This window comes from Triturus cristatus, chromosome 1_2 (assembly GCF_964204655.1).
Source record: "Triturus cristatus chromosome 1_2, aTriCri1.1, whole genome shotgun sequence".
Taxonomy (NCBI): Eukaryota; Metazoa; Chordata; class Amphibia; order Caudata; family Salamandridae; genus Triturus; species Triturus cristatus.
In genome coordinates, this window is record NC_140580.1 from 345,360,188 (window position 1) to 346,513,620 (window position 1,153,433).

General features: G+C 44.8%; 1 protein-coding gene across 1 annotated transcript; it reads left to right on the plus strand.

The window, feature by feature from the left end:
- Positions 1 to 143,143: 143,143 nt before the first annotated feature.
- VWA5B1 (von Willebrand factor A domain containing 5B1) lies at positions 143,144 to 718,286 on the plus strand. Its single transcript, XM_085614890.1, has 21 exons — positions 143,144 to 143,287; positions 147,380 to 147,541; positions 151,001 to 151,220; positions 154,091 to 154,236; positions 155,081 to 155,212; positions 190,308 to 190,432; positions 218,835 to 219,011; positions 240,937 to 241,047; positions 321,673 to 321,875; positions 323,146 to 323,260; positions 327,031 to 327,216; positions 411,820 to 412,012; positions 474,504 to 474,694; positions 605,106 to 605,337; positions 637,189 to 637,482; positions 639,108 to 639,245; positions 651,726 to 651,860; positions 655,757 to 655,831; positions 658,411 to 658,480; positions 685,151 to 685,274; positions 714,675 to 718,286. The coding sequence occupies exons 1-21, from the start codon at positions 143,149 to 143,151 to the stop codon at positions 715,419 to 715,421; spliced, it is 3,915 nt and encodes a 1,304-aa protein (XP_085471016.1). The 5' UTR covers positions 143,144 to 143,148; the 3' UTR covers positions 715,422 to 718,286.
- The last annotated feature ends 435,147 nt before the right edge of the window (positions 718,287 to 1,153,433 follow it).

The window sequence follows — 1,153,433 nt, forward strand, 5'->3', positions numbered from 1 at the left end:
CAGCCCAGAAACTGACTCTTAATCTGCGGAACAAAACATTGCAGCCTTCTACTTCATACGTCACATGGGACCTCTGTACACTTGGCTTTCACTTCTGTAGTGACAATTTATCCCAGGATTCATCATCGCTCTCAGCCCCCCTATCAGACATAGTTCCCATCTCACACAGTCCTAGAAGACGATGTTTCAGAAGAAGAGACACTCCACCCACAAATTGACCCTTCTATTGTTATCTCCCTGACTTTACCCCGACAAACCTCAGCAGCCAGTCAGCTTCTAAGAAAGGGATATGCTTGGATGTTTGAAGAGAATGCACGGGGAAAATTCAATTATAGGCGAAGCCACAGGAAGTATTGTTAAGAGATACGTGTTCCGCAACTATGTTCGGGCTGGTTGTGGTCTCAAAATATACCTTTCGCTGGGTTGTAAGTTAGGGATGGGTGCCTCCATGCCGGTAAACTCCGCCATGCAGCGGTGACAGAGTTTTTGCCGAACTCCTCCGCTAACTACATCGGTGGAGCAGAGTTTACTCCCACCACTAATTCTTACCTGTGTACAGAATATTTTGCTAGGACAGGCTGCTTAGGGCCAACTGCAGGTTTCAACACTTTCAATGGGATGCTTATCATAATAGTTATAGGATTATTGTCACTATAAACATTGGGCAGGACTTCCCCATTAAAGACATGGTTATGCATGGATCTAGACATACAAATATAATCAATTGTGGAACATAAACCTAAGTCCATAAAAGTTGGCACGTTCTGCTTCTGGTTGGTCATAAACCTTGTTAGATCATAGGATGGCAGATAAGTGGATAATAAACAACCCCTAAATCCTGGGTTGAATCAAGGTGTTACTCGCAATGCGAAAAAGGGAAGGTCAAGGCGGGCATGATGAAAAAGCACCCAATTTGGCATTAGAATCACCAGCCACTAAAAGATTAAACGCTAAGTCCAGAAACATATTTATATTAACCAGTTTGTGAATAAAATCATATAAACCACGACAATTCTGGTTATCCTTGGTAGAAAAGTCATTATTGTAGAATTTAATTAAAACCAACCCAAATTTGGATCCCCATCTCAAGTCAAAAGCTTGCAAATGTCCCCCCTCAACAGCAAACATTTGTATATTGCAATCGATAGAGACCTTAAACCAGATAATCAGACCCCCTTTTTCCTGACCAGAAGCAGCTGGTAATGCTGGAAAATTGTATCACGTATAGCTGTCAAAAAAAACATAATGCAATAACCAGGTCCCTTGCAATAAAACAATATGAAAATTGCTTATGAAGAAGGACCAGTCCTCAATCTGTAGTTTGAAAGATAAGCCTGCTGTGTTTCAACTCAGCAGCTTTAGTTTAGAATCAGAGGATAAGGGTTGTGTAGCAGTCTGATCAAGCTCAACTGACACAGAGTAAAAGATCATGGATGAACAAAGCTGCTTGCCTTTCAAAGGTCTATCAAACACAGGTGCGATCTCAGAATGCTCATTGTCTGATAACAATTTGATGGAAACCACTGATCCCATAGGTGATACAGAGTTGCTGTCTCAAAACCGGCCAAGTCACACTTCTACTGTAAAAAACGGGCGCTGACACAAACGATCTAAACAACTTGCTGTCTCAAAACCGGCCAAGTCACACCTCTACTGAAAAAAACGGGTGCTGACACAAACGATCTAAACAACTTCAGACCTATCTCCAACCTCCCTCTACTAGCAAAAGTCCTGGAAAGATGTGTTCTCCTCCAACTCACCCAACACCTAGACAGCACTTACCTCCTAGACCCTCACCAATCAGGCTTCAGAAAAGGATTTAGTACAGAGACAGCTATCCTAAATGTAATTGATGATATGCACAAATCTCTTGATACAGGCCAATGCTGCCTACTCATACTCCTGGACTTATCAGCAGCCTTTGACACGGTTGACCATAATCTACTCACTAAAGCACTCCAAGAAAGAGGTGGTACTACAGTGGTTCACCTCCTTTCTACAGAACCGCACCCAAAGTATAAAAATCAAAAACTTCTCATCGAACCCACTCCCCGTTAGATGGGGTGTTCCCCAAGGATCACTACTCTCCTTGCAACTGTTCAACATCTACATGGAACCCCTCACCACCATGCGCAAAAAGTCCAACATTCCCTTCCACCTCTATGCAGACGACACCCAAATCTACCTGGAAACCTCCTCCCTTGGTGACATTAAGAGACTGAACGACACTCTTAAAGAAGTCCAACACTGGCTTTCACACAACCACCTAAAACTCAATCAAGACAAGACTGAAATCCTTCTAATCTCCAATGCTGAGGATAGCCCCCAAATCTCAGAATGGTTAAAGCGATTGATGCGCTCAACTACAACCCCACCTTAGCCGACTCTGCAAAATCGTTGGGAATCACCCTGGACCCCAAATTAGACATGAGCAAACACGTCAAGAACACTGCAAAGAACGCCTTCCTCAACCTAAAAGTACTAATCAAAATAAAACCCTTCATCCTTCAGTACGACCTCAAACAAGCTACTCAATCCCTAGTGTTGTCCAGACTTGATTACGGGATTGCAACCCTCACAGGATCAGCTAAATCTCACCTAGCTCCCCTCAGATCAACTCTGAACGCTGCAGCCAGAATGGTCACAGGAGTTAAGAAATATGATCACATCTCCCCTACACTCAAGGAGCTAAAATGGCTCCAAATTGAAATGCGGGCCAACTTCAGAACTGTCTGCCTCACGCACTAAGCACTGCACATGGGGAAACCCGCATACCTGGCCGCAAAACTCCAGAAGGCCGGCCAGTCGGGAAGCCTGAGGAGCACCAACACCCTACTCCTTATCCCTCTGAGAACTTGCAAACAAAGAACCGCATCCCGATCCTTCACAGGTAATGCACCCAAAATCTGGAATTCCATACTAGTCCATATCAGGGCGAACCCCTCCTACTTACAATTCAAAAAGCAGCTCAAAGACCTCCTCCTCAACAGATCTCTCCCACATGGATAGCTGCAACCTAACATTCAAAGCATGCCCACAGCAGCACACAATCACTTTGGCGCTAAGAACTCTACCTCATGACATTAAGAACTCTACCTCTATTGCCCCAGTACTATCTCCTGTACCCCCCCCGGCCAAATCGCGTCACGTGTCGTTATGCTCTCTTTGACAATAAGGCTGTGTATATACTATTGTGATACTTTACCCTACGATTGACATTGTGCGCTCCACGCGGATTTTCTGTGATACGTCCTGAGACATTGTACATACTTATATGTTTATGTATCTTAAAATTGTTCATGCTGTAAAGCGCTCAGATACCTTTGGGTCTGGCTAGCGCTATATAAAACTCTTAAATAAATAAATAAGAGTTGGCTAGGGTTGCAGGTCTAAATGGAGGATGTTTAGTGATAGAGCAGGCAGTGTCAGCAGGAGAGTGTAAGAGCGGGACAGATTCATCATTCTGTTTTGGCTCCCTGAGGCATTGTCAGTCATTAGCCTCCAAATCAGACGGGGCCGTAAATCTGTTAGCAGTGAAGAATTGATTGGCTTGTTACAACAGCAAGAACGTACTACTAAATTAATTACATTGTGACCTGAATGGATCCAAGTGACTGTAGAAAAAACATAGCGGTAATAACTTAATTAAGCCAGGGCTCAACATTCCTGATTTTACTCGAGACATTATCTCACTCGCAACATTTTAACAATAATACTGTCCCTTGAAACATCTTCAGCAGGGGACCCACCCACCTAACCCTGCGGACCAGGAGAATCTCACTATAAAGGCGAACATTAGACTTGACATTGGAATGAAACCAGTGAGTCACCTTGTTTTTTAACTGAGATGGGGACTCTTTTACTCCAGGCGCTAGGCTAGGAACGTTGGCCAACGCCACCACATATGGGCAGGAATTTGCAGGCAGATGAATCACAGGAATCGTGTATTCATGCTATTTATTAAAACTGGAATGTCAGACCTGGTATTTTCTAGAATGCTGTACCCACTGACAGGTTTCACCTGAATTAATTCCCAAAGGCAAAGACTCAATACCTCTGGGATGGGGCTCAGTGGAAGAACTCTGAGAACCCAGAGGTTATGGTTTGGATTAACAATAGGGCGCTTAAATACGAGTTTAGTGGTCTGCCAGACTGAAGGGGGCATTGCGGTGGTCTCACCACCACCTTATTATGAATAGGGCAGTCGGACTGCCCTTGCCCTGCCACAGGTGCCAGGGAACCGCCATTCCCTGGCAGGGTTGCAGTGGTCAGGAGCCATCAATATGCTTGGCGGGACTGCCGCAGTCCCGTCAAGCATATTAGGAGTTTAGGAGTATTAGGAGTTTCCTCGTTGCCCCCATTTGCTTTCTCTCCGCCAGTGTTTCTATAGAGTAGGAACCGCTAAGAAAACCATGGCAGAGAGGAAACTCCTAATATGCTTGGCAGGACCGCTGCTGACCCACCAAGCATACTGATGCCTCCTGACCACCGCAACACCACCAGAGAGAGGCTGTTCCCTGGTGGGTGTGGTAGGGCAATGGCGGTCTGACTGCCCTAACCATAATTTGGCAGTCAGGAGACTGCCGCGCTCCCACAAATCAAACAATGGTTCTGTGGCGACTGCGGTGGGGCAATGGCTGCCTGACCGTGCTAATCATGATAGGGCGGTCGGGAGACTGCCACCACACGCTCCCAGGGTCTGGTGGTCCGTGGACCACCAGACCTGTAATTAAGCCCTAAGACTAGATGGGTGGCTAGCCAGCCTTACTGCACACCTCTCACAAAGATTACTCAAATGATTTTAACGGAGGCTGGGCGGTCAATAATGAGGTGCAGTTATTCCTCTGAAAGAATGCTAAACCTAGTACTTAAATAATCCAATAGAGCAGTGTCTAAAATGGCCATAGCACCACTCTAGCTGGACTGATCTAAGGACATTAACCTTTCAGACTCATATGGACTTCTACACCCGTTTTCTGCACTTAGCGGCAGGGCCTGCCTCTGTATTAATTGCCCCCTCCGTAAGGGCCTCCAGTGCGTTCTCTGGTGCATTAACAGAGCTTGAGGGGACAGGCCCGTTAAGTGACGATCCGCTCTGTGGTTGAGTGCCAGGAAAGAGTCCAGTACTGTCTGCAGTTCAATTATCAGTGGATGTTAAAATAGGTGTTACATGGCTGGCGCCTTTCTGTACTTAAACTGTGCAACAAAAGAGCTCTCCGATTTTGGGAGCAAAGCTTTCATCCCTAACAGCCTCTAAATGAAAGTCAATTTTTTCTTTCCTTTAATAGGTTTGCATTGATTCCTTTAAAGTACTTTGTCACACAGAGGCCCCTGCTTTTTCTCTGTTGCACCGAGCTACATAATGCATGTGATATTTCTGCTTGGTATGAGAATCAGCAATTGGTATGCAAAAAGCTGTGATACATTTCAGTGCAATTTCAGATGTCTAGCTGTTTGTGGCAAAGGCGCTGCGTACTGACTTACTACTACACATTTTAGGTCTGGCGTTAGCCAAGTTCAGCTGACTTTACTAACGTAATATGTACAATATATTTACTTTCAGCCAGCCCCCTTCACCAATGGTCTGTTATTATGGCAATCACATTGTTTCCACCCTCTAGAGCAAGGGAAAATGGGCCAGCGCACTTCAACCATTAGCTAATTTAAACTGTGAGTGCACATCCATACACAATGTAGTCTCCTCCAGTGCCAGGGACTACAATAGGAAGGTGCGCTTTTTGAGAGTCAAAAAATATTTTTGCTTTTAGCCATATCTTTTTTAGATTGACAAGGGCCTGAATGCATTTAAAAAAAATTAAGTTTTTTGAAAAAATCTAAAAAACATGACAAAAGAAAGCAAGCATTGACGAAGCCAATTAGCTTTGCCAATGTTTGTTCTTGTTTGGTGCTTGATGATTGTTTCTGAAGTGCACACTTTCATACCAGCGCCATTACATTTTGCCTTTTTAATGCAGTTGGACTTTTCAAATCAAATGCATTGTGCCACTTACCGCATGCGTCAACCTTCTTGCTCAACTTTCAGTTGTGCACTCTGCCTACTTCACCATCATCCAGGACTGCTCTCTTCATGTTTATTTTGTAAACCTGAACTGCCCTTTTCTTATTCCACATCTCTCCCTCACTGGTATCCTGCCCATAACCACTGCTCTTTTATACTGATAGCCAATTTCACAATTGGTTCTCTATTCCTCATCACTAGTATCACAGGAGAATGGCACAGAAGCTAACAGGATGTAAGAGGCTACAATTCCAGCGGCTAGAGATTCCAGTCATGCAGTAACTCTAGTCTATACTCTATTGAATGTTCACAGTGCTCTTAAACTACTGCAGCATACATGCATACACTCCACACTCACAAATTAACCTAACCCGAGACATATCTCCTCAGCTGACACACAAGCAGCCCTCAGAGTCAGTCAAGTGGATGCAGAGTTTGCCACCGATGACCTTGCTGGTAGTGGTACTATGCAACAACACATTCAGGTGTCTTCTTTCCAGTGTCTTCTCCAAGTAGTTTTAGTGCGGTTGCATCCATTTTGAGACAGAGCAGTGTATTACACTAAAATGTGGAGAGGCTTACCATCATAAGGATGATTCAGATCCCCACTGCACCAATGCTTAATTTGAGCCGTGGTTTCCGGTGCTCGGCACCTGCACTTAATTGTCAACACTGGCACTTATAACAGTTGGTGCTGTTTGTCGAATTTAGAGATGAGCACAACGACAGGTGTTTATTAATTCAATGTATGTTCAGATTGACTAATACATGCCTTATAGCTCTGGGGGCCTAGAATAGTCTGGGGTGTCACACTTGTAGGAGTGTGATGTTAGTAGGTGTCTTGGTAGTGGTCATTGGCAGTGGTGGCAGGGGCAACTGGTGGTGCAAGCTGCAGTGGCCTCCTTACGAGGGCCCTCGCACTTATTTTGTTAAAAAATTAGGCACTGGATTGCACACTTCCACTTTAGGCAGGGACTGCGTCAACTGCTGTAGACAGCACTATGGTGAAAAAAGGTAGCCATCATCTCGATGTCACTGCAGGGAGTTTTTGTCCAGAAGGCAGTGGCTGTTCTTTGTGGCAGCAGAGGCCAGTGACGTGTGTGATCTGTTGGTGAGAGTGAACAGTGTGCATGGATTGTATGTTTCGCTTTTTTTTTATTTTCTTCCATTTTGGACACGCGTGTCAGTCGGAGGTTGTTACAGCCCAGCCTCTCACAATCGCAATATATATCTAATATTATCTGACATGCTGCGCTACCTTCAGGCACTGTAGCAGGTCAGATAATAGAGTTTGAGGGCTTGTCAATAATGCGCCCTTTTGCCCAATCAGAAGTCTGAATAGAGAAAAGGTTACCTCAGTACATTCAACTCTGTCCCGGCTTCTGATTGGGTAGATGCTCATGCACCTGTCACTGGTGTGGTGCTTGCTGATGAGAGGACTTGAGAATCATGAAGAACAAGGAAGGTCCTGTTAAAAAGGGCTGCCTCAGCTACGCTTTGTTTTTAGCAGCCTTTCCGATTTGGTATTCGTGTGTGTTTGTCTGAGCACTTGGGAATGTGTATGTACGGGAGTTTGGATGCATACCTTGGACTGCCTGGATATGTCTGTGTCTTTGCATTCATGCCTGGACCCTGGGACTGTGTGCGTTTGTGTTTCTATGCATGAGCATGTTGCATTATCTACATTGAATGGCAGACATATGGGCATGAGGTTAATGTTTGAACCATTTTTTTGGGGGGGGGGGCTGCCTAATGAAACGTATGTTGGTGTTGTCTCTTTCACCAAAGGACCTTCTAAACGCAAAATAGTTGAGAAAGTAGGGGGCAGGAACAAATGTTTCGTTACCGTGCCGTTTTTCATATTTGCATACTTTCCTGTGAATGACACACATAACACCCAATGCATGTTTTGTACCTCTTTCTCAGGACAGAATCATATGTAAGTCAAAAATCAGCTCTGCTCCATTTTCTGAAGGCATAAACTTATACCACACTTGTTGGATGACAGTTGTGATGAGCTATGTCTCTGAGTGTACAGTAAATGGTTGTGTGGGTACTTCTGGAGTTAGCTTTATTATGTTTGAAGCAATACCAAAGGGGATGATGGACGGAGCGTTTGAGCAAATCAAACACTCACCCCAGTCAACTGATCTGGGTTTAATCCATCATCATTCTTTAGCTCACTCCACCACCCCAGTTCAGACATGGCCATATGCAAATCAGTCTGACCCTGTGCCTCATGGGAACAGTCGAGCCCGAACTGCCAAGCCATGTCTTCCCTGGACCGGAAACAAGCATCCTGGGACCGGTTTCGGGTTCATATTATGTTTGAAGGCACCTTTGCATTGTGGCTGTGGCTGCGGGAGCAGGCACTCATGTAGCAATTTAGGCAGGACCTACAAACACTCAAGTTACCCTGGTCCATATAAGAGTAGTTGATTCATTCCCAGATTTTTTCTTTGAATGCTGGGATTTGCAGTCCTGATTGTCTACTTGGACCAAAATGACTCCAAATCCCAGAATGCAACTAATTCCAGACTGGGTGGCCACCTCATTCATGGGACTGTGAAATTTGAAAGCTCTGGTGAAGGAATGCAATAGCATTCTTAAAGGGTTGTTTACATCAAAGCCATAGGATGAGGCGGTGAGGCTGTCGTTTGATTTGCGGTCGCCACAGCTGCATCAAGGGGTTTAAAGTCACTTGTCATGAGAGGGCAGGAGTAAACGCTGGTATTATGAGCAGGTGGTATGTCTGCTGTTATAGTAGTGATATGCACTGCTATTGCTTTTATTGCGTTAACCATGCCAAAGGAGCTAGAAGGAGGATAACTTTGCTTCTACAGCAGTCCTCAAAGATTTTGTTTTAGATCCCCTGTTTGAATGCACTTAGCATGTAATAGAGAGACGTTTATTTTTAAAACTTTTTTTTCTTCGCTGTTGGCTCTTTCATGCATCTCTTCTTCTTGCTTTGAAACTTGAAACCAATATGTATTTGAACAATAGTCAATTCAATTCAATTCATGAAGCTTTATTCGGTACATAAAAAATGACCATAAAAGCACAACAAAAGAACAAAACATACATTTAAATGTCAAGTACAACAAATTAGCAAACCAAACCTAAATATTATAGATAAAATAGGTTAGAAACACATACTTTTCCTAGCCTCAATAGATTGAGTTAAAAAAATAGCAGTAAAAAAACAGATATCGACATGTTGTAAGTTAAAAATTAAGCTCATAGCCTGATTAACTGTACGTACACCATATTTAAGAAACATAGGTTTAAATAGGCAATACGAAAGTTCATATACAGTTTACAAATTAAAAGAAAGTGCTTAGTGCTCTGTTTGGAGACGCCATCACACATACAGGGCCCCTGTGGATGTTTCTTAATTATTGGCAGTGCCACTAAATAATGAGCTATACCAAACCTCAGTCTGGTCAGCACAAACTTGTGGGATGGCTTTGTCACCCATAGCAGATAAATGGGTAAACCTTCAACATTGTTATGTTTGTTATAAAACATAACCGTAGATAGAGAGCCATTAGCAATGGCCCGTTTCCTTGCAACAAATGCCAGGAAGTTAATTTTCAACTCTTGTTTCGGTATTAAAGATGCTGCGTTAGGGTCCACCAGGATGTTTAGATTAACAATCTCTGAGAAACATCTGACAACGTAATTTAACCAGGGTATATTTAAGAATTTATCCAGTGAGAGACAATCCTCAATGACCAGTCTATTGAAAGATTTTTCTTCCTGAAGCCAGATAGAACGCCAGATCATGAGTGGCCTCAACAATAGTCATTTCTTTTCTTTAAAAACAATTACATTCGTTTTTTTTCATGCGGGCAAGCACTTGTATAGCATATGTATTTTTCTTTGTATCACTCGTCAATGTGCCTGAACATCATGGATTTCCCTATTGTCAAAAATAATAAGTATCTATTATAATCCTTGAACTCAAGCGTGGTTTATGTCGTCTCCAGCTAAAAGAAGAAAATCCTGAATCTTGAAAAATAATGACTAGCTTATTAGCTTTTCAATAAGTTTATGGGGCGATTACATGTCTAAAAATCAGTGGCTTTTCTATCAAGTACTATGAAAACGTTCAAATAAAGAAGTAGTTTCATTGCGCTCGCGTTAATTCCAGGTGGATTTGGCATGTGGCATCTCAACTGAAGCTATAAGATCATTTAAATATATAGAAAAAAGCAATAAGTCCTGACACATCCTTTGAAACACGTATCTGTCTAGTCCAATTAAGTAGATTCCAAGTACAGGAATGTTATGTATGGCTTTCATCTAGAGATTCTGTAGTTTTATTTTAGTTTCTGAATCTCATAATCCACTGCTACCACATAGCAACAGTCCATTACTAAACTTGTTACCTGCTGTTTATGATGTCTTGCTGGGAGCCTGTCACCACAGCTGCTCGTCTGCCTTGACTGAAAGCAGGAAGCACAGATGCAGTAGTGGGGAGGGAGGCAGGGAAGGTGGTGGCGGTTGGTTAAGGATGGCAGGTACTTTTTTTAGCCTCTAGGACACCGTTAAATAGCAGAGGCCCAGGGCCGGACTGACTACCGGGCGTTTTGGAATGCTGCTGAGCTGGGGGCTGATTTCGTTGATGGGGACCTGCGTGTGCTGAACGAAATTCGTTTTGCTTTAATTATTTTGAAGTACACGCAGGTCTCCATGAACGAAATCAGCCCCCACCGCAGTGAAATCAGCCCCCTGCTCGGCAGAATTCCAAAACGCCCGGTAGTCAGTCCGGCCCTGCAGAGGCCATGTTATGTATGGCTCCCCTATTACTCCTCTAACACTGCATAGGAGTTGAAATAAGGGACAGATGATTTTGGGGAATATACATTTTTTTTAAACAGATTTTTATTGGTTTTTCTGTAAACAGGCATAGTGGCCAGACATTCTGTGTAATTTAAACAGTAAGCTTTGATATCAGTTATAACAGTCGACCTTATGGTACAGATCATATGAAGCATACACTGTATATCCACCAGAATCGAACTCTAGCAAATGTCAGTGTCAGTGCAGTACACAATACAATCGCACAACAATTAACTGACATAATTTACAGTATTCTTTAGCCAACATATCCCTTCCAACCCCCCCACCCCTCCCCATTTGTCCTGGAGGAAAATATATTCATACACGTACATTTACAGCATAACCTGTAGTCGTGTGTACTGTGTTTGTAAAGGAACGTTACAACCGTTTGTTGAGTCATACGTGCACCATAGACCTACAGTATATGAACTATACTAGGAATTATTGTGAGTTCGGGGCATCGACTCCTGGATCCAGGTCAATAGCTTTTAGGGCTTCCAGCATTGTGTCCTATTCAATGGCAATTGGGATTTTTCGCAGACCTCTGGTCTCCTCCCTACGTATTGCAGTGCTTTCAGCACTTCCCCATCTAATCAGTTAGCTATGCCAACTATGTTCTGTGGGCGGTGTCATTGATTTCCAGCGCATAGTGATGGATCTTTTCACCAGTAGTAGAGCAAGATCTGTAAATCTATTTCGCACCTTGTGTTTAGACAAACGTTTGTGTAGTCCTAGAATGCATTCCTCCATGGTGTTCCCTACATCCCTTTGTGTGACTAACAATATACGACGTCTGACAGAATCCCAGAACCCTCTTATATGGGGTTTGTCCATACCATGTGCGCCAAATCGGCTACTTCCACATGGCATCTAGGGCAGTGGTGTGGTGTGTGTGGGAACATTTGGCTTAGTCGCCTCGGTGTAAGGTACGCTCTGTAAAGAATCATGGTTTGTATATATTTAAACTTAGCGTTTCTGGACACCTGCTTTGGGTATTCTACTATTCCATCCCAGTCTTTGTCCGGTAGTTCCTGCCCAATGTCTGCTGCCCATGTAGTTCGTAGTGTATAAAGTTCTATTGCAGCGTGTGCCCTTATTCCCACAACGAGCCATTTGATAAGATGGCGTCCTCTACCCATGTAATAGAGGGCTTTTATTAACTCATGTGTTGGGGTGTCCTGTCTTTGGGGGGACAGTGGGTTTTTACGTATTGTAGTAGAGCGGCATGCAATAAGTACAGGTGGTCTGGTGCCCCTGTTTCGCGCACAAAATTCTCATGGTCAATAAGTGTCCCATTGTTGAATAAATCACTCACTATGCTAATACCCTTTGCAAGCCAGGCTTCTATTCGATGTTTTGTTATCCTGCCACTAGTTAATGGAATCCCCACTAGTGGAATGTTTCCGGCGTATGGCGGATATCGGGACGTGTACTGCAAGACCGCTTTCCAGCATTGTAGCGCTGTGCGTAATAGTGGTGGTAGATTTAGTGGGGTTCTGCTTCGCCGTAATAATAACATAGGTAAGGAGCCCTGTTCTATGTCGTGTGTCGTGAACCCTATTTCATGTAGGTTACAGCCTGCTGTCCAGTAAGAGAGCCATTGCAGTTGGCTTGCATAATAGCAGTGCTTAATTTGTGCTGGTGCTTTCCGGTGCTTACAACCTGCACTTACTTACCAGGGCCGGGTCTACCCTGTCACTGCCAACTCACATCAACATCAGGACTGCACTCCGTGCACATCATATCGTACATGTCAAAGTAAAAATAATTGGCTCACTCACTGCAGGGTTATTCAAACTCTGCTACAGTCTCCCAAGTCTCCCGGTGAATAAGTGTTGCTGTGCTGAGAAAACCGATAATAAATCCCTATCCATGCAAATTTGCCTTCAGTTCCGTGTTGCTGGTGAGCGGGCCACTGATTGACCTGTATTTGGTTCTGTGGAGGGTAGGGAATGCGGCAGCCTGCGTAACCTTTTAAAAAAATTAATTTTCACGTCCAGCACACACGCACCTCATGCGTCACCGCCCGTAAGTCACGATGTTGAGGCGGTCACTATCATAACTCGAAGCAGCACCAGCAGCAGGCCCCTTCATAAATGCAGTGCCACCAGTAAACCAATAAGTATCAAACCGATGCTGCTTTTTCTTGAGCGTGGTGATGGTCACCGTGGGGCAGTAAAACAGACTTGGTATGAATAGAGTCTAAGGCCCGAGCACTCTTGCCACCGGCGCTGGCGCCGGGCGGGGCACCGTGTGCAGGAGCACAAGTCAGGTCAGGAGGCTGGAAGGGCGGCAGGGTCTTGGCCTTTAACCCCTTTCTGTCTGTGATTTACTTTTACTTGCCTCGATTCAAATGAAATGCTGTTTTTCCGTGCATTTCATCTCTTTCGGAATCTGGATATTTCTATCTTACGTCATCGTTGCTCAGGTTATTTGTGCATGCAGTGGTGATTCCTGTTGTGGGGTACGGCCCAGTTGGGCCACTGCATCTGTTTGCTGCATGGCCTCTTTACTTAGTTTGCAGAAGATGTTTGGCTGCATCCTGCGTTAGTTTAACTTCAACTTGATTTCCATTGCCATTCTAACATCGCTAGCCTTGCTTGTGCACATTCAGCTTCAGTGATGTTATCTCGCTGCTGGGGCTCTTTCCACGCTTGTCTGTGTTTGCTGAATGTCCCGAGGCCCAGGAGCCTCTGCTCTGTGTGAAGTACCGGGTTTTTAGAACCCAGCGGTGCAGGGGAACACACCCTAAGACTTCGGATTCTTCCTGTTTCAGACCCACAGAAACACAGAGTCTTCTAGGTGAAATCAAAGATCGTGTTTATTGGCTGCAGACCAATCACAGATATCCGAGAAGTACAACACGATGTAGGTTCTGCTCCTGAACCAAAAACCAGTCTTTACTTATATACACAAAATTACGCTTTGGGGGCAACACCGCCCCTGTTTTACAAGTGGTCATTCACATGTTTTAGTTTCAAAGGAATAGCAGAGCCATAATGACAATCCCACATTTCAGTTCATTAAGCATGCAGTCATTTTACCCAGCAAGGCTCAGAACCCTCATCAGATAACAGCAGACCCCAATAAAACGCGCACCTCCTGCTCGTAAAACAAGCCATAAAGTAGGAAACAGAGTCAGGTGTGAAAACAGCTTAGTCAGAGATCATGTGCGAACAGGGGCTTTATGATGGGTCGAGCCCTGATGCTAGTCACATTAGGCCGCGAGAAAGGAACCGGCCGGACAGGATTGACCTCGGGCAGCGGAGTCGGTTTGCACAGGTCAGAGAGAAGTCACAGAAGGTGTACGTGTCCTTTAGGCCTGAGCATGGCCTTAGTGCGCAGCCTATGTGAGGGCAACCACAAAATGGCTATTGTTCTAAAATGGAACCCAAAGGGTTCGATATGTGGTATCATGTGGACGGTGAATTCATTAGTGAAACATGCCGCAAACACTCATACATACCGCGTTACTCATTTGCGGTTCGCTGATACCAAAATTGGCATGGTGGGACCATGCCACCTACACGGTTCCGAATTTACAGTACCAGAGACCCTCCTTTTGCCCTTACATAGGCAAGAACTATACTAATCTGAGTCCAAGTCTATGTTCATAAAGTCATGGAGATGTTGCTGTAGCATCATCCTATTGCTTAGCTCGTCCTTTGATATAGGTTTCCTTACACATGATGTAACACAGAGGCTACACATTACAGGAGCACACTGTATACATAAAAAGAACAGAAAAAGAATGGCTAAGATCATCCCAATGACTATTAGAATCTTCCATCCCCAAGCTGATATCAGTCCCCAGAACCACCCCATCATTGACCAATCTCCTTTATCTACGTGAATGGATTCGGAAATCTTATGTAGTTTGGAAATGGCCTGGTAGACTGTCGGAGCGTTATCTGGTATGAAAATACAACAGCTCGATTGGATAACCTTGCATAACCCACCACGGTCTGCAAGTATGACATCTAGAACCATACGGTTCTGCAACGTCATCAGGCGATCCGCTTGAAGCTCAGCTGTCAAGTTACCAAGGGCACCGGCCGTTACATTAACAGTGGATTCAACTACACGGGTCAGTTGTCTCAGGTTCCGACTATTGACCATTGGTCCCCAAAACGGCAGGAAACCCAGGAAAAAGTCTCCCACTTCCTGACCGGTAGTATCTTCCTTACTAACAACGCCTCTCACAACTCTGGTCTTGTGATAATCAGAGGCGGCAGTAAATGTTGGCGGTAGCAAATTCGCCACATAACACGTGCCTGAGAAATCAGGGGGCAACCATGTATATGCTCGATCATTGCAGACAAAGTATGTACCCTTGGCAGCCAAAAACGCAGGGGAAAACTGTGATGGAAAAGTGTATGTTTCAGTACAGTTACTCTTCCCTAGTTGAGCTCTTGGATTCTGACCATTGCCTTGTAGACAGAACCGACCTATGCGGGGTACGACCCAAATCGGAGATGAACTTTTGCGCTGTTTTTCGCCCAAACTGATGCTATACCCAGTCACGTTCCAACCTACATAAGCTCGCAACTCATCCTTGGGAATAGATGTATATGCATCGATATCTCTACTCATATCTGCGACTCCTTTCATCAAGGCTTTATTGTTCGAGTTAGGTCTAATGGAACGCGGTGGTCGTTGGGAGTAGGTTTCAAGTGCAAAAAGAAACATGGTTTGGAATGCCCATGATGAATCATTATAGCTAAACGGCAGTACTAGATATAGGATGCCCTTATTAATGGTGTGTGGCATCAAACCACACACCCAGCAGTTCGTTGTATTCATAACTAGTTGGTGCTGGTGCAGGAGTTGAATGAACGAATTGTTTACAAATTCAGCACGTCTAGCTTGTTCGTGCTCTGGCAGAGGGTGGAAAGAGTGCGGGAAAACAGTAGGAAGAGATATGGGCTGTACAGTGGGTGCAAATGACACTTGGAAAGACAATAATACACAACCTACAGAAAACATCATTATGCTAGATAGCACAAACAGACATAATACTACAAAACATTTGCTATTCATTATTTTACATATTCTGCTTTTGAAATTTATTTCCTCGGTGGGCCTCTTCATCCTGAAAAACTCCATCCTCTAATCGTGCTGCTCGCGGCGGATGAGTATCTTCTGCTAAGGAGTGCACCTGTCAGTTCAGGGAACACCCTAGACCAACCAGAACCATTGACCTAAAGTCCCCGGCTTGTACCCCAAAGTCTTGGCACCGCGACCCTGCAGCTGAACCCGGATGGTGGTTCAAAAAACAAAAAGTCAAAAAGTTTTTCAGTTGAGAGAGAGCTGCACTTTTGAAGATATCAAAGAAAAAAGATTTTTTATTCGTCCATAGTTCTTGGCCCCAAATTATACCTGTTTTTGCCAGGTACTGTCTGGTCTTGAAACAAGTGTTCAGGCTCTGTGGTATCCAATCGAATTGATGGCGATATAGCTTCTTGCAGAATGTCGTCACTTTCTCGCTCTGTATTTGTCCCCTTTACACGTGAATCGCTAAATGGCACAAAACGAGGCACAGTCTCAGCCTCAGAGCCAGCGAACCCCTCCTGGACCCACCGATCATACGGTAGGGGCAAAGGGATCCTCTTGCAATGTATGGCGTGTATCCAATTCTTTTTCCCTTTCACTCGAACTGCTGATCTTGTCGATAGCAGGACTAGGTGGGGGCCGATCCAACGGGGCTCATCATTTTTCACACGTTGAAAATTCCTAATTAGCACCCACGTTCCAGGACTAATAGGGTGTCCTGGAGCTTCAGAGGCCTGGGGTAGAGTATCGTTAACCTGTTGGTGTAAGATACGCAATTTAGCCGTCAATTCATACAGGTAATCAAGCAGTACTGGATATTCGATTTCACTGAACTTTGTCGGCCTTGGCACTCCCCATACATTGGCCGGACGGCCAAACACAATCTCATACGGACTAAGTCCCACTCGTGAATGCACAGTCATTCTTGTTGATAGGAGTGCTAAGGGCAGAGCATCAGGCCATTTAAGACCGGAGCTTGCCTGAATTTTGGCCAACTTAAGCTTCAAGGTGCCATTGTAGCACTCTACTAATCCAGCTGATTGGGGGTGATTTGCAGCGTGAAACTTTTGCTTAATGCCTAATCCCTCACACACATCCTTCATCACTCGGCCTACAAATTCGCTCCCGTTATCACTCCATACCATCCTCGGCATTCCGAACCTAGGGAAAAATTATTTAACTAGGGCTTTAGCTGTGGATAAGGCAGTATTGTCTTTTAGGGGATATGCTTCTATCCATCTTGAAAAAGCACAAACAACAACCAGTACATATTTCAAATTGTTGCATCTTTCCATGTGGATGAAGTCTAGTTGCAGAACTTCAAAGGGATATGATGGAGGCGCAAAATGACCAGGTGGAGTTGGGGTTCCCCTACCAGGATTGTATTTCAGACATACCATGCAATTTTTGACCACATTCTCTGCACATTTAGGGATTCCAGCATTCTGCCATACTGGAGCCAACAACTTACAAATCCCTCTCACACTGATATGTGCCATTCCATGCGCCATCGTAACCACTGGAAGCACATATGCATCAGGTAACAACCATCGCCGGTGTTCTGACAAATCAATCCAACAACCATTTTCATCCAATTTACCTTTTTCCACATACTCAATTCTTTCTCTGTGGCTTCAGCTTGAAGGGACTTCACACTCTCTATCGTGTCTTCACACATTCCAATATCACCAACCCATCTTGCAGGGCCTGCAACATACATTTGGGTTGTCACATCTTTTGCTGTTTCTTTCGCGGTTTCATCAGCAAATGCATTACCACGCCCAACATCATCGGTAACCTTCTTGTGTGCGCTGCATTTCACAATCGCAACTTGTAATGGCAAGGTCAGCGACTCAAGGAGATCATTCACTAACTGACCATTCTGAATCTTAGCTCCATGCGAAGTCAGGAACCCACGTTCTTTCCACAAACGCCCAAAACTATGGGCCACACCAAAAGCGTACTGACTGTCAGTATATATGTTCACTTTCATTCCTTTCGACAACACGCATGCTCTTGTAAGTGCAATTAATTCTGCTGCTGGAGCTGAATTATGTGGTATGCGTGCAGTTTCAACAATCGTGTGCAGAGTCGTGACAGCATACGCAGCAGTCGTATCACCATTCGGAAGCTTGAAGCATGAACCATCCACCCATAAGGTACCATCACATTCAACCAGGGGAGTATCTTTAAGATCCACTCTCCCTTTTGTTTCTTCTTCTGTTCTGAACAGACAATCATGCTGTTCAACCTCATCTGTGTCTGCTGAAATTGGCAATAATGTGGCTGGATTCAACGTATTGCACCTCTTTATGTGCACATGACTCGCTAGCAGCGTCAACTCGTAACTTGACAATCGAGCATTAGTTAAATGCTGTGTCTTGGTCCTGTTTAACAATGTGTCCACTGCATGAGGAACCATTACGATCAATGTGTTATTCATCACTAATCCAGCAGACTGTCGAATAGACGCAGCTGCTGCAGCTGTGGCTCTTAAACAACTTGGCAATGCCCTCGCTACAGGGTCCAAAGTCAACGAAAAAATACGCGCATGGGCGCGGTCTGTCTCCAAAAGGCTGTGTCAGTACTGACAATGCACAACCGTCCCTTTCATAAACATACAAGGTAAAAGGCTTACTATAGTCGGGGGTACCCAACACAGGAGCTGAACATAATGCCTTACGTAATTCCACAAAACTTTGCTGACACTCTTCGGACCATGGGACAGGATTCGGTATATCTTTATATGTTAATGCTAGCAAGGGTTTTGCCAATAAAGAAAAACTCGGGATCCAGTGCCTACAATATGAAGTAATGCCCAGGAAAGCATGCACTTCTCTCTTTGTCTTTGGCACGCTTAATTGTGCAATGGCTTGGATTCTTTCTGGGGTCAGCTTCCTTCCCTCCTTCGAGAAGAGATGACCTAAATAAGTCACTTCTTGTCGACAATATTGTAGTTTAGAGAGAGACACTTTGTGATGGAAGGTAGACAGATGACGCAACAATGATGATGTAGCTTCTTTACAAATCTCCTCAGTATCTGCGGCGATTAGTAAATCGTCAACATACTGGATAAGGGTAGCACCTTCAGGTAAAACAAGGGCATCAAGCTGTGCTTTCAAAGCAGCACCTTCAGGTAAAACAAGGGCATCAAGCTGTGCTTTCAAAGCCTGACTGTATATTGATGGGCTTTCACAGTAGCCCTGTGGAGCACGTTTAAAACGGAAACTTCGACCTCCTAAACAAGAGCCAAAAATATCCCTGCTCTCCTCTGCAATCGGGATACTAAAGAAAGCATTCTTTAAATCAATTACTGAGAACCAAGCAGCGGAAGCTGGGATCATAGTCAACAAAGCGGTTATATCAGGGACCACTGGAAACTGTGGCACAATAACCTTATTGACCTCTCTAAGATCGGTCACAAATCTGTAAACAGGTGGCTGAGAAGGGTCAGTATGTTTTAAAACAGGCAGAACCGGACTATTGCAAACGTTGCCTCTTGTCTCTTCAACGACATCCTTCTCAATTAAATCATAGATAATTGCTAACAACGCTTTTTCACCTTCCTTAGAGATCTTGTACTGGGGAATGCGGGGCAATTTAACATTGGCTTTTAAAGTGACAACATACGGCGGTATTTCCAAAAGGCCCACATCATTAGGGCCAGTGGCCCAAAGGGCATCAGGAAGAGATGACAATTCAGCTGGTAGTTCATTCTTTGACAAATACATGGTAGAAATCACTTCCTTGCCCAGCGTAAGTTGTACTCCAGAGGGGGAACAATATAATGTCGCATGTAATCTCTTCAACAGATCCAATCCTAACAAGTTTTCATTACATCCTGTCGTTAGGATGAGGGGTGCTTTCAGTTCACAAGGTCCAACAGAAAGGGCCATAGGAGTTGAGATCGGGTTCCTAACCGGGGCGCCAGAAAAACCTACGGAAACATTCATTTCGCCAGACAAAGGCGCACCAGGGAGTTTGGAGCGCGTAATAGAACTCTTTGCAGCACCAGTGTCCAGCAGGAAGGGCTCTGTTATACCCGCTGTAGTCACCTTAACATACGGTCCGCTCTGATCCACTGGCACTGAAACAACTCCCTCTCTCTGTCTATGGCTGTCCTAGTAATCATTACTTTCCGTATTATCATCTTCTGCATAGTAGTCATTATTATAGTACTGAGCTGTCTTGCCAGTTGCATTGGCTTGCTGATCAAAACTATTCATCGTATTTTGAGGCGGAAGAGGACGCGCGTTCTGGGGAACATTTCCACGCCCCCTACCTCTTGGAGCTGGCTGGCCACCTCTACCTCTTGCGCCATAAGCATTATTTGTGCGCTGCAACAATCTAAGACAATTATTTTTAAAGTGACCCTCCTCCTTGCAATATGAACATTGATTGGGACCGATAGGGACACGTGGTTGATAATACCCATACATTTGCTGATTATTCTGGAACTGTTGGGGTTGCTGATAGATACCCTGGGTTTGCCTATAATTATTCTGACCTGCACGTGGCGGATAAGCCTGCTGTAAAAGAACCTTTGTTTTCAACTCTTTCGTTTTCTTGTCTGTTCTATCCTTCTCATCTTTATCCCTATTTTCGTAATACTACGCAGTAGCCAGTATTTGCGCTGAAGAGGAAACGGCCCAAGAACTCTCCGAATCTTTTAATTTTTTACACAACTCTGGAAGCAAATTATGCACGAATTTATCAACAAATAACCGTTGGCCACCTTCTGTACTCATGTCCTGACCACTGTGGTCGATAAAGGTTTCTTCAAACCTGGTGAAGAAATCGGACACTGTTTCATCTTTCTTCTGTTTGCATGCGGATAATTTATCCCAATTTACACGTATTGCGGGCAAAGTTTTCATATAATTAATTATTCTACCAGGGAGTTCTGCTACCACGGGCTCAGGCTTGGCACCGCCGACCTGTCTATTGTCCGCATTAATGATATTAGCCCATGTGTCACCTAATTCTGCAGCATGATCTGCATTACGAATCAATCCCCACAAAGGCTGTGGAACAACATTTCCGAACAACATATCTATGTCAGCCAGGTTCATGACACACGATTCTGCAGTCTGCGATAACTCCTTATAATATCCTGCAGGGTTCTTACGGGGGTCAGGTAGAGTCTGCTTAAGCGCTAAAACTTCAGATCGTTTCCAGGGAACATGTACCCAAACTCGCTGAAAATGTGGCAAAGCAGGCGGATTAGCAGCAGCATCACCAGGTCTCCAGACTGGAGGAACCTCACGCATCGGGTATTGTCGCGCTTTTACCTGTGTCCCTTCAGGGAATTCCTGTCCAAACAACAACTGCTGACAATCCCCATTCCTGAAAGACAGCAGTGTCGCAACTGCTTTCTCAACATTAGAACCCACAATCGTACCTTTTCCAAATTCAAATCGCACTTGACACAACTCTTGCGGACTGGAGTCTAAATCATTATCTTCCAATTCCTCACATAGGATTTCACACATTTTCTCAAAAACGTACCGCTGTTGTGGCGCTTCCCACTGATGAAAAACATTAACAACAGATTCTACATCATATCTAGAAGGATAAACAATCCATCTACGTGCCATGCGGTCCAGTTCTTCTTTCTCTCTAGAACCAGGTATTTGACTACGTAACTGCTTACGTTGTGGACCAGGGGTCGTAGTAGACGACCCAAAGAGGGGTGATATAAGGCTAGTGACTGCACTAGCTATTCGTTGTCTTGCAGAAGGAGAAGTCGAGGCAAGAACCGGGGGAAAAACAGAGGGAAGAAAAACGGGTGCAGATACAGATACAGGAGTAGTAACGGGTAGGGCAGCAAGGGAGGCAGCTGATGTGCTAGGTAAAGTCGCAGGGGTCGCAGAAGTGGTAGGTAGCAAAATCGGTGGCCCTTGGGAAGGCTGTGCTATCAGGATAGGAGCCGGCTGAGGAGGAGCTGGCGGCTGCGGGAAAGCTTGCTGAGCATTAGCTGGAGGCTGCACATTTACGGGTTGCGGAGGCGCTGTAGCATTTTGCGCATACGGGGGTGGCGAACTTAGCAAATGTGACATTAGGGAATCTTTCTCTTTCTCTTTTGACTCATCTTGTTGAAGGGGTGGCAAAAATGGGTAACATTTATCAATGACTAGTTTGCGTTGCTTGTGCAACTGCTCATTCATTCGGTCCTCTTCATTATCCTTAAACTGCAAAGCTGCTTGCATTATCGACATACCTCTCTCTCTTTTATTTTTCCTCGCTAATTTAATTTCTTTTTGTTTGGCTTCCTTTCGCCATAGGCGGAAGGAATCAAACATCGCCGGCCGGGCTTTCTTCTTGAACAATTTAACTTCTAAATTATCTAGGATCTCTGTGTCGAAACTACCATTTTGGGGCCATTTTAAAACACCATCCTTTCTGGTGTTCTGGTGTTCCAAATATACTAGAACCAGGCATCTTCGCTCACTAGTCTAGTTTCAAACTTCAAAGGATTATCGAATACGATAGTCTCGTGAATACACGAGTCCTCTGGCTTTGGCACTTGCAAGACCCAAATCAAAGCGATCCCGAAGGATACCAAAATCCCGAAGGATACCAAACAAACTGGGAGACGCTCCACTTATACTTAACTGAGGTATCGATGACTTCACCAGAAGACTCTCTCAATTGTTTCGCTCTACCAAATCGTCAAGGGTCCAAAACAGGGCGATTAATCAGGGCAGCAGTCCTTCGTAGCCGTCGGGACGTGGAGAACCTCGCAGAAAAAACTTTCGGACCACGTCGACATGCAGGGGTCGATGAAGTGGCGGCCTTCCTCCAGAATTTCCACACGAAGCTCCTCACGAACCTCTGGCTTGGACCGGTACCACTGAAATGGCCCCGAGTTGGGCGCCAACTGAAGTACCGGGTTTTTAGAACCCAGCAGTGCAGGGGAACACACCCTAAGACTTCGGATTCTTCCTGTTTCAGACCCACAGAAACACAGAGTCTTCTAGGTGAAATCAAAGATCGTGTTTATTGGCTGCAGACCAATCACAGATATCCGAGAAGTACAACACGATGTAGGTTCTCAGGAGACTGCTCCTGAACCAAAAACCAGTCTTTACTTATATACACAAAATTACGCTTTGGGGGCAACACCGCCCCTGTTTTACAAGTGGTCATTCACATATTTTAGTTTCAAAGGAACAGCAGAGCAATAATGACAATCCCACATTTCAGTTCATTAAGCATGCAGTCATTTTACCCAGCAAGGCTCAGAACCCTCATCAGATAACAGCAGACCCCAATAAAACGGGCACCTCCTGCTCGTAAAACAAGCCATAAAGTAGGAAACAGAGTCAGGTGTGAAAATAGCTTAGTCAGAGATCGTGTGCGAACAGGGGCTTTATGATGGGTCGAGCCCTGATGCTAATCACATTAGGCCGCGAGAAAGGAACCGGCCGGACGGATTGACCTCGGGCAGCGGAGTCGGTTTGCACAGGTCAGAGAGAAGTCACAGAAGGTGTACGTGTCCTTTAGGCCTGAGCATGGCCTTAGTGCGCAGCCTATGTGAGGGCAACCACAAAATGGCTACTGTTCTAAAATGGAACCCAAAGGGTTCGATATGTGGTATCATGTGGACGGTGAATTAATTAGTGAAACATGCCGCAAACACTCATACATACCGCGTTACTCATTTGCGGTTCGCTGATACCAAAATTGGCATGGTGGGACCATGCCACCTACACGGTTCCGAATTTACAGTACCACATGTGCAGAGTTAGCAGTGTGTGTTGTGACCTTCATATACTTTATATCTGCATTGCTGTGGATCCTGAAGGCGGGCAAGAGTTGTTGATGTGCACTTTGTGTAGCAAGGGATGAATGAAGTCAGTAACTGACTTCCAAGTTCCAACCCAAGTGAGTTAATGCCCCATAAGCATAACAAGCGACTTGAGAGAAAAATGCATCTAATGTTACACATATTGTTCATATACAGTGCCCCCCTCAGCCAAGCAATACCTAATTTCTAAAAGTATATTAAACAATATGGATTTCATTTTTATTTTTGTATTCCTTACATATGTCACACACTGGTGGCCCTCGTGGGATCGAATGAAAGGGGCGGGATTGTGTTTATACATATATATGTACAGAATAAATCATCTCAAGGAGAGTTTATGTTAAGTAGTTGATGTATCATGAATCTAACTGCAAGATACAGTGTCACTTTGTATTAAACGTTTTTATTTGTGCAGGTGAGTTCCAAACATATGGTGGTGGAGGAGGTCTGGTTAAATTCTGACTACAAAGAGAAGATTTTACATTACACATTTTTTACATAAGTATATATATATGTGTGGGTGTGTGTGTGTATATATATATATATATATATGTATATATATATATATATATATTTACATATATGAGAGAGAGAGAGAATGTAAACTATGAATATTACATTTAGTCACATTCTCTAGTTCCTCAGACTACAACCCCACTTTGGAGGGCCTGCTCTCTGCCCAGTTGAGACTATTATTGGTAGAACCCACCACAGCTGACAGCAAAAGTTAGACGTCCGACACACTTGTACAACAAGACAGTAGCATTCACACAGAAACTAACAACACTTACAGAGTTTGTTTGAAAGTCCCATAAAATACACCCTGCATAAACAGTGCATGAGAAAAAGACCCACAACCATTTAACAAAAACAAACTGTATACATACTAAGTACAGGAACACAACAACATGCAGGTAAGTGGAAGGTTACAAAACTTAAGTCGTGCCCGTCATTGGGAAAGCACCAACCTTCAGACAACAGTATCATTGTTCCGGGCAAGCAATAAAGAACTGGCATGCACATTCTAACAAAACCCCAAGGCGTTGGTGATGAATGCTCTATCCAAAACCAATGTTGTGTAATATGATATAAAACCCTAAAACTGATTTCTGCATTAGGGTATCATTCACATTCATCAAATCGGCCAAGGTGCCGAACGTGAGCCTGCAAAACATGATATTTATTATTTATTCTCTCAATAGCTTGTATCTGGATTACAGAAAAAGGTAGGTATAGTATCATAGAATATACCACCATTGTGTCACAACCCTTGTCTTTTTTTGTCTGTCTAATATGATGAAATTAAACCAATCTAAGATATACAGGATTATTCTAGCTGGTTGAATGCTTAGATAGTTCCACTCAAACTAATCATATGTCACCTAAAACTGCAGGAAAGAACAATTGTTTAAAGAATTTTTCTTTGTGCACTAAAGCACCCTGATTAAAGAATTCAGGTCAATGATATGCTTTGCCATAAGAATGCCAAATGGAATCCTCTTTTATATTAGGAGTATAGCTTTCATGCAGTGCTTAATTTGAAAAAATGTAGGTGCCAATGCCCATCTCAGGAGGCCACTGCAGCCTGCACCACCCATTGCCCCAGTCAGCTCTGCCAATGATAGTACCAACACAAATGCTTACCATCTTACTCCTACAAGCGTGACAATTCAGACTATTGCTGGCCATCCAAAGCAATAAGGATAGCGTGGGCGGCAGGTATTAATTTTTAATGTATCTTGACATGTTAAACACTGTCGCTGTGCTTTTCTCAAAATTAGACAGACAGCTCTGCCATGTGGTGGACTGTCATTAGTGTCTGTGTTGAGAATTAAGTGCCATTGCTGAGCATCAGAAACCACTGCCTCAAATTTAGCACTGGTTTCATCTAGTTTGTAGAAAGCATCACCTGATTACAGTCATGCATGATGCAGTTAAGTTTAGAGTATAAAAGAAAAATGGGGCTTTGTGCCTCAGGGGCAGAAATCATCATGTATGTTATAGCTCCTCATTCGAAGCTCATGCCATAGTGCTTGTGACCAATAGTACTGAAGCTTGATTAGGAGATCAGTGAACACTGCTATGATTGTAGAGAAACAGGCGAGGGCACACATTAGCATTCATACTGTAGCAAGTGTGGAACATCTTTGATATGGCAAATTCTGGGCCACACTCAACTCACTCAACAAGAGAGGATTACAAATAAGCATGACTATCTAATCCAGTCAGCATTTGGGCCATGCCCTCCTATTAAACCCATGTAAGGACACAGCAGAGCAATAGAAGGACAACTGAAAACAAGCCCTTGTCTCTCTCACTCTCTATCTTGCTCTCTTTCTTGCAAACACACATTGCCAGCAGTGCCTAAGGTTTATATGAGACATGTCAATTCAACAAAGACAAATTTATGGTTAGAGTTCCCTGCTTGCAATGCAAGTCATGGGGTTGCATTCCACAGCATAGATAAGAAGATGTGTAGCAACTCTAACAGCTCTCATTAGAAAGTGTTCACAAGCTCAATTAAGTACTACAGTGTCAGCCACATGCATCACTGGCCCAGTTATTGCCCAATTTAAGCAACTACTTACACTGGCAGGAATGCAGAGCACCAGTGCAGCAAGCAGTTATTTCTTTAACAACAACTGACTGCTGCTAACTTGCTTCCCTCTTGTCAGAGGAATGAAAGGAATCTATTAAAGTCAGATACAATTTTGACATGGAAATGATGGAGTGCCAGTATTACTATTGTTACAAAAGGCTATCTTTAGCCAACCCACACACTCACAAAGATGGTGTCTTGATGTTGTTGCTGTGAAAGGGAACTAGTGGACTAATGAGTGGGGATGGAGAAGATGTCTGGGCGCTGTCTCATCTTCAGCACCATGGAACCTTTACATTGCCAGAGATTAAACTATGGAGTTCCTTTTAAATACATTCTTCCATTTTTACTCATTCAACACTCTTTCAACTCACCCACCACGATTATGTAGATATGTAGATAGATGGTATTAGAGAGAATTCAGGGAAGAAGTGCTGAGCCACTATTTGCACTATCTAGCAAAAGGCTGGAGACACTGTACTCTTGTCAGCAACATACAGTGTTTTGCTATAGTACTCCACACAGGTGTTGGCATATTCTACATATGTTAATGTCTAATTTGTTCTCTCTGCCTTTAGCATAGAGTGTGTTTCTGTGTGTGTGTATTTGGGACAGTGAGATTGGAGGACGGGTAATGCTCAGTATGGAATGGTTTAGGTTTTTGTGTGTTTGTATGTGGAGGGCACATATTTTGATTCTATGTAAGTCTCAGTTGCTCTGGTTCATTTTCATTTCTGTCTCCGTTATTTGCCACTGAGTATGTGCAACACCTTTGTATTGTTATGTTTTTGCACTCTGCATGCCTCCTTTACTATCCACAAATGTAATATATCTGTGTATGTGCATGCATATGTACAGTTGTCCTTGTGTTTGTCTTTGTTTGCGTGTCTCTGCTTTATTCAGCCAACTCAACAAACATCACAGACCAAGATGTTTTATTTAAAGTACTTGTTAAATACATTATGTCTGGTGGTCCTTCCATTGTGATCATTGCATTGTGGACATTCCTTTTGGCCAAAGATGGGTTGTTCTTGTTCTTAGGTGTGATGTTTGGTTTTTGCAAAATCCTCTAAATTCAGTGATATGTAAAAGTTGTATCTTTGAACTCATGACACACAATTAGACTCTCTTAAAAATGGCATAACCCAGTATTGTCCTTTCCCCAAATTGGCACATAGAGCACTGGTATATTCCACATGTCCCTATTCAATGCATTAGTAATTTTAGCAATTTTATTCCAAAATTGAGCTTTAAATGCACTTTTGATTTACTCTTTTCAAAATGTTTACAGGGTAAGGGAACCTCCTATCAAAACATTACTTGGAGGAAGGCTCCTTTTGCTGAAATTCAGATCGGGAATTACATCTGACTTTCAGCAGTACCAGTTGAGGATGTGGGTGGGGCCAATATAGGAAGTGGGTGGAGCCAGTGGAGGCAGTGGGTGGAGCTGGGAAAAGTGGGTTTGGCCTCCGAAAAACATTTGAGCACCTGGACTTCATATTTTACAATTTAAGCACTGCATAATAGTGTGCTTTGAGGTCAGGTACACCCAGTCTGCCTCTGGTAGTCCCTAGTTGTAATTTCTTGAGGCTCAATCTGTGCAGCCCAGTACCCCATATAAGGTCTGTGAGTATTGTATTTAACCCCTTGTGTGCCACGCTCTTTCCCCGCCCTGTGCCGGCCGTTGCATTAGCGGGCGGGGTTCATGACGAGCTGGACTCATCATGGGCACAGCGCAACCGCGGCCCATGACGAGTCCAGCTCGTCATGGGCACACAAGGGGTTAAAAGTTTAACGGTGGTAGTTGGTACAAATTTCGGCAAATTTGTGAAATAATATAAGAGCCGCGGGAGGACTATCATTTTTGAGATGGCTGCCCGACCCATAACGGAAAGCGGCAGTGCAGTCCAAAAGGTGATACTCGAGCGTATGGATCTAATTGCTCTGTTCAGGTTGCCCTCCAGCATACCTGTGTGTGCCCGGTATATATGTATACCCAGATATTTAAAAGTGTGTTGCGCTAGTGTGAGTGTGTATGGCCCGAATGGGATTCCCTCCGGGTATGTATCTTCTTGGAAAAAGAAAGAGTGAGATTTTGGTGCATTAATGGCCAGGCCTGATATTTGTACAAACTCTTGGAAGATATCTGGCATGGGGTCTATGATACCTTGAAGGTCTCGCAGGTTTATAATATCGTCTGCGTAAGCGAAGAATAAATGCGTTGTGGTGCCTAACGGTATTCCGAGCTGATGCGCCTCCATGTGTAGTCTAAATGCTAGGAGTTCTAGAGCTAAAGTGAATAAGAGCAGTGATAGTGGGCACCCCTGGCGCATTCCCCTGAATATCTGATATTCTTTTGAGATTTGCCTTCCCGTGCGAACTCTGGCAGTAGGTGATTCATATAGTAAATGTAGCCATTTGAGATATTCTGTGGGCAAGCCGAATTTTTGTAGTGCTTTAAACATGTAGTCCCATTTTAGCGTGTCAAACGCTTGTCGCAGGTCAAGTGCAATACAACCTGCGTTTTTATGTTGTGCCAGGGCAGTCGTCATTATGTGGTGCAGTCTCCTAATGTTTAGAGATGTGCTGCTGGCGGGGAGGAAGCAGGTTTGGTCCAAATGTATACGTTTATTTTGGTATGGGAGAAGCCTGTTTGATTGATTGATTGATGGGAAACTTATATAGCGCAGCTATCACCCTACTGGCATCTTGGCGCTTGATAGTATCTTGCTTAGTATATTATATTCCGTTGCCAGCAGGGACAACGGGTGGTATCCTGACAATTCTGTCGGATCCCTTCCGGGCTTTGGGAGGGAGACCATTAGCGCCTGCGCTGTGGAAAGAGGGAAGCTGCCCAGGTCTAAGGATTTATTGTACAGAGTTTCAAGTTGGGGGACTAGGGTCTCCGCGTAGATTTCATAAAATTAGATCGGGAGTTCATCTAGACCGGGAGTTTTGTTGCTTGGGAGCCCTTTTATTGCTACCTTAATTTCGGTCTTGGTGATGGGGCCTATCATTGCCTTCTGTGCTTCTGCCGTCAGTTGTGGGCATGGTATGTCAGCTAAAAAGGTGTCTATGTTGTCACTCTCTATGTTATCTGGTTTGCTGTATAATGCAGCATAGTACAAGCTAAAGGCTTTGTTTCTGCTGTGCTGTGTGTTAACTGTTTCTCCTCTGGGAGTGTTAATTTCACTGATGATGGTGGTAGGGGGGGCGTCTCTTAATAATCTGGCTAACAGCGTCTCTGACTTGTCCGCTTCTGTATGTCGCAGTTGGGTGTATTTGCTAAAGGCTATAACTCTAAGGGTTTCTAGCAGTTCCGCAAGTCGGATACGCACTTCTTGCAGAGGGGCCTGTTTGTCGATGTCATGTACAGCTTCTTGTTGAAGAGTATTCATCTTATTTTCGGTGTCCACAAGATGTTTGTGTATCTCTTGTCTAGCACCAACTATTGCACTAATCGCCTTAACTCGGACAACCACTTTAAAAGTGTCCCATTCAATCAATATGGATGAGGCCGTGTTGTTATTTTCTGCGAAATAGTGCGTTATTGTGTCTGCTATGGTAGTGCGGAATACTGTGTCTTCTAAGGACTGGTGCCATAATTTCCAGGTGGGGACCGAAGTGGGGATCCTACCCCAAGTAAAAGTGATTTCTAACGGGTTATGGTCCGAGAACGTCTTAGCTAAATACGTGGTGTGTGTTACTTGTGTCACTATTGCTCTTGAACAGTAAATTCTGTCAATTCTCGTATGTAATAGGTGGACCGGTGAATAATATGAGTATTCCTTATGTGTCGGGTGTATCAATCTCCACACATCACATTATGCCCATCCATCAGACCACCCACGTAAAGCCTGTGCCTGGTTGATAGCTCCGGTGCCATGTAAGGGGGGGAGGGAGCGGTCAAACATGAGATCCATAACCGTGCTGCCATCCCTGCCTATGATCCTTGGGAGTGTCTCCCATCCCACCAGTACAGAGTTAAGGCTAGCAAAACATTTGTCCTGGTCGAAGTTTGGGGCATAGATACTGCCTAATATTACGTGCTGACCATCCAGTGTCCCTCTTAGAAATAGGTACCTGCCCTGTTTGTCCACACGCTTCTCCAGTTCTATAAATGGTACCCCATGCCTGATCCAGATTGTGACTCCCCTAGCAAAACCAGAGTAGTTAGTGGAAAAACATCTGCCCTCTCCATTTTTTACGGAGTATTGTCACTTCTAGCTCTATTATTTGGGATTCCTGCATGAAGACTATCTGCGCCTTGCGCCTGAGCAGCTGTGCATGTATCCTGTGACGCTCGTGTATAGAGCCCAGGCCCCGAATGTTCCATGTAATTAAGTTATATGTATTTGGCGCATGTATCCTAATGTAAAGGTGCAAAATGACTTCAGTTGCAGTGAGAATGGACTGCAGTGTCTGCTCAATGTATTATTCACTCCAGGCCTTGTGCCCACCCTATAACTTCTAATACAAGGTCCGGTTGGGCAACTACACCGGACCAAACAACCAAACACAACCTGTAGAACTGTGTTATTGTATAACTGATGCGTTCGCAGCTAGGGGGTTTGTTGCTAACACCGTCCATGTTGGCGTTGCTACCTGTGTGTGAGGTCTAAGGGAGCACGGGTCTAATAAACAATACAGTGAGTGCCATTATTAAATCATAAATTAAAGGATACATAGTCCATTACGAATTAGTATATCGGAACCAGTAGATCCGGCAATTATCCAGAGGAGTATAATAGTCTTGTCTTATTCTTAGCCGAATAGGTCATCTGCCATCTGCGGCGTTACAGTAGGAAACAGAGTCATGCTGGTCTCGGAGACTGATCTGTTCGTCTTATCTTCTGACGATATGGCGTCTATCATAGGACCCCTTTCTCTGAAGTTGGACGCTGTCTCAAGTGCCTGCTCTTTACTCTTGTGCTTTTGTTGTGGCGTCAGGCTTAGCGTTTGTGTCTTACGGGCCGGTTTAATAACACCACGTTGGCTACTGTCCTTTATGCGTCTTGGATTGCTGGGTAGGCTTTGGGAAGCCACTCCTGACAGAATGGTTGGATCCATGACTTCTATCCACTCAAGGACGCAGCAGAGCAATAGAAGGACAACTGAAAACAAGCCCTTGTCTCTCTCGCTCTCTATCTTGCTCTCTTTCTTGCAAACGCACATTGCCAGCAGTGCCTAAGGTTTATATGAGACATGTCAATTCAACAAAGACAAATTTATGGTTAGAGTTCCCTGCTCGCAATGCAAGTCATGGGGTTGCATTCCACAGCATAGATAAGAAGATGTGTAGCAACTCTAACAGCTCTCATTAGAAAGTGTTCACAAGCTCAATTAAGTAATACAGTGTCAGCCACATGCATCACTGGCCCAGTTATTGCCCAATTTAAGCAACTACTTACACTGGCAGGAATGCAGAGCACCAGTGCAGCAAGCAGTTATTTCTTTAACAACAACTGACTGCTGCTAACTTGCTTCCCTCTTGTCAGAGGAATGAAAGGAATCTATTAAAGTCAGATACAATTTTGACATGGAAATGATGGAGTGCCACCATTACTATTGTTACAAAAGGCTATCTTTAGCCAACCCACGCACTCACAAAGATGGTGTCTTGATTTTGTAGCTGTGAAAGGGAACTAGTGGACTAATGTGTGGGGATGGAGTAGATGTCTGGGCGCTGTCTAATCTTCAGCACCATGGAACCTTTACATTGTCAGAGATTAAACTATGGAGTTCCTTTTAAATACATTCTTCCATTTTTACTCATTCAACACTCTTACAACCTACAGCCACTCACCCACCATGATCATGTAGATATGTAGATAGATGGTATTAGAGAGAATTCAGGGAAGAAGTGCTGAGCCACTATTTGCACTATCTAGCAAAAGGCGGGATACACTGTACTCTTGTCAGCAACGTACAGTGTTTTGCTATAGTACTCCACACGGGTGTTGGCATATTCTACATATATTAATGTCTAATTTGTTCTCTCTGCCTTTAGCATAGAGTGTGTATTTGGGACAGTGAGGTTGGAGGACGGGTAATGCTCAGTATGGAATGGTTTAGGTTTTTGTGTGTTTGTATGTGAAGGGCACATATTTTGATTCTATGTAAGTCTCAGTTGCTCTGGTTCATTTTCATTTCTGTCTTCGGTATTTGCCACTGAGTATGTGCAACACCTTTGTATTGTTATGTTTTTGCACTCCGCATGCCTCCTGTACTATCCACAAATGTAATATATCTGTGTATGTGCATGCATATGTACAGTTGTCCTTGTGTTTGTCTTTGCTTGCGTGTCTCTGCTTTATTCAGCCAACTCAACAAACATCACAGACCAAGATGTTTTATTTAAAGTACTTGTTAAATACATTGTGTCTGGCAGTCCTTCCATTGTGATCCTTGCATTGTGGACATTCCTTTTGGCCAAAGATGGCTTGTTCTTGTTCTTAGGTGTGATGTTTGGATTTTTCAAAATCCTCTAACTTCAGTGATATGTAAAAGTTGTATCTTTGAACTGCATGACACACAATTAGACTCTCTTAAAAATGTCATAACCCAGTATTGTCCTTTCCCCAAATTGGCACATAGAGCACTGGTATATTCCACATGTCCCTATTCAATGCATTAGTAATTTTAGCAATTTTATTCCAAAATTGAGCTTTAAATGCACTTTTGATTTACTCTTTTCAAAATGTTTATAGGGTAAGGGAACCTCCTATCAAAACCTTACTTCGAGGAAGGCTCGCTTGCTTAAATTCAGATCGGGCATTACATCAGACTTTCAGCAGTACCAGTTGAGGATGTGGGTGGAGCCAGTGGAGGCAGTGGGTGAAGCTAGGAAAAGGTAGTCCCAAGTTGTAATTTCTTGAGGCGCAATCTGTGCCACCCAGTACCCCATACAAGGTCTGTGAGTATTGTATTTAAAAGTTTAACGGTGGTAGTTGGTACTAATATCGGCAAATTTGTGAAATAATATTAGAGCCGCGGGAGGACTATCATTTTTGAGATGGCTGCCCGACCCATAACGGAAAGCGGCAGTGCAGTCCAAAAGTTGATACTCGAGCGTATGGATGTAATTGTTCTGTTCAGGTTGCCCTCCAGCATACCTGTGTGTTCCCGGTATATATGTATACCCAGATATTTAAAAGTGTGTTGCGCTACTGTGAGTGTGTATGGCCCAAATGTGATTCCCTCCGGGTATGTATCTTCTTGGAAAAAGAAAGGTTGGGATTTTGGTGCATTAATGGCCAGGCCTGATATTTGTACAAACTCTTGGAAGATATCTGGGATGGGGTCTATGATACCTTGAAGGTCTCGCAGGTTTATAATATCGTCCGCATAAGCGGAGAATAAATGCGTTGTGGTGCCTAACGGTATTCCGAGCTGATGCGCCTCCATGTGTAGTCTAAATGCTAGGGGTTCTAGCGCTAAAGTGAATAAGAGCGGTGATAGTGGGCACCCCTGGCGCATTCCCCTGAATATCGGATATTCTTTTGAGATTTGCCTTCCTGTGCGATCTCTGGCAGTAGGTGCTTCATATAGTAAATGTAGCCATTTGAGATATTCTGTGGGCAAGCCAAATTTTTGTAGTGCTTTAAACATGTAGTCCCATGTTAGCGTGTCAAACGTTTGTTGCAGGTCAAGTGCAATACAACCTGCGTTGTTATGTTGTGCCAGGGCAGTCGTCATTATGTGGTGCAGTCTCCTAATGTTCAGAGATGTGCTGCGGGCGGGGAGGAAGCCAGTTTAGTCCATATGTATAAGTTTATTTAGGTATGGGAGAAGCCTGTTTGATAGTATCTTGCTTAGTATTTTATATTCCGTTGCCAGCAGGGACAACGGGTGGTATCCAGAAAATTCTGTTGGATCCCTTCCGGGCTTTGGGAGGGAGACCATTAGCGCCTGTGCTGTGGAAAGAGGTAAGATTCCCAGGTCTAAGGATTTATTGTATGGAGTTTCAAGTTGGGGGACTAGGGTCTCCGCGTAGACTTTATAAAATTAGATCGGGAGTCCATCTAGACCGGGAGTTTTGTTTAGTTGGAGCCCTTTTATTGCTATCTTAATTTCGCTCTTGGTGATGGGGCCTATCATTGCCTTCTGTGCTTTCGCCGTCAGTTGTGGGCATGGTATGTCAGCTAAAAAGGTGTCTATGTTGTCACTCTCTATGTTATCTTGTTTGCTGTATAATGCAGCATAGTACAAGCTAAAGGCTTCGTTTATGCTGTGCTGTGTGTTAACTGTTTCTCCTGTGAGAGTGTTAACTTCACTGATGATGGTGGTGGGGGGTTGTCTCTTAATAATCTGGCTAACAGCGTCTCTGATTTGTCCGCTTCTGTATGTCGCAGTTGGGTGTATTTGCTAAAGTCTATAACTCTAAGCGTTTCTAGCAGTTCCGCATGTCGGATACGCACTTCTTGCAGAGGGGCCTGTTTGTCGATGTCATGTACAGCTTCTTGTTCCAGATTATTCATCTTATTTTCGGTGTCCACACGATTTTTGTGTATCTCTTGCCTAGCACCAACTATTGCACGAATCACCTTACCTCGGACAACCAGTTTAAAAGTGTCCCATTCAATTAATATGGATGAGGCCGTGTTGTTATTTTCTGCAAAATAGTGCGTTATTGTGTCTGCTATGGTAGTGCGGAATACTGTGTCTTCTAAGTACTGGTGCCATAATTTCCAGGTGGGGACCGGAGTGGGGATCCTACCCCATGTAAAAGTGATTTCTAACGGGTTATGGTCCGAGAAAGTCTTAGCTAAATACGTGGTGTGTGTTACTTGTGTCGCTATTGCTCTTGAACAGTAAATTCTGTCAATTCTCGTATGTAATAGGTGGACCGGTGAATAATATGAGTATTCCTTATGTGTCGGGTGTTTCAATCACCACACATCACATAATGCCCATCCATCAGACCACCCACGTAAAGCCTGTGCCTGTTTGGTAACTCCGGTGCCATGTAAGGGGGTGGTGGGAGCGGTCAAACATGACATCCATAATCGTGTTGCAATCCCCACCTATGATGCATGGGAGCGTCTCCCATCCCACCAGTACAGAGTTAAGGCTAGCAAAACATTTGTCCTGGTCGAAGTTTGGGGCATAGATACTGCCTAATATTACGTGCTGACCTATCCAGTGTCCCTCTTAGAAATAGGTACCTGCCCTGTTTGTCCACACGCTTCTCCAGTTCTATAAATGGTACCCCATGCCTGATCCAGATTGTGACTCCCCTAGCAAAACCAGAGTAGTTAGTTCAAAAAATCTGCCCTCTCCATTTTTTACGGAGTTTTGTCGCTTCTAGGTCTATTAGATGGGATTCCTGCATGAAGACTATCTGCGCCTTGCACCTGAGCAGCTGTGCATGTATCCTGTGATGCTTGTGTATAGAGCCCAGGCCCCGAATGTTCCATGTAATTAAGTTATATGTATTTTTCGTATGTATCCTAATGTAAAGGTGCGAAATGACTTCAGCTGCAGTGAGAATGGACTGCAGTGTCTGCTCAATGTATGATTCACTCCAGGACTTGTACCCACATTATAACTTCTAATACAAGGTCAGGTTGGGCAACTACACCGGACCAAACAACCAAACACAACCTGTAGAACTGTGTTATTGTATAACTGGTGCGTTCGCAGCTAGGGGGATTGTTGCTAACGCCGTCCATGTTGTCGTTGCTACCTGTGTGTGAGCTCTAAGGGAGCCCGGGTCTAATAAACAGTACATTGAGTGCCATTATTAAATCATAAATAAAAGGATACATAGTCCATTATGAGTTCGTATATCGGAACCAGCAGTAGTTCCTGCAATTATCCAGAGGAGTATAATAGTCTTGTCTTATTCTTAGCCGTGTAGGTCATCTGCCATCTGCGGCGTTACAGTAGGAAACAGAGTCATGCTGGTCTCGGAGTCTGATCTGTTTGTCTTATCTTCTGACGATATGGCGTCTATCATAGGACCCCTTTCTCTGAAGTTGGACGCTGTCTCAAGTGCCTGCTCTTTACTCTTTTGCTTTTTTTGTGGCGTTTGGCTTAGCGTTTGTGTCTTACGGGCCGGTTTAATAACGCAACGTTGGCTACTGTCCTTCATGCGTCTTGGATTGCTGGGTAGGCTTTGGGAAGCCGCTCCTGACAGAATGGTTGGATCCACCACTTCTATCCACTCTCCAACATCCTCTGGGCTCTCAAAAAAAATAGATCTTGTGGTCATAGATCATCTTTAAGCGCGCCGGACAAAGCAGTGCATATTTCAGTTAGATGTCCTTTAATTTATTTTTGACAGCCATGAATGATGATCTTTGTCGTTGTACCATAAGCGTATAGTCCGGGTACAGTGAGATGCGGCAGTTTTCAAATCTGATTTGGGAGCGTTTTCGTGACTTTTGGAGCAGAATGTCCCGATCTCTATAATTCAGAATCCTAGCTATTAGTGGTCGCTCCAGCTTTTGGCCGTCCAGTAGGTATCCTGTGCGCTCTCTCCATGCAAAATTGAGTCGACAGTCCCTCTGGTGCGACGTGATCTCTGAACCATCTTTCCATATATTGAGCGGCGTTGGGTCCCTCACTTTGTTCCGGCAGTCCAATGACCCGTATATTGTTGCGTCTGGCCCTACCTTCCGCGTCTTCTATACGGTCTTGGAGGCCTGAGACTTATTTCTGTAGCTGTTGGATCTGCGTTGTGTGCTGTTTGTGTTGGAGTACTACTTCCTCTAGAGCTAAGCTATTGTTTTTCACCTTGTCTGCCAGCTTGATGTGATCGGCTTTAAGCAGTGTGAGTCCGGTGGTGAGGGCGCCGACCTGCTGCTAAATGGCCCTCCTGGAGTCTCTGACTTCTTTTAAAATCGAATCCAGTTTGTCGATCCAGGTTTCCACATTAGTTGGCGGAACACAATTAAGCGACAGTGTGATCAGTGGTTGGTCGGGGACTTCCTGGGTTTGAGCAGTACTGGAGTTGTTCTCCTGGATCTTTCCCTTGGGGCACCCCATGGTTTCTCTGTGTACGTATCAACATAGGGCCACAGCCTGTCTCAGGCGGTCAGGGTTCTCCTCGTGTACACTGTGTCCCGCTTATCGGTCCCTCTGGGGAACTGCTTGCTGCGTGGGAATTCCTGCCAGTATTGGGCTCTGTACTAAGGGACCCAGTGTGGTTCTCTGATGGTCGCACCCCAGTAGTATGAGATACCGGCTATGCTCTTCAGGGCTACCGCTGCTATCTTTATAGGCACTGTCTCCTTACTGGGTTATGGTGGTTCGTGCTGGCAATCGCTGCACCAGATCCCATGCCCACCGCAATCCTTGGCCCCCAGTGAGCAGCTGACCCGGGGGGACCAATCCACGGCCGTATCGCCTCCCTGCGTCTCTGTTTTTAGTGATCTCCCCCTCTGTTAGTCCTCCAGGAGGGTCCATTCACTGGTTCTATGCAGCGGGCGCAATCGAGGCCGACCGCGCCCCATGGTATCCTCAGGATATGTGCTGTGTTTCGGCAGGATCTGTCGAAATCCTATGATAGAGCATCCATGCCAGTCTCGCCGTCTCAGTGCGCTCTTACTCTCAGGTTTAGATGCCACGGCAGTAAGTGGGCCGATCGCTCCCAGCGCCTTCCGATCGAGCCTGAACCGCCCTTTATCAGAGCCCACTTGAGGCCCGTGATGCGCAAATACGCCGCTCTTACCGCAACAGTACAGTACTCATCTTGGGACACGGATGGCAGTCGGAGGTGGGGTCCTGGGCCCGTAGCCCCCATGGGGTCTCCACAGCAAGCCAGGCGCACCCGATCAGGCCTGTGCCGGTCATCTCGTATCCGTAGCCGTCTCCACAGCCGCAGCATGAGGGGCACCCTCTCCGATGTTGTCAGCAACTGCACTTTCTGCTGCCCCGCTGCAGCACTGGTTTATTGTCGCAACACCATCAACAGCAGTCTCTGTTGGGCACTCGGCAAGGGCTTTTTTCCAGGATGATGTAGCCTGGGCCCGGAGCTCGTCTAAAAGACGTCCACCATGTTCGACGGTTAGCCACGACCCTATTTTGGAGAATATACATAATGTAATGGGGGGCCATAATCCTTCAGGCAGCGCTACTGCATTTGCTTCACCCGAACTCCCTCTCATTGGGGTCCGAGCAGCCTGACAACGACGGGGTCCCTACGCTGTTTGTCTCTCCCGCTGCCATTCAACACCATTGGCCGTCGCGGGGGGAGACTACAGCTCCCGTGATCCCTAGCGAGCCGGACTGCTCCAGCGTTCCAGCGCGCCCGGAGGCGCTTAAAAGCGAGTGATTCCCTGGTGGAGCGGGGGGCCATAATCCTTCAGGCAGCGCTACTGCATTTGCTTCACCCGAACTCCCTGTCATTGGGGTCCGAGCAGCCTGACAACGACGGGGTCCCTACGCTGTTTGTCTCTCCCGCTGCCATTCAACACCATTGGCCGTCGCGGGGGGAGACTACAGCTCCCGTGATCCCTAGCGAGCCGGACTGCTCCAGCGTTCCAGCGCGCCCGGAGGCGCTTAAAAGCGAGTGATTCCCTGGTGGAGCGGGGGGCCATAATCCTTCAGGCAGCGCTACTGCATTTGCTTCACCCGAACTCCCTGTCATTGGGGTCCGAGCAGCCTGACAACGACGGGGTCCCTACGCTGTTTGTCTCTCCCGCTGCCATTCAACACCATTGGCCGTCGCGGGGGGAGACTACAGCTCCCGTGATCCCTAGCGAGCCGGACTGCTCCAGCGTTCCAGCGCGCCCGGAGGCGCTTAAAAGCGAGTGATTCCCTGGTGGAGCGGGGGGCCATAATCCTTCAGGCAGCGCTACTGCATTTGCTTCACCCGAACTCCCTGTCATTGGGGTCCGAGCAGCCTGACAACGACGGGGTCCCTACGCTGTTTGTCTCTCCCGCTGCCATTCAACACCATTGGCCGTCGCGGGGGGAGACTACAGCTCCCGTGATCCCTAGCGAGCCGGACTGCTCCAGCGTTCCAGCGCGCCCGGAGGCGCTTACAAGCGAGTGATTCCTTCGCGTCGCGGGACGCGCGCGGGCGACGCCGGGCTGAGCCCGGGCAGAGGGCGGGCCGTCTGTGGCCGTCCGGGGCCGGAAGCGGCCGGGCTGGGCCACACCTCTGACTTGCGAGCTGGCACACCAAGGTACTGTATTGCTGAGTTTCTACCTTCCCCAGAACCAACCTGGGCCCATAATATACTATACAACACTGCCATCTGTGAGAACTTGAACTAAGTACTGACGTTGTATACTGCTCCCTGACTATACACTGTTCCCAGGTCTGTGGCATTGCTGTTAACCTCCATTTTCCTTGTGTTCTTACCATGGCCAAAAGGAAATCCATGGAAGGAGGTGGGGGTAATGCTTCCAAAAAGGGGAAGAAAGCAAAAAAAGCCAACCATGCTGCTGGCAACTGTATACTAGATAGGCTTGAAGCTATTGTGGACGATTGCCAAGTCATACTAGAGGATTCTAGCTCTACTCCCCTTAGCATTGGGGACTCGACCAATGATTTGCCATCTAGTCTCTCCATTCGTAAGATCCCTAGCATGTTTACTAAAGCTAGGGAAGCCCCTTCCAACGCACCAGCTTCCCGTACACTTATAGTCCATAATCATGAGTCCTATCAGGAAGACAAACAGGCTACACAAGGTCTTACACCAGACATCGAATCTCTCTCTTCCACCACTCAGCTTGACCTCACTTGCACTAATAGGTTCGCCATCCTGGAAGATTTAGAGGAGGATACAGCTGCTTGTCAAGCGGCTGGTCCCTCGCCCCCTAATGAAGCTCAGACCTTTGTTTTGCATGGGGTCTCGATGGAACAAAAAATCGACCAGTTATTGTCAGAGATAGTATCCCTGAAGAAGATAGTCATGGAATTGAGCAAGAGGGTCTTATTAATTCCTATGCAGCCTGCAACGTCTAGTAGCCCTGCGGAGCCAACATCACTTGCACCTCAAACCACCGTCCAAACAGGCCCTTTGTCAGTTACTCGCAAGGCCAAAGATAAATCCCATGCCACAACTAACTTCACTAGTCAGATTACTCTGCCCCCTCCTAGCTGGAGTATACCATCAAATAGGGATGCTGTAAATAATCTGAGAACTGACAAAGTTACCACTCCTACTCCATCTTTAGCTGCAGGAACTGGACAAGGGAGACCCAGTAGCCAGAGGTTTGTGCCATGCCTGAGAGACGATATCGCACCCAATACTACTCTCGCTAGTCTACTGTCCAACCCAACTGTAGTATATATGACTGGGGTACCAAGACTTACCAACAACCAATCTCACGAGAATGTGGACTCCCTTACAAATAAAGCCATACATTGGGTTAGGCATGTCAGGGGTTGTAGGTCTATCATTCGAGAAGACATTACCAAGGCCAGGAGACTGTCTCATCATACTAGCCATTTTGATTGCATTGAGCTTACTCTTTCTAACAGTACCCTGGCCGAGAATTTGGTACTCCTCGAGTATCGCACCTCGGCCCCGGACCACTCTAGTATCCAGATAAGGCGCATTCCGCCTTGGATCCCAAGCAATGCTTTCCCAGCTGGTAGACAGAGGATTTTCAGCAACGATTCCAACCTGAATAGGGTTGACTGACTGGCCCAAAATCGTAACGACATCACCACAGCCCCTGAAAGTTTGTCCACCTCTTCTCTGCCCTCCCCGTCCTGTGAGATGCCCCCGGTTACACAGTCTACTATCCCACCTGCAAAGCCTATGCCCCTTTTTAATCTTGTGTCATGGAACGTTGCGGGGCTCACCAAAAAGCTTTTGATCCCGGAATGGCACGATTTTATTGGCACATTCGACATATGTGCGTTCCAAGAGACATGGAGTACAACCCCGCTATATAAATCAGGGTATTCCACATATTTCTCACCGGCCATAAGCTCAGGGAAAGGTCGCCCTTCCGGGGGTCTCCTTGTGTGGATAAACATTAAGCACAATTGGCAGGTTCAGTGCCATAACAATGTTTCTCCGGATTTGCTACATCTGACAATAAAAGGCACGCACGGTGGCCCCACCCTAGATCTCTTCAACATCTATGCTAGAGGTTCTTTGGGTGGACAGATCTCCCAGACAGTGGTTGCTCTGGAACATGAACTTACACATATCGACCGGAACTCCACTATTATTATCTGTGGAGATTTTAACTGCACTTTCGAGCCCCTAGCCTCAGAAGATTTACTCGGGCTTAGCGACTCAGATCTCACTTGGGGAATCCCGTCTTTGGAACTTGCTCCGATTAAGAAATGGTCACAAAGGGCCATTCAACTGAATGCACTCACACATGAATTTAATCTACGTGCAGTGAATGGCAGATCTATATCTGACAAGGGTGGCGCCTTTACCTTTAACAGATTATCCTCGCCATCACGCATCGATTATATTCTTGTCGATGTCCACTCATGGGGGCTCATCATAGATATGGTCGTCAAAAATACAATAGATAGCGACCACAATCCACTATGTCTACAAGCCAAAGACCCTTGGATGATAACACCCAATGTGGCCAACGAATCACCACTAATGGCAACCAAGGAGGTGTCACTGGCAGGGTGCTGTCGACGCCTTAAATGGCATGGGATCTCCCAACATGAGGAGAAGCTTGTTTTGATCAAGGAGCTCCTAGATAGGAAACTTACTGAACTCCATGAAGCCAGCACTAAAATGGATGATCCCCACCTAATAGCCTCTGTCTATTATGACACCATTAGCAAAATAGGGGACTTCTTTATTGTGGGGGAGAAAGCCCGCCCCAAGGTGGACTCCTCAAGGAGCGGGAACCCTTGGTACTCCAAAGGCTGTAGAAGGGCCCGAATTACTCTGTCCCATGCCTTAAGGAAACAGGACAGAAACCTAATCAGTAAGGCAAGACAAGACTATGCAAGAACATTGAAGGATGCCAAACGGGATTGGGAAGAAAGTCACTGGCAGGAACTCAAGGAGGCGGCTTTAAACCGGAATTCTACAACCTTCTGGGATATTCTGAATAAAGCCAAAAGGGCCAAATCAACAAGTATCCCTAATCACATAGCGGAGCTGCAATGGTTCGACCATTTCTCTGCTATATATGAGGGGGTGACTGCCTCTGATACACCGGTGGCGGAGGATTCGCCAATCAATATCGAGTTCCCAGCGGAGACTAACTTTGGGATTCACGAAACCATCTTGGCAATCAAAAGCATTGCCCCAGGCAAGGCGGCTGGGCCCGATGGCATACCAGGTGACCTCCTCCTACATGACCCAATCCCCTGGGCCTCATTCATTGTTGTCGTCATGAATGCCATAGCTAAGGGCTGTATAGTACCCGCGTCCTGGAAAGCCGCGGTGGTGGTGCCAATTTTTAAAAAGGGCAATAAGGAGGACCCTGCTAACTATAGACCTATCAGTCTAATTGATGTAATACAGAAGGTAGTTGGCAGGGTTCTCCTAATGAGATTGAGATGCTGGATTGAGAATGGGGATGTTTTATCACATTTTCAAGCAGGTTTTAGACAAAAGGTAGGCACCATGGATCAAGTTTTTAGATTTTTTATGATTTATTGGAAAACGGTAGTCCTAGGCAAGGGAACCCTATATTTAGCTTTTATTGATTTAAAGTCGGCATTCGACCTAATTCCCCGCCAACGTTTGTGGCAGGTTTTATTTCAACTAGGCGTTCCCCATGAGATTCTTGCCTTTTTAAAGCTTTTACATGAAAATAACCATGCCAATATTAGATGGGGGGCCCAAGGCCAGCTTACAGGGAGTGTCGCGGTGAACAGGGGGGTACGCCAGGGCTGTGTGCTGGCTCCCACCCTGTTTTCTCTATACATCAATGGGGTGGTGGACTTCCTTAGAGAGGTCCCTGCCGATGCGCCAGCCCTGGCTGGTGAAAAGATCCCCACCCTCCTGTTCGCCGACGACACTCTCCTGATTTCAAAATCCCCGGCTGGCCTACAAAGAAATCTAGATAGATTTGCTCTGTTTTGCAAATCCTATGGGCTCATTATCAATACTGAAAAAACTAAATTAATGGTTATAAACTCTCCGTGACGTTTTAGTTATACTTTTACCCTTGATGGCACTCCCCTAGACATTGTAGACTCTTTTGATTATCTAGGGATACGCATTGCAAAAGGGATGAAGTGGAGTGCTCACTTGACCAAGATGCTTCTGTGCCACAAGAGGGCTTCCGGTGCCATTATAAGAGAACAACACCTCTCTACTAGTCGACCTGTGGCACCGGCTCTTGTGGTATATGAGGCCCAGGCATTGTCTAGCTCCATGTATGGGGCTGAAATCTGGGGTTACGAAAACATTCACGATTTGGTAGTCTCTGAGAACAAATTTATGAGGAACCTCATCTCCATCCCAGTATCATCCCCGTTAAAACCATTGCTGCATGACCTGGGGAGACACTCCATCCAGGACATTGCACGCCTACGCCCTTTACTATTCTGGGCCAGATTGCGGAGGACCCCTGAACTTGCTAAATATGCGGCAGGCCTAGATGATCTTCTATCAGCAGACACTGGGCGGAGGTTAAAATGGTTCACCCACATAAAGCAAACACTGAAATCCATTGGCTACGAAGATTCCTGGGTATCTCAGGTACCCCCTCAGAAACAGGATCTTAAGGAAGCTTATTGGAGTTGGGTAAATACAAGAGATCTGAACAATCCCAAATTGGGGAAGTTGAGTGTGGCTTTCTTAGAACATAAGCCCGTTTGTAAACTTGAGGCATATCTCGACTTCATCCAGTCCCCTCTGGACAGATCCCTGTATGTACGATTCAGATTAGGGTCCCTCCCCCTTAATTGTGTGACTGCTGGTTGGAAGGGATCCTCACTGCCATCTGCTGGCTGTCCGAGTTGCACAGCACCTAGTGAGTCTATCCCTCATTTCCTATTTGCTTGCCATCACTATCGAAGGCCAAGAGCTAAATGGCTCCGTCCGATCTGCAGAATGTTGGGATGTCGTGACTACTGTATTGCGCTACGCATTTTGCAGACGGATACCTCATCCCTTACAATTGTCTGCGGCATTGCCAAGTATTTGGGCTGTGCGTGGCTATTGCGCAAGAAAAACATTCCATCCCAACTGCACTGACCCATTTATGAGATCGACGGCTGCCATGTATTTTAACGAACTCTAAATAACCAAGCACTTTATTCTCTGCTTTTTATATGTTGTTTTTAACTGTTTTTATAACTTTTTAAGACGTTTGTGACTACTGATGTTTTTTATGTACACTTGATCCTCTTTTTTATCATTGTATGTTGTGCTTTTATGATATTTTATATCGAATAAAGCTTTACCTACCTACATAATGTAAAATTATACGTGGGTAAAAAGGGAATTAAGGGGATGTTTTTCGCATCCTGATTCTAAGTTATATCATAGGCAACTCAAACTTTGCTCTTATTGTCTATTTGATCTTACTCAGAACACCTCAGTGAAAAACATCCTCGTAATTCACTGTTACCCATCTGTAATTTAAAATGAAATTCAAGCAATAATCACAGAAGACCAGACAGAATCTCTAGTCTTCCGAGCCTCGACCAGAGATACCCATGATCAAGAAATCAAAGACTGAGTTGAAGTCAACAAAACAAACATATATTGTGCCTCCCTCTGCAATTCGATTTCTAATATAATTCATGACCATTCCAGTCAGTCATACTTTATTGATGAGTAATGAAAACCATGACAATGAACATAATAGATGGATGACAGTGAAAAGATACAATGAATTGTGCACCATCCCAGTGAAAACCAGCTTGCTCTCCTGGAATTAACGAGGGCGTAACGCAAGCCCCTGCAGTCCGTAACCCTTCAGGTGACCCTCATTGAGACCAAGACCAATTAATATCTGTGCTCTCTGGTAGACTCATCATATTCTGCAGGGGATCCCTATCATTTTGGGCTATTTGACTGCATTAATCCCAAGCTATTAGGGCTCTACCCTCAAAATAAGTGTAGGGGAAGCAGGTCCAGGATGACCTCACTCATCTGTACAATCCTTTGTAGAAGAAATCTACACAGAGATGCACCAGCCATGTTCAAGAGGCCAAAATGTAAGCCATGAGGACGGCACGTCTGGGTGTGTACATGTTTTACGGACTTAAGTGCCATTTGTGAAATGCACCTTTTTTGTAACTTGCATATGTGCAGAACAATAACAAGTGATAACAACCTTTGTAGAATTAACCTCACTGCTTTTAGCTAGTACACTCTAGGGGGAGCTCTCACAAAGCTATAACCAGATAACGTAGTACTATATTATGTTAGCAACAATTTCTCAACATTTTTGAGAGTTGGTCAACACAAATGCTCAGTCCCAGATTTATAGAATGCTTCCTAGAATGGCTTATTATATTAGAATGAAGACAGTTCTAAATGGTTTTTTGTAAAAGGGATGCTTGGTCACAAAGCTAGACTGTGTAATGGAAAAGTAACAAAATGATGATATTAAATGTAATTTCTTCATGATCCTCATTCAAAATGCTCCTGGAATTTTTCCACAGCCCTTCTTTCTGTCTGGACCTTTATTAATTTGTTGCTGGAGGCTTGTGGTAAGTGGCTAAAGAGGTAAATTTATATCATAAACATCTCAGGAGCCCCATTAAGATGTCGGGCAGAAGGCCATCCAACAGCTCATCAGTGGCGGTTGGCCCGACATCTGAGGTATCAGTCTAACCACTGTATTAGGATACAGGCGGGTCGGCAGATGCCTGCGGGGTGAATCTCCTCCACTTCTGATAGGCTCAGGAGCCCTTTGGGGCAAAGGACAGATCATAATCGCCAAAAGGGTGGAGGTGCCTGCTCAGGCACTGCCATGGGGATTAGGATGCTCGTTTTCGATAGCCTTTCTATGGTGGTCCGACTGCCATAGAAAGGTGTAAGAAATGGACTTTGGGGGCCCTTTGCAGGGCCCGTGTTGCCCTGCGGCCTCCGCTATAAGACATGGGGGGCTCCTGTGGTGCCCCCCAAACATCCATGCTTCGTGTGGCAGGCACCGCATGGTGTCTGCCACACAGTGCATAGATGTTTAAAAAGTGTCATCTTCCTATTGCGGCTTCTGCTGAAACCCGCAGCACAAGCACAATTAGGAAATCTGCACTTTCCGACCACTGTAAAGGTGGTCACATCCTAATTAGGGAAATGGGACCGCTGACTCCTCGTCGGGCGATCACATTTCCGCTAGATGAGCATCCGACCGGCATCGTATTGAGGCCCAAATGGCTTAATTGTAACACAATCCATTTCACTTTTTTTAACTTTTCCCCTGTGTTCTACTCACTCTTTTTTTTTCATTTTGCAAACTTCTCTCAGAAATGCTTGCAACTCTGATGGTCACTCTGATGGTCACATCAGGGTACTGGCTAACAACTATTTTATCATCTGTCAGCATTCAGTTGCCACACCCCCACATCAGCTCCTTTAATGTTTTATTTGGATCACTGACACAATGTTGAAATCAACAATATTGAGATACAGAAATATTGTGTCAAAAATATCAATTACAAACATATTGTTTTGTTATCCTTGTAATGGTAAGTACAGAGATTTTGAAATAAGAATATTGTTTCACACCAATATCATTAAAAACATAAAAAAATATTGTTTAAATATATATATATATATATATTGGTCTCCGGATATATTTTGGTGGATATATATCTATATATCTCTAGATCCCCCTCTGTCTCTCTCTCTCTCTCTCTCTCTCTATATATATATATATATATATATGTGTATATATATATATATATATTTATCTTCCCTCCAGTTCTAATTTCCCAATAACAATCGGAAATCAACACAAGGTACGACACTCCAATAGATTTTCCCGCACTTTTAATTTATATCCCCGTAACACGTTTTGGCATTGCTGCCTTGTTCACACATACATACTGCCGAAGGGGTGGAAGTCTTGCATTCTCAAACATATATATATATATATATATATATATTACCTACTGGCGGTCGCCAGTAGGTAGTTATAGTTAGGACCCCTTTTCCATAGGAAATCCGCAACATTCTATTTTGAATAACTTTGGCGCCGGTCGATGAATCCTCGCGAATTTCTCAAAATAGGTGGGGCGCTACGCTCCGCTCCTACCCTGAAAGTCTCGGGGGGATACGTCAAGCGGGGGCTGAGATAAAAGGGGGGTCCCAAAACGCGTTTTTCCCATGCATTTTTCCATAGGACCTTTAGAACGAGCTACAGCCCGAACGGCTGAACAGAATTACTAGAAATTTGGCAGAGAGGTAGTCCCTATGTCAAGGAAGTGCCTTTTGTAGGTTTGGTGTAAATCTGTTCAGTAGATTCTGAGAAAATAGCCTTTAAATCAATATATATATCTGAGCCCGCTTACGGTACGCTTACCGTACGCTTACGGTAAGCTTACGGTACGCGTACGGTGGCGTGCGCGAGCGCGATTCTGATTGGCTGTTAGATCTTAGTAAACATTCGAATCGGCCGAAACCAGGAAGCGGCGGCCGCCATTTTGTGTGTTTCACTCAGAAAAAAAAGAGTGAAAACAAGAAGAGGGGGCAATGAGGAGAGTTACAGACCCCCTTACATTTGTGAGGGGGTCAAAGAAGGACTGTAAAGTACAAAGAAAACATTTATTGATTTATAAAAAAATCACGGGGTACGCGTACGGTAAGCTTACGGTAAGCGTACGGTAGAAAAAAAAAATAAAAAAATAAATGAAATTCAGATTTAAGTGTTTAGATATTAGGGGGCTCTAAAAAGAGCCGTTGTGTTTATGAAATGATTTTTTAGTGGTACCTACAAGTAAGTACCGATGCAGAGTCTAAGGTTCAAGAGGAAGACTCTGTTCCCTTCATCATTGAAGTGCACACCATCTCCTCTATAAATGTCCTGCATGTCATAACGCAAGTTGTTGTGGTAAATGGCACCCATACCATAGTCACGGAGGAAAGCAGAAACAGATTTGTTGACGTGCTTTCTTGCTTTGTCAATCTGCGGACAGAAATGATTGGACCAGTTCCATTTTTGCCTTTGGCATATGTTGGAAAACACAAAGGCAGTTTTAGGGAAAAGTGAAAACAGTTGTGCAAAGGTGTCCTTCATAAGCATTTCCAGACCTACCCCAGTCAAAGTGCCTAGGTCATTGCCACCACAGTGCACTATTATGAGGTCAGGGTGTTGGATTTGCATGAAGGATTTCACCAATGGCATCAATTGGTGCCACTTTAACCCTCTCTGACCAATCCATTTAATGTCTACATTTGGCAAAGCAAGGTCTCTCACCATATCTGTTTTCTCTGCAAACTTTTCACTCCAGAAGACATAGCTGTGCCCTACAATTCACACTGTGAACATCTTCAAAGGAGAACTGGATGCACTCAGGAGGTGTCTTTCAGTAGAATGGCAATATGAAAATAAAGACAGTTTGGAAATGGAGGCATACATATTTTTTTCAAAACAAAAAGAACTGATTGGCTGTTTCATACCATTCTAGAATAAAAACTAGGCTGTATGTGTAAATTAATAGAAGCATGTTTTGTATTGGTACAAAAAAATGTGTTACCAAAGAACAGTACTATGGATTTGCTGTTAGGTTTGAAAAGTCAAGCACTCTTGCTCTGTGGAATTAAAACATTGTGTGGCGAACTTCTGACCTAACTCCACACAGCAGTGTTCCATGAGCTGTTGCTATGGTAGCAGGCAGAAGTCAAGTTGGGGGAAGGGTACTAGGCAGAAGTCAAGTTGGGGGCAGGGTACTTTTGGAAAAGGGTTGGTTTTCAACCAATAGAAATGTGTGATTACATTTGAAAAAAAGGGGGAAGCACTGAGATTTGAAACTTACATGTATATGTGTGGAAAAATAGAGGGAAAGTTTGCCATTATCTGGTTCTGCTGTGAGGAGAGAGGTGAACAGAACAGAGATCCTGGCTCTGATAATCTGCTGTTTGAGTGCCACATTTCTTTCACAACTAACTAATTTTAAAGGTGAGGTTAGAGTTTGAGAGGAGATGTATATGGTAAATTAAGAAATGAATAATAGAAATGGAAATTCTTTTTGTTGAAGTTGCGTTTATCATTTTCTGTTTTGGGAGAAATTTAAATGTGAGGAACATGTAAAATAATATGGACTATGTTTTCACGATAAATTAAGGTGTACTGGAAAAAAAAAGAATAGTTTAAGGGTTTGAGGTTGGACTCAGTAATGCAAATACATTCAGCATCACTAAGGCTGGTTGCCCTTGCTGGAATGTAGGCAGCCACCCAGGTTACACATGGTGGTGGTCTGAAAAAGCAGTTTGGACATGTGCATTTAAAAAAATCAAAAAAGTGGTTTCATAATGTGTCAGTCTGTAAAAGTGATTTTCACTTGCCAAAAAAAAGAGCAGTAAGTGTGCATTTAAATTGGCAAAGAAATTTCGTTTTGGGACTAATGTGAAAACATGACTCTGTGTGGAAATAGGAATTACAGGCAGAGATTTATTGCGTTTTTTTCTGGTGATTTCACAGTTGCATTAGTAGGAAAAAGGGGGAGCGATTTTTTGGGGGAAGAAGCAGACTCTTAGCACACACCCATCTGCTTGCCATGTATAATCATGCACAGTATTTACAAGCGAGTGGGGTTTTCAGGTTTCAGTCTGTAATGCAAATACATTCAGCATCACTAAGGCTGGTTGCCCTTGCTGGAATGTAGGCAGCCACCCAGGTTACACATGGTGGTGGTCTGAAAAAGCAGTTTGGACATGTGCATTTAAAAAAATCAAAAAAGTGGTTTCATAATGTGTCAGTCTGTAAAAGTGATTTTCACTTGCCCAAAAAAAAGAGCAGTAAGTGTGCATTTAAATTGGCAAAGAAATTTCGTTTTGGGACTAATGTGAAAACATGACTCTGTGTGGAAATAGGAATTACAGGCAGAGATTTATTGCGTTTTTTTCTGGTGATTTCACAGTTGCATTAGTAGGAAAAAGGGGGAGCGATTTTTTGGGGGAAGAAGCAGACTCTTAGCACACACCCATCTGCTTGCCATGTATAATCATGCACAGTATTTACAAGCGAGTGGGGTTTTCAGGTTTCAGTCTGTAATGCAAATACATTCAGCATCACTAAGGCTGGTTGCCCTTGCTGGAATGTAGGCAGCCACCCAGGTTACACATGGTGGTGGTCTGAAAAAGCAGTTTGGACATGTGCATTTAAAAAAATCAAAAAAGTGGTTTCATAATGTGTCAGTCTGTAAAAGTGATTTTCACTTGCCAAAAAAAAAGAGCAGTAAGTGTGCTTTCAAATTGGCAAAGAAATTTCGTTTTGGGACTAATGTGAAAACATGACTCTGTGTGGAAATAGGAATTACAGGCAGAGATTTATTGCGTTTTTTTCTGGTGATTTCACAGTTGCATTAGTAGGAAAAAGGGGGAGCGATTTTTGGGGGGAAGAAGCAGACTCTTAGCACACACCCATCTGCTTGCCATGTATAATCATGCACAGTATTTACAAGCGAGTGGGGTTTTCAGGTTTCAGTCTGTAATGCAAATACATTCAGCATCACTAAGGCTGGTTGCCCTTGCTGGAATGTAGGCAGCCACCCAGGTTACACATGGTGGTGGTCTGAAAAAGCAGTTTGGACATGTGCATTTAAAAAAATCAAAAAAGTGGTTTCATAATGTGTCAGTCTGTAAAAGTGATTTTCACTTGCCAAAAAAAAAGAGCAGTAAGTGTGCTTTCAAATTGGCAAAGAAATTTCGTTTTGGGACTAATGTGAAAACATGACTCTGTGTGGAAATAGGAATTACAGGCAGAGATTTATTGCGTTTTTTTCTGGTGATTTCACAGTTGCATTAGTAGGAAAAAGGGGGAGCGATTTTTTGGGGGAAGAAGCAGACTCTTAGCACACACCCATCTGCTTGCCATGTATAATCATGCACAGTATTTACAAGCGAGTGGGGTTTTCAGGTTTCAGTCTGTAATGCAAATACATTCAGCATCACTAAGGCTGGTTGCCCTTGCTGGAATGTAGGCAGCCACCCAGGTTACACATGGTGGTGGTCTGAAAAAGCAGTTTGGACATGGGCTTTTTAAAAAAACTGAAAAGTGGTTTCATAATGTGTCAGTCTGTAAAAGTGATTTTCACTTGCCAAAAAAAAAGAGCAGTAAGTGTGCATTCAAATTGGCAAAGAAATTTCGTTTTGGGACTAATGTGAAAACATGACTCTGTGTGGAAATAGGAATTACAGGCAGAGATTTATTGCGTTTTGCTCTGGTGATTTCACAGTTGCATTAGTAGGAAAAAGGGGGAGCGATTTTTTTGGTGCAGAAGCAGACTCTTAGCACACACCCAGCTGCTTGCCATGTATAATCATGCACAGTATTTACAAGCGAGTGGGGTTTTCAGGTTTCAGTCTGTAATGCAAATACATTCAGCATCACTAAGGCTGGTTGCCCTTGCTGGAGTGTAGCAGTCTGGACATGGGCTTTTTAAAAAATCTGAAAAGTGGTTTCATAATGTGTCAGTCTGTAAAAGTGATTTTCACTTGCCAAAAAAAAAGAGCAGTAAGTGTGCATTCAAATTGGCAAAGAAATTTCGTTTTGTGACTATTGTGAAAAGAAATGTAGTAATATATTTAAATAAAATAAAGGAATTTTTTTTTTAGTTTTTTTCAGGTATTGCTGAAGAGCAGTGAACAAAATTTAAGATGCCTACAAAATCCAGAGTTCAAAAAACGCTAAAAAAAAAACTATATTTGAAGACAACTAGAGGACCAAAGTTAGTAGAAGATGCTGATGTTGGGAAAAAGAAAAAATCTTCTGGTAAGCACAAAAAACAATTTCTTAAAAATATATTCAAAAGAATGAAAAATGTACAAAATGTCTGTACTCGAAAGGATGTTTTTAAAAAAAAAGGAGAGGAAAAAATTGACAATTTAGTTAATGCAAATATACCTTCAGCAACTGAAAAGATTTATATAAATAGAAAAACAGCGTTTAAAGAGATACGTAGAAAAATGTTTCAGAGAAGAGTTATGTCTAATTTGATGAAGGATGTGAAGAAATATAAGAAAAAGACAAAGTTTTATAAAAGAAAAAAAGAAATAGAAGCCATTGCAGCAAAGGCATTAGAATTAAAAAGGAAACTATTCATATTAATTTTGAATAGGATGCGTACATTAGACAAAATGGTTAATGTACTGAAATCACATAGCAAAAGGAAAAGAGTAGTGAACAGAACAAACTTTTGTAAAGTGTTTTTAGGCAAGTGGATGCATAGTTCAAGTAGTGAACCTTTTTTTAATGAAGAAAGCTATTTTCAAAGTAATAGTTTGCTGCATGCAGTTGACACCAGAGGTCGTTCATACGAAGTAAAAAATGGTTGCATAATGGAGAAGGAGATAATGGTTCCAAGAGATGAGGTACAAGTGATGGCAGATGAGGCAATGGGGAGACGTCCTAAAGCCCCAGTGTACACTTGGAATTGTAGTAGTATTTGCACTGTGCGTCAGGAATCTATTGACAAATTTCGAGAGTTTCTAAGAGAATATAGTAAAAAAAGTATAAAACAGAATATTAAGGTGCTTCAAAGTCTGGATCCATGCAGAGTGAGAGAGAATACTGGTTTGCAGGGTCATTCTCCGGCTTGTCTATCTAGAAAAGTGTGCAATAGTGTTTTCCATCATTTTAGGATGCTGGCTGTTCATCATACTGAAATGAGAAAGTTTGTGAGACGGTTGTATTTTGCTAAAAGTCCAGCAATAAAGTTAGATGAATTGAATAGGGCTCTGTTCCGAGGAACGGTATCAGATGTACAGAAGGTTGTTGATGAAATTCAGTTTTGTTACTTTGGTCCTGAACAAAACAGTGCAGAGAAGGACACACTAAATGAGGAAGAAGTGGAAGAGAATGTACAACCATTTGTAAGTAAGACATTTAATGATCACATAACAAAATTTGAAAAAATCTCTAATGAAAGACCAAATATTACTTGTATTTGTTGCCGCAGAACTCATTATAGAAAACAAACCAGGTATGTTGATCTGTACAGAAAGAGTGAAAATGAAGATAATTATAAGTGGAAGGATTTTGCCACATATATATTTCTTGAAAATTGTTTTGAATTGGGTGAAGTTCAGCGTATTTGTAAATACTGTTACAACAAGTTAGAGGAAAATAGAATGCCGACCAGAGCTGTACATAATAATTTAGAATTGGATGTTATTCCTGCTGAACTTTCTGAATTAAATACTTATGAGTCTATACTCATTCAATGTGTTCATCCGTTCCAGACCATAGTACGTATGGAGCCCAAAACTGGTAAATTACCTCCTTCTGATTTACTGAGAGGTTTAAAAGGTAGAGTGGTGTATTTGCCCTTGGATTTGAAAAAAAATATGGAAACTATTGATGCGGATACTTTGGAAACTGAACCATTAGTTATTCTGGTTAATGGTGTACCTACAAAGAATAAGAAGATTTGGCAGGAGCTGGTAGATGTGCGGAAAGTACAAAGAGCAAATTTGTATTTGAAAAGGAATAACAAATGGTATGAATCAATTTATATAGAAGAAGAAGAAGAAGAAGATTTACAAGAAGACACAGAAACACCAACTGGACAAATTGAAAAAGTGGACAAGTCAAAGGAAGAAGAAATTTATGAACATTTTAGCATACATCCTCTTCATTCAAAAGAAGTTATGGGAGACAATATTGATCTCTTTCAGATGAAGAAAGCAAAAGGAACTCCCGTGAGTGTATGGGAGGAGAGCTTGGAAGCTCGATGTTTTCCCCAGCTGTTTCCTAAAGGAAAAGGAGGACGATACGATGAACGTCCAGAACAGATTCCAGCTTCTGAGTATCGGACTACAAGACTATATGCTGAAGATCCCAGATTTCGACAAAGTATTCCTTATTTGTTCCATCTTTTATTTGAAAGCGACTTGTCTGCACTGTCTTATGCAGTAAATCACATTTTAAAAAGTGGAGTACATTTACAAAATGTGTCTGCTAAGGATTTTATGGAGAAAGTGCAGCACCGAGATGATCATTTGGAAACACAACTGATCAATCTGATGGCTTGTCAGCGTGGGACAAATGAATATTGGTACCGACGCCATGGTGAATTAAAATGCATGTTACGGAATTTAGGAACTCCAACATGGTTCCTTACCCTAAGCTGTGCCGTGTACGCTTGGGATGATTTACTGGATTTTCTACGAGAGGCAAATTCAAACATTAAAAACATCGAATACAAGACAGCAGGAGAACTGTGCTCATTGGATCCGGTTAATGTTTGCAGATATTTCAATCATAGATTTGAGGCTATGATGTCCTTCATCTGCAATTAAAAAAATCCACCTCTTGGAGAAGTAGTGGATTTCTTTTGGAGAAAAGAGTACCAGGCAAGAGGTGCTCCTCATATTCATATGCTGTTGTGGATCAAGGATGCCCCAAAGTTTGGAACAGATACTGATGAAGCAGTGTTATCTTACATTGAAGAATATGCAACATGTGCTATACCAAAAAGCACAGAAGAGAAAAAGTTAAAGGAGCAAGTTTTAAGTTTCCAAAGTCATCGGTGTGGAAAATACTGTCGACGGAAATACAAGAGCAAAGAAAAATACTACACTAAATGTCGATTTAGATTTCCTAGACCTGTTCTTTCAAATGGAAGAGTTAACAGTTTTATGTCAGCTGTGAGACATACTATCACAAGAAAATCACCTAAGAATACCTACAACCTTAAAAGAAAAGAAGAATCAAAAAATATAAATGACTACAACCCAGTCATTTTATCCATGTGGAACGCTAACATGGATATACAGTATGTAGCTGACAATTCCATTGCTGTTGCTCGATATGTAACGTCTTACATTACGAAATCAGAAAAAACAGAATTGAAGGAAATGTGGGAAGAGATTTCTCACGAGAAGACTGTCAGTAAGAAGCTGTACAGTTTCAGTTTGAAGATGTTATCGCATCGAGAAATTGGATCCTACGAATGTTCAGATAGGTTATCTTCTGCAAGTCTCTACTCGAAGTCAAGAAGAATAATTTGGGCAAGTTTAGGCCTTGCAGCAATGAGAAATCGAGTACTGAAATCTGTAGGAGAAATTGAATATTTGGCCGAGAATGACCCAGAAAGTACAGATATTTTGAAATCAAACATGTTGGACACTTATTATCCCAAGAGAAGTCATCATCTGGAGAACATGTGTCTCTATGAAGTGCTGCAGAACTACATTTATTCACGGAAAGCCGCAGAAGACATCAACAATGGAAAATATAAAGTCGTTGGTGAAGAAGGATGTTTGGTGAAGCAAACAAAAGGAAGTTTGATAAATCACCGGAAGCTGAGTTGTGACACTACTGACAAGAAGGAATTTTACTACTTGGCTCTTTTACAGTTGTTTAAACCATGGCGTACAGAGGATGAACTACTGGGAGAATTTCAAAGCTATGAAGATTCTTTTAATGCTTGCAAAGACAGCATACAATGCAGTACATTCTCAACTTATCTGCAAATGTTAAATGAAGAAATTGAACAGGAAACTACAATTGCAGCAGAAATAGCTAGAGACAGTTCTCAGGACAGCCAAAGTTCAGGAACACTCAGTCAAGATCCCCTAGGACAACCAATCGTTGAAAATGAAGCATCAATAGCCATGAATGAAGTGGAAACGGCTATGAATCAAGCTCAAGAAGAATTTATAGACTTAGAAAATTTGGAAAGACAACTGAATCAAGAGCAGCAACAAATTTATGAAGAGATCAAAAACAAAATTGATCACGGATTTCTACATGGAAAAAAAGAGTGCTCATGCACATCATTTCATCCAATCAGGATGTATGTAAGCGGACAAGCTGGAACTGGAAAAAGTTTCCTAATAAAAGTCATCAGAAGCTACCTACAGCAAAAAATGGATTCTACTTTGTCTTGTGTGGTTACTGCTCCAACTGGGTTAGCAGCATATAACATAAAAGGAATCACTTTACATCGTTTGCTAATGTTACCAGTGGAGCATGAGAACAAAATACAATACAACAAGCTAACTGGAGAAGCATCCTTGGAAGTTTCAAGAGTATTGAAGAAGATGCAAGTTCTCATTATTGATGAGGTGAGCATGGTATCAAACTTAATGCTTGCCTTTGTGCATTTAAGAATGCAGCAAATTTTGAAGACAGACTATGACATGTTATTTGGTGGAAAACACGTCATAGTTTTTGGAGATCTTCTGCAGCTTACTCCAGTTAAAGGACAACCAGTATTTAATACTGTCACACATGAAGACACAAAGAAGTCATTGGGAAGCATCGGAAATACAAATATTTGGTCCTTCTTTGAGTACAAGGAACTTACTACTAATATGAGGCAAGCAAGCGATGAAGAATATGGAAGTATTCTGAAAGATATCAGAATTGGACTACTCACAGAAGTTGGCAAAAAAGCATTACAGAGTCGGCTGCTACATAATTTATTTCCAAAGGAAGAAATAGTTGCAGAGAAAATATACAAGAATATTGCAGAAAACAAAAGTGTCATCTGCTTAATGCCAACTCTACGTGAATGCTCAATATTTAATGAGGAGCTTTTGAAATTGGAAAAGGAAGAGATCAGGAAATTGGAAGCAGTGGACAAAATTGAGGATGGAAGAATTACTGTCACAGTAACAGGCAAACTGAAAAATAAATTGGACTCACTAGAGAAGAACATCTCCAAAACAGCTGGATTAGAAAAAAATCTATATGTTTGCATGAACTGTAGAGTATTTTTAAGAAGAAATTTGGATGTTGAAAAAGGTTTAGTTCATGGAGCTATGGGAAGAGTTGTGGGTTTTATTAATTATCAGAAAAAAGAAGGAATTGAATGTTTAAAAATAAAATTTGATCAGATAGAAGAAGTTAAAGATATTTGTCGTTGTACAGTTCGTTTCATGCTTGTGAAAGACTTATATGTACGTAGGAAGCAGTTTCCGTTTTCTCTAGCATATGCTGTAACTATTCACAAGTCTCAAGGATTGACTGTAGATTGTGCTTTTGTGAACATTGGTTCAACTGTGTTCAAAGAAGGTATGGCATATGTTGCTTTGTCACGAGTGAAAACATTATCAGGTTTATTCATGATAGACTTTGATGATTCAAAAGTTAGTGCTGATACAAACTGTGTAAAGGAGTATAATAGATTAAGAAGAAGCTATGCTCCTCATTTAGGTCAGTATCCTGTGTTGGAGAAACGTGTAGTTTCTCGTAAAAGAAAAAATGAGAATATCTGTAATGAAGATGTAGAGAAGAGGAAAAAAAAAGAGGAGTGATGTAATTGCAAGCAAAAAGAAAAAGGAAAATGAAGAACAGGTTGTAGGATGTCATTTTGAAAATAGCTCTGGTGTCAACTGCTACGCAAATGTAGTGCTGAATGTTGCATTTTATCTGGAAAGTTTGCAAGAGCAGATAATAGTAAATCAGGGAAAAAGATTCTGTTCAGAGCTGAGTCTCCTTTTTCAAAAGCTGAGTAAAGATAAAACTCAAATAGAAAGTGCTACTGAAATTAGAAAACTTTTAGATATATGTTCAGGACGAACACAGTTTTCTCAAAATGAACAGCAAGATGCACACGAATTTTTGATGTATTTTCTTCAGGTAGTGGAAGAAGAAGGAGTTCCCATTGAAATTTTTTTTGGTCTCTCTTATAAATGGGAACATAGTTGTGAAAATTGTTATAATATGTGTGGCTCTAATGTTGATAATGAAAGGTTTATTTATTTGACATTGCCAGAGAGTAAAACAGTCACTTTTGCAAAATTAGTTAAAGATGCTAATCATAGCATGAAATGTGGTGAGTGTAAATCTGACATGTTTTCAACATTAATTTTAAAGGAATACGGACAGTATGTAATTTTAATGATGCAACGATGTAGAGCTGATGGTTCAAAATTGGATACTTTAATAAAGAAGTTTACAGGACAGCAATTATCAATTTCAGGAAAAACTTTTGTAACTGTTGCAACAATTTTCCATGATGGACCTACTGTTACTTCTGGACATTACACAGTTTATCTTAAATGTGAAAAAGGCTGGACACTGTGTAATGATTCCCAATTGATTTTCAAACAACGTTTGCCTTTTGATTTAGCAAATTCCTATCTAATCTTCCTGAAACCTAAATTTTAGAGAGATTTGGCAAGATCTGGACAAAATAATTTTACCATTTCACTGGATTACCATTGCAATTTTGTAAAAAAAAGATTTTTTAAATTATCATTTGGCCTAATGGAAAGATAACCAATTGTAATGTGGACTTTTTTAATTTTTAATGAAACTTTCAAAAACCAATAATTTAGAGATAATCGGTAACATCTGCACAATTTAAATTTTGGAATGTTATTGGACTGCCATTGGAAATTTTTTCAAAAATGATTTAAAAAATTACTATTTGGCCATGTGGAAAAGTAACCAATTCTATTGTGGACTTAATAAATTATTCAAAAAATTTTCGTGAACCAAAATGTTACAGAGAATCGGTGAGATCTGGACAAATTAAACTTTAGAATTTTATTGGATTACCGTTGGAAATTTATTCCCAAAAATTTTTTAAAATTACTATTTGGCCTAAAGGAAATGGAATCAGATGTATTGTGGAGTTATTTGAGATATAATATTGTGATTATACTTCTGAAACAAACATATCAGACGGTATTTTAAAGAAATAAGTATTGGTATTAGATGATATTTTTTTAGATAATTATGCATTTCTATAATGTTAAGTTTAAGTAAAAAGAGATTCTGGGCTTTTTTAATACAATCTTTGTGATTGTTATTTTTTTTTGCCCGCTGTAAAATGATGAATGCAATTGCTTTCACAATTTATAGTGAAATGCAATATATTCTGAAAACAGCAAAAATAAGGCAAAAATATTTTTTGAAAAATATGTAAATATGTGTACTGTATTATAAAATGTTTTAAAAATATTAATACTTTTTTCTTTTTTTTCAGATTGATATAGAAAAATTTCGAAAACTAGAACCATTTTTAAAGCTATTTTTTTAAAAAACAAATGAATAAATATTTTTTTGAGTGGGTATGGTAAGTCAATAATAATAATTGTAGTCTCTCAAGGACCTTGTAATGTGATAATTGATTTTTAGTGTTTTTAAAAAAAAAAAAAAAAAAAGTACGCGCACCGTACGCGTACGGTAAAAAAAAAAAAAAAAAAGTTTTAAAAAACATATGTAAAAAAAAGATGAAAGATAAGGTTGGCTCTTAAAAGAACCGTTGTGTTCATGCAGGGACAGAGGAAAGAAAGAATGGGAAAATTATTCAAAGCGACAAGTGTGCTGATCTATTTTGTTGTTCACTAGGGAAACACTGGTCTCCCTATGGCAAATTAGATCTTGACAAAAGGCGCATCGAATATCAACCCTCCGAAATCGAGGGTTCATTTCCAGAGGGCTAGCAAAAGGAGATGCTCCCCCCACAGATGAAGGGCTCACCTGACCTGCAGAAGAAGGAGTCAGCTCTGCAGATGATGGTCCAGGCTGAGCTGCTGTGGATGTACTTGCTTGTCTTTCTGAAGAGTTACCTCCAAAAAGATGACCATGTGTCCTTCTGTGTACATCCTTGAGGTGTCTCTTCATGGTATGATTCCCAAAGGAATACTTCCTGTCAGGATTACCTCTTGAAAGTACACGCTGACACAGCTTGCAAGTTACTAAGGGTGCATTCACCTTTTGCTGGCCTTCAGGAAAAGTAAAATAATCCCATACATAAGAGGGCTTTTGTTTCCTCGCTCTCTGCCTCAAAACAGTGCTGCTAGTGCTAGCCTCACTCTCAGAAGAGCTCTGCTGTTCTGCCATTGTATCACAAAGACAACCCAGCTCCTTCTCCTAAGGGATCACAAGCAGAAATGAGAGGAATGGGTGTGGTGTAGGAGAGTTCTAGAACTGAAAGTAGTTTCAACCAATCAAAAGTTGTGTTTCATGATCACATGACCTACCGTACGCTTACGGTGCGCTTACGGTACGCTTACGGCAAAAGTGCGCATGCGCGTAAAAAAGACACGCGCTTGCGTGCATGCGCATAACAGACACTACCCGACACTTCCGCGTAACGTGCGCGTGTAGCGTACGCGCGCACGCGTCCCACGCGGAGTACGCGCGGCTACGCAAATTGCGTAACTATACGCAAGCAGCGTAGAAAAATTACGGGCGTTGCGTAAACCGTACGCTTACCGTAAGCTTACGGTACGCGTACTAAAAAAATAATAAAAAAAAATAAAAAAAGTACTGCAAATAAATTTTACATGTTTATTTTAAAAAATATATTTAAAAAAAAACATATTAAAGAATTTTAAAAATTTAACCATAGTCTTTATAAAAGGTAAGAAAAATAAAATAAAAATATGTTAAAAAAAATAGAAGAAAAAAAAACAATTAGCATTTAAAAAACCTTGCAAATTCACTGAAAAAACCATGGGTTTCACACACGTTATAGTTAGGAATTAGCATTTAAAAAACCTTAGAAATTCAGTGAAAAAACCATAGGTTTCACACACGTTATAGTTAGGAATTAGCATTTAAAAAACCTTAGAAATTCAGTGAAAAAACCATAGGTTTCACACATGTTATAGTTAGCTGGACATTTTACTCGTAAAAAACCAATGAAATTCCCCCGTTATAGTTAGTTCAGCTAACTATAACTCGCGCGCCCGCAATGCACTGCTGATGACGTCACATATTACATCACTCATGACATGGTCAGTGACATCACTCATGACATCACTGATGACATCTCAAATGACATCACTGATGACCTCACTGATGACATCATCCTTGTGATAGAGTGGCAGACCTCCTCTTCCCCTAATAAAACCTTTGATACACACAATCAAAAATAGAGACTAAAATTTACAAAACAATGGACATACCAATAACAGTTACAACAACCTCTTCAGTAATTCTAAGATCCACATACACATCCACTCATTCACCAACAGTCCAATACAGTCACTCATACATGTACTCACTTATCATATGTACTCATACACCTATACATCCTATTACACAACGCCACTCATCCATAGAGCTACTCACACACATAGTCGCTCATGCCAATAAAGAATCAAACATCCATTTACTTGCATATACAGTTAAACACACACCACCACACTTACTTCTACGGAAACTTACACATACTTAGTCTTTTTAACAATCACTTATAGAAACACATACTTATTCATACAGGAACTCTTTCAATCTCTCACTCTCACATATACTCACATATATAAACCAATAGTCACATATACTAGTTTTAAACATATGTAGTTACTCATAAAGACACTATTGAGACAGTCATTTACTCACTAACACACCCATACACACACTCATCCACCCATGCAGTCCTGCACACATGCTCTGTTCAACACATACAAACAGTGAGTCACTCATTCATGCACCTATGCACTACGTCATACCCCCCACCGAACCATGCAGACACTCATACTGATACTCAAAAAACCAACTAATAACCTATATAGACACCCATGTAGCTACTCTCCAACCCATGCAGCCACTTATACACAAAGTGAGAGACTGATACAGATATTTATATATTTAAACATTACTCACTAAGCCATGTATTCACTATGATACACTTAATCAGTCAGTTACTTAATCAATTTTTCAAAAACAAATCATCCATTTAGACAGTAATATACCCATTTATTCTTCCATCGACCTTGAGATATACATATATAAAACATATTTAATTTTCAGAAAAACACACATTCACTGGATGATGTCATCAGTGAGGTCATCAGTGATGTCATTTGAGATGTCATCAGTGATGTCATGAGTGATGTCACTGACCATGTCATGAGTGATGTAATATGTGACGTCATCAGCAGTGCATTGCGGGCGCGCGAGTTATAGTTAGCTGAACTAACTATAACGGGGGAATTTCATTGGTTTTTTACGAGTAAAATGTCCAGCTAACTATAACATGTGTGAAACCTATGGTTTTTTCACTGAATTTCTAAGGTTTTTTAAATGCTAATTCCTAACTATAACGTGTGTGAAACCTATGGTTTTTTCACTGAATTTCTAAGGTTTTTTAAATGCTAATTCCTAACTATAACGTGTGTGAAACCCATGGTTTTTTCAGTGAATATATATATATATATATTACCTACTGGCGGTCGCCAGTAGGTAGTTATAGTTAGGACCACGTTTCCATAGGAAAACCTCAACATTCTATTTTGAATAACTTTGGCGCCGGTCGACGAATCCTCGTGAATTTCTCAAAATAGGTGGGGCGCTACGCTCCGCTCCTACCCTGAAAGTCTCGGGGGGATCCGTCAAGCGGGGGCTGAGATAAAAGGGGGGTCCCAAAACGCGTTTTTCCCATGCATTTTTCCATAGGACCTTTAGAACGAGCTACAGCCCGAACGGCTGAACAGAATTACTCAAAATTTGGCAGAGAGGTAGTCCCTAGGTCAAGGAAGTGCCTTTTGTAGGTTTGGTGTAAATCTGTTTAGTAGATTCTGAGAAAATAGCCTTTAAATCAATATATATATCTGAGCCCGCTTACGGTACGCTTACCGTACGCTTACGGTAAGCGTACGGCGGCGTGCGCGAGCGCGATTCTGATTGGCTGTTAGATCTTAGTAAACATTCGAATCGGCCGAAACCAGGAAGCGGCGGCCGCCATTTTGTGTATTTCACTCTGAAAAAAAAGAGTGAAAACAAGGAAAGGGGGCAATGAGGAGAGTTACAGACCCCCTAACATTTGTAAGGGGGTCAAAGAAGGACAGAAAAGTACAAAAAAAACATTTATTGATTTTAAAAAAAATCACGGGGTACGCGTACGGTAAGCTTACGGTAAGCGTACGGTAAAAAAATAAAAATAGATAAATGAAAAGCAGATTTAAGAGTTTAGAAATTAGGGAGCTCTAAAAAGAGCTGTTGTGTTTATGAAGTCATTTTTTTAGTGGTACTTGGCAAGATCTGGACAAAATAATTTTACCATTTTACTGGATTACCATTGCAATTTTGTAGAAAAAATATTTTTAAAATTATCATTTGGCCTAAAGGAAAGATAACCAATTGTAATGTGGACTTTTTTAATTTTTAATGCAATTTTGAAAAACCAATAATTTATAGATAATCGGTAACTTCTGCACATTTTAAATTTTGGAATGCTATTGGACTGCCATTGGAAATTTTTTCAAAAATGATTTAAAAAATTACTATTTGGCCATGTGGAAAAGTAAGCAATTCTATTGTGGACTAAATAAATTATTCAAAAAATTTTCGTGAACCAAAATGTTACAGAGAATCGGTGAGATCTGGACAGATTAAACTTTAGAATTTTAATGGATTTCCCTTGGAAATTTATTCCAAAAAAAAAAAAAAAATACTATTTGGCCTAAAGGAAATGAAATCAGATGTATTTTGGAGTTATTTGAGATATAATATTGTGATTATACTTCTGAAACAAACATATCAGACGGTATTTTAAAGAAATAAGTATTGTTTTTAGATGATATTTTTTTAGAATAATATGCATTTCTGTAATGATAAGTTTAAGTGAGAAGAGATTCTGGGCTTTTTTAATACAATCTTTGAGATTGTTATTTTTTTTTGCCCGCTGTAAAATGATGAATGCAATTGCTTTCACAATTTATAGTGAAATGCAATATATTCTGAAAACAGCAAAAATAAGGCAAAAATATTTTTTTGAAAAAAATGTAAATATGTATACTGTATTATAAATTGTTAAAAAAATATTAATACTTTTTTCTTTTTTTTCAGATCGATATAGAAAATTTTCGAAAACTACAACCATTTTTAAAACTATTTTTTAAAAAAACAAATGAATAAATATTTTTTCAGTGAGTATGGTAAGTCAATAATAATAATTGTAGTCTCTCAAGGACCTTGTAATGTGTTTATTGATTTTTAGTGTTTTAAAAAAAAAAAAAAAAAAAAGTACGCGCACCGTACGCGTACGGTAAAAAAAAAAAAAAAAAGGTTTTAAAAAACATATGTAAAAAAAAGATGAAAGATAAGGTTGGCTCTTAAAAGAACCGTTGTGTTCATGCAGGGACAGAGGAAAGGAAGCATGGGAAAATCATTCAAAGCTACAAATGTGCTGATCTATTTTGTTGTTCACTAGGGAAACACTGGTCTCCCTATGACAAATTAGACCTTTACAAAATGTGCAATGAATATCAACCTTCCGAAATCGAAGGTTCATTTCCAGAGGGCCAGCAAAAGGAGATTCTCCCCCCACAGATGAAGGGCTCACCTGACCTGCAGAAGAAGGAGTCAGCCCTGCAGATGATGGTCCAGGCTGAGCTGCTGTGGATGTACTGGCTCGTCTTTCTGAAGAGTTACCTCCAAAAAGATGACCATGTGTCCTTCCGTGTACATCCTGGAGGTGCCTCTTCATGGTGTGATTCCCAAAGGAATACTTCCTGTTAGTATTACCTCTAGAAAGTACACGCTTACACAGACAGCAAGTAACTAAGGGTGCATTCACCTTTTGCTGGCCTTCTGGAAAAGTAAAATAATCCCAAACATAAGAAGGCTTTTGTTTCCTCGATCTCTGCCTCAAGACAGTGCTGCTGGTGCTAGGCTCACTCTCAGAAGAGCTCTGCTGTTCTGCCATCGTATCCCAAAGACAAACCAGCTCCTTCTCCCAAGGGATCACAAGCAGAAATGAGGGGAATGGGTGTGGTGTAGGAGAGTTCTAGAACTGAAAGTAGTTTCAACCAATCAAAAGTTGTGTTTCATGATCACATGACCTACCGTACGCTTACGGTACGCTTACGGTACGCTTACGGCAAAAAGTACGCGCATGCGCATAACAGTCACTCCCCGGCACTTCCGCGTAACGTGCGCGTGTGGCGTAAGCGCGCACGCGTCCCACGCGCAGTACGCGCGGCTACGCAAATTGCGTAACTATACGCAAGCAGCGTAGATAGATTACGGACGTTGCGTAAACCGTACGCTTACCGTGAGCTTACGGTACGCGTACTAAAAAAAAAAAAAAAAAATCTGGTAATAAATTTTACATGTTTATTTTAAAAAATATATTAAAAAAAAATATTTAAGGATTTTAAAAATTTAAGCATAGTCTTTATAAAATGAAAGAAAATTAAATTAAAAATATGTTTGAAAAAAATGAAGAATAAAAAAAAAAATAGCATTTAAAAAACCTTGCAAATTCACTGAAAAAACCATGGGTTACACACACGTTATAGTTAGGAATTAGCATTTAAAAAACCTTGCAAATTCACTGAAAAAACCATGGGTTTCACACACGTTATAGTTAGGAATTAGCATGTAAAAAACCTTAGAAATTCACTGAAAAAACCATAGGTTTCACACACGTTATAGTTAGGAATTAGCATTTAAAAAACCTTAGAAATTCAGTGAAAAAACCATAGGTTTCACACATGTTATAGTTAGCTGGACATTTTACTCGTAAAATGTGAGAGGAGGTCTGCCACTCTATCACAAGGATGATGTCATCAGTGAGGTCATCAGTGATGTCATTTGAGATGTCATCAGTGATGTCATGAGTGATGTCACTGACCATGTCATGAGTGATGTAATATGTGACGTCATCAGCAGTGCATTGCGGGCGCGTGAGTTATAGTTAGCTGAACTAACTATAACGGGGCAATTTCATTGGTTTTTTACGAGTAAAATGTCCAGCTAACTATAACATGTGTGAAACCTATGGTTTTTTCACTGAATTTCTAAGGTTTTTTAAATGCTAATTCCTAACTATAACGTGTGTGAAACCTATGGTTTTTTCAGTGAATATATATATATATATATATCCAACTCTCTTGAACAAGAGAAAATAGGGTCGCACTCCGCAGAATATAAGAACTGTTTTTTATTTCAGCCCATATAAAGTTTGCAATAAATCCAAAACAAAGTGATGCGTTTCGGTCTTGCCTCAAGACCTTGCTCACGATACTGTGGCTTGGTTTGCATGCACATTTCATAACTATTTTTTTGAAAAAACAAGAACATTTCCTGTCATGTGACTTTGAGTGCATTCTGGGAATTGTAGTTCCCAACATCAGATTAACATAAGCTTTTAACATTATCAGCATGTTTAAATCATTAATGATGTTAAAGGAAAACCCCATTCAACATGGTATATGTAAAGCAATATTCTGCAAACCATTAGTGCCACAATGAATGTATTTCAATAAATAAAAGTACGTAATTTATGGGATGCCCAATAGATTGTTTTCAAAAATGAAGGAGCCATTTTTTCCAATTATGTTCAATTTTGTACCTCTTTTATACCCCTCCAGTGGGGTATGACAATCAAGTATTTCAATCATACTTGTGTCTATCGTTCATGTATCTCCCAGTATGTTAACAAAGTGGCACCCAAATTATTTACACGGGTCAGCAATAAAGGTAACCATGAACATGTTTGAAATTAATCAATTGAATAATCAATGCATTTCCCTTTCATGTTCCAAGCATTACAGGCTTCAAAAAAACCCCATACAAGATTCCAAAAGATTCAAAATTTAGATCAACGAGAATCCATTTAGTTCAGAGGTGGCTGTATAATTCCTCACTCTGGTTGAGCCCATAAGGTGTTAATGTTCTAAGTTTGATGATGTAACGAGATTCCTTTTGACGTAGGGTTTTCTCTCTGTTGCCACCTCTGATGGTCAATGGTATGGATTCAATTCCGTAAAATTTTAGGAGTTTCCAATTGTTAGTGTGTGATTGATTCATGTGTTTCGCCACTGCGTTGGATGTGTCCTTGTTTGTTACTGCTCGTGTGTGTTCCAAAATACGTTTTTTTAGTTCACAAGTGGTGCTGCCCACGTATTTCATTTTACATGGGCATTCGATGATGTAAATTGTAAATTCACTTTTGCACGATATTAGCTGTTTTATTTGCCATTTGGAACCGTTTGCTAAGCAGACATCTTTAGTAGGTTTGGCAATCTCACACACTTTACATTTTTGACATTTTATGAAACCTGTCGTTTTTAGCCAATGAGCATCCTTTTTTCCTTGATAGTGACTGTTAACCAATCGATCTTTGAGGTTACGAGCTCTGCGATACGTGATTATTGGGTGATTACCCACAAGTTCTTTCACTGTTTCATCCATTTGCAAGATTTTCCAATTTTTTCTCAGTATGCTGTTGATTTGTTGGGCGTCATTCGTAAAGTCTGAAATCATTCTAATGGGTTCCTTGCCCAATTTGGTCTCTTGCTTTGGTTTCAAACATTCTTCTCTCGGTTTCTCATCTGCTCGTTTCCAACATCTTTTGATCAGTGTTTTGTCATACTTTCTCAACTCAAATCTCTTTGCAGTTAAACGACTCTGATTTTTCCATTCTTCGTATTCCGTACATATCCTGCGAAGCCTCAAAAATTCCCCGTAGGGTATACTGGCAATGAGTGACGGTTGATGGAAGCTAGTTGCTTCTAATGTAGCATTGGTTGCTGTAGATTTGCGGTGAACAGTAGTTTGAATTTGGCCATTTTCTATGTAGATGTCAGTATCTAGAAAGGTCACTCTCTCCTTGTTGATCTCAAAAGTAAATTTCAATTTGGCCGTGCTTGAATTCAGGATTTGAAAATATTCCGCAAATTCTGCTTTGCTTCCATCCCAGATAATCAATAAATCGTCTATAAAGCGATTCCACATGACGATTTTATTGACATATTTATCATTTTGTGGGTGCCAGGCTACTTCTTTCTCCCACCAGCCCATTACTAGGCAGGCATATATATATATATATATATATATATATATATATATATATATATATATATATATATATATATATATATATATATATATATATATATTATCTACTAGCGGTCGCCAGTAGATAGTTATAGTTAGGACCGTGTTTCCATAAGAAATCCGCAACATTCTATTTGGAGTAACTTTGGCGCTGGTTGACGAATCCTCGCAAAATTTTCAAAATAAGTGGGGTGCTCCGCTCCGCTCCTACCCTGAAAGTCTCGGGGTGATTCGTCAAGCGGGGGCCGAGAAAAAAGGGGGGTCCCAAAACGCGTTTTCCCCATGCATTTTTCCGAAGGACCTTTAGTCGAAGGTACAGCCCGAAAGGCTGAACAGAATTACTTGAAATTTGGCAGAGAGGTAGTCCTCAGGTCAGGGAAGTGCCTTTTGCAGGTCTGGTGTCAATCTGTTCAGTAGTTCCTGAGAAAATCAAAAGTAAAATCATATATATATGTGGGCGGAGCCTAACCACACATCTCATCCTGAGATCTGATTGGCTGTCAGCACTTCATCCAAGAAGTGTTGGCAGCCATCTTGGGACCAATATACATGAGAGCACCTCATTAAAAAGCATTGCAGTTAATAGAAGGTTTTAAGACTTTAGTTACATTATAAATCATTTGTTGATGGTACCATACTCATTTTAGGAATTGTGGTATGTTCTAAGGTGATTTCACCATGTGAAAAAGCCTTCTGCTGGGATATCATGATTGAGAGAAAAATATTTTCTCATGCTTTTCCCACAGAGGTTTGGAAGGTGATCTATAAGCTAAACTGAGAGCTTATTTTCTGTAAATTCACATTATCTTTCTCAGTCATGTGAGAATGAAGTCTGACATTCTCAGTAAAACATGTACATCCAACAAGGGCAGAGACTGTCAGTTGATTCCTCTGTGTTCTACTGCAGCTTCCCAGAGTGTTCCAAAGAACAACTAGAGCGCTAACAGTCCTACTTATGATAAACGTATGGCACACCTGAAGCCATCTTGCTTGGATTAAAGTGGTAACTCTTAAAACATTTAATTTAAAAAGGAACAAAATGAGGGGGTTCATTTTTCCATAAAAAGTATGATTAGTGCTGCAGAAAGAAAAATTAGGGCACATTTTGAGTGACTTCTCAAATCCTCTTCTATTTCATTAAAAAATTCTGACATGCAGACTGAAACATGCACTTTCAATACCTGCAGCAGTTTTCCCTGGTGAGCAGTAGCTTTACTACAGTGATCTAATGAGCAAAAAGAGTGCTAACATTCTGAATTTATGGCAAATGTGTGACACATCTGACTGCCTTCTTGATGGAATCAAAGTAAAAAACTGAAAGTATTTCCTACTGAGGAGACTGCAGTAAATGAGGAAATTAGGAAACTTCATAACAAATAAGTCTCCCAAGATGGCCACCAGAGACAAAAGAGCCCAAATGTAGCCCAAATATCACCAAGATCTAGCCCAAGTATAGCCCCATGACAGAATGTCCCAGAGTGTTCTTAAAAACAACTAGAGCGCTTACTGTCTTCATTATGACAAAAGTATGGCACACCTGAAGCCATCTTGATTGGAATACACTGGTAACACTTAAAACATTTAATTTAAAAAGGATCACAATGAGCGGGTTCATTTTGCCATAGAAATTATGATTAATGCTGAAGAAAGAAAATGAGGGCACATTTTGAGTGACTTCTCAAATTCTCTTCTATTTCATTAAAAAATTCTGACATGCAGACTGAAACATGCACTTTTAATACCAGGAGCAGACTTCCATGGTGAACAGTAGTTTTACTACAGTGATCTAATGAGCAACTAGAGTGCTAACATTCAGAATTTATGGCAAATGTGTGACATATCTGAATACCTTCATGATGGAATCAAAGTAAAAAACTGAAAGCATTTCCTACTGAGGAGACTGCAGTACATGAGGAAATTGGGAAACTTCATAACAAATAAATCTCCCAAGATGGCCACCGGAGACAAAAGAGCCCAAATGTAGCCCAAAATCAAACAGATGTAGCCCAAATATAGCCCAATGACAGAAGTGTGCAAAACACTTATTATTTTGTGTTTTTGCAGTGTTATGTAGTGCAGACTTGTCAGGTATTGGAGTGCTTTACATGAGCATTGGTTACATCACACAAGAACAAATTTATTTTGGTTGTAGACATGGGGAGACTAAGTGATTTGACCAGAATCACAGAATGTCGAGCTGAAGCAGAAACTCCAACCTGGTTCCCCAGTTGCAAAGTCTGCAGTTCTGGAAGTAACACCACATCCTCTCCCCTAAGTGCAACATTCAATCAAGTGGTCAACTGGATAAAAAAACATAAAGATAACAAATATTTTAAAAGTGCTTTGTCGCTATTTGAAAACTCAGAAAATATGTCCTTATTTTAGTCTTTTAGAGCACTAACCATAATTTTGATGCCAATAAGACGCTCTCATATATGTAATTTCTAAAGGAAATGCTCTAGGTATTACAGTTTTGATTACATCAAGATGACGTCAGGCGTTCCACACTTTTGTAATAAATATAGAATGTTAGCAATCTAGTTGTTCATTAGGATACTGTTGAGAGGCAGAGGCCAGGGGCACGGACTCTGAAAATTGAAGGCAGGTAGGAGGGTGCAAAGGCAACAATTTAACCACACTGAGCAGGCAGGAAGGGCCGTGGCAGCACAACAGACTATGGAGGGCAGTGGAAAGGGGGGCAGGGGCAACAAACCAACAATACAGGACTTGCAAGAGAGGCTGTGGCAATTTAATAGACCATTGTGGGCAGAAGGAAGAGGCAATGGTAGTACAACCATACATGCCAACAGACCCGATTCAGCCAGGAAACGTCCAATGTTTTTAAGCTCAAATGGGCTTTATTTGATCTGTCTCCTGTCTACAATCTCCTCTTTCTCAATGTAACTCAAAGGGGAAAATCAATACCCCAGTTTTTTTTCAAAATCTCCCTCTTACCAAGTTCAAAATGTTTGCAAGTATGGTACATTGGATCATGGAAGGAAATGGAGTAGGGACATGGACTTGGATAACAGAGGACAGGAGAGACATGGAGAGGTGCACCAAACTGACCCTGCAGGGCAGGCATCAGGGTTTGCAGCAGCACAATACACCACACAGGGCATGCGGGACGGGAGTGCAGCACAACAATCCATAGAAAGCAAGAGGGAGGGGACAGGACCATGCACATGGACAACAAAGAACAGAGGGGCAAGAGGCAATGGTAGCTAGCTGACCATAATGGACAGACAGGAGAGAAAGCTGCAGCATAACAGACCATAAAGGGCAGGAGGGACGGATCAGGGGCATTACAATGGAACAGACAAGCCAGGAGGGAGGGAGTAGGGGTCTGCACATGTAAACAGAGGGCTGGGGGCAAGGGGGCAGGGCAGGAGCAGCAAGATAGCCATGGAGGTCAGGCAGGATGGGCACTAGAAGCAAGACACACCATGAAGAGCAACAGTGAGACTGTGATGGAATACACACAGACCATGGAGGGAAGGTGGGAGGGGGTCAGGGGCAGCTAATTGACCACACAGGGAAGGTGGGAGGGGCCATGGCAGCACAGAAGACCATGCATGGCAAGTGGGAGGGTTAGTGGCAGCACAATGGCTATGATGGGCAAGAAGGAGGGTGCAGGGGCATGCACAAAGGACGATGGAGGATAGAAGGGAGGGTCAGGACCTGTGCACAGACAAGAAAGTTCAGGGGAAGGGGCCTCACAACAAACCGCACAGGGCAGGCAGGAGGAGCAGGTGCAGCACAACAGACCAGGAAGGGCACAAGGGTGTGGCAGTACAATGGACCATGTAGGACAGGAGGAAGAGGATAGGGGCATGGCATGTGGACAGCCAGGGTGGAGGTGGCAGGGACAGGTTACAGTCATCTGATAATGCTAGGCAGGTGGGAGGGGAGTGGCAGCTCAACAGAACACTTAGAGTAGATAGGAGTGGCAGGTCCATGGAACATGGTGGGCAAAAAGGATGGAGCAGGGGCATGCACAAAGACATCGGAGGGCAGGGGGAAGGAGAATAGGGGCAGCAAGCTAAGCACAGAGTTTGAGCAGGTCAATGATGGGGCATAGAATTGGGCAATGGAGGGCAGGAGGAGTGGACTGGTACATCATACTAAATTGAGGGCAGTGGCAGCACATCAGACCATGCATGGCAGGAGGGAGGAGGCTAGTCCATGGATTCACACAACAGAGGATAGGGAGGAGGGGGGTGGGGCAGCAAGCTAACTGTTCAGAGAAGGCGGGTATTAGGAACTTTATTGTTTTTAAAAAATGTGTCTGTGCGAACTACTTAAAATATGAACAAGTATGCAGCATAATCTCACTTTTATTCAGGAAGAAGAGGACGTTTGTGACTGTGACCCCGGGCTCACTTGGCAGAAACATCCCCTGACCCTCCACCCCCTATCGCAAAATGCAATGCCCGTGAAAAGGGTAGGTGAACACAGTGTTATATAGAACATAGTCCTGAGAGCACGATTGAAAATGAAAACTAGATAAAGTGTACGGTATAAACTATGCACCAAAAAGTGTGATATAAGATGAACCGGGCGTGAAATATAATATGCAATACATTGTGTGCAATGACAGATTCATTGGAGAGCGCGAGATAGCACAGGCACTAGCGTGTGCTATGCGATATGCGCCTTGGAGTGTAATATGCACAGGGCAGTGTTGTGTAAACTAACTAGTCTCTAAAGTTGTAATATAAAATATGTGCTGGGAGTGTAACGTTGCATATGCACTGTAACAAAGATATGGATCCCAGATTGTAATATGTATGGCATAGCACTGTGCGTTATAACATAGGCATCGACCAAGGAACGTTAGATGGGGCAATATAACCCGTGCGAAGACAAGTGTGGCATGACATATTCACGTGGTGGTGTTACAGTGCACATGGGCTAGAGAGTGTCAAAGCATATGCACTAGCTGGTGGAATACAACACAGAGGTGTGTGGCACTCAGCAGGCAATGGTGGGTGTAACACAGCATTGGGCTCTGCCAGGAGCGCGCTGTGACTCTCAAGTGATGTTCGTCCCCTTTCCAGAGAGTAAAATAAAAAGTATTACACATCCGGCAGTGGATGTGTGTTTTATTAACCGTGAGGGGGGTTTCTTGCATAGTTTTGGTCGAATTTTTGTCGAATCCCCTTTGAATGGCTTGGTGTGCATGTGTATTAAATGTGCCCGTCAATAGCTACCCATGTTTGTATAAATAAACAACAAGGGTGTCTACCGGGATTAGGCACGGTAGGGCATCAGACATGTCAGAGCTTCACTAGTGGTGTAAATACATTCCACGTGGATTCATTGTATGCATAGTCGCCTTTTAATGAATATCACACAAATCATCATGGTGATAGGCACTTACGGTTTGTCCAGCATGTCCTAGGTGTGTCTATAAATATATATTTTTTTAAAATAATAAACAAACAGTGGCCGGCCCTGGGGATTGGGGTCCAAAAAATATAATTAGAAGACAGGCCCTGGGGGATGGGGTCATCAGGGCCAATAAATTAGAATAAGAAGGGGAACCACACAGCCCCCCTTCTTAAAAAATTTAAATAAATAAAAGACTGGCATCGTGCCGGAGGCCACGCCCCCTCCTTGCAGCACTCTGCAAACGCGCCCCCTGGCGAGTTGTAAGTTGGGGAATTAATTCCTCTTCAATACTGAGGGTCCCTGAGGGCCAACTAGCCCAACAGGCATCTCCAGTATGCGCCAGGGAGCTGCGCTGCAGACAGGTGTTCTGAGGCCAAGCCCCTTTTTACACCTCTCTGCAACGCAGCTCTGTGGCACTTACTGGAGGTACCTAGTGGTCTAGTTTGACCCTAGGGACCCTTAGGATTCAAGGGGACTTAATCTCTCAACTTAGAACAGCCACAGGGCGCATTTACACAGTGGTGAAGGGAGGGGACGGGGCCTGAGGTGACGTGTGCAAACACGCACTATGGCACGTTTTAAATTGGGGATATAATTTCCCTTCAATACTGAGGGCCCCTGGGGGCTAACTAGCCCACCAAGTTCTTCCAGTGAGCGCCACTGAGCTGCATTGCAGAGAGGTGGTCCAGGCCGTGCCACTTTTTACACCCCTCTGCAACGCAGCTCTGTGGCACTTACTGGAGGTACCTAGTGGGCTAGTTGGACCCTAGGGACCCTAAGGATTCAAATGAACTTAATCTCCCAACTAAAAACGGACACAGGGTGTGTTTACACAGTGGTGAAGGGAGGGGACGGGGCCTGAGTTTACGTGTGCAAAAACACCCTGTGGCCTGTTTTAAGAGGTAGTTTTAATCCCCCTGCCCTATTATATACTAGGGGCTTCCAGAGGAGGTCATGCTAATCACAGGGGGACCCCAACGCATAATGTTCCCTAGTGTATGTAGGTGTTTTCACTGTATTCTAAGTGTCTTTTAACATAGCACTGGCTCTAGGACTGGTTAGTCAGACTCAGTTACCACCAGTATCCGTCTGAAAAAGTTGAGGGTACAGGATGATTTTGCAACAAGGCTTCTTTCTGCTCTTCTTTTTGTTCTTTCTGCACGTTATCCTTCTTCCTGCACTTTTCTTCGTCTTTGAGGACTTCTGTTGCTTCTTTCGGCACTTCTTTTTTTTCTTTCTGTGCATTTTTTCTTCTTTCTTCACATGTCCTATCTCTGTAGGCATAGTTAGAAATTAGCATTTAAAAACCTTTGAAATTCACAGAAAAAAACATAGGTTTCAGGCACGTTATAGTTAGGAATTAGCATTTTAAAAACCTCAGATATTCATTTAAAAAACCATACGTTTCACACATGTTATAGTTAGGTGGACATTCCACTCGTAAAAAACCAATGAAATTCCCCCGTTATAGTTAGTTCAGATAACTATAACTCGCGCGCCCGCAATCCAGTGCTCATGACGTCACATATTTCATCACTCATGACATGGTCAGTGGCATCACTCATGACATCACTGATGACATCATCCTTGTGATAGAGTGGCGGTCGCGCGAGTTATAGTTATCTGAAGTAACTATAACGGTGGAATTTCATTGGTTTTTTACGAGTGAAATGTCCACCTAACTATAACATGTGTGAAACCTATGGTTTTTTAAGTGAATTTGCAAGGTTTTTTAAATGCTAATTCCTAACTATAACTTGTGTGAAACCTATGGTTTTTTAAGTGAATTTGTATGGTTTTTTAAATGCCAATTTTTTTATTTTTTATTTTTTAATGGTTTTCACTGTGCGCGCACCATGCGCGCACCCCGCGATTTTTTTCAAGAAAAAATACAATGTTTTTCACCCTTCGGGGTCCTTTAGGGACCCCCTGATAAAGGCGAGGGGGTCAGGAACTCCCTACCCTGCCCCCTTTTCACGTTCGCCACCTCTCTTTTTCACTGTCGCACCCACAACAAACAAAATGGCGGCCGACACTTCCTGATTTCGACCGATTTGAATGTTGACTGACATGTAACCACCAATCAGAATTACGCTGCGTGCACGGTGCGCGGCTATAGATATGTATGTGCTTTTAACTGCAATTTTCTCAGGAACTACTGAACAGATTGACTCCATATATGCAAAAGGCACTTCCTTGACCTGAGGACTACCTCTCTGCCAAATTTCAAGTAATTCTGTTCAGCCGTTCGGGCTGTACATTCGACTAAAGGTCCTATGGGAAAATGCATGAAGAATCACCCCGAGATTTTCAGGGTAGGAGCTGAACGGAGCGCCCCATTAGTTTTGCAAATTTCGCGAGGATTCGTCAACCGGCGCCAAAGTTATTCAAAATAGAATTTTCTGATTTCCTATTGAAACACGGTCCTAACTATAACTATCTACTGGCGACCGCCAGTAGATAATATATATATATATATATATATATATATATATATATATATATATATATATATATATATATATATATATATATATATTTGTATTCCAAAGTGCCCGTGAGCATTGGAAGGCACTCGACATCATCCTCACTTCGATGCACACTTCATTGACACCGCAAGCATTTCTAGCCGACGCGTTTCGAGGCATTCGCCTCTTCTTCCTGGGCTTTTGCTCACAAAATGGCATCACAGGCTCGCATTGATTACATCACTGGCGTCTTTTATTTCAAATCTTACCCTCAATGGGGCTCGACAAGTATAGTGCCTTCTGGGACATGTGGTTCCAACAAATGCGAGTTCATTAATTCCTTTAGTAAGGGCGATGCAATAATGTACTTTTATGCTAATAGGAAATCCTTGGTAGGATGCGATGTCAAAAAAGCTTCTAACGCATTAGGATGATGTGCCAGGCGGAGTTTGAACAGTTCATCGAAGTGAGGATGATGTCGAGTGCCTTCCAATGCTCACGGGCACTTTGGAATACAAAATAATCGCGGCGGCCCCTGCCGCGGGAAGAGCACCATCTTGAATGAGAAGAGGCTGCGGACTGAACTTTTCAAACTCCGCCTGGCACATCATCCTAATGCGTTAGAAGCTTTTTTGACATCGCATCCTACCAAGGATGCAGAGTCCCCAAAGATCCCCTAAGGCCAAAAACGGAATTTTAATTTTTTCGATAATTTCGGCGATTACGCTTACCGTACGCGTACGGTAAAAATTATTAAAATAAAAAAAATATCCATGCTCTCCCCACCCCATGTGCAAACGGTGCCCGAAGGGCACCATTTGGTCATGGCTTATAATAAATGTGAAAAATTCAAATATTACCTTTCACAACGAAGCGCATCATATGTCCTCCATGTGCGCACGGTGCGCGAAGCACATCGTGCGTACATGGCCCATCTAGCGTAACGTGGGCACGCGGTGCACGTAGCATACCGCGTGCCCACCGTGCGTGCACGGCACTAACTGCGTAAAGTGGGCGCACGGTGCGCGAAGCGCACCGCGTGCTCACTGTGCGCGCACAGTGCGCGAAGCGCACCGTGCGCGCACGGAACGAACTGCGTTAAGTGGGCGCGCACGCCACGAATGGCGTAAAGTAACTTAGCATTTAAAAAACCGTACAAATGCACTGAAAAAACCATAGGTTTCACACACGTTATAGTTAGGAATTAGCATTTAAAAAACCTTGCAAATTCAGTGAAAAAACCATAGGTTTCACACATGTTATAGTTAGCTGGACATTTTACTGATAAAAAAACAATGAAATTCCCCCGTTATAGTTAGTGCAGGCAACTATAACTCACGCGACCGCAATCCTCTGCTGATGACATATGTGTCTTTATGAAAAAAAACATATTTGTAATATATGTATAGCTAAAAATTTATGGAAGAAGACATGGGTAAATAAGTGTCTAAATACAGTATTAGCATCAGCAGAGGATTGCGGTCGCGTGAGTTATAGTTGCCTGCACTAACTATAACGGGGGAATTTCATTGGTTTTTTATCAGTAAAATGTCCAGCTAACTATAACATGTGTGAAACCTATGGTTTTTTCACTGAATTTGCAAGGTTTTTTAAATGCTAATTCCTAACTATAACGTGTGTGAAACCTATGGTTTTTTCAGTGAATATATATATATATTACCTACTGGCGATTGCCAGTAGGTAGTTATAGTTAGGACCTATTTTCCATAGGAAATCGGCAACATTCTATTCCCAATAACTATGGCGCCGGTTGACGAATCTTCGCGATATTTTCAAAACTTTTGGCCAGCTCCGGTCCGCTCCTATCCTGAAAGTCTCGGGGTGATTTCTCAAGCGGGGGCCGAGAAAAAAGGAGGGTTCCAAAACGTGTTTTCCCCATGCAATTTTCCATAGGAACCTTTAGTTGCAGCTACAGCCTGAACTGCTGAACGGAATTACACCAAATTTGGCAAAAAGGTATCCCTTGGTTCAGAGTCGTGCCTTTTAGTTAAATGGTGTAAATCCGTTCAGTAGTTTTTAAAATATTAATGAAAAAAGGAATATATATATCTGAGCGGAGCCTAACAACACATCTCATCGTGAGATCTGATTGTCTGTCAGCACTTCATCCAAGAAGTGTTGGCAGCCGTCTTGGGACCAATATACTTTATAGCACCTCATTAAAAAGCATTGCAGTTAATAGAAAGTTTTAAGACTTTAGTTACATTATAAATAATTTGTTGATGGTACCATACTCATTTTAGGAATTGTGGTGTGTTCTAAGGTGATTTTACCATGTGAAAAAGCCTTCTGCTGGGATATCATGAATCATGTTTGAGAGAAAACTATTTTCTCATGCTTTTCCCACAGAGGTTTGGAAGGTGATCTATAAGCTAAACTGAGAGCATATTTTCTGTAAATTCACATTACCTTTCTCAGTCATGTGAGAATGAAGTCTGACATTCTCAGTAAAACATGTACATCCAACAAGGGCAGAGACTGTCAGTTGATTCCTTTGTGTTCTACTGCAGCTTCCCAGAGTGTTCTAAAGAACAACTAGAGCGCTAACAGTCCTACTTATGACAAACGTATTGCACACCTGAAGCCATCTTGATTGGAATAAAGTGGTAACTCTTAAAACATTTAATTTAAAAAGGAACAAAATAAGGGGGTTCATTTTGCCATAGAAAGTATGATTAGTGCTGCAGAAAGAATAATCAGGGCACATTTTTAGTGACTTCTCAAATCCTCTTCTATTTCATTAAAACATTCTGACATGCAGACTGAAACATGCACTTTCAATACCAGCAGCAGACGTCCCTGGTGAGCAGTAGCTTTACTACAGTGATCTAATGAGCAACTATAGTGCTAACATTTTGAATTTATGGCAAATGTGTGACACATATGAATGCCTTCTTGATGGAATCAAAGTAAAAAACTGAAAGTATTTCCTACTGAGGAGACTGTAGTAAATGAAGAAATTAGGAAACTTCATAACAAATAAGTCTCCCAAGATGGCTACCAGAGACAAAAGAGCCCAAATGTGGCACAAATATCACCCAGATGTAGCCCAAGTATAGCCCATTGACATAATGTCCCAGAGTGTTCTTAAGAATAACTAGAGCGCTTACTGTCTTACTTATATCAAACGTATGGCACACCTGAAGCCATCTTGATTGGAATAAACTGGTAACACTTAAAACATTTAATTTAAAAAGGAAAACAATGAGGGGGTTCATTTTGCCATAAAAATTATGATTAGTGCTGAAGAAAGAAAAATTAGGGCACATTTTGAGTGACTTCTCAAATCCTCTTCTATTTCATAAAATAATTCTGACATGCAGACTGAAACATGCACTTTTAATACCAGCAGCAGACTTCCCTGGTGAGCAGTACCTTTACTACAGTGATCTAATGAGTGCTAACATTCAGAATTTATGGCAAATGTGTGACATATCTGAATACCTTCTTGATGGAATCAAAGTAAAAAACTGAAAGCATTTCCTACTGAGGAGACTTCAGTAAATGAGGAAATTAGGAAACTTCATAACAAATAAATCTCCCAAGATGGCCACCAGAGACAAAAGAGTCCAATTGTAGCACAAATATCACCAAGGTGTAGCCCACATGTAGCCCAATGACAGAAGTGTGCAAAACACTTTATTTTTTGTGTTTTTGCAGTTTTATATAGTGCAGACTTGTCAGGTATTGGAGTGCTTTACATGAGCATTGGTTACATCACGCAAGAACAAATTCATTTTGGTTGTAGACATGGGGAGATTAAGTGATTTGACCAGAATCACAGAATGTCGAGCTGAAGCAGAAACTCCAACCTGGTTCCCCAGCTACAAAGTCTGCAGCTCTGGAAGTAACACCACATCCTCTCCCCTAAGTGCAACATTTAATCAAGTGGTCAACTGGATAAAAAAACATAAAGATAACAAATCATTTAAAAGTGCTTTGTCGCTATTTGAAAACTCAGAAAATATGTCCTCATTATAGTTTTTTAGAGCACTAACCATAATTGTGATGTAAATAAGACCCTCTCATATATGTAATTTCTAAAGGAAATGCTCTAGGTATTACAGTTTTGATTTCATCAAGATGACGTCAGGTGTTCCACACTGTTGTAATAAATATAGAATGTTAGCAATCTAGTTGTTCATTAGGATACTGTTGAGAGGCAGAGGCCAGGGGCACGGACTCTGAAAATTGAAGGCAGGTAGGAGGGTGCAGAGGCAACAATTTGACGACACTAGGCAGGCAGGAAGGGCAGTGGTAGCACAACAGACTATGGAGGGCAGTGGAAAGGGGGGCAGGGGCAATAAACCAACAATACAGGACTGGCAAGAGATGCTGTGGCAATATAATAGACCATTGTGGGCAGAAGGAAGAAGCAGTGGTAGTAAAACCATACATGCCAATAGACCTGATTCAGCCAGGAAACGTCCAATGTTTTTAAGCCCAAATGGGCTTTATTTGATCTGTCTCTTGTCTACAATCTTCTCTTTTTCAATGTAAGTCAAAGGGGAAAATCAATACCCCAGTTTTTTTCAAAATCTCCCTCTTACCAAGTTCAAAATGTTAGCAAGTATGGTACATTGGATCATGGAAGGGAGGAGGAATTGGGGTAGGGGCAAGAACTCTTATAACAGAGGACAGGAGGGACATGGAGAGGTGCACCAAACTGACCCTACAGGGCAGGCATCATGGTTTGCAGCAGCACAATACACCACACAGGGCATGCGGGACGGGAGTGCAGCACAACAATCCATAGAAAGCAATAGGGAGAGGACAGAACCATGCACATGGACAACAGAGAACAGAGGGGAAAGAGGCAATGGTAGCTAGCTGACCATAATGGACAGACAGGAGAGAAAGCTGCAGCATAACAGACCATAAAGGGCAGGAGGGACGGATCAGGGGCATTACAATGGAACAGACAAGCCAGGAGGGAGGGACTAGGGGTCTGCACATGCAAACAGAGGGCTGGGGACAAGGGGGCAGGGCAGGAGCAGCAAGATGACCATGGAGGTCAGGCAGGATGGGCACTAGAAGCAAGACACCATGGAGAGCAACAGTGAAACTATGATGGCATGCACACAGACCATGGAGGGATGGTGGCAGGGGGTCAGGGGCAGCTAGCTGACCACACAGAGTGTTATGTTGGGCTGCCACTCCCCTCCCACCTGCCTAGCATTGTCAGATGGCTGTAACCTGCAGCAGTGGAGAGGGAAGCACAGAGTTGCAACATATTCATGTACATTTGTCACATCCCTGTGCTTCGGAAGTGCCACAGTGCAGTGCAGCTAAAGAGCTTGCAGTGTCATGGTGCAGTACTTCCTCATAAATCTTCACCTATAAATTCACCATACACTACTAATGCATTCTTTCAGACAATCATGCTGTATACATATATTCAACCAGATGGGGAGATGCACTACTTTCTTTAGTGGTATTGTTTATGCCTCCCTGAGAATAATGTTTGGCTCATTATTTCTTGTAAATGCTTACCCTGAACAACGAACTTGACCCAAATGATGTTTAATGTGGGATATTCATTACGTGGATTATCCTTCTTTTGTCAAATTTGCATTTTTGTCTTTTCTTTCCCCCTTTTCCTTCTCTCTTCTTTTCTTCACTCATAGTGTTCATTTATGTTCCCCCTTTCTTTTCTTCTTTCTCTTTTTTCTTCATACATTTGGCTGCTTGTTATGTTTTGTGGTATTCTTTATTTGTGTTGATGTTCTTGTGTTATGTGTTATTTAATTTATTTTTTGTTTCCAACTTGATAGCTTAATTTAATATGGACTACTCAATTGTTAATTAGTGGTATGGTTTGCGTCCCTCCATTTCTGATTGCTCAATTTAAAATTTCTTTAATGACCTAAATAGTTGGCTCAAGTCTCAAAATTGACTTTTGGGTAAATTGGTTACATTGCTATGTCGACCTGGTTATATCGTGCTGCTCTGCTTATAATGTCCGGTAATTTCAATATGGCGCCATTGCTTTGACATTTCTGCACATAGTATCTTTCCATTTGATGCGGACGCGGAGCAACCTTTAACGTAGTTGACTTCCATCATATGGTGTTTTTTTTTTATTCCTGATTGTTTAATTAAAATATCTCAAATGGTCTGAGATATATTTTCTAAGTCTTAAAATAGACTCTTAGATTAATCAATTTTTTACACTGTTATGCCGCTCCGCTCATAACGTACCGTGCCGTTTATAATGTGCGGTACCTTCAATATGGCGTTACAGTCTTGATAACTTTGTTTATAGTACCTTCCCATTGGATGCGGTCGCAGAGCAACTCATAGCGCAGTTGACTTTCATTACACTGTGATTAAATTTGTCTCATGTTTTCATGTTTAATTATCTACCAACTTTCATACTCTGGGTTTTATCTTCTATTCTTATTATTATTCACTATTTTTTAATTTTTGATTTTACAGGGACACACTGCCTAATTTAGATTAGATCTTTAAATCCGCTTTGATGTTGTTAGTAATTTTTCATTCCGTAATATTCGTATATGAATTTATTGTGAGTCCGTAGAGTGAGTATAAGAATATTTCGCCATATATGGTTTTTTGATTCTATACCATTGAAACATGGCATCAGTCTGTATGAGACTTTCGGTATTATATGACGATACGGATCAGATTGATCACGTGCACATCTAGACGCGTGATGGGAATGGCAAGACCTATTTAAGGTGTAAGCACTATGGTGCACGGTTTTGACCTCAGAATACGAAGAGGAAGCTAACTGCGATGAGGTAATGGAGACCTTTTGTTTTGCTCCGGTCCAGATGGTTATGGTGTGCAGCCTTGTTTTGCGATGCTCCATCATTGGGCATGCCTTATGGAGACCGTTGATATTACTTAAGATGTGTTTTATTGAAAGACACATTGTCTATGTGCAGCCTTGTTTTGCGATGCTTCATTATTGGGCACGCCTTATGGAGACCGTTGATATCACTTAAGATGTGTTTTATTGAAAGACACTTGGTTATTTGCTTTCACTGCGGGTTAACTGTGATTAGTTAATTGGCTATTTTGTTTTCTCTATACGTGTCACTTAATGTTTGGGACTTATATTTGGCCCGGCTAAAAGCGGGATTTACTTAGGTATATTATATGAATACTATGTGCGATGAGTAGTTCGGTTTAGACACGGGGATTATATATTTTCCAATTTTTATATGTTTGCTAGGTTTTCGTCAAAATCTTGAGTCCGTTGCAATAGATAAAATGTTTTTATTCATTATTGTTTGCTTATATACCAGTGACATTATTGTATTTTAGGACATGTGGTGAACGCTTATTTATGGCGATTCCCGCTTTCTCTTTTTAGGAAGGATGGCCATGATATTGGCTTTTTAATAGACAACTACATTGTTGATTTGACTATTGCACATCGCATACGGAGGTAAGATGGTGCCCCCAAATGCCATGGGCCCCATATTAGGTTTATTTGGGGGTGTTTCTTATAATGTTTATTTTTATTTACTTATAGGTGGTCTGATTTTGTCCTGCTTATAATTAGGTCTGTTGACCGGTACTTGAGGGTATTTGATACGTACGGATCCAGGGGTTCCATTATTGCGACTTTATGACTTTCATTATTTTGAGAGGTAAGACACTAACCGATTGGTATATGTTCTTGCCAGTTAGGATCTAATATTGATTTAATCCTTTTGCTTGGTTATTAAATGAGGAATGTGATCTTGTATTTCGTTCTAACCAGGCTGCATAATATTTTGGTTGTCGGAATCAGTACTACTCCGGACTTAACCCCTTCGCCGCGGCGGGAATTCCGCCGCGGCGCGGGGGGGTGCGGGGGGGCAGCGCGGCGGGCCTGTGCTCATGACGGAGCCGCTCCGTCATGAGCCACAGTTGAGCTGTGCTCATGACGGAACGGTTCCGTCATGACTCCGCCCATTTGCGTTGTCGCCCCGCACAGGCGGGGAAACAGCGCCGCGCAGGCGGAGCGGCCGCCGACAGGATTGCCATGACGGAACCGTTCCGTCATGAGCACACGGCAACCGTGGCTCATGACGGAACGGTTCCGTCATGAGCAGGGAAGGGGTTAATTGTTTATGGATTCTTTGGACTTGACTATTTGTGAATTGTTTGGTAAGAATATTTTATCCGTTGAAATTGGCTTATCTGTAATATTTTTTTATTATCTTTAATGTCTTTAACCTGTTAATATTGAAATATGCCGGATTCATGAAACTCACCATGATTGTTATCGTGTCTTTTTCTTTTCTTTTTTCTTCTTTTTCAGTTTCCTCTTTCTTCTTATTCTTCTTTCCCTTTCTTGATTTTCCTTCTTCCCTCTTTTCCTTGTTTTTCCATATGTTTGATTTATGGTTTACGTAATGGAATTTGGTATGTTGTGTATATTGTCTGTTATTATATTTCGTTTGTTTTGTATTTTTTAGTATGGTAGTTTAGTTATAATTGGTGTTTTCAATGGACTGCTTTTGTTGTTCTTTATGATTTTCATGTTCTCTCCCGTTTCTTCAAGTCCTGTCTATTTTGACAATATTTGTTATACTGATATGAACAAGCTCATTGAACTTTACGTATCAAGTGAGTTGTTTACACTCATGTTGGTCTTCTATACAATGTCTTTAGTGTCCTTAGAATTGTTTTCTTGACTTTTGTATATTTAATTTGTTTTCCTCTCTTGTTGTATTTTTATATACATGTAGTATGTTGTATCTTTTTAGAGATTTTTGTGTTGAGTTCTGTACATTTAGTTCTTTTTATACATCTTTTTATATATATGTTTGTAGCTATGATTTTTCAACCCTGACGAAGTTCCAATGGAACGAAACGCGTTGGCTGTGTCCGAATTTTAAGACTTAAACAAAGAATAAAGGATACATTTGGACAAATTGGAAGCAGTTTTGATTTTACTCTTTGGTGCACCGTCCCTTTCTTCAAAGAATCGTGTATCTGGTCTTCAGTGGAGCACAAGTGCGGCTTGCTCTGGACGTTGTTTGCACAAACCTAGAATTTTTGTATTTACTTTGAAATTGAGGTGCTGAACATTGGTCAGCCGTATTGCTCATTTTTAACAACATATATTCAACCAAACTTTCACACATTACCTTGCAATTTTAGTTCTTTCTTTAACCAGATAAGGTAGTTCTGATAAGACCTTTTTTTTCCTTCTTTTTTCTTTTGTATTTTTTTTTTTTTGAACAATTTTGTATTTTTTTGGGTGTGTTTTCAAAAAATGAGCAAAAAAAAGAACGAATAAATCAGGAAACATTTGGAATTACTAATCATTCCAAAAACTAAAAAACCAAAAAATTAACAACGATGGTTGCGTTGCGCAGCACAAGCTGCATCCATCGACTGCTCACCGAAGCATATACGTTTCTTACACTTCACGCAGTGTTGCTCGAGAAAGGCGAAATCTGGCCTAATGTCCATTGCAGGTGTTCCTGAGGATGCTCCAGATGTACTTGCCACAGCAGGTGAGGGGTTCCAAGCAGCTCACCTCATTTCCTCCCGAGCAAGATTGATGCGTAGTCTGGAGATGCTTGTACATAGAAGCAGTGCCACAAGAGTATTTTTTTTCACTGCCACTTGACAGGACTCGATCACAAATTTTGCACGTCACCTTTCTCCCATTTACTTTCTTCTCTCCAGGTGGAAAAGTGAAGAATTTCCACACGACAGATTCCGGCCTCTGTGGACGTGGTGCCTCCTGTAAGAATTCTTCTTCAGAAGATACTTCTACAGATGCTGCTGCTGTCCAGATGCCTTTTTTTTTTTATATTTTTTGAAAAACACAAAAACACAAACAAAAACAAGCAAAAAGGGTTCTTGTAGGAAAAGAGATGTCTCTCTAAAGATGCTCCAACAAGAATGATTCAATTGGGTGGGGTCCTTCAATAGTTACAGTGGGAAATGTTATGTACCAATGAAATATTTTTTTTTTAAGTCACATGGGATCCGCGCACTCTGTGCTCACGAAGCACGCAGCCGACGCGAGTTAGCGAAAATATATTTAAAAATAATATAGGTTTATTTTAAGTACAAATATATTATTTTTATGAATATCTTTGATAGTCTCTTGTCCTAATATGTAAATTAAACACACATACATATCATTTGAGAACATCATTTTTTTTTGCGGGAGTCGCGCACCCAGCACGCCCCAGCATGTATAAGACGTCACGCGGGACCCGCCACCGTGCAAGCATCGCGTACCGTAGTGCACATATGTCGCGAATGCGCGGGAGCGGGAGTCGCAGACTGGTCGCATACCAATCGCGCACATCACGTAATATTAAATGTATATGATGTAACTGAAAAACACTCAGCCATCGCACACCGTACGCGGATCCTTCATGATGTTTCTAAAATGGTGGCTAGAATCCACGCACCCACCGTGATGTGTACGCTTTGGGTGTGCGACTCATTAAAAAATTAACAAAGAAAATAAGATGAATATATTAAAATTAAAAAATGAAACAAAAAAAGTAAACAATATTTCAGTTTTCATTTTTTTGTAATTTGTTTGCAATTTTCTGAAAAATATATAATGTTATTTAATGAATAAAATATTTATAAATAAACAGTTAAAAAACTGTAGAAAATCAGTACAAAAAATAGGTATAACTACTATTACACTTAAAAATTAGCATTTAAAAAACCTTTGAAATTCACTGAAAAAAACCATAGGTTTCAAAGACGTTATAGTTAGAAATTACATTTAAAAAAAGCTTTGAAATTCACTGAAAAAACCATAGGTTTCAGAGACGTTATAATTAGAAATTAGCATTTAAAAAACCTTAGAAATTCACAAAAAACCCATAGGTTTCAGGGGTGTTATAGCTAGCTGGACATTTCACTCGTACAAAACCATAGAAATTCCACCGTTATAGTTAGTTCAGCTAACTATAACTCGCGCGCCCGCAATGCACTTCTGATGATGTCACATATTACATCATTCATGGCATGGTCAGTGACATCACTGATGACATTACTGATGACACCTCAAATGACATCACTGATGACATTACTGATGACATCATCCACGTGACAATCTGATACACCTCATCATACACTAGTATAACCTTTCATCACTCACTGTAAAATACAGAGTACCATATTTGAAACCATTGACATACCACTAGCAGTTACTACATACCCACTCACTGATTCCTAATTCTACACATACAACTACCCATTCAACAACAGAATCACTTATACATGCAGTCACTAATTAATAGAACACTATCAAATGCACTTATACACATATATAGACATTGACACATCAGCAGACATCTTAGTCGGTTATGCAGTCATCCTACTCACTCATGAAAAAAATTCATCACACTTACATTTACTCACTTACACAATTATACACTCAACACCTCATTTATTCAAACACATAGTAACTCATAGTTAATATGTTAAAAAATCACCATTTCAATTATACACTCATTCATATAGTTGCTCTCACAATCACTGACTCTTATATATACTTATTTATATACAGCAACTCCCACATACTATGCCTTTAATTTATTTACTTTGTTGAAGATGTACAACTAAAACATATATTCGCTCACCAACACACAAATAAATACACTTAGTCAACCAAACAACTGTTTCCACATGCACTCTTAAACCTATGCACCTAGTCAATCAACCATTCACACATCTATGCATAGAGTTACACACACCACATCCAACCACACACAAACTCAGTGCCCCATACAAATACTCACCCAACTAATCAATAACTAATATATACACTCATGTAGTTAGTGACCAACTGATGCAGCATGTTATACAACAACAGAGACAGTGATGCACACATTCACATAGTTTAGTTACTAATCCATGTATTAAGTGAAACACTTTTAATTACTCAATTAAACAGACAGACAGCTACTTAATCCTCCATCCAGACAGTTATATATCCACTCAATCTTCAATACAGATTGGTATATATATAATACATATTTAAATTTCAAACTAAACCAAATTCACTGGATGATGTCATCAGTAATTTCATCAGTGATGTCATTTGAGATGTCACTAACCATGTCATGAATGATGTAATATGCGACATCACCAGCAGTGCATTGCGGGCGCGCGAGTAATAGTTAGCAGAATTAACTATAACAGAGAAATTTCTATGGTTTTGTACGAGTGAAATGTCCAGCTAACTATAACACCCCTGAAACGTATGTTTTTTTCAGTGAATATACATATATATATATATATATATATATATATATATATATATTCACTGAAAAAAGACTTTATAGTTAGGAATTAGCATTTAAAAAACCTTTGAAAATTCACTAAAAAAACATAGGTTTCAGGGACGTCATAGTTAGTTGGACATTTGACTCATAAAACCAGAGAAATTCACCTGTTATAGTTAGTTCAGCTAACTATAACTCGCGCGCCCGCAATGCACTGCTGATGATGTCACATATTACATCACTCATGGCATGGTCAGTGACATCACTGATGACATCTCAAATGACATCACTGATGACATCACTGATGACATCATCCACGTGATATTATGATGCACATACTGACGCCCTAATATAAACTTCTTATTTTGAGAAAACTTCACTCCCATACTGGTAGTGTACCAAGCTCCATCACCACACGAATCCTATCCGCCATATTGCTAAACTCATAAAGGATGCGCATTTCGTATCCGATGGATTCGTGGCACTGCATCCCACGTAACATCACATACGTATGAGTTCGCACCAGCTGCTACATAGGTATCCGACGGGTACGCAGTACCAAGCCACGCGTTACGTCATGTACGTATGAGGTCACGCCCGCTGCACGTTACGTATGTGACGAGTGCACGCTGCCAGGCCCTATGGTACGTCATAGACATATGGTGTCGCGCCGGGTATGCCATTCCCTCGTTTTTTTAAATGTCTCAAATCTATCTAAATAACTTTAAACTGTATATGAGAGCAAGCGATAATCTAAAATATTTTAAACATTTATATATTTCTAACTGTAATAAACTTATATTATGATAAATATATTTTCTCAAAATCTTGTCGGGTGCGGCCTCCTTGCGCCCTTGATCCGCGATTGCCATGTCACCTTAAAAAAAGCATTTGATTAGTTCATAACATTTCCCATTGTAACAGTTGGAGGACCCCACCCATTTTAGTCATTCTCTCTACAGCGTTTGATGAGACACACCCCTTCTGCTTAGAGAGCTTTTTTGAAAAGTTTTTTTGCTGTTTACACATATCTTCTACTACACACAACGTGCAACGGTCATCTTGATCAATGTTCATGGTCTGTACATTAGCCTTCCACCTGTGATCGCCATGCATCCTAAACGTTACATCAAAAATCAAATGTGTGTTACACGATGCCCCTGGTGTGTGTGTGCACATTATTGTGCTGCCTTTCGGCCTGGGTATTGTTGGCCCGAAGGGTTATCATCAGCCACAGGCAGAGTGCACATCCTAGATCACATGTGACAAATAGTAAAGAGTAATGTCTACATTTGTATTGCTGTATTCTCTGTTGTCAGGCTTTACCAGTATAGTAGTGTGTCATATCTGAGTCTTACAGATTCACGTTTGGCATGCTTTGCTTTACTATAATGAACGTTATCACTATTTATAGCGTAGCCTCACTACTGATCCCTCCATCCGAGCACATTCACATGTGTGTGCTTCGCGATAGCAACACTTTCAATAATACCTCACACCATTCACATGAGTGTCTGCGCATATCCACAACCTTGACAACGATATGTTATGTTGGCCATTCAATGTTTTTGAACAGCATCTCATTAGCGATAGTTGCCGCCCTCCCGGTACATGCTACATTAAGGTAAATTGTGCATTCTGCGATGTCAAAACTGCAACAGAAACACACATAAGTACACTTCCTGGCCAGGCAGGAACTGAACAACGCCCAGGTCCCCGGAACTATTATTCACACCCCTACGCTCGCCTGGCGTACGCAAGCCCAGCCCACTTTGCATATGTATAAATAGGATAACGACGACGCCACATGTCCCAGTTCTTCTACACTGCCTCAGGTGATATGGCCGCATCCACCTCGCATATCACAATGCGCAATTAAAAAACAGGGATCCATGAGGCATACACCATCGTCGCAATCAACACTGCACCTGAATTGTGAACACTGCTGCCCCGTCGTGTTTGGACACACAACAATGACAGCAGATGAGCAGTGGGGCCTGGGTGCACAGGGGCTGCAATTGAGAGCGATGCTGCGGGAGGGGTGGGGTGCATCAGCCTAGGTGCGCGGGTACAAACAAGCGATATTGCCCTGCTAAATAATGTGTTCTCTGACCTCATTCAGTCACATGTCTGTCCCATTTTAAGGACCTGCTGGACCGTACTGTAGGCCTGAGCTAGCATGCAGCACTGCCCTACATACATGTGTTGAGCGCAGTGCTGCGGGAGGGGTGGGGTGCATCAGCCTGTGTGCGAACAACCGATGTTACCCTGTGTACCGATGTGATCTCTGACCTCATTCATTTACATCTCTGTCTCATTTTAATGACCTGCTGGACCGTACTGTAGGCCTGAGCCAGTGGGCAGCACTGCCCTACAGACACGTGACGTTGGCTTTTGGGGCACTGTAGTGAGCTGATTACTAAGTGTACATGCACACAGGCTTGTGCCACTGCATTACACACGCACATTATACTTCTAGCATGCGCACTGTTCCTTTGTATGTGAACATTGGCATAACATATTATTATTTAACCTTGTGTATTCTCGTGCACTCCAACTCCTCTTTGAACCACGATTACCACTAACGGTTCGAAGATCGTACTTCAAGAAGGAAGGATGCACTCAACTGGTGTTCTCTATTAACGTTGACAGAATCCTTCATTTACCTCAAGACGTTTCCAACATTATATTTTTTCCCCCTTTTCAGACACTGGGTTAGTGGAGCCAAAATGGGCGGAGCGGGTGCTCACCTCATGATGATGCCCTGGGCATTCTGACGCCTTCCACCGTGGTATCAAGACACCGTCCCCGACCAGAGACCTGCTGGGCCACCCTGATAGCGTCACCCGAAGTTGGAGCTTGCACCGACACGTCCTTGGACACACCGGTTGTGGCAGGTGAGCAGTCAAGTCTCGGCGCACAGGAGCTGCAATTGAGCACAGTGCGGGGTAAGGGGCTGGGGTGCAGCAGCCTGGGTGCACTGGTGCAGGCAAGCGATGTTGCCATTGATAATAATGTAATCTCTGGCCTCATTCATATCTCTGTTTCATTTTAAGGACTTGCTGGACCGCACTCTATCTCGCGGACCCCAGCGTCCCAGACACATGGGTGACGGGAGGTGTATAGTGAGGACTGGGTGCAGTAGGCCGGCGCTCTGTCTCCTCCTCCCTCTGTTCTTTTCACTCTCCCTCCCCTTCTCCCTTCCAACCACTCGCTCTCTGTCCCATTCTCACTTTCCTCTGTTCATTCTCTCTACCTTTCTTTTTCTCTTAGACATGGCACACATACTTATGCTTTTTTTTTTTGTCTTGAAGGTTTTATTCGCTGCTTCTGGAGGAGTCCCACCCACATCTTTCATGTTTTACTGTTGTTCTCATAAAGTTCCATTTCCATTTATTTGTGTTGTGTTAATAAAAGTTATTTTTTTTTACCAATAAATAACTGAGTGTATGGGTCTTCTTTTTCTGACAACACTTGTCTGTAGTTTATTGTGAAAATCAGCGGTTGATAGTAGGTTATAAGGGACATTTTGTTTAATTTTCCTGTGCACCTACCAAATATAAGCCAACACACTATTACACAAATAAAGCCTGGGTAATTGTACAACCGCAAGAGTTCTATGAGTGTATCACTTTATAACACCATGAGTACTGCCCGTGTGATTTCAGACCCAATAAGGCACTGCCTAGGACCACCGAGGCTTCAAGGACTGGCGAGGCCCACCCTCCATATTAAAATAAAGCCCCGGAGGTTGCCGATCCCCGGTCTTGAGTTGGCCTCGAAGCCCCCCGAACAATTCGTAAACAATACCTGGGGAGGTGTCGATCCCCTAGTCTGCAAAACGTCTTTGTGTCCTCCCGCACCTAATTTACATGTGAGATTATGATCCCCAGTGCTGCAGAGACCCCGCAATATATAGGATTGGCCCCAGAACGTTACCCACCAGTGTGCTCATTTAAATGAACGAGTAAGACCCCGCTTCATTTTTTTTTCTCCATTTTTACCATCTGGTTCCGCTTTATTGAAACTATACGAGGTTTTCCTCCTCTCACTTCAACAGGGCAAACAAGAATTTACTATCACAGGGTGCAAGCAATGCTCCCGCCCTGTATTAGCAAACAAAAATGTCCCACGCTTGTACTCCCCGGGACATTGTATGACCTGCGTCTGGGAGGTGGCGCTCCATGGGACCATGATGCTTTGTTTAATGCCTAATTCCTACAGAATTAGGATAAAAGCATACTAACACTACTTGCACACAAGTGGTACAGCAACCAGAGTATATTGAAGAGGCAGAGGAAGCTCAAAATTAAAAAATATATAATTCCTACCACAGGTAGGATCACATAGTTCGATCAGCCGACGACCCTGGGATGAGTAGAAACAGATTCACCAAGAAAACGGGTCTTCAGCACACGACCCTGGGATGAGTAGAAACAGATTCACCAAGAAAACAGGTCTTCAGCACAACGCAAGCAAGTGCAAAATCTTAGTGAGTGCTGCCTTCTTTTCACCTTCTCCAGCTTGTCGCCAAATTTATGTAGTGAACAGGAAGACAGCAGTGGATCCGATAAGTAGATTTATTGCAGGAAAAGAAGACAGCTTAAACAGTCACCAAGAGGACGAGACACCAAGGAATCCATCTTCTCCAGCACCGTGTACAAACTCCCCAAGATTCCCCTCATGACAGCCCTACATTCTAACATCACATACTTACATTATACTATCATTACATACTAACATTGTACTATGACTTACATTGAAATAGTACACAGAGCACATCACTTTACAGCAATGAGCTCACGGTTTAATCCCCGAGTCTTCAAACCAGTAGGGGTGAGTAGTTCGCTTCCCACTCCCTGTATAGTATAAACACATACTAACACTACTTACAGTTATACTATAGTGGCCAGTATGCTACAGCGCCCACAGCCCATCACTTTACAACAATCAGCTCGGTTTGATCCCCGAGGCTTCACACCGGTAGGCGTAGCACTTCGCTTCCCTCTTCCGGTATAGTATAAACGCACGGTAGAGCTCAGTAGTTTGCTTCCCACTCCCTGTATGGTATAAACGCCTACTAACACTACTTCCACAGGTATCCTACAAACACCAGAGCACATCACTTTACAGCAATGACTTCCCGGTTTAGGCTCTAGGTTTCATACCTGACTGTAGCACCATCTCATCTCAGCACCATGTCAATCTGAGCAACACCGCACTTTCAGACCGGTTGGTGTGACTACTTTGCTTCGCACTCCCCCACTGAGGTTACATTGCTCCTATCCTCCTGTTTCCTACTCTTTTCGCCCTTTTTCCCCCTTACTCACTTCAATGGAATCACAAAATGGCAGTCAACACTTCCTAGTTGCAACCGCTCGCAGCGCTCACAACCAATAAGCAGCAAGCTCGTGCTCGTAATGCCTCAGCCAATCAGATGGCAGAATTCCCAAATATCGATATCTGTAAATTTCGATATCTCTCCAAAACTACTGAACGGATTTACACCAAATAAACAAAAGCGTGCTTTCTAGACCAAGACCCTTCTCCCTGCCAAATTTGGGGCAATTCCGTTCACCTGTTTGACCTGTAGCCTTGTCTAAAGTTTCCTATGGAAATTAGCATAGAGAAAACACGTTATGGGACCCCCCTTTTTTCTCGGCCCCCCCTTGACATATCACCTCCAAACTTCCCACATAGGAGCTGATATGAACAAAGAATTAGTTTGTAACATTTCATGATGATTCATCAAACAACGCCAAAGTTATAAGCAAAACAAAAAATGATCTTCCTATGGAAACTTGGTCCTAACTACTGGCGACCACCAGTAGGTTATATATATATATATATATATATATATATATATTCACTGAAAAAACCATAGGTTTCACACACGTTATAGTTAGGAATTAGCATTTAAAAAACCTTAGAAATTCAGTGAAAAAACCATAGGTTTCACACATGTTATAGTTAGCTGGACATTTTACTCGTAACAAACCAATGAAATTGCCCCGTTATAGTTAGTTCAGCTAACTATAACTCGCGCGCCCGCAATGCACTGCTGATGACGTCACATATTACATCACTCATGACATGGTCAGTGACATCACTCATGACATCACTGATGACATCTCAAATGACATCACTGATGACATCACTGATGACATCATCCAGTGAATGTGTGTTTTTCTGAAAATTAAATATGTTTTATATATGTGTATCTCAAGGTCGATGGAAGAATAAATGGGTATATAAGTGTCTAAATGGATGATTTGTTTTTGAAAAATTGATTGTGTTACTGACTGATTAAGTGTATCTCTCACTTTGTGTATAAGTGGCTGCATGGGTTGGTGAGTAGCTACATGGGTGTCTATATAGGTTATTAGTTGTTTTTTTGAGTATCAGTCTGAGTGTCTGTATGGTACGGTGGGGGGTATTACGTAGTGCATAGATGCATGAATGAGTGACTCACTGTTTGTATGTGTTGAAGACAGCATGTGTGCAGGACTGTATGTGTGGATGAGTGTGTGTATGGGTGTGTTATTGAGTGAATGACTGTCTCAATAGTGTCTTCAGGAATAACTACATATGTTTTTAACTAGTATATGTGACTATTGGTGTATATATGTGAGTATATGTGAGAGGGAGAGATTGAAAGAGTTCCTGTATGAATAAGTATGTGTTTCTATAAGTGATTGTTTAAAAGACTAAGTATGTGTAAGTTTCCGTAGAAGTAAGTATGGTGGTGTGTGTATTACTGTATATGCAAGTAAATGTATGTTTTATTCTTTATTAGCATGAGTGACTATGTGTGTGAGTAACTCTATGGATGAGTGGCATTGTGTAACAGGATGTATAGATGTATGAGTACATATGATGAGTGAGTACATGTATGAGTGACTGTATAGGACTGTTGGTGAATGAGTGGATGTGTATGTGGATCTTAGAATTACTGAAGAGGTTGTTGTAACTGGTATTGGTATGTCCATTGTTTTGAAATTTTTAGTCTCTATTTTTGAATGTGTGTATCAAAGCTTATATTAAGGTGAGAGGAGGTCTGCCACTCTATCACAAGGATGATGTCATCAGTGATGTCATCAGTGATGTCATTTGAGATGTCATCAGTGATGTCATGAGTGATGTCACTGACCATGTCATGAGTGATGTAATATGTGACGTCATCAGCAGTGCATTGCGGGCGCGCGAGTTATAGTTAGCTGAACTAACTATAACGGGGCAATTTCATTGGTTTGTTACGAGTAAAATGTCCAGCTAACTATAACATGTGTGAAACCTATGGTTTTTTCACTGAATTTCTAAGGTTTTTTAAATGCTAATTCCTAACTATAACGTGTGTGAAACCTATGGTTTTTTCAGTGAATTTCTAAGGTTTTTTAAATGCTAATTCCTAACTATAACGTGTGTGAAACCCATGGTTTTTTCAGTGAATTTGAAAGGTTTTTTAAATGCTAATTCCTAAATATAACGTGTGTGAAACCCATGGTTTTTTCAGTGAATTTGCAAGGTTTTTTAAATGCTATTTTTTTTTTTATTCTTCATTTTTTTCAAACATATTTTTAATTCAATTTTCTTATCTTTTATAAAGACTATGCTTAAATTTTTAAAATCCTTAAATATTTTTTTTATATATATTTTTTAAAATAAACATGTAAAATTTATTTCCAGTTTTTTTTTTTTTTTTTTTTTTTATAGTACGCGTACCGTAAGCTCACGGTAAGCGTACGGTTTACGCAACGCCCGTAATCTATCTACGCTGCTTGCGTATAGTTCCGTACTTTGCGTAGCCGCGCGTTCTGCGCGTGGGACGCGTGCGCGCTTACGCAACACGCGCACGTTACGCGGAAGTGCCGGGGAGTGACTGTTATGCGCATGCGCGCAAGCGCGTGTCTTTTTTACGCGCACGCGTACTTTTTGCCGTAAGCGCACCGTAAGCGTACCGTAAGCGTACGGTAGGTCATGTGATCTTGAAACACAACTTTTGATTGGTTGAAACTACTTTCAGTTCTAGAACTCTCCTACACCACACCCATTCCCCTCATTTCTGCTTGTGATCCCTTGGGAGAAGGAGCTGGTTTGTCTTTGGGATACGATGGCAGAACAGCAGAGCTCTTCTGAGAGTGAGGCTAGCACCAGCAGCACTGTCTTGAGGCAGAGAGCGAGGAAAGTAAAGCCTTCTTACGTTTGGGAGTATTTTACTTTTCCAGAAGGCCAGCAAAAGGTGAATGCACCCTTAGTTACTTGCAAGCTGTGTAAGCGTGTACTTTCTAGAGGTAATCCTAACAGGAAGTATTCCTTTGGGAATCACACCATGAAGAGACACCTCCAGGAAGTACACAGAAGGACACATGGTCATCTTTTTGGAGGTAACTCTTCAGAAAGACGAGCCAGTACATCCACAGCAGCTCAGCCTGGACCATCATCTGCAGGGCAGACTCCTTCTTCTGCAGGTCAGGTGAGCCCTTCATCTGTGGGGGGAGAATCTCCTTTTGCTGGCCCTCTGGAAATTAACCCTCGGTTTGCGAGGGTTGAAGTACGGTGCGCCACTTGTCACGATCTAATTACTTATAGGGAGACCAGTGTTTCCCTGGTGAACAGTAAAATAGATCAGCACACTTGTCGTACCGTCTAATATTCCCAATCTTTCTTTCCTCTGTCCCTGCATGAACACAACGGTTCTTTTAAGAGCCAACCTTATCTTTCATCTTTTTTTTTCTTTTTTTTTAAAAACTTTTTTTATTTTTTTTTACCGTACGCGTACGGTAAGCGTACCTTTTTTTTATTTTTTTAAAAAAACACTAAAAATCATTTATCTCATTACAAAGTCCTTGAGAGACTACAATTTTTATTTTTAACTTACCATACTCACTCAAAAAAATATTTATTCATTTGTTTTTTTTAAAAATAGTTTTTAAAATGGTTGTAGTTTCCGAAAATTTTCTATATCGATCTGAAAATAAAGAAAAAAGTATTAATATTTTTTATCCATTTTATAATACAATACACATATTTACATTTTTTACAAAAAAATATTTTTGCCTTATTTTTGCTGTTTTCAGAATATATTGCATTTCACTATTAATTGTGAAAGCAATTGCATTCATCATTTTACAGCGGGCAAAAAAAATTAACAATCACAAAGATTGTATTAAAAAAGCCCAGAATGTCTTCTCACTTAAACTTATCATTACAGAAATGCATATTATTCTAAAAAAATATCATCTAAAAACAATACTTTTTTCTTTAAAATACCGTCTGATATGTTTGTTTCAGAAGTATAATCACAATATTATATCTCAAATAACTCCAAAATACATCTGATTTTATTTCCTTTAGGCCAAATAGTATTTTTTTTTTTTTCCTGGAATAAATTTCCAAGGGAAAACCATTAAAATTCTAAAGTTTAATCTGTCCAGATCTCACCAATTCTCTGTAACATTTTGGTTCACGAAAATTTTTTGAATAATTTATTTAGTCCACAATAGAATTGCTTACTTTTCCACATGGCCAAATAGTAATTTTTTAAATCATTTTTGAAAAAATTTCCAATGGCAGTCCAATAGCATTCCATAATTTAAAATGTGCAGAAGTTACCGATTATCTCTAAATTATTGGTTTTTGAAAATTGCATTAAAATTTAAAAAAGTCCACATTACAATTGGTTATCTTTCCTTTAGGCCAAATGATAATTTTAAAAATCTTTTTTCTACAAAATTGCAATGGTAATCCAGTAAAATGGTAAAATTATTTTGTCCAGATCTTGCCAAATCTCTCTAAAATTTAGGTTTCAGGAAGATTAGATAGGAATTTGCTAAATCAAAAGGCAAACGTTGTTTGAAAATCAATTGGGAATCATTACACAGTGTCCAGCCTTTTTCACATTTTAGATAAACTGTGTAATGTCCAGAAGTAACAGTAGGTCCATCATGGAAAATTATTGCAACAGTTACAAAAGTTTTTCCTGAAATTGATAATTGCTGTCCTGTAAACTTCTTTATTAAAGTATCCAATTTTGATCCATCAGCTCTACATCGTTGCATCATTAAAATTACATACTGTCCGTATTCCCTTAAAATTAATGTTGAAAACATGTCAGAATTACACTCACCACATTTCATGCTATGATTAGCATCTTTAACTAATTTTGCAAAAGTGACTGTTTTACTCTCTGGCAATGTCAAATAAATAAACCTTTCATTATCAACAATAGAGCCACATATATTATAACAATTATCACAACTATGTTCCCATTTATAAGAGAGACCAAAAAAAATGTCAATGGGAACTCCTTCTTCTTCCACTACCTGAAGAAAATACATCAAAAATTCGTGTGCATCTTGCTGTTCATTTTGAGAAAACTGTGTTCGTCCTGAACATACATCTAAAAGTTTTCTAATTTCAGTAGCACTTTCTATTTGAGTTTTATCTTTACTCAGCTTTTGAAAAAGGAGACTGAGCTCTGAACAGAATCTTTTTCCCTGATTTACTATTATCTGCTCTTGCAAACTTTCCAGATAAAATGCAACATTCAGCACTACATTAGCGTAGCAGTTGACACCAGAGCTATTTTCAAAATGACATCCTACAACCTGTTCTTCATTTTCCTTATTCTTTTTGCTTGCAATTACATCACTCCTCTTTTTTTTCCTCTTCTCTACATCTTCATTACAGATATTCTCATTTCTCCTTTTACGAGAAACTACACGTTTCTCCAACACAGCATACTGACCTAAATGAGGAGCATAGCTTCTTCTTAATCTATTATACTCCTTTACACAGTTTGTATCAGCACTAACTTTTGACACATCAAAGTCTATCATGAATAAACCTGATAATGTTTTGACTCGTGACAAAGCTACATATGCCATACCTTCTTTGAACACAGTTGAACCAATGTTCACAAATGCACAATCTACAGTCAATCCTTGAGACTTGTGGATAGTTACAGCATATGCTAGTGAAAACGGAAACTGCTTCCTACGTACATATAAGTCTTTCACAAGCATGAAACGAACTGAACAACGACAAATGTCTTTAACTTCCTCTATCTGATCAAATTTTATCTGTAAACATTCAATTCCTTCTTTTTTCTGATAATTAATAAAACCCACAACTCTTCCCATCGCTCCATTCACTAAGCCTTTCTCAACATCCAAATTTCTCCTTAAAAACACTCTACAGTTCATGCAAACATAAAGATTTTTTTCTAATCCTGCTGTTTTGGAGATGTTCTTCTCTAGTGAGTCCAATTTATTTTTCAGTTTGCCTGTTACTGTGACTGTAATTCTTCCATCCTCAATTTTGTCCACTGCTTCCAATTTCCTGATGTCTTCCTTTTCCAATTTCAAAAGCTCCTCATTAAATATTGAGCATTCACGTAGAGTTGGCATTAAGCAGATGACACTTTTGTTTTCTGCAATATTCTTGTATATTTTCTCTGCAACTATTTCTTCCTTTGGAAATAAATTATGTAGCAGCCGACTCTGTAATGCTTTTTTCCCAACATCTGTGAGTAGTCCAATCCTGATATCTTTCAGAATACTTCCATATTCTTCATCGTTTGCTTGCCTCATATTAGTTGTAAGTTCCTTGTACTCAAAGAAGGACCAAATATTTGTATTTCCAATGCTTCCCAATGACTTCTTTGTGTCTTCATGTGTCACAGTATTAAACACTGGTTGTCCTTTAACTGGAGTAAGTTGCAAAAGAACCCCAAAAACTATGACGTGTTTTCCACCAAATAACACGTCATAGTCTGTCTTCAAAATTTGCTGCATTCTTAAATGCACAAAGGCAAGCATTAAGTTTGATACCATGCTCACCTCATCAATAATGAGAACTTGCATCTTCTTCAATACTCGTGAAACTTCCAAGGATGCTTCTCCAGTTAGCTTGTTGAATTGTATTTTGTTCTCATGCTCCACTGGTAACATTAGCAAACGATGTAAGGTGATTCCTTTTATGTTATATGCTGCTAACCCAGTTGGAGCAGTAACCACACAAGACAAAGTAGAATCCGTTTTTTGCTTTAGGTAGCTTCTGATGACTTTAATTAGGAAACTTTTTCCAGTGCCAGCTTGTCCGCTTACATACATCCTGATTGGATGAAATGATGTGCATGAGCACTCTTTTTTGATATGTAGAAATCCGTGATCAATTTTGTTTTTGATCTCTTCATAAATTTGTTGCTGCTCTTGATTCAGTTGTCTTTCCAAATTTTCTAAGTCTATAAATTCTTCTTGAGCTTGATTCATAGCCGTTTCCACTTCATTCATGGCTATTGATGCTTCATTTTCAACGTTTGGTTGTCCTAGGGGATCTTGACTGTGTGTTCCTGAACTTTGGCTGTCCTGAGAACTGTCTCTAGCTATTTCTGCTGCAATTGTAGTTTCCTGTTCAATTTCTTCATTTAACATTTGCAGATAAGTTGAGAATGTACTGCATTGTATGCTGTCTTTGCAAGCATTAAAAGAATCTTCATAGCTCTGGAATTCTCCCAGTAGTTCATCCTCTGTACGCCATGGTTTAAACAACTGTAAAAGAGCCAAGTAGTAAAATTCTTTCTTGTCGGTAGTGTCGCAACTCAGCTTCCGGTGATTTATCAAACTTCCTTTGGTTTGCTTCACCAAACATCCTTCTTCACCAACAACTTTATATTTTCCACTGTTGATGTCTTCTGCAGCTTTCCGTGAATAAATGTAGTTCTGTAACACTTCATAGAGACACATGTTCTCCAGATGATGACTTCTCTTGGGATAATATGTGTCCAACATGTTTGTTTTCAATATGTCTGTACTTTCTGGGTCATTCTCAGCCAAATATTCAATTTCTCCAACAGATTTCAGTACCCGATTTCTCATTGCTGCAAGGCCTAAACTTGCCCAAATTATTCTTCTTGACTTCGAGTAGAGACTTGCAGAAGATAACCTATCTGAACATTCGTAGGATCCAATTTCTCGATGCGATAACATCTTCAAACTGAAACTGTACAGCTTCTTACTGACAGTTTTCTCGTGAGAAATCTCTTCCCACATTTCCTTCAATTCTGTTTTTTCTGATTTCGTAATGTAAGACGTTACATATCGAGCAACAGCAATGGAATTGTCAGCAACATACTGTATATCCATGTTAGCGTTCCACATGGATAAAATGACTGGGTTGTAGTCATTTATATTTTTTGATTCTTCTTTTCTTTTAAGGTTGTAGGTATTCTTAGGTGATTTTCTTGTGATAGTATGTCTCACAGCTGACATAAAACTGTTGACTCTTCCATTTGTAAGAACAGGTCTAGGAAATCCAAATCGACATTTAGTGTAGTATTTTTCTTTGCTCTTGTATTTCCGTCGACAGTATTTTCCACACCGATGACTTTGGAAACGTAGAACTTGCTCCTTTAACTTGTTCTCTTCTGTGCTTTTAGGTATAGCACATGTTGCATATTCTTCAATGTAAGATAACACTGCTTCATCAGTATCTGTTCCAAACTTTGGGGCATCCTTGATCCACAGCAGCATATGAATATGAGGAGCACCTCTTGCCTGGTACTCTTTTCTCCAAAAGAAATCCACTACTTCTCCAAGGGGTGGATTTTTTTTATTGCAGATGAAGGACATCATAGCCTCAAATCTATGATTGAAATATCTGCAAACATTAACTGGATCCAATGAGCACAGTTCTCCTGCTGTCTTGTATTCGATGTTTTTAATGTTTGAATTGGCCTCTCGTAGAAAATCCAGTAAATCATCCCAAGCGTACTCGGCACAGCTTAGGGTAAGGAACCATGTTGGTGTTCCTAAATTGCGTAACATGCATTTTAGTTCACCATGGCGTCGGTACCAATATTCATTTGTCCCACGCTGACAAGCCATCAGATTGATCAGTTGTGTTTCCAAATGATCATCTCGGTGCTGCACTTTCTCCATAAAATCCTTAGCAGACACATTTTGTAAATGTACTCCACTTTTTAAAATGTGATTTACTGCATAAGACAGTGCAGACAAGTCGCTTTCAAATAAAAGATGGAACAAATAAGGAATACTTTGTCGAAATCTGGGATCTTCAGCATATAGTCTTGTAGTTCGATACTCTGAAGCTGGAATCTGTTCTGGACGTTCATCGTATCGTCCTCCTTTTCCTTTAGGAAACAGCTGGGGAAAACATCGAGCTTCCAAGCTCTCCTCCCATACACTCACAGGATTTCCTTTTGCTTTCTTCATCTGAAAGAGATCAATATTGTCTCCCATAACTTCTTTCGAATGGAGAGGATGTATGCTAAAATGTTCATAAATTTCTTCTTCCTTTGACTTGTCCACTTTTTCAATTTGTCCAGTTGGTGTTTCTGTGTCTCCTTGTAAATCTTCTTCTTCTTCTTCTTCTTCTTCTTCTATATAAATTGATTCATACCATTTGTTATTTTTTTTCAAATACAAATTTGCTCTTTGTACTTTCCGCACATCTACCAGCTCCTGCCAAATCTTCTTATTCTTTGTAGGTACACCATTAACCAGAATAATTAATGGTTCAGTTTCCAAAGTATCCGCATCAATAGTTTCCATATTTTTTTTCAAATCCAAGGGCAAATACACCACTCTACCTTTTAAACCTCTCAGTAAATCTGAAGGAGGTAATTTACCAGTTTTGGGCTCCATACGTACTATGGTCTGGAACGGATGAACACATTGAATGAGTATAGACTCATATGTATTTAATTCAGAAAGTTCAGCAGGAATAGCATCCAATTCTAAATTATTATGTACAGCTCTGGTCGGCATTCTATTTTCCTCTAACTTGTTGTAGCAGTATTTACAAATACGCTGATCTTCACCCAATTCAAAACAATTTTCAAGAAATATATATGTGGCAAAATCCATCCACTTATAATTATCTTCATTTTCACTCTTTCTGTAGAGATCAACATTCCTAGTTTGTTTTCTATAATGAGTTCTGCGGCAACAAATACAAGTAACATTTGGTCTTTCATTAGAGATTATTGCAAATTTTGTTATGTGATCATTAAATGTCTTACTTACACAAGGTTCTACATTCTCTTCCACTTCTGCCTCATTTACTGTGTCCTTCTCTGCACTGTTTTGTTCAGGACCAAAGTAACAAAACTGAATTTCATCAACAACCTTCTCTACATCTGATACCGTTCCTCGGAACAGAGCCCTATTCAATTCATTTAACTTTATTGCTGGACTTTTGGCAAAATACAACCGTCTCACAAACTTTCTCATTTCAGTATGATGAACAGCCAGCATCCTAAAATGATGGAAAACACTATTGCACACTTTTCTAGATAGACAAGCAAGAGAATGACCCTGCAAACCAGTATTCTCTCTCACTCTGCATGGATCCAGACTTTGAAGCACCTTAATCTTTTGTTTTACACTTTTTTTACTATATTCTCTTAGAAACTCTCGAAATCTGTCAATAGATTCCTGACGCACAGTGCAAATACTACTACAATTCCAAGTGTACACTGGGGCTTTAGGACGTCTCCCCATTGCCTCATCTGCCATCACTTGTACCTCATCTCTTGGAACCATTATCTCCTTCTCCATTATGCAACCATTTTTTACTTCGTATGAACGACCTCTGGTGTCAACTGCATGCAGCAAACTATTACTTTGAAAATAGCTCTCTTCATTAAAAAAAGGTTCACTACTTGAACTATGCATCCACTTTCCTAAAAAAACTTTACAAAAGTTTGTTCTGTTCACTACTCTTTTGCTTTTGCTTTGTGATTTCAGTACATTAACCATTTTATCTAATGTACGCATCCTATTCAAAATTAAAATGAATAGTTTCCTTTTTAATTCTAATGCCTTTGCTGCAATGGCTTCAATTTCTTTTTTTCTCTTGTAATATTTTGCCTTTTGCTTATATTTCTTTATATCCTTTATCAAATTGGACATAACTCTTCTCTGAAACATTTTTCTATGTATCTCTTTAAATGCTGTTTTTCTGTTTATGTTAAACTTTTCAATTGCAGAAGGTATATTTGCATTAACTAAATTCTCAATTTTTTGCTGTTCTCTATTTTTTGTTACATTTTTCCGAGAACAGACATTTTGTACATTTTTCTTTGTTTTGAATATTTTGTTTAGAAATTGTTTTTTTTGCTTACCAGAAGATTTTTTCTTTTTCCCAACATCAGCATCTTCTACTAACTTTGGTCCTCCAGTTGTCTTCAAATATAGTTTTTTTTTTAGCGTTTTTTGAACTCGAGATTTTGTAGGCATCTTAAATTTTGTTCACTGTTCTTCAGCAATACCTGAAAAAAACTAAAAAAAAAATCCGTTATTGTATTTAAATATATTACTAAATTTCTTTTCACAATAGTCACAAAACGAAATTTCTTTGCCAATTTGAATTCACACAAACTGCTCTTTTTTTTGGGCAAGTGAAAATCTCTTTTACAAACTGTCACATTATGAAACCACTTTTCAGATTTTTTAAAAAGCCCATGTCCACAGTGCTACACTCCACCAAGGGCAACCAGCCTTAGTGATGCTGAATGTATTTGCATTACAGACTTAAACCTGAAAACCCCACTGGCTTGTACATACTGTGCATGACTATACACGGCAAGGACATGGGTGTGTGCTAAGCCTCTGCTTCTTCCCCAAAAAATTCGCTCCCCCTTTCCATCTAATGCAACTGTGAAATCACCAGAGCAAGACGCAATAAATCTCTGTCTATAATTCTTCTATGCACACAGAGTCATGTTTTCACATTAGTGCCAAAACGAAATTTCTTTGCCAATTTCAAAGCACACTTACTGCTCTTTTATTTTTTCAGGGGCAAGTGAAAATCTCTTTTTACAATTTGAAATCACTTTTACAGACTGACACATTATGAATCCACTATTTTTGCTTTATTTAATTGCACGTGTCCAAGCTGTTTTTTTTTCAGACCACCACCATGTGCATTCTCTGTGACTGCCTACACTCCACCAAGGGCAACCAGCCTTAGTGATGCTGAATGTATTTGCATTACAGACTTAAACCTGAAAACCCCACTGGCTTGTACATACTGTGCATGACTATACACGGCAAGGACATGGGTGTGTGCTAAGCCTCTGCTTCTTCCCCCAAAAATTCGCTCCCCCTTTCCATCTAATGCAACTGTGAAATCACCAGAGCAAGACGCAATAAATCTCTGTCTATAATTCTTCTATGCACACAGAGTCATGTTTTCACATTAGTGTCAAAACGAAATTTCTTTGCCAATTTCAAAGCACACTTACTGCTCTTTTATTTTTTCAGGGGCAAGTGAAATTCTCTTTTTACAATTTGAAATCACTTTTACAGACTGGCACATTATGAATCCACTATTTTTGCTTTATTTAATTGCACGTGTCCAAGCTGTTTTTTTTTCAGACCACCACCATGTGCATTCTCTGTGACTGCCTACACTCCACCAAGGGCAACCAGCCTTAGTGATGCTGAATGTATTTGCATTACAGACTTAAACCTGAAAACCCCACTGGCTTGTACATACTGTGCATGACTATACACGGCAAGGACATGGGTGTGTGCTAAGCCTCTGCTTCTTCCCCCAAAAATTCGCTCCCCCTTTCCATCTAATGCAACTGTGAAATCACCAGAGCAAGACGCAATAAATCTCTGTCTATAATTCTTCTATGCACACAGAGTCATGTTTTCACATTAGTGCCAAAACGAAATTTCTTTGCCAATTTCAAAGCACACTTACTGCTCTTTTATTTTTTCAGGGGCAAGTGAAAATCTCTTTTTACAATTTGAAATCACTTTTACAGACTGACACATTATGAAACCACTATTTTTGCTTTATTTAATTGCACGTGTCCAAGCTGTTTTTTTTCAGACCACCACCATGTGCATTCTCTGTGACTGCCTACACTCCACCAAGGGCAACCAGCCTTAGTGATGCTGAATGTATTTGCATTACAGACTTAAACCTGAAAACCCCACTGGCTTGTACATACTGTGCATGACTATACACGGCAAGGACATGGGTGTGTGCTAAGCCTCTGCTTCTTCCCCCAAAAATTTGCTCCCCCTTTCCATCTAATGCAACTGTGAAATCACCAGAGCAAGACGCAATAAATCTCTGTCTATAATTCTTCTATGCACACAGAGTCATGTTTTCACATTAGTGCCAAAACGAAATTTCTTTGCCAATTTCAAAGCACACTTACTGCTCTTTTATTTTTTCAGGGGCAAGTGAAAATCTCTTTTTACAATTTGAAATCACTTTTACAGACTGACACATTATGAAACCACTATTTTTGCTTTATTTAATTGCACGTGTCCAAGCTGTTTTTTTTTCAGACCACCACCATGTGCATTCTCTGTGACTGCCTACACTCCACCAAGGGCAACCAGCCTTAGTGATGCTGAATGTATTTGCATTACAGACTTAAACCTGAAAACCCCACTGGCTTGTACATACTGTGCATGACTATACACGGCAAGGACATGGGTGTGTGCTAAGCCTCTGCTTCTTCCCCCAAAAATTCGCTCCCCCTTTCCATCTAATGCAACTGTGAAATCACCAGAGCAAGACGCAATAAATCTCTGTCTATAATTCTTCTATGCACACAGAGTCATGTTTTCACATTAGTGCCAAAACGAAATTTCTTTGCCAATTTCAAAGCACACTTACTGCTCTTTTATTTTTTCAGGGGCAAGTGAAAATCTCTTTTTACAATTTGAAATCACTTTTACAGACTGACACATTATGAAACCACTATTTTTGCTTTATTTAATTGCACATGTCCAAGCTGTTTTTTTTTCAGACCACCACCATGTGCATTCTCTGTGACTGCCTACACTCCACCAAGGGCAACCAGCCTTAGTGATGCTGAATGTATTTGCATTACAGACTTAAACCTGAAAACCCCACTGGCTTGTACATACTGTGCATGACTATACACGGCAAGGACATGGGTGTGTGCTAAGCCTCTGCTTCTTCCCCCAAAAATTCGCTCCCCCTTTCCATCTAATGCAACTGTGAAATCACCAGAGCAAGACGCAATAAATCTCTGTCTATAATTCTTCTATGCACACAGAGTCATGTTTTCACATTAGTGCCAAAACGAAATTTCTTTGCCAATTTCAAAGCACACTTACTGCTCTTTTATTTTTTCAGGGGCAAGTGAAAATCTCTTATTACAATTTGAAATCACTTTTACAGACTGACACATTATGAAACCACTATTTTTGCTTTATTTAATTGCACGTGTCCAAGCTGTTTTTTTTTCAGACCACCACCATGTGCATTCTCTGTGACTGCCTACACTCCACCAAGGGCAACCAGCCTTAGTGATGCTGAATGTATTTGCATTACAGACTTAAACCTGAAAACCCCACTGGCTTGTACATACTGTGCATGACTATACACGGCAAGGACATGGGTGTGTGCTAAGCCTCTGCTTCTTCCCCCAAAAATTCGCTCCCCCTTTCCATCTAATGCAACTGTGAAATCACCAGAGCAAGACGCAATAAATCTCTGTCTATAATTCTTCTATGCACACAGAGTCATGTTTTCACATTAGTGCCAAAACGAAATTTCTTTGCCAATTTCAAAGCACACTTACTGCTCTTTTATTTTTTCAGGGGCAAGTGAAAATCTCTTTTTACAATTTGAAATCACTTTTACAGACTGACACATTATGAAACCACTATTTTTGCTTTATTTAATTGCACGTGTCCAAGCTGTTTTTTTTTCAGACCACCACCATGTGCATTCTCTGTGACTGCCTACACTCCACCAAGGGCAACCAGCCTTAGTGATGCTGAATGTATTTGCATTACAGACTTAAACCTGAAAACCCCACTGGCTTGTACATACTGTGCATGACTATACACGGCAAGGACATGGGTGTGTGCTAAGCCTCTGCTTCTTCCCCCAAAAATTCGCTCCCCCTTTCCATCTAATGCAACTGTGAAATCACCAGAGCAAGACGCAATAAATCTCTGTCTATAATTCTTCTATGCACACAGAGTCATGTTTTCACATTAGTGCCAAAACGAAATTTCTTTGCCAATTTCAAAGCACACTTACTGCTCTTTTATTTTTTCAGGGGCAAGTGAAAATCTCTTTTTACAATTTGAAATCACTTTTACAGACTGACACATTATGAAACCACTATTTTTGCTTTATTTAATTACACGTGTCCAAGCTGTTTTTTTTTCAGACCACCACCATGTGCATTCTCTGTGACTGCCTACACTCCACCAAGGGCAACCAGCCTTAGTGATGCTGAATGTATTTGCATTACAGACTTAAACCTGAAAACCCCACTGGCTTGTACATACTGTGCATGACTATACACGGCAAGGACATGGGTGTGTGCTAAGCCTCTGCTTCTTCCCCCAAAAATTCGCTCCCCCTTTCCATCTAATGCAACTGTGAAATCACCAGAGCAAGACGCAATAAATCTCTGTCTATAATTCTTCTATGCACACAGAGTCATGTTTTCACATTAGTGCCAAAACGAAATTTCTTTGCCAATTTCAAAGCACACTTACTGCTCTTTTATTTTTTCAGGGGCAAGTGAAAATCTCTTTTTACAATTTGAAATCACTTTTACAGACTGACACATTATGAAACCACTATTTTTGCTTTATTTAATTGCACGTGTCCAAGCTGTTTTTTTTTCAGACCACCACCATGTGCATTCTCTGTGACTGCCTACACTCCACCAAGGGCAACCAGCCTTAGTGATGCTGAATGTATTTGCATTACAGACTTAAACCTGAAAACCCCACTGGCTTGTACATACTGTGCATGACTATACACGGCAAGGACATGGGTGTGTGCTAAGCCTCTGCTTCTTCCCCCAAAAATTCGCTCCCCCTTTCCATCTAATGCAACTGTGAAATCACCAGAGCAAGACGCAATAAATCTCTGTCTATAATTCTTCTATGCACACAGAGTCATGTTTTCACATTAGTGCCAAAACGAAATTTCTTTGCCAATTTCAAAGCACACTTACTGCTCTTTTATTTTTTCAGGTGCAAGTGAAAATCTCTTTTTACAATTTGAAATCACTTTTACAGACTGACACATTATGAAACCACTATTTTTGCTTTATTTAATTGCACGTGTCCAAGCTGTTTTTTTTTCAGACCACCACCATGTGCATTCTCTGTGACTGCCTACACTCCACCAAGGGCAACCAGCCTTAGTGATGCTGAATGTATTTGCATTACAGACTTAAACCTGAAAACCCCACTGGCTTGTACATACTGTGCATGACTATACACGGCAAGGACATGGGTGTGTGCTAAGCCTCTGCTTCTTCCCCCAAAAATTCGCTCCCCCTTTCCATCTAATGCAACTGTGAAATCACCAGAGCAAGACGCAATAAATCTCTGTCTATAATTCTTCTATGCACACAGAGTCATGTTTTCACATTAGTGCCAAAACGAAATTTCTTTGCCAATTTCAAAGCACACTTACTGCTCTTTTATTTTTTCATGGGCAAATGTAAATCACTTTTACACACTGACACATTATGAAACCACCATGTGTAACTACAACAAAAACAATTCCCATTTCTATTATTCATTTCTTAAGTTACCACATACATACCCTCTCAAACTGTAAACTCACCTTTAAAATTAGTTAGTTCTGAAAGAAATGTGACACTCAAACAGCAGATTATCAGAGCCAGGATCTCTGTTGTGTTCACCTGTCTCCTCTCAGCAGAACCAGATAATGGCAAACTTTCCCTCTATTTTTCCACACATATACATGTAAGTTTCAAATCTCAGTGCTTCCCCCTTTTTTTTAAATGTAATCACACATTTCTATTGGTTGAAAACCAACCCTTTTCCAAAAGTACCCTGCCCCCAACTTGACTTCTGCCTAGTACCCTTCCCCCAACTTGACTTCTGCCTGCTACCATAGCAACAGCTCATGGAACACTGCTGTGTGCAGTTAGGTCAGAAGTTCGACACACAATGTTTCAATTCCACAGAGCAAGAGTGCTTGACTTTTCAAACCTAACAGCAAATCCATAGTACTGTTCTTTGGTTACACATTTTTTTGTACCAATACAAAACATGCTTCTATTAATTTTCACATACAGCCTAGTTTTTATTCTAGAATGGTATGAAACAGCCAATCAGTTCTTTTTGTTTTTAAAAAAATATGTATGCCTCCATTTCCAAACTGTCTTTCTTTTCATATTGCCATTCTACTGAAAGACACCTCCTGAGTGCATCCAGATCTCCTTTGAAGATGTTCACAGTGTGGATTGTAGGGCACAGCTATGTCTTCTGGAGTGAAAAGTATGCAGAGAAAACAGATATGGTGAGAGACCTTGCTTTGCCAAATGTAGACATTAAATGGATTGGTCAGAGAGGGTTAAAGTGGCACCAATTGATGCCATTGGTAAAATCCTTCATTCAAATCCAACACCCTGACCTCATAATAGTGCACTGTGGTGGCAATGACCTAGGCACTTTGACTGGGGTAGGTCTGGAAATGCTTATGAAGGACACCTTTGCACAACTGTTTACACTTTTCCCTAAAACTGCCTTTGTGTTTTCCAACATATGCCAAAGGCAAAAATGGAACTGGTCCAATCATTTCTGTCCGCAGATTGACAAAGCAAGAAAGCACGTCAACAAATCTGTTTCTGCTTTCCTCCGTGACTATGGTATGGGTGCCATTTACCACAACAACTTGCGTTATGACATGCAAGACATTTATAGAGGAGATGGTGTGCACTTCAATGATGAAGGGAACAGAGTCTTCCTCTTGAACCTTAGACTCTGCATCGGTACTTACTTGTAGGTACCACTAAAAAAATGACTTCATAAACACAACAGCTCTTTTTAGAGCTCCCTAATTTCTAAACTCTTAAATCTGCTTTTCATTTATTTTTTTTTATTTTTTTTACCGTACGCTTATCGTAAGCTTACCGTACGCGTACCCCGTGATTTTTTTTAAAATCAATAAATGTTTTTTTTGTACTTTTCTGTCCTTCTTTGACCCCCTTACAAATGTTAGGGGGTCTGTAACTCTCCTCATTGCCCCCTTTCCTTGTTTTCACTCTTTTTTTTCAGAGTGAAATACACAAAATGGCGGCCGCCGCTTCCTGGTTTCGGCCGATTCGAATGTTTACTAAGATCTAACAGCCAATCAGAATCGCGCTCGCGCACGCCGCCGTACGCTTACCGTAAGCGTACGGTAAGCGTACCGTAAGCGGGCTCAGATATATATATTGATTTAAAGGCTATTTTCTCAGAATCTACTGAACAGATTTACACCAAACCTACAAAAGGCACTTCCTTGACCTAGGGACTACCTCTCTGCCAAATTTTGAGTAATTCTGTTCAGCCGCTCGGGCTGTAGCTCGTTCTAAAGGTCCTATGGAAAAATGCATGGGAAAAACGCGTTTTGGGACCCCCCTTTTATCTCAGCCCCCGCTTGACGGATCCCCCCGAGACTTTCAGGGTAGGAGCGGAGCGTAGCGCCCCACCTATTTTGAGAAATTCGCGAGGATTCGTCGACCGGCGCCAAAGTTATTCAAAATAGAATGTTGAGGTTTTCCTATGGAAACGTGGTCCTAACTATAACTACCTACTGGCGACCGCCAGTAGGTAATATATATATATATATATATATAATCCACACGATTCCAACAAGAAGGAGGCACACTCAGGAAATAAACCAGACAGGGTTTAATCGGTTTCTGCCTTATGCCACCATTCGGTGTCTGCCACATGATGCAGGGATATGTAGGGGGGCACCATAGGTGCTCCCCAGGGCTCATATCCGAGGGTCAGGAGGGAAGGGGGCCTGCTACGGGCCCCCAATTAACTTTCTGCCTGCCTTTTCATGGCAGATTATCGACCATGAAATGGATGGCGAAAAGAAACATTGTAATCCCAACGCCGGTGCTGGAACAGGCACCGCCACTGTTGTAGGGATTGCAATCCCTCCGAAGGTCTGACGGGCACCTTGAGCCCGTTGAATACATGGCAGTTGGTCTCTCCGCATGCCCTACATCCGCCTGCCATCATAATGTGGCGGGCGGTCCTGCAGGGTCCAATGGCGGTGAGATTTCCACCTACGGCCTGACGGTGGCGGTCCCACCTCCATCATATTGGGGCCCTTTATTACTTACCTGAAAAAATCTATATTTTTGACAACAATATTTCTGCATCACAATATTTTTGTATCACAATTATTTTTTTCAATATTCATGTAACTGGATATTTAAAACTAAATTTTTTGTCGAAATATCATTCTATCCATTATTCCTTTGTATTTTGGGCATAACAAATTACACATTGTGGGTCTCCTTTATCCGCTTCCACTAGTTACATAAACACAGCCTACCCCATCTTTTCAGAACTTTTTTCAGTGGGAGACTTGCATTTGAGTTTCCTAAACAGCATTCTATATTTAAGGACTCTTAAGACTTCACTGCGTGTCCCGCAGATATGGTTGTGTTAATTCCGAAATGTTAGAGTTAACTCTAATGTGGGATTCCATTAATGGGATTTATGAGAATTCCGAGTGGAACCCTGAGAATCTCTTGAGAATTGCCAGGGAAATCAGTAATTACATGTATGATTCCCTTGGGGAATCCACCATTTGCCCTGGAATGTCACCTGGATATTTTGTCTGCTCTTAATAGTTGAAATCTTAGGGTGAAATACCACTAATAACTTCTATTTTGGGCACCATCAGAAATAAAAGGGACCTCATAATGAGCACCTTAAATTTTAAAGAAATTGATGCAGGCACATACACGGGTATTAAATATTCGTCTAAACAAGTAATCCTTCTGTTTTCATTTTTTTATGTCAATTATCTAAATTTTCTTTCTTGCAATTGGTTTGCTTGTATATGGCTGTCTAGGATTTATCAGCATATTTGTTTGTTTTGCCGCCTCAATCCAGTTTGTTTCAGTGGAGATTTGAAAGTCCTATTCATAAATTTATCCTGACAAAGCCTACAAGCCTTCCCTTCTCCACTTCACTCCTTTTAAGGCAATGTTTCCAGTGAGATGCCTGGGATTTACTGGTGTATCTAAACACCTCTATCCATAGTAAATCTCCCTGAGTACATGTGAGGTGGTGTTCCCATATTTGGGTCTCACCTTGATGTACTTAGCCCCTAAGATTGTAGGTTATTCCATACAGTTTAATTGTGTTTAGTGGTAATTAGTGGTCCTTACTTTCTACTTTCCCCTTTCCCTAGAATCCTCCGGTGGCCAATTGATTACTTTCTGACTAAACTTATCACCATGTAAGATAAAGGTGAGGCCTTTTGTTGTTGATGGGCCCAAGGCTAAACCAGTTCCAGCAGGTAAACCTGTGACTGGCCCAGATTAACAATGTGGCAGAGCCATCTTTTCTGCATAGTTCACCCAGAATATTTTTGCCTTTTTTGCACAGTTTTTGCTGCTAAAATGACTGTTACACTGCTATTCATTGCAGTAGGGCATGTGCCCTTTCCCTTTAACTATACTGTAAAATTGGTTTCATCCAATTAATGTACTTACCTTTTATGTAAGGCTATTGTGAATTGTCACAAGAATTGCAGCAATGTCACATAAGTTTAATGTTGTATGTTGACTGCAGTGTGTATTTACTACACTAACATATATGACAAAAAACATGGATTCTGGGGATGCAATTTAAGGCAGCACAGTGCCACGTGTCAAGGAAAACTGCCTTTGCAATGTAGGAAAAAATACTTCTATTAGATAAGTAGTTACTCCTAAAGTGTGACTTGTAAGCTCATAGTGTTGGGTGTTTAATATATAAAAATTAGCTGAGTGACTTCTGGGGAATGGGTCCTGCAGTAGCCCTGACTGGAGACTGACCATGGACTTTATTACCTACGGTGGCTTGTGGCACAACAGACATATGTGCTTGTTTTCTGAGCCTCTGGCTTCTCTAGTATTACAGAAGGGGCCTCAGGCGCTTGTGCATCCCCTCCCGTGAATGAGATAGTGTTGATAGTGAATGAACTTAAAACACTTTGCTCTGAGGAATTGCCTGGTGTCTATACCACAGTTACCAGAGATTGAGCTGAAATTAATTGAGAAGTATGTTGAGGCCTTGCCGGGGTGCATTTATTAAGCTGGTGAAAGTACTCCCTTTCCAAATTTTTAACCCACTTTCTGACAAACACTTTCCTAAATGATGGGTCAAAATGTAAGGCCTAGGTTACACACCTCATAAACTGAAGCAGTCTATCTGCTCCATGGCATAACTTGCACTTTTTGTTATAGAAAAAAATATTTTGACAGCAATACACAGAACCAGAATAAGTTTTTACCTGAAACTATGTTTCAAAAAGGTAAGTCACACTGACATGAAAATGCACTCAAAGTTAAATGGTTCTCTGTAAAGGTTATTCTAACTTTGATTTTCATAAGATGTTTGGGTTCAGGCAAACTGACTGAGTGCTATATATAATGATCCCTGCATCATATCCAGTATTATCCTTTGCCTTCAAGGATCTTCTTAAAGCAGTGTAGAAAAGATGAGAACCAGGGAAAGAATTCTTGTCTGTCTCCCTTTTATGGGTAACAACTGTGTTCCTGCTGTGAAGCAGAAACTGCTTCTGCTGAGAGACCAGAGGTGGACTGCTCTGCATGGTAAAGGACCTACCCAGAGCCAAAGTTCAATTATCAGAATCTTGCAATGAGTTGGTGTTAGATGCCAATCCTACCAAGACATGAGTCTACAACAACTGCTTAGCCTGACTCAAGGTTTCTCCATGAAGAGCCATTAAGCCAATTTGCTTTGACCTGCTGCCCTGAATGTGAGAATGTACTGCTTTGGTGATCATGTGACATCCTATATATCTGCACTTTGCATTGATGCATTTCTTCTGCCTTATCCAATTAGCATGTGTCATATTGAGCTGCACACTGTTTTGCCACTGACTCATCGCAGCCTGATTTCTATGTAAGCCAGTGCACTACCCCTTGCATTGTCCTGATTGGTCTGTACCTGATGTCCTGTATGTTACATCTTCTTTGCTGCATTTATTGTTCTGTGATTAGTGATCTTGCGAGCTGGTGTGCTACACCCCGCATTGTGCTGATTTGTCGGTCCCCAATGTCCTGTCTGTTACACCCTTCATTGCTTCATGTCTTCTTAAGTGATCAGTAATATTGTAAGCCTATGTGCACTGTGCACCATGTATTTCTTCCAAGGCTGTGAGCCCTTGGACTGCATCCTCCACCCGCTGCTGAAGATTTCTTCTCCAGCTTCCCCCGAACATGTAGCTGCGGAAAGCAGGCCTGCCTGTGCACCCTACAACTCTCCATTCCGCTTGCCTGGCCCAGGCAATGGCTAACAACTTTCTCTGCAACCAGTAGTCCAAGAACTGTGGGACTTATTTATGAAAGCCTTATGCTGCGTCACTTTTCAGTGACGTTGTGGCGGCGTAATCAATATGCCATACTACGCTCTATTTACAAAGCGACGCATCATGGCAGAGACGTCACTTTGTAAATGCCTGCCATATATTATACCTGTCTCAAGTATAATGTATGCAAGATGGGCATTCCTACATAAAAAAAGGCTCATAGAAATGGCGCAGTGAGATCTATGCGCTTTCACTGTGCCACTTCTAGGACTTGACTGCGTCAAATCCTTACGCCTGCTTCAAGCAAGCATAAGGAGTGACCCATGGCCATTCACATGGGACTCGCCCATAGTTAATGACACCATTGCTGGAGTTGCGTCAGTTGATTGACACACTCCAGCAATGCATCATTACTGTACCACCAGATACGTTAGGATTCCTGATGTATCTGGTCAATCCTTGCGAGATGTAGAGCCCGAGTGTAAATTTGGCACTTCCATGGTGTACAAAGGAGGGTGAAATGAAAAGTGTTGTATTGCTGTTTATACTCAGTGATGCAACAGTTTTAAAAAATGAGGCCCTGTGTATCCACTGCTGAGCAGCCTGGCCAGTGCTTAATTTGTAAAATTATGAGTCCTGGTGCCCAAAGCGCTGCTAAGATGTCGGCCAGCAGCCCTTTTAAGTATATCAGTGCATCTAATACCAATTCTACCAGTCCTGAGTCTACCTTGGGCCTCTTTAATGCACTACAAGACACTCTCTGCTACGTTATCTCACTCTTGCTGGTTCCTGCTTTCTCCCCGCATTATGTTTTTTCTGTCTTTCTCTTCCTCCTTCTTTCCCGTTTTACCCTGTCTGGCTCTCTGGAAATGTCTGATTAGGAAAAATAAGTGCCGGCCCTCACCAGCAACCTCCGGCTCAAATTAAGCACGGCTGGTCCCCTGTGCATTACCCATACAGCTGTATGAAGGGGCAGTGCAAGAAACTGAATCAGGCATCAAATGGTTCCTAAATCACACTCACACGCAGATGCTGAGCTTGGCTATTAGGCAGAGATTAGCCCCAATGTACATCCTTGTTCAGTGCATGCACAACTGAGACACAGTCTCATTACAGAGTACCTATAGATAGATACACGTTACTAAGAATAATGTTGATGCCAGAAAGCTCCTTACAGTTGCTAAGCGTTACTTTTATAATAACATTATATATATTTTTTTAAATTTATTGTGAATGACACATGCCCAGCTTGATTTAGATGCTCTGCCACCACACCCCCCTCCAATAGTATGCCTAGACTAACGATTCCACAGTGGTACCTGATTTCTGTGTTTCCAAGGACAGAGGCAATACACGTCACCAGGGTACCCTAAAAGACCTTAAGTCGGACAGCCTCCAGAAAACTGGTTAAGAAGCACAGGACTCTACTTTGTATTGAAATCTCCAGATAGGTTTCCGTTTTCATTCATCTTTGTGCAATTTTTTCTGATAGAGCCAAAACAATTTCTCGCTTTCCAACTGAGTCATACATTATTTTATGGAGCTAGTTGGAAAGTGCACAATTACAATATATATCATTGCATTTGTTCTTAGTTTTACTGTTGTCTAATGTATGATTCTGGAGTGTGTACCCAAATGTGTTATTTGTGAGTATTGTAATGCTGGAGCTTATATGGATATCTTCAGAATCGTGTCCTTTCTTATTGCATGTTGTTGAGATTATGTGAGTGATGTAGATTTGAAGGTCTCGTTGCTGCTGCTCATTTTTCTTGTAATAAAATGCTGGTACAAAGAAAGAACTGCAAGTCATTGTCTCCACTTAAGATGTACTCCTCTTTGAGATGAAGGATATAAGATGTTAGCTTTAGTTGGTTTTACGCTCTTGTCTTTCTTCTGCTTGAATGTTCTGATGGATATACATTAGAAGAGTGTAAAATGCACATGAATACAGGAGGTTTAATTTTTGGGGCTTTACTGAGGATTTTCCCAATGATCCTTTGGATTTTCAGGGCTCTTAGTTTCCATCTATCTCATATGGTGGTCACATGATGTTTGATTATCCTGTTGACCTATGCTTCTTTTCTTCTTCCTGCGCCATCATCTACAGGTTTCAATAGCTTTTAGTTTTTGGGGTAGGGAAATTCTTATGATCCACCTTCCACATGTTCTATATAGTGGAGCAATTACAGATACCTATTCCAATGCCAATGCATCATAGGCATTAAGTTCAATCTCTTGATCATATATAAATGTAGTTTAAGACCTTTCTCTTGCTAAGAGTACAAGTTGTTCTTCAAAAATGTTAACTCCTTCTTTTTGCAGTTCCTCTCACAGTTTCTATGTAAAACCAATTTCCAAATTTCTAAAATTGGGTTATTTCCAACATACTCTTTATGATATTTGTGAGTGTTGTAGAATTAGTGGGCCACATTCACAAAGAGCGTCCACAGTCGTGGTGGAAGTTCTGCAATGAGAATTCTTTGTGATTCTAGCTACATCATCTTATTATTATTATTATCCCACTCTTTTTATGTCCTGATGCATCATGCATGCCTAGTTATCCCTCCCAGCTCCGTGCTGTTACATGTTCTGATTTTCTTCCCTTTGTGTTATTTTCCTTCTGTCTCTAGAGGCCAGATGTACAAAAATTAAGAATTGTGATTTCCTAATGTAAGAAAACTTACAACTATTTTTAGGATAATTTGCCCTCTCTAATTTTTCTCCAGTTTCAGAAGAAATGTCCTTGCTTTCAAGGACATACCAAGAAGTGCTTCTCATTTCAAAAAGCTGTTTCCACATATCTTTCACCTCCTACTGGGTTTTGATTTTAGTTTTTTCCTCTTTCAATGCACCTACTTCCTTTGTTGTCCTTTCTTGATTCACATCATCAGTGAACCACTTTAGCTTTTTTATTTGTCTTTTATGAAGATCAGAGCCCATCTTAACTTTCCTGTCACTGTAATTTCCTTCATTAGCTGGTATCACAGACCATCGCAATTACTGGAGTATTGTGGCATGCCATATGGAATCAGTGTTTCGTGTTTTTGCCCACTGCTCCCACCAACTTTCACTCTTCAAAATTTAGCTTTACTTAACTGACTTTCCACTCATGTTTTCTGTTTCTATCCTGGTGCCCATTGAATGTTTGCTCAGATTTACTACTCTGAATATTTGTGTTGCTGGATATCTAAATCACCCATAAATCTAGCTGTTTTAGAGCCTAACTCAACTACTTAATTGTCTCCACTACATTTCACTGCTCGTGTTAGTAGTAATATTCTTTATTGCTTGATTATTTTTTTGAAAATCATTGCAATTACAACACTTCACATCTCAATCTTAAAAAAAACTAAATTAATAATTAAAAAATTAATTACAAGCAAAACATCTTCCCAACACATAAAATAAGAAACTGTCCTATATATACAATTTAAAACTTATCAATAAGATCAAATCCAATCACATAACATCAATAGTTACAGCGTAATATTGCACATCTTATATTTTAAGATGACGGCGAGCACAGCATACTGTTTCCTTATACACAATGGGAAGATACTCTAACAAATAACGATTACTTTCAGCTAAAAAACTTTACACATGTTGTAATTCAAAGTATTAATACTAAGGTGCAAAATTAACTAATATAAGATAGTTTCTAATGTATGTATTCCTGCACAATTTACATTTCAAGGTACTAATGTGCAATTATTGCAGCAGCCATTATATCAAAGCAATAAAGTGCATCAATTTACTGTAAAGTGCTAAAGTGCGATGATTACGGCAACCATCGTATTAAAATAATAAAGTGCATCAATTTATGGTAATAGTGGCACATTTGTTTGTACATTTCAAATTGTCACCCTCACAACATTATCACTAAGTATTTAAGAGAATAAGCCAGATAAAACTATTTTTTAAAAGAGCCGTAAAAATACTGGAGATCTACATTATTGTATCAAACATTGTTCAACTGCCAATAAATTTTTTTTCAAATGACATAATAATGAAATCAGTTCATCGGATAGTGACATAATTAAGGTTTGACGAGCAGATCTCACCCCGCTCTTCAAGAAATGTGGTCTCAAAACTGTACGTCGAAGCTTAGTCAACATGGGGCACACACACACTATATGAGCTAGAGTTTCCTGTGGCTAACCACAAAGTCTACAGTTAGAGTCCCGCCACTGCTTGATCCTCGATTGCATGCCCTCCTTCGTTTAATTCCCATACGTAACCTTAAAAACTTATTTTTAAACTTTGCTTAAAAAAAACATTCAAATATGGCTGAATATGCAGGGTTTGGTATGAGTTAATCACATACCATACATAATTTTTCTCTGCTAATTTGATTTTATCCAATTTAAGTGATTCTGTTTTGATAAGCTTTTTTAAAATTAACATATAATTGGGCATTTTCAGATATTATAGTGCAATTTGCAGGCCGATATCGCTTAAGGAAATTAAGATATAAGTTCTCCAGCTAGCCACAAAGACAGATTTGTCTATTTCTTGGCAACAAATGTTCCCTAGAGAGGTTGGGGCTGATGTTGACAATGCGATCATACATTTAACAAAAACTTTTTCTGAAACCAGGCTCTGTCTCTGGAGACCAAACTACAGTCTTATTCCTGCTCGTGTGAATCTATTGGATTTTATGCTTGGAGAGGTTTTCCTATTTGTTGTTTCATTTGAAGATATCCATGGAATGTTTCAAAAGAATTTTGTTCTTTTATGACCTTCTTCTATATTCTGGTCAAATTATTTTCTTTCAGTATTTAAAATGGTGAATCATAGAGCTTGGTTCCAATTTAGATCTCAGCCTTCACAATTGTTCAATTAAAAATAACTTAGCTACAAAAATTTTGCCAAAACGACAACCTCTAACCATAATCCAAAACCCTAACACCTGCTGTATAACTTTTCCATAACCTCAAATCAAAATCCTTAACCCACACTTAATCCTAAATACAACCATAACCTTGTGCCTAACCCTGATCCTAAACCTAGCCCTAACTTCATTGTTGCTCTTTGCCTCACAACTAATTCTAACACAAGCCCTAAACTTGCATCAAACCCTGGACTTTTCATAAGTTCTAAACATGAATATGATCCTTACAAATTCCACAAACCAAATACTAATCATTATTCTAACCATAACCCTAATTATCCTTTAAATCTGCTAAAATAATGCATTGGCCTCAATGGCTGATAAAATATAATGGCAAATACTGATATGAGTTCATTGTAATGTTGAATTTTAGCTGTGGTGATTTTCTGAAAATGTATTCTCAGTTGTCAGTTTCATCAAGGACTAGGACTCCTGGGAGAGATTAGAAATCCACAGGATTAAAATGAGTTAAACAGCTTGCCCGGAGAAACCTGGGATAGAAAATGAGGATGACAAAGGAGGTGTTGCATGTGTGGGTCATTTGAAATACCCCAGAGGCTATCTGACCTGAGAAATGGCACAGGGCTCTTTGCGCCCTCTCTGACCCTTCAACACTCACCTGACTCCTTTCTACCAAGAGCTGATAGCTCTCTGCTCAATTTCAAGTCACGGAGTACATGGTCTCCATGACAGCTACATTCACCAACTTACCTTGGTCATTGTCCCAGGCTCGGTTATACTCTAGGAAGCAATCCCTTGTTCAGTATATGTCTGTGACTTCTCTTCAGGGTGCCCACCATGCACCCTCCTCCTGCTGGGTGGGTACTATGGGTGGGTGAAACTAGCAGAGTTTCCCTTTGCGGAATTCCACAGGGTTACACAAAAACTGAGCAAGATTCTTCAGAGTTCTGCCAACGGGCTGAACATATGCATATCACCCTGCTCATGCTGCAATTTAGTGCCGGTAGCTTGAGCAGTGCAGAAAAATCAACGCGAACGGCACCATGTGATGCGCTAGAGCGCGTGGACGTTTGAGTTGATTTTGCTGTCGCTCAAGTAGAAAATCTACTCTAGAAGCAGCCATCGGACCGCTCACGACTGCTCACATTAGGAAATCATGCTAAGGATGCCAAATCGCTCTCACCAGTTCGCATTAATCTGAAGCCTCACAGGAAAAAAATACTCCACCAGGCAAAGATTGGTGGAATTTGGCCAGAACTCCACATTACAAGAGTAACGCGGAGTCGCTAAATTCTGCCAAATCCACGAGCGGAATGAAACATTCCAGCCACCTTTAGTGGCTACCCTTTTTATATTTGCTTCTGCCCTTCTTAGTTTGGACTTAGATGAACGGCAACCTCTTACATGGGAAGTGGAGGGGGCAGACAGACATGGAGGCGGTTTGTGACCCCGAAACCACGTCCTTATCTCTCCCAAGATTATTTGTATTATTTTCTTTTACTAGCAGTGTCTTCTCTCTCTCATACCCATGTCTCCAGTATTGTTTTTACACTGGGAGTGTAAGACTTACATTTTTATATGTGTTCCTTTTGGGCCTCCAATTCTGCCCATCCCTATGGCCTTTGTTGTTACATTAAACATCTGCACCTGCACACTGTATATTCCTTCAGTGTGTCGATGGCAAGGAGTCGACTAGTGAGGTGACGGTGGCATCATATTAGCTGAATACCAGCTGATTAAAACCTTCACTGATCTCTTCATGTAGGGCATCAAACCATTAATCATACATCTGCATTCCCTGGGGTCATCGCTTTCAATGGACTGCAGCACGTCCACAGATTCTGATGTCCTACCATCAAAATACTGTCAAAGCAAGGTCATCATGAGGGTCACCAGGACGTGAGACTCCCAGTTTCCTTGCCTTGATTTTCTCAGGAACTTTATCCCTGCAGGGTTCTTCAGTCCAGTCACTCCACAATTGTGGTATGATTCGTTGTTGTGAAACATGGCATGGAAGACTCTGCCAGTAAACCTGTGTCAGGATCAGACTACATTGTCTGCTACTGCAGGTATATCAACAAAGTAGGGACAGGGGGGTAAGTTTAACGAGGTCCAATGTACATTCCCCGTCAAGTAGTAATGCAAAAAGGGGACAGAGTTCCTCTAAAGGAAACTAAAAGAAGAGGGAGAGAAAAGAAAGATGTATGTTCATGTGTCAAGGGAATCACGTTGGCCTGACTGTAAGTAAAGCAGGTCAAAACAAAAGGGGGGGAGTCCCTTGTTGGAACTAGGGCTCTCACACACCCAGCAAGCTAGGTGTCATGCTTCATCATATGAACCTACCCCTGTCAGGTCGGCGCTGCAAAACCTGACGGGCACCCAATATTGGGGCTCTTTGGTGGGGATCTTTTGTTCCTGCCGGTGGGCAGGGGTAGGTTGAAGAGCCTTAGCGTTTTACCATGCTGGACCCAAATTGGAGTCCTCACATGTCTACTGGTCACTGCTGCAAGACCTCATTGTTAGCGGTTTAGGTTATCTTGCTGAAGCCTGTTAGGTATGTAGATTCTTCACGTACCCACTCATTGTAGATGGTTCGAACACTGATCCTGAAGAAGTGCCCTGACCTTCATGGCTACTATGGCACGAAACATGTAGATCTCATTGAGAGCAGGGCATGTACAACTAGTGTCGTAACTTCTAGTTTCAATACCCGCCTCAATCAATTTTTTATTTAGGCTGTTTACCACTATAATAAAAGTTTGCTTGTGGACAAACAGTACCTATTTTACACTCACGTCACTCATCATTTACATCTACACACATTAGGGCCCCTTACCCCCACTGCACCCACCGGCAGGAACAAAAGATCCCCGCCAAAGAGCCCCAATATTGAGTGCCCGTCAGATATTGCAGCGCCGACCTGACGAGGGGCAGGCTCATATGATGAAGCATGACACCTAGCTTGCTGGGTGTGTGAGAGCCCTCGTTCCAACAAGTGACTTCCCCCCCTTTTGTTTTGACCTGCTTTACTTACAGTCAGTTAAACCAATAATGGGGTAACCCAGTATCCCTCAGAACCTGGGCAGTATGTTTATAAGGTAAACAATGGTTCCGTTGGGTGAAAGAATTACTTTACATATTAGGCATAGTCAAGCGTTATTCAAGAAATATACAGTATTCTACTGTAAGCAACACACAAGACAGTTCATTATGCAAATTCTTTAATAATTACTTACAGTCAGGCCAACGTGATTCCCTTGACACATGAACATACATCTTTCTTCTCTCTCCCTCTTCTTTAAGTTTCCTTTAGAGGAACTGTGTACCACTTTTGCATTACTGCTACTGCAGGTGTCTCGTTTTGCTGCCCTCTCGTACTCCTTCATGTGCCCAGTCTAGCCGTGTGGGCGCAACCTGCATGCAAAGAGACTGGCAGGAAGGAGATTGGTGTAAAACTTCAATCTGCTTTGGAGCGAAAAGTAGGATTTTTGCATTGATTCTCTTTGCTCCTTAGGTCGAATTCTTGTGTTAACTGTGGAGTACCACAATACCTAAAAGTGGTGGGCACCCAAGTGCATTAAATACCAAATGTTTACCACAACACAGGGTTGTAGGAGTTTGGCAAAAACAGGTAGTGCTGCAGACCTCAGAGTGCTTTGGACGTAATTAAAGATGGATGGGTCATAAGGCTTTTAATATAAATCATGGTCAATCACGAATGCCCAGACTATTCTAAATGTCTTACATCCCCCACCAACCGGTACTTAATTTGCAAAATTATATGTGCAGTAGCTAACGTTTTATTTAGAATGTTAAGGTTAGTCTTGTTCCACCTCATACCTCTATCTTCCATCACCCTACATTTTCTGGCTCTTTACCTCAATCCTGCAGGCTCTTTTTCTTCCCCGATGTTCCCCTTTGTCGCTGTTTTCCTATCTCTCTATTTCTAATTCTTTCTCCCTTTTCTGCCCTTCCCTCTCTTGCTGCAGGACAAATTCTGGCGATAAAAAATGAGTGCTAATACCCCCCAAAAATGCTGTCGCTGTCCAGCACCTGCAACTATCGGGCGGCTCAAATTAAGCATCAGCCGAGCGTTCACTCTTCAACAATTTGATATTAGATCGACGCTTAAACCCGCCCTTTGTCTCCATTGTCTATGTTTTCAGTTTTCGTTATTGTTTTGTGGCGGTCGTACGGCGGCATCCTGGCGCCACACCAAGTGCCTAAAACAAACCACCACACTTAGGGAAGCTGTCGGCGCGCCCTTCTAATAACTTGTCTAAATTCCAGCCCGCCCTCCCCCTCGCGCCGTGTGCCTGGCGCAGGCTTCGTTTGTCTCTCCCTCTCATGATCTGACTGGCTCCATTTCTCATGCAGACACTTGATGCTGTCCTTGACAGGAGCTGCCAAAGTGAGCCTCTCCTCGCAGCCTTCTCGGCAGCACGGGGCAAGTGATGGCGCATTTTGACATTTCGTGTTAGGAGCTTTTCAGGACCTTTGACAGCTACCTTTTGAAAGGGCACTGTGCTTTTCAGCGAGGTTATTTCCGTCTTTCTAACCAGGATTCCAGATTGGCAGACGCTCGCGCTGCTGGTTCAATAAATAGACTGTTTGGGGCGGTGCATGACATCCAAAAACGTGGTTGCAAATACTATACGGCAATTGTCTGCATATGAAGAGAAGTGTCACGTCTACATTCAAGTATACACATTCAGTATTGGGGCAAAACACTTGCACGCGACCATAAGAGGATACACGTGTTCGGGGGGAGGGGGCTAATCAAAGTTATTGTATAGTTTTACTTTTTATTTAATTTAATCTAATTTAATTTCTTATAACTCTGTTGCCTATACTATAAAGCGCGTTAACATGTTGGTAATCTGTGTTATTAAAGCATCGCGAGGAATAAATAAAAAATGCATGCATATGTGTTGCATGTAAGTATTCCACAAGAGCTGCTTGACAACACAGCATGCAGGAAAATAGTGTAAACGCTGAAGATAAACACAACTCAAACAATGATCCGAAACTAGTCTAGGTGGTGGCACAAAACACACCATAGATATGTAAATACATGTACGTAAATTTAGCACCCAAAGAAAGCATTTATAAACAGCACAGTATATAATCACCTATGAAAAAGCAGCAACTGTAACAGCAGCGCAAAAACAGCATAAATACAAAGATTTTAAAAAATCACAGCAAGAAAACACACCTTCAACCTTAAACAGAAATGATGATGTATACAGGTTTTACACAGGCTTGTCAAGTACACTCACTATGCTCACTCACTGCTGCCGGTGATACATTCTTAAGGACTGATTCCTAGAGTGGCTGAAGAATGGCCTCTGGCAATTCGCTGGATGCCCTGTCTCCGGCACCTCCTGCCTTCCCTGCTCTGCCTTTGGGAACCATATGGTTTCCAATTCCAGAGTTTCAAATGGCTCAATTGTGGAAAAAAACACTGCCTGCACAGCGCCGCAATGCCTGCCCTATTTAGGGCGGCAGGACACGTGTTTTATGTCCGGCTTGTCTTGTTTGGGACTGCCATGAAAAGCACGACTGTCGCAAATAGGAACAAGCACTGGCAAAACCAATCTGTCTTGCATTAGGGAACTATTGGCTTTGCCAATCATTATAGTGATGCTGTGCAGGGTGGCTAAAGAAAAAAGAAAACAAAAAATGGCGCTAGACACAGTCACTGAGGCCGTGTCATTTTGTAGGCACATGCACCTTGTATACACATGCCTACAAAATGGTCCTTTGATTCCGTTTTATTTACTGATCCGTGTTGGATTGGCAACTTTAAAAAATGTAGTGCAAAAAAGTTATCTTTCAAAAAGTGGGCTGTGGTGGCAACAACTAGAGCAGGAATGAGAGCAGCACAGCGGGTGTGAGAGGAGGGAAACATCATGAAGGACGGGGTCTGACACAACATGGGGGTGGTGGGAGAAGTACACAGCATGAGCTAGAGAGCGCACGTGGATGCGGGGGAACAGAAGCACACAGGTGAGAAAGAGCACCGTGTGGACTGGGGAGAAGCATATTGGCAAAAAATCAATGAAGGGGAGACGCACACAAGAAGCACAACAGCACACAGGTAAGATCAACGTGGTGCACAGTGGAGGGTCGAAAAGAAGTACATGATTGAGTCCGTTGGAAAATATATGCACTGTCATGAGGTGCTGAAGCAAGAAGTGCCTAAAAATGTAAGCAACGGAATCACACAAAAAATGAGGCCATGCTTCAGGGGAGGGACAGGCACAAAAAGAGTAAGGAAAGCCAACATAACCTGTGTTGGAAGCAGAACTGACTGTCTTCATAGGTTGATGTATTAAAAGCATGCCATGTAATGCGACAAACACTATGTTTTCATATTTCCAATCCACAGCAATTAAAATGCACAAGTCAGTCAAATATAAAGTTTAAGTAAATGTGAATCTGCCCAGCAAGCACATACTCTAAATAGGATTAAATCAAATGGATGGTACCAAAGCCCAATACTACACAATCTCAAACACAATACAGAATGCAACACAATGTGGTAAAATGACATAATCAGAACAGATGTTTAACACAGTACAGTGCTGAAACCAGGACACCAGCTAAACACTTAACATTTGTAAACAGTTCCAATGATCACAAAGCTCGACTGCTCATGAAGCTGTGATGTAGTTAGAACAGGAAAGGCATAACATCAATGGAAATGGTATGTATATTGTATTAGAAGGTCCACAAACAGCTAATGAGCACATTGTTTTACAAATTATTTAATATTACTCAAAATGGACAACTGTTACTTTTCCGAACAAAATGGGAAACTTGTTATGTCTTTGACTGTATTAAACTTTGTTGTCAAACCTAGTTGTTCGAAGTCTATTAAATAGTCTAGCAGAATGAAACAAAATAGCAACACTGCCAATTATACCCACAAGGAAAGGGTACAGTATCTCAGAGTTTGTACCCACAGGCATGGTAGTGATGGGCGACCCCAGGAGTGCCACAAGGAAGCACGGACAATGCCCCAGAGGAGGACTTGGTTTATAGTGGACCACAAATATTCATGGTTCTAGCAGGCTGGCTAATCAACAGGGTGATGTGCTACTGTTTACATCAGGTCTAAGGGAATGCAATGGAACTAATAAACTTAGAAAAGATCACAGGGGATGTGTTCGCCAGGCTCAGTCACCAGTGTCTCAACTCCACGTGCAGGGATTGGTCTTTCAGAAGCTGGTCTCCATTGATGGTGCATGGCAAGAGAGCATCAGCAGATGTTCATGGTCTTCGTTGTACAATGAGGTCATATCTTCAGCGTCCAAACTGTGAGGTATATTTACAAGGGCAAAGAGCCACCAACGCTCTGATGACGCTGTGCCTTGCTCCATATTTACAAGATGGCACTAACCCACTTTGCGCTGCCTTGTAAATATGGACATCCTTGATGCAGATTTCTGCATCAATGGGGCGTGCAGTGGGTGTTGCGGAGGGAGTTCCCACACAACACCGATTGCTTTTTGACACTGCCCCTGATTTACCAGGATCTGTAAATTTGAGTCAGCGTCTACAACTTTAACAAGCATTTACAATGCAAAGGTCTCGGCAATATTATAGGTAGAGCTATTGCTCATTATTTTTGTTATCATTTTTGTATCCCTAAATAAATGGCATTGTCATTTCTATTGGCATTAGCTTTTTTTTTTTCATATGTGATACCTATTGAATTAGCAGAGAGAGAGTGAGGTAGTGAGATAGAGAGAGAGAGTGAGGTATTGAAATAGAGAGTGAGGTAGTGAGAGGGAGTGAGGTAGATAGAGAGTGAGGTAGTGAGATAGAGAGTGAGGTAGTGAGGGAGAGGGATGTTGTGAGGTAGTGATATATAAGCATAGAGTGATGTTGTGATGTAGTGAGATAGAGAGAGAGGTAGTGAAAGAGAGAGTGAAAGTGAGTTAGTGAGATAGAAAGAGTGAGGTAGTGAGATAGAGAGTGCTTGAGGTAGTGAGTGAGAGAGTGAAGTTGTGAGGTTGTGAGCTAGAGAGTGAGGTAGTGATGTTTTGAGAGAGAGAAGTTGTGAGATAGTGAGGTAGTGAGATAGAGTGGAGTAGTGAGGTAGAGAGAGTTATGTAGTGAGAGAGAGTGAGGTAGTGAAATAGTGATGTAGTGAGGGAGAGGGATGTTGTGAGGTAGTGAGATGTAAGCAGAGTGGTGTTGTGATGTAGTGAGATAGAGAGAGGTAGTGAAAGAGACAGTGAAAGTGAGTTAGTGAGATAGAAAGAGTGAGGTAGAGAGATAGAGAGTGAGTGATGTAGTGAGTTAGAGAGAGAGTGAAGTTGTGATATAGAGAGTGAGGTAGTGAGAGAGTGAGGTAGTGATCTTTTTAGAGAGAGAAGTAGTTGGAAGTGCATTTGTTCTGAGCTCATTCACGAATACAAATAAGTGTTACAGTACTTACATTTACTTTTTAATTGTGTTCTAAAGTGGAGAACATGGACTTCATTATATTTGTACTGAAGAATCGTTTGTGAGAGGCAGATAAACTAGTCTGCTGACCTTTAGCAGAAATATGGATGTCTTGTGTGTAAGACTAAACAAGTATCTTTCAGTCTCTCAACAGATGTTCCATATAAGTATAATGTAGCCAATCGCAGAGGTGCCTGTCATCATTTGGAAAAGATATGACTTTTAGATGCCAACTATTAATATAACACTTTGTGCTTACCACGAATAAAGTGCAGTGGATAAATGGGACCCTTCGTTTTTGAGCTGAATAGCACGTTGCAATGGTTACTCGTTGCATGGCATGTGCTGTTGCATCAAAATCTGTATGAATTTACGTTTGTGATGCCTCATTTCAGTCTAAATAACATTACCATTGCCCGTGTTTACGAGTTGTGCATTGAAATGCTTTCATTCTGTTAGAAACTTCCGGCTTCGAGGATAAATAGGATATGTAAAATATTACTCACTAAATCCCTATGCAAAGAATTGTTGAGAATTCTGTGGTGCTTCTTACTTTAGGTAGAAGTTTAATAGAAAATTATGTAAATGCAGAAGTCTGTAGCCCTTCCTCCTTACACCATGCTTGGGTATCACGTGTGTATGTCTTGTCGGTATCTTTTATTTAGTTAAAGCAAGGCAAACCAAGCTAACTGGTTCAGTCGGCGTCTTTAAGGAGAGATTCTATCTGTTGAGTCATCCCTACCTAGTATACACATGCAACGAGCGCCATTTTACTGAAAGGCAGGGATAATCAAATGCACGAGCCTGCATTCACTTGAGTAATTTATCATCACAGCATTTGCATTCCTGCGTCCTGCTTTATCCATTACTATTCCAACTCTCGTCTCTCAACACAGGATTTTCCTTGTACTCTAAAGGCTAAAGATATGCCAGAAGGCAACTGCGTGCCCGAATACGTTTCTGTACCGCACTGCACAGCGTGTGACACTAGTTTCTTAAAAACATAAATGTATGAGTTGGAAAGGCACGTCAAGAAGTCTTATCGATTTTTTTTTCCTTCATATTTGATACACAGAGCGAAAGAAGAAACATTAAGTAATATTTAAACAAAACCCACTAGACTTGCTCAGAAACAGTTACAGCCGCAAACTGTATGTGACAGGGATTTGTGAAAATCTCAGTTCGCAGATGCCTTGGGTGAGTGATAAGTAGTAGCTTTTATGTCATCCTCCAGAGCCCCTCTTGCATCGTACTTGCGCCTCTCCCTCCATTCCGAGGTTAGCCGAAGAGCTTCGGGTGTTTCCGTGGCCCAGATCTTCAGCTCTTCCGTGCTCTTTCGGCTGTCTCCCACAGTCATAGTTTCTCTGGGGGAGCACACGGGGCTCCCGGCTGTGCACGATCCCAGAGCTGTTTGCTGCTGGTGCCGCGGCGCGGACGGCACTGGAAGATAGCGGCCGGGCTGAGGGTGGAGCGCAGCCACCGGGATCCTCGGGAGGAGGCTGTCGGTCTGTGATGCGCACAGGGCAGCCGGGCATTGAACAGGCTGCACCTGGGAGCTGTGCACAGGATTCCCGAGCCCGGCGCCGCCCGCAACGCCCTCGGAGCTTCGCGTGATTGCTAAAAAATGGCGGATGGAAGCTTCCAAACTTTTTCGGATTCGAGGGCGTGTTCCTGCTGTTCGAGAAAGGGCGTGGCTAAAAAGTGGAAAGAACAGCACGGAACACGCCCCCGAATCTGAAAAAGACGGAGCCTATTTGGAGGGACGGCTCTCTCCTCCAATGGCTGGCCTCCGTTTAGGAAGCCAGCCAATGGAGGAGAGCCAAAAAGAGAGGCGGGCTAAATAGCCACTCTAAGAAACATTAAATCTCCGGACTTCCGGTTCTGCCTTTGGCAGACCGGATGGTCCCTCGACCTAAAAAAGGAGGAGTTATTGTGGCACAACGAGGAGAAATACTTTTTTTGTCCTTGTTTTTTGCTCTTTCTATATGTGCTGCATTGTGCAGCACACATAGAAGGAGCAAAACACCATTAATGATTGTTTTTGTGCAGGAAAGAGCCCCTTCCTGCACAAACACAATCCTCCTGCAATGTAGGCACCCTTGCACCATGGTGCATGGGTGCCTGCCCTGGTGCTAGGCAGCTTTTTTGGTGCTGAGGAGAGCACAGGGAAGTGCCGTATTTTTGTTAATACCATGCATCTCTGCATTGTTTTGAATGACGAAGCTCAGCGCAGCTAAATTGCGTGTGCCATTTCTTTGTAAAATTCTCCCCCACCTCATAGTGAAGGTCACAATGGCGTTCAGCTTCCTGGTGCAGTGCAAGACTCCATGCACTGGTGGAGGCTTTCTCTCTGTTCAAGGGCAGCAAGGCTCGCAAGTAAAGCTGCACAGGTGTTAAATGGTAGCGGCAGTTTCAGTCGATAACCCTTCAAGTATTTGCCCGGCGGTAATCGCCTCTCATACCACTCGATAATTTACCAATAAAAGAGGCAGGCGCCGGAGACTGGAAGGCAGGAAACAAAGTTTTATTCCGTCGGAGCAGAACACATCAGATCAGACAGCAAGGTATCGTCACGAGGTGCTCTAACTGCATCTCTGAGACCTGGTCTCTTATACACTGGTTTATTGCTTTATTACACATAGTACATTCTTGAGATTCTCTTGATGTACGGGGGGAATATCCCCTGAAGCCCCGGTTCAGATCCGATCCCACACATAGATACAGTAGAAGTTCCCACCCCACCCACAGTAGGAGATGGCTATTGCGCAGCAGGGTATTCCGCCAATTCCTGGGGGGTGTGTGACCGGTCGGGTCTCAGGGAGTAGGGGCTTTGATCTACTGTAATCCCTTTGATGTGGGGTGTTTCCCTTACAGTAGGGGCAATAAACTGCATCCGCAGGGCTAGGTGATGGCCTGGGACCAGTTCAGACAATGGGGCGCAGAGGAAGGGGGTTATCAAAGGAGAGGCATGACCATGTATGGGTTGTCGGTCGGAAGTGGTTCCGTAGCAGGGTCGCGCAGAAAGAGAGGGTTTATGGCCTGTATGAGAGAGTGGGGGTGGCCAGCGCGCGGGGGATGCTCGCAGCGCCAAGGGGACCGCGCTGGCGATTGACAATGAGTAGGGAGAGAGTGGGGTGCCTAAAATGGCGGCCGTGCATTCGCTGTGCGTGGCGCTGAGGAGAGGCAAGATGGCGCAGATAATGTTCAGTTTGTAAGCTAAATTTCCACAGTCCTCCCTTTTAACATATCTCGCCAGCTTGTCTAGTTCGGATTTATCCCCATAATACTACGGACCTCCACCTCATAAAGGGCTTTCATCCGCTCTGTTTCAAAGTTCAAAGTCTTAGGGCAGATGTAGTTCATAAAAAGCGAACATAAAGGTGGCAGACACTGAATCCCCAAGCAACATCCACATAGTATCACAATCGGTATTAGGATAAATGAAAACAGCCTCCATCCCCAACTTTTAATAGCATCCCAAAACCAACTCCCCAGCGACCATTCTTCTTGCTCTTGATGGACCTCTGTGGACAGTCTGTGGAGGTGTTCAATTGCTTTGTAGACTGAGGGTGAGTTGTCTGGTACGTAGGCACAACAGCTGGATCCAATGATGCGGCATGCTCCTCCGCGATCAGCCAGAACCACATCTAGAACGAGGCGGTTCTGAAGGGCCACTAAGCGGACGGCCTGGAGCTCGGCGGTGTTGTTGGCGAGGGCGCCAGCCGTAATGTTCATTGCCGTTTCGACTGCCTGGGTCAGGTGGCGGATGGCACGGCTGTTTGCCATTGGGCCCCAGAGTGGAACAAGGCCTTTGACTGCGTCCATGAACTGTGCTCCGGTGGAGTCGGCCTGCACAATGTCTTTGGCCCGTTTCTGTCGGTGATGGTTTGCTGGGGCCACATACGTCGGAGGAAGGACAAAGGCGATGTAGCAAGTGCCTCCCCAACCTCTCGGGAGCCAGGTGTAGGCCTTAGTACCACAGACGAAGTACATATTCGGGGAGGCAACAAAGGAGGGTGGGTCAACTGAATCCAATGTTCGGGTGATGAGGCAGGAGCTGTGGCCCACCAGCTGTGCCCCCAGGCCTTCGAGGCATACAGATCCAGTGATGTTGATGACGGACAGGGCCACTGTTAGGGTGGCGGCCGTCCGTTTTCGGAGGTAAGAGAAGGTGGGTCTGGCTGGATTGTTGAACACTTGCATTTCAACTCGTTCTTTGGCAGGGATGTCCATGTGAAAGGAAGTGTTCGATCTCAGAGGGCAGAAGAGGGCGGAAGTTCTACCAGTTTTGTTCATCCAGAACCCATGGTAGAAGTGTGACATGGTTCTGCCGGAAGTGGCATTGTCCTTGTAGCTCTCCTGCAGAAGGATCAGCCAGGCGAGGCAGGAACCATGGACAGAAAAAGGTGAAGGGATGAAAGGGATTGAGTGCCCAGTGGCATGCGGTAGCAATCCACAGATCCAGCAGTTAGTGGCGTTGGTGGCAAGATTGTGTTGGTGGAGCAACTGCACAAAAGAGTTATTCCAGAACTCCTTACGCCTTTCTCGGAGTTGGGGTGAAAGTGAGATCAGATGGTGCTCCTTCGTGGTGGTAGGTTGAACGGTGGTCAGCAATGTCTTATGAGCGGGTGTGTTCTCCTCCATGATCCAGAAGGTGACCATGAGGAGAAGGCAAAAGAGAAGGGTAATAAAAAGTGTTATAGTCTTAAAGCTGTGCATTCGGTCAGTCTTTGGGTTTTTGTAGGGGATCTTCGGACGTCCGGTTGCTTCCATCACCTTCATGTCGGGCGCTTCCATCACCTTCGAGAGACTCAGTAGCGGGCAGAACCACAGACTTTGCTTAGTTTCTCTCCTGGTGGCCTTTGAAGTGACTAGGCTACCGCTCTGAGATTTCCACTTAGCCTGTGGTCTGCTTAGCCGAAGTTCTCTCCTTTCGTCGCAAGTTATACCCTTCTTTGGATGGCACAGTGGGATCGGGATATTCAATCAATTCAAGTGTCTCTGTATCCGGGCAGCGGCTCAGGGATGGTCGGTCTTTGTTCAGGAGTTCCTCTTGGGCGGTGACGTTGTCCGTGGTTGTCAGGGTCGGTGATACCTTCTTGCAGTGGTGTGCATGCAGCCAATTGCGTTTCCCCTCCACTCGAAGAGCTGTTCGGGTGGTGATCAGGACTTGCAGGGGGCCCGTCCACCGGGGCTCCAGACTCTTGGTGCGCTGGAAGTTACGCACTAAGACGAAGTCACCTGGTTGGATGTCGTGCCCGGGGCCCCTGGAAACATCGGGAATGGCGTGCAGCACCTGCTGATGGATGATAGACAACGTTTTAGTTAGATTGTACAGATAATCAGACATGAGGACGTCCGGGACGTCGTGGATGGATGTCGTTTTTGGTGCAGTCCAAAGGTTCATGGGCCGCCCGAAGACGACCTCGTAGGGGGTTAAGTGGTGTTTGGTGGGGGTGGAACACATTGATAGCAAGGCTAGTGGGAGAGCGTCTGGCCATCTTAGCCCTGTGGTGGCGACTATTTTTGCTATCTTAAGCTTCAATGTGGCATTGTGTCGTTCAACCAGGCCTGCAGATTGGGGATGGAAAACCGCATGGAACTTCTGTTTTACACCCAACCCTTTTAAGATGAGTTGGATAACTTCGGCTACGAAGTGGGGGCCATTGTCGCTCCACAAAATTCGACAAAGGCCGTATCGGGGGAAGAATTCCTTCAGTAGTACCTTTGCGGTAGTCATAGCGGTGTTGTCATGGGTTGGGTAGGCTTCCACCCACTTGCTGAAGGCACACACAATGACGAGTACATACTTCAAACCTTGGCACCTTTCTAGCTGGACATAGTCCATTTGTAGGACTTCAAAGGGGTGATTGGGGACCCCAAACCCTCCCCGGGGTACAGCAGTTCCTTTCCCAGGGTTGTGTTGGAGGCATACTAGGCATTGTTGGACTAGACGTTTGGCTGAGTCTGGTATTTTGTCGTTGTGCCAGACTTTAGAGATGAGTTCGATCATGGGGGCAGACCCTATGTGTGCGGGGGAGTGAGCCATGGTCAGCATGGGGATCAAGTATGAATCTGGTAACAACCATTTGTTCAAGTCTTTGGTTCGCCAGCAACCGTCATCGTCCTTCAATCCCACCCGGGCCCATTCAGTTAACTCGTGTGGTGTGCTGGCTAGTTGGATATCCCTAATTGTTTCCCTAGCATCCTTCCATTTCTCAGTTTGTGACCTGGTCACGTACATACGGGTCGTGGACCTATTCTCGGCTGTGGTCCGGGCAGTAATGTCAGCTAGTGCATTTCCCTGTCCTATAAGGTCTGTCACCTTCTTGTGTGCCTGGCATTTGATCACAGCTAACCGTGTGGGGAGGAGGACTGCTTCGGTCAGGGCAGAGACTAGATCTCCATGCAGGATGGGTGTGCCATGAGAAGTCAAGAATCCCCTCTCTTTCCATAAGAGCCCAAAGTGGTGAACTACCCCGAAGGCGTACTGACTGTCTGTGTAAATGTTTGCGGTTGTCCCTGCTGCCAGGATGCAAGCTCGTGTAAGAGCAATTAGTTCCGCCGCCTGTGCGGATCGCTGTGTGATGCGGGCTGTCTCAACAACTGTTCGGGCTGTGGTGACTGCATAGGCAGCTGAGGTGGTGCCATCGGGGAGCTTGATGCATGAGCCATCCACCCACAGTTCTCCGTCAGGGTCCGGGAAGGCAGTATCCCGGAGGTCAACCCTACTCTTGGTTTGTTCGTCGGTGAGGGTCACGCAATCATGTATAGGGGATGCATTGGGGTCAGCGTCAGGGAGAGGCAGTAGTGTAGCTGGATTCAGAGTGGTGCATCGTTTCAATGTGATGTGGGGTGCAAGCAGAGTCAGTTCATAACCGGTCAGTCGTGCGCTAGTCAGGTGTTGAGTCTTGGTTTGGTTCAGGAGGGTGTCAACAGCATGGGGTACCAATACCGTGAGGGGGTTCGAGAGCACGATCCCCTCACTTTGTCGGATAGAGACAGCAGCGGCGGCTACTGCTCGAAGACAGGCGGGCAAAGCTCTGGCTACGGGGTCGAGAGTGGCAGAGAAGTAGGCACAAGGGCGTTGCTTAGGGCCTATGGACTGGGTTAGGACAGACAACGCACATCCCTCCCTTTCGTGGGTGTAGAGGGAGAAAGGTTTAGTGTAGTCTGGGGTTCCTAGGACTGGGGCCGAGCAGAGGGCGTCTCGTAATTCTTTGAAGGAGGATTGACATTCAGGTGTCCAGGGGAGGGGGAAGGGGGCATCCTTAGCCAGCAGGGAAAGCAGAGGCTTTATGGTAAGACTGAAGTTTGGCAACCACTGTTGACAAAAGGAGGTGAGGCCCACTAGGGATCGTACTTGCTTCTGAGTTTTGGGAACAGGGGTTTCTAGGATGGTTTGAATTCGGTCAGGGGTAAGTTTCCTCCCGTCTTTGGATAGTAGGTGGCCTAGATACGTTACCTGGGGCTGGCAGAATTGCAATTTCTTTCTGGAGACCTTGTGACCGTTCTCCGCAAGGAAGCGGAGGAGGTGAATGGTGGCTGTGACAGCAAGAGGAGTGGTGTCGGCCGCCAGAAGAATGTCATCGACGTACTGTATCAACACCACTCCATCGGGTAGTTGGACTGCATCCAGTTGCCTTTTGAGGGCTTGGCTGTAAATACTGGGACTCTCAGTGTAGCCTTGGGGTGCCCTGCAGAATCTGTACGAACGGGCTTTTAAAGTGAAGCCGAACAGGTAGCGGCTGTCTGGGTGGATGGGGATGGAAAAGAATGCGTTCTTGAGGTCAATAACAGTAAAGATGGTGGCAGTGGATGGAATCAGGGTGAGGATGGTGGTGATGTCTGAGACTACGGGGTACTGGGGTATGACTACTTTGTTAACCTCTCGCAAGTCAACAATGAAACGGTAGGCTTTCTCATCCCCCTCGCCTTGCTTCTTTACAATGGGTAGGATAGGGCTGTTGCAAACATTACTGACTACTTCTTCTACCACTCCTGCCTCGACCAGGGACTCGATGATTTCCACCAATGCCTTCTCGCCTTCGGGTGATATCCGATACTGTGGAAGCTTTGGGAGCACTGCATCCGGTCGGACGGTTATGTGTACCGGGTCGATCACCATGCGCCCTACATCTGAGTCGGTTTTAGCCCATAGATGTGAAGGTAATGTGTCGAGTAGGGACGTATCAGCATCGGTTATAGAGAGCATACGCCGTGTGTGACAGGGTCTGGACAGATCTGGGTTATCGTGTAGGATGACTCGAACTCCGTCTGGGGAGCATCTGATGGTGGCTCGAAAATGTTTTAGCAAATCGAGCCCCATAATAGCATCGGGGGTGTTGGAGGAGAGCAGAAAGGTCGTGTCAGTGGTGTTATCTTCTAAGTCAAAGGAGATTGGTGCTGATAAGGGGTTAGTGGAGGGCGTTCCGTCAAAGCCTATTGAGGTTACGTGTGAGCCAGACAAGGGTGCCCTAGGAATCAGTCGTTTAGATAACGCACTACGTGTCGCCCCAGTATCTACCAGGAATGGAGATTTTGTGCCCAAGACCTTAGCGGTGACGTAAGGACCTTGCTGGTCAACACGGAGTTCGACTGGATCCCTCCCTTGTCCCTGGCGGTCCTATGCGAAGTCCTGGGTGCTCTCGTAGTCGGACTGCTGACACTGGTTTTGTCGGGGGTGATCAAAGGTGTTCGGTCTGCCTGGCCTGTCGTTGATGGTGTTGTTCGTGTGCCCTCGTCCCTGTCCTCTATTTCTGGGGTCATATGCTGTGTCTCTGGGGTCCCTATTCTTGTTCATTTCCAGAAGGACCGGGCACTGGGATTTCCAGTGTCCGAACCCTCTACAGAACGCACATTGATTCCCATCTAAGTCTCTCCGTCCGTTGTAGGGTGTAGGTGTATGGTCTCTAGGGGGTAGCTTTCTAGGGGCGGTTGGTTGGTAATTCTCTTTTGGGGGTTCCCTTCCTATGGTCACCCCTTGCAACTGTGCTATCATCACCCTCTCCTTTAATTCCTTTTTCTTCTTCTCTGACGCCCTATCGTTCTCGTTCTTCTGGTTTTCGTAGTATTGGGCCATCTGGAGAATTGCTGCGGGTTTGGAGGCTGCCCAACTACTCTCGCTGGTCTGTAGTTTCTGGGAAACTTCTGGCGACAGACCCTTTACATAATTCTGGACAAAGAGGTGATGTCCGGTTGCGGTGGTCATGTCTTGGCCACTGTAATCGGAGAACACAGTCTCGAATCGGGAGAAGTATTCAGACACATCCTCCTGGGGTTTCTGGCGGCAAGCCGTCACTATCGACCAGTCTACCTTTCTTTCTGGGATTAGAGTCTTCAGCTTTTGTACAATCTTGTCTGGGAGCTCTAAGATGGCCTTCGGGGGTTTCTGTCCTGGTTCTCGCTGTTTATCTATGGTATCGAGTTGTACCCAGGTGTACCCGAACGGCTCAGCGTGGTCAACCTTCCGGATTTGTTTCCACACATCAGCCGGCAGGCATAGCCCAAAGAACAAGTCGATATCTGCTAACGTCATTATCGTTGAGCCTAAGGCTGTACCCAATTCAGTGTAAAAGGCAGTCAGGTTCTTTCTCAAGTCGGGTAGAGTCTTTCTAAAGGTCAAAATATCTTGCCGGTCCCACGGCTGGTAGACCCAGTTATATACAACCCTTCCCTTCGCATCTTGGTGGTTGATGTCGTCGTGTGTTCCCTGACCCCGTGGGGGGACCCAGTAGGGGACAGCTTCTTTAATGGGCATCATGGCATCGGACCTTCCTCCCTGGGACTTAGTTGCTATGGGGGTTTCTGTTTTGGTGGTCTGTCCATGTTCTTTAAGGTGTCGGTAGACCTCGAGTGTACGAGTGAAGAGGTTCGCTACATCGCCCTCTCTTTCTTCCCCAATGTCTACCTTCCTATATAGGGCCGCTAAGCCTTCGGGACCTTTATCGTGGTACCTATCCTCATATGCATTCAGGGCGTGATAACAGAGCCGTACGACGAAGTGTCGTCTGCGGCTGTCGGCGTACGAGTTATACACGTCTGTTATATACTCCTCACTTTCTTTTCGTTCCACCAGCGTCCCTACTATCTTGTCAATTCCTGCTCGTTCATCCTTAGTTAATCGATTCATTCTGGTGGACTCTTTCTTTCCTATCTCATGGTCGTCTAGCGTTGTGTAGTCGACGTTGGGTTCGGCACAAGAGGCTCAGCCGGCGCGGAGGCCGTGAGGGCCGAGGCCCCTGTACTGCTTTCGCTCGTGTTCGGGGGTTGTGGGTGTTGCACTATTGATTGGGAGGGTGCATACGGAGGGGGCATGTAAATGATCGGGGGACCTAACAGTAACTCGTCATTCGTTCGCTGCTTGGAGGACAACTCAGGGTAGAGCAAAGAAGGGGTCCTAACAGCGTACTGGCCTGAGGTTTCGGGCTCCTGTCTTAGTTTAGTTTCCCTTCTCTCCTTTATGTCTTCTTCTAACTTTCTAGCGGCAAGGTGAGCTGCCTTTCGTAATTCCTTTTCTGCTTTTACGTCTTCCCTCTTTTTCCGTTGCGTCGCTTCTTTGCGCCACATGCCGATACTGTCAAGCATAGTAGGCGTCGTCTTGTTGCTACGCAGAGCTATTTCTAGCGCTTCTATCTTATGGTCGTCGAAGGATCCCATCAGTGGCCACTGACTTTCGGGGTCCTTCTTGGTATATTTATGCCACAGCTTGCTATAAGCTACGGCGACTAGTCCATATTTAGTGAACATGTCCTTATTAGGGGTGCCTTCCAGTGGAGCCGGGTGGTTCACCTCTAATCGGCGGTCCGGGCAGAACCAACTACCAATCAGTGGGGAGAAGATAGGCATGACGGGTTTCAACGGGGACAAAAGTCAGCACTACCTATCTTTTCACTGCTTGCAAAGACTAGACAGAATATCTCTATTCTTCGTTATTTGTAAGCAGAGAATACCTCCAAAGAAGCAATATCGAACAACTAGTGTTCGGACAATCAATCAATCAATCAATGGGGAGATAAAGATAGGCACGACGGGTTTCAACGGGGACAAAAGTCTGCGTTACCTACCCTTCACTATTTGCAAAGACTAGACAGAATATTCCTATTCTACGTTATTTGCAAACAGAGAATATCTCAAAAAGCACTATTCTTCAAAACAATCAATGTTCGGACAATCAATCAATGGGGAGATAAAGATAGGCACGACGGGTTTCAACGGGGACAAAAGTCTGCGTTACCTACCCTTCACTATCTGCAAAGGGAGAGAGAGAGAGAGTATTTCTACTCCTCCCCGTTTGTAGACAGCGAATATCTCAAAAAGAACAATCAATGAGCAATACTAGTATTTCCAATGCATCAAACAATCAATCAATTATTTCTCAATTTGTCGTGTATCACGACCTTACCCGGACCGCGTGGACAGTTTCTCGTCTTCCGCCTCCAGCGCCCGATCGTCCTCTACTCTCCGTATTTGCCGCGGCACTCCTGATGGTTCCCAGTCAGGACCGTAGATCACTCGAGAGAGGTCTGCTCGGAACCAGTGAAGTTCGGATGATCGGCTGCCAGACGAGGGTCTATTGGGCAGGAGCTCTCCCGATCGTTGCAGTCGTTCACTCTGTCGTCGGGACCTCTCCCACTGGATCCACGTGTCGCTGATGGGCCCCACGTTTGGGACGCCAATTGTTAAATGGTAGCGGCAGTTTCAGTCGATAACCCTTCAAGTATTTGCCCGGCGGTAATCGCCTCTCATACCACTCGATAATTTACCAATAAAAGAGGCAGGCGCCGGAGACTGGAAGGCAGGAAACAAAGTTTTATTCCGTCGGAGCAGAACACATCAGATCAGACAGCAAGGTATCGTCACGAGGTGCTCTAACTGCATCTCTGAGACCTGGTCTTCTATACACTGGTTTATTGCTTTATTACACATAGTACATTCTTGAGATTCTCTTGATGTACGGGGGGAATATCCCCTGAAGCCCCGGTTCAGATCCGATCCCACACATAGATACAGTAGAAGTTCCCACCCCACCCACAGTAGGAGATGGCTATTGCGCAGCAGGGTATTCCGCCAATTCCTGGGGGGTGTGTGACCGGTCGGGTCTCAGGGAGTAGGGGCTTTGATCTACTGTAATCCCTTTGATGTGGGGTGTTTCCCTTACAGTAGGGGCAATAAACTGCATCCGCAGGGCTAGGTGATGGCCTGGGACCAGTTCAGACAATGGGGCGCAGAGGAAGGGGGTTATCAAAGGAGAGGCATGACCATGTATGGGTTGTCGGTCGGAAGTGGTTCCGTAGCAGGGTCGCGCAGAAAGAGAGGGTTTATGGCCTGTATGAGAGAGCGGGGGTGGCCAGCGCGCGGGGGATGCTCGCAGCGCCAAGGGGACCGCGCTGGCGATTGACAATGAGTAGGGAGAGAGTGGGGTGCCTAAAATGGCGGCCGTGCATTCGCTGTGCGTGGCGCTGAGGAGAGGCAAGATGGCGCAGATAATGTTCAGTTTGTAAGCTAAATTTCCACACAGGGACTAGACTTCCTCCAGCCAAGAGGCAAGTGGGCAGCTCACTGCTCCCATATTCTGGATATAGATCAGCAACAAGAGTCCATGTAGGGCTCAGTACAGAAGAGTTCAATGGGCTGATTGGGTGCTCAAACTTGTGTTCACAAAGGTAGGCAGTTGGATGAAAATCGGTATCCAATCACAGTAAATGCATCCTTACAATCAAACAAAATGTAATCCATTCAGACTGGGATTACATTGGCCTCCTCTAAGAAGAGGACCCCCTGTTCACCTTTATGAGCCATCTCAGGTGGGAAGCTGTGCGGTTTCCCAAAACCACCTAAACAACGGTAGAGCCGGTAGAAGAAATTGGGTTTGGCCAGGGCCACTGGAATTATGAGGGTCAAATTAGGTGGCAGGTTTGAGTCAAATATGCAGCAAGAAAAGGAATCATGTGGCATAATGCAGCACATTTTGCACTGTTATTATTTCATTATTCTGTCATTTTGCACTGTCTGGGCATTGGTTGCATCTCATTAGTAGCCGTTTAACACCCACATATTGCAATAAACAACAGAAAGGTGAACAGTCAAGCTTTGCAAGAGGCCTTCCACTGCACGGCAATATACGTTGCTGCATTTTTAATAACTTTTGACCTGTTTGAGCGAGAAACAAATTGTTCTTGGTAAAATCTGGGGATTATGCAGCAGATGATGGATTATGTGGCAACTGTGGCAAATCTATAATTTTGCAAAAAACACTGCACAATCGCTTCATTCCGGTGGCCCTGGGTATGGGATTATCTGCTATGGGCAGCACTCATCCTTAATCTCACATATGCCATTTGTACGTTATGATCAAGGTTTGCAGTCTGTTAGGTGCAACGCTAGTAGCGAGTGCCTAATAAAGTTCACAAAGACCTTTATAATATTTTATTCACATTAATGTATGAAAACAGTCACACTAGTGATGGTTGTATATAATGTGCACACATCGTTTTGAATGAAAAAAGACATTATTACGTGCCAATCGGGCAAAGCCTCAGCACTTAATTTTAATAAGGGAGATCAGTAAGCAGCACACACACCCTCCTCCCCGGATACCTAAGTAGGCACCCCAAGAACTATGAGCTAGCTTGTGCTAGCCATCGCTCAAGCCTAGGAGATATGGGTGAAGGGTACTCTTGTAGGACCATTGGGATTTTCCCTTAGAACGACCCAAACAGGGTTTATGCGGGGGTTGGTAAACACCAACGCACTCAGGGACAATGTGTGTTAAAATGACAAAACAGTGAGGCAATAGCGCCATATAATGTGCAGCATAATGCCGCATAATTTGGTTTTAATGCCACATAATTTAGAGAACTCTGCCACATAATTTCGTCCTCCACTGCTGCATAATTCCCTTGGCTGTGGTTATGGGTTTCTGTGGCACAGAAGGAAACCACGGTTATCTACATACTTGGGCAAATGCATGAAAGCCGTCCTTTGTTTACATACACAGGTGCGCCTTCTGTCTGTGCTCCTGGTAATGAAGGTGAGCTAGGCCCATGCCGGTGGTAATGACTTACACTCAGGGGATTCAGAGGTAATAAGGGCTACGTCTGGTTGTTGGATTGTGTTGATTTGCAAAGAGGTACCCCTGTGGAGTAGTTAGTGGCTGTGGCATGTGTTGAATCTAACTAACACGCTGGCCTTTGTTTACCGTCTTCTTTTTCTTCTGTTTCTGGCAGACGTACATCCCTGACTCCTGCCACATACTAAAAGCATCATGCCCGGCCTCCTGAACCGCAGCAGCGGCGCCCCCCTCCCCCTGACCGCTTCAGAGATCAGTTCCTGTGTCAGCGGGTATGCCCTGGGGATGACCGCCTCGCTGACCTACAGCAACCCAGAGTCGCAGCCCATTGAAGGTGAGTCACACTCACGCCGCCAGCCCCGGTGCTCCCTTTCAACGCCCGGCTCACTGCTCGCGGCCGCCGCCCGACGCTCTGCTCAGTAGGTCTCCTTATCCGGTGTGGCAATGCGCTGCCCTCTCCCTGCCTAACGATGCCCCTTTGCACCCGCCTTATCACTGCCTGCTCAGCGAGGCTTCTTTCCACACAGCCGGCTCAATAATATCCTCGTTACACTGCCTGCTAAACATTGCCTCTCTCCACATTGCCTGTTCTGGGGCTCCTCTCCACACTGCCTCCTAAACATTGCCTCTCTCCACACTGCCTGTTCTGGGGCTCCTCTCCACACTGCCTGCTAAACAACGCCTCTCTCTACACTGCCTGTTCTGGTGCTCCTCTCCGCACTGCCTGCTAAACAACGCCTCTCTCCACACTGCCTGTTCTGGGGCTCCTCTCCGCACTGCCTGCTAAACAACGCCTCTCTCCACACTGCCTGTTCTGGGGCTCCTCTCCGCACTGCCTGCTAAACAACGCCTCTCTCCACACTGCCTGTTCTGGGGCTGCTCTCCAAACTGCCTGCTAAACAACGCCTCTCTCCACACTGCCTGTTCTGGGGCTCCTCTCCAAACTGCCTGCTAAGCACTGCCTCTCTCCACACTGCCTGTTCTGGGGCTCCTCTCCAAACTGCCTGCTAAGCAATGCCTCTCTCCACACTGCCTGTTCTGGGGCACCTCTCCACACTGCCTGCTAAACAACGCCTCTCTCCACACTGCCTGTTCTGGGGCTCCTCTCCAAACTGCCTGCTAAGCACTGCCTCTCTCCACACTGCCTGTTCTGGGGCTCCTCTCCAAACTGCCTGCTAAGCAATGCCTCTCTCCACACTGCCTGTTCTGGGGCACCTCTCCACACTGCCTGCTAAGCAATGCCTCTCTCCACACTGCCTGTTCTGGGGCTCCTCTCCACACTGCCTGCTTAACATTGCCTCTCTCCACACTACCTGTTCTGGGGCTCCTCTCCACACTGCCTGCTAAACAACGCCTCTCTCCACACTGCCTGTTCTGGGGCTCCTCTCCACACTGCCTGCTAAACATTGCCTCTCTCCACACTGCCTGTTCTGGGGCTCCTCTCCAAACTGCCTGCTTAACAACGCCTCTCTCCACACTACCTGTTCTGAGGCTCCTCTCCACACTGCCTCCTAAACATTGCCTCTCTCCACACTGCCTGTTCTGGGGCTCCTCTCCACACTGCCTGCTTAACATTGCCTCTCTCCACACTGCCTGTTCTGGGGCTCCTCTCCACACTGCCTGCTAAGCAATGCCTCTCTCCACACTGCCTGTTCTGGGGCTCCTCTCCACACTGCCTGCTTAACATTGCCTCTCTCCACACTACCTGTTCTGGGGCTCCTCTCCACACGGCCTGCTTAACATTGCCTCTCTCCACACTACCTGTTCTGGGGCTCCTCTCCACACTGCCTGCCAAGCAATGCCTCTCTCCACACTGCCTGTTCTGGGGCTCCTCTCCACACTGCCTGCTTAACATTGCCTCTCTCCACACTGCCTGTTCTGGGGCTCCTCTCCACACTGCCTGCTTAACATTGCCTCTCTCCACACTGCCTGTTCTGGGGCTCCTCTCCACACTGCCTGCTTAACATTGCCTCTCTCCACACTACCTGTTCTGGGGCTCCTCTCCACACTGCCTGCTAAGCAATGCCTCTCTCCACACTGCCTGTTCTGGGGCTCCTCTCCACACTGCCTGCTTAACATTGCCTCTCTCCACACTACCTGTTCTGGGGCTCCTCTCCACACTGCCTGCTAAACAACGCCTCTCTCCACACTGCCTGTTCTGGGGCTCCTCTCCACACTGCCTGCTAAACATTGCCTCTCTCCACACTGCCTGTTCTGGGGCTCCTCTCCAAACTGCCTGCTTAACAACGCCTCTCTCCACACTGCCTGTTCTGGGGCTCCTCTCCACACTGCCTGCTAAACAACGCCTCTCTCCACACTGCCTGTTCTGGGCCTCAAATCCACACTGCCTTCTCAGGGGGGATCCTTTCCACGCTGCCTGCTGAGCAATGCCTCAATCCACACTGCTGACTAAATGCTGTCACTCTTCACACGGCCTACTCAGCGAGGCCCCTTTCCACACCAAGGGGCATTTTATGAGAGCCTTGCACCACATTTGCACCACACAAAGGGGTGCATGCCTGACGCAAGGCTCTGAGTCAGATTTATAAAGCCATGCAAAGCCATTTCTCCTCCTTATGCCTCACCCGGAGAGGTGTAAGATTTTGGCGCATTCCCAGGTTTAGAAGTCTTTGTAAATCTGGGAATGCGTAAAAAACCATGGGAGTTGTGTGGGAACACCCACCACAATGCCCATGGAATGCCTCCCTTGCGCAGAGTAAGGCAACACAGCGATTTGCGCTGCGTTGCCTTAGTCAAGATTTATGAGGCCACTTAAAGCCACATGTTGTGGCTGTGCGTGGCTTCGTAAATCTGACTCAGAACCTTGCGTCACGCATGCACCACTTTGTGTGGTGCAAACGTGACTCAAGGCTCTCATATATATGCCCCTACATCTCTCCACACTGCCTTCTAAACGAGGGCCCTATCCACACTGCTCAGTGATGCTGGTCTCCACATTGCTGCCTCAACATTGCCACTCTCCACACTGTTCAGTGACGTCACTCTCTGCACTGTCTGGGGAACAGCGACAGCCTCCACACCTCCTGATGACCAAAACCACTCTCCACAACGCGCCACACTGCCTGCTCATTGAGTTGCCTCTCCTGACTGCCTGTTCAACTATTCCACTCTCCGCACTGCCTTCTCAGTGGTTTCTCCTTTCCACAATGTCTGCTCAATGATGCTCTCTCTGCACAGTGCCTGCCCACTGCCTGCACAAAAGTACTCCACCAGGGCCTATTGCCAGCCTTTCCCTTCACAGTGCTTGTTCACCGCCTGTGCAGCGGGTTTTATATGTATAGTAATTGATGCTGCCTGGTAAAGCTGCTTCTCTTTATTAACTGCTTCTAGACGCACGGCAGCACTAGTAATGCTGTTTATACATCAAGATTCCATGGGATCTTTCCTCTAAACTTTCAGGGTCAATTCCAAATGTTCCTTTGAAACCTCAAGCCAAGTCCTATTGTTTTTTCTGTAGACTCGCCGGAACATTACAATATTTTCTTTGTCTCTGGGTGACTGCCACATCTGAGCACAATCTCAGGGTCACTGCCACAATTGCCATAGAATTGTACGATCAATAGTACATTTGAGCACAATATCAGCGTCACTGCTACATTCGAGCACAACCTCAGGGTCGCTACCACATTTGACCAGGATCCCAGGGTTACTGTCACATTTATTGTGCAATCTCAGCACACTACCTCATTTGATTGGAGACTTGTTGCCACAGTCACATTTTGTCTAGACTGTTCGTGGTCACTGCAAGGTGCGCTCTATGTCTAAGAGTCATTATGCCACTTATGTTTGTAGGATCCAAATCTCTTCTGCATATGCTCAGTTTCAGGGTCACTTCCAGCCTTACAACCTAATATCTGTGGTACTATCAAGGTTGTTTTGGAAACTCAGCATATCATGCATGTGTTTTGGCTTAAGTCAGTTGTCATACTGAATCTATACTACTGGACTGAGTCTTAGCTTCACGGTGACATTTTTTAGAATACACGGGTTACCGCCTTATGTGAATCTTGCCTCTTACCACAATAGCCCTGTGTCTTTTGTAATTTGCTATCTTTCCGACATAATAGACCTCCTTCTGTTTTATATTATACGTTCCATCTGACTCTCATGCTTTTTTATCCTCCTAACTCTTTCACACATTTCAGATCAAAATTAATTAACAAAACTTTCTCGAGTGCTAACCATTGCCGCCACCTCTGGTCTACAGTATCATAGGAGTTTCCATGTCTGTTGACAATCTCAAGATCGCTGCTTCAAATTCCCTCCGACTCAGTGTCACTTTTACATGTTTCCTCCTGGTACTGTGGTTATGGCCAAATCTGCTCACACCCAACTGTATTTTCCTGCCTCATTATTAAGACCGTGCTTCTGTGCTTATTAAAATGATCTCCTGTATTTCCCCCAGGTCTCTTTGTCTACCCTCTGAATGAACACACCACGGTGGTGGGGTTCGAAGCCGTCATATGCAGGAGGATCGTGACTGTGCAGATCAAAGATAAAGGGAAAATAGATGACTGCTACTACGACTGCTGTACTCTGCCCAATGGCCGCTTTCAGGATGGTAGTGGTGAGGAGACCAAAAGGGTACCTTGGGTGGGTGGAGGATGAAGAGCTTCATTGTTAAAGGGGGCATGCATGAGAGCTCACATCCTGGCAATGGATGAGGAGGATGAGGGCACAAAGATAGGGGCTGATTGCATGCATAGTGAAGAGTTTATCTCTTGGTGTGGTGTGAAGAGTTCATCCCAAGGCACAGACTGAAGAGTTCATCTCATGGCATGATGTGAAGAGTTCATCTCATGGCAGAGAGTTAAGAGTTCATCTCATGGTACAGAGTGAAGAGTTCATCTCATGGTACAGAGTGAAGAGTTCATCTCATGGTACAGAGTGAAGAGTTCATCTCTTGGCATGATGTGAAGAGTTCATCTCTTGGCATGATGTGAAGAGTTCATCTCATGGCATGATGTGAAGAGTTTATCTCATGGCATGATGTAAAGAGTTCCTCTCATGGCTTGATGTGAAGAGTTCCTCTCATGTCATAGTGTGAAAAGTGCATCTTTTGGCACAGACTGAAGAGTGAATCTCATGCCACAGAGTGAAGAGTTCATTTCATGGCATGATGTGAAGAGTTCATCTAATGATGCAGAGTGAAGAGGTAATCTCTTGGCACAGACTGAAGGGTTCATCTCTTGGTATAGACTGAAGAGTTCATCTCATGGCATGATGTGACGAGTTTATCTCATGGCAGAGGGAAGAGTTCATCTCAATGGCATGATGTGAAAAGTTCGTCTAATGCCGCAGAGTGAGGAGTTCATCTCATAGCACTGAGGGAGGAGTTCATATCACGGTATGAAGTGAAGAGGTAATCTCTTGCCACAGACTGAAGGGTTCACCTCTTGGTACAGAGGAATGAGTCCATTTCATGGCACAGAGCTGAGAGGTCATCTCATGCCACAGCCTAAATAGTTCATCTCATGGCAGACTGAAGAGTAAACCTCATGGCATGATGTGAAGAGTTCATCTAATGACTCAGAGTGAAGAGGAAATCTCATGGTATGATATGCAGAGTTAATCTCTTGGCACAGACTGAAGAGTTCATCTCTTGGCACAGAGCTGAGAGTTCATCTCATGGCACAGAGGGAAGAGTTCATCTCACGGTATGATGTGAAGAGTGAATCTCTTGGCACAGACTGAAGGGTTTATCTCTTGGTACAGAGGAAAGAGTCCATCTCATGGCACAGAGCTGAGAGTTCATCTCATGGTATGGTATGAAGAGTTCATCTCATGGTGTGAAGAGTTCATCTCTTGTCACAGAGTAAAGAGTTCATCTCTTGGCACAGTCAGTCACTCACCTGTTGGTCTTATGGGTAATGGTCTGTGCGTGATAATTATTTTACAGTTTGCTGGTTGGTGATCATGAGTTTGAGATGTGGGGACTGGATGAAGGTTTTTGGTTCTGATTGCCACCTGCAGGTTCAAGCCGTCTGTCTTGGAAAGTTGTACCCGTGGATGCTGGTTGTTGCCTATCGTTCCAAACTGGGGCCAGGAAGGAGTGCTTGTTTTGATTCCTTTGGGTGCTGTTTTTTTAACTGGAAACTGTCCATTGTCCTTGGATGTTTGTTGCTGTTTGGAGTACTTGTTGTTTACTGTGCGTGTGAAGGCTGTGGATTCTGAAGGTGGATGTAGTCACTGGTGTTCGTTGTTGGCACTGGTTAAATATTTCTGGATGCTTATTGCTACAAAGCGGTACAAAAGGGGGTGGTGATGGACCGAGCATCAGAACCAAACAAACACTCCTGGCTGAAGACGGCTGAAATGCCAGAAACCGGTCCTAGGAAGCTTGTTTCCGGTCCAGGGAAGGCATGGCTTGGCAGTTCGGGCTGGACTGTTCCCATGAGGCACAGGGTTAGACTGATTTGCATATGGCCATGTCTGAACTGGGGTGGCAGAGTGGGCTAAAGAACGGTGATGGATCAAACCCGGATCTGTTGACTGGGTGTGAGTGTTTGATTGGTTCTGATGCTCCGTCCATCGCCACCCCCTTTTGTACCGCTTTGTTCGCCATAAGTTGGCGGGGTATGCTCAGACGTGAGTCCCTTGCTCACTTTGCCACTCGATTCAAGCAAGCCTGGCTGAAGACGGCTGAAATGCCAGAAAATGGTCCTAGGAAGCTTGTTTCCGGTCCATGGAAGGCATGGCTTGGCAGTTCGGGCTGGACTGTTCCCATGAGGCACAGGGTCAGACTGCTTTGCATATGGCCATGTCTGAACTGGGGTGGCAGAGTGGGCTAAAGAACGGTGATGGATGAAACCCAGATCTGTTGACTGGGTGTGAGTGTTTCATTGGTTCTGATGCTCCGTCCATCACCTCCCCCTTTTGTATTGCTACAAAGCATCAGATATAACGAGTGCTGCTGGTTGTTAAGAGTGAATACTTGTATATAGTTGTGATTATTCTGTTTTCTGCTGTTGGTGCTGGTTTTTAACAATAAGCATAGTTATCCGGCACATCAATTTGTGCTTTTATTTACAGTATGGCATCAGCTATTTACTGTTTATTCTGATTCATTGAGATTGATATTGATTGTTAGCCATAATTACTTCTTTTTAGATCTAGTATGTGTTAAAACTGTCGACTGACCATTATATATGCATTTTGCTTGTTGGCTATGTGTACTAAATTTGCTTGATATTGTTACTGATGGCTATGAACATGGTTTCTGGTCACTGCTAATGCTATTGGTAATGTTTGGTATTGCTTGTTACCTCTTATTGTTGACTATTTATTACAACGAAAGTAGAGAGGTCATTTGATATTCTTTTGTTTAGGTCTCCTGTTAAAAATGTATGGACTTGGGAACACTCAGATTATTTTAGATGTAACTGTCTTAAGAAGTCGCCCATCAATCATGGTTCTCTTTGCTGTCTTGAGTTGTTGAGTTGGTGTGCTGGTTTTTGACTGACTGGCTGGTCTTAGTTGTTAGATGCTGCAGCAAGTGCTAATTTTGTGAGTGCTTGCTGTTTGCTATGCATACTCTTTAAACTCTTTAATGCGTTTGCATCCTGGTTCTTGAATCTGGGTTCTGCTTGTGGGTCCTGTCTGTGTGCTGTTAGTGCTTTTTCAACGGTGCTAGCTACTGGCTGTGGATGCTTGTTGGGCTATGAGTACCAATTGGTGCCAGTGCTCTGATTTTTTTTGTAGTCGGTATTGTTTGCTATTTGTGAATGCTGTTGTTGACATTGACTGCTGGCAGTGCATATGAATGTTGGTAGCTTTGATGGTTGTAGGCTACTGCTTGATGTCTGGTACTAATTGCTGATATCTGAGGCTGGTTGTCAGTGCTGGTTATTGTCTACAAATGCTAGTTGTTGTGCAAGGTTGCTATGACAGGTGGATGTTTGATGGAGAGAATGCCAAGAAGTGCAAGCTGGTTCCTAGGTTCCTAGGTCCTGTGTCTTCCAGGTCTTGATCGCATCAACCATGAAGCCCAAGCTCTCACTTCATTCAGGTTTTCCTTCTCACTCAGGGAGGATCGTTCTTGATGAAGATCTGGAGAGAATCATCTTCGTGGCCAACCTGGGCACAGTCCCTGCCTTGCAAAGTGTGTCGGTCCTCATCAGCACGTCTTCCGAGCTGCAGACCCTCCCCAGCGGAGCCGTCCGTGTCCTCCTTCCTGCGGTGTGCGTCCCCAGGGTCCCCCACTGCACTGCGGAGGGATTCAGTTTCCCTGGAAACCAGCTGAGACTGTAAGAACCCGCATCTTCCCGTGGACTCTGCCCTTTTCCGGCCATCTTGAGAAGGGCAGGGACCTATCTCAGTGCGTAGGGCATAGGATCGATTCTGAAAAGATGTATACGGCTAGCAGACCGTATTGTGGGATTTCTGCATTAAACCACAGGGCGATGAGATTCGAGTTAGACCAGTTATATTCCTCAAAGGTGGACAGCTGCACTTTTATGACCAAAATAGTTTTATCTCTAAAATTGAAATAGTTTTTTAACAGAGCATCATACAATTACAAACGCCCTTATGAACGAATGCTGATTAGTGATTTGACTCCCTGAAAGGATGTGTGTTTACTCTTTTGCTTAACGGCCTCGATTCTAAAATGTTTATGCTCACAAAAGTGAAACTTAAATGCGAAAAAGTTGCGTTTATGCCGCCAAATCATACATGTTGTTTTTTTGTAATTAAGTGATAGCTGTTAAATTGTACGTGCCCCAGGTGGCACATGCTGCTGCGGAAAATCTGCCGCTTGTCCGGATCCTGCTGGCAACTGAAATATTTGACTTTAAAGCTGAAGAGATTTGCCACGCATTCCGCTTGAGCCATACTCTTCCTCTTGCGGACTCAGCTCACGGGTCGAAGTTCGGCCTGTCGAGTAAGCTGATGTATGTAATACGTTTGTATGGTTATGAATGACGTACAACCAACACATCCCTAGTTTATGGAGAAGAGCACGATTCGGCTTCTGCAGCAAAACGTAGAAGTTGTAGCCAATGGGCAACATTTTATTAATGATGGATGAACAGTGTAGTATTTTTTGCTTGTGGCGGGACAGCATCTCCGCATTTGGGAGTTAAGCTAGGGTGGGTGTTAAGGGATCAAAGGCAAAGGGCCTCATGTACTATATTTTGAAGCACGGCAGTGCAGCAAGGTAGCCTGCTGTGCTGCCGTGCGTCAAAATAAAAGGGCAGGAATGCGCCATATCTACAAGATGCAGTGCACAAACAGCAGCCATGTGCCAACTCAGACACCCTTGCGCCATGGTACAAGGGTGCCTGTGTTGTAGGTATGATTGTTTATGTGCAGGATGGTGTCCCGTCCTGCACATTAAGAATCATTGAAGGTGCTTTGCTCCTTCTTTGTCTGCTGTAGAATGCAGCACACATACAAAGAGCAAAAAACAAGGAGAAATAAAAGTATTTCTCCTCGTTGTGCATTCCCAGGTTTTACGACACTTTGCATATCTGGAAATGTTTCAGTTTCCATGGATGTTGCATGAGAACACCCTCATGTAGATCGCGGGTAGTGCGTTGTTTCCGATGACAGAGACACTACCAGGGCCGGACTGGGAACCAAAACCGGCCCTGGCAAAGTGCTCAGCCGATCCTCCGGGGGGTTGGGGGTGTGGCGGAGCTGTTTGCCATGGTCGATTTCGGCTGATTTCGTTACAGTGGCCGATATTGCAGCTATGCAGCAAAAACGGCCATGAAACAAAATCGGCCCCCAGGGGCCCAAAACCATCCCCCAACCCTGGCGGCCCACCGGGGAAATGCCAGGTGCCCACTACAGCCAGTCCGGCCCTGGACACTACCATCTCTGCCTTCTGAAATATTGTTTGCCGAGTGCCAACACTGCCATTTCGTGATTCCACCTCATGCATCTTCCATCCAAAACCCTACATTTCATCTCTTTTTCTCACTCTTGCAAATACTTTTTCATTCCTGCTTTCTCGCTTTGTCACCTTTTTCCAATTTTCTCGTCCTAAACATTTTCCCTTTTCTGCATTTCTATTGCTCTTTTTTAGTGACTGATGGAGACAAATAAGTCCTAGGCCCTAACAATGAATATCAGTGCTCAACACCAGCACCACTTGAGATCTGGCGGTTTCACTCTCCAAAGTGCAGTTGTTTCAGACAGAATTTTTTTTTGAAATGTCCCATATGCTGAGGGAGAAAACTCCCAGGGTGTAGGTGACATTGTTTATGCTATTCCTGAAGATGGACCCGAGATTTGGGGTAGGTCTCCAGGAATAAATTCAGTGATTACTGGTCTGCTATCTCAGCAGGGCAGACCTGCATTATTCATCATTCCCCACTACTAATCCCAGTGTCCTCTTAAAGATTTTTGGGGCTCTGGCAAGACATATTTTGAGGCCCCCTGTGTGGAATAAACTTGCATTTTGTTACCCATTTGCTGCTATTTTAGCCTGCATGATTCCAAACAATATTGAATTATATGTTACAGTTTTAGAAATAGGGTCAAACATGAACAGCCAAAATACTTCTTGGCAGGGGCCCCAAAATTCATGAATTGACATTGGGTATCGAGAGAGAGTGTCTGAGGTAGAATGAAAGGAAGAGGTTGAAATAGAGAAACACAGAATGAAGAGATGACATCAAATTTCCAAGAGGCCCTGTGAAGATGGGGTCTTGGGCAATTGCCCACTTTGCTCATGCCTTAAAAAATCTCTGATGAATCCTGTAGTAGCTCCTGCTAAAAATGCGATAAAAACGTCAGCCAACAGGGATAACACCATTATATTAGGTGGCGCTCTTGTGTCTGGTGTTGTGGAGGTGCTGTCTCTTCCACACCATCTGAATGGCAGCTTCGTCGACATGATGCACCAGGTATCGCCGCCCTTATCCAAACTTAATTTTTATGCCCTGCAAACCTCTGTTGTTGTCCTCAGTGCATCCGGTGGGAGAATTCTTAGGCAGAGGGTGATGTGGTGGTGCAGTGAAAGGAACACAGCTAGAGGCAAGGATAGACTTAGGAACAGACAAGAAAAGGGGGGATTGGGCACTGTCATTGGAAGAACAAGAGGAGATTATACAAGAAGTGGAGAAGGTGAATATAACCTGCCTCACTAACCACTACTATTTCTGTCCAGGAGAGAGCGGCATCAGTGTGGAGTGGGGATCACAGACCACACCAATAGGCTTTGCTTGGCCACACTTCTGGAGACAGAGGCAGTGAATCCTGCAGAGTACGAGTTCAGCTTTCACCTGGAGATTCGTGGGCCGTACCTGCTGGCAGGTGAGTGTGGAGACTTTGCCATGAAACGAGATATGCCTGACCAACTTGTGATTTATAATGTATGTGCTCTTCCAGCTGCATGAGATCAGGGGTTGGGGGTGGGTGGCATCCTCATGCAAACACATATTAGTAATTGGTAAATGTATAAAGGCAGTTTTACATGTGTCACTCAGTTACTTTAACATAGCAGTGTCTACCACACCTTGACAGCCAGCCACAGTCCACCCAGAAAACCAATGATGATGTTCGACCTCCCCACAGACCTGAGACACTTGTGTTGTATGAAGTCCTAAAACCATTTCACACACTTTTTTTCCTTCACTTAGTCCCTCATTCAGGAAAGTGCCAGTGGTTAGCGGCGCCCACTGTTGGTGAGGTGGACAGACAGGAGTCAGAAACCTGTTAATTAAATTCACATATGACTCCCCATACAGCACGTCTGGCTGATCTGTTGGTGGAATGCATGTAACTGGTTTTGGTACCTCACCTCATGCTCTAAAAACATCAGCAGCCTTACACCATCGAGGATTTGGTCTGTGTGAAAACAGGTTCCTGCACTACATTTTGGAAAGGCTTGCTACCTGTTTAAGAGCGCTAAATGAAATGGAGGAAAAGCATCAGTGGAAGATAGAACATGAACAATGCTACCACCATCAGATGGATGATAAGGAAAACGTTCCTTAAGCTCCTAAATGTGAATTTTGCCTTATTGTTTTCCAATCCAATCTCCCTCTTATTAGCCCCAACGTTTTATTGCTAATGTTGTGTTTGTGCAGATAGATGCATGTTGCATATTGCGATGTTGTCAGGCTGTGGAAGGTTGATGTTCTTTTCTCCTTCACAGGTGTGGAAAGTCCAACCCATGAGATCCGAGCAGATGCTGACCCCTCTGCGCACTCAGCAAAGAGCGTTACCATCACTCTGGCAAACAAGCACACATATGACCGACCCGTGGAGATTGTGATTCATCCAAGTGGTATGTCTAGCCTTCACATTGTCAAGGGTCAAATTCAAGGACTTTTGTTGGAGTTAGGGAAACCAGAAGTGGGACTTTAGAAAAAGATGAGTGTTAGACCTCTCAGCCTTAATGTGGTCTTCTCCAGAATATTTTTCCTGCTTACCTCCTCTTTTTGCTGATTCTTTTTTGGCCTTAGGACTTTGAGTACTTTATCACCTCCTACCAGTGCTAAAGTGTATGTGCTTCTCTCTTAAACATAGTAACATTGGTCTATAAATAGTGATGGAGCGCAAAAACCTTGGCAACGGGGAAAGGCAAAACCTCCTTACCGGTATCCTTCCCTGAGTCACAGACCCGACGTCACACTAACTCATTCACACATGCATTCATTGGTGGGGCCCATAACACCCACACTCACACTAACCATTCACTGATCTGCACGCAGTTGGAGGGATGAGCGGTTCAAGCGCTCAACATGTGGGGGAACACCTTATAACCTATATGGAAAGAAAAGTCAATCTACAAAATATACATCAATATCCCTTCCACCTACAGATCTCAATCCTGAACATCAAGGCACTCACTCCACGTGGTCAATGGACCAAATAGTTGGATTGGTTGATGGTGATCTAGAACCAGCTAAAACACATTTCAAGATTCAGATCTTATCCTTCTTAATAAACCACAAACTCGATTCTTGTTAATCAATATCTGTTTATCTAAAATTTCTGGAAAGATTATATTCGCATTTGGAAATTTATATCAAAGTTCAAGTATAGCACAGAACCTCATATTTACCTAATCTGACTAATCGGAGTCCTCTAAGTCATCGGTCAAAGTTCAAAGTTCTCTGCTCAGCACGCTACAGTCTCAAAGGATCGGTAAAGACCAGAGGCGTGGAAGCATCTGTCAGTGCCCATAGGATTAGGAAAAGTTCGCAGTCATCAGGTAATTGGGAAGCATCCGGACCACTTGGGATTCAGGAACGCAGCAGTCACCCTAAGTAGTAGAGTTCGCGTAGCATCACCGTTGTCGTCATTGTCATCGAAAGAGTGATCGATTGAGACCCTCTCTATTCTACCGCGTATTTTTATAATAAAATCAAAGCAAGAAGATACATTTTGTAAGTTTAATACGGACGTGATTGACTGGTTGAGATTGTCCGATGGGGTTTAGCACAGTTTGAGGGGTGAGGTCACAAGTTCAGTCTGTACTGGGTTTTTTTTGTGAATGTTCATTGTCTTGTCACTTGGCTGTCGTCCCACTGTGGCCTTGCCTTGGTACAGTGGGATATGGGTCACGAAGAGGCCGTAGGCATCTTTGTCACTCATGCGCGGTTTGCTCTGCGCCTCGTGGGACAGTGGCCACTTTGTCGTGTCGCGTCGGTGGCCATTTTGGGATTTAGGCCCAAACACCAACTTAAGCGAAAAAAACACAAAAGAATAATTAATGCATAGAAATAATAAATCTAATGTTAACCCCTTACTAATCCCTCTATGTGCTTGTATTTATCTAGCGTATAGCGACATTAAAAGCAATTATATTCACCCTTTTGGTCCTCCTCTCGAGCAACATTACAAAGACATTACAAAAGCAACATATATCATGCAATATTCTATTTATTGCATATACTGCTGTTAGTATGCGTACAAATTTTAGTCATTAGGTTATTTAGGCATGCAATATGCAATCCCACGTGTAATTCTGATATTAGTAGTGTTGGTTTAATATTCATTCAAATTCATTTAATAATATTATAATTAGTAGATTATTCAATTAGTATTTTCATGCAGAATGGGGGAGGTATACAACATTTTGTACTACCCGCTTCATCAATCCCCCCCTTTGGTGATTTTATCACCACACCATTAAAATTTTGTTTCAGATTGTCAAGAAAGTAAAATGAACTCTTTTTATGTTAATTTACATCTCTGTTTCCCCAATTTCTTCTCTTCTAGCTGTTTTATACATGCTTTCTTTCATTTCTTCTAATTCTATCTCTTCAAATTCCCTCGTTTGTCTCTTATTCTGTCTTCTTTTCAAAATTTCTCTTTTTAACTTTTCCTATATTTTCTTTTTTTATAACACATACAAACTAATCTTAGAATTAATACTATAAAAATCACACAGGTTAATGGAAATAAGGTTCTACCTATAAAGGTACTACCTAAGTTTATTAGGAAATTTTTAATAGAAGAAAGTTTCTTCCCAATTTTCTCCCAAACACTTTCAACCTCCTGTGATGGAATTTCCTCATGCAATTCAGTTATATTTTTGATGTAAATTTTCAGATCTTTACTTTCGGCGGGAATGTAAGTACAACAATGTTGAACTTTCAGTATTCCGCAGACTCCACCCTCTTTTGCCAATAATATATCAAGAGCAAGTCGATTTTGCATTACCATGGCACGCATGGCAACCATTTCAGTATTTACCAATAAAAATCCTCCAGCGGTGCTTGTTGACAGGCGATCCACAACTGTTGATAGTTTTCTAATTTTGTGTGCATTCACAGATATTCCCACTGCTGGTATCAATGCTCCAAAAATGTCTCCTACAATTTCTGACCAAGATTCTCTCTTTCTACGTGCTAAATGACTACCTAACTTATGTACACCATCTTCTCCTCTTCCCATGTGGAATATCTTTGGAAAGACCAGACCTACATAACATGTGCCATACCAATGGTCTGGCAAATGATAATATGCCTTGTTCCTGCAGATAAAATATAACCCAGGAAAAACTGGATCATTTCCTCCTTTAAATCCCCATCCACCCATGATTCGGTATGTATCATGGCACTCACTGTTACCTACAAAGTAATTATCATATTCTAATACACAACTTCCCTTTCTGGGACCAATCTAAAGCCATAGTTGAACTAGCTTCTCCCTTCAAGTGTTTTTCCATTTCAACATCCCAGACTGTCTTTTCCTCCTTTCTCTCAGATGCTTTGTTTTGTATTTTCAATCTCCTTTCTTCAACCATTTCCAAAAACGTCTTTTCTTCTTTCTTTAAACTACAAGTCAAGTTATTCCTAAATATGTATTCTAATGTTAGTTCTTTAGTTTCTAAGAAAAAATCACCTAACACCTTTGCAGGCTTTACTTTATTCAACTTGTTATTTGCAGGCACTTGTGAAAATATGTTATCTACATCTGAAAAATAATATTCTAACTTCCCTATTTGGTAAAACAAACTAGCTATTACACTACATGTTATTCCATATGTTACTGGGAGGTGATGATAGGTCACTCCCTCCGATACAGATGCAGGTAACTGCATACACACATAACAATCTCTCACATCCATTGTCTTTACATATTCGTATAAAAGTTTTGAAAGCACATTGTTAGAGAAATCATTTATAGACCTGTCTTTATGTAGACAATTGCTATCTATATTAGTCGGATATACTTTCTGAACCTTCTCTATATTAGTTTTATTCTCACTATGTCCTTCTAGTGTGTCTATGGTAACTTTAAATGAAATCATTAATACTAAAACACTCAATAGAAGCATTAGTAATCCTGTACAACAACAACACATTTTAAACCACCGCCTTATAAATACACATCTTGTTTTTTTACTTTCTGTGTTTGCCATTTTCGTAAAATGATCAGTGTCTTTTGACTTAGCCTCTTCTACTTCACAACTAGTTTTGTCTAACCCAAGGCTCTAAGCACCTACTTAGATCTACCAGTTTTGTCTTTTCTTGTATTCTATTTTCTTTCCATTAGCAGCACTTTCGTCTTTTTCAGTTTGGCATTTGATCGTCTTTCACTTTTCTCTCATAATCTTGATACAGAACTTCCTGAACATCTGTCTCTTCTCCAATATCGGACAAGATAACTCTCAGGATTTCCGATTCTTCGTCTTCCTCAACCACTTCTGATACAGTTACCTCTGGATTTTCTCGGCTGTCCGCCTCTTCTTTTATTTCAGGCAGGGCCACATACGACCATTCTGGCGACTTATACTTCTGGTTGGAATTTATCGTTCTCTTGTTTTCCTCTACTGTAGTTATTTTCTAATTTTTCGACCTTTCCTGACGTGATACTTCATTCACCTGCTCTGCTCTCGGTGAATTCACTCGTGTCAGTCGATATCTTAATCTCTTTATCTTATTAGACCAGATTTCATCTCTTGCTGGTCTTTTTGATTTATATCCTTTATCATTCTTTTCACCTCTCCATGCTATTTTTCTCAGGACTTGACCTTCTGGTACTTCCTCATCACTTTCTTCTGATTCTGTTTCAACTTGCTTTTTACTTTCAGTTATTCCTTTTTCCACCACTTCTTTTATTTTCCCTACGTCTGTCCCTCCTCGTGTTTCTTGCACAATATCTTCCTGCTGACTAACTGTCCCTTCTTCCAGCTGGATGTTGGAATTCCCTACAACTCCTCGGGGGTCTTCCGCAAGAATCTTTCCCTCACTTTCTGTATCTGGCACCTGTTCATCTATTTTTTTTACTTCAGGAGGAATTTCTCTTAGTTTTTCATCAGGAACTTCCTCATCAATGACTCCTTTGATTGTCTCTTCACTGCCTCTCTCTTTTCCCGAGCAACCCGGTATTTGTTCAGTCTCTGAGTCTGAGCTGGTATCAGAAATCTGTAATCTTCTTCTCAAGGGAATATTCTCTGGGACAACGATCAAACTTGGTTCTGACGCCCCCCTTTCAGGATTTTCTCTTGTTCTGGTTTCTTCAGCATCTGATTCAGAACTAGTCTCTGATTCATCAAAATATTCTCCTTCTTTGTTATCCACTGGATTTTGAATTCTCAGTGTTTGACTAGCATGAATCCAGTTCTTGATTCCAGCACACTTCAAAGCTGTAGTTGTAGTCAAAATCACTTGTCGTGGTTTTCCCCAACGTGGGACCAGACAGTTTTTTCTTCTGTGTACTTTGATTCTCATCCAGTCTCCTGGGCTCAGATCATGAGCTTGCTTCTTTTCAAGGGTGGTGGCATCCGCTCCAACCTGATGAAACACAGAATGAACTGTGTCAGCCAACCCCTTCCAGTAATCCAACACCAAGTCATCAGATATAGGCAACAGCTTGTTGACTGGTATGAATACATGGCGCATTGCTCTTCCCATGATAATTTCATGGGGACTCAAACCTGTGGTTCTATCTGGAATTAATTTAATAGTCATGAGTGCCAGAGGCAAGACATCAGGCCATTTTCAAACCTGTGGCTAAACACATTTTTCCCAAATGGTTTTTAATGGTACCATTCATCTGTTCCACCACACCAGAAGCCTCTGGGTTATAGGCACAATGTAGTTTCTGTTGTACATTTAATGCTTCACAAATCAATTTCATGATCTCTTTATGGAAATGCTTTCCTCTATCTGATTCAATTGTAACTGGGAACCCGAATCTAGGGATGAATTCCCTCAAGAGTAGTTTTGCTACAGTAAATCCTTCTTGTAGGATATGCTTCTACCCATCTAGAAAACAAGCAGATCATTACTAGAACATACCTCAACCTATTACAAGGCGGCATTTTGATGAAATCAATCTGCATTCTGGTAAAAGGCCCTCCTTCTGGACCTATCGTTCCTAGACTCACTACTGTTTTTCTTCCAGGATTGAACTGCTGACATATAAGGCATCTTTGACAAAGACTCTCAGCTACCAGTCTAAATTTTGCATTGTACCACGTTTGCTTGAAGGAGCGAATCATCGCGTCCCTCCCTATGTGTCCCTGTCCATGATACATCCGTGCCATGGCAGATATCATGCTATCAGGCATGACTGGTCTTCCATCTCGATAAACCCACACATGATCTGTTTCTCTTGGTGCACAACCTGCTTTTACCCATTGTCTCATTTCTTCACCTCCTGCTTCTTCCTGCAATTGCCTCACTTCTTCCCAGGTACCCACAATGTTAGTAAACATTAAAGGCAAATAATTCATTTCCCTCTCTTTAGCCCGATTCACTGAGTTCTGATTTTGAGCACAATATTGAGCCATATCATTGGCACATCTGTTTCCAACCACGATATAATCAGCGGTTTGCACATGAGCAGCACACTTCACAACAGCCAATTGCTTTGGTAGCTGTATCGCCCCAAGCAACTTCCCAACCACTTCAGCATTCTTTATTGGAGTTCCACTTGAAGTCAGAAATCCTCTCTGCAGCCATATCTGGCCAAAATCATGCACAACACCAAAACCATACTGACTATCTGTTATCACAGTCACTCTCACATTCTTTCCAAACTTGCATGCTCTAGTTAAAGCTATCAGTTCAGCAACCTGGGCTGATTTTACTCCCTTCAGGTAGGATGCTTCCATTACTGCTGCAACTGTGCACACTGCATATGCTGCACTCAGATTTCCTTCATCTGTTCTCAAACATGATCCATCTACAAACATCACAAAGTCACTCTCAGACAAGGGTACATCCTTTATATCAGGACGTGGTTTAGTACAGAAATCCAAAACATCCAAACAATCGTGATCCACTTCGTCTCTGACTTCGACATTTTCAGCATCAGGCAATAACGTTGAAGGATTCACATTCAAACATCTCACAAGGCTCACATTTGTTGCTCCTAATATGACTTTCTCATACTTAGCAGCCGACTATGTGTCACTCTGTTCCAGACTCTTACAAGTAGCAGCTACTGCTTTCAAACAACCTGACAAGGCTACAACTACAGGGTGTAACATAGCTGAAAAATATGCAATTGGTCTTCTCAATTTTCCATGTTTCTGTATCAATACAGAGAGTGCACATCCATTCCTCTCACTGCAGTACAACTCAAACTCTTTTTCATAGGCAGGCATTCCTAACGCTGGCGCTTCACACAAACTGTCTCTCAATTTCTTAAATGCTGCTAGTTCTTCCTTATCTAAGTCAACGGGATCTCTCACGTCACTTCTCGTCAGACGTATCAAAGGTTTTGTGATCAGGGAAAAGTTACTTATCCACTGACGACAATATCCAACCATTCCAAGAAACATCCTCACTTCTCTTTGCGTCATTGGGGCTCTCATTCCTTTTATTATCCTGATTCTGTCTGTTGTTATTTTCCTCAATCCCTTTTCAATTTTGTGACCCAAATATTTTACTTCTTTATGACAAAATTGCAATTTTGATGGTGATACTTTAAGTCCCCCATCTGCCAAATGATTTAACAAGGCTATGGTGTCCATTACACAGGCTTCTCGAGTTTTCGACGCTACAAGCAGGTCGTCGATATATTGGACTAGCACTGAATTTTCGGGCATTTCTAAATTCTCCAAAGACCTTTTCACTATCTGGTTAAATATCGTGGGGCTTTCTGTATACCCCTGTGGGATTCGGCACCAAGCCAAAATACGTTCGCCAAAACGGAACGCAAAAATTTGCTGGCTATCATGGTGCAACGGAATGGAAAAGAAAGCGTGACATAAGTCAATTACTGTGTACCATTCTGCATCATGAGGAATCTGATACAAAATCACAGATGGATTTGGTACAATAGGACAGCACAACACCACAATTTTGTTTATCTTTCTCAAATCCTGCACTATCCTGAACTTTCCGTTAGGCTTTTTCAGTCCCATAATTGGTGAATTACATGGACTACTCATTATTTCTCTAAAAATTCCTTGTTTAATCATTTTCTTAATTATAGGGGTAACTCCTTCAATTATCTCTGGTGTCAATTTATATTGAGGAACATTTGGGTAGCTTATTCCTTCCTTCACTGTTACCTTTACGGGATCCACATTTCTCATCAATCCTACATCTTCTCCTGTAAAATCCCAAACCTCCGCTTTCACTGTCTGTTTCAATTCTTTTGGTAGTTCATCAGGGTTGAATACAGCATAAACTTCAGTAATCTCAGGTTCCATATTAGCCTTAGTCATTTTATACAGTACATCTTCATCAGGGGTCTCAAATGCTATACCATCAGGGGTACAAAATATGGTGCAATTCATTTTGCACAACAGGTCTCGTCCTAACAGGTTTACAGGACTTGAATCGCACACAACAAAGCGGTGCATTTCGGAAAATTTCCCTATATTGACTTTTACTGGTTCTGTGAGATACGTTTTGATTTGTCTGTTGGATACTCCAACAACTTGGATTGTTTCATCCGAGAGAGGAAGATTCCTAACATCAGCTGACCTAACAGTTGATCTAGTATCACGAGTATCTACTAGGAAAGTAATATTTTCATCATTCACCTTTCCGTCCACAAAAGGGCCTGTCTGGTCTACTTCTAGGGTTGCGCCAAGTACGCACTCTTCTTCCTCCCTTCGGCAACGTCAATAACCTTCTTCTGACTCACTCTCATCGCGTTGTAGCCAATACTGCGAAACAGGGCGAGCGCGCGGCAGCTTAGTTACCTGTTCTTCGTTGTAGAATTCTGTCTCATTACTGTATTTCTGTGAATTTACGCTCTGTGGAATATGCGGCTTTGGCGTCTGATTCTGTTGGGTAGCAACCTGCTGCTGTCGCTGCGGTTGACCACTCACCTCTTTCTGCACCTGCGGATTCAATGATGCATTATCACCATTAGTATTTTGGGGAAAATTTACAATCGGATTTCCAGTGCCCTATTCTTCCGCAATTATGACATGGCCATTTCTTTTTGGCTTCTTCAATATTGAATTGTCCCTTTCCTTTTTTCTTTAAATCTAGGTTTTGGTCCTGCATTATTTGCTTGTTTAATCAATTGTGTGTCCTGTCTTTCTGCTACTTTTACTTGTGCCCACATAGCCTTTTCTTTTAGTTTACGCTGCTTGGCCTCAATTTCATCACTAAAATACTTTGCATGTCTCAGTACTTCATCTATTTTCTTGTTTTGCCAATCCACTGTATGCTGCTTAATCATTTCTCTAATTTCAGGACATAGTCCATATACAAATCTGTATACAAATTGACAAATCTTTTTCACTTAAATTCTCATCACCACTAAATTGCTTAAAGGCAAGAATTAACCTTTCATAGTAGGCGGGCACTGACTCCTTAGCTTCTTGAGGAGTTCGGGCCATTTTTACCCAATCAGTCTCTTTGGCAGGTACTTTTTTTTTCAAAAAGGTAATTACTTGTTCATATTTTTTCATCACCTCTGGATCAGGGGCACCAGTCTTTGGATCTCTAGGGTATTCTTTTGTAGGCCAGTCTATCACGATTTTGCACTCTGTCCATACATCTGCTGGCACTATTATATCAAATAAGCTATTCAAATCAATCCACAAGACTTTTGATAATTTTAAAATCTGTCCACTTGTCTATACCACTCGACTGGCTTCTCGCGTAGTCGAGGGAAATCATTTGTAAATGATAAAATATCTTGCCTAGTCCAAAGAACATGTACATATCCTCCTCCTGGAATTTCTCTCATAGGGCATTCTGTCACTATCTTTTCCTTTTCTCTTACGGGGAATGCTGCAAACGTTTTCTCTGATGCATCATCTCGTTTTCTAAACCACCAACTTCTCCATTTATCCACATCTCCCCATTTTCTCAACAGAATTATTATGTCTTTAATCTGGATTATCCGTCCTGTGGTGTTCAAATTTTCAATATCTTTCTCAGTAAAATCTACTCGATATGGTTTTTGTAAAGCCTTTACCTTCTCAATGTCTATACCCATTTCATTTGCTACTTCCTCTAGCCTTTCATGTAGATTCTTTGCTCTCCGAGTTATACTTTTGCACAAAAAGAGTAATTCTTCATCCTGATAGGATTTTAATTTTTCTGTGGGGATAGTCCCTACTATTAATTCTCCCAAAAGCATTCTTAGTTTGGCCACATCTATAGATTGAGATTCTCTGTCTTTTCTCTGTAAGCTCCTTAACCATTCACTTAATTCTTATGAAGTAGGACCTACTGGTTTCTCCTCATTACCTCGTTCTGATTCTCTTGGGGTTTCTGATATGGAATCTGTAATCATTATCAGTTTCTCAAGAAAACCTGGATTTGCTACCAGATTTTTAGGCGTACGCTGCTCTGAGGTCTCCATGGGTTCCCTTCTGAATTTATCCTTGACCTTTCTGTCTGTTTATTACTGTTATAAGGGACCGTTAAACAATGTTCATTATCTTTTTGTTTGTCAAAAATAGGCATTACTGGAACTATTGCTACAGGAACAGTTACGGCTTCTAAGTTTTTAGTCAATTCCGTAATCTTTTCAGTCAACTCTAAAGTTGTTTTTGCTAATTCTGCTGAATTGTCATTACTTACCTTACTATACTGTTTTCTCTCTATTTCTTGGAAAGAATTACTTTTCCCTAACTCTTGGGGTACTGGTTCAATCTTAATGCTTCTCAACGTCTCACTCATTGGGGCACTTGCTGTTAACATGTCAGAATCTGGTTGATACGGGGGTGGATTTTTATAAAACAAGTCGTCGAGAACATCATCCTCCGATTCATTCACTCCATACCCTCCTGTTTCTATATTATGTCTTTTTTCCGTACATTTTCTACCATTAACATCTTCAACATGTCTCACAGGAAACAAACCATCAGCCACACTTGCACTTCGCCATCTCCTCATTCTGTCATCATGATTTTATTGTCCATGTGATCTACCAAACATGTATCTATGCCTTCCGCCACTCCTCTGTCTTTCTCTGTCATGTATCTCATCTTCCCATTCCGTTAATGCTTCAAACTGTGTTGGTCTAGGTCTCGGTTCTAAATTCATCATTCTCTCTCTTAAATTTCTCAAAACTGCTAAATTAAATGAACCATGCTCTGGAAATGCTAAAACTCCATCATCTGTTGTGTACTTCGCCCAATTGTCCAACCAAATACAGGTATGATATCCATACTTCGCAACCATAAGGATGCGGGCGATTTCGGTGGGGGAAGCAATTGTCCCTCTCTAGTCTTAATCGGCTTGTCCTTTTTAAACAAACTCTTAATTTTTCCAAACTTTTTCTCCATTTCTGGTGGATCGTAATACATCATGTTTGTCTTCCGTGTAGCGCTAGTTTTCCCTACGACTATTCTGTTGTTTCTACCAATCGTAGCGCGACTCACACTAACACACCAATCCGGAGCGCCTATGTCACTTCTGCAATTCTCCATTCCCGGCGCGTCTCACACTTACACACCAATCAGCAACGTCTACGTCACCTTGTAATTCTCCACTCCTAGCGTGGCATACACTAACACACCAATCAGGGGCGTCTACGTTTCTTACTGACTAGTCAATCCCAGCGCTGTCTTTCTGACGTCAGCTTTTCTCGCTGTCGCAGCTCCTGCTCCTGCTGACCCCTCCTTTACAAAATTTATTGGTAACTTTTCTTACATTTTTCTGACTTACAATTCTGTTATTAACGACATAAAAACACCACCATTGTCCGCTTCGCTAACCAAAGAAAAGTCAATTACCTTTTTCACAAGAATTCCGTCTTTCCCGAGAGCAGCGCTTACCTCGGCCCTACTACGAAATCGTTACTTCCGTTGATAAAGTAGCACATCCCTCTACTTCACCCTTCTAGCAAGCATTAGCTAACCGTTCCTCTAGAATTAAGACACCTAGTTGGAGACGTAATGCTCCTGAGAAATAAAACCAGAGTTTCACAATTAACCTGAATGCCTTTTCATTCACGCACTTTCACACGGAAAATGTAGTGCATTCACACAGAATTCTGTCTTTCCCGAGAACTGCGAACAGTCTGTCCTACTGCAGAATTATGACATACGTTAATAAAGTAGCACTTCCCTCTACCTTATCCTTCTAACAAGCTTAGGGAACACCCGTTACCTTTCCAGTGATAAGCATTATCAGAGCTCCTTTTAGACTCCTGGTTAACCCTGGGCGTTATACTACGCTTCGCCCACGTAGTGTACGTAGCGCTGCCTGCTTCGCAGTTTTCGAAGTAGGCAGTGCTACGCACACGCCAGGGCAAAGCGTAGCTGCCTGCCACCCGCCACCCGCCTCCCGCCCGCCCGCCCTCGTTTTAAAATAATATCATGCATGATAAAATAATTAAATGTAAAGACTTACCTGCAGCGCGGCGTCTCCGGGGCTCCCTCTTCCTCGTTTCCAACTTCTTGTGCCAAAATGCGCATGTGCGGACGCCCGCGCATGTGCATTTGTCGCAAGAAATGTGTATGCGCGGGCGTCCGCGCATGCGCTTTTGTCACTACGGAACCATTACAAACTTCTGACTTCCTACATCCCAGAAGCCGTCAAACAACATGGAACTCAACGCGACTCAACATAGAGTGTTAATACATAAACCAATACCAATCAATAAGCAATAAGCAATTTACAGGCAATAATCACCAAACCAAAACAATATAATCATCATCCTGCTACCAGAAAAACTGATGGAGCGCAAAAACCTTGGCAACGGGAAAAAAGCAAAACCTCCTTACTGGTATCCTTCTCTGCGTCACACTAACTCATTCACACATGCATTCATTGGTGGGGCCCATAACACCAACACTCATACTAACCATTCACCGATCTGCACGCAGTTGGAGGGATGAGCGGTTCAAGCGCTCGACATGTGGGGGAACACCTTATAACCTATAGGGAAAGAAAAGTTAATCTACAAAATATACATCAATATCCCTTCCACCTACAGATCTCAATCCTGAACATCAAGGCACTCCCTCCACGTGGTCAATGGACCAAATAGTTGGATTGGTTGATGGTGATCTAGAACCAGCTACAACACATTTCAAGATTCAGATCTTATCCTTCTTAATAAACCACAAACTCGATTCTTGTTAATCAATATCTGTTTATCTAAAATTTCAGGAAAGATTATATTCGCATTTGGAAATTTATATCAAAGTTCAAGTATAGCACAGAACCTCATATTGACCTAATCTGACTAATCGGAGTCCTCTAAGTCATCGGTCAAAGTTCAAAGTTCTCTGCTCAGCACGCTACAGTCTCAAAGGATCGGTAAAGACCAGAGACGTGCAAGCATCTGTCAGTGCCCATAGGATTAGGAAAAGTTTGCAGTCATCAGGTAATTGGGCAGCATCCGGACCACTTGGGATTCAGGAACGCAGCAGTCACCCTAAGTAGTAGAGTTCACTTAGCGTTACCGTTGTCATCGAAAGAGCGATTGATTGAGACCCTCTCTAATCTACTGCGTATTTTTATAATAAAATCAAAGCAAGAAGATACATTTTGTAAGTTTAATATGGTCGTGATTGGCTGGTTGAGATTGTCCGATGGGGGTGAGGTCACAAGTTCAGTCTGTACTGGTTTCTTTTTGTGAATGTTCATTGTCTTATCACTTGGCTGTCGTCTCACCGTGGCCTTGCCTTGGTACAGTGGGATATGGGTCACGAAGAGGCCGTTGGCATTTGCCGCTCATGCGCGGTTCGCTCTGCGCCTCGTGGGACAGTGGCCACTTCGTCGTGTCGCGTCGGTGGCCTTTTGGGGATTTAGGCCCAAATGCCAACTTTAGCGAATCAAACACAAAAGAGTAATTAATGCATAGAAATAATAAATCTAATGTTAACCCCTTACTAATCTCTCTATGTGCTTGTATTTATCTAGCGTATAGCGACATTAAAAGCAATTATATTCACCCTTTTGGTCCTCCTCTCGAGCAACATTACAAAGACATTACAAAAGCAAGATATATCATACAATATTCTATTTATTACATATACTACTGTTAGTATGCATACAAATTTTAGTCATTAGGTTATTTAGCCATGCAATATGCAATCCCACGTAATTTTGATATTAGTAGTGTTGGTTTAGTATTCATGCAAATTCATTTAATAATATTATAATTAGTATATTATTCAATTAGTATTTTCATGCAGAATGGGGGAGGTATACAGAATTTTGTACTACCCGCTCCATCAATAGCATATTCAGTTAACTTACACAGCCCTTGTAAAGTAGTATACCATATACCCAGGGCCTGTAAATTAGATGATTATGGTGGCCCTGCAGCACTGATTGTGCCTCTCACACAAGTAGCCTTTAAACTTTGTCTCAGGCCTGCCACTGCAGAGCCAGTGTGTGCAGTTTCACTGCCACTTTGACTTGCCATTTAAAACCGTTTGCAAGCCAAAAACTCCCTTTTTATTACACATAAGTCACCCCTAAGTTATTGCCTTAGGTATTCCATAGGGCTGGGGGCTGAGTTAGTAAACGGTAGGACAGGTACTTTTACATTTTGCATGTCCTGGTAGTGACAAACAGCTACATTTGTTTTTTACTACTCTGAGGCCTACTTCTTTCATAGGGTAACTTTGGGAATTCCTTAATACACTTTTAAGCTGTAATTTCTGGTTAGAAAGGAGTAGCTGTGCCATTTTGTATATCTTCAGAATAGTAATGATAAATCCTCTTTACTGGTAAAGTTGGATTAACATTACTGTTTTAGAAATGCCACTTTTAGAAAGTGGATATTGCTCTGCTCTTGCAGCTTTGGGTGCCTGCAGCCCGTCTCCAATACACGTCTGAGGTGGGTGACAGCTACTCTTTGTGCATTCCCTCTAGACAGACAAAAACACATAACATGTAAGTGTGTCTGAGTACTTATCTGCATTCTGATGGCTCTTCTTGGGCAGGAAAGGAGGGTGGAGCTGACTCTCACACCTATATAGGCAGTGTCCTGGCCTACACAAAGAGCTAGTTACCCTCTACAGCTAGTCTGGAGCAAGGGCTGGAAGGAAAGGACTTTTGTGCATTTCAAAGACCCTTCTTTGAAGTCACCCCCACCTCAAAAGCACAACTGGGTATAAGTACTGGATCTCTGACCCCATCAAAATAAACACTTCTGGACCTGTAACTGAACTCTGTCAGAAGAACTGCTGTGGTGCAGCAAGGACTGACACCCTGCTGGACACATGACCTGGAAGGCTTGCGTTTCTGCTTTGCTGTCCTGCTGCTTGCTGCTCTCTGACCCTGCTAAGGAAGAGCTGGACTTTGCCTTGCAACCAAAATGTTCTTTAAGGGCTTGTTGGCTTGCCTCCTTTTTGCTTGAGACTCAGGGCTATCATAGTCTCCACACATGATCCTGTGCCTGGTTCACTGGTGGTGGACCCAAATACTTGCACCAGAGAAATCAAAGCATCTCCAGTCTGCGTGTAGCAAAATTAGCTCACTGACTCTGTTGTAGGTGTAGAATCAGTGCATTAGGCTCTGAAGCAACGTGTTGTCTTGAGAACGCAACGCATTGGAACATGCATTACCACCGCAGCAGTGTGGAGAGCTCAACGCATTCCCTCAACTGCGTGTAGAAACCCGGCGTATTACGCTTCAGAACCAATGCATCTCATCTGGGTGCTTTGTCTTCAGAACAGATGCATTGCCACCACTGCGTGGAGAAAATCAACAAATCACCTCGATTCCGAGTAGACATCGACACATTGCACATCTGAAACCCCCCATCTCGCTGTTGCAACCATAATCAATGTACTCTATTCATCGGGCCTTTGTGGCTCTTGTCCCCGGCCTGCGTAGTATCGCGGTTGGTCTGAGCTGTAGACTTTGCCACAGTTCAGTTCAGCCAGATAACCAGCATTGGCTCTTATTGCTTCAAATGCGAGAACTCTTTTTATTCCTTAAAAATTCATATTTCAACTTCTACTTTTTGGATTTCTTTTTGTTCTTGATTTATTTATACAACTATTATCTATTTTTCTAAACCAGTGTGGAATCTTTTTGTGGTGTTTTTATTATGTGACTATGTGTTGTGTTGTACAAATCCTTTACATATTGCCTCTTTAGAAAAGCCTGACAGCTCTGTGCCAAGCTACCAGACGATGAGCACAGGTTATCTTTTAGTGTGCATCTGACTTAATTTGACTGGACTTGTGGTTCCTGCTTGGATGTGGTGCATACCTCAGCCAACCAGAAACCCAATTTCTAACAATGAGCCTGTAGGAAACAGTGCTGCATAGTGCATTCCATAGGCCCTATGGCAGAGAATAATGGGTTATCTTCTGCAAAATAGAGTGCTGTGTGGTGTGTTAAAGGACTCTGGGTGAAGCATGTTGGATTAGTGTCTTAGAAAACAGCACTTATGGTGTGGTATTACCTCTACAGTGTAACATGTTGTGTTAGAGTTCATATCATACAGTGCACACAGGTACATTATTTGCCTTACAGTGCAGCTTGTTGGGTTAATGTCTGTACAATGCAGTGTTGTTTGTGTTAATGACCTTTGGATGAAGCATGTTGGATTAGTGCCTCTAGAAAACAGCCTACTTGGTGTGTTATTAACTTTACGGTGCAGCAGGTTGTATTAGATTTAATTTGATACAGTGCGCTGTGCTATGTTATTCGCCTTACGGCACAGCTTGTTGATTTAGTGTCTGTAAGATACATTGTTTTGTGTGCGTTAATTACCTTTGATGAAGCATGTTGGGCTAGTGTCTCTATTATATAGAGTTGTGTGATACAGAATGTTGGTTTAGGGTCTGTGAAGTACAGTGGAGTATGGTGTTTTAATGGCCTTTGGGTGAACCATGTTTGGTTGGTGTCCCCAGGTTACAGTGCAGTGTGGTGTGTTATTGGTCCAATGTTGCAGCATGGTATAGTGGGTATAGGCTAGTGTTGAAGGATACAGTGCAATGTGATGGTTTAGTATCTGGTCATCATGAAATTAGCAGTCTCCATTACATTTCCAATGAGCCTCTGTCCTCAGTTCTCAGCAGAGCCCTCTTAAATAGATATTAATCATCTCCTTTGTTGACTTTATCCCTTCCCATGCTTCTACAGGTGGTCCTCTAAAACAAGATACCTGAAAATTAATTGGCCACTCTTGACAGAAGCATCCCCGTATATACTTTATTGAAGAATTGTGGTGACGAGATTGCCTTTCCTAATGGGCCGGGGTTTGTTGGCGACGTCACCTCCTTCAATATTCCATCAGAGAAATCATGCCGATTTCCCAGCATGATAAACAAGCCCATCCATTCAAAAACAGGTTAAAAAAAGGGCTTTATTCATTGCAGGCAATTCAAACTGTGCAGCACAACGCATTTCGACCCATGCAGGGCCTCAATCGTATGCAAAAGTGAGGATCAGCTGTTCTTGACATAAATGTACTGAGATGGTAACCAGTAAAGAAGGACACGAAATGTAGGCACTTTTTCCAGGTAAAAACCTTTACATTAATTTCTTCATTATTTTTAACAGTTTGGGGTCAGGGAATCTTCTCCCAGCTAGTACTCTCATGAAATCCATTGCACATACAGTTTTTTCAAAGTAATGTACATGTTTGTGATAGCCTTCGTGATCGGGCTGCAATGGCCATAATTCTTAGCAGCTGTATTTTTTAAAACATTGTGTCCTCCTTTGTTACAGAGACTTGAATCTCGTACCTTAAAGGATAAATATGAAAAGAGGTTGCCCACCCTTTATTGCCTCAAAGGAATAATTCCATGTCGTGCAGGCGGCAGAAATATTCCATTTTTATTTCAAGGGCACTTCTCCTCGTGCTCAGAGTTGTTGAATATTCAGCTTTCTGCGCGGCTGCCCACTTTCAATTTCTCTCCATTTTCGAAGTGCAGGGGTATGCAACCCCCACAAACGCTGGCTGCCATTAAAATGTTCCAGAAATCTTCAGCCAGCAGGCCTCCCCCGGAGTCAGTGGCAGAGCCTCCCATTTCAGTTGTGGCACCGCAAAACAAATCTTTCAGTTCATCATAGGTGCAGCCGGGGAGCATCGCCATACTACATATCCAGAAGAATTGCGACGAAGAGAACACCTATGCTAATGGGTCGGGCTTGTTGGCGACGTCACTGCCATTAAAATTCCATCACAAAAATCATGCTGATTTCCCAGCATGATAAACAAGCCCATCCATTTGAAAAAAAGGTAAAAATACGTTTTTTTATTCATAGCAGGCAATTTGAACTGTGCAGCATAATGTGTTTTGACCCATGCAGGGTCTTAATCAAATGCAAAAGCGAGGATCAGCTGTTCCTGACTTAAATATACTGAGATGGTAACCAGTAAAGAAGGGGGCGAAATGACGAAATGTAGGCACTTTATTCAAGATAAAAACCTCCCGGGCACGAGCTTCACTCTGATTGGCTGCCAACACTCCAAACCAGAAAGTGTTGGCAGCCATCTTGTGACTTGGTGCCTAAGTCACAAGAAAAGAGTGGAAAAAAAGGTGAAAAACAAGAAAAGGGGGCAGGGTAAGAAAAAACATTGCCCACTAGACCTGCTCAGGGGGTCCCACAAGGACCCCCAGGGCCAAAAAAGCATTAAAAAAAATGGCAGAATTTGCGTTGGGGTCGCAAATCCTGCTGTGAAAATAAAAATAAAATGAAGCGCGGAGTCCCGCGCTTCGTTTTCTAAATACCCCCGGGTAGGCCAGGTCCCGGGGGCAATCAGTGATGTATTTGAGGGGGCCCGCGGGGGCCCCTACAGCCCTGGGGACCGCCACCTCCCTGGGGCTTTTTGTATAATTAGGGTGGGGGGCCTCGTTGCCCCCCCATGCCACAGAGACCGCCTACTTCCCGGGGCTCTGTTTTTGTAAAATAAAAAAATGTGTGGGGGCTCGAGCCCCCCCCAAATGCCCCTGGGACCACCACCTCCCCGGGGCACCAAATATTCAAATTTGGGGGTCCGTTACAGACCCCCGGCCCAGGGGACCACCACCTCCCCGGGGCTTTGCAAACATGGCGGTCCCCAGGGCCGGCTCCTGCAATATACTGGGGTGCCCACTCCCGGGACATTGCTGTTTGCTATGGCAGGGTGGGAGCAGGGAAACCTGCTCTCACCTCAATGAAGCAAAGCAGAATTGCTTTTGAGCAAGGGGAGCTGCATGTCAACAGCTCCCCTTGCTCAACAGCAATGCCGGCTCCCGCAGGAGGCGGGGAGCCGACGGGATTGTGGAGGCATTGGGGCCCCCCCCCCGGTCCCAATCACAGAGGCCAGGCCGGGGAGGGAGGCTACATGGCCCCCTCCCCTCGAATAAAAAAAAATAATAAAAAAATAAAAACGAAAAGGCTGTCCCCGTGGTATAGGGTCCCCGGGGCCATAATTGGCCTGAGGAGGGGGGCCACATGGCCCACCTACAGATAAATACATTTAAAAAAAATTACCAGAAGTCTGACCATTCCCCGGGGGATGGGGTCCCCTGGGGCATGATCCTTTTTACACAACTCTGCAAACGTGCTTCTTGGAGCACTGTTGGTGGGGTGATGAGGTCCTCTTGTGTCCTGAGGACCTCAGGACACAATTGGGCTTCATCCCCCGAGTAGCAGTGCGCCAAGAGGCACGTTTGCAGAGTGGTTTAAAAAGGGGGCGTGGCCTCAGACCACCTCTCTACAATCCAGCTCTCTGGTGCATATTGGAGGTACCTGGTGGGCTAGTTGGCCCCCAGAGACCTTCAGTATTCAAGGGGAATTAATTCCCCAACTAACAACGCACCAGGGGGCGTGTTTGCAGAGTGGTGGAGAAAGGGGGTGGGGCCTTTGTCTACCTCACAGCAATCTCACTGCGTGGGGCTTACTGGAGGTAAGAGGTAGGCTAGTTGGCCCCTAAAGGACCTCCAGCAGCGAAGGGGACTTCAATTCCCATCCAAGAGAGCACCAGGGAGTGGGACTTACTGGAGGTAATAGGAGGGGAAGGTGACACCCACGGATGTCCTTGGGGGCCAACTACCCCTCTTGTTACCTCCAGTAAGTCCCACACAGTGGGGTTGCTAAGACGTCTTCGGAGGCCATGCCCTCCTTTTTCCACCACTCTGCAAACACGCCTCCTGGCAGACTGTAGGATGGGGGATGAGGTCCAATTTAGTCCTGAGGGAGTTTGGGGGCCAAGAAGCCCTCCTGGTACCTCCTGTAAGTCCTACGCAGCGGAATTCCTGAGCGCTGGTTGGAGGACCAGCACCCTTTCTCCACCACTCTGCAAACGTGACTACTACTTAAAGAAGCATCTTTCTGCACCTCTGACTTAAAGGTAGTTTTAATCCCCTGCCCTATTATGTACTAGGGCCGTCCAGAGGAGGTCATGCTAATCACAGGGGTACCCCAACGCATAGTGTTCCCTAGTATATGAAGGTGTTTTCACTGTATTCTAAATGTCTTTTAGCATAGAACTAGCACTAAGCCTGGTTAGTCAGAATCAGTTACCACCAGTACCCGTCAGCAAAACGTTGGGTGCACAGGAGGACTTTCTGTTCCTCGGTTGTTTTTTTCTGCACATCTCTTGCTTCTTCCTGCACGTTTCTTCGTCTTTCTGGACTTCTGTTTCCTCTTTCTGCACATGTCTTGCTTCTTTCTGTGCCTTTGTTCCTCTTTCTTCACATGTCCTACCTCTGTAGACATAGTTAGAAATTAGAATTTAAAAAACCTTTGAAATTCACTGAAAAAACCATAGGTTTCAGGCACGTTATAATTAGAAATTAGCATTTAAAAAACCAAAGAAATTCACTGAAAAAAACAGAGGTTTCAGGGATGTTATAGTTAGTTGGACATTTCACTCATACAAAACCTGAGAAATTTGGCTGTTATAGTTCCTGCAGCTAACTATAACTCGCGCCCCCGCAGTGCACTGCTAATGAGGTTACATATTACCACATTCATGACATGGTCAGTGACATCACTGATGACATCACTGATGACATCTCAAATGACATCACCGATCACATCATTTATGTGGTAATCTGATGCACCTCCTCACACCCACTCTAAAATACAGAGTACCATTTTCGAAACCATAGACACACCAACACCAGTTACTACATACTTACACACTGATTCCTAGGTCAACACACACATCCACTCATTCACCCATACAGTCACTCATACATGCAGTCACTCATCAATACAGCACTATTATATGCACTCATACACCTATACAGACACTCACACACCACCACTCACCCATACAGTTACTTACACACCTAGTCAGTCATGTAAAGAATCAATCACACTCCCATTTACTCACCTATACAGTTATACACACACCACCTCACCTATTCATACAGATGCTAACACATACTTACTTTCTTATACAATCACTGACACAAGCACACACTCATCCATACAGCCACTTTCACTATCACTTACTCTCACATATAGTCATTTATATACTCCAACACTCACGTATACTGCCTTTCACATATGTAGTTATTCACACATATACCACTGAGACATCCATTCACTCACCAACACAGCCATACACACACTCACTCACCCATACAGCCCTTCACAGACACACTCTTGAACCCATACACCCAGTGAATCAACCACTCACACATCTATGCACAAAGTCACACACACCCCACCCACCCACACAAACACTCAGGTACCCATACAGAGACTCAGGCAACCAATCAGTAACCCATATAGAACCTCATGTAGCTATTCACCAACCCATGCAGCAGCTTACACAACAACAGACAAACTGATACAGACATTCACACAGTTTAGTCACTAATATATGCATTCAGTAAGACACATCTAATCACTCACTTATGTAGTCACACACCTACTAAATCCTCCATCCAGACACTTATACACCCTCTCATTCTTAAATACACCTTGGCATATACATAAAACATATTAAAACTTTACAGAACACACAGTCACTGGATGATGTCATCAGTGATGTCATTTGAGATGTCATCATTGATGTCACTGACCATGTCATAAATGATGTAATATGTGATGTTATCAGCAGTTTATTCTGGGAGCGCGAGTTATAGTTAGCTGAACTAACTATAACGGCCGAATTACTCAGGTTTTGTACGAGTGAAATGTCCAACTAACTATAGCATCCCTGAAACCTCTGTTTTTTCAGTGAATTTCTATGTTTTTTTTAAAATGCTAATTTCTAACTATAATGTGCCCAAAACCTATGGTTTTTTCAGTGAATATATATATACATATATACACACACACACATATATATATGCATATATATATTCACTGAAAAAACCATAGGTTTCACACATGTTATAGTTAGCGGAAATTTTACTGATAAAAAACCAATGAAATTCCCCCGTTATAGTTAGTGCAGGCAACTATAACTCACGCGACCGCAATCCTCTGCTGGTGCTAATACTGTATTTAGACACTTATTTGCCCATGTCTTCTTCCATACATTTTTAGCTATACATATATTACAAATTTTTTTTTTCATAAAGACACATATGTCATCAGCAGAAGATTGCGGTCGCGTGAGTTATAGTTGCCTGCACTAACTATAACGGGGGAATTTCATTGGTTTTTTATCAGTAAAATTTCCGCTAACTATAACATGTGTGAAACCTATGTTTTTTTCAGTGAATTTGCAAGGTTTTTTTAATGCTAATTCCTAACTATAACGTGTGTGAAACCTATGGTTTTTTCAGTGAATTTGTACGGTTTTTTAAATGCTAAGTTACTTTACGCCATTCGTGGCGTGCGCGCCCACTTAACGCAGTTCGTTCCGTGCGCGCACGGTGGGCACGCGGTGCGCTACGCGCACCGCGTGCCCACGTTACGCTAGATGGGCCATGTACGCACGATGCGCTTCGCGCACCGTGCGCACATGGAGGACATATGATGCACTTCGTTTTGAAAGGTAATATTTTAATTTTTCGTATATGTTATAAGCCATGCACAAATGGTGCCCTTCGGGCACCATTTGCACACGAGGTGGAGAGAGTGTGGATAATATTTTTTTTTATTATTTTTTTTTTAATATTTTAGTTTAACTCATCTTTAATAAGCCATGCACAATTGGTGCCCTTCGGGCACCCATTGCACAAGGGGTGGGGAGAGTGTGGATAATTTTTTTTTTTTTATAATTTTTTACCGTACGCGTACGGTAAGCGTAATCGGCGAAATTAGCGAAAAAATACAAATTCCGTTTTTGGCCTTGGGGGATCTTTGGGGACTCCCTCAACATTGCTATGTGTGTGGGAGCTGTCTAAACAGCCCCATTACATGTTTTTGGGCTTAATATTTTAAACATCACTCTCAGTGCGAGAGAGAAAATGGTGGCCGCCGCTTCCTGGTTTCGGCCGATTCGAATGTTTACTAAGATCTAAGAGCCAATCAGAATCGCGCTCGCGCACGCCACCGTACGTGTACGGTAAGCGTACCGTAAGCGCACCGTAAGCTGGCTCAGATATATATATTGATTTAAAGGCTATTTTCTCAGAATCTACTGAACAGATTTACACCAAACCTACAAAAGGCACTTCCTTGACCTGAGGACTACCTCTCTGCCAAATTTCTAGTAATTCTGTTCAGCCGTTCGGGCTGTAGCCCTGTCTAAAGGTCCTATGGAAAAATGCATGGGAAAAACGCGTTTTGGGACCCCCCTTTTATCTCAGCCCCCGCTTGACGAATCCCCCCGAGACTTTCAGGGAAGGAGCGGAGCGTAGCGCCCCACCTATTTTGAAAAATTCGCGAGGATTCGTCGACCGGCGCCAAAGTTATTCAAAATAGAATGTTGCGGATTTCCTATGGAAACGTGGTCCTAACTATAACTACCTACTGGCGACCGCCAGTAGGTAATATATATATGTATATATATATATATATCAGCGCAGTCCCGGCAAGGATAAAGGCTGTCTGGCAGGGCAGTCCGTGCAGGGATAATCGGCAGTCCCAAATATATCGCACCACACTCTCCGATTGAAAAGTAACACACGGACACCTTGGAAAATTGCAGTTAAGCAGATTTATTGACTGCAAGAGCGCAACGCGTTTCAGCTTTCGCCTTGGTCACGCTTGAAGTAAACTTTTGTGACAACTACATTTAAACTAGTGCTCACAACATAGAAAACGGACTAATCGTCACACCAATAGTGAATAGAAAAGGAAAATGAGTGTCCATCTTAGCACTATACATGATCCAATTGTTCTGCCTAAATGCAATTACCACAATGCCAATATGCCAATGAAACTACATTCTGGAATGGCAACATTTCATATTAATGATTGTTAATACATCACTATTTACAAAAATATAAATTTTCGTCAATGAAAACATACTCACAAAATTAATGATATACCTACATAATGCACTAGTGGACAAGTAGCATGTACATTATTGCAATCACACTCCAGCTACAGTTGACAAACTGCCCAAGTGGGCTAATAAATCAGTAATATAATTGTGCGCAGATGGAATAAGTAAATTCATCGATGGCCCGTTCAAAAAGTAGATACCAATACCTAAAAGAAAAATTAATTACATTTTAGTATAAAAAATATTTACAACAGCAACAAATTGCACAATTCACAGCATTTACAATTAGTTATGCAAGTGTACAGACAATTCTTCACTTGAGTTCAGCCCCTTCGGAGACATGGTCTCAAAATCAACAATGCTGATCAAAAAAATGTCGAGCAACAGGATATTGTCTGTTGTTATGACGTATTGCTCTAATATGTTCAAGCACTCTTTTCTTGGCACGATGAATTGTGCTACCTATATATGCCTTATTACATGGACAAATCAGTGCATAAACACAATACATTGTGTTACAAGTAACGGCCTTCCTGATGATAAATTCCTTACTAATGCTGGAAATATGCAATACAGTACAGTCAATGCTGTTTTTGCATGCTTTACAATTTTTGCAGCAATGGAAGCCAGGACGGCCACCAATCCTGGGTTTGATGGTATTAGTCACCAAATTGGGGCTTAACTCATCTCTTAGTGATTTGTTCCTTTTGAAAGTGATTTGTGGATGATTATTCAAATATTTCTGCAGATTACTGTCAGGTAACAATACATGCCAGTTTTTCTTTAAAATGTGGCGCACATCCTGCACTTGTCCTGAATACATGGTAATAAACCGCAAAATCTCAGACTCAGTTTGGCATTTCACTGGATGCAGTAACTGGTTACGTGTAACCTCGTCAACTCTCTTGCAAGCTTCAGTAATAGTTCTTTGATGATAACCCCTCTCTCTGAAGCGTTGCATCATTGTTTCCTTTTCCTTAAATAGCTGCTTTCAGTACTAAAATTACGCTTAGTTTCATTGGCATATTGGCATTGTGGTAATTGCATTTAGGCAGTACAATTGGATCATGTATAGTGCTAAGATGGCCACTAATTTTCCTTTTCTATTCACTATTGGTGTGACGATTAGTCCATTTTCTATGTTGTGAGCACTAGTTTAAATGTAGTTGTCACAAAAGTTTGCTTCCAGCGTGACCAAGGCGAAAGCTGAAACGCGTTGCGTTCTTGCAGTCAATAAATCTGCTTAACTGCAATTTTCCAAGGTGTCCGTGCGTTACTTTTCAATTGGAGAGTGTGGTGCGATATATCTATCTCCAAGCAACATTTTTCCGATTCCGGAGCCCCCGACCTTTCAGTGCGGCCTCTGGCAATGGGCTCGGAACAGCCCATCACAGAACATTCATGCACAAAAGCAAAAGAGGCCCAATAATGGAAATGTGGCTTTATTTCGAAATCCTGCAGCCCAGCAATGCGTCCTTTTCCTAATGTTTCGGCATCACTAGCCTTGGTCACAGGTGGAAGTCAAGCAAATTAATCGCTCATGCGTGCTTTATAAGTACTTAATCACGTGACTGAGACTGCAAAAATACAAATCCCACAGTGCATTGTGAATTCCTTTGAGTACAAGCTCTGGAAGTCCTCGTATATTTCGCCATAATTCAATGTTCTTACTTGGCAATGGCACTGTTAAATGTGGAATATTAATAAAAGCAAACAGTCAAGTGAGTATGAATCCCTCGCATAGTGCTGTCATTCTGCAGATGGCTTCGAAACAAACCTCATTCACCAGCACGATCATAGAGGGAAATAATCCATCTTGAATCCCTTCCAACACGCGCTCATTTTTTCACAGTGGCTTCCTTAGTAGGCTGAGCGTGTGAGTGGGTCATGCTCCTCAGTAAATATCCAAGCAACATTTTTCCGATTCCGGAGCCCCCCGACCCTTCAGGGTGGCCTCTGACAATGGGCTCGGAACAGCCCATCAAAGCACTTTCATGCACAAAAACAAAAGAGGCCCAATACTGGAAATGTGTCTTTATTTCGAAATCCAGCAGCCCAGCATGCTTCCTTTTCCTAACGTTTCGGCATCACTAGCCGTGGTCACAGGTGGAAGTCAAGCAAATTAATCGCTCGTGCGTGCTTTATAAGTACTTAATCACGTGACTGAGAGTGCAAAAATACAAATCCCACAGTGCATTGTGAATTCCTTCGAGTACAAGATCTGGAAGTCCTCGTATATTTCGCCATAATTCAATGTTCTTACTTGGCAATGGCACTGTTCAATGTGGAATATTAATAAAAGCAAACAGTCAGGTGAGTATGAATCTCTTGCGTAGTGCTGTCATTCTGCAGATGGCTTCGAAACAAACCTATTCACCAGCACGATCATAGAGGGAAATAATCCATCTTGAATCCCTTCCAACACGCGCTAATTTTTTCACAGTGGCTTCCTTAGTAGGCTGATTGTGTGAGTGGGTCATGCTCCTCAGTAAATATCCAAGCAACATTTTTTCGATACCGGAGCCCCGACCCTTCAGGGCGGCCTCTGGCAATGGGCTTGGAACAGCCCATCAAAGCACTTTCATGCACAAAAACAAAAGAGGACTATAATGTGCCCGAAACCCATGGATCCTTCAGTGAATATATATATACATACATACACACACACACACACATATATATATATATATACACACATATATGTATGTATATATATATCCGCAGGCCCCGGTACAGAAAATCCAGGACTGGATCCGACCTAGCTGGAGGATCTGAACAGTGTGCAGCAGACTGGAGGGTGTGCTGACATACTAAGAAGACCCCAGGTGAGTAGAAAACAGTACGGGTGTGGGGGCAGAAGACAACTGCCATCAAAGCGTTTTGTTATCGACAGTTGCTACATTCAAGGTTAAGTGATATGTCAGCCAGCATGGTACGTGAAAGAGAGGAGGAGGCTAAACATATGTTCAGTGTACAGAGTACACAAGGGACAAAGAAAGATCACTCGAGAAACGGAGCTCATGCCCAACCAACAGATCTTCAACAAATGTTGAAAACACTGGAAACATTCAACCGCAAGGAAATCACAAAATGGTGGGAGGTAAAATCTTTGACTAAATACTTAGAGGTGGGGTGGATTACTTTTGGTCTAAGAATACTTATTGCAACGAGTTTTGAGAACCCGGACATGGACATGCTTAAAGAGTGGGCAGGCAGCAACTTGGAGGCATAGGCAATATTACTACATATCTTAATCAGATATGCCGACAAAGAGAGACAGAGGGTCATGCACGAAATTGAATTGCTGGAAACTGACTTCAACACTAGTCCTGAGAATGATGTGATAGCGAAGTTTAAAACAGATATGCAAACCCATCTGAAAAAATATGAGGATACCCCCTTACAAAGGAGGTGCAAAAGTTCACGAGGGATAGAATAGACTACGAGAGTGGGCAAATATTGACATTTGCCAAGATTTGACCACCCGAGAAAACAATGGCAGGAGGAAGGAAACAGAACACAACAGGAAAAGAGATTGACAGACACTGAGACCGAGCTAAGTTCTGAAATAGAAACTGACAATGAAAATTCGAGCAAAGGCCAAGGTCAAAGTGGAGCTACACCACCTAGAAAGATAACATTCTCGGATGAATTGGATTTTTTATGTTTAGACTGGTGTTTATTGCTCAGACCACGAATACCAAGGCTTCAAAAGCAACCAGAAGGAGGTACCAGTGGAACAAACAGTGGCAAAAACTTAGGTAGGCAAAACACAAACACCAAAAGATCGTGGAAACAAAAGTAATAGAAACAGAAACGGGCAGAGGGGGGGGTCAGTTGTTAATCTCACTGACTTGACATTAAGCAAAGCGGAGGAAGACATATTACTGTTGGGACTATCATATTGCCCAAGGAATACAATAGACTATCCCAAACAAGAATAGACACCTGTAAATTTATAAGGAAACTTAAGTTACTGAAAGTGCACACACTAAGTAAACAACACACTGACACAGCTTGGGTGGAGGGGAGCATGTCAACACCAACTGAGATTGCCACTGTTGCAGACTTTTATTAATATGAACATTAAGGCAGCTAGAAATTGGGAGCGAGGATTCCAACGTGGAGGTAACTAGCCAGGGCGTTATTCAAGAACATAATATTGAAGTGGTAGAAGCGGCATCTACACCATTTCAACCACGTTCCAGAGCAATGCCAGCCACTGCAAAGGACACAATAGACACTTTTCACAAGCTGATCTCGGAAGGCCTGAAAAAGATTTATAGGGAGACTAATGAAGGCAAGGTAAAGAGAACAGCCATTGAATGGAAATTCCATGGATTAGTGGCCAAATTGAGAAAAACAAAAACGTGGTGGTACGGAACTCCGACAAAGGAGTTAAAGTTGTGCTATGGCCTCTTAATATGTATTTGCATGAAGCCCAGGTTCAATTAGGACAGAGACTGCTACAGGAAATGTAAACAGATGACAGTAACCAAGGCTTAATCTGTGTACACACAAGAGCTGGAACAGTGGAGGAATGACGGCTTGCTTTCCCATGATGAATATTTGTACCTGAGATATGACACTCCCAAAACACCTGTCTTTAATCTAATTCCCAAGATGAATAAGAATGCTAGCTGCCCCTGGAAGCCTGATTATCTCTTCAATCGGAAGTATGATGAAGAACACATCCAAGTACATAGATTTCTTTTTGCAAAATTATGTGAAAAACTTACCATACTATATAAGGGATAGTGGTGATTTCCTGCAGATGATCTACGATCCACCCATTGAACATGACTATGTGCTGATGGCCCTGGACATAACAACTCTTTACACAAGCATTGCCCACAAGCATGGCTTGAGAGCCATGCAACATTTCCTACAAGACAGACCAGTAGGTCTTTATAACCACACCCAAATGCTGATAACCATGGCAAAGAGATGCCTGCAACGTAAAGTTTTTCTATTTGGGTTAGAGTTGTACCACCTACAGCGTGGGACTGCGATGGGCACCTGTTTCGCCCCCAGCTGTGCATGTTTAAATGTAGGCTGGTGGGAGGAAGAGGTGCTCTGCAGTGAACATGTGCAAATTTGAGATGAGCACATAGTGATAAGTGCAAGATATAAAGATGATCTTATGTGGTTTGGAGGGGCACGATTAATTCTGCAGAACAATTTGTGAAGCTCCTAAACAAGAATGAATTGAATCTAAAGTTTACGTATGACATCAGCAAGACCAATGTAACATTTCTTGACATAGAAGTGTATGTTCAAGAGGGTAAGCTGAAAACAAGGCTTCACAAAAAAAAAGACAGCCAGGAATACAACCCTCCATGCTTCCAGCTTTCACCCTAACCACACCAAACTGAGTATTCCCTCTGGCAAAATGCTACGTGTGAAGATAAATTGTAGCACTGAGGATAAATTAAAAAAGTGCCAGGATGAAGTGACCAATAGATTTCTCGAAAGGGGCTATAACAAACTAGTGATTGAAAAGGCCCGCCAAGCAGCTAACAGAAGGAAGAGAGAGGCAATTCTATTCTCTTAAATACGTTCAAGAGAGGGAAAAGGCCAAGCCCCATTGAAATTTTTAACCACTTGCAATACACAAGATAAAGAACTCAGGTACTTGCTGAACAAAAACTGGCCCATAGTGAGATCAGATCCAGTCATAGGAAGACACTACCGAGGTACCCCCATAACATATCGAAGAGCACCATCATTAAGAGATGCAATAGTAAAGAGTAGTCCTGAGATGGACTGTGAACAAAGTTGGCTAAGACCACCCCGTGGGTTCTAGAAATGCACTGGCTGCAGGTGTTGGGTGATGTGTTCATGTTGAGGGATGCCAAGAACGAGTCTGGCTACGGTGATCTATATGGTCTGGAGTTTGCAGAACAGAGACTTGTTGATTCCGACTTAGAGGGTGTTTCTTTAGTCCAGTCGGCTGGTTAGTAGTTTGTGGGTGACGATCTTTCTTGATTCGGGGGGATCCATTTTAAGGTCTTGCGAATGTTGCGGAAGGTGTTGAAGCAGGTGGAGGTGACAGCTTTGATCTGTTGGGTCATAGAGAGGGAGGAGTTGAGTATGGTATGGGCGTGGTCCGTGGGAGTGGGGGTCTTCCGAAGACAGTGGGCCACCAGGTGTTGTCCCATACGGTGGGAGAGGGTCCAAGGACGAGTACCTCCATCTTCTCTGAGTTGAGCTTGAGGCAGCTGCTTCTCATCCAGGATGTGACGTCCTTCATTTCTTCCTGGAAGGTGGTGGTGATGGGATCCTTGGTGAGGGAGAGGATGAGCTGGGTGCTGTAGGCAAAGGAGATTATGTTGAGTCTGTGCTGTATGACGATGGCGGCGAGGGGGGCCATGTAGATGTTGAAGAGTGTTGGGCTGAGTGACTATCCTTGGGGTACTCCGCAGTTGATCTCTGTGGGTTCAGAGAGGAAGGGTGGCAGTCTGATTCTTTGGGTTCTGCTGGTGAGGAAGGAGCAGAGCCACTTGAGGGCGGTTCCCTGTATGCCGCCGTGGTTGAGTCTGGCAGCAAGAGTGCTGTGGGAGATGGTGTTGAAGGCTGAGGGGAGGTCGATTAGGATCAGGGCTGTGGTGTGGCCTTGGTCGAGCAGGTTGCGTATGTCATCTGTAGTGGCGAGAAGAGCAGTCTCTGTGCTGTGGAATCTGGATTGGGAGGAGTCAAGGATAGAGTTCCCTTTGATGAATTCCATTAATTGGGTGTTGACGGTCTTCTCAGTTACTTTGGCCGTCATGGGGAAGAGGGAGCTGGGTCAGTATGTCTTGAGGACCGAAGGGTCTGCCAAGGGCTTCTTGAGCCGTGGTTTGTCTTCTGCGCGTTTCCAGTCATCGGGGGAAGGTGCCGGTTTTCGAAGGTGGTGTTGATGGTGTGTTGTAGTTCTGGTGCAATGGCTGCAGCGGCTCTGGCGAAGCTGTGCAAAGAGCAGGGGTCCATGGGTGCTCCTGAGTGGATGTCTTTCATGGTCGATTGGGTGTCTTTGGTTGAGGCTGGGGTCCAGGCGGAGATGGTGGGTTGGCTGGCGTTGTTGGAGGGAGGAGTGGTTTTGGAGTCCGATGTCTGTTTGTTGAGGTTGTCGTAGAGGGCCTTGATTTTCAGATGAAAGTAGGAGCTGAACTTGTTGCAGAGGTCCTGGGAGGGGGTTATGTCGGTGGCCTTGCTGGGGGGTTTGGTGAATTCTTAGATGATGCTGAAGAGTTCCTTCGAGTTACTGGTGTTATCGGTAATCTTGCACTGAATGAAGGTTTGTTTGGTTGATCTGATGAGTTGGTGGTATTCTCACATGACGTTCGTGGATCTGGTATGCTCTTCCGAAGTTTTGCGGTTTCACCAATTCTTCTCGAGACATCTGTAGGCGTGTCTGGATTCCTGGAGGTCGGCAGTGAACCAGGTGGCCTTTCTGGGGTGCTGTCTGCCAGGGTTGTGAAGGGGTGCGAGTTCATCCAAGCAGTTGGAGATCCATCTGTGTAGTTCTTTGGCTGTGAGGTTGACGTCGGTCGAGGTGGAGGGTGGAGTTGAGGTGCTCCTTGGTGACTTTGCTCCAGTTCCTTCGTGGTGGGTGGGGTGCAGGTTTGGAGGCGGTGGGTTTGTCGACGTGGAAGTGTACACAGTGGTGGTCCGTCCAGAGGGGTTGGGTGGTGTGGCTGAAGTGGATGTTGTGTCCTCCTGCGAAGATGGGGTCGAGGGTGTGTCCTGCCTTGTGGGTGGGGGTGGTGATAAGCTGTTTTGGTCCAAGGTTGGCGAGGTTGTCCAGGAGGGTAAAGGAGTTGGGGTCGTTGACATTGTCGAGGTGGAAGGTGAGGTCTCCTATGAGTATGTAGTCCATAGAGGGTATGGCGTGGGGGACGACGAGGTCGACGATGGTAGTGGCGAATGCTGTTAGGGATCTGGGGCCTGTAGGCGAGAGTGCCATGTAGGGTGGATCTGGGGCTGGTATGTATCTGGAAATGGATGTATTCGGTGGTGGATAGAGAGTCGCTCGTGCTGGAGGTGGTGAGTCGGAGGGAGTCTTCTATAACTCACGCGACCGCAATCCACTGCTGATGACGTCAGATATTACATCACTGTATTTAGACACTTATTTACCCATGTATTCTTCCATTAATCTTTAGCTATACATATATTACAAATATTTATTTTTCAGAAAGACACATATGTCATCAGTGATGTAATATCTGACGTCATCAGCAGAGGATTGCGGTCGCGTGAGTTATAGTTGCCTGCACTAACTATAACGGGTGAATTTCATTGGTTTTTCACAAGTGAAATGTCCTGCTAACTATAACATGTGTTAAACCTATGGTTTTTTCAGTGAATTTGCAAGGTTTTTTAAATGCTAATTCCTAACTATAACGTGTGTGAAACCTATGGTTTTTTCAGTGAATTTCAAAGGTTTTTTAAATGCAATTTTTTTTTATTTTTGTTAAAAAATAATATCCAACCTATGTATCAAATAATATATGTACTATATCCTGCATTATGGAATGGTTAATTTTTTTAAAATTAATGTTTACATATAGTTGTACATCACAGTTATTATCTTCTACAACCCTTGAAACTTTTAATTTTTTTTTTTATGGATTTTTTGCCGTGCGCGTACGGTGCGCTGACGCTACGCGCTCCGTATGTCATAAGTACGGAGCGCTTACGTGATATGTACGCGACGTACGTACGCATACGTACGTGACGTACATACGCATGCATGACGTACGTACGCATGCTTACTTCTTCGGTAACACGTACACGCATGCGCGTTGCACGGAACCAAGGTCGCGGTTACGCGGGTGTGTGTAATGCGCATGCGCGAGTGCGTCCTACGTACGTGCTCCGTAAGCGCATGTTTACGTCACGTTTGCGCATGCGTTCTTGTTTACGAGCGCGTAGCATAAGCTTACTGAGCGCGCACGGTAGATCATGTGATCCAGAAAGAACACTTTTCATTGGTTTAAACTACTTTCAGTTCCAGAAACTTCCAACACCACACCCATTTCCCTCATTACTGCTTGAGATCCCCTAGGAGAAGGAGCTGAATTGACATTGAGATACAATGGCAGAGCAGCAGTCCTCTTCTGAGAGTGAGCCTAGCAGCACCATCATCAGACAGAGAAGGAGGAAACAAAAGACTTCTTTTGTGTGGGAGTATTTTACTTTTCCAGAGGAGCAGAAAAAGGTGAATGCTCCATTGGTCACTTGCAGACTTTGTGACCGTATTTTATCTAGAGGAAATCCAAAGAAAAAGTATTCCTTTGGAAATCACTCTATGATGAGACACATTATGGATGTACATCCCAGGACCTTTGCTCGACATACTGAAGAAAACTCTTCAGTAAGTCACCGGAGCCCATCCTCAGAAGCTCAGCCGAGTACATCATCGGCAGCTCAGCTGAGCCCTTCCTCTGAGGTGGGAGCATCACCTTCTTCAGCTCCTCTGGACATTAACCCTCAATTTCGGAGGGTTTCAATGAGGTGTACAACGTGTTGTGGTCTTATTGTTTTTGGGGAGACCAGTGTTTCCCTTATTAACAATAAGATAGACCAGCACGTTTGTAGACGTTCATAATATTCCCATTCTTTCTTTCCTCTATCCCTGTATTAACACAACGGCTCTTTTAAGAGGCAACCTTACCTCACAATTTTTTTTCTTTTTTTTTAATCTTTCCTTTTTGAAAAAATGTTCTTGCCGTGCGCGTACGGTACGCGTAGTTCACGGAATCGTTACGCGAAGTTCGCGGAATTTTTCCGTTTGCGCCGTGCGCGTACGCTACGCGCATTCCGCGATTTTTCAAAAAAAAATTACAATTAATTTTTGCCCTTGGGGGTCCTTCTGGGACCCCCTGACAAAGGCTAGGGGGTCAGGAACTGTCCACCCTGCCCCCTTTTCACATTCTCCACCTTTGTTTTTCACCCCCTCAGAGTGCGAGAGACAAAATGGCGGCCGACACTTCCTGGTTTCGACCAATTCGAATGTTTACTAAGATCTAACAACCAATCAGAATCGCGCTCGCGCACGGCAGCGTGCGCGTACGGTAAGCTTACGGTACGCGCTCGGAGCGCGCCTACAGATATATATATTGATTTAAATGCTATTTTCTCAGGAAATACTGAACAGATTTACACGAGATCTTCAAAAGGCACATCCCTGACCTGAGGGCTACCTCTCTGCCAAATTTCAAGTAATTCTGTTCAGCCGTTCGGGCTGTAGCTCGGACTAAAGGTCCTATGGAAAAATGCATGGGGAAAAAGCGTTTTGGGACCCCCCCTTTTTCTCAGCCCCCGCTTGACGAATCCCCCCGAGACTTTCAGGGAAGGAGCGGAGCGGAGCGCCCCACCTATTTTGAGAATTTCGCGAGGATTCGTCAATCGGCGCCAAAGTTATTCCAAATAGAATGTTGCGGATTTCCTATCGAAACACGGTCCTAACTATAACTATCTACTGGCGACCGCCAGTAGATAATATGCACACACACACATTTATATATATGTATCTATCTGTGTATATATATATACATATATATAAAATGGCTCCAAAACCCATCGGTAGCTGCCGAACTCTGGATATATATATATATATATATATATATATATATATATATATATATTCTGCTCGTAAAGTCCCTTACTCCCATCCGGAGAAAAAAGGCAGCGGCACTCGCGGGTTTCGGTTTTGGGCCAGTTTATTCCTTAGCGCTTAACAGACGCGTTTCGGGTTCTCCCTTCGTCAGTGTGTAAACAATATACAGAGTGCGGCGCCATTTTTTATACAAAACTACATATTTCCGGGAATTGCGAGCAAAGAAGGACCAGCATACCCCTAAGGATTTTTTGGGCGCCATCTTGGAGTGTGCAAGAAACAGCGTTAGACATATGTTATTATATTCAATCAATACATCATATCATTCGCGTTATTCAATAAATGTTGTGTTACATATATATGCAGCCTTATTACTACAATCCTGTACCTCCTTTTTAAAAAAAAATCTCGCCGTGGATCGGCTTTTGGCGGTTCCACTGAACCGCCCTGTCCCTCATATTGCTCATTATTATAGCCGTGTATCGGCATATTACAACCCGTTTATATACACTTGATTTAAGAGGTTTTTACAGATTTACAATGTCACATATCATGTTGGAATTCATTCTTATCACTGGGCTAGATCCCCAAATGCACTATTAATTCTTGTCATTTTTTTGCCTCCTAGAGCCACACCAACCACATATCCTGATGGAGGAGGGCGACATGACACCCATGGAGTACGAACAACACCTGAAAGGGAAAAGCGATTTCATCAAAGGGACCAAGAGAGACCCACGGGCAGAGAAAAAGGTGAAGATGACTAATAAGTTTCTCTCCAGTTCCTTTTTTTTCATTTTTACTAAGTGTTGTGTGTTTGGTAGCTGATTTATTGGCTCAGGGTCTGAAGCTAGCTCCTCGATCAGTTCCATGTGAAAAAAGTGCAAAAACATATTTTGCAAAGACATATAGGATCATTTTAACCCTGGCGTACACCTCACAAGCCTGCCTCTGCTCCTCAGGCAGAGGACTATCTGCCAGCTTCTGAGACAGTTGGTCTGATGGCTGCTGAGTCTGCAGTCAGACAAAAGTGTATGCGGTTCCTAAGGAAGGAGAAGGGGAGGTCAAGTGCAAGGCCAGGTAAGAGAAGGACTAGGAAGGGGGAGTGCTCCAATAAGAAGCAAAGGCCCTCACACACCCGAAGGATTTCATCCTTCTTCCTCGTTGGACCGGCGCTGCAATGCCCAATAGGCCCTGCAGGGGGGCTCTTTGCAGGAGGCCTTCTGGATTGTAAGTAGAGGCCCTAAGTGATGGGGCAGATGCGTGGTGAGTAGAGTGGGTGCAGTGAGTGTGTTAAAAATAGCCATTAGGGTCCATAGGAACCTTTAATTGCTGGCCACTGATGCTATGGCTAAAAACAGACTACAAGAGTCGTGGCTGGCTAGGAGAATTAAACCTGCTACAGCTCGATGTATGGAATGATGGGTGAGAATGGTTAAAAGGTTGACATGTTTCACACCTCTAGTCTCCTAATGGATGAGTGGCATTTCTTCAGGACCAGGGAAAGAAACTTAATGTACTCTGAATTGAAGGAGATGGTCAAAAGGGTGTCCTAAGGAGTACTGTCCCTGTGTCACAAATGCAAAGGTAATTCGGGAGGGGGGACAAATGAAGTGAGTTCTTCTAGTGAACCTCTAGGAAGGGGTGTCGCAGGGCACCAACCTGGAAGTCCCGGACAACCACAACACTGATGGAAGGGAGTTGCCACCATGTAGGTGCTCCCATGCATTGGACCTACCCATGTCCGAATGCCAGGGAAGGTGTCATGTTTGTTCCACTCACTTAGCAAATCTTTTTTGTTTTTCAAGAACACATTTTCAAAGTAGGAGTTTGTTCTGGATAACTGAAAAATTATTCCCTGAAGTGCAAGGAGATTTCTCCCTGCACGTGGCGGCTACTGGTGGATTTCCCTGTCCTTGCCCACCATGCCTGGCATGGTGGTCCCAACAAGGGACATCTAAACCATACTTTAATACAGACCTGCCAACTCATACAGTCCCACTGTGTGTCACAGGAATTTGTCTTCCATCACACAGTCACCGGGTGAGGAGCCGTAATTACACCATGGCAGGTAAGGAGAGCTGGAAACCATGGCAGAGAGTGGATTTCCAGCTTTTTTTTTTAGGATTCAAACTTGCAATCCCCATTAAGGGGTGTGAAAACACCCCATGACATCCCCAGCAGCCTCAACAACCTTTTGATCTCGTTATTTTTGGTGGAAGGAGGAGGTCAATGGGGCTTGGAACGGGGGCATAAGGCCCCGCTCCTTCAAAGGCCACGCCCCTTCTCACATGAGTGATTTTGTTCTCAATTCGGCAAGTCTGTTGATATCGCCTTAAAAAATGTTGACATGTGCCTAATTATTAAATTCAGCCACTTCCTGCATATCTTAGGACTAGGTTTCCATACTACTCCAAGTACTTGAATAGTATCATACTCGGGTTCAAACTTATATGGGGGCTAGTGCTTGATAGCGGGATAGGGTACAGCTTTTAATCACCTGAATTGAGGATCTACAACAGCATTCTAGGATCATTAGTTAATCTACAGTTCTGTCAAATAGCGTATTCTTTTGCTAATTGTTGCAATATATTTGCAGAAATGTTTAAAATAATGCTTTTGTAGCAAAATATACTTTGTCGGCATCGTACGCTACTTTATTTTCTAAAAGCATGCACCTTGTATACAAAAAAACCTTTCAAGATACTGGCATAATACTGATTTAAGCAGAAAATGTGTCTCAGTTCAACATTTTCTGTGTGAACCAGTCTCCGATTGGTATCTCGTAAAACATTTTTATATGTGAAGTGTGCGCTTAAGGTAAACATTTTTTTGCATAATGCAAAATTTTAAGAAATTTCACAAATTTCGCATAATACAAAGTTTTGGAACTTTATGAATTTTAGCAGGATAACTAAATTTCACCAAGGCCAGCCTTTATGGATGCGCTACTAACTGGAGAGAGCAAAGCTGCTTGTTTGTGCATAAATTGCTGCACTCTTTGGAGTTGCTTATTTAAAATTTGGGGGGTAAATTGTGTAAATTCACAAAACTGTTTTGGGAGAAAAAATAATGCAAAATACATATAAATCATACAATGGAAATTAAATGAGATTACACTCATGTAATTAAAATATCGGCCAACCCTATCAGTAACGCAGTGGAATTCATTTCTTTTAAACCACGTTTTGCAATTCCTGCATGTTGAAAATGAGTGTACTAGCTTGGGAGGGGGGTGAAACCGTACTCAAGCAGCAACTACAATTTCTGTTAGGGTGAAACACAAGCAATATCCAAATTAACCTAAATTTAACCCTCTAATAGCTTGACACAAAAGCAATCAGGCTTAACTTAGAGGCAATGTCTAAAGTATTTATGCAGAGCTTCAAATAGTATTAAAGTGGAAACACAACACAGGAAACATCCCACTCCAGCTTAGAAAAATAGAGTAAAACTTTAAATTATTTGAGACTAAAACAACCAAATCTAATCAGTAGAACTGGAGATATTCAATTTCAAAGTTTTTGTAAAAATAGTGCCTAGAAGCACACAGTGGTTATCTGGTTGTGCCGGACCTGGGCACAGTCACATGTTCAGGCCAACCACAACGGAGCATGGGCTAGCTACAGGGACCAGGTTGGGTCTACTGGAAAAAGTACCTTAAATCCTGGTTGTGGAATGATGTGAGGTCCTGTGTCGAGAATTAATTACGTTGCTGATACTATGCAAGGTTCTTGCAAGCAGATCCTGCAGCTTCTGTTCCAAGGGAGCTGCAGTGGTGATGAGAGGTTCGTGTGTGGAGACAAATTTTACACGGGCATTTCTGAGGAGCTGTGGTGGCAAGGCGATATCCATGAATGAAGATTCGTCATGTAGCTGTGGTTCTGAGCGGCTGTGGTGGCGATGCAAAATCCTGTGCCTGGGATGCTTTGCGCTGCTGTTCCGATGTGAAGTCATGCAAAGCGATGCACCATGCTGCATTGATTCTCCTGGGACCATAGATGGGCTGGCTGAGCACCTTCAGGAATACTTCCAAGGGTCGGGAATTGGGGTGGCACTGCTTGGGGGGTGGGGGACAAGACTGTTCTGTCCCTGAGACTCTTATCAGGCGGCCAGCCTACTGGCCCTTAGAGTCACTCTGGTGGTGCTGGGTTCAAGATGCAGGTCCAGTCCTTCACTCAAGCAGCAGGCACAAGGGCAGCAGGGCAACAGAGAAGCAGTCCTTCCATCAGAGCAGCACAGCAGTCCTTCCGAGTCTTCCACAGGTCCAGAAGTGTACTGAAGAGTTGAGTCTTAGGGTCTAATATTTATACCTGGTGCCCACTTTAAAGTAGGAGAAGGTTCTGGAGGTTTCCACCCCCAAAGGGGCTTGGAATTACCCTTACTCCCTGCCCTGTCCCCAGATTGACTGGTGTCACAAAAGACTGGTGCCAAACTCTTTTGTGAGCGTATTCTGGAAGAGCCTTTGTGATGTGCATGTGCAGTAGGTGTCAGCTCCTCTCCCTCATCAAGTCAGAGATGGCCCATTGTTCCAACACCTATGGCCCTTTTTTAATTGTCTAGGAGCAATATATCAAGACCAACTGCAAGCTACGCCTAGTTATGTAAGCCAGTAAACAGGCTGCAGGCACCAAATGGTTAAGACAAGAAAATGCCAACTTTCTGAAAGTAGCATTTTCAGAACTCAGACCTAAAATCCAACTTTACCATTAAAAAGGGCTTTAAATTACAACTCTTTAGACACCAAACTCAATGTTTCTACTTGCTCCCAACTGAAAGTTATTGCTTATTAAATGTAATAAGTTAATCCAATGATATCCTATGGGAGAGGAAGGCCTTGCAGTAGTGAAAAACAAATGTAAGGTTTGTTCACCACCAGGACATGGAACGTTTAAAAGTACATATCCCTCTTGTTAAATACACTACACCCTGCTCTCTGTGCTGTCAAGGGCCTACAATAGAGGTTGCTTATTGTATTAAAAAGGACGGTTTAAGCCTGGCAAAAGCTGTTTTTGGCTAGGTCAAAATAGCAGGGTAAACTGCACACACAGGTTGCAATGGCAGGCCTGAGACATGCTTAAAATGCTACTTAAGTGAGTGGCACAATGGTTGGAAGTAGAAAAATGCCAAATTCAAAAGTTGGCATTTTCAGAATGGTGGAAAAAAATTGTCTTTACCATTTAAGAGGACCTTTAATTACATGTCTTTAGTCTCCAAACTTGCCCTGTCCAACTTCTCCAATGGAAAGTTATCACTTATTAAATGTAATCCTGTGGGAGCTGTAGGCCTTGCCGTAGTAAAAAAAATGAATTTAGGAGTCTTTCACTACCAGGCCATGTAAAACGTAAAAGTACATATCTAACATTTTTTAGATACACTGCACCATGCCCTCTGGGCTGGTCAGGGCGTAACTTAAGGGTGACCTATATGTATGAAAAAGGAAGGTTTGTACTTGGCAAATGGTTTATTTTGCCAGGTTGACATGGCAGTTTAAAAACAATGGCAAGCCTGAGACTTGTGTTAAGAGATCCTTAAGTGGGTGGCACAATGTGTGATGCAGGCCCATTAGTAGCATTTAATATATAGGCCCTGGTTAGTAGCACATTACTAGAGACTTACAAGTAAATTAAATGTGCCAATTGGGTGCAATACAGTATTATCACGTTTAAAGGAGAGAGCACAAGCACTTTACCACTGATTAGCAGTGGTATAGTGTGCAGAGTCCTAAAGCCACCAAAAATTATTGGGGGAAAACCACACCAAGGATGTCAGGTTCAACATTGCAGATTTAGGGCAATTCTGTACAATTGTATTCCAAACACAGTACTATGGCAGCACAGAAAATATGTATCAGGTTACCACAAACGTTATTTCATGTTTATTGACCAAAACTACTAATTCCAGATTCAAAGCTATATCTCCAATGAGTGATAACTTTATTAATACTACAATATATCATTCCGGAATGAAGCACTTGGCCCTAAATGGAGGGTATACGTTTTAAAAGTTGAATGCGGGGGGGGCTGGGCCATGGGCGCGATGAAGTGAGACGTGCGTCTGAGAGGCTCCGTCTCCCCGGGGCCCGCTATGCTGAATTAACGCACTTTGGAGCAGCAGTGGTGGACTGGGAGGCTTGTCCCAGCTCCTGGAACCAGTGGGGCTTTATCTGCAGGCAACTTGTGCCTGATTGACCAGATCCCTCGCACAGTGCGGGAGAGAAGTCCCACGGCGGAGGGCTGTGATCGGCTGCCGCCATTTTGTCGCTGATTGGTGGGAGCCTGCAAACGAGCCTGTGGAGGTGACGGCTGCGTCTGGACAACCTGGGAGCTCCCTGACCTTTGCTGCGGCATCCCCTGGTACAGTCTGTACCAGCGCCTGCTCTACCGAGCGCTCGCGGCTGTCTGAAAGTGAGACACTATGGGAGGACACGGTGGCTGCCATCTTACGGCAGATCTGCGACCTGTCTTGGCTGCCAGTGGGAGGCCGGGACCCCGGCGCAGCACAGTGGCGAGGCCGCCTGCGAAGCAGAGTGGTGACCAATGACTTCCAGTGTGGAGACGAGGCACGGAGGCCAGAGGGCAGGCCTGGGGGAGACTCAGTAGCACAGGAGCGCTTAGAGGACCTGCCCAGCCCTACTGCGGACTCATTGGGAGCTACCTGCACCAGTGCCTGGACAGAGGGGTGCTTCAGGGACACCGGAGGCTGTCATCTTTAGGCGGGCTCCCGTGATGGGCCTGCCCCCCTATTGGCACACTGCTGCAGCTCTTAAACCGGAACAACGTCCTGGAGGTGAGTGCTCGCCCGTCCTTCCAGGACAGATGGTTAGGGGTGCTGGTGGTTACCTCCGGGGCCACTGGATCCCACTTGCCCTTGCCTGCACTAACATAGCGAGAGGTGCTTGGCGGTGGCCATTCTGGGGCTGGAGCTCGGGGTGTGCCGTCATCCCCTGGAGGCTCTTGGCGGCCATCGGACACCAATAACTTCCCTAGAATCTTGTTGCCCACCACCTGATGCCTATGTAATGTAATGTAATGTAATGTATAAATATTTATATAGCGCAGAAGACTGTGACCCTACGGGTATCCAGGCGCTCAGACCAAACGAGATGTTTTAATACTGAGGGGGGCACAATCGGGGACATCATGCTGCTGGAAAGAGCCAGGCCTTGAGGCTCCTTCTGAATTCCATCAACGGCTGCGTCTGTCTGAGTTCAGGTGGAAGCTCGTTCCAGCTTCGGGCTCCAACCACACTAAAGGCCCTCCCCCCCAGTCTTGCCCGTTTGAACCTGGGCTGGGCCAGCAAACTGGCCTTGGATGACCGCAGCTGCCTTACGGGGGAGTACCTTGAGAATCTTTCCTGGAGTGGGACAGGACCTGTTCCGTGGATTGCCTTATGAACCAGGCAGAGGGACTTGAATAGGACCCCCTCTCTACAGGCAACCAGTGTAGTTCTCTTAGTGCCTGAGTGGAGGAAGAGTCGAACTTGCGGCCAAGTGCCAACTTAGCAGCGGCTGACTGAACTCTCTGTAGCCCCTGCAGAATGTATTGGGGGCTCCGAGATACAGCGAGTTGCAGTAATCCATTCTGCTAAGTATTGTGCTCCTGACGACCGTACTACGAGAGTCTGCAGGCAGCAACGGAAGAATACGGCGTAAAAGTCGTAGCAGTCCAAAACAGGTGCTGGATGTTTTATTCGCCTGTGAGTCCAACTGGAGGTTATTATCGAATAGAACCCCGAGATTCCGTACTGTGCCGGCTGGTACCAGTGGGGCCGCGTCCGGAGCGAGCCTAAAATCCACTGGTAGATGTTGAATCTGTCTTGTTGGCGCATAGTACATCAACTCGGTTTTGTCTCCATTGAACTGCAGGCAGTTTCTCTGTAGCCAGTCCGTAGTCTGCCTCATGCAGCTTTGGAACTGCTCCAGAGGGACTGCCTGTTTACCTTCCAGGGAGAATGCCAGTTGTGTGTCGTCTGCATAATTAATCAGCTCCACCCCAAACGCCTTGATGATAGAGAATAACGGCTGCAGATATATATTGAACAGGATGGGGATGATGCTGGAACCCTGTGGAACTCCAAAGTCTACGGGGGGTATTTTCTGAGGAAAAGGGACCCATAGTCACCATTTGGTGTCTCCCCGCTAGATAGGAGCGAAGCCACTGTAATGCCTGACCTCCCACACCAAACTCCATCAGCCGTCCCAGCAGAATTTTGTGACTCACGGTATCGAGCGCGGATGACAAATCCAGGAGCACCAGGACGGCGGTGCTCCCGGTGTCAGCCCGCACACGCATCGAGTCCAGCATGGTGACTAATGCTGACTCGGTTCCGTGGCAGGGGCGGAAGCCAAACTGGTCCTTGTCCAGCAGAGAATTGACCTCTAGATAGTTCGAGAGGGACCCACTCACCGCCTTCTCTAAGATTTTGATAGGGAACGGGAGGAGAGTGATAGGCCGAAAACTGGCAGGAACAGTTGGGTCCAGAGTTGGTTTATATGCATGCTTACTCACGCGGATGGGCCACCTGGCTCCACTGAGCCCCGCATAGCTCTGGAAAAGATTGGCGGCTGGCACCCTTGGGTGGACACCTGCGGCGGGCCTGCTTCCTTTCCCCCTGGCAAGGCTCTGAGACCTGTTTGGTTGGCCCGCTGGGGGGACGGACATTTGTCTTAGTGCATACCCCCGGTGGCAGTGTCGGGCGATGATTGGCTGAACTGGCCTGGATGGCGACACTCTTTTCCTTCTGAGCGAACTCTCCCCACACGGCTGTAAATTGGGTGGTCGGGGACTGGAGCTACTGAGTAGGGAGGAGCGCGGGAGCATACAGCGTGGGAAGTGCTGAACCTACCACCTACGAGCAGCGCATTGGAAGATGAGCTACATTGCAGCGGCAGCTTCCCGAACGAGACCGCGTAGTTCCGCACCACTGGACCCTAGCTATGCCATGCTCTCTGGGCTGTAAGGAGACCCCGGTGACAACTCTGTGGAGCAAGATCACCCAGCCAGATGTGGCGATGCAGTCCAGGGCTGAATAATTCATTTATTTGTCCATCAGGCACTCTTGTCAACTCGTTTTATGTTGATTTCGTCCTTTTTTATGGTGTGCTGCTCCCTCTTTTAGTGTTTTGTCTAAGAACACTCTCTATTAAACATGAGTTCAGGGGAAAATGATATCTCTCACTTTCAAGTTAGAGGTGCGCACAATTATCCTTAGACCCGTTCAGGTCTAGTCACATTCAATCTGTTTAGTAAAGAATTCCATCCAATTCAATGTAGTTTTGCTTTCATTTCATTTATTTCTCTTCTATTCTTCAAATTGTAATGTTTACTCATCTCTTTAGTAAAGAAACAAATTCTTTTTACATGTTCACACTACCCAATGCATTTCGGGTCAACAAAAAAGACCCTTCTTCAGGGGTCTGAAACAGAAAAAATAAAGGAAATATAATGAGCGATTCAGTCATCTAATCATACTCTTTCAGTATTAGACTCTGTCTGATGTACAACAATATAATCAATGGATCTCATTTATAGTAAAGTTTTCATTATTCTTATCGGTCGGTGAGGTCTAAAAAGTATTTACATATCTATATCATGAGAACCCAATGCCTGTATTACCCTATCGATATTTAAATAAAACACATAAAAAATAATCCAAATTAAGTAAAACATGTGCTAACTGAAATTCGTTAACATTTTACTCTCGTGAACAATTAATAGCAAAAATGTCTAAAAACGAAGACTAAGAGCTAACATAACTATTCTTTACAAGCCTTTAGATTACTTACTTCCGTGTGCAACAGAGGTTCCCGCCTCTCCCTCAATTCGAGTTCCGTTTACAAGTCAACCCTTGTGTGTGGTATTTATTCGTGACTCAATTGGTTGAGAGCACGATGACGCATCGTGCCTACAGCCAATCATGTGTAATGGTTAGCGGAACCTAACAGTTACTCTTTTCCGTGTTGGTGATAATCCCGCCTAATCTTGACCTATCAGAATTCAATTACCAAATGCACAACGGTTGTTATAACTAGGTAGAAGCGCGCTCATTGGTCGCTCCTCTACAGACTTAAAAACAATTTTTATCTTATTTATGGTGATTCTACACAACAAACAAATATTGTAAAAAACGAACCAATAATTGTGAAATTAATTACATGATCATCCAATATCAAATCAAAGTTAAACAGTGTTCAAATGATAACTATCAATACAAGCTGGTAATACCTAGTTTTGTCAAACATCTTCAAAAAGTGTTTTCTATGCAGGAAGACAAACAATAAATCCTCACGAGTTTTACAAAAAACAGGATAGTTCAATTCTATCATTAATTCCTTCCGGTTGCATGCTAGCCATTTTTCTGATCCAGAAATATTCTGCTCTTAATCTCTGTTTATGAGTGTCCATCGATGAGTTTGGTTTGATCACTTCTAATATGGTAAATTGTAGTTGTGCAATGTTGTGTCCAGCCTCTATCCAATGCATAGCCAATGTGGACTTGCGATTTTTATTTCTTATGTTGCTTTTATGTTCTGTAATCCTGATTTTTATTTTGCGTTCTGTCTGACCCACGTATAATTTACCACAGGGGCATTTTATTCCGTAAATAACTCCTTTTGTGTCGCAAGTGCTTGAATGTAGAAGAGGAATCATTTGTCCAGTCATTGGATGTCTAAATTGTTGACCAGTTATCACATTATTGCAATGTGTGCAGTTCTCGCATCTTTTCATACCTTTGTGAATCATCTTAACGCCTTGATTTGGTTGTTTCTTGATTAATTCTTTTAAATTTTTTGATCTCTTGTATGCAAAAGTAATTTGATTGGCTACTAGAGGTTGCAAATCTGGTTCTTCTGTAATGAGTGACCAGTGTTTTCTCATGATAGTGGTGATCTGTTTGGATTGAACTGAGTGTTTGAGTACGCATACTGTAAGTTTTTTCTCCAATTTTTCTTTTTGATTAAGTAGCAGTTCTCTGTCCATGGATTGAACTTTATTCTTGGTGTGTTGTAGTATTCTTTCAGGGTATCCTCGTTTTAAGTATTTCTTGATCTGATTGTCGATGGTGGAGGATAAGTCGTTTGGATCTGATGTTATTCTTTTAAATCGAATGAATTGAGATAATGGTAGGTGTGTCTTCAATGAGTAGTGATGAAAGCTGTCAAAATGTAAACTGCTGTTCCTGTCAGTTTCCTTTGTGTGAACATTGGTTGTTATTTTGCCATCTTTAATTATTATCTTCACGTCCAGGAATGCCAATTCATTGGTGTTAATTTGATGAGTGAACTTAATCCTGTCGTGTATCTGATTCAGTACATGGATGTTTTCAATTAGTTGATCTTTAGTACCCTTCCAGATTACAAAGATGTCATCTATGTAACGTTTAAAGATCATGATGCCTTCCTTCCATTGTGGGTTATTCAGTATGTGGTCATGTTCAAATTTTGCCATGAAGGTGTTGGCGTAGGACGGTGCCCCCGCAAAACCCATGGAAGTTCCACTACATTGCTCATAAAAGTCATTCTCCCATTCTAGATGTTTGACAAAACTAGGTATTACCAGCTTGTATTGATAGTTATCATTTGAACACTGTTTAACTTTGATTTGATATTGGATGATCATGTAATTAATTTCACAATTATTGGTTCGTTTTTTACAATATTTGTTTGTTGTGTAGAATCACCATAAATAAGATAAAAATTGTTTTTAAGTCTGTAGAGGAGCGACCAATGAGCGCGCTTCTACCTAGTTATAACAACCGTTGTGCATTTGGTAATTGAATTCTGATAGGTCAAGATTAGGCGGGATTATCACCAACACGGAAAAGAGTAACTGTTAGGTTCCGCTAACCATTACACATGATTGGCTGTAGGCACGATGCGTCATCGTGCTCTCAACCAATTGAGTCACGAATAAATACCACACACAAGGGTTGACTTGTAAACGGAACTCGAATTGAGGGAGAGGCGGGAACCTCTGTTGCACACGGAAGTAAGTAATCTAAAGGCTTGTAAAGAATAGTTATGTTAGCTCTTAGTCTTCGTTTTTAGACATTTTTGCTATTAATTGTTCACGAGAGTAAAATGTTAACGAATTTCAGTTAGCACATGTTTTACTTAATTTGGATTATTTTTTATGTGTTTTATTTAAATATCGATAGGGTAATACAGGCATTGGGTTCTCATGATATAGATATGTAAATACTTTTTAGACCTCACAGACCGATAAGAATAATGAAAACTTTACTATAAATGAGATCCATTGATTATATTGTTGTACATCAGACAGAGTCTAATACTGAAAGAGTATGATTAGATGACTGAATCGCTCATTATATTTCCTTTATTTTTTCTGTTTCAGACCCCTGAAGAAGGGTCTTTTTTGTTGACCCGAAATGCATTGGGTAGTGTGAACATGTAAAAAGAATTTGTTTCTTTACTAAAGAGATGAGTAAACATTACAATTTGAAGAATAGAAGAGAAATAAATGAAATGAAAGCAAAACTACATTGAATTGGATGGAATTCTTTACTAAACAGATTGAATGTGACTAGACCTGAACGGGTCTAAGGATAATTGTGCGCACCTCTAACTTGAAAGTGAGAGATATCATTTTCCCCTGAACTCATGATGCAGTCCAGGGCCCCAGCACTGACCCAGATGGGTAGAGAGGCCTCGGCCCTGATCACACAGGGATATATGGACCGATTCTTGCAGGAGATACGCACCGATCTCTCTTCTCTCAAAGAAGAAGTTAGTTCTAGTCTCCGCGATATTCGAAAGGAGGTGACGGAGGTTTGAGACCGGGTGGACGACCTAGATCGGACTGTGGAAGCTCGGTATGAAGACCATGAGATGCTGCTGCTGCACTTTCATACCCTAGAGGATCAGCACATTGAACTCCGGACCAAGCAGGAGGACCTTGAAAATATTAGCCACTGCAACAATATATGGAGACGGGGGTACCGGCTGGTGCTGAAGGTGCAGACATAATGGTGTTAACTGCTGAGCTCCTACAGACGGTGCAAGGGGACGACGATGCTTCTCCACCTTCCCTTGATCGGGCCCACATAGTCCACGGAGGGGTGCATCGTAAGGACAGTGGCCCAGATATACTCACCAGAGTGCACTTCTAAACAGAGAAGGAAGCGATCATCCAGGTGGCCCGCAGCAAGAGAGAGATCAAATTTCAGGGGCATGTAATTCAACTCTATCAGGACCTCTCCGCCGTCACCCTCCGTAAATGGCATGACTTTAAACCTGTCACTGACATACTCCGAACGCAGGGCAATTGCTGTCAGTGGGGTCACCCCTTCGTGCTCCTGTTCCAGTGGGAGGGCAAGTGCCGATCACTGCACTCGTTAGCGGAGGCCAAGGCCTTACTGGATATACTGGATGACCACCAGGCGGATGGCAACTCTTCTTCCTCGAGCCGTGGTCTTAAGTCCCGGTGGGCCATGGTTCCTCCATGAAGCTCAAATAAACAACACGCTGGCCTATCATCCCAGGAGGCAAGAAAGGATGTTATAGACCACTTGCGTAGCCTCAGCGGGGGCTTCTCCCTGGCGCACTCCACCACTGGTTCTATATAATGGTGAGACATTCCCTAAGGCTGAGACTCTCTGAGGCGACTAACTGCAATCTATGCCGTACACCGCAGCACCCTGGCACTGCTCCGCTGCCTAGCGTACAAACCCCTGGGCCCAAAGGGGGTGGTACTGGATGGTGGCCCTCCTGCTCACACCTGCTAGAGAGGTACCTGGTGGGCCCTGGGGATGTGCGGGGCCCACCCTGACAGTGCTCCGCTACTCTACCTGTGCCCTGGATGGCCCGCCTTCCCAAACCTACTCCTACAGAGGGTGACTCCTCCAGTGGGACACGAGTACCTCGGTGCCAGTCTCCGCATCGGGAAAAGGACTTGTTGGGCTCAGTTGGCCCTTTGTTGATTGTTATGTTCTCTTTGATGTCTCTACAGGTCGACTGTGACACCACTTTTAACATCGATAGTGAGGCACATGTGGTCTTGAACGGTGGAGAGGAATCACGGGTTCGCTGGCGCTCCTCTTCTATGGGCGGGTAGACTACATCATTGACAGTGCAGCGGGAGGGAGCACACGTAATCCTGGGGAGGTGGGAGGGCGGGTACTTGGGGGGGACGTGGTTTATTGCTTTCAGTGCTGCCCCTGTTACCTTAGCACAGTTAATCCCTCTATTATGGATGGGGTTGCCCCCCATTATCACCCCCTGCCTGGAGGGGGCACCAAATTGCTCTCACTAAATGTCCGAGGCTTGAACTCTCCGAACAAGCATAAGCAAATATGGTGGTACATTCTGCACCATGACCCTGACGTATTGGTGCAGGAGACCCACGTGATGAAGAGAGACGTGTACCGCATGGTGCATCCGAATTATCCCCTTCGCTATTGGGCTTATGCAGGCTCCAAGACTTTGGGGGTGGGAGTCCTTTGCAAGACCGGCTATTGCACCTCTGTAATGAATGTGGCCTGGGATGGGGAGGGCCGCTACTTGAGAGTACAGCTAGTGTGGGGGCAGCGGCAGTTGACGCTCCTTAATGTTTAGGCCCCAAACACCACCCAAAACACCTACATCCGGCGCATACTCTCTGAACAGCTCAAAGGGGTAGATGGAGACGTGGTGGTATGTGGGGACTTCAATCTAGTTTGGGATCCTGCCATGGATAGGAGTAATAAAACATATAAAAATGTAGGGGCAATGTTGGCACATCTTAAGAGGGACATTGGGAGCTGGGGCTTGTTTGATGCCTGGCGGTAATAACATCCGGACGTCAGGGACTACTGTCATCACTCACATGTGAACACTTGCTACTCGCGCATTGATTACGCCTTCGTCACACCTTCTCTCCTCACATGCATACACACTGCGGAGTTTTCTGGCATCTCTATCTCTGACCATGCGCACTTGGAGCTCACATGGGAGGAGTGACCCATGCGACTGGCTGGCCCACCCCGTTGGCACTTGCCCTCACATCTGTTGCAAAACCCTGTGGATGTGGAGGAGATACGGAAGGGTATCAAGGAATACTTTCAACTTAACGCTTCCCCCGAGATCTCTCTAAACACCTTGTGGGATGGGTTCAAAGCAATGATTCGGGGTATAATAACGTCCATTACCATTGCTAGAGGGTGAGAAGCGAAGCTCGTAGAATCTAAACTCACCGCGGAGATTAAACTGTTAGAGCGTGCGGACAAAGAAGCCCCCACTCGCCACACTAAAAGGCAACTAGCACTGCTGCGTGGCCAGCTGTGCGCACATCGCGTGCGCAAGGCAGAGCTGGCCTTGCTGTCTCTTTGGCAAAAGTATTATGAAGGGGGTGACAAAGTGGGCTGGCTTATAGCTGGTAAATTGCGGCAGGCGAAGGCCCCCATTGCCAAGATACAGATGGGCGATGCCACATGGGCAACAGCTGAAAAGGACAAAGCAAAGGCGTTCTGTACTTATTACCAGCAGCTGTACTTTCGGGAAGACCCTTCTCCCTCAGGACTCCACTCCTACCTAGCTGCTTGTGAATGGGACCCCTATCCAAACATCACGCATCCCTCCTAGATAGCTCCATTACTATGGCGGAAATAGGTACAGCCGTCAAGAATCTCACCCTCGGTGAGGCCCCAGGGCCGGATGCGCTGCCTATACATTTACCGTGTCTTTCTTCCGCAACTACAGGACCACCTCCTAAAAGTGTATAATTCCCGCACGGGTGACACAAGCCTCACCCCCACTATGGCAGAGCTCACCCTTATACTTAAGGCGGGTAAGGACCAAGTGCAGTACTCTTCTTATCGCCCAATAGCTTTGCTCAACTCTGATGCCAAGATCTTCACTAAAATATTGTCATTGCACCTTGAGCCTCATCTGCCGGGTCTCATTGACCCTGACCAGGTGGGGTTTATCTGTCACCAGCAGGGTGTGGACAATGCCCATCACATAGCGCACCTTGTTGAAAAAGCTTGATGCCTGAATAGCCCTACATGCATTCGACCGTGTAGACTGGTCCTATCTGCGCGCCATGTTGAGTAAAATAGGCCTGGGACAGGAGTTCATCTCGAAGATAATGGCATCATATGTGGCCCCTACAGCCTGCATTCGACTCAATGGACAGGCCACGAGGCCAATATCACTGCATCGAGGCACCAGGCAGGGGTGCCCACTCTCGCCCCTCCTCTTTGCGCTGGCGGCAGAGCCTTTGGCCATGTGGGCGAGGGAGCTAGAGGGAATCATTGGCTTAATCTTTGGAGGCCAAATCCATAAGATTAACCTGTTTGCGGATGACCTTTTGCTCACACTGACCGGGCCCCAAGTGTCGCTTCCATGCGTGGTTGACACTCTGCAGTCCTTTGAAGCTGTCTCTGGCTTCAGGATCAACCTCTCTAAATTGTTCGCCCTCAACATCAATATCCCAGCCCCCGAGGCCAACATACTGCAGGGATTGAGTCCCTTCCAGTGGACAGAGACCTCCATTACATACTTGTGGCTCCAGCTTACCCCAGCACTCACCTACTGGTTGCGTGTAAACTGGGTGATACTACGCTGATCTGTACTGGCAGACCTTCAGAGATGGAAGCCCCTTCATATTTCATGGCTTTGACGCATCAACATCATTAAGATGAATGTTCTGCTGAGGGTTCTCTATCTGTTTCAGACGCTGCTGACCTCGATCCCTCAGGCAGATATTCAGCATCTCCAGGGAGACTTACGTGCTTTTGTGTGTAACGGGAGACGACCGCGGGTAGCACATTCACTCCTGATGCGCCCGTGGGATAGGGAAGGTCTGGCATGCCCGAACCTACAGGAATATTATTGGGCAGCGCATCAGAGGTGCATCTCTGAGTGGGTTGCGTAGGAGAGTGAGAAGCAAGGGTTCCACATGGACCGTGCAGTGGCATGCCGACCACTGTGGGACCTTGCTTGGCTACCTACACACGCCCGACCCCGGAGTGCACATGTCGCGGTGTCAACCAAAACAGTCCTTGACATATGGGACAAAATAGTGCTCAAAAGGGGACTGACCACGTTTCTGTCCACACATACTCCTATCGCGCGCAACCCGGAATTCTGTCCAGGCTTGCCAAAGCAGGTGTTTAGTGGTTGGAACGATGGTGATTGTCATACGATTAGCGCCTTATTTACAGGGGGAGTCCTCAAGTCCTTTGACTAATGCAGGTCTAACTTTGCGCTACCGCACATTGTACACTATCAATACATGCAACTGCGACACTGGCTCTCCGTCCCTGAGGACCATGCTGCGGCGACGTGCCCCTTTACTCCATATTAAAAACTGGTAAGGGCCTTTGAGGGCACAAAAGGACTTATATCTAAGACCTATCGGGTGCTACAACACTCGACTCCGATGCGCCCACATCGATATCAGACGGCGTGGCAGGCCGCAAGCCTGGGAGGACTCTCTCCCAAGCAGTGGGAGAAACTATGGCAGGATATCCCCAAAACATACCGCAGACTTGCCTCCCTTGAAACCGCATACAAATTGATGCTACAATGGTACTATACGCCCTCCCGGCTGGCCGTCATGTACCACACAGTATCCAACCTCTGTTGGAGATGTGGGATGGAGGAAGGCACTCTCTACCATGTATGGTGGTCATGTCAAGTGATAGCTACTTTTTGGAGGGAGGTCCTGGGCCACATTAAGGGCATGGTGGGATACCCGATTCCATTGCTGCAACATGTGGTGGTCCTGGGTATGCGCCCCTCTACTCGAGCGGCAATGACATGGGCAGAGAGAGCCCTTATAAGCCATTTACTATTAGCAGCGCGACAACTCATAGCGTGCACATGGAAACAGACCACGGCCCCTTCCATTGCTCAGTGGTTTGAGTGTGGCATATACTGGCTATGGGGAGACTCTCTCATGACATAGGGAACACTGAAAAGAAATGTTAGCGCATTTGGCAGCCATTGATATCCTATCTAATGTGCATTGAATACACTTGCTTTACCCCCCTCCCCGAAGCTGGGGCCCTGCAACTCTTCCAAAGTGAGTGAAAGGCATCTATGCCCTAGCCTGGTGGGTGGCCTTGAGCACCGCGATTGTCGACCGACCCCTCCCCCGTCGACCCTCCACCCATTTGAAACACGTGAGACACCTAACATCACATGACACGTCACGACCTGTACAGTTACTGTTACTTTATTGTTACTGTTCTCTTCCCTTTACTAAATCCCCCCTGGCCGCGTTCTTCTCTACGCACACGTACACATAGGTCATTGGTCGCAGGGGGAATCAGAGACTATATGAGTCGACAGGCAATTGACGCCCCTGCCACAGAACGACCGCACACCCTGATCCCATACACTAGCTAGATCCATTTGGGGCCCCGGGTCATTGAACTAGTAAGCACCTGATTCCGCTAGGCTATCAGACACTTCACATGTCCAGTAGGCCTCTTCACAATTTGATCAGTCTCTGGTGCAATGTTTAGCTTGGCGCTGTCGGCCCGAAGCGGTTGTAGGCGGCTTGCTGTGTGCTTATACATTGGTAATACTGCTGTACCTGTTGTTTTCTACGCTGCCGGCCCTACCAGGGTTGTAGGCACCATGCCGTGTTTAACAGTGCTTGCTTTCAATAAAGGTTTTTGAAAATGGATTAAAAAAAAAAAGTTGAATGCGATGCCACGTGGAAATTAACGATGTTTCATAGTGCTTTTGCCAGGTCCATATATAACTTAAAAATATTTAAGCCTTCATAACAAGTCATATGTCTTTCAGGTTTCAAAGTGTATCTAAGTGTGTTCTTTATTCATCACTGAAGGCTGGGAAAAAAAATTCTTTTTTCAGCCAGATCTTCTGGTTAATAGTATTTCATATCCATGAGTGATATCATGTTGGAGGAATGCATTGTGTTAGGTGAGATAGATATTCTGTATTTGCAAGACCTCCTTGAAAGACCTTGACCCCAATATTGTTCCTTTAACTGCAAGACAATAAGGTTGTGCTTTTGATGAGAGTTACAGTATTATTTAGAGTATGGTGCGTTGCTTGCCATCCTTCAGGACGGATGGCTACCGCCTACCATATATTGAGATTTCCTACAGCCCTATGAAGTTCTCTGTGCCTTGAGAAGAGCTGCCTCCACAGTGGTCCACTTGAAGTTTGCTGAGTGGCCACCATGTTTCAGATGGCTGGTTATTACATTTTTTTGTTATCCAAATAATCCTCCAAAAATTGGATTTTTTTTTTGAAAAACAAAAAATAAATTACCTTGACACCATGGAGTTTTCTCCAATGGTTTGGGGGGCATTTTTCTTTTTTTTCAGTTCAGGACCACCAGGGCTTCCCAGGCGGTCCCAAACTGAAAATCAAATGCATCAGACCCTTCGCTCTAAATAGGGCGGATGGTCTCATTCACATTCACTGGCAGGATGAACTCCTTTGGGTCAGTTGGTGTAGGAGCTCCGACAGGTTTCCGACAGCAGAGTCAGCGGAGACACTGCCATCTGAAACATGACATTCTGCCTGAAATACAGAGGGGGGGGGGCATCATTTTGGTGGAAAGAGTACTCTTCCATTTTTACGGTGGAGTAGCCTGTCCATAAAAAACTCTAAATCAGACCCTTCAACTCTCATTAGGTGTTTACTGAGTCTGAAGAGACATTTGTTGTCTTAAAGCTTCTGGAAATCGCGTAGATCTGCTGCTTGAGTGTCAGCTAATCGCTATAATTAGTGCTGAGTTCCATTTGCGACTGATCAAGAGCTTGAAAGGGAAAATGGATTTTGTATTTTTCGTCAAGAGGACAAAATCCGCTTGGCAGAGCCCTTCAGAGCTGGAGAGTGCTTTGAGTTGTTGTCCTGTGAACTTAGACAAGAGGAGAACCAGTTGAATCTGAAGCGAGCCCAGCCGCCAGAGTAATGACTATCAATCTATGAGGGACTACTTCAGCATGTCCTTCATTCATTACTGCTGAATGCTTCCCCGCGTATTAGGAAGCGTAGGAGTTTGATTAATCATGTGACTAGCCGCCCATAGCACCCATCTCAAGGAAGGAATGTGCGACAGCGCTAAGAAGAGGCCATTCACATGTGTGTAACTCTGAGCAGAGAACAGGCTCAAATCAGCAACTAGGAGCTTCTATGGAGGGTGGGGGCTTTAGAATAACAGTAATAGTTTTGCTGAAGGCGCAGAACCAATATCGCGCCAAGAATACTGAAATTATGGATTTTCTCAATTTACCACGAGGAGTATGGTGGAGTTAGATGAATGCAGAAGAGTTTGCGAAGTTCACCTGTCTGCAGACCCAAACATGACGCCGACACCTTTCAGCCTAAAGTTCTTTGAGAGAGTCCTGCCTAGTCATATTACAATAACTCTTATTTATTTACATATCACTTCATACCACATGGAAACTGTTTTAAGTACTGTAAATGGCCCTTGTTACTGTTACCAATTGTATAGTGCTCTCAGATAAATGGATGGTTGAGACTGCCATACCAGAATTCGAATAGGTGACCTTCAGACCACTGCAGGCTACTGCAATGGGCTTTAACTCACTAAGCAGGCTCGAGTCTCGACAAGGAAACGCAACATCCTGTGATCCTGGGCAAATCACTTAATCTCCCCGTACGCAGCAAAGATGAATGTGTACTCATGTAACGTAATTGGTGCTTGTGTATAGCGCTCTGATACCCGATTCTTTCGGGTCAAGTTAGCGCCATATAAAACTCCATAAAAAAATTTTAAAAAGCAACCTTGCCTGCTCCATATAACAAGCATTGACAATACAAATAGGCCTGGCTTTAAAGGAATGTTGTATGGCAAATAAATATGTATTTGTGTGGATGCAAAGAAATGTAGAATAATATTGGTGTAGGTTAAAAGATCATGTGAGAGTTCCAATGACAAGCCAGACCTAAAAATCCATACAGGTTAATGACTGCCCTCCTCCAATCCATGCTGCTGCCAGAGAAAAATAATATAAATGATCTAGTTATCTAAGGCAATTCACTAGCATTTCAATGTCATGTCTGTGCCCTTGAAAGTTCAAGCTTAGGCAGCAGCATAGATAAAATTATCACCGCTGGTAGAGGGCAAGAATTATTTTTGGAGAAGCACACAACTTCTGCCCAATCAAAACATGTGCACCTGGTACCCAACATATGGGTAGAGCCAAAGTCCCTCTTTAGTGATTAACACAACCTGTCTTGCGACAGGTGCGCTGTCAAGCCAGATCATAAAAACCTCCCAGGAAGCTCAGCCTAGGAGAATGTTTTAGAGGCGATGCCTTATACTGTATTAATGTCTCATAAAAAGTGGGTGTGTTTATGGAACAGAGGACAGAATTATGTGTGCTCTGGAGCAGATAGGATATGCATATGGTGTAAATATTCTAGACTGTGACATTGAGTTTGTCTGTTGAATTTTGCTGTAAATGTTCATAAACACACTCAGATCAGATCTTGTGGGCAACAGGCTAAAATAGGGACACGTCTCTGTAGGGACGGTCCTCCTCATTCTTCCTGTCTTTGCTCATGGGGGAGGTGGGGTATGAATTTCATCATAATGCCTACCTCTCATCAAAGCACTCTTTACGTTGTGTAGAGGTATTTTATAAAGTACATTCTGCCACTGGCATGAACTTATACTCCTAAAATGGTTCCTGTTGCCTTGTGTTTTCCATCACAGGCTGGAGTCTGATTCGGTGCTTTAAATGGGCTGGTACTGTCGGGTACTGAGTAGCGGCACTTCATTTTGAGACGGAGAGTACCTGCACTTCTCAAGAGAAACAAAATGCTTTTAATTGGAGAGTACTGGCACTTCTCAGAAACAAGCATGGTACTCTGGTACAGAGGAATATATGAAGTTACCCTGCTAACAAACAATCCGCATACCATTACCACAAATTTTTGACAACACAAATTCAATGACCTCGCAAGTTTTGATAACGCAAACTTTTACAGCGACTATGCCTTTACCACGCATGCCATTACAAAGCAAAGGCATGCGTGGTAAAGGTATACTCATGGCAAAAGTTTGAAAGGTAAGTGAGAGTACCCTCCCCTACCCTACACACTAATGTAGTACCACTGTACGACCCTCCCCTGACACCCAGTCCTCTCCCTACATTTACACTACCCAGCACAACCCCCCGACACTACCCTAAACCACTTCTCGGCACTACACACACACCACAATACTACCCTAAACCCTAAAACACTACCCCCAGCACAACCCTCCCCCGACCCCCTGTCCGGTCCCTACACTGAAACACTACCCTGCACGACCCCACTACACTACCCTAAACCCTAAATCACTACACTACACTACACAAACCACAGCACTACCCTAAACCCTACCCCCAGCACGACCCCCAGTCAGGTCCCTACACTCAAACACTACCCTGCACAACCCCCCGACACTACCCTAAAACCTAAAACACTACCCTACACTACACAAACACCACACCACTACCCTAAACCCTAAACACTACCCCCAGCACGACCCCCGACCCCCAGTCACTACCCTACACTACACAAACACCACAACACTATCCTAAACCCCAAAACACTACCACCAGCACGACCCCCCAACCCCAGTCCGATCCCTACACTCAAACACTATCCTGCACGACCCCCCAACACTACCCTAAACCCTAAAAATCTTCCCCCAGCATGACCCTCCCCCGACCCCCAGTCCGGTCTCCACACTCAAACACTACTCTGCACGACCCCCCAACACTACTCTAAACCCTAAAACACTACCTTACACTACACAAACACCACAACACTACCCTAAACCCTAAAACACTAACCCCAGCACGACCCTCCCACGACCCCCAGTCCGGTCCCTACACTCAAACACTACCCTGCACGACCCCCAACACTATCCTAAACCCTAAAACACTACCCCTAGCATGACCCCCCGACCCCCAGTCCAGTCCCTACACTGAAACACTACCCCCCCACGACCCCTGAGACTACACTAAACCCTAAATAATTAAATCCCACCCCAGGCCCAATCCCCCTTACTTCTCTCTGCTCGTGGTTCCTCTCTCCTCCTGGTTACTGCTTCATGTTGTCTGTCTCTGAGGGGCGGTGCACGGCGTTGTGAGGAAACGGAAGAGTCTCCTCACAACGACGTGGATTGCCGATATATTTTTTTACAACGCGTGTGTATTTAACATACATACCTTTACAATGAAATTCGTTGTAAAGGCACGCGTGGTAAAATGCACACGCGTTGTAAAAATATTCAGAGTAATGGTATGCGGGGTAGGTGCACCATGCGTAGTACTTGAATGCGGAGTAATGGTATGCGGGGTCAAAAATTTGTTGTGAAGGATATTTACCAGTACAGAGTACCAACACTTCTTTTTTTCCATTTCAAGCACTGGTCTGATTCATGATGCTGCGCTGCTTGTGTTCTGTGTGGGCCTGTTCCTCTGTTAGATAAAGGTGCCAGCATCACTTGTGGTGGAGGGTGCTGGTGGAATTCAGAGACAGCCAACTAGAGAGGCGACTACTTATACTTTTTCCTTCACCATTTAGATTTTTTATGAATTATTAAGGTGAAACGTATTTCAACAGTGCAAGATGGATGCTGGCTCAGACTGGATGCGTATCCCCTTCAGCCGTTTGCCAAGACTTAACTCTAGCACCGGCATCATTCCACAGACACAGCGACCATTCTCTCTAACATGAAATTACTTGGAATGTGCCCTCATCAGGGTCTCCATGGAGAACAGCGGCCTTTTTTGGGACAGTTTTCATATTTGTGGCTTCCTGTGGGGATGATACTGAAGTGTCAGTTACAGAGACACAAACCTTATCTTATCTGGGAAGTGAAGTTGATACTAAATGGACGCACAAAGAAAAGGCAGGAACTTTGGAATCGAATTGTCCATCTGAAAGCAAAAATCTAGTGAATGCTTGTTTGTGGACATGGCCCTGCACCAGCCAGGGTGATTCTTCTGGCCCCAAGCCATAACATGGCCCGTATATGTCATCTGACTTTTATGCTACTGACTAAGTCTGTGAGATTGTAGCAGCCTTACAAAACATTTAAATATGCCAATTGGAATTAGACAATTTCACCCCATATTTTAGCACATTCACTGTGATGTATTTAGCTGATTCCTACCACTCTAATATCCAAATATACCAGCAAATCCAGTCGCTAAAATGGAAAATAGCATAGACCACACAAAAAGGCAGAGTTCCCCGAGAAACCGCTGAAGATTTAGTGCTCTGGAAATCAGAATAACCTAAGCTCAATCGTGTCCCTTCTCGCGAGAGGTAAAAGATCTCATTATAACACTTTCCTCTGTTCTATAGGGGGAAATAGATTCCACGAGTTCATGTTTCTCTCCATAGTGGGTAAAGGCCTCATTATAATACCTATCTCTGAGAAGATATGTGCCTTGTTAACACTTCGTTCTGTCCCATACGTACTATAGATGGCATTATAAGACCTACTTCCGCCCCACAGAGTGGTAGGAGGGATCTACTGGCATCATTGTAATCTATCCATAGGGTTACCTACATTATTTAAGTCCTTCTAATCCTTCGTGGGCTGTATATATCAACAGAAATCCTCTCATTACACAAAAGGTCATAATCCTTGATTCTGCCCGACATGGGGTTTTAGATTTCGTTTAATCCCGAGCTACATCCATATCAGGGGATATTCATTTCATGATAGCACCCGCATATGAGGTATATGAGTATATACATTTTGTTATAACCCGATAACCAAGACAGTTGAAAGGATTTTTCATTTCCTAAGCAAAATGTAATGTTTTCCCCTCTTTCTCGGTGGAGGATATTCAATGCTTTTGGGAAATTCGGGTACACCTTTGTTGGGGGCATTCTAGGTAACTGTCTAGTCTTGCATTTATGTGGATCCAAATGCCATTATTTCTCCCACGTCACATGTTTGGCTGTTGCCTCCACTAGTGATCAGGTGGATGCTGAAAATAAACGCCTATGGATCACATATGCACATATAAATAAAGCGTCCATCTGAGCCAGTTCGATTTGCGTCACCATTCCTTCATCATACATCAGCAAGTAGTCGTGCCAGGGAGACTAAGGTGACCAAGCAGGCACCCCGGCTCAGAACCAGAAGCACAGACTTCAGGTCTTTGCCCGTATCAATGAAGTTATAGGGACCACCTAGCAGTATCGAGGTGAGGGTTACCTAATGGTCAGAATGCTGGGTACCTGGTCTGAGGTACAAAGTTGTCCCTCCAAACTTTTTCTGACTCTCTGAGTAGCTTCGTTGACCTATTCAACCCATTTTCATTTATTTAGGATTATTTTTAGGCTTTGACATAATCTGGAGCAAAATCTTTGTCTGCCAGATCCAGTCGTAGCCGCTCTGCCTGACATAGTAGCTGATATTGTGCTCGAAATAACGCGTAATGTAAAGCCCACCTCATTGTCTGAGCTTATAGTGTAGACAGTGGCCAAAGCCCTGCATGACATTACATGACCATGGCTGAAATGCATGTAGATGGTCAATGCCTGATGTGGCATAGTGATCAAAAACATGGACTGAAATGAGGCACTGGGAATTGACAGTAGCTGACACTGGTTGTAAGTCTTCCACTCATCACTTAAGTATTTTTCTCAGTATAACATAATTCAGGCTTAGTGCCAAAGGCCTTTCATCGGCTTGCCACAATGTATGTAACACTATCATTGTAACACGATTCGGAATACGAAGTCCCGCACAGAAACAGGCAAAGGATAGAAACGAGTACTGACTCAATGATAGGCATTCTTTATGATGTAAGACCTAGAACAGGGTTCAACCCTATGCTTGCCATGGTGAACGTTTCTGAAAGCACAAGGGCTCCATGCTTCCCACTGAGCAATGAACTGAAATGATTTGCATGTGGCTGTACCGTTTAGCACTTCTCAGTCTAGGAGATGCGGGCCTGGGGTACCTGGTTCGAGTCCCAGGGTGCTCTCAGCATTCTGTGTTTCTCTGAGCAAATTACTTAGGGGCTGATTTAGATCTGGGCGTACAGGTTACTCCGTCACAATGGGTGACAGATATCCCATCCGCCAAAATATATATTAATAGGATATGATCGGATTTATATTCTGACGGATGGGATATCCATCACTGTTGTGACGGAGTAACCGACTACGACAAGATCTAAACCAGGCTCTTAATCTTCAGGTTCCTAATAAAATAAACATTGGAAAATCCGATCGGTCTCGCCTATGCAAGAGCTATTCGGTTTGGCAATGAGTGTCAGCCTTGTTATACACCGGCGTGGCTGCTGTTCAGCATGGCTAAAGGTTAGAAGCATAGAGGGGAGTGGTGTGGAGTGTCATAGAGTGGAATGGCAAAGAGTGGAATGGAGTGTCGTAGAGTAGAGTGGCATAGAGTGTCATGTATTGGATTGGGATAGAGTGGAGTCGCATACAGTGGTGGACAGTGGAGTGACATACAGTAGATTGGACTGGTGTTGAGTGCATTGGTGTAGAGTGTTGCAGAGCATATTGGCATCGAGTGCAGTAGCATAGATTTCAGCGGTGTACAATGCAGCGTCGTAGAAAACAGTGGTGCAGATTAGAGTGTTGCATAGTAGAATGCAGTGGCCTAGAGTGTAATGGTGGATAGTGGAGTGTTGCAGAGTAGAATAGAGTGGCATAGAGTAGAGTGAAATAGGGTGCAGTGGTGTAGAGTAGAGTGGCATAGAGTGCAGTGGCATAGAGTGGTGCGAAGTAGAGTGGCATGGAGTAGTGCAGAGTAGGCTATCGATCAATCAATTGAACAGTACTTGTAAAGCACAGTTTATCGCTCCTGGGGACTATAGTGCTGTAGAGTGCAGTGGCATAGAGTGCCGTAGCATAGAATGGTGTAAAGTGGATTGTTGCAGAGCACAGTGGCATAGAGTGGAGTGATGAAGTTTAGAGTAGAGTGACGTAGAGTGCAATGTTGCAGAGTAGAGTGATGTAGAGTGAAATGGTATAGGGTAGTGTTGAGTAGAGTGGCATTGAGTGCAGTGGCACTAAATACAGTGGAGCAGAGTAGAGTTAATTGAAGTAGAGTGCAGTGGCATAGATTTCAGTGACATAGAGTGCAGTGAGTGGCATAGAGAGCAGTGGTGTAGAGTAGATAGAGTGCAGTGGTGTAGAGTGGCATAGAGTAGAGTAGAGTGGTCTAGTGTAGAGTTCATTGATGTTGAGTGTTGAGTGTTGCAGAGAATAGTGGCATAAAATCCAGCAATGTACAATGCAGCGTCATAGAATGCAGTGGCGTAGATTAAAGTGGTGCATAATAAAGTCCAGTGGCTGGGGAGTGCAGTGGTGCAGATTGGAGTGGTGCAGAGTAGAATGGCATAGAATGCAGTAGTGCAGAGTACAGTGGTGCAGAGCAGAGTAGATTGGCTTAGAGTAGAGTGGCTGGGAGTGCAGTGGCATAGAGTAGTGCAGAGTGGAGTAGCTTAGAATGCAATGGCATAGGGTGTAATGATGCAGTGATGCAGAGTACAGTGACTTAGAATGCATTAGACTAGGGTGCAATAGTACAAAGTAGAGTGTTGCAAAGTAAAGTTTAATAGAGAGCAGTCATGTAGAGTGCATTAGCATAAAGTAGATTGACATAGTGAGCAGTGGGGTAGAGTAAAATGTTGCAGAGTAGAGTGTTGTGGCATAGAGTGCAGTGGCATATAGTAGAGTGGAGTGGTGCATAGCAAAGTAGAGTGGCGCTGAGTGCAGTGGCGTAGAGGAGATTGTTTCTGAGTGGGGTGGTGCAGGGTAGAGTGCAGTGGCATAGAGCAGATTGGCGTAGAGTGTAATGCCGTAAAGTGGTGTAGAGTTCACTGCATAGAATGCAGTTGTGCACAGTAGATTAGAGTGGCGTACAGAGGACTGAGGTAGAGTGCAGGGGTGCAGAGTGGAGTGGTACAGAGTAGAGTGCTGTTACATATAGTGCAGTATTGTAGAGTGGCATAGAGTTAAGTTGTGCAGAGTAGAGTGACGTGGCGTAGACTGGAGTGGTGTAGAGCACACAATGGCGTAGAGTGAAGGTGTGTACAGTATTGCGGGATAGAGTGCATTGGCACAGAGGAGAGTGGTGCAGAGTAGAGAGGTGTCAAGTGAAGTGACATAGATTGTAGTGGCATAGAGTGGAGGGGTGCAGAGTCTAGTAGAGTGCAGTGGCTAAGAGTGCAGTAGCGTAGAGTGGTGTAAAGTGGAGTGCTGCAGAGTGGATTGCTGTGGCGTAGAGTCATGCAGAGTAAAGTGGAATGGCAGAGAGTTGAGTACGCATGTTGTGGTAACCCATTGCCATTATTGACAGCACATTTCAAATTGAAATTACCATTACATTTGCTCAGACATACATTTTTTGCGATAAAACTATACAGCGCACAAATGATAATGTGTTAAAGTGGCATCAACTAGTCTATTTATTTTTTTGATCATATTAAAATATTTGTTTCCAACACACTTCAGAATTAACAAAAACTGCGCTTCATTTGATCATTTGTAATTCTGAAATACTTGCACAATTCATTTAAATGTTGTTGTGTGCTAGAAAGAAACCCTTTCCAACCCCCAGTATCCGGCAAGATTGTTATATAAATCCTCTCACTTTTAAGTCAGAGAAAGAAAAGTAAACACCAAGCTCCCTGGAAGACAGGGCCTGAAATTTGACCGATGTCTTTGAATGCATAGCAAAGATGACAAGATAAGAACAGGATTTACAGACTTGTTTACAGAAAGGAGCACTAGTGGAAGAATACAAGGAGAGGTAGTTTGTAAAGGCTTTATGCCATGGGAGGGGCAAACTCATGCTAGACAGCCTAAAACAAATAAAACCAGCAAATAAAAAGTCAGAAAATGTGAGTTACAAGCCACAAAGCCAATGGTAAGCAACAGGTGGAATGCATTCCCAGGGAAGCTTTCAGAATGTCCCCAAGATGTCTTAAGCAAACCAGACAGCTGCTCTGTCTTATAGGTTTCAACCTAAAAATGAACCTGACCTTGTGTAACGTAATCTGGTGCTCGTGTAAAGTACTCTAATGCCCTTGGGCTGAGCTTGTGCTATATAAAAATGCAAACAAATCCTCTCTGCAGCACTTTAGTCCTTAAAAGGATGTCTGAACTCATGCTCGTGAAATTCAAAGGGTATTGATTTGTTCTTTGTAGGTAGAAATAATCCGCAAGAGGCTGAATAAGGACATCTCCCACCACCCTGTGGTGATGCTGAACTTCTGCCCAGACCTGCCCTCTGCTGTGACGGACCTGACCAGGAGCCAAGGAGAGTACATCTTCCTGCTGGATCGCAGTGGCAGCATGAGCGGCGTGAACATCAACCGTGTCAAGGTGAATTAGCTGATGCGATGGATGACTCCATTCGCAGGGAGGGGGATCTCCGCTGAAATGGGCTAGGTGGAAATTTTCTCTCACAACAAAGTGGAAAAGAATGAGTTGAAGGCGTTGGTTTACAAAATAAAGCCAGTGAATGCCAGGACTACTAGCCAAGATGTGGGTGTTCTAGTAAAGTGGACCTGTGTTCTAGTGACTCCACTCTAGACCACTCACATTACTTTCAAGTGGATCATGTTATGTTTGAAACCTTGAGTAGGTCCTGTCATTTAAGTCAGTAGCAATTTCAGTGCTGGATTTATAGTTTCATTTGTGCCTTGGTAAGTTTGGCTACAAAAATCACAGAATGCAATTTTACTAGCTAAAAAAACAGAGTTTGTCAGAGAGATATCTCGCACCAATGTATTTATTTGTTGAGTGTCTTCCAGTGACTAAACCGAATCTAGGTTCAATGGCCTCCTAGCACAGGAACTAGATGAGTACAGCGCTATGTAGGAATTTATGAACCAAGGTCAAGAGGTTTAATAAATTATTCTTGTGGTATTAAAAGTATGCGCTTTAGTATGGTCGTCGAGTATCAACTCCTCCTTTGGGATCCGCCTTCAAATTCAGATAATGATTCATTAACAATGGGTTTGTTTATGCATTTATGCAGAAATCTAACATGACTCCCAGGAAAAGCCTTCAGGGGTATACAGAAGCTAATTCCTTTGTCTACATCAAGACTGTCTCAATCCCATGCCTTGGGGCAACTAGGATTCTTTTTTACTACCCATCATAGGCTCTGGCCTTATTTGTGACTGACTCAGTTCCCCTACATTCAGTGCCAGATTAAACCCTGTGGAGGCCCCTAAGCAGTCGAATTTCCGGGGTCACTTGCAAATAATCTCCTAATACCCAATGCCCCGTATTTTGTTTACAAACTGACAGCTGCCAGAAGATGAGCTTTTCGGAGACAAACTATTATGTGAATCTGATGTCTCTGGTTTATGTACTTAAAGTTGTATTTTGATATGTTGTCAAGAGGCCCCGAAAAGTAGTGGGGCCCATAGGCCTGTGCCTACGTTGTCTATTTGGTAATCCGGAACTGCCTACATTAGCCTGTTAGTGGCATATTCACTTGTTATTGATTGACATTCCACACCCTGACTGCTTGATCTGATATATGACTATAGACCGCTCAGATACCGGCATTTCCATTAGCCTTTCCATTTACCTTTTGGACAATGTGTTCTAGCTAGGGCAGAATAAGGCATGTCAAAGCCCTGACACAGCTGAAGAGCTCCTGATTCTCCCTCCAGCGATATCGTCTCGCACACCAGTGTGAACAGAAATAGAGAAGAGACACCAAGGTAGTTGTACCCTTTGAGTAGGGTTGCTAAATCCACCCTCCTTACAGAGTTATTGCCTGCAGTGGAGAAGTTCTTGTTTCATGTGTGTCAAAGGCTCAGGCTGTAGTGGAGTGCTCACCAGAGTGGCTGTCAGTGGAACAGCGTCAGTGCCAGCTCTATTGACCGGCATGGTAGAAGGTTGGATGCTAGCTTGTTGACCTGCATTGAGCAGAATCACAGTAGAGGGGCTGTGTACTAAGGTGATTTGACAACAGTTGCACTGATTGTGTGCCAGAGATGTTGGCCGGCAGTGGAGCTGCTTGCATCCTGTGGTTAGTGGCTTCTCCTCTTGAGTGGGGCTTCAGGGATGGCAAGGTTGATGACCTGCAGTGAAGCAGACCTACAGTCGATCTGTTTTTGTGTCAGGGTTGTTGGTTAGCACTGGGACAGCTAGTGTGGCAACATTATTGGAAAGCTGTGGCAGCTGGAGCGTCAGTGGTTGTTAACAGTGGGAAACTCTATGCCAGAGTTGTTGGTCTGCAGTGGTGCAGCAACGGCTATGGCTGTTGAACAGCTAGATGCTGGCCTTCTATGCTGCCTGTGAACTAGGGTTGTTATTCTGCTCTAGGACCACTTGGGTGTTTGCTTGCAATAGCAGTTTGCTTTCCAAGATTGCTGGCAGCAGTTTGCAGCTACCGTGCCAGGGTTGTTGGTCAACGGTGGACAGCGTGTGCGTTAAAATGATCAGCATGCAGTGGCAGTTTCAGTGTCACTGGTTAGCAGAAGGAGGCTTGTGCACCAGATGTGTTGGCCTGCACTGGCGCATCTTTGGTGCCATAGCTGTTGGACAGAAGTAGGGCTACCTGTGTGCCAGAGAGGTTGACCTTCAGTGGGTCGGCTGTGTCAGAGGATTATTGTTGGTCTGCCCCTGACTGCTTGTGTGGGAGGGTTGCTAGTTTACAGAGGCAGATTGGTTTCCAGCTAGCAGCTTCTGTGCCAGGGTGTTGGTCTGCAAGGGGCAGCTTTGGTGTCTGGTTTGTCAGACTGCAGAAGGGAGTTTGTGCACCTGGTTTGTTCGTTAGCAGAGGGCAGCTTATTTGCCAGAGCTGGTGACCAGCAGTTGGAAGCTCCACTCTTCCCTGGGGACCTTCGCTGACGTCAGCAGCCAGCTTAGGCGGCAGATCTGACAGGCGGCAGGGAAAGATTTCGACAATATTCCCTCGTTCGTTCAGGTGGCACCCCGAGGAAAGAGCATTTATTGACCGGGTGGGGACCTGCAGCGAGGCCGGTGCGGTGAACGGGCATGACTGCGCTTCCGAAGATTATATTACGGTAGAGCTGCTTTTCCCATTACTGCCCTCTGAGACCTCACACGGCGTGAGGAGAAGCGCGCGCGTGGATGCCGGTGGGCCGAGACGGAACGGAGAGGCGGAAGAGGTCAGCGCCTCTCACCCAGCTCTCGGAGAGCTGGCGCTTTAGACATCCCTCACACCGTCCGTCCCTGGGGACAGGGATAAACTGCAGGAATGGTGTGCAGCAAGAAGCTGTTTATCGCCGGGTAGCATCGCTTCCGTCCCCCAGGGCGCCGCTGGCGGCCTCTACACCCACACACCCACGGATACTCAATTAATCAATTTGTACAAGACGGGGTAATGGTGACAGCTCCTCTGCTCCGGCCTGTCGGGATTTCTCCTCTTGCAGTTTAACTGCTCGCTGATGGCGCCGCCGCTGCTACGGCAGCCCATGGCTTATTTAATTAGTGACAAGTTGAAATCTCGTTCTGCTGTAGAGACGGCTCTGTGCGTGGTGCCAGCGGCCTGAACCGACGGCTCCATAACTCCTGCAGAGACAGCTGTGTTCCTCAGGCAGAGACAGCCTCGTCCCTTCCTTCAGAGACAACTCCATCTCTCCCTGCGAGAGGGTCACATCTCTCCTCCGGAGACGGCTTCTATTCCTCCAGCAGGAACATTTCAATATGTTCATGCAGAAACCACTCTGTCTCTACCCACGAGGTAGTCACGTCCCTCCTTCCCTTCTCTCTCCCACCCTTTAGCAGGCAGAGACTACCTATGCTGTACAGACATCTCCATTCCTTCTGCAGACAGCTCAATTCAACCGCTAGACACTGCTTTACCGTCCCTTGCACAGACTGCCCAGTCTCTCCTGTAGAAAAAACTCCTTCCCTACTGCAGAGACCACCATACCTCTCCTGTAATGAGAGCTCCGCCCCTAAAAAGAGACTGCCCCCATTACTGCCACAGAGACATATTGGTAACTCCTGTAGATGAAGTTAATTCCCTCTCTTCAGAGACAGCTCTATATATCTCATATAGAGACAGCCCCATATCTACTGAAGGCTCAACTCCACCTTTCGTATAGAGGTAGGTCCATTCCTACAGAAGAGACACCTCCAGACTCGCTGCACAGACAGCCTCAAGCCTCCAACGGAGGCAGCTCCATTCAACCGCCAGAGACAGCACCATCGTTACTGCAGAGACAGGTCCCTCTTGCAGTGACAGCACCACCTTCATCCTCCATCCCTCCAGCAGCGAAAGAGAGAGAGAGAGAGATCTTTCTCTTCTCCAATGACAGCTCAATTCCGCCCGTAGAGCCAGCCCCATCCGTCTCAAATAGACGGTGGCAAACAACCTCCAGAGACAGTCCCTGTGCCTCCTGCAGAGAGAGCTGCAACGCCCCTGAAGGGACAACTCAATTACTTCTCCAAAGAGCACAGGACACACAGAGAAAGAGAGAGAGATTGTGAGTGTGAGAAGTTGGCCTTTTATATGCTGTCCACTAGTTATAGTGGGCACCTTGCACCAGTCCAAACAACCCTTATTGATAATAGGTTTAAAAACAACCTTTATTGAAAGCTATCCTAGTGGTAGCTATGGAGAGCAGCCCGATTATAACCTCTTGAATTACTAAATGAAAGGAGAACCACACAAGGTATATATAAAATATATGTATTTATTTCTAAACACTCACTACTAATCTCTTTCTGAGATTAGAGTCCAAGATACACAATAATACAGTTCTAAAACGACAGTAAATAGCACAATATTCAATGGGCCCCAGGGGGGGACCAAACCATATATTAAGAAAGTGGTATAAGAACCACAGCTTGACTAGGCACAGGGCCTAGAGCATGTAGAATTGCTGGGACCCCAAGGAATCACCCAATGTAGTGACACAGGAGACCCACGGGGTACGCGTGCAGTGTGAGAACACATGCGCGAGCCCCGTACTATTCTATGGGAAAGTCGCGGTTGGAATTTTAGAAGTTAAGGACACTTAGGAGAGGACCTTAAGCAAACCCCTTTAGACTTAGGGGGTTCTAGTGCCAACACCCACGGAAGCACCAGAGTACTCAAGTTACGTCACCCAGGGAAGCCGGGTGAATAGGTGTCAAATGGTGTCGGGAATTGTTGTTGATTTCAATGGCGATCTGCTGCAAAGTGCTGCTGCCAGGTAGAAGAAAAGTGTCCGTGTGATCCAAGCCTGGATCAAAGATCAGAAGAACCTGAAAGCTGAGGGGACAGAGTCTGGGTCACTTGTCAGTGACCAGGGGCACGATGGACGAATGTTCACCGATGTCGGGTGCTTCAGGTGCGAAGAGGTGAAGCTTGACTCTGCAGCCACGAAGACCAGGAGGTGTCGACAATGACCAGGTGCTGGATTTGAGCTTTCCCACAATGGATGTCGAGTGCTGCGGTGTCGGTGCTCGGATTGAACCCAACAAGCCTTGGCAACAGCAACCCACGCAGGAAGAGTAAAGATGCTTCCGTGCAGACCAGTAAGGTCCTGGGGACTCCCGAAGCACTGGAGAATCAGGGCACGTATGGAGCAACTAGGTAAGCCCAATCAGAGTTAGAGTTGCCTTCACAGAGACCCACCAGTTGACGGACCAGGGATCGCGAAGGGACCTCAAGAGGAATCACACAATACCAGCCCACAGGACACTCGGTGAGTGTAGGCCAGTAATCGTCTGTGGAAGCATTGCTCGGGGTGTGGACTATAAGTAGCCCAAAGCACAGCCTCAAGGATTGACGAGAAGCATATGCACTTGCAAATGTGTACAGTGTCCAGGGGTTCCGGTTCCACGGTCCCCACGAGGACTATGAGTCTCAGCTTTGCTGGTAGCTTGGGACAGCCTCTGGGAAGTCTGGGAACCTACCTCCTGTGTTGCAAATCCTTCGGAGTCCGGCGGGAGCTTCGGAGATGCAAACCGGTCAGCTACATCTTCCTTTACTCCAAGGGAGATTCTTCAGTCATCTAGCGCCTTGTAGATTGTGGAAGTTCCAGGATTATGTATCAGAGTTTCTTCCAGGTAAATCTAAAGTCCTGTAGCCAGGGGCTCCTATCTTATACCCAAGGAAGGGGTGGGACAAACTCTAGAGACCCACCTATGGGAGGGTCAGGAAAGAGGGGTGGCTACACACATTTCCTTTGTCCAGTTTCGCACCAGAGCAGGGGCTGGTAGCCCCTGCAACCGGATTGAGCTGGACTATGCACAGGGACAACAAATGTGCCCCCAGTGCAGACTTCAAAGCACTCTTGGAGTGCACCCACCCAGCCCCAATACACTAAAGCCTGTCTGGGAGGTGGTCACACCTCCCTGTGATAGGAAACCTATAGTCCAGGCCTCCCCTGCTGGAGTTTTGTCCAGCAGCAGGAGGGCATACTCGTCTCTGTGGCTGGCAGCATCCATTTTGTAATGCCAGGGCTCTGTTAGCTGGTACCGGGTATACCGGTGCTGTCATGTCTCTCCCTCTAGAAGGGTGGGATCATACTCCCAAACCAGTTACTTGTGTGGGGGTATGATTCCAAGGTGTTTGACACCAAACATGACATGTTTCCATGCAGCCATTCCAACGTTAGCATTTACCGCGAGGTTATAATGCACTTAAGAGTATATGGTTTGGCTGCATCACAAACAACCCCGGAATAAAGGTTCCGAAAGCTGCAGAGGGGCTCTGCTCATGCATGGGCACCCTCTAACATGAAACCCAGCACCCTGCCTTCAGGATTGTTAAGGCCTGCCATAAGGGTGACTGATAGGTTTACATGTGCAGTGATATGGAGAGATATAGGTGACCTATATCTCAGTAAGGGGTGCATAAACCACCTTACCCAGGCTGCAGTAGCAGACCTTTGGTGTCATTTTGGAAGGCTTCCCAGGGGTGGCACAATACATGCTGCAGCCCCTGGTAGGTCTCTGGGGTACCTATGCCCTGGGTACATAGTATACTATATACTAGGGACTTATAAGGGCACCCCAGAATCCAATCTTGAGTGTACCTAAAGTACTGGTAATCAATTTAGAGAGGAAGCAGCTAGGCTGGGGTCCTGGTTAGCAGGGCCTCCGCCAGACTAAAGTAAAAAAACAGTGAAACATCAGCAAAAAGTGGGGGTAACTATAAGAAGCAGATCTTACTCTCCTACAGTGAGAAAGAAAGAGCGAGAGAGAGAGATGTCTCCATACTCCCTGCTAAGACAGCTCCAGCTCTGTAAAAACAGCTTTCCCGTCTGCAATGACTACTCTCTGTGCGTGTAATACCTTATCCATCCCCCAGAGACTGATCGATCCGTCCCCTCGGGGACAGCTCCCGCCCTCCAACATAGACAGAGTCGAATATCGAGGGACATTTCTCTATTTGTCCCAGAGGCAGCGCAATCGCTTCTCACGAGACTGCACCCACTCTTATCCAGAGAGTGCAACCATCTCCAGACGGCTTACCCCCTTTCCAGAGACAGGTTAATTCCTCCTCTAGAGACAGCTGCACTCTCCTCCAGAGACAGCTCTGTGTCTTCTCCAGCGACAGTACCAAGTTTCTCATACACAAGGTGTTATAACTCCCATAGAGACACTTCTCTTTCCACCACAGAGGCTGCTCCATCTGTTCTCTCTATGCAAAGCCATCCCTCCTCAGGTGCCTTCCTATCCCTCTGGAGACAGGCCGAGCAGTCTTTCTGAGGCAGACGCTTTCAGTTGTCAGTGATTGCTATACGCTGATTGAACAGGGAAAGTCCATCCCTCTTCCAAATACAGCTTAAGGACGAATGCACTTAGTGGCGGCAGCAGAGACCACATAAAGAGTTCTGTACGTGAAACGGCATTGGAAGTGGGGTCTTTCACCACCAGAGCCATCGTCCAGATGCGACTGGCCTTCGGCACTAGAGACAGCACCAGATGGACAAGAATATTCCACAATCAGAGACAAAACCAAAAGGCAAATACCATTTTGCATCCTAGACAGCAAGTTAAACAGATGTTTTAGCGGCAAAAGCACCGCTTCGAGAGCACCTGTCTTTCAGCTGTGGAGACAGTACCCAGGAGTGAGTGCACATCAGCACCAAAGACAGCCCAGAAGACCAAGAGCCGTTTTACACTTTCTGAGCAGGCCTACTCTTAGCACGCCCCCCTTCAGAGCCAGAAATAGCTCATCAGAACAGGGGTGCCTCAGCAACCAGAGACAGTTCCCTCCGAGCAGGGGTGCCAAGCAGGCCCCCTTCAGCGCCAGAGACAAACATCGAATATAGGGTGCCTCGGCACCAGAGACAGCTTCCTGGAGCGAGGTCCCTTCAGCTCCAGAGACCGCGGGCTTCAGTCACGAGAAGGGCCTCTTCAGCGCCAGAGAACGCGCCCTCACAGCAGGTTCAAGGCTCCATTCGAGTTACTCCCTCTCAGCACCACAGACAGCTCCCTCCGACCGGGCCCGTTCAGCACCTTCTTTTTCACAATCAATAATTGAAAGAGCCAGTCTCATTTAACTGGCAAAAAAGCAACATCTGGCCAGTGACAACAAAAATTCAGGACAAAGGGTCAATATTCAGGACACAAATTCAGGACAAAAGGTCATTTTTTGGGGACACATCTGAGGACGTTGCAGGATTATAAAATAGCTGAAAGAAGTACAAGCCAAAATAGCTTTATGTTCTTTAGTTTGTATTGCACATTTGAGTGTTAAGCAAACAAATAGCTGGAAAGACTTAAAGAGAAAAACAAACTAGTACACATATACACTCCAAGCAGAATTTGACAGCCGACATAAAACATAGAGGCAGATTTCACATTTCTACCCCCATACCATGAATGATAGTGCAAGAAGCATTGCTCTGTGGCTTTTCATACTTATTGTTCACTGGTAGTAGCACTATCAGAGAGTGTTTAAAAGAGAGGGAAGCGATGATAAGAAAGGAGAGAGGGCTATATATTGCGAGAGGGTGACAAAGGGTAGAAACAGTGTGAGTGAACAGTGAGAGAAGAGGAAAGCAAGTGAGGGCCTTTCAGCTGAGAGAAAGAACAGATGGTGAAAAGAGAAAAGAAGACAATAGAAGAAGATGGAGGAGAGAAAAGAACCAACGCTATACAGAAAGATGGTGGGGGTGACAAAGAGACGGTTGAAAAGAGAAGAAAAGGTAGAGGAGGCATGTAAAAGGTGAGCTAGGGGAACTAAGAAAAGGATGTGGGGGAGAGAGGCAAAAACGAATGGCTAGGTAGGGGAGAGGAGGTAACAGACAGAGAAAAGGGAACCGAGAGACGAAGAGGTAGAATAATGAGCATATAGAGAGATTATGTGATGGTTCACTTTGTAACTTGCACGTCAGACTTTCAATCCCAATTCCAGTGTACCATATCTTTAAAAATATGGTGCTACTCTACTCTTTCCCTTTCCCTTTCACGCAATGTAGTACAACAACTTCACTTACTGCTCTGTGTTGTGTGAAATGTTAGCAAATATATCCCTCAAAGATTTGGCACAAGTGTTCAGACTTACATTTTGTCTTGAACCTTCTACGGTGCTCTACTGCCTTTTGTCTAGGGTTGAGCTACTGAAACAATACACTTGTAGATACAGGCAGAAAATCACTGTTTAAGAAAAGGACATTTTTTAAAGAATGAGGGAGACATCCATTCAAGGTTCCAGCCCGGAGCATTTGTCTGGCAAGTCACAGTGTGGTACTAGAAGATTCTGGGAGTAGGCCACATCAGTCATGTTGCGTAGGCATTTCTACTTGTGCTCTTTGTTTTCCATTAACTGAAAATGTTCAAATGAAAAAATGTATAGGAACACTGATTATAATAAAATGTAACCCCTGTGTCCATACCCCGTTACTTCTTACCAGCTATCCCACAATTAGCTGCTGAAATGCTTTTACCTCAGGGCCTGAGCACGGCACCGGCTGCGGCAATGATAGCTACGCCCCGGCCAGAGATGGCTTTAGTGCTGGTGCCAGATGGTGTGAGATTATTTGTTGTGCCACCTCAAAGACCTCCTTCTCCAAGGATTCAATCAGTACCACCCTCCAATGGTGCCTTTCATCTTTACATAGACCCACTCTCGTGTGCATTTCATTTCTTTTACACTGCTACTCGTTCCAAGTATGTAGGGTAGAGTAGGGTGTTGGAGTATGTCATATCACAAGCATGGTATACAGACAGAATGGCTTGTATCAGTGTACAAGCCAATGTATAGGAAATGTTGCTTGTGACCAGGGCCACTGGAATTATTTAATTGTCCGTCCGCTGCGACTTTTGAATAATAATAGATTTGCTGCATTTGCCACATAAACCATCATCTGTAGATTTCAGCTCAAATGATTCATAAATTACTAAAAACTCAGCAGCTTGTGTTTACGCGCAGTGGAAGGCCCTTTGCAAAAGTTACCTTTCTGTTGCTTATTGCTATATTCAGGTGTTAAACCTGTACTAATGAGGTGCAACAAGTAGCGGCCCATGGTGGGAGTAATGCCGGGCGCTGATGTGGGGCGGGCGAGGGGCAGGGTGGGGGGTAGTAAACTATGGATTATGGCCGATTAGAGGTAAGTAAACATATAAATAAATAAAACAAATTTCGTTGCGTGCGCTGCATCGCCAAATGCGATGCAGCACGCGCAACAAAATTAGTTTGTTTACTTACCTCTAACTGGCCATAATCTGTAGTTAACTACCTCCCACCCTGCCCCTCCCCCGTCCCACGTCAGCGCCCGGCAGCACTCCCACCATGGGCAGCTACTGGGTGCAACCTATGCCCAGACAGTGTTAACAAGTTTAAAAATGACAACATATTTAAGTAAAACGATTACAAAATGTGCCACATTACGCCACATAATTTGATTTTTCTTCTTGTATGATTTACTCATCCCTGCCACATAATTTGGACTTCCTCGAATGCATAATTCTAGTAGCCCTGCTTAAGAAAATGAGGACTACATCATGTACGAGTCACATGTCACCCATACTGGTAGGCATTATATGTTAAGACTGCTTAGTCTGGAAAAATACAAACTCAGGATTTAAAACATTACATAGTGGTTGGGGTTGTGTTTACTAATAAGTAATTATTATTATTCAAAGTAACCGTATTTATGAACCTTAGAATAATGAAAGATTAGAGAAAAGCAATAAGGCTGTAAACCCGCCCATTGCAATTTCCATGGTGCTGTTTGCTTTTAGTTCATAGCTCACTGTGCTATCTAAGGTTTGTATCTTAGGAACTGTAATTAAAAAAAAGGTTCCTGTGACAAAAGCAGTAATCCACGGAGCTGTCTACATAAAAAACAATTCTTTGATCTGCGTGTTGCACATTGTGCTTCGTTGGAGGCACACTATCCATCTGCACTACTTTATGAAGAGTCAAAACTCAGACAAGACAAAACTCAGATCTCTCAAACAGATTCATTAGTCACGAGTTAAACTGACATTTTTAGCCTATAAATTGCTGGCATACTAGGAATCTAAAGTTTGTGTCTTTAACCCTGTAAGAAGTGTCAATGGGACCACTCGCTCCCCTACATCTCCCAGAGCTTGGCACCTGGTGAGGTGACACCAGCCCCTTAACAAAAGTAGAATTGACATGCCCTAGACTGGGGTAGGAGGAGTTCCAGAAAATGCTGTAACTGCACAGAGAGGCCCAATATTATTCTGTATGTGATAATCGGCCAGCAAACAGAATGACAATGGGCCAATAGCAATCTATGGCAGGTTGGGGAGGGGCTACTGCAGGCGCTTGAGTTCACAGCAGGAGTGCGAGCTCACCACTATAGTGGGTGTTACAGAACCCTGAGACTTCTTGCAGGTGGATAGGATAGCATGCTCCAATATCTAGAATTACAGACAAAAGGTGTCCATGAAAGGGATCACCATGGACAAGAGGCCCAAATCATTGATGGTCCATGAAATTTACTGACGGGTGGGCCCCCTAGTCCTGTCGGCCACACCTCAAGTATGGACAAAGCCAGTTGATATCCCCTAATAACTCTCAGGCAGGGTGGTAGCAGTCATTATTAAGCTTTGGTGCCCAACCAGACCCATACAATAAAGGCGGTCTGGCTAGGGTTTCTGTTATTGCTTATACAATGCTACCAAAAGAAAAATTGATGTTACCTGTACTGTTTTTTCTTTAAGTTTGTATTGTTGATATATGTACAGTCACTGTCTAACCCTTTTATATGTCACTACTGTAGATAATCACTTATGTTTGTTGTGTAGGTTTGATACGTGTCTAGTTATGTCATTATCTAAAAAGATATTATTTTTTTCAAATACATAAAAAAAAATCAAGTTGATTGTCTTTTTGTTTAAATATCAGCGTTGTGTGTTTGTAAATCTTTGTTGATCGTCCCACCCATGGGGGAAAAATGAAATGTATTGATGTGACAGTAATATAAATAAGGCATCCAGGCTGAGGGATATCGCTGCCTTTTGAAAAGTGGTAAACTGACCCAGTTTTAGCGTTTATGATAATCCTACTATGGACTCGAAAATACCAGCAGAAGCCTGGGTGGAGCATTTTTGTAATACTTTTAATCCTTGAAATGAAAAGGCTATTAGCCCACCAAGCCGAGAAGATTGTCACAACTTAGGATCATACGAGGCTCTGAGCGATATGACAGATACTATTGATGTAATCGCTGTCATCAGGCGAAGCCAGGTGGGTAAGGCTCCTGGGCTTGATGGCGTCCCTTTGGACCCTTTTAAACAAAATGAAGCACTTTGGGCCCCCTCTTAACTAATGTTTTTAAAAGCATCAATTAAGGGAGATCTAATCCCATCATGGTCTGAAGCATTAGTTGTCCCAATATTTAACAAGAGGGACAGGAACTCCGGGGCTGTTATCGTTTCATAGCTATCCTAGACAGCTCATTGAAATTATTGGGTAACTTGAAGTCTGGATGGAAGAGAACCAGTCTCTGTCCAATTCCCTGTATGGATTCTGCCCAGGCAGTGTGGAGCCATGCCTTAATTTGCAGCTGGTCATAGGGAAATATGTTAAGGCAAGGAGAGGTTTCATCCACCTTGCGCTATGGACCTTTCCTCTGCCTTCAAGTTGGTCAATAGGAGTAAGCTGTGGGACTGTATGACCAGGATGGGGATTGCACCTGGTTTAATTGGCCTCCTACAAAGATTGCACAGGGATACCAACATCAAAGTTAGATTTGGGGAGGATGGGGAACTTATATAAAACATTAGGTCACACTTAGGGGTGAGACAAGGGTGCGTCATGGCCCCCACTTCTGTTGCTCATCTACATCAATGACTTAGAATCCTACTTGGCAAGGATAGGAAAGGATCTCCCTAGAATTAAGGCAAGACCCTGTCCATGCTGTTGTACACAGAATGTGCGGTACTAATGGCAAGGACCGCTTATGGCCTCCAGCTTCTTTTAGATAGATTTTATAATATTATGGGGGGCCTTGATCTTAAAACAAACTTACAAAAATCTTTTATAATGAGCCTAGGTCCTAGAAATCTGAAAAGTAGGTTTTCTTTTTTTTTGGGGGGGGGGGGATTGGAAATTTATAAAGTGAAGTGTTTTGATTATCTGGGGATTTCTTTTGATCAAAATTTAACATAACATGTGTATTTGTAAAGTGTACGTTCACCTGGAGGCATCTTGGCGCTGAATAACAGATGTTTATTGTTACCCAACTCAATGGTACTCATTTTATTGACCTCCGATGGATGAAAGGCTGAGTGGACCTGTCAGGATTTGAACCTGTGTCCACGAGGTTGAACACAGGCCCCTGTAGTGGATGCATTAGTTCACATTGAGCCACCAGATCTAGCCACTGAGCCTTCATCAATCCAGGGCTGCTCATATTCAACATGCTGTGGAGGTGGTGTTCTCATTTGTGAGAAGGCTTGGTCAAAAGCGAGCTGTGGAGGTGGTATTCTCATTTGTGAGAAGGCTGGATCAAAAACCTATCCAAGAACTGGCAGCTCCCCAATCATGCACTGCCTTTATGTGCCTATCAGAGCTGGGTTTAACACCTGTGGGTGATAGGAAAAAGCTGACACCACTACTCTTGTGGCTGAGGATTTTGGGGAACCTCGATGCCCAACTCTCTAAGGAAGGCTTGGGGGGTTGTCTTTCCCTTGACAATGCCCTCTATATCCCTTGGATTAGATTACAAAAAATATATAATCCCTGGAGTTGGGCATGCAGACAATCCGGCAAACATTGACTCCAGGGCTATTTCCAGTGTAAAGGAGGCATTTTGGTGTAGGCAAGATAGAGACCACAAGGCAGCTTTTTGTAATGTGCTTGTAAGCCACACCTATAACCCAATCAATCAGGCACAGGATTGTGAGCCATATCTCTGCTGGTTTCGGAATGGGAACCTCTGGTTTTATCCAATAAGATTACGATTCAGTCTATTGCACCTGATAGTTGTTTTTCCAAGGAATACAGTCTGGGGAGGCCCACTGCCCGGATGTCCATGCAGTAATACTGCTACTCAAAGCAAAGCACATTGCACTTTATTGTTTTTGCAGTCTGGATGCTCATGCTAGGAAGCAATTTCTGTGCCCTATTTTTCATTCTTTTAATACGAACTCCCATAAGGAGGCTTTTGAGTGATTATAAATGTTAGAGAATGCGAAGATTTGCATGGCAGTGAGAACTTTTGTCCGCCTTTCACTGGGGGTAGAAAACAAATACGGTTCAATATAACTGCCCCACTCCTATCGTAATTATATGTTAGGATCTAATGTCATTTTTAATTTTAAAACATTTAATCTCTGGTAAAAGGGTATTGGCTCTTTTATTTGTTTTATGCATCTTACCAGATATGTACTCTATGTTGTGGCTTTTCTTAAAATAGCTGTATTATCCCCAAATGTGATTTGAATTGCGTATTGCTACTATACCTATTTATGGAATGTTTTTTATCATCTGAACTTTTATGGCCGTAACTGGCCGAATACATTTTTTGTGACTAAAAACAAAGGTATTTTTTATTGCTCACAATGAATGCACTTTATTAGTACACTTGCCCATATTTATAATCAATGATGTATTTTACGTCTTACGTCTTAGGTCTTTTTGATACACTATAATGATGTTTTGATAACATAGGTCTTTTTGGTAATTGGAAAAATTAAAGCAGTTTGTGGTAAAACATTTTAAAATATTTTAAATAAGAACTTTTATCTTGGAAATAAATTCATATAAAAGTTTAAGATTAAGGAAATATTGTTAATACTTTAGGTATGGATATAATGATTATATTTTAACTCATGATGATAAGAGCACACATTTCCTTACACCAGGGTTTTAACTTAACCCCTTAATGCATAAGTCTTTTAATTAATTTAACCAATTAGTCTTTGAAAATCAACAACACTTTTTCTTTTTGTCTTCGATTTTGGATTTATTCTTTAGTTAAGTGTAGGACTTGGCCCTTTTTGGCTAAAGTCCCTAAACTTTTTGCTTTCCCCCTAGACCTTTTTTCTGACATGGTGTTGCCAACTTAGATGCTTTGGACACTTTGCCACTGCTTAACAGTGTCAAAGTGCAAGTGCTCCCTGTATAAAGTGTAATGGTAATTGGTTGTCCATGATTGGTGTGTTTGCCTTACTAGTAAAGTGCACTATGTGTGCCAGGACTGGTAATGCAAATGCTACTAGTGGGCATGCAGCACTATTTGTGCCACCCACACAACTAGCCTTAAAAAAGGAACTCAGGCATGCCATTGCAGGGCCTGCGCGCAGTTTGTTAAACTGCCATGTTGTTCTGTCAAGTGGACTCACTTGCCAGACCTTACCCTTCCCTTTCTATGCCCATCAGACACCCCTATGGTAGGTCTAGGGTACCCCCTGGACAGGGTGTAGTGCCTGTGAAAGATAGGACATGTACTAAGGTGTGTGTCATGTCCTGACAGTGAAATAATCTCCTTTTCGTTTTTCACTGTTGAAAGGCCATCTTGCCCATAGGACAGAATGGGAAGGCTGTATAATATATTTTCCAGCCTATCTTCCCAAGGCTTAAGATGAAAAGGTGAAGTTTAGTATGCCTGCCCTCGCAATGTAATAACACATCTTTTTATGAAGGTGGTTTTTACATTGTGTGTTCAGAAGCCACTCTTTTAGAAGTGGCTGAGTTTTTGTGCTCTGACATTTCTGTGTGTCTCTGCCTGGCTGTGGATTGACTGTCTGGATTTGAAAGCGAGAGGATCTGGGGAATGTCTCGACCCAGAGGAGGAGGTGAAACAGCAACAGGCTGACCTGTATCTGGAGTGTAGGGGGAGGAGAAGCCCCTATAGGTGAAGAGGCCTGGTTGCTGCTATAAAACAATTGGCTCATCTTCTGCTGAGTGATTGAGAATCCAGACCCCCACTAATCAAAGGAAGAAAGGTGTCACTGGCAGGGAGGCACCCAAAACTGGTTTCAACAGGGGTCTGTGCCCCCTGAAACACAACAATTTCAAAGCCATTGAGGGGTATAACTATGAGAGCTGAAGCCCCTGAACTTTGGAGAATGGCTTGATCAAGTGTGAACAAGACTGGAGCTACTTCGTAGCTTTGCCAAGGAAGAAACAACTAAAGAGACTGAAGGAAAGGACTGACCCTTGCTGTGTTCTGGGGCTGCCTGCAGTTTGCTAATTTAACCAAGGAAAGGCTAAAGGGACTTTGCTGTGTCCCCCTGCTTGGAAGACTTTGTTGTGTGCTGTGTCCTGAAGTAACTTATCCCCAAGGGCCCGAGTTGAGCTGGCTCCCTGTTCGGAAACACAGGAACACAAAAGTTTCCATGAGAGTCTCAGCGGCACTGTGTGTGTATGCTTGTTGCAGCCTGAGACCCTCGTAAGGCGTGCCCTGTGATCGTGGGCACCTGGAGTCCAAGCAAAGATCAGCGACACGGTGTGCATGTACTTTGCGCAGCCTGAACCCCTTTGTGAGGACGGTCCAGTGATAGTGTGCACCGGAATCCAAGTGAGTCTCATCGACACTGTAAGTAATATATTTATTGTGCAGTTAATAAAAACCATTACAAAAAAGCGACACTGTGTGCGTGTGCGTTGTGCACCGTGAGACCTTCGCGAGGATTTGCCTTGTTATCGTGTGCACCGGAATCCAAGTGAGTCTCATCGGCGCTGTGTGCATGTGCGTTGTGCACCTTGAGACCTTCATGAGGATTTGCCTTGGTATTGTGTGCACCGGAATCCAAGTGAGTCTCATCGACGCTGTGTGCGGGTGCGTTGTGCACTGTGAGACCTTTGTGAGGATTTGCCTTGTTATCGTGTGCACCACAGTAAAGTGAGTCTCAGCGACGCTGTGCGCGTGATCTTCATACAGCCTGAGACCCGTGCGTGGGGTGCCCAGTGACCGTGCACCCAAATCATAAGGAAGACTCAGCGACGCTGTGTGCGTGTGCTCTGTGGAAGCCTGAGATCTTCGTAACTGAAGATGCCCAGACCAGCAGAACCGGAGGAGCTGAGTTGCCGGCCCGAGCCGCCGTTGCCAATTCACAAAGCTGCATTGGAGGCCCAGCCGCTGGACAAGGAGAGTGAGTTTGCTATCCCCAGGTAACAAGTATCGACTACTGGGGCAGGGCGCGGGCTTGGAGGGAGCCGCTCTCGGCCTCTTTCTCGAGTTGGCAGCACAAGCCTCTGCTTCAACTCGTATCGCAGCCCTTATTGCCAAGGGAGTGGCGGTACAGGATCCGGAGTGCGAAGCTGCACTTTTTGATTACATCGTACCGTGTTGGGGGCAACTAATAGAGGCTGACTGCAAGTCAGAAGGAGAGGCGGAGAGACCACCTAAGGCCCGTTGATCGGGGCCTGAGTGTATTACACATTATTCCATTTCTGCAGAACGGAGTACCTGACTGTTGTATTACACATTGCATCATTTCTGCATAACGGAGTACCTGATTAGAGTATTACACATTGCATTATTCCTGCATATTGAACTACCTGATTAGTGTATGAAGCACGGCATTTAATCTGCATAACAAACTACCTGATTGTCGTATGACGAATTGCCTTGTTTCTGCATAACGAAGTACCTGGTTAGCGTATTGCACATTGCATTATTCCTGCATAACGAATTACCTGATTACTGTATTACGCATTACCTTATTTTTGCATAACGACATAGCTAGTAGTTGTATTACGCATTGCATTATTTTACCTTGCAAAGTGCCTGATTGTTGCGTTACGCATTGCATTCTTTTAATTGCAGAGTGTCTGATTGCTACGTTACGCATTACAGTATTTTTACATTGCAAAAGTGCCTGATTCTAGCATTACAAACTGTATGACATGATATTAGGAGTACAGGAGAATGTTTACAAGTGCTCATTTATATCGCCAGAACTTACAAGGACTGACTAGTCTAACAACCGGCTAGGAGAAATATTACAGAACTTCATATGTTGGTTTACATTGTGTGGTCTTATCGTATATCTTTTAACATAAAGTTTATACTCGTTTTTATAAAACAGGTGTGGAGTCTATTTGTGGTGTCATCATTGGATTATTGTGAGCATGGTTGCAAATACTTTACACATTTGCCTTGAAGATGAACCTGGCTGCTTGTGCCAAGCTACCGAGGGGGTGATCGGGGCAATATAAGAAGGTGACCTTCCTTTCCCTGACATTGGAACGCGGGTCCCTACTTGGCCTAAGGTACCTACCTCAGCCAACCCGGGTCTAATATTAAGCATCAAAATAGTTCCTGGAAAGTAAAAACTGCGGATGTGGTTGTTGAACCTGACTAATCTATACACTCAGTAGATTGTTGATTCTACTTGTTGATGACCAGAGTAATTTATACCATGAAAGGTGATCAATTTGTTTGTTTTTAATCTTGATGTCCAAGGATTACTAAAGCTGCATGGGATGAATGCCCAAGGCTGAAACTAGGGCAAAGCTTGGTCACTTCCATAGGTTTTCATGAGGGAGTGAGGAAATAAAAAAAGAAAAGAATCTAAACACGAAACAAGACTGAGTGGAAGATTTACTAGCAAGACATGTGACACAGCAAAACAACGTGCTGCGCTGAGTTGAGTGACAGGGAGAGGGCAAGAATGCCCCATATTTACTTCCTACCTTCTCCATGTGCTGGTGCACAGAGTGTACCCTAGCGTCAATGCAGGCACCCATGCCCCATCATGCAAGGGTGCCTGTGTTACAGCCAGAATTTTTTCTGTGCAGTAAGGTAGACAAAAACAATCTCTGAGGCTTTTTTCTCTTTCTATGTGTTCTGCAGAATGCAGGCCATGTAGAAAGAGGAAAAAAGACAGAGAAATAAACATATTTTTCCTATACACCTCACCTGGAAAGGAGTAGTATTTTGATGTGTTTTCAGGTTTACTAGTCATAGTATATCTGGAAAATGGGCCAAAATCTTTTTGAACGCTTTCCCAGGGCAGAGTAACACAAGGCAGCTAATTATGCTGCGTTGCATTACTTCAGATTTAACATGCCATTCAGAGCTACGCAAGGCAGCTTTGCGTGGCTTAGTAAATCTCATTGAAGCCCTTGCATTACCTTTCGCCGCCTTGTGTGATGCAATGGCAGAACTAGTGCTTCACAAATATGGGTCTGAATGGGTAGCAAAGTTTGTTGCCGAAGATCACATTTTTGGAGAACAGGGAGTCGTGGAAGCTTTTCATACTGCTAGATTTACATGTTTTGTGGTTCCACTAATAGCAGGTGCCAAATGCGTATAAGTATTTTAGGGCTTAATAATGTTTTTTTTAGATGCAATTTAGATAATGATATTTTACCATGGTGAGAAGAGGTCAATGTTAAGACATACTTACAGGACAGGTAGAACTTCTTGTAAGGCCTGGACGTTGGGCTCTGTCTGCTGGGGCCAACAATTGACTGGTGATCATCCTCTTCTAATGAGTTCTTCTTCCAACTTGTTAAAGTTCAGCTGCAGTGTGAAAAGGCTAGAATTCTCCTGCAGCAGCACCAGTTCACTTTCCGCTGTGGATGGTACATCGATCATCGATGTACCACGCTGGTCATACGTATGTGTGCCTATAGCATTCAAGTGTGGTTTCCAATCGTTGCAGTGATTAGTTTTGCGACAGACATAATAAAGCCAAGTGGGAAGGTTGCTGATAGAAAGACATTGCAGAAGATGAGGATAGGGAGATAGGACATCGGACAGAGGGAGGTGGCTGAGACAAATGGACTTGGCAAAAGAAAATTGGGAAGGAAGAATGAATGAGGCATAATGAGATCTGGGAGGGAGACTGGAGCAAAGAGAGAAAGAAAAAGACAAGGGGAAGTTACAGAGGAAAATGGCGATAGCAGAGGAAGACAGGGTCAAATGGAGCTGGAGTAGGGAGACAGTGGCGGGGCAGAGGAAGATAGGAGGGAGATATGGGTAAAGAGGCAGGCACCAGGGCAAAGGAAGATGTGTAGGTAGAAAGGATACAAGAAAATAGCATCTGGGCCAAATGAAAGGTGAAGTAGAATGCGAAAATCAAGATGTGAAGACATGTAGGCCTAGTTCAGCAGAGATGGCTGGTGACATTTGAAAGAAGTGGGTTGTAAAAGTTAAGGATGACTATGAAGTAGTGAGCGAACACTGCATTTTCTTTTACTTTCGCCTCCGTGATGGCGGACCCATCACACCCATTGGCACAGAATCACAATTACATCTGTAATAAGTTGCCACTAGACTGTGTGCTCTGCAGAGAGGCCAAGGATTGTATGGCCATGTATTCAGAGTATCTTTCTGATCCACTGACAGGCACTGCGAGAAAGTTGCTGAACCTTCAGCCTCTACTGTAGACCTCTTAATCGAGGTCCGTTATAAACATGTGGTGTGACTCAGCTCAAAGTATGCACTGTGCTAGAGTAATGTACAGCACGAAAGCAATACAGAAACAACATCCTGTAAAGGGTAAAACTTTTAGGGAATGTGACTATCCAAGATTAGGTAAAACACATGCAATTTAAACGGGAACCAAATCTCTGACCTAAATGTTTGGAAGTAAATGTTACAAATGTTAACACTTACTTGCCTCAATACAGCAGCACGCGGTACTTTCTTGGTTGCCCATCTCTTGTCTCCTCCATCCCAGGACGCCACGTGAGAACGTGGCTCCCAGCATGGAATCCCAGAGCAGAGCCAACTAACCCAACTAATCCAGGAGGTGCTCTCATACAGTTTATCATAGTAATCAGCATGAGAGAAGTGCCAGAATTGGTTGAAGCAGATTAACTTAGTGCACCTTTTGAGACTAAGGGCCTCTGTAACTTTATCCAGCTATCTAACCCAGCTCTGGTTGGAGATGTCTGAAGTGTGCATGTCAGGCAGGCAGTAGCAAGACAGCTAGCGTATCCGACATGCACACTTTAAACTTTAGGCAGAGTCATCTCTGCTGCCAATCAGCAGTAATGGCCTGGGCTGGACAGGCACGCTTCGGTGCTTTGTAATAAAATAGTAATGATTGACCTATGCTTGCAGCAGGGAGGGGCACACTCCTCCACCCTAAATGAGGAGCCGCCATTCTGGTACAGTATTCTGGACTTTTATGAACAAAAAATGCCAAAAAGGCACCAAATGCTTGCTACAAGGCCGTGTGCTATTTAGATTTTAAAAAGTCCCATTAATAAAGTTACGGCGCCTTTAGAACTTTCGATTTCCAAAAGAGATTAGTAGGAAAATTATCTCCAATTGCCCAGCTACTCAGCCTACACAATTGGGTCGTGATCTTTTGATTGCTTTTTGAAGGCCATAAATGAAGGAGAAGAACTCCATTAAAGGAAATGTTAATGTGAGAACCAGGACTGCAAATATCAAAAGCCCGCAATAAGGCTCCAAGGAAGCTGTCTGCGTTTCACTGCATGGACTGAGACCGCTTTGCTTCGATTTTCCTTTCATAAATCGCAGAATACCGAACCGTGGGTTTTTGTCTTCGTCTCCCATGTTCTCTCACCCTTCATTCGCCTTGTTACTATTTACATTAGCTGTCTGTCAAATCTATGCTCCACAGACATGTGTAGTGAAAGTGTGATGAAAAAATGCTACTATTCTTTTAGAATATTATTGGGGAGGTTGAACCCCCAGCTCACCTGGAAAAGGTTAATCTAGATTGAGACAGCAATTATTAGATTATTCACTGGTCGCTTCCACAAATCCTCTGCATTTTTAGCCACTTTAAGTGGCACTTGTGCTGCAAGATGTGTGCCTGCGTTTTTTTAAATCATTCTTGGGGGCCTCCAAACCATCCTGGAGTAAGTTGAATCCACTTTTCCTGTTCATTTAGCACACCGTGGTGCAGGTATTTAAGCTGCCCCCTTCAAACTGACTCTCACCGCTGTCTCCTCTTTGCCCCACAGGACGCCATGCTGGTTATCCTCAAGAGCCTGATGCCAGCTTCGCTCTTCAATATCATCGGCTTCGGCTCGACCTTCAAGACTCTCTTCCCCTCCAGTCAGGCGTACAGTGAGGTGAGTGTGGGAGAGGGTGAGATGAGGAAAGCTTGGAGAACGCCTTAGGCCAGCCAGGGAGTTGCCCCTGGTCTCAGGATTCTGCGCGGAGGCCTAAAAGTGATAGTATACTACCGGAATATTGTTGTCACAATGTCGTCTGACATGAATGGTGTCCTAAATATCAGTTACAAATGTATTGCCACCTTGATGATGCTCTGATATAAAACTGTTAAAGGGTTGTTAATGATAACTTAGCTCATGTTCGAAAATCATTCTTGTTTTTTAAATTTTTCAGAACTATTGTATTTATTTTTATATAGAATAAAACTCATAGTATTGCTATACAAAGACAATGTCATAGGCAAACTAAGTGACGTATACTCTGTGCACGTATTGAATCATTCAGTGGAATAAGCCATGACTCAGCCATAAACATCACATATTCTTTGTGCACTTTTTGGAAACGGATCTCACCGTGCCACCCTTGGGGAGTGGGAGACATAGTGGTGATACTCATTAATGTAAGATATTGAGGAGGAAATGAATCTGTCTTACAGTGGGCTGTGAGCAATGAGCCAGAAACAAAGGAAGTGCAACTAAAGTTTGAGGAAGACATGTGACAAGAACTTGAGGACAGAGTTTCTGCTTTCCCCAGGTTTTGGTGTCAAGTGAGGTTTGGTGGGTTGGATTTCAAGGTATTGTTTGTGAGAGTCAGTGTGCCATAAAGTGTCCCAAGAAAAGTGCAGCCAACATTTCATGAGTGACAGTTTTTTTTCTCTTTAAACTCCATGTGCCAACAAGTGTGGAGTTGTGCCATTGATGTGCTCGCATAATCTTGTGTTTGTTAGGAGGAGATCTCATCATTGTTAGAGTGTGGTGCGGTGGTCTTCAGTGTGTGTCCTATTGAAGTGGTGTCTGTCTTCCCCACGCAAGTTACAGTGCTGAGACTGTGGCATTAGGGGTCCCTGTGGAGAGCGCAGTCTTCAGCGCGTCCCCCTATTGAGATGGGGCAGACTACACCACACAAGTCTGATAATAGCGCTGATGTGAAGAGGCTCAGCATGGGTTACCAGAGAAGGCAGCCTGAAGCTCCAGTGAGTGCTTAGGAACAGATGCTCAGCAATAGTCCTTAAAATAAGAGAGCACCGACCTCCAGGGTTTACTGACACGAAGGCGCTCTACGCATCTCACATTATTAGATGGTGTAGTAGAGCAGTGCACTTTTGCCTCCATACAAGTGACACTGAGGAAGAACATTCAGAAAAGAAATATATATGAAAGAGGGACTAGGGATCAGAATCCTTGTGCCTTAACATGGTGAAAAGAATATAAGAGTACTGGACTTTCTCTAGCCCTGTCATATCTGCTGTGTGTCAATGGTCCCTGGAGCTCTTGAAAAGAGTAAGGAGCATCAGAGCTTCACAAGGTTGTTCTGAATGGTGAAAGAAGTGTATTTTGTAGAATGTTTAGCTCTTCTACATTGTGTGAGGAAATTGAAAAATATTAATACAATGTTGAAATGATTGAGTTTGCGTTTATATTTTGTATATGGAGGAAATTATGATGGATTCATGCAAACTTTGGGAATGGTCACCCCACTGGGAGAGGTAAAGTGTTGTTGCTTTTATTTTTGGAATTTCCTCTGTTCTACAGTTTGGGAAAAGTGTTTATTTTGCACTGCTGCGGTAGAGTGGGGTAGTAAGCACAGTACCCTCCTGCAGGTTGATGTGTGGAAGTACACATTGTGCATGTACAGTGTGTCTATGCGCATGGTATGGCAGATTCTTGTTAGCAGGTTGAAAAAGGGACACATTTGAGCATTTGTTAGAAATGGGGGTCTCTAGTTGGCAGAGGTAGGTAACTTTGTCCAAATAGGGGCCCTTGCTTCTTGTCAGGGTAAGTGGGATACACTCCTAAAATAACCCCTCCTTACCCCCTTGGTAGCTAGGTATGAGCAAACAGGCTTATCTCAGAGGCAGTGTGTAAAGCATTTGTGAATGCATACAGTAATACAGTGAAAACACTACAAATGGACACCACACCAGTTTAGAAAAATAAGTCATCTTTATCTAAACCAAAACAAGACCAAATAACAAAAATCCTCAATACGGTTATCAAGATAATCTCAAAATTAGGTTATTCACTCAAATAAAGTTTGTAGCAACAAATAACTCCACCTGGAGGTATTACGATGTCGTGATAGATAAAAATCCCAAAGTACGGCACCGACCGTGAGGTGCACGGTGTCGGGCACGGAGTCAAGAAGACCCACAAAGAACAGTACCTGTGAATTGATGAAAGCAAAGACGGTGCACGGCGTCAGGCTAGTGATGCTTCATTGGCGCCGGGCAGTGTCGGTTCCTTACGACACCAGGGGAGGTGAAGCCTCGGTTCCTTACTGCAATGCAGGGGAGGTGAGCCATCAGTTCCTTACGACGGTGCAGTGTCGATGGATTCGGGAGTCACCCACATCAAGTATCGGCTCAGCGTTGATAAAGCACCGGCGTCGGTGAAGTCGGGCGGTGAGTCGTGGATGTCACGAACGGTGTACTTGGCTCCGGTGCAGGCAGCGGCCTCGGTGACGGCTTCAGAGCCGATGCAGCACAGCAGCAGCAGGCTTCGGGCCTACGGTGCAAGTCAGGGCGGTGCATCGTGCTCTTCACGAGTGGTGCCCATGGCTTTGGTGCAGGTTACAGCGTCGCTCGCCGGCGTCAGTATTGCAATTTCCTTCTGTGGCAGCTGACACTGCAGTTCCAGATGCAGAAAGACAGAAGCATTGAAGTCTTTGTGTCCCTGACTCTTCAGAACAGGAAGCAATCTCAATTTCAAGCCCTTGAAGATCTTCCTCAAGCAGGGGACACAGCAAACAGCAAAGTCCTTCTCCTTTCCTTGGCAGCAAATAGCCACTGCAGGGCAAACCCAGACAGCAAACAGCACAGGGGCAGTATTCCTCCTCAGCTTCTCCGGCTCTTCTCCTTGGCAAAGATTACTCTTGATTCCTAGAAGCGATCTAAAAGTCTGGGGTCTGGGCCCCTCTTTTTATGCACAAGAATTTGTTGTTCTCTGAAGGCAGAGAGTGTCTGTACCCAGCCAAAACCAGTTCTGTCCTCACTGGTGCAGCTTCCTGGCAGGAGGTGGAGACAGTATTGCTAAAGGCAGACCAGGCCCCTTCAGGTGAAAGGAAATCTCCTCCTCCTATTCTAAATACCGCCCAGGTCTATTCAGCCCAGTCCTGACTCATCAGGCTCTCTGGAGCCACTGCCCCTCTCCAGCCCCTGTCATCCAAAAGCCAGACATGCAATACACAAACCTAGCAGAGGCACACTGGATGGTTAAGCAAGAAAATCCCTACTTTCTAAAAGGAGTATTTTCAAACACAGAATTTAAAGATCACCCTCACTAAAAGATGCATTTTAACATGCTGAGTTCAGGCATACTAAACTTTTTTCTACCTTGTTCCTAGGGGTAGTTATTTTATAAGATGTTATAACCAAACTCCCCATTCTGTCCCACGGGAACAGGTAACCTTGCAATTGTGAACAACAAAACTGTCAGTAATTCACTATAAGGACATACCACACACACCAGGACATGACCTACCTTTCACATACACTGCACCCTGCCCGCATGGGGTACCTTGTGCCTACCTTAGGGATGACTGACATGTAAGAAAAGGGAAGGTTAGGGCCTGACAAGTGGGTACACATGCCAGGTTGATATGGCAGTACCATGATGCACACAGGCTCTGCAATGGCAGGCCAGAGTTACATTTACAGGCTTCTTATGTGGGTGGCACAATCAGTGCTGCAAGCCCACTAACAACATTTAGTTTACAGGCCCCTGGCACACACAGTGCACTGTACTAGGGACTGACCAGTAAATCAAATCAGCCAATCATGGAAACGCCAATCCATAACAACAATTTACAGGGAGAACATATGCACTTTAGCACTGATCAGCAGTGGTAAAGTGCCCAGAGTCATCAAACCAACAAAAACAGGTCTGGGGATAAACCTGCTGAAAAAGCCAGGTCTAACAGCATTGTTATGCAATTATGTATTTGTTGGGCACATATGAGTGTGCAAATTTGGGGAAGAGGAGTAACCGGTCATGTTGTGTGATCTATGTGTTTGTTGCCAATGTAATAAGATGGAGCACACAGTCTTTGGTAAGCAATCAGGAGAGAATTGCAGCAGGACACTCTTCTTTACAATTGTGAAGGTGGGAAAGAGGAATACTCTGTCGCAAGTCACTAGTGCTTGGGAAAGTGTAATACACTTGGGTATGATGAGGTGAAACAGTAGAACAGGAGTAACCTGTTGCGTGATTTGCATGATGCATTGCGAAGGTGGGGAAGGGGAGTGAATTGTTGTGTTGTGGCTGGTAGTTTTTCAGTTTTCTTCTGGGACCAGCCATTACTGTGTATAAATGGAGAGTTTCAACTTGAGTCTCGTCCAAGAGGCAAAGTATATTAGTGTGGATTGTCCTGTGTGTCTGTGTTTTCTAGTATGCTTTTTTCTGTTTCACCTTCACCTGCTCTGGGACCAGCAATCATTTGGTATGAAGGACAGGGAGGATTAGAAAGGTGTGTGGTACTGGAGGCAGAATGCATACGTGTTTGTGAATGTGACTCCATTTGTGTGTACTCGGGTCAGTCATCGTTGTAATGGGAGGATCTGACTTGAGTTGAGAAGATGTAAATGTAGATTGCAGCATGTGTGTGTCTCCCTATCCTGGAGCCTTAGGGCATTGGTCCAGCGTACTGACGATGACTGGTATTGAGGTGGTTCGAATACCAGTACAGTCCAGTATTACATAAAACCAGCCCCCATGAGTGCACCGGACTGCAGTGGTGCTCGAGTATTGTGTTTTCAGAAGCTTCAGTCCACACGTACTGGAGTCTTTCATTATTGTGTGATGTTTGTAAGCTTTCAGAGGGCATTTGGCTAGGTGAAGATTTAGTTGATTATTCTGTCTGGCACATAGTCATGTTGGTTTGGCCAGCCAGTGTGAGTGTATGTTAGGAGTGGTGGAATGCTGGGCGTTTGTGTTTGTGGGAGAGAGAGCGAGAGTAAAGCAGTGTATTTCCCTTGAAGGCATAGGCACGTTATTTGTGGAAGATGGAAATAGCGTGAGAGATTATCTTGTTATTTCTTGGTCATTGTTGCATTGCTTTGACTTTTACCCTGTGTGTAAGGAACGAGGAAGACATGATTCCGTGGCATGTTTGGTCTGTTCTGTGTGTAAGAAAAGGGGATGACTAAGTGACGTGATGTGCCTGTGTATGTATGAGCTGAGTCGGCATGCTGTATAATGTTGAGTGTGGCTGCTGTAAGAACGCGATGGCACATGGAATGTGGGGGTCTGGTGCTAGGCGAAGCCGGGCACTTAAATACAAATGGGCTTATCACGCTAATGCTGTAACCTAAGTGCATAAGATGAAATAAAGAATTTTAATTCCTACCTGAATGACTCTAGACTCTTGTGTGAAGACCCTGCCTTCGAACTACAGCATTTTGGTGACAAGTCGTTAAACAGGACATGCATTTAACAGCCACCCACTGAATGGTTCCAAACTCTTGTTTGAAGACGCTGCCGTCCAACTGCAACAACTCACTTGCTTATTTAGGATGCAACCTTGCCCCTTCACACAATTTCTAGGTCCAAATATTCATCCACAGTACAAAGTGTTTTGTAGCACACCTTTCATTCTTCACCACAGCCAATCCAGTGCTCATAGCTTAACTCCTCCACCTGATATACCGCCAATCAATAGTAGCCAGTTAATCCATAGGGTGCATCAAAGTCATAGCGCCCACCTCATCTGCCGCACACAACTTTCCCTGAGCACACAGCGATTTCACCGTGCATGGCCTTTGCACTCCAACAAACTCCATCCACAGCTCACTTCACCATATTACATCACACCATCAACTCATTCATTGCACACAACTCAGCTCATTGTTTGCAAATCGTCAATGCAGAAGAACATGCTACGCACCATTGAACAAAATACATAATACAAGGTTACGAAAATGCACACCCTGAGGCTCAATTAGCCATACACTACACCGCTCCTGGTCTGAACATATTTGTGTAAGCAGCCACTCACAAATGGTCTACACAGCTCCAATCAATAGCACATTCAGGGCACATCAGCCTGCCTAAAGCATACTAGACACCACCTGTAAAGAGCACCCCCTTCATTACAACCACTCACCATAAAATGCTACACTGCATGAGTGAAACATGCAGCTTCAGGCACAGTCATCTGCACAATACATGCTACAAGCTCCAGTCAAGAGCGCATCCCCAGGCAGCCAACTCCAAAAACATGCTACCTGGCCCTAGAATAACATACACCCTTTGGCATGGCTGACCGCCTCATTTATATTACACAGCGCTACTGAACTAATCTCCCATGGTTACAGCTTCTGCCCAAACACACTACACAGCTTAATGAAACTGCACCTCTTTGGGCACAGAATACTCCTAAACACAGAGCATGTCCAGTACTACACATCCGTACACACAGTCACATCCAAGTGTGTTGTGTAACTTGAGTAAAGTGCCCATTCTTGGGCTTCTTGACCCTACACGCTACACACTTTTCGCAAAGCACAAATACTTGGGTACATCTTCCCACCCTAACATACTATGGGGCATATCTACAACGCGGCGATAGAAAATTATCGCTGCTTTTGAGGCAGTTTTCGGCCAAAAAGCGGCGATAATTTTATCGCCTAATTAGCAAGCTCATGCGAACGCGTGAAACCTTGCGTTTGCACACAAATTCCTAACGCCCAGCTTTGCATCTCTAATGAGATGCAAAGTGGGCGTTCCTGACATGACATGACATGACGTGGGGCTTGATGATAGGAGAAATGTCGCTTAGCGACATTTCTCCTATCATCAAGCCCCACGCTATGAAGCATAGCGGCAAGAAAAGAAGCGATAACCCCTGTTATCATTACTTTCCTTACGTCTGCTTCAGGACTGACTTAGTCATGATATCCTATGGAAGGTGGATATCGTGGCTAAGTTTGTGAGTTCCTATCAACAAGTTAACGCCACATTTCGTGAGATTATCGCAGGGTTTCCAGCGATAATCTCATGTTAGGCAGCTAGTGCTAGGATTTTTATTGCTTTTGAGATAAGCTTTGCTGATAGCACGCTATCTCAGCGATAAAAATCCACGTTAGCCGGCGATAATTATCCTAGCGCTAAGTGCCCTTAGCGATAATTATCGCCGTTTGTTGCTGATATGCCCATATAATGGTTCATTATAACGGATTTCCCCTGGCGAAGCCACGTGCTCCATTCAGACTACATTTCAGCAAAGTAGATAGATAGTTTTGAGTTGCTACACAATTGATCATTCCCTATTTTCACAGACACCTACTCAGGGCACTTCTTGGATTTAACGAAATGACACATGCATCGACAGAGACACCTGCCCCGGCACATTGCCCTGCATCGGTGATGCTCATACACATCTACTCTAGGCTAGGCCTTGGCGAAATTGACATTACACTGACGTAAACTTGTGTAATTTCAGTAATATTTTATGCTGGTTACATGAAATTTCCGAATTTATGCCACAGTACTAAATTATGCGCCATTGGATGCAAAAAAATGTGTGCAAGCACACAGGAATTATTATTATTATTATTATTATTATTATTATTATTATTAATCTTATAAGGCGCATAGCTACCAAAAAGGTTTCCCAGCGCCGCCATACAGGAAAAAGTGGTCAAATTGTCATGAACCTATTGATGGAACAACCAAGCCTTTAGGTGTTTACGAAAGTTACTGAGAACAGTTTCTTTCCTAAGGAATAAAGGAAGGGAATTCCAAAGAAGAGGACCTAGATAAGCAAAGGACCGGCCACCTAGCCGAGAACGTGTGATCCTAGGTACTACAAACTTTGCCTGAGTAGCAGAACGGAGGGACCTCGAAAGACGATACGAATGAACAATGGCCTTTAGATATTGAGGGGCACTACCAGACTTCACCTTAAACATATAGTTCAGGGTCTTGAACTTTATACGGCTCTCGACCCTGAGCCAATGAAGTTCACGAAGAAAACTGGAGACAGGAGTCATTTGTGGAATCTGACATAGCAGCCTAGCTGCTGCATTCTGTACAAGTTGTAGCCTGCGCTTCACCTCCTTATTGGCACCCAAATATAGGATGTTGCCATAGTCCAATCTAGATGTTATAAGTGCTTGAATTACCATTTTCTGCTTGGAACTAGGCAACATCCAAAGGATCTTCCTGAGCCATTTCAGGATTGTGAAGCAAACCAAAGCTACTTTTACCACTTGCTGCTTCATTGAGAGTTGGTTATCAATAAACACACCCAGATTGCGAACTTGGGTGGCTGGTGTAGGGAAAGTCCCCATTTCAGGTGGCCAATGCTGTGGGCCCCAGAGATCTACATTCTTACCCAGAATGGGAACCTCGGTATTCTCCCCATTGAGCTTCAGTGAGTTAACCGCTATCCACTCCGCAATTTTCCTAAGCCCTGTCTAAAGAGAAAATGATTCCGAAAACCTGTTTGCCGACAAAGAAAAAATTATTTGAGTATCGTCGGCATAGGAGAAAATAGACAGCCCAACTTCTTCTGCGATCACTGCTAGTGGCTTAACATAGATATTAAATAATAAAGGACTCAAGATAGAGCCCTGAGGAACGCCATGGGGGGATAAATGAGTTTTCGACGCTGCCTCAGATGAAAAAACGTGAAAAGTTCGATTGGTCAAAAAGTTACTAAACCAGCTAAGTGCTGGGCCAGCTATCCCCAACGAACGTAACGCCGTCAATAACACTGGGTGAGACACTGTATCAAAGGCGGCGCTTCAGTCAAGTAGAATAAGCGCCGCAGTCTCCCCAGCGTCCAGATGTCCCCGTAATTTCTCTGTGACACCCAGAAGCGCTGTTTCGGTTGAAAAACCTCCCCGAAAACCTGACTGTGAAGGGTGTAAGAAATTATGGGTGGCAACAAATTTAGTTAGCTGAATATTAATGTGTTTTTCCAAAATTTTGGAGTACACTGGAAGCAGAGAGATAGGGCGGAAATTGGATAGCTGCTCTGGATCAGCATTGGCTTTTTTTAAAGAGGAAGGACCATGGCATGGTTCCACTCAGCAGGTATAGTAGACTCACGAATGGAAGCATTCAGTAACTCCATGATCACACTCAGAATAGGTGGATCCAGTTTTTGCATCACTGGAACAGGAAATGATTCATTTGGTGATCCAGATCTAAGACTATTTAAAATTTGCTTAAAAGTAATAACATCAAGAAGTGCCCAATTTTCCAATAAAAATCCAGAGTGTCCTTGATTCTCCTTCAACTGCTTTGTAGAATCAGATGTCAAAACAGCATAATTATCAGACACTGGAGAAATGTCTTGTTTCATCTTAAAAGCCTCATCAATTTTTTCTGTTTTAGTAAGGTAAAAACCAGCCAGATTATCGCATTAAGTTGCAGTAAGAATAGGGGGACTAGGAAGGTTATCAGTACCAGACACATTTCTGACAAGTCTAAACAGAGTTTTGGAATTATTTTGTGCATTTATTATAGTATTGTTCACAAATTCCGCTCTGGCGGTATTACACAAAGAGTGATAGGCTCGAATTGCTGTTTTATAGGCAATCTTGGAGTTATCAGAATAGTTCTTCCTCCAATGCCTTTCAAGGACTTTGCATTTACTTTTTTCTTGCTTTAATTTCTCCGAGAACCAGGGGGCTGGAGGACGATGCTTGTTTAATTTTTTTATAGAAAGAGGAAGACATGTATCGATAGATTTCTCAAACCAGTGACAAATATTTTGTGAATCAGCCAAGGATATCTGACTCATGTCAGGCATATTTTTTGTCAAAACCTTATTGAGATCTACCTGATTCAGCTTCCCCCAATTTCTGCCTTTAGATTTGCCGCTTAAACCAAAGGTCGAAGGGTAAAACAAAGTTTGCTTAAAACTGAAGCCTATTAAATAGTGATCTGACCATGATAGCGGAAGGGCTGGGGAACACTCAATGTTTAAAAGATTTGAAAAAATAGGGTCAAGTAAGTGCCCCGCTAGGTGAGTGGCGCCTGAGTTATGAAGTAATACATTCATTGCCATTAAATCTGAAATCAAAGTAGAACTGACCCCGCAAGTAGAGTCATCCAAATGCAGATTTAGGTCACCCAAAATAGAAAAATTAGCAGAATTTAAAAGATAAGGGGCCATTAAATCAGGGAGAGCGGCGGCCCACAAACCAGCTGGCCCCGGAGGACGATAGATTAAAAAACCCGAAAAGCTAAATTGGGGATTAAGATTCAATCTAAATAGAGCAGATTCACAGCCTGGAAGGATTAGGTCTTCAAATTTACCAGTATAAATGTTTTTATAAATAATGGCTATGCCACCGCCTAATTTCTCTTTCCTATCCTTTCTCATTATTGTATAATTAGCTGGAAGAGCAGTAGCTATGTCGGGTCCGGAGCTATCCTTTAGCCAGGTTTCAGTAAGAAACATGCCGTCTGGCTGCTCATTAAGCAGTAAATCAAAAATCTCCTCTTTATGCTTAGGTAGCGAGCGACAATTAATATTAAGAAAGTGAAAGGCAGAAGCCCCTACTTTATTAGCAGCATTAGATTGCATATTATGAGTCTTGAGGTCAAATATGTTAGGGGAAAAAGATTTAGCAAGTGCAGTTGGAGTGCTTAAGACGTACTGGCAATTACTACAGCTATGCCTGCAGTGTGCTGGATATAATGTCAAGCATTTGATTCGAGGAATGGGCCGTAGCGCTAAAAGCTGTTCACAGGAGTATTGTATGGCAATCTTTCTAGTTTGGACAGGACTCCTCGCCCCTTGTCCCGGACAGGCACGGACGGGCGTAGACGGGCTTGCCTTAGGCGCGCCTTCGGTGCACCCGCGGCGCGCCCACAGCGCGCGTCCGCTGCGTGTCCGAAACCGTCCCATTAAATAATGACGCGGGCGGGCAGCGTGCAAACACTAGAGCGCTAACTCTAGTCAGCGCGTGGCCCCAGTAAAATGGCCTCCTGGCGCTGAAAATGACAAAAGCAGTAGGTAGGTCTAACTAATACTTCCCCACATTGCCCCCAGAATCATAATTCAAAATAGAGAATTCAAAATAGAAGCAAGGTTTTTTAAAAAGTGATGCTTCCCCACAATGACCCCAAATTCAATATTCGAATACAAGTTTAAAAGAATAGCAGCAAGGTTTGTTTATAAAAGCCAATTCGCCCAATACGTTCACAACGCTTACATTTATACAAAAGGACCTGTTTCAGTTAACACAAATTAACACAAATGTTAATGTGTCAATTAACACAAATGACTAGAGCAGGAGCTGCTACTGTTTGCAGTACTTCTGTTTTCTGCACTATTTTTTTTAATGTTAAGTGCGTGTTTGTGTCCAAAATGGATGAGAAGGCACATTTCACACTAAACCACAGCATCAAGTGCTAATATTGCATTTACATAATTCCGTGTAACGTTATTGAAACGACGCGTAATTTCGCTACCTCGAATTACGCGCCGTTTGCGCACTCTGGGACAGAGCTGTCTGCGCCCTTTTATATAACAGTGGAGTTTAATCTAAAGGGTAATTCCATCTCACAGCCTTCTTCTTTCTATAATTGGCCTCAGGTTTCTGATAGGCTCCTCTCCCTACTCCTTTCTGAAGAGTTCCATATGTTGACATCCCCTTCCAACAATCCCAGTTCTATACTCTCCCACCAGAGAAGAAAATCCCGGGATTGCGTGCAATTCCGTTCTGTGGTTACATTTTCTTTTGTAAAAGCTTTGCTCTAACATTTCCATTTTCACGCGTGTATCCAGAACAGACTGCAATAATTGCCAATAAGCACGTCCCCGCTTGCCTCAAAACAACACAAAACACACGCCTTTGCTGTCCTGCTGTGTGCTAATCATCTTTTGGCTACAAGTGCCCTCTGGTGGCCTGATTGGTTACTGATAGATATTCTGTCATCTGATTTTATAGAATCAAGTAGTTATGTCAATATAGGTTGCACGGTGAACTTCTAAAAGATAGCTTTCGAACTAATATGTCTCATGCACATGCTGATCGCTAGTCAGCACACTACAAAGCTTTCTCCTTTTTCTATCCTAAAGTACTCGTGGATGTTAAGACTACAGGGTGCTGTATAACGTGGGCATTTTGGCAGTATGTATAGTGCTGATGGAGAATGCAGGAACTGTTGTATATGGGGGGGTGTCACATGCTACAGGGGTGTACAACATAGGGCCACAAGGTCTGTAGTGACGTCAGACTTTCGAGCTAACCATTGCTCATGTAAATGATTCCTATTTACAGTCAATGTACATTTTGTTTATCTTGTGTTGTTGTGTCATAAATGAGGCCAGGGAAAAATGACATTTTTGTCTGCGTAATTCTGCATAATTTCCAGTATTTCGAATAGTGCTTGTTATGGGGAAAGTCCTGAGATCACACTACTATGCCAGTTCACGTAACTGAGATTTTGTTTGGGTAAAACTCCTACCGCTGTCGCACTGGAACAAACTGAATGACGCATGACACAAAATAGTGAGTGGCTCTTGTGTGTGCCATGCAAGTTTTGGGGCTGTTTTTTTAATGTGAAATAGTCTCTTGCATCGAAAAGTGAGGATGTATTTCATGCGAAAACATAGACAAAATGCCAGATCAGCATTGTGGGTATTTTGACGTAATGTGTAATGTTTTATGGGCATTTCACATATTTTCACAAAGTTATACAGATTTCACCCAGGAATCCTAAACATTTGACATTCCTAGGTTGAACCAACACAGAGTTGGGGTATTATTTCCATTCGTCCTTTATATGTGCAAAAGACCCTTTGACATTCTTTGAGAAAATGATTTTACTAGTGGCTATCAGCTGAGTGGGTGCATTCAGCAGGCAGCGATTCTCAATATAAATTATTTTGAGGTATTTCCTCGCTCTCTAAGTACATCTGGTCTGCTTGGGAGAGTAAATTCTCACTCAGCCAGGCCCAAAACCCACAGTTACATTGGCATGTTCTGTGTACAATATAGAAAGTTTGGAAAAACTCAACATCTCGCCGTTCTGAAAGAGGGGTTCGCTTTCAGGACTGTGGAGAGAACAAGAATGAATGTAGATTCATTCAAATAATTAAAAGAAACTGATGGGGCTTAGATGAATGTTCACACAAAATAGAATGCCGCAAAAAACGTCATGTAACTGTGGAGCTTGTTAAAGTCTATCCTTTCAATTACCTCTTATTATCTGAGATTGTCCTGGTTGTGCACCCAGGATCCTTGTTCAGTTCATGGTTTCACAAGGTGGCCCCATTAATATGGGGATAATAATGAGTACAACTGCACCCCTCTCCAAGTTGCCAAGTAACCACTGATTAATATGCCTTATTGTCCTGTTCGGTAAGCAGATGCTGAAGTCTACAGCATTTTCTGACTTTAGCCCCTTTTACTTAGGATGTGCCCGATTTCTTTGAAGCAGAAAGGAAAAATCCACCTACCTATGATGTACAAGGGCACATCCGATCTTTGCCTATGTACAGGTTCAGCCAGCACGTGGGAGTCTTTTTTTTCCAAATTGATTTAATGTGGACGGATGAGTGTGAGCACAAGCCTTTTAAGATTGACTCTGGTGATCCAGCGGTAATTTTACAATTACTCACTGCAAAACATCATTTACCTCTAGTTTACCGTTTTAAAGGTGATGGACCATTGCCACCGTGGTATCACCTTCAGGAGACTTTACATAAACATGAAAAGTCAAAATGCAATTAATATTTAAACCAAAAAAGAGAGTTGTGAATATTTTAAAGGGTTTTATTTCCTTTATTCATTAGTCAAATATCAATCAGGTTACAGAATTGAAAAACAGGAAAAATAGAAATAATACAGAACATATTATAGATTGCATACAAAGCACTCCATAAAGAAAAGGGAAACCCCTAATTCTATGTCAGTCAGAACTGTTTAAAGAGTTTCAGGAAAAATATAATTCATGAGTGAGTTTTGCAAGGCTAATCAATAATGAATAATTAGCAAACATCTGCCATAAAGAGAAATAAATGCATAAGACAAACACCTGTCCTGATCTCTCAGCTGCTTTCTCTTCGCTTGTCTGTTCATCTGAGTCCCTCTGTGTCTCACACAGAGAGGCTGAACTCCCTTGGCAAGACCACTGAAGAATGTGATGTGCCTTGCCAAAAATATGACGTGCAAGGCCAGCCTATGCCTCTCTGAAAAAACATGAGCAAGGCCCCATCCTCCCTCTGTGTCTCCTCGGACGCAACCTCCTCCCAGACTGCCCCTGCGACGTTCACGTACCTAACCCAAATGATGTGTGGTCTGATCTGCTTCTCCTCTCTCCTCCTATCTCTTCTCTCTTCTTCTAGTCCCAACATGCCCCCTAAGGGGTCATTATTTATACTCTAATTCTTGGCTGACTATACTAATAATGTTGCAGTTTCAGTAGAAACTCGCATTGTGATTGGTTAGCACAGGTGCCATAGGGGTCTCACCATCCTGTTCTCATTGCAAATGCAACTCATACCGGTTTTAACAAAGGAAGCATTAAGGCTTAATACAGTCATATGTTTCGCGATCAATAATTATACAATATTGCAACATTTGAGCGGACAAATGTATCAGTCTATTTCCGCCTTGCTTTCACATCGCACGCAGCTATGACACTCTCCCTCAAACACTGGTACATTGGCACGATGACAGGAGTGTACAGTTCATTGTGGCTTTGACCCATGTGTCTTCACTTGAGGCACTTGGCAGTTCATGCAGCTGGCACAATCTTCTGCGCATGTGTCTCTCATTCAGAACACTGCTAACAATTCTCAGCCATGCTGAATTCCTAGGCAGCCATTTTTTGTTGGCCCAAAAACAAAACAAACACAAAAGAATATTAATTTATGAAATAAAACCCATTATGTTTACCGCCCCGATACTAGTACCCTGTATTAGTTATTACTTAGCAAAAGCTATTAGTTTAAAGCAGCTTTTCTATTATTTGTGCACAACATGCAAATGTGCAATGTACAACATAGCATAAACATGCTCCAATGCAAATTTTCAAAGCACAAACAATTAATACATACTCATAGCAACATGCTCTAATGTTTGAAATAGCTTTTCATGCAAAATGCGTTTGCCCCACATGTAGTGTTGGTGTATGGTTGATTAATCAATACACATTATAAGAAGATGTGTTATGAACTGAATATGCATTGTCTAAATATGTAACAAAGCCAAAGTCTCTTGAGATGGAAAAAGGGAGTGTAGATTACAAGAAAAAGGAGCTGGGAGGAGAGAACACACATTCCATTCCTATCTTCAAAGCTAAACAGGAAACTGAAATCACGAGTTTTTCTACACTGCAAAAAGACATGTTAATTCAGCACAATTATGTGCTACTTTAAAAGTAAAAAAAAAACATTCTCTATTTTAAATGAACATTCTATAGTGAGGTTAAATCTAAACTAAACACATTAAACATCCATGATTAATTAATTAAGCATGGTTTTAAATGAAAGCATTTCAGACTGAAAGCATTTTGACCAGGCCTCATTTCATGTCTTTCACTTTTCATGCACTAAAAGTGCCACTTTTAAAAAGCATTTGACTAGGCCTCATTTCATGTTTCATGTGCCATGTGTTTTCACTTGCACCAAGATCTGCTGCCATTTTAAATGTAGTCTGTCTGAAACACAAAACAGAGCGATACTTAATCTTGATTAAATCTTGAACTATCAATGGGACAGTACAGTTCTGTCATAAAGTAGATCTTGAGCAGCATAACCAATGGCAAGCAGACAAAACATACAGGGGCGGATATATCAACAGTGCAGCAGGTTCAGTGGAACCAGCACCCAGGGATATGAGGGGCCCACTGCAGCCTAATTTTGTCTCTCTTCCACTATTCAACAGAGGGCACGGGGGTCATTTCCTAGCTCGTATCAGGACTAATAGTACCCTGGCATACAATTGACAGAGTGTAGAATGAAGTGGAAGAGATAGATATTAGATAACATAATCAAATAGAGCCATCTTTCCATGCGGCAGAGCCTACTGAGAGACTACTTGTAACTCAATTGGTGGACGCGTCATGACATAATTTTAAAAAGGTCTTAAGGTGCAGTATGGGAGTCGATCAAGAGGCAGCTAACCCTACAGTTCAGAGATAGACACCTACCAGTGAGGCATCTCTGAAGAGGGTGGATGGTCCACCACCAGGGTGGTGGATTCCATGGCTGACTAGCAGACTGTCTGGCATGGTCTGTATGATCCGCAAGGGCCTCATTAGGGTTCGGTGGTGAAGGAGAAGCCCCCTTACGTGGTGATCCTGCTACCACACAAAACCCACGGTTCCCCTGCCCCAATAAGAAGTGGGCAAAGTACGGAAGTACTGTGAACAGAGCCTCTGCAGACAGCAAACCATGACCTGGCAAGGCCACCCCATTGAGGGCAGGTCAACCATCACTGACGTTTCAATGCCCACGTCTGCAGTGGAAGTCATTGTGGACACAAACGGGGAAAATATAGACTAGCTCGATGGTAGGGAGAAAATTACTTGCGCATCTTTGCCATTTGTGTTTAGTTTAGAAAAAGTAAACTGCCCTGAATGCAAACATGGCTTCGGTTTGGCAAACTGGGAGTGCTGTAACTCGGAGAGCTGCCACAGCAGTCCCCCTTCCCCCCCTCACAGTACAGAGATCCACACTGAGGGCGGATATTCCAGTGTATAAATGACCTTTTAGTTACATGTTTCCCTGATGAATGCCTCACAAGAGAGATTCAAAGGCCCATAAAGTAGGGCAATGATAAATGACAACTCAAGCCAGCTAGACTTGTGTGAAAGTTAATGACAGTGAGCACAAAAACCCACTTTTGAGTGAGAGAACTGCGGCCACTTGTGTTGTCCTGATTATTGTGTGTGCCTGTGTACTTTGTCCTGCCTTGGACTCTATCCCTGATAAGGGGTGGAATGTGTGAAGACACTGATTTCTGGCTGGAGGGTTCAACTGAGGCCAGCTTAGAGTGCTTCCCTAGGCAACGACTAGAGTGTACATGGCTCCAGGTGAGATATGCACACAGTTTATTTGAACCCACAAGTATTTTGTTTGTGACTGTGTGGACTTTGTGAAGTACCTCTTTTTCTCATAACCGATATCCACCAAGGCGTGACATCTATCTGTACATATGAGAGTTAGCACTGACGCCTGTCCAGTACATTTGATTATTCACTCAAAGATAACGCTCCTCTTGATGTGGTCCATAACGCTTATATGAATAGATTCATGCTTGCACTGAGCGATGTCTATTGGTTCCAGAGCCAGGGACTTCTGATAAATTGATACATTCTCTAATATCATATGCTATGTCCCTTCTTTAGGTTTTTATTATGGAATATAATCCTCAATATTTTAGGTAACCAGCACAGGCACATGGAAAAATCTAAATATTTACAGCCAGAGCTGAAGGCCAAAGTAATATGGATAGTCAGAGGTTCCACAACATACACTCATTCCTGGAACTAAATATACTTCTCCTAGAAGTTCATGGTATATATAGCACTGGTTGTGTGCAAGTTTAGATCAGCTCCCACTCCCTCGCACATTGAGCACTGTTGCAATGACTTGGGTTGGTCACCTTAAGTTGGTAAACCTCCTGTATTGCTCAGTTATTGCTTCCCAGGAGGAAACTGATGGATTTGGTGTCAAGATAGCTCCTCTTCCAACCCCATCCTATTTTTGATTGTAGGTTCTAGAGAACGAAACCACCCACAGAAATATCTGACTGGTGGCTCGAGTTAGCCTAATGCTGATCGGTCCAGTCCTTGACTCCCAGTAAGCCTTCTCTCATGAAGATCCACCTCAGTCTGTGGGACCCTAGAGGGAATCAAGACTCAATGAGTTCCCACCTTTTGCTGTGCAAAGTAAAATTGTGGTTCAAAGGGTATCCCTGCATGTGGCTTCTCCGCTGTCTCTGGCACACATTTGTGGACGGAATGCAGAGCAGATCAAACATTCATCCCCATCAAGAGATCATGGTTAAATCCATTCTTCTTTTGCTCACCATGCCACCCCAGTTCAGACCCAGCCATATGCAAATCAGTCTTGACCTCTGCCTCATGTGAACAGTCGAGCCTGAATTGCCAAGCCAGGTCCTCCCTTGACAGGAAACAAGCATCCTGGGACCGGTTTTGGAGCATCATCCCTCTTCAGCCAGGCTAGCTTGAACCCAGTGGCACAGTGAGCCCTAGACTGACGTCTGAGCATACCCTGCGCACTTAGGGTGAGAAAGCAAAAGACACAAAGATGATGGACGGAATGCAGAGCAAATCAAACATTCACCCCCAGTCAAGACATCTGGGTTGAATCCATCTTTCTTTTGCTCACCATGTCATCCCAGTTCACTCCCAGCCATATGTTTCACTATATATAACTCCACGTATATGAATATGTATGTACCTTAGCAATATATATATATATATTCACTGAAAAAACCATAGGTTTCACACACGTTATAGTTAGGAATTAGCATTTAAAAAACCTTGCAAATTCACTGAAAAAACCATAGGTTTCACACACGTTATAGTTAGCTGGACATTTTACTTGTAAAAAAACAATGAAATTCCCCCGTTATAGTTAGTTCAGCTAACTATAACTCGCGCGCCCGCAATCCACTGCTGATGACGTCACATATTACATCACTCATGACATGGTCAGTGACATCACTGATGACATCACTGATGACATCTCAAATGACATCACTGATGACATCACTGATGACATCATCCAGTGAGTATGTGTTTTTGAAAAACTTCATTATGTTTAATATATATAGGGAAAGGACTATTTAAGAATGAGTGGGTGTACAAGTGTGTAAATGGATGATTTTCTGTGGTGCATAACATGATTCTTTAAGTTAGTCATTAAATGTATCTTACTGCAGACTAGTGACTAAACTGTGTAAATGTATGTATGTGTCTGTATGTTGGTGTATAAGTGGCTGCATGGTTTTGAAAACAGCTATATGAGTCTCTACATGGGTAATTGATTTGTTGTGTAAGTATCTGTATGTGTTCATGAATGTTTTTGTGGGTAGGGTGTGTGTAAGAGTACATGTGTGGTAAGGGTTAATTGGAGTTTTCAACATGTAGGAAACACCTCAGCCATTGCAAGAATTGATGAAAAATCTACCATGCTATTTTCAAATGTGTTTGCATTTGCCTCACATTTTTGAGCTACTGATTTCTGCTGAGGGCTAACCAACACATTGGAAGAAAACAAGCTGAGCCTTTCCTGAATGTGCAAGTTTTACAGAACAACAGCAACACAAATTAAAATGCTAACAACAATTCCTGTATGCACACAGACTCATGGTCTCATTCTAGGCAGAAAGCAATATTTCCTTTGGCAATTTGAAAGCACATTTACTACTGGGGTAGAGCAAGTGATAATTACTGTAACAGACTGACACATGTTCCTTCTAGTTTTGACAAGCACAAAGGAGCACATGTCCTAACAGCTCCTTGAGTCCATGACCATGTGTTAGAGGGTGACTCATTAGACTAGAGTGTTACAAAAAACAAGCTGCCCCTTTCCTGCGAGTGCAAGGGTAATGGAGCAAGACCAACCGGAATGAAATCTCTCTTTACATTTCCTATGTGCTCACTGTCTCATGGTATGATTCTAGGTAGAAAACAGTATTCCTGAGTGATACCAGTACACATTAACTTATAATGAAGACATACTCCATAATATATAACATGTTCAAGCCACTTAAATATCTTCCTTAACATAAAATGTAAAACACAACTTTTAAAGTGGTAGGAAAATGTACCATACTATTTTCAAATGTGTTTGCATTTGCCGCTCACTGTTCAGTAAATGATTTCTGCTGAATGCTAACCATCACACTTTAACATAACAAACTACCCCTTTTCTGCGAGTGCAAGGCTAACAGAACAAAAGCAACACAAATTAAATCTCTGTCAGCAAATCCTGTGTGCAGACAGACTCATGATGTAATTCTAGTCACAAAACAATATTCCTCACTAATACCACTACACCTTAACTTACAGTGAAGACATACTCCATAATATCTTACTAGTTCAAGACAGTTAAATTTTCCTAAATCACAAAATGTAAAACACAACTTTAAAACAAGAATGACAATTCTATTATTTATATCAAAATACACCACATACTTCCCCTCTCAAACTCATAACTCACCTTTAAAATTAATTAGTTGAGAAAGAAATGTGGGACTCAAACAGCAGATTATCAGAGCCAGAATCTCAGAGCTATACACCTCTCTCCTCTCTCCACAACCAGTAAATGGAAATTTTTCCCTCTCTTTTTTCCCCACATATACATGTTAATGTAAAATCACAGTCCTTCCCACATTTTTTCAAATGGAATCACACATTTCTATTGGTTGCAACTTTCAACCCCTTTGCAAATCATCCCTTCCCCCAACATGACTTATGCCTGCTACCATAGCAACAGCTCATGGAACACAGGTGTGAGCAGAGAGGTCAGAAGTTCAGCAGACATTGTTTCAAATGAAAAGAGCAAGAGTGCTTGACTTTTCAAATTAACAGCAAATCCAAAGTAATGTTCAGTGGGAACACATTTTTCTGTACCAATCCAAAACATGCTTTTAAAAATTTAAACATACAGCCTAGTTTTAACTGTAAAATGGTTTAAATCAGCCAATGAGTTCTTTTTATCCAAAAAAAGTATGTATGCCTCCATTTTTCAACTGTGTTTCATTTCATATTGCCATTCTACTGAAAGACAACTTCTGAGTTCATCCAGATCTCCTTGAAAGATGTTCACAGTGTGGATTGTAGGTCATAGCTATGTCTTCTGGAGTGAAAAATTTGCAGAAAAAAGAGGTATGGTGAGAGACCTTGCTTTGCCAAATGTAGACATTAAATGGATTGGTCAGAGAGGGTTAAAGTGGCACCAATTAATGCCTTTGGTGAAAACCTTTCTACATCTCCCACAGCCTAACCTTATTATTGTGCACTGTGGTGGAAATGACCTAGGCACTTTAACTGGGGTAGGTCTGGAAATGCTTATTAAGGACACCTTTGTGCAATTGATGTTGCTTTTTCCTCAATCTGCCTTTGTATATTCTAACATATGCCAAAGGCAAAAGTGGAACTGGTCCAACCAATTTTGTCCACAGATTGACAAAGCAAGAAAGCACGTCAATAAGTCTGTTTCTGCTTTCCTCAGAGACTATGGTATGGGTTCTATATACCACAACAACTTGCGTTACAACATGCAAGACATTTATAGAGGAGACGGTGTACATTTCAATGATGAAGGGAACAGAGTCTTCCTCTTGAACTTTAGACTCTGCATCGGTACTTACTTGTAGGTACCGAAAAACACTCAATGAACACAAGGGCTCTTTTTAGAGCCACCTAATATCTAAACACTTAAATGTGATTTTTATTTCTATTTTTTTTAATGTTTTTTTTCGGGTGCACGCTGGGTGCGCGCACGTCGTGATGTTTTAAAGGTTTTTTCGTGTACGCGTAGAGTGCGCGCACTTCGCGATGTTTTTTTTAAAATTCAAATCTTTTTTTTTGCCCTTCGTGGTCCTACTGTGCCCCCCTGACAATGGCTAGGGGGTCTAGAACTCCCTACCCTGCCCCCTTTTCACGGTCTCCACCTTTCCTTTTTAGTGTGACAGACAAAATGGCGGCCGACACTTCCTGATTTCGACCGATTCGAATGTTTACTAACATGTAACAACCAATCAGAATTACGCTCGAGCACGGCAGGGTGCGCGCACAGGGCTTGCTCAGTGCGCGCACGCTGCGCGCGTATAGATATTGATATGCTTTTAAATGCTATTTTCTCATGAAATACTGAACAGATTTACACCAGACCTGCAAAAGGCACTTCCTTGGCCTTATGGCTACCTCTCTGCCAAATTTCAAGTAATTCTGTTCAGCCGTTCGGGCTGTAGCTGTGTCTAAAGGTCCTATGGAAAAATACATGGGGAAAACGAGTTTTGGGACCCCCTTTTTTCTCGGCCCCCACTTGACGAATCACCCCGAGACTTTCAGGGTAGGAGCTGAACGGAGCGCCCCATTAGTTTTGAAAATTTTGCGAGGATTCGTCAACCGGCGCCAAAGTTATTCAAAATAGAATTTTGAGATTTCCTATGGAAACATGGTCCTAACTATAACTATCTACTGGCGACCACCAGTAGATAATATATATATATATATATATATATATATATATATATATATATATATTCACTGAAAAAACCATAGGTTTCAGGGGCGTTATAGTTAGCTGGACTTTTCACTCGTACAAAACCATTGAAATTACCCCGTTATAGTTAGTTCAGCTAACTATAACTCGCGTGCCCGCAATGCACTGCTGATGACATCACATATTACATCACTCATGACATGGTCAGTGACATCACTCATGATATCACTGATGACATCTCAAATGACATCACTGATAACATCACTGATGACATCATCCAGTGAATGTGTGTTTTTCTGAAAATTACATATGTTTTATATATGTATATCTCAAGGTCGATGGAAGAATAAATGGGTATATAAGTGTCTAAATGGATGATTTGTTTTTGAAAAATTGATTGTATAACTGACTGATTAAGTGTATCTTAGTGAATACATGGCTTAGTGAGTAATGTTTAAATATGTAAATATCTGTATCAGTCTCTCAGTTTGTGTATAAGTGGCTGCATGGGTTGGTGAGTAGCTACATGAGTGTCTATATAGGTTATTAGTTGTTTTTTTGAGTATCAGTATGAGTGTCTGAGTGTCTATATGGTTCGGTGGAGGGTATTACGTAGTGCATAGATGCATGAATGAGTGAGTCACTTTTTGTTATGTGTTGAAGACAGCATGTGTGCAGGACTGTATGGGTGGATGAGTGTGTGTATGGGTGTGTTAGTGAGTGAATGACTGCCTCAATAGTGTCTTTATGAGTAACTACATATGTTTTAAACTAGTATATGTGACTATTGGTGTATATAAGTGAGTATATGTGAGAGTGAGAGATTGGAAGAGTTCCTGTATGAATAAGTATGTGTTTCTATAAGTGATTGTTTAAAAAGACTAAGTATGTGTAAGTTTCTGTAGAAGTAAGTGTGGTGGTGTGTGTATAACTGTATATGCAAGTAAATGGATGTTTGATTCTTAATTATCATGAGTAACTATGTGTGTGAGTAACTCTATGGATGAGTGGCGTTGTGTAACAGGATGTATAGGTGTATGAGTACATATGATGAGTGAGTACATGTATGAGTGACTGTATAGGACTGTTGGTAAATGAGTGGATGTGTATGTGGATCTTAGAATTACTGAATAGGTTGTTGTAACTGGTATTGGTATGTCCATTGTTTTGAAAATGTTAGTTTCTATTTTTGAATGTGTGTATCAAAGGTTATATTAGTGGGAGAGGAGGTCTGCCACTCTATCACAAGGATGATGTCATCAGTGATGTCATTTGAGATGTCATGAGTGATGTCATGAGTGATGTTACTGACCATGTCATGAGTGATGTAATATGTGACATCATCAGCAGTGCATTGCGGGCGCGCGAGTTATAGTTAGCTGAACTACCTATAACGGGGGAATTTCAATGGTTTTGTACGAGTGAAAAGTCCAGCTAACTATAACACCCCTGAAACGTATGGTTTATTCAGTGAATTTCTAAGGTTTTTTAAATGCTAATTCTTAACTATAACGTGCCTGAAACCTATGGTTTATTCAGTGAATTTAAAAGGTTTTTTAAATGCTAATTTCTAACTATGCCTACAGAGATAGGACATGTGAAGAAAGAAGAAAAAACGCACAGAAAGAAAAAAAAGAAATGCAGAAAGAAGCAACAGAAGTCCTCAAAGACGAAGAAAAGTGCAAGAAGAAGGATAACGTGCAGAAAGAACAAACAGAAGAGCAGAAAGAAGCCTTGTTGCAAAATCATCCTGTACCCTCAACTTTTTCAGACGGATACTGGTGGTAACTGAGTCTGACTAACCAGTCCTAGAGCCAGTGCTATGTTAAAAGACACTCAGAATACAGTGAAAACACCTACCTACACTAGGGAACACTATGCGTTGGGGTCCCCCTGTGATTAGCATGACCTCCTCTGTAAGCCCCTAATATATAATAGGGCAGGGGATTAAAACTACATCTTAAAACGCGCCACAGGGCGTGTTTGCACACGTCACCTCAGGCCCCGTCCCCTCCCTTCCCCACTGTGTAAACACGCCCTGTGGCCGTTTTAAGTTGGGAGATTAAGTCCCCTTGAATCCTGAGGGTCTCTAGGGTCCAACTAGACCACTAGGTACCTCCAGTAAGCGCCACAGAGCTGCGTTGCAGAGAGATGTAAAAAGGGGCATGTTCTAGACCACCTCTCTGCAACGCAGCACAGTGGCGCTTACTGTAAGCACCTGGTGGGCTAGTTAGCCCCCAGGGGCCCTCAGTATTGAAGGGGAATTATTTCCCCAACTTAAAACGCACCACAGGGCTTGTTTGCACACGTTAACTCAGGCCCCGTCCCCTCCCTTCACCACTGTGTAAACACGCCCTGTGGCCATTTTGAGTTGGGAGATTAAGTTCATTTGAATCCCGAGGGTCCCTAGGGTCCAACTAGCCCACTAGGTACCTCCAGTAAGCGCCACAGAGCTGCGTTGCAGAGAGGTGTAAAAAGTAGCACGGCCTGGACCACCTCTCTGCAACGGAGCTCAGTGGCGCTTACTGGAAGCACCTGGTGGGCTAGTTAGCCCCCAGGGGCCCTCCGGATTGAAGGGGAATTATTTCCCCAACTTAAAACGCGCCATAGGGCGTGTTTGCATACGTCACCTCAGGCCCCGTCCCCTCCCTTCCCCACTGTGTAAACACGCCCTGTGGCCGTTTTTTAAGTTGGGAGATTAAGTCCCCTTCAATCCTGAGGGTCCCTAGGGGCACAATAGCCCACTAGGTACGTCCAGTAAGCGCCATTGCAGAGAGGTGTAAAAAGGGGCACGGCCTTCACCACCTCTCTGCAACGCAGAGCAGTGGCGCTTACTGGAAGCAACTGGTGGGCTAGTTGGCCCCCAGGGTCCCTCAGGATTGAAGAGGAATTTTTTCCCCAACTTAAAACGCGCCACAGGGCGTGTTTGCACACGTCACCTCAGGCCCGGTCCCCTCCCTTCACCACTGTGTAACCGCTCCCTGTGGCCGTTCTAAGTTGAGAGATTAAGTCCCCTTGAATCCCAAGGGTCCCTAGGGTCAAACTAGCCCACTAGGTACCTCCAGTAAGCGCCACAGAGCTGTGTTGCATAGAGGTGTAAAAAGGGGCGTGGCCTCAGAACACCTGTCTGCAACGCAGCTCCCTGGCGCATACTGGAGATACCTGTTGGGCTAGTTGGCCCTCAGGGACCCTCAGTATTGAAGGGGAATTAATTCCCCAACTTACAACTGGCCAGGGGGTGCGTTTGCAGAGTGCTGCAAGGAGGGGGGCGTGGCCTCCGGCGCGATGCCGGTCTTTTATTTATTTTAGTTTTTTAAGAAGGAGGGCTGTGTGGCCCCCTTCTTTTTCTAATTTATTGGCCCTGGGGACCCCATCCCCCAGGGCCTGCACCCTATTTTTTTTTGTTGAAAAATATTAATTTGGCCCTCCCAAGGCCTTAATCTGCCCCGGGGACCCCAACCCCCGGGTCATGGCATTTTTTTTTTTTTTGGAGGGGGGCTGCGTTGCACCCCTCCTCAGGCCACTTATGGCCCCGGGGACCCCATCCCCCGGGGCCGGCCTTTGTATTTTATTATTTAAAAAAAATATATATTTATAGAAACACCTAGGACATGCTGGACAAACCGTATGTACCTATCACCATGACGATTTGCGTGATATTCATTAAAATGTGACTATGCATACACTGAATCCACGTGGAATGTATTTACACCGCTAGTGAAGCTCTGACGTGTCTGACGCCCTACCATGCCTAATCCCGGCGCCCCCGCCGGTGGGTACTCTCCAAGTAGACACTCTTGTTTTTTTATGCAAACATGGGTAGCTATTGACGGGCATATTTAATACACACGCACACCAAGCCATTCAAAGGGGATTCGACAAAAATTCGACCAAACTATGCAAGAAACCCCCCTCACAGTTAACAAAACACACATCCACCGCCGGATGTGTAATACTTTTTATTTTACTCTCTGGAAAGGAGACAAACCTCACTTGAGAGTCACAGCGTGCTCCTGGCTGAGCCCAATGCTGTGTTACACCCACCAGTGCCCGCCGAGTGCCACACACCTCTGTGTTGTATTCCACCAGCTAGTGCGTATGCTATGACACTCTCTAGCCCATGTGCACTGTAACACCACCCCGTGAATATGTCATGCCACACTTGCCTTCGCACGGGTTATATTGCCCCATCTAACGTGCCTTCCTTGATGCCTATGTTATAACGCACAGCGCTATGCCATACATATTACAATCTGGGATCCATATCTTTGTCACAGTGCATATGCAACGTTACACTCCCCAGCACATATTTTATATTACAACTTTAGAGACTAGTTAGGTTACACAACACTGCCCTGTGCATATTACACTCCAAGGCACATATCGCATAGCACGCGCTAGTGCCTGTGCTATCTCGCGCTCTCCAATGAATCTGTCATTGCGCACAATGTATTGCATATTATATTTCACGCCCCTGTTCATCTTATATCATACTTTTTGGTACATAGTTTATACCATATACTATATCTAGTTTTCATTTTCAGTCGTGCTCTCAGGACTAAGTTCTATATAACACTGCGTCCACCTACCCTTTTCACGGGCATTACATTTTGCGATGGGGGTGGAGTGTCAGGGGGTGTTTCTGCCAAGTGAGCCCGGAGTCACAGTCACAAACGTTCTCTTCTTCCTGAATAAAAGTGAGATTATGCTACATACTTGTTCATATTTTAAGTAGTTCGCACAGACACACATTTTATTTTTATTTATTTATTTATTTTTTTGGAAAACTTTATTGTGCAAAACAACATCATTACAAATACGGGCCTACAACCACAAGGGCCGGCCGCTAGTATACGCAAATCAATTGCTTAAGGTCACAAAGCAGCGACTGATCCCCAGAGGTCCAGCAGAATTACAGGATATATATTCGGCAACTCAGAAGATAGGCAGAATACCAATATTTTGAAGTTTAAGAGAAAGAACAAACAACAAAACAACACTCAAGGCGAGAAACATTCTAAACGGTGTCGAACTTCGATGGGGGAGGACCTATCATACCAGGTAGAGAATCAGGAGGACAATAGAGATGACCAGGGGGGAGGCAGTGGGGAAGGCAGGACAATCAGCAAAAGAAGTACAGTATTCTAGGAACCTCAGGATCAAGGGGACAGAGAAATGTCCGGAGTGTCCTCAAAGGGGGGCGTACAGATGTTACCTCGGTAGGTGTTCCACTGGCCCCAAATTTTATTCCACGCCCTAGGCTTGCCCCTAGCCAGATAGACCGTCTTCTCTCTAAATATGCACCAGTCCATGTTCTCCTTCCATACTGACACGGTTGGAGGCCGTCGGGAACCCCAAAGCTGCACAATATCCCTTTTTGCAATCATGTTCCCAAGTGCCGCCCACCGGGCCCGGGCAACGTCGTAATCATTCGGCTCCCACACATTCAACAGACATCTACGAGCCTCAGGCAACAGAGCGACCCCAGTGACACACTCCATCACAGCATGCACACGGTGCCAATACGCCGCAACCTCACGGCACTCCCAAAGGATATGAAGGAAGGTGGCGCTCATTCCACATCCGCGCCTACACAACCCATCCGAAGAAAAACCCATAGCAACCAAACGAGGACCCGTCACATAAACTCGGTGAAGAATTTTGAGCTGGACGAGACGGAGACGGGCGGGAATGGCGACCCCTTTCGGGGAGGACAGTGCGGACTGCCAGTCTTCGTCATCCAACTCCAACCCGTCTCCGGTCCAGGCCTCCCTAAGACACACAAAGAGATCCGCACGATTGTTGATTAATTTCTTATAAATCAAGGAAATCGTACTATCGGGCAGATGACCATCAAGTATACGGTCCTTGAGTGGGGAAGACACAGGGACAGTGGTACCGGCCGTGAAGACCGACAGCAAAGCGTGGCGAACCTGTGCATATCAGAAGAACTCCCTCTCACTCAACTCATACTCGCTCTGAAGCACCGCAAAGGACTTGACCGCACCTTTCACCCAAAGATCACCCACTCTGCTAATGCCAATCGTATCCCAGTTCTCAAAACCTTTCGTTGTCCAGAGGCATCCCAATCGTTCCGAAGCAAACAAAGGGGTCGCTCGAGTCAATCGATAATTCCATCCCATGGCCACATTGGCATCCTTCCACACACGTACCGCAATCTTAGTGGGTCCCGTTAGATTCCTCCCCACTGTCCGGGAGTAGAGCGCTCTGTTGAAGCTGCCACTAGGCAACTGATATTTGTCCATCTCGAAAGCCGGATTTGGACAGGGGGCATACGTAGCATGGTTGATGGCGGACAACTGGGAGGCCCAATAATACCTCCTGATGTCCGGGAGCGCAATGCCCCCATCATACCAGGGGAGAGTCAGTTTTGAGAGAGCGATGCGTGCGCGACCATCCCAAACCAGTCTCCTCTGTAAACCCTCCACCTCCCGGAAGTAGGCCGCTGGAATAATATCAAAGGAGTTCTGGAGCGTGTAGAGAAATCGGTGCAGGGACATCATTTTAAAAAGGGCCGCTCGACCGAGTGGCGACAACGGCAATCTATGCCACCGAGCCACGTCCAACTTCAATCGCCAGAGAGGAGGAAGGAGATTATGCTCGTGGCGGACCGCCGGGTCCAACGATACGTAGACCCCCAAGTACTTGAAGCCGGATTTCGAAATGTGAATGGGAAGCCTATTCGGTAAGGGGGGAAGGCCACCAGAGATAACATACACACACGATTTAGACCCATTAATGATCAAACCGGAGTTTTTACCAAAAGAAGTGAGGACGTCGAACAGGACGTTAAGGGATTCACGCGGGGAGGTGAGGTACAAGAGAATATCGTCGGCGTACAATGAAACCCGATCCTCAAAGTCAGGGGCCCACTGAATGCCCTTTATCGATGGTTCCCATCGGAGCCAGACTGCAAGCGGTTCTAAAGCAAGAGCAAAGAGCAAGGGGGACAACGGACACCCCTGCCTAGTACCCCTCCCGAGAGCGAAGGGCTGGGACACCCTACCATTGACAACAACCTGAACCAGCGGATCCGTATATAGAAGTCTCACCCAACTAATAAATCCCGCACCGAATCCAAACTTCGCCAGAGTGGCCCAAAGATATGGCCATTCTATCGTATCAAAGGCCATCGTGGCGTCCAAGGAAGCCAAGGTGGCCGGCTCAGAGAGAAACTCCGCCCTGGCGAGAACGCCATGTAAGCGCCGCAAGTTAAGAGCAGTGTTCCGGTGCGGAATGAAACCCGACTGATCCGGATGGATCAGGTCACAGATGACAGCGAGTAAGCGATTAGCAAGGACCTTCGCAAGAATCTTAGGTTCAGCATTCAATAGGGAAATAGGCCTGTAAGAGGCACAACGATCACAAGGCTTGCCCTCCTTAGGAATCACAACTATAGTGGCCAGACGCTGATCACAAGGGAGGGAACCAAGCTCACGCGACTCCAGAAACATATCACAGAGAAACGGTGCGACTTTATCCGGGCGCAACTTGTGCAATTTAATAGGCAATCCATTGGGGCCCATAGCTTTGCCAGAACGAAGGGAACGAATCGCGGCAGCAATCTCGTCGGCCGGCAACGATGCCTCCATGCGCCCTCGATCCTCCTCGGACAGGCAGGGCAGCGCAATGTCCCTCAACAAGAGACAAGAGTCATCCTCATCTCTATCAGACACCGGGGAGTAGACCACACGAAAATAGTCAGCGAAACACTCCACAATCTCGCCAGGGTCAGTCACATGCACACCATCAGAATTCTGAAGCACGGGGACCACATAGTTCGCTCTCTCCTTCTTATCAAGCCATGCAATCAATTTACCCGCCTTATCCCCGACATCATACAGTCTACCTTGCTGTTCCCTGTACATTGTCTTGGCAGCATCCGTAACAAGGGATTTATATTCAAACTGTTTCAAGCTAAGGGCGTGGAGCCTATCCTGGGTAACACCTAAGTCTAGATCAGCCTCCAACTCCAGTATTTCGGCCTCCAGCTTCACGACCTCCCCATTCCTAGCTTTCTTGGTCTCGACTATTAATGATAGGGCCTGTCCACGAATAACAGTCTTGAAGGCTTCCCAAAGGGACACTGAGGACAAAACAGACCCCTCGTTCTCCAGGAAATAGTGGTCGAGCGACTTAATGAGGCTGTTGCGAGTCTTGGGGTTGTGCAGATGCCAGGGGTTAATAGGGGTGATCCGTCCCGCGGCTTGCGTCCCAGTGTCGAAAAAAAGCCACACCGGGGAGTGATCTGAGATGCCCCGGGCCAGGTGTCTCACCTCCCCAACGTGGGGGGACTGGGCCGCAGGCATGAGGAAGTAATCAAGCCTGGAGAGACTCCCATGAGCCCCGGAGTGGAAGGTGTATTGACATTGCGTCAGATGCATTAACCTCCAGCAATCCACCAAACCAAAGGTGGCCAAAAACCAACCAAGCCATGATTGGGAAACGGGAAGGGCCCTGGGGGGTGGCGATCCAGATCGCCGGATAGCACGGAGTTGAATTCCCCACCCACGAGGAGAAGACTATCGGGGAGTTCCAGCAACATCCGACCAACATCAGAGAAAGTGGAGGTCTGGAGGCCTGGGGGAACATATATCATGACTAAGGAGAGAGTCTTACCCTCCCACCTACCAGTTAGGGCGGCATAACGCCCTCTGTCATCAAGGATGACATTATCAATCTCGAGTGGGAGGGAATACCGGACCAGAATACCAACCCCTCGGGAACCAGTGGTGAACCCAGAGTGTGCCACCAGTCGGTACCCCCACCTATTCATAGCATGACACACGTTGCCAACCAAGTGCGTCTCCTGCAGGAGTACCACATCCGGCGTCAAACGACGCAAATATTGCAGTACAACACCCCGTTTAATATGATCCCCCAATCCATTGACGTTCCAAGATATCAACCTCAACCCACTACCCCCCATCCCCACAAGAGTTGCATGAGTCCCCCCACAGAGAGCAGGACACCTGAAACAGAGAAAGAACCAATATGCCACCTTGAGAAAAGAAAACACGAAAACAAACACCCCCTCCCACCCCCCCAACCAAAACCCATTACAACTCCCCCTCCCTGCACCCCTGCAGACTAAAAAACCACCCCAAAATGCAGTGTGCCTGTCGCCCTAACAATCCCATTCTACAAAAAGACCCCGGAGGAGGAGAGAGGCCCGTCTCCACCCGCCAACCGGACACGAACTACTATAAGGCAAAATATACAGGAGAAGTAGAACCCAACTGAGCAATGTCCGATTGTCAAGGTTAGGGACCAAAGGGTCACTTCTGTGTAGGCTCACCAACCTCGGCACCGCCAGGGTGCCCCGTGCGATCGCCCCGACCAGGTAGAGAATCCAACCAGTCACTCACACTGTCCGGTCGCTCGAAAAAGAAGGTCCGTTCCTCATGTTCCACTCGAAGCCTGGTAGGAAAAAGCATAGCATATTTCAAACCCAGGTCCCGGAGACGTCGCTTAACCCCCTGAAAGCCCATCCTCTGTCTCTGGACAAGTTGAGTGAAGTCCGGGAAAAAGTTGACAGAGGAGTTTTCAAATTTCACCGGGCCGTGCACTCTCGAAGCTTGCAAAATCGCATCACGGTCCAGACACACATTTTAAAAACAATAAAGTTCCTAATGCCCACCTTCTCTGAACAGTTAGCTTGCTGCCCCATCCACCTCCTCCCTCTCCTCTGTTGTCTGAATCCATGGACTAGCCTCCTCCCTCCTGCCATGTATGGTCTGATTTGCTGCCACTGCCCTCCATTTAGCATGATGTACCAGTCCACTCCTCCTGCCCTCCATTGCCCAATTCTATGGCCCATCATTGACCTCCTGCTTAGCCTCTGTGCTTAGCTTGCTGCCCCTATTCTCCTTCCCCCTGCCCTCCGATGTCTTTGTGCATGCCCCTGCTCCATCCTTTTTGCCCACCATGTTCCATGGACCTGCCACTCCGATCTACTCTGAGTGTTCTGTTGAGCTGCCACTCCCCTCCCACCTGCCTAGCATGGTCAGATGACTGTAACCTGTCCCTGCCACCTCCACCCTGCCTGTCCACATGCCATGCCCCTATCCCCTTCCTCCTGTCCTCCATGGTCCATTTTACTGCCACACCCTTCTGCCCTCCCTGGTCTGTTGTGCTGCAACTGCTCCTCCTGCCTGCCCCGCGCAGTCTGTTGTGAGGCCCCTTCCCCTGAACTCTCTTGTCTGTGCCCAGGTCCTGACCCTCACTTCTATCCTCCATGGTCCTTTGTGCATGCCCCTGCACCCTCCTTCTTGCCCATCATAGCCAATGTGCTGCCACTAACCCTCCTGCTTGCCGTGCATGGTCTTCTGTGCTGCCATGGCCCCTCCCACCTTCCCTGTGTGGTCAGCTAGCTGCCCCTGACCCCCTCCCACCTTCCCTCCATGGTCTGTGTGTATGCCATCATAGTCTCATTGTTGCTCTCCATGGTGTGTCTTGTTTCTAGTGCCCATCCTGCCTGGCCTCCATGGTCATCTTGCTGCTCCTGCCCTGTCCTCTTGCCCCCAGCCCTCTGTTTCCATGTGCAGACCCCTATTCCCTCCCTCCTGGCTTGTCTGTTCCATTGTAATGCCCCTGATCCGTCCCTCCTGCCCTTTATGGTCTGTTATGCTGCAGCTTTTTCTCCTGTCTGTCCATTATGGTCAGCTAGCTACCATTGCCTCTTTCCCCTCTGTTCTCTGTTGTCCATGTCTACGACCAAAATGAATTTGATCTTGTGTGATGTAACCAATGCTCATGTAAAGCACTCCAATACCTGACAAGTCTGCACTATATAAAACTGCAAATACACAAAAAATAAGTGTTTTGCACCCTTCTGAAATTGGGCTACATGTGGGCTACATCTGGGTGAAATTTTGTGCTGCATTTGGGCTCCTTTGTCTCTGGTAGCCATCTTGGGAGATTTATTTGTTATGAAGTCTCCTAATTTTCTCATTTACTGCAGTCTTCTCAGTAGGAAATGCTTTCAGTTTTTTACTTTGATTCCAACAAGAAGGTATTCAGATATGTCACACATTTGCCATAAATTCTGAATGTTAGCACTCTAGTTGCTTATTAGATCACTGTAGTAAAGCTACTGCTCACCACGGAAGTCTGCTGCTGGTATTAAAAGTGCATGTTTCAGTCTGCATATCATAATTTTTTAATGAAATAGAAGAGGATTTGAGAAGTCACTCAAAATGTGCCCTCATTTTTCTTTCTTCAGCACTAATCATAATTTCTATGGCAAAATGAACCCCCTCATTGTGTTCCTTTTTAAATTAAATGTTTTAAGTGTTACCAGTTTATTCCAATCAAGATGGCTTCAGGTGTGCCATACTTTTGTCATAAGAAAGACAATAAGCGCTCTAGTTGTTCTTAAGAACACTCTGGGACATCATGTCAATGGGCTATACTTGGGCTACATCTGGGTGATATTTGGGCTACAACTGGGCTCTTTTGTCTCTGGTGGCCATCTTGGGAGATTTATTTGTTATGAAGTTTCCTAATTTCCTCATTTACTGCAGTCTCCTCAGTAGGAAATACTTTCAGTTTTTTATTGTGGTTCCATCAAGAAGGCATTCAGATGTGTCACACATTTGCCATAAATTCTGAATGTTAGCACTCTAGTTGCTCATTAGATCACTGTAGTGAAGCTACTGCTCACCATTGAAGTCTGCTGCTGGTATTCAAAGTGCATGTTTCAGTCTGCATGTCAGAATTTCTTTATGAAATAGAAGAGGATTTGAGAAGTCAAAATGTGCCCTAATTTTTCTTTCTGCAGCACTAATCATAATTTCTATGGCAAAATGAACCCCCTCATTTTGTTCCTTTGTAAATTAAATGTTTTAAGTGTTACCACTTTATTCCAATTAAGATGGCTTCAGGTGTGCCATACATTTGTCATAAGTAAGACTGTTAGCGCTCTAGTTGTTTGTTAGAACACTCTGGGACATGCTGTCATTGGGCTATACTTGGGCTACATCTGGGTGATATTTGGGCTACATTTGGGCTCCTTTGTCTCTGGTGGCCATCTTGGGAGATTTATTTGTTATGAAGTTTCCTAATTTCCTCATTTACTGCAGTCTCCTCAGTAGGAAATACTTTCAGTTTTTTATTTTGGTTTCATCAAGAAGGCATTCAGATGTGTCACACATTTGCCATAAATTCTGAATGTTAGCACTCTAGTTGCTCATTAGATCACTGTAGTGAAGCTACTGCTCACCAGGGAAGTCTGCTGCTGGTATTCAAAGTGCATGTTTCAGTCTGCATGTCAGAATTTTTTTATGATATAGAAGAGGATTTGAGAAGTCAAAATGTGCCCTAATTTTTCTTTCTGCAGCACTAATCATAATTTCTATGGCAAAATGAACCCCCTCATTTTGTTCTTTTTTAAATTACATTTTTTAAGAGTTACCACTTTATTCCAATCAAGATGGCTTCTGGTGTGCAATACGTTTGACATAAGTAGGACTGTTAGCGCTCTAGTTGTTCTTTAGAACACTCTGGGAAGCTGCAGTAGAACACAAAGGAATCAACTGACAGCCTCTGCCCTTGTTGGATGTACATGTTTTACTGAGAATGTCAGACTTCATTCTCACATGACTGAGAAAGATAATATGAATTTACAGAAATTATGCTCTCAGTTTAGCGTATAGATCACCTTCCAAACCTCTTTTGGAAAAGCATGAGAAAATAGTTTTCTCTCAAACATGATTCATGATATCACAGCAGAAGACTTTTTCACATGGTAAAATCACCTTAGAACACACCACAATTCCTAAACCTTCTATTAACTGCAATGCTTTTTAATGAGGTGCTATCATGTATATTGGTCCCAAGATGGCTGCCAACACTTCTTGGATGAAGTACTGACAGCCAATCAGATCTCACGATGAGATGTGTGGTTAGGCTCCGCCCAGATATATCTATCTTTTTAACTCTAATTTTCTCAGGGACTCCTGAATGGATTTACACCATTTAAGCAAAAGGCACGAGTCTGAACTGAGGACTACCTCTTTGCCAAATTTGGTGTGATTCCGTTCAGCAGTTCGGGCTGTAGCTGCGTCAACAGGTCCTATGGGAAAATGCATGGGGAAAACGCATTTTGGGACCCCCCTTTTTTCTCAGCCCCCGCTTGACGAATCACCGTGAAATTTTCAGGATAGGAGCGGACCGGAGCTGGCCAAAAGTATGGAAAATTTAACGAAGATTCGTCCATCGGCGCCAACGTTTTTCCAAATAGAATGTTGCGGATTTCCTATGGAAAAGAGGTCCTAACTATAACTACCTACTGGCGACTGCCAGTAGGTAATATATATATATATACATGTCTTCAAGGAATTTAGATGTAGAGTTAAAATTAGGAAATGTACACCTACCTATTTACACTTACCATCACAACATTTTGGTCTTCAATATTTTTGACACAATATTCTTTCCACACGATATTTGTGCTTTTGATATTCTGTTAGTCATCTGATCATGTAAGCATTGTCAATCATACAAAGCATATACTGATACCTCTCTGCCATACCTCTCTGCCATTCTGCAAGACAAAAATGCAACATACTGTTCTGCAGAGGAGAGGTCTCTAGACAGTATTTCCACCAGTCTGGTTCAGTCTCTTGACCAGGACTCAGACTCACCCTTGAGGATTTCCACCAGCATTCCCAAATGGTCCCTTCCAGTACAAATAGATATGCTTTAAGGCTTATTCCTTGTTGTATGTGTGTTGTACAATGCAGCACACATGCAAAGTTGGAAAAACTAGTAGATATGAAAACATTTCTCCACGTTCTGGCTGCCTTGAGGCGTCTTAAGATTTTAACACACATTCCTCTCTACCAATTTTTGCAAATAGGGATTTGCAATCAAAACCTATGGATTGTTGCATGGAAATGCCCTTGCATCACCAATGGAACTCCTACTTGATGCAAAATAATGCAAAGCATAGCGTAATATTACGTCACTTTGGGATGCTATCCAATGCAAATTCATATTTGTGTTGGATTGTAAATCCCACCCCAACACTTACCGCTGGGTTTGCATCACAACCTTGACACAAACATTGTTCAAAGTGTTAGTAAACCTGGGCTTGAGTGTCATCAAGTATGGGTGAGTATGATTGAGATTAGGAGGGAATGCAAGGGCATCAGTGAAAATGATTAAGAATGAGCGAAAGGAGGTGTAGCAGTGTAAAGAGCGTAACAGAGTGTGAGTGTGATATTAGGTCAATGTGACATGCCCTCTTGGGAAAAATTAGGGTCACGGTTCAAACAATGTCACTTCCTGTGATGTCATTAATGTGAAAGGGTATGTGATGCTGCTCCTGCTACACCTGGTGCTTTGGTAAGTCGATGCCCATGCATCCACACAAGGTCTATTTAAATGATAGGAGGATGTCTGTCTACAGGTTCCTACAAGGCTGGCTAGAATGCTTGGCTTGTAAGCAGTAGTGAAGAATGGATTTGTACTCTTTTTAATCATAACATGATTTAAGACTGCATTTTTCACAGCAGCTACAGCTACAGTATAATCCCACTAGTATATAAAATGCAATGTGACATTTTGATTGGAAATGTGCTCAGAACTAAATTTGTAGTTTACAGATAACCTGGGCTTAATAAACAGTGACGATGTTAGTTTACAGTTATTCTGTGTACTTATAGCACATATGAGAATTATATGCCTGCAGCAAGAGAGCAAGGCACATTCTTATAACAAACACATTTCAGCCAGGAAGCATCCCCATTTCACCTCATTATTTATCTGCTCTCCAGCAGCCACCTCAATGGGTCTTTCACACAATCCATATGATTGGAGGCAGGAGTTACCTTGGTCTGTCAGGCTAACCTTTGCTCCTAAATAGAATATATTATTTCCATCTCCTTTCTGAGTGTAGGAAAGGGGGAATTACTGATGCCCTTAACCTTAGGAGGTCTAGGTCAAGCATTGCTTTTTTGGGTGGGGGGGATCCGTTCTAATTTAGGAGACTGCAAAGCGAGGGACAAGAGTGGAGTAGGGAGGTAGAGATTGGCTCTGCACAGATGCTTTAAGGTCCCATGACCTTAGATTGTAGGAGGACAGAAGTTATGCTTGCAAAGGAGAATTCCTGACTACCAGCCAGATTATTGGAGATAGTTGAATCCATCTCTCTTTTTAACATCTATCTCCAGCAGTATACTCCAGATTTAGTAGCGCTATGGAAGAGTCTTTCTGCTGGAAGAACTTGTTGCAAGATGCCCAGATGGTGTAAATCTGAGAAGAGCTTTCTGGCTGGAAAGTACTACTCTGTTTGAGAGGAACTTACCCTGAAGAGTCAAGGTGCTAACTTAAGCCTGGTGCCCAATATGGAGCTACTTAGAGAGGCTTCTAAAGGAGGCCTGGTTTCGTGAAATTGGCTTTGGAAAGACAGTGAGTATTGGAAATTTCTCAGTGTGTGCCACAATCATCCAGCAGCAAAGCACTCAGCATTGACCCAGAGATCAAGATCCAGTTATCAGGGAAGTTATAATGAGGTCCTTAAGGTATGATTACTTTGAATATTTAGGTTTTATCAGAGAACACATGGCGGCATAGTAAACTGATTAGGGCTTTATTTATTTATCACGTTTACAACTAAACAGAGTCTACATTTCCCCATAATGATTCATGACCCCTATGGAATCTTTGTGATCTCCACATTTTTTGCTACTGTCACTTCGTATAGTATCAAAAAGAGTATGCAGAGCCTATAGTGCCTATATGTGTGTAGGTTCAGTTTTACAGAGGTGGGAGATGCTCCAATAGGAGCAAGTGCCTTCACACACCCTTGTGGATATCATGCTTCATCACTGGGCAAGCTCCTCGTCGGGCTGGCGCTGCAATGCCAGACGGTCACCCTCAAAGAGGCTCTTTGCCGGAGATCATATTGAGAGTTAAAGCATGTGCAATGAGGCATTAATCTCTAAATAAACTTTGGGCAAGCCTTTCCGCAGAATTGTCATCAATAAAGAAAGACTATTTTTGAAGTGCTATAGGGTGATTGACCGTTGAAAGTTAGGAACATAGGAAGGTGTCCAGTAATGGGGAGGTAGGGCTAGTGATATAGGATAGTGAGAAGGAAGAGGGGAGTCAAGGGGTACGCTACCGTATAAGAGAAAAAGGAGGAAAAACCATGGAAGCTGTTAAGGTCAGAATGAAGAGAGAGAAGAAAAAAGAGTTGGGACAGTCCCAGAAGAAATCAGATCAATCTTATTATAGGCCAACACACGAGGGCTAGTGAGCAGAGATTAGATTGATTTAGATGATTGAGAAGTGGGGGGGTTATTCAGTATCATGTTCCAGGATGAAAATGAAGGGTCTGGTCTGATGTCTTTTGCTGTGCCTAATTGGTAAAAGAATAAGTGTCAAAGTCCAATGTTTTTTCTCTCAAGCCCATCACCTTTGCTGCTAAATGCCATGGTTGACAGATAAAAACAGGCTGTCTAGTCCTGGTTCTACCTCATTCCTCTTTCAACCACCTCCATACACTGCTTGTCTCTTTATCTAACTTTTGCAGGTTCCTTTTTATCCCTCCTTCTTAGGTCATGCTGAGTGAGCAGGCGCTTGCGCAAGCAGTCCTTGAGAGACTCTTGTGTTCCATAATTGGCTTGGAAACAGCCCATAGCTTACCATTCATTTACACCATTGTCACCCATCTTTGGTGCCTTCTAATTAGGCAGCGCTTGCCATGCATCACTTCCTTTTTTTCTGTGGCACATCGGCCAAGCACAGATTAATTAGCTGTAATTAGTGTTCCTCCAAGCATGCCATCTCCTGCTCACACTGTGATTCAGGTACTATTTTATTTTTAATTCTATGACGTGGTCAATGCTTGTTGCATCATAACGCTGATTTTTTACCTTTTCCTACCCGCAGGCGAGTCGGGCACAGGTAAGAGCGGTGGGGAAGGGTGGGGGGGCGGAATCGACAGACGACAGAATAGGTAAAATTAAACAAAATAAAATCACTTACCTTGTGCTCGCCGCATCGCTGAGACGGCTATGCGGCGAGCACAAGGTAAGTGGTTTTATTTATTTAATTTTAACTATCCCATCATCTGTCGACTTACCCCGCCCTTACCTGTGCCACCTGTGCCTGCCAACCCACCGCATTCTTTTTTCTTCTCTTCCCCACCTGCCACCATCCTGTTTCTTCTCCCCCTCCCATGCACTTTTCTGTCCCTGTTTCTTCTTCCCCCACCCGTTTTTCTTCTCCATCTCCAATTGGCAGAAATCGGGAAAAGATGCTAGCAGCGGCCAGCACTGGCCACTTCATAGTGCTTTTTTTTTAACCGTCCAGTTACCCACTCCCAGCGTTGCACACCTCTGTAGAGGCTTCACCTTAAACTCTGGTGTCTATAATGCACGCTTTGTTTGTGTACACTGTACAATGCTTTAGATGTTTCACATAAGATACTTGAGTTTGTTTGTACTGCACACTTGTTCGGAAGTTTCACGTCATTGAAATGTTTGTTTACACTGCATACTTTTGTGAAGTTTCACGTCATAAAGTTTCTGCACTACACAATCATTGTGACATACCACATTACACACAGATACTGTGTGTCTCTCTGCTCCACGTTCCCTTACGTGGTGTTTACATCAAAAACTGTATTTGTCTGCTCTGCAATCATTGTGATATTTCACATTACACACAGATGCATCCCTCCACTGCATACTTTTGTGAAGTTTACCTCACAAACGGTGCTTGTCTGCCCTGCACACTCGTTGTGATATGTTACATTACACACAGACGCATCTCTCCAGTGCACACTTACTTAGAGGCATTGTGTTGCCTCCCACACTTCTCTTACTACCCCTGACGAGGCGTAGAAACCCTTTTTCGGCTAGAAGCACGCTACTCCGGAACCCATAAAGGATTAGTGGATTATTAGTATAGTGGAAAACGAAAGTAATTTGAGTGTTGGATATGTTCGTTAATCTGAATGAGAAGCCTAGTGGAGGGATAGAAGAGGGAAAAAGGTTTACATTCATATAGCGCTTGCTACAGCTGGTGGGTTGTTTAAGTGCTCTTTTGGCGAGTAGCATTCTATTCTGGAACACATAAAAGATTAGTGGTGAATTAGTATAGTGAAATATGAAAGTAATTTGAGTGGTGGATATGTAAGTCAGTTACCTGGATATGCATGTGCTAAATATACCTGCCAGGGCACAGTTGGGGTGCTTGCACTGAATTTAAAAAGTAATACCGGAAACAAAAACGAACATATCTGTAGGGACAGCAGCAAGACTGGTTAAGTTGGCGGCTGCTCATCTTACTGTGTAGACAGTGGGTTACGGTTATTGTATTTTCAGTTTGTTCGGTGGCTGCGGACATTAACGAAGCTGAGTCTTCAGTGTGGAGCAAAACAAGATTAGTGTCAATGACCCCTGTCATCATCGTTCAAACGTAGGAGTAATTCAATAGAATTGTACTAACTAAACAAGCATTGGCAAAGGCAGTAGGTCTCGCCCTTGTGATATCCATTGGCTTCGTACATGTATTTTCAGCCATGTTGTGCAGCAGCATGGCTGAAAGTAAAAGAAAAAACAAAAAAAACAACGCTATGACATGGCCAGTATTGACTGCCAATGGATCTCGCATAGGTGAGAACTATTGATCAGGGCAAACTGGCCGTGGCGGGCACCAGGCATTTCCTTGGTGGGCCGGAGGGGTGAGGGCCGGTTTTGTCACTGGAGGACGGTTTTGCAGCAGTGCTGCAATATCGGCCCCTTGTAACAAAAGTGGGAGCAGTGCTTCTTGCTAGCAGACCCCCACCCGCCCCTTCCCAGGGCTGGTCGAGAAGCAATCTGCCAGCGCTGGTTGCTGTTCCCAGTGCTCCCCTGCTATTGACTTTGCAAGACTTGTTCCCTGTGTCATTATTTTCATGACTTTATCTTCTGCGTTAATTTCTACTTTTCTGCCTTTCCTTCTCTTGCCCTTAGTCAAAGTCAGATGATGTAAAATAAATCTAGGTGCTCTGTTGTCCATCTAGACTATGTTCATGCTATGTAAAAACTGAAATAAATAAAAATACCATCTATCCAGGTACTCTGGACCTCTCTTGATATTCAGCTATTAATCACCTTGTAAGTTATTATTCACAAGGATGTTCTCAGTTGTGAATAAAGTTTATTTTAATGGGAGTGTAGTTCATGTTTTATTACTACACAGTCTTCAAATGCAATATTTATCTGACTTCTGTGTATTGTTGACAGCTTTATAAATGATATCTGTCTCCTCGCTCATATAGAGCTGACAACATGCTATGCTTGATGCATTCTGCATGTGGTACAAACCCGTCAAATATGATGATGTAAAGTTCCCTGGCCTTGAACCGTAAAAATAATGAATCAATATAATTTCTCTCATATGCCAATATTTATCCATCCCGGTTTCATTGTGTTGACACATAGCCTTCTGATACAGAGGTGGTTTCTCGCCATCAATTACTTGACAATGTTCATCAGCTCAAGGCAGTTTAAAAGTGTATGCCCAAATTTTCTAAAGTTTTGTGTGGAAACTCGTTCGAGGCAATGCAGCGCAACACATAAGATAGCGCCTATTTTCTTACAAATGTAAAGGCCTTACTATTTGTGTTGCACTACATTGCAGTGCTTCAGCAAGCACCTCTGCAAAGGTTGGTAACAGATGTAATAAGATCGTGTTTTGACCTGGTCTTATCACATGAGACCCCAGGGGCAACAAATGAACCTTATAAAAAGCTGTGTTGTCAAGTGGAAAGCCAGCACTGTGCGTGCAGTCAATAGTTCTGATTCAGCGTAGATCCATGCAGATCTGAGGTTGACAGGTGTTAGACCTGCCACCCTTAGGGTGGTCTTTTCCCCAACCTTTTGACTTTTGCCTCCCATTCTGCTGATTCTGTTTTGTTGCCCTTAGGATTCTGACCAATTTACCACTGTTAACCAGTGCTAAAGTGCAGGTGCTTCTCCCCTAAACATTATGGCATTGGTGTATACTTAATTGGCATTTTTGCTGTACTAGTATGTCGCTTTTAAAGTGGTATTCAATATACCCAGGGGCTGTACTTCAAATACTGCTTGCGGGCCTGCAGCACTCATTGTGCCACCCACAGAAGAAGCCTTTTAAACCTGCCTCAGGCCTGCCACTGCAGTGCCTGTGTGTGCAGTTTACTGCCACTTCGACTTGGCATTTAAAACTATTTTTTAAGCCTCAAAACTCCCATCTTAATGCAGATGAGTCACTCCTAAGGTAGGCCCTAAATAATCCTAAGGGCAGGGTGCTATCTAAGTAAAAGGTAGGGCATGTACCCTTATGTCTTGCATGTCCTGGTAATGACAAACAAAAGACACACAATTGATGGACGGACTGCAGAACAAATCAAAACATTTACCCCCAGTCAAGAGATCTGGGTTAAACCCATCATTATTTTGCTCACCATACCACCCCAGTTTAGACCTGGCCATATGCAAACCAATCTTCACCCTGTGCCTCATGGGACCAGTCCAGCCCGAACTACCAAGCCAGGTCCTCCCTGGACTGGAAACAAGCATCCTAGGGCCGGTTTCGGGGTTTCACCTCTCATCAGCCAGGATACCTAATAATAATAGTCACATTTGTAAAGCGCATTGGTTACACTAGTCTAGTGTGTCCCCGCGCTGCGGTACATTCTGAAAACACATCTCAGCGGGGACCCTCAAAGCTGGACAGTAGCAGGAGAAAGTCTAAACATAGGGAAAAAGGTGAGTTTTCAGCTCTTTGCGGAAAGTGGTCTCCGAGACCTCCCACCGGAGGCCCTGAGGGAGTTTGTTCCACTGCTGAGCTGCCACATAACGAAAGGAGTGTCCACCCATCCTTGCTCTCCTGATGGTAGGGATACTCACCTTCCCCGTCCCACTCGATCTTAATTGACGGGTCTGGGACTAGGGAGTAATAGGTCATGCAGGTAGGTGGGGCCCTTCCTATGTTTGATCTGATGGCTAACACATAGAGCCTTAAACAGAACTCTCTCCCTGATCGGAGCCAATGAAGGGAGGCTAAGGCCCTCTTAGAAGAGGCTCTCTTTGGTAGCATCAAGACTAGGCGTGCTGCTGCGTTCTGAATACGTTGGAGTCTCTGTATGCATTTAACATTCGCTCCCAGGTACAGTACATTCCCATAATCCAGACGCGATGTCACCAGGGCATGAACCAAGGTTATCCTGCCTGCCGTAGGCAGCACATCCAAAGTTTTCCGGAGACCACGCAGTACTCCAAAACATGTGCTTGCCACACGCCTGGTATGGTGCTCAAATGAGAGCTTGGTGTCCAGCCACACCCCTAAGTTCTTAACCTGTTCACAAGGCGTAGGGGTGGGACCCAGTGTCTGTGGCCACCATGCCGACGACCATACTGATGGTGCTTTCCCTATCACAAGCACCTCGGTCATTTTGCCATTCAATTTAAGGCAGTTATTCGCCATCCAAGACGCCAGTTCTCGAAGGCAGGTTACAAAATTGAATGCTGCCGTCTCTTGTGTCTGTGTAAGGGACACCACCCAGTTGCTTATCGTCCACATAGGACACGACATTGACCCCAAAATTTTCAGCAATCTCCATCCAATCCAGTGACACAGTGAGCTCGGGACCCACGTCTGGGCATACTCGGCGCACTTAGGGTGAGAAAGCAAAAGACACACACAATTGATGGACGGAATGCAGAACAAATCAAAACATTCACCCCCAGTCAAGAGATCTGGGTTAAATCCATCATTCTTTTGCTCACCATGCCACTCCAGTCTAGACCTGGCCATAAGCAAATCAGTCTTGACCCTGTGCCTTATGGGAACAGTCCAGCCCGAACTGACAATTATTCTTTTTGCATTTGTCACCCAAAGTGGGACGGGTATGCCCAGACGTGGGTCCCGTGCTCTCCATCCCACTGCGGGTAAGCTATCCCAGCTGATGAGGGGTGAAACCCTGAAACCGGCCCTAGGATGCTTGTTTCCAGTCCAGGGAGAACCTGGCCTGGCAGTTCGGGCTGGACTGTTCCAATTGGGTGCATGGTCAAGACTGATTTGCATATGGCTGGGTTCAAACTGAAAGGCATGGGGAACACAAAAACAATGGATTTAGGCCCAGATCTCTGTACTGGGGTGAATGTATGACACTGATGTGCATTCTGTCCATCAATTGTTCTTTTTGCATTTGTCACCCGAGTGGGACGGGCATGCCCAGACGTGGGTCCCGTGCTCTCCATGCCACTGGAGTCAAGCTATTCTGGTTTATGAGGGGTGAAACCCCGAAACCTGTCGTAGGATGCTTGTTTCCAGTCCTGGGAGAACCTGGCCTGGCAGTTCGGGCTAGACTGTTCCAATTGGGTGCAGGGTCAAGACTGATTTGCATATGGCTGGGTTCAAACTGAAATGGCATGGGGAACAAAAAAACTATGGATTTAGGCCCAGAGACCTGTACTGGGGTGAATATATGACACTGTTGTGCATTCTGTCCATCAATTGTTCTTTTTGCATTTGTCACCCCGAGTGGAACAGGCATGCCCAAATGTGGGTCCCGTGCTCTCCATGCCACTGGAGTCAAGCTATTCTGGCTGATGAGGGGTGAAACCCCGAAACTGGTCCTAGGATGCTTGTTTCCAGTCCAGGGAGAACCGGACCTGGCAGTTCGGGCAAACCTTTTCCCATTGGGTGCAGGGTCAAGACTGATTTGCATATGGCTGGGTTCAAACTGAAATGGCATGGGGACTAAAATAACGATGGATTTAGGCCCAGATCTCTGTACTGGGGTGAATATATCACATTGTTCTGCATTCTGTCCATCAATTGTTCTTTTTACACTGGTAGTGACAAACAGTCTATTTTGTTTTTAACTACTGTAAGGCCTACCCCTCTCATAGGCCAGCATTGGGAATTCCTTAATATCATTTTATGCTGTAATTCCTGACCAGAGTGTAGTGGCTTTTTCATGTTTGATATGTTTGGAATGGTAATGATAAATCCTCCTTACAGGTGAAGTTGAAGTTAACATTACATTACTATTTTAGAAATGCCACTTTTAGAAAGTGGATATTTCTCTGTATTTACTGCTCTTTGTGCCTGACAGCCTGTCTCCAATACACGTCTGGGTTGGGTGACAGCTACACCTTGTGCATTCCCTATAGACAGCCACAAACACAGGAAGGGCCGGGTGTGACAGAGGACTCATCTGCATTCATTTGCATTCCGATAGCCTTTCTGGACAAGAAGGGGGATGGGTGGCTCACACTTAGATCTGAATAGGCTGTGTTCTGTCCACACACAAAGCACTGATTTATCCCCAGGGTTAGCCTGACAGACATGACTGGGTTGAAAGAGATCCTTGTGCACTTCAGAAAGTTCCTACGAAGTCACCACTTGCATCGAAGGCACTTTCGGGTATAAGTACTGGGTCTCTCACCCTCTAAAATCAGTTACTTCTGGATCATCACCTGTACCTCTGTCAGAAGGATTGTGTGCTTCTTAAAGGACTAAACTGGGTTGCTTTTCTGGAAGGACTGCTTTACTTCTTGTTGTCCTGCTGCCTGCTGCTCCCAGACTGTACTGGAAGGACTCTGTCTTTCCTCCAAGTGATCTCCAAGGGTTTCCTGGCTTGCCTCCTGCTTTCTGAAGTCTCAGGGACACAAAATACTTCCTACAATTCTGCTGGTGTTGCTGGACTCTGCCTTCTGTGAGTCCTATCCTTGCCTGAGGTGCTCCCACCAAGCTCTGGACCTCAGAAGTGGGTTCTACAGCTGTTTTAATCAAAACCGGACGCATTGCATCGACCGCATGAAAAATTCTGCCGTATCGCCCTACTATGCCAACCTAGCGGCTCCCTGACTACAGGAGTTCCACAGTCTGCATGGCTCAATGATGATACATTGCATTCACTTCAACTGAGCTTGACGGCGATGCGGAACCCCTTTGCGTGGCTCGACCATGAAGCAGTAGACTCTCAACATCTACAAAAACTCCATCGAAGGTATTTATTCAACAGGACCTATCGGGGTCCTGTAGCCCGCCTGCACTCAATCGCGGTCATCCTGAACTTTGGATTTGCACGGGTCCCTTGTGACATCAAGTAACCTTTTAACCATTAGTGACTTCTAAGCACTTTTTTTGATTTATTCTTAAAAATTCATATCTTGACTTCTACTTATTGAATTTTTGTTGTTTTGCTCAGATAAATATTCTCGATTTTTCTAACCTGTGTGGAGTCTTTTTTGTGATGTATTTAATCAGTCAAATTCTTTATTCAGCACAAATACTAGTACCATAAAAGATCATAAAATATATCACAAATAAATAGAACATTTAAAAACAATAGGATTAAAACAGTCAAATCAGTTCTAAAAATACGTGTTATGATACAACGTTATTCCTAAGATGTATAGCGCCCTAAATATAAAGATCAGTACTAAAACATACAAAAGGGTTCTCAAGTGCAAATATATGATGTGCCTCAATTTTAAAATCCCTGATATATAGTTCAAGAAAGATTGGTTTTAAATAACAAGTCTCAAATCTACATTAAAACCGGAGAATAAAATAAAGTGCTTTGTGTTGATACACCATCACAGGGACAGGAGGTCTAACTTGTATGGCATTTAATCAGGAAAGGCAAGCAGGTGATGAGCAGTGCCCAACCGCTATTTGGTTGGGACAAAACGATGTTGCCCGTTGGTTACCCAGACAAGATATGATTGGCACTCAACTGGCAGATTGCTTGATAAATAAATCTTAACTGTTTGCTTCCTGGATTCTTCCACTTTACACATTGCCTTCGTAGAGAAGCCTGAATGCTCTGTGCCAAGCTACCAGAGGGTGAGCACAGGTTATAAAATTGTGTATCTAGCTACCCAGACTAGAGTGGTAGTTCCTGCCTGACCTGGGTGTATTCCTCAGACAACCAGGAATCCCGTTTGTAGCAACAGGTGAGATGGTGGTTGGTCTGCAGAGATGAAAGAAAAGTGGCAGGAGTCAGATAAGATGTAGTACAATTATCTGCCCTTCTTCCTCCATCCTTCAGGTCTCTGGAGGCCTTGGGTGAGGCGGGGAAAAATGCAGGAGGGAGCGCTCCACCATGGTGAGACAGTATTGAAAGTGCAATGAAACTGCTGTGAAGTTAACAACTGCATTTTCTCACCCAGTATTCATGCTTCATACAGCCCCTCACAAGGGTATTGTAGCACAAATAATTGCACAATTTTGTTGATGTCAATAGAATTAAAGACTGAGTCCACCCTGCTGACATTCCCTCCATTGACCTGTAACACACACCCAGTTCTTTCCAGTGGACCTCATCCAGTGAGCTATCCTACTTGATGCATAGGCATGCATGCGATACATGGCATACAGGTGTAGCAGGAAGATGTGACATCTGTATCACTGTACCCTTGGGGAATACTGACCTAGAGACTGTTAAGCAAACTGAATTCCTAAACTAAAATGAGATGGCTATGATTCTAGTGCCTCTACTATGAGCACCTGAACGAATAACGTATGTCTCACTTATTTGTGGCACATTATACAGAGTGAGAGATGATAAGCCAAATGGGCAGGCCAATAGATAGAAGATTGGAGGAAGAGAATATGTGGCAAGCAGTACCTATAGGAACTCTCACCCCTTCTTGGAATGAATCATTGTACGACCTGCCCTGAGGAACTCTTGCAGGCCTACCTTCCAGTGACACTTTGGTTACTACATCTCTGTCCCTGTGACTAAACTGAAGCATATCATAATCTGGACTAAACCCAGACCAGCTAGCAAAATCTTCTCAATGCTGCTGACAGGCTTCGATGGAAGCAAATTAGATTTTTTATTTGCATGTATATTCTACTTAGGAGATTTCCTGGAAGTTGAGGCTACGTCTCAACACGTTTTTCAGAGGCATTTGCGCTCTGGATCGAGCTTTTCAGATCTACTGAAGAATGTCCTTCATACTGTTTCTGCTGTCGTTCCAGAGATACATCGAATATTTGTGTGTTTAAAAAGAATGTTGATATCTTCTTACCAATAAGACACTCTCTGTGTTATAAAAAGGCTTATCTTTCCCTTTCATGGAAACACCATCACTATCCTCAAAAACAGTTACTGGATGCTTGGAATATTAGTGTATAAGAAGGCACTTCAACCCTAATTTAAGTAAAACAATTTTTAGGAAGTCATTAGGTCTCAACTAGGCAGAGCATGCACTGCATGCGCTGTCTCTTCAAGACATGCTGTATATACTCTGTGTGTATGAGCATACCCAATCGTTTTTGATTCGCTCCTTTCTGTGCCCTTCTGAAAACCTGGCTTCTCGTTGGTGCATTGGCTGTATTTGCCCCTCCTTTTGTGTTAGGTTCCCTCCCCTGGCTATCGGCCGTATTACCTTTACTCCTCCCCTCCTGTCTACGTGGGTTAGTTTGGGGAACTATTTTTTATCTTCTCCTCCCACACGGTTTCATGGGACGGCTTGCTCTCCTTAGGCACAGCTGCTTACCCTGCCTTTCCATTCCAAGTGCGAGTGAAAACAGGCCTATATATCTTTTCACAGCGCCCTCCTCATGTTTAACATTGTGTGCCTTTAATTTGATCAGCACGGTGCCCCACAGCTGCTCCGATTACCGAAGGGCTGAGCGCTGTGGAGACCGGGTGATTTTGCTGTCCTTGAGCATTCTTTTGTTCCTATGGAGTGTGCACTTCAAAGTGCCTCCGGAGCACAAGCATGGACCAACTAGAGTACTCTCACATGAGCAGTCACGCTACGGTCCCCCCAGGGTACATGCAGGGGCAATGGAGTCTGCGCACTAGTCTGCGGCCAGGAAGATGCATTATCAAGTCATTAAACAAAACGGTAACCCTGCCACTGAGACCGTTACTGCTGCGACTCGACCGCCTGTCTGACAACTCACTGATTTACAATCCATTGCAAGAGCAATAAATAGGAGGGAGAGGAATTGTCCCTTTTCCCCTAAACTGCCCCTACAAGCAATTTGGAATGTTGGCAGCTGTGGACTTTACACCAGGCTACTCGTTTTTAAAAACGTGTTTTCATGTTTAAATGATCATTTCTTTATTTACCGCTCCAAGATTAACCTCCGCATCTTGGAACAGTTATTGTTTGGGTTAAGTGCGAGAGTGAGATGGTGGATAACTGTTGTGGGCCTTGAAAACGTGGCTATGGCTTTTCTCGTGCTTTTCTTTTTAGGTCTTGCCTGAGCCAGCGCGCATGCGCTGCTCTGCGAGGCTTCTAGTAAGGGCTTTTAACTCTGAGCACATGCTTGTGCGTGTGCTTTTTTTTTGCGCACACGCTATTGGCCTTTGCATGCGTCTTTCTAAGAAACACAGCACGCAATTGGCCAAAGGCGGGTGCATGTCCAGCCTTCTCTCTCCCCTGGCCTAGGGAGCTCGGGAGTGAGCAGCATCGCCATCCGTTTCCAATTATCACACCCGCGTCTCGCGGTCGTGTTAATTGGAAACAGATGGCGGTCGCGCTGGGCCTGGTGCACTTTTGCTCCAAACGTGGCGCTTTCACTTTCACCATGTTTTTGACTAGGCCTGGGTGAAAATTTCCGTTCTGCTCGCGGAAGTTGCGAAGTTTTGACATTTCCTCGTTCCGCGGAGAACGCGGAGATATTGAAACTTCCGCAATCCCCTGCAAAAGCGAAAGTATTTTCTTGTTCGCGCTTTAAAAATGCATTCTCGCGCACGCGATTGCGACTTACTGGATCCCTGCGTTCGGCGACAAGTTTTCCTATCCGTTCATGTGCACCACGAGATGTTGGATTGTTGATAGACGGTCACGCTATCCTGCGAGAGTTTGCGATCGCGAAAAACGTCATTCGACCCGGAACAGGAAATAAGCATCGCGAGCAAGATGGCTGCACCCATTAGCGACCGCATGGGCAAATTAGAGATATATTTCCCCACGAGCAGGCAAAAACACATTGCGAACGGGCGGGAAAAGCAATCTCCGCGTCTTCGCGAAAGTTCTGCGTGCTCGCGGAGATTTAGAGCAATTTCACGATAATTTGCGTAGGGCAACTACGCAAATTCTGCCCACCCCTATTTTTGACACCCTCTTGTTTCCGTCGCCAGCACCTTCTTCCCTCGTTAGGCCCCGCTCTCTCTTTGAACAGCCTGTCCCTTTCACCCAACAAGTTGCTGATTTCCTTGGTTCCCCCTGTCGGCAATTCACTCTCGCAGTATAGATTAATTTCTGACCCGGGCTCACCCTTCAGCTTGGCCTGCTAGTGCTGCCTGCACGTCTCCCAGTCCTTCCCCACCCACTGCAAGGGTGCACAGATGTGAAGTGGGCCCACCTCCCCCAGTTGGAGTGAAGTATGCCCCTTTCAACCCCCTGGCCCCGGTACCACTGCTGCAAGGGGAATGGTGTGCCCTTGCTCCTTCTCATAAATGTAATATAATGTCCTCTGCCCCTCACTCCTATTCACCTTGCACCTAAAACCCGCTTTGCTGCACTTTCCTGATTGGGCAGCTCTCTTCACAGAAAGCAGGTGTTTTAGGTGCCTATGCATTCCCCGTAGCCCTCTGTCCCCTCTATCATGATCACCTACCCTGATAGGTTCCTTATCCCCTCACTGAGTGACTTTCCCACATCCTGGCGCCCAGCTCGGCCCCTGACCCTCCCTTCTCCTCGCCACAACCCCATGCACGGGTCTCAGACCTTCCCTCATACATCTGGGCTCGCTCCCAGCCTCGGGTTTCCAGAGCGCCAGCGCCCTCTTGTGGCTCCGGCAGGAATCGGCCGCCTCCCCCGGGGCGGTTTATAAAGGGCGTGCGGTGGAGTGTGGCCAGGAGTCTGCGGTGAAGAGTGGGGCGAGGGGGAGCAGTCGGGAGTATCTGAGCATCATCTGGGCATCAGTCGGTCCTTCCCGAGGAGCTACCCATTGGGTAACAGAGCCCTGAGGACCAGAGACCCCCGAGGACCCCTGCCTGGCCATGGCCCTGAAGCAGCAGTCGCAGCCCCCCACCCTGCTCCTGGCCGAGCTCAAGGCTTCCCAGTTCCTAGACATCTGGAAGCACTATGATGCTGACGGTAAGCGCTATACTGCAGCGCACCCGTACACAGGCTCAAGGCGAAGGGAGTTTGTACTTTACAGATAGAATTCCGGCACCTGGCTGTTGCAAGACACTCAATAGAAGTGAAGTGCACTTGTCGCGCTCCGGTACATCATGGTGCTTTACTGTGATTGCTGCCAATTTTTAAAAATGTATGTCATTCTGTATCCAGTGCCAATACATCTCGTACGTCAGCTTGGGCGTGCCTTGAAACATTGCAGCCAAGTACATTCAAAATCAAAGTCACGAGGCACTTTCAAAGGCACATTTTGGGTAAAAAAATGAGTTTTGCTGTACACAGCTGGCGGGTACCTTTTATTCCAGTACGGTCTAATATCCCCTTCAGGCCAATAGCTGAAGGTACAGAAAAACATGCGCACGTATTTTGATTCAAGCCTAGTGCCTTTACGTACAACGCCGTGAAGTTGTCTTTTGAAACTGAGTAAACCTGATGAGATTGTATGCGGCATCAACTTTCCAGACAGCTTGTGTCGGATCAATAAAGCAACTACTTGGCCCAATGCGTTAACCCAGTCACTATAGAGATTCACATGTTTATTCGTTGATGTATGTAGTTTATGTGAAGCGCCTACATGCGGTGGCACTGCACCTTTGGGGGGCTTTGGGATACTAAATAAATGTAAGTAACAGGGCAGTCGCTGGGTGCAGGGAGAGATACGTTTTATGTGGAGATGTGCAAAAGCTGGCCAACCACTTCTTTCATACCAACAGAACAAATTGACGGCTCGGTGGGTGAATGCACCTGCTGGAGCGTGCCCGAGGTGAGCGCAACTATATATAGACAAGCATTGGCATAGCCAATAGGACTCGTCTTTGTGACATTATAAATGTTTAGCCATGCAACAGTTGATGTTGCACCAAGGATATTGTGCTGCATAATTAAATACTTATAAGGTCCCAAAGGCGAGACCATTGGCTATGCCAATGCTTGTTTTTTTGAGCAGACAAGACAGAGCCTGAGTGCATGTTTGCTAAAAGAATTTATATGACCGTCATGCAGAGATCAGATGAGTTCAGCTTGGATTCTCATCTCTACCAGCAGGACCAGTCGGGTAAAAAATTGCTTTCTGATTTGGACATGATCTATTGCCTTCTGCTGTCCATTTAAAGCAGACGTGTTTCAACTAAAAAGAAATTAGAAGCAGTAACTAAAAATAATAGTCTGTTGTAGTTGGCACAAGGCTTGCGTGCCATATTTGATTTAAAAGTAAAAACACTTTCATATCGGTCTGGCCTGCTGAGCTTGTGGGGGACTACTACATTGTATAAATCTGTTAACATCCTGAAGCAAACAGCAGCCCAGTCACTATGTCACAGGTGACTGCGTCTATATTTAGCACAGCACATAAACTCTTAATTAGAGAATGAGTAGGGGGTCTGTCAATAAGGATCATTGACTGCTGCTTGCATATTTCTACAGGCTGTAATGTGTTGTGCAGGACATGCATAAGAAGGATATGTGTGAGGGGACGCTCTGTTTGGTGGTTGTGGCTGTGGCGGCTGGGGACTCCAGATCCCAGATTCCCTCGCTCTCCCAGGAGGGAGGAGCAAGTCGGCAGTAGTGCTCAAAAGCGCTTGAAATCTCCCCGACGTGGGACCTGCGCGGGCCGCGCCCGGGCCAAGGGCGGGCCCATCCTTGCCGGACATTGCCAGGAGGAGGCAGGGCTGGGCCACCTCTCTTTCTTTTGATTTATGGGCCGCAGTGTTGAACATTGAACTCCCTCCATGGAATCCTGCTAGGACACAAATTAAGTGAGTCTGTGACTGTGACCTCAATGAAACAATTCCGAGGGGTATGGGTTTTACATGGTCTGTTAAGTGAACCAACTAGTCTGTTTCGTTCTTTGAATTCTTGGCAGCCATTGACTATTAATTGATCATCTCCCTTCATTGGCAGCCATGACTTGTTGATTATTAGATTACTGTCTCATTCCATTTGTTTTTGCAATTATTGGAAATAGTTTGTAACGATTTGGCCTGTTCTCCGCTAGGGAAGGCATGTCTAAGAGGAAGCAACCCATGAAAGGTTCCAGTGGGGGGGCAGCGGTGACTACCCTAGACTCATTTTTTACCAGAGCTGCTAATGTTTGGTCCAATGAAATTGCCTTAACTGAGTGAAGACTTTCGCTGTAACTGATCAGCCGTCCCTCAAGCCGGATACCATCTAACACCTCACCCCATAAGGTGCAAAGTGAGCCCGTGCCATCACTATTGGTTGACACCCATTTGATTGATGAGGTTGAAGGCAATCAAGATGAGGGCCCCTCTTTATTTGAGCCACCAGTAAAAAAGAAAAGAGGTGGAGGCAGGAAATTAGTTCTCCAGCCGAGAAAGCAAACTGCGTTATCTATTGAAGATCAAATTAATGCGGTACTGGGACAAATTGTTAATTGCCTCTCTTTAAAAGTTGAAGAACTTATAAAATCGCACCTTAGACACTATTTTTGTCAGGCTGGATAAACTAGAATCACTACTTCTTCAGGCAAATGAACGTCTTACTACTAGTACCCCGGTCTGTACAGGTTTAGTACCAAGTGGGCAAATTTGTCCGTTAGCGGCGAAGGAGAACGACTGCAATAGTCATTCACAAAATAAGGGGTTGATAACTAACAATAGTAATCCAAGGGTACACATGGTCTCACACCAGTTATCAAGAGATAGTATGCAGAACTCAGGTGGTATAGGCTACAAAGAATGACCGGTATTCCCGAAAATGGCATAGCCCAAGGAATTGCTTCAGACCCAGCCCCAGCTCCATGTAATCCTCTTGGGGCTGCGCCTGAGGAGACTGGACAGATGCATGTAAACGAGTAGAGTGGGCCGAGACCAGTTAAACTCAATAGCCCGGTGAGTCCGAGATCTGATGTTTTACACCTGCCCCCTCAGTCAGCTCCGCTTGTGACTGCCCTAGTAGGAGTTCCTCCCCTGCAGGAGAACACCAAAGAGACAACAATGGACTTAATACACAAAGTAACACACTGGTTTGGCAAAACACAATTACATGGTCGATCTTTTGCCCCCCAGATCATTATGGCCTGAAGAGAGGGAAAGTCATAAGGAAAGATAGGAGTGGGGATTGCATTGTGGTTAATGTAACCCACCCTGCACATGCAAGAGCCATGTTACAGGGCCAGATGAGAGCCTTGGCGTCCATGGGAATACAGGTTTTCCCTCTTTCCTTTTTTTATCCAGAAGGACCACTACACCCCAGGTTGGAGGGCAACAGATACATTCAGCCCCAAGGGAGGGCATCGCACACACAAGTAGTGAGCTCTGCTAGGGAACACATTAATTCCCCTCACAAATAGATTTGCACCACTAAGGGATCTGGATAGTGTGGATTGACAGCCGATCCCTTCAGTGATAATGGCTAGTATAAGTCATCCAGTAAGAGCACAATCGATTAGTCCGTCCAAACCACCTTGTGGCAAAGTGATAGATCCTTTGGTATGCACCTTTATGACATGGAATATTGCAGTTCTGAAGGCAAAAAAAAAAATGATGAAAAGTGGTCAGCGTAATAAAGGCGGCCCACATCATTACACTCCAAGAAACCTGGGATACTTCTGACTCTTTTGTAATGGATGGTTTTGCCTTATTTTTCAAATCTGCATCCCCCTCAAATGCAGGAAGAGCGAAGGGTTGCTTGCTTACCCTAATTTCGCTTAAACTCTCTTGCACCATCAAGGGTCTTCGTAGCCCCTCTCCACATCTTTTAGCAGTAGAACTGACTTTTTCAAGTGGTGTAACTCTGGTGATCGTAAATTTTTATAACTCATTTTGTAGGGACTACGAGAATTAACATCTGACTGGTCTTGAAATCTTTTTAGAGGAACTTGCTCAGGATAGATATGCTTCCTACGAATTAGTTATAATGGGGGATTTTAATTAGGGGTGGGCGGAATTTGCGAGAGTGACTTTCGCAAATTATCACGAAAATGTTAAAAATCTCCGCAAACACGCGGAAATATCGCGAAGATGCGGAAGTTTTTTTCCCGCCCGTTAGCGGTATTTTCTGCGTGGTCGCGGCTCGCCAACTTACCCATGCGGTTGCTCGCGGGCGCGGCCATCTTGTTTTCACTCTTCTTGCGGTGCATGATCGCGAGAAGAAAGACGTGATCGCGCGACCAATGACATTACTGCGGGCGCGAACTGTCGCGAGACAGCGCAAATGGCTACCAACAATCCAACATCTCGTGGAGAACGCGACCGGATTGGGAAAACTTGTCGACGAACGCGGGGATTCAGGTAAGGCGATCGCGCACGCACGAGAATGTATTATTTTACAGCGCGAGCAAGAAACAAATTATCGCTAAGCTGCGGAATGCGGAAATTTTGACATTTTCGCGCTCTCCGCGGAACGCGAAAATGTCAAATTATCGCAATTTCCGCGAGCGGAACGAAAATTTAGCCCAGTAGCTGAGTTATATACTGAGGGCAAAGAGGAAGTTGAGCGCTGCCTAAATGTACATAGCGAGCCAACAGAAGTACTAGAGGCTTATGACTAATTATGTAAGCTAATTGGTAAAAAGCTAACTAGTATAAAGATTAAGGCAGGTACTAATGAGGTCAAGTGGTTTAATGCCGATTGCTCCAAAGCCCATAAAGCCCTTATGGTTGCATTAAAAAGCGCACTTAGAGATCCTGGCCTGATTAAAATTCGTAGAAAAGCATATGATTCAGCCTTTAAATCAAGGAAGGCTGCTTTAAGGGAACAGGCATGGGACGATCTGACACAGGCGAGTGCACAAGCCGATAGTGCAAAATTTTGGAAAGTAGTAAACTGCTCCTTTTTTAAAGATAATATCACGACAAGAGTAGAGTGCGAAATTCCAGCCGACCAGTGGGTTAGCCACTTTGAACAGATATATTCCAAGGTTGTTACTGAACAAATAAGCCCCTCCTGGGTACCGAGTGCTTTACCCCTCGATTTAATGTTTGATGTAAAAGAGGTTTAGAAAGCAATTGAGGGTATGTCCGCCCGAAAACCCCTGGTCCCAATGGGATACCTGTGGACCGCTATAAGTCAGACCCGGGTACATGAGCAAAACTTTTAACCGGAGTATTCAACGCGGCCATAAGGGCAGGTCAACCACGCTCATGGTCAACGGCGCTGATTTTGCCAATTTTTTTAAAAGGTGCTAGGGAAGACCTGAGATGTTATCGTCCAATTTCTTTGTTGGACTCTGCAGCAAAAATAATGGGCAAAGTAATTTTAGATCGCCTAGCCACCTGGTTGGAAGAAAAGGAAGTGCAGTCAGAATTACAATTTAGTTTTCGCAAGGGCAATGGGTACAGTGGAACAATGTATGAATCTATTCAAGATCACCAGTAAATATATCCTAGCCAAAAAGGACGTATGTCTTTGGCTATTATGGACTTAACGTCCGCTTTTGACAGGGTAAATAGGTCCAAGTTATGGCATTTGTTAATAGAAATAGGGATGGACAGGAATTTAGTAAGTTTCTTGCACTGGTCCCATCTTAATATGACTGCCTCTGTAAGGTATAATGAGGATGGCTCCTTATCTAATGCCTGGAAGGTAAAAAGAGTAGTAAGGCAGGGGTGCATTCTTGCCCCAGTTTTATTTATATTGTATATAAATAGGTCAGGCGGTGCTGTCAAACTCTTGTATAGACATCCCTAGAGTAGGTTCTAAATCAATCCCAGCACTTGTATATGCGGATGACGCAGTTTTAATTGCCAGGGCCCCGATTGCGTTGAAGTCTTTAGTTAACTGAAAGAACCAAACACTCAGGATCTTGTTGCTAAGCAGCTTCCTACTCCTGGCGATACTGAAAATACTTCCTCTCTTACTTCAACCCCACCTATAGAACTACATCAAGAGCCGTCTTGCTCTCCTCCCCTAGAAGATCAAGCTTCTGCGGAATATAATGCTCAGGGCCAGGGCCAGGGCCAGGAAACAACTATGCTTGCTATGATATTGCAAGCTTTAAACGAACAGAGGGAAGAAAAAAGGGCATTCTTCTCACAAGTTCGGGCTGACAATGGAAAAATCCAACAGACAATGAAAGAGGCAATGGAGAAAGTGGGATGTGTGACGGAAGAGATGGTGGAGCTCCAACAGAGAGTTGTCAATATAGAAGAGGCTTCATCTAAAAGAGATTGCTCTGTGGAGCGACAAGAAGTACAGCTAAGGGAAGTACAGACTAAACTGGAGGACTTGGAAAATAGACAGAGACGACAGAATCTTAAACTATTTGGTATTCTTGAAGGTTTGGAGGGAGCGGATCCTAGAGCGTATATTGTTCAGATTATGCAGAAGGCTTTCCCCGAACTTGGGGATTGGGACTGGGATTGCCAGATACAGCAGGCACACAGACTACCAATAATACAACGTCAAAAGAATCCCCGATACTCCAGACCATTTTTACTCTATTTTGGCAATTATTTATTGCATCAAGCTGTCTCTCTAAAAGCTGGCTCTAGGTCGCCCATGGTGGTGGACTCTCTTTCTCTGGTCTTTCGATCAGATTTTTGCAAATTCACGATGGATAAGAGATGGCAGCTAAAACAGCTGATTGACCCGCTAAAAGCATTCGGTGTTCAAGCTTATCTGCAGGAGCCTGCTCGGCTCAAAGTTATTAAGAACGGGCAAAGCTACTTTTTTTTTCCCGATCAGAGGCAGAGGAGACATTGCAGAAATGGAAAGGGGAAGGTTCAGGCTAAAATAGGCTGAGTTAGGGTCTTGGAGAACAACCTTTAAATGTGTCTTAATACATATAGTCTATAGTCTATAGACCTGCTTGGTCTTTCTATTTACTATCTACTACTTACTCTTTCTGCTAAAATGGCTGGGGGGGTCTCTAGACCGGGGGCTGGGGGCGGTTGAGTCCTAGGTGACTGCCATACCAGCGGCAGTTATTAGAAGAGGAAGATTCCTCCTCCAAGGAACAGGGTGTGTGGGAAGGGAGGGAAGAATGGGAAGGGTGATAAAGGTGTCAGGGGTTTGGGGTGGTTTTTTTTTGATGTACAAAATGATTGCTGTTGAAAAGGATAAAAAAACTAACATGAAAGTGATTTCAGATAATCTTGGCATTATAGTGTGTGCTATTGACATAATACAAGCAAAGATGGGGTTTCGTTTTTTTTTTTTTTCTTCTAAATGGCTGAAATAAAGATTTTAGCCTGGAATGTTGCAGGCCTCAACGGTAGGAATAAGAGACGTTTGGTGGAAGAGGAATTGCTGATGTATAACCCGCATTTAGTCTTACTATCAGAAACTCATATCGCATATAAAGATAAAGGGCTTCTTAAACAACTGGGATATGAAACTGTTATAGCTTCGGACCAAGGTACCTCAACCAGAGGTGTAGCTATTTTTAGGCATAGACATCTAAAATGTACAATAGAAAAATCACTAACGGATAACAGTGGTAGGTAGGCTATTGTGCCGGTACAGATTGAAGGTATGAAATATGTTTTGTGCGTAGTGTATGGCTCAAATAGCGATAATTATCAAATAATAGATAGACTGAATATTGAATTGTTGAGCTGGGAAGGCGATAAAGTCGTGATGGGGGATTTTAATTGTGTGATGAACTACGAGATAGACACTACAAGGCGTCATGCATTTCAGAGGATGAAAAAGACACGTACAGCAATTAATGAGCTAGGGCGAATACATGTTCTTAGGGAAGTTTGGCGGACATTATACCCTAACATACAAGGCTATACCTATTATTCTGCTGCACACAAACTTTGCTCCTGCATAGATATGGCCTGGGCATCAGAAGAGATTATAGAACTCTGTACTATGGAGATATGTCCCAGGGTCACTTCAGACCATAACCCCATTCTTTTGAGCTTTAAGATACCATTAGCGAGGAAACAGATTAGGGGTTTTTCATTCCCTAGATACCTCTTAACAGATGAAATCTATGTAGCTAACATTAAGCAACACTTGAGGGAATATCTAGAAATTAATAATGGCTCTGCAACACCAACAATAGTCTGGGACTCATGTAAGGCCAGCATCAGAGGATTCACACTGCAATACATTTGGAGACAGAACAGGCAGCGTAAGATAGAGATAGATGAGATCATTAAAGATATTAAGATCATAGAGCTCTCAAAATTTAGAAATCATAGGATACGAACTAATAAATTTAAAATCAGCACTAAAACAAACATTTAGGGAGAAGATAGCGGTTAAAATGAATAAATATAAATTAACTCAATACGAAAGTGGGGAAAAAATTGGTACGTTTCTAGCCTTTAAAGTGGCCGACGAAAAAGCCAAGACACAAATAAAAAAAATTAAAGGCTCAAACAACGAGATATATGAACAACCAAGCCAGATACTAGCGCAGTTTGCCACATACTACCAACATTTACATACACCAGAGGCTCAGCCACAAATGCTCGACATTATAAAATATGTTCAGATGTATATTAAAAAAACATCGGTAGCTAATGAAATATCAGGTTTATTGTCGGATGACATTCAGCATGACGAGATTAGAGCAGCCATCTTTTCTTTGCCATCAGGAAAGGCATCTGGAGATGATTCAATCCCCCTAGAATTATATAAAATATGCTTAGATGAGTTACTTCCAACTTTTACTCAACTCATTAAATATATCGAAGCAGGGGGGAATGCTCCGGACTCTTGGAATATGACTCGGATAATTTTTTTTCTAAAAAAAATAAAATCTCCAGAGGAATGTGGGTCTTATAGACCAATATCACTTATAAATACGGATGCGAAAATCTACGCTAAAATTTTATCAACTCGCCTAGCACCAATAATGCCGAAACTTGTTTCACCTCAACAACATGGGTTTATCTTAGGACGGGATACTACATCCCATGTGAACACGGCTATAGCAGCGTTTGATGTCGCCAAGGTAAAAACTGCCCCACTCGGTATGATATTACTAGATGCAGAGAAAGCATTTGACCGAGTGGGGTGGGATTTCCTTTGGGTAACATTATCTGCATTTGGCATCAAGGGTAAATTTTTACACATGATTAAATCTCTTTACCACCATCCCTTAGCTAAACTAGCCTATGCAGGTCTACAATCTGACGTGTTTCCGATATCACGGGGTACCCGTCAGGGGTGCCCTCTTTCACCACTTTTATTTGCATTATCAATAGAGCCATTTATATTAGCACTACAAAAGAAACCTCGGATCATACCTTTTGTACATAGCTTAAATGAATTAAAAATTACGGCATACGCTGATGACATCGCTGTATATTCAGCGGATGTTAAAACAGCATTATATGAGGTGGTCAATGAAGCAGAAAGATATGGCTTGGTATCTGGCTACAGACTCAATATTAATAAAACTCAAATAATAATGAATTATAAAGATGATGAAATAACAACAGGGATATGTAATACGGCTACTTACCTAGGGGTTAAGCTAACTACCAGAGTAGATAAAATAATAGAAATAAATTATGAGACTCTTTTTAAGGAGACTGCAATACTGCTCAAAAAATGGCACAAGGTTCCTATAGGTATTGGGGGCCGTATAAACATAATTAAAATGAAAATACTGCCTAAGTTTATTTATTTATTTCGCTCTATTCCGCTAAGATTAAATATGTCCTTTTTCAAACGATTAGATGGCATCTGTGGCAGCTTCATATGGGGCTATAAAAAGGCTCGTAGAGCTATTCGACTACTTAAGCTATCATACAATCAAGGGGGTCTGGATTTTCCGGATTTCAAATTATACTTCTGGGCAGCTTTTTTTAGGCGGCTACGAAGCTTAATACACCCCGCAGGATGCAACGCACCTTTTTTCTTTAAGTTTATGCTTGGTAAGGAACATGAAATGTTCCTGTATAGAATCAACGAGCCAAACTACTTCAAGCGGGTTAGATTCAAGGTTGCACGAGATGTTGCTAATATATGGCTTGCAATTACTTCTAACTGCAATACATCATTTTATCACGATAAATTACCCATATGGGGCAATCCAGGTTTGCCAGAAATTTTTCAGGATGTGGAGGGTAAACGATGGGCTAGTTTTGGTATAAAATACTTGGGTGATATATATGATCAAAACAGGTTTATGACCTTTGAGAAAATAAAGACTATATATAAGATAACGCCAGGCATGCAATTTAAGTATTTTCACATTCAAGATTACTTTATCCGTAGCATGCAACTGACGAATATCTCAGGCTCACTTATATGGGATTATATGTATAAGGACAACTTAAAATCAATAATCAGCACTGGCTATAAAATCTTATGCACATTTAAGCCAGATGACTGTCATAGATTAGCTGAGCACCTGGGACATAGCGCAGGGGTATTAGTGACAGCTAATACTATATCACGTGCCTTCTCTAGGCTTAACAACTCTGTATATTCTTCTAACCTTAGGATACAACAATTTAGAACAATCTGCCAACTGTATTATACACCAGAAAGGATATCAAAGTGGTCTTCCCATGGTTATTCTAGCGAGCGCACAAAATGCCCAAAATGCAAGCTACAGGCAGCTGATCTAAAACATATGTTTTTCTTATGTCCTTTATTAGAGAGCTTCTGGTCAAAGATAACTGACTTGATTTCTCAAAAATTAGGGAGTGTAGTGACGGTCTCAGCAATAGAGGTATTAGTTGGAGCCCAGAGTATTACAAGCAGCTATGCGGATTTAATTTCAATATTATTGGTTAGTGCAAGATTAACAATTGCTCGTGCGTGGATCTTACCCACACCCCCATCGGTCATAGAATGGTGGGGATTAGTTAAAGAAACATACGATATGGAATCAGCATTGGCAAAAATGAGAGGGACGAAGGCACTCTGTAAACTAAACAAGATATGGGGCGTACTATTCTGAAATGTCCAAAGTATAATATGTAAACAAATGGGTTTTTTTGTTGGTTTTTTTTCTTCTCTCTCCTAAAGAGGGAGGGGAGAGGGGAGAAAAGAAAAAAAAAGCAGAGCTGTCTGCCCACTTACTCTACTATTTCTGCAACAAGGGCTAATAGGCATATATGTAGATATGAAGAATAAGATATTTATGGAATTGATATACTTGCCTGCTTCAATGCTTGTATTGGTACACTGAGGCCATGTATGCATCAGTACCTGGGACTTGTTGGAAAGGGAGATTCAAGAATGGTCCTTCACATATTACCCCAGCTGGGTAAGAGGGAAGGCTGGAAAGAATATAGAATGAGAACCGTCAATGCTGCATACACAAGCTAAATCGGAGGAGAAAAATCCCCAAATGAACCAGTGCTACTCCTACTCAAAATCAAACATGGGAGAAGTGTTTTCAGTTGTTTCTGGCACTTTTCTAGGTCACTTTCGAGTCTGAGGTGATGGAGAGTCTTCAAGATTGTGGATTCTTAACGCTGTATGGAACTGTCTCTAAATTGTCTGCCTCTTGCTGGTCAGAGGGCACACAGATTTAAATGTGACCGACCTCATATCCTAGGTGGCTGGCATAGCCGGTGAACCCAGGAGAGATTTGCAAGAATGTAGGCCTACAGTATCTTGTACGCTAGGCACATGGTCATGTACTGCACTATCTCTCTTTCTAGGAGTCTTTCCATGTATTTCAAAGCTGTTGCAATATTCTTGTGCCGCCTCATTCTAAATATTAACCAGCCAGCATGATTTTCTGATCTCTTGGACAGGAGGAGATTCGTTTTTGGCAGCACAGTGTAGAAATGTGCTGAAAGTGTGTTGAAGTGTGCTGGAATGTATCTATGGTGAGCACTAAGTAATTTATTGGTTTTTTTCAGGGGCCCTAAGTTACCCTTCGAACTTTTGAGTTGCAAGTGATGGTGTTATTTGGAGGGAAGAGGATGAGGAAACTGAGTTGTGGTCTAAAGACAGCATCTCGACTGGTGTAATCTCTTGTAATCCAACCTTTTCTTAGGACATCCAACATTAGAATGCTGGGACAGCGGCATGGATTGGCTGTTCTCAGCTGCCTGTTAAAACCTGTTGGCCAGGAGATTGTAGTTGCAAGGACAAAGTAACAAACTGTAGGTGTTTATAACATGGATCTGCACCTCCTATAGGTGAACAGGTGTGAGGTGTGTTTATGCCTGTTTTCTGTAGTGGGTTAATTGGTGTAATTTGTAGTTGGTGAATGGTGGGGTCTGTGATGGAAAGGGCAAGAACAGAGGTCTTGGTTCCCCTAATAAAAATCCCAGATAGGCCTCCCTTCCCCGAGGAAAGGGCCAGGTCTATGTCTCCCCTCAAGTCTGCTTAAACATCCCTTAATCAATATTTTATTGGCAATTACAAGCACAGATCTTTATTATACACAAGTGAATTGATGTCATGATTGTTTTGAATTCACAGCCGTAAAAACTGCTTACCAGCTACAGCATTATTACTCAGAGGTTTATTCCCTACCCTAGAGATAGGTAGGCTGCAAGTCATCACCTGAAATTCTAGCTCACCAATACACCTTCAAATCTTGAGCATGTGATCATCTTCGATCCCTCCACTATCCTTACCTATCCAAATAACAGACCAACATATCCACGGCTCAAATTAATGTCATATTTCACTATACTAATTCACCACTAATTCTATTATGGGTTCCAGAGCAGAGTGTTACTCAAGGAAAAAGCGCTTTGACGCCAAGTTATTCAAACAGTGTAATGCCACATGTGTCATCAGCCTAGCCAATGGGGCTAAGTAGCATTGGTAGTCATAAAACAAGTTCATTATACTATCCCGGCTTTCAGGCCTTAAAACCAAATAAAATCCCAGAAGTGCCTCAAAGGAGCATTGGCTGCGCTGCATTCTGAGTGTACCGAAGCAGTTACTGCAGGTCGTCACTGCAGCAGGAGGCCACCACCATGGAGCATTTTTAAGGGGCATGACAGGAGCCCATGCTACCAGGAGGGAGGTGGCTTTACCTTTCAGCTCTATGATGAGGTACAGCTGCTGCACTTTCAATTTATAAACTGGGATGCTGTCAACAGTACTGTTAAAGTAGCACCCAGTGGTTGAAGCCAGATGCAGGAGGGGTTGAGTTCAGTGATTTAAATGGGGAAAAATAAGTGCAGGTACTCATTAAATTGAGCTAGGGGCGTGGCTAGTGGGCAGGGTTAGAGGCGGAGTTAGACATGATACAAAAACACTTCTATTGAGTATTTATGTTGTCCTTGCATTGTCCTGGATAGTGGTCTCAAACTTTCCATTGTGCATATTAACAACTAAAACCCTGAATGAGCCAAGACATCAACCATACTATCATCACTTTCAGGCTAATAATCCAATGTGCTCTAGGATGAGAGAGACTGGCACTTACACCTGTTGCAGGACAGAACAAATCACGTGAGAAATGTATCAATCCAAACAAAATGTGTTAACTCGTTATACAAAATGAAGGTGAACTACCAAATGTTCACGTTTTCTTGTTTTGTAATATTTTCAGCTTCTTAATATCATAATATTTCTAATGTTCCTACTTGCTTGCATCTGGTGCAATCCATATATATACAAGAGTGCACACACACAAACAAGCATTCCACACATTTCTTTTAAAATACCTCCTGATTCTGTTCCTCTCAAACACACACTTTCTGTTTTCACATCTCTAAGCTCGAGATCCCGCCCGCACTCACCTCTCTCTGGTTTGTAGCTAATTCTGTCCCATTCTCATTACCCCAATTGTATCCTATCACTCTCTCTCTCATCACTCTTTCTATGTCTAATCTGCCATCTTCGCGCCTCTCTACCTCTTTCCATAACCGTCTGGATGTCTTCCACATCTCTGTCTGCGCTTACTCCTTCTGCCTCTCTACCTTTGCCTACTTTAAACTCTCTGCTCCTCCCCCTCACTCTGCACCTTCATTCACTTCCCTCCTCTCACCTCGACAGAAGGCCCCACGGCAGCAGACCCTGCAGTGGCAGACAGTGAGCACTGCAGGGTCCCGAGCACATGCAGAGTCCAGCAGGGTAGAGGGCAGTGGAAGACCATTACTGGCCTCCAATGGGACCTCCCCCACCTCACCTGGGCCCCAGGAGGCTGCTTAAGCCATCTTCACCACCTCATCCCCGCCCATCATGGACTTAATGTCCCAGCTGGCAGGTGCGAATGACAGTCAGACTCCAGTGAGAGGCCAAGGGATGAAAATGGACCTTTGCACCTGCGTGCCTCCACTGACCCAGCATCGATGCCTGGCAGGGGGGTGATGAGGACAAGGAGAGGCTCTATCTGAGTAGGAAGGGAGCAAAGACCCTCTTGCCCCTGCGCAGGCCTCCAATAGGCCGTTCAAGCCCCATCGGGCTGCTTGCCACAGCCGAATAATACATACGGCAACGTCCAACATGCTGTTAAACAAACGGCCCGCAGCTGGCCCTCGGGCACCAGTTCAGTGCCCACCTAATTAATACGACCCTGAGTACCGGTACTCTGCTTGACAGTGGAGAAGTGCCGGTACTCGGCTCGGTAAATTTAAGAAGTGCCGGTACTCAGTACCGGTGAGTATCGGCCCATTTAAAGCACTGGTTGAGTTACTACCGTACGTGCGTCAGTGGTGTCGGAGCGGATGGCCGTAACAGGTCGGCACTGTTTACTTTTGCTTTGAATTAAATAATCTTTGGGGAATGTAATGCAGCCAGCGCAGCAATATACCATGGCAGAACATAGCATGAGCTTGCAAAAAAAAAATCAATACAGCATGCTACCGGGTGCATTTGGAAAGAACTGTGCTTGTTAACTTCTGGCTAGAGTTTTTAGAATGTTGAGGGAGAAGGCATCCTGGTTTACTTGCTAGATACTTGCGAAGATTTGTATTGTGCACAATAACAGCTTTTTATTTACCTAGTTGTCAGTTGGTCCCATATTCCCAGAGTGACTTCTAGGCAGTCCTGTGTTTTTTTCAGGCCCTGCATGTTTAATACATCATCTTTGATAATCACCAGTTAACGTCTATGGGTGTATTCGATTTTCTTTCAATTGAGCAGCATCAGCCTTGCACTGAATCAAGTCTCATTACTTTTTTGTCTGATGTGCAGTTTTAAAAAGTTACCAATTTAAAACATGCCCAGATTTGGGGACTAGTTTAGGAGACCCCATAAAAATTGCTTTTATTAAGCAATTTTAACAAAATAATACTTCTGTTTCATCATGAGCTGCACAGTACTGCTGCGTATTTATTATGGATACCCAGTGTTCGTCCTTCTCAATTATACCCTACATCTCTCCACTCCAGTTACATTTGCTTTAAACATCACTGCTCCACAGTGCTGCTTCTTAATGATCAGAGCCCTACAGTGCTGGAATTTAGTTATTATGCCCACAGAATGCTGCTCCTTATTAATTATTTTTCCCTCAGTCCTACTGTATTTTAGGTCTCTCCTACAAACACTTATTTGGTTTAGTATCAATAGTTATAGTTATGGCAACAGTGGCTTTGGGTCAACTCATTGCTTATCATTTCCAGTCAATCTCGTTTGCTCTCTTCTTATCTGATAGTTTTGCTTTCGCAGTTGACTTCCTCATTTACCACCCCGTCTACCTCTATTGCACCTCCAGTTTTTTTTTCCGCCAATTTTTTAATAACTTATTATGAGGGTCTGTCAGTTGCAATTTGCTCCCAAATTTCTCCTTCCTATAAATGCGCTTTAGGGCACTTTTATACATATATATAATTTTTCTCTATGAAAGGGTGTCAATCATCTTGAAATGGAAATTAAAAATAAATAAGTGTATTATTGTGCTGGTGCCAATATATATAATTTTAATATATATATACATTTTTTGCTGATGCTCTTAAGGACCTGCAAAAATCATTGGCAAAGCCAACACGTCAGCTAATGCTTTTTTTGCTTTCTTTTCTGAAACTTCATTCACAGTCTCCCCACCCCCCATTACTGCCCTTAGATGGCGGTGGACACACAGTAGCCAAAACGTGTGCATTGCCGGCGCAGGAGGAACATGCAAAAACAGCATCTCTCCCATAAGGTACAATATCCATGCCAGCATAAACTCAAACATTCAAACAACAAGACAAGTGTGTCACTTACTTCCAGATATGTAAGTTCAGCCTACCAGTTATACAAAAATAACACTTGAAATAAGTTCTTCTCAAAGCAGTTATAGGATATGCCTATGTTTCCTTGTGTAATGTAACTGGTGCTCCTGTTCAGCGCTCCAGTACCTTTAAATTTAGTTTTGTGCTATATAAAACTGCAACAACAAAAACGTACACAGTAAACAACAGTAAATGTTCTAGCACCCAAGATAATATGGTGCATAGCTAAAAATGTATAAGGTCCCAAAGGTGAGACCGATTGAATTACAAATGCTTGTTTTTATAGGGTTCTTGCCCTTTCCACCAGATCTTGTTCTCATTAATGTATGAAAATCCTACTAGGTTTTGTCTTACATATTGCACCATATATAGCAAGCTAACATAGCTTATGGTGTCGGTCAAAAAAATATTGTAGGTTCTACAATTCTCGTACATTTCAGATCCTGGATGTCTGAATGAAAGCTACCTTGCTGTTATGTATTTCTCTCACTGAGAGCCAGTATTGTCAGTACCAGGTTCTAAATCTGTTTATTCACTGCAATGGCAAAGCAATAGAGGGAAACAAAAGTTGTTAGGTCGTCGAGGAATTGCAGGCTGCTCTGAAAGTGAATACCAGGGATTTGTTCCACCTCAGGGTTCTGAGTGGCAGCATAGACAGTCCGAGTTTCCCTCTTTTTATGTCACTCAGAACCAGTCGGTGAAGAAAGCCCCCTTTGTTCCCTGTTAGCTTACAATTCTTTATATTTCGAGTGATTAGTTGCAGTTAATTTATGTAATTCCACATCACAAAACCCAGATCCCCTGAAGTTTAACACCCATATGTTGCCAACATTCAATCTAGTTCACCACTATTTATGCCCTCTCTCCACTCAGGTGCCCACTTGTCTGTTGGCTGTCGATGCCTGTGCTCTGTAGCGTTTCTTGTGGGCATTTGTGTTTGCTGTCTGTTTGTGTCACCCTGTGCTCGTGTTTTTGTGGATATTGGTAACTGGTTTTCTGTGTCACGTCTCTAACAGTCTTCCATGTTTACTAACTCTACATCATGCTTTTACTTCTCATAATGTTTGCCCCTCTCCTTCATTCATAACTCCTACCGCATAATTTCCACTCATGTAGCCTGTTGTTCTCCGGATTCCTTCTTAGACCATTCTCATAAGGTTGCCCTTTACCACTAGGCCTGGGCTAAAATTCCGTTCCGCTCACCGAAATTGCGATAATTTGACATTTTTGCGTTCCGCGGAGAGCGCGAAAATGTCAAAATTTCCGCAATCCGCATTTTACCGGAAATTTTTTGCTTGCTCGCGCTGTAAAATAATACATTCTTGCGTGCGCGCGATCGCCTTACCTGAATCGCCGCGTTCGCTGACAAGTTTTCCCAATCCGGTCGTGTTCTCCACGAGATGTTGGATTGTTGGTAGCCATTTGCGCTGTCTCGCGACAGTTCGCGCCCGCAGTAACGTCATTCGTCGCGCGATCACGTCTTTTTTCTCGCGATCATGCACCGCGAGACAAGTGAAAACAAGATGGCCGCACATGCGAGCAGCTGCATGGGTAAGTTGGCGAGCCGCGACCACGCAGAAAATACCGTGAACGGGCGGGAAAAAAACTTCCGCATCTTCGCGATATTTCCACGTGTTTGCGGAGATTTTTTACATTTACGCGATAATTTGCGAAAGTGAATTTCGCAAATTCCGCCCACCCCTAATTACCACTGGGTTTTGGGGAAGATGGTTCCTTTCACGAGGGTCCTTCGTTATTCCCTCTATTTTTCCATCCTGTCTACTCTACTGTAATATCTGGTATTTAAAGCAATCATTACATCATAATGAAGTGCTATACAAGCAAACACAATAACACGATTCGTACATGAGTCACTGCGTCGTTTGAGGTGTTTATGTTCACAGTTGCATGTAGGTCTGCATGGATCTGGGAGTGTGGGTTGATTAAGTGCAATGGAGTGTGTGTGTGTGTGTGTGTGTGTGTGCATGGATGTCTGCAGGAATGCTGCACTGTCTCCAAGTATAAGTCTTATGCCAAGGGGATGGATCTGTGGGTTAAATTATCTGAATTGACATTTTCAGTGATCTGCAGAACAGTAGTTTACATCCTGGTAACATTAACTCAACATTCCATCCCGAAGTCAGCCAGCGCATTTAATACCATTAAATCGGGTAATAGTAAATCCCGTAATTTTACAGCACTATAAATGGCACAAGTGTAGTGTGACACACTAAATATAAAATAAGTTATTATTTAGGTCATTTTTTTGTCATGTCCAAATATTCTATCTGTGTGTATGCATGATGCAAAAGTAGGACTTATTGACTTTGGCAGTGCTTGTTGTACCCAGGAGCAGTGGCTGTTTGAGTTCGCGGTTAATAAAAGCATGCCACCAAATGTTTGGGCAGGCCAAAACTCTTTTGACTTTGTCTCTGAGACTAGGCTTAAGATGCGAACACATCTTCTAATATGTCTCTGACATCCAAGTGTACTTGAGACGGAAAAAGAAGAGATGAATTGCTTCTGAGGAGTTTCCCTTGGCTGTCAAGACCCTTGGAACATCTCAGTGGATGAGGGAAATGTGCGTCTGGCAGCTGAGCTAAAAAAACGTTTTTTATCTCATTGAAGTCTGAACTGCAGAAGCTTCCAGAACAGGTAGTTACAGCAGGGCCGATTAACTGCTGAGCTCCTTAGACCGCCGTGATCAGACATTGAAACACTGTAACCAAGACTCACAATATAGAATAAAAGACAGCAGGCAGGAAAGAAAGAGAGGAAAGGTTTGTCACGCCAGGGAAATGAGCATCCCAGGTGAGAAAGCAACATCGTGAACAAAGTGGGAAGACGGGACCGGTAATGTGAGGTGAGTTAATAAATGCAGACAGTCACACGGATTTCTACTTATGTAGTAACAATTAGGCTCTGAAATACTAGACCTGACATACCTTAAAAAGGTAGAGCAATTGCGTGGAAAATACAGTGTTTCAAGAAGAAGCCTGTGTAATTCTTTGAACCATCAATTTTATGACTTGTCTCAGCATTTGCAGAAAGCAAAAAGAAAGGCTTCCAAACAGGAAACATGATTGTCCCTGGACTTTATATAAGTGATTGTGAATGTCTGTCCCTGTATTTTATATGCAAGACAATGGCTGTTCTTTGCTTTGTTTTTGCAAGAAAGGAAGGTGTATAATTCTGTGGGTCTCAATTGCCTGTTTGTCTGAGCTGGTGCTGGGCATACAGAGAGTGAATGACGTAATGGAGTGTTGGCATGTGGTGTGGAGTGGAAGCTAATCATAGGGACAATTAGAGGGAGAATGGTCCTCTAACAGGACCTAACTGCTATTGCTGTGACCTATGGCTCTAACATGTAATAAAGCACTTACCTCCTACCTGATGGTCTTCAGACTCTTGTGTGAAACTCCACCAATCGTTAGGACGCAACAAAGGCCCCCACAGCCCAAGCGGTACGGGGGCCCGAGCTCCAGGGGGCCCCCTCAGCACAGTACCCTGGCCTGAGAGTTCCTGAGTGTGGTCAGAACACACCACCTCCCCCTCCATGCACTTTGCAGGGGGGCCCCTCAGGTTTCGTTACGCCACTGCCAATCGTACCATTGCCCCTTGGCACCACAGTCAGTTCCACTTTTATTGAAAGTCACTTTTCTGCCAGTGTTAATGGGCGCACACAAACATGATTCACATAAGCACCCGCATGTCCCTGATACCTATTCAACTCTGTCATCAAGAATCGTTTCACAGTCTTGGCAGAGGTAATTATTAATTTCAATTAAGGGTTTTAGCAGCATGCTTCCCGAAGCCATGAAACTCTCAGAACCTTGCTGATTTCTTTTTTCCAACAATGTTGTCACTGTTGGCACCTAGTGTCAATTGTATTGCATTCTACCATGAGGCTAGCTTTATCCTCATATTGTTTCTCAAATATCTTTACAGTATTATCAATCACTTGTATCTTGAGGTCTATCAGTAACCGGGTCAAACCATCAGCCATGAATCCTCATCGTATAACCAGTGATGGCATTGGACCACCCTATTGGCCTGATACAAGTACAAATACAGGAGGCAGAGTGACACTGTAGATTCTGAACTGGCAATGACCACATCACTTGCTGCTATTTGCAATGCATGTAGGCTGCTTAGAAGTAACAAGCATTTACAATGCATTCGTTCTTGCTTTTGTGAAAGTTAGAGCTATTGGCGTTGTAAATAATAATGTTTTTTTGGGGGGCTGCAGTGGAGTGATTATTTAGAAAACGAGAATTAGAGCTATTGGCGTGGTAAATGTAAATATTTTTTAGTTATGTGTTGTTAAGTGGATGTATGTGGTATGCAGTGGAATTATGTGGATAGTAATTATGTGGTATTTAGTGTATTAGAAAAATGTGAAGGGGGATTATGTGTTTTGAAGAGCAATTATGTGGTATGGTATTTTGTGTTGTGGATTGTTGTGTAGTGGAGTTTAATTATTTTGTGTGCTGCTGAAATTTGTGGTGTAATGTGGAATTATGTGGTGTGGATTGCATGTATGAGGTGTGCTATGTAATTGTGTTGTTGATTTGTATTATGTGTTTTTTTGTTGAAATATGTCGTGTGGAATGAAAACGTGTTGAGTTGATTTGCCTGGAACTACATGACAATGAGTAAAATTATGCTGATTGGAATTATGTAGCATGGTGTGGTGTGTGCTTATGTGGATTTTTGCTATGTGGTATAGATTGGTTTTTTTGTGGGGGTATTTATGTGAGTGAGAGATAGCCTGGGTGAAGAAAGAGGGTGGAGAGATACAAGAGGAGAGGGGGCAAGATTAAAGAGAGAGGAGGAGTGGAAGTGAAATGCCCAGCTCTTCCTGGGGGAGGGTCCATCCTATAGTGAGCGAAGTTTACAAGTTACAGCACAACTTTATTTTAACTCTGTTTCAAGTCCAGTGAGGGGGAGGAAAGGAAAGCACTGTATGAAAAAAACACAACACTATGGGAGAGAAACACCCATTTAGCACTGCATGATTGAGTGAGAGCAAAGCATTAACGAAAGAGATGACAGCACAGGAGATTGACAGCACTGCACAAGTGGCCTTTGCAACCAATTAAATCAGAGCAGGTTTATTGGCACGTTTCCACTTATTGCCAATTTCTTTGTGGTGGAGTTTTACAAAAAAGATGTGTAAGTTATCTCTCAGACGGCTTTTCATGACTCTCTTGCGACTCCTTCCCCTTTTTGCAACACCTTGACCCCCAATTTATGGATTCCCAGAGTAAATATTTTCCAAATCCAGCACTGGTGAAACCCATCCTACATGACTCCTACCTCCTTTGCCCCCTATTCCTCAATGTAACGTATAATAATATATAGTAAAAATCGAAGCATAGCAAAGCAGATCTGAACAGTACAAGATGGCATCCAGTTATACGGCATTTTCCATCATAGCAATATAGCAAATAGTAGCACAGCATTACAGAACAGCACCAGCGTAATGTTGTCCAGAACCACACTGCAAAACCTAGCAAAGCATCACATGTGCTGTAAAACATGAGCACAACACAATTGGAAGTGGATTGTGTCTCTGAGCTCCTTGCCTCCTCTCTAGAGAAGGGGGTGCCTCCCCCCTCTATCTCCAAACCTTCCCAGTAAATGTCTCCTCTGTGGGGGTGGGTGATGTGGGAGAGCTGGGTATCACTGGAAATGAAAAGAGAGTGACACAAGAGAGAGTACTGGTAGTGAAGGGGGCAGAGGGTGGTAAAATGAGATAAGAGCATGGAGAGTGGGCAGGGAGAGAATGAGACACAGAAAGGGAGGGGGAGGAGGAGGGAGAAACTAGGAGAATGTAAGATGAAGAGAGAGATTGAGGAGAGAAGTTACCTAACTCTTAAGATGGCGAGAGAGGTGGGTAGACAGGAAGGAAGAGGAAGTGCATGTGCAAAAAAGGTGGGAGTTTGAGGGGAAGAGAGAGACCCAAAGGAAGGGAGAGCAGATAGCTAGATGGATGATAAATGTGTGAGGGAAAGGGCAGCAGGAGAAAGTGAGGAAAGAGACAGCAAAAGGAAGGAAGAAGGGTGTGATGCAGAGGGAGCGGCAGAGACGAACAGATAAGAAGAGGAGTATTGCGGATTGGGGCCTGGCAACAGGTGGGGCAAGGAGACACAACATGGACAGTCGGAGGAGGAAGTGAGAGGGCAAGGAAACATGAGCAACAGAAGATGGAGGGAGTGGGAAAGCCACATGGAAAATAGGAGGGCAGGTGGAGACTGTTGCATTTGATTAATGCGGGTGCTGTGCTGAAAACTGAAGCGCAGAACCCTTGTAAGTTTTATGGCATAAACTAAAAGCGCCGGCCTCCTGAAGCTGCTGCAGAGTAATGCAGCACGGGGAGTCCGAGGGGCTACAATGTATGTTTCAGGATGTCTTTTTTTATATTATGCGTATCAGCAGAACATAATTTAATTGAACAATTCATATGAAAGCAGCCCTTACGCATAATATAAAAAAAGTGGTCTGAAATACTAGACGGTGGGAGATGGTGGTGGGATGGATGGAAGCCGAAGATAAGCTACATAAAAGAGCAAGCAGGAAATAAATAACACACAGGAGGGAGGAGGAGAACAAGAGAGCTGCAGCTCGAAGAGAATGAGCCAGTTTGGGCATGAACGAGTTCCTGAGCCTGAACAAGCAACAATAAAGAAAGAGTGTTTGTAAAGTAATAAATAACATGACGAGTAACAGCACATGTAAGAAGGCCAATCCTCATGGGAGGTTACAAAAGTAGAAAAGGAGGGACTTCTGAGCATATTACCCAAAGAAAAGCAGCCATTTATGAGGGATCGTAAAAGGAGCCAATTAGAAAGATGGGCGGTGCTTAAAGCCCCTATTCCAGATACACCATGTCTCGAAGAGACAGCGCAATCACTGCCTAGGCGAGACCTAAAAAAAATGTAAAGTACAAATACAGTGCTACTTATCGAAATGTAAGGTCAGCTCTGTATAGCCTAATAAGTATTGCAATATGATGCCCAGTACCCAAAGTAAGAGTTCACCAATTTCAAGTGGAGTGAGCTCTTTTGTCACAGGGATTATACTCAGTAAAAATAGACACAACATGAGAACTCCAGGTTGGAAATTAGTATTATTCAACTAGTGCTGGGTCGTTTTGTGACCAGCTCTTACTAGTATAAGGTATGGCAGCAGATCAAGCACCACCAGATGACACAGTGATCACTACTAACCCAAATGCAATCTTTTCTCCTGAGAATAGTAGAGTTCATTCAGGTCCCTTGAGGATCCTCGCAAAGGTTTCTGTAGAATCTTCTCATTGAATTATATAAAAACAGAGATGAAGTAGATTTCAAGATGAATTCTAGTTTATTTTAATTAAAGAAACTCCATCCACTTTCCCGGCCTGTGCTAGCTCACCAGTAACTGGCCCACTCACATATTCTACTCATCACATTCCAGTCCAAGATTCTAGAGACAAGAAGTTTGGTAGGAGATTCTGGAGAAAACACAGGCTGGTTCACAATGCCATAGTTTCTTTGTAAGAAAAGAGCACGTGTTAGACCTGTCAGCCTAAGGGTGATCTTCCTCAAAATGTGTGCCTCCTCCTCCATGTTATTGCTGCCCATAGGACCCTGTACATGTTACCACTGCCAATCATTGCTAAAGTGCATGTGCTCACTCCTCAAAAAAGCTAAAAATGGTTTATTCCCAAGTGCCATATTTATTTTACATATAAGTCCCTAGTAAAGTGGTACTACATGTACCCAGTGTCAAGGCTTACCGCAAACGTCTGACATTCTGCCCATGGGACACGCAGACAATATGGGCTAACTTCACAGTCCCTAACCTCTTACTTGCAAGAGTATATTGAACAAGGAAGATGCTCAGGGGAGGAGGTCCTCAATTATTGGAATGGATCCCTCTATGTGCAGTGTTGCGAACCTTGAAAACAAAAGGCATGCATCAGTCATGGGAAGAGTCTATACTGATACCCATTTAAGAACCCACCGTATGATGCCACTAAATGACTTCCTGTGAATCACTGCGGTCTCCTATACCGGCACACCTGGTATATTCACTGGTACAGAAAAGGTGTGATGAGGAAAAGTGAATCCCATGAACAACCCAGGAAAAGTAGATTCTGTACTAGCCACATGGTCCTACCCCTTATGATCACCCGGCCTATGAGGAACTAACCCTATTTTGATGGCTAACTGATTCAATAATAGAGACACACAACGTAAGTATGGGACACACATCAGGGCACACTTTCTATAGAGGAAGAATCATATGATTATTAACCTTAACTTTCCACAATTGAGGTTTTGTCAGCATCTCTTCCCTTTTGCATAAACACAATGTGTAAAACCTTGCTAAATGTTAATCTCACACTCTATCAATCTTTACGTATACCACATCCAGTCCTCAATTTTGTGCCGTGATCCAGTTACTATTTCACAGGATCCAGGCTCCTTTCAGAAAGTGTACATCATATGCTTTGCATAAATAAAATATGAAAAACGTTGATACGTAACTTATTGAATGAATGCAGTAGGAGCTTTAATTAGGGTGGTGTCTTAGCATGCACATTGTTTAAAACAATATCTTTGCATGTGCTTTGATTCGAACGAGTCAAGCATGCGCTTTGGTTACAGCAAGGTCAGTTGCATGCGCTTTAAATCAGGTAAGTCAGGCATGTTCTTTTTGTACAACAATGTTAGCTGCATGCGGTCAGTACAGTACAAGAAACTGCATGCACCTTTTTAAACTAAACAAATTGTGGCAGGCTTTCAAACAGAACAAGTACTTGCCAGCACTCCTATTGATCTAAGCGTCAATGTGGGTGACGTCTTTCTCTGTAGTTGGAGGTACCTTCATGAACGATGTTGTTATATCTGCAGTGATTGGATGTGGCAGATTACCAGCAGCGGGGAGACGGGCTCTCTGGAATTCAAATGAAGAAGGCAAATTCTTCTGGCAATGTAGAGCAATTGCTCCCTTTGTGATTTTTTGAAGCAAAGTGGTGTCGGGACAGCGGGTGCGACTTAAGTAACCAACACCGCATCCCACCCAAAATGGCAGCCATGACTTGACGAGGTCTCACAGGATCTTGGTAAGTCGCCGAATACACCATTAATGTCTCAAGCAGTCACACCCCGCAGGCGTCACGTCCACCAATGCACAAACAAACAAGGGGCAAGCACCACAGAAATCCACAATGCCACACTACCCATCAACCGGGAAACCAAGAACAACAGTGCCCACACAACAGCTACACCCCCTAGCCAGCCAGGTAAGATAACTAACCAGCAGGGATATGGTCAGAACCGTGACACCCAGTACCTGTAAATTAAATGCTACTTTTGGGCCTGCAGCACTGATTGTGCTACCCATTGAAGCAGCCCATTTAAACATGTTGCAGACCTGCCTTTGCAGCCTGTTTGTGCAGTTTTAAACTGCAATTTCGACCTGGAAAAATACAACTTTTGCCAGGCCTAATACATACAAGTCACCCCTAGGGTAGGCCCTGAACAACTGGGAGGGCAGGGTGCATTGTAGTTAAAAAGTTGAACATATACTTTTAGCTTTTACATGTCCTGGTAGTAAAAAAAACTCCTAAATTCATTTTTTACTACTGGGATGCTTACCTGTGCCATAGGATAACATTTGTTTGCCTTATTACATTTAATAAGTGCTAACCTTTGATTAGGAACAGATGAGCATTTCATGTTTGGTATCCTTGAAATTGTAATTAAAATCCTCTTAAATGGTAAACTTGGATTTTAAATTTCATTCAAAGGGTTGTCACCACTGCATTGTCCTTGCTGCCAGCTTGGAGTCAAAAGTACAAACAACAGGGGTATACCCAATTGACCCTTTATAAACCTGGGTAAGTTACGTAATATCATACAAAACAAAAATGGTCTAAAGGAAATAATACTCAGAATAAGTTTTTGAGTAGAGCATGTTTAATTACTCTCTCTTAGGTTATGCCTGGAGTCAGGAAAGGCAGGGGAGTCAGGAAATTCCAAGCACTTCAAACAGAAACCTATAAAAACTTCTCTCACTTCAAAAAGGCAACAGGTATTACAATAGGACTCTGGATCCACTCTTCAATTTACTTTCTTGACCTGTGGGAGGACTCTCAGAGGACTGACTGCTGTTGTGGCCTGCTGTGTACTGCACAAGACTGCTTTGTTGCACCAGGATGGACTGCTTTGCTGCCTGGAGCCTGCCTTGACCTCTCAGAAGCCTGCCCTGCCGCCTGATACCTGCTTTTTCACCTGGACCTAGTACTATCAGTGTGACACCAAAGGCTAGTTTGCTGGCCTCCTGTTCGGTGTAACAGGGACATAACAGTTTCCCAACATCTTGAACCCGCTCCTGGATCCAGTTCTAACCTTCCAAATGGTCCCCCTCCAGACTTGGACGCTTGGTGGAGGTGTTAAAAGTGCCCAGATAGCCAAAATCCAAAACGTGTGACTTAGAACATTTTTGGTTAGAAAACTGCTCTGAGAACCAAGAGAAGACCGGGGCCACCCTGCTTTTCTATCTGCCCAAAATGTATCGCCGTTCAGCCTGACTTTACCACAACTCCAACTTTGTTCTTCTCCACAGCAGCAAATTCTGTTCATCGGTCTTTCGCCAATGTGGTATCTGGCCTCCTGGAATTCTCGCAAGCTACAGCCTCCTGACTCGTCCTGCTGGAGATTTGCAACTTCCCAAAAAGTGACGAAGTCTGAGTGTAGATATCTTCATCGCGACTTCGTCCAACGGCTCTCTGATGATAATGCTCTCTGCTCAGACATTGCCTGCAGCCTTTCCCCCTGAAATGTACCTTCTCAGAACTTTCTCTTTATAGTTTCTTCTAAATCTGAAGTTAAGCGCTGACCGGGCCCAATCCATTTCTTGTATGTTAATGTTAATGTTAATGTTAGTGGGGATTTATAAAGTGCACGTACGCCGATTTGGCTTCATGGCGCTAGCAGACAGCTTGACAAGGCAGCGGAAGCTAATCCTGAGTAAACAACCAGGTTTTCAGGAGTTTCCTAAATGGGAGGAGGTCAGTGCACGTTCGAATCTCAAGAGGGAAGGAATTCCACAGCTTGGGAGCAAGAGTGGCAAACCTGCGACCTCCAAGACGAGCCCTCTTGAAGTTCGGACTAGTAAGAGAAGAAAGGTGTGTGGATCTTAGGTAGCGAGTGGGGGAGTACCTGAGTATGATGTTGTTAATAAATTCCGGGCTGGTGCCGTGTAAAGCCTTAAAAATAAGACAGCCGGTTTTAAAAACACAACGTCGTGACACCGGAAGCCAGTGCAGTTTCCTCAACAAAGGAGAGGCAGGTTGCCATTTAGGTTGGTGGTAAATCAGTCGGGCTGCCTGGTTTTGGACCAATTGGAGTCGTTTGAACAGATAATGGGGCATTCCCAGGTAGACCGAGTTGGAGTAGTCTAGGTGAGATAATACAGTAGAGATCATAGCTTGAACCATAGCTTCATGAGTAAGAAAGCGATGAATTTTCCTGATTTTTCGCAGTTGGTAAAAACATTTGGATACCACTGCTCCTACCTGGGCTTTTAAGGATAGACCACTATCCAGAAGTACCCCCAGAGTCTTGGCGGAGCTAGAGGGGTGGGAGGTGGTCCGAGTACTGGAGGCCAATATTGGGGGCCCCAATGCTTAAGGCTGTCACCAGTAAGGACTATTTCTGTTTCCCAGGATTGAGTTTCAGATGGTTCAGATCCAACCAGGTTTGGATTAACAGCATAGTATCCTGGAATTCCATGACGGAATCATTAGAACCATCCACCCTGAGAAGGAGCTGCAGGTCATCAGCATAATTGAGGACCAGTACCTTTCTCTTTTTCAGTGATTTAATCAAAGGGGACATGTAGATGTTAAATAAGTGTGGAGAGAGGGCCGAGCCCTGAGGCACCCCGCAAGTGGTAGTGTGAGAGTCAGAAGAAAATTGACCGAGACGCACTGCTTGAGAACGGTCCTCCAAAAAGAGAAAATCCAGCGTGCCGCAGTACCTGATACTCCAGCCCCCCTTACACGGTCGACCAGGATGTTATGGTCGACCGTGTCGAAAGCCGCAGACAGATCCAGCAAGACCAGAGCTCGAGGACACCCTTTATCAGCGAAATCACGTAAACTGTCCATAGCTGACAGGATCACGGATTCGGTAGAATGCGCGGGCCGAAAACCGGCCTGATGGGAGTCCAGAAGTTTGTACAACTCCAGGAAGTTGGAGAGGCATTTAACTTCATAACTCTCCAAAACTTTGGCCAGGAAAGGTAACAGGGATATGGGATGATAATTGGCGAGAAGCGACGGATCGGCTCACGGCTTTTTCAAAAGGGGGACCACTGTGGCTTTTTTAAAATGGTCAGCCATATTTTTTTAACTTGATCTCCGCGATTGGCACGTTGATCTTTTAGACTCTATTTTTTACTAAAATGTTTTTAATTCATTATTCCGGTTCTACTAATTGGATTTTTGTAATTTTGGTGTCAAATAATTTATTTAAATGTACTTTATTTTTCTACATTAGTGTGGGATTTTCATTTGTGTGCTGTATAAATACATAAATACTTTGCACATTGCCTATAAGTTAAGTCTGCCTGTTTTTGTACCAAGCAACCAGAGGGTTAGGTTATTTTAGTCAATTATTGTAGTTCACCCTGTCAAGGATTGTGGCTGTTTCTTGAGTAGGCTTTCATCCCACTTAACAAATAACCCAATTCTCACAAATACCCTTCCACATCCTATGATAGACATCGCACACTTACCTCTTCATCATGTTGTGAGGCTGTGTGTCACACAAGGCAGACTATCTTTACATCTGTCCAAAGGATGACACCAGCAGCAGGCCAGCCTTTGTTGGTATTGCACAGCCCTGGAGTTTCTTCTTTGCCAAACGCAGCACATTTAGATGTTGTTTTCCTTTGCGTGTAAAACTAGTAAATCTGAGCCTAAGTCTTCAGGTTGCAGTAGCTCAAGGCCAAGAGTAGAAGAAAAAAAATTCTGGTATGTGCATTACAACTAAAAAAGAGGTTTTATGTCTGTTCAAAGAGCACTTCATGTGATGTTTGTTTAGATGTTTTAATTTACAGTGTTTAGTGTGCTGCAGAGCCTGCACTAAACAGTAGCAGTGTACTCTGGTGATATGGTGGCTCTATAGTGCTGGTATAATGACACACATTTGATGCCCTCCAGGAGAGTTTGGCAGTTGCATGTGAAAGCATCAAGAAGATCCGAGCAGACATGGGAGGCACAAACATCCTGTCCCCTTTGAACTGGATCATCCGGCAGCCAGTGCGCAGGGGATTCCCGCGGCTGCTGTTCCTACTGACAGATGGAGCTGTCAGCAACACAGGGAAAGTTATTGAACTCATCCGGCATCACTCGTTCTCTACCAGGTAAGATTACTGCATGAACTACCCACAGGGGGATAACCATCAAGGGAGCCAATCAGGGTCTTCAGCTAACTACACATCATACACAAAGGGCATTGACTCATGCAGCTAGCAGAGCTTCCAATAAATGCACACCCCAGTGAAAATCTATTAATTCAACCAATCAGGGACCTTTACTTACTTCACTCAAGAATAGAACCAATCTGTGGACCGTTAACTGCTCTCACCAAAGAAAATCCACTGTGCAGCCAATCAGAGAAACTTAACAGTCTGCACAGACTATCGGACATGCCCTGATAAAATTGCCTCAGGGAACTCAATCTAATGCCACTGCAAAGAGCTCACATAGTGAATTCAGGTCCCTCCACTTACTATTTCTGTGCACCAATATCTACACATCCATATATGGCACCAAGCAAGGTACCTTCACTGCATAGTCACAGCGTCCTCAGCTCAAGGCATAATAAGCTAAAGATATTGTCTTATGCACATTCCTAGGGAATTCAAATAGGATGCTCACACCCGAACCTAAAATAATGCATTGGCTCATTGACCTTCACTTATGTACCTGTCCGTCTTATGTACCAATTATACACCTCACCCCATGCACCTGCCGAATGATAACAACTGCGTCTGCCTAAGAAAAACCAAAAGTCTCGACCCATTTTACTTATGCTGAGTCCACGTCTTTCTGCAACTACCCATTGATTTCCATGTACCCACTTGCTCAGATTCCTCTAAATCAAGTTTTTCAAGGTGTTCATTGGCCAGAATGATGACCACTGCATACATATTCTAGTCACTTAATCCACGTAGGCATATCCATTCACAGAAACCTTCAGTGACCCAATATTTGATATACCCACCTTAGTAGATCCCCTTTTCCATCAGTACATTCAACACTCATTAACTGATGATCACCATTCATTAGAAACAATTCAATTCTCAGCCACCCACCCCAAGCATCTACATTGATCATCCTATAAGAGACCTAAGTGATGAGGCATTAACCGGGGGCGTCTACTTAGTATACCCATCTTCTTATCCCTATTTCAGAGCCCCCCAGATGGGTCTTTGGGTGGGTAGCACTACTGCCTTGTGTAACCATTCATGGAAACAAATGCCACATTTCATTTAAATGTCTGGGTTTGGAAACATTTGCGGGTGACAGCTTTGCTCTGGGTATCCTGCAGTAAAAGATTTTTACCTCCTACACACAAGCACTCCACCATTAACATTTAACTGGTTTCTTCTTTTTTCTCCCAATATGCAGGTGCTACAGTTTTGGGATTGGGCAGAATGCCTGCAGAAGGCTTGTACAGGGCCTTGCATCGGTCTCAAAAGGAAGTGCAGAATTTCTGGTTGAGGGTGAGAGGCTACAGCCTAAGGTATGACCATCAGTCAAATTATTTTAATGACTTTTTCTCTGAAACACCTAAGAAACGTAAGCATCAGCTCTGTATCATACAGAGACTGTGAATGTCTCCACCCCCCACACTTGCTGGGGCCCAGCCTTCACACTCTCCTTTCCCAACACTCCCAAGACCTCCATCAAGGAGACTCCTAATGGAAATAGAGTCCAACCCTCAGCATCCCAAGGCATCCTGCTCTGAGACTGTCAAGGCCTCTATTCCTTGGATTCGAATATCCCTAGCTCGGAGACTTCTGAGGCAAGACCACTAGTCTTCAAACCGCCAAGTCGGGATCCCCACCTGTCAGGCTAATAATGCCTCAGGTTCCTGCACAGAGGGTCCTTAGATTTGTCCGTTATAGAGACATTGAAGGGCTCCTGCTCACACACTCCTAAGGCCTCCATCCCTGAGACTTTCAAGGCCTAATATTAACAAGCCCTCTTGCCACCAAGAGCTTAAGGCCTCTGTTCCTGAATCAACAAGCCACCCCTCACACATCTATGGGCTCTGGATCTTGCGGCTCCCCACAGCCACATCCATATGTCTGGCAAGGCACCAAGCCGGAGGCTCACAAGGCCTTAGAAATAAATCCAATGACACCCAAGGCCTTGCACTCCAAAACTACCAGGGCCTTCAAGCCTAAGACTCCAAACAATACTCATCTCTGGTGTTCCTGCTCCTAAGTCATTTGGTTCCATCCCGATACACTTAAGGCCTCCAGTTCTGAAGATGCAAGGCCTCTAACTCTCATTCTCATGACCCCTGCCTTGAAAAATTCACGTTTTTACTAGCCTGGAGGCTCCTAAAGCCACCACTTTGGGACTCATCTGTCAACTTTTAAACCCTGAAGGAACTCAGCCACGAGTCTCTCTGTGACTCAGAAATTTCCCACAAGAACAACTATTTATTGACTGCTATAAATATACGTACTTACGTACAAACACAGAAGCCAAAGAAGTACAGGAACAATGTGACTAAGATATGCAAATCCCCCACCTTGAGATTTAAAAGCTTCTAGCCTTGAGATTATCAGGTCACTCACTCCTCATACTACTAATTCTTCAGTATTGAGGGACTTTGGACAAGGAGGGCCGCACCACTCCAAAGTCCAACAGCTCAATTAATGCTAAATAATTTCCCCGTTGTTAAATACTGGAAGGATATTTTATGAGTGGTTAAAAGCCCTACTATACAGGTTACACAATCTAAATTGTAAGCATGTATCTTGCCCTGTTTTGACAAACCTGAATTGAATATTGGCAATGGATTATTTTTAAACCAGTTATTTGTCACTGCCAAGCAAGTAATACTGCAACATTGGATAGATGCAATCTCATGCAATTACAGGTGAGGTATATATTAACGTATTACAAATTGGATGTAATACAAATAACATGCATTAAGCTGGAAGGTAAAGTACATATAAATAGAAGGTCCACTTACAGAAACACTGCCATACTCAGCCAGAGCTGATGAGCTTTGGGACTCTCGCTTTGCCTGTGTTTGATTGTTGGTATGATGGATTGATGCTGGTGGAGTATGTAAGATACATTTAATTATACAAGAGAGTAGAAACGGCTATTGATTTCGGAAGTCTAAGTTTCCGAAATCCATGTTCCCCTATGGAGTAGCAAGTTTAAAATGGTATACAGTGATATTAGGCTTTTGTCTTCATCGCTGTTGAGATTAGTTTTATATGAATTGCCGAGGTCTTATGGTAAATGCTGAACATTTGAAATGGATATGATTACCCCAAAGTTTTTTTTTCTTTTTCTAGTTTTTCATTTTGTGACAAATAAGCTTATTGATACTAGAACACTTTATTACTCTTTATTTGAGTTTTAAAAAAAAATAAAATTGCATATCCTGCTAGGATTCACACCTAGGGTGTCATCAGTGAGCACCAGAAATAAATTAAGGTCTGTTGGGAGTTTGACTTTCGTTGTAAGTTTGAGTGGAAGAGGTGTGGAGCAGTAGCCATGGTGGCTGACTCTGGAACACTGGAGCTCAGGAAAGAGCCATCACATTGCATGTGTTACAACACATGTGATTACAACACAGTCGTTACAACGACTGCGTTGTTACATCGCAGTACCATTAAACGCAAGTTGTTACAACGACTTGCTCTAGGAGGAGCTCTAAACCAAGGAATAGTATAATTTACTATTCCAACACCTTCCCTACTGTTGCACATACTGGAGTTGGAATAGTAAATTATACTATTTCTAAGTCCAACACGCCCCCTAGCGCAAGTTGTTGTAACAACTTGCATTGTAATGGTACTGCGATGTAACAACGCGGTCATTGTAAAAACCACATTGTAATCGCATGCGTTGTAAACGGCGGCAGGTTAGCCCAGCACCATGCTACTGTGGACAATAGCTCGCTTAATCTCCTCGACGGCCCCCAGCACCTTGACACCCTTAGGGGTAATTGTTTGCACTTTATAAATACTGGTATTTATTTTATTTAATATTTAAAATAAGTCAAAGAATTGATAGCATTTTTTCTATCTGGAGGATTGTATATCAGTTGGTAGTTTCACAAAATGACTTTTAAATATAAATAATGTATGAATAATTAAATATCAATACATTAATAATGAAGCATTTTAACACACTTTGCGACTCGTGCAAGCACTGCGCAATCATGGGGCTGTGTTGACTCAATAGCAAAACATCTTTACTCCTGTGATAATGTGTTGAGATAGGCATGTGACCAGACCACGTTGCCTATCCTGGAAATATGACTTCTCCTTGGAACAAAGAGAGGAGATGGTCTTTGTACTATTTTCTTCAAAATTAGTTGACCCAAGAAGGAAACTTTGTGTGCCAACTGCAGTAAAAAGTGCTTGAGGTATTGCGGCACAACGAACCTCATGCTTATTTCTGGCTCAGTATTTTTGGTCTCAATATATTCCAGAAGACTTCCCAGAAGACTTGAACATGATTGAGGCAACATATTTCACTGAGGCAAAAGTCAGTTTCAAAAGATCTTCCAGAGTGAGGCACTCTCCAGGCAGATTTGCAATTTTTCTGGATCTCCAGCTGCCAGTAAATCATTCATTTTGGTGGGTCCATTCGGCTAGACACTAGAATCTCTTCAGTAAGCTCTATTTCCGCCACCTGAGGATAGACAACTCAGTGAGCCATTCACATGGGTCTTCAAATGGAGGTTCTCTCAGATCCTCCCTCTAGGTAGAGCCACTGTTCTTTAGCCTGCTCATCAGGGTATGCCTTGGTTGGCACCTGTGATTGAATAAATGCAGCAGCCATAGCTGACTTGATCAGGTAGTATCCTTCCACAAGCTCAAGCATGCACACATTAGTTATTTCAAGATACATGTTCAACAATACTAATGGGCATCTCTTCTCTGTTGTCAGTGCTATCTTTACATGTATTATTTTTCCTGGGCAGCTACTGTTCTAGGTCTTAGAAATAATGTCTTCAATGGTCTGCCTAACATGTGCAACTGTCAAGGCAAGCTAGACCAGTCATCCTACACCTCATTTCCCATACATCGTGTTACAGAGTTAGAGTCCCACTCCCAGATCCTTGAACTAATGTGCCACCACTGGTGCCACTCTCCCTGTCCGTTACACTTAGTGCCCTTTTCCCTACTTCCCCCAAGCTGTGTGTAATACCTTGTGCTCCACACCATGAATCCCACCCCTCATATTTTTCTGCTTAGAATTATTCCATTTGTTGACTCATCGCAAGCTTCTCTTCACTTCTCTCCTACATAGATGATGAAGTCTTTAAAGAAGGCTATGGCTCCAGTTCTCAGTGATGTCACAGTGGAGTGGGTCTTTCCAGAATCAACGGAGGTTCTCATCTCCCCAGTGAGTGCCAGCTACCTCTTCCCTGGAGACAGGCTGGTGGGCTATGGAGTTGTGTGCGATACCTCTCGCTTTGTCACCAATGCAAGATCAGTAAGTGTCTACACTAGCCCGTCTCTACAATGTCCTGCATTTCACATCTCATTTGCAAAGTGTTCAGGCATCTCAAAGTAAGGGCATATCTTTAAACCTTGTTTAGTGTTCCCACTCTCCCTGAAGCATGTACTCTCTTTCATCCGTCAATCATTGTGTTCTCAGATACATAAAGGAGTGCACCATTTTATCCTTATCTCATTCACAGTCTTTGCACTCATTTTTGAGTGCTCCATTTTCATGCTTCTCACACTAGCCATAGGAGGCCCATTTGGGTAGCTACGTGCTCTCTATATCTCCTAGAATAGAACAGAATAGTGCTCACACTTTCCCTAGACTACATCATCTCCTCTAAATCTCCCTCCTAGTATACCTTCATTTATTTCTAAAACTCACTGTTTGTGTTAACACTCATTCTAGGAGGGAACCATCCCTTCCATACATGCACCCTGGGAGTGTGTTTCTCATGACTACTCTTCTACAGTGTCAAGGTGGTGTAAGAAATTAGGTTACTGGTTGAGCGGGTAGAAGCCCTTCACAAGCAGCAACCACAATTATTCTCAGGGTGAAGTCACAAGCAAAGACTAACTTTACCTGTGCTCAGCATTCAGGTAGCTTGGCACACAGCAGTCAGACTTAACTCAGAGGCAATGTGTAAAGTATTTGTGCAACACTTCAAACAGAAACACAATGAAAACACACCACAATAGGATTGAACAACAGATTTAGAAAAACAGAGTAATTTGTAATCAATGAAACAAGGCCAAAACAATAAAAATCCAATTAGTAGAACCAGAAATATGTGAATTTAAAGATCTTAGTAAAAACAGTGCCAAAAAGCACAAAGCGCCAACTGTGGATATCTGGTTGTACTGGGCCCAGACAAAGCCAAAAGTTCAGGCCAACTGCAATGAAGACCAGGCTGGCAATAGGGACCAAGTTAGGCCCGCTGAACATAGTACCTTCAATCCTGGTTTGCGGAGTGCTGCGAGGATCTGCGATGAAGATGCGTTATGCTACCCAAGTGATGCATATGTTCTGAGGTGCGGCATGGTTGTGAAGCGAGGCCCAGCTTCATCTTCGAGGATCCCATTGACGAGGGCTTGCAATACAAATTCTGGAACCGAGGATGCACTGCACAATCAGGAGATGTGGAGTCTGGCGTCGTTGTTGAGGCTTCCGTCAACAAGAAATGCAAGGACCGGCACAGAGGATGCATTGCACAGTGGCAGTTTCTAAAGAGGCGACTGCCTGCAAGTCTTTACAGCAGTTCTGATCCATCCAGCAGCAGTGATGCATCGGTTCTGCTTGGGATTGCAGGCACAGCAGAGGAGATGCGTCGGTTCTGCTGGATTTACAGAGGCTGGCAGAGCACCTTAGGCCCACTTCCAAGTGTCCAGGACTGGGGTGGCACCACTTGACAGGCAAACTCACAGATGGCAGGGTCCAAGTGAGGGTTCAAGGTTGTTGCAGCCTTCTGTCCCTGAGGTTCTAATCAAGATGCTAGCCGCAATCCCTTAGAGTCACTTTCCTGGTTCCTGGGTTTGAACAGATGGAGGTCCAGTTCTTCTCTCCCAGGCAAGAGGGCAGCAGGCAGCAGATCAACACAACAAGGCAGCAGTCCAGCAAGGCAGTAGTCCAGCAGGGTATCAGTCCAGCAGAGAGTATCCACAGGTCCAGAAGTGTACTGAAGAGTTGGTGTATGAGGTCCAGCATTTACACACATTTTTGCCTTTGAAGTTGGGGTGAAGCTTCTAAAGGTTTCCCTTTGAAGTCCCCAGGCATCCTGCCTTCTCCGCCTTGGCTCTAGACTAACTACAGGGGGTTTGCAGGCCTTTCTATGGAGGCAGGATACAGCTTATTTAATTGTAGGTAGAGCTAAACTAGCTCTGCCCTCCCACCCTGATAGTGTGGGCCATCCAGACACTCCCAAGCTCTCTATTGTGTGTTTGGCTGTCTAGGAGGAATACACCAAGCCTAACTGCCAGCTATACCCAGTCGTGTGACTCAGGGACAGGATACAGTCACTAAATGACTATGGCAAGAAACTGCCAACTTTCTAAAAGTAGCATTTTCAAAATTGTAATATGAAATCCAACTTTACCATAAGTTAGGATTTTTCACTACAATTCAAAAGACATCAAACCGGTTACCTGGTCCCATTTCGAAATTACAGCCTAATCGATGTAATAAGGTAATGCCAATGTTATCTTATGGGGGGAGTTAGGCCTTGCAGTAGTGAAAAACGAAGTTGAGAGTTTTTTATTGCCAGGACATGTAAAACTAAAACATATATCTCCACCTTTTTAAATACACTGAATTCTTCCAACTGGGCTGTCAAAGGCCCACCCTAGAGGTGATTTATTTGAATTAAAAAGGAGGGTTGGGTCCGGCAAAAGGTTTATTTTGCCAGGTCGAAATGATGGTTTAAAACTTCATACACAGGCTGCAATGGACGGCCTGAGACATGTTTTTAGGGCTATTCAAGTGTGTGGCACAATAAGTGGTGCACGTCCACTAGTAGCATTTAACTTAAAGGCCCTAGGCACATTTAGTACCACTTTACTAGGGGCTTACAAGTAAATTAAACATGGCAATTGGGTATAAGCCAAGTCTACCATGTTTTAAGGAGAGAGCACAAGCACTTTAGCACTGGGTTAGCATTGGTAAAGTGCACAGAGTCCCATGGCCAGCAAAAACAAGGTCAGAAAAAAATGGAAGAGGAAGGCAAAAAGTTTAGTGATGAGCACCCCGAGGCTGACAGGTCTAACAGGTGGCCTTCGAGTGCTCCTCCGTTTTACACTTTGGGAAGTGCTTTTGAGATCCTCATCATTGCCTTGGGAACCTAATCTAAGCCACGTCCAGTCCAGTCAGGGTGTTTCACGGTGAGCAGCCAGCCAGTTCATGACCCAGTCTACCTCCAACTAGTCATCAAGTCCTATTTCAGAAGGACTGGGGTGGAATTGCCTTTGTGCAGCACAAGGAGACATCAGAGAAGGGTTATTCATCTTGACCTGCTTAGTTAACCCACCCATAATACCACCCGTAATGTTCTTCAATTTTCCCCCCCGAGTTCATGACTTCCAAAAAGAATCAGGTCAGTCGATAGATCATTCAGCATAATATTTTCGGCATCTCCTACTAATAACTGAGGACGAGTATGTTAATATCTTTACTAACAAGCCACATAACAGTCATTGTTTTTAAGACTGGTAGAAATTATAAAGGAGATAACAGAAATTCTACAAAAGTATTCAATGACTCTCCTGGCACAGCCTGATTGTCATCATCTTGAAGCCAAACAGTCAACTCAGTTGTGCATTGATTTCTGCCAGTTAACTCAAGCCACCAACAAAGAAGCGTATCGCACGAGGAACAAGAACAAGCTAAAACCTAGGATGAAACAAACATATATCTATGCCTTGGACGTCATCTGGGGCTCTTGCTATATGATTTTGTCGGTCGACTTTCCACCATAACGCTGACACTTTGTGCTATATTTGTCTGTCTAGTTCTCAAAAGAAAAAGTAGAGGAATGCGGCAGCGGGATTAGTCAATCTGGAGCTGACAGAGTAAATGTTGCCGCTGTTCTGAGTTTTACACCTCTGTTGTCTTTGTTGAGGTTCTGATAACAAATAGGTTGTTCTGATTGCTGGAAATTCTTCACTGGCAATTGAACCTAATTTGTTTCATCAAGTTTACTTGAATCTTTCAAATGGATTCTGCACTTTACAAAGTTGGTAGTCTAGCGGTGGAATCACCATTCAAGGTCCTTGACTAACACGTACCTTAATATCTCATAGGACTGCAGCTTCTGCTGATTATTTCCCAACTTTTTACTTGAGTGTATTAATTTATTCATGTATTATTGGTTTTGCTTTTGTTGATATCCATAATGTCTGTACAATACATATAGGGGTATGCACATAAAAATTCATACATAAAAAAATTCTTCATCATTCCTTTTTACATCTCTAAAAACAATCGATTATCTAGAATGAGCTGGCATTACTGACAATATTGAAACTTTGGGTGACACAATTGTCAATATATCGTATCTCAAAAGGCTAAACAACCGTGATCCACAATGGGCTGTCTGGAATGCCCTTAGACTGGCGTACAATACTTTATCCACATGCCAGTTTGGGCAGTGGGAAGGAAATGTCGCACTGTAAACGAATAAAGGAAGGAGTATGCGCTGAATTAATTGTGTTATGTCTGCTGTTATTGCTCACTGTGTCTGTTTCTATGGCAGTGCTAAAGGTATGAAAGGGAGACGGTCTCTCTTTCACTTGTACTGAGAAGAATGAAATTTCAGACAAAAGAGATAGCAAACAGAGATAAAAATAGCAGTGTCGGCATTTTCTTTCTTTCTTCTATAGCAGTTATGTTTTAGAACATCAATATATTAGTTTTCAGTGAAGTATTAACAAGGAGATAAAAGCGCTGAATTAAAACTGCGTAAATATGCAAATTGCAGAGTTCCGTCTACTATTTGCATAGATTTACATAATTGAAATGTAAACATATTGTAAATCTTAGGCGTATTCCCTGTACACCATGTGAACTTTAGTGGATTTTCAACATGCATCAACAAATGCATATTTTTTATTTTAACAGTTTTGTGTACAAGGAAAAAAAAATATTCCAGTGTAAAATTCCCTTTCGCTGTGTCATGAACTTTAGTCTTTAAATGTATACATGGCTTTGCAGTTCTAGAGTGGGAAACAAACGCCCTGCAAATAATTTGTGAATACAAACTTTGGATGGCGTCGCCCCTGGACCATAATTTCCACTTTCTTACCTCGTCCTTCCAGTTTTGGCTGCGAAAAAACTCTCATACAGAAAGATTCGTTAATGCAGTTTGGGAGAGGAATGCCCACTGACCTTGATTCTGTGAATAAAAATGAGGGATGTTTTTTGTGGATGTAAGTTGCATTTATGTGCACAAAAACTTTGTGAATCCGTTTCATGGTGATTTGCCCAAGAACATGCAACGCGTAAGATGGGAAATCAGGGACATACACCATTAGAGGAGAGAATGTTGTCCTACGGCTAGACTGCCACTCTTGGAGCTGGGAAACCAAGGTTCAAGCCTTGGGGTCCACAACCGTTGATTCTGGGCACATCACTTAATCTCCCCGTGCCTTCCAAAAAAATATTTTAAAAAATGAATGTGTCCTTGTGTAATGTAACCGGTGCTCATAAGTGCTCCAATACCTTTGGTTCGAGTTCGCGCTATATAAATCTGCAACAAAAAAAAAACATTAGAAAGTAGGGAGTTTGGCCACCATCGAATCTTTTCTTTCTCTTCATATTCCCCTTTTCTCTCCTTTCTTCTTCAATCATTCATTTCTTCTTTTCATTTTCGGAACCCCTTCCCCTATTTTTAATCTTTCCATTAATCTTCCCTTATTTCTTCTACTCCCGAGCTTCCCGCTTCCCTCTAAAATCTTCTTTTATCAGCCTTTCTACATATGCTTCTTTATTTCTCCATTTCTTTCTTTGATATCATTCCATCCTATCCTTGCCTTTGTATTCCTACCTGATGTTCCTTTCTTGCTTCCCTTCTCCCCTTCCCCATTATTTCTTCCTTTCTTTCTTCATGTCTCTGCTGGCAAACCCACACACTTATTCAATGCCACCTTGCATCTCCTCTACATCCCATGTTATAGTGTACCTCCACAGGCCAATGTGAGGACTCTATTTCCTTAAAACATATCTTTCTGAGGGTGTGGCCTGGGCGCCGACCCATGAAGGCGTGTCTTGCTTGAGCTCTGTGATATGAGCTCCCGCCAGGCATCACTGGCAAGACACAGAATGGTTCCCTGTGTGGGGGACTCCTGTGAGGCGACAGGAGCCATCTCGAGCTCTCTTCGGGGTGTCTCTCAGCTATAATTAACTTGCAAAGTTTGCCGGCGGCTCCCCAGTTAAATCCAAGATGGCGGCCACCAGCTGGACTATGCAACCATCCCAGCTTGGGCGAGATGCCTCCCTGCAAAGGTGAGTCACAAAATGACTCCAGGTTGCAGTGGCACCCCAGCAGACCAATGGCACCCTAGAGAGATGAAAGTAGGTGCATCCTGAGCCACATTCACCTCAGCTGTACTTAAGGACCGGGTAGAAGGGGCAACAGCCCACTGCATGCTTTGGGATCCAAAGGCCTACCCGGCAGGGACAAGCAGAATCTGCCCACATACAACAGAAGAGTGTTAACCCAGTTCCTCCTACCAAGACTCTATCGCCTACTGCATTGCAGTGGGACCAGACTCCTGCCTATGAGCACGCCCACTTACTATTACAACTCCCCCCGAACAGACCCACACCTGTAGTTGAACCTCATCCCTCCTGCTTCTCTTCAAGACAACAGGGCAGAGGTGGAAATGAAGGCAGCCAAAGCGACGACCGTTCGCAACATGCTACATTCCCAATGAGCTGAAATTGGCCAGAGTCAGGAGCCAATAGACACGTTTTGCTCAAGTGACTCCACCAACACCACCGACTTCACCTTGCAAGCACCAGCCACCAAAGGGGATATCCAAACACTTTTGGCTGAATTCTGCAAGGACGTGGTGGTGTGACGCTAAGATTATGATAGCGCCATCATGGACCTGGATTATTCCATCGAGCAGACAGAGTTGCTCTTGATCAAGTGGAGAAAAGAAAATGCTACAGTTACCCCTCATGAGCAGGACAAACTTGCCCTCAAGTTAGCTACCATGGAAACTTGCCCGAAGGACCTCATTGATAAGTTGGACAACATCAAAAATTGCGGTTAGTGAAATAAAATCTGTATACGGGTAATACTTAAAGCGATTCCCAACAAAGACCTCAAAGAGTATTTATCAGCCCTGTTACAAAAATTCCTACAGATACTAACATTGGACTCACCTCAACCACGCATAAAGGGTACTATAAGCCTATCAACAGAAAGAATTTTATGCCAATGTGCTTACAGATAAGGAAGCCATTCTACTCAGTTCTCGTCAGCAGGAGCCGATCCACTTTTGCGATTCCACCGTGTTCTTTTTGAGAACGTTTCCTCACTCATATTGGCAAGACACAGAGAATTTGTGCTGATCTCTACTCATCTGGGTTGTGAGAACATATACAGATGGGTTTTTTCTATTCACTTGCCCTTCACCTACAAAGGCACAAGAGATAGTTTCCACAAGGCTACTGACGCGAGGAACATCTTAGATCGAGCAAGCAGGTACAATATCACCAACGAGACTATGGAACCTCCTAAAGTGGGTATCCAAGATGCATGGCATACTTCTAACAGACAATCTATACAGCATGTGGTCACACCATCTATGCTACTTATGGGTATGGTTTCACCAATTTAAAAAGAAAAAGAAGAAGAAATTCATACGAGGTACAATAGTCTCATTAATCCCAAGTGTCTGTCTCTAAACACCCAATAGTGGTGAAAAAGTGTAGGAAAGGAGCGAGGGAGCCTCACGGTAGCACCACCAGGGAGGTTTAAGCAGGAAGGTACTCGCCTGCTGCCTCAAGGTCTCATCATCAGCTACCCTCGTTCCGAAAACAAAATGAGTGTAAGGGAGGAGAAATGGATAACAACCTAACAAGTGCTAAGGTGTGTGTAAAGAGAAATAAAGTGCCAAATTATGTGCACCTAGGAAACCCCACTACTTATATATAAAAGTGAACTAGAACACACTGGCTTACAATTTTATTCCATGCTGTGTGTCTACTTCTATTTAAAATGCCGACATGTTTCATTGCCTTTGGGTACACTCACGGCAATTTCTTCAGGGCGTGGGGTTTTTTCTCAACCCTGCGTTTCCGCCTATCTTTTGATAAAAACTGCTGTAAGAGACAAAGGATAAAGAGACAAACAACAACACATAGCAACATTAATTGACATCGGGCAAAGTTGAGAAAGTGTACTATTTCCCTTGTAGCGTGTAGGCCATGTCATTTACCGGGATTATACCCAACGTGGGTATACCTTTACCCTGGAGCTCTTGTATGCGATAGACTGCACTCGTTCTGGGCTCTTCAGGTTGGCTCCTACTGTGAGCCTGTAACACACAACCATGAATCACAAGCCTGTTTTATGGATTTTGACATTGCGTAATTCACTATGCGTCTATCCTTCCGCTTTACGCCTCACGCTGCTGGTATCTATGGCACCCCCCTATCTCGCAGCTGTCCCGTGTTCGCAATGTGTCATCACATCTCAATTTGTAGCTGTAGTGGGACGCTGCTTCTTCGCTACTGTAGCCCTCATAGTTGTATTTTAAAAAAAGGTTGGGAAGGAACCTCCTGGGTATGCTACAGACCCTCCCGTCTTACACTCTGTGACCCCAAATCCACTGCTCATAATTCTAGCTACTTAAAAGTGCCCATTATTGTAGGGTTCCGAGGGGCCCTGTCCTACCGGTCTCTCATGTTGCAGAACCCACCTTAATTGCTTGCGCGTCCGGCGTTAGCTCAGCACCGCATCAACCCGGTATGCTGTTACCTACGAATAAATACACTCTGGCTCACCTCGTGTACAACCCGGAAGGGAACCGCCCTGCTCAAGGAGTGTCTAGTGAGGCGCTCCTTTCTGTGTCGTGCATCGCCGCCATCTTGGACTGGAGTCCGTAAACAGGTTATCACTCACCCTGCTATTCGTTCATGGGGAAATGAAATCAAACAATACCTCGATCGCTCATAATAGGTGGCTCATTATATTTATACCAGCCTGCCATTGAATACACTGCAATTACATCTCTTTCTTATCTACAGCTGTCAATACGTAAATATATATAGTTTGGCTGTATTAATTGTCTCGTGTCACATGGCGCCCTATTGTCATAATGGAGTACCCCAGCTCTCCGCTTACACCATATCAATATGGTACGAGTTTAGGCTACACTTGACATTACTTGATTCAAAACCTCACAACTTTATTGTGAACGAACAATCCCCTAAATGTGGCTCACATCAGTAAGGATTAATAGCGGGCAGTGTATTCTATTTATTCCTATGATTATCGATTCCACACAACATCAGGATGTATCAATCAAACCTGTCTCACAAAGAGGTAAGGAGCTCTCACTAAGAGTTTATCTGCTGGTAGTTCTTTGCTGTTATTACTACATGGTCGTGATTGGACCTAGATCACAATTTCTGGCATACTGCACCACAATTATTTTATCTAGGGGAATAGGTAATTGATGAACTATACACTTACCCTATTCCACTCAATAAGGTCATTTAGTCCGGTTTTGTCCACCCCCTCCTGGTAAATCCAACGTGCTTCCCTGGTGCTTAATCTGGTCTCCATATTAAATTGGTCCCCCGTCACCCTTTCGAGGACCACCCACCGTACATCTTTAGGCATGTGTTTTTGGGACTGATAGTGTTGCACCAGTCTGGTGCTCAATTTCCCTGCACGTAATGTACTCAGGTGTTCTTGTATCCTGATTTTGACCTTCCTACTGGTAAGGCCGATGTAGTGGAGGTCACAGGGGCATGTCAGTCTGTAAATAACATTGGATGTGTTACAATTGCTAAATTGGTTTAAAAACCAGGTAGTATTGTTTGCAAGAGTTACACTTTTGGTGGCAGATGTAAACGCACACACCGAACAGCTCCCACATGGGTAATGTCCCTGCGGGATGTTGGTCTCACGGGGGTCCTGTTTTCGACTTGTATGGACCAGGCGATCACGGATGTTCGCTGATCGCTTGAAAGCGAAGCGGGGAGGTGGCATTTGCATAGTAGCAGTACTTAGCAGATGCCAGTGCCTGCGAATGGTCTGTCGGATTTTAGTAGAGAGTGGACCAAAAGTGGTCACTACTGGAATGCAGTCGCTACTTTTCTTCTGAGTTTTTTCTAACAAAGCAGCGCGCGGGGTGTTATAAGCTCGCTTTCTTGCTTGTTTGATGACCTTAATTGGGTATGCCCGGTCCTTCAATTTATTGGCTAACACCTGAGATTGTTCAGAGTAGTGTTGTAAAGTTGAACAATTACGGCGATACCTCAGAAACTGCCCCACGGGTAAATTATCCCTAAGTGCTCTAGGGTGAAATGATCTATAATGCAGTAGGGAGTTTTTGTCCGTTGGTTTTTGATGGACCGTAGTGGTCAGGCCCCCATTTTCGGCCTGTATATCAAGGTCCAGATATACTGCAGTTGTACTGCTCACCGACCATGTGAAATTCAAACAGCTGTCAAGGCCATTGAGCCACGTGAGAAACTCATTGAGTCTCTCTTCTGAGCCTTCCCAAATACATAGAACATCGTCTATGTATCTCTTCCAGAGGACAATGTTCCTCTGGAAGGGATTGGTGTCTGGGTTGATATGGTAGGCCTCAAATTGGCCCACGTAAATACATGCCAGGCTCGGGGCGAAGGTAGCCCCCATCGATGTCCCGGATACCTGAAGGTATAACTGTTCCTTGCATGCAAAAAAATTCTTTGTTAGAGCGATCTCAACACACTGGAGAACAAAGGTCTGTGGTGTATCATAAAACCATTCAGAGTCTCTCAGGGCTCGTGCTGCTGCCACCAGTGTCGCCTCCTGAGGGATCCTCGTATATAGAGATTCTATGTCTATAGTGACAAGGTAGTGGTTGTCAGGATTATATGATACATTTTCCAGGATTCTCAAGACATCCGTGGTGTCTTGGACGTATGAGGGTTGAGTGATGACACATTCTCTCAGAAAGAAGTCTGAAAACTGGGATAGTGGTTCCAGTAGGGATTGAATGCCCGATACTATGGGGCGGCCCGGGGGTGGGCGTTGTGCTTTGTGAATCTTGGGGACTATATAGAACGCCGGAACCCTTGGTTTCAAATTGATCAGGAATTCAGCTTCTCTATATGTAACCCACTTCTTTTCCTTGGCTTCCGTCACTAGTTGGGTGATCGTTGCTTGTAGTTCCTTGGTTGGGTCCCGTACCAAGGGTCGATAGTTATTACGATTACCCAAAAGCCTGGCCACTTCGGTGTCGTAATCTTGAGTATCCATCACTACCACAGCCCCGCCCTTGTCGGCCGGCTTGATAGTGATGGATGGATTGTTCTGTATACTCTTCAGTGCTTGCCAATCTACATAACTCATATTACTATGGGTCGTGGTTTGCATGTTTTGTTCCAACTGACGGATATCCTGTAGCACCTTCTGTTCGAACACTACTGTTTCGGGGCCCACTGCACTGTTGGGCGGACAGAACTGGGAAGGTCGGCGCAGATTTGTTGAAAACACTGACATATTCTCCTGTTCCTTCCCCTCAAAAATTTTTTTGAGTTTAATTTTTCTCATCAGACCATGAAGCTCGGCCCGTAGTTGGAACCCATCGTGACGGGGAGTGGGTACAAACCCCAATCCTTTGTTAAGTACTGCAAGTTCCGTGTCAGTAAGTTGGTGTTTTGAAAGGTTAACCACTATGTTGTTATTTGCAGTTATAGGGGTGTTCTGCCTCTGCTGCGTGTAATCCTGGGGGAGAATGGCTGCCAAGTTGGATTCTGATTCTGGCGAGCTCGACCGCGTTCCCGACCTCTGTAACTGCCCCCTCGTTGGTCTATTGGGTTCTGCGTTTGATGTCCTAAAAAAACCCTGAACATGGCTCCCAGATCCTCATTGGTTTTGTCCTGGGGATTAAATCTAACCCTCTGGTTAGAAGTGGATGCTTGGGCAGGGGTCTCATCTTCCTCACTGCTGGTATTTTCAAATGTCCAGTTATTAGGTGCTCTTCTCCCCTGGCGACGTCCCCCTCTCCCACCTAGTTGGAATGTTGGTTGGGGTTGGGTCTGTTGATAGTATTGGTCTTCAACGTATGGAAAAGCCCATTCATGGCTAAACCTATCCAGATTGCGTCTAAGTCCCTTAATCTTTTGGTTGACCATATATGCTTGATATTCACTTAGGTCTTCTTGAATTCTAGCCAGCTGTTCTTTTGTGTCAGTGATAGTTGTGTCTGCCTTTATGGTCTCCTCTAACTCTAGAATCTCCTTGAGGAGCTCATCACTGAGCCTCTTGGCCGTATTAATTATTAAGACAAGCCAGTCCCGGGTGCACTTGTTCGCTATATAGCTCCAGTCCACCCGGAATTTCTTGTCTTCCAAAAAGATTTTAGGTTCTATACGCACTAGAAGGCTGGCAGGTGCTGCGCCTGCCCTAAGATATTCCGTCATCAGGGCTCCATGGAGTGCTATCCTCACTTGTCTTTTCTTGGTGTTGGATAGTTTCTCCCATTCGTCACGGGCAGAAGGAACCCCGTTTAAGGGAGCATTAGGTAGTAAAGAGGGGCCTGATAGAATTGACGCTATATGTTCGTCCGTGAATGCGAGGCAAAACTTATCCATGTTCCTATCTCTCTACTGTTGGACCACTAGAATTTCTATAGAGTTAGTGGCTAAGGTATACAAAGTGTGAGAGTCGGAAAAAAGGTTGGGTATTTTCTAGGGGTAACTCATGCCAATCAAAGTCTTCCAAAGGAAGAACAGCCAAATATTAATGGTGCTACGTGTTGTCCCTCGTAATGAATTAAAAGTCGTTTAAAAGCTCTCACGGCTAAGCTGCCGTTCTCATAACCACAACACAAATTGGAGCTATAGGGGCAGAGAACAGGTCATCCCCCACTCAAACGTTTCTATACAACAAGTGACCTGTTCCCAAGGTGAAAAACCGTTCAAACATCTATACCCTTGGTCATATGCTTAAGACAATCTATACAGCATGTGGTCACACCATCTATGCTACTTATGGGTATGGTTTCACCAATTTAAAAAGAAAAAGAAGAATAAATTCATACGAGGTACAATAGTCTCATTAATCCCAAGTGTCTGTCTCTAAACACCCAATAGTGGTGAAAAAGTGTAGGAAAGGAGCGAGGGAGCCTCACGGTAGCACCACCACCACTACCGTGAGGCTCCCTCGCTCCTTTCCTACACTTTTTCACCACTATTGGGTGTTTAGAGACAGACACTTGGGATTAATGAGACTATTGTACCTCGTATGAATTTCTTCTTCTTTTTCTTTTTAAATTGGTGAAACCATACCCATAAGTAGCATAGATGGTGTGACCACATGCTGTATAGATTGTCTTAAGCATATGACCAAGGGTATAGATGTTTGAACGGTTTTTCACCTTGGGAACAGGTCACTTGTTGTATAGAAACGTTTGAGTGGGGGATGACCTGTTCTCTGCCCCTATAGCTCCAATTTGTGTTGTGGTTATGAGAACGGCAGCTTAGCCGTGAGAGCTTTTAAACGACTTTTAATTCATTACGAGGGACAACACGTAGCACCATTAATATTTGGCTGTTCTTCCTTTGGAAGACTTTGATTGGCATGAGTTACCCCTAGAAAATACCCAACCTTTTTTCCGACTCTCACACTTTGTATACCTTAGCCACTAACTCTATAGAAATTCTAGTGGTCCAACAGTAGAGAGATAGGAACATGGATAAGTTTTGCCTCGCATTCACGGACGAACATATAGCGTCAATTCTATCAGGCCCCTCTTTACTACCTAATGCTCCCTTAAACGGGGTTCCTTCTGCCCGTGACGAATGGGAGAAACTATCCAACACCAAGAAAAGACAAGTGAGGATAGCACTCCATGGAGCCCTGATGACGGAATATCTTAGGGCAGGCGCAGCACCTGCCAGCCTTCTAGTGCGTATAGAACCTAAAATCTTTTTGGAATACAAGAAATTCCGGGTGGACTGGAGCTATATAGCGAACAAGTGCACCCGGGACTGGCTTGTCTTAATAATTAATACGGCCAAGAGGCTCAGTGATGAGCTCCTCAAGGAGATTCTAGAGTTAGAGGAGACCATAAAGGCAGACACAACTATCACTGACACAAAAGAACAGCTGGCTAGAATTCAAGAAGACCTAATTGAATATCAAGCATATATGGTCAACCAAAAGATTAAGGGACTTAGACGCAATCTGGATAGGTTTAGCCATGAATGGGCTTTTCCATACGTTGAAGACCAATACTATCAACAGACCCAACCCCAACCAACATTCCAACTAGGTGGGAGAGGGGGACGTCGCCAGGGGAGAAGAGCACCTAATAACTGGACATTTGAAAATACCAGCAGTGAGGAAGATGAGACCCCTGCCCAAGCATCCACTTCTAACCAGAGGGTTAGATTTAATCCCCAGGACAAAACCAATGAGGATCTGGGAGCCATGTTCAGGGTTTTTTTAGGACATCAAACGCAGAACCCAATAGACCAACGAGGGGGCAGTTACAGAGGTCGGGGACGCGGTCGAGCTCGCCAGAATCAGAATCCAACTTGGCAGCCATTCTCCCCCAGGATTACACGCAGCAGAGGCAGAACACCCCTATAACTGCAAATAACAACATAGTGGTTAACCTTTCAAAACACCAACTTACTGACACGGAACTTGCAGTACTTAACAAAGGATTGGGGTTTGTACCCACTCCCCGTCACGATGGGTTCCAACTACGGGCCGAGCTTCATGGTCTGATGAGAAAAATTAAACTCAAAACATTTTTTGAGGGGAAGGAACAGGAGAATATGTCAGTGTTTTCAACAAATCTGCGCCGACCTTCCCAGTTCTGTCCGCCCAACAGTGCAGTGGGCCCCGAAACAGTAGTGTTCGAACAGAAGGTGCTACAGGATATCCGTCAGTTGGAACAAAACATGCAAACCACGACCCATAGTAATATGAGTTATGTAGATTGGCAAGCACTGAAGAGTATACAGAACAATCCATCCATCACTATCAAGCCGGCCGACAAGGGCGGGGCTGTGGTAGTGATGGATACTCAAGATTACGACACCGAAGTGGCCAGGCTTTTGGGTAATCGTAATAACTATCGACCCTTGGTACGGGACCCAACCAAGGAACTACAAGCAACGATCACCCAACTAGTGACGGAAGCCAAGGAAAAGAAGTGGGTTACATATAGAGAAGCTGAATTCCTGATCAATTTGAAACCAAGGGTTCCGGCGTTCTATATAGTCCCCAAGATTCACAAAGCACAACGCCCACCCCCGGGCCGCCCCATAGTATCGGGCATTCAATCCCTACTGGAACCACTATCCCAGTTTTCAGACTTCTTTCTGAGAGAATGTGTCATCACTCAACCCTCATACGTCCAAGACACCACGGATGTCTTGAGAATCCTGGAAAATGTATCATATAATCCTGACAACCACTACCTTGTCACTATAGACATAGAATCTCTATATACGAGTATCCCTCAGGAGGCGACACTGGTGGCAGCAGCACGAGCCCTGAGAGACTCTGAATGGTTTTATGATACACCACAGACCTTTGTTCTCCAGTGTGTTGAGATCGCTCTAACAAAGAATTTTTTTGCATGCAAGGAACAGTTATACCTTCAGGTATCCGGGACATCGATGGGGGCTACCTTCGCCCCGAGCCTGGCATGTATTTACGTGGGCCAATTTGAGGCCTACCATATCAACCCAGACACCAATCCCTTCCAGAGGAACATTGTCCTCTGGAAGAGATACATAGACGATGTTCTATGTATTTGGGAAGGCTCAGAAGAGAGACTCAATGAGTTTCTCACGTGGCTCAATGGCCTTGACAGCTGTTTGAATTTCACATGGTCGGTGAGCAGTACAACTGCAGTATATCTGGACCTTGATATACAGGCCGAAAATGGGGGCCTGACCACTACGGTCCATCAAAAACCAACGGACAAAAACTCCCTACTGCATTATAGATCATTTCACCCTAGAGCACTTAGGGATAATTTACCCGTGGGGCAGTTTCTGAGGTATCGCCGTAATTGTTCAACTTTACAACACTACTCTGAACAATCTCAGGTGTTAGCCAATAAATTGAAGGACCGGGCATACCCAATTAAGGTCATCAAACAAGCAAGAAAGCGAGCTTATAACACCCCGCGCGCTGCTTTGTTAGAAAAAACTCAGAAGAAAAGTAGCGACTGCATTCCAGTAGTGACCACTTTTGGTCCACTCTCTACTAAAATCCGACAGACCATTCGCAGGCACTGGCATCTGCTAAGTACTGCTACTATGCAAATGCCACCTCCCCGCTTCGCTTTCAAGCGATCAGCGAACATCCGTGATCGCCTGGTCCATACAAGACCAAAACAGGACCCCCGTGAGACCAACATCCCGCAGGGACATTACCCATGTGGGAGCTGTTCGGTGTGTGCGTTTACATCTGCCACCAAAAGTGTAACTCTTGCAAACAATACTACCTGGTTTTTAAACCAATTTAGCAATTGTAACACATCCAATGTTATTTACAGACTGACATGCCCCTGTGACCTCCACTACATCGGCCTTACCAGTAGGAAGGTCAAAATCAGGATACAAGAACACCTGAGTACATTACGTGCAGGGAAATTGAGCACCAGACTGGTGCAACACTATCAGTCCCAAAAACACATGCCTAAAGATGTACGGTGGGTGGTCCTCGAAAGGGTGACGGGGGACCAATTTAATATGGAGACCAGATTAAGCACCAGGGAAGCACGTTGGATTTACCAGGAGGGGGTGGACAAAACCGGACTAAATGACCTTATTGAGTGGAATAGGGTAAGTGTATAGTTCATCAATTACCTATTCCCCTAGATAAAATAATTGTGGTGCAGTATGCCAGAAATTGAGATCTAGGTCCAATCACGACCATGTAGTAATAACAGCAAAGAACTACCAGCAGATAAACTCTTAGTGAGAGCTCCTTACCTCTTTGTGAGACAGGTTTGATTGATACATCCTGATGTTGTGTGGAATCGATAATCATAGGAATAAATAGAATACACTGCCCGCTATTAATCCTTACTGATGTGAGCCACATTTAGGGGATTGTTCGTTCACAATAAAGTTGTGGGGTTTTGAATCAAGTAATGTCAAGTGTAGCCTAAACTCGTACCATATTGATATGGTGTAAGCGGAGAGCTGGGGTACTCCATTATGACAATAGGGCGCCATGTGACACTAGACAATTAATACAGCCAAACTATATATATTTACGTATTGACAGCTGTAGATAAGAAAGAGATGTAATTGCAGTGTATTCAATGGCAGGCTGGTATAAATATAATGAGCCACCTATTATGAGCGATCGAGGTATTGTTTGATTTCATTTCCCCATGAACGAATAGCAGGGTGAGTGATAACCTGTTTACGGACTCCAGTCCAAGATGGCGGCGATGCACGACACAGAAAGGAGCGCCTCACTAGACACTCCTTGAGCAGGGCGGTTCCCTTCCGGGTTGTACACGAGGTGAGCCAGAGTGTATTTATTCGTAGGTAACAGCATACCGGGTTGATGCGGTGCTGAGCTAACGCCGGACGCGCAAGCAATTAAGGTGGGTTCTGCAACATGAGAGACCGGTAGGACAGGGCCCCTCGGAACCCTACAATAATGGGCACTTTTAAGTAGCTAGAATTATGAGCAGTGGATTTGGGGTCACAGAGTGTAAGACGGGAGGGTCTGTAGCATACCCAGGAGGTTCCTTCCCAACCTTTTTTTAAAATACAACTATGAGGGCTACAGTAGCGAAGAAGCAGCGTCCCACTACAGCTACAAATTGAGATGTGATGACACATTGCGAACACGGGACAGCTGCGAGATAGGGGGGTGCCATAGATACCAGCAGCGTGAGGCGTAAAGCGGAAGGATAGACGCATAGTGAATTACGCAATGTCAAAATCCATAAAACAGGCTTGTGATTCATGGTTGTGTGTTACAGGCTCACAGTAGGAGCCAACCTGAAGAGCCCAGAACGAGTGCAGTCTATCGCATACAAGAGCTCCAGGGTAAAGGTATACCCACGTTGGGTATAATCCCGGTAAATGACATGGCCTACACGCTACAAGGGAAATAGTACACTTTCTCAACTTTGCCCGATGTCAATTAATGTTGCTATGTGTTGTTGTTTGTCTCTTTATCCTTTGTCTCTTACAGCAGTTTTTATCAAAAGATAGGCGGAAACGCAGGGTTGAGAAAAAACCCCACGCCCTGAAGAAATTGCCGTGAGTGTACCCAAAGGCAATGAAACATGTCGGCATTTTAAATAGAAGTAGACACACAGCATGGAATAAAATTGTAATCCAGTGTGTTCTAGTTCACTTTTATATATAAGTAGTGGGGTTTCCTAGGTGCACATAATTTGGCACTTTATTTCTCTTTACACACACCTTAGCACTTGTTAGGTTGTTATCCATTTCTCCTCCCTTACACTCATTTTGTTTTCGGAACGAGGGTAGCTGATGATGAGACCTTGAGGCAGCAGGCGAGTACCTTCCTGCTTAAACCTCCCTGGTGGTGCTACCGTGAGGCTCCCTCGCTCCTTTCCTACACTTTTTCACCACTATTAGGTGTTTAGAGACAGACACTTGGGATTAATGAGACTATTGTACCTCGTATGAATTTCTTCTTCTTTTTCTTTTTAAATTGGTGAAACCATACCCATAAGTAGCATAGATGGTGTGACCACATGCTGTATAGATTGTCTTAAGCATATGACCAAGGGTATAGATGTTTGAACGGGTTTTCACCTTGGGAACAGGTCACTTGTTGTATAGAAACGTTTGAGTGGGGGATGACCTGTTCTCTGCCCCTATAGCTCCAATTTGTGTTGTGATACTTCTAACAGAAACAAAGCCCATAAGGAGCAGAAAAGACTGCGGCAGCTGAGAAACAGAGAGTCCAGACCTGTCACTGCCTTGGATGACTAATTGCATCTGCTGGTCAATCACACTTCACTGTACGAGATGCCACTACTTCAAACGACCTTCCAATAATTCACTTGTGCCAGTTTTAGCTTTCCGGGGCAACCGACCACCACATTCCTGGAGCTTAACACTGGCTTGGCATCATGGTTTACTGAAAAGTTATCCTGCTCGTGGAATTGTCGCTAGTATTACAACCTACCTTCTTAGACAGTCAGGGGGACTACAACATGGTCACGGAGCTACTCCCAAAACCCATGTGAGCTGTGTCCAATTTGATTGCCTTCCAGACACATTTGTATCATTTTCATTAGTAAAATGTTTAGGGTTTCTCAGTTCACGGTTATTCTTTTGTCATCTCAGTGTTCTCTGTTTTTCACTCAGCCACTGCACACACAGCTACCGATTAGACAGTATTCTACCAATGGCAGCACATGGATCACCCTACATCACACTGTAACTAGACTAAGGCTACATCCACAATTGCCGAGGTATATTCAACTTCCACTATGACAGTCGCTTCTTTTTAGATCTGATATCCATGGTGTGGTATTCCCCAAAACTTTTTGTCTTCACTCTTGTTTTTCTCAACGGCATTAGAACCCTGTGCACTTTGCCACTGCTAACCAGTACTAAAGTGATTGTGGTCTCTCTTTCAAACATGGTAAAATTGGTGTGGAACTAATTGGCACATTTGATTTCCTTGTGAGGCCCTTATAAATAGTACTGCATGGTGTCAGGGCCTGTAAATGAAATGCTATTAGCGGGCTTGCTACACTCATTGCTCCACCCTCTGAAGTAGCCTTTTATAACATGTCTCAGGACTGCCTCTACAGGTTGTAGTTCAGTTTTAGTCTGCCATTTCGACCAGGCAAAATAAATTCTTATACTTATAAGTCACCCCCTCAGGTAGTCCATAAAGACTCATAGGGCAGGGTGCATTGTACTTAAAAAGTAGTACTTCAGTTTTACACATCCTGTTAGTAAAAAGCTACAAAAGTTGTTTTTCACTGCTGTGAGGCCTATCGCTCCCATTTCCTCACACTATCTTACCTTATTAAATTTAATTAGTTATAACGTTTGATTAGGAGCAGATAAGAAATATGCTGCTTTCCCTGCTCTAAGGGCTATCTCTCCTATTGACTAACACTGTGTTACCTTATTACATTTAATAAGTGATAACCTTTAATTAGAAGCAAATTGAGATATGCTGTTTACTCTCAAATGAGTTGTAATTTAAAATCCTCTTTTTTTTGTTTCAAAAGTTTTACTGAATTTTAGAATTACACAAAAAGAAGGCACATTCCAAACCAAGCAACTGTTGAAAGGCAAGATCTTGACTGGTGCATTAAGAGTGGGTACTGATAAGACAATTATGGTGTATACCGTGACTGATGAGTAACAAGACTACAAGTTAGACTTAATAAGTTACAACCTGATTGTTTAAAAGTTTATACCGACAAGAGAGGGAAGATTAATCTGATTTCACACTATTGACTTATAGGGCCTAGTTAATATTCTTAAGACACCATCATTGATTTGGATATAAAACAAAAGCATCAAAAGAGATCGGGACGGGGAAATGGGTTAGGCAGTCGGTATAAAGATAGTAGATTATAGAGAGGGGAAAAAGTAGGAGAGGGAGAGCCGATGGAAAGCATTATGGAGCAGGTAAAAGCCATGTGGATGGTGAATAGGATCCTGGTTAAGGTCTTCGTCTGATCTAGAGAGCCCGTATAGGTGGCGGGGAGACTAGAGAGCCTTTTCTGCATTTTGTGTATAAAGGAGGCTAAAGTTTCCCAGATGCGTTTAGATAGATTGGGAGTACCTGCGGAGTGGGATAGGGCAAGGTGTGTTTTTCTAAGGTATGTGACCAATACCCACCAATTGTAATAGGTAACTTGCTTAGAGTCTTTCCAATCTAATGGGGTACCTTCGATAGCCTTACCTTTGGTAAGTAGGTCAAAGAGAATAAGAAAGTGGTGTCATTGCCACATGTGGCCCATGTATATTAGTTGGAAAGTCGAATGAGAGAATTGTATTAAATATTTTACTTAATTGAACATCTATTTCATTCCAGTAAGAGGTAAGTAACAAGCACAAGAAGAACATGTGTTCTGTGTCACCGTGCCCTGTTTTACATTAGCAGCAAGTGTCAGTATCTCCCAGTGTTTTTTTAAATAGTTTACCCGGCGCTCAGTAAAGAAAATGTATGGCAAAGAATTTTGTTTGGAGTAGCGATGGGACTAGTGCACCCTAGAGTAGCTTTTTAACAGATTTTTCTCCAAGATTCTTCTGACAGCAGATAAAAAGAGGGTAATGCCCAATGGAACCAGTTTAGAGATTTGTTTACTTTAATTTTAAGGAAGTCCTAAAAGTCCAAGTTGGATAGTATATACTCTTGCAGTGCAGCAAATGATTGCTATCTTCAATTTAAGCCTGACAAAAGGGTGATCCCTTTAGTGGCTCAATCGATACTCAAAGCTGGAGGGCCATGTGTTAAGAGCTTCTTGTCATTCAATAATGAGATTGAGACAGATTTGTTAATGTTGTAAGCTAGAATTTTGTCCACCATTACAAGGGCTTTAACCCCTTCGCTGCCAGGGCTTTTCCCCCTCCTGTGCCACGCCCTTTTTTGGCTATTTGGGGTAGTGCGCGCTGAGGCCCCTGTAACTTTTTGACCACATAAGGTATCCACGCCAAATTTGCGTCCTTTTCTTCCAACATCATGGGGCTTCTGAAGGTACTCAGGGTTTTTGGATTCCCCTGGAGGGGTCACAGAAATGAGCCAAACTACAGCAAAATGTAGTTTTTTTCTTTTGCGAAAATGGGAAAAACGGGCTGCAAATGAAAGCTTCTGGGTTTTTCCATGCAAGTGTTATCAAAAAAGGGTTTGTGGGGCTGAAATCACCATTTTACCAGACTTTTGTCAGAAACCCAACATTTTTTACACTGTTTTGGCATTTTTCTGGGACATAGCCTATTTTGTCTATTTTTTGTGCTTTCGACCTCCTTCCAGTTAATGGTAGAAATGGGTACAGAAGCAATAATGGATCCTGGAAAACTATACATTTTAGAGAAGTAGACACAATTCTGAATTCAGCAAGGGGTAATTTGTGTAGATCCATCAAGGTTTTTTTTATAGAAACTAACAGTTAAATATAGGATAAATTGAAAATTTGTTGAATAAAAAAGCCTTTTGTGTCAACGTTTTCACCTGTAACTTCTTCTAATTATGACAGCTCTTTGAAAGCAATATACTGTTACATCCGCTGGACATTACTGGTTGTGGGGATATATAGAACTTGTAGGTTCACCAAGAACCCGACGAACCCAGAGCCAAAAACTGAGCAGCAACTTGCAATGGTTTTTTATTATGTACCGGGTCTATAGTAATTATTCTGTAAAAATGTGTACATGGAAAAATCGGTATGAAAGACACCTATGTATTTCTGAAATGGGAACAAAATATAGAGTTTAGAAACAGTAGATATTTGCACATTTCCGAAATTGGGAATACTCATACTAGCATGAGAATTATCAGTCATTTTTTAGAATGACTTCTTTTTTACACAATGTCTTTCATTTGGAAGGCAGAAATGCATCAAAAGTCAATAGGTAATAACAGTTCCTTTACAAATCTGAATTACCCTAAGTCTCCCAATAAAAACGGTACCTCACTTGTAGGGGTAGGCATAGTGCCCACAACAGGTAATGGCTCAAAACCCAACGTGAACACACCACATTTTCACAATGCAAACTTACCCCTTTTTACCAAAGTGCCTAGCTGTAGTTTTTTAACCCTAGCTCTGCCGGCACCTAGGGAAACCTAACAAACCTATACATTTTTTAAAACTAGACACCCAGGGGAATCCAGGATGGGGTGACTTGACTGCCTCCCACCAGGTTCTGTTACCCAGAATCCCTTGCAAACCTAATAAATTGCCAAAAAAACACTTTTTCCCCACATTTATCTGGTGGAAAGTTCTGGAATCTGCGTGGATCCACAAATTTCCACCCACCCCGCGTTCCCCAAAGTCTTCCGTGAAAAATGGTACCTCACTTGTGTGGGTCAGCCTAGTGCCCACGACAGGAAACGGCGCAAAACGTAACATGGACACACCTCAATTTCGTAGCGAAAAATGACCCTTTCTTGGCAAAGTGTCTAGCTGTAGTTTTTGAACCATAGCTCTGCCGGCACCTAGGGACACCTAGCAAATATATACATTTTTGAAAACTAGACACCCAGGGGAATCCAGGATGGGGTGACTTGACTGCCTCCCACCAGGTTCTGTTACCCAGAATTCCTTGCAAACAACAAAAATTGCCAAAAAAAACACATTTTCCCCATATTTCTGGTGGGAAAGTTCTGGAATCTACTTGGATCCCCAAATTTCCACCTACCCAGTGTTCCCCAAACTCTTCCGAGAAAAATGGAACCTCACTTGTGTGGGTCGGCCTAGTGGCCGCGACAGGAAACGGCGCAAAACACAACGTGGACACTCCTCAATTTCGCTGTGAAAAATGACCCTTTTTTGGCAAAGTGCTTAGCTGTAGTTTTTGAACCATAGCTCTGCCGGCACCTAGGGAAACCTAGCAAACCTATACATTTTTGAAAACTAGACACCCAGGGGAATCCAGGATGGGGTGACTTGACTGCTGCCCACCAGGTTCTGTTACCCAGAATCCCTTGCAAACCTAAAAAATTGCCAAAAAAACCACATTTACCCCACATTTCTCTGGTGGAAAGTTCTGGAATCTGCGTGGATCCACAAATTTTCACCCACCCCACATTCCCCAAAGTCTTCTGAGAAAAATGGTACCTCACTTGTGTGGGTCGGCCTAGTGCCCGCGACAGGAAACGGCGCAAAACGCAACGTGGAAACACCTCAATTTCGCTGTGAAAAATGCCCCTTTTTTGGCAAAGTGCCTAGCTATAGTTTTTGAACCATAGCTCTGCCGGCACCTAGGGAAACCTAGTAAGACTATACATTTTTTAAAACTAGACACCCAGGGGAATCTAAGATGGGGTGACTTGACTGCCTCCCACCAGGTTCTGTTACCCAGAATCCCTTGCAAACCTAAAAAATTGCCAAAAAATACACATTTTCCCCACATTTCTGTGGTGGAAAGTTCTGGAATCTGCGTGGATCCCCAAATTTCCACCCACCCCGTGTTTCCCAAAGTCTTCCGAGAAAAATGGTACCTCACTTGTGTGGGTCGGCCTAGTGCACGCGACAGGTAACGTCGCAAAACGCATCGTGGACACACCCCAATTTCGCAGTGAAAAATGAACTTTTTTTGGCAAAGTGCCTAGCTGTAGTTTTTGAACCCTAGCTCTGCCGGCACCTAGGGAAACCTACTAAACCCCCACATGTCTGAAAACTAGACACCCTGGGGATTCCAGGGAGGTATGGCTTGCGTGGATCCCCCAATGTTTCCTTACCCAGAATGCCCTGCAAACCTCAAATTTAGCTGGAAAAAAATCACCTTTTTCACACATTTTTGTGTGGGAAAGTTGTGGCATCACCGGGCTGACACAAATTCCCCACCACCCAGCGTTCCCTCGGGTCTCCTGATAAAAACGGTGCCTCACTCGTGTGGAAGGCCCAAGTACCCGCGACAGGCAAGGGCCCACAACGTAGTGAGGTGACATGAAAATTGCCTGTCTCAAAACGACCTGGTTTTGCAAGGGGGGTCACTTGGGTTTTTGGCCCGGTGCTCGGCGGCCACCTAAGGAAACCTACCAAACCCACACATTTCTGAAAACTAGACATCCGGGGCAGAAAGACTGTGGATATTTTTTGTGGGGGTGGAGGCATTTTGGGCAGCCCCCAAGCATAAAAAAAGCCTGTGTACTCGCTGGCGCCTAGTGGGCTTTCTGCCCCCCCAGGAGGCAGATCAGGGGCCGCTGCCGGCAACTACCCTCCCAGGGGGGAGGAAAGACTAGAGTTTCTCTGGGGGTGGGGTGGGGGTATTGTCATGCCCATTTTGGGGAGCCCCTACCCCTACACTAATAAAACAAAAAAATCTATGGTTTCTAGTGGGCTTTCTGCGCCCCCCAGGGGGGTCAGATTGGGGGCTACAGCTCCCATCTGCCTCCTGGGGGGCAGAAAGACTGTTATTTTTGTGGGGGGGAGGGTGGGGGCATTGGCGTGCCCGTTTCGGGTAGCCCACACCCTAAAAACAATTGCGCAAAGAAATCCCTGGTGGATAGTGGGCTTTCTGCCCCTCGGGGGGGGGGCAGATTGGGGGCTACTGCCCCATCTGCACCCGGGGGGGGCAGAAAGGCTGTAATGGTGGCGGGGGTGGGGGCATTAGCGTGCCCGTTTCGGGCAGCCTCCACCCTAAATAAAATCCATCACCCTAAAGAAAATTGCGCAAAACAAATCCCTTGCGTCAAGTGGGCTTTCCGCCCCCCCCCCCGAAGGGGCATATTAGGGGCCAATGCCCCATCTGCCCCCAAGGGGGGGCAGAAAGGCTGTAATGGTGGCGGGTGGGTGGGGGCATTGGCGTGCCCGTTTCAGGCAGCCCCCACCCTAAAAAAAAAACTAAAAATGAATCCCTGGTATTTAGTGGGCTTTCTTCCCCCCCGAAGGGGCAGATTAGGGGCAAAAAGGCTAAATTGCACCAAAATATCCAGGGGGGAGCAAAGGCCCTTGCCCAAGGGGCCGCTCCCCCCTCCCTGGTGTTTAGTGGGTGGATCCCTGCTTGGGGATCGCCCTCCTGTGGCGATCCCCAAGCAGGGATCCACTGGGTAGGGGTACCATTGGAAAGGGGAGATTCTCCCCTTGCCAACGATACCTCTCCCGTCTTTCTTCGTGCTCAGGGGGCTGAGATAGCCCCCTGAGCACGTGGAAAGTGAAACTGAAATGAGCCTCTTGGCTCATTTCAGTTTCAGTTTCACTGTAATGACGTCGGCGCGACGTGCGCGTCGATTGTCATTACAGTGAAAGGGGGGGGGCCTCGGGAGCTGGGGAAGCTCTTCCCCAGCTCCCGAGGCTATTTTTAACTAAAGGGAATCCCTCTGGTGCACGCACCAGAGGGATTCCCCAGGGAATGCCTCATGATGAGCTGGACTCGTCATGGGCACAGCGCGACTGTGCTCCATGACGAGTCCAGCTCGTCATGGGCACTGGAGGGGTTAATTGTATCCTCAACAATGTTATTGGAGTGGACAAAATTGTGTTGGGACGTACTGAAGTTCACCACTAGAGGGAATGAGTAGCTAATGTGTCTTTCTATATTAAACCAAGGAGGCACACTTGGGGGGTCCAATTCCAACCAACGGATACCCTGACTTGCTAGAAAAGCTGCCTGCTAGTTAAACCAGTCTGATAGATTGCAGCCCCCTTTCTTGACCTGGTAAAATAAATCTTTTGCTAGACCTAAACTTTCCTTTTTAATACAAATAAGTCACCACTAAGGCAGGACCTATACAGCACATAGGGCAAGGTGCAGTGGATTTAAAAAGTTGGACGCATTCTTTTAACATTTACATGTCCTAGCAGTGAAAAACACTTACATTCGTTTTTCACTACTGTAAGTCTCATCTCTCCAAATGGGGAACATTGAGTTACATTACTACTTTTATTAAGTGCTAGATTATGCTTGGGAGCAGGTGGAAATATCATTTTTGGACTCAAACCAATTGTAATTTAAAAATTCTCTTTAATGGTAAAGTAGATTGTAAGTCACAATTCTAAAATCAGCCCTTTTAGAAAGTTGTCATTTTCTTGTCCTAACCATTTGTACCACCTGTCAGTATTCAGAGCTACATGACTGTGAATGGCTCTACTTTTGGGGTTTGTGTATTCCTTCCAGAAAGTGTCACAATGTGAGTTTAGGTGCAGGATGTCTGGGAGGAGCTGAACCAAGCCCCACTTGCACTTCAAAGGACTCACACACACACAAAGGAATCTGGCAAAGTGCCTGCAATGTCTTTTGTCACCCCAGATTGTTTTGTGCCTTGACAAGTGAAGGGGAAGCACCAGAGGTGGGGGTAGTATAGGGATTCCGCCCCACATCAAAGCCTGACACCAGATATAATTATTAGACCTCAGGTCTTTCCAACATTAAAAAAGGGTACTCACATGCGCCATAGGTTCTCGCTACTAGGTCTAGTTCTAGCCAAGGGCTGCATCGCAATACACTGGTCTCACGCCGCCCCCCCAACCTAGACAGATGGAAGGCAGATGTGCGAGCGTGGGGCATGGCAGAGGAGTGCTGCTTAAAGGTGCGAATGAATGAGAATGCTGAGGAAGGTCTAGAGGAATGGAGGCCATGCTGAAGAGATTCAAGACAGCGACAGGTCAGATAGAAAGGGAGGCTGGCCAAACCAGGCCACCTTGCTATACCACACTTATGCCCTACCCAGAGATGGGTGAGAGACCCCACACTTTAGAGAAAAGTAAGACACTAAACAGGGAAACACAGGTGGGTGAGCACACGACTGCCCAGTACAGACATCACATTTTAGGCTACGCATCAAAGGCTCTATTTATCCCACTCATGAGGAGGGTTCCGCCGCCAAGCTTATCCATTGTTCGGTTCTTATCTCATTTTCTTGTTCTGCTACATTTCATCAGTTCACACAATGAAAATACTGTTGCATCCAATAATCCATCCCGAGAACAGGGTGGGGTGCGTATATACTGCAAACTGGTCATAATGTGCCCCAAGATGGACCTGCAGAGCGGGACGCTGGGAGAGACACATGGATTGCCTAGTAATAACCTGTTAGCAATGACCTATCTAAGATATGACATGCCTTGTAAATGTACCCTGTAAATGTTGAATGCGTAATTTGATCTCTGTGCATAATTAATAAAGACAAGTTTAACAAATAATATTAGACCTCCAGAACCAACCACTCGTCAGTACACTCCTAGACCTGTGAACGAAGGACTGCTCTGCCATCAGAGGACTGCCCAGTTTTTACTAGAGAACTGTCCTGCTCCATGAGGACTACCTTGTTGTCTGAGAAGGAAGACTGGACCTGCTTACCTTCATTCCAGGCTAACCTGGCTGACTCCAAGTGTCAGTTCGCTGACCTCCTGTTTGAGCTACTGGGACAGAAAAAGTTCCAGAGGCCTCTCTGCAACTGCGCAGCTGACCTGCTGCAACTGGAACTGCCTGGACCCACAAATGGACCTGCCTGAGCCCTGCTGCTGTCCTCTGCCTAGAGTAAGTTTTAAGCCACAAGAGGTGCCCCCCCATGTCCTGGACCCTTGACTGGTTGCAGAGTGTAATCCTCCAAGCCTAACTGTGGGCTGCACCAGAACCAATGCAACATGACGCAACTCAAAGCAGGACCCCACATTGCAGCCCTTCACAGCTCCTGGTCGGTGGCCTCATTGGAAATGACGCAGTGCAATGCAGCTCCACAGAGGCTCTGCATCGCTGCTTCTGATCCACAACCTCATCCATAACCACTAAGTGCAGTGCAACTGGACACAGAACCTCACATTGCAGCCCTTGCTGCTCCCCATCTGAACTGGAGCAGAGTGGCTCAATGCCTCACATCAAATTCGCAGTAGGACTAAAGTGGTCCCTGTATCCGGCGTGCAGTCCATTGCCATCGACCTGAACTTTTCACTGTCCTGGTTCACTTTGACCAGATAACCATAGGTGGTGCTTTATGCTTTGAAGGGCTATTTTTACCAAAAACGTTGAAATTACATATCGCTATTTCTACTGATCGGATTTTTGTCATGCCTATATCATTTTATTTATTAAAATGTATTCAAGTTTTCGAAATTGGTTTGGAATTTTCTTGAGTTGTGTATTCAATTTATTACAGCTTGTGTGCTACATAAATACTTTACACATTGTCTCTAAGTTAAACCTGACAGTTTGTGTGCCAAACTACCAGAGGGTTAAGCACAGGTTAATTTAGTGAGTTTTGTGGTTCATCCTGACAAGGATTGTGGTTGTTGCCTGAGTGGGGCTTCCACTACCCTCAATCAAAACTCAATTTCTTATATGTCAATTTTCACTTTAAACTTACAGGGTCTCAATTTATCAGTGTAGTAAATTGGGTTCTGGGTTGAGGGAAGGTGAAACCCTACCCAAGCAGCAATCAGAATACTTGTCAGGGTGAAACACAAGCAAAGCCCAATTTAACCTGTACTTAACCCTCTGGTAGCTTGGCACCGAGCATTCAGGCTTAATGTAGAGGCAATGTGTAAATTGTTTTTGCAGCACTTCAAACAGTAATAAAGTGAAAAAACACACAAGGAAAATCCCACACCAATTTATAACAATAAAGTACAATTTCATAAACTACGTGGCACATAAACAACAAATATCCAATTGGTAGAACCAGAGATATGCAAGTTTAAAGGTTTTGTGGAAATCAAGTGCTAAGAAGCAAAAGCGCCAGTCACGGTTATCTGGTGATGGGAGATCGGGTCCAAGTTACAAGTTCAGGCCGACTGCTATGGAGTATGAGCCATATACAGTAACCCAGGGCGGAGCTTGTGGAGTGCAAGTATGCAGAGGTCCACGGAGTTGGGGGAAACTCAGCGGAACTTTGCCACCCGCCTCCACCCCACCTAAATTAAAATACTGTTGACAACATAATTCAAAAAGTATAAAAGTCACTTACCTTACTGCAGCGTCCCCGAGGAGGAGGGCAGCCTGGGGACACCACAATACAGGTAAGTGACTTCTATTCTTTTTAAATTGTGTTGTCGGTAGTATATTATTAGTTGGCGTGGAGGCAGGGGGCCAATTTAGCGCGGGGGGGCTGGCTAACTCCGCTCCGCTGTGGGGTCAGAGTTTTTTCCGTACTCTGCGTTCTTGGAGTAGGGAAATCTCCGCAGACTCCACTGGCGGAGCGGAGTTCTCCGCCCGCATCTAACATACAGCACTGTGTTCAGTCAGCTGAAAGTTCCTTGTAGCCTGGTCATTAAGGTGCAAAGTCCTTGCGCTGAGGTGTGCGGGCCGGTGTGGAGAATCCTGCAATGAGAAGCTCCGCTGCAAGGCCTGGCATTGAGATGAGTTGTGAGGCTTCAGAGTCGATGACCATCAACAAGGCTTGCAATGTTGGGTCCTGTATCATCATTGAAGGAGCCGGCAGGGCTTGCAAAGTCTTGCGTTGTAATGCATTGGTGCAGGGGACACAATGCATTACTCTGGGCTGCTTTCAGCATCAGGCTGCGCAAATGGCAAAGAAGCCACCGGGGCTTGCGAGGGGTTGTGCTGAGATGCTTCGACATTGAGGATGATCTGCATCACACTGAGCTGCAGTCAATGGTGGACTGCGTCACACTGCAACGAGATGCCAGGAGTTGCGTCTACATCGAAGAAGCCTGCTATGTTCATATACCATTGAACAGGGGCCTACCAACTGACACTTGGAGAGCCCTGGGAGTCCTGGGTCCCCAAAGCCACTCTGGATTCAACAGGGCAACTTACAGCAATAGAAGAGTTCTGGTGCAGAAATATTAGCCTTGAGCTGAAAAGCAGTGCTTGGTCAGCAAGTAGCTCAGCAGGGCAGCCTTCACAGCTTGGCAGTCCTTCTTCCTGGTGGAGTCCACAGGTCTTGAAGTGCTCTGAACAGTTGGGTCTGAGGGTCCAATATTTATACCTGGTGTTCACTTTGAAGTGGGAGAAGCTTCTAGAGACCCCCCCTAGAGTTGTATATGAAATTTCATTCCTCTGTGCCCTGGTCCCAGCTTGTCTGGGGGCACAAAAGACTAGGGTTAAACTATTGTGAGTCTGCTAAGCCAGAGTCTTTGTAATGTGCAAATGTGGTAGATGACTGCTCCTTCCTCTCATCCGGACAGAGATGGCCCATCCTGACAACATCAATTCCCCTTTTGACTCACTGTTTGGGAGTGAAACACTTGGACCACTTGGACTACACCTAGTCTTGTGACCCAGAATACAGGCTGCAGGCACCAAATAGTTGTGACAAGAAAACGGCAACTTTCTAAAACTGGCATTTTCAGAATTGTGACTTAAAACCCAACTTTGCCATTCAAAATGGTTTTAAATTAGAATTATTTAGAGCCGAAACACAACTTCCCTACCTGCTCCCAAATGACAGTCATCACTTATGAAATGTAATAAGGTAACCCAATATTATGTTATTGGGATGGTAGGCCTTGAAGTGGTCAAAACACATTTAAGAGTTTTTCATTTACAGGACATGTAAAGGGTAAAGTACATGTCCAAATGTTTAAATACACTGCACCCTGCCCTATGGGCTGCTTAGGGCCTAACTTAGGGGTGATGTATCTGTATTAAAAATGAAGGTTTAGGCTGGGCAAAAGGTTTATTCTGTTTCGTTGGAAGGGCAGTTTAAATCTGCACACATAGGCTGCAATCGCAGGCCTGAGACATTTAAAAGACTACTTAAGTGGGGGGGGGAATCAGTGCTGCAGGCCCACTAGTAGCATTTAATTTACAGGCCATGGTAATCTGTAGTACCCCTTTAATAGGGACTTACAGGTAAATTAAATATGTCAATTGGGTGTTAGCCAACTTTACCATGTTTAGGTTTAAATATGTTTATTGATTATTCAGCCAAAGAACATACATCGGACACAAATACACGAATGCCTGCAATGAACCATCATCCTGCTCAACCGCCTGATGCTCGCAGGCCACGAACGCGCAGCTGAAGAATCATTTAACCAAACGTAACTTCCCCACAACAAAACCCTCCCCCCCCAAAACCAAAACCAAAAATAAATAAAAAACAAAACCTCCAGGAAGAAAAACCCCTACCCCACCCTTCCCAAACCCCACCCCTACCCACCCCGGCTCCGTGTCTCCCCCGTGTCTAAACCCAAGTTTAAGTCCCCGCACCCTCTGGGAGTTCTGACAGTCGTAGCAATCTCAGATACCGGGGACATGTAACCTCCCTGAACTCAGAGGCTAGCAGCGACATAAAAGGCTTCCACAGTTCCCTGTACTCGTCCCCTTCCCCCGCCATAGTTAGTGTCAATTTTTCCATTCCTAGAATAGCCCACAAACGATGCAGCCAGCCTATAAAAGTCGGTAACTGAGGTGTACGCCAGTGTGTAAGTATGTTCTGTATAGCGGACCCCAGAGCAATGGCCGTGAGTCTACCTCTGCGGGAGCGTAATGGGTAAGTCAAGGGGTTCGGTAACCCCAAAAGCACATAGGCCGGGAAGCGTGGAACTTCAGTTTCCAAGTGAGCATCCACCTCGTCCAGCACCTGTTTCCAGTAGGTTTGGAGGTGAGGGCAGTCCCACAACACGTGAGTTAAGGTTCCCACTTGTCCGCAACCCCTCCAGCATGTCGCCTCCCTAGAGTGGTCTATCTTGTGTACGCGTTCTGGGGTGTAATACTAGTACGTTACTAGCTTTGTGAGGGTTTCAGTGAGCCCCATATGGTAAGCTGAATGCCGTGCCCTGTAGTATATGCCCTCCCACTCCTTATGGCTCAGTGTTCTCCCCAGTTCCCGCTCCCATCTGTGCCTGCTAGGGTTGTCGGTATGCATATGTTTGATCTGTAGTTGCTTGTAGAGGTCTGAGACGAGGCGTTTGTCTGAGGTGCGTGTAATAAGCCACCGCTCGTAAGGAGAGAAACGCCTGTCTGCCCCGGCACGCACCTGTGTCTGCACTGCCCAGTGTCACACCTGCATATATCTCAGCCTTTCCCTCTCCGGCAGCCTGTAGACACTCTGCATCTGAACAAACGGGAGCACTCCGCCCACCCCATACACATGACACAGGGAGCGGCAGCCCGCCTCCCTCCAGGTGGCATAGGTAGCTTCTTCCAGACCCGGGGTGAAGTCAGGGTTGCCCGTCAGCGGGGTGAGTGTGGAAGGGAATGTGGTAAACTGGTGCGCGAGGTTAGTGGCGTCCCAAACCTCAAGAGGCACCCGCGTGATGTGGGAGGCATACAAGTTACGGGGTCGATGCCCTTTGCGTAGGAACGGCACTTCCTGTAGAGGACGTGCAGCCACCGCCTGATCCTGAAACAACCAGTGTTTCTCCGACTCCCACTTGCTCCACTCCACCAGGTACCGCAGTTGGGCCGCCTGGAAATAGAGTCTCAGATCAGGGACCCCGAGCCCCCCTGCTTCCGGAGCCAGCGTCACCAGTGCCCGTCTCATTCGTGGTTTCCTCCCATTCCAAATAAATCGGGATAGGTCCGACTGCATCAATCGGATCCACCTCTCCGGAGGGTGGAGCGGTATAGTACGGAAGAGATACAGAATCTGCGGGAGGATGGTCATTTTCACCGCTGCAATTCTGCCAAGCCACGACAAGGGATAGTGCCGCCATCTGTCAAGCTCCCGGCGAATCTTATCACGTAGCCGCGTATAGTTCAGATGAACCACCCTGGGTATCGACGGGGCTAGCTGAATCCCCAGGTATGGTATCGAGTCCTCCGCCCAACGCACGGGAAGCTGAGTTTGCAATTGATCACGGGTGGCCCGCGACAGTGATAGGTCTAGGGCTAAGGATTTCCCCGCGTTGACTCGAAACCCGGCCGCACGGGCAAAGACCTGCAGGTCCGCACAGCACGCCGGGAGGGCCGTCCTCGGGTCGGAGAGTGAGATGAGGACATCGTCGGCGTATGGACTAATAGTGTGTACGTAGCCCCCAAACCTAATACCCGTAATCCTCGGGTTCTGGCGCATCCGCTGAGCTAACGGCTCCATATAGAGGGCGAAAAGGAGGGGAGACAGCGGACAACCCTGCCTCGTACCCCTCTCAATGCGAAATCTAGGGGAGGTGCACCCGTTCACCCGAACGGCGGCAGTAGGGAAGCGGTAGCAGTTAAAGACATGCGTGCGAAATCGGGTACCCAGTCCCGCCCTCTCTAAGACTTGTTCCAGGAATGGCCAGTGTACGCTGTCGAATGCCTTTTTGGCATCAATGGCCAGCATCATGAACTCTCCCGGGACCCGGGTGGCCTTCTCAATAAGATGCAGAAGCCGCTTTGTGTTGTCTGCCGTCTGTCGCCCCGGGATAAAGCCCGCTTGGTCAGGGTCTGTGAGACCCGGCATGAGGGGCCCGAGGCGGGCCGCCAAAATCCCGGTATACAGTTTAAGATCGATATTGAGCAGTGAGATCGGGCGGTATGAACCGCATTGGGAGGTGTCTTTGCCGGGCTTGGGAATTACTGTTATAGACGCTTCCAGAAGGTCTCCTGAGATAGCGCCCTGCGTCGCAAAGGAGTTAAACAGCCTGGTAAGGGACGGGGCGAGTAGAGAGCAACATTTCTTGTAAAAGAGCGCGGAGAATCCATCCGGTCCCGGGGCTTTCCCCAGTTTGAGCTGCGAAATAGCAGACACCACCTCCTCCACCCTGATGTTACTATCTAGATGATCGGCCTGCTCTCGAGACAACGCCGGCAGTGTGACGGAATCCAGGAAAGCCGTGCCGTCTGAACAGGCCAGCGGTTCTGCCGCATACAGGGACTCGTAGAAGGCTCGGAAAGTCTCCGCGATCTCCCCGTCTGTCGTCGCTTCCGTGCCGTCCTCCCGAGCTAATAGCCTGACTCCTTGCCGCTGGCGAGCTTCCCTGAGCATGTGAGCCAGTAGACGCCCGCATCTGTCTCCACCCGTATAGTACGCATGGCGCAGCCCTAATGCTGCAAACTCCGCCCTGTCCTGATCAAGCGCGGCCAGCTGTTGACGAGCCGCCTTGAGTTGTCGCCACAGTCTCGGGGCCCCCGTCCTCTGGTGCATTCTCTCCAATTCCCGCACTTGCTGAGTAAGCTCCTCCCGTTTGCATCCGCGCGCCCTATTGTCCACCACCGAGATCAAAATAAACTCCCCCCGGAGGACCGCTTTCAACGCCGCCCATTGTGTGGCAAGTGTTGTGTCCGAGTTGTCATTATGCGAGCAGTAGTCTCGTATGGCCTGGTGTATGCGCTGTACCACCTCATCTCAATGCAGGAGAGTGTCCCTGAGACGCCACACCCTAGACAAAGGCTCGGCGGGTGGAAGGGTGAAGGTAGCTGTCACCGGGGCATGGTCTGATAGTGACGCCACCTCAATCGCCGCAGTTGCCGCGAGCGCCCGTGCAGACGACGCCGCCAAAATGTGGTCTAATCTAGCATAGGTCTTGTGCGCATTAGAATAAAAGGAGTATTCCCTGTCTCGGGGGTGAAAGGCGCGCCAGAGGTCACATAATCCCAGGTCCTGCAGACGCGCAATCCCCTCCGGAGAGATGGCCCCTGTCTGGTGAGACCGCTGACTGGATCTGTCTAGTATATTATCAAACACCAAATTAAGGTCCCCCCCTAATATAATATGGCAGTCAGGCGTAGTCGTGGCCTCCGTGAGTGCAGTATGCAGGAAGCGTTCAGATCCCTCGTTCGGGGCATAGACGGAGCCGATAGTAAACTGCATCCCCCCGAATGCAAAGCTATAAGTCAAGAGGCGTCCTTTGATCTCGGCAATCTTATGAAGGACCTCCCTTTGAAACCGCTGCGCCAACAGGATCGCCACCCCCGCAGTTTTAGTGGTCCCTGAGGAAAAGAGCTGAGTTGAGAATCGCCGCGAACGGAGGCGATAGCAGTCGCGCGCCAGTAAGTGCGTTTCTTGCAGCAAGCAAATGTCCGCGTGTGAGTTTTCTAGGTAGGATAGGACAGCCTTACGCTTAACCGGGTTATTCAGACCCCGAACATTCAGGGTCAGCACCTTAAGGTTAGTGGGCGGCATAGCGCGTGGCACAATGGATGCGCAGCAAGCAAAGAACCCCTGACAGCAGCGCCCCGGAGTTCCTGAGTGGTGAGCTAGTGAGGAACCCAATCGTCCAAACAATCATCTCGACCCTAGGAGAGGAGCCGACACGGAGCCCCCCATCCCTCCCCCACCCCCCCCCAACTAACCCCAACATAAGAAACACACTACCATACCAAGAGAGAACATTGAGTCCGTCACTCGTCCGTGACTGGTAAAGAGTCATTGGGGTATATCCGCCGATCACGGAACGAAGCCCCCCCTCCCGCCAGGAAGCCAGAAACGAAGAATGTCCTCATTCAGATACCACACGTGTCCGGGTCAGCCGTTATTAGAGCCTGAGAGTTCCGTAGACACCGCTTCCAACGCCGACAACCGGCCTTTCGAGATCTCCGCAGCCGGAGGCCTCTTAGGACGACGCCGGCATCCCTGCTGCTGCCAGCGTGGTGCATCAGGCACAGACCCCGGCCCGGGTGTCGTGTCATCAGTCGCCTCTTCTGGAAGGGTCACCCCCAGCAACCGGCTGGCCTCCGTCAGAGAGCGCAACTGGTACATGTTGGACCCGGCCTCGTAGAATGGCCCTCCGTGCCCCCGCACCACCGAAACCTGGTACCTGCAGCCCAAGCACACGGCCCAGCCGAACCTCCCCACCAGGACACACGCACCGACCCGGACGTCCCCGTCCATGGCCTCTCTCCTTTCGGCCACCCCGGGCCCGCATGCCCACTTCATGCACCAAGATGGCCGCCCGGCCCCAGCGCGACCCGGGCCTAGAGGCGCCACTCCGGCTGGAGGACATCACGCTTCCAGGGGTTGAGAGAGGGAGGAGCAGTTTCTATCGCACCTCTGAACTCCCCTGGGACGATGGGTTTCGATCGGCCCTCCGGCCTCCCTGAGGGCTGGCTCCGTGCCTGTTGGGTGTCTGGGACTCCTCCCGACCCGGCCCTGAAAGGATCAAAAGACTATAGCAGGAAATCCCGACAAGCGACCCCCAGGTGACAAGACCCCTGCCTGCACAGACTCCGGACATCAAAGAGGGGTCGACCTATAACAAGGGGTGCTCTGGGTCTGTCCGGCAGATTCGACGCTGGAACAACGAGAGCCTGCCGACGTGGTCGCGGCTCCTGGAACTTGGACCCACCTGAGCCCTGCTGAGTGACTCGCGGCTCCCTGAAGATCGTAAGACCTCCGAACTTGTACCTGAGCCCTGCTGAGTGACTCGCGGCTCCCTGAAGATCGTAAGACCTCCGAACTTGTACCTGAGCCCTGCTGAGTGACTCGCGGCTCCCTGAAGATCGTAAGACCTCCGACCTTGTACCTGAGCCCTGCTGAGTGACTCGCGGCTCCCTGAAGATCGTAAGACCTCCGACCTTGTACCTGAGCCTGCTGAGTGACTCGCAGCTCCCTGAAGATCGTAAGACCTCCGAACCTGTACCTGAGCCCGCTGAGTGACTCGCGGCTCCAACCGACTCTCACGGTCCCGCCGGACCCCGACTACAACATCGTATCCCCCAGCTCGAGGATTGTGAGCTGTGCGCCGGATACGTCCCTGCTTGAACCTTTACCAGAGACTGTCCCGCTACCCCCTACCCCTTCCGAGACTCTTGAGCCCGTGCTCACCTTGTACATATTTGCAGTGATAACCTACTTGATAAAGATTGTTTTCTCAGAATACCCGGTGTGGTCACTCTGTGTCGTGTGGTGCCAGAAGTACGATCCTAGATACGAGATTCCTCCCCCTGGGGAGTCTCCCGCCAGTGCCCGGCTACGATACCTTGAGGGTGGGTCTCAGGGTAGTCAGGACCCCTTCCAGGCTCCTCTGAGGTCGCCGTCTAACATTGGTGGCAAGCGACGGGATTCGGGCCCATCACCTAGAGATCGTACCGTGAACAACGGAAGCACTACCGACAAAGATGGCAGAAGGAAGCGCCGTGAGCCCCGCAGAAACCAGCGCCAACAGGGTGTTCCAGGTGGAGCAGCTAGAAGAATACACACACAAAGAGCTAAAGCAATTTTGCAAAGAACTTAAAATCGCTACCACTGGTCTCAACACTAAAGAGGATTTGCAGAAAGCACTGAAAACTTGGGTGGAGACCGGGGCCTCCCGCCCGGAAGGCACGGGGGAGCGCCCCGACGAAGCCGAACCCCCCCAAAGTGAAAGCAGTAGCAATCAGGTGCGAGGCATCGTACCAGACGGGGGCCTATCCCCGGAAGAGCTCGCGGACAGAGAGAGAAGCCGCAATCATGAACTCGAGTTAGCCAAACTCAAAATCGAGGGCGAATTGAAGTTAGCGGAAAAAAAGCTAGCAGTAGAGCAAATGCGTGTACAAGGCGAACTAGAAGAAAAGAAGCTCCAACGGGAGCACGAAGGAAGGAAGCTCCAACTAGAGCACGAACGCAGCTTCAAAGAAATCGAGCTCAAGGCCAGAAGCGAGGAAGGAAGGCCCCCGGGAAACCGAGAGACGGCCTCCCCAGCGGAACAGAAGGTCCACATCCCCAAGGATGTGGTCAAGGAATATTATAAAAACGATGACATTCAGCAATGGTTCAGGGCCTACGAGGTCGCCATGACCTCCCATCGGATCCCGCAGAAGGACTGGGGGGCGGGGTTGTGGGGGCGGTTTCTGAGCGAAGGAAGGGACACCCTGCTCGACCTACCCCTCTCCCTGCAGACCTCCTACAGCCACATGAAAGAGGCTCTACTCACAAGATACGGCCTCACCCCAGAAATGTACCGTCAGCGATTCCGGGACTGCAGGAAGATCCCGGGCACCACCTGGGTGAAGTATGTAAACTTTTTCAGTCGGGCCTTCGATGGGTGGATCAAGGGCAGCAAAGTCACCACCCTTGCCGAACTCACTGACCTCATGTTGTGGGAACATCTGGCTGCGAACTGCTTCATAGAACTACGTCAGCATCTGCTTGACAGCAAGCTCACAGATCCCCGGAAGCTGGCTGTGGAGGCCGACCGCTGGACCAACACCCGGGTCTCCCGGGGCATGGTAGGAGAGTACCCCCGAGCCGGTCAGGGACCACCCCACCAGAGAGGGGGAGGGAACCAGGGAGGGCCGAGAGAGTCCCAGCCTAGCCCCCCGAAGACACAACCTCCACCTTTCCCGGCACCCCCCCCCACCGGTGACAGGGCCCCCTGGGAGACGGGGACACCGGGTGACCGTCACATGTTTCCGTTGCCAGAAACCCGGGCACTACGCCAATGACCCAGAGTGCCCCATGGCCACCCAAGTCTCCCCTACCACCCCTGCGAGACAGATAGCCAACGTAGCTCTGGGGGAGGAGGTTGAGGAAGCCGAGGAGTGGGAACCCGCAGCGATGGCCCTAGTATCCCTGGGAGATAGAGAGATGATCCCTGGTAGCCTCCTACCCTCCAACACACAGAAATACGGGCAGCTCGTCAAGATCAATGGCCACCAGGTAGAGGCCCTGCGGGACACCGGGGCCAGTATCACCGGTGTCCTCAGGCACCTAGTCCCCGAGGAGCAGATCCTCCCCAACGTCTTTTGCCCCGTAATATCCGCAGACAATAGAGAAAGTATGTGTCAGGTAGCCCTGGTGCCGTTTGAGTGGGGAGGGGTGATAGGTAAACTCAAGGTGGCCGTAAGAACCTCCCAGCCGGTCGACTGCCTCTTAGGGAACGACCTGGAGAGTTCTCCCTGGAAGCACGTCGAGCGCAAGGCCCACCTAGGAATGATGGGACTCCCCGAGTGGGTGTGCGCCACCACCCGATCTATGTCAGCCCGACTCACTCCCCGGATAGAAGTCGAGAACACCCCGATCGAAGAGACCAGTACAGTCCCCGCCGAGGGTCCTCCCGTCCCCCCATCAGAAGGGCCCGTCGCCCGCGACGAACCCGCACCATCCGACCCCGCCCCGGTCCCCGAGTTGGGAGATCTACCTGAGTTGGCCCATTGGCGCCACGAGGGCGGGCCCACTCGGGAAGAGTTTTGCCGGGAGCAAGCCACTTGTCCTTCCCTGGTCGGGCTGCGGCGCCAGGCCGAGGGCCAAGCCGCAGGTGACCAGACCGGGACACACCTAATCTATTGGGAAAATAACATCTTGTACAGTGAGCAGAAGTCGGTGGAGCTGGGATCCGGACGGGTACTGGTGGTACCCCTCCGCTTCCGAGATTTCCTCCTGGGCTTAGCCCACGACGTCCCCCTCGCCGGCCACCTGGGTCAGGACAAGACCTACAGCCGTCTCGTGACCCATTTTTACTGGCCTAGAATGAGAGCAGCGGTAGAAGCCCACTGCAAGTCCTGCCCCACGTGCCAGGCTAGTGGGAAGAGTGGGGGGAAGTGCAAGGCTCCCCTCCAACCCTTCCCGGTCGTCAGTACCCCTTTTGAACGAGTCGGAATCGACATCGTGGGACCACTGGACCCCCCCACCTCCCAAGGCCACCGTTTCATCTTGGTCCTCGTGGACCACGCCACCCGCTATCCTGAGGCTATTCCCCTACGCACCATTATGGCCCCCGTGGTGGGCCGGGCCCTGATGGGGATCTTTTCCAGGGTGGGTTTTCCCCGCGAGGTCGTGAGCGATCGCGGCACTAATTTTATCTCGAAGTATATGACGTCCCTGTGGCAACAATGTGGGGTGTCCTATAAGTTCACCACCCCGTACCATCCCCAAGGGAACGGCCTAGTAGAAAGGTTTAATAGGACTTTGAAAGGGATGATCGCTGGCCTAGAAGAGCCCCTCCGGCGTAAGTGGGACGTCCTGCTCCCCTGCCTCTTGTTCGCTTACCGGGAGGTCCCCCAGAAGTCCTTAGGGTTCAGCCCGTTTGAATTACTCTATGGACACCCCGTCCGAGGTCCCCTCAGTTTGGTTAAGGAAGGGTGGGAGGCAGCACCCCAGACCACCCCCCGAGATGTGTTCCAATACGTCCTGGCCCTCCGGAACCAGACCAGGAAGTTCCGAGAACTGGCCGAGGCCAACCTGGAGGCAAGTCAAGAAGAGATGAAGCGCTGGTACGACCAGAATGCCACTCTGGTCGAGTTCCAGCCGGGCCAGCAGGTGTGGGTCATGGCCCCCGTGAAGCCTGGCGCCCTCCAGGACCGATGGACTGGGCCCTACAAAGTGGTTGAGCGGAAGAGTGAAGTCACATACTTGGTGGACGTCCAGTCGCCTCGGGATCCCCTCCGGGTCCTGCACGTGAACCGCCTTAAGCCTCACTTCCAGCGGACAGAACTGAGCCTCCTGCTGGCCACCGATGACGGGGCCGAAGATGAGTCGGATCCCCTCCCGGACCTCCTGTGTGTCAAGGAGCAGGATGGCTCCGTAGAAGGAGTGAACCTCTCCCCAGCCCTCACTGCCCAGCAACAAGCGGACTGCCGCCAGCTCCTAAGACAATTTTCCGACCTCTTCTCCCTGACCCCCCGGGTCACCAACTGGTGTGTTCATGACGTGGACACCGGGGACAGCCCGCCGGTGAGACACCGAGCCTACTGGGTTCCTGACCGGGTCCGGTCCTGCATTCAAGCGGAGGTCTCGAAGATGTTGACCCTGGGGGTGATCGAGCCCTCTGACAGTCCCTGGGCCAGCCCCGTGGTCCTGGTCCCGAAGGCAGCGGCCCCCGGTGTCGCCCCCGAGCTCCGATTCTGCGTGGACTACCGGGGGCTCAATGACGTTACCCGAGCCGATGCCCACCCCATTCCACGAGCCGACGAACTCATTGACCGACTAGGGGCAGCCCGGTTCCTCAGCACATTCGACCTCACCTGCGGATACTGGCAGATTGCGCTCACCGAAGGGGCCAAGGAGCGGTCCGCTTTCTCCACCCCCGATGGGCACTACCGCTTCCGCGTAATGCCCTTCGGGATGAAAAATGCCCCGGCCACTTTCCAGCGACTGGTGAATAGGGTCCTGGCCAGGCTAGAACAGTTCAGCGCGGTATTCTGGACGACATCGCTGTCTTCAGTTCAGAGTGGAGTGAGCACCTCCAGCACCTCCGGAGGGTGCTAACCACCCTGCGCCAGGCAGGCCTCACAGTAAAAGCCAGCAAGTGCCAGATCGGGCAAGGATCCGTGGTCTACCTGGGGCACCAGGTCGGGAGCGGCCAGGTCGCCCCTCTACAGCCCAAGATCGACGCCATCCTGGCCTGGGAACCACCCATCACCCAAACGGAGGTCCGAGCCTTTCTGGGACTCACGGGCTACTACCGAAGATTCATTCAGGGGTATGGCAGCCTTGTCGGCCCTCTCACAGAACTCACGTCTAAAAGACAGCCAAAGAAAGTGCAGTGGACGGCTGCCTGCCAGGAAGCTTTCGATGCCCTAAAAAAGGCCATGTGTACTGCCCCCATCCTCCAGGCTCCCGACTACGCCAAGGAGTTCATAGTCCAGACCGATGCCTCCGAGCATGGCATTGGGGCCGTCCTATCACAAGTGAATGACCAAGGCCTAGACCAGCCCGTCGCCTTCCTCAGTCGGCGGCAGTTGCCCCGAGAACAGAGATGGAGCACCATAGAGCGCGAAGCCTTTGCCGTGGTCTGGGCACTCAAAAAGCTACGACCCTACCTGTTCGGCACCCATTTCAGAGTCCAAACTGACCATCGGCCCTTGCGATGGCTCATGCAGATGCGAGGAGAAAACCCCAAGCTACTGCGGTGGTCAATCTCCCTCCAGGGGATGGATTTCACCGTAGAACACCGCCCTGGTACGGACCACGCCAATGCTGACGGCCTCTCCCGGTTCTTCCGCCTCAGCGAAGAGAACCCCCCAAGCTGATGGGCAGTTCTCTCCGGCTTTCAGCTGAGGGGGACGCGTGTTGGACCCGGCCTCGTAGAATGGCCCTCCGTGCCCCCGCACCACCGAAACCTGGTACCTGCAGCCCAAGCACACGGCCCAGCCGAACCTCCCCACCAGGACACACGCACCGACCCGGACGTCCCCGTCCATGGCCTCTCTCCTTTCGGCCACCCCGGGCCCGCGTGCCCACTTCATGCACCAAGATGGCCGCCCGGCCCCAGCGCGACCCGGGCCTAGAGGCGCCACTCCGGCTGGAGGACATCACGCTTCCAGGGGTTGAGAGAGGGAGGAGCAGTTTCTATCGCACCTCTGAACTCCCCTGGGACGATGGGTTTCGATCGGCCCTCCGGCCTCCCTGAGGGCTGGCTCCGTGTCTGCTGGGTGTCTGGGACTCCTCCCGACCCGGCCCTGAAAGGATCAAAAGACTATAGCAGGAAATCCCGACAAGCGACCCCCAGGTGACAAGACCCCTGCCTGCACAGACTCCGGACATCAAAGAGGGGTCGACCTATAACAAGGGGTGCTCTGGGTCTGTCCGGCAGATTTGACGCTGGAACAACGAGAGCCTGCCGACGTGGTCGCGGCTCCTGGAACTTGGACCCACCTGAGCCCTGCTGAGTGACTCGCGGCTCCCTGAAGATCGTAAGACCTCCGAACTTGTACCTGAGCCCTGCGGAGTGACTCGCGGCTCCCTGAAGATCGTAAGACCTCCGAACTTGTACCTGAGCCCTGCTGAGTGACTCGCGGCTCCCTGAAGATCGTAAGACCTCCGACCTTGTACCTGAGCCCTGCTGAGTGACTCGCGGCTCCCTGAAGATCGTAAGACCTCCGACCTTGTACCTGAGCCTGCTGAGTGACTCGCAGCTCCCTGAAGATCGTAAGACCTCCGAACCTGTACCTGAGCCCGCTGAGTGACTCGCGGCTCCAACCGACTCTCACGGTCCCGCCGGACCCCGACTACAACATCGTATCCCCCAGCTCGAGGATTGTGAGCTGTGCGCCGGATACGTCCCTGCTTGAACCTTTACCAGAGACTGTCCCGCTAACCCCTACCCCTTCCGAGACTCTTGAGCCCGTGCTCACCTTGTACATATTTGCAGTGATAACCTACTTGATAAAGATTGTTTTCTCAGAATACCCGGTGTGGTCACTCTGTGTCGTGTGGTGCCAGAAGTACGATCCTAGATACGAGATTCCTCCCCCTGGGGAGTCTCCCGCCAGTGCCCGGCTACGATACCTTGAGGGTGGGTCTCAGGGTAGTCAGGACCCCTTCCAGGCTCCTCTGAGGTCGCCGTCTAACAGTACAGTTTATCATCTTTCCGAAACACCAGACGGAAGGGATGACCCCAGCTGTATGGAATGTTATTCTGTTGAAGATGTGCCGTGATAGGTTTGAACAGGCATCGCTTCTGCAGCGTGAGAGCGGACAGATCCTGGTACAGCACTGGTTTGTGCGCACGAAACTGCAAGGGATGGAGGCGGCGCGCTTTTTGCAATATCAACTCCTTGGTGCGATAGTCAGTCACGCACACCAGTATGTCCGGTGGAGGGGCCAATGGGGCCCTGGGAGGACCCACTCTGTGCGCCCGGTCGATCTCCAGGCCGGCATCCGACGGGCGCTCCAGAATATGATTGAATAGCTCCCGCACGTAAGTGAAGAGGTCCTTAGAGTCCGCGTCCACCCCCACCCCTCGAATTCTAATGTTATGGCGGCGGGAGCGGTTTTCCAAATCGTCAAGGTGTACCTGCAAATCCACCTGTTGGTCGTGCAACCGGATGATCTCTTGTTGCAGGTTTGTTATTTCCTCGTCCCTGCCGTCGCTCTTACTTTCCAGGCCCGCCACCCGCTCGCCGATGCTGTCCACATCACTACGCATCTCTTTAAGCTCCGATGCGAATTCTTGCTTCAGGGTTTGGATATCGCTCCTGAGAGCCGCGAACATGGACTCCAGAAAGGCCTTGGTAATGGGTTCAGAGCCCCCGTCGTCCGGTTTGCCCTTTCGCGGCCCTCCATGTTCGGTCGCCGCCGCCATCTGGCTCGTCGGGGACTTGGAAAAGAGCTCCTTGAGCATTTTATCCTGCCTCTTTTGGGCAGTGGTCATAGTCGCTCCGCGGAGCCCCGTGCGGAGCTCCCAGGGGTCTGGCCCTCAATCCGCAGATCTTCCCTCGCGCGCACCAGGCCCCGTCCCCGCTCAGCTCCCTGTCGCCGTTCGGCCTTGGCGGCGCTACCGTCTCCGGTCCCTGCGAAAGCGCCGCGTCGCCGACGGGCCTCCTGATCGCGGCCGGTATGAGCGTGTTCACCAGACCTGGTCCCAGCACTCGAACGGCAGCCGGCTACACGTCCTCCACCACATGTCGCAGCCGCCTGTAGTTGGCCGTCGGGAAGGCCTCGGCCAGGTACCCGCCTCACCGCCAGCCCGGGCCCGCCGCAGAAGGTGAGGACCCCCACGTCACGCTGCCCAGCCCTCCAAGGCTCGTGCCACCAGGGTGCGAACTCCGTGCCTCCCCCAGCCGTGACACCAGGCCCACGCACTGTGTGAGGGCGAGGGATGGGGCACTCCTCCAGCCCAGCTCTCCTCCACTGCACTCCGGCCCACGCCGCCGAGGGGCGACACCCCCTCCGAGGTCCCCCGCTGCCGCCTGCTCCCCAGAGCCTCCGGGATAAAGTTCGGTGTAAAGTTCAGTGTGCGCGCCGAGTGCAGGCCCCCAGCCTCTGGGGCCGCGCGCCGAATGCCGACAGCCATCCGAGGCGATCACACCACCACGCGGGGGGAGGCGTGCAACGGGCTTCCCGCTCACCTTCAGTGGGCCATGGCGCCCTCCCCACTGGCTCTCAGGCTGTTCTCGGCCGTGTCTCCGCCGGAGCTTCCGGGCACCACCACCGCCCGCCACAGTCGGGCCGATCGTCACCCGGCCGCCGCTTCTCCCGTCGGGGCTCCAGCGCTCCAGCTAGGCCATACCCTCCATTGCTGGCGGCGCTCCACCTCACCACCACTCTGGTCCGGCTGCGAGCCTTCCCGGAAGCTGACCCCACTCCGTCCAGGCACCACATCGCTCCCCCACTGCCCGGGGGTTCTGCTCTGGACCGGCTGGGGCCCCCACCGCTCGCGACGCAACCCAACGTCCGGGCCACCGCTGTCAGCACCTCCGGTCTCCTGGCCTCGCGTCGGCCCTGCCTCCTCCGGCTCCGCGGTGGCCGGGAGTGCCGCCCCCTCCGGATCGTTAACCAGGAAGCCCCCGGTCCCCGCGAGCTAATTCTGGCGAGCCCCCGGGCGTCAAGAGTGCTGATCCGACACAGGTATGGCTATTTAACGGCCGGATGGCCGGTGCTTACTCTGACCCTGGCGGGAGCTCCGGAACAGGACGACTGCTCACGCCGCCATCTTGGCTCCGCCCCCCTTTTACCATGTTTAAAGGAGAGAGCACAAGCACTTTAGCTCCAGTTTGCAGTGTTAAAGTGTGCAGTCGTAAGGCAAACAAAAGGGAATTCAGCAAAAACAGGAGTTGTAAGGCAAAATCGTTTGAGGGAAGACCATGCTAAGGCTGACAGGTCTAACACCCAGTAAAAATGAGAACCTTTCAGAAATGACTCAAATCCAATGAGGGTGATGTAGCCCTCCTCCAAGAGACTCCCCTACTTTGAGAAGATGTCCCCTGACTCTCCTCCTATCGGTTCTCCTCTCAATACCATTTGGTCAACACTTCAAGAAGGAAAGGTGTGGCTATACTGCTTAGGTGTGGCTTGCCATTTGACCTAGAATTAAATGTCCTGGATAAGAGAGGTAGGCTGTATCCAATGAAGACAGGAAACAGTTTTACATGGCCACAATGCCCAAGATTGAACACTCATCCAAAGGCTACATCCACATAGGTTTGGGATTTTAACACTATTATTCATTACAAGCTCAATATATCTCCTATACAACCTACCCAACAAGAACCCCACCCTCCTTGCTAAACTGCCTATAGGACCCAAAAATTGATGACATGTGGAGAGTCTATCTCCTCACCTCTATAGCTCTGCAGTCTCAGATTGTATCCACTGATAAAGGCCTCAGAGCACTCTTGGTCCCTCAAAATATGTTGATGGGTTCTTGGTTTCCTAAACATCAGAAACATGTCCTGTCTGCACACCTATGACAAGTCCTTGACTGGAATTTCAGTGCAGTTGGCAGGGGCTGAGTCCATGTTGAATTCCACTTCTCTCCAATACCACTAGAGGCAATAATTTAGTTCCCTCACAGAAGAAGGCCCAACAAAAGGGCACTTACTCAGTGTCACCCCCACATTGCTAGAGTATTGGCAACAAACTACGCAGAAAGTAGTCTCCACATTGTTCCCATTGCCAATGACCCCCATTGTCAATAACCCAGACTTCCTGCCTGGCATCCACCTGCTGAAAAGATGGGAGTCCCACTCTTTGGGCAACTAGTTTAAACAGTAAACTCTGCCTTCAGGAAAAACTGCAGGAGGAATGGCGACCTGGCAGCAAGGACAACTTCCAAATTACACAGCTGGTTCACTAGGTGGGCACATGGGAAGTGAGAGATAAGGCTAGTTGGGAAAAATTGCTCTAGAAACCATATTTGCAAAGAACCTAATGTGAAAGGGAATAACAGTGCTAGCTGAGACATGGGCACCAAAACCAAACCTAGCTGCGTAGCTGGCTTAGAAGGGGAACTGTTAACAAAATCCTTGTGGCCACAATGGAAAAGATATGACAAAGAGCTCCAAAGATATCTATCTGCACGTCAAACCGGGAAATTCATAAAAGCTGCTCATGTGCTGCCACCTGTCCCCAACATGTTTGCATGCAGTTTGGCAGTCAAGACACTTATTGGAAGAATTGAGGGGCAAGAGGGACTTACTTCCCTATTTGGTTGTTATGTATCTTTATCCAGGCTTACTGGAAAGAAATGTTGTCTCATGTTAGAAACATACTAGGCATCACACTCCCCTTTGAACTGCTGCTCGTACTATTGGTCAACCCTGGTGCACGCACCAGGCATATATCCTCTTTCCCCACCAACTGGCAAACGCAACACACATTTACTGACTGCTGAACACCTGGCTCTCACCCAGTTCTGGAAACAGTCAACCACCCCACCCATGCATGCATGTGGGGCAAAGTTTGGACTATTTACACCCTCAAGACACTGACAGCTCTCGGGCATGACAGAATGGTCAAATTTAATGCAATTTGGCTGCCCTTCAAAACGTTTATGAAACAGGACACTCGCTGATGACTACTCCCACATATGCCCCAGAACAAGACCCCAGGATGGAGCTCCATGCAATGTCATCTTTCCTGAATAACTCCTCTGATCACGTTACTCCAGACTAACTGTGCCCTTACGAATGTCTTTCTGCTGACCTGTACCATGTTTATTTCTTTTAGCTAAGTGCAGATCCTGGTATTCTATGTAAGACAGTCTACCTACACTCATGCCAGTGCTGTAACAGTGAAAAGTTGGGAGAGAGGAGGTGCAACACAGACCACTGACATCTTGTGTTTTGTGAAAAATGCTGCTTTTTGAAACAGGTGCACATAACAAACTTTACTAGAGCAATCCGCCTCAGAGAACTAAAACCTCACTACATATCAATAGAGCTATCCAATATCCTACCCTGACCCTAAGGTCCCATCCACATAGCCCATCCCACAACTATCTCATTCGTATATGTAGTGCATTTCAACAGTTTGCAACCTTAACTTTCCCCTACGGCCTATGACTGCATTTATTAAACTTTAAACAACCAAACCCCTATCCTTAACCTTGAGCTTCTTGCCTATCCTCCCTTTCAGGTGATTCGCTAATGGCAATGCCAATCATACTTCTGTAAACGCATGCAAATGTTTCCAAGCCACCGCTACTCAGAAAAAGCCTACCTGCTGACTTTTTCTGACCCCCCAAAAATCCTCGCCTAAATTGTTATACCAGTGTTTTATCTATATATGTTGAGGTTCTTTCTTAACGGCTTTCTAATCTCAAACAAGTAAAGTTCTCTGCCTGCCCTGGAAAGGAGAGCACCATCGCTCCTGTTAAACTCCAACCAATCGTACCTAATGTCCCCTTGCCTAATATGCCTAAAACCATTCTCCCTACAAAACCTACTCGTCTCCCTATCGACCTTCCTACATGCCCTGTCAATCACAGAGGGCTTACTGGCCCCCCTATAATTTCTTTGTGGCATAAACTCCGTTCATAGAACAAATTAACTTTCCCACTGTTGCTTAATTTGTAACAAGTCCTGTTTCATTGTCCTCAAAAGCATCACGCCCTTCTCCAACACACCGTCACTATCCCCCAATGCAAAACCAAAACACCTGGGCATCTGCCGCCCACCAGCATACCATTCAACCACCTCATCAACTCGCACCACCACATACCCCCTTTCCTCACCATATAATTGGAAACAACCCCTGCTTGAATCCCAAATTCGCCCCAAATGCCCTCTGCGTCACCTGCCACTCTGCCCACTTGATAAATGAGTGGCCCACACCCAGATCGACATATCTTCCGCCGTCGGGCCGGCTGCTGAATTTGAAACAGAAAAAAGGGGTAAGTATTCACACAGCATGCCCTTAAGTGCTCCCACCACCCATCAACAAGCAGGTATCTCTGAAAACAGTCTGATGATCAACGCCCCAAGCGCATGATATCCTCCCACGCCCAGCCGCTATGGAGTGTGTTCCGTAATCTGAGGGAGGGACCCAGAGTGCTGCCAGTGCGTTGCGCAACTCTGAATGGAGATGAAAGGCTGTCCCCTGAACCCCGGAATGATGTCAGAAAACTACCTCACTGTCAGCATGGCAGTGCATTCCACTGATCACCCCATGCCACTGGTCACGGGCCGGGCTCCAACAGAGCCTGAAAGACCACGTTCCTACCCACTGTGAACGAGAACAAAGCATCCACAATGTGACTGTCCACACCTAGAACATGCTGTGCCTGAACAATGTATCATGCCGCAGACAACTCAACACAAAAGCACTCAACAGCTTCCACAGGGAGTTTCGGAGTAATATGGCACCGCTGCCATTTCCTCCGAAATGTAATCGTTACCCGACCTGCTCTCTGGCAAGGAGAGGTGCTGGATCAACCGAAACTGTTCTTGTTCTTTTTTAGGCACCACTCTAATTGGTGACACAGTCAAATTTTCCATTGACCAGTTGTCAAAGGGATCCACCATCCTCCCCTGCAACACCTCCTTGTCCAATTTTTCCTGCACTGCCTGCCTGTGTTCCCTTGCGGACCTTAAATTGTCTTCCCACCTCTGAACCCTGGAGTCCTCTTACCTTAGTCTAAAACCTCATCTAAACTCATACAGCAAAACCCTTGCTTCTTCTGCCCACTCATAAAATTCCTACCAGTACTCCAACCTGTCCGCTTTAACTGGAGCACGATCCTTTCACACCAGGTCCTAGTGCCCCTGCCACCTCTTTTGTTCCTGGTAACCACCCCCTCCCCGAAAGCAATGGATGAGGTAGTGCCTGCCCGAGAACTTGGAGCACTCAGGTCAGAATTTGCAGTACTCCAGAGTACAGAGCCCCTTTTTGTAATTCCAACAACCCCCCCTGCCCTGTTATGTCCATTAGCTGTTGGACCCACCCCTCTCTGGGTGGGACGCCCCTGAAAGAGCCGGTAGACTATCGGCAAACCACTGACTGTGAAAATCGTCTTCCCAGACTTTGTCGTCCCCATAGTATGTTGCTAAAGATCCAAGTCCAACTCCGCCCCTTCACTTCGGGATTCCAAGCCAATCATGACCTGAATTCCACATTGTATTGTGCTCAGGCATATCCTCCCCGGTAATCTGAGCCTTACAGATCACGTCCATATACATGAACATGGTGACACAGCTCTCTGAAAATTTCACACAGTATACACTGGCGTAGATTCAGAATGCCACAGTCCAGTAGTCTATGGTCAGGGGCACCCTCAGTCTGTTCGCCAGCTTGTAGTCTTCTTCTTTAGAACCTTTCTTATTGCACACCTTTCTATGTAATAACTTGAGCTTTTCAACATCTTCCCCTTTCCAAATTCTCTCTTTAATTGCCAACATCAAATGTGCCCCCAAGGGCTTCTTCACACCCATATATGGCAATTGTTTAATCTTGAGCTATTTGCTCTCCAGCCCTTACTTCTTCTCCTCTTTTCCTTCTGCACTCTCTCCTCTGACCCCCCATATTGCCGCCCCCACTACCTACAGACACCCCTCCTTGTGCACTTTGCACACTCTCTGTATTAGCCTAAGTACCTAGCCCTACATCTACTACCTACCTGCCTCTACGCAGCCGCTTACCTGCACCATCTTGATCCACCCTTGTATCCACACCTGAAGACACCATTACAGGACCCACGCTGCCAACCTTGCCCTTACCCGGCTCTAAGGTCGGCACCTGTACAGCTGCTTGCCGCCTCACCAGTGACCTCCAATTCCCCAACACATCACTCCATTGAGCCGCACTTGCCTGTAACACATTAGTCATGGACACATTAGTGTAACCCCCCCTTCTGTGCACCCTTCTATGTCGCCACAATCTCAACTCCATCCCACACTGCGCCTTCCTGTAAGGCTTTCCTTATAATCCACCAAAGACACATCCATGGTGTCCTCCACTCTAGCCCATCTCGGACCTGCACTCACACTCTGTCATGTTACCTATGAATACGCCTGTGGTGTGGGCTGGCATGTGGCTTCCAGGGGGGCCGTAACAGCCAGACCATACTGCTCTGCAACACCACCCATTTTTCCTGTGTGCCGTAGCTTCCGGAGGCCATCTGTAACCTTCCCGCTTTTGGAGCTGACAAGGTTGTACTGGATCTATTTATACAAGCTGCAATGGGGTACTTTGATAACATCTGGTGAACCGCACTGAGCCCTGACATTTCTTATCCTTCATGCACATGAGCCACATGAACATCTTCTGAGTCTGGAACCCAGAGACACTGTTCACCCTCTAAAAATGACGACCTGAATGTTGCACTGGTGCCCTACGCCTGCCTAGCACAGTCCACCTCCTCTTCAGGAAACCAGGAACTACCAATTGACTCTGCTGACACCAACCCCCCATAATACCACCCCCGCCAACTTCCTGTCTGCATCTTAGACCAACTTTACCACCTGACCTCCCTTGCTGTCCAGCCTCCCCCTCATCATCTTCCCCCCTCAACTCCAACATTGCAGTAACTATTGCTGATGCGGGGCCCAAGGCCAAAGGGGGGCCTCCTGCCACTTCCCTTCCTTGTCCACTAATATCTGCCTCTGGCTGTGGCGGCCCACTCCATTGCTGCTCGCCTTCCTTTGAACCCGACTCTTCCCAAGGGCTCCCTGCCACACACCATGACCTCATTCCCTTTGGGGCCCTCTGGAGCCAAACCCAGCGCAGAAGCAAAGATCCTCGCTCTAACTCCATGCATCCACCTGTAGTTGCCAACCCAGCAGCCTCCCGTGAGGCCCTGCCAACTCAGGCCCCTCACCACACATGTCTGTGCCCTGCACTCCACTCCTGACGTTCCTTTCTTGGCTCGCTTCCCCTGTGGGAGGCACTGCCACAGCCTCCCCCTCAAAACCACTTGTCTGTACCACCCAATGCCCAAATTCTCTTTCTCATTGTCATCTCCCCTGTGGGCAGTGCTGCCGTGGCCTCCCACTTCCCTCTCCCACCCCTGGCAGTGAACCCATTTACACGCGGCTCACGCAATCAGCTACCTCTTTCCCCAAAAGGGCACATGGTGTGCTCTGACATGAGAGCTGCTATGCCTCACAGCGCTCCCATCACTCCACGGCTCCACCTCCAACTACGGAGAGACCAGTAGCTCTGCTGCAGGGAGTCCCTCGCCTGATGACGGGGCCCTGTCCCTGCTTGCAGTACGTGGGGCTGCTCTCGTCGTGCCAGAGTTGACCATTCCACTCATTTTGCTTGTTCCCACTACTGCCACCACTCGCAATTTGCATTGCACCAAATAAGCAATCACCACTGAAGCCTCATGGTCCAATGCCTGGCACACTAGGTGGGCTGACAAGGGCTCGCCTCCAACAATGAGGTCCATGCAGCCTGCCTTCCGCAGGACACACATCGCCTTGGTGACTTTTGCCTCCACAGTTGCCATGTCTACCTCTAACTGTACCTAATGTAACCCACATAAGCAAAATAATCACACTTAGTACTCCCTGCTACCAATCACCAGGTCACCTGTACCTAAAATGGCGGAAGGGTACTACCCCTGTAAATACCTTGGGCTACGTTGGGCTATAATATAGCCTAATACACAAGTTGGCAGTCGCTGGACTGCTCCACTCATCCAACATCCCCAGGGAACCGACCTCCCTGTAGTCGGCTGCCCCCCAAATCCCCAATGAAAAATAAAGTGGTTAAAAAAACATATCTTTCTAGCCATTGAGACTACACATTCTTCACTCAATTTTGAGCACTTCCTCCATTCCAGTAATAATGTCTCACAGGCTAAAATTCTTGCTCGTTGTTCTTTTCATCGTGTTAAGGTTGAAAAATGCCTATTCTTGCTAAAGCAGACACCTCTTCCTAGAGCATTACATTTGTGGTGTGTGCCAAAAACGTCCATTGTATCTTGAATCAGTATTACATCAACTAAATCATAAAAGGCCAAAATATGTTCAGCAAAAAGCTCTCACTGCACATATAATGAGCAATATTTTCTCATTCTCACGTTGAAATCTGTTTTATTGTATATTTGATTCGTTCCAGCCTTACATTTTGCTGCAGTGTTCAACCGTATCATAAACAGAATTCATTTTCTGGGGTCCTGTTCAACACACACCCTATGTGCCATCTTTCCTGCTTAGAGTCTGATTGCATATTCTCAGTGTGTTCTCCAGTTCTTCTTCACTGCAGTGAGCTTTGTCACAGATCAGTGCTCTTCTTACTTGACTCACGTAGCATCATCTTACACTCCTCAGCCTTTGTCTGCATTAAATCTCTGGAGCCACGAACTACCATTTTAACTTTCTTGTGCATGAGGCTTAGGGAGTCTCTGCTGCCTTTGTGTTATGTGTGTGCAATGGAGCCCAAAGGTGCCTGCCCAGACTTGTGGACCGGTGCATCACATTTGCAGTTTATGTCTGGAGAGACAGAGGCATCATCATCTGTTTCTTGGGATCATGCCTCTTCTTCTAGTTTGCCTTTAATATCAATGCATGCCCGCGTAAAGGCATGCGCTGCATGTCCTCACGTCTGCAATACATACAACTTTTGTGTCTTCTGTTTTATTATTGTGTCCTCGCACTGTGGTGCCATCTTCTTTTGGGCTGGGCTATTGTATGGTATGGTAAGGTATGGTATGGTATGGTATGGTATTGTATGGTATGGTATGGCATGGTATGCAGCTTGGCGTGGTATGGTATGGCTACAGTGTGTTATAATATGGTATGATGTGGTTTGGTGTGGCATGGCTATGGTATGGTATGGTTTGATGTGGTATGGTATGGTGTGCTGTGGCATGGCTATGGTGTGATATAGTATGGTGTGCTATGGCATGGCGTGATGTGGTACAGTGTGACATGGCTGTGATATGGTATGAAATTGTGTGAGGTGGTATGGTATGGTGTGCTATGGCATGGTTGTGGTATGGTATGGTATGGTATGACATGGTATGGTATGGCATGGCACGCAGCTTGGCGTGGTGTGGTATGGCTATGGTATGGTATAATATGGTATGATGAGGTATGGTGTGGTGTGGCATGGCATGGCTATGGTATGGCTTGATGTGGTATGGTATAGTATGCTGTGGCATGGCTATGGTGTGATATGGTATGGTGTGCTATGGCATGGCGTGATGGGGTACAGTGTGGCATGGCTGTGGTATGGTATGGAATTGCTTGATGTGGTGTGGTATGGTGTGCTGTGGCATGGCTTGAGGTGGTACGGTGTGGCATGGCTGTGGTATGGTATGGAATTGTGTGATGTGATATGGTGTGATGTGCTGTGGCATGGCTGTGTTATGGTATGGTATGGTATGGTATGGAATGTCATGATGTGGTATGGTATGTTGTGGTCTGGTATTTGATTTAATAAATATAATGAATGCTCTAGGCCTCGTGAGTCGTGACGCATAGAGGAAGGCACAACCGGATCACTGACAGAATATCGAAGAGATGAATATCGTTCTACCACAATATCGAGGTGAAAATATCGAGTGACAGAATATCGACTTCCTATCTACAGACAGGTAAGTACAAAAATATTGAATCCTAAATATCGTTGTTAATAATATAGTTTAGTAAAGTATCGACTTTTTAAATGTCTTAAAAGTAATATCAAATTAGTGAAATAATAAATATAATTAAGTAAAACATACTTAAAATTAATTAAAAAAGATTAAAATGAATAAATAATAATTGTAATGTAAAAACAAAATGCATTTGTTTAATATATATTAACTTAATATGAAAGAATAATCAATATTTTTAATTATAAAATATTAAAAACATAATTTAAAATATAATTACATATATATATAAATAAACCTATAATATAAATATTAAATTAATTATATATTATAAGGTAAAACTTTAAAATAAATATTTAAAAACAAAATAATATTTTACACTACATTACGTATAACAATACTGAAAATGTTGCATAGCGTAGGGGATAAAATTACTATTCACACTCCAGCAATTGGTACAGTAGGGAAAGTGTTGGTTAGCGGGTGGATAAAAATTACTATTCCCACTCCAGCGAGTGGAACAGTAGGGAAAATGTTGGATAGCGAGTGGGTAAAAATTACTATTCCCACTCCAGCGAGTGCAACAGTAGGGAATGTGTTGGATAGCGGGAGGGTAAAAATTACTATTCCCACTCCAGCGAGTGCAACAGCAGGGAAAGTGTTGGATAGCAGGTGGGTAAAAATTACTATTCGCACTCCAGGGAGTGCAACAGTAGGGAAAGTGTTGTATAGCGGGAGGGTAAAAATTACTATTCCCACTCCAGCGAGTGCAACAGTAGGGAAATTGTTGGATAGAGGGAGGGAAAAAATTACTATTCCCACTCCAGCGAGTGCAACATTAGGGAAAGTGTTGGATAGTGGGTGGGTAAAAATTACTATTCCCACTCCAGGGAGTGCAACAGTAGGGAAAGTGTTGGATAGCGGGAGGGTAAAAATTACTATTCCCACTCCAGCGAATGCAACAGCAGGAAAAGTGTTGGATAGCGGGTGGGAATTTTTCAAAATTAATTTACCTCCCACCATTTTCCCCTATAAACATCACCTACAATATTGTAAAATATTAATAAATTAACATATTTAATTAACAATTAATTAATTAACTAATGACAATTAACAATAACATTAATAACCATCAAATCTAAATTAATTCACATAATTAACACTATACAATAACTTTTAATAAATATTATATAAAAATAATAAAAAATTACATTAAAATTAAATTATTTCCCACCCTACTCCCCTATCAATCCTCAACCCGCTCATAAAAAAAAGTACACAATTAACTTATTTACAAATTAATTATTAATAATTAATATCTAATAAATTACTAATTAATACAAAAATAACATTACCAATTCATTTTTAATTGTTATTGATCAATTTGTAATTAATTAATAATAAATTAATTAACTTAATTAAGACTATAAATTATGAAATACTAAATTATTAATTAATAAAAAAATTAATTAATTAATTTCAATTAAATTACTTTCCCCCCTATTCCCCTATAAACCCACAACCCGCTACAGAATTAAATTACGCAAAAAGTAATTAACATATAATTAATACATTCTAAATAATTCTTTAAAAATATATTATAATTAATTTACTTCCCACCCTATTTCTCTATAAATCCATAACCCGCTACGGAATTAAATTACGCAAAAATTAATTAACGTAAAATTCATTACTTTAAAAAAAATCAAAAGCACATTGGAAAATATATACATACTTTTAACACAAATACTAACATACAAAACACAAAAAATAATCGATATTATTGACAACGATATTTTGACAATCGATATAACTAACTTGGATATTATTAAAATCAATATTTCTTACCTGTATGTAGATATTCTTAACCACTATATTTTTGCAAGTCGATATCCTGTCCACTCGATAATAAAAACTCAGTATTTTGTCCATTTGATATTTTCAATTCGATATTATGACTAGTTAACGGCACAACCATGTCTCTGAAACTATAATTTAGCCCTGATGTAGCCCTGTCTTTGCTTCCTTCCTGAATCTAAAATGGCCTGATTGTCCACAAAATGTTTTGGGTTTGAGGTGCACTGCCAAACCATAACCTTTTAAAGTGTGGGCGGCACAAATATCATCTGCTCTTAGCTGTGAGTAGACAGATCTGCCCCAATGTTCAGATGTTTATATAATTAATTACTGTAGGATTTTGCATAGTGCTTAACACTTTTGTTTTCATTTACTTCAAAGCGCTTTGGTGCTACCTCACTTGTATGCATCTGGCTCTTCTGGCAACTGTTCTGGGGGTTAGAATGCAAGAATGTCCCTCTCTGACATTAGGATTTACGCTAGAGTGTGAAGTGACGTTAGATAGATTATTCCGAGTCATTAGTCGTTTGAAAACTATCCAGGGCTGATGTGTCTCGTCTGCTTGATGTGTGCTCTATTGTTGGATTTGCTGATCCATGATAATGTCATTACAAGAGTTAGATTGATCCCTGTAACTCTAGAGCTTAGTTGAGAGCTTACTTGCAAAGCAGTTATGAGCTCCTTTCTTAATATTTAAAAGTCTGTTTGGTTCCTGGCAGATTTGCTTCTTGAGTGTTTTCCCCTTTTCTTTTAATACCTCATGGTGTTGGTCGAACAGCACAGAACGTTTTGACCCGGGGATTTTGCAGGTGAAAAACTGAGCGGCAGATTCTTAAGGTAGCAGCACCTTTAACCAAGAGTTGCTCTCAGAATGTTTGTATAGACCAGTACATGTTATTCACATTAAGGGGTCTTTTTCGATCCGGGTCGGACAGCTCACCGAGAGCTGTTCATAGCCTTACCTTGCAACCGACACGTTCCAGGAGCTGGTGCGTCCGGGCAATGAAGTACGATGCGCATAACTGACACAATCCGACCGACACGTAGGCTGCGATTCAAGCTTCATTTTCCGTACGAGCCGTACCTCCGATCGCCAAACCGAGTCACCTGGAAGCCGTTCCCACAGCAGTTTCCGGCCGGACAAGTATGATGCGCAAATCATACGCGCCGGACGGGTCGCCACGTACAGCACGTCACAGCATCCGGGAAAGAAGCATATCAGGTACGATTTGCGCTAGAACACAATCCACGGCTACGAGACGGACCAGCTAGCAACGGATATGAGACGGAGCAACAAGCAGCGTGTACGAGACGAACACATCATGAATCCCATCGCACAGGTCATACCAGTGCTGTACATCTATGACCGGATCAGGAACAGACGCGGACGGCGCAGACGGTAAGTCAGACACCCACCACACAAATTACACGTACCCACCAAATGTCACACACCCAGAGGATCCATATCCTGTCCATTAGCAACAAGCCACCATAGGGGTTGCAGAGCCATCACCACTACCAGCCACACTCATAGGGGACCTGTTGCCCATCACTACTGCCAACCCCACTCATCGGGGACCTCTTGTCCATCACTCCTGCCACCCCACCCATAGGGACTATCTTGCCCATCACTCCTGCCACCCCCACTCATAGGGGTTATGTTGCCCAACAATACTGCCACCCCCACCCATAGGGACTATGTTGCCCATCACTCCTGCCACCCCCACTCATAGGGGTTATGTTGCCCAGCACTACTGCCGCCCCCACTCATAGGGGACCTGTTGCCTATCACTCCTGCCACCCCAACCATAGGGACTATGTTGCCCATCACTCCTGCCACCCCCACTCATAGGGGTTATGTTGCCGATCACTATTGTCACCCCCACTCATAGGGGACCTGTTGCCCAGCACTACTGCCACCCCCACCCATAGGGACTATGTTGCCCATCACTCCTGCCACCCCCACTCATAGGGGTTCTGTTGCCCATCACTCCTGCCACCCCCACTCATAGGGGTTATTTTGCCAAGCACTACTGCCACCCCCACTCATAGGGGACCTGTTGCCCTCACTCTTGCCACCCCCACCCATCAGGACTATGTTGCCCATCACTCCTGCCACCCCGACTCATAGGGGTTATGTTGCCCATCACTACTGCCACCCCCACTCATAGGAGACCTGTTGCCCATCACTCCTGCCACCCCCACCCATAGGGACTATGTTGCTCATCAACCCTGCCACCCCCACTCATAGGGGTTATGTTGACCAGCACTACTGCCACACATCCATCATACACCAACATTAGGTATGTCAGCAAAATACATCCCCCCTAACATCATGACAACAGTGTGTAGTCTGTGACAAATGCCCTCAACAGTGAATATGACTTCAAACATACAATGTAACTACCATCACATGTGTGACCAAAAAGTGTGGCCTACACAAGGCAAGCATCACAATAGAACTGTGTCAATGTGTACTAACAGCCCTTCACTGTGTAGAACAAAAGTTAAGTGTGGGGTTCCAAACTGCAGCAAATGTTGAGCATTGTGGTGATGGGGTCTAAAACCCCCCTCATCACAGTGACCAAAAGGTAAGTGTCATCATGGTCAAAGCTGGAAATACCAAACAGCATGTATGATTACTGGTCCCAACACAAGAAACACTTTTGTGGCAAAGTAGTGGTTGTGTCCCATACCCACAGAGATGTGGTGAGACTAACAGTGCTGTGAAAATCTAACATACTCTCGGCCATGTGCAGACAATCACCACCCATGGGGGCTGACATTGCCTACAGTGTACAATGACACAAAAGCAGAAGTGACCATCACAGTGCATACACACATCTCGAAAACAGACACACAAATCAATACATCCTGTGTAGACTGTAGGTGTCAGGTCACAAACTCCCATTCCATGGCAGCAATGGGACCTAACAACCAGGATGAATGTGCAGAATGATGTGATATGACTCGCAGGGACAGCAGGGAAAATCACCCAAACAACATCCAGACAATGGCCCACAAGAGCAATACCAATGCACTGGTGCAGATGCACAAACACAAACAGGCAACCTCATACTGCACATCTGACACAATGTGTATGTGTGTCTCAGTATCCCCAGGCAACTACACAACACATGAGGGGGGCTGAACAACAATGATACAGATGTGAACACAGTGCCATACAAAAGTAACCCATCATTGGGCCCCCCTTAGTGGGCAATCAGGCATTGTGAGATGAGAGGGAGCACAACAGACACATGTGACACAAGCTGGAATGAACAGCAACTAAAACAGCAAGAGACTAACACACAACATCACTACCCTCAGGGACCATACATTGGGGTGACACAAGCATGCATGATACGTCCACTGTGATGATAAAGGTAGATGTCGTACAAACTGTGAAACCCAGACATGTGTCCTGTGCCAAAAACGTACATCACACCTACACAAACACAAATCACTCAGCATGGCCCGTCATCCATGGACAAACGGGAGGTAGGGGCCGATCCATGCAAAATTCCCATCTGTCCACTCTCAACACCACACACCCTGAACTGCACAAATGTGCATCTGTGAAGCCCACGTGGACATGTGACATTGCACAGGCACCCATGACAAACACAGTAATGTTGGGAGGAACTAAGGTGCACAGACTCATCACACAAGGACAGTCTACAACCCTGGTGAATGACAGACATACTGCACAGTCTGCGGTACATGGCCATGACGTCAAAGCTCCCGTAACCTTCGGAATCCCTGCCATAGTCCCAGGACAATGCAGAAGCCAAGGAGAACCACAAGGCACACATGCTGACATCTGCCAACATTGCAGCCCTGAACCTGATGAGTGGGAGCAGTCACACACACAAGCACATGTCTCAATCACCGAAAGGTACCACCTAGGGACAACTACATGATATTGCGAACAAACAAGTGCCTTGGGGACCCCTAACTGTGTCCTATCTGCGTCTGACCACATCATCACCACTCAGATCTGACAAATCCCAATGATGAAACACCAATTAACAGTAGTGTGTCATACACCCACACATCTGGTAGCCCAGGACAAAGATGTGGGATGAACACAGTACAACTCAGCAAGCATCAACAACAGGAACATATCAAGGGAACACTGCCTGTGTATAAAAAGGGATGTGGACACACACACAGATGCTCACACAACACACACCATGGGCCCAGGCAATGTCACGGAACAACACACATACTTGAGGGAACTCAACTCCTGTGGCAGGTCAACTGTGCCAAACATAGTCCCAGCAGGTCTCAGTCATGTCAGCAGAACACGTGGTCAGTCAGCCATCAGTTACCACTCAATGAAGGCTCTGGTCACAACAGCCTGGGTATGGGAGTGTCCCTTAAGTCATCTGCACATACTCAATACATATGTCCATCAAGTTGCACAGAGGACCCAGTTGCTCCTACACCAATGATGCCCACACCTGCAGGTCCAGTGGAGATGCGCCCACAGTCAGGGAAATAGAAAAATTGGACAATGGGAAGCACATCATATGTGCATGTGTGCAAGCCACAGATGTGACCATGCAAATGAAATGTTTACAGAGATGTTCACAAATTGTTAATCATGACACACCCAGTTAGCTGCAAAGGATGTCATGGATACCGACCAGAACAGGATACATATCTCATGGACCACAAGGAGTACATCACATAAACACCTCAGTATTCAACATTGGAAATCCAGCATTATAACTGCAAGGTCATGGTAAACATCATCAACATAATGTACAGCTAAATCAAATTCACAAGGATAAATACAAATGCTTTATTCAGCAAATTTGAAATGCAAATGCAAAGTCCTATCAAAACAAAGGCCAATGGCCAGTCCATATCCAAATGTCAACAATGTGATTTGAGTGACAACTGTCACACGTTGCTTGCCTGCACTGGTAAGGACAGGGGACATCCACAGTGAAGGGGTGGTGGATGCAGGAGAGTCACTGGCAACTGCAGTGGAGGTGTCTGACATAGTGGGTGCAGTCACAACTGTGGGGCACAAGTCAGATGGGGTGGGTGCTGGCACAACTGCAGTGGGCAGGTCACATGGAGTGGACTGGGTCCCCACTGCAGTGCCCAAGTCAGAAGGGGTGGTCATGGACTCCACTGCAGTCCCCAACTCCATGGGAGCGGAATGGGGTTCAGGTGAGGTCGGCAGGACAGAGGGGGGGCCACGGACCCCACACCAGTGGCACAAACAGTCTGACCAGGGGGTGGGGTGGAAGAGCAAGTGGTAGGGGGGGAGGGCCTGAGCATTTTGGGGATGGTGTCTCTGTGGGTGGGGGAACCTGGGGCAGGGTGTGGCGGGGGAACCTGTGGAGTGGTGGCCTGGGGGATGGAGGACAGAGACTGTGTCGTGGAGCTGCGGGGCAGGGGTGGGGTCTTGCTCTTCCGGCTCTGGGGGGACTTGCGGGTGGGGCCTCAGCCTGACTGTGCCTGGGGGAGGGTGTATGGGTGTGAGGGGCACTCCCCTCTGTGTGTGGGAACTTCCTGTTCCCCTTGTAAACTGGATCTGCTGGATCGGTGGAGAAGAGGCCAAAGTCACAGAGGAAGATCTTCTTGGGAGATGGGGTTGCAGGTGAGGCAAGGGAAGGAGTCTTGGAGGGAGAGGTATCAGAGGACTGCAGAGTGGTTGGGGATGCCTGTGTGTGTGTTTGCAAACCATCCCTTGTGAGTGTGGTATCAGTCCCCTGAGGTTGCTTGTGTGCAAGTCTAGACCTTGGTTTGGGTGTTTGTGTGCTGCCCGTGTCTGTGGGTTTGGGTGAATGTGCTGGTGTGTGTGTGCTTGGGACAGGTAGGGTGCTAGGAATCGTAGATGGGGCAGGGGTGGGAGGGGTGAGGGACTGTTGGAGGAGGGACACTGCTGCTGTCAGGGAGGAGGCCATGGACTGATTGGTCCTCTGTAGGGCAGACATGCCTGATGAAATGCTCTCCATGAACGACACCAGTTGTGTCAACAGACTGGTGTGTGCATGGAGGACACTCTGCATTGATGTCTGACCTACATGGATCTGTCGAAGCAAGTCCACAGACTCCACACTCAGGGCAGCAGGGGACACAGTGGCAGGGAGCGCGGTGCCTGGCACAAAGGAGACATGCTCCCGAACATGGGAGTATCCAAGGACCTCTGGGATGGGAGCCGATGGGAGGGCGGTGATGGTGGTGGTGGGGGCGGTGGCAGGGACAGCCTCACTAGCTGGGGTTTGGTGGCTGCTGACACCCGCCTCCACAAGGGAGTCATCCTCCGAGCTGCTGTGGCCCTCAGCTGGGGTGGATGGTGCTGAGGACTCCTCAGGGTGGCTCCACTCGCCCTCCGTGCCACTGGGTCCCTCCAACTCCTCGCTTTCTGTCCCAGTCTGGCTCTGTGGCTCCTCCTGCTCCATGGAGCTGTCCCCTCCTGTGGCCGTGGATGTATCTGGATAGAATTAGGGAAAACAGAACAACATTAGTCACTTGCACTGACCGCACACACCACAGTGAGTACAGCACATCACAGGGCAAGCCCTGGCATCATCAGCTGAACACTGCTCAAAGTGCTCACACTGTTTTGAATAAGCCAATTGCCAGTCTCACCATCAACCATGGCACTCATATCCCTCCTGGACTTGCACCCATATGTCTGTTGCATGTTGGATGCTAATACCCCAATGTGCAGACATGCACCATCTACACATTTGTTGGACATGCAAGTGAACATGTAGGAGTATGTCACTATACACACATCACATCTCTTGCCACTGACTCAGTACAGGTGTCAGGAAGAAGGGATGACCAGAGTCTCATTTCACAGCAACACACACTATGATGTTCTCATGTCCTGATAGTCAATGCCACAATGGGGTGCATGGAGCACATTTGACCCCAATGCAGGATCACTCCTAGCAAGCTAAATGCCATGGCACAGGCATGCCTGGAAAGTCAGTAATCACTGTCTCCTGTCACAGGGGCAGGGCATCCAGACAACACAGTATGCACTGTGTCACAATCATAGGTCATGTGTATAAAAAAAATCTGCAGCTGACAAGTGCACTTGTCCATCCCCTGCAAACAACATATCCCGGACCCAGATGACCCCACATCATACAAAACAGACAAATGAGTGTCTGCGAACACAACTCCCTGTACATGAGCACCTCACAGTCTGATGTGCATGAAACACAGCTGCCTGAACTTCACAGTTGCATACACCATTGTGCACTGTCAAGTGATCACACACCTCTATGGCACACAGGTCTCATCTCCTATAGTCACATCTCAGATGTCCTGCTGACCCTCAAACTCATGAACACCCCAGTTGTCCTGAAAATGAAGCCACACCCCAATGACACAGAGGCAGACACCTGAAGGCACATGTCACTAAGCGCAACCTGTAAGTTGATACACAGGAGTGGGATTACAGAGTGTTTCTAAATGTCATGGAGTAGGCATGACTGCCCAGGTCTACGTGAAACAGTTTATAGCCCTGGACAGTAGTCAGGTGGCTAAGCAAGTGTGACACACTTGATATACATACTCATGAGGGCCAACATTTGGAGTCCCCTGCTGCATGGGTATGTTTGAAATACCCTAGGCACATGTGCGAGTCAGACCAGCAATTGAAACACATATCAAGGGCACACACAGATCACATGTCAGATCTCAGGCATTGTGTAAACAATTGACCCACCCATGAAACACACAACAGAGTCACGGTAACAGATGCTGTCCGGATCCTGAAGTATAGCTGACTGCAGGGACACAGTGCCCTAGTGACACAAGCCACAGACTGTAGGGTTCACACCTGTAGATCAGATGAGGAGGGTGCATCACACAATTGAGGGACATGAGTCCTGGACTACAAGACCTACGTAATGTGGAAGTGTGACCAGGCCAAAAGACTGCAAATAGCATGTCAGACATAGTACACAGATTAGGCATGGACTTACCCCTCCTTGCTCCTGTCTGGCCTTCAGCTGCCCATCCAGGTCCTGGAAGACCTCCGCCAGATACCTGAGCATGTGGGGGGTCAGGGTCCAGTGTCCGCCCCTCCTGCGAGGAGGCGACAGCTTCAGCTGGACCCTTGCAATCCTCCGGGTCCAGCCCGAAGGTCCTGCCACCTCTTCTGGCAGTTGCGGATCCGGCTCTTGTAGACCCCACTGATCGAACTGCCCGGGCGATGGTCAGCCAGATCTCCTGCTTCTGGTGGGCATCAACCTGTGAGGATGACAAAGTAAAAAGTCCTTCAACACAGATGCCCCATATTTGTGCTGCACACAGTTGGATATACATGTTGTCATGACAAAGGAAAATGAGGTACACAGGTAGTGCACCCATGGAAATGGACAAATGCCCTGCATGTCTGACATGTTAACATTGCCTGGGAAGTTGAAGCTTGCACAAATGCACTTTTGCTGCAGAACGCCTGTTCATCACATGTACCTAAACACTTTGGGGGTTGAAAGTACTCAGTGAGTACGCTTGACGCTGGTGTACACACTGCTAGTACTGCTAGTCAGACAACATGCACAATTAGGAAGGCAGTGGACTGCACACTCACCTTCTCCTCTGGTTTCCCATAGAGCTTGCAGTACTGTGGAAGGAGCCCGTCCAGCAGGGCCTGGTTCTCCTCCTGGGGCCCTCTCCAGAAAACGTGCCATAGCAGTAGCCAGAGGATGCAGAGACATCAGCAGTGGTAGCAGAGATGTGGTCCAGTAGCATGTAGTGCAGGCAAGTGAGCGCCCTGGGGGCCAGCCAGCCTTATATCTGTGCTGCAGAGGCAGAATCTGTGCCATGTGTCCCAAGTGATAGGTCCAACACGGTTGCATTCTATGAATCTGGCCAATCCATGGAATTGTACGACTCGTACACGTCTTCTGCATCGTTCAAATCTTCACCTTCATGACACCTTAGAAATTGCAACATTGCAACATTGTTGTAGGCATCCAACTGAATTTCCAGCGCACGACTTGTACAAGTTTTAAATCCGCGTCCATCTCCATGACAGTCCAGAGCCAATGGATGCGCACGGCTCGGTCAACTGACTGTACAACGCGTAGTTTGAAAATCCACACGCACCCGTCTCCATACGAATCAATGGCCAAGGCGTGCGCAGGGCTCGGTCCATCCCTGCACGACGCGTATGCATGATAGTCACCCGCATCGGTTCACATTGCAGTCAATGGCTAAGTGTACGCACGGCTCGGTCCATGCCTGCACGACATGTATGCATGATAGTCACCAGCATCGGTTCTCATTGCAGTCAATGGCTAAGCGTGCGCATGGCTCGCTCTAGAACTGTGCAATGCGTCTCCGTAGAAGTCACACGCATAGGTTGACATTGGTGTGACATTTTTGACGGCTTCCACACACAATTACTTGCCAGGGACTCAGGTGCACACCTACCACACTACAGCATGTGCCACAATCTGTCCCATGGCATGTAAGGCTGCATTACCTGTGTGTGTAGGGGGGGGCAACATTTGGTTTGTTGTGTGGCACTTTGGTGCAGCCACTCCCAGGCTGTGCACGTGTTCATGGGGACAGAATCCTTTGTGTGTTGTGCACATTACCACTGTGATGTGCAACTGTACAGTTATGGGCATGAGTCATGGACACAGTTGCAGGGTGGGATGGTATGTACGTCACAGTGAGACCCATAGCCACAATTCTGATGTACACCCACAGTCTGTGTGCATGTTGTGTCTCAGATGTGTCTGATCAAATGTGCCCAATGGGAGACAGTCTCCACATCCATGTGGTTTGTGCATCAACATTGATGTTGCGTGTGTGTGTACGAGACGTCCATGTAGGGCCTGCAGAGACAACAGTGGCCACTACCTGTGGGACTCATGGTTGTTTTGTGGCATGTACATGATACGCCATGTCATGCCAGTGTCCATGTGGCAATACAGGGACCCTGAGTATCTGCCTGTCAAAGAGCTGTGATGCCTGGGAGACATCAGGCCTCTTGTCACTGTGGTGTGTGTTTGGAACGTGACAGCAGTACATAGGTACTGTGACACAGCCCAATGATTCGCCATTGCACTTCATGGAACTCATGTAGACATGTGGACTTGAGATGTGAGGTGATGGGCATGTAGGTGACATATGTGTCCATACCCAAAAGCACACACTCAGTACATTGTGTATTGCCATGATGTATCATGTGATATTTTGCTTGGTCATAGCCACATGGGTGGATGAATCGACAATCTTCCTTTGGTCATCTCTGTACTGCAGGGCACCAGCTGTCCATTGACCGTTCCCAGACCTTGAAACCATGCAGGAACACGACTGCATCCGACGGTACTGCTTCACCAGGCCACTGATTGAGGAGTTGGCGGAGCAGTTGGTGCCACATCTGCTACCTGAACGGACATACCCTACAGCACTGACCCCAGAGGTGAAGGTGATGGCAGCCCTGCACTTCTTTGCTACTGGTACCTTCCAGTACACTGTGGCTACTGCTGGTGGTATGTCACAAACTATGTTCAGTCATGTGCTACGCGATGTCTTGGATGGGATGTTGCATTTCCTTGACCTGTACATCAAGTTTCCTAGCCCAGATCAACTCACTGACATAAAGGATGCTTTTTATCCGCTGGGGAGGATGCCGAACGTCATCGGATCTATTGATGGTACACATGTTGTCCTGGTACCACCATGGGCACATGAGCAGGCATACCGGAACAGGAAACATTTCCTCTCCATCAATGCTCTGGTGGTATGTCTTGCAGACATGTGTATCACACATGTGTGTGCACGTTTTCCCAGTTCTGCACACGATGCCTACATCATGAGGAGTAGCCGCATTTCAACATCGCTGATGTCACAGATGCCAAACCAGCGTGCCTGGCTTGTCGGTGTGTACTGACTGTTTACCATTGTGTGTGTTTGGCAATGTTCTATTCCACCCTCTTTCAAAACTCAGCTAATTCTTCAATTGTTTGTATGTAGGTGACTCCGGATACCCCTACATGCCGTGGTTGCTGATACCCCTATAGAACCCTGTGACAGCCGTAATGCGCTACAATGAGGCACATGGTCGGAACAGGAGGGTGATTGAGCGGACATTTGGTCTCCTAAAAAGCCGCTTCCACTGCCTGGACAAGACCGGAGGGGCCCTTCCATATGACCCTGCAAAGGTGTGCAAAATTATCCTTGTATGCTGCATGCTACACAACATGGCAGTGCGGAAGAAGTTGCCTCTCATCCAGGATGACGATGACCTACATCTGCCACCTGTGGATCCAGGTCTGGGCCCCGATGCCAGTGATGGTGATGATGAGGGTGACGTCCGCACACAGCTCATCAACAACTTCTTCACCTGAATGTGAGTTTACAGGGTTGTTATGTCAATGTATTGAGTAAGCCTGAAATGCGTTGGGGCTTTCTCTGTTGCTGTTTGAGTGTGTCTGTGTGCTACTTGACTGGATGCGTGCAGTGATGTGTCCTTTCAGGTGGTCTGTACTCCACAATAGTGTCAAAATGCTAACTTTTTTCTGTGTAGGTTTCTTGTGACATGTTTTGTGCATGTGTATTGCATTTCTCTCTTGTTCTGCTGTGCTTCTGACTGTGTCTTATGTCTGTCCTTCCCAGGGTACTTTGCCTGTTGTTTGGTCAACACTGACCCCCAACCCCCAGAATCCAACCCCAGGGTGGAAGTTGTCGATTCCCATCAAGTGATGTACCACACACCCCTGGACTTCAATTCTCTGACACTTTGTGACCGTGTGTCCTCTGTCACGTAGAATTACCTTGCAACTGTTGTGGAATAAACATGTTGCTGATGTGTAATGATCCTGTGCTATGCTTTGTTATGTGCGTTGTCTGTCTTCCCACATCTGACTGACATTTGATTACCTCACCTGTGGGCTTGTTACCACTGACTGTGGATAGGTGTGGTGTCCGTGCATTCCACTGTATTTCAGGTCAACATCATTGTATGGGATGAGTTACATGGCCATGGTGAGTATGTGTTGTGGTGCCATAGTGGTGTGTCTCCCTCACATGTCACATCACCATGACTCACATAACGGTGATCACATTGCTGTAGTATTTGGCATGCACTGTGTTCTTTAGCAGATCAACATCTCCATGACACATAACAAGTTGGAATCACAACAGAGGCAAGTATAGTGTACTGGTGAGTTTATTTACAAACATATGTGAGGATAGTGCACAGGATGGTGGGTGCTGTACATTGGGTTTTGAATCCAAAGTTCACAGTAGAGTTGGAAGTGTTGGTAGCTGAAATGTCCAGAGTAATGTCCATAGTCATCTGTTACATTGGACCAACATGAACCCTCCATGTCATGTAGGCGAGTTGGGTTAGATACGACAAGGTGAACGGTTTGCGCACAAAGAACATTTTCTAGAACATGTTTTGAGGCCCTGGGGGATGTGCATGGCTGTCTGCGTCTCACTTGTCCTTCTTCTGACGACCCCTCTTCTTCGGGGGGGGGGATCCTCAGGTGCAGGCATCTGCAGTGCAGAGGACTCTCCACCAGAGTCATCCTCCCTCCCTGTGGCAGTGGCAGATCTTGGGGCAACAGATTTTGTGGCCACACAGGGAGGTGTGGACATGTTGATGCTTATCTGGCGGAGGCATGTGAGTATGTCCCTATGCACCACAGTAAGTGCATACCACTTGGCCTCCATGCGAGCATGATGGGCAGCCTGCTCCTGTTGAATGTCCTTGAGGATCCCCACTACCTGGCCGAATCCTCCGGTGCTATCCTGGTACGCATCTATGGTGCATGCCAGTTGGGGGTCATCGTGCAGTCCAGATCCCTCTGCAAGCCACGACCTCTGCCTACCACCCTTCCCAGCACCCCTAGCCACACAGGCAGGACCTGCGGCGGCACGCACAGGTGACACTGGGCCACCTTGGGTGTTGTTACTGGTGGTGTTGTCCGTAGTTTCCTGGGGGGCCTGTGTCCCTGTGCTGTCGGTATTCTGTGTCCTTGGTCTGTCTGTGTTGCGCAGGGGTGCCCTGTCTTTTGCCAGATGTTGGAGGTGTGGGTACAGGGGGTGCAGATGTTTGTACTGCTGGTGCTGCATGATGACTCACACCGGAGGTGCCAGGTTGTTCTTTGTCATCCGAAGAGGACAGAGACGGATCCACACCAGAGAGCTGAGGGTCCACCGGAGTCTGGGACAGGGACTCCTCTTCATTTGCTGCTGTGTCCCCAGCACCACCTGTGTTTGGAAGAGACACACAATATAAGTTATGTTTCTACAGGCATCAATGGTTCATATACATGACATTTGCTACTGTACGTCAGGATGCGTGCCTGTACACTGCTTTGTCCAAAGTTGTCACGGACAGAGATTGATATTGTTGTAGCACATTGTCCAGCCAACATGAAGCATTTCAATGTGCATGTCGAAGTGTGTGCATGACCAGCTCATGTATAGATTTGACTGTACATGGCCATTACTACTCAAGGGCCATCACGTTGCTGACACAGGAGTGTCAACACTGTACATATTTGACCTGTAACAAGGACATACGTGCAATTCCACTGAGGATATGTTGTAAGATTGGGGCATGTGTGGTAGCAGATTTTGCTAGTCTTTGTGTGTCACATTGGTGTATTGGTACGACATGGTCACAGTCCGGTATGCCTATGATCTCTTGGGAGAAAGTGTTTTTTTGCTGTGTTCCTAGTTCCCATCTCATTTCATACAAGTGCTGATGTCACCATCGTTAATGAGTCTGGTGCTGAGTTTTGTACGTGCATATGTGATTTGACTTGTCAATGTTCTCCATGGTGACATGGATTAGGCAAGGAAGCTCTCTGGCTTTTCAATGCTCATGACAGTGAGAGCCGGTGTTGTGTGTGTTGTAGTTTGGCTGCTGTGAGTAGCATGTCTCCTCCAATGCAGTCCAGGTTAGACCTTGTGTCTACAGTGTTAATGACAGTGAGTGGTGTGTTGTGTGAAGGATGCATATGTTGCAGCACGATGTAGGAGTGGAATGCAGCTCACAACAGCACCGAGTGTGAATGAGACCATGCTACGGTGTCGGCTATATTGGTGTGTCCATTCCATTCACTGTCAGATGACCCCTGTCAATGATGTATATGTGAGTTTCTGTGTGTTTTGTGCAATGTACTATATATGGATCTCCACACTTGTCATCTGCAAGACACACCTCCACAGCCAGGCCAGGGGGCACCCCTGGACACTGCATCCCCAGACAGTGACTTTGAACATATGGTTGCAATGGCTGTGTGTGCGGCCGTGTTTGGTTTGGCCAGTGCATATGTGTGATTTTCAGCCACATCATTTATCAGGCCCATGTGTCAAGCATCTTGCCCAGACATTACCTTTGTGAGTGACTGGTACCACGTGTGCAATGTGTTTTAGCATAGAAGGTGTGTCTATGGCCAGCATCGGTGTTATTTGTTTTCAAGTCAGGACCTCCTTCTCCCCCCAGGCCAGTTATCCCATCATGAAGAGTGCCACCATTGCAGTGGGTGCAGGTTAACTTTCAGGATTTCAGGCAGTGCAGTCCTGGTGTTTGTTGGTGCCTAGTTCCCAGCAGGGCCTTGTGCTCCCCACAACAGAGCCCAGTGTCAGACATCTTGTCAGTCCATTTCCACTCCCTGTGAGGGAGCATGGTTCAGTGTGAGCTTGCTGGGCCATGTGGGTGGGTGGGGATTGTCTGTGACTGCAACTCCCATCATGCTTTTGGCTACACCCCTCTTCCCAGCATGCCCATACTTCCTTCCTTTTGACTCTGTTTCCCTGTGAGGGAGTGTGACAGCAATGGCAAGATGGCTGACTGTGCAGTCCTGGTGTTTGTTGGTGCCCAGTTCCCATATGGGTCTTGTGCTCCCTACAACAGAGCCCAGTGTCAGACATATTGTCATTCCAATTCCACTCCCTGTGAGGTGAGCATGGTTCAGTGTGAGCTTGCTGGGCCATGTGGGTGGGTGGGGATTGTCTGTGACTGCAACTCCCATCATGCTTTTAGCTACACCCCCTTCCCAGCATGCCCATACTTCCTTCCTTTTGACTCTGCTTCCCTGTGAGGGAGTGTGACAGCAATGGCAAGATGGCTTACTGTGTCGTCCTGGTGTTTGTTGGCGCCCAGATCCCAGTGTGAGCTTGCTGGGCCATGTGGGTGGGTGGGATTTTCTGTGACTGCAACTCCCATCATGCTTTTGGCTACACCCCCGTTCGCAATCTCGCACAGATTTTAAGCAGTTAGACTTTTTCTAATTCTCATAATATTTTTCAGGAAACCAGACATAATACTTATTAAGAGCATGTTATCTAGGAATTGTAGACGTAAAAACGCTGGTCTACATTGTCTCAGGCCAATCCATTTTAAAACAGAACAAGATCACATGGAGAGTTGATTGTGTAGATACATTGTCACAAGGGCATGCAGGTAGCTCTCTAGACCAGTCATTTGTTTCAGGATAGCTGACCAGTCGATGAAAATTGTTAAACCTGAAGCGGGTTAAAAGGTATCTATCGTAGCCCCCATGCAGCATACGAGATACAGTTGCATGCCGTAAAAAGATAAAGTCATTTGATGTTGAACCACCATTTGCTTATTAGACTCTTTTAAAAATCTGAGTAGGTCCAGGTGAGCAGAACATCTTATTTTAAGATCCTTTCTAGAAATGGAATTCATTTTCTCGGGGTGGAATAAAACTCCGGATGGCCGATATCACTCAAAAAACTTCTTACATATTGTAACCATGTGATCTTATTTACATGGTCCAGTTTCAGTGAGTCCTTAATTATTTCTTTATTCAAGGACATACTATTTGAAGTCCATACACGATGCCAGAGCAAAATAGGTTGCATTTTTATGATGTCAGAGACATAGGGAATACCTAATTCGCTATGGCAACTAAGAACCGGGGAGCTTGGTGGTACGGCTAAAATATATCTTAAAAAAGCATTTTCTACACGTTGAATTGAGGACACATCATAAAAGCCCCATACCCCCGCCCCAAATATTGCTATGCTTAAGCTTTTGGCCTGATAAATTTTGATTATTATATCGGGGGTCTTTTTCCCATTTCCTTTGTGAAGTTAACGAGGGCAGCAGTCGCCTTCATGAATAGCAAACTCCTACTTTTCACCGCTGGGCCTCATGATCCTGTATTAGTGAATAAGATGCCCAAATAGGAAAAGGAGTTTGTGCATTCTACTCTTTTATCCCCCAAGGGTAGGCTATTGCTTTTAACTCTCCCTTTCCCACAACTCATCACAAAGGTTTTTTTTTCATTTAGTTTTAGGCCTAGTTTATTTATAAAACATGCGTAAGTTAAAAGTGCTTTCTGCAGACCAAGTTGTGTACGGGCCATTAAAACCGCATCATCAGCATACAGGAGGGCAACTATCGGCCGCTTATCAGCATATGGGGGATCCTGCGCCGCTTCTTCAAGCTCCTGTTCCAGGGCGTTGGTATAAAGATTAAAAAGAAGCGGCGCAAGAACACACCTCTGTCGCACCCCCCTGTCCACTGTGATCGGTGCAGTACATTCCCAGTTCATTCCATAGCGCACCTTAGCTGTTGCCCCCGTATATAATTGTGATAAAAACTGGATCAAAACCGGGTCGACATTTAAATTTGTAAGAATGCTCCACAATTTATTATGTATCACGCAGTCAAAGGCGGCTGTTAGGTCCACAAAGGCCAGGTGGAGTTTCCCGGCCTTTGCCTGCGTGTACTTCTCGATTAAAATACTTAAATTCAGGGATTGTTCGACTGTCCCTAACCCTTGTCTAAAACCGTATTGCACATCACTAATTATATTGTTGTCATCAGCCCAGGTTTGTAATTTATTCAAAACAACTCGTCCCATGACTTTCATTAGTGAATCGAGTAAAGAAATCGGACGGTAAGAAGCCGGGTTTGCTCGGTCTCCTTTCTTGAAAATCGGGACGATGACAGACTCTGCCCATGTTTTCAAGAAACCATTGACGCAGCTTGCTTGTAGTACCCGGGTTAACAAGGGTGACCAAAGTAAGGGGGTGGTTTTAAAAAGGTCAATAGGAAGGCCGTCGGGTCCGGGGGCCTTACCCCCCTTACTTGAATTAATGGCCTCAATTACCTCTTCGAGTGACATTTCTAAATCTATAGGAGTGAAGGAGTTAGAAGTTACCACCTGTGGAGTTAAAAGATCGGTGGGAGTTACAATAAATCTCTGTATGCTATATACCTTAGAGAAATGGTCCATCCAAGTTACAAGTCACTATGAGATGGCAGGTATTTTGTTTGTCTAACTAGCATACACATCTTGGGATGATTATCTATTGGTTACTGTGGCTTTGCTAACGGTGCATGGTTTCACTGTCCCCTTGCCACACAATATTGAGTATATTGGTTGTGTACTCACCAGACTCTGGTATGTCTGATAGACCATGGACGCTCTCTGGTGGTAGGATGTCTCGCACCTTCTCCTCCCAGGACCTGAAGTATACTGGTTTCGCAGGAGGGCCACCACCAGTGCGCTGACTCAAGGCGTGATCCTTCTCGATGAGTTTCTTGACCCTTCTACGCACGTCATACCACCTGTTCTGGATATCATACTTTGTGTGCAACATTGGTGCTTGTGCGTTCACCTTGTCCACGATCCTCGCCCACATCTTTGTTTTCTGTGACATGGGGGTCCTTTGGACCAATGTACCAAACAAATGTGGCTCTACTCTGATGATTTCATCTACCAGCACTTCTAACTCACTATCTGTGAACTTTGTATTCTTCTTTGGGTGCATGGTGATGGGTGGTGGTGGTGAGTGTTGTGTGTGTGAGTGTGCAAGTGAGGGTGGGTGAGTGTCAGATTTGCTAGGTGTATGTGTGAGTGCTTTTGGTGAGGTGCTAATGGTGTGAAAGTTGTGTGATGGGTGAGTTCTGTGGTTGCTGTCTGATGGTGTTCTCTGCTGGCTGTTCTCTTGAATTTGCAAAGGATCATGGTAGTGATTAGTGTCCTTTATATAGATGGAGTTGTGGGTGTGTCTTTGTTCCAAGTTTTTTTTGGTGATATTTATTGACTTTGTCATTGCTTGTTTGGTCCTTTTTTTGTATTTTTTCCTTTGGGTTTTCTAGGCATGAAGGAGACGTTCTTCTGACCGAGACGGACGCTGATTTTATAGCTCGTGTGGGCTGTTCCGGGTCTTTCATGCTGACTTTCTTCTGTGTTTCATACACGTCAGTCGCAGAGATCTCTATTGCTTCAGGTACCTGTTTTCTATGCGTGTCGGTCATGCGGCTTGGGCTCCGTGCGAGTCGGCCTGGTTTGACATGCATTGCATCGTACTGGGCGGATCAGACATCGCGGGTACGTGTTGGTCGGGTTCATTCCTGGTGCGTGTCGGTCGGTGCGAATCTCGTCCAGTTTCCGGGCAAATCACTGGTTTCCCTACAGCTCGGTCGTACGGCTTGTATTCCGTACATGTCGGTTGTAATTCACACACGTTGCATCGTACTGCACGGGTCGTACGGTGCCAGTCCGTGTCGGTCGGTCTCCGTTCCCAGTCCATGTCGGTCGGTACGTGTTGCGGCCGGAATCGGAATCGGCCCCTATGAAGGACTGGTCTATGGAAGGCACACTAGAATTTGAATTCAATTCTTTGTTCCGCCCAGGCCCAACACAGTGCTTTTAGGGCATGGGAATGTAGGTGTATTATGGATCTGATTTTTTTATTTGAAGCACAACTTGACCACATTACCTTGTGTTCTGTGCAGTTGCCCTGTTGTTTCTGGTTGCACTGAGTACTTGGTGTTTCAATACTTCACGCAGAAACTCAGAGCTCTTGATAACACCGCTGCTTTGGTTTGATCAGTGTTTTGCTAGGTGTCCCCAAGCTGGTTCATTGGTAGTGTGTCCCATTCTAGTGCACAATTGATGTAAATATAAATCCCAGAAACCCTGCCTTTTGTGATGGGACTGGAAGTTCTAAGTGGTTGGTGGTGCATGAATTGAAGCAAGCTGTTTGTGTCTCCCTTCCGTGAGTAAGTCTGGTTTGATCCAAATGCGTTCTTCCATCAAAGAGATCTTAGCTGAAGAAATACGTGTGGGGCTAGTCTGATTTACCAATCATCCTGGGATATATTGGCATATTTTGTGTATAGATCTGGAAGAGCAGGTGACCTTGGTCTGCTGGTGCATGCAAACATAAAGCATACACTGGGTGCATTAGAACCCTGGGGTACATAGTAAGTTGTCATACTGCTGAATTATAGAACCCTACTTGCAATTGTTGGGCATTTGAAAAGCGATGATTCGCTCAGGAGCCATTCTAGAATTCCGCACCCACTCTAGTAGAATGGTAGGTCGTAGGTAATTGTTCACTGCTTCTTAATCTGTTGACCAAACCAAGAGGGTTACGGTTCCTGGCTGTTTCTCATCCAGAGCATATGGAAGGTACTTCTGTGTGTTGTGATCAGTTCCATTGTATTAGAAGGCCTAACCTCTCATTGCCAGCCGAGCAGTAAGCTAGTGACTTTTACCTACACTAGGATTTGTGGGTAATATAATCCAGTAGTTTGCGCCTCCACACGATGCTTGAAATTGAAATGCAGCTGGCTTGGTCCTTGGAAGATCGATCCGATGTTTTTTAACTGAACATGTTTCGGGTGATATTTCCTTCTGGGAGAGGTCTTCAGGTCCTCTTGGAGCATGAGAGAGAATATTTGAATTATTTGATTCTTGATGTTGCACACGAGTCTAGCAATAGGTTTAACACTTCTGGAATGGTGACCTTTACAACATAGATATTACTGAATAAACAAGTATATAACAAGTACTGCAAACTCGTGATCACGTAGAACATTCTACTGTGTATGACTGGGGTTATAGTTTTACAATCACAATACAACGAGGATACATCTCAATATAGTGCTAACCACGTTATGCTACAGCAGTTGAACTAATATCTACAATATTCATTTTTTTCCATTGAAAGTACTAGACGTTGATATCCTTGTAGTGAAAGGGAAGAAAAGAATCTTCAAGTCCACCATTGTAATACAGAAAAAGATAAAAGGAGAAACCTTGCTACAAAAAACATAAAAGTAACTTAGGTAGTTGTGAAGGGGTGGATAAATGGAAGTGTTAAACTGAATCCTTGAGGAGTAACACATCAGGTGTCAGGGCGTGTGACCCGTATAATTATTAATTTTGGCAGTTTATTGGCAACCGCACAGATAGGTGGGAGAAATTAGAGGGCACATTAAATAGTTCAACTTTAGTTATGTGGGATTTGATTTATGTTGAACTTGGGGAAGTAAGACTATACTTCCATCTCTATGGGAGAGACCTTAGTTCCCGGAGGGGTCTTGAGTCGATCAATCATCTGATTTCACTTCATTCCTCATCCCCATATCCCATTCCATCTTCAGTTTTCCTACAAGTTTTTACTTAGATTAATAATATATTTATTTCAGCCTATCCCCTCCAGAGAAAACAGCACATCAAACGAACCCCAACACTGGTGGAATGAGGGTTTCTTGAGTTGTAGCTTATGCGTCAGTGTCGCCGTGCCTCAAATTGTTCTGAGTTTAGTCCTCCATTGGTTCAGTAAGGAAACAACATTTGTCTTCCAATAGCTAGCAATATATTTGTTTGTCACTTCTGTCGGGATATGGAGAATACAGTTCTCCTTCTGTATGACTGTGTTTGTTTTCCTGTTTGCAAACAGGAACGAGAAAGTTCATGTACAGTATTAGTCCACAATTATTTTTTATACTCTTGGTGTACTGTGGTTCTACATTGTATAATTTTAGGATCCTTCCAAAAGATATGACTCTGTGTGTCTATTTGACCACACCTCCTTCACAATCCCCCTCCCTCATTCCAATGAGGAGACTAGGTGGATACCCAAACTACCTAATGACTACCTTCCACTGACACTCCCGCCACGAGTAGGAGGAAGTCATTTTGAGGGGCGAGTGGATTAGCTGATGGCATTCCTCTGTGTCACAGGCCTGGCCAAGGTCTTTCTCCTAAGCTTGGAGTATGTGTGCCTAGATATTATTTTTGAGGAAGTGATCTGGGAATTCTCATAATATCTAGAAGTCTGGTGCCTAGTAAGTTTTCTTTTTTTGTGTCTGAGCAAGCAGAGCAACCAAAGCATCTTAGTATCTGCCTCTGGGGACCTACTAGAGCGTGTCTGAAGGTGATGTTAAATTTGGGTCTGCAACATTCTTCAAATGTACCTAACTCCTTCCCTTTCAAAAACCTGGGATCAGTGTTTCAAGCCTTTTGTTTTTCATGTACCCAACAATCTGTCCCCTTGAGCAATGTTCGCGTTGCCATGGACTGGGGCAATTGCTGTTATTTGAATGCTTAGATCTTGCTTTGTTGTGAGGGAAACTCATAAGGTTCTGGAAAGAAGACCTCATTGCGCCAAGGGCTGGAAAGAACTTGTGCAGTAAGGGAGGGAGGAATGGTATATTTGAGGAAGCCTTGGCGGGCCAGGAATTCTAGTGCTCGCGTACCAGACATTAATTTAGGATGCGGAAGATTCTTATGAGAAAGAGGTCTGTCTGATATGTCTATGCATCACCTCCAATGCACAAACTCTCACTAAATGTGATAAAAATACATATTAGTATATTGCTCATAACTTCAACAGCATCTTGTACCACGGCTGATGTCGCTGCTTTTTGCTCTGCAGTTAAACTTAAGTCTTCCCATTCTTTGGCCAACCAAATCGCCATTTTCATTTAGGGGCCACTAGAGACAATCTGGATAACACTGCAATCCTTTGCCATGCCTTCTGCTGCATCTAATTAATACTAACAGCTTATTTTACATAGTACTTAAAGCCTCACTCTACCTCCTCTCTATCTTTATTGCATGCCACTATTTCTCCCAAGGCTAAAGCCTCACTCTACCTCCTCTCTATCTTTATTGTATGTCGCTATTTCTCCCAAGGCTAAAACACATCTGATTGAACAGTGGCGGAAGGATATCAAGAACAGGCCATATTGCTTAATGCACTGAGTGGTGAAACAGATCAGGACTTACTTTCTCAGTTGCCACAGCCTAAGTCGCTACCTGCTCTTTGGAACTGTATACAGCTATACAACAGGCATCCATAGTGGGAATACCATCCATTGGTTATCAGCTCTAGGTGCCGTGCCTGCACTTTGCACAAAAATAACAACCTTTTAAAGTTTGCTACAAGATGTGCAAACACACAGTTGCAAACTGAAATACAGTGTCAAGCTTGTGATTCATAAAAATGCTGAATACTTCATAAGTGGGGGCAAAAAGTTCTATTAAGTTTTCAACTTTTGGAAAATGTCGACTGTCAGGTCTGCTTGACCTGATTCCTTCTCGCTTCATTTCAAGGGAAGAAAATACTACTTAAGCCCTGCACAGACTGGCGTCTGATTTTTGTAAGAGAATATGACATTTCTGGAGAGAACAACCTGATCTGAGTTGGTTATAAAACAATAACTTCTTTTTGGCATTAAATCCATTTTTGAAACAGCAAATGTAATTGAGATACTGCCTAGCGATAAAAGTCCATAATGAAATTTCATGGTGACTGTCTCTCACATCTGCTTAACGTTCTTCTGTTTCAAACTGTTTTTTTCTGATAATTGAAACATCTTTGTGTTTGGTCATACGGTGTTGGTCTGGAAGCCAGTACCTTTACTGCCCAAAGAGAGTCATGCTTTGTGCTTCCTGAAACTACTCTCACTTGCAATCATTCTTCATTTCCTTTCAGTCCTACCTGTATTGTTATGTGTCCGAGTTAGGCCCATGCAGCAAAGTGGCTTGTTTTCTTACATTGCCCTCTTTTCTGCACAATAACATTATTTGCTGTGGCCTTTTGCACATATTCCTGGGCGTGACAATGTTGGATTCCTTTCTCTGAAACAACTGTTGTTTACACATCTGGCTTCGCACAACATTATCGTGATGCCTCGAACACCAAGTACAAGGCCTTTACACATGATGTACAAATGTTGTTCTATCTTCATTCACGGGGCGACAGGGCTAGCTACATATCCACACAATGCAAATCTGTGTGTACATCGCAAGGAAGCTATTTATGATACATAAATAAGCATTTCCAGAGGTTAGCAAAGGAGGCACTTCAGCTGACCAGAGGGTCCCTGCATGCTGTGGCTTTGCAGAACAGCTTGCTGAAATCTCCGTGAGGGGTGTGTAATTCGTGACCAAGACAGGGTCCTACATTCGCTCCTGCCAGGTAATAGGGTTGGATCATCCCGTGGGGGGATTCTTGCTCTACACCTACATTCACTCTAGACATATACAGAATAGGAATTGCATAATAGGAGTGTGCCTGATTACTACCTTGTATTATATGCAGGCATATACATCATTGTCTTAGCACCATGGTGGAACAATATCTGCTATTTACTCTTGGTGCTGGTAATCACTTTCATCTGCTTCTGTCTACTGATTATCGCAGCACATGTATTCTTTACAAGAATTGCATTAGTTCAACAAATATATTGAAAATGTCCAATGTGTATTCTCTGTATATTTTGCTGTAAACAAGAGTGCATGAGTGACTGAGCAGAAGGGTTCTGATCCGTTACCATAATCCCTGAGGTGTCAGGGTTTTCATGTTCAGCGGTTGCCAGGAACTATTCGCTCCCTGTTTAGGTTAGGACAGCTGATGGTGGCACTGTGAGCTAGCTGGTGTCTGGGCCAACATATCCTGCGTGGGTGCTTGGAATCATTCTAGGCACTTCACCCAAAGTTTCAACAAATGTGCATGTCCTATGGATTAGTGGGTCACGCCAAGGAAAGCAAGGGTGGAAACATACCTCATTGCTGCTAAATTTGTGGATACATGATGTTTCTCCTGGGTACTATTGCCTCAGGTCCTTATGTCAACCAGTAGTTTTATTGCTGAGTAAGGGACAGCAGTGCACTGAAACACTTTTTATGGTTGCAGAAAGTAGTAACCTCTCTCAGGATAAGAGAGAGCGAGGCCTCAAGTAGAGGTCTAAGAAGAACAGCTACTCAGAGGTGACTGTAGTGTCCTCCCCAGCCTGGGATCATGCAAATGAAACACGCCACACACAGAGCTCTGCAACAGATGTCTTTATTCTTCAACATTTGATCACACAACCCAATGCATCGCGTCCTGACTTTAATAACCACACCTTAACACCTCCCAGCAGCTTATGTAATTCCCGTTTAAAGTCTGCCCAGGACCACAAGGATCCTGGCGATAATGACACTACAGGGACCAGCCGGAAGTCATCATTAGAGTCACTGACAACTGGGATGCAGTGCCTGACCTCCACCCCTTCTTTCTTTAATGTCTAACTCTTCACTACTTAAGCATTCTTCTTCACTGCAGCTGAATGGTGACATCAGAAGATATTGAAGTTTTTCCTGGCACTAGAAAATCTTGCGCAGCAGAAAAAGTGCATACATTGTTATACAGATGAACAAACATTAAAAACCCTGGTGAAATATGCACTCAATTAAGTAAACATGACAAATGTTACTTTAAAACTTCCACAGACTAAATGACACTGAAAAAGTGGGCAGTTCAACAGTGTCACCCCTGCTAGAGAGTCACTCCAATGCAACCTTTTAAATATTGATATCATGAGTGTAATCCTCAAGGCCACAGGTCTGCTATTTCTAAGCTCTGTAAACAGCATGTGTTCCTGTTACTTAATTTAATGACAGTTTAATTATCAATCTGTGAAAGACGAAAAGCTTTATTGGCCTGCTGCATGCTTTCAATTCATGATGAAAGTATAGTCACTTGCCGTGCTGCCCAAAGTGCCAGGCTGAGACCCAATACAAGTTGTGTTTCCATGCGAGTGAGCCTGAGCCTCTTCATTAGTTTCGGGAAGTGGGGCAGTCGGCAAGTAGGTCCACTCTCCTACTCTGCAACTATTTGGATTCAGTATGTGTAGCCTCTTCCTGCTATGGATGTCAAGAAAATCCATTTCCTATTTCAAATGTCATGGGCTTCCCTTCTGGACCTGAGATCTAGACTTTGACCTTGTCATTTTGCACAGGCAGCCATAAAAACGAATGTAATTTCCTCTGGTATGTGATAGACTAGATACTTTTAAGCAGGACACTTGAAGGTTGAAGACAAATATTTCAGATGACCAAAAAACATGGGGGCATATCAACAACAACCGGCGATAATTATCGCTCAGCGCTCTTAGCGTGAGGATAATTATCGCCGGCTAGCGTGAAATTTTATCGCTGAGATAGCGTGCTATTAGCAACGCTTATCTCAATAGCGATAAAAATCTACACGCTAACGTGAGATTATCGCTGGAAACCCAGCGATAATCACACGTTACCTTGTTGATAGAGGCAGGCAAACTTAGCCATGATATCCTCCTTCCATAGGATATCATGGCTAAGTCTGAAAATTAGCAGACGTAAAAAAGCAGCGTTAACCGCGGTTAGCACTGCTTTTTTTGTCTCTAACAGGGTTAGCGACATTCTTGATAATAAGAGAAATGTCGCTTAGCGACATTTCTCCTATTATTTTACTCTGGAACGCCCCCTTTGCATCTCATTAGAGATGCAAGGGGAAGCGTAGAGTAAAAGGGTGCTAACATGCAAATTTGCATGTTAGCACCCTGTTGTTGATAGGGCGCTAGTTTCATCTCTGCTTTTTTGGCTTTTAAAGCCAAAAAAGCAGAGATAAATCCCTTGTTGATATGCCCCATAATTTTAAATGGTAACCAGATTTATAATCAAAAAGCAGGGCCTGGAGTGGAATGCTGCCTGTGGCACTCTGCCAGTACCTCCCTGCCTAGGAGGAGAGGGCAATTGCCATTTATAGATCTTTCAAAAAATGAAAAGTGAACACCATGAACTTCTTTGCTAGCAGTGAGGGGACAGGAGACCTGTAACTAGGCCTGGGAGTAAATGTAATTACACTGGAGTAATCTGAGTAACTTTGGTAACTCTGTGTTACTCTTTTGCACTGTATTACTGATAATTACGCGATTACGTTCGCTCACAGAATTATGTAATTCTATTTTTTGGGGGGAGAATTAGCAGAGAAACAACACTTAGCAAGTATGAGTAGCTGCTCACACTGCTGTTTGTGCTGTCTTGCATTTAACGCTATTTTATTAATCCAAAATGCATCCTCGCCTCCATTTTGGATGCAAGGGTGCCTTTTGCACTAAGAAACTGGTGGTAAACGCCAGGAGTAAATTGGAGGAAAATTCTACACCAAGAGCACATTTAATTAGCATGAGTAGCTTGCTTTTCATGTTCTGTTGCATTTAGAGCTATTTTTAATTGCAAAATCCATTCAGGCACCCATTTTGGAAGGGAATGGGCATTTTTGCAAAAAGGAAATAGCGCTAAATGCAGAATTACTTTTCTTGGACAATGTCGAAGAATTTTTAGGTATTTCCACATGATTATTCTACATGGAATTACGCAAGTTATGTCCACTCCTACCTGTGACATCCATATACTCACATACAACTCCTGTAATAACTCTGGCCACTCCATTGGCCATTCTCTGTATCATCACTCTACCCACTTCCTCCACTTTATTTCTGTGTAATAGTATTGGTTGTCCCTGTTTCAATCTTGGCATTTCCCTCTTTCACCTTCGTTTCCTATCACTTTTGGAAACTCAGTATATCTCTCTCTCTCTCTGTCTCTCTATGTGCCTCTGTCTCTGTCCCCAGCTCTCCCTCTCTCTCTCTCTCTCTCTCTCTCTCACAAGCTCATTTGCTTCTTTCTTCAGGATAGACCATCCCAACATACCCCATCTCTGTCAGTATTGCTCAATCAACAATTTGGTGTTCACACATACTTCTACCTTAACTTCCTCTTTCTGTTTCTGGCATTCTGTCCTCTTGTTTTTATTACATACCTGTCAAAAGTCCAAATTCAGACAGGACACTCCCGATTTTTTAAGCCAAATTTGTAGCGGAATTTCATGGAATTATGTAAAATTGTGTAAGATTACACAGAATTACGCGAAAAGAGGTATTCTGTATTTAGCGCTATTTTCTAAGCACAAAGATGGTCCTCTGTGTCCACAATGGATGTGAAGATGCTTTTTGTGCTAAAAAATAGTGTTATGTGCAGCAGAAGATGAACAGGAACACAAGTAGCCAGTCATACTCGCGAAATGTGCACTTGGGGTAGGATTTGCCCCAACTTTCTCCTGGTATTTAGCACTAGTTTCTGAGCCGAAATTAAAATTCACCCTTGCATCCAAAATGGATGCAAGGCTGCATTTTCCACCCAAAAAATAGCGCTAAAGGCAACCCAAAATTAACAGCAACTTGAGTAGCTGCTTGTGTTTGATAAATTTGCTCTCTGTAGTGTACAGCAGAACATGAATAGCAGCATGAGCAGCCAGTCATACTCACTAAATGTGCACTTGGGGTAGGATTTGCACCCAACTTACTCCTGGCATTTAGCACTAGTTTCCGAACCAAAATTCAACTTTGCGTTCAAAATGGACTCAAGGATGCATTTTGCTCTATGAAAATAGCGGTAAAGGCAACGCAACATTAACAGCAGCTCAAGCAGTTCTGTCGCTGTAGTTTTTTTCCCCTAGATTACCCTTGATTAGGCGAGCAGTTGTAATTGTGTTAATATTGGCAACTCCATGTCAAAGAGTAAGGCAGAACTGCCAGAATTATTCTGATTATTCTGGTGTAATTTAACTTATTCCTACGACTACTTTATTTTGCCTGTCTCCCTATGGACATCTTTTAGGAGTCACCAGGTATCATTGCCCCTTGCAACGTTTGTCTCTGCCTTTGGGGTCCCTAGCCTTAGAGGTGGCAAAATCAGCGCTAGTAACACAAGGATATCTTGTTCTTAAGAATGTGCTTTGGTGCTCCAGTTTCCATGTTTTCTGTCAGTGTTTTATCACACTAATAGTGAATACTATTTTATTATTCACTATTAGTGTAATAAAGAATGGATTACAATTAGCTGGAATATGACCCTCCCTGGTAGCTGAGGTAAGTAAAAAAAATTTTTAAATGTATGTTGTGTGCGTGTTTGTGCGTGAGAGTGTGTTTATGTGAGAGCGAGTATGCATGTGTGAATGTGTGTGTATGTGTAAGCATGCATGTGTGAGTGAAAGTGAAAGTTAAATGGTCTGTGGTGTCACTCACTTCTGCTACCTTTGGCATTTTGGTGAATTAGCGTTCATGTGTCTCCTGCCACAAATCGCCTCTCCTTCAATAGAAGTCAATGAAGAAAATATATTCAATGTTTTTTTCCAAAATCTCCCTCTTTCCTATTCTAAAATGTTGGAACGTATGCTATTATGCTACATCAATTTCCCTGTAATCTTTCTTGCGCTTTTAACATTCTGACTCTCTGTTTCACTCACACAGTCACTGCTGTCTCATTCAGTCTCTCCTGCTGCACTCCTTTCTTCTCAGGACAAGAGACGGCGGTACAGTATGATGCGTTCTCAGGAGTCCGGCAGCTCTGTCTTCTTCCAGTCTCAGGAGGACAGCGCAGGTAGCGATGGCATGCGATGGTCCAGGGAGAGCGGTGATGGCCTCCCGGAGCGAAGCCTGGACTTATTACACGTCTCAGAGGAGCTGCCAGCAGACTCGGACATAGACATAGGTCAGTTACCGCCTATCTTCATGTCTTTCTGTTTCTTTGCAGGTCATTCAACATGTCCGCTGCTGAGCCAAGGCTGCAGAGAAACCTGAACATCCGTGTGCGCATGTGTTAATGTGTGATGAGGCAGGGACGTGTGAATTAAGCCCTACCCTGGGTCACGTGCTCCTTGGAGCAGCCACTCTCTGATTGTTATGGCATTGCAGATTTATTTTGTAGGATTTACCAAACACTGGGCATGGCATCTGCGGTACAGAAACAGTGGACAGTAACTGCCCACAATAGGCACAGCGGTTTGGTGTTGTAGTTGAAGCAAATGAAAGTCTCTTGGTAAAGGGCTTCCGCAAAATGCGTGCTTTGAGAAGTTCATGAAAGTAGAACACAAAGTGAAAAACTAAATCATGCAATAGTCATATTCCTAATAAATCCAGCGGCGGCCCCTCCGCAAAGAGGAGAGTCCCCCCGCCCCCGCCAGTGCCAGCAGCTGTCAAAATTAAAAAAAATACATTGATAACAAACCAGGTTTGTTATCATTTTATTTTTCTCTCCTGAGTCAGGCTTGCGGGCAGGGGCAGTCATGGAGGGGGAGTGATGGGCACTGTTGTCAGTGCGCATGTGGGTTTGTCCGGCCGTCTCAAGATGGCCAAACAGATATGTGCACTGAAGCGGTCTCCAGCCCATGCTGCATTGCTGGGTTGGAGACAGCAGGCACAGGCTACCAGTCTCTCTGGGAGCGCAAATCGAGGGTGCCCAGGCCAAACCTGATGCTTCTCTCATGCTGCCAGAGAGCATCATCAGGATTGGCTGCAGGGGATTCTGGGCGCCTGTGCTGGTGAGGAGCAGCAGAGCGGCAATGCGCTAATGTGGTTGTCAAGTTATTTCTTTATTTGGTTTTTGTTGTTTTATTGTCGTCGTTCATCCACCCCGCCCCCGCCCTGCCTCGCCACTCAGCCCTGAAACCAGCCACTACTGCTTCTGTGCAATTGTAGGAATTCTTCTCCCTACAGAGTGAGTGCACAGCTGACTGCAGTGAATAGATCACTAATACATTGGTCATCATTAGGCTGGCAAATGAATACATGTTACGCCCCTGCTGCTGGAGATAAATAGAGAGAGGCAGCGGGGTCCCTATTCACTGGTCAGTCCCTGGCTGTCTACTAGGCCTGGGACAAAATTCCGTTCCGCTTGCGGAAATTGCGATAATTTGGCATTTTCGCGTTCCACGGAAAGCGCAAAAATGTCAAAATTTCCGCATTCCGCAGCTTAGCGATAATTTGTTTCTTGCTCGCGCTGTAAAATAATACATTCTCGCGTGCGCGCGATCGCCTTCCGTGAATCCCCGCGTTCGCCGACAAGTTTTCCCGATCCGGTCGCATTCTCCACGAGATGTTGGATTGTTGGTAGCCATTTGCGCTGTCTCGCGACAGTTCGCGCCCGCAGTAACTTCATGCGTCGCGCGATCACGTCTTTCTTCTCGCGATCATGCACCGCTAGACAAGTGAAAACAAGATGGCCACGCCCGCGAGCAACCGCATGGGTAAGTTGGCGAGCCGCGACCACGCAAAAAATACCGCGAACGGTGTGGAAAAAAAACTTCCGCATCTTCGCGATATTTCCGCGTGTTTGCGGAGATTTTTAACATTTTCACGTTAATTTGCGAAAGTGAATTTCGCAAATTCCGCCCACCCCTACTGTCTACATCAAGGTAGAGAATAACCTCTGAACTCAAACATCTTGCACCTCCCCCAACTCACCTTAATCGCCCACAGCTTTGCTCTGTCAGGCTTGTGCCAAGTTGTTTGTTGGTGTGGGGATGGGCTGTTGGTGTGTGGTGACAGGGGGTGAAAGGTGCATGGGAGAGTGGAACTAACAAGAGTGCCAATGCTGACAGATGATTAAGCTCTTTGACTGTAGAAGAAAAGTGAAACAACTACGTACGTACTAATTAATAGTGTTTTATTCACAAATGATCTGTTTTTTTACAAAAGGAATTAATTTATCACGAGAATCTGATCTGGACACACAAACATGATGCAAACTAATATACACATGAGAAAAAAGAGAATTTTTTTTTAAGGGCAACAATTAGTACATTCAAAACGAGGACAAGAAAAGAATATAAACACTGGGACTCTACTGCCCTAATGGCAGAGATGCAAATCTGACAAACAATCTTACACCACTCCTCATTCACACACACCACTCACACAAACAGTTGAATTTGATAAACCTTTGGTTCTAATTGAAAACACCAAAGGTGTCTCCGTACACATCAACTTTAGAGTAAGTCCCGCTAACTAAGGTGTACACAAAAGTGTATTCAATTTGTTAAATTTATCATCAATTTGAAACTGCAAGGAATCAAAACACCAAAAGCGGACTCGAAGTACACATGAATGGAGAATACAAAAAAGAAGGTCTACGCGTTTCGAACCCCGTTGATTTTAGGATGGGGTTCTCATCAGGACCATAGCACCAGCGAGAAGTATTTGGCAAGTGCCCTTTCAGAATTTCAAAAGAAGGATGCACTAGCTGTTCAATGAGACCCAGGAGAAGGAATAGATGAGAAAAGGGTGGAATCAATCCTTCGCGGTGGAATCCACAGGGTGCGGTCCAACCCGCGCTGGATCCAAGTTGGGTGATTAATCACACACAGTGTGGAAGATGGGCGTGCAGCTATTTCTGTCACGAGTCACAAGCAGCGAAACTAATTCGTAGCTGTAGACCGGCGTCTTAGAAGTCCGTCGGGAAAAGGAAGCTTCAATTTGCGAAAGTGAATTTCGCAAATTCCGCCCACCCCTACTGTCTACATCAAGGTAGAGAATAACCTCTGAACTCAAACATCTTGCACCTCCCCCAACTCACCTGAATCGCCCACAGCTTTGCTCTGTCAGGCTCGTGCCAAGTTGTTTGTTGGTGTGTGGTGACAGGGGGTGAAAGGTGCACGAGAGGGCATGGAAGGGAGATGAGTGTTAAATACAGCAATTGCAACACATTAAAAATGATTAGGACAACTTTAAACCAATTTGTTGGAGCCAAGGTAGAGGGACACAGCTGTGCATAGCACCTTAATGCAGACACCTCTGTGAGCCCCTCTGAAGATTGGCACCCTTGGCCTGGGCCCAGCTCACCCATGCCAAAGCCGACCGGGTATCAACAGTCCCTTCATTAGATGGTGGCAGAACACCCTGGGCCCGGAACAACTAAAGTTTTGTTTTTCTTACCAATGGAACGGAAGTGTGATGGACCCACATGGACAGTCCAGCCTCCGGTATATGCCTAGTATGTGTGCGATTGAACAGGTGGATGGATGATCTGAAAGAGTTAGGCCATTGGAGAGAGTATCCCAACGATCTAAATAGTCATGTGTGCCACTGTGATTGGCTGAAAAGTCAAGGAAAGTGAAAAGCATTAAGAACAGTATACAACAGGAAGCTTCTTAGTGGGCGGGTGTCTACAATCTCAGTGGTGTGCTCTTGAAGAAGGTAATGGCTGGTGGGGGTTCACCAAGGATTGAATGGACAGGTGAACCCAGCAGTAATCTGACAGTATTACCTGTGGCTATTGGGCCCATCCCCCTCCTGAGCTGTGGGACAGTGTTCCACTTGGGCAACATGATCTCCCCTGTATCTAATGGTTAATCTTTGGATTCGAAGGTGACAGCAGTGGGTGTTCCCCACTATTCTGTGCTGTCCTTTAGCAGGGCCAGACTGGCCGTAGCGGGCATCGGAGGCTGGAAGGGTGGGGTCCAGTTTTGCAGCAGTGGGGCCGTTTTTGTTACAGGGGGCCGGTTTAGCAGCCCAGCCTGCCCCCGGAACTGGTCCTACAGAACTGCCAGGGCTGCTTTGGGTTCCCAGTCCTGCCCTGTCCTTCAGTCATGGTGAAATGCAACGAGCCAGAAATGGAATGCTCCACCCAACAGGGTATCAATTATATAAAATTGCTGAGGGCAGTGCTGATTGTTTACCCAGTGTCATTGTTGCAGGGTAGTGTTTTCCTCCTTTGTTGGCTTTGTATTGTGGAAGGCATATTATTTGCCAATGTTAACTAGAACATGTAGGTTTTCCTCACATAATACTTTTGAAGAGTGGCTTTTTGTTGACGCATTATGACATTTTGCAATGCAATTCTTTAAATCATTGCATTTTTTCATCCAGTTTTTGTGTCCAAGGGCACCTCTGTCTCTGAATTAAACAGGAAGAAAAAATAGTTTCGCTGTACAATTTTCTACTGTGTAGCTTGACAAAAGCGTGCACAATTTTGCCTTCAAACTGTTCTGAGAGAAAGGAGCAAGGGGAAAGGGAAGGATAATTAGAAGAACAAATTAAAAAGAGAAGTGACAGAAGGAAAGAGTTCAGGTCGGACAGGAAGGATAACAATGGGTAAAACGACCACCTCCCCCCCGCCTATTATAAAACACAGAAGTGAGTAAAAATATATCCTCCCTCCGAATTAAGGGATATTTATGAATTGGATGCTAAAATAACGATATCACATTTGTAGTCATTTCACATACAACCATTGCAGGTAAGCCTGAAAATCCTAGAGAGCCACTGAGATCCCTATGGCAAAACAGAGGAGCATGTTGATTTGTGTGCACCTTGTTCAACTTCCTGGAGTTGCTCTATCTGTGAAAGACATATAGACAGAGTTGGAGTGTCCTATAGGACAATCAAGCAGTGCCCAATGGACTGGTCGGTGGTGGGCCAGTTTCCTAGCAGCTGTGGGCCAGTTTTTACTGTTTATTTCCCTGATATTACCACTTTTTTGGCTATCTGCTCGCTAATGGGGCCACTATTATTTTGGATGCCCGTGGTCTGTTTTTTGTCCCAGTAGGACCTATAGCCTGGTTTAAAGTGAAAATGGTGATTATGGTTCCATGTTTGTGGCATAGTCAGTGATTGGGCCATGGCTGTTGCTTCCTCTCTGTGGATCAAAGAGGCCATGACTACTTCAGCCATTGTGATTTATTTTCCTTTTTGCTACCAATACAGATAGCAGGGCCCCTTTACTCCTCTACTTTCACCACTACCCCAGACCCTTGTTCTAAAATATCTCTACCCATAAATAAAGTACTCCAATTACCAGATATAACCCAATTTCCTTGGCCCTTTATATACCTGTTTATGGCTATCCTTTCCTTTGCCCTAGCACCTTTAATTACATCCCATATCTCACCTACGTAAGCCATAGTCTCTCATCCCTACCTGTGCCCTAGGTTGTATGTGCGTTTTTTCACAAGAATAGATTTCACCAGGCTGAAGAAACCAACCTGGTGAAAGCCTTTGTTGACAAAAGGTCCTTTCTTCTGGCAGTTGTTGTCGGTTCTTTTAAAAGATCCAAAAGCCAAACTCTATTTTGAGCATAGGTTAGCCTTATCTTTTGCAGAACTTGTGAAAGTGTCAATTCATCCAAATTCACCGAAACAAGAACTTTGCTAACATCCAGGGCAACTCAAGTCTTCTAAAAATTCCCGGTTATCTCCTTTTCATGGCCTGACAGTGAATGTGCAAAATAAACATGTAGTGTGAGTTGACATATTTTCGTCATATTGGTTCATGCCAGTTATGTCTTGGGCTAAGTGGAAAGTACCCCAATGCAGGGTAAAAGTTAGTGGTCAACTCTATGAAAATCCTAAGAATTGACCACTGGATCGCAGAGGTCTTTACTCCAGGTAATCACAAGGAGTACTGCCACAGTGTCACAACATCCATTCCTATGCTGGGAGCCGATGCAGAGAAGAGAGGATCTTAGCCCAGCTGAGGTGTGTTTTCCTTCTGAGAGAACACTCTCTCCCAGCCAAAGTTGGTTAACTATAGCTTCTCCAGTGAGAGCAAGTATACAGTGCGCAGAATCTCAAGAAACTCTAGAAGCCAGTGCTCTCATAGTGTAGCACATAGAAGTAGTCTTTAATGTATTAAGCTGCTAGGAACATTCTAACCATGTTAGAAATGTTCATAGTATTCTCGCTGTTAGTGACATTCATTAGTGGTGTTCTAATTATATTCTGTGTGGGTATTACTCATGTACTAAGCAATAAGGTCAGACTATTGACATAAACATTTTAAATACATTATGCCCTTTCTTAGTGCAGTGCTTGTGTGTTTTATTCTAAAGAACGAAATTAGGTTTGAATTACCACTACATTCCTGACCCCTTTACTGGACTGTTAGTAACCCAGAAAGCATGGACACCACATTGATAAGTATGTCAAGTGGGGTTGTGTGGGGCTACAATAACCTGGACTTTCAAGATTAAGTCTTGGTGTGCTGAACTGAGTTCGGGCATCCGTGGGTGGGAAAGCCAAACCTCGAAGAACTAGGCTAGAGCTCTAGTTTATACATCATAACCCCTCCTCCCCATTAGCCCATGCTCTTTTTGTTTTTTTATATATATAGAACCCCTTCCCTGCCTTCCATCCCCTTTCTTGCACTCTCTTTTTTAAACTCCTGACTCACTTTACTCCTATTTGTTTGCAAACCACCTACTCCCGCTGTTGCCTCACTCCCGTTATTTAAGAAGCTTCTTACTCCCCTCCTGGTTTACTCCTTTTTTTATATACCCCTTACTTGCATGCCTGTTTTCTCCTTTAAATAACCATCTTACTCCCCTCCCACTTTACTCCTATTTTTAACAAACTCCATACCACCTTCCAAGTTTTCTCCCTTTTTTAACAAACCCCTTAGTCGCCCTCCCACTTTACTCCCATTTTGTTTTACAAACTCAATCCTATAACTCGCTCCACTTATTCCCATCCTTCTTTGAACTTTTTTTACAAACCTCTTACTCCAACACTCGCTTTACTCCCTTTTTTTGCAAATCCTCATTCCACCACTTGACTCACTTTTATTAACAAGCCCAATACTCCCACTCCTGAAGGACTTGCGTTTTATTATAAAAAAAACCTTATTCCCCTTCTATGTTTACTGCCTTCTTTAGCAAACTCTTTCTTGTATTCACTTCTCCATCCAGGCCTCCCCCCAACCTGTATACCCACTCCCTTTTGCTTTATTACTAGTTTGTCATATGGGGCCATATGTAGGTAGAACGTGTTTTGCGATTCTCTAATTGCAATTTTTAGGGAATCGCAATTAGAGAATTGCAAAATGGAATGTAGGTAGGATTAGCAAATAATTTTGCGAATCCTACATATTCCTTAATTGCGAATTGCAAATTGCAATTCGCAATTAAGGAATACCTCCCCATTCATCCCTATGGGCCTAGAGGCCCATAGGAATGAATGGGAAGACATTCTCAATTTGCGATTCTCAATTAGAGAATCGCAAATTGAGAATGCAATTTCAAGTGTGCCAGGGTGTCAAAAGGATACCCTGTTGCACCCCTGAAATGAGCATGGGTGCACATGTGGCACACATACATGCCCTACGGACATGTGTGTGCACCACATGCCACTTTGAAAAATGCAAAAATTTGCATTTTTGAAAGAAATCGCAAATTACCACCAACCTGTAGTTGGTGGTAATTTGCGATTCCTTAAGGCCAAATTGCACTTTTTTGGTGCTTCTTACATTGCATTTAAGGAATCGCAAAATTTGCGATTCCTTAAATGCAATTGCAAAATAAGGAATCGCAAATTTAGCGATTCCTTATTTTGCACGCAGATTTGCCTTCCTACATACCACTTAGCAAAATTGCGATCGCAAACGCCGAAATTCGTCGAATTTCGGCGTTTGCGATCGCAATTTTGCTTTCTACATATGGCCCTTCATCTTTTAAAAAGAATATTTACTTTTTCCATGAGAACCTATTTTCATGGAGGAGGTATTTTGACATTTCAATCTTTGTCCAAAATAAAGTTATGCCAGTCTTTTTTTTCTAAACAGAAAAATGGTATACTGTGGGAACAAAATATCTAACACAAATTTAACACAGTAAATACTCAAATTAGTCACCAATAGATATATCTATTTCTCACCAATCATGGTTTATTCATTAAATTAGGAACAAGCTGAATAACTCGTACTCTCTGTATCATACCTGGGATCAACATACAAATTAACACATTATCTTACATCTACATAATGATACGTTAATAAGAAAAAAGATAACTGAAGGACACTCCATCTTCTTGGAAACTTGTTGACAAACAAATACAAACATAACAACTTTGAAACTAAATTTCAGTCTTTTAGTTACTTTTAAACGTGAGTGGCTGTCTCCAGAAATGAACACACAGTCCACGTTAGGAGGTAGTCTTTAGAGAAAATCACACATTGAGGACAGACTTGTCCCTTATTCCTTTAGTTCATGTCCCATTGATGTTTTAATGTGTTTAAATGTCAATGGCTCCTCCAACAGCAAGCTTCAACTCGTTTCGGCCCTTTCACCTGTGGACTGCTCAGGACAATGGAAGGGTAGAAGTACCTATTGAAATAATGATTATAATAGTAATTGCATTCAGGGCATAAATTAGACTTTAGTGCACCAAAAATGTTAAAACTAGGCATAAGTATCTATACAACTGTGACATGCAGAGTCAATGCAGAGTCAAATTGGCCAAATACTACGAGGTGTTTAGCAGAGAAAGTGGTGATGAAAGTGTTCTTATTGTTATAGAATGCATTGCTCATCTCGCTCAAGGGCATCAATAAGGGTGTGGGACAACGGCTATATCTGTGATTTCCATACCAAAGGAGTGAGTCTGTGCCACATGCACCCACTCGGCATGCTCGAAACAACCCAGTAAGCGAAACGTGTGCATAACATCATACTGCCATAAAGAGAAATCATGGAAATTGTCAACATGCCGGACAAGACTCTTCACGTGCTAGGGACACTTACTATGGCTGTGTCACCAGCACAGCAATTATGAGTGGAACAAATCTGCCCAGAAACCTGGGGTGAGAGCAACGAATTAACATGAGGCATGGCTTAGATAAGCATCCCTGCAGATGACCTACTAATACTAAATAGGGGCCAAGGCTCGAAGGTAATGCCCACCTGTCAACTGTGATGCAAAAGAATCAAGTTAGCATGCATGTCTTAAAAAGCTGCTGGATTGTAAAAAAAATAGAGAGCGTGTCAATCCATATAGGATTGTAAAAGTGGTCTGGCCTGGAAGCTGGCCATATCCACTGAGGTGAACGTCAAGCCAGGATCAGTGCTTCGGGTACTCAGAGACTAAGGGAGCTTCCAGGAAAAAAGCGGAGGATTGTTACGCTTACTTGCAGTAGCTCAAAGAGCTACAATTGCTGCAAGCTGGCTGTAAGCTGGGGACAAGACTTTGCAGACCACCGAAGAGAGCCAGCCAAATCAGGCTTCAAAATAGGTCAACCTACAGACAGGGGAAAGTACACATATCAATACACATGGGGTCACAAGCCCAACAGGATGAGGGGGTCATTAATATAAAAAATAAATTTAAACCTACCTTTCTGCCGGCCAGGTTCCTGCGTCTTCACTGCTCCTGCTCTCCTGCCTCCGGCAGGAACAGGGAGCAGGCAGCCAAGATCCCTCCCCTAAGCCTATCACAATGCTCCAGTGGAGCATTGTTAACGGTCGGGACGCCGCCCATCCAGGGGCTGTAGGGGATGGCATGTTCTCCATGCAGGCTGCAATGCAGCCTGCATGGAGAAGGGCAGAGTACGCATGACTGGTTTGGGGGGCCGAGAAGGCTGACCAAACAGTCATTGCGCACTCAGAAGTGGGCAACCACTCCTGCCCTGCCATGCTCGGAGAGCAGGGCAGCTACGCCCACCCACCCGCCCGCAATGCGCAAAGAAACATAAAATGATAATAACCAAAAGTTATTACCATTTTATGTTTTGGCTTTCTCGCACTGTGAGAAAGCAGTGGGGCGACACTCCTCCACCCCTGGTGGAGGAGCTGCCCCTGCAGTTGTCTAAATTAACATGATTAAAAGATCATGTGGGCTCGTGTTGGAAACTCACAATTGATATTTACTACACAATTATTATAATGGAAAGACATGCAGTTAAATCACAATTGTGCCAAATAGCAGTGATACTTTATATATTTACATTGATGCAGATACTAGGTACCATGCAGGCTAGAGATTGTGAAAGGTCAAGACTAGCTGTCCTGCTTATAGGCAGAAATATTTAAATCAGAGCCCACATCTCATCTAAATCATTAAGACCTCTCCTTGCTGTCCCATACCTCTCAATCATTTTAGCTTCTGTTCCATTTAACATGATTTCAAGGGGAATTCCCCTAAGGTTTCTCTGTACTAGAAAGAGAACTGGACACCGGATATAATTTTCTGTGTGGTTTAGATCTGTATTGTGCTCACTGAGGGGCATACCAGGCACTGCACGCCCTAATCTTGATCTATGCTGTAGCCCTCTGGCTTTCACGGACTGGGTGGTCTGCCCTATATATGTAAGTTTGCATGGGCATTGGTCACAATGCACAACATTGTTTGTGTTAGAATTCTAGAATTTCACTTGCTGGTGTGTTTTGCCATTGATTAAAATAGATTTTGTATAGTTTGTAAACGGGCAAGCAGTGTAATAGTTACATTTAAAGTGGACACTGACAAGTGGCATGCATAACATTTCAAGTAGATCACTTTTCTTTACTCGGGTGTGCAGCTCTAACCAGGTAGTTACGCAGGTTATTCCCTTTTCTGAAAGTAAACATGGGTTTGGTGTTTTCCAAGGGATTTACGATTCTCCAATTTCTCTGAATTATGTTTTTATCCTCATTGGCCATGGGACTGTACCTAAAGACGCCTGTGAGGGGGTTGGTCTCTTGGCATAGTTTAGGGATAAGCAGTGTCCCTTTGGCAATTACCAGCCCCTTTTGGACACAGCTGTGACCAGTTTCTTAGGGTACCATCGGTTTACAAGTTTGTTGATCAAGACAGTGGCATCTTCAAAAAAGTCATCCCTCCGTGAACAGTTTCTCCAAATTTGGAGAAACTGTATGGTAAGGTTTCTTTCAAGATGTGTGGAGGCCACTTGAGAAATGTAAGAGGGTATTGCGGTTAGTCGGCTTAGTGTAAAGACTAACCTCAATGTGTCCTTGCCTGTTCAATGTCCAGACATCAAGGACGTTGATTTAGTTGGTGTCATTTGACCTACTAAACTTGAGATCAAGTGTTCATGCTTTGAGCCAATGAAGTAACTCACCACAGAGCATCAGTACATCTTTGATGTACCAGAACCAGTGTGTAATGTACGCCTCATATGGGTTCTCATTGGTGCATATCCATTTTCTTTCAAAGTATGACATCACTCAAAACTCCATCCCATTACTACCCCTTTAACCTGTAAATACAGGTTCTCTTTGAATGCGAAAAAGTTGTTCTTAAGGCAGAGTGTGGCTAATGTAACCAAATATTCTGTGGGGATGTCATGTGGTCTCGACCTAGAATCCAGGATGTCATGACAAAGAGTACCTCATCCTGAGGAATGTTCGTTTAAAGTGTATCGATTTCAAAGGCCACTAATGGTAGACCTTCCACCTTATTGTTAACCGCCATCGAGTCTCTAAGGTATGATTGTGTATTTATCATAAAGGCTTAAAAATATGTCAACATATTGGGCCAAGGGTTCTAGTACCGACCCACACACAGAAATGATGGGTCTCTTGGAAGGGTTAGTTGGGTGTTTGTGTATTTCAGGCAGGACATTTATAGTAGATGTTCTACAGTCTTGCCTCTTAAGGAATTCAAGTTCCTTTTTGCAAATCTATTCTTCTTTCAGTGTTTTGGAGGTAAGGTCTTTAATTTTAGCAGATATTGTCTTAGTGGGATCCTCCAGTATCGTACGGTCGTGGGCAGAGTTCTTTAACTGCCGCATCACCTCTAGGTCCTATTTACGCTGTCCCGTATGACTATCCCTCCCCCTTTACCTGCAGGTTTGATCACTATTGATGAGTTGTCTACCAAACTGCATATGGCTTGCACTTCACTCTTACTACAATTTTGTGCAAAGAATTTCTTTCTCTTGTTAAGGTGGTCGATTTCTCTGATGACTGTATCCTCAAATACTTAACCTCTGGAAACATGTTACTATTCTCAGGAAAAAAAACAGAACTTATTCTTGAGTCCACTTATGTTGGTGTCCACGTCTATTTTTCTCTTTCTTCATTTTAAAATTCTTCAAAATGATGGATTACCTGCCCTAGTATCACTATCGCTTGCCATTAATCTTGCCACTTTTTCTCTCTACCTATTTTTTTGTGCTAACTTTTAATTTTTCTTTTGCCCTCTCTTGGTGCGTCTGTGTGTTTTTTGTTGAAATTCTTACTTTTGTTTTCAAAGAAAGGGGCTTTCCCCCATTTGGAAATTCTTCAAAATGAAGTTTCACTACCTTGTGATAGTCAAGCTGGTGTTCTTCATTTTCGATTTTTTCTGTAGTGAGGGATAACCCTCAGAAACAATGACAACTTTCCTGAGATATATTAAAGTTCATTTTCAAAGGAAACACATTTTGAGTGCCCCCAAGATAGGGTTTATGAAATGGTATAGCTTTAAAATATTAGTTACCTAAATATTTTCTATGGAGGTAAACTTTAGCACAAGCCCACTGCGTTTCATTTCCCAGTAAGTCTAAACCCTTGCTTCTGGACAAAAAGAACAATCACTGCCTTCCCCCTTTTAACAGTAAGAGCCAGATGCACTATGATACGATTTGCAAAACAGATTGGATCAGATTTTGCAAACCAACTTTTTTGCTAATAAGTCAGTTCGGAAAATAGTGAGTCAGAGGGGGTCACAAAATGACCAAACTAGTAAATATTCATTATGCAGGTCGTGATTCGTGACTGCAATAACAGGGATGGTAGCCTGCATGGGACAGCCAGCCACCATCCCTTTCATAGCATTAAAAAATGTAAAGCTATCTGTTTCGGAAAAATTCAGGGGGAACAGGCAGTGAGACCTGGACCACTGCCTACACCCCCTGAAGTTGTCACCTAGTTCACAAAGTTAGGATTGTAACTGATTTTCAAACAGGAAGCAGTCCCTCTGGATACCTTTGGACACCTTCCTCTTTGCAAGTCATTTACCACCCCATCTTGAGAACCAGTAACTGGTCAATGGTTTGTGACCAAAACTGCAGTCTAAAAATTGATGCATAACGTAATAAATTGCAATTCTAGAAGGAACTCCCCCACTTTCATGCTCCTTTGACATGGGAAACAGGACCAAGTTTGCATCTGGCCCTAAGTTTGTTGTTTAGACAATTGTTGTGTAAAGTTGAAAGTTGGTGTTATAGTGTTACTGAAGTTTTATCCAGTAGATATTTAATCAATGGGTGGACAGAGGGATACAGAAGGAGCTGGGCACACCCTCCCCTTCAATATACTAACATAAACTCTGAGAACCTTGGAGGGTTGGGGGAACCCACATGAAGATATTTAGGAAATGAAAGCCGACACCCATGCAGACATAACATGGCTCATCATAGAAATCCTCCTCACATTGATAGGGGTGCTCTATTAATATGGGCTAATGCTCTGAATAGAGCAAGAAGCTCTTGAGGTGGAAAATCACTGTGTGTTAATATGGGTCTGATTTCCACCTCAAAATCACACCAGTCTACTCAGTTTAGTAGCCCATATTGATAAAGCAAATTTTATTGAAAAACTACACTAAGGAGAGTTGACCTATGTTTCTTGAAAACCATCTTTTCACAAGGCTAGCTGCGTGGCCCTTAATATACCTCAAGGGAATGTGCGATATACACCCAGGTGAATTGGAGTGATCATCGCATCTCTTGTATATTTTCATTGGGTCCTCACCCACCGGTCCCACCTGAGGCCTGCTTCATCATCGGACCTACACTGACATCACCTAGTGTGAGTGTGTGGGCTCTAGGCGTTTGTAAGCAGAGCGCTTAAACTAATGGATTGTGAGTAAATCAAAATTGCCTCCTGGACCCTAAATATTTTGTACTCAAAAGGTGCTTGGGCAAGGTTATAAACGGTGGGATGTCACGAGGGTATAACGGTCCTAGACATCAAAGGTCGACATGTTTGAGCCATTTTATGCCCAGCGGGTCAATCTGCTTTCTTCAGAACCGTAATGAAGTGTTGAATGCCTAAATCAATTTGTTGCTTATTCCAACCAAACTACATGCAATCAGACAGTAGAGCAAGCACGCAACTATACAGACCATTCTTAGGACTCTTTCCTTGATGTGGTTTGGGATGGCCTACATATCAATTAGGCATCCTAAGTTTGTGGGGTGGGATGATCCCTTTAGTCACACATTCTTCTTGCGACATCATCTGTGGATGCACCTAATCGGTTCCCCGCAACCCTGCATGTTTACGATTTCATGTCACGTTATAAGGCATGGGCAAAATGGGCAGTTGGCCAGGGCCCTATTTTCCAAGGACCCTTGGAAATGGGATTTTTCTCAGTGTCTTCTTTATTTCTCGATCTCAACCTCTTCCCCTCTGTCTAACTCAAACTATGTCTCTCTGTGCCCAGGGTCAGCTATAGGATTTTGGGGCTCTAGCTAAAAAATGCATTACCTCTTCTAGTTTGACACTGTTACTGAAAATGTAACATATAATTCAATATTGTTTGGAATCTTGCTTAATAATTTAGCAGAAATGTATAAGAAAAGTCAACGTTATTCCAAACAGGAGGCATCAAATTATGTCTTGCACAGGGACACTGTTCATGTCACCCAATTAACAGCTGTGATTTAAAGACTGCTTCCATATACCCTTGCAGAAGATTGTGCCCCTGTAGCACAAAAGAGAAATCTGTATTCTGCATTTCCAGAATCTTCATATTGTTCCCGAAAGTGGGCCTCAATGTCACTTCTTCTGAAGCACTTACAGGCACCACTACTGGTGTAGCATTTAGAGTCAATTTCCAACCTCAGAGGGTGCTGGAGCACATATATTCCTGTTGGTGACGTTTATTAGGTCTTGCCTGTGACAGGGCATGCACTGCATATGATCTCGCTTGCAAGAAATACAACAAGGGGCTTGGAGCCTGCCCATTGCTTACCATTCGTTGGCTTCACTGTCACTCTTCTTTTCTGCGTCATAATCGGGCATCGCTTTCTGTTCTTTGCACAAGAGCATGGGCCCAGTAGAGATTGATTGTCTTTGTAGTGTCCTTTGACTGCTGTTTGTGCTGGGATTAAGATACTTTGTTTTTTTCTTATTACCTCCCTCATGTGAGTATCTCCTGTGTTGCTTTCTGTCACCTGGCCACTTTCCTGTTGTGCTCGCCCATGTGCTTCTCTCTACCCATGACCTCCGTGTTCCTTCAATGTCACCTCACTCTCCCTATGTTGCTTTTCTTTTAGATATAGCGCTCACTTAACACAAAGGTATTAAAGCGCTTTGCATTAGCACCCGTTTCATTACACAAAGCTACTTGCATTTTTTAGGCACAGTTATTTGTCAAGTATCACAGGATTTTTACCAACAAAGAGACTCGGAGCTGGTTCCCCATTTCCAAAGCTGGCCGCTCTGACCATGGCAACACATCTTCTCTACAATGTTGCTTTCACATTCATTGCCCCACTCTCTCTCATGTCACTTCTGTGTTCTCTCACCCGACACTCCCCACCACTGCTAGCCTCTCCACCTCTGTTACCTGCCACCACTCCCCCTTTGAGTCAGGAACTCTGCAATGCTGTTGGAAATGAACATTGTAACTGATAGAAGGAAATGTGGTCCAATGTCAAAATTTTGGTGCAAAGGATTCTGTTAATCCATAAAGTAAGCTGCAGCTAAATTGTCATTTTTGTTCCTGAATATATGTGCACGTCCTCTAAACAAGACTCACTTAGTATGGATCTATTTCTGCATGTAACCGTGCTGTAATACAAGTTTGTTTAAGTTCTGACCAGCTTGTTTCTCTATCTGTGTCTTCCACTCTATACGGCTGGTAGCTCCCCGACATGCCACGCAGTTGATGAAAGATCCGCAATGCAGCATGAAGCACTTTGTGCAGTTTATGAAGCTAGTCGTTCAGCTGAAATGTGACCGTGGTAGTACAATTCAAACATGAGAGAGGGTGACATAGATTTCTGTGCAGGTACTATGCGATACAATTGCACCTAGTGCCACACAATTACATTCCACTCCAGTCCAAGCCACACAATGCCGTATAATTCCATTCTACTGTACACCACACAATTCCACTCTACTCCATGCCAAACAATTCAACTCCCCTCCAGACAATGCCAGACAATTCCACTCTACTCTATGCAACACAATGTCACACAATTCCACTCCGCTCCATGGCTCACAATTTCATGGATCACGGACAGAATATCAGAACCAAACATAATGTGTGGAAAGAATATTGTGTCAATGTACATATATGTGGAGTTATACATAGTAAAACTTTACTTACCTATGGACAATTATGTTCACAATATGTGTGTCCTCAACATCCTTGACATGATATTTGTCCCACAATGTTTTTGGTTCTGATATTCTGTGTAAACACCCAATTTTATTCCACTCCACACAATGCCATACAATTTCACTCCACTCCACTCCACACAATTTCACTCCACAGAATGCTACACAGTTCTGCTTCACTCCTTACCACACAATCCTTCTTCATACAATGCCACTCCGCTCCACTCAAACCCACTCCATGCAATGCCACACAATTCCACTCTACACCACAAAATGCAGCACAATTCCACTCTACTCCATTACTCCATGCAACACAATGCTATACAATTGTTCTCCACTCCATGGAATTCCACTCCACACAGTTCTGCTCAACTTGACACAATGCCACACCATACCACTCAACGCCACAGAATTCCACTCCACTCCAATCCACTCCATTCCTCTCCACTCAACTCCACACAATGCCGCACAGTTTCACTTCACTCCCTGTCACATAATTCAACTCCATTTCACTCAATATCACACAATTCCACTCCACTCAACACCACACAATGCCACACAATTCAACTAAATACAATTCTACTTCACTCCACACAATTGCACTCCCGTCCACACTGTTCCACGTCACTCCACGCAGTGCCAGACAATTCCACTCAATGCTACATGATTCTACTCCACCCCACACAATGCAAACAGTTCAGCCTCGTGCCACACAATGCCACATAATTCCACTCCACAAATTTACCCACATTTCCACTCCAATCCATGATACACAATTCCACTCCACACAATGCCACACAATCCAAGTCAACTCCTCACAATGTTGCACAATGCCACACAATTCCACTCCATGCCACACAATGCCTCACAATTCCACTCCAATCCATGCAATGCCACACAATGCCACTCCACACAATAGCACACAATTCAACTCCACTTCATACAATGTTACTCTATTACACCCTGTTAAATGCCATGCAATGCCACCACACTTCAATCCACTCAGCACCACACCACACAGTGCTCTTCACTCCATTCCACACAATGCCACACAATCCCACTCCACTCCACACAAGGCCACCCAATGTCACACAGTTCAACTCCACCCCACACAATGCCACACAATTTCAGTCCACTCCACACAATGCCACACAATTCCACACCACACAGTACCACACAATTCCACTCCACACCACACAATACCACACAATTCAACTCCACTCTACAGTCACTAGTGCAGGTGGCTGACAATGCTGTTTGAATTCTAGACACGGACAACCCATGCCTTCTCGTTCTTCTTGACCTATCATCAGCCTTCGACATGGTCAACAACCACACAGTCCTACACACACTCGATATCAAAAGGGCATTGATGGCATGGTCCTAAAATGGTTCGCTTCATTCCTCATGGGCAGGTTGCCATTAGTAAAATTGATTACCATCTCTCCCCACCGATTGCGGTGGGTCATGGGATCCCCCTGGGGTCCTTCATTGCCCCAGCCCTATTTAACCTATATATTGAGCCACGTAGAGTCCTTCTTAAGAAGTCAGGGATCTTCTACCACTAATACGCAGATGACCCACAGCTGCATCTAAAGGTCTCCTCCAAAATTATATCTCTCTGCTCGCCACCACCCCAAACTCTGTTCACGACTGGATGACCTTTCATAACCTATATCTTAATCCTTTTGAAGCTGAATGTATCCTTATCTCCACCTTTGAAATCAATACCTACGCTGCAATCCTGAATTGACACACACAACATCCACAACAGTAAACCCATCATTATAGATAAAGCCAACTCTCTGGGAGTCATCCTACACGGAAGACTCAACCTACATTCTAAAATCAGCACCATGGCCAAAAACTCTCTCGATCAACTAAGTCTTCAGTGGGGAATCCATCATTTCATCAAAGAACAAGATCTTAAATCTCTTGCTCATACACTGGTGCTCTCCAGAATAGACTATTGTAACTCTCTCCTGATTGGTCTCCCCAAAATCCATCTCACCACTGCAAAATTGATTCTTCATCTGACAACATGGTTCATCTACAGGGCCAAAAAAACACAACAACACCCTTAATCCCACGTTGATCATTCTCCGATGGTTGCCAGTTGAAGCAAGGGCTATCGACAAGAATGCCTGCATTACCCATAAAGCATTGCACATATCCACTCCTCGATACCTGGCGGACAAACTCAAGCTATCAGGTGTCTTCGGGCCATCGCAAAACGCCGAAGAATTGCTCCTTGAACCCCTATCTCTTAAAAGTGAACAGATGATTGCACAATCCTTCTCAAGACCTCCAAATCTGTGTACAACTACCTTGCCGAGGACTTTCAAAACGGACCTGAAAGCCGTTCTCTTCCAACAGTAATTTAGGTAAAACTCTGCAATCAGCTCTTGGCACAGACCTGTATAATACCTCAACTTTTTACAGCTGTATACTACCTCAACTTTTTGACAGCTTTTGTACATTCTGTTTTATGTAATGATCTACCCTGCTATACTTTCACCCTTTGTGATTGCTTATGGCTGTATTGAATATCTTAATCCATCTTCAACTTGCAAGTAACAAAATATATCTCCTGTAATGCGCTCTAGCACCTTTGGATAATGTACGCGCCATATAAATATGCACAAATAAATGGAAGAGCAGTGAAGAGAGGTAAAGAGATAGGGGTGGCTGGAGAGAGAGAGAGGGTAGTGGGGAGAGGGAAGAAGTGAGAAGGGAGAGGGAGATGAAAGAGGTGGAGAGAAAAAAAAGAGCTGAGACAGAGTGAGACTTTTTTAAGCCAGTAGCACATTACATTTTGCGGCTTGCCATTTTGCTAGCATGCAAATCACTGTAGACTACAATGCCAGGGAGGGCGCTAGGTGGTAAATGTCATCAACCCAATTCACAGCTACAAAGAAAAAAAAAGGAAGTGGGCGCCTCATCAAAAGGTTTAAAGGGAGTTCAATAGCAATTTAACTAAAAGGAGCTGAATTACCTCGTAAAATCAACCAAATGTATTCTCAGGAGTGCCTTTTAGTAGAGGAAATTGCGAACTTTCCGTATTTAATGTGCACGTGTCCAACATTTTGCCAGCCTTCACAGAAACTCGGTTCCAGGAACAGAGCTTCTGCAGGCAAGTTAACTGTTGACAAACAATATTCAGTTCTTCGGTGCCCATTCTTGCATTCTGTCCCTATAAAGGTAAGCACTGGGTCTGTGAGCCTATGGCAGGTTTCATCTTAGAAGAAGCCTTCAATAAAGCATATTGTGAGACATTAATGAAGTGTTGAGAGAGGTGTTTGTGCAAAAGCGCGTAAGAACAGCGGTAAAACCACGCACGAGTAGCCTTTCCAAAATGGAGCCATCCCTGCTTTGAAAGAAAACCCCCCAGGGAAGGAATTGAGAGATTGATTAGTGGGAAATGTTTGATAAATAAAATGCACGAGGGGGTGTGGGGGAAGCAGAAGACGAGTGGGGCATGGGTGTGGGAGGCCAGTACAGATTGTGGGAGGCGGGTATTTAGGAGGAGGGAACCAGCAACGGAAGGAGAGAGCGGAAAACAAATGCACTCTCATAGACAGCTTAACCAGCAAGAGAAAAGTAGTTCCCTCAAAGTGTGCAGTGGAAGGATAAAAGTCAGCCAAACAAAAGGATGGTAAAGAGACTATGCTCCGGGGAGGGATAAACACAAGATGGGAGAAAGAAAACCATACAATAAGAAGTGAGCAATTAAGAGCCCAAAAATGTAAACCTAAGAAAAATAAGGGGCAAGACTGTAAGCCCTCGGTAAGGTCACAAAAGGTTTTTCAAAACCAGACAGCTTGCACTGTCTAGGAGGCTCAACCTAATGAGACAGTGGCGTGAATGTGGCAGAAACCAGTCAAATTGTTCTGTTCAGGCACAATGTGCAATAAAATGTGTTATTTCACCTAATTCAATGGTCAAGTACAAGACTTAACCCACTATTGTCTAAACTGCAACTTCCGGTCTCAATTGTGGTTTTGTCACTCAATTTTAGGTCTTTTCCCTATACTCTTCTTACATAAGCAACATTTAAGGAAAAAAAACTATAACATGTTCTGTTGCAATAAAGCCACTTCCCATTGCTACACAATATTTAATGTAGACAATTAGTCTTGCGCATTGTGATCTAGGATCCTGTTCAGCCTTCAACCTCTTTACGGAGGAATAAAACAACCATGTATTGTGGCTTGCTCAGTAGTGGACGGACAGCTAAAGGCAGCCCTGGAAAAGGTGTTCTTACCAGCCCACACTCAGTGCAGCAAGTAAGTTCAACCATCCCCTGGAGAATTTGGGAATTGGAAATAAATTACATATATGTATTCAAGAACACTATTGTAGATCGCTCTCAGCTCTATGCTAAACTGGATAGTTGATGATCCCTCCTCCATGCTGTTCTAAAGCAGCCCTCTCTGGTCCCCAGCATACCAGGTGTTCCTGTGTTCCATATAGCAATTCGTTCCATGGGCCATTTTCCCTCCATCCATGATAGGAACTGAAGTTGATCCAGAAGAAAGCAGTTTCATCCTTTGCAAACCAAACAGTGGTTTGGTCCAAGACTTGTGAGTTTTGCAAGGGCCATCAGAAACAAGCATCGTTCAGGCAATAATGCAAAATTGGTGTAACAAAGTTGCTATGTAGCTGCTTCAGAAAACTGAACTGATCGGACTATGCACATCGGCTTGTTTAGAGTTTTGCAGATGTGGTACTCTGCCACAAACATGGCGGATATTCCGTCCATCTATTACAAATGCATTATAGCCTATTGCTCTTGTAACATGGTGGATGGGATATGCGCCATGTCTTGATGGAATATCTTGTTCACCAAACTTTACATAACGTCCATAGTAAATATTTTCAGTATCAACATCAACATAGCATAAACTCAAACTAAAGCTGGAAGTAGCACATCTGCCAACCAATTTTCCCAAACCTGAACAATGCAGAGGTGTGTCCTTTGAGGTACAATATTTGCCCAAACAAAATATACCTTCTATTTAAAAAAGAGCCCTGAACCAATTATTATGCAAAATAAGCTATGCTATGAGGCCTGTTAAAGGAAATAACGCGAGGGTCATGTAATTGCCAATCCATTTCCAACATAGGATTCCATATATAGTCTCTTTCCACACACTTATTGGTTTAGCGGGTGAAAATCTGATCCCAGTAAAATTTATGAATGTGCAGATTAGTAATTCAGCAAAAAACACACGGATTAGCCCTTCAAAAACACTCAGAATGAGGGTCTTGGATCAACGAGTTAAAATGTGTGATTAAGGAATCCAACACTACTCTACTCTAGTATTGAACATTTTGTATGATTCTCCTAAAGCATACAGCGGTATTAACCCCATCAGGAGTTCTGAGAACCTTGTCACGAGGTCCTAAATGCATGGTCTTCTCACATGGGTTTAATTATGTCTTATAATCTCACATATGTGCAATATTGCTGCCTACGTTGCTGACAGCTTACTGATGCAATTATTTTAGCAGGGGAAATATACAATATCTATTGAGAGACATTGACAATGTATTGGGTGGCACCAGCTGCCAGCACCTCAACTCTTTCTCTTATGGGGATAAAGAAAGGATTGCAAAATAACTGAAGCTATTTGGGAATCCTTACAATCAAAGGCCTTGTTGTTAATAGCGAGATCCTAAGCAGAAAATGTATTGATGTGTAAGAAACCGGATTGTCGGGCTATGGTTAAACCAAGCAGAAGTCTTGAAGTGAGCTGTGGGCTCGCTCCCCCAAAGTAAAAACATTCCTATTCCAAATATGTAAACTGGTTTCTGTGAGGAATATCTGGCTCATCCTTGGGACAAGCAGCAGAGTCTTTCTAAGAGAATGGAGACAAACACATGCAAAACAACATCAAAACAACATTACTGTTAAATACATTAAGAATAGAGACAAACACATATGGGGAATGCAAAACAACATTAAAACAACATTACAGGTAAATACATTTGGGCAGATTTACAGGCCCCTTGCGCCACTTTTGCGTCACTTATAACATGGGAAAAGTAACGCAAAAGTGGCGCAAGGGGCTTGTAAATCTGCCCGATTATTTCCAAATTGCAATCCACGTTACATAGAAAAGAGAAGCATTTAACTATTAATGTGGCACAACAATTAAAAAAGCTGGATATAGAAATTAGATGCAATGGGAACAACAAATCAGTTTAAAGTATTCGGATGCAGAATAACAGGACCTAGAATCTGTGTGTGGCTGACTGCAGTGGGACATGGGCAAAAGCAAGTTTTTGGCTCACCTTCGTCCAAAGTTATGAAGTACTAGGACTTATGCACTATTCATATCTGACTGCACATGGAGCGAGGAAGAGTTGGTGGATCACCCCAGTCAAACATTGGTGCTTCAAACTAAGCACATTTCTGTAGGTTGAAAAACTTTTGTAGCAAAATCTTGGAAGGTGTAGCAACATGGGATCCATGAACTCTGGCACTACATTTTTTTGTCCCGGTGTCACCTCAATTTCGCAGTCAAGTGGGATAGAGCATCGGAATGTAGCCAGTGAGGGATCTCTTTTAGAGACTGGGTACCATGTCTCCATTTCAAGAGGTGAAAGCTTTGAAAATCCCACATTTGAGAACCAATTCCAAATCCAATTCAGGTTCACATCAAAATGCCCAGCTCCAAACTTTGTGCAGCTTCGACAAACTGTGGTGCACACTTACAGCTCTGACTTATGAATGCGCCAAACATGGCTAGTCAAGGCCAACATGTTTTTCAGTTTTCGTTCAGTGGATGTGGAGATGGGTGTAGAAGGACGTAGCACAGAGAGGTAATATCAGATGTACAGAGTCCAATAGCATGAATGATGAGGTAAGTTGTTGGATTTCATACAGATAGTACCCAAAAACTGATAACAAGTACTGCAGCAATAGTGCTCTAAATCTATGTTAAACTGTATTGCCATCATTTAACAACTGTGAGGTAACCTCAATGGCTTCCTACTAACTAAGTACAACTTTGATGAACTCGCTTAGAATGCTGCTTTGGAGCATAGAAGAGTTGGCACACCACAGAGGGAATGGTTCTCGATAAAGCCACAGAACAGAGTCATTAATGGACTTTGGCACTTTGCCGTAGGACCTAAGCGACTACTGTTGCTGACATGAAGGTGGGTTTGATAGAAAATATCGCTCACTGCACATTATGTGCATTTTGCTATTAAAGGTACTTTTCCATGGTAGCAACCCCATTTACTCTTGCCTAAATTCATGGCAATGAAGGTTCAGTGTAATAAATGTATAAGACTAAAGAAAAAGGAAACACATTAATGAGATATGTTGATATATTATGTTAAGCAAATAAAAATGTTCAGAAACTTTGCAGAATTTTCTCTCAGTAAACACATATGTATGGGGAGTGTTAGAAATTGGGTTTCTGGTTGGCAGAGGTATGCACCCTTTCTAAGCAGGAACCACAATCCTTGTCAGGGTCTGTCAGTAACACACTCTAAATTAGCCTGTGCTCACCCTCTGGTAGTTTGGCAAAGAGCAGTCAGGCTTATCTAAGAGGCAATGTCTATAGAATTTGTGCACACAACATGCAGTAACATAGTGAAAACACCACAAAAGTACTCAACACCAGTTTAGAATAATAATCAATATTTCTATTAGTAAAGCAAGTCCAACACAAGAAAAGTCCAATAGGCAGAAGTCAAGATATGAATTTGTAAAGATTACATTTAAAATAGCTCTTATAAGCTGTAAGCATTTAAAGAGTCAATTGGCCATGCAGAACACAGACAAAGTCAAGAGGTAATTCTGACCAGGATGGAGTGCGGCCCGGATGCAGGTCCCACCCAGGCAGTGCTTAATTTATAAAATATTAAGTGCAGGTGCTCTAATTGTTTTAGGAGGCCACACCCACTTCCCCCCGCTCTGCCCACTTCCTCCAGTGACTCCACCCACTTCATTTATTAGCTCCATTCCCACCCATAGGCCTCAACACATCAGAGCCGCTTCTTCACTTCTTGAGGTCGGCAAGATGCTGAAGCCTTGACTCTTCACATAAGCATTTAGGGGCCTCAGACCCACACACCTGTCCAAGCGCCTCAATACCCTCTTGAGTGATTAGTGCACTATACAAATCAATATAACATAATATTATATATGGGAACGAGGCTCCGGTGCGCCTGGTTCTCTGTATAATCGAAGGTCGAGTTGTGTGGGAAAATTGCTTGATGGATAAGTGACCACCAACCTACCGCCGAGGAGTCTTCAGCGGTGATGTAGGCTGGCGCGGCTGCCAGGATGTAAACACAAAACCTGGTGTGTTTCTTTCTTGAAACACTCTGACACTTAGCAAATATTAACACCAAAATATGGTGACAACACTTTTATTGATGAAATTTTAACTTCTATGTTCATTTTTTTAAAATATATTGTTTAAAGTGCTGAGTTGCGGTCTCAGTAATTACAAAAAGCTTGTAATTATGATTTTGTGTATCAAGCCCGGTGTGAAGTCACGCCTGAGTGTTTATTTATTGACATGGCTAGAATGTCAACGTAGTTTTTGCCTAATACGCGCAAACTGTACTCTGTCCTTTTCACTTTCTTTTGCCAATGCATTGTGTATTTTTTAACCCCTTCAGTGCCCCGCCCTTTCCCCGCCCTGTGCCGGGTGTTGCATTAGCGGGATGGGTTCATGACGAGATAGTCTCGTCATGGGCACAGCGCAACCGTGCTCCATGACGAGACTATCTCGTCATGGGCACTGAAGAGGTTAAAGGAACATAGCTGGTAAGGTTTCAAAACAATCAACGTCTGTGAGTTTAACTTTCTTTCTCTTGCCATGATTGGTCATTCTTCTGTTCTTACTTGTTTTGTAAAAGAACGTTGGTTATATAGCGCTAAAATCAGAATGTACGCTGTTTTGAAGACCTACAGGGTCCAAATTATGCAGTTTGGTAATGATGCAATAGAGTTTTCCGCTCACATTTCTATATATTGCCCACCGTGTAATCAATACCTTTGAGCCTGTTACCCGTTGCAAACTTCAATTTTCACATATCATTCAGTAATTAGCTGTTTTTGCATATCAGGCAGAAGTGCAAATGTCGGTGCAAAATGGTACAGCAGGAGAGAAAAGTGTATGAATCCTGACCATGGTAAACAGAAGTGGGACACGGAGGTTGAGTAGCTTGATCAGGGTAATATGTTGTGGAATGGGAAGCCAAGATTTGATTTTAGATCATTTTGTTCCAATAGCGTAGCCAGTGTGTCATGGGCCCTAGTGCAAAGCAGAAAATGCCCCTACCCACACCCCACTCCCAGCTGCCTTTTGGATTGTAAACAATAGCAGTAGCCCAACTGAATGAGCCTCGGTGCCACTGCACCTGCTCCATCAGTGGAAACTACGCTCCTGGTTAATTCAAAACCAAGAAAAGTAGTCATAAGATCATCCCCTGCTAGTAAAATCCTAAATAAATACTTTGTTAGGTCCTTTGACAAAATTGAGACACATACATCCCTCCCTGTCACCACAACATAATCATAACAACTCCGTGCCAGCTCCTCGCTGAGGAGTCACGGGACCTGGGAGTTAAGAGTGTGATTGAGAGGGGAGCGGGAGAGGGTGTACCTGTGCGGAGCTTGTTCCAGAGTGTAACGCTGCTCTTTGTCAGATGCACATTCCTGTGGTGGCCACGGTGGCATGTTAATAATGCTCATCATTGCAGCGTGAATGACTATCCCTGCACTCATGGCATTGTTCTGTGAAGTGCGGGTCCTGCACTGCCCCCTTGTGCACATAGTATAAGTGATAGTGAAAGGTAGCCTGGAGTCCTCGGCATGCAACATTTACCTCCGCCAGCACCAAGCACCATCTCTAACAGAGCATGCACCACATGGGGCCTGAAGACAAACTGCCCCTTCGGAGAATGACCGAAATGACCAGCTGGGGGTGGCAGGTAGAAACGCAGGGCTTGGACTGGCCTGTGTGTGCCTTTTTTATTTTAAAATATTCAGAAACAGATCTTTAGGGGGAACACCAGGCTCTTGGAAGAGACTAATTCTGTATTTGTAAAGATCTGGCAAGAGGACTTTTTCTTTTCCTTTTGCTCAAGTAAACACACTCCACTAGCTCATTGCACTCTTCTCCATCACTGCCTCTTCTTTGCACCATTTTTTCCTAATGCGGTAACAAAATATGGCATTTGTGTCTTTGCTATCTTCCTATCGTAAATAAGCCCCAGCACACAGTAATCTTCACGTTTGTTAGCAAAGAAGTTTCAATGTGCTGTTCCTAGACGGACACCGAAACAGTTAGCAGCCCCTTTTAGCCTCTTCTTGTTCTTACTGGGTTTACAATAAGTCATCCGAAACTAATGCGGTCAACACAGACTGCAGAGCATATCACCTCACAATGCGCAGACACTCGAAGGAGAGGAAGAATAAGAGACCAAGCTGCACAGGAGGAAAGCAGGCATACGTTCCGTTCCGTGTTCCCAAAAGAGCAACACCAGAACTCGCCATACGTCTATTGCCCTGGATTTTTATTAAAATTATTTGTTTCGGTCGCTGTTATTTCAGCACAATAAAATATTTTTCACAAGTCTTTCTTCCTAATGTGTAAACAACATATGGCATTTGAGTCTGTGCTAATCGCGGGCGTTTATCTTCCTATCGTAAATAAACCCCAGCACACAGTAATCTGCACGTTTGTTAGCAAAGAAGTTTCAATGTGTCACTTCGGGGGCAGAAAACTGAAAATGTATATAATTTTAACATGGACCCATCCCACCAACTGCACTGACCTTTTACCCAGTGCTCTATTGCCAGGAGGTTTTAGGGAATTCACAATGGTTTCCTTCCTCTGCTTGCTCCGTGTCCTCTCGTCAAACTCAACTGCTCCTGCTTCCCTATTCCGAAAGATTCCTTTGCGGCCGGGGCCTGGATGGGGACAACCAACCAGCTCTCAGCCTCTCACCTTGCCAGGAGGGCCCCGGAAAATAATTGAGTCACGCCGAAGCCTGCCTGTTCCCTTCTTGCCGAGGCCTGCCTATCCCTGCAGAGCCTTGAAGGTGCCTCCAACCACAGCCCCCCTCACTCCTTGCTCTGCTGCTGACCGACTTGAAACTTCACCACGAAAAAGTCGGCACCTGTAACACTCCTCAGGCTCTGGAGCATACCCATGGCTCTCAATGCTATAGACCTGGCCCTGAGAAATAGGTGCCGGCGCTTAGCACCAGAAAGCATCTGCACAAATTAAGCACTGCACCCAGGGTCCGCTGAGCAGAAGTACCTTGCTCCTCGTTGCAAACAACGAAATGCATCGGAGATCCCTGCACAGTTGGGGTGTTGCGCCGGATTTCTTTATGGAAAGGTGGCGATACACTGGGTCCATGAGCGGTGCACTGGTTCCAAGATGCATAGTTCCGAATGAAATGCATTGGATTTTTTCAGGTTGTAGTCAATGCGATATTCTTCTCCATGAAGTGGCAGGGATGCGTCGGTTCCGATGCAGTGGTTCCTGAGGCAATGCGGCCATCCCAAGGACAGTGCATTGATCTGATTCCCACAACCAAGGGGATGCATCCGTGCCGATCGACACAACAAGGTCGATGTGTTGGTTCTGGCAGATGTAGCACTTTAAACTCACTTCCAAGGGCACAGGACTGGATTTGCACCACTTGGCAGAGCAGAACTCACAGCAGACCGGAGCTGTTTGCAGGTTGGAGAGAGACGCCTTTAATATCCCTAAGACATCAGAAAACAGTAGCCACGCCAACAAGCCCTCTGAGGTACTTAGGATGTGGGGTGTAGAGATGCTGGCCCAGTCCTCATTCTCAGGGAAAAGGGAAGCAGACAAAAGGCCAACACAACAAAGCAGTTCAGCAAAAGTGGCAGTCCTTCCTGCAGCACAGACCACCTTCTTCCTGTTAGAATGTCTTCAGTTACAGAAGTGTTCAGATTTGGTGATTTCGAGGTCCAGTACTTACACTCAGTTGGCCCTTTGAATTAGGGAGACTTCAAAGAGATGTCTTTGAAATGCACAAGACCCTAACTTTCCTGCCCTGGCTCCAGACTCACTACAGAGGGGTCAGGACACAGCCCTTTCAGGTTTATGCGTCAGCTCCTCCTCCCCATCCTGCTCACGATGACCCATCAGCATGCAGATGGCCACTTAGTCACACCTACCCTTCCTTTGTGTGTGATTATCTAGTGGGAATGCAGGTAGCCACCTGCCACCCGCCCTAGACGTGTATCCCAGAGACAGGCAAAAGCTAGGCCTCAAAAGGTTACAGTAAGAAAATGTCAACTTTCTAAAAGTGGCATTTTCTGAATTGCCAGTTAATAAAACAACTTCAGGATAAATTGTGTTATTAAATTGTGATTTCAGAGACACTAGAAATGAGAAATTACACTTATAAAATGTAATAAGGCAATCCCAATTTTATCCTATGGGAGAGATAGGTCTTGCAGTAGTGAAAAATAAATTTTAGAGTATTTCACTACCATGTAAAACTTAAAAGAACATATCCTACATTTTAACTACATTGCACCCTGCCCACGAGCTGTCCAGGGCCCACCTCATGGGTGACCATTGTGTCATAAAAAGGAAGGTTTGAGTCAGGCAAGTAGATTAATATGCTAGGTCGAAATCGCAGTTTAAAACTGCACACACAGGCTCTGCAGTGGCAGACCTGAGACATGTTTAAAGGGCTAATTCAGCAGGTGGCACAATCAGTGCTGTAGGACCGCTCTTCGCATTTTATGTACAGGCCCTGGGCACATGTTGCGCACTTTGCTAGGGACTTATAAGTAAATCAAGTATGCTGATTGTGGATATATCAATTTTACCATGTTTTAAGTAAAGAGCACATGGATTTTAGCACTGGGCAGCAGTGGTAAAGTGCTCAGATTCATAAGGCCAGCAGTAACGAAGTCAGCAAAAATAGGAGGTCAGAAGGCAATAAGTAATGAGAAACCACGCGAAGGATGCCAGGTCTAACACGTAGCAATAAATATTTATCCCAATTCACAAAAGTAAATATTCACATGTATGTATTTACTAATGTACCTGTTTGTACCCCTACACTATTATGCTGTTCAATATTTCTGAGTGAAGATTTACTCCCAGCTGCAAAAATTATTATTCTTTTTTTTTAAAACGTAACAGTATAACATAAATGCGAATTAATTTGAAATATTTATCATCATCATCATCATCTTCATTTTCGATCACTAGAATCTCATAAAGTGCATAACACAGTATTATTACAAATATAGCAATCATAATTTAAAAAGAGTTAAAAATAAATTACAATAAAATACAGCAATGCTTACTTAAAAAAGAACAAGGGCAAAAGGACTGTTTAACAAGAACATTTATGTATGAAATGTTACCCTTCCTAATTGAATGGAGACCTTTATGCGCACAATGGTTCCTGGAACAACACACATACCATTCGTTTATAACATGGTAAAACAGGATGGGCATCCAATCCATACATAAATATTAAAACTAAGGGCCTAACCCCTAAAATAATACATCTCGGGAGACAAAATGGTGCAAAAACCATAATGCAGTATGAGATTAAATAAAAAGGTCACACAGTACACTTATTACATCTAATTCACAGAGCCATCAGAAATTTAGCTGGGCCGAATACTACAACTCTCCTAGTGTCAGTACTGAGAATTCAAAGCACCTCACGGTGTACTGTGTGACCTTTCAATTTTATTAAAAAAAAGAAATATTTATCATTAACTAGAACTATTATAAAAAGTACATCACCTCATTAAATTGTGTGTATTAAATTCTTAATTAATTTAAATATATTATTTAACTAACAAACGATTTTTTAAGCAATAATTTTATAACAATCTTACTTACACTATCATTTTCATTTTTATTTATTATGTAGTAAATTTTGTTAAAACGTGTGTTGAATGGGAAACATCCTTTATCCTGTACTCAGAACAACAACTTGCTTTTACAAAGCAGTCCCTACCCCGACTGTGATGTTACCACGCGTTCCTTTACCCTTCAAGTCATCACAATGACTTGCTTTAGGGGGCGTGTTGACGGACTGGTGTTGGATTTTAAGTCCACCACCTTCCCTACTGTTCCGTAGACTGGAGTTGGAATAGTAATTTATACTGTTCCAAAGTACAGCGCCCCCCTAAGGCAAGTTGTTGTAATGGTGGTAACGTTGCAGTCGGGGAAGTGACTGTGTGTTAAATGAAAGCGGGGTAAATGCATGCAGGGTTCCATCATACAACCATGTTAAATTAATATAAACAATTTTTTTATTTTTAAAAAAGTTTGAAAGTTTAAATTATTTTTAAGTTAGATTTTTTAATTCATTTAAAACTCATAAAATGATTAATCAATAATTATTGCAAAATTGTGTAACACTAAAAAGTATATGTATATAATATAAATGGCAAAATAATTTAAATAGTTTAACAGTTGATCTTATAGAGTGGTATTTTGTTTCCCTTTTTCTATTGTTTTATATGAGAGTTTGTTGCAGTACTTGTGAGTCGTGATGCACGGTGCATGCCTTACTCTAGAGCTGCGCGGGAGTGCATTTGAGCTTTCTTTGATGCCTTTGGAGCTGCACCAATTTTAGAAGTGTAGTTTTTCAATAGCAATGGCCTACTCTTTTGGTTTCCCTTCCTAAACCTCTCCTCAAATTTCTCTAAATACCTCCAATGTAGTAGGCAGTATTCTCCATTTTCCAACCACTTCCTCTTGTAATTACCATAAGACGACTCTTCCTGTCAATCTGGAGATGTCTTCATGGTAAAATATAAGGAAAAAAAGGTTTACTAAACTAAAAAAAAAAGAAACATATTTGTATGTTAAATATTACTTTAAATTAATTGTATATAGTTATTTTAAATGTAAAACAATTTAACAAAATGCTACAGCACTAATAACTTTATTTTGAATAACATATTTAATAAATGTAAATATTATACATTAAATTAAAATTATTTTCAGAAGTTTAAATAAAAAATTAACCCCCACCTAAAGTCCAAAAAATAAATATCTTTATTTTGCATCACTAATTATCAAAATGGATGTGTACATTTATTAACTGCATTTTAACTATGCTTTTTAAAAAGTAATCATTACTTTAACTCTTAAATGCAACAAAGCTTATTAAAACATGTTAGAATTATGGCTCTCGTTTATATGGTATTTTGTTTATTAACATTTCCGTCTGTATTTATCCATATTTATTTTTTGGTAATTTTATATGTATTTATTCACATTTATTTTTGTCGCAAGCAAAAAAAGACGCTGCAGCTAGTATTTTTTCACATTTATTTAAATAGACAATAGGCACTTGGTTGTTATAGGTTTAGATAGATTAATGTAGATGGGTAAATGGGTTATTGTTTTGGACAAAGAGATCCTTTTGTTACTTGCAGTTCATAAATTGTAATCCTTCTAATATAGCACAGTGAGCTATGAACGACATGTGGCTCCTACACCTTGTAACCCCCACTGTCTTAATTAACACATCCTCCACATTGATTTACACACATATGATTTATTGTCAACGTATAATGGGTAACTGTGATATAAAGCGCTCTGACACCCTGCATTGGGATGAGTAGCGCTATAACACTATAAACGAAATAAAGCAAAATAAAGGTATTTAAATTGTTATTTGTAAAAATACTGGGATAGGCCAGCACATCTAACATTCCTACAGGGGATGCCTATCTCTTTTCTACAGAGACTGAAGAGCATGCCTCTTTTAACTGCCTGAAAAGTGATAAGCTGTGTGCATTTGTTTTCCCTCCATTGCTTTTAGGAATGCATCACCTCCCCACCCACATAGCCCCAGCCAGGATACTACAACAAAAGGAGGCCTGATGGCCTCTTACCATCTGCCTTTGTTATGGCACCTCCAGGAATGGTGCACTTCAACGCTGTTCAAAGAATGACACAAAAACAAAAGTAGCGCTTAACTGGCAAACTCTGAAAAGAGGTGCCAATGTGTTCAAGTGTGAATAAACCCAATCTGGCCACTTTGTATCCGCTGTGGCTTGATTTATTCATTTTTACATGCTTTGAACTGTTTTTAGGTCTCGCTTGAGCCAGTGCATGTGCTGCTCTGCGAGACATTTAGTAAGTGGGGTTTTCAAAGTGCTACCACACGCTTTTGCTGGTCTAGCGCTTGCGGTTACGCACGCGTGCACGCGTGCAGCCGCCAGCTTTCAGCGCCCGAGGCGCCATCTGGAGCGTGATCACTTTCACTTCTGCTGCGGATCACTTTCACTTTCGGTTGCCGCTGCACGTCTTGCTTGTTGCGCGGCCAATGCTTTTTTTATTTCCTTTTTGTGCACACGCGCACTCACAACTCCCGGGCTTGTTTATTTTTTTTTTATTTTCAGCGCGCCACATTCCATATCGTGCAGCAACAGAGAGAGAAGGCGGAAGTCGTGAGCCCAGCACAGCTGAAACACCGCTTTCTGGAAATTGATTCGTACACAGCTGGGAGTCACAATGCAGTGGATATTCCTAGTAACGCATAGCAGCCGAAGAGTTTGTGGTGGTTACCAGTTCATTCTGTATATTGAAATGATTTGATATGTTTGACCATCTTCATGGAACTGACGCTTATATTGATTTTTGCAGGACCTTATTATTTTTCCGGATGACTGTGAATTTAAGAAGGTGCCTCAGTGCACATCCAGACATGTGTTTGTCTTGAAGTTTAAAGCTGGATCCAAGTGTCTTTTCTTTTGGATGCAAGTGGGTGCTTGATTTCTATTGCTTTCTTCCAATTTCACTCTATATTGTTTGCGCACAATGCCATCCATCACTTATGATTCCTGAACTTTCCACAAAGTATAGTTCTATAAAGTCAAAGTATCAAATCAGTTGTTGCTCTTATAAATAGGACCCTCCACCAGTGTCATACACTTCTGTGTTACCTAAATGCAGAGTCAAAGGATGAAAGAATTGTAAAAGGTAGACAAGGCATAGAAATGGAGGCTGAGAAGATATAGGGGAATTATAAACTTTAACTGAGTGGATGCAGGGCACTTAAAGCTGCTATGTTAGTACCCGTTTTTTCCCTCGTGCTGACAAACACTGCTTTCCCTTGAGTAGAATGGCATTACCGCACTGGCTAAGCAGTGGCTTCAATTTACTTTATATTACACTACTTTTTTTTAGTCAATTTACTGCACTTTTAGAACAATTTGTGAAACTTCCGAGTTTCTCCAATTACGGATCTTTGTGAAATGAAATAAACCAAGGTGGATCTTTTAAAATATGTTTCTGATATTAAGGGTCCGATTCCGATCCTGTATTTTTTTTCCCGTACGACTCGTATCTGTATTTTTTTACATATGAATCGTACAAGTACCGTACAAACGGTGAAGTACGATTCATACGGGAAAAATACATACGAATCGCCTTGGGAAAAGTCTACGAGACGTCCCCGGACAGTTTTACGTACGAGTCGTAAAACTGAAGTCCGAGCGCACAAGTCCGATCCGTACCGGCGTTCCGAATGCACAAGCGTATGGAAAACGTCCCGTACGGAGCGAACTGTGTACGAGCCCTACCCCGGGTACACTTGTGCCCGGGGTACGAGTTGTACGGCTCCCCCACCCCCGTATGTACGCGCCATACCCCCAGCCCCTCCGTATGTAAGCGCCATACCCCCAGCCCCGTACGTATGTGCCGTACCCCCAGCCCCCCCTTACGTATGCGCCGTACCCCCAGCCCCCCGTATGTACGCGCCATACCCCCAGCCCCGTATGTATGCGCCCTACCCCCAGCCCCCCGTATGTACGCGCCGTACCCCCAGCCCAGTATGTACACGCCATACCCCCAGCCCCGTATGTACGCGCCGTACCCCCAGCCCCCCGTATGTACACGCCGTACCCCTAGCCCCATATGTACGAGCCGTACCCCCAGCCCCCCCGTACGGCGCGTACATACGGGGGGGTTGGGGGTACGGTGCGTACATATGGGGTGGGGCTGGGTGTACGGCGTGTACATATGGGGCTGGGGGTACGGCACGTACATACAGGGTGCTGGGGGTACGGTGCATACATGCGGGGCTGGGGGTACGGCGCATACATATGGGGGGCTGGGGGTACGGCACGTACATACAGGGCTGGGGGTATGGCACGTACATACGGGGGGGCTGGGGGTACGGCGTGTACATACGGGGGGCTGGGGGTACGGCGCGTACATACGGGGCAGGCTGGGGGTACGGCGTGTACATACGGGGCTGGGGGTACGGTGCGTACATACGGGGCTGGAGGTACGGTGCATATATACGGGGGGGCTGAGGGTACGGCGCGTACATACGGGGGGGCTGGGGGTACGGCGCGTACATACGGGGCTGGGGGTACTGCGCATACATACGGGGGGGCTGGGGGTAGGGCGTGTACATACGGGGGCTGGGGGTACGGCGCGTACATACGGGGGGCTCGGGTTATGGCGCATACATACGGGGGCTGGAGGTACGGTCCGTACATATGCAATGTTGGGGTACGCACCGTACATGATGACACGTACGATGTGGGTGATGGCGTGTACGGCGCGTACCGGGCCCCCTTTTCCTCGTGCATCATGGCGTACTTAGCTTTTCAGGCACTTTTTGGCTCCCGTAAAAATATAGCTGTGCGGAGTGCTGTGGGTACGCATTGTACTTGCTGGTCCGTAAAACGCTGCCTGACTCCGTGCGGACGTCACGTACGCTCTGTCCAGTATCAGAATTGTATGTATTTTTTAGCCGCACAGTGTTTTTTACGATTCGTACGGAAATGGTATTTCTGTACGAATCGTACTTGCTGGTTTGTACGGTGGAATTCCCGGGTACGAGTCGTACGGAGAAAACGCTCCGTACGACCATTTGTACCCGGGTTTTACAGGATCGGAATCGGCACCTAAGTATTAGTCCCTTATTAATGAAACTTTAAATCATTTTACTTAATTGAACTTGAGTAAAAAACGTTCGTGTCACAGAAAAGGTTATAGTTCAAATTTAAAAAAGCGAAGGGCATAGTTCTTCTGCCTCACACAACACACACCGTTGCATATGCTAATCTCTTTTGAAGGTTTGCTTTGCACACTTTTAATCACTCAGAGGCAGGGCCGGACTTGGGACCCAAACTGGCCCTGGCAAAGTGCTCGGTTGCCCCCCCCCCCCGTTGGGGGTGCTGCCGAGCTCTTTGCCAGGGCCGGTTTTCGGCCGATTTTGTTACAGGGCCGATTTTGCAGCTATGCTTCAAAAACGGCCCTGTAACAAAAACGGCCCCCAGGGGCCCAAAACCGGCCCCAACCCATGTGGCCCACCGGGGGATAACCCGGTGCCCGCTACGGCCAGTCCGGCCCTGCTCAAAGGTCAAAGTGACTGGCCTGTGGTTCGTTTCCCTCCGCTGGGGGCTGTTTGCGGGATCTCAGAAAGTCCAGCAGTCATGCTGCTGCCACAATGCACGCTCATCCACTGGAAATTAAATGAGCCAGCTGATTTTGGCGGGGAGCATTTTAAGCATTTTAACCTACTTTGAACCCGTGAGAGGCATCATTCAAAGCCTCTTCATTTTTTTTAATTTTTTTTAACAATAAATGACCGCTTTGCGCTGGCTTACATTTTTGGTAGAGACTTTAAACTGGAAGCTTGCTCATTGTCACTTGTGTGTCACTGACACGTTCCTCTAAAACTTTCCTAAAGTTATTCGGGGTCAGATGGGTTTTCAGTGACTAATAATGACTTATAAGAATTTAGTTATGCAGCACAATATTTGGCTTCCAGACTACAGCGAGTATTTCACCTTCTGTTCCCTCTCCCTGTTGCTTATCCGTTTGTTTCCCCTCCCATCGTGCAAGTGAACCCAAAATGGAAAAGGCCGCTAACCATGCTTACCTAAAACTGCCCTGCAGGTGTCTAGAAGCAGGCGTTGCGTTACACCTAATTCGGGAAATGTAGTTTGTGTGGTTTTATGCTCTGGGATGCAAACTATAATTTCCCTGGCTTGCACACAGATTTTGTCTCCCAGTATTTTCAGGAATTGTCACTTCACAGCGGTTTTCAGTATAGTCATGCAAATGAGATCAAAACGTGACATTATGCTGAATGGATTTCTGTATACGATTCCCTTTCCTCGTTGAATGTTAAACTATTTGTTTTTGTTTGTTTTTTAAACAGACTTTATTTGCTTTTCAATATATACATTCATTTTCATGCACATTATTTCTCTCACTTTTTAGCACATTACTTCTTCATCTTTGCATATGCTAGCATCTATCTCTTCATCATGTGTTTAGCTCTTTTATGAACATTCCCAACAAAAACTCCCCCCTCCCTTTCCCCTACTGCAGGGTACATTAACTATAAAGCTGTGCGGGGTGACACATCTCTGGTAGATCTGTAGCTCTTGTCCCTCTCGCTTCATTCAGTCCCTAGTAGCTATTGAATGTCAGAGTGCCAAATACCAAGGCTGTGTCGTCTTGATTTCACCTCTTGCCTCTTTAATACACAACCAGACACTCCCTGTCCCTTTATCTCACTCTTGCGGCCCCTGCTTGCTCCCATTTTAACGTTTTTTTCCTTCTTTCTTTTCCCCTTTGCATGCTTTTCAACTCTCTTGCTCTAGGTCAAAGTCTGATGAGGAAAAATAAGTGCTGGTCCCCAAAAATGAGTCCCGGTGGGCACCGCTTGAAACCATCAGCTTAAATTAGTCACTGCCTTAAATGCTGCAAAGTTATTTACATAGGTATGTTATTCGCTCTATATACATTGAATGACACCTAGAGAAACAAGCATTGGCATAGCCAATAGGTCTCGTCTTTGGAACCTTATAAGTGTTTAGCCATGCAACAGTTGTTGTTGCACCAAGGATATTGCGCTGCATAACTAAATACTTATAAGGTCCCAAAAGCGAGACGTATTGGCTATGCCAATGCTTGTTTTCTCTGTCCTGAGGCTGCACTTTGCAAGAGAAAAATGTCAGACAAAGACGACATTTCCAGCAAAAGTGTTTCTTTCTTTTTTGTATCCAAAAATCTAGAGTCCGAAGCACCTGAAACCTGGCTGACCAATCCACAAATGCAAACATGCTACGTTATTGTAGCTACATAAAATCTCTCTGTTAACATATTTGCTAGTATTTTTCCACTTATATGTATAAATACAGACAAAGGAAAACTATTTTTCCATCTGTATTTATATGCAAAAATCTGTTTAAATGGAAAACCAGGAGCCTTAGTTATAATTAAATTAAAAATGTTTACTGTTTTATAAATTATTTTAACATTCATTTATATTTATTTACATTTTTAACTATATTAAATACTTTTATTTCATTTAACATTATTTCCTAAGCACTTGTATTTTAAGTTCCTAACTCCATTATTTTCTTTGTGAGGGATTTTGTTGGACTTGGCCCTCTTTGCAGGGTTATCCCCAAACGTTTTGCTTCTTCCTCCTATTTTTTCCTGACCTGAAGTTGTTGGCTATAGGACTCTGAGCACTTTACCACTGCTGATCAGTGTTAAAGTGCATATGCTGTCTGGGTAAAGTGTGTTTATGGATTGGTTTTCCATGAGTGATATATTTGATTTACTGGTTAGCCCCTAGTAAAGTGCACTGAAGTGTGCCAGGGCCTGTAAATCAAATGCCACTAGTGGGCCTGCAGCACTGATTGTGCCACTCACATGTGTAGCTCTGAAAAGGTAACTCAGACCTGCCACTGCAGTGTTTGTGCACAGTTGTTAACTGCCATGTCGACTTAGCAAGTGCACCCACTTGCCAGCCCCTAAACTTCTCTTTTCTTACATTTAAGGCACCCCTATGGTAGACCCAAGGTACGCCCCCTCGGCAGGGTGCAGTGTATGTGAAAGGTAGGACATATGCTGGTGTGTGTGACATGTCCTGATAGTGAAATACTGCCAATTTTGTTTTTCACTATTTAAAGGCTATCTTGCCCATAGGATAGAATGTGAAATGCCTTGTAACATCGTACAAGCATAAATTCCCATTGGGACAAGATAGAGAAATAAAGTTTAGGCTCTCTGAACTTAATAACAGATCTTTCAGTAAAGATGGCTGTTAAAGTGTGTGTTTGAAAATGGCACTTGAAAGTAGGCATTTTTGGTTTAACAATTCTGTATGCCTCTGCCTGTTTGTGTATTGACAGTCTGGCTTAGAGTGACAGGGGCTGCGGATGTGCATTAAGAGTAAACAACCACTGGGGGGTTGAGGTGTGCCTGGCCCTTCCTGGATAAATCAGAGCAAAGCTGCATGGGGCTTGGCTGAATTTAGAGTAGTGGAAGGAGATTTCTTTGCACCTGAATAGGGCCTGTCTCCCTTCCACAATGCTGTGTCCACCCCCTGTGGTCAGTCAACCTGCACCAGTGAGCACATAACTGGTTTGGACTGGGCTCAGAGACCCTTGCACAAAGAGAACAAAGACATTTTGGGTTATAAGTCTTAGATCTAAAACCCATGAACTTTAGACAACTTCTGGAATCAAGCCGAACCTTTGCCAAGGAGAAGAGCTGGAAAAACTGGAGGAGTAGTACTGCCCCCTCGTTGTTTGCTGTCTGGGGTTGGCCTGCATTAGCTATTTCTGCCAAGGAAAGGACAAGGACTTTGCTGTTTGTTGTGTTCCACTGCTTGTTCTGAAGTCTCTGGGTCACAAAGATATCACCCCCAGCTCCCCTGAACTTCCTTGCCGGGAGTTCTGACCTGCCAAGAGGTTAAGGGCGGCTCCTCAATGTGGGCGGAGGACTGTTGCCCCACTGCTTTCTTGCAGTGCAAGAAGCAGAAACATAAAATTATATAAATACCATTTTATGTTTCTGCTTCTCGCACTGCGAAAAAGCAGAGGATGGGTTTGGTTTGGTGTTCCTGCTCGAGGGCAGGGGAGGAGTGGGTAGCCCAATGCTGAGGGCCCTAACTGTTTGGTCGGCCCCAGGGCCGACCAAACTAGTCATGCATGCTCTCCCTTTTCTCCATGTAAGCTGCATGCAGCCTACAGGGAGAAAACAGCCTCTCCATAGACGCCTGTGTGGTTGGCGTCCTAACCAATGAGAACGCTGCCATTGCAGCATTATGCTTGGCTTAGGGGAGGGAGGCTGCCTGCAGCTGCTTCCTGCGAGGTCGACGCAACGCGTGACGGGACCGTCAGAGGTAAGTTTTTTATTTTTTTTTCAATTAACCCCCCTGTGTGACCCCTCCCCACATGCTCCCCGCCCCCCCACTTGGGAGTCATGCCGGCCATGACTGCAAGAGGTGCCTGTGACTGTGACTGTTTTGGGCCTTTCGAGGTTGTTCCTGCTGTTGGGAGCTGGAAAAGCAACGCAACTACATGAAAATCAACACATCACTCTTCTTGCAGCAGTTTTCCCGACGCAGCACCATGGTGCGAAAAGAATCGTCACGCATCGCCGCTGACAAAACCGACGCAGAGCCTGTTGCCGCTGCAAGAACTGATGCATCGAGGGATCGCGGCTGAAGAAACCGACGCAGCGCCACCCCTCGTCGCCACATCAATTCCCGAGGCATCCCGGATTTCCACGTAGTGTACCTTTGTAGCAAGTTTTTCCACGCATCAACGGTGGGCCAGAACCGTCCCGGAATCAATGCATCACTTTCCCCTACAGACCGGATTCGACGCATCACTTCTGCGTGCAGCAGAACTGTTGCATTGCCTCCACAGGTCTCAGGAACTGACACATCTCTTTGATTTTTGATGCTTCCCATCTATGCGGTTGTTTGGCCTTATGAATTTTGTCTCAACAACAGGTACTTTAAGAGAAATCACGCATTCATAATTTTCTATGGACTAAGTTGTTTGAAACCTTTAAAGTCATATTCTTAATATTCGTATTTTGGACTTTTGTCGTTTTAGTCTTGTTGAGTTTAGATAAAGATACTTTCTTTTTCTAAACTGGTGGGGGTGTCTATTTGTGGTGTTATCACTGTAGTACTGTGCGCTTTGAGTACAAATACTTTGCACATTGCCTTTGGGATAGGTCTGTCTTGTCGTGCCAAGCTACCCAGGATGTGAGCAGGGGTTATCTAAAGTCTGTATCCCCGTTACTCTGACTAAAAGCAAGGGTCCCTATTTGGAGAAAGGTACCTACCTCTGCCAACTAGAGACCCCCCTATGTAACAGGTTTCAGTATCAGTGGTTGGCCATGTCTAGTGCTGGAATTACAACAGTTTTTTTAGTAGCAACTTACTAAATTTGACTCCACCCCCTTTTGCAGGGGGTGGAGAGGTGTACGTCTAAAAAAGTTACTCAAAAGTATAAGTATAAATTACATGTTTGGATTTACTAACAAGTGTACTTACATTTGTGAGTAGCGCTGATGAGCCGTATCCAAAAGACTTGAACAGAGGTTGAAGAGGCAACTGTGGAGGTAAGGGATGTGGACCAGTAGCCCTGAGGAGTCAAATCTTGGGACTCCTCTTTGCCTGGTTCAACAACGACCTGTGGTGTTTGAGATGCAGGCCCCACCATTATCTGGACCTGCTTCCAGCATCTCATTGACTCCAAAGGCCCCCATTCCATCGGGGACTCCAGCAGCACCTCCCTGCACAAGCATAATTTCCACCTCCCAGTGCCTTCCCAGAATAACACCAACAGCAGATGGACACTTCATCTCCTGACACCCCACAGTCGTCTGGTACAGCCCACTCCATTCTCCTTACAATATGTATCCTTGGATGCCCTCAATGAAATCCCTCTGCCAATCAGAGAGGATCAGGGAGTGATCTCTTGGGCTACCCATGACTTAATTGGCGCGGTCTGGATACTCTGAGAGATGGTCACTGAACAGCTCCAAACTTTATGTGGCCTCATGACCTAATTCATGGCAGGTCTTATGTTGTGTCCGCCTTCCAACACACCACCTTCTATTTTCTCATCTCCCAGTTTGTTGGTGATACCTGTTTCCCAAGCTACACTGTGGCTTCTTCTTCCACTGGGTGTCTCGTCCTGACATGGGGAGCTATTTGACATCCGTGTCAGAAAAGGACTTCACTATTGTTGTTGTGAAGACAGAAAGTGAGGATCACCAGGGACTTTTGCCCTGAAAGCAGGTTTATGATTCAGGCACCCACTCTGGAATGTGGGAATGTATTTATTATAATTCTGGACAGTGAACTCATTTATTTAGAGAGTATATAGACCTTTGTCTCTTCTTTTGATCCTTTCTTGATAGAGTTATTCCCTGGATGTTTCCTGGTGCTTTCTTATTATTTGCCCTCTCCCCTCCAAGTTAGCATATTCCCTCTGCTATAAGACTCAATTTTATTTAATTTTGATGCTTCCCAGGCAAAGTTTTTCATTTACTCCACAGTAATGCATTTTTTAAAGGAATGAAATTATCATTATTCAAATAAAAATACTTAGATCTCAAAGTATTGTTTTCTTTTTGCGGTTTACACATTTTGTAGACTGAGAGTCTCATTGCGATGGCGGTTGGACTGCCACCGTCAGGCCATTAGTGGTGGTCCCACCGCCATTGGACCATGCTTGTCCACCCGCCGCATTATGATGGCAGGCGTATGGAGGGCGGTCAACACTTCTTGGTCGAAGTGTTGGCAGCCAATCAAATCACACATGGGGACTGTCGGATCCGCATCCCTAGATGTACAAATTTGGATTTTTGTTAATGTCTCTAAAACTACTGAACAGATTTGCACCAAATCACAAAAAGGTACTCCTCTGTACCAAGATCTATCTGGTGTAATTCCGTTCGGTGGTTAGGGCGGTTTTTGTATTAAAACACCCTATGGGAATTAACATAGAGAAAATGCCTTTTGGGACCCCCCATTTTTTGTGGCACCCACTTCACAGACTTCACAGAACACCCGAGTACTTTCCAGAGAGCAGCTGAAGTGAGGGTCAAATGTTTTAGGAACATTTTGTGAAGATTCATCTAACTGCGCCAAATATATAGGCAAGGCCATTCTAGGCCTCAGGGACCGCCAACTCCCAGGGCAGTCCCTTCTAAACCAAAGGAGGAGGGCCAGGCTGCCCCCTCCTGGAGCAAATAATTGTCCTGGGGACAGCAATGCCCCTGGAACAGCTCCTGCTATGTCCCAGGGGACCCACCCCGTTTACAGCTCCTGCCAAGTCAGCGAGGTCTTCACTTTCAGCAAGCGGGAGCTGATAAATGCTCTTGCTTGCTGAAATCAGAACTTTCGTCTGTTGGGCAGGGAATTAGACAAAAGGATTGCTCTTACAGACAGGGAGCTCCCTGCCTGTCAGAGCAATGCCAGCTCCCGCAGGAAAGAGTCAAAATTAAGGTCAGAAAAAAGCAGGAAGAGGCAAAATAAAGGTTAGCAATGAGAAGAAAGAGGCAAAATAAAGGTATGAAACAAGCATAAAGAGGCAGAATAAAGATCAGAAACGAGCAGAAAAAGGCAGAATAAAGGTCAGCAATGAGCAGAAAGAGGCAAAATAGAGGTCATAAATAAGCAGAAAGGGGCCCCTAATAACTCTCGGCAGTCAATGGGACTTCATCCCCCAACCAGCAGTGCACCAGGAGGCACATTTGTAGAATGGTTGAGAAAGGGGGCATGGCCTACGACAAAGCCTCAGCAATCCCACTGTGGGGACTTACTGGTGGCAACAATGGGTGTTCTTGGACCCAAGGACCCTCAGCAGCCAAGGGGACTTCATATATTGCAAAACAAAGATGATGGGTGAAATGCTGATCAGTCACACATTCAACTCCAGTCCAGTCCGTGACTAAATCAATCGTTTTTTTTAAACTCACCACTCAATTCTAGTTTGGAGTGGACCTTGCCATATGCAAATCAGTCTTTGCTCTGCTCCTAATGGAAACAGTCCAGTCCGAACTGCCAGGCCAGGCCCTCCAAGGACTGGCAAACAAGCATCCTGGGAATATCACCAGTTATCAGTCAGGCGAGCTTGAATCCTGTGGTGTAGCTAGCAAGGGACCCATAGCTGGGCATACCCTTGCCAATCAGGGTAAAAATTGCATAACAAAGATGATGGAAAGAATGCTGAAAAGTGTTATTCATTCACCCCCATTGTTTATTTGCTTGCTGCACAGGTCCAATTTAGACCTAGCCTTATCCAAATCAGTCTTGGCCCTGCTTCTCATGGGAAAAGTGCACCCAAATCCCTCCCCCTTTAGTAATTGGCCAGGACCTTAGGATGGGACCACAGGGGATGTATATTGGCCCGGTGAGTAAAGGTCCATGCGCCCTCCCCATTTAGAAAGGTGCTGGGTCCTGGGGTCTGAGGTTCCTGGGGCTAAAATTGACCTGGGGAGGGGCCTGCATACCCCCTTACCCATAAATACAGTGGTGGACCCAGGGGTATGGGGTCCCTGGGGCCAAAAACAGCCCAAGGAGGGGGGCTTTTATCTCCTTCCCTAAAAGAATTAACCAGGCCCCCGTTGTGTAAAATAGGCTCCTGAGTAAATCACGTAAACTAACAGAAATTCTGTAAGGGTAAGCATGCCTCCTTATATCATCTTCACCGAAACGCTACCTTGTAACTCACAAGTTTGTCACGTTAGTTTACAGAGTCATCACATCAGCTCTCCTGCCGCCATCAATTTCTATCACATAATAGGTAAACGTGAATGGTCAAAAACCGGTTCTTCAATAATTTCTGTTAATGGAAAATACCTCATATTAGGTGTAATTCAATGCGCTCATATGAATTAAAAGAGTAGTATCCTCAAAGTCTCACATATGAAATGTTAATAGTCTACTCCTCTTTATATAATATGGTAAGTTCAAAATGCTAGAGAGTAATTGCATTAAACACAACACAAACCAGCAGTGCATAATATCTATTTATGGTCCCAATCCGTATGTACAATACCAAACTTGGCAAAACTTCAGTTTAAACACTAGATTCCAACCCCATCAGAGAAACGACTACTCCATTATGGAGATCACCTATTACTTCCAAAACCCATCAAAAATCAGTTTAAGCACAAAACGAAAATACACACATGGTTAATTCCCGTTCGGGCCATCCAGTCCAACAAAATCACTTTTAGGTAAAGGTCTGCAATAAATATAAATGAGTATACTTTATAATTCCTGCCTGTATCTCGTTATAACATCCGAAATAGAGTACTCCATCCATGTGTGTGTAACGGCATGATAAGCCAACGCCATGTTGCATCAGGTTTGTATACTGTGCCGGAACTGTGTTTTTTAACAGTTAGGCCCCGATTACGATGTTGTTTGGAAACTGTCCCAAACTAATCGGTTCCGGAATAGTTTCCCAAGGAATCGAGACCTGTGTGTCCAGACGACCGATTACGATGCTTCCTAACATAATTCGGTCGGACTCACATTCCAAACGAGAACACAAGGTCCCTTTGAAAAAAGGGGTGGTTGGGGAAAACCTTGCACTCTGTGGTGGGCACCTTATGTTGCCTGCCACGTTGGGCATGGTTGGGAAGAGGGGTCCCTTGGGTACCCCCAAGGGCTACATTCGTAAGTCTCAGTATGAAGGGGGGCCCGCAACGGGCCCCCAAAGAAAGATTCCGGCAAACCGAATCTGTATGGCTGTCCGAATCGATCATCGTAATCACTCTTCCAGAAACTGTGTCCATAGAGCTGTACAAATCGGCTCTGAAAGACTTGGGCTGTCCAGATGACTTTCAGAACCGATTCGGTCTGCATGAATGGTTTCCGGGCATCGTAACCGGTCGTTGGGAAATCTGCACGATTAGGTAGGAAACGAGGGTTCCGAATCGGATTCTGTAATACCGAATCCCATCCAGAGCCTTTCCTAACGACATTGTAATCGGCCGTTTTCTTGTTTATAAGCCCGTATAGCTATCCCATTATATAACTTTTGTTAATACGTAATTTGTTTATCTTAACTCAGATCCTAAATCCTAATACACTATGGGTTATTGCCGATTAGAAACAAAGTACAACCTAAGTATTGCGTTTATCCAACATGGTGGCCAAAACCGTCCTGACACTAAGATGTTCTGTATGTTCAACATGGCGGCCAAAATTGTGTCGTAACAGACTCGCAGTGCCCGGACTATTTATACGACAGCCATGTTGCTATGTTTGAGCATCGTAATCGTGACTATTAACCAGCATCGTAAACGCCACTATTAACCATCATTTGTATGTCATATTTAATTCCAAATATATCACATCTTTCTCCAAGAGAACCATAAATTTTGAATAAGGGGTAAATTACTATAAAAAAGACAAACAGAAAGAAATGACATGTGAAACTGCTTAAGCAAGGTCTCATTATGTTTAGAGTGCTCAATTTTGCGTTAATATAAATGACTGTATACGAATATAAGTGAAATCTGCTGTAATAATGTGAATAGTCAAATGAACCATTTGTACCACCTATTAGTGGTTGTGCGTACATTCCGAGTAAAAAATTAGGATTGTTGTAAAAATCTTCATAGATAATACATATACATACATTAACTGGATAAAGTGTTACTCCACTGATGCCCATCACTATTTGGATCTGAGCCAAGAAAAGTGCAGTACATTCACAACTCATATATGTGTCACAATAATGTTGAATCAGTCCTAACCAAAAACAGACGTCAATAATCATATAAATGGCAGTATAAGTTAAAACATAAATGTGCAGATACCTATTTACACTTATGACATAACAAAACAATATAGTATCACATTTAACCTGTATACATCATGGTAAGCTATAATACAATATGGGGCATATTCTCAAGAACGTGTGATAACCACTGCAAAAAAAACAAAGCGACAAGCAAAAAATGCGAAACACGAACTCCTAAAAGTTGCGATGCCACAAAGAGCAATACCAAAATCAGCGAAAACCAGCGACAGGCCTGCAATTCCCACGCATCATGCAGGAAAATTCACAATAAAAGCACACAAAAAAACACCAAACCTATTCAAACTGCGTAGTACCATGGATGCACCCGGACCGAGTGCAGAGGACAAGCCTAACTCAACAAGCACCACGGAGGACCAGCCAGGAACCCTGTGTTCGGGGAAGGGCAAGGAGAAGAGGAAGAGGAAGACGGGGTTCAGTGCCCAGGAAGACTGGATCATTGTCACGGAGGTGACAGAACACCATCAACGACTGTTCGTCACCTCCACTGCGGCACTGGCAACCCAAACTGAAATATGGCAGTCCATTGTCACCAAAGTCAATGCAGTCGGAGTGTCGAGGAGGTCAATGGAGGAGGTAAAGAGGTGCTGGCATCAGGTGCACAGCCAAACCAAGGAGAAACTCGCCGCCAACAGGAAGGCAGCAAGGGCGACTGGAGGTGGGCTTCCTGCGCCACAGGAGGAGCTGGATGTGCTGGAGCAAATGGTGGCCACAGTCATCAGTGTGGAGACGGTGGCAGGAGTTGGGGGCCTGGACACAGCTCGAAATGACCTGACCCAACAGCAACAGGGTGAGTAACCACCAGGGACTGTGGGACGGGGGGAGATGGGCACAATGGCACACATGCACAATTATGTGTAGCACACTGCACACCCACAATGAACGTGGAACATGTCCCTGACACCCTAGGCACAATGCAGCACACATAGAAACACCAAGAATGGCCCACCTCCTCTATGTGCACATATGTGCCCCCTCCAAATCACCAACGACAAAACCGAGCCATGCACATGTGATGAATACAGAAAAGCAGTGGCTGTGTGAGCCACACTGACTATGCACATGACACTGCATGCCCGATAGCATGGCAGCAGCCAAAATACATGACATGGTGCACGAATCGACATGGAGGTGGCCCAGTGCGGATCACATCTGTAAAGGAGCAGGTCACATTCTGACATATCCACGTGCACCAACAACCCATGCCGTCCAAAACACGCAGCAGACTAACAATGCACAATGCCACAAAATCAGTCCAAGAGCACATATGACCCAGGTCGCAAACATTTCAGCCCCCGAAAAGCACACAATTCAAAGGCACACCGCCTCAAAGGGATAAGGGTACACGAAATCAGAGCTGCAGGGGCAACTCCCCCACAAAGCAGCACACACACATAGCAATCACAGAACATCAGCAATGACGGCAATGTGGGTTAAAGTGCAACACCTACACCACAGGACAGAGGACACAACAGGTTCCGCTTGTGTGTAGTAACTGGCCACTCACATCTGGCACTGACGGACACTGTGTGATGATAATGTACAGGTACTACCACACATCCGTCATGTAGTCGAAAATCCCACTGTCTGTCATCAAATAGCCAGCTCCATCAAAACAGTCACAATGTGCATTGTCATGCATTCTGTATGTAAACATCTGCAAAGCGTCAACAACATACAGGGGAAACTCTGTTAACCTTAACCTGCATCTCCCCTTAACATTGCAGAGGGACAATCAACACTAACTGCAGAGCAGACCACATACCCCATCAGTGATGATGAAGAGGACAACCTGCACATATGTCAAGACACCCTCCAATGGATAATGGACAGCCTCTGCAGCACACCCCCAGGAGCAGGCCAGGCCAGCTGCCTCGACGTGACCCCACCACCTGCGCAGGCCACACAGCAGGAAACACACACCACCCCGGCTGTCTCCCAGGACCCCCATGAACAATACATGGAATTTCAATGCCGTGTTTTGGGTTGCCAGGTGGAGTTGGCGGATCAGCTGCGGGTGGGTTTCCAGCTCGTGGCAGCCAAACTCGAGGCCATCAGGGACCACGTACAGTCCCTTACAGACACCCCCTGTCCGCACTCTGCTCGCCGACAATCCTTGACTGACCTCGCTGGGGCCATTACTTGGATACAGGAACTGTCTAGTCAGACAGGCACCAGCGATGACAGCACAGAGTTGGCACAGATGCGGAGGACAATGGAGACCATGGAGCAGATGCATGCTGGAAGTAGGGCTGCCACATCTGAACACCAGCGAGATGTAGCTGGGATCTTCCAGGTCCTGCAGTTCATCCTCTTGCCATTGCTGCCACTGAGCCAGTCCCAGATAACTGCCGCAGGAACTTCGACACACACATCTCCGACCTCTGATGCATCAATGGCACACAGTGATGCAGCCCCATCACCTTCGCACCCTGAGGTGTCAGTGGCACCCAGTGATGCAGCCATTACACCGTCACACACACCGGACACAGAAGAAGTATCAGAGGAGTAGGATGTGGATGGTAATTACTGTGTAAGGAAGGAGCTAGTAGCATCCATCACCGCCAGATGGCCTGTTCCTGCCTGGTTCAGCACTATGCATCATGTCTTGGGACAACACCTCCCACTGTCCCCCAGAATACTCTGCGACATCCACCCGGACCCTGACATGGACTGCCACATCTTCACTGCTTGACAATTACACAGCAATCCTGCTGCAGACTGCACTCTTCCTCTTCCAAATCACTTTACAGTCCCCAAAGGACTCTGGTTGGCCCACCACTGGGCTTCCATGTTATGTGGGCTTGGATGGCCATGTACAGCTCCAGCTCCGTCATTCACCAGAATGTGAATACACCTTCTAAATCACACAGATGTGTCATGAATATGTTCACTCATGCCTGTAAGTATAGCTGAATGTAGGGACAATGATTGCACAAGAAGGTACACCCTTGTGAATTACATCAATGTGCATGTTTATCCCTGAGACACATGGCCAATTGGATGACTGTGAAGGTGAGTACTAGCTGTGTCCCCATTGCACATTAACAGCAATCTCACAACCCCCAACTTAGGTACACGTCCATGTATTGAATAGGGCTGTGTGTAGGAATGACAAATCTGTAGCAGTCCAGGAGTGGTGTCCTACATCACATGTGACAACAGACCATCAAGTCGCATACCTACTCACACACATCTGTGTGGACACATTCTGTTCTGATTAATGACATTGCTCCACATGATCAAAGGTTGAACACCATACTCACATTGCTGAAGACACGTAAGTGCACAGGTCTGCCAGTAACTATCCCAAAACAATGTCTGGCTCACAGAGGTGGAGCTGTCAAAAGGGACCCACCACCATTGTACATGCGTCTGTCAGACCCTCCCTATGTAGGGACGATGCTCATTGTGGCACACAAGTGGTCATTCTCATCAACACTCTTCACAGTTAGACACCAGTGAAGTTGCGTTGACTTTATTGGCATGTGCGTGTCAGTACGGACAAGGCAAGGGCCACAATAGGCAGGGACATGCTTAAGACACTTGCACGCAGCATGGGAACCTTTCGAGGTGCTGCAAATGGGAGGCAGAGATGAACACCAATCATTACGGATGGCAATGGTCTCAGCCCACCTTGCCTTACTGGACTAGTCATGTGTTGTTTGGCGTCTGCCCATTGCCCCGTGTGAGGGGGCACGACTTACAGCCCATAGGGTCTGCATAGTGCTCTGCCACCGGACTGCGCCGACTGTCTGCTCATCTGACAGTAATCAGGTGAATGGGTCCGACTAGGTCACATGTCGTGTTACATTGCCATGTGTGTGCTCTCCCCCCAGCAGTGTGTCCGAATTGGTAATGTTGCCAAACCATGCTGTGCTGTGCTGCATGGAACTGCATCACCTTGCACAGGTGTGTGTACACAGGCATAGTTCCACGCACATGCAAAGGCAGACATGTCCTCTGTTGTGGTGGGATATGTGAGCATTCCCCACGATGAAACAAGGTTTTGGTACCTGTGCTGTGGGTGACAATCCGATGTGGCTGCAGGAATGTAGTTAATCAATCATGAATGCCATCGCAGCCTCATGTGCAATGTGTTCCAATAGTACGTTGTTGTCGGGTTCAAGGAACACCAGTGTAAGCCGATCCATTAACTGGTCGGGGAAGATGTGCTCAGTCCACGCCGGTTCCCCAATCCACAACACAGCCCAATAGGGGAGCACCTCGATGCGGTCGCTGCACACGAGGAGTTGTGCAATCTCCCATGCGCAACTGCCAGCACATACGCCAAAGATCAGTGCATCTCATGCACGGCTATCCCGGTGACACTCTTGTTCGTGGGCCAACAGGGGGTGCACTGTCAGGTCATAATCCAATTCAGCTACCATGGCGTTGGATAGACAGACTTCCACGGGCCACTCGAATGTTCATGATTGACAGTGGAACCAGGGCTGGACGCAGGTGACGTAGGCAAGACGGAATCTCAGACAGTAACTGATTCACAACACTGCCATTGGCAGGGATCCCAACAGATGCAGCATTCGTGAACGGTAAAGCTCCAAGTGGCATGGGTTGTGCATGTGCCCGCGAATGCCTGCCATTGCGTTTGTTGGGCTCGTGGCACCAGCACTCCTAAGACCGGCGGACGTTCGTTGGATGATATGCCACAGCTCTGGGCAATGAGTAGTATGTGTGTGCGAAGTTTCAATCAATCAATCAATCAGGACATTTGTAGAGCGCGCTACTCACCCGCGAGGGTCTCAAGGCACTGTGAGGGGGGTGCCGCTACTGCTCGAAAAGCCAGGTCTTGAGGTGCTTTCTGAAGGAGATATGGTCCTGGGTCAGTCGAAGGGGGGGGTGGGGAGGGAGTTCCACGTCTTGGCCGCCAGGTAGGAGAAAGATCTTCCTCCGGTGGTGGTTCTGCGAATCCGTGGGACGGTGGCGAGGGCAAGGCTGGTGGAGCGGAGCTGGCGGGTAGGTGTGTAGAACGTGAGGCGGGTATTGAGGTATTCGGGGCCCGTGTCGTGGAGAGCCTTGTGTGCGTGGGTGAGGAGTCTAAAGGTGATCCTCTTGCTGACGGGGAGCCAGTGCAGGTGAGCAGAGATGTGGCTGTGTCGGGGAATGTCCAGGATGAGTCGAGCAGCTGCGTTCTGAATGCGCTGGAGTCTTTGCTGTAGTTTGGCGGTGGTCCCAGCGTAGAGGGCGTTCCCTTAATCCAGTCGGCTGGTGACGAGGGCCTGGGTGACTGTCTTCCTGGTTCCAGTGGGGATCCACTGGAAGATCTTTCGGAGCATGCGGAGGGTGTTGAAGTAGGAAGATGTAACGGCGTTGACTTGCTTGGTCATTGTGAGGGAGGAGTCAAGGATGAAACCCAGGTTGCATGCGTGGTCCAAGGGATTGGGGGCGGTGCCCAGAGCAGGGGGCCACCAGGAGTCATCCCAGGCAGAGGGGGATGGTCCGAGGATCAGGACTGCCGTTTTGTCTGACTTCAGCTTCAGACGGCTGAGCTTCATCCATTCCACAACGTCTTTCATTCCTTCCTGGAAGCTGGCTCTGGCGGTGGTGGGGTCGTTGGTGAGGGAGAGGATCAGTTGGGTGTTGTCGGGGTAGGAGATGATGTTGAGGTTGTGTTTTCGTGAGATGGCTGCGAGGGGGCTCATGTAGACATTGAAGAGGGTGGGGCTGACCGAGGATCCTTGGGGTACGCTGCAGATTATCTTGGTGGCCGCTGCGTGGAAGGGCGGGAGACGGACTCTCGAAGGTGATCCATTCCAGGGCCTTCCCTTGGATCCTGGCGTGGTTGAGGCGGGTGGTCAGGGTGCGATGGCAGACAGTGTCGAATGCGGCCAACAAGTCGAGGAGGATAAGGGCGGCAGTTTCACCGTTGTCGAGCAGGGTCCTGATGTCGTCAGTGGCTGCGATGAGGGCAGTCTCGGTGCTGTGGTTCGCTCGGAATCCGGACGGTGATGGGTCGAGGGAGCCGTTCGTCTCGAGGAAGGTGGTCAGCTGTTTGTTGATGGTTTTCTCAATGACTTTAGCGGGGAAGGGGAGGAGTGAGATGGGACGAAAGTTCTTGAGGTCTGTGGGGTCCGCGGTGGGTTTCTTCAGGAGGGCGCTGATCTCTGCATGCTGCCAGCTCTCTGGGAATGTGGCAGATGTGAAGGAGTTGTTAATGATGTCCCGGAGATGGGGTGCAATGATGGAGTCGGCTTTGTTGAAGATGTGGTGTGGGCAGGGGTCGGCTGGGGAGCCGGAGTGGATGGTGTTCATCATGAGGGTGGTTTCTTCCGTGCTGACGGGGTTCCAGGTGCACAGGGTGGTTGTGGGGGACGCTGGTTCGGTGGCTGGGTATGCAGTCTGAGCGCCGAAGCTGTCGTGTATATCGGCAATCTTGCGGTGCAAGAACGTGGCGAGTGAGTCGCAGAGTTCTTGCGATGGCATGATGTCATTGTTGCTGGCGCTGGGGTTGGAGAGCTCTTTGACGATGCTGAAGAGTTCTTTGCTGTTGTGGGTGTTGTTGTCCAGTCGGTCTCTGAATGATGTCCTTTTGGTGGTGCGGATCAGCTGGTGGTGTTTGCGGATGGCATTCTAGAGGGATGTCATGTTTTCTGTTGACTGGTCGTGGCGCCAGGCTTTTTCGAGGGTACGGCAGAATTTCTTGGAGTCTTTGAAGATCGTCGGTGAACCATGAGGCTTTCTTGCTGTCAGGAGTGCTTGGAGGGTTCTTCAGTGGTGCAAGGGTGTCGGCGCAGTTGGTGATCCACTGTGTGAGGTTGTGGGCTGCTTCGTTGGGGTCCGTAGTGTTGGTGGGTTGGTTTTGGCTCAGGGAGGTGGTGAGCAGCTCGGTGGTGATCTTGCTCCAGCAACTACGGGCTGCTTTCTGCGGGTGGAGGTGAGTCGTGGTTTTCCTGAAGTTGAAGTGGATGCAGCTGTGATCGGTCCAGTGCAGTCTGGTGGAGTGGCTGAAGGAGATGTGGTTGCTCGAGGAGAAGATAGGGTCAAGCGTGTGGCCGGTGTAGTGGGTGGGGTTGTTGACCAGTTGCTTGAGTCAGAGGTTGGCGAGGTTGTCTTGCAGGGTGGTGGTGTTGTTGTCCTTGTTGTTCTCCAGGTGGAAGTTGAGGTCCCCTAGGAGGATGTAGTCGGAGGAGGCGAGGGCGAGCGGGCTGATGAAGTCTGCGATGGCTTCGCTGAATTGTGTGCGTGGTCCCGGAGGTCTGTAGATGAGAGTCCCTCTGAGGGTGGTCTTGGGGTCGGTGTGTATCTGGAAGTGAAGGAGCACGGCGGTGGTGAGGGTGTCGTCGGTGTTGGTCGTGATGCGGATGGTGTTTCTGTAGACAATGGCGATGCCACCTCCGGCTTGGTTGACGCGGTCCCTCCGGGTGATCTTATAGCCGTCCGGGATGGCAATGGCTATGTTGGGGGATGAGGAGGCGTTCATCCAGGTTTCCGTGAGGAAGGCGACGTCTGGCGCTGTTGTGTCGAGGAGGTCCCAGAGTTCGACGGCGTGCTTGTGGATGGAGCGGGTGTTGAGCAGGATGCACTTGAGGTGGTTCTTGTTGGCGCCTTTTCTGGCGGGCTCGGTGCAGGTCCGAAGGCAGGTGAACTTGCAGGCGTGACAGGTGAAGATTCCATGGGTGCGTTTCGGGGTGGCTTGGTAGCAGGCTGGCTGTCGGTCGGTGTTGAGTGCGTGGAGGGCGGCGGCATTGTATCTCCGTCGGGTGGGTTGGCTCTGGCGAGGGCCAGGAGTCCTGGCACTGGGCACGGGCCAGGCGCGGACAGGCGAAGACGGGCTTGCCTTTGGCGCGCCAACGGCGCGTCTGCTGCGCGCGTCCGCTGCGCTTCCGCGCGGCGCCCTCCATAAGAGGCGAAGTGGGAGGGAGGAGCAGCTGGGAGGCGGGAGCGGGGCAGCCAATGGGCGAGGGCACAGGGTACAGATGAAAAAAGGGGGCGGGGTCGCGGGGAGCAGCGGCGGGAAGCGGGGAGCGGGAGGGGGGCAGGAAAAAAAGATTAACAGCCAGAAGGGGGAGAAAAATGCAGAGCAACAAAACAGAAGCACGAAAACAGGTATCAGGGGCACACCAGTGGTGAACCCTAGGCAGTGGCAGCAGCAGTAGGGCAGACACGGGCACCGGGAGGAGCCGTGCAGCATGGGGAGTGACCCGAGGTCACAAGTTTGGACGTATGAGCAGTTTTTGACTTACGTGTCAAGGGCATCCCTTGCAGGTGTAGGTCGTGCAGGGACAAGTGTGTGTGGGGTGTGGGCACGTTGGTGTTTCATTAGCGCAGTTCGTGGTGTGGGAGTTGTCGGAGGCTGGTATGGTATCTCATGCAGGGTGTGCCAGCCGCATTCAGGAACAAGGTCGGGGGTTGGCTCGGCCTTCAGCTTTGTGTGTTGAGACAAAGGGGCTTTCATTCCAGATATCAGTCTGACTACTGCTTGCATTTCTTGAATGTGATGTGGACTTCATGCTGACTTTGATGCCCGGCCTGTGATTTGGGGTGCACAGATTACGAGACACACGCAGCTGTTGGCATGTTTGCATGAACCAAGGGCCTGATTGGCCTTGCGCTCCTTGTTCAGTCTCTCTCTTTCTCTCTCTTTCTTTCTCTCTCTCTCTTTCTCTCTCTCCCTGTCCTTTGATGAGTGCCCGACACACCATCTTATCTTGGATATTGTCTTGCAGGCTGTGAGTCACAGATTTCCAGGGATGCCCCGCCATGGCTCTTCACAATAGTTGTTTGGTGACAAATTAGGATGTTACATTTTGCTTGGTCCTTCAATGGTGAATGTACGAATCACGATTTCAGTACTCACATGTATGTTGATTGTTGGAACTGTGCGCGATCAGTCAGGTGATTTTGTTCATGTTTTCGTGCCATTTATGTGCAGTGTCTTGGTCCGGGGGAGGTGGTGGGTGCCTGGGGTGGGGCCCGGGGGGGGGGGTCCTGGTGTTGGTGGCGGTGGGTGTTGTGGCCTTCATGGGGGTCCATCACGCATGTTCAGTGGCTCCATGGCATCTGGTGTTCTTCAGGTGAGGCTCTGGGCTGGGCTCCCTTTTGTGGTGCAGGTTGTAGTCCGACTTTGCACCAGGTCGGAGCAGGTGTTAGTTTCCTGGTGCTAATGCACCTTATCGCATGTTTTGTGTTCTTATCGCCGATCTGGCTGGTCGTTGAGAATGTTGAGGTGTGGTTTTTTCATGGTTTTTTGATCATGAACGCCTACTCTGCATCTCATTAGCGATAGTTGCCGGGGTCATCTGTGGCGATGTTTTTGGCAGATGCTTTCACAGGAAAACTGGTGATAGGGGCTGTTAGCACCAGCTTGTGAATGGGGTGATAAATTTATCACAACTTTGGCTGCAATAAGGTGCTGTTAACTCGGCGATAGCTCCTTGAGAATATGGCCCTATGTTAGGTACCGTGAAAATACTGCATTTCATGGTCGGTGTGAAGACCCTTGTCAACCGCACATAAAACCATTATCCAGTGTGATTCACATTGTCTGAGCATGAGTTCCCGGTTACCTCCTCTATTGTTGCTTGCTATGGTTTGTAAACCATGAAACTTAAAACTCATGTGTTTATCTTGTGTCACCCAGTTTCTTACATGAGTCGCCATCGAATATCTAGGGTCCTGTTGCTTGAGTGCCCTATAGTGCTCCAATATTCGTTCTCACATAGACCTGATAATACTTCCCACATATATCAAACCACATTTACAGATTAGTACGTAAATAACATTTTAGAATTACAGTCAATGTGGGTCTTAATCTCATATTCTCTTGAGTTGTTGTAACTGAACTTAGATATGCCATCAATAGCTAATCTGCACATACTGCAGCATCCACATTTGTATGAACCCTTATTTCTCTTATGTAACCATGACCCATATGTATCAAAAAAGAGTTTTGCGATTCTCAAATTGCGATTTTTAGCGAACTGCAATTAGAGAATCGCAAAATGCAATGTACGTAGGATTTGCTAAAGATTTGGTGAATCCTACATATTTCTTATTTGCGAATCGCAAATTGCGATTCGCAATTAAAGAATACCTTTCCATTCAGTCCTATGGGCTAGGAGGCCCATGGGAATGAATGGGAAGACATTGTCAATTTGCGATTACCAATTAGAGAATTGCAAATTGAGAATGCAATTTCAAGGGTGCAAGGGTGCCAAAAAGACACCCTGTTGCACCCCTGAAATATGCATGTGTGCACATTTTGTGCACATACATGCCCTATATGCTTTTTTAGAGAAAATCACAAATTACCACCAACTTGAAGTTGGTGGTAATTTGCAATCCCTAAAGCCAAATATCAAATTTCTGGTGCTTCCAGAATTGCATTTAAGGAATCGCAATTTGCAATTTCTTAATTGCATTCGCAAAATTTTGCAAATCTCTATTTTGCGATGGCCTTTTGGGATGATACATCCCAAAAGGCTTTTTCCAATTCGCAAATGGGCCTATTCTGAGAATCTGCCCATTTGCAAACGGGAAAAAGGCTTTATACATATGGCCCCATGTCTCCTGTGCCCGTTGTGTGAGACAGCTAGGACTTACTAAATTACGTAATGTCGTATGCTTCCAGTATGTGATACTAGGGCGATCTGTCACAAATGGTTGGAGTGTTTTGTCAGATACCAGTAGTGACCAATATTTATTAAGTATGTTATATATCTAATGAGAGAAAGAGTGATAGTTGGTGATTAGTCTCACAAGTTCTGATCTGTTTGTAGTCTTCTTTGCCATACCTCCCTGAGGGTGTCAGAGCAATCTAAGTGTTGTGCTCTGTTACTGGCTGATGTGATTACTTTCTTACTATAACCATGTGTAAGAAACCTTCATCCAATATCCATCAGATTCAAGCCATATTAATGAACTTCACCACAATTTCGAGCCAGTAACAGAGCACAACACTTGGATCACTCTGACACACTCAGGGAGGGTAAGGCAAAGAAGACTACTAACAGATCAGAACTTGTGAGACTAATCACCAACTATCACCCTTTCTCTCATAAGATTTATAACATACTTAATAAACTTTGGTCACTACTGGTATCTGACAATGGGCTTGATGTACTTTGGTAGAAGCCCATGCCATGTGTTTAAAACCAGCATTCACTTCCCCACATTTTTTGCACTCAATGGCAGCATTTGGAGTGAATTTAGCCATTCACACTGCGTTGTAATAAATAGTGGTGCAAAAACTTACATTGTATTTGTTTGTGTTTATAACTGAATGGGACTTGTCTGAATTGAGCACAGCAATAAGACCAGGATATATCAGTGATCTGAGAACCCGTCTCCCTTTTACATTCTTGCCTGACTTTTAACGAAGGATATATTTTTCCAGTCACGACATCCGAATATAGGAAGGAGATGGGTTTACCAGTCTGTGCAATGTATATACTAGGTGAGGATCAAAAGAGGTCTTCAGTGGGTTTGGGAATGCTGGGAATAGCAGTCTGTGCGGCTGAGCCCAATCTATGATAGTATAAAGTAGCTTGGGTGTAGCACCACTTCTCGCTTTGTAATCTTGGAGGGATGGAGAAGATCTGTTAGGCAACAGATCCCTCAAAACCTCCACCCCTACGCATTCGATATTTTCCAAGCGACGGCATCCTGCATTGGGGGAAACAACGGATTATGAAATGCAGGTAGCAATGGAATCTCACAGTTCAAATATTTTGCCCATTTCCACCAGGCTCTGCATGTCATGCCAACGCTATCAGCATCGTCCCTCGTAGACTGCCAACGCAGCATCGGGTCAGGGGTAAAGCAGAGCGTGTCATTGGCTGTTCTAACTGGGCATGAATAATTGTTACCCGCAGTGATAGTCAATGTTTAATAAAGTGTGCTTGCACGTCTAAATAATAGATACAGGGATCCAATATTGATATACCCTCCTCATTCATGGCTCTTGTTTGTACTGACCAATGTATATATTGGCTGTTCACCTCCTAAGATCAGTCGTGTAAGCAATTGTCGTTGCTGGTGGAAGAATCCAAATGCTAGGCATCTTGTATTGTTTGCAAAGGGATATAGACATTTTCTGTAAAATGATCATCTTGATCAGAGAGGCACTTTTGCACATAGAGAGAAGCATTTGTATCCACCTCTCAGGTCGAGTTTTGAAATGATCAAGCGTGACTCCGAAATGATGGAGCATTATTTCTTTTGTGTCCCATGTTACCTTAATGCCTATATATTTCATGGTGTTCGCATACCACTCCAAAGTCATATCAAAGGAAACAATTCGGATTTATGCCAATTTTTATAAAGCCCTGAGAAGCCATCACATTTTACAACTTCCTTAATTATTGTAGAATTCTCCTCTGGTCGCTGAACATACAGGATGACATCATTTACATGAAGGGATAGTATCACTGATTTGCTACCAATCCACAGTCCACAACAGAAATGAAATTCGCAATGGCTTCACTGTTAACGCCAAATCAGGGGTGACAGGGGGCGTCCTTGTCTTGTCCCTCTGCCAAACCCTATCGGCTCACTGTTAGAGACTTTGAACAAACGCAAGAGACAGGAACGCAGGAAAGGGAGGAAAAAGGCGGAAGAGGAAGAAAAGAAAATGGTGACAAATGTAGAAATCAGGAATAAGGACCTGCAAGAGTGAGATAGGGAGAGAGAGCTTGTGTAGTATGGTGCCTAAGTGGCATCAAGACAAGGCAATCCTTGGAATTGAACAATGCCAGCCTTCGTCAATGCGGGCAGGAGGGTCCTAAGAAAAACTCTGGGGCCCTGAACTTACTTCTTTACAATTTGAACACTGGCTGTAGCCACTGATGTACATCCACTAATGTATGTTGCCAAGACCTTCTCCAAGTTTCCTCAAGTACCGATTCAAACTAGCTCCCTTGAATTTAACCATATTTAATTATTATGATGGTGGTGAGGACCAAGGATTCAAAGCCTTATTTCCTTCAACACTGTAGAACTTTAAATGGTGGCGCCTTGGTTACTTCTGTTCTGACACGTCTCTGATCGATTACCTTAATAATGATTGATTTGCACAAGCAAATAGAAATCATTTTCTTCTTCAACTATACTTACGATAATATTCAAGACATTTTGCATTCTTATTAAAAGTCCCCAATTTTGGTATAATCAGTGTTCAGTAGCACAGTGGTTAGTGTGCCATAGGCCCAAAAGGAATCTAAGAGATGTTGCAGGGGGGTCTGAATCTGGTATATTTAAGCTGCACTGTTCATGTAGCCCTTATTATCTCTCATTGGCCATTCTCTAGTGAGGAGCCACTATATTTATCACCACAATCAGTGGTCAATAAGGAGGAACATAGGGCCTGCCCATATCTCCGTCAGTTGTATGTCAGAATATTGTGGAAAAACTTATTGACCTGTCGAAAGTTTGTGGTCAAATTATTGACTGCTGTAATATAGCTAAGTAAGTATAGATTAATGGTTCTTAACTCCACTTCTACATAGCTTGACGGAGGTATATATTGGCAGGGTACATCTATATTTATCTAAATATGTACTTAAGTCAATATTTTGCTAGGTCGATATTAAAACCCGAACTTTCTGGTAGACCACCCTCTTGCGCTGGTGAATTTAAAAGGCCTGAGTATTTGGGTTCTCATGTAGAGATGGGCGGAAGAGGGACAGCACTTAAAATTGGAAAATGCCCCTTTTACTCAACTCTCCCTCCTCATTTCATGGTCTAGAAACACAGCTTTCCTCACAGCCTAGCCGCCACCAGCTCTGCTTTTAGGGAAACTGTTGTATGAACCGAAGCCAGTGGAAATTGCATCAGAGATGCTGTCCTGTTTATGGCAGCAGCACTGACACCCCCCCCCCCCGCCTTTTTTTCAATCTGGGACCATCATGTAAACTCAGTTGGTCTTTGGCAGAAAAAGTGTTTATATGTTCCCTACTTAACTCCCAGCATGTGAGGAACACTAATTATCCTCTGTTTTAAGGCATTGGAAAAGTGGAAAATTGCCAAGGGCCCCCACCCTCCAAGGGGCCACCTGATAAAGTGACCTTTCTCTCTTTGACCTCTGTTTATTCTATTTCTTTATCCAAACATCTCCCTCCATTTGCCTATCTCTACCTTTGACTGTGGCTCTCTACCCCATGTCATTTAAAGGATTTTTGTGGGAAGACCTATTTCAACTGCTTTTTGTGCCTTAGAGGGGCCCCACAATACTCAATATGACACTGTAAGTGCCAACAGGTCCATCAGGCCACCACGGCACTTCACACTTTGTGTCATTGTTTTCTTGCAACCAAAGTGGCTCTCACCTAGGCACCTGGAGCTTTTTCTGGGCTAAAAGAAAAGCCACTGAAGTGATGGCAAACTCCAGCTTCAGTTGGCTGGCCGTCGCAGTGTTGAGGTAGCTGTGCCTCTGCCTCCTACCCATCCATCACCATGGCTACTTATAGTGAAATTACTCTGCTCCTTCCAAGTGCCCAGTTTCTACAGTAATATGATTATTGCAAATCCTCCCTGCTAGGTACTGCCTCCAGTCCTGAGTTCAGCATACCCCTTTCAATCATCAGTGCTTGCAGTCTATCCTTGAATGATATACTAACCTGATCTTTGGGAGATCAAACATTAAATGCTTTTAACCTCATCAGAAGAGCCAGGTCTCTGCCAGAGCTTTACTGTGGCAATGGTACCTAGGAAAAGAATGTGAATTAGGGCAGTAGGAGCCACCGGCCCTTTTTTTCCTTTTCAGACATTTACCTATAGCAAGAGAGGGAATACACACAAAGCGGAAAGGCTGAAGAATAGAAAGACCAAAAAACCATCAAAGATGGAGAAAAGAGGAACCTGCAAGCATGAGATAAATGGGCAGGGAGTGTCTGGTAGTGGATCAAAGAGGCATGAGGTGGAATCATCACTACGCAGCCTTGGTATCGGGCACTCCGATATTTGACTGCAGCAGCCCTGGGTTTCTGAGCAGAGCTTTGGGCACCGGCACTCATTCATTTATAAATACAGCACTGGGAATGGTAGAAGCTTGTATGAGGGGACAGGTTTAGTAAGTAATCTGGTCAACCATCTTTGTCCTATTCTTCCTCTTACTCATTCTGAACTGGCGGACAACATCTCCTTTGAATGGGGTTTCGTAGTCCCAGACAAAATGACAGAGTGCTATTTGGGGATACCCTCACCCCAAGATCAATGTCATTATGAGACCTTTTGTTACACTCTGGCACTCTTTTCGGGCATCTCGTCGTGGTGCCTTATGGCAGAGACTTAGAGCGGCCTTCATGCAGCCCTGTACCTGACAGGAAGTATCTGCGGTGTGGGTGGTTGAGTCTAGCGGGTGTCGTAGATTGCTCTTTTAAAACAGAAATGCGTGAAATGTTAATCAGAAAAGACTTGGATAGTCCGAGCCGCATTTATCAGTCATTTTTAAAGTAACCCAAGGTTCGACTACCATTTTGCAATCATTGAAACGTGCTGTAGTCTGAGAATAATTCCTGGACAAAGATCAGACATCCTTTTTTGCTATTCTTTATGGAGTTTGCTTTGTTTGTCTACCTTTGAGCTTGCATTTTAAGCTAAATACATCGTACACGAAATGACTGGAAAGGTTTAGTGTGCTACAACCTGTATTCCACTCAATTTCACAATCAGACAGAAGGGCACAACTGGGTGAATAGGGTGGTTGTGAGGGCTTCCTTTCTTAGGTCTGACCTGGAGACAGCTCTAGCTGTGCCGCCAGTCTCACATTTTCAACAACAAAAAATGCATACATAAATAAAGTGCCTTCAGTCAGCCCTCTTTATTCTTTGATTTGTTGAAGTGTTATTCACATCCAGCTTCTGCCACCAAAACATACAGATTGAGGCGCAGTGGATCCCCCACTTCAGCTATTGGCTTTCTTCACTGTGAATAGAAGCATCTTGCTTGGGTACATGCGCACAACACGTAAAAAGAAGTGCCAGGGTTGGTAGGATAACCTCTGCTATTATTCCTTGTTTGATTTCTTGTTCAATTTATATTTCCAATTGCCTTGCCAAGGCTAGATTTATTGGCGTTGCCAATGCTTGTTTTATACACAGGGAACCAACAAAATCAAGCTGTTTGTCCTGGGTACCATATGATCTAGGTACTGCCCAGATATACTGTGTTCTTCAGCTATCTCTTAATCACAAAAAGCTGCTTCAGGGTAAACTAAAAATAAGGCATTTATAAAACCCTCCTGGACTTACACTGGTCACTTCTAATCTACGGGTATTCTAGATATCATGTTTGTGGTTTTTTCCAGAGACAGCATTTCAAGGGCATGGGTTATGGAATATAAAATAGTTGACATTGCAAGTTAATAATTAAAACTTGTCACCCAGATAAATGGCTCACACTTCACAAAAGACAGCCTTTCTTTCTTCCTTTGATCCTCCTATCCAGTAGCATCAGAAGCCTTCCCATCACCTTACCAGCCTGAGAATAAACAAGAATGTGCTAAGAAATACTGCAATACATGGAGCCAATTCTCATTGATTGATCTCAACTATGACATTCCTTCTGCAGGCCTGGACCCTACATCTCCTTCCAGACGAAGAGCTTACAGCACCAATCAGATAGCAGATCATGAGCCAATTGAACGGGTTCACACCGCCAGTGACCCCACTGCTGCTATGGGAAAGAATGCCCTCAAAAGAGCCCAAATGCAGGAGCTTCTGGGTCAGACCAGCCCAGACCCCTGGCATGCGGACCTACAGGTAAGGCCCCTGGATGTTTAACACCAGGAAACAAAAAACAAAGGACTTAAAGCACAGCCATATTTTGCTTTTAATCCCTCCTTCCCTTGATTTCCTCCCTATATTTCTACAACTTTCCTTCATGTCCTGTGTGTCCAATTCCTTTGAGCTCTTCTTCCATCACTCCTTCCTTGGTACCACCATTCTTTCCATTGTGTATTTCTTCCTTCTTTCTTTTTTTCATACCTCAATCTCTTCCACACCTTGCGCTATCCATCCCCCTTCCCTTCCCTGTAGCCTTGTATATTTATTTTAGATGTGGGCGGAAATTCAGCAGTTATATAAAAACTCCACAAGATTCCATGGAGTTATGCCAACTGGTGGAAAATATGCATGACTTACTGCTTGCACTACAACTCAGCGCCAGTGGCGTAAGCAGCACTGAAAAATCAGTGCGAACAGCAGTCTGCAGGAGTGCGTGGCCATTCAAGTAGATTTTGCTGTCACTCGAGTAGAAAATCTACTTGAGCGGCCACAAATCTATGCAAGAAGCAGCACTCTGACCACGGCCACCCACGTTACAAAATGGTGCTAGACGATGCAAACTCTCACAGGACAAAATTAGGCAATTGGCACAATTTGACTGGAACTCCGCATTACAAGAGTAACACAGAGTTGTGAAACTCCTCCAATTCTGCAGGAGGAGTGAAACATTCTGCACATCCCTAATTTTTGGGGGTTTTGTCGAAAGCCAACCAGATTGGTTTTGTTTTAGGACATAGCAACGTGTATTCTTGGTGATGTTTTTTGCCCCTGTGGGTTATTGAGAAGCCACTTTGTCACACAATGGATGGTTGAATAAATTGCATAATCTTATTAACTGGTCGGGGATGATATTAGTTCATATGTTTAGAGACCTGCATGTTAAATTGCTGATATTTCTATGGTTGATCAATTGATTTCTAAAAGTTTTAATGTATGTTATGCGCTTTAGAGATTGTTTTATAAATGTATGCATTTTGATGTCCAGGAAATTATTATGGTCTACTTAATGGAAACAATTACCTTCAATATAGCATAGTTTTATTTACTAGTAAATGTAGTTAATGCGAGAATTACTAGTGTTAGGCGTATTTTACATAACCTTTATCCTCATGAAAAAATCTATAATTTATGATGTTTTTGGTTGCAAAATTTGTTTTTTGACCATCAGTTTATTACAAAATAAACAAGTGACCAACAAAATTCAAAACCTCCAAGAATTTCACAAGTATACTTTGAGACAAATACAAATGGTAGAATAGGCCACACAAACACAGCTGTGCTAGAAAATTACGTGACTCTGTAAGTGCAGTCAAATGAATAACTGTGCATTCTACAGGTAAACCCCACAGGAAGCTGTACTTAAGATTAAGCTTGTCTAATTAAACTGCACACAGTCCTAGCTAGATGCTGTAGTGTCCCGGTGCCAGCGAGGGGGTGTCAGCAATAATGCACAGGACACTAAATTGGCTTTATGCCTGAGGCTAACTTCCAACTCTAGGGTTTTATTCTCCTCACACTTATAATGCAGGGCCATACTATCTGACTTGTGACTGAGGGGAACTCGCCATTGCCCTCTTTAAATCTGGGCCACGTGGGCCAGCGTGCTGACAGACTACATTCCTTCTCAACCATGGAAGACAAACAGAAAACTGGTACAAACATAAATAAGATAACACACACAGGTTCAAGACATTATAAAAGTATAAAAAGTTCAACCACTGGAAAATATTCTGTTAGTGGTTCTTCGTGTGGGCTGGTCTCTTGGGTGGAAGGCCTTGAACTCATCATTTTTTTTTATCCAAGTACCAAATCTATGTACTGCCTCTGGGAGGGTGGGGCTGGGCTGCTGCAGTTAATATAACCTCCCAACCCCTTGTTTGGGGGGTCTAGGTGTTGAGTCTTCATCGGTAGTTTGGCTACCTAGATTGGTAGTCACCTTGGCTGGGGCAGCCTCAGAGTTGCCTGCAGAAAAGGTGGGCTTGATCTAGGGGATTTAGTGTCCTGTCAGCTTGCGCTTTCCTCTTCAATGCAGTCATCTAGGACATGGGTAGAGTCAAACACCATGTTAAGGGCCTCTCTAAATTACTTGACAAATGTGATATTATAAGAGAACATTTCAGTTTCACTGCTTGCAGTAACTATGGTGCCTCTCAAGTGAGTAACAACCCATTGGTCTGTTTCAATTGAGAGTCAGTAACTGCCCACTGGGGTGGTATTCTGTTACTAGCACTTGGTCTCCTACTCCGATATGTCATGTCTTTGCCCAGCGGCGTCTGCGAGCGGCCTCCTTCTGATATCCTCCTCTTCTCTGGTTGCTGGCTTTTCATGTCTTGCGAGATAGGCTGTCTGTTTTTGCGATCCCCGCTTGTATACTATGGCGAACTGATACTCCTGGAGCTGCAGAATCCACTTCTTAATCTGTGGATGAGTAATTTATGGTCTGTACACACAGTAATCGGGCGCTCTACAGATATAAGTGGAAGTTTTGACATCCCCAATGAACTGCATTGATCTCCTTTTCCATGTGGGAGTACCTGTGCTCCTTGGGTGTTAGGGCCCAGTTGGCATATGTGTAGGGGGCCCACAGTCTGCAGGAGTGTTTTTGTGACAGCACCACTCCCAAACCTAAGGGACTAGTGTTCACTGGGAGTTCTAACTCTTTCTGGGGGTCAAAATATGCCTGGGTAGTATCTTCAGATAACGCTCTTTTGGTTTCTTGGAATGCATGCTCTTCTTCAGTGCCCCAGGTCCACGAGGCAGATGTTTTTGTGAGGTCACGTAGCTGGGTCATGAGGTTGGACAGGTTCAGTATAAACCATCCGCAATAGGTAACCATCCCTGAAAAGCTCCCGACTTTGGAGATGGTTGTCGGTGCTGGTGCAGACTGGATGTTTTTCACCTTGGTAGGGTCCGTGGCAACTCCTTGCACTGATTATCAGTATCTGAAGAAGCTGATCTCCTGTTTGATAAATTCACATTTATCACTGGTGCGTCAGACCACTCTCTTGTAGCCTGCTGAATACATCTCCAAGGCAGCTCATGTGCTCTACAAGGTTTGTAGAGTATACCAGAATGTCATTGCTGGCATCTAGGATGGCGGGAAGACCCCCCAAGGCATCCTTCATGATGTGTTTTGGAAGACTTCTGTGGCCCTGGAGAGGCCAAAGTTTAGTCTCATGTAACGGCGTAGCCCCGCATGCATCGAAAATGATGTGATCTATCGGGAGTATACAGACAGAGGTTCTGCCATAAAGGAGGAAATTCCAATATAAATCCATATATCCTCACTCATGTAGGACTATCAATTAATGATGCAAGAAAACACACAACTGACAATAAACATTAATACAAATCACAAATGACAAAAACTCAATTTGACTTGAAAAAGTGTTTACGATATATTAGAAAATCATATATCATGTGATTATAAATAATAATAGAAGACAGGACTAATACACATTGTACATATTCAGAACAAAACAACAAAGAAATGCAAAACTACATAGTGGTGGCAAAAAAAAGTTACTGAATGTTAAACATAAATAACACATAAACAAAAACGTATTTCATTGTCCATGTAAACTAGACCACCCTAGATGGGCATCCAGGCATTGATGTTTTCGATTACTCTGAGTGGAGAGTGGGCGATCTATTTTTTCAAGAGATATTTTCTAAAACAGGCTGTAAACTCTTGGGGCCAGATTTACAAGCCCCTTGCGCCTCATTTACGCCGCCGTGCGTCACTTTTGTGACGCAGCAACGGCACAAATCCTGCGCCATGATGCGGGGTACTTACAACGTGATGCATCTGGGAGATGCGTCATGTTGTAAAGCCCTGCGCGACATGTAGGTGTTCCTGCGCGGGGGGGGGCGTTCCTTCTCAGGAACGCCTCCTAAAAGTGGCTGAGTGAAATCTACAAGATTTCACTTAGTCACTTTTAGGCCCATGCTGCGTCAAAACCCTGCGCCTGCCTGAAGCAGGTGTATGGATTGACGCAGCATTAACAAGATAGCGCCCCCCAGAGCATTGCTGGAGCTGCGTCGTGCTTGCGATGCAACTCCAGCAATGCGCCACTTTTACGGCACAGATGCGTCATGCATCTGTGCTTTTGTTGCCCCATGGTGGCGGAGCTGTGGCGCACAATAACTGGCGCATCCCTGCTGATATGCAGGGCTGCGCCAGTTATTGTAAATATGCCCCTTGGTTTATAGTCCTGATGAAGACCCCACAGTGATGTTGTCTACCTACACTCACATATAGGGGGTTGAAACTTCGACGTTAACTGCACAAGCATTCTTTGCCCGAATAGAAACATTTATACTTGGAATAGTAATCGAATGTCTATCTAAGGTGGGTTAGTTTATATGGACGCTGAAATAAGTTTTTCTTTATGTGTATTCCCATTAATTCCTATGGGCCTCTGGGTCCATAGGAATCAATTCCTTAATTGTGACTTTGCGAGTCGCAATCAAGGAATCTGTAGGAATCTCAAAGTTTTATGCGATTCCTACATGCATAGGCAATAGCGAGTCTTTAATAGCGATTTCTTATTAATCACAATTAAAGAATTACTATTGTTTATGTTGATGCATGTGCCCCTAAGAGCTTTGTATTCAGTCAATGGTTTATACTTTTTCAGATTAAAAGGTAATATATGAAACTGACTCTGAGTTTGGTAGAAGATGAGCTTTGGTCTATGAAATAAGGTGAACCTTCCCATGGTTGATCATGTTGAAAGATGCCAGGATTTGGAGCCTTGCATTGCCCTTGTCTGTTACCTATAAGACATTATTGATCAATGGAACTGTGTGAACTTTTCTGAGCTGTGACCCAAGTTGATTTCTAACTAGTAATCCTTCAGTCAGTTATTGCCCCAGTAAGTACTTACTAGTACTCTTCATTACTCGGAGTCCTAATGTTCCTTGTCCCAGACCTTAACTTGACATAAGAAAAAACTAGGACAAGTGAGACCAATAAGAGGTAAAGGCTACATCTAACTTCTCACCATCTCGCCCAACTTCCTACCTTCCTACAATCCACTCATTTGCCTTTCTCCCGAACCCCTACCTTCTTCTCCTTTCACTCCCTACTTTCTGCTTCCATTTAAGTGCCACTTTCCTTCTCTTCTTTCTTCCACCGACCATCCCTCCCCGCTTCTCGCTCCCTTTTTAATCTGCCTTGCTTTACCCTATAGTTTTGCTTTCGTGTTCCTCGCCCCAGCTTTCTTTTTTCCCATCTCTTAGAAATCCCTTCCTTCCCTCTACCCCCTCAGTATCCTTCGTAACCTATCCCTCCCTCCCGTACTCCCTTTGTTCCTCTCTGTTTATCTGATTTTCCGACTCTACCTCTGATCCCTCTCGAGTTGCATCCTAACATGACTGCATCCAGCCCTGCTACCCCCTGTTCTTCCCTTCTTTTACCCTCTCTCTCCATCACTCCCTATGCCCCTCTAACCATCTATTGTTCCCTTCCCTTCCATCCCCCTGCCTCGGTCTGTTCCTTTTTCCTGTTATTGTTTGTCAACTCTATCACATTCCTCCCTCCTTTCCTCCTTCTCTCTGCTCTTTCTTCCATGTTTGCCCCTCTCTAGTCCTACTACCTCTTTTGCTCCATTTCTTTCCGTCCCTCTTTCCCTCTATTTGACTATTCATACCCTCTATCCCTGACTCCCTGCAACTCTCCCCGCCTTTAGTCCCCATCCTACCCTCTGTCTAGCCCTCTCACGATCTATCTTCTCCTCATATCCCTCCCTTGCTACCTAAATTCCGTCCCACCCTCTAAGTATCACCTTTTGTTTCCTCTCCCCTCACTCCCCTACCCCTCCTACCCTCTTTCTTCCTCTCTCCTGCCTCTTTTTCTTCTTTTTAGTCCCTTTTCTTTAATCACATATCCTGACTCCTGGTACGAGTCTCAGTTACCGGAATAATGCATGAGTTAATTACCATAAAATGAACCCCGAGGTGCCACCCCCGGGATAAAGGAAGTGTCAACAACAATAAGGCTGAGTTGAGAATAGGAAGCAAGGTAATGCAGGGAAAGGAGAATAAGAGAAGGGAGACGTGGCAGGAGGACAGAGGGAAGAGAAGAGAACCGCTCCGGGGGGGGGGCGCCGGGGAGGGGGGCGGGGGGTGGGGGATCAGGGGAGATGCGGGGCAGATGGGAAAGGTGCAGGAATAAGGGGAGAGGAGGGTGGGAGGAGAATATCTGAAAGGTGAGGGGAGCAGGCTCATGGAAAGTGGTTCGTTAGTATAAAACAAAGAAAGAGAGGAGGTTCATTTGAGGTTGAGGGACTTTGATTGTGGCGGGAGTGAATGGAAGTTGGGGGAAATTAAAAAGTAATGGAGGCCAGTTGCTGAGTGAATGTTTAGACGACCATAAAAGCGGAAGGGTTAGAACAGGGACTAGAAGAAGTCTCAAGAAAGCAGAGGATAGAACAGATATGGGGGAGGAGGGAAGAATCGTGGGTGGTCCAAGGGGGAAGGGCGACGCACGGGACCCGGGGAGAATCATACATGTGAGGTGAACAGGCATTGGGTACTACAGTGGAGTTAACAATACATGTGTATTTGTAATCCCACTAACACCGAGGGTATCTTGGCAATAACAGATGTTTATTGTTACACAACTCAAAGGTACTCATTTTATCGACCTCAGAAGGATGAAAGGCTGAGTGGACCCACCAGGATTTTTAACCTGTAACCATGAGGTCGAACACAGGACCGTGGAGGTGATGCATTAGTCCACTAAGCCACCAGACTCGGAAAGGAAAGAAAAGCCTGGGGCAGCAGCGAGAGGAAGAAAAGCCGTATTTGGGAGGAGGGGGCAGGAGAAGAAAGCAGAGTACAGGGAGGAGAGAGCAGAGTAGGGGAGGCGAGGAGATAAGAAAGTAGAATCACACGAAGTGATGAAGAGAGAGCCAGTTTGAGGAGGGCAAGGAAGAGGAGCAGAGAAAGATCCGAGTGCGAGAGGAGCCAGGTATATAGATTTGAGGAGAGCAGCCAGCACATTTGTGAGACAAAAGTCTCAGTGGAGGTGGCTCGATTGAGGGGAGTTGGCAATGGAAAAATTGTGAAAGACGGTCTAAGTGAGGTAGAGGAGTGTGGGTTCAGTAGAGGTGTGAAGGGCAGGACAAAGGGGGTGTCCAGTACTGCCTCAATCAGGTCCTGAGGGTTTGCCTCAGCATAGGTGCAGAGGCAGCCTTAACTGAGGTGTGTGGTTAGTATCAGTAGAAGTGTGGAGGGTGAGTTACTAAGCTAGTGAAGTGGAGGCTCGGTGAAGGTGTGGAGGGCATGATCAGGAGAGGTGTGTGGCAGGCTGGTGGTGGTCTGGAGGGCAGGCTCTGTGGAAGTGCAAGGGTAAACTGGGGAGATAAACAGTAGGTGTGCTGGAGGTGTGCTTAGCATTCTAAGTAGAGGTGTAAGAGTGGAGTCATTGGAGAGTGGAATTAAGTCTCGTTGAAATGGATGGCAGGGTTAGTCGAGGTGTGAAGAGCATGGCTCAGTGACTACATGGAGGCAGGTCCAGTGGAATTGTGAATAGCAGGTTCATTGAATACATGGAGGGCAGGTTGAGTGGAGGTGTGTAGGACAGACTCAGTGGAGGAGTGAAGGACATGCAAGGCAGGCTCAGTGCAGTTGTAGAGGGCATGGTCAGTGGGGGTATGGAAGGCAGGGTCATCTTCAGAGTTAGTGTATGGAGGTGGGGGAGAGTGGACTGGGTAGATTTCAGACAATTCTTTCCTCCATTGGATCCACTTGCTATTTTTGACGCCTGCAGCTCTCGCAGGATGCTATAAAGACACAGATCGCCTTTGTTTCCATAGCAACTGAGAAAAGGTTAGCTTAGAGACAGTATCACCGACTTCCTGATCGGGAAAGGTTGCGAGCCTCAGATAAGGAGGAGAGACAGGGAATAAGAGAGGAAGGACGCAAGGTAGGGATGCCAAGAGACTATGTCGAGAGGGAAAAGATGTCGAGACTTATAAAAGAGTTAAGAAAAGAGAGCAGTCACCAATAGAATAGAAACTAGATAAATGCGAATGGAGGCAAGCTGAAAACAAGTGGAAAGGAAAACAGGGCAAAAAGGATGAGCCAGTACAAACTAAATATTGATAAAAGCAAGAAATGGGTTGAAAAGAGAATAGTGGAAAGGGGGGAAACGAGTGAAGAAATTCACAGAGAGAAAAGAAATGCAATGACAGAGTAGTTAAGCAGGCAGACGGGAGAAATGCAAACCAAGAGAACATTGAGAACGAGAGGGCACAACATTAGAGAATTTCACTGAAACTGAACGAATCAACAAATCGAGAGATGGATGCGAATAGTACTAAGTGAAGAGTCAAGTTTCAAGTTTAAAAATCGAGTTTGTTAGACTTTACAATACATATAAACAGTAACAAAAGAAGCAAACTTAAAATTCCATAAAGAATACATCAGCAAACTAATTTCAACATATTCCAACTCCATCATTTCATACATATTAAACCCATTTCGCACTATTCTTTAATAAACAAGCACATGTTAACACCATTCAAGAGTCCCTTAGAGCAAAGTATAATTTCGTAGCAGCTTCTACAGTTCTGACCGAAATGTTCCAAATCGATGGATGCAAAATAATTCTTTGAAGAGTCAAACACTTCAGACACAACCGGACAGAATGAAGGAGTAGAGAAAGCGAACGAGATTAGTTATTTAAATTAATAAAGAAAAGGTTACATGGCTTTGTGGGCGTGCATGGTGTTAATGGCCCGGGAAGCAATGGACGAGACAATCTAGTGAGCTCCCAAGGAGAAGGGCTGAGTTCTGGGTGGCTTCATGAAACTCAAAGCACTTCTCGAAAGCCCGCCTACGAACTAGAAAAAGTGATTATGAAGACTTTGTAGGAAGGCAGAACATTGAACTCTTTATAGCATCCTGAGCTGCAAAGAAACGCTGTCTCCTGGTTTCTGAATCTGGGAGAGCCTTAAAGAAGCACGTGAACCAGGGATGGCCAGGTGCCAGTCTTGTTTTCACAGGAGTGTGTATCTTCTAAGTGAAGACAGTTCAGGGTCTTTGGCAAAGTAGTCTAGTCTAGCATTCTTTTAAAGTGCATGGCTATCCGGAGCCCTCCCAGCTCTAGAACAGCCATCCCAGGTCGTCAGATAGCTGCAGAGTTTGGACGATTAATAGGTAAACAGCCCTGTTTTCAGGGCTTTGCGGAAGGAGAGCTTGTGCTCTAGTTGGCGTAACTCTGAAGGTAGAGACTTCCAGAGTTTAGGAGCCAGGTAGGCCATTGAAGGGACTACCGATCAGGATCTGCGGATCTTGGGGACATTCAACAGATGTGCTGATGAGGATCTAAGGATCCTCCGTGGCCTGTAGGGGAAGGCAAAAGGTCTTAACAGTGTGGGGCCCTTTTTTGTTAAGTGCTCCATGTATAATGCATAAGGTCTTGAATTGCACTTGATGCTCCACCGGAAGCCAGTGAAGCTCTGCCAGGGCCTTTTTGGCAGCCAGGTGTTTTGGGATGTTCATAAGGAGCCTAGGGGCAGCGTTCTGGATGACCTGCAACCTTTCGACCACATATTGGGGCGCGCCGATGTACAGGGCATTCTTGTAGTCCAGACGTGATAAAACAAAGGCCTGAACAATCAGTTTTCGGACTATGATGGAGGGAAGAGGGAGGACCTTTATCAGCAGTCTCAAGACACCAAAACAGCTAGCAGCGAGTTTTTTGTGCTTGATGGTCCATCGTGAGGCTGGAATCCAGCCATATCCCGAAGCTCTTTATCGAGTTTTTTGTCCTATTGAGCCTGCTCTGGCAGTCCAGCAAAGGATTGGGGACATTGTTGCGTAGATTGTTGCCCAACAACAAAACCTCAGTCTTGTTTTCACATGGGCCTAAACTGAAGGGGAGAACACACAAGCATTTTTCAGTCTCTGGATAAACGTGGATGAGCAGTCTAATGCTTAACTCTGGAGAGCGGGAGAAGTGCAGTGTTGGACTGGCCCTTTCTATCTAGCACATTTGGCAATGCCACTGCCTGAGGTTATAGTCAAGCACTGGAGATGTGGGGTGTGTATGAGTATTAGTACAACCCAGCACAGTTATCAAAGTGTACATGTCCAGCCACAGTTGTGTGTTCATAACACTTATAATATTATCTCGTATATCATTTGCATTATAAACTACTCGTGTAAATGGAAAGCACAAAACACCGTAGCAAACACAATGTACTTGTGTAGTACAAAAACGATGCTATGTACCTGTACTTTTACAATGAGAATGCTAAAAACGACTGATTTTCTACCCAATTTGCCACTTTGGGTTTTGGGGCTGGGAGAAGGTGAGAGATTTACAGGGAAAAACATTTGTGCTCTCCTAATAAAGTAACCAAACACACAATAAAAAACAAACGTGCCCTTTTAGCGTAAGCCTTAATTATTGGTTTAACTACACTTATTCAGTGAGAAATTCTTGTATTTAGGGTGGGTCAAAGATTCCTGATGCAATATCAGTATGTCCTCATGGGCATTTACTTAAAAACTCCCCTCAGCCTGTTGACGAGGGGTCCGTCCGCCTTTATGGAACAAATCTTATTGAGTTATTTGGTAGGTGACTCGACATTTGCACACAGCCATCGCCTACAACCACAGGGGCCGGTGGCTGAAGACAATGTATTGAGTCTGTATAGAGCTCCACCGCATTAATGCCGACATCCCGGAGGCTGACTGCGCTCAGAATCAAAGCTAGCAAATAGGAACAGCATACATTTTCAAAGGACAATGCCTGTCCAGACACGAGAACCCACCTAGAAGGGGAACAACAAATAGAAAAACAAACCCCATCCTCCCACCCACCCCCAAAAGAGAAGGGAAAACAGAGGGGGACCCGTATCAAGATGCCAAAGGCTGCATAGTGACCCATACTACCCATCGCGCCCGCCCCCATCCCCTCTCGCTCGCCCAGCTGGGGCTCTACTTATTCCTTAGTTGGAGGTATTAAACGTAGCACTTGTAGAAGTTTGGGGCAAGTGACCTCGCGAACATCCTTCGATAACAATATTATGAAAGGAGTCCAAAGTTCTGCATATTTCTCGCTCTTCTGGTTTTGGATCAGCGAAAGTCGCTCCATGGCCAGGGTCATCCAGAGCCAGTGGAGCCAAGCCGAGTGATCCGGAACCGTGGCAGTACCCCAATGCACTAATATCGCCTGCCGCGCAGCAAGTAGAGCTAATGCCATCTGCCTGCCTCGTAGTGACCTCAATGGGAAGGTGAGGGGGTTCAATAGCCCCAGCAAGGTGTAAGCGGAGAAGCGAGGGATCTCGGTGCCAAATGCCTCATCAATGTCATTAAGTACCCACTCCCAAAATCGCTCTAGCTTCGGGCAATGCCATAAAAGATGTGCAAGGGAGCCTGTCAGGCTGCAGCCTCACCAACATTCTTCAGTGTGGTTCTTGTCCCATTGATGTATCCTAGCCGGAGTAAGAGACCAATAGGATGCTACCTTGTATGCTGATTCAGTCCCTGCAGTGTTGTACGCTGTGTGATGCATTCTGTAGTGAATGGTGTCCCATTCCTTATCTGTGAGGGCCCGTCCGAGTTCCACCTCCCACTGGAGCTGGCCGCGAGAGAGATTTCCTTTTGGGCGCTAAGTAAGGAGAACATACAGTTCTGCTATGAGATGTTTGTTGTTTTTCTTATTCGCTATCCATTTCTTGAAAGGGGTAAGCTTACGAGAGACATGTGGTAGGTAGGCCTTAGAGGTAGCCCAGTGTCGGAGTTGCAAATAATAGAACTCATCAGTGCAAGGAAGGTCAAGGTCGTGGCGAACCCGATCAAACGGGATAATGCCTTCGAGATCAAATAAATGGCCCAAGCGCTTGCAACCAGCTTCTCTCCATCTCTGGGAAAACGCAGTTTTATCTCCCAGGGGAAAATCCAGGTTGTCCACCATTAGAGTCATCGGGGAGGGGAAGGTAGTGAGGCCCTTCAAGAGTGCCACTCTGTCCCACACTCTCATTGTAGCTGCCGTGACCGGGGATAAGTAAAGGCCCCAAGATCGGGATCGGCGGGGAGCCAGATTTCACACCAGACATTCACACCAGCTACTGCCTGGTCCATAAAGGTCCAGTGCTTCTGTGAAATTGGGCGGTTCCATTCCAGCACATAACGAAGGTGCGTGGCCTGTAGATATATGTGAACTAGTAGCAGATTCATCCCTCCATTGCCTTTGGGACGCGACAGTTGTGCCACCGAAAGGCGTGCCTTCTTATTACCCCAAATGAATTTATTCATAGCAAGCTGTAACACTCGCACAGCTTTAGGTGGCAGAGTTAATAGGAGGATTTGGAAGAGGTATAGTATGCGCGGTAGAATTGTCATCTTTACCGCGGCGATGCGCCCGAACCATGACAAAGTGTGTTTGGTCCACCCATCCAGTGCCTTCCGTGTCTGGGCCACCAGGGTTGTGTAGTTCAGCTCCAGCGTATGTGGGAGCGAGGGGGTCAGGAGGATTCCCAAATAGGGCACAGGTTCGCTAGACCAGTGTAGAGGAAGAGACTGTTTGAGGGCCTTCACCTGTGTTTGTGGTAAAGACAAGTTGAGGACCTGGTACTTGCCAAGGTTGACCTTGAAGCCAGAGAGCCGACCAAAGGACTCGAGTTCTCCAACCAGTGTGGTAAGAGAGGTTAGAGGCTGTGCAAGGAACAGGATGACATCGTCTACATAGAGGCTTATCTTGTGGATGTCACCTCCGAACCTGAGGCCCTGGATGCCCAGGTGATCACAGATTTTCTGCGCAAGGGGTTCCATATACAGTGCAAATAAGAGGGGTGAGAAGGGGCACCCTTGTCTCATGTCCCAGCGATCTCAAAGGGGGGTGAAGATACCCCATTAACTCAAACAAATGCCCAAAGGGTATGATAGATGCACTGTACCCATTTGATGAAGCGGGGGCCAAATCCAAAGCTCCGAAGGACGTCGAAGAGGTAGTCCCAGCAAACTCTATCAAACGCCTTCTCAGCGTCAACAGAGAATACTACAGCCCCCACCTGAGAGCGGTGAACACTGTCTATGAGGTGGAGAAGGTGTTTGGTATTGTCGCCTCCCTGACGTGTGCAAATAAATCCCGCCTGATCTGGATCGGTGAGGCCTGCCATTAAAGGATTCAGCCGAGATGCCAGAATGCCCGTGAAGAGTTTTGCATCAATGTTAAGCGTGAGATCGGGTGGTAGGAACTACAGAGTCCTGGGTCCTTAGTAGGTATAAGGATGACAGAAATCGCTGCCTCGGTCATAGATTCCGTAAGCGCCCCACTATCTTGGAAGGAATTGAACAGGCGGGTTAGGAGGGGGGCCAATTCATGACAGAATGTTTTGTAAAACAGGGCAGGGTAGCCATCAGGGCCTGGTGACTTATCCAGCTTCAACCGAGAGATGGCTGAGATAGCCTTGTCTAATCGAATGGGCTTCTCCAGGGGGTCTGCCTCTGCCTCTGCTTTTGGGAGACAATGAAGTTGCTAGATTCCAGGTAGTCTCGAGCATCAGGGGCACCATGAGCTTATGCGCTATATAGGGAGAGGTAGAAGCATAGAAATTCCCCCACAATCTGGGAGTCTAGGTGGCTCTCATTGCCTGTAGGCCGCTTAAGAGAGGGGATGTTCCCTGCCACTGCCCTGGCACGCAATTTCTGTACTAACATCTTCCCACACCTGTCACTACCCAAGTAGAACTTGTGTTGAAGTTGGAGTAAAGCATATTCCGCCATATCAAGGTCTAGGCATTTTAGAAGCATCCGTTTCTTCTCCAGTGACCGCCAAACCTGCAGGGTCTCTATGTATTTATATATTGTTTCTATTTCTGCCACTTCTTTTTCAAGACCCGAGTGGGCTTCCCTACGTCTCTGGGCATCAGCAGAGGAAATGGCCTAATAATATTCCCTCGTATCACCGCCTTGAGGGTTTCCCAAACAGTAGCCAGGGATGTCGCACCCGTGTCATTATGTTGGAGTAGTCTAATATCTTGGTAGGCACACCCTCTACAATGTCAGGGGAGTGTAAGAGGCCTACGCGCATTCAGCACCTAGCAGGGACGTGCCCGACCTCGTCAGGGCGCAGGGAAAGAGAGATATGGGCATGGTCAGAGAGGGAGCGTGTAGCTATCGAGGCATACTTAACTCTAGGGAGAAGCGCACTAGAGACCAGGAACATGTCGAGGCGGGCATATGATTTGTGTGCCGCAGAGTAGTGGGTATAATTGCGCATGTCTGCGTGTTTAAGACGCCAAATATCATGGAGGCCGCTCTCCGCCAGCCATTGCTGTCCCTCCGGAGAGACGGCTCCCACCTGACTGTAGCGCTGCTCAGAACGGTCCCAGTCGTTGTCCATGACTAAGTTTAGGTCTCCACCCACCACTAGTGCAGAGTCCGGGGAAGCCAGACCTTTCGCCACATGCCGGTGTAGAAAGGTCTCGTGATGCGCATTGGGTGCATAGATATTAAGTAAAGTGAGGACAGTGGACCCACACTGAATCCTAAGAGCCAGGACCCTACCCTTGGACTCATAGAAGGTAGACAATACCTTGCCATCAAATTTCGCCCCCAGTAAGATGGCCACCCCATTCTTTTTCGCCACCCCAGAGGACCAATATTGACGTGGGAAGCACCGCGAGCGCATGCGGGGGGTATCTTTAGCAAGCAAATGGGTCTCTTGAAGCAGACAGATATCTCCTTCGGACTGTTCGAGTAGGGAGAGGATCGCAGCAAGTTTCGTAGGGTGGTGCAGGCCCCGCACATTGAGGCTCACAATTTTCAGGTCCCTAGGCATAGCCAGTGGAGGTTAGTATATATATATAGTATGCACGGTGGGCTCACAGGGCAAATGGAACGCAGAACCAGTGGCAAGCTGGAGAGTGTGTGGGCCAGCAAGGAGGAGCTGTAATTGCAGGGCCTGGTACTGGAAACCCCCAAAAGAAACCCCAACAAGTATGCAAAAAAACACATCCCAAAATAACACAGTCCCATTAGAGAACAATAGCCATGAGTCCATCTGCAGGGAAAAACCATAGGGGATCGGGGCCTTGGCAGCAGACCACAGATCAGAGTACCTGGAGCACCAAGAACTGTAGAAGGGCATTCTGATGGAAAAGGAGAGGTGCTCTCCGGCATTACTATATAACGTCCATCCCGTGTGCCTAACTGGAGTGCTCAAGGGGAGCACGGATGGTCATGGGTTTGTGAGAGAGAGGAGATCACCGCCTCCCGCTCCTTCTCCATCTCCTCCAGGTCAGGTCTCGCAGAGGCTGTCAATTTACCAACAGTGTGCCATTGTGATAGTCGTTGCGCAGCCCAGTCCTTGGGGCTCCCCCTCTGCTCTGTGTCCGCCGGGTTGTCCAGCCCCAACAGGGCAAGAGCCTTGGTGAGTGAGCGAATCTGTCTTAATTTTCTTTGGTGCTTGAAGATGATGCGAAAGGGATGGCCCCACAAATAGGGAATTCCATTGTAACAAAGGTAGGAGGTGACCACTCGGAACTCTCTCCATTTGGTTAACGTGGATGCTGCAAGGTCGTGAAAGAGGACCGGTGAGTTTCCTTGGAATTGGATCGGCTGGGCCGCTCGAGCCTTGCGCAGGATTTGGTCCTTGAGCTGGAAATCATGCACGCAGACGAGTACATCTGGTGGGGGGGCCTTACCCACCCTGGGCAGACCTACACAATGAACCCGTTCTAACTGAATCTCTTGAGGGCCGTCATCTCCCAACAACTGCCAAAAGAGAGACAGGACGTAGGCCCGAAGGTCGTCTCCCTCTGCTCGCCACAGGACCACTCGGATACGGATATTGTTCCTTCGTGAGCAGTTTTCTAGATCCTCCACGTGGGCCTGGAGGTCCAGATTCTGATCTCGCAGCCAAAGTACCTCCTGTTGTAGCTGGTCCAGGTCATCTTCGCGGCTCAACTCATGCTCTTCCAGGACGGCCACCCGTTCTCCAACTTCATCTATGTCTTGCCACACCTCCTTGAGATCAGCAGAGAGTCGGCCCTTCAGATCCAATATATACTCCTTCATGGCGGAGAATAGCTCCATCATGAAAGCTTTCGTAGCAGGTTCGTGTGCTCCGTCCGACTGTTCCGTGTGTCCCGGGACGCGGGGCGCTGCTTAGTTGCATCCGAGCCAGATGTCAGTTTCAGCAGCAAGTCCTTGAGGGTCTTCTCCCTTTTTAGCGCGGGCTGATGCCATGGTGTCGTATTGTCCTCGGGGAGAGTGCGATAGGGAGTTCACTATGATATCGCCCAGTGGCCCCCCCAGGCCCGAGGGCACAACAGTTCTGTAATGCAGGCCGGGTACCGGGGAAAGCAATCCCAGGGCCGGTGAGCCTTCACTGTGGGCATGTGGAACATGGTGGAACTATGCCCAGACTCACAAGTCTCCGCCCGGACCGAGTGAATCTGGGCCGGGGATGGGGCTTGATACAATGCTGGAGAAAGGCAAAGCCGGAGGGACAAAATCCTGCATCCTACTGTGCCGCCATCTTGGCAACGCCCCCGTCCGCCTTTAGAAGATGCTTTGGCGAGTGCGGGATGGCCGATGATGAAGCATGACACCCGAGGGGTGTGTGATGCCGTCCCTTTCTTTTTAAGCAAAGGCCCATGAGGACATACCGGTGTTGTGTAAGGAAGATATGACGCACCCACAATAGAGGAATTCCTCACAGAATAAGGTGGTTAAACCAATATTTTAGGCTTACGCTACAAGGGTGTTTGTTTTTTTGTCAACAAATGATTACCAAATAACATAAATTGTTTAAGGGCTATACAAATAAAAGCAGGACATTCTAAATGTTTGAAAGTTAGTATTTATTAATAGAAAGCTCAGAGCATCTGGAATGGAAAAGACAAAACATCAGTGAAATGCGTTGCAGATTCCTAAACAACTAGGTTCACAGATTCTACTGTTATTGAAGCCTGAGGTAGACACTGTGTGTAAAATGGAACATCACATTCTTCGTGGAAAAATTGGATACTTTGCATCAGTGGAAATTGCAAAGGATCATGACCTTACCTGATTTTGAATATCTAAACACACTGGCAAGGACAGTGTGGACAGTGCCTGCAAGGAAAGGGGACTTGTTTCTCAGAGTTCATGTCTGTCGACTTTTCGGAAACTGAGGAGTTCCACTAACTACGAGGTGCCCTTAGACACAAAAGCAATAGCCCAGGAACACAAAGGGTTCAGAACTGAGCACAAAGGACATTGAACCTGGCTAGATGGCTAGCAAATGCAAAAACAACAAGGTGATGGAATTCTTAAATTCATCTCAGCCACTGGCCGTTCATTGGGGCCGCATCTCAAACCATCATTTTTCACCCTTCATGCCACTCAGTTTGGAAATAGCCATATGCAAATCATTTTTGACCTTGCTCTCCTCGGGAAGAGTCCAGTCCAAACTGCAAAGCCAGGTCCTACCTGGACTGGAATACAAGCAACTCAGGACTGTTATCACACTTGTTAGGTCTCTTCAGCTAGGTATAGCTTGGTTTCAGTGGTACAGTTAGCCTTGGACCCACGTCTGGGCATAACAGGTTGCCACTGTGTATTTATAGTTACAACCAGGTTTGCACAGTAATTCATTTTTTTGGTTTGCTAATAACTTTGGCGCTGTTTGACTAATCTTTGTGAAACTTTTTAAACAAAAGATTCGCCCACCCAGCTCATTCCTGGAAAGTTGTGAAGCGACCTGTCAAGCGGGGGCCAAGAAAAAGTGAAGATGCCACAATGCATTTTCCTCATGCAATTTCTCATAGGAAGTTTGAACAGCACTACAGCAAAAACAGTGAACAGAATTTCACCAGATTTGGCATAAAGCATGCCTTTGTGATTTAGTACAATCTGTTCAGTATTTTTGGAGAAATTGATGTCCAGAATCTAAGTATATTTTAGTCCGCTGTAGTACAAAAACAACAGTTGATGGACAGAATGCAGAACCATGTCATACATTCACCCCAGTACAGAGATCTGGGCCTAAATCCATTGTTTTTTTGCTCACCATGCCTTTCCAGTTTGAATCCAGCCATATGCAAATCAGTCTTGACCCTGTGCCTCATGGGAACAGTCCAGCCCGAACTGCCAAGCCAGGTCCTCCCTGGACTGGAAACAAGCATCCTAGGACCGGTTTCGGGGTTTCACCCCTCTTCAGCCAGGATAGCTTGATTCCAGTGGCATGGAGAGCAAGGGGCCCACGTCTGGGCATACCCTACCCACTCGGGGTGACAAATGCAAAAACAACAGTTGATTGACAGAATGCAGAACAATGTCATACATTCACCCCAGTACAGAGCTCTGGGCCTAAATCCATCGTTTTTTTGCTCACCATGCCTTTCCAGTTTGAACCCAGCCATATGCAAATCAGTCTTGACCTTGTGCCTCATGGGAACAGTCCAGCCCGAACTGCCAAGCCAGGTCCTCCCTGGACTGGAAACAAGCATCCTAGGACCGGTTTCGGGGTTTCACCCCTCTTCAGCCAGGATAGCTTGATTCCAGTGGCATGGAGAGCAAGGGACCCACGTCTGGGCATACCCTACCCACTCGGGGTGACAAATGCAAAAACAACAGTTGATGGACAGAATGCAGAACAATGTCATACATTCACCCCAGTACAGAGATCTGGGCCTAAATCTATCGTTTTTTTGCTCACCATGCCTTTCCAGTTTGATCCCAGCCATATGCAAATCAGTCTTGACACTGTGCCTCATGGGAACAGTCCAGCCCGAACTGCCAAGCCAGGTCCTCCCTGGACTGGAAACAAGCATCCTAGGACCGGTTTCGGGGTTTCACCCCTCTTCAGCCAGGATAGCTTGATTCCAGTGGCATGGAGAGCAAGGGACCTACGTCTGGGCATACCCTACCCACTCGGGGTGACAAATGCAAAAACAACAGTTGATTGACAGAATGCAGAACAATGTCATACATTCACCCCAGTACAGAGCTCTGGGCCTAAATCCATCGTTTTTTTGCTCACCATGCCTTTCCAGTTTGAACCCAGCCATATGCAAATCAGTCTTGACCTTGTGCCTCATGGGAACAGTCCAGCCCGAACTGCCAAGCCAGGTCCTCCCTGGACTGGAAACAAGCATCCTAAGACCGGTTTCGGGGTTTCACCCCTCTTCAGCCAGGATAGCTTGATTCCAGTGGCATGGAGAGCAAGGGACCCACGTCTGGGCATACCCTACCCACTCGGGGTGACAAATGCAAAAACAACAGTTGATGGACAGAATGCAGAACAATGTCATACATTCACCCCAGTACAGAGATCTGGGCCTAAATCCATCGTTTTTTTGCTCACCATGCCTTTCCAGTTTGATCCCAGCCATATGCAAATCAGTCTTGACACTGTGCCTCATGGGAACAGTCCAGCCCGAACTGCCAAGCCAGGTCCTCCCTGGACTGGAAACAAGCATCCTAGGACCGGTTTCAGGGTTTCACCCCTCTTCAGCCAGGATAGCTTGATTCCAGTGGCATGGAGAGCAAGGGACCCACGTCTGGGCATACCCTACCCACTCGGGGTGACAAATGCAAAAACAACAGTTGATGGACAGAATGCAGAACAATGTCATACATTCACCCCAGTACAGAGATCTGGGCCTAAATCCATCGTTTTTTTGCTCACCATGCCTTTCCAGTTTGAACCCAGCCATATGCAAATCAGTCTTGACGCTGTGCCTCATGGGAACAGTCCAGCCCGAACTGCCAAGCCAGGTCCTCCCTGGACTGGAAACACAACAGGACTGGCAGATCAAAAGATTAGATCTGATTACCTGCTGTTAACATCTACAAAGACATTTGGAAGCCATTTTGGGACTCAGGACCCCAGTGTTGGAGGATGAACAAAGGAAAAGCATATGGGGTGAAGGGTAGGGATACCCTGCCCCATATGCCTTGTATGGGATTCCAGGGACCTCCCCAGGGCCCCAAAGAAAAAAAATCACAGTACCGTGGTAAAAATAAAAGAAATTAGGAAAGGTGGTTGGGACCTCCCTATAAAATCACCCCGGGGAACATTTTCTATCATTTTACAATTGGGGGAGGTGGTGTGCTTAGGGACACCTCCCTAAGTTAGAAAAGCCACCGGCCTCTATCTCCTCATCTTCCCAGGGGGGTAGACACAATTGATATTACTAGGGAGGGAGCATGCATGGGGCTCCAGCTTGGACGTTTACGAAATGCCTGGTTGCCCCATCTACCTGGGGCTCAAGACATTTTTAGTGGGGTCCCAGGACCCGAGCCCAAGAACCCCCAGGTGAATCCACCACATTGCGGTGAAGTCAACTGGACCTCCCATTTCCCCACAGGCTGACACATTGTTAGTGGGGTCCTGGGACCCCATCCCCAGGATCCCGAAGTAAGGTGGAGGGAGGTGCTGCCTCACACTCTCTCACCAGGGGAGAAGCACACCACAGCAGAAGTAAGCTACCCGCTCCCATGTCAGCACTGAGTGGGCTGGTAGTGCGGGGACCTGAGTCTGCAGTGAAGGAGTGGACTCCTTGTACTGTTGATGAAGTTCAAAAGAAAACATGGCTCTGGGTTTCTGGAGTTGGACAAGGGCACCAAAACCAACCCCCCATAGGTACAGCAGCGTGGGAGTAGGCTCCCTGCTCTGGTGGGCAAAAAACTTGTCTCTCGGTGCTCTGGGTAGGATCAAGGCACCCAGCATAAAAAACACAAAGGTGTGGCCTGCTGCTTCAGTCTTGAAGCGGCGAGGCTGTTCTTTAAAAATTCACTGCCCACTTCCGGGAGTGCCCTACAATGCCCTGCGTTGGCTTTATTTATAACACTGTAGTTGTAGTGGTGCCTCAAGGAGGTGCACCACCAACTGTGTATAAAAGTTTTGTGGAGGGCTGCAAGGATTATAGCAGCCCCAGAGATTTATTTTAAACAAATTGTAGGTCTCCTGCGTCTTTCAATGCATGACAAACAAATTGTAGGTCTCCTGCATCTTTCAATGCATGACCCCAGGAAAACATGCCAACATTTTCCAAGTATTCTGAGCTAGGGTTCCACTCTTTCTCGGTAGTATGAAGATGCCACGTGGATAGTCCTATGACTGAATTTTGTGGCCTAAAGAGTATTAAAAAAGATTCACATATGTTTATAGCTGTTTGGAATAAAAACACTTTATTTTAAATATTATTTTGACAATCATTTTTTTAGCATCACCATGTGTGTATTAATCAGGAAAACATTTTATATCAGTTATTGATAAATTGATCAATTATTGGGATGACCTTTTGACAAAGCCCATACATTTTCTTAATATATGTTGATGTGTTGGCTGAACATTAGGCCTGCCTGTTATAGTTTGGTTTTCTGACCCTTTGATAAAGACAGTAGGTCTGCCTTACTTAAAATGATATTCCTTTATATTGTTATTTTACAGTTAAAAAATCCTCAGAAATTCATTGAAAAATGTATAGTGATAATATAGTTTGGTGAAAATGTCAGTTAAAATATGTTAAACTCAAAAATGCATTGCAATTCCCCAGTTATGGTTAACTGAAACAACTATAACTCATACACTTAACATGCATTGCTCATGACCTCACATATTACATAAGTCATGACATGTGCTATGACATTGTTCACTGATGACATCTGAAATAACATAATTAATTACAACACTGTGCATGGTGGGTGCACAAGTTATAGTTACTTGAGTGAATTTCAGTTTTTTTTAGGTGTTTTTAGCGTTTAAAATGTTGATATAACTGACACATTTACCTAACTATAACATTACTTTAACCTTTTTTTTCAGTCAATATTATATATATATGTATATATAAATATATATATATATTTATTTATATTTATATATATATATATATCTACAAATATATGTAGACAGACAGACAGACAGACAGACAGACAGACAGACAGACAGACAGATAGACAGACAGATAGATAGATAGATAGATAGATAGATAGATAGATAGATAGATAGATAGATAGATAGATAGATAGATAGATAGATAGATAGATAGATAGATAGATAGATAGATAGATAGATAGATAGATAGATAGATAGATAGATAGATAGATAGATAGATAGATAGCATATATATGTATGATATATAGTTGTGGGTCTCTATATGAAAATATTGCTACTTATGTGGACATTTTCCTAGCACCTATTGTGTTGACCTTAAGTTTGTATATTAAGGATACTGGTGATTTCTTAAGAGCTCTCACGTACACAGGCTGGCAAAATGGATATCTACTTGTAACAATTGATGTGACATCACTTTACATGTGCTATGACATTGTTCACTGATGACATCTGAAATAACATAATTAATTACAACACTGTGCATGGTGGGTGCACAAGTTATAGTTACTTGAGTGAATTTCAGTGTTTTTTTAGGTGTTTTTAGCGTTTAAAATGTTGATATAACTGACACATTTACCTAACTATAACATTACTTCAACCTTTTTTTTCAGTCAATATTATATATATATATATATATATATATATATATTCACTGAAAAAACCATAGGTTTCACACATGTTATAGTTAGCTGGACATTTTACTGATAAAAAACCAATGAAATTCCCCCGTTATAGTTACTGTAGGCAACTATAACTCACGCGACCGTAATCCTCTGCTGATGCTAATACTGTATTTAGACAATTATTTGCCCATGTCTTCTTCCATTAAATTTTAGCTATACATATATTACAAATATTTTTTTTTCATAAAGACACATATGTCATCAGCAGAGGATTACGGTCGCGTGAGTTATAGTTGCCTACAGTAACTATAACGGGGGAATTTCATTGGTTTTTTATCAGTAAAATGTCCAGCTAACTATAACATGTGTGAAACCTATGGTTTTTTCAGTGAATTTGTACGTTTTTTTAAATGCTAAGTTACTTTACGCCATTTGTGGCGTGCGCGCCCACTTAACGCTTCGCGCACCGTGCGCGCACAGTGAGCACGCGGTGCGCTTCGCGCACCGCGTGCCCACATTACGCTAGATGGGCCATGAACGCACGATGCGCTTCGCGCACCGTGCGCACATGGAGGACATATGATGAGCAAACTCTTAAATCTGCTTTTCATTTTTTTTTTTTAATTTTTTTTACCGTACGCTTACCGTAAGCTTACGGTACGCGTACCCCGTGATTTTTTTTAAAATCAATAAATGTTTTTTTTGTACTTTTCTGTCCTTCTTTGACCCCCTTACAAATGTTAGGGGGTCTGTAACTCTCCTCATTGCCCCCTTTCCTTGTTTTCTCTGTTTTTTTTCTGAGTGAAACACACAAAATGGCGGCCGCCGCTTCCTGGTTTCGGCCGATTCGAATGTTTACTAAGATCTATGGGCCAATCAGAATCTCCTTCGCGCACGCCATGTTTCTTCCGTACGCTTACCGTAAGCTTACCGTACGCGTACCCCGTGATTTTTTTTAAAAATCAATAAATGTTTGTTTTGTACTTTACAGTCCTTCTTTGACCCCCTCACAAATGTAAGGGGGTCTGTAACTCTCCTCATTGCCCCCTTTTCTTGTTTTCACTCTTTTTTTTTCAGAGTGAAACACAGAAAATGGCGGCCGCCGCTTCCTGGTTTCGGCCGATTCGAATGTTTACTAAGATCTAAGAGCCAATCAGAATCGCGCTCGCGCACGCCACCGTACGCTTACCGTAAGCGTACGGTAAGCGTACCGTAAGCGGGCTCAGATATATATATTGATTTAAAGGCTATTTTCTCAGAATCTACTGAACAGATTTACACCAAACCTACAAAAGGCACTTCCTTGACCTAGGGACTACCTCTCTGCCAAATTTTGAGTAATTCTGTTCAGCCGTTCGGGCTGTAGCTCGTTCTAAAGGTCCTATGGAAAAATGCATGGGAAAAACGCGTTTTGGGACCCCCCTTTTATCTCAGCCCCCGCTTGACGGATCCCCCCGAGACTTTCAGGGTAGGAGCGGAGCGTAGCGCCCCACCTATTTTGAGAAATTCGCGAGGATTCGTCGACCGGCGCCAAAGTTATTCAAAATAGAATGTTGAGGTTTTCCTATGGAAACGTGGTCCTAACTATAACTACCTACTGGCGACCGCCAGTAGGTAATATATATATATATATATATATATATATATATATATATATATTTATTTATATTTATATATATTTATACAAATGTATGTAGACAGACAGACAGACAGACAGACAGACAGACAGATAGACAGACAGACAGATAGACAGATAGACAGATAGACAGATAGATAGATAGACAGATAGATAGATAGATAGATAGATAGATAGATAGATAGATAGATAGATAGATAGATAGATAGATAGATAGATAGATAGATAGATAGATAGATAGATAGATAGATAGATAGATAGATAGATAGATAGATAGATAGATAGATAGATAGATAGATAGATAGATAGAATATATATGTATGATATATAGTTGTGGGTCTCTATATGAAAATATTGCTACTTATGTGGACATTTTCCTAGCACCTATTGTGTTGACCTTAAGTTTGTATATTAAGGATACTGGTGATTTCTTTAGAGCTCTCACGTACACAGGCTGGCAAAATGGATATCTACTTGTAACAATTGATGTGACATCACTTTACACATCAATTAGTCATGAAATTGTCCTAAGGGCAATTAGATACTTCGAAAGCAAAGACCAATTGAAGAACTACAGCATACACAAATCTTGTTGGAGAAGACCGAATTGTGTCTAGGAACTAGGAAATAACATCTTTATTTTTAATTATGTCTTTTGCTCCCAAATTTGTGGCACTGCCATGGGGGTTTCCTTTTCTCCAAGCTATGACAACCTTATGATGGGTTGGTGGGAGAAGACCATAGCTTATAAAGAGCAAAATGAACAATATATGGCAAAAGTAGCCCTATGGCTTAGATTCATAGACGATCTGTTCTTGATTTGGAATGGGAATGCAGCAGAATATATGTAATACTTCTCAAGACTCAACAACAATGAAGTGGTTCTGAAATTCATGTGTAACACCAGCCCTAGTGAAATATAGTTTCTGGACACAACTGTATACATTGATAACAACATAATACAGACCACAGTATTACGCAAACCAACATCTACCAACAGCATCCTCCATGGCTCGAGCTGTCACCCAAACCCATTGATCAAAAGTATCCCCTATGGGGAATTTATAAGAATGAAAAAGAACTGTTCGAAAAATGAGGAGATGGAATACAAATTCAAGGACACCACGAGAAGATTTATATGTAGAGGATACAAACACAGTGACATTAAACGTGATGAAGAAAAGGCGAGATCTCTAATACGAGCACAGACCCTTGTGAACAAAGGAAAGATGAACATCATTGACAGAGATGAAGGAATGAGAATGATACTAAAGAGAGCTACAAAATCAAAAGCATTCTGGACAAACATTGGAATGTGTTAAAGAAGGATCCGTATACTGGTGAAAAACTAGGGACAAGGCCATTGATAGCATTTAGAAAAGCTCCTGCAATGGCAGAGAGCCTGGTCAATAGTCATTTTACCATGAAAAAATCGGAAAATTGGCTAGAGAATCAACAGAAAGTATTTGCTAAATGCAGCAAATGCAAAGCATGCAAAATAGGCAGAAACATCAAAAACCTTGAAGATCCACGGGGAAAAATCTTTATGATAAAAGATAAGATCACTTGCAATTCAGTATATGTAGTCTATCTGATTCAGTGTTTCTGTGGTAAGAGATACATTGGCACCACAATATGTCCATTGAAAAAGCGTATCTTGGAACATATAAGAGAGGTACAGAACAGAGACACCAATTACGCAATTGCAAAACATATGCACATGCGTGAAGGAAAGAGTTGTTTAAATATAACATATTCTGGAATAGCCACAGTCCCACAAAATGAGAGCAGTGGAGACAAAACTCTCAAATTCAGGCGACGAGAATCACGACTCATCATCAGATTCAAGACCAAAAACCCTTCAGGCCTAAATGGGGACGAAGAAATATACATTCACTTATATAAGCAAATTTTCACTCACTTTTGACTTCTTCAGCACATCATATGGGGTACAGGCCTAAGCAATCTGGAATCAACAACGTGGGGGGGGGGATATTTGTATGAATAGCGTGGACTCAACAACTAATACATACTTGTTGCATATTATGATACTTAGTCAGTGCATATGAATTTGACACTTAGTCTACACTAATTAAATGCAGCCCACATCTTGAATTCTTATTACTGATGGGGACCACAATGGTTTTCACCACAACTGAGGGTGCATCATATAGACAGTTGAATGAATTATTAAATGAGCAAGAATAGGAGGCATGAATATAAATACTATATTACATTTGATGTATTCCCACTCGAACCCACGTTTCAAAAAAATCAATACTGATATAAATATTTGATATATGAAATCCATGGCCTTATTATATCATGATTTACTTAGAGTACAACACTTGATTATCTTTTCAGTATAACATGTAGAATAACTTGAATTCGGAACTGTTTTGATATAATTAACTTTGAGCATAATTTGTGAAAACAACCATCCCCACAAGGCCTCTTAATGGACCAAGTGGGAGAGAGTTATAAATGGTGAAAGCAATGATGGACTAATTGTTTACTGTGATCAAGACCAGTGTGGTCGAAACGCGTAGGTGGGAGTGCTGGGCTGAGTTCATTTATGACTCAATAAAGTACTTGGATATATCGTAAGGCGAGTACAACATTATTTTCTGGTTGGAACTAATCATTTGCGGGGGTAGTCCACCCCTGTCGAGTGCACCAACTGTGTAAAGTGTGGCCTTTGTTTTGGACTAATTTGATGAGGAAGTATATGTATATATATAAGTCACAAATCCTTTCGTTCTGAATTCCAAGAACACAGGTACAGACCACAACATGCTGGTATCATTATTATTGCAGATTTATTTTGGTTTCAATTTGATATGACGCGTTTCGGTCGTGTTGCCACGACCTTGATCACATGACACGCCCAGAACCAATGATAGTTTATATAGAGAGTGACACAGTGGTAAACAGAACCCCTCCTGCACAATCAATCAATCAATAAAGATAATGAGCACAGAAAACAGACTACAAACGTTATAGAGAACAATAATGATACTCAATTGAACAATTAATCTCTATCATTTATAAATTAGAAATCCATGAGTAAAGAGTTCTTCATGATTTAAATGTGCACGAATAAAACCATAGTGGTTAAATATATGTACTCTTAACTAACAAGTGCTTTTGGTATCTGATTGTTCTTAAGATATGGTTTTAAGCAGAAGGCATAGAAAAAAAAGAGTGAAAAAGATAATAGTGATAATGGTGGTCTTTAAAAAGTTTTTTTGAAAATCTCTGGACAATTCAGCTCAAGTGAGCTGATAAAAGAATATCTCATATGCATGGCCACTATTACTTTCATAGACAGGCCAAAATTACTCCAGGATTATATCTAATAAAAAAAAGAAAAGAAGAAAAAGAGAATGAAGGAAAAAAAGAAAGAGAAAGAGACACACCGTAGCGGAAAGCAGTTTACGCATCTCTGCCATCAAGCCTAGAACAGAATTGGAGGCCAGGGATCTATTTTTAAACCAAAGAGGGACACGGAGCCAAGTTTATAAGGTCCTGCTCGTAGGCCCCAAGGAAGTATTGTATAAGGAATGAGCAGTTCCTAGGGGTTACTGTCTAGGACGGGGGGGATGGGGGGGGAAAGAGAGGAAGGGGGAGAACAGATCTTTCTTCGAAATGCCCTCACACACCCCAAGGGATGTCATGCTTCATCATTTGGGCATTTGCCCCTCGTCAGGCCGGCGCTGCAATGCCTGACGGGCTCCCGAAACCGGGGCTCTTTAGCAGGGATCTTTTGAAGAAGCCGTATGGGTGCGTGTGGGTGTGAGGGCTGGGTAGTGCACAAGGAGTGGGATAAGTAAAAAAGGTTTTAGAGCCGTCCTACTAAATTCAAGTTTTAATTATTGAGGTAGCTCCTGCCTTAATAAAAATATGTAGAAGCCCTGTGTAGGAATTAATGTTCCATAAGGGCTAATCAAGCGTGTGTGTGGTCACCATGTTTCGTGCCCCAACTGCCCCAGAAGGGGTCAATGGCACTTCGTCAGGACCAAGTGAATGTGAGGTGAGTGCACTACCGTATAGCACTAGTTGCTAAAAACGGTAAGGGTTGATTAATTAAGAACTGGTACTGGGATGTACAGAGACCTGTAGACCAAAAGGGAAAAAGAAAACAGAAAACAGGACCAGCGGTTAAACCTGCCAGGAGGCATACAATACATGTACTGGTGGGTGGTACGGTGAGAAACACACTTGTGATTCAAAAAATAAGATTCAATTCACTGTATAAGGTCCAAATCCGGCCAGTGAGTGCAGGTTGACTAAGTCGATGCGGCGTGACTATATCAGTGCCCGGGTGCCAGGAGTGGTTGCTTGGCAAACGACCCAGTGTAACGTGAACGGAAAATAGGCGATCTCATGTAACATGGTGGAGGAACCAATCTAATCACTCGTCATTATTGGTGAGAATCACTCTAAACGTTCATCACTGCGCACATGTGTGTTGGCAAAAAATTATATATAATAATTGAACAAGGTAAAATAAGTCGAGGTGGACCGGAACCTGAGGAGCACTGACTATTGAAAAAAGGGGACTAAAAACAGTCAGCCTAGAGGAGACTAAAAATGAAATGTTGGTGACTGACATAAAGGCTTGCAAGCTCAACGCGCTGGTGTCAGAGGTGTAACGCGCCGGGCACACGGTGAAGACTCACCCCCAATAACCTAGTTCCGGCTGACGGGGAGGAACAGAGCACTTTAGTTGCTCCGGAGTCTATGAAAACAAATAAAGGAACAAGGGAGGTCTGATTACATCAAACTGATGACAACACTTCGGCGGAGAATAAGCTTACCGTCTAAATCCAGACAACCAATAGAGTACTCACGGCGGTAGACGAGCAACTTGCCGGTGTCCTACCCTCGCTCTGGGCCCCTTAAGGAAAACTTCCGGGGGGTGTTCTTAAGTAGCGCTGGTTGCCTGGATTTAGACGGTAAGCTTATTCTGCGCCGAAGTGTTGTCACCAGTTTGATGTAATCAGACCTCCCTTGTTCCTTTATTTGTTTTCATAGACTCCGGAGCAACTAATGTGCTCTGTTCCTCCTCGTCAGCCGGAACTAGGTTATTGGGGGTGAGTCTTCACCGTGTGCCCGGCACGTTACACCTCTGACACCAGCGCGTTGAGATTGCATGCCTTTATGTCAGTCACCAACATTTCATTTTTAGTCTCCTCTAGGCTGACTGTTTTTAGTCCCCTTTTTTCAATAGTCAGTGCTCCTCAGGTTCCGGTCCACCTCGACTTATTTTACCTTGTTCAATTATTATATATAATTTTTTACCAACACACATGTGCGCAGTGATGAACGTTTAGAGTGATTCTCACCAATAATGACGAGTGATTAGATTGGTTCCTCTACCATGTCACATGAGATCGCCTATATTCCGTTCACGTTACACTGGGTCGTTTGCCAAGCAACCACTCCTGGCACCCGGGCACTGATATAGTCACGCCGCATCGACTTAGTCAACCTGCACTCACTGGCCGGATTTGGACCTTATACAGTGAATTGAATCTTATTTTTTGAATCACAAGTGTGTTTCTCACCGTACCACCCACCAGTACATGTATTGTATGCCTCCTGGCAGGTTTAACCGCCGGTCCTGTTTTCTGTTTTCTTTTTCCCTTTTGGTCTACAGGTCTCTGTACATCCCAGTACCAGTTCTTAATTAATCAACCCCTACTGTTTTTAGCAACTAGTGCTATACGGTAGTGCACTCACCTCACACTCACTTGGTCCTGACGAAGTGCCATTGACCCCTTCTGGGGCAGTTGGGGCACGAAACCTGTTGACCACACCCACGCTTGATTAGCCCTTATGGAACAATAATTCCTACACAGGGCTTCTACATATTTTTATTAAGGCAGGAGCTACCTCAATAATTAAAACTTGAATTTAGTAGGACGGCTCTAAAACCTTTTTTACTTATCCCACTCCTTGTGCACTACCCAGCCCTCACACCCACACGCACCCATACGGCTTCTTCAAAAGATCCCCGATAAACAGCCCCGGTTTCGGGAGCCCGTCAGGCATTGCAGCGCCGGCCTGACGAGGGGCAAATGCCCAAATGATGAAGCATGACATCCCTTGGGGTGTGTGAGGGCATTTCGAAGAAAGACCTGTTCTCCCCCTTCCTCTCTTCCCCCCCCCACCCCCCCCCTCCCGTCCTAGACAGTAACCCCTAGGAACTGCTCATTCCTTATACAAGGCCAGGGATCTACTCATACTTAGCATATGTATAATGGTTGAAATTCATATAACATCTAAGTACCAACATTATCATGGAGATGTATTAGAAGCCCATTTAAATAGTATATCTGAGCCTCATATAAAAAGCTCAAAGATAATATATATATAGAAATAATATAATATATTATAAATACTCCAATAATTTATAAAGAGCACAATGCAATAAATAACATCTATCAGTATAGATTAGAGTAAAATACTTTGAAACCTGGGCTAAAAAATGGTTGGAATCAGATGAAATATATATATATATTTATATATTTTGATTCCAGTTGCAAAGTAAAGCGCGCTCTCGGTTAGGGTATATCAAACAGCGATCTTTATTCCAACGTTACGCGTTTCGAGAGTGAACTCTCTTGATCACACGTGTGATCAAGAGAGTTCACTCTCGAAACGCGTAACGTTGGAATAAAGATCGCTGTTTGATATACCCTAACCGAGAGCCCGCTTTACTTTGCAACTGGAATCAAAACTTTACGCCGGCTGTGGCTCTACCGGCCTCGCGCGCCACCAGATAATGGGCGGATATCCCAGGAGGAGCTGAATCTGTTGGAATATATATATATATATATATATATATATATATAAGCACTTTCCCGACTCTTCCCACTTCCCATCCGGCGAAGAGAGAAGAGAGAGTCACGGACACCAGTTCCTTCGTGGCAAAATCAGGTCTTTATTTCAATATTGCAGCTCTTCTGACGCGTTTCGGATAACACAGTATCCTTGTTCACATACGGAAGTGCAGTCCGCCAACAGTTTTTATACCCGTGTAACTTTTTTTGTGTGTATTTGTTTTTGTGTCATGTGATACTAAACATAGAAAACATCCTTATTTTGCGCTAGTCTGCTTTCTTTGGTCTACAAAAATTGCGTTATGTTAAAGAATAACAAATTTTATATTGGTGGCTTTGTAGTTGTTGATATTAACATGACAACAAGCAATTATTATTGTCCACACACTTTTTTAGCACATGTAAGAATATCTGCATAAATGCCTGATATAATGTACATTATTCTATAGATGGTCTCAGTTGTTAGTGCTATATTGCGTTATACAACCTAGATAGGATAAATCCTGTACCACCTGATGAATATGTTTCTTTTTGATCCATTTTGACAATGAATACATTATTTATAAGAACAGAATGCTATTTCTAGAAAAATCATCTAAGAATAAAATTCATAAATATTAGTGCAAAAAAGATTGGTAAAAACACACATTATTGACCACCAAAGTTCTTGTGCAAAACTATGCATTTATGTAAACCATTAGAAGCACCCATATCATCTATGTTATGCTTAAAAGTGCAACGCGCTGAATTTATAAGGTGCTGAAATTTAGTGCAAATAGTGCAATTGGTTTATCAATTCAAGAGTTTATGAATAAAAAGATTTAAGATTAAAAACAAAAAAAGAGAGAGAGGAGGGGAGTTTTGTGTTTACAGCTGAGGATGAATTTCTATTATATTTACTGCTATGTGAAGGGTAACCTAAGGGGATACATTATAAAAAATTATGGAGATCTTCAGTGTTGTTTAGCCCATTGGGATGTTTGGTGTCAAGTTCAACAATCATTCTTGACTCCAATTGTCGTAAGGATCTTTCCCGATTACCCCCTCTTGGGGGGTTTGGGACGGCTGCGATTACAAAATATTTCAGGCATTTAAGATCGTTACCATGTACTGCTTTGAAATGTCGTGCAACCGGGTATGCCGTGTCATTGTTAACAATTGCACGTAGGTGTTGCAGGATTCTGACATGCACCTGCAATTTTGTACTGCCTACATACTTGAGGCCGCAGGTGCATGTCAAAACATACACTGCGTACTCGGTTTTGCAGTTGTGGCTGCCCTTAATCTTGTATTCAATAGGGCTAAAGGGAGTCATGTATTTGGTAGTTGTTTCTCCAAATCTACACGCTCGGCATGAAGCACATTTATAAAACCCCTGTCTTGGTTGCAACCAAGTGGATTTCTTCGCTACATTTTCAGGGCTTTTTTTGACTATTTGGGATCTCATAGACATGCCTCTTCTGAATGTGATGGTGGGATTGTTAGGGAGATCAGGAGCTAGAACTGCATCTGTCAAGACGATCGGCCAATTGCGTTTAATTATAGATCTGATTTGGCGTTCCTGCTGGTTAAAGGTAAGGATAAGTCTAGGCGTGTTGGTTTCTAGTGTTTGCTCAGAAATGCTGTTGTTGCTTTCTAGTAGGGAATATATATATATCAAACAGGGATCAATTTGTGAAAGTAATCAGAGGACACAGTGGGGAGCTTGCAGGAAATCCGTTTTAATTACAGCTTTAAGCATGATGCATTTCGGTGTGGTGTGCCTTCTTCAGATGCTTGCTGACAACTGAGTTACACCCAACCCTCCTTTGTATATTCTACGTCCCTCCCATTTGTGGGAGTTGAACTGGCCCCTCCTAGTTGTAATGAGTCACAGCTGCAGTCTTGTGTGATTGACTACAGTTCCCAGCATACACCATAACGGGTGAGTACCATCAGCGGGGCCCAAATGTTCTCAAATTGAGCGCTGTTAGTTCATGACAAAGGGGGGATTTGGGTCGAAGGTATAGCCCAGATAAATAGATTGTCCTGGATTTCCTTGGGTCTCCAACATCCTGCCCCAATAACGAGATTCCGCCGGGCTGTGAAACGCTGTTGCAATGAACACGCTTCTCCGTGAAGTCATGGACTGCTCCTGGCAGCGGCCATTTGCTTGGCCCGATCTCAAGGTGGTCCGAGGCTATCCAATACCTTGGAGAGAGAAGCCACATGTGCCATCAAGGCCCCGGACACTAGTAGGACAGGTCCTCTACCGCGCAGGAAACACTTTGTGAAATTAATCAGAGGACACAGCGGGGAGTTGCAGGAAATCCATTTTAATCACAGCTTTAAGCATGATGCATTCCGGCGTGGTGTGCCTTCTTCAGATGCTTGCTGACAACTGGGTTACACCCAACCCTCCTTCGTATATTCTACGACCCTCCCATTGGTGGGAGTTGAGCTAGCCCCTCCTCGTTGTAATGAGTCAAAGCTGCAGTCTTGTGTGATTGACTACAGTTCCCAGCATACACCATAACGGGTGAGTGCCACCATATATATATATATATATATTCACTGAAAAAACCATAGGTTTCAGGGGTGTTATAGTTAGCTGGACTTTTCACTTGTACAAAACCATTGAAATTCCCCCGTTATAGTTAGTTCAGCTAACTATAACTCGCGCGCCCGCAATGCACTGCTGATGACGTCACATATTACATCACTCATGACATGGTCAGTGACATCACTCATGACATCACTGATGACATCTCAAATGACATCACTGATGACATCACTGATGACATCATCCAGTGAATGTGTGTTTTTCTGAAAATTAAATATGTTTTATATATGTATATCTCAAGGTCGATGGAAGAATAAATGGGTATATAAGTGTCTAAATGGATGATTTGTTTTTGAAAAATGGATTGTGTAACTGACTGATTAAGTGTATCATAGTGAATACATGGCTTAGTGAGTAATGTTTAAATATGTAAATATCTGTATCAGTCTCTCACTTTGTGTATAAGTGGCTGCATGGGTTGGTGAGTAGCTACATGGGTGTCTATATAGGTTATTAGTTGGTTTTTTGAGTATCAGTCTGAGTGTCTGCATGGTTCGGTGGGGGGTATTACGTAGTGCATAGGTGCATGAATGAGTGACTCACTGTTTGTATGTGTTGAACACAGCAAGTGTGCAGGACTGTATGGGTGGATGAGTGTGTGTATGGGTGTGTTAGTGAGTGAATGACTGTCTCAATAGTGTCTTTATGAGTAACTACATATGTTTTAAACTAGTATATGTGACTATTGGTGTATATATGTGAGTATATGTGAGAGTGAGAGATTGAAAGAGTTCCTGTATGAATAAGTATGTGTTTCTATAAGTGATCGTTTAAAAGACTAAGTATGTGTAAGTTTCCGTAGAAGTAAGTGTGGTGGTGTGTGTATAACTGTATATGCAAGTAAATGTATGTTTGATTCTTTATTAGCATGAGTGACTATGTGTGTGAGTAACTCTATGGATGAGTGGCATTGTGTAACAGGATGTATAGGTGTATGAGTACATATGATGAGTGAGTACATGTATGAGTGACTGTATAGGACTGTTGGTGAATGAGTGGATGTGTATGTGGATCTTAGAATTACTGAAGAGGTTGTTGTAACTGGTATTGGTATGTCCATTGTTTTGAAAATTTTAGTCTCTATTTCTGAATGTGTGTATCAAAGGTTATATTAGGGTGAGAGGAGGTCTGCCACTCTATCACAAGGATGATGTCATCAGTGATGTCATCAGTGATGTCATTTGAGATGTCATTAGTGATGTCATGAGTGATGTCACTGACCATGTCATGAGTGATGTAATATGTGACGTCATCAGCAGTGCATTGCGGGCGCGCGAGTTATAGTTAGCTGAACTAACTATAACGGGGGAATTTCAATGGTTTTGTACAAGTGAAAAGTCCAGCTAACTATAACACCCCTGAAACCTATGGTTTTTTCAGTGAATTTCTGAGGTTTTTTAAATGCTAATTCCTAACTATGACGTGCCTGAAACCTATGGTTTTTTCTGTGAATTTCAAAGGTTTTTTAAATGCTAATTTCTAACTATGCCTACAGAGATAGGACATGTGAAGAAAAAAGAAAAAATGCACAGAAAGAAACAAAAGAAGTGCAGAAAGAAGCAACAGAAGTCCTCAAATACGAAGATAAGTGCAGGAAGAAGGATAACGTGCAGAAAGAACAAAAAGAAGAGCAGAAAGAAGCCTTGTTGCAAAATCATCCTGTACCCTCAACTTTTTCAGACGGATACTGGTGGTAACTGAGTCTGACTAACCAGTCCTAGAGCCAGTGCTATGTTAAAAGACACTTAGAATACAGTGAAAACACCTACATACACTAGGGAACATTATGCGTTGGGGTCCCCCTGTGATTAGCATGACCTCCTCTGTAAGCCCCTAGTATATAATAGGGCATGGGGATTAAAACTACCTCTTAAAACAGGCCACCGGGCGTTTTTGTACACGTTAACTCAGGCCCCGTCCCCTCCCTTCACCACTGTGTAAACACGCCCTGTGTCCAATTTTAGTTGGGAGATTAAGTTCATTTGAATCCTGAGGGTCCCTAGGGTCCAACTAGCCCACTAGGTACCTCCAGTAAGTGCCACAGAGCTGCGTTGCAGAGAGGTGTAAAAAGTGGCACGGCCTGGACCACCTCTTTGCAATGCAGCTCAGTGGCGCTTACTGGAAGCACTTGGTGGGCTAGTTAGCCCCCAGGGGCCCTCAGTATTGAAGGGAAATTATATCCCCAATTTAAAACGTGCCATAGTGCGTGTTTGCACACGTCACCTCAGGCCCCGTCCCCTCCCTTCACCACTGTGTAAACGCGCCCTGTGGCTGTTCTAAGTTGAGAGATTAAGTCCCCTTGAATCCTAAGGGTCCCTAGGGTCAAACTAGACCACTAGGTACCTCCAGTAAGCGCCACAGAGCTGCGTTGCAGAGAGGTGTAAATAGGGGCTTGGCCTCAGAACACCTGTCTGCAGCGCAGCTCCCTGGCGCATACTGGAGATGCCTATTGGGGGCGCGTTTGCAGAGTGCTGCACGGAGGGGGTATGGCCTCCGGCACAACGCCAGTCTTTTATTTATTTTAATTTTTTAAGAAGGGGGCTGTGTGGTTCCCCTTCTTATTCTAATTTATAGGCCCTGATGACCCCATCCCCCAGGGCCTGTCTCCTAATTATATTTTTTTGACCCCAATCCCCAGGGCCGGCCACTGTTTTTTATTATTTTTAAAAAATATATATTTATAGACACACCTAGGACATGCTGGACAAACCGTACGTACCTATCACCATGACGATTTGCGTGATATTCATTAAAAGGCGACTATGCATGCAATGAATCCCCGTGGAATGTATTTACACCACTAGTAAAGCTCTGACATGTCTGATGCCCTACCGTGCCTAATGCCGGTAGACACCCTTGTCGTTTATTTATACAAACATGGGTAGCTATTGACGGGCACATTTAATACACATGCACACCAAGCCATTCAAAGAGGATTCGACAAAAATTCGACCAAAACTATGTAAGAAACCCCCCTCACGGTTAATAAAACACACATCCACTGCCGGATGTGTAATACTTTTTATTTTACTCTCTGGAAAGGGGATGAACATCACTTGAGAGTCACAGCGCGCTCCTGACAGAGCCCAATGCTGTGTTACACCCACCATTGCCTGCCGAGTGCCACACACCTCTGTGTTGTATTCAACTAGCTAGTGCATATGCTATGACACTCTCTAGCCCATGTGCACTGTAACACCACCCCGTGAATATGTCATGCCACACTTGTCTTCGCACGGGTTATATTGCCCCATCTAACGTGCCTTCCTCGATGCCTATGTTATAACGCACAGTGCTATGTCATACATATTATAATCTGGGATCCATATCTTTGTCACAGTGCATATGCAACGTTACACTCCCCAGCACATATTTTATATTACAACTTTAGAGACTAGTTAGGTTACACAACACTGCCCTGTGCATATTACGCTCCAAGGCGCATATCGCATAGCACGCGCTAGTGCCTGTGCTATCTCGCGCTCTCCAATGAATCTGTCATTGCGCACAATGTATTGCATATTATATTTCACGCCCGGTTCATCTTATATCACACTTTTTGGTGCATAGTTTATACCATACACTATATCTAGTTTTCATTTTCAATCGTGCGCTCAGGACTATGTTCTATATAACACTGTGTTCACCTACCCTTTTCACGGGCATTACATTTTGCGATAGGGGGTGGAGGGTCAGGGGGTGTTTCTGCCAAGTGAGCCCGGAGTCACAGTCACAAACGTCCTCTTCTTCCTGAATAAAAGTGAGATTATGCTGCATACTTGTTCATATTTTAAGTAGTTCGCACAGACACAATGTTTTAAAACCAATAAAGTTCCTAATACCCGCCTTCTCTGAACAGTTAGCTTGCTGCCCCATCCCCCTCCTCCCTATCCTCTGTTGTGTGAATCCATGAACTAGCCTCCTCCCTCCTGCCATGCATGGTCTGATGTGCTGCCACTGCCCTCAATTTAGTATGATGTACCAGTCCACTCCTCCTGCCCTCCATTGCCCAATTCTATGCCCCATCATTGACCTCCTGCTTAAACTCTGTGCTTAGCTTGCTGCCCCTATTCTCCTTCCCCCTGCCCTCCGATGTCTTTGTGCATGCCCCTGCTCCATCCTTTTTGCCCACCATGTTCCATGGACCTGCCACTCCTATCTACTCTGAGTGTTCTGTTGAGCTGCCACTCCCCTCCCACCTGCCTAGCATTGTCAGATGACTGTAACCTGTCCCTGCCACCTCCACCCTGCCTGTCCACATGCCATGCCCCTATCCTCTTCCTCCTGTCCTACATGGTCCATTGCACTGCCACACCCTTCTGCCCTCCCTGGTCTGTTGTGCTGCAACTGCTCCTCCTGCCTGCCCCGTGTGGTCTGTTGTGAGGTCCCTTCCCCTGAACTTTCTTGTCTGTGCACAGGTCCTGACCCTCCCTTCTATCCTCCATCGTCCTTTGTGCATGCCCCTGCACCCTCCTTCTTGCTCATCATAGCCATTGTGCTGCCACTAACCCTCCCACTTGCCATGCATGGTCTTCTGTACTGCCATGGCCCCTCCCACCTTCCCTGGTTGGTCAGTTAGCTGCCCCTGACCCCCTCCCACCTTCCCTCCATGGTCTGTGTGAATGCCATCACAGTCTCACTGTTGCTCTTCATGGTGTGTCTTGCTTCTAGTGCCCATCCTGCCTGACCTCCATGGCTATCTTGCTGCTCCTGCCCTGCCCCCTTGCCCCCAGCCCTCTGTTTACATGTGCAGACCCCTACTCCCTCCCTCCTGGCTTGTCTGTTCCATTGTAATGCCCCTGATCCGTCCCTCCGTCCCTCCTGCCCTTTATGTTCTGTTATGCTGCAGCTTTCTCTCCTGTCTGTCCATTATGGTCAGCTAGCTACCATTGCCTCTTGCCCCTCTGTTCTCTGTTGTCCATGTGCATGGTCCTGTCCCCTCCCTCTTGCTTTCTATGGATTGTTGTGCTGCACTCCCGTCCTGCATGCCCTGTGTGGTGTATTGTGCTGCTGCAAACCCTGATGCCTGCCCTGCAGGATCAGTTTGGTGCACCTCTCCATGTCCCTCCTGTCCTCTGTTATCCAAGTCCATGTCCCTATCCCATTTCCTTCCATGATCCAATGTACCATACTTGCAAACATTTTGAACTTGGTAAGAGGGAGATTTTGAAAAAAATCTGGGGTATTGATTTTCCCCTTTGAGTTACATTGAAAAAGAGGATATTGTAGACAGGAGACAGTCAAATAAAGCCCATTTGAGCTTAAAAACATTGGACGTTTCCTGGCTGAATCGGGTCTGTTGGCATGTATGGTTGTACTACCATTGCCTCTTCCTTCTGCCCACAATGGTCTATTACATTGCCACAGCCTTGAAGGAGGGTAGATTTTGTATCACAGGGGGCCCCTGGCCCGTTCTGTCCACACCTGAAGTATGAGACCCTTGTCCTTGCCCTGCCAGCCGCATTTGTAGGCCGTATTAAATTGACCAGCGGGTCCTGTGTTGCTATATAATTATCCTGAGACATCCTTACCACTCAGCCAGCATAAAACCCCTGTGTAGGCCCTTCTGTTCAATATGTAGGCCTCTTTGTTAAATTGACCATAGCTCTGCAATTTTAGTGTATAGCAGTCTGAAGGCAGGTCAGCGAGGCCTTCTGCTCCAAACTAGTAGCCCCCACCCTACCCGAGTGCTCCGTGCTCGGTATCAAAGTTCAACATCCCCCTGAAGCTGTCGATATACAGTAGGCTGCATCCTGGACTGGTACTTGCTTCCTGGGCAGGTTTCCCGCTTTTAAGGAAGTGGCAACCGCAGAGCGTCAAGTTAGGAGAACTGAGAAGATTTTATACATGAATATATTGAATTCCCGTACAATACCCATTATTTTCTGCTTGCTCTATGGAACTTACGATAAGCGATTGGCCTGAGAGACTGACCTTTTCACCCAGTCCATTGTCAGCATTAAGTGGGTAAATGACGAAATGTCTGGTAAAATCTGCAGACGAAGCTTTTGGGTAGCATACGTAGGTAGATGTAGCGTGCAAAGGAGCCCACAAAATGATATAAAAAGGGAGCACCCATAGATATCGAGGGACTACCTCGCCGTCTGTATGTAGGTTAACAGGCTGTGCAGGTTTTCCCCAAGAGCTGGGAGCTCTTGTCTTCCTCTGCTTAAAATGTCTTGCTCTGCTTTGCTTGAAGTATCTTATTCTATTTTACCTATATGAAATGTCATGTTATGTTTAACCATTGTTCTCTTTACTTTTGCATTTAAAAGATTTTGTATTGTAATTGCAGGAATGCTTGCTCTAAGAGTAAACGTGAGTGTTCCTAGGTAACATTTTCCTTGGTGTAACTTGTTTCTCATGATGCATTTATAGATGTGTTTTCTCTCTCTCTCTGTCAGTACATTAATTGAGATACAGAGAATATCATGACAGCTGTATGATTATCTGGATTCTGTATTTTGTACTTTATGTCTCTATTCTGCGGTTTCTTTGAAGTTGCATCTTCTCATTAAACTGCCATTGTATTCTGCCTCCAATTCCATGTCTCATATGTCTGTTTTCTTCATTTTTGGAGCAAGCGTTCCTAGGCACCCCGGCTCAAATTAAGGTGCCCCTTTTGTCCCTGACTCACTCTCCTGCTCAGCTCTGTGGTGGCTCCCGGGGCTCTGGGGACCGTCCCTAGCTTCCTTGACCCGTAATAGATCTTCCCTCCAACAGCCTCTCTTGCAAGTCCTGTATTGTTGGTTTGTTGCCCCTGCCCCCCTTTCCACTGCCCTCCATAGTCTGTTGTGCTTCCACGGCCCTTCCTGCCTGCTTAGTGTGGTTAAATTGTTGCCTTTGCACCCTCCTACCTGCCTTCAATTTTCAGAGTCCGTGCCCCTGGCCTCTGCCTCTCAACAGTATCCTAATGAACAACTGGATTGCTAACATTCTATATTTATTACAAAAGTGTGGAACGCCTGACATCATCTTGATGTAATCAAAACTGTAATACCTAGAGCATTTCCTTTAGAAATTACATATATGAGAAGGTCTTATTGGCATCAAAATTATGGTTAGTGCTCTAAAAGACTAAAATAAGGACGTATTTTCTGAGTTTTCAAATAGCGACAAAGCACTTTTAAATTATTTGTTATCTTTATGTTTTTTTATCCAGTTGACCACTTGATTAAATGTTGCACTTAGGGGAGAGGATGTGGTGTTACTTCCAGAACTGCAGACTTTGCAACTGGGGAACCAGGTTGATGTTTCTGCTTCAGCTCGACATTCTGTGATTCTGGTCAAATCACTTAGTTTCCCCATGTCTACAACCAAAATGAATTTGTTCTTGTGTGATTTAACCAATGCTCATGTAAAGCACTCCAATACCTGACAAGTCTGCACTATATAACACTGCAAAAACACAAAATAATAAGTGTTTTGCACACTTCTGTCATTGGGCTATATTTGGGCTACATCTGGGTGATTTTGGGCTACATTTGGGCTCTTTTGTCTCCGGTGGCCATCTTGGGAGATTTATTTGTTATGAAGTTTCCTAATTTCCTCATGTACTGCAGTCTCCTCAGTAGGAAATGCTTTCAGTTTTTTACTTTGATTCCATCATGAAGGTATTCAGATATGTCACACATTTGCCATACATTCTGAATGTTAGCACTCTAGTTGCTCATTAGATCACTGTAGTAAAACTACTGTTCACCATGGAAGACTGCTCCTGGTATTAAATGTGCATGTTTCAGTCTGCATGTCAGAATTTTTTAATGAAATAGAAGAGGATTTGAGAAGTCACTCAAAATGTGCCCTCATTTTCTTTCTTCAGCATTAATCATAATTTCTATGGCAAAATGAACCCCCTCATTGTGTTCCTTTTTAAATTAAATGTTTTAAGTGTTACCAGTTTATTCCAATCAAGATGGCTTCAGGTGTGCCATACTTTTGTCATAATAAAGACAGTAAGCGCTCTAGTTGTTTTTAAGAACATTCTGGGACATTCTGTCATTGGGCTATACTTGGGCTACATCTGGGTGATATTTGGGCTACATTTGGGCTCTTTTGTCTCTGGTGGCCATCTTGGGAGACTTCTTTGTTATGAAGTTTCCTAATTTCCTCATTTACTGCAGTCTCCTCAGTAGGAAATACTTTCAGTTTTTTACTTTGATTCCATCAAGAAGGCATTCAGATGTGTCACACATTTGCCATAAATTCAGAATGTTAGCACTCTTTTTGCTCATTAGATCACTGTAGTAAAGCTACTGCTCACCAGGGAAAACTGCTGCTGATATTGAAAATGCATGTTTCAGTCTGCATGTCAGAATTTTTTAATGAAATAGAAGAGGATTTGAGAAGTCACTCAAAATGTGCCCTAATTTTTCTTTCTGCAGCACTAATCATACTTTTTATGGAAAAATGAACCCCCTCATTTTGTTCCTTTTTAAATTAAATGTTTTAAGAGTTACCACTTTAATCCAAGCAAGATGGCTTCAGGTGTGCCATACGTTTATCATAAGTAGGGCTGTTAGCGCTCTAGTAGTTCTTTGGAACACTCTGGGAAGCTACAGTAGAACACAAAGGAATCAACTGACAGTCTCTGCCCTTGTTGGATGTACATGTTTTACTGAGAATGTCAGACTTCATTCTCACATGACTGAGAAAGATAATGTGAATTTACAGAAAATAAGCTCTCAGTTTAGCTTATAGATCACCTTCCAAACCTCTGTGGTAAAAGCATGAGTAAATATTTTTCTCTCAATCATGATATCCCAGCAGAAGGCTTTTTCACATGGTGAAATCACCTTAGAACATACCACAATTCCTAAAATGAGTATGGTACCATCAACAAATGATTTATAATGTAACTAAAGTCTTAAAACCTTCTATTAACTGCAATGCTTTTTAATGAGGTGCTATCATGTATATTGGTCCCAAGATGGCTGCCAACACTTCTTGGATGAAGTGCTGACAGCCAATCAGATCTCAGGACGAGATGTGTGGTTAGGCTCCGCCCACATATATATATGCTTTTAAATGCTATTTTCTCAGGAAATACTGAACAGATTTACACCAGACCTGCAAAAGGCACTTCCTTGACCTTATGGCTACCTCTCTGCCAAATTTCAAGGAATTCTGTTCAGCCGTTCGGGCTGTAGCTGTGTCTAAAGGTCCTATGGAAAAATGCATGGGAAAAACGCGTTTTGGGACCCCCCTTTTATCTCAGCCCCCGCTTGACGAATCACCCCGAGACTTTCAGGGTAGGAGCGGAGCGCAGCGCCCCACCTATTTTGAAAATTTTGCGAGGATTCGTCGACCGGCGCCAAAGTTATTCAAAATAGAATGTTGCGGTTTTCCTATGGAAACAGGGTCCTAACTATAACTACCTACTGGCGACCGCCAGTAGGTAATATATATATATGTATATATATATATATATATATATATATATATATATATATATATATATATATATATATATATATATATATATATATATATATATAAATATATATATATAGCTAAATAAATAACTTTGCTGGAAAATATGATCCTCCATGCCATATCATCCCAGTAGCATGAACAATGTTAAAGCTCTGCAGAGTAGTTTGGGACTCATTATATTGATGAAATCTGTATTTTACAAAGAACGAGAAATAATTTCCACATTAGCCTGTGAAACTTCATTTTGTGCAATAAACCCCCCCCCAAAAAAAACATTTTGTGCAATAAAAACAACCAAACATGGAAGGTAATATAGTTAGGAACAGCATTTCTTGCCAAAACTGCACATTTTTCACATAACGGACAAACGTATGTGGTAAATCCACAATTATGTGGTACATGCTGAAGACACAGAATCACACAAATCATGTGGCCATCACCATTGCCCATTGGTAATTTTTTAATGAAAGGTAAACCTAAGTAATCACCAGTTATAGTTTAGTGAGCTAGTTATTACTTGATCCCCCAAATGCTTATGCTTATGCATTGCATCACTCATGGCATGTTAAATGACTCCACTGATAACATCATCCCATGAATGTGCTAGTTTGCACCTAGATTCAATTTTCTCTGTCACCTCGGTACTACTAATCGGTGTACCATTTTGCAACATGCAGGACAGACATTAAGCACATCTGTGAAAGCAACCACATTTAGTAGCGCTCGTGTTCCTTTTAATGGTATTCAGGTGCATAAGATACACAACATCTGTGTAGACATTAATACAATCAGCAATTTATTAAACCATAAACACTGTTCAAAAAGAGTGTTTGGTCATTATTGATGTACCTGTTAAATAGCTGTTAAAAACAGCTTTACATATATGCTTTGGTCACTGATGAGGCATGTTTGTAAAAATGCCTTACACATATTCTTGATATGACCAGAATGGCGTACGCCATTACAACAATGCCTACAATCGTTCTGCAACTTGAACAGTTTGTGATTCACCCGTTGATTATACATTCTTCAACCATTTATAATGTCTCCGAATTTTCTTTGTCCTATCTTTTTAATCTTTAGTCCATATAAATATTGTTGATAGCACTACATGACAAGTCTTTAATGTCACAAGAAAAAGGTGACAGAGTGCACACCGGTTGTCTCCGTTCTTTCGTCAATAGCTTATTTGTTTGTATTTTGTTGGCGTGCAAAGCCGGAATCGTGGACTGCCAATTACACGTGTAAGTAGTAATCACTGGAAAAAGTGGGGCGACATTCCACCCCACATCAGGCGCACAGCCGTAGTTCATGCATATATATGCAACGTTTGCTCCAATTTTGTCAAAAAGTTTTTATTTTCCTTTTCATTCACAGTTGTTAAACAGTCATCTTTTTTTCTCAGTCACGCGGTGGACCTCTATGTAAACACTAGGGGTGAATGTATATATGGTAGAGAGGCTGGCAACTTGGCTATACACCCGCACGTCATTCAAACGGTTAGGATTATGTTAAAACGAGGGAAAGAGATATATGAGAGCCATCACACCAACACTAATATAGTTATCCCGACAGCGACGACTTGGTTGAAACAAACATAGCATAAGAAAACTATTGTTATAAAGTGAGATGATTATGGTTTACACACACCTAAACAACACATTGCGTGTTAAGAACCCCTTAAAGTACTTCAAGATTGCGATATTTGGCAGCGGGAGCGTTTTAAGATTGAGACGCACTTTAGATTGGATATACTTTAAACGTATGCAGTGCATTATGGTTCTTGCAGTTGGATTGGAAGAGCTGATCGTAATTGGAGGGATTAGAATGGGCGGGGACACCCCACAGGTGTCTTAAATAGAGCGTGTGAGCTAAGTCATCAGAATGGTTCCGAACAGGAAGAATAGCAGTTACCAGAATATTCAAGGTGGGGATTCGTTTTTATAAAAGGCTCGAAGAATTATAAGGGGAAAATTTGGATTACGTGGGTGTGCATTTGCTGGCGAGGTACAACGTAATGAGAGTTTAGAGGGGTTGAATGTGTTCGAGCGCAGGTACCGAAATGAGCAGATACACTCTTAAGAATTCAGCGGGCATCACATTGATTAGGGGACTCACCTCAGTTACATACATGTGTATTTTGAACTTTATTTATGTGCTTAAGGTGGTCAACATGATTTATTTAACAAACTTTAGCTAATGTTTATGTTTTTCAATTTATAGATAACCCCTGACGAAGGGCCAAAATGGCCCGAAATGCATTGGGTATTGAAAGCAACACAATGAGGAATATTTATGTAAAACGCCATGCCGTAGAGTAAAGCCGATAGTGGCACTTCTTCAGCATTAAGGATTGTGTTTACATAGAGGTCCACCGCGTGACTGAGAAAAAAAGATGACTGTTTAACAACTGTGAATGAAAAGGAAAATAAAAACTTTTTGACAAAATTGGAGCAAACGTTGCATATATATGCATGAACTACGGCTGTGCGCCTGATGTGGGGTGGAATGTCGCCCCACTTTTTCCAGTGAAGTCTTTAATGTCAACATGCGCACAGATCTATACAAGTGAATAATGTATTGTAAACATAAGCTTTTGCCACATATTTTGACAACAGGACTTTGAATTAAGCCACAACCTATATGCAACATACTTCTGCTATACACACTGCCTGCGCTCAGTATCTACCTTGTTTAAATCAAGTACTGTTTATACGTACAATTTTGCTAGAAGTTAAACTGTGCACCATAAATATTTTACCACACTGAATTGTCTCCAGGACTACACTATTTGTATTACATAAATTCACACCTGTACATACAATCAGTGTATGCTGTATACAATTATTCTTTAAAATGAACAGAATGGGGTACTCCATTTCAACACAGCTTACAATCATTCTGCGTCTTGAATCATTTATGATTCACCCATAGATTACACATTCTTCAACCACGTACAATGTCTCATAATTTTCATTTCATGTCTAGAAGTAAATATCTGTACCTTATAAGTCACCATTTAATCCAAAAAGTGTCACTAGGAATACACAACAACTCTTTAATGTCAACATGCACACATATATGCACATGTGAATAATGTATTGTAACCATAAGCTTTCATTTTTGTCACACAAACTATACAACAGGACTTTGAATTAAACCAAAATCTATTTTTCTGCAATTCACACTGGTGGCACTCAGTATCTACCTTGTTTAAATAAAGTACTGTTTGCACTTGAAATGTTGTTATAAGTTAAACTGTGCACCATATAAATGTTACCATACTGAATCAGACTTGTCTCCGGGACTACAGTATTTGTTTTTCTTAGATGCATACATGTGCGTACAGTCGATATTTGCTGTATATGTTTATGGGCCCTTAACTGCCTACTTTCTTTTGTCAAATGATTGAGAGATTTATAGAGTAATTTGAGGAGCAGTAGTAAGTATGATGTCATCTATGATGTCATCAATGATGTAATTTGAGATGTCATCAATAATGTCATTTAACATATCATGAGTGATGGAATATATGAGTTCATAAGCAGTGCATGGTGGGGGGCATGTTAAAGTTAGCTCACTGAATTTGAATTGGCAAATTTAAATGTATTTTCTGTTTTTTAAGTGTAGGTTTTTTACTGATTTCAACTGCTAACTAAAATGTTTCTTTAACCTTTAACTTTATTCAGTGAATTTCTAGGTTTATTTTTGTTAGCTAAGATCTCCTTACTATACCTAACTAAAATCGTAGTTTTTTCAGTGAGTTTCAGTTTTTTTAACTTTTTGGAAGATCATCTTTTAATACCTGGTTAAAACGTGCACTTAACCTTTGCTTATTTTCCCAGTAAATTTCTAGTTTTTTTTAACATATTCAACCAACTGCTCCACTGTGCACAAATTTTGGCCATACTAGGATGGTGGGCACAGGCCCCCCCCCCCCCGTCTGGTGGGCAACCCACCGCATCCTACCCACTGTGGTCAGCTTGCTGCCCCCTCTACTTGCCGTCCATTCTCCATCTGCGCTTCCCTACCCCAACCTGCTGCCCTCGATGGTCAGCTTGCTGCCCCTGCCCTGTATTCTCCATCTTTGTGCTCCTGGTCCCACTCGTGTGCCCTCCATGGTCAGCTTACTGCCACTGCTCTTCCTGCCTGCCCTGCATGGTTAGCTTGCTGCCTCTGCCCTCCTCTACTCTTCCCTCTGTTGTCTGAATCCTTGCCCCTACACCCTCCCTCCTGCTCTACATAGTTTGATATATTGCACTGCACCTCCCACTTGCCCTCTGTGGTTTGTTTACTGTCCCTGCCCTCCGTTGTCTGAGTTGTCTGAGTGTATGCCGCTGCCAGTGCACTCTCACTTTTCCTGTACGCTTAGCTTGCTGCCCCTATCCTAATTTCTCCTGCCCTCTGATGTATGGGCCCATGTCGCTGGCCCTTCGGTCTTGCCCATCATGTTCTATTCGACTGCCACTGCTCCTCCTGCCTGTCCTACATGGTATATTGTTCTACCACTGCCCCACCCACATGTCAAGCATGGTCAGCTTACTGCCCGTGCTTGACATTGCCCATACACCCTGCCTTCCATTGCCCCCTTACTCACTACCCTCCATTCTACCTTCCGTTGTTCATTGTGCTTCCCCTCCCTCCTGCCCTCTATGGTCTGTTGTGCTGCCACTGCCCCTCCAACCTGCCCTGTGTGTCCTGATTTGATGCTCCTGTCCCTTACCCCTGTTGTCTGAGTCCCTCCTCCTACCCCCTCCCTTGTGCCATCCATGGTTTTGTGCATGCTCTGCCCCCCTCATTGTTGCAAACGATGGTCCGCTGTACTGCCACTAAGCTTTTTACCTGCTATGCATGATCAGTTGTGCTACCACTGATTCTCTCACCTGCTGCTTGGTCGACTTACTGCTTCTATTTCCTCTCTGGCGCCCTCCATGGAGCTTGATTAGGCCATTGTATCTATTTCTAGCCAGCCTATGTTTTTAATTATAACAAGGGAACTCAGTTATTAAAAATTGCCTTGGGTTTTCCTTAGTTATTTTTTACCTCACCTCTATACCAGTCTACTCATATGCTCCCACCACACCTCACTCTTCACATTGGCAAAAAACTAAAGAACTCAAGCAAAGAACCCCTCCCCCGTGGGGCCCGCTGGGCATTGCAGCGCCATCCCAACGAGGAGCTGCCTGATGATGAAGCATGACACCCCTTGGAGTGTGAGAGGGCTCTTGCTCCTGAGGGATCAGATCCTCTGATCTGTCTCTACATGTAGCTTCCACCCTTTTCTTTTCCTCTTCTGTCAGGAACTACATACCATTTATTGTACATGGTCTATTATGCTGCCACTACCCCTTCCGCCTGTCCTGCATGCTCAGCTTACAGACCCTGTCACCTCCACCCTGCTCTCTATTGTCTGAGTTCATGTCCCTACCTATTTCTCCTGCCCCCTATGGTCTGTTGTGCTGCAACTCCCCTTCTCTGCTGGTCCCCATGGATTGTTGTGTTGCCCAACCTCTTTCTTCAGTCCTACATAGTTACCTTGCTGCCCCTGCCCCAATACCTCTTGCCCTCTATAGTTGTTCTGCCACTGACCCTCATGTCTGCCCTGTGTAATCAATTGTGCTGCCATTGCCCCTTTAGCTTGCCTGGCATGGTCAACTTTCTACCTCTTCTCCTACTCCCTCCCCATCACCCTCAATTGCCCAAGTCCACGCCCCTGCTTTCCGACAGTGTTCTATCAAACAACTAGGAAGCTAGCATTCTGAAGTTATTACAAAAATGTGGCACACTTGAAATCCTCTTGATGGAATCAAAACTGCAGACCTAAAGCATTTCCTTTAGAAATTAACAAAATGAGGGGGGGGGGATTCTCATTAAAATTGTTAGTGATCTAAAGCTAAAATGAGGAAATATGTTCAGAGTTCTCAAATAGCGGCTAACTGCTTTTAAACTTGTTGCTATTTTTATTTTGTTCTTCAATTGATTGCTTGATTATTTGTTGCACGAGTTAAAAAGTGTTTTGTGCACTTCTGTCATTGGGCTATATTTGGGTTGAATTTGTTTGTGTGTGCATGTGTAGGTGTGTGTGTTTGTTATTTGGGTTAAATGTGGGCTGCATTTGGGCTCCTTTGTCTCTGGTGGCCATCTTGCAAGATTTTCTTCTTATCAAGCTCCCTCATTTCTTCATCTACTCCAGTATCCTCTATAGGAAATGCTTTCAGTTTTACAGCTCTGAATCCATTGAGATAGTAATCTGATATGCCACACTTTTGTCATAAATGAAGAAGGTTAGCACTCTTGGAGCACTGTGGGAGGCTGCAGTAGAACAAAGGGGAATCAACTGGCAGGCTGCTGCTGGAAGTACATGATGTACTCAGTATGTCAGAAGTTATTCTCACATGATTGAGGAAGATAGTGTAAATTTACAGAAAATAGGCTCTTATTTTAGCTTCAGCACCTTCCATAAGAACTATGAGAAAAGCATGGAAGAAAACCCCAGAAGAGGGTCAGCATTTAACACAGGGTAAAATCATCTTAGAATACACAGTAGTTCATAAAAGTAGTATGAAAAAATGATTAAAATGTGACTAAAATCCGTTATCACACTTTATATGTGCTCCTTTTTCGTGACCCTGAAAATATGCCTTTCACTACATTACATTTCAATAGGAACCATGACACAGAGTCCCTAATTAGGCCACAAAAAGTAGTCCGTGTTGCAGCCAGCCATTGACAGGCAAGATCCCTTTGGGACCTCCCACATACACTTTTGGGTCAGGATTTGCTGACCCTACCCACTTACATATTTTCTAAATTGATTTTCAGGACACATGGACCATGCCCCTGAGTCCTGTGATGGCTGGCACAACCTATTGTTCAGAGTGTGACCAACAAATAAGCATTGACTAGTCCTCTTAGCATTGGCCAATCAGAGCATACCTGGACACCAACAGTCCAGATATTATAAATATTGAAACTTAATTTCTCAAAAACGACCAAATTGATAAAGGTAAAGGTAAGGGTAAAGTTTTAGCTTTCAGCTATAATTGGTGTGACTCCATTGAAGTCATTTTGACTGTAGTGCTGTTCAAAATTACCTATGGATTTGAAGGGGAAAATCACCAAATTCTCTGATGCCCTTACGGAGAGAAAACAGAGATGCACTTGGCTAGTCATGGGTAACTAATTACGGCAATTTTTTACAGCACTCCAGCAAGCCAACTAATTGGAAACCATTACTGATGCATTCTGGTCGTAATAGTCCAAGTTTGAGTCATTACACTCTCCAATAGGCATTCTAACTGGTACATATATTTTGCCATGAATATTGCTGCTAATATGCAAAACCCTCCATTGGGTCACCTCAATCATGTTCCTTTCTGAAAATTCAGCTTGCTGACCCGTGTGTGGCCCCAAATTCACAGGCAACACGGGCCCCCTGCACAGTATTCTGGAATAGCATCCACTGCCTTCAATTCTCAGATTACTGAATAGAGAACAAGACTCTTGCGGCATGGAAAAATTAAATTCCAGCAAGGCTGCTATTATAAACTATAAGCAAAGAGAAGCCCACCCCTGTATTCATAATATGGAGGGAGGCTGTGTGCCCCCCCTCCCAAGCCTCCAGAGGCCCCAGGAGCCTACCCAAGACTGAACATATTATGTACAGGGAGGAGGGAGGCGCATCTCCCCTCCTCAAGCCATCAGAAGCCCCAGGGAGCCCACCCTCCGGGACCGAACATATTCTGTATAGGGAGGGGTGGACATGTGGCTTCCCTCCCAAGCCATGAGAGGCCCCAGGGAGCCCACCTCAGGGGCCAAACATATTCTGTATGAGGCGCATTGATGCGCAACCCACCTCCTCTCCCGAGTCTAAAGAGGCCCTAGGGAGCCCACCCCTGAGTTGAATATGCATTGTATGGGGAGGGAGGCATTGTGACCCCCCTTCCCGGGCCATGACAGGCTCCGGACAGTCCACCATGGGCCAAATCTTTGGGGAAATAGGGAGAGGAGCTGCACAGCCAACCTCCCTGAACCTCTAAAGGCCCTGAAGCCAGCTCAGATGCTATGGCCCGGGGAGCCCACCGTTGGGACATAACAGTTTCCCTGCCTGCAATGGCGTGGGCAGGGAAACCTTTGTTTGCCAAGGGGGAGCAGACACCAAGCCCGCTGTCCACTGTGCAAGTCCAGAGGATGGAGTCCCAGGGCAGAAATCGGCCGGGGGGGGTGAATGCCCCTCTCCCCCTAAGAATGATGCCAGGCCCCTTGGTATGAGGTCCCCATGGCAGAAGGTGGCTCAAGGAGGGGGCCCTGCGTCCCCCTCCCCATGAATATCTATATATCTTGCACGATTTCCCACCAATGCCACTGTCGAACTCCATAACGGGTGACTACTTTCGCAAGGGTAGGACTCACGTGTTTCTCAACAACTCCACCACAGATAAGGAGCACTCACGGGGTATCCAAGTTCATGTTTAATAGAACCATAAACAGCAAATGCATTTCGGCATCTCACGCCTTCCTCAGTGCTTTCGTTCAGGTTTGTAAAAATGCAACACAGTCTCTCATTCATTTAAAAATAGTCACCTTTCTCGTTATTGGTGAATGGGTCGCCAATGGGGAGGCTGCAATCCCGATGTAGTTTACTCGACGGCCATGGATACCTCTTTCCACATATTGACCTGGATGCCGTTGTTTCCGTATCCATTTCGAGCGTGTAGTAATATACAGCTAGAGTAGCTGGTGCAGTCTCCTACTCATGCGAAGGGGCACACACTGGACTTGGTATTCGCTGACAAGGAGCTGGTTGTAGTTAATAGGGTCATGGATCAATGCTGGACTGACCATGCTCTGGTCCTCATGTCTATCTTTTTGCCGGGAGGACTGCGAAGTGAAGGTGGTCCGGATAGGCCTAAATTCAGTAGGCAATGGTCTCGCCTGTTAAGGGGGTCAAGTCTACCTACACTACTGCCCAAAGCATTCTCTGTGGGGGATACTGTGGATAAGAGCTATGCTGCCCTTAGTCAGCAAATTTTGACATCCTTAGATGAACTGGTCCCCCTAAGGAGGGTGAAGGACAAACCCATGAGAGTTAATGCCTGGTTCACTAGCGATCTTAGTCAGCAAAAACTTCGCTGTAAACAGGCAGAGCGCGCTTGGAGGAGAGGATACGGGGAACCGGACCGTGTGGCTTATAAACAGGCCTTGCAGGAATACAAAGTCCATCTAAGGATGGTCAAAGCGAAGTTTTTGGAAGTTTCCCTGGCTAAGGCCTCTAATAAAGTACAGACTTTTTTCAAACTGGTAAATAATTTGGCTAATCCAGCCTGTGCAGTACCAGTCACTGTAGCATCTCAGGAACTGTGCGACTCTTTGGCCTCTGCGTCCGATGAAAAAATTAAGACAATCCTAACCGGCCTTTCGACTTCGGGCCAGCCGGCCTCGGCAAGGCTCTCTCCACCAGAACCCTTTTATCTTTCGGGTGCTGAGGGGATCGAGGTTAAAGTAGGGCAACTTCAATTGTCCTGTTTTCCCACCCCTTCCTTGGAGGAATTTTATGCATTGGCTAATGGTGTATCCTCGGGCTCTCCACTTGACCCTTTGCCACATAAGATCTGGAAAGCGCTTCAGGCAGAGCTGCTGCCCCCGTTATATACCATCTGCTGCCAGTTGGCTGGAAGTTGGCAGTAGTGACACCTCTGCTAAAAAAGGCTTCTTTAGACCCTCTATGCCCGGCCAATTATAGGCCCATCTCGTTGTTACCATTCCCTATAAAAGTCATAGAGAAGTTAGTCACAAGAACCTTATCCAACTTCCTTGAAACCAGCTCATGTCTGGATGCAGCCCAATTTGGATTTAGGCCGGCCCATGGGACTGAGACCGCTTTGATCACCGTATTGGATGATCTACGAACGCGTGTCGACACGGGTAAGGCAGCATTTTTAGTGCTGCTTGACATGTCGTCCGCGTTCGATACGGTGGATCATGCTGTCCTATTGGACCGCCTTCAGAGAGCGGGCGTAGTTGGAACGGCCCTAAGCTGGTTAACATCTTACCTCTGCAATAGACAACAAGCAGTGGCATTGCCACCTTTTCGCTCAGCCGTACGCCAGGTGAAGCAGGGTGTACCTCAGGGGTCTGCGATTAGCCCGATCCTTTTCAATCTCTACCTCCGACCCCTAATCAGTTTGATAAAGTCATTCGGCATTTCAGTCATCAACTATGCCGATGACACTCAACTGATTTTCTCATTTGAGGGCAAGGAGGCGGTTCTGAGGGACACCTTTCACCAGTGCATGTCGGCAACAGCAGAATGGCTCCGGCTTAATTCGCTCCAATTTAATGGGTCAAAAACCGAGGTTCTCCACTGCTCCTTGGATCGGCCCCCCCCGCCCGCTGCCAGAGGATTTTTGGCCGGCTTCTATCTTGGGCACAGTGACTGCCACCGAGTCGGCTCGCAATTTGGGGGTCATGTTTGAGCCTAGTCTGCAGCTCGATGCCTCTGTAAACAGGACCACGGCAACGTGTATGGGCTTGCTTCGAGCCTTACGTAAAATCTTGCCGATACTTCCCTTGGGAGCACGAGCAGAAGTGGTGCGTAGTACCATCCTCAGTAGGTTAGACTACTGTAACGCACTGCTTCTGGGGGCTCCTAACACTCTGGTATCTAAGTTGCAGAGGATTCAAAACATGGCAGCCAAATTGGCCCTAGCTCGTTCACGCTCTGCGTCGTCTTCGGCGGCACTATTCGATCTCCATTGGCTGCCTGTTCAGCAGCGGATCCCCTTTAAGGCCTCGTGCCTTGTTTTCAGGTCGGTGCACGGGCTAGGACCTTTGCCGCTCCAAAATCTTTTCTCCTGGTATTAGGCTGCCAGACCTTTGAGATCCTCCTCGGCGTTTTTGGTAAAAGTTCCTAAGATCAACAGAGTGAGGATGGGCGGCCGTGCTTTCAGCTTTGCAGCCGCTAAATTGTGGAACACCCTCCCCCTGTCGCTGAGGAGTAAGCAAGATCTAACCTCTTTTAAAAGAGATTTAAAGACCCACCTCTTTCCAAGAGCAATGTAGTGTGTTAGATCTGATGAACTGTGAAGGTCATAGCGCCAGGATACCCTTGGGGTGGCAGTTGCGCTCAACAAGAACGTATTACATTACATTTACTCTGTTGGTATAACACCAGCCACGCTCCATCGTTTCCCAAATGGGCCTGCCACTCTCTAGATTCTGTGTTGTTGGGCACCCCTCGTTGCAGCCACAGGATGTTAAAGTCAGATAGTGGGAGCTTCAAAAATACCTCAGTCCGTTGGTGGCAATCTTTGGATCTATTTCCCTGCCCACAGTGATGCAGGCAGGGAAACATCAAAATTTATCTTCAGCTCGCAGGGGGCAGCATTTAGAGCTGCTTTCTGCGGGTGAGAGCAATGCCGGATCTCGCAGTATGCAGGGAGCCAGAAGGGCCCGCAGGGGCCTTGTGGGCTCACCAAGGCCCCTCGCAAGACTTTGGTGGGCGCGAACTGGGTGGACACCAGGGCACCCACTTTTTATAGTGTAAGTCCTTAGGATGGAGTCCCAGGGCAGAAATCGTCCCAGGGAGTGGAGGGGCGAATGCCTCTCTCCCCCTAAGAATGATGCCAGGCCCGTGGTATGAGGTCCCCATGGCAGAAGGTGGCTCAAGGAGGGGGCCCTGCGTCCCCCTCCCCATAAATATACACGGAGGCGATCGAAACGTGTCTGGGGCGGACACTTGTCTGCAGAATTTAAGGAGCAATAAATCCTACCATGTATCCATAAACCAACCTATTTGGATTTTGTTGGAGTGTTTGCCTGCTTGAGGTCCGGACCTGCTTTTTTCTTCCTCCTTGCATTTGGAGGATCAGGACTGTTGTTACATATATATAACTATATATATATATATATATCTCTATCTCTATATATCTATATAAAAATTCACTGAAAAAAACATAGGTTTCAGGGGCGTTATAGTTAGCTGGACTTTTCACTCGTACAAAACCATTAAAATTCCCCCGTTATAGTTAGTTCAGCTAACTATAACTCGCGCGCCCGCAATGCACCGCTGATGACGTCACATATTACATCACTCATGACATTGTCAGTGACATCACCGATGGCATCACTGATGACATCTCAAATGACATCACTGATGACATCACTGATGACATCATCCAGTGAATGTGTGTTTTTCTGAAAATTACATATGTTTTATATATGTATATCTCAAGGTCGATGGAAGAATAAATGGGTATATAAGTGTCTAAATGGAAGATTTGTTTTTGAAAAATTGATTGTATAACTGACTGATTAAGTGTATCTTAGTGAATACATGGCTTAGTGAGTATTGTTTAAATATGTAAATATCTGTATCAGTCTCTCACTTTGTGTATAAGTGGCTGCATGGGTTGATGAGTAGCTACATGAGTGTCTATATAGGTTATTAGTTGGTTTTTTGAGTATCAGTGTGAGTGTCCGAGTGTCTGTATGGTTCGGTGGGGGGTATTACGTAGTGCATAGGTGCATGAACGAGTGACTCACTGTTTGTATGTGTTGAAGACAGCATGTGTGCAGGACTGCATGGGTGTGTTAGTGAGTGAATGGCTGTCTCAATAGTGTCTTTATGAGTAACTACATATGTTTTAAACTAGTATATGTGACTATTGGTGTATATAAGTGAGTATATGTGAGAGTGAGAGATTGGAAGAGTTCCTGTATGAATACGTTTGTGTTTCTATAAGTGATTGTTTAAAAGACTAAGTATGTGTAAGTTTCTGTAGAAGTAAGTGTGGTGGTGTGTGTATAACTGTATATGCAAATAAATGGATGTTTGATTCTTTATTAGCATGAGTGACTATGTGTGTGAGTAACTCTATGAATGAGTGGCATTGTGTAACAGGAAGTATAGGTGTATGAGTACATATGATGAGTGAGTACATGTATGAGTGACTGTATAGGACTGTTGGTGAATGAGTGTATGTGTATGTGGATCATAGAATTACTGAATAGGTTGTTGTAACTGGTATTGGTATGTCCATTGTTTTTAAAATTTTAGTTTCTATTTTTGAATGTGTGTATCAAAGGTTATATTAGGGGGAGAGGAGGTCTGCCACTCTATCACAAGGATGATGTCATCAGTGATGTCATCAGTGATGTCATTTGAGATGTCATCAGGGATGTCACTGACCATGTCATGAGTGATGTAATATGTGATGTCATCAGCAGTGCATTGCGGGCGCGCGAGTTATAGTTAGCTGAAATAACTATAACGGGGGAATTTCAATGGTTTTGTATGAGTGAAAAGTCCAGCTAACTATAACGCCCCTGAAACCCATGTTTTTTTCAGTGAATTTCTAAGGTTTTTTAAATGCTAATTTCTAACTATGCCTACAGAGATAGGACATGTGAAGAAAGAAGAAAAAACGCACAGAAAGAAAAAAAAGTAATGCATAAAGAAGCAACAGAAGTCCTCAAAGACGAAGAAAAGTGCAGGAAGAAGGATAACGTGCAGAAAGAACAAACAGAAGAGCAGAAAGAAGCCTTGTTGCAAAATCATCCTGTAACTCACCACTTTTCCAGACGGATACTGGTGGTAACTGAGTCTGACTAACCAGTCCTAGAGCCAGTGCTATGTTAAAAGGCACTCAGAATACAGTGAAAACACCTACATACACTAGGGAACACTATGCGTTGGGGTCCCCCTGTGATTAGCATGACCTCCTCTGTAAGCCCCTAGTATATCATAGGGCAGGGGATTAAAACTACCTCTTAAAACGCGCCACAGGGCGTGTTTGCACACGTCACCACTGTTTAAACACGCCCTGTGGCCATTTTAAGTTGGGAGATTAAGTCCCCTTGAATCCTGAGGGGCCCTAGGGTCCAACTAGACCACTAGGCACCTCCAGTAAGCGCCACAGAGCTGCGTTGCAGAGAGATGTAAAAAGGGGCACGGCCTAGACCATCTCTCTGCAACGCAGCGCAGTGGCGCTTACTGGAAGCACCTGGTGGGCTAGTTGGCCCCCAGGGACCCTCAGGATTGAAGGGGAATTATTTCCCCAACTTAAAATGCGCCACAGGGCGTATTTGCACACGTTAACTCAGGCCCCGTCCCCTCCCTTCACCACTGTGTAAACACGCCCTGTGGCCGTTTTTAGTTGGGAGATTAAGTTCATTTGAATCCTGAGGGTCCCTAGGGTCTAACTAGCCCACTAGGTACCTCCAGTAAGTGCCACAGAGCTGCGTTGGAGAGAGGTGTAAAAAGTGGCACGGCCTGCACCACCTCTCTGTAACGCAGCTCAGTGGCGCTTACAGAAAGCACCTGGTGGGCTAGTTAGCCCCCAGGGGCCCTCAGGATTGAAGGGGAATTATTTCCCCAACTTAAAACGCGCCATAGGGCGTGTTTGCACACGTCACCTCAGGCACCGTCCCCTCCCTTCCCCACTGTGTAAACACGCCCTGTGGCTGTTTTAAGTTGGGAGATTAAGTCCCCTTGAACCCTGAGGGTCCCTAGGGCAAAATAGCCCACTAGGTACGTCCAGTAAGCACCATTGCAGAGAGGTGTAAAAAGGGGCACGGCCTGCACCACCTCTCTGCAACGCAGAGCAGTGGCGCTTACTGGAAGCACCTGGTGGGCTAGTTGTCCCCCAGGGTCCCTCAGGATTGAAAGGGAATTATTTCCCCAACTTAAAACGCACCACAGGGCGTGTTTGCACACGTCACCTCAGGCCCCGTCCCCTCCCTTCACCACTGTGTAAACGCGCCCTGTGGCCGTTCTAAGTTTTGAGATTAAGTCCCCTTGAATCCTAAGGGTCCCTAGGGTCAAACTAGCCCACTAGGTACCTCCAGTAAGCGCCACAGAGCTGCGTTGCATAGAGGTGTAAAAAGGGGCGTGGCCTCAGAACAACTGTCTGCAACGCAGCTCCCTGGCGCATACTGGAGATACCTGTTGGGCTAGTTGGCCCTCAGGGACCCTCAGTATTGAAGGGGAATTCATTCCCCAACTTACAACTGGCCACGGGGCGCGTTTGCAGAGTGCTGCAAGGAGGGAGCGTGGCCTCCAGCGCGATGCCTGTCTTTTATTTATTTTATTTTTTTAAGAAGGAGGGCTTCTTCTTCTTTTTCTAATTTATTGGCCCTGGGGACCCTATCCCCAAGGGCCTGCACCCTAATTTTATTTGTTGAAAAAAATTTATTTGGAAGGGGGCCCGCGTGGCCCGCCTCCCAAGGCCTTAATCGGCCCCGGGGACCCCAACCCCCGGGTCATGCCCTTTTTTATTTTATTTTTATTCTTTAGGAAGGGTCTGCGTTGCCCCCCTCCTCAGGCCACTTAGGGCCCCGGGGACCCCATCCCCCGGGGCCGGCCTTTGTTTTTTATTATTTAAAAAAAATATATATTTATAGAAACACCTAGGACATGCTGGACAAACCGTATGTACCTATCACCATGACGATTTGCGTGATATTCATTAAAAGGCGACTATGCATACAATGAATCCACGTGGAATGTATTTACACTGCTAGTGAAGCTCTGACGTTTCTGACGCCCTACCGTGCCTAATCCCGGCGCCCCCGCCGGAGGGTACTCGCCAAGTAGACACCCTTGTCATTTATTTATACAAACATGGGTAGCTATTGATGGGCACATTTAATACACACGCACTCCAAGCCATTAAAAGGGGATTCGACAAAAATTCGACCAAACTATGCAAGAAACCCCCTCTCACGGTTAATAAAACACACATCCACCTCCGGATGTGTAATACTTTTTATTTTACTCTCTGGAAAGGAGACGAACCTCACTTGAGAGTCACAACGTGCTCCTGGCTGAGCCCAATGCTGTGTTACACCCACCAGTGCCCGCCGAGTGCCACACACCTCTGTGTTGTATTCCACCAGCTAGTGCGTATGCTATGACACTCTCTAGCCCATGTGCACTGTAACACCACCCCGTGAATATGTCATGCCACACTTGTCTTCGCACTGGTTATATTGCCCCATCTAACGTGCCTTCCTCAATGCCTATGTTATAACGCACAGCGCTATGCCATACATATTACAATCTGGGATCCATATCTTTGTCACAGTGCATATGCAACGTTACACTCCCCAGCACATATTTTATATTACACCTTTAGAGACTAGTTAGGTTACACAACACTGCCCTGTGCATATTACACTCCAAGGCGCATATCGCATAGCACGCGCTAGTGCCTGTGCTATCTCGCACTCTCGAATGAATCTGTCATTGCGCACAATGTATTGCATATTATATTTCACGCCCCGGTTCATCTTATATCACACTTTTCTGTGCATAGTTTATACCATATACTATATCTAGTTTTCATTTTCAATCGTGCTCTCAGGACTATGTTCTATATAACACTGCGTCCACCTACCCTTTTCACGGGCATTACATTTTGCGAGGGGGCGTAGAGGGTCAGGGGGTGTTTCTGCCAAGTGAGCCCGGAGTCACAGTCACAAACGTCCTCTTCTTCCTGAATAAAAGTGAGATTATGCTGCATACTTGTTCATATTTTAAGTAGTTCGCACAGACACACGTTTTAAAAACAATAAAGTTCCTAATACCCACCTTCTCTGAACAGTTAGCTGGCTGCCCCATCCACCTCCTCCCTATCCTCTGTTGTCTGAATCCATGGACTAGCCTCCTCCCTCCTGCCATGCATGGTCTGATGTGCTACCACTGCCCTCCATTTAGTATGATGTACCAGTCCACTCCTCCTGCCCTCCATTGCCCAATTATATGGCCCATCATTGACCTCCTGCTTAGCCTCTGTGCTTAGCTTGCTGCCCCTATTCTCCTTCCCCCTGCCCTTCGATGTCTTTGTGCATGCCCCTGCTCCATCCTTTTTGCCCACCATGTTCCATGGACCTGCCACTCCAATCTACTCTGAGTGTTCTGTTGAGCTGCCACTCCCCTCCCACCTGCCTAGCATTGTCAGATGACTGTAACCTGTCCCTGCCACCTCCACCCTGCCTGTCCACATGCCATGCCCCAATCCCCTTCCTCCTGTCCTCCATGGTCCATTTTACTGCCACACCCTTCTGCCCTCCCTGGTCTGTTGTGCTGCAACTGCTCCTCCTGCCTGCCCCACGCGGTCTGTTGTGAGGCCCCTTCCCCTGAACTCTCTTGTCTGTGCCCAGATCCTGAACCTCCCTTCTATCCTCCATGGTCCTTTGTGCATGCCCCTGCACCCTCCATCTTGCCCATCATAGCCATTGTGCTGCCACTAACCCTCCTGCTTGCCATGCATGGAATTCTGTGCTGCCATGGCCCCTCCCACCTTCCCTGTGTGGTCAGCTATCTGCCCCAGACCCGCTCCCACCGTCCCTCCATGGTCTGTGTGTATGCCATCATAGTCTCAATGTTGCTCTCCATGGTGTGTCTTGTTTCTAGTGCCCATCCTGCCTGACCTCCATGGTCATCTTGCTGCTCCTGCCCTGCCCCCTTGCCCCCAGCCCTCTGTTTCCATGTGCAGACCCCTATTCCCTCCCTCCTGGCTTGTCTGTTCCATTGTAATGCCCCTGATCCGTCCCTCCTGCCCTTTATGGTCTGTTATGCTGCAGCTTTCTCTCCTGTCTGTCCATTATGGTCAGCTAGCTTCCATTGCCTCTTTCCCCTCTGTTCTCTGTTGTCCATGTGCATGGTCCTGCACCCTCCCCTATTGCTTTCTATGGATTGTTGTGCTGCACTCCCGTCCTGCATGCCCTGTGTGGTGTATTGTGCTGCTGCAAACCCTGATGCCTGCCCTGTAGGGTCAGTTTGGTGCACCTCTCCATGTCCTTCCTGTCCTCTGTTATCCGAGTCCATGTCCCTACCCCAATTCCTCCTGCCTACCATGATCCAATGTACCATACTTGCGAACATTTTGAACTTGGTAAGAGGGAGATTTTGAAAAAAACTGGGGTATTGATTTTCCCCTTTGAGTTACATTGACAAAGAGGAGATATAGCTCATTTGAGCTTAAAAACATTGGACGTTTCCTGGCTGAAACGGGTCTGTTGGCATGTATGGTTGTACTATCACTGCCTCTTCCTTCTGTCCACAATGGTCTATTATATTGCCACAGCCTCTCTTGCCAGTCCTGTATTGTTGGTTTGTTGCTCCTGCCCCCCTTTCCACTGCCCTCCATAGTCTGTAGTGCTGCCACTGCCCTTCCTGCCTGCCCAGTGTGGTCAAATTGTTGTCTCTGCACTCTCCTACCTGCCTTCAATTTTCAGAGTCCGTGCCCCTGACCGCTGCCTCTCAACAGTATCCCAATGAACAACTAGATTGCTAACATTCTATATTTATTACAAAAGTGTGAAACGCCTGACGTCATCTTGATGTAATCAAAACTGTAATACCTAGAGCATTTGCTTTAGAAATTACATATATGAGAGGGTCTTATTTGCATCAAAATTATGGTTAGTGCTCTAAAAAACTAAAATGAGGACATGTTTTCTGAGTTTTCAAATAGCGACAAAGAACTTTTAAATTATTTGTAATCTTTGTTTTTTTATCCAGTTGACCACTTGATTAAATGTTGCACTTGGGGGAGAGGATGTGGTGTTACTTTCAGAGCTACAGACTTTGCAACTGGGGAACCAGGTTGGAGTTTCTGCTTCAGCTCAACATTCTGTGATTCTGGTCAAATCACTTAATCTCCCCATGTCTACAACCAAAATGAATTTGATCTTGTGTGATGTAACCAATGCTCATGTAAAGCACTCCAATACCTGACAAGTCTGCACTATATAAAACTGCAAATACACAAAAAAATAAGTATATTGCACACTTCTGTCATTGGGCTACATGTGGACCACATCTGGGTGATATTTGGGCTACATTTGGGCTCTTTTGTCTCTGGTGGCCATCTTGGGAGATTTATTTGTTATGAAGTTTCCTAATTTCCTCATTTACTGCAGTCTCCTCAGTAGGAAATACTTTCAGTTTTTACTTTGGTTCCATCAAGAAGGCATTCAGATGTGTCACACATTTGCCATAAATTCTGAATGCTAGCACTCTAGTTGCTCATTAGATCACTGTAGTAAAGCTACTGCTCACCAGGGAAGTCTGTTGCTGGTATTCAAAGTGCATGTTTCAGTCTGCATGTCAGAATTTTTTTATGAAATAGAAGAGGATTTGAGAAGTCAAAATGTGCCCTAATTTTTCTTTCTGCAGCACTAATCATAATTTCTACGGCAACATGAACCCCCTCATTTTGTTCCTTTGTAAATTAAATGTTTTAAGTGTTACCACTTTATTCCAATCAAGATGGCTTCAGGTGTGCCATACTTTTGTCATAAGTAAGACTGTTAGCACTCTAGTTGTCCGTTAGAACACTCTGGGACATTCTGGCACTGGGCTATACTTGGGCTACATCTCGGTGATATTTGGGTTACATTTGGACTCTTTTGTCTCTGGTGGCCATCTTGGGAGATTTATTTGTTATGAAGTTTCCTAATTTCCTCATTTACTGCAGTCTCCTCAGTAGGAAATACGTTCAGTTTTTTACTTTGGATCCATCAAGAAGGCATTCAGATGTGTCACACATTTGCCATAAATTCTGAATGTTAGCACTCTAATTGCTCATTAGATCACTGTAGTAAAGCTACTGCTCACCAGGGAAGTCTGCTGCTGGTATTCAAAGTGCATGTTTCAGTCTGCATGTCAGAATTCTTTTATGAAATAGAAGAGGATTTAAGAAGTCAAAATGTGCCCTAATTTTTCTTTCTGCAGCACTAATCATAATTTCTATGGCAAAATAAACCCCCTCATTTTGTTCCTTTGTAAATTAAATGTTTTAAGTGTTACCACTTTATTCCAATCAAGATGGCTTCAGGTGTGCCATACTTTTGTCATAAGTAAGACTGTTAGCGCTCTAGTTGTTCGTTAGAACACTCTGGGACATTCTGTCATTGGGCTATACTTCGGCTACATCTGGGTGATATTTGGGCTACATTTGGGCTTTTTTGTCTCTGGTGGCCATTTTGGGAGATTTATTAGTTATGAAGTTTCCTAATTTCCTCATTTACTACAGTCTCCTCAGTAGGAAATACTTTCAGTTTATTTACTTTGATTCCATAATGAAGGCATTCAGATGTATCACACATTTGCCATAAATTCAGAATGTTAGCACTCTAGTTGCTTATTAGATCACTGTAGTAAAGCTACTGCTCACCAGGGAAGTCTGCTGGTGGTATTGAAAGTGCATGTTTCAGTCTGCATGTCAGAATTATTTAATTAAATAGAAGAGGATTTGAGAAGTCACTCAAAATGTGCCCTAATTTTTCTTTCTGCAGCACTAATCATACTTTCTATGGAAAAATGAACCCCGTCATTTTGTTCTTTTTTTAATTAAATGTTTTAAGAGTTACCACTTTATTCCAATCAAGATGGCTTCAGGTGTGCAATACGTTTGTCATAAGTAGGACTGTTAGCGCTCTAGTTGCTCTTTAGAACACTCTGGGAAGCTGCAGTAGAACACAAAGGAATGAACTGACAGTCTCTGCCCTTGTTGGATGTACATGTTTTACTGAGAATGTCAGACTTCATTCTCATATGACTGAGAAAGATAATGTGAATTTTACAGAAAATATGCTCTCAGTTTAGCTTATAGATCACCTTCCAAACCTCTGTGGTAAAAGCATGAGAAAATAGTTTTCTCTCAAACATGATTCATGATATCACAGCAGAAGGCTTTTTCACATGGTAAAATCACCTTAGAACACAGCACAATTCCTAAAATGAGTATGGTACCATCAACAAATGATTTATAATGTAACTAAAGTCTTAAAACCTTCTATTAACTGCAATGCTTTTTAATGAGGTGCTATCATGTATATTGGTCCCAAGATGGCTGCCAACACTTCTTGGATGAAGTACTGACAGCCAATCAGATCTCACGATGAGATGTGTGGTTAGGCTCCGCCCAGATATATCTATCTTTTTAACTCTAATTTTCTCAGGAACTACTGAACGGATTTACACCATTTAAGCAAAAGGCACGAGTCTGAACTGAGGACTACCTCTTTGCCAAATTTGGTGTAATTCCGTTCAGCAGTTCGGGCTGCAGCTGCGTCAACAGGTCCTATGGGAAAATGCATGGGGAAAATGTGTTTTGGGTCCCCCCTTTTTTCTTGGCCCCCGCTTGATGAATCACCGTGAAAGTTTCAGGATAGGAGCGGACTGGAGCTGGCCAAAAGTTTGGAAAATTTAGCGAAGATTCGTCAATCGGCGCCAACGTTATTCCAAATAGAATGTTGCGGGTTTCCTATGGAAAATAGGTCCTAACTATAACTACCTACTGGCGACTGCCAGTAGGTTATATATATGGACCGCGCCCAGCGCCAGACCCCCTGGCCCCTGCAAGCTCCACGGTGCCAGACGCTGCTACCATGCCAACACCCTCCGCGCACTCAACACCGGCTGATCCGCCAGCTTTGGGGTTGCTTCCAGGCAACCCCATAGCTCACCCACGGACCCTTCACCTGCCGAAACTGCAGCTACACCTGCCAGCGCACACCGGCACGTCCTGCACACCCTACCAAAAGAGACTACAACCACTTAAGATGCATACTGCTCAACACCTGCTCCGTTCACAGGCACACCGTTGAACTCTGTGACCTACTTGACTCATCCTCCCCGGACATCTCCTTCCTGATGGAGACCTGGATGAACTCCTCATCGGCACCTAACGTCGCCATAGCCATCCCGGTTGGCTACAAGATCACCCGCAGGGACCACACCAACGGACCGGGAGGAGGAATCGACATCGTGCCCATAAATACCCTCAGAATCTCGACCAACACCGAAGACACCTTCAACACCGCAGAACACCTGCACTTCCATATCCACATCGATCCCAACACCACCCTCAGAGGAACTCTGGGGTAAAGACCCCCCGGATCTCAGCCACAGTTCATCGACTCCATCTCAGACGCCGTCAGCGCGCACGCACTGGCCTCCACAGACTACATCCTCCTTGGAGACCTGAACTTCCACCTCGAGAACACCAATTACAGCAACTCCACCACACTACTAGACAACCTCGCCAACCTCGGCCTCAAACAGCTCGTCACGACACCCACTCACTCCGCCGGACACACGCTCGACCCCATTTTCTCCACCAGCAGCCACGTCTCCATCAGCCACACCACCGAACTCCACTGGACCGACCACCGCTGCAACCACTTCACCTTCAAGAAAACCACCGCACACAACCAGCAGCAAAGAATCCCCCACAGCAGCTGGAACAAGGTCACCGAAGACCAGCTAATCACCACCCTCACCCGAGATCCACCGACCAACCACACTGACACAGCCGCCCGCAACCTCAAGCGATGGATTGATGACTGCACACAACACTCTCGCCCGATCTAGAAATCCACAATCAGACGCACCGACAGAAGAGCCATCTGGTTCACCGCCGACCTTCAGACATCCAAGCAGACCCGCCGGAGACTAGAGAAGAAATGGCGCCACGAGCAAACCCCGGACAACCATGCAGCCCTCAAGAACGCCAGCCGCAGACACCAACAACTCATTCGCACAGCTAAAAAGACCTCCTTCAAGGAACGCATTGACAATAATGCACACAATAGCAAAAAGCTCTTCAACATCGTTAAGGAACTCGCCAACACCAGCTCCAACGACATCCCGCCATCACAAGACCTCTGCGACTCCCTAGCTACCTTCTTCCACCGCAAGATCGCAGATATCCATGACAGCTTCAACACCCAGACCTCTCTGACAGCCGCCGACACCCCAGACTCACCTCCCCCCAGCCACACCGGCCGCCTGATCTCCTGGAACCACGTCAACGATGACGACACCATCAAGACCATGAACGCCATCCACTCCGGCTCACCATCTGACCCCTGCCCCCACCACATCTTCAACAAAGCGAGCTCCATTATCGCACCCCAACTTCACAAGATCTTCAACAACTCATTTGAGACCGCCACCTTCCCGGAAAGCTGGAAACATGCAGAGATCAACGCCCTGCTCAAGAAACCCAAAGCCGACCCAAAGGACCTCAAGAACTTCCGGCCCATCTTCCCGCTCCCATTCCTGGCAAAAGTCATCGAAAAGATCATCAACAGACAACTGATCCAATTCCTCGAAGAAAACAACACCCTGGACTTGTCCCAATGCGGATTCAGCAGCAACCATAGCACCAAAACCGCCCTCATAGCCGCCACTGACGACATCAGGGCCCTGCTGGACAATGGCAAAACCATGGCCCTCATCCTCCTGGACCTCTCGGCCGCCTTTGACACCATCTACCACCACACCCTTCGCACACGTCTCTACAATGCAGGGATCCATGTCAAAGCCCTGGACTAGATCACCTCCTTCCTCACCAACAATACCCAGAGAATCCGCCTCCCTCCATTCCAATCTGAAGCCACCAAGATCACCTACAGCGTACCCCAAGGATCATCGCTCAGCCCGACCCTCTTCAACGTCTACATGACACCGCTCACCAACATCGTCCAATTGCACGATCTCAACATAGTCTCCTGCGCCAGTGACACCCAGCTGATCCTCTCCCTCACCAAAGACCCCGCCACCGCCAAAACCAACTTCCATGCAGGGATGAAGGTAGTCACCTGAAACTGAACTCAGACAAGACGGAGGTCCTCATCCTCGGCTCCACCCCTTCCGCCTGTGACAACACCTGGTGGCCAGCCTCGCTGAGAGCTGCACCAACACCAACCAACCACGCACGCAACCTGGGGTTCATCCTAGACTTCTCTCTGTCAATGACCCAACAAGTCAATGCCATCTCCTCCTCCTGCTTAAACACCCTCCGCATGCTTTGCAAGATCTACAGATGGATCCCCACCAAAACCAGAAGGACGGTCACACAGGCCCTCGTCACCAGTGGGCTGGACTACGGCAACACCCTCTATGCAGGAACCACGACCAAACTCCAGAAGAGACTCCAACGCATACAAAATGCCTCCGCACACCTCATCCTCGACATCCCCACCACAGCCACATCACTGCCCACCTGAAGGACCTACACTGGCTTCCCGTCAACAAGAGGATCACCTTCAAGCTCCTCACCAATGCTCACAAAGCACTCCACGACGCCGGACCAGCATACCTCAACAAGCAACTCACCTTCTACACCCCCAACCACCAGCTCTGCTCCGCTGACCTCGCCCTCGCCACCGTCCCATGCATCCACCGAACAACCACCGGCAGCAGATCCTTCTCCCGACTCGCCGCCAAGACTTGGAACACCCTCCCCATCCACCTGCGACAGACCGAAGACCTGCTGACCTTCCGGAGACTCCTCAAGACCTGGCTGTTTGATCAGTAGCTGTTCCCCCCCCCCCCCCAGCGCCTTGAGACCCTCACGGGTGAGTAGCGCACTCAACAAAAATGTGATTGATTGATTCATTGATTGATGTTTATTCCTTATAATTCAATACGACACCCATGCATTTTCGTGATGTAAAGTCCATATCACAATATGTTGCTGCACCAACATTGAAAATATTATGGAAATTCACAATGACCATTAATGCGCGATGAATGAGTGGCTTAAAAAATAGCCACATTTATCAACACTTTGCCCTAGGCTCGCGTCACAAAAGTGATGAAAACCAACATAAAGAATAGATTTTGGGATTTACTTTCCAGCGCAATACATTATTTGGGATGGGAAATGGCCACTAAGTAAAGCAAAGTAGCTGTTTATGCTACTTTCCAACAGGGTGAACTGAGGGTGGTTCATAGTCATTTCCATGCAACTGCCCATGGGTTTGACCCAAATCTCTCTATATAAATAATGGTAGACAGGAATTTCCACCAAAAATGTATGCCTCCGTGGGGCAGGAGTAACTTTCAAGATTTTTTTTTTCTCAAAAAATTTCTCACTTTGCATGTGTGCTGTACTGTACACCACACAAATAATGTTTTAAAAAAGTGTTTAACTGTAGTTTAACTATGCAGTATTTTGTGCTGGACGGCTCCCCTTCCAGTACAAAGCCTATGCTTAATATAACACACACCCTTGCACTATGGTGCGCGTAGTTGGAGCAATGCAGTGTTAAGTGTGCCAGCGCAGCAGGAGAGCGATATAGCACAATATCTTATGAGATATGGTGCTGCTGTGCTCTGTTCTTTTTACACACAACAGAAAAGCTGCTTTTTGGAAAAAATATGGCCCTAACCGCTCTCATGTTTAGACACAACTACAGATGTAAAAAGTTTAAGGAATCAGGATTCACTGTGCAGTTCGGCACCTATAACAACACAGCAAATAAAAAATTATACATACGTGAAGTCTAACTTCTTGGAGACCTTAACATTTCTTTTGCCTTTTTTTTCTTACTATGCAGTAAAATCTGTTCGTAACCTGGGTTTTTCCTGATCCCAAGGTCTGGAAAAATTCTGATATTGCCAAATCAAAATTTTCAGATAATGTAACGCATTAAAACTATTTGAGCACAAATTAGTATTTTTTCGGTGATTAGGGTGATGCGTTGAATGTTGCTACAGCCCTTTATTCCCAACTTCTATGTAAACATGAACCCCAATGGCCAATCAATTCACCTTTTCCTCAATATGCCCAGCTGGCCCCGGGTGAGTTGCCACCAGAGCAGGACATGTATTTTATTCCACCGTCATTTCCCCCTAGGGCTAGAGGCCTTGAAGGTCAGTTCTGAAAGCTCAGGGCCACTCCTGGTTCCTCTGTCACTTCCCCCAACCTCCCAGTTTCAATTGCAGTAGGTGCATAGAGGCTTTAAAAAAGAGAGAAAGGGATGGAGAGAGGGGGATGGTAGAAAGAAAGAGACATGAGAAGGAGAAGAGCGGAGACAGACAGGATGGATGGAAAGAGAAATTTGACACGGGGGCAGGGCTGGGTTAAGCATTTTTGCTAGAGCTGCTGTCGGTCTCAAAGTCCATTCTTGGAACCCAAAATCACGAATGACAACTTCAAAGCAGGCCAAGAGCGGTAATTTACTGTGTCTGTAGTGGCCTCATCACAGGCCAGAACTACTCTGAAGCCCCCTTCCAGCCACAGAACCCGCATTTCCAGAGTAAGAAGGGGCTGCTTTAAGTCTGCGACCAAATTGGGGCAGAGGTTGAACTGCAGGCCCCCGGAGGGGGGACTGAAAGACACACCATCTCCTGCAATTGATTTAATTATTAGTTTGGGGACATGTAGGGACATTCTCCACAGGAACTGTATTAAGAAAGTTGAAGTCTATTCAGTAAAGATATAACACGTCTATCCCAACGGGGTCACAGGAGTATCTGACGCTCTTTAAATGCAGCGAGGTGACATCATCACATTCCATGATGTGTCAAGGCTCTTACACATCACCCCAGGACATCCAGGTTTATCTTTACTAGATGTGGGGACCGTGGATGTTAACACTTCTTAAAAGAAGGAGGGAAATAGACTGCTGAAAATTAATGTTAGAGTGGCGAAGGGGTCAGACTGCCACAAATGTGGCAAGGAGAGAAATTCTATTTATAAATCTCTTTATTGCATTTTCTGCATTAAGTAAACAGCGCATGCAATACTAAAATAAATTGTCTCTTGAATATTGGCAGCTCATCAAAAACATTGAAATTCAGTTTAATTTTTAGATTTCCTTGTACAACGTATCACAAAATTACTTGAGGAAATTCGGACATTTACCTCAAATGTGTAAGTTGCTCGGAAACGTGCTTAATTTGCATAGATCCGCATCGTCTTCTTAACCTCACACGTGATATTTACTGTTGCACTCAAAATTTTGGTTAATTCTCCAACATTTCTGTCATGAAGTTCATATTAAAGTTCGGCCGTATATAACACTTTTCACGAGGTGTAACACTGACCTTAACTTCCAGTCGTTTTGTATACTTTTAAGTTCACAGCAGACTTTTCTCAAATGAAATTAGTCCTTATTCTTGTGAGACGTTCATCATGTAGATTCTTGAATATTTTAATATTTTCCAAAAATTCTCTCGTGAAAACTCGTGGGTTCCCGTGTTGGCCCTCGTCGCCACTTTTGTAAAGTACTCAGGAACGCAAAGCGAAGTATAAGTGTACTTTATTACAATAATAGCCAACACGGACTCCAGGAAGGTCTGGAGCAAGAAATGCGTCTGGGCGGCTGCGTGATCAGCTGTCAACTGTCAACGGACAGTTGTCAGCTGATGACCTCACAGCTGGTATAGAAACCCAGAAGGGACAACAAGTAAGTGAACATATTACGGTGTCTGCGCAGGGACACAACAATGCAAATCACAACAATTGCATTTTCTGCATTAAGTAAACAGCGCATTGCAATGCTAAAATAAATTGCACACTTTCGTATATGTGTTCCATTATCTTAGCAGTACAATTCTTATTGTTTCCTTTCACCCACTTGACCACTTATCACTTTTCCTGCTGTCATATTCGAATGGGACTGGTAAATTTGTGTCACCTCAAATTTTAATTCAAAATAAAATTGTTCGTTAACCTTACATAATAAGCCTCCTCTAAGCGTCTATGACAGATAACGCTCGCAAGCCAGCTCTTCTTTGAGTCTCCCCTCCCACCCGATTACTTCACATCGGATATTATATTATCTACCATCTGGAATCGGCCCAGTGGATTCATGAAGATTCCCTGCTTAGTTCAGCACGTTGGACAGCAACCAACAATTCACTCCATGTTCTCGATGAGAGGTATTTCCTGGTGCCCCTTCGCTCCTTTCTTTACAATAGTATATTTCCACTCTTGGTCCTTTTGTATACATCTCGTAGTGAGAAATTCTTTTACATATAAACTGCAGGAGCTGCCTGCAGAAAGATTTCAAGGATCAACACCGTGTTAAGTGTATAATTAATTCACACAAGGGCTTAGAAAAACGTGAACTCTAATTTTCATTTGAGAGCCTCCGTCCATTCACAGCAGCAATAGAGCTAGAACCCAAGGAACATCCCGCTGACATCATAATCCCCACAGTGTGATGTCACTGCCCCAGGGTACCTAGTAGTAGAGACAGACGAACATGGACGGTAAACCCGCCACCGAAGGAAAGAGAAAAAGAGAGATGCCTCCTGAGGCAGTATGTCACTCTGGCAACACGGGCCCTTATTTTCATGTTTTTGATGGATTACTTTTAATGGCTCAGTGGCTGGAGCTCGCTGAGGAATTGGACTTCGACATCCGTTCCTCCCCCTATTATCTTGGAAAAACATGGTATCATCCAAAGAGCGGCGATGCATGATGACATGTAAGGTTGCCACTATGACGTCCTTGGTATAAATTGCTGGTATCCAGGGAGCAGAAACATTGGACACCAGGATCCTGGCCGGATACGACCACTGTTGGTGGCGGGAGCTGGGCCAGAATCCACGGAGGCTTTCCTTAAGTGTTGAAATTACGAACCAAAGGTAAGTGAAATAAAAAACAAATGGAAACAATTGACAGTCAAACCGAAATCTGAACCGAAATAGAATCTGAAATTGACTTGAAAATCACCATTTGCCCCAATCCTTAATTCTTTCACTCCACCCACAGGCATCATCCCAGCTCCTATATCCCTCCTTCTATCCTTTTGTTTTTAAACTATGAACCTTTCCCTTCTCTACCTTACTTACCTTACGTTTCCCTTTTATTCCAATCCACAACCTTTCCATACCTTTCCTCCACTCTTTTCTTTCCTCCACTTCTTACCCCTAGTCTCCCCTCACCTTTCCGCTTCACTTTTGGTCCCTACCATTTCCTTCACTAAATTACCCATTTTCTCCCCACAAACCAAATTCTGTCCTTACAGCCTTAAATTATTTTCTCCCATACTCCTCCCCACTGCTCTTCTTTTCCATGTCATTTATATTTTCTTTTTTACTCTATCTTTTTTTTCTTCTTTCCGTCCCTTTCCCTTTCCCTTCTACTTTTCCTTCCATTTGTTTCCCTTTCCCTTTCTGTCTCACTCTCCTTTTCCCCCTTTCTTTTATTCTCCATCTCCTTCTCCTTCTCTTTCTTACCCCTTACCTTTCCCTTTTTCTTTCTCTTTCTTTCTATTTCCCTTCCTTTTCACTTTCCTCTTAATTTTTCGTTTTCGTTTTCTCCCCCTCTCCTCCTGATCCTCCTGCATCTCCCACTCTCTCTCCCTTTCCTCTCTTTCCTTTCCCTGACTTAACTTTCATTTCTCCACCCAATATCATTGTCCTCTCTATCACCCTCACCATCCACTACCTCTTCTCTTACCCCTCCTTACCCACCCTGTTTCCCTCCCCAATCTTTCTCACCCAACCCTTCCTACCTTTCCTTTTTGGCTCATCGTTCATTCCATACCCAACCATTTCATTCCTCTACATTCTCATCCTCTCTCCTTTCTCATCCCCTCTCCTTTATTCCCTTCCTTTTTGAACCATACACTTAACAACTTTTCCATGCCTTCGCTACCCCGTCATACTCTTGAATTCTCTCCCTTGTCTTTCACTGCCTTCCCCTTTACTACAATTTACCTCCTTCCTGTTTCCTTCCTTCTCTCCCCTACATTCTCATTCCTTTACCTGTATCCTCCAGTCTCTTCCCTACGCCATAAATTAATTTCTCTCTCTCCCTTCCCACTTACTTTACATATTCCCCTTCCCTGACCCTTCTACCTATACAACTCCATTCTTTCCTTTACCCCCCCCCTTGTCCTCTCTGTGTTCGTTGTCCTACTTCCCTTCACGCTCTTCATAATCCCTTTCCATTCCTTCCCACCCTCTACAAACACTTTCTGTTGCTTACTCTTTCTCGTTCCACTTCCTTGTCTACACTGCCCAGCACCTTATTTCTGCTCCCCTTCTTCCCCTCCCCATTAATTCCCCACCAGCTACCGTGTTGCCCATACCTCTCCCCCATTCCCTTTGCTTAATTCTTCAGGCTACCATTCACCTTCCCCTCATATCCCCCTAAGCTTTCCTTCCCTCCATGTTTTCCATCCCCTTCCTGTTACTTATTTTCCATTCCCCATCCCTTTAAGTCCATAACCTTCACACTCTTAACATGTCCCTTCACTGCGCTTCTTTCCATTTCGTTCCCTCTCCCCCACCTCCGCCCTTCTCTCACCTTCCTTTCATTTCCCTTTTTTCCTTACCTTCCATGCATTTCCCTTACCCACTCTTTGCTTTCCTTCAATTCCCCTTCCCTCCAGGACCTTCCATCCACTTCCCTCTCTCTGTTTCGGATTCCTACCATTTCAATTTCCCATTCCCTTACCCTGTTCACCTCCTCTTTGCCCCTTTCCCTACTCCTATCATATTCCCTTTCCTATTCCCCTCCACTCCTTTGTTTCACTACCACACGTTTGCCTTTCGTATCTATTCCTTCTACCTTCTCCTCATCCATTCCATCATGTTCCATTCCCTTCTCCAGAAACGTTTCAATTAACTCTTACCCAGTCCTACTCTTCACTATTTCCTCCCCTCCTTTCTTTCTTTCCACTCTCATTCACTTTCTGACCCTCCCTTAAATGATCTACCGTTCCCAGCACTCATTCACTCCTGTATCCTCTTCTCTTCTCTTCCAATCCATTCAGTACCTTTATCTTCTCTTCTTGTCCACTTCCACTCCATTCGGCGCCTTTCATATCTCTCCTCTTTATTCTTTTTCTTCCATTCCATCCCCTCACCTATCCATTCCATCCTCTCTCCAATCATTTGCTCTCGACACCCCTTCTTTTCCTCTCCACACCCCTCCCCTACCTCTTACCATTTTTCAACTCACTCTCCACCTCACCTGCCTCATCCTTTCATTTCCCTCCACCCCATCTCCCTCTTTCACATCAACGTACTTCCGTTATTAGCCTTCCTTTAATGTCTTCTGCACATCCCTAAAACCCTCCACCAGACCCTCCCCTGTCTCTTCCCACTGCCTGTACTCACTGCTCACCAAGTGTACTGTCTGGATTGGGATGGACTACCTGACCATCATTCTGTGTGAGCAGGAGTGCGCTTGACAGGAGACAGTGGCATAACATTAGCGCAGGCAGCCCCCACGGTGCGGGGTGCAAGCTCTAGTGGGCCCCCTCCAGCACTGTGCACAGGCGGGAGTCCCTGGCCTAAGAGCTCCTAACTGGGTCGGGGTATGGGGGAGGGGACCCCCCATGTTTCGTTACACCACTGACAGGAGAGGAAGGGGCAGTTGAGACCAGAGTGCCAATAGATCAGTATACCAGATCCTCCGAACCAATTCTGGGATAACCCTAATCAGCTGTGCTTGTTCCCCCTACGCCTTCCTCAGAATTTTTGGTAGAAGTGAGATCAGCGGAAAAACCTACAGCGGGCCCTGATATCAGTTGAATGTGAAGGCATTCCCCAGGGAAACATTCAGAGGGACGTGAATGGCACAAAACTAAGGTGTCTGCCGTGGTGGAGATCCACAAATGGAAAATCGGTTCTGTACAATGTACTGGGTGGGTCTCAGATCTGCATCCTTCTTGAGAACCTGTGGGAAAAGGACATTGGATTTCTGAGAAAGGTTGATTTCCTGCATTCTACCGAGGAGACCCTGTCTGTGATAAATTAATCAGCCCAGCTGCATACGTGCAGAAGAGACAAGAATCAATTCTATACTACACTGCATGGGGCCAGGCTGAAGGATGTGCACCTTCTTTTGTGATTTGTGATTAGCCTTATTTGTCCCTGAAACCAAGAGGGTGCAAGACTTTGAGGAGTGCCTTGGTCTGATCTCCTGGCCTGGAGCTCATCAAAAATGTAGCTAGGAGCAGATTTGCTGATCTTGGTGTCGATACGAACACACAACAACCCCCCATTGCACAGTTGTGGAAATATTAAAGTCCAGATGTACGACCAATTTTAGCATGCGCAAACGGGTTAGTGGCCCGATTGCGCATGCTAAAATTGGTATGGCCATGTAGTAACACAATTTTGCGAGTTGCAAATGAATTGCGACTTGCAAAAAAGTGTTTAGAGACTTGCTATTTGGAAGTGGCGTTCCCTTTCACATAGCGACTCTCTGACCCATGTACTAATGTTTTGCGACCGCAATTGCAGTCCCAAAACACGAGCAATTACCACCTACTTCAAGTAGGTGGTAATGCATTTGCAAATGGAAAGGGGTCTCCAGGGGACGGTAACTAGTCACAATAGCGAGAAAAAAAAATATAGACTGGACAGAATATCGAGATTTTAATATTGAATGGACATAATATCGAATTGCAAAAATATAGTAGTGCAGAATATCGAAATTCAGGTAAGAAATATCGATTTTAATAACATCGAAGTTAGTAATATCGACAGTCATAATATAGTTGTTAAAAATATCGACATTTTTTATAGTGTTTTAAGTGTTAGTATATGTGTTAAAAGTTTGTATTATTATTGTAATGTATGTTTGAATTTTATGTTATTTAATTTTTCCTTAATTTAATTCCGTAGCAGGTTGTGGGTTTATAGGGGAATAGGGTGGGAAGTACTTTAATTATAGTAAATTAAATATTCATTTTTAGGAATTATTAATTATTTTTAATTTAATTTTGCATTTTAGTTCTGTAGCGGGTTGCGGGTTTATAGGGGAATAGGGTGGGAAGTAATTTAATTGTAATTAAGTCATTATTTATTTGTATTTATTGGTATTGATAATTAATTTATTAATTAATTGTTAATTGGTAAATAATTTGTATTAATTTTTATTAATTGATTAATTGATAATTATATTAATTGTGCTAATTTATTATTCAGAGCGGGTTGTGGGTTTATAGGGGGATAGGGTGGGAAGTAATTTAATTGTAATTAAGTAATTATTGAAATTATATGTGTGTATTGATAATTAATTTACTGCTAATTATTAATTGTTTTTATTACTTATTAATTTTTGGTATTGACAATTAATTTGTTGTTAATTAATTATTAATAGGTAATTACTTTTTAATAAATCATATTTATTGGTATTTATAATGAATTAATTATTCAATATTGTGTAATTGGTAATTAATTTTAATTAATTTTTTACTGGTATTGATAATTTATTTTTATTTAATTATGAAATCATTAATTTCCCTACTGTTGCACTCACTGGAGTGGGAATAGTAATTTTTACCCTCCCACTATCCAACGCTTTCCCTACTGTTGCATTCACTGGAGTGGGAATAGTAATTTTTACCCTCCCGCTATCCAACGCTTTCCCTACTGTTGCACTCATTGGAGTGGGAATAGTAACTTTTACCCTCCTGGTATCCAACGCTTTCCCTACTGTTGCACTCATATTTTGCTCCTCGATATTCTGTGAGTGATTCCCAGGGGACACCTTCCCTTTGCAAATGCACGGGACCGCTGCCTGCCCTCGAAAACGTTGAATTTTTATTTTTTTAAATGCATCCCGTTTTCCTTTAAGGAAAATGGGATGCATTTAACAAAAAAAACCTGCTTTATTTAAAGCAGGTCCAAACATGGTGGTCTGCTGAGCCCAGCAGGCCACCTTCCCTGGGAGGGCCAGCCATTCCCAATGGGGTCGCAAAATGTGAGTGCCTCATTAATATTGATGAGGCTTGCATTTTGCGACCCCATTGGGAATCGCAATCGGTGTCTCTTACACTGTTGTACATAGTAAATTGCGACTCACAATTTGCGACTCGTAATTGAGCGCAAATTGCGAGTCGCAATTTGCTAGGGTCGTACATCTGGCCCTAGGTGTGTTAGCCCTAGGTGAATGCCTTTGCTCCATCATCAGATTCCTCGGAGCTGTGGACTACTGTCAATGCAAGAAAAACTTTATCACAACATTTAGAACATCTTTTTCAGCACTTCAAAGATAAAGCTCCTTTAAATTTCGTTTTATTAGGGAAAATTGAACTAAAAGTAATTTGAAGGTTGAAGGGTCCTGGTGGGGGAACGGCCGGAACAACGAGGGCAGAGCCATGCATTCCTGAACACCACAAATGTTACCACACTTGCCTGAACAACTCATCTGCCTTAACCACGCCTATGCTTGCTTAAGGCAGATAGGGCTCTAGTGTTCAGGATGTGCAGGGAAACTTTGGAACAGGAAGCTCCTGATACGGACAGGTAAGTGGGGCTGGGGCGAGTTTCGGGGGGGACCGTTTTTATAGGTGGGTTGGGGGAGTTTTTAGGGCTCGGGCCAGGGGGGGTTGGGGTAATATTTTTAATTGGGGGCAGGCTTCTAGGCCTCGGGCAATGGAAGAGGTTGGGTACTCTTAGGTACAGCGCGGGGGTCAGGGTAGTTTATGGTAACATTGTTGGTTTTAGGCCTCAGGGCATGGGGAGCGAGATAGGGCTTTCAAATTTTCGGGCAAAGGGCGGGGGTGGTCAGAGTAGTGGCAACCTTAGTCACACATTACCATTCATGCCATTACAACGAAGATGTGTGATAAAGGCATGCTCGGTAAAGGAATGCATGGTTAAGGCGCATTCATGGTTCGGGCTGTGTGGTAGAGGCATACATGGTTTAGCCATGCGTGCCTCTGTCCTACAACCCTCCAGGTGTATGGCCACTGGGCCATCTTTTGCCCTCCAGTAAAGAACACTTTTGTAAGTGTGCCATGTGAGATACCTATCATCAAACCTTGCCCCCATCAACTTCTTTTTTGTCCGCTATGATAAGCAATACAAGTAGGGGTGGACTCTTCTGGACTGATTTGCGTAATGGCATCGCTTCATTTGTAATTTGCGAGGGGCCAAGGTATATTACATGAGGCCACTGCAGTTGGCAACACCTACAGCTCCTGCCATCATTGCTGAATGCTAGTGCCAGCATTACTACTTAATGATGACTGAAACAAGTTTAACATTTCAAGGACAGCTCAGACTGTTCAGACTGGCTGAAAGTGCAAATTAAATATTTAAATTCTACACTGATGAAATCTGCTAAAAAATAGACACTCGGCCTCACCCTGTTATGGACTTTCATAAATACGTGCCAGTGTTTAGAAATAAGTATTGGGGCCAAGCACCTGCTAAGACTGGCACAAATTAAGCACCTTATGGTAGGCTTGAGAAACTCCTGGACAGTCATATAGGAGCCTGGCATTCTTTGTCAGAGCTCAACGGCGGTCCGTGCAGGTAACAGCGGTGGGGCCGGGTAAGGGCGGATTTCGAGGGACAATGCAGAGGGAAAATTAATTATTAATTTAATTTTCCCTCGGCATCATCCCTCGAAATCCCCCTTTACCCGGCACCACCGCCCCACCACTGTTACCTGCAGGGACCACGGCTGTCAGAGCTTTCAAACAGTGCACCTTCCGCTTGGTTCGACATTTTGATCCAGTACCCTTTCATCTTCCTGCAACTGTGATGAGCTGCTTCTGAAGAGAAGTGTTCATGCACATATTATTTGACTCTAGATTCACAGATCCAGTTTGAGTGGGATTCAGTATGTGTATACTCAATGGAAACACACTGACATTAGTGAAACATTATAAGAAGCAGTGTTTATTTCTTCAGTGCTATAAAGATAGTTGCACTCAGAACTTTACCTATGTAGGAGTTAAAGAGTTGTGGTTATCAATGGTCAACGTCATGTTATGTGTGGTATTTAATTATCCGTGCATTAAAGTACTTTTCTAAAAGTATACTACTTGACTATTTGATATTGAGGCGCTCTACTGAGTTCTGAGTATTTAACAGTGGCTGCTCCTTGAGGGAGTGCTGCGGGGCGGTGGGGTGGGGGAGGGGCAGGGTGGGTGGTAGTAAACTCCAGAATACAGCCGAACAGAGTTTAGTAAATAAATAAATAAATAAAACGAATTACATTGCCCGCGCTGCAACGCAAAATCGGCGATGCAGCACGCAATGTATTTTATTTTATTTCTTTACTCAACTCCGTTCGGCCGTATTCCAGAGTTTACTACCCCCTACCCTGCCCCTCCCCCGCCTCCCCGCCCCGCAGTACTTCCACGAGGAGCTGCCATTGTTATTTAACTTTCTTCACTTTTCTGAATGAGCTGTAGGATGCTCTGCCTGAGAGTCAAGTGCTAAAGGGGTACACTCAGTACCTAATTGGAGCCAGTGTTTGCAGGCAGGGTCTACCAACACTAATTTTTGGGGACCAAACACTTATTTTTCTTTAACAGACTTTGAGATAAAAGACACAAAAAGGGGAAATAAGTATAAAGTGGAAAACAGAAAAAACAGTAACTAAGGTAGAAGGCAAGGAAGAAAAGAACCTGAAACAGTGAGATAAAGGGGCAAGGAGTGTCTGGTGGTAGGTGAAAAAGCCATGAGATGGAAGCAGGACATCGCAGCCATGTTATTCAGCACCTCGACCTTTGATAGCACTGGCTGCAGGCTTCTGATCTTTGGGCACCAGCACTGGTTACTTTACAGAATAAGCCCTGAGTGCACTTGGTACTCAGTTTGGGTCCAATAGAAAGGAGGACCCAGGGCAACATATCAAATTGCATCAAATGGAGCCCATTAACCCCTCATTGTCCTGAGACACCTAAACCTGGTCAAATAGAAGTTTGTTGCAGAAGAAGTGTGATTTGGAGCTAGACAAATGGGAGATTAGCGGCAGCAATGACAGAGGGAGTCTCTATTGGATAGAAAGGGTGCTGTAAAATCCTAGAGGTGGATAGAGGGAGGGGGTGGAGTAAGGACGGGTATTGCATTGGATTCAGAGAGTAATTGGTGGGATAACTAAAGGGAAGGGATCAAAGGGGGGAAGGCTTGGGAAGGGATGGGATAAGTGGAGGGAAACCTTTGAGGATCGAAAACAAGAAAGATGAGAAAGAAGACGGAGATGAGTGAAAGCAGATGTGTAGGAGAGTGGGAAGGGAAAGAGGAGTGCCAGCAGCTAAGGAGCATGGAAAGCAATAAAGGAGGGATGAAGAGCAGTGAATAGTGGAAAGAGGGCTAGCAGAGATGAGATGGAGTGGAGGGGAGCAGTGGAGGAAAGGGTGCATAAGGCAGGAATGGGAGCCATGTATGAATGACACAGGTGGGGAATTGGAAGGGGTATTGGAGGGCTATGGAACAATGGAAGGAGGGGAGGAGGGGAGGGTGGAGAAACTAAACATAACGAGATTAGATGGCAGGTAGGGTGAGAGAGAGATAAGATGAAGAGTAGGAAAGTTAGATATGAAGTTGGGAACATGAAGCTTCAGAAGTTGAGACAAATGAGAATGTGGATGAAGAGGTTGGATGAGCATATAGGAAATGAGATTGAAGAAAAGAGGGGGTGCAAGAAGGGGATGATATGAACAGAGACAAGTGCTATGAGGGAAGGGGGGAAAGGTGTACGGAAAGAGTGTGGAAGGAGTTTGAAAGACAGAGGCCTGGCAATGGGAGAAGATGGTGATTAAAGCAAGAGGGTTGTGTGGGAGAATGAGCTGTATATATGGGAGGGAGAGTTGGGCGAAATTATGGAAAGGGGGAAGTGAGAAAAAATAGAGGAGGTGGGCAGGTTTAGGTCTTGATTGGAGCCGTGTAAATGTGGAAGGGACAGTGCCGGATGCCATGGGTCGCGGGTGGAGAGGTGGCTGAGGTGGGGTGCGCGGGGAGGGCATGCAGGGCACAATGTTAAAAAAAATTATTTAAATACACTTACCTTGACGCCAGTCCTGGACCTTCACTCCTGCTCTTCTCCGGACTACAGGAAAAACCACCATGCTCCCCTGACCATTCACCACTGTGATTGGTCTGAGTGCTGTAGTTTGGCGCTCAGCCAGGGACTGGGGGCCTAGGCATGTTTTCCACGCATGCCGTAATGCAGCCTGCATGGAGAACAGGGAAAGTGCACATGACTGCTTTGTACGGCCCGAGAGGGCCGACCAAACAGTTACTGCACACTTAGGATTGTTGTACCACTCCTCCCCCCGCTCTGCAGCCCCGCCCTCATGTAAAGCTGCCGCAGCAAGAGGTCAAAATAAAATGATAACATTAGTTATTATCATTTTATTTTTTCCTTTTTTCACTGCTTCAAGGCAGTGGGGCGACGCTCCTCCACCTTAGCGGAGGAGCTGCCACTGATCAAAAGACAGGGCAGGGTAGGAATATGTGAAGAAACAATGTGAAAGTAAAAATGAGAAGTGTTAAGACATTTTTAGAAATGTAGCTGGGGTTGGTACAAGAAATGGCAAATAGAGTAATTGATAAATGCAGTAGAGAAAAGGGATGAAGCAAGTTGTTCTCTTCAATGGAGGATTGCAAACTGAGAGGAGTGTAAGAGATGAGAGAAAGATAGTGAGGTATGGTACAGTCAGGGCCACTGGAATTATGTGGCAGGATTGGGACAATTAATGCAGAAGGGTTGACTAAATTATGTGGCAAGAAAAGGCAAATTATGCAGCGTAATGCGGCCCATTTTCTGATAGCTATGGGGAGGGGAGGAAAGAAAGGAAAGTAATGGGAAAGGAAAGGGATGGGAAAGAGAAAGGGAGAAGGAAGGGAATGTAAGGGATGCGGAGGCCAGGACTAAGAAAAGGGAAGGGGTAAAGAAATGGAAGGTGGTAGGGAACAAATGGAGAGAGATGGAAAAAAACAGGGAACTAGAATAGTGAAGGGTGGGGTAGGGTATGACAATGAAATGAAAGGATTAGGAAAATGATGTAGTGAAAGGAGAGGAAAGTAAAATGAATAGAAATGTACTAGTGAATGGTAGGGAAGATGAAAGGTTATTGGGAAGGCTAGGAAATGTAAAAGGAAGAAAGGCAAATGGGGTGGAGAAGGTTGGGGAATGGAAAGGGGGACCGAAGGGCAAAGAGGGAGGGGAAGGGCCAAACGATAAGATAAAAAGGATAACGTTAGGAAATGTGGAAGAAAGGGAAAGTGGAAAAGAGAAGGTAGGGTTAAGGAAGAGGTAGGGATCCAGGGAGGAAAAGGAAAAGGTAGGACTGGAATTGGGTGGATCGGAAGGGAGGGATTGAGGATAGATGTTATAGAGAGGGAAATTAAGGGAAAGTGGAAGTAGAGGAAAAATAAGGGAGAGAGAATTTGAGGGAGGTGAAGGAAATGGAAGCAAGGAGAGCGAGAGGATAGGCTAGGTAATGGATAAAATGGAGGGAGAATATGGACAGGAAAGGTAAATAATGAAATGGGTTGTGTGCAAAGGAAGCGATAGAACAGGATAAGAAGTGAGGGGAACGGAAGGGACTGGAGTATAATATGGAAGGGAAAAGAGGGAGTGTGAGGTGCAGGAAGTGGATGTAATGAAATAAAATAGAAGACAGAAAGGAAGAGAGACTGGGTGAAAAGTGAAGGGGTAAGGCAGGGAGGAAATGTGAGAGTGCATTAAAGAGGTTGTTTGAGTGAACAGGGGGAACAGGATAAGGCATTAAAAAAAAGTACAGCTTCATAACGAGAGCCTACTATTGCATACTTAAAACTAATGCATGTATGAACTAAAAAAGAAGCGTCATGCAGCCTTGCATACGAACTTAACACTCACCAACGCCTGTGGTGGCCTCCCCAACTCAGATCCCATTGTATCCAGGGACCGGGTCCTAGTGACATCACACTGCAGGGAATATGATGCCAGCAGTGTTCCCTTCATAAGGTTCTGCTTCTAGTGCTCCATTGAAGGGATGGGGACTTATATGTAAATGCTAGTGTTGACATTTTGCTTACTCCATGTCCGTACTCAAAATAGTTTCTACATTTATCCGACATATCTCCACCGAGCTGGTCCAAAAAAGATTTTCCATTGGTTGCATCATCATCTCTGTGAGCCTGATCAGCTTCTCCCATCTAGCATTAATGTATATAATCTCCCATACTCCATTCTAGAAGTGTCTAGAAAAGATAGCTATCAAGGAATGATAAATTTCAAAGTTTCCAGACTGTTGATGTCTGATAAATTGTATGATGGATTGTGTCTTTGAGTGTCCTCTCCAGCGGCCTTGTCAGTCACTGCCTCTGGGCCTTGTCCCATCTGCTTCTGGATATGTGAGTCTTCTACTGCTAGACTTGTTGCTCCTGGTAACAACTTCCCTATGACGAGGACATAGCTGACACATGCAGATGCCCACAAAACACTGAAAACATAATTTTAGAATGACTGGTTTAAAGTTTTGAAATGAAAATTGTCTGCAGAACAGTTAGTCTGCTTTCGCTGTTCATGGTCTGGGAACTGCGCTATAGATAATTTGGGTAGGGGTGGGCAAAGAATTCTACTCTGCCGGCGGAGTTCACGGAGTTTTGCCAATTCCACGCTGAGCAAGGAACTCCGAAAAACTCTGCAAAGTGATGTAGAGCTTTTTCTCTTGAGCAGCTCGGCAACGTTAAGTTGGCGAGCACTCATGAGAAAAAAATTGCGCTCTAAACGTCGTCCCAGTGAGATTTTTCAACCCAGGCGGTTGCGAGATGTCACGACCACTAGCGTTGAGAACCCTGCTGCTCGCATTGAGGAAGCTGCTGCTCCAGTATAATGTCTACTCAAGTGGTAGAAAGCAGCAGCGCCCTCTGGCGTGATGCGTAGTGCTGATCGCACTAATGTTACAGCATGGGACAAACTTTCAGCACTAAGAATAAGTGCAAGCAGTGCAACTTAACAAACTCCACTGCTGGCGGAACTTCGCAGAGCGTGGCAGAGTTTTTCTGGCACTTCGAAGAGTTCCACAGAGTAAAACTCTGCAAACTCTGCCCACTGATAACAAGAGATTGGAATAAGTATAGCTGCAAAAAGACGTGCGCTAAATGTTAATACGAATCCCTCACCATTGCCTTTGACCTCACATTCAATGAAACCGTAGCACTGTTTGATTTTTTTCAACATGGCATGTCAGTTAATTGTGAGAGGGGTCTCATGGGAGGAGCACAAGCCTGACAACAGGCCATGGGGAGAGCCGCAACCATTATAGCTAATTAAGGACTCCAATTTTTCTTCAAATACAGCGGGAACAAGCATCACAATGATTTTTTTATTAGACAAGGAAACACATCATTTGGATTTGCCATAGTTTAGTGCACGTACTCCTGAAGAAGGACAAACCAGGGTGAAATACATTTGACACTTTGTTGCTGCACTAGCCAACAATACAAATTAACGCACATCTTCAAAAGAAGGCTTACCAAAAAAATTGGGATTCGAAATAGAAAATACATGCAAGCTCATTTAATTACCATTGTTGACATACCTCTAAAGTTAATAAAAGTGAAGCACGAAACTTTGTTCATTAAATTGATGCCCAGTGCAACAGTGAGTAACTTATCCACAACTACTACCAATTATGTTACCATGTGAGCAATAAAAGAGAAAATATGCAACAGCTGAAAGTGGTAGGGGGATGAAGTGGTTACTGAATACACAATCATCTGCTTGCAAGGAGAAGTTTGCTAGCAATCTGGTAAATTCTTCAGTAAAAAAATGTGTATGTGGATAAAAGGCACCACGGAAAATGAGTTTTGGCCAAAATACTGAAAAGCTTTTGCCTCTGAACTCGAGGGAGCCTCATCCATCTTGAAGGTCTGAGGCCATCTAAGAAGAGTAGAGAGAACTGCACTCCAGGACCAGGGTCCAACAAACTGGTTTGTGGGTCAGAGACAGGGTGTGTTTCATGTTTACTGAAGTTCAGCGGAATGTGAAGTGGGTCACTGGAGGAGCACATGAGTAAAACTGTTGAATAAATGAAAAAGATTTGTAAAGCACAACAAATGCCAAAAGGCGTCAGAAGGAGAATGATTTATTGCATATAAATAGGGCACCATGCTTCCCCATGACCATGCGACAGCGCTCCCTAAGTTTCTTAAAAAAAACCTCTAGGGAGCGTTCAGAGTTTGGTGGATGTGGACATCTGACAAACCCATCTTATTCAGAGCCAATGCCCTTGTGCAGACTCAACTTAGGGTGCAAGGAACATACACACATTTTTGGCGGTTCAAACTCTACGTGATCCCTCATATTTATTGAGACAGAGATTCATAAAGTTAGTAGATACACAGTTATTGGAAATATGCACCTGCTACAAAAGATTCATATTCGGGACTGTCCGGGAACGGTCCACGAATATCAGCTTGTGAACATTACGCACCCCTGGCCTAATTGGGCACCTCCATGGGGATTACATCTCTCAGCTGCTCTTTACTCTCTCATTTCGAAGGATTGTTACTTGCAAAGGTCATAGAATGCAATATGTTAAAGTTACCAAGGGTTGCTGTAATTAAACCTGGATGACGTACGAAGGGAAAGTCGATATTAAGTCGAGAACATTATTTCACGAGAAACCCTCCGAGCAGCAGACTGCTTCCCGTCACCGCGCAGGTCCCACTGGCCCACCCATTCCTTTGAAACCGCAGTCAAGCTAATGAAACGTTGAAAGCACTCACACCTGCTGACTTGTTTCCATGCTCGGCTCGTGCAAGTGGTGGCAGGTGGTGGCCATCCGCAGGAGGGGGCCAGCAGCAGGTGGTTGTCATCAGCAGGTGGCGGCCAGCAGCAGGTGGGGGCCAGCAGCAGGTGGCCAGCAGCACTCTCCTTTGAGGAACGCGCCATATTCGTCATCATCAGACTTTGAGTCAAAGAGGGAACGGCTGACAAGGGAGGATGGCGAGAAAGCAGTAAAAAGCGAGAAGCAGGGTGAAAAAGAAGCCACAAAACGAAAGTAAAAAAACACAGGAAGCGGAGGGTAGTTGCACAAAGAGGCATGAGGTGGAATCGAGAACATTCAACAACTGCAATATTCAGAAGCACCGGGATTGGGCTACTGAAAAGAATCACTGGACCCCTGCATTCATTGTTTTGCCAGTTGGAATATCTGATGAACTAATAATCCCCAAAAAGCATACCAGGTAATGACCTACCTAGACAGACATGGTGCCGAAATATAGATTTTTTTACAGGAGAAGCACATAATGCCAGGTCGTGGACCCATCAACATGGGCTCAGTATAGGTTTGTTTCCTCGTACTTGTCTTACAGGGAATAAACATCCTAATAGAGAAAATGGGAAGCTTCACGGTACAAGGACAGCAGGCAGATATGTAGGGTAGATGGGTCTTGGAGGTGGGCCAGCTACGTGGCATGCCACTAGTGTTGTTTCATGTCTGTGTCCTGTGTGGACAGACTGGAGGTTTTCGATGAACTTCAGAACAAATGCCGTAATATATTCCTATAGTGTGGGGTGGAGACTATAGTTTGGTTTTGTCTTCAGTGGAATATAGATCAACACAGACTACTAGGACTGTGTCCCAGGCATCTGTAGCGCTGCATAAGATAAGGCATTTAAACAGGCTAGTGGCTGCATAGAGAACGCTGTCTCCTACAGCCACAAATTTCACTTCTTATTACTGGACGGTTGATGACGCTAGCTCCCTATCAGCTTCTGGCTGCCTACCCTGTCCATGATGATGTTAATTGATGGAGTGGAAATATTGCTAAGGACACCCTCAGAACTTTTCCCAGTGCTACTATCGCAAAATAATCCCAGAACAACACGGCGAGCTGAAAGTCGGAAGGTTGCGGGGTAGTGAATTGAGAGACTCGGTGTTACAGGCTGAGGTCAGGTCGGGAATCTTGATGTACTTCCAGCTGAATGACTGATCAGTTGCGAAGGTGGGGACCCTTTGGGAAGCATTCAAAGCTTTTATATATATACGTATGGCCTATGTATTTCTAATGGAGCGGGTATTCTGAGGTCAATACACACTTGACTGGATGCTGTGGACTGTGAAATGAAGCAACTAGAAGTTGATTATGAACACTCGAGGGATGCAAATCTCTTAGCTAAAATGCAGGAGACGTTAGAAGAATTCAAGGACACTGCTGAAAGGAAGGTGTTCCACATGAGTAAACATAGCCGGTCGAGCGAGATCTGCCAGGCAAAACACTAGCATGGATAACAAAATCAAATAGATAACTATCATCAGAACTTCAGTAAATGGTATAGTTGGTAACAATATGTCTATGAAGATTTCCTTAAAGGACCTACCGGCTTTATTTACAGAATACAATGATTAATTACAAACCATATGCCTACCCTACGAGAAGCAAAACATTAGCAGACCACTTAAATAATTTGCATGGGTGTCAGGTGAGATTCGAGAACTATTGAACTCGCCATTGACGTAAGAAGATGTGAGGTAGGCAATATCAGCTTTAGAAAATAGGGTAGCGCCCAGAGGCAATGCCCTCCTGGTCAAATTCTATAAAGCATTTATTTATATTTCAAGCCCCAGGTTGTTAGCACTTTATCATGAATCAATTTCCAATGGAGAGCTACCTCCTTCAATGTTAGAAGCAGGGATTACAGTGCTGCCAATGCCGGGACGAGAACATAGTAAATGTGCCTTCCATAGACCATTGTCACTGTTGAATGTAGGCAATAATATATTTGTAAACATACTAGCGCAGAGACTGCAGCCCTGATGCAGAGATAGGTTCTCCCAGAGCACTATGGCTTCATACCTGAGGGCTCTACTTCTTTCACTCTCCGAACGTTGCAGGAAATAGATCCCACACTCACGACGCTGGTGGTGTTACTAGACACTGAGAAAGCGTTTGATGCACTAGAATGGCCATATATGCAGGAGGTGCTGAGGCATATACGGCTCGGTAAACATTGCTTGTGGTTAATCAATTTACTTTACACAAAACCAGTTGCACGTGTATGTGTGAATGGGGTGAGTTCGGCTCTGTACTCTGTGGGCAAAGAAACCCGACAGGGGTGTCTTCTATCGCACCTAATCTTTTCACTTACTGTCCGGCTCTTAGAATGCTGGATTCATGAGAACCATGCAGGAAGGAGGTTCATGTCCTATCGGGATCTCACGTGTTGTCAGTATATACAGATGATATTATATTTTATATATCAAGAATCCAGTGGATAATGTTGCACCAATCATTAAACACATAATAAGATTCAGGCGTATTCTATGTTACAAAGCAACTGGGATAAATCTGAAGTGTTCTCTCTCACTGATAATACGGTTCACTGGACGTGCGAGCATGCACTACAGTGCAAGCAGCAAGGAGTGAAATATTTGGGAATGTTTATCACTAGAGAAATGGCAGATTTAATGGGACTAAACTTTGGAGAGACATTGGAGGATTTGAAAGCACAACTGGAGTGATGGCTACAACTTCCTCTATCAATCTTGGGGCAAGGTATCACTAACCAAAATAGTTATACTACCTAGACTACCATACTTATTTGTAAACATCCCTATACGAATCTCAAAATGATTTTTCCAGTAGCTACAACTTGTAGAAAACAGATTAGAGGCGAGATGATCTAGATGTAAGAGAATCCACATGATGGGTATGGTGGGAGGTTCTGAAACATGTTGGAGTGGAAATATCCTACTCCCCTCTGTAAAATGTAAAAAAAGCAACCCACTACTGTTACCGTTGTTGGAAGAAATATACTGTTTAAGATGGAAATAAGGGTGATGGGGGATTTTTTTCCGGATGACATCTCTATCAGCCAACCGGAATGTAAGGAAAGAGGAGGTTGAATGGCATTGGCTACTTTGCCGTACCATCAACTACGGCACCGGACACAATCAGTTACTATTGGACTTCCCACATCCACCAGCATGAGTGCTGCCCAAACTGACACAGTGAGGTTGACGGAGGTAGAACAATTTCATTTATGCATGAAGAAATACATAACTCTGGGATGCTGCTGACCTATACGGCGTGGCAGGAATTGGAAAGAGAGCTAGGTAGACCCATACCTGATAAAATTTGGAAATAAATCTATGCACATGTAAAAGATATGCCATTTGATTGTAGACATAAGCTCATACATTTCAAGATGTTACACCACAAATGTTTTACGCCATAACGTATTGCTAGGTTTACATCAAATAGTATAGTTAAATGTAAAAAGTGTAAAGTGTTAATATTACTTTTTTACAAATCTTCGGGAATTGCCCTAAATCATTTCAACTTGGAAAGAGGTGTTTGCAACACAAACTGAAACAGTAGAGTTGATCATTGCACTGACTTCAGAAATGGCTCTTCTGGGACTTGCAGAAGAAATTTCGGGTGAGGTGCGTAGCAGTTCTTATTTGAGCCAGTGGTTTCCAGGGCTCGGCACCAGCACTTAATTGTCACCACTGGTGCTTTTAACAGTCTGCCAAAAGGTGGTGCTGTCTGGTTACTGAAGAGCTGACCATAGCAACATTTAATTATTGATTCAATATACATTAAAAATTACTATTACCTGCCGCCCAAGCCAAAATTATAGCTTTGGGGGCCTGGAATAGTCTGAGTTGGCACACTTGTAGGAGTGTGATGGTTAGTAGTTGTGCTGTTACTATCACTGGGAGCATGGCAGGGGCAATGTGTGGTGCAATCTGCAGTGGTTTCCTGAAGAGAGCACTGGCACTTTTTTTTTCTTTTTTACAAATTAAGCACTGGTGCATAGATTAGTGTTGATGGCCCTGATGCTGGCCAAAAGGTGTTTGGTGATAGACTGGATAGTGCCCAGAGCTCCCAATAAGGAGGCATGACTGTGAGATATGACTTACTATAACGAAACAATGGAATATTATTAAAGAGCCGTCAGCCAGACTTTTGGTTAATGGCAACCTGACCAGACCTTTTTAGATCACCAGGGGGACTAGGCAGGGCTGCCCTCTTTCTCCTCTCCTCTTTGACCTATACATCGAGCCTTTTGCTCAGCGGCTGAGAAAGGAGCCAAGCATTTTTCCTTTTAAGCATGGTGCTTGGGAGAGGAAGGTGGCCCGGTATGCAGATGATATTTTGATTCTCTCTGCGGACATTGCTGCGACCTTCCCTGCTGTAATCAGATTGGCACAGGACTTCGGGCCGGTATCGGGAAAACTGAGGTCATGACATGGAATCTTGAGGTGCCCCAGCATCAGACCAAGCGTAGTATGCGGTATCTGGGGGTCAGAATAGTCCAGGATATTGCCAAGATTACAGAGGTTAATTTTGAGGCTGTCTAAAGGGAGTGCCAGAAATTTATAAAATTTTGGCCCATCTTCCTTTAACCATTCTTGGGAGGCTCAATTTGGCTAAGATGGCGGTACTCCCTAAGATAACCTTCCTTTTTAATTCTATCCCCCTGCATTTTGACAAACCGGCTATTGACAAGTTCCATCAGGCTTTCAACTCTTTTGTCTGGGCATATAGGTCCACAAGAATCGTCTGGAAGAAGCTGAGGCGTAGTAGGGAGAAGGGTGGACTTGCTTTGCCCGACTTGCAATACTATGCATGGGCTTTCCAGCTGTCGCATTCCAGGATGCTGTTAAAAACTCCAGCAAGAAGAGGGGTTGGGGCCATGTTCTCTGCAATGCTATAGGATGGTAGCCTATCTGAGGAGGGTTTCCTGTTTAAATTTGGAGATCCGAAATTCTTCAAAAAGGTCAAACTTAAAGTTCTTTGGGCAATGGCCAGAACGTGGGCCAGTCTCAAGCGCCTTGTCGGTCTTAATTACTTTTCAAGTTTGGCCCCTCTTTGGGACTCACCAGGCACACCAGAGTGCTTAAAGGATAATTTGGCATTACCTCTTCGAGCAGCTGGTTTAAAGGTGTTGGGGGATTTGGCTCACGAGGGTACGCTTATTTCATGGGTATCACTTTGTGAAAGGGTTGGAGTTGGTCTTTCCAGGTTTAAGTACATTCCGCTGCAGAGCTGGGCCCAAACCCTGAAAACCCCCAAAGATAGCGGTAACATCTTGGAACATAAGTTAGTGGCAATGACTCCTAAGCCTAAGGACTACCTATGAGATAAAGTGTATCTAGTGTGTTTGACCAATTCTTTGATATTCTGATGTAGGTTGATAATTTATAATAAAATAAATGTTTTTAATGAAGCACTGCTTGTATCAGAGGTAAGCGATCTGTATGCAGAATGGCCAACTCAGTCCCTCAATATAGGTGTCCGAGCCACTAGAAGCTCGAGCCAGGCGAGAGCCTGAAGCCTGGCTCTGGCTCAGCTTGAGGTCATATTGAAACCTCAAGCCCATAATGAGCCGAGCCTCCAAATCGTTTCTACCTACCTTCCAACCCCTACTGAGGATGTTGAAGAACCGGGATTTAACCCAGCGGCGCAGGGGCACGCCCTAAGTCTTCGGGTCCTTTCCTGTCTTAGAGTACAGAGACACGGGACTCTTCTTGGTGATGTCAAAGATCGAATTTATTAGCTGCAGCCAGTAACAGAGATCCTAGAAGTACAACACGGTGTATGTTCTCAGGAGACTGCTCAACTCTATTGAGCAGAGCATCGTCTTATATACCAAAAATCACATTCCTGGCTAGCATCCATTACTTCAAACTTGACCAATCAGAGAATGACATTGCAAAGGTATCCCATAACGACGAACCCACTTTCAGGTTGTCCAGCCCACCAGGAATGACAAGGCAAAATCCAGCATTCTTGTTCGAACAGGTTGGACGGATCTCGGCCCAAATCAATAGTTAGGCCATAAAGGAAGGAGCAGAAATAGATGAGAAGCAAGATAGAAGGGTGTGTGCATGTACCATAAAATCAGCAATGCCCTGCTCTTTGATCTCTATCTGACCAGCTGCCTAACGAGGCACTGGCTCAACAAGTTTAGCCTCGGGCATCAGGGCCAGTTCACTCAGGTCAAACAGGAGTCAACACGAACTCCAGCTAAGGTGTATGCGTCCCTAGAGACTTGTTTGGCCACAGTCATCCTGAAGTCATCAGCCTATGTGAGGGCAACTATAAGATGGCTGCTATGCACAGAATGAAACCCAAGGGTTCAGACTAGATCATCAAATGTACCGTGAATCCATCGGTGTAACATGACGAAAACACTCATGCATACCACACTCATCATTTGCGGTTCGCTGAAACCAAAATCGTCATGATACGACAACCTTTATTGAACGGGTTCAGAATTCACGGAACCACAGACCCTCCTTTTGCCCTTACATAGGCAATAACCTAAATTCACGTCAATCTGAATCCAGGTCTATACTCATCAGATCATCAAGATGCTGCTGTAGCATCATCCTAGTACTCGGTAACTCTCTCTGGACAGGTCTCCTTGAACATGAAGTAGCACAGCGGCCACATATAACAGGAGCACACTGCACACAAAGACAGAACAGGAAAAGGATAGCTAATATCATTCCGATGACCATCAGAATCTTCCATCCCCAGGTGGATAACGATCTCCAGAACCACTCCATTAATGACCAATCTCCTTCGTCCACATGTATAGACTCGGAGATCTTATGCAGCTTGGAAATGGCTTGGAAAACTGTTGGAGCATTGTCTTGGTTTTAAAGCGCTGGTAAAGGCTGGCCTTAGTGATCCACTCAGCTATCAACATAAACTACAGATTGTTATTTGCAGCTACATTATGACGAGTAAAAACTGCCACTAGACAAAACTCAGAACTCTCTCCCTAGCAGGAATATTAATCACAAGATTATCGTGACATTTTTATTGCTCCCTGAAAGCTGGATGCACAAGGAACTCTGCAGCAGGTGCTTTTAAATCTTTGGTTATTACTGAACACAGTGCCCCCCCTCCAGATCGGCGCCCTGTGCGGCAGCACCAGTTGCACCACCCTATAGCCGACCCTGGATGTGACGTTAGGGCCGGAGCTGCCGACTTTGGAATTGTGGAAATGGGTTTCCCTCTCAGCATCAGCTCAGTATACTGTGATTCTGGGCAGATCACGTAATCTCCCCAGCTTTCAAACATGAATGTGATGTAACTGGGGATCACTTAAAGTGAACACAAATGCAAAAAGAAGTATTTACATAAAAAACGAAATACAAATAGATACCCATTACGCGGCTTATTTGTAAAAAGTTGGATCAGAAAATCTGGATTCCATGGCCTAGTGCTTAAATTGTGTGATCCTAGGCAAATATGTTATTTCAACAAAACTCCTTTTACTTCGTTATCGCTTCATAAAGCAGTTTCAAATATGTTGGTTCAGAATACCAGCTATACAAATCCTATTGTACTTGATTTTACAGACAGTAATGTTGCTCTATAATAATCTGAGCCCTGTACAGGGTTAATGAAACAGACTAGCATGTACATTTTAATCTTGATAATATAGTTCTTATGACAAATTCTGAGTATATATTAAAATTATACTTCATTTTATTATTAGGAGTTTAAAATGTGTTAAACACATAGGGCCAGATGTATCAAGCGTTTTACCGTTCGCAAACGGGCCAATTTGCAGAATTGTCCTGTTTGCGAACGGTAAAAAGCCTTTTGGGATGTATCATCTCAAAAGGTATTGGCAAAATAGGGAATCACAATTTTTGCGATTACCTTTTTTGCAAATGCATTGAAGGAATCGCTATTTGGGATTCATTAAATGCAATGCAGGAAGCAAAAAAAAATTGCGACCTGGCTTGAAGGAATCGCAAATTACCACCAAATTCTAGATGGTGGTGATTTGCAAATTCCAAAAAAATGCACTTTTTTTGCATTTTTCTAGGTGCCATGTGGCACACATACATGCCCTTAGAGCATGTTTATGCACCACATGTGTACAAATGCATATTTCAGGGGTGCAATAGGGTGTCCGTTTGGCTGCCTTGCTCCCTTGAAATTACATGCACAATTTGCGAGTTCTTATTTGGGTACTCGCAAATTGCACATGCAATTCCCATTCATTCCTATGGGCCTCAGGCCCATAGGAATGAATGGGAAGCCATTCCTTATTTGTGACTAGCAATTTGCGACTCGCAAATAAGAAATGCGTAGGAATCACAATTTTATTTGCGCAACCTACATACATTGCATTTTGCGAGTCCATAATAGTGAATCAGTAAAGCTATTAAGGACCCTCAAAATACAATCTTGATACATCTGGCCCATAGACATTCTGACTAGAGGTGTGCGTAAATCAAGTCATTAGCTTTTGCATAATTATGTGAATCATTTCATGGCATCTCACTGCCCAGCTTATTATTTTGTGGGTTTCCTCCCCGTTCTTTCTTTGTCCCACCTCTGGAGCATCTCTTCCACACAATATTGTGATAGGATGACTTGTGTCTTTCCACTATTGAGGGATCTATTTGTTTTTTTCTTTTACCGCAATGTGTGTGCTTCCTTGCTCTCTCCCTCGCTCTCTTGTCTGCTTCTTGCCGATTACTCCCGAATCTATAAAAGAGTGAATGCTTCTCACGCTGCTAGCACGTGTCACAGCCAAAGGTTCAATATAAGGCACATCCGACCCAATACCCAACCATCAGACAAAGAGAAAGACACACATTATTAGACTAACTTCTCTAACTTGTTTCCAAGGCTACAAATCCCATTTGTTGGGATCTTATAATGAGTGCCATTTCGTTGTTCATGGAGAGAGCAGCTTGTCAATATTCAAGCACATTTCTTTATGAATAAATATTATTAACCCCCTGCCTGTCACTCATCTCTCCTCGCAGACTGTGAAAGGTGCATTCTACTGAGACCTGTCCTGTGTTTGCACTACTGGATATGCAGTTAGACTCTCCCCTTACTTCTGTTTGAAAGACATTGGCGTTACAGTTCTTAGCTTGCATCATACATGTGTCTGGTCCCGAGAAGATACAACCAACGATATGTGTTAGCCAACTACAAGCATCATCTTTGAAACAACGCGTCTTTTTCTCTCTGGAGCTGGTAGAGGTCTTGTCCTGAGGAGGACAGAGGGACGCTGCAGGACAGAATCCTCTCTGGTCCTCAGCGAGTGCTCTGGAAGATCTATGACCGAGGGACAGGATGTGGTGTCCAGTTTCTTGGCTGTGAACCAGGGAGCATTCTGGTCTGCAGGATCCTGGTGTCCTGTTCTGGTCTGATCACTGGTCTGATCATCAACTGTCCTGCAGGAGTGCTGATTTGAACACTTTGCTTCATTGCTTTTGCGGTGGTCAGTACCCTTTTGCAGAAGTAGAAATCAATGCACTTATTTTATCCATATAAACAAATTACATATCTTGTTTGTTTGCTACTTTAAAATGTGACTGATTGTCTCAATCAGAAATATGAGGCTAACAAGCAAGTGAGTGCAAGACATGCACGCCCCAAGCTGTGTATGTGATCCAAGATCCGGAGTTACCCCTATGTAGAGGTACCCCGAATTATGAGGCAGAGAAAGATGAAATTATGTGGCTGGGCATTATATGCCAAGAAAAGCAACTACCTCAGCATTACATTACACCTTATGTGGCTATTTTTATGTCACTTGTTCAACATCTTATTTTAACACAATCTTTTCCACAACCCATGAAATTACCCAATGGCCGGACAGGTCTTTTATTGCACTGGGCATTTCTCTGTAGGGCGGTTTTGAGAGCCCTGGTGCCATTTGTTACTTTCCCAGCTCCCCAGGGTGAATTGCAGCAGGCATAGGGAGAGGCTTCAGGAGAGACACAAAGAGAGAGAAGAAGAAGGCAAAGAGCAAGCGATCAGAGAGGGAGAAGAAAGATGAGAGAAGGAAAGAGAGAATGAGTGGTTTGAAAGAGTTTGATTGTGCGAGGAGACGATGGGAGTGGGCTTATTTGCAAATTTTTGCCAAGATGGCTTTTGTTTCCTCAGTCCAGCCCTGATTGTCATCCATTTTCATCCCTTTTTAAAGCAGTTGCAGGTGACGAGTTAGCTTTTGCAGGTGACTGGCACAGCATTGCACCCCAAGAGCAGCAATTTTAGTTACTTTTAATACGTCTGGACAAGGAACAAAATTGATTTTTTTGTTGATACCCACAAATTGTGCAAAACATATTGGACTATGTGGCGAGTACAACACATTGATATTTATGTGGAAAATGCCACGACCGCACAGTCGTGTGTTAAGTGACCCTGAAGACATAACTTAATGATTCTCAAATCATCCACCTAAGATGGATGAGAAATTCAACCAGGCCTGTCAAGATTTGAAGCAGCAGGTGTGGTTGCAGCTTGCTCACATACAGTTCTTGGCAGTGGACCCTTAACTGAAAAATCCAACCAGTGTGTAACTCTTTTTCTTAGAAAGTAAAATCACAGTGCTTATGGGCTCATTTAGGGTCCTAAGGAAGTTTAATTTTTGTGAATAATGTACATTATTCCAATTACCACATGTTTTATACAGAAAACACATGTAAAGAAAAACGTTAAATCTATCTGTGTAATGTGATATATTGCATCACCGATGTGGCAATGCAGCTAAGAGCACAGACAAATATTGGCTTATTACAACCTGCCTACAGCTGATGGTAATTTGGTGGATAAAAATTTGCAAATGAAAAAGCTAACTTTGGATGTATCATTCAGAGTTTGGTGGACAGGGTACTCCTTCACAAAGGCGGTGACAGGGTACTCCATCACAACCCTCGGTCCACCTGCCTCATTTAGAGATGGGTGGACCTTAAGTCTTTTGTCGAAAGAGCCCACGTTGGCTCAGTAGATGGAAAACTTTCTTCGAAGGCCCGGTGGAGTAGGGACCATTAGAGGAAAGACATTACACTGCATGCTCTATTTAAGGTGAACGTTGTTGTGTATTTTTCTCCTGTCCATCGTGGTCAGGAGAAACTTGGTGGCAAGGGACACAAAAAAAAGACATCCCTCCAAACCCAGGGAGGAAACTTCCAGTGTGTGGGGGTCATTAGTTGTGTGCTTTTCAGAAACAAATTCCTGCTTTCAGAGTTTGTTTCTGAAAAACAAAAAATGTTAAAGGTTTGATGAATAGCTGAGAAAACCAATGGCAGCTGTTCACCAGATGTTTTGTAGATTGAAAGGAACTGTTGTGGCTGCGGTTCCTCTCTATGTACGGAGATGTCCGGCAGTCAGCTCTAAATTTGACAAATGGCAGTCTATCATGATGGCGGAGGTAATGTCTCCCGCCACCCTGATGGACTTAGTACTGCTCATCAAGAAGTGAATCAGGCTCTTTGTTTCTGATTGCTGTTCCTCGAGTTTGTCTCTGACTCCCTAAATTTGCAGGTAAAGCTAAAAAGAAACAACATTACTGCGATGCGCTTTTAGCATGAATAGCTGAATTTCACACCGGGTGTTAATAAAGTGTGTACAGATGCATTTTCCGTATGTCATCAGACTTAATTTTGCACCTGAATAATACTTTTGCAAGGCAAAATGGGGAATAACTTGCAAAATAGTTTCCTTGACCATTTTTTGCATACTTTTCCATACACAGATTCTCTTAGGTCAAACTAGGCGGAAATTGACCAAGCAACAATTGGAAGTGAGTGGTATTTGCAACTATTATGTATTGAGTATAAAGTGAAAACCCCGGTGCCTTATTTTTAGTCTCTCCACCTGCCACGCAATTAAGACATACACATAGTGGGGCACTTTAATGATCCCTGTAGTAGTCAGTTTACGCCGTAGTTACATTGGGGGCACGAATCACTGGTGCCAAACGAGCAGGGCAGGTTTTAGCGCTGGTGGCGCCCGGTGCGACAATCTTTTTTAGTGCAACCCCCCCCCCCTTACCCCCCCCCCCACCCCCATGGACCTCTTTGTCAGATTCCCTCACTACCACCTGGCAAAAGGCCCCTCATCTCTCCATAGCCCTCTCTCGCATATATTTCATTTGTTTTAAAGTGCTGGTAAAGGCTGTTTTTTTGCTAATCCACTCAGCTATCCATTTTAAATAGAGATCTGTTATTTGCAGCAGGATTATTAACCATCGTGCTACTTTATGGCGAGTCAAAACTGCCCCTAGATACAATTCTGATCAATCTCTGTTGCAGGAACATTATTCACAGGTGTTTTCCTGACATTTTTATTGCTGATTGAAATCTGGATGTGAAAGGAACTCTGCATCAGTAGCTATTAAATGGTAAGTTATTGCTAAACACAGCACCCACACCTGAGGTCAGCGCCCCTCCCTCCCCCTCCAGGTCAGCGCCCAGTGCAGCCGCGCTGGATGTACTGCCCTGCAAATGAGAGGGGAAAGTAGCTGGGGCACGAATTACACAAGATTCAAGCTTTGCTTCCCAGGAATGGAAAATCAGAGGCAATTGGCACAACTGTACCCAGTATGTGCGACAGAAACCATAACTTAATTCTATTGGCACCCATCAAAAAACCGCTATAAATTGCTAGGGCTAGCTCTGAGTTTGTGCACCACTGGTAATCCCGTTTTGGGTGTAAATTGGATTTTGCACCCAGGATGGAATGAATGTCCTTATTGCAATCAAGGCCTTGGAGCCTGATTTAGAGTTTTGCAGGTCACTTTACCAGAAACATTACGGATATTCAGCACAGCTTACTGCAAGTGTGTTATATCCTGACCTAGTTGTAATAATTTGGACATCTTGTTTGTGCCAAAGCAGTGGCGTAGCAAGAGAGAGCGGTCCGTCCCGGGTGGCATGAGTTTTGGGGGCGGCAGCCTCCACCCCCCACCCCTCTTACCTGCGGGCATGCGTAGTGGCCATCGCGGGACTCACCAGCACCCCCATTCCCCCGCTCCTCATGCAGCCGCCGGGCAGCAAATGCAGTGACCACCAGGGGTGGCGCAATAGGTAGCTACGTCACTGTGCCAAAGTATTCCATCCGCCAAACTCCAATTCCGGCCCTGTGCTCATGTCACACGGAGGAGAACCTGAACGTGACTCCTTGTTTTTAAGATTACAACGTGATTTTTTTTTTCACTTTGGAACACTCACTGATAAAAAGCTATATTTTTTCTTAAATGTAAAGGTGTTTTGTAATCGTCTTTAATATTAAAGCTCTCCTGTCAAAAAGTGAGTAGCAACCCGTTTCCATAAGATTACTAACCAGTAGTTACATGGAACCCCCTTCCGTTTGTCTCAATTGAGCCAATAATTGTGTTTTCCTTGTTCCGAGCTTTTATACTTAAATAAACGTGTGCAGGCATCTTTGAAGTACGTGTTTGCACACACAATAGATCTGGCACAGAAATAAACACTGAAATTATTGCAATTAAATAAGTTCAAAACCAGCCATTATCTCCTTAGCGCGCCCCCAGGAGCTCTGAGCACAATATGGAGCTCGCAGTGCAAGGCCTTCTCTTTACGGTTCCCTTTCTTGCTTAATTTCTAGTTTTGATTTCTTCAATGATAAGAATAGAAGGGAAAAAAAATAAATATGCAATTAACACATGAAGTAAGTTTGGGTATGATTATATATGTGGATATTGAAGGCAATACGAAAAAGGAAAACCGCGCTCTTTGCCCTGCTGTCACTAAAACGTATATAGTTTGAAAAACACACTCATATTTGATTTAATGCATATTTATTTTTTGGTCATTTGTTGGACAAATTTAGAAATGTATAAATGTTAAGAATTTTAGGATTAGTCCAAATGTTGGTGCTTTTATCGCGGGGTCTTTCTTAGACATCAATGATTCTAATGGCCCTACATATGATATCATCTCAGGACAGGGACACCAAGGAGAGGGTCGGAGATTGTGTAGCCTAGAAGAGACTCACAGGCAGTGTGAAGATAAACAAGCATTGGCATAGCCATTAGGTCTCAACTTTGGTACCTTCCAAGTCTTTAGTCAGAGCTATTGGCTTTGCCAATGCCTTTAAGCTATGTTAGAGAGTAGTGTGGCTGCTGTGCAGCATGTTGAAAAGTTATAATAAAAAAAGCGTTATAAGCATTTATGTTACTATATATATATATATTACCTACTGGCGGTCGCCAGTAGGTAGTTATAGTTAGGACCACGTTTCCATAGGAAATCCGCAACATTCTATTTTGAATAACTTTTGCGCCGGTCGACGAATCCTTGCGAATTTTTCAAAATAGGTGGGGCGCTACGCTCCGCTCATACCCTGAAAGTCTCGGGGGGATTCGTCAAGCGGGGGCTGAGATAAAAGGGGGGTCCCAAAACGCGTTTTTCCCATGCATTTTTCCATAGGACCTTTAGACACAGCTACAGCCCGAACGGCTGAACAGAATTACTTGAAATTTGGCAGAGAGGTAGTCCTCAGGTCAAGGAAGTGCCTTTTGTAGGTTTGGTGTAAATCTGTTCAGTAGATTCTGAGAAAATAGCCTTTAAATCAATATATATATCTGAGCCAGCTTACGGTGCGCTTACGGTGCGCTTACTGTACGCGTACGGTGGCGTGCGCGAGCGCGATTCTGATTGGCCCTTAGATCTTAGTAAACATTCGAATCGGTCGAAACCAGGAAGCGGCGGCCGCCATTTTCTCTCTCGCACTCTGAGGGGGGAGCTGATAAACAAATGCCAAAAACATATAAAGGGGCTGTTTAGACAGCGCCCATGCACATAACCATGTTAGTTGAGTCTTCAAAGATCCCCCAAGGCAAAAAACGGTAATTTTTTATTTTTCGAAAATTTCGCAGATTACGCTTACCGTACGCTTACCGTACGCGTACGGTAAAAAAATTTTTTTTTAAAAAATCCACACTCTCTCCACCCCGTGTGCAAATGGTGGCCGAAGGCCATCATTTGTGCATGGCATATAAGAGCACAGCATTTCCCCAAAAAATTTCAACAGATTACCTATCACAAGGAAGCGCATAATATGTCCTCCATGTGCGCACGGTGCGCGAAGCGCATCGTGCGTACATGGCCCATCTAGCATAACGTGGGCACGCGGTGCGCGTAGCGCACCGCGTGCCCACCATGCGTGCACGGCACTAACTGCGTAAAGTGGGCGCGCAGTGCGCGAAGCGCACCGCGTGTTCACTGTGCGCGCACGGTGCGCGAAGCGCACCGTGCGCGCACGGAACGAACTGCGTTAAGTGGGCGCGCACGCCACGAATGGCGTAAAGTAACTTAGCATTTAAAAAACCGTACAAATTCACTGAAAAAAACCATAGGTTTCAAACACGTTATAGTTAGGAATTAGCATTTAAAAAACCTTGCAAATTCACTGAAAAAACCATAGGTTTCACACATGTTATAGTTAGCGGAAATTTTACTGATAAAAAACCAATGAAATTCCCCCGTTATAGTTAGTGCAGGAAACTATAACTCACGCGACCGCAATCTTCTTCTGATGACATATGTGTCTTTATGAAAAAAAAATATTTGTAATATATGTATAGCTAAAAATTTATGGAAGAAGACATGGGCAAATAAGTGTCTAAATACAGTATTAGCATCAGCAGAGGATTGCGGTCGCGTGAGTTATAGTTTCCTGCACTAACTATAACGGGGGAATTTCATTGGTTTTTTATCAGTAAAATTTCCGCTAACTATAACATGTGTGAAACCTATGGTTTTTTCAGTGAATATATATATATATATTACCTACTGGCGGTCGCCAGTAGGTAGTTATAGTTAGGACCACGTTTCCATAGGAAAACCTCAACATTCTATTTTGAATAACTTTGGCGCCGGTCGACGAATCCTCGCGAATTTCTCAAAATAGGTGGGGCGCTACGCTCCGCTCCTACCCTGAAAGTCTCGGGGGGATCCGTCAAGCGGGGGCTGAGATAAAAGGGGGGTCCCAAAACGCGTTTTTCCCATGCATTTTTCCATAGGACATTTAGAACGAGCTACAGCCCGAACGGCTGAACAGAATTACTCAAAATTTGGCAGAGAGGTAGTCCCTAGGTCAAGGAAGTGCCTTTTGTAGGTTTGGTGTAAATCTGTTCAGTAGATTCTGAGAAAATAGCCTTTAAATCAATATATATATCTGAGCCCGCTTACGGTACGCTTACCGTACGCTTACGGTAAGCGTACGGTGGCGTGCGCGAGCGCGATTCTGATTGGCTCTTAGATCTTAGTAAACATTCGAATCGGCCGAAACCAGGAAGCGGCGGCCGCCATTTTCTGTGTTTCACTCTGAAAAAAAAAGAGTGAAAACAAGAAAAGGGGGCAATGAGGAGAGTTACAGACCCCCTTACATTTGTGAGGGGGTCAAAGACGGACTGTAAAGTACAAAACAAACATTTATTGATTTTTAAAAAAAATCACGGGGTACGCGTACGGTAAGCTTACGGTAAGCGTACGGAAGAAACATGGCGTGCGCGAAGGAGATTCTGATTGGCCCATAGATCTTAGTAAACATTCGAATCGGCCGAAACCAGGAAGCGGCGGCCGCCATTTTGTGTGTTTCACTCAGAAAAAAAACAGAGAAAACAAGGAAAGGGGGCAATGAGGAGAGTTACAGACCCCCTAACATTTGTAAGGGGGTCAAAGAAGGACAGAAAAGTACAAAAAAAACATTTATTGATTTTAAAAAAAATCACGGGGTACGCGTACCGTAAGCTTACGGTAAGCGTACGGTAAAAAAAATAAAAAAAAATAAATGAAAAGCAGATTTAAGAGTTTGCTCATCATATGTCCTCCATGTGCGCACGGTGCGCGAAGCGCATCGTGCGTTCATGGCCCATCTAGCGTAATGTGGGCACGCGGTGCGCGAAGCGCACCGCGTGCTCACTGTGCGCGCACGGTGCGCGAAGCGCACCGTGCGCGCATGGAACGAACTGCGTTAAGTGGGCGCGCACGCCACAAATGGCGTAAAGTAACTTAGCATTTAAAAAACCGTACAAATTCACTGAAAAAACCATAGGTTTCACACATGTTATAGTTAGCTGGACATTTTACTGATAAAAAACCAATGAAATTCCCCCGTTATAGTTACTGTAGGCAACTATAACTCACGCGACCGTAATCCTCTGCTGATGACATATGTGTCTTTATGAAAAAAAAATATTTGTAATATATGTATAGCTAAAATTTAATGGAAGAAGACATGGGCAAATAAGTGTCTAAATACAGTATTAGCATCAGCAGAGGATTGCGGTCGCGTGAGTTATAGTTGCCTACAGTAACTATAACGGGGGAATTTCATTGGTTTTTTATCAGTAAAATGTCCAGCTAACTATAACATGTGTGAAACTTATGGTTTTTTCAGTGAATATATATATATATATATATATATATATATATATATATATATATATATATATATATATATATATATATCTACTGGCGGACGCCAGTAGATAGTTATAGTTAGTACCGTGTTTCCATAGGAAATCTCAAAATTCTATTTTGAATAACTTTGACGCCGGTTGACGAATCCTCACGAAATTTTCAAAACTAATGGGGTGCTCCGCTCAGCTCCTACCCTGAAAGTCTCGGGGTGATTCGTCAAGCGTGGGCTGAGAAAAAAGGGGGGTCCCAAAACGCGTTTTCCCCATGCATTTTCCCATAGGACCTTTAGTCGAAGGTACAGCCCGAACGGCTGCACAGAATTACTTGAAATTTGGCAAAGAGGTAGTCCTCAGGTCAGGCATGTGCCTTTTGCATATATGGTGTCAATCTGTTCAGTAGTTCCTGATAAAATTGCAGTTAAAAGTACATAAATATCTATAGCCGCGCACGGTGCGCGCACCATAACGTGCGCAAGCGTAATTTTGATTGGTGGTTACATGTCAGTCAACATTCGAATCGGTCGAAATCAGGAAGTGTCGGCCGCCATTTTGTGTGTTGTGTGTGTGACAGTGAAAAAGAAAGGTGGAGAACGTGAAAAGGGGGCAGGGTAGAGAGTTCCTGACCCCCTAGCCTTTGTCAGGGGGTCCCTGAAGGACCCCGAAGGGTGAAAAAAATTTTTCTTTTTTTTTCAAAAAATCACGGGGTGCGCGCACGGTGTGCGCACGGCAGAAAAAAATCATTAAAAAAAATAGAATTAAAAATCAAGTGCAAGTGTTTAGATGTTGGTTGGCTCTAAAAATAGCAGTTGTGTTAATTGAGGAACAGAGGAACAAAAAAAAACAAAAGTTATGGGGTGGGGCATGTGTGCTGCTGTATCTTGGTCTCTATTAGGTTAATGCTGGTGTCACCATAAGAGAGAACAGCATTGCACATATTGCACCGTATATGAACCCTCTGGAACAGAGGGTGGATATCCAGAGGTCGAGAAGAAGGTGAAGCTGCGGCCGCAGATGAAGTGCTCGGCTGAGCTGCTGGCTGAGCTGCTGGAGGGTTGTCTCTTGCAGCTCGAGTACACTCCCGAGCATAAGCCACAGGATGTACTCCACAAAAGTGCCTTAACATAGAGTAGATACTAAAAGAGTATTTTTTTTAGGATCTCCTCTTGATAAGACCTCTCCACAAATAGTGCAGTTGACTTTAGGAGCATTCACCTTCTTCTGGCCCTCTGGAAAAGTAAAATATTTCCAAACAAATGAGTCTTTTTTTTCCCTCTGTCTTGGTGGCACAAAGATCTCCTCCTCACTCCCAGAAGATGACTGCTGCTCTGCCATTTTCAAGTACTGGAGTACTGGAAAAGCTGCTCAGCTACTTCTCCCAGGGAATCAGAAGAAATAATGAGGGGAGTGGGTGTGGTGTTGGAAGATTCTGGAACTGAAACTACTGTGAACCAATGAAAAGTGTTATTTCGTAATCACATGACTTGCCGTGCGCGCACGGAGCACGCACGCATGCGTGTACGGAGCACGCGCGCAAGCGCACGCGCGCATGTGCGTAAGGAGCACGCACGCCGTACGCATGCGCACACGGAGCATGCGCACACGGAGCATGTACGCATGCGCACACGGAGCACGTATTCGTGCACCGTCAAAAACCCTAAAAAAAAAAATTAAAAAAAAAAATTAAACTGTTTATAAGTTTATAGAAGATATTAACTATGCTGTTCAACTTTATCCAAATTAAAAAAAAAAAGAGCTGAGCCATTCCATATTACAGGATACAGTCAATATATAACTATATACATAGGTAGCTTATTGTAAAATAAATATTTAAAAAATATAATAATACATTCATAAATTAGCATTTAAAAAGCCTTTGAAATTCACTTAAAAAGCATAGGTTTCACACACGTTATAGTTAGAAATTAGCATTTAAAAAACTTTGCAAATTCACTGAAAAAACCATAGGTTTCACACACGTTATAGTTAGGAATTAGCATTTAAAAAACCTTGCAAATTCACTGAAAAAACCATAGGTTTCACACACGTTATAGTTAGGACTTAGCATTTAAAAAACCTTGCAAATTCACTGAAAAAACCATAGATTTCACACATGTTATAGTTAGCTGGACATTTCACTCGTACAAAACCATTGAAATTCCCCCCTTATAGTTAGTTCAGCTAACTATAACTCGCGCGACCGCAATCCACTGCTGATGACGTCACATATTACATCACTCATTACATGCTCAGTGACATCACTCATGACATCACTGATGACATCTCAAATGACATCACTGATGACATCACTGATGACATCATCCTTGTGTAAGAGTGGCAGACCTCCTCTTATCCTAATATAAACTTTGATACACACATTGAAAAATACAAACTAAAGTTTTGAAAAATATAGAGATACCAATACCAGTTAGAACAACCTATTCAGTAATTCCAAAATCTACATACGCATCCACTTATTCATCAACACTTCTATATAGTCACTCATACATGTACTCAGTCATCATATGTACTCATACACCTATACATCCTGTTACATGCCTACACTCATACATAGAGTTACTCACACACATAGTCACACATGCAAATAAACATCCATTTACTTGCATATACAGCTATACACACACCACTACACTTACTTCTACAGAAACGTACACATACTTACTCTATAAAAAAATCACTTATAGAAACACATACTTATTTATACAGGAACTCTTCCAATCTCTCACTCTCATATATCCTCACTTATATACATCAATACTCACATATACTAGTTTAAAACATATGGACTTACTCATAAAGACACTATTGAGACAGTCATTCACTCTCTTACTCACCCATACACACACTCATCCACACATACTGTCCTGCTCACATACTGTCTTCAAAACACATACAAACAGTGAGTCACTCATTCATGCATCTATACGCTAAGTAACATCCCCCACTGAACCGTACAGACACTCATACTGTTACTCTAAAAACGAACTAATAACCCATATACACACTCAAGTAGCTACTCACCAACCCATGCAGCCACTTATACACAAAGTGAGACACTGATACAGATATTTAAATATTTAAACATTACTCACTAATACTTGTATTCACTAAGATACTGTTAATAAGTCAGTTATACAATTAATTTTACAGAAAAAAAACATCCATTTAGACACTTATTTACCTATGTATTCTTCCATTAACCTTTAGATATACATATATAAAAAATATGTATTTTTCAGAAAGACACATATTCACTGGATGATGTCATCAGTGATGTCATCAGTGATGTCATTTGAGATGTCATCAGTGATGTCATGAGTGATGTCACTGAGCATGTAATGAGTGATGTAATATGTGACGTCATCAGCAGTGGATTGCGGTCGCGCGAGTTATAGTTAGCTGAACTAACTATAACGGGGGAATTTCAATGGTTTTGTTCGAGTGAAATGTCCAGCTAACTATAACATGTGTGAAACCTATGGTTTTTTCAGTGAATATATATATATATATATATGGGCAAATTAGGCACCCTTGCTGGCGGTGCAGGCTCACGGCTGAACCCTTACATGTTTCGAAAACCGCAAGTACCACAATACATCTGGGTAACCCATCTGGGCGTCCACTAGGCGGCGAGCAGTATAACAACTGGTGATTGGTTTGTTGTTTTTTTTGCCCCTCATTTAATGTCTCGGCTTACCTCCGAAGAAGATCAATGCTGATCGAAACATGTAAGGACTCTGCCGGAAATTCATTAAAGGGATTGGAATCGCTGTGGAGTGTGGCTGTCTCCTTTTCCCAGGAAGAGGTGTTTGTTGTATATTAAACAGCGTGGTTCAGCCGTGAGCCTGCACCGCCAGCAAGTGTGCCTAATTTGCCCGAAACTGATCCATTGTGTGTGACCGCTGAAAGCGTAAGGGCAACGGCACTGCCAAACACTGGCTTTGGCATGGTTTTCGATCGCCTTGAAAGTGGGCGATTTGAGACGCAGCGAACCCGGAATGCGATAACATCTTTAGAAGACATTATCCACTGGAGGATACAAAATGCGGAGGGACTGAAAACCTCAAGTACCACAATACATCTGGGTAACCCATCTGGGCGTCCACTAGGGGGTGAGCAGTATAAGAACTGGTGATTGGTTTGTTGTTTTTTTTGCCCCTCATTTAATGTCTCGGCTTACCTCCGAAGAAGATCAATGCTGATCGAAATATGTAAGGACTCTGCCGGAAATTCATTAAAGGGATTGGAATCGCTGTGGAGTGTGGCTGTCTCCTTTTCCCAGGAAGAGGTGTTTGTTGTATATATATTTAAATATATATATATATTTCTCTTTTTCGTAACAGAGTTTTATATAGTGAACTTGACCCGAAGGTATCTGGTATCAAAGCACCAGTTGCGTTACATGAGGACACATTCAATTTTGTTAGACATGCGGGTATTAGGCATTTGCCCAGAATCACAGGATGTTGCGCGTCCTTGCCGATACTCAAACCCGGTTCCTCAGATTTTAGGTTGACCGCCGTAGCCATTAGGCCAACTCCTCTCCACAATGGTTATATGTAACCAAGAAGACATTATATATAACTGAATGACCCTATTAAAAAAGAATTAACTTAAAAAAGTCTTCTATTTTTTTTACCTTGCAAAGCTGGCAACTTCTTTTTGCCTGTTCTAATGCTTTTTCATTATAGCTTTTTTCTGTGTTGGTGGAGGGTGAAGGTTCAGAAATAGTACCTGAATTGCAACATGAGCAGCGGTGGGACAATAGGGAAGAATCAACACATGCCAGATTCTGAGGGCAGACTGCACTTATGGCAATGGGGTACATTAGAAACTGTGTGGGTCACATTGATGAAGTCTCATTTCCTGTCAGTAAATGAGCATTATAGGGTAAGAATTGGGGTCACGTTGGTAAAGGAAAAAGGCAGGTTGAGGGCCAGAGTTAATGTAGTTCACAATAGTCATTTTAACACTTTTTTTTAACATTGCACATTCCAATGATGATATATGTATTTTACTTTTTTTTTCTTTTATTGCATTTTTCGAATGTAACGTTCTCGACCTATATCCTGTATAGATAATTGATACACATTTTTGAACTGCCTATCAATTTTTGATTCAAAGAATACATTTAAAAAAATATTATTTTCAATCTCATCACCTAAATTTGTCACCTCTAAAAATAAATCGGGTAAATGCGTGTGGGGCAGGTTAACTTACAAATGGAATGGAACCCTGCAGACTTTTGAGTCCCTGGGCAAAACTCACACTTGTATTGTTATAAACAATCAATAGATCCTTAACCCACTCCTGCATTTGGCGTAACTGCCACACCACCGTGACAATAGCATCCAGGAAGAAGAACATAAAAAATACACCCATAAACATCTAGCTAGGTACCTGCCACACTTCCCAATGACAATAAGAAAAGGAATTATCCCCTATTGGAAGATGCGTGACTGGCTGGCAGTACATCTTCAACCTTGATGTTGTGCCATCCCTTTGCAGAGAGTCTGATCATCTTCATCTCCATTTCTGGGTTTCTGGTGGGATGGAGGGACCACAGCGCGGGGTGCTCGGGATGAATCTACCAAAGACTCTTCATAGTGCCTCTTTGACATACCAGATGCAAAATTCAGAGCAGAGTTATGACTTGTGACATAGCACCATTTGTAACGGAACTGTCAATCAATGATTCAGCAAATCGTATACAAGGATTTCCACTGCCCTAAGTGATGTGATAAATTGTCTTCCCTGCACCTCCAATGGAAACATGGCAATATTTGGAGCTTCTCGTGCCAATCTGGCATCCAACCTGCTAGTGACATATCAGGTTTTCCCATAATGTGTTATGATAGGGAGTTGGGAGGGTGTAATGGTTACAGAAGAGGTGAGGCTCTACCACATTCATTGCCTTTTCATACATTTACAAATTCCTTCGCAGTTGATCATGAAAACACACGTTGCAAACTTGGCCTTCGCTGAAAAGGAGCTTGCAAGACTTGGCATGGAAGAGATGATATAAGAAATGGTATACAGTAACAAGTCTACAGCAACACTTCTGACACGTCCTGTAAACAAATGAATGAAAGTGACTCTTGGCCTTGCCTCAAAGGGACCATCCAGCCCAAGCAGTGAGGCCATGCCCCATCTGAACATGCAACCGCATGTGATTCCATCTTATTGACCCTCGTCACTGAAGTGCAGGCAGAGTCAGACTGGCTTATAAGGCAAAAAAGCAGTGCCCGATGGGCTGGTCTGACAGATCAGTGTATTGGCTGTTTATGGGCCTGTTATAAGGCCAGGTAGGCAGGTTTTTACTGTTGATTTTCCTGATATTACCACAAGCAATGCCTGCAGCAAACACAAAAACATGCAGTAACCCACACCTTGCAAAATACCCACACAGTGTGGCTTTAGAAGGTCAAAACTGTCACGATTTGTAAATGTGGGCCACTTTTTTAGCTACCTGGTATGCTAATAGGGGCTTTTATTTTGGTGCCCAGGCTATATGTTTTGTCCCAGTCCAACCCTGAGTGCAACTTGAATTCTTATAGGTGAGGGAGCCATGGGACGCAGGTGCTACTGTGGGCGACTCATTGACAGAACAAAAAGCGATGGGTTGAAATGTTTGAATTAATCTTAATCACTGGTCATTACTTAGGATGCATTTCATTCTATGTTTTTTTTGCTCAATATACCTTTACAGGCAGGGACTTTGCATATGCAAATCAGCCTGCCTTTTCCACCTCATGCTCACCAAAGAAGAAGACCCAGATGCTGGAGTGAACTGAAGGTTCAGTGCGTGGTATAAATGGGGAAGATTATACACACATGAAAGAGACATTCTTTAAAGTGTCTGGAGTTTTAAAGAAATGTGCTACCGCAAGTAAGGCAACGTGATAACGAAGGAGTTAAATACCTGTCGCCCATTCATGGTCACATCTTGTGAAATGTCTGACTTTAGATTAAAACAGTGTCTTAATAGACCTCCAGGTACAGCGGTTTCCTTGAATTTTGTCGCTTTGCTTTTATTGAATTCGATTATTTATGCCTGAAGACAGGGGTTTTTGTGAGGAGTCCTTTGGCGGGGGCTTACAACCCTTTGCTGTAAACACCAAGAACTGACCGGCGCAGGACCTTTGCGAATGCCCTCAGCACAATCAACAGTCCTGTGTGGAAATCAGAGACCCTGGCATAGATTACATTGAAAAGCAAAACACAACTATTTACCCTTTCGAGACACGTGACCTCTTGCTACCACATCTCTTAATCATTTATGTAACTTCTGGGGCCCTTACACTTCACTGCTTCCACTGTGTAGACAGCTGTGGCTCCTCCGCTAAGGTGGTGGAGTGTAACACCACTGGTTTTCAGCAGTGCAAAAAAGGAAAAATGCAATGATGATAACATGATATTATTATTTCATTTTTCCATGCTGAGGTAGTGTTGCGGGGTGGACCTGGGCTGCTCAGAGAGCAGGGGGAGGAGTGGTCGGGGCACTTTCAAGGTGCGCATGGCGGTTTGGCCGGCCGTCTTGGGCCAAGCAAACAGTCATGTAACTTATGTTGTTCTAGAACTGGCTGTATTGCACAGCTTGGGTGGAGAACATGCACTGGCTCCCAGTCCCTGTCTAAGTACCGAACCATGGTGCTTAGACCAATCACAAAGCTGCTGTCATGCTGGTGACAGCAGCGTTGTGATTGACTTAGGGCAGCCTGTGTGCTTCCTGCTTCTGTTCAGGGACTCGTCGGGAAGAGAAGTGGAGGAAAGTTGACGGAAGAGAGATGTGGCCGTGAAGAGGTAAGTGCATTTTTCTTTTTCTTCACCCCCGCCTCACCACCCCATATCTGTGCCAGCCACCACTGTGTTTAGAGAGGACGAGATTTGGCCCTTGAATAACATTACTGTAATGTCATTCCAAGTGATGGGAAATGCTGGGCGGAACATCTTGTACAAAAAAAGCGACCAGCAAGAGCACTTAAGACAAGTGGACACATTTATCTAACTAGTCAACAAATCTCCACAAAGCTGAAGACACACCTAAAGTACAAAAAAAATGAAAAAATCACAGACAGATGTGAAACAGGACACTGCGATTAGCCTTTTTTTATAGATAATTTTTATTGAAGTTCATAAATATTGCAATACATTAAATACATTAAGATCAAAATATCCATTTAATAAAAAAAGAGTTACTATCGGGCATAACATTAAATTTCCAAAAATGTATAAATATCACATAGATTGCCTAGAGCACTTAAATATCAGGGAGAAATACATTCAAAACAAAACAATAACCCCTCCCAAACTTAATCGAAATATGTGACCTAGATTTTTTCAAACTTCCTAAGGCCCCCCACCCGAAGTGCGTAAGTGCGTTCACTTCTTCTAACTGCTTGCATCTTATGGGCCCAATCCAGGACAGAGGGAATCGAATCAGTACGCCACCTTTGTAATAGCAGTGATCCAGCTACTGCCATTGCAATGTATAAAAATATTACCAATTGGTCACAAAGGAAAAGAACTGGGTCAAAACCGAAAATAATTAACAAATCGTTCACTACTAATTGAATACAACATTCAGTTTCCAAATAACAAAAAATGTCCTCCTAGAACTTCTAAATCTTAGGACATTGCAGCATAATATGCGACCAATTAGCTGAGGGATGGATATTACAGCGAAAGCAGTTTGCTGAGTAATTGGCATACATTTTTGAAAGAGAAAGAGGGGTTCGGTAAAGTTGCCATTTACTAAAAAACAACATCCCTCGCCAATTCTCCCCTCTTAATGTACTAAAGTTCAATTTATTGACAACCGACCATAAATTAACAGAAATTTCAAAATCTTCATGGTCCTTCCATTTTTTAATTGCCTTTTGTCCAAGATCCAATCCCCTAATTGAGGCTAAACGGTTTCTGCCAGATGTATCCTATAGGAGTTCAGTAACCAACTGATGTTGTTCGCCAATTTGAGATGCATCTAGCTCAACAAGAAATTTAAGGAGGATGTTATATGATCCTAAAAGAATAAAATCATTAACCTCTTCGATGCCGATGACGGAACGGTTCCGTCATGCACGCCGGTTGGGCTGTGCTTATGACGGAACCGTTCCGTCATGGCCCCGCCCGCGCTCAGATCTTTCAGCACTGCGCGGGAATCCGCGCAGCGCTGAAGAGGTTAATGGTCACTTGCGACATTTCAGTCAAAGTCAGCCATCTTCCATTCCTCAGAAAGCCTGAGACCTTACAAAAACCTACCGAGGCCCATTTTGCAGTAAGTTCTGAAGATTGCGTAATACCTGCTAATGGTAGAATGCTGGATAGTAAGGTGGCTGAATTGATTACAGGGATGGAGTACCTTTTATAAAGTGCCTGTCGTTTTTTAAAAAAGCAATGGAAACACTTATAGCGAACCAGTTTGGGAGATATAAAAATTAGGAGAGGGGAGTGGATCTGACTTTCCTTATACATGAGATCCACAAAACTATTAATAAAAAGATTTAACTGTAATTCAGGTTTAAATCTAGATAAATATTGTGCAAAATAAGCATAATAATAATCCCTGAGATTCGGAAGAGCTAAGCCTTCTTGTTCCACTTCTTCATATAAAGTGCTGAGTGCAATACGTGATGACTTTTTTGCCCAAAGGAAGGCTGTAAACATTGATTCTACTTGGGTAAAAAACGAACCTGATAAAATACATGGGATAGTTGAGAACAAAAAATTAAACAAAGGAAGAACAGACATTTTAATCAAGGCCACCCGACCCAGGATGGATAAAGGGAGAGAGTGCCAGCGTAAAAACAAGGCCTGAATTTTTCGAAGGAGCGGTGTGAAATTTAGATGGTATAAATCACTAACTTTTTCAGAGAAATATACCCCCAGATATCTTTTAGGTTTGGTGTTAATACAGGGAAGGATATCAGGGTGCAGATCCCAGCTTGCTCCGCCACATTGTAAGATTTCAGTTTTCCTTTTATTGATGCGGCAAAAAAGCTGGAAAACTTTCGCCTGAACCTCTATCTATGGCTTAATAATAAGCATGATGTCGTTGGCGTATAATTTCAACTTCGCCATAGATGGAAATGGAGGATGGATGTCTGCACAGTTCCTTATTGCTATCGCCAACGGTTCGATAAAAAAGGCAAATAAAACCGGCGATAAAGGGCACCCCTGCCTTGTGCCCCATTTAACTGTAACCCGCCCAATCACCGACGTATTAATAATAACATTATCTTCTGCATTATTATATAGATTATGAATCAAGGTCATAATCTTGGTGGGAATACCAAAGTAACCTAAAATTCTAAACAATGTCTCCCACACAACAAGGTCAAAAGCCTTCTCCGCGTCTAATAAAAGTACTAATGCGGGTATCCTCTGTGTATCGAAATAGTCGAGATCCTCAGTTAGGTAATGTGTATTAATAGCCAGCTGCCGACCAGCAATAAAACCATTCTGATTCGAATGTATCAGTTGCGTCGCATATCGATTAAACCGAAGTGATAACAATTTGGTGACAATTTTATAATCAGAATTTAATAACGTTATCGGACGATATGAGTTCGGATCCTCGCTGTTCTTATCTTTTTTCAAAAAACTAACTATATTACCCTGTCTAAAAGTCACTGGTATTTCCACCCCCCTCCAATAGAGAATTTACTAATCGAAGAAAAAATTCGGCAAATTAGCTAAAAAAGATTTTTAAAAATTCAGGTGACTACCCATCCGGACCACAGGCCTTGCCGCTTGGAAGATTCTTAACAACCCCCTCCAACTCTTCCATATTAAAGGGGCTTTCCATAAGTAATTTTTCTAAACCTGAGAGTGTCGGTAATTCATTTTTCTGCAAGAAACTTTCTAATAAAGTCATGTCCACCGTCTGTTGTTGGCTGTAAATGGACACATAATGCTGTAGCATTATTTCCCCAATTTTGGCTGGGTCATCTGTACGCAGGGTAGTTAAGGGGCATTTCAGTACATTAATTTGATTTATAGCAGCTTGCTCCCTGGCCTGCCAGGCTAAAAACCTGCCAGTAAAATTGCTTTCCTTATACGTTTTTTGGTGAAGTTGTTGAAAGGAGGCTTCACTCTGAGTGTGATAGTTAGCACTGAGTTCCCGCTTGGCCTGATCGAGCTGGCGCTGGTTAAACACAGAGGGGTTATTAAGAAATGCAGAATAGGACATTTTGATTTTCTGTTCCAAGATTCTCTTGTCTTCCCAAACTTTTTTTACAATTTCTACATCTTTACCAATAATTAACCCCCGGATAGAGGCCTTAAGTGCATCCCATAACACGCTCACAGGTGCAGACTCACTGTTTCGTAGTAAAAATTCCTTAATCTCCGTCCCAATAAAACCCACCCAGGTCTCTTCATTAAAATATTGTCTGTTCAACGACCAATGTTTAGGCGATCTAACACAATTTCCTAGCTGCACCTCGAGCACCAGCATAGCATGATCAGAGAAACCATTATGTAGGAATCTCTGCTGGTTAAAACACAGCCTCCAGGAAACCAGAAAAAAATCAATCCGTGAAGAGGTGCGGAATCTACCTGACCAGCACGTATACACTATTTTGGAAGGAAAGGCTGTGCGCCATGGATCCTGTAGATCTAAGGTTCTTTCATAGTGTTGTAAGGTTCTAAAGGATTTAGGTTTCAACTGCCGTTTGGCCTGCACTGAGGAGTCTATTTTAGGATTCATTAGGACATTGAAATCGCCCCTCACGATCAGCTCACCAGGAACCTGCATTAGGGACTGAAACAAATCCTCATAGATCTTAGGGTTGTCCTCAACTGGGGCATATATGCTAACAAAAGTAATTGGTCTCTGACTTTGTCTAAGAATGCAGGTAACCCAACACCAGCGGCCCTGTTGATCTTTCTCAAAATTAAGAACCTCCGCCTGAAGTTTTTTATTTAAAAATATTGGTGTCCCACTATGGGAACTGGAAGACGAAGAGAATCCCCTATAAACTGCCCAAGACCTAAACATAGAAAAATCTGGCAGTTTTACTGCTGGTATATGGGTCTCTTGTAGAAATATCACCGTCGGGTTTTCTGTTTTAATCAATGATTCAATTGCCCGCATTTTTTTTGATTGTTGAGACCATTAACATTAAAAGAAACCACCCTTAGCAATTCTTTACTAGCCATAGTTAGAACCTAACCTGAACCTAAACCCGATAAACATCCTACCCAAAGTCAAACTCGAATATGGATTAATAAGACATAAATGCATTTGCAATAAAAGGACTTCATTTATTTTTATACTCGCATCCCACCCCACGTACATGTGGAATGTGGAAAACCCCCCACCAACCACGCTGACCACATTTCACCCACCCTCCAACGTGGGTGTCATGTAATTACACCCGAGTGATCTTACCCCTATCCCCCCAACAATTCTCAATTTTATCAAATATATTGAAACATATTGAAACATGCCCGCAAATATATAATCCAAGTGACAAAACCCCCAATTAGGATCAATCAGGATTAGGAAGACACCTTGACCTCCCGGAAACAGGGGCGAGAAAACACAACCCTACCTGGTCCCACAAATTATAACAATTTATCATGATGACAATAACTAATATTTTACTTCAAACAGATCCTCCTAAACCCTGGAGCCCTGTAGAAACTCTTTCCCCATCTAACCTGGGTGTCAGCAGAGCCGAAAATAACAAACAAGCATGCACAATAAAGATACAGCCCCTACTATAATCAGTTAGCAGCTGAACACCCAACATAACCTTAAGAGGGCCATGGTTATAATAATAAACAGAATCTCCCCCTAGATCCCAGAGCCCATGCGAAATCTCTATCTCTATCAGTAGTTTCTGGGCTTCATCCAGATCAGAACACCCAACATAACCTTAAGAGGGCAATCAATGAATGAAACGACAGGTAACCATAGCTTAACCCCCCAAAACCCCCCAGTACCCTAGCCCATATGGTTATAATAATAAACAGAATCTCTCCCTAGATCCCAGAGCCCTGCGAAATCTATTTTAGTAGTTTCTTGGCTTCATCCAGATCAGAAAACATAAAACATTTGCCCTTGACCAGAACCTTCAATTTAGACTGCTGAGCGATGGATGCTTGCGCCCCATTCGCTTTAAATAAATGAAGGATCTTCACAAATTCTTTCCTTCTACGCGCCGCCACAGCAGACATATCTGAAAAGATGCAACATTTTACAGTCTCATTCACTGGGAATTGCCTCTGCTGGACTGCTTTAGACAATATCCTCTCTGTTATGCGATAGTCTGCAAAATTTAATAGAATTGTCCGTGGTACCGTAGAATTCGGGAACGGGCGGGCAGGAACACGGTGAGCCCTGGTGATGGTAAGATCACCTTCAAACCCTGGGATGACCTTTTGTTTGATAAATGAGTCTACCCACTGCAGGGTTTGGGAGCCCTCGATTCCTTCCGGAATTCCCACTATCCGGAGATTAGCCCTCCGAGAGTGATTTTCTAACTCCTCCAGTTTATGCTCAAGGGTGTGGTTACTTTTAACCGCCCCTTTGGCCTCTCCCATTACGATGGTCATCTGGTCCTCTAAGGCTGAAATCCTAGCTTCTGCCTCCTGCAATTTAACTGGAAGGATTGACATTGTGCCTTCGATATTCTCTAGGCATTGATGAAGAGAGGCACGTTCAGCTTTCTGAGTTCTTTTCAACTCGCAGACTTCCTCCAGGATTAAGTTTAGCATATCTTTGACACTCATCTGACAATCACCAACTGGTTCCAGATTGGGGCTAGAAATAATCTGGGGAGGGTCCACAGCAGAAGAGGAGCTCCCTTCAAATATCCTCTTAGGAGAGATCACACCTGTTAAGAATACAGGCTCTTGTAAAGGAGCTTGAGCCAGGACCTGAGTTGATGACTCAGCTTGGGAAGTCGATGTTGTACTGGGGGCATTAGATGTGATGGTGATCGGTTCTGATACATCAGTATTTTCCGGGATTCTCATGATTCCCACTTGTCTCCCTATCTGAACAATCGGGAGAGTTAGAGATGTTGACTCATCCTGATTGGGTATTTGCTCCAGGAATGTTTCCGTGGTTGCAATGGGACCAGTTTTCAAAGCTGCTGCTGATGTTGTTAAGGCTGATGAGGAAGTAACAGCCGAAGATTCCTTAGAGAGCTTGAGGCCAGAGCTAGAGCCAAGGGAAGGAGACTGCAGAGTTGCTTTTTTCAAGAATAATGAAAATTGTTTGGCTTATTTTGTTACTCTCTCCTTCTTAAGACCTTCGGACCCTGAGATCTCTTGTGGGGTTAATCCAGGCATAACTGTAGCTGTGTTCTTATCAAACCAGTCTGGTCCAAAGGTGCAACAGAGGCTGGGAACTCTTCCTCTGAGCTCTCAAAAGTCGAATCGAGGTCAAGCAGATTTGGAGCGCTTTCCTTACAGGCCAGTCTGGCAGTTTCTTTTATCTCCTTAGCCTGAGCACGACGAGTTTTCACCTTGGAATAGTAATTATGAGTGAAATATGCTACTTTTAATTAGACATATACGCCCAATGAGAAATAAAGTTCAAAAAAGCTTCCACAGCAACTTTTCCCTTGGTACAGTGTGGGGTTGGGCCCATGAAAGTGAAGCAGATGGGGCCAAAATCTAAACTATTGCCGGTTAAAACAGGGCATGGAGAGGCACCTAATGTGAAAAAACAAAAAACACAATGAGGCCCAAATCTATATTGATTAAAGCGGGGCATACAACATGCAGAGGCGCCGTTTAATTGTACGATCAGGAAGGATTCATATCCTATGTCCAAAGTTTGATATTGTATTGCTGCAATATGATGAAAAAGTGCAGCGCGCGTGCATCCAAATGGCCGCTACCTCCGCGGTCTTTATTGCCTGCCTCTCCATACCTCCAGCGGGCCCCCATCCACACCTGGTAGCCTATCATGCAGGCGTTCGGGCGTAAATCGGGTGGAAGAGCTCAGAGGAAACACCGTTGCAGACACTGCTGAACGGAGAAGAAATGCGCCGATTTTACTCCGCTTTAGTCCGCTTCAGTCCCCTGACACAGCCGCGCTCTTCCGAAATTAGAGGAGCGAGAACGCCAGCCTCCCGCACACACACCAGATACAATCCGCCATTGCCGGGGGCGGAGGCGGGGCTCAGATCACCTGTGGCTACGCGGCGTGGTGCTCCGTGGCCATCCCCCCCTTGAGCTTGTGGCGCCGCTGCGATTAGCCTTGAAGCTACATTGTAACCTATTGTTTAACTGAAAGAATGAGAAGGCACTGAAAAATAAATATTAAAGCCTCGCTGAGAGTATGCCTTGGCTCTGCAGTCGAGATTTCTTTAACACAGTGTTTCTGAGCCTATGAACATCGCTCTGTACTCAGGCAAAGCTTAAGTATTTTGATGGTTGTGGGATATGCAGCTTCCGGGGGGATTGAAAGCTTGGTAAAACCAGACTGTTGTGATAGTGACTCATATCTCGGGTTCAAAGTTACGGTGTACACACAAAGTTATCATTGTTTGAAAAAGGCAATAAAATTGTAGAGAAAACAGAGCTGAAAACTGGGTAGCGGCTGTAGACAGATCAGTGCAGTGATCGAATGTATTCTACGTAGAGCATCCTGGCTGGGGTCTAGATGAAACACAAAAAAGAGACTAGGGGATCCAGACAGAAACAGTACAACTGGGAGATAGCTTGGAATGGGCACATTACAGTACTCGTGATGTGGGGTACATTGCAACCACTAAGGTGATTTATTTTTCATTATTGTTCCTTATACGTGTATGCTTTTTACCGAATGCAGGGGAATCACTGCAAAGGTGTGATAACCAGTTGCAAATGCAATAGAGGAAAAAGAAAATTAATTCTTGTAGTAGGAAAAATATAGTGACCTCGAATTGGTTAGGAATATTTTTAGATTGTGCTGCATCGTGGTCTGGGATTGGATGCTGACTGTATGTCAGCTGTTCAAACCCCGGAGATGGTGCAGTTTTTTGCAAATTGCACTTCTATTGCTTCATGTCTGTAAATAGCAGGTGCCCTGAATGAGGAGAGTGTGGGGCTTGGATCTGCTTCTCAGCGGAATACGGGCAGAGAAGGTGGCAGATTAGCAAGGTAGGCTCCTGATAAGCAAGTAGTTGTGAGAACAGTACGACCCGTTGGTGGTCGCTCCTGGTGTTGTGTCTTATGATGTTAAATATTATATTTATCTTTTTTTTGTTGCTTTTTGAAAACCTTTATTGAAGATTAAACCACATGTTGCATTACAAGCCATCAGTGAGACACAGGCAAAGTCACACTTCATACCCGTTACATACACATCGAGGGTGAGCATGATACCACCAGAGAACCAAATAGCAGGGAGAGAAATAGCGCAGAGCAGAAATGTTATGATGTTAAATATTGTAAGCATTCACGCTCAACAATAGACAAACTTGAATAGCGATGAATAGTTAAACAAGCACACAGGAATCCAAGAAAAACAATAGTCACCCAAAGAACACAGAAAACAACCAAAGCGTAATGATACAGTACTTTGTCCCTGCTCCGTGGGAGGAACGAAAGAGAAAAAGGAGAGACAAAGAGGGCAGGACTGACTATTAGCAAGCAAGGATTTGACATTGGTCAGTTAGGAGAGTGGTCTGCCTATCTGCTTGAAGGACTTGTGTATGTGCACAACCACTGATATCTGCATTTGTGACCCACTTAAGTGCTTAGGTTTTTCACCTGTCGAAATGGGTCATAAATTAGGGGAGAAGTTGCATGTGATAATGTGGGCACCAGAAATGGAACCTAAGATCCTACAACAATAAACTTCACAAATGTCCACCTTAACTAACCCTACAGATCGCTACAATGGAGCCATCATTAAGGCATTAAACTGGGGGACATATATAAAAGGCAGATGCAGGGAAAACAAAACATATCAAGAGAATTGCTATGACATTTAATGTTTTAAAGAAAAAATGGTGACTCCTGTACTCATTTATGTATTTTTTAAATTGAATACCAGATAGCCGTGATTCTTCTGCCTTTTGGAAAGCGGTGAATGCCCCCTTTTTAGTGAACAATGAAATGGCAGTTATGGAGATTGCCATCTCAGAACCTGAATGGGTAAAACATTACTCAAACCTATATAAAAATCCGATTTCAGAGGCACAAGACAGCGTAAAAAATACAGTAGGTAAAGTACAAGATTTTAGAATGAACTTTACACTGAACGAGATTACTGCAGCAATCAATTCTAGCCCTGGTGGTAAGGTCCCAGGACCAGATGGTATTCCTGTGGACCTTTTTAAATCAAATGTAGCATTATGGGGTCCGTTTTAACCCAGGTCTCAAATGCATGCAATAAAAGTGGCTTCCTACCAACATGGTACAAATCTACGATCGTACCAATTTTCAAAAAGGGAGACAGGACGAATCTGATTTGTTATCGCCCGATTTCGTTGCTGGACTCTACAGTCAAGATCATCGGACGGGTTTTACTGGATAGACTGCAGACATGGGCCGATGAACAAGACATCATCAGTGACCTACACTATGGGTTTCGTAAGGGCTTGGGCACAGTAGAACAGGGCTTAAATCTGCATATTTTAATGGACAAGTATACCAGGGCAAAAAAGGGCAGACTTTTTATGACTTTTGTGGATTTAACGGCAGCCTTCAACTGCGTTATTCACGACAAGTTGTGGCTGATTCTAGAAGGCCTAGGTGTAGACTGACTAATAATCACATTTTTAAGGGAGCTTTATTCTGGAGCAAGGGCCAAGGTGAGATATGGGAGAGGTGGAGAATGCACGAGTCACTTTGGAATCGGGAGAGGTGTGTGGCAGGGCTGTGTCCTTGCCTCATTTCTCTTCACACAGTATATAAACGGCCTAGAATCTCTTTTAATCAAAGAGTGCAGGGATCTACCCAAGGCGGATAAGCAATCCATCCCTGCACTCTTGTATGCAGACGATGCAGTTTTAATGGCCCGTACACCTCTTGGACTTCAAAGGGTCGTTAACTCATTTACCAGTTTCATGTCCAACCTGGGACTTTCAATAAACTGTTCTAAAACCTATACAATGAATTGTGGGGCAGGGACAAATAAGAGGGTTAAAACCCTATATATTAATGGTAGGCCAATAGAGCGGACTAAAACATTTTCATATTTAGGGATTTTATTCGACAGGACAGGGACCTGGATAGAGGCGATTAAATCTAGGCGCCTGTTATTCGTCTATATACTGATAGACGCTTTGAAGTCTGATGGTGTTAAACTTATTAGGTGGTTCGAGTATGTGAAAGGGTTTCTTACAAACATAGGCCACTTGGAATACTACACAAACCCCTCCTTGATGCGTAGTATATCCAGGAAAGATCTCAAGGCTTGTTGCATGGGCTTTCTGGGCGGATATAGAGCAGTTACTGAGATGAGAAGACCCACGGTCCAAGCCCACTACTTAACCTTGCTGACTCCAACTACTCAGTTATATTTATCCCTAATAGATCAAGACTTTGACTGTCTTCTGCTGACTCATTTCAGACTGAATATCTTATTTAGATCCCTAAGCTTTCCAGTGATGAACGATTGGTCTAGAGACTTGTGTAAGTGTCCCTGCGATGACGTTTCACTACAATCCACCATCCATATTATGTTTTTCTGTAAATATTATGATGTATTAAGAAAGAGATGGATTGTACCAGTTTTAAAGAGCTTTGGTTTGAAATGCTGTCGACCAGCTTTTTCAGCATTGCAATTTTTAGAAAATAAATTTGTTATCGCATCTGTCACTGTATTTCTTCAAAATGTTTTTAGATGTCAGAAATCCATGATAATGTGACATGCTAATATGTATTGTGCTGTCCAGGAATTCACTGTTTTAAATTTTTAACTGTGCTTTGATGGTTATTGTACATTTTAACCGAATAAAGACTACTACAAATTGAATACCAGTCTAGCAGGTGGGCGTCCTATTGAACTACATTTACAGACTAAGATGGTCAGAATTGACCTCTTGTGGCAAAGCAAATAGCCATTTCTTGATCCGATTCACAAAACCCAAGAAAGAAATGTCAGACATGTACTCCCGTAGGTTTACTCCTAGATTTGGAAAAAACGTTCATGTCATTCACATGCAAAACCAGTAGTAGTGGTTAAAATTAACTCTAGTTTTTGATTTCAAATAGTGCACACTTGCGGAACATTTGTGCAAGTAGAATTTCCAACTTGGGGTAATGTGAAGCAAATGTGCATTCACATTTAACTTTTCTTCTCATGCACACATTCTTTTCCCTGCACTGTCATTCCACATGAGGATGTTTCTGCCAACGTTTCAGCCTGGAAACACATTCTTGAACTTGGCAGGGGTACGGTTAAAATGGCATCCACGGTTAAAACAAGCATTTGCAATGCAACCGGTCTCGCTTTTGGGACCTTATAAGTATTTAGCCATGCTGCACGTTACCCTGGGTGCTGTAACATCTACTGTTTTTTAACATGGAAGCTTGGACACTAATAGGCACATTATCGCACTGCTTTTAGGCTTATACAACTCTTTCAGCCATCTAGCTCTACATTTTAACACCGACATCTGACCGCCGGCCTGCAGCGCCTGCTATGCCTGACACCTGTACCTTGCAAAAGGCACAACTGTTTGGCAGACGCCGTTCAAGGTGGCAGAGGGCTTGTCACAGTTAAAGTTGCGGTGAATTGAGGGGCATAGGTATCATCAGTACAGCATGTGCAATGGCACTGGGGCCCAGGGGTAAGATGGGCCCACAGCACATTAAATTTGACAAACATGTACTAGCCAACCAAGGTACCTGAGGCATGTCTTCCTGTTTGCACTGGTCCCCAAGAACCTTTACAACACCGTACATTTCCAGGGGGGCAGTAATACAGAACCAAGTCACAGGAGGAATACAGCACAGACTGGGGCACGTCTCCGCTTCCAAGCACTAAAATGGATGAAGAGGGTGGTGGTTAACTAACAGAGATTTAACAATTTTTACTTACAGAAACAATGAGTGGTGCGAGAAGCAGTGATTTCATTCAATGGCAAATGCATGTATGCATCTGAGCAAGGTAATGCTCCGGTGAGCAGTGCTGTAGATGGAGTACGCCACCGTTCTAGAGTTCATAGCACTACTAAAGCTGGGATGCACAGCAGTGCTACGGGGGATGCCCCAAAATAGTAGGGGGTACACAACATGACCAGGATGCTTATCAGTGCAACCTCAGTAGTGCATGGCTGTGCTGAAAAAGCAAGTGGAGCAGTTCTGCTGAGAATGATGCTGCTATATTGTAGTGCAAGACAGTGGCACAGGGTAGTGCACTACATTGCTGCATCAGTGGTGGACACGGCGCTGCACTCGAGGTGTCCAGTGATGCTAGAGCAGGATTTTATGCAGTGCTACGAAGGGGGTACACTCCAGTACTACTGTATACCTTAGTGCTACAGAGAGGAGAAAGGGCAGCGCTGCAATGGAAATGCAGGGTAGCTCGGCCGTGCTGGGATATGTGGTAGTGGTATGTCATCCCTGAAGAACTGCTAAAAAAGAAATTTCAAGCATAAAAATCAGCGCAATTACCTCAAATTTGGAACGCGAAATTACCCAAATTCTGCAAATTCCACGAGCGGAACGGAATTTACCACCCAGGCTTAGTCCAGATTTGCTTATGGTGGTTACTCTAGGCTTGACTGTAGCCCACACACCCCTGCTTCTAGAGCCTCTGTTGAAACTATCCCAACCATTGGCTTGTTAGAGCAATTCAGCATTCTATATGATATACCAATGTGAAGAGTGCCATCTTAGAATAAACACTTAAAACGTGTAGCACCTGCGTTTATATTAATAGCATTAGAAAAAGGTGAACTAGAGAAAGCATCGATGAAAGTAACAAGGTTTCTGTGAAGTCGCAGCCTGTAGAAACATATTGGGCATGATAAAACTATGACTTTGCTTTTATTTTAGAGAACAATTATATAGTTTAAAATAAAATACAAAGAATCACACAGCGACACTGGGGTTGAAGGTTTTAAGCTGCTGAACATCTGAAGACTAAACTGGGATGACGAGCAGAGCGGATTTACAGGAGCAGAGAGGGAGAACCTGCCAAACTATAAACCTAGCTCACAGGCCCTGGGCACAGATTACAGGTGACGACATGTCCATATTCTAGTGGGACTTGGACTAGGTCATTTTAAGGGCAGCACAATACTATGCAATTAAGACATTTAAGGCTGTTGGGATACCAGTGCGAGGTCTCACAAACATATTGCGTCAATACAATGGAGAGCAGTTATAGTGAGGCACCGCCCTAAAAACCTGGCTGTCACCGAAAGTGATCAAGTGTGCAACCACCACGAGGCACTCATTGTACTATTAGAAGATGAAAATCAACTGTGCATTGTTCCACAGTACAGTGTAACTTGTGGTTGCATTAAGAGCACACAAAACAAATGTGCACCGTTCCCTTAGACGCTGACCATCAGCCAATTAAATTCAGTTTACTGTGACTGAGTTTCAGTATGCATCACTATTTGAGACTACAAGGGTGTATACTGTAGCTCTACTGATCTATGGGAAAGAAAGAGGCTGTCACTGTACTTCACTCCATGAAATGGTGAGACTCGCACTGTACATTCGAGAGACAAGGAGCCTGCAGCTACACTGGATTGTAATGTCCAACCACAGCCTTGTGCTCTTAAGCTAACGGCACAGGGCCTCAACCTGCCCGTGCACTTCTATCCTCTCCCATTACAGAGCGCAGGAGTCTAGGCAGGTCATGCTCTCGTTGTCTACCGGTGTGAGGGTCTGTACTGGTCAAATGTTACCCCATGGGCAGCATGATGTAACAAGTGGACATCTTTCCACTTGCCTCGCCACAAGTAAATTCTTGCACCTGAAGATGTGTGTCAACCAGTGCCTGAAACCGGGTCAAATTAGTGTCTGTTCCACTGCCCTTCCTGCGCCTTCCATAACCCAGCATCTCACCAGAAGAAGGTGTTAGTCCAGTCGTCAAATAGCTCTGACTCTCCTCTTTACGCAGCTCGCTGCTCTGCAGGAGCAGCAGATCCGTTCACCTGCCCGAGCGGCAAGCCACGGCCCCCGGTGGGAGTCTTGCAACCCTCGCTCATCCTGTGGGTTCACCAAGGGGCCGTTGGACATGGGAAATTCAGCTATGCGGGTGCACCATCAGCCGCCACTGTTCTACTAGCCGGCAACACCACGCAGCGTGACACTGCCGACGGGGTGACGTTATCCATCTGGGTCGCGTGATTAGCGTTGTTGTCAACTGGCATGAGGGGTGGGAGCTTCTTCAATCGAAAGAAGAGGGCATATCTCAGCACAGCAGCCAATCACAGTACGATGCCTGGAAGGCGCACAATCGTCAGGGGCTGTAACCTTTTATACTTTAGAAACATGACGCCAGCTGAAATCTGTGGCTGAATTGCATGCTTTTAAAACAACACAGTACGATGCCTAGGAGGCGCACGATCGTCAGGGGCTGTAACCTTTTACACTTTAGAAACATGACACCAGCTGAAATCTGTGGCTGAATTGCATGCTTTTAAAACAACACAGTACGATGCCTAGGAGGCGCACGATCTTCAGGGGCTGTAACCTTTTACACTTTAGAAACATGACGCCAGCTGAAAATATGCGTGTGGGTAAGGGGGGAGCAGCAAGACGGCAAGGGAAGAATGTAGTCTGTGCTGTGAAGGGGCCAGTAGCCATGGAAGGATACAAATGACTGACATGGCTGTTATGGGGGGGGACTAACAAGCTAAAAACCAATCGTAAGGCAGCATTTAGAACCTAAGCCAATGAAAAAGATGGGCCGGAGAGTGGGCGGATCTTCCACGAAGCTTCCACACTATAGTGTATACTGCATGCCTCGCAAAGCGATTGCAGCGCATTCGTGCTGCAATGCTAGGCGAGACGTAAAAATACTTGTAAGGGCTATTAAATGCCTGTAAACATGGGGTTTGTGGGAGTCCATCTACTTGCTGAAGAGGGCATACAGCATGGCCCACAAACCTGCTCCAACAACCACAGTTGTGATTGTGAAAATTTCGCTATACTAAAGGAATTTTTACATTCACAAATCAATTTGCAACCCAATATTTTTTTTGCACACTGAAGTTAGACATTTGTGTGTTGGGCCTTCGGTGTTTTGCACGAGTTGGGACCTCAGTGACAACATATTCAGTCATAACGCTGTGATGCAATGACAACTCAGACCATAGACAGGTTTGAACTTGGAGACTTTCCTTCCATCTTGTAAGAAATGTTCCAGATAAGAGCATTGACTGCTGACTTCTGCATAGTGGGGTGTTGCCCTTAAAGCAATAGTTTGCAGCCCAACACTCAGGGGTTTTGCAGTGGTCCTGAAACAATTTTCAAAGTGGGGTGCTGCCATCAATGTACATCACAGGAGTCATAGGTACTGTGAAAATTCCAAGTTTAGCAAATTAGCCACGTCCCTTCAGCAGGAGAATCGTAAGGTTGTAGCATGTGTCTGATTGTAGCACACTGTTGCAAATATAGCGCTAAAGCATGGCGTAGGAGTGCAGTGTCATTTACAAACAGCACATTTTCTATTAAATTGGTCACTAAATTTGCACAGACACACAGTTGTCCTAATGAAACTATAAATGGTGCATGAACATAGATAATATGTGGAAAATGGGTTTCAGTGGAAATTTATCATTTGCACTTCCCCAAGTGAGGTGTCTTGGTTTGTTTTCATCCTATTAAAATCTGTCTTTGTTTCCATCACACTACAGAATTTAAAATGGGCTGTATTTGTGCTTTTATTGTTGCTGACACATTTAGAAGTATTTACAGGTATTTCAATTTTTTTGAGTCTTAGAAAAAAAGCCATTCCAGCTTTTCCTTTCACCTCACAGTACCCCAGCAAAATTGTCCCCCATGGGGGCCGTGTGCAGTGTGAGAACACAGCCGCGAGCTCCCGTTAGGGAAAGTCGCGGTTACATTTAAAAGATTAGGGACACTTAGAAATGAGTCAGGACCAAACCCTTTGGGACTTAGGAAGTTCTAGGGTCAACACCCATAGGAGCACCGGAGTAGTCGTGTTACCTCACCCAGGGAAGTCGGGTGCATAGGTGTCAAATGGTGTTGGATCGCTTTGTCGTTTTCAATGGGAGCTGGCAAAGAAGTGCTGCTGCCGGGAAGATGAGAAGTGTCCAAAGAGATCCAAGCCTGGATCGAAGTTGAGAAGAACCTGAAAGCAGAGAGGACAGAGTCTGGGTCACTTGCCAGTGACCAGGGGCACGATAGGCGAATGCCCACTGTAGTCGGGTGATTTTCCGGTGAAGAAGGTGAAGCTTGACTCTTCAGCCACGAGGACCAGGAGGCGTCAAGGACAACCAGGAGATTGATTCGAGCTGTCAGATGAAGGATGTCGAGTGCTGCAGTGTTGGTGCTCGGATTGAACACAACAAGCCTTGGCAACAGCAACCCATGTAGAAAGGAGAAAGATGCTTCGGTGCAGACCAGCAAGGTCTGAGGAACTCACCACACGGTGAGATGTCAGGACACATGTCTGGAGCAACCAGAGAAATCCAAGGAAAATCAGAGTTACCTTCACAGGGACCCACCAGTCGATAAACCAGGGATCACAAAATGGCTTTGAGTGGAAATGCAAGAAGCATGCTCACGGAACACTCGTGGAGTGGAGGCACACAATTTTCGGTGCAGATGGTGCTCGAGGTGGGGGCTATAAGTAACCCCAAGCACGACTTCAAGAGACGTCGAGAAGTCAATGCACTTGCAAATGTGCACAGTGACCAGGAGTTCCGGTTCCATGCTACTCACGAGGGCTGCAGGTCCCAGCTTTGCTTGGGACTCGGGTTGGCCTCTGAGATGTCTGGAAATCCTCTTCCTGGGCTGCAAATACTTCGTAGTCTGGTGGGAGCTTCGGAGATGCAGACCGGCAAAATGCTTTGTTGGTGCCTGCCAAGCAAGGGAATAGATTTATAAAGGACTCTGTACTGTCAGAGGACAGAATGAAATCTCTACACAGTTGAATCAATACTGTATTTTATGCATAGCAATAAATGGTATATACATTTCTTAAACATACAAAATGTTTTAACCATAAAAAAGTTTTTTGGTGCATAGTGTCCCCAAGACACTATGCACCCAAAAACTTTTTTTTTTTTTTTTTTTTTATGGTTAAAACATTTTGTATGTTTAAGAAATGTATATACCATTTATTGCTATGCATAAAATACAGTATTGATTCAACTGTGTAGAGATTTCATTCTGTCCTCTGACAGTACAGAGTCCTTTATAAATCTATTGCCATTGTGCATATATATTGCCTAAATCATTCTTTATTATCCACTGGAACCATTGTTCTTCCATATCTAACCATTACCCTGGTTCCGCTGTGAGTAGGGTTCCCCTGTTGTTACAAGTGCAAAGCAAGGGAGTCACTCCTTGACCCCAAGGGAGATTTCTTCAGTCCTCTAGTCTTGAGTAGAACATCGAAGTTCCAGGATTCAGCTTCAGAGTTTCGTCCAGGGATATCTAAATTCCTGTTGCCAGGGGTTACTTACTTATACCTAAGAAAGGGGTTGGACTTACTCTAGGGACCCACCTATGGGAGGGTTTGGAAAGAGGGGTGGCTACACCCATTTCCTTTGTCCAGTTTCGTGCCAGAGCAGGGGCTGGAAGTCCCTGAACCGGTTTGAGCTGGTCTATGCACAGGGACACCAAATGTGCCCCCAGTGCAGGACTTCAAAGCACTCTGAGAGTGCTCCCACCCAGCCCCAATACACATCAGCCTGTCTGGGAGGTGGTTACACCTCCCAGTGACAGGAAACCTATTGTCCAGACCTCCCCTGCCAGAGATTCGGTCAGCAGCAGGAGGCCAGACCTGTGTCTGTGGCTGCAGCATCCATTTTGTGATGCCAGGGCTCAATTAAGTTGGTACCGGGTATACCGGTGCTGTCATGCCTCTCCCTCTAGAAGGGTGGGATCATATTCTCACATCAGGAATTGATGTGGGAGTATGATTCCAAGCTGTTTGACACCAAACACGACATCTTTCTGTGCAGCCAGTCCAAAGTTAGCATTAACCGTTTTAGTTATAATGCACTTAAGAGTATATGGTCAGGCTGCACCACTAACAACCCCGGAGAACAGCACCACCTTACCCAGGCTGCAGTAGCAGACCTGTGGTGTCATTTGGGAGGGCTTTCCAGGGATAGCACAATACATGCTTCAGCCCCTGGTAGGCCTCTGGGGTACCTATGCCCTGGGTACATAGTATACCATATACTAGGGACTCACAAGGGCACCCCAGAATTCCAATCTGGAGTGTACCTAAAGTACATAGAATCAATTTAGAGAGGAAGCAGCTAGGCTGGGGTCCTGAATAGCAGGATCCCAGCCGGACTAAAGTCGAAAAACAGTGAAACACGAGCAAAAAGTGGGCGTAACCATGTGAAGCAGATCTTACTCTCCTACAAACAGCTAACCGTAGGGGCTTGTTTGCCCCCTTCAATACTCAGCATTGGGAGCAAGCACAAATGCTAACTGATTCCCTTATTAGTGTGGAGTCAGCTCTACTTAAATGATGGATCACTCTCTGCAAGAGCCCACTGCAAGAGCCAATGCCCATTTGGCCTTGACCTGAACCCATAGGTCGCTACTGTATTAACTGTATGAGCCCTCTGTGGGGGTCGAGCGATCTGGGGGATGTTTGCACCGAAGGTACACGTTTCATACTTTACTCTTGTCTGTTTTCCCCTGATGTCGCTGTAACTATGTCTTTGGTAAATGAACTGTGATGCCATTAGCATGGGAAATATCATGATTGGAAACTGATTGCATTCAAGAAGGGTTCTAAAAATAAATGTCTCAGGAAATAACTATGCAACAATGTTGATCCAATGTGCATACTTTATTTACAAGCCAACAGAGCTTCTGCGACTTGGCAAAACCTAACGAGGCACCTCATTTTTAGCATTGTACATTTATTTTTTTCCCTCCAGTGGAGCTGTGCTCAGGTTGCAACTTTCAAAGTTGGAAAGTTGGTGAATTTTGCACCCTAACATTTTTTCAGCAGAGTTCTTCTAGTTAATTCGTTTTTAAAGTAGTTTCCCGTATTCTTCCTTCAAAACATACTTTTTTTGAAGGATTTTTCACCTGATTTCATTAGGCTTAATCATATTTAGGAAGCTCAAATACATCTTGAAATTTTAAAGAAAACTTTATTAAGTGGGCGGAAAACGATGTATCTATTTTCACACACCCAAGCAAATGATTCGCATAGTATGCAATTGGCAAACTCGTCTGATTACATGAAAGCATGTATATTTCTCGAGTGCTTTGAAACCTTGGCAAAATGTTCTTATTTAGAAAATGAAAATAAAATAAAAGCAAAACTTGGAAGTGCAGGTCTCCTCTTATCTTTGCATCGCATGAACACTCATTACCGTGTCACAGGGCGTTCTCCCTGATGCTACTATCTCTAGGCCTTCGTGAAGGACTCTGGAAGATACTAATGGAGAAAAATCATTTTTGGACGATTAAAGAGTTCTTGAAATACAAAAAGCCTTTACCTTTACTGGAAAAATCCATTGTCTCTCTGTTCCCATGAAAGCTCATTTTCTCTAGCCATTTTTGCCTTTTCTGAATTCCACTGTGCCTCTCTCTTCTCTTACAGCCCATTACCGGGAGTCCCTACGTTACCACCACCAGGATCCGTGGCACCGGTGCCCGCCGCCCGTCCCTGCTTCAACAGAGCTGCCTTTCCTTCTGCCACGATGTGGATTCCCCACAATCTCATGACCCTGTGCCACTTGCTGCCGGTGGACAACTGTGGGGTCAGCCTGAGACCCCCAACACCCTGAAGACCTCCGTGGACAGTCAACCCTTCAGCAGCCCTGGGGACCCTGGTAAGCCAGAATAGGCACAGATGTTGGATTCTTGCTGACCTTCCTGTAACGCATGACAGCTTTGGAGTAAATTGTGTTAAGAGGTTATTATATGCGTTCAAGAGTTTGTGGGCTTTTAGGCAGCTAATCTGCCTCAAATACAACTATAGATGGGGCCGGTAGAAAGGACAATAGCTTCATCTGAACACACACATTAGGGCCTTATGCTATTTCTATTGTTTATGTATGTATATTGTATTTCTATAGCGCAAACATAGCCAGAAGGCACCAGAGCACTGGAAATGGTCTGTGACAAGCATAAAGTCAGAAAGTAATAGGAGAGGAAGCTAGGTTGTGGACGGGTAATGCATTGTGATGTAGTGTTCTTTAAAGAGATGAGACTTCAGCTCTATCCAAAATTGGGGGAGTGTTGGGGCACTTCTCATGGATAAGGGACTGTTGTTACAGATCCTTGGTGCACAGATGGAAAAACCATTTGTCTTGTTTTCATTTTTTTAAACTTCTTAGTCTGCAGTCTGATATGTTCTGGCTATAGGTATGCCGAAAACCATCAGAGATGGCGAGCTTGCCTTGTCTGTATGATAAGCGGGAGTGCTGGTTGTGATGGCATCTGAATGATGCAGCTGGGTTGGAAGATGGTGCAGACCAGCAAAGGAAACCAATAGTGTTTGATCAAGATGGGATGATTAGATCCTATTTTTTCAGTCCCTGAATGAGACATGCTGAGGTGTGTAGGTTGCCTATAAGTGAGCCTCTGTTGAGCATTGGAAGCCATTAGGTAGGGCATTGCCAACATCCATTTTATGTTAAGAAGGGCTTGAAAGATTAGGAGCTGATATAGAGTTTGTCTGATGGGGTTGTCCGTTGCAAAACGCAATGAACTTTCCTGTCTGTTAAACGCTCGGGCTACCCAGACCCTAAGCTTTCAGCTGATGGGAGCCTGTGTTCACTCCATCTATGGATAGCTTTATCCAACTGCCCAATGGAGTAAGGGCTGTTGGAGGATGGGCGTTATATCATCCACCCTATTTAGTGTAGACTGTGTGCTTTCTATCCATCCTCCTCAGGAGAAACACGGGTGTGGGGGCCATTAGGTTTTTGTTGCTTGACAAAACCTTCCTACTTTGGGAGTTTGTTTTTGAAAAACAGAAAATGTTAAAGGTTTGGTGGACAACGGTCAAATGTGACAGCGACTGTCCACCAAACACTTTTTGTATATTGAAGGGTACCGCCATGACGGCGGTTACTCTCAATGTACAGCGATGATCACTGTGCTGGATTTCATCTCTAAATTTGCCAGACAAAACTCCATCAGGGTGGCAAAGGTTATGTGCTCTGCTGCCCTAACAGATTGTTCTCCATCCCCCAAATCCCAAATGGGATCTGTAGGTTTCTAAGACCTTTAAAAGGTGGTGAATTATACCAAAGAGTGAGTGCCATGAAGAGATGGAATCCTATTGATGAAAAAGGCAGAGTTTTAGAATATAAGGCTTGTCTTATGAATGTTACCCAAATTACTTTTGCTTGTTTGGGATTCTTCTGTCCTGAAATCATCATGTAATTTTGATATTTTATTAGTCAATTTTTATATATACTGCAGCTGGCGTTTTAGAGTCAGTGTTAAACTTTTTTGCCATGTGGATTTGTTTCACCAAGAGAGGAGTAACCACTGTTATCAAATTGAATTTCAGAGGTAAAGGGATTTTATTGCAGTATTGCAGGCTGAACTATTGTTAATGAATACAATACCTGCCTAATTATCCAAACACATAATTATAGAAAGCATAATTGTGCTACCTATTAAAAACCATGGTAACACTGGCTTTAGCAGAGAATCTGATCGCACAAAAATTGTTAATCTCATAACTCTCGCGCTATAACGAGTCTCTTTGTCTGACTTGAATTCATGTTATTCATTATGTTTTAATGTTTTGACAAGCATTTGACTGCATAAGAACGAGTTTAAATGCCTTGGGCCACAAACGTTTATCTAACTATGTTCATCTTTCTTTTTATGTAAAAAGGGGATATTTTGTGCAATCCATCAAAACACATAAGGGACAAATTGCAAGTGCCCCTTAATTCCAGTGGGGCCAAAAACAGATGTTTTCAGTCACATCAGGATTGCAGATCTTGTGTATTTCATCCGGAGATTTTGGTTGCTCAAAGCAGCAGAAAGTCTGAAATATGGGAAGTTATTGTCAAATAACCAAGTGAATGAAGACAGAAATAACTCATTTCTAAGGTAGTTCTTTACTGCTTAAGGGGAACTTCTAGGTTCCACTCTTAATCCCTTTTAACTCCACCTAGCCCAAGAGCTACAAAAAACCCCCAGAATTGGTAATACCGAGGGGTGGGAGATATCAGGGGTGGGTGTTGCAGACTTAACGCAACCGGCACCAGAGCTCTCCTAATGAATATAGATATATAGCTTGAAATGTCTACCTATCTGTGATATTGTGCTTCAGTCGCCTTTTAGTGACTTAGATCTGTCTAAAAACTCCAGTGGCCTGTGACCCATATTTGTAATGTGGAAGTGCACATAGACAAGGAAGGAGCAGGAGCAGACCAATGAATGAGGAAAAGGGTTGCAGAAGTGTCTTGACTTGTCTAGATATCCTGTAATCATCTGTTCTTCAATGTAAATAATTTGGTCAAAGATCACATCAAATGTAAAAGTTCTCACCCAGAATAATTTCCTAATAAAGAACAAAGCCAGTGGAGCAGCTCTGTTCTTAGTTCTAAAGACACACCAATCCATCTCTTCCTATGGATCCAGGTGTGTTTTTTCTCAGTTCAGTAACGGCTTGGGAAAGTGCATATATGTCTGATTTCAGACAAAGAAAGTGAGAGATTTTGAAAAAAGTAATTTGGGGAATGTATTTTCCCCTTTGACATCTATTGAAGAGAGGCAATTTCAGGAGGGAGACAGCTCAAATAAAGTAACCTTGGCTTATAATATCAGGAACCTCCCATCTGAACCGGGTCTATTGGCATGTATAGAAGGTGTACTATTAAAAAACACCTCTAGATTTTTTAAAATATATTAATATAAAATACAGCTTTGAGCATTTTTGCAACCAGGCTGCTATATGAAGAGTTTTACCTCATTGTTGTCCCTCGGGTGACTGTGAAGAGTTTGATGGGTTATTTAACGAGAATAGAAAGCAGATAGCAGGAGCCTGTCCCTGGGTCGACTACCTCTCCTAGTCCTTAGCTCCTGTAATGTCACTCAATCTACCAGGGTTCCTTATCTTTGTCACTTTTCATGACCTGCAGTAAGATTTTCCAATAAAAAAAACCTTACTCATGCTACGGACTCATCAGCATTCAGCCAAGCATTGATCATTTTTCACAGTATATTTACCTGAGGGATGTGATCTCAGCTGGTTTCATATTTATTAGTTGAACTAGGCAATATGTTTGTTCAGGGCAGAATGCCTCATGTGAGCACAATATAAAATCTCACCTATAAAGAATACTCACAATTGGCATAAAAAATGTAAAACTACTGAACAAAACTAATTTTCCTAAAGTAGGGGTGTGCGAAACTTACATCATCAGGTCTTGCATAATTTTGGAAAGATTATATGAAATTATTCAGAATGAAAAACTGGCATTGGACGTAACTCTGTATTTGATTGCAAAATGTGTACTCATGAACATTTTTGACATGAGAATGCATTTCACATAAAGAAAATAGGGCAAAAGCCAAAGTGCTCCAAACAGCAGCTGTTCGCTTTCCTGTTGTTCGTGTTGTTCCTGTGTGCTTGTACTAAATGTTTGCCATGAACGGTTTGTAATTACACAATGTGTCCTAGTAACATAGGGGGTGATTCCGATGGTGGTGGTCGGACCACTGACAGGCCATTGGTGGCGGTCCGACCATTTGCAGCCCTTCAGTCTGACCGCCGTATTCTGATACTGGCGGTTAGACCATAAGCTGTCAGACGCATGACTGCCGGCTCCACTAGGATCAAAGATCCCGATGGTGTGATGGTTGGAGCAGCATCTTTGATTGGTAGCGGTGACGAGGCAGGCACTGCCGTCGGGATCACAATATCACTTTCAGATATGGCTGGCATCCTGCCATGAAAAGGTTGTCGGAAAGGGATATGGGGGGGCCCAAACATGGCTCCCTGGTGTTGTAGGCCACTGAAAAGTGGCCCTGAAGGCACATGTAGTGCCCCCACTCACGTACGTGCACTGTGCGCCATGCATGACATGGTGCATGGCAAATGGTGCATGAAAAAAAGCAAAAGGAACAAATGATGGATGGAATGCTGAACAATGCAAACATTATCCCAGTCACAAAGATATGGGTTTAATCCACCTTCTTTTGCTTAACCCTGGGCGTAGTTCGCGAAGCATTGCTACGCGTAGCTACGCAAAGTGCACTTCGCACTACGCGAGCTACGCATAGCACTTCGCGAACTGCGTAGTACCCTGTTTGCACTGTGCAAGATGCCGTTTTAACTGATTGCACAGTGCGGACAAGCATCCGGCACTGTGCAATCATTGAAAACGGCATCTTGCACAGTGCGAGATGAGGTTTTCTGCAGCTCGAGTAGATTTTTACTCGATCGGCAGCTTTCTCAACGCGGACTGGTAGTTTCTCATCGCGAGCAGTCGCGAGCATACGCGACCACTCGCAATGAGCAACCTGACCTCCCCGCGTTGAGAATCTCGCGGGGAGGTTTATTTTCCATGCTCGCGATTGGCAACTTAATGTTGCTGATCGTGAACGCGGAAAAAGTCTCGCCGGGATGTCATTTTGCTTGCTCTCGGTCGCCAACTTGACGTTGAGGACCGCGAGCAAGCACAAAATGACCGCTGCACTACGCTACGCTACGCTACGTGTGTTTGCACTGTGCTACATGCAATTCTCGTAGTGCGAAGTAGCACAAACTTCGCAAACTAGGCGAGTGTAGCGTAGTGCTTTGCCCAGGTTTACTTACCACACCACCCCAGTTTGGACCCAGCCGTATGCAAATCAGTCTTGACCCTGTTCCTCATGGAAACAGTCCAGACCAAACTACCAAGCCAGACTCTCCTTGGACCAGAAACAAGCATTCTGGGACCGGTTTCGTGGCATCACCCCTCATCAGCCAGGCTAGCTTAAATCCAGTGGCACAGTGAGCATGGGACTCACGTCTAGGCATACCCTTCCCACTTAGGGCAACAAAAGCAAGAGGTGCACAAACATGCAGGCAGTGCTGCAAGGATGTAGGCATGTGATGTGGCCTTTATCCCAAACCAAAGCATGCCACCAACCTTCCGACCGCCAACCCGGCAATCTCATCGTAATACATCAGTTGGACCCAGCTACCTTCATCGTTATGATGCCCATAATTACAGGAATTTCATGCAATAAACGTAACGTGAGATTGCGAAAAATTACACAAGAAAATGCAGGTGCAATCGAAATTCTGTCTGGGCCTAAAAATAAATGAATTGAATATTTGGTCCTAGTGGAATGAGAGTGCTTTTACATAGTGGTAGAAATTCGTTTCTGCCACCATCAAGCTGACACAGTTAGTTTGATTTTTCAATTGTGCGATGAGAAGTTTTTTTTAACCATTCTACGCTCATGCTAACTTCCCATTAATATTTATAGGATAAGCTTCCTTCCCTCATTCGGACCCCTTTCGTAGGAGGATGTTTCCTGCCACTTGTCACCTTGGGACCATTCATGGTCTGACACCTCTAACTACAGTTTCCTTCTTCAACTTTGACCTCAAATCTATAATTTATTTTTATTCTTTTCGATATTGTATCTTCCATTTTTCATGACTGCTTTAAATGTAAGTTGTGATTTTTGGGATTCAGTGATGGCACTTGGTTGGGCTTTTCTATATTTTCACACTCACGAACTGTTCCCTATTTTCTCTTTGCAGAATGTGTTATACTCAGGCACATCAGTCAGTTCATACTATTTCCACTTCCTTAGAAATGGCCATTCTGTTGCTGTAGACAGCAATGCTCCTTTTAACATATTCCATTTCCATTTCAGAAACACTGCTCTGTTCTTGAATTCTTAATATCCTGAATTGTTAATGGCTCTAAAATTATAGCAGGTGGAAACGCCATCAATGTCTTTTCTGGCAGATGAACTGTACATATCAATCATTGATTTTGCTGTATTAACACAAGCTACTGTTTCCTTTTTAAAGGGACAAACACAGCAACATACTATGTATGTACCAGTGCGTAACTTGTCTTATACACACACTCAGGTTCTGTTTGCACTTCTTTCTTCCACACTGTGTGATCACATGAGCACTGAGCACGTGTTTCGAGCATTTAACCCTCATGCTATATAAATATTGTTATGGCTAATGCCTTTTTGTTGTTGATCAATTCTTTTTTGTTGCTCATTTGTTTCATACTATGAATAACCAGTAAATGTTACCTCCCATTTCACTAGGAACCATTGTTCAATATATGTTCATTGACCCTGTTTCCAGGTTGGTTCTTAGGGCTTCCCCTTTTGTTTACATTAAAAATGAAGCCATGCATAACAATGTTGTTATTTATAAAAGGTAATACAGTAATAAATGGTACTTACCTCCATGTCCTCCAATGAGGAGCTGGGGCCCCATAACTGAAATTTCGAGTGTAAACTTACTTTTAGGAACTTTTCTCCTGTTGGTGGAGATCTCCACCAATAGGTGTAGAGCTCCTACAATAGATGGAAAGTTTTTTATAGGAAAGTAAGTGAACATTTAATGGAATTCATTTAAAAAAATGTTTCAATTTAAATGCAAATCTAAAATTATTCAAATAATAATTATTAACCTCGAAGTACTTAAATAAAATGTTACAACACATTATTTCCTCATTCTGTAGTAAGTAATTTGTACTACTGGAGTACTACCTTACATATTCCAAAATGCAGTTTCTGAATTGGGCCCAGTGCCTTTATTGAATACAATAGGTCTGTCACCAACAGGAGGCTAATACTTTCTGTAAGGCAAGAACTAAAAATGCTTCTGTTCCAAAATTGGCCATCATCATTGAGGAATAAAGCAAAAAACCACCCTGACATAAAAAATCTGAACCAAATCTATACAGTTAAATTAAAGGTACAAAAGTAGCATAGCTTAACAGGGTCAGAGTTGTAGGCCATTGACCGATAACAAATGGTGTATATGAATATATAGAAAAAGATCTTTTCACTTAAGGCTCACTATGGCACATACTTTTAAAGTAAAAAGACCGCTGGATAATAATGTTTTAATCTTTGTAATTTGCTGCTAGACAGTCAACCTTTTAAGTGTTTGTTAATAGTGCATGCGCTTTTTACATAGAGCTTACACACTAGAAGCAAATTTCATCCGAACGTTGTCCACTGAGGTAATGGCCTCTCTGGATTTCTTTTGGATTGACTATTCAAAATAATATTTTTAAAAGTGTCTACTCTTAAGTGTTCAGTACTGTTGTAGTTCTATGCACGTAAATTACATATGCATTTTATCCTCTGCGAGACGAGGGAGTATCAATTTCGTTGCATTTGTAAAGACCTGTCACAGTATGAGCTCAGTGCTCTGTAAAAATTGCACCACTTGATAGCAAGTTTCTCTTTAATTCAGAATATTTTGTCGGAATTTATAAAAGGCTTCTGAAAAGGACTCCTTATGCCCAGGGTGCTAGGTGTTAATGGCCTTCTTTTGAAGCAGCCCTTCCAAAATCTTGCAGTACTGTGCAGCTGTTATTACTTTAATGAGCGGATCCGTCACTTCCCAATTCCTCAGGCGCTTTTTACTGTGCAAGTGAGGGATGAAAGAAAAAAGCAGACGAAAGGAAGGGGCACTAAGACGGAGTTGAATGGGCTTTAATCTCTACATCTGCCTCTCTATTTGGAGAAAATATGTGTCCTTCTTTGTGTCATATGCTTAAAAATTAAGGGGCAGATTTACAAGCCCATTGCGCCACTGGTGCATCACTTTTTATGACGCACTGGCTTCGCATTTTTCTGCCCCATATTTACAATGACAGGAAAAGCCACCCTGCGTGGCTTTTCCTGTCCTTGTAAATATGGCCCTCTTGCACGCAGCACTTTGTGTGAAAGCAGGGCCGGACTGGCTACTGGGCGTTTTGGTGTGCTGCCAAGCCGTGGGCTGATTCCACTGCGGTGGGGGCTGATTTTGTTGATGGGGACCTGCGTGTGCTTCTAAATAAACAAAGCAAAACGAATGGTTTTAAGCACATGCAGGACCCCATCAACGAAATCAGCCCCCAGCTTGGCAGCACACCAAAAATTACGGTAGCCAGTCCCGCCCTGCGTGAAAGGGGTGTTCCATGGGTGTTGCTGTGGGTGTTCCCAGGCAACACCCATGGATCCAGACACATTTCCCGATTTATGAGGAATCGTAAACCTGGAAATGCGTTAGTATGCTACGCCACCCTGGCGTTGTGAGGCGCAACGAGGAGAAATGTTTTCATTTCTCCTCATTTCTTTTCCCATTTCAATGCTTGCTGCATTCTACAGCATGCATTGAAAGAGGAAAATGCCAGTAGTGATTTTTTGTGTGCAGGAAGGTGCCCCTTCCTGCACAAAAACAATCTCCCCATAATGCAGGCATCCTTGCACCACGGTGCAAGGGTGCCTGCGCTGGAGCATGGCAGCTGTTAGTGCGCCAGCGCAGGGGAGAGCACAGGAATGTGACATATTATTGTAAATATGTTGCATTCCTGTGCTCTGAAAGTGCCGCAGCGTGGCGCAGCCAAAGGGCTTGCCAAAGGGCTTGCGGTGCTTCGCTGCGGCACCTTCTTGTAGATCTTCCCCCTAATGCACCAAAAAAACAAAGATAGCAACTCAATCAAGAATACATTATTTAATGAGGACTGTACATACAAAATCCCCGTGTTATAGAAAGTGGGATTGGTTGTTGACTTGTTCCTCGTGTTGTTCACTTCAGTTAAAAGCTGTATATGCAGTGCTTAATTTGTTAAAATAAATACAAATAAAAGATAAGTGCAACGATCCAAAGTTTTCCTAAGGAACCCTCCAACAGAAATCCTCAAGCTGCCGAGCACCAAGGCTGCATAGTCTTGATTCAAGCTCATGCCTTCTTCCACCCCCCTAAACATCCTGTCTCTTTATCCTACTCACTCAGGCACTCAGGTCCTTTGTTATCCCTGCTTTCCCAATTCTGTCACTATCTTCCTTTTCTGCACTCCTCTGTCTTGCTCTGAGTCTGAGTATGAAAAATAAGTCTGGGGCCCCTAAAATGAAGGCCAGTGCCCAACGTCTGCAACCACCTGCCCAAAGTAAGCATTGCATGTATGTGTAGCCTGCCATTAGTGAATCAGGTTTTTTGTGAATTAAACACATCAAGCGCTTTTTCACAAAGGTAATTTAGGTCGTAATTGTAAGTTTGCAGCTGAAGTTATGTTTTTTATGCCTGCCAGGGATCCAAAAATGGATTCCTGGCAAACGTAAATGCATTTACTAATGTGGATTTCTTAGTGTCACTGATATCTACTATGCGACGCATGTCGGATCATCAATTGTGGTCGGTCTAGAGAAGCTTTAGCTGTCTCGCCAGCCTCATGATTTCCAAAACAATTATAAATAACCATGCATATGTACACCAACGAGCCTGTGATCAGCCTTCTTCATTTATTGGTCTGTTGGTGTATCAGTCACAATTTGATTTGGTTCACCACAGCCTACTACATAGGGCAGTAATCAATCAATCAATCCACTTTATTCGATTAATTAAAATCATAAAAGTACAAAACAACAACTACAGTCATAAACAGATACAGCAATAAATAACAATATTACAATCAGTCAAAAATATATCATTTAAAAAAGTTATTTCATAACCATAAGGACAAAGATTCCTAGAAATGCAGAGTTACTATTATGTTTCAGCAAACCATATACTAACATATTTTAAAAAATGCTTTTCTAGAAAATCAATTATACCAGTAAGCTTATCCAGTTTATAAGGGTACATAAGATAAAAAATTGACATTTGTTATAACTAATATGAATGTTATATGTTATATTTCTATAATTTTCCCCCTAATCCTGATGGCAGCAACTAAGAAGGAAGCAATGTTAAAAATATCCCACGTGTCAGTTAACATTTGCAAATAAAGTAATGCAGGTTTGGCCTGTTGGAAACACTTCCTAAGCAGTAAAGGGACCAAAAACGTCTTCCGAATATCAGTATAGTATTTGCAGAATAATAAAAAATGTAAAGTGTCTTGGATAGAATGGTTATCACAAGTACACAATCCTGATTCCTCAGGTTTAGACCACCCCACATAGTCCCCCAAGGTCAGATGGATCAAATTAAAACGGAATCTGGTCAAAAGCCAACGGCTTAGTAACAATTATCAGGTAAGGTTCCATCAGTAATGTTGTTTTTACCAAAAAATGGACCCTAACTAAAGGCTTCTGCAACTCGTTTCCTTCCCGTTCCACCATCAACATTTTTATAAAATTAATTTTAACCCATTTCAGGTCATCCTTCTTAATTCTCTCAGGAAAATCATATAGTTCCTGCCGCCCTAGTTTAAAAAGCATTGATTCAACATAAACTAACCATTAAATGTTACGTGCTTTATCCAGTTTAGCACAATCCCGCAATATCTGTTGATTCAAGGTTAATTCTGGGTTAATCCATACCTTGAGCCAGCAGAGTAACGGAGCCGTACTCAGAGTATCAGATAAAAAACCCAGACCCAATTCCTGATGTATGGAAAAATTAGGGGTAGATTGCGGTACTGAAAGGAGATTACGCAGGAATCTGTTTTCAGCTATCTGTAGCTCTGGCTGTGGTTTAAAACCCCATATGGAGGAGCCATAGGCCGCTATGGCCAGGCACTTGGATTTATATATCTTAATAATAGCCTCCACTGGTCTTGCCCCCAGACGCTGAGCAAACCCTAATAAATGTAAATGTACAGATATTTATATAGCGCAAATCACCAACCGGTCTCTAAGCGCTTGCTTAGGGAACCCGTCCTGGTATTCCCCTGTGAGATAACCCAGCAGGGCATCCACAAGGTGAAAGCCAGGCATCCCGCCGCGAGGGGCCATTGTGGAGATTAAGCAAGCTATTGCCCAGAGTCGCAGAGTGTGAACCCATGAATCAAGTATGCACTGGAGCGAGAATTATCGAGTCCATGGACAATTTATGGACTCAAGACCCAGCCGAGCCGGGAATTGAACCCTGGTCCTGGGCTGACCTCTGCTTCCAGGTCTGCCTACTCTAACCAGTGAGCCACACTTCTCCACAAAGCAGAAGTTGATCTAGTTACTGTATTTCTTTTTCATTTTTTGCTGGGGGACCCAAGAACTCCTTTCATCAAAAACTACCCCTAAATAAGTAAAAGAGGAAACAGAAGACACTAGACCCCCATTACAGTAAAAGGTTTTGGGTTTTGTGACTCTGCGACCTGTAGACAGAATATGTGATTTTTCTATATTTACTACCAGGTCCAGGGACAACATAAAAGCTCCGAACGCATCCAAAAGATGCTGTAGACCTACCGCAGTTCGTGCCAGTAGTACAGCGTCATCCGCGTATAGGAGAACCGGGATTAAGGTATCACCTACACGCGGAATGTCCAGGCTTGCTTTGACCAAAGTTTTATCCAGGGCATTTATGTATAGAGTAAAGAGCAGGGGCGCCATTATGCACCCCTGTCGAATGCCTCTCCTGGATTTAAAGAATTTAGAACACCTACCATCCTGTGAGAGCCTAATTGATGCAGTAAGGTCACAATGAAGATCTGCTAAAAAATAAACCAATGCCGGATCCAAACCCATTTCCAGTAAGATACTCCACAGCTTCGACCTGTTGACTAGGTCGAAAGCTGAGGTCAAATCCATAAAAGCCAACTTCAGCGAGCCCTCTTTAGCCATGGTATATTTACCTATTAATAAGAAAAGATACAGGCATTGGTCCATGGTGCTTCGTCCTTGGCGAAAGCCATATTGTAGGTTAGATATTATTTTATTTTCATCTGCCCAGTCTGTAATCTTACCTAATATGACTTTACCTAATATTTTAACAACTGAGTCGATCAAGGATATTGGTCTATAGCACCTTGGTTCACTCCGCTGACCCTTTTTAAAAACTGGTATAATAATTGAGTGAGACCAAGAAGCAGGGAACCCAGTCAATGCCACAGCGTTAAAGACGTTGACCAGTATCTTTGCCCAAAAATTAGGGTTATACTTATAAATATCAGCTGGGACATGATCTGGGCCAGGCGCTTTGTTGCTCGAGGTGTTTCTTATTGCTTTTTCAATATCCTCAACTTCAAAAATAAGAGGTACTATATCTTGCTGAGGTGGATTATTGGGAAAGGTATCAGTTAACTCGTCAGAGCCATAGATCCTTTCAAAATGGGACAGCCACTGTGCTTCTGTGACATTACTTTCCTGACTGTTATTATCCAAGCCTGAAAAAAGAGGAGTATTAACAATAGACCAAAACCTGGCGCTGTCCTTTAAAATATCAACAGATAAAAGGGCATTCCAGGCTTCTGCTTTAATCTCCAATTTCCGCCTATGGACAGCTAACTTATATTGTTTCCTTAACCTCCCTATCAAGGACCTGTCTTAAGGAGAACTTTTCAAGGCTAGGATTAAAGCACGATGGGCTTGTGAGCAATTATCGTCAAACCATTTTTCTTTCTGTTAAGCTTTCCCTTTAGTATTAGTGATCAAGTCTGCAGCAATCTGACTGCAGATACCAACAAAAGCCCCAAGTATAACGTCCTCAGGATTTGAGGGATCAATACAAGTTGTTATGGAATCCTTCGTTTTTAAACATATATCATTAAAAAATGTAGCAGGCAAGACTTTAGACCACTTAAGCCTCCTACCTTGATCACATGTTACCATACTAGTAGCACCTGATTTTACCCCTCCAATCCCTAGAAACCCGCAGCTATTAGCTAATTCCAGTAAGACAGGATTATGATCGCTAAAAGGCGAAATTATGGCATTATAAAAGACTACCTTGTCAAGCAAATTTGGAGACAAGCAAATATAATCAATAATAGTCTCACTAGCCTTAAATGTAAAATAATGATCAACAAAATTAATAAAAGCAGGTTCAGTGAGGTCAGCTTCAGACAAAAAGCCCTCTAGGGCAACACCCTGAGGGGAGTGTTCAAAATGAGGTGTCTCTGAATACGTGTGGACCAAATGATGAGTGATATAACAATGAAGGTCGCATAAATGTATATTAAAATCACCCAAAAGTATAATATGATAAAATGTGGAATGATTTTTCCTATATTCAACTAAGAAAGTGTTCAATTTATTCAAATGTTGATTTGTAACATCACTATCACCTGAATTATAAAAATTAATAAGTAATAGTTTGAAATTGTTTGGACAGCTTACTTCTAATATCAAAAGATTGAACGAGTCAACCTCAAGTCTTCTTAAGGTACCAATTATCTTATGGGATAGAAGGAACATCAATCCGCACTTTGCTCTTCCAGCCAAGGACGGGCGTGTGGATAGGGAATAAGATCTGAACCCATCCAACCAGAAACCATCCCCCTTATCCCATGTTTCTTGAAGAGCGATTATGTCGTACCGGTTTATAGAATTCAACCATAATGGGTCGTCTCTTTTAGATTTAAGGCCTGCAATGTTCCAGCTAATAATTCTACAACTTAGGGGGGATTCTGCTCTTCTGTCATCTAATCCATGAACTATTTGGGGCAGAACTACTCTAACCGTCCCTGTCCCCACTGGTCAATCGTTCTGATCCATTAGGGTAAGGGGAAAAAATCTATTTGAAACTAGCGGACCTCCCTCCTTGGGTGTAGATAATAAAGTTGTCTTTTTTAGTAATGTTGCATCAGCCTCTCTATCCTTACCAACATACGATCCACTAGCAAAATCATGTAAGAAGGTCCGCCCCAATTGAGATGGACTAATGTGAGCTCGCAGCACCCTAGAGGGAGGGTAGAAGAAACCCAAAGGAACAGCTCTAATATCACTCCCAATTGATTCAGTTGCATTCCAAAACAGCCTCTCGGCTATATCCTGATTATTAAAATTGACTATGATACAGTCACCTGGGACGCGTTTAGGGCCATTACCCACCCATCCAACTCATCTAGCCATTATGATATGGGCTGATATGCCAGCGGATCCAGTGGAATGATGCTCACACCAATTATTTGTCTTACGCAATAATGCCTCTGTAGATTCAGTTTCATAAGTACTTAAAGGTGGAACCCCTACAAGAATCGCAACCAAAGGAGTGGCCTCTGGGGGTAAATTAATTTTGCATGTATTCGGACATATTTTTTTACCCTGCCGTACCGCAATCTTATTAAATGCCACATTCATGCCTACCTCAGTATGGTCAACACAACTTTTATCTCTAGATGGCATGAGTCCTTCGCCTACACCTCGACCTTTAGACCCCAAGTGGCTAACTGCAGCCTTGAGTTGTGGCTCAACCAAAGGTGTAGGCTGGTAAGCCACTAAGTGTTTTCCTCGAGGGTCTACAACAATCTCGGGGCGAGGGGACAAAGATAAATTCAACCGTGCATTAACTTGTGAGGTACATTTTGAATCAATTCTAAAAGAGTCTATCATAGAATCCAGACGGTCACATTTTCTCCTCAGATCCGCAACGCACATATTCATAGTGTCAATAACTTCTTTGGCAATGTTAGTCAATATGGTCTCAAACCGAGTAGAAAAGATCTCTTCCACCAGGTTCCGGAGCACTAATTGAATATTTTCATCCAGCACGGAAACAGGCTTTATTTGACAAGTTTTTAGTCCCTTTTGTTTTTTACTAGATTTTTTGGCTGAACCCCGAGCCCCCTGGAGCCTAACAAATGGGCCTTTAGTGAACTTTACCTCATCCGTAACAGGCACTTGCAATATTGTATCCCCCATCTCCTGTACCGATACTATCAGTCACGGGGATACAGGAACAGTCTTTGATCCATTAATCACCACCACAGGATCCAGGGGTATAGGGGTTACTGATGGGGTCCATTTTCCAGGATATCATCACCCTCCTTATTACTTAAGCCCAGTTCTCTTTCGGCATCTTCTATCTCGATATTCAGCACTCCCACAGCCGAGGTCAGGTATGAAATTATTGATGAAGACTTTCGTGGCACTTTAGCCTTGGCTCCCCCCTGAACTTGATTCCCAAGCAGTTTTCTCTTTCCCATGTTGTAGCAGTTAGAGACGTGGCCCAGCCCAGCCTCCTCCGGTCTCCGACGGGCGCGGACGGGCCTGCCCTTGGCCCGGGCTTGGCCCGGGCACGCCCGCGCGCGTCCCGTGCTGCCTCTGCTCCGCGCTGTTTTTAAGGTCTCCAGGCGCCCTCTGGTGACGCCGGGTCTCGGTGCTATGCCGGGCCTTCTGGGGAATGTAGTGCCCGCTAGGAATGCCATTCGCCTCACGGCGGCGCAGGAAGCAATAAGGCCGTTCCCCTCACGGCTACAATGAAGACATTTTTAAGCCGTTCACCTCACGGCGTCCATGGAAATGTAAGCGCGTCTCGCGCTGCGTCTGCCCCGCGCTGTTTTTAAGGGCTCCATGCACCCTCTGGTGACGCCGGTTCTCGGCGCTATGCTGGGCCTTCTGGGGAATGTAGTGCCCGCTAGGAATGCAGTTCACCTCACGGCCGCGCAGGAAGCAATAAGTCCGTTCCCCTCACGGCTACAATGAAGACAGTTTTAAGCCGTTCACCTCACGGCGTCCATGGAAAAGGTAAGCGCGTACCACGCTGCGTCTGCCCCGCACTGTTTTTAAGGGCTCCAGGCGCCCTCTGGTGACGCCGGGTCTCGGCGCTATGCCGGGCCTTCTGGGGAATGTAGTGCCCGCTAGGAATGCCGTTCACCTCACGGCGGCGCAGGAAGCAATAAGGCCGTTACCCTCACGGCTACAATGAAGACAGTTTTAAGCCGTTCACCTCACGGCGTCTATGGAAAAGGTAATCACTTCAGTCAACTTCATCCATTGGGCTTTCTTCCATATGGGTGACGGCATTTACTCTTGCATATGTTTACATCCTCCCAAAAAGTAGGCCAATTTAGCGCCAAGACTTGTAGTCCAATCTCTGCTTCCCTTCAAAGCATTTTGATCAGTTTTTGATAGGGCATGTTTTGATTATTGTTGCAAATATAAACTTGCTAAATTTACCTGGTGGCATTTTTTATTTTGATTACTTTTCGGTTTTTAATGTCTAATGCATATGTTTGCAAAAACATAAATAAAAAATAGCATGCCTGCCAAGGGTAAGGACTTTTTTGCTTTGCCAATGATTGATGTGTTTGAGTCTACACAAGACAAAACAAACCATAAGCAAATGAGCCCTCGCCCTGTCCATAAAAAAGACTATACACCCTGAACTACTGTGCTGTATTCTATCTGTACAGGAGTGCAAGCAACCCTAACACATTTCAGCCAATATAATGCCATAAAAGACTGTAGGAGGACTAGAGCAATGTTTTCAGTGTTCGTTTCACCCTTGTGAGTTGCTTAAAGCCTCCTTCTTAACAGAAGGGAGGTAATTTGTTGTCTGAGCTAATGGGACTGCACCCCTGCTTTGTTTGGTGCTTTACTACAGCTACCTAAAATCATCAAACTATGTACCCCAAATGAGGTAATGGTCATCTCTTAATCACAAGAATCATACAAATGTGTCAGGAGATTTCCAGCACTGGCTGAGCAGGTACTTGAATTCTAAAACTATTGACATTTGAGAAAAACAATATTTTTGAACTGCATCTACCATAATGTTTAGAAAAATGGAGAGACACAATATTTTCAGGATGCATTGTGCACCTTTGAGATTTATTTCAGCCTTGTAGCACCACATCAGATAAGTTGCAAATTCAATTATTTTCCGCAACTGGTTATGGGACCCACATCTGGTCATATCTGTCCCACTTATGGCCCGATTATGAGTTTGGCAGTGCGGGAGTGGACCGCCATGTCGTCAGCCTGCTCCAGCACTGCCAAACCCGTTGTCGCACCGTCCCTGTCCTTGTGTCTTGAAGGCCCTTTGAGTGTCTAACTGAGAAAAACAAAAATGTAATGATGAAATGTAAGAATTAATCTCAGCCCCTGGCAATTATTCAGTCCATTGTTCTTGTTCTCAGTGCACAACTACATGCAGATCAGTCTTAGACCTGCACCCGAATATGGCAGTCCAGATTAAACTAGGAGGCCACAAAACACCAGATAGAACTTGTCTTTGTCTTGTTAGCCATTATTTATATTCCTGTAGAGTGGAGACATTGCCTAGCAGTTTGAGTTATGGAATTGCATTTTGGGGGTGCAGTCACAAATGATTTACATGTAGATGGTATATGTCTGCCATGGCAAAGTGAAAAAGAAACAGATTGACTCAAATCAGGCACAGAGTAATTACCTGTAGCTATTTTTAATTTGGTCATTCCATATGTGGCTTTTCGTTCTCATTGTGTCGCTGTAAATGTGTTGTAATGAAAAGAGGATCCAACTTCAAGGGTAGCTTAAGTAGTATTTATTAGGATAGTAAGACCAAGAGTAACAGTACAGAAATCCCCACCAGGAGCAGCCTTCCTGCTGCTCAGCCCATACACCAACTGCCAACCTCACTCATCCAACATTCCACAGCATCATCACGCACCAATATTTTACACCACTCTCACACTGGCTGAGCAGCAAGTATAGCACATCTTCCTACTTTACAGTAAACTAGAACTCAATGCAATGGTCCAAGGAAAAGTACACATTGGTAAAATCTACATGCATAGAAATAACATCAGGACCCATTGCAAAGACTTGAAGAGGACTAAAGGGCATAAAAGTTAAGATCAAATGTAAAGAAAGCACAGTACAATGGGCATACATGTTAAATTAAAAATGCAAAGAAAGCACAGAAGAGTGTAACAATTGACTTGAATGTTAACATAAGATATGAAATAATGGAAAATGACAATGCCCACCCATGTACTCACATTAATGAAAATAACGAACTGGTCAAGATAAAAACAGTCTTTAAGAAAACAAAAAGACTACACTAACCCACATCTTCTCCCTTTCCACACAAAACCAAAAAAAACCGCATTCTACTACACCAAGCGTAACCAACCAAACCCCTTATGCCACAAACATACCAGCTGTCCAGGCTGAAATGAACGTGAACACACAGGGATCCAATCCATAATGGTGCAGTAGAGATCACCCCACAACAAAACAAATACACTAATGTGAGACCATCCCACAACAACACAAGTGGAAGGAATAAATGAACAAACACACAAACACCACTCAACAAAATGCCAATACAAGTGGGTGATACACAAAGTCAACCATCAACCACAAAAAGGTGGCAGACGCGGGGACTCCTATCCAGTCAACTCTAACACAACGCCAAAAGGGTGATCTGCCTAAATCAACCCACACCCACAAAAGTAGTGGTAGACCAGAAAGGCTTAGCACCTAAAAGCCTTCTCACACACACAGTGAGGGATTCGCTTACCCCCACAACAACACCATGGTGATAACCCAGAGTGAATTAACACCAAAAGTCATCTCACACACTACAAGAACAGGGTGACTTAGCTAAATCCACCCACACCCACAAAAATGGTGGGAGACCAGAGAGGCTTGGCACCTAAAAGCTTTCTTACACACACACCACCAACAGTGAGGGATTCAGTTACCCCCACAGCCACACCATGGCGGTAACCCAGAGTGACAACACCAAAATGTCAACTCACACACACACACACACAGTGGGTGAACTACCTAAAATCTCCCACAACCACACACTAGTGGTTACTCTGAGTGACTTTAGACCTAAAAGTCAACTCACACACAACAGTCGTTCTAAAGAACAAACATTCTGACAGTAAAGTTCTACAAAACACAGCACCAACATTGGTTTAAGCAAAGAGTGACTTAACACATGCAAACATCTGGAAACACACGACAAGAATACAAAAGCCAACATTTCAAATACCACATATGCATAAGTATAAAGCAAAACACCCCTTCCATGAAGTTTACAAATTTATTTAAAAGAAGCACCCCATCCACGAAGTTTGCAATTTTTTTTTAGCGATGCACCCCATTCATGCAGTTTACATTTTTTTTGTTAGTGTTTGTCTCCATTACTCAAAGCCCAAACAATTTTAATCGATCGTGGATGTTGCAAAAAATTCGGCTAGCAAAGTCATAGTCTAGGGGGTGCCAGGACTCCTGGGGTGCGCTCCTACACTAACCCAGCAGTAGAGTAGAGTAGTTACTCCCCCAAACGAGGGCAGCAGCGATTCTCCCAAAAGCGAGAATGTTGCTTTGCCCACACACCACTATCACAAGTTAATGCTTGAATAAACATTAAGAAAACAAAGGGAACGTGAGCCCATCCATGTGACACATGGAAACGCAGACCTCACCAGATTTCCATAGCTATGCAGAAACCGCATACCCACATAGTGACATTGCTTGTTCCTTATGCCGGAAATGCGTATTACGAGGAGTCGGAGGAACAGAAGTCTCAGTGCGGACCAGGCATCCTATAACAGTCACCAGGTTCAAAGATGGCAGCACGTATGATAGGAGTGTCCAGGGTGGCTCCAAGCACGCACGTGCTGCACAGCGTAAGAGCTCCTCACCACTCCACGAGCTCCTGATGCAAGGGCTCGCGCTAGACACAATGCTTGAACAGAAACAGTGGGAGACAGGCGAGCAAACGAACTTCAAAATTTAATTTAAAAAGAAAAACAGGTGCAGTGTTCGACCGTTTCTTCATGAGCAGTGATCTATTTCCTCAGTAGCTCCACCCACAGCACCACTTTTTGTCTCACAGCCAGTCTAGGAAAACACATGGGCGGGTGTAAAACTCCCCTTCCTTGTCGCTCTACCCAACACAGACTCTGTGGAAGTAACAAACAGCTGCGAATGGTTCACACAACTTCAGCGACGTAGTTCAGTTTCTCCAGTGACGCGAACACAGACAGCATGCTGGTCACAACGCAGTGGCCTATATCCTCACAAAGTGCTGAAAACAAAGCATCTCTAGTGAAGTTGAATTACTTACGAACACACACACAGCTGGCTAAGAAATGTTACAGCAGGTTGTCCCACACCGAGGATCGTGGCAGATCGATCCAGAGGTCACAGATGTGACAGGACGCTGCCACCACAGCTTAATTCACCACAGGTCCACTCCAACAAGTCCAGAAAGACAGGAAGGATCTGGCACGCGCAGGTTGGGGCCGACAGGTCTTCAGGCCACAAGGCACTAAATAGAACTTGTCCTTGCCTTGTCCTGACCATTTCAAATACTAGTTCACACATACCCTTTTTCAAAGGTACGTTTAAAATTAACGTATACTGACACGTTACTGGCATGCCATTATCTTAACCCATTAATTTTTACACAGTTTCCTTTCCCATCACAGGCTTAATTACATGCTTTTTATTTTACGCACAACTGACGATAGGACCATCACGACATCTTCACTGGTAAGCCGACTACTCGTGGAATAGCCAAACCTTACCACGCGCACTATCATTTGGATGTTTAGAGTGTCAGACACAGTGCACCTAGCCTAAAAGCACACTGGTTGTCCCCCTCCTACTTCCTTTCTCTATGGGCTCTGATTAACCTTTTTGTCTCTCTTCACACTATGCACACACAACCAGAGCTACATCCCCAATCACACTTGTCCCCATTCTACCCTTTGTTCTTTCTCCAATCCTCATGCTTCTTTCCCCTGCCCTTCTCCCTATCCTATAATAACTGTTTATAACACGTATGACTCTTTGTCAACTTGTGCACCAACTATTTTGGCCTTTGGCCACCAGCCTTCTAAAATACATCTACATTGTATGCTTTCACAGCCCTGAAGAAGCCCCTGTTTGGGCGAAACGCGTTGGCTGTTGCTAATGAAATAAAACTGCGTACTACAAGACTTTCGGTTGAAGACCTCGTTCTTCTGTGTCAAATCAATTAAATTGCTATCTATGTACATTGTCTCTCATCCAACCTGTATATATAACTGGAGTTAACCCTTTAAGGAAGCCATCTATTAAAAACTCTAATATCTGCAAATGGTCTAACATCCCTGGGTTCGCCCCTCACTCCAATCATTATCGCTGAAAAGATATCAAATGCTTATTATAAGAGGTCGGTGCAGATGACTTTTGTGAGGATTGGATGGCTAGGGCCACCTGTTTTGAACTAGCCAAAAACTCTAATTTCCCACTCTCAATTTCCAAGCCATCAGGTTTAATTTTTGGAACAGCTCCAAAGATAAGCTCGGATGTTGAAGAGGCGGAATGGTCTGATGGAAAGTGTATCAGTCCTCTACTGACATCTAAAATAACCGAGGGGACCTTGGACTTCTCAGCCAGAATGGGGCCACCAATATCTCAACTAGTCTCAACTCCTGAATCTTCTTCAGCTTTCTCGGGAAGAAGGGAATTAGTGGAAATGCATACAATATGTTTTGATGTCATGGGATTGACAGGGAATCTACAGCCCAGTCCTGTGGAAACCAAGTCTCTGTACAGAACATTGGTAGCATTGCATTGCTGGGTGAGTCAAAGAATTCCAAAGCGAGAACATATCTTGTTGAAATGAGTTTGAGATATTTGATAGGACATTGACAAGAGGAGGTTACGGATCAGGGAGTCTGCCTTAAAATTCATGTCTCCTTGAATTTAAATCACTCTCAAAGCAACCAGATGCTGTTCTGTTCAAAAACAGATCTTCCTCCTTACCTCATTGAGCTCCTTGCTCCTTGTCCCGCCTTGACAATTCAAGTAGCATCTTTCTAATTGATTTCCGTAATTACTAGTAGATGCTACTCTAGCTGGGGAAGAAAGGTCTGTATTGCATTTCCATACCACTGCTAACTCCTTCCAATTGGAAAAATGAAATCTTTCCTCTTCTGACCAATGGCCTCACACCTCCTGATTCCGAAAGGTCACCCTCCATCCCCACAGACTCTGTTGTAAGAAGAAGTGGAGTGCAAATGTGGAAGGGAATCCCTTTCAATAAGTTTTCCCCCTCTAGCCACCATTGAAGATTTTAGCTATCTGAGGGGCCACAGGAACCAGGTAGCTGTAATCTTCGGATGCCTGATTCCAGTGATCCAAAAGATGGTTGAAAAGTGGTTTCAGGTGGATTCTTGCCCATGGTACAACAGCAGTTGTGCCTACCATAAACCCCTGAACTTTCAATCAAGCACTAGGGGATGCCTGTTGCTGTGATAGAAGCTGTAGAAGATGAGATTGAAGAACTAAAAGTCTGTTCTGTGGGAGATAAACACACCCTTCCTGAGTGTTGAAGATGGCTCCTATGAAGGATGCTTCCTGAGAGGGAACCAGTTTCGTCTTCTGGTGCTTGACCATGAGTCCCAAGTGCTGGAGGTTGCAGCAAACTGCCTCCACATTCTGTTGTGCCTTTGAGAAGGAGGAGGCACACAATTGCGAGCCATCAGGATAAGGAAATATGGAAACACCATTTAACTGCAATGCTGCCACTAAATGAGCCAATATCTTTGTGACCACTCTCAATGTTGTAGGGAGTCCAAATGGTAGAACTTGGAGCTGATAATGCTGATCCTGTAATGCAAATCTTAGTCAGATTTGACTTACTGGATGGATAGACACATGGAAACTGGTGTCCTGCAAGTCTAAAGCTGCAATGAAACCCCCTTTTGATATTAGGAGGATTATCGTTTGTACCATAATTATGATGAACTCGCCTAGCATACACTTATTCAGAGATTTTAGGTCCAGCACTGGCCAAAACCTCCCATCATGTTTCAGATCAAGAAAAACACCTCTATGTTTGTTGAGCCCAGGGTACAGGAATTATTGCTCCTTTTTTTGATGAGATCTTGAACTCCGTGAAGCATTACTTATCTTTTTTGTGGGTCTTTTGGTAATGGCATAGCCCTGAACCAGTGAGCCAGAGAACATTTATTGAACTCTATTTTGGAACCATCCTTCATGATGGAAAGTACCTACACGTCCTGAATCAGAGATCACCATTGCTGAAAAAAAATCTTCAAATTCATTCAACCTCCATATACTCTTTTTCGACTTTGCTCTTGGGTTTGGACGGAATGGAGTTGGGGAATTATTATCAAATGCAGCCCCCCCAACCACAGACCCAGCTATGAAAAGTACATCTGTTGTCCTGCCGGCTTGCATTAATTCATTTTCAATGACTAATTTCATACCAGGAAAGAATTTAAATGGTTTTAACATTTTCTTTTCATCATCTGATTTTTGGAACATCTGATCGAGCTCTTCACCAACTAGTCTAGACCTCATAAAGTGTCATTTCTGAATCAAAGACCTCTGTCCAGCGACCAACTTCCAAGGCTTCATCCATAAAAGCCTTAACCCTGCAAATGTCGCACCAGCAGAGTAAGCCGCTAAATACAGATTGTCAAAGGTGACATCAGAAAGGAACTGTGTTAAAAGCCTACTGTTTGCAATGATCAATGTATGGTCACTTCCTTCTTATAAAGAGTCATAGAGACAGTGGATTTTTTTTAACAATACTTGTGTGGTATGTGCCATATAGGTAGTTGCTCTAATAGAAAAAATTCAATGAACGATAAACTCACTTCAAAGAACCTTCAACCTTCCTCTCTACCACATCAGGGAGGCTAGCATCTTCTGAGGACAAAGAGGAAGAAGGCGCCATTGCAGACAGAATAGTTTTGAGCTTAGTAACCTGAGGAAAGGTGTCTTTAAAAATCTCAATTAGATATCTTTTTATTAAGGAACAGAGTAATGTTAGATTTGTCTACATTATTCCACTCCTTAAATAGCAAAGTCTTCATCACATCATGTAAGGGTAAGTCATCTGCAGGAGTGCCACCATACTGAGCTTTGAACTTATCCCCCTGTTGTGACATATTGCTATCCCAAAACCTCTCTAATATAAGATAAGATTTCTTTAAAAAGTGAATTTTGGACATATATCCCCTTGAGTCCGGAGACCTGATCATCGTCAGGGTCCACTCTGTTCCTCTTCAACTGAGGCTCATTTAATGCAGCATCTACTGCAAGCTCAGTCCTAGAAATCTGGAGCACCTACTCCTCTCCTGGAGGCTCCACATTATGGCTTTTTTCAGTTGCCTTCTTTGCCTCCCTTGTTAGGACTCCAGGAAACTTTACTATGCTACAGCAGTTGTAGTTCCTAATTATATAGGGTTGCCTAAAGACCAAGGCTGACAGAAGTTGGTCTCTAGACAAGTGTTGCTTCTACTAGCACCTGACCTGGGGCACCAGCACCGTCACCACACAGCCTTGCTTGGTCCACTCAAAGCATGATACGTTCTTCCCACCTCAGCCAAGCACCTGAGCTCGGAGAGCACTTTGGAACGGAGCAATTATCTCAGTTCCCCCTAGCGAAATGGAGCAAGAGAATTAAGTATTTGAAACAAATTTCCAATAAACATACTACAAAACAACATACCTCAGTTTCTGGGAGTCAGAAAACCAACAGGAGAAAGGGAGGGCACGAGGAGGATTTATGGCATCTTAAAGTATATCGGCATAAAAAGAGGACTGTCTCATGCTACACTCTGTCTATGCATGGTAGGTAACTCTATATGAAAAGTGGGACTTCTCAATATAGTTCGGGCTGGGATAAGGATGGGTATGATAGATAATGTGTAGCACCTCGTAGCTGGGTGCATTTATTTGCTGACACACATCTTTTACTTTTAACATCACTCATCTGGGCCCATTACCAATACTCTGGTTTGAAATTTACCGTCTCATTAAGGTATATGGCACAGACATTCTGTTTAAAGAATGGACTTCACCTGTAGAAAGTGCAAAATGAGCCTCTCCTAATTGAAAGCATTAGCAGATATCACCACTTACTGGCAGCCCTATGATGTTCACGGACCGCGACTTGAACTGTCCTAAAAACAAAGCAAAATATTTGTTAGCACATACCTTCTACCATTTCTATGTTATTTAAGAGAACCAAGAGGATTATTACATAAAGTATTAGGGATGATGGTGTTGTAAAGTCTCTCCTAATTTGCCCCAGGATCCTATTTTGGCACAAATTACATATTTGAAAGTAGCACGCTTATTATCTTGTTTTTTTTTACTGGAGCACGATTCACAAAGAAAGTGTTGAATCTAAATCCAGGCGTCGAGGGGTGTGGAAGGCAACAACCACCATCTTTGTCAGGTTGAACTACAAAAAGTCGCTAAATTAACCTGCACTTAACCCTATGGTCGCTTGGCACAAGGAAGTCAGCCTTAACTCAGATCTTACATTCTTTAATTTGTATGTTGCTGGCATTAACATGTATTCTCAAACATGGACTCATGTGAAAATGGCCATGTGTTATAATGTTATTCGTAGTGTAGTTTTCTTTGAATGTGTGATAATTCATTGATTCCATTTTGCTTATACTCTCATTTGAGAGTTTTTTCATGTAGTGCACCCGATGTCTAGGACATAGTCCCACGTTTTTTAGAATTGTGACTTAAAATCCGACTTTCCCATTAAAAAGAATTTCAAATTGCAATTCATTTTAGTCTAAACATGAGATCACTATTTGCTCCAATCAAAAGTTAGCACTTAATAAATGGAATAATGTAACTAAATGTTAGTCAATGGGACATGTAGGCCTTACAACAGTGAAAATTGACTTTAGGAGTTTTTCACTTCCAGGAAATGTAAAACTTAAGTACACATGCTCTACCTTTTAAATACAATGCACTCTTCCCTGTGAGCGTTTATGGTGTACTTTAGGTGGACATATAAGTATTAAAAAGGAAAGTTCAGGCCTGGCAAAGGTTTATTTTTTCAGACTGAAGTGGCAGTTTAAAACTGCATGACAGACTGCAGTGGCAGGCTTGAGACATCTTTTAAAAGGCTATTTTAGTGAGTGGTATATTGAGTGGTGCAGGACCATTAGTAGCATCTAATTTACAGGCCCTGGGCATATGTAGGACTATTTACCAGGGACTTACAAGTATATCAAATGTACCAAGCAGGTGTAAGAGAATTGTACCATGTTTTAGGGAGAGAGCACATATCTTTACCACTGGTTAGCAAGAAAAAAGTGCTCAGAGTTCTAATGCCAGCAAAAACGGGTTCAGCAACAGAAGGCAAAAATCTGGGGGAGACCCTGCCAAAAGGGCCAGAATCAACAGTGACTCTCCTGACTCCACTGCCCCACAATTGAGTCTGTTCTGTTGCTGTACAGGTGTCTGATGAGAATGGCATCTGCCAATACCTTTTCTAGTGTTTGAGTTTCTGTATTGATAATGAAGATGGGCCTGTTTGAGGCACACCAGTCTGAGAGTTGACACGGTTTTGGGATAACAGCGATTGTGGCACCTCTAAAGTCATAAGGAAAAGTAGCACAGTAACTTCATTGAAGAATGCCAGAAGAGGAAGGATCAACAGCAAAACCTCATCTGAAAACTCAGTGGAGCCCAGTGTTTGCTTGGCTGACTGAGCCTCTCTAAAATCTACTTCAGTTATAGGTGCATCTCAATATCACGCGCTCCTCGTGGGTTATAGCAGAGACTGGCAATTCACTTATTACGGGTTGATGAGAATGGTATTGACACCCAGCCAGAGTGTGGAGTTCCTCAGAGAAGGCTGAAGGGCAGGAGAAAGCCCTCACACGGAAAGCATTAAAAGAAATGGAAAAACTGGGAAGCACCAACTACACTAGGCATTTCAGTAGAGGCCATAAACTGGAGTGGCACATTGTGCCAAGGAGTATGTGATAATGCAACTTGTTTTGCTGACCAGCTTCCTCTAAGAGCATAAGCTGGATCCAGTGTCTCACAGCACAGTTCTGAGGGTTTGTTCTGGTCTTAGAGTTCCCCTCGTCAGGGCATAGTCTGGACTGGATTCCCCATTTACTGACTCCTGCTCTGGTATTATGAACTCCAAGGATAATAGACCACATTCATTGTACAAGAAACGGCTATATCATGAATTGCTGTACCCATTCCAACCTACTGTGGATCTCGCTGAAGGCTATGCTGAAAGCTGTCCTTGTTACTCTTGTCAGACTCCATTTAGATGCTCAGTGTATTAAGCAGACAGCGAGAGCATCCTCTATGTCCCCGCTTTCCCAATTTCTAGATTAGTTTCATCCTCATTTAGTTCCGCCTGTGGAGCCCCACAGTCCCCTGGTGGCCCTGTTGACATCTTTGCCTTTTGAGGGATTATATCATTGGCTAGAGGCAAATATCATCCAGAAACCGCTCTAGGACCATTCTGTGCATCTATTGAATGCAAGTCCACATGGTGTGTGCATTTATCTGCAGAGTCAATGTATGCATGCATGACCTTTCTATGATAAATTCCTCATAGAAACTGTCTGTAGCATGGATTGTGAGAGGTGAAAGACAGAGATCAGATAAACTACTACAGAATGAAATACGTCTGACTCAGTGGTGTATATTCCTATGTTTTAATTACTGCATTGATTATGTCCTATCATTTCATTTATAGGAGATCCTTGGTATAATACAGAATCAATTGTATAAGAATTGCCAAGTACAATGTACTTGTTGCAAAAGGCACCATTTCAAAGATAGAAATATTTTATGGATAAACATGTAAGCATTTGTGCACACTGAAATTGTCAATGTCATAGAGATTGCTTGCCATGATTTCAATGTAACAGAGATAGCTTCCCTGGCTAGCTAGTCTGTGTACTGGCCATCCATAACTTGCATAATTAGGTGGGCAGGAATTAGCCATAGACTTTGAGGTGGATCTGGCTTAGGAAAGAGACAATCTTCGAAACTTGTTGTTCAACTGCATTGTGTGAGGAACTACTCCTCTTCAGTGTGGGACCTCTCTGTCCAGCTCTCTGTACATTCTCTGCCAGACATGTGAGTTAAGGAGCAAATCCCTTGATGTTTCTCTGAGTAGTTGGACTGTAGAAAGTCAGAAACCTATATTTTGATTCGTGCACGGCCAATGTTAGACCGCTTATCGGGAGCACATATGGGTGAGAACAGGCCTACAAAGAGCTACCTAGATAAGGACTGTATAAAAATCATAAGTGGTGCTGTCTTCATATGGGTGCAGATCAACCAACTACATAAATGAAGATTGTTTATATTAGAAAACCTGGATCAACTTTTGTTAGAAATTGAATTTCTGGTTGGCAAAAGTATGCACCCTGTCCAAGCAGGAATCACAATCCTAGTCAGGGTAGATTACAACACAACCTAAATGATCCTGTGCTCGTCCTCTGGTAGCCTGGCAAAGGGCAATCAGCCTTAACTTAAGAGGCAATGTGTAAAGTATTTGTGCAACACTTCATACAACAACACAGTGAAAACACCACAAAAAGACTCCACACCAGGTTCGAAAAATAGGCTATGAGTATATATATAAAACAAGACCAAAACAAAAAAGATCCATCCAGAAAAAGTCGAGATATGAAGTTTTAAATGTAAAAATAGCACTTAGATTCAAATAGTGCTCAAAGAGTTAATTGGTCGCATTGTACCGGGACAAAGTCAAGAGTTCAGATCACCCACAATAGAGTGCAGTCTGGTTACAATACCCACGCAGGGCCCACTGAGCAAAAGTACCCTAATCCTTGTCACAACAGTGAGATGCGTAGGTGATCCCCACGCAGGTGAGGTGTTGTGCCAAATTTCTCCATGCAACTACGGCGATGTGTTGGGTCCGTGAGCGAAGCTTTGGTTTCGAAGTGCGACAGTTCCAAATGCCATGTGCCTGGTTTCTCCACGCTGCAGAGGTGATGCGTCGATCTTCTCTATGCAGTGGCGGTAATGAGTTGGTTAAGAGGCAGTGGTTCCGGATGCGATGCAATGGTTCCGAGTGCGATTCGCCGGTCTGTGTCTATTCTGCTCTTGCAACAGAGGATGCATCGATTCCACTGGAGCAAACCCCGAGGTCAACTTCCAAGGGTCCAGAACTGGGGTGGCACCACTTGGCTGGACAGACTCACAAGCAGATGAACCCAAGGGTTGGAACAGGAAAGCTCTAAGTCCTTTGTTACCCTGAGACTGAGACAACAGGAGGCAAGCCAGCAAGTTCTTAGAGTCACCCTGGGTTCAAGTGATGCAGGTCCAGTCCTTCCAACCCAGGTAAAGAGAGAGCAACAGGCAGCAGAGCAACACAGTTAGAGTTCAGCAAAAAGCTGTCCCAGCAGTGTGACAGTAATTGAGCAGCATAGCAGATCCTCTTCTTCCTGGCAGAGTGGTCACGGGTCCAGAAGTGTACTGATTCGGTAGAGCCAGAAGCCCAGTAACTTATACCCAGTGGTGCCTCTGAAGTGAGGAGTCTCATAAGAAGGCTTTGAAGTGCACAGAGTCTCTCCCTTCCTGCCCTGGATCCAGACACACTACAGCGGGGTAATCAATTCTTTTTGTGGGGACAGGAACACAACCCTTTCAGGTGTAAGTGTTAGCTCCCCCCTCCCAACCTGCTCAGGTTGGGCCATCTGCATGCAGATGGCCACTCAGGCACACCTACCCTTCCTTTTTGTGTGACTGTCTAGAGGGAATGCAGGAAGCCAGCTGTCACACACCACAGATGTGTATTGCAGATACAGTCAGAAGGCACCCAATGACTAAAGTAAGTAAATGCCAACTTTCTAAAAGTGGCATTTACTAAGCTGGAATTTAAAATCCACTTCACGATAAGTTGTGATTTTAAATTGTGAGTTCGGTGACACTAAACTTGTAAAGTCTATCTCTTCACAATTAGGAGTTAAACTTAAAAGAAATAATAAGGTGATCATAATGTTACGCTATGTGAGAGATAGGCCTTGCAGTAGTTAAAAACGAAATTTGGAGTTTTTCACTACCAAGACGTGAAGTTTAAAAGTACATTTCCTGACTTTTAAATACACTGCACCCTGCTCTGTGGGTTATTCAGGACGTACCTTAGGGGTGACTTACAAGTATAAAATGGGAAGGTTTAGGCCAGACAAGAGGGTTTACTTGCCAGGTCCACATGACAGTTTGAAACTGAACACACAGGCTCTGCAGTGGCAGGCCGGGCACATGATTAACAGGCTACTTATGTGGGTGGCACAATCAGTGCTTCAGGCCCACTAGTAGCATTATATTTATAGGCCATTGGTACAGGTAGTGCACTTAACTAGGGACTTATAAGTAAATTAAATATGCCAATTGGGGATGAACAAATATTACCATGTTTAGGGGAGATAGCACGAGCACTTTACCACTGGTTAGCAGTGGTAAAGTGCACAGAGTCCTAAAGTCAGCAAAAACAAGGTCAGACAAATGGTGGGTGAGGGGGGCAGGCACAAAGTTGAGGAAAGAACACCCTAAGGCTGTCAGGTATAACACTATTGGTGCGGCCTAGGTATAGATACAGACATACGAAGATCCAAGGGGATATAGTGGCTAGCTACCTGTCCACCAGCATATTTCATGGGCTTGGGAAAAGCCAACACAGCAATTTACAGCACATAGCCTGTGCAGTAACCAAAGAATAACTTATATAGTGTGCAATGTAGAACGTGCATTGTCTAATGTCTACAGCATATCATCGTCCAAAATAACATACGTTGTCATCCTCGCTCCATGTATAGCGTGAGGCATTGGATGTGCATGTAAGGGTGGTATTACAGAACACTACAAAGAACACCACGGCCTTCAGTAGGGATGAAGAGGAAGTGAAAGCTATCACAGCTCCTTACAAGAGTGTAACAGCCCACAGCAGCTGTGCCACTGACCCAACCAGCACTGCGGGCACCAGTCCAGGTACTGCCACTGAGTTTGGGTCCGTTTGCATGTAAGCTGCCATCAGAGATGGACGACTGCTCCATAGACTTCCTCCACCGAAAAGAGTTATTGGAAGGAGTGTGTCATTTCAACTATGTAGATACTTTTTGTGACAGTTTTACATATTTAACTTGTTCTTTAAGTGCTGGTCTTTTCAACTAAATAACACCTCTTACAGTACATTCTATCTTTATTGAAATTGCAACAAGTGTGTTATGCTGTGTCAACCTTCAATCCACATAGATTCAGGTAAGCCTGACTGCTTTCCCAGTGCTATCCCTGAAAGTCAGTGAGACCTTTGTGGGTAACCTTCAGTCTCAGACCAAGGACCCACAGTCCTGGTGAGGAGGGAACACATTCAGCCACCATACTATTAGGAGGTCTCTAAAATGTTTGTTGATGAACGGTCAACAAGAATACCATGGACATATGAAGAATGATGAATGAACAGTCCCAACAAAACATCCTTACCCCCAAGTCACAAAACTATTCTGTCTTCTGTTCCATCACACTCACACCCATGCAATTGACATGATCAGCATGTTTAACATTCTTGCATGCCTTCTGAGCACTCACATCAGCCCTATTCTTTATGCACTTGGACATGCTGGTGGTAGAGGCAGTAAATCTACTTCTCTTTAACAACTATGGCATTCTGTGGTACCCTTGTTATGTACAAAATAAGCATATTATATTTTATATTCCCCTTGCCTTGGGATTCATATGGCCAACTTAGAGAAGTTCCTTGCTGGCCTTGGCAATTGGTTATTTTGATACTAGTGATGTGGATGTGGATTTGGGTGGCTTACCACTTTGCTCATCTTAAGAAAATTATGATGCATTTTGTATCAGTATTATCAAATTTCTTTAATCATAAACGATTTGTATTGTAAAACGAAAGGTTTAGATGACTGAAAATGTAATAATTTTTCCTTAGAACTTCAAGGATCCAGGAAAATCTGACAAATAGTGACATTCTTTAGAGCCAATGGCAGCTTATTAAATGTAGAACTCCGGCACGCCTTGTTGGCCTGAGGCTCATTCATCTAATTTTATCGTCTTGCCTCTTTTTTCAGAGTCTCTGCCACATCCCTCCTTCACTTTTGAAACTGAGATTGTGTCTGAGCCGCCATCTCAAGACCCAGGGCTCCGCTCTGGGACCTTCTGCAAGGCTGTGGTGAAGGGACTGCGTGGTAATGAGCCCTTGGAGTGGGACGTCAGCTTCGACATCCGGGAACTTTTTAGAGAGCGGGAGCGGCACAAGGATGGGGACGGAGATCTATGGAGTGAAACATGTCACCATCTGGCAGCAAAGTCAATCATAAGGGACTTTGAGCAGTTGGCGGAGAAGGAATGTGAAATAGAACATGGTAAGCAACAAAGGAAAATTGACAGCATAGACCTTCAATGGGATTAAGAGTCTTGAAAAATGTACAAATCAAGCGAGAGAAACAGAGATCTAAGAGGAGAGGCAGAGATCAGGGAGAGATGAATACATTATGGGTGGCATGTAAACCAGAGAAGAAGATTATTTTCTTGGAGAGTTTTCAAGATCCTTGTGGGGAATGGTTCCTGAATTATCATGGCCTGAATAGTACCCAACAATAAATGGTGTCCCTAATATCATTGACACAAATTTTTGTCTATTGGAGTTAATATTAGAAAATCTACACCCAATGGAGAGGTAGTGTTGTAGTTGATATTTAGGCCACAATATTATATCAGGCCATATTTTTGTTATTGACATTCTGACATACAATCCCTTATAGGGAATATCAATTCCTGATATGGTAAAAAGTTGGTGCTACATGTAAACCCTGCTGGCTAGGATCCAGTGGGTTAATAATGTAGAGTTTAGGCAAAGACTTCATTGAGTCCTTTACTCACGTGTGGTAGAGAGGCCAAGCAATTCAAGGCCTTAGTTTTATAAAATGCGTTTTCGAGGAATTGTACCAGATGCAGAGTAACACAGTTTTCTCCAAACTCAATCAAAATTAACTACCATCCAAAGATGTTTACATTTTAAAATAGAACATCTAGTGTAATCCACAATACAGATACTACACATTAAAAATAAATAGCAGACTGAAAAACACAATGAGCCGTTAGCTATTCCCTCTTTTCATGTATGACTTCAAAAAGGTAATATAAAGTTGGAGATTATACATCATATTAAGGCCCTCATTATGAGTGGTCAGGTAAAAAATGTGATAACTATCACACCTGATCTCCACTGAATTGGAATCTATTGGCTGTGGTGAATACCAACAAATTATGAGTTTTGATTAGGGGTGGGCACATCTGACATAATTCTCTATAACGTAATTACTCATAATAACCTCAAAATTACTCATAATTATGTGTAATTAAGTGAGAAGTGCAATCCAGCATTTAGCTCTATTTTCTTAGTCCAAAATGCACCCTTGCGTATAAACTGGGCCGATTATGCATTTTGCTCTAACAAAATAACACTAAATGCTACAGGACATTAACAGCAGCAGCCAACAACTGCTCTCTCTCTCTTAGTTTGTTGTTCCTGTGCTCCTGCAGGAGGAATTTTGCCCCAAATTACTCTTAATTACTCAACCTGGCATAATCGTGTAATTTCATTAATTTCGCATCACAAGAGAAATGCATTATTACTCAAATTACTCCGAATACTCCGGTGTAATAAAACATGTACACAGGCCTAATTTTCATGGAACAACATGCATATCCCACCAAAATGTGCATGTTCTGGTAAATACCAGTTAATGTCAGCGGATGTAACCTGCCCATATTTATCAGAAAAGTCATAACTGTGATACGTGCAGTAACAGCAGTTAAAGCATAGTTCACAATTGACTGTCCGCACGTAATGAGGACCTCGTACTCCGCTGACCCCTCCACTCTCATTAGTCCGGGTTCTCATGGCAATGACTCCTACCAGCTCCTTCCACGAAACTTCCATCAATGGAGGGCCAAATGAGATTAACTCTTTCTTTTCCTCTACTAGGTTCTGGGAGACGGTACCAGCTGAATGCCATCCACGCAAGCAAAGCCTGCAACGTTATCAGCAAATATACAGCCTTCATCCCTGTGGACCTGACCAGCAACGCATACCTGCCTACTCTGGTGGAGTATTCCAACATAGGTACCCATGCTTCCTGTCTTCTGAGGAGGGGCATTACAAAACACGTAGGAAATCGCCATTTCCTCTGTTGAAGAGAAGCTTTTCCCAACTCATGAATGATAGATTCCTATCTTCTGGGGGCAGGTGCCATAAGAGCTTGTTAGTTGACACTGGTCATACTTCAACACATATATGCAAGGGTTTTTGTCACTAGGGAGAAGGGGCACTTCTAAACACACGCTTGACGGGCTCCTGCCCACTGTGACACGTTGAAATATTTTAACACATGTTAGAAAGTTACCTTACATATGGAAAGAGGGAATCATGTCTCAGCACTTTTACGAGAGGCTAATTTTACCTTAGAAGAGGACATACCTCAAAACATGTAAGAGACAGCCATGCCCTCTTGTGTACATGCTAGAACATGCATCAGATGGTCCTGTCCTCAGACATATTTGAGAGGGCATATGCTCAGTGGAGAGGAGGAACAAACCCACGCATGGCTGAAAGATTCCCAACCTCTAAAGAGAGGGACATACCACAATGTATGTATTAGAGGGTTCTGGGGAGAAAAGCCTATGCAAAAGTCAGGTATCTGGGTTGCCAATCCTCCAGGGAGCAGAACATACTCCAACATGGATATATGGAAAATGTTCTTACCTGCAGCAATAGTTGCTCACGTTCTTAGCTTAGCTCAACCACTATTGTGTATAGGTGCTTCTCTCTCTAGGAGTTAGTCCCCTCATGAATTATGCCCTAAATGGACAAAAGTGGAATTGTATATTGATTGATGAAATCGTCTCATATCAACTAGCCTTGTATTTTTTTTTTTAAATCTTTATTCGCATATCAATGCAACAGGTCCATCACATGTCAAGGCTGCCACACTCTTTAGTTTAGAGAAATAACAGTATTTTGCAGAGTATACCAATATCTATATATTCAAATATTTAATTCAAGAACTCATCAGATACCACCCAAAGTATAATTTGTCTCTAAGTGAAAGGAGAGTTTTTGCATCTTAACATTCATGGTAGTTTCTATGGATTTTATGACAGAGGGATGCATGGCTGAACCACACGTGCCTCTACAACGCCGTACTAACCACGAATACGTCAAAACAGCATGCAGTACTTTACCACGCATGCCTTTACCATTCATGCCTTTACTACGCAATTTTGTGGTAAAGGCATGACTGGTAAAGGGATATTACTGGTAAAGATTACCACTACCCGACCCCCCTCTCCACCCTAAGCCCTAAAATCCTATCCCCCCACCTCAGCCACATGCCCTGAGTCCCAACCCCACCCTGACCTTAAAACGACCCCTTCCCCTCACCCTGCCCTGAGACCTAAAACCCTGCCACCTACCAAAAACTACCCCAGCCCCCCGCCCCCCGCCCTGTGCCCTAAAACGTACCCCTGTGCTGTCCTTAAAACTACCCCTAACCCTTCCACTGCCCTAAGGGTTAAACCCTGCCCCCCTAATAAATAATCTACCCCAACCCCCATGCCCTGAGCCCTAAAAACTGCTTTGTCCCTGAAAACCGCCCCATCCCCGCCCTGAGCCCTAAACCTCAGCTCCTCTGCTCTAAAACCTACCCCCACCCCAGCCCCCCCTTCCTGACCCCTAAAACCAGCCAATCCCCTAAAACTTAAAGGTCCCAGCCCCAGCCCAACCTACCTCGCCGCAACCCACTCCTTCCTACAGCGATCCGTTCGGTTACAGCTAGAACGCCGACTGCCTTTACCACGCATATGCATGGTTAAGGCATAAGCGTGGTTAAGGCAAGCGTTATTCAGCTGGCAGGGGATTGGCAAGCGTGCTTAAGGCCGCATTATGAAGGTCGTTATCTATTTCTGTGGCTTTAATCCAGTCTTTAGAGACAGCATTAGTCATCCTCGGCTAATAGCAATGTCGATCGATCGTCGGGGAGATCTACCTGCTGTCTCAACAGATAGAGACGCAAAGGTGCCATTATATTTTTAGGTTTAGAGCTTATAGTCTGCATGTTAGCAAACATATCGATTTTAACTTTGCAAATAGTGGAACTTTTAAGAAGCTCAGTCAATGTAAGCGTTGGACCCCTGATCAGGCTGACAGCTATTTCCTGTTTGGCAAGTAATAGCAGTATTTCTAAAATGCGTCTGATTTTGGTATTTTAGAAAGATAACCTAGTACAGCCACGTCTGGAGTATTTGGAAATCTATGCTCAGTCACGTTAAATGCCATGTCTAACTCATCTTTCCAAGTATGCGGCATTGGCAATATGTCCCCACCTCCACACAATGTGGAAGAAGTCAGCCTGGGGCCAGTGGCAGCGAGGGCATTCATGTGACCCAGCAGTATCAATTTTGTGTAGTTTAGCAGGGGTAAAATACACTCTATGTGAAAATTTGAAGGGTAGACCTTTGGTTTGTGGTCCATAGATATGTTTTCCAATTGGACAAAGCAGTAGGCCTATTTGTAAATATCCCATACTGCGCCCAGAATTTCCTCCCATAGCATTGTCGCTGGTATATGGCCAATCCCATTCATTCCTTAAATCTTTATTTCAATCAAAGAAAAATGGTGATAAAAGCACATGCAAAACAATAAACACATCCATAAATAACAATTAGACCCAGATTAAGAATACATAATTCGGGGGGCGCTAGGTGGCGCACTTGCGGAATGGCTGCCTTCGGGTGAAGCTCCCGCAGTCCGGCAACATTATCCGCTTTAACAATCCTTCTTCATGAGTGGGAGCGCTCCTCAAGCGGTTGGCTTTGATGCAGAAATGCCTGCTGTCTAATACTGGCGAGTGTTGGGGGTGATGGAGCACTGCAGCGGCTGCAGGTGGAGGAAATGTCTCCGACCGGAGCGGGGTGCCTGACTTGTGGAGGCCTGAGCCGGGCGTGTTGCAGGCACTACAGGCCGATGCGCCCACGAGGTGTGTGGCTGCGAAGGGCGCGCTGCTGCCACTGCGCTGGAGCGGACGAGCCGCAGCGACGAGAACTTGCCTACACTGAGCCTGAGAGACTGGGCGAGCAGTGGAAGGCGGAAAGAGACGGCTGGGGGCTCCGAGTGAAGTCTGTGCGGGCAGTGTGCAGAGCAGCGTGAGCCTGGACGGGCCGGGCGCTGCAGTTGCCGGTGCTGCTCGGGGCCGCAGGTTGGGATGCCCGAGGGCCGGCACTGACCGATTTACTGCCTCGACTGGTGGGCCCCTGCAGATGACCGAAGGTGGAGCTGCGTGCAGCGAAACGGTGAGCGACTCTGTGGCAATGCTGAGAATTTTGGAGGAGGAGGCGGCAGCGGCATGACAGCACTGGCATAGCGGAGCTGCCCGGGACTTGGTGGGCTCCTGGCGGTGCAGGGAGGTGAGGTGGCGGAGCGCCTTGCGCCACGGAGCATCGAGCTATAGGTAGGCCTGGGCGAAAATTTCGTTCCGTTCGCGGAAATTGCGATAATTTGGCATTTTCGCGTTCCGCGGAGAGCGCGAAAATGTCAAAAATTCCGGTTTCCGCAGCTTGGCGATAATTTGTTTCTTGCTCGCGCTGTAAAATAATACATTCTCGCGCGCGCGCGATCGCCTTACCTGAATCCCTGCGTTCGCCGACAAGTTTTCTTGATCCGGTCGCGTTCTCCATGAGATGTTGTATTGTTTTTAGCCATTTGCGCTGTCTCGCGACAGTTCGCGCCCGCAGTGACGTCATGCGTCGCGCGATCACGTCTTTCTTCTCGCGATCATGCACCGCGAGAACAACTCAAAACAAGATGGCCGCGCCCGCAAGCAACCACATGGGTAAGTTGGCGACCCGCAACTATGCAGAAAATCTCGCGAACATGCCGGAAAAAAACTTCCGCATCTTCGCGATATTTCCGCTTGTTTGCGATAATTTTAAACATTTTCGCGATAATTTGCGAAGGTTAATTCCGCTAATTCCGCCCACCCCTGGACCCCGCGGTGGTGCCTGGAGGCCGGGACAACGGGAATCCTGCGACACCGGGAGGGCTGATACGGGAGGTGACCGGGAACACTGCCTTCCGCTGAGGGGGTGCAGGCGCTGATTCGCCTGCCGTGGGGGCCTCTGCCTATTTTTTGCCTCATACCCTGGAGAAGCCGCGACACGCCGAGGGCGGTCACCTGTATGGACATTAACACCGGGATTGATGGGTCTGTGCTGGGCCTGAGACCCTGGATGCACGATAGCGCTTGGGTGGCCACGGCGGTGGCGGGATTGACACTGAGTGCTTACTGGCGAGAGCATTGCGTCGCAGGCCCGAGAGCCCGTATTTCTGCTGGTCACGGACTGCCCCGTGGAGACCTTGCTGTGGAGGGTGGCGGCGGCCTGTGAGACGTTCCGCTGTGAGGGGCATTTCACAGCTGACTGGTTACGGGGCATATTCTTGGGTGAGAGCCCTACGCGACAGGGGTATGCTGTGGGAACGGTGCCCCGGGTGACTAGGCAGCATAAGGAACCTGAGAACTGCGAGGAGTGTTCGCTGTGGTGGGACCACCCGGGGCGCTCGGCCTACGGCGGTGATCGGCGCTGTGGCCGGTGCGGCCACCCTGTAGCTGAGTGGGAGAGCTGATCGTGGCCTCCTGAAGTTTTGCGGGGCTTGCATCGTGACCCGCCGCGATGGGGAAGACGGACCCCCGCCAATCCCGGCTCCACTTTGAGACGAAAAAAGCTGCTAAATCAAGTCCGGAGGGTAGTACAGAGCCTGCGGCGGTGGGCGCTCGTGACTCCTCACAGGAACCAGACGCTGATATGAAATCCATCCTACTGGAGGTGCGACAGGGCATAGCCTCTATTGCCGGGAAAATGGACGACATGAACTCGCGAATGGACAATATTGTGTGTAAGATCGATGGGCATGAAGATAGGCTCAAAGAGGCGGAAACGCGCATCTCGGATTCGGAGGACGCAGCGGCGCGTATGCAGCACACGATGACACAAATGGACAAACTCCTAAAAGTTATTGCTGCTAAGAGCGAGGACATGGAAGCGAGAAGTCGCCACAATAACCTCCGCCTCCTAGGTATTCCTGAAACTACAAATACAGGTAGGATGGAACTGTATGTGGAGAAGCTACTGCTGGCGACAATCGGAGCGGACTCCTTTTCATCCCAGTTTGTGGTGGAGCGTGCACACCGTTCGTTGGGTCCTAGACCACCGGTGGGAGGCCCGCCGCGACCTATCATCGCACGGCTTTTCAATTACAGAGATCGGGACGTGGCTCTCAGGATGGCACAAGAGAAGAAGCAGCTTCAATATGAGGGTGTAACCTTCACTATATACCCGGACTTCACGGCGGCGGTGCAGGAGGATAGAAGAAAATTCCTCCCAGTGAAACAAAAGCTCCGACAGGCACAAATTGACTACGCTTTGCTATACCGGCCCGGCTCCGCATCACTCACCAGGGCAAGCAATCCTTCTTCACTAAGCCACAGAAGGCTGAGGACTTTTTAAAACAACTGCGACGGCGCAATGAAGGGGAACGAAATGCTGCGGGATCCCGGTCGCCCATCACCGCGGACATTGATTGAGGGACTGCAGCTGTGTTCGTAGGAACGGAATCATCAAAGGTGATATGAGTGTCTTGCCCCACCTTCATTATGGCCGTATACTATGTGATGAACTGGTTTCCCCACACCGTGCGGGGCAGCGGACCTGACTCTGGAGAAATTGCTACGAATATGCCGGATACCCGTGTCATTCTGCTGGGATATAGCACGCCATTGCGTATCCCTCAGGAAGTAAAGGGAACTTGTGAGCCACCTGATACACACCCCAGTTGGGAGATCCCCCTTAGGGCTGCTTTTGGTATTGTAGACTTTGTTTTGACACTCAGTTGCCGTGTCTTAGGGGTTGGTTGAGGCTTTCAGGGTGGAAAGGAGGGGGGGTGGGACCTGAGGTACTGGCATGGTTGGGATGCTTCAGTGGGAGGGGGGTGGGGGGATAGATAGTGGGAATGCTCTAGCACTTGTTCAGACGTTATTAGATAGCCAAACGCGCACTGTTGCAACTACAGACAGGGATGCACTCAGAGAAATGTGGAGGACATTGCAAATTGACAACTATGGAGAATGGAAGGTAGGACGACTGACAATGGCATAGGGGTCCTCTTTTGGAATGTGAGAGGGATGGGGGATCCTAGGAAAAAGAAGCAAATACTCTCATATCTGGATCGACTCAAGGTCAACATTGCACTATTGCAGGAAACACATTGCGCTCCGCAAGCTGGTAATACCTTTGCTGGGAGATGGGCGACCTACAGGCTTTTTTCCTCCTACTCGTCCTATGCTAGGGGGGTTGCCATCCTAGTCAAACGCAACACGCCCTTTACGCCGCAGGGGAGCTGACGGACCCACAGGGCAGCTACGCGATAGTATGGGGGAGGATAGGGCGGATACATTTACGTTGGTGAGTTACTATGGTCCGAATACAGATACACAGGATTTCTTTACTGTCCTTTGGGGCAAAATAGCAGCCTTGGGCACCACACATATCATCTGGGGAGCGAATTTTAATGTGGCCTTTGTCCCCGCCATGGATAGATCGACAGCGCTGCCACACCACTACAATCACACACAGACCACGATGAGAGAGATCATGGAGGAGGGTAGACTGCTGGACACCTGGCGTCACATGCACCCGCAGTCCATGGAGGGCACGCATTTTGTATCGAGTGTGGCATCTTGGGTTAGGATAGATTACTGTCTAACATCTAGGGGGTTGGGACCCTGTATTCGCAGAGTTAGTCACTTGCCGCGCACATATTCGGATCACTCGCCGGTGCATCTTGAGCTTGACTTGTTGGGAGGAGGTGGACAGCGGAGGTCGTGGAGACTGCAGCCTATGGCGCTGCTGGATGCGGTGTTTCACGGGGATATGTAGGGACTCAGGGGCGGTGCAGGATATCTTTGTAGATCATTATGCCAAACTATATACAACACAGCGTAGGGACCCCCTTGAATTTGAGTCGTTCCTGGGAGATGTAGCGCTTGGATGGCTGGAAGACCATCACAGAGAATTCCTTTGCGCCCCATTTGAAATAGACGAGATTCGTGAGGCAATAATGCAGCAGAGATCCGGCAGAGTGCCGGGCCTCGATGGCATACCAGCCGAATTTTATAAAACATATGTGGACACTATGGCCCCCATACTGAAAGAACTTTATGAGGTGGCCCTTGAGGGAGGCGTGCTTCCCCCCTCGATGCGGGAAGCCCTGATCACTTCCATATTAAACCCTGGCAAGGATCCACAGATGTGCGCCTCCTATAGACCGCTGTCCTTCCTTAATTGCGACACCAAGATATTGGCTAAACTTATAGCGAATCGGGTTCTCCTTTTCATTGGCAAATTGGTCCTGCCAGACCAGGCGGGCTTCGTCCCAGGGAGAGCAACTTGACGCTACCAAAGCGTTCGACTCAGTTGAATGGGATTACTTATTTGGCATCCTGCTCCGCATGGGGTTTCCATTGGGATTTGTGTCGTGGATCCAGCTGCTATATAGACAACCCACTGCCAGGGCGCTCATTAATGGCTGCGTTTCGTCTGCCTTTTCTGTTACAAGAGGGACTAGGCAGGGGTGCCCGTTGTCTCCCCTCCTATTTGCTATTGCGATTGAACCCCTGGCGTGTAGACTGAGGCAGCATCATAACGATAGAGCGCTCCGGTGCCCCCTGCGCCAGATTTTGATATCAATGTATGCAGACGACTTGACTCTCTATGTTCGTGACCCCCAGAATAACCTCAACCCACTGCTACATGAGTTCCTAGTCTTTGGGAAACTATCTGGTATTCATATTAACTGGGAGAAGTCGCATGTCTTTCCCCTTACACCGGCAGCGGTCCAATTCCCATTGGACTATCCGCTGGAGTGGTGTGACGGGGACCTGAGATACTTAGGGATCCGGATCTCGGGGGACAGGGATGAGATGATCCGACTAAACTATGGTACTGCCATAAGCAGACTCACTGATAATGTCACCCGCTGGATTGCGCTGCCCCTGTCCATGGCGGGACGGGCCTCACTGATAAAGATGGTGGTGCTGCCGCAGTTTCTATATTTATTTCTTAATATTCCCTATCACCCGGGGCGGTTTTTCTTCAAAACTCTGCGATCTGAGCTTATAAGGCTGTTCTGGGGTGGCAGGAGGCCTTGGGTCCATTGGAGGGTGCTGACCAGGCCTGCTCTGATGGGAGGATTTGATGTACCGGATTTCGAGCTCTACCACGCATGTGCCCAGGCCCACTATGCCTACTACTGGGTGCATCCACCGGCATGCATGCCGCAGGTGGCGGCGGAGCACTGGTTGGCGGACCCGATTCCCCTTGATGGAATGATACATGGGCCCCCCCGCTGCCGTAGTGATGCACCGACCACAGTGACGGGCACTGTTGACGCGTGGCACTATATTATGTGGACTCTGGGGGCTTCGACTCTCTATTCCCCAACCCTGCCTCTGACATATCATCCTCAGCTGACATTGCTGCAGGAGACGGGCTTTCGACAGCTCTGCAAGCGGGTGGGCAGGCGAACCTGGGGGGACATGTTTCATGGTGGGGCGTTCTGTACGGACACTCAATTCTTTGGCAACGTGCAGCATACTCCCCTGGAACTGTTTCTGTACGTGAGATTGCGGCAGGGCCTGCGGGACATACTCCCGAGTTTTCCGCGTGAGCCGGAGACGCTGAGACCTCTCCATCAGATGCTACAGAGTGACAGTCCAGGACACTTGGTGTCCAGTATGTACCGCACGATAAGAGCAGATGGCGAGACCTCTGCCGACAAGGCGCGGATGCGCTGGGCGACGGATCTGGACAAGGAAATCACGGATGACCAATGGCGATACTGCTGCTTGCAGACAGCGGAGATCTCGGCGAGCGCCAGGTTACGTATCATTCACTATAAATTTCTGCAGCTAATGTACTGCACCCCGGCTGAGATGTGCCGCTTTGGGCTACAAGATACAGATGGCTGTGCTAGATGCGGCGGAATGGGTGCCGGGTTCATGCACCTGGCCTGGGAGTGTCCGAGAGTGCGCGAATACTGGGGACAGGTTTTCGTAGCGCTGGCTGAGATGACGGGCATCCCGCTGGAATGTGACCCCTTAGTCGCGCTACTGGGATATACTCAACAGATTACAAAGGTGCAGAGATGCTATGTCTCTCTCTCGCTGCTGTTGGCGAAGTGTAGAGTGGCCTGCAGATGGGATAGGGGACGTGCCCCCAAATTTAAGGAATGGCTGGCTGACCTGGTATATTGTCAGGAGTACCTTACCATATATGCGGAAATACTGCCTGCCCTCTCAAAACCTAGAGATATATGGGCCCCCCTGACACAATACCTGCAGGCCCGAGCGGGTGCATCCCCCTCCTGACTGGCCAGATAGCAACTTGGACGGACCCGTTCCCCTAATGCCCAGTGTTGGGGTGGCATATGGCACACTTGCTGATATCTCCCTGAGGGACAATGGTGGGCGGGGATGAGCTGTGGGATACCCTGTCTTTAGGACTAGGTCAGGTACTGCATAACTAGGAACATTGCTCTTCTACCTGGAGGAATACTGACAACGGTGACTATGCAACGATATGTATTGTGTTTGTCTGAGAACCTGAAATGCTGTAGAATGTATACCATGGGAGGCCTCCGTCCATGTAATTGAACTGATTGTAGACAACTCGTTATTGACTTCGAACTAGCTATATCGACCTCCTGGCTGTATACTTATGTTTCCATTGATTGCACACCCTGTGTCTGAGGAACTGTCTTTGTAATGTGTGTACTACTGTTGCAGTGATCTTTAATAAAAATTTAATTAAAAAAAAATTAAAAAAAATTAGAATACATAATTCATACATTAAAACCAGAGAATTAAAAATGGATAAAATCAAATATCAAAACATCATAGAGTTATGTACTTTAAATTCAGATTTTAAAAATAAACCCACTCTGACACAAAGATCTTATGAGCTCAAGGACTGGTGATGGATTAATGCGGCTTTGCAATTATTGATCTTGGCTCTCTCCACAGCTGGAAAAACCAAGCCCTAACTAAGTCCCTATAAAGTCCACAGAAAAACAAAAAGTGCAAAATAGTTTGATCAGAGGGACAGCAACAGACAGAAGACGCATCAAACTGCTCAAGACGGAAGCATAGCTTCCATCTAATGGAACCTAATTGAAATCTCGCAAGTAATCTTTCCTACCCAATGTTAAGCCATTCAAGATATGGTTCAATCCCAGGGCAAGTTTGAATAAATGCATAATTACTGAAGGATTCAGAGCTTGAGAAGAGTGTCTCCTTGTCCCTAGCTCCTTTCCCAAGAAAATACTTCTTCACCGACCCCACTTCCTTCTTCGATAAATCAGTGACTAGGCAGGGTCTACCAAGATTTTAAAAAATTGACTGTAGATACTGAAGCCAGGGTATTGAGGGACCAGTTTAAGATGCCAAACAATTTACCATAATGATCCTGCCTAGGGAAGCCTGTGCATTGCTCCAAATTGAGCACCAGGGTAGCAGGGGAGCTGTTTTTTACGGTCTTCGACAAAGTCTAGGCTGAGTTCGTTGTGCACCTTAAAAATACTACTACTGGGTGGGACCCCCAAAAGTTTATGGAATACCCTGTTCTCTTCCACCTGCAAATGATCATGTTTAAAATGCCCCAGATCCCTGCACCATAAGTCATTGTTGGAGCACCTCTGAGGTTGTAGATCTCTATAAGAGGACAAATAAGCTTATTCCCTAGACTCTCTGAAACTTTAAAAAACGACCGTGTGGCCCGCTAAAAGCTAGTGCACTTATTTTACATCCACGAAGACCAGCTAAGGTACTCATCACAAAGTAATTCCAAGGTAGCGAAAAGAGCTAGCTCGTTCAATGCGCGTACCTCTAATATATAGTAGGCGGGTCGTCACAGATGTTTTGATGATTTTTATCTGTTCATTTCTAAATTAAGGCTCTCCATAAAACGAACAAATTCATCAATGAGAGCCTTCAGACCATTGTAGATTCTGTGTCATCTGCATAAAGAAGCGTCGGTACCAATTTTTTTATGACTTTAGGATCATTCATCTGCAGCTAGTCCTATCAAAGCTATCGTCAGCTTATTAATGTACAGGAGGAAAAGAATTGGGGCCAAAACATACCCTGCGATATCCCACGTTGCATGCTAAATGATTCAGAACATTCTCCATTGCTCCCAAATCTCACCGAGGCCCTAACATTCAGATGCAATTCTCTGAGAAAGTGGACTAGACCTTTCTCTAACCCTATGGAGGACAGGATACCCCATTCCTTAGATCTATTGAGACTGTCAAAAGCGCTTGACAGGTCCTGAAAAGCTAGATGGATGGCACTGCGCTTAAGTAATCTGTATTTGCAGATTATAAAATGCTAATTTACACATTGCTCAATGGTCCCCTGGGCGTGTCGAAAGCCAAACTGAATCTCTGATAAAACACTGTTTTCCTCAATCCAGAGTTCCAGCCTATTGAAAATGACTCATCCTACGATCTTAAATGGCGAGTCAACAAGGGAAATGGGATGGTAGCAGGCCGGATCCTTCCTGTCCCCTTTTTTAAAAACAGGAACAATAGAAGTAATCCTCCAGGACTCAGGAAGTCCAGCTACGCAAACAGCATTAAAAAGGTTTGTCAGCAAAGGGGCCCAGAAATTAACATTACCCTTGTACAGGTCCACTGGGACTCTATCAGGGCCAGGGCCTTTATTGGCAGGGCTGCTCTGAATAACTATAGCAACCTCCTCCAGCAAACAGGAGGTTACAATAGGAAACTAAGATTGAACGGGAGCCAGCCAAGTGGGATTATAATCCTTCAGAGAGTATACATGCTGGAAATCTTTAACCCAGTCCTCCGAGGCAAACTTTCAGTCACTATAAGGCATCTGGTATATCTATGATTCCCAACCTTTAGTGTATGCAATGTTAAGCAACCGTGTAAGGGGGTTAAACTGAAGTTCCCATGAGTATTCGCTGTAGTAGACCTGAACACCGTGGCGATGTGTGAGATATATTAAACATATCGAGAATGTTAGTTACTTCTCTGCATTTAAATTGTACGAAAATGCAATCTGTAAACATATGTCCCACTGTAGACATACTATGTTTATTAGTGGGGAAATCCTTAACTTTATGTAGTAGTAATGAGAAGGATTAGGTTGTCTAGGAGAGAGGTTTTAGGAGAGTATAACAGTTGCAGCCTGACGTGTGCCACACATTGTTAGTGGCCACTATGGGGTTAATGGCAGTAGCGGCCAGCACAGGTAGGAGCGTTAGGGCGGTGGGCAGAAAGGGGGTTGGAGAAGTAAAGATATGACAGGAAAAGTAAAATAAAAATAAATAAAAAAACACTTACCTTGCGCTCGCCACACCGCAGGCAATGCGGCAAGTGCAAGTTAAGTGGTGACATGCTGGAACCACGTTATTATTGGTTGTGTTCCTCTTTTTCTGCATATTGTGTGATGATGTGTTTGCTACGTAACAGGGGCCGCAATGAAAATGGGATCTCACCGTTCCTCCAGCTCAGGCAGCCGGCGTCTTCGTGGGTTTTCTATTGGGCTTGGTCGTTCTCAGTCAACATGTGGCCCAGAACCAGCAGAAAATGGATTCTACGGCATGAGTAAGTCCTTCCCACTGACTAATACCCAAGATAAGTATATATGTCACCAGCTCAAAGAGTTGAGGAAGGAGACATACGGGATACAAAGGCTTTAAGATGTCTTTGACTGCGTGAGTGTACAGAACATTGACAGCAACAAACTGAGCAGTCGTCTCAGAGCTCAGTGGGAGGAGGGGTGGGACACAGGGAATGGAGAAGGCAACAATCAAAATTGATCAAGTTAAAATGCAGCAAGCAAGAGAAAGAAATATCCATTGGGTTGGTAAAACCTGGAGTTAAAGGTCTATAATTTTATTGAGTCTTGGGAACGATGATGTGGATAAAAACAATGGACGAAAACAAGCAGGAGGTAAACTGAAGTCTGCATAATCCAAGCCATATGAGGAGTTTAAGAGGTGTATCTTTTTGGTTTGAGAGGACTTTAGAAAGACCTTTTTCATCTTCATTGTTTGAGGAAATGCTTGGAAGAAAGTTCCTCAGAGACGAGCTCTGGCAGTGGAGAGATCTACTTTTGTGTTTTTATATTTAGGTTGCTGAGTAGCCAGCAATTTTGCAGAAGATGGTTTTAGGCATCTGGAGGGATGATAGGGCTGGAAGAGCTTTGTCAGATAGCCTGCTGGAAACCCGTGAATAGACTTTGAAACAAAGGTTTTTAAGTGTCATTTTTGAAGTACTGTGGATGGTGATGTCAGTGCTGGTGAATATGTTGTTGATAATAGTGTGGGTGGAAGGAGTGGCAAGGATGTTCCTCTGTTACAATTTCACTGGTGTTCATTAGTAGAGGGAAGGTAGGGGTTTAACACACTCGGTTGGAGGACCCACGTGGTTGGGGCTCTTTAGATCCATAGACAGTCATTTAGCAAACATTCAAGCAGAGGTGATTGTCATTTAGAAGACAACATGAAACAATATTTTTAGTTTCATTACACATCCTCTCCTCAAAGCTCCTCTTGTCATCTTCCAGGATGTCTGCCGAAGGTGAAGAAGCATCGGGCCAGAAAGAAGAGAAAAGAAGCAGAGTGATAATGGCTTGGGGGCATTCTTTTTTAATAGCTGTAGCCACTCCAGGGCAGCCTTTTGTTTTCAAAAACACCTAGTAAGAGGTGTAGGTCGGATGTAGGGCTTCTTAGGCAATGACTTGAAGTCAATATTGCAGCCATCTTCAATAAAATGGAGGAACCAGGGATACTGGACCAACTTCTTCTGTGAGGAAGAAGTCGCTGACACGGGAGGATCCGCAAAGGCTTCACAGTTTTACTTTGGGGAAGCCTGGGTCACAAGGGGCTAGGGGCAGGATTTGTCAGAGAAGATCATCCCCAACCAAGGGCCCTGCCATGAAACAGACATCTAATCTGAGTTTGTGCTGCTGAGTAGCACTGTGCCTGGAATTACTTGAGCCATGTGGGCGGAGGGACCACACATGGTGCAGCAGTGTCTTTTCTTCAGCTGTTTGCTTTAAGAAGTCATTCAGATCAAGACCAAACAATTTCTGCTTCATGTAATGCAGTGGGGCACCAGTGATCTTTGGAGTGCATTTTATTTTCAGAGTGGGGAACCAACTGCAGCAACGCACTGCAAGGGACACTCCAGAAACCGTAACTCTGGTTCATAAACTATCAGGCTGATATAAAGGAATCAAAGTCATAGAATCATAAGGATCATAACATTATTCATCTATTAAGTAAATCTAGAGAAGGGCATTGATCATCTTTCAGTGGAGTCTGAGAAATATAAGCAGCATAACAGCCGTCCTGTAGGTAAACATCTTTGTTTTAAATGACCAATTGAAATCACCCTCCAGCTTGTGAGTCAGAGGATCTGTAGGGCAGAACTCCTGTGATCCCATAGTTACTGGGATACTTTACCAAAAAGAACTGGGGGGACTCTACCATAAACCATTCAACGGGATTGCATCTCATAGGGAATCTAGAGGAGTCAGCTTTCCGAATGTCCTCCCACTCATTAAGTAGAATATTTTGTATTGCATTACAGCAAGTAATACAGGTTTGCAGGGGCCAAACAGCTGAAGAAATCCTTCAATTTGATTTCTTTCTCAGATTCTTGGGAACTGAGCTTGTGCCTGAAATTGTCAATGACCTGAAGCTGAGAGAGCTGGACTTACCCGATCCTTTGTAGCGCACCTGTTTATCCCTCCTCCACCTCTTCGGCAAAGCAGATCATCTCTGCTGGGGATGGTAACTCTGCATCCCTTCTGCCACCAGTGTATTAATGATCTCCTGTAGCTCAGTAGGGGAGAAGGAGGTCACTTGAGGTGATTCACTATTAGCTTGCCATAGTTATGAAGCAAGCAAGAAAAAAGAAATATCCATTGGGTTGGTAAAACCTGGAGTTAAAGGTCTATAATTTTAATGAGTTTTAGGAACGTTGATGTGGATAAAAAACAATGGATGAAAACAAGCAGGAGGTAAACTGGAATCTGCGTAATCCAAGCCGTATGATGAGTTTAGAAGGTGCGTCTTTAGACTTTGCGAGGCCATGTTTGATTTGAAATGTTTGAGGATAGGATTGAAAGCGTGCCCTATGCAAATGAGGGAATTTTGATGGAATTTCTCTTTAACTCTGCGCCCGCGCCATATTACAGACGCGGGCGCAGAGCCAAAGAAGCCCTCAGGAGGAGCACTGACAGTGCTCCATTTAAAAGGGGACCAGGGCCGGACTGGCCGTAGCAGGCACCGGGCAATCCCCCGGTGCGCCGCACGGGTGGGGGCCGGTTTTGGGCCCCTGGGGCCGTTTTTGTTGCAGGGCCATTTTTGCAGCACAGCTGCAAAATCGTCCCTGTAACAAAATCGGCCAAAAACCGGCCCTGGCAAAGAGCTCGGCGCCTCCCCCAAGCCCGGGGGGCGGCCGACCGTGCACTTTGCCAGGGCCGGCTTTGGATCCCAGTCCGGCCCTGAAGGGGGCGCACTGTCAGTGCGCCTCCTGAGAGCAGCCCTCTGCAGGGGGTAAAGGGGGTCCCATGGATCACCCAGACATCCCCTTGCAGGCAGGTGCAGTCACTGACTGTACCCGCCTGCAAGGGGCTCTCTATTCTCCTGTAAAAATGCAGGCGGATGCCGCCTGCACAGTGAAAACACGGAGCAGCTGCTCCTTGTTTTCACATGAATGCGTTGCCCCCAGGGCAGTGCGAGTTCACGGCTGCCCTGGGGGCAGCGCATACATCCTAATAGGGCCATTGTCATTGTTTACTCCCGGCCCACCTAGTAAAAGGTGCGTCGGGCGCAAACAAAGACAATGCATAATACGGCCCCATTTCTCTAAAGAAGACAAAACAAGACAAAGAAATCGTAGTTATTTGAAATATAAAATTTAAAAGAAGGAGAATAAATTTGACTGTTCTAAGGTTTTCAGCACATATTTCCAAGCGTAGGGTACCGTCAGCAGTGGTTTCTTCATAAGGTAAGTTCTTTGACAAGGAAGAAGGATGAGGAAATAATGAGAAAGGAAGGATACCCTCAAATGTAGAACAAACAAGAAAAAAGATTGCAAATATGAAAACAAGAGGATTCTGTTTTTTCCAAGACCTCTGCCCAAACACAATGGAGAGGAAGAGGCAACTTCAGATTTGACAATCACATTTTGCAGGGGAGGTGCAGACCTCAGGTTAGTAGCCAAGCTACGAGTCCAATACAAGGGAAAGTCGTACCAATTCATCCAGGTTGAAGTTGCCGAAAAAGTTGAATGTTGATTCAAGATTCAGAAAAGCACATATTGTATTTGTTTGAGCACAGATTGAGAAAACGAATGGTGGTTTGGACTTAGTTGTTTCTGTTGGTATGCATCAGTAGTGATTGTAGGTGATAGTGGGGATACTGCTGATGATGAAAGAAGCCATGATGGCGACCATGTCCCTAATGGCATCCACTTTCTTATTTCAGACCCCGATGAGTGTCTGCTGTCTCCTTGCAGCACGCCTTCCTCCTCAGGCTGGGAACGCTGCAGTTTTCCAGATGGTATGTCAGTTTTTCCCCACAGCTTAATTTTTATTTTTCTAATCTCCTTTTCCCAATTCATTGCCAGAGGGAAAATAGCTTTGCGAAAGTCAATCTCTTTTCTTGGTTAGTGTATTCAATGTGGGCTGTAAGGGAGAAACTGGAACTCACCTTACTCCCTTATGCCTGGCTGACTCTCAAATACCAACACAACCATACACATACACAAACATGGAGACACAAAATTACCTGCTTGCAGACGCAATAAGCATGCTTCAAGTAGACTGAAGCCAGGCCTATTAGAGAAATATATCCATTGGACTACGTGGTTTTCTGTGAAATTTAGTACACTTGTTTGTATTCCCTGTCAGCATGAACCTGTGGCTTAGTGTGGGCGGGGCCACAGGGGTGGTTGCTCCGGGCGCAAACTTCTTAGGGGCGCAAAATTGGCGGCACAAATTGCGCAGTGCAATACTTGCCTTTCCCCAGGCGCTAGCAACCCACGCTATGCAGCTGGCATGAGCACTCTTCTCAGAATAAAGATCAGATGGTGTGCATGGGTGTTGGCCTGTTGTACATCTCCTTGACTTCGGTAATACACTACCACGTTGCCACAGCCTCAAGATTTTGAATTCCCCAAATTGTTTTTCAGCCCTCTGTACCAGACCCCATCTCAATTCCTGAGACATTAGTCTTATCAGGGTACCCATTTCACTTGTCTAGTTAGGCCCTTTAAATTATAGAGATCAATGTTAAAAAATAACTTGTATTCATCATCTGTATTTGTCTTCAAAAACTACCATTTGTTTTGGAAGATATTCTGGTACTCAAATCAAAAGGTAATTTTTCGAATGATTGTTCATCTTTCTTCTCCCTATAATTTATTTTCAGTGTCTCTTAATCACTCCTGAACATTTCAAGAAGTTATTGGAATGGTGACAATGTGGGTGGAGTGAAGTGCAAGTGTAATAAGTGTTCTTCACAGGACAATGCCACATGGCCTCAATACTGAAACAGAGGAGCTCACATTGTGTGGTATCACTTTGTCGATTTAGAAGGTGCAAATACATCTTGATGCTTCCCAAAGTGGCATACTTTCAAAATTACAATACTTCTTCGATGCAGATTAAAGTAATTGGAAAGATATGACCCACTGGGCTTCTTTTTCTGAGGTGACGTTTCTGGATCTACATGACTTCAACTATCAAATTGTATCCAAATTCACTTTGATTGAAGTTCAGATCCTCCTAGGCATTTCTCAACACACACTACTGCCCCTAACTTTAATATCTCTGTTACGATTTGAATATTTCCAATATCCCTGTCTTAGAGTAATGTTTTAAAGCAATCTAAAGTTGCCCAATTTACAAATCACCTTTGGATGAACTCAGCCCATGCACTGTGACCGAAGCCCAAGATGCCTTGAGCTAAATTCAGTCCATCCACTAAGTCCAGAAGTCCTAGTCCTCATTGCCTGCACTCCCCATCCCCACTTCTACTCAATATTCAGGCCTTCTTTGTGTGAACCCATGCCTGCGGGTGCTACACATTTTATAAGAAATAGGGAGGCCAAACTCAATACATTCACTGATATTCCAAATATCGTATTTTCTGGGATGCCTTCAACACACATGCAATGATGATCAAGCCATATTTCCTATGGGTATCGCCTCACTCCATCCACTACCAAGGTCAAGAACTTCAAAGACAAACTGAGCCCATCGTTTGGCTATGTAACCTACACATCCACTACAGTGCAAGGTTTAGGTTCTCGGGTATGTTCCTCCCAACATCTCAGATCTAATTGGCATGAATTGAGCCTACCCTGACTGTCAAAGTTTTAGGACAGAGGTATAAATTAAAGGAACATCCTCTGGATTTGCCCCATCCATTGATGCTCACATTATAAACCCTCAGTTGAGAAAACCCCCACATTCACAGCTCCAGAAAATACCTTAATGCTACGTGTCATCCTTTCACACCCAGCTTCAGCCACTAACCACTGTTTTTACCTTACCTTTCTTCATTCCGTTCTTATCACAGGCACCTCCATGCTTCTTCCTTTATTGTCGCTTTTCAGGCCCTCATTGCAGCTTCAATATTTGTTCTTTCTATCTGTTCCAGGTCCACAGCACATGCTCATCATCTCTTCTAAGTGTCTCTTAAAGGTCCTGGACACAGCTTTGCACCTTAATCCTCTCTTCTCTGTACTTCTTCCAGGCCATCAGCGTAGTCCCTGTTTCCATCCTGTCTTCTCTGTGTCTCTTCTGGGTTTCAGCACAGCCTCCCACTCCTCCTTCCCTCTGTTCAGGTCACCTGGTGCTCATCACAGTCTCATCCTTTATCTTTGTCCTCTTCCAAGTCCTCAGTACAGTCTATTGTTTCACCCTGGTCCTTCTCTTTCTCTTCAATTTCCCAGCACAGCTTCTTCCTTTATACTCTCTTCTCTGTATGTCTTACAGGTTCTAAGCAGAGCCTCTTGTTCCAACCTGTCTTCCCTCTGTCAGTACAGCCAAATGATTCATTATCCCATGTCTATGCATCTCCCAGGTCCTCAACACATTAATCCCTTTATCTTCCCATGTCTATGTGTCTTCCAGGTCCTCAGCGCAGCCCATCGGTCTCTTCTGTCCACTCGCAGAGGTCCATTGAGAGTTTGTTCGCTGCCAGGTAAGAGAAGGTCCTACTGCCATTTATTGTGAAGGGCATTCTGTATATCTACATAACAGTGAGGAATTGGAATATGAGCACATATAAAGGCAGGCATAGATTGACCAGAGGAACAATTGATGGGGACAACATATGTAAGCGTTGCTCAGTTCCAATTCAATGGAAATCAATTTATTGATCAGGGGTGTCATTAGGAATTGGAGTCACTGTTATTAACTGGCTGTATATTGACTTTATTGTTGACCCAAAAACACTTTGGGACTCAAAAACCATGTTGAATAGTGTCTGCAACAAGTAGGCAAAAAGCAAACAAACCACACCACACAGCCCCCCTCCATGAGCCATGAAAGACCCCGGAACCACATCCACCGCAGCCTGGTCACGTGTCCTAAGGAGCAAACTTCCTGGACACTGTTTTCTTGTCCACAAATACGTGAACAGGGAAATCTTTTCTATTTCCACCCAGCAGGTGCTGCAAAAATGTTTCTGCAGGAGGGGAGCAGACATTTGTTTCCCTGCCCGCACTCCTGCTGGTAAGGGAACTCAGATTGCTACCACCTGGCGGAAGCAGAGAATAATACATGCTCCCTGTGGATGTTATCAATTCTGGCTCCCGTTGCACCCAGGATGGGTGCAAGCAGGGGGGCCGGCAGGGCTGCGGGGACCCTGGCCCCAACATTGTGTTTTATGGGTGCCACGGGTGGGCACCAGTGCACCCATATTAAGCTCCGGGGATGAGGTCCCCAGAGCCATAAATGCTCAGGAAGGGGGCTGCAATTCATAAAAAAGAAAAGGGTCCCAGGGGATGGTGTTCCTGGGGCCAGTAAAGGCTTGGAGAGGGGGCCGTGCATCCACCCCTAAAAAACAATATGGCCCAGGTGATAGAGTCCCCAAGGCCTGTAAAACCTTGGGAAAGGGACATTCGCCCCCTTCTCCAATAATATTTTAAAAAATGATGTCCCGGGTTGGCACCAGGGTACCCAAAATATAAATCAGACAAACAATGAATAATATATGAGCAGCTGGATGTGTTCAATTATTATTTATTGCTCCTTAAAGGAGCACCCAATAATGCCCTGTGAGGAGTGTTTACACTTATTTTTAGCTTGGTGATGTCTCTAGAAGGGCCAGCGACTGCCCCAGGCATTTTCTTGATATTTTGGGGGCTGCAGGGAGTGTCGCAGCCCCCACTACCATTTTGTTTAAAAAACAGTAAGTCTCCTCTCCTCCGTCATTAAATCCATGACTGCAGGAGAACCCACCATATTTTTAAAAATACTCTTAGTTGGTGCTCTTTGCTCTTCAGCTGCAGTGCAAGGCCCTCTTGTTGTTGTTTTTACGATTGTGTTTTGTGAGCTGAAAAGTGTTAAAAGAAAGAATCAAAGACATATTGTTTTTTCTTTTTTTTTTAAACATGCCTCTGAGTCTTCTGTGTTTTTCTTGTATTAAAACGTAATAAAGCATTTTATAATAATCCCTGTTATTAAACATGACATTGTGTGAATGATTTCAATATGCATTTGATAAAAAAATATGTGTTTTTGGACATGATTATAGATTTCCTTATATACATTGAATGCTCACCCCTTGATAAAGCCAACAGTCCCACTTTTTATATTTGGTGTTGTGACGCTTTACCAAAGTCAGTAAGTCTGCCTGAGTGCAACCAGGACCTGCGAGACCAATCACAGGCTGCACATGCCAGAAGGCTTGTCATATAGGAAGATGGGCTTTTAAGGGCCATCTCCTGCAGCCAAACCCATGCTGCAGATGGCCAAAGACAGTGGGGTTGGTGTTCCGTATGGTAATAGAATCTTACACTGTGTTAAAAAGACCCTAGAAATTCACTGAAAAAACACAAAGGTTAAGACGACGTTATAGTTAGGAATTGTAATTATATCTTGCTTTACATTAAAAAAACGTAGAAATTCACTGAAAAAAACAAAGGCTAAAGTAACGTTTTATTAGGCGGAAATGTCAGTGAACTTAACGTTTTAAACTCAAAAGCACTGAAATTCACCAGCTATAGTTCTCTCAAGTTACTATAACTCATGTCTTAAAGTAACCATAATTTACGCCCTCGCCATTCCCTGCTTGTGACCTCACATCTCACATATTACATCACTCATAATATGTTCTATATAACATCAATGATAAAATCAATGCAACATCTGCAATGGCATCATTGAGGACAGCACTGTGCATGACAGGGGTACGAGTTATAGTTACTTACGATAACCATAAGTGGATTTTTTAGCTTGAAACGTTATGCTGTCACTAAAATTTCCACCTAACTATAATGTTACTTACATTTTCCTTGCATGTACCCTTGATTTATTTTTATTTTTCATGGAATAAAATCCTTTTAACAAATTCCTGGTGGTTTCCTTCATCATTATTTGTGCCGCTGTAGCTGCTGGAGACAGGGATTTGCAGGGTGGAAATATATACATATGAACATATGTATAAATTACCTATTGGCGGTCGCGCTAGTGCAGGCAGGGAAACTACTGTGTCCAAGAGATGGGTTCCCCTGGACACAGTCACTGTGCTGGTCCAAGGGAATGATGTCTCTGGGACCTCTTAAAGGCTCGGGAGTGGAGCCATGCAGCCACCTCCCCTTTCATTTATGTTTCTCCCCAGGGTATGTGGTCCCTGAGGCCTATTTAGAATCAGGGAGTGGGGAGCAGCACACACCATCCCTTACTGTTTGCTTTGGCTCTTGGTGTTGGGATTCTTGGGAGGGATGCATGGCCCCCCTCTCCTTAAGTTTGCATTTTGGCCTAGGGGATGAGGTCATCGAGCCCAATTAGGTTCCAAGAGGAGGGCCTCGTAACCATCTCCCTTTTTTTTGCTTCGGCACCCGGAGGAAAACAATATATATATGTGTAGCCCTCCTGGGGCCTGGCCCACTTCAGAGGGTTTTAAGAAACAAGCACGGGAGCCCGAGCTTGGCTTTTTATATTTTTCTTTTGCTGCAGATTTACAAATCTTCCCCAAATTCACGGCCAAATGAAAACATTGTTTTTGAGCCCAGACGGGGACCCCTCTGGATATGGATAAATGGATTTGGCCCATTTTTTAAATTATATTTATCCCCGGGGAATGGGGTCCCCAGGGCCTTATAAGGCTTGGGAAGAGGGGCTACACAGCCCCTTCTCTTTTGTATCGCAGCTGGGCCCCATGGGATGGGGTCCCGAGGGCCAAAATTGGCCCTGAGAGGGGGGCTGTATGCCCCTCGTCCTATTTAAGTATGGCCAGACCCCAAGGATTGGGTCCCCGACCCCAAAATCCACCTGAGAGGGGGCTGCATGCCCCCTCCAAGATATTCATGTTCCCCCCAGGGACCGGGCAAACTTGGGGGGAGGGTCTTAAAAATAAAACAAGCACGGAAAACGGTGCATAAAAGTTTTCCATGGATCCTCAATATATTTGTGGCAAAATGTAAAAAAAAAAAAAATCTCTTTGGCCCCTGCGGGCCCAGGCCTCAGGGGTCAGGTATGCCTACCCTGCCCTCTTGTGTTATTTTTCTTTACATTTTTCTTGGGACTCAGGCCGTATTCTAAGTCCCAAAATGGCTGCCACCACTTCCTGGTTCAAGTAGTGGCAGTCAATTAGATCTCATCATGAGATCTGTTGGATTTACGGAGGCTTCACGTCCCTAGATACACATAAATCTTTTTTCTATAATAACTCCAAAACTACTGAATGGATTTACACCAAATTACCAAAAGCACTCTTCCTGGACCAGGATCTAGCTTTCTGGCAAATTTAGTGTAATTCAGTTCAGCAGTTCAGGCCCATCTAATATCCTTATGGGAAATTGAATAGAAAAAACTCATCTTGGGATCCTTCCCTTTTCTTCGTCCCCCGCTTGATGAATCACCCCAAAACTTTCCAAACAGCAGCTGAACTGACTGGCACACAAGTTTTTTTAAATTTTGTGAAGCTTCGCAAAACGGCATCAATGTTATTAGCAAAACAAAACCCCTTTTCCCATGGAAAATAGATCCTAAATATAACTACCTACTGACAACTACCAGTAGTAGTTATAGTTAGGACCTAGTTTCCACAGGAAAAGCATTTTTTGACTTGCCTATATCTTTGGCACCAGTTGAAGAATCTTCATGAAATTTGCACACAAAGAAAATGCGCCAATGGATCTTATTCTGCATAGAAAGTTTCAGGGTGATCTGTCAAGAGGGGGCCGAGAAATTTTAATTTCCATAGGAATTTTAGAGCTGACTACATCCAGAACCACTGTACGGAATTACACAAAAATTGGCACAATGGTAGCTCTTGATCCAGAAAGTGCACTTGTTGGTATTTGGTGTAAATCTGGTCAGTAGTTTTAGAGTTATTAAAAGAAAGCCAAATTTGTATCCAGAGACAAGACCCCTCCGTGAATCCTCCCAATCTCGCGCAGAGATCTGATTGGCTACCAAGACTTCAGCCAGGAAGTGCTGCCAGCCATCTTGGGACTTAGACTCTGCTGAGTCCCAAGCAAATACCTAAAAAACAAAAAAAAAAGAGAGAGAAGGGGCAGTGTAGGAATACCCTGACCTCCAGGCCTAGACTGGGGTCCCCTAGAGACCTCACCAGGGCCAAAAAGCATTTTTAAAAATGTTTCCGTGAAAATTGTGACAGATTCGCAAATTTGCTGCAAATTTAAAAAAATGGTGTGGTCTCCCGCACTTGTCTTCACTTGGTCCTCTGGGTGGGCCAGGTCCTGGTGGCATGAGGGTATTTATTCCAAAAATGGAGATGGCACACTGCCCCCCCCCCCTCCTGGGGCTCTTTTTAGCCCTGAGGACCACCACATCCCCAGGGTTTTATTTAAATATGGGAGGGGACCGCTCAGACCCACCTCCTTTGGGCTCATTGAGCCTGAAGACCATCACCTCCCCAAGGCCTTATTAGAATAGGGAAGTGGAGCCGCGCGGACCCCCCTCTTGGGCCTTTAATATGCCCCAGGAACCTCTGTCTCCCTAGGGATAAATAATTAATAATGCAAGGGGCCGCGCAGACCCCCGCTCCACAGTGCCAACTACATATTTAAAACTGGGAGGTGAGCCATACGACCCAACTCTCTGGCCATATATAGCCCTGGGGACCACCACTTCCTCAGGGCCAAGCTGTACTTATTAAATGAGGGGGACGGTGCGGCCCCCCTGCTGGAGCAATTAATGGTCCTGGGGACCAACCCCCCCCCTACCCCCCCCCCACCGGGCCGGCTCCTGCTAAGTCACGAGCTGGCCACCCTCAGGAGATAACTGTAGCTCCCGCCAAGCCCGAGCAAACACTAACTCCACTCCCAGCAAGTGGGAGCTGTCAAACTGCTGTCACTTGCAACAGGTGACAGAATTGCTCCCACACGCAGGGAGCCACATTTTTGGCTGCTCCCTACATGTGGGATTAATGCCGGCTCCCACTGGAGCCAGGGAGCCAAAAGGGACCTCAGAGGCATTTAGGCTCTCCCCGCAGTACCCAACAGTGGTCACTGGGTGCCCAGGGTGGGTTCCAGGGCCCCCAGGATGAATAGGCTGGGCCCTGGGGAGATCAGCCAGGGGATGGGAGCCGTGCAGCCTTCCTCCCCTTTCAACAAGTTTCCATTTGCGGACCATGGGGATGGGGTCCCTGGGGTCAATATCAGCCTGGGAAAGGGTGCTCTGTAGACACCATCCCCCATTAATTCTTGGCCAGGCCCCAGGGGATGGGATCCCTAGAGCAGAAATCAGCTGGATCTGATGCTCATTTCACAGAAATTAAACTTGGACAGGAAGCACTTACAAATATAAATATAGCAGGTGCCCCAGTTGAAGCTCCACTTCAGTAAAGGACAAATGATTCTGACATCCTGGGCTTGACAAAGGCAAAGCAAGAGTTTTTTCTTGCAAATTCCACATTGAAAGACGATCTGAAATGCCTTGTGGAGGTGAATGCATTGTTGAGCTAGTGGAGGGCAATATGTAGTGACTGTGATAAGTGGGTTCTTTCATGTCCTTACCTGGTGAGAGCAGAGTCCATGGTTCTCCCTTTAAATTACTATGAGTTTTCAAATGTGCAAAATCACTTGGAAGCTTCGCCAATTTGGCCCTGCCCACATTAGCAGTATGCAAAGGTCTTCCCACCTTTTGGCAGGATGGTGGACAGCTTAAGAGGCTCCCCAGCGCATTACTCACTGATTTTAGTGACGTGTTTTTGATGCCGAGGAATATGAGGACATCTCCACCAAAGAAGGAAGCACTTACTTCATATAGTTAAGAAGAAGGACTCTTGTTTGGTGGAGATTTACCTCATTGTACTTTTGTTGTCTTCTCTATAGGTAGATTCATGTTATCACAAATTTCTGAGTAAAGATGCACAAGGAACAATCACATTGCCAAAATGCACACAAGGTGGAGAGCAAGCACAGGGTCATAGTCCCTTAGTGAATGCCTAACTATGGTGCTCACACCAATCACAGCGCTGATCTCATGCTGGGTAATACCAGTATTAGGCAAGCTTCTGAATTGGTGTAGCGGAGCCTGTGGCATGCCGAGAGTCGAGGAGCAGAGGCCAGAAGAGCACTGATGCGGCAGTTGGAAAGTGAGCATTTTTAAAACTCTTTTCCCCGCACTGCCCACCCCCGCTGCCCCCCCGCGCTGCCTCCCCCATGCTACCCCACCACTTTAATGCCCCAGCAGCCAACACTGCTGCACGTGTCGCATGACTCTGAAAGAAAATGAGGAATGGGGCATCTAACAACTGTGAGGGTGACCCTTTCACAAACCTACCCAGGCCAATCTATAAATCTGGAAAAAATTGTTTACTAGACCATAGCCCTTTTGCAAGTTGGTTCTGGTCAGTTTAAAATCACTCCCTTACCTGTATGACAGAAAGAAGAGCATCTGCACTAATGCATATCTGTTCTCCCACTGTGCTGTTTCTTCTTTTTTTCTTTATACCTCTAGATGCTCACGTTCATTGGGCAGGCACTTTTTCCAAATGAGTATTTACAATTTATAGGTTACTTCTGAGTGAGAGAGAAATTTGGATTGAAAGTCCACACAGTCAGTGATTGCAACTGTGTTATTATGGTTAATACTTACATAGTCATTTATAGTGCGGCAAGAGATCCCTGCCTGTCTTGTGGGATTTCTAAATATGGCTGGCACTCCTCTGCCAGGAAATGGGGGACATAGGCTCTGCTGACCTTTTGGCCACCCACTGTTGTCCAAGTGCTGCCCTCAGCTGAAATGAAAAGGTGTTTTTTGGTTTCCTTCTGTCTTTGGCATAATTGGATGAATCTGCAAGAAACTTTCCAGTCAAATAGCTTAAGTGATAAGAAGTCTGATGAAGAGGTTGACAGATGAAGTAAGGGTGTCAGGGTGGAGGAGGACCATATATCCAAAACTGCCTTTTGTCACCAAATTTAGACCTCACTGCTGGCGCTGCGGTGAAATGGGTTTGTATTAACTACCATCGTATACAAAGCCATTTAAAAGTTTGGTGTTCATCTGTACTTGGTGATGGATGCTTACACCAAACTTTAAACATTTTTACTTTTCTCAAAAACAAACGTCTAAAGCAGGAATTTGTTTTGGGAAAAGTGTAAACTAATGATCCCAACACCATGAAAGTTATCTCCTATGGTGTGGGTATTTTTTATTTTATTTTACTGTCATTCACTGCCATGATATTCCTGGTAGTGACAGACTGTAATAAAAAGCCATCCAACTGCCCACATTAAATAAACGGATGGCTTAATTCTGACAACCATACTCCCTCTGGCTGATGGAAGAAGGTTTATGCCGGTGGCATAAAAGTCTTACTACGTCATTATAAACCTGGAAGTCTACCTGACTAAATACTATGCGGGCGAACTGAGGGGGTTATTGCATCACATTTTGCACTATGTAAAGTTGCACATGCCTGAAGCATGGCACTGAATCAGATTTATGAAGCCACGCAAAGCCACCCTAGGTGGCTTTGAGTGATCTCATAAATCGCTGTTGCCTTACTCTGCGCTCTGGAGGCTATACATGGGCGTTCCGGTGGGTGTGTCCATGCAACAGCCACAGATTTTGATGCTGCCCCAGATTAACAAAATCATGAAAACCTGGGGAAGTGCCAATTCCTCACTTCTCCTGAGGTGAGGCATAACAAGACGAAATATCTTTATTGCTACACATAGAAAGAGGAAAACACCTCTTAGGATTGTTCCTGTGCAGGAAGTTACCTCTTCCTGCACAATAACAATTGTGCATTCAACGGAGGTACAGGTTTAAGGATTGTGGGCCACATGTTATAAGTTTATGGTTTAGGGGAATAGACCTAAAGCTACATAGTAAAGGGTATAGAGAAAGGGGTTGGTGTGCAGGGGTTAAGGGTATGGGATAACAGGTATAGCCTCAGTGGATATGGGTTTATAGTTAAGGGTTTCTGGTATAAGTTTCTGGTTTAAATTTATAGTTATGGGATTGAGGTATTGGATTAACGGTTAAAGGTTTATGACATAAGATTACGGGTTAGGGGTATAGGGGTTATGTGTATGAGGAAAGGGAGGGAAGTATGGGTTTAAGACTATTGGGTTAAAGGTTTGGGTTGTGTGGTTATAGGTTGTGATATATGGTTTTAGATGTTGGTTATGGTGTAAATATTAAAGGTATAGAGTAAAGGGATAAGAGTGCAGAATTAAATATGGGGATACAGGGTTAAGGGGTTGATTATTGTGTTCAGGGTTGGCATATAGAGTTAAAAGGTAAGTATTAATGGGTTATGGATTAAGGATGACTGGTTAAAGTGTATTAAGATTAAGGCTATGGTTTTATAGGTTTCTGGTATAGTGTTAAAGGTATTAGGCAGTAGCGGCCCGTGGAGGGAGTTCGGTGGGGCAGTGAGGCGGGGCGGGGGAGGGGCAGGGTGGGGAAATGTAACACCGGAATATGGATGAACGGAGGTAAGTACACATTTAAATAAATAAAACAAATTCCTTTGCGCGCGCGGCATCGCAAAATGCGATGCAGCACGCGCAACGAAATTTGTTTTATTAATTTAAATGTGTACTTACCTCCGTTCATCCCTATTCCGGTGTTTACATTTTCCCGCCCCGCCTCACTGCCCCACCGAACTCCCTCCACGGGCCGCTACTGGTATTAGGTTATGCTTCTGTGGTACAAGGTTGAAGGTGTGCACATTGGGTTAAGTGTTGAAGGTATACAATTAAGGGTTTGAGATGAGGAATCAATGGCCTAGGGATAAAGGACATCCAGTTAGGGATTAAGGCTATAGGGTTAAGAATCTGTGGTAAACTTTTAAGGGGTTTTTGGGAGTCCAGTTGATGGTTTGGTGTGTATGGTTTAAGATTAATTGATTGTGCTTTACAGATAAAGTATTTAAAGATTAGGGGTATAGTGGTTAAGGTCGGAGGTTAAAGGTAAAGGGTTAAGAGTACAGAGTTAAGGGTTTGGGGTACAGCATTAAGGGTTTGAGATACATGATTTAAGGATGTATTGGTTAAGATTATGGGGTAAGTGTTAACCGTATAGAGTAAAGGGTTAAGAGTAACAAAAATAGGGAAACGTTTCTGAGTATTGGGTTTAGAGAATGAAGTTAAGGTTTAGGGGTTAGTGATTAAGGGGTTAATTGTTTAAAGCGGTGTCTGGTAAAGGATAAAGGGGTTAAGGTTAGGTGCCAGAAGTTAATAATATTGTGCTAAAGGTAAAGAGTGAACTGGTTGGGTTATAAGCACTGGTGGGTGGTAATTTCGATAGGGAGAGGGGCGAGTGGGCCATACACGCACACGTATACACTCACTCACACCCATGCATTCACAAACGCACACAACACTCACTCACAACAAATTCATAAATTTATACATACACGCCTACATGCACCAAAGATGCAAAAACAAAACTTACCTGTCCTGCAGCTCTGGGAGAGGAAAGCCTTTGAGGTCTCATGATGGTTGGAACTACTGACTTCCCTCATTGGCTGACCTTTGGTCTGTCAATGAGAGAAAGCAGCAGTCACCCACTTGCGACTGAGTGGGACGGCATAAGGGAGAGTTGCTGACCCCACCACACTCCGGGGTTGATTAGGATGGCGGTAGGACGAAAGTCTGACCGCCGTCCGTTCGTAAATGGGACCACCTGACAGACTGTAAAGGGTCCAGCCATAGGCATTAGGATGCGACCGTCACCACGGCAGTTGCAATGCCTATATTTTGTATTGCGGTGGGTGCTACTGGCTGTAGCACACACCGCAGTACAAAAAGGGGGCACTACACATATCCCTGCACTACATAGCAGGCACCGGTGCAGGGATATGTAGGGGTCACCTACACCTACACCTGAGGGCCAGGGGGAAGGGGGGCCCTCTACACGCCGCCAAAGTCCCTTTAGGCCTGCCTTTTCATAGCGGGTTGACCGCCATGAAAAGGCGGGACGAAAGGGACATTGTAATCCCTACAGCGGTGCCTGGCGGGCACTGCCACCATTGTAGGGAATACAACTCCCTCCGCCAGTCTGACGGGCTCCTTGAGCCCGTCGGATCCGTGGCGGTCAGTCTCTCCGACTGCCACCCAGCTGCCCACCATCATAATGTGGCATGCGGAAATCCTCATTGCGATGGCGGTAGGACCGATGAGCTGTCGGTGGCGGTCCGACAGTCATTGTAATCAGCCCTTCTGTAACGAGGTGTCAGTGCTTGACACTCGGCCCAGGGCACTTCAGAGTTTTAAACTGAAGTACGCAGGTCTGAGGCAATTGGTGACACTACCCCTCATCAAGAGGTGGAGGGCCTCTTGCACTTTTACCTGGCTGAGGAGGTCACACCCACAGGGCTGTGAAATCCTCAGCTTGGCAAAGTTCAGCTCAGGCAGCCAGGTGCATGCACATTAGGCGCATGTCTAGCTGCTGGCTGCCTGACCTGAACAAGAAGAGTGTCTGTCAGGCTGATATTTGCTCAGCCTGACACTCTTCCCTGTGTGGAAAAAGGTGAAGGGGGCATGGCCACATTGCTCATATGCATAGACATGGTTGGTTATATGTTTGAGGGTTTGGGTATTCGGTTAATTGTTTGGGTAATAAGGAGTAGGATTAAGGTTTTGGAGTATAATGGCTTAAGGGGTTATGGGTTTAGTGTATAAAGGATTAGCATTAACCCCTATGACTACATGTACTTAGTGTTACAAATAGAAAAGAGTTTAATTTAAGTTGTGGTTATGTGTGTTGCAGTTGTTATAGCCTTTCTGATTATGGAAACAATGCTTTTCAAAGAAATAATGCATTTAACCCTTAAACTGCTGAAGCTTTGCCAGCACCACCCCTTTCTTCTTCCCAAGGTGCTGAGCCTTTTCAATGATTGGAGCATTTCTTACTGAAGTCTTTATAAGCTTTTTTCGACTAACTGTATCCTTTCTAAATGTGTGTCCTTCTTTTCCCACATGTTGGTAATTCTGAAAGTATCCATGGATTCCCTTGGATCAAATCTTGGTGTTTCTTTGGAAAAAAATAAGAAAAAGTGATGTACAAGAAAACATGTTTTCTTTTTTGGAAATGGCATCAATTAAAGGTTTCTTTGGAAAAAAATAAGAAAAAGTGAAGAACATGTCTTTTTTTAATGGCATCAACTAAAGGTTTGCTGTGCTAATAGCCCCATCTTCTCAGCTTTTAGAAACAGTCAAAAAACATTTACCATAGCCGTTCCATTTTTTTAAGTGTTGGTCTGTGTAGTGTGTGGACACATGGATGAACCTCGAAAACTATACATTTCTGAAAACTAGATAACATCCAAAATTCAGCAAGGGGGATTTCTATAGCTTACTAGTGGAGTTTCCAAAGAAACTAATTGTTGAATAAAAAATAATGAAAATCACAAATAGAAAGGGTTGACAATGTATTCATGTGTAATTTTCGGCCAATTTACAAATGCAATTTGTTGTCATGCTTGTCAAACCCTTTTTGTCAAAGGGATATATAGTATTAGTTGGTTGTCTAAAAACAAACACATGCTACTCACAGCCAACAGCTGAGGGGGATATTCACAAGGATCTATCTCCGATTTAACGGCACTTTAGCGCAGCCAAAGTCGTGATAGATTTACCACCCCTTTCACAAGCCGGTACAAACAGCCCACATCACCAGTTTACCCGCGACAGCAGCCGCAAAAAACATCGCCACCGATGACCCCCGCAACTATCGCTAATGAGATGCAGAGTAGGCGTTACCGTGCAAAAAGCAGCAACAACACCACTCCACAACATTCACAAAGACCAGACAGAACTGCGCTAAGAACACAAAACAGACAATAAGGCGTGTTAGCAGCAGGAAAATTACACCTGCTCTGACCTGGTGCAAAGTTGGACCACAGCCTGCACCACAAAAGGGAGAACAGCCCACAGCCACATCGGAAGGGCAACAGATGCACCCGGCATCTGAACATGCAGCCCGGAGGCCCGAAAGGGCAACAACACCTGCCGCCACCACCCCCAGGACCCCCCCTCCCCGGCACCCCCCCGACAAAAGACATGCCACATCAGCTACACCTAAACACGTCCAAAATAATCCGCTTGATGTCACACAATCACAACTGATGACATGTATGTGTCGTCACAAAAATGAGCATCACACATTCACTTTCGAAGCAACAAATAAAACTTTATTTACATGAACACTGAAATGAAATGAAGACACATGGCGGCTCTCCGTGGGACAATCCGTAGGTCACAGCCTGCAAGACAAAAATCATGATGAGAAGGTGTGTCCTGCGCACATCAAAGGTCAGAGAGAGAGCGAAGGAGAGAGAGAGGAATAGAGGGAGAGAGAGAGATAAGAAGAGCGGGGGAGAGAGAGAAAGAGAGAAGAAGAGAGGGGGAGAGAGAGAGAGATAGAGAAGAGGGGGAGAGAGCGAGAGAGAGAGAAGAAGAAAGGGGGAGATAGAGAGAGAAGAGAGGGGGAGAGAGAAGAAGAGAGGAGATGAGAGAGAGAGAGTGCCGCCCCTGCTCACCCAGGCCATACTGCTCACCTGTTGCCACTGGTGTGTCTCCAACCCCTTGCCAGTATGTATAGCAGTACACCAGGTCACACATCTGAGACAGACCCGTCATCTGAAACCGAGTCCAGATACACGATTCGCACAGTACACACAATTGCACAAGACAAAATCGGCTGCCCGCCCATGCACACCCAGGCAGAGGCACCCCAACCCCTCCCGCTGCCCATCGGAGCATGCCCACCCATGCACACCCAGGCCTCTCTGCTCACCTTCTGCAACCGGCGCGTAGACAGGAGGTCCCATCACGTGCCGCTGCAAGCCACAAGCCCAGGACCCGCGGACATGGCACCCTCAACACCATGCAGCCCCGCTCCGCAGGCCACCAGGTCTCACATTTGGTGCTGGGTCTTGATTACTCCATGGCATGGGACATGCCAGTGCACCCGGCATAATCGCAGGCTGCACACCAGCTCAGCCCAATGGGTGCCACTAACTCTGGGAACACGGAAGCGACGCCACGTGGCGGTAGGCCCACGCTGCCTGCTGACTCTGGCCTACACTGCAGTTCAGCAGGGCACACAAAACCTGAGCTGTCCGGACCGCCGGGACGGGGCATCATCGCAGGCTGCACACCCGCTCAGCAGCTTAAGGTGCCACTGTCTCAGTGCACCCAAAGTCACCTTCCCGTGATGGGGTGCCTGTGCCGGCCGCAATGCTCTGGGTGCCACTAACCCTGTGCAACGCCAATCAGCGCCATGTGGTGGTAGGCCCATGCCGGCCACAAGGCCTCGGGTGCCACTAACCCTGTGCAATGCCAGTCTGCGCCACGTGGTTGTAGGCCCATGCCGGCCGCGAGGCCTCGGGTGCCACTAACCCTGTGCGCAAAAACTCATGTGGCCTTTATGATTGAGAACTGTGGAGCGTCCGTCATCCAGTCAACACCGGCAGAGGGAAATGTGACGTCGTCGGCCCCTTATGTTGGCGGAGTCACATGGCCTGTGACGCCTGTGCCGGATGGGTGAGGTGTGCGTGCCAACCTGCCCTCAGGGAGTAGCTGTGACATGCGGACAACTAGACCAGTGACCTGCACACCACCAGCATGCACGCCTGAGACGGGTAGCAATGAGGGCCCCCCTCGCAGCGTAAGCAGAGTGGTCTGGCCTGCCGTACGCCGGACCAGCGCAGGGCCTGCAAAAATGACTCGTGTGCTCTGGGCGTGGTTCAGTCCATGTCCGTACATGGAAGTGACTGATGCGTGTGTCCCTGTTGTAGTGTTCACGGGACCCGATACACAATATGCAATGTGGCAACCTCTGACTGGCATCCCACAGGATGAGCATCATTGACGCAAGAGAAATCACTGTCCCTACATTTATCCACACATACATACGTGAATGATGAAAGACATGACACAGCAGTGCGTCATTGGATGTTTATTGCACATCCAGTGCAGTTCTGCAGCTGGAGCGGGACAGGGCAATGCCGAACACACTACACAATATGGGCCCGTGGAGGGCCAGCCAGAGTCCATCCGGGGATGAGAAGTACTGCGGAAGAGGGAGGGTACAGTCCACAGTCTGGTCGCCGTGTCATTGGTCATCAAACAGGATATGGCAGTCCATGTCGCTGTCCAAGGTGAGTGCATCGGAGTGTATCGGGGGTCAGTGGACGGTCATGAGGCCATATGCGGCACCAAGCAGAAACAAGCCAGGTGGCGTAAATGAATGCTATTGCCTCCTGATCACAAACCCATCCACGTCCTCGTCCCCGGATGTGTACTCTGCCCCACCTGTGGGTGTTGCAGTACCGGCTGAAGCACTGTGCGCCACTGACACATCAGGTGCCAGAGTGGATTCATCTGCCGCACTGTGAGGCAATGGCACACCAGGGGGCGGAGATGTGGATGGTGTGGGGGCAGCAGCATTCATCTGCACCACTCCTTGTGGCAGCAATGCCATGATGATGATCTGCAGGGCATGGTAGATCCCAACTACATTTTGCGATTGTACAGCGGTGGCTGCCATCCTTTCCGCCTCCATCTGCATCATATCCTCCATGAGCCTTTGCATGTGTGCCAGCTCACGGCTGGTATCGCTGGTGCCCCACTGAGCAGACAGGTGTTCTTCTCTCTGCGTCAGGACTCCAGCGATGTCAGTCAGGGCTCGTTGGAGACCATGGAGCGGGCCTAGACACCCATGGATGGCCTTGAGTTTGGTGGCCATGAGGTCGCACCCCACCCGCGCCTGCTGAGCCGTCTCCTTCTGGGCCTCCAGCACACTGCGTTGGAAGGGCGTGTGTTGTTCCTGCGGTTCTTGGGAGACTGCTGGGGCCATGGGTGCCTCCTGCTGGGTGGATTGGATGGTGGGCGGGGTCTCCTTGATGCAGCTGGTCAGCCCTGATCCTGGAGGTGTGTCACGGATGATGTCAATGATGTCTAGGAGGGTTTGTGCGTTGATGCTGGGGTTGTCCTCCTCGTCATCAGTGAAGAGTGGCTGGGACTGCTCTGCAGGAGGTGTTGACCATGGCCCTGCAATGTGAAGGGAAGATGGTGTATTGCAATGTGTCCACATGTATATAGCCGCATGGTACATGTTGGCATTCAGACAGCATGGCATTGTACATTGTGATAGTCCATAGATCTGGGTGATGACCCAGAGTAATTGAGGGTGTGTGCTGTGCTCTGCTTGATTGTGCATGTGTGTCATTGTGGCCATCTCCACCCGTCCCCCCAGTACCTGGTGGTCACTCACCCTGTTGCGGTTGTGTTGTGTCCTGTCGAGCAGTGTCCGGTCTTCCGACTCCGGCCACAGTATCCACACTGATGACTGTCGACACCAGCTCCTCTATATCATCCAGCACGAGCTGTGGCGCTGGGCCCCCACCTCCAGTCTGCATTGCTGCCTTCTGGTTGGCTGAGAGTTTCTCCTTGGTCTTTCTCTTGATGTCATTCCATCGCCTCTCGACCTCGTCCATTGTCCTCTTGTGCTCTCCGATGGCATTCACCTTGTTCACGATGTCCCGCCATATTCCAGTTTTGGTGCCCAATGACACGTTGGAGGTGACGAACAGTTGTTAATGGTGTTCCATCACCTCCGTGACTATGATCCTGTTCGCCTGCGTACTGAACTTCGTCTTCCTCTTCTTCTTGTCCTTGCCCTTCCCTGTCCCTGTGGTCCCGGGCTGGTCGTCCGGGGTGCTTGTGGGGTTGCGCTCGTCCTCTGCGCCTGCTCCGGCTGCCTCCATGGTGCTTGGGTGTTGGTCAGTTTGTGTTTGGGTGTTTTTTCGACCTGCCAGGTGTGTGTTGCAGGCCTGGCGCTGCTTAGCGCTGATTTCCTCATCGCGCTTTGGCCCATCGCAAGTTTTTTGGCGTTAGGGTTTATGTTTTTATTTCTGTCGAGGTGGTTGTATCGCGGGCATTGGCCGCGGTTTTGGCAAACTATCGCATGGGGCCACCTTGTTTTGAATTCCACGTTGATACTGGATTGTTTTCGCCGATAGGCTGCAATGTTGAGAGTTGCGTTACGCTACTCTTGCGGTAGTTATCACACGTTCTTGTGAATATCCCCCTGAGTTTATTACGATATTTCATTCTGTACCAGCCATCCCGAAATTCCTATGCAAAAACCTAAATGGGGATGAAACCTACGCATGTTTTAAATGTGCCTGCTATACTGAGTTTAGGAATAGTGGTTATCTGTACAGCTATGAATTTATGATTCATCCATACTATCATGTGATTCAGAGGGCATTTCACAAAATGTATGCTTTCTTGAAAACTGGCTTACATTTAGAAGCAAAAATATAGAGAAATTCAAATTATTATAATAAATGTTCTACTATTCTGTGCTTCTGCACTTGTGGTGATAAAAACGGTATCCCACTTTTTGCTGGACCTATTGCCCGTGACAGGAAAAACGGTAACGTGGAACATTGAAATTTTTATTTACCAAATTGACACATTTTTGAGTTATGGGTAGCTGAAGACTTAGGCATGGTCTCCACCCAGGGACACCTGCCAAACGTAGATATTTCCTAAAACTAGACAACTTAAGTACCAATACACGTTTCTATCTATGTGATATCTCTTCATTACCGCTCCAATTCAAAGACTGCAAACTTACACAAAGACTATGGGCCTGATAACAATCTTGGCGAATGGAACACTCTGTCATAACTGTGACAGATATCCCGTCCGTCAGAATACAAGTTCCATAGGATATAATGAAACTTGTAATACGGCAGACGAGATATCCGTGACGTTTGTGACGAGTATTGCATCCGCCAAACTCGTTATCAGGTCCAATGTCTATATTCCTAAGTGTGAAAAATGGTTTTGTTTTATGTACCAATCAATATAGATTTATGCTGATATAAAATATGCAATTTCAATTAGTTAAAAATACAGTTGTAGTAAGATTTGAACCATGGTACTTGATCGATCACTATGCTACTATTTGTATACCTTTCCTTTCTGTTATTCCTCAAGGGTCTCTTTGTTAAATTCTTGGTGAACAAAACCTTCACTCCTCAATATCATCTTAATTTCATTCAAAATATTTTTTCCAGTAAATATATGAAAGATCTGCCTATATCTGCTTCAGACTAGAAACCTTCGCATATTGCATATTACATGCTCTATGGCGTTGTTCTTTTAGATAATTATCAGATTAATGTACTTCCCTCGTACTGAAGTGGTTAATTCATTTCAATGATTCACACTTCAATTTTGAAGTGCTTCAAGTGTTAGAAATGAACTGATTCTCAGTTACAAATTGAATTATAAAAGCACAATCAACCTGGAGCTCTCCGTTCATTGCTGAAGAACCTGCACAGCTGGTTCTGTGGGAGGGTGGCCGAAGCAAGCCTAGCTTAGGCCACGCCCATGCCACCAGAGACCACTAGGAACAGGCTTTAACAACACATCATTAAATAAAAACACATTTCCAAACAAGGAAATGATGCTGTAGCCAAAGTGATACTTTCAATAATGCCAATGTTAAGGTGATATGTAATGTCACCAGTGATGTCATCATTATCATTCGTGATGTCATCTGTCACGCAATGGGTAAGTTCACCAGCACTGAACTTGAGGTCCAAGTAATGGCTTACATGGCAGGGGCATCATTTAGGGTTTCATCAGATAACTATAACTGGAAAATGTCAGGGGGTTTTCCTTTTGTTTACCAACCATAACTTCACTTTGTCTATTTTTAAAGGACTATATCCATTTGTACTGGCTTTTAGGGGTGGGATTATGAAAGTACCAGTGGGTGTAAACACATTTATGCCCGCTTTTCCAGCTCGTCCGTGTTGCAGGGGAGATTGTAGAACCTTACATAACACCTTCTATAATGTCGCCAGTGCTTGGGAGCATTTTGCGCTTGTGCAATGTCAAGGGCCTATTCCCTTATTTAAATAGGGATGTGGCTGCATGCAAATGCGGAAAAGCATTTGCCTCTGTTCCTGTGTCATTTTCAAAACACAAGGACTAGGCTAAATAAGCTAATAATCAGCATTTATTAAACTGTGGGTTGAGACTCACTGGTGGGATTTTTGGTAGGTAAGGAAAGTCCTAGCAATAAATGAACATGCCTTTATATTCTGTATTTATCACATTTGCAGTGGTTTAAAGACAGAGGTCAAATGCCAGGCTATTGTCTTCTAATAAATTGCTGCTTACTATTTTATCATGGGTATTGGTGTTTACTTTTCTTTCTCTGACTGCAAAGTGAGAGGAGTTTTAAAGTGAATTATGTGACAATGCTGGAGTACAGGGAATGTACAAGGAAAGGCTGCAGGTTGTCGTTTTTTCCTTACACACAACAAAATATAAATAGCTGTAAATGAACTGCATGTATTCAGTAGTTAGGTAGGAAATCAAAAATTAAACACTTTTTTTGTAATTCTGAAGTGTGCTGGGAACAGAGTGTAGGATCAAAACAAATCAGGACACTTCACTTGGTGATGCACAAATGGTAATATTCACCGAATCCTGATTAACCCACATTATCATTTGTGTACCACATAGTTTTAGCAGTTAAACTGTGTGGGCAAATTAAGGGCCCATTTCAATGGAAAATGTGTTATCTGTAAATGACAATGCGATACCACACATTGCTTTAGTTACATTAAAAAAATTGCCCTCCTTATGTCCATTAAAGGTAAGTGGGCTTCGAAAGATTGTTCTTCTAAAAAATAGGTCATGGATCTAAAACACTTTGTGAAGCACTGCTCTAGATAGATAGACTGACTGCACACAGGAAGTGGCACATAGGTCACTGCGCCTCCCCCCCAAAGGTGCCTTTTTAGGAAGGTGCACTTGAGTCTTCCAAAGGTGGATGAAGTGACACAATGCACCTTCCTGCTTGGGTGCCTGCTCCCTCTTCAAACTTAGGCCATTAAAGATGCACCGCAGTTTCAAGTCCCCGCACCAACACCCGCCAAGTCAAACACCAGCAGCACCCACCTCAAGTGCATCCTGCTCAACACCCGCTCCGTCCACAGACACGCCATCGAACTCTGGAACCTCCTAGACGCCACAGCCCCAGACGTCGCCTTCCTCACAGAGACCTGGATGAACGCCTCTTCAGCTCCCGACATCGCCATCGCTATCCCAGAGGGCTACAAGATCGTCCGGAGGGACCGAAACGCCAACCAGATGGGAGGAGGCATCGCCATCGTCCACAGGAGCACCATCCGTCTCACGACCAGCACCGACAACACCCTGACCAGCGCCGAACACCTGCATTTCCAGATCCACACCAACCCGAAGACCACCCTCAGAGGCACCCTGATCTACCGACCCCCTGGACCACGCACACAATTCAGCGAGGACATCGCCGACTTCGTCAGCCCGCATGCCCTCCCCTCCGCTGACTACATCCTCCTGGGGGACCTCAACTTCCACCTGGAGAACAACAACGACCGCAACACCAGCACCCTGCTCGACAACCTCGCCAACCTGGGACTCAAGCAACTGGTGTCCACCCCCACCCACCTCGCCGGACACACACTCGACGCAGTCTTCTCTTCCAGCACAGACATCGACTTCAGCCACGCCACTGAGCTTCAATGGACGGACCACAGCTGCGTCCACTTCACCTTCAAGAGAACGACGACCCACCACCACCAGCAACAGGCCGCCCGCAGAAGCTGGAACAAGATCTCAGCAGACCAGCTCGCCACCTCCCTGAGCCAGCACCCCCCTGCCAGCTCAGCGAACCCCAGCCAAGCCGCCGACAACCTCACGAAGTGGATCAGCAACTGCGCGGACGAACTCGCCCCACTGAGGACCCCGCCTAGCAGACCCGGCAGCAAGAAGGCCCCATGGTTCACCGACGAACTCAAGAGCTCCAAGAAGAACTGCCGAGCCCTCGAGAAAGTCTGGAGAAGGGAACCGACACCGGACAACAGGACCTCCTTCAAACTCGCCACCCGGAAACACCACCAGCTGATCCGCGCCGCCAAGAAAACAGCATTCAAGGACCGGCTGGACAACAACGCACACAACTGCAAGGAACTCTTCAACATCGTGAAAGAGCTTTCCAACCCCAGCGCAGGAAACAACGACATCACCCCATCGCAAGACCTCTGCAACTCCCTCGCTTCATACTTCCACAACAAGATCGCGGACATACACAGCAGCTTCAACAACCAACCAACGCACACCATGACCGAACAACCGCCCCCCACCACCACCCTCCACGCCTGGACCCCGATCAGCACCGAAGACACCATCCGCACGATGAACTCCATCCACTCCGGATCACCGACCGACCCCTGCCCTCACCACGTCTTCAACAAGGCCGACGCTGTCATCGCACCCCACCTGCGAGACATCATCAACACATCCTTCGACACCGCCACCTTCCCTGAGAGCTGGAAGCACGCCGAACTCAGCGCTCTACTCAAGAAACCCACAGCGGACCCCACCGAACTCAAGAACTACCGCCCCATCTCGCTCCTCCCGTTTCCAGCCAAAGTCATCGAGAAGACCGTCAACAAGCAGATGTCCGCCTTCCTCGAGACGAACAGATCCCTCGACCCCTCACAGTCCGGCTTCCGAGCCAACCACAGCACCGAGACCGCCCTCATCGCCGCCACCGATGACATCCGAGCCCTGATGGACAAGGGAGAAACAGCGGCCCTCATCCTCCTAGACCTCTCCGCGGCATTCGACACGGTCTGCCACCGCACCCTAGTACGGCGCCTCAGCAACATCGGCATCCAGGACAAGGCGCTGGAATGGATCTTCTCCTTCCTCGACGGAAGAACACAGAGAGTCCGCCTTCCACCGTACAAGTCAGAGGCCTCCGAAGTCATCTGCGGCGTCCCCCAAGGATCATCTCTGAGCCCCACCCACTTCAACGTCTACATGAGCCCCCTCGCGGCCATCGTACGCAAACACAACCTCAGCAAAATCTCCTACGCCGACGACACCCAGCTGATCCTCTCCCTGACCAACGACCCCGCCGCCGCCAGAGCCAACCTGCACGAAGGGATGAAAGAGGTAGCCGAGTGGATGACAACCAGCCGCCTGAAACTGAACTCGGACAAGACGGAGGTCCTCATCCTGGGCTCCTCACCCTCCGCCTGGGACGACTCCTGGTGGCCTCCCGCCCTGGGCACCGCACCCAAACCGACAGACCATGCACGAAACCTGGGCTTCATCCTGGACTCCTCCCTCTCCATGACCAGGCAAGTCAACAACGTCTCCTCGGCGTGCTTCAACATCCTACGCATGCTACGGAAGATCTTCTGGTGGATCCCCACCGAGACCAGGAAGACCGTCACCCAGGCCCTCGTCACCAGCCGACTGGACTACGGCAACGCCCTCTACGCCGGTACCACCGCCAAGCTCCAGAAGAGACTCCAGCGGATCCAGAACGCCTCAGCCAGACTCATCCTCGACATCCCACGAACCAGCCACATCTCCGGACATCTGAGAGACCTTCACTGGCTCCCCGTCAACAAAAGAATCACCTTCCGCCTCCTCACCCACGCACACAAGGCCCTACACGACCAAGGCCCGAGCTACCTCAACAGCCGAGTCAACTTCTACGCTCCCAAACGCCACCTCCGATCAGCCAACCACGCCCTCGCCGCCGTCCCCCACATCCGAAGAGCGACTACAGGAGGAAGGTCCTTCTCCTACCTGGCCGCCAAGACCTGGAACTCCCTCCCGACCGACCTGCGCCTGACCCAAGACCACCTCTCCTTCAGGAAGAAGCTGAAGACCTGGCTGTTCGAGCAGTAGCGGCACCCCCCCCCCCCCAGCGCCTTGAGACCCTACGGGTATGTAGTGCGCTCTACAAGTTTCACTGATTGATTGATTGATCTCTGTACTGTCACCAGTACAGGCAAACGTTTGCGTCCTTTCACAACTCTACACCAAATGTCCTCTACTTTTGCAGTGAGGCTGGGAGCTATTCCAGTAACATGTCCTTTGTGTCTCAGAAGCTCATCTCTTTGGTTCTGCTGCTCTATCTGCACAATGCTTACTTTGTGAGAAGTTGCCCTATACACATGCTGATATCCACATTGTCACACAGAACAAACCACAGCACACGCAAACAGTTTCTATGTACTCTCCTCAGCACTTTCAGTTTCATGTTTCAGTTTCAGTTTCAGGTTAAAGTTAGCTGCATCAGTGTCCCTCAGGTGGCCAACTAAGGACCATATGTATCAATGTTAGGTTTTGCGATTCTCAAATAGCGAATTTCTGGTAATCTCTATTTGAGAATCGCAAAACGCTATGTATGTAGGATTTGCAATAAATTTTGCGAATCCTACATATTCCTTAATTGCGAATTGCAAATTGCAATTCGCAATTAAGGAATACCTCCCCATTCATTCCTAGAGGCCCTAGAGGCCCATAGGAATGAATGGGAAGACATTCTCAATTTGCGATTCTCAATTAGAGAGTCGCAAATTGAGAATGCAATTTCAAGTGTGCCAGGGTGTCAAAAGGACACCCTGTTGCACCCCTGTAATGAGCATGGGTGCACATGTGGCGCACATACATGCCCTAAGAGCATGTGTGTGCGCCACATGCCACTTCGAAAAATGCAAAAATATGCATTTTTGAAAGAAATCGCAAATTACCACCAACCTGTAGTTGGTGGTAATTTGCGATTCCTTAAGGCCAAATTGCACTTTTTGGGTGCTTCTTACGTTGCATTTACGGAATCGCAAAATTTGTGATTCCTTAAATGCAATTGCAAAATAAGGAATCACAAATTTTGCGATTCCTTATTTTGCACGCAGATTTGCCTACATACATACCACTTAGCAAAATTGCGATCGCAAATGCCGAAATACCGCAAATTTCAGCGTTTGCGATCGCAATTTTGCTTGATACATATGGCCCTGAATGTGCACAAGTCTTTCTAGGCATGCACTGCCCTTGACAACTGCCTGCTCTTGCAAAACATAAACTAATACCTTTGCTTTGGTAAATCGCTCCTCACCATATTACACGGGTTAGAATGCGCTTTCCAGTGGCTTTAGGGCAGATGTCTTCTCTGTTCTCATAGGTTGTCACTCAAGATGTCACATGAGTCGAAACCACCCGTAACAAAATGACAAATACAGTTCTGATTGTCAGAGTAGAAGCACATTCCCATAGGATGGCCATAACACCAACATTACGGATGCTGCTTGCATCCCTACAAATTCCAGACACGTTGACATCAGAGACCTCTGGTGGACCCTAAAAAACCTTTGTTAGAAATGGGTGTCTCTAGTTGGCAAGGGCTTGCACCTTTGCCCAAGTAGGGACCCTTCTTCCTAGTCAGGATAAGGGAGTTACACTCCTAAAATAACCCCTGATCACCCCCTTGGCAGCTTGGCACGAGCAGCCAGGCTTATCTTAGAGGCAGTGTGTAAAGCATTTGCGCATAACCAACAGTAATACAGTGAAAACACTACAAAAGGACACCACACCAGTTTTAGAAAAATGCCCAATATTTTATATACTTAAAACAAGAACAAAACGATAAAAATCCACAATACAGTATTTAAAAAGGTATACTTTGCAAGAATACTTCAAAAACACAGTTCGTACGAGTCGGTAGCTCCGTCCAGGGCTACCGCGATGCGGAAAACAACATAGTCTGACAGTTCCAGCCGACCGCGTCTGTATGGGCCAGCAAAAGCGTGAACAGACTTGGTAACAGTACTTTTTTGTTGTTGCGGCTGACACGTTGGTACAAGACGGTCGTGGCTGTGGTTGCATTGCAAAATGGAAAATGGAAGCGGTGTTCTCTCGATGCGGTGCAGGCAGCCGCTCGGTGACTATCGTCAAGACGGCATTGGTGACACCAAGGCTTACAGTGCAGGGCGAGACGGTGCTCAATGTGGTGCTGGCAGGTTGCGGTGCAGGCGACAGAGCCGGTTAGCGGTAGCTGGCGTCTGTCGGCCCAGACGGCTGTGTGGGATGAGGTGGTGTGTCGTGAAACTTATGAGCGGTGCCTCCAGCCACAATGCAGTCACAGGTATTGAAGTCAGCAGTAGCGACAGTGTCAGTGAGACCAGGATGGCCAAGTGAAGTGAGGCGGGGCAGAGTGCGGTGCCCATCGGTCATGGTGCAAGCAGTGGCTCGGTGGTGGCGGTCGTCGTCGTCGGTGAGACCAGCGTTGCAGTGTGAGATGCAGATGGTGCAGTCTGCGGTGCTGTCAGGACACAGAGCTAGCGACGGAGTTGGTTGCGTTTCCCTTCTCTGTGGCAGCTGAAACAGTGGTTACAGAAGCGGTACCCAGAGGTTGGTGGAGTCTTTGCAGTCCCCGATTCTTCAAAACAGGAGGCAAGCTCTATTTCAGGACCTTGGAGATACTCAGTAAAGAAGCTGCAGAAAGTTCAGTCCAGTCCTTTCACTGCCCAAGACAGAAGCAGCCACTGCAGGCCAAAACAGCAAAGCACTCAGCAAAGTGGTAGTTCCTCCTCACAGCTTTTCCAGCTCTTCTTCTTGGCAGGCTTCTTGGTCGAAAAGAGTTCTAAAGTTCTGGGGTCTGGGCCACAATATTTATACCACAAAATCCTTTGTTCTCTGGGGGCATAGAGTGTCTTTGCCCAGCCAGAACCAGTTCTGTCCTCCCTGGTGCAGCTTCCTGGCAGGAGGTGGAGACAGCTTTGTCAGAGGCAGACCAGGCCCATTCAGGTGAAAGGAAATCTCCTCCCCCTACTCTAAATGCAGCCCAGGTCTATTCAGCCCAGCCCTGACTCATCAGGCTCCCTGGAGCCACTGCTCCTCCCCTGTTCCTGTCATCCAAAAGCCAGACATGCAATACACAAACCTAGCAGAGGCACACTGGATGGCTAAGCAAGAAAATACCTACTTTCTAAAAGTGGTATTTTCAAACAAAGAATGTAAAAATCACTCTCACTACAAGATGCATTTTAACTTTCTGAGTTCAGGCATACTAAACTTTATTTTCCTACCTTGTTCCCAGGGGTAGTTATGTTTATAAGATGGTATAAGCAAACTCCCCATTACGTCCTATGGGAACAGGTAGCCTTGCAATAGTGAAAAACTAAATTGGCAGTATTTCACTATCAGGACATGCCACACACACCAGGGCATGTCTTACGTTTCACATACACTGCACCCTGCTCACAGGGGTACCTTGGGCCTACCCTAGGGGTGACTAATATGTAAGAAAAGGGAAGGGTATGGCCTGGCAAGTAGATGCACTTGCCAAATCGACATGGCAGTACTAAACTGCACACAGATACTGCAGTGGCAGACCTGAGTTACCTTTTCAGGGCTACTCGTGTGGGTGGCACAATCAGTGCTGCAGGGCCACTAGTAGCATTTGATTTACAGGCCCTGGCACACTCAGTGCACTTTACTAGGTACTGACTTGTAAATCAAATATGCCAACCATGGAAACACTAGTCCATAATAATAATTTACAACAGGAGCACCTGCACTTTAACACTGAACAGCAGCGAGAAAGTGCGCAGAGACACTAAAACCAGCAAAAACAGAGTCAAAACCTGGAGGTCAGAAAGCAAAAAGTCAGCGGAAACACGCTAAAGGATGCCAGGTCTAACACCCTTTAAATGAAGATTTTGGAGTGTATTCTAGAAATACCTCAATGTGCTGCTACAGCCTTCAGTCGGCCCTGCACTGACTGCCTCTATGTATGCGAGTACACTTCACCCTCCACATTCCACCTTCAGCCATTCGTGATTCTACCTCATCAACGAGTTTCACTTTACAAGAGATAACAGAGGGACAATTACACAGCTGCAAATTATGACATAGGATGAAAATGACATGTATTTACATAATTCAACACTGTGAAATGCAGACAGACTAAAACAGGATCAAGAAAAGTAACAATAAAATAAAAACAAATGCCGGTAAAGACAGGATCTGAAAAAATACTGACACAATGCTTGAAAATGTAGAGTGCTCATAATCTTTTCTCCATTTATTAAAACGTTATTTGAAAGCAGATAATCAAAAGAGAGTAGAAAACATACACATGTGAAGCAGTCTAAAGATAAGAAATGGGTGGTAAAGCCATTAAACTAAAATACGTGAATGTTGCTAATAAATTATTTAATACACAATAAGTCCAAAACACTGGGCTGGTTTAAATGCTTTGGGATGGAAATACTGGGGCTTAATAAGGGGCACGACATAAAGAAATAAAACCCTAATTACGGTTCTTTCTACCACTGCAGGCTGAGTCTCAAAAAAACACAACTGCTAACCAGAGCTGCAAAGGGATTCATGATTAAATCACCTGGAAAAGCAAGTGAATCTGGATCAGAGAGTGACAACGAATACATTGATTATGTATCATTGGTAAGTAAAGAAACCCCACTGCTACCACGATGTTCACAGTGACAGAAGTAACAATTCCATGCTCTCCTAGTCTCCACAATACTGGTTCTGGTGGGCTTGTAAAAGATACCAACTGCTCAAGCAATTCATTGTGTCTTCTCTTTGGAGCTCTCTCTGCACTTTCACATTGTGTTTCCACATTTTGAGATTACCAGCATCTTGTTATTCTTTCCTCGCCATCAGTGGCGTAACAAGGGGGGGGCGACACGAGTTTTGGGGGAGGCGGCCTCCCCCCACCCCCACTTACCTGCAGCAACGTGGGGCGGCAAAGGCATGAATCGATCGCCAGCATGCCCCCCTCACTCTTTCAACCATCGGGGGGGGGGGGGGTGGCGGCAAAGGCTGGGATCGTCTCGGGTGGCAAAAGGCCTAGCTATGCCACTGCTCATAGTGGAGGACTCTCAGCACCAACTGTTTATCTTCATGTTTTTGAAGTCCCATTACCTTCTTAGTAAGCATTCCTGTTGTAGATCCAGGTCTTTCAACTCCTGTCGTGAGCAGAACCCTCTTCACGCTTCCCATTTTCATGAAACTCCCTACCACTCCAATTGCTTGTTCTCAAGGAATGATCCCAGATAGGTTATCCAGAAAGTATTGCCCGCCTCCCTCAAATTCACTAAGGTATAGTTGTAATAGTGAGCCAGCTCAGTTTACTGCTCTGCTGTGTCTACATTCCTGATGCATGTCAACACCACTGTGTTAAGGGATTCTCAACAAGCAGGGATGCTGGCTGAGTATGGTTACCCGAACTACTTATGGCACAAAATAAACTACACAACTGGTCCACATGAGCATTATTGCGCAGATTCCATTTTCATGTCAAGTTACAAATGGGTTTGAGGCCAGACAGGAAATCTGGGTTATTAAGCTTTATGGTCCTTGAGCAATTGACATATGCACTGTTTTGCGACTGGTACTTGGTATCAACTGTGCATGCCAATTGTTTTAGCGCTGAAAAGCAGTGTATACAGGCATTTTCCAAAGCACTTTTTTCACAAAGCATGCATGGTCATACAACCAACTGTTGATTCAAAATCAGGCCATACAAAATCGAAATTTAAAGTACTCAAGCAATAAACAACCTTTTGTATGATTGTATGGTTGCCATCAACACAACTGTTCTAATTTCAAAAATAAACCATGTTGAGGCAGAGAAAAATGGTATTTATGGTTGGTCCCAGTATCTCATTACTGCCAAGATACTCAGCGGGGATAGTTCTAAAACATGATGCACAATGAAATCCTGTTGCAAACTTTATTTTTAATATGTCTTATCTCAGAAAGCATCCTCCTGGGCCACACATTCATATTTGAAAGAAGCCCCATAGCGATAGGTAAAGTTCAATTTCACCAATATTATTGGAAACGTTTGAGCAACATCACAGATGTCACACTGCTTAGTCAAAAACTTTAAGCCTGCCTAAGGAAAAGATAAGATTTTTTTTTCTGCAAATTACTTTTTCGATAACTGTACTGAAAATCACTTATAGCTATGAAGCAGTAAGAGCTGCTTTTTCAGAGGAACAAACTAACAAATATGGACCCAAAGCTACAAATACCTATCTTTATAGATTGTATTGCATCCTATTAATAAAGCAAAGACACAGAATGTGCAGGGGTCTCATTTGCCTTAGGATATCCACCCATCTGTTTATTCTGGGTGCATGTCGCATATATAGTAGAACTGGGAAGAGAAGAAAAGTTTAAACCTTAGTAGCCCAAAAGAAATAAAGATTGTATGGCATAAACTTATGTTTGATTGTGGGCAGAGAGGTCTCTATGTTTGCAATTGCCAGATCTGGTGCTAGCCCCTATGTCTGGGCCTTGATCAGAAGGCAGGCCCCATGTATACATGAACTTTTCACAATATCATCAAACTCTGAGAATCATCATCATCTATTTTGAGTTCAAAGTTTGTTTTTCTCAGGTGTCCTTATTTGCATTTTTGGATCCCAGTTAATCAGTATTTTGTGTCTTGATTAATTAAAATCATCAATAGTAAAACGATTGTGATCCAAATCATTTAAGAAAACAGTATAAAATAGTACTAAGCAATAAAAAACTTACAAGAACATACATTAAAAGTCCTGTGACAAAAATATCCCAATCCCACCCACTTTGCAATTTTTTAAAAGATTATGCTCTCACGTGATCCCCGTGATCTGGGCAGGCCGCCAACCCCACATCGCCTACAACATCCTGACGCTATTCTCCTCTCGTGGCGGGATGGGGGCCCCAGATTTTAAACTTTATGCACACTGTGCCCAAGCCAGCTTCCTTCACTTCTGGTTGCACCCAACGCCGTTTCAGCCACATATGGCAGTTGAGATGGACCTCGCCTCCCCGTGGCCATTACAAACGGCACTGTTTTTACCATACAAGGCCCCTCGAGTTGAAATCAACACAGTGGAGTGTGTGCGCTGGGCATGGGAGGGGATTCGCAAACACACAGGGGTCAAAAACCTGCACGCGCCAGCGATGCAACTTGCGAACAATCCCTCCTTCCCACCTTTGCAAATAACTGCCATGGTGCACCGGGCCGTGACCCTGGGCATGCAAACCAACGCTGATCTCTACCCTAACGGAAGCTTTCTCCCTCTCCCTGGGAACATAACATTGCTTGACAACTTGCCATATTATCAAATCAGAGCGATCTGCAGAAATATTAACAGCACATTTCCAGACGCTTCCAAGCCAACTACAGCACTTGAATACATCCACACAGCTACATCCCTGCGCAAGCTCGTCACTAGGCTGTATGCACTCACACTAGTGGCTTCCCCTATAGACACTGAGCAGGCTCTCTGTGCATGGGAGGCCAACTTAGCTGAAGGCCCTTCATGAACACAGTGGCAATACTGTTGTAACCAAACTAAAAGACTCTTGCCCAACTACCGTCTGCGACTAATTCACTTCAAATTTCTGCACCGGCTCTACCGCACCCCAGTGGCACACCACAAAATGTGTCTGTCTGAGGACGCAAGAGGCGCGCACTTTGCTACACCTGCTGCGACATTCACACACCTGGCTTGGTCGTGCCCAAATGTAGCGAAATACTGGCAAGACGTGTGCAAAATTATTAGTGACATAACCTCTGAAACCATCACGCCAGACCCTCTCACTTGCTTATTGGGAAACGTCAAGGTCGTTTCCGATTCCAGTCACAGACTGACTGCAATGCTGCTGGTTCTAGCCAAGCACCTGGTGGCGATATATTGGGGCCGCAGACCGGCACCACAGTCCAAACACTGGCTAGCGGACACAGCATACTGCCAAACACACTTAAGTGAATATTGGGATTTAATCCCCAGCGCGAGTGGACCACATGACATTTGGGCCTCCCTGGTCTCTTACCTCCACCAAGTTGCCAGTTCTGAGCAACCCCTCGACCATGCCTCAACCCCCACTGCCCAGGTCACAGATGTAACCCCAGACAGAGTCAGCCCCACCAATGTGCAACAAGATGACGTCATGCCTTACACATAAGTCAGCAAAACTGATTGCTTACATTCCAAAAAGAATGCTATGATCCTTTTTGTTGTCTACGCACCATTGAAACGTCAATGTTTTCAGTATCAACATGTCAAACTATATACCTGAATGCATAACTGTACCTTCCTTTAATTTCAATAACGTTTTTGAAAAAACAAAAAAAATCCCGGTGACACAGTAACTATGAGGTAGTAATTACATCATAAGTCTGTGCATGACTGGAATAATTCTTTTTTTGTACGAGACAAGGGTATGCATAGGCAGTACAAATTGTATAAAATTGATCTTCCGATTCCAAGACTGGTTGACTTGTTACAACAAAAAGCTGGGCGTGCAGCCTTTCACTAAAAATTATATATACTACAGGACGGCTATGTAAAATTATGATGAAAAGAGAAATCTTCCACCCACTTGGTCACTGCTATACATGCTACAGAGGTGCTATTTTTGGTTGTAGTTATCAAACTTGATGTGCAGCCCTAGGAGAACCGCATCATCATTGACTCAAGTGATTTGCTTGAAAGCCTCCATGGGCGTCAGGTTGTCTTGTTCCTTGTGGCTGCCTTCCCTACCATCTTTGTCGTGGGTTTGTACACTTGCCTTTTCCAGGGCACCCAATGCTACCTTGAGAATTGTAACTACTCTTCAAATAAACTGTGGTCCTGCCCAAAATGCATAATGTAGTTGCCTCCTCGATTGCTCGAACCCCCAGTCTCAAAATGCAAGGCTTTAAGAGATTAACCCTTGGACTAGAGGGGTATGGGCACATGCACAGTATATGAGATAATAATTCATTCTTATAGTTAAATTCTCTGTAGCATTTTCAGAGCGTTCCTCATTGTGATTTCCTAGTCGATCCTATGTTGCCCAGTGCTAAGAGTTGAAATCTCAGACGTATAAACTGTGTTCTTGCCTCAATTTTCAAATCCATTGTTACATAGGTCTGGGGCTTAAGTAAACTGTAATTGGGAGGTAGGTCATTCATTCCTGCCTGGGGGATGGGCCTCCCTCAGCCCTTGAACTTTTTATGATCATATCTTGGGGGAAGATTTGGTTGAAAGGGAGCAGCCTGTCACCCATTGACCAGTTGATTCAAGCTGCCCTGGTTTGCGGCTTGGGCCTGATGTATGACCCACTTATTACTGGATGATTGCTCAAGAGCCCCCTGATCTGGGGCCAGGAGTTACCTGAAGTGGGCGCTTCTCTCATGCCATGCTGAGGCAAGTTTGAGGCCATGTTCAAATTTGTAGAAATCGACTCAGAATTCCCGTCGATAATACATTTTGGTGATAATCTTCCCAGCATACCACATTGGATTTTTTGCCAAGGAGAAAATAATGTGTGCAATACAATGGGTAACGTTCTAAGCTTGTCTATAATTTCTTTGCAAAAACAGTGACTGAGTCCTTGCAAATGGGCTTTATATCTGTGAATACCAGCTTGAGTTCCAAAGCAAACTAATGGCTTATTGATTCTTTGTAGCTGGTCAGTAATTTGTCCCAAAATATCAATTTGAGTGTCCATTTTAATTGATTGGTAATTCAATGCATCGACTATGGTGGTCAGCAATGAGGCCATAAATGACAGAGTAGTTAGTAAGGTAGGGGTTATTTAATGGTGCAGAGGGTCTTGCTGGGGAGCTCGCACTATCATCCCTGGGGAAGGACCGTTGATTTAGATAGCGATTCGGGCCCTTCTTCAAATGACTGTCGGTCATTGGTAGGACTCAGATTCATCTGCCAGCCTCTAGGCTTGCTCCTAGAAGAAGGAGGAGAGTCTGGTCCAGGTTCAAGAGGAATATTCTGTCCTGGTTCCACTGGCTTGTCTCTGTGCTCAATGGTTTGCCCTTGTCCTGATGCTGCCGTTCAGGACTAATAAACGTTTTAGGAATATTTTCAGTTTTGCTCAGGTTGTTAAAGCCCCTTGAGCTTTTGGGTGTATGCCAATCTTTGTTAAACCAGTTTTTGGGACTCTCGTTTTGGTAGCTATCTAATAGCTCCATCAGTGAAAAATCATGAAGTTTACTATCCAGTAATATATTGTTTGCTGTCTGGTCAAAAACCCTAGTCCACTCTACTTGACTGCTGCTATCCATGTGGCCTATAATGGCCGCATCGGCGTTCTTTACACATTTGATATGCCCAGCTGTGGCAGTAACCTTGTGCTTGAGCAGATTACTTCTGCTTGCCAAGAATACTGTCAGGAACTGTATGGTTTCCCATGTCAGATCAACCTAATCTGCCTGTTAATAGACCAAAGGCTCAGGGTTTTCTGGTGTATACCTGACTTGCTGAGTGCTGCAGGGCCTCTTAAACAGCCTTCCAGGCCAACTCCACTCATCGTAGACCTTGCTGGGCAGCGATTCTGTGGAGAGAGCAGGGGTAGCTCATCAAGCTCCATCACTCCTCTGCCACCTCAGTCCACTGGACCTGCTGGGTTCACAAGGTCCACTAACTCTAGCAAGGCTGTACAATTAGGGTCAAAGATTTCAAGTGTGCAGGGGCTGTTGAAAGGCCACAGGGTTATTCTGGAAGTCATCCAAGACTTTTAAGACTACACAGTTTCCTTGCTTCACCTTTAAATAAAGCTCTCTCTCCATCTGGTTTGACTTTGGTTGATCTTTTGGCAGTGTTTAGAAAAACTGCCAATGTAGTACTTTGCACAACTTTTACAAGCAGTAGTAGAGAGCCCGCCCTTCTGGAACCTTTTTTTCGTTCTAGTTTGCCACATCCCAGATTTGGAGAAACCCAAGCAGGCTTTAAAGTACTTAGTCAAGACTATTTGTTGTTGCTGTGGGGTTGCTGCTGGTATTGCTAGTAGTTTTTTTCTTTTCATTGAGGGCACTGCTACAGAGGGGCAGGATCTGCTGTCTGGTGTGCTATTGTGACTGCTGTTTGTGGTACCCAGCTGGATGAGGGCATCTCAGATTTGAAAAAACACCTTAAGAAGTGGGGGTGGTCCTGCAGATGCAAGCCGCACCGGCAGCCCAACCCAGCAGTTTTCACACTTCCCGGGGCCTAGCACTTGCAGTTAAGCCTAACACCCACTGCTCGACTCTACCATTACCATAAGACCCAGGCACCGCTCTCACCTGCTTCCCTCCATCTACTTGGTCCCTGCTCCACACGGGTGTCCTAGAGGTGCAGAGCTAGAATCAGAACAGATGAGGATCTTGTTGCCAATGCCTGAAAAAGGAGGAGGTAGTGGACCAGGCTGAGTAGAAGGCTGCATTGCAACACTGTTTTCACAGGCTGGTTGGTGGGCAGATGTCCGCAGAGGCTAGACTCAAATCTCTTCTCTTCCAAAGACACTTCCAGAACTAATACATTCCTTTTCATGTCCCTCAAGGATGTTCTTTCAATATTGTAAATTTGCAATTTATGCCTGTACAATCTTCATCCCAATGTGTTTTTTGTTTTTTGTGTGACTGCCATCTATTGGTTTATTTTATTTTTTCTTCTTTCTCATTTGTATCTGTAACGTGTAGATATGTAAAATTCTCCTCATGTAACATACTTGGTTTTATTGTAAAGCGCTCTGACTCCTTTTGGTAAAGTTTGCGCTATATAAAAATTCCTTAAATAAATCAATAAAACAGCCATTGCTGAGTCCTGCTTCTCCTCCTACTCAGCCGCTGAGCTAATTTGCTGACGTCCCAGCTCACGAGAATAAGAACATTCTCAGTTCACTGGGTGTGTTTCCCCTGTCAGAGGCTGAAACTAAGACCACTCTAAGACTACTGCTGATTTAGTTAACCAGGTTTTTTTATCTAGAATTTTCTCAGCCACATCAGATTACATACTTTTCTAAAGAATAAGAATTTGACATTAGAAAATAATAGCCGTGAAATAGGCCACAGCGATTTTAGTAATATGAAGGCACACAGAATACATTGCATTCGGTCTAAGAGACATCATACTTTGCATTGAATTGGGAGCATTCTGGAAGAAGAAATACAATCCCAAAATGTATTCACACTGAGAGAAATGTATCTTCTTAACTGGAAATTGCAAAACAGTTTTTTTGCGGATTTTTAAAATACTTGAATTAAAGCCCCAGGCAATCAGTTGGCCATCCTATAGTATCCTTGGTGCACTCAGACTTACTCTGTGAAAACTGAGTTTCACAGGGAGTTTGCCCACTATAGCCATCTTCTTACAGGTAATGATACATTCCTAAGTGCACTTCCTCAGAAAGAAGATCAAGTGTTACATTTAAAAAAATGCATCTATGAGGCGGCTGCTTCTCCTGCAGGCTCTCCTAAATATTGCAACTTAATAGAACTAAATGCAACATTGAATTGAGGTCGGCATACATTCTAGAGACCACTGCCTTCTACCAACTGATATCCTCATTCTCTGCATATGTACTGATTGGCCAACTATGTACAGTCTACATATGCACCAAATTGGGATCAAGCACAATCAAAGGTCATGTACATGTATGAGCCTATGATTAATGGAAAACAACCTTTAAAATGCTTTAGTGATATTTGGAGAACAGGGTGACTGTTTGCTAAATTGCACATTCCTTTGGTCACTTTTTAGCACCTTATGAATTATGTACTGATGGGTTTGCTATACAAATTTGTAGTAACTTACTATGATCTTTTCATTTAGGCATATTTCTGTCAGCATAACAAGTATACAAAATTGGAGCAATGTGAGTTTTACATCTAAGTTGGCACCTTTTCAGGTTTAAGATATCTCCAAATATAAATTAGATGCAACAGAAAAAGGAGAAAAGAGTGTTTACATTGACAAGAATCACGATGGCATTTTCTGAGTATTTTGCTTTGTCAAATTCTGCTGTTTCATTGATGAATTCTTACTTGTGTTCCTTCTACTCTTCTAAGAGTTAATTGGAACTTATTTCCCATTTTTCCTCTCTAAAGAAGCCCCGTCATCATTCTGCAGACTGAAAACAGTTTTTACATCTGCCCATATTTTGGGCCAACCCTTTGTCCATGTTCTATTTGTGTTGGGAACTAATGTCTCAAGTATTGCTTAGGAGGCAATATCACATGAAGTTCAAGAGAGAAGACGTTGCAACATGTGACCTATTTACCATAAATGATATCAGCTGCCAAATAAAGCTATTCTGCATATGAATAATAAATATGAGCTGCATATGACTGCCTCACTAAGACGGCATTTTCTTCTGTAAGAAGTGAGGGCACTTTCTTATTGTTTTGCAGGTTATCACAATCTGAGGATCATCAAATCTCTGAATTTTTGTTTTATGCCCAGCATCCTCATTGAGTGGTCTTCTGCACTCATTTTGATTATGTGCTCCATTGCAGGTCTTGAAAATGCTGCTGAAAAATTGGTGCTTTTAACAAGTGTAAAGATTCCTCTCTGTGTGAGTTTCTAAAATTGATGCCACCTGTAAGGATGTTGCTGCTTATTCCCTAATACTTCAATCTGTGTTTTAGCCACATTTTACAATCCCAATAGCGAGTCAGGAAGAATTAATGGTTACAGGTGGACCCAGAGAGCCACCGAGAACAAAACTTATTTATGTCAAGGAGACCTGTTATATTTTTGATGAGTGGTCTACACTAATTTATCCTACAGATGTGGTGTAGCAGTCCCGTTGCACATTATTCAGGTATAGTTCATAAAGTGGATTTTGTTACATGATGGATACGGTGGCTTACAATAGAAGTCGGTGCCATAGCATTGTCGGATATATTTATCGTTAGTGCCCATACCAAGAAAAGGAATAAAAACTGACTGTACTGTTGTTACTTCTATCCTATTTATCCACACCTTGAATCTCAATATCACTCATTTTTAGCTAAAAATTAGTTTCTTCTGGTGTATGATCATTTAGGCTTTATATACCAAAGTGAAACATTGTGTGGTACTTCTCAATCTTGCTACAGAGCTGTTTTTTTATAGGCTTTTATCAATGACATTCTGCATCACTACAGTCTTCCTGAAGCCATTGTCCAGAGTTGGGTATAGAATAGCCTTATAGCCCATTGCCGAGGGCTATACCAGTTTTTAAAGGTCATGAACCCAAGTGATAGTCTTGAGTTACAGGGCCTATAACGCGGTTGAGGGCCTTTAACAACCAATATAGCCTAAAGCAGAAAGGTTATAAGCCTCTTAAAATGTTCCACCCACTGAGAGTAGAATGTTCTTAATTAAAAAGGGAGAAACATGAAGATAATCATTGGAAGGGTGTAGCTCCAGGTTTATACCAGCCTTTATAAGCCCAGAGCTAATCCATTTTCTTCAGTGGAGCTCTCAACATTCCAATGTTCAGATTTTTCTTACGCTTTTGTTTAGATGTTGATCAACACTTCCACCTGCTCTGAAAATCTAAGTAGATCACTTTTGAGTCCTCATCACCATAGTGATGATATATAAAATGGGTCTGTCTGTTAACTGATCAGCTTGTACATTGTTTCATCAGTGAACACCGGGAAGATGCTGTGCATCTACCCAAAGGACTCCTTGTTCAACTGTCTCATATGCTCACCATACAAAGGGTTTCATTTTCTTCCAGTAAGCACTCACTGTGATATGTGTAAAAAATTGGAGAAAATAAGTAACTGTACCCCGAAGGTTTCAGACACAGATAGAAATCAGAAATCAAAACATAGAGTATGTCTGTCTACTTATGACATAAAGATTTCAGCACTGTTGTTTTCTTATAGTAGGTAAACAACAATGTGCTTTTATTCTATTATTAATCTTTTTTCCCCTAAAACTTTCAGGGTGTCCTAAGTGTTAGCAACTGAGCGTGACACCTTACGCTAAAGATTAGAGTCAGCATTTTTAGAATCAAACCCAATATCTTCAAAATGTTTGAAAGGGCTTTGGAGTAATGGCTTGGCAACTGCTGTATTATTGCACGTATCTGATAACTAGTTTCTCGATTTGATACTTGTTTTTATAGACTAGCCAGGGGCTAGATCATGAAGAGCTGGGCTCCTGAGTTTTTGCATTTGAGGTGTCTAAAGTTCATACATATAACTCAGCAGTTCTCCGAGTTAATGCAAGAACATTAAACACGACAATTTGTAAACTGAGAGAAGCAATTACGCTCAATGTTGCCAACTTGTGCTGTATGCATATAATGCATTAATTCTGAGAAATTCTTAGCTATATGTATTAGCTTTAGACATCTCAATTACAAAAAAAACAAACTAGGCGCTCGGCTGTGCACTGAGACTGCACAGATCGTCATGATACAGCCTCAGGACCGCTGTGGCTAGATGGACTTCAGGGGATTTTGTTTGATGAGTAGGTGTTGAGGTCAGAATTATTGCAAGGCGGGTGCACACATAGGGGCTTATTTATAAAAAGGCTTGCGTGGCGCGAGCAAGATGCAAGCCCAAAATGTGATTTATGAAGTCACATAAGTCCACATTGAGTGGCCCTGAGTGGCTTCATAAATCTGAAGTAACACCGCTCAAATCACTGAGTTGTGTTACTCTGCCCTGGGAAGGTGTTCCATGGGCATTGGTCGGTGTTGCCACGCAACTCCCATGGTTTTTGATGCATTCCAAGATTTGTTAAAAGTGGTAGAACTGGTAATGCACCAAAAAGTTACGTCTTCTCAGGGGAGGAGTAACAAGAAGAAATATCTTTATTTCTTCTTGTTACTTCCTCTTTCTATGTGTGCTGCATTCTGCAACACACGTAGAAAGAGGAATATGTATTTTAGGATTGTTTTTGTGCAGCAAGGTGTCCCTTCCTGCACACAAACAATCCTGCATGCAACACAGGCACCCTTGCACCATGGTGGAAGGATGCCTGTGTTAGAACTAGACAGCAAAAACGGCTCCAGCAGAGGGACAAAGGAAGGAATGCACCAGATTCTTCTAAATATGGTGCATTACTGAACTTTCCTTGTCATGCAGCGCAGCAAGGTGACTTGCTGCACTGCACTGCCTGACTAATATTTATAAATATGTCTCACAGTCTCTGTGAAGTATACAGTTGTAGATTAGAAACATCTTGGAAAGCATATTCTCAGACAGAATTGAGTGTACATTTTCCATTTTTAAATCCAATGGGGCAATTTTGTTGAGAACGATATTTAGGACACCATATTTGTTTTAGATGATATTTTGGTTACGAAATTATGCTACCATAACAAAGTATACACATGTGTAAGGAAATTACTTTTATTTGCGTGATCACTTCCAAGTTTTGCACTGATACTGCTGGCTTTTGCAACCTGAGAGTGCACTTAGGCCTGATAAACAGGCCTCAGTAACAGTGTTCTAACCCCTTACAAAATGTATGTTGTATTGGCTACCCCAAAGTAGCATAAGATGTCATACTTATATGTACCTAGAATATGGTACAAAGGGTACCCAGGGCATGTAAAACAGAGTGTCCCCTCTGGGTTGCAACACTGGTTGTTTCACTCGGTGTGCAACACAGTAGCAATTGGTTCCCAGCCTGCCCCTGCGGCCGGAAAGAGCAGTTTTAAACTACTAGTACAACTTTGCTATTCAAACCTATGGCAAAGGCACCATTTCCCTTAACAATATATGTAAGATTTTCCTAAGAAACGCCTATGGAGCCCTGAGGCAGGGAGCTATATAATATTAAGTAGGACATATACTTTTAATTGGTCCTGACTGCCAAACTTCTAAATTGCCGTTTTTGCTGTGGAAAAGTTTGTTGCGCCATTGACTAACACAGAGTTACTGGCTTACTGCTCAGCCCAGCTAACTTCTGAAAGGGACTACTCAAATGGGTACTTCAAGGTATCAAATTAATCGTGGCATTAAACCCGACTTGATACCCAAGTTCAATTTAATGTTCCTTATAAGGAAAGGAAATGTTTAGAAAGTTGCCACTCTGTTGTCCAGTTTAACCAGTGGCCCTGCACCGTTGCTGACCACCAGACAGCCTTCTGCCCTCCTGGGGAGCAGTGTAAACAACTCTCAGGCTCAGGAACATAAAAGCCTGCTACAGGGAGAAGTGTTACTGCCTCCTTGCAGGATGCCACTCAGAGTGTTGGCCCAAAAGATGAACTTCAAAGGTGACGCTGCCTCAGTGGGCTAATGGTGATCAAACACCTAAAGGGTTGTCCCTTTGGTCAGGTAGACAGGCTAGAGGCAGGAGCAGAGAAGGAGGACCAGTGCCCAAACTGGTTTTTACCTTGGGCATATAGCCCATAGGTAACAACACCGCTTGGGTGGGCTACCAAGCTCCTACCATCCAAGAAAGGGTTTAGACTAGGAGTGGGCAGATCTTGCTGGGTTTTGCTCTGCAGAATTCCAAAGAGTTACCTTAAAACTCCCTGAGATTCTGCAGAGATCCGAAATCAGCAGAATTCCATTCCATCACACTACTCATGCTGATTTTAGCGCCAGGAGCTTGTCCCTCTCTGTAAAATCAGTGCAAATGGCACCACGTGGTGCACCAGAGGGCGCTGTTTCTTTCTGTCGCTTGAGTAGATTTTCTACTCAAGCAGTAGCTTTCGCAATGTGAGTGGCTACTTTCTCAACGCTATCGGTAGTGACCTGTCGCGACCGCCCGCATTGAGAAATCTCGATGGGAGGTGGTCTAGTGCTTGTTTTTTTTCACTCGCACTCACCAACTTAACGTTGTGAGCTGTGCACAAGAAAAATTCTGCCACACTGTGGTTGGGAGAGTTTTTGCCGAAATCCGTGCTCCAAACGGCATGCAGAGTGGGTCAAACTCTGCAAACTCTGCCGGAGGAACAGAGTTTACTGTCTGACCCTAGTTCAGACATCTTAGGAGTGGCCTGAAAAGTGCACTTTGGGATTTCTAGATGCTACACATAGCCAGAAGTCATCACAGGATGGAAGGGATCCTGGTAGCCCATTTGCCGGTGACCACATCATCTGTCTTGAGCACTTTCTGGGCATAAATATCGCACTCTAACAATGTACGGTTCAAAGCCGGAGGGTCCTAGGGAAGTTTTAAGACCACACAGGATTTAATCCCCAATAACAGAACAATAAACAGTAAGAAATCCTGAGGTCTACAATAGTGCTTAAACAAGTGTGGAAAAACCGCTACTGGCTGGTTTAGAAATTGAAACAGAACTAGTAATTAAGCCCAACAGAACTAACTATGGGCATTTCCCTTTTTAGGACGAAATCCCTCACTCAGCAAAGGTGACATGCTTCATCATTTGGGATTCTCCTCCCAGAGGAAAAACCTAGTTCCTCTGGGGGCTACAAACCCCTCTGAGAGGGAGGAGCTCAGGGATGTTTTGTATGTTATATCGAATGTTCTAAATCCATATATGAAGAGCTAATAGTATGAGTGAGGGCGCAGCGCAAATTAAATCAAAACTGTGAGGAAAGTGGAGTTAAAACTGACTAAAGAACGCCAGGAAGAAACTTTATTATGAGACGTACTTCGCCAGGATTAAAAACGCAGTGCACCAGCAGTCTGAGTTATAAACCGCGGTGATGAAATAGAAGTAATCGGTCAACATGTTTCAGCCATAATGCCTAAAAATGGGCTAGGCTTTCATCAGGACCTGTGATGCTGCTGCAAAAGAGTGTATAAGTGATGAAACATAAAAGGATACAGGGACAAGAATTTTCTTGGTCAGCCTGTTTCATAAAGAACATTACCTACAATCAAATCAAAAGAACCATCATCAATGTAATGACCGTGGGTACATCAAAGAACTAGTTCTGTTTCACATAAAAAACTAAAAGAATAACTCACCCGTAACTACTAGGTAAATCACCACACCTCTACCTGGCAACCGCTCAGGAAAGGGGCACCGCTCTGAAAAAATGGAAGCAAATAACAGTAAACGACAACATGTCTTATCAAAGATAAAAAAGAGTGTACCAATTGTAGCAATACCCCAGATAAGCATGTGTGTAAAAAGCCAAATTTAAAGAGGGAGACTAGAACAAGGAATGAAGCAGAGGACTTAATTAAGCCACAGTGCTCAGTAGTACAGTCTAGACTCTAATCATTCAGTGTTGTGTCATGATCAACCAAGGTATAAATTATGGCAGATTACTACATTGACTCGTTTGCACTAGCCGGAATAGAAGCCTTTAGAAAAACAGAAAGTCAAATAAATCTGAACTAAGGCTTGCTGTATGTTTATCGCCAAAGCCCAGACAACCTTGTCTAAAAATAGGAAGAAACCAAATGTGTAACGGGCCAAAACTAACATTACAACAAATATTGCGTGGGAGGGCAACGGAGGGCTTACCTATCCGTTGGTACGCCGGCGTTGAATTGCGCCTGTGACCGGAGGTACCGGGAAGAGAGAAACGCCTCCATTAATGCCACTCCTCACGTAACGAACTTCTAATCAGAGCACAGTCATATGCTCACGTTTTTGGATGCAGCCGGAGAAGTCTATCGTGCATGTGTGTTAAACAGACACTATGTCTTCAACCACGCGCATGTCAACTGGTGCCCAGACGGTGGTTTGCACATGCGCGTAGTGTCTAGCGCTATGTTAAGATGTGCTCATCCTTATAGTCTGCATCAAAAGAGCTGCACTTGAATAGAAAATATTGCGCCCGAAGATATCACGATGTAAACAGCAAACTATGCAGAAATTGCTGAACATGAACATATGAGTGTAACTACTCTTACGTCTGTCATTCATGAAGTAATTAGGACTAAATACTCAAATATATACAGAAAACGCAATCAAATTGTCTGTAGTAATACATAGTTAGGCCACATATAACACAAGTAAAGGAATAATAAGTTTATGTCGATAAAGTTTTGAGGCCCGAGATTGATATTCATATCTATTAAAACAACTGTGCCTCAAAAAAGCAAACGGGTCTCAGAAAAACAAATCAAATCAAGCGTCAGCATGATTATAGGAAACAGCTAGATTGAAGATAGACTAGACCAAGTACTTATTATAACAGCCAAGGAATATCATCGTTCAAGCCTGTGGTGTCAGTCTGTAATTTATGTACCCACCACTGTTCTAGCTTGAATAGAAACTGGGTAAGATCAGTTATATGCGGTGGAATGAAAGGTCTTTCCAGCACTGTCCACTTCAGTTCACTTGGACTGTGTTTCACGTTAAGGAAATGATTGCTCAACTTTGTTCAGGACTTGCCACATCGGATAGAGCAAGTAATCATGTATATCAGGTTGTCACTATTGCAGTTGGTATGGCAATTGAGGACCCATGGTCTTCCGGATCCAATGTCAATTTCTCTCGTTATAGAGGTGTGGGGACAAGCCGCACATGAGCCGCAAGGGAAATGTCCCTGTACTGGCGGTAACCCCACAAGGTGTTCTGTAACACTTTGCTGTGAATGCGGGGACGGGTGTGCACCAAGCGATCCCTGATGTTGCTACTGCGTTTGAAGGCAAACAAAGGTCGTGGTAATGTTTCACCACCTATATTTCAGATTCTCCAGTTGGACAAAATACTCTTCTTGATTTTGTTGGAAAATTTACAAAAAGTCTGTACAAATGTCAACCTGTTGGTAGCTTCTTTAGCAATACTGGGTTCCAATAAGGCTGTCCGATTGTTGTTAAAAGCCCGTTTGGAGGACTTCTTGACTAATCTTTTCGGGTATTGTCTCTCTTGTAGTTGATTAGATAGGTTGCGAGCATGTTCCTGGTACTTGGCAGGGGATGAACAATTCCTTTTTATACGTAAAAACTGTCCAAATGGCAAGTTAACACGTAATGCTTGAGGATGGAAACTCCCATACGGCAAAAGGGAATTTTTTGCCATAGGTTTTTTATATAGTTCAGTACTAAGGCCTCACTCAAAGGGTGAGATCAAAATATCCAGAAAGGGTAAATGAGTCCTGCTGTATTCACAGGTAAATTTCAAAAAGTTGTTACAGTTGTTAAGCCAAGTTTTAAACTCCATAAGAAATGTGGATGTGCCGCGCCAAACTACAAAGACATCATCAATATATCTTTTCCACACACGTATGTAGTCTCTGTAAGGATTGTTAATGCTGAAAATGTGTTCTTGTTCGAACACATGGACATACAAATTGGCCAGGCTGGGAGCAAAAATGCTCCCCATTGAAGTGCCAGACACACGAAGGAACAATTGTTCCTCGAATAGGAAAAAGTTTTCCTTCATTGCCAACCTTGCACAATTGATGATAAAGGATACCGGCGTAATGGAGTCTGGAGGATCATCCAACAGGAGAGTCTCGATGGCAGAGAGAGTTTCATCCTGTGGAATGCACGTATAAAGTGACTCCACGTCAAAGGAGACGCGATAGTCCTTCTCAATATCAAAACTAAGGTCATCCACCAATGTGAGAACATCTTTCGTGTCCTTTAAGTAAGTGAGCATCTTAGCAACAAAAGGCCGTAGAAAATGATCAGCAAAAGAGGACAAAGGTTCAAGAAGTGAACCTTGACCGAAATGATAGGACGGCCGGGAGGGGGTCTCTGATTTTTATGCACTTTAGAAACCAGCCAGTAGTGGTTTTTACACACTTGTTTAAGCACTATTGTAGACCTCAGGATTTCTTACTGTTTATTGTTCAAAAATATCGCACCCCTGGAACCTTGAACCTCAGATCACGACAGAACTGGAGAAAGGGCCAAAGAAGGACTGCCCTATTGACCCCTAAACCTGTCAAGAGAGTCTGCACTAAGTGTTGGATTACACCTGCTGCACATTGGGCTAGCAAAGAGAGAACTGTGCCTGTGGCTCCTGACATGTGGAAAAGTTGCTCCGAGCCCCAGATCAAAGTAATGACTCTAAGGATCAGTCAGCTGACCTCCTGGAAACTGCACTAGGGTCAACAAAGCTGAAGTTGCCCATTCCAGCAAATCAGTTGCCACTTTCTGTAAATCGCTGCTGACTGCTGCTGGGAGACCAAAGAGACCGATCCTCGACAGCCAATCATTGCACCCGAATCTGCTTGACCTGGGAGTGTCATCTGAGTCCAGATTGGTCATGAAAGAGGGACTCCAGCCTTCACCAAATGATACAGCTGAACCCACTGTGTACAGAGATCGGTAGCCCAGCTGCAGCTGGCCTTCTACTGGCTCAAAGAGGACTTCTAGGGACACCAACCCCTGTGGCCAAAGTCGCTCCACTTTACATGGGGACCAGGTAATAACCGCAAGGACATCGCCATCTACTGTGCCGCACCCCGGGCATCTTTCAGCACCCTCAGCATCCTGCAACTCCAGCATCAGGACCATTCCATTGATGCCCATAGTGATCTTGATGTAAAGTGTGTCACTGGACTTAAGAATGCTTTGGTGACCGGGTTACTGTCCAAATAGTGGCCCCCTAACCTTCTCCCTGTTACCAGAACTTACTATTGGTCTCTCGCATGGAGACTTCCACCTCATCTGTAGTTGAATACCTTTGCCTCAACATCTTCAGCAACCACCTCCCAATATGCAAACTACATACTGTCTACCACCCTCCTGGAGACAACCTACTCTTCATTGAACAACTTATGGAAATTATATCCCCCAATGATGACCACTCACTATCACAAATCTACCTCGGTGACTTCAACTTGCATTGGTCTAAACCGAATGACCAAGGGGTGATCGGTCTTAAAGCTTTCCTAGTGGAGATGGACCTTATCCAATTTTGTGACCGGCCAACTCACAACAAAGGAGAAATTCTGGACCTCATTATCTCAAAAGGCAATACCATCACATTGTTAGACATTACTCCTTGTGATTGGTCCGACCACTACAGCATCTTCTTCCTTATCAATAGGGAGGTGATACAGAAAAAGAGCCAGCCCAAGAAAATTAAACAGTGGAAAAGACACCTCAGGAATATTAACACTGACTGTCTAGCTACCGATTGTAAAAATGCCCTGTGTCCCCAAGACAAGACTCCTTCCTGCACTGATCTGGCTATCTTCTTTATGGAGAAAACTAACTCCATCAGCCTTGACCTTGAAGCTAAAAGGGCTCTTCTCACATCACTTGAGAGTATGGTTCAGTCCGTCCTCTTGGCGAGTCAAAAGCCTTTCAGTAGTAGCACTAAGAACAGGGCCACCTCGAACTCCTTCTCACCTCTCAGTGAAGATGACATCTACAAAACCCTGCGTAGCATTAACCCCTCTAAACCCTTTAGCGACCCACTGCCTCCAGTTGTCTTCAAAGAACTCAAGGAGGCCCTCATCCCCCGCTGGACTAAAATTGTCAACGCTTCTTTATCTCAAGTCAAGATCCCCGAATGTCTAAAAGCAGCTCAGGTCTCACCCATTCTAAAAAAAACCTCATGCAGACAGATCTGATCTCAATAACTTCCGCCCCATCTCCAACATCCCTACTCTGGCTCTTAGAAAAATGCATCCAATTGCAACTTTGCTCGAACATTGAGCCATTCAATCTCCTGGATCAATACCAATCTGTCTTTGGGAGTGGTCACAGAACTGAATCGGCTCTCATTCACATCATTGAGGATATCTTAAACATGCTAGACCATAATGAATCTTGCCTCCTTATCCTCCTTGATCTCTCTTCTGTATTCGACACGGTTAACCACGTCAACCTTTTAGCTATTCTGGAACACAGGATGAGCCTCTCTGGCCTCGTACTGGAATTGTTCTCTTCCTTCCTTCACAATATATCCCAAAGAGTTAAGGTGAACCATACCTTATCCCTTCCGTCTCCAGTTTCCATGGGGGTCCCGCAAGGTTCTGCCCTTTCTCCTATACTATTTAATATTTTCCTGGAACCTTTAGCGAATGTTCTATCATCCATGAACATTCTTTTTCATATGTATGCGGATGACATGCAACTTTATCTGAAAATCAACTCTTCTTAAGATTTCATCTCACTCAACTCCCTTGACGACTATCCAAAACTGGTTAACTGAAAACCATGGCTTGCTGAACACCACCAAAGCAGAAATCCTTCTCATTTCCCCTCCTAAGCACACCCTCAAGATCGACCTCTGGATGAAACACCTCACTACATTCAACTGCTCCCCGGTTATCAATGACTCAGCAAAATCTCTTGGAATCACCCTTGACACACACTTGAACATGAAGAAAAATATTAGTATGATGTGCAAGGGTGGGAATCACCAAATAAGTATTCTCAGACACCTAAAACCATTCCTCCCCCAAGAGGACTTCAATCAGGTGGTACAAGCACTTGTCCTACCGAGGCTAGACTATGGAAGTGCAACGCTCTCTGGCATCCCTAAATATACCTTAGCCCCGCTTAGGGCTTCACTGAATGACGCGGCTAGATTGATCACTGGCACAAAAAGAAATGATTACATTTCCCCTGCCTTAAGATCTTTAAAGTGGTTACCCTACGAAGCAAGAATACACTTGAAGATTGCTTGTTAGACGCACAAAGCCCTCCACTTCAAAACACCTGGATACCTGGCTCAAAAACGGGAAATATCAGGTGGTGTTAGACCTTCCAGAAGTACAAACTCATTGCTACTCAAACCGCAGACATTTCGCAAAAAGAGAAAATGAGACTCAGAGCCTTTTTTCCGGCGCGTCACCTAAGATCTGTAACTCTCTCCCACCGGAAGTTCGCAGAATCCCCTAGACGGCGGCATTCAAACATGAAGTAAAAACAATCCTAATGAACAAGTTCCTGCCTTAATTGAGTATGGCTCGTCTGTTTTTGAAATGTCCTTTTTGGTTGTTTTCCTAACAATTGTATTGTCTGTGACTCTTGGCCTCACCTATTAGGTAATGTTTGCAGTACCGTATTAAGGTATATTCTGCTAGCATTTACGTACAATGTTATTAACTCATCATGTTGCCCTCTTATCTCAATGTTCCCTTACTTTGTTTCCCCATCCCACTACTGTGAAGCGCTCTGATACCCTACGGGGTCTTGTTTGCGCTATACAAAACTTTTTAAAATAAATAAATAATCACCGACTTGGTCCGGAGTAAACAAACACAACTCTTTAAAACTTTTCAAAAGTTTCTAAACTTTACAGTTTACAATGCATATTTGAGCTTTGGACTGAAAAGCTGGGATTAAAGTTTTACTTGAAAATCTATACCTCTGGAACCCTCTCCTGGATTTTGCTCATTTGGGGTCAAAAAATTCCTAAAAATATCATCTATTTTCAAAATTTGGTGTCGGACTTCTTTCGTGTTCTTTGACTTTTTTGTTTGTTTGATACTTTTAAATGTTTTACATTAGTTCCTTTGTATAAGCCTTGCTGCTCAAAGCCACAGCTATCCAGGGTTGAGCTAAAGTTTTTACAAACAAGCCTGGCTGGACCTAAGACAGTTCTGTGAGTGTATTAATGTTAAGGTTAAATAACCATACCATATAAAACACAATGACCTTCACAATATGCTGTCAGGAAGTTTGTGGTTATAGTATCAGTCAGTATAGATATTTCCAGGCTATGATTTCAACACTTCAAAAATCTATTCCTTTAAGTTGTGCAGACATCATGTTAATGCTGGCTTCTCAACAATTTAGTTTTTTAATATTACTATTATCACTAGTAATACAAATAAGAATATGAAAAAGAATAAAAATAAGAATAGAAATAAGAATAATTCATTTCAATTTTTTTTTTACAAAATGTCTTTTATCAGTTTTTAAAAACTTAGAACAAATGGACATCAGGCGACTATTGCAATCAATTGAGCTCCGAATAGCAATTTTCAGTTTTAAAGCTACCAACCTACCCTTCCCAAAGGCAGTAAGGAGAAGATTCAATCCCACTTTGCTTTTCAAATTCACGTTCAAAGAGATGAGAAAGAACAGCATCCAAACATACCTCTGAATATTTTGCTACATTAACAATCTTAGCAACAGTCATTAAAACCCATTGCTGCTTATCATGGGTCCCACCACAGTGTCAGTGCCAGCAATAACCTAGGGTATCACACCAGCAGTGAGACATATCATAGGTGATCTGTCAGTGGTTTCCAAAGCTATTCAAATTGGACTCACTCATCATTCAAATAAGAAGTCAACATGTTCCTTGCTATGATTAACTATACTCAGTTTGAAGAGTCACCCCCTCTGCTCTACAAGTACCCCTTGCCACTCTCAAGGCAAACAGGATGGGGGAAAGAAGGGCATCTCTGCCCCCACCCCACTATGAGGGTTTTCGTTTTTCATTAGTAATCATCCATTTGGTAGTAGACATTGTGTTACTCACGCAGATATATTTTTGCATATTTTGACCTTAACTGATTCTTCCGAGGACATAGTGAAGGAATGGTAAATGAAAATATTCACACACCTTTTCAGCATCAAGAGCTAAGAAGACCATGGTTTTAAGCATCTAAGAGATTTCTCCACTAGTTATAAAACTCAACTGATATTAGCAAACATTTTCCTATGTTTTATAAACACAGACTCATCCTACTCAAAAGGAAATCTAATTCTTAATACGAGTGGCCAAAATGTTCGTATATATCTTGAGATCAATTATAATGGGGATATAGACATGTATGTTGAACACTTTTTAGTGGTTCTACCCAGTTTATCATTTAGGACTATTTAAGCCTCTACCATAGATGGGACACCAGTCTTATCTCCAAAAATGAATTGTAGGCTTTAGCTAATCAGGCCATTAATGAAATGCAAAATCTTTTATAGAAGGTACTGGTAATTCGTCTGGCAGAGGTAATTTTTTCAGTGGCAACTTCTTAAGCACTTTTATCATCTATCATTCAGAGATGGATTCTTCCAGTATCACACTACATTGTAGATCCAGTAGTTAAAAAAGTCATAAAGGTATCCACTTGATTGGAATCATTGTTTATATAGTGTATGAAAATATTTCCTAACGACCTATTTTTTTCATAGTGCTCTGAAATATTCTGTTGTCCATACAGGCCAATCACATTAGGAGTTCAGTTTTAAGTTTCAACCATTTCTAACCTTGCCACTAGTAGCCCATATGATTTGTTAGGTCCGTAAGAGTGCTGTTAAATCTGTGAAAAAGTGTTCTTCCAGTGGATTAGGCATGTAGTAGGTTGAGTTGACCTCTTAAGGCTGTAATCTATTGAAGCAACCTATTGTACTATTGTACTATTCTACTTGTACTGTTTATCACTTTTTTTCCAAACTCTTGTTCTAAGCTTTGTTTTGTTAATGTCTAAGTTTGTTGCTAATTGACTTTAGCTGCTGTACAATTCCCTCGTATTATTGATTTGAAAGTTTTCCATAATATTATAATGAACACCTCCACATTATCATTCATCACAAAACAGTCTTGTTTGTGAGCCTGCTGAGCAGCAGTATAAACCGTATCCATCAACAATGACACATCAGATCTCCATGTCCCTCTCCTGACTGAATTTAGACATTTGTTGAAATCCCAGACTATCTGGGAGTGGCCAGTGATAGCGAAGAGACCAATGTCTATCTTGGTAGTAATAATCTGTCTGTGCTCCACATATGATCTATTCTGGAGAAGATTCTCTGGGTGTGGAAACAGTAAGTGTTTTCCCTGCCCTGCAGGGGGTAGAGTCCACCAGGCATCTTAATATTACAATTACTGGAGGGATTTAATTATTGTATGAGGTATCCCACCTCTTGTGTATCTACTTTGCCGGTGTCTATCTACTGTATGTCATGCATACACAAATTAGTTTACCTCTTAAATTAACCCAGATCAGATCTATCATTGAGATCGGAAATCTCTCTAAATTTTTCTCAGTGCATACAAATCCAACACCATCATGCCCATACCCTCAACCTTTCCCAAAATCAGTAAATAGTGTCCCTCTTTGAAGTCTCTTGCAACTTCTTGTACGCCAAGATTAAGATCACTGTGCAAAGTTATCATAAACATGCAAACCTTTTGGCCCACAGAAACAAAGTGCTGTTTGTGAGACAATTAGTTGTGTATCACCAGAGGTTAGATGTGTTTCCTGAAGAAATATATTATACATCAATTCAGCTATGAGGGATCCCTATATTTTGTGGTGTTTATCCAGGGAGTTTAACCCCTTCAGTGCCCCGCCCTTTCCCCGCCCTGTGCCGGGCGTTACATTAACGGGCGTGCTCCATGACTAGACTATCTCGTCATGGGCACTGAAGAGGTTAACCTAACAGTCCAAGTGACTAATCGTACCATGAATGTGCTAGGCACTGTAGGCAGTGCACAGCATCTCCTTTAACAACCCCCTCCTCACCCCCTCCCAGTCTCTAAGACAATCTTGTCAAGATTAATTCCTACCCACTTCCCGTCCATAAAAAACACTTCCAACAATGAAACAAAACTTTTCAAACCATAGCAAATATTACATACCTTTTTCAATTATACAGAATGGAAGCTCCCCATGTGTGTTAGTAACTTCATACTTGTATCCTGCTGCTTTTCCCAAACCTTCTCCCACTCCCTCATCTCCATGGCTCACAAAACACTTCTGAAAGGCAACTTAAGTGTTAATTCATTCCTGAAGCTTGTTAAAGATTGAGGAATTCCAGCAGGACAATTTTTGTTGTATGGGTCAGTTGCTTGTGTTTCAAGACAAACCTGGAAACAGAAAGACTCAGAGCCACCAACCGATGTAGTCTTTCATTTACTATGTTCACTGAGAGAGGGGAAAAACAACAGTTACTCGGTTACACAGGGCACTTTTAAAGGCCCTTAGAGAGAGATAGATGGTGAGTGCAGTTATGGATCTTGGTGAAGTGGACCCTAATCTAGAGCCAAATGCCCAATGAGTCAAAAAATGCTTGTTTAAAACTTATTCAATTTAACATAATAGTTAAAACATACTTGACCCCTAGAACACTAAGCAAATCTATGCAGCATTAGAACAATCGTGCTTGAGCTGTACGATTCCTGAGGCAGACTGCGGCCACAGGGAAGTTTAATTTGAATAAGACTAATTTCTGTATAGTCGATATATTACCTTCTCTGAGGAAATCTAAAATGAGTAGTAGTTTGAAGACCATATGGATTTATAGATAGCAGCACAATTTAGTGAAATAATTTGGAAATTAAATTCCAGCTGAGCCAAAAAATGGGAGGCAACTGTGAGCAAGTGGATGGAGCTTGAAAGCAGTGTTTTGCATATGGAAGCTAAAAGATAGATGAGGAATGCAGAGATGGTACAGGCTTTGGTCATGATCCTGAGCAAAATGTAGCAGAAGGAGAAGACAGAATCTGAATTATAAGCTAAGTGATAATTGTAAAGTAACAAGGAATGAAGGCCTAGAGGAACAGTGACTAAAATATACTGAAAGGAGTGTCTAATAGGAATATATAGTAATGGTTTGGTCTGCACTCAGTGTTTTGTAACACACTTGACTCTCTGCTGTGAAGTCTACATGCTACTGAAGAAAAAAGCTAAAATTGGCAGAAAGGAGTTGGATTGCGCAAAATAGGCTTGATCATTCTCCTCTTTCAGGTCTAGTATCGACAGTCCCACCTCGGAAAGTCAAACCACATCCTTGCTGGAGTTGACCTGAAGTAGGAAAGCAAATGGGGACGCTCAACAGTATTTGATTTGTCATTGCGTGACTTATTTTGTGATTGAGGTCAGAGCTTTGCATTAAAAGTATTCTGTGAGAGGTCTTGATATAATTGAATACCACTGTAATTGACGGCTATCGATTCACATTTCCCGGCTTCTCTTAAGATATTGTCCTTTATCAATGAGAAGGAAATGTGTCAATTATATCCTCAGGACAAGCACCCTGTGACTCCATGGGAGCAGCCACTCTAGGGGATCCCATTATTATAGTGCTTCATTTACCATGGCATAGAATACAATGAAATAATTTGATGCAGGTCTCCGGATCCCAGCTTTCAGTTGACTCCTTCACATTTCATATTCTACCATCTCATCTCAATCGGTATTCCAAGTAATTGCATGTGTCGCTTTCCTTTTTTGAATCTGATGGTTGAGTTTCTTTGTGGGCATTGACAGGGTTGAAATGCACTCCTCCTTAATGTCTCCTATTTTGTCAATTGATTGCATATTCTCTGAAATATCAGTGATCTCCACTGTCATTTTTGCTTTAACTCTGTGGATTTAGTCAGCGAACAATTTACTCAGTTTGGTATACCAATCTTTCAGAAAGCCTTCAGACAACCTTTTAGGTCCACAAGAGAATGAGTGCCATTCTTTTTGGATGCCACTTTGCCCTCTAAGGAGTTCACCTCAGGGAAGAATGTTTTTGTACAGTCCCTGTTTTTCTCCCAGCATGTGTGGAGATCACCCTGCAGTCTGCTAGTCTCCACTTTCCTCATGGAGAGTGGTTGACCGAATGCCATCAATCACCCAGAATCAAAATACGATATATATATATATATATATATATATATATATATATATATATATAACTATATAGCTAAAAGTCAAGTTTATATGAAATTGCAGGTGTAGTCTACCCAGGCACCCTCTGCATCAATTTATCTGTGGGTAGATTTTGCTTTAAGGGTTCAAATTTGAAGTATTCCCATTGGGTTTATATCCATGTGCACAGGCATTTTTCTAGTCAGTGAGTGATAGTTAGGTTTGTACAATCATTAAGGCAATATGACCAATGCAACGAATATGAGCAAAGACATTTCCCCAGCAGCTCTACTGTACAAGTTGGAGCGTTGATAATCGTCAGTTGTTGGGATCACAATGTCTACCTTCAGGGCACCTCACAGTAGGCATTTTCAACTGTCTCAACTGTAAATCTCCTTACACTGTTTAACCTTGTGGGGGAGGTCTTCATCAAGTGGAGTGCACCCCTCCACCTCATTGCCACAGCTTGTCACTTGTGTGTCGCTGCTAATTTTCTTCTGAAGTGAAGTCACTGCCTGGTGATCATACTCACTCCACCCCCAGCCAACACAGGGGCCTCAACCCAGTCTGTACTACTACCTCCCAATATTCACCACAGTTGGCTTCTATAATGCAGGATGACAGTAGTTCCAAGCTGCACATTCCAAGCCATTCTCATTTCCAGGACCTCTCTCACCCTTTCTCGAGGTGGATGCTTTCCACATCACTCACTACATTTAGACCCAAAATGGCCACCAGGCAGGATATTGGTTGGGAAGGGGAGATAAGCTAGCTTAACAGGAGGCCTTTGAGATTTGTCCTTGTACTCCTGGGCAATACCAGTTGCTTCAGTAGTCCTCCCATTTTCAACACAGCTGCTTCTCATTTCACCAGGAATGTTTACTGTAGTGTATTACATCATTATAGGGTCATCTGGCAGGAATTCACTACTAGAGCACTACTAATTCCAGCACTGGCCATGCACTCTTATTTCTCATTGATATGAAGCACATCTCAACTGAAGAGGTGTCAGCGTACTGTTCGTCAGAGCAAAATTGTGTCACATAGCAATCCCTTACAAAGGACTCACGATAAAACCAATTTAGGCTAGTGAACATAAAGCTTTAGTAGCTCATCAACTCTGAAGAAGCCAGAGACTAATATGCTAAAGGGTTGATTTAAGCTGCAAGGGGAGAAAATAAAGGGTATAGGAACAACAAGGTCACTGATAGGAAAAAAATTAAAGAGCTAAAAGATTTGAGAATTAATCATAAGAGATAGAAAGTTGTGACTAACCACCCGGACGCCCGCTTGCAACACCTTAAACCCGACAGGTCACAGATATACCTACTTGCCTTATCGACATTGTTGCCATATGGTCTCCCTCGCAACCCAACGGAAATCCAAACTGTTCCAACTACATGCTGGGCATGGACTAAAGTGCAAAAGTATTTGAATCACGCATCTCTCTACTCACCACACATACCGTTGACTGATAACCCGGCAATACCACCTACCTTAGAAACAATCACAAAGAAAACGCTAATTAAAAACAGACTTTTGAAAATGGGTGATCTGTTTCATGACTCCAATCCATGCTCTACTGTGGATCTGACCACATGAAGTGCCAATACATACATGGACACATTTGTACTTCATAGAACCCGCAGCTCCTTACTAAAAATACTGCCCGATCAATCGTCCGAGCCGGACGATTTCCCACCCCTTACGCTTGTAATAACTTCTCCGGACAATGCTCATTTGGTTTCTCGTATGTACCATCTGGACTCTCCCTCCCCCAGGCTGTAGGCATGAAAGCGCGCACATCCTGGAAACAAAACTTGGAAATGAACATAACTGATGACATATGGCGATACTGCTGCTCGCAGATGCGTTATGTCTCGAGCAATTACAAACACAAACTGCTACATTTTAAATAATTACATAGAACTTACGTCACTCCCAAACTGATGGGTAGGATGAACCCTGAAGTGTCTAGCACCTGTGCAAGATGCGGTACCCTTGAAGCGGATTTTTTCCATTTAGCTTGAACTTGCGCCCAGGTAAATACATATTGGATAGAGGTGTTTAGGTTTCTATCCACCATGGTAGAATATACTGTGCCTCCTGAACCACGGACAGCCCTATTAGGATATGTTAGACCCTTAAAGGGAAGCATCAGACGTTATAGCACTATTGCTCTACTGACAGCTAAGAGAGTGGTTTCCCTACATTGGGGAAGGGCACAAACACCGTCAGTACAAGTGTGGATCCGAGGCCTTGCTTATTATGACACTATGAGTGACATTTACGCTACACTGCTACCTACCACCTCATGACCTAGTGATATTTGGTAGCCCCTCAAAAACTATTTACAATCACACTCCACAGACGCTTAGTGGCACCACTATCACTCATTGACATAAATTGAGGACATATTATTTGTATAAAAAACGTCCTTGGCCCTGTTTGCCGGAGTGTCTTTACCCAACATCTGCAGGGTGGCAACATGGACCAATGTCCATACCTTCAGAAGGCTCTACTGCCTGGATGCTTGGCAGACCTCATATTATTGAGGTTTATTATTATTATTATTATTATTTCTTTCCTATACCACAATTTTGGGTTTTCTTCTCTTAGTATTTTGGCAGGTGGTATATTTTATATATGTAGATACTACGTTACTTGTTTGCGATTCTGGTTATAAAACTATGGCCACATGGTGGGATGGTTCTCCTGTTTTTCCCACCTCCTTTAACTATTATGTACTGCTTGCTATTCTGATTCAAGCATGTGAATCTATAAAAGATACAATACTGGAGAAAAAACAAGTTACTTAGCTGTACACTGTGATTCTCCAGTATTGATATCCTTTATAGATTCACATGTGGCCCTCCGTCCTCCCCCTCCGGGTTTACCTTCCTTACCTCTATTGTTTTATTAACTACACTCATGCTTGAAATATGAGGTATGGTGGCCCTGCAGGGGATGAATTCTCTGGGTCTCTGATTGGCTGGAGTTTGGATGTTCTTTAATGAGGTTAACTGGTTACAAAATGCTTTTGATTTTCAAGGGAGATTAACCTTTAAGCTTAATACTGCTATTTTACTGCTACCGTGAGACTCCCACATTGACGACGGGGAAGATTCAAGCATGTGAATCTATAAAAGATATCAATACTGGAGACCCACAGTGTACAGGTAAGTAACTTGTTTTTTTCAAATACTTAAACTCAACTTGGGTAGATAAAGAAGCCTGGAAATAGAATTTAGCAGTAGCTTTCTTCAGCTCAATTCACACCTCAATTTATGTCACGTCTTCATTTACTTTCTGAGCATTTGTTACTTCTCACTCCACCTCCTTGCAATTATCTCCTTTAATGGGTGACCTGCCTGACCGTGGTCTCCGATTTTTAGAACATTCTTTCCATTGACACCTGCCTTTCTTCATCCTCGTCTATCCTTTTGATCCAGAAGGCAGTCAGGGATAGTACGGTCCGTAGAGTGCTTTCTGTGAAAGGTTGATTAAGGGTTGTGCTTCACACCCTGCTCCTAGGCATTGTGCAACTGAGCCTGACAATATTTTCAATTTTTTTTCTAGACATTACAAGTCTCTCCTGACCTTGTCGCTGTGTGTGTACATCCAAGCAATCTAAGCACCTTCTTGTAACTGTGCATTGTAGGTCTCTACAGCTTCTCACTGTGTCTTCTCTTTCTCAGGTCTCTCTGCAATTGGCCTGCGGTGCATTTCTTCTGAATCAAACTTTCTCAGAAGCCATCAATATTCCTTTGGAAAAGCTGAAATGGACGTCTCCTTTCAGCTGCCACCGTGCGGCCCTCAGTCCCATCTCCCATAGTTCATCTTCCAGCTCCTTCAGCACCAAGAAGACCGGAACTCATGCTGAACCACGAAGCCCAGGGGTCACCAGCCAGTTTTTGACACCAGAGGTGGATCTTCCTTCTAACACACAGAACGGACATGAAGAAAGTGAACCAATACGAACGCGACACATGTCAGGCAGTGCGGTGGAACATGTGTCAAAGGCAATGAAGTCAGAGAATGAACTGTCTCCCCCTGCCATCACCATTAGACGTTTTTCTTCTCCAGAGAGCACACACACATCACCCACCTCCCTTGCAGACAGTGGCCGTGGATCTGAAAATGAAAGCAGTGAGATGCAGGCCATGGTGGAAACCATATTGCATCAGCAAAGTGCTGACCCAGAAGGAACCCTTTGGGCCACAGCCGTGGCACTGGCCTGGCTTGAGCACAGCTCAGCCGCTTACTTCATTGAGTGGGAGTTGGTAGCAGCCAAGGCCTGCATGTGGCTCGAAGGGCAGAAGGTTCCAGAGGGCCGCAGCCTGTCAACTGTGAAGTCTGCTGCTCAGCAGCTCTTTGTACTGCTAAGACACTGGGATGAGAACCTGCAGTTCAACGTACTGTGCTACAACCCCAACAGTGTTTAGGTGGAGTGAATACGCCAGCAAGTATTGAAAGGAGAAATTGTAGTGGTGGAATGCACTATGAAAAGACAGGGGAGAAGGTAGTCTTAAAATGGTGTATACCTGTGTTATCATGACTGAGCCACCAATTGTTATGTGACATGAGGTTATGGAGTATCTTTCAGTTGCACCTCCAACACCACTTCCAACAAATCTCAGAACAAGGACAGACATATCTGGGCAATGAGAATTAAGGAAAGGTGGCATTTTAAAACCAAGATTGCTGGTTTTAATCTAAGTTGGCAATGTTCTTGCCCAAATTACTCACTGACAACTATGGTCAACAAAATGGACTTGCTGTAAAGCTAGATGCCCCGTTGGTTTGTCAAGATCACTGCCATTAGGTAGAGGTGCCAAGCGTGAAATAGAAGCTGCAGTCTTCTGCATGGGCTGGCGCTGAGTCAGGGTGTGGGACATTAGAGTATACCTATGCCCTACACAGTTAATGCTCTGGTTGGTGTGTGACCTTCTGTTTGGGGCAAATTGGGAGACAGACATGGCCAGTGGTATGCTGTGTCTTGATTGTTCTTTGCGCCCCACTGCATGCAGCACCGTGGTTGACATTTGTCACCTGCTGCATGCAGCACTGTGGTTGGTGTGTGCCTTGCTGCATGCAGTGCCTTCTTTGATATATAGTGTCCTGTTGCGTGAGGCACTATGGTTGGTGAGTGTGTCCTGCTGCATCGTAGTTGGTGTGTGCAGTGCGGCATGCAGTGCTGTGTTTGCTATGGGCACCCTGGACAGGGTTGCCTAAGTGTCCTACATAAACTTATTTGAAGTTTGTGAGTTTGTGCGGAATGAGCTGCGGATCGAGGTGTCTCGTTGCAGAATCTGAAATCTGACAGGTTCTATGCATTATTACAATCTGTGAAGGCACAACTTTTGACCCTCTGAAATTCCACCCCGATTTCCGCAGCCCTGTGCTACTGCGCTTCCTGAGCAAAATGTCTACTGCCCTCACCTACCCTGAACACATCAGATTCTGTCTTTTCTGCTCTACATTTCCTCTTGGGTGCTCTCAGATTGCACCTTCAAATTACTACTCTTTCATCTCATTCAGTGTTTCCTCACCACCTCCCTCCATTACACCCTTTATACCCAGCCTTGGTGTCATATCACCCTCTTCCTGAACCCTTAAAACTCAAATGCAGAGTCCCATACTCTTTGACTCTTCGATTCAGCCTTAAAGTTCCCATGTCTCTGCTCCAGCATCCATCTCATTCAGTCTCAGTGTCCTTCACTTCTCTGCTCTGGAATCTTTCTCATGCTCCACGTAGTTCATCCGCATCTCTTTTACTGAGTTTCTCAGATAGAGCATTTTCTCCTCTTGATTTTCTGTATCTAATGCACTCGTCAGATCTAATGTCACACCTCTCCTCTCCTTCACCTCCTAGGTACAATTTCTATTTTACCAACTTCCCCATCCCTGATCCCCGGCAAATTCAGCCTTCTTGCCATGCCATTATGCTCCTCCACGCTACAATTTCAATCCCAAATTCCTACCTTCCCTTGTCCTGCAGCCATCAAAACTAATCTTTACTTCACTTTCTACTTCATGTTCACGTTCATCATAGGTTTCATTTGACTATAATTTGGAGGGTCTAATCCTCTTATTTATTTATTTTTTAACTGCAAATTCCTGATGTGCCAAACCTGAAATTACAACTGCCCAGTGCAGTTCTTATTAAAATTCATGTTTGACCCGCTGTTAAATGTCAAGCAGCATTTATGACAATGCTGTCTTGTTGAACAATGTGCAGCCCTAATATTTAGATTTACTGTCCTCAAAACTCTGTTCCTTCTTTACCAAACTAAGCTGCACTGTCCTACCCTCAGTGCCCACCTTACCATGTTATTCCACCTCACCATCCAAACTCTTGGCTGTTGCACCCTCACGTGTAACCTCAGGATCCACACATCCCTGCTCATGCACCCTTTTGAATATTTGTCTCCAACGTTTAACACAGACCCTCAGATTCGATCTTACTACTCCATCACTGTGCTCCTGCGCACCCCAATTTCAGCCTTATTGCCCTCACCTCTCTGCTCCTGTTAAACTACAGAAGTGCTGCTAACTTAGCAACCAAGTTCCATGGGAGATAAACACAAATTTCTTATATATTAACACATTCCGGCAGACAATTTACTGAGTCTGGAAGTAGAGAGGGAAATGCTGCAAATGACACTGCTCTCAAGTCGCACACCTTTTAAAATGTGATTCCAGCGACAAGAGAGGGCCTTTGTAGATATATCATGTGACCTTGCTGGATATTCTGTTACCCCCTTGAATTTTCCTTGCGCTTTTGTTTTGTGAGTTTTTGGCAACTGTGTAATGCCTCATGTGATTGCGAATGTGTCCCTGAGGTCCAGTATTTGAAGTTATTGTGTAGTGTCATCTTCTTCACTTTGGCGGCTAAGAAAGAGGTTGGGTATTTCCCCTGTCAATGTGGTGTGCTGTTAGAGAGGTTAGTTATTGTTTTTGCTGCTGTGTTCTGCTGGCAGAGAAGGTGTTTTTTGCTTTTACCCCAGTGGTGTGCTGTCAAAGAGATTGGATATTGCTTTTTACCCAGTATGATGTTGACAGAGAGTTTGAGTTTCGCCTTTATACCTTTGTGCTTTTTTCAGAAAGAGTGTGCATTACTTATACCCCTGTGGTGTGCTGGGGTGAACAGACATTTCCTCTGCCTCTGTGGTATGCTATCAAAGACATAGTCTTGCTTTGGCCATTGTGATATTCTGTCAGAGATGTCTTGTGTCACCTTTGCCACTGTGGCACATTTTCTGAGTAAGTCAGTTTTACTTTTGTCATTATAAAGAAATGTCAAAGAGGCTGGATTTTGCTTTTGTTTAGCGGTGCACTGCCAGAAAATGTATATTTATCCAATTTTGGCTCTTTCATGGATTCACAAGCTTGAATCATTCACCATCGTCGGAGTAGGAGTCTCATAGGACAATAGTAAAGCAATAAGTAATAGTATCATAGGCTCCAATGGCAATGCAAAGTCATTGTAATAGCCGATCTATGTCCTTTTTTAAAAAGGACTAAACTTGAACTATAACCAATCAGGTGACAGCACCCTCTAGAACACTCCAAACAGTAGCTGAGTCCCTCAGATTTTCTACAGCACAATGTGTGGGGGGAGTCTCCCTGATCTCTGCTCAGTTTTTAGTGTAAAACTGAACTTTTCTACATCTACAATGTCTGATCTTCTAAGAAACACCTCTTCAGATCCATCTAAGTCCTGTGGGAAGGGAAAGGCTCCATGTGTATGATCCACACAAAGTCTGTCTCTATTGCCTCTATCCTCATTATCAGGTTAAGGAGTGCAAGAAGTTCAAATCCCAGTAATCCAGCTCTTCTGAGTAAGACAGCAATTCGTCTGACAGAACCCACAAAAGGTCAAGATCCTCTGACCATGGGGCTTCTGAGGGGAGAAGAAAGGCCTTGAAGATGCACTATAAAGAACCTCTGTGAAAGGAGAAACTTAGGCTCATATCTACAGGGGTGGCCTCCTCCCAACCTGCTACTACATCTGAGACAAAAGGGGAGCAAAAATGTTCTCCCTCCTCAGAACCATTGACGTTGATGACAAAAACTCCTCTCAGAATGCCGTCGATGCTGGTATCAACAACGACAACGACCATCACCACAGTCTTGTCGACAAAACCATCATCGCTGAGGACTTCGACACGGGCAGCTATTAATAGTCCCATTTCATCCATTAAGGTAATTTGCTCCTCTAAGTCACTGTCGACATCGGAATTGACTTCCACTGGTTCAACGTCAAAGAAATCTCTGTCAATGACACCATTGACAGCAGCACCGTCGACAGCAACACCATCGTCAATAACACTGACGAAGGCAGCGCCAACTTCAGCACCGTCGACGACAACACCGTTGACATTTGCACCGTCAACGACAGCATTGTTGACAACGTTGACGACAGTTCCATCAATGAAGGAACTCTTACCGTCGATGCCCTAGTTCACTTTTACGTCATCAACATTGTCGACAGGACCGTTGACTAAGATTAAAATTACCAATATCAGCAAGACGATCTTAAGACCTGAAGTGACCTCTCCTGGTAAGGTCTCACCTATGCTTCCTAGCCATTTACTGGATGTGGAAGAGTCGGATGACGACGGGCCCTTTGGAGATGCGCACAGTCCTATGGAGCTCCAGGTGAAATATGTGGAGGAAGATTTCGATGATGAGGATGAAGAGTAATACTACCAGTCATATTATGCTTCTCCTAGGCCGCATTATGGACCTTATGATTATCATCCATATCCCCAGCCTAAACATGATGAAATGCTAATGCCCAGTTATCTAGTGCAAGATCTACAAACCATGCTGCTGGATTACAAGAGGAGATTTCTGGATCTCCCACAAGAGCAGCAACCTGTGCTACCCGAGTCTGCTTCTCCTGCCACACAAAGGAAGATCCCTCCACTCTTAACTCCCAGGATAACACCTACTTCCCATATCGTACCGCCTCCAAGGAAAGACCACTAGTCCTCAAATGAAGAGAGAGAAGAAGATGGGATCCTTGATCCACAACAACCAGTAGATGAATGGGATGATTACCTGGTCCCTACTCTATCCCCTCCACCACCTCATCCTGCAGACTTGTCCCTAGAGGACATCTGGGGCTTTAATAATCTGATGGACAGAGCTGTAGCACAATTCCATCTACCCACTTTTTTTAAGCAGTTCGACTGCTTTTTGCATGACTTTAAGGAAAAAGCCAGAAAATACATGGCCACTGATGATTCCCCTGCTTGCCTCATCAATCATCCCAAGCCTGATTCTGTCATCCCTCAAGTGACACAAAGGTGCTCAAAAAATCCTTCCGCACCAATATCGGTGCCAGCAGACAAAGAGGGCAGTGCTTGGACAATATAGGGAAGAGATTCTCCCTCATGCCTGCCATCACCGTTAGAGCAGCCAACTCACTAGCGATCCTGGGGCGCTATGACCACCAGATGTGCTCGGATGTAAGCAGCCTACTAGATTTAATTCCTGAAGACAGGAAGGTGGAGCCAAACTAAATTTTACAGGAAGTTGAACGCACTTCCTCAGAAATCATCGACTGTGCTCTCAACATCGCCTCCACAGGCTTTCATCAGTTGGCTGGACCAGCGATCTTAAGGCACCAAGCATGGCTCAAGGCTACCTCATGTGGACCGGAGGTCCAATCAAAGATACTAGACATGGCCTATGATGGAAAGACTTTGTTTGGGAAACATGTCGATGACGCCTTATTAGTCGTAAAGACATACACGGACACCTCCAGATCTTATGACACGCTCCAGTTAAAAAAGCTGCCTTTTCGAGGAGCTAGAGAGAAAGATTTCTCAACCATTAGAGGCAGCATTAGCAACCACAACATTATCAGCCTCAATCCCAATATACCTACAATTGCTTGAATGGAACAAAAACCAGCAGAAACTAGTTATCAAAACGGTTTATATTGTGAGTTAATCATGCGTTTGCATTTTTCAAATGGTTGCTCAAAAGGGAAATAGGTTAATAAAGTGCTCAAGGTGGTGCTCGTGAAGGGATGGAGGTGTGACAATAAAAAACATTCCAATATTTACAGTGGTAATAGCGACCTGTCTAACAATATGTCTAAAGACTAAGTAAACAACCCGAGTAATGAGATGCCATTAATGCATGATGAGTTCTCTGTTTGTCACACGGGCTCACTGAATCACTTTGACAAGAAATACGCTGATTCATTCTGCACGACGTGGGATGTTTTGAAGTGCATATACACTTGTAGTGATTTATACCCTGTGGCCCAGGTAATTCCAAGGCCTTCCTTCACTAACTGTTGAGAAGACTCTCAAACATTCCATGCTGTACCTGCTGTGTCTCACATTTTCTTGCGCCAGGAGCAACCCAGCCCCACCTCCTATTTTTCCACTGTCGACTGGGTAATGCCTTACCGAGGTTGCTCCTCCATTGGTCCCGATGCAGACCCCATTGTAAGGAACAAACTACTTTCTTCCAGACTTTGGAGTCAAAACGTCGACTTCGTTTACATTCTGACTTGTACTTATCCCTGCAGCCCAGAAACAGAGAACTCATCATGCACTAATGGCATCTCATTTATTGGTTTATTTAGTTAGCCTTTGGACATATTGTTAGACAGGTCACTATTACCATTGTAAATATTGGAATGCTTTTTACTGTCACACCCCCATCACTTCACAAGCACCACCTCGAGCACTTTATTCACTTTTGAGCAATCATGCAAATGTATGATTAACTCACAATATAAACCGTTTTTGCTAACCTAGTTTCTGCTGGATTTTGTTCCATTCAAGCAATTGTGGGGTTTCTTGAGTTATGTTGTTTTTCCTTTTAAATCCACGTGTCAGTTGGACCACTTGTTTTATGTGCCATTACTACCCCTGGTCCAGCTGCGTACGGGGTATACACTATTTTTATGCAACAATCAATCCCAATATAGCCCTACTTACTATCAGGCCTACTGACAGCCACCTTCAGCAGCCTACACCAAGCAAGCCCACGCAGAAAGCAATCCCCCCAGGGTTGCAATACAGGCCACAAACAGTGACCTGGACCAGGTACAGGCTGCATCTTCTCCTTCCACCCATGTGAGCGGTAATATCTCCAACAACCTCCCCCAATGGAAGGAGATAACATTGGACAAATGGGTTGTGGACTTAGTAATCTACGAACATACCCTAGAGTGTGTGCAAAGATCACCAAACAGTCTTCCAAAAGGAGCACACCCACCCCGTCTTCACTTACTGATGAAATAAGCTCTAATGATGCTGGTCAAGAGTGCCATAGAAAGGGTTCCTTGTTCTCAAAAGGGCATGAGATTCTACTCCCGTTTTGTCCTTAATCGAAAGAAATCAGGAGAGTGGAGACCCATCCTAGACCTCAGGAGACTGAACAAATTTCTGTGCAAACAATCTTTCAGTATGATTACTCTGTCCGACATTCTCCGCCTATTAAACAGCAGAGACTACATGACCTCCCTGGATTTACAATATGCTTACTTCCACATTCCCATCCATCCAAAGCATCTCAATTGTCTCAGTTTTTGCCATAGCCAGTACCCATTGCCAGTTCAGGGTTCTTCCCTTTGGACCCATATCCCCTCTTCAGATGTTCACAAAATGTCTCTCCCCGGTAGCAACCACACTTTGTAAGCAAAGTCATCAGGTATTCCCTTACCTAGACGACTGGCTCCTAAAAGCCTCAACGCCAGTTGTATGAAAGAGACACGCATGGCTAAACCATGCATGCCTCTACAACGCAGCCTGAACAACGAATGTGACTGAACAACGCATTATTTTGCCACACATGCCTTTACCACGCATGCCTTTAGCAGGAATTGTCTGGTAAAGGCATGATTGGTGAATAAATGTGTGGTAAAGATCACAGCCCAGTTCCTCAACCCTGAGCCCTGAAATCCTGGCCCCTGCCCTATAAAAAACCAGACCCCCCTGAGCTCTAAAGACTACCCCACCCCTAAAATCTATAATTACCCCGGCCCCCTTGCCCTGAGCCCTAAAACCCCAGCCCCTGCTCTATAAACAACCCGAGCCCTAAAAACTACCCCTCCCTAAAACCTAAAGCTACCCAACCCCCCCTGCCCTGAGCCCTAAAACCCGGCCCTCTCCCCTATAAACCACCCGACTCCCCCAAGCCCTAAAAACTACCCCACCCAAAAACTAACCCAACCCCCTAAAACCGAGCCGTAGCCCCATTTACCAGTCCACATGCTCTCCCGATCCTTCCTCATCCTGTGCCCACCCATCCAGGTATCTAGAAAGCGCACTGCCTTAACCACACATATGCGTGGTTAAGGCATATGCATGGTGAAAGCAAGCGAGGTTGCGCTTGAGGGGAAATAGCATGCGTGGCTCTGCCCGCATTGTAAAGGCCGTTTCCCGCCTCATCAGCGCAAAAAGCCTCGAGGACTACCAATGCCTGCCTTTCACTTTTTCACAGGCTGGGCCTTACAGAAAATTACCCAAAATCCTCGACCATCCTAAGTCAGACAAGGATATTTTTGGGTGTCAACCTAGATACCATCAGATACAAGGCTTATCTGTCACAAGAGAAACAACAAAGATTATCAAACCTGGCCCTAAGGGTCTAAAAAATAAGGTCAGTTTCAGTGCAGATTTTCAGTTCACTCCTCTTCATGATCTCATCCACAATAAATCTAGTCCTGCTGGCACGGCTGAAAATGAGGCCATTGCAGTAGGAGCTCCAGTTGCAATGGGTCCACTGACAGGTCCTTTTGAAGATTTGATCAGCATTACCTCAAAGATGTGGGAGAGATTAGCATGGTGGTCACAACAATCTCATCTCTCACAAGGTCTTATGTTCCTGACTTCGATCCCAGATTACACTATCACAACTGATGTCTCCATGGAATGCTGGGGCCGCCATTTGCAGGACCTGCAAATTCAAGCAAAATGGTCTGCACTCCAGAAGTTGATGCACATCATTCGTCTAGAGCTCAAGGCTATTTTTCTAACTCTCCAAGTTTTCCTTCCACGTATAGCAGAATCCTTCATGCTGGTCCATACAGACAATACGACCAGCATGTTCTACATCAACAAGCAAGGGGGAAAATGTCCCTGACTATCTCTCAAGAGGCTCAAGACCTTTGGAATTGGTGGGCAACCCACAACATAACTTTGAAAGCCAAGCAGGTTTGAGGAGTGAACTACACCTTAGTGGACACTCGGAGCAGAGCCACGGGCAATTACCACGAGTGAGAACTGGATCAGCTGACGTTGGACAGGGTCTTTTCACACAGGGGCAAACTAGCACTGGATCTTTTTGCGATGAATAAGAATGCCAAATGCAAGTTTTATGCTAGTCGATATCAGCTCCCAGGCTCATGAGGAATGCCCTTTCATTGAGATGATCCGGGATATATTCATAAGCTTTCCCCCCTTCCCTCTCATACCAAGGATCCTCACCAAAATGAAGATGGTAAGCTGCTACCTCATTCTAATAGCTCCCAAATGGTCCAGACAGCATTGGTTTACAGAGCTACGGAACCTGAGAACAATCTCATGTGCATACCCAGGATTCACAGCCTACTAACAAGAAACAACATCCAGATCCTACACCCGGAAACAGCCTCTCTCTAATTAAATGCCTGGCTCCTGAATTCAATGAATTCTGGGATGTAAATGTCTCTCAAGACTGCAGGGACATTCTGGTCAAAGTGAGGGCCGAATCAACAAACAAAACATAAAGATTCAAATGGAAAATATGTTGCTTATGGTGTAGAAATCTAATCTACATCCCTTTGAAAAGTCACCTGACCAAATTCTGCCATACCCACTCTCTCTGGCTAGATCAGGATTGGTACATGCATCTGTAAAAGTTCACCTAGCCCCAATTTCAAGATTCATGCAGTCCTCTCTTTCTCCCTCTCTCTGTTCCACTAGGATTGTCAAACAATTCATAAAGGGGTTGTTCAGAGCTTTCACTCCAGTAAGGGTTCCTCCCCCAGAATGGCATCTCAATGTGTTTCTCTCGCAGCTAAAGGACCGCCATTCGAGCCCATTTACAGGACGGATCTCACATTTCTCACCTGTAAGGTCCCTCTATTATTGGCTCTCACATCTACTAGAAAAGTCATTGAAATTCAGGCTTTAACAATTCAGGAACCTTTCTTGCACTTCACTGACAAATAAGTGCTTCTCAGAATGAACCCAAAGTTCCTTCTTACGGTTCCATCATAATTTCTTCTCAATTAACCTATCATACTGCGCACTTTCTTTCCAAATCCGGAATATCCAGCTGAAAGGTCTCTCCACAGTTTGGACATTAAACGTTGTCTCAAATCATATCTACATCATACCAAGCAGTTCAGAAAATCTAATCAGCTGTTGGTCTCTTACGGACTCTGTCCAGATCTTTTGACTTTTTAACTTTTTAAATTTCATTCCTATTGGCGCACATACTCCTTTCTGGGCACCCAAATACTGCTCCTCACCTTTAATTACCACTCCCCCGGCCACCGCGAGTTTCACTCGATTGATGTGGCGGGAGATCGGGTAACATCTGGTTCTACGTGGGAGGTCGGCATTCTAGCGGCCCCGGCTCCCTCTATAAAACCGGATGCTCAGTCAGACGCGCAGCGGACGCGCACAGTTAATGATGATGCTTTACTGAAACTGGATGTTTGTGGCGATATTGCTAATTTTGCACAGATCTTTTGACTTTTAACTTTTTTTATTTCATTCCTATTGACGCACATACTCCTTTCTGGGCACCCAAATACTGCTCCTCACCTTAAATTACCGCTCCCCGGTCCACCGCGAGTTTCACTCGATTGATGTGGAGGGAGATCAGGTAACTTACGGTTCTACGTGGGAGGTCGGCGTTCTAGTGGCCCCGGCTCCCTCTATAAAACCGGATGCTCAGTCAGACGCGCAGCAGACGCGCCAAAGGCAAGCCCGTCTGTGCCCGTCCGCGCCCGTCTGCGCCCTTCCGTCGCCAGGAACCCTGCCCTTTTAAACCTAGATCCTGTAGCAGGTACTAAGATAGTCTACACTAGTAGCGACCTACTAAAGCTAAGAGGGCATTTACAATTGGGTTGTAACCTCCACAAACGAGTGGAGAGTCCTAGCTACGTAGAGGGCCCTTTCACATGCAGAGCATGCAGATTTCAGAGCATGGACATGGACCTTGAGTCTTCCAAGTTGGGTCATGTCGATGCATCTATTAAGATCACCTCCGCCCCTAAGGAGACGAGACAGAAGTCAAATAAAACCAGCGCATCTCCCAGACAAGTGTGGAAAGGCTTTCTTGGCAATATTAGATCACTGCCGAAGCATGCAATAGAAATATGGGATCTGCTTGATTCAGAGAAACCAGACCTAGGTTTCCTGACTGGGACATGGTTAAAACCTAGTTCCATCCCTGCAATTACTATGGCACTCCCGGAAGGTTATAAGATTCAAAGGCTTGATAGGCAACATAAAGTGGGAGGAGGGATAGCTATTGTCTATAGAGACTGGGCCACAGTTACCATTCTGGAGCAACAAAGTAACGAAAAAATTGAAATCTTAGTCTTCCGGCTAGATCTTACATCACAGCTGAGTTGGAAGGGAGCTTTAGTTTATTATCCCCCGGGCCCCATTGCAGATTTTTCAATTTAGCTGGTGGAACTTATAGCGCTGCATGTTATATGTACCCAAAGTTTTCTCCTACTCGGAGACTTTAACGTGCACAGTGAGTGCGCAGAGGACGCGGAGGTAGTGGCTTTCCTTGCCGACCTCGCAGCATTGGATATAACCAAGATCAATGATGGTCTTACCCATATAGCTGGCCAAACTCTGGATATTATTCTTACTAATTCATCCCATATTATCTGTGAACCTCCTCGACCAGTTAGCTAGTCATTGATTTTAAGATTCTGGTACCCAGAGACCAGGAAAAGGCTGGCTCTGACTCCAAACACTTATTTAGACAGTGGCATAAAATCACCCCTGAGGCTTTTTCAGCCACCTTCCCAGCGTCATAGAATGGGGAGCATGAAAAGGTAGAGGAGGGGTTAGTTCGTTTTAATGCTTTGGCAAAAGCTGCGATTGACCAACTTGCACCTCTGAAAACCTCCATGGGTAAGTCAAGACAGGTTCAAGCAGCTTGGTTTACTACTGAACTACGAATTGAGAAAGGGCATTGCAAAAATCTTGAAAGGCGGTGGAGGCAGACCCACAATACAAGGGACAAAGAAAAATATAGGACTCTCCTTGCCCAATACCATAAAAACATTAAAATAGCCCGGAAGACTTTCATTGCTCAGCAGTTAACCCAGGCAGGGAATGCCCCAAAAGCATTATATCAGATTCTTAAAGCCTTTACGAACCCCAAAGCATGTGACCTGGAAGAACCCCCCCTCTCAAGCCTTATGTGACACTATTGCGCAATATTTTGAGCGGAAAATTGATGTTATTTACAACAAGCTACAGCTGGTAACACAAGATCAGTCACGATCTACGACTACCGTCCTTGTATAAGGGGGATACCCTTGATGAGTTTTCCCCCTTTGACTTGTGAAGAGGTAGAAACCTCATTACATACTGTAAAATCAGGCTCCCCTCTAGATGTTGTACCGGCCAAAATATCGGCGAGCCTTGCAAAACAACTGTCTGCTCCTATTTGCTCCCTTTTGAATATGTAATTAAAGGAAGGTAATATACCATCTGAATGGAAGGCAGCACAGGTCATCCCAATACGCAAAAATACTAAGGCTTCTATGAAAGCTCTGTCAAATTTACGACCAATATCCCTCCTACCGCTCCTGAGCAAAATTTTGGAAAAGCATACCAACAAGCATTTATCAGCTCATGTCGAAGCGTCAGATTGACTGGATGTGTCACAATCAGGCTGTAGGCCAAAACACAGTACGGAGACAGCCCTAATGGCAGTCACGGAAAACATCAGGCTAGCACTAGATAGAGGACAATCTACTCTACTGGTGCTATTAGATCACTCGGCGGCGTTCGACACAGTCGACTACCAAATTCTGCTCAGGAGATTAGAGGAATATGGGATAAAAGGAGAGGCCTTGCGGTGGATGACTAGCTTCCTCTCTGACTGTTCCCAGACAGTGAACCTGAGACCTTATAGGTCTAAGTCCAAGAAGTAGACCAAGGGAGTTCTGCAGGGATCTTGTCTAAGCCCTAACTTATTTAATATCTATGTTGCACCCTTGGCCAATCTTATGAGGATATATGGGTTCGTACCAATATCTTATGCGGACGACACCCAGCTTACCTTCTCTTTTGATAAATCTTCCACAACAGCCCAGATCAACTTCTCTGCCGGCATGCTAGCAACATCTCAGTGGATGTGTAACAACTTTCTCCAATTAAACGCCGGGAAAACAGAGATTATGCTCTTCGGAGAGGCCGCATTGCTGTGGACACCAGAGTGGTGGCGAGGTGAGCTGGTGTCCCCCCCGCCTTGAAGGCATCAGTAAAAAAGCTAGGGGTGCGCATTGAGCAGAATCTGAACATGAAGGAGCAGGTGACTCATACGGTAAGCTCATGCTTTCATGTATTGAGTCTGCTGAGACGAGTATTTCCATTTCTTCCAGGCCATACACGGAAGACTCTCATTCAGACGTTAGTCTTGAGTCGTTTTGACTACTGCAATGCTCTATTGATTTCGGCCAATGAGGCCTTGTTAGACCGTTTGCAGGTAGTTCAAAACACAGCAGCGCGACTGGTACTGAATGCTCCCTATAGATCATCCTCGAGTCCGCTGCTGCGGCAGCTCCACTGGATTCCGGTGCGCTAACAAATACATTTCAAGGTTTCCTGCATCGTCCATAAGGCAGTGTATGGCAATGGTCCAACATATCTTGCGGAGAAGCTTAGCCAAAACATTCCCCATAGAGACCTTCGATCCAGCTCCAATCCATTCTCAAAGTTCCCCGTATTAATAAGGCTAGAACCAGGGGGAAGGCCTTTTCTTACCTTGCCCCACGGAACTGGAATTCGCTCCCTATTACATTTAGGCAGTGCACGGACCATCTTCATTTTAGAAAGTCCCTGAAAACATTCCTGTTCTAGACGCCTCACATAGTATCATCAACTTCTCATATGTCCGCAAGCGCAGAGATACCCCTGCGGGGGTGATTCAGGTGCTATATATATATATAAATAAATAAATAAATAAATAAATAAAGGGATGACGGTCACGAAAGCTACCACCGCCAGATGGATCTCTACCGCCATACAATTCTGTCACAGCAAGGTTGTTAAGCCACTATCAGCTACAGCTAATGCGCACTCCACTAGAGCAGAATCTACCTCAGCTGTTCTCTTTGCAGGCATCCCGCTTGAAAACATTTGCTGTGCTGCAATGTGGAAGAGCATACACACGTTCACGCAGCAGTACTGCCTAGAATCAGCATAAAGAAGTGATGCAGCAATAGGACATGTGGTTTTGCATCTGTTCCAATGAGGTGAGCCTCTGCAAAATACAAGTAATGTGGATATGTCTTTGCTAATGTATGTCACAGCATTGCATACTGCATTATTGTCTCTTCTAATAGAGATTATTTATGTTAAGTATGTATACCGGTCATATAAATATATATATATGTGTGTGTGTGTATATATATATATATATATATATATATATATATATATATATATATATATCAAAGCTCTGTGGAGACGCACTCTGACATCCACTGCAGCAACATTCATGAGGTAAAAGCCGGATCGGCGGGCGGATCCAGTTTACAGCATGCCTGTCGATTCACGCCTGACCTCATGAAGGTTGCTGCAGTGGATGTCAGAGTGCGTCTCCACAGGTGGGAACCTTGGAGCTTTGATTGAGATATATATATATATATATATATATTCACTGAAAAAACCATAGGTTTCACACATGTTATAGTTAGCTGGACATTTTACTGATAAAAAACCAATGAAATTCCCCCGTTATAGTTACTGTAGGCAACTATAACTCACGTGACCGTAATCCTCTGCTGATGCCAATACTGTATTTAGACACTTATTTGCCCATGTCTTCTTCCATTAAATTTTAGCTATACATATATTACAAATATTTTTTTTTCATAAAGACACATATGTCATCAGCAGAGGATTACGGTCGCGTGAGTTATAGTTGCCTACAGTAACTATAACGGGGGAATTTCATTGGTTTTTTATCAGTAAAATGTCCAGCTAACTATAACATGTGTGAAACCTATGGTTTTTTCAGTGAATTTGCAAGGTTTTTTAAATGCTAATTCCTAACTATAACGTGTGTGAAACCTATGGTTTTTTCAGTGAATTTGTACAGTTTTTTAAATGCTAAGTTACTTTACGCCATTTGTGGCGTGCGCGCCCACTTAACGCAGTTCGTTCCGTGCGCGCACAGTGAGCACGCGGTGCGCTATGCGCACCGCGTGCCCACGTTAGGCTAGATGGGCCATGAACGCACGATGCGCTTCGCACACCGTGCGCACATGGAGGACATATGATGAGCATCGTTGTGACAGGTAAAATATATGTTTTGTTTTGATGTAATAAGCCATGCACAAATGGTGCCCATCAAGGCACCATTTGCACACGGGGTGGGGAGCATGTGGATATTTTTTTTATTATTTATTACCGTACGCGTATGGTAAGCGTAATCGGCGAAATTTTCGAAAAAATTAAAATTGCCTTTTTTCACTTGGGGGATCGTTGGGGACTCCCTCGACATGGCTAGGTGCTTGGGAGCTGTCTAAACAGCCCCTTTACATGTTTTTGCACTTTGTTTTTCAACCCCCTGTCAGAGTGCGAGAGAGAAAATGGCGGCCGGCGCTTCCTGGTTTCGACCAATTCGAATGTTTACTAAGATCTAACGGCCAATCAGAATCGCGCTCGCGCACGTCACCGTACGCGTACGGTAAGCGCACCGTAAGCGCACCGTAAGCTGGCTCAGATATATATATTGATTTAAAGGCTATTTTCTCAGAATCTACTGAACAGATTTACACCAAACCTACAAAAGGCACTTCCTTGACCTGAGGACTACCTCTCTGCCAAATTTCATTAAATTCTGTTCAGCCGTTCGGGCTGTAGCTCTGTCTAAAGGTCCTATGGAAAAATGCATGGGAAAAACGCGTTTTGGGACCCCCCTTTTATCTCAGCCCCCGCTTGACGAATCCCCCCGAGACTTTCAGGGTAGGAGCGGAGCTCAACGCCCCACCTATTTTGAAAATTTTGCGAGGATTCGTCGACTGGCGCCAAAGTTATTCAAAATAGAATGTTGCGGATTTCCTATGGTAAGAGGGTCCTAACTATAACTATCTACTGGCGACCGCAAGTAGATAATATATATATATATATATATATATATATATATATATATATATATATATATATATATATATATATATATATATATATATCGATACATTTTACATGGTTATGGATATGTGCTAAACCGTTACCCACAATCCTCAAGGGTGCTTTTATATATTTAGATATATTTTACTACAAAACTGCTTGCTACTCTGATTCAAGCATGTGAATCTAGAAAAGATACAATACTGGAGAAGAAAATTAGTTACTTACCTGTAACTGAAGTTCTCCAGTATTGGTATCTTTCATTGATTTGAATGTGACCCAGCCTCCTCCCTATAGAGGCTCCACTCTCAGATAAGGATTATTTATTCCCACGGATTATGTATTCACACTTGTGCTTAAAAATCTGAGGGACTCAGCCTCTGTTTGGAGTGTTCTAAAGGGTGCTAACACCTGATTGGTTATGGTTTAAGTTTGGTCCTTTTCTAGTAAGCACACAGGCTATTAAAATGACTTTGTATTGCTATTAGAGCCTATACATTACATACTGCTTTGCTATGGTACCGTGGGGCTCCCACTTCGACGCCGGGGAATGATTCAAGCATGTCTGTCTATGAAAGATACCAATACTGGAGAACTACAGTTATAGGTAAGTAGCTAACATTTTCCTAATTCCCCTGCTGTGCTGTCAGGGAGACTAGAAACGGTCTAGGCCTAAGGTCAGAGCTTGAAGTGACATGGAATATTGCCTCTTACTACTCGGTGTGCTGCAGAAAAAGATGGATATTCCTTCAGACCCTGGTGTGCTGTCAGAGAGGTTGGACATTGCTTCAGAGCACGTGGTGTGCTGTCAGTGGTGGTTTTGCAAACAGGGTGGATATTGCCTCTGCCCATTTAGGGTGTCATTAAAGAGATGTAATATTGCCTCAATGTCTGGAAAGCACAGAGATCTATTATTGCTTCAGTCCCTGCTGTGCGATGTCAGAGATGTTGGGTCTTGCCTCTGCTCATAAGCCATGTGGTCAGAGAATGAGGTTTCTCATGTGTGTATTTGCAGAGAGGTTTGCAACTGCATCCACCATTATAGTGAGTTTTTGTACAGGCTAAATATTGCTGTGCTGTGGGAGAGGCTGGATAGAACCCCTACCTTTCTGGTTCACTCTTAGAGAAACTGGGTATTGTTCTTCCCCGGTGACAAGCTGTTAGAGAGTTTGCATTCAGGCTATAAGCTGTATTGTGTTGTAAAGTGATGGAGAGTATTGCCTCTCTCATGTGTTGTGAGAGGTTGAGTGATGATTCTGACCCTGTGGTGTGATGTGCAAAGTTGAATAGTGGATTGCCAAAATGATGTGCAGCCACAGAGTTCCAGCATTGCCTTAGATCCTGTGATGTGTGATCAGAGAGAGTGGGTATTGCCTCTGCAGTGTGTTGACAGAAGCAGAACATTACTTCTGCAAATGTTGTGTGTTTAAAGGGGGTACGGTATTGGTTGCGCATTTCTGAGTATTTGCAGAGTGTTTTCTTCGACCTCTGTGGTGTGAGGTATTTCATGAGAGTTTGTGTCTGACTCTCAGGTGTGCGAGTTGCACGGTCGAGCATTGCGTTTTCCTTCGAGTGAATATTCACGGAGTATGATTATTGCCTCTGCTCCTCTGATGTGTGTGCAAAGAGGTTGGGTATTGTTTCTGCCACTGTTTTGTGTTGGCAGAGAGGTTGCACATCATCCTCTGATGTGTTTGCAGAGATGATAGGCATAGCTTCTTCTTCTGTGCCATGTTCACAAAGAGGTTGGACATTACCTAACGTCATATGGGATATTTTCAGGAAGGCTGGACATTGTCTTTGGCCCTCTGTTGTATTTGCAAAGAGGTTAGACATTTTCTGAGAAAGTTTAAGTATTTTCTTTACGTCTATGGTATGCTGCAATAGACACAAATTAATCCTCTCTGCACCTGTTGAGTGCTATGGGGGAGGTTTTGCATTGCCTCTGTCATGGTTTGCATTCCAAGGACGATGTGTTTGTTCAGATGCTGTGCTGCCTCAGTGTGTGGTGGTCCTTGTAAAAATAACATTTTAAATCCTAGGTCGAAGAGAAGGGGGGGATCTTCTACAAAATAATTTGTTTTCTCATATCAACCTTTAGCCTAGCCACTCATTTATTTCTGTGATCTGATTGGTTGTATATTCTGTGACCTCTTAACCTGGGGTCAGATTTTGTGTGCTGCCTCCTCGTTTGCACTTTGAATATCATAATATTATACTTTATATAATTATATCTTAACTTTCAATTTGTTGTCACATCTGAGTAAAACAATATTTGATTTCAGATTCTAAAATTGTATTGTCTCGTTCGTTTTTTCAATTTCTTTGCTTTTGTTTCACTTTTCAGAATTCTATGATTTCAACTAGGTAAAATACACAGAAGACAAATAAGCTTCCATACACGGTAGACCATAGGGGTAACGACCCCGATGTCTCTAAGTTAGTAACATTTTTCCAGGTAATCAATTAAATGTTGAATGGCGTCTGAAAATAACGCGGCATGACATTTATGCCAAAACAAATTTATTTTTCCAACTGTTCCTGGCAATTCTGATTCAAGAAAAGATTAAATGCCGATCCGGGATCCTTGGTTGTGCTGTATGTTGACAACAAGAGCTACTAATTCAACAGCAGGAATGGAGAAGCTGTCAAAGCATTACTAATCATCTAATTCTTTTCTCTGCTAAAATGTTTTGCTCACTAAGAATTTGTAGGTATAAATATTACACAGTAAAACACTCATTTATTCTAGCTTTCAAAATGTGAAAAACAAGCACTGGTATGAACCTTGGAAAAGGCACACTCCCTTTGACACGTTTTCTCTCAAGCATATGTTGAAAATATTTGAAAGAATTGTTTTAGAACCATGCTCTTAAAGAATAAACAACGCCACAGTACATACATATTTTGTAAGGGCATCAGCAGTGAATCTAAATTTGAGATTAAGACATACATACTGTTGGTCAGTGTTGTGATCCAAACATACCCATGTCACTAATTTACTATTTAGAACCATAATCTGAAAAGTTTCAGAAATTCAAGGCTTCACTAATACCACTAATTGTTCAATAAACTTCAAAAAGAATAACAGTAATAGAGGATGCTCTTGTTAGGCTAATTACTTCTGTTATTTTTGTTTGATCATCGGTTTACCTATTGGTGGTGGTACAATGAAAAGAGCACATTGATATGCGGATGTCCAAATCCTGTTTTAGTAGTTGATATGCTACTCTATTTGAGCAAAATCTTTCGCATTATCTAAGCAATAAAAATGTGAAATGGTACTCATGTAATCAGGGTATTCTAATGTGAGACCCGCTTCATATCTGTCCTCTGGACATGTTTTGATATGGGGACAAGAGCGGGGTTTAGTCCATCTTCCTCACATGAATGAGGGATGTAGTTGCACACTAGGCTAAGGCGAAAATTAAATTATGTCAGTGTAATTTGCATATTTTGGGAATTTCACATTGAGCTTGTTATGCACATTTTCAGAAATTACACCATTATGCAATGTCACATAATTACGCACCATTTACAGTAGAAATGTATGCACAAGAATAACAGAACACGTCCAGGCTCTTTTGCACTATTATTTTAGTATGAAATGTATAATAGATCAAAAATTAACATGAGCATGCATTTCGTGCTAAAATTAGCATTTCCCATAAACACGTGTAATTTTGTTGAAGGTTCGCGTAATTACATGATACAAATATACGAGATAGCGCACACCCCTATAAACTCACATTTGATGACATGGATGTAGAAGAGACTGATAAAGACAATTATCAGATGATGCTGGAGATAGCAGTCTGTGAGACTGCTATATTCTAGTCCTTGATATAGGTTTCATCAAGTCCTGAATATGTTGTGGTGTCGGAGGTCTCAGCGAGAACTTCTCAGCCTCCTGATCTCTGGCCATCTTTCTTCACCTGTCACTATCCTTTAGAAATGTCGGAGAGAGTTCACTAAATTTTTTACTGTTGTGTATCCAGGGCCTGAATTAGCACACTTAAATCTAGTCCTTGCACTACCACTACCTCTATGGCAGGTCTGCAGTACATATCCCAAGTTATGTTCCCACAACCCTCCAATCCTCACTGTGTCAGGTACACAAGCAGCAAAGAGGCCAAGTCTATCAGTAGCTCTGTAGAAATGCTTACACATGATGCAAGGGCATCTTACAACCACACCCATGGAATTCACCAGCCCTGTCTGCTCGCCCAAAGCTCAAATGGCACATTGGCAAAGTGAAAACCTGCACAGCCACAGCAGCCCCACCATACTCGGCACTCACTTGCCCAAAATAAAATAAAAAAGCAACACATCTTCAGCAGAACTAGAGCTTGATACATGTCCCGTGCAGAGGCACACAAATCAAAATTGGAGGTGTAAGGTAAGAGTCTTCTAGTCAAAGGATTCTACTCTGGCCTATAGAGTCCCTTTAGTGGTCTAGAGTAGAAATAAAGAAAGCATCAAAATGCCATCTGTCTTGAGGAAGCAAACATCTTTTCATGTAAGTATTAGTTGAGTTGATGTGGCTAAAGCGGCTGTCTTGGGAACTTGGGAAGCAAATTTGAATCCTGGTCTCCGTTCAACATCCTGTGATTCGGGTAATTCAATCAACCTCGAAGCTCCTAAAAAACACATGTAACATAATCTAGTTCCCCTGTAGAGTGCTCTAATGTCTTAGGGCCAATTCAAGTTACATGAAACAACAAAAAAGGAAGGTGAGGGGGGGGCAATAATTTTCACAATCACTTGACACAGACACAACATGATCACAAGATTTCTGTGACAAAATCTCCAATGAATTGATCTAAAAAATTACAAAGATTGAAAATTAGCTGGAGAAAAACACAGACAATACTACACCAATGCAGGACCTATTTACCACAGAGACAGGAATAACCAGCCAACAATGCACACCTTCAATAAACTGTCACAAAAAAAATTCCTCAATATTATCATTGCATACCAGGGCACCGCCATATGGTCTAAGGAACTTGACACCCCTCGAACAACATCAAGAGAAGTTAGAAACTTCGGAATAATCATGGATTCAGGCGTATCCTTGTTACCTCATGCTAACAGCGTCACAAAGAGAGCTGCCTACATAATAAAAATATTATGTTGTATCTTCTCATACCTTGCATGCCAACATAAACTGCAAGTCATTCCCACGCTCCCATCTCCAGGTTTGACATGTTGATGCGTGTGGTTTTCAGGCAGGTCGTTATTTATTTAAAAATAGGAATACCTAGCTCTCCGACCGTATCATGAGGAATTATCCTGAATGCTTATTGTGTCCTGTGATTTATATTTCACTTCTCATTCGTCTCTTATATGGTGAGATTCTATTGGCCTTTCTTGCTACACTAACACATGTGTTGTGTGGCGCTAACACATCGCCATCTTGAGGGGAATTGCACTCTATATTATATCCATGCTACTAAGAGTCTTGATATGATTATATGATTGCGCCTGTGTACATATGGGTACAAATATTGAACCAATCAAAAAACATTGTGCTTTCGATTCCTAAATCCCTTCAGATGATCGTTTAAATGGACATCATATAATTTTACAGTATACATTTCATCATAACCCTAAGTCATTCTCTCGTGTTCCAAAAATCTACGTTGCAATTGTGATTGAACAAATCTATATGAAAAAAGCCTCTATCATCATTATTTTTCTGTACATCAATTTGTCTTTTTGTAATTGAACACCTCACTCAAATTTTATCTCTCACTAACATCATCAGGATACTTTATTCGGTTTAAAACCATCAAAGGAACAAAGACGTCCATGTAATACATATAACAAATTTAGCTTCATTCAACAAATTGGAAAATAACTATGATATAATGAATAAAATAGTAAAACGCAATCATTAAACGTGGCCCCAACAACCACACACATTATGATTTCATTACTGATGTTACTCTCAAACTATCAAAATAATCCATCACGTTATAATCTTATTTCTGCAAAAAAATAAAAATTCTCCCCAGTTCCTAATGGATAACATTTGTTATGTATTAAAAAGTGCAATGTTCAAAAAAGTGTTTTAGTAGAGAAATAGCCAATAAGCAAAAGCTATAAAACATGTATATATGACACATAAATACTTAAAAAAATGTTTCCTCAAAACAACATATGCACTGACGATACCTGAATTTACAATACTTTAAAAACAACTTCTCCCACTTAATCCAAATGTTAAACAAGAACTGACTCACAGAAAAAACAACCAGACCAGATGTATCATTCATTAATATTCTTTTCGCCTCTCCAAACTTAGGTACCCCTTAGGACAAACAGATTGGGCACAACCATTTTCTGTGTGCACCACGATATTCAGGACATACAAACATGACATGATCAAGAGTCTCAGGATTCATGCCACAAACTGGGCATTAATCAGGCGAGGAGTTATTATTCCAATTTTTGCTAAATGATCGAAGGGTCAAGCAAACTATTCTAATTCTGATAAACAAGCTCTTAGCCAGTGGTGGCGTAATAATGTCCATACAGTTTTCAGAAGCTGGAATAGGTTTAAATGCCAAGAACTGCTCGGTAAGGTTGCCCAGAAAACCCCTAATTGTCTCTTGCCACACTAGGGGCCAATGCGTTGATTTTAAAATCTGTGTATCTGCCCTACAAAATACCTCAGGTGAATGCCACATTCTGATCAAACTCAATTTTTGCACCAGCCACAAACAAACTTTAACCAAGGGATCTCCATGATGCGATCCAAATTCATTACTTCGCTCAAAGAATCTGTGTATTCTCTTAAAACAGGAGTAATCCAAAGACGAATCCAGAACAGTAGTGGTTTCAAGTGTACCTGGTCAGATACTATTTTCATCCCTGTGTCAAAATAGGGCTGCCCAAGGGGGCACTTGCAGGGACCAAGAGCAATGCTCCGACAAATGAGTTCTCCATCACTGCGAGCCTCGAGGTGTCAATGTAACCCCAAACTTCATTGCCATACAGTGCAGCACTTTGGGCCTTCACTTGATAAACTTCCAAAGTCGGGTAGATAGAGTGTGAACATGTATTTTTTCGGAAAGCGTAGGATGGCCTTTGAACTATGTGATATTGTGAGGGCTCCTTTATTTATTTTACCGGCCCACCTAAATTTGTCTGACAGGGTCACCTCCAAATAATCGAAGCTGAAAACCCTTTCCAAATGGTCATCCTCCACAATAACCAGACGGCTCTTGCTAACATTCTTGCCAAAGACCATGAATTTGGTTTTTGCAGCATAATTCTAAATCTCTCTGGCCACAGAACTCCAAGAATTTATTTAGCAGGTTCTGTATTCTATCGGGGACCTAGAAATTAATAATGAATCATCTGCAAACAAAAGTATAAGTATAAGTGTTTTAGCCCCGTTAAGGGTTGGGATTCATTTACTCACTTTGTCAGTTCCCCAACCACATAATTTATATATAGGGTGAACAAGGTGGGTGCCAAAACACACCCCTGATGAACCCCTCTTGTGAATGGGATGCGCTCTGTCAACTCACCTCTATACCCCCACCTAACCTGTGCGTAGTTGTTTTCATGCAACCTAGTTAAGCTCAATTAACCCACCTGAAGCTACCATTCCTGCCAGTACTCTCCATAGGATGTTCCGGAGTATCAGATCAAATGCGGAACGCAGATCGACAAATACCACATAAAATGTCTGGTTTCCCAACAGGACATATTTCCAATCAAGAAGGGCAAATTTAAAAACCTGATATAAAGTACTAACTCTAGCATGAAATCCTGCCTGAAAGGGAGCCAAAATCCTCTGATTTTCCATCCACTCCTGCAATCTATTTAAGACCTGCCTGGCAAATATTTTTTGGTTATTATCTAGTAGGATAATGGGCCTATTATTTGATGGACACTTAAAATCTCCTTTTTTAAATAGCGGGATTATTTCTGCCACTTTCCATGTATAAGGGTTGGGAAGATCTTTGATCCAAACGTAGAGGATGTTCACATAACTAGCCCACAGCCCAGGTTCTGATTTATATAAATCACCCGGGATACGAACTGGACCAGGGGACTTTAAAGCCTTTACACTATCAATATCCAAGAGAGTGTCCTCAAGGGTTAAAAGATCTTATCTGTCTTCCCAGGTCCCAGCATAGTAATAACACCCCATGAGCAACATCAAACACATTGGAGAGCAATTTTGTGAGTGAAGCCTCAGCATATAGTTTTGCAAAATATTCTTCCCATCTCCCTGGCGAAATATTATTCCTTCTGGGGATAAAGCTTCCAATTGCCCCATGAGCAATAATGTGCCACAATGTCCTGCCATCATTCGTTTTAAGGGCCTGAAGCATGTCTTGCCAGTTAGCTTCCTCCAACTTCCTTCTGCAAATCAATTACACGTTTGCATTCTTGACCCGCTGTGCAAATCTCAAGTTGATAATGGCCCCTAATAGCGCTTTTCAGTGCTTTCTTTGCCAGCTCATAATCAGGTGACTACCATTTCGGGTTTTTGGGGTGGGTCTGTCTGATGATGGTAGATTTTCCATAAAAGATGCTCTGCAGTTTGCTAAAAAACCTACCATGAATATCTAGAATTGGTATAGCCTCCTCAGGGGATTTCTTATAAACAGATACAAAATATACAAACCACTGATACATTTCAGCGTAAAGGTCCTCATTCGCCAGAACCTGAGGCCAAGAAACTCTTCTATAGTGCTATATATAGAAACCGATCTTGCAAGGTCCTTTCCACTAAGTGTAACTATCAGGGGGTTTTGGTCACTATATGTACGCGGCAAAATCTGCATATCAAGAAGAAGTGGCCAGAGTCTGAAAACCATAATCACTCACACTAGTATTGCCTCCTCTCTTAAATGTGGGTGCTCTCTTTTGGTCAGAGCGGGTTCTCCCGTTGCATACTCTCAAGCTCCGGCCAACCACCACAGATGCAATTTGTTTGCCAACATTGGAGAGACATTGAATAGATTTACCCTCAAGGCTAGGGGTGCCCCATTGCTCATCCATCGTTTCTGTAATCATATTAAGAGCTTGAGTGGGTTCCAATGAAGAGTTAAAATCAGCAGCTACAATCACTTTAGCCTTCTTTTGGAACTGGACAATCAAATCTAAAAGAGAAAAAATTGGTGAATCTCTCTTCGAAGGCATAGATCTAGCATTCCCATTCCCTGGAATACCTCACCAAGGGCCATATGTAGGTAGCATACAATTTACCACTTCTTAAATACCGAATTTTACCGATTCGGTATTTAAGAAGTGGTAAATTGTATGTAGGTAATCATTCGGTAAATATTACCGAATCGGAGAAATTCGGTAATTACCGAATCGGTATTTACCGATTCGGTAATGAGGCATACCATTGATTCCTATGGGCCTGGAGGCCCATAGGAATCAATGGGAAGGTATGCCTCAATACCGAATCGGTAAATACCGATTCGGTAATGGGGGGAGCACATTCAAGGGTGGCAGGGTGTCACATTGACACCCTGTTGCACCCCTGATTCCTGCATGTGTGCACATGTGGCGGACATAAATGCCCTAAGGGCATGTATGTCTGCCACATGGCACTCTTTTTTCAGCAAAATATTGCTTTTTGCAATGTATTCGGTATTAACACCAACCTATAATTGGTGGTAAATACCGAATTTTAATTCCTACACAACACTCATTATAGTGTTATCTACATCTCATTTCAGGATTAGGTATTTACCGAATCGGTAAAATTACCGATTCGGTAATTTTACCGATTCGGTAAATTTCCGAATCCTGAAAAATGCCCCCTACATAGCAAATGCCAAAATACCGGTCGGTAACGGGATAATTACCGAAAATCGGCCGTTACCAACCGGTATTTGGCTTCCTACATATGGCCCCAAGTCAATCTATCAGGTTTAGAGGGGAAGCAGGGCTGGTAATACCTGTAGGGATTATAAGCCTAGTATATTTGAAATGTGTATTGAAATTAACTGGTGGATTAGTTCTGTGATCAAGGTCAACCAGGTTGTCAGCTAGATCAGGAGAACCTAAAACTAAGTCGAGGATGTCTGAGTCAGAACTGGAGCAGCCTAGGGGCATATGTATCAAAAACGCTTTTTGCGAATCTCAAATTGCGATTTTTAGCAAATCGCAATTAGAGAATCGCAAAATGCAATGTATGTAGGATTTGCTAATAATTTAGCGAATCCTACATATTCCTTATTTGCGAATCGCAAATTGAGATTCGCAAATAAGGAATTCCTTCCCATTCATTCCTATGGCCTCGGAGGCCCATAGGAATGAATGGGAAAACATTCTCAATTTGCGAATCGCAATTAGAGAATCTCAAATTGAGAATGCAATTTCAAGGGTGCCCGGGTGTCAAAAGGACACCCTGTTGCACCCCTTAAATATGTATGTGTGCACATGTGGCGCACATACATGCCCTATGGGCATGTATGTGCGCCACCTGGCACTTTGAAAAATGCAAAAAAATGCATTTTTCAAAGAAATCGCAAATTACCACCAACCTGGTAATTTGCGATTCCTTAAGCCAAAATCGCACAACTTGGGTGCTTCCTTCATTGCATTTAAGAGATCGAAGTTTGGGATTCCTTAAATACATTCGCAAAATAGGGCATCACAAATTTTGCTATTCCTTACTTTGTGAGGACCTTTTGGGAGGATACATCCCAAAAGGCTTTTTCCCGCTTCCAAACGGGCCGATTCTGAGAATCGGCCCATTTGCGAACGGGAATGGGCTTGATACATATGCCCCTTAATCTTTTAACACTGACTATGCCATCTCGCGTAACAGAGCAACACCCCGGAACATGATGAATCCAATGGATTGTTGTGTTTTTTAGACTCTATTCTGTCTTCACTTTCGAGGGAGGCGCTAGCTTGGGGATGTTTTACATTGTGATGTATCCACGGCCTGGATGTTTCTCCCTGCTTCGAGGTAGATTCATCCTCACGATTACCATGTGGGTTCCTAGGAGCATGAGCATGAGCCGAATAGGAAAGAGAAATATTTTGCCCATTTGTCTGATGCTTGAAGCCGGAGGAACTGAAGCCACTCACAATTGAGCCTTCCCCGACAGCTCTACAGTTCAGTGCTTCAGATGGGGGTAAAAATATCTCTAGATTACGTCTCCCCAAATTAGTTGGTAAATTATGTGAAGGGCATATAGTAAGTAATTTTATTGTCTGGTTAATTCAAACCTGTAGAAATCCATAAGAGAACAATTATAACAGCAGGGTTCACAATTTAAACAGATTAAAAATAACATTTCATAAACTCCCATTCCTAGTATTAGCAGCAATGAAACATATATCAAAAATTATTATTCAAACCTTTGGTAAAATGCATTGACATATTTAAAAACGACGTCTCATAAAACATCAGTACTTTATACTGGCTGTTGTCCATAGTTGTCGTATGATGCAGTACATTGGTAAAGGGTTACAACCTTTCAGTGCTAAAACGGGTTACCAGATGGATTCCTTGTATGGACTTTTTGCTGCAGTGGTAAAACATACCTGTCAAGGGCGACAGAGTTTCTTCCCTGCGCTTCCATAAATTGCACGAAATGGCACGCTAACTGAAAGTCTCCACCTCCGAGGCATGTCATCACTGCTTGTCTGCAGGTTCTTATCCCCTTACTTACAAAAGAAGGCTTCAGTAGCTGACGTCTTTCGACTTGTAGTTCTCTGCAACTACACAGAAGGTGCAATACACTTTCGTTGGCTTTGTCGCATAAAGGACAAGTTGTCTGGCCCTGCAGTCGTTTCCAGGAGGGAAGATGCGGCAGTGCTGCTAGGATGCCCATTCGAAAGTTGAGGTATTTTTCTTTCTTCCTCCTTTTGAAACCTATCCCTAGGTAAGGCTGCGGAGAGGGCTTAACGTAGCTTTGCACAGTAAACCATCGGTGGGATCTTTCTGTGAGAGCTGCCTTGTCTTCTACTTGGGATATGTTTTTCACTGTCATGTATACTATTTGATGCTGTCAAATAGCTCCTAGCTGCACAGTCTCTCTTTTGATGTATTTCATTCCATAGGTAGGAATTCAGAGATCCTGGTTTGGCATTTTTAATCCTGTACCAGCTCTTGGCGTAAGCTCATTTGCGGGCTATTTCTTGGCACTGTATGCCGAATTCCAGCCTTATTTGGGCTGGCGAGACTTACTTAGGTAAACTGAACATCATTCTGGCCGCTCTTGAAACAGTGCTATCTAATATGGCCGTATCTTTTCCCCTCATGCACTCGCTCCCATAAGTGATTGCCGGAATGTGCTTTGCTTGCCAAACTTTTAAAAAAGGAGTAAGGTTTGGGCCAGTGATTTTATTCTTAATGGATCTCATTGCTGCTGCAATGGAGTTTCCTCTTCTTTTGATGACGTCTTTGTGTAGGTTGTAGGAGCCCCTGTTGTCCATTATCACTCTAGATATTTGTATTGTTCGACTACTTCTATTATTGAGTTAGCCGACGTGCCAGCGGAATTTGGAAGTTACCTTTCTTGTATGAATCCTCATTATCTTGGTTTTATCGTAATTGATGGTTAAACCGTGGTTTACTGAATATCTGCTAGTTGTGTCTAATAGGTGTTGAAGGCCGATGAGGGTTCGACTAACCAGCACAATATCACCTGCGCACAGCAGGTTTGAGAGTGGCAGCCCTCCTAAGTTTGGTGCATGCGAGTTACCAGAGTCAAGTTCAGAGGATAAATCAGACATAAACAAGTTAAAAACTGTCGGCGCCAGGAGGCATCCCTGTTTAAGCCACATAGTTGTTAAAATTCTCCGGGACAGGAACTTCCCATCTCCTAGTTTAACTTGAACCCACAAGTTTGTGTGGAGACGTATTAGCTGGTTTAGGAGAATAGGTGGTATTTTTTTGTCTTTAAGCTTGCTCCAGAGTGTGCTCCTGTCAATTTTGTCGAACGCTGACGAGTAATCAATGAAACACATAAATAAAGGATATTTTGCTGATTTCGCCCCGTCAAACAATAGGGACAGGGCAAGTATGTTTGTTATTGTACCCATACCCTTACAAAAGCCCGTTTGGTTGATGGGTATGATTGCTTTATTGGCTGTCCAGGCAGTGAGATCTTCCAGGATTAAGCCAGCATAATATTTTGCTTCGATATCAATTAAAGCCACCAGCCTGTAGCTGCTTGCTGCGTTCTTATCCCCTTTTTTATGTATTGGGGATATGATTGACCCCCTCCATGAGTCCGGAATGATGGATCCTCTTGTAATTTGTGTGAATAAAGGTAGCAGGTTGGAGGCCCAAAATTCCGGATCTTTTTTAAATAGGCCTGGTGGGATCCCGTTGGGACCCGGCGCGCCCTCCCACTTGCCTTTGCCTATCCTTTCCAGGATCTGGTGAATTGAAAATGAAAAATATTTGTTTCCTGATGACACATTTTGATTAAAGGTAGATACGTCTGTGATGTGGTGTAAGCTGAGCTCCTGATTAGGGTTGAAGTGTAGAAACAGGTAAGAGGCCCAAGCTTCCTCTGTCAAGTGTGAATTGATTCTTAGAGCATTCAGATTGGTTAGACTGTTTGTGAAGGGCTGTTAGGCACAGAAGAAATGGAAGCAGAGCTCTGGGATTAATTAGAGGTTGTTGGAGGCCTACTAGGGCTTAATAACGAGTTAACTATCGACGTTAAAGATTAAACCAACATTTTGAGGGCGCCTACCACCTCATTTAAGGATTGAACAAGGGAAATGAGAAACAATTCATTAGCGTTGGAGGGAAACCCAGGTACTGGAAGGTTGATGAAGTGCTGTTCATGGTTAGTGCCTTCAGTGACCTTAGTAATGCCATTTGAATTATCGGCTTGCTAATCACTTAATGGGAAAAAACGGTTACTACAAGGAAAATCAACCACACTAAAATCAATATCAGTATCAGTATATGAGACATCAGGCGCGAGGGGCACAGGAGAGGCAAGAGTAACAATAATATCTAGAGATGAAGAATGCAGTGCTATCTGAGCAACTGTGGACAATTCCTGACCCCGCCTACTGGATGTCTCAAAAACATCCCCAGGATTGTTTGTTGGTTTCCTGCCGCATCAGAAGCTTGAAGAACATGAGCGGCATGAGAGGGAGGTAAGGAGGTAAGGAGGCATCTGAAGTCAGAATCAGTTTTCACTCCACCAGAAGATTGTCAATCCTATCAATCCTGTCGACACAGAGCAACACCCTGGAACATGATGAATCCAATGGATTGTTGTGTTTTTTTATACTATATTCTGTCTTCACTTCCGAGGGAGGCGCTAGCTTGGGGATGTTTTACATTGGGATGTATCCATGGCCTGGATGTTTCTCCCTGCTTCGAGGTAGATTCATCCTCACGATTACCATGTGGGTTCCTAGGAGCATGAGCATGAGCCGAATAGGAAAGAGAAATATTTTGCCTATTTGTCTGATGCTTGAAGCCGGAGGAACTGAAGCCACTCGCAATTGAGCCTTCCCCGACAGCTCTACAGTTCAGTGCTTCAGATGGGGGTAAAAAGATCTCTAGATTACGTCTCCCCAAATTAGTTGGTAAATTATGTGAAGGGCATATAGTTAGTAATTTTATTGTCTGGTTAATTCAAACCTGTAAAAATCCATAAGAGAACAATTATAACAGCAGGGTTCACAATTTAAACAGATTAAAAATAACATTTCATAAACTCCCATTCCTAGTATTAGCAGCAATGAAACATATATCAAAAATTATTATTCAAACCTTTGGTAAAATGCATTGAAATATTTAAAAACAACGTCTCATAAAACATCCGTACTTTATACTGGCTGTTGTCCATAGCTGTCGTATGATGCAGTACATTGGTAAAGGGTTACGACCTTTCAGTGCTAAAACGGGTTACCAGATGGTTTCCTTGTATGGATCCACCATTAAAGGAGGACTTTTTGCTGCAGTGGTAAAACATACCTGTCAGGGGCGACAGAGTTTTTTCCCTGCGCTTCCATAAATTGCACAAAATGGCATGCTAACTGAAAGTCTCCACCTCTGAGGCATGTCATCACTGCTTGTCTGCAGGTTCTTATCCCATTACTTACAAAAGAAGGCTTCAGTAGCTGACGTCTTTCGACTTGTAGTTCTCTGCAACTACACAGAAGGGGCAATACACTTTCGTTGGCTTTGTCGCATAAAGGACAAGTTGTCTGGCCCTGCAGTAGTTTCGAGGGGGGAAGATGCGGCAGTGCTGCTAGGATGCCCATTCGAAAGTTGAGGTATTTTTCTTTCTTCCTCCTTTTGAAACCTACCCCTAGGTAGGGCTGCGGAGAGGGCTTAACGTAGCTTTGCACAGTAAACCATCGGTGGGATCTTTCTGTGAGTGCTGCCTTGTCTTCTACTTGGGATATGTTTTTCACTGACATGTTTACTATTTGATGCTGTCAAATAGCTCCTAGCTGCGCAGTCTCTCTTTTGATGTATTTCATTCCATAGGTAGGAATTCAGAGATCCTGGTTTGGCATTTTTAATCCTGTACCAGCTCTTGCCGTAAGCTCCTTTGCAGGCTATTTCTTGGCACTGTATGCCAAATTCCAGCCTTATTTGGGCTGGCGAGACTTACTTAGGTAAACTGAACATCATTCTGGCCGCTCTTGAAACAGTGCTATCTAATATGGCCGCATCTCTTCCCCTCATGCAGTCGCTCCCATAAGTGATTGCCGGAATGAGCCTTGCTTGCCAAACTTTTAAAAAAGGAGTACGGTTTGGGCCAGTGATTTTATTCTTAATGGATCTCATTGCTGCTGCAATGGAGTTTCCTCTTCTTTTGATGACGTCTTTTTGTAGGTTGTAGGAGCCCCTGTTGTCCATTATCACTCCTAGATATTTGTATTGTTCGACTACTTCTATTATTGAGTTAGCCGACGTGCCAGCGGAATTTGGAAGTTACCTTTCTTGTGTGAATCCTCATTATCTTGGTTTTATCGTAATTGATGGTTAAACCGTGGTTTACTGAATATCTGCTACTTGTGTCTAATAGGTGTTGAAGGCCGATGAGGTTTCGACTAACCAGCACAAGATCACCTGCGTACAGCAGGTTCGAGAGTGGCAGCCCTCCTAAGTTTGGCGCATGCGAGTTACCAGAGTCAAGTTCAGAGGATAAATCAGACATAAACAAGTTAAAAACTGTCGGCGCCAGGACGCATCCCTGTTTAAGCCCCATAGTTGTTAAAATTCTCCGGGACAGGAACTTCCCATCTCCTAGTTTAACTTGAACCCACGAGTTTGTGTGGAGATGTATTAGCTGGTTTAGGAGAACAGGTGGTATTTTTTTGTCTTTAAGCTTGCTCTAGAGTGTGCTCCTGTCAAGTTTGTCGAACGCTGACGAGTAATCAATGAAACACATAAATAAAGGATATTTTGCTGATTTCGCCCCGTCAAATAATAGGGACAGGGCAAGTATGTTTGTTATTGTACCCATACCCTTACAAAAGCCTGTTTGGTTGATGGGTATGATTGCTTTATTGGCTGTCCAGGCAGTGAGATCTTCCAGGATTAAGCCAGCATAATATTTTGCTTCGATATCAATTAAAGCCACCAGCCTGTAGCTGCTTGCTGAGTTCTTATCCCCTTTTTTATGTATTGGGGATATGACTGACCCCCTCCATGAGTCCGGAATGATGGATCCTCTTGTAATTTGTGTGAATAAAGGTAGCAGGTTGGAGGCCCAAAATTCCTGATCTTTTTTATATAGGCCTGGTGGGATCCCGTTGGGACCCGGCGCGCCCTCCCACTTGCCTTTGCCTATCCTTTCCAGGATCTGGTGAATTGAAAATGAAAAATATTTGTTTCCTGATGACACATTTTGATTAAAGGTAGATATGTCTGTGATGTGGTGTAAGCTGAGCTCCTGATTAGGGTTGAAGTGTAGAAACAGGTAAGAGGCCCAAGCTTCCTCTGTCAAGTGTGAATTGATTCTTAGAGCATTCAGATTGGTTAGACTGTTTGTGAAGGGCTGTTAGGCACAGAGGAAATGGAAGCAGAGCTCTGGGATCAATTAGAGGTTGTTGGAGGCCTACTAGGGCCTAATTACGAGTTAACTATCGACGTTAAAGATTAAACCAACATTTTGAGGGCGCCTACCACCTCCTTTAAGGATTGAACAAGGGAAATGAGAAACAATTCATTAGCGTTGGAGGGAAAACCAGGTACTGGAAGGTTGATGAAGTGCTGTTCATGGTTAGTGCCTTCAGTGACCTTAGTAATGCCATTTGAATTATCGGCTTGCTAATCACTTAATGGGAAAAAACGGTTACTACAAGGAAAATCAACCACACTAAAATCAATATCAGTATCAGTATATGAGACATCAGGCGCGAGGGGCACAGGAGAGGCAAGAGTAACAATAATATCTAGAGATGAAGAATGCAGTGCTATCTGAGCAACTGTGGACAATTCCTGACCCCGCCTACTGGATGTCTCAAAAACATCCCCGGGATTGTTTGTTGGTTTCCTGCCGCATCAGAATCTTGAAGAACATGAGCGGCAGGAGAGGGAGGTAAGGAGGTAAGGAGGCATCTGAAGTCAGAATCAGTTTGCACTCCACCAGAAGATTGTCAATCCTATCAATCCTGTCGAGAACACAGTTGTCCCCTGCCGATTTGCGACTTTTCTTGGTTTTTTCTGTTTACCAGCCCCCACACTTCCCTCCAAGGCCTTCTGCTTCACCATGGACAACAAACAGGGAGGAGCAAGATGTAAGGAGTATATATAAGGTGTACTGATGATACGAGTGTCCTCAGTGGCAATGCCCAACCAACAGCATACCCCCGGCAAGCCTGTAACTTATAACTTGACTCCAGGGATAGCTCAGAATAGGAACAAAGAGAAGCTGAAGAACATAGAAGACCATAGAAACCCAAGGATCACCAGAAACAGAGGCATAAGCTGTTAGATCTTTTCCAGCACTGCAGGACTCCAGTGCTCATGGTACCTCTGGAACAAGTATCCAAAGCAAGTCCTTTCCACCTCTTAAATCCACAATAGTATATTAGAGTTCACAGCGTGAAGATCCACTTATCTCCCCCTGATCTTGCAGACTTGCCCTCCACCCAAGCAGCCAACTAGCATTCACATTTGTAGTATGCAGCTAAAATTGTGAGGGATTATACTTGCACTTGCTCCTGTCAATTTTGTCGTAAGAGGCTACAATTGAGACTACATTTGAGGCTGATGACTGGCCTGTCCAACATGTGGGTTATAGCTAGGAGATGACCCAATTAAAATTCCAGCACAGAAAAACTGCACAGCACAGTACAGGGCAGGTCAGGTCGGGGTCAGCCTGAAGCAAAGTCCACCACTAAACCATTAATCCACTACTCCACTACACCATAATTACCATCCAGCATCCGTCTAGACATAGCCACCCAGCAGGTGCAACACTCTGTCCTAACCACCCTGCTCTACACCCGAGACCTCTTATCTCCACAAGAGGACTGGGAACAGTGGCAGGGTGCGGCCTTACTCGGGGCTTCAGCTGAACTCAGTGGTATAATGGTGGAAAATCCTCGAGAACCCTCATCGCGACCTCCTTTGTTTCCTTGTCTTCCTGCTCTCCTTCATGCTAATCAATCGCCTGACGTCCTGACGTTTGAGCGTTTCACGTGTGTGGGCAGGCAAGCAGAGCATCAGGGGAGATCCCGGGAACGCTTCCTTTTGGTGAGTCAATGAACTTTGAGTCAAACTTCTACTCATTAAAGTCATCATTTCGTCGTGGTCATTAAGACCCTTGTTTATGGACTTAAATTTTTCAATAAAATTAACTTTTTCATGTACAAATCTGATTATTTCCTACAAATAAAAGAGGTAGCTTTACACCAGAGACTGCAAATATCTACATGTCTTACTTTGAAGAAAATTGGATCTACAACGAAGACAATCCCTAATGTGACAACATCAAACAGTAGTACCGTTACATCAACGTTGTCAGAGCCATTTGGAAGGGTCCAAGAGAATTACTTTTTTCATTTCACAAATGGTTGAATAGGAAGACAACAGACCTCAATTTCACAATACACTTTGACAGAAAAAAGCTCCTTATTTTGGAGTTATGGATTATGAAAAGAGAAGGCAAATTTACAGTTAATTTATATACTGAACCGCAAGATAAGAACACGCATTCACATTTCACAAGTGGTCATTCTTGTTCCTTCAAAGAAAATCTGCCTTACGGACAATTTCTACTAATAAGAAAAAACTGAACACAAAAGGAAGACTATTTTGAGAATGCAAATACTTTAACCAGCAAACTCTTAGTGAAAGGATATCCCAAGAAACTGGTGAAATCAGCTGTCAAAAGGGAATGGCATCCTCCATGCAAAACTCTTTTGAGTCCTAAACAGAAAGAAGGTAATATCCCTTTAACATGTGTGCTTACATTCAACCCCCAAGCCAACAAAATAAAAAAAAGAATCATTAAAAATAATTGGGAATTGCTACATAACCAGAATGTTCCAGAACCACTCTGTGCCTTCAAAAGCGGAAAGAACATCAGGCAATTTGTTGTGCATGCTGCAAGACAGTTAGACAAAACCAAATCAGATCTACGGTGCAAACTAGCATTACCACCAGTCAAAGGTCACTTAAACTACTTTAATTGCAGTGTCTGCTGCAAATTCACAAATAATACTAAAGAGACCATAATAAATGATGATACGAAAACACTAAAAGGTCTCTCCAACTGCAAAACAAAGAATATAATTTATGACATCATGTTCCCATGTAATTTGTGGTGCTATGGTCGCACTACGTAAGAAGTTAGATGCAGATCCAGGACCCGATATCAGGCACTGGGAGCCCCCTAACTATCTATGCACCACATGGAGAAACAACACACTGTTAATGGTGTAACTTGGACAGTGTTGGCAGTAATAACGCCCCATTACAGCAGAGGGTCAACTGAGCACAGTTTGGCATGGTGTGAAGCAAACTTTATTGAAAAACCTGAGACCATAAAGGTTTTAATGACCACAATGAAATGATGACCTTAATGAGTAGAAGATAAACTATGAGAGAGGAGTGCAAGTGCCAAAAGCCAAATTGACATGCAGAAGAATAATGATGATAGAGTCTTTTTTCTATAGATTTGTTCAACCACAATTGTAACACGACAAAATGACTTAGGGTTATGATGAAATGTATGCTGAAATATTACCTTATGTTCATTTAATGAATTATCTGAAGGGTTTTAAGAATTAAAAACACAATGGGGGTCATTACGATGACAGTCGGACGAGAGTCTGACCGCCATTGTTGCAGGATTGGGACCAAGCGCCAAGAAGTCAGAGATCTTACCTGCCACCGTAGGTTGCCACTGCTGTGTAGGTAGTTGGAAACATCCCTTTTTCAATTGCGGCTTGTGCTGCGGCCCGGAAAAGGGCCATAGCAAAAGCCACAATTGAGAATGGGAAGTTTTTAAACATCGATTCATCGTGTGCCTGGCATCATGTTGTGCCTGCTACATGGTGTATGGATAATTTGGGGGGAGCAATACAAGTGCCCGTTTGGCCACATAGTGGAGGCCGAGGGGGTACGGGGGCCCCCAAAGTCCCTTTCTGTCTGCCTGTTCATGGCAGTGGGATCACAATGAATAGGCGGTCTGAAAGGGATATCCTAATCCCTACGACGATGCCTGCACAGGCACTTCCCCCTTTGTAGGGATAAGGAATTCGACCACCGTCCCGATGGGATCTTTGATCCCGACGGAGGTGGCGGTCCTACCCCCCACCTCTGTGATCCGACGAGCTGCATTGTAATGCAGCAGTCGTACCGATGCCCTAGATGTCGGGCAGAATGCCACGACGGTCTGCCAGCCATCTTAATGAGGGTCAATGTCCTTTGATTGGTTCAATATTTCTACTCATATATATAGAGGCCTATCATATAATTATAGCAAGACCCTTAATAGCAGTGTTAGAATATAGAGTGAATTTCCCATCAGGATGGTGACATGATAGCGCCATGCTACATATGTGTAAGTGTAGCAAGGAAAGTCAATCAAATCCCACAATACGAGAAGCCAATGAGGAACGCAATTTTAACAACAGGAGACGTGGCGCATTAGGTTCACTTACCATGATATGATAGGAGAGCTAGGCATTCCTTTTTTAAATAATTGAAGCATACCCAAAAACCACATGCGTCAACACAGCACCTGAGAGGCAAGTGACAGAGATTTAGCCTCAATAGGTACGAGAGTAGGCAATAACAGTCTTGTTCGTTTTCTACAGCCTTTAATGTATTATACTAATAGGCACTATTTGCAGCCTGGCGAACAGCGTGGTGCTGAAGCAGGAGCGTCTCTAGTGAAGATGGCACAGATTCAGTAATTTGAGAAGTTAATGTCTTTCTCACCTAGCCACTTCCTTAGTGTGATTAGTTCTAATATGAAGTCGATCAACCCTATTTTTACACTTACTGTGTGTTCCTGAGTGTACACAGTATGGCACCTGCATGGTTCTGAGTAATAAAGAAGTTCCTTTCGGTGGGGGTCTAAATCTTTCCAGATTATTTGATGAATAGGTTAACATATGGGTCATAAGATTGAGGACACCACCTATTATACAATTCTAATGTATATATGCATAAGTATGTAGTCATAAGATAATTGAACTAGACATATGTTTATTTGAAGGTTGAATTTATGAGTCACTCAATCCTTGTCCTGAGAAAGTCCAGAGGGCAGAAGTGCGGGGCAGAAGTGTGTCAACAAGTTAAATTATATGGAATTGCCCAAATTGTGACCATACGATACATTTGTGGATATTTACAGAGCACCCTAAGGCCATACATAAGTTACAAATGTTTTAGCAGGGCTGGATTTAGACATTTTTGGTACTGCCATAGAAGTGAACTCTTTGGTTTTAAAATTGATTGTGAGACACTCAAGTAAATGATGTTACGAGGATAAGAATGAATTAATTATGAACTTTGATAATGTTTCCTTTTTAATGTATATGTTGCCTAATGTGTTGTACAATATCTAGTATGGGAAACAGCTATTACAATGCAGTCATAACCACGCCTGTCAATTTCTATGCATCCTTTACAGCGAGCATGCCTTTACCACGCATGTCTATTACCACAAATTCCTAAACCATGATTATGCCTTTACCACGCATGCCTTTACTATGAAATTGGGCATGCGTGGTAAAGCCGTGTATGTTGTAAAGGATGCATATTGTGATCGTGTTGTAATGGTTGTATCCATCAGTCAGTTTGCCTTGCTGGACGCGCTATACAGTCACTCCTACTTCGTGTACAGTTACAGTAAGCCGGTTTACTCCACTGTGTACTTCTCTAGTGTCTGCGCTTTCCAGGTTTTTCATCTTGCCTTTTTACCATCGTATCATTATTGCCCAATACTACCGTAACAGAATGGTAATTGCGCCAAAATTTTATTGTAGAGTATGTTAACGTTTGACCACGATATAACTTGGAAGCTTGTTGTTTTTCAAATCGCTTACCTTGAGTGCCATGCACATGTTCGGGTTGTTGGCAGCACAGCGCTTGGTTTCCTTATCATCGCGCTACTGTGCCATTGTTTCTGGCAAATTCCACTCTGGCACACACGCATTTTCCTTGGACCCGAATCTGCTTTTTAGCTCTCAATGTCCAGCAGCGGCCTCATCAGCTCAGTAGGGAGCGTTCCGCATTCTGCAATTCGCACCTCTGCTATTGACACGCGCTGTTCTACAGCTGCATCTTGTGGTGTGTGTGCTTGATCTGCTTCACTGAAAACGTAGATCTCTGATCAACGTGCATCGCCCCGCGATTCCTTGTGTAATGCAAATCCTGGTTCTACGCTCACTGTCCCACTTGTTTCATTTTGCCTGGAGTAGTGTACATTTTTACTACGCATGTTTTTACCAACAATGGAGTTGCAATATTATTTTTATGGTAAAAGCATGCGTGGTAAAGCCAAACCCCCTCCAGGAGGTGAGTTGCCCCTCCCCCTCCCTTTTTACCACCCTGCGTCCCTCATGCACCTTAAAGCAAACTACTGACTGTGCTTTGGTGCTAAAGAAGGTCGCAGTTTATTCAACAACATAACATGATTATATATTTGCAATCTTGGTTACCCTATTGCTCTCTTAATAATCCTATAAATATGCTTCCTTGTCTTTGCAATTCTTTTTCATTGCTGTGTGGACCCAGCCTCCTCAACTTGGGGGGACGGGAGGGGCCAACTTCTTGGGCCTCTGTGCACGGGTCAGGGCTTCAACTTACTACCGATTTGGGACCTGCCTGGGATGCAAGTGCCGTCCCGCTTGCCTGGCCCTTTCGTGGGCCCTCCCTGCTCCCCGGGGTCCCTGCCGTGTGGCATCCCAAGGCCCTTGGTTGAGCGTCTACTCTATCTATCCTGAGGCTGGGTCCTTCCATTTTTGCTCACTCGGTACCCCAGCCATGATGCATCCCAAGGGTCCTGTACTGCTGGAGCATCACATCTACTCTTTCCCTGGCGGTTGGCCACCCTTGGCTCCCTCAGTGCCCCTGCCGTGAGGCATCCCAAGGACCTGCGTGAGCCTTCCCTCTACCTTTTATTAATTCTCTCTTTTTTCTAGGTTTTTTGTGCTCCTTCCGCCACGCTACCTACGGTTTCCCGATCGGAGGGAGCTCGCCCCTTTCCCTAGGTCCGCCCGCCCCTGGCCCCTGCTGCCCTCATCTGCGGAGTCCTGTATCTCAAACCCTTGCGCCCCATTTCTCCTCGCGGGCCCCTACCCTTGGGGGCACTTGCTGGCAGGGTGGTCGCCCCCGCATGCCCCGCACGCGTGCTGGAACCCGCAGGACGCCACCCATGTAAACTCGCCTTTTTCGAACTTCCAGCAGATTTTCCCTGCTTTGTCATTGCCTTGATTCTTTCCTTTGAAACCTTGTTCCAGCCCTTTCATCTTCACCCGTACTCCCGTATGGCCAAATATTTCCCTCTTTGCTGCTGACGCCTTCCCTGGCTGCCACCATGTGCTTCGTGAACCCCTCCATGTCCTTGCAATCCCGTCCCATTATCGGCCACACCTGCATCTTTTCTCTGAAACCCTCATCGTATCTCAGCCATGCCTCGCCCTGATACTGCTGCTGCGCTTCATGCACTTTTTGCTGGTATAAAATTAGCGCTGCTGCACTTTCTGAAAATTTCTCAATGAAAACGCACGCCAATGTTCTGAAGGCTTTTAGCCAGTTTTCTATCGCTCTTTCTACTCTGAGCCTGTGGCAGTCCCTCCTGTCATTGTCTATTTTGTCTTGCGCCGCTAAGTCTAACCCTGCCTGACGCACTTTCAACAGTGAGAAAATGTCTATGAACTCCTTCCTCCATATTCTCTCCTTCACTTTTAGTAGTATAAGATTGGCCAGCCCTAACAGTTTTGTGGTTGTGGGAGGGTCACTCGGGGAAGGGCGCATATACTCACTGGCCGGCTTCCCACTTTGGTCCAGACCCTTCCCCGCCCTGTTTGTGCCCCTGACCCCGGGGGGCGTTGTCCCCTCCTTCGTGGTCACCCCCGGTCCTGCCTCCCTATTGTGTGGAGGCTGGCTGGCGTCCCCTTTTTCTTTGCCTTTTGCCCCTTTCCTGCCACACCCTTGGTCAGACCTATGCTCCGGTTTCTGGCTCCCCACTTACCCTTCTGTGCCCCACTGGGGGCTTCCCTGGAATGGGGCTCCTGCCCCTGGCCATTGCCACCAAGGCATCCAAGCTGTTGGGGGAGCGGATCCTGGTCCCCTTGATTCCCCTCGGAACTCCTGCCGCCCCCGACTTAACCCTGTCTGCCACGGGGGTGGCATGGCCCATGGGCCCGGCATTGCCCCACTGTATGCTCCCATTAGCGTGCCCATGTTAAAGCTGTTCCCTGGTCTCCCTTCTATAGGACCCTCCTGCCGCGCCCTTGCTCTCCCTGTATTGCCTCTTCGTGCGCCTTGTTTACCCCTTGCCTTGTTGATTGCGTTGGATCGCCGTCTATGTGTCACCTGAGGGGCCACCATGCTGGCTACAGACCCCTCCTCATCGCTGCTCCCTTCAGTCTCTGAGCTGGGCACTAGCTCTGGAGCTGCAGCCCTCCTGCTTCTGGCCTGCGGTTGGTTCCTATCCCTTTGCTCCCTACCCTTGTCCCGGGAGTTTCTTGTGCCAGCTTTTCCAGCTGCGGTGGCCGCCATCTTGGCTGCATGCCCCCTGCCTCTGGCCCGCAGGCCGTCGTTTTTCATGGGGCCTGTATCCTCTCTGCGCCTCTGCACACTCCTCTCTTTGGCCTCTGGTTTGCCCCGGTCCGCCCTGAAGCGTGCTTTTACTGGCGTCTTCCTCCTGGCTTGTGTGCATTTGCTTGCCATCCCTGCCAAGTTCCTTGTGCCCTGACACCCTCTTGATGTCGATGGCGCCTTCTTGGTGCCTGCCGCTGTCTTCCCCCCTGATGCACCTGGTGTTGCTTGTTTTGCTCCTGTGGCTTCTGGGTTTCTGATGTGCCTCTGCTATGAGGGTAAGAGTTTCCTCAGTTTCAGTCCTGGTACTAACTTTCAAGGGCCCTTTCGAGCTTTTGTTACTGCCAGTCTACAGTCATGCCTCTTTCCGTGTCTTCTGCTTGTGTGATCTCTTAACTTAAATACCCAGCTTATGTGGCACTATGGAGAATTAATTGACGGGTTGCGAAAAAAGGACCTGGCAGCAGCCTGCCACTCGCCCCGGCCACCGCGGCTCCCCTGGATGATCCGCTGCTGTTTGAACAAGGCGGGGGTGGGGGCTCTGCTTCCGCTGCTCCCCCCGGTTAAGAGCTGGTGAAAAGGGGGCACAAAAAAAGATTCTGCAGCAGTCTGCCGCTCGCCCCGGTCACAAAGTTATACTCAGCACAGCACTGGGGAGGAGGTGAGAGGTGACAATCCTCACAAATGTTATTGGGGAGGCGTGGGTGGAGGTTCTGCTCACGCTGCTCATGCCGGGAAAAAGTGCTCCCGCCAGGTAACGCTGCTCGCTGGGGAAAGCGGAGGCTCTGTGATGGCTCCCAGGCACAATCCCTCACAATGTTGGTCCCCAAGATGCTCCAATGCTTTGGCTAAAGGTGTGCTCCGATGTCAGACCGGGTTTCCCCAAGGCCGCTTCCGGATGCTGAGGGCGGAAGAGAATGCTTCCGGAGTGCCGAGGGCAGCAGCAGTATCGACGATGCAGACGGGCCGGCAACCACAGGGAGTGGGGGGTCCTGCAGAGGCTGCCCCAGGGGGCTTGAGATCTGAAAAAAACCACACCAAAACACCGGGGGCTGAAACCGGAGCTGTGGTGATGCGGACGGCCGGCAACTTCTCAGCGGGGCCACAGGTATCTCTGCTCTTAGCTCTTCGAATGCCCGCCATGCTGCTGCCGCGTTCGTAGTCCTTTGCTGGTGCTGCTGCAGTCCGGCTTCGCCTCCCAGGCCCGGGTGTCTGCGTTGTAGAAATGTTAGTTTAAAATACACGCGTGGTAATGAAGCATGCATTTTACTGGCAGCAAAGTAAAGGCATGCATGGTAGTTGCATGTGTTATTCCATCATACAACCATCTAGTATTCACCTAATGTATGTTCTGAGTGTGACAATTCTATATTAAGGCAAGCAAACTCAAGTTGCATAATTCAGATGATAAATCATATGTCTCCAATGGTAAACTAACTCTCTTTGCAGAGCGAGAAAGATAATTAGATTAATCTCCATAGAGAACCCAGTTTTCCTGTGAAATTTAGGTTCACATAGGGTCATTAACCACTTTGTAAACAGTCATTACCTTGGCTCTCCTGAATTCATTATGCGCAAAATACAACTCATTCAAAATGGATCCGCGAGGCTTCTTCTCCGCTTTCACTCAAGAGAACGCTTGACCCCAGGCCTGCAATTACTCAACTGGCTACCTATTGCTAGAAGGGCAATGTTCAAGGCACTCTGCATTATCCAAAGCTCCTCCCAGGGAAAAGAACCATTATATCGACATGTTAAATTCAAGCAATACACTGTGCTCCAGACTTGCACTGCTTATCATCGTACCACCTTACCAGAAGAAATCTGTAGGAGGCACTGATTTCTCATTATAAGCTGCCCAGCTCTAAAATTCACTACCAGCCAGCGTTAGAATCATTCAGGAGCATAGATATTTCCAAAGGTAGTTGAAAACAGCTATTTTCTAGCTAAATGCACCAACCGCAGACAGGCAGCAGAGTCCAGAAACAGCCACATGCTCAAACGCAATCCTCAGTTTACAGCCCACGAATTGAAAACAACTCAATCAGCAAAGTGCTTTCATTATGCAGGTAAGCAAAAAGAGGGCTGACCTGTGGGTCGCCATGACAGCATATAGTTATGTATTTCCATATATAAGTATTCTGGCCCACAATAACCAAAACCATAATATGTAGCAGTCAGCAACAAATTGCAACTTATTCCTATTAAATTCACAAAATACATATCTGCTATCAGAGTTGTCCATCTCCAGCACCCTACAGCAAAAACCAAACAGCACTAAATGAACAGGCATGGAATAATTGAAGAGATATGTCACACATTACTGGGCAGTTTCTGAGGACTTTAAAATAGTCAATTCACTGCAATTCCCAAATATCTATACAATGTGACCATTTTTTTTACATCTGACATTGATACTCGGATATGGGATGATAATAAAAATGCCCATCTCTACAGATCTCTCCATTTCTCTTTCCTTCCAATCATACCAGCTCAGGACCCCAACTAGACCCAAATCTCTGATTGGACAACTCAGTGAAGTACCAAGCTAAGCATACTTTATCAAATGAAATACCATACAGGGATCTGCAGAGCTGTTCAAAGCTAACAGTATACTGAAAACCATAAAATTGTGCTTCTATTTCTTACACTTCATCATCCAACACACTGTTACGTGCTGTATCCCATAACACGATATGCGCACCTCGGTGGTCATCATGCTGGATATGGAAACACTTCTCACATAGGATCTAAACAAAAACAACACCCTTCCAACCACACACTCCACATGGTGTAGCATGCTACTCATGTAGGCAAACACTTCCCCTCCCCACATGAGGTTGGAAGCGCTATTTAAATGCTGAAATACAATACATGCCATTTGAGTACTATTTGTTTTATGCCGTTTAGTTCAAACATCATACATTGTAAGGATATATTTAAATTGCATTACCCTTTACCTAACAACTTCTTCATTGAAATTACTTTCTTGTTGAACTTATTTTTCTTTACTTTATAATGACATTTTATTTTTGTGTATAGGTTTTCTATACACAATGTAATAATAAATAATGATGTTTAACCTCACATACAAAACATGATGAAACGTTGGACACCGCTTCCATAAAATAAGAAGACATACACTTAAATAATAAGGAAACCAAAGAGGTAATATGTTAATAACATTTTTAGGCCAGATTTACTCATTTTTCATGCAGCACAGCCACTTTGGATGCACAAGAGGACACTCATACAGCACAGTACCATATCTAGAAAGAGTGGCCTGCTACTCGTTTTATCCCATGCTTTGGTGCTCAAGCAGGGCTACCTTACATGGCTCACACCTCGCAGTATGGTGAAGTCAAACAAGCCAACGAGCACACCCTCATTACTTAAAGGTAACTTAGCTTCACCAGGAAGCAGTTCTTCAGACTCTCCACTACCTCCCATTCCAGTATCTTCCAAACAAACTTTATCAGGGTTCCAGTGACATATCCAGCTCAGGAGAAGGTGAAAGAGGCAGAGTTTTGAGTTAGATCCCCTTTTATAAATCTCCACCTAGCATTTTAACTATCAATCAGTGCTTCAACACTGCACATGCACTGTGCTACCAAGTTACAGCATATGCTCACCTAGGGGTCATTACTAGAGTCATAAGCTCATTTGAAAATAAACACACCATTTCTATTATGAATCTGCATGAGGTTTCTCCTAAAGAGATCGATGTGACCAAGCAACTTTAGAAATTTTCATAATTCTAAAAACTTGTTAGTAGTTCCTCTTCATATGTGTGACACTGCACTTAAAGTTCCATGACACATCTTTGCTTCACCTGTGACAATATGCTGGAACTCCTGTTTCTTAGTCTTCTGACCTACCGTCTATGACTAGAATGTAATAAGACATTGTAAGAAATTGGGTTACTGGTTGAGGGGGATGAAAAACTACTCCAGCAGTAACTGCAATCCTTGTCAGGGTGAATTCACAAACAAACCCAAAATTAACCTGTGCTTAATCATATGGTAGCTTGGAACAAAAGCAGTCAGGCTTAACTTGGAAGCAATGTGTAAAGTATTTATGCAGAACTTCAAACAGTAATAAAGTGAAATGCAACACAACAAAAATCCCACACCAATTTAGAAGAATAGAGCAAACATGAATAAATAATTAATACCAAAACGACAAAAATCAGTTGAACCGGAGATATGCAAGTTTAAAGATTTAGGGAAAATTAGCATCAAAAAGCACAAAGCACCAACTGTGGTTATCTGATCGCATCAGACCAAGACAAAGTCAGAAGTTCAGGCCAACAATTATGAAGTGTGGGCCGGCTACAGGGACCCAGTTAGGCCTACTGAACAAAGTGCCATAAATTCTGGTTGCGGAGCAATGCGGAGTCCCGTGTCGAGGATGCGTCGTGCAGCAGCAGTTCCAAGGAGCTGCGAAGCTGAGATGCGAAGTGCGAAGTCCTGAGTCATTGTTGAGGATACCATCGATGAGGGGCTTGCAATGTGAAGTACTGCATTGAAAATGCGACACGCACCGGCTGATTCCAAAGAAGTTGCAGAGCTTGCGATTCGGAGCCCTGCATTATCGCAGAGGATGCCATTGATGAGTCGCTTGCAATGTGAAGGCCTGCGTTGAGGATGCTTTGAGCAGCAGCCGTTCCTATGAGGCTGCCGGTGGTGATGCAAAGTATTGAGCTGGAGATGTGTCACACAGCATTCTGAGTGCAGAGTTTGGTTAGTCAATACGTAGCAGCTCCAATGCCAAGTTCTGGGAGCCAATGCATCATTCTGTTGGAACCACCTGCGAGTGGGCACAGCACCTTCGTACCCACATTCAAGGGTCCAAGACTGGATTGTTCCAACTTGCTAGAGCAGGACTCACAGCTGGCAGCGTCCAGGTGCTAGGTTCAAGATGGAGGAAGCCTGTTCTGTCCCTAAGGCCTTTTTAGTCACTCTAGTGGTCCTGGGTTCAAGATGTAGGTCGAGTCCTTCTTACTGAGGCAGGAGGGTAGGAGGGGTGCAGGTCAGGGCAGCAGAGTGGCAGTCCTTCTTGCATCAAAGCAGCACAGCAGTGCTTCTTCTGAGCCTTCCACGGATCCAGGTATGTATTGAAGAGTTGGGGTCTGAGGTCCAACATTTATACCTAGTACCGACTTTGAAGTGAGGGATGTTTCTAGAGGCTTCCACAACCCCCCCTTGAGATGACAGGGATCCCTTTCCTCCATGCCCTCGTCCCAGGTTGTCTGGGGACACAAAAGACTAGTGAGAAGCTTAAGCTTTGGGTTGGTGCTCAGGCAAAGCCTTTGTGATGAGCAAATGTGGTAGGTGACAGCTCTTCCCCCTCCTTAAGTCAGAGTTGCCCATCCTGGTCACACCTATCTTCCCTGTGTCTCACTGTCTAGAAGCAAGTCACAAAGACCAACTGCCACCTACACCCAAGCATCTGACTGAAGGACAGGCTGCAGGCACCGATTGTTTGGGAAAAGAAAATGACAACTTTTTAAAAGAGACACTTTCAGAATTGAGACAAAAAAATCAACTTTAACATTAAGGGGGCGATTCCGATGTCGGACGGACTCAGGTCCGTCCGACATCAGGCAGAAGCGGTAACCGACCGACCTGCTGTCGTCGGTTATGGCCCTGCTAGTACGATGCGACCGAACCGTATCCAACACAATGCAAGCATGCATTCCGAGCGGAATGCATGCCTGCATCGCGGAAATCAGGGGTGCAGTTCATCCCTGCACCCTATGGGCGGCACCCCAAGGTGCCTGCCACCGGGTGCAGGGATCCACAGAGGGGCACCATAGGTGCCCCCAGGCCACCATACTGCAGCCTCGCACCCATGGGGGCCCTACTGGGGGCCCCCAAAGACAGTTTCCGACTGCCTTTTCGTGCCGGAAAAACCAGCACGAAAAGGCAGTGAAAAACTGCCATCGTACTCCCTCAGTCGCAAAGAGGCTGCCGGGGGAGTACTGGGAGATTTCCGGACGGCGGACGGGCTCTCCGAGCCTGTTGTCCGCAATCCGGAAATCTGTGTCAGATTCCTTTCTGACCAAGCCCATCGGAATGGCTCAGTCGGAAAGGAATCCTGCCGACATGATCCGAAATCGGAATCGGCCCGTAAATAGTGCATTTAATTACAATTAATTAGAAATCAAACTCAAACTGTCTGCCTACTCTCAACTGAAAGTTATCACTTAATAAATGTAATAAGGTGACCCAATGATATCCGAGGGAAGAGGAAGGCCTTGCAGTAGTGAAAAACAGATTTAAGATTCTTTCACTAGTGGGACTTGTAAAACTTAAAAGTACATGTCCAACATTTTAAATACACTGTACCCTGCCCTCTGGGCTATTCAGGGTCTAGGGGAGACTTATATGTATTAAAAAGGATGTTTTGAGCCTGGCAAAATATGTATTTTGCCAGGTCGAAATGGCAGTTTAAAACTACACACACAGTCTGCAATGGCAGATCTGAGACATGTTTGAAAAGGCTACTTGAGTGGGTGGCACATTAAGTGCTGCAGGCCCAACTAGTAGCATTTAATTTACATGCCCTGGGTACATGCAAGTAAATTAAATGTGCCAATTGGCTGTGAACCAATTTGACCTTGTTTAAAGGAAAGAGCACACGCACTTTAGCATTGGATAGCAGTGGAAAAGTGAACAAGACCAACAGCGATGACATCAGCAAAAATAGGAGGGGTGAAGACCAAAAGTTTGGTGGAGACCACCCTAAGGCTGGCAGGTCTAACAGCAATTCACAATATTCACAATATTCGATTTTGTTATTAGACAAGTGCCTCCTTGCCTATTTTCTAAAAGTTATTTCTGTCACCTTATTTGAAGTCTCTCTGAAGAATAAATTGGACCTTCTGTTCGTCACCTGTCTTCACAATCCCTTGACAGTACCCCCACAAGCTTCTCAGAAGAACAATAACAAAATAGTTTAGGAATTCCATTGAAATGGTCGGCCTCCTGGACCCCTGATCTGGGCTTCCACGTGGCCTTGGTTTTATCAAATATCCATGCTATGAAGCTGTTATAAGACTAGAGTGTGAACCAAAATATTTATAGCAATACAGGTCGTCAAATGTTTACACATTTAAATGCAGTGATTTACGGAGATCTACAACTATAGATCCGATTCCGATTCCGACCGAGCCATTCAGATGGGCTCAGTCAGAAAGGAATCTGACACGGATTTCGGGATTGCGGACGTCAGGCTCGGAGAGCCCGTCCGCCATCCGGAAATCTCCCAGTACTCCCCCGGTGGCCTCTTTGTGACCGAGGGAGTACGATGGCAGCTTTTCACTGCCTTTTCATGCTGGTTTTTCCGGCATGAAAAGGCAGTCGGAAACTGTCTTTGGGGGGCCCCAGTAGGGCCCCCATGGGTGCGAGGCTGCCGAATGGCAGCCTGGGGGCACCTTTGGTGCCCCTCTGTGGATCCCTGCACCTGGTGGCAGGCACCTTGGGGTGCCGCCCACAGGCTGCAGGGCTGAACTGCACCCCTGCTTTCAAGGATGCAGGCATACATTCTGCTCGGAATGCATGCCTGCATTGTCTTGTATACAAATGCGAACGAGCCCTGTTCGGTCGCATTGTACTAGCAGGGCCGTAACCGACGACAGCAGGTCGGTCGGTTATGGCTCCTGACCGATGTCGGACGGACCTGAATCCGTCCGACATCGGAATCGGCCCCAAAGTACAGGGATCAAAACATTTTAATGAGTGGCATGGCTTTAATTTTTCTTGTGATGTAACTATTTACATAATACATTTAGTTAGTGGCAGGAGGCCACAGGAATTATGCAAAAGTGGAGGGTCAAATTATGCATCAAGGCTGACTAAATTATGCAGCAACAAAAGCCAAATTCTAAGGCATAATTCAGCACATTTTGTCATAGTATTACTTCATTATTTTGCCATTTTTTACACATGTTAACACAGTCTAGGCAAAGGTTTCACTTTATAGTATGAGTTTAAAACCCATATACAGTAATGAACATCTGAAGATGACCACTCAAGAATCGTGAAGCGCCTTCCACTATGAGGCAACACTTATTGCTGTGTTTTAGTAACTTTTGATCCATTTCATCGAGAAAAAAAAAATCTTTTTGGTTGAAATCTACAAATTATATAGTAGATGATGGATTATTTGCTGCTGAAGAATAATGGGGCTCATTCGGATGACGGTGGGAATCACAATGGTTCCGCGGTGGACGGAAAGTCCATCCGCATGTTTCAGCAAGGCGGTCCTTTTCACCAGCCTTGCGGAACCTGGAACCAGGCCAGCATTGCAGCGGTGCCGTGCACACACTGCCATAGGGATTAGGGTATCCCTTTCCACCTGTCTTTTTGCGGCAGATATGCCGCCGCAAAAAAGACAGGCGAAGACTGGTTTTTCGGGCCCGTTGCAGGCCCCCTCTGTGTCGGGGGAGGGTCAATGTGCACTGGGGGGGTACCCGTGGTACCCCCTACATTTCCATGCACAAGGAGGCAGGCACCACATGGTGCCTGCCACATTGTGCATGGAAATGCACTACATGCCATTTGTGCATTGCGAACGGAGCTGCTGCCAGCAGCACCGTCCACATTGATCTGGGGCCTGGATGCGCCCGCCATAGTAGCGGGCACATCTTAATACACTGAGCGGGACTGCCGCCTTAACGGTTGCCGGTTTCAGCTCCGCAGCGATGGCGGGCGGACTGATGTCCGCACGCCATCGTAATGAGCCCCAATGTGATCACTGCTTCCTATATGTCAGAATTGAGTAATGTAAGGCCTTGTCCTGTGCAGCCACTTGTTGTTGCAGGCTTTCAAGAGTTGGATAGACCGGCTATTCAAGACACAGAAGTTCCCTAGAGGGTCCCCCTGGGCCCAGGACTTCAACCTGGTAAGACTCAAGTTCCTACTGTTGCACTCACTGGAGTGGGAATAGTCATTTTACTACTCCGCTATCCAACATTTCTCCTACTGTTGCATTAACTGGAGTGGGAATAGTAATTTTTACCCCTCCGCTATTCAACATTTTCCCTACCGTTGCACTCACTGGAGTGGGAATAGTAATTTTTACCAATTCGCGGTCCAAGTAAGCTGCGATACCACCGGTTTAATTGTCTCCCTGATTTGTACATACTTAAAGAATGTCCTAGGGTCCACCCCATTCCCAGAGCTCTCCAAATGATATAACTCCATTTAGATTGATAATGTCTCCTAGATTATTAATTCCAGCCTGCTCCCAGGTTCTACCTATTTTGTCGTAAAGTGGGGCCGGAAGAAATGATGAACGCCATAATAATAAATATCTCTGGACCTTTGGGATTTTTAAGATCTTACCAGCCTTGCGCCAAACGTTCCAGGCTGCTCTTAGCGGTTTGAAACGCGTTTTCTTATATTAGCTCCCCTCCAACTGCCTCAGTATTATCCCTGATGCTGCGTCCCCTATGGCTAGCTCATAGATGAAAGGCAGGATCTTCCTATCCTGACCTCCCTTTATTGTTTCCGTCCATATTTTGGGTCTCAATAAAATAGTCATTTGCTGCAGCGTTTTAGCCCAATAGTAATACAAAAGGTTAGGAACAGCCAGCCCCCCTCGGTGTTGTGGTAAAGTCATTAATTTCAATGATCTCCTAACCTTCTTATAGCCCCATATAAATTGTGAGAAAATCCCATCTATTTAAAAAAAAAAAGTATTTGATGGTTCCAATGGTATGCATCGAACACTTTAGGGAACATTGTCATCTTTAGGACATTACCCCTTCCTATAATGGACAGATGTAAATTATCCATTCTTTTTAGATCTCCACCTATCTTCTTTATGAGGGGGGCCTAATTAATATCCCATATGGTCCCAACTTCAGCAGCTATATTTATCCCTAAGTATGTGGCTGCCTCCGTCCTCCGTGGATCGTGACATACCGTGGATTTAGAGCAGACAATCTTTGTTTTATCGGTACTTAAACCATAGCCCGACTGCCTTCCAAATTCCAATGCCAAGGCTTTGATCCTTCCTATTGCTCCAAGTGGGTCAGGGGTAACAACTGCTATATTGTCAGAATAAGCTAACACTTTAGTATTGTAACCCCTGACCACTACCGGTTTAATTGCCTGATCCTTTAACATCGATCTAATTAAGGGGTCTATATAGAGCGCAAAAAGGATGGAGTAACAGGGGCAACCCTGCTTTGTGCTACGAGCGATCTTAACCCTTTCCGACTCCCTCCCCATCAGCTGTATTTTCGCAAACAATTGTACATACATTGCTCTTAAGGCGGTTAATATACGTGGGCCAAAGCCATTAGTTCTTAGATTATTCCACAGGTATGCCCACTCGACCTGATCAAAGGCTTTTTGTGCGTCCAACAGTATCTGGGACATCTGCTCTCCTGAAGCTTCCGCTATATCAAATAATGATATTACCCTTCGGATATGATCCGTTTCCCCTCTACCTGGAATGAATCCATGCTGCCATGGGCTCACCAGTGAGGCTATTAATTTCGCTAATCTACACGCAATGATCTTGGAATATAATTTCTCATCTGCATTTATCAAAGAAATGAGTCTATATGAAGCTGGATCCTCTGCAGCCTCTCCCTTCTTCAGAAAAATAACAATGTTAGTCTCCTGCTAAGATTGAGGTGGAATCCCCTTCTTTTGTACAGCTAGAAACAGGTCAAACAAAAGGGGGGGCTAGTTCTATCTGAAAAACTTTTTAGACCTCCATCGGAATCCCGTCTAGGCCAGCCGCCTTACCCGTAGCCATTGTCTGAAGTGCCTCGATAACCTCCTTCAATGTGATATCTTCCTTTAATTCCTGGATTATAGGGGGTGTTGCGTCAATTCCCGTTCCTACTATCATTGGTGCTCTGTCCCTAGAGCTATACAGATCTTCATAGAATTCAGCAAATATTTTTAATATATCCTTGGGGCTCAGTAACCTATTTACCATCCTTCCTCTTTAGCCTTAAGATATTGTTTGCTGCAGCCCTTTGTTTTAGAGGTAGTGCCAAATGTTTCCCTGTCGGCTCTCCATATTCATAGTTGTCCCTAGCACGGGTGTGGTACATTTCAGCAACTGTTTTATTGTAAAATCCATTAATTTTAGCCTTAGTTCTTATGACTTTTAAAGTTTGGTGGGTTTGTTGCTCCTCCTGCTTTTGAGCTATAGTTACTGCAACAGTAGGGAAAATGTTGGTTAGCGGAGTAGTAAAAATTACTATTCCCACTCCAGTGAGTGCAACAGTAAGGAAAGTGTTTGATAGCGAGGGGGAAAAATTGCTATTCCCACTCCATTTAGTGCAATAGTAAGGAAAGTGTTGGATAGCGAATGGGTAAAATATACTATTCCCACTGCAGTAAGTGCAAAAGTAGGTAAGGTGTTGGATAGCGGAGGGGTTAAAATTACTATTACCCCTCCAGTGAGTGCAACAAGAGGGAAGGTGTTGAATAGCGGAGGGGTTAAAATTACTATTCCCACTCCAGTTAGTGCAACAGTAAGGAAAATGTTGGATAGCGGAGTAGTAAAAATGACTATTCCCACCAAGGTACCAAGGAAACTATAGTGATGGGTGTGTTGATTATGTGGTCCGCTATCCAACATTTTCCCTACTGTTGCACTCACTGGAGTGGGATTAGTCATTTTTACTAGTCCGCTATCCAACATTTGACTTACTGTTGCACTAACTGGAGTGGGAATAGTAATTTTTACCCCGTGCTAATCAACATTTTCCCTACCGTTGCACTCACTGGAGTGGGAATGGTATTTTTTACCCATTCGCCATCCAACACTTCACCTACTGTTGCACTCACAGGATTGGGAAAAGCAATTTGTACCCCTCCTCTATCCAACACTTTCCCTACTGTTACACCCACTGGAGTGGGCATAGTAGTTTTTTTACCCCTCATCTAACCAACCTTTTCACTACTGTTGCACTCTCTGGAGTGGGAATAGTAATTTTAACCCCTCCGCTATTCAACACCTTCCCTGCTGTTGCACTTACTGGAGTGGTAATAGTATTTTTTACCCGTTCGCTATTCAACACGATCCCTACTATTGCACTCACTGGAGTGGGAATATGAATTTTCCCCCCTCCGCTACCCAACATTTTCCCAACTGTTGCACTCACTGGCGTGGGAATAGTAATTTCTACATCTCAGCTATCCAACATTTTCCCTACTGTGCAACTCATTAGAGTCAGAATAGTAAGTTTCACCCCTCCGCTTTCCAATACTTTCGCTACTGTTGCACTCACTGGCTTGGGAATAGTCATTTTTACGCCTCCGCTATCCAACAATTTCCCTACTGTTACACTCACTGGAAGGGGAATAGTAGTTTTTACCCCTCCTCTATTGAACACCTTCCCTACTGTTGCACTTACTGGAGAGGGAATAGTATTTTTTAACTATTCACTATCCATCACTTTCCCTACTTTTGCACTCACTGGGTGGGAATAGTCATTTTTACTACTCTGCTATCCACCATTTTCCATACTGTTGCACTCAGTGGAGTGGGATAAGCCATTTTTACCAGTCCGCTATCCAACATTTTCCCTCTGTACAAATTACTATGCAACAGTTGGGAAAGTGTTTGATAGGCGAGAGGTGAAAATTCATCTTCCCACTTCAGTGAATGTAACAATAGGGTAAGTGTTGGATAGCGGAATAGTAAAAATGACTAATCCCAATCTAGTGAGTGCAACAGTAGGAAAAGTGTTGGATAGCAGAGGGGTAAAAATAACTAATTTCACTCCAGTGAGTGCTACTGTAGGGAAAGGGTTGGACAGCGAATGGGTAAAAAATAATATTCCCACTCCAGTGGGTGGGAATGGTCATTTTTACTACTCCGCCAACCAACATTTTCCCTACTGTTGTACTCAATAGAGTGGGATTAGTCATTTTTACTAGTCCACAATCCATCATTTTCCCTCTGTTGCACTAAATGTAGTGGGAATAGTAATTTTTACCCCTCTGCTATCCAACACTTTCCCTACTGTTGCACTCACTGGAGTGGGAATAATAATTTTCACCCTTCAGCTATCAAACATTTTCCCTACTGTTGCACTAACTGGAGTGGGACTAGTAATTTTTACCCCTCCCCTATTCAACATTTTCCCTACCATTGCACTAAATGGAGTGGGAATAGCAATTTTTCCCCCTCGCTATCCAACATTTTCACTACTGTTGCACTCACTGGAGTGGGAATAGTAATTTTAACCCCTCCGCTATTCAACACCTTCCCTACTGTTGCACTTAGTGGAGTGGGAATATTATTTTTTACCCATTTGCTATTCAACACGTTCCCTACTGTTGCACTCACTGGAGTGGGAATATGAATTTTCCCCCCTTCGCTATCCAACATTTTCCCAACTGTTGCACTCACTTGCATGGGAATAGTAATTTTTACATCCCCGCTATCCAACACTTTCCCTACTGTGCAACTCATTGGAGTCAGAATAATAAGTTTCACCCCTCCACTATCCAATACTTCCCTACTGTTGCACTCACTGGCGTGGGAATAGTCATTTTTACCCCTCCGCTATCCAACACTTTCCCTACTGTTACACTCACTGGAAGGGGAATAGAAGATTTTACCCCTCCGCCATCCAACACCTTCCCTACTTTTGCACTTACTGCATTTGGAATAGTATTTTTTACCCATTCACTATCCAACACTTTCCTTACGGTTGTACTCAATGGAGTGGGAATAGCAATTTTTACCCCTCCACTATCAAACACTTTCCCTATTGTTGCACTCACTGGAGTGGGAATAGTCATTTTTACTACTTCGCTATCCAACATTTTCCCTACTGTTGCAGTAACTGGAGTGGGAATAGTAATGTTTACCCCTCCGCTATTCAACACTTTCCCTAATATTGCACTTACTGGGTGGGAATAGTCATTTTTACTACTCTGCTATCCAACATTTTCCACACTGTTGCACTCAGTGGAGTGGGATAAGCCATTTTTACCAGTCCGCTATCCAAAATTTTCCCTCTGTAAAAATTACTATTCCCACGTCAGTGAGTGCAACAGTTGGGAAAGTGTTGGATAGCCGAGAGGTGAAAATTCATCTTTTTACTCCAGTGAGTGTAAAAGTAGGGTAAGTGTTGGATAGCGGACTAGTAAAAATTACTAATGCCATTTCAGTGAGTGCAACAGTAGGGAAAGTGTTGGATAGCAGAGGGGTAAAAATAACAAATTTCACTCCAGTGAATGCAACTGTAGGGAAAGTGTTGGACAGCAAATGGGTAAAAAATATTATTCCCACTCCAGTGGGTGGGAATAGTCATTTTTACTACTCCGTCATCCAACATTTTCACTACTGTTGTACTCAATAGAGTGGGATTATTCATTTTTACTAGTCCACTATCCAACATTTTCCCTCTGTTGCACTAAATGTAGTGGGAATAGTAATTTTTACCCCTCTGCTACTCAACACTTTCCCTATCGTTGCACTCACTGGAGTGGGATAGTATTTTTTACCCATTCGCCATCCAACACTTTACCTACTGTTACACTCACTGAAGGGGGAATAGTATTTTTTACCCATTCGCTATTCAACACGTTCCCTACTGTTGCACTCACTGGAGTGGGAATATGAATTTTCCCCCCTTCACTATCCAACATTTTCCCAACTGTTGCACTCACTTGCATGGGAATAGTAATTTTTACATCTCCGCTATCCAACACTTTCCCTACTGTGCAACTCATTGGAGTCAGAATAATAAGTTTCACCCCTCTGCTATCCAATACTTTCCCTACTGTTGCACTCACTGGCGTGGGAATAGTCATTTTTACCCCTCCGCTATCCAACACTTTCCCTATCGTTGCACTCACTGGAGTGGGATAGTATTTTTTACCCATTCGCCATCCAACACTTTACCTACTGTTACACTCACTGAAGGGGGAATAGTATTTTTTACCCATTCGCTATTCAACACGTTCCCTACTGTTGCACTCACTGGAGTGGGAATATGAATTTTCCCCCCTTCACTATCCAACATTTTCCCAACTGTTGCACTCACTTGCATGGGAATAGTAATTTTTACATCTCCGCTATCCAACACTTTCCCTACTGTGCAACTCATTGGAGTCAGAATAATAAGTTTCACCCCTCTGCTATCCAATACTTTCCCTACTGTTGCACTCACTGGCGTGGGAATAGTCATTTTTACCCCTCCGCTATCCAACACTTTCCCTACTGTTACACTCACTAGAAGGGGAATAGAAGTTTTTACCCCTCCGCCATCCAACACCTTCCCTACTTTTGCACTTACTGCATTGGGAATAGTATATTTTTACCCATTCACTATCCAACACTTTCCCTACGGTTGTACTCAATGGAGTGGGAATAGCAATTTTTACCCCTCCACTATCAAACACTTTCCCTATTGTTGCACTCACTGGAGTAGGAATAGTCATTTTTACTACTTCGCTATCCAACATTTTCCCTACTGTTGCTGTAACTGGAGTGGGAATAGAAATGTTTACCCTTCCGTTATTCAACACTTTCCCTAATGTTGCACTCACTGGGTGGGAATAGTGATTTTTACTACTCTGCTATCCAACATTTTCCCTACTGTTGCACTCACTGGAGTGGGATTATTCATTTTTAGTAGTCCGCTAACAAACATTTTCCCTCTGTTGCACTAACTGTAGTGGGAATAGTAATTTTTACCCCTCAGCTATCCAACACTGTCCCTACTGTTGCACTCACAGCATTGGGAATATTAATTTTCACCCTTCTGCTATCCAACACTTTACCTACTGTTGCACTCACAGGATTGGGAATAGTAGTTTTTTTACCCCTCATCTATCCAACATTTTCACTACTGTTGCACTCACGGGAGTGGCAATAGTAAATTTAACCCCTCCGCTATTCAACACCTTCCCTACTGTTGCACTTACTGGAGTGGGAATAGTATTTTTTACCCATTCGCTATTCAACATGTTCCCTGCTGTTGCACTCACTGGAGTGGGAATATGAATTCCCCCCTTCTGCTATCCAACATTTTCCCAACTGTTGCACTCACTGGCGTGGGAATAGTAATTTTTACATCTCCGCTATCCAACACTTTACCTACTGTGCAAGTCATTGGAGTCAGAATAGTAAGTTTCACCACTCCACTATCCAATACTTTCCCTACTGTTGCACTCACTGGCGTGGGGAATAGTTATTTTTACCCCTCTGCTATCCAACACTTTCCCTACTGTTACACTCACTGGAAGGGGAATAGTAGTTTTTATCCCTCCTCTATTGAACACCTTCCCTACTGTTGCACTTACTGGAGTGGGAATAGTATTTTTTAACCATAAGCTATCCAACACTTTCCCTACTTTTGCACTCACTGGGTGGGAATAGTCATTTTTACTACTCTGCTATCCAACATTTTCCACACTGTTGCACTCAGTGGAGTGGGATAAGCCATTTTTACTACTCTGCTATCCAACATTTTCCCTACTGTTGCACTCACTGGAGTGGGATTATTCATTTTTTGTAGTCCGCTAACCAACATTTTCCCTCTGTTGCACTAACTGTAGTGGGAATAGTAATTTTTACCCTTCCGCTATCCAACACTTTCCCTACTGTTGCACTCACTGCAGTGGGAATATTAATTTTCACCCTTCCGCTATCCAACACTTTACCTACTGTTGCACTCACAGGATTGGGAATAGCAATTTGTACCCCTCCTCTCTCCAACACTTTCCCTACTGTTACACCCACTGGAGTGGGCATAGTAGTTTTTTTACCCCTCATCTAGCCAACATTTTCACTACTGTTGCACTCACTGGAGAGGGAATAGTAATTTTAACCCCTCCGCTATTCAACACCTTCCCTACTGTTGCACTTACTGGAGTGGGAATAGTATTTTTTACCCATTCGCTATTCAACATGTTCCCTGCTGTTGCACTCACTGGAGTGGGAATATGAATTTCCCCCCTCCGCTATCCAACATTTTCCCAACTGTTGCACTCACTGGCGTGGGAATAGTAATTTTTACATCTCCGCTATCCAACACTTTCCCTACTGTGCAAGTCATTGGAGTCAGAATAGTAAGTTTCACCACTCCACTATCCAATACTTTCCCTACCGTTGCACTCACTGGCATAGGGAATAGTCATTTTTACCCCTCCGCTATCCAACACTTTCCCTACTGTTACACTCACTGGAAGGGGAATTGTATTTTTTAACCATTCGCTATCCAACACTTTCCCTACTTTTGCATTCACTGGGTGGGAATAGTCATTTTTACTACTCTGCTATCCTACATTTTCCACACTGTTGCACTCAGTGGAGTGGGATAAGCCATTTTTACCAGTCCGCTATCCAACATTTTCCCTCTGTAAAAATTACTATTCCCACGTCAGTGAGTGCAACAGTTGGGAAAGTGTTGGATAGCCGAGGGGTGAAAATTCATCTTTTTAATCCAGTGAGTGTAACAGTAGGGTTAATTTTGGATAGCGGACTAGTAACAATGACTAATGCCATTCCAGTGAGTGCAACAGTAGGGAAAGTCTTGGATAGCAGAGGGGTAAAAATAACTAATTTCACTCCAGTGAATGCAACTGTAGGGAAAGTGTTGGACAGCGAATGGGTAAAAAATAATATTCCCACTCCAGTGGGTGGGAATGGTCATTTTTACTACTCCGTCATCCAACATTTTCCCTACTGTTGTACTCAATAGAGTGGGATTAGTCATTTTTACTAGTCCACTATCCAACATTTTCCCTCTGTTGCACTAAATGTAGTGGGAATAGTCATTTTTACCCCTCCGCTATCCAACACTTTCCCTACCTATGCACTCACTGGAGTAGGATAGTATTTTTTACCCATTCGCCATCCAACACTTTACCTACTGTTACACTCACTGGAGGGGGAATAGTAGTTTTTAACCCTCCGCTATCCTACATTTTCCCTACTGTTGCACTCACTGGAGTGGGAATAGTCATTTTTACTACTGCGCTATCCAACATTTTCCCTACCGTTGCACTCACTGGAGTGGGGATAGTATTTTTTACCCATTCGCCATCCAACACTTTACCTACTGTTACACTCACTGGAGGGGGAATAGTAGTTTTTACCCCTCCGCTATCCAACATTTTCCCTGCTGTTGCACTCACTGGAGTGTGAATAGTCATTTTTACTACTGCGGTATCCAACATTTTCCCTACTGTTGCACCAACTGGAGTGGGATTTCTACCCCTCTGCTATCCATCACCTTCCCTACTGTTGCAGTCACTGGAGAGGGATTAGTTATTTTTATTAGTCCGCTATCCAACATGTTCCCTACTGTTGCACTCACTGGAGTGCGAATAGTAATTTTTACCCCTTCGCTATCCAACACTTTCTCTACTGTTATACTCACTGGAGGGGGAATAGTAGTTTTTACCTCTCCGCTATCCAACATTGTCCCTACTGTTGCACTAATTGGAGTGCGAATAATAATTTTTACCCCTCCACTATCCAACACTTTCCCTACTGTTGCACTCACTGGAGTAGGAATATTAATTTTCACCCATCCGCTATCCAACATTTTCCCTACTCTTGCACTCACTAGAGTGCGAATAGTAATTTTTACTACTCCGCTATCCAACATTTTCCTTACTGTTGCACTAACTGGAGTGGAAATATTAATTTTTACACCTCCACTATTCAACATTTTCCCTACTGTTGCACTCACTGGAGTGGGAATAGTATTTTTTACCCATTGGCCATCCAACACTTTACCTACTGTTGCACTCACTGGATTGGGAATAGCAATGTTTACCCCTCCTCTATCCAACACTTTCCCTACTGTTACACTTACTTGAGTGGGCATAGTATTTTTTACCCCTTGGCTATCCAAATTTTCCCTACTGTTGCACTCACTGGAGTGGGAATAGTCATATTTACTACTCCGCTATTCAATACCTTCCCTAATGTTGCACTCACTGGAGGGGGAATAGTAGTTTTTAACCCTCCGCTATCCAACACCTTCCCTACTTTTACACTTACTGCAGTGTGAATATTAACTTTCACCCGTAAGCTATACAACATTTTCCCTGGAGTTAGAATAGTAATTTTTGCTACTCTGCAATCCAGAATTTCCCTACTGTTGCACTCACTGGAGTGGGAATAGTATTTTTTACCCATCCGCTATCCAACACTTTACCTACTGTTGCACTAAATGGAATGGGAATAGTAATTTTTACCCCTATGCTATTCAACATTTTCCCTACCGTTGCACTCACTGGAGTGGGAATAGTATTTTTTACCCATTCGCTATCCAACACTTTACCTACTGTTGCACTCACTGGATTGGGAATAGCAATTTTTACCCCTCCTCTATCGAACACTTTCCCTACTGTTACACTCACTGGAGTGCGCAAAGTATTTTTTTACCCCTCGGCTATCCAACATTTTCCCTACTGTTGCACTCACTGGAGTGGGAATAGTCATTTTTACTACTCTGCTATTCAAAACTTTCCCTAATGTTGCACTCACTGGAGGGGGAATAGTAGTTTTTACCCCTCCGCTATCCAACACCTTCCCTACTTTTGCACTTACTGCAGTGGAAATATTAATTTTCACTCCTCTGCTATCCAACATTTTCCCTACTGTTGCACTCACTGGAGTGGGTATAGTCATTTTTACTACTCCTCAATCCAACATTTTCCCTACTGTTGCACTAACTGGAGTGGCAATACTCATTTTTACCCCTCTGCTATTCAACCTTTTCCCTACCGTTGCACTCGCTGGAGTGGGAAAAGTAGTTTTTTACCCATTCGCTATCCAACACTTTACCTTCTGTTGCACTCACTGGAGTGGGATTAGTATTTTTTACTAGTCAGCTATCCAAACTTACCCTACTGTTGCACTCACTGGAGTGGGAATATTATTTTTCACCCCTTCCCTATACAACAATTTCCCAACTGTTGCACTCACTGGAGTGGAAATAGTAATTTTCATATCTCCGCTACCCAGCACTTTCCCTACTGTTGCACTAACTGCAGTCAGAATAGTAAGTTTCCCCCCTCCGCTATCCAATGCTTTCCCTTCTGTTGCACTCACTGGAGTGTGAATAGTAATTTTTACCCCTTCGCTATCCAACATTTTCCCCACTGTCACACTCACTGGAGTGGACATAGTAGGTTTTTTACCCCTCCGCTATCCAACATTTTCCCTAATGTTACACTCACTGGAGTGGGAATAGTCATTTTTACTACTCCGCTATCCTACGTTTTCCCTACTGTTGCAATGACTGAAGTGGGAATAGCAATTTTTACCCCTCCTTTATCCAACACTTTCCCTACTGTTACACTCAGTGGAGTGGGCATACTATTTTTTTCCCCATCGGCTATCCAACATTTTCCCTACTGCTGTACTCACTGGAGTGGGAATAGTAATTTTTACTACTTCGCTTTCCAACATTTTCCAGACTGTTGCACTAACTGGAGTGGGAATAGTAATTTTTAAACCTCTGCTAATCAACACTTACCCTACTGTTGCACTCAGTGTAATGGGAATTTTAATTTTTACCCCTCCGCTATCCAACACCTTCCCTACTGTTGCACTTACTGGAGTGGGAATAGTATTTTTTGCCCATTGGTTATCCAACACTTTCCCTACTGTTGCACTCACTTGAGTAGAAATAGTTATTTTTACCCCTCTGCTATCCAACACTTTCCCTACTGTTGCACTCACTGGAGTGGGATTAGTAATTTTTACAAGTCCGCTATCCAACACTTACCCTACTGGTCCACTCACTGGAGTGGGAATAGTATTCTTTACCCATTGGCTATCCAACACTTTCCCTACTGGTAAACTTACTGGAGTGGGAATAGTATTCTTTACCCATTGGCTATCCAACACTTTCCCTACTGTTGCACTCACTTGAGTGGAAATAGTTATTTTTACCCCTCTGCTATCCAACACTTTCCCTACTGTTGCACTCACTGGAGTGGGATTAGTAATTTTTACTAGTCCACTATACAACACTTACCCTACTGTTGCACTCACTGGAGTGGGTATATTAATTTTCTCCCCTCCCCTATCCAACAATTTCCCAACTGTTGCACTCACTGAAGTGGGAATAGTAATTTTTATATCTCCGCTACCCAACACTTTCCCTACTGTTGCATTCACTGGAGTCAGAATAGTAAATTTAACCCCTCCGCAATCCAATGCTTTCCCTTCTGTTGCACTCACTGGAGTGGGAATAGTAATTTTTACCCCTTCGCTATCCAACACTTTCCCTGCTGTTACACTCACTGGAGTGGGCATAGTAGTTTTTTACCCCTCCGCTATCCAACATTTTCCCTAATGTTGCACTCACTGGAGTGGGAATAGTCATTTTTACTACTCCGCTATCCAACATTTTCCCTACTGTTGTACTGACTGGAGTGGGAATATGAATTTTCACCCCTCCCCTATCCAACAATTTCCCAACTGTTGCACTAACTGGAGTGGCAATACTCATTTTTACCCCTCTGCTATTCAACATTTTCCCTACCGTTGCACTCACTGGAGTGGGAAAAGTATTTTTTACCCATTCGCTATCCAACACTTTACCTTCTGTTGCACTCACTGGAGTGGGATTAGTAATTTTTACTAGTCTGCTATCCAACACTTACCCTACTGTTGCACTCACTGGAGTGGGAATATTAATTTTCACCCCTCCCCTATACAACAATTTCCCAACTGTTGCACTCACTGGAGTGGGAATAGTAATTTTTATATCTCCGCTACCCAACACTTTCCCTACTGTTGCACTCACTGCAGTCAGAATAGTAAGTTTCACCCCTCCGCTATCCAATGCTTTCCCTTCTGTTGCACTCACTAGAGTGGGAATAGTAATTTTTACACCTTCGCTATCCAACATTTTCCCCACTGTCACACTCACTGGAGTGGACATAGTAGTTTTTTACCACTCCGCTATCCAACATTTTCCCTAATGTTGCACTCACTGGAGTGGGAATAGTCATTTTTACTACTCCGCTATCCTACGTTTTCCCTACTCTTGCAATGACTGAAGTGGGAATAGCAATTTTTACCCCTCCTTTATCCAACACTTTCCCTACTGTTACACTCAGTGGAGTGGGCATACTATTTTTTTCCCCATCGGCTATCCAACATTTTCCATACTGCTGTACTCACTGGAGTGGGAAAAGTAATTTTTACTACTTCGCTTTCCAACATTTTCCAGACTGTTGCACTAACTGGAGTGGGAATAGTAATTTTTAAACTTCTGCTGCTGTTGCACTCAGTGTAATGGGAATATTAAGTTTTTACCCCTCCGCTATCCAACACCTTCCCTACTGTTGCACTTACTGGAGTGGGAGTAGTATTTTTTACCCATTGGCTATCCAACACTTTCCCTACTGTTGCACTCACTTGAGTGGAAATAGTTATTTTTACCCCTCTGCTATCCAACACTTTCCCTACTGTTGCACTCACTGGAGTGGGATTAGTAATTTTTACTAGTCCGCTATCCAATACTTACCCTACTGTTGCATTCACTGGAGTCAGAATAGTAAATTTAACCCCTCCGCAATCCAATGCTTTCCCTTCTGTTGCACTCACTGGAGTGGGAATAGTAATTTTTACCCCTTCGCTATCCAACACTTTCCCTGCTGTTACACTCACTGGAGTGGGCAGAGTATTTTTTACTCCTCCGCTATCCAACATTTTCCCTAATGTTGCACTCACTGGAGTGGGAATAGTCATTTTTACTACTCCGCTATCCTACGTTTTCCCTACTGTTGCACTTACTGGAGTGGGAATAGTATTTTTTACCCATTGGCTATCCAACACTTTCCCTACTGTTGCACTCACTTGAGTGGAAATTGTTATTTTTACCCCTCTGCTATCCAAAACTTTCCCTACTGTTGCACTCACTGGAGTGGGATTAGTCATTTTTACTAGTCCGCTATCCAACACTTACCCTACTGTTGCACTCACTGGAGTGGGAATATTAATTTTCTCCCCTCCCCTATCCAACAATTTCCCAACTGTTGCACTCACTGAAGTGGGAATAGTAATTTTTATATCTCCGCTACCCAACACTTTCCCTACTGTTGCATTCACTGGAGTCAGAATAGTAAATTTAACCCCTCCGCAATACAATGCTTTCCCTTCTGTTGCACTCACTGGAGTGGGAATAGTAATTTTTACCCCTTCGCTATCCAACACTTTCCCTGCTGTTACACTCACTGGAGTGGGCATAGTATTTTTTACCCCTCCGCTATCCAACATTTTCCCTAATGTTGCACTCACTGGAGTGGGAATAGTCAGTTTTTACTACTCCGCTATCCAACACTTTCCCTACTGTTGCACTGACTGGAGTGGAAATATGAATTTTCACCCCTCCCCTATCCAACAATTTCCCAACTGTTGCACTCTCTGAAGTGGGAATAGTAATTTGTATATCTCCGCTACCCAACACTTTCCCTACTGTTGCACTCACTGGAATCAGAATAGTAAGTTTCACCCCTCCGCTATCCAAAGGTTTCCCTTCTGTTGCACCCACTGGAGTGGGAATTGTAATTTTTACCCCTTCGCTATCCAACACTTTCCCTACTGTTACAATCACTGGAGTGGGCATAGTATTTTTTACCCTTCCGCTATCCAACACTTTCCCTAATGTTGCACTCACTGGAGGGGGAATAGTAGTTTTTACCCCTCCACTTTCCAACACCTTCCCTACTTTTGCGCTTACTGCAGTGGAAATAGTATTGTTTACCCATTCGCTATCCAACACTTTCCCTACTGTTGCACTCAATGGAGTGGGAATAGTTATTTTTAACCCTCTTCTATCCAACACCTTCCCTACTTTTGCACTTACTGCAGTGGATTGGGCATAGTATTTTTCAACCCTCCGCTATGCAACATTTTCATTAATGTTGCACTCACTGGAGTGGGAATAGTCAGTTTTTACCCCTCCGCTAGCCAACACTTTCTCTACTGTTACACTTACTGGAGTAGGCATAGTATTGTTTACCCCTCCACCCTCCAACATTTTCCCTAATGTTGCACTCACTGGAGTGGGAATAGTCATTTTTACCACTCCGCTATCCAACATTTTCCATACTGTTGCACTAACTGGAGTGGGAATAGTAATGTTTCCCCTACACTATTCAACACTTTCCCCACTGATGTACTCACTGGAGTGGGAATAATCATTTTTACCCCTCCACTATCCAACACCTTCCCTAATTTTGCACTTACTGCAGTGGAAATAGCATTTTTTACCCATTCGCTATCCAACACTTTCCCTACTGATACACTCACTGGATTGGGCATAGTATTTTTCAACCCTCCGCTATGCAACATTTTACTTAATCTTGCACTCACTGGAGTGGGAATAGTCAGTTTTTACCCCTCTGCTAGCCAACACTTTCCCTACTGTTACACTCACTGGAGTAGGCATAGTATTGTTTACCCCTCCATCCTCCAACATTTACCCTAATGTTGCACTCACTGGAGTGGGAAGAGTCATTTTTACTACTCCGCTATCCAACATTTTCCATACTGTTGCACTAACTGGAGTGGGAATAGTAATGTTTCCCCTACACTATTCAACACTTTCCCTACTGTTGTACTCACTGGAGTGGGAATAATAATTTTTACCCCTCCACTATCCAACACCCTCACTACTGGAGTGGGATTAGTAATTTTTACTAGTCCGCTATCCAACACTTACCCTACTGTTGCACTCACTGGAGTGGGAATATTCATTTTCACCCCTCCCCTATACAACAATTTCCCAACTGTTGCACTCACTGGAGTGGGAATAGTAATTTGTATATCTCCGCTACCCAACACTTTCCCTACTGTTGCACTCACTGCAGTCAGAATAGTAAGTTTCACCCCTCCGCTATCCAATGCTTTCCCTTCTGTTGCACTCACTGGAGTGGGAATAGTAATTTTTACCCCTTCGCTATCCAACATTTTCCCCACTGTTACACTCACTGGTGTGGGCATAGTAGTTTTTTACCCCTCCGCTTTCCTACATTTTCCCTATTGTTGCACTGACTGGAGTGGGAATAGTAATTTTTACCCCTCCGCTATTCAACACTTTCCCTACTGTTGCACTCACTGGAGTGGGAATCCAACACCTTCCCTACTGTTGCACTTACTGGAGTGGAAATAGTATTTTTTACCCATTCGCTATCCAACAGTTTCCCTACTGTTGCACTCACTGGAGTGGGAGTAGTTATTTTTACCCCTCCGCTATCCAACACTTTCCCTACTGTTGCACTTACTGGAGTGGCAATAGTATTTTTTACCCATTCGCTATCCAACAGTTTCCCTACTGTTGCACTCACTGGAGTGGGAATAGTTATTTTTACCCCCCCGCTATCCAACACTTTCCCTACTGTTGCACTCACTGGAGTGGCATTCATCATTTTTACTAGGCCGCTATCCAACATTTTCGCTACTGTTGCACTAACTCAGAGGTCTTCAAACTTTGTTGCGCTGAGTCTTCCCCCCCCCCCCAGCTTAATATTTTGAAGTCAGGACCCCCTCCAAAACTTTTTAACAAGGACTGGTGGAGCAGAGCTGAGCACTGGGGTTTGGACTTGTGAGACCATTTGAGGGGTACTTTTTTCTGTATCTCATAATCACAGTAATGTGAGACTTATACAAGAGTAAATGCTTGAAACAAAAACTGAAATGTATTAACAAATGAAAATCCTGACATTCTTTGGATAGTAAATGCCAGCATTACATTTACTTTGGGTTTGCATTACAAAAGTAGCGCACACCTACTGCAAAGCAAGAGGTGCCTTGAATGTTGGGAGCAGGGGGGTGCTGGTTATGCTTGATCTGTCAGCGGTCTTCAAAACGGTACCCAAGATTGTTCTGCTGACACTTTCTTCAAGTCATTGGATTTAGGAGTAACAGAGCGCTTTATAAGTGACTGTTACAATATATTAGTAAATCTGGTCCCTACAGCAGCGCTGCACTGCTTTGCATTATATTTGGGTACAGTCAAGTGCAAATCGTGATGTGCGCTGGATTGTTTATACCATATAAATACAACAATATCTCAGCCGGATATTGTTTATATTTGTATGCACAAGACATTACAATTGCAGAACACAAGAGGAGAGGCTTCAAACTATTCGTTCAATGCACCCATAGGCGTCATATATTGTACAGAAGATCAAGAAATACACTTAACAGTTATAACAGCACTGCTGGGCATAAATACCAAGGCAACCCTAAAGAAAAGTGTACATAGTGCTTGTGACAAGGAAGTGACGGCCCAAGTGACAACGTGAAAAAACACCACAGCGTACGGCGCAAAAGAACATACAATATATATACAAGAATAAAAAGGTTCACACATAGATTACTTCAGATACATAATTCGTCATTTTCATTGTGTTAAAGAAGCAGAATTCAAGGTGCGCCTGAAGCGTTTAGGCTGGTGGGCAGGGGTCGACGGCGTTTCGATCCTATTAAATTAGGATCATCTTCAGGACCTGGGTGGCCTATTTGGGGAGTGCTGATGCACGTCAAATTAGGTACTGGCGTAGTAGAGGAGGGAAAGGGGGGTTAGAGACTACCGCTGAATGGTCAAATTTGAATTAGGCTGGGCATCAAGGATACATCAACCAGCGGAGATCGGTTAAGGGTGCCAATCGAAGGAAGGCAAACGCGGTTGCAGGGCAACAACCCTGATCAATTTAGTAAAGGTTCAGAGCGATACCTTGTCGTGGGGTCAAAAGTTAAGGAACTGGAATAAATCCAAGGCTAATGGATCGCCAGGATGCCACGGACGTGTGCAACTCACAACCGGATTGTTTCTACCAACACACCTACATCAGGTTTGTGTTAGAAAAGTATCACAAACCTGATGCAGTTTTAATAAATCTGGGCCTAAATACATTTTCTTTAGCCTGTCTTATGCTGTGTGTAATGACATTTTAAAATATTGACACATTCACAGTGCGTTCTGTTAACCTCTTCAGTGCCCATGACGAGATAGTCTCGTCATGGAGCACGGTCGCGCTGTGCCCATGACGAGACTATCTCGTCATGAACCCCACCCACTAATAAAACGCCCGGCACAGGAGGGGGAAAGGGCGTGGCACAGAAGGGGTTAAAGAAAGAGACCTTGTAGCATTATAAAAACAAAGTCACTATTAGCCACTGCACCAAGCAGGATTCTATTCTGTGACTCTCTCACACTTTCAGTGCCTTTTTCCACTGATTAATTTGCAATTATCCATTGTGTGCGTTATTCTACATGCAGTTAACACACAGTTAAAAAACACTTCAAATCAGCTACTGAATATTTTGTTCTTAGTGTGCCAGTAATTGACTCTGCCACCACACTGACTGTTCTATGCCCCATGGCACTATGCCCCATGGCACTTTAAATCACAGTTCCCATGCATTTTTTTAATGCCCTTTGGCTTCATGTAAATGAAGATAGCCTGGAAACTGGACAAATAAACAAGTTTGCCCTTACAGGCCATATTTATTTACAAGATTTGCAAGTCTTTACTGAGACATTGGCTCCCCCTCCCCTGAGAAAGCAGCCACGGACCCCCAGTGGAGCACGACCCACAGTTTGAAGACCTCTGCACTAACTGGAGTGGGAATAGTAAATTTTTCCACTCCGCTATCCAACACTTTCCCTACTGTTGCACTGAATGGAGTACAAAATGTAAGTTTAAAAAATACTATTAAATTGTTTAATGTTTTAATTTTTAATATAATGATCTTTTAATTATATTTTATGTTATAGGTGTATATATATATATATATATTCACTTAAAAAAACATAGGTTTCACACACGTTATAGTTACGAATTAGCATTTAAAAAACCTTGCAAATTCACTTAAAAAACCATAGGTTTCTCACATGTTATAGTTAGCTGGACATTTCACTCCTAAAAAACCAATGAAATTCCCCCGTTATAGTTGGTGCAGGCAACTATAACTCACACGACCGCAATCCTCTGCTGATGACGTCAGATATTACATCACTGTATTTAGACACTTATTTACCCATGTCTTCTTCCATTAATCTTTAGCTATACATATCTTCCAAATATTTATTTTTCATAAAGACACATATGTCATCAGTGATGTAATATCTGACGTCATCAGCAGAGGATTGCGGTCGCGTGAGTTATAGTTGCCTGCACTAACTATAAAGGGGGAATTTCATTGGTTTTTTACGAGTGAAATGTCCAGCTAACTATAACATGTGTGAAACCTATGGTTTTTTAAGTGAATTTGCAAGGTTTTTTAAATGCTAATTCGTAACTATAACGTGTGTGAAACCTATGGTTTTTTCAGTGAATTTGTACGGTTTTTTAAATGCTAAGTTATGTATTTATAAAAAAAAAAATTCCGGTTTTTCACCGTGCGCGCACGGTGCGCTTGGCGCCCCATTCGCGCGCTGTGGGCACTCGGTGCGCTTCGCGCACCGAGAACCCACGGTTCGCAGTGCGTGCCGTGCGCGCGCGGTGCGCGCACCTCGCGATTTTTTTTTTTTTTAAAAATTGCTTTTTTCTCCCTTGGGGTTCCTTCTGTGACCCCCTGACCAAAGCTAGGGGGTCAGGAACTGTCCACTCTGCCCCCTTTTCACGTTCTCCACCTATTTTTTCACCCCCTCAGACTGCGAGAGACAAAATGGCGGCCGTCACTTCCTGGTTTCGACCGATTCGAATGTTTACCGACATCTAACAACCAATCAGAATTGCGCTCGCGCACGGCAGGGTGCGCGCACAGTGCGCGCACGGTGCACGCGTATAGATATTGATATGCTTTTAAATGCTATTTTCTCAGGAAATACTGAACAGATTTACACCAGACCTGCAAAAGGCACTTCCTTGACCTTATGGCTACCTCTCTGCCAAATTTCACGTAATTCTGTTCAGCCGTTCGGGCTGTAGCTGCGACTAAAGGTCCTATGGAAAAATGCATGGGGAAAACGCGTTTTGGGACCCCCCCTTTTTCTCGGCCCCCACTTGACGAATCACCCCGAGACTTTCAGGGTAGGAGCTGAACAAAGCGCCCCATTTGTTTTGAAAATTTCGCGAGGATTCGTCAACCGGCGCCAAAGTTATTCAAAATAGAATTTTGAGATTTCCTATGGAAACTAGGTTGTAACTATAACTATCTACTGGCGACCGCCAGTAGATAATATATATATATATATTCACTTAAAAAACCATAGGTTTCACACATGTTATAGTTAGCTGGGCATTTCCCTCATAAAAAACCAATAAAATTCCCCCGTTATAGTTAGTGCAGGCAACTATAACTCACGCGACCGCAATCCGCTGCTGATGACGTCAGATATTACATCACTGTATTTAGACACTTATTTACCCATGTCTTCTTCCATTCATCTTTAGCTATACATATATTTCCTTTTTTTTTTTTTTCAGAAAGACATATATGTCATCAGTGATGTAATATCTGACGTCATCAGCAGCGGATTGCGGTCGTGTGAGTTATAGTTGCCTGCACTAACTATAACGGGGGAATTTCATTGGTTTTTTATGAGGGAAATGCCCAGCCAACTATAACATGTGTGAAACCTATGGTTTTTTAAGTGAATTTGCAAGGTTTTTTAAATGCTAATTCCTAACTATAACGTGTGTGAAACCTATGGTTTTTTCAGTCAATTTGTACGGTTTTTTAAATGCTAAGTTATTTATTTATTAATATATTTTTTTAAACAAAACTTTTTCGCGGCGCGCGCACGGTGCGCTTCGGGCACCGTGCGCGCACGGTGGGCTCGCGGTGCGCTTCGCGCACCGCGCGCCCACTTTACGCAGTTCATGCCGTGCACGCACGGAGCGCTTCGCGATCCGTGCGCGGACGGTGGGCACGGAGCGCTTGGCTCCCAAGGACCAAATACATTTTTGTTTTTTCGAAAAATAGCGGAGTGCGCGCACGCTGCGCGAACTTCGCAGTTTTTTTTCCGTTTGGGTGGAGCGCGCAGGGTGCACGCACTCGGCGATTTTTCGAAAAAAAAATATTTTTTTTTTTTGCCCTTGGGGGTCCTTCTGGGACCCCCTGACCACGGCTAGGGGGTCAGGAACTGTCCACCCTGCCCCCTTTTCACGTTCTCCACATTTGTTTTTCACCCCCTCAGAGTGCGAGAGACAAAATGGCGGCCGACACTTCCTGGTTTCGACCGATTCGAATGTTTACTAAGATCTAACAACCAATCAGAATTGCGCTCGCGCACGGCAAGGTGCGCGCACCCAGCGCGCACGCTGCGCGCGTACAGATATATATATTGATTTAAATGCTATTTTCTCTGGAGATACTGAGCAGATTTACACCAAACCTGCAAAAGGCACTTCATGGACCTTATGGCTACCTCTCTGCCAAATTTCACGTAATTCTGTTCAGCCGTTCGGGCTGTAGCTGCGACTAAAGTCCCTATGGAAAAATCCATGGGGAAAACGTGTTTTGGGACCCCCCCTTTTTCTCGGCCCCCGCTTGACGAATCACCCCGAGACTTTCAGGGTAGGAGCGGAGCGGAGCGCCCCATTAGTTTTGAAAATTTCGCGAGGATTCGTCAATCGGCGCCAAAGTTATTCAAAATAGAATTTTGAGATTTCCTATGGAAACTCGGTCCTAACTATAACTATCTACTGGCGACCGCCAGTAGATAATATATATATGTACATTTTTATATTTTTATAAAATTATCAAATAAATGTAAATTAATAGTTTATTAATTGTTTTAAAGTAAATATATATATATATTATATTTTATATTTGTATGTTTACATTTTTTTAATTACATTTATATCTTCTATTTGTTAAAATGTATGTTAAATCTAAATAATTTGTTTTTAAGTTAATATGATTATTTAATATATTTAACATTATTTTTGAATATATATATTAAAATCAATATTTTGTTCATCTATATTTTTTACATCGATTTTTTTTTAGATATTTTTATACTTACCATTAGAAATGTAGGATGTCGATATTTTGACATTGATATTTACAACTCGATGTTTGTGTATGGGGATATTTTGGTAGCCTGGAAACTGAACAAATAAACAAGTTTGCCCTTACAGGCCATAGTTATTTACAAGATTTGCAAGTCTTTACTGAGACATTGGCTCCCCCTCCCCTGAGAAAGCAGCCACGGACCCCCAGTGGGACACGCCCCACAGTTTGAAGACCTCTGCACTAACTGGAGTGGGAATAGTAAATTTTACCACTCCGCTAGTCAACACTTTCCCTACTGTTGCACTGAATGGAGTGCAAAATGTAAGTTTAAAAAATACTATTAAATTGTTTAATGTTTAAATTTTTAATATAATGATCTTTTAATTATATTTTATGTTATAGGTGTATATATATATATTCACTGAAAAAACCATAGGTTTCACACATGTTATAGTTAGCGGAAATTTTACTGATAAAAAACCAGTGAAATTCCCCCGTTATAGTTAGTGCAGGCAACTATAACTCACGCGACCGTAATCCTCTGCTGATGCTAATACTGTATTTAGACACTTATTTACCCATGTCTTCTTCCATTAATCTTTAGCTATACATATATTACAAATATTTATTTTTCAGAAAGACACATATGTCATCAGTGATGTAATATCTGACGTCATCAGCAGAAGATTGCGGTCGCGTGAGTTATAGTTGCCTGCACTAACTATAACGGGGGAATTTCACTGGTTTTTTATCAGTAAAATTTCCGCTAACTATAACATGTGTGAAACCTATGGTTTTTTCAGTGAATTTGCAAGGTTTTTTGAATGCTAATTCCTAACTATAACGTGTGTGAAACCTATGGTTTTTTCAGTGAATTTGTACGGTTTTTTAAATGCTAAGTTACTTTACGCCATTCGTGGCGTGCGCGCCCACTTAACGCAGTTCGTTCCGTGCGCGCACGGTGCGCTTCGCGCACCTTGGGCACACAGTAAGCACGCGGTGCTTACTGTGCTTACGGTGCTTCTAAGCCATGCACAAATGGTGCCCTTCGGGCACCATTTGCACGCGGGGTGGAGAGAGTGTGGATAATTTTTTCTTTTATTATTTTTGTTAAAAATATTGTGGTTTTTCACACCACTGATAAGGCCTGCACATTTGGTGGCCTGCGGCCACCAAAAGCACAGGGGGTGGGGAGAGTGTGGATAGTGTTTTTTTTTTTACATTTTTTACCGTACGCGTACGGTAAGCGTAATCGGCGAAATTAGCGAAAAAATAAAAATTGCATTTTTGGCCTTGGGGGGTCTTGGGGGACTCCCTCAACATGGCTATGTGTGTGTGAGCTGTCAAAACAGCTCCTTTACATGTGTATTGGTTTTATTTAACAACCTAACTCTCAGTGCGAGAGAGAAAATGGCGGCCGCCGCTTCCTGGTTTCGGCCGATTCGAATGTTTACTAAGATCTAAGAGCCAATCAGAATCGCGCTCGCGCACGCCACCGTACGCGTACGGTAAGCTTACGGTAAGCGTACCGTAAGCTGGCTCAGATATATATATTGATTTAAAGGCTATTTTCTCAGAATCTACTGAACAGATTTACACCAAACCTACAAAAGGCACTTCCTTGACCTGAGGACTACCTCTCTGCCAAATTTCAAGTAATTCTGTTCAGCCGTTCGGGCTGTAGCCCTGTCTAAAGGTCCTATGGAAAAATGCATGGGAAAAACGCGTTTTGGGACCCCCCTTTTATCTCAGCCCCCGCTTGACGAATCCTCCCGAGACTTTCAGGGTAGGAGCGGAGCGTAGCGCCCCACCTATTTTGAGAAATTCGCGAGGATTCGTCGACCGGCGCCAAAGTTATTCAAAATAGAATGTTGCGGATTTCCTATGGAAAAGGGGTCCTAACTATAACTACCTACTGGCGACCGCCAGTAGGTAATAAATATATATATATATATACACATTTATTTGTACATTTTTATATATTTATAAAATTATCAAATAAATTTAAATTAATAGTTTATTAATTGTTTTAAAGTAAATATATATATATATATATATATATTATATTTTATATTAGTATGTTTACATTTTTTTAATTACATTTATATCTTCTATTTGTTAAAATGTATGTTAAATCTAAATAATTTGTTTTTAAGTTAATATGATTATTGAATATATTTAAAATTATTTTTGAATATATATATTAAAATCAATATTTTGTTCATCTATATTTTTTACATCGATATTTTTTTTAGATATTTTTATACTTACCATTATAAATGTAGGATGTCGATATTTTGACATTGATATTTACAACTCGATGTTTGTGTATGGGGATATTTTGGGGGCCGATATTCTATCAGTGAATCTTTTCTTCTAGCAGGGCAAAGTCGCATCAACACCAGTGTCGGTCCTCTACCACTGCCACCTTAGGGTTCTTTTGCAGTAGTGAGTCACGTTGACACAAGTGTCTGTCCTCAACTGCTGCAGTTCTTGTACCGGCGGATGCCGGGGACTAGAGCCTCTAGCCCAAAGGGAGGTTCTTGGCGATTTGCTCAAGACTGAAAGAGCTGTGGGGTTTCTTGGAGGCCTTGCAGAGTTTCAGGAAGGGCAGCAGGCCCAGTTGTCTAACCAATTACAGGTGGCGGGGTTCATGCCCAGTTCTGTCTGTAGTGGTTCAGTTCCTAGTTTTGGGGAGGGAGCATCCCCTTCACCTGATTGGGTAGAATCCTTCCATTCAAGGCGGAAGATTTCCTAAGGAGAGGGTCACCTCAGTCCAGTGCACGTTAGGGGTGGTTCTGACAGAGAGGGGACACACATCTCCTGACTACTAATTTTTTCGCTGACCTTGCCGCCAAAAGTGGGGCTTGTTCAAGGGAGCGGGCATCTCCATTAGCAGGAGAGGCTCTGACTAGCATAAATAAAGGCAGGAAGCCTTTGAGGCTCACCGCTCTGAATGCTGTTCCTGCTTGGGGGTAGGTATGAAGCACCTCCACTCTAAGCATCCTTAGTCTCTGGCCCACAAGAGCACAAGGGCTCTCAACTAAGGAGGTCAGAAACATGTTTGTGTGTGGCAGGCTGGTGCAGGATGGTCAGCTGAACACGAGGTAGTTGTTCATTTTTCAGGGGGTATCTCTAAAAAGCTCTCTCAGTGCATTATTTGTTAAATTCAATACTGGCATCCTTGTGGGTTTATTGTGCTGAGAAGTTTGGTACCAAACTTCTCAGCTTTCAGTAAAGTCATCATGGAGCTGAGGAGTTCGTAGTGATGGCAAATACACTCTGGGGGCATATTCCTCATGTAGTTCTGCCCTCACCTGTGGTATAGTGCACCCTGACTTAGGGCTGTGAGGCCTGCTAGAGGTATGACTTACCTATGACACAGGTAGTGGTTTGCAGGCATGGCACACAGGGATGTGTGCAATGCCGATTCTTCAGTTTGGTCTGCACCAAAACATGCAGGCTGCAATGGCAGTGTGTGTGTGTGTGTTAGGTGAGGGGTTTCTGAGGGTGGTACAATACACGCTGCAGCCTCAGAGGCCTACTCTGGTCACAAGGCCGTTGATAACAGTGGTATCTTTTATAAGGGACTTATATGTGGGCCAGAGGTGTGCCAATTGTGAAAACAAAGGTACCGTTTTGGGAAAGAAAACAGGTCCTGTGAACCTGACTGGCAGGGACCCAGGGCACACTCGGTCAAAGTGCATCAGATATCAGATAAAAAGTGGGGATTAACTATGCAAAATGGGGCACTTTCCTACAGGTGCTCTTCTTAATGTCCACCAATGTCAGTTTTGTTTCCCTGAACGAAAATGATGGCAGAGAAGGCAACCTCATCTTCCAAGTTCCTGTTTGAGAAGGATATTTGAAAGTTGCCTGTAGTTTGAGAGTTCTTTGATGTCTGCCATTGATGTTTTAGGGGAAGGTTATTATTTCTTGTTTAAGGGTGTTGAGAATCAAGGCGTCCAGGAGGGAGACATTCAGCATCTTTGAGTAATTCCTCACCTGTATCTCAATGTTTTCATTCACTAAGAACATGGTTCATTTTGTGACAGTTAGATTTCTCTCTATATGCCATCCAAATGACTACAAGATGCTTCATGGGTGGTTGAGTTGTAGGGTGACTCGAGTTGTGGAGTTTTTCAATTTTATTTCAAAGAAGCTGAGTTCCCTGCACTGTAGCATACTACTATGGGGTTGATTCCGATCTGGGTCGGAAAGCTCTCCAACCGAGCCGGATCCAGACTGTTTTCCGACCGAGCCAGACCCCTGCAGTCCGACCGAGCGAGTACAATGCGGCCGCATGCTGCCGGACTCGGTTCGGTCGGGCTCCCATAGAAGTCAATGGGAGCCGGTCGTACGACGCGTACATGGGCTCCCACTGACTGAATGGGTAGGTCTCGCACAAGGGCCCCCCCTACAGTGGGTACGCGTCGGTGCGATCCGCACCATACATGCATGTGCTGGGGAGACCCTTGGGTCTCCCCCTGTGTCCGAGTCGTAAGGCTGTGTGGGATGGGGGTCCGACGCGGACCCCCAAAGGCAGCTTCCCAGACATTTTGCGAGCCGGAAACTTCGGCTCGATCCAGCTGTCCGACACGTACATCATACTCGCTCGGTCGTGAAACGTCTCCATTGCGCCGTGCGAATCGTGTCCGTACGAGTCAGTTGGAGTGGCTCGGAATCGGAAACGGTTCAGTCGGAACACATGTGTGCACTCGCATCGCACTTGCTCGCTCGTACAGGTGTCCGAGTCGGTCTTGAAACACGCGTCCGACTCATACCTTTTTCCCGCCAGATCGTGTTCGGAGCCCTTCCGAGCGATATCGGAAACGACCCCTAAATGGTATGTTCCTGAAAGTTTGAGGTACAGGATTTCACAACAAAGTCTTGAACATGTCATTCAAAATTGGTATTCCTGCAGCATAATTAGTATTTATTACAGTGCAGGCTGAACTAGGGTAGCCTCTCATTCGTTCTTTTGCATCACATTTCACTGTCCTCTGGCGAAGACCTTTTTCATTGTTGTGACCTTGTTTTCTTCAAATCTGCAGTTTCAAGTTGAACCATTTGTGGGCTGCTTAGATTGTTGGTTTGGTTTTTCTTAACAGGAGACCTACCTCGTCCTGGGTGCATTTGCTGCTGGGGAGAAAGCTTTTTTAAATCAATTCTGGGTATACACCTTCTGCAGATGGAAAACAAAACTTATTTTATGTGTTTAGTAATGGTTTTTATGTTCTTTAAGAGCCTTGCACAGTATTGTCTTGTTGCCCTTCCTAGGCGAGGTTGTTGCAAAAGAATCTGTGTCAAAGATGCATGTGGTTTTAAAGTTGGGTCTCAGCAGGCATTTACCAGTTTGGTTAGGTCCATGGCACCATCTTGATGGTGAACATCAGGTCTAGCACATGGGATGCTGTGTAGGCTGGGACTCTGTTAGGAATGAGAACATGGCGGGTGAAGCAGCACTACGGGTTTGAGGAGATTAAACACTGTATAGGTCAGGAGGGATCTAGCATATTAAAGGATAGGATGTGGTAAATTGTGTAACCCAATTAATGGGCAAGTAGTTGCAGTTAAGAAGGTGTCATACAGTTCCTACAAATCAAGTAGGATTGTGTATCTGGACAACACAAACATCAGAATATGGGGATTGAGTCCACTCATATCATCAGAGTGTGTTGGACCAATTCCTAACTAGCTCACAGTGCGCCATCTGGAACCCTAACCTTACAGGGTCCCTGATGGTATCTAAAATTCAGCGTTTCAAACATTTATTGAAGCAATCATATTATAGTATGAAAAACATGAGCTGCAATTATTAGAAGGAGGAAACAAAACATTGTTACCAGCATTACGTGCATAGTGAAAAAGATAAACAGTTCACCCATTATGATAGCATTATGTGATTATATGAATAAATATTAATGCATATACTTATACCCCACCAATTTTTACCTACACTATCGAGAGCATGGTGAGAGTACCCTCTGCCAGATCTCTTGGAACAACCCAACTCCCCATACCTGTGTAAGATGTATCAGGAAGCCAGTCTGGTGCAGAACAGGCTGCTGTCCTTTGCAGGACAGAGATTAGAGTCAGTAGGCTGCATCTCAATCACAAGCAAGAGTTCCAGGACAATCTGTAGAAGTGCTCTTCTGAGGAACATGGGTCAGAGGTGCTTTAAATGTTCAAATCCTTGTTCCAGTTGCACTGTGTCAGAGTGGCAACGCTGATGTGATTGCTTGTCTTTCTGATTCAGAGCTGTGTCCAACCAGACAACCACAGCAAGGGCAATGTGCTCAGAGTTCCTTAGCCTTGGACAGAGTGTGCACATGCCATGATAAAATGCTTATGAAGAAATGGGCTGCAAGCAGAATACTTTCTAAGTAGGTTATCATGTACGTGGGGGAACAACCTTTACAACGCAACTTTTACAACGCACTACACTTACAACGCAATTTTTACAACGCAACATCCACTACAACGCATTCCATTACATCGCATGACACTACAACGCATTTTTAAAAACTACCTTTACAACGCATTCCATTACATCGCATACTACCTTTACAACGCATACCATTACAACGCATAATATTACATTGCATTTAAGGTAAGTATTGGATAGTATAGGGGTAAAACCTCTACACTATCCAACACTTACCCTACTGTTGCACCCCCTGGAGTTAGAATAGTAATTTTTACCCCTACACTATCCAACACTTACCCTACTGTTGCACCCCCTGGAGTTAGAATAGTAATTTTTACCCCTATACTATCCAACACTTACCCTACTGTTGCACCCCCTGGAGTTAGAATAGTAATTTTTACCCCTATACTATCCAACACTTACCCTACTATTGCACCCCCTGGAGTTAGAATAGTAATTTTTACCTCTACACTATCCAACACTTACCCTACTGTTGCACCCCCTGGAGTTAGAATAGTAATTTTTACCCCTATACTATCCAACACTTACCCTACTGTTGCACCCCCTGGAGTTAGAATAGTAATTTTTACCCCTACACTATCCAACACTTACCCTACTGTTGCACCCCCTGGAGTTAGAATAGTAATTTTTACCCCTATACTATCCAACACTTACCCTACTGTTGCACCCCCTGGAGTTAGAATAGTAATTTTTACCCCTATACTATCCAACACTTACCCTACTGTTGCACCCCCTGGAGTGAGAATAGTAATTTTTACCCCTATACTATCCAACACTTACCTTAAATGCAATGTAATATTATGCATTGTAATGGTATGCTTTGTAAAGGTAGTATGCGATGTAATGGAATGCGTTGTAAAGGTAGTTTTTAAAAATGCGTTGTAGTGTCATGCGATGTAATGGAATGCGTTGTAGTGGATGTTGCGTTGTAAAAATTGCGTTGTAAGTGCATGCGTTGTAAAAGTATGCGTTGTAACGTCATACATCCTGTACGTGCAAAGCATGTCAAAAGTCACAGTCTAAAAAGACGTCAGATTTAAAAGTGTATTTCAAAATGGAGGCTCTTGTGCACAGGCCCTGTTGAACCTTACAACAAGGGAATATTGCTAATTGTGTGTTAGGCTACTAATATAGTATGAGGTAGGAATAGGAGAATGGGATGCATGAGGGAGGGGATGAGTTGCATAATAGACAGTGGTCCTAGGGATCGGAAGGTATTGGAAGGTGTGGCAATAGGCACTTCTTTCTAAGTGCACAGCATATTCATCTCCGACTGCTAAAATTGTCATTGTCTTTGCATTTATATAGAAAATCTCTACCACTACAGCACAGTCCCCATATCTGGGACACACATACTGAGACATGCATGCATGAATGCAAGGGTGCTGGCTTGCTTGACCTCTATAGACATTCTGTGCAATATGAGAGAGTACCAAGAATGTTCTCTGATTGTGGGGCAGTGGTACTAATGTGGCATAAGATGATTGGAGTGGATAAGACGTTGAAAGACGCATGCACACTGACAATGCAAAACATGAAGTGTATTAGAGAGATTGGGAGCTTGAACGCAAGAAGATGGAGAAGGGTGATGTGTATGTGTGTATGTGTCCTTTGTGAAGACCAGAGTTGTGTTCTAGTTATGGCAAAGCGAACAAGAGGTTATGGCTAGAGTGGAAGTACACTGATATGTAACAGCATTGGGTTTAGTTGATACTAAACTCTTTGCCCTTGGAGGTAGGCCTCACAAAAGCTTGGACTTGAGTTTTAAATGTAGCTGGATTCTAGGGTAAAAGGTTCATTTCAAGGAATGTGTTGTCGCACAGTTAACTATTAAGAGTGTTCTATTGGTGAGCATCTCACTGGGTGGTTTTAGTTGCACTGAACAGGCTAGTCTTGGGACCCTTGTGGTAAGACGATGTATCAGAAGTTGAATGGTGTGCATAAGTGAAAATGTAATTATTCGTGAGACTGACAGTAGGTGGAATATTGTTCCTACATAGTTGTATCAGTTTAGACCAAAAGAATCACTTATAAATTGAGTTCCTGTCTTAAAATGGGAAAGGTGAAGCGGAGATGATTTGAACACAGTTCATGGAGAAGGATTACATCCAATCAACAATTATGCAGTGAACCTCAATGTCACAAAGGCAGGAGAGGGGATTGAGGAAGTGCAGCAAACGCTGGTGCCGGTCAAGGAGGGTGAGTACAGCAGACCTATTTTTATCCACTTAGGTTTTGAAGTCATCCTATTTATATTAATAGATAACTCCAGTAATGACTAGGGAAACTAAAACATTAGCATTAGCAAGGAGTCTGGGGCTTTCAATATAATGCTTATTTCGCAGAAAAGCTGTTGTTTGAAACAGTCTGCCAAGAAAAGATCCTATAACAACTGGCCTGTACCCCTCTGGTCTTTGGAGTATTCCTTTTACAGAGTTGTGATGTAAGATATTTTAAAGCTACTGAGAGAGAAGAATGAGGCCAGGATCATCTGCACCACCAGGGATGGTGCTTAGAAATTACAACAGAGGAGGGGTCAGCATAGAATCCAGATTTGTGACCAGACAGTAAGAGTTTAGCAAAATCAGAATATGATAGGAAGCCTTCAATTACAAAAATAAGGGTGGAAGGGGAGAAGAGGATAACCAGTGCTACATCCGTCCAAAGTAAGCATCTTCCCTTCTAGAAGGACCTCCAGTGGTTGGCAAAGGTATCGCAGAAATATTGAGAAACGAATGCATGTGCCTGTCCTGATGCTTCAAAATTCTAACAAGCTGCATGTTTCATAGATGTAAAGGTTTGATGTGGTGGAGCAAAGTTAATGTGTCAATTAAATAACAGAGCTTCCTCCATGGCACGGTGTGGTGCTACTAGTACTAGTGATGATAAGGACCAGTTTCTCCAGAGTTGTTTGATGAATGAACCAATTGGCACGGAGGATGCCCGAGAGAAGTGAGTTCAGCTTATACACTTCTAGGGGTGTGCACCAGAGATGATATTGTCTCGGAAATGCCAAGTCATGTGAGTGAGTACAAAGGCGAACAGGATCAAGACAAGAGATTCCTGGGTTGAACTAATGGATTCAGTTGTGCAATAGGTCAATAAAGCCACAAACTGGAAATGCAGCATACAATAAAAGAAGGATGGTTATGAACTATGAAAGAGATGAAGTCAAAGAAGGATATAGAAATCGGGGTCTGTGGAATGAGAGGGAATATTGGAGAAGTCTTCAGGAAAATGTGCCTAATCGAACTGTGATAGCAGGAAAGAAAGGTTTTGAAAATGAGGCTTTATAGACTTCACCTTTCCTGAAGATTTGTTTCTTAAGATGTCCTGCTAACCAGGTAGAGTAGCTTCATGAGCCACATTTAGTGATGCAGAGCAGGGAAGGGCTAAGGTTTAAAGGAAAATTGTGTATACGGTGGCAATTGATTGATATATCTGGAATAAACTAGGGTACAGGTTTGCAGGCATCTGGGGAGGCCATTTCGCATATTAGTTCAATTTTTTGTGAGACTTTGTAGGTTGTCAACAACATCTCATGGGACAGCCTAAAGAGGCACTTGGACCACAAGAGTTGGACTGGGTCACTGCTGCCAGGGTTGGTGACCCCTAGGCTGTGTGGGGTTGTTACAGCAGCATTGTGGGATTTGGTCCATCTGAGAAGAAAATGCTACAAGGCCTTTTTCCAAGTTAAGACACTCAGTTGTGTTCATTGGAAAGAGGAGGTGGTGGTTGTCATAATGGAGTTTGTCGCCACTAGTAAAGGTATGACAAACAACAAGTGCATGCATAGGGGAATCCAGTTGGGTTCTCTCTGTCTCCTTCTTCCTCTCACTCTGGTGTTGCTACTGTAGGAAAGTGCATTCTGCAGGTTGAACACAGATATCTGTAGAAGGTGTTCTAGCCTCATTTGTTGGTGTTCTACAGTGTAAAGAACATTACCTGTATGCTACTTATATTTCCCGCAGGTGCGTTAGCCAACTGAGAAATCTCACTGGCGTTGTAACCTTCGACGTGCAGGTTGCACAGTTGTCTTGGAATGTGCCAACTCATTGACAAACAACTACCTTACATTGAACTATTTGTATACCACCTACAGCACGTTGTAAAACGCCTCATTTGAAGTGTGGAGCTTAAAGGTCAAAGCAGGTAGAATATGCCAACCACATTTCGTCACGTAACAGTTTTAAATATCTTTTTCAATGATGAGACTTCAGTGTCATGAATGATGCCAGGCAGATCATTTATGGAGCATTTATTGAGGTTCTAGACTCAGACCTGATTCACAAGCCATTAAAACTGAATGAACTGAACCAGATACATATAGTGTGAGAAGAGATGAAAGAGTATCTATCTCAAATGGTGTTATGTATTGTGATAGTTAGCTAAGAAAGCAACATATTCTGGAATTAAATCATTTAAAAAACTTTCTGCAGAAAAATTATTCGTATGGTAGTGAGAACAAAGGAACATCCATGAGCACGTGATTCACACTGCTACATCTGCTGTGTAGATTTTATCTTTGGAAACAAATGCACTGCAGCACAGATTTACCTACGAATAAAAAGCATGTTGATGTACTGATAGCAATTCAAATAAAAAATGCCTTCATTAAAAAACTTTTACAATAAAGAGAGGCAATGAACACAGACAGATTATACAACAAAGATGCAATGGCTTATGAAACTTGAACATCAGTAGTTTCTTTTATTGAGTGTATCCAAAAACCAGTGCAGCCAACGCGTTTCACCTAAAAAGGCTTCATCAGGGCGAATAGTTTTGATCTGTTGAAGGTCACACGGATCTTCCAAAATTAAAGTTAAGTGACAGAGAAAATGCTACCACAATAAAGTCCGACTTCAGATCCTAAAAGCAGTCAAAGTAGTCCAGTGTGTAAAAAGAGAAGATATCCATCTTAATCCCAAGGTTCACACCAAACATATAATACTAAGTAATTACTGTCCAGTAAGAGTTTAGCAACCATTCAGTGACCCGTCAATGAGTATACAAAAGCACCTCACTCTAAGGTTGGTCGCCATCTGGTGTATGCTGTGTGAGGCACCAGAACAGATTTCTCTTTTGTCCGTCGCGTTGTATTAATTACACAATTGCGTAAATTGTCTGCCAATGTGGTCAAAAATACTCAAGCAAGTGCAAAATGGTACCCGAGTCCAACAGGGAGATTTGCACGAGCTTTGCAAATGAGGCTGAGACCCAGTGAGGTGGAGTGCAAAAATTAGGCATGCCAGCTCGCAAACTAGGTCCAGCAGATGCAGGGCCACCAATATGGTCCATTTTAACCAGTATGGCCATAGAGCTTTGCATGTCAGGTCCAAGAAAGTAAAAGTGTGAAGAAAGATTAGGATCACACAAAACCACACATTAGGTCGAGCAAGATCAAGAGGGCCAAAGAACAACCCAAAAACTGTCTGGATGGGTCTCTGTCATCCAGAGTGATTTTATATTAAGAGGCACCACCAATGCTGTGTCAGTGAACTCAGAGGTGAGCAGGCAGACAGGAGGGCAGTTGTCTGTTCTGAGACAATGAGGCCAACGAGGGTGGGTTCATTTTTAATCAGGGGCAGAGGGAGAGAGTGGAAGAAAAATGACATTGGATTGTATGCTTGCTAGGGCACTTGGGGGCAGATCTACAAGAAAGTGCCGCAGCATGGCACCGCAAGCCCTTTGGCTGCGCCACGCTGCAGCACTTTCAAATCAGAGCAATGCAACATATTTACAATAATATGTCGCATTCCTGTGCTCTCCCCTGCACTGGCACACAAAGGTGCAATGGCCCGGCGTAGGAACCCTTGCACAATGGTGCAAGGATGCCTGCGTTATGGGGAGATTGTTTTTGTGCAGGAAGGGGCATCTTCCTGCATAAAAACAATCACTACAGGCATTTTCCTCTTTCAATGCGTGCTGTAGAATGCAGCAAGCATTGAAATGGGAAAAAACGAGGAGGAATAAAAACTTTTCTCCTTGTTGCGCCTTGCTATGCCACCTCTAGGGTGGCGAAGCATTCTAATGCATTCCCAGGTTTACGAGTGTCCGTAAATCTGGAAATATGTCAGGTTCCATGGGTGTTGCATGGGAACACCCACAGCAACACCCATGGAACGCCGCTTTCACGCAAAGTGTTGCATATAAAGGGGCGCATTTACAAGGACAGGAAAAGTCATGCAGGGTGGCTTTTCCTGTCCTTGTAAATATGGGGCAGTGAAATGCGCCGCTGGTGCATCACGCAAAGTGACGCACTGAAGGCGCAAGGGGCTTGTAAATCTGCCTCCTGGTATTTGTAGGGAAAAAGGTCAGAAGAGTGTGAATTTCCTGGCTCCAACATACTCTTCCACCAAATAAAAAAGTGTATTCTAAAGCATATGTTATCTGTCATTCTTTCCACAATGCAGTGTCTGTAACTCACAGACAGGCATTTTCTTCTAAGTAACAAATAATCCCCACACAATAGCCGAATGCAGTGTAGGCATGTCAACTGCTCAAAGGCAAGGGGTGTAGTTAAGAGTCACAAACCATTACGACACCAGACCCTTACACAGTGAGTTAGAACACATCAACCAGGGTCCTAGTAATTAAGTAAATAATAACAATTTACAGTGCGCATCACCAAAGCCCGCTGCCTTATGATTGTACGAGCCTTTGTCACATAAACCTTTCCTTGCAGTAGAATTTTGGCGCCTTTCTTCCCCGCCCGCCCTCCATGACCCAGGCTGTAATGAGCCCCTGAGACGTGTAACACGCCTCATTACGCCTCTTGGCGTCGCACCCCCTGCCGCCACAGCCTCGTGCTACCTGCAGGATTCTGCAGGTTAATGATGTATACTTGCAAACTCCATGCAGGGGTCCTAACCTGACCTCTGCGACTTGAAACGACGCCACGTGACCGAACCGAACGTTAATGACTGGAAACGCTTCGAGTTCAGCCCTTGCGACCACTATCATTTGCATAACGTTTCTCTTAATGACGATGTCCTGAAAACTCCAGCAACTGCTATAGTGTCTGGCGGGCAAAAAACGTAACATCAAACGTCAGATGAGCTGCAGGCAGGGTACGCGCAAAACAACAAATGGCGGTTATGCAAGGGTCAAAGGGGAGACGTCCAACAAAGGTGCATCACTGAATGAGCTCATTGTTGAGGTGGGAAGCCACCTGAAGACCGGATATCGGTGCACACATTAACAGAGGCATCTAGAAGGCGCAACGAGTCCACTGTCCACATGCACCTGTCATTTCCACCGAGAAAGGAAAATAGGTTGATAAGAGTAGTACGAAGATCAGTTACATCAACCTTAGGAATTGGACTGAAATGTGATTAAATTCAGAGGGCAAGTGTGTTGCATATCTCATCAACATGGTATCATCCCACGAGTAAGGACTTTGACAAGGAAGCAAGAAGGGGTGGTAATGGTGATCCATCCATGGATGTGAATCCAAATAACTTGCTTTCAGCCGCCTAGTAATTCAAAAAGATCTTTGACAGATGGGCAATTATCCTTGTTGGTAATTACTCCATTTCACCTTTATGAAATTTGGTGTTGGTCATCCAAGTCTAGGTAAACCAGTAGCCTTCAAGCAGAACCCCCACTTGGGTGGACAAATTGTCCCAGGGTTGCTAAAAAGTTCAACCCCAGCGTAGCACATTAGACGTTAAGACGTGATTGTTTGGGTAAATATATTCAGGAGTGCGTTCTCCACCACTTCCCCAGACATTACATGTAAAGTTTGACCAAGAGTGCATATAGCACCCGATGCAGCAGCATCTCGCACACACACTGAAAAAACACATTACAGGAGTGGTGTGAGGTACCCTAGCGCACAAAGAACAGGTGTATCATGGGCAAGGGCAGAGTAAGCTTTTCATCAAAAACAGGACATGTATATCAGACGTGGCACCAATGTGAGTTCCCCTCAAGCAAAAAACAGGTAGTGCACTGGCAGCAGCAGTCCAAGCGTATTGCACACAAAGAGCAAACAGGGACATGTATCAAGCCAAGCGTGGGGCAGGGGGCTACTCTGTGGTTCCTGACCACAACAGTGTATGCAGGCAAGTGTGAAGAAAGGAGGCTGCTGCAAAGTGCTTCTGCCCATGAATTCTTTGGCAGAACAGATGACGCGAGCACTGTCCTAGTCCAGTGTTATTCTGCCGCCAACAGAGAAGGCTGGAGAGAGAGTGAGATAGGACCCTACATAAATGATTAGAGATGGGCCCGCTTCTGAACATCTGTCATTCCTTAGGAGCCCCTCGGCAGGTCAGTCATCCAGCACCTTCAATTTCTGAGGGTAGAGGACCCCTAACCCTTGACCGCTTGAAATACAGCTTCAGAAAAATTCAGGAAGAAGTCTCAAAGGCAACATGGTCTCTTCTCTCCCCTTTTCTCACAGTGGGATATATATATATATATATATATATTTGTATATATCTAACAAAATGCAAACTCCCGCAACCTCCAAGCGGTGAAGAAGGAGAGACGGACCACTCGAATCTTCAGGCAAAATGTTTATTTGACCATTCTTCTCAGTAAATGATTCGTTTCGGGCTCGAAACCCCTTGTTCACATGTAGAACTTAGCCTGACTAACTGTTTTATAATGCTACATAGTGCACACCCACCTCCACAAGTTCCGTGTCACATGATCATGTGCATGGAAGACAGACTGCATTGCTTTCAACGAGCTTGCTTGTAAGTTATAAAACAACCTTATTATTTTCACAGCTCTAATGTTATTAAAGCAGACACCATCTCATTATTATTTATCAACATTGAAAAGGAAATATATTACTGTATAAATACACAGATAAAAACATCAAATATTATAGGCATGTTTTTTCCCAAATGCAACATCCATTCATAATCAAGTGATTATAAATTTACGAAACTGGCACAAATACCATCCGCAGCTGGGCATATTAACTAATGCTCATTCTATGCTGCTGCCGCATCTAAACATCACAGGATAAATCCTTAGTCTTGAGCATACAATCATAAGTGATGTACGATCTATTGAAGCAGTTCATTATTATTTTGGGTAATAATACATTGTCTAGGGGAGTACTCACTAAGGTGCAAAAAGTGAATAGCAGCAAAGACTAACTGTGCAAAACCGTGCTTAACGTGCAAATTTAAGATATGTAATGTAACTAAAGTGCAATAGTATGATATAAATACATGTATAAATATTGATAACAATAAAAACCATTCACAGATTAATATTGCTAAAATCATACAAATAACATTGATTAAATCTATCATACAAAACAAAATGCAAATGTTTAAAATTTCCAATTTGTTGCAGCGTATGAGGTATCAAAATTATTTCACGATAGCTTAGTGGTATAACTTGTTCAATGTCTAAGCTAATTCGAGAAAAAACATGTATACATTTGATATGTTACTGTCTCTACCCTAAGATTCAGTAGTATATATCAATATGACCTGAGGTAGAACCGATTACAGAGAAGAGAACAAAACCGAGAAACTAGAGAAAGTTATACATATCCTCTGTGTTGTTGAAGCCGTTTGGCCACTTACTGTCAAATTCGAGGATCATTCTAGTTTCCAACTGCCTGAGTTGGCGTTCTCTATTGCCTCCACATCGTGATTTAGAAACTGATCCTATTACAAAATACGTGAGGCAAGTTATATCATTGTTATGTACCCTTTTAATATGACGTGCAACAGGATATACTGGTTCACTGTGTAAAATGGCACGCTGGTGCTGTAAATTTCTGACGTGCACCTGAAGCTTCGTACTGCTAATATAATGAAAAACGTAGGTGCACGTCAGAACATATATCGCAAATTCAGTCCTGCAGTTAAAGCTTCCCATGATAGCTATTTCTTTGTCACTGAAGGGGGTGCGATAATGAGTCATATTGGTGCCAAACTTGCAGGCCCTGCAAGTGGAACATTTTCTGAAACCTAGAGCAGGTTTTAACCGCATACTCGTCTGTCTGGTCTCAGGGCGACTTTTATCCAAGATAGCACCCATGCATCTTGCTCTCCTAAAGATGATCAGAGGAGTAGCAGGCAATCTGGTGCGCAAAACTAAATCAGTGAGCACGATAGGCCAATTATTTTTAATTATGTATCTAATTTTCCTTTCATCCCTGCTGTAGGTAGTAATTAATCTGGGGCCCTCATTATTTGCTACCTCACTTGGAGTTGACAACTCAACAGGTGGAGCAAGGTTGTCCATGGCACTGCTCTTAAACAGACTCATTCTGGGTCGCTCACTAGCTTTTGCCATAGCTTCATTTAACAAAGTTTCAGAATAACCACGTGCCCTCATTCTGTTCATAGTTTCCTTCAAACATATAGCATCATCTGCTTCTAGGCTGCAGATCCTTTTAAGCCTCAAAATCTCACCATAGGGAATGCTCGCTATGTGATGTTTAGGGTGAGCACTACTTGCGTGTAGTGTGACATTTCCAGAGGTGGGTTTCCTAAACAAAGTTGTTTCAAATTTGTCATCTTTGACATAAACTTTAACATCCAGGAATTCAATACTGGTTGTGTTGATGTGGGACGTAAAGTTAAGATTCATTGAGTTGGTGTTAATTGCTTTTATGAATTCTTTTTTTTAATTTCAAATCATTTTTATTGAAATAGCAAAGACAATACAGTAACTCTTCCGTACAAAAAGGTCAAATCAGTCTATGTCCGACACTACAATACAGAAATCAATAGAAACAAATAGCTATACAAATAATAAAGCAAATCCACTCCAGCTTGCATCATCAGTATACAGGTACATCTGTGTATATACAATGCCTAATGTGTGGGTGCGGCGACCCTGGGCTCAAGAAGTTAATCACAACCCAACTCCCAACCCCGAACAGAGGGACCAAACCCCAGCAAAATCTCAAGGTGGCTCGTAATGAAAGGAGGAGGCGTCCAATGATTTCCAAAGCCTTCTGTTGGAAGGGCTCCAAGTAGAAGCTTGCAGGGCCGGATTATTAGAGCCTCTTAGGAAGGATAACCATTCCTGCCAGATTTTGAAGTTCACCTCCTTCGCATTTTTCCATTTGCAAAGAACCACTTTACATGCCATTGTTAACATTAAGTCCAAAAGCTGACGATCTTGGACTGTCGGTATTTGAGGGTCCAGCGCCCCCAAACAACGTACACAAAGTCCTGTACAGGCCGTATCTTGAATACATGATAAATGCAGTCAAATATTTTCCCCCAGTAATCCCCTAATGAAGGACAGGTAAATAGCATGTGTGCAAGATCACCAGAGCCTGATTGACAATTCCAACACTCAGGAGAATCCCTTAATTTACATTTGAAAAGCTTGTCAGGCGTCCAATATGCCCTGTTGAGCAGCATGTATTTCGTTTGAAATAGGATGGGTGAGACTTTGTGTGTCAGGGCCAACTTATGGATCATATCCCAGTCAAAAGCTATGCCTGTTGAATTTGGCTCAGCCTCCCATATTGATTCCGCCCTTTTATGTTTTGCTGTGGGCAAAGGCAATAACAATTTATACACCCTCGACACGAAGTGGCCTGCATGCACAAGACGAGGGATATGAAGTATTAGCCATGGAGTATAAGGAGAGAAATTACGCGCGGTCAGCATCGCTTTGATTCTTAGAAAGTCATAAAAATCCATCGGGGTAAGATCATACCTCTGTTGCAAGGTCGAGAACGGCAGTGGAGCCGTATCATCATATAAGTCCCTCACCAAATTAATGCCCCTCTTGGACCAAGACTCCCAGATTAGACTATTACCATTATATTTGAGATGGGCATTTCTCCACAAGGACATAAACGACGACCTAGCGAATGTCAACTTTGTTTTATGCGTTTGGTCGAGTCTAAGCAATGCCCTTCTAGTATTCAGCATAATATATTTGGAGTGTGGTAGGTGTGACAGGTCCATCGTAAGAAGGGCTTCCAGAGGCGCATGTTCTACCAGTGACTCCTCAATATTAACCCATAGTGGGGCTTTTATCAACCACTGGGCACCCTGTTTGCAGAGATACGCTGTCTGATAGTTCCTGAACGAGGGGAGACCCAGGCCGCCTTTATCTTTTGCTAATTGCAGCTTCTTCAGTGAGACTCTGGCTTTCTTGCCCTGCCACAGAAAATTACCAAACAGCTGATCCACCTTGTTAATAAAATTATCCGAGAACGTCATAGGGAGCATGCTGGCCAGATAGTTAACCAGCGGAGTTGACATCATTTTGAGCGTCTCCGCTCTACCCCACCAGGAGAGAAACTTTGGAGACCAACCCTCCAGCAATGTAGATATCTTTTTAAGGGTCAGTTCTTCATTCACTTTCAGCGTAGAGATCAAATCTTTATCGAAGTCTAGCCCCAAATATTTAAAGCACCGAGGCTGCCATGTAAGACCGGAATCCCCAATGATCCCTTTATCCCCAACATTGTTCAGTAGCTTAACCTCCGTCTTGTCTTTATTGAGTTTATACCCAGATACTCTGGAGAATTCCTCAATATCAGACATGAGTGCAGGTATGGCCTCATCCGCTCTTTCTGACATGACAAGCACGTCATCTGCATATGCCGTTAATTTAACAGTGCAATCTCCAAACGGAATACCAGCTATCTTGGGGTCATTCCTTATATGAAATAAGAACGGTTCTATTGCTAACAAGAACAATGAGGGTGACAGGGGGCATCCCTGCCGCGTACCTTGCTTTAAACAAAAGGGGGAGGAGAAAGATCCACCCGCTCTCACTCTTGCCGAAGGACAGCAATATAGGGACATTACCAGTCTTGTAAATGATTCCCCCAGGTTGAATTTACACAAGACTGCTTGGAGGAAGGACCAATCAACCTTATCAAATGCTTTTTCAGCATCTAGTGTTATTGCTGCAGTTGGCGTGCCCAGGAGTTTCGCTTTCTCTAATACATGCGCCAAAATCCTTGTATTGTCACTGGACAACCGATTTTTAAGGAAGCCTGCCTGAGAAGGGTGGATCAACTTGGGAAGAACCCTCTGGAGGCGAGCCGAGAGAATCATAGCCAGAAGTTTGCAGTCTATGTTGATCAGCGAAATTGGCCTATAATTTTTCGGCAGCGAGGGGTCTTTCCCATCCTTAGGAAGCACAGCAATTATAGCTTCCGCCAATGTACCCCTGACCTCACCAGATTTATTAATATCTTGAAATAAATGTAGGAGGGGTTCGACTAAAAGGGAGGGAAAAGTTTTATAAAATTTCGCCGTAAACCAATCAGGGCCTGGAGCTTTCCCTAGTTTCAGATGTTTAATTGCAGTCTCTATTTCTAATGCATTAATTGGGCCATTAAGACCGACCTGGTCCTCCACAGAAAGCTGTGGGAGATCGCACTCATCTAAGTATTCCTTAATCCCGGATTCCTCCACTGCTTTATTCTTTGCATAAAGGTCTTCGTAGAATACTCTGAACACCTCCGTTATTTTATCTGGGTCTGAGTGCGAGGATCCCAATGCATCCTTAATGACATTAATAGAGTTTTTCTGGACCTTAAACTTCAAGTACGAGGCTAAGGACTTGCCTGCTTTATTAGACTCACAAAGCTTAAACCGCCTACCCTTATCAAGCCAGACTCCCGCTCGTTCGCTAACTATTTTATTATATTCATATTTTTTATTCGCCAACGCAGCAAGAGACATATCATCCCTATCCTTTAAGTGTCTATTCTCTAGAGTCATAATTTCGGTCTCCAAGGCCTCCAACTTCGCATTATAATTTTTGTTCATTGCTGACCTAATCTTGATACACTCTCCCCTTATGGTACTTTTCAAGGCTTCCCACCTAGTGAGATCGGACGTGTCCCCCTTTCTATTAATCTGAAGATAGGAAGAGATCGCCTCATGTATTGTGGACCGGTGCTTATCACTATTTAGGATTTCATCATTCAAGCGCCAAGATGTCTGACGAGAAGATGGTTTGACATTAGCAATTGATAGTGAAATGCACGAGTGATCAGACAGAACACGAGGTTCTATGGTAGTAGACTCTAATCGAGGGACGCCGTTCTGAGTTATGAGGATAAAATCAATCCGGGAGTACGAGTCATGTGGGGAAGAGTAAAAAGTATAATCTCTCCCAGTGGGATTCTGGAGCCGCCATGTATCCACCAAGTTGAAGCGACGACACAAATTGAGAAGAGCTTTATGTGATTTATTTGTTTTGAAGGGACAACGTGAGTCTCTATCTAAGGTTGCATCCATCGGAAGATTGAAGTCTCCAGCTAATATGTGTACCGCATTATCTGGAATAGTTTCAAGGTGTTTGTTCAGTTTTTTCCAAAAATTCAAATCGCTAGTGTTGGGGGCATATATATTAGTAACATAAAACTCTGTATTATCCCTACTCATTTTGGCCGTGACCCATCTACCGTCAACACTCGCTTCAGAGGATAAGATCTCTACCTTAGACTTCCTTGCAACAAGAATCAGAACCCCATTCTTTTTGTTCACAGCCTCAGCACCCACAACCTCATTATGAAATTTATTTCTCAGGTGGTAAAACTGCTTAGCCTCAAGCTTCGTCTCCTGAAGTAAAACAATATCACCCCTTAATCTCTTAACATAATCTAAAATCTTCTGTCTCTTTCCAGGCTGGTTCAGACCTTTATTGTTAAAGGACAGTATCTTCAGTTTGTCCAAATTGCAGACTCCCAACGGAGAGTTAGTTGAGCTAATTGGCATCGCAAGGTTGCATCATCATATTGAAACTTACATATTTCATAACAAGAGCCCAGATAGAGCCGTAATAGAACCCGTCACCACCCTCACCCACGAGCATGAAGGAGATGAAGTTTATGCAAGCAAGAGGACATAAAAGCAAAATACACAGAACCCTCCCCAAAAACCCCTCAACCCCCCACCCTCCCCACCCCAACTATACGTTGTAGGCATGGTGACTGGAAAGAGATTGCATCGCATCTCCCCCGTGCGTAATCAGTACAGAAAAGAGAACAACATGGAACAGAGGAACTAACACAGTCGATCTGGGGTATGCTCCTACCCACTGTAATATCAAACAACCTGCATTAATATAATATCCGTCATAGACCTCTTCAGCCAGCCTAAGACCAGCAACCCAGCTAACAACAGGCTACCAACTATCCCCTCATACCACCATAAGCGAGGCATGTGAAGCATAACCAACAGCAAACAGGGCCAAGGAAACTGACACCCATTGGAATGAAAGGCATTAACGAAAACATACTATGCAAACAGGTTTCAGAAACAATTACATTCCATCAACAGAACCATCATTGGAGAGTGACTGGAAGCGTAGAATCGTGCTGTTGGCAACCCTCCACAGGAAGTAGCAAAAGCCCACATAGGACATGAGCGTCAAAGAGAACAGGGATCATTCACTTATAACCTGAGGCCGAGGCCTGCTCAACTGGACCCACTGAGGTATTTGTCTCCATTTCTAAATCTTCCGGGCCATCCAGCATGCGTTTCAGTTTCAAGGGATCTGAAAACAGGTGCGGGGAGCCGTGGACCAACACACGATATTTTGCAGGACCCACGAACCCATATTGGAAGCCTCTTTTCTTTAGTAGTGGTCGTAGAGCCAAGAATGCCTTCCTAACTTCCACTGTCTCTTTACTGTAATCCTGTGAGATGTATATTTTGTCCGATTTCCACAAGATATGATTGTTTTTCCGCATGAAGTCAAGAATTTGCTCTACATGCTGGTATCGTAGTGGCTTACACACAATTGCTCTAGGACCTTTCTGATTCTTACTTATTCTGCCTGGCACCCTATGGGCCCTATCAAACTCCAGAGGTTGGCGAAAGGACAAGTTAGTAGCCTGGGTGAACCAAGACTCCAAGAAGGCTCCACAGCTCCCATGTTGATCCTCCGATCCTTCCGGCAGACCAAAAATACGTAGGTTCCCCCGTCTATTTCTATCTTCCAACTCCGCCATTTTCCGCGTTGTTTGATCCGTGGTTATGCATAAGTGCTTGATGGCTGCACATGATTTTACCTCTAGGTCCTCAAGTCTGCTAATCCTCGATTCTGCTTCCAACAGCCTTGCATTGGTTTCGCGATTATCTTGCCTAATAGCCGCTACCTCGTCTTTGGTCGCCTTTGCCAGCTCTCTTACCTCTTCTAGCTTATTAAGTATCAGGTCCATCGGGTCCGGATTACTTTTCCCTCCCTTGCTGGGTGAACTTGGATTCGACTGGTCAGATTTAAGTCTCTTCATGCTTTTCACCGAGTCTTTACTGTCAGCCATGGTTGCCAGTCGCACAGATTCCGTGGTCGGTCGCAACAGTCCTCACGTGCTCCACCCTTTACTTGCAGAGATTCTTGCGGTCGCCGTCACCACCGTTGAGTTGTAATAGCCAATTCAGCGATACGCACATTAATCCAATAATTCTACCACACGCGATAACTGAAACGTGTCACCTGGCCCTATTCCAACCGCTACCCCTGCGATTAGTGGATTACCGTGCGGGAAAACGCACTTTCATCTGGCGACATTGTCATGTAGTCACATCATAGAAACAGCATATGTGTGCCAGGCTAGACCGCGCAGTCATACGATGGAGCCGTGTGGGAAGGCATAGGATGGTCACGTGAAATCATATGGTAGCAGATGACAAGATTAAAACCTCGCAACGTAGTGCCAGAATCCTTCGCAGCTCCACATTGCCAGATATAGGCTCTGAGGTCGCCGATCCAGGAAAGCAAACCTTACTTCCAGTGGTGTATCAGGATCGGCCGAGATCCCTTGGCTCTGCCTGGGGAAGATCACCCTCTCCACATTCTCGTCTAGGCGCCGACATTGCCACCATTACACGCGAAGCATATCACCAGTCAAGCCCCACAGGCGTCGCAGCAATAACGAGGACCCACCGACTAGGAAACTGGTGCCGCCATCTTACGTGCGCGATAGGCGTCAATGACTCTTCTCCGTGCTACGCCGTCCGTCCGCACCAGCACCTTCGCGCTCCCCACCACATACCAGTTTGTCACCGCATCAGTCCGCAGTCAGTTTCGATGCCATCCGGTTCCGACGGGTTCCGATGGGTGACTTCCAAGCCGGCCGCCCGACACTGGCAGTCACGCGGTCTCGTCCCAAGCCTTACTCCTCACGATCCACAGACGGAGCACTCGAGGCAACGGTAAAACTGCTTCCCTGCTTCAAAAAGCCTCCAAACTGCACCTCGAGATCCCCCTCACATTCCGGTTGATGATTCCACTGTTAGTATCGTTGTAGAAGCGACGAGGCCCGTTCCTCCGCCCTTATTCGATCTACGCACGGGCAGAGAGACTCACCGAGCCGCCATCTCTCTCGGCGTCCAAACCACGCCCCCCTGCTTTTATGAATTCTAAAGCATCTTTTACCTCTCCCTTCCACAGACTAAAGATGTCATCTATATACCTTAGATAGCAAACAATATTTTTGTCAAACCACACTCTCTGTTCTTGCTTCAGAACCAGTTCCTCCCACCAGCCAACGTGAAAGCATGCGTAGCTGGGGGAGAAACAGGCTCCCATCGCCACTCCTCTTAGCTGTCTAAATAATTCCTTCCCAAAAAGAAAGAAATTATTTTTGAGGCACCATTCAATGAGATCTAAGACAACCTTGTTGTGTTCATGAAATTCACATGATCTTTTGTCTAAACAATACTTGACTGCTGACAAACCCATGTTGTGGTCAATGCTCGTATAAAGAGACTCAATGTCTAAAGTAATCAGCAACATGTCATTTGTCCATATTAAGTCTCTGGTTTTGACAAGGAAATCACCAGTGTCTTTTACATAGCTAGGTAGTTCTTTAACTATATCTTGCAGGAAGAAATCAATATATTGACCCACTTGTTCTCTCATACTTTTGATAGCTGATATAATGGGCCTTCCTGGTATAGGCTTCGTGCCCATGCGAACTTTGGGAATCAAATATAACACGGGAAGGACAGGGAACTTATTGTTCATGAATTTATATTCATCTGAAGAAATCAGTCCTTCTCGTCACCACTGTGCTAGTTGCTTTTGTAGTGTCTCTTTAGCCTTATTGTATTCTTTAGATGTAGATTTTTCATAACAACTAGAATTGTTCAATTGTCTGTTGGCCTCCTTCACATAATCACTTTTCGGCCAATTAACTAGGTTGCCTCCATTGTCTGATTTTTTTATTATGATCTCATTGTTTTCACCCAGTTTTTTCATGAGATTTGGATATTCATTTTTCTTATAACGCACTTTTTTTCTTTTACCTTTTACTAGAAGATACAATTTTTTGATGTCCTCAACAACACAATCATGAAAAACGTCCACCGCATCTTTGGGCATCAGAGAAATGAAACACGACTTTGATTTAAACGGGCTCATCCCTGCTCCTTTTTGTGTCAGATTGATTTTGCGTAACCTCGTTTGTGTAGTCATACCTATGTCAGGACCTAAAGGTTGTGATTCAGTTGCTTCATGTAAATCATGTAGTGTCAATAACGTGGGAATGTCAGACACTTCATCGATGTTGCTGATTGTTTTCATGTTGGTTTTGTTTTTTCCTGATTTTAGAGCAAATAATTTTTTTAGCTTTAATTTCCTGATAAAGCAAAATACATTGATGCGTGTGGTAGCATAGTTAAAGCTTTGACCTTGGCAATAATTCAATCTGAGTGCTAAAAGTTGCTCCTCTGCTTTAGTTAGCACTACTGAGGACAGGTTAATGATAGAGTTGTCAGTCTTTACCGTTTCCTCTGCCATTGTACTTTTTTCTTTTTCTGACCTTTGTTTGCGCCTTTTTCTCCTGTCACTACTTCGTTTGTTTTTTCTTTTTCTATTGGCCTCCTTTGCTGTCTCGGCCTTAAGGTCTGAAGTCTCTCTTCTACTAAAAAATCAAGTTCTTCTCCCAAACTCAATTTTATTTGTATATTTTGTCTATTATCAGGTTCCAAGCTGGAATCACTTGTTAAAGAGATCGTGTCTGCTCTAGGAATTTCACCATTTGTTTCAAGAACTGTGTTGGATGATGTGTTGTAAATGCCGTGCTTGCCTTTATTGCTGTACTGTTGTCATTTGGCATTATCGAATTTCCGCGCGAAGGTAAAAATCTGGCCGTTGTCATAATCTGCCTGGTCACGCGCAAACTTGTGAGCTTTCCTAATCTTGATTTAATCTTCATGCTTGCACAATCTTTCACTGATTCCTTCCCTTGTTTTTTTGATGAATTTAGTTTCGTCTATTTTATCAAGCTCATCATTTATCTTGTTGATTTCTACCAGAACTGCCAAACGATATATAGCCGCATATTTGATCAAAATGTGGACAAGGTTCATAGAGGCGGCAAGATTACTTTCCCCCCATTCTTTCATCATGCAAGGGTTAGGTTTATCAAAACTGGGAGCGAGTAGGATTCTCAGTCCCCGCGGGACCTGTCCTACTTCCCCATATTTAGTCAAAGACTTGTGCTCCCACCATTTTGTGATTTCAAGCCTCATGTTTTTCTCCAGATATTTCAATAGGGTCTTTGCATTCGATTCCACATTGATAGTACCACTGAGAGGGTGTATAGAGCCGGTGGATGTAGAAGGCAGATTGCCAAATACATCGTCCGCTGCTGCCTCGCGTGCACAAACAGTTTCCGCAGACATTATGAGAAGCAATGTTAGTTTGTTCGGTCGTGTATCCCACAATATGAAGGACTACCTTGTGTAGAAAGCCTTACTTCGTACCTCTCCACCTATGACAATTGCCTTATCACTCACCACGTGAGTCCGATCCTCAACGGGTCCTCCGACCCAGTCACTGGTCGTCCTTCGGTCAGTGAAATTCTTCAGGCTGCAGTAGGGGGCGGCCACCAAAATTCCGCCACGGATTATAGCAATATATAGATATATCCAATCGAACAGTGCTCAACACTAGAAGGCGCCACACACAACGTGCTTAAATCCCTTTATTTGCATGTACTGCTGGGCAAATAACATCTCTGATTCAGTCTTAATTGATGCCATAATCACCAAACGCGTTTCGGGCATGCCTCGCCCTTGTTCTCTGGCATGGCTTCTCGGGAGAACTGACAGCAAAGAGGTAACCTTTCTTTTGCAACAAGTTTATATGTCCCACCTAAGGGCGTGTACAAGTAGTGCATTATGGTCTTAGCAGTTCACTTAATGTTCATTCCCCAAGTGGTGCCGCAATTTTTCCTCCTCAATAATGACTTTCTCACCATAGTAGGTCGCGGCAATCTTGCCATGTTATTGTCAAGCTTCTTATCTGTGCATGCATGAGGACACGCCGTTCCAACTGCGCCCTGTATTAACCGGCGTTGGACCTGCACTTCAGCAGCAGGGCGCCCTCGTGACCCGAGCCGGCTGCAACATATTCTGCTGTGACAGGTAAAACGCGTTACTGAGAATAAATAAGACCTGGTGGTGAGAATATACCTTTGTGTGTGATCGTCTAATTTGATAAATTGGGAGAATATATATATATATATATATATATATATATATATATATATGTATATATATATCCACAACAACTTATCTCAAAGAAACCCAAGCCTCTTGCAGCAGTGGTCTGTGGCGGGGACGCAAATCCCAAATCTCCAACACAATCGTTATTTTATCGTTCCGAAAAAAACGATGCCACAGCCAAATATTCCTTTTCCATAGGGTGTTTATTTAATCTTATTCGGCCAGTCACTCTATATATATAGTTTATTAGTCAATTAAAACCATAAACACGACTCAAATCATACAGTACAAAGTAGCCGGGTCTGGTGGCTCAGTGGACTAATGCGTCTGCTGCAGGGGCCTGTGTTCGACGTCATGGTCACAGGTTCAAATCCCGGCGGGTCCACTCAGCCTTTCATCCATCTGAGGTCGATAAAATGAGTACCATTGAGTTGGGTAACAATAAACATCTGTTATTCAGCGCCAAGATACCTGTAGTGGTGAACGTGTGCTTTAACAAATACACGTGTTATGTTATTTAAAAAGAAATCTAAAAGTTATTATACATCTACTTCGGTCATTGCACATCTTATTGGTGAACCTTCACATTATTTACTTCCTTTCATGATTATATGGATAAAAATGGAAAATACAGATGATAAGGGGCTCAAGGTGACTGGTCAAGCACCAACCTTTTCTCTAATTGGTTAAAATGTGTGTTCTTTACGATGCAGCCAGTTGTAATTCTGCTAATATATACCATTATTCAAGACTTATGAGTGATTAAAGTGCTTGTGTGCAAGTCCAAGGAGCGGGTAAGGTATATGTGCTTTACTAAATGGACAGTGGTATTTCAAACAATAAAGTGCCAGTATACAAAACTATGTGTTGTTAAAGTGCTGCTGTGCAGGAAAAAAATGCTCGTTTACGCAAATTTTGCCTTAGCATTACGGGATAGGGAACAGCTACTATAGATATCACTAGCAGCCTGTCCCTGTGAACCCATTTTACGCGCTCATGTGGTTTTACCTAAAATGACAGGTTTGGCACAGCCTTATATCGAGTTTACCAGCCTACCATACCAACAGACCCTGTGGCCTATTAGGAACTTATCCATTTATTCGAGCCCCCCCCCAGGTTCGCTCAATACCCGACCTATGTACTGATAAGTTTTATAAAAATAGCCAGAAACTGGACTAGTCTAATGTTCAACATTGTATTACTTGGATCCATTGACTCCACCAGTGCAGTCCTACAAGACCTGATTCCCCAGTCAAGAAACTCTCATCTTAATAGGCGTCTTCATTGGTCGATCAACACTGGGCAGATACATATAATGTGGAGCAGAGTCTCGATCCCCTGTTAGCATAGTCAGCAGTTCTGGTCTTCACTTAGGCCACCCATCCTCCATTTTGGCATGAAGTCTAATGTGGATATCTCACCAAGTCTGAGGGCCAAAACTGATTGTTTAACCTTCTGTTGATAAGGTGCTGCAAGCAGAAGTGGTTCTCTTAAGATTGAATATGATTTCAGCACCAGCCACCCATGACGACGTTTGGTCAACCTTTCCTTGCCTGCGGTCCAGCTTTGCAATCTGGTTGACTTATTTACCAATTTCTTATAGGTTTGCCCAGGGATTTTAGAGTTCCATAAGTCGCCCAGTTCTAGCGCCCTGATACTATTCTCAAGATGTTTCTTGTGGGCCCCATTACCCATTGTAGATTGATCTCAGACCAGACTAGATTAGCCAAGGTGTTATCGGCCGCTGCACTCAATTTGAAACAGAGCTTTATAAATGCCGCCAGCCTGGCGAGTGACTGTTATGTTAGTGAAAATCCTAACCGGAGTTGCACAGGCGAGGCCGACCTGGGTAGCCTGAAGGTTTGTTTATGGGCTCTTATCAGTAATTTATCAAGAAGAGGAGCCTCAACACCTAGCATTATCTCCGATCCATATGCAAGGGTTTTAATCAATTTAGCTTTCAAAATTGCTCCCATGGGTTTCAGATTCTAACCTCGGATGGATCTAGACAGAGATGAAAATATGTAATTTCCCCTTAATCACCTTCTTCTGGGATGCAAATGTGACATTTGCATCTATTTTGACCCCTAAATATACGTAGGTGGCATCCTCATCAATTTTGTTTCCATTAAGATGTCATTTTTGACTTTTGTTGGTGCCCTGATTACAGGCCTTCACACTTGTTTTTTTATAATTTACTTCCAGGCAATTTTGGCCTTTATAAATACCAAGGCAATTAAGTAGTCTTTGGAGGCCTATTCGAGTGTTACTAAACAACAGTAAGTCATCAGCATATAGAATGTAAGACATTTGTTGTCCTCCCGCGCTTAGTTCATGAGCTATCTGCCTATCTAGCTCTGTTGAGAGATCCGCCAAATACAAATTAAAAAGAAGGCGGGCTAACACAGCCTTGTTTTAAGCCTGTTGTTTTTTGCACTTTCTTTGAAACATGCGTACAATCTCCAATTTTTATACTGCCCTATGTATTTGAAAATACCAACCTAATTGCCTGTAAAATATTGGGTGGGATTGCCCATCGCGGGAGCTTAGCCCATAGCATGTTCCATGGCACACAATCAAAGGCTGCCTTGAAGTCAACAAAGCACATATAGAGTGATGTGCCAGTTGCCTTTGCTCTATTTGCAATTAGGCTCAAAGTCATGAGATTGGTTAAAGTGCCTTGACCCCTAAGAAAGCCGGTTTGATTTAATGGGAGTCTTCCATTACCGTGCCACCAAGATTCCACATCATGTAGTAATAACGTGGAAACGTATTTGAGCTCTACATCCATGAGGGCGATTGGCCGGTAATTGCTAGGTGAGCATGCCAAAACATTTTCTTAAATGGAGTGAAGTATTGAGCCCCTCCAACTATCGGGAATAACGTCATTTTTCAGAATGTAATTAAATATTGACGCCAGAAAGTTTGCCCACTGTGATGTAAAGTGCTAAAACAGTGCCTGGGGAATCCCATTTGGGTGGGGGCACAATCTGCATGCAACGTTTTAATGACTTTCTCTACCTCCGCCGATGTAATTATCCATGGTGCCATATTGTCTTTATTGGGACAGTGAAGGCTAGTTGTATCCATCGAACTTCCCTTAAAATGTAATTTCAGGTATTGAACCCACCCCATCTCACTAATGTTAGTGATGTTTGCTGCTGCGAGGCCTTTCTCGCTCCTGTTGATTATTGACCAGAATCTTTTTGAGTCATTTGTTTTAGAGGCATGTAGCAGGTTGGCCCATAATGTTTCTTGTTTGCTTTGATTATGTACCCAAATCTCTTTTTTAAAGGGGCGTCTCTCATTGCGGAATTGTTTTAATATTTCTGGGTCTCCTGGGTTTTGACCTAATTGTCGAAAGAGTTTGCCTGTTTTATTTTTTATTTTTCAGATGTGGAGAGGCATGGTTATCGATTTACAATGAACAAGGCAAGATCCCTTATTATGGCTATGCTCTTTGTGGCTTTTGGTCATGTTATTAGAGAGTGTTTCCCATGCCACTTTTGGATTAGGATCAGTTAGAGCTAGGTCCTGCAAGCTTGCAACTGCCTCCTCTGCTATGCTGTAACGGTACATGAGATCCACTTTAGAAGTTTCAGATTTTCTGTGCAACTGTCCCCCTGTAACTTACAAACTGCCTCGTGTTTACACATGAATGTGTTCACTATAATCACATGAGGATTATGGTCACTCTCTACACGATGGACTATGCTATAATCTGATTGTATAGGGACATTGAAACGAGAGTGCAATCTAAAATTGAGACTGTGTTTCCCCAGACTATTGTCCAGGCAGGTGGAATGTCAGCTGGCTTCCGACCATCCAAAACCAATAGGCCCATCAACTCGCAGGACTTTATGAGTTCTCCTCCAAATTTATCCCTCTGGTTTTTCAATGGCATTACTTGCTCAGGGAGGGTTCCAACTGCCTTCGTATGTTCCTCCATTGGCTGATGGAATACATTGAGATTAAAGTCTCCTGTGACTAGCCAGTGTGAGTTATTATGGCTATCTGTTAATTGGGATAGTTGGGCTACCATTCTTCTAGAAGATACCGCTTTTTTCTTTAAATTGATGTATAGATTTATAAGAACGATCGATTCTTCAGATTTATTAGCCCAGCCTTCCATTTTCAATACCAACATGTTTGGATCATCCACATACAGTTCTGCAGTTTTACCCGCTAGGTTAGTGTTGATGTAAATTGCCAGGCTGTGTTTTGCCCTTCCAAAGGCGCTACTTCTTTCAGCCCGCTTTATTTATTCTTTATAGCCTATGAGGGGAATGTTATCTTGTACCCAGGTTTCTTGAAACATTAGGATATCAAATGATTCCAGATATCCTGTGGACACTGGATCCATGGATTTAGTCTGCAGACCACTGATAAACCAGGAGCAGAATGCCAAGCCACCCTTAACGATTGCTGGTGATCGCCCCTCCACTCAATCCTGATTACTCCCAGTTTGTGACAGGGCAATGGGCAGCCAACCCCAGGTGCTTTGGGGCTCATTGTTTGTTACCAATCGTTGCTGCTGATCTGAATCCGCTTCTTTGGTTACTTTAACTATCACCTTTGTAAGATCCGGGTAATTTTTGTGATGAGCCATGAAGGACAGCCCACCGCTTGGACACCACTTGCTCATCTAAAGATGGCCCTGCTAGGATCACATGAGTGTATCTATCCCCCTGGTGGGCAATTACTTCAATACCCAGGCTTTTAGATGCTTTCTCTTCTCCAAGATCTGAGCTGGGAGCATAGGCGATGAGAAAGTAACCACGGTGCTGTCCGTATGCTGTCGACCTCTTGCCGGCAGGAACTTGATTGATGAAATGTCCTCGGACTTAACATGATCCGTGCCCGGTGGGGCTTTGATCATCAGCTTTAGGATACTTGAACAGTTTAAAACATCTTGGTAGCCTCTTGATTTAAATTCTGGGATCCATAGGAGCTTCTGCCCGGTAATAATCTAACCACCGTGTTGGTCGCCAGCGCCAAAATGAGCTCTTGATATCAGTTGGTTATGACCGGTGACGGCTCCGTTTACTGCCAGCACATGAGGTTCCTGGGGGCTCTGGTCCCTTATAGACTGGGTTTGAGTTCCTTCCTCCTTAAGCTCTTTGGCTTGTAAGTTCTCAGGCCACAATGTGCGGGCCTGTCGAGGAGGTTTTTGCGCTCTAAATATTCCACCCATCAGCAAACTACCTGTCCCAGGGGGTTCTCTGGATGTAGTTGGAATTGGCCTTAGTTTTACAGGACACTAGTTTATTGCATGCATTATCAAATGCAGAAGCCGAGTCAGTACTTGATGCATTCAAATCCACAGGGACCTTCCCAGGACGGTCCAGATCTTCCTGTTGTGCTGTTTATGAGGGGTGAATATTCTCTATATAACGCTGGTAAATTTTATTCCTTCCTTTTCTTGCTCATTTCCTTTCCCTTTTAGTTGGTCGAGATGACACGAGGGATTTATTCTTCGAGTTTCCAACTTCAGAAGACTCATTTTGAGACCTAAGTTGGGTGTCTGGGCTTTACCCCTCTAATTCCACGCATTCTTGTTCTGCCAACTCTTTGTTAAGATCTGCTTGACCCCCAATGGTTGCCATCTTCAAACTTCTTATTTCCTCTTTTGGTGTTGTTGTGGAAGATATCCCGGGCCGGGTCTCAGGACTGAGGCTGTTTTTAACTTCTCTCAGGATTCCTTCCATGATTGCCGGAATTTGCGGTAGTTTGTCTACTACCTCTTTGCAAGAACAAATTGTAAAATCATTAAGGTGTTTTGATTGGGCCCTTGTATCTAATGCATTTAGCTTTTCAAGTTTCTCTTCGATTCCTGACACAAAGATTGCCATGGTGTTAAGTAAATCCACCTGAATGTCCATTTTGTTAGAATGATGAGTTAGGGCCAATAATGTTGCTTACATTGATTTCAGTATGGCAGACAACAAGATGGAGGGATTGTCGAAGAGTTGCCGTAGGCTTCTTTGCTCATCCGTCTGCACTCTCTAATTTAACTCTTGCGCTACATCTGCTCCCTGGGTGGCCCCCTCCTGCAGGTCCAGCAATATGGGGTGAACATCGTTATTTGGATTAAATTCAGGAAATGAGTAGAGCTTGAGCACTCCTTCTTGTTCCCTTCCCTCCGGACCTACTGACGCCATACCATACCGACAGACTCCACTTCATCGGGACCATGATCAAACGAATGGCTATATGATTGTGCATTTTGTGAAGTCAATAAATTAGGAGTTGGAGGGGTATATGCGTAGCTTTCCTGCTCCGGGCTGTTGCCGTCCATCACCTTCATCGGTGGGGGCTTGTCGTTCACAAGTGATTGTGGAGTACCGTCATGTTTACCTATTAACCGAAAAAGTCTGTTATTTTTGGTGTTTTAGACTGATCCATCGATTCTTTATCCGTCTCCGTAGGCTGGCATGTCCTCAAGCTCCCAATACAGGGGGACTGGCTAATGCCTTAGAGCTGGCCTCCAGTTCTGGCTCCGAGTGATATATGGCACTGCTGTTCATCATAGCGGAAGGGTGACCAATGTCTGCCCGGCTTGCTTTATTTTGTGGTCTCCTTTTTGCAGTTAGCTCTCCTGATGTAGTCTCTCTCTCTTGCGTCCTTTTAGTAGTGGCTTGTGCCTGTCCTGTACTTTACCTGATCTCATCTTTGTTAATTTGTTCTAGTTGGTTTCAAAATGAGTGGTGGCAACCACCTTATCATAATAGCAGTCCGGGCTGGATGCTCTAGGTACTTTTGCTCTGCTGCCCCTTCTTGGCAGATTGAACTCATTTTCCCTACCTCTCACCCCTCGCAGATTGCTTTATCTCAGAGTTGATACTGCTCGTAGTATCGTTACAGGGTTGCTCCAGGAGAATTTGGGGTGGCTCCCCTGTCCACTTTATCCTCTGCTTGGCTAGAATGGGTAGATTGCTTGGTTAGAATGAATCTCCAGCTGTCCCGGTTAGCTGGAGTAATGTGGAATTAGTGGGTGGAAGCTAGAAAATAGCTGGAGAGTGACAGAGTACGATTCTATGATCCTATGGTCAAGAATATCCTATAGGATCTTACAGTAAGCATAGACACACTTGAAGAGGATGTATAATGGGGCCTTTGACTGCGACCAAAATAGTAGCTGCTCTATGATGTAGTTTGATCATCTGGCTCAGGAGGCAGCCAAAGCACACCAATACGCCAACCGACACATGGGTGGGGCCAACCAGCAAGCCAGACTAGGGAAACTAGGGAAACTCGGGGGGGGAGGGCAGGCTACCTCGCTACCACCCTACCCCCAGCCACCACTGCCACAAGTCTTTTCCTCGATTCCAGGGTCCAAGCTCAGTGCCGCAGACTGGCTCCAGTTGCTGACTCCAGAGACTATAGAGTGTAGAATTGAGTAGGAATGGGGGGGGGGGGGGGCTGAGGAGGCAGCGGGGTTGCGGTGTGGAGCTGTGGTGTAGAGCAGAGAATCGAGTGGGAGTTTACCAGACCCCCTACAAGCCTCACCCAGACCTAGCTGGGCAACTTCAGCAGGGTCATGGGCTCTCACTCAGACTGCTAAAGCTGCCACACTCGGGCACACGCTTGTTCTTCACTCACCCCCTGCCTGTCGTAGTCCTGAAAATCTTAATGCCCACTCGCAGCTCCACTCCCCTCCTCACGTGGTGAAGACGGCGGTAAAGGTGGGGGTGAAAGCCCTCCAGGAGGACTACCGGCGTTTCTGCAGTGTTTTCTCGGCAGCCTGTTTCCTCCGCTCCTCGCTCCTGACTTCAGCAGCTCCGTAACAGTCCCACCCTACAGCTTATGCAGTGGAAATGTCTGTGTACATGGAAAGCATGGGCTGCTGGGCTCTGTGAGAAAATTGATGCCCAAGAACAAAGCACAAATAATTTCCGCACCTGAATGGTCCTTATTTTTAGTCACTGAGCTTCTGCAGCATTGTGATCCATTGAAACCTAGTCCCTACTTGGATTCCTCTGTTTTTTTCCTTGCCGCAGACCCAGTTTGATCTTTTTTTCACTAAGACTGTTGTTTCATGCACTACCATGTACAGGCATTGCTATGTGTATGCAACACATTATTGAGACCTTTTGCTTCATCAGCTGCTTTTCATTTTATGAGAAAGCATAAAATGCTTCCGGCATAAAAAGTCAGAAGGGTTAGTTCCAATGGAACTTCCCCTCCTGACTTTAAACTGATTAAGTAAAAAAAAAAAGCCCTCTGATCTTGTGGCCCTTCATTTCCTTACTGTATGGTATATGATAAGTTCATACTATTTTTCCCTTTGGATTTTTTCCTTCCTCCAATGATTGCACTGTTCCCTTTGGCCTTCTCATTCTAAGCATTGGGGATACCATAATGGACATCAGTGAGGGCATCTTTATGTAATCTGGAAAATATGGTCCAACTGTTCATCATGTAATGATGGCCCTGGCATCCCTTTCCATGGTGGACGACCGCCTGCGATGATTAGAGATCCACACTTGCCTGACAGAGACCCTTGTGCCTTCAGTTCATCTGCTGGTATGCTAGATGCACTGAAGGGACCTCAGGATGTTGAGGGGGGTCCTTCCTTTTTTGAGAGGCTCCCCATTCTTTGTTTTTCCATAACAAACTCCCAAATTGAGTGGAATGGCAAGGTTGGTAGGGGTAAATTTGGGTTAAGGGATGGGGCATTAGAAGTTTTTTTGGGGATGCCCACTTCTACCAACCTCTAAATGGTCACTTAGTTGCTTTTGTCATGTGTGTCTCATATTATGAAATTAACACAATTTCCCTGGCCTGCTATACTCTTCTTACTGCTGGCCCCAGTTCAGTATCGAGGCTGGAAACTGCCGTCTCCATTCACAACCAACCAGCACTACCACTTCACTGCCCAAAAGAAAAATCCAGATACCTATTCACTGAGGGTGGTACAGTCCTTGCTAGAGACCCCTGGTCATACAGAACCTGAAAAACTATTGATTATTAGTCATGTCCTGTGCAGTGATTACTGTCCCTAGTTTACCCATGCTGCTTTCCTTGACCCTTGCTGTGGATTTCATTCGCCATGAGAATTCCCGCCAGTGATTTCACTGCAGAGAACCAGTTTGTGCCAGATTTTCCCAAGATACCATCTTGTTAGCCCTCAACACCCTTCTCTACAGTACACCCAGGGTTGAGCTGTGGATGCGCCTTAATTCACAAACGCCCATAGTGCAGCAATCCTACCACTTCATTTTATTTCTGCTTGTTGCAGGCCCCTATCTGTCATTGTGCACCTCACAACATCTACCTGCACCACATGTGATTACCTACAGGCCAAATTATGAAGATAATGGTGTATTCCCTGCTTATAGCTGGACACAGGCCTAGATTTACATTTGGGCCCAACAGTGGAAACATTTTATAATTATTAGTTGTCTGACCCGTATATTCCAAATACTGGATATCTGTGCCCTAGAGAATACTTCTATCCTGGGTTGTGTATTGTCAGTGACCACTCACATTTCCATTTTTAACATGCAGAGAACAGGTAGCAATTCATCTCCTTACTGGGAGGTTGGGGTACTCAGTCCCAGTTGCCTGCATTGGCTTGCTAATTCCAGTATCCATAGCCAACCTGGTTAGCCACATTCAACTACTTTTACCAATACATCACAGTAGAGAGCACTATCAAAGCCTCCCTGAAGGCACTTAGCACAGATCCTTTGTATCCAGGCCACACTCTGGTCTCCAATGCCTTACTGGACCAGTCACTGGCAGATGAAAATTAGCAAACACCTCCTCTTCACTGCCTTTGATCCCGAAGAGCATCAACCGCACACTGCACTGGAAAACGTCTTGTTAGGATGAGACCTGCAGGACACCTTCTAGGATGCCGGAGAACACAGCAGGCTATTCTGACTTTGAGTATAGTCTGGAGAAGAAAAGAACATACAGAAATAAATACATATTTGTAAAGCGCGAACATATCACCCCTTAAGGTTTCAGGGCGTTGGGGGATGTCGGGGAGATTAAGAGGGATATGTACAAGAACTGCCGCTTACTAACGCTAACACTAACGCTAGTTAGTGGCAGTTCTCTTTACGCGGCCTATCACCAAAAACTATCACCCTGTTAGCGATGTATTTACAATACGTCGCTACATGGCTATAGCTCGAGGTAGCTGCGGTAAAAACTGGCGTTAACACTACCCTGAAGGTGATTTCTGGCATTAGCCGGCGAAAACTCACGAAAGGCCAATTTGTGGGCAAAAAACTCACATTAGTCAGTCCAACATGAGTTTTTTTGCCTCTAGAGGCAAAAATAGCCTATAAGTCCACCCCAATGAAAAATAGGAAACAAAACCAATGGAAAGAAGATTGGAGCAGCCAGGGCCAAGTCCAGCACAGATCAACAATACCCCCAACAGCCAAGATGACCAGCCAGAGTCCCAGAGGAAGAGGAAATCCAGGGCTACAATCATGAAAAGAGGTGCATCGCTGGGCCAAACCAGTGATGCATCACTTATCATTGCGCACTCCTTGCAACACCATGGCATCCAAAACCTTGAAAGCGTGGATAGTCCCCAGGGCCCAAAGGCATTGCTGGGCCTGCGTCTGGGCCCCAGAGTGAGATGCGGGTGTGCTGTGGAGTTGCTGGCCTGTCCTGGTAGAGATTGAGGCGTTGGCCATCATCCTTACCTGGTGGTGAAGTCTGCCAGGTCGCATGGAGACACATTGCTGACCTGTGTGAGAAGACCACCTGGTGCCCCTTGGAGCTGTGAACAGTAGAGGCGCTCCTGCGCACCAACATTAGAAGGTCTGCATCGCATGCCACGCTCCATCACTACACTGGGGTGCACGGAGGAGATAACCAATGGTGGGCGCTGGCCGGAAACTGTGGAGGGTGAGGCCCCTGAGCTGCACAGAACTTGTGTGGTGGGAGTGCTCCAACTTCAGGCCTAAGAGGGCCCCGTTGGATCACCTGATCCGCAGGTTCCCTGGCGGACTAGGCATTGACTGCTGTACCCTGGCTTGTGAAATCCCACCTGGCTGAGGCTCTTGCTGGCTGGGTCACAGATTTGGAGAGAGTGCAGCAGATTGCGCCACAGTGTCAATGACCAGAAGAGGAGAGGGTGGGACACGTAGCGGAGGAGGTCCGGGGGTCAAGTCGGGCCCAGGTCTACCACCTGTGGGTGACACACCCCCAGGTAGTAGTATCACCTCGAACGGCCTGATCGTTAACAACTTCCCCAGGTTATTCCTCGAGGATGCCACTTTCAAAAAGGAATGGTCCCTGGTGGCGTGGAAATGGACCAGGGACTGGCTTGTGCTTATTATCACCACAGCGAAAAGGATTGCTGATGCCTTGTTGGTTAGAATAAACATTGCCGAAGGGGCATTAAAAACAACAATTCAAATAACAGCATATAAATCCATATTGGCCGAGATTAACACGGAAATAGCAGACAGCAAGGACTATTTGATGAAGCAAAAGATTGCTAAACTTCAAAAAGATAAAACCAAATTTAGCAAGGAAAAGGTATACACCTATCTCAAGGCAGACTACACCTCAGTGAAAACTAGCTACTCGAGCGATGAGAGAAGTGACAACCAAAGGGGCTCCTCTAACAGTGACTCCAGCTCAGGTAGTGGAAGTAGTAACTACTCAAGAGGTTTAATAGACCAAATCAATACTATAATCCCCCGACCTTTCCAGCCCCCCACCACCCTACTGGCAATACCCGATGTATATCCAGGGACAACCTCAATTCTTTCATAACAACAACCCCTCTTTTTAGACAGAGGCTGGGGCAGAGGAATAGGGCGGAAAAGAGGAGGGCAGAAACAACTGATTGTAAATCTGTCACATAGATAACTCACTGAGAAAGAAACAATGGTCCTACAAAAAGGCCTAGGCTTCGTTCTCACCCCTAAAACTGACAGATTCAGAGATCAATGTGAAATACAGAACTTTTTCAGAAAAGTTCACCTTAAAGCCTTTTTCCAAGATAGACCCACCTATGATCAAGAGGACACGGGTTTACATAACCCCTCTACGTTCACACCAAGCAACAATATGATTCCTGTGGAGGTGTTGGCCGTTGAGAAGGCCGTATTAAAAGAATTGGCTTCCCCTTCCAATAATACTCATTTTCACAATCTCTCTACAGCAGAACTGGCGGCCGCCAGATCTCTGGCTGATGACATGATGATTACCATAAAACAGGCTGATAAGGGCGTTGCAACTGTCATTCAGTCAACTATTGACTATGATGTCAAGTGTCTTAGACAACTACAAAACACAAGATACTACACCACAATAACAGACAATCCCACCAACAGATTGAAAATGAAAATTACCAGCTTGATCCATGAGGCAGAAAGCAACAAATGGATCAGTAAAAAAGAAGCAGAATTCTTGACTGCCAAGGAACCTAAAATAGCATACTTTTACACACTGCCGAAAATACACAAAGGCATGACACCAACCCCTGGGCACCCTATTGTCTCAGGCATTGGCTAATTACTTGAGCCTCTGTCCACATTTTGTGATCACTTTCTTTAACCTCTTGTAAAACAGACACCATCTTATGTCCGAGACACCACTGACATCCTCCGTATCATAGAGGAGATCCCCAACAGTAATGAGATAGACTATCTCATAACTCTTGATGTGGAGGCCTTATACACAAATATTCCCCAACAGGCAACACTGGCGGTAATAGAGACTGCATTAGGCAAGAACGAATGGACATCCCCAACTTCGATAACCTTCATAATGGAGTGTGCAACACTAGCACTGACAGAAAACTTTTTTGAGTTTAAAGACCAATTGTACCATCAGTCACAAGGTACTTCGATGGAGAGTACCTTCGCCCCTAGTGTGGCCTGTCTGTATATGGCAGCATTTGAGGAAGAAGTCATCAGGACTAATAACAATCCATATGTAAACAATCTATTACCATGGAAACGTTTAATCGATGACATCCTCATTTTTTGGAAAGGGGATCTAACAACCTTTGAGGACTTTGTTTTGTGGATAAATACCCAAAATGAATACCTGACATTTACCCATACCGTCTCAGCCACAGACATTCCTTTTCTTGACTTAAAGATCAGATTGACTGAAGGCTTACTGAACACCACCCTGTATAGGAAACCCACAGACCGAAATAGTCTCTTGCTATACAGCAGTTACCACCCTAAAACACTCAGAGAAAACTTTTTCTGTGGGCCAGTTTCTCTGCATCAGATGCAACTGTAGCACTATTACAGATTACAAATCAGAAGCCCAGACTTTAGCTTCTAACCTAAGAGAACGGAGATTTCCAGAACGACAGGTCAACACCGCTATGAAAAGAGCAAGAAACAACCCATGAGATGCCCTTCTAGAGGTAAACATTAAAAACTCTGCTGACACCCTCACTTGCGTGACATCATTCACCCCTGAATCAAACAGGATAAAAAGCATCATAAAAAAACAATGGAACATATTAAACACGGGTGACCTTCACATCCCCGCTCCAAGGTTTGCATTCAGATGCACCAGTAATCTCAAAGATTTCCTGATCAACACAAGACCTAAAAAAAAACACGGAACAGACCAAAGACAACTTTGGGACCTTCCTCCGGTCATCGGCCACCACCCATGCGGCACATGCACTGTATGCCAAGTCACCTCTACTGCCAAGGAAGTGTCCCTGTCAGAAACATTTAGGTGGAAATTAACCATGCACACCAACTGCAACACTACCCATTGTATTTACATTATCATCTGCCCCTGCGGCCTTCAATACATAGGTATGACACTACGTATGGCCAAAACTCGAATTACAGAGCATAGGAGCAACATCCACTGTCAGAGGGTCACCACTAAGATGTACACACACTTCAGAGACAACAAACAGTCTCCCGAGTCCATGAAATGGTTGATCCTAGAGGCACACCCACAGATTACACAAAAGGCTCTGTTCAGGATTGAACAGAGATGGATACATAGATTATCAACTAACAGTAAGGGCCTGAATGATGATATTCCCTGGGCCTCTTTGACCAATATATAACAACATGGAGATAGAATATGTACCATCAATAGATTGAATATACCTCTAGTTGAGTCACCAACATTTTTAGTCATTTGATGGACAGAAAGGTGTCTTACCCTGAGTCAGTTGACACAATATTGCATAGCCAATGATTCACACCGATTATGAGAGACCCATCATATGTCCGATATTCAATCATGCCAGTACAGAGATTTCGAGGAGCGCAATAGTGGCCCCAGATATATGGATCATACAACATTCTCAAGTCCATTTGGCCATACTTTACAAAGCCATTGAATCACCATATTTGAGTATCGCCACCGCAGATCCACTATTTGTGCCCAAGCCTCCTTTTAATGATTTTGACTAAGCCAAGATGGCCGCTGGTTTTTTGTGGGAAGTTCGTCTTCTATCTCATTACCATCACAGACATGTGTCACCAAGCCCCGCCCACCCCGTACGCACGGAGCTCGCCGTGTATAACTACGGACGAACACGGTGGTCCACTACCACCCGGTTCTGGTGGCGAGGGTAGGTGAGACTGCGTGCACATGCAGGAGTGCGGTAAGTAAGAATGGAGACTGTCGATGGAGCTCGCGCCACTCGATGCAGCATGACAACATTGGAGCGAGTTACTAAATGGTTGATAACTTACTGTGAGTAGTGAGCCCAACTACGTGCCACTACACGGATCCCATTGTGAGATTGCTCTACAGTTCGCCAGGGTGGAACGCAATCCGATACCACGCTGTGTTCGCCCTAGGCATTGGGCAGTGCACTTATTATATGAGAGTCGGACGCGGTGAGAGACTCATGGGGGAGCAATATTTAAGCACTTTTAAGATCACATTTACTCCTCTTTTATGTTATGAAGCATTGTTCTCTTGTGAGTTACCAGATTGACACTGGCGACTCACCGGGCCATTTATATACACTTTTTGATATCCCTGACAGGACACTAACTACTGGTGTTCCTTTTTATCGCGCCGGAGATTGATGAGGCTTAACTAAGTAGGCCATTAGGTGAGCATTACACCGCATTACGATCGACTACTGTGTTCTATAAGTTTTATGGTTTTTAATTGTTGTGAGTTACCGAGTGCATAGTCATGCACTGAATGCTGCACCAAAACACTTTTAATTGTGTGAGCCATCACCACGGAATGCACACTCCCCCTTTTTCGACACTTCATGTTCACAAGGCATATTAGATATACGATGCAAAAAGCATGGGGTCTACAATGCTTATAATGTTTTTTACTCCATTTTCAATCTAGGTTCCATGACAACGGTGGGACATTGCCCACTTTACCACAATGTGGGAGGTAGGTTTCCCCTCTCATTGTGTGTAGATAGCAATTTCTTATATTTGGTCCTGAAGAATTGCCACAGATCCTCCTGACGATAAAGGCAAGAAACATGTCGACCCATTGAGAGTAGGACGCAGATATCTAGGCACATTACTCCTAGTTTTACGCCACTCCACACATATTTTAATCAGGCAGACTACCTACTAGAATAAAAAACAGTTTTTAGGACAGACTGACCTGTTTTAATTCACCCACATCACATCTACACTACTAGGCCCCTCACCCCCACTGCACCAACCGGCAGGAACAAAAGATCTCCGATAAAGAGCCCCATTTATGGGAGCCCGTCGGGCATTGCAGTGCCGGCCGGACAGGCAGCAAGCTCAAATGATGAAGCATGACACCTAGCTTGCTGGGTGTGTGAGGGCTCTAGTTCCGAAGAGGGTCCTCCCCCTCTCGCCTTAATCACAGGACATTCATATGTGCTCCTGCACCTTTGAACCTAGAACCCCATTCTTTACCCTGTATATCCACATGCCTTTAGGAACTTCATACTCTTTCTTAAACACACCCAGTGGCGGCTCATATGCTGCAGCGGAAGAGCATCGCCAAACTGCTTTCAAGCAGTTTAAGAAGAGGAAAAATAACATGATGATAACTTACTGATGTACTCATGCTATGTTTTCTTTGCGTTCGGGAGGGTGGGTGGGGCTGCACTACCCATGGAGCAGGGCGGGGCGAAGTGGTATGCCCACTTAAGTTTGCAATGATTGGTCGGCCCTCTCAGGCCGCCCAAAGCAGTTATGCGCACATCCCTGTTCGCAATGAAGGCTGCATTACAGCCAGCATGGAGAACATGCCCACCCCTCCAGCCCCTGGCTGAATGCCTTGGCACCGTGCTCAAGAACAATCACAACACCGCATTCCAGCGTTTTGATTGGATTAGGGGAGGGAGCCTGGCTGCCTGCTTCCTGTTCCTGGAAGCAGACTCAGGAGAGCAGGAGCACAGAAGACGCGGGACACGGCCCTGAGGTAAGAATTTAAAACATATATATTTACAATCCCCACTCCACAGCATCCCCACCTGTCCAGGGTCCTTTCCCGCGTTTTCCTCCTCGCAGCTGTCCAGTCCCCCACGCAGCACTACATAATGGCAGCTGCTGTGTGGCCATGCACAGCGGGCGTACCACTGGTGTGCCAAAGGCAAGCCTGTCTGCGTCCGTCCGTCCCTGGACTGCGCCCAGCTCCAAGGACCCTTCCTCTCGGACACTCCACCGCTACAACATCAACAACCTCCTCACCATCAACCCTGGACGCCAAACCACCTGCCATCTGTTGAAACTGCAAACACACCTTCTGCGACATCAGTACACCAGCGCCTCCTGCCGCCCAGCCGAACAACAGCGCAGCCAACCGGCTCAACTGCATCCTCCTCAATGTGTGGCCCCTCCACAAACACACAACAGAAATCTGGGACCTCCTCTACGCCACCTCTTCACGAAAACCTGGACCAACCTTTGCTCTGGACCGGACATCGCCATCACTATCCAAAACGGCAACAAATTCACTCACACGGACCACATCGAGTGGCTAGGAGGAGGCATTGCCATTGTCTGGAAAAGGCACACTCCGACTGACCATGCACTCTAATGACCAGACGGTGACCATGGAACACCTCCACATCCAGCTCTGTACCAACCCCAACACCACCCTCTGTTGCACCTCATCTACAGGCCCCCCGGGCCATGAACCCCCATTCACCGATGCTATTGTAGACCTCATCGCACCCCAGGCTCTTCCATCCTCTGACTACATCCTACTCGGAGAGCTCAAGTTCCACCTGGAGTACCCCATGACCAGAACACCACCCCCCTCCTGGGGAACCTCACCAACATCAGACTCAACCAGCTAGTCACCACACCACCCCACATAGCCTGACACACACTCAAGCCTGTCTTCTCTACCAGTGGGAACTTCAACTACAGCCACATCACAGGACTCTCCTGTACCGACCATCATTGTTCCCATCACGCCTTCACCACGCCCACCGTACACCATTGCCATCATTGCCCCCCCATCGCGGGTCGATCATGGCCACCGAAGAACTTCCCTCAACTCCCTCAGCACCACCACCCTGCCAACGCTAACAGACATCAACACCACAGCGTGCAGCCTCAACCGATGGATCTCCAACTGCGCCAACACCCTGGCACACCTCAAGAAAAGACCAGGCAAACAACACTCCAAGTAGGCCAACAGGTTCACTCCTGCCCTCCACTAGTCCAGCTCCACCTGCAGATGTCTCGAGAAGAGATGGAGCCACAACATCAATCAGCTCTGCAACACAGTCACCCTTGCACCATGGTGCAAGGGTGCCTGCGTTGGCGCAAGGCAGACATTGTGCGCCAACTCTGGGGAAAAAGAAAGGGGGGCTTATTCATGAGCCCCTTTGGTGCGCCGTTTTATTGACATACTTGCAGCGTGATTCTTGCACCACATTGCGCCGTATTTGCAAAGTGACGCATCTAGGCATATGCGTGACCTTGTGAAGCCCTGTGCCACATTATACCTGCATCAGGTATGATATATGCACGGTGGGCGTTCCCACACCATAAAGCCTCATAGGAGTGGAGCAGTAAAATCCATCAGATCTCACTACAACAATTGTAGGATGCCACTGCGTCAGTACCTTACGCCTGCCTCATGGCAGGCATAAGAGTGACACAGTGCCACAGGGATAGGCTGGCTCCATGCATTGCTGGAGTTGCATCATGCTTGTGACACAACTGCAGCAATGCGCGACTTTGGCGCTGACAGATACATCAGGATTCCAGTAATTAATTGCGATATGGAGTGCTGTACAGTAAATACAGCGCATCCATGGTGTCGGAAGAAGGGCATTATGAAACGTTTTGCAGCTGTGTTTTGTAGCAGCGATGCAACACTTTTCATGAATGAGGCCCAGGAATGCGCCCTATCTTATTGACGGTGCGCATTCCTGCCCTGTAGTTTTGTCCCAGGGCAGCGCAGCAACATTCCTTGCAGCGCTGTCCAGCACCACAACCTTCTAAAATGAGGCCCCAAGTGTTTTCACCATTTTTAAGACCAGCTATTTTCTGGTCTTAAAACAACTGCCTCTAAATGGAGTTAGAGGCAGTTTTTTTGGTTTTGTACCGTACAAGGAATTCCTTGTAAATAGCGCGAAGTGGGGTCAGCGGATGTTTTTGTTTGGGAACGCCTACCTTGCATCTCAATTTCGTTAGGTCCCGCTAACAGAACTGGAGATCAGAAAAATATATGTTCACGCTGGAAAACTGCTGCCAACTGCGGTTAGCGGCAACTTGTAGATAAAGTGATAAAAAAAAAAGCCGACGTAACGTCAAAAGATTAACGCTACGTCGGCATTGGCTCCTTGTACATATGCCCCAAAGTGATCTATTTCCCAGAGTCACATGATGCTGAGCTGAGCTTCCGCCAGGAATCAACCTTAAGCCCCACGCTCCAGAGTCAGCCGCTCTGGCCGCTGCACCACACCTCTCCCTCAGTGCAAGTGCTGGATCCCTTGTATGCCATTTGGAATCGCTCGTTCCCTCACAGCCCCTTTCATTAGGGACGATTTAATGAAAGACACGAACAATGTTGATGCTGCCTTACCTTATTGTGAGCCTGTTCACACACTCTAGACTCTGGTGAGGAGGAGGTTTCAGGGAGAGCAAAAGGTGACACATTCCCTCTAACACAAAATCCATTCCTCTGTAGCAAATACTGCTGCACCACTTGGAGGAATGCACTGAGGAAGCCCCTACTGTTTGAGCCAGGGCTGGGGTGCTTTATTCAGCACACTCATGTGAGACTGTCAGGTACTTATTACAATGTGGAAACTGGTTTTGTAAAACTTGAGACACTTGCGAAACATACACATTTTCAGGCAGATATGAGATTCAAGGGTCTGAGAGCAGTGGCATCTTCTGATTTGTTTATCTTTGGCAGAGGACACCTACTGATATCGCTTGGAAAATCTGAAAACGTCCCACTAAACGCATTGGTATGGTTATTGTTCCTAGGCACACAACCCTGTGGACACGAGCTCAAGGAATTTCTCGAAAGTGCATCCGAGGACGAAAAGATTATGCTTCTGTTTTGGGTAGAAGACTGATCCTCTTTAAATATTTATAAATACACAGGGTACACAGAGCAATCTTCAAAATGTGGGCTTATGTTCTATATAAATCGTATGGTGATTCTGTCAGATACCCTTGTGCAACCAATTATTACTCAATAAAAGGCTAAAACCAGTCCTATGCATGCCCAATTAATGAGAAAGACAATTATTTACAATCTTTTGACATAGGACAGCGCCGCAAGCCTTCCTGCTGCACTGCCCTACATCAAAAGAAAAGGGCAGGAATGCACCATATCTATCAGATACAGTGCATCCCTGTCCTTCTCCCTGTGCTGCCACACAAATGGCTGCCATGCACCAACGCAGGCCCCCTTGTGCCATGGTGCAAGGGTGTCTGTGATTTAGGGGTGATTGTTTTTGTGCAGGAAGGGACACCTTCCTGCACAAAAACAATCAATGGAGGTGGTTTCCTGTTTCTATGTGTATCACAGAATGCTGCACACATAGGTAGAGGAAAACACAAGGTGAAATAATGTTATTTCTCCCATTGTGCCACCTCTGGGGAGGCGTAGGTTTTTGATGCATTCCCAGGCTGACAAAATCTCATAAATCTGGTAATATGTCAAATGCCATGAGTGTTACGTGGGAACATTCACTGTAACACCCATGGCATCACAGGGTGGTGCAACACAGCGATTTGCCTTAGTCCATATCTACAAGGCCATGTAAGGCCATGCAGGGTGGCTTTACGTGGTCTTGTAGATATGGCCCTGCAGTGTAGACTGCCAGACCGTCACTAAAAGTGATGTTCCAGCAGCAAAGGCGCCTTGTAAATGAGGCCCAAAGAATCTAGGACAACCTTTTAAGAACAACCTCTCTAATTTGATGGATAAGTAAAGTCTATATACTTTAATAAAATATAATGTATTCCCACTGCACAATTTGTCAAAAAATATAAGTGCCAGGGCCCTCATCAGGAGGCCACCGCAGATTGAAGCACCCATTGCTGCTGCCAGTGACAGTACCAACGCAACCACCAACCATCACACTCCAACAAGTGTGACAGTTCAGACTATTCCAGGCCCCCAAAGCTATAAGATCTGCTTGTGATGCAGGTATTGAATTAATAAACAATTGTTTTTGTGCTCATCTCTCAATTGACCAAACAGCACCACCATGTGGCAGGCTGTCAAAAGTGCTGGTATTGACAAATAAGTGCAAGTGCAGATCACCGGAAACCACCGGCTCAAATTAAACACAGTGAGACTTTTCTCATGATTTCTTTATATGGTGAGAAATAGTCAATTGACACATCAGGTAGAAGACAGGCAGAATGGAATGCAGTGCAAAAGAGTATATTATATCCAGTTAAGCAAAGGCGAGAATGTGTTGATTAGCCACCATTTTTCGTAACCACACATCATTTATAATAATAATGTAAGATTGTGTTATTTATTTTATATTGTGCGACAAAACCCTGGAGGGTATCCTAAAGCTAAAAGAAAAGATTCTATAAAAAGACATGGCTACAAGCAGAGACCAGGGCGACTAAAAGGTGTTGCCACAAAAGCAATACTTCTTATAAAAAAAGGCATAATGTGGGTTTGGTTGAGCCCGCAAAGATGACGGACTAGTGATTGCAGAGCTCCCCGCCCGGCCTTATATCCAAGAGGGATCGTCCACTTGCTGTGGACCCTCCATCAGAGGATGCATCCGCCGGAACCTCCAGAGAGCCCATAATTTCCTTTACTTAGCTGCACTCTGCCCAGGCCAATAAGATATTGGGCCCAGTCCTATAACACTCAACAGCCCTCCATGAGGGGAACCAGACAAACAATGGGGTAGCACTGGACCTCCACACCAGCAGGGCATCTCCTACAGCTTCCCTCATATCCCGCCCCCTTCTGGATGTGATCGACCGATTGCCAACTCCTTGGGCCCCGCCAGGGAGACGTTGCCCATTCCTGACCCAGGCAGAGCCTGGAGAGACCCATATCAGCCCCAGAGGGTACTGAGCCCCAGTGCCAGACACCAATTGGGAACCTCCCTAATGCTTTGTGAGTGACTACACATGCCAACATAGTCCAGGTGAGGCCTGCATCCCCCCTGGCGCACTTTCTCCCGAAGCCCCAGGGGCACACAGACTAGTCATCGTCCTTCGACCCAGTCCCTGACTCGGCCACCCGCTGCACAGCAGACCAGGCAATGGCCCTCACCCTTGGTCTTCTAGGCCCTGCATTGCACCACCGCTATGGGCTGCACCGTCTCGGCTAGCCACCCTATGGTCTTCCCCCAAGCTGCCTGACCTTGGCCTCTGCAGCTATGTGGTGGGGGGGGACATCAAAAAGAATCCTCTATAAACTCTTTCCTCCAGAATCCATCCCAAGTGACCCCAGTAGCACTACACCGCTATCATCTACAACGGAGGGGACAGCAGCTGAAGACGACAAATATTTCATTAAGAACTTTCTCCTCCAACTGGTCCAAGAGATTAAGGATGACATTGAGGGGATAAAACAGATCTCCAGAATGACATTCGCGCCCTCCAGAGGGTTATTGACGATCTCGGGGACCGAGTAGCACAGACCACAGAGATGAGCCCCCTAATTCTCAACCTATCTCCCATGGCACCGGCTGGCAGGTGGTGCCGGATCAGGGGCAGTGCCTTGACCCCAGTGCCTTGAAGATCAAGCACAGTAAAGCTTGGCTTTTAGAACACCTATGGAAGACCAGTGTGGAAGATACACAGGCCCTGGCTGGACCTCAGATAGAGACTGATGACACTTTGTGCACTACACCAAGGTGCAAACATTCACACTCACTTACATTCAAACAGATGCAGACTCCAATCCCAGAAATTCCCTGTACAATATCAACCCTACATATGCACTAAAACGGCATATACTGCGATTCTGATTACCCACACAGTGCCCTTCGTCGAGCGAATCCACCGTTCTGGGCAGGTCCACAGATGGGTGCTGGTCAACGGCCACTGAGTGGGTAACCCTTTGTGCCTGGTCTCGATCTATGCACCCTCTATAGGTCAGGAAGCATAACTCCGAGACACACTGCGGACGGTGGTGAAGCTCACAGAAGGCCTCCCTCATAATAGGGTTAGACTTCAATATGGTCTTCTGTGCCACTCGAGAAAGATCAAACCAGCCACACGGAGGTGCACTAGAGCTGCCCTGAGAAGCACAAGCCTAGCTCACAGACCTAGGATATAACTAAATGATTGGTGTATACACCACATCCTTAATATCGACTATTCTCAATACTCAGCAGCCCACTGCACTTACGCATGTATCAATCTTATCCTCCTCGATAAACACATTAAGAGCATGCCATACTTGAGGTGGACCAGCACCCACAGTCCCTCTCTGACCATGGCCCCATCACCCTGGCTCTCCGTTGTGTGGCTATTGGCGCCTCAGTGATTCCCTCCTCCATGACCCGGGTTTGACAGCAAAGATTCAAAGGACACTCACCAAATATCTGAAACACAATTAAACGGGAAACGTAGATAAATTAACAATTTGGGATGCACTCAAAGTGTTTGTTAAGGGTCAATTCATCCAGGAAGCTGCCAGACTCAAATGTGCAAGCGACCTCACCAATGCCCCAACTGACTAAAGACGTGATGACCCTCGAACAGCAACATAAACATTCCCACTCCAAGAAACTCTGGTGCAAAGTCCTAGCAGTGCCAGGCTAGCTCTGTCCACTGGATCTTGGTAGGGCTCACTCTTTGTTGACCTGTGCGGGAGCATGCTTCCACGATGGAGGCAACAAACTAAGGCACCTCACTGGCTCATAAACTATAGCCCTCCAGACACAACCACAAAAAAGTTAAATCAAAGTTGGCGATGTCTTCCACACCTTGACAGTGGAAAACTCTGTGCCTCCCAGTCCTTTCACCAATCACTTTACATAGCAGACCAGTCCAATGCATCCTGCAGAGAGATATCCTTAAACTCTATCACCCTCACCAAGCTCTCCGTAACCGCAGCTTCAGGAATTGACTCCACCATAGACGAGGCTGAAATTCTCACAGCCATAGACAAACTCAATCTTTCAAAAGCCACCGGACCAGATGGCTTCATACCACTATTTTATAAGCACTTTGCTCTTAAACTGCTCATGACCCTCTTAAACTCCTTCTCTATGGAAGGAGTGCATCCGCCTGTTGGAAGGAGGCATCCATTACACTCATTGCATTGACAGCTAAACCGGGCTTCTCATACTGCCTGATACAGCTCCTGAACATGGACCTAAAACTCTGTGCAAATGTCCTTGCTAACCAACTTTATGCCCTGATGCCCGACCTGATCCAAACCGATCGGGAGATTTCTAGTTGGCCGCACCACTAGTGACAAAACCAAACTTGCTCTCCATCTCATCGATGGGGCCAGGAAGGGGTGAGCGGCTGTCCTCCTATCCTTGGATGCCAAAAAAAGTATTCAACAGGGTGTATTGAAGTATACTCTTTGCGATGTGGCTTAGATTTTGGCGACAGAGTGAAGGGATGTATCCCAGCACTCTATTGCAATCCTCAAGCGAAAGTGAAGGTCAGTGGCCACTCCTCCACTCCTATCTGGATCCAACGGGGAACTCGCAAGGGCTATCTTATGCCCCTGCCCCCTCTTATTTGATATCCTCCTGAAACCCCTTATACAGAGCATCAAGAGTATTCTCTTCTGCATGGACACCATCAAAGTAGCCGCCTTTGTAGACAATATTCTGCTTACCCTCACAAGCCCCAAAACGTCCTCCAAGCACTAATTCCCCTTCTGTATGAATTTTGAGTGGTAGCCGGACTCCCAGGGCCGGATCCTGGTGAGAGCTAACACCCTGGTGGACTCCCTCATCACAGTGACACCACCTCCGTCAGATACATGGGGATCCACCTAACACCTCCTATCACTTCCTAAGCCATCCGCAACTTTGAATCCCTCCTTCTCTTTCTCCCTCACTCCAGTCCTAGATAACCCAGAGTTTAGTCCGTGCCTGATGACACACGCTTTCCGCATACAGAGAGAGAAAGGCTGCTTCTACCTTAGAGACATCTTCATGGGACAGCAAGTAAAGACCTCTGTGGAACTTAAACTTGATTATGGGATTACGGAGACTGAGTGATTCCATTATGACTAGCTCTGCCACTGGATCTTCCAACCCAGTGATAAAACAAGGGCAAACATGCCGCTTACCCCTTTTGAAACATACCTCCACTGCATCACCTCCCCTAAGCATCAGATCTCTAACCTCTATTGACTCTTCAATGCCCAGACAATGCCACACACAATTACCCTGGGAGATTGAGAAACAGATCACCTTAGACACCATACAATGGTAGAAGGGATTCCTCTGCAAAACTAAATTTGCCAGACATGTGCAGGGCAGGGAGATTGTGTATCACTGGCATCTCATACTCCACTGCCTGCACACTGTCAATGCAGTCTACCCTGCAGCATGCTGGAGCAGATGAGGTGGTACCAGTGCCCTCCCACACATTTCATGATCCTGCCACATTTTGGTGTACTTTTGGGAAGCCATTTTCCAAGTGATTTCCCAGATCCTGCGCCATGACCTTGACAAACTTCCTGAATTCGCTGTCCAAGACCTGCTGAGGGATTCTACCCGCTCCAATTCTACTCTGTGCAAAAATATTTTTCACCTCTTTTTAGCCACAAAACATGCAGTTCTCTTCCTCTGGGGGACACCCATCACTCCTAGATAGGAGTAATGACTTCACAAACTGTGGCTCCTGCTGCGCCACAAGATGATTGCCTATGACATAGTGAACAAATCCCAGTTCTTTATTAAACTTTGGGATCCAGTTGTTGCCTTTTTTAACTCAAAGCAGGCAGAACATTCACTCAGAGACTTCGCACTCTGGGATTATTAGACACAATTCTATTACCGCGCTGCGACCTACATGACTTCGATGTGTAGGTTTAATGTCTTAATGTCCATTCAACTTGGTATGGGGATGTGGGATGCAGGGTTGTGGTGGGGGTTATTACCAACCATGTTGAACGGTTATTATTGCAAGTATTGTCCGTACATGTGTAACTTCAATAAAAACTATAGAAACATAAAAAAGGCTTAATGCAAACTACTAGATGACAAATAGTCAAGTTTTTAGAGTTTTCCTGAATTGTAGTAAAGAGGGGCTTTTCTGCAGATAAACAGGAAGCTCATTCTACAGTTTTGCCGGAAAAAGCCTTGCCTTAGTATGGCATTGAGTGACCTACGGCAGAACCAGCAGATGTCCATCAGAGAAGTGCAGCAGATGAGAGGGAGTGTAGCTCTTGTACTTATTTGCCAGTTAGACTGGGCGTATTCCATGAGCTGCTTTGTATATGAGGCAGAGTGATTTATACTTCAATCACTTTTCAACTGGAATTCAGTGCAGATGTTTTAAGACATCTGAAGAGGATGGCCAATGCGGAAGGCCCAGTATCACCTTGGCTGCCACATTCTAAATGCCTTGCAATTTCCTTAGCCGTCCCTTGTTTGTCCCTAAATAGAGGGAACTCCAGTAATCTATGAGGCTGAGAATAGTTGCTTGGATCACCACCTGATGGACCTGCTTGGGAATGAAGGAAGGATCAAATTCAAGACCTTAAATATAAAATGAAAAGTTAAAACCATATGCTTGACCTGAGCCTTAAACTAGAGGTTGGTTTCAAGATAGATGCCTAGGTTTTTTACAACCTTTACCGGAGCAGAGTGTACCAACCAGGATGGCTGGCCAGAGATCACGAAGTAACATACTTGAAACAAACAAACTGTCAATCTTGTATTAATCAGTGCACATTGGATGTTACAATGAGGAATGGCTCTAGACCATCCCTTATTAGTTAGAGTGGTTATAGATTCATTATTCATTATTCTTAATGCGGACCTCACTAATTAACATATTAATATGATTGCTATTTACTGTCTTGGTCCAAAAACTTAGGTTTGGTAAGTTCATTGCCTTCTCTCATGTCCCTCTCAATATCCAGCAACTGCTGCTTCATGTATATTATGCTATGAATATGATCTGCCTCTGAAACTAAAAGGACAGCATGACTGACAGGAGCGCAGGGTGCAGATGGACACAGTTGGGCTTTCCTATCTCAATTAAAGAGTAAGGAGTTAGCGATAACTAAATGTCACTCTAAGATAGCGCCCTATGCATACCTCTGAAGAGGAGTAAAAATTATGCCCCACACATTATACACTTCAGGCAAAAAAGCCTAACAAACAGATGCAGGTAGGAAGTGCAGCAAAACCTTTTCCCCTAAGAAAAGTTTAAGGGGTGCTGTGGCAACTAAACCGTCACTCCAAGATGGTGCCCCAGACGTGCCTCTGAAAAGGACTAAAGATGGTGTCCCCTCATACTATACTTACCAGGAAAAAACAAAACAACAAATAATACTGGTAAGAATTGCCCTGAAACGTTGTCCCCTCTGTGAGAAAGTCATCCTTTTTGGCCCTGTTGACGCCCATTTTGTGACTGACACTGGTGGCAACTGACTGACCTGGGCTCTGCTAAACAGGCCCAGGGCCAGTGCTCAGATGGAAATGGTATATGATAATTTGGTATAATTACATTTGGCAAAGACAGACCCTGTAAGTCCCTAGTATATACTAGGTTAGGGGGATTCAAACTGCATATAAGTCCTTAGTATATAAAAGGGCAGGGAGGGTTAGAGGCCCAGTGGATTGCCTGCACTGGAGTGTGCACTGCTATGTGCCTACTGTCATTTTTAAAGGCAGCCAAGCTCTGCATACTGTCTTTAAACATAAATTGCATGAACATTTGACTTTGGTAATCCAGGTACTACCAAAGTGGTAATCTACCTCATGTTTACATATGTCACCCCTACGGTCTCCCCTAGGTGCCACAGTGTGGGGTGCCATGTAACTATAAGCAAGGACAATATACAAGGTGTTTTATAAGCCCTGGTGAGGGATAAACTGCCAATACCATTTTCCCCAGAGAGTATGAGTATGGGCTCCATAAGCTAACATTGGAATGATTTATATAAATATAAATATTTCAAGGAAGGGGCTCAGAATGTAATTTTAAGACTTAAAAGATGGGCAATGATAAATCTAAAAACTTGACACAGTTGAATTTATCATAACTAGTACAGAAAAGAAGTTATGGAAATCTTTTATCTGTTAGTCAAAATCTAGCCTTAAAGCAGTCTTTCCTGATTGGTCAGTCTTAACAGGCTTAGTCAGGGCGGCTCTGATGAGGTGATAAGTGGCCGCATAGAACAGAGGTTATCTGATAGGGAGAGCTCTGCAGCTGCACAAAACAGGTCAAGTTGGGGGCTGGGTAAATCACACTGAGCTTCAAAGAGAGCATGACAGTAAGGAATGCCAACCAGACCAACCCCCTCTTCCTGTAACCCAAGCCAGATGGCAGACCCGGGAATCGAATTTTCAGGAGGTGGGAGGGAGAGTGGTAATGGAAATGAGCCACACTAGTAGGTTGGTTTTGCCAGCTCTTACTCCAAAGGAGAGAATATCTCCATCTTGAATTTTAAAGTGCAGTGCTTTGTGAGACAAAGATGTGTCACACTTTGGAGGAAGCTGTCATGCTTTTGGGTGGCACGCGGGTCCTCATTGGACAGGGCTGCCCCCCAGTTTGTCGCCATAGATCATTGAATAAATATGTTAGAGCTGCATAGAAACACAGATTTTGCTGCGTGAAACTACAAGAAGATGTACTGCCCTGCTGCAACCCTTCTCTGCACCGCACAGGATTGCTCCCTGAAGGACTGCTCCTGTTGCACACTTGGAACTACAGTCCTGAGGCCTTTGCATTGCTTCCAAAGGAAATAAGGATTGGACTCCTTGAAAGCAACAGGTTCACACAGTTTCTCTGCACTATCTCCCTCAAGAAGTCCCCTGCCTGAAATACATCCAGTGGACTTTCAGAGATTTGGCCAGGTGCATTGTGGGAATTGTAGTTTTGAACTTCCTGGGGGCATCTCGGAGCTTCTAGCAGGGCTGCAGGGGGCCCCCTCAGCACAGTTTTCAGGCCTGTTTCAGGCCTGAGAGCTCTGGATTAAATCCAGAGGAGGGGGGGGGACTCCATGTACCTTGCAGGGGTGCCCCCTCAATGTTCATTATGCCACTGGCTTCTAGACCTTTGGATTTGTATTTTGGACACTTCGAACCCTCAAGACAAACTTCAGGAAGGAGTTCCATAAGTTTGGAGAGGTTTGGAGCAACTTTTGGAAATAGCTCCATAAGTGGACCGGTCCAACGTCGAGAGTCAAACCGACTACCGTCAACCGTGACAGCTTGGATTTCAGGTTTGTCCCGCTGAACACTCTGAAGCTCCAGACTTCTGGGATTTGACCGGGGCCTTGTGGAAAAGCAATCTGACAATGTTGCTTCAAAATTCACCTGCTAAAAGAGACTGCACAACGAAGAGAAAAAATCCTCCAGAAAAGTTTCTAAGTCGGGAGTTAAAAGTTTGACCAGGACCTACCGCTTAATGTATCTGTCCAGGGCTCCATCGGGGTCGGCCTAAAACTTTGACTTAGACTCGGTTAAGCACGACTGGATGTCCCATGCTGGTGCTATATGTTTTTAAGCACCATTTAGTGGTTAATCTTTAAAAATTCTTATCTCCAGTTCCCTATGTTGGAATTTTGTTGTTTTAGTGTCATTTTACGGATGAAATACTCCCTATTTTTATAAATTGGTGTGGGATTTGTATTGCATGTTTTGTCTTACTTATTTAATGTATTGGTGTTTTTAAATGCTTTGCATACCTGTCTCCAGAGTTAAGCTGTCAAGAACTATAACAGATTCATAACAAATCATTGTTATATAAAAAATAAAGATGATATTTTATTACATCAGTAAAAACATTAAATAAAAATTCAATCTTAAATATGACTGATATGATAAAATGATATATTCATTCTGTATATGAAAAATCTAAACCTCACCAACCAGAAAGCTGAAAGAACAAGCTCAACATCTGACATAAAATAATTACAACACATAAAATACACATTTACAAATAACAATCACATAATAGTTACGCAAATAATAGAATGTAACATTTCCCACCCAAAACAAATACATTAAATATGACTTACTGTTCTCTAGTTGCAGATCATCCCCTGTATCAATGCACTCAAAAAGTATAATCCACCAAAAACAAGAAAAATATGTTCCAAAAAGCCTAAAATAACTAGGTTGGTGAGTGAGGGGTCTTCTTAAGAAAGGAGGAATTCGCCTTTCTGTGCACTTCTCCCTAAACCTCGGAGACATGGAGGTGTCCCCAGGGTGTACTCCTCCAACTGTTTGATTAAAAATAAAATGGAACGAATAGCCATCCCTTGAAGCAATCCAAAGTATCAGGAACCATAACAAACCTGAAAAAGTGTTTAAAAATGAACCACTCCTGGAAACACGAAAAAAAGGAAATCAAAGTTAAAAATATAAGTTTATTATAAAGCAAAAGAGGCTTACTTTAAGAAAAAACAGTAAATCCAAATGCCCATAGGACACCTTTGTAGAGAAAAGACATGCAAAGTAAAACACAAACCCCACCAGCAAAAAACATTAAATTCCCAAAACAACATATACATTACACAAAGGGCCAGATTATGTGTTTGGCAGACTTATTGCCTAAATTGCATTTCCTACCTGGTCCTGCCACGAAGTGGGAACTTTTGCGCTGGGGGAATCCTGGTTACTCCATTTGACATCGCCGACGCCGTGAGGGGAACGGCTTTCAGGAACTACATTTCCCAGTGTGCCACGCTCCCGGCGCAGCGGGTGACGTCACCTCGGTCGGCCGGAACATCTTAAAAGCCGCCGGGTGCCACCGCAGCGCGGGACGCGCGCCTAAATTGCATTTCCTACCTGGTCCTGCCACGAAGTGGGAACTTTTGCGCTGGGGGAATCCTGGTTACTCCATTTGACATCGCCGACGCCGTGAGGGGAACGGCTTTCAGGAACTACATTTCCCAGTGTGCCACGCTCCCGGCGCAGCGGGTGACGTCACCTCGGTCGGCCGGAACATCTTAAAAGCCGCCGGGTGCCACCGCAGCGCGGGACGCGCGCCTAAATTGCATTTCCTACCTGGTCCTGCCACGAAGTGGGAACTTTTGCGCTGGGGGAATCCTGGTTACTCCATTTGACATCGCCGACGCCGTGAGGGGAACGGCTTTCAGGAACTACATTTCCCAGTGTGCCACGCTCCCGGCGCAGCGGGTGACGTCACCTCGGTCGGCCGGAACATCTTAAAAGCCGCCGGGTGCCACCGCAGCGCGGGACGCGCGCCTAAATTGCATTTCCTACCTGGTCCTGCCACGAAGTGGGAACTTTTGCGCTGGGGGAATCCTGGTTACTCCATTTGACATCGCCGACGCCGTGAGGGGAACGGCTTTCAGGAACTACATTTCCCAGTGTGCCACGCTCCCGGCGCAGCGGGTGACGTCACCTCGGTCAGCCGGACCATCTTAAAAGCCGCCGGGTGCCACCGCAGCGCGGGACGCGCGCGGGCAGCGCCCGGGCGAAGCCCGGGCCAAGGGCGGGCCCGTCCTTGCCCGTCAAGGACCGATCAAGGCCGGGCAGGGCAATCCCTCTGACATCTGCTACAGAACTGTAAGTGGCCCATAACGTATCTGGATTGATTGTGTGTTTGGCATAGGACATTATTCCTGATCCCTTGCCGTCTGACCTCTTTGGAAGTTGGGTTTCTGGCGGAGACTGGTGACTGAAACATAAAAACTATGGCTGGGAGTCAAGAACAGTCATTTCCAGGAAAGACTGGGGGTTTGGCTAAGGGCACTTTGGACCACTATTTTAGTAAGCCCAGCACGGATCGAGAAAGGGAGGACTTACTAGCAGAGCGCAGGGTTGAGCGCCGCAAGTCGATTGAGTACCTAAAAAATAGATGTCCAATTGATTTGTCGCAACAAGCTACCCTGCCAGCCGGAAATCCTTCTGGTGACGAGCTGATCTCCCTAGATGGTGTCCCTGCACTTCTTCGTGAGCTATCCCCTGAACCTCTTGTACCCAATTCATTGGACTCTATACACTCAATCACAAGCTCTAGTCCATCTGATTCCTTGCCTGACCCAAAAGTGATTTCAATACCTTCATTGATAAATAAAGTGATCCCCAAAAGAAGGGCTAGAAACCTACCGTTGCATAAGATCCCTGGTCCTCCACCTAAAAAAAGGAGAAAGAAGGGGGAAGAGGCACGCAGACCTAGGATAAATCACACTGCCTCGGGGAAAAGTAATAAGATCACAAACCAAAATGCCCCTATACATAAATCTCCAGTGGTAATCTCTAAGGCTGTTTCTAATATTGTATCAAATCCACCGGAAGTTAACATTCTCCATCCTAGCCCACCTAAGAAAGTTCTTTTAACTGATCCCCTGGAAAGTATTGAACATCTCATAAGGTCTTTCATACTACCAATAATTGAGAGGCTAAAAAGGGTTGAAGAAAAGTTGGAGAATATGGAGTTAAATGTTAATAATAAACTTGGTCAAATTAGAGATAAAGTGTTGATGGACGGTCCTCCTGCTAAAACACAACAACTTATTTGTTGTGTTGACAAGGATGGCCCAGCCTTAATGAGTAGTAGGACTGTTGCCACTACAGAGACGACCACTGGCCCTAAAAATCTGGATATATTAACCCCTAGACCTGAAAGACCTGTAAGATTGGCTCCAAATGGAACCCGGAGGAGTCGGGACAAACAAGATGGAAAAAACATAGTCAATAATGAGGGTAAGAGCCCTGATATTGCTAGGGGTTCTAGTGGTAGGGAACCACGGGTTGAATTACCTCCGGAAGCAGTTCCCTATGTGGTAGTACTGGCAAGAGTACCTAAATTGCCAGACGGAAAGAAAGAGGGTTTTTTTCAGCTTAAGAATAAGACCATTTATTGGCTGAGTCAAAATCGCCCACTTCCCCATCATATCAACGGCGAAATACTTCATGTTCGCCGACTTGATTGGCTGGGTAGCAGAGAGAAGGATATCAATGGGGACTTGGTTGTTGTTAACTTCAGAGATCCAATGGCAGTAAGGTACATCCTTAATTACCCTGTGGAGATCCCAGGTACTGCTATTGCTCCCCTGGATCTAACTTTTTTCTACCCAAGAACCCAGGTGAGTAGAGACCGACACTTCAGGGCTTCCCTTTTTCCCCGGTCCTTGACTAACTCCCGTGTATCCCGTACGTATGAGCATGATATGCCCAAAAATAATTTCCAACAAACGAATGCTGATAAATTCCAAAGGCAGGATACAGTATTCCCACAGAATTATGGAAACTGTAGTATGAGGGTGGAAGATTCTGTCCCTTTTACACCATTGGATGTCTCAAATAGATACCTGGCCCTCTCTAACCTTGATGGTTGTGATTGACAGATGAGGCAAAAGCCCCTATTGCCCCCTGATAAATTACCGCCTGGCCCATCGGCGATCCTTGAGCTACCTCATAAGGATGCATCCAACTTAAGGATAGGACCAAGTCTAACGAAGGGGACCTTGAGCCCAGATTTAATTACCTCTGACTCTACCTTATGCAATCTTTCTAACTGTGTACCCAATCTAGAGGTGGTAGCTGGCCCTCCCGAACTGAGTAGCTGTGCTGGCTTACCAGACTACCGAATCCCTAATCAATTACCTAACGGTAGTGGTATTAAAATTATCTCATGGAATGTGGCCGGCCTTAAAAATAAATCCTCTAACCCGGAGTGGAGCTCATTCATTTCCTCATTTGATATCTGCATGCTCCAAGAGACCTGGTTGCTTAAAAAGATTGCAGCTCCGGGCTTTGCAATATTTGACATTTTGGCATGCAAGAGTAGCAGGGGAAGGCCCTCTGGAGGGTTGTCCATATGGGTTGGCTCCCACCTGGGTGCAAAAGCAAAGGCTATTCCAATCCACTCACGGGATGTACAATTTGTTCTCCTGGAAGTGGAAAAAGGCGTGGATATCGCCCTGATAAATGTATATTCAAGACCGACCAAGAGGGGCCTGGAATCAGAGGCCATTACTGTATTGTCCAACCTACTGCAGTCGCTTGACCCCTCTACTGTGATAATCCTGGGCGGGGATTTCAACTGCCATTTTGAGCCTTTATTGGACTCTAGTACGGGAGACCGTGATGAAGTGGATACATTATGGAATATTCCCGATCCACTTACTCCACCGGTAAAAGCATGGACTCCCCTTGTCTTGCAAATGCAGTCTTTCTCTCTAAATGCATCACTGCGAGCCTGTAATGGTAGGGTAATGCCAGATAGACCTGGGAAAAAGACCTTTAACAAAGCTAGCTACACCTCAATAATTGATTACATCTTTATTGAAGCTAAGTATTGGGATAGACTCTATGATTTTACGGTCATGGAGAGGCTGGACAGTGATCACAACGCTCTAATCCTGACGCTTAAAACAGGAAGCTTCGGGCTTAAACATTCAACCCTGGTTGAAAACCCTGTACCCGAACCACTAATAATTAGAAACTGTAGAAGAAGAGTAAAGTGGCCAGTATTCCAAATCTCTAGCAGTAAGTTGGCGGAACTGTATGGTATAATTATTCCATTTATCGAAAAGATGGGGGCCGCCGGACCCTTGGTCAGCCCTACCGATATCCATGGGAAATTGGTCATTGCATTACGGGATATTTTGTACCCAGTAAGAAGGGCCATATATCCTAGGACTGAAACGGCTAGATGGTTTAATAAAACGTGCCGCCTAGCTAAAAAGGACCTGCTGTTTGTAATAAAAACAAAAGATAGAGATGCAATCAAAATTAACCGTTCTCTATATAAAAAGGCTATTGTTGAAGCAAAGAAAGCAGGGGAAGTTGAACTGTGGGAACGGTTGGGCCATGCGCTATGTTGTAAGGACACTAAAACATTTTGGTCCATTGTTGCAACTGGAGTAAATGGGTATTCTTCTGCACCTGCCCCAAATATAGCTGCCTTTATTTGGGGAAAACACTTTAGTGACTTGTATGGAACACATGACCTTGATAGAACTTCTGCAGATACCTTTGATTTCTCTATCGTCCAAATGGATCTTGCCCCTATTGAATTTTTTACTCTGGCCGAGGTGGAATCTGCAATTGGGAAAATGCTCTCAAATAAAGCACCAGGTCTTGACAAACTGCCCGGAGATCTATTTAAGTCCCAACCAAAGATCTGGGCACCCTACCTGGTTGTCTTATTTAATAGCATTCTACAGGGGAGTGAAGTGCCCTATACTTGGCTTGGGGCAGAAATTGTACCTGTTTACAAAAAGGGTTGCCCATTGACTCCCTCCAACTATAGGCCTATTAGCTTAATAGACACCTCGCAAAAACTAATGGGGAGAGTCCTTCTGGACAGGGTCCTTGGCTGGATTGAGGAGAATGAAATCCTGACCACTTTTCAGGGAGGCTTCAGGGCTGGTACTTCCACCCTAGACCAGATCTTTCGCCTGCAGGTCCTGTATTGGAAAACTGCCTTGGTTGAGGGTGGCAGCCTCTACCTGGTGTTTGTGGACCTGCGTGCTGCTTTTGATCTGGTCCCTCGTGCTAAACTCTGGCAAGTTCTGGCAGATCTGGGCCTTCCATCTTACCTATTGGCTGTCTTAGTTAGACTTCATGCCAATAACTATGCCCAAGTAAGATGTGGTAAATATGGTGAACTCACTGATCGCTTTTCTGTTTCAAAAGGAGTTCGCCAAGGGTGTGTCCTGGCCCCCACACTATTCAGCCTTTATATCAATGGCCTTATTGACTATTTGAATTCTATAAAAAATACTGACACTCCCAGACTAGCCTCAGGACGTGTGCCCGCATTGATGTTCGCAGATGATACCTTGTTATTATCTAGAACGTCAACGGGCATACAAAACACGTTGAATGGTTTCGCCAAATTCTGTGAAATAAGAGGACTTGAAATAAATTTGGAAAAAACCAAATATATGATCTTTAACCCCCCTGTGAGGGTGCGCCCCAACCCAGTTTTATTTGGTATTCCCCTTGAGAGAGTTGAGACCTTTGTATATTTGGGTGTGACTTTAACTGAGAAATTTTCTTGGAACTCACAGATTGTTAAGTCAACACTCAAGCTCGCTCAACTGACAGGGGGCTTGAATAAAGTTTTTAAAAGATCAAGTTTTAAGCCAGTCTCTCCCGCCCTTGAAATTTACTGTAGACAGGCTAGAGTGGCCGCAATATACGGGGCCGAACTTTGGGGACACAAGCAGCCAGTGTCTCTTTCAAGGGCTGAGCAATCCTATTTAAGATCTCTCCTGGGGCTTCCATCTAGCACACCGTTGATCCCTCTTAGGCTTGATCTTGGGTTGGTCCCCATAGAGGAGATCATCAGTGCAAAACCTATCCTTTATTGGAAAAGGCTTTGGTCTGTGCCTGAATTGACCTCATTTAAATTAGAGTTTGTTGAGATCTGGCCTGCACTTAAATCAAAAAAGATCCCTTGGCTTTTGTATATTAATAAAGTTTGCACTTCACTAGGACTTCTGGAAATGTGGGAGAATCCGGAGGAAAGTTGCCCTGCGATCTCAAAGAAAGAAATTCTTTCTCTGGTGTCCACGGAAAACTCTTCTTCATACCAGAGTTCTTTATCTACGGGTAGGCTGACCTTGGAATTCCTCTTGGTTAAACAAGACTCTAAACTCGAGGATTTCATGGACCAAATAGAACCCCCACTTGCACGCAAATTGTACATCCAGCTAAGGTATGGTACCTTACCGGTTAGGTCTTTTACTTCTAAGTGGCAGGCTCAAAACTTGGAAAGCTGTCCTGCTTGTAACCATAAATCTGAGTCTGTTTTACACGTTCTGTTATTTTGCCCCGCGTATCACTTAATTAGGAAAAGTTGGCTGATCCCTATCTGTAGGAACTTGGGTTTTCGTCATTTTAAGCAGGCCTACAGGATTCTAGTCTATGACACCGACCCAAAAATTGTTTTCGCTGTATCTCGATATCTCTACAGCATGTGGCGAAGGAGACTGACGTTCTTAACTTAACTCCCTTCATATTGATGACTTCAAGTTTAATCTCTTTTTAAAAAAAAAAGGAAAAAATAGGATTTTTAACTTAGAAATGTTATTTATTGTTTTATTGTGTATATGTATTTGAAGATGTATGTTTGTATGCTTTTATGGTCTTCCGACCGAAATAAAGTTATCAAAATGAAATGAATGCCATCTAACAGCGTAAGCGGGACTGAGAACACCACCGAGCTGAAGGCACTCCCGCCCGCCATATCTAGATGTCACCACTGTCGGTATGGCGGTATACCGCTGAGACAATTTGGATGTTCCTGATGGACTGGCGGTCTCTTGGCAGTGGTGACCTGATGGATTGACATTTTGCTTATGTAAAGATAGGTAAGTACTATGTGTTAATATCGGAAAATACATGTATGTGTTGTGTATGTGTCTTACTGTATATGTAGGTTACGTTTACTGTCTGTTTTGTTGCATGTACAATAACATGAGCCTAAAGTAACTGTTACCAAAGCCCACACAGGAGAAGTGAGAGTGAAGCCTACCTTCGATTCTGGCGACAACAGGGTTTCTGAGCGTCATGGTCTGGGGTCAGCAGAACAGGAAGGAACTGGACAATGGCATCCAACATGGATTCCGAAGTGAGACCCCCAAAAAAGATGAGTTTGCACCTCCTTTCCTACTTTCTACCAAATAACGTATGGCAGTGTCCCTGCCAGGAAAAGCTCAACAGAAAGGTAGACCGTAATCTGAATGATGGAAAGCTTGGCAGGACTGCATCCAAGACCCGTCTTTGGGTCTCCCGCTGGCAACACAGGAGCAGGAGTCTTGGCGGTAGTGGTGGTACTGTGGCGGTCTTGTATCCAAGTTCCCACCGAGATCATAATCGGGCATTCAGACCAACAAGGCTGTGGGTGGGAAGACTATTGAAAAAGCGACAGATGGACCATTCTGCCAAGATAGTAATTAGGCCCTTAATCATCATAAAACAAATAACAGTACACAATGTAGCATAAAATATTGATACAATACTAAAGTAGAGTATGAAAACCCAAACCAACACACTAGTAAAAAGCAGTACAACTAATACAACTAAGGGGCCGATTACAACGTCGTTCGGAAAGGCTCCAAATGGTATTCAGTATTGCAGAATCTGATTCGGAACCCTTGTTTCAGAACAAATTGTACACATTTCCCAATGACCGATTATGAAGCCCGAAAACCATTCGGGCAGTCTGAATCGGTTCCAAAAGGCATTCAGACAGCCTGAGCCTTTCGGAGCCAAAGCGTACAGCTCTATGGACATGGTTTCCGGACGATTACGGTGACCGCTTCAGACAGCTGTTCCGATTAAGTCTGCCCAAAACAGCTGTTGGAATCTGTCTTTGGGGGCCCGTTGCAGGCCCCCCTTCACAAGGAGGCGTCCTATTGGGGCCTGAGGGAGTACCCAAGGGACCCCTCTTCCCAACCATGCACAATGTATCAGGCATAATGGAGTGCCCACCACAGGGTACAAGGTTTTCCCCAACCACCCCTTTTTTCAATGGGAGCCTGTGTTCTTGTTTGGAACACAGGTTCCCATTGAAGTCAATGCGAGTCTGACCGAATGATGTTGGGAAGATTCGTAATCGGTCATTCGGACCCGCAGGACCCGATTCATTTGGAATCGATTCCGAGACTGATTTATTGGGAAGAGTTTCCGAACGGCATCGGTAATCGGACCCTAAATGTACAACGCCCCCACAGACAATACTATAACCTCTAGTCATCTCCCCTACATTCCCCACTACCCTCAAATCCCTTAACAAAACCTTTAAAACGGACTTACCTGTTCCGATAAACAGCGGCACCCTTTCACAAACTGAATCCCAGAAAATACACTAAAAATGACAAGAATAGGCTGCAAAATGGAAGGTAGCAATAAATCAAAATGACCGCTAAAGGAAACTTAAAATGCAGGCTATTTCCCCCTTGAAATGAATGGGAAATTAAGTAACAAATGTTAATTAAATGTATGAAAAAATGTAAACAATTATTCAACATATAAAACATGTCAAAACATTTTTTTGTTAATAAATATAAAAACATGTGAATTATAAATTAAATAATAGTATAAAAAATATACAATTATTTATTGTATACTGAAAAAACTTATATAAAATTATGCTAAAAAATGTGTATGAAACAATGTAAGAAATGTTACAAAAATGTTAAACATTAGAAAAAGAAACTGGAAAATGTACACCATTCAATACTATTTAAATATGAATTACATTGTTTGTTTAATAATAAAAATGTTTTTAAAAAGTTTTTATTTATGAATCTATCATTTTTATCTAGAAATATATATGTTTAAAAATATACAAAAATGAAAATGGAAAAAGGTGTTACATGTCTTTATTCTATGATAATATGTAAGTAATAGTGCTATCTATCAATTCATATTAGACCGATTAGTACATTTCACAAAATAATTGGATGCAATATTAATTCTGTGGTCTAAACCAGATCGTTTTTTTTTCTTTTGAGTCTACGCGTTTATGCCTCCAATTATGGCTTCTTCAGGATAAAGTGTGACCGAAATCACCCAAGCTACAATGTTTGGCACTACTATAAGGAGCGTTCAATTGGAAACTCCAAAAGCAAATGCGGGTTCCAAGGTCAAATGGCAATCGGGAATATCAGAATCACCCCAAGGGGCACATACAATGCGCGTCCTTCCAAACGTGAAGGAGGGAAAACAGGTAGCTCTGTGCTCTGGTCTTGTTCTAGGCTTGAAATCGTCTTAGAATTACAGTTGGGTCGCGTCTGCGATCCACAACCTTGCCTCGGTTTCTTGCTCCAAACATTGTTGCTTGTGTGATTTCGGTCCCGCTTTATCCTGAAGAGGCCATAATTTGAGGCCGAAACACGTCAACTTTTATTACCTGGGACCAACACCGTTTATCTCAAGGAAAAAAAAAACAATCTGTGTTAGACCACAGAATTAGTATTTCATCCAATTAATTTGTGAAATTTACTAATTGGTCTATTATGAATTGATTGTTGGTACCTACAGACGCTCTATTGACTGTGGACAAAGAAGGGCTCATTATCCGTCACCCGCAGACACATATTTCACCTATTTCTATCTTTATTTTGTTGTTTATTTTTTGTGACAATTCCGGTTTTTACTTTGTAATTGACTGTTTGTCACACAAATTTATATATTTTGACTCATTATTTGATTCATTAGAAACATTATTTGATTAAGTAAAAAAAAAAGTTTCTGAAGAAGAATGTTATCTTGTGGTGTTGTCTTCCTTGATCATGCACAGCAGATACCTTTATAATTCTTGTTGATCTATTTCATATACAGTAGTTTCCAAAAACTAGAAATAATTTTAGCAGGTCAGTTATTCCGCAAGAGACCACAAATAAAAAGTGGGTTTCTTGTATAGTTCTGTGTATCCTTCCTGCTAGAGCTATTCCCTTCTTTCGCATGTTCTGTACGACCCTATGGTGGTCCCGGCAGTGTGCTTCCAGTTCTAGTGGTCCAATTGCTCAACTCATAATACGGCGGACGGACCTAGCAAGCTCACAGGGGTCGGACCGCCACTGCGGCGGTCCACAGACCGTCAAACTCGTAATTAGGACCTTACTATTTCCACTCCAATCCAAACCAATTTGTGGAAGGTGTTGTACACTAAAGGGGTGACATTTACTATCCCCACTCCAACCTAAACCAATTTGGGGAAGATATTGGACATAAAAGGGTGCCGTTTACTATTCCCACTCTGATCTAAACCAATTTGGGGAAAGTATTGAACACTGAAGGAGTGGCATTTACTATTGCATCTCCAATCTAAACCAATTTGAGAATGGTGTTGGACACTAAACGGTTTACATTTACTATTCCGACTCGAATATAAACCTATTTAGGGAAGTTGTTAGACACTAAAGGGGTGGTATTTACTATTCCCCCTCTACTCTCAACCAATTTGCAGATGGTGTTAGTCACTAAAGGGGTGACATTTCTATTTACACTACGATCTAAAACATTTTGTGAAATGTACTGGACACTCCAAATGTTACATACACAATCAATACTTCATAGTCACACATAGGTGGCGATTCCGATCCGTTAAAAAAATGTACCGACCGACAGGTATTCGTATTTTTTTACGTACGAATCGTACAAGTCCCGTACAACTGGCGAAGTATGATTCGTACGTGAAAAATACATACAAATGACCTCGGGAAAAGTCTACGACACGTCCCCGGACGTGTCGTAAAGCTGAAGTCCGAGTGCACTAGTCCGATCCGTACCGGCGTCCCGAATACACAAGCATATGGAAAACATCCCGTACGGAGCGAACTGTGCACGACCCCTACCCCGGGTACACTTGAGCCCGGGGTACGAGTCGTACGGCCCCCCCAGCCTCCCACCACTCCCGCGTACGTCCGCACCGTACCCCCAGCCCCAAATGTACGCACTGTACCCCCAGCCCCCGTATGTACGCGCCGTACCCCCAGCTCATACCCCCAGCCCCCGTATGTACGCACCGTACCCCCAGCCCCCGTATGTACGCGCCGTACCCCCAGCACATACCTACAGCCCCGTATGTACGCACCGTACACCCAGCCCCCGTATGTACGCACCTTACCCCCAGTCACCGTATGTACGCGCCGTACCCCCAGCACGTAGCGCTGGGGGTACGGTGCGTACATACGGGGGGCTGGGGGTACGGTGCGTACCTACGGGGGGCTGGGGGTACGGTGTGTACATACGGGGGCTGGGGGTACGGTGCGTACATACGGGGCTGGGGGTATGCGCTGGGGGTACGGCGTGTACATACGGGGGGCTGGGGGTACGGTGCGTACATACGGGGGCTGGGGGTACGGTACGTACCGGGCCCCCTTTTCCTCGTGCATCGCGGCGTACTTAGCTTTTCTGGCACTTTTTGGCTCCCGTAAAAATATAGCCGTGCGGATTGCTGTGGGTACGAATCGTACTTGCTGGTCCGTAAAATGCTGCCTGACTCCGTGCGGACGTCGCGTACGCGCTGTCCAGGATCGGAATTGTATGTATTTTTTAGCCGCACGGTGTTTTTTACGATTCGTACGGAAATGGTATTTCTGTACGAATCGTACTTGCTGGTTTGTATGGTGGAATTCCCGGGTACGAGTCGTACGGAGAAAACGCTCCGTACGACCATTTGTACCCGGGTTTTACAGGATTGGAATCGGCACCATAATGTTTAATCTATAAAACAAAACATAACCTAAAAAAGGCCTACTCCAAAAATGAATATCATAAGAGGTAAAAACAAATAAGAAACATAATTTATTCTAAATATTAAACATATTTTTGCATTAAAATGAGTAGATTTTACAAAATATGTTCCCAATATAGTCCCAACAGCAGGACTAATCCCATTAATAAACACATTCAAAAGTTAATTATTAAACATTTCTAATAAATGATTGTTATAAATAAACCCAGTGGTTCCCAAAGTGTGCGCCGCGGCACCCCGGTGCGCCGTGATTAGAAGCCAGGGGCGCCGCGCCGCCACGCAGAATGTGGGAGATTGCAGCCCCAGCGCAACACTCGTTGTAAAAGACTCCGATGCAGCACCAAAGCTCAGATCCCCAGCAGCATTGGAGAGGCACAGCGGGATGGCAACACTCACACCTTCAGCCCCGTCATGAGCTGTTAAGTCGTGTTTGAAGGTGACTGAGAGGGAGGGGCTGCAGCTTCGGTCGCAGGGGCATCTTTTCAGATGCAAACAACCCTGAATGCGTCGTGTCATGTCTCTGTAATTTAGAGGGGCCTCACACATTCCCTTCCTGCCCAGGGCCATAAAAATCGTAGAAAAGGCCCTGATTACACCGAGGCAGCACGTGGTTCTCTCCAGAGAGTTTAATTCATGTTAGTAAATTGTAAGAAAACCTCGGTTCTTCAAACATCAGTCTAAAATGTAATAAAATAAAGACATGGCACAATCGCACCCACACTGATTAACAGTATGGAGGACAATCCGTTAAATCAGTTCTCTTGGAGTATCTCCTTTAAGTACTGTACATCACAGTGGGGGATGGCAAAACTAACATTTTTGACAGAGACCCTGTCGTCTTGTTGTCTTGTCCAGGAGGGGGTGAGGAGCCCTACCCCACCCTGGAAGAGACAAAGATGATACTAGAATACTGCATGCCCACCCCTGTGCCCACCCTGGTGGATCCTGTTCCCCCTCATGTGATGGCTCCTGCCCCCCCGTGATGGCTCCTGTCCCCCCATGTGGTGGCTCCTGTCCCCCCCACCCCAAAACCTGTGGTGGCTCCTGTCCCCCCCCTATGGTGGATCCTGTCTCCGCCCTGGGTGGTTTCTGTCCCAGTCCTGGAATTGCTCCTGCAGCGAGGGTGAAGTTCTTGATGGGCCTCTTCTCAAATTGGCTCAGCTCAAAATTAATATGAAAAGGTCAGCGAGTGAGTAAGTGAAGGGATGGGTGGATGGCTGGATGAATTAGTGAAAGGGTGAATGGATGAATGAAAGATTGAATAGATGGAGAATGAGAGAGGATGGATGGATGGATTGATGAGTGAGTGGAAGGATGGATGAGAGAAAAGGTAAATAGCTGGATGTATAGGTCGAAGGGTTGCTGGATGGGTAAAAGGGTGGATGGATGAGTGAAAGGATGGATGTGTGAAAAGGTGGATGATGAGTGAGTAAGTGGGAGGATGGAGGTGTGAAATTATGGATGGATTGATGAATTGATAAGTGCAAGGGTGAATGGATGGATGGATGAGTGAAAGGGTGGATGTAAGGATGGATGGATGGGTGAGTGAAAGGGAGGGTAGGCGGACAAAATGATGAATAGATGAGTGAAGGAGTGAAAGGATAAATGGATGAGAGAAAGGATGGATGAGTGATCGGGTCAATGGATGGATTAATGAGTGGATGAGTAGATGGGTGGGTGGGTGGATGGATGGAAGGATGGCTAAGTGAAAGGGTCGATGGAGAGAGAAAGGGAGGATGGATGGATGACTGAAAGAGTGGATGGGTGGAAGGAGGAGTGACTGGGTGGATGGATGAGTAAGTGAAAGGATGGCTGGATGGGTGAAAGGGTAAATGGCTGGATGGATGAGTGAATGGATGGATGGGTAGAAGAGTGGATGGATGCGTGTACAGATGGATAGGGTTAAAGGGTGGATGGATGGATAATGGATGGATGAGTGAAAGGATGGATGAAGGGATGGATAAGTGAAATTATAGATGGAAGGATACATGATGGATAGGTTTGCAAATGGTTGAATATGTTTGGATATGGCTGGGCTTACTTATATACTACTGCGCGACCTCCTCTGATGTGTCTGTAAAACTTACCTATTGTCCTGACACCTACCTTTTAGAACTGCACCAGCAGGACCCAGCACACTTAAAACACTGGGTGGAGGGGATCTGGTGAGCCATCTTGGGTTCATCAGAGCCCACCCCATGTAAACTTCTTGTAACGCCACAGAGCTCCTTGAGCCTTTCTCTAGCAATTGAGATGTACTTTATAAGATCTTTGTGATTGCAAATAAAGTTTTATGATGGTGATGGCTACTCTCTGAATCCTTCATCACATCTAGACTTGATTCTTCATGTAGACCAGTGGTTCCCAAACTGTGCGCCGCGGCACCCCGGTGCGCCGGTAAAAAAATGGTGGGGAGCCACGGCCAACTGCCAAGTGGGTCAAGGGAGCTATGGGTCAAAAAGTTTGGGAACCACTGAATAAACCTATAACATATAAATATACAATAATATACATTTATACCTCATAAATAATACATATTTTTTCTATTCTCATAATTTATTTTAAAATATTTCCAAAACATTTAAACTAAATGTACATAAATTTATATTTTGCATTGCTAATTTTGTCTTTGATTTTTTTTAAATATGACCAACTTTTGTATAATTACAGTCATTATTTTAATATTCACAATAGAATTAATATGTTTTACATTTAATAAAATTACATATACATTTCAAAGAATTATACTACTATTTAGATAAATTATTAATGTAACAAAATTAATGTATACATTTCAAAATATAAATTTGCATACCAGTAAAATAATTAACATCACATTTAAATTGAAAAGTTAACTTTTTAAAAACCTCCCTAACTTTATCATCTAAAATCCCAACATCCTGCAAAATGTATATATGCATTATTTTTACACATTACATTACACATTAATACAAATTAAAATACAGCTTTCAAACATTTCATAATTAATACATTATCTTACTAAATACAAAATAGAAAAATATATTAAACTTATAAAATCGAGCCCACTACAACAAATAGAAAATAACACAACTAATATTATATACAACAATAATAACCAGCATTTTTGAATGCCTGTGTTGACCCAACATGTCGACTTTGCCAGTGTTTCTTTTGGATGAAAGGCACACAAAACAAGAAAGTTTGAATAATGAGAAGGCTGGAACCTTAAATAATGAGCGAAATGGATTTCTAGAAAGTTAGTTTGCTTGACTATGAATATTTAAAATATTTAAGACATTATCCATTCGGCAGATACATCCTTTGCACTGATAAATACCTACTTTCCCCTATGACAAAATAATGAATGCATGCATTTTCAGATCGATCTCGAACAAAGCATTGATCCTTCATGATTTTTGCTTTCATTTCATACAATTTCGAGTTAACTGAGACCATTTACTTCTATTTTGACATGATTTATCTTTCTAAGGCATTGATCAGACTGATTGTGTGGCTTATCAATCACTAGAGGTAAACTTGCAATATTACAGGACACATTGTCACAAATAATTTCTGGTTTGGTTACCAATAATTCACAGCGACCTAATAATAATTCCTGATTTTTAACTAACTATTCAGGCTAGAACATCATTAGTACAGGATGAGTGAGCATTAATGCGAGGCATTTTTACTGATTAAGCAGCTTTCCTACTAAGGGCCTTCACACTGCCAAACTCGTGGTCGTGCCGCCCACCAGATTATGAATGTTTCTTGTGTCTGGCTGACTTTTAACGTTCCTACGGTGGTGCCTCATAAAATGGGCACTGCAATGTGCACGCCAAAAACAGTTCCTGCACGGCATGGATTGTAAAGTCCATACAGTGCAGGAACTGGGGTGCATGCACACAGGGGGGCACTTGTTGTGCCCCCCCTGCATGCATCACATGGCCCTGAGACACAAGGAGGCTCTGTAGGGCCCCCTTTGTTCCCTCTCTGCCATGGTGTTCATGGAGTAAGAACCACCATGAAAACCAAGCATATTGCGGACTCAAGACCGCCGCATCCCCACCAGGGAACAGTAGTTCCCTGGCTGCTGAAGTGGGGTAATGGCGGTTCTATCGCCCTAATTGTAATAGGGTGGTCGGAAGACCACCACCGCAGCGCCCCCGCAAGTCTGACAGTCTGTGGACTGCACGACTTGTAATCGAGCCCTTTATAGCGTTTGTTTCAGCTTTGTTCAGTGTGGTTCATGACTAAGCTTTGAAGCATTTAGTTAACAGTGAAGCCATAATGAAAGACATTAAAGTAACAATTCAATGACAGTTTAGTGAATGAACAAAAATAAAGGTACCATCAAAACAGGCCAGGCTTGTCCCTGAAAAATATGCCACTAAAGTAAAACATGATAAAATTTGAAGATACACACCAGGCAGAAATTTTTTCAGAGCCGAAATAAAACAAAAAAGGACAACACAAAACAAAAATAAAAAGCAAAAAACATCAAAAATAATTTAAATTTAAAGAAATCAAACCTAAAATATACTCCAACTTACATCATTTAATTATTTTATTTCCAAATCACATGATTACCAAATTACATCTTGAAGCTAAACACTAGTTAAACAAAGAGAGAGCCAGAAAATGTAAATTAAAAGAAGAGGAAGTTTTCATATGTCGTCTTAAATGCCAAATGGTTTATCTGTTTTCTAATTTGTAGAGTAAAGCTATTCTAGAGTGTGGGTGCACGGTTAATGAAGGAGAACCAACCAGGTAGGCCCACTTCACCCGAAGTACATGACAAAAGCTTAGGGCTCGAGCTGGAGTGGATGGGTGCATGATAGGCTTGTGTTCTGATCTCTCTTGCCCATAATAATCTTGGGGAGAGGAGTTGGCCTAACGGCTAGGGCGGTCAACCTTGAATCTGGGGGGTTCAAGTCTCGTCAATGACGCTGAACATCCTGTGATTCTGGGCAAATCACTTAATCTCCCCGTGCCTAACAAAAAAACTAAAAAAATGAATGTGTCCCCATGTAACGCAACTGGTGCTATGTAAAGCGCACTGATACCCGATTCGGGTCACGTTCGCTCTATATAAAACTCTGCAAAATAAAAATAAAATAAAAAAAATCCTTGTCAGCCAAACAATGACATTTGAACTCCACTCTATGACTATCCACTAGCTAATGGAAGTTTTGCCAGATGACTGAAATGTGCTCATATTTGGCTAAATTGCAGATATTTCGAATCCCACAAAATTCAGGAAGCTGCGATCCAAAATTTGGTGGGTATGCAAACCTAGATAAAGACTGTTAGAATTATCCAATCTAGATATTATACAAGCCGTATTCCCAGCGGTGTGTATCTTTAGTAAGAAAGGACATACTTGTTTTTAGGATATGCAGGGCTGTAAAACAGGAGGAGACTGTTGAATTAATCTGCAGCTTTAAAGAGGTTTGCTGCTCAATCAAAACTCCCAGAACCTTAGCTTTTAAGGCAGCAGATAAAGGTGGTCCATATCCCTGGACCGTGATGTGCAGCCCCAACGGGCTTGTTTTTAACCCAGAAAAATCAGCTCTGTGTTTAAAGAAATGAGCTTTAAAATGTTACAGCTCATCCACTGCTGATCTGCGGCCAGAAAGTCTCTCAACTTCAGTTCAGACCTGGGAGTCCAGTTCTTTAATCTGATGATAACCTGGGTATCATCAGCATAAGAGTCTTGTAAGATCATAATGAGCTCTAACAGAAGGGAAGCATAAAGTGCACTGGGGATAGTGATGTCCCCTGAAATACCCTACATCAAGTAGGAGCTCTGTCCGAGCTAAAGGGAGAAAGACAGAAGAAAGCTTAGATTAGTCTGACAAAATATGACTTGAAACAGTCCAATACTAAACATCTGATGCTAGTCTCTGCCAAGCGTTAGATCCCAATTCCATCACTGGTGTCATATATGGAAGAGAAATCTAACAAAATCACTCCCACAGTGTCATTGTCATCTTGAATCAAACTGTTTTCATCCAGAGCTATGGGCAAGGTGATATCAGTCCCCCATCTCAGGTAAAAAAAATCCAATTTCCAGTGATTGAGACCAATGGAGCCATAAGAATGACAAGAGCAGTTTGGCCACAAATTTTCCTGCACCTTGCTTAACACTGGCAGAAGTGTGATTGGTCAATCAATGAGTGGATCGGCAAGGTATAGATTGTCCTATTTCAGAAAGTGACAACAATCCCAAATTTGTTTGTGTTCAGAACTATTCAAGAGATCAAGTTTATATTGATCAGTCTAGTTTTTGAGGTTCCCGAAATGGGGTCAGTAGTGCAAAAAACAACAGCAGGGAAAGATTCAAGGGATGCCCCTGATCTAGCCCAGAAAATGAGGCCTAAACTTTCCTGCAAGAGAATTGAACAGATGTGCTGTCATTCAAGGGTGGCAGCCTTCTCAGTTGTTTTTGAAAAGTGGATACAACTGCAATGGAGACCCTGATTAACAAGAGACTGCCTGGTCAACATCATAGATTGTCCACACATCCATGGAATAATACTGACAGCAAAATTGTTTTTTTGATCAAAACAAAGATTTATCAGAGCAACTTTTATTCCACAATGTGTGAAGCAAGGGACAATTTAGATTTTTCACAGCCTGTTGGGCAGAAAATCTGGATTTTATCAAAGACACGGAGGCAAGATTATGCAAATCTCCTTTATTCCCAGCTCACAGCAGCAACAATTGAAGAAGATGGAACTTCAAGTAACATTCTAACACCGTATCAAGTCCATCTACACGCAGCCATCTTCCTTCTTTCCAGAAGCTGCGAACAAGATCATTTCCAGGCAAACAAAACTTAAACTTCCATGGAAAATGTATTGATTCTATCAAGCCAACCCGGAGGAGACTTCTTAATCTGAAATAAAAAAAAACATAGTAGGCGATATATTTATAACCCCTATGATGGGTCACAGTAACATGTTGGAGGGATAATCAAAGCCTCACTGTCTTTAATAAAATCCAGATTTTCTTCCCACCAGGCTCTGAAAAATGTAAATTTTATGGCATGACACAGAGGCTAACATTATTCAAGTTTAAAGTGTATTAAGTACATTGTTAATTGCGTTTGTGATTGGTCTGAAATAGCAGTTTTAAAACATATTTTCATTCAGCCAGTCTGCGGCTCTAAGAATATCTTGTAGCCCCCCACCCAAAACAAAAGCTTTGGAAGCTGATGCGCCCCTAGGGGAGTGTGCTCCAAAAATGGAAACATCCACGCCACTTTCGCTCATTACTTCTTTCACCCATCTCGCCAGTGTAGGAGACAAAACTGCCTTATGTGGCCATTTGTGAGAAATCAATAATTGAGTTGCAACTCTGCCTAAGTTTCAGTTCTCTTTTCATACTCTTTCAAGCATTTCACAATGCACAGTCTTTCATTCTGTGGAAAGGAAGGATAGAAGATAGAAGACAAGCCTTTGTTCTCTTTTTGAGACAGAAGCAAACTCCATCAGGTTGATAGGCCCTGCTAGTGACGTTTTATGCCCTTACATCTGAAGTTCGTCTGAAGGATACCAGGCAGTAGTAGTACTCTAAGTTTATAGGAGACACGTTTAAGAGTCAGGTTTGAATTGTCGCACCAGGAAGATATGACTTGTAAAATGTTTCTAACATCCTATAAGGCAGTGTATTTTGCAGTTGGTGGGTTTAAGACCTGCATACTTCTCATTATTTTCTTAGTCAATATGTTTTGTCAATGTCTACCAAGGAGTGTTCTGCAGCTATGGCTGATCTGTAAACGTTAACGGTTCTGTAACTTAGGCCTGATCTGAATAATTCTGATGAGAAGTTTACAACATGTACTAAAGCAGTTGAACCGGGATTGTAGTGTTGTTGAAGACACCAGCGAATCCCTTTGTTCCACGCCAGTCGATATGCCTTCCTTGTTCCAGAGGCCTAGGACTCAGATATGAGTCGAAAAGCATCTGGTGAAAGCCCTGGGATTTGCAATTGTCTCCTGAAATCCTCCAGGCCATCAGCACCAGTAGTCCCTGATCTATGAGAGGGTGTAACTCTCCTTCTGGGCCTAAGACTATTTCCCTGAAAGATGGTATTACGATGGGGAAGTCTATTCTCATCTCCAGGGTGACTGGGAACCAGGCCTGTGACCTCTAAATAGGAAGTTTACACTACCAGACTCTCTCCGTATCGGCATGCATGTAGGAGTAGTCGCGTTAGCATGACAAATGGAGGGAAAGCATAGGGCCTTAAACCCTTCCAGTCTTGGAGGAATGCGTCTACCCCCGAGCTTGAGGGTCCGGCCTCCAGATGAAGAAGTTCTTCAGCTGTGTGTTCAGTCTGTCCGCAAAGAGGTCTGTCCTGAAGGGACCCCATCTGGCCTGGATAGCCATGAATATTCCTCTGTCAGGTTTCCAATTGCAGGAGTCCTTGAAATTCCTGGAGAACCAGTCCGCCATACCATTGCTTAGACCAGTTATGTGTTCTGCTATGACCGAGAGACCTTTGTTAAAGCAATATCCACAGAAAGCTTATGCTGGTTCTTGGAGTGGGGTCTCTATATTTTGTTGACGTATCTCACTGCTTACACATTGTCAATGCGCAGCATCACACAGCATTCCATCGAATTCTGGGCAAAGCACCTAACTGCAAATTAACCTGCTAGTAATTCTAAGCAGTGGATGTGCAGTTCCTTTTCTTGATCTATCCAGCGACCCCCTGTCGATGAGTCCCCACATCTCGTACCCGATCCTTCTAAACTAGCGTCCGATTCTATTATTAACTCTGGTGCCTCCCCAAAGGTGGTTATGCCATTTCACGCTTCCGCATTCTTCATCCACCACAGTAATTCCCTTCTAGAATCTTGGTCTAAGGATGTCATTTGGGAGTAGATTTGTGTTGCTCGCAATGTCTTTGCTTTGAGTGTCTGTAGAACTCTGTAGTATAAGGGGCCAGGAAAAATGGCTTGAATTGTTGAAGATAGGAGACCCAGAATCCTTGCTAGAAACCTCAAAGGGAATTCCTTTTCTGTCAAAATCTTTCTAAGTTCTTTGGGGAGGTTCCTTACCTTTCCCCCTGTAGTTTTAATTCTGCTCTTACTGTTGTTACCATAAAACACAAGAATTGTGCCACTTGGTTAGGTATTATGCATGATTTCTTTGTGTTTATTATAAAACCCAGGAGTTCTAGTAAGCAAATGGTGAGCTCTGTGTTGCGGGAGACTACCAACTTGGATTGAGCCATTAGTAGGATATCATCCAGGTATATTATCAATCTTAAAACTCTTTCCCATAGCCAGGCTGCCACCAGGTGTAAAATTCTGGTGAAGCACCAAGGGGCCGATGATAGTCCGAAGGGGAGAGTGCAGGATTCCAATAGTTTTCCTTCCCAGGTGATCTGTGGAAATTTTTGGTGTGGGGGCCAAATTGGGACGGTGAGGTAGGTGTGGGTCTAATCTGATTAGCCAGTCCCCTTTTCTTAGAACGTCCCTTAGAAGGTAGATCCCTTCCATTATGAAGTGGTGGTATGTTAACCATTCATTTGGGTTCTTTAGGCTTATTACTGGTCTCTGACCCTTGTCCTTCTTCTCCACGAGGTAGATATTGCTGACAAACCCCAGTTTTAAACTCTCTTTTATTGCCCTTTTGCTAATAAATCCTTTACCTCTTGGGATACTAGCTTCCTGTCTTCTTGTGAGAAGGACATCTCTTGTGGTCTATTCGCTTAGGTGGGGGTATCCATGAATTCTATTTTGTATCCCCTGACTGAACTTAGGACGGTGGGGTCACTAGGTTCCAATTCCTAGAGAAAAGGGCCAGCCTGCCTCCCACATTTGTAGGGGTACCTGAAGGGTCTTTCAAGATTCTTTCCTGTGGTAAATCCTCTCTGTTTTTGTTCACTCCGAAAGGGTCTTCTGCGGTTTCGCTGTCTTGGGTGGGTGGTGAAACTTAATTGCGAAAACCTGGAACCGCAGCTCAGGAAGGGTATTGATGTGGTTTGGCCATGGCCGGCGAATTGACCCCGCATTCTCCCTGCCAAAAACCCCATCTCAGAACACTTTTTTAATGTCCCTTTGGGATTTTTGGATGAAGCTAAATTCTCTGACGTATTTAGCCATTTCTCTTATGAAATCTTCCCCAAAGAGAAGTCCTTGGGAGTTAGGTCCTCCATCCTTACTTGCAAATCCCATTAGTTTGGTGTCTATTTCAAGTAGGACACCCTTTCTTCGCTAAGTGGAGATGGCAGTTTTGGCGTTGCCTAGGAGGCAGATGGTCCATTGGGCCCATTGGCGTAGCTCTTTGGGGTCAATGGGAGTTTCACCAATGTAAGCAGTTGCTGAATTTCGAATATTTTGGTAAGTCTGACTATGATCTCCAGAAGGCGGTCTTGGCAGGATTTGAGACCCTTATCAATTCCCTTCCTAGGATCCTTTGTGCCCTTGGCTATAAATGCTCCCACCTTAGGGTCCAACTCAGGTGTCATGGCTACCTTGTCAGGGGGGGGATGGGCTTGGGCATTCGGATTGTAACTTGGATTTGACTTCCTTGGGGATTTCCCTTTTCAGCCAGATAGAAAGATAATACGCTACATGGGGTGAGGGTGCCCACTCTGGTGATAAGGGGTGTTTAATTAGAAGGGGATCAAACATGACCTCCCCAAAAGGGTCGACAATGCTCATCTTAGATCCTGAGGCCTTGCCTGCCTCGTCAGAGCTTCCCATTCTTTTAGCATCCAACTCCTCAATATCAGTATCGAAGTTGGAAGAGAATGAAAGGTCAATTTCTGCTTCAACTGCCTCATCACAATCAATGGGGATAGGGAGCTTAGGCCTGTTTCTTGCCCTTCTGTGATACCCGAGGCATCGTTCTTGTCACCGCCTGAGAAGCGTGAGGGGCCGCTTGTGTCCTCTTTATCTATTTTTTGCCCCTTTTTGAGGAGGTGCGGCAGCAGCCCTTTTTCTTGGGGCCTTAGTTGCCCCATCTGACCCCTGGGTATGATAAGAATTTGTAGTGGGCCATCCCTTACAGAGGGTCTCTAATTTCTTATTGATGGTATCATCAAGGGACCCAATAACTTTATCTAGGGCTTTATTAACCAATACTTCCAATTTTCCCTTTAGGTTTAGTTCAGGGCTTGTCACTGACATGGCTAAACAAAGGTACTATTGCTCTTGACTTTTGTTTTACGAACCATCTTGGTAAATGTATCCTAATGAGGGACCTGACAGTTGATCAATGATCTTGCGTCATGTGCAGAGCTGTAATTCCTAACTGTCACTTAGCAACGGAGACCAACCATACAAAATGCCCGCTACAGTAGTCTGGATTGAGATCCCCCAATTTAAACTGGCAGTCACGCACGCAGCATTTGGTTTTTCTTTATCTCTTTTCCTCTTCACACAGGTGTCATTTGGTCTTTCTTTATCTCTTTATATTTTCTCAATCTTTTCCTTGTTCATTATTTTGAACAATCTTCACTAGGGTGACGATCTTCAAATACGGACCTTTTTAAATTTTAAATTCCAACTTTTAAAAAACTGTACATTATGACAATGTGAAATTCAATATCTAACAGGAGAGACGGTATATACCATTGGTACGTTTATGTTTTCAGATAGTACCTGTATCTGAGGTGGCTTTTCTTGAAAAAGGCATTCTTATGCCGAAACGCACTTAGAAACCACCCGGGAACTGCAGTCGCTTCACTACACAGATACATGTTTGATATTAAAAGCCTAAAGACAAGGCCCATTCTTGAAAAATGTCAAAAATAATCATGTGTTGTAACTATGATCAAATGCATCAGAACATGTACAAAATATGTTGATAGGCAAGGTCTCAAGTATTGAATACACCTGTACATGTATATATTCTGAATGTCAAGTGAGTATGATTAGATGGATGTGGCGTGTATGTTGGTTGCTTATATTTTATATTGAAAAGAGAATATACCACTATCAATAAATGACTATTTTTGTATTTTTCCATTACACTTGTCTCTCCTAGTATTTACTTGCTGGTTTTGGATATTGTTGTTTTTGAAGTTGCCCTAGGATTTTACATTATGTATTATTTCCCTGACTAGAGGAACTTTCTAATAGTAGCTGGGGGCCCTTTCTCTTTACACTTAGTCACGCACGCAGATGCCGTGCATGACTCCCATTGGTAAAGTTCTTTCCTCTAAGGGCTCTGCTCTGTTGCCCATCATTTTATTTGTGGTGCGGTCCTCGTGAGCCGCACCGCGGTGAATGGGGACCTCAAAGCTGCATAGAGATGTGGGCGGTGTGTGTGACCGTCCGACCCCGACAGCCGAAGGCATCGTGGGACGCTCAGGCAGACGGAGTCGGAACGGTTCGGCCTTAATGCTGCAATCAATAGCCGTAGCCCGTTAGCTGGAGCTCGCAGTAGGAGGGCGTCACCAGGCAACGGGTGTGCGGCTTTGAAGAAAAAACGATCCGTTTTGGGGAAAGAAGGGAGGGGGGGTCAGAGGGGAATGTTGATTGTGGGAGTAAGGACCCAGAAACACAGCGTTAGAGATTAGAGTTCCCCGCAGCGTTGTCAAAGTGAAATACAATTAAGATTTGGAAAATACCAGTCAATCTAGCCCCCGCATAACAGGACAGTATAGGACGGCAGGGTAGGGTCTATAGGACGCAATATGTAATATCCAAAATATAGTTACAGAGTACATAAAAACTCCAAATAAAGGAGACATACTTATCTTGTGTGCAGCAACAACAAAGAAGCAACAAAGAAGGAAGATGGCTGCATGTAGATGGACTTTATACTGTGTTAGAATGTTACTTGAAGTTCCATATTCTTCCATTTTTGCAGCTGAGAGCTGACAATAAAGGGGATTTGCATAATGTTAGCCTCCATTTCATATTATAAAATCTCTTCTGAAGAAGAGATTGTCTGAAGCAAGGGACAATCTTTCCTGTTACTGTCTAATATTGCTGCTGTTCGATAGTAGAGAAGTGGCAGAAAAGGAGCCTTGATCTTCGCTTTGCTGCAGTGGTAACCCTAGTTCTACTGCTCATCAATTCACATGTTTTCCGATTATGCTATTTTACTTAGCAAAATACCATAGGTTAGAACTACTACAAGATTTTGTTCTCTGTGCTGGAGTCACTGTAGTGCTCATTCCAGTGATGTTCGCCAGGTGGCTAATAGTAGTCTTGCTTCTCCTTCATGGGATCAGTCTGCAGATATTCTCCACAAACAAAACATCAATATTTGCACTGCCCACTGAAACTTTAAGTTGACTTACTCTTTCTAGTATTGTTCATATTTCTGTTCAGTGCTATGAAGCATGTTTGCAGCAAAAACACAAATAACAGTGATGCCTGATGAAAAGGACCATGGACTTTGCAGATGTGTTTTTGCAGACTCCTTTCAAAAGACATTTCCAGTTGATACTGCACTAACCATCAATGACCTGCTGTTGTTTGCTGCAATACTAACAAGCAAAAGACACACAATTGATGGACGGAATGCAGAACACATCAAAACATTCACCCCCAGTCAAGAGATCTGGGTTAAATCCATCATATTTTGCTCACCGTGCCACCTCAGTTTAGACCTGGCCATATGCAAATCAGTCTTGACCCGTTGCCTCATCGGAACAGTCCAGCCCGAACTGCTAAGCCAGGTCCTCCCTGGACTTTAAACAAGCATACTAGGACCAGTTTCGGGGTTTCACCCCTCTTCAGGGGGCACAGGGTCAAGACTGATTTGCATATGGCTGGGTTAAAACTGGAATGGCATGGTGAGCAAAAAAACAATGGATTTAGGCCCAGGTCTCTGTACTGGAGTGAATGTATGACATTGGTCTGCATGCTGTCCATCAATTGTTGTTTTTGCATTTGTCACCCCGAGTGGGACGGGTATGCCGAGACGTGGGTCCCGTGCTCTCCATGCCACTGGAGTCAAGCTATCCTGGCTGAAGAGGGGTGAAACCCCGAAACCGGTCCTAGGATGCTTGTTTCCAGTCCAGGGAGGACCTGGGCTGGACTGTTCCCATGGGGCACAGGGTCAAGACTGATTTGCATATGGCTGGGTTTTAACTGGAATAGCATAGTGAGCAAAAAAACGATGGATGTCGGCCAAGATCTCTGTACTGGGGTGAATGTATGACATTGTTCTGCATTCTGTCGATCAATTGTTGTTTTTGCATTTGTCACCCCGAGTGGGACGGGTATGCCGTGACATGGGTCCCTTGCTCACTTTGTCACTGGATTCAAGATAGCCTGGCTGATGAGGGTTTTGAACCCAAAACCGGTCCCAGGATGCTTGTTTCCGGTCCAGGGAAGACATGGTTTGGCAGTTCGGGCTGGACTGTTCCCATGAGTCACAGGGTCAGACTGATTTGCATATGGCCATGTCTGAACTGGGTTGGTGGAGTGACCTAAAGAATGATGAATGATTAAACACAGATTAGTTGACTGGGGGTGAGTGTTTGATTTGCTCAAACGCTCCGTCCATCATCCCCTTTGGTATCGCTTAATACTCTTTATTTGTTCTCCTCCTACCTGTCCAGCCAACATCAGTTTGTTCACATGGCCATCTCCAAGTAATAAAATTTAAAAAACCCTATCACTTGGGCAGTCTCTTAGTCCACCACACTGTCTTCAGTCATCTTCAAACTCTACAAGGAGCCGCTTGGTGCTCTATGCACAGATAAAAGCATCAAGATTCACTGATTTGCTGATGATACATAACTCCACTTTAAAGTCTCCTCTGCTTCAGACATCCAATGCCTCAAACACTGCTTGTACATCATCCAGAAATGGATGTCCAGCGCCTACCTGAAGCTCAACCCACTCAAGACAGAAGTCCTGTTATATGTCAAGAACAACACATAAGATACCCTAAAAACCTTGCTAAATGGCATGAACATTGTTGGCTTTGAATCCCAAATTTCACTGAATGCCAAGTCACTTGAAATTACCCTGAACACCAACCTCACCCTCAAGGAACATATTGCCAAAAAAGGCAAAGATGGCATGGTACCAGCTATCTTTTCCAAAGAAACTCAAACGATTTCCTCCATAAAGCAACTTAAGAACTGCTGTTTAAGCCCTCCTACTCTCACATCTGGATGGTGGCAATGCCCTGCTTCAGACCTCCCAGATGCCACACTGACATGCCTTGTGGCATCCTACATGCCAGAGCATGTTTCATCCAGGGCCTGCAGAAATATGATCGAATCACCCCCATTATGATGGAACTCCAAATGCCCCTTGGCAGCTCGCACCAACTCCAAAACCGGCTGCATCATCTAGAAACCCATCATGACCACCAGCACCACCAAGTATCCTGCAGACATGCTCACCATGTCTAGTGGTTCATAGTGCACTCACAGCCAGGACACTATCAGACTGCAGATAAGGAAAGTGTAAAATAGAAATAAATGCCAGCAAGCCATTTCCTTTTATGCACCAATGATCTGGAACAACATACCTGTATTCTTCACCACCACCCCAGTGTTGCTCAAATTTAGGAAAGAGTTGAAGACTCACCTTTTTAAAGAACGTTACATCCTATTGCATTAACCATACACAACCAAACTTCATCAGCTATTATTTGTTGACTTTATGCTTGTCTTTGGCCATGTACAGTGCTCCATGGTCTTTTGGCTAGGTTCATGCTATCGAAGTACCGTAATAATACATACATACTAGGGGTGGGCGGAATTTGCGGAATTAACCTTCGCAAATTATCGCGAGAATGTTTAAAATTATCGCAAACAAGCAGAAATATCGCGAAGATGCGGAAGTTTTTTTCCGGCATGTTCGCGAGATTTTCTGCATGGTTGCGGGTCGCCAACTTACCCATGTGGTTGCTTGCGGGCGCGGCCATCTTGTTTTGAGTTGTTCTCGCGGTGCATGATCGCGAGAAGAAAGACGTGATCGCGCGACGCATGACGTCGCGAGACAGCGCAAATGGCTAAAAACAATACAACATCTCATGGAGAACGCGACCGGATCAAGAAAACTTGTCGGCGAACGCAGGGATTCAGGTAAGGCGATCGCGCGCGCGCGACAATGTATTATTTTACAGCGCGAGCAAGAAACAAATTATCGCCAAGCTGCGGAAACCGGAATTTTTGACATTTTCGCGCTCTCCGCGGAACGCAAAAATGTCAAATTATCGCAATTTCCGCGAACGGAACGAAATTTTTGCCCAGGCCTAATACATACATGTCATGTGATCAAGGCTCACCCCGAGCCGAAACGCGTTCGGACCGAAGCAGGCAATAAAAATTATTCAAGCACCATATTGTGGTCCATCTCCGTCTGTGCAGAAAAGCTGAGGAGTGACGGAGTACATGCATACCTACATACATACGAACCTGCATACATACATATAGTTCACATGCAATGGGCCCCAAAGCAATTCAGCTTGCTATGGTAGGTAGCTTGATATCCTTCTTTATGACAATAAGGTACAAGAAAGAATCATTTTTGTGTGTACGGAAGATGTAATTCTGCAATACGCTGCTGTCTGATTGGAAGAATTTAAGAAGGTAGTTTGTGGGTGGTTTGTCTTTTTTCTAGTTGAGCTTGAAATCTCCCTGTAAACTCTAATCACGAGAGGAAATAGTTGATCAATGTTAAAAAACAAAGAAACCAGACATATATCTCTTATTGCTGCTTATTGGTCCATAAAATTTATAATCTCCACAGTGAGGCATTGAAACAAGAGTTTATTGATTTTTCATTTAAAGGACTTCTTGTAGATAAGGACAGCCTCCCCTCTGCTGATGCTGTGTCCTTGTAGTATGATGAGCTCAATTAATGGTATGGAGGATGGACAGAACTGAGTTTGAGTGAGTGCAATAATGTCATGGCCACAATCCTGGATAAGGATGGATTTGGAACCTGCATTAAAGGCTCCAGACCTAAAATTAAGAAGGGCAGCTTTGATGTGACGTGTAAGAGATATGGGACTGGATTAAGAGGGTGTGGATCCTCAGTGGTAACTTCAGCGGATTTGTTTGATAGAGTTTAGAATGTCTAGCTCTAGAGATTGTGATAACATTATTTGTTCTCCAGGGCTACACTGGGAACAAAATGTTCTAACTACCCCTCTTCCATACATCAATTTTGGGCTTCGCTTCTCTTCTCTTTTCCTCACTACCTCTCTTCTCTTCTCCTCTCTCTCTCCCTCTTTCTTTCTCTCTCTCCATCCTCCCACTCTCTTCTCTTGCACTCTGTTTCATGAACCCTAATCTCTCCTTTCTGTTGCTCTGCTTATACCCCGAAGAGCCTGCTGCAATAAAGTAACAGATGACCCTGTGGCTTCATAAACTGGCCTCCTAGGGTTCCAACCCCCAGAGTACAAGCCTGATTATATTCTTTGCCCACCCGGCCGTTTTGTTGTGGGGGTCTATGATCATGGAGCATTCATGTGTGTGGCATATGTTAAAGGTAATGTATGGTGAAATCCGCCAAGCGTTGAGACTGGAATGCACATTGGACTCTTTATGTGTAGGAGATTTTAAAAAATAGTGGCTTAGTGCTGCCTCGTAAATATGGAGCAGGCTCCTGCGCCACAGAACGTCACAAAAAGTGACGTTCCCGTGGCGCAAGGGGCCTCATAAATGAGGCCCTAAATACCTGAGCAGTCAAGGCAGACTACAGGAGTAGGTCCGGTCAACAGGAGCAGTCTTAGCCAGTTGTCTCTCATACTGTGGAAGTCGCTGACACATTTCCATTCTGTGGTTGTGCATTTTTATGGGTCCTTCACTGATTGCTAATTGGTTGCAGGAGTGCCGGCCGGATTGTGTGTGAGAGAGGACAGGACCCCATTGGAGTGAGCTGCTTTATATAGGAAGAGAGTTGTCTGTCACTGCCCTCCATAGTATTAGAGGGTCCCAGAGCCCCTTGCTGTCTGGACTGACGCATAGCCACACTCTGTTTTGTGCTTGTCCTCTCTACTGTGGACTCCAGATGCCACCTCTTTGCCTGTAACCAGGCAGTTTATGTGGTGCCTGAAATGGAGGAAGTGACCAAATTGAAGGGCAGGTACAGCGGTTTGTAAGAGAAGTTCTTTTACCATTATGGATATAGATGGTCAAGGCAAGAAATTCTCAGGGAGAATCGAGGCAGAACTGAGCTCAGAGCCCGCCTTAGTCCTAAGATGCAAAGCTTCCATCATGTAAATCACACAAAATATGACATGCAGAAAAAAGTCAGGATTGTATCATTTTTTTAAAGTCCCTTTTTTTACACTTGCATTCGATTAATAATGTGATTGACATTTATTAAAAAGTCTAGTTTCTTAAAATAAATGTGGAAACATTTTGAAAAGAATGCTTGGATAACATTTGCCACACATGAACTGAGAGACTTTTTTGGGGATCTAATATGTAAATGAAACAATTTTGCCGTTATGAAAATGAAGTAGAGTGGGGTAAGGTGACACAGATCTGTTTGTGCGTGATTCAACAATTTGCCCTGGTGTGGAAAATTGGATTTTATCCCAGGTTTTCAGGTCACACAGTCTCAGCCACAGGAGTTGACACTATTTGTTCTCTATAGAGCAAACGTAATGACAGCAGAGCCCTTCATTTACGTACTAATTTCGCTGCCTTTCCATGACTTTGCTCACACAACTATGAAACTATTTCAAAAGAAGCCTCACACCTCACAGAGGCAAAAATACATAAACAGACAATATTAGGCCACAGGACGTGGCATGGAACTTATTCCAGGTTACAAACTGGGGAGCATGTTTACGAGAAAATGTCAGAGCACGAAGCTGCGCCAAATGTGGCAGCGCCACGCTCTGACATTTTAAAAACACAGGATTGCGCAGTATTCACAAGAATATGGCGCATCCAAGTTTTTTTCCTTGCACCTGTGCTAAATTGAGCTGCCTAGCACCAATGCAGGTCCCCTTGCACCATAGTGCACGGGTGCCTGCCTGCATTGCTGGTAATGATTGTTTATGTGCAGGAAGGTGCCCTTTCCTGCACATAAACAATCACTAATGGCGATTTGTTACTTCTGTGTGTGCTGCAGAAAGCAGCACACATAGAAGTAGCAAATTATCATTATTTAATGTTTGTTTATGTGCAGGAAGGGGCACCTACCTGCACATAAACAATTATTAATGGCATTTGCTCTTTCTATGTGTGCTGCAGAATGCAGCACAGATAGAAAAAGTAAAAACAAGGAGAAATAAAAGTATTGCACCTCATTTCGCCATTCTAACGCCTGCTCTTGCATGCTGTTACTTTTTGGTGCTGCCTCAGATTTACACCTCCTTGTGAATCTGGAGCAACTTCCACAGCAATGGGTGTTGTGGTGGAATGCCCACAGTAACACCCATTGCACACCCCTTTCACGCTAATTGATGCGTGTAAAGGGGCCTTATTTACAATCCGCTTTGTAAATATGGAGACGGGTATAGCGGCACCAAAACATCGCTAAAATTGACGTTCTAGTGGTGATATCCCCTTGTAAATATGCCCCTGGAAGTGCATCTTTCATCTGGTGGTGCTCCACTGGAACTATATTCATTTTTCTTGTTCAGCATTTCATTAAACCAACTGAGTCAGTGGAAACAGCAAAAAACTATGGGGCATATTATCAAGCCAGGTGATAAAATTATCGCCGCTTTAGCGGCGGAAAACTGCCGCTTAAACGCAGATAATGGGCTTGATAATATGCTCTATGAAATTCCAATTGAAGCCCATGTAAGACGTCCTTCACATCTAACATGGGCTTCAATTGGAATTCCATAGAGCATATTATCAAGCCCATTATCGCTGTTTTAGCGGCAGTTTTCTGCCGCCAAAGTGGCGATAATTTTATCGCCTGGCTTGATGATATGCCCCTTTATATTTCAAATGCTTATTTTACTATAACCCTCCTTTCACTTTTCAGAATATTGCTTGCGTTTCCCTTTAAAAATTGCATAAACATTAGGATAGGCAGCAGGACCTGGCTCATCTATGGCTTGTCCCTAAATTGAGCCCTATGTCCAGGCCAGAGATGGACGCTTGGACCCAACCTAAGCTCGACCACCGTTTGAGCTCTGCCCTTTATAATTTTAAATGGCTAGTGAGAATTCACTCATATCAAAGTGCTGAATTTGAGTCCAAACTAGTCAAACAGATGTTAAAACTTGTTGGTATGAGGAAACCTGTATTGCTTAATATCACCCTGAGGGTTTTAGAAGAAGAACGTATAAACCAAATGCTCCTTGATATTCTTGGACTAACCCCCCCCCCCCCCCCCGGGCTCTTTAGGGGAGTACTATTCAGTATAAGGAAAATTATTATTTGTAAGATATAGTAGACTTAGGGGCCCTTAGTCACATTCTGCAGGGGAGAGGTGGAAGGACATAATTTTGCACCACACCAATAAACCAGAGCAGAAAAAACAATGGGGTCTATGTGTGGCTAAGCTGCACCTTGTGTACAGCTTCACAGAAATGAATCCACCCGATAGTGTCCAAACTATACGTGTAAATGGAGATAACTAGTTGGTCTTAGTTTTGGAACCCCGTCTTGTTGAGGAATACCTGAAAAGGCCTATGTGTCCTGGATTTTAAATAGTTGGCTCAAGCCTATCAACTTGCAAATGCTGCAATTGACCATATATCTAGAGCAAGAAGTCAGTCAAGATCAGGCCATGCAGCAACAAGACCTGCAAGCAGCTGCTAGCGACCTTGTTATTTAGCACAGAGAGGGGAAAAAACTTATAGACAAATGGATCTGCTAACCTTATTTTGTGGTGATCAATATTACTACAATTCCTGCTGACAGACTACATCAAGAAGAAAACCAAGGACTGTAGAAAGTTCTTCATGAGAATAACCTACTCAACTCAGGAAATGCCATTAAAGCTGTCTTATCATATCCCCATTTTCCAACACAAACAGACAGGAGCTCATATCTCATATAGAAAGAAATCTAAGAGGATTAAAGAAAAGAAAAAGTCTGCAAACAGCACGGAGTTCAAGGACAACACAGGAGAAGACAATCAAGCGCATTTAAGGAGGTCGAAAACGAACCTTGATCAGTTAAAAGACCTCCCATTCTCTGAGTCAGAAATGCTATTCCACCTGCATCGAATTCACAAGAAATTTCAGAAGTGAAGGCTCTGCAGGAGGTTTGAAGTGATGCCTTTACCTGGGTGTCTGGCTCTCAACCCAATTGCTTGTTCAAAGAGGGTAGGACAGGTTTCTCTGATTCAAAATGTTACAGTTCTTTACTGCCCTGAAAATCCAGCTGGAAACCAACTATAGTTATGATGCCCCAGGAATCAAGAGTGAAGTGGCTATGAGAGGAGTATCCAAGCAATTCTGTGCAGAAGACTTGCTTTGGAGAAAATTAAAACTGAAATGAATTTGTGCGGACTCATTTTGGAGGGTTGATGCCTATGCCAACCAATATGATGAACTTCGTGTGTTTCTCTGCATGCATCTGTGATTTCCCCGTGGCTGGAACTCTCATGCAGGAAAAGAGCAACACTGGGAACTTGTTGGTTCCTAAAATATATATACATGAGGCGAAAGTAATATGGAAAGTGTAAAATTACATATTTCCCCGTAGTATTTTTCACGAAGAATAGTTTTTTACTCCTCAAAATAAGGAGTTATCTATGACGACAAAGTGCTATTTTCATTTCAGGAGTACATTTTAAAATGAGTTCTTGTCAGCAGCTTGGGTTGTAGTATGCTGTGGTTACACCAGCATGAGGCCTCGAGGCTTGGTCCTGAGAGGTATCCCATGAGCAGGGCCGGACTGGCCGTAGCGGGCACCGGGCAATCCCCTGGTGCGCCGCATGGGTGGGGTCCGGTTTTGGGCATCTGGGGCCGTTTTTGTTACAGGGCCGTTTTTGCAGCATAACTGCAAAATCGGCCCTGTAACAAAATCGGCCGAAAACCGGCCCTGGCAAAGAGCTCGGCTACACCCCCAAGCCCGGGGGAATGGGGGTGGGGGGGCTGGCCGAGCACTCTGCCGGTTTTGGTTCCCAGTCCGGCCCTGCCCATGAGGCTCCATACAAGCTTGACAGGGGAACGGATTCTCTGAGCCTGATTACAAGTTGAGGGTCTATTTATTGGACCTGATAAATAATTATTCCATGGGGCACGTTAGTTACTAGGTGCAATAAATAACACCTGTTATGAGGTATTGGGGAACAATATGCCGATTTTGGTGCTTAACAAATTCTGCATGATACAGTAATTACCATATGCTTTTCCGCTCTTTTGGTTTTGGCAGCTTTGATCTGCCGAAATGTAATGGAGGTTGAGTTATCTATTGTATCTGATAATTATCGGATGCGTCAAATACCTTCAAACTCTTAATTCTGAGCCATGCATAGACAGAGGTTTACACATAGGTCGGAATTAACAGATCACCTTGTAATCAGGCCCAATGGGTTTTGACTTCTGTCAGAAAGAAGGAACGCAGAGTGCGTGAAACTATGTTTGTTCACATTGGCAAGGAGCAATCTTGAAGGTTGAAAGAAGCCCACAAACTTCTGAAACTGCACTAGTTGATATCTGTGTGTTGTCCTTCAGATGAAGCAGAAGAACAACTAACCTGCCATGAAAGTTTACAGCCCCTGTTGGGAAGGAGTGATTAATGGTGTTTCCTGGGAACCATGTTTGCTGCAGAAGATCACGTCTAGTCATATAAAGATAATTGATTTATTAGTTTATTTAGTAATAGCAGCACTTTGCAACATCTTTTTTTTTATTGTAATCCATAGGTTACATAAATTAGCATCTTAATATTCATACATCCAACAGTCAAAATTCATACATCAAAATTCATCAATATCATCGGATTTGCAGGAATTAAAATTTAACATAAACACTTAATCAAAAATTCATCAAGCTCATAAATCAGCAGCAGCATTTCAAGTCCAATAGCTAAGAATGCCTATTGCCCTAAAATGTTGTCAATTGCCCCCTAGTCCCATGAATTTCAACATATTCTCAGATCTTTCCTTCTTTAAAACATAAACCCGGTAAGAATACGTATCAAAAGTAAAACATGTTCCAAAATAGTTCACTTGAAACTAAAAAAAAAACCCTTATAAGTAAAGTATAGTGCTACTGCCTCCCCCCCCCTAAAAAATCCACCAATTCTATCAAGTGAGGCATCCCCATTAAAGAACTCTGCCCAGATCTTGCCAAACTTCTTCAGCCCACCCGTTCGTAGGGCATATGCTCGCTCACTTTTTTTGACCTGTTCCATTTTCCAGATCCATTCATATTTTGATGGTATTGTATCTGATCGCCACCTTTGAAGTAAAAATTACCTGGCAACTGCCATTCCAATATAAAGAAGTTTAATCATGTTGTCAGGTAGGCTGAGATCTGGGTCATAACCAAGAACTATCACCAAGGCATTGATACCACTTGCTAATATACGTTCTGATGTTAAATAATCAAAAATGTCAATCCAAAATTTCTGGATCAGGGGACACTGTGAAATTATGTGTGTGCAATGGCAGAGGGATGATTGTGGCACCGAAAACACTGCCCTGGTTGATTTGGCTAGGCCTTAGCTATGAAACTCGGAGTTCTATACAGTAACCACTTACTAAAAAATAGCATCCTTTGCCAATTGGCCCCCCTGAGCGAGCTAAAATGTAAATTATTTATTGTAGATCAAACATTTACATTGATTTCCAACTCCTCATATTTTTCCCATTTAATTATAGCCTTAGTTTCCAGATCTATCCCCTTAACCGAGGCAAGACGTTTTTTCCAAACCCCCGTTTTTTTTTTAACCGTATCTTCTACTAAGTCATAGACTAGGCTTTTCTGATTGCTAATCTCTACCGAGTCCAGATTACTGAAAAACTTCTTTAGAACGTTATTTGACCCCAGGGGAAGAAAATTGCTATGGACTAAGCAAGATATTTCCTCAATATTCAACCACCTGTCATTCCGCAGAAAATCTGAGAGTTTCCAAAACCCTGCCTTAGTCCAATTTTGGATAATGGTAGATGAGTCTTTAATTCCTGCAGAGGAAATAAGACCTGCTATAGGAGTAGAACTATTAATTGCTGGGATAGAGTATATTTTATAAAAAGCCTGCTGTTTATGGTAAAACCAATGTAGACACTTATACCGTACTAACTTAGAAGATCTGAAAATTGCTAGTGGGCAATGGATCTGATTCTCTTTACAAATTAAGTTCATAAAACTGTTTACAAAGAAACCCGAATGTAATTCCTGCTTAAATCTAGACATATATTGTGCAACGTATGCGTAATAGTAATCCTTCAAGTTGGGGAGAGCTAGCCCACCAATTGCCCGCTCCTCATATAAAGTGCTCAGTGCAATGCGGGCAACCTTTTTGCCCCAGAGAAATGATGTAAACAGACTCTAGTTTCATAAAAAAGGAATTAACTAAAACACAAGGAATAGCTGAAAAGAGAAAGTTAAAAAGTGGAAGCACTGACATTTTGATCAGTGCCACCCTGCCTAGAATAGATAATGGAAGAGGATGCCATTGGGGTAAGAAAATCTTGGACTTTTCGTAGTAGTGGGACAAAATTTAAGTCATATAATTCTGAAATTAATGGTGAAAAATACACCCCTAAATATCTCTTCGGATTTGTGTTCTAACATGAGATAATGTCGGGGTGTAAATCCCTGGATGCCCCACCACCGCAAAGTAAAACTTCAGTTTTTAAAAAATGTATTTTACACCCTCCAAAAGCCTCATACCGTTCGAAAATCTGGAAGGCCGCTGCCTGCACTTCCTTCTCTGGTCTTATAATCAGCAAAATATCATCCGCGTATAATTAAATTTTATCCAGATTTGGAAGCGGGGGGCAGATATCCCTGTTGTTCCTAATGGCTATCACAAGGGGTTCAATAAAAAAGGCTAACAGAACCGGGGAAAGCGGACATCCCTGTCTAGTTCCTCTTGTAACTTTTACTTGGCCGGCACTAGCTGCATTAATAATAATATTGGCCTCAGCATTCAAATATAGCTTTTCAACCAGCCCCATAATTTTAGAGGGGATGCCAAATTTGCCCAAGATAGAAAATAAAGATTCCCAGATCACCAAATCACCAAATCAAAAGCCTTTTCGGCGTCTAAAAACAGTCCGAAGGCTGGCATCTTCTGGGTATCAAAATAATCAAGTGCCTCCACCAAAAAGGGCGTGTTCGTGCCAAGCTGCCTTCCAGTAATAAAACCATTCTGATCCTGATGAATTAAATGAGAGGCAATTCCATTAAAACGATACTATGAGTTGGAAGAGTGAACAAGAAGAGCAGTAGTTACTAGGCCGGCGGGAGGATGCCGATCGGCTGAGAGAGCAGGCCGTTACCACTCCCCCCTCACTTCCTCTGACGTCAGACACTGCCAGCAGCGAGGTTTCCCGGAGTTTTGGAGTCCTGGTGTGCGGCTTCTTCGATCCGCGGATTTGGGATACATTCTCCTTTGCAAAGGAGTTTATATTTCTACATTTCTTCTGATGTCCGTTTTTGAAGTAATTCACAGTGCCCCTTTCAAAGAAAAAAGTCTGCTCTGAGGGTCAGTGTGCCGGGCATGGATTACAGCCAGTTGCACTTTTTTTCCTGTTTTTTTTCTCTTCTTCAACAGTGGAGGGCTGCCGGGGTGCATCTTCAGGGGCTCCAGGTTTCTCATCAAGAGTGGGTGAATGGTTTTTCTCTTGCTCACTTGTCTTGGTTGAGGGTCGCTGGGAAGATTCCATTTAATTGACATTTAACTTACTCTGACAGAGTTTCTGGGCAGCATTTTTACTAGCTACCGGCAGAGGGGCACTGTGAGGAAGACATTATGAGAAAGCTAGCCAAAGGGGCAAAAGCAACAACCCTGGTCACATCACCAACTCTAGCACAAAAAGTTAAAAAGCGTGCAGCTCAGGCCACGGCGTGGTTGGATTACGCAGCCGCATTTAGACAGGATCTTCCTCTTTCATCGGAGCTTTTGGAGGTGGCAAATGTTGATCTGGCCCTAGAGGACCAGCTTGAGGCTGAGATGGTGGACTTGGATTCCCCTAGTAGTCCCAGTGAGATGGCTTCCCCAAGGGCGGATTTACCGATCTCTGTCGCTTCCACTAAAGAGACTTTGACCTCCGGAAAGGCAGTGGGCGAAAATCTCGAGGCCAAAAAATACCCTATTTTTATCAAAGCCAAACAAGACGGACCTTTGATTGAAGCAGATGCAATGCAGGAAACGGAAGGGGACAACCTTTCAGTAGCAGATAACTTGCTGGTTGCCGGCCCTGAATCTTCAGTCTCCAAGCCTGGCAGTGAATTGTCTCTTCTCTTAAATCCATCAGTTGAGGAAGAGCCCATGCATCTTTCAATGCCGGGGGTCTCAGATGTGTATTTGGCGACCTCACCAGTGGTCCCTGATTTGACGGGTCCAGAGTGGTCCCTGGCGGAGGATAGGTCAAACGTTATTCAGATGGATCCCCCGCAAGGTGGCGGCTCTTTTTCTATGCAATGGGTCGCTAAGAGCCTCCTTAATTTAATTCTGGAAGAAATTCGGGACCTAAAAGCCTCCCAATCTACTGAGATTGCTGCAATAAATGCTCACTTGACAAAGATCGAGGAATCCATGGCGCAGGTCCCGGCACGGCTCCTGGAGGCCGAAACTCAGATCTCCCAATTGGAGGATCAAATGTCATCTCTAAATCGTAAAGTGACTACCTTTCAGTCCCAGAGAGCTTCACTAGAAATGAAGCTGGAGAAATTGGAGAACCATTCCAGACGTTAAAATCATCGAATCCTGGGCATTCCGGAGGGTTAGGATTGCCAGCAGATGCTACAATGGATTGACTCTTTCATAAAGAAAAATGTCCTTCCAGAATTCAAGGGGGATCTGACAATAATGAGAGCTCATTGGGTCCCCGCACATCTCCCTGCTAATGCAAAGTTCCCCTGGACGATTTTGGTAAACCTTGGTGATTTTAGGGTCAAGGAGCAGATTGTGTCTAGAGCAATCAGGCAAAGACAGTTTTCTTCAGCAGAAGTGCCAGTGTGTCGTATTTTTTCAGACATGTCAGCCTCTGCTGCAAAAAGACGGAAAGAATTTGTAAAAATGCTTCAGTTATTTAAAGCTCAAGTGGCACAAGCCATGATAGCTCAGCAGAGTAAGCTCAAAGTGTTAGTTAAGGGCAAATTTGATATTTTTTGTGATGTCGCAGAGGCACAGGGTTTACTACAAGAGATTTCGGCTGATAAACCCTAGTGGCTTGAAGCATTTATTTGGTTGACCTGCTGGGGGGTATGTATCTTTGCGTTGAGAATTGGTTATTCATCCCTAGAGGATTGTATCACTATATAATTCTTTTCACGGGTAAAATGATAAGGTGTCAGCATAAGGTGTAGAAGGGTAATGACAGTATAAGACGGAATAATTTTAGGTTTTGTAGTGTAGGAAGGGGAAGTGAGGGTAGGGGGAGGGCTTCATTCAGCTGCACTAGGCACCAAGTCAGTGTGCCTGTAGTAGGGAGGGTGGGTGGGTGGTACAGATTGTCGACCACGGAGCAGGCGCTGCCATCTGCTTGGGTGACAATGGGTGAAGGGTGAAGGGTCGGGTTGGGAGCATGGGGGAAAAAATGAAATCCATATTTTAAATTCATACTCATTTTCTGATTGTTATGTGAGAGCAAGAAAGGAGAACCTGTCACCTCCGTTAGATTTGGACTGGAGGCTTCTTTCAGTTTTAGTAAAAGGAATATTCTTGGAACATGGGGGTATTCAGAAATTAAGGGCCAGATGTATCGAAGGGTTTTACCCGTTCTGTGTCTATGTAAAAATGTGTTCATACATATGGCCCTTACTCTTTTTCCGTAATGGGTAATAAGGAAATAGTGAAAGTAGTGTTGTTTAATGTGAATGGCCTTAATAATAAAAGGAAAATGTGGGCCATTGAGGCTTGGATTAAAACAGAGAACACCTCGGTCATTTTAATACAAGAAACCCATATACCAGCGTGGAAAATTTCTGAGTTTGCAATGTTCAGAGCCTGGGCAGCCTATAGGGGTTTCTCTTCATCCTCAGTAGCAAATAGGGGGATGGCGATTTTTCTTAACAAACAATTCCAGGCTGAGGTGGTCAATTCGGCAAGCGATCAAAGTGGTAGATGGTGCTCGGTTACCTGTAATGTAGACCATCGACCTCTGATGTTTGCTTGTATATATGCCCCAGTTGAGGATAATCCCCTCCCATATGAGGAACTTTTTCAATCTTTAATCCAAGTCCCGGAAGAGTTAATTGTGGGAGGTGATTTTAATTTGCTAATGAATCCCAGGATCGATTCCTCATCTAAACTAAAAAGTCAGTTAAAACGAAAAACTCTTAAGACTATACATAGCTATAGTTCAATGCTGGATATTATTGGCCCCTGGCGAACAGCATTTCCTAACAAAATTGCTTACACTTGTTTCTCAGGGAGATTTCACACTTTTTCACGCATTGATTTTTTTCTTATTTCCAGGCAATTGGTTTTTTTACAGCAGAAAATTCTTCAAAATTGATTTTCTGACCATGCATTGGTGGTTTTGGAGTTAGCTTTGGGTAAAGGAGGTGTATTTAGTAAAAGGTGGATGTTAAACCGACAATATTTGCTAGAAGAGGATTGGGTGTCTTCTAGTAAAACACAAATTTTAGAGTTTTTTGAGCGAAATATTGGCTTTGCGCCATCCCACGTGGTATGGGAGTTATTTAAAGCCTTTTTTAAGGCCTGGATATAGGTAAGGATGCAGAGAATTCAAGAAAAAGGGAGAAAAACAGTTAGTAGAGCAAAAAGTGCAAGAATCTTTTGAAAGGTTTCTCTCTAATCCCTCGGCCTTGAATAAACGTCAGTGGGTTCAGGCTAAGCGGGACCTGACTGAAGTATATAATGCCAAAAGCGACACCCTTTTTCAGCAGGTTAGCCAAAAGACCTACGAAGAAAGCAATTACACTGGGAGATTTTTAGCTTGGCAGGCTAGGGAACGAGCCGCAAGTAATCAAATATTGGCTTTGAGATGCCCCACCTCTGGCTCCCGTACGGAGGATTCGGAAGAAATAGGAGAGATATTGGTCCAGCATTATAGGAAGATCTATAGCCAGCAATCACCAATTGATATTTCATCATTAGAAGATTTTTTGTGGGAATACGAAGTACCGGGCCTATCTGAGGAAGATAAAGGGCATATGATGAACCCTTTTACAAAAGATGAGTTAGGGGAGGTTATTAAAAATCTTCCAAATGGTAAAGCCTGTGGTCCAGATGGTCTGCCAGCAGAATGTTTGAAAACATTCTTCGGGGTAATTGGGGACTCTTTATTATTAGTTATAAATTCAATTTTTGAGGGTGGGATTATCCCTTTGTCATTTAGAGAAGGAAGTGTAGTCAGTTTTTAAAAAAAAGGTAAAAATAGTGAAAACCCCAATTCATATCGTCCCATCACGCTTTTAAACTCTGATTACAAAAGAATTACTAAACTTTTAGCTAATCGTTTTAGCACTTTGTAACATCTATATTTTTTTTAAGCAATCAGCCTGAAAAGCAAGTCAGTTGATCCTTTCAGGGACAGACCTTCAAATGCAGGATCTTGGCAAAAAGAGTTAATTAAAAACAAATGTTGGTTTTTGCTTTTGTTCACGAACCAGAAACAACAAACCAACACATAGGCTTAGGTTGCTGCGTGTCTCACTGGGTGTACATTGCGTTACTGACAAAAATAATATCTTTTTGGGCATCAGCCTATGCTTGTTCTGAATAAAACAGAATACTTCACCACAGAGACTTTTTTAAGGCATGGGCAAAGTGGCCTCTGGCCCAGGGCCCCAGCCTTTCAGGGGCCCCTGATAGAGCCTGCTCTGTTCCTCTCAGTCTTGCCCTGATGACCATTAATAATTCTTAACAGATTGTTTTAAATACCGTTTTCCTTTCATTTGTTTTTAATGTGGGTGATGTCTGAGAGTCTACTACAGACATTTTGCAGAGAAATGTTGTGTTTATGTATCATGCTACATCCATATAAATATATATTTTTAAAACAAAACAGGACCTCACATACGAGAAATGGAAGGTAGTCACAGAGATTATTTGCAGTAATATTAGTGCTGTTGAGTTACAATATTGAAAACACAGGTCACTATCCCTGAATATTAGATGTAATCACCTTTAGATTTTGGACACGTGCGCCTGTGCACTGTCAGTGACCTGGCCAAAGAGGGCATGAAAAAGCAGAAATTGGATCATAAATTCAAAGCTGTCCAAAAAAGGGCCCAAATACGTTTGGCCTAGGGCACCCAAAATCCTTAAGCGGTCCCTGCTTCACCACTCTCTAGAGCTTAACATACATTGACCCAATAGGTGTGAGGTCAACCTTTAGTGCCTCAACCAATGTTTCCATACCCCCTCAAAGGTTTTCCAACAATCGTTTACCTCATAGATTGCTCTATCTGCTCCAATGTACCAATCGATAACGGTACAATCTTTGTGTCACATGACTGCCCTGTAGTTTGGCCACATTTCTTTCACCTCTATAATTCCCAAATACTAATGGAACTACGAGTACCTTGGTGGAGGGTTGTCACCTCACATCCCTAATATCAGGGTTCTACCATCCATAGTGGCCATACATTTTGTTGCTATCAGCAAGGCTTCATTCACTGAGATTTTGTTGTTGTTTTCAATTCCAGGACATGACCATATGTTGTGGTACAAATAAATTTGTTGTCTATATCCCCTTAGACACATATCATCAGTTGTTTGTACCATCTGAAAAACAAGAGTAAGTGTTTGTATATTACACCCTGGGCAGAGACGTGAATTGTGCCAGGCTAAAAAAGCACAACTGAGAAGAGCTCATAACGCGATAGCAGAAGTGGATCACCTGGGCAGATCAGCCGCCTTACAATTGGCGGATATGGACAAAGCATTTGATTCCATAAGCTGGACCTACCTTTTTGTGCTGCTAGAATGATATAACTTCGGTCTGCAATTTATTGCATATATTCGGCTCCTATATACTGACCTGACTGCCACTGTCCGAGTGGCACTCTACATCTCGGCCCCCTTCGTGATCAGGCGCGGCACTCGGCAAGGATGCCCCCTATCTCCCCTTCTTTTTGCACCGGCTATAGAGCCTCTTGCTATCTGGGTCCGTTAAGATGCGCTGATTAGCAGCTTCGAACGGACCGCCCACATATCGGACCGCATTGCATTATACGCTGACGATATTTTATTTTTCCTTACAGACCTGTATAAATTAGGACCTGGAATCCTGCAGATAATGCGTATATTCGGGGAAATATCGGGCCTGCATATGAATCTACATAGGTTGACTATCTGGCCACTGTGGGGCACCCTTGGGGGAAATTACTGGGCAGCAAATCTGATGCAGACCGTGGAAGGATTGCAATATTTGGGGGTCTTCTTAATGGAGAACCAAAAGATTTTGTGGGACCAAAACATTGATACCACGACAGACAAAGTACAAACTGATATAAAATTTTGGTTGGGACTATTGCTTTCTCTTCATGGGAGGTCGGCTGTCTTTAAAATGCTCTCCCTCCGGCAGCTACTTTATCATCTACAAAATCATCCTTATCCGATTCTTCTATCCTGGTTCTGCCGCATTAATGCTATGGTGAGATTGCAGCAGCAGATGTTCAGGCCTATCACGCGGCGTCACACCTACAGGTGCTGAATGACTGGTGGTATGGGCCCAGCGACAATCCAGCGTACTCATTAGAACTCTGGGTACTTAATGACCTCACGCTCACCACATATCTCTACAGCACCTCGAAGTTACAAGTATTACCACGTGCCACCAGAGTGGTGATTCTTACCTGGCGGCAATCGCACCACCGGATGGGCTGGTGGCGACACATCACATGTGAAACACCACTATGGCACAACACAGTACTACCTCACCTAGCAGATCTGCAGGGCTTTCCTAGATGGGATCTGATAGGAATCTCTTCTGTCTGGGATGTTATGCGTTGCATTACTCTTAAATCGTTCCAAGACTTAAGAACACTCAATGCCAAATTCCCTGTTCTATAGATACCTGCAATTCCGGCATGCTATTATGCCCAACATCACTACACTAGAGTCAATCCCGGACTTTAACACATTAAGGGCAACCTCCTGATGGGAGACCTAGGCAACTACAAAATCTCAAAAATATACCAATCTCTCATTACACATAGCACTACAACCCTTGAGACACTAGAAACCTCATGGCAGGCAGACAAAGGCCCCTTGGACTCAGATGACTGGGCGGAGGTGCTAGAATCTCCTCGAGGTGCAGTCATATCATCACGATTAAGATTAATTTGATTAAAATATCTACAGGGAGCCTACTATACACGCTACAGACTATGGGGAGCTGGTCTGATAGAATCCCCCATATGCCAACGATGCCAGAACGGCTAGGAGACATTCCTACACACAGTATGGTCATGCATGGGCTTAGACAGATTCTGGTCGGGTGCTGGCCTGCTTAGCAGGAATACTGGGATAGGAACTCCCCAAATCCCTGAGGCTTACACTACTTCACATCACCGTTGAGATTTTAGCATCACCTACTGTGGCCAGGTGTAACCTTTGCTAAGCGAGATATTGCCAGGCTATAGAAAGCTGACAACTCTCCGACAGTCAGGGCGTGTAAAAATGGGATGAACTTCTGTATGGGACTAGTAATATCTGTCTTCCAAACATGAGGATGCCCACAGAAACGCACAGAAATATGGCAGCGATGGGTGGAGTCCCGCGGTCTTCCACTGACACAGCAGACAACGATGTCCGACACTATAGATACTGAAATACAGACATTCGATTTGGGGGTGCGATGAACTCTGTTAAATTTCACTATTGGAATATGGGGGTGGTGTGGGGAGTCATAAACCTTCAGAAAGGAACAAATGCAGTGGGTTTAATTGATGCATGTCGTTTGGTATAATCTGTGCGATAATACCAGCTATGCTAATGTAGATGTCTACTTGTATCCCGCTGGGCCAAAAGACCACAGATAAATTGATAAGATTTTTAATGAAAAAAAAAAAGCACTACTGATCAGGACCTCACTAGGATATAAGCATGCTTTTCCTAAACTTTATCGTCCATTGGGTCCAGGTCTACCTCCCATCTCAAACAGAAATGACGCAGGGCCTTATTCAACAACGTTCTATATAAGAGATAATTCATTCGTCTACAATGGGGTGATTAACCCCTTCTGTGTCCATGACGTGCGGGACTCGTCATGGAGCACAGTCGCCCTGTGCCCCTGACGAGTCCAGCACGTCATGAGGCATTCCCTGGGGAATCCCTCTGGTGCGGGCACCAGAGGGATTCCCTTTAATTAAAAATAGCCTCGAGAGCTGGGTAAGAGCTTCCCCAGCTCCCGAGGCCCCCCCCCTTTCAGTGTAATGACGATCGGCGCGCACGTCGCGCCGACGTCATTACACTGAAAGTGAAACTGAAATGAGCCAAGAGGCTCATTTCAGTTTCACTTTCTACGTGCTCAGGGGTCTATCTCAGCCCCCTGAGCATGTAGAAAGACGGGAGAGGTATCGTTGGAAAGGGGAGAATCTCCCCTTTCCAATGGTACCCCTCCCCAGTGGATCCCTGCTTGTGGATTTCCACAGGAGGGCGATCCCCAAGCAGGGATCCACCCACTAGACACCAGGGAGGAGGGAGCGGCCCCTTGGGCAAGGGCCTTTGCTCCCCCAAATAACGTTGGCACCATTGAGTCTTTTTGCCCCCCCTGGGGGGCAGATTGGGGCATTAGCCCCCAATCTGCCCCCCCGGGGGGGCAAAAAGCCCACTAGACACCAGGGAATAAAAAAAAAGAAATAGGGGTGGGGGCTGCCCAAAACGGGCAGGCCCATGCCCCCACCCCACCCCCCAATTACTACAGTCTTTCTGCCCCCCCGGGGGGAAGATGGGGCATTGGCCCCTAATCTGCCCCTTCGGGGGGCACAAAGCCCACTAAATACCAGGTATTAGTTTTTAGTTTTTTTTTTAGGGTGGGGGCTGCCTGCAACGGGCATGTTAATGCCCCCACCCACCCACCATCATTACAGCCTTTCTACCCCCCTGGGGGGCAGATGGGGCATTGGCCCCTAATCTGCCCCTTCGGGGGGGGGGGCGGAAAGCCCACTTAACGCCAGGGATTTTTTTCACGCAATTTTGTTTAGGGTGATGGATTTTATTTAGGGTGGAGGCTGCCCGAAATGGGCACGCCAATGCCCCCACCCCCGCCACCATTACAGCCTTTCTGCCCCCCCCTGTGGGGCAGATGGGGCAGTAGCCCCCAATCTGCCCCCCAGAGGGATTTTTTTTGCGCAATTGTTTTTATGGTGTGGGCTGCCTGAAACGGGCACGCCAATGCCCCCACCCTCCCCCCACAAAAATGACAGTCTTTCTGCCCCCCAGGAGGCAGATGAGAGCTGTAGACCCCAATCTGGCCCCCCCTGGGGGGCGCAGAAAGCCCACTAGAAACCATGGATTTTTTTGTTTTTTTAGTGTAGGGGTAGGGGCTCCCCAAAATGGGCATGACAATACCCCCACCCCACCCCCAGAGAAACTCCAGTCTTTCCGCCCCCCCGGGAGGGTAGTTGGCGGCAGCGGCCCCTGATCTGCCCCCTGAGGGGTGGCAGAAAGCCCACTAGGCGCCAGCGAGTGCGCAGGCTTTTTTTATGCGTGGGGGTGGGGGCTGCCCAAAATGGTCATACCAATGCCCCCACCCCCACAATAAATAGCTACAGTCTTTCCGGCCCTTTAGGGGCATATCGGGATGAAACCCCCTTCCCCGATTCACCCCCCAGGGCGGCAGAAATCCCACTGGGCTCCGGCTTTTTTTTAGCAATGTGCATACCTGTGGATTTTGGGCCCTAGCGCAGTTGGCACGTAGGCAAACCTAGCAAACCTGTAAATTTTTTTAAACTAGACACCGAGGGGAATCCAGGATGGGGTGACTTGACTGGCTCTCACCAGGTTCTGTTACCCAGAATCCATTGCAAACCTAAAAATGTGTCCAAAATAACAAATTTTCCTCACATTTCTGTGGTGGAAAATTCTGGAATTTGCGTGGGTCCACAAAATTCCACCCACCCCGCGTTCCCCAAAGTATTCCGAGAAAAATGGTACCTCACTTGCGTGGGTAGGCCTAGTGCCCGCGTCAGGCAAGGGCCCAAAACCAATTGAGGAGACATCAAAATTACCTATCACAAAACAACCTGGTTTTGCAAAGGGGGTCCCATGAGTTTTTGGCCCCAGGCTTGGCGGCTATCTAAGGAAACCTACCAAACCCACACATTTCTGAAAACTAGACACCCAGGGGATTCCAGGGAGGTATGGCTTGCGTGGGTCCCCCAACGTTTCCTTACCCAGAATGCCCTGCAAACCTCAAATTTAGCTGAAAAAATCAATTTTTTCACACATTTTTGTGTGGTAAAGTTGTAGCATCACCGGGCTGACAGAAATTTCCAACCACCCAACGTTCCCCCGGGTCTCCCGATAAAAACGGTGCCTCACTCGTGTGGGAGGTCCAAGTACCCGCGACAGGCAAGGGCCCACAACGTAGTGAGGCGACATGAAAATTGCCTATCTCAAAACGACCTGGTTTTGCAAGGGGTGTCACTTGGGTTTTTGGCCCGGTGCTCGGCGGCCACCTAGGGAAACCTACCAAACCCACACATTTCTGAAAACTAGACACCCGGGGGATTCCAGGGAGGTATGGCTTGCGTGGATCCCCCTACGTTTCCTTACCCAGAATGCCCTGCAAACCTCAAATTTAGCTGAAAAAATCACCTTTTTCACACATTTTTGTGTGGGAAAGTGGTGGCATCACTGGGCTGACACAAATTTCCTACCACCCAGCGTTCCCCCTGGTCTCCCAATAAAAACGGTGCCTCACTCGTGTGGGAGGCCCAAGTACCCGCGACAGGCAAGGGCCCACAACGTACTGAGGCGACATGAAAATTGCCTATCTCAAAACGACTTGGTTTTGCAAGGGGGATCACTTGGGTTTTTGGCCCGGTGCTCGGCGGCCACCTAGGAAAACCTACCAAACCCACACATTTCTGAAAACTAGACACCCGGGGGATTCCAGGGAGGTATGGCTTGCGTGGATCCCCCAACGTTTCCTTACCCAGAATGCCCTGCAAACCTCAAATTTAGCTGAAAAATCACCTTTTTCACACATTTTTGTGTGGGAAAGTTGTGGCATCACCGGGCTGACACAGATTTTCCTACCACCCAGCGTTCCCCCGGGTCTCCCGATAAAAATGGTGCCTCACTTGTGTGGGAGGCCTAAGGACCCGCCACGGGCAAGGGTCCAAAACGTAGTGAGGCTAGGCGCACTACGTTTAGGACCTTTGCCTGTTGAGGCGCACTACGTTTTGCCACAACTTTCCCACACAAAAATGTGTGACAAAGGTGATTTTTTCAGCTAAATTTGATAGGAAACGTTGGGAGATCCACGCAAGCCATATCTCCCTGGATTCCCCCGGGTGTCTAGTTTTCAGAAATGTGTGGGTTTGGTAGGTTTCCCTAGGTGACCTCCGAGCACTGGGCCAAAAACCCAAGAGACCCCCCTTGCAAAACCAGGTCGTTTTGAGATAGGCAATTTTCATGTCGCCTCACTACGTTGTGGGCCCTTGCCTGTCGCGGGTACTTGGGCCTCCCACACGAGTGAGGCACCGTTTTTATCGGGAGACCTGGGGGAACGCTGGGTGGTAGGAAATTTGTGTCAGCCCGGTGATGCCACAACTTTCCCACACAAAAATGTGTGGAAAAGGTGATTTTTCAGCTAAATTTGACGTTTGCAGGGCATTCTGGGTAAGGAAACGTTGGGAGATCCATGCAAGCCATACCTCCCTGGAATCCCCCTAGTGTCTAGTTTTCAGAAATGTGTGGGTTTGGTAGGTTTCCCTAGGTGGCCGCCGAGCACTGGGCCAAAAACCCAAGTGACCCCCCTTGCAAAACCAGGTCGTCTTGAGATGTGTGGGTTTAGTAGGTTTCCCTAGGTGCCGGCAGAGCTAGGGTTCAAAAACTACAGCTAGGCACTTTGCCAAAAAAAGTTCATTTTTCACTGCGAAATTGAGGTGTGTCCACGACGCGTTTTGTGCCGTTACCTGTCGCGGGCACTAGGCCGACCCACACAAGTGAGGTACCATTTTTCTCGGGAGACTTTGGGGAACACTGGGTGGGTGGAAATTTGGGGATCCAAGTAGATTCCAGCACTTTCCACCACAGAAATATGGGAGAAATGTGTTTTTTTGGCACTTTTTGAGGTTTGCAAGGGATTCTGGGTAACAGAACCTGGTGGGACGCAGTCAAGTCACCCCATCCTGGATTCCCCTGGGTGTCTAGTTTTCAAAAATGTATAGGCTTGCTAGGTTTCCCTAGGTGCCGGCAGAGCTATGGTTCAAAAACTACAGCTAGGCACTTTGCCAAAAAAGGGTCATTTTTCACAGCGAAATTGAGGTGTGTCCACGTTGCGTTTTGTGCCGTTTCCTGTCGCGGGCACTAGGCCGACACACACAAGTGAGGTACCATTTTTCTCGGAAGACTTTGGGGAACGCGGGGTGGGTGGAAATTTGTGGATCCACGCAGATTCCAGGACTTTCCACCAGAGAAATGTGGGCCAAATGTGGTTTTTTTGGCAATTTTTTAGGTTTGCAAGGGATTCTGGGTAACAGGACCTGGTGGGAGGCAGTCAAGTCACCCCATCCTGGATTCCCCTGGGTGTCTAGTTTTAAAAAATGTATAGGTTTGCTAGGTTTCCCTGGGTGCCGGCAGAGCTATGGTTCAAAAACTACAGCTAGGCACTTTGCCAAAAAAGGGTCATTTTTCGCTGTGAAATTGAGGTGTGTCCACGTTACGTTTTGCGCCGTTTCCTGTCGCGGGCACTAGGCTGACCCACACAAGTGAGGTACCATTTTTCTCGGAAGACTTTGGGGAACACTGGGTGGGTGGAAATTTGGGGATCCAAGTAGATTCCAGAACTTTCCACCACAGAAATATGGGGAAAATGTGTTTTTTTGGCAATTCTTGAGGTTTGCAAGGGATTCTGGGTAACAGAACCTGGTGGGACGCTGTCAAGTCACCCCATCCTGGATTCCCCTGGGTGTCTAGTTTTCAAAAATGTATAGATTTGCTAGGTTTCCCTAGGTGCCGGCAGAGCTATGGTTCAAAAACAACAGCGAGGCACTTTGCCAAAAAAGGGTCATTTTTCGCTACGAAATTGAGCTGTGTCCACGTTACGTTTTGCGCCGTTTCCTGTCGCGGGCACTAGGCTGACCCACACAAGTGAGGTACCATTTTTCTCGGAAGACTTTTCGGAATGGGGGTGGGTGGAAATTTGTGGATCCACGCAGATTCCAGAACTTTCCACCAGATAAATGTGGGGAAAAAGTGTTTTTTTGGCAATGTTTTAGGTTTGCAAGGGATTCTGGGTAACATAACCTGGTGGGAGGCAGTCAAGTCACCCCATCCTGGATTCCCCTGGGTGTCTAGTTTTCAAAAATGTATAGGTTTGCTAGGTTTCCCTAGGTGCCGGCAGAGCTAGGGTTAAAAAACTACAGCTAGGCACTTTGCTAAAAAAGGGTAATTTTGCATTGTGAAAATGTGGTGTGTTCACTTTGGGTTTTGAGCCATTTCCTGTCGTGGGCACTATGCCTACCCCTACAAGTGAGGTACCATTTTTATCGGGAGACTTAGGGTAATTCAGATGTGTAAAGGAACTGTTATTACCTATTGACTTTCGATGCATTTCCGCCTTCCAAATGAAAGACATTGTGTAAAAAAGAAGTCATTCTAAAAAATGACTGATAATTCTCATGCTAGTATGAGTATTCCCAAATTCGGAAATGTGCAAATATCTACTGTTTCTAAACTGTATATTTTGTTCCCATTTCAGAAATACATAGGTGTCTTTCATACCGATTTTTCCATGTGCACATTTTTACAGAATAATTACTATATACCGGGTACATAATAAAAAAACATTGCAAGTTGCTGCTCAGTTTTTGGCTCTTGGTTCATCGGGTTCTTGGTGAACCTACAAGTCCTATATATCCCCACAACCAGTAATGTCCAGCGGATGTAACGGTATATTGCTTTCAAAGAGCTGTCATAATTAGAAGAAGTTACAGGTGAAAACGTTGACACAAAAAGTGCTTTTTTTCAACAAATTTTCAATTTAATCTATATTTAACTGTTAGTTTCTATAAAGAAACATTGATGGATCTACACAAATGACCCCTTGCTGAATTCAGAATTTTGTCTACTTCTCTAAAATGTATAGCTTTCCAAGATCCCTTATTTCTTTTCTACCCATTTCTACCATTAACTGGAAGGAGGTCGAAAGCACAAAAAATAGCAAAAATAGGCTATGTCCCAGAAAAATGCCAAAACTGTGTAAAAAATGTTGGGTTTCTGACAAAACTCTGATATCCCCTAAAAGCTAGGAAAATTGTGATTTCAGCCCCACAAACCCTTTTTTGATAACACTTGCAGGGTAAAACCCAGATGTTTCAGTTGCAGCCCGTTTTTCTCATTTTCCCCCCAAAAAACTAAATTTTGCTGTATTTTGGCTCATTTCTGTGACCCCTCCAGGGGAATCCACAAACCCTGAGTACCTTCAGAATCCCCATGATGTTGGAAAAAAAGGACGCAAATTTGGCGTGGATACCTTATGTGGTCAAAAAGTTACAGGGGCCTCAGCGCGCACTACCCCAAATAGCCAAAAAAGGGCGTGGCACAGGAGGGGGAAAAGGCCTGGCAGCGAAGGGGTTAAGAGTTTCTATTCCATGGGTGATTCATCCAGTATATCATCTGCAAGTGTCATACATTTCTTAAAAGCATCATAAAGCATAGGTATTAATATTTCTTGGTGGTAGCCAGTCCAAATCGGCTTGCAATTAACACCACCCTGAGGATCCCCAGTCCGCATTTCAATGATTATCGCATACCCTGAAGCCTGCTCATCTGCCAAGGCAAACTGAGTTAATAGAACAGAAATTTGCATACTTTCAAGGGAGTGAGCAAAGTGAAGGACAGAAAGATTCTAAAGGGACTGGCATAGATTAAACCCTGTACGCGAATGTTCTTGAACTCTGAACGATGCTGTATTTTTCATTTCTGGGGATGTGTTCACTCTACTCCATGTGTATTGCTCTGTAAGGAAAACTCATAAGTTTTTGACTGCATAAAGGTGAGTAACCATTTGGGTTATTCTATTCCACACTTCTTGAGGAAAGTTTTTTTATATGGCATTTACCCTGAAGTAAAGTTTGGAAATATACATACTAATGTTAAATTAATTCATTTTTTTACATTTAAACTAATTTATATCTAATTATTAAATACTTATTTTATTACTTAAAATATAGTACTAAACATAATTTAAAACATAAATTAAATGTATCTTCTTATTAATTTTCCCAGTGTTAAGGACAATAATTTAAAAATATCATGTAAACTGGGAAATAATGAATTAATGGACGAGCATGGAAATAAATTTTTCAATGCATATATGTGTGTTTTATTCATTTTGTCTTCGCTGCTTATGGAATGTCTTTTTTGCAGAGTCTATAAATGTTTATATATGTATGTCAAAGAATAAGATGGCACCTACTGCACTGGGTAGCTATAGTTAGGATCGCATTTCCATATGAAATGTCTTTTTTTGTGTTGTTAATAATTTTGGCACCCATTTGATGAATCTCCACAAACGTTTTGGGGAGATCTTTCAAGCAGGGGCCAAAGGAACTTTAGTAACAGGTACAGCCCAAACCACTGAACGTATTAACTCTTAATTTTTGCGGAAAACTAGATCTTGGTCCTGAAAGAGCTTTTGTGATTTGGCGTAAATCAGTTCAGCAGGTTTTGAGCAATTAAGGGAAAAATAGTGTATATATCATGCTGCAGAGGACCCACAGAGCCTACAGATCTCATGCTGAGATCTGATCGGTTGCCCCCACATAAACCAAGAAGTGGTGACAGCCATTTTAGGACGTGGACTCCTAAAAAATGTAAAATAAATATGTAAGAGGCTGTAGGGATACCCTGACCCTTTAGGCCTGGTAGTGGCGTCCCAGAGGGACCGCACCTGTGGTCAAGAACGTTTTTTTAAAGATTTTGCTTCAAATTTACAGAGGATATGTGAATCTGCTGCAAAATTCTAAAAAAAGAAGTTTGGGCTCCTGCGCTTCTTTTTTAAAAACCCACAGAGTCGTCCAGGGCCTGGGGAGTGAAGGAATGTGTTTATTTTGGGGATGGGGGAGTGTGGTCCCCTCCCCGGGCCTCTGAGAGGCCCTGTGGATACCATCTTCCGGTATCACCGAAAAAAGAAGGGAGGGGGCCCCTAGCCCCCTCCAGGAGCCTAAAAAGGCCCCAAAATTCACTGAAAAAACACAAAGATTGAGGTAACGTTACACTTAGGTGAAATGTTTAGTAACCACATACCATTTTAAAAGAAATACATTCACCAGATTTAGTTATCTCAAGTAACTATAACTAGTGTCCTAAGGTAACTTAAACTCGCGCTCTTCCAATGCACTGCTAATTACCCCACATATTACATCACTCATGTACCTTCTATCACATCATTGATAATATGACTGCAACATTTTCAATTAAATTATTGATGAGAAAACAGTATATGGCAGATGTGTAAGTTATAGTTACCTTAGGGCTCTAGTGATAGTTATTTGAGAAAACTATAACTATAACTGGTGAATGGCTGTGGTTTTTTAAGTTTAAAATGCCTGAACATTTCACCTAACAATAAGGTTACTTTACCCTTTGCTTTTTTCAAGAAAGATAGATAGATAGATAGATAGATAGATAGATAGATAGATAGATAGATAGATAGATAGATAGATAGATAGATAGATAGATAGATAGATGATAGATAGATAGATAGATGATAGATAGATAGATAGATCGATTGATAGATTGACTGCCAGCCAGACAGACAGACAGACAGATAGATAGATACATTGATAGATAGATGGTCCTTTTGAAGGCTATGATGAAGAAGTAGAGGTAGCCTAAATGCAGAATTGACAAAGCTTTTCAAAATCTGTACAATGAGCCATCAGATGTATGTATTATTAGAAATACAATTTAATTGATTGAAAGATGACAGCAGAATACTTGAAGATCTGTAATGTAATGTTCACATGTACTGTGTGCATATACCTGTATATACCTGTATATCTATATCTCTTTAACCCTTCCGCCGCGTGGGCGGAGCGGCCGCCAACGGTCGTGGCATGACGGAACCGCTCCGTCATGAGCACACGGCAACCGTGGCTCATGACGGAGCGGTTCCGTCATGAGCGGGGAAGGGGTTAATAAATTGGAAACAGGTAAGGAACGACAATAAAACCTACTACTTATCTATATCTAAGACGCTAATCCAGAACACAGCAAAATGCAGAATGCAGAACACAGCCATACTGTCCTGAAAATGACATGACTGCCTTCTACATTTGGTAAACGGAGCCATTAGTCAATCACCTGCTGCCCTGTGGTGTACCGTGAACTTACAGCAGAATATCACAACACAATATATAACTAAGTATTTTAAAACGTATTACTTTAACACTACCTACACTATTCACACATAATACCAAAAATTTACATTTACACCTCATAATGCATATTCCTGCCACGTTACATCTACATTCTTTTACACATTTTCAAGCTATAACTATTTCAATTAGCAGACTCCACTCTACGCCACTCCACCCTATGCCAATTAACACTATGCTACTCCACTCTGCGCTATGACAATCTCCGCCATCCCACTCTACGTCAATGTTGAGATTGAGGCCTACATTTGTAAAAAAAAAAAGGGAGTATGAGACCTTGGTTAAGACTAAGGGGCCGATTACGATGCCGGACGAACCCGAGTCCATCTGGCATCGTTCTGGAACCGAACGACCTCCAGTCGTCGTTTCCAGCCCAGGAGTTAAGAATCGACCGAACCCAGTTGTTTGCAATCCTATACTTTGCTATGAGAGCATACATTCCGAATGGAATGCATGCTCTCATAGCAAAGAGCAGGGGTGCAGTTCAGCCCTGCGCCCGGTGACAGGCACCTCAAGGTGCCTGCCACCGGGTGCAGGGATCAACAGGAGGGCACCATAGGTGCTCCCTAGGCTGCCATTTGGCAGCCTTGCAACCATGGGGGCCCTGCTGGGGGCCCCCAAAGCTGTTTTCCAATGCCTTTTTGTGCCGGAAAGGCCGGCACAAAAAGCCAGTGGGAAACTGCCATCGTAATCCCTCCCCCAGAAAGATTACTGTGGACATTCCGAATGGCGGACAGGCTCTCCAAGCCTGTCGTAAACCATTCGGAAGACTGGTTTGGATTCCCTTTCGACTGAGCCCATCCAAATGGCTCAGTCGGAAGGAAATCCGAATCAGTGATTACGGCACGGCAGGTCTGTTATCAGTCCAATTAGGACCTCATGATTAGCACCCTCCAAAACAGGGATACAAGAAAACTCTGGAGGTTAGTCCAGAGGGGGTGTGGCAAAGCCATCCCCCCGGTAAGGTGTACAGTTCCAGAATCTGCTTGTGTAACTTTTTTAACCAATATTTATAAGGCCAGAGAGGAAACCAAGAGGAATAATTGACCTAAATTAGTGGAGGAGGCATTGGAGTCTTTCTCTTTTCAATCTATAGTTAAGCTGATAACCTCCCTAAACGTAACCAGCTGGGCTGGATAATCGTCCAGCAATTGTGATTAAGACTAATCCTATGTGGTGGGCATCTTTCTTTTCACAAGTATTTACAGACATATCTAGGATGGGTATATTTCCGCCCACCTGGAAGGGTGCAATAATTAAACTGATTCATAAAAAAGGGGAGTTTGATGCACCCAACAACTATCTCTTGATAAGCTTGTTAGATGTTGGGGCAAAATTGTGCTCCAAGGTTATCCTCATTTCATGAAACAACTAGATTGAGTGCACTGAAATAGTCCCTATGGATCAAGGGGGTTTCACGCGTGGGCACTCTACAATTGACCATTGCTTAAGTTTGTGGGTCCTGAGGCAAAAGGTGAAGGAAACAACAGGGACTCTGTTCTGTTGTTTCATTGATTATAGCTCGGCTTTTGATTTGGTAGATTGCAGTATACTATGAGCTAAATTATAACACCAAGATGCCCCCTCAAGTTTACTGGTAATCCTTCAGGAGCTAAATTCTCAGAATTGGGCCTAAGTGGAGCTTGACTTGTATGGTGCCCTTTCAGAAAGAATACCTCTTGAGAATGGGCTATGGCAGGACTGCGTCTTGGCCCTTATGCTGTTCTCTCTGTTTTTAGCAGATCTCCCGGGGGTGTTGACAGCTTCTCAATCGTTCTCACAGAAAATAGGAGGTTGACATGTGCTGTGCCTACTTTACGCAGATGACCTGGCTATTTTAGATACGACTCAAGTAGGCCTACAGAGCAAACTGACCGTTGACCTAAAAATAGAGAAATTTAAATGGGCTGAGGCATCCCTCCTGTCGAAAGGCAAACTAAATATGGCCTGCAAGATTGGCTGATTTGGAGTATGTAGGGACCAAACCCTCAGCAAATTATATACTGGAATCGTGAGGAAATGGGAGGGTATACCCATACATATTAGCTTTCCCCGATGCCCTCTTATGCTCATTATTGTTAAAATTTTGGGTAGCTTTGAATGTTCAGTACTTAAGAGCTGAAAATTTATCGCTTTTCTGAATATAGAGAATAATTGCACATGCGGGTTGAGGTTCCAGAATTTTAATGTTAATTTTCTAATTGATTGTCATCATTTTTATAGTATTCGTTGCCAGATATATTAAAACCACTTTTTTATATAAAATATGATATAAGACATCAGGATAATGCACTTGCACTTTTGTTTAATATGGAATTTTTAGATGTTGTGTGTGCTTTGGCAATTTATTTTAAAGATAATTGGACTTGTCATGTAAGGAGCCTCGCTCGAGATTTTTAAGCTGGATATTCTAGAGCTCAGGGGCCAAAAGGAAGAAGGGATTTGGACTGATGTTGGACAAGCAAGGGTAATGTGTGCAGAGGTGGGACAAATAGATTGAGCCCTAGAAGGATTGAGGGGGTGGTGATCAAGCGGGATTTGACGTTTAAAAACTGTAGTTGTCTGACAAAAAAATTACATTGTTCCAAATTTTAAAATGTTATGTATTTATAGTTTAAAAACATTGTCTAAACATTAATAAACTTGAACTCAATTTCAACACTCCACCCTACACCACTCCACCCTATGCCACTTCACTCTATGCCACTCTACTCTGCACTATTAAACTCTATGCCATTCCACTCTACATCACTCCACTGAATGCTATTACACTCTGTGCCACTTCATTCTATGGAACTCCAGTCTGCGCCACAGCAGTGTATGCCCGTCCACTCTACCCTACTCCATTGCGTGCTATTCCACTGTGCACAACTCCACTCTATGACACTACACTCTGTGATATTCCACTCTATGCCACCCCACTGTACTCCACTTCACTGTACACCACTCCACTCTATGCCATTCAACTCTACACTACTACACTCTTCACTATTCCACTGTAGGCCACTCCTCTCTACTCTATGTTATTCAGCTGTATGCCACTACACTCTTCACTAGACTTTATGCCAGTAAACTCAACGTTATTCCACTCTACACCACTCCACTATACTCTACTCCACTGTATACCACTCCCTTCTACAACACTTCACTTAACACCATTCCACAGTATGCTATTATACTGTACCTCACAAATGTCTACCCCACTCTACTCTACCTTGCTCCACTCCGCAATACTCCACTCTATGCCACTCCACTGTCACCACTCCACTCTATGCCACTCCAGTCTACACTATTTCATTGTATGCCACTACACTGTACCGCACTCCACTCTACACCACTCGACTTTACACTACTCCACTCTATGCCACTCTATTATAGGCAATTCCACTCTACACCACTAAACTTTATGCCACTCCACTTTACCCCACTCCTGTGTACAGTATTCCCTGTATGCCTCTCCACTTACATCACTCCACGCCACTCCAGTCTGCACTAAGCCACTGTATACCGCTGCACTTTAACTCACTCCACTCTACACCACTCCACTCTACATCACTCCAGGTCACTTCACTCTATGCTACTCCCCTCCACACCACTACACTCTATGCTATTCCACTGTAAGCCACTCCATTCTATCACACGCCACTGTATTTCACTACACTGTACAACACTCCGGTCTATGCCACTCCACTGTGCGCCACTCCACTGTTCGCCAATCCACTCTACACTATTCCACTGTACACAACTCCACTGTATGACACTTTACTCTATGCTATTCCACTCTATGCCACTCTATTCTATGCAGCTTCACTCTACTCTACTCTATTTGTCTTATGTACACCACTCCATTTCACATCACCCCACCCCAACCCACTCTATGCCTCTAGACTGTACACCACTCCAGTGAATGCTATTTCGCTGTATGCCACTGCACTCTATGCCACTTCATTCTGCGCTGGTAAACTTATACCTTTAATTTATAATTCGCACAACACCTTCAAATATCACAACTTGTGCACCTGCATGCATGATGTATTCGCTCTGTAGCCACAGGATTTTAATTATAACTCACCACTATACCATGCACTGTGTTCTCACAAAAGATGTGATTTGTGAAGTCATAACTATTATTGTAAATACTATTCTTTTGGGTGGTCTAAGTGATATAATATAAAAGGGTATAAACAGAGCATGAAGAAGGTGCAAGTTACATTTAATATAGTGTGGCGGATGGTGTCCTTGGGACCCATAAAGGATCGGGGAGGGGGGCAGCGCTTCCCCTTCCCCTTGAGAAATTAATATGGCCCCAGGGGTAGTGATTCCCGGTACCACTAAAAGCTCAGGGAGGGCAGCCACATGCCTTCCTCCACTTAATAAATGAATACAGTCTTGGTAAACTTTAGGGGAGAAGGGCTGCATAGCCCCTCCCTAATAATTACAAAAAAAGAGTGTTCTGGGTGGACACTGGGGCACCCAAAATAAAAGTTAAAAATAAGAAACAATGATTAATAAAGAAGCAGCAAGAGTAGCTCTTTTATTATTCCTTGCTGCTTGAAGGAGTGAACCATAATAACCTGCGAGGGCACCTTAAACGCTTTTTTAATTTTTTGCTTGTTGATATCCGTAGAAAGGGCAGGGGCACAACAAGCATTTTTTTATGTTGTGATAAGCTGTAGGGTGTAAGCCGTCCTGTAGCATCATAAAAAGAACAGTAAGTCTCCTGGGTCATTACATCTATGACCAAAGGAGAACTTACCTTACATTTTAAAGCAGTCCTAGCTGGAGCTCTATGCTTTTCAGCTGGAATGCAATGCCCCCTTGTAGTTAGTGCTATAGCTACACTTTGCAGTTTGATAAGTGTTAAATATAAGACGAAAAAGCTTGTTGAGATTTTATTTCAATAAAAGTTTATTCAATGTTTTAATAGCAATCACTTTTAATAAACACTGAACTGTGTGAACTGATGAAATACATTTTATTATAATTATTGGTCATTTTCTGTCAAAGATAATACATATGCTTAATATAGGTTGATATTCTGGCCCCTTCATAAAGCCAATAAGCCCACATTTTATATTTTGGTGTTCTGAGCCTTTGACAAAATCAATAGTTCTGCCTTACTTAAAGAGACACCCCTTATATTCAGCCATATGTACCTGTTGGAGTTGTGGTGCCAGGCCCTGTGCCACAAGCCAGTGCGCAGTGGGGGTTTGGATTCAGGGCCTGGCCCATGGCCATCCCCACAACATGCATGGCCAAAGGCCATGCGCCACATGGGGTTGACTGCCTTGGGGGACATGCGACTAATCCCATGCCGCCTGGGGTTAGTGTTATGTATGGCAATAAATATTACTTTACATTAAAAAAAAAAGGAATTCACTAGCAAAAAAAAGTTTAAAGTGACATAGTTAGTTATGGTAATAATATCTTACTTTGCATTAAAAAAACTCGAAATTCACCAAAAAAACAAAGGTTAAAGGGACATTATAGTTGAAAATGTCTGTAAAAACATACCGTTTTAAGAAAAAACACTGAAATTCACCAATTGTAGTTGTCACAAATAACTATAAATCATCCTCTAAAGTAACTATAACGTGCACTCGCTATGAACGCCTTATTATCTCACACAATAAATGAGCTATGACATCATTGATAACATGCATGCAACATCTGAAATAACATTCTTGATGACAAGACTGGGCAAGTTATAGTTACTTCAGATAACTATAACTGGTAAATTTCATTTTCACCTAAATATAAATTTCCTTTAACCTTTGTTTTTTTTCAATGAATATACATATAAACAGTGCTTTATTTGAGCCGGAGCTTTCCGGTGCTGAGCACCGGCACTTAATTGGTTTCTGGTGCTCAGCACCGGCACCTAATTGTCAACACCACACTTAGGGCAGTCTGCCACAAGGTGGCGCTGCTCATGTAATTTAGAGATGAGCAGTATAACAGGTGTTTGGGAAAACAATATACATTAAAGAAATACTAATACCTGCCTTCCCAGCCATTCCTTTAGCTTTGGTGACCTGGAATAATCTGAACTGTCGCATTTACATGCGATAGAGATGGTTAGTAGTTGTTTGGCAGCGATGACAGCGGCGATGGGTGATGCAAGCTGCAGTAGACTTCTGGTCAGAGCCCTGGCACTTAATATTTTACAAACTGAGCACTGCATATATATACATCCCCTTGGTCCATTTTGCCTCTGTCACCTTAATCTTTGTTTTTCTCAGTGAATGTATGTGTGTGTGTATATGTGTTGAAAAGTGTCTACATACTTATTCATTAAGTATTTTATTATTTTAAAACATTGTAATAAATGTAATTTTAAAACTACATTAAAGTTAAACTTTCATTAATTAAATTATTTTGATTTTCAAACTATATATATGATGTACATATACAATTTATATGTGTATTTATGTTAAAATATATGTATTTATTAAATACGTATTTTATTATTTAAAAATGTTGTAATAAATGTAAAAAAATAACTTTAAACCAATGTTAACTACATCGTTTTTTGGCTGGGAGAGTGAGTAAAGTTTTTATACAAACAGTATTGTTAGAGGACAGTTTGTTAGGCCCTTACCTGCAGAAGTCCAAAGTGTGGATTGAGCCTGTCTCCTAGGAAATTCTGAATAGAGGAGCAGCTACCCAGTCCCAGCCCCAACCCCAGGCCAGCAAACCTAGGACTGCTGATTGGCTCCTAGGCAACCCTGAGCCCTCTTCTCACACCTGCCCAGGCCTCTTAAGGCTTTGGAGGGTGCACCCCAAAACATTCTCCTCCATCTTGTGAGTTGCAGTCTACCTGTGCCTCAGATTGCAGTGAAGCAGAGTCCAGGAAGTGGCAAGGAGGCAGACTTGTGCTGTCTCTTTTCTAATAAGTTAAAAAGCGATTTTCCCTACTCGTGATTGTATAATCTTTTCTGTTTTATTTCTTTAACTGTCTCGGCCTGTGGTTGTTACAGTATAAAGTTGCATCATTTTTCACCTGTTTTGTGTTTAAACTTGTGGTTTTTCCTTGCCCGTGACTGCTACCATTTAACCTGTGGAATTGTGGGATTTGCAGTCCAAACTCTGTCGTTTTTCCCTCTCATTCCCCGTGACTATCAGTTTTTCCCTCCAAATGTCTCCTTTGCTCTGTGATAAGACCTGCGTGTTAAGCAGTGCACCCCCAGGAACCATTTTTTTAAACAAGTGAGTGAAACCAGCCCCTCCTTGCCGCCCTAGCAACAGGGATATTCTACATCAGAGGGTGCTCTGAGACAGCAGTAATCTGCTGTGAGCTGTTTAAGCTGTGTTTAATAGGGACTGTGCACTTTGTTTTTTGGATAGGAGAGTGAGTAAAGTTTTATACAAACAGCATTGTTAGAGGACAGTTTGTTAGGCCCTTACCTGCAGAAGTCTAAAGTGTGGATTGAGCCTGTCTTTCTCCTAGGAGATTCTGAATAGTGGAGCAGCTCCCCCGTCCCAGCCCCACCCCCAGGTCAGCAAACCTGGGACTGCTGATTGGCTCCCAGGCAACCCTGAGCCCTCCTCTCACACCTGCCCAGCCCCCTTAAGGCTTTGCTGTGTGCACCCCAAAACATTCTCCTCCATCTTGTGAGTTGCAGTCTACCTGTGCCCCAGATTGCAGTGAAGCAGAGTCCAGGAAGTGGTAAGGAGGCAGACTAGTGCTGTCTCTTTCCTAAAGAAATAAAAAGCGATTTTCCCTACCCGTGATTGAGTCATCTTTTCTTTTTTATTTCTTTACTGTCTTTGCCTGTGGTTGTTACAGTGTTAAATTGTAGTTTTAACCTGCCCAACGATTGCATAATTTATCACCTGTTTTGTGTTTAAACTTGTGGTTTTTCCTTGCCCGTGACTGCTTCCATTTAACATGTTGAATGGTGGGATTTGCAGTCCAAACTCTGTAGTTTTCCCTCTCATTCCTCGTGACTATCAGTCTTTCCCTCCAAATTTCTCCTTTGCTCAGTGCTAAGACCTGTATGTTAAGCAGTGCACCCCCAGCCACCATTTTGTGTTAACAAGAGAGTAAAACCAGTCCCCCCATGATTCTACATCAGAGGGTGCTCCGAGGCGACAGTCAATCTGCTGTGAGCTGTTTAAGCTGTGTTTACTAGGGACTGTGCACTTCGTTTTTTGGCTAGGAGAGTGAGTAAAGTTTTTATACAAACAGTATTGTTAGAGGACAGTTTGTTAGGCCCTTACTTGCAGTAGTCCAAAGTGTGGATTGAGCCTGTCTGTTTCCTAGGAGATTCTGAATAGAGAAGCAGCTTCCAACTCCCTGGCCAGCAAACCTTGTCTGAGGTCGCTGGGACCTTATATAGTCTTTTATTGGTTGCTACATGTGTGCAGTGATTAGTGGTTGTATCTGGTGTTTCTATTGGATTATGGTTAGTGTCCTCATTGGTTGGGTATTTGAGGGTTCTGATTGGTTTCTGGGCCTGTGACTCAATCAATGTACGGTTGGGACTAAGGCTAGGGTTAGGATTTCTATTGGAAGTGGGGACTAGGGCTTCCTGTGTGATTGGTTGCTGGGACTAGGGTTGGGACTAGGGCTAGGGTTATTCTATCTATTGGAAGGAGTGATTAGGGCTTCTTACGTGATTTGTGTCTGGATTAAGTGTGGGACTAAGACTAGGTTTGGGCTTTTTATTGGAAGTAGGGACTAGGGCTTCCTCTGTCATTGGTTGCTGGGATTAGGGTTGGGACTACTGCTAGGGCTAGGGCCTCTATTGGACATTGAGATTAGGGTTTTTGAACCTGATTGAGTGCCTGGACTAGGGATCAGATTGGATGTAAGGTCCTGATCTCCTATTGGTTCTGGATATTAGGGCTGGTGTTGTTCTTGGATAGTGTTAGGGATAGGGTTCCCATTGGCTGAAGGGGTCACCTGATTAATAGTGCTATAAAAGTCCTAGGCTTAGGGTGTCTCAGCCCGGGCAGAGAGGCTAAGGGCGGAGAGGACAAGGACAGTTGACTTTTTGAGCCTGTTAGAGACTGGTGGGGACTAGGGCCAGAAATGCAGCCCATTTTCCCATTCAGTAATACCCACCGCACACCATCCACATCCACAAACATAGTAACACACTCACACCAAATGTACACCACACACAACCCTATGCACAAACCAATGTACCAGCATACACTACAAAACCAACCAAACCCCATCTATACACCCTTCTATCCCAACTACCACACATTTCCACCATCACCTACAAACAGTACACAACTCTATCCTATACCACTAAGCAATCCACTCATCACTAACACAACACCATTCAACACCATAAATAACTACATCCCATCCAGACACACACACCCTGCTCTAATTACTCCTAACAGACCACTTTTTATCACTAACAAACATATGATCAGCCTTCCATCATTTGTCCAACAAACACCCTCCTCTTCCTATTACCATAATAAAACTAACGCACAACACACACACTGAAAGGCACCACACTTTTAACTCTTGCAATGAAGCAGTCTAAACACTCTTACCTCTACTTCATTCCCTACTACACACAACATACACTCTACTCCTAAAAACATTACCACACCCTCTACCTTACAACCTCCTCTCACAAACAATACTATACAAACAAATCCATTGCATGAAACAAATACACCAGCACCCCTTTTCACTACTGCTCAAAAACAAAACATATCACACACACCAGCACAACAAGATCTTCAAAGCGCCACACCTCATAATACTTACCATCACAAAATACAAACATACACCCACCTTTCAAACAATATAAAGGAACAAACTCCAGTGCCAAGCTTTCTCTCTTTCACCACACCTAACACAGATACAGTAACACAGCAACTCTCTTCCAAACGCCTCTCATCCATTGAACAATTTAGAACCTTACTACATGACCCACATGCTGCACCCCCACCCCTGACTCATACACCTTACACCCTAAGCACACGCAAATAATATAAGCAACGTGCCACACCTCACAACTTTGCTTCCCCAATTCTACTGCACAACAATGTTACACCACTAAAACAACACAGCAGACCAACTCACTCTCAAACACAATCTCCACCACATACACAAGCAGACTCATCAAAATGCCTTCTTAGCATGCTGGATGAGGAACATGATACAGAACAGCCACACAATTGCTATCCTAATACAGCTAATACCAGCACTAAAAACACACCTGCTACAAACCCACACAATACTGATCACTCTTCTGCAAAACAAAGTCTCACTATCACCAAAGCCCATTCTCTAAACTGTCTACTAATGGATGCTTGATACATCTCTAAAAACAAGCATCACATCTACGACCTTCTCACCGATGTAAAACCAGACATACTATTCATAACTGAGTCATGATTGGGAGATGATATGGCTCCAGTCCTGCATGAAGCTGTTCCTCTAGGCTAACAAACGATCACCCAAAATCGTATAGGCAAAAAAGGAGGTGGTCTAGCTGTTGTGTTCAGGAAAACATTACATATCACTAAAGTTGAGGACATCACCACAAAGAATTGTAAGGCTCTTATCACCAGATGGAATCCTACACCGTCTTCCTCCTGTAACCTCTTGCTCCTTTACAGAACTCCACCTAGCAAGGCGACATTCCCAGATGCACTTCTAGACACAGTTTCAAAACTGATAACAATACTCTCCAACCTATACGTTTTGGGTGACCTCAACATTTGTTTTGACAAACCCAATATGACCGATCCAAAAAACAATAATCCCTGGCCTTGATGCACTGAACCTGCATCAGATTGTCCACAAACCCACACACATCTCTGGACCTATCCTAGATGTCATTTTTGCTAATACTGAACTAGTTACCTTTTAAACTATAACTCCAGTCACATGGTCAGGCCACCACTTGATTGCTTTCCAACATAAAACAACACTAAGCTACTCACCTAAAACTACCACCTATCGGCCATGGAACAAACTCAATTTGGAACACTTAGAAACACAACTAACAACCAGTACAAATCTGGAAACAATAAATTATGTTCAAAAACTGTATGAGTGGCTACAGGAAGCTTTTGACATTCTGATACCTCTCAAAACCACACAACAGAACAAAAGAAAATAAGGGCATTGGAGAAACATAGAGATAAAAGACATAAAACAACAAATTAGAAAGCTGCAACGTACCTGGCTCAAAACCAACGCCAAACAAGACAAATGTCACCTACAGAAAATTAACAGATTATATAAATCAGCTAAATGTTCAAATAAAGAATTGTATAAAATACTCAACGAATTTCGCAAACCAAATTGCCTAGAAGTAACTCATCCTTTTACTCAAGATTTCACAGATAAACTGGCAAATCATTACACGGACAAAGCAGACACATTGGACTCATACTTAAAACAGAAACAAAGCACCAGCACTAACCCTTGTATAAAACAACAATCCAAGAATACTCTAACCCAGCCTCTCTGTTCCTTCTAACCCATCTCACACAATGAATTTATAGACCTGGTCAAAGCAAGCAGGCCTGCCGGCCGCCCTTTTGACCCGTGTCCACCACAACAAACTTTCAAGACAATTCTTTTAACAACCTCTGCTGCCACTCCAGTAAGAAGAATCATCAACGATTCCTTAACTACCGGAACATTTCCAGAAGAACTCAAAAAGTCACGCATGCGCCCTTTACTGAAGAAAACAAACTTGGACCCGCTGAACCCTGACAACTGCAGACCCATTACAAATTGACCTTTCCTGGGCAAACTGATAGAAAGAGCAGCGTTCGCCCAGATGTCACAAATTATTGAAGAGAATGACATACTTTCAGACTACCAAACAGGATTCCATCCGGGAAGAGGGACTCAATCTGCCCTCTTTGCCTTCTCGAATGACCTAAAGCATACAGTAGACCGCAACGAGGTTGCTGCGCTAATCCTCTTGGACCTCTCGGCTGCCTTTGACACAGTTGACCATGACACTCTGAAACAAAGACTCTATGAAGCTGGAATAGAGGGGACTGCTCTAGACTGGATCAATTCCAACCTTTGAAACAGAACTAATGTCATCCATACCCCACCTTTCTCATCGAAACCATACTCCACAAAAGCATGGCTCCCTCAACGCTCTATTATCTTTTCAACATCTACATGAAGTCATTAACGGTACTGATCAATCAATTTCACCTCACGTGCTATAACTATGCAGATGGTACGCAAATACTCCTTCAACTGGAATGCCCCAAAGACATTGGAAAATCCCCAATTCTCAGTTGTCTCAGAGCCGTGGATCAGTGGATGACTTGGAGCCATCTCAAATTGAATGCTTCCAAAAATGGAAATACTCATGTATGGCAATTGGAAACATTATGACCCGCTTGCTGTCTGGCCTGATGAACTGGAATCACCGCCTAAAGTATCGAAGGAAGTAAGAAACCTTGGAATGACCATGGACTCCAAGCTATCGATGAATGCCCAATTGGACAAACTAGCAAGATCAAGCTTTGTAACTATAAAAACGCTGCAACGAATTTTCCCTCATTTGGGATTTCCACACAAGGTCCAAGCTACCATCACCCTTGTTCTGTCCAAACTTGATTACGCCAATAGCCTCTACCACAGATCACCTTTAACAACCATGAAAAGACTACAACAGATTCAGAACTCAGCTGCCATACTACTCTTGCATATCAAACCGTGAGACCACATCTCACCTGCCTTGAAAGCCCTGCATTGGTTACGAGTAGCAAGAAGATCCACGTTCAAGCTGCTTTGTATCACCCACAAATCAATACATGGAATGGGTCCACTCTTCATCAGGAAAAAAATCACCAAACACATTCAACAAAGGAACCTCCGCTCTAAAGGGGCACCTCGTGAAGTACTGGGTATTTTAGACCCAACGGTGCAGGGGAACACACCCTATGACTTCTGGGTTACTCCCTGTTTCAGACCTACAGAAACACAGAGTCTTCTGGGTGAAGTCAAAGATTCATTTATTGGCTGCAGACCAATTACAGATATCCTAGAAGTACAACAGCGTGTATGTTCTCAGGAGACTGCTGAAAATCATAGAAACGGACTTCATCTTAAATACAGTTTTCCCTGCCTCAGGCATACATTCCTAGGTTTATGATACGGCAATAAACAAGTGTACAGTTCAAACGAAAGAGCAGAGTCATGATGACCATCCCACATTCCAGTTAAGCCAGCCCACAATTATTTACACAGCAAGGTTCAGATCCCACATTAGATATCGATAGGCCCCAATAAACTCGGGCAGCTCCTGTTGATAGAAACAAGTCATAAAGCAGGAACAGTCAGGTGTGAAAGAGATTAGCCAGAGGCGTGTGTGGGATGAAAGGACTTTATGGCGTGTCAAGCCCTGATGCTAATCACAGGTGGCCGGAGGAAGGGGAGCTCGTGAAACCAGTTTGACCTGGGGCAGCAGAGCCAAGCTGCCCAGGTCACAGAAGAGTCATGGAAAGGCAAATGTGCTGTGAGGCCCGTATTTGCTTCATTATAGCCTATGTGAGGGCAATGACAAGATGGCCACTGCTTCCAAAATGGAACCCGCGTAGTGATGCAGAATAACGTGTACACAGTGCATTCATAGCTAGAACGCTATACAAAGCACTTGTACATACCGCATTAACCATTTGCGGTTCGCTAATACCAGGATAGACAGGGGTGGGGCCCTGTCCCCTACGCGGTCACAGAGATTAAAGTACGACAGACCCTCCTTTTGCCCTTACATAGGCAATCACTATACTCATCTTAATCTGAGTCTAGGTCAATGTTCACAAAGTCATGGAGATGTTGCTGTAGCATCATCCTATTACTTAGCTCGTCCCTTGATACAGGTTTCCTTACACATAATGTAGCACAGAGGCCACATATCGCAGGAGCACACTGTATGCACAGACAGAACAGGAAAAGAATGGCTAAGATCATTCCAATGACCATCAGAACTTTCCAACCCCAGGCAGATATCAGTTCCCAGAACCACCCCACCAGTGACCAATCTCCTTTATCCACGTGTATGGACTCAGATATTTTATGGAGTCTGGAGATGGCTTGATAGACTGTTGGAGCGTTATCTGGTATGAAAATGCAACAACTGGATTGGATAACCTTACATACCCCACCGCGGTCTGCAAGAATAACGTCTAGAACCATGCGGTTCTGCAAAGTCATGAGGCGATCCGCTTGGAGCTCAGCTGTCAAATTACCGAGGGCACCAGCCGTTACATTGACAGTGGATTCAACCACACGAGTCAGTTGTCTCAGGTTCCTACTATTTACCATAGGACCCCAAAACGGCAGGAAACCCAAGAAGAAGTCTCCTGCTTCCTGACCGGCAGTATCCTCCTTACTAATTACGCCCCTCACAACTCTAGTCTTGTGATAGTCGGAGGCAGCAGTAAATGTTGGCGGTAGCAAGTTCGCAATATAACATGTGCCCGAGAAATCAGGGGGCAACCATGTATATGCTCGGTCATTGCAGATGAAATATGTGCCCTTGGCAGCCAAAAACGCAGGAGAAAACTGTGATGGGAAAGTGTACGTTTCAGTACAGTCACTTCTCCCTAGTTGAGCTCTAGGATTCTGACCATTACCCTGTAAGCAGAACCGACCTATGTGGGGTACGACCCAGATTGGGGATGAGATTTTTTGCTGTCTTTCACCCAGACTAATACTATACCCCGTTGCGTTCCATCCTACATAAGGTCTCAATTCTTCCTTGGGTATGGACGAGTATGCATCGATATCTCTGCTCATATCGACAACTCCTTTCATCAAAGCCTTATTATTGGTGATAGGTCTGATGGAACGCGGTTGTCGAGGGGAGTACGTATCTAGAGCATAGAGAAACATGGTCTGGAATGCCCATGACGATCCATTGTAACTGTACGGCAACACTAGATAGGGAATACCCTTATTAATGGTATGTGGCATTAACCCACACACCCAGCAATTAGTTGTATTCATTACTAGTTGGTGTTGGTGCAAGAGCTGAATAAACGAGTTATTTACAAACTCTGATCGTCTGGTCTGTTCGTGTTCAGGCAGAGGGTGAAAAGAGTGTGAGGAGGCAGTAGAAAGAGGTATAGGCTGTACAGTGGGTGCAATGGGCTTTTGAAAAGAGAAAAATACAAATCCAACGATGAACATCATTATACTACATAGTATAAATAGGCACAAGAATACAAAACATCTACTTTTCATTATCGTACATATTCTCGCTTTAAAGTTCATTTCCTCAGCGGATCTCTCCATCTAACAAAACTCCATCCTCTAATCGTGCCGCTCGCGGCGGGTGAGTTTCTTCTGCTAAGGAGTACGCCTGTCAGTCCAGGGAAACGCCCTAGACCAACCAGAACCGTTGACCTAACGTCTTCGGCCTGTACCCCAGAGTCTTGGCACCGCGACCCTGCGGCTGAACCCGGATGGTGGTTCGAAAAACAAAAATCAAGAAAGTCCTTCAGATGGGAGAGCTCTGGTTGTCAAAAAATAAAAAGGTAAGGAAATCTTTATTTGTCCATAGGCCTTGGTCTCAAATTATAGCGGAGACGGCCAGGTGCTGTTTGATCCTGGAACAAGAGTTCAGGCTCTGTGGTGTCCAATCGATTTGATGGTGGCACAGCTTCTTGTAAAATATCGTTATTCTCTTGGTCTGAAGCTGTGTCTCTTATACGTGCGTCACTGAATGGTACAAAACGAGGTATAGTATCTGTCTCAGAGTCTGTGATACCCTTCTGGACCCACCGGTCATATGGCAGGGGCAAGGGGACTACCTTGCAGTGGGTGCCATGGATCCAGTGTTTCTTCCCCTTTACTCGCACCGCTGATCTTGTTGATAAAAGTACAAGGTGAGGGCCGATCCAGCGAGGCTCGTCGTTGCTCTTGCGCTGGAAATTTCAGACCAGCACCCACGTACCAGGGTCGATAGGGTGTCCAGGAGTTTCAGAAGCTTGAGGAAGAGTATCATGTACCTGTTGATGTAAAACACGTAGTTTAACAGTCAAATCATACAAGTAATCGAGTAGTACTGGATGCTCGATCTCACTGAATTTCGCCGGTCTTGGCATGCCCCATACATTAGCCGGGCGGCCAAAAACGACCTCATAAGGACTAAGTCCCACTCGTGAGTGTACGGTCATTCTGGTGGACAGGAGTGCTAAAGGCAGAGCGTCAGGCCATTTAAGACCGGTGCTCGCCTGGATTTTGGCCAGCTTGAGCTTTAGAGCGCCGTTATAGCGTTCTACTAATCCAGCTGATTGGGGGTGATTTGCAGCGTGAAACTTTTGCTTGATGCCTAAACCCTCACACACATTCTTCATTACTTTACCCACAAACTCACTTCCATTATCACTCCACACCATTCTTGGCATTCCAAACCTAGGGAAGAATTCTTTCACAAGGGCTTTGGCTGTGGATAGGGCAGTGTTATCCTTTAGAGGATAGGCCTCTACCCATTTGGAGAAAGCACAAACAACCACCAGTACATATTTCAGGTTGTTGCACCTTTCCATGTGGATAAAGTCCAGCTGCAAAACTTCAAATGGGTATGATGGGGGTGCAAAATGACCAGCTGGAGTTGGGGTTCCCCTACCAGGGTTGTACTTCAAGCATACCATGCAATTCTTGACCACATTCTCTGCACACTTGGGAATTCCAGCATTCTGCCATACTGGAGCCAACAACTTGCAAATACCTTTCGTACTGATGTGTGCCATCCCATGTGCCATAGTAACTACTGGAAGCACATATGCATCAGGCAACAACCATCGCCTATGCTCTGTCAGATCAATCCAACAACCATTCTCATCTAACTTACCCATACTTTCTCTCCACTTGCTTAATTCTTTCTCTGTAGCTTCAGCTTGAAGCGACTTCACACTCTCTATCGTGTTTTCACACATCCCAACATCATCAACCCATCTTGCGGGGCCTGCAACATACATTCTAGTCTTTACATTCTGTGCTGTTTCTTTCGCTATCTCATCAGCAAACGCATTCCCACGTCCAACATCATCTGTGATTTTCCTGTGCGCACTGCATTTCATGATCGCAACTTGCAACGGTAGGGTCAGTGACTCAAGGAGATCATTCACCAACTTGCCATTCTGAATTTTAGCTCCATGCGACGTCAGGAACCCACGTTCTTTCCACAATCGCCCAAAACTATGAGCCACGCCAAAGGCGTACTGGCTATCGGTGTATATATTCACTCTCATTCCTTCAGACAACACGCATGCTCTTGTGAGGGCGATTAATTCTGCTGCTTGGGCTGAATTATGTGGCACACGTGCAGTTTCCACAACCGTGTGTAAAGTCGTGATAGCATATGCAGCAGTCGTGTCACCATTTAGGGAGCTTGAAACTCGAACCATCCACCCATAAAGTACCATCACACTCAGTCAGGGGAGTATCTTTTAGATCTACTCTCCCTTTCGTCTCTTTTTCTGTTCTGAACAGACAGTCATGTTGCTCATTCTCATCTAGGTCTGCTGGATTTGGCAATAACGTAGCTGGATTCAGCGTGTTGCATCTCTTTATGTGTATGTGGTTTGCTAACAGTGTGAGCTCATATCCTGATAATCGCGCACTAGTCAAGTGTTGTGTCTTGGTTCTGTTTAATAATGTGTCTACAGCATGTGGAACCATAACGATCAATGTGTTGTCCATTACCAAACCAGCAGATTGTCGGATAGACATAGCTGCAGCGGCTGTCGCTCTCAGACAGCTTGGCAATGCCCTCGCTACAGGATCCAAGGTTGATGAAAAATATGCGCATGGGCGCGGTCTGTCACCAAAAGGCTGTGTTAACACTGATAATGCACAACCATCTTTCTCGTGAACATACAATGTAAAAGGCTTGCTGTAGTCAGGGGTACCCAACACAGGAGCTGAACACAATGCATTGCGCAATTCCACAAAACTTTTCTGGCACTCTTCAGACCATGGGATAGGATTCGGTGTGTCTTTGCATGTTAATGCTAACAAAGGTTTTGCCAACAACGAAAAATTGGGGATCCAGTGCCTACAGTATGAGGTAATGCCCAAGAGAGCACGCACTTCTCTCTGCGTTCTTGGCACACTCAACTGTGCAATGGCTTGAATTCTTTCTGGGGTCAGTTTCCTTCCCTCCTTCGATAAGAGATGACCTAAGTAGGTCACTTCTTGTCGACAATATTGCAGCTTTGAGAGAGACACTTTGTGATGGAAAGCAGATAAATGACGTAACAATGATAATGTGGCTTCCTTGCAAATCTTCTCAGTATCCGCGGCAATTAGTAAATCGTCAACGTACTGAATCAGGATAGCGCCACTTGGTAAAACAAGTGCATCAAGCTGCGCTTTCAAAGCTTGGCTGTATATTGATGGACTTTCACAGTAGCCCTGGGGAGCGCGTTTGAAGCGGAAGCTTCGGCCTCCCAGACTGAAGCCAAAAATGTCTCTGCTCTCCTCTGCAATTGGGATGCTAAAGAAAGCATTCTTTAAATCAATCACTGAAAACCATGCAGCCGAGGCTGGAATCATCGTTAACAAGGCAGTTATATCAGGGACAACTGGAAACTGGGGCACAACAATCTTATTAACCTCTCTAAGATCAATCACAAATCTGTAAACAGGTGGCTGTGAAGGGTCCGTTCGTTTTAAGACAGGTAAAATCGGGCTGTTGCAAACGTTGCCTCTTGTCTCTTCAATCACACCCTTATTAATCAAGTCACTGACAATTTCTAACAATGCTTTCTGACCTTCATTAGAGATCTTGTACTGGGGAATACGTGGCAGTCTGACATTAGCCTTTAAAGTTACCACGTACGGCGGTATCTCCAAGAGGCCCACATCATTGGGACCAGTAGCCCAAAGAACATCCGGAAGGAATGACAATTCAGGCGGCATTGTATTTTTAGATAAGTACATCGGGGAAATCACTTTCCTGCCTAATGTGAGTTGTACTCCTGACGGTGAACAATACAGGGTAGCATGCAATCTTTTTAACAAGTCTAACCCTAGCAAATTTTCACCACAACCTGTTGTTAGAATCAGGGGTGCTTTCAGCTCGCAAGGTCCAATAGAAAGTGACATGGGACTAGAAATCGGGTTCCTAACTGGGGCGCCAGAAAAACCTACTGAAACATTTATATCGCCAGACAAAGGTGCACCAGGGAGTTTTGAATGCATAATTGAACTCTTTGCAGCACCAGTGTCTAGCAGAAAGGGCTCCGTTATATTTGCTGTAGTCACCTTAACATACGGTCCGCTCTGATCCACTGGCACTGAAACAACTCCCTCTCTCTGTCTACGGCTGTCCTAGTAACCGTTATTTTCTGCATCGCCGTCCTCTGCATAATAATCATTATTGTAGTACTGAGCTGTATTACTAGTCGCGTTGGCTTGCTGATCAAAGCTATTGATGGTATTTTGAGGCGGAAGAGGATGCGCGTTCTGGGGAACATTCCCACGCCCTCTGCCTCTAGGAACTTGCTGACCACCCCTCCCTCTTGCGCCATACATATTGCCGTTACGCTGCATCAATTTAGGGCAACTATATTTAAAATGACCTTCCTCTTTACAGTATGAACATTGATTAGGACCTACAGGTACACGTGGTTGATAATACCCATTTATTTGCTGATTGTTCTGAAATTGTTGGGGTTGGTGATAGACACCTTGGGGTTGCCTATAATTATTCTGACCTCCACGTGGCGGATAGGCCTGTTGTAAAAGGACCTTCGTTTTTAGCTCTTTCGTTTTCTTTTCTGTTCTATCTTTCTCGTCTTTATCTCTGTTTTCATAATACTGTGCAGTAGCCAGTATTTGCGCTGAAGAAGAAACAGCCCAAGAACTTTCTGAATCTTTTAACTTTTTACACAAGTCAGGAAGTAAATTCTGCACAAATTTATCCACAAATAACCGTTGGCCACCCTCAGTACTCATATCTTGCCCACTGTGATCAATAAACGTTTCTTCAAACCTGGTAAAGAAGTCTGACACTGTCTCATCTTTCTTCTGCTTGCATGCAGATAGCTTGTCCCAATTTACGCGCATCGCGGGCATTATTGTCTTCATATACGTGATGATTCTACCAGGGAGTTCTGCTATTAAAGGCTCAGGTTTCGCGCCACCAGTTTGTTTAGCGTCAGCGGCAATAATGTCAGCCCATGTAGCACCTAGTTCTGCATCGTGATCTGCATTACGAATTGATCCCCATAGGGGCTGTGGAACAACATTACCAAACAACATGTCTATGTCGGCCAGATTCATAACGCATGACCCTGCTGTCTGTGACAACTCTTTATAATATCCTGCAGGGTTTTTACGGGGATCAGGCAATGTCTGCTTAAGCGCTAACACCTCAGAACGCTTCCATGGAACATGCACCCAAACACGCTGGAAATGCGCTGGCACAGCAGCGATACCGGCACCGGCATCAGCTGCAACTGCTTCCTTCCATACCGGGGGAACTTCTCTCATGGGGTATTGTCGCGCTTTTACCTTTTTCCCCACAAGGACATCTTGTTCAAACAATGACTGTTGACAATCATCATTCCTGAAGGACAATACAACCGCAACTGCTTTATCTACCTCGCGATCTACAATGGTACCAGTTCCAAAATCAAATCTCACTCGACACAACTCCTGCGGGCTTGGGTCTTTACCACTATCATCCAATTCCTCACAGAGAATTTCGCACATTTTCTCAAAGACATACCTCTGTTTTGGGGCATCCCATTGATGGAAAACGTTGACAACTGATTCCACATCATATAGTGAAGGGAAAACAATCCATCTACGCGCCATGCGATCTATTACCTTTTTCTCATCGGGGTTAGGCAATTGACTGCGCAATTGCTTACGCTGTAAACCAGGAGTCGCACCAGATGACTCAAAGAGAGGAGACATTAATGTAGTAACCACATTAGGTAAGCGCTGTCGCGCTGAAGGAGAAGCTGAGGCGAAAACAGGGGGATAAACAGAGGGGAGAAAAGAGGATGTAGAAACAGGTACTGGAGTAGTGCAAGGAAGAGTGTCAGGGGAGGCAGTTGCTGAGATAGACAAAGTCACAGGAAGCGCGGGGGCAGTTGGAAGCACAACTGGCGGCCCTTGAGAGGGATGCGCTATAGGGATAGGAGCCGGCTGCAAAGCAGCTGGCGGTAGCGGCAAGGCTTGCAGTATATTGACTGGAGGTGGCATATTCACAAGCTGGGGAGGCGCCGTGGCATTTTGAGCATACGGGGGTGGCGAACTCAACAAATGCGACATCAGGGGATCTTTCTCCTTTTCTTCTAACTCATTCTGCTTAGAGTGTGGTAAAGCTGGGTAACATTTGTCAATCCCTAACTTACGCTGCCTGTGCAATTGCTCATTCATCTGATCCTCCTCATTGTCTTTGAATTGTACAGCTGCTTGCATTACTGTCATACCTCTCTCTCTTTTATTCTTTTTCGCTAGCTTAATTTCCTTCTGTTTGGCTTCCTTTCGCCATAAGCGGAAAGAATCAAACATCGCCGGCCGGGCTTTCTTTTTAAACAATTTAATTTCCAAATTATCTAAAATATCGGTATCGAAACTACCATTTTGGGGCCATTTTAAAACACCGTCTTTTCTGGTGTAGTGGATCCATACTTCGTTATATGCAATAGGGCCTACGCCATGTTTTACATAGAGCTCATAAGTTGGAGTTCCAACCGGAGGAACCGGACATGATTCCTCCAGCTGGAAATCTCTTCCACAACCCAAACAAAATATTCTACCAAATATTCTAGAACCAGGCATCTTCGCTCACTAGTCTAGACCCAAAAACGTCAAAGGATTATCGATTACGATAGTCTCGTGAATACACGAGTCCTCTGGCTTTGGCGTTTGCAAACTCCAAATTACCAAATCAAAATGATCCCGAGGGATACCAAACCAATGGGAGACGCTCCACTTATACTTAACTGAATATTGATGATCGATGGCGTCACCAGAAGACTCTCTCGATTGTTTCGCTCTCTCAAAACTCGTCAAGGGTCCAAAACAGGTCGATTAATCAGGGCAGCAGTCCTTCGTAGCCGTCGGGACGCGGAGAACCTCGCAGAAAAGACTTTCGGACCACGTCGACATGCAGGGGTCGATGAAGTGGCGGCCTTCCTCCGGAATTTCCACACGAAGCTCCTCACGAACCTCTGGCTTGGACTGGTACCGCTGAAATCGCCCCACGTTGGGCGCCAAACTGAAGTACTGGGTATTTTAGACCCAGCGGTGCAGGGGAACACACCCTATGACTTCTGGGTTACTCCCTGTTTCAGACCTACAGAAACACAGAGTCTTCTGGGTGAAGTCAAAGATTCATTTATTGGCTGCAGACCAATTACAGATATCCTAGAAGTACAACAGTGTGTATGTTCTCAGGAGACTGCTGAAAATCATAGAAACGGACTTCATCTTAAATACAGTTTTCCCTGCCTCAGGCATACATTCCTAGGTTTATGATACGGCAATAAACAAGTGTACAGTTCAAACGAAAGAGCAGAGTCATGATGACCATCCCACATTCCAGTTAAGCCAGCCCACAATTATTTACACAGCAAGGTTCAGATCCCACATTAGATATCGATAGGCCCCAATAAACTCGGGCAGCTCCTGTTGATAGAAACAAGTCATAAAGCAGGAACAGTCAGGTGTGAAAGAGATTAGCCAGAGGCGTGTGTGGGATGAAAGGACTTTATGGCGTGTCAAGCCCTGATGCTAATCACAGGTGGCCGGAGGAAGGGGAGCTCGTGAAACCAGTTTGACCTGGGGCAGCAGAGCCAAGCTGCCCAGGTCACAGAAGAGTCATGGAAAGGCAAATGTGCTGTGAGGCCCGTATTTGCTTCATTATAGCCTATGTGAGGGCAATGACAAGATGGCCACTGCTTCCAAAATGGAACCCGCGTAGTGATGCAGAATAACGTGTACACAGTGCATTCATAGCTAGAACGCTATACAAAGCACTTGTACATACCGCATTAACCATTTGCGGTTCGCTAATACCAGGATAGACAGGGGTGGGGCCCTGTCCCCTACGCGGTCACAGAGATTAAAGTACGACACTCGCCTCAAAATCCCAAGACAAAAGAAAAAAACATGGGTGGCACATCCTTCTCTGTTCAAGCAGCCAGACTATGGAACTCTTTACCCCTCAACATAAAATCCACGGACAGCCACCTTATCTTCAGAACACTACTCAAGAATTGGCTCTTCCCCACATAAGCACCATATGCAAACAGAAATTTACAGCATATCTCTCAGTATATAAGCATTTATTTCCACTATAGATATGTACCTATCTTTGTGTATTGCTTTGTATAAACATGTAGAATAATTATGTTTAAAAAAAAGAAATTAAAAAAAATGAAATTTAAGTACAATAACACTTGAATACCGGTGTTTATCTGGTGCCTCTTTGGTCTACATGTACTTGCTTCCATTGTGCATCTACGCACCTTCCATGTACTTGGATCTGTGTGTTTGTTACTTTTCTCCTGAAAAAACATATCCAATGCACTACCCTATTTCTCATCCTCTACCTCTATCAATATCTTTAATCTATATATACTTACTCCCTTTATGGATCTATATAATTTCAATGTACTTATGGATCTATATATTTATCACTTTCTTCTAATTTAGCATTTCCAATGCACTACCCTATTTCTCAGCCTATACTTCTCTCAATATATCTTCTAGCCCAACTTTCTGATTCATCTCAAACTTCTTTCTACTACTCTTTCCAATGCACTACCCTATACATCTACCAATATATCCTCTACATCCACTCTCTCATTTATCCCAAACCCCATACCACTACTATGATCCCCAAAATAACACTTTCTAGACTCTCCCCTACCCTTCCCCTCCTTGCATCATTTGACACCTCTTTTGCTATACCGATCCCCCAAAAGAAACCTTTCTAAACTCTTCCCTCCGACTCTTCCCCTCCACAACCCACTTTTACTCATCCAAAAGCCTCCTCCTGCTGCTATGACCTCCCAAAAACAAATATATATCTAAATCCTTCACTCTTCTATCCCTCCACTATTCTTTTCAATCAAAATAACAGACTAACATGTTCACTTCTCAAATTTCATATTCTACTATACTAATTTACCACTAATCCTTTATGAGTTCCAGAGTAGCATGCTACTTGCCAATAAAGCGCTTCAACATGCCATCATTACATAAGAGCAATTTCTCCTTTAATTTCGAAAACACGGACCCATCACCTCTCATCATACGTTCACTGGCCAAACTTTTGGTGATGTATGGTTTTATCATTTGCAACTCAAGTTCCTTTTCTGACAACAATTTGTGTACCGCCCTTGCTCACATAACATATTCTTATATGTAAACAGCACATTCCATGGACTTGCTTCCCTCTTTATCAGCACCAATTCCTGCAGGAAGACATGACAACCCATCAGCAGTTGCATTGCTCCTACCAGGTATAAATACAATTTATTTCAAAATGGTACATCAGTAATGTAGAGGCCAGACTTGCTAACCTAGTAGACAGATTCCTTCCACCACCCAGCTTTAATATATTCACCAAAGGTTTATGGTCTGAACACATTCTGAACTTCCTTCCCCAAATGTATAACCTAAACCATTGCACAGCCAAGAGGCTGCCAAAAGTTCCCTCTTGATGGCAGAATAACTTCTTTCAGCCTGGGGTATTGTATGCGACGCATATGCTACAATCCATTTATCACTTCACTTCTTCTGAGATAATACCGAACCAATAGAGTAACTACTCACATCCACCGAAATCACACAGTCAGCATTCATCACAAAGGATTTCAAGCAAGGAGCTTGCAAAATCTCCTTCTTGATGGATTCAAAACAACCCACTTGCTCTTGATCCCACTCAAATTTAGAATATTTATTGTTGAAGTTTTCTTAAGTTCTTCACTTCCATAGAATAATTCCTAATAAATCTAGATGTGAATTCTGTGAGGCCCAAAAATGACATTAATTGCTCCTTACAAGTTGGTTCTGAAGCATTCACTTTCGCTTCCATGTGACTTACCTTATGATGAATACATCCTTCCAAATGACATGGCTCAAATACATTACTTGGTCTTTTTCAAAATTGCATTTATCACTTTTCACCTTTAATCCTTTGTGACTGAGAATTGATATTACATGTCCCAAAATTACACCGTGAGTAATCTTATTGTTTCCAAAAATCAGGATGGCATCTTGGAAGACACAAGCCCCTTCCATTCCCACCAACTGTTTTTATCATTTCCCTCTGGAACACAGATGAGGTGCTGGCAAGTCCAAAAGGCCTTCTCTTGTATTGGAAAGCTCCTTCAGTTGTGACAAAGGCAGTAAAGTACATAGAGTAATCATCTAATTCAATCTGATGGTACACACTGGACAGGCCAATTGTAGAAAAAAAGTGGCATGGCTCACAGATGATAGCAACTCCTGCAAATTTGGTAATAGGAATGTATCAACCCAAATAGCCTCATTCAAACACCTCAAATCTACGCACAGTCTTAGTTCACCATTCGTCTTGAGTGATATTACAACAGACGGCATCCAGTCTGAACTCTCAATTGGTTCAATAATCTCTCTTGCACACAATTTATTCAACATTTTCTTAAGTTTGGGCCTATGATTCACAGGTATATTAAACAGGATTCATGTCTTCTCCTTCTATGATTTTGTGTTTAAATCCCTTCAGCCTACCTAAGGATTTTTTAAACACTTCAATAAACTTTTCTTTCAAGGTCTTGTACTCCATCCACTCCCCACACGATTCCTGTACCACATAAGCTGGTGGATCTCTATTTGGATCCAATTTGATTTACAGTTCATTAATGAAAGGCCATCGTAATATCAATTCACCTATGTCTGCCATGTATAATTTGCCATAGCATTTCCTATGATTAAATTTGATTTGCACACGTTCAAATCCTGTAATAGGTAGTTTGTGACCCATATAAGTTCCAGGGTTCACATCAGATGAATGTAGTTCCCTATCAGGCTACAATTTGTCAAACATTCTTTTGCTCATAATTGTATACCAAGCACATGAGTCTGCCATAGCATTTACTTTGTACCCATCCATCTTTAATTTTCATGTAGGCAGCTTCACAGGTATTTCTTTCTTATAGTCAGCTCCATCTTGCACACTTAACACCACACCTTGCAAACTTCCCTCATCACTATCCTCATTTATCGACACATAGCTCACACTTTTCTTAATACCCTTGCACACCCTACTGAAATAGCCTATCTTTTTACACATGCTACATATCGTCCCCACAGCGGGCACACTTTGGTGTTAGCTAAATGTTGGCTTGACTCACACCTATATTGTAACTTGGTACCAATTTTTTGTGTTTCATTTTTTTTCCTTTCTCTCTATTATCCTTCGTTGTTATGATGGCATTGAAAGATTCAGTATCGCTAGATCCTTTCCGTACAGTTTGAATACATTTCTCAGACACTTCAGTGCTCCTAGCTATATCCAAAGCAGCTTTTAATCTCACTTCACCACAAGACCAAAATTGCTCTTGTATCTTCTTTGATTCAGTCTTCATCAATACCTAGTCTCTCAACATTTAATCATACGAAAGGTGCTTGAAATTACGAGTAACAGCTAAACCTCGTCGTGCTGCAGTGAATTGGTCAACAGACTCATCTTCATGCTGAAACCTAAACTAAAATTTGAACATCTCCAACACCACTTTTATCTTCCTGCCACAATACTTGTGTAGTTGTTTATTCGCAATTTGATATAGATCTGCATCACCAGGATTTTCTTATGGCGGTAGATTCCTAAATTCTCTTAATCCAATTGCTTCCAACCTGTGTCTTAATAAAGATAAAAAATCTCTCTGAGAAGCATGTGCCGTTTTCTAGAAATTCCACATAAGCCTCACATAAGTCCACCCATAACTCCCACTGTATAGGTGGCACCCCAGGTTCTGCCAAAAAGAATGGTGGAAGTTGAATCATGGCCATATGTTTACCTGGGGTGTGTGCTCCACACCTCACCCATTATACAAGCTGAAGTTGTGCAAATCACCATAAATCAGCCAACCTAATTATAACTTGTAAAGTATAAATGTGCGAACCATCTTGCAAACAACTCACCTGCACAAGTATAGTGTATAAAATAAGGTGTGATCACTGATGATCCTGGTAATTGTGCAACTGCCAACCATGGATCAACGATTACTGCAGATCACTACCGATATTTCTAGAACCACTGTAATAATTAAAGCACCCTCACACCAACTTAACAATGGTGTGTGGGTCACGGTTAATCCATTTCCATTTTACTAACAAAATGTACTGCTTCTCAATAGAAGTGGACAGATTGTTTTTTTTAGGTTTTTTTTAGCAGAGTTTTATATAGCGCGAACTTGACCCGAATCCAATCAGGTATCAAAGCGCTTTACATAGCACCAGTTACGTTACATGGGGACACACATTCATTTTTTTTTTGTTAGGCACGGGGAGATTAAGTGATTTGCCCAGAATCACAGGAGGTTTAGCGTTGTTACCGAGACTCGTACCCAGTTCCCCCAGGTCCAAGGTCGAGCGCCCTAACGGTTAGGCCAACTCCTCTCCCCATATTTAAAAATGATTTACGGATCACCATAATTCCACTTCAGTTTTGCTCACAATTGCCTGTTTGTTGTAAGTAATTGCCCGCTTATTAAGTAAAGGTGTTCGGCTCACTGGTGGTCCACATTATTTGGCCCCAATTCAAGATGACCATTGAAGTCTTGACATAATGATACCAAAGGGGATGATGGACTGAGCATTTGGGCAAATCAAACAATCACCCCCAGTCAACTGATCTGGGTTTAATCCATCATCATTCTTTAGCTCACTCCACCACCCCAGTTCAGACATGGCGATATGCAAATCAGTCTGACCCTGTGCCTCATGGGAACAGTCCAGCCCGAACTGCCAAGCCATGTGTTCCCTGTACCGGAAACAAGCATCCTGGGACCGGTTTCGGGTTCATAACCCTCATCAGCCAGGCTATCTTGAATCCAGTGGCAAAGTGAGCAAGGGACCCACGTCTGGGCATACCCTGCCAACTTAGGGCGAACAAAGCGATACCAAAGGGGATGATGGACGGAGCATTTGAGCAAATCAAACACTTACCCCCAGTCATCTGATCTGGGTTTAATCCATCATCATTCTTTAGCTCACTCCACCACCCCAGTTCAGACATGGCCATATACAAATCAGTCTGACCCTGTGCCTCATGGGAACAGTCCAGCCCGAAGTGCCAAGCTATGTCTTCCCTGGACCGGAAACAAGCATCCTGGGACCGGTTTCGGGTTCCTAACCCTCATCAGCCAGGCTATCCTGAATCCAGTGGCAAAGTGAGCAAGGGACCCACCTCTGGGCATACCCTGCCAACTTAGGGCGAACAAAGCGATACCAAAGGGGATGATGTATGGAGACCGGTAGCCCAGCAACAGCTGGCCTTCTACTGTCTTGACATAATGCCAATGCTGCATGCACACACAACTCACAAATAGTGTTGATCAGCAGACCACACACAGCCCTAAAAGCCTCACCCACATGACGAAATCCAGCATCGATTAAGCATTGCAGCATTTCAACACCTCCTGGACAGCGAGGTGCTCACTGCAGTTCCACCACACCTCCTGATCAGCAAACTCTCTGTGCAGTAAGTACCTAGCCTGTGCCGTGCTCTTACTGTATTTGTTTCCTTCCCGCTCATCCCCAATGTTGAAATAACGCTCCTACACCTTCATGATTGGTCCTGGGAGACTATCAGGTAAGTAACAGGAGATAAAGAGTGGCGCTTCCTTCACCTAGACATCAGGCTCCCAACTGTAGTTCCCAGAACCTCCCAAAACCACCATTCTACAGTCTTCATTAGTGTGTGCCACTCCTCCCTTCAGATTCCATGGTGGCACATGCTACAGCCTCTTTTTGCATGTTCATCCCCAACATTTTCGGACTGATGCTGCTGGTTTTCCAAATCTGAGAGTGCACTGAGGCCTACTAATGAGACCTCAGTGCCAGTGTTCTAACCCCGTTTGTCGAATGGCCTACCCCCAGTTAGCAGAGACTAACATACTTATAAGTCCCCAGTATATGGTACCCAGGGCATGTAAGGCAGTGTCCATCCAGTACTGCAGCACTGATTGTGCCACCCTGTGTGTGGACAAGGTACAAAATGGCTCCCAGCCTGCCACTGCAGACTGGAAGGGCAGTGGTAACACTGTCAGTTCCATGTTGCCACTCAAACCAATGGTAAAGCCCTCACTTCCCTTGGCAAGATATGTAAGTCTCCCCAAGGAAGGCCTATCGAGCGTAAGGCAGGGTGCTATATATTATCAAGTGGCACATGCATTTCATATATATGTCCTGGCAGCAACACTTTCAAATCGTAATTTTGCAGTGGTAGAGGTAGTAGCCCCATTGGCTAACATAGAGTTACCAGCTGTCCATTCTGCCTGGTTAACTTCTGAATGAGACTAATGAGATGGGTACGGTAAAGTATCAAATTGTTAGTGGCATTAAACCCAACTTGATGCTCAAGTCGAATTTATTGTCACTAATAAAGAAATGCAACTTTTAGAAAGTTGCCAGTCTGTGACCAAGTTCGTCCAGCTGCCTCAAACGGTCACTGGCCACCAGCTTTCAGCCCTCCTGGGGAGTAGTGTGAACAATTCCCAGGCTTAGAAACAATAGCAGCCTGTTACAGGGAGAGGTATTATCTCACCCTTGCAAGAAGCCTCTCAGGATGTTAGCCCAAATGCGAGCTTCAAAGGTGAAGTAGCCTTTGGTGGGTAATTGGCGACCACGCTCTTGAGAGGCTGCCCTTTGTTCAGGTAGACAGGCTAGTGGTGGGAACAGAGAGGGGAGACCAGTTCCCAAACCGGTCTTCCCGTGGGTGTGTAGTCCCTAAGTAGCCACACCTCTAGGGTGGGCTATCAAGCTCCTAACATCTGAGGAAGGAGGCTAGCATCTTGAGAGTGGGCAGAATAGGGCACTCTGGGATTGCTAAATGTCATTATCAAGAGGGAGAGGATCTTGTAGCCCATTGGCTAGTGACTGCATGATCCCCCTAGGGCACTTTCAGTGAGTAGATATGGCACCCTGAACCTCTGATCACACCAGAACTAGAGAAAGGACTGGAGAAGGACTGCCCTGTTCACCCCTGGACTTGTCAAAGAGAGGCTGCACCGTCTGCTGAACTGCACCTGCTGCACCTTGATCAAGCAAAGAGAGGACTGTGCCTGTGGCTTCTGACTTGGGGAAAAGTTGATCCCAAGCCCCAGTCAAAGAAGTGACTCCAAGGGTCAGTGGGCTGACCTAATGTAATCAGGGTTATCAAAGCTGAAGAAGCCAACCCGGCAAGTCAGTAGCCACTTCAGAATAATCACCACTGCTTGCCGCTGGATGCCCCCAGGAGACCGATCCTCAGAAGCCAAAAGTTGCACCAGAGTCAGCTGGACCCAGGAGTGTCATCTGAGTCCAGATTGTCAGCTTGCTATCAATAAGATGCTGGTGTAACTCTGGAAAAGAGTTACTAGATAAATGCTCCCACGCAAACAAATCATGGAATTGCTCAAAAGTTTCTACTTTGCTACCTTTTACCCAGCGATCCATTGCTCTGCAAAAAAAAGACACATATTCAACCCAAGTGGTACCCTCTAACTTCTTGCAGGTCCTAAACCTCTGCTTGTACATCTCAGGGGTCAAACCATAGTGACACATTGTCTCCTCCCTCACGGCAAGGAGTCATTGCATCACCAGCCTCGCGTGCAGAAGTACATCGCATCGCCTTCCCTCGCATCAGCAGCCCGGCACATCACCTCCTCCCTCACGGCAAGGAGTCATCGCGTCACTGGCCTCGTGTGGAATGAATCAACGCTACAGCTTCATTGTCACATTTTGCTTATTTGCACTACCAATCCCGGTACTTTGTGAGTAGAAGGGTCGCAGAGACCACTGCTTTGAACTGAACTCCTTTTTGCACACTTTGAACTATTTTTGCAGTATTCTAAGAGTATTTCCATTTTACAGTATTGTGGCTTTTTTGTCGTTTTGGGTCTTGTGATAAGTCTATATAAAGATACTTATTTTTTTATATACCTACTTGTGTGGTGCCCTTTGTAGTTTTTATTCACTGTGTTACTGTGTATGGTCATAAATGCTTCACACACTGCCTTTGAGATAAGCCTGTCTGCTTGTGCTACGTTACCACAGGGTTGAGCAGAGGTTATCAAAGGGTGTAGCCCCCTTACTCTGATTTAGGAAGAAGGGTCCCTACTTGGACAGTGGGCAGCCATTGCCAACTAGAGACACCCATTTCTAACAGTTTTTTAGTTGGGAGTGCTGTTTAATGAGGGGTGTTGCTGATGGCAATTGTATCTTTTAGGTTTGTGCAGATGGAACAGTATGCTTGGATTTAGAGTATTTCTTTTGGGGGTGCAGTTCATGGTGGGTGCAGATGACTGGGGCTTGCTACTGAGAGAGGCGTGTTGGTGGTTCGAGAGTGTTGTTGATAAGGCAGAGTTATCGGTGGTGGGCTGAACTGACCCACGAGCTGCAGATGCGGGGTGTAGCTGCCTGTTAGGAGGGCTCGTTGCTGCTCTGAGATGTTGAGCTGCTGGAGGGGGAGAGCCTCTGTCCGTGAAGAGTGAGATGCGCTAGAGTGCAGGAGATGGGTGGGGTGGGGATGGGGAAGAGCTGTTGACGGAAAAACGTTGTTGGGTCGGATCGGAGTTCCTACAGCTGGTGTGCTGCTGATTCTTTGAGGGGGCGTCTCTAATGGGAAGTGATACTTGGAATGCTGGCAGGGTTGCTGCTGAAGGAAAATGTTGCTAATGGCAGGTTGATGCTGATGGGAGAGTGCTGTTGCTGTGCAGCTGACGGGGAGGGCCCCTGACGAGGAATCTGCGGACGTGCACAGCTGTTACTGTGGAGCTTCTAATGAGGGGCAGCACGCAGATATGGAGTCGTGCTTATGAAAGGGGGCCTCAGAGGGGGGAACGTTGTTGATGGTGTTCGTGTTATGTGTGAGGCTGATGATGGCTTGTTAGTGCTGTGGCAGTGCTGCTCAAGGGTGAATAACACGACTCCCGGAGGAGTGCTGCTGTGGGAGTGCTGGTGGAGGAGTGCAGGTGACAGGGTTGGATTGTTGATGGCATGCATCTGTTGATGACAGCTATCGCAGCGGAAGGCTCTGTTGGGGGAGAAGTCATGCAGCGGCGTAGGCCCAGGGAGGAAGGAGTGCCTCCGGTGGAGCTCTGGTGAAGGACCGCGCGCCGCTAATCGATATGTTTTGCTTCATGGAGGTTTTCTGCGGATAGGGCAGGGGGTCCCGCTCGTACAGACTCGATGCGCGCGGACTTGAGTGGCTTCCTTTAGTTTTAGATTCCACCTGATTAGATCCGCGTCTGTTCTGTAATCCCTGCAAGTTTCCTTGGCAACCAGGCATCAGCCCAATAAAGCGTAGGACACCTGCGGGTGGACATGACAGCAGATTATTTGAGACGAAATGTTAAACTCGCCCCCGCCTGCCTGCCTCCGTCCCTCGCCCATGCCTTTAATAACGGGCTCTCCACCATCCGAAAACTACGCAGTTGAAGACATGGAGACTAGAGAGCGAGCGGCCGCTGAACAGTTAACCCCCCTCATGTCGGCAGTGGATATACAGACTGAGACCACGAGCTGTCTTCAGAAGGGGGGGGGGGTCGTCCTGTTAAGTTCTCAAAACATCCAAGGGTTCATTCTTTTTGGACAAAAAAGGGTGGTGGAACAAGAGAGTTTTGGTCAAGTTGTCTCCTGAACAGGCTACTAAGATTCTCACCTCTAAGTGTGCTATTGCTCAGGAAAATCGTGATATTCTCATTTTCCTTTGGGAGCCTCATCTGATGTTAATACCTTAACCAGTTGTCAAAGTGTTCATGGCACCTCCTCACAACTCACACCTTCCTTTTCAAGTTCCCACAGGACGCATTGTAATTGCTCCGTTCCTGTTAGGTTTAAGGACTTCTATATGTCTTGATTTACTTGTCTTTCCTTCCACAGGTCTTGTTGTTCATTTTCTTATGGGAGGAAGCGGATGTAAAGGTTTGTATTACGCACCTGTTCTCAAACGTAATATCATTTTTCCCGAAGTCCTTTTTTGCTTTTCATTACTGTGTCGCTTAAACTGTATGACATACTTACCTGTTCCATGTTCTTGGCGTGCGCACCTTCAAACATGATTATGTATGAAAGTGCATCGCTCGTGATGTCGATCTTCAACGAGGCAGGTCAGTTGTTGAACAGACATTACCAGCCCATGCTTCGTTGAGGATGGACGCACTTCCATGGTGAAGCTGCTGTACTCAATAAACTTACCTTGGATTTGTACTTCTATCTTGTCCGCTCATCCTTTTGGACTCACAACGTGGCACTTCACAGGGAGATGGCATAGCCCACTCGGTCCTCAGAGGGTGAGAGGGGTGCAGCCCAATCACCCTTCTGACCTCTTGTGAAATGGAGCCTGCAAAGAACAACCTGCACCCCGAATAGTGCCACCATGTGCTCTCTGAGGAAGGGCGGGTAGGGCTGGGGGGAAGGGGGGGGCTTGAGATTCAATATCTTCATCTTTGAAAGTCAGGGGAACCGGCGCATGACTCAAGTAACTTTCTTGGCTCTGAGACTGAAGGGTAAAGCTCAGAAGCCCCCTTTCTGCAAACTCATGGGAGTATCACGTCTCTGAGACCCACTTACAGTTCTATGGAGGGGATGAAGCCGGAGAGTCCCCGCTGCAGCCTAGGAGTTCTCCCGTGTCCTCAGGGGTGTGTTTACTAGGAGGCCCCTAGCACCCCGTCACCATACAACTCTCTGCTCTAACGAGGTGTGCAGCATTCTCACGACACTGAACGGTACTCTGACGTGCTCAGCTTCAGAGCCCCTCTGCGGCTGTGCCCGGATTGAGCACCCTCCTATCAAGGATGTCACCAGTTTTTGAGGGAACTGTATCAAAAACTTATGTGGATTCCTTGCCCTGTGTGAAAGTCTGACTGCAGCCTCCACCACATCAGCACCCTCATCCCACCACTAGTGCCAAGAAAATGTCAGTATTAGGAAACCAGTCACCTCTCCTGCTTCCAGCCCTTCCCATACTGACCCCCCCCCCCCCCTTATTAGCCCTTGAACCAATAGTGCTGATCAATAAAAGGTCGGTATCAAGCCACTTTAAGAAGAAGCGGAAGAGGACTGCACAACTGTTGGATTTATTCCAGACAAGGACAAAGCCACAGCTCTGATCACTTTCATATTTTTGCTTTATAAATGCTGCTTGTAGCATAATAAGAATATATGATGCAATACAATAGAAATCAATATAAAACTAATTGTAGTGTGGTGTTTGGACTGACTCCCTGCGCAATCAGTAGACCTGCAATCATCATGAAATGGAGGTTACTTCTACAGCATATTCTTCAACCAGTATTTGCTGTTTTCATTGGACTGGCAGAGTTACAAAGTAAGGGCCTCATTTAAGGTTTGGCAGAGTCGGAGGAACACTGTAAAACAGCTTCTTTCAATCAACCAATCAATCAATCAATCAATCAAGTAGTACTTGTTTACCGTGATTTATCACTCTAGAGGGTATACAGGCGCTCTGCTGCAGGTATCAGTCAAAGAGCCAGGTCTTGAGTTTCTTCCTGAAGAGGGTCATCCAGGGTGCGGTGCGGAGGTGGAGGGGGAAGGCACTCCATCCTCTGGCGGCAAGGTGGGAAAGGGATCGTCCTCTGGAGCAGCAGATACGTGGTATCTGTGCGAGAGCGAGGTGTGCGGAGCGGAAATTCCTGGTCGGTTGGTGGAAGTGCAGGCAGTGGTTCATGTATGTGGATCCTTGGTTGTGGAGGGCTTTGTAGGTGTGGGTCAGAAGCTTGAACTGGCATCTCTTCTGGACGGGGTGCCAGTATAGGTCCGTCAGGTGTTGGGTGATGTGTGTCCTCTTGAGCAGGTTGAGGATCAGTCTGGCTGTAGTGTTCTGGATCATCTGGAATCTTTGCATGAGTTTGGCAGTGGTGCCTGCATAGAGTGCATTGTCGTAGTCTGGTTGGCTGGTGGTGAGGGCCTGCGTCACCATTTTTCTGGTGGTGATGGGCAGCCATCTGAAGACTTTGCGGAGCATGCAGAGCATGTGAATGCAGGCTGAGGAAACAGCGTTCACCTAACATTTCATGGAAAGTTTGCTGTCCAGGGTGATGCTGAGGTTGCTAGTGTGGTCTGTCGGTGTGGGGTGGGTTCGAGCTCAGCTTGCCACTAAGTTTCATTCAAGAGAGCGGTGTGACTGAAGAAGATCAGAACTTCAGTTTTGTCTCTGTTGACTTCTTCAAGCAGTTGTTCCTCATCCAGCCAGTATCATTCTTCATACAGTTGTGGAAGTTGGTCTTCAATGAGGTGGGGTCCACTGCGAGCAAGAGGATAAGCTGGGTATTATTGGCGTAGGAGATGATGTTGATGTTGTGTGATCTGGTGATGTCTGCTAGTGGTGTCATGTAGGGTGTGGATGTTGTCTGTTGCGGCAATCAGGGCTGTCTCAGTGCTGTGGTTGGTTTTGAAACCTGACTGGGGAGAGTCCAGTAGGTTGTTTCTCTCCAGGTGTTTAGTGAGTTGGAGGTTGATCGCCTTCGCCAAGACTTTGGTAGGGAACGGGAGCAGGGAGAGGGGACGCTAGTTCTGGAGCTCACTGGAGTCTGCCAAAGGTTTCTTAAGGAGGGGTCTGATCTTCGTGTGTTTCCATGCATCGGCATAGGTGGCTGTGGTTATGGAGGTGATGAGGATGTGGAGAGCTGGTGTGTGCTGATCTGATTTCTTCTGAGGGTGAAGAGAGGATGGGGGCATGAGTCAGTGGGTGCTCCTGAGTGGATGGATTTCATAAGGGTGGTTGTGTTCGGTGTACTGAGTTGTTTCTATGTGGTGAGCGGGGGCTCGGCGGTGGTTGATGGCTTGCTGAACAGGTCGGAGGGGTGGGGATCGAAGTTTCTGTAAATGGTTGCTATCTTGTTTCGCTGGAAGTTGTCGGTGACAGCATCACAGAGTTCTTGTGAGAAGGGGCTCCAATTTTCGGTGGCTAATGGACAGGTGAACTCTCTGACGATGGTGAAGAGTTCCTTGGTTTGGTTGGTGCTGAGTTTGGTCTGGGGGTTCAGGGATCCTTTTTTGCGGCTTTGAGCTGGCGGTGGTAGTTGTTGAAGGCTGATTTGTAGGTGACTTGGTCGATGTGGTTCCTGCTTTTTTTTTTTTTAAACAAGTCTTTATTGAACTTTTATGACTTATTTTACGAAACCCCACCCAACCCGCCTCCCCCCCCCCCCCCCCCCGCCACCTAGCAGATTACAGGCATTACAATTGATTTGTATATATATACATTTTACAAAAAAAAAAGAAAGTTATAACATAGCTACATTTAATTTGAGTTATGCGGTACCTTCTATCCATGCTCTTAGTGGATCCCAGATAGCTAGACCTTTCTTTTTCTTATTCAAACCCTTGCATCTATATATTGCTATTTCAAAGCTATAAGTAGCAAGTAGACGTGCGCGCCATTGTTGAAACGAGGGTGGTTGTGGATCTAACCATGCGGACGCTAAGCAGATTCTTAGTATTGACATTGAAATAAATATAAATCCCCTTGTTGGGGTTGGACGAAACTCCCCCTCAACGCCCAGAACTATTTCTGCAGTTGTTATTTCTATATCTCTATCAAAAATATTTCAAAGAAAGATCGAAATATCCCGTTTAATAGTATAGAGTTCTTTGCAAGTGGCAAACATGTGTATTAAGTCCACTTCGGGGAGAGCACATCTTGGACATTTCGTCCCCTTTCCACAGCTCCATTTTGCAATCTTTTTGGGGGTGTAATATAACTGAAAGAAAGTCTTATAAAATTGTGCTTGTAATTTAGTTGAGATTAAGATTGATTGCGAGAAGTTAAATGCGGTTTGAATAGAATTATTAGTTATTTCTAATTTATCCTGCCAAATCTGAAAATGTTTGTCAAGATCATCAGGTAGATTAGTGATTAGATTGTTGTAAATTTCACCAATTTTTATTGTATTATTGTTTATAATCATATCTATAATCTGTATTGTCTGAAAAGCTATGTTACCACCCCCTTTTTTCAACAGAAAGTCTCTGACTTGCAAATATTTGTAAAAATCACGATGTTCTAGTAGAAATGTATTCTTTAATGACTCAAATGTATTAAGCCCAGATATATTAAAAAATAAACCTAGTTTTGTCATTCCTGACGTAACCCAACGTTTCATACATGAATCTGTAAAAATTTCGGGGAGGTTTTGATTGCCGTAGATAGTTGTATAATACGAAAATCTACCAATCCCCAATATTTTGCGTACGTTACTCCAAACTGAGTAAATTCCTTTAAGGGTTTTAAACCGAACTTTTTTAAAATGGCAGTCATAGGTCAAACGCCAAAGATGGTCTCCGGTTGCGGCCCCGAGGATAAGTTCTTGTGGGGTTGGAACTCTACATGCAAAATTTAGATTAGGATTTGGGATTAGTAGCATTCTGCAGTAGTTAAGTGTGCTGGCCCACCAGTATACTTTAGAGTTGGGTAGGGCGAGTCCACTTCTATCTTTGGGTAGATTCATAAATTTCATTGCTCTTCGCGGTCTACTATACCCCCAGATAAAACGAGAAAAGATATGATCCAGTTCTGTAAAAATATGTTGGTCAAAAATTAAACAGATGCATCTAAAGAGATATAAGAATTTAGGAAAAAATACCATTTTTATTATATTACACCTTCCGATAATTGTCAGATGTAAATTGTGTAGTCTTCTCAATGATAAGTTTGTTTGTTTCAAAAGTGGATTAATATTTAAACAGACTAAATTATTAAGATTAGCTGTGATATTTACCCCTAGGTAGGTCGCATTTTCGACAATCCTTTCATCAACACAATTAATTTGATTATTGATAACTATTTGAGTTTTGTTTTGATTTAATTTATAACCTGAAATTTCACCGAAATGGTTAGCCTCTGTCTCAATTAGATTTATAGCGTTAGTGGGATTGGTAGTAGTTAAGGCAATATCATCAGCGTGGGCTAATGTTTTGGTGTCTCCATGAGGCGTCCTCACAGGTGTTATTGCTGGGTTTGATTCTAGCCTCCGAATAAAAGGGTCTATGAAAATAGCAAAGAGCAATGGGGAGCAGGGACAACCCTGCCTCGTTCCTCTCGTTACTTTGTAGTTTTCTGATATGTCCCCATTTATCACCACTGCTGCTTCTGGGTTAAGGTACATCATGCGAATTGCATTAATAAAATTTTCCCCGATTCCGCTCTTTGACATGGCTGTCCATAGGTATTGCCAGGAGACCCTATCAAACGCTTTTTCGGCATCGAGTAATATCAGTGCCATAGGGTCTCCTGCCACCTCGGTCATGTCAAAGAGAGTAATAACTCTCTGTATATGATCGATGGTAGATCTACCAGGAACAAATCCGTGTTGCCGAACCGATATAATTTTATGTATAAGTGGGGCAATCCGGCTGGCCAGCATTTTAGAGTAAATTTTGGAATCGTTGTTAATTAAGGTAATTGGACGATAAGCCCCTAGTTCGATTGGATCTTGGTTTTTCTTTGGAAATACAATTATTTTTGCAAGTGCCCAAGATCCTGGTGGCTGTCCACCATTAAATACCTGGGACATTAACATTGTAAGAATCTCTTTTAGCTGCTTGCTAAATCTGACATAAAATTCGGAGGGGATTCCGTCAAACCCACTTGCTTTACCCGGAGGAAGACTATTAATGGATAGTGAGATTTCGATCCATTGCGGGGCCTCAGCCAGGCTATCTCTGTCAGTTTGGGAGAGCTGAGTCCATAAAACCGTATCCAGGTAGTCATCGATTTGGGATTGATTTTTACAAGTTTCTGTATAAAGATCTGAATGATATCTTTTAAAGCAATCTCTAATTTCTCTGGGATCTTGGGTAAGGCCTTGAATAGGATCGTTTATTTCTTTAATATTGCTATCCGTTTGTTCCTGTCTGGCCCGAATAGCGAGTTGATGGCCAATATTTTCCCCCAACTCATAAACTTTTTGTTTATGTTGAGTGGCTTTACTGATTGCTTTATTGGAGAACACTTCTATAATTAGGTTTTTTGAAATGGCTACATCTCTGATTGCCGCTTCAATGTTTGTATTATCCCGAATTGCCATAATGAGCTCTTCCTCTTTTTTAGCTAGTTCGTTTTGAAGTTTTTTTAATTTTAATTTTTCTTCTTTATTATTTCTAATAGAAAATCTCAGAGTTTCTCCTCTGATTCCCGCATTGAGGGTATCCCAGACGATTTCCAGTGATGCACTGCCAAGATTATTTTCTAGAAATTCGGGGATCCATTTCTCTATAGCTTTACAATATTCTTCATTCAGCAAAAGTGCCCTTTCAAAAGTCCATCTATTGTATTTTGATTCTATTTTACAAGTGTCAAGACAAATGATTAAAGGGTTATGGTCGGACAGTGCTTTAGGTAGTCGATCTATGGAGCTATGTATGGCTATATCGTGTGATGCAAAAATGTAATCCAACCTTGCGAATTTACGATGTGGATTTGAGAAAAAAGTATATCCTGGATTATTTGGGTGCTTCAATTGCCAGCAATCGGATAAACCATGTTTATTACATAGTTCTTCAAGCGCTCTGAAAACTTTCGGTTTTCGACCTAAATACTTAAATTTATTGTACCCCAGTGTCCAATTTGAAGGGAGATTTAGGTTAAAATCGCCACATATAATCAATGGTAATGACCAATGGGCCAATTCGTTAGATAGAAATTCTAATGGACCTGGGTCGTCATCAACGCACCCATATACTGAGCATATAGTTAGTTTTTTCCCCATACCATAATTGCATTTGGTGATTACCCATCGCCCAAATTTATCTGCGATTGATTTACCAAATTGGAGACCCACACTACGAGCTAAAATTGCAACTCCCGATGTGGTCCCTGCTAGTGCTCATCTTCTTTCCAGTTGTTGGCACCTGCACTTCGATGTGCTGAGTTCCAGGTTGTATCAACTGGGTCGTTTGGTGGGTCTGTGCATTTTGGCTGGTTTGGTGGGAGTGACTCTGATGTCGGCGCTGGTGATCCAGACATTGACGTTCTCTACTGGTTGGTACATTTTGGTGGTGATGCTGGGCTCTGTGGTGCTGAGGGTGTTGGTCCATTGTTGCTGAGTGACCTTGGTCCAGCAGCAGTAGGGTGTGCTGTGACAGTTGGGGGCAGTGCGGAGAGATCCGATGAGGGTGAAGTGTACGATGGAGTGGTCCGACCAGGTGAGTTCTGAGGTGTGGCTGTATTTGACTCTGTTGCCAGACGTGAAGATGAGGTCCAGTGTGTGTCCTTCTTTTGTGTGTGGGGTTGATGACCCTATGCTTGAGGCCAATGTTGTCCAATCTTTCTATGAGGTTGGTGGAGTTGGTGTCAGCGGAGTTGTCCAGGTGGAAGTTAAGGTCTCCCAGGAAGACGTACTGTTCGGATGGTGGTTTTTACATCACTGTGAAGATGGAAGTTCGTGTGTTCCGTGATCGGCGTAGTCTCGTCATCTATGATGGTGCAGGTGACTGATTCCTTGTGTACGATATCGAAGCCACCTACATGTCTATTGGTGTGGTTGTGGTGTTTCATCTTGTAGTTGCTAGATGCTGCTATGGCGATGTCTTGGGATGATGTGGGGTTGAGCCAGGTCTCTGTGATGAAGGTCATGGCGGGGGCGAGGGTGGAGATGGTGTCCCAGACTTCAGTGGCATGTTTGCAGGTGATCTGGCATTGATCAGGAGGCAGCTGAGTTGTCCTGGGGGTGTCGGTATACGGGGCTGGCATGGTGCTGGTAACTGTGGTGTTGATCGGAGCTGGTGTGGCGGTGAACTGGCAGCGGATGCAGATGAAAGGACCTGCTGTAGAGCATGGGGATGCAAGGCAGGAGTTGTTGTTGCGGCCGGGGTTCAAGGCACGAAGGTCTGTGGTGGAGTATCTGTGGAAGTGTACAGGGCCATTGTTCCTGGCACTGGGCGTGGTCTAGGCTCAGACGGGCTGAGAGGGGCTTGCCTTTTGCGCATGTTCGGTGCACCAGCGTCGTGGCCACGCAGCTGCCTCCATATGTAGTCCTGGGAGGCGGGAGTGGCTGGCTGAGAGGCAGGAGGGGGGTGAGCGGGAGAAAGAAATGGCGGGAAAGACGTCCGGAGGGGGGGTGGGAACCGGACAGTGGGCCAAAAGCAAATTAAGCCAATCTGGAGACAAAGCACTAAAATTCCAACAGAATACAAAGAACGCCACTAAATCTTAGTGACAAAGTTACAAACAAAAATGACAAGCAAAAGTGGAAAAAGAATTTGACAGAAAACCAGTGGTTTTAACCAGCAGACTGCGGGGTAGAACTGGAGGCCTCGAGGAGGTAGGCAGCAGTCTCGAGGAGATTAGAAGGGGCGGTGGGGGGAGTGGCGGCAAGACCAGGGGTCAGAGGCTACCTTCTATCCACTCAAATCTATAGTTACCCACTCCATTTAGGGGTGGATTAACTGCTCGGTGACCATCAGCCGAGCCTCACTGGCTCTGTTCATGGTAACACTTGACTCAGTGGTGTGCCCACCACGAAGATAATAGGTCGTCTTATCCTATTGCAGGCGGGTGACTGTCATGGTTTTTCCTTCCCATGTCTGCTATGTCTGGCATGGCGGACATGGCCAGGAAAAACAGTGAAAGTCCCTGCTAGGGAAATTGTAGAATGCCCCTGATCTGCAGGGAGAAAACTTCATGTGCATTGAGATCATTTTTTTGTTTTTGTTTAGTGAAAACAAATTCCTGCTTTGGGAATTTTTTTAACTAATGTGAATGCTTTATAATTAGCGCCCACTATGTCAATCTGCACTGGCGTGAGGTTAGCCATCTCAACAGCATCTTGCTGCTAATATGATTGGAAGTCCACCATGAGGATTGTGGATGCCATGGCCTCCAACTGCCAGTCAGACCACCCGTCAGGGTCTAATTGGCCCTTCTAAATTATTTGCCCATGGATACACTTGTCTGAAAATGGTAAAAAGGACAATTATCACATCCAACACATTCTTTGATGAGAATGGAAACAACCTCAGGCTCGTGAAAACGGTACATTATGTGAAATAATAGAAACGTTTGTATCTACTTTGTTGCAAAATGCAAAACCACATTAATTCATTCAATACCAGCAAACAACATTAACATTTGCAACACATTAAACACCGTTTGGTGTAAAAAATAACAGTTTGTACAGTTCTTGAATGTTCATGAATGTAAGTTATTGCGTGCAACAGCGGGGGCCAATTCTATCCATACATGTTCAAAATTATGTTTCTAGTCCTAGGTTTTTATTTTTAAAAATCAATGCAATGCGTAATGCAATGTGTTGAACCTTTGCCTCGTTTCATCCAATTAGCCTAATCCACTTGATAAAAGTGATCTGTGTTCAGGAAAGGCACAGACCGGGTGCTTGTAGTTCGGTGTACATTGTGTCACTTGGCACCCATCGGTGAGTTACAAATGAATCCTGCAGATGTGGATGAACTCAATTGAAGCGCTACATGTCCTTCATGTGCATGATCACTGCAAAAGGATCAGGGATGAACCGGGCATGGAGAATTTATTGTATCCAGAGAGGCTAAGGAATGGCCATGCAGAGTGCAATGAATTGGTACTTACTGGTGATCATTCCAAAGAGGGCAGGGAACGGAAGAGGACGGAGACATGATATCGTCCATCCCACAGTGGAAGTGGCCTCTCCAAAGAAAGTCCTGGGTGGAAGGGTAGTTGACAATCAACTAGGTGCTCCACCTTGAACGTGATTTTCTCCACAGAGGAGTTAAATATTAAGTGGAACTGGACCATGTTTGATTGCAGGTCACTATATGGGGTCAATATCATTTGCGTACAATAATACTGCATACTCTGGAAGGTAAGAATGGGTGGTGTGAAGAATAGTAATTGCATGTTTTCCATGCAAGAAAATGGTTAGGTTGAAGGAGTGTTTGTGACATGTTTGAGACTATTTCTCCCTGTGGAATTCTCTGCCTTTGCAAAAAAGACTGGAAATGACCATCTTATTTTCTGAAGATCTTTAAAGAATCATATCTTCGCCTTAGCATTTGCATAATTCAGAATCCACAGGAAGCTCCTTAATTCTCTATGTTCTCCTTGATCAGACGCTTATTCCGAATTCGCATCATCACCCAGACTCCCAGGGTGCTTGCTGTTTTTCATCTTTTTCATCTTCTGAGGACTAATTAGGTCATGAGTACCTACTTGTATAGGCCAGACATTCAGTGCTCGGGTGTTATCTCTACGCAGATCATGGAGATCAAAATTCTGAAACCAGACAAGAGTGAAACTACTGTAGGGCATTCAAGTTGTCTACTTTAGTGAAACCAGAATGGTTTTAAATACTGCACATGAACTCCATGCAATCACAAGCATGCACAAAGCATAACACACACTTGGACGGTTTTGATTTACAAGTTACTGTTGGACCCGGCCTCGTGGCGTGGTCCTTAACCCCCCTGGACTGTGGCCGTTCCCCGCCCCGGCCTTCACGGGCCACCCGTCTGAACTGCTCCAAGGCCCTTCACCCGGAACTGCACGTGGTTTCATGGCTCCGCCATCTTGTTGGCATCCACGTCACCCCGTGCACCAGCCGGCGCGACCCCGCTCAACCCGGCCTCGACCCCAGCGAAGCCCCGACCTCGAGGCACCACGGACTGGCCAGGGGGTGCCGCAGGAACCATTCATCGCCCCCGGTGGAGGACGGTATCGATAGGACCCCCAACTGTCCTCCCCTCTCGAGGTGTGATCGCCCTGCAAACTCCCATGGGCCTGGCGCCTCTCCTGCTGGGCGTCTGGCCACCTCCACCCGGCCACTCCGCCCCCTCGGGCGCAAAGGTCCGGACATCAAAGGGCTCCAGACCTATATCTGGGGCGACCCCACCACAGCTCGGCAGTTGTATCCCGGAGTCGAGAGCCCTGCTGATCGAATCGCGGCTGACCCTACGGAGAAGAACTCTTGTCGGAACCATAACGAGCCCTGCTGACTGCGTCGCGGCTCCCTCTTGTGAACCCTTTCTGAACCACCTGGAACATCGGAGCCCTGCAGACGCTGTCGCGGCCCCACCTCGCTGAGACCTTCCTCGGAGCCCTGCTGACGACGTCGCGGCTCGAGCTGAGCAGAAACCATCTTGAGAGCCCTGCTGATTGAATCGCGGCTCTCCACGAACTGTACGCCAGAGCCCTGCTGACGCCGACGCGGCTCGACCCCTCCGAGATCGGAGGTCCTCCAGCTTGAGGATAAGAACTGGGCCCCAGGTACCCTCGTACCACATTCCTGCCAAAGACTGTCCCGCTACCCCTACCCTTCCAAAGAGACATTGAGACTTCTGGTGGATCCCTCGATCCCTTCGTGTAAATATTGAACTCGTAACCTTTTATTGATGATAAAGAATTGCTTGTCTTGAGACAACCTCCTTGAGTCCGGTGTGGTGGTGTTACTGTGCTAGTACGTGATAGGAGAAGGATCTCTCAGGAGACTTCTCGGCAGCGCTCGGCTGCTTCGTGCAGTGCGAGGGCCCCCCTTGGTGGTCTCACCGACTCCTCGGGGTCCGCCTTCCAACATTTGGTGGCCAGCGACGGGATCCGAGCCGAACGCAATACGTACCAGCCAGTACCCACTAGCTACCCATCCAAACGAATAGCATCATGAGCAGCCAGGAAAACAACGCGACAATGGAGTTCCAGCCCGAACGGCTGGAAGAATATACGCACAAAGAATTAAAACAGTTCTGCAGAGACAAAGGCATTGCAACCACCAGCCTCGGTACCAAGGAAGAGATGCAGAAAGCTCTGAGGGCATGGGTGGAGGCCGGGGCGGGCCCCTCCCAGGAAGAAGGGCCCTTGCCCCTGACGGAGACCACAGCAACCGCACTGACCCCGGCAACCGGAGGAAGAAAGAGCCTAGAAACCGGCCTCTCCGAAGAAGAAATACGAGAGCGGGAAAAGGTCCGGAGCCACGAGCTAGAGCTCGCCCGACTGCGACTGGACGGCGAACTCCAGCTGGCAGAAAAGAAACTGGCCCTCGAGCAGCTACGCCTTCAAGAAGAGATAGAAGAGAAGAGACGACACCGGGAGTTGGAGGAAAAGAAACTAACTCTTGAGCACGAGCGCAGTCTCAAGGAGCTCGAGATCAAGGCCAAGAACGGAGGGACCAACACCCCCAGTACTAGAGACACTCTACCGCCTTCCGAGGCCAAGGTACATATCCCGAAGGAGGTCATCAAGGAGTATTACAAGAATGACGATATCCAACAATGGTTCAAGGCCTACGAGGTGGCCATGTCCTCCCATCGAGTGCCCCGAAAGGACTGGGGCGCAGGCCTGTGGGGGCGATTCCTGAGTGAAGGGCGGGACACGCTGCTCCAGCTACCGGAGGAGGTGATGACCTCCTACGATCACATGAAGGAGGCCCTGCTCACCCGCTACGGGCTAACAGCGGAGATGTACCGCCAGCGGTTCCGAGACTGCACCTGGGTGGAATATGTGGACTTTTTCAGTCGGGCCCTAGAAGGGTGGATCAAAGGCAGCAAAGTAACCACCTACGGGCAGCTGGTCGACCTCATCGTGTGGGAACATCTTTCCAACAATTGCTTCGTGGAACTGAGACAGCACCTCCTCGACAGCAAAATGACCGACCCGCGAAAACTTGCCGTCGAGGCCGATCGATGGGTCAACTCCCGGGTCCCCCGGAGCTCAATGGGGGAGTACCAGAGGAACCCCAACGGACCCCCACGCCAGCGCGGTGGGGGGGGAGGGCCGAACAGGAACCGAGACCCTCCCGCTGGGGCCCCCAGGAGCCCCCCTCGAGGGCCACCGCAGCCACATCTCTCACCAAGCCTAGCGCGAAGAGTGGGCCCGGCCCGACCCGGACCACGGCCACCAGTGACCTGCTATGGCTGCCAACAAACCGGACACTTTGCCAGCGACCCGGCCTGCCCTCTGAACCGAAGAAACGGGGCCAGCGGGCCCCCGCCCCGGCAGCTGACAGCCGCCGCCTTGGGGGGAGGAGAAGAGGAAGAAGAGGCCCTCGACCGAGAAAACACTGAGTGGGAGCCGGCAGCCATGTCCCTGGTCTGCCTGGGTAGCCGGGAGATGGTACCCTGCACCTCCATCCCAACCAACACCCAGAAGTACCGGCAGCAGGTCACGGTCAACGGACAACGGGCCGAAGCCCTTCGCGACACCGGCGCCAGTATCACCGCTGTCCGCTGCCACCTGGTGACCCCTGAACAGATTCTACCGAATGTGCTGTGCCCTGTACGGACGGCCGACAACAGTGAAAGCCTATGCCAGATGGCCCTGGTCCCCTTCGAGTGGGGAGGGGTGACGGGCCTGCTGAAGGTGACAGTGCGCGACGACGCCCCGGTCGACTGCCTCCTGGGGAACGACTTGGAGAGTTCCCCCTGGGCTCAAGTAGAACGACGAGAGCACCTCCGAATGTTGGGACTGGCTGATTGGGCCTGCGCCATCACCCGGTCCATGACCGCCCAGGCCCCCCGCTCATCCTCGACCTCCGGGACCGCCCGACCCGAGGGGCTCACACCCCCTCCCGCCAGCAGCGAGGAGGAGGCGGACACCGACCCGGGGTCCAGCGAATCCTCCCCCGAAGAGATGGCTTCTCCAAGCGCCCTACCAGAGCTGACGCAATGGCAACACGAAGGGGGCCCCACCCGAGAGCAGTTCCAGCAAGAGCAACAGTCCTGTCCCGCTCTCGAAGGGGTCCGACAACAGGCGACCGCGCAAGCCAACGGTGACCAGACCGGCACCCACTGGATCTACTGGGCCGAGGGCCTGTTGTACAGTGAACAGAAAGTAGCAGAACTCGGGGCCAGCCGCGTGTTGGTGGTCCCCCTCCGCTTCCGGGAGTTTCTTCTCAACCTGGCCCATGATGTGCCCCTCGCCGGACACTTGGGGCAAGACAAAACGTACAGTCGTCTGGTGACCCACTTCTACTGGCCCCGGATGCGGAGAGATGTGGACAACCACTGCCGGTCCTGCCAGACCTGCCAAGCCAGCGGAAAGACGGGGGGTCGGGTCAAGGCCCCCCTCCAGCCCTTTCCCGCCGTCAGCACCCCGTTTGAACGGGTCGGAATCGACATTGTGGGACCCCTGGACCCCCAAACCGCCCTGGGCCACCGCTTCATCCTGGTCCTCGTGGACCACGCCACCAGGTACCCGGAGGCGGTCCCGCTCAGAACTATAACGGCCCCTGTGGTAGGCCGGGCCTTGATGGGGATCCTCTCCCGAGTGGGATTCCCCAGCGAAGTGGTGAGCGACCGCGGCACGAACTTTATCTCCAGGTACATGCGGTCCCTGTGGCAACAGTGCGGGGTCACATACAAGTTCACGACCCCATATCACCCTCAGGGGAACGGACTGGTTGAGCGATTCAACCGAACATTGAAAGGGATGATCCAGGGCCTGGAAGAACCACTCAGGCGGAAATGGGATGTCCTGCTGCCCTGCCTCCTGTTTGCCTATCGGGAGGTCCCGCAGAAGTCCCTGGGGTTCAGCCCGTTTGAACTATTGTATGGACACCCGGTCCGCGGACCGCTCAGTCTGGTCAAGGAGGGCTGGGAGATGAAGCCCCGAGGCGCCCCTCCTGACGTCTACCGTTACCTCCTGACCCTCTGAAACCAGACCCGCAAGTTCCGAGCCATCGCCGAAGCCAACCTCGAGGCCAGCCAGGAGGACATGAAGCGGTGGTACGATCGCAACACTTCTACTGTAGAATTCGAGCCAGGTCAGAAAGTATGGGTCATGGCCCCGGTCGAACCCGGCGCCCTCCAGGACAAGTGGACCGGGCCCTTCAAGGTGGTGGAGAAGAAAAGTCCCGTCACCTACTTGGTCGATCTGGAGTCCCCCCCGGAACCCCCTCCGGGTCCTACATGCTAACAGGCTAAAACCCCACTTCGCCCGGACCGAACTGAGCCTGCTGCTGGCGACCGACGAGGGGGGCGAGGACGACTCCGAGCCCTTGCCCGACCTCTTGCAATCCGACATTCACGATGGATCGATCGAAGGGGTCCAACTCGCCTCGTCCCTGACCCCGGAACCGCGCAACGACTGCCAGCGATTACTGCGGGACTACGCAGCCCTCTTCTCTCTCACCCCGGGGGTGACCCACTGGTGCGTCCACGACGTCGACACCGGGGAGAACCCCCCCATACGACACAGAGCCTACCGGGTGCCTGACCGAGTGCGGGCCTGCATCCAGGCCGAAGTAGCGAAGATGCTGGCCCTGGGGGTCATCGAGCCTTCCGACAGCCCGTGGGCCAGCCCTGTCGTCCTGGTGCCCAAGGCCGCAGCTCCCGGCCAACCCCCGGAGTTGCGATTCTGCGTGGACTACCGAGCCCTGAATGTAGTAACCAAGATGGACGCACACCCGATACCCCGGGCCGACGAACTCATCGACCGCCTAGGGGCCGCTCGCTACCTGAGCACGCTGGACCTCACCGCCGGGTACTGGCAAATCCAGCTCACCCCCGGCGCCCAAGAAAGATCCGCCTTTTCGACTCCGGATGGGCATTACCACTTTCGGGTGATGCCCTTCGGAATGAAGAACGCCCCAGCCACCTTCCAAAGACTGGTGAACAAGGTTTTGGCCGGGCTCTATGCCTACCTAGATGACATTGCCGTATACAGCAACCACTGGGCCGAGCACCTCCTCCACCTAAAGGCCGTCCTGGCCGCCCTCCAGCGGGCCGGGCTCACAATCAAGGCCAGCAAATGCCAAATCGGCCACGGATCCGTGACCTACCTGGGCCATCAAGTGGGGAGCGGGCAGGTGGCCCCCCTCCAAGCAAAGATAGATGCCATCCAGACCTGGGAGCCCCCCACTACCCAGACCGCTGTCCGGGCCTTCCTGGGCCTCACCGGATACTACCGGCGGTTTATCCGGGACTATGGGAGCATTGTTGGCCCCCTCACAGAGTTAACGTCCAAAAAGCAGCCCAAGAAGGTACACTGGACACCCCGCTGCCAAACAGCCTTCGACACCCTCAAAACGGCCATGTGTACTGCTCCGGTGCTGCAGGCCCCGGACTACCAGAAGGAGTTCATGGTACAGACGGACGCCTCCGAGTATGGGATCGGGGCCGTCCTCTCCCAAACTGACGAAAAGGGGCTCGACCGACCAGTGGCCTTCATCAGCCGGCGACTACTGCCCCGGGAGCAACGCTGGAGCACTATTGAGCGCGAGGCCTTCGCTGTGGTGTGGGCCCTCAAGAAGCTCCGGCCCTACCTCTTTGGCGCCCACTTCCGGGTCCAGACCGACCACCGGCCCTTGCAATGGTTAATGCGAATGCGGGGCGAGAACCCCAAGCTGCTGCGATGGTCCATCTCGCTACAAGGGATGGACTTTGACGTCGAACACCGGCCCGGCAACGACCACGCCAACGCCGACGGCCTGTCCCGCTTCTTCCGCCTTGACGAGGAGAATCCCCAAGGAGATGGGTGACTCTCCATGCCTTCGGCTGGGGGGGACGCCTGTTGGACCCGGCCTCGTGGCATGGTCCTTAACCCCCCTGGACTGTGGCCGTTCCCCGCCCCGGCCTTCACGGGCCACCCGTCTGAACTGCTCCAAGGCCCTTCACCCGGAACTGCACGTGGTCGCATGCTCCTCATGGCTCCGCCATCTTGTTGGCATCCACGTCACCCCGTGCACCAGCCGGCGCGACCCCGCTCAACCCGGCCTCGACCCCAGCGAAGCCCCGACCTCGAGGCACCACGGACTGGCCAGGGGGTGCCGCAGGAACCATTCATCGCCCCCGGCGGAGGACGGTATCGATGGGACCCCCAACTGTCCTCCCCTCTCGAGGTGTGATCGCCCTGCAAACTCCCATGGGCCTGGCGCCTCTCCTGCTGGGCGTCTGGCCACCTCCACCCGGCCACTCCGCCCCCTCGGGCGCAAAGGTCCGGACATCAAAGGGCTCCAGACCTATATCTGGGGCGACCCCACCACAGCTCGGCAGTTGTATCCCGGAGTCGAGAGCCCTGCTGATCGAATCGCGGCTGACCCTACGGAGAAGAACTCTTGTCGGAACCATAACGAGCCCTGCTGACTGCGTCGCGGCTCCCTCTTGTGAACCCTTTCTGAACCACCTGGAACATCGGAGCCCTGCAGACGCTGTCGCGGCCCCACCTCGCTGAGACCTTCCTCGGAGCCCTGCTGACGACGTCGCGGCTCGAGCTGAGCAGAAACCATCTTGAGAGCCCTGCTGATTGAATCGCGGCTCTCCACGAACTGTACGCCAGAGCCCTGCTGACGCGACGCGGCTCGACCCCTCCGAGATCGGAGGTCCTCCAGCTTGAGGATAAGAACTGGGCCCCAGGTACCCTCGTACCACATTCCTGCCAAAGACTGTCCCGCTACCCCTACCCTTCCAAAGAGACATTGAGACTTCTGGTGGATCCCTCGATCCCTTCGTGTAAATATTGAACTCGTAACCTTTTATTGATGATAAAGAATTGCTTGTCTTGAGACAACCTCCTTGAGTCCGGTGTGGTGGTGTTACTGTGCTAGTACGTGATAGGAGAAGGATCTCTCAGGAGACTTCTCGGCAGCGCTCGGCTGCTTCGTGCAGTGCGAGGGCTCCCCTTGGTGGTCTCACCGACTCCTCGGGGTCCGCCTTCCAACAGTTACTGACACTGCATGGTATTTACAAGGATGGCAAGTGGGCACCTCTCATTAACAACAATAAAAAACGTGTGCTCCTTCAACATGAATATGCTGCCACCTCCATAGCCATGTTAGGGCGTAGAAGTCACCATTCTCTATGTTTGTGAGTACTCTTTAGGTGCACTCAAGTCTAGTACTCTGTGACAGCAACAGCTAAAACAAATGACCTTGTCACCGTGCGTCTGCTCTCCCCACTGCGTAGCTCCACTTGGTAGTGGTCTGCTCTACTGAGCCCTTGGCTCACAGTACGGGGCCATATTCCACCCACAGGCCCCTGCCTGCACCTCCTCCCTGGTGGCCCAGTGGTGAGCTCTTGTTCTGTCCACTGTAATTTCTTTTCTTTTCAATTACTGTTGTTTCTTTATTTTCTTTTCTTTACTGCCTTTTCTGTATCTCTTTGTGCTGGCTCTAGTTTTCACTTGTTTCCTGACTTTCACATCGGTTTCCCCCTTCCCACCCTCGCCCCTCCCACGCTTCCTGCAGCCTTGTCCCCTTCCAAGCACCTCTCTGCAAACTATTATTTATTTTCTTTTACTGTTGTTTCTTTACTTTACTTTCTTTATTGCCTTTTCTGTATCTCTTTGTGGTGCCTCTTGGTTTCACTTCTATCCTTACTTTCATTCCGGTTTCCCCCCTTCCCACCCTCACCGCTGCTCACTCCCCGCAGCCCGCACCCTTCCAAGCGCCATTCTGTCCACTGTTATTTCTGTTCTTTTCTTTTCTTTACTTTTACTGTTCTTCTTTACTTTACTTTCTTTACTGCTTTTTCTGTATCTCTTTGTGCTGCCTCTTATTTTCACTTCTGTTCTTACTTTCACTCCGGTTTCTCCCTTCCTACCCTCTCCCCTGCTCACTCCGTGGCCCGTCACCCTTCCAAGTGCCGTTTTCCCACCTACCAGGTGTGCAGCCCTCCTGCCTCCCCAACACTACTTAATGGCGGCCGCGCAGCGGGCGCGGACCCTACTTCCTGCATTCCCCACTGCTATGATGCCAGCACCCTCCACGCTCTCAACACCGGACGTTCCACCACCTGCCACCTCGCTTCACTGAAGAACACCCAAGGCCCATTCTCCTGCCGCAATTGCGCCTTCTCCTGCCTCCACACACCAAGCCCACCAACCACACGATCCTCAAGAACTGACCACCTCAGATGCATCCTACTCAACACCCGCTCCCTCAAAAGACACGGGTGGAGATCTGGGACCCGTTCAACTCCATCGCCCCGACCACGCCTTCCTCACAGAAACCTAGATGAACATCACCTCCGCCCATGCATCATGACCACCATCCCCGACGGCTCCAAAATCATCCACAAGGACCACGTCAATCGGCCGGGAGGAGGCATCTCCATGGTACACAAAAACACCCTCCCTCTCACAACCAGCCCGACGACCACTCACCTGACATGGAACACCTCCACTTCCTGATCCAGACCAACCCAAACACCACCCTCCGCGGCACCCTCAGCTACAGATCTCCCAAACCCCATCCCCATTCAGCAAAACCATAGCTGACTTCACTCACTATGCTCTCTCCTCAAAAGACTACATCCTCTTTGGCAACCTCAATTTCCACCTGGACAACCTTGATGACCACAATACCTCATCCTTATTGGAGAACCTTGACACCATCAGACTCAAACAACTGGTCACCTCTCCAACCACTTAGCAGGACACACGCTCAACCCCATATTCACCACAAGCAACAGCATCTCCGTCAACTACATCTCCAAGCCACATTGGACCGACCACCGCTGCGTCCACTTCTCCTTCACCAAGCCCACCGTACGTCACCAAGCCCACTGTTATTCTCTCAGAAGCTGGAACAAGGTCACTGTGAGGAAGAAGGCCTTACTCCATTTACTACCTGAAAGGGCAAGGGTGACTTAGCTCTCCACCAGCAGTAACAAGGATTCCAATCTGTGGGAGAAAGGGAAACAAGACATTCATTATCACTCCCGCAAAAACTCCAGCCTCTCCCATTTCACAGCACGAAGGTGGAGACTGGAGAGAAAGGAGCCAATCGTGGAGGGTCAAGGAAAGAGAAAAAGGACAGGAAACAGGAAGTCGGCCGGGATGAAAATAGAAGACAGAGGGCAAATACAGAAGAGAAGGAGATCACACAGGGAGCCTAAAGCAGAAGGAGGATGCTGCTGAAACACGTAAAGTCAGACAGACGGGTCACAGCCAGTTGGAGAAAGCAAGGGAACATACCAAGATGGAGGAAACTCCTGAGCTGTGGAGCGAGTAATGGTGGAGCCGACCAGAGGACGCCAAAGTATGGCTGCAAGTCTGTAGAGATGTGTTGGAGCAGATGAGTTAGAATGGGATGGGCGGGCAGTCTTTATGGGAGGAAGGGAGGTAGGGGCACGGAGAGCACAGAATGGATATTCTTTATTTTGTTTGTTGTTTGGATTATTCTTTTCTCTTTGGAAAGCCTCCATAAGTGATGTGAAGGCGCAATAGCCTATTGTACGGTGTGAGGAAATACCGAAGTCAAACTTTCCCGACTGGGAGAAAGAAGTGCATGTGTTCTGGGTGAGAGATACCTAGAAATGATCTAAACTGTAGGGTCATTTGTTATCACCTCTATTTATTTTCTAAAACTATGAATCTTTATGTTTTGTGGTTATAAGGGAAAGGATTCCTTGGAGCAATCGAGTCCTGTTATTACCCTGCACAGCCCCTCCCTTTAACACTCCTACGCCTGAACACCTCTTCAGAAAACGGTGTGGTGATGGTTAGATGAAACCCTCCTAGAAAACCAAATCAAAATACTAACCACTGATTTGTTTCCTCTTTTCCGAGCCTTTGGGAAGTGCCATTCGGGAGAGGAAGAACCTGGAAGAGGAAGCAAAAAGAACATTATCAACATGATGATATTTTGGTCCATCAACATTCCATTAAAACGTCATCATTAAGCAGTATATTTAGCATCCGTGTCTGTTTGTCTGCCCAGCCCTCGCACAATCACTGAAGACTAGCTCATCGCCTTCCTCAGCGAAACCCCACCACTGTCACCCATGGACGCCAACGCTTCAGCACGCAACCTCCACCATTGGTTTTCCATCTGTGTCGACACACTAGCTCCCCTCAGGCAAGCAGCCCTCTAAGAAAGCCAGCTGGTTCACTCCCGCTCTCCAAGAGTCCAGGCACACCTGCAGACAGCTCGAGAAAAGATGGAGGCGCAGCAAGATCGTACAGCCTTCAAAACCGCTGTCACCGCACACCACTACCTCATCAGAACAACAAAGAAAGCAGCCCTACAGCAAAGTATGAATACCAACATACATAACAGTAAAGAAATCTTCACTGTGGTCAAAGAATTCGCCAAACCCAGCACAGAGACAGCTGACATTACCCCTCGCAAGACCTCTGCGACAACCTCGCCACCTTCTTCCACCACAAGATCAAGGAGATCTACGACAGCTTCGCAACCTGAGACCCACCCACCCCACCAACAAACACTGCACCTAATGGCTCCAGACCTCAGCAGACCCTCCCCAACCTGAACATCCTCCCCTCTGATGACACCCTCAGAGCATACACTGCAGAGCCCCCTCGTATCCCTGCCCTCACCACATCTTCAACAAAGCTGGCATTTCATCGCACCGAGCTCTGCAGCACGATCAACTGCTCCATCGAATATGTCACCCCCTTAGAAGACTGGTAACACCCAAAGATTAACCCTGTGCTGAAGAAACCCTCTGCCGACTTGATGGACCTCAAGAACTACAGACGTATCTCTCTGCTCTCCATCCCTGCTAATGTAATCGAGAGAGCAATCAATGCCCAACTCTCCAAGTTCATCTAAACAAACCACATGCTTCCTCACGGGCCGAACGCAGAGAGTCAGCCTTACACCATTCTACTCAGAACCCACAGAGATCAGCTGCGGAGTGCCTCAGGGATCGTCCCTGAGCCCCACCCTCTTCAACATATACATGGCCCTACTAGCAGCCCTCGTCAGAAACCACAGACTTAACATCATCTCCTACGCCGACGACAACCAGCTGATTATCTCACAGACGAACCCACAGCCAACAAGAGCAACTTCCACTACGGGATGACGGCAGTCACCATCTCAATGAAGGACAGCTGCCTCAAGCTCAACTCAGACAAGACAGAAATCCTCATCCTGGTCTCCTTCCCCTCCACCTGGGATGACTCCTGGTGGCCCGCAGCACTCGGAACCCCCCTAAACCCACGGACCACTCACAAAACCTCAGCATTATCCTGGACTCCTCGCTCTCAATGAACCGCTGAATCAACGCCGTCTTGTCCTCCTACTACCACATGCTCTGCCTACTTCTGAAGATCTTCAAGTGGACCCCCACCGAGTCCAGGAAATTAGTCCCCCATGCACTTGTCAGCAGCAGACTTAACTATGGCAATGCACTCTATGCCGGCACCACCCCAAACTTCTAAAGAAAACGCAGAAAATCCAGAAAACCCCGCCAGACTCGTCTTGAACATCCCCCACCACGGCCACATCACCAGTCACCTGAGAGACCTTTATCGGCTACCTATCAACAAAAGAATTACCTTCAAGCTCCTCATGCACGTCTACAAAGCCCTCCATAACGCCATACCTGCATACCTCAACCACTGCCTCTCCTTTTACACTCCCACCAGCCATCTACGCTCCGTCCAACTGACCCTTGACACCGTCCCACGGATCTGCAAGACCACAGATGGAGGAAGATCCTTCTACTACCTCGCTGCGAAGACCTGGAACTCCCTACATCTACATCTCAGGCAATCACCTTTGTTGCCTCAATTCAGGAAGGACCTCAAGACCTGGCTCTTCATCTGAACCACAGCTCCCCCCCCCCCTCAGCAATTGAGACCTTTAAGGGTGAGTTGTCACAGTTTTGCAAGAACCATGATTGATTGATTGATGTGAAGCATCTCCCAGTGGTCTCAATGTGAGAGGATATTCTGCAGAAAACAATTGAGCAGGACAGAGCACATTACTAGTACATGATAATACATCCTGTTACTTACATGACGCAAAAATCCTGCCAAAAGTATAAAAGTCCATTTGCACCAATCAACAACTTGGGAGACATATTAAATCAAACTATAGGCAAATCAGTGTGCTCAAAGTTTTCATTTAATGTACTAAATAGGGAAATTGTAATCAAGCTGTACAAATTTGACACAAAAAGTTACTTTTTGGGTGATGCGACGAATGGAAAGGGGTTGGTGACAGAGAGAACCACTTCTCCCTAGATACCACCTACGCAATTGTCTCAAACAAACACATAATGGAATGGCCAATGCAGCAATTATCCATGTCATGAAATCCCGCCAGAGAAATGTAAACGCCCTGCTATGAGGACATACCACTTTACTAAGCACACCATATTTAAAAAACTGAAGTGAAAAGTCAAGCAATTTCAATAATGTTTCAATATCTAATAATAAAAAATAGACAGGATGAATGACATCAAGAGCCAAACTGAACAACCCAAGACACAACAACACATTTCACCTGCACATAGGCAATACTTTCAACAGTTCTAAGGAGAGTATCCAAAAAATAAAATACCCCACTTAATCCGTATCTCTAATGCCCAGGGGTGAGGGAAGTGATAAAGCCTTACTCATACGATATGTGGACCTTCATCCCACCTTCCGTCCATCTATCATGCTTCCTTCCTTCCTTCATTCCTTTATCTTTCGGTCTATCCACGCTTTCATCATCATTCATCCACCCATCCTTCAATCCTTCAATCCTTCCACTCACACTTCCAGCCATTCATTCATCATTTTCCCATTCATACATAACCTTCTTTTCATCCATTGATGATTTCACTCTCCATTTATCAATCCACCCATCTATTCACGCTTCCATTCATCCATCTACCCATTCATCCAGCTTTTCATCATTCCATCAATTTTTTCTTTCACCTACCAATGCAATGTTGTTTTACATTTAATCCATCAATTATTTCACCTTTGCATCCATCTTTTCATGCTTTTTCCCTTCCTACTTGTAACAGTTTATTTCTTCTTTTCATATGTTCTTCATTACATTGCATTGTGGGCTGCACTGTAAGGAAGTAAAGGGCTCTAGGATACTATTTGATAGCTAAAATACAGCAATAAACAGGGTTCAGTGCATAAGCCTCTGGGTCTGCCACTGCACCTGCTGCCCCAATTGAAGCTACACTCCTGCCTACTCTTGTATTCTCTTTCTCTCATAATTTCTCCTTTTAGGCCTCCTTTACTGTTACTGGCTTCCCACCCCTGATCTCCGTTATGGTTTTCCCTTTCTGTTTTTGAAGAGAGTTTTTCTGCTGACAGAACAAGCTAATAAATAATTATAGGTGTCAACACCACCCCCGTTGTGACTATCATGCAGAATTTCTGCTTACTGCTCCTTCAAACTATTTAAAATAAGGACCAAAAGGCAGAATGGGAATACTAAATAATGATCTTCTTATGAGCAATTTAAAAATAAATATTTTTAAGATGTGCAAATTTACACATTCTTCCTTTTGTGTTCCAAATGAACAATGACACCAAAGAAGATGAGAGTGTCTGCTGCTTACTCAGGTGTCCTTTGAGGATGTGATTTACAAACTGAGATGAATTTTATTTTCTGTTTTTTTGGGTGGGTGAGTGGAGAGTTGGGAGTCCTTAGCTGAAACTGATTGCATTTTGAGAGCACCACTCTAAGCTTACTCTGAGGTGTATAAAATCGTATCTCTTCTGTGTTTGGTGTCTTGCAGTGCACTGAAGCATTTATAAGCAGATCTCTTTGGCGAATATAGGCCTTTTTTTCGCATGCTTTTACAACGCATGCCATAACAATGCGGTGGTTACAACAACCGCGTTGTTATTTCGCATACTGTTACATCGCAAGTCGTAAGAACAACTTGCTTTTAGGGGGCGCTGGATGTTGGAATAGTATAATTTACTATTCCAACTCCAGTCTGTGCGGACACTAGGGAAGGTGTTGGATTTTAAATCCAACACCTTCTTCCCCCTAACGCAAGTTGTTCTTCCAACTTGCATTGTAACGGTATGCAAAATAACAACGCGGTCGTTGTAACGACCGCGTTGTTATGGCATGCGTTGTTTAGCGTGCGAACAAAACGCTGTTAACCCTCTTTGGTGTTATACAAAAGAGCAAACACATGATTGGTCAGCAGCGTTAACAGGCACATTACTCGTCATGATTTAATGCCACATTACAGCATGCATAAAAGCGGAATTATACATCCAGCTGCCTGGCGGGGGTTTATTTCTAAACAGATTGTTGTAGCTAGTCCACATGGTGCAGGGATGTTTAAAAACCTCCATTTGTCAATGGAAACTTGTGCTGCAGGCCTTTTCCTCCCACCGCACAAGCTGCGATTGACAAATGGATGTTTCCGATTTCACTATGGGCGGTCGCATCCAAATACTGGGGTCAGAACCACCGACCTAAGATCGGGTGGTTCCCAATCCGCAACAGTGTATCGTAATAAGGCCCATAGTCTTTACCATGCAGGTAAGTACCAAGCAGGCAAGTAACTGTACCATTATCACGCAGCACTTTACCATAGAGGTACATACCTTTTATGTTATTAAAAAAAAGCCCCATCTCTTGGGTTGAATACATATTTAAGTGGATCCCTCCCCAACCATAAGAGGCCCATGCACTCTCCCGGGCAGGGAACACAGCAGTGTCATGCAGGATTGGATCCTAGGGACACTGCTTTGATTGGGCAGTGGCACCACCAACCATTTTTAAAAAAAATATTTGTGGCGGACTTCAGTGAGCACAGCAGCACACCAGCAAAAAAAACAAAAAAAGAAACAGTAAGTCTCCGGAGGTATTGACAACATTACCCTAAGAGAGTTTGCTACATTCTTTTAAAGCACTTCCAGCTGGAGCTGTGCGATCTTAAGATAGCATACAGGGATCTCATGTGGTTGGTTCTATGGCTTCACTGTGTTTCCTGAAAAATTTTCATGAAAGAATCAAATCCATGTTTGATGTTTTCTAAATAATGCTTTACTGAATGTATGTTGTTACAGTCAATATTATTAAACATTGCAATGTCTCACTTTATGAAATATACATTTTTAACACAGCCAATATGTCTCTTTGATATATGTTGATGTTCTCACCCCTTGATAAAGCTAGCAGGCCCACTGCTTTTTATGTGTGGTATTTTGACCCTTTCGCACAGTCAGTAGGTATGCCTAATTTAAAATGATACCTTTTATACTGTTACATTTCCTAATCAGCTGTGCGTGGCAGGGTAGCTGGAGCCTGGGGAGGGGTATTTTATTTGTTTTGTTCAATTAAAATGAGTGTTATTACTGACATTTTCACCTAACTATAATGTCCCATTAATTAGGGCTCTCCCGTGGCCCCCAACAATGGTGAACTGGGTGCCCTGGGTGGGCTCTGGGGCATCCACTCTTTATTGCTGGGCCCCAGGGATAGGGTCCCTGGGGCCGAAATTAGCCTGGGAAAGGAGGAGCATGTGGCTGCCCTTATATAATTAGCCAGACCCAGGGAGGGGGCCGAAATCCACCCAGGGAGGGGACCGCACAACCCCTTTCCTCCATTAATAATTAGTCAGGCCCCATGGGATGGGGTCCCCGGGCCCAATATAGACCCGGGAAGGGGGCTGCATGCCCCTCCCCCTATTTAGTATGGCAGGGTCTAGGAAGATGGGGTTTCCAGGGACAATATTGGCCCAGGGAGGGGAGCAGCATGCCCCCTCCCCATTCGTAATGTGGCCATGCCTCGGCCTGGGGAGGGGAGGCTATATGGCCTCCCTCCCCAATTAATAAATGCCTAGGCCCCAGGGGTTGTGTTTACCAAGTCCAACATTAGCCCAGAGAGGGGAGCTGTGTGCCCCTTGCCCTTTGTTAATGGCCAGGCCCGAGTGATGGGGTCACCGGAGCCAGACATTAGCCCAAGGAGGGGGGCAGTGTGCCCCCTCCTCATTTACAATGTGGAAAGGGGCGGAACGATGGGGCCTGGGGGCCAAAATTGGCCTTGGGAGGGGGGCCGCATGCCCCCTCCCCCATAATTTAAATGATGGGTCCCAGGGGATGGGGTCCCCGGAGCCAAATATGGGCCGTGGAGGTAGGCCACGTAGCCCCCTCCTCTAAAAAATGGTGTCAGGCTCCATGGGATGAGGTCCCAGGGAACAAAATCAGCTCCCGGGTTGGCTCTCTTTGGGGAGTTGGCCATAGGGCATGTCCAGTCGTGCATGGCGTGGTGTTGGCTGCATACAGGAACCCGAGAGGTTGACTTAACGTATGGTAATTAGAAATTACTTTAGTTTAAAAACCTGAGAAAATCACTGAAAAAAACAAAGGTTACGGAGACATTATAGTTAGGAAATAGTATTTAAAAAACCTTAGAAATTCACAAAAAAGCAAAGGTTACAGGGACGTTATGCCCTAAAGTAACTTTAATTTGTGCCCTCACCATGAACAGCTAACTACCCCACATATTACAACATTCGTACCATCGTCTATGAAATCATTCATAATGCCGCTGCAACATTTGCTGACAAATTATTGATGAGAAAACTGTGCATGGCGGGGTGTGAGTTATAGTAAACTTGGGGCACGAGTTATAGTTACTTGAGATAACTCTTACTATAACTACTGAATTTCTATGGCTTTATGTGTGTAAAATGTGTAAAATGTGTATAGCTATTGTGTAGCTCCTAAAAATACATAGGATATGCATGTTTGTTAGACAACATAAACTAAGGGATTGGTGTCTAGACTGATTCCGGACACTCCGCAGAATATGTCGTCCTATAGACCAGCTAGCTCACAGTGCCACCATAAGCCCCTAACCTTACCCAGGAGAGAATCTTTTCTGGCAACCATCAAACATGACAACCCTTGACCCTTCAGTGATCGTGGGAACAGTACAATACTTTTCGCTTAGTCAATCGTGCTCACTTACTCTCAGAGAGATACACAGAATAAACATTGGGGACATTTTCAATAAGTATTTATTGAACAACCGTCATTCTAGCATAAAACATGTTTGCTGCGACAATCAATAGACAGAAGCTAAAGCAAAAGATTACAAGCACCAGCAGAGTAAATAGAAGGAAGAATTCTACCATGGTGCTAAAACAGCGAATATATGCAGACATATAAATATAACAGTAATCAAGCGTACTCCTACGATGCGGACCCTACCTAAGTGTACCTAGCATGTATGTGGGTATAAAGCCCAGAATCCCCTAGGAAAGAGCCAACCCCATTACCTGATGGGAGAGAATGAAGGACCCCGTCTTTGTCTCGAGTTGGACAAAGCGACAACATAATACTTTTGACATACTTATGCTGCAATGGTCACTGTGCTTAAGCTGTGCTTAACCTCCTGCTCTAGTGACACCTGTTCTGTGCCCTGCTGGAGGCTTTACCAATTTCCTCCTGCTGTGACATCTGGAACTAGGGGAACAGAGATGTTGGACACACAAACCTAAATCTTTCAAACGTTTGTGACATTCAGAGTTTTTGCAAATACATTGCACCCCTCAAGATCTGAGTAAGCATGTTGCTGTGGAATACTAATGTGTTTGCAACTGGGCTGCTGGAATTGTCCCAATACACAAACATGAACAATGACATTAAGTGAAGAAGTATATATCTCTTCGTTTTAAACTGTTGCTGATCAAGAAAAAAGGTAAGCCACTAAACCACACAACTAACACTTGCCCATGACAAGTATAGAATTGTTTTTTCATTTCCATGAGAAACCAGTCTACCTGTGCAGGAGGAGGGAATGGATAGGTCTCATGAGTCACCCTTGCATGATTGAGTATAAAAATGGCACTTATGTAAAATTGTGTTTTAGGATCTACCACAAGTAACCTTTATTAAGATCGAGTTGGTGCATTTAATGTCAGTAAGCACTTTGTCAGCTGTGGATTTAGCACTATGGGAGTGGGAAATCCACATGAGAATTAGGATTGGGGCAAAGTGACCCCTTTTGGTACACCTCTGCCTGTTGTATACAGTGTCAAAAACACCCCCCTAGTAATGTAGTGCTCTGTTGCCTCATCCCAACAAGTGGTGTCAGCTTGACTTTCCAGTTGTTAATCTGATGTACTTACAGAGCCAATACAAATATTTAGAAATATAAACTAGTCATCTGTCAGGAATAGTACAGTTTGTTTTGTGTTGATTGCTCCATGGACAGTTACACTTTGGATGCTGGATATAATAGTGAACCTGGCCTCATCATGTTTCACATGGGACCACACCATTGATTGCATGTTCTTGTTTGGAATTGCTAATCATTTTGCAGAATCCTACCCTCTGAATTTTCTTAAGGGAGAAACAGTTGATGAAATTAAAGCTAACACCTTGACTGCCTTGGATGCAACCTTCTTAACCATCTGTGAGAGCAACCATCTCTAGTGATAGACAGCACTGCCATTAATGGTGCCTGAGAGAGCAGGTGCCTGTGTCTGAGAATGCAGTGTGTAGCAGTGGTGTATCTGTAGTACCTAAGATTTTATCTATGCTTAGTACCCAAGAGCACTGCTGTCTAGTGCCTAAGAATGCTAGAATTTGTAGAGTCTGAGATTGCTCCCACCTTTAGCGCCGATCAACCCTGATATAGCATGCCAATGGAAGCCTTTGCTGTTCTTGTGCCCATAGTGCTGTAACGTGTAGTGCCCTTGAGTGAAGTTATCTCTATTTTCAGGAACTCTATAGTTCAAGAGCCCAACCATCTGTAGTTCTTGGTGTACAGTCTCCATGCTGCCCTTCCGACAGGCTGGTGCAGAAATGTATGGAAGAGTTTGGGTAAGTATGTAAGTACTTGCATGTAATTTCTCTCCTTTCTTTTCTGCAATTTTATAAATTAAATTCATCATAGTTTGGCTTCATTAGAACGTTGAAAATGGATTTAAAAAAATCGAAAGTTGCCCCCAAACAGGGACCCCCAATATATGTTTGGGCAAGGGACCCCAAAATCCTTAAGATGTCACTGATCGCAACACCTCAAAGTGGTGGTATCTGATTGCGGAAGGACACATTCCCTGTGGTCTAGGGGACAGCTGCCTACCCCCTACATGGTGTTCCCAAATGTAAAATCTTTTTTCTTCAGCCCCTGAACTTTTAATAGACACTGTTTTCCATTTGTGAAAGCAAATGCAAGGATATGATGTGGTGTCCCCAGCAGGCCTCCATCCTTGCATTTGCAGCCATTCATAGCGCGGGGGTTCAAATTGCAGTCTGGCTAATTAATATTCATTAGGCAGGTGATTTTCTGACCACCTGCAAATGTGCAATTGGTCCTAATAGTACATTAGTCACATCGAACATTGATTCACTCTGAGAAATTAATAGACTCATAGCCAGGTGTTTTGATAAAATGACCACTGTCAATTCGAGGGACAGAATCACCTATTATACATTTATGAAACCGTACATATTAAAGCTCTGTATAAGCAACATGTTTTTACTATTGTTATTATAGCAACTAAACGTATCTCATGTTTTATCTTTTCAAGCATCAAAATGAAAATAAGAAATAGGACCAGATGAACTATCACACCTGGCTTGAGGCAATTTCATACCGTTTTATAAAAGAGTTATTAGCAATAGTCTTTAAAAAAATTATTAAGAACCTCTTAAAACCCAAATGACATTTGTACTCTCATTCCAGGATGTCTGTTCCTGGACGTTGCTGATATCAAATTAGTACACCCTAAATGTTGCCTCAAGGCAGGCTTTAGAGCTGTTGGCGCCCGGTGCGACAATCATTTTTGGCTCCTCCCCCATTTACCACCTCCTTGGATTCCCTCACAACTGAATGGCAAAAGTGCTCCTCATCTCTCCAGAGCCCCTCTCTCACATACATTTCATTTGTTTTAAAGCACTGTTAAAGGCTGGCTTTACTACTAGGAAGGTATATTTAACCAAACAAGCCCTTTTCAACACGATTAGGAATAGATAATAATAGAACGTCGTAACCTAATTTATGCAGTTTGCATGCAGCTCTTTGATGACAGTTTTATATTAGGGTTGAATCTTATGAACTACGGTAAAAATGGTGACAAAATCAGTAATCAATCAATCAATCAGTCAATCAATCAGTAATCTTTTAATCTGCGACTACTTACCCGTGAGAGTCCAAGGCGCTGAGTGGGGGGTGAGGGAGGGGGGCTCTGCAATTCAGTCGAAGAGCCAGGTCTTGAGGTCCTTCTTGAATGGCGGCAGCAATGGCAATTGCCTGAGGTGCAGCGGTAGGGAGTTCCAGGTTTCTGCAGCGAGGTAGGAGAAGGATCTTCCTCCAGGCGTTGTCTTGCGCATCTGTGGGATGGTGGCCAGGGCCAGTTGAGCGAAGCAGAGATGTCTGGTGGGAGTGTAGAAGGAAAGCCGGTGGTTGAGGTATGCAGGTCTGGTGTTGAGGAGGGCTTTGTAGTCATGCATGAGAATCTTGAAGGTGATTCTTTGTTGACAGGTAACCAGTGAAGGTCTCTCAGGGGGCCGATGATGTGGTTGTGTCATGAGACCACGCCGTAATCCACTCAGCTATCCACATAAAATATAGATCTGTGATCTGCACGGCACACGTTCTTTGCTGCAGGCATATTAACCCTCTGTGCTACTTTATGGCGAGTCAAAAATGGCACTAGACAAAACTCTGATCTCTCTCTGTAGCAGGAACATCAATCACAAGAGTTATCTTGACATTTTTAAAGCTGCCTGAAATCTGAATGCACAAGGAACTCTGCTGCAGGTGTTTTAAATCATAAGTTATTGCTAAAGACAGCATCCCCTCCCTGACGTAATTGCCCCCTCCCCAGGTCAGTGCCCACTGAGGCCGCACCTGTCACACTGCTCTAAACCCAGCCCCAGACTTTGCCTCATAACTTTTTTTAACGCAATTTTGAGAGGAACTGTTTTACCAGCAAGGTAAGACATAGGAGGGTATTGGAAGATTTTCTAGTGAACCTGTGTTTCTACAAGAGAAGTAGAGCTGGTACAGAGTCATGTCAGTGTTACCCCAGACACTTCTAAATCCTGATATGGGACTGACTTTGGAGGAGCATGTTGAGACACAAGGGAAACCAGTGATTACTTTCAGATCCTACTAATCCAAAAAGAACAATTGATGGACAGAATGTAGAACAATGTCATACATTCACCCCAGTACAGAGATCTGGGCCTAAATCCATCGGGCCCGATTCACCAAAGTAATCTGAGACAAAATCCTAACTTTACGACTTTCGGTATTCACAAAAGACATTTAGGAGTAGTAAAGTTAGGAATCCTAACTTTACTACTCCTAAATGCCTTTTGTGAATACCGAAAGTCGTAAAGTTAGGATTTTTCTTAGTTTAGGAGTAGTAAAGTTAGGAATCCTAACTTTGTTATTCTTAAATGCCTTTTGTGAATACCGAAAGTCATAAAGTTAGGATTTTTCTCAGTTTAGGAGTAGTAAAGTTAGGAATCCTAACTTTACTTCTCCTAAATGCCTTTTGTGAATACCGAAAGTCGTAAAGTTAGAAGTTTGTCTCAGATTACTTTTGTGAATCGGGCCCAACGTTTTTTTGCTCACAATGCCATTCCAGTTTCAACCCAACCATATGCAAATCAGTCTTTTTTTTTAAGTTTAGAAAGCTTTATTGAACAAAAAGCGAAAACATGGTACAAAAATATAATACTAAGAATAAAATACAAATCCACCTAGTGACAGATAAAACTACTTATAAAGGAAAAGGAGAAAAATCAAATACAGCATAAATTACTAGAAGACAACCACTATGAAAGCAAAACATAATCGCAGAGTACCATACTTAAAATAGCATTTTTGATTTTGCTTTTTTGGGTGAGAAAGACAGAAAAAGGAAAGAAAGAGAAAGAAAAGGAGAGAGAAAAAAGAAGAGAGAGAGGAAAAGAAGAGAATAGAAAAAGGATACCATCAATTGTATACTATAAAATTGATAAAGCTTTCCAGTGACTCGTAATATACAGAATACAGAAACGCAATAATGAATAAAGAATCCTAGAATATGCAAAAAATATATAGGAGTAAGCAGAGCAATTCATGGTGGTTGAAAAACAAAATTACTGCTGTTGGCAAGTAGTGTAGAAGAAGAAACATAGTTAGTGAGAGGGGACCGAAAGGCCTCTTTACAGATAAGCTGCTGAGATGTGGTTACAAAGGCTCCTATTTAGCCTGTGATGCTGACATAGTAAATTCCACCAAGCTGAGAAGGAGACTTTGGAGGCATCCTTCCAATTCGAGGTTATAACCTGAAAGGCAATGGCAATGGCTAAATCTATAAAAGTGCCAAGTTTTCGGACAGCCAACCACCGTGTGGAATAACTACCCAAAACAATTGAAGTGAAATCAAAGGGAAAATTAATAGAACAAATTGAGGCAATAGACTTACAAACTTTTGTCCAAAAAATGGAAATGTTAGGGCAAAGGAAAAAATAATGCAAATAAGTCCCAGGAGGGTTTTGGCAAGACCAGCAGTTCGGAGATTGAATTATTTGGATATAGCTAAAGAGGTTAAAAAACAGTCTCTGATAAAAAAAAAAAAAGTGTTGAGTAGTACTGGCATTGCATGTATGTGTGGGAAAAGTGTGTTGCAAATCTGTTTCCCATAAAAGTTAAATCTTACTTTTGGGACGAGGAGATAAGGGGAAAAAAAGGAATTTATAGATGTGAGAAGCCCTAACAGCAGGGGAAAAAGATAACGATTGAGTAGAAGAATCAGAAGCAGAAGAAGACATATCCAATAGAAGAGAGAGCTGCTAGGTTACAGTCAGTCTCAGAGACTAAAATTTTGAAAGAGATGTAACCGGTAAGTTGTATTTAGACTGAAGTTCCTGGAAGGATAAAAACTGCTCATTATGCAATAAGTGTCTAACCTGTAACATACCTTTGATAAGCCAGTCTTTTCAGAAAATAGTACGATTGGAAAGTTTGATAGATTTGTTGTGCCAAATAGAAGAGTCTAAAAATAACTGAAGCGGAGAGCGTATTTACTACGAATCGGGTAAAGAATAGATATAAGGTATGAAATAGTAGGGGATTTAAAGGAGCGAGGAGGATGAACAAAGTTATCTAGCGAAGAGAAGGGGAAAGGATAAATAATTGATTCCTCTAATTTATGCCATACTGACAAAGTACGATTGTCAATTGAAGAAAAATAGGGCATGACTTGACGAAGTAGAAATGCGAAATGATATTGGCGAAAATTAGGAAAATTAACTTCACCTCTGTCTTTAGGAGTGGAAAGAGCAGAAAGAGAGATGCAAGCTTTCTGATTGTTCCAAAGGAATTTACTCATTATACTATTAAGGTTTTTAAAGAATTTTAAAGGGAGTCATATCGGTAACATGGAAAGATAAAAATTAATTACCGGCAACATCATCATCTTGGAGGTATCCAATCTACCCCACCAGGACCACTTCTCCGTCATGCAAGTTCAATTGAACAGTTTTAACTATGTACGCAGAGTATTTAATCCCTAGACAAGTGACGCAATCAGTGTTCCATTTAAAGTCCATCCCCTCAAACATACGTCTGTGGCAATATTTATTGAGTGGAAGAATCTCAGATTTAGAAAAATGTAACTTGTATCCAGAGATGTCGGCATATGAAGACAGAAGATCAACAAAAGCGGGCAGAGAAGTAGAGGGGTTAGATATATATAAAAGAATGTCATCTGCGTAAGCAGTAAACTTTATTTAAAAAGATTTATGAGTAAAGCCACGGAAAGTAGAAGAATTCCTGAGAGAATGAAGGAAAGGTTCAAGAGACAGAATAAAAAGCAAAGGAGACAAGGGGCAACCTTGACGTGTACCTCGTTGGAGAGTAAAATATGGAGATTGAAAGCCGTTAACAAAAACCAAAGTGGTGGGCGAAGAATACAACAAACTAATAAGAGATAGAATAGCAGGACAAAATCCATGCCATTTAAGGGCACGCATCATAAAAAGCCAGTGAACGCGGTCAAAAGCTTTCTCCGCATCTAGAGTGATAGCTGCAAAAGGGGAGAGCTCTTGGAAGCAAGATGTAAAATGTTTTTAAAAGTTCTGGAGTTGTCCGCAATGGTTTTACCTTTAAAAAACCTGTTTGTTCATATCCAATTAAATCAGGAATGACCTTGTTAATACGAAGAGCGAGGACTTTAGCAAACATCTTACAACCTATATTAATCAAAGAAATAGGACGATTATTATCACAAGAAGACGGGTCCTTTGTGTTCTTGGGAATTAAACATATCATTGCCTCCAGGAAAGAGCCACTGGCTTCCTTACAAGACAAGAAGTATTGGAAAAGAGATAAAAAGTGAGGGAGTAAAAACTGGGAAAAACAAGAATAAAATTCAGCAGTAAAGCCATCTGGACCAGTAGATTTGTCCTTTGATAACAAGAGTGGAGCGGACTTGAGTTCAGAGAGAGAGAGGTCGTCTTCTAAAATTGAGCAGTCGGGAAGTTCAGAGGAATGTGGAGGAAGAGTTTTGAAGAAAGAGTCCAACTCCACCTCAGAGAGGGAGGATTCTGTCGTGTACAATGACTTATAAAAATCTGTAAAACAGCTTAAAATTTCGTCACCTTTATAATGATCCACTCCATTAGAGTCAGTAATTTTGACGACCTTGGAACGTTGGGACTTAACCTTTAAATAATTACCTAGTAGCTTACCAGCCTTGTTATGACCTCCAAAGAATTTAGAATTAATCTTGAGTAAGGTGCCAGAGGCTTCCTCAGTTGATTTTTTATTAAAAGACAGCTTAGCTTGAACTAACTTCTTTAGATTATCCTCACTATTGGATGTAAAATATGCATGTTCCATACGCTTAATAGAAGCTAATAATGAAGCAGAATCTTTAGAAAATTGCTTCTTTTACGCCACCACATAATCAATAATAAACTCTCTGGCTGTAACCTTGAAAGCATCCCATATGGTGGAAAAAGGGATATCTGGGGAGGCATTCCTAAGGAAGAATTCCGGCAAGAACTCTTTAAACGCTCTAGGAATTTAATATCTTTAAGTAAATAATTATTAAAGCGCCATCTGTGTGACCGAGAGGATTCAGAGGGGAGATCTAGATTAATCAGAACTGGAGTGCGATCAGAAATGAGGATGGACCCGATATCTGCGTGAGTCAAATTAGTAAGAAGAGGAGGGCTAAAAAAATGTTGTCTATTCTAGAGGAGAATTTGTGAGAAGGGGAGTAAAAAGTGTATTCTAATGTATCCGGATGAGAAATTCTCCATGCATCTACCAAACACCTCGAGTGAATTGTAGTAAAAAAGGATTTTTGCATTTTGTTGGGAATGTATCTAGCATTGGATTTCCTATCTGTGAAAGGATCCAAAACCTGATTACAATCCCCACCCACCAATAAATTGACATCAGGACAGCATCAGGACAGGAGTGAAGAGTGTGTGACATAACCTTCCAAAATTGTACACCCACACCAATAGGGCCGTAGAAATTTAGCAAAGAGATGGGGGAACCATTTATAAGGAGATGTAATAAGAGCCATCGCCCCTCCGCGTCCTTCTCCTCCCTCTCCACAACAAGGATAAGTGATTTATGAATCAAAGTAATCACTACATTTTTCCTTTCTTTGGATGGGGAGCAAAAGACATGTCCAACCCATTTCTTTTTAAGGGAATTAATCTCATATTCATTAAGATGAGTCTCCTGAAGCATAGCTATTTTACAATGCAGCCTAGACAAGTGAGTGAGAACCCTCTGCTTCTTAACAGGATTGCGTAATCCCTTGAAATAATGCGAACATTTTCAGTCATGATAATCAGAAAAAAACATATCATACAACAAAATAGGCATTGGATAACCTTAAGCAACAACTGTAACAGATAGTGAAGCTGAAAATAATAATAATTATAAGAGAAACATCGAAAGATAAAGAATTAAAAATACCAAGGAAAACAGAATGAAGAATAACGAGGAAAGTGAATAGAAAAATGATAATAAAGGAAGCAAAAAAGGATGATAATAGTGACACATATTGCGTTGCACAGTGAGGAGAATCTAGTGTCAGAGGACAGTAAGGAAAAACGAGAATGGAAAACCATGAAGAGAAAAAAGAAGAGAGGAGAGAGAAAAAAGGGAAAAGTGATAGACATGTGAAAGTTGACGAAAAGCCGAAGGACTTTCGTCAAGAGTAACAAGGTATGAATAACAAGTAGAGAAATATGCACTAAGAAGCGGGAAGCCATGAAGGAAAGAAAGACGGCCAAGCCAGCCAGAGCAATGAGAACGGTCAGAACCAATGAATAGAAAAAAAAGAAGAACTAAAGCTCAATATCACAGAGAGCCTATAAGAGATTATAGACACCATGAACAACCAAAAAACAAGTCTGAGCAATAAACGCGAAACAAACATACAATGGAATTAAGAATGAGAGAACAAGTACTTTACACTTACCAACATGAGGGCAACCGTGGACAACTAGGGATGAGGTAGAAACGTAGGAAAGGAGGAAACATCTGGGATAAGGGTTTGTACAAGAGGAAAATACGTCAGTGGAAAGAGACGAAGAAAAACATTGGTGAGCGATGACAGATCTATAGGACATCGTCCCACATTACTCTAAAGAACAACAGCAACAAACCAAAACAGACAACAAATTAACAAGCAATGGGCACTGAATTAGAGAAAACGAGCCTCATAAAACTTGAGAACAGAGCGAAGAGATTACTAGAGACGTTCAGGCCCCTCCATAATCCATCTCGTCCCCTTTATGTCGAGAAATAAATTGGCGTAGGTCTTCAGGATGGTCAAAGGAGTAGGACCTCTCCTTATAAGTAACTTTGAAGACACAAGGATGTACCAGACCATATCTGGCGTTCATAGAGCGAAGAGCCGGTCGGAGAGACAGAAATTCCTTGCGACGAGCTGCAGTAGCACGGGCGACATCCTGAGAGAAGAAAACCTTGTGACCAGACCATAGTATCTGCTTTCTTTGTTTTGCCGCCGAAAGTACCAATAACAAGTCAGTATATTCCAAAAACAGTACAATGATCCCTCTGGGACGGTTGAGAGAGGACGAAGCAGATGAACCTCCAGATTTGGGACCAATGCGATGAGCGCGTTGCAGATTAAGAGTAGTACCATCCTTAAGACCAACCCTTTTAGGGATGTGAATTTTTAAGAAGGCATGTCTGGCCCTTCCTCGCCCTCAGGAATGCCAAAAATACGTATATTATTGCAACAATTGCGATTTTCTAAATCTTCAGTTTGTGACTTAAGAAGAGCAATCTCTTTAGACATTGCCGCAACCTGAGGTAACACATCTTGAACATCACTGACCTTCTGTTCCACCACTGACATTCTGGAATCTAAGTTTGACCTTTTTTCATCCAATTTTTGAAGAGTGGCGTTGGTGTCAATAACAAAAGGTTTAATCATCTTTATCTCCTCCATAAGATCCTCCAACGTGATAGGTAGTGGAGATTTGGTGGGAGAGTTAGGCACTTTCTTGTGGCGCTTAGGAGGAGCAGTAGAGTTATAGTCCTTACAAAGAGACGACATATTGAAAGTGCTTTTCTGCCCAAAGGGTGAAGCAGGATCCATGTGGGTGAGAGAATTGTATGCTGAACAACACTTAAGCAAGACGAGCAAAGTGCACTTCACCTACTGTAAAATTGAGTTAGAGGCCAGTACCAGGGCTGGAGAAAACCTCCCCGCGATAAATAATGACCACAAGTATAAAGGAAGGTTTACCTTAGCATTGTAGGTGGCATAAAGAAGAACAGTCTTGCAATTGCAGTCATCAAAAACCTCATAGGCATGAGAGGTTGTATCAAATTATTTCAAAAATAGAAACAATGAAGCTTCAGTGCTTAAGAAAGTGTGAGAACATGAAAAAACACTTCAGTCAGGATAAAAATTAGCTCATAATTAAAGCGTCACTTGTAGGTACAAAAAAAGTGGATAACAGACATCCCTTCCATGAGAAGGTAATGCGGTGCCAGAAATCTCCACGCCGCTCTTTGAGCGATGCGGGAAAAACTTGAGGTAAAAGCAGCGCTCTGCCAGAAACAGAATGGTGGGCGCTGCCGGTAGCGCTGAGGGAGATGGAGCGCGACAGGGACAGGGCGAAAAGCAGTACAAAAAAATTGAAATACAGACTGCTACCTGATCCCCGCGTCCGCTCCTCAGCTGCTGATAGTTTTTTTGGTCATAAAGTCAGGGAGAGGCTCCGGTAGATCCAGAGGCACCGACCGTGTCGCGGAGCTTCAACCAAACACGGCCATCTTGGTGGCGGCTCAAGCCACGCCCCTGCAAATCAGTCTTGACCCTGTGCCTCATGGGAAAAGTCCAGCCCGAACTGCCAGGCCAGGACCTCCCTGGACTGGAAACAAGCATCCTAGGACCGGTTTCGGGTTTTCACCATTGTTTCTTTTGCATAGATCCTACAAATCATCAACATTGTACTGTTGCAGGTCCGACTGGTCCTTTCTGCCACCAGGCATTTCCACAGTGGACTGGGACCTCTGTCATTTTCTCCAGCTCCACTGTGTTAATTGCAGTAGGTGCTTTAGGAAAGAGAGAGGCAAGAGAGAGAGAAGGAGGAGAGCTGGATGAGAGAGAATGAAGTCCAATCAAGTTTTTTATTTCACCAGGCATTTCTCCAGTGTACAGGAGCCCCTAAATGCCTGTTGTGAATACTCAGGAACATTATAAGGGTTGGAAAGGTGACGGAAAGTTTGGAAGAAAATATTTATTAATAAGTGTCTCCCATTTTTATTTTATTTTATCCTGGAATATGTGTTTTTGTACTGAATATTTTATTAATTGTACGTGGCCAAATTAATAAATATTGTATATTTGGATGTTTTTGTGTCTCACATGAGTCTCTTCTATTCTCCATTTTGCAACTGTAGGAGGCGGAGCCAAGATAGATTGCAGTTATCAATCACATGCCACAAGTCCATTGATGGAAAAGCAAGGGACATGCAGATCAGAATTTCACCTGCCCATCTAAACATTGGACATTCACCAAAAACTCTTTTCTGCTTTAGGAAGGGAATAAAAACTCAGCTATTTTTAATAGAATTTGCTACTATGTATTAACTCTCCAATGTATTCACACTGATGGTTTCTGGTGTTCAACATCTGTCTGGTTATTTGATTTTTATTTTAAATTTCCATGCATGAATACACCTTTCTAGGGGACTAATGAGATGTCGGGAAGGCAGTTGAGGACAGCATTGTCTCGATCTATGTCAAAGGGGATCAGGGCTTGCACTTCTTTGTTCTTCAGGCAGACTCTGGAATGAAGCAGTCTTTATTCAAGAGGCGCAGCTGGTACCATGCTATCCAGATGTGTTGTTTGAACAAAATGTCTGTGGCAAGAATTAATCAAAATGATTTAGCAATAGAGTTGCTAGGTTTTCCTTCCATGAGTGACTCTTGTCTCATCTGTTTGCTTTTGAAATTGCAAGCTTGAACTCTGTCCCATGGTATTTCCTGCACGATGTACTGTGGGAAATAAGTTTGAATTTTTAATTTGTTTAAATTGGACACTCATCTGGGTGCCCGAGTGCCTGGGTCCAATATGGCTGTGCTTGTGGGAGGCTCCTTTGTACCCGGACTTGATGAATGAGTATGTGACCTCCTGCCTCTAGCAAAGAGGAGGACGGCATCTATTCACCAAGCGGGATTGCCCTGGGATAACAGCCTATGTAGAGGTGACTAAACAAGATAATGACTTGGCGTATTACTGAGGCAGGCAAAATATCGCTGTACTGACATCTAGTGCCTTCCCTGAGATTGATGCACCGGATTGGGGACACAGTAAGACTCTTGTCACTACACACTGAGTTCCCTATGGATGTAAGCCATTGGTAGGACTCTGGGGACAGTCCCACACTTGTTTCCTGGGGAGTAGAAACAAAAGTGGACCTGATAATCCTGTCCTGGTGCATTGCTGATCTGGTCCTGAGCAAGTAAGAGAATCACCTAGATCAGAACTTAAATACTGAGCTATACACTGGGGTGCAATGAACAGTGGATGGTCTGTGCAGTGCTGTTCTGTGTGTTATACGAGTGGGTGAGACATTGTGTAACCCTGTACATTGGTGGGCATTACTCGAATGGATTACTATCTACTGCTGTTGTAGAGATTGGGGCGATAGGGTCAGCTCCGACGGATCAACTCTCGATGATGTTACTGGGTTTTGTTGCACCCCGGCCTTTCTTTAACAATACAGCAAACACCAATCGAGTGCACACCTGGACTGACAATATCTTAGTGGGGAATTACGTACATTGACCCATACTTGCTTTCAAAATGGGCAGAAATGACCCTAAGCAGGTAAAAGTCACAGTTGACAAGGGCAGCTCAACTGAGACTACGTTGGTCAGAAAATTGGATGGGCCTACTCGAAAAGCTAGCTCTTCAGCTACCTATAGAATTCAAGAAGTGAGGAGGAGGCTCTAATGTGTTGTTCCATGCTGTAGGAGTGATGTAGTAGAAGGCTTCTCTATGCGGGGGATTTGTAGAAGTAGGACTCCTGGCGAGTGGATGTGTCTGGAAGGTTTGCAAAACCAGATGTGATTGTCATGGTATGTTGGGAGTGTGTTATTTAGTGCCTTTCAAAGTTTGGGTGAGGAGTTTGAATAGTGCTCTTTGGGAATGAGGAGCCAGAGGAGCGCCTTCAAGTGTGGTATGATGTGAATGAGGCATGGGAGATTGAGAGTGATTGAGGTCACCAAGTTCTGAGTGGTCCGCAGCCTTCTGATTCATTTTCTTGTTGATTCTGGCATAGTGGGTATTCATGTAGAATAGCTTGCTTGGTACCAGGGCATGTGTGCTGTGGATGATGCTCCAGAGGTTCTTGGTATGGGTGGTGGGTGTCGATCCTAGCTCTGTTGGCCACCAGGTGGAGTCCCACTCTGATGTGCTCTTCCTGAAGATCAAAATTTCAGGTCCAAGGGGGTCAAACGAAAGCGACTTTGGACAGAGAGGAATTAGGGATTGGCACAGCGTAGATTCGTAACTCCACTTTAGAAGATGACACAGTGAAATCTAAGGAAAGGTTTTTGAGTTCTTGATGTCATATGTGTCAAAACCAAGGATTTTGAAGCTGTGCCTATTGACTGTATCGAAATCCACAAACATTGGCTGTAAGGGTTTTCCCCTTACCTTTTCATGCAGCGGTCACTGCAGCTCCTTTCTTCCATTGACCACACTTGGATGCGGGTCCCGCAATGCCTCTCTCCTCATGGCCTTACTTATGCACTTGTGCTGTGGTCCCTCTACTTCACAGACTCCCTCCTATGTCCCTAATTGCTCCTCACGGAAGGCGCCGGCATCCACTGGAGTCATTTTGCCTTTCCTCGGGTCAGCGCAGTCAATCTGCAATGATTTCTGGGCAATTTCCTCATGCATGCTGGCGTCAGTACGCCACATGCAGGGTGATTTCTTCCTGTATCATGACAATAGGAATGCATTTTAATGTAAATATTTTGCACACCTGCATTAGTTTAGGTAGAAGAGTCCTGTAAATACCAATTGTCATTTGGAATGTTCAGTTTTATTACTGAAATGTTATCATCTCCTTGCCTAATTCAAGATGGATGCACTCCTTCATATTACATCACATCCTGTTCAGACACTACATAAGGGGGAGTCCATTTTGAGTTCAGTTGCATCACAATTGTTTCTGCTATATTGTTTACCACTGGACTCTGTAGATTATCCGCCTTTTCTGGTTCCGGCTTACTTCCTGCTCTTTGCCTTGCTCCTTGACCTGGACAGCTGGAAGGTTTTTCTGGTCTCCAGTTTTTCCTTCCAGCTTGATATTCATTCAGGAGCACTACTAGACCCTCATTTACAATCTGGCATCTGCTGCTGCCTCTGGAGGTAGTGGACCGTTCCTATGAAGGAAGAGGACTTTCCAAGCATCACCAAAAAGACCATCTCTTAACACTGGCAACCTGATTGGTGATGTGGAGTCCCTCCTCAGGGACCTATTCGCAGATGATAGCTTCACTTGCATGATTGAAACTGAAAGAGCACACCACACTTTGGGCCCAAGGCACCCACTTTAAGTCAACATGACCCTTTAAAGCGAAATTGTTCAACTTCTAGACACTATACTTCTATAGCAAAAATGAAAAACAAATGCTCACACATGAAAGGAACACTATATCTATATATCCTGACTTCATTATGACTGTCTTGGAGGCATGCCACTAATATCTGCCCATAAGGCATAAACTGTAAAAGGCAGGAGTGCAGTATGCAATGCTGTACAAATCTCATGTGTTTGCTTTGTCAGAAAGTGCTGGGTCTTTTGTTAAAATGTTCCTGACATCTGCTAGGATGACAGCATCTAAGGTTTCTTAGTCTGCAGAAGTTGAACACAGTAATGCAGACTCATTTTTTTTCATATGAAGGTAGTGTATGCGATGACTGAATATATGTTGTGCGACCGTCAAATCTCACATTTGACCAATGTCATGAGTTCCCTGGCTTTGATGCTTTACAATCTGCCCTATACAATCTGTTTACCTATTAGGTCTTGACAAACACCTTCCTCCTTGAGGGTGTTGGCCAGCTGGCTGTCATGGCTTCCCCTCGGGTATAGAACATGAAAGTTTGTCTTGGAATGTTGAATTTCCTTTTGCATGTAGGTTGGAGGATGTATGAACTTTGGGAGAGCAGTTCTCTAGCTGGTTGGGATGGCTGGAGTAGGCGGGTGGTCGGTGGGCTGGGCAGATGTTTTTGCTTCACTGTATGTACATGTTAAAACACAATGCAAAGTTAGCATTATGGTGGATAATCTCAATGAAAAGCATAGACTGGCACACTGGCCATATGAGTCAAGCCACCAGACCTTAGCTCCATTAACAGATGGTAGGTGAGGTAATGACATAATTTTCATCATATGTATAGAAGTAAGGACATCTGAATCGCTTCTTTCAAGAGAAGGCAAAGTGCAAAGAGTAGCAAAGTGCAATGCCTATTAACTTTGAATGTTATAGGACTAAACAATCCTTACAAAACTTGACAGATAAGAGCATATTTGGACTGCCACAAAATTGAAGTAGAACTCCTTCAGGAGACGCATCTTTCTACTTTGGTCATCCCAAAGCGTTTTCAAACTGTACAATAGCCACATAGTCCTCCTATCCTAGAGGAATAATCATCTTAATCAAACAAGTCACTTTGTTTCACCGTCTCCAGGTGCGCAATGACCCCCCAGCAGTCACTACAGTATAATCTTAGGCATACTTTGTGGTAAGCATATCATGTTAATAACACATATGGCCCAAATGTAGGTGATACAGGATGCATTGAACAGGTATAGAATGTCTGCTTATCCTTTGCGTCTTAATCTTCACTATTGGGAGCGACTTTAATTTTGTGCTCGACAAACTTAAGGATAGATTGAAAAATTGGGCCACACATACCACTCAGCGGCACAAGTGCTGTTAAATATCATGCATACTCCACCATCATAGTAAACTTTAATTGATCTATAAAAATAGACCATAAAAGTACAATAAAAAGGAAAACATTACAGTACAATAAATAAACAACAGTATATTTTCCAGTGCATTAGAAAAATGGTTCATAAAAAGGTAATATCACTTTTTAACAGCATACCTGTCTATGACATCCTAGTATTACTTTTACATTATGAGCTGAAATTAAAAGGAAATGGGGGAGGGCACACTCTTTGACTATGGGTAAACTATGCAATCCCACCTGCCGGCATTTCTCTTACAATGATCAAAATGCATTTAAAAACTTTGTATGTTATTTACAACAAAAAACTTTAAGGGTCAGGACTATAATAAGTGACATTAAAACACTCGATGTTCATCATATAAGGGACTTATAGCGGTACAGTTCATCAAACCTGGCCCCTTGTTTGACAATAGAGATGAGACGGGCTATGACCATAAGAGTGAAGATGTGAATGAGTTACGTTCTAACCACCATTAATCCATTAATCACAACTGGATCTGAGCCTGACCTTAAAAAACCTGAGAACATGTAATACTGAATTGGTGGAAAGCAATTGTAGAAAAATAAAAGCAGGTCTGACATGCCTAATTTTTTTTTTTTAAATGGGGATAGGGTAGAACTTTCTTGGTACCTCATAAAAACTGTAAAAAAAAAAAAAAAAGGCGCCATGTCCTGTGGAGACTTCCAGTCGCAGCCACAGTTAGAAAGACTCTGGCCCCCGTGCGCCCCATGTAGGTGAGCCAGAAGATAATGAAAAAGGTCCAAGCAAAACATCATCAGTAAAATTTGATCATGGCTGCTGTTAAGCAATAAAAGTTAGGGCTCGGTCCATGACACAGTTTTCAGTCAAGAATGCCTACGCATGGTAGGCTTCCTCAACTCCACTTGTTCCCGGTCCAGCTGCCGTTTTTTAAAGAAGTTCTCCTTCACCGAACACTGGTCTTGTCTACACATTTTCTCAGGGTTGGTAAATAGATTGCCACTTCCCAAGCCCAGAAAGCAATCCCTGATGTACTTGAGCCAGGGAATATGATAACAATAAACCAGGGAGAGGCCTTCACTTAAAATGTCCTTACTTAAGGCAATTCCCTTCTTAAGCCACAAATGCATACTCACAGTCTGACAGAGATATAGTAACACAGGCGTCCCACTTTTAGGATAAGTACCCATATCTCCTCAGTGCACTGATTTTGTTCCCATTTGGGACTTTTGGGTAGAGACTCAGGATATCTGTACATGGACCAAAGAGTTGGATCATTCCCCACACACTATCATATCATTCCCCGTTTAGACTTCTCGTCGAAGTACCTGCTTCCCAACACCAAATTTACACTTGGTACTCATCACCACAAGCTCTTAACAATGCATACTTCAGGGAAGAGGTGGTGATTGAGATTGGTACATATTTCAAACTTAATGGGGGGTCAATGGGCAAGGTGATCACCCTCTGGGAGGGGTTTAAGGCATACAATATGGGGATATGCATAGCGAAATAATATTACATCCAAAAAGTGCTTCACAATCACTTATATCATTACAAAAAGAAATTAGATCACCTGAAAATACATATATGCATGACCAAAATCACAAAGATTTAGCGACTATGAAAACCAACCTAGTAGAATTTGCTGAGCTAGCAGAACAAGACGTTAATCATCTAGTTAAACAATATACAGTGACGGAGAACGACCTGGCCGAACCCTTGCGGCATTGACATGACCTTCATTGTTGATGCATGACATTGCATGCATTAAAGATGACAATTGAAACATGCTATATAAAGTGCAACAAATCCCTTCTGAATTTGTTTTATATTACTCTTATCTATGTAACTCCTGCGTATCTCCCTCTGCTGTGGTGTGCTTGCTAATTTTCGACAGCATTGTCTTGGCATGAATTGATCAAGAGCGCCAGCAATTCCAGGCAGAACCCATCACAATAGCTCCGTTAAAGCTCTCGGTAATGATGGCCTCCATACAGATATGTATAAAACATACTTCCACTTATTGTCCCCCAAACATTTGCAACTGTGTGCTGATGTCCTAACGAAGGGTGTCCTCCCAACCTAGTTGTGTGAAGTGATTCTTATCACTCTGTTAAGACCAAATATATCTACAGAACACTGAAATTCGTTTCGACCCCTCTCCCTAATCAACACAGATACTAACATTTTTGCCATGGTACTAGTGAATATATTGCTACCCTTGCTGCTGGAATTGGTTTTACCTGATCAAGCAGGATTCATCCAGGGTAGCTGAACATCCCACAATCTATGTTGCCTGTTTGTGCTCCTACAGCAACATAACCTTGATATAAAAGGGGTGGCTGTGTTTTTAATGCCACCAAGACGTTCGATTAATTTAAATGGGACTTTTTATTTGCTGTACTTACCAGAATGGGTCTACCCCATAACTTTGCCAATTGGATCAGATTACTATATGCCCAACCTATGACCAGAATTATCCTTAATGGCTTGCTATCAAACTCTATAAGTTTCAAGAAGATGACCAGACAGGGCTGCCACCCTTCGACCATTTATTCAACATTGTGTTAGAGCCTCTGGACAGCATTATTAGACAGCACCACGCTGCTAGAAGGTTTAATTTCACCACCAGGGACTAATCATGTAATTTTACGTAGACAACATTACACTTTACTTATGTAACCTCTAGAGAAATCTCAGCCAGGACAATGGGGAGTTTACGCACCTTAACCCCTTCCCTGTGGGGGTATTTCCCCCGCGGTGCAGGGGGGGGGCACGGTGCCGCTGAGCTCGTCATGACCCTGCCCACTGATTAATTCTCCCGCACAGGCGAGGAATTTATCACGCGTGGGCGGGCCGCGGCCTTTATGACGAGCTCAGCTCGTCATGAGCACAGCTCCACTGTGACTCATGACGAGCTGAGCTCGTCATGAGCATGGAAGGGGGTAAAAAAATATTTTGAATGACCATACATTGGAAAACAATTTTCTCTCTGCACCCGAATCCACTTCCACGTCTACCTCACTTTCCGCTACCCTGGTTCCAGACCTCGGTTAAGTATCTGGGCATCTGGATTAGCTGTAAAGAGCCACAGTTCTCTCAAAGACCTATGGCGTCTCGATGAATAACATTAGGAATCATATCAGGAGATGGTGTGGACTCCCGTGATGGCCTGGTGGGTAGGCTTGCATTCCCGAAAATGATTATACTACTTTTTCAAATGTCTACGATCACTTATGATCAATATTTCCTTGGCAGGAAAACACCCTGCATTTGATGGGAAATTCTCTTGCTGCTGTATGAGCAGGGCTTTCTGGCTGCTACAGAGTTTGAATTTTATGATTGGTGTGTGTAAGCACAATTTGTACATTATTGGCTTCTTTCATCCGTTTTTATGTCATATTTGTCAATCGAAACAGCTACAGCTCTCCCCTTAAGTATCTGTGCATTAGTCGGACAATCCACTGGCCTAGACTGAACAGAAAATAACACCATCACATGTACAGAAAATCTATGGAATAAATTCCACAAAGGATCAACATATCCAGGACCACTTTTATGAGGTTTTGGTGAAGGGCAGCGCTGCACGGAATCTTGCTGTGCTGCCGTACGTCCAAACTATCTATGTGATACGGTGCATTCCTGTCCTTTTCCCTAGAACGGGCACACAATGGGCTGCCATGCACCACCATGGTGCAAGGGTGCCTGCGTTGCGGGGCTGATGGATTTTGTGCTGGGAGGGACACCTTCCTGCACAAAATCTATCAATTCAGGAGATGTCCTCTTACTATGTGAAAAGGAAAAATCAAGTAGAAATTAAAACATTTTTCCTCGTTGCACTTCCTTAACGCCACCGATGGGTGTCGTTAGTTTCTGACGCATTCTCCGGTTTACGATTTCTCATAAATCTGGCAATGCTTCAGGTTCCATGGGTGTGGCTTGGGAACAGCCACAGCAACACCCATGGAATGCCGCTTTCACGCAGTGTTCTCCATGAAAGGATCACATATCTACAAGGCCATGAAAAACCATGTAAAATGGCTATACATGTCCTTGTAAATATGCTGGGGCACATTGCGCCACCGGAACATCAAAAAAGTGATGTTCCGGTGCTACAGTGGGCCTCATAAGTGAGGTCCCCAGTGCTGTATGCACTGGAATCAATATCCCCTAAATGAATTGGCACAAGAAACTGTAATTATGAGAAGACTACACACAAGGGGATTGCACAGGATGGCGACATTTTCCTGCGGTGTGTCTTTAGGCCAACCTTGCACAAAAATTGCACCAGACCATTCTATTATAGATACCCTGTATTACTATAAGCTCCGTGCCCTTTGTAGGTCTGTATACTCAACTTTTTCTGAAGACCGTATTATGAGCAAAACGCTGTCACTGATTAACTCGTTAACATCCTTTAAACTAATTGTTACCGAGATATTCAACATTATGCAAGTAGAAGCACCTATTAAGAAGACTGAAGCTAAGACATTGGGAAAATGAACTCCATTGTGCCATATCTGATAACCACTAGAGGCAGGGCTTTATGTGGGCCGGGTCCTGCAGGTGCTCAGCACCGGCAGTTCTAAAAAGCAGGTGCTGAGACGGGTCCCTAAAGGGTTTTCCGTTATTGCCCTCACACTTGAGGTAAAAAAAAAAAAAGCTTAATTCTGCAGCAGTACCACCCTTCACTGTCTTTGATGTAACTTCAAAGAGCCTCGTTATAGTACTTTCACAGTCTCATCATTTTGGAACTGAAATGTTTTCAATATTATATACAATGAAGCCATAGTTGTTGCTTATTTATCTTATTCGACTAATAACCATTGACACAGCCAATAGTCCTGACTTGTTGTAGGTGTAATGTTACTTGTTGTATTATATGTCTGGATGCAATGACAAAAGCAGCTAAATACCAGTGAGACAGAACACTATGCTCAGCGAAGATTTTTTGCTTAGCTGTTTGTAGGCAATGCCCTTAATTTTATTGACCACACCCTTTTGAGAGACTCCCCAGCTTTTTTCATCCCACTTAAAGCCCTGACTAGACTAGTGTTTTGCTCAGACATGGAAATTGGCCCCGAATGGCAGAGGAATGCCTCTAATACATTTTAAATTCAGTTTTATAGCATTAAGAAAGCGTTAAGAAAACGTGGCCTTATGGAGGATGCATATTGTAGAAGACGCTGAGCATCTGATGCAGATTTCGTTCACCTGGCCTGTGGATGTTCTGCAGTTTACAACTACTGGCAGAATTGTTTTGCACAGTTTTCCCACATGACTGATCCAAAAATGTTAGCATCCCCAGTGCTTGCTCTGCATGGCTGTGGGTTAACGTCCCGTGGCAGATTATGCGATTAACCTCAATAGTCCTGTTGTTCAGCGACGGCCCGTGTAGGGTGTTTTACCGTGGCGGTGACGTGGGGCAGAGGAGGGGCAGGGTGGGGGGTTGCAAAATGCGGCATATGGCCGATTGCAGGTAAGTTACGGGGAAAAAAACGAATTTTGTTACGCACGCTGCATCGCATTTGGCGATGGTGCGCGCGCAACGAAATTCGTTTTTTTTTTTTTCATAACTTACCTGCAATCGGCCGTATGCTGCATTTTGCAACCCCCCACCCTGCCCCTCCTCTTCCCCACGTCACCGCCCCGGTAAAACGCCCTACACGGGCCGTCGCTGCTGTTGTTAGCTAAAAAGAGGGATGCCTATGCATGGGGCAGGAATCACTCCCAGCTAAAGCTTGGCTGGCTAACTTAACTTACTGTCTTGACCTATTTGTGTACTACTGAGTCACTATACCCCAACCTAGCAGATCCCATGACTTCTGGGCACTATTGCAATTGTTCCTGGCAACAAAAGACTCTGACTGATGAGGAAGGGACAAACGCAAAAGATGAATGTCCAGATTTACATTTTGCATCAGGTTTGTGTCAATTTTTTAATGCAGGTCGACACAAAATGTATGTCTAGATTTACTAATCTACACAAAGCCCGATTTGCATGGCTTTTCAAGGCTTAGTTAAAAAAAAAAAGTAACATAAGGCAGCACTATTTTTTCCTTCCATTTCTTTGCATTTGGGAGGCATTCCATGGCTAGTGCATGGGTGTTCCCAAGCATCCACCCATGGATTTTGAAGCAAACCCAGATTTACCAAAGACAGTAAAATGGTGTGCCTAGCTGGGGCTGGGGTAACAAGGAGAAATATCTTCATTTCTCCTTGTTACTTCATCTTTCTATCTGTGCTTTGTTCGGCAGCACACACAGAATGAGGAACATGCCTCTAAGGATTGGTTTTGTGAATGAAGATATCTCTCCTGCACACAAAAAATACTGTCCATAATGCAGACACCCTTGCCCCCTCGTGTGAGCGTGCCTGTGCTGGTGAAAGGCTGCCTGAAATGTGCCAGCACTATGAGAGAGAAGTGCACTAAGTCTGCTCGCTCCCTTTCATGCAAGCAGTGCAACAAGTTACCTTTTTATGTTGTGCTGCATAAAGGGTTAGTAATTCTGTCTTGAAGTTTAGATGAGACTTTGTGGCGGGAGCTGGTTGTCTGAGGGCAAAGTGGGGGGGGGAATTGCTGCACCTACATGATAGATCTCTCTCTGGTCTCACGATCTGGTGAAATACATACACAGTAACTTATTTCATTGTTATTGTTGTACCAATGCATGTATATCTCTGTTGTCTCACATTTCTTAAATATTTTTACTCCTTGACTTATCAAATGATGATATGCAAACGGATTTACACTCTGGGAGGAGGTTTTGTTTTTGATTGTATTTTTCTGCATTTTAAATTTCAATCAACAAATGTAAATAAATAAATAAATTGGACACTAGCCTTTCAGTACCCCATATTTTACTAGACTAAATGCAGTACAGATGACAGTACTTGTCCCTGATACTTAGCAACAATCATAGAGACACCCACGGATTTGGTCATGCATTGAACATCATCTCTGTCTCGCGTCTTGATACAGGGAAAAGCATTTTTCCAAAGCTACCTTTAGCCCATATAATGATTTGGCTTGGTGAACAAGACGTCCTCAACCCTGGTTCGGATGAATAGGACACGTTACAACGCAAACATTTACAACGCATGCCTTTACAACGCGGTTTTTACATCGCAACATCCATTACAACCCATGATTTTACAACGCATACCATTACAACGCATAATATTTTTAGGGCAACAGTAGGGTAAGTGTTGGATAGTGTAGGGGTAAAAACTACTACTCCCACTCCAGTGAGTGCAACAGTAGGGTAAGTGTTGGATAGTGTCAGGGTAAAAATCACTATTCCCACTCCAGTGAGTGCAACAGTAGGATAAGTGTTGGATAGTGTCAGGGTAAAAATCACTATTCCCACTCCAGTGAGTTCAATAGTAGGGTAAGTGTTGGCTAGTGTAGGGGTAAACATTACTATTCCACATTACTTACCTTACAATGCATTGTAATGGAATGTGTTGTAGTGACATGCGTTGTAATGGCATGCATTGTAATAACATGCGTTGTAATGGCTGCGTTGTAAAGGCAGTTGCATTGTAATGTCTGTTTTGTAAATGTAGTGCGTTGTAATAACTGTGTCGTAATGGTTGTTTCCCGGTTCGGACAGGATGCAGAGATCATTGCTTTCTTTACTTGGTAATAATTTCCAAATATATTCGTCGGTGAAAATGTTGACTTTTCAAAGTATTTGTGTATCTAAGGAGAGCTTCTGAAGATGAGTAACCTATGTAGTGCCAGTGGTATGTGGGCGCAGTTTTATATAGCGTGAACTAGACCTGAGGATATCAGGTATCAGGGCGCTTTACATGAGCACCAGTTTCGTTACAGATGGACACATTCATTTTTGAAAGGCACGGGGAGATTAGGTGATTTCCCTAGAATCACAGGATGCTGAGTTTCATTGCCGAGACTCGAACCCGGTTCCCCAGCTTCGGCGTCGACCACTCCAGCCGTACGGCTACATCCTCGCCCATAGTTAGTAGTCTAGGGGAGACAGTTAGGTTTCATTGAAGGTATATGCCTCCTATGGTGAGAAGCCACTAGTAGAATTAATTGCAGTGCAGGTGGGAGGCTCACTGATTCGAAAAGCATTATCAAAGGAGTGCAGAAGGAATGGAAGCTGTCTCTAGTCTTATCTGACAGCTATATGGATAAGCCCTATGTTTCTTATGGGGGGGGTGTAACTGATTTAACATCAATGGTTTGATTTTCTATGCCCCTTTAACTATTCGCAGACGAAGCTGTTGTATTGGCAAGCATGTGCAACAACCTAGTTACCCTTTTAGCAGATTCCCATTATTTCTGCGTGGGTAATATTTTTAAAATAAAAAATAAAAAGCAGAAGCAAGTTAGATGTCTGAAACAGTCCACTTTTTTTGCAACATCACTATAAGGGGGTCTTGTTGCATCATATTCAAATTGTATTTATATTTGATAAAAGCAGTAATGTCAGTAAACAAACTGACATCGATTTCAACAGTCATAGGGATTAATCAATCAAACAACTACTCATAGGGTCAAAATGCTTCATTCAGAAATTTAAAATCACTGAAGAAACTTATAAATCATATATATGTCCAGGGTCGTTTGGGATGAAATACAAAATGTAAAGCTTGATGGACAGTTAATACATTGTTGGCCAGAAACATAATTTTGCAATAATATATGACATAATTATTTAAGCCGGATAAACGGATATTCAGCCACAGCTGGAATACCATTTAGCTAAATTACAAATCATTGGGAGCCTAAATGTTCCCATATTTAAATTGACCCCACACAACATAAAATCGCAAATAACCTTGCAGCAGCCTTGAATTCGCATTTCTACATATGACCTCCTGGCGGACATTATAGCTGCCATTATAGATGTCTCATTCACTTTTATTACATCAGGGAAATGGGGCAGATGCAGGCAGTGATTTAAGACCCAATTTGAAACCTAAACTGTGCAGCATACATGAGAGATTTCTAAAAGAGTGTGGAGAAAGGGGGGTGGAATTCTGTTTTCATCTTTCCAGGGTTCATGTCCAAGTACTGCGCGGAAAGGGTCTGAATCTGCAGTAAATTTGCATCCCCATCGCATTGGCTGTGTAAGAAATTGGGTAAGTGTTGAGGGAAGTAATAGTCAAAATCCTTGTCAGGATGAACCACTCAAGTTACTAATTTAACTTGAGCTCAGCCTCCTGATAGCTATTGCACAGAGCAGACAGACTTAAATGAGAGACAGCGTGTAAAGTATTTATGCAGTACTAAAGCAGTAATAAAATCGAAATGCAAAACAAGAACTATCCCAAAAAGAATTAGAACAATACACTAAACATTTCTTAACAAAATTACAGCAGCATGACAAAAATCCACTAAGGGGTTATAGGGATATACATGTTTAGTTTTTTAAGAAGAAAAAGGGCAAAGAAGCACAAAGAGCCAAGGATAGTCAAATGTTGCAGTAGAGCAAGACCTAGGTGCACTTTGTGCGATGGAGCATGGTTGGATACACTACCCAAATTCATCCTAGTCAAAGCTTTTACCTTTAAACTTTAGTTCTTCAAACCCCAATCCACCACTGGGGTACACTTATAAATTCACCCAGGATCTCACAGGAGGCATTTAGAGACTCACTTGGTGTCAGGCAGGGACCGGAGGTACCAGGAGGGCTTATTGGCCCCCAAGGTCCCTCAGGAGACAAGGGGACTTTATCCTCCAACTAGTGGTGAGCCCTGAGGCATATTTGCAGAGTGGTGGGTGGCCTCTGACAACTTCTCTACACTGCTGTGTGGGATTTACTGAGGGTAACATGAGGGGTATTTGGCCCCCAAGAATGTCCTTGGGGGCCAACTAACCCTCCAATTACCTCCAGTAAGTCCCATACAGCAGGATTGCTGAGTTCTGATAGCAGTCCACGCCCCCTTTCTCCACCACTCTGCAAACGCTGCTCCTGGCGGGCTCTTGGTTAGGGGATGAAGTTCCCTTCACTGCTGAGGGTTCCTTCTTGGGGGCCAACTAGCCCACTTGTTACCTCCAGTAAGCCCCACACAGCGGGATTGCTGAGAGGTGGTCGCAGGCTACGCCCCTTTCTCCACCACTCTGCAAACGTGACACCTGATGCACTGCTGCTTGGGGAATGCAGTCCACTTTAGTCTTGAGGGCCTCAGGATGCAAGGGGACCTCATCGCCCACCAGTAGTGCACCGAGAGGAGCCTTTGCAGAGTGGTGGAAAAAGGGGCGTGGCCTCTGACCACCTCTCAGCAATCCCACTGTGTGAGGCTCAATGCAGGTAACAGGTGGGTCGCTGGCCCCTAAGGAACCAACCCAGCAAAGGGGACTTCATTTCCCAACCAAGAGCGCACCAGGAGGAGCGCTTGTAGAGTAGTGAAGAAAGGGGGCGGAGACTCCGGGGAGTTGTAGCTTCCTTTTTATTTTTATTTAGGAAAAGGGCTATGAGGCCCCTCTTCCCTTGATACTTTTGGGCCCATAGGATGCCACCCCCCCGGAGCCTGAACTATTTTAGCTTGTTTAATTACAATAAAAAGTGAGAGGGGCTGGGCCCCCCATTCCGAGGCCGATTTTGGCCCCAGGAACCCCATCCCCTGGGGCTAGTCCTTTGTATATATACATATTTTTAAAGGGGAGGGGGCCGTGCGGCCCCCCTCTTCCCCAGCCAGTTTTGGCATTGGGGAACCTCACCCCTCAGGGCCCAGCCAATTCTTCATTTTTTTTTCAAGAGAGGGGTCTGAGGGGGAGAAGGGAGTGAATATATTGATCTCAGTTATTTTTATGACATGCAATCTCTATTGTGACACTGCAGACTTGGAACATCTAGCAATGAAATCAGGATTTCATCTACTCTCCGTGGACTTCCTGTATTCTCCACAGACTATTTTCAAGAATTAAGAGCATACAGAGCTATTTACTAATTGAAAGTTCAGGTAATCATCCAACACAAAAAAGACTTTTCCTTGGCATCAGTGGGAGTAGCCACCATTTTGGGAGGATCAGGAGACCAGAGCAGGTGATACTGCTGCATATGGAACAAGGAAGTACAAAAGCAAAACAACTGCTGTTCACCTTCAAAGTCTTGTAAAAAAAGCTCACAGGCTGCTCTACCAGCCACTTGCTTCAAGTGATAGCTGCAAAATGTTTGCCCTCCATCGCGTATGGTTCAGAAATCCTGAATACCAAAGACGCAACCATCTTAAATACAACACAATCCGTATTTTTCAAAAAATTGTTTACAATTCCGCTACACATCCCACAAGACCAAATTCGTTTAGAATTTGGACAAAAAAATCAGATCATGGCCAGACAAGGTACTTTAGTGAATTATTATTGGAGGATGAGGGAGGCAGACGATAACACCCTAGCCCATCGCTGTTGGGCCGAGATAGAAAGTCAAGCTCGACAAGCTAACTCGACGACGAGAATACTGCAGGAATGCTTGTCGGCGTTACAGCTAGAGGAGGTCTGGTTAACACCTGTAACGTATTCCGGATTTAAAAACACAGCAAATTCCGCAATCAAGAGGAACTCCCTATTAACTGACAAAAAGACTTTTTCTAAAAAACATCACGCCTGGCCCGTGATTCAGTCATATCAGAGGTTAAAACCGCAACGGTATTTGACTGAACACACCTCCTACTATAAAAAGCACTACTTGATGTTATTACGACTGGGTTCATTCCCCTCAAAAGATTTAACCCCGCAATGGAAACACGTATGGCCATCGAAGGAATGTCGCCTTTGTTGTCAAGGGGAGGAGTCACTATTACATTTACTATGTTGATGCCCTACTTTATTGAAAATACGTAAATCCATTCTCCGGGAGATTTTAAGGAAAGAACAGATCAGAACATGTAGAGCTGCGGTTATTAGGTGTCTTGGATGGCGCTCAATCCCACTTTCCTGTAGTGCCATAAAATTCTGGAAAATAGCGGCAAAAGAATTGGACAAAATTTCTTCATGATATACAATTACACACCCCCTTGGTTGACTTTTTACTGTGATAATGGTTTTCCTTTCTCAAGGATCTCTTCCAGATCAATGTTCTAAAATAATACAAAAAACAAATTATAATAACTTTTTAATCTTTTTTAATAATAATACCTTTTACAATACATATGCTTCTATGTTCAGAATCTGTATTTTATGATTGTTTCCCATCCTTTTATGATTTTTAAAAAATTAATAAAAGTATTATTGACTGACTACTGCTGCTCGCAACATTATTTGCAGTAGACTTGGCAAAGAAAGGCGAAGAACAGATTTGAGGACTTCCCTCTACTGAACCTCAGGACCAGGAGAAAGAAGGAGAAATCTAATCAGTGCTTAATTTGTAAAAAAATAAGTGCCAGGGCTCTTGTCAGGAGGCCACTGCAGCTTCCACCACAGACTGCCTCTGCAATGCTACCAATGATACTAACAACACAAGTACTAACCATCACACTCCTACAAGTGTGAAATTTTGTACTATTTCAGGCCCCCAGAGCTATATAAATGGCTTGGGCGGTAGGTAATAGTCATTTTATTGACTATTGCATTAATAATTAACTGTTGTGTAGTCATCTCTAAATTACCAAGACAGTGCCACCTTGTGGCAGGCTGTCCCAAGCCCAGGTGCTGACAATTAAGTGCTGGTGCTGATCTCCGGAAACCACCAGCTCAAATTAAGCAGTGAATCTAATGCACAGTTAGACTGGAGTAGTAGAGAAACCATTAGAGGTTTTGGAGTTCTTTAGGCTGTCTCCAACCAAGCGAGAAGAACAAGACTCCCAGGACAGTCACCCACAAGCTCAGTGATCAGAAGCTGAATATTTTTAGTTATTGCATGTGTGCATGAAATCTGGTGCAGGGAGCAGAATCCATTGATTGGGAAATTAGATCATACAGGAACATTAGCAGAAACACCAGCAGCAAAGTAAAAGAGTTTTAAGACGTTATTAGTGCGTATTTGCCACAATAGTTAAAAAACAGTAAAACATAATAAAAAGCAAAAAAACTCAAAATCCAACCAACCTCTGCCCCAAAAAATCAAGCAGTACTTTTGAGAACCACCAACAAATATCTAAAAAAGGAGCGTGTCTCTGTGAACAACTAGGCCCTACAAAACAAGCCACAGGGAGTTGGCTGCAGAACCAGGCTGTATGACGCAATCTGTGGCCAAGCCCTACAAGGCCAAAAGCTTGCACAACTGTGGTTGGCCATACAACCTCAAAATAGTAATTCCCACAAGCTGCAACACCTAAAAGCATAACATAACTACATAACAACGCATACGGAAAACAAATAACACTACATTCATTGTTGTCTCTTTCATAGTGTTAAGGGTAGTATGATGTGTAATTTCATCTTTAACTTTAATTATGACATTTCTAATTGCATCTGTCACATCAAGGGTGAGGTCCTGAGCATTGCATTCGATGTGCGAGTTATGGTTCACGTGTCTATTGAGTGAGTTATGGATTGCAGTCCTAAACATATCCTGCTCATTTCAGTGTTTTTTTCTGTTTTAGTTTGCAACCATAACTACACTTTACAATTTTAACTGTGTTTTTGAGTGAATCCACAGATCCCTGGAGTAGATTAAACTGAAGAAATTCCCAAAAATATTTGTGTTGTGAATGTCTATTTAAGCTTTTCCGCTGGAGGTGTCTACCCCTTCCATTTGTTTCTCCATTTTTTCTGCATCTGTCTCTAGACGAAATAAGTAGATGTGACAATCTGGAGATTTCAGATCATTTTCAAATCAAAGCTTGAAGGGTTTCCTTTTAAAAAAAATATTTTTATGAGGATTTTTATATAACAGCACTTCAATTAGCTAAGCTTTTTACAGATCTTTTATCTCAGGTCAGAGATTTTTAACAAAGCATTTGAGCTATATACATAGATGATATTAAAGAACATGAAAATACATTTTCAGGTTAAACCAACTAAATTATAAAAAAATTAAACATTTTCATCTTACACAGAGCAAGCGTGAATGTAAATTAATCAATATAGAAATCAGAACCGGTCAGCCCAGCCAGGGCGAAGATTACACCCCAGAATTGGTAATTCCTGGACAGCCAGTTGCCTGAGCCTCCTTCCATCTTATAATAGGAGCCCATATAGGCCTACCAGCCGATCTCTGCTTTTTGCACCTCCTCTCATAAATGCCCCTTTCTAATTTGAATATGGCCAACAGTCCGGAGAGCCATTGCTGAAACCTTGGGGCTACAGGGTCCAGCCAGGACAAAGCTATACATATCCGGACCACCACCATAGCCAAAAATAAAAATCGATAATCCGTGTCTCGCTCTCCATCATTACCAACACCTAAAAGGATTACCGTCGGAGTTAATATAGCTTTTACTTCTAAGGTTTCATTCAGGAATTTCCCAATAGGATTTAATAAGCTCTCTAGGCGTGGACAGGACGCAAACATATGGGCTAAGTCAGCCTAACTTGAGTCACACCGGGGGCATCTAACTCCTACCTGTCCCCCCCCCATTTGGGCTATCTTTGCCGGGGTATAGTAGAGTGAAAATAAAGTCTTATAATGCTGAGCTTGCAGCCCTGCTGAATATACCACTGTCTGTCCCAATTCCAATGAGACCATGAATCTCTCCAATTCTATACCTAATCGCTCAACCCATTTCTTTGCATGCCTTTCCCTATCATCCTGTTTATATACTAACAATTCAGCATACAATCTCTTTATAGTACATTCCTTCTCTTTTCTGATAGTGTCTATAATTTGCACTTTACTAAAACCACTCATCCCACCCACCTTCCCACAGAGATAACTTCGCACCTGCAAATATTTAAAGAAATTTGTCCTCTCAATTCCAAACTCAGCCTGAATATCACTAAACTGACACAATCCGTCCTGCCGGATTAAGTCACCTACTGTCTGAACCCCCCGCCTCATCCATTCTGCCATAATTGTGTCTGAAAAAATTCCAGGAAGCGCAGGGTTTTATATAACTGGGTGTAGTTGTGTAATCCCCCTATGCCTATTTTTTTCCTTAGCGCGGTCCAGATTTTATTGAAACAGTTGGCCGCGTCATCGCCTAATAATAGCTTATACACATCTGGTAGCCCAGCTTCATCCCGGGAATCCGCTATACGCCTGCCCATTAGATTGCTCATATATGGAAGGGCCGCAGCACAATAATAAGCTTTAAAATCAGGAATAGCAAAGCCTCCTCTATCCTTGGGCAATGTCCTAAACCTAAACGCCCTCCTAGCTTTGCCATACGCCCAAATAAACCTGTTGACTATGCCCTCGAGTGCCACAAACGAATGTTTTTCGAATTCTAAGGGTATTGCCCGGAACAGGTAAAGTATTTTGGGCAAAAACATCATTTTTGCCACATCACACCGCCCCACCAGAGACATATGTAAATTATTAAATCTATCAAAGTCTGATCTGACCTTCCTAATAACTGGCTCGATATTCATTGCCACTATCTTTCCCAGCTCAGATGTTATACTTATGCCCAGATAAACAGCTGTTTCCGTCACCCGGGCATCCTCTAGATCAGTCTATCCATTCTTCACAATCTGCGTCTTTTGTCTGTTTAGGGCATATCCGGATAGCTTCCCAAAGTCATGAGCTACCATCTCTACAGCGGCTAGCGCAGTTGATGGACAAGAGGTAATAATGGCAACGTCATCTGCATATGCCAGAATTTTTGTTTCCAACCCTTGACTGATCATGGGCTAAATTCTATTGTTAACCTCAAGCAATCTCAGGAGAGGGTCAATGTATATAGCAAAAAGGAGGGGGAGCAGGGACAACCCTGCCTTGTACCGCGTTTAATCATGAATGATGCCGTATATCCCCGTTTATTCTTAGCCTAGCCATTGGAGCTCTATAAAGGGTCCAGATGGCTTTAATAAATCCCCTCCCATGCCAAACCATCTGAGAGCTTCCCAGAGGTAGTTCCAGGAGACCCTATCGAATGCCTTCTCTGCATCCAAGAGCATCACCGCCATAGGGTCCCCTGAGACCTCCATTGCATCAAACAGGGTAAATACCCGCTGAATATGCTGTGTTGTTCCCCTCCCTGCGATAAACCCATGCTGACAGGGGTGAATTATTTTCCCGATAATACTGTTTAATCGGGTCTCCATGGCTTTGGAGAAGATCTTTACATCGCTGTTCATCAATTTTATTAGCCGATAAGAACCAGGTTCCCTCGGTGCCTTTCCTTTATTTTTTTTAAACTACTATATCCACCCCAGCCCACAATTCGGGTGCCCCCTCACCCTCCTGAGCCAGCCACATGACCCTTGTCAACTCACATCCAATCGTATCCAATATTTTATAAAATTCTAACGGAATCTGATCTGGTCCAGCAGCTTTCCCAGAGGGGAGGTTTCTCACTGTGTTATAAATCTCATCCTGCGACAAAACGGTCTCCAAGGATTCACTGTCTGCAGAATCCATGCCTTGTAGCGGGATTCTACTTAAGTATTCTCGGATTACATTCTGCTCCCCCTTAGATTCATCGCTATATAGATGCTGATAAAATTGACAAAACACTTCCCGTATACAGGAGGTGTCAGCAGTTACTGAAGAACCAGAACCTTTTGGGTCCGGCGGCGCAGGGTACACCTTAATCTCCTGGGTTCTTCTGCTCAGCTACACAGGGACACGGGGACACTCCGTCGACGTAAAAGATCAGATTTTATTAGCTGCAGCTAGTACAGTTGTCTTAGAAGTACACACGGTATGTTCTCAGGAGACTGCCACTTCACTCCGTGGCGCTCAATCTTATATAGGTCATATGTGAAATATATATTAACCAAGAACACACCTAAAGCAGATAGAAAGAACCAATAAGAAAAGTTGGAAAACAGATCAGAACCAATAGGAAAGGTTTGAAAACAGAGTATCGGGTAACTCGAAGAGCCTCTCCTCCAACTGTGTTTGCCACCCCTCCCCACAAACTAATTCATTAACAGGTCTGTGGTCGACTCGCAGGTGACAAGATACGTTTGTGTGCTTTGGAGGACAGTTGTGAAACGAGAGAATACGAGCAGAAGACAGCGAAGGCCAGACGATAAGATAAAGTTAGAAGAGAATAGTGTGAACCAACAGATAGTTGAGACAGGGATTAAGAAAACCAGACAGGGATTAGTGTACTCGGCCAGTGCTAACATCAGCTTTGTAAATAGAGGCAGAAGGCTTATTTCAACACGAAGCTGCAGAAAAACCAGAAAAGACTATGTTCACCGTGATGCCTGAGTGAGGGCAACACAAAATGGCGGCGGAGCACAAAATGGCGGGTCGATTCGATCACGATCGAAAATTGAATTTCCTCAGACCCTCCTTTTGCCAGAACTCAGGCAAGATACATAGACTCACGTTAGTCTGAGTCAATGTCGATGGCCATGAGGTCATCGAGCTGTTGCTGTAACATCATTCTAATATTCTCTGTTACTTGTGGTTTGGGTTTAGGGATGCACATAGTAGCACACAGGTCGCAGACGGCGGGACCACAGTGCATACAGAGGCAACAAGAGAAAATGATGGTCAAAACTACTCCAAGGAATGTCAATACCTTCCAACCCCATTTGGACAGTAATCCCCAAAACCACTCCAATAATGACCAATCTCCTTCGTCTTGGTGAATCGACTCAGAGATTATATGTAACTTAGAGATAGCTTTGTATACTGTCGGAGCGTCATCAGGTATGAAAATACAGCAACTTGACCCGATCAATTTGCACACTCCACCACGATCCGCAAGAACAAAGTCTAAGGCAACTCGGTTTGAAACGTCATAAGACGATCTGCCTGTAGTTCTGCCGTGATATTACTTAAGGCTCCTACAGTGATGTCTATAGTGGTTTCTACGACACGAAGCAGTTGCCTTATATTTCTGCTGTTGGTCATCGGACCCCAAAAAGGAAGAATTCCTTTGAGGAAATCTCCTCCCTCTTGTCCTGCTGTGTCTTTTGAGTCAATAATCCCTCTGCCATATCTGTTTCGATGATGATTTGCTGAAGCGGTGTATGTAGGGGGAAGAAGGAAAGCTATATAACAGGTACCAGAAAAACCAGTTGGCAACCACGTGTAAGCCCTATCGTGGCAGATAAAATACGTGCCTTGGGATGGTACTAGAGGAGGCGAGTTCTGAGAGGAGTAGACATATGTGTGGGTACAGTTGTTTCTTTGTATGGTATCAGTAGGCGGATTATTAATTTGCAGACAGAAATTTCCCTGATGAGGAATAGTCCAAATTGGTGGCGATTTTCCTTGTTTAACTTTATCACTAAGGCTAGTGACATAATGGGTGACGTTCCAGTTGGTGTACGCTTTCCTTTCGTCAATAGAAATCTTACTATTCTCCATGATTTTAGCCATAGCTACCATTCCCTTTATTAGTGAACTATGACTGAAATCCAGACCACCAATATATGAACTAATGGGTCGTCTGAATTTGCTTTGATAGGCATTGGAGAAGATGACAAAATAAGCCCAAGCGGAACCCTCATAAGAAAAAGGAAGAACTAAATACGGCATTCCTTTCTCTATGGGATGTGGCATAAGTCCACACACCCAACAGTCAGTTGTATTGATCACTAATTGGTGTTGATGTAATAACTGGACAAATGAATTGTTGTAATACTCGGTTCTTCTAATGAGTTCATGTTGAGGAAGGGTATGAAATAGATGTGGAGAGACAGTAGAAGAAGACAAAGAGGTAGAGGGAGAGACAAATTTTCGCTGCAGAGAGTAAATGATCCAACTTATACACGCCAAAAGAATACACAATAATATAACTATACACAAGGTTATACTAAAACGATTGTACATTAATTTACATAATTCTTTCTTCATTTTATCCTTTCTCTCTCTTTTCCCTAATGTAGTTTCCATCTTTCTAATGGATGCTCACGGCAATCTTCCTCAATCACTTAATTATGATTATCTGCCGTCCTATGACACTGCAAGTCCTGCAGGCCTATCGCCACTACTCAGGTCACAACTAAGACTCCTACCGTGACCCTGCAACCGGGATAGAATACTGCATAGGTGAGAGAAAAACTTAAGTGTTCTTCAGTCTAGGTCTTAGGTTATAGTGTTATTTGTCAGGTACAGTTTGGTCTTGGAATAATGTTCTCGGATTTGTCGTATTTAGGCGACGATGTGGCGGTACAGCTTCTTGAAGAATATCGTCGTCCTCTTTCTCAGACAATGTTCCGTTTAGGCGTGCATCACTGAAAGGTACAAATCGTGGAACCTTCTCGCTCTCAGAGTCACCAATGCCTTTACGCATCCATTGATCAAAGGGTAGGGGCAAAGGCACTTTCTTACAATGCACGCCGTGAATCCAATTTTTCTTTCCTTCGACCTTTACTGCTGTTCTCGTAGTGAGGAGAACCAACCGAGGCTCCTTCCACCTGGGCTCCAAATTTTTCGTCCTTTGGAAATTCTTTTTGCAGACCCAGTCACCTGGTCGGATGGAATGACCTGGGTCTGTGGAGGCCTCCGGCAAAGCACTCTGAACCTGTTGATGGAGAACACGCAATTTAGTAGTAAGTTCATGCAAGTAATCAATCAACATTGGATATGGCAAGTCTGAGTATTTCTTGGGGCGAGGGACTCCCCATATATTAGTTGGGCGTCCAAACATCACTTCGTAAGGGCTAAGTCCCAAACGAGAGTGTACAGCAGTTCTGGTGGATAGAAGAGCTAATGGTAAAGCATCGGGCCAATTAAGTCCTGTACTAGCTTGCATTTTTGCTAGCTTTAACTTCAAAGTTCCATTGTAGCATTCCACTAAACCCACTGATTGTGGATGGTTTGCCGCATGAAACTTTTGCTTGATACCAAGCCCCGCACAAACTTTTTGCATGACTTGGCCCACAAATTTGCTTCCATTGTCACTCCAGACAATGCGCGGCAAACCAAACCTGGGAAAGAATTCTTTTAAGAGAACTTTAGCTGTGGATAAGGCTGTATTGTCTTTTAGAGGGTATGATTCAATCCACCTAGAAAAAGCGCATTACTACCACCAGAACATATTTGAGGTTGTTGCATCGTTCCATATGAATGTAGTCGATCTGCAACACTTCAAATGGATATGTCGGAGGAGCAACATGACCCGCTGGAGTTGGGGTTCCCTTTCTTGGATTGTACATCAAACAAACAATACAATGTTTCACTACATTGTCTGCACACTTTGGGATTCCTTCATTTTGCCACACTGGAGCCAGAAGCTTGCATATACCTTTCGCACTTAAGTGGGCTGGACCATGCGCCATAGTAACTACTGGGAGTACATAGGCGTCTGGTAACAGCCAACGTTGGTGCTCAGATAATTCCACCCAACATCCCATCTCATCTAACATTCCTGTACTTTCCTTCCACTTGCTTAATTCTGTCTCTGTAGCCTCTTCCTGAATCTACCTTACACTTTCCACTGTATCATCATACATTCCTCTCTCTCTAACCCAGTTCGCAGGACCCGCAACATACATTCGGCTTGTAGCATCTCTCGCTGTCTTTTTCGCTACTTCGTCTGCAAATGCATTTCCTCGACCAACATCATCTGTAATCTTCTTGTGTGCACTACACTTCACAATTGCAATCTGAGCAGGTAAAGAAAGCGACTCAAGAAGATCAGTCACCAACTGACCATGTTGTATTTTAGTGCCATGTGAAGTAAGAAATCCCCTCTCTTTCCAAAGACGCCCAAAATTGAACGCCACACCGTAGGCATACTGACTGTCAGTATACACATTCACTCTCTTTCCTTTTGACAACACACATGCTCTTGTTAAAGCTATCAGTTCTGCTGCTTGAGCTGAATTGTGTCTGATACGGGCTGTTTCCACAACAGTATGTAAAGTAGTAACAGCATAGGCTGAGACTGTATCTCCATTAGGAAGCTTAAAGCAAGAACCATCCACCCATAGAATTCCATCTGGATTTTCTAGCGGCGTATCTTTCAAGTCAATTCTTCCTTTTGTCTCTTCCTCAGTACGGAGGAAACAATCATGTTGTCTTTCATAGTTTTTATCTACTGGAAGAGGCAACAAAGTAGCTGGATTTAAAGTGTTACATCGTTTGATGTGCACATGACCAGCCAAAAGTGTCAACTCGTATCCAGATAAACGCGCACTCGTAAGATGCTGTGTTTTTGTTCGGTTTAGTAAGGTATCCACTGCATGCGGCACCATAACAATAAGGTGCCGATCACGTTCCTGTAAAAACCGGGTACGAACCGTCGGACGGAGCATATTCTCCGTCCGACGCGTACCCGGTCGTAACAATATACAAACATGGAAGTACGATTCGCACGGAAACACCATTTCCGTACGAATCGTACAAAACCCCGACCGACGAAAATAATCATACAAATGTGATCCGGGAAAGCGCCGATGTGACGTCGGGACGCACGCAGCCTGCCATTCACGAACCAGGAAGTACGATTCGCACCGACGTCATCCCGCACAGACAATATTTTCCGGCAGCCAAAAACTGCCGGGAAATCAGGACGACGTGAACAAGGAGTACCTGTACGCGACGGACAGACATGGACCCGAACCTACGTGTCATCCCGGCCCTCAGAGCAGTTGACCTCCTCTACAGGTTATGACGCAGATGCCGCAGAAGGTCAGAACAACAAAGGGAGGGGGGAAAGGGGGGGGGGCAGGAGCAGGGGCAGGCCACAAAAGCCCCACCAAGTCACACAGCACACATGCCCTGGACATACCTGACCCCCAGGCCCTGGTCACTACGAGGGGGTGGGGGCATGTCCAGCAAAGCCAGCGTCCGCCACAACGGAAGTGCTTGACGACGCGAACCGGCAACACAACAATACAGGTACATCCCGTACCCACGCCTTAAGAGCGTGGGTACGAGTCGTACCATGCCCACACCTACGTCACCCCAACAATGGCGGGACGGCTGTACCCACGTGGCAAAGGCCTGGGTACGGCCCGCACAAGCATTCCACAGCGTGGGTACGGATATGTACGGACCGTACCCCCACCCGCGTATGCATGGAGCGTACCCCCCACCCCAACCGTGTATGTACGACCCGTACCCTCACCCGCAGACGTATGGAGCGTACCCCCCACCCCAACAGTGTAAGTACGACCCGTACCCTCACCCGCGTATGCATGGAGCGTACCCCCACCCCAACCGTGTATGTACGTACCGTACCCCCACCCCAACCATGTATGTACGACCCATACCCCCACCCCCGTATGCATGGAGCATACCCCCCATGTCAACAGAGTATGTACGGAACGTGCCCCCACCGCCGTATGCATGGAGCGTACCCCCCATGCCAACAGTGTATGTACGACCCGTACCCCCACCCTGTATGCATGGAGCGTACCCCCACCCCAACCATGTATGTACGACCCGTACCCTCACCCGCGTATGTATGGAGCGTACCCCCACCCGAACAGTGTATGTACGACCCGTACCCTCACCCGCGTATGCATGGAGCGTACCCCCACCCCAACAGTGTGAGTACGACCCGTACCCTCACTCGCGTACGTATACGTCCCACCCCAACAGTGTAAGTACGACCCGTACCCTCACCCGCGTATGCATGGAGCGTACCCCCCACCCCAACAGTGTGAGTACGACCCGTACCCTCACCCGCGTACGTATATGTCCCACCCCAACAGTGTAAGTACGACCCGTACCCTAACCCACGTATGCATGGAGCGTACCCCCACCCCAACCGTGTATGTACGACCCGTACCCTCACCCGCCTATGCATGGAGCATACCCCCCACCCCAACAGTGTAAGTACGACCCGTACCCTCACCCGCGTACATATGGAGCGTACCCCCACCCCAACAGTGTAAGTACGACCCGTACCCTCACCCGCGTATGCATGGAGCGTACCCCCCACCCCAACAGTGTGAGTACGACCCGTACCCTCACCCGCGTACGTATACGTCCCACCCTAACAGTGTAAGTACGACCCGTACCCTCACCCGCGTATGCATGGAGCGTACCCCCACCCCAACCGTGTATGTACGACCCGTACCCTCACCCGCGTATGCATGGAGCGTACCCCCCACCCCCACAGTGTAAGTACGACCCGTACCCTCACCCGCGTATGCATGGAGCGTACCCCCACCCCAACAGTGTAAGTACGACCCGTACCCCCACCTCGTATGCATGGAGCGAACCCACACCCGTGTATGTTCTAAGCGCACATATCCTGAAATAGGAGGGGTGGGTGCCTAACACTCACAGCAGTGCCCCTGCAAAGAAAAGGGTGTCCACAAATGTCAGTCAGGTGCACACAGATCCTGCAGATCCACATGTGTGCGAGGCTGGGAGTATACACATGCATAGCGCCAAAAAGAAAACATGTACACATGAAGTCATGGCAACAGTCTACATACACAAGTACAGTGACCACCAAGGACGCCACGAATGATGCAGGTGGAGACATCGCTCAGCATGCATGGCCCAAGTGTAACGAGTCCGTCACACACCCAGCCAATGTAGACACAGCTCAGCACCACATATTGGAAAGACCCTGCAGGGAAGATGTCAGGTTACACAGAGAAAGGAACACACCTTGGGACGATGACACCATGCAGGAACTGCGTACATGAACAAAGTTATGTAGCCAACAGCTTGTGATGGCACACAGATACCAGGATCCAGCCTATGATCAGCACAAGACTACAATTCCCACACACCCAACATATTATCACCACCCAAAATAATGGGGTAGGTCCACCAACAGCAATACCAGACAGACAGTAGTGTACTAAGGAAAAAGAAATTGCTTTATTCAGCATCAAAAAAATGTGTTTGTCCCTTGAAAGTTCAAAATGTACAATGCCTATAGGGCAATCCAAAGTTCACATCCAGGTGGGGGACACAGTGGGACGCGTGTCCCCTAGCTGGCCTACACACTCAGACTCCTTCGTCTTCCAGAGCGGGGAGGGCATCATGTGGGGGGAAAGGACCAGGCACCGCAGGGACATGAGGGCGAAGGGTAGGCATCGTGGGTGCAGGGATGGAGGACTCCACCACAGGGGGTGGGTCAGGGCCAAAGGCAGAGGCCAGGATGGCGCTGCACACCTTAGCAAGGTCCTCCAGCGACTCCCCTGCACCCGAAGGAACCACAGGCCCCAAGGAGGGGGGGGGCAGAGGGATGGGTCGCAGCGCCACTGGGGGAGGGTGTGGACAGGGGGGGTGACTCAACCACCCTGACCGGGGACTCCCTTGACCGCTTGCGGGGTGGTGTCACTGTGGGGCTCAGGGACAGAGCGGCCATGAAGGAGTCTTTGCCGGATATGTGGCCAGGAGAGCTGAGGGGAGGGGATTTGGAGGGAGTGGATTGGGTGCAATGCGGACTCCCACTCTGGCTGCGTGTCTTACGTTTGCCCCCCGACCCAGTGGGTGTGCCTACATCACCCTGTGTGTGCGTGTCAGGAGGTGTGCGTTTGACCTTCCCTGCTGGTGTGGTGCCTGTGTCTGTTGTGGTGGGTGCATGCTGACGTCTGGGTGTATGTGGAACAGGCATGGGAGTGGGAAGTGTGGATGGGTCAGGGGTAGGGGGTTGGACGTAGCGCTGCAGGAGACCCACTGCTGCAGTCAGTGTCGACTCAATGGACCTCAGCAAGTTGCGTTGGTCAGCCTGCGATGAGAAAATGCCCTCCAAGTATGCCTCCATGTTGTGCAGCACTTGGCTGTGGCCATGGAGGACATTAAGCATCGCAGCCTGACCAACCTGCAACTGCCGCTGGATGTCCACAGACTCGGCATTGGCGGCAGCAGTGGAGACAGGGGCAGGGGGTGCGGTGCCTGGCAGGAAGGAGACATGTGGTGACTGGGCACGCTGGGAAGGGACACGAGCAAGTGGGAGGCGGCTGATGGCAATGGAGGGGGCGGGGAGAGATGTTGTGCTGCTGTCAGCTGCTGGTGCAGCCTCCGCCCACTCGGAGAGATCATCCTCGGACCCGTCAGCTTCATATTCTGTCGTGCCAGTGGACAGGTCCTCGGCCTCACTCTCCTCCGCCTCAGTTCCACTCGATGTGCCAGGCACGATGTCACCGCTGGCACTGGTGCTCGGTCCCTCTGCTCCGTCTGTGCTCATGTCTCCCTCCGTGTCCCCCGACGATGCTGTGGGCAAGGTGAAGAGACAGCAATTAATCATACACCTGTATACATATGGCACATCAGTCCAATCTACATAGGTTACAGTGCATAGCCTGAAAAGAAAGATCAGTGACATCTACAAAACAAGGTACAGATGTAGGGCATGCAACACACAGTTGGTTGACCCACCATGCCACTGAAAAACTATGGAGAGCATGACACAATAGCAAATGACATGAAATGAAGTTTGACAGAGGAGCCAGGCCCTGGGGACAATCCAGCACTGCATCTGCACCACACAGCGTTGGCGAAAATAGGGATGAGCAGGGACCATATCCATGAACTTGAGGCACATGCTGCATAGGTAATACTGAAAACATGCCCACCATGACTGGCTCACTGCACCTTGAGTGCATGTGCAGACAAACATCACACACTGGCCAGACCTAGCAAGGAGATATCAGGTTTTGACATGTAGGCTTTGCCCGCACCAACCACCCCCTACATGAGACAATTTGTTGAGACACAGGAAGTACTTACATCTCTTAGTCTGGGTGAAATACACATGGGCTGGATGAATGCAAGATTGGACACCAAATACCCAAGGTGCACCTGTCCAAATAATCATGTACAAATGGTCATCATCAGATGATTGTAACAAGACACACAGGCACTGGCCACCGTGAGTATGAACAAGGAAAATCAGGTCAGGCTGTACAGTGGACACTTGTACTACATTTTACGTCAATATACATGGTGCCAGGGGACGATGGCACAGAGCACAACCTATGTTGCAGACACTGAGAGGGTCCACATTTTGTGATGACACACATGACACCTAGAAAAATATGCCCCAGGGGACAGTAGTGGCCACACAACTCCATGGTCCTGAATGGGAATGACTGCAACACCTGCACCATCCCTGCACTATGCGTATCGCACACTCATGCACATCATGTCACAGGCCACAACATAGGACATGCGTGCTGTAAGGCATGACACTTGAGAGACTAACTCCCATGTCTGGACTCAGCATCAGTGCCAACTGACGTGGAACCCACAAGTGCTGAACTGGACAGGGCACAGGCAAGGTCCCAAAACATGTTACACACCACCCCCACACATGATGCTACAGGCATAGTTCACGTGGAGAAAGTGCCAGCCTAGATAACCTTGTGAAGGAGTGACTACACACAGACCAGGGAACACATTGCAAGGAGGGGAAGGGAGGCAGGAGAGCACCGCTATACTGTGGGTAACTGGATCTGCACAGCACCTTTAAACCCTGGCAGTGTATCCATGCAACTGTGCACTTACATATGCTGGTGACACACAACAAACACACATGTACCTACCCCCTTCCTGCTGCTGCTTCTCATTTAAGCGCCTGTCCAAGTCTGGAAATACCACCGCCAGCACACGCTTGTGGATGTGGGTCAGACGGCTGCGCCCGCGGTTCTTATGGGTCTCAGGTGAGTCCCCCAGCAGGACCCGTGCGATCCTCCGCGTCCAGCACCGGATATCCTGCCAGCGTTTCCTCACCTGGGCCAGGCGCCGCTTGCGACCCTCCGTCCTCCTCACGGCACTGACGGCGTTCATCCATATCTGCTTCTTGGCAGAGGCGCCTACCTGTGAGGATGAACAAGTGACACTACATCAATACACCTGGCACATGTCACAGAGACACATATTAGAACTATTTTGCTGTTTACAACAAGGCATGGTATGCATCCAACGCATTGCACCTTTGTCATAGGGACATGATCCTCTGGGGAAGGGCAAAAGCAGTACGTGCCATTGAAAGTCCACAGGTGGAATGAGGGCAACAACACAATCAATGATCCAGGTTCACTGTGCATCAGAAGGTACACCAGGATAATGTGCAGCACCTCTAAGCAGTCACATGCCACAGGCCACTGACGCTACCGCAGCAGAGTACACAGACACACACAGGCACAGGACATCCACCTGCCATTGCCAAATGCAGCGACAAACCTCACTCTGCACATGTGCCACTAGACGGGGGAGGCTCACAGGTGTGGGGCTGGCTCTGCACGTCAGACACACAGCACTGCTCTAAGGCTCACATCACATGGGCAGGGTATATCCATCCCTCATGCAGCCCGGGTGCCACACTCCACATATGCACCCACCCACATGACAGGGGACTTATACACACACCGATGTCCAGGGTACGAACACATCATGTGGACACTCTCAGCACAGGTACACAGAACTAATACACATCTGTGGGTACAGTCACCTGTCACACTGGGCTGACCACATAATCAAATGAGGACTGTAGAGGCTACATTCCCAGGAGGATAAGACAGGCAGTATGTGGCATGCACCATGCAGTGATTGTCACAGTAAACACAATGCAAGTGAGGACGGCAGACATGCACCACAGCATGCACTGGCTGGGAGACATCAGGCATTCCCCCCCCTGGGACCCCACCTACAGTACATAGCATGTGTGTCACACCTGGACACAATGCCAGAAGTCACAGTCACAAACAAGGGACATAGTCTGTGCTAGTAGACTCTGCACTCACCTGATACCCTGGTCGCCCATACAGCATGGGGTACTGTGGGAGGATCACATCCAGCAAAGCCAGGTTCTCCTCCAGGGTGAAAGGCTGTGCCCTCTCCACAGACCTTGACATGGTTCCAGGGAATCAGTAGCAGCAGCTGGCTCGTAGAATCCTGAGATGTGCAGGCAAGTGCTCCCTCATGGGACCTGGCTTCCTTATATCTGCCTTGCTGGCCTGTTTCATGCAGAGGAGTACAGAGTGATTGGTCACTCACATTTGCATCCTATGTTTCCTCCAATCCCTTCAAACCTAGCACAGTCAGTGGGTTCTTATTGTGTTTTTTTCTTGAGCATGATGTCACCTCCAGAACCACATTGCAACAAAGTAGATTCATTCAAACTGACTACTGCTGTGCACCTGCTGAAAAAAATTCAAACTTTAAACTTGGTCTCCATGACAACCAGCATGCATGTAGGCCTTTATACTTGTCCCTCATTTGTCCCCTATGTAATTTGGAGTTTCACACACAGGTACGGTGCGTACCGGGGCCCTAGGGCACCCCAAATGCATAGCAACGGCCCGTACAGGCGTGTGTACGGTCCGTCTCACTATGGGTGTTCTCACGTATGCGTACCCATAGTGATAGTGAGCATACACACGCGTGTACGGTCCGTATCACTATGGGTACGCATACGCGAGAACACCCATAGTGATAGTGACCGTACAGGCGTGTGTACGGTCTGTCTCAATATGGGTGTTCTCGCGTATGCGTACCCATAGTGATAGTGAGCGTACGCACACGTGTACGGTCCGTATCACTATGGGTACGCATACGCGAGAACACCCATAGTGATAGTGAGCGTACAGGCGTGTGTACGGTCCGTATCACTATGGGTGTTCTCGCGTATGCGTACCCATAGTGGTACGGCCCGTACACGCGTGCGTACGCTCACTATCACTATGGGTGTTCTCGCGTATGCATACCCATAGTGGTACGGACCGTACACGCGTGGGTACGCTCACTATCACTATGGGTGTTCTCGCGTATGCGTACCCATAGTGGTACGGGCCGTACACGCGTGCGTACGCTCACTATCACTATGGGTGTTCTCGCGTATGCGTACCCATAGTGGTACGGACCGTACACGCGTGCGTACGCTCACTATCACTATGGGTACACATACGGCAGCACTCCCATAGTGATAGGGAACGTACACAGGCCCTCTGAGCGAATGTATGGTGCCTTTCACACATCACAGTGGTGACAGGCAGCACACAAGAAGGAATAGGGCTGACATACTTGTCCATGGATGGACATCAAGGCATTGTCTGGGCAGTACTACATGTGTGGGGCACAGGTGTGAAAGGCTGTGATGTGGCACATTACTCCTGAGTCGAGAGGGCACCAGATGTATGATGAGATGTGTACAGATGTTATGTGTGACGGTGCAATGTGTGCCAGGCATGCCCTTAACTCCTTTGACATGTGTGCATGTCGTACTGCACACTTGGGATGAGCGTCACTAGCATGGCACAGTCAACAACACACGCAAGTGTCCCCTGATGCCCGCTACAGGGGTTACCACACCAGACATGTGACTACCCACGGTGCTTGATGTGTCTATGTCATGTATGTGTGGGGTGTTCCCATTAGCTTGATGTTGGTGCTCCCTCAAATGCATCAGCTGTTGCAGGAACCAACATGTGTCTGTGTGTAGATGGACATGGCACACTGTTACGCACACCAGGCCACATGTGGTATCGGATGTGAGGTGCGTATGTATGCATGGGACACGGAGTAGCGTAACAAGGACATGTCTGCATCCTCTCAATGAATGTGTGGTGAGTCATTACATGTACACCTTATTGGCAAGGTGTGTGGGCTGTCCTAGTGTGATGTCGTGTGACCTGTGGCTCTAGTGTTCCGCTACCAGTCTCTGAAATCGACATCCTACTTCTGCTGATGTGTTGATGTATGTCACTCCTGTGTTGCGTCTGGCTGTTCACTTACACTGGGACACAGCTAATCCCATGCCATGGGATGTGGAGGTTCACAATCTCCGTGTGTAGCTGGGTCTTGGTAGGAGTGTCACCTGGCAGCCATACGTGTCCAGGGCATGTGGCACATACCTGACTCCGTATGTCGCATATGTGTATTGACAGATTGACATGTGCTCAGTACATAAAAATTGTTGTTGTAGTGCACTCACTCTTCCTTGTCACTTCCAAATTACTGCAGAGCGCCGCCTCTTCCCCGACCAATTCCGGACTTGGCTGACATGCGGGAGAATGACTGTATCCGGTGCTACCGCTTCCCCCAACCGTTGATTGAGGAGTTGACGGCGAGGCTGGCACCACACCTGCAACCGCTGCACAGGTATCCTACGGCACTGACACCCAAGCTGAAGGTAATGGCAGCCCTACATTTTCTTGCCACGGGTACCTTTCAATATACCATAGCTCATGTTGGTGGCATGTCCCAAAGCATGTTCAGCCGTGTGCTGCATGATTTCTTAGAGGCCATGTTGCTTCACCTGGATGAGTTCATCCATGTCCCTACTCCTGAACTGTTGACTGGGGTCAAGCGTGGATTCTATGCCCTGGGAGGGATGCCCCATGTCATTGGGTCCATAGATGGGACACATGTGGCTTTGGTACCACCACAGGCACAGGAGGTGGCGTACAGGAATCGTAAGCACTACCACTCCATCAATGCCCTTGTGGTGTGTCTGTCCAACATGGTGATTTCACATGTCTGTGCTCGTTTTCCAGGATCAGCACACGATGCCTACATCATGAGGCGTAGCAGGGTGCCTGAAATGATGACGCAGCTGCGCAACGAACGAGCATGTGTTGTTGGTGGGTACACTCTGTCTGTCCTGTATTTTGCGTAGACTTCCAGCACGACCGCTTCTCCTGTCCTACTTATGTCCATGTAGTTTCCGTGTAGGGGACGCTGGCTATCCCAACATGCCATGGCTGATCACACCTCTCCGCAACCCCATCACGCCGGCCCAGCTCCGCTACAACACCGCCCATGGCCGGACAAGGCGAGTGATAGAGAGGACATTTGGCCTCCTGAAGAGCTGATTCAGATGCCTCCACAAGACCGGCGGCGCCCTCCCATATGCCCCGGCGAAGGTCTGCAAAATCTTCATGGTCTGCTGCATGCTGCACAACATGGCAGTTGAGAAAGCTGTGCCACTCATCCTGGATCAAGATGATCAGGACCATCCACCCGTGGAGGACAAAGGGCTTGGCAATGGAGCTAGTGATGTGGAGGATGTGGTTCCGCAAGAGGACATCCGGAGTCGGCTCATACGCGACTTCTTTGCTTAGTGGTGAGTACCAGTGTCTGTGTGTGCACGCATTGGTCCCCGTGTGGCATGTGTTGCGATGTGTGTGTCCATCTGCATGTATGCCACGTGAGTCAGAGGTGTGTGTGGATGTGTCACTGCAGTGATGGTGCCAGTGATGGTTGTATTTCCCCAGTCATAATTGTGACCTAGCATGTTGTCATCCTTACATGTGTCGAGTACATGCACATGCAAGTGGCTGTGCTTTTTGTGGCTGACTTCTTGTGTGTCTCTCATCCCCAGGTACTTGCGCATGCTGTCTGCAGGTTGCATTTTTGTGGCACTGCTATTCCTCATGGACACGTCATCGTGTGCTGACTCAGCGTTACACGCACGGACAAGCTTGGAAGTCTCCTTAGGGTAAGGGATGCATCAGGGGTGTATTGGGTGTGGCAGTTGTTTACGATGTGTGCACACTGCCCCTGTTGATGTTTGGTTCCTCTGCAGACATGTTGCATCACCATGGGAGACATGACATGTAGCTGTGTAGACCTGAATAGATGGTCAGACTTGTTGCCAGTCATCTGTGATGGGATAGTGGATTGTGATGATGGCATCAATGTGTGTAACACTGCCCTCGGACACATACGGTTTGCATTGGCTTGACATGGTGTGGGACTTCCACATCAGAGGATCAATGGTGTTTGTCAGCCTCTCCGTGAGCAGCAGGGGGTGTTTAGCTGTTAGCCGACACTTGTGTGCCAGTTCCATGGCTATCACGCATTTGTGCTGCAGAAGGGGGGTTCCAGTGTTGGACCCACATGTTACTCCTCATGACCTGTTCATGTGTACTCCGAGTTGCCTCTGCATTCCCGAATACATGAATAATAAAGGTGTCCCTATGCCTCCAAGGTGCCTATTCTCAGTCAATGCTGGTGTGTTGCCACGGTGCATCCGGCATGTCTGGCATGGTTTTCCGTGATAATGGCTATGTGTCTATGTGTCGAGTAGCAAGATGCAAGCTGTTTGTGTGGGATTAGACTGTGTATTGTACATGATGTCCATGACTGTGTGGGTATTGTGACATGTGCCATCCCCATGCATCCAACGTTGGCCAGGCCACCATTCTCTGCATCCACCTGACTCAAGCTTGCAGGACATGGTTCTGCCACCTGTCCACACATACCTGGGTGCCCCCCAGGACACTCCACATGATCCCTGACCTCTGCGCATGGCTGTCGCTGTACTCAATATGTCTGTCGGCACGGTTGTGCGGCCACCCCCTCAGCTGGTTGGGCCCATCACGGGTGTGTATGGTGCTCCATGTCCGTCTTGCCTAATACATTGTGACCCATGTGTGTCCTGTGCCAGACTCAGGCCCCAGGGTGTGGATGGTTGAAGTCAAATGAGAACTCAGGCATGGTTAGACTTTACAAGACACATGTAAGGTAATAATGCAAAATGTAGGCATCATCTCTTTATCGTGTAACTTTTTATTTTGGTTGGGGTACGTGGGGGGGGGGCTATGACATGAGGGGCTTTCCGGGTGTGTGGAATCCAAAGTTCACTAGGGGAGTTTGTGTCCTTGCCATTGAAAATCCTCAGAGTCCATGCCACAGTCTTTGTCAACATTGGTCAGACAGTGACCAGCAAGTCCATGTAGCAGAGAATGTCTTTTGCTGCTGTGCTGCTGTTGCTCCAGTGGGCCAGGTGCCAGGCCAGGTGTCCTGGGAGATGGTGCTGTTGCGCTGACCCTCACGGTCTTTTCCGTGGACGACCCGCCCTCCTGCGGGGACCCTCAGAAGCAGGCTGTGACGATGTTTGGGATGCTCCGTCGGATGACTCCTCCTCCTCCTGATCCCTCCCTGTGGGTGGTGATGTTCTACGCCTGGTGGCACAGGGAGGGTTGCCCATGTTGTCGGCTATCCGACGGAGTGTACTGTGAATTCCCGTGAACACCGTCACAAGCTCAGCCTGTCTGTCCTCCATCCGCCCTTGGTGTCGCAGTAGACAGGCATGTTGCTCCGCATGTTGCTGGGCCTGCTGGGTCTTGATCTTCTCTAGGATGGACACAACCTGGGCCATGCCCGTGGTGTCCTGCTGGTATGTGTCCAGGATATTTCAGACATGGGAATATACCGGTTCCGCAGCCAACCGGTCAGGCTCGCGCCTCCGCCGTCCTCCACTCCCACCACCCCTGCCCACTTGCACCTGGCCTGCCCTTGTGGGCACATCGGGTCTCCGGGACCCCTGAGGGGTGGCATTGGCGTTGTCGCCTGCCTCCTCCTGGGTGCCCGGTACACCGTGTCCCTCCTGGCCAGCCTGGCTGCATTGTGGTGGTGGGGCAGGGATCCTGGGTGTCTCCTGGGATGTGGCAGGAGTGGGGGTGGTGGTTGTCCCAGTTGTACCTGACGCAGGTGCTGCAGGTCGTTGGACACCAGAAGGGCCAGGTAGGTCGGGGTCGGGTTCGTCCACAGAGTGGTGAGAGTCGTCGCTGCCGGTGGCTCCGTCATCCCGTAAAGCCGGGTCCTGTGAGTCTTCCCCCCCAGTGTTGGGGGGTGATCCACGACGTTGACCTGTGTGTGAGAGAGACAATGTTAATTTTGTTCCATGCAACATCCATGTTTCATTCGTTTCTAAGTTGGCACATTTCCTCTGGGAATTTGGATATGTCTTGCATTCCACTCACAGTGCACTTGTGCATGGGTATGTCCCTTGGCCACAGCTTTTGCGACTTTACCTATGTGTGTCTTACTTGCTGCGTCAATTGTGACTTTCAGTCAGCAGTGGAGTGAGCAGGTGTGGCGAGCCATGCATTGACGCCTTCCGTGTTGCACTGTACGTGGGCACATGGAGTGGTTCCACACACTTAGATAATGCAGGTAGCTGGCGTTGTGCTCGTGCACAGGTTGAGACATGGCCCTGTGTTTTGCCATGGAGAAGAGGGGGGGTTCTGGCACTGGCCACCCTTGTCTACATGCACGCAGTCCACCTGCTGATGAGCAGACATTCCCACACCCCCCAAGGCTGAATTGGGCTCCCTGTGTGTCCCTGTGTCTCCCTCCCTCTCTGTCCCCCTCTCCCTCCCTCTGTGTGTCACCCTCTGTCACCTCAGCCCAGCTTCCTAGGCACACACTTTTTGCAGATCTTTGAATGGCCTTTGGCTTGTTGATGTGAGTTTGTTTCTGATCTCCAGGCACCCATTGGGTGTAGTGTCTGTGTCTGCGCTGCTGCTGTGGTGGTGTGTGCTGCCACTCTTTCACAGTGTTGGCTGTTCATTATCTGCTGTCATGTGCAAAAACGTGCCGTCACCCCCATGTGTTAATGCAAGGCGTCCGCCATTTGCTGGCAAGTCTTTCCTGTGTGGGGACACACTGTTTGTCTGGCTGTGACCTAGGCCATATGGGCAGGGGGCATTGTTGTCTGCTTCTGAGTTGCACTATGTGATTTTTGAGGCCCACACTCCCGCCATCCGGCTTACCGTGTCTTGTGTTGGTGTTTTCTGTGGCCTGTGACTTGGCATTGTCCAGCTGTGTGCATGGGGCATGGTGGCGCCAGTGGCATGTGCGTGTTCATGGAGTGTGGTTGAGTCATGCGATAGCTTGGGGTGGTTGCGTGCCTGTTTGTGAGTTTGGTTGTGGATGACGTTCCCCCCATGTGAGGTGAGTTGTTTGTGTACTCACCCAGGTCTCGGAGTCCTTCTAATCCGTCCACTGCCACCACCGGCAGTATGGCCATCACCCTCTCCTCCCAGGGATGGTATTCTACGCGTCTGCGGGGCGGCCCTCCTCCAGTGACGTTGGCCTGGTTGTGGTCGTCGGTCATTTTGGCTCGGACCCTCCTCCACAGATCGTACCACCTGGCTTGGAATTCATGCCTGGTCCTTCTGGTGGACGCAACAGCATTCACAGCATCGACAATCGTCTGCCACATGGCTGTTTTTTCTGAAATGCTGGTCTGTCTGACCAATGTTCCAAAGAGGTGTGGCTCAACTCTGAGGATTTCATCGACAAGGACCTCCAACTCTCGGCTAGTGAACTTTGGATTCTTGTTAGTGGGCATGGTGAGGGGTGTGGGTGTGGATGGTTGTGGGGGGTGTGGGTGTGGATGGTTGTGGGTGTGTGGGTTTGGTTGGGCAGGTGTGTGTGTGAATGTGATGAGGGGGTGTTTGTGTAGGTTTGTGTGTGAAGGTGTGCAAGTGTAAGGTGTAGTAAAGGTTCAAGTATGGTGCTGTAGGTTGTCTGTGGAGTCTGGCAGCAGTGAGTCTGTTGCAAAGGCTCATGGTTTGTGTCTGTGGGCCCTTTTTATTGGTCCATTGGTGGGTGTGGCTGTGTTTGAAGTTTGGGTGGGTGTGTTATAAGGAGTGGTTGTGTTTTGGGCCTCTGTTTGGGATTTTGGCAGTTGCAGGTCAGTGAATGTGTTGTTTTTGTGCTTGTTGGACATGTTTTGTGGCTTTGTGCCATTCGAATGGTGTATTCTTGTGTTGTTTTGCTTTGTCCTGGTTGTGTACGTGCGTTTTTAGCGTTTGTATGGTGTGTACTTCGGGAATGTAGTTGTACAGTGCTGTCCTTGTGTCTGGCTTGGTACGACTCGTACATGCGCGATGTTGGGTGAAGGTGCTGGTGTTGGGGCCTGGGGTGCGCTACGTACTTAGAATGTTGGGGTGGGGGTACGCTCCATACGTACGCGGGTGAGGGTACGGGTCGTACATACACGGTTGGGGTGGGGGTATGGTCCGTACATACACGGTTGGGGTGGGTGTACGCTCCATACGTACGCGGGTGAGGGTACGGGTCGTACATACACGGTTGGGGTGGGGGTACGGTACGTACATACACGGTTGGGGTGGGGGTACGCTCCATACGTACGCGGGTGAGGGTACGGGTCGTACATACACGGTTGGGGTGGGGGTACGGTACGTACATACACGGTTGGGGTGGGGGTATGCTCCATACGTACGCAGGTGAGGGTACGGGTCGTACATACACGGTTGGGGTGGGGATACGGTCCGTACATGCACTGTTGGGGTGGGGGTACGCTCCATGTATACGCGGGTGAGGGTACGGGTCGTACATACACGGTTGGGGTGGGGGTACGGTCCGTACATACACGGTTGGGGTGGGGGTACGCTCCATGCATACGCGGGTGAGGGTACGGGTTGTACATACACTGTTGGGGTGGGGGTACGCTCCATACGTACGCGGGTGAGGGTACGGGTCGTACATACACGGTTGGGGTGGGGGTACGGTCCGTACATACACGGTTGGGGTGGGGGTACGCTCCATACGTACGCGGGTGAGGGTACGGGTCGTACATACACGGTTGGGGTGGGGGTACGGTCCGTACATACACGGTTGGGGTGGGGGTACGCTCCATGCATACGCGGGTGAGGGTACGGGTCGTACATACACTGTTGGGGTGGGAGTACACTCCATACGTACGCGGGTGAGGGTACGGGTCGTACATACACGGTTGGGGTGGGAGTACGGTCCGTACATACACTGTTGGGGTGGGGGTACGCTCCATACGTACGCGGGTGAGGGTACGGGTCGTACATACACGGTTGGGGTGGGGGTACGGTCCGTACATACACGGTTGGGGTGGGGGTACGCTCCATAAGTACGCGGGTGAGGGTACGGGTCATACATACACGGTTGGGGTGGGGGTACGGTACGTACATACACGGTTGGGTTGGGGGTACGCTCCATACGTACTCGGGTGAGGGTATGGGTCGTACATACACGGTTGGGGTGGGGGTACGGTACGTACATTGATTGATTGATGAGAAACTTGTATAGCGCAGCTATCGCCCTACGGACATCCTGGCGCTTAGACTGAGAGACGGCAACAAAGATGACAAAAGGAGGATCATGAGAGCTTGCCTAGATTAAGCTTTAGGATATAGCCAGGTCTTAAGTCCCTTACGAAATTCAAGTAAGGAATTACACTGCCGCAGGTTCGCTGGAAGCTTGTTCCACATGCCGGAAGCTACTGTGCTAAAGGCTCTTCCGCCCACCCTAACACGCTTAAATCTCGGAACCACCAGTAGACCAGCTGTGGAAGAGCGCAATTGCCTACTTGGTAGGTAGCGAGCGAACTTATCCTGTAAAGGGGCTGGGCCTAGTCCATGCACTGCTCTAAAAGATAGGCACAAGGACTTAAAGAGGACCCTTTCCCTTACAGGAAGCCAGTGTAGATCCTTTAGCACTCTGGTGGACGAAGCGCAGCGTCGCCTATCAAGCACCAATTTAGCTGCGGCCGACTGAATCCTCTGCAATCCTTGGAGGATGTACTGCGGAGCCCCCAGATAAAGGGAGTTGCAGTAGTCAAGTCTGCTTAATACCGTGCTGCGCACCACTGTAGCTCGCAACTCCCTAGGGAGCAGAGGTAGGATACTACGAAGCAGCCGCAGCAGGGCAAAGCAGACATTAGCACTCTTGCTTGCCTGGGATACCATCTGAAGGTCGTCGTCGATGATCACCCCAAGATTACGGACCTTCCTGACTGGTATGAGGGGTCCTTCCTCCGGTGTGAGACAGAATTCGGAGGGGAGATGTTTAGGGATCCTGAATGGTGAACAGAAGACCACCTCCGAAAGATTTTATTAACGGGAATAAGGGCCGCAGGTAAATGTTAAAGAGGATGGGTCTAATTGTGGATCCTTGCGGCACCCCATACGCAACTGGAGACCTACTAGAGGAGAACGGTGCCAAGGTAACTACCTGCTGCCTGTCTTCTAGATAGGATTGAAGCCATTGCAGCGCTCTACCCTTTACACCTATCTGCCTCAGCCTCTCCAACAAGACAGGGTGACTCACCGTATCAAATGCTGCCGACATGTCAAGGAACACCAAAATCATGGCATTCCCATTGTCGGCCCGCATTCGAAGGTGGTCCAGCATGGTGGTTAAAGCTGTTTCGGTTCCGTGGCCAGGACGGAAACCGAACTGATCCCTATCCAGCAGAAGATTCTCTTCCAGAAACTGAGATAAGGTCTTACTTACAGATTTTTCCAATAATTTCACCGGGTGTGGTAGGAGAGAAATGGGCCTGAAGTTAGCTGGCACCAGAGGGTCCAGATTCGGCTTCTTTATCAGTGGGGTCACCAATGCTAATTTCCAGCAGTCTGGAACAGATCCATCTGTTAGAGATTGATTACAGATCATCCTTAGCCAAGGAAAGGTGTTGCGTCCATAGAACTTCCATATCTTGTGGGGAAGAGGATCTAGGGGCGAGCCAGACGACACACTTTCTGTCAGGTTATCAAAGATTTCCTGGGAGAAGGGTTGAAAGCTGTCTAAGACAGCGATCGTTTTAGGATCTCCGTCAGCCGGGCTGGTTGCTTCCTCAGAGCCATGCTGGATGTTGACCTGCAGATTATTTACAATATTAAAGGTCTTCTCCTGGAAAAAGGAGGCGATTTCATTGCATAGAGTTTGCGAGGGGGCAACTCTATTGCTCATACAGTCTGGGTTGGTAAGGTCTCGAACGATCTTAAAGAGAGCTTTAGACCCATTAGAAGCCTGTGTTTTGGAATTAGCACAGAAATCTGCCTTGGATCTCAGAATGAGAGTTTTATATTGTAGTTGTACCTGTCTTAGATCTTTTTTATCTACCTCAGAGTAGTTTCTTCTCCATTTCCTCTCTGCCTGTCTGCGAGAGAGTCTGAGATGACGCAACTTCTCATTATACCAGGGCGCTGATCTTTTCCTTGCCTTCTTTAAAGGCTTTATAGGGATACAGTGGTCTAATACCTTAGTTATATGATCTGTGAATGACTTATAGTTATCCTCCACGGACTTATTGGGAGAGAAAAAATTGACATCGAAAAAGGTGATCAAAGAATCAACCTTTGCCAGTTTGGCCCATTCTCTGTCCATCCTGCGAAAGCACTGCTGGCTGGGCATATTCTTCTGGCACGGCATCTCCAAACTCAAGTGGATAAAAAAGTGATCAGTCCAATTCAAGGGCGTTATATTGGTCACTTTTGTTGTATCTGGACTGGCAAAGACCATATCCAGAATACGGCCTTTCTGATGGGTGGGGCTGGACACCAATTGATGGAGATTCAAGGTGGAGCAAGTATACAGGAAGTCTCTCAGTTGACTACTGAGGCCCCCGTCCTCGCTGAGATTAAAATCACCTAGAATGACCATGTTGGTATGGGCAAGTTTTAAATTGGTGATGGTTTCAGCGAGAAGGTGGAATTGGGTAATCGCGCCCGGTGGCCTGTAGCAGAGCATCCCCGTGAGTAAGCTCCCGCCAGGAGACTGAAGAGAGAAGCCCATAATTTCTATCCCCCCAACTGCGTCAATTTGACATGGTCTAAAGTCTAAGGTGTCCTTAAAGATCAAACCCACTCCTCCCCCTCTGCCCGAGCTACAAGGCTTATGAATGATTTTGTATCCACTGGGGCAGGCCCCGCTCAAGCCAACGGTAGACTCCGTGTTGGCCCAAGTTTCTGTAATAAAAAGTGCATCTAGTTCCATGTCTTCCAGGAGGCTAAACACTTCGGTGGAGTGCTTAACAAGCGAACGGCTATTAATCAGACCGCAAGCAAGACAAGCACTTGCTGATTTGTGACCCTTTGGAGGATTTAGCTGTAGAAATTGTGTTCTACTATAAGTTACTCGTTTTGACTCGCAGTTTGACCGAGTAGCGTTGCTGGCGCTGGAGGCGTCCGGGGCGCGGACGGGCGCAGACGGGCTTGCCTCTGGTGCGCCTCTGGCGCGCCAACGGCGCGTGCGCTGCGCGCGCACGCTGCGCGCTTGCATCGGGTGACTTTAAATAGGATCTCGACAAGAATTCCCCAACCACTAAAGCGCCTCTCAAAATGGCGGCTGGAAATGGCAGAGTAGCGGTGTTAGCACACCCAAGATGGCGATACTAGGGGAGCAAAAAGGTCGTCACGCTAAAGCAGCGTGTGCAGAATGTTTTTAAAGTGCGGGTAAGTGAGTCAGCATTGTGGAACAAGATTTTAAGATACACTTCTAGATTAAAACAGGTTTTGACATAAGAACAAGTAAAGACAAATAGAAGCAGCACCACGCGGCGCCCTGATTTCAACAGTACTTCAAGCACACAACACTCGCACTCGCTCTGTCACTCGATGTTAGCCTCAGTCAGTTAGGCTGCGCGCTTGCATCGGGTGACTTTAAATAGGATCTCGACAAGAATTCCCCAACCACTAAAGCGCCTCTCAAAATGGCGGCTGGAAATGGCACAGTAGCGGTGTTAGCACACCCAAGATGGCGATACTAGGGGAGCAAAAAGGTCGTCATGCTAAAGCAGTGTGTGCAGAATGTTTTTAAAGTGCAGGTAAGTGAGTCAGCATTGTGGAACAAGATTTTAAGAGTACACTTCTAGATTAAAACAGGTTTTGACATAAGAACAAGTAAAGACAAATAAAAGCAGCACCACGCGGCGCCCTGATTTCAACAGTACTTCAAGCACACAACACTCGCTCTGTCACTCGATGTTAGCCTCAGTCAGTTAGGCTGCGCGCTTGCATCGGGTGACTTTAAATAGGATCTCGACAAGAATTCCCCAACCACTAAAGCGCCTCTCAAAATGGCGGCTGGAAATGGCACAGTAGCGGTGTTAGCACACCCAAGATGGCGATACTAGGGGAGCAAAAAGGTCGTCACGCTAAAGCAGCGTGTGCAGAATGTTTTTAAAGTGCGGGTAAGTGAGTCAGCATTGTGGAACAAGATTTTAAGATACACTTCTAGATTAAAACAGGTTTTGACATAAGAACAAGTAAAGACAAATAAAAGCAGCACCACGCGACGCCCTGATTTCAACAGTACTTCAAGCACACAACACTCGCTCTGTCACTCGATGTTACCCTCGGTCAGTTACATACACGGTTGGGGTGGGGGTACGCTCCATACGTACGCAGGTGAGGGTACGGGTTGTACATACACGGTTGGGGTGGGGGTACGGTCCGTACATGCACTGTTGGGGTGGGGGTATGCTCCATGCATACGCGGGTGAGGGTGCGGGTCATACATACACGGTTGGGGTGGGGGTACGGTCCGTACATACACGGTTGGGGTGGGGGTACGCTCCATGCATACGCGGGTGAGGGTACGGGTCGAACATACACTGTTGGGGTGGGGGTATGCTCCATACGTACGCGGGTTAGGGTACAGGTCGTACATACACGGTTGGGGTGGGGGTACGGTACGTACATACACGGTTGGGGTGGGGGTACGCTCCATACGTACGCGGGTGAGGGTACGGGTCGTACATACATGGTTGGGGTGGGGGTACGGTCCGTACATACACGGTTGGGGTGGGGGTACGCTCCATACGTACGCGGGTGAGGGTACGGGTCATACATACACAGTTGGGGTGGGGGTACGGTACGTACATACATGGTTGGGGTGGGGGTACGCTCCATACGTATGCGGGTGAGGGTACGGGTCGTACATACACGGTTGGGGTGGGGGTACGGTCCGTACATACACGGTTGGGGTGGGGGTACGCTCCATACGTACGCGGGTGAGGGTACGGGTCGTACATACAAGGTTGGGGTGGGGGTACGGTACGTACATACACGGTTGGGGTGGGGGTACGCTCCATACGTATGCGGGTGAGGGTACGGGTCATACATACACGGTTGGGGTGGGGGTACGGTCCGTACATACACGGTTGGGATGGGGGTACGCTCCATACGTATGCGGGTGAGGGTACGGGTCGTACATACACGATTGGGGTGGGGGTACGGTACGTACATACACGGTTGGGGTGGGGGTACGCTCCATATGTACGTGGGTGAGGGTACGGGTCGTACATACGCGGTTGGGGTGGGGGTACGGTACGTACATACATGGTTGGGGTGGGGGTACGCTCCATACGTACGCGGGTGAGGGTACGGGTAGTACATACACGGTTGGGGTGGGGGTACGGTCCGTACATGCACTGTTGGGGTGGGGGTACGCTCCATGCATACGCGGGTGAGGGTACGGGTCATACATACATGGTTGGGGTGGGGGTACGGTCCGTACATACACGGTCGGGGTGGGGGTACGCTCCATGCATACACGGGTGAGGGTACGGGTCGTACATACACTGTTGGGGTGGGGGTACGCTCCATACGTACGCGGGTGAGGGTACGGGTCATACATACACGGTTGGGGGGGTACGGTCCGTACATGCACTGTTGGGGTGGGGGTACGCTCCATACATGCGCGGGTGAGGGTACGGGTCGTACATACACGGTTGGGGTGGGGGTACGGTACGTACATACACGGTTGGGGTGGGGGTACGCTCCATACGTACGCGGGTGAGGGTATGGGTCGTACATACACGGTTGGGGTGGGGGTACGGTCCGTACATGCACTGTTGGGGTGGGGGTACGCTCCATGCATACGCGGGTGAGGGTACGGGTCGTACATACACAGTTGGGGTGGGGGTACGGTCCGTACATACACGGTTGGGGTGGGGGTATGCTCCATGCATACGCGGGTGAGGGTATGGGTCGTACATACACTGTTGGGGTGGGGGTACGCTCCATACGTACGCGGGTGAGGGTACGGGTCATACATACACGGTTGGGGTGGGGGTACGGTCTGTACATGCACTGTTGGGGTGGGGGTACGCTCCATGCATGCGCGGGTGAGGGTACGGGTCGTACATACACGGTTGGGGTAGGGGTACTGTCCGTACATACACGGTTGGGGTGGGGGTACGATCCATGCATACGCGGGTGAGGGTACGGGTCATACATACACTGTTGGGGTGGGGGTACGCTCCATACGTACGCGGGTGAGGGTACGGGTCGTACATACACTGTTGGGGTGGGGGTATGCTCCATACGTACGCGGGTGAGGGTACGGGTCGTACATACACGGTTGGGGTGGGGGTACGGTCCGTACATACACGGTTGGGGTGGGGGTATGCTCCATACGTACGCGGGTGAGGGTACGGGTCGTACATACACGGTTGGGGTGGGGGTACTGTACGTACATACACGGTTGGGGTGGGGGTACGCTCCATACGTACGTGGGTGAGGGTACGGGTCGTACATACACGGTTGGGGTGGGGGTACGGTCCGTACATACACGGTTGGGGTGGGGTACGCTCCATACGTACGCGGGTGAGGGTACGGGTCGTACATACACGGTTGGGGTGGGGGTACGGTACGTACATACACGGTTGGGGTGGGGGTACGCTCCATACGTATGCGGGTGAGGGTACGGGTCGTACATACACGGTTGGGGTGGGGGTACGGTCCGTACATACACGGTTGGGATGGGGGTACGCTCCATACGTACGCGGGTGAGGGTACGGGTCGTACATACACAGTTGGGGTGGGGGTACGGTACGTACATACACGGTTGGGGTGGGGGTACGCTCCATACGTACGCGGGTGAGGGTACGGGTCGTACATACATGGTTGGGGTGGGGGTACGGTCCGTACATGCACTGTTGGGGTGGGGGTACGCTCCATGCATACGCGGGCGAGGGTACGGGTCATACATACACGGTTGGGGTGGGGGTACGGTCCGTACATACACGGTTGGGGTGGGGGTACGCTTGGTGCATACACGGGTGAGGGTACGGGTCGTACATACACTGTTGGGGTGGGGGTACGCTCCATACATACGCGGGTGAGGGTACGGGTCATACATACACGGTTGGGGTGGGGGTATGGTCCGTACATGCACTGTTGGGGTGGAGGTACGCTCCATGCATACGCGGGTGAGGGTACGGGTCGTACATACACGGTTGGGGTGGGGGTACGGTACGTACATACACGGTTGGGGTGGGGGTACGCTCCATACGTACGCGGGTGAGGGTATGGGTCATACATACACGGTTGGGGTGGGAGTACGGCCCGTACATGCCCTGTTGGGGTGGGGGTACGCTCCATGCATACGCGGGTGAGGGTACGGGTCGTACATATACTGTTGGGGTGGGGGTACGCTCCATACGTACGCGGGTGAGGGTACGGGTCGTACATACACGGTTGGGGTGGGGGTACGGTCCGTACATGCACTGTTGGGGTGGGGGTACGCTCCATGCATACGCGGGTGAGGGTATGGGTCGTACATACACAGTTGGGGTGGGGGTACTGTCCGTACATACACGGTTGGGGTGGGGGTACGCTCCATGCATACGCGGGTGAGGGTACGGGTCGTACATACACTGTTGGGGTGGGGGTACGCTCCATACGTACGCGGGTGAGGGTACGGGTCGTACATACACGGTTGGGGTGGGGGTACGGTGCGTACATACACGGTTGGGGTGGGGGTACACTCCATACGTATGCGGGTGAGGGTACGGGTCGTACATACACGGTTGGGGTGGGGGTACGCTCCATACGTACGCGGGTGACAGTACGGGTCGTACATACCCGGTTGGGGTGGGGGTACGGTCCGTACATACACGGTTGGGGTGGGGGTACGCTCCATACGTACGCGGGTGAGGGTACGGGTCGTACATACACGATTGGGGTGGGGGTACGGTACGTACATACACGGTTGGGGTGGGGGTACGCTCTATACGTACGCGGGTGAGAGTATGGGTCGTACATACACGGTTGGGGTGGGGGTACGGTCCGTACATGCACTGTTGGGGTGGGGGTACGCTCCATGCATACACAGGTGAGGGTACGGGTCGTACATACACGGTTGGGGTGGGGGTACGGTCCGTACATACACGGTTGGGGTGGGGGTATGCTCCATGCATACGCGGGTGAGGGTACGGGTCATACATACACTGTTGGGGTGGGGGTACGCTCCATACGTACGCGGGTGAGGGTACAGGTCGTAGATACACGGTTGGGGTGGGGGTACGGTCCGTACATGCACTGTTGGGGTGGGGGTACGCTCCATGCATACGCGGGTGAGGGTACGGGTCGTACATACACGGTTGGGGTGGGGGTACTGTCCGTACATACACGGTTGGGGTGGGGGTACGCTCCATGCATACGAGGGTGAGGGTACGGGTCGTACATACACTGTTGGGGTGGGGGTACGCTCCATACGTACGCGGGTGAGGGTACGGGTCGTACATACACGGTTGGGGTGGGGGTACGGTGCGTACATACACGGTTGGGGTGAGAGTACGCTCCATACGTATGCGGGTGAGGGTACGGGTCGTACATACACGGTTGGGGTGGGGGTACGCTCCATACGTACGCGGGTGAGGGTACGGGTCATACATACACGGTTGGGGTGGGGGTACGGTCCGTACATACACGGTTGGGGTGGGGGTACGCTCCATACGTACGCGGGTGAGGGTACGGGTCGTACATACACGATTGGGGTGGGGGTACGGTACGTACATACACGGTTGGGGTGGGGGTACGCTCCATACGTACGTGGGTGAGGGTACGGGTCGTACATACACGGTTGGGGTGGGGATACGGTCCGTACATGCACTGTTGGGGTGGGGGTACGCTCCATATGTACGCGGGTGAGGGTACGGGTCGTACATACACGGTTGGGGTGGGGGTACGGTACGTACATACATGGTTGGGGTGGGGGTACGCTCCATACATTCACGGGTGGGGGTACGTCTCGTACATACACGGGTGTACATACACGGGTGGGGATTCGACTCGTACATGGGAGGGCTGGGGGGAGTGTTGGGCACGTATGCGGGCACATGTCTCCATGGTTGCTATGGGAGTTCGGTGAGGATGGTGTTTTTTCTATACGGTTGTAACATCGGACGCACGGGATGGATCGTACTTCCGCGGTCGGACTTCACTTTTCACATTTGTACGGTAAATCGTCCGATGACGTGTCGGACACATTTTCCGACCCGAGGACGTGTGGGGAATAATTCCCAATGCGATTCGTATGGACTTTTTCCCATGCGAATCGTACTTGGCAGTTTGTACGGCACTTGTACGATTCGTACGGTAAAAAGACCGGATACGAGTCGTACGGGGAATGTTTTTTACAGGATCGTAATTGGCACCTTAGTGTGTTATCTGACACTACTCCAGCAGACTGTCGAATAGAAATTGCTGCTGTTGCTTTAAGACAACTAGGCAATGCTTTAGCTACCGGATCTAACGTAGCTGAAAAATATGCACATGGTCGCTGTTTGTCTCCAAAATGCTGCGTTAAAACTGACAACGCACAACCTTCTTTTTCATGAACATATAATGTGAATGGCTTACTGTAATCGGGAGTACCCAATACAGGAGCAGAACATAGCGCAGTACGTAAGTCAGTGAAACTCTTCTGACATTCGTCAGTCCATGGAAGGGGCTGAGGTGTATCTTTCAAGGTGAGTGCCAACAGAGGTTTGGCCAACAGAGAGAAGTTAGGGATCCACTGTCTACAATAGGAAGTAATACCCAGGAAGGCACTGACCTCTCTTTGTGTGGATGGGACAGACATTTGCGCAATCGCCTGAATTCGTTCTGGGGTTAATCGTCGTCCCTCCTTTGATAGGAGATGACCCAAGTAGGTAACCTCTCGACGAACATATTGTAGTTTGGAAGGTGAAACCTTATGATTCAGATTAAACAAATGGCGTAACAATGCAACAGTCACGTTTTTGCAAATATCTTCTGAATCCGCAGCGATCAACAAGTCGTCCATGTACTGGATAAGAGCAGCACCAGACGGCAAATGAAAAGTATCAAGATGGCATTTTAAAGCTTGGCTGTAAATAGAGGGACTTTCACAATAGCCCTGAGGTGCGTGCTTGAACCGGAAGCTTCGGCCTCCAAGAGAGAAGCCAAAAATATCTCTACTCTCTTCTGCAATGGGAATACTTAAGAAAGCATTCTTTAGATCGATAACAGAGAACCAAGTCGCTGTGGAAGGTATCATTGTCAACAGAGCAGTGATATCTGGGACAACAGGAAACTGTGGTACAACAATTTTGTTTACCTCCCGAAGATCAATTACGAAACGATATACAGGAGGCTGAGAAGGATCAGTGCGTTTAAGAACAGGAAGAATAGGGCTATTGCATATGTTTCCTCTTGTTTCCTCAACCACACCCTTCTGAATCAGATCATGAATGATTTCCAAAAGTGCTTTCTCACCTTCAGTGGAAATTCTATACTGTGGAATACGAGGCAATTCAACATTGGGCTTGAGAGTAACAACATAAGGTGGAATTTCGAGACAGCCCACATCGTTCGGACCCGTGGCCCAAAGCGTTGCCGGAAGAGAAAGCAATTCAGGAGGAAACTGATCTTTGGACAGATACATTGGAGAAATTAATTTCTGACCTAAAGTAAGATGTACACCAGAAGTAGAACAATATATCGTAGCATGCATTCTTTTCAATAAGTCCAAGCCCAACAGATTCTCACCGCAACCATTCGTCAAAAGAAGCGGAGCTTCCAAATCATAAGGGCCAATTGAAATGGGCAAGGGGCAAGAAACCGGATTACGAACAGGGGCGCCAGAAAAACCTACAGATACATTCGTGAAGCCAGACAAAGGTGCCCCAGGGAGTTTTGAATGGATGATAGAACTTCTCATCGCACCAGTATCTAAAAGAAATGGCTCTGAAACGCCTATTGTAGTGACTTTAACATAAGGTCCATTTTGATCTACTGGAATCGACACAACTCCCTTACTTTGTCCATGGCTGTCCTAGTTAGCATTAAGACTTTCTTTCCCGTCTTCAATGTAACAATCTTCATTGTAGTACTGTGTAGACCGAATGTTTTGCTTATCAAAGTAATTCACGGAATTAGAAGGAGGAGGAGAACGCTGTTCTTGGGTCAACATACCCCGACCTCTACCTCTGTTTGCTGATTGGAGGCCAGCACGACCTCGTGAAGCAGATAGTGTGCCATTACGCTGCAATAAAACCGGACAACTATTCTTGAAGTGACCTTCCTCTCTACAATAGGCACATTGATTAGGTCCTAACAAAGGTCGCGGAATATATGGCTCAGGCTTTTGATACACCCTCTGAAATTGCGGAGGCTGTTGAAACTGAGGCTGAGCATAACGAGGTGGATAAGCCTGTTGCAAGAGAACCTTAGTTTTTAATTCCTTAGTCTTTTTCTCTTGCTTATCTCTTTCTTCTTTATCTCTATTTTTATAATATTGAGCAGTAGCCAATATCTGGGCTGAAGAAGAAACAGCCCATGAACTTTCGGAGTCTTTCAACTTATGTGACAGCTCGGGAAGCAAATTAAATATGAACTTATCCACAAATAATCGCTGTCCACCCTCTGTAGTCATGTCCTGACCACTGTGATCGATGAATGTCTCCTCGAAACGAGTAAAGAAATCGGAGACACTCTCATCTTTCTTCTGCTTACACGCGGCTAGTTTATCCCAGTTAACTCTCAAGGCAGGCATCATCATTTTCATTAATGTAATAATCCTACCAGGGAGTTCTGAAATCAAAGTATCAGGTTTCGCACCACCCACTTGGTTTTTATCTGCGGCGGTGATAGCATCCCAATTTCCACCTAATTCTTGGGCATGATTTTCTTTACGAATTCTAGCCCATAATGCTTGCGGAACTACATTCCCCATCAACATGTCAATATCTGCTAAATTCATGATGCAGGCTTCAACAGTTTGTGACAACTCTTTATAATAACCTGCAGGATTCTTACGAGGATCCGGTAAAGACTGTTTAAGGGCTAAAACTTCAGACCTTTTCCAGGGAACATGTACACATATTCGCTGGAAGTGAGCAGGAATAGCTTGATTACCACCTGCTGCTGGAACCGCTTCTCTCCATACTGGAGGAGCCTCTCTCATTGGATAAATTTTCAGTGTCAACCTAAATGAAGGATCGGAATCTAGAAAAGTCTGTGAGGAAAATAAGGTCCTAAAGGAAACAAGTGTTTTTACGGCGTCCTCAACCTTAGAACCCACAATGAGACCTTTATCAAAATCAGCCTGAATGTCTAACAAACCCTGAGGAACTGAACCCAAGTCAATATCCTCCCATACTTTAATAGGAGTATCGCACATCGCATTGAAAACATATCTCTGCGTAGGCGCATTCCACTGTGAGAAGGTAGGCATAATATCAGGTACACTATACCGAGGACCCTTTTCAATCCATTTACGAGCAAGAGAGTCCAACATTTCCCGTTCTTCGGAATCTGGGAACTGACTACGAGACTGTCTTTGAGAAAATGCCGGAGACACATTTAATGCCTCAAAGAAAGGTGATAAAAGACCAGAGACCGTACGAATAGACGGAGAATTGGACATAAGAATAGGGGACAAAGTATTAGGCGAATTAACGGAAAAGGAATCGGTAATTACCGGAGGAGCAGAAGGCAAAGAAGATGAAGGCAAAGGAGTCGAAGGCAAAGCCGGCAGAGGCGGCAATACTTGAGGAGGCAAATGTGGAAGAGCCGGAGCAGGCGGAAGTGCAACTGGCGCCTGAACAGCTTGTAACAACTGGGGTGCATTAGTACCTTGTGCATAAGGCAGAGGCAATCTCAATAGGTGAGACATCAAGGAATCCTCTTCTAAATCTTTTCAATTATCAGAGGGGGAAGCTGGCAACATGGGATAGCATTTATCTATTGTCATACGATGCTGTCTCTCTGAAATTTCCATCGCATTATCGACTTCATAATCCTTAAACTGCTGAGCAGCCTGTATAATGGTCATACCCTGTGCTTTCTTATCTTGTTTTTCTTGCTTAATTTTCTTCTCTTTGGCTTCCTTACGCCAAAGGCGGAAAGAGTCAAAGATTGCCGGCCGGGCTTTTCTTTTGAATAAAACTGCTTCTAAATTATCTAGAATATCAGACTCAAAGCTACCACTTTCTGGCCATTTTAAAACACCATCATTCTTCATATATCGGATCCATACCTCGTTAAAGGCGATGGGGCCAACACCATGTTTAGAATAGAGCTCATAAGTGGGAGTTCCAACCGGAGGAATCGGACAAGAGTCCTCAAGCCGGGAATCCCTATTACAACCAAAGCAACAAATTCTTCCAAACTTAGTCAGACCAGGCATCTCGTGATTTCACCGGACTGTTCACAAACATCAAGGGAGCAAACTCAGTTTACGCAGCACAAATGCACTTACCCTCGGCTTTGGCTATTGCAATAGTCAAATCTAAGGACCGGAGGAAAACAAAGAACCAAAATTGTGGGCGCGACCCACCAAATACTTAACTAAGGATGTCTTCTTATTCCAACAGAGGCCCCATCTATCGTCTCGCCTTACCATGCATCATCGAAAGAGGGCCAAGGCAGGGCGGCAGTCAGGGCAGCAGTCGTCAGTAGCCGTCAGGAAGGAGTAACCGTGCTGCAAAAGACCTTCGGACCACTTTCGACATACAGGGGTCGCTTAATATGGCTCGCGATTCCTCCAGAATTTTCTTGCGGGGTTCCTCACGACCTTCAGGCAGAACCACTACCTTTGAAGCCGCCCGACGTTGGGCGCCAGTTGAAGAACCAGAACCTTTTGGGTCCGGCGGCGCAGGGTACGACTTAATCTCCTGGGTTCTCCTGCTCAGCTACACAGAGACACAGGGACACTCCGTCGGCGTAAAATATCAGATTATATTAGCTGCAGCTAGTACAGTTGTCCTGGAAGTACACACGGTATGTTCTCAGGAGACTGCCACTTCACTCCGTGGGGCACAATCTTATATAGGTCATACGTGAAATATACATTAATCAAGAACACACCTAAAGCAGATAGAAAGAACTAATAAGAAAAGTTGGAAAACAGATCAGAACCAATAGGAAAGGTTTGAAAACAGAGTATCGGGTAACTCGAAGAGCCTCTCCTCGAACTGTGTTTGCCACCCCTCCCCACAAACTAATTCAATAACAGGTCTGTGGTCGACTCGCAGGTGACGAGATACGTTTGTGTGCTTTGGAGGACAGTTGTGAAACGAGAGAATATGAGCAGAAGACAGCGAAGGCCAGACGATAAGATAAAGTTAGAAGGGAAAAGTGTGAACCAACAGATAGTTGAGACAGGGATTAAGAAAACCAGACAGGGATTAGTGTACTCGGCCAGTGCTAACATCAGCTTTGTAAATAGAGGCAGAAGTCTTATTTCGACACGAAGCTGCAGAAAAACCAGAAAAGACTATGTTCTCCGTGATGCCTGAGTGAGGGCAACACAAAATGGCGGCGGATCACAAAATGGCGGGTCGATTCGATCACGATCGAAAATCGAATTTCATCATTACCTTCCCACTATCATCTGCTATTTCTAAAATTTCCCCTGCCGTGCTCTTTTGTCTCAACCTGGCGGCAAGAATGTGCCCCACCCTTTCACTAAATTAGTAGCAGTGTGATTTTTTAGCCAGGAATCTTTCAGCCGCTTTGTCGGCTGCCTGCCCTCCTATTTCTGCTTTAACAAGAGCCAGCCGGGACAATATATCCTCAATTGAGTTACCCAGATGTATAGCAATTGCCAGCTCCTCCTCAATCCTGATCAGGGTCCTGCATACTACCTCTGCTCGCTGTGCCTCCCTCTTTTGCCAGCGCAAACTATAGCTTGAACCCCCGCTTTGAATGCGTCCCAAACGACCCCAACACGTGCACTATCCCTATTGAACTCCCAAAATTCCTTAATCCAGTCTTTCATATGAAATATATATTCTTGCTCTTGTAACAGCCCTCTTTCGAATGTCCAAACCTGACTGGGGCCCGCCCCCCCCAGTAAAGCTGACCGTAAGTACTAGCGGGTTATGGTCTGAGAGCTCCCGGGGATATTTTTCTATCCTTACCCTTGCCAACAGACATTGTGACAAGAAAAAATAATCCAATCTAAAAAGCGCCTTGTGAGGGGCCGAGTAAAAGGTGCAGCAACAATCTTTAGGCTTTAAATAATGCCAGATATCGGTCAATCCATCATTACTTATTAGATTGGCTAAAGCCTTATTAACCTTCTTTTGACGTCCTGTATACCCACCGCCTCCACTACCCCGCAGCCCTCCCAGTATTTCTAGGGTAGGCCATGTTGCTAGCTCGGAATCCAAATATTCCAGCACCTCCAGGTCATCCCCAGTAGACCCATATACAGAGCAGACTGTGAAGGTTTCACCTCCCAACGATCGTTCTATCATGGCCCAATGGTCCCACTTATCAGCCAATTTCCTTTTGATTGAGATGTCCCTTCTCCAAGTCAAAATAGCAACCCCTCTCATTCGAGTCCCATGCTGGGTATTAACCATGAGTTGATATCCTAGCTGTTCCATTAATTTACCCCTAGCACCCTCTATGTGTGTCTCTTGGATGCAAAGAATATCTATCCATAATGATTTAAGTAAAATTGCCGCCCTTACACTTTTGCCCTGATCATTTAAACCGCAGACATTTATTGAAGCGATTCGGAGATTCATTTTATCCAAACAGGTTTCCTTCTTACCCGCAGCCCAAGTATTTCTTTGCTTTACCCAAATTAAATCCATCAAAGCTCATGTTCCCCCCTCTTAGATAACCTAGAACCAGAAATTCCCTCATGTGCTGTGCTATATAGTACTGTGCTGTGCACTTGCCCTTGCAACCCCCCACCCCTGGTAATGGACCACCCCCACCACCCTTACAGTCAGATAGGTCAAGCAGACCTATGTATGACAGCAGATCTCACATCTTGAGCCGCTGCTGTTTCTCTCTCCCCCTTTCGCATTATCCCTCCATATCCCACCTAATCCCAACATATCCCCTACCACGTAGCTTCCTCAGATTAAATATAAGCATAATCATGTATAGCCAGCAATTAAGCGATTAACTCAGTTTGACATAAACCAGCTAATGCTGATTCTCAGTTTGTCAACAGCCCAGACCCCCACCACAGTGTTGAAATTCAAGTTCGAAAAACTCCGATCAGTCAGTGGGTTGACCCCCTCTCGGCATACGTCCTTCTGCACCTTTCTCTTTCACTGTACCATCCTTCAATTCTGTGAGGTACTCGTGTGCCTTGACTTCTGGAAAAAACATCCGGACCCTCCTGTTTAAGATAGCCGTCAGCCAAGCAGGGAGTAGCAGAAAAGCCTCACAAACTATCCCCTGAAATTGTGTTATCAATTGACGTAATCTCCACCTCCGCTCGACCGTAGCGTGGCAGAAATCAGGGCGGGCAAAGAAAGAATGCCCATCAAATGACCGTCTAGAATCTGGCCTTGCTCTATCAATTATGGCCTGTCTGAGGAGAAAATTCGCTCTGGGTCGTTCCCCTTGTCTGGCAGCATTGGCTTTCTTCTGAACCATTGGGAAGCGGTGTGCCCGCTGCACCTCCATGTCCCAGTTCCATTGTGCAAGATCCGGAAAAGTGCCCCTGAGCAAAGATACAACAAAGGCCATTATAGTTTCCCCTTCAATATTTGCGGCAAGGCCTAGCAACTGTACGTTATTTCTACGCTGCCCCTTTTCGAAATCTTCCAACTTCCAACATATATCCAGTGATTGTTTTTCCTGTAAATCTTTAAAAACCTGTAGCTTGGCAACGTCCTCCTCTAAGCCGACCGTTCTTTCATCCATCTGGGTAACCCTCGCTGCCGTCTCAGATCACACCTTGTTTACCTTTCGCATAGCACCCTGCAATTTTTTTGTGACTTGCAGTGATCTCTGGATCTCCAGTCTAGCCTCCCCCTGCATTTGCTTAAGAGTAGCATATAATAATTACATCGAGGGCTTAGGTGGAGCGGGGGATTCCATGTCTTCAGATCTTACTTGTACAACCGACTGCCTTTGGCTTTCAACGACATACTGGTGGTTGAATAGTCCCATTCAAGTTTACGGGCAGTTGCAAGCTCAGATTTCGCAGGGCTGGTTTTAGACTTTGGCCGCCGTCTCCCAGCCCTAGATTTACTACAAGGAGCTCTCTGCGTGATGGAGGACCCCCCAGTATCTGTCTCATCAGAAGTATTAAACTCAGTAATAGCTGGTGATTCCAAATTGGAGTCATCATTATGCGAGTAAAACTTGTCACCCTTTGGAGAGCCCGGGGCAGTTTCGGACCATAGCGGCATTGCTGTTTGAATTATTTCGCAGACCGCTGGTATTGCCAGCTGTAGAGTGTCGGCAATCACTGAGGAGTGTTGGTTATCTATTTCATTCTTACCCCCTGTTTCTAGAGTTTCCTCAGTGGCTTCTATACCGCTATTGCCGCTATTACCTATTGCTATCTGAGTAAGGCTGGGGCACTGATCCCCACTTCCCTCAGGGGTTTTGTCCTCACTGGCTATTTCCCCTGGATCTCCTAACATCTCAGGGGAAGCCTGCATTAATGTCTCCTCAATATGTTGAATCCCTATTGTAAAGTCTCGTACCTGTACCTGGCTGGGGCACTCCGGTCCCGACTCCGCCTCCATACCAGTCTCTTCTGATGCATTTTGGCTGCTGACCGTGGCCTCTCCAGCCTCTCCAGCCTCTCCTGCACCCAGAGTACCGGCTCCCAGCTGAATGATGTCACTCTGACTTCCCGCTACCAACAGGAACCGTAGCTGGGGCTACCCGAAACACCTCCATGACGGAAGGCTGACGTAGCGAAGTCTCCGCCATAGCAGCAGCGCGAAGCCAAGTTCCTCCGGCCGTGCCGACAATGCTCCGCTTATGCCCCCCTTCCTCAGATTTCGCGGAGAGGCCGCCACGTCTGGCCTGATTCTGACCTCGCTGGGGGAGAGCAGACAGTAAATCATGTTCGCTCACAGCACCCAACGCACTCGGAGCCTCCAGCCGCGAGCCCTTGCCTGCATCCTTCGCTTCTTTTGCCTCCTTCCCTGTCTTTGTGGATTTGGGAGCCATTATCTGACCACGGCTCCAGTGGCACTTACGGCACTTGTAGCAATTCTGCACCACCCTGACTCGCCACAAGAATCGGCTTATCAGCTGGGCGACAAATGCTGATTTGCAGAGTCTCTTCTGACCGTTACAGTCGAACACATTAGCCAGCAGACTCTCATATGGTGGCATATCTCTCCATTCAGCCGCGAATCCTAGAAACCTCGGGAGAGCGAGTGACCCAGCAGCGTCTCTCACTGAGGTCATTCAGCGGCCACCTTGCCTCGCACCCGCTTGAAAGGTATCCTGGGATCGAGTGTTGCAGGAATTTTATATCAAGCTTGTAAATGTATTTCCTGGTGGTTACTGGTGCATGGGATGACATGTGGATATGATTCTGGCACTGGAAAAATTGTGTTTTTTTGCCATCTGTACATTAAGTAAAGGTTGCAGCGAACGAACAATACATGTATGGAGAAAAGGTTATGATAGAGCGCATTGAGAGTTACCCCAAAACTTTTGTTTTCACTTATTCTAGCTTTTATGTATAAGTGCAGAAGTGGGTGCCTGCAAGTCCCTTTGGTCAGTAATTCCACCGATCACCTGCCAGTAGATGTCTGATCAAGAAAAGATAAAATATTGCTCAGGTGTGTACAGGAGAGCTCTGGGTCGAGGGGGTTATAGAGAATGTGATAGAAAGTAATAGAGACAGAGACTCAGGGTGGGGTTGTGTGCCCGTGCATATATGCGTTTGTGTATGTGTGTGTGTGTGTGTGCGACAGAGAGAGAGAAAAATAGAGAGAGGACCTGGTTATGAGTTGGTCATGAAATTCAGATATGTGTGCTGACTCCTCTTACCGCACATATTGGAATTATGAGTATTGCGATAAATATTGTGTCTCCTGGATACATTTTGGCAGGTGAATCCTGCCAATATTTATTTGGGGGAAAATGCCCAGAAAATACCAGGACCTGCTGTTTTTTTGTGCAGTCAGCATAAAACCTGCAGCTATTTCCCATTATAGACAGCAAACTCATCATTGGGTGGTAATTATTGTACTGAGAAAGAGAGAGAGAGACAGAGAAAGACAGAGAGAGAGAGTTGTTTTCTTTCAAATTAACTTAACTTTAATAGCTGGCGAAATGTCAACTGCCCGAAATGTTATTCCAAGAGCTGTTCGGTAAATTCTGTAAGTGCTGTTACTATAGTAACCTATTCTTCGGATTACAGGTGCGCAACACATCTCTGTGAGGCGGGAGAGGAGGTTCGAGCGAGACGGCGTGGTGGCTCAGTGAAAACAATGCGCATTTTGGCGCGTTCTAGAGAGGTGTGGAAAGGTTGGGTGTTACCGAAGCACGGGTGAACCATGAACCTCTCACATCCATGTGCGAGCATGACGGTGTGCATCTATCAAGTGAGCAGGCCAAGCAACTGAAAGTCATTTTCAGGGACTGCAGAATTTGGCCAGTCTGACTGTTTGTTGGCGTGATTATAGTCCTGCGTGAACATTAAAGTAAACACTATACACTGTTATGGTAGGTAGCACTCTCTTATGTAAGGTTGCTATACACAGAGTCACTGGAATTATGCGGTAAAGGAGGACCACATTATGCGGCACATTCTGTGCCGTATTATTTTACTAATTTGTCATTTCCTCATACATTTACATTGTCTGGGGAAAAGTTGCACTTGATTGGGACTAGTATAAGTCAAAGTAAAGACATTAAAAAACAAAAGGGTGACCAGTTAACTTTTGCAAAGGATCTGCCACCACATATAGTGCTTTTGTTGTAACTTTTGATCTGTTTGACCTAGAAAGTATTTTTTGTTGAAATCTGCAATTGTATACATTCTGTTGTCGGTACGATGGGTTATTTTTATGCAGGAAATATTTCTGTAACAGAATTCATAGCGTCATGGGCAAACTGCAGTGCATAAAGTAGTGAAGGGTTTTTGTTTATGTGTTCTATCCTTAATGCATCACATCAAAAATGTATCTCTTATAGTGTGACAATCCTCATCCACCCGGTTTGAGGCACGCATCATCATAGGACTTTCTCCTCATATTGGTCAGGTCATGTTCAAGTGTGGGGTTCTACCCTTCATGAAAGGGAGCTCCAACTGGCACATGCATCAACAAAGACTTTTGCGATTCCTTAATTGGGATTTTTAAGGAATAACAATTAAGGAATTGCAAAAGCCTATGCATGTAGGAATTGCTATATAAATAGCGATTCCTACAAATTCCTTAATTGCGAGTCGCAAATTGCGAGTCGCAATTAAGGAATGCCGTCCCATTCATTCCTATGGGCCTCCAGGCCCATAGGAATGAATTGGAGATTGCATGAGCAATTTGCGAGTACCAGTAGGTACTCGCAAATTGCTCATGCAATTTCAAGGGTGCAAGGGTGTCAAAATGACACCCTATTGCACCCCTGAAATTGATCTGTGCACATATGTTGCACACACACATGCTCTAAGGGCATGTGTGTGCGCAACATGAAACTTTGAAAAATGCACAAAAGTGCATTTTTCAAAGTTTTTGCAAATTACCATGAAGTTCAACTTCATGGTAATTTGCTCCCCCTATTAGCGAAATCGCTAATTTTTTCACTTTCATGCATTGTATTTAAGGAATCTCAATTTCGGATTCCTTAAATGCAATCGCAATTTAAGGAATCGCAATTTAGAGATTCCTTAAATTGCGATTTTTGCATTTGGGATCATGCATCCCAAATGCAAAAATACCTGTTGCAAAGGGGCAGATTCTGAGAATCTGCCCGTTTGCGACCGGTTTTTACATTGATGCATGTGCCTGTAAGTGCCCTATAAGTGAGTGTCCTACTGTTAGTGCCCTATAGAAAGTACACTGACGAAAATGTGACTAAAACTACCTACTTGTGGACAAAATTGCTTTATTTGTGTCTTTAATGTGTAGAGTTTAAAGGTAAATGAGAATATTTTAACCCTGTTATGTGGTTGACATGTTTCTGCCCCTTAAAGACTGCTCTTCTTGCACTCATAGGGCTTTAATTATGACCTTGACCCGGTCGGTGTGTAAGTCGGACGCTCAATGTGATTTTCAAATATGGGGTTTAAATGAATAAATACTAAACCAGGTATATCCTAGGGTCAATCGAATCGAGAGCCGAAAGCTCTAACTTGTTTTTGAGAAAGAATCATGGCCAGATACGATGTTGTTATAAGGATGCTGAGCCCCTGCTGGACTGGGCGCTAAAAGCAGCCCAGGAATAGGCGTGTGAATTGTTTTTCTTGCAAAATTCACAAATTTTGCAAGTGTGACATTTTGTGTGACTTTCCTCCATGGGAATCATGTTTGAGCAGAAAATTACTTTCCAGAAGAGTAACACAGGGACCGAAAGACATTTATTTGCTACAGCCAGACCTCTGTTGGTATCTCGACAGCTTTTGAAAGTGAGGTATGCCCTCACATTCAGTTTTCGTGCACAGTACCAGCAAGTACGTTTTCACAACATTTAGGGAAATTTCACTAAAAGAATAGACGATTCTGCGTGTCTCCACCCGTGTATCAGTTGTTCACCAGCTCAAAATTAACACCAAGTGAGCCAGCCAGCAAGCGGTTTTTACCCTCTCTAAGGGGTTTTGTGCAAGCTCTTCCAACAAGAACTAATTTAAAAAAACAGGACCCAACAATCCACTCTCTAGAAAAATGTACAGAATATATTGACTTAAAGCCAATACATATTGACTCTTGCTTGCATTGTGTGCACTGAAATAATAATTTCTATTTGTAAAGCGCTAACATATTACCTCCTTAAGGGTTTCAAGGCGCTGTGGACCTTCGGGAGATTAAGTGAGCTATTGCCCAGAGTCTCATGATGCTGAGCTGAGCTGCTGCCTCCGCTGGGGATTAGCCGCTCTGGCCACTGCGCCACACCTCTCTCACACGACTTTGCTCTGTTCCAGTATGTCAGTCTGACCTAGTGCCCAGTACCCATTAAGTTGAATATGAGCCTATGAGAAAATAAAAAGCCCATCCCTTTGTGCTGCATCGTGGGCAGGTAAACCAAGCAGCCTTCATCCGTAAAATACCTGAAAGAAATTAGGGGCATATTATCAAGCACGGCGTTAAAATTAGGTTCACACCAGAAAAGGGGCTTCTATGGGAATTCTCAAGGGCATATTATCAAGCCCATTATCGCCGCTTTAGCGGCAGTTTTCTGCCGCTAAAGCGGCGATAATTTAAATGTTGTTTCTTGATAATATGCCCCTAAACTCTTCTTAATTATTATGAGTTTCCTTTTGCTCCTGTGGCCAATCTTATCCTGTGACTGACATATAGGACATTAAGAGAATTCAAATAGGGTAGCGCTTGTGAAATGTAGGTTATATCCACGAACTATCATGCACTGGCCGGTGGTGACATCTTACAAAGTTTTGGTCGGCAAGTCTGACTCTGTCCTATGCTTCTGTCCTATGCTAGGGTGCAGCCACGGTCCATGCAGGTAACAGCGGTGGGGCCGGGTTGGGGGGGATTTCGAGGGACGATGTTTGAGGGAAAATTAAATAAATAATTAATTTTCCTTCGGCATTGTCCCTCGAAATCCCCCATGCGGCTTTCCCTCGAAATCCCCCCATGCGGCTCCACCGCCCCACCGCTGTTACCTGCACGGACCGCGGCTGCTAGTGTGACCAGTCACCCCGGTTTAGCCGAGACTGCCCTGGATTTTCATCATCTTTCCCTGCACATTTCAGTAGATATAGCAAACGTCCCAGTTTTTAGGGAGAGTCCACTGAACTGAGGGGAAGGCAAGGTAGCAGAATAAATTGGCAGCCCTTAGCAGAAATCAATTTAGGTAACACAGATAACACTGTGGAGCAGATTTACAAAATGACACGCCAAGCAGAACCCCAAATTGCTGCTCTGTTGCGTGCGAGCAGCACAGCGCCATATCTTTAAAGCTACCGTGTGGTTTCTTTCTCCCCCTGAACATGCTTATTTTGAGCCCGTTTTGCACCACGCACAAACCCTGGGTTTGTGTGTATTATGTCCAGCAAAGGGTTAATACTGGAAGAGTACCCTTCAAGTACAATATCCCATGCTTATACTAACTTTAAAACTTTTCCCACACTGGATGCGTGCTGTACAGTGTAGCACACATGCAATATTGCAGAGTTCAGAGAAATAAACACATTACTCTTTGTTAATATCTGCCTCGAGGATGTTTAATTTTTGGGCGCAAAGCCCTGTCTATCATTGTTAGTAGATAGGGCTTTGCATCAAAACTCATAAGACCCGTTACCGCAAAGTAACACAAAGCAGCATGAAGCTTTATTTGTGTTACTTTTTGACATTGTGCCAGTGTTAGTTTATCAAGACTTTGCTCCTGTTTGCGTCACCTTTTATGATTTTACACCATTTGAAAGACTTGATAAATTTGCCCCCAACTTGTAAAATCTGCAGTGAATTCCCCCTAGAGCCACATTGTTTGTGTTTTATGTTGGTGAGCGTTGTATGCAAATTGTAGTCCTACTTCTATCTTTGTAATGGGTCTACTAATACCACACAGGTAAACAGAGGTGGCCAGCCTTGCCCTAATCTTCAACATATCATTTAAGAGCTCTGACCTTTCCACTATTACTTCTGTTCAGATGCTGAGAGCCAGATTTTTTTTTTTCGACAATTATTCCCCTTTATTGAAGCCATTCTATGCAGCCCTCCAGGGATATGACAACAGGTTATCCCTCCTTTATTAAAGCAATTTTGTTCAGGCCCCCAAGGGAGGCCCTTCTTCCCTCAGTCTTCAAATTTCATTCACGTCGCTCAACCTGTGGAAGCCACATCTTAGCCGACTTTAATATTTTCTAGATAGACAGAAGAACGTGCAAAGGTCAGAGATCTACTAGCCACAGGCCCCCGGATATTACGTCAAAGTGAGACTTTGACTGGTTTTCCACAACATCGAGCGGACGGCAAGTGGAACAGTTTGGACCGATCATGCTGCTGCGTGTGTTTTTCTCCATCCTTTTAAAGACAGAAACAGCTCCCCCTAGTGCTGCTTCGTTCAAGTGCAGTGGAGCATTTTCTATGATGGCTCACATTACAAAGCTAACATTTTTCAGGCGTATGCATGATTTACACGCCCAAATGGCTTGAATTCGAATTGCAAGGAATTCACAAAAGGTGACCTTGCCCTTGGGATTCCTTTTACAACTAGGTGATGTAAGATTATGCAGGATTGGAGCAACTTTTAGGGTGTAACCTTGTGTGAATTTCTAAGATATGTAAAAATGGGCTTATATAAAAAAAAACATGTATGTGTTTGTTAATTAGATCCAGCGAGCCCAGGAGACAGCATCAAACAGTCGGAGTTCATGTTGTGCATGTTTCCTTTGTAATTAAAGTTCTGACTCCAGTCCATCAGCATTTAGAGGTTACCAGGAATACTTTCTTGCTTATAATTCATCGTTAGGTAGGTACTCCCACTATTACCACGCACATTTTCCACCTGATTTCAACGGAAGGAAAAGGTGCACAGAAAATAATTAGGTTTTCAGGAATAAATGTGCAATGTGCATTGGCACATTTAACTTTTTCGTTTTAATTCTCAATAGGCAAATTATCTTTCCCTTTTCAGAAACTCCTTTCTGTAGACCCCTGGCAAATATGGAAGTTTTGCCTTCTCTATTAACCCACGAAAAGGCACGTACTTTACCATTTAACTGGAGAAGCACTGTGTGCCTTTGTTAAATGGGAAAATTCCTGCCAAATGTTTGTGAATATCACAAATCTATCAACTGTTGGGTGTTCAGTACATTATGCAACGTCACCCTCTACCGCCGTAACCAAAAAGTTCCAATGTTCTGTCCCAAACACTAAGGGGCTTAATACGAGTCTGGCGGTCCACAGACCGTCAGACTCGCAGGGGCGCAGCGGCGGCAGTCTTCTGACTGCTCTATTAGGACCAGGGTGGTCGGGCCGAGATCCATGGCGGTGTCACAGTGGTCTTGAGGCTGCAATATGGGGCTTGTTACGAGTCTGGCAGTCTACGGACCACCAGACTCACAGGGTGCAGCGATGGCGGTCTTCCGACCACCCTGTTAGGTCCAGGGCTGTCGGGCTGCCCTGGGACCACCGCAACTACGAGGGATCAGAGATCCCAGGCGGTGATGCAGCGATCTTGAGTTCAGCAATATGCTTGGCGGGGCTGCTGCGGCCCACCAAGAATATTACGAGTTTCCTCACCACCACACTTTTCATGGTAGGGCGACCACCATGAAAAGTGTGTCAGTGAGGAAACAAATAGGCCCTACAGGGCCCCCTGGTGCCTCACACCATGTGGATGCACACCAGTACCTGCACGGCATGGACTGCTGCAGTCCATGCGTGCAGGTACTCAATCAATCAATCAATCAATCAATCAATCAATCAATCAGGGGTTTATAGAGCGCGCTACTCACCCGTGAGGGTCTCAAGGCGCTGGGGGGAGGGGGGGAGGCAGCTTCAGCTCAGTCGAAGAGCAAGGTCTTGAGGTCCTTCCTGAAAACGTGCAGGTTCGGGAAGCGTCTGATGCTGACTGGGAGCTCGTTCCAGGTCTTGGCTGCGATGTAGGAGAAGGCCCTTCCTCCTGCTCTGCTTTTGTGGATGCGGGGGTCTCTGCTAGGGCGAGGTCGGCGTATCGAAGATTTCTTTTGGGTGCGTGGAAACAGACTCTCTCATGAGGTATTTGGGTCCGATGTTGTGGAGGGATTTGTAGGTGGGGGTGAGAAGCTTGAAGGGTATTCTCTTCTCAACGGGGAGCCAGTGTAGGTCACGAAGGTGTTGAGCCATATATTTGTGCCGTGGGGTCCCGAGAACGAGTCTGGCCACGGAGTTCTGGATGGTTTGGAGCTTGTTTAGAAGGCTCCTGTTGATACCGGCGTAGAGGGCATTTCCGTAGTCCAGTCTGCTGGTTATGAGTGCGTGGGTGACGGTTTTTCTGTGCTCGGGTGGATCCATTTGATGGACTTTCAGAGGATGCGGAGGCAGTTGAAACTGGTGGAGGCGACGGCGTTGATCTGGCAGGTCATGGTAAGGGAGAAGTCAAGGATGATGCTGAGGTTCCGAGCATTGTCTGTCGGTAAGGGAGGACTCCCGAGGGCGGAGGCCCACCATGTGTCCTCCCTGGAATGCCAACGAACTGCCCGCCATACCAGGAGAAAACTCCTGATCTGGTGGTTGGTTCCTACAGGAGTTTGGTGGTGTAGAAGTGGGGTGGTCCCATTCCTGCACTACCAAACTCATAATAAGGCCCTAAGCTTGGCGGGGCCGCTGAGGCCCCATCAAGCATATTATAAGTTTCATCACAGCCACACTATTTATGGCAGTGAAGAGTGTCCGATTTTGGCCCTTTGATATTCCAACCCCTAAATTCTGCGATTGTGAATGCTCTGCCCGTAATGGGGAATAACACATGGACCTGGAACAAGGAAGTCCAAACCCATATGGTTTCCTCCTTCCAAAGGGAATATGGTACATAACAACGCGATGCATTACATTGCGTGCTTTTACAACGCGGTTGTTACAACGACCACGTTGTTAGTATACGATGCATTTACATCACGAGTCATTACAACGACTTGCACTAGGGGGCGTGTTGGACTTAGGAATAGTATTATGTACTATTCCTACTCCAGTTTGCGCAACAGTAGGGAAGGTGTTGGAATTAATTTCCAATACCTCAGCCCCCCTAGTGCAAGTGGTTGTAATGACTTGCGATGTAAATGCATTGCGTACTAACAACGCGGTTGTTGTAACGACCGCGTTGTAATAGTACTGCGATGTAATGACAGCGTTGTAAATGCTGCTTCCCTTCCAAGGGACATAAAGTGCCTAAATCTGAACCTGCTTTGAAAAGGCGGAAAATGGGTGCAGGGGATTTTTAGAGGCCTGTGAAGCAAATGGCAGAGACTGAGTGAGGGAAGAATAGGTGAGTGGGGAGCATTTGCTGCTCTTTACACTAATGCTGCAGTTAGGGTATGGGTAGTGGCTGCAGCCACCGCATTTTCTTTCCAAATTCTGATTCCAATGTCTTCGGGCCCTGAATTATCAGGTCAGGAGTTTGTGAACCCAGTAATTCTAACTCAGAGACAGTAGAAAAGTTAGAGTGTCCTGGAGCGAAATGCTGCCCAGGGATATGGCTATGTCCGCTCTTAGGGGTCTTAGTTGCAAAAAGCATTCTGTGGGATGAGCCTACCCATAGACCAGATGTGCTTGTTTTTAGGATTTCCAAAAACCTTCCGAATCCTCTTGGAAATGATTAATATGTGCACTCCAGCTTCTCCTAGTCATGGTTTTGCAGATTGTCCGTAAGCGACTATCTGCAGATTAAGGTTTAGGCAAAGAGTGCATTTATTTGCACATACTATTTCTACATTTTTTTTTTACCTCAATAGAAGATCATTTTCACCTGGAGAAATCCATTCTCATATATCCCGAAGATAATGGAGGAGTTTGAAAACTTTCCCAGTCTGAACACCCACTTGTGGTGACATTTTTGTGGTGTTTTTTTACACGTGCATTATGGGAAAGCTTGTGACTACTTGGCTCTGCAATGTTGTCCAACTTTGATTTCGCTTTCATCAAGAGCCCTTTGTTGAAATTGTGTTAAGTTCAAGAAGTGTGCAAAATTAGCAAGGCTTGAATATAATGTGCGTTGGAATCAATTCGGGAGTCCCAAGGCAAGCAGGGAGTTCCTGAGCAGTAACTGTGGGAATTCGGTCGATTTATCTGTGATGTCCAGCAAGTGATACATTCTGAAATAAAATAATGAAATATGAAATAATAAAAGAAGAGCATCTTAACTCACTGCTACCCAAAGGGGAGTCCTGGCCAAAATTTCAGCACTGAGCAGAGAATCAATCCTCTTCATTTAAGCATTGAAAATAGAAGGCAGAGGGAGAGATCCACAGTAAGGGAAACAACCACGCCTTTAGCTGCTTCCTAAAATTATGCTCCTTCGCTTCATGCCTGAAGGTGTATGGAATCTGGTTTCAGGCTCTAGCTGCTCAGCCGAGAAGGATCTTCCTCCTTTAGTCTCCAGTTTGATATGGGCAAGCGCAGAAGATTTGTATTGGTGGATCTTAAAGTTCTCTGGATGACGTAGTGGGTAAGTCTCTCAATGAGATACTTTTGGCCAGTTTGATGAAAGGCTGTACAGGCTCTGCAGTCCAAAAACAGAGCATCATGTACAGCCCTTTAGCACTTCATTGTAAGGGATGTGAGGCAAGCAGGCCAAGCCATAGCAAGGTGGTGTGGAGTTAGAGTCTCAGAACTTTGCAAATTCACAATTTATCACTTATAAGAACACTTGAATGTTGGGAGCTCCATTGAGAAAATTTAGGGGCATATCAGCAAGGGCCTGCGATAATTATCACTCAGCGCTTTTAGAGCGAGGATAATTATCGCAGGCTAACGCTGGATTCTATCGCGGAGGTAGCGTGCTATCAGCAACGCTTATCTCCCAAGCGATAGAAATCCATGCGTTAGCTGGAAAACAGTGTGATTATCTCTGGAAATCCAGCGATAATCGCACTGCGACCAGCGATACCTTGCTAATAGTGCAGGGTATTCTTAGCCATGTAATCCACCTCCCATTGGATTACATGGCTAAGTCAGATTACAAGCAGGAGTAAGGAAAGTAGCGATAACTGTGGTTAGCACTACTTTTCTTATCGCTCTGCTTGTTTGCGTGCAGCTTGATAATTGGAGCAATGTCGGTTAGTGACATTTCTCCAGTTATTTTGGCACGCAACGCCCACTTTGCATCTGATTGGAGATGCAAAGCTGGGGTTGTTGTAAGGGGTGCTAAATCAGCAAAACAAGCGATAGCATGTCTTTACTGATAAGGCGATACATTTTTTATCACCGCCTTGTTAATATGCCCCCTAGTTCTCCGGGCTTCTAATGGCCGGTAGAGGCCAGAGGCATCAACATTCCAATGGTTAACAAAGGCCTCACACCCTCGGGCTCCGTCCTTTGTTTGACAAATTAGAACAATCTTCCCTCTAGGGGAGGAATGTTCTAATAGCTTTAGAGCCCTCTGTAGTGGGCTTTACAGACCATTAAAGGCTCAGTCCCTTGTTAAAGGCCTTTGCCAGAATGAGTCTTTAATGGCCGGCAGAGCCCGCTACTGCGGGCTCCAAAGCTATAATACATCAAATGCCCAGTGGTGACTAATCTTGAGTAAGAAAATATGCTGTGTTTAACTCACAACACAATATTACACAAATAAATCTGCTACTGTATTGTGGCCGTGGTAACAACTCCAGGAAATACACAGCTAATGATTCACAGTGTTTGAGTGATGTAGCTTCCTTCTAAGGCTGTAACCATCGGGTTAGTGCTTGAGTTCTCTTAAGGCAAATGTGCTTTTATAGTTGTCTGGGAGGCAAAGTGGCAGATCTGCATGTGCAAACTGAAAGCCTCAAGCTGCTACAGGCCTCATTGAAACAATTTACCTATATGGCTGTGTAACAGACTCAGTTTGAGGGAGTGCACTGCTGCTATGACTGCCTGGCTGTAGCCTCTGGGCCCACCTAGCCACACCTTCTTCCAGTTGGGAATGTGTTCTCACAGAGCAGTCACAGTCGGACGGGCAGCATTCCCTGTCCAGGCAGTCCAGGGATCAGCTCTGGACTTGTACTCAACAAGCAGGGGCGCAGACGCTCCCCACAGGTCTTTGAAGCACTGATCCCCCGAGGCTTTGAAAAATTGGTCTCATTCTTTGAACATGTGCAGTCCTTCCTGTGGTCAGCTCCTCTTCTTCCGGACATCTGGACTAGGCTCTCACTTAGGCAGTCTCACTATGATGAGCCACCGCCATTGCTTCCTTCTCCAGAGCAAGACCAGGCTTCTAGAGGGTCTGATTTAGATCCTGGCAGATGGGTTACTCTGTCAAATCGGTGACAGTTATCCCGTCCACCAAAATATAAATCACGTAGGATATAATGGGAATTATATTTCGGTGGTCGGGATATCCGTCACTATTTTAATGGAGTAACCCGCCCACCAAGCTCAAAATCAGGCCCAGAGTTTGCAGATTCTAGAGGCACAGTTCAGGGATTGGCTTAAGGTGTGTCGGACCTGAAATCCTTTGCATAGTACTCCCCCAAATCCTTTTCCATCATTCCCTGATTTTGGTGATTTCATTTTTATTGGCATTAGGACTCCGTGCACTTTACCCCTGCTAACCAGTGCTAAAGTTCTTTTTCTCCCTCCTTTAAACACGGTAAAATTGGAATATGCCTAATTGGCACATTCAATTTACTTGTAAGTCCCCAGTAAATCTTACTTCAAGTATCCAAGGCCTGTTAATAAAATTCTGCTGGGCAGCATCACTCATTCTGCCACCCACTAAAGTAGCACTATAAAACATGTCTCAGGCCTTCCACTGCAGCCGTAGTGCAGTTTTAGACTGGCATTTGGACCTGGTAAAAGAAACTTTTTGCCAGGCCTAAATCTTCCTTTTTGACAGTAAGGTAGGCCCTGAAGGCTCATATGCCAGAGTGCACGGTATTTAAAAAGTAGAACATGCATGTTTAACGTTTACATGTCCTGACAGTGAAAACCTCCTAAATTCATTTTTCTTGGTATGAGGCCTATCTCCCTTGTCCACAGCACACACAAAGGAACCTGACACCAGGCCTGCCCTGCCTTTTGTCACCCTAGACAGTTTGGAGCCAGGACCAGGGGAGGTGGAAGATCTGACCATAACCAATTTTGGGGGTAGGTCAGGGAATTCCCCACCCAAAGGCTGGTACCAGGTATAAAAATAGGACTTTTAGTACCACCCATCAGAACACTCCTGGTCCTGTGGGAGATTGAAAAGAAGGACTGCCCTGCTGCAAAAATGTCTGCCTTGCTGTCTGAAGAATGAAGACTGGATCTGCTTGTTTTAATCCCAGGCTACCCAGAGTGACTCTAGGGGTCAGTTGGTTGACCTCTTGTGTGAGGTACAGGGAGAAAACAAGCTTCAAGAGGCTTCCCTGCAACTGATCAACTGCAACTGGACTTGCCTGGTGCCTGCCGCTGGTCTCTGCTTGAGTGAATCCTGCTCCCCAAGAGGTGCCTCTCAGGTCAAGGACCATTGATTGGTATCAGTGGTACTCTTCCTGAAGTAAAAGATGAAAATTCTGAAGTTTGGGCTCCTAGCGAATGCGAACAGGCCTGTTTGCGACAAGACTCCAGTGAGACCTGCTCTTTGTGCCAACAGCAATCGTCTGTGATGACCGGCAGCACAAGATCTGCACTTGCCCTTCAGCAATGACAGCCCATGGTGACGACCAACATGTTCTCCAGTGACAGCCTGCTCTTGGCGTTACAGCAACGACTGTCCCTGACGCTCGGCCATCTCATTGCGCTGGAAACCTCCTACTTCTGGCTTTCCAGCAGGGTTAACCTGGTCCCTGTATCTGACCCCTGCTCTATCATGGTCAGCCTAAACTTGTGACTTTCTAGCGTGACCAGATAACCAGGGGTGGCGCTTTGTGCTTCTTGGTGCTACTGTCACACATACACAAAAAAAAGATCAATAGCTCCGCTTCTACTTGGGTTTTGTTTGTTTTGGTGTCATTTTATTTATTTGACTCTGTTTTTCTAAAATGGTTTGAGACTTTCCTTGTGTTGTTTTTTCACTTTATTACTCTTTGTGTGCTGCACAAATACTTTATACATTGCATCTAAGTTAGGCTTGACTGCTTTTGTGCCAAGCTTTTGAAGGGTTAAGCACAGGTTAATTTAGTGGCTTTTGTTGTTCACGCTGACAAGGATTATGTTTATTATTAGTAGTAGGACTTCCACTCCTCACAACTAATAACCCAATTTTATACAAGGAGGTTCTGCTCTTCATGCTTACTCTTACCAGATAGGACAAACACAGTCCTTGTCTTCGAGTGTCAGCAGGAAGGAGGCTGGGACTCTGGCTCAGAGAAATGCCGAAACACAGGCATAAAAGATTGAAAAGCCTTCACACTTAACCTCTTTATATGTGATGGATATACCATTTCATGGGCACAAGGGAGGTGTTTGTGGGTAAAAATAATCTCTGCTCTTGGAAACCACCGTTTCCTGTCCTCCAAAAACACTGCAGCCTGACATATTACAAACTAAAGAGTGCCAAAAGGTGATGGGTGGTATGTCTGAATTAATCTCAGCCACGGGTAGTTACTCAGGGCCACATCCCAGTATATTGTTATTTTGCACACCACGCCACCTCCGTTTTGACTCAGCCATGCGCCTATCAGTCTTGAGCCTGCTCCAATGAGAACTGTCTAGTGCACACTGCCAGGCCAGGTCCTCCCTGAACCACAAAACAAGCAATTTAGGATTAGATGTACCCTTGTTAGGGGGTATAGCTTGGTTTCTGTGACACAGTGTGCACAGGACCTACGTCTGGGCTGACCCGTCCCATATAGGGTTACACACTAAAGTTTACTGCTGGTCAGAGAAAAGTCAGCACCAACACCAATTGTTCTGTCATGAGTCAAAAAGCAATCGGCCATACTAATTGAATTTCTGCTGGTGAATGACTGTCAGTGGCTGCATTGGTAGGCATTGTATGCCATATCATGAGTGGTTTGACTCAATGAAGTTGTCTGAAACACCAGTATCCAAGGCTCCACATACAGTAGATGGCCTATGATCTGGTGGAAATTCCTACAGTGTTAAATTTGCATCAAAACTGACACACCTCCATTGGTATCGAACAATGACTCATAACTGCAGTACCATTAATCTAAAAGATCATATCACAAACTCACAGCCTATGCTGCTTTCAACACAATGTTGAAAAAAGCAACCCATTCCCGAGAGCAAACACAACATTCTTTGACAGTGAGCCTAAGATGATTTTTTATGAGATCATCAAAATGGAACCCACACTCTTTGTCGCAAAGGTGCAACCAACAACCTGAGGGTCAGTATAAACAGGACTACATCTGGAAATAGGGGAAGGATGTGCAAGTGGAGTTTCTGCAGACCTAAAGAAATCCAGGCATTACCACCAAACCACCAGTGGAAGGGACACACCAGACTCCCTGTACTGAGATCTTTGGAGGAGAAGGTTTTTGCCAGCATGTCAATGGATAGGAATTACTTGTGTGGAAGGTGGCACTGATGTAGAGTAGCAATGGAAAATGCTACACATCCATGTGAAGCTATCCACACAGGCACCAACCAGCCCATGTAATGTGTGTGACGTGCAACCTGCCCTGAAACACCTCCTAAAATGCAAACAGAACCCTGGCATTCTACGAAACCCTTGCATTTAGCAACCTTCAATGTAATTATGTTGTAATAATTTTCAAATCCTGCCATTTAAGATTACAATATAGTGCAGCATTCTAGGAGTTGATATCTTTCTAGACAACAATATACAGTTTCACCTCTAAACCCTAAGGGTGTTCATTAGCAAGCACTGTTTTCTTTCATTTTCTTCGGTGGTCCATTTCATTTCCACACCCATCTCTTCCTAGCCTCCATTAAATTAATAGCAACAGAGAGAAGTGCTGGGGGAGAAGGTTCAGGTACCACTTGGAAGTTCAAGTCACTATATATATTTTTCTTTATTTACGTTGCACAAACTTTAGAACTAACTGCATCAGAGCACCAAGCAAAAGAAGAGCACTGAGGAGGGCCACAGAGGAAGTAGCAAAACAGACAGCTGCTTACCACTCATGAAGATGCAGGGACAATATCCTGTTAATGTTAAGAATTGAGGTAATCCAGGTTTACTGGTCTAAGTACAGCAAAACTCTGTTGCAGGATGTACCCTTGGTATAAGGTACAACCCACAGAAGTAAATCCAATGAACCTGAGAGGGTGCTTTTATTAATTTTACAAAAATAAATAATTTGTGAAGAATTAACGTGCAGCTTGAATTAAATTGACGCAGCTTTCAAATGTGCAAAAACCACATTACACAGACATACTTGTTAATGTAGATCTTAAACATGCTTTAAACAGCTTGTTATATAATGGTTTGAATAAAAAGTGCAAGGACATACACAAAATGCTTGAAAGGATGACCGCACTTTAGCCTTGTCTTTAAGAAGAAAACCTGCTTGAACTTCTGTAAACTGTTTCAGTTAACATAGGAAGGAATGTTGTCTTTCCCTCTGTGAAATAATGAAGAAGCTTCACATAAATTACAATAGGTAACTCTGAACTTGACCTCTTCTTTTCACATACTTTCCTCAGGGATACCCTGTGGAGAAAAAAAATCTTTAGGTAGGTTTTATTTCGATCAAAAGCTGGTAAATGTTACCATTCACACATAAAACAGTTCAAATTTGACCTAAGCTTTGCTTTACATGTTGAGAAAGGAAGAATTCCTGTTTAATAATTTATATTTCTTGCAGCTGATGTAATGCTTTAACACAGATTATTGCTTAGTTAGAATACAATGCGTGTTATTAGAAGGTTAGGAAATATAGTCAATTCATGGGAAAGGAAGACTCAACCTAGAAATGTGCCATGTGAAGTTAGATTTATTAACAAAAGTTGCAAACATGGAGATAAAGTCTGCGTGGACAACTGAAGACGTGTGAGAACCGAAGAGAAATATATGCTCCCAGGAGAATACTGAATTCACATTGGCTGAAGATGAGAGAACAAGGCAACATGTATTGCCACACTGATTTATACTGTCTTAATTAAGTGCATGTTCCTAGTACAGTTTAGGAGAAACCTTTTGCCACTCTATCAGACCCATACTCTGTGCTTGCTGATTTTGCATTTGCCAATTCTTATTTGCTCTATGCTGTTTTAAGATTCTACTGAATCTTTTGAACCTCTCTTGACAGTAAGTTCTGCAATTATTGATTATTGTCAGTCAGTCAATAACTCAATAACTTTATTTCGGCCATTGCAACCATAAAAGTGGCACATGCATACAATACAATACACACATAATAGAACATTCAAATTTAAAATAGTAATCTGGAATGACATGAAGATTTTTCCTTTGTGAGTCCAGACTTCCTAATACTCTTGGGGATGAAAGAAGTCCAGGAAAGTGCAAGTGCATTGAGTATAAAAAATGAATAACCATCATACAAAGCAGATAACTAGGATTGATAAAATCAGCCTTATCCCCAGTTATCGAATCAACGCCTTAAAAGTGACCTGTGCCTAAAGTGCAAAGAGACCAAAAATTGATTAAAACTTTCCGAAAGCTAATTCAGCTCAGACCATCCAATGGAAATAATAAAACAGAGTTTTCAAAAAGTAAAAAAACAGCTTAGATTATATCAAAGACCTGTGTCGGCAAAAGTCTATATCGTAAGATTTAACGGCATGACCTGCCATGCGTATACGACTTTAAGATTAGTTCAAAGGCAATCAGATACATGTATAAAATCATTTAAGAATAAAAAAAATAACGATTACATCAATTGTGTGGTCAATGCGTACCTCCTACTGATCCACATTTTGCCTAGAAATTTAGCAACAGCACAGACAATTACTATGCTAGAATCCGATTTTAGGATATGTAACACGTCACTGTGACAGATTGTGTCTAGCTGTCTACAAACAGGAGATATCCACCTAGAACTCAAATAGTGATACCTATGACACGCAAAAAGGATATGACTGATGGACTCCGCTGCAAGAGAGCAGCCTGGACAGAGCTGCGATCTGTAAGAAGGCTGGCACCAGAAGGCAACAAAAGTGTTAACAGGATGGGAACCAAATCTAAATTGCATGTAGAGTTACCTATCCTAGGGATTTGTGATAACCTCCAAATATTGCTTGAACAAGCCTTCCATCTTGAACGCCATGAAATCAAGTGTCAAGCAACCCCCGGATAAATGGAAAATTAGGGATTGCCCCAACCAGTCCCAGTAATATTTCTTGACCTGGGCTTTTGTTGGAAGAGATTCCGGAGTATTGGTATCCTATGAGCCTCCTATCCCTCGAGTGGACAACAGCGATTTCACCCTGGTTAGCCAGACAATTTTCTTATTGAGGTCCAGCGCATAGACCTCGTCCAAAGCAGCAACATATGGGCACAGCTCAGGGGTGTTTTTTAAGCGCAGCCAAAAGAGCAGAGGGTATAGCTGTGCTTTTTGTACAAACGAAAATCTACCCATGTCTATTCTCAGCGGTTGGAGGGGGGTACTCTGTGGGAGGGAGCAAAGTGATCTCAAGAATTTATTTTCGGTCACTAAGAGTGAATCCAGCTTTTCAAACCCCCAGAGTTCTGCCCCATAGAGAGCTGCTCCCACTGCTCTGTGATCATAAATGCATAGTGGGGTGGCCATTGGCTTGTTCGAAGAATTCTTATGCTCTTTGATTAGAGCCCCTGATATTGATTATTGATTTTGAGCTACATGCTCTATTCTCATTCTCGCTTCTCTTGAACTCTTCATCAGTTCAAACTGACACCACTTTCGCCCTATTGTTAGAATGGGAATTCTTTCCTTTATGGAACGGGCTAATTGCATTATTTTAATATGATCTGCTTTAACCATAATTTTTTATATCAATTCTAGAATCTGAAGAAGGTCTTGTCTTATGCACTTACTGGACTGCCACTGTCGAGGTGAATAATTTATATTTCTTGCAGCTGATGTAATGCTTTAACACAGATTATTGCTTAGTTAGAATACAATGCGTGTTATTAGAAGGTTAGGAAATATAGTCAATTCATGGTAAAGGAACACTCAACCTAGAAATGTGCCATGTGAAGTTAGATTTATTAACAAAAGTTGCAAACATGGAGATAAAGTCTGCGTGGACAACTGAAGACGTGTGAGAACCGAAGAGAAATATATGCTCCCAGGAGAATACTGAATTCACATTGGCTGAAGATGAGAGAACAAGGCAACATGTATTGCCACACTGATTTATACTGTCTTAATTAAGTGCATGTTCCTAGTACAGTTTAGGAGAAACCTTTTGCCACTCTATCAGACCCATACTCTGTGCTTGCTGATTTTGCATTTGCCAATTCTTATTTGCTCTATGCTGTTTTAAGATTCTACTGAATCTTTTGAACCTCTCTTGACAGTAAGTTCTGCAATTATTGATTATTGTCAGTCAGTCAATAACTCAATAACTTTATTTCGGCCATTGCAACCATAAAAGTGGCACATGCATACAATACAATACACACATAATAGAACATTCAAATTTAAAATAGTAATCTGGAATGACATGAAGATTTTTCCTTTGTGAGTCCAGACTTCCTAATACTCTTGGGGATGAAAGAAGTCCAGGAAAGTGCAAGTGCATTGAGTATAAAAAATGAATAACCATCATACAAAGCAGATACCTAGGATTGATAAAATCAGCCTTATCCCCAGTTATCGAATCAACGCCTTAAAAGTGCCCTGTGCCTAAAGTGCAAAGAGACCAAAAATTGATTAAAACTTTCCGAAAGCTAATTCAGCTCAGACCATCCAATGGAAATAATAAAACAGAGTTTTCAAAAAGTAAAAAAACAGCTTAGAATATATCAAAGACCTGTGTCGGCAAAAGTCTATATCGTAAGATTTAACGGCATGACCTGCCATGCGTATACGACTTTAAGATTAGTTCAAAGGCAATCAGATACATGTATAAAATCATTTAAGAATAAAAAAAATAACGATTACATCAATTGTGTGGTCAATGCGTACCTCCTACTGATCCACATTTTGCCTAGAAATTTAGCAACAGCACAGACAATTACTATGCTAGAATCCGATTTTAGGATATGTAACACGTCACTGTGACAGATTGTGTCTAGCTGTCTACAAACAGGAGATATCCACCTAGAACTCAAATAGTGATACCTATGACACGCAAAAAGGATATGACTGATGGACTCCGCTGCAAGAGAGCAGCCTGGACAGAGCTGCGATCTGTAAGAAGGCTGGCACCAGAAGGCAACAAAAGTGTTAACAGGATGGGAACCAAATCTAAATTGCATGTAGAGTTACCTATCCTGGGGATTTGTGATAACCTCCAAATATTGCTTGAACAAGCCTTCCATCTTGAACGCCATGAAATCAAGTGTCAAGCAACCCCCGGATAAATGGAAAATTAGGGATTGCCCCACCCAGTCCCAGTAATATTTCTTGACCTGGGCTTTTGTTGGAAGAGATTCCGGAGTATTGGTATCCTATGAGCCTCCTATCCCTCGAATGGACAACAGCGATTTCACCCTGGTTAGCCAGACAATTTTCTTATTGAGGTCCAGCGCATAGACCTCGTCCAAAGCAGCAACATATGGGCACAGCTCAGGGGTGTTTTTTAAGCGCAGCCAAAAGAGCAGAGGGTATAGCTGTGCTTTTTGTACAAACGAAAATCTACCCATGTCTATTCTCAGCGGTTGGAGGGGGGTACTCTGTGGGAGGGAGCAAAGTGATCTCAAGAATTTCTTTTCGGTCACTAAGAGTGAATCCAGCTTTTCAAACCCCCAGAGTTCTGCCCCATAGAGAGCTGCTCCCACTGCTCTGTGATCATAAATGCATAGTGGGGTGGCTATTGGCTTGTTCGAAGAATTCTTATGCTCTTTGATTAGAGCCCCTGATATTGATTATTGATTTTGAGCTACATGCTCTATTCTCATTCTCGCTTCTCTTGAACTCTTCATCAGTTCAAACTGACACCACTTTCGCCCTATTGTTAGAATGGGAATTCTTTCCTTTATGGAACGGGCTAATTGCATTATTTTAATATGATCTGCTTTAACCATAATTTTTTATATCAATTCTAGAATCTGAAGAAGATCTTGTCTTATGTACTTACTGGACTGCCACTGTCGAGGTGAATGTATGATTTTTCTTGAGCAATCCTCAGCATTATTTAGTGTCCATTACTGTACCTCCATCCACATTATTGATCGTATCTTTTGTATTGATGATTTCTTTTCCCATCTCCAAGTTTTGTTTTTATTGGTACAGAAAAATAAAAAAAATAAAGTTATTTAAAAAAATAAAAAAAATCGGGAATCTGATTGATATCTGACTAACGAATAAAAAAAATCTAAATTTACTAAACTTTTATTTGGAATGAAATTTAAGATTTGCTTTTGATGAAGAAATTGATCTTTTGATCTTAATATGGTGACAGAGATCCATCACCTGAGAAGAGAAATCGGTGTGGGAACGGGCCCTGATCCTGTGAGTGATGGTAATTGAAAGGTTGATTTTGAGCCGGGTGGAACGGTATCCTTGGGTGGGATTCGACTATTCCCAGTAACAGCTGGCCAGGTTCTTCCACACCCCTGTTTCCCGCATATTAGGACACTGTGCCTGATTTATTAGCAGCAAGACCCAGCTGGTAAAATTACTTTGACATGGATCTGCAAAGGCCCGGTGTCCGGCCCCCACCTGTAGGGTCAGGGGGAGCATGCAATACTCTCACCAGTTATCTCCTAACAATTTTTCCAAAATATATTCTTCCTTCTGACCGTCCTGGAGACAGCCACTTGCTCTGATTGTCACACCACATATAGGTCAGCCACTTTCAACCCCAAAGGTGGCAAGTGTTGGTATACCTATTTTCATATATTTATTGTATAAGTGCAAAGTGTAAAAATAGGGCACTTTCCGGTTTATGTTGCCGAAACTAACAATGCTGTCATTGGTATTGGCAGCGAGGTTTGTTTCCCTGTCTTTCCTACAGCCTCTTCCAATGTTTCTCCCAAAGTCTAGCATCTCTGTAGCTTGTTTGTACAGATACTGGGAGACTGCACCTTTAGACAGAAAGTTATTTTGAAACCCAGATGAAGAGAAGGTTTCTTGACATAGCTAGAGACTAGTCCATGTTTCAAGTAGGTGATCTGGAAGTAGATTAGGCAAATCAAATGATGATCAGGTATTCTGATTATACAGCTGTGTTTCGTTTAGCAGGAATTATAAGAAAATGGGAATTGTCAACCACCTACTGGGAGTCGATGCAGTGCTTAGTTTCTAAAAGAATCAGTGCAGTTGCCCAAAACCTTGCTCAGAAGCGCCTGACGTGCGCTATTAAATGTGAACACGTCAAATACAAAGGCTTCATGGTCTTCAATCCACTTCACATCTCTTTATTCCACTACCAGATATCTTCTTACCATATTTCTCTCTCCTGCAGGTTCCTGCTTTCACCCTTTTTTTGTGCATTTTTTCTTCCCTCCTTTTTTCCCCTTTGTGTTTTTACGCTTTCTTGCTCTCGTGAAATGTCTCATGAGGAAAAATAAGTGCTGGTCCCCAAAGATGAGTGTCGGTGGCCCCCACTGGCAACCACTGGCCCAAATTAATCACTTAACTGATGACCCTACCATTTAGCCTGGCTTTACAGGTCTCATCTATAAGATAATTAACTATAAGAGGACTTCTGTGAGTCAGTCCTGATTTCAATGTTATAGAAGACTAGTAGTTAAAAGTATTGTTACAAAACTGTTTAGAATACTCTCACACACATAAACCAACGCATATTATCACATAAATTAAAAATCATGATAAAAAAAGAATAACCAAAAGGGCAGTACAAATTGACTTGGGTACCAACTGTCCATGAAGTACAGAGCTAAAACCATCATTATAGTAGCAAACCCCATTGCAGATTATGTTATATCTGTCAACAATTCTCACTTATGTGATGTACGACGCTTTTCATTTAAGAACGAGTACAAGCTTGATCCACATAAGTAACCTTACTTGATATCTAAAGATGACGGGCCTTATTTATGAAGGCATGTGTCACTATTGCGCCGCCGCTGCGTCACTTTTAGTGACGCAGCTGCGGTGTAAATAATGAGCTATGTTGCGCCATATTTACAAAGTGATGTATCTAGGCAGATGCGTCACTTCATAAACTCCTGCGCTACATTATACCTGCGTCAGGTATGATGTATGCAGGGTGGGCGTCCCCCAGAAGAAAGGGTTGTAGAAGTGGTGCAGTGAAATCTATGAGATTTAGCTGCGACACTTCTAGGATGCCAATGCGTCAAAACCTTACGTCTGCCTCATGGTAGGCGTAGGGGTGACTTAGGCCCTTTCACTTGCCCCATGTGAAAGGAACATTGCTAGAGATGCGTCACGCTTCTGACACAACTCCAGCAATTTGCCACTTTTGTGACGACAGATACGTCAGTAATACTGATGTATCTATCATTCCTTGCGACATGATGCATCATAGAGTAAATATGACGCATCATTCATTTCGCAAGGAGGGTGGACTGAAAAGTTTCGCATCGCTGCTTTCACGCAGCGATGCAACACTTCTCATAAATGAGGCCCGACAGTCGGCCGTAGAGCAGTGGTTCTTAACTTTTTGACACGAGTGGATCTCTACTCAATCACTGTTGGAAACCTGGGAACACAGACTAAGTAATTCCAAAGATTTTATGCTCAAAACAATGCAAAAAAAAAAGGTATACATTAAACTAATACAGAAATTATGAGGTATTTTATTTCATTCCAGGCAAAAAATGCACAACAAACAATTTGTTAATGGGAAGGCTGGTACATTTCGAAACTCGTTTTTTTTCTAAAAGACAAATCAATATGTCAAACTCTAGCATATCACTTTTTTTTCTTTTTTTTTTTCTAAAGCATGCTGTCTTTTTGTTGGTGCATACGAGTGTTTCAATTCAGGCTCCTGTTTGTCCGCATTCGATTCTGTTTCCTGTACTTGCACCGCTCCTAGGAATCAAGCTAATTGTTACCGTCTAGTTTCAGATTCCTTCAAATTTACAGCGTTTTAAAATTTGAAATTTCAATCTAGATCCATAGACAATTCATCTGCTAATGTTACTATTATGGGCTGTTTTATGAAGAAGGCGTTTCACTTTAATTGTATGTCTTTATGGAACATTTTATGAGTCTCTCATGGTAGTCAGTTAATGGTGCCTGGGACAGCCATGAGAGATGTTGTGTGCTGTTCTTTCCATATATAAATAAAGTCACACCGCGTTCTTTTACTTCGAGTTTCACCATCTTCGACCACAGCAGTTTTTTAGGGCCACATGTATGAAACCATTTTGCATTTGCAAATGGTGTGAATCGCTAAATTCGACCACTTGCGAATGCAAAATAGCCTTTCAAGATGTATGACTGGCTTTGTAGTCATAATTTTAAGTAATTGCAATTTTTTGTGATTACCTAAAATTGCAAATGCAAATAGGGAATCGCAAATTGTGATTCTGCAAGCACATGTACCCAGCATTTTCTAAATGCAAACTGTTCATTTAGGAAATGCTATTGCCATCAGCTCCAAGCCGATGGTAACGTGCAATTTTTGAAAAATGCACAAAATGCATTTTTCAAAGTGTCATGTAGTGCACACATGCCCCTAGGGCATGTATGCACTTCATATGTGCACATTCTTTTGGGGGTTGCTTCAGAGGGGCCATAGGCCACTGGGCACCCTTGGTTTTGCATTAACTACTTTGCGATTATCAATGAGGTAATCGCAAATTAGCTAGTCCAAACCATTCGCACCTGGAACCAATGGCGTACTATTACCTAATAGTGATTACCTTATTGCGATTGGATATCTTTAGAAATTGCTATTAGGTAATTGCTATTTTCCTACATACCATTTTGCATTCTTTAAATAGAGATTATCTAAAATTAGCTATTTAAGGAATGCAAAATGGATTTTTGATACTTGTGGTGCTTAGTTTTCTAAACAGTCATAGACTTCCTAAGTAGACGCCACGGACACTCCAGAGGTCCACAAACTCCAGGTTAAGAATTGCTATTCTAAAAGTACAAGACGATTGCTGGTCATGAATGGCCACCAATCGTGTGAGCACTTGTCTGTTTCAGAAAAAAACCTAATTGCATACATATTCCACCCAATCATAGTGTAGGATCTATAAAGGGGGAACTAATTAACTTGAGCCACATAATGGTAGACTTTAAACAAATAGCCAGCACTTAGCTTAGCTACTCTGTTAATAGATTTCTTAATGCACCCTACAATTTATTTTACTGCCCTTCGAAACATACCTTTGTGCTGTTTCACTTGGTCTGCAGCCTGCTGCTCTGGGCACGGATATAATACATTTAATTAAGTGGTCACTAATATCTGGCCAGACACACAGGATGTGTTCAGTTGTCTCTTGGTGCTTCTTACGGAGACAACAGCATCTGTTTCCACTTGCAATGCCCTTGCATGCTACAGATGGTCAAAATGTAGGAACAGTGTTCAATCTGCCATCTAGGTAAACAGGGTCACCATCACGACAGATGTGCATATTTGGTGAAAACAGTCAATAGAAAGTGGTGGGGATTGTCAAATCTCAATACAAATAGAACAGGTCTGCTGTGGTGCATAAGGAAAAAATATAGTCAGTGCCAAATGAAACAACTGGCTGCCTTGGTTCGGAGGAGGCGTGAAATGTAATATTCTGAGTACACAAAAGCATAAGGCCACAATTACAGCATTCGACAGTGTCTCATCTGGGGATGTGAGGTTTGACAAAAAACGTTAAACCTCTTTTTATTGACTTGTTTCAACAAATATGCACAAACTTTCTGTCATCATGATGATGACCCTGTAACCAGTCAAAGTTTTGAAACGTAGACTTCACCAAGTAAATTAAGGATAAAATGTGTTTATGTCGTAATTGATAATCTATCTAAAATGGGGCTTTAAAAGTTTGGAACATTGTACATTTGCGACTAGTACAACCCCACCCTGATACACGCTTCTTGTAGCTACACTGATATTTACTTAGTTTGATAACAAGATGCCTGAACACTTTCGGTGTTGTATTGATTGCTTCTTGTTAGAACAATATTTAAATCCACCATACCTTTTTTGGACTGCTGGTTGAATAGCTATTTTACATACTCTATTGGTTTTTAATAATAATCATATTAAGACAGGATTTCTTCAGGCACTAGTTAACAAAATAAAACAACTTCTATAAAATTGAATGTAGCAAAGGTGCAACACGATTTCTCCTGTCGATAACTAACTTAAGATCAGACTAGTGGAATCACGGTTGCTAATACTGCACATTACTCAAGTTCCATTTTGGTTTAGTCTGTGGCTCTCTTTTCTTTATAAATCTATTGTGACTCACCAGCTTCAGAGAGATACTCCTCACTCAAGAGTAGTGATGAAAGGACACAGGGAATTGAGATGCAGGAACTGAGGGATAGTTCCACGGTCCAAAATCCTAAAGAAACCAGACCCAAAAGTGGGAAGTGCATGACACGTCATTCCGATAGCCATCACATTCTGCTGCCTAAGAAATCTGCATGGAGGATTGTATTTGAGCTACGTGAGAAATCCCCCTCCCGAAGGAAGTGCTGCATTATATGCAATCACACCTACCAAAGCTCCTACAACTTTATCAATGTAAAGACATTTACTCAACCTTCAGCTGTGAAGAACACCATAGTGTTCAGTGGCGGCTGACAAGGAACGGTGGAAGGGGCGGGGAGGGGAATTTAGAAGAATAGATAAAAATATACATGCTTGTCGCCGGTCACCAGTCACCGCCTCTCCTCCGTTCTCGCTGTTCTCCTGGCTCCCAGCAGCACGCAGGCTCCCAGACTCCCCTAGCCAATCAGATTGGCCTGAGCGCCGTGGTCCGGACAAGGAGTGGGAGCCTGTGCCTGTTCTCCACCCAGGCTGTGCAATACAACCGGGTGGAGAACATGATAAGTGCGCATGACGGTTTGGCTGGCCCAAGATGGCCTGCCAAACCGTCATGCACACTTATGGTGCACAATATAACACTCCTCCTCCCTAACCTGGCTCTAAGCTCCACTAATAATAAAATGGTAATAACATTCTGTGAATATCATTTTTCACTGCTCTGGGAGCAGTGGGGCTGCGCTCCTCCCTCTTAGCGGAGGAGCCGCCGCTGATCGTGTTCAGGACACTGAGAGCTCATTTACAATTACTTGGCACAGGGCAGTGCCGCAAGTCTTTTTGCTGCGCTGCCCTATGCCACATCAAAAGGGCAGGAATGCACCATATTTACAAGATACAGTTCATTCCTGTCCTTTCAGCTGCTGCACAATTTGGTGCCTAGCGCCAATGCAGGCACCCTTGCACCATGGTGCAAGGGTGCTTCTGTTGTAGACAGGATGGGTTTGTGTAGGGATGAAACACCTTCCTGCACAGGAACAATCAATGGAGGCATTTTCCCCTATCTATGCGGTCTGCAGAATGCAGCACACATGGCAAGAGGAAAAAGCGAGGAGAAATATAGATGTTTCTCCACGTTACGCCTGCCCTGGGGAGCCGTACAGTTTTGACGCAATTCCAGGTTTACAGATCCTTGTAAATCTGGGACTGCATCAAAACCTATGGGTGTTGCATGGAACCATCCACTGCAATGCCCATGAAACGCCTCCCTGATGCAGTATAAGACAACACAGCGACTTGTGCTGCGTTGCCCTAGACCGTATCTACGTGGCCACGGAAAGCCACGCAAAGTGGCTTTGTATGGCCTCGTAGATATGGGTCTATAGTCTGTGCTGCCAGAGCATCATAAAAAGGGACGCACCGGTGGAGCAAAGGGCTTGAAAATAAGCCCCTGAGTACCTGAGGCCATATTACAGAATACGGCGCCCTCTCTTGTTTGCGTCGGGTGCACCTGTCTAAAGGTGTGCCCTGTGCAAACATGGACAGTGCACTGTATTATATTGAATGCGCTGCCCTCAGGGCAGCCACGAAGTTGTGCTGCCCTGGGGGGAGCGCATTCAAGTGAAATACAGAGCGGCGTTGAAGCAAACAGCCCATGGTTTACTGTGCGGGTGGCAACCCACCTGCACTTTTAAGGGGGATTAGAGATCTCCTTGAACGTACGTGCAGTGAGTGACTGCACCCGCCTGCAAGAGGATGTCTGGGGAGGTCCATAGGACTCCCTTTCCCCCTTCCACAGGGCTGCTATCAGGGGATGCACTGACAGTGCGCCACTTTTTAGTTGACGCACTATAAGAGCGTCTCTTGACATGTTCTTTGCGTCTGTGCCCACATCTATAAAACAACACCGGCGCAAAGGGAAAGGGATTCCCTCATTTGCATGGGGATATGACCCCATGCAAATGAGGTAACACCCTCTGGTGATAGCTCTGGCACTATATGTGCACCAGCACTATCTGTATTACAGAAAGGGCAGCTCAAGTATCTGTGATCCTCTCTGTAATACAAAAGTCCCCCAGGGGTGTGCAAAGCGGGCGCACATGCCCGTTGCGCCCCAGGGGCACTTTCCATAATACGGGCCCTGGTGTCTTCCCCGACATTTTTTGCTCAGAAAGTCTCCCTCCACTGCAGAGTTTCAACACATTTTATTTTTAACCAATTTATAGATTCTCTTATCCAGGACCCTCTGCGTAGACACGTTTTCCCAACAAAGTTTTGCAGCTTCAGTTTGGGCAAACACAGACACATCATCTGCCATGATCTCCTTTATGCAAGCAGGAAACAAAATTGACACCATGATTCCTCGCCTCACTGTCTCCCTTCTCAGTTTATGCATTTTCTGCCATCTAGTGATACCATGCTCAGATCTGGAAATATCAGAATCCAATTTCCTTGAAGGGGGTGCTCCTTCTTTACTGCTGTTGATCTTAACATTATCTTGTTTACTCTTAGTCAGAAACCTTGTGCTTCTGCAGCTTGGTGAGAAAGTCGTCAGCATCACAGAAAAGCTCTTGATGGAAAAGCAATTTAAAGAGTTTCACGAGGCCCCACATGTCATCATCTGGTGGCCAACCCAACATGCTACAGGTCTTAGACCGGCAGAGAATATCCACTTGGTTCTACACGCAGACAACTGAGTTCACGACGCACAAAATGACATAGGGAGGATTTCGAGGATTTGTTTATAGGATGGGAAACCATAAATTCTATTTTCTCCATCCTGCCCTCAGGGGGGGTGAACTTTTCAGTGTCCAACAGTTGGGAACAGTCGTGAATCAACATATTGCAGTTTTACCTCAAAAGGCATCTTCTTCTACTCCCTTTTATTCAACCTACCTGCTCTGTAGTACTCTGGATGTGCTCCCCCTCGGTCATGCTAGATGTGAAGTTGTTCATCCACAGAGGAGTTACATCTCAAGTGGCTCCATGGCTGGACTGGGAACTGAAACCAGCCCTCGCAAAAGGGCTCGGCGGCCCCGGGGAGGGGGGAGGATTGCTAGTTGGAAGCACCACTTCAGTCTCACTGCTGCCGCTTTTGTTACGAGGGGCATATATATCTATAAAAACAGCCCCCGGTAACAAATACAGCCCCCTAGGGGTCCAAAACTGGCCCCCACCCTGGCGGCCCACAAGGGAAATGCCCGGTGCGCACAACGGCCAGTCCGGCCCTGAGTGGCTCCCTACATTTTCTTCAATGGCAAGACTTGGGCCCCACTGTGCCTTTTTATGTTTTCCCCATGACTCCAGTGAGACTAGCGCTCCTCTTTCTCATGTCTTATTTCATGGCGACATTGCAGGTCAGTAACATGCTCTAAAAAAAGATAGGACAAAATATCACCAATGCCATGAGTTTGCCATTCTCTTAAACATTAAATATACATTGTGTCGCTAAGTAAGAAAAATCTCTAAATCTACTTGTAAGGTTACACTCTCATGCCACATCAAAAGACCTTCAGGACTTTCAAGCCCTCCTCCAGCTGCCAAGCAAATTTTCCCTGTCTCCAAACTCACAGAGAGGTACAGGCATCCACTGCAGTCCTTAGACACTGTGTTACCCAGAGCCCTTCTCTCTTACTGCTTGAGGCCTCATGCACCTTTTTATAGTAAGTCTGCCACAGCCATATTTGCCTAAATTGGAACACGGTTTGCCAAAGTCCCTCATTTAACCCTACTACTCCAATGTAAGTCAGTCTCTGCAGCTCACTTGCGTTGGCACGATGGTCTTAAGTTTTTTTTATAGCTAGCAAATCTTTGATCTCTCTCTCTCTCTCAGAATGGGTGAGGAAGTCATCATGGAAGAGGTTGCTCGTAGAGCTCAGAGAGACGCCAACATTTTCACTTCCACGTTAGTCATGCCCCCTATAAAGTGTTTCAAGGAGGCGACATGAGTTAGCCCACCCTCTCCAGCAATGCTCCACGTAGGTATCAATCAATCAAAGCCATTTTTAGAGTGCACAGCTACCTCCATTGAGATGTCCCGGCCCTAAAAGTGAGACTGAAGAAAAGACCGGCCAACTAGACTAGGCCTGACTAAAGAGCTCAGTTTTTAAGTTCTTCCTGAATCCCCGTTCTGTCTCTTCCAATCGTAGATGGATAGGCAGAGCATTCCCGAGCGTAGGCGTCCTTACCGAGAAAGGCCAGTCACCTTGTCGATTTTTGGCATATCTTGGAATATGAAGGAGTCGTAGATGAGTAGATCTCAGGGTAAGCTCCTCTTAATATAAGCGGAGCCTCTTTTTAAGGTAATGTGCCTCTGTGCCCCTTAAGGCTCTGAAGGTAAAAGTCAGGGCCTTGAACTCTATCCTCTTGGCCACAGGGATACAGTGGAGCTGCCTCAGATGAGGGGAAATATGGTGGCGGAAAGGGACCCATCGAATGATACTCGCCGCCCCATTCTGAATTATCTGCAGTCTGTGAATCAGATAAGCTGGAGGCCCCAATAATAGGCTGTTGGCAGTCCTAATACGGGGTCACCAGGGCGTGGAGGTATGGGAGAGATATTCGTCTCAGTGGGACACAGTGAGTGACATTTGTGCTGTTTTAGGAATGCCGACACCCCACCTCCCTCCAGTGTAGTAGAGCGTGGCAGTCCCTAACCTAGGCTTAGGATAAGGGAGTGGCAGTATTCTTACAGCATGGTACAGAAGAAGGATTATGGCTGAAAAAGGATGCCAAGGGCTCATTTCACCTAGAAGCTCCACCCCTGTTCCAATGCAGGAACTCCATTGGTCAAAATAAACGTGACCTTAAGTGAAGTAGGCAGAACTCCTGCAGAGAAGTGTCATGGAGGGAGGGGAAGGAGAAACTCATAACAAAAACAGAAGTGTGAAGCATGTTCCCCCCAGACCTCTGTGAGCCCTCCGGCCAGTACGTAGCAGAGTGGTAACAAAGAGTTCCAATCAAAGAGGAAGAAAAGAAAGAAGACTGCACGACTACAGTGGAACCAAATAGTATGTAGGAATGGAGGTGAAAGAGTTCCCTCTCCACTGGACTAAACAAGAAACAAATGCCACTCAAGAAGGCCCTAAAATGAAATGCGGGGGTGTCCCCTGGATAGCTCACTGAGGAACACAACTCCATGCTGCAGAGACTATAGATTGTATAGCTGAGCCATATCAGATTGCTGGTTGGGGAAGTGGAATGAAACCAAACCCGAACATATTTCAAAAGATTGTAAGAGACGGATCAGTGAGGAAAGGGAAGAAAGCACTAACCCTGTGGGTCCCAAAATGGGCATTCGTAATAGCGGAGCGGGACCATGAGTCCAGGACCAAGTGGAACAGGCAGTTTGGGAAAATGAAATTCAAGTCAGGGATCTCGACTATAAGGCTGAGTAATGAGAAGGGCAGCCCACCACTCCAGGGGTGTATGTACTGCCTTCAACCCTGGGGTACCACCATCAGTCAAAATGGACAACTTTAACACTTAACCTGCCATCCTAAAAGTCGGAAAAGAGGTTCCCATAGCTCACACACTGGAGCAGGCTGGCTTCCACTGGCCCGGCTCACAGTACTATCATCCTCCTGGCACCCTGTCTTCTTTTATAGTGATAACTGGAGATTATACATAATCAGCTCTCAGCTGTTTGCAGTTTTTACAATTTAATAAGTTCAATTACAAAAGTCTGATTCAGACTTATTCACTAGAAGTTTTACGTTGGCAATCTGGTTATATTATATCTTTTTACTGCACGAACACAGGGGGCAGATTTGCAAGCCCCTTGCCACACTTTTTTGCTGCCGTTGTGTCACTTATGTGATGCAGCGGCGGCGTAAAACATACAGGCAATTTACAACGTGACGCATCTAGATGCATCACGTTGTAAAGCCCTGCGTCACATTATACCTGCGTCAGGTATAATGCATGCAGGGCGGGCGTTCCCACGCAGGAAAGCCTCGTAAAAGTAACATAGTGTAATCTATAAGATTTCACTGTGGCACTTCTAGGACACCACTACGTCAAAACCTTACGTCTGCTAGAAGCAGGCGTAAGGAGTGACGCAGTGTAGTGGGAATAGGCAACAAAATGTATTGCTGGAGTTGTGTTGTGCTTGCGACACGACTCCAGCAATGTGTGACTTTTGCCCCAAAAGATGCAAAACTAAGGAGTAATGTGTGGGGGTCTTCTATGTTGTAGTAAGTGAACTCACTAACAGTGCCCTGATGGGTTATGCGCAGGGTCACTGGATTTATGCATTTCTGCTGCCACACAGTTTTCCGCATAATTATGGATTTGCCGTACTTGACACATAATTCATCATGTGCTGCATAATTTGTAGATTTAACCCCAAAAATTGTTTCAACCTCAAATTTATCAAAAGTTCTGAAAAATGCTTCAATGCGTTTTACCACACAGAGGAAGGCTCTTTGCAAAGGTTACCTGGTCACCTTTCAGTTACTAATTGCTATATTTAGATACTTATAAGGTGAAACCTTTGTCTTGAAAGTAGAAAAATTGGCACAATAATGAAGTAATACAGCCACACAATTTGGCACAGTACAATAAACTGAGTTTTGGGCCTAACCTGGGGGGCAGCACATACCACGACACATTTCTTGGTGTGAAAAAGGCCGCTTTATTGGAAACAGGTGCACCTTACATCCGAATTCCCTTGGCCTGTGCTGTACAAAACTAAACCTCACTAAATAAAGTCTTCCTACCTTACCCCACCCCTCCCCTAACATGTTCCCCCCCCCTGCAACCATTATAAACAACTGGCCATTCCTAACTTCTCTACAACTACCTAACTAAATAACTTCTTATGTTATTCTCATAACTGTAACCATCCAACTTTATGCCGAATCGACTAGGAAAAAACGCCCCCGCAGCATATATCACCACACCCAAACCTGTTCCAGCGACAACCCCATACACGTGTTCTCCCCAGATGCACTTGTTTCCCCAAAAGCCAACCAAAAACCTACACAAACCATCCAAAGTCCCCCACCAACAGCCCCCACACGAGGATAAAACAAAAATGATGGGGGGGAGGGTGGGACAAAATCCTAAACCACCACAAGCCTCCCTCAACCGGCTGTCGTGTCACGGCCACCGAAATGGTGACTTGCGATACGAGCCCAAAAGGAGCCCAAGGCATGCCCCACGTGTTACGGCTGCCCCCCCCGGCCCAAAACTCCCCGGGGGTGGCAGGCCTCCTGCTAGTCGGCCGCCCCCCCCCCCCCAAAACCCCATTGGGCCTAACCTGGGGGGCAGCACATACCACGACCCATTTCTTGGTGTGAAAAAGGCCGCTTTATTGGAAACAGGTGCACCTTACATCCGAATTCCCTTGGCCTGTGCCATACAAAACAAAACCTCACTAAATAAAGTCTTCCTACCTTACCCCCACCCCCTCCCCTAACATGTTTCCCCCCCCCCTGCAACCACTATAAACAACTGGCCATTCCCAACTTCTCTACACCTACCTGACTACATAACTTCTTATGTTATTCTCATAACTGTAACCATCCAACCTTATACCGAATCGACTAGGAAAAAACGCCATTCGAAGGGTGTCCTAGACAGCCTTCGACCCCTCCCCTAGGAATCCGAACGCTTCGGGTATCTGCTCACCCCTATTGCTTTGTCCAATGTCTCATTTAGCTGTACAATGTACAGTTCCATGCCGTAGCGGGACAGATGAACTCCATCCTCCCTAAAGAAGTATACTGCCGCAAAGGGCAATTCCGGGTGCTCCATTCTCCCGAAACCCTCCTTATCACAAAAGACTTGCATATCCCTATTGATCTTCCTACGCGCTCTGTCTATGGCCGCATGACACTCTGCCCACCTCCACCTTCTCCTGGGTACGAACTCAGACGAAATCACATGGCACCTGGACCACTGCCTCCGGATCTCCCTCAAGTCCCGCTGCATCTGGTTCAACAAAGCCAAGCCCTAACATTGTACCAAGTCATTCTCCCTTAGATGGATGACCAAGACATTTGGACAAATCCCCCCCCCTGACCACCTGATTCAACATGGGAATTAATTCATGCCACCTCATGCCCCCCTTTCCCTGCCAACGACAATTGAAAAGCCCAGGATCTAGTCCTAAATTAAGTTTCTTGTGCCTATCCCATTCAGAGTGCTCAGCCCGTTTCACAAAAGAATGTCCTACGATGAGGATCAACAGTCCTTCCACGTCCGGCCCCGCCACTGCACCTGACAAGAGACACATGTAAACAAAGAAAAACCTCATGACTCCTTTGCCATCCCATGCCCCCTCAACCTAATGTATGTCTTGAAACAATCCGACTTCCACTTCCCCAAGTGCATAAGTTCCTCCCTCCCCCACCCACTTCACGCTGCATCCGTCGCCGTCCCTATGAGAAAAGAGTGCATCCCAAAACGTCTGGGATCCTCTCCTAAGGCCTGCAGAGCGTGCCGTAGCACCCAGAGCAGCTGTGCCGCCGTCACCCTTCCTTCGTCAGCCCGGCGAAAAACCTCCCCGTCCCCCGGCTGCCCCCACACGCCAGCCTCTCCCCCCATTGCGCGGGGCACACTTCTCGATCCACTACGGGGCCAAGGACCACCACTGACCCTCGCCCCTCTGGTGGGTCTTTGCACGCCGCAACCAGACCGCCACCTCCCGCGATCACATTTCCACTTCCCCCACCGCAGTCCTGGCTTACCCCGTGGCCCTACTAGCTCGGACACTCGAAAGGCCCCGAAATACATCCACGACATCAGTGTGGAAAACAACAGGACCTCCTCCCGATTGCGGCATATATGCGGCATGAGCCGTATCCAGCCACCAAGCATACCACCCGTGATGGGACGGCGCTGAGGCGCCCTGCCTCCCTTCTCGCGCAACCAGCCTTCCAACAACCGCGCACCCAATTCGCCTGCCGACGGTGCGTAGCCCCACAACATCTTTCCCATAAATGCTATGGCTGATAATTTGCCGGCAATCGTCACCTTCGACCATCCCCTGTCCATCAGTGCCAACATAAACTGTACCACCTGCTCACTCCACACCCAAGGATTGTCATGCCGGACCGCCACGCTCTCCAAAAACTCCCACCATGCCTGCACGTACACCCTCCATGTGGACGGGGCCACCGACTGACTTACCAATTACGCAACCCTCTCTCTCCTACGGACCACAGCCCCGCTGACACCGGCGTCTTGCACTCGTCCACGTCCGTGGCTAGCCCATGGAATCTCTGCCACTGTGAACGAGACAAAGCATCCGCAATGTCATTGTCCATCCCAAGCACATGACGTGCTTGAAACAGAATGTCATGGTCCAAACATTGCATTACAAACACCCTCAACAGTTTAAGCACCTGCGGATCCCGAGCCGACTGTCGATTTACAACGTGCACCACCGCCATGTTATCCACTTTGAACAGCACCTTTTTATGCACAAGCTCCCACACCGACACCGCCACCACCAGCGGAAACGGCTCCAAAAATGCAATGCTCCTCCCCCCGTTCTGCCACGCTAGCGGCCAGGTCTCCGCACACCACCTCCCCTGCCAGTACAACCCGAAACCCCCCCGCCCCTGCCTCATCCGAGGAGATGGTCACGTCCAATTCCCATTCCTCCAGGGGAGCCATGGGGATCCCATTGAAACGCTCGAAAAACACCCGCACATACGCAGATCCTCCGTCGTACCCACGGACAATTGCAAGTGGTGGTGCGGTAATGTCAACCCGGACAAGGACAGCCCCAAACGCCGGCAAAACATACGTCCCGCCCGCACCACTCGGCACGCAAAGGTCAAATGCCCCAACAAAACCTGCACCTCTCTCACTGTCACCTTCTGTTTTCCCAACAGCGTATCCACCAACACCAGCATATGCATCTTTTTGTCACTCGGCAATCGAGCCTCCATAGCCTCCGAATCCAGCTCTATCCCCAGAAATGACAGCACCGTGCTGGACCTTGTATCTTCTCTGGTGCAAGGGGCACACCCAGGTAGCCCATGAGCTCTGTGAAACTGTCCAGCTGCTGCTGGCAATCCGCCGAACCGGGCCGTCCCACCAGGAAGAAGTCATCCAGGTAGTGCATCACCATCGTGTGCTCCGTGCGCCATGAAAAAGCCCACTGCAAAAACGTGCTGAAACGCTCGAACAACAAGCAGGAGATTGAACACCCCATGGACAATGCCTTATCCACAAAAATAGAGCCGTCAAACTGTATTCCCAGCAGTTGATAGTCTACCGGATGCACCGGCAACAGCCGGAAAGCGGACTTGATGTCGCACTTAGCCATGAAAGCACCGGACCCCACCGACGCCACCAGACGCCGCGCCACATCGACCGAAGAGTAAGATACCGACGACAAATCGGCCGCTATGTAATCATTGACCGACGCCCCCTCGGGCCATGACAGATGTTGGATCAGCCGATATTGACCCGGCTCCTTCTTCAGCACCACCCCTATGGGGGAGATGATCAAGTCCTGAATAGGGGCCCCGCAAAAGGGGCCTGCCATCCGCCCCTCCCGGACCTCTTTGCCCAGTTTCTCCCGAACCACCGCCTTATGCGTCTGGGTGGATTTCAAGTTCTCAGCCCACCGAGCAATCCGCGGACCCTCGTACCCCAGCTGGAAACCCTCCCGAAACCCCTGTCGCAACAGCCCAGCGTCCTCGGTCCGTGGATAAGACGCCAAGAAGGGTTCCAGCCGGTCCAGTTTAACTGGCGTATGAGCCTTTTCCTAAAGCCCCTCTGTCCCCCCATACCACCCCTGCCCCCGGACTGTTGCCCTGCCGGAGCGGACTGCTGCCCTTGGCTGCCCCCTGTCCCCCAGCAATGCACCACTGGGTGGCGCTTTCCGCATTTTGAACATTCGTGGTGGAACTTGCAGTATTGCCGCGCGAAAGCTCCCTTGTTGTAATCCCAACACGCTCCCACATTGGCCCCCCCAGTACTCTCTCCTTGCCTCCCCCCGGGTGGGACGGGCCGGAAAGGGGCGAGGCGCCAACGGTAGGCCGCTGGCTGTGTAGATCGTTTTCCCAAACTTAGCCCCGCCCATCGTCTGCTGGTACAGGTCCGAGTCGATCTCTCCCCATTTTGCCTCCGGGTCCCAGGTCAAGTGCGCTCGAAACTCCTCGTCATAGTGCGACCAGGCATAACCCCCATACGTCACCTGCACCCGACGGATCACGTCCATGTATTTAAACAACGCAACGGACCTTTCTAGGTACTTGTCACAGTACACACTCGCGAAGATCAAAAATCCCGCCGACCAGTTCTCGATATTCAAGGGCACCTTGGGCTGCCTAGCCAGCTCCAGCTCTTCCTCCTCAGACCCTTCCTTTGCCGTTAGCTCCCTATGCAGGAGTTTTAAGATGTCCACATACTCTCCCTTCCAGATTTTTTCTTTGGTGGCCAAAGACAGATGCGCCCCCAGGGGCTTCGCAATGCCCATATACGGGAGCTTTTGCACTGGCACCTCATGACTCTCTTTCCCCGTACCCTTCGCGGGCATCCCCCCAACCCCCTTGTCGCGCAAGTCCCCTGTCCCCTCGGCCCCCACACCATCTGTCCCCACCCCGGTGTCCCGCACGTACGTACCCTTGCTCAAACGCACCCCACCATCGCCTCCCCTTGTATCCATGCCCACCGATACCCCCACCGGTGTGGTACCGCCCGACCCCGTCCCCACTCCTTGCCTCACCTTACCTGGCGTCAAGGTCGGCGTCCTCACCGGATCCCGCCACCTAACCAGTTGCGCAGGAGGGGCTGACACTCTCTCCGCCTAGAATTGCTGGGGCTGCAACGAACTAGCACAAACATTATTGCGCTCCCCCCCTCCCCCTCCTGAATCTCCCCCTCTTCCACACTCTCTCCATCCTCATCCCAAATGTAAGGGCCGCCCTCCTCGGACTCCAGCCCTGTCAGCACATGTTCTGGCCACCGACCGCCCTCTACGGGCTCCAGCCGGCTCAACCCCGCCCGCTCCCTACATGTGTACAGCAATTCCTCCAGATCTACACTCCCGCTCCTTCGCCCTGTGCGCCGCTCCGCGCGGGCCCTATCTGGACTGTGGAAACTCCACCCCCCTCACCCGAAGGCCGCATCAACCCTGCGGGGTGAGGCTAGCGGGGACCTACCGCCCCGACTCCTGGATGGCGCACTCGCCAGGTCCCTCATGGGAGCGCGAATGCCCGCATGAGGCAGAGCCGGCCATCCCCTCGGTGAAGCTCTCCTGAGCCCCTCTCCATGCCTACCTGCCGAAAGAAAGAAGTGGCGTACGACATGCCAGTCGTAAACCTATCCCCCATCCCCAGCAACCCCCAGACCCCCTTCCCCTCCGGCCCCCTGCCCCCGAGGAATGGCTCCCTCGCTGTGACGGCGTAGCCATCCCCGCCCCCAGAGTCCCATCCCTACCCCAGCCACTCCACCCCACATCCCCCCATACCCCACACTCTCGCCCCATCGCTCCACACCAGGGACTCCACCTCCCACCGAACCGTGCTGGCCCCCAACAACCCCCCCGCTGCCCCAGCACCACCCCCCCACCCCATCCCTCCTCATCCCGTGTCCGACCCACTCTCGCCAACACCCCCCACCCCCCTTCCCAGCCCTCCCCCCACCTCCCTTCCCAGCCCTCCCCCCACCTCCAACACGGGACAAGAATCCCCCTGTGCCAGCTCCCCGCCCACCCCTGCAGCACCCCCCCACCTGCTTCCAGTACTCCGCTCCCCCCGGCCCCTGTAAGTACTCCCTCCCCCCCTGTCTACTGGGCCCTTCCCACAGCAGCTCTCCCGCCCCTTGACCCCGCACCACGCCTTCCACCTGTCCCCTTTGCAATTCTGCCCCCAGAAGATACTTTGCAAGCTGTGGCAGTGCTTGATAACCCACCCTGTGAGCCCTGCTTTACCACCGCCCCTCCCGCCCCCTCCTTGAAATTTAATGCCGGCCTCTTCCCTAGCCGCCTCCCCGCCCTCAGGCGCTTCATCTGGGAGGCCGCAAGCACCACGCGGCCGCGCCCCCCCGTGGCCACCGGGGCGCACTTCTGTGCCAGCGGCGGGTCACACGCGAGCACCGCAGCCTCCACTCCACTCGCGGCGTGCCTGGGGGGCCTTACCTTCACGTCGGCCCGCACGAGATCCATGCGGCCCGCGTCTTCCAGCAAACGACCTCCTCCACGACGCGCGGATCCTCCCACAGTGCCATCGCCGCACGCCTCAGTATACCGTCGGTCACCGCAATAGCAGTCGAACAAACGCATCGGCTCGTCAGAGAGTATCGCCACTAATGCCCTGAGGTGATCGCAACAACTCCGCTACTCCCCTTGAATGCACCGCAACCCAGGACAAAATTCTAAACCACAACAAGCCTCCCTCTACCGGCTGTTATGTCACGGCCACCGAAATGGTGGCTCGCGACACGAAATGGCCGGTTTTAAACTCTCCCGCCCAAAAATCGCCCAACCCCAGCCCAACGAACCCAAAAGGAGCCCTAGGCATGCCCTGCGTGTTACGGCTGCCCCCCCGGCCCAAAACTCCCCGGGGGTGGCAGGCCTCCCGCTGGTCGGCCATCCCCCCCAAAACCCCATTTTCGTGACACCCAATTTAGCAATTGCTGACAAATAAGGTCCTTCCTTATTGTGTAGTTCAAGTTGCCCTTGTTATATGTAATATCACTGTGTATTGGTGATTGATACTTTATGCAAAAAACTGTGGACTGGACTTTCTTAAATGTGCAATTGGGCCAGCAATTGGGCCAGCCAATTCCTAATGTATTGCAGCAATGTGAATAGCCACGGTCAGAGTAAACTTTATTCGATCAAAATCAATATACCATAAAAGTACCATAAAAGTACAATAAAAGAAAAACATTAAAAACAATTGATATCCAACAGTGCTTTTTGAAATACATTATAAAAACAGTTCATATAGAGCACTATCATGCCTTGTTATACCCCTATCCATGACGTAATAACATATTTAAATTGAAATTGAGAGGAAAAGAGAGGATGGAAAAAAACCTCAACTAAGGGTCCACTATGCGCTCCTTCCAATTATCAAAATGTACTAAGGGGCACGCCAATAAGTCGTCTCACCACAGTCAGTCAGAAATAACTTTCTTTTGCCAAAACAATGATGGCATGTAAAGTATTTTACAAACACATCAATTTCCACTTTTATTACAATTTAAAATTACATGTATTAAAACAAGTTTACTAAAAGAATAAAATTAACTTAACAAGTTATTGGGGCGTGGCTAACCGAGCAGCGTGATGGCCGCTCACTGAGCGAGCTCCGCCGGCTGCACACAAATTAATCCTTCACAATCCTGCGCGACGCTGCTGAGGGGCCCGAATTCCGTTGGAAACTGATGCGGCAACCCGGAGGCACGACCGAGTAAATCCTGGCCGCTCGCGAACGGCTGCGCGCGGTGATCTAGCGACCGCGATTGAAGCCGGCCCGCCGGCTGGAGCCTGCCTGACACTGCGGAGCCCAAGGCGGCTGTGAAACCTGATCTGACCCCGGGGATTCCCAGGCCCGCGGAGATCGGAGGTGAGGAGGTCGCCCTGACGCCCTTGCTGTGGAGCTGGGGGCCACCGGCGAACACTGTGTGGTGCTGCCTGTGCGCGGAGTGTGGAAGCGGAGCGGCCATCCACCTGAGATAGCAGATCGGGGGAGGGTCGGGGCTGCAGCCGAGGAGCGACGCCGCCATTTTGTACTGTGACTGGGGCGACTGAGCAGAAACTGGGCTCCCGCTGTGCTGCATAGCCCACGCTGTACATGCCCCTTGATTGCTGCACCCTGAGGCCCCGGCTGTTCGCCGGTGGATGTACGGGTGTTGATCGCACCCTGACGCCAGGGCTCCACTCCCGGGCATAGAGCGACGTGCTGACGGCCTCGGCCTGCTCCCGCCGGAGCCTCCCACGCTCCTCACCTTGGAGACCGCAGACCACACTTGGAGGGGTCGCCGTCGGACACTGGGCAGCCCACTGGTTTTGGGACTTCTGTCCTCTTGCTCCCTCCCGCAGCGCCTCGAGCTGTGCCGGCCAGTCCTAGGAGCCTACGCAACGCGCCGGTGAGCGCTTCCTGCCTCGGACTGCGCTTCGCGCCCGGCGCGGGTCGAGGATGGGGGGCACAAAGGACGCAAAGCAGACCAAATTGGCTTTCGACCACAAACAGAGGGCCAAGCAGCAGGCGGTGGACACGGGGGCCACGTCGTCACCCCCAAAGAGCCCCGCAGCCGAAGTCGATTTTGGCGCTTTGATGATGGAGGTCAGATCAAGCCTAAAGAGCATAGACGCAAAACTGGATGCCATGGCTGTACAACTGGAGGCGGTAAAGTCCAAAGTGGAAGTGCACGAAACGCGGCTAGACTGCCTAGAGAGCAAACATACCGAATGCGCCGAGTTTCAGCAGCAGGCGAAAAACCACATCACAAATATTGAGCGCGAACTGGAGGCCATGCGAGCTAAGGCGGACGATCTGGAGGCGCGCTCCCGGAGGTCCAACGTCCGCATTACGGGCATTCCAGAGACGGACAACACTGGAAAGATGGAGGTCTTTGTGTCTGATTTGTTACACGAGCTGTTTGATCCGGACCTGTCCCAGGTATTCACGGTGGAGAGGGCGCACAGGACACTGGGCAGGAGACCGCCACCAGGCGCCACCCCACGCCCTATATTGGTCAAGCTACTCAACTTTCAGGATAGGGACCGCATCCTGCAGTTGGCCCGGGAAAAAGGCAAGATCATCCATAAAGGGAATCACATCTCGTTTTACCCTGATTTCACCCCCCTCGTCCAGGCAGCCAGGAAGGAGTTTATACCTGCGAAGAAGCTCCTGATGCAAGCCGGAGTCCAATACTCCTTGCTCTACCCAGCAAAACTGAAAATCTTTCATGAACGAACTGCTCACTTCTTCACTGACGCCAAGGAGGCCCTAAAGTTCGCTCAACACATCGGAGGCCCTGGTGCCAAACGCAAATCGCCGAGGCTGGAGGAGGACGTGGCCCGCATAAGCGACAACGATTGAGGTACAGGGGGTGCATTCATCTGGGTTTGTCCCTTCCACTACAGTTGACATTTGCTGGACTGTTTGGTCCCCTCTAGATGCGCACTGGGGCCGCTACTGGACCTGCTGGAGCTGGCCCGCTCGTGTCGGGTGGATCTTGGTTGCTGATTGTGTCGCAGGTCTGGGGCGCACTGGACGGCATACTACTCCGGTGCTGTGTGTTCCATACCGCTGGGCGCCCCTCGGGTGTCGCGTGGGGTCTTTAGTGTGCGGCCACCCTGTGCATTCAGGGGTGTCAGCTAGGAGCACCTCGCCCCATGGGGAATCTCCTGTTGTTTTTGTTCTCGATTGACTCGTGTGCGTTTCAGAGCACAAATGGGATTTTAGCGCAACCTATTTGGGGGGTTGGCGTGGGTGGGGGTTGGGAGGGACTTTTGTTTGTTTGTTTACCGGTGCTGGTGCAATGCATTGAAATTTATCATTACATGTCCGTGCTGCGCGGGGGCGAGCGGTGGTCTGGGCCTGTTGGTGTGGTGTGGGGGGGCGGGGAGGCGGCCTGGTCGCCTTGGCTGTGCCGTCAACATGGGGGGAGTTAAACTGTGGACTTGGAACATTCGTGGCCTTGGGGACTATAAAAAAGCCAGGTTGATGCATACTATGTTGACTAGACACAATGTAGACATCTGCTTGTTACAGGAAACTCACATTAACTCTGCCCCATCGCCCAGGCTAAAACACCACAGGTGGTCACATGTATATTCCGCTATATACTCTAACTATGCCCGGGGGGTGGCTGTCCTCGTACGGAGGGGGCTGGACTGGAGAGAGCATCAATGTGTACTGGATAAGGAGGGTCGTTATGTACTGGTTCATGGCTCATTGCAGGGGAAGCCACTGGTTTTAGCCGCTGTATATGGCCCCAATGTGGATGACCCTGAATTTTTCCGAACTGTCTGGGCGCAAATTGTGTTGCTTGATTGTGACCTGATAGTGGTGGGGGGTGATTTCAATGTGGTGTTGGATGATGAATTGGACAGAAGGGGCACTAGTAGGCCTACACATACGAAGGCGAGACAGGCGTTGCTAGATGTGCTTGAGGAGGGGAGACTGACTGACGTGTGGAGACTCCGACACCCCGGAGAGAGAATGGGGACCTGTATCACGTGCCACCACGACGCTTGGTCCCGTCTAGACTTTTGGCTGCTGTCCCCTGAGGTGGCTACCTGGGTGGGGGAGGTGGAGATTCAGGCTAGGTCGCTTTCGGACCACGCCCCCTGCATGCTAGAACTGCGTATACCCAACGTGGCCCCCAGGGCGTTTTCGTGGCGACTGCCGCCTCACGCTCTTACGGATCAGGTGTTCACGGAAGAAATTAGGGAGGACATTGTTAAGTACTTCGAGGACAATGAGGGTTCAGCCTCCTCTGAGGCCGTGGTGTGGGACGCCTTTAAGGCGGTAATACGGGGCCAGTGCATAGCTCGGCGGGCGGGGGTGCTACACTCCATACGCCGGACACTGGCTAAGTTAGAGCAAGACCTTAAGGAGCTGGACTCGGCCTTCTGCCGGGACCCGTCGTTGGCTAATGCAGGTAGTCTCAAAACAAAACTATTGGAATACAATGAAGAGGCGCAGAGAGAGGTGAAGTTCTTGGGGAAACAGGCGGAAGCTCGTAGATACGGAGAGGGTGATAGACCGAGCAGAACACTGGCTAGGCTGATTGCTCCCCAGACTCAGACGCACTATATACACACCATCATGTCCAGCGAGGGGACGCAGGTCACGGGTCAGGAGGCGGTGCTGAAGGCCTTTGCTGACTTTTATGCCTCTCTATACACGTCCAAACACTCGGCTGCCCCGACTTCTCTGGACGATTTTCTTGACTCTATAGCCCTAGTCTGGTTCAATGACAACCATAGGCAATACATGGACCTGCCTGTCTCGGCTCAGGACATAGCTCAGGTCATTAAAAGCATGCCGGCTAATAAGGCTCCCGGCCCAGATGGCCTTACCACAATGTTTTACAAGACATACGCTGAAGAACTAGCTCCGAAATTGCACTCTGTATTCGTGGAGGCGCTAGAGCTGAATACCCTCCCAGACTCCATGCGCGAGGCACTCATTGTCACTCTCTTAAAGCCCGACAAAGACGAACTACATCTGGACTCCTATCGTCCCCTCTCTCTCATAAATGTAGACGCCAAAATCTTTGCCAAGGTCATAGCGGACAAATTACAGCCGCTGCTGCCGATCATTGCTCTTCCAGACCAGTCGGGGTTTATCCCTGGCCGTGCCACCTCGCACAACCTCAGAACGCTATTTTCCGTCCTACATTATCTTCACCCCTCCGTCCAGGCCGCGGTCGTGTTCTTAGACGCGACTAAGGCCTTTGATTCGTTAGAATGGTCGTACCTCTTTCGTATCTTGAGCAGGATGGGATTCAGTCGTAACTTTATTAATCTCATCCAATTGCTCTATGACAGACCCCGTGCGCGGGTGCGAGTGAATGGCCTGGTGTCCGAACCCTTTCCCATCTCCAGGGGGACTAGACAGGGGTGCCCTCTGTCGCCCCTCCTCTTCGCTATTGCGATGGAACCACTGGCGGCCAGAATACGCCAACACCACACGGCGAGGGGGATAGGCTTCAGCTCTCGCAGCCTGCTTATCTCGCTTTATGCAGACGACGTTACTCTGTACGTCTCCAACCCCGCAGAGAATTTGAATCCCCTGCTCCGAGAATTTGTACGTTTCGAGGGACTGGCGGGTGTGTCTATAAACTGGTCCAAGTCCGTTGCATTCCCTCTCACTGACGGGACAGCTCCACCTCCTTCGGACTACCCCCTCCGTTGGGAGACTGATGCGGTCAAATACTTGGGCATTTGGATTAGTCGGGACACGCAGGAACTATGGTCTCTAAACTTCGGCAGAACGGTCGACTGGCTGGAGCGGAGGGTGGAGGTTTGGAACAAACTTCCCCTGTCCCTGGTGGCGAGGGTGGCGCTGGCAAAGATGGTAGTTCTCCCGAAATTCCTTTATCTGTTCGTAAATCTCCCGTTGCCCATGACTGCATGCTTCCACGCACGAGTCCGCTCCCTACTTGTGTCTCTGGTGTGGGCTGGGCAGCAGGCGCGGACCTCTTGGGCCTTGCTCACGCTCCCGCTGCGGCAGGGGGGCCTTGGAGCGCCTGACCTTCAGCTTTACTCGCTGTGCGCTCAGGCTCAGTTTCTACACTTCTGGGCGTTCCCCACCCCCTACCAGCCGCACGTGGCGGTGGAATTGGCTGCGGTTGCCCCGCTGCCGCTCCGGGTGGCGTTGTATGGCAGGGTTTCCCGCCCCTCGAAGGAGGTGGACACCGTTGAGATGATCCGCTGGTCATGGAAGGAGCTACGCCGGAGGGCGGGCCTTCCCTTGCTCTATGCGCCGGCCATACCGCTGCGGAGCAATCCGATGCTGCCTTGCCTTAGCGCTAGGGGAGATACTCTTACGCTCCAGGGGAGACGGGTGGCCACTTTCGCTGACCTCTACCCTGACGGGACGTTTGGTGAGTTGGATGTCCGCTCGGACGGTCAGCCTACCTCGTTCTCGGACGAGCTCCTGTATCACTCTCTCCGGGAGTCCTGCAAAAAGATGTGGCCTCAATTCCCCGAGGAACCCCCGCAACTGAATGCCCTTCAAAACTTGCTGTCACGACCCTCCCCCGCGAAGCTGGTGTCCAGGCTGTACAACTGCATGCAGGAGCAGGCACCGCTCACCGTGCCTAGGGCCAAGCGGGCTTGGGCCACTGATCTGGACGACGCCCTGTCAGACGACATGTGGGAATATTGCTGTAGGCAACTAACAGAGCTGTCGCCGAACTATAGACTCCGACTGGTCCATTTTAAATTCTTGCACCGGTACTACCGCACACCAGTGCTGCTGCATCGCATGGGGATCCGCACTGACGCTTCCTGTTGGAAGTGTGGCGGAGCTGACGCGTCCTTCATTCATGTGGCGTGGAGCTGCCCTAAACTAGTTGAGTACTGGTCGAGCATCTTTGAGGCCATCAACCGCATTTTAAACAGGACTGATGAGCCCTCTCCGCTTTTGGGGCTCCTGGGATACGTTAAAGACACCGTACCCGCTGACAGGAAACTGCACGCGATGCTGCTACTTTACGCTAAACGTCAGGTGGCGATACACTGGGGCCGTGGAGCCCTGCCTACGTTCGCCGAATGGGTTCGTGACGTCGCGTATGGTCAGACGCAGCTCACGACCTACTGGGAGTCGATGCCCACCGCATCTAGGCCCAATGACATCTGGGAACCCTTCCTGCAGTGGACAAGAGAGCGGGCGGATTCGGCTGCATCTGTGGGCTCCCCCGGGACGGGCGTTTCGGATGACATGGGGTAGGCCTTTGAGTCCTACCCACACCGTGATGAGTGGACGGATGCCTGCTTGGTGGGTGCGCCTGGGTGTTGCGGAGTGTGTTGCTTTTGCCGGATCCCGTGCCTGCCGCATGCCTGTTGGATTTGTCGTGTTACCTCCCCTCCCCATCCGGGAGGTCTCCTGCCTTGTCCTGCTGCGTTCCCTCCCCCCCCCCCCCCCCTGCCCTATGGCTGCTGCCCTGTGCTCCTCCTACAGCCACCGATGATACTTGTGGTCGTCCCTCCAGGACGGACGGGTCCTTGTACGTGAGCCCCTGCGTGAGCAAGCTGTGATGTCTGTTGATTTATTGCACTAGTTCTGCACCGAAAGTTTTCTGTTTCCCTCCGATTGTTGCGGGGGGGTTGGGAGGAAAGGTGGCTGTGGATGATCTATCTATACATTGCCTTTTACAAGAGCTGCGGTCCCAGTACTTGCTGGAGCGATTAGACGGGACCGGGTGCCTAGGATTTGTTTTTAGTCCACGAAGCCCACAAATGTAAGACCTTCCACTTTTCACTGACTACGCCATTGTGCCGCTCATCAATGGCATTGGTGTGTATATCCCTGTATGTTACGTTGTTGTCATTACTTATGACTTCTGCCATGGAGCGCCTCAATTGGACACACTTGTCGATATCGCGGCCTGCCTCCGGGTTGTTGGCGTGACGCAGTGTAATCATTACTTTGCTAAATAAAGGTCTTTCAAAAAAAAAAAAAAAAAAAAAAACTTAACAAGTTATTCAAAGTTTAAGTATCAGGTTGACAATATAATCTTCTTTTTCTCAAGGCAGATAAAAAGAATGAAGCCAAAGAAAAACATGTAAAGGAATCTGATAGCAACTGGAGATAATATAAGGCCACATGGCACTGTTTAAAATTCATTTTGCGAATAAGGAGGAGAATAAATCTTTTTCTTTCTTCACCATAAAATTGCAGAAGAACAAAAAATTAAGGTCATTCTGGATAGATCGCTTGTCAAAAGGACAAGGTGGCAGTTCGGAGATAATATAGGTTTTAAAAGGAAGACCTAGCATCAAGGGGATATAATTTAGGCGAAACCTCGTTAAAATATATCTATATTAAAGATTTGTAACAAACGATAGATAAGTTGAATTCGTATTAATCAATCTTATACTCGGGACAGTGTGATATGGTCTAACTGTTGACAGCTTAAGAATAATATCCTGCCTCCGTGCCTGTAAGTGGGTCAGTAAATGAATTTTCAGCTCTTTCTTAGAGATTGACCGACACATCATTGGATCTTCATAAAGGTGATGTAAACCAGCCGTCTCAAGGTTGGATTCAACATATTTTAACCAACTGATATAATTCACACCATCCAATTTCAAGACATCGTTTACAATATCCCTAGTCAATGAGAGAGTCTCCTTACGCCAAACCGATTGCCACATCAGAATGGGTGCAATACAAATTTTATCACTGATATAGGAAATTCTCAATTCCGCGTGACAATTATAGTTAGAGCACGACTGTGGCAGGGAAATCAAGTTTTTCAAAAAGGCATCTTTTATATGTTGCAGTTTAGATGAGTCAGAGATGCCCCAAACTGCTGCCCCATAGGTGGCAGCAGACACAGTTTTTGATTCATGAACTTTCTCTACCACTTCAATAGGTTAAGTCCCAATTTTTTTTGTGAATTTAAAAAGAACCCCAATATTTTTTCCAGCAATAATCCCCTATTAGAGACCATACTTCGCCAACTGTATCTCGATCAAACATGATCCCTAGATAGTTAAAAGAGTCCACGACATCTAGCTTTCCCCCTTCGATGTACATTTTTGGCTGTTTCTGTTGTTTTGGACCTGAAACAAGAACAAAAGTCTTAGAGTAATTAATTTTCAGGTCCAAATTATTCATAAATTTCGCATACTCCGCTACATGAAGACGCAGTGCGTTACCCGTACATGCCAGAATCACTGCGTTGGCTGCGTAGAGGAGTATCGGTACTTGAAGTGAATTAATATGGGGGACATCTGGAGTGGACCCTAATAATGCAAATTCTATGGCGTTTGTATAAAGTGCAAATAAAAAGGGCGCAAGGACGCACACCTGCCTCACGCCCCTAGTAATTTTAAAGTGTCTTGTGCATTCTCCTCCCTTGCCAAAGCTGACACAGGCAGTTGCTCCAGCATACAGGTTGCGGATTATATTAATGATCTGTATGTCAGTTCCCATTGCCTCCATGATCTGCCACAGCCTAGACTGTGCCACACAGTCAAAGGCTGCTGACAGATCGATGAAGGCAAGGTATAAATGACCATTCTTAGCTGCCGTATAATTAGCTCTTATTACATTCAAATTCAGGCATTGCTCCACTGTGCCCTTTTCTTTTCTGAGACCATATTGGCATGGTATTATAATGTTCTTTTCCAAGGCCCATTACTCTAGCCTGTTTAAAAGTAACCAACCCATTAATTTAGCAGGAGAATCCAACAGAGATATGGGCCTGTAATGTTTCGAAACTGTTCTATCCCCCTTTTTACAAATAGGTACAATCACAGTCGTCTTTCATAAAGAAGGAGCACCTATTTGAGCAATTTTATTAAAAACGTTTGTCAAAAGTGGTACCCAGAGATCTTGATTGTCTAGAAAAAAATCAATGGGGACACCGTTGGGTCCAGATGTCTTCGCTCTTTTACACTGGTTAAGAGTGTGTTTTGTTTCTTCCAGAGTGAACAAAACGTTGTCTCCTGTACCAGATAAACTTAAAGGGGGGAGTTGGACGTTCACCTCCTGAGTGTTTCCAAATAGGCTTTCAAAATGTGCAACCCATGCCTCCTGCTCCACATGAGTATCTGTTGTCATCCTTTGCTCGTCTCTCAGAAAAGATGCACTAATCAACATCCAAAAAGCCTGTGAGCTCTTTAATGTGGCGGCCTTTTGCAATCTTTCCCACCAGTCCTCTTTTAGGATTTTTAACCTTGATAACCTTGCTTTCCTATAAAGCTGGTGTAAGGACTTGACCAAATGTTGGTCTCTGGGTTTTGACTTTGACCCGTTCGGTGCGCACGTCGGCCTAGTTCTGGTACATTTACTAACACTATAACACTATAACAAAGGCTGCTGGTGGAAGATCTAGCCTTACTCCTGTTTTTACTACATCAACTGGTCGGTCATTAGTCGCCCTCACGGGGTGAAAACCTAAAGTGCCACCATCTGAAGAAGCGGCGTTTATACGTGGTCGAGCATGAACAATATCATTTTCTGGCAAAGCAGGGAGGGGTAAAACTCAGGGGCGACATGAGGGGAGATGCGCATTCAGGGGACACCTCTGCTCCAAACTTTTTGGGAGTAGGTTGGTTTTTGTAGTGCGATAGTTACTATCACTAGATGGATTCAGGACTCCTAACGTTGCAGCAAAAGCCTCAGAATGTGGATCTAAGCATTGGGAAAAGCCGAATGAGTTGGAGTTGGAGTAGGCAACGAAGATTTGAAACAGTTAAGGCTGGTTGTATGTACTTGACCCACCTCACCCCCTCCCCCTCCCACCACAAAAGGAGTGAAAACTATTGCACAAGACAGACATCGAAGCCTCGATTTTTTATAAGTCTTATTATAAGCGGTTGTAAAAGGCGAGAGAAATAATGTTCCAACTTCCTGCATAGGTCATCTAATGATAATGGTGCCCCCGCCCCCCCCCCCCCCACACTAGGCAAGGGGAGAGTGTCAATGTCTTGGCCGCTAGGGTTCGAGGGTCTTACAGGTTTTGGTGAAGTCTTTGATGCTATCATTTTCTTCTCCCTCCCCCTTTTTTTTAACAGGGGGTTCGATCAGTGGGCTTTCTTGGGGGCGATGGTAGGATTTCTATACCAGTATCTAAGGCTAAGGATGCATCAACAGGCACTACGGGGGTTAGGTAAAGAGCCCTGACCGGTAAAGTCCGGGCAGGATCTTACCTCCGCAAGTGAGAGGCGCCGTTCCGTAATTTCAATCTCTTTCGAGAGGACATCTGCCGCTCTTAGGAGGAAAGCATCTAGGGTGTTAGTATTTCCCCCCCCCCCCCCCCCTCCTTCGGCAGCTTTTGTTTTCCTTTTAGCCACCTTGGATGCAAATCGATGTGGGTCACGAGGATCCAAGCATTGCGGAGTGGCCCAGCCTTATCTGGGCGTGGATGGGCCCGCCCTTGGCTCAGGCTTTGCCTGGGCGCGTCCAGCGCCACAGGGAGCGTGTGCTTTTTATGCGCGTGGGTGCGCAAAGAATGTTGGGGGCTGTAGTCCTCCAGACTCCTGCAGTCTTTCCCTGTAGACTCCCCTCCTGGGGAGAAGAACAACTATGTCTCGTAGTCTCCCCTCAAACAGGAATCAGTATTGTGTGGGTCTACCACAGATGTTGACTCCAAGAGAAGTACAGTAAAAGAAAAGCATGAGAATACAATTGATATTCAACAGTGTATTTTACAATACATTTGAAAAACTATACATAAAGAGCACCATTTTGCCTTGTCATACCCCTGTCCATGACGTCCAAATAGCAATGTTACATATTTTGAATTGAAATCAAGAGAAAAGAGAGGAGGGCAAAAACCTCAACTAAGGGTCCACTATGCGCTCCTGCCTACCTAGTTGTCACTTCCAATTACCAAAATGTACTAAGGGGCACGCCAGTTTTCCGGCTCACCGCAGATGTTGACTCCAAGAGGAGTGAGTACCATGCTTGGCCACGGATACGACCCACATTAGTGGCATCACGTGGGGACCACAACACGGATACCATGTACTCACACCTCTAGATGAGGAAACAAGCACAAGAAACCACAGCCCTAAGATGTAGAAAGGATAAAAAGGGAGACAAGGGGCAAGTGACTAAGGTTACCGGTAGTGAGGTGCAATAAAATGAGTAGGTCTTAAAAACCATGGCCATGGAGTTGGAGAAGGATAGAAAAAAGAAAATTGTGCTATGGTTTAATCTCCCCTAAAGAGGAAATTAAAGAACCATAGGGTCACACGGGAAAAAAGTCAAACTGAAAATAATAGTGGGTGAAAATGTAAGAGCTTTTTGTCATTCTTTAAAGGTTAAAATATGAAAACACAACAGTGTGTGACCCTTGTGCTAGCTGTGAACGTCTGTATTACTCATAGCGAGGAAAGGTGGACATTATCAAGGTGTAGATCCTCATAAGGGAGAGAGGACTGCTGCTACAGTGGGGTGAAGTAGACTCTTACTCTGCCTTACATGTTTGTGTTACTTTAAGACAAAGGAGTCAGTTCATGGAAATTTGGATCTGCCACCAAAATGGGTGAGCTGGTCTAGAAAGCACAAAGTTATTACACAGCTATTCCTTTTTTTCTGGTGCACATTCACAACTTTGCCTCTTGGAATTGGTGTTATTGTCTAGCACTTATTTCAGTAATATAGCAAAGTAGAATATGAAACGATTGCTGTGTATGAAAAATGACACTTTAAGTCTGGCTACAGGCAACTTTAGTATGTTGGAAGATCTCTCATAATCAATTATTCAATATTCGTTATTGGGGAGAGTATGTGGCTTAATGGCTAGAGCACCCGAAGCTGGGGTTGGAATCTGGAGGTAGGCTCAACCATCCTATGATTCTGGGCAAATCACTTACTCACCTGGAGCTTAAAAATGAATATTTACATCTGGAATGCAACTGGTGCTCTTTTAATGCGCTTTGATATTGGGTCGGTATTGCACTATATAAAACTGCAACAAAAAAACCAGTACAATTAGAAATTCAGGGAGTGTGTGGGCTTTCGTCACCCCCTTTTAGCCTCTGACTCTCTTGTTTTTATGGTTTGTGCTGGGTCTCTCACTCTTGCATGTGCAGGGTGCCAGTCTGGCAAGGGTCTGGGTCAAGGCCCTACTACAGTTTATCTGATTCATGCTCGCCACCTTTGGGAGGCTTCTAGAGAAGCTTGAGGTGTGAACCCCATTAAAAAAGATTCTGTGGCCTAGCAGGAGTAGGTGGAATCTGTATCTTTCAAAAACGGTGGTCCTTATTTACAAGGGATTAAAGCAGTGCGGTGCTGCAGGCCATTTGGCTGTGCTGCATTAATACTGAAGCAAAGGGATGCATCATATCTACATATCTATGTATCCCTTTGCTCTCCCCTGCGCTGGTGCACAACCTCCATGCCCAAAAACAATCACAAGAGGTGATGTCCTCTTCGTATGTAATGCAGCACGAAGAGAAAGAGGAAAAAAACGAGGAGAAATGAAAACATTCCTCCCCGTTGCACCTCCCTACACCTCCCCTGGGGAGGCGTAGCATTCTGACGCATTTCCAGGTTTACGATTTCTTTTACATCTGGAAATGCGGCAGAAGCCATGCATGGGTGTTAAATGGGAACACCCACAGCAACACCCATGACATGTCCCTTTCACGCAGTGTTGCGTGCACAGGGGCCATATTTACACAGACACAAAAAGCCATGCAGGGTGGCTTTACGTGTCCTTGTAAATATGGGGCAGCAGGTGCATCACAAAAGGTGACACACCGGCGGCGCAAGGGGCTTTTAAGTAAGCCTGTGTAGTTGCGGACCAGACGTGACTGCTCTTCCACTTCCTTCCTTGTTCATGGGGTGCATTTGTTCAGCAGTGAGCAGTATCCGTGCCCTAAAAACATAAAGAAAGAAAAAGGTGCATGTCACTAATTTCAGCTCTTGCCCTTTTGGCATCCTTTTGTTCATTCAACACCATCGGCGCCTGTTGCATATTGACATATCATTTGTCATGTCCGTTTTCGAGTGTTTGTGTAACAGCAAATGCCAGTCTGGCTGAGTTTGTCTGGGTCTGATTTTTCCTGTATGTTTGATCCGAGTTAGTGCTTGAGTGTGAATATCAGTTAACATTAGAGTAACTCAGTGTGAGCGTGCTTAATGGTGGGTTTCTGCAAGCGTGCGTTACTGCATGGATGGTTCTTTGCGCCTTTATGAAAAAGTATTTGTTAATTCTGTATATATTTCGGTGTATGTGTAAAAGAGAATGGCGGAGAAAAGGGTGCGTGTGGGTTGTCTTGCTTTGCGTGTCTTTTTTTGGGATATGTGTGTTTTGTGTGTGTGAGAAACAGACTGCTCTCTGTGAATGTGTGCATGTGAGAGCTATATTGGAGCGTCAATGTGTGAGTATGTGAGAGAGACAGAGCTTTGTGCAGGTGTGTGTGAGCATTGCCCTGTGTGTGTATGTGAGACATTTCTGTGAGTGTGTGTATGTGTGTATGGGAGAGAGATATTTCTGTCTGCATGCGTGTGTATGGATACGGGTGCACATTGTGTTTGCGTGTGTGTATGTTTGTGCGCGCGCACATGCATGTGTGTGTGTACATCTGTGTGTGTAATACATTGCCGTGTTATGTGTAGAAAAACGTAGGAAGAGGGAAAGCGGATCTAAAGATCGTAAAGTGGATAAATATGTGCAGAGATAGTGTTCACAGAGAAGAGGAGAGAATCCCAAAGATGTCAGGCCTTTGTGGGACAGATGGAGGGAACGTTATCTGCTTCGGTTTCCATGGCAACACTACTGCGAGGACTGGCTCCTGTTCACGGAAGTCTCCAGAGATCTCCTCACTCCATCGTGTTGCATGTTAATGAGCGGACTCACCGTGGTAACAGCAGGAGAACCGAGCAGGGATCAGCAGCGAGGCGGGTGATTGGGTGCGCACCAAAGTGGATAACCAGGCTTCTACTCACCCCCACCTGCCCTCACTAACGCTGCATGAGTACAGCCCATGCCACACCCATCCCAATCAGTCATTGATCGAAACACCTCCACAGCCCATACCTCTCCATATACTGCAGCCACTCGCCCAACTCACTCAGCCAACACGCCCACCTGTAATTCCCCCCAATACACCTATTCAACAGACCACCCAATCTATCCACCCCTTATGCCAACCCCTAACACGTGCGCACATTGGAGGCATCATCTGTTTCCCACGTGACCCATTCATTCAATGCGTGCACAAGTTTGTAATCCGGTAATTTCAATCAATGTATCCACCCAGCACATCAATTATTCATCTAACCATGTATTCAGTTGAATGAGAGAACGTGCAACCGCTGCAGGATTTTAAATCTTATTAAATGTTTAATTAAAATCTGGGGTATTGCCCATTCAACCAGAGATGTTCTATACGTTTGGAAGTAAGTACCGTATAAAAAAGACACAGTTAAAGCTTCATTCCTCTAGTAAAGGGGTCTCCAACCTTTCCTGCAACAAGAGCTACTTACGTTCCATGAAAATTATCCCGATCTACTAAATTACTGCTATTATTAGTGTTGTAATAGTGACAACATCAGCCAGATTACATTAGTGGCCACCCCATGAATCATTCCCAGCAATGATCAGCTCTGGGCATCAAGAAGGCTTGCCAGTAGTAATGTAAAAAAAGCCTTTGGCAATCTGGAATACCTTTATGTAGGTAATACAGATACAATACTCATGGCACCAAAGTAAGAATATTAGTAACTAGTTTCTCCAGCGCCACATGATTCATCATTCAAATATTAACTTTAAAAATATTTTAGCAATTCAAGCAGTTTTCTCCAAACATCATCTTATGAGTTCTGAGCATACACCCATTTTTGTCTCAAATACACACTTTTCAATTTTGTTGTAAAGATATTCACCTGAGTACAAGCATCTAATTTAGTAGGATGGGCTGCACACAGGCGAGCCTCCAGTAGCTCATGTGCTACTGGTTGGAGAAGCCATCTCTAGTACAACCGCCTTCAGTTGAGCCCCTGAATACTTTTGCATTATATATTTGACAGGACTGCCCGGTAAACAACATAGGCGTCAAGATGAGCTGGAAAAGGATCTAGATCACAAGGGCCTTTTAAATGAGAGGCATGCCCGTATGACTTTGACTTGAAGGACAGAGACACCACAAAGATATCTGAAGAAAATATCTGGTAGGGCATTAGCTGAAAGGGGAAGACAAAAGGCGGGTCAACTTTGGCCATCAGGCATCAAACGTCTGGCTTTAAGCCTTTCATTTGAAAATGCTTGTTGAAAACTCGTTTTCAACTATCAGATTTACTTGAATGCAGCAGGAAATGGAAGTTCCCAAAGAACTCGTTGAACACCTGTTGGCAGTTGCGGCTCGCACAGGTAACGCTGTGGGGCGGTGAGGCAGGGCGGGGCGAGCCAGGGGTGGTGGGGTAGTGGAGTTTGACATACGATGCACAAGGTGAAAGTAAAGAAATAAATAAAGAAAACCACTTACCACCCAGTCGGCGATGCGGCAAGCGCAAGGTAAGTGGTTTTATTTATTTCTTTCTTTACTTTAATCTTTCCCATTGTATGTCGAACACCACTACCGTCCCACCACGCCCAGCCTCACTGCCCCACAGCGTTACCTGTGCAAGCCACCACTTCCTGTTGGCTGTGTTATTTAAGCACAGAGATACATGTGATTATAGTTTTTCCCAGGTTTCACTCAATTAACAGTTCGATATCTTTGTAGGAGATTTAAAGATTTTATGGAATTCAAATACCATAATGGAATGAGAAACCTATGCAGATTTGCCTGCAGTGTGCTTTCTCCAAACTAGTGTTGTTGAAGCTCCTCCCAGAAAGATTAGGCTGACAGGCCTTGGGACGCACCTGATTGATTTGGTGTGGGTCTTGACCTGATAAAGTACAAGAAGAATTTTAGGTGCCCCTGCTACCACCTGTTGAAGATCGGCAATCACCCAGAAACTTTCTTCAGGTATGCACACAAATACCAGCACTGGCTTTACAAACTGAATGTGAACACTTCCTTGCTTGTGACTTCCTGAAAATATAATACATTTGTATTAGCATAATACAGTGTGAAATTTATGCTGACTTGCCAGAAGTCTGCTACTTTCCCGTTTACTATTTTTATCTTCTTAGTTGATGCATTTAGTATTTGTTACCATGCCTACAATCTCCATTCTATGTCTTAGAATTTTGGTCCAGAAGTATGAAGCATTTTACCGGTTGTGCCGTTTGCAACCAGTAAAATGCATTTTCCTATGTGCAAACCCTATTTTGGGAGTTAGTAACCTATTACCGACTCGCAAAATAGGGTTTCCAAGTCGCTATTAGATAGGGGAGTGTAAATGGCGTCCCTACCTAATAGCAAGTCACACTGGTATGTATGAATGTTGTGCGACCAGGAATGTGGTCGCAAAACATTTGCAGATTACCACCAATTTCAAATTGGTAGTAAGCCATTTCAAACGGGAAGGGTTCTCCAAGAGACCCTTCCCCTTTGTGAATGGTGTTAGGCTGGAAAAGCTTTGAAAGACTCCTTCTAGCATTGTGCAATTTAAGTTAGCATTTGCGGCACCATTTTGTATTCAGCCGCCATTTTGTATCCTGATCGAAGCCCCGTTTCTGTCTCATTCTGTTTGCCTCTGCAGAAAGCAGACTCGATGTAATTTTCCCCTGTTCCTTCAAGGTTGAGCTTTGCTGTGCTAATGAACAAACTGTTTATATTTGTTAGACCCGGGATCCCTGGTTGGCTGAGGTAGGTACCTTAGCTCAAATAGGGACCCGCGTTTCCACGTCAGGGAAAGGAAGGTCACCTTCTGAGATAGCCCACGCTTACCCCATTGGTAGCTTGGCACGAGCAGCCAGGCTTATCTTCAAGGCAAATGTGTAAAGTATTTGCAACCACGCTCACAGCAACCCAATGTTGACACCACAAATGGACTCCACACGAGTTTTATAAAAACTAGTATACATTTTATATGAAAAGATATACGATAAGACCACACAATATAAATCCAATATATGAGTATGTGTACTATTTCTCCTGGCTGGTTGTTAGGCCAGCCAGCCCTTGTAAGTTCTGACGATATTAAGGAGCACTTCTAAACATTCCAATGTAATCCTAATGCCATGTTTTGCAGTTCGTAAAACTAGAATCAGGCACTTTTGCAATGTAACAATAATGCAATGCGTAACGCAACAATCAGACACTTTGCAATGGAAAAGTAATGCAATGCATAACGCAACAATCAGGCACTTTGCAATGTAAAAATAATGCAATGTGTAATACAACCACCAGGTTTGTCGTTATGCAGAATAAGGTAATGTGTAATACACTAATCAGGTAGTTCGTTATGCAGGAATAATGCAATGCGTAATACGCTAATCAGATAGTTCGTTATGCAGAAACAATGCAATGCGTCATACAACAATTAGGTAGTTCCTTATGCAGAAATAATGCAATGAGTCATTCGACAATTAGGTAGCTCGTTATGCAGAAATGATGCAATGTGTAATACGACAATCAAGTAATTCGTTATGCAGAAATAAGATAATGCGTAATACATTCCTGCACCGATGACGGTGCCTTAGGCGGTCTCTCCACCACTCCTTCTGACTCGCAGTCAGCCTCTGTCAACACTTGCCCCAACATGGGTATGGTGTAACAAAAAGGGCTCGGGCCGGTGGCTCAGCTTGTCCGAGGCTGCTGGTCCGGGCCACTACTGCTACGAAGATCTCAGGCTGCCACAGGGCACACAGTGTCGCTGAGACTCCCTTGAGCTTCTGGTGCACGATCACCAGGCACTCCACACGAAGGTCTCTGGCTGCACGAAGAACACACGCACAGCGTCGCTGAGACTCACTTTAACTCCGGGTGCACGTTAACAAGGCAATCCTCATGAAGGTCTCATGCTGCACAAAGCATACGCACACAGCGTCGATGAGACTCACTTGGACTCCAGGTGCACAATAACAAGGCAATCCTCACGAAGGTCTCATGCTGCACAAATTACACACACACAGCGTTGATGAGACTCACTTGGATTCCGGGTGTGCACGATAACAAGGCAATCCTCACCAAGGTCTCACGCTGCACAAAGCACACGCACACAGCGTCCATGAGACTCACTTGGATTCCAGTGCACACGATAACTGGATAACCTCACAAAGGGTTCAGGCTGCAAAAATCACACGCACACAGCGTCGCTGATCCTCGCTTGGACTCCAGGTGCCCACGATCACAGGGCACTCCTTAAGAGGGTATCAGGCTGCAAAAAGCACACGCATACAGTGTCGCTGAGACTCTCCTGGAAACTTTTTTTGTTCCTGAGTTTCCGCAACAGGGAGCCAGCTCACCTCGGGCCCTTGGAGTTAATTTACTTCAGGACGCAGCACAGCAAAGTCCTTTCAAGCAGGGGGACACAGCACACAGCAAAGTCCCTTTACCCTTTCCTTGGTTACAACAGCACACTGCAGGCTAGCCCCAGAACACCAGCAAGGGTCAGTCCTTTCCTTCAGTCTCATCAGTTGTTTCTTCCTTGGCAAAGGTTCCTCTTGACCACGAAGTAGCTCCAGTCTTGTTCAATCTTGATCAAGCCATTCTCCAAATTTCAGGGGCTTCAGCTCTCAGGTATACCCCTTAATGGCTATGAAGTCTTTGTGTTCAGGGGGCAATGACCCCTGTTCAAACCAATTCTGGGTGCCTCCCTGCCAGTGACACCTTCTTCCTTTGATTAGTGGGGGTCTGGATTCTCAATCACTCAGCAGGAGATGGGACAATTGTTTTATAGCAGCAACCCAGGCCTCTTCACCTCTAGGGGCAACTCCTCCCTCTACACTCCAGATGGTGGTCAGCCTGTTGCTGTCTCCCCTCCTCACCTGGGCCAAGACATTCCCCAGATCCTATCACTTTCAAATCCAGACAGTCAATCTACAACCAGGCAGAGACAGACAGAAATGTTAGAGCACAAAAACCCAGCCACTTCTAAAACAGTGGCTTCTAAACACACAATGTAAACACCACCTTCATAAAAAGTTGTGTTATTACATTGTGAGTTCAGGCATTCTAAACTTCACCTCTCCATCTTAAGCCTTTGGGATGATAGGCTGGAAAACATATTGCACAGCCTTCCCATTCCATCCTATTGACAAGATGGCCTTTCAACAGTGAAAAAACGAAATTGAGATTATTTCACTGTCAGGACATGGTACACACCTTAGTACATGTCCTACCTTTCACTTGCAGTGCACCCTGCCCAGGGGGTACCTTGGACCTACCATAGGGGTGTCTGATGTGCATAGTAAGTGAAGGGTAAGGTCTGGCAAGTGGGTGCACTTGTCAGAACAACATGGTAGTTTAACAAACTGTGCGCAGGCACTGCAATGGCAGGCCCGAGTTCTCTTTTTAAGTCTACTTGTGTGGGAGGCACAAATAGTGCTGGAGGCCCACTAGTAGCATTTGCATTACCAGCCCTGGCACACACAGTGCACTTTACTAGGGACTTTACTAGTAAGGCAAACATACCAATCATGGACAAACAATTACCATTACACCTTATACAGGGAGCCCTTGCACTTTGACACTGTTTAGCTAAATGAAAACAACTTGTCTGTAGCTATGTCTATGGTGCCTGAGTCTAAGGTTCATGATGTTCCAACATTTAAAGGATCAGGCTACGGGTCTTTTATAGACCATATACTCTTATCTGCAGACCTTGCCAATCAGGCTTCCAGTTTTACTATTCAAACGAACATTCACAGTGACCATAACCCCTTAACTATTAAATTGGGTGGGGGCGTTTTTGAACAGCGAAAGCACTGTGAAGATCGGGGAACCTTAAAATGTATAAATGGAAAACGTCGTCTGAAATGGCACTTGGTAAATCATGAACATTTTTATAATGAAATTAATAAGTTATGTGGCCAGGAACTTGCGGCTTGTGCATCAACATCCACACCTCCAGAGCAAATTATATCTATTTTTGATGATGTGGTGTCCACAGTAGGCTCTATGTTGCTAGTTTCAGTGAAGGGACAAGTCAGAAATAATCCTAAATGGTTTGACCATTCTTGCTCTAAGGCAAGCAAAGATTTAAGAAAAGCATTAAAAATTAAACCCGGAGATTCAGGTCTAATTAAAAATCTTCGATTGATTTACAAAAAATCACTTGATAGACGCAAAAAGGAAATTAAGGCCTGTACCTTGGAATCTTTGCTTGACCCTTTAATTCTGGGTAATAGCAGTAAATTTTGGCAAATTATTAATAAACCTTTGTTTGATAACCCCAGTGATACTGCATTAGGTACTAACATCCCAGAGGAGGATTGGATTAATCATTTTAGTGTAATCTTTAAAAGCAATGAGCAACAGGCAGAACATGATGTTTTTTTAATTCCTAAGGAGAATTCTCTGTGCTTTTTGGTCAACGAGGTAGAAAAGGCCATTCACGGGCTAACTGGTAACAAGGCACCAGGTCCGGATGGTCTACCTCCGGATCTTTTTAAATCTTGTACCTTACTTTGGGCCCCTGTTCTCACCAATGTAATAAATGCAGCTGCGATCTCTGGTTGTCCAAAGTCATGGGGGCAATCGACTATAGTTCCTGTGTTTAAAAAGGGTGATCGTAGTAGCCCATTATGCTACAGGCCAATTTCATTAATTAACTCTGTAGCAAAAGTAGTAGGGGGTGTAATCTTGAACAGGTTAACAACATGGGCACTTGAGAATAAAGTTATATCCCCAATACAATATGGCTTCAGACCTGGACATTCAACAGTAACCCATTGTCTGAATCTATATTTGATCGTAGGCAAATATACTTGGCCCGGCAGGGAACCATTCATTTGGCCTTTATGGACCTATCGTCCGCTTTTGATTGCGTGGACAGAGGCAAATTATGGGACATTATGTCAAAGATGGGCGTTGAGCAGAATCTAATTCACTTACTGGCTGATTTGCACTCTGATACAAGAGCTAATGTTCGCTATACTCAAGATTTGAAAGTGACAGGGGACATTAGAATCAATCGGGGTGTTCGACAAGGATGTATCCTGGCCCCATTCCTCTTTAACCTGTATAATAATGAGCTAGAGGATTATCTGTTAAGAACAGGTGCGGATTACCCTTATGTAGGCCGAAGAGGTGTTCCAGTCCTGCTCTACGCAGACGATGCTGTCCTGATTTCAAGGACAGCAATTGGTCTCCAGACACTCTTAAATTCATTTTATCTTTTTATGGAGTCTCGAGCCCTTAGTATCAATAACTCCAAGTCCTTTGTTATGAAAATTGGCCAAGGGTCACGAAAACCAAATTCTTTCATCATAAATGGGGAAAAAATTCCAACGTCCAAAACCTTCTCATACCTCGGGGTCCTTCTTGATGATCAATTATCTTGGGGCCCTGCTGTCCTTAAAAAGAAGGGCGAGGTAATTCGCGTTAATGCAGCTATACTTGGTTTTGCAAGAAAAATGGGCAATAGCCCGGTGGCTGCCTTGCTTAAACTATATCAAGCCAAGAGCGTTGCCGTTGCTTGCTACGGTAGCGAGCTTTGGGGCTATAGCCAGATGCGAGACCTAGAGGCTACAGAAAACAATTTTTTAAAGAAGTTTTGAGGCTGCCATGGGGAACCGGAAACCTCTCGGTTCATGAGGAGTTAGGTGTACCCTTTCTTAGTGATAAAATAGCAGCAAACCCCTTATTATGTTGGATGAACTCTTGGCTAAACAACGATATACCTCTTACTCACGATATATTAAGAGAAGCCTTAACTTGGGATGGTAGGCTTAAGGTCCCGTGGCTGAAATACATAAAAGACTGCCTCACCGAATTGGGACGGCCGGACCTGTTCTCAATTCCAATTACTATAACTAAAGCAGATGTTACATATGTGAAAAAAACATTTATGGCAACTAGGTACCTTGCTCGGGAGGAGGGTGAGCTTTTGAAAGACAGTGTCAGGAAACACGTCCTACTTAAAACATGTCTACAAATGGAACCGTATTTATCATGGCCAATGTCTGGCTACGATCGTTTCCTGTTGACAAGGTTCCGTTTTGACGTGTTTCACCTCTTACTGGCGGTACCAAGAGGGGCCCATCGAGGTCAAGTGTTGCCTGCTTGCGGCTGCGACGGAAAGTCTCCGCAAGATTTGGCGCACTTTTTATTCATTTGTCCTTATTACTCAGTACCTCGGAGGCTATATTTAAAGCCTTGCTTAAAAAAACTAAAATTCACACAGATTAAACCAGCACTTTATTTCCTTCAACTCCTGAATTGTGACTGCACTCTATATGTATGCAGTTTTTTGAAATTAGCTATCATCTTCAGGAAAAGTATGGAGGGATACCTATGCTGCTATTATTGTTGTACTTTTTAATCTTTTTAACTTTGTATAATTATTTATATTCTTAACTTGTTTATCCTGCCTGTTCTCTTGTTTATAATGTTTACATAATCTGCCTGTCTCACAAATGAACTGGATAGCTTGTTTTTACATTGTTTATGAAATTTGTTTATTGAATGTATGTATATTAATTGTGCTTTTATGATTGTAAAGATTACAATCGAATAAAGTTAAGTACTACTACTACAGTGGCAAAGTGTCCAAAGCATCTACGTTGGCAACACCATGTCAGAAAAAAGGTTGAGGGGGAAAGCAAAAAGTTTAGGGAACTTTAGCAAAAAAGGGCCAAGTCCTACACAATTGCTACATACCTTTTCGTCTAGATAGGCTCACTCCCGCAGCTTAGAGTGGTGTGGGCTGGCAGAGTAACTTTGAAACTGAGATAGCATGTACCTGGTCTCAGGATGGTAGCTTGAAAAATGCATTTTTAGTATCCCGATCCACCCCAACAGCAGACATTTTTTCGGCTTTACCCTAGCTGGCAGGAGCTTTAGATTCTGTCGAGCTCCTCAGGGCTATACTGAGAGCCCTACTTTATATAGCCAAGCCATGAAGCGTAATTGGACGCCCTCATGCTTCCATCAGGTAATGTATTGCTTCAATAGATGTATGATCTACTAATTTCTTCTGACACTGAACAGGGATGTAGAGACAGTACGGTTAATTTGTTTCTCCATAAAGTGTCCCTTTCTAAATTTCAATATTGTAGACAGGAGGTCACCTTTTTAGGTTACCTGCTGTTGAAGGAGGGTAGAAGATTGACCCCTGAGCGCATTAGCACCATTGTGAAAATGCCTATCCCTAAAACTGAGAGGGATGTGCACGCTTTTATTGGCATCACTTCCTACTGTCGCCATTGGATCCCTGATTATTCATTACTAACAAAACCCCTGCTCTCATTAACCACTAAAGATGTGCATGAACCCCTGCCTGGGACGCGTGAATGTCAGCAGTCTTTTGAGCAATTAAAAGGTGTGCTTTGCTCTGCACCTGTGCTTGGTACCCTTGATTACATGAAGCCGTTTGTGTTGTATGTACACGAGGCAGCTGGTAGTGCGTTTTCTGTCTTAACACAGGCCTTTGAAGGTAAGCAACGGCCGGGTGCTTATTTTTCTGCTCTTCTTGACCTTGTCGCAAGAGCCCCCCTGAGCTGTGTAAGAGCGGTCGCGACAGTGGCCATCTCTATAAGGCAATCGGCTGGACTCGTACTTGATACTGATCTCACAGTCATGGTGCCCCATGCTATGGATACACTTTTGAATAAAACTAAGACACAGCACCTTACCAGTGCACGTCTGATCAGTTACGAATTGACCCTTTTAGCACCACATGTTGCGATTAAAAGATGTGCCACTCTAAACCCGGCCTCGTTACTACCCCTCCCTTCCGAGAGTGAGGAAATGTATATGCATGATTGCATTTTTTGGGCGGAGGAGGAGACGAAGGGACGGGTAGACCTGACAGATGTTCCCTTATCTGACCTCCAAGGGGAACTATATGTCGATGGCTCTTGTTTCAAGTTACTGGATGGCACCACCACTGCAGCGTACACACTTACTACGCTGCATACAGTAGTTGAGACATCACAAGTGCACTATCAGTCCGCTCAGGCAGCTGAACTAGTTGCCTTTATTCAAACTTGTGAATTGAGCGAGGGATTGGTTGTTAAAATTTATACCGACATCCAGTACGCATTCGGGGACGCCCATAAATTTGGGCGGCTCTGGGTAGAGGGAGGATCCCTTACTTCCCATGGGACACGCATCCACCATGGCCCTCTTATAAATAGGCTTCTGTCCTCTTTGACACTTCCTTAGAAATTGGCCATAGTAAAGTGCAGTGCCCATAAAGCAATTACTGACAACGTGGGTAGGGGGAATGCATTTGCAGATCAGACAGCCAAGGAGACAGCTCGAACAAAGATGAGAAAGATGTTTGTAGCAGGTCCAGCTGGGTGGGTGCCCGAGGTTACTATGTTCGAGTATACGCTGGACAATGTGAGGGAAATTCAGAGTGAAGCAACGATTGAAGAGTTATCAGTATGGCAGGAAAGCACAGCATGTTTGGATGAGGACGGATGTTGGACGGATAAGTCAGGGAAAAAGAGATGGATGTTACCAGATGCGTATGTCCTCCCTGTGGTCACCATAGTGCACGGGCCAGCCCATAGCAGTGCAAAAGGCATTTGTAAATTGTCAGACCCTATATGGCAGAATGAAAATATCCCCACAACGGCTACCCACTTAGTTAGATATTGCATGGCATGCATGATACATAATACTGAGAAAGGTACCCCTACACCACTGGAAATTTTGCACCTCCCACTTTTCCTTTTGAGGTCCTCCAGATGGACTTCATTGAGATGGAGCAAGTCAACAATTTGAAATATGTGTTAGTGGTTGTTTGTTCCTTCAGTGAGGCTTACCCCACTAAAGAGAACACAGCCGTGGCTACTGCGAAGGCACTCCTAAAGGAGTTCTTCCATTGTTTCGGTTTGCCCCATTTGATTTGGAGTGATAACGGTAGCCATTTTAATTTAAAGGTCATTCAGTTAGTGTGTAAAGGGCTACATATCAAGCAGAAATTTCAAGCTGCACATCGCCCCCAGTCAGTAGGCTTAGTTGAGAAGTGCAATGGTACTCTCAAAGTGAAATTGGCAAAGATTCAGGAGAGCACAGGGTTGTAGTGGCCAGATGCTTTACCATTAACCCTTTTGTCTCCAAGAGTGAAGGCACACTCAAGGACAGGATTATCACCCTACGAGGTCGTGTTCGGACACCCAGCCAATGTTTGGGGTGTACTGCGGCCTCGTAAGTTTTCAGAAATTGAATACCCTCTGTTGTTGGATTACCTGTATGAGTTAACTAAAAGTCTGTGTTCTATTCAGCAACAGATCCAAGACGCCCTTCTGCCAGCACCTGAGGGGTTAGGACACGATATTCGGCCTGGAGATTTTATCCTGGAGAGGCATTTCCAGAGGGAAGGAAGTTCGGAGCCGCTACTTGCCACCCGCACCGCTGTGAAGGTCACCGGCCAAAAGAACTGAATTCATAACAATCACTCTTGCTGAGTGCCTTTGCCCCTGCCTTACGATCAATGGGTTCTTGATGGCATCGGGGACTCGGAGGGGGAACGGATGCCCCACTTTGTCCCTTTCTCGGATGCTCTGCTAACGTGAACCCAAATGGAGGATGAGAATGATGCAGTGTTGAATGCAGCATTGCTCCCTGAGGTCCGAGCCATTCAGGAGCCCTGCTTACTACTTTTGGTATTCACAGAAGGCACTACTACTTTTGGTTTTCACAGAATGCACTTACTACTTTTGGTTAAACTTACTACTTTTGGTATTCACAGAAGGCATTTAGTAGTAGTAAAGTTACTACTACTAAATGCCTTCTGTGAATACCAAAAGTAGTAGGTTTAACCAAAAGTAGTAAGTGCATTCTGTGAATACCAAAAGTAGTAAGTTTAACCAAAAGTAGTAAGTTTAACCAAAAGTAGTAAGTGCATTCTGTGAATACCAAAATTAGTAAGTTTAGGATTTTGTCTCAGATTAGTTCTGTGAATCTGGCCCAGAGTGTCTGAGCCCCTTTTCCTTGACCCCTATGTGCCTGGAGTAGCTAGGTACAATCTGCGCCCCCGACGGAGGAACAGTGCACTAAAGGAATAGTCAGATTAGCAAGAATGGACTCGATAAATTAGGCCGCAGTAGAATAGGGAGAGGCACAATTGGTGCATTGTTCAAACATTGGACAGGATAAATAGAGCGTGCACCCCTGGAAGGGGGTACCTTATCCTGAGTGACGTGGGATTTCTTCGGACGAGCTGAGGTTGCCTAACTCCACCGCCGGTGCTCAACAGGACAAACGTTGATGAACAATAGGAGTCTACCAGTGAGGCTCAGAAGGACACTGGGAACATGTGCCCCCTTTTTGTTTTCTTGTCATCGGCTCCATTGTATTTCCTTTCCTCTGGGTACAATGTACTTATTTGGTTGCCCAATTATTGAGGAGGAATAGCCATTTGCAGCCCCACGTTTTGGGTGGGATGAGTCTGGTTGGTCCAGTTGGTCCACAAAGAGTAAAATAGTTTTCATGGTGATTATTTGGATTTCCCTGATAGCAATACTTGGAATAGTATGGTTCAATCAGTCAGTCAGTCAGTCAAAACCACTTTAATCGATTAGTTAAAATCATAAAAGTACATCACAATAATTCATACTGATAATTAGATACATTATAATAATACAATATAATAAAAACATCCCTAAAAATTCATCCAGACAAATACATATATCACTAAAGTCATAATCTAAGCTGTGCATCAAATTTTTTCCTTGACCGCGCCGCGGCAACCAGAAAGTTAGCGATGTTAAAAATATTCCATGGGCAGTCTAGTAATTGCAAGTACATCAGTGCAGGTTTAACTTGAGAAAATCCTCTCCCTTGCAACAATGGTATAATGTACTTCTTTCTGCTATCAGCATAATATTTACAAAAAATGATAAAGTGCGCAGTGTCTTGAATTGAGCTACCATCACAGTTACAAAGAGCAGCATCTTCTGGTTTACTCCAGCCTTGAAAGCTCCCTAAAACAAAATGAATCAAGTTAAAAAGAAATCTAGTCAACAACCAGCGGTGATAATGTTTCGTGACCAACTTAAGGTAAGGCTCAATCTGGGGAGAGGTTATTAGTAAAAAGTGAGCCCTTACCGACGCTTTTTTGAGTTCCTCTCCCTCCCGCTCTTGAGACCTTAAATTCAAAAACTGGACTTTAACCCAGCAAATATCCCCCTTGGTAATCACTTCTGGGTTCTCATAAATCTCTGGGCGCCCTAAATTATAAAACATTTTCCTGATGTACACGAGCCAAGGGATATCGGCCACTCTGTCTAATCCAATACAGTCTTTTAGAATCAATCGATTTAGGGAGAGTTCAGGGTTTAACCATATTTTCAACCAGAATATTAAAGGTGCCATATTTATACGATCAGACACATAATCCATCCCCAATTCTTGATGTATTGAAAAGGTTGGGGATGATTGGGGGATGGAGAGAAGTGAACGAAAAAATGTATTTTCTACCATCTGGACTCCCTCCGCTTTTCTGTACCCCCAGATTGCAGCACCATAGACCGCTAAAGCTAAACATTTCGCCCTATAGATGGCAAGAACTGCATCACATGGTTTACCACCCAAACGTCGGGCAAAGCTTAATATAGCGGAGGATGCTCTACCTACACTATTCTTTTTTGCTATAAGCTGTGGGGCCCACGAACATCTGTCATCAAATAAGACCCCCAGGTAGGTAAATACCTTTACTCTTGTGACCTCCACTCCTTTACAATAGAAATGTTTAACTTTGTTTTTCCGTATACCCAGGGACATAACATGCAATTTAGAACTATTCACCACTACGTCCAATGAGCTCATGAACTCCCCAAAGGAGTTCAGTAGTCTCTGTAATCCCAGAGGGGTACGAGCCAATAGGACAGCATCATCCGCGTATAGAAGAGCAGGGAGGGTACTGTTCCCTATACGCGGAATATCCAGGCTGGCCTTACCTAAGGTTAGGTCTAACCTATTAATATATAAAGTAAAAAGTAAGGGGGCCAGGATGCATCCCTGGCGTACCCCTCTGACCGATTTAAAGTGGCGTGTACATTTGCCCTCATGGGAGACCCTTACTGCAGCGTGCAAATCTTGATGCAACTCCGCTAAAAAGTGAACCAAACAAGGATCAATCCCCATATCCAACAGGATCATCCACAGCCTCGATCTGTTCACCAGATCAAAGGCTGTGGATAGATCCATAAATGCCAGATAAATGGGTCCTTTAGTGGCTTTTGTATACTTGTTAATTAACAAGTACAGGTTGAGGCACTGGTACATGGTACCTCTACATGACCTAAAGCCATATTGAACCTCCGATAAAATCCCTCTCTCTGTCACCCAATCTGTGATTTTATTTAGGATCACTTTACCCGGAATTTTGACCGCTGAATCAATTAATGAAATGGGACGGTAACATCTCGGGTCACCCCTCTCTCCCTTTTTAAAAACCGGAATAATGATTGATTTAGACCATGACTTCGGAAACCCGTTCACAACACTAGCATTAAAAACATTAGTTAAGATGTTGCTCCAGAGCTCGATGTCCCCTTTGTAAAGATCCAGCGGGACGCCATCAGGTCCTGGGGCCTTGTTAGTGGTAGAGTCTTTTATGGCCTTCCCCACATCATTCTTATTGAAAATCAAATGGTTTAGGGGGTAGTAGGTTTCAGGGACCTTAAAAAAGTCAAGAGTCAAATTACTAGCATAAATTCCTTCAAAGTGGGTCAGCCACTCCCCCTCTGGGATATTGATGTCGAGTGGGGCATTTTCCTTCCCCGTTAGGAGTGGACTATTGACTATACTCCAGAACTTTGCGCTATCCTTAAGAACCTCAACTGAAGTTAAGGCATCCCAGGCCTCCTTTTTTTAATTTGTTTTTTTGACCCTGGATAATACATTTGTAATCTTTCCCAAGGGTAGCTATTAGGGCCTTGTCCCGGGGTAGCTTTTTTAGGGCAGTTAATACATTTTGATGAGCCCTGGAACAGCTAGTATCAAACCACTTTTTACCATGTAAAGGACGCAGTTTGCTAGTGATTGTTAAGTCTGAGGCAACCTGCTTACAGATAGAATCGAAGGCAGAAATTATCTCTCCACCCGATATAGAAGGGTCCATACACTTCCTAAACTCATCTCTGGTTTTCACAATTAGATTCTCCATAAAATCCTCTGGTACTACTTTGGCCCACTTTAGTTTCCTTCCTTGGTCACAAGAGGTCAAGGTAATAGGGGGAACTGGGGCCAATGGGACCTCCTTAGGACAAAAACCCTTATCTAGTTCTAAGATCACAGTCACAGGATTGTGATCACTGAATGGTGAGCGAGAGACATAGTACCTATGGACCGACCTTAAGAGAGCAGGGGATAGGAAAATACAATCGATAATTGATTCACTATCCCTTGCTTCAAATGTCGCTACCCGTTCACTCTTAGTTAAAAAACATGGCTCAAAAAGATCCGCCAATTGAAGGAGTTCTTCAAGAGCCTCACCCTTAGTGGAATGTTCAAAATGTGGTGGGGCAGAGTGGGGAGGGCCATGAGGATCAACAATCTTACAATTAAAATCACAAAGATGAATGTTAAAATCACCCATAAAAATAATTTGTACAAAAGTGGTTTGATGGGCGTTATAAAATTCTAAAAAGATTGATAAAAAACTAAGATGCTCATTCTCAGGTACACAATACCCAGCATTATAAAAATGTATAAACAATATTTTAGATTGAGACTCAGTGATGAATTCCACCATTTGACAGTTATGGGAGGCTGTGTCTATCTGGGAAATTTTAGCCTTAAGGTTTATAGAAAAAAGAAACAACAGCCCACCCTTTGCTCTGCCTGCTACCGATGGTAAGGCAGGCTGGAAGTAAGATTTAAAACCATCAATCCACAGGTTGTTTTCCCTAGCCCAGGTCTCCTGTAGAGCTATATTATCAAAACCTGCAACAAACTTTAGCCAGTTTGCATCTTCTTGTTTAGAGCGTAACCCAGCTATATTCCAGCTCATGAGCCTAACAAAGGCTCCAGGGACCCCTGAGTTGACTATTTCATTTCCAATGCTACAGGGTTTGGGGACTGGGAGATCTAGTCAGTTATTTACATCTAACTGGGACAAGGGTAGCAACCTGTTGGATGTGGCAATAACATCAGTAGTCCTATCTGTCCTATTGTTTCTGGGGTTAACCTGAGGAGAAACTTTAGGGGAACTCCAAAGCGCAGCCTCTTCACTAGATACGGCACAAGGTACAAATACCGACGGGGCCTCCGGTCGTAGAGCGGGACGATATCTCCCTCGGGCATTAAAAAATCTAAGGGGCGATGGATAGAAAAAGCTTAAAGGGACAGCCCTAATGTTACCAACCCCCCCTACCATATCTGAGGCATCTCATAGCATACGTGTTACTACATAGGGGTTATTAAAATTAACCACCACACAGTCCCCCTTAACTATTTTCTTGGTGCCTCCTATCCATCCAACCCGTCTAGCTGTGAGGATATTGCGTGAGATATTGGCATCGCCCGAACAATTCTGGTCACACCATTTCCTGGTGACTGACAATAGTGCTTCGGTTGATTCAACCTTACCGTGCACTAATGGCGGTACTCTAACCAGGATAACCACCAACGGGTCGGCCTCAGGGGGGAGATTAATGCAAGGTTGAATTAATGTATTACATGGAATATGCCCGCTAACAGGTTTGTCCTGCGACCTAAGTTGGGCTAAAGACCTAGTCTTCCTATTCGAATACCCCTCCGTGTCCCCTATTTCTAGAGTTGTTATTTTGGTGCTCGACTTAGGGGACACAGCTAGGCTCGAGATCCTAGAAGGATCCCCCACTGTCCTACTACTTGGACCAGCTATTGTTGGATAAGCCGATCCAAGAGAGGTACTATTTTGAGGGGGATCACGGGCCTTATTTATAGCTAAGAGGGTGGAGTCAATCTGAGCACATTTCTCTAGTAGGGTAGCAACACACATATTTAAAGTTTCAACAATGTCTTTAGCCATACTGGTTAGGGTCTCCTCAAGCCGGCTAGAAAAAATGTTCTCCACCATATCCCGAACAGAAGAGTAAAGGGAGTCGATAGTCACTGGACTGGGGTCCGGTAAGGTACATTTAGATGTAAGGTTCCGCTTATTTGGCTTTTTACTCGTTCTCTTTGTGCCCTTTGATTGGGGCTTTGATTGCTTTTTTTTTACCGGGACCTGATGGGGCATAAGTTGAGGGGTAATCGTTGATAGAACGGGGACCACATCTTCTCCTGCAGCACTGCATTGTTCCAGTGCCTGGGCTGCGGACCAACAATAACAATAGGCTCTAATGGGACGGGATTTTTCCCTGGAAGCTGCAAAGGACCAGTTAGTTGGGCTTCGATGGTATTGAGGCCAAGTTCTCTCTCAGACTGCGCGATTTCTGATGTTAAAACCCCCACTGCTGAAGTTAGATATGATATAATAGTGGCCGACTTTCTAGGGACTTTAGCTTTAGCCCCCTCCTGGTCCTGTGTGGTAAGGAGTTTCCGCTTACCCATTCTTGATCCTTGGTCTCGACGTGGAAGAGACGTGGCCTGGCCTGGCCTCTTCTGGCCCCTGACGGCCACAGACGGCCCGCCCTTTGCCCGGGCTTAGCCCGACGCCGCCCGCGCGCGTCCCGTGAGGTGGGAGGCGCGATGTGGTTTTACGAGGTACGGTGTGGGAGGGAGGGGCCTCTGGTGGTGATGCTGCCCCTTGACCTCCTGGTGCCTGTAGTCCTCCGGGAACAGCCACGGGTCAATCTCCCCCTTTCTGGCTCCTAATACCCTGCGTCTCCCGCGATGCGGGAGGCGCGATGTGGTTTTACGAGGTCCGGTGCGGGAGGGAGGGGCCGCTGGTGGTGACACTGCCCCTCGACCTCCTGGTGCCTGTAGTCCTCCGGGAACAGCCACGGGTCAATCTCCCCCTCTCTGGCTCCTAATACGCTGCGTCTCCCGCGAAGCGGGAGGTGCGAGGTGGTTTACGAGGTCCGGTGCGGGAGGGAGGGGCCGCTGGTGGTGACGCTGCCCCTCGACCTCCTGGTGCCTGTAGTCCTCCGGGAACAGCCACGGGTCAATCTCCCACTTTCTGGCTCCTAATACGCTGCGTCTCCCGCAAAGCGGGAGGCGCGATGTGGTTTTACGAGGTCCGGTGCGGGAGGGAGGGGCCGCTGGTGGTGACGCTGCCCCTCGACCTCCTGGTGCCTGTAGTCCTCCGGGAACAGCCACGGGTCAATCTCCCCCTTTCTGGCTCCTAATACGCTGCGTCTAGTATGGTTCATTGAGGAGAAATATCCCATGCACTCTCTGATTGGTACAACCCCTGTTTCCCCTGAACACCTGTTTTTTTACTTTGACCCCTCATAAGGGGAACACCGAAAGACATATGTAGATAATGTCTTCTTACAAACACTCCTTCTAGCCCATGATATGTCTAATGTTACTAATTTTTGGATATGTGGACTGCTCCGTTCCGTTACACATAAGAGTGATAGTCTGTTATTGTTGCCCTTCTCATATCTGGGGAGCTGGGAGGGATGGTTTAAATTGTTTACTAGGGTGTACATTCACTACCATTCTTGTACTATGTATATGACATCTGCTGATTAGCACACAGTGTTAGAATATATACGTGTCAACAAAGGGTTTACCTCAGGACAACAAGGGACCTCTGATGCATTGTCTCTGACAGCTTGCATGAACGTATAAGAAAGAGAGAAAAATGTAACATGGCTTCAAAATGAAATGTTGGATTTCCAGGGGTTTAACATCACTGAATACTTTCAATCCTTTCAAATGCGCAATATTACTCAGGATGAGGTCATGCTGGTGTCAGTAGTCAACACAACAGCTGTTTTTTTGTGTTTGTGGGCTTGAGAAGGTGAAAGTGGGTGAGAGTAATTGCAACTATACATATACGTTGAGCACGAGTTGTGGCCCGCCTTTGCTCCCACCGCATAATATCTACTTTGTTTGTTGATCTCAAGCTTATGTTTGGCTTCCTAGGGGATGGTTAGGTGTATGTTACCTCTCTTTCCTCCTCCCCCCAGTGTACATAGTAGCATCCAATTATCATAAGGACCATTGATTACAGCTTAGGAGTACCCATCTGCTCCAAATTAGAAGGGTCATTAATATCAAAGACATAGATCAGACAGACACCACCCTGCAGCGGTTCAGAGATGCTATGAAGGGTATCATACCATTTTGGGGCCCTATGTCCAATAGCCTTAATATTCGTCGGCTCACCAGAGTTGCATAAGAGGTCATTAATACCACAGCAGGAATTTTGACCAATCTTACAGCTGAGCTCCTGGCTACGAGACTTGTTGATTTACAGAACCGGATGGTGTTAGACGTCATCCTTGTTGACCAGGAAGGTGCCTGTCGCATCATTGGCAGCAGCTGCTGCGTGTACATCCTAGACCACTCTCCTAATATATATTCTGCTATGCAGAAGTTGCATAGGCTCGCATCTGACATCCACCAAGAGAATGGTACCTGGTCTCTTGCTGGTTGGTTCTGGGGACTACTAGCATCCTGGGGGTGGAAGATCCTTATCTTTCTAGTAACAATTGCTGGGATAATTTTCACCTGTTGCCTGTGTATACATTGCCTTCCTGCTTGCTGTGCTTATTGTGAAAAAAACACTGACACCCCCAACGAAGATCACAGTCCATGACACTAAGCCTATGGGTATGATGATTCAGGCTGTCCAAGACCTAATGTCAATAGATGAAGGCATCTTTGAATATTGATAATGTGTGTATTAGCATGTAATAGTAGTCTTACTCATTTTCAAGCAGTGCTTTGTTTCCTAACACTAGACAAAATTGTTAGCAAATGCTAAAAGGAGGGTCTGTTGGGCTGGAAAAGCTGTGATCGACTCCTTCTAGCATTGTGCGATTTAAGTTAGTATTTTCGGCATCATTTTGTATTCAGCCACAATTTGTATCCTGATCGAAACCCCGTTTCTGTCTCATTCTGTTTGCCTCAGCAGAAAGCACACTCAATATTATTTCCCCCTGTTCCTTCAAGGTTGAGCTTTTCTGTGCTAATGAATAAATTGCTTATATTGCTACATACCTTTTCATCTAGATAGGCTCACTCCCGCAGCTTAGTGCGGTGTGGGCTGGCAGTGAAACCTTGAAACTGAGATAGCATGTACCCGGTCTCAGGATGGTAGCTCATCCCTCTATGTGTCCTTTGTTCATAGCTACTAACTGGAAAATTCCAGTTTAGGCATGTCCTTATGGGTACTGGAAATGTATAATATGTGATACCATGTGGGCGGGGGTCAGTCCCTCTTTAGCAATCTGAGGAGGCTGGTCAGACCAGACTCCGCTCAAGCGCATTCTAATAAATAACTTTGGTTTGTATTCTCTACTGTCTGACCGACTCACCATTTGTATGGAAGGCTGAGGGGTGGTCGCGAGTGACTCCAGTGGGCCTAATCGGGTCACTTCCTTCAATAGGGACACTAACATTATTTCAGAGCAGGCTGTGGTCCGACAGACCATAGCCCACTATAAAAAAATTAAAAGAAAACTTTTCATTTTTATTTTTGTAATGCATCCAGGCTGCATTATAAAAAAACTGCTTTATTGAAAAAGCAGTCATAGACATGGTGGTCTGCTGACTCCAGCAGAACCCCGTCCCTGTGAGTGCCGGCCATTCCCAATGGGCTGCAAATTACGATCTGCCTCATGAATATTAATGAGGCAGGTACTTTGCAACCCATTTGAGAATCGCAAACAGTGTCTGAGGCGCTGTAGTACATCAGGTTTTGCGGCTCGCAAATTGCAAATTGCTAAAAATCACAATTTGCGAGTCACAAATCCTGACTGTGGTACATGTGGCCCTTTATGTGTAATGGTCCACCAGAGGTGCATTTAGTACTATACATCAGATTCCAGATTGATGCTGCAAGATCCGTTTTCTTGTACCCTCAGTGTTTTTTTTTTTTATTAAAACCTTTATTTTCAAAAGTGAGGACACAGCTATTCAGCCGACAACCCGGAGGTTCGGCAGCATCGATATATAGAAACAGAGATGCGTCCCCAGTAGCGTGACAGGAGAAGTGCAAAGGTTCAATTTTAAGTAAACACAAAACACACAACAAACCCCAGCAAGGCAAGAACACTGAAAGCCCATGGTGAAAGCCCCCCAGGGGAGGCCGGACCCCACTCATCTACCAGTTACAGTACAGTGTAAAGAGGAAGAAGGGGGAAGAGCAGAGGCCAAAAAAGGGTCCATTAACCATACCGAGCTGGAAAGAAGGTCAGGAGGAAAGCTGTTCCTCGGGAGGATCCAGATCCGGGGCAACACATATTCCCCCCCTGTATTGATTCCACCGCCCCCAGATGGCGTGCCACTTCCGGGGGCGGCCTCTAGCGCAACATACCGTCTTCTCCCTTAGCATACTCCAGTCCATATTTTCTTTCCACGCGGTCAATGTGGGGGGCCCCGCGGAGCCCCACAGTCGCGCGATATCTCTCTTAGCGACCATGTTGCCCAGAGTCACCCATTGGGTCTGTGCCGCATCGTGGTCAGTGGGCCCCCAGACATTCAGGAGGCAACACCGCGCTTCCGGCTGCATAGCAATGCCCGTCACCTCCCCCATCACTGCATGGACTCTCCTCCAGAATTCCGTAATGACACCACATTCCCAAATGGTATGCAGGAAAGTACCCACCATACCACATCCCCTCCTACATAGGCCGTCCTCCGAGAATCCCATGTGAACCAGCCTTGGCCCCGTCACATACACTCGATGCAGTATTTTAAGCTGCACCAGCCTCAAACGCGACGGGATCGCAACCTCCTTAGGAGAGGAAACAGCAGACTGCCAATCCTCATCATCCAACTCGAGGCCATCCCTAGTCCACTGGTCCCTCAGCCCCAGAAGCATGTCCGCCCGGACGTTGATCAGTTTCTTATAGATGAGCGAGATCGTGCTTTCGGGCATATGGCCATCAAGGACCCGGTCCTCCAAAGGAGAGGACTCAGGCACCTTCTCACCCTCTACGAGGACTGATCGGAGGGCGTGATGCACCTGAAGATATCGGAAACACTCGGAAGGCCCCAGCTCATACTCCATCTGCAACTCTTCAAAGGACTTTACCTTCCCCTTATTCAGCACATCTCCCACCCTGGAGATGCCGATCAGGTCCCATTTATCAAAACCTTTTGTGTGCCAAAGCCTTCCCAGCATCTCCGATTCAAACAGCGGGGTAGCGAGGGTGAGCCTATCCTTCCAGCCCAGCGAGTCAGTTGCCATCTTCCACACACGCACTGCCACACCAGTGGGCCCCGTGAGGGACGAGTCTAGGGACCGCGAGTACAACGCCCTGTAGTAGTTACCACCACGCAGCAGCCACCTGTCCATGGCATACCCAGGGCTGAGGGCAGGGCCATACAACCCATGATAAATCGCGCTCAGCTGGGTGGCCCAATAGTACCGTCGGATGTCTGGGAGCGCAATGCCCCCGCCGTACCATGGAAGCGTCAACTTTGCAATAGCTATTCGCGGCCGCCCATCCCACAGCAACGTTCGTTGGAGGCCTTCGACCTCCCGAAAGTATTTGGCCGGTACCCAGTCCAAAGTATTCTGCAGTGCGTAGAGGAAGCGGGGAAGAGACATCATTTTGAACAGGGCCGCACGCCCAACGAGGGAGAGCGGCAGCCTCCGCCAGCCTTCAACATCCCTCCTCAGGCGTGCCAGGGGGGGGAGCAGGTTCTTCTCATATCGCACAGCAGGGTCCATGGAGATAAAGATCCCCAAGTACACGAAGCCCTGCTGGGCGACCTGTATCGAGCATGTTCTAGGGATCGGTGGTACCTCGCCACTAAGAACATACAAATACGATTTACTCCAGTTGATAACGAGACCCGAGTTCCTACCAAATGATGTGAGTACGTCGCAGACCACTATAAGTGATTTCTTGGGTGAGGCAAGATACAGCAGGATATCATCAGCATAGAGCGAAATACGGTCCTCGTGTTCAGGCGACCATCTAAGGCCCCGTATATCCGGGTGCCAACGTATCCACGCAGCCAGCGGCTCAAGGGCGAGGGCGAACAACAAAGGCGACAAGGGACAACCCTGCCGAGTACCCCTCCCAAGCTGAAACGGAGTCGACGCCCGACCATTCACCACCACACTCGCAAGAGGCCCCTCATACAGCAACCTCACCCAGCTCACAAAACCGTGGCCAAAGCCGAACTTGGTCAGCACGGCCCACAAATATGCCCATTCCACCGTGTCAAAGGCCATCGTGGCGTCGAGAGACGCCACAATAGCTGGTTCACGCAGCGTGCCCGCCCTGGCGATTACGCCATGGAGGCGCCGAAGATTTAACGCTGTGTTTCGGTGCGGGATGAAGCCGGATTGATCCGGATTGATCCGGGTGGACCAAGTCACCGAGTACCCTAATCAATCGGGTCGCCAGGATTTTGGCCAGAATTTTCGGCTCTGCGTTAAGGAGTGAGATAGGCCTATATGAGGCGCACTTATCTCGGGGTTTGCCCTCTTTGTGTATAACCACAATCGTCGCCAGTCGCTGGTCCAATGGGAGGGCCCCACTCCCCCGCGCCTCCACAAACATGGCGCGCAGGTGAGGGGCGACCCTATCCGGAAACAGCTTGTACAGATCGACCGGCAAGCCGTTCGGTCCCGAGGCCTTGCCCGAGTTTAACGCGCGGATGGCCCCCGCCACCTCGTCAACCGTTATGTCACCATCTAGATCGTCCCTATCTATATCGGAGAGGCAGGGCAACTCGATATCACGGAGGAGGTCACAACCCTCAGTGGTTTTAACCACATGGAGTAGTTTATATTGGTTTGTAATACATAAATTACATTCTTAGTCCTGGATCAAGAGGTTTACACTTTTTCATATAGTTTAAAAGTTTTGACATTGGTTACGAAGGCTATAGTGTAATAAATGAGTTTGCAAAGAACACACCCCCCTTGGGGATGTACACCAGGTATTTTGTGTTACCCAGATGAAGGTATTCATTTTATTGACCACAGAAGGATGATAAACTGAGAGGACCTACCAGGATTTGAACCTGTGACCATGAGTTCAAACAAAAACTATTGGAGTGAAAGCATTAGTCCCCTGAGTCCCCATATGCAACCAGGGATATCCTTTGGATATATCTGTAGTGTCTCCGAACATTGTAAAGGCCTCATGCTTCGGTTACTTTTTGTATGGCATTTCCTTGTGTAGGTGATTCATTGGATCTGGATTTTTAAGGTTCACAAATGAAAAAAAGGGCCTTTTGATTGAAAATGAAGGATAAGCATTAGGCAAATGCCAATTTTTCATAAGTAACTGTTAAATTGGCTGAATTATGGTGCCACAGGTACTGACATACACTTGTTTAGGATAATCTTTTTCTTAGTAGGACAGTTCTATCTTTTTATGTGCAGAGTTCTCTGCCCAGACTGCGGAGTCTCCACAGTCATAAACTCATAACTAACTTGTCATTAACTTGTAGTTTGCGTATATCTAAAAAATGTAAACTTACACAAAACTGTAAGTTTGCCTTTGTGAATCAGGCCCTTGGTATATGGCCTCCTTTTCCACCTATGCCAGCCTTCGAAGATACAAGAGGCTCAGACATGGCTTCTCAAGTGCAGTGGAAGTATTTCAGCAATACACTAGAGAAGCACACTCAGGGCTTGAATGCATAGTAAACATGTAGGATGATATTCTAGTGTATGCGGCCAACATTAAAAAACATAATGTTGAACTTTGGCCCTCCTAAACCGAATTAAGGACAGGTGGCTTATACTCAATAAGAGAGATCATAAGTTCCTGCACAGAGAGAGAATTATTGGGTACCAATTCACCACCGGAATAGTGGACCTGGTAAAAAGAAAGTATGAGCCATTAAAAGAGTCATGCCCCCAGCGAACGTTACTAAACCTCAACATTTTTTTGGACTGGGAAGTTTATTCAGAACTTTAAACCATCACCAACCCCCTGAGGTTCTTCCTGAAGGCAGACACTCTTTGGATATCATCAGATGTTCAAGAGTCCCTTTTCCAGGAAATCAAGAATTGGTTATTTGCCAAAAATAACATGGGGTTACCAAAATAGAGTAAATATACACACATATTTAGAAGGAAGTGATTGCAATACTCTACGGTTGCCAACGCCTCCGTGAATATGTTTATGGCAGTCCCTTCTGATTATGTACTGATCACTAAGCCCCAAACTCCACTTTTTAGTAGATCAGCGTCCAAACAACTCCCACATATAGAGAAATGGATTCTCCAATCACAAGAGTGTTCCTTTGATGCTGGAAGCAAACCCGGACAAGGAAACCTGGCTGATTATCTCTTGCAACATCTGAGTGATGATACCAAAAATGAGAAAGAACAGATCACCAAAAGGGAATATGCCTGATTTGTCATCATCCCTTCCAGACCCAAGCGCAGACGCTTCAAGAAATCATGACATGAATGTCTTAGCTAGTTAAGCAGGCTGGAACAACTGCTGGTAGAAGACCCTCTTGAACACTTTATCATATTGGAATACTCAGCTCAAATGCCAACTTCAGGTGTTGCTTAACATTCAAAAAGCATTAGCAGCAACCAAAGAGGGAATCCTACTGTGATGGAGCTGTATCTTGACACTGGCACACTCAGTACATCAAGATATTGTAAACCTTAAAATCTGCATCAGATAGAAGGTATGGCTTCCTGATACTGATAAACAGGTCCAGGAGATGATGGCCTGGCATCTTGACTGCCAGGCGAAAGAATCTCTAGAACCTTTAGCCCCTATTATGTTCCAAGACACCCTTGCTGCCCTTGCTGCTCTATGGGTGTGCCTCAGAACAGAGTTTGCAAGTCGGCCTGATGGGCAACATCTTTTGGGTGTGGTACATGACTGCAGCAAGTACCAGGAAATCAAAATTGTCAGATTGTCAGATACACATCTGCTGATGCGAAAGTATAAAAAAACTGAAAATCTGATTGCCATTCATGGGCCATGTATGGACTACTAAAAGAGAACAGTCAACAGGCCTCTATTCCAGGTGCAGGATTTTGTCACATACCTTAGGTCTTTCAATATCACACAAAGGAAGGTGATGCAGATATAGACTCAAGAAATGGATGAGGCAGAATGTTTTGTGAGCACCCTTAATAAAGTCATCTAGATTACAGAAATGGAGAATGACCAGTGTAGCTAGCTGGGAAGGGGGTGGTGGGGGGGGGGTACCTGCACTTATTTTGGGGGACTGGCACTTATTATGCCGTACTAGGTATTTACAGAGTTCTAGAGAGGGAACAACGCTCATCAGAAAGATGAAGAAAGAAAAAAACAGCATATAGGGAGTGTAGGAAAGAGCCCTTTTTGTTTGGTCACACCCCACCACCGACTTTTTGCCCCAATGCTTATAGGTATGGCTCTGAAAGTGCACTGGAGCCTGCTGCCCAGGCCCCAGTGCTAGTGCTCTCTCCCTAAAACTGATACATGTGAATTGGTAACCCCAAATTACAAGGACTTTAACCCCCTTCTACGTCCATGGTAAAGGGTGCCAGTGGTATCCAAGGCATGGGCGTTAAAGGTGTCACCAGGGTCTGAAGCACGGTTTGTGCCATCCCGAGTGACCCAAGTAAACAGAATACTGCAGTCCTGCTTTTGCAGACTGCAGAAGCAGTGCAAACTACTCAAACTTGACTATGCATTTACCATGTGTAGCAAGGTTGGTGCACTATTTTTAATATATCCACTCACCCCTAAGGAAGACTTCCTGAGCCCAGGATGCAGGGTTCATTATTTGAAAGGTGAGGACATGTAAGTGCAAGCTTATATGTCCCTATTGTAGCCTTTTCCATTAAGGGAAACTGTAAGTGACCAGTGGTCCTTAGGATAACATGGGCTGGCAACTAGGCACCGCTGAGATAGGCAGCTCCTTTATGGTGCCGTTGAAATATGTCATGTTTGGAATCAAATAACTTGCCTCATCAACACTGACACAATTCTCGTGTCAAGGTCGATGTGGCATGCACCCAGGTGGCTATCCTAGAGGATGCCCACCAGGTTGCGCCAGCCTTTCATGTGCTCTGACTCTCAACTTGCAGCTGCTGACTCCAAGACAGAGATCTGACTCCCTGCAAGGATGTGCGACTTCTCCCTGGAGTCAGAAACAATGGCATGTATGGGAAGGAGGTCATACCTCCCTCCATGAAAGGATGGCTAGTGAAGAGGTGTATCAAGGCGGTGAGCTTCAAAGCTCACACCGCCTGTGATATACAACCAGGCTGCCTCCCAAAGGAAGAAACAGCACTCCCCTGCCCCCAGGCAGGTGGGGAAATTATATAGTAAGATTTACACCCCCTGGAGGCTAGACACACCTCCATGGTGGGCTACCTGGTCTGTATAGCTAAGAAAGTTTTCTGTTTTTTTTAAAAGAGGCAGAATAGAGGGCTCTGGGTAGAAAAGGGGACACATATCCCCGTATGTAGTCAACTCATGGGCAGATTAGCCGCTGGGGTAGTAGGCCATTGACCACTTGCACCCACACCCCTAATGCCACTCAATCTAGGATTTAAGGGCTACCTGTGACATCAGAACTTCAGTTCTGATCTGACTTGCAACAAAGGACGCAGAAAAGACAAGAGTCTGCGACAACACGAGCTGCACAAACCAAAGGCATTATAATCTGCACCTGAGGCAACCTTCTTGAAACTGACCAACTGCAACTTGCCCCAGACCAAAGGCTGGTTACCCCAGACAGAGGTACCCCTTTGAGAGCCAAAGGCACCTCCAGACTCCCCTGGACTAATGGCACTAGACCCCTGCACACGGCAGGTGAAAACAATGTACATAAACCAAAGAACCGCTGGCCATCGCACCCTCTAAGGGATCGCCCAAATGTAGATGGTCCAGTTCCTTGTAGGAAATGTAGTCCTGACCTTCAGGTAGCTGCTCGTGGCTACAGTATTCTCCTGGACCTCATATGTCTAAAAAACCTTTTGCTGAGCTTACTGCTGCCAAGGCTTGTCGGTGGCCAGTCCGTCAACCACCACCTTTATTGGATGCTGCAACTCGAGGGAACACCACAGTACCTTCTTGCAGCACGAGAAGTGGCCTCATTGTCCATGTTTTGCAGCCGTTTTCTCACCAGCACTGTGTAAGTGGTAAAACTAGCTCCCTCACGGCTCCCGCTTCAGCACCAAGACAGCCAGGACAACTCTGTGGCTGGGATTCTTAAACCAGGTAAAATCAAACTGGCTGTCGTGGCCAAGTCCTGAGACCCACATCACCTTAACCTTCAGTGGGTTCCACGTAACTCGGCCTGCAAGTGACCGATTGCAAATAGTACTTTTTCCCATTGACTGAAATGCTAAAGTTTTGCAGCATTGTTTTGCACTGATTTAATTTTGCTTCTAACATCCAGAACTCCAGTTATACTTATGCAATTGACTTTGTTTTGATATCTAAATTTATATAAAAATGTGCTTCATTTTTATAAATTGGTGTAGGATTTCTTTTGAGTTGTGCCAATTACCTTCTGCCCATATTGGTACTCTGAAATGCTTAACACATGTTCCTCTAGTAAAACCTGACTACTCTTTGCCACTCTACCAGGAAAGAGTTGAGCGTTTATTATTGTGAATCCAAGGGCAATCTTTGGGGTATTGTGAGAGTATTATATAGTGAAGCTGTTAGACCTGTCGCAGTAACGGCTGGCAGGGAATGAGGGTGTAAGGGCAGGGAGTAGTGGTGTGATTGGTCTGAGTCACATGGATCGTCGCTCAGATGGGGACTGGTAGCCTGGGCATATTCACCACCATGCTGTGTAATACAGCCAGGTGGGGAACATGAAAACTGGGCATGACTGCTTGGCCAGGAGAAGACAGCTGGCCAATCAGTCATGCGCACTTGGAGTGTGCAAACCACTCCTCCCCCTGTGCCTCCAGCCCAACCCCACCCCCTCAGCCAATCCCTGAACCTTCAAAAAAAAAATGATAATAACTACCTTATTATAAGTTTATTTTACTTGCTCAAAGAGCTGGGTGCGACACTCCTCTGCCTTAGCGGAGGAGCCGCCCCTGACCTATCATCCATTGGGTGGTCTTCCCCCAAACGTTTGGCCTGCTTACCTCATCTTTCTGCTGATTCTTTCTGTTGGCCTTATGACTGAGCACTTTACCATTGCTGACCAGTGATAAAGTGCATGTTCTTCTCCCCTAAACATGGTGAAATTTATGTGTGCACAACTGGCATATTTAGTTTACCTGTAAGTACCTTATAAAGCGGTATACCATTTAACCAGGCCCATAAATTAAGTGCTACTAGTGGGCCTGCAGCACTTATTTTTCCACCAACAGAAATAGCCTATGAAACCTGTCTCAGGTCTGCAATATCAGGGCTTGTGTGTGCAGTTTACTGCCACTGGGACTTGGCATTTAAAAGCCTTGCACAAGCCTTATACTTCCCTTTTATTACATATAAGTCACCCCTAAAGTAGGCCCAAGGTAGTCCATATGGCAGGGTGTTGTGTAAGTAAAAGATAGGTCATGTACTGGTAAGTTTTGCATGTACTAGTAGTGACAAATATTCAAATTCATTTTTCACTACTGTGAGGCCTACTCCTCTCATATGTTAGCATTGGGAAATCCTTAATACACTTTTAAACTATAATTCCAGATTAGAAAGGAGTGGCTGCATCATGTTTCATATCTCTGGAATGGTAATGATAAATCCTCTTAACTGTAAAGTTGGATTTAATATTACTGTTTTCGAAATGCAACTTTTAGAAAGGAGTCATTTCTGTGCTCTTACTGCTCTGTGTGCCTGCAGCCTGTCTCAAATACATGTCTGGGATGGAAGACAGCTATAATTTGTGCATTTCCTTTAGACACCTACAAACACATGAAGGGTCAGTATGACAGAGAACTCATCTGCATTCATCTGCATTCTGATTTCTCTTCCTAGGCAGGAAGAGATGGGGGAGCTGACACTTACACCTGAATAGGCTGTGTCCTGTTTCCCACACAAAGGGCTCATTACACTCTACTGATAGTCTGGAGCCAGGGCTGGGGAGAAAGGCCCTGTGTGCACTTCAAAGACCATTCTTTGAAGTCATCCCCACTTTAAAGACACAACTGGGTATAAGTACTGGGGCTCTCACCCTACCAGGATTGCCACTCTGCTTGTCCGCTGCTCTGGAAGAACTGTTTTACTGCTTTGCTGCACTGCCCTGCTGCCTGCTGATCTCTGCCCTGCTGAGGACAAGGACTGGACCCATCTTGCTTGAACCCAGAGAGACTCCAAGGGCTTGCTGGCTTGCCTCCTGTTATGAAGTCTCAGGGCCATCCATCAAAGACTACCTTCAACCCTGTAACCGAACCTGGACTCTGCCATCTGTGAGTGATGCCCTGGCAAGTGGTGCCAATTCAGTCCTGCACACTTGAAAGGTAGTTTCTGCTGTGCAGATCCATCCAAACCGACACATTGACGACTTTGTACCAATCAGAACAATGCATATCTCTTTGACACGACTGCTGCTCGACAACACCGCTTCAAAGGACTGTGCTGCTCAATGCTGACGGACTGCGTGGCTTGATGCTGATGCATCACCTGCATCATAAAGGGGTTCAACCATGAAGTTGCATCGACTGCACTGATCATGACATACGCATTGCCTGCAATCATGGGATCCACAATGATGCCCCGCCTCCTCTGCTCCTCGCATCGAGTCTTCTTTGTCTCCACTTCCTCCATCTAAGGTACTTTTTCAGGGAGACTTGCATGAGACCTATTGAATTTTAACAAATCATAACTCCAGTTCAACCATTTGGATTTTTGTCATTTTGGTTTTGATTTACTCATAAAATTATTGTCTATTTTCCTAACCATATGTGGAGTATTTTGTGGCGTTTTCATTGTATTACTGTGTGTATGTTGCACAAATACTTTATACATTGCCTCTTTCGATAAGCTTGACTTCTCTGTGCCAAGCTACTAGATGGTGAGCAATGCTCATCTTTCATTGTGAATCTAGCTAACTCTGACTAGAATGGTGGGTTTTGCTAGTACATGGTGCATACTCTGACAACCAGAATACCCATTTCTAACAGAAGCCAAACCAGCATCAGTACATTACAGTCCACCTTCCTACAGGGAGACATCAGGAACCTCCAAGATCAAGAAAAAGAGGCAAGGAGTGCCTGTTATTGGAGTAAAGACTACCAGCCTTGTTATTTGGTGCGCCGACGTTTAATTGCACCTACCACCAGCTTCTGAGCAGAGCTTCAGGCACGGGCACTTCATTCTTCCATAAATTAAGCACTGAGAATGACAACGTAGAATAAGCTCTCTGTTGATTTCTTTGAGAATATGGAAAACTACACATGAAACATCCAAGACCGGGTCTGGTAGGTGTTTGACCTCATTATCACAGGTTCAAATCCTGGTAGGTTTACTCAGCCTTTCATCCTACTGAGGTTGATAAAATGGGTACCGTCGGGTAACAATAAACATCTGTTATTTATCGGCAAGATACCTGTAATGGTGAAAGTGTGCTTTACAAATACACATGTTATTCTATGTTATGTTAGCAGTAGCAGTGCTGTGTGGGCGCTATACTGTAGAATTCCTTCCCACCACCCAATGTGGGTTTGTGAATTAGAGCCACATTGTGAGAAAATGGGTTATTGGTTGAGGGGGATGAAACCCCTCTCAAGCAACAACCGCAATCCTTGTCAGGGTGAACCACAAAAAGTCACTAAATTAACCTGTGCTTAACCCTCTGGTAGCTTGGCACAAAAGCAGTCAGGTTTAATTTAGAGGCAACTTTTTAAGTATTTATGAAGTACTCAAACAGTAATAAAGTGAAAACACAACACAAGCAAAAATCCCACACCTATCTAGAAATATAGAGTAATTTTTATTAAATATTGGGATACCAGAACAACAAAAATCTAATCAGTAGAACTGGTGATATGCTGTCCATGATCTTTGGTAAAAGTAGAGACAAAAAGCGCTAAGCACCAAATGAGGTTATCTGGTAGAGCCGGCACAAAGTCATACGTTCAAACCGACCACCAGGGAGCGTGAGCCAGGTACAGGACAGAGTTTAGCCTGCTAGTCAATGTATCTGGTTGAACTTGGACTAAGATGAGAGGTCCTGTGTTGCATTGCTTCAATTTGCGTCAATTCTGATGGGGCTCCCGATCAGGAGCTCTGCGGTGCTGTGATGCAGGGTCCCACATTGAGATGCGTCACACTGCATTGGTTCTGATAAGGCTGCTGATCAGGAACTGCGGGGTGCTGCGAAGCAAGGTTGTGTGTACAGATGCATTGCTTTGCGTTGGTTCAATGAAGCTGCCAATGAGGAGCTGTGTGGTGCTGCAAAGTGAAGTTGAGATGTGCCAGACTGCTATAGTTCTGATGAGGCCACCCATCAAGAGCTGAGAGATGCTGCTATACGAGGTCTTGCTCTGCGCTGTATCGAGTTGTATCAGTTCTGAGCAATCACACAGCTGGGTCAGGAGGAGTGCACTCTGATGCCAACCAAGAGTCCACGACCTGGGTGACACCTCTTGGGGAGCCACTCCAGTTGTGCCTGGGTAACTGGGCAGATGCAGGACCAGGCTCTAGAGCTTGCTATGTCCCTGTAGCTCAGAACAGGGGCCCGTCAGCTAACCCCTAGAGTCACTCTCGTGGTTCTGAGATCTAGGAATAGGTCCAGTCTCCTTTTCTCAGACAGCAGGGCAGTCCTTCTTGGAGCAGGGTAGCAAGGCAGTCCTTACAGCAACAGGGCAGCAGGGCAGCAGGGCAGCAGAACAGTCCTTCTTCTGAGTCTTCTACAGGCCCAGAAGTGATCTGATGAGTGAGTCTAAGAGCCCAATCATTTATATTTAGTGTGGCTGTGAAGTGGGAGAAATTTCTAGGCTTCCCCCAACATCTGGTTCTGGAATTTCCTTCCTTCCCCTACCATTTGATTGTTTGGTTATTCAACTGATACTTTACTTTAGTTCCATGTTTTGGGCGGAAGGCTGTATCTAGAGTTCCATGCACAAATTGTGCATTTAGGAAATTAAGTTGATGGTAACCATGTTGAAAAAAATAATAATAAATGCATTTTTCAATGTGACATGAAGCGCACATACGTGTGCACAATGCGTTTCGGTGTGCCTCCAGGAGGGCCTTCAGGCAAGAGGCACCCTTGGGTTTGGATTTCCTAAATTACAATTTTCTATTAGGAAATTGCAATTTAAGAAATACAAACCATTTCCTATTTTACCCATTGGTGGCAATGCAATAGCATTTGCAAATATAGGCCCGCCTGCGAACGCAAAAAAGGCTTTTCCAATGTACCATCCTCTATTTTGTGATTCGGTATCCTGTTACCGAATCTCAAAATGGGCTTGCGAGTCAGTATTGGGAAAGGGCATGATTAGGGCGTCCCTTCGGGAAACAACCATTACAACGCGGTCTTACAACGCACCACATTTTCAACGCAGTCATTACAATGCAACTGCCTTTACATCGCATGCCATTATAACGCAGCCATTACAACGCATGTCACTACAATGCATACCATTACAACGCATGTCACTAAAACGCATGCCATTACAACACATTATAAGGTAAGTAATAGGGAATAGTAATTTTTACCCCTACACTATCCAATACTTACCCTACTGTTGCACTCACTGGAGTGGGAATAGTAATTTTTACCCCTACACTATCCAACACTTACCCTACTGTTGCCCTAAAAGTATTATGCGTTGTAATGGTATGCGTTGTAATGGTATGGGTTGTAATGGAATGCGTTGTAAATGTAGTTTTTAAAAATGCGTGTGTTGACATGTGTTGTAAAATCATGCGTTGTAATGGATGTTGCGATGTAAAATCGTGTTGTAAAGGCATGCATTGTAAATGTTTGCATTGTAGCGTGTCCTATTTGCCCCTTCCTAATACCAAATCGCAGCAGCATGTATGAATGTTTTGTGACCAAATACCAGTCACGAAACATTCGCAGTTTACCATCATATTCAATTTTATGATAACCCATTCGCAAATGAGTAGGGCTCCCTAAAGGACCCCTTCTCCATTGTGGATGTATGCAAAAACGTTTTTTAAGAGCAGGGAATGGTCCCGGGGACTATTGCTGCTCTTAAAAAATGAAAAGAAACTTTTCATTTTTTTCTTAAATTGCAACCCGTTTTCAATAAGGGAAAAAGGGTTGCAAAAAAAAAAAAGATTGCTTTTTTTAAAAGCAATCACGGACATGATGGTCTGCTGATCCCAGCAGGCCTCCATCTACGTGATTTTAGAAGTTTCAAATGGGTTGCAATTTGTGACCCACCTGATTAATATTAATGAGTTAGGTCAATTTGTGACCCCCTAGGAATTGCTAAATGAAACTTGTTAGAAATGGGGGTCTCTAGTTGGCAGAGGTAGGTACCTTTGTCCAAATAGGTACTATTAGGTATCTATGTCCAGGTTGAGGGGGATACACACTTTAGATAACCCCTGCTCACTCCCTGAGTAGCTTGGCACGAGCAGACAGACGTATCCCAAAGGCAATGTGTAAAGTATTTGTACTCAAAACACACAGTAATACAGTGATAACACTTTAAATGGACACCACACCAGTTCAGAAAAATAAAGTATCTTTATTTATACTCAACAAGACCAAAACGACTAAATTCAACATACAAGTATTAAGAATGTGACTTTAAAAAGGTTCGAAGCAACAGGGTCCATATAAAACTATGGAAACATGATTTCTCTCAAGGTACATGTAGTTGAGCCGAAATTCACAAGGCCAAACAGCCACAGAGATGGGAAGCTTTGAGAACACAAAGAAATGCGTCAGTTCCTGAGAGCATGGGGAGGCAATGAGACAGTTCTGCTGCACGCAGGAGAAGTGATGCATCGTGTCCAGTCTGTAGGAGGGAGTGAGGCATCGACTCCAAGATGATTCTGGTCTGTGGGAGATGCGTCGGGAAAACCTGCAGCACAGGAACGATGTGTGGAAATCCAGGATGTGCCGGCTATCGAAGCGGCGGCATTGAGTGGTGCTGCATCAGTTTCTTCAGCCGCGATCCCTAGTTGTGTCAGTTCTTGCTGCGTCGGTTTCGGCAGTGGCGCGGAGATGCATGGAGATTATTCTCGCACAGCCACAAGAAGAACAAAGTAATGATTTTCTTGCAGTTGCGTTGCTTTTCCAGCTCCCAACAGCAGGAACAACCTCCAGAGGCCCAACACATTCACAGGCACCTCTTGGCAAGTCAGGACTCCCAGCAAGGAAGTTTAGGGAAGCTGGGGGTGAAGTCTTTGTGTCCCTGAGACATCAAAACAGGAGGCAAGCTCTACTCAAGCTCTTAGAGATCCTCTTCAAGCAGGGGACACAGCACACAGCAGTCCTTCTCCTTTCCTTGGCAGAAACAGCTACTGCAGATCAGCCCCAGACACACAGCAAAGGGGCAATACTTCTCCTCAGTTTCTCTGGCTCTTCTCCTTGGCAAAGGCTCCTCTTGATTCCAGGAGTAGTCTTTGAAGTACTTTCTATCTCTTAGACTTCTAACAAGAGACCCGCTCTACTTCAAGCCCTTGGAGAAAACTCTAACAGCAGGATGATGAAAGCACAGTCCAATCCTTTCCCTGGCCAAGACAGAAGCAACCACTGCAGGCAAACCCCAACAGCACACAGCACAATGGCAGTACTCCTCCTCCAGCGTTCGCTGTTCTTCTTCCTAGCAGGATCCTTAGCTCAGCAGTAATCTAAAGTTCAGGGGTCTGGGCCCCACTTTTTATAGCACAAATTCCTTTGTTCTCTGGTGGCAGAGAAGCTCTTTGCCCAGCCAAAACCAGTTCTGTCCTCTCTGGTGCAGCTGCCCGGCAGGAGCTGGATACAGTATGGTCTAAGTCAGACTAGGCCCATTCAGGTGTGAAAGAAATCTCCTCCCCCTACTCTAAATGCGGCCCAGGTCTATTCAACCCAGCCCTGACACATCCAGGAAAGGCAAGACACAAATCAACCACCCCCTGTGACTGTCTGAGAGAATGCACATCCCCAGCCCATGTCATTTAAACGCCAGACAATCAATCCACAAACCAGCAGCGGCACACAGGATGGCTAAGAAAGAGAGTACCCACTTTTTAAAAGTGGTATTATCACACAAAATATATAAAAATCATCTTTACTAATAGAGGCATCTTTATATTCTGAGTTCAGGCATACTAAACTTTAACTTCCTATCTTGTCCCAATGTGAAGCTATATTTATAAGATGTTACAAATTAACTCCCATGTTATCCTATGGGTCAAGATAGCCTTTCAATGATGAAAAACGAAATTGGCAGTATTTCACTATCAGGACATGCCACGCTCATCAGGGCATGTCCTACCTTTCACATACACTGCCCACAGGAGTACCTTCGGCCTATCTTAGGGGTGACTCACATGTAAGAAAAGGGAAGGTTAGGGCCTGGCAAGTGGGTGCCCTTGCCAAGTCGACATGGCAGTTAACAACTGCGGACAGACACTAAAGTGGCAGGTCTGAGATACCTTTTCAGGGCTACTCATGTGGGTGGCACAATCAGTGCTGCAGGCCCGCTAGTAGCATTTGATTTACAGGCCCTGGCACACCCAGTACACTTTACCAGGGGCTTACCAGTAAATCAAATATGCAAATCATGGATAACCAATCATGTTCACAATTTACACAGAGAGCATATGCACTTTAGCACTGATTAGCAATGGTACAGTGCCCAGAGTCCTGCAACCAACAACAACAGGTTAAGGAAAAATAGGAGGAATAAGCAAAAGGTTTGGGGAAAAACCTGCAGAAAGATTCAACTCGAACAAAACTCATAAGTTTCATACATTAGGAAGAGTGATTACCTAATTGCGATTCACAGTAAAATTGCAATTAGGTAATCGCTATTCTTAATATTGATACATGTGGCCCTTTGCATTCTCTAAATAGCGATCCCATGGATTCGGTATTTAAGAAATGCAAAATACAATCTTCGTACATCTGGTGCTGAGTATCACTAACAGATTATTTATGAAGTAGTGACAATTATTGCATTTCTAATTCCAAAATATTACGTGTTTTCACGTGTAGGCATCGAAGGCCTGATGTATTATTTCCATTCTCAAACCAAGGATTTATCATTTGCTCACTGGTTTGTGAATGTGGATGCAGTTTATGATACAAATTATGCACTGACAGGTCACATCACAAACTGAACACTGAACACAATATAAAAATCATCATTACTAAAAGATGCATCTTTATATTCTGAGTTTAGGCATACTAAACTTTATCTTCCTATCTTGTCACAATGGGAAGCTATATTTATAAGATGTTACAAATTAACTCCAATGTTCTCCTATGGGACAAGATAGCCTTTCAATAATGAAAAACGGAATTGGCAGAATTTCACTATCAGGACATGCCACACACACATCAGGGCATGTCCTACCTTTCACATACACTGCACCCTGCCCATAGGGGTACCTTGGGCCTACCTTAGGGGAGACTCACATGTAAGAAAATTGAAGGTTAGGGCCTGGCAAGTGGGTGCACTTGCCAGGTCGACATGGCAATTAACAAACTGCGCACAGACACTGCAGTGGCAGGTCTGAGATACCTTTTCAGGGCTACTCATGTGGGTGGCACAATCAGTGCTGCAGGCCCACTAGTAGCATTTGATTTACAGACCCTGGCATACTCAGCACCCCTTACTACGTGTTTACCAGTAAATTAAATATGCAAATCATGGATAACCAATCACCTTCACAATTTACACAGAGAGCATATGCACTTTCGCACTGATTAGCAGTGGTACAGTGCCCAGAGTCCTAAAACCAACAACAACAGGTCAAGAATAAATAGGAGGAAGAAGCAAAAAGTTTGGGGATAACCCTGCAAAAAGGGCCAGTCAAACAAAACTCATGAAGTTCCATACATTAGGAATAGCAATGACCTAATTGAGATTCACAGAAAATTGCAATTAGGTAACCACTATTCCTAATATTGATACATGTGCCCTCTCCATTCTCCAAATAGCGATTCCCATGGAATTGGTATTTAACAAATGCAAAATACAATCTTCGTAAATCTAGCGCTGAGAATCACTAACAAATTATTTATGAAGTAGTCACAATTATTGCATTTCTAATTCCAAAATATTACGTATTTTTACGTGTAGGAATCGAAGGCCTGATGTATTATTTCCATTCTCAAAGCAGGGATTTATCATTTGCTCTCTGGTTTGTGAATGTGAATGCAGTTTATGATACGATCTATGCACTGACAGGTCACATCACAAACTGAACACTGAACACAATATGAAAATAATCTTTACTAAAAGATGTATCTTTATATTCTGAGTTCAGGCACACTAAACTTTATTTTCCTATCTTGTCCCAATGGGAAGCTATATTTAGAAGATGTTACAAATTAACTCCAATGTTATTCTATTGGGCAAGATAGCCTTTCAATGATGAAAAACGAAATTGGCAGTATTTCACTATCAGAACATGCCACACACATCAGGACATGTCCTACCTTTCACATACACTGTAACCTGCCAACAGGGGTACATTGGGCCTACCTTAGGGGTGACTCACATGTAAGAAAATTGAAGGTTAGGGCCTGGCAACTGGGTGCACTTGCCAGGTCGACATGGCAATTAACAAACTGCGCACAGACACTGCAGTGGCAGGTCTGAGATACCTTTTCAGGGCTACTCATGTGGGTGGCACAATCAGTGCTGCAGGCCCACTAGCAGCATTCGATGTACAGGCCCTGTCACACTCAGTACACTTTACTAGGGGCTTGCCAGTAAATCAAATATGCAAATCATGGATAGCCAATCATGTTCAAAATTTACACAGAGAGCATATGCACTTTAGCACTGATTAGCAGTGGTAGAGTGTCCAGAGTCCTAAAACCAACAACAACAGGTGAAGAAAAAATAGGAGGAAAAAGTAAAAAGTTTGGGGATAACCCTGCAAAAAGGGCCAAGTCGAACAAAACTCATGAAGTTCCATACATTAGGAATAGCGATTACCTAATTGCGATTCAAAAATAAATCGCAATTAGGTAATCACTTTTCCTAATATTGATACATGTGGCCCTTTGCATTCTCCAAATAGCGAATACCATGGAATTGGTATTTAAAAAATGCAAAATACAATCTTCATATATCTGGCCCTGAGAATCACTAACAAATTCTTTATGAAGTAGTCACAATTATTGCATTTCTAATTCCAAAATATTATGTATTTTTACGTGTAGGAATCGAAGGCCTGATGTATTATTTCCATTCTCAAACCATGGATTTATCATTTGCTCACTGGTTTGTGAATGTGAATGCAGTTTATGATTCCATCTATGCACTGACAGGTGACATCACAAACTGAACACTCACAGGGGGTCGCAAAACCACCTGTCTAATGCAGGGGCGTAACACAGGCCCCCACAGCCCCCATGGTGTGGGGTGGCCCCCAAGCTCCAGGGGGCCCCCTCAGCACAGCACTCTGGCTGCAGAGCTCCTGATGGAGCCCAGAGGGGTCCCCTCCACGTGCCTTGCAGGGAGGCCCCGTCAAGTTTTGTAACGCCAGTGGTCTAATGAATATTCACTAGGTAGGTCGCAGTGTGCGACTCCACCATGATTAGCTGAAAATGCTGGCATGGAGGCCTGTAAGAGCCGGCAGAAGCCTGTCTCTGCATCTACATTTCCAAAGGTGAAACATTCCTTTTAAAGCAGCAAGTGTCTTTTAAATGGACAGGTGCAGCTTTTAAGCAAAAATAGTTTTTCATTTGGGAAGACATTGCGGACAAGAATTGTTGGTACCTGGGACCACTCCTGCTCCCCTGTAGACCAGCGGCATAGCAATGGAGCTAAGAGCCCTAGTGCAGTAAAGGAAAATGGCCCCAATGACCTCCGGGGGTAATACAATACAGCAACAAACGCTGTTTAGTTGGCCCCTCGGGCCCCAGTGCTATTAAATCTGTTTCATCATTGATAACTATGCACCTGCCCGAGGTCACCGTCATTAGTCCTGAAGAGGAAGGTTTTCCCAAATTGCTGTAGGATATTGCCCCATTGTTAGGTGCTAAGTACAGTTAACTGTTGTTCAAGCCCCATAGTGAAAAATAAAGTACAGCGAGTGGGTTTTGGTCCGGCCCTTTGCTCATGGTTAGATGGCTTCCATTTCTGCCTCGTTTTCCAGCTCCTAATTCCAGGGTTTTTCCTCCTATTCTTATGTTTATCCAACTCCAAGAGCATTTAAATCACACCATGTTTTGACTGGACAGCATATGTATCCTTCTGCTAAAGTCAAACCTTGCATTGCAGTGCATTTAAGGGACTATTTTCTCTCCTTGCTAGCCACTTCTCCTCTCATCGGTTTCTTTCAGTGGGGGCCGCTATTTACAGGGGGTGGTGGGGCAGCTGTAAATTAAAATAATAAAAAATATATAAAAATCCCTTACCTTCAGGCCAGCTACCCGGCCAGCAGCCGCCTCTCACTCCTCTCCCTGCCCCGCCTCTTGCTCCTGGGAAGCAGGAACCAGTAAGTACCCAGGCTCCTGACTCCCCTAGCCAATCACAATGCTGCAAAGCAGCATTGTGATTGCTGTGAGCGCCGTAGTTCGGCATTCAGATGGGGTATGGGGGCCTTGGCATGTTCTGCACCCAGGCTGTAATGCAACCTGGGTGCAGAACATGCAAAGTGCGCATGACTGTTATGGTCGGCCCGAGAAGGCCAGCCAAATAGTTATGCGCACTTTATAGTGGAGCAACCCCTCCTCCTCCTGGCCCCTACCCTGGCAGTCCAGCCCCGCCCACACCAGGAAACAGAAAACTAAAATGATAATAACGCTGGTTATTATCATTTTAGTTTTCCTTTAACTGCTGCTCACAGAGCAGTGGGGCGACACTCCTCCGCCTATGCAGAGGAGCCGGCCCTGGTTTCTTTTACCTTAAAAATACCCTCCCAGGTGCCCACTTTCTCCCTCCCCTCTAAATCCTGTTGCGCTCTCACCACTTGTTATGGCAGGCCCTGCTACTTAACTGCAGCAGCAGCTGTCCAGCCGCACTATGAAAATTAAAATCGGAGTGTGCAATTGCATTGTTTTAGTACTGGCCATGCGAAAAAACGGGTTTACCTGCTTCATTCACAGTTGCAGACGATCAGTAATCACAAATTGTAAGTAAAGAAATGGGTGATTAGGTGTTTAGGGAGATGGGGGAAATTGAAGCCCAATACCTTGGGTTTTTTGGGGCATAGTGTGGTCCAGGTACCACAGTAGGGGCTCATTGGCACCCAGGTTAGGTGGCCATGATTAGGGACTTTAAAGGCGAGGGCAGTTAGGATTGACCCCCTCCTTTTTCCTAGTTTGGGTGACAATCCAATCAGGGGGACAGCAAGTGTTTTTCCCGAGTGGTTTGTTTCCGTTTTTTCCAGTGGTTTACAGGGTAGGTTTTCTTTTTTTCCTTTAAGGTTCATTATGAGTGAGTTACTATTGGGTTGTCGGAATAAACGGAGGGTATTATTGACCAGTACACAGAGCAAATCTCTCATTGAAGTGCTTATGTTCCGTGTGGAAGAGGGAGGACAATCTTGTTGCATCCTGGAGTCATTGACTAGGCTTGGATGCCACAGTGGGGACACCTGCAGAGCACTTCAGCCAGTAGGATGGTGGCAGCTATTTTGATGCGTTTGCCGCCTAAGAGAAAGGTGAAGAAGTTAGCTGATGTGGCGGGTCCTGGGACATGTGGAGGTATGTAACATAAACAATGTCTCAACAGGGAATGTTCAAAATAGGCTGTTATATAAACATATGCATATAGTTGCCAAGAAGAAAAGACAATGGAGATTCCAAAGGTGAAGAATGTGCCAGATGCACTATGTATTTGGAACAAGTGTAGTATCAGCACTGTTTACACTGAATGTAAGTGTGACCAGAAAACACTTTGTGCACATACGTGCTTGTGACACACAAGGTGAATGGTGCGAGTGACAAGTGACACAGCGATGAACGGCGCAGGCGAACAGTTGTGAAATATTTACAAAGTACTTTAGATTCACAAATATTTATTTACAAGAGTTAACAAGGAATTTAGCACTTTATGAACAAAAGGTAAGCGCCAAAAGTTGCACTGGGAGTCAACGACGTTTCGACCCTCGGTTTGTCAGGGTCATCTTCAGGACCAAGTTACCGTTGCGTTGGTGCTGTACATGAGGAAATAACGAGGAAAGAGTGAGGCAAGGGGTGAAGGAAGAAGGTGAAAAAATCAGGGTTGTGTAAAAATTGTTTAAAGATACCTGATATTGTAGAAAGCCAGGGAGAATGAACCACTGGCAAAGGGTCAGAAGTCCAACATGGTTAAAGTACTGTCAGCCGGAGTACATGAGGAAAATGCACAAAATGAAGAGGGAGAAAAGAATTGCCATCAAAAACAGGGAGGAGGGAAAACACAACATCAAGACGGAGGGGTCCGAGCCTAAACTCATCCATAATTGCAGCGAAAACCATCAACTGAGTAGGGGTGAATACAACCACGGGCGTTTTCTGCATGACGAATTGGGCAGCCACATCCCTGCGGATAAAAGAAATGTCCGGGGGCTGTGGAGAATGTCAGTGATGGGTGAGGTCAAGGAATGAGTGCGTAAAAAAACAGAAGCAAGCCCAGGGAAGGAGATGGGCTCACCTGATGGCTAGCGCATGTGTAGGAGGTCCAGGGTGGGATTTGAGAGAGGCCGGCATCAAGACTGCTGCGTCCGGGGGCTGAGAAGCAGGAAAAAGCCAGGAGTGAGAGTGAACACAGGGGTAATAAAGGGTGGACTCAGAGCCCGGGTTTCGGTCGGTGAGGGCACTTACCTGGTCTGGTGGGATCCGGTCATCAAGTAAGGTCCAGGCAGGATCCTCACGGTGCTAAAGAGGGTGAACAGCGTGAGTCCGATCCAAACGGGTGTGCTGAAGCAACCTGGAAGTAGCTTCAGTAGGTCCCAAGACGTCACGAAAGAGGGCGTGTACGTTGGGAGGGGAGGAAAATTAAAGGGATAGAGCCATTGTACAGACGTGAAGGTACAGGAGAGAAAGGAGGAACAGATCACAAAGTGTTTCATAATCAAAATAACAATGAATGCATACATAAAAGAACAATAATGGTGAAGATAGAAGCAATATAGCATGATCACATCAGCAGGACATAAAATATACATACGTTTACACGGAAATCATGACTGTGAATGAATTAGCAATTGACGCATACATAAGGAACCATTATGGTGATTTAAAAGAGCAATTGGGCGGGTGTGGCCGCGCAAGATGGCCGATCGGACGTAGTTCCTCTCGGCTCCCGGTCCGCGTGTTATCCCAGAATGCATAGGAGCAGCTGTGCGGAGCCCTGACGGTCGTGGGGCATACCCACGTGAAGCGGAGGCTGCAGGGCATCATTGGGGCATACCAAAGTGTGCAAGGTGCCATTCTACCACCCTAAACTAAACAGCATAATGGGGAGCCGACGCTTATTAAGATGGCGCCCTAGGCACGAAGAACGCTAGAGCAGCCCTTGAGCCGGTGCCAAGAGCGAAGTCCAGGGACAATTAACTTAAGTCTACTCACCAAGGTCGGGGAAGAGACCTGTGGACAGCCCCGTCACTATGGTCCCCTGAGAGGAGCAGACGCTGGAACGGTGTGGCCGCCATAGGGGACCTTGCCATCTCTCAAGGACACTCGACCCCCCGCAAGTGCGTGTACAGCTAACTTGGCAACGGGGACTCACCGACATGCACCAGGCTGCCTCGGGTCATGCATGGACTGCTATCGGGGAATGATTTGCGCAACCCGAGAGGGCGAGCCTCCCCATGCGGCATGCCTGACTTTAAGATGGTGGCTGAATTGCGACTGTGGGTGCCGCTGCTTAACTCCAACTAAGATTCCTGATTTCATCTGCCTCATTGCAAGCGCCGGCTTAGAAGATACACATGCGTAGTCTACGACTCTGCCTCTGTACCAGAGGCTGCCCGTGGCTGCATCGAGAAAAGTGAACCCATGAGCCAGGGCCTGATCGCTCCTGTGGAAACGGGTGGCTGCCTTAGCCCCAATCTCAGGGGCCTGCTTACAAGACTGCGCCGCTCTCCCCTACCAGATCACGTCCCCTGTGCGACCCCACAGGCTGGGCCTCTCCCTTTTGCTGCAACATCAGGCGAGACATGTGGTGAGGCCTCAACATGGCGGCCAGTGAAGCTCGAGTGACTGGGCCTCTGTAACAAGGGCAAACCGCCCTGCAACCTGTTATCGCCTGGGCACATCGGTGGCGCCCCCTGAGGAGGGGAATCGAGAGGATTGTCGATCTGGTTGAGCCTCTGCAACGGAGTCTGCTTACGTGGGGAGGGCTCTCACAGGACTCCTGAGCCCACATATACCCTTCTGGAGCTAAGTCGGGAAGAGAATGGGACATGCTGTCTCCTCACTGCGACACCACACATCCATGCTCGAGCCAGGCAACACTACAGCACACGTATACTGGTGAGCAGCGGGGCGACATCCTTGACTGTGTTCTGAGCTCCTGGGACCTAATAAGAGATCGACAATTACCTATAAAGCGGCTCCCCAACAGGGCACCCACCAGACTTTGCACACCTCAGTCTCTCTGTTACTAGTCCTCCTAGACCCTCCCTTATGCCCCCTAAGAAGGTGACAAACAAGAAGACAAACAAGGTCTCAGATTTCTTTCCACCAACAGAAAAACGCCCACAACCGGGCCACGTCGAGGGACCAGGCACCATGGCCATTTCAAAGGATGACCTCCTAAATATGTTTAGGGACTTCAAAACAGAACTCCGGTCTGATCTCAGTCAGGACATTAAAGCCACGATGGAGCAGCTGCGTTCTGACCTCACAGAAAGTCTAACCTCTCTACAACAGGATGTAGACTCGGTGGGTATCAGAGTCTTGGACCTGGAGGCGCAAACCCAAGACCAATCTAAACAGACCACTGACATTCGTGAGGAAGTGCGCGTCCTGCAAGAGCAACACCACCAGACACAACTCAAGGCGGAGGACCTTGAAAACAGGGTCCGACGAGAAAACCTGCGAATACGAGACCTGGAGGAGGGCGCAGAGGGGCCTGACCTTGAAGCCTTCATAGAGGGGCTGTTTGCCGAGATCCTCAGCTCCCAAACGCTTACAATCAAATTGGATCGTGTCCACCGTGTGGGAGGGCTAAAGACCGGCGAAAAGAAACACCCTCGAGATGTGCTGGCCAGATTCCACTCATACAAAGACAAGGAAGCAGTGCTTATGGCTGCCAGGAAGAAGGGTCCAATTTCATTTCAAGAACACTCCTGCACTGTGTACCAAGACCTAGCTCCTGCCACGTTAGCTCGGAGGCAGCTCTTTAGGCTCATCACCTCGAAGCTTCGTGATGATAAAATTCGGTAGAGATGGACTTATCCGTTTGGTCTAAGCTTTGAGCTCAACAACAAACAACGGCACATCACAGAGCTGAGGGAGGGTCTGGAGCTCCTGGGTCTCCCCTCGGAGGAAGCTGGCCCCTACACCTCAAAGTCACTAGAAGCCCTGGGTAACAGTCCTTCGGTCACTCCTTGGTCCACAGGAGCACGCAGGAATCGCAGATAAAATCTATGTGAGGCTCTCCCCTTACCAATTGAGACAACGGAACGCTGACTACAGTGAAGACCTCCACCAACCTTGATGTACAGGCAATGGGGCTCTACCCTTAAGTTAAGGACGACCTCAAGGGCCACGACAAGTTAAGCCTCATCGACTCCATTGGCCCTGTGGAGCCAAACCAGCCACAATCTTTCTCCTGCGGCCTCATGAATCTTTTGGACGGATGTTTCAATGCTCCAAAAGCTGCCAAGGTGCCTTGACCATGGGGCCGCCACAATCTCTTCCACGCCTGCGAGTACTTCCAGAATAGATACTTACCAATGGGAACGACAACTCTATATTTCTGGGGATTGGTTCTTGGCTTTAGACTATACAGCTAGCCGTATTTTATTGTTAATTGCAGCTTTGGGGGATGTTCGGGATGAGTGTTCGTGGCTTCCCCCTGTGCGCACCCTTAAGGCTCGGACCCCCTTGTGACCCAGCTTCGCAAGGTCATGACGAATAATTGTGGCGTGGGGGAACTGTGATATCATTCGCCTCTATAATCGGACCAGTGACTTTTCACTCCTTCCAGAGGTTGTTCTGTTTTGTTGGCCATTCCCTAGCCGCACAAAGATATCATTTTGAGCTATGTCCGGGAGGGTGCGGATGGCGTTTTCGGACGTACCGTCCCCTCTAGTCCCTGTGGGGCTTTGTTCTCCCAGCCAGGGACCTGGTAACGGTTTTCCTACCGCATCTTCTGTTAATGTTTATTCAACTGCTTTTGGGATTTGTGGGGGTGGGCAGGGAGGGTAATGGTGGCAGCTTTTTAAACATTTTCCATGATGGTTTCTTTTGCTCTAATATACTTATAGATATTACTCAATTGTGGGACAATTACTTCTGGGGATATCCGGAGGCCAATCACGCGACGGGACAGCTAGCATTAGCAATGAGACAATGTTTTATCCTTTAACACAATGACGATCGCCATTGGATCCTGGAACGTTAAGGGGCTTAACTCCCCCCAAAAGCGCCAAAAGGTGTAGAAGTATATCATTGACCACCATCTCGATATAGTGGGTCTGCAAGAGACACATCTAGCTAGAGCTGAGGGCACACGCTTCCGCCACAAGCAATACCCACTGATATATAGATCCTCTGCACCTAGGAAACAGGGGTGGCACTCCTAATTCATTCTTCCACACAATTTCAGCCGCTGGACGTCCAGTCTGATAAAGACGCCCGCTGGGTTATGGTTAAGGGTCGTTTGATGGGCAAACTCTGTACATTCATAGCAGTATATGCACCTAACACTGGGCAAACGGTATTTTTAAAAACACTAATGGGGAAGGTTCTGGACTTCGTGGAAGGACCAATGACACTCATGAATGACTTCAACCTGACCTGGCAGAAAGACCTAGATAGCACTCATACACGCCTCTCTGACATGGGCTCATTTTCCACTGACACTAAGCAACACTTCCACGACCTGGGCCATCTGGACGCTTGGCGTACTCTCTATCCCCACTCCCAGGATTACACCTTTTATTCCCATGTCCATCGCACGTATTGCCGACTACTGGATTACATTTTCATTAGCCAAACGTTACTAGGCGCGCGACAAGATGCTAAAATATTCCCCCTCTCAGTGTCGGATCATAGCTTGCTTTCAATATGCTTGACTTGGCATAGCAATGTCTCGACTACTCCCAGATGGTATTTTCCGACATCCCTCACGCGGGATAAAGAATCCTGCACCAAGCTGAGGGAAACCATTACTGAATTTTTTGACATTAACAAACCGGAAAATACTTCAGAGTATACCACCTGGTTAAACCAGTCTTCCGAGGCAAATCCATTGCACTTAACATGGCACTGAACACACAACGAACCAAAGCAAGGGAAGCACTGGAGAAAGAAGTAGCCTCTATCGAACGCGCACATAAATTAAACCCCACAAGGGAAACTCTTTGTAATCTGACTGCTATGAGGGGCAAGCTTAGAGCTATTTACAACAACAGGGCGGAATTTACGCTACTCAAACTCCGACACCAATCCTATTCACAAGGTAATAAGATTGGCAAGCATCTAGCTAGGCAACTAAAAGACAAACGAGAATGGGAATATATAGGAGGTATCCAGGGGCTCACTGGAGAGCTCACGCATAAAGACGAGGAAAAGTCAGAGATCTTTGGCTCATTTTACAAAGCCCTATACACTAGGAACCAGTTGGATTCACACACCCAACTAGATTATCTCCGGACACTGCACTTCCCACAGGTTTCCCCAGAATGGAATGACACGCTTACTGCCCCATTACCTCAGAAGGGGTAAACGCTGCTATAAAAGCTCTCAAACCCCACAAGGCCCCGGGACCAGATGGATACACCACCCTATTTTATAAAACCTTTGCTCCTGACATCACTCCACACCTCACGCGGCTATTTAACAAAATGGCGGAGGAGACAACCGAATCAATGTCCGAGGCCATGATCTCTGTTATACCTAAACCAGGGAAGGATCCCCACCCGACAGGGGTGCCCCCTCTCGCCCCTACTTTTTGCCCTTAGCATTGAGCCCTTGGCGATGGCTGTCAGAGACAACCCCGACATTCAAGGAATCCCCTTCAGTGGGGACTCACACAAAATTTCCCTTTTCGCGGATGATGTCCTCTTGTCACTCTCCGATCCCGTTAAGTCCCTTCCCCCTTTACAATTAGAGCTCGAGCGATTTGAAGCAGTGGCCGGCTTCAAAATAAACCTTTGCAAATCGTACATCCTCAACCTCACTCTTCCACAAGCGGAAATGCGCATGCTTCAACCCCTCACTCCCCTTCAATGGACCGCTTCCTCCATACAATGTCTGGGGATCCAGCTAACACCTAGGGTAGAGGGTCTCTATTCTGCCAACTTCCCCCCCATTCTTACTCGTGTTCAAACGGACCATACGAAGTGGAAACCTCTCTTTCTTTCCTGGCTTGGACGAATACACGCTGTCAAAATGACGCTCCTTCCCAAGCTCCTCTATTTATTCCAAGCCCTGCTCATAGAACTAGAAAGGGACTTTTTTCGTCAAATTAAATCCATGATTCTTCAATTCATTTGGCAAGGGGGACGCGCACACTTTTCTTTTTCCTTATTGGGTTGTTCCAGAGCGGAGGGTGGAGTGGGACTCCCAGACATAGCATTATACTATAAAGCAGCGCAGCTGAGAGTACTGACCGAGTGGTCCAAACGAGAATCCGATAAACACTGGTTACATATGGATCGTAGTGTAGCAGGGAGGACTATTTGGGATTTGGCTTGGCGCCCCAAGAAGGACAGGCCCAAGAATGCATACCTTAGTACTCCTACACGTACCACCTTGAAGGTGTGGGACTCGGTCACGGGAGACGATCGATGGACTTCATTTCCCTCGCCATTTACATCACTTCATTTCAACACAGCCTTCCCCCCGGGCCTACACGAGGGACCCTTTGACACCTGGAGGGAGGAAGGATGCCTCGCCCTGATTCACCTTTTACATAACGCTGATCCCCTTACCTTTGACAACTGCAAACGGGCCTATGGCTTAAAGGACACAGAGCGATACCACTACACTCAACTACTGCACTGGGCTCTCACTTCACAAGTACGAGAAGCAGCCATCCGTCCCCCTTCAAGATTTGAATCCTTCCTCTCCAAAGCCACCACTATGAAAGGGGTGATCTCGTTCGTATATAGCTTTTTACTCATTACCACACTCTCCCCACGTCCACGATACATGGTCATGTGGGAGGGAATTTTACAGCGCGGTATTTCAGAGGAGGAATGGTCACATTTATGGACCGACATCACAAGATTCAACCACTCCATAGAACTTCGGGATGCTCATCTTAAGACCATGATGGACTGGCATCACCATCCATCCAGGCTCAAACAGATATTTCCCAACACTTCTGATAGATGCTGGAGGGGTTGCGGGCTCCCGGGTGACTTCCAGCACATGTGGTGGGACTGCCCGACCATACGCCCCTTTTGGGAAGAAATACTTGCACACATTAAAGGCATGCTGAGATATCCCATCCCAACCACCATGGCAGGGATCCTCTTGGGGCTCCGCGATCCTGCCCTGGAACATCAGACCGAGCAGACAAGGCAATCATGTGGCTTTGTATAGGTGCAGCTAAAGTGACCTTAGTAGCCGCCTGGAAGCAGAGAGAAGCCCCAGCGATCTCCCTTTGGCACTCTCGGTTGCTACTCAGCCTGGAAAGGATGTCTGATATCTTTCGGGATAACTACAAGAATTTTGAATTGAAATCGGGACCGTTAGTTACCTTCCTTTTACAAGGGCTACCACTGGCTGTCTGTCCTCCTTCTGTCAGAGCGCTACATCTCTTTCAATTTTGATTTAACTGCTAATATCCAATGTTGAGTGTACTAATTTGATCTAGCCGCCACCATTGTTTGGGAGGGGGAGGGGGAATGGGATATTGGTTATTCTTTACCTGGGTATTGTTCTTGTATGACACTACTGCACTCCATATGCACCTTCTGGATGAAAGGACTTGATGAAACACCATCAGAAAAGAAAGCTGGGACACCCAATTCAGTTGATTGGTTTTATATAATGATCACGTGTGATTAGTCCACGCCCCTCCTTCATCAGAAACTGTACCCTTTTTTTTAGCATTCACTATGTGATTGGGGCCGGGACACTATCTAGGCGCAGTATTATTATATGCACCCTCCGTCTCGTTGATGTCTCCAACGCTCACTGCGATGAGCGAAGTGATGGTAATAACTTATCATGTGCTTGCAAAATTTTCAATAAACACAGGTTTGACAAAAAGAGCAATTTGCATGATCACATCAATGGGGAAAGCAAACATGAATCATAATTGTATAATAACGAATTGGGAGATTTGGGTCCCCGTGTGTTGAGGTGAAGTCGCTATGAATACGATTTGATTTGGTTGCGGGTAACGTCCTTAGTCATGCATTGTTTCCACTCATCAACTGATAAGGCAGATGAGATTACCTCCACTGCTGGATATTCATGAGGTTCTTCATATTCACACTTGCCTAGGGGAGCCCTAGAAAGGTAATCCACAGGAAAATTCTGTAAACCAGTAGATCCTCCAACTTATAGCAAAGTCTTTCCAAACCTAACACCCATTTGGCTATATGCAGAGTGCTTTGTTCTGAACCTTTTGTAGGGACCTTGTACATAGTGATTTGTGGTTGGTGAGTATAGTGAACTGTAAACCTCATAGATAGAATTTGAAGTGTCTTATTGCTCAAAAACAAGCAAGTGCTTTCTTTTCTATTACAGACTAGTTATATTCAAATTTCGACATGCATCAGAAGGCAAAAGCAAACACTTTCTTTAAATTTATGAATTGGGAATGGGTCACCCCCTAACCCTTTATTACGGGCATCTGTTTTTAAAATAGTTTTCAATTTGCTATCGAAAGTCCCAAGAAAGGGACCTTAGATGCTGTCTTTACAAATTTGGTTGAAAGATTTTTAGCACTGGGAATCCCCTTGAACTGATCATCCTTCTTTAATGCTCTACATAGAGTTCTGGGGATATTAGCAAAATCATTTATATATTTGGACATATATTCTGCTAAAAATGACTAATGTTTATCATTATTGGTGGGACACTAGGCTTTCGCAACAGTTTCAAGTAGTCTGATATCTTTATTGGTTATGGTGTGACCAAGATAATCAACAGTATGAGGTGTCATGATCTTGTACCATTTCCCTATAAACCAGAATGTCATCTTGAAAAGAAAGACTGTTGTGTACATCCTTCAAAATAAGATGCATGATTTTGTTTTTAAACGTCATCAGCAGAAATGAGGCCAAAAGGCATTCTGCGGAACATGAAAGTATCAAAAGGTGTGACAAAAAGCTGTTAAGGCCATAGCATCAGAATGAAGTTTAACTTGATGGTACACCATGGATAAATCAATGACACTAAAACAACTGGCTTGTCCCATAGTGCTTATCATTTCATTTATGCATGGTAAAGGGTGTCTTTCCACCCAAATGTTGTTGTTGAGATCCCATAAAGCTGTGCACCTTCTGCATAACCCTTTTTAGCAAGTATGACAGGGGCAAGCCATTCAGAGCAATCTATGGACTGAATCATTTCTAAATCAGAAATTCTTTTTAGTTCAAGTCATAATTGTTCCCTCATGAGATGAGGTACAGGGCATGGTTTATGTAAACTAGTTTGACTCCAATTTTAAGTCCAATCTTATGTTAATAGTTATGTAACAAACCCAACATATCAGAAATCAGTTTGGGGATTTTTTTACAAATGTTTTCACCTTCTAGTGTTCTGTTGAGTAGGAGGACTTGTTCCAAATTGTTGGGATCCAGGGTGATGCCTAACTCCGTTTGGTGCTGCCAACTTACTATGTTGAAACCATGTTTTACTACATAAACTTTATAAAATGTTGAATGGCCCATAAACGATATGCAAGGTTTAATCATTCCCACTAGGTTGTATTCCCCTAGTAGGAATGATTGAAGCTTGCATATCTTATACAGACCATTCAACTTTTTATAAAGTTTATGTACTAAAATATGGTTTCAATCTAGTAGGTTGGTAGCACAAAACGGAGTTAGGGATCGCCCTAGATCCATGTTATAATCTCTAAAAGATATATCTGGGGAGTCTACCATAGATTTATCCTCAGAAATAAATTGTGTGAAATCATCATCATTGATAAGGGTAATTGGAGAACAGAAATATGCATATATTTTAAAAGGAATGCCATCCATTCAAATGTTACACTATCGATATACATTTTTGGCTTGCAGGCTTCATTCTTCATGTGGAACACTATTTTCTTTATCTCTTGTGCAGATTCATCAAAGGTACTGACTTGTTTATTAACACCATCTCTGCATAACCTGGCAAAGTGGTCTCTCTTGTTTCATTTCCTGTGAGTAGTGTTCCTGGCTTGACAATTAATATTGTTGGCAAGGTGATTCCTACTGCCCAATGAAAGAATTTTATTTTGCTAAATTCAGAAGGCTATTTGGGGCATATGTTTGGCACATTATTTTACATATCTCTCTTTTCATTTTGTCAAAGTTCTTTTCATAAACTGCCCTGTTAGGTGATCTAATTTCTTTGATTCACTGAGCTGTACGTTCAGTTGACTTGGCAATATCAATAGCTGCTTGTAAATTGGAATTCTTAGCTAATAGTGTTTCCTGAATGTGTGTTTTACTATTGAATCTAAATAATTGGCCTCTAATGAAAAATCTGGTAAAGTACCAAAATAACACAGTTTACAGAGACCTTCTAGAACAGCAATGAAATTTGTCATGCTCTATTGCCTGGCTTGAACTCTGGAAAATTATTTGTGGCGCTCTACTACCATATTGAACACTAAGGTATCCTACCACCCCTTTGACTGAGCCTTGGCTCAGTTAAGAATTCTTCCTTCTAAACGGAGAGACACCCAACATTTTTTTTTTACTATTTAGGTGTATGCGAGGGAGTTACTATCCCTGCACCCTAGTTTCATTTTTACATGATTCAACCCTATATAATGGCCTATTACAGGTTCCTGGCTTTCATCACGACTACTCTTTATCAATGCCTTGTAAATATAAACTGGAAATTCCTCTTGTTGTCTCTTCTTAATGGTCTACGTTCTATGTCAGGCATTGGACACACATTTTATGGAAGTATCTCGAAGCAGGCCTAATTGACTGTCTCCCGGTCAGAAGGGCCTATATTATTATTTGCGGTTACCCAGCGCAATAGCGATTCAAGTCAAGTCAATTAAGCTTTATTCGACCATGAAGGTTACAGTCATAAAAGCATGTATCACAATCATTAAATATTTTAAAATAAAAGTTCACAGTTAAAATATCCAAGTTAAAAGAAAGGATTAAATAACAAAGACACCTTACATTAAAAATGTAGTTTACATGATATCCAAACATAATTCAAGTCCTAATAGTTCACCTAAGATGCAACCTCCCAAGATTCGAGTGACATGTTTTTCCTCAACCGCAGGGCCTTTTTCAAAAAAGTGGATACCCTCCAGGCCACATGCTCATTCTCTAGCGATTCAGAACTAAATGAAGGAGATAAATTCATTAGAATTGTTTACTTAATCTGCAAACAGTATATTTTTACTCAAAAACACATATATAGCACACATGTAGCATGCCCTTAAACACTGCTGCATGCTTCCAAATGCAAAGAATGTGTCAATTAGATGCCTTTTGCATTTTTAATAGGACAACACTGAGACAAACACACCTTGCATGTATATGTGGTAGAGTGGACTACATTGTAAATCGGACATATACACATTTCACTGCACACATGAAAGGTGTGGATAAACAATGTATATGAAGGTATGTTGTCAACTCAGGATCTTACCCTCAATAGTGTATACTAACAGCATACACATGCTGGTGGGCATGCCCCTGTTGTCACACTCTAGCAAACATTAAGGTCACTAGTCAGTATTATGTTGCTTTCATCCTATTGCTGTGCTCATAAGATATGCAAGAAGATGGTTGAGCCCATCCTAGTTTATAGGTAACAGGGTGATACCCAATGATGAAGCATTACACCAAATGGGTGTGTGAGAGTCCCTAAATATCCCTTTCAGGTTTCTCCCCCTTTAGAAGGAAGAAGTTCTCAACTGAGCTGGTCAAAATGGTGGTAGGATACCTTAGTGTTTATTGAGTTATATAGGGAGGCAGTATCCTGCGTTTCCCCAAAAACGTATATATAGAAAACCTCTCATTTGCTCCCATCACCACATAAAACCGAGGGTGTAGGACAGCAGTCTCTAATATCACATTCATTTTATTTCTGAACTGCAATTCTAATTTTAAATATGTTGTTCTGTATACATTAATTCATCCTCTTTGTCTAAATTAACCATGGAGGTCTTAGGTTCTGGAAGACTTTCATATATTTTTCTTCCATGTATACCAAGATTATGCAACAGTAGGTATTGTTTTCTTAAGGGACAACATTTTTGTAATCCAAATCCAATAGCAATCAAATAAGATTCGAATAATGTCACCCATTTCTACCACAGTAAATTTGTTTACCCCACTTCATTTAAAAAAGGAGGGGGTTGCATCAAGCAGGACCATGTCACAATTCAGAAAAGAATGACACTAGGAAATATAGAAGAATGTAATTCATTATGGAGCAGATGAAGAGAATAATAATTAAAAGATTGTGAGGCACAGCAGAACCTTGATACGGTACATGGCTATAATATAAGACAATACATTAAATTCTGGGAACAGATACAAGCACAAACAAACAATTACCATATAAATACACGTGAATTACCTCATGAACAATGACAAATGCAGGATTGTAATCTGCTGAAATTTTCTAAGAAGTTTACATATGATAGCACATAAAAGATTGGCAGGTGTGTGAGTCACAAATGCAACTGATGAAGATGAAAAGGAGTGATAAATATAAAAGTTGATAATGTTGTAATGGTGCTGGAATGGCACAGCCAGTGCTTAATTTGAGCTGGTGTTTGCTTGTGGGGCCCACTGGGACTCATTTTTTTTTAACTGGCACGCATTTTCTTGCAAGAGAAGAAAAAAAACACACAAAGTGAGCAGGCAGAGATAGAGAACAATGGAAAACCATCACAAAGGAAGAAAGCAGTAAACTGCAAGAGTGAAATAAAGGAGCAGGGAGTATATAGTTGTTGAATAAAGAGGCATGAGGTGGATACAAGATTACCCAGCCTTGGGATTCAGAATGCATTTAATAGCATCAGCGGCGGGCGTATGAGCAGAGCTTTTGGAACCGACACTCACTGTTTTACAAATTCAGCACTTGGCACAACTATCACACATACTATGGCCAGGAGTGTGAGTGATGCCGTGGAATACAGGCTATCAATATCTCAAATGGTGTATGTGTCACCGCGACATACTAGATTTATTGGAAATAATATAACACGTTTCCATGTGGCGTGATGTGTGTGTCACTGCGATGCTCAATAGTCTTGAATTTGTGGCAATTAGAAATGGTGTGTGTGTGTGTGTAACGCGATACACTAGAATTGTTGGAACAATAGAAAATGTTATCCTGTGGAGTGTTGTGTGTGTCACCGCAACACAAACGTATAGAAATATGTGCCAATAAAGACAGGAAGGGTTTGAGTGTCACTGCAACACACCCAAAGAGAGTTCCAAATGCTACTTGAAAAATGTAGCACACTCCTTCTCCATGACGTTTTGGAGATAGAAGAGGGCATGATGAGCACCAAAAGCTCCGCCCCAAGGATTTCAAGCCTGTCCAGGTCAGAAGCTTTGAGAATCCATCAGACTCCTCCCAGAGGAAAGAGACGATGGCCCGGCAGAGGGTAGAACATGCAGCAATAACTGGAATTCCACCCAACAATCTTAGGCCCTCCCAGATCTGGAAACTCTAACAAAAAAGTAACGCTGAAGTATGGCTCCGGGAATTCGCTAGGAATGGAAAGGAGAGACTGCCACCTCAGAATGATGCACAGCCGCTGCTGAGAAGACTGGGCTAGACCAATCGGCTGAGATCCCAAGAAGGCGCATAAGCAGGTTTCGGCAGAGTGATGGTCTGGAGGTCGCAGTATTGCTTTCTTGGAGTTCTTTCCATTGGTGGTGGTCGTACTTTTGTGGGGTACACATTTTGCCAACAAAATGGTGCTTTTCACTATTGATAATACAGCAGTGGTCAATGTTGTTAACATGCAGTCTGCACTGGATGTGAAGGTTTTACAGCTTCTGAGGGTTTTTACTTTGGAATGCTTGTGTCACCATGTGGGTGTCAAGGTGAGACACATACCCAGAGCTGTTACTGATACTGCAGTTGCTCTGTCTTGTTTGCAGTGCAAGGGATTATGTGGGCTGGCACAGGGGGCAGATGAAGTGAAGACGCAAATGCTGGAAAAATTGTGGAGCATAGCATGGGTCATGTGATCGATTTGCTTGCAGGTTCATTTTCAACATCCACCAAAAAGTGTATTGTCAGGCTTGGTCTGAGTTTCTAGCTTCAGGTGCAAGGAGAGTGTGGCACAACAGGGGTGTATGTGGTAAACTGTATAATGATGTTGATTGACAGAGGTTTGTCTCCAGCAACAATTTTAGGTAAGTTAGCAGGTTTGGCCTTGTAAAACTTTGCTCGGAACGTGTGCCTTCGGCTGGTGAAATATGCACAAGGATATTGGAAACCTGGGTGTGTGGCATGGTGATGCAGGCAAGGTGAGGAGGCTTCTGACTGCAGATTTAAAGAGATTGATTGGGGTAATGCAAGAGTGTGTAGGGATGGTGAGGAGTCTGTGCTCTCTGTGTGATCATGCTTTAGCTATTTTTTGGAGCCTTTAGGGTCTACAAACTGCTAGGTTCAAAGTATATCAAACATTTGTGGGCAGAGGAAATGCTGGACATGGGGGACTTTCTAAAAGTTTGATTGGTGAGGTTGAAAACACGTTAGAGGCGGTGAGGCAGATGGATAAAATGTATATCTTATCCGGTTGAGAGTGTGCCTAGTGGGCTTGCTGGCATGCAAATGGTTCTATAGTGCTTGCTGTCCAGTTCCCAGGGGTCCTGCATAAGGCTTTTGGTCTATTACAGCTGCCCCCAGCCAACTATGGGACATTCCTTTAGCATAGGCATGGCAACAGAGGCAGAGCAGAGATACAGAAGCCTGGTGAAGATGCCCTCAACCATGACGCCATGTTGTGTCTGAAAGAACTGGCCTCTTCTGGACTTGTAAAAACTAATAACACCCCCACTCATGTAGCTGGTCACACCCTAGACCTCATCCTAACTAACTCCCAGAACATTGTATGTGGAGACACTTACCCTCTGATCTGGTCGGACCACTCTCTGGTGAACTTTCAACTTACCAGTCCAATTATCTCCCCCAGCCCCACAACCCATATTAATCGTTGGTATAGACCCTGGCATAAACTGACGCCTGATCATCTTCTGTCCCCTTTCCTCTCCTGGGACATGGACACCGTCACTTATAATGTAGAACAACAACTATCCCATTTTAACTCTGTGATACTAAATACTATAGACAAGGCAGCCCCTATGAAACTCCAGACCCACCCTCCTAAATCCACCCCTCTAATTGGTATTCCCCCTCCTTGCGTGCGGAAAAGAGCCAATGTAAGAAGCTAGAGCGGATTTGGCGACTTTCTCACAATGAGCAAAACAAAGTGAGTTACAAGACCGCCCTGACTTCCTACCACAAAAATATTAAAAATGCTCGTAAACTCCATATCTCACTTCAATTGGACCAAGCTGGAAACAATTCCAGGACTCTCTTTCAAATCCTTAAATCTTTTACAAATCCTAGAGCTTGTGATACTGCAGAATCCCCATCTAAATCTCTGTGTGATAACATAGCCTCCTTTTTTATTCAAAAAATTGAAAAGATTTATCAGAAAATTATTTCATCTAACGGTGTCTTTCCCCCCTCCATAGCGGACCACACTAGCCATCAAAACTTTACCTCACAACTACACTGCCTCCCTCCACTCGCCGTTACAGAAGTCATATCCCTTCTTAAATGTACTAAATCAGGCTCTCCCCTTGATATTATCCCTGCAAAAATATTTCCCACACTTTCGACTTAACTCGCCATACCCATCTGCTCCATCCTTAACAGCTCCTTGAGCTCAGGTAGACTACCTTCTGAATGGAAAAATGCTCAGATTATCCCCATACGCAAAAATCTTAAGATTCAGACTTCTGAGCTGACCAACTATCGTCCCATATCCTTGCTTCCCCTACAGAGTAAGCTTATTGAGAAACATATTAATAAACATCTGTCTGCTTTCATCGAATCCTCTCACCTACTAGATGTCTCCCAGTCGGGCTTCCGGGCCAAACACAGTACCGAAACAGCTCTTGTGGAGGTAACTGATAACATCAGGATGGCACTAGACAATGGTCAGGCAGCACTTTTGGTGCTGCTTGACCTTTCAGCAGCATTTGACACCATTTCACATCAGATACTGCTGGAGAGACTACAAGACATTCAGGGACTTGCATTGAAATGGAAGAATGACTTTCTAACGTATAGAACCCAGACTGTCACCTTGGGCCCCTTCAGATCTGCCCCTTCTCAAGTTACAAAGGGGGTCCCCCAGGGCTCGTGTTTGAGCCCCACTCTTTTCAACATTTATGTGACCCCCCTGGCTAAACTCATGAGGAACTTAGGGTTCAATCCCATATCACACGCAGATGATACCCAGCTCCTCCTCACCTTTGACAAACACAGACCCGACATACAGCTCATCTTCTCCGAGGGCATGTTGGCTATCGCTTCCTGGATGCGAAATAATTTCCTCCAATTAAACACCGAAAAATCTGAAATCATGCTGTTTGGAGGAGCTGCCATATGCTGGTAGCCTAGCTGGTGGCCCGAGGAGTTGGGTAAAGCCCCGTCGCCCAAGGAAGTGGTCAAGAACCTAGGTATCAGAATCGATCAGAAGCTCACTCTAGACGCTCACGCCAACACCACTGCTGGCACCTGCTATTATATTCTAGGTCTACTTAGAAGAATTTTTCCCCTGATACTCCCATCCACTAAAAAATGCTGATGCAAGCCCTGATACTAAGTAGAATAGACTATTGTAATGCTCTGCTTCTATCGTCCAATGAAGCCTCCCTTAACAAGCTACAAGTTGTGCAGAACCCGGCTGCCCGCCTGGTAGCGGGTGCCCCTCCTAGAACCCCCTCTATTCCCCTTCTCAAAAAACTCCACTGGCTCCCTGTGAGAAAGCGAGTGAAATTCAAGATAGGCTGCATTGTCTTCAAGGCCTTTAAACGACCTAGGCCCTTCCTATCTTTCTAGCAAGCTAACTAAGTACACCCCCTCACATTCTCTTAGATTGGGTTCTAAACTCCTACTCTGCATCCCTAGAATTTAAAAAGCGCGCAGTGGTGGCAAAGCTTTCACTCACCTTGCCCCTGCTTGTTGTAATGAACTGCCTCTTCAACTTCGCTACTGTTTGACCTTTTCGCAGTTCAGGAAACTTCTTAAAACTCACCTCTTCTGGCCCTATGATTTGACTGTTCAGGATTACCGTCCAAGCGCAGAGATACCCCCTTGGGGTAATTCAGCGCTATATAAACCAATAAACTTCAAACTTCATGATGAGCGCCGCACACTGGATGAAAACCAACTGTTAAAACTCAACACGGACAAGACTGAAGTGATGATTTTTGGGAACAGTGCAGTGGAACAACTCATAGTGGCCCTCCAAACTCGGGCCAACACCAAATGACCACTTCCACAACCTTGGCATCATCATGGACAACAAGCTGAAAAGCCAGATCAAAGCAGCCTCCTCCGCCTGCTTCCAAACTCTTTGCATGCACCGTAAGATCTTCAATGGCTCCCCATTAACACCAGGAAAGGTGTCACTCAAGCACTAGTCACCAGCTGGCTAGACTATGACAATGTACTCTACACAGGAACCTCCACCCACCTCATCAAGAGACTCTAGAAGATACAAATCTCAGCTGCCAGACTCATGCTCCTCCTCAGCAAATGGACCCAATCACTCCCCATCTCAAGAAGCTCCACTGAGACACAAGAGATCCATCTAGAAAAGATGCCAATTCAAGATGCAGATACAGACGCACAAAGCCCTACACTACCAAGGACGTGTATACATCAACCACCATCTGAACTTCCACTAACACTCCAGACATGTGCGCTCCACCTCCCTTGACCTCACTCACATTCCCCGCATCCACCGAAGCAACAGTATTGGACCCGCCTTCTCCTAACTCGTCGCTTAGTCCCGGAACAACTTTCCCGTGCACCTCTTACCCTCATTTTCTCTCCCTGAATTCTGAAAAGGACTCAAGACCCGCTCTTTTCCTTGCCGCAACTGCTGCCACTCTCCGGCCTGAGGGGACATCAACTTCCAGCATTCCCCACGGCGCACGTCCACCGACGTAAACAGGAAGCGCCAGGAGGTGCTTCAAAAGCGGCCACGGGCTCCCGCAGCACAGGACCAGCTCTTTTCCTTGCTACAACTGCTGTCACTCTCCGGCCTGAGGGGACATCAACTTCCAGAATTCCCCACGGCGCTTGGCCACCGAAGTAACCAGGAAGCGCCAGGAGGTGCTGCAAAAGCGGCCGCAGGCTCCCGCAGCGCGGGACGCGCACGGGCAAAGCCCAGGCCAAGGGCAGGCCGATCTGCGCCCGTCAGAGCTCGGAGGAGGCTGGGCCCCTTCTCTTGGTTCTGTCACTCGGACTATTTGTAAGCGGCTCCAAGGTGTCATCCTTCGCCTAGACCACAGAGGACCACCTAAGGTAATTGCTATTGTACCAGCTTGTGATTGGCTGTTATTTAAAGGCAGTTGTTTATTATATCATGGGGAAGCGAAAGCCCACTCCGACTCAGAAAAACACCGATACCACTCTTGATGGCTTCCTGCAAAAGGCGGTGGGAGCTATCAACAAGGAGATAGAGCACGCGGAACGTAGACTCTCCCTGGCCCCCACACCTGAAGCATCCTTTAATAATCAGCCATTGTCCACTACTGATGTTCCCCGCACTGATACAGTGGACAGCATAACGGAGGTCAGGCCTCAAGTCCTTATTACGCCCACTGTGACTGTTCTATCACAGGGTGATTCACGAGGGCACCGGGAAGGTGAAGTCAGCTTCTGTTCAATACCGAAGGAGTCAGGCAAACTGTCCACTAATGGGGGAAAAAGGAAACGAGCAAAGAGAGCTGGATCTGTCGAAGAAGAATCAGCCGTCTACAACAAAAAGACTTAAACAAACCCACACTGTAGGAAAAGTTGTTAAGCCATCTATTGGAGGTAGAGAGAACAGTGGGCAGGATGGGCTTGATATTTTATTTGGTAAATTGAGTAATTTAGTGCAGGGATCTTTGGCACCAATCTTGGTGAGTTTAACCAACATTGAGGATCAGCTAACTGTTGCTTGTAAAGCCCTTGTACCAGTAGATGTAACCCCCTCAAATAATTCATCTGTGAGTGGTTTATTGGTAAGGGGTGTAGCCGAAGGCCACGGGGGCAATCAGTTGGAAACTACACCTAAGATGCGGCCCCTAGGAAGGTCCCATTTACCACCAGTGTCATCCCTTCTCATCGCAGTGGTATGCGAGAGACTACAAATTCCAGCACACTGATAGAGACAGGAAAGATTACTGTTCCTCCCGAAACCCCCCTCCCCGGCAGGATCAACACCAGGGCCAGGGTGTTTCGTCCCCAAAAACTTCCATTTTAAGGGCTGGGGGTAGGCTCCACCCCTGGGACATAATGCCTCATAGGGACACAACACCTCTTAGTCGCCTACTTAGCACCTCAGAAGGGAGTGGGAATGTAGATCGGTTACTCCTACCCCCAGAAAGTACTCCTTATACCCTGATTTTAATGGGGGTTCCGAGGTTATCACCAAGTCAAAAAGAAAATTGTCAGAGCCTTATAAATAAAGCGGTTAATTGGTGCTCTAGGAACCCCCCCCCCCTCGTTTTAACTGGTTTGAGTACATTATTATGGCAAGGCGTGTGAGCTGGGTTGGTGGTACCAGGAAAAGTATTGGAGGGGATTGTGTCGTGCTTAATTTCAGCAACGCTAAATGTGTTTATGATGCCCTTAACCAATTGAAAGATTTGCCTACCGAGCAAATAAGAGCAAGACCCTTGGTTTTCTTTTACCCCCTAGTCAGATGTTGTCCCTTGGCCTGCAGCCCACTCAGCCTAGGCATTTCATTGACGCCCCTATGTGCCCCTCCTCCTTCCATCCAAATAGGTATGAGGTACTCTTGGACCTAACTGAGGTTGATTGACTAATTAGACAATCTGGTGGGTACATGGATAATGAGTTAAAGGGCCACCCATAAGCTGACATAGGGGAAGCTGGGATTAAAGTGGCATCTGGTAAATCAAAGCCCCTTAAAGACATTAGTATAAATTTTGTGGGCCTCCCGGGAAAGGTGAATAGGAATAACCCTAGCTTGTGCAGTGGATGTAAATATAACCCCTGAAAACAGGTGCTCAGGGGAGGGGTAGTCTCAGATAACCGTGGTTAGTCCCCTGTTTCCTTCAGTGATACCACCAGATATGAATCTGGCCCACCCTATACCCCCAGTTAAGTTAGTCTCCAGGAACATTGCAGGTATTCATTCTAAACTAACAGGCGAGGTTTGGATGGAATATAACAGGGGTTTTGATGTCATCTGTTTTCAGGAGACGTGGGCCAAATAAAGTATAGAGATGGTTGGTTACCAGGCCTTTGAGGTGGCCACTACAGCATCATTGTTATGGAGGGCAAAAGGAGGGTTGGTATCCCTATTCTCAGTTAAATTCGGCCCCCTAAAAGTCTCTTGTGTAGGATCCTCTCAGTGGTTCCAATTGATCATGATTACTAATATGATGCAGATGAGAGTCCTTCTTGTAAATTGGTACTATAACATGTTTGACCCAAGGATTTGTCATGTTATAGAAGCCTAGCAAATGGAAATTGCTAATGTTTCTGCGAAGTGGCAACATTTATGTGTTTTATGGGTGAGAGATTTTAATTGTACATCATGTGAATTTAGTATCGAAAGAGTTTGTGGTTTCTTGGACACAGATGACCAGCCTTTGGCGCATTTTATTCTCACTCCGCAGGGAGAGGCACTGAATAATATTATCATCAAGAACAACCTAGTCAGTCTGAATAATAGTTTTCCAGTCCAGTGCCCTACTTTTGTTAGTGGGGGTAGGGAAAGTTTGATTTATTTTATGTTTATTTCTAGAGAATGCTCCTCTTTGGTGTGTGATTTCCATGTGGCTCCTGAAATAGCAAGTGACCACAACCCATTACTTGTTTCGCTTAAAGTAATAGCAAGAACCTCAGGGGGTGATGGTCGCTTGATTGACTACAATCGCAATAAAGGCATAAGAGTAAGCTGGGGGAAAACAAATCCAACACTCTTTGAGGAAGAAATAGTCCGTTCTAATTTAGACCTCATCATGGTTTGCTTGGAACATGATTCTTCCTCATCCACGATTGTTCAAAACTATGAACAGCTCTGTGCTAATATAGCTGAAAGATTAACCTGTCCAGCTAGGCCTAAACAGCACCACAAGATACGTTGGTTAAATGCAGAATGCAATAGAGCCCACAAAATTTTAAAAACCGCTCTACAATCACTCCCCCGTAATAGAGAACAAATACAATATGCAAGACGTTTATATAAAACTACCATCAGCGTAAGGAAAGAGGAGTTGAGGCGCATAGCGTGGGATGATTTGGAAAGAGTAAGTGCTCTTAGAGATAGCAAAAGTTTCTGGGCCATTATCAATCATCCCCAATTCACTGAAGAGGTGGGAAAAATGGAGACTATGAACCTAGGTGATACCTGGGAATCACACTTTGCGCACATTTTTAATCCAAATGGTAGGGAGTTGATGATGAATTATGAGGATCTCCTGGCCGACATGACACAGGCAGTAGAGCTTAGCGTCTCACTCACGGTGACTGAGGTAGAGGAGGCACTCGCAAAGGGGATGAGTAGGAAAGCTCCAGGTCCAGATGGAGTCCCATTAGACCTTTTTAAATTAAACATAAATCTTTGGGCACACCTGCTCACTCAGGTTTTTAAATCGGTGGTGACCGGCCCAATCCCAGTATCCTGGAAAGAGGCCATAGTTGTACCCGTGTTCAAAAAAGGGAACAGAAATGATCCTGCCTGCTATAGGCCTATTTCCCTAATGGACTCCACCGTTAAAGCATTAGGTAGGGTAATCCTTGCCCGACTGGAGACCTGGGCAACTAGCAGGGGGATCATTTAAAAAATTGCAGTATGGGTTCCGGAGGGGACTTGGAACTACAGAGCAATGCCTAATGTTATCCCTGATCATGGGCAAGTACATGAGGGCAAAGAGTGGTTCTATCCACCTTGCCTTCATGGACTTGTCCTGTGCATTTGATACTGTGAACAGAGGTACATTATGGGCACTTATGACAGACATGGGCTTCGAAAGCGCTCTAATCCTGCTCCACAAAAGGATACATACCAACACATCTGTTTCCATAAGATTTGGTTCACAGGGGGAAAAGAAGAGACCTATTGCCTCAACAGAAGGAGTCCGGCAGGGGTGTATTTTAGCCCCTTTTCTTTTCTTTTATATATACGAACGGCCTGGAAGCCTTTTTATTAGGCAAGAAAATTGATTTTCCACGCATCAAAGGACAGCCAGTTGCGCTACTTTCGTATACGGATGATACTGTACTCATAGCTTTGACGGCTTACGGCCTCCAAACCACCCTGAACGCCTTTACAAACTTTATGGCGGCATTAGACTTGAGGGTCAATTTCTCAAAGTCTTACATAATGGTATGTGGCCCAAAAAAGACTAAAACTAGAAGTTTTAACGTAAGTGGTAAGCCCATTGAAAGGGTGGAACAGTTTACATATCTGGGTAACATGTTTAATAAGGATATGAAATGGGATTTGTTGATCACGGCTAGAGCACAGCAAACAAGCAGAGTAGTAGAGGGGCTTTTTAGGTTTGCTTGTAAGTTAGGCCACAAGCCAGTGCCTGAGCTTGTTACCTTATACAAGCCAAACTGCATTTCAGTTGCATTGTATGGGGTGGGGGTGTGGGGTTACCAAAGAAGCTGCCCGTTGCAAGTGGTGGAGAACAAGTTCATAAAACGCCTGTTGATGATTTCTAGCAGCGCTGCCACCTCATTTTCTCACCGAGAAGTGGAGATGGAATATATAGAAGACCACATCGGCGCTGCCCCCTTGCTTTTGTGGGCCAAAATCTGGGCCTCAGAAGAGTTACAGTTTTCCAGGGAGATCATCAAAGACTGTATTAACTTGGACAAGTCTCTGAGGATCTCTTGGCTTCGGTTTGTGAGGGATAGGTTACTCCAGATTGGGCTGGGTGAGTACTTTGACACCCCTTTAAGCATCCCCACTAATGCGAAGGGCAAAATTAAAGGGGAGTACTGTGTCTGGGCAAAAATGTGCCATTTACAACTGGAGGTACCCGGCCCTAGATGTCCTTTTATGCATAAACAGCAATATTACCTTTCCTTCACCACGAAGAGCCAGATGTGTTTTCTTCTAACAAGATTCCGTCTTAGCACGTTGCACTTTCTGGTAGGGTTTCCTAAACAATCCGGGTGGACAGATAACCTTATTCCTGGCCCATGCGACAATAGTACTACCCAGAGCACTTTGCACTTTATTCTTTTTTGTGCACTTTATAAAGATCCAAGGAGCAGATTTTTGGTGCCCTTGTTAAAGAACATTTGCCCATGTACACATTTAGAGGGCTTCAGATATTTACAATCATTGACTAATCCTGTTATTTGCTCTGCAGTATGAAATTTTATCAAGTCAGCAATGGGCATTAGGAAACGATATGAAGTACAGTAACTAAGGGGGAATGAGGAAATTAATTGGATTTCTTTTATGTTAAATAGGAACTAAACTCGATGGTCATTACTTCATTTATGTACAAACATGTTTTTAGCTTGTATAGGAACTTTTATCTTTTTTATAATATTTTTAAAGGACAAAAGAATTTATTTTAAACTTGAATTGTGTATTTTAAACTTGAATTGTTTGTTTGTTGAAACTTTCATGCCTGTGTGCCTAATAAAGTTAATTTCTCCTTGTCCTTGACTCAAGACCTGGCTTCTCTACTGATCCCACCTCTCAGCAGCAAGAGCCTAGCGCCTTCATACCCTCGCAGGTGATTAGCCACGCTATATAAGTTTCAGTTGATTGATTGAGTTTGGTTCTATACCACTTTCTTGAACAGTGCAGAGAGAAAGATGAGAGATGTTTTATAAAGTACTTCAAGACATGTTCTCCAAATGTATGGTTTGGTTTTAACTGTCGTTCACTCTTCTTAATATGCCTGATTGGCCTTTTGTTCTCCGGTTTGGAATTTAAAACTATATGGATATGGAAGTGAAACTTATTGACTCACCACTACTGGTTTTGGCACCCTTAGTACTCTAAACAATCAAGTAATACAACATCTGCCATCCTTTTCCCAACTCAGCCTGAGATTTCATATGATATCTGTGGGAGGAACATGAGGCTCCATCCATCCTCAGACCACAGTTTCTGTTACATCATTGCTATGACTCAGTTTGCAGGTCTAACCCTCGAAACCTAGCCAAAGCTGGTAATGAAAGTCTGCATAGAGGACCGAGATTCCCAAATTACTACCAAGTAATTTGTCCTTACAGTACAGCATGAGAGCAAAGGACTTCAAGAGAAGCCAGGTCACCATGCCAAGGCACTTAGCTCTAAAAGAGTATTCTGTAGAATAATCCTTGCTTTCTAAGGGCCATATTTAGAGTTTGATTAACTGGATACTCTATCACAAGCGTGGCAGATATTTTGTTCGCAATATTACAAGTGCATTATGGCCTGTTGCATTTTTTATGCAGTGGACTGGATATCTATCATGTTTTGATGGAGTATCCTGTAGGACAAACTCTAAATAAGGCCCTAAGTCTTAACAATCACCAATTGAAAAAGAAATCTGGTTCATAATTTGTGACGTGCGAAGTACAGTTAACTAAAAGAAATGCATTGTGGTGCTGCTTAATTGGTTGCAAAATAGTTAATCATCTCTAGCTCTGGGGTCTAATGCATTACTCTTAGGTCAAGTAGATGATTCAAGTTAAAGACCTGCAAGTCTGGCAACATTTTAAAGATTTCCAAAGCCTGGTTTCAGCTGTTTATGAAAGTAATGTAAAGTGGTAAAGACGTATATTTTGTTGGGTGTTAATCTTCAGTTCAAATGTAAGCTTTTAGTTACTATTTTGTGACATATGTATTTTTTTTATCATCTTGGTTACTTTACGATACTTCGGAAAACAAGAACTGCCTACTTTTCTATGACTTTCCAAAATGGTGTTTGGTCTCCAAGTGAGGTTTGAGGCACCATATTACAAGATGTTCATTGCTTTCCCACTCGTTTAATCAATGTTCTCCTGGTTAATGTCTCTTGTTCTATTCACAATAGCTTTCCCCCTTCAACATCACCTCCCTCACTTCTCCCTTTCACCATAATCCATTCATGCTCTGCTCCCCAAGCGATCACTCTGGTCATACCATTACCACCTCTGACCCACTTTTATCATCCCCCACCTACTGTTTCCCATTGTGCCACCCATCACTCCCATCAAGAAGCCCTTCACTGCACCATTTAGTTCACCGCTGGTGTTGACACCAACCGCTATCACTGTTATACAGTTCCTACAAATATATCTGGACTGCCTATTAGAGCAACATAAACTTCACAATATAGAGACTTTGCCCACATACACCATCAGCAAGTGTTGGTGTATGTCTGCTAGCTCACAGTGCACATCCAGCCCCTAAACTGACCCGGGTAACAGATGTTCTTGGCAACTTCGAACATGACACTCTGATTCCAGGGAATCAGTGGACACAAATATAACCCTTTCATTTGATCACTCTTGCATACTCACAGTAAACACAAGAAAGATACGAAAATGCAATTTCAAACATTAATTGAAATGATCATATTCTTGCATGGAGTCCCGCCATGAAAAGGCTGGCGGTGGAGAAACAATGGGGGCCATACATGTGCCCCTTGCCATGGGGATGCATTTGCCCCCCCCGTCTGTATCCCCACAAAGTTCCAGCACATCATGGACGTCACTGTTCATGCCAGCCTAGAACTTTTTTGCCGTTCCCCCTGCGATGCTTGTTTTCCAGGCACCGCCATGGGAAAGGCAAAGGAACGCTGACCGTATTACGAGTTGAAATCGTGTTACACAAGTTCAACCCGTAATACGACCTGTGGTCCTTGCGCAGGTTTGGCACAGTAGAGGCAGCGATCCGCCGCTGCACCAAACTCGCCGTCAGGCCCTATATGCGGGCCATGTGACATTACCATGAGAAAGCCATTGGGTGCTCCAGTGGGTGAAACTTTGCCATCATCTTGAGCCAACATGGAAACCAGACATGATGTTATACCACCCTGTCTGCAGTTCATGTCAGTCTATTCCACTCACTTCAAGCAGTCCAATGCTTTG

Excerpts from the sequence above, each read along its gene's own strand:
- VWA5B1 (XM_085614890.1), top strand. The coding sequence starts at position 143,149 with ATGCCCGGCCTCCTGAACCGCAGCAGCGGCGCCCCCCTCCCCCTGACC. Across the intron at positions 147,542-151,000 it reads CCGCTTTCAGGATGGTAGTG|GGAGGATCGTTCTTGATGAA; the intron begins GTGAGGAGACCA and ends CTTCTCACTCAG. Across the intron at positions 639,246-651,725 it reads GGTGGAGTATTCCAACATAG|GGGCCGCAATGAAAATGGGA; the intron begins GTACCCATGCTT and ends GCTACGTAACAG.